Source organism: Hesperophylax consimilis, chromosome 7 (assembly GCF_061612785.1).
Source record: "Hesperophylax consimilis isolate HC1 chromosome 7, BYU_Hcon_1.0, whole genome shotgun sequence".
Lineage (NCBI taxonomy): Eukaryota > Metazoa > Arthropoda > Insecta > Trichoptera > Limnephilidae > Hesperophylax > Hesperophylax consimilis.
This window is the reverse complement of record NC_142842.1, coordinates 1-1,153,433: the sequence shown is the minus strand read 5'-3', so window position 1 is coordinate 1,153,433 and position 1,153,433 is coordinate 1. Positions and strand designations below refer to the sequence as shown.

The 1,153,433-nt window shown below is 36.4% G+C and overlaps 20 protein-coding genes and 2 long non-coding RNA genes across 32 annotated transcripts in view; 8 read left to right on the top strand and 14 right to left on the bottom strand.

Annotated features, from left to right (window-relative positions):
- MYPT-75D (Myosin phosphatase targeting subunit 75D) overlaps positions 1–65,001 on the bottom strand; it is a 107,645-nt gene extending 42,644 nt beyond the window's left edge. Inside the window, exons 1-6 of the mRNA XM_089633093.1 lie at positions 64,794–65,001; positions 57,990–58,084; positions 53,261–53,463; positions 44,470–44,588; positions 43,643–43,772; positions 41,312–41,508 (exon numbers count right to left, since the gene is read on the bottom strand). Coding sequence (XP_089489219.1) covers positions 41,312–41,508; positions 43,643–43,772; positions 44,470–44,588; positions 53,261–53,463; positions 57,990–58,069 — 729 coding nt within the window. The 5' untranslated portion in view covers positions 58,070–58,084; positions 64,794–65,001. The remainder of the gene's footprint in view (positions 1–41,311; positions 41,509–43,642; positions 43,773–44,469; positions 44,589–53,260; positions 53,464–57,989; positions 58,085–64,793) is intronic.
- Positions 65,002–66,292: 1,291 nt separating this feature from the next.
- Nhe2 (Na[+]/H[+] hydrogen exchanger 2) lies at positions 66,293–300,977 on the bottom strand. Of its 8 annotated transcripts, XM_089633092.1 has the most exons (20): positions 300,676–300,977; positions 249,099–249,279; positions 246,148–246,667; positions 219,106–219,415; positions 183,165–183,428; positions 173,021–173,474; positions 123,469–123,686; positions 120,948–121,031; positions 96,442–96,650; positions 95,516–95,796; positions 94,499–94,637; positions 92,469–92,498; positions 89,631–89,771; positions 88,811–88,880; positions 85,919–86,026; positions 80,754–80,957; positions 78,445–78,501; positions 77,276–77,449; positions 75,303–75,615; positions 66,293–74,132 (listed from the first exon to the last, which is right to left on the bottom strand). In XM_089633092.1, exons 3-20 carry the CDS (start codon positions 246,334–246,336, stop codon positions 73,943–73,945), a joined length of 3,435 nt encoding a protein of 1,144 aa, XP_089489218.1. In that variant the 5' UTR covers positions 246,337–246,667; positions 249,099–249,279; positions 300,676–300,977; the 3' UTR covers positions 66,293–73,942. The 8 variants fall into 8 exon arrangements, with proteins under 8 accessions (XP_089489218.1, XP_089489211.1, XP_089489215.1 ...); XM_089633085.1 differs by lacking the exons at positions 183,165–183,428; positions 219,106–219,415; positions 246,148–246,667; positions 249,099–249,279; positions 300,676–300,977 and adding an exon at positions 182,586–182,757 and having other exon boundaries at positions 88,787–88,880; positions 95,498–95,796; XM_089633089.1 differs by lacking the exons at positions 183,165–183,428; positions 219,106–219,415; positions 246,148–246,667; positions 249,099–249,279; positions 300,676–300,977 and adding an exon at positions 182,586–182,757 and having other exon boundaries at positions 75,303–75,576; positions 88,787–88,880; positions 95,498–95,796.
- A 16,904-nt stretch (positions 300,978–317,881) lies between these two features.
- On the top strand, positions 317,882–378,684 carry LOC149422108 (uncharacterized). Its single transcript, XM_089633527.1, has 9 exons — positions 317,882–318,427; positions 324,043–324,290; positions 357,827–358,034; positions 360,895–361,082; positions 363,198–363,342; positions 366,564–366,755; positions 375,932–376,134; positions 376,995–377,105; positions 378,501–378,684. The coding sequence occupies exons 1-9, from the start codon at positions 317,882–317,884 to the stop codon at positions 378,682–378,684; spliced, it is 2,025 nt and encodes a 674-aa protein (XP_089489653.1).
- An 18,608-nt stretch (positions 378,685–397,292) lies between these two features.
- Positions 397,293–404,609, bottom strand: LOC149422107 (uncharacterized). The gene is made up of 2 exons (XM_089633081.1): positions 403,215–404,609; positions 397,293–398,071 (listed from the first exon to the last, which is right to left on the bottom strand). Exons 1-2 carry the CDS (start codon positions 403,324–403,326, stop codon positions 397,524–397,526), a joined length of 660 nt encoding a protein of 219 aa, XP_089489207.1. The 5' UTR covers positions 403,327–404,609; the 3' UTR covers positions 397,293–397,523.
- A 189-nt stretch (positions 404,610–404,798) lies between these two features.
- On the bottom strand, positions 404,799–406,288 carry LOC149422106 (uncharacterized). The gene is made up of 3 exons (XR_016302387.1): positions 406,180–406,288; positions 405,494–405,632; positions 404,799–405,219 (listed from the first exon to the last, which is right to left on the bottom strand). It is a non-coding gene; the product is annotated as an uncharacterized LOC149422106 (long non-coding RNA).
- A 3,829-nt stretch (positions 406,289–410,117) lies between these two features.
- Positions 410,118–432,849, top strand: LOC149422105 (uncharacterized). The gene is made up of 11 exons (XM_089633604.1): positions 410,118–410,133; positions 410,560–410,955; positions 412,154–412,326; positions 412,945–413,010; positions 413,103–413,243; positions 413,635–413,898; positions 424,060–424,204; positions 426,693–426,834; positions 427,570–427,771; positions 431,187–431,313; positions 432,018–432,849. The coding sequence occupies exons 2-11, from the start codon at positions 410,665–410,667 to the stop codon at positions 432,516–432,518; spliced, it is 2,052 nt and encodes a 683-aa protein (XP_089489730.1). The 5' UTR covers positions 410,118–410,133; positions 410,560–410,664; the 3' UTR covers positions 432,519–432,849.
- A 327-nt stretch (positions 432,850–433,176) lies between these two features.
- LOC149422104 (uncharacterized) lies at positions 433,177–444,113 on the bottom strand. 2 transcript variants are annotated; one of them, XM_089633083.1, is made up of 4 exons: positions 442,692–444,113; positions 440,716–442,377; positions 438,538–438,638; positions 433,177–437,853 (listed from the first exon to the last, which is right to left on the bottom strand). In XM_089633083.1, the coding sequence occupies exons 1-4, from the start codon at positions 444,027–444,029 to the stop codon at positions 437,553–437,555; spliced, it is 3,402 nt and encodes a 1,133-aa protein (XP_089489209.1). In that variant the 5' UTR covers positions 444,030–444,113; the 3' UTR covers positions 433,177–437,552. The 2 variants fall into 2 exon arrangements, 1 of the variants encoding a protein (XP_089489209.1); XR_016302388.1 differs by lacking the exon at positions 433,177–437,853 and adding an exon at positions 440,293–440,349 and having other exon boundaries at positions 438,577–438,638.
- A 1,890-nt stretch (positions 444,114–446,003) lies between these two features.
- LOC149422101 (uncharacterized) lies at positions 446,004–1,038,403 on the bottom strand. The gene is made up of 19 exons (XM_089633082.1): positions 1,038,376–1,038,403; positions 1,038,145–1,038,243; positions 979,565–980,256; positions 832,067–832,892; positions 798,223–798,290; positions 792,335–793,499; positions 722,051–722,151; positions 697,364–697,576; positions 673,668–673,866; positions 636,094–636,335; positions 521,026–521,684; positions 518,544–518,838; positions 509,929–510,141; positions 507,052–507,257; positions 475,895–476,057; positions 472,256–472,396; positions 453,107–453,332; positions 452,672–452,859; positions 446,004–446,296 (listed from the first exon to the last, which is right to left on the bottom strand). The coding sequence occupies exons 3-19, from the start codon at positions 980,154–980,156 to the stop codon at positions 446,019–446,021; spliced, it is 5,775 nt and encodes a 1,924-aa protein (XP_089489208.1). The 5' UTR covers positions 980,157–980,256; positions 1,038,145–1,038,243; positions 1,038,376–1,038,403; the 3' UTR covers positions 446,004–446,018.
- Positions 766,615–768,261, top strand: LOC149422103 (uncharacterized; the record flags this gene model as incomplete). Its single annotated transcript, XM_089633514.1, has 4 exons — positions 766,615–766,632; positions 767,211–767,537; positions 767,802–767,937; positions 768,107–768,261. Coding segments are annotated over exons 1-4 (636 nt in total), but the record flags the coding sequence as incomplete, so codon positions are not given.
- LOC149422102 (uncharacterized) lies at positions 768,263–770,685 on the top strand. Its single transcript, XR_016302389.1, has 2 exons — positions 768,263–768,280; positions 770,102–770,685. It is a non-coding gene; the product is annotated as an uncharacterized LOC149422102 (long non-coding RNA).
- Positions 1,038,404–1,069,169: 30,766 nt separating the features above from the next.
- Positions 1,069,170–1,129,708, bottom strand: LOC149422099 (uncharacterized). Of its 3 annotated transcripts, none has more exons than XM_089633603.1 (5): positions 1,129,650–1,129,708; positions 1,128,426–1,128,696; positions 1,127,302–1,127,442; positions 1,120,324–1,120,584; positions 1,069,170–1,069,306 (listed from the first exon to the last, which is right to left on the bottom strand). In XM_089633603.1, exons 2-4 carry the CDS (start codon positions 1,128,432–1,128,434, stop codon positions 1,120,342–1,120,344), a joined length of 393 nt encoding a protein of 130 aa, XP_089489729.1. In that variant the 5' UTR covers positions 1,128,435–1,128,696; positions 1,129,650–1,129,708; the 3' UTR covers positions 1,069,170–1,069,306; positions 1,120,324–1,120,341. The 3 variants fall into 3 exon arrangements, with proteins under 3 accessions (XP_089489729.1, XP_089489728.1, XP_089489727.1); XM_089633602.1 differs by lacking the exon at positions 1,129,650–1,129,708 and adding an exon at positions 1,128,961–1,129,138; XM_089633601.1 differs by lacking the exon at positions 1,129,650–1,129,708 and having other exon boundaries at positions 1,069,186–1,069,306; positions 1,120,320–1,120,584; positions 1,128,426–1,129,138.
- Positions 1,091,226–1,092,552, bottom strand: LOC149422100 (uncharacterized). Its single transcript, XM_089633526.1, has 2 exons — positions 1,092,355–1,092,552; positions 1,091,226–1,091,816 (listed from the first exon to the last, which is right to left on the bottom strand). Exons 1-2 carry the CDS (start codon positions 1,092,550–1,092,552, stop codon positions 1,091,640–1,091,642), a joined length of 375 nt encoding a protein of 124 aa, XP_089489652.1. The 3' UTR covers positions 1,091,226–1,091,639.
- Positions 1,129,709–1,134,408: 4,700 nt separating the features above from the next.
- Positions 1,134,409–1,134,917, bottom strand: LOC149422098 (histone H2B-like). Its single transcript, XM_089633600.1, has one exon. The coding sequence runs from the start codon at positions 1,134,896–1,134,898 to the stop codon at positions 1,134,482–1,134,484; it is 417 nt and encodes a 138-aa protein (XP_089489726.1). The 5' UTR covers positions 1,134,899–1,134,917; the 3' UTR covers positions 1,134,409–1,134,481.
- A 269-nt stretch (positions 1,134,918–1,135,186) lies between these two features.
- Positions 1,135,187–1,135,694, top strand: LOC149422097 (histone H2A). Its single transcript, XM_089633079.1, has one exon. It carries the CDS (start codon positions 1,135,187–1,135,189, stop codon positions 1,135,559–1,135,561), a length of 375 nt encoding a protein of 124 aa, XP_089489205.1. The 3' UTR covers positions 1,135,562–1,135,694.
- A 562-nt stretch (positions 1,135,695–1,136,256) lies between these two features.
- Positions 1,136,257–1,136,793, bottom strand: LOC149422096 (histone H3). The gene has a single exon (XM_089633078.1). It carries the CDS (start codon positions 1,136,777–1,136,779, stop codon positions 1,136,369–1,136,371), a length of 411 nt encoding a protein of 136 aa, XP_089489204.1. The 5' UTR covers positions 1,136,780–1,136,793; the 3' UTR covers positions 1,136,257–1,136,368.
- A 517-nt stretch (positions 1,136,794–1,137,310) lies between these two features.
- LOC149422095 (histone H4) lies at positions 1,137,311–1,137,777 on the top strand. The gene has a single exon (XM_089633080.1). The coding sequence runs from the start codon at positions 1,137,381–1,137,383 to the stop codon at positions 1,137,690–1,137,692; it is 312 nt and encodes a 103-aa protein (XP_089489206.1). The 5' UTR covers positions 1,137,311–1,137,380; the 3' UTR covers positions 1,137,693–1,137,777.
- An 873-nt stretch (positions 1,137,778–1,138,650) lies between these two features.
- Positions 1,138,651–1,139,502, bottom strand: LOC149422094 (uncharacterized). The gene has a single exon (XM_089633076.1). It carries the CDS (start codon positions 1,139,457–1,139,459, stop codon positions 1,138,782–1,138,784), a length of 678 nt encoding a protein of 225 aa, XP_089489202.1. The 5' UTR covers positions 1,139,460–1,139,502; the 3' UTR covers positions 1,138,651–1,138,781.
- A 6,965-nt stretch (positions 1,139,503–1,146,467) lies between these two features.
- LOC149422093 (histone H2B-like) lies at positions 1,146,468–1,146,977 on the bottom strand. Its single transcript, XM_089633599.1, has one exon. It carries the CDS (start codon positions 1,146,955–1,146,957, stop codon positions 1,146,541–1,146,543), a length of 417 nt encoding a protein of 138 aa, XP_089489725.1. The 5' UTR covers positions 1,146,958–1,146,977; the 3' UTR covers positions 1,146,468–1,146,540.
- A 268-nt stretch (positions 1,146,978–1,147,245) lies between these two features.
- Positions 1,147,246–1,147,753, top strand: LOC149422092 (histone H2A). The gene has a single exon (XM_089633074.1). It carries the CDS (start codon positions 1,147,246–1,147,248, stop codon positions 1,147,618–1,147,620), a length of 375 nt encoding a protein of 124 aa, XP_089489200.1. The 3' UTR covers positions 1,147,621–1,147,753.
- A 562-nt stretch (positions 1,147,754–1,148,315) lies between these two features.
- On the bottom strand, positions 1,148,316–1,148,852 carry LOC149422091 (histone H3). Its single transcript, XM_089633072.1, has one exon. It carries the CDS (start codon positions 1,148,836–1,148,838, stop codon positions 1,148,428–1,148,430), a length of 411 nt encoding a protein of 136 aa, XP_089489198.1. The 5' UTR covers positions 1,148,839–1,148,852; the 3' UTR covers positions 1,148,316–1,148,427.
- Positions 1,148,853–1,149,369: 517 nt separating this feature from the next.
- LOC149422090 (histone H4) lies at positions 1,149,370–1,149,836 on the top strand. The gene has a single exon (XM_089633075.1). The coding sequence runs from the start codon at positions 1,149,440–1,149,442 to the stop codon at positions 1,149,749–1,149,751; it is 312 nt and encodes a 103-aa protein (XP_089489201.1). The 5' UTR covers positions 1,149,370–1,149,439; the 3' UTR covers positions 1,149,752–1,149,836.
- Positions 1,149,837–1,150,709: 873 nt separating this feature from the next.
- On the bottom strand, positions 1,150,710–1,151,561 carry LOC149422089 (uncharacterized). Its single transcript, XM_089633598.1, has one exon. The coding sequence runs from the start codon at positions 1,151,516–1,151,518 to the stop codon at positions 1,150,841–1,150,843; it is 678 nt and encodes a 225-aa protein (XP_089489724.1). The 5' UTR covers positions 1,151,519–1,151,561; the 3' UTR covers positions 1,150,710–1,150,840.
- Positions 1,151,562–1,153,433: the final 1,872 nt, after the last annotated feature.

Genomic DNA, 1,153,433 nt, shown 5'->3' with positions numbered 1-1,153,433 from the left:
TCACTGTACATTATATTAATAGAGACGACGGAGCTAATCTTAATAGTTCTTGGGTATCGTGTACTTGCCGGCTTCACCAAAACTAAACACCGAAAACCACACTAATTTAACTAATTATTATTCTGAAATAACATTTCCAAAAGGATTGACGCCTGCAATATGGTATCTCTTCTTCATGCATAAACACACACTTCACCACAATCTACACATCTGTCCTGATGATGGACACTGTACGGGTGTCCGAAATATTGGCTAAAGAAGGAGGAAGCGCAAAAAATCAGGATATTTCTTTTGGCCGTGAAAATCCCAAATTATATCTAAACGAATACAATTTTAAAAAAAAAATTGAGCACAAAGTTAATTCCAATTTTAGCATCTATAGTGAAAAAGGTCACCGGTTGCCACCAATCACACTATGCAAAACAAGTATGTAAGATAGCAATGCAGTTAAAGTGCATTTGGGAAAACATTTAAAACTAAAAGAGAGATTAAATCAATGCGTTGGTCAAACTTAATAACTAGGTACGGACAAACAGGATTCCACCACCACATTGAGCATTATGGAAAAAACATAAAAGAACTAACAGGTAACATATTTAAGTTATCCAACATTGAAAAAAAAAAACAGAAATCTTTTACAGTACAGTTGTAAAGGTCCGTGCTAGTTTCACATATACTATATGCACAGAATCTTTTACAGTACAGTTGTAAAGGTCCGTGCTAGTTTCACATATACTATATGCACAGAATCTTTTACAGTACAGTTGTAAAGGTCCGTGCTAGTTTCACACATACTATATGCACAGAATTGTTCAACTCCACAGGTCACTGCTTCCTATCTTACTTAATGTTTTGTAGTTATGACCGTGGATAATTATAGTTTTTAACATTCTTTTTAATATATTAAGTGATCTGGGCTTGGTAGACGTGAAACTAACTAAGTCCTTTTGAATTATTATGTCCATAACACATCAATTCTATAAATGTATTTGGTTGGAAATTTCACACCCTTAATAACTACGTATATAACACTAAGATTAAATATTACGTATTATGTACAAAGGATTTTTCAGAAATATGTTGGTCCAAATTTTCACTATTCTAAAACAATTACTACCTATTTATGATATTATTGTCATTGACCAAAACATTTATTTACTGGGTTTGTAATAAATTAAGGTCTTTGCAATAAACACCAAAAAACCAAAATTGAACATTTACAAAAATCTTTCAGTAGCACCAATTATCATTCTAATCACAAAACAATTTCACCTCAAAATAAAGTTCATTATTTTATAAAAATATTTTGTTAGAATAAAAAATATTAATACAAAATACATTATTTGCCAAAGTTTACCAAAAATACCGTCTACCGTCACCAATGGAATTGCACAAAATACATACATAAAGCACCTTCTTAAAGTATTAAAAAAAAATAATCACTGTTAACCCCCCCGCTGCGCTCGGGGCAATATAGTTCCCCCAAACGAGAGTTCCATATCTATGTATGTACTTTATAATTTAAGTAATAATAAAAAACTATTTGGTAATCGATCATAAAATATGCATTTCACTGGAAAGAGTTAATAATAATATGTACTTGAGTTACACTCGATTTCGTACTAAATCTCTTTTATAGTTTTTGTATCATAATTAGGGGGGAAATTTACGTAGGATTTGTGTTCAGGTTTTTTATACTATGTTTTGGCATTTGCGTCGTACTGGGCGAGACAATTAATGGAAGGGTTCTTATGGGTTGGAATGCCCGAATAAAAAGATTCCGCGAGACTTATGATGTGGTTCTTAAGGAGGGGGACTTCGGAGTCACGGTGAATTTGGGAGACCCTCATCCACGCGGGGGCTCCCAGGGCTGTGCGAATGACTTTATTTTGGAATGTTTGTAATCTGTTTAGTTGTGTTTTTGAAGCGTGGGCCCAGATTGGGCTCGCGTAGGTTAATTTTGGTCTAATCGTGGATTTGTAAATCAGGAGTTTATTTCTTGTAGATAGTTTTTTGTTTTTTTTTTTACATAACATGGGGTAAAGGGATGCAAAGGTTCTGTTGGCTGAGTTTAACGTTTCTGAGATGTGTTTTGACCAGGTTAGTTTACTGTCGAGGGTGATATCAAGGTATTTAATGTTTTTTTGCCAGGGGACGTTTTCACCGAATAAATGGATGTTGGGGGGTCTTATGGGGTGTTTACGGTAGAAGACACAAGCGGCACTTTTGGAGGGATTTATACTAATTCGCATTTTTTGAAAAATGATTCTAGTTCTGAGGCGTGGGCTTGGACGCGTCGTGCTGCTGTTGTTACGCTTAATGAAGTCGACATGACTTCAGTATCGTCTGCAAATTTACCTATTTTGGTGCAAAAGTCGTAGATACTTGGGGTGGGGATGTCACTTAGGTAGATGTTGAAGAGGGCTGGCGAGAGAATAGAGCCTTGAGGGACACCAGCTCTTAGCAATCTCACGGTGGAAAAGATTCCATCTAGTTTGATTTCAAATTTACGGTTTTTCATGAAATTGGCTATGAGTTGAAGCATTGGGAGGGGGATACCGAGGAGGTACATTTTATAAATGAGACCTCTGTGCCAGACTTTGTCGAATGCTTTGGAGACGTCTAGGGAGAGGAGTACTGTATGTTGGCGTTCGTTAAAACTGTTTGTAATTTGTTCGACCACCCGCAGAAGTTGGTGGAGAGTGGAATGGCCCGATCGAAAGCCGTGTTGAAAATCAGGGATGAGTTTAAATTCGTCAACTATTGATTTGAGTCTGGGGAGGATGAGTTTTTCTAGTATTTTTCCTGTACAGGGAAGGAGGCTGATTGGTCTGTGGTTTAGAGCCTTTTTTTTTTTTAAGGCGCAGATTGCTTTGGAGGGGAGGCATTTTAGTATTTTGTTTGAGATTAAGTCAGGACCGGGAGATTTTTTTGTCTTGATTGATTTTATAATTTTAGTGATTTCCTGAGGGGTTGTGAAAGGGATTGGATTTTCTGTTGGGATTTCTGTCAAAAGGGATGATACTTTGGAGTCTACAGTTGAAACGAATTGAGGGTCATCGTAGGTCGTGGTCGGGGAGAATTGCTCTTCGAGACTGTCTGCAAAAGTCTCGGCTTTGTCTCTGGAGGAGTATACAATGCCTTTCGGGCCCGAAAGGGGACATATTCTGGTGGGAGGTTTTCTGAGGGACTTGGAAAGTTTCTAAAAGGCAGTTTGGTCATCGTCAAGAGTGGAGATAAAGTCGTGCCATTGGTCATTTCTGTGTTTTTGAAGTTCTACTTTGACCTGGTGGGCGAGGCTGTTCATGCGAATGCGATCGATCGGGTCTGAGAATCTTTGCCATTCTTTTCGGGCGTAGTATTTTTCCCTAATTAGTTCTTTTAATTCTGCGGGTAGATCGGGGCGGAGTTTATCATTTGCGACTTCAACGGTGGCAAGATCTACGGCTGATTTTATGTTGTTTGTGAAATTTTTTGTGGCTAAATTTAGGCTTTCTTCGTTGTTAATTGAGGTTTGAATTCTTACTGCTTCTAGAGCTTAGGGAGTTTTTGTATATTGAATTTTTTTACGTGTGGGTCTATGAGATGGTACTGAAGGTAGGGTGCCGTCGGAGAGCAATAAGAGGACTGGGTCGTGGTCTGAGGATAATTTTTTAACGGTTTGAAGGGTGTAGAGTAAGGGGCAGTTTTTCATGATGATTATGTCAAGGACGTCCGGGTCGAAATTCGGGTTTGTGGCGAAATGGGTGGGGATGTCGGGGGTGTTTACTATGAGGGATTTGTCGGCGACGTACTTAAAAAGAAATAATCCCTTTTGGTTTGTCTTGCGGCTGTGCCACGAGGCGTGCTTTGCATTGAGGTCGCCGGCTATAATTGTGGGTAGGGTGCTGTCTAGGAGTTGGTCGAGGTCCGGGGCAGTTAGAAATCTTTTGGGGGGACTATAGGCTGAGATGAGTTTAATTGGACCATTATTTAAAGTGTTGATGACGATGCCGGTGGTTTCGATTGTTTCGGATGTGGGACAATTTATAACGCAGTGGTCGATGGAATATTTAACGATGATAGCGGTGCCACTGCCGGAGGTGTGGGTGCGATCGGTGCGGTAAGTTATGTAGTTTGGGAAATTTATTTTTACGCTGGGTTTTAGCCAGGTTTCATTAATGAGGATGATGTCGAGGTTGAAATCCATCAAGAATTGAAAGATTTCCCCTCAGAAATCTTTAATTTTTCTGTTTGCATTCCAGTATGCAGCTTGCAGGTTAGACGGTTTTCTGGTTTGTCGAGACATTGAAAAAGATTTTAATGGTTGTTGGAGAGATTTTAAGTTTGTTGAAGAAAAAAGTTTTTATTTATTTTATTTTTGTTTTTAATGATGTTTCTGAATGGAGTTGAGGAGTGACTGAACGTTTGACAGAAGTCTGGAGTTCATCTCCATTGCGGATTGAAGCTGAGAGGCAGCGTTGGTTGGATGGTATGGGGCTGAAGGAGAGGTAGAGCGGAGGGGGGTGGTTGGGGGCATGGGCGGGAAGGTGGTGATGTTGACGGGAGGCGGGTGAGGTTTGAGATGAGGGGTTGTAGGATTTGGTTTGCGGGGGGTCAGGGTTGGAGGTGGAGGGCCGCTCTAGGCAGAATTGTTGTAATGTTAGAGGGTGTCTGGGTGCGTTGAAGTTGGTGAAGTTAGGGCGAGGCCAGGAGTTTGGTTTTTGGACCGGGTATTGCATGAGGGGAGGGATGGGACGAGAGTTAACTTGGCTGAACCGGTTAGAAAAGCGGGTAGGGGACGTGCGGGGCAGCCTTTGTAATTTGCCGTGTGATGCGGTGATGGTCGCAGGGGGTTTCCGGGTGGATATTTATGTTCTTTGTCTGATTTTTAGCGAAGTCGATTCCCCTGTCGGCAAGGGATTTCTCGAGGGATGCCCATCCGTTTTTGGAGTGGAGCATAATTGGGGGGACTTTGGGGGAAGCGACTACCAACTGGGGGGTTGAGAGGGGGATAGGGGAGCTTAGCGGGGGGGTTACAGGGGAAGAGGTGGTTGGGGGGGATAGATGGGGATAGAGGAGGATAGATGGTGATAGAGGGGGGTTAGAGGGGGGGATAGATGGGGGGAGGGGCAGCCAGAAAGTTGAGAGGTGGGAAGGGAGGACAGTTGGGTGGCAGGGGAAATGTTTCGGAGTTGTTTTTTTTTATGGGGGATGAGGGGACGATTTTGGGGGAGGAGCCGGGTGACTTCCTGTCGCGGTTGCGTTTACGGGACAGCTTAACTAGTCAACGAAATGACCACCGCTAAGGAACCGACTCAGTATTTACGTTGATCCCCTTCCACTACTCACCAGAGGGAATTCCAAGATGGCCGACGCCTCCAAACAATCACAGCACAGCATAGCCCATTGATATTTTAACCAAACAATGATTATAAATTCAAAAGTGACTATTTGTGATAACATTGGACTCAATTTGCGGGAAAATGGTCGTAAATATAACCACGGAATAAATATCAACATAAAGAAATGATTATATGCTAACATAATAACATGAAAAATCACACCTAAATATATTTATTACTCTTTGGGAAATGTTCAAACCAAAGATATCTAACTTCAAACCCAATATGAAAATTTGTATATTTTATTTTAAAATAAATAAACGAGACTTGAGGTGATGGTTTAGGTAAATTGAACTGACTTGGTTAAAGGTATCACATCACAATATTACATTCCTCTCAGCAAGCTAACTACTGAGAGGAAAAATACCTAACCAATTTATTCCTCACTAAAGAGGAGAACCTCCTCCGGGAGGGCCCGATTTGAATTTGTTCTATAAATAGAGAACCGAATTCTATGCAAAGTCAGTTCAACAACTACCTCTGAAAGGGAATCCTCTCTACTGAAGAACCATCACCAAGTCTCCAAGAAATATTTTCAAGTGTTTTACTCAGTACTAAATTCAGTTTTTGCCAGTAATAAATTATTTTCGTCAGCTCAGATTTGGAAATAAATTTCTTTCTGAACTTGGCTTCAAACTTCAATCCAAGCTTTCACCACACTCACCGAGACTGAAACGTTGACAAGTGTACCCAGCCTCCTACGCATATACAGTATTTGTACGGACGGTTAATTGTCTCGTACATTTGGTCCTTCGAGCCGGATCTACACACACGTCTTCAGTCTCACCTAAGTGGAGATGCCGTCACTTCGCAGCGGCCGCAAGGCCTCAATATCATCCGAGACCAACCGGACCCGGGCCCAGCCTATCAACACTGGTCAAGAAGAATCTGTCACTGAGAACCCCCAAGAGCCCGATGCACCCTCCGAGTCGACTCACTCCAAATGCTACGCCGAGAAATGCGCATTCGGGAGGAGCAACATGCTAAACAAATCGCATAACTAAAATCGGCCCTGAACGCAGCAACACGTCAAGCCACTACCCAACCCACACACAACTTAGCAGCACCCGGACTTACTTCAAATGTACCCCCCGAGCCCAGCAGCCAACATCACCATAACAGGACATGAATACCCAACTCACCACGCAATGGGGTATCAACCACAGCCATTCCTCACGAACCTGGACTCTCCACTCTTTCCACCACCTCCTACAAATGAAGAGAGAACACGACATACCCAAGAGTGGTTACGACAAGGTGCCGACCCACTGACTCAGATAGCATCAATAATGGCAGACGCCATCCGCTCCTCCAGAACCCAGGATAGCCCCCGAAAACTAGAAGACGACTCAAGGATGGCGGCACTCATCGCCAGGCAATCCTCGGCAAGGATTTGCCAATATTTTCCGGAGACCCGCTTGAGTGGCCTACCTGGAAAGCACAATATACACAATCCACTACCACCTGCCAAATGACCGCAAGTGAGAACCTCATCCGGCTGCAACGAGCCCTCAAAGGCAAGGCACGAGAGACCGTGGGTTCCCTGTTGATGGATCCCATACAACTACCCATAATCCTCACCCTCAATACGGCAACTCTGGAGCAATAGCCAAGTTTATGCTCGAGAAAGTGAAAAGACTACCATACCTCACAGCTGACGTATCTCTGGAAGACATAGTAGATTTCTCCGGGACAGTACAAAACTTGGTGGCCTCCCTCCGGATCCTGAAGACCGATGGTTACCTCACCAACCCTACACTGCTGAGTGACATTACTGATAAGCTGCCAAACTCTCTACGACTAGCCTGGCTGATGGAAATACGAGGACAGCGCGCCCCTGCCACCATCACCTAGCTCGCTGCCTTTATGAAGGAGATAACCAACGCAATACCAAACAGCGGGATGGTGGATCGTCCGCGGCCTCGCCCACGCAGAGGCCAAGTCCATGCAGAATATCAGGGGCAAAACAACTCAGGAAGGACGCCATACACTCAAACGCAAGGCAATCACACCACCCAACTACCCTGGACCAAACCAGAAACATCAATTAACCACGGATAGTTGTGCCCAATGCGGCAGGCACCACCCCACCAGAGAGTGCCGAGAGTTCGCGGCTGTTACCTAATCAAGAACCACCAAATAACATTATCACCATCGACGATGGACCCGGACGTGGGAGCGCGTGACCAATATCCTATCAACGAGAGCACCGATAAATAGGACCGCAAAACCTCACAGGGTGTCAATCTTCAACCTTCAGTTAACAAGACTACTTGTCAATATTGTTGTTGGATTCTCCATCTGAAATTACGTTTAACTCGCTTGTAATTGTGTGTTTTATAAATAAATATTGTTACTTCACCGTCTCATCATTTTATTTAGTTCAAATAAAATAAAGGAAAACCAAGAAAGTTAACTGGCGCCCAACTAGGAGGCTTCGAGAACAATCCCAAGCGTTCCAGATACCTGGATCTGGCTAAGAAGTTCTGGCTGATATCGTTTCAACCCGTCGCAGAAGTCTCGAACCCACAAATCGTTAACCTCATTGAAGACACTATGAAGAAAACGCTGATAATTTACATGTGAGTACGTTTTTTCAAATTTTTCGTCTATCCCATAATCCGATAGATCCTTACCCTTCTTTATCCACAAAGACAGAGTGTATTTTTTCTTTTTCATCCAAGAGCAAGTTATATTTATAGTACTAAGTAGTTCCATATATTTTTAAATATTTTTTTTTAATCTAAAATTAAAAATGGCACTATCAAACGAGAGATCCGCGTCATGCACAGATTCCATCTTCGAGTACCACGGGTCTCCAGATGAGCTTTATTTCTTCATCAAGTCAGCTAGAGGCTTTTTATCTAGAAATGGCAATACACCTAATAATGTGGAAAAAATTATTTCTAAATTAAAAGGTAAAGCCCTAGAAGTAATTCTAATGCACGACCACGATTTTACAATAGAAAAGATATTTGAAATCTTACAAAAAGAATGTGGCGATAATAAAACAATTTCGTTATGGCAGACGGAACTAATTAATTTACAAAGAGGAAACCGAGATTTCTCAACTGTTATACATGAGGTCAACAAGATACTGTTCGCGATAAAAATAAAGATAACCGAGTCAGTCGGTGCAACAAACGCACCAGTAATATTTGCCGCTTATCAAGATACAGCTCGTAATACTATAGTGAATATGTTACCAACGCACATTAAGTGTGCAAATTTAAATAAAGATTACCGTACCCACCAAAACGACCTCAATCGCAGCCCATTAATTCTACACATGAACATAAGAAGTTTAGAACGAAACATGGATGAATTTTTGACAACAGTAAATAATGATCTCAGGAAGCCCGCTTGCATTGTGTTAACGGAAACACATTCAAGTGGCGAAGTGGCGTACTATATACCGGGATATACCTATGTATCTACTACAAACCGAATTAACAAAAACAGTGGAATCGTTATGTTCGTAGAAAATAATTGTGACATATTGTGCGAGGAAGAAATTAATGTGAATGGAACAAACTGCTTACATGTACAAATGAAGTGTTATAACAAAAAAATTGATATTATCTCTCTATACAGAACGCACTCGTCTACTGTCTGTTTGTTTATTGAAGAATTAAGACATGTGTTATTAAACTACAGAAACGCGAATACAATAGTTTTAGGTGACATTAATTTAAACATATCGCACGATTATACATCGAACGATAAAGATAATTACTTAAATATGATGGCGGAATTGAATTATGTGTCGTGTATTAACTCTTACACCAGAAACGTCAATGGGCAACGTCCATCATGCATTGATCACATTTTCACAAATATCAAGGATATAAATAATTTAAACTCGGGAATTATAAAAACCTCAATTACCGACCATTACATGACTTTGCTACATTACAATTCAATAATACCTCAGGCGATAAACCAACATTGCGGACAAACTGCTAATAATAAGAACGAAATATCTGTTGTTAATATCGAATCTTTGAAAAATAAATTGTCATCTGAATTATGGTTAGATATTCTCCAAAGTGATAACGTCAACGAGTGCTGTAAAATATTTGAAAATAGATTAACGAACTTTATAAATGATTCAAAAAAAATTATTCCAAAAGGAAATTCGGCAAAATTTCGTAAAATCAAACCGTGGATAACACATGGGCTTGTTGTGTCCATAAGACACAAAGAATGGCTTTATAAAGAAACAAAAAAAAAACCACTAGACATTAAATTAAATGTTCATTTTAGAGAATACAAAAATAAATTAACCACGCTCATAAAAAACACGAAAGAAAATTATTATAAAAATAAACTTGATGATTCTGAAAATGACAGTAAGAAAGTTTGGAATATAATCAATGAAATCATGGAAAATAAACAAAAAACCAAAAGTAATACTATTAAGAGTGTAATACAAAACAATAACATAATTAACTGTATTGAAGAACCTAAAAAAGGAGCAAACGCTTTTAACGATTTCTTTGCAAATATCGGAAAGAGTCTAGCAGAAAAAATTACCGTGAAAAAAATAAATAAGATGTATATTGAAAATATTCCGAATATAGAAACTAAACTTGAACTCTTCGAACCAACCAATCCGTCAGAAATTGTACAAATTATATCAAAAATGCGAGGTGGTTCTGCTCCGGGATTTGACGGTCTCGCTGTAAAAACACTAAAAATCATTAAAAATTATATTTCTACACCAATCTCTCATATTATAAACAATAGCTTTAAGACAGGAGTTTTCCCGAGCACGTATAAGAAAACCATAATCTCTCCAATATTTAAGTCCGGTAGCCCGGAGGACATTTCTAATTATAGACCCATTTCACTCTTATCTAATATATCGAAAATTTTTGAAAAAATTGTTAAAAAAAGACTAACTGCATTCTTAAAAAAAAACTCGATTATAAATGAAAATCAATTCGGTTTCACAGAGGGAAAAAGTACCCAAGATGCCATTGCAAAAATTTCATCTAGTATTCAGAGTGCCCTGGACAAATCAAATAAATGTATAGGAATTTTTATTGATTTAAAGAAAGCATTTGACAGCATTTCCCATGAAAGACTTATATTAAAATTAAAAGAAAATGGCATTGACCACTTAGCTCTTAAATGGATAGAAAGCTACTTAACAGAGAGACCTCAAATTGTAAAATTAAACCAAACCTTTAGTACACCACTAACAAGTACATTTGGCATTCCTCAAGGCACGGTCCTCGGACCATTACTATTTCTAATGTATGTAAATGACATTTTCCAACAGAAAATCAAAGGTGAATTAATCTCTTATGCTGATGATACTGTCTTATTAATAAAAGGTCAAACATGGGAACTAGTTAACAAACTTGCAAATGAATGTATTAATATCTTAAAATCATGGTTTGATAATAACCTACTCACACTTAATGCCAAAAAAACAACATATGTATTATTTTCACTACAAAAAATACCTAAACACAAAGTAAATATCATAATCCATAATGAAAATTGTGACAATGTCAACTGTAAACTACTTAATCCTATTTGTACTGTAATCAACTCTTCTTCTGAAATTAAATATCTTGGTGTGATCATCGATGAAAATTTGAAATGGAAAAGCCATATTACGGAGTTAGTAAAGAGAATAAGGAAATGTATATATATATATTTGTTAGGTTAAGAAATATTTTAAATGTGAAAATACTAAAAAATGTATATTATGCTCTTGTCCACTCCCTGCTTATTTACGGAATCATAGGTTGGGGAGGATCTTATAAAAACAACCTACACTCAGTAAAAGTCTCACAAAAAATTATTATAAAGGTAATACTTAAAAAAAACTCTACTTTCCCAACAAAATTGCTTTTTAAATTGTTTCCAGTACCAAATATTGATGATATATTTAAGCAAACTTCAATTATAAAAATGTGTAAAGAAAAAAATAACACAGAATATCAAGAATTTTACAAACTGATGAGAAATGGAAATCAATTTATTACGCCAATCTTTAAAACAACTCAAATGCAAAACCATTATATTTACCAAGCCATAAAAAACTACAATAATCTCCCTTCCGAATTGCGCTGTATTACGAACCAACAAGAACAAATAAATAAAATCAAACTTTTTTTCCAAAAAAACTTATATTAAAAAAAATATGTATATATATGTATATATATATATAATATTTATATTTTACACATAACATTGAATCTAAGTAAGAATCGTGGCTCCCTTATCAGGCACAAGAGCTCCTCTTTTCTGATAAGGTATACATGACCAACTATGTACCTAAATATGATATATTGCAAAATATGTATGATTTAATGTAACTATGATCTATATTAAAATAATAAAAAAAAAAAAAAAAAAAAATTATGAAACGTTGTGTCACGAAATTCGAACCTTAGACGCATACGGTGAACTTACCAAGAAAACCTCGACGCAACGTCCCTTTGCCACGGAATCGTCTAAAGACCATCATTTCGCGTCCGGAAGGCAACGTTTGGCTTTGAATAATAGAGAGCCATGGGGAAACCGCGTTTGGCAAAATAATAGTAATTTTAATAAAGACGTTGGATACACTGCACTCGAACAAAATAATTCCTACACACCGCGTCAGTCCCACTTTGGTAATAAAAGTGATAATCTTGCTCCGCGCCGATATAGTAATAGCCAACCGACATTTTTACCACGCAATAATAATTACAATAGAAATGAGGATGTTAGCATGCGTACTGCACCTCAGCGTCGCCCCGATAGAGGGCCCATCATCAATTTAGGAAACGATCGCACGGCTCAGGAGTTGTTCCATAATGAACACCCTGAGGATTTTCAAGAGGGAGAAATAGAAGCTCCAACTCCATAATCCATTTGCACAATTTAACTTGTGGTCTACCTTTTATTAAAGCACCCCTGGGAATTAAAATATTAATAGATACGGGCAGTATGAAATCATTCATGACTAAGGAATTATATAATAAACTATTCTTTGACTGTAAATACATAAATGAATCTTTTGCGGTACAAACAGCGCATCAAAAGACTTGCCACAAAGGAACCGTCATTACCCCGTTTTGGAAGAAAGTTTTTGGTGAAAACGACAATGAAATGCGCTTTCACGTTTTTAATTTTTCAAATAATTATAATGTTTTACTAGGCATAGATATGTTAAGTTTAGTGGGGGCCACGTTAGTATTAAGAGATAAAGTGATGCGTACGCCAAATAAAATTGTAAAGCTCTTTCATATGGAAGAAGCGAACGATTTAGATAATATTCTAAACAATAATCAGGATTTATTTTCGAAAGAATTGTCAGGGAACTGTGCCCCTGTGACGGAACATAAGATAACGCTATTAACGGAAGCGCCGGTATACCAAAGGGGTTATCGCCTACCGCACTATCAGCGTGATAAAATAGACTCGCAACTCCAAGAATACGATTTTTCTATAAAACATAAAAAGGGTAATACTAATCATGTAGCGGATGCGCTTTCGCGAGTCGAGATTAATATGAACGAAACAACCACCAGTTCGATGATGGGAGAAGTTGCCTCATACTCCCGAAGTGGAGTTAGCAGTTTGCACAGCAATACGGACGATAACGAATCCGGCATTCCAATTAGACACGAACATCCTCCTCCTAGAATGAATAGGATATTTGTCAAGACCGCAACAACAGCCTCACGAAAACTACAAGGTAAAGAAAACGGAACTGACCATGTATGGTGCATTCCCGCAGATGATGCAACTAATGTATTCATCCATTTTATAATAATAATAATAATAAGTGTTTTATTATCTTTTTTTTGTGTAACAAATAGATATAATGATATCCTCACTGGGATCTCCCGTGCTGAGGATTTCATTTACTTATGTATAATTTAATTATAAGAAAATTAATATTACATCAAAGTTACAAATAAATTTAATTATGAACAAATATCATGAAATATATATATATATTTTTTTTTAAATAATTTAAAAATAAGTAAGATGTTTTTTTTATATATATTAATATATGAAGTGTTTTTTGGTATAGTTATATATATGAAATGTTTTTTGGTATAGTTCAGTTGATTCTGTTTTAGTCTGTGTTTGATTTCAGTAAATTTTCTATTTCAGATCTTCCTATGTTAAGTATCCAGCTTTTTATTTCAGATTTAAATGTTAAAGTGTTGAGGTTTTTGAGTGTGAGTGGTATTTTGCTGTAGAGTTTAATACTATGATATAAGAAGCTTGTTTGCCCAAAAGTTGTATTAGTAATTATTTGTTGGATTAGTTTTTGATCATGAGATCTAGTGTTTCTATTGTATGTGTTTGTTGTTATTTCTTGTGTTTTGTGCTTATGAATGTAAATGAGTATAGTTATAGAATATAGTTGTTTAAGGTTAAACGCAACGCTCGTTGTATTCTACGTGTTCACAGATGGCGTTAATTAATTAATTTTGTTTAAATACGCTTTTGCAAGGTATTGCTTTGCAGTATTAAGACAAATTATTTTTTTGCGCCCTCATATACGCAATATGAATATGAATAAATAGTTTTGTCCATATAAAAACTCAATTCTATCGAGAAAGGCATACAAATACAATATTGGATTGAATCATCGGTAAAATATTGTATTTGTGTGCCTTTCTCGAAATAATTAAGTCTTTAAACGAACAAAACTATTGATTCATATTCATTTTGCGTATATACGGGCGCAAACAAATGATTTGTCTTAATATTGTAAAGCAATACCTTGCAAAAGCGTATTAAAACAAAATTAATTAATTAACGCCATCTGTGAACACGTAGAATACAACGAGCGTTGCGTTTAACCTTAAGTGACATGATGTTAAGATTGGTGAAGATTTCGTTAGTGCTAGTTCTTACAGGAACTTTCAGTATAATTTTCATTATGGCTTTTTGAGATTTAATAAGTGGATTTAGTATGTTTTTATTTGCACTGCCCCATCCGATGATACCGTATTTTAACAGTGATTGGCAGAGAGCCATGTAGATTTTGATTAAGTCTTTTTTAATGAGCACATTCCTGATAGTTTTGAAAAAATAACTTAGTTTTTTAATTTTATTATCTAAATAGCTAATGTGATTGGTCCATTTTAAATTTCCATCTATTTTTAGACCTAGATACGTTATATGGTCAACGTTTTCTAATGAGGGACAATTACAATGCTCATTTAAGTGATGCGGGCTATGAATTTTCAAGTTAAGGTTTTCTTCAGAGTTTTTTGTATTTTTTATTTTGAAAGTGATGAATTTGGTTTTATTAGCATTTAGTGTAAGTGAATAGTAGTCTAGCCATTTTTTAATCCTGTTTAGTGTGTCTTCTGCTTTCTTAAATGTTTCTGTCCAATTATTCCCATTTATAAGGAGAACAGTATCATCCGCAAAACTGATGATTTCTCCGTCACATTCTGTGTGGCATAGGTCATTAATGTAAATTAGGAACAGAATCGGACCCAGAATACTTCCTTGAGGCACCCCGCATTTGACATCAATACACTCACTGGTTATGTTGTTAAGTTTCACAGTTTGCTTTCTATTTCCCATGTAGCTTTTAAAGAATATCAGTTCATTATCAGTGATCCCTATGTTAACTAGTTTTTCAAAAAGATGTGAGTGATTTATTGTGTCGAAGGCTTTAGAAAGGTCGAGAAATACTCCAATGCATTTTTTATGTGAATCTAGAGAATATTTAATATATTCAATTACTAAAGCTATGGCGTTGGATGTTCCTAGATTTTTTCTGAAACCAAATTGTTTTGGTGATAATAGTTTATTTGATTCTAGGTAATCGATGAGTTGAGTTTTAACTGTTATTTCTAAGATTTTAGATAATGTGTTTAGAATTGTGATTGGTCTGTAGTTATTGATATCTGTACGATTTCCTGATTTAAAGATTGGTGTAATAGTCCCTATTTTGAGTTGTGATGGAAATCTGCTTTCCGTAATAGATTTGTTTATTAGGAAGAGTATCGGTTCGGTAATTTCATCTTGTATAAATTTTAATGTTTTCATTGTGATTTCATCACTACCAGATGAAGATGTTGGTTTGAATTTAGAAAATATTAGTATTAGTTCTTGTTATAGAGCAATGTTGTGATAAAAATAAATATGCTATAATTATAGAAGACGATTTAATGTACGAACGGTTAAGCGAAAGTTATAGAAAAAATGTTGATAAGAACTCTTTAAAATTAATTCGTTACACTGAAATCGAACCTACCAATAAAGAAGAAGATGAAATAATATATTCGACACATGTAGAAAACCAACGACACATTGGATTAGAAGCCCTTATGACGAAAATAAAAAGGAAATATTACTTTTCGCAAATGCGCCACAAAATTGTGAAATACCTGAAGACATGCATAATATGTCAACAAACTAAATATAATAGGCACCCGGTATTGGCGCCATTAGAATCCACCATCACTCCACATACTCCAATGGAGATTTGGCAGATAGACACATTTCATTTTAATAGGAGACGTTATTTAACTATCATAGATCGTTTCTCTAAGTGGTCACACTGCGCACCACTTGATAACAATAGCAGCATAGCAGTAAGCGATATATTAATAAACATATTCTCTATTGTAGGAGTACCTAAGGAAATCCACCTAGACCATGAGACCATATTAAATTCGGTAACAATTCGCGAACTACTAGCCCTTTATAAAATAAATGTACACCTAACCACGGTGGACCACGCTCAATCGAAAGGAGATATAGAACGGTTCCACTCAACTTTCATCGAAATACTACGCATAAACAGACAAGTGTTAGATAAATCTACCCCTACGGCTCAAATCGCTCTAGGTATAATAGCGTATAATAATACTATTCACAGTGTGACTCAACATACGCCGAATGAAATCCATTTCTGTCAGGGAAACAGAACCCTCGCCGAAGACGGGGTCATCACCCAAGATTACGTCGCGCAACACGCTAGAGAATGTAAAACCTTACATCAAATAATTTATAAAGGTCAAAATGTCATAAAGAATAAAACTTTAGCTCGTGTAAATAAGAATCGTACGCAACAACAGATAAATATTGGAGATAAAATTTTGATACAAACCCATGACCGCGGTAAACATATCAATAAATTTCGTGGGCCGTATCTGGTCACCGCATTGCTACCCCATAATGTTTTGAAGTATGCTTCCGATAAGGAAATCGGAACAATTCATAAAGATAGTGTGAAATTGTTTGAGGCTAATCACGCTGACGCAATCCCTACGGATTCGACAAATAACAGACGATGAACACTTCATTATCTCACCGCTCGGGACCGCAAGAGTGGCAGAGGGTCAATGGATTGTCATCCACACATTAGATGTAAACCCATTAATAGTTCAAATGGAACAATTGGAATTTAATTTTAAGAAACTTTTGAAGCAACATGATTTTAGCTTACCTAGCATAGGTATAGAAAGAATAGAATTTCTAATAGAAAATAATAACGGTTTTTTACGTAATCTGATAAGTAAGCGAACTAAGCGAGGACTCATTAACGGTCTGGGGTCTATCATTAAGTACCTTACTGGTAATCTAGACGATAACGATTTAAATGAGTTGAAAGATAAAATTAACATTAATAACCACAGGGTATCTCTGACCTCTCGTACAATGGAAGACTATTACACGAAACTTAAAAATCTTTCCGATAACCAAATTGTTTTATGGTCACAAATAAGCCGCGACCATTACGAAGATATGAATGAATTATTGCTGATACACTTCATATATCAGGCAGAAACGATAACGGAACTGTTGGACCGCTTAACAGAAGCCGTGTTATTTGCTTCACATAATATGTACCATTATAGCATGTTAAAACCTGAGCTTTTTTTTAGACGCTATTAAAAACGTAAATAAGCGACAGGTGGCATCAGAAGATTTTAATTTGCTTCAGCACTTGCTACAAGTAAGATTAGTACGATCAGAAAGAAAATTGCACTTCGTTATAACGTTAACTCTGGTAGAAGAGTTATTTTATAGTTATTATGATATTTTACCCATTATTTCCAAATCTTCCGATAATAATTGCCTTATACCCGCATATTAGTTCAAATAAAATAAAGGAAAACGAAGAAAGTTAACTCGGCCAAAAGCGTCACCCTCCGGTGGGAGATAGTTTAGACGGCCAATTTATGCAGAAAATGTTTGGACAAACACTATTCTCGGGACTGCAAGGCAACAAAGTGGTGCAGCATAGAGGGGTGTCGTCTCCCACATCACACCTTGCTACACGATACCCAACCCACACCTCAAAATGCCGTGAACCTGTGATGCCAGAACACAAACCAGAACGTCTTTTTGAAGATCGTTCCAGTCATACTCAGTGCACCAAGTCAAGACAAATGTTCAACATTCGCACTTCTCGATGAAGGATCGACTGTGACACTGGTGGACGCCAATACAGCAACGCAAATTGGAGCATACGGCCCAGTCCACGGTCTACGAATCCACGGTGTAAAAGGGATCTGCACCTCCGACAAGCTATCCCAACAAGTGAGACTGACAATAAGAGGAGCAGGCAAAGGTGACATATATCAAATCACCGCCAACACAATAAACAACCTCGACCTTCCTCAACAACAAATCCACGGAAAGTTCGTCACCCCTAAGATATTAATAGGACAGGACAACGCCTACCTAATTGTGTAGCGAGAAGAGCAAGAAAACAATGATAGCACACAAATAATATCCCGCACCGCACTAGGATGGATCGTGCATGACGGATCAAACCCAGGACACGATCACCCAGCCACCACATTGGCACTTCAACGCGAAACAGCCTCAGACTTACGATTGGAAGAATTGATGAAAACTAATTTTACCGTCGACTCACTTGGCGTGACCTCAGCAACCCGAGTCAACACGAATGTACAACGAGCGATTGCGCTTATGACTGTAACAACCCGACCCCTCCCTACTGGAAGATGGGAAACTGGTTTGATATGGCGCAACCCAGAAGCCACATTACCTGACAACCGACAGTGCTCGCTGAAGCGACTCCTTTCCCTAGAGAAGAAACTAGCAAGAGATGAAAACCTGAAAACAGCCTACGCCGACAAAATAGGTCAGCTGATATCCAAAGGCTATGCGAAAAAGCTGTCGGATAACGAAGCATCCACGCGTACACCCCGACGATGGTATCTGCCACACTTTGCAGTGACCAACCTCAATAAACCTAGGAAAATCAGAGTGGTGTTCGACGCAGCCAGCCGATGCCGCGGGACCTCACTCAACGACCAGTTACTCACAGGACCCAACCTGCTGTCATCCCTCCTAGGGAACATCATGCGCTTCCGGGAAGGAAACGTTGCCATTGCCAGATAAAAATAAAACAAGAAGACCAACAGTCCCAGCGATTCCTGTGGCGAACATCAACCAAGGATGAACCCGAAACATATCAAATGACTTCAATGATGTTCGGCGCCACCTGTTCCCCAAGCAGCGCCCAGTTTGTTCTGGACAAAGTCGCTGAAAGGTACCAACACGAAAACCCGGCCGCCGCAGCAGCTATTCGCACCAAGTTCTACATGGACGACTACTTGGATGCAGTAGACACCCACAAGGAAGCTGCCAAACTCACCCAAAATGTGAGTGCCCTCCTCGCGAAAGGAGGGTTCTATTTGACCAACTGGGCGTCCAACAACCCAGCAGCCATTACCAACTTTCCTGCTGTAGATCGCACCAACACCACGATAGCCATCAGCAACGGAAGTCCAGAAACAGAACGAGTACTCGGTCTAATCTGAGACCCTTCCACGGAACACTTATTGTACTCATTTCACGAGATGACTCCAACCGAAACAACTACACTACCAACGAAGCGACAATTGCTGTCAACAGTTATGAAGATTGCCTGACTATCAGAAAAAAGGTACTTGTGCAAGTAGTATGGCGCTCGAACATCGGCTGGGACGACCCCATCAAACACGAACACGCCCAAAAATGGACAAACTGGCTGAACCTACTGCACACGAACAGCATCTCAATCCCAAGACGTTGCCTCTACAAGAAACAAAGCAACGTAACCCTACACCTCTTTTGTGACGCATCAGAACAAGCCTGCTGCGCTGTGGCCTACTTCACAGAGGAAATAAAAGGGGATATACAGACGACATTCCTTGCAAGTAAATGGAAGGTCGCGCCGCTGAAACCTCTCTCCATCCCCCGCCTTGAATTGCAGTCTGGCCTCATTGCGGCAAGAGCACAACTAACATCCGTCGCACATGTTTTTGGACAGACTCCACAACAGTACTATGCTGGCTACGCACTGACCCACGAGCCTACTCAACATTTGTGGCCAACCGACTGGGAGAAATAGACGAGCTGACCAGCATACCCGATTGGAAATGGGTACCCACGAAACTCAATCCCGCTGACATTGGCACACCGGACCTCGAAATGCCTGACCTGACACCAGAAGGAAGATGGTTCACCGGCCCAGTCTTCCTTACCTACTTGGAAGACAAATGGCCCAAGGAACGTGCACCTGCCCATAAACCCGATGACCTAACTCTTGAAGTCAAACCTTTCTACGTCGGCCTCATCACCGAAAGAGGGGAAGTTCTAACAGCAGTTGAACGATTCTCATCGTGGCACCGACTGATCCGCTCGACCGCTTGGGTCCTCCGCTTTACCAGACGATGCCGGATGGGCCCCAACAGAACCCCAGAGCGACCACTTATAGCTGAGGAAATAAAAGCAGAAGAACACAGATGGATCAGAAGGTCACAGGAAGACGCGTTTGCATTGGACCTGCATACCATCCGAGAAAGTAAAAAGTTACCCGCCAGCAGCCGCCTCAATACCCTGAACCTTTTCTTCGGACCGGACGACATCCTCCGAATGGGCACACGCCTGCAGGCCTTAGAAAAGGCTAAGAGAGTAGCCCGGACTCCCATTATCCTGGATGGCGACAATTCATACACCCGCCTCCTGATTAGTCACTACCATAAGAAGTCAGATCACCCCAGCATGGAGAAAACAGTAGCAGAAATACGTATCCACTTTTTCGTACTCAGATTACGTACAACAAGCCGAAAGATTGCTCACGCCTGCCCAATGTGCTACATATGACGCAGCAAGCCCAATCCACCCCAGATGGGCGTACTACCACCACCCCGTCTGATTCATCACGTCCGCCCATTCACACATTGCGGGCTGGATTATTTCGATCCTATGACCATAATAGTCGGCAGACACAGAGAGAAACGTTACGGGGCCATCTTCACCTGCCTCTCAACACGCGCCATCCACCTGGAATTAACCACTTCACTGACAGCTGACTCCACAAAAATGGCCCTACAAAGAATGACCGCCCGGAGAGGACAACCAACTGCCATATACTCAGACAACGGAACAAACTTTCATGGAGCCGACGCTGAAATGAGAGACGCGCTGATGTCACTGAGCCAGGACACCAGGATGATCGAAGCAGTAGCCACCCGAGGCATAGAGTGGCACTTTATACCACCACTGAGTCCCCACATGGGGGGAGCGTGGGAGAGATTAGTGAGATCAGTTAAGAGAGCCTTAAACGCCACATTTAAGGAAAGGGCACCTAAAGAAGAAACTCTACCTCTCCTAGCAGAGGCCGAGTTTATGGTAAACAACCGCCCACTCACCCATATTTCGGTCGACCCATGAGACGAAGAATTCCTGACCCCCAACCACTTCTTACTGGGGTCAGCCAGGAAACGCCCTCAATTATCCTTCTACAACAAAACAGAAGAGGATAGAGAGAGAAAGAGAGATTGATTGACCATGAGATTGGTTGATTGATTGGTAGAGAATTTGTGACTAGTCTGGATTTTCTGGTGGTTTGGCAAGTTTGGTTCCACGGCGGATTGGGACACTGCCAGCACAGAAAATAGACCAAGTTGAAAGGAAGATTTGAAAGGTGGCAAAAAACGACGCTATTTGGTGCCGCAAGGCGCCCGAGGCAATCGGTCTAGCCGACTTTCAAGTCGGCCCAAAGGACCTAACTGAGACTTGCGATTTTCTTGCGAACATTTACAAATATTTGCGATTAGCCTGATTCTCTGGCGGCTTAACAAGATCGGTTCCACGGCGGATTGGGACACTGTTGACACAGAGAATAGACAAAATCAAAAGGAAGACCTGAATGGTGACAAACCGACGCTAACTGGAGCCGTAAGGCGCTAGGTGCAATCAGTCACTGCCGACATTCAGATCGGCCCAAATAATAATCATATTGTAGTTTATTTCAGAAATCCCCCTTACCCCTTTCCACGTACGGCAAGACCCTTAAAAATCGAACAATGAACGGACACGCCAAGACAGCTTTTTTGAACGCCTCAATCAAGGAGCGCAGGAGCAAATGCACCAAGATCCTACCGACGGTATTCCCGGAGGGAGCCACAGGATATAGGATTAACATATTGATGAACAGGCCAGAGTTCACATTCGCAACGTCGGGGTCCACTAGCGCCGGATCACGTTCTCCGTCGAGGCCCGGCACCAGCGCCGCTTCGAGATCACCGTCGAGGCACGGCACCAGCGCCGGATCTCAATCGCCAAGACCAACGTCACCAATGGAGGTACAATGGACCAGGGCTACGGCCTCTAAGCGCCCTCATTCCCCTCCAAAGCCCATATTTCATCTGGTGCATCAAAACAAATACGAAACGCTACACGAGGTAAGCGAGCCGTGCCATGAGACAGCGCCGCCAGCCCAGAAGAGACGCCCGACGCCACCAGGACCAGTGGCGTCCACCAGTAGAGACCAAACGACAACGAGCACACTCAGGAAGAGTACTAGAGTGCCACCGATTATAATGACAATAGGATCCATGACACATGGACAAATCTCAAAAGAAGTACAGAGGCACATAGGAAATGCCAACTTCAACTTCCGCTACAACAAAGGTGGCAAAATTAGCGTTGTGGTGAGCTCCGTAGAAGCCCACAAGCAACTGTCAACAGCTCTACGAGGCGAGGAAAGGCCATTCCACACCTTTACCACCGAAGCTGACAAAGTCAAGAAGACCGTCATCAGGGGACTTCCGGATATGACATCAGAAGAAATTATGGAAGACCTGGAGGCCCAAGGCTTCCCTGCAAGGACAGTCGTCAGGATGACCACCCCGGGATTGGAATACCCGCTTTACCTGGCCCACTTTGGCCAGGAAACAAATATGGGCCACCTGAGAGCCGCAGTGGTCTACCTGTGCCATTGCAGGATCTCAATGCGCAAATACCGGAGTAACCACCTCCAATACGGCACACAGTGCCACAGGTGCCAAAATTTCGGACATGGGTCCAGAAATTGCGCTCACGTAGCCCGCTGCGTAAAATGCGAAGGAGCTCACGCCACACCGGAGTGCCCCAAAACGAACAGAGAAGAGCCGGCCGTCTGCTGCAATTGCGGTGGAGCACACCCCGCTAACTACAGTGAATGCCCCAACAGGACAAGATGGCCAAGGACCTGCCTCCCTTCTCTGGGGACCCACTGGAGTGGCCCACCTGGAGGGCACAGTTCAACCAATCCACCTCCACATGTCGGATGACTTCCAGTGAGAACCTGATCCGCCTACAGCTAGCCCTCAAGGGGAAAGCCCGAGAAGCCGTCGGCCCCCTTCTGATGGACCCTGCTCAGGTTCCGGAGATCCTGGCAGTCTTGGAGCAACGATATGGAGGGACTACTTCACTCGCTGCTCTGATGCTGGACAAAGTCAAGAAGCTACCTCACCTCACAATTGAAGCCTCTCTGGAGGATATTGCAGACTTCTCCGGCACTGTACAAAACCTGGTGGCATCACTCCGCTCCCTCAACAACGATGGCTATCTGACGAATCCAGCGCTGTTCAGTGACATCGCGGGGAAGATGCCAAAGTTAGTGACTGGTGCGGCGTGGGGGAGTGCAGATACCCCCACCACCGACTTCTTCACAACCCGAACTACCGTGCTAATAATAATACAGTGGCAGACGTTCACAATATGTGACGCCACACCGAAAGTGCCGTGCTAAAAGTGGTGGGAGTCATATTGTCGGGCCGGAAGCGGCAGATTTCAACCTTTGCGCTTCTGGACGAGGGCTCGACTGTCACCCTTATTGACGCCACCACAGCACAGAAAATCGGCACTACCGGACCTACCCGTGAGCTACGGCTCACCAGACATGACGTCCCGCCGCTTGCCAATCACTCTACGCAAAGCCGGAATCTCTGATGAGTATTTCATCAAAGCAAACACCGTCCAGCAGCTCAGCCTCCCTGAACAGAGGGTCCATGGCCGCTACATCACCCCCACACTTCTCATCGGGCAAGACAATGTACACCTTATTGTCTCGAAGGAAGTGCGCGACGTTCGTGACTCTACGCGAATATTGTCACGGACGGCGTTGGGGTGGGTCACCCATGGCGGAGGGACCCCTGAACACGAGAATGAGGCTCCCACACTGGCCCTGCATGAGGAGAGCCACAGAGACGACCTCATGAGTGATCTCATCAAACACAATTTTGCGATTGACTCATTGGGGATCACGTCCGCCTCTCGTGTAACTGCACACATAGTTCGTGCAAATCAGCTGATGGAAGATACCACCCATCATATGACAACCGGCCGATGGGAAACCGGCCTTTTATGGAGAGAGGATAACATCACACTGCCCGACAATCGGCAATGTGCATTAAAAAGACTGTGGTCTCTGGAGAGAAAATTATTGAAGGAAAAGGACTTGGCAACCGCCTATGCAGCCAAAATCAACGGACTGATAACACAAGGCCACGCACGTGAACTTACGGATGGTAGAAAAACCATCTGCCCGTAAATAGTACCTACCGCATTTTGCCGTAGTGAACCCCAACAAACCAAACAAGATCCGTGTGGTGTGCCAGCCGCTGCCGAGGGACCTCCCTCAATAACCAATTGCTGACTGGGCCTGACCTGCTGACTTCATTGTTAGGAAACATACTCCGGTTCCGAGAGGGAAAAATAGCTGTCGCCGCCGACATCAGGGAGATGTTTTTACAAGTGAAAATCAAAAGTGAAGATCAACAGTCACAGTTGTTCTTATGGAGACCTACACCTCAACAAGAACCACGTACTTACATGATGTCATCAATGATGTTTGGCGCTACCTGTTCACCAAGCAGCGCCCAGTACGTGTGAAACAGAGTGGCCCAGGAGAATTCAATATTATTCCCTGCTGCCGCAGCCGCCATCCAAACGAAGTTTTATATGAATGACTATTTGGATGCGGTCGATACTACAACCGAAGCCACAGCACTCATCACTACTGTTGCCAAGGTGCTGTCAACTGGAGGGTTCCACCTAACTAACTGGGCCTCCAACGAAACTTCAGTGATGGCTACTATCCCGCTTATAGACCGAGCCAGGTCAGCCATCACTATAAGCAGCGGAGAAGCAGATACCGAGAGAATCCTCGGACTTCTGTGGGATCCTGTCACCGATCGATTTTTATACGCATTTCGCGATGCTGCCGATCCTGAACTGATCAGCAGGCCTACCAAACGCCAGCTGCTCAGCATTGTTTATTATTAGATTTTCGACCCTGTGGGCTTCGTCGCTTGCCTCATAGTCCTATCGAAGATTCTACTACAAGCTGTCTGGCGATCCAACATCGGATGGGACGATATCATCACACCTGAACACAACGAAAGGTGGATGGACTGGCTGGGACTTCTGCAAGACTGCAAAGTTGCCATACCTCGGCACTGCTTACAAAACAAAGAAAGCTTCGTCACCCTCCACCTCTTCTGTGATGTGTCAGAACAGGCATGCTGTGCGGTCGCCTACCATACCGAGGAGATTGATGGAAACACAACAGCCACCTTTTTGGCCAGCAAATGCAAAGTGGCTCCTCTGAAACCTTTATCAAAACCCCGCCTTGAGCTACAATCCGCGCTCATGGCGGCCAGACTGGCAGCAACACTGAAAAAAGAATGTCGCAGCAACATTGCGCGAACAGTATTCTGGACAGACTCGACAACAGTGTTGTGCTGGCTGCGCACAGATCCACGCACCTACTCCGCCTTTGTGGCCAACAGACTCGGCGAGATCGACGAGCTCACCCACATTGCGGATTGGAGATGGGTCCCTACCAAACTGAACCCGGCAGACATCGGCACCCGAGACGTCAACACTCCTGACCTCTCGCACTCTGGACGATGGTTCAGGGGACCAGCCTTCCTGACCTCAGACGAGGCAGAATGGCCGCGCGAACGGTGCAAACTGCCTCAGCCTGATGATGGCACCCTAGAAGTGAGGCCTCAATACGTTGGCATCACTACAACTGTGGCAGAGACACTGCCCGACATCAACAAATTTTCCTCATGGCGTCGCCTTATTCAAACTACCTGCTGGATACATCGTTTTATTAAAAGGTGTCGTGGAAAAAGCCACAAACAACCTGATAAACACATCAGAAACGATGAAATCAAGGAAGCAGAGGCCCGATGGTCAAAAATATGTCAACAAGAGACATTTTCTAGTGAAATAAATGCGCTCCAGAAAGGAGCTACACTACCAAGTCGGACAGTCTACGACAGTCGGCTCAAAGCTTTGAACCCCTTCCTTGGACCTGACGGCCTACTGAGGATGGACTCAAGATTACGAGCCCTCAGTAACGTGCCCCAAGCAGTGCGGACACCTATAATATTAGATGGTGATCACGCCTATACACGACTTCTGGTGAGACATCATCACCAGGAAGCCGATCACCCAAGTACGGAGAGAACGATGGCTGAGGTGCGAGGCAGCTACCTTGTGCTGCGACTGCGAACAAATATTGGGAAGATCGCCCACAACTGCCCCACCTGCAAGATGCGCAGGAGCAAGCCAGCCCCCCCACTGATGGGGCCCTTGCCGCCATCAAGGCTAGCCACCATGTTCCTCCATTCACAAATTGTGGACTCGATTACTTCGGGCCGATGGACGTCACCGTATGCAGACATCGGGAGAAAAGATATGGAGCCATCTTCACATGTTTATCTACTCATGCCATTCACCTTGAGCTGACAACTTCATTTACCACGGACTCCGCCATCATGGCTTTACAACGCATGACGGCGCGCCGAGGCCAACCAAAAACGTTGTACTCAGACAATGGTACGAATTTCCACGGTGCTGATAACGAGCTGAAGGATGCCATCGAATCACTCAAAATACCCGGATGAGGGATCATTTGACAACAAAAGGGATCGAATGGAACTTCATCCCTCCAATATCTCCTCATATGGGGGGAGCTTGGGAACGCCTGGTGCGATCTGTAAAAAACGCCCTGAAGGCCATCTTGCTGGAACGAGCTCCACGCGAAGAGACCTTGAGGACAGCGTTTGCCGAGGCCGAGTGGACCGTAAACAACCGCCCAATCACACGCGTCTCGGTGGATCCCAGGGACGAAGAGCCCCTCACCCCCAACCACATTTTACTGGGAAGAGCCGGAAACCGGCCTCATCAGGACAGATCGGATCAGACAGGCAGGATGAGGAGGTATGCCTCCGTCGCCAGTGGCGTATCAGCCAACAACTCGCTGATATGTTCTGGAGACGGTGGCTTCGCGAATATCTCCCCACCCTGGCTGCTCGCCAAAAATGGCAACAGCCAGTCATCCCCATCAAGAAGGATGACCTCGTGATCATCATGGACCCCGCTATGCCCCGCAACAGCTGGCCACGCGGTCGAGTCCTTGATGCCACCCCTGCTGTAGACGGCCAAGTGAGGACCGCCAGGATCCAGACGAGCACCGGAATTTACGTCCGCCCCGCTGTGAAGCTCGCTGTAATCTTGCCGGCCCCACCTACCGATGCAACCTCAACTGTACCACCAGCCCAGCACCATCCCAGAGGGACTGGCCGCCGCGGACTGCGCCGTACCAACAAACGTCCTATTTCTTAGTTCAGCATAGCTAAACGGGGGGAGTGTAACGGACGTTGTTGGCCACATTATTTATTTTTATCAAAATATGTTTAACATTTATAAAATGTGCCTACACCACGCCACTGGCGAAATCCTCACTCCCCGCCACTGCTCATTTGTCCCCGTTTCGGCCAAAGCGGCCTGAAAACTTTGACTCCGAAAGGCATCGGTACCGCATCGCGCGCCTACCTCTGCCGAGCGGAACGATGTTCAAATTTTTACTATGTACAATTTACTAAGAAATATCAATTTATTAAATGTTGCAAATGCCTATATTTTACTTGTACATCTCCTCAGCGGTAGTTAAACAAACATTATTTGCTATGTGCTAACACTGAGGAGATATTTAAAATGCTGTTTTTAACATATTTGTATAACCATTTTTGTACAATTATTTTTACCTTTTTTGCCTGTACAAAAATCCAGGAACCTCGTAGCATAGTGAATCTTTTCTCTTTCTGAGCGCTATGTTACGGGGAACCTGAGAAAAATACTAACTTAACCATTTTTTACAAATTTGATCGCTTCAAGATCATTTTTACACTTTTATTTACAAACTTTTTTTATTTTCTGTTGTATCTTGGCAAACTAAAAATCAGTTCATCTTTACCACCAAAACAAGCGTTTTATTATCAACAAGTGACTCCTGCCCACCAACTGCCTCACCTCGTCGAGTCGTCTGCTCCATAACCTTCTGGTGTTACCTCATCAAGACCAGCCGGCCCTGCTCAGGAAAACCGCCAACACCAGAAGCGAGCAGAGACGAAAGCACACCCAGTGCCCAACAATCACCGAGCACCGCGTGCGGGAGGCAGATTGTTCATAAATTTGCACCACTATCATCATCATCGGCCGTAAAGGAGCATTTTCATCGGTTGAAGACACGGTTTGGAACCGGCGCCCAAATCTACAGTCTTGTGCGGACTCCCGTCCAGTACACCACCCCCACCCCTAACCACCCCATTCACGCCAAAAACGGTCTCGTCTTCGACGATCAAGACAAAGCGGAGGCGTTCGCTGAGTCTTGAAAATCAATTCAGCCCCAGCTTCAAACACGCCGATCTAGATCACATTGCTAATGTCAACCGCAAAATCAATAATGTTTTAAATAAACTCCCCAATACAAACATATATTTCACTACCCCGGCCGAGGTCATCCGCGCTATTAAAAGCTGGAAAAATAAAAAAGCCCCCGGCCCCGACGGAGTCACAAATTTCACTCTTAAAGCCCTCCCCCAAAAAGGAATACTAGTGATAGTAAATCTAATCAACACCGCTCTCAGACTACGCTATTTCCCGAAAAACTGGAAACATGCGCACGTCATCCCAAAACCGGGAAAAGACCCCCTCTTCTGCGAAAATCACCGTCCGATCAGCCTTCTATCAAACATTGGTAAAATCTACGAACAGATCCTTTTGACACGGCTCCTCAAGCACATTGATGAGGTTTCAACATTACCTGAAGAGCAACACGGCTTTAGATCAAATCACTCCACCCTCCACCAACTCCTCAGAGTCTCCGAAATTATCATCGGAGGCTTCAATACCAAGCGATCAACTGGCGCCATATTCCTGGACATAGCCAAAGCTTTCGATAAAGTATGGATAAACGGCCTACGTCTCAAACTCCACGAAACAGGCATCGATCCCCAACTACTCGGTGCCTTCAAATCATTTCTACGCCCTTTTCAAGTAAAATACGGTGGCGCTCTTTCAATAAAACGCTTCATGACAGCAGGGGTCTCTGCTTTCTCCAATCCTCTTCAATGTCTACACTCACGACATTCCCCTCTCTGAAAATTCAAATTCTCACAAAGCTCTGTACGCAGATGATACCACAGTTATGGTTAGATACTGGTCACCCAGGATGATTACGTACCGACTGCAAAAAAACATAGACTTACTTCAAGATTGGTACGATGGATGGCGATAGAGCGTGGCTGTCTTTTTCTCTCGTAGAAAAGGCAGTCAGGCCTCAAGAGAGAAAATAACGATGTACGGCCAGGCTATACCGTGGCAAAAATCGGCCAAATATCTTGGAGTGACACTTGACAAACGACTCACATGGACAAAACACATGAATATCACTCTCCAAAATGCTAAAAAAACATCCAACGCCCTTTACCCGTTGCTTCACTCAAATGCAAAAACTTCCATACAAAACAAACTACTCATTTACAAAACACAGGTACGCTCCATCATGACTTACGCCTCACCCATATGAGGCACAGGAAACACAAATCGTCTTGCTTCATTCCAGAATGCCACACTTGAAGATACACCAAAAGCCCTTGGTTTGTCCGTAATAATATAATAAATTCAGGCACGAAAATCCCCCCATTTAAAACCCATGTGGTAGAATTAACCAAATCATTCTATGCGAAACTTCCTATGCACACAAACCCGAGCATAGCATGTCTCGGGCGTTCAAGTCCCGACGACAAACCCACCTATCCATTTCCAGTCTCCATTACATTCCCCCCTTGATGAGTGGACTCAAATAAAAAATTAAATTGCAACCAAATATACAAAAAATATAGTATAAATTTACAAACACCTTAAGTTAAAAAAAAAAATAATAACAATTGTAAAAAAAAAAAAAAATTTAAAAAATATAAATAAATAAAATACGTCAAAAAAAAAAATATATACATAGTATTTCAGCCCTATAAGTTGCTATAGGTAGCCCACTCATCGGGTTGAAAAAACCATCCCACAGGTACTTACCACCCCTCAGTTCACGAGACATGGAGATTGATTTCCCCGAACCTCGAAAGTTAACAGTAGGATACCATCATAATTTAACAGACTGTGAAAAGGTGACAGAAAAGATGTAATCGGTTTTTGATGTGTACTTGAAACAAAACACGCCATAATTCTTTAAACACATAACGATTACCTTTAAAATAATAGCACCATAAACACACACAATATTATTATAGTCACGGGATACAATTAAAGATGATCGCGGCCATTATGTTGTTTTACATTAACTTCACACAGGAGGTCCCGACCAAAATAATTGATCAGGGTGGCCACAAAAAACGGATTTCAAAATTCCCTGATAATTCCAGGTTTTCCAGGGCAGTTTCTATATTTTTCCCTGATATGTTTTATTTGGTATAAGGACATATCGTTCAAAATTTTATTTTTGAAACACGATTTTCATCTACGCCAGAAAATTAGAACAGATACATAAATAAAGGGAATTCCGTCATCTAAAGCATTTATTATTTCCTTGCACCACAATGATCTATTCAAAACAAAATACACTTATTACAAATTTATGATATTTCGCCTGAAGACAATTTGCGTACAAATGAAAAGACCAGACAAAAATAGACAAATAAACAAAAGTAAGTACAGTAGAACCCCGATAATTCGAAAAAAACGCGAAAATTTTTTTTAATTCGAAATTCGTAATTCGAAATTTATTTTTGTCCGCGCACGAAAATTTGTTCGTGAAATTCGAAATAATTTGATTTTTGCGAAAATAAATCATAATATTTCGTAAATCTGAATCTAAAAGTCAGCCGTGGCGGTAAAACGCCGAAAAATGTATTTTTACGTGGTTATACATCGTCCTAATTAGTATTATTATTTTGTAAATCTGAATCGATTTACACTGGAATGTTGTATTTTTTCAAATTTATTTTGAATATATGAGTTTGAAGGGCCGAGAAAATACGTTTTACGCGGATATATGTCGTAGTTTTACGAGTTTACACCAAATATCTGTATTTAAAGGGTCGGCCGCGACGAAACTCGGCCGCGAAATTTCGATTTACGCGTAAATGTATCGTATATTTACGAATTTATTTCGAATATTTGAATTTAAATGGCCCGCTGCGACGGAAATCGGCCGCGAAATCTCGATTTACGCGTAAGGCTGGCCGCATACATACGTTTTTCGTATTCGATTTCCGAATTCGTTTTCCGTATTCGGACATCCGAATGCACGGAATCAGTAGAAAATACATTAACTGCCGCACACGTTCGTTTTAGTTCCGAACGGAACAAATTCCTTACGCACGTTCCGAATGCGAGCCCGCGCGTTCGGAGAAAACGAATGGAAAAAACCTAATGACGTCACGTGGAACGCAGCTATTGCATACAGTTTGTTTGTGCCGGCGCAAACGTACGGAAATTTCCATTCGTAATTCAGTGTTGCCAACGGATCTTGACCTAATATCGCCGTTTCTCATACATAAGGTAGCGTAAAGTAGCCGAATTTGCTGTTAGGTGGGACATGTTTAAAATTGATGTTTTTACGTGAAAATAAAAAAATTTCGTGGGGGGGGGGTGGCTAGAGAATTTCAAAAAAATAAAATTTGTCCCCAGAAAATAAAAAAAATTCATGGGGAGGGTGGCTAGAGAATTTCAAGAAATATAAAATTTGTCCCCAGAAAAATAAATTTCATGGGGGGGGGGGGGGTGGCTAGAGAATTTCGGGACATGTTTAAAATTGATTTTTGAAGTAGCTTAATTGGCGACCAGTCGCCTTTTAGATTTTTTCGGCGCCGATTCTCGCTCTGAGTAGCCTAAATGGCGATATATCGCCCTTGTTGGCAACACTGGTTCTGACGTTTATACATTCCGAATGAAGAAAAACGAACGTTTGCGCTAGTCTCACGGAATTCCGAATACGGAAAACGAATTCGTAAATCGAATACGGAAAACGTATGTTTGCGGCCAGCCTAAATATATCGTATTTTGAATTGTATGTATTCTGAATTTTAAAGGGCCCGCCGCGACGGAAATTGGACGCGAAATTTCAATTTACGCGGAAATGTATCGTATTTTTACTAACTTTAATTCGAATATCCGAGTTAAAAAATACGGCGCGACGGAAATCACGCCGAAATATGACATATTTTTACGAATTTACTTCAAATATCTGAACTTAAAAGGCCGGCCGCGACTGCCGATAAAATTCGATTTACGCGGAAATATTTCATATTTTTACGAATTTACATCAAATATCTTAATTTAAAGGGTCGGCCGCGACGGAAATCGGCCGCGCATTCTCGATTTACACGGAAATATATCGTATTCGACGGAAATCGGCCGGGCATTCTCGATTTAGACGGAAATATATCGTATTTTTGCGAATTTATTTCGAATATCTGCATTTAAAGAGCCGGCCGCGACGGAATACGGCCGCGAATTCTCGTTTAACGCGGGAATATATCATATTTTTACGAATTTAAATTCAGATATTTGAAATAAAGGGCCGGCCGCGACGGAAAATTACCGCGAAATCTCGATTTACGAGGAAATATATCGTATTTTTACGAATATCTCAATTTAAAGGGTAGGCCGCGACCGAAATCGGCAGCGAAATCTCGATTTACGCGTAAATGTATAGCATTTTTACGAATTTATTGCGAATATCTGAATTTAAAGGGCCCGCTGCTACGGTAATCGGCCGCGAAAATAAAGAAATAATTGGTATTAATACGAATTTACAAATAAAATACCACCCGCATTTGAAGAGGCGGCCGAGAAAATCGATTTTCGGCGTATTTTTTTTTCATAAAAATTCGAATTACGTGGGAATTCGTTAATTCAAAATTTGATTTTTGATGTCCCGTGGATTTCGAATTAACGAGGTTCTACTGTATTGACACTTTGTAAAAATGTTGATAATGATGATCTTTAAATTTTATTACGACCGTACTGGGTGTCCGACCCTTTTGACACTTTGTTGTAACTTTGCTAGCTTTTTCTTTACAGATTTCGCACCTACATGGTATAGGGGAAAAACCAAGGCGGGTGATTTACGACACGATTGTGTTGCAAGGGCTATTTACGAAAATAATAATAAAAAAATATCTACTTATCTAGTTTGTCTTTGTCGGCATATCTTTTGTTACACACGCCGCAAGTAAAAGTAATAAAACACAACTTTGGGACTTCACAAATCGTAAATAATGAATTTCGTTTAATTTTTGGAATTCCCTGATATTTTAAGAATATTTTGAAATTCCCTGACATTTCCCTGATAATTCCCGGTTCGGTAAAATTCCCTGATAATTCCCGGTTTTCCCGGTTTTCCAGGTCTGTGGCCACCCTGTTGATAGTGTGAAGTTGTCGAATTCGGCTTCACGCAAAATAAATATAAATAGCATTTGGTTTCAACTTAACTATTTATGTCAGAGGAGATGATAAAAGGTGCATCAAAGATCCATTTTTTCTCAGTCAATGTAAAGTTTGAAGATTAGAAAATACGCATAAAGTATGTATCATACGTATCCAGACCTCCAGAATTTTGCAAGAGAATTCATATTTACGCAAAAATCACAAGAACACTCGAACCCCGAAACCGCTTGATAGCATGTCGCCGACACATTTGGAAATCTTTACATCAAAATAACTCAATCAAATGATGTATTATATGTGATTAATCAAGATAATTACATAGCAATATAATAGCAGAACCTGAAACACATCTAAAAATAACCATCCACCACCTCACTCGGAGCCACCAACCTACGAAGTGACCTCCGCCTAGGAAGCAACTCAGTATTCACGTGGACCCCCCTCTCTACCACCCGGAAGGAATTCCATGATGGCCGCCGAACTTTCGACCAATCACAGCACGACATATCTCTTCAAGATTCTTATCAAACACTGATAACGAAATTCAATGCAACTATTTGTGATAACATCAAGCTCAATTTACAGGAAAATGATGGAAGATTCAACCACGGAATAAATATCAACATGAAGAAATAATTATATGCTAATATAATGACATAAAAAATCATACCTAAATATGTTTGTTACTCTTTGGGAAATGTTCAAACCAAAGATATTTAACTTCAAACCCAATATGAAAATTTGTATAATTTATTAAACAATAAATAAACGAGACTGGGGGAGATGGTTTTGGTAGACTGAACTGACTTGGTTAAAGGTATCATATTAAAATATAACTTTCCTCTCAACAAGATAATTGCAGAGAGGAAAAATACCTAACCACTTTACTCCTCACGAAAGAGGATAGAACGCCTCCGAGAGGGTTCGATTTGAAAACGTTCTATAAATAGAGAACCGAATTCCATACAAAGTCAGTTCAACAACTACCTCTGAAAGAGAATCCTCTCTCCTGAAGAACCATCTCCAAGTCTCCAAAGTCTCAAGAAATATTTTCAAGTGTTTTATTCAGTAGTAAATTCAGTTTTTGCCAGTATTAAATTCTTTTCGTCAGTTCAGATCTGGAAATAAATTCCTCTCTGATCGTGGCTTTAAACTCCACCACAAAACCTCTACAACATATACCAAGACTGAAAACGCTGAAAAGTGTACCCAGCTACCTTCGTATCTACAGTTATTGTACGGACGGTATATTGTCTCGTACATTTTGGTCCTTCGAGCCGGATCTACACACACGTCTTCAGTCTCACCTAAAAGTGGAGATGCCGTCACTTCGCAGCGGCCGCAAAGCCTCAACATCATCCGAGACCAGCCGGAACCGAACCCAGCCTATCAACACTGGTCAAGAAGAACCTGTTACTGAGAACCCCCAAGAGCCCGATACACCTTCTGAGTCAACTGAAGACTCCCTCCAAATGCTACGCCGAGAAATGCGCATTCGGGAGGAGAACATACTAAACAAATCGCAGAACTACAATCGGCCCTGAACGCAGCAACACGTCAAACTACTACCCAACCGATGCACAACTTAACCGCACCTGAAGCAACTTCAAATATACCCCCGAGCCCAGCAGCTAACATCACCTTATCAGGACAAGGATACCCAACTCATCATACAATGGAGTATCAACCACAGCCATTCCTGACGAACCTGGACTCTCCGCTCTTTCCACCACCTCCTACAAATGATGAGAGGGCACGACATACTCAAGAGTGGTTACGACAAGGCGCCGACCCACTGACTCAAATAGCGTCGATAATGGCAGACGCCATCCGCTCCACCTGCCAAATGACCGCCAGTGAGAACCTCATCCGACTGCAACGCGCCCTCAAAGGCAAGGCACGAGAGACCGCCCCTGCTGATGGATCCCTCTCAACTACCCGAAATCCTCAGCGTACTTGAGCAACGGTACGGCAACTCTGGAGCAATAGCCAAATTTATGCTCGAAAAAGTGAAAAAGCTACCCTACCTTACACCTGACGTATCTCTGGAAGACCTGGCCGACTTCTCCGGGACCGTACAGCGACATTACCGACAAGCTGCCAAACACTCTACGACTAGCCTGGCTGATGGAAGTCCGCGGACAGCGCGCCCCTGCCACCATCACCCAACTCGCTGCCTTTATGAAGGAGATAACTAACGCAATACCAAACAGCGGGATGGTAGACCGTCCGAGACCTCGCCCACGCCGAGACCAAGTCCATGCAGGATACCAGGGGCAAAACAACAACGCAGGAAAGACGCCATACACCCTCAAACGCAAGGCGATCACACCACCCAGCTATCCCGGGATGAACCAGAAACACCAAGTAACTACGAGCAGTTGTGTCCAGTGCAGCGGTGACTACCCCACCAGAGAGTGCCGAGAGTTTGCGGCCAAAACCATTGCCCTACGGTGGGAGACAGTTCGTGCAGCCAACTTATGCAGGAAATGTTTGGAAAAACATCATTCTCGAGACTGCAAGGAAACAAAAGGGTGCAGCATAGAGGGGTGCTATTACCCACATCACACCTTGTTACACGGAGCCCAACAAACACCTCAAAATACCGTGAACCTGTGACGCCAGAACACAAACCAGAACGTCCTTCTGAAGATCGTACCAGTCATACTCAGTGCACCAAGTCAAGACACATGTTCAACATTTGCGCTTCTCGACGAAGGATCAACCGTGTCACTGGTCGACACCGATACAGCAGCACAAATCAGAGCATACGGCCCAGTTCACGGTCTACGAATCCACGGTGTAAAAGGGATCTGCACCTCCGACAAGCTATCCCAACAAGTGAGACTGACAATAAGAGGAGCATGCAAAGGTGTCATATATCAAATCACCGCCAACACGATAAACAACCTCGACCTTCCTCAACAACAAATCCACGGAAAGTCCGTCACCCCTAAGATATTAATAGGACAGGACAACGCCTACCTAATTGTGTAGCAAGAAGTGCAAGAAAACAATGATAGCACACGAATAATATCCCGCACCGCACTAGGATGGATCGCGCATGACGGATCAAACCCAGGACACGATCACCCAGCCACCACATTGGCACTTCAACGCGAAACAGCCTCAGACTTACGATTGGAAGAATTGATGAAAACTAATTTTACCGTCGACTCACTTGGCGTGACCTCAGCAACCCGAGTCAACACGAATGTACCAAGTTCTACATGGACGACTACTTGGATGCAGTAGACACTCACCAGGAAGCTGCCCAACTCACCCAAAATGTGAGTACCCTCCTCGCGAAAAGAGGGTTCCATTTGACCAACTGGGCATCCAAGAATCCAGCAGCTATTGCCAACTTTCCTGACGAAGATCGCACCAATACCACCATAGCCATTAGCAACGGGAGTCCAGAAACAGAACGAGTACTCGGACTAATCTGGGACCCTTCCACGGATCACTTCCTATACTCATTTCACGAGATGACTCCATCCGAAGCTACTATGTTACCAACAAAACGAGTAACAAAGATTTTCGGGGCTTCATCGGCTGCCTGACCATCAGAACAAAAGTGCTTTTGCAAGAAGTATGGCGATCAAACGTCGGCTGGGACGAGTCCATCACACCCGAACAAGCCCAGAAATGGACAAGCTGGTTGAACTTACTGCACACGAACAGCATCTCAATCCCGAGACGTTGCCTCTACAACAAACAAAGCAACGTAACCCTACATCTCTTCTGTGACGCATCAGAACAAGCCTGCTGCGCCGTAGCCTACTTGACCGAAGACATAGAAGGGAAAATACAGACGACATTCCTTGCAAGTAAATGCAAAGTCGCACCACTGAAACCTCTCTCCATTCCCCGCCTCGAACTGCAAGCTGGCCTCATTGCAGCAAGACTCGCCCAAACCATCCAGAAAGAGAGCACAGCCAACATCCGCCGCACATGTTTTTGGACAGACTCCACAACAGTGCTATGCTGGTTACGCACTGACCCACGAGCCTACTCAACATTTGTGGCCAACCGACTAGGAGAGATTGACGAGCTGACCAGAATACCCGACTGGAGATGGGTACCTACTAAGCTCAATCCCGCTGACATCGGCACACGAGACCTCGAAGTACCCGACCTGACACCAGAAGGAAGATGGTTCACCGGTCCAACCTTCCTTACCTACTCAGAAGAAAAATGGCCCAAAGAACGCGCATCCGCCCATAAACCCGATGACCTAACTCTGGAAATCAAACCTCTCTACGTCGGACTCATCACCGAACGAGGCGAAGCTCTACCAGCAATTGAACGATTCTCATCGTGGTACCGACTGATCCGCTCGACTGCCTGGGTTCTCCGCTTTACCAGACGATGCCGGATGGGCCCCAACAGAACCCCAGAGGGACCACTAATAGCTGAGGAAATAAAGGCAGCAGAACACAGATGGATCAGAAGATCACAGGAAGACGCGTTCAGTTCGGACCTACACACCATACGAGAAAAGAAAGAGTTACCCGCCAGCAGCCGCCTTAACGCCCTGAACCCTTTCTTCAATGGGCACACGCCTGCAGACCTTAGAGAAGGCTAAGAGAGTAGCCCGGACTCCCATCATCCTGGATGGTGACAACGCATACACCCGTCTCCTGATCAATCACTACCATAAGAAGTCAGATCACCCCAGCACGGAGAAAACAGTAGCAGAAATACGCAGCCATTTTTTCGTACTCAGACTACGTACAACAAGCCGAAAGATTGCACACGCCTGCCCTCTCTGATCGTGGCTTTAAACTCCACTACAAAACCTCTACAACATCTACCAAGACTGAAAATGCTGAAAAGTGTACCCAGCTACCTTCGTATCTACAGTTATTGTACGGACGGTATATTGTCTCGTACAAAGTATTAAAATAACCCTAACTAACACCCTGAAAACCTATTTCGTCTATGTTTACTTAAACCCCCTTAAATAGTTATCTCCATTAGATATTAAATTTGAAATCAAGTGTTGTTATTTTTAAAGAGGAATTCGACAACTTTACTAAATAATTTCCCTCAGGGCCTACGTCATCTTTGGGGATGCTGTGTGGAAATTCTTTATGAGGAAGAAATGTTTGGTTAAAACGGTAAGTAGAAACTAATATCTGAACGTTACTGCTCCTCGATATATGGGAGACACTAGTGACCCCCCCTTTAGGTCATATGCGATTTTTTACCTTCAGGTACGTAAAGTTTAATATTTATGTACATTCACAGCACTAAAAGAAAAAAGGGAATAAAAAGTTTTGTTTTTACGGACTGTTGAAAACTGAAACTAAAAATGGCCTAATTTGGAACCTTTTACTTTACTTTGGTGTCGCATTATTCAATGCACCATGTTATATGTAATGTGCAAATTATCAATGCCAAAGTCTGAAGGGTTGGCTATGTGCGATAATTTTGCACAAATTAAGAAATAGTTTTTTTTTTTAAATAAAATAGTGCATTAATAGAGTATTCATTGAGTAAAAAAATCCAATAGAAACTCTTGAGCAACTATTGAATTTATTAACATAATTAATCATCAATTCGCGTAAAAACCTTATAAATTATTGATTCAGTTATTGCATAATGTTTACCATACAATCGTTGAAACAATTAATTATTCGTGAGAGCAAAAAATGCTTGGTTAAACATCAATCCAACATTGTTAAATGATGAAGAAATAAGCAATATTAATTGGAAGACGGGGCTGCTTTTTCTAAATGCCAAAATCGAGAATGGAGTTAGACGCACTTGGACTAGAATTAAATGATTTTGAAATTGCAGTTTTAGCAATAAAAGCGATAAAGAAAATGAAAATTCAACATTTGTACATATTTTCCAGAGTTAACTACAATAATAAATTGCTTCCAGCTCACTTGTAAAGACATCAAATTAAATCTAAATCTCACCATCGCCAGTCATTATTAATATAATATTAATAATCAAATCATAAGCATTCAAAAGTTTATTGCCGCAAGCGGAATTTGAATGATGGGATCTTTCTTTATTTTATCTACTGAGCTATCAAGTCTTCATACTTATGGAGTTTAAATAATATGTATGTATTGTTAATGTTATTTAGAATTTTTTCCTATCCAAGTTTGCCAACTGTAAGGAAATTTAAGTTAAAACAAATACCTCAGCACCTGCAATTGTTTTACTGCCAAAAAAAGATTTGTACGTCTGTCTGTCTGTCCGTCTGTCATTCATGAAAGGTAAATCACATAAAATATCTACATCATATTATATAAAAGACATTATTAGATCGCCCTACTAAACACTGACGTATTGAGATTCTCATAAAATAGCTCTGAGTCACCCTGACCAATAAAGTATATCACATGTATTCATATTGTTCTAATCAAATTAATGATGGGGTATTTCACATACCCCAACCTAAGACCAATATCTGAGATTCTCATAAAATAGATCTGAAAGTTTCAAAATAAATTGATATTCTGGCTATGCTACTTTTTGGGTTTTGAATTTACTTTCTCTGGTTTCAGAGCCAAGGCCTCTAAAACTCTGGAAAAATAGATAAAAGATACAACGCATTCTTGCTTCGGCTTAATCTTTATTGTTTATCACAGTGAGCACAACCCATGGCACGTAAAGGTTTGAAAAAAAGGTAATGCGGCCAACTTGCTAAATAAGTTGTGCATCACTGATTCAGTACATGCATAAAAAAAAATTGGCCCTTGAAATCATTCTCATTTTGGGAGGCGGGTATAGGCACCAATGCCCCGGGAACCATTCATTGTATAACCAACACCTCTGCCATTACTCACCCCAAGTGGCAAGCTGTGTCAGGCGACTTAGCGAGGGTTTGTGGATTCATTACTAAAAAGACCCTCCACACAGTACCCTCAAAGATGACATAGGCCCTGAGGGAATTTATTTTCCTCAGGGCTTCCTATGTGGAGGTAATGTAAAAAAAATTCTAACTAAATAAAACCATCACACTAGCGTCATTCATGAACGAGCAGCACAGTTAAAACCATCACGTCATTCATGAACAAGCAGCACAGTTTTTTTTTTTTTTTTTTTTTTTTTTTTTTTTATTTATTCTTTAATATATTTGTTAAACAATGGTATAGTATATTGTCCTAATATAGTTAAAACCATCACGTCATTCATGAACGAACAGGACAGTTGAAACCATCACGTCATTCATGAACGAACAGCACAGTTCGGTTAAAAGTTAAAACAGTTAAAACCATCACACTAACATCATTCATGAACGAGCAGCACTGTTGGGCTAGCTCTTTTTGATGAGTCGTATTTTATTAACATTATCCGAGTATTAATTGTTATTACATACCCAGAGACATGAACGGCATCTGACAGTCTGTACCTTCACCTACTAACTACCTAGCATCTTATTTTTGTCATGGTACGAGGCGGCGTACCAGTATCAGGAGTCTTACGATCATTCATACGCTTACCCTGGGAGCCGTATCGGGGGAGCCGAACCGGGGAGTAGGATAATACCAGGGGAACCACGTTAGGAGAGGCGTATCGGGCGAGTCGTAACAGGCAAGCATATGTTCATTGTTCTTACGCTCTGAGCCCACGGCGCCCGTTCAATACGAATTGAGTTGTAGGAAAATATTGAGCTGGTACCGTGACACCCGCTCTGATTAAATATTGAGCTGGTACACCCATCGCTACATCATATATATATTATATCAATCCAATTATTCTCCCAAGCAGTTAGTTAACTGAAGAAAAAAGTATTTCAATTAGATAAGGTCCCTAATTTTCAATATCCCCTTCCATATGGGTTTTTTAATCTCTATCTTTTTGGTAAACCTTCCCCCCACCAGAAGTCCCTTGAGGCATTGCATGGCTTTGCGCATTAGCTTTACCGGCGTGGCGTGGTGCTGGTCGCGCGCCTCGAGGTCGCCGCCCGCCGCCGCTAGCTGGCGCAGGTCGCGCAGCATGCGGCGCTCGGTGGCAGCGCGGGTGGCGTCGATGAGGTGCTGCGTCACGCCCCGCGATGCCATCTCGCCCTCGATGCAGTCCAGGGTGGATTCCTCCTCACAGATGTCGTACGGCATGTTGCCTGAAAGACAAAGAATTCATTTGCAACAAAATAATAATTTGTGGTATTCAGAGATGTGCTTTATTTCAAATAAATCCATTTCAAATGGAAATGCAAAATGCAAAATGGGTATTTTCCATTTTGCATTTTAAATGCTTTTCTAAAAACCATTTTGCATTTTGCATTTTAAATGCTTTTCGCAATGCATTTTCCATTTTAAATGCTTTTTTGCAACATTCTTCCTACTATCTCCACTCATCTTTTTTTCATAAGCCCCAAATATCAGTCGGTCCTCAACCTCGCTATGAAAGATAATTTCCATTTGTCAAGTTGCTCCTTAGTAGGAGCCCTGGCAATTGAGTGATACCATTACAAAAAATACTGCTTCAAATACTGAACATGGAGCCATGACGCTGTAATATTAAATGTTAGATAGCAGTTTCTATGTTTTTACGTTGGCAACATTCGTCCCGTGCAAATTTTTTGGATTTACCATCATTTAATATGTTTGTTCTACATTGATGTCCACTATTAAATGACAAAATTGTTTAAAAATTCTATAATTATTTTGATTGTTTGACCTGAGAAACCATTTTGCATTTTTCAATGCATTTTGAAAATAGGTATTTTGCATTTTGCATTTGAAATGCTTTTCTAAAAACCATTTTGCATTTTCAAATGGAAAAGTTTTGACCCATTTCCATTTTGCATTTCAAATGGTTTTGGGTACCCATTTTGCACATCTCTGGTGGTATTTCACAAATTATTCATTTTATCTGTGTTCGGTGAACAGATCAGAATAGCTAGGTACCTCTCCATCTTCTTCCCCTCCCCACTATCTTCAGCCGTACAACATATCTCAGTTGGGGATACCATTTGTCTCACTGGCTCCGATGGTTGGGAGCAGTTGGGACTATTGTGCGATTTTCACATAACTAAAACTTACTTTGGGCACACAGACACGCTCGAAAAATAGTGTTTCTAACATTTTCATGTTTATACAGGGTGTATCGGCACGTACCAGACAAACTTTAACCAGCTATTCCTTAGCATATTTGGAGTAAAAAATCTTATGTGCACTTTGCTGTCCGGTAACGTTTTTTTTTAATAAAAAAATTATTATTCATATTTTCACCACATGTCACCACTGTTTTATCCTTTGTCAAAGTTTGAAAACCCATCTGGCAAATATTTTATTCGAATTCCGTTGAATAATGCACGTGTGTACCTATATTGGCGCACTTTTAGAATCACAACGAAATGGCACGGCACCATTCGTCTCATTTTTAACTATTATTATTTAGTGTGTGCGAAAGAGCGAAGACGCTTTATGACATACTTGCTTATAACAGCTGTTGAACACGAAACGCAGTGCCAATAACAGTGATGTAGTGTGGAAATTTTAATTTTTTTTGTTTTTAATTGAAAAAAAAATGCTACCGGACAGCAAAGTGCCCATAACATTTTTTACTCCAAATGTGCTAAGGAATAGTTGGTTAAAGTTTGTCGGGTTAGTGCCGATACACCCTGTATATAACAAAGTTTTCTCCTGCACCTTTATAAAATTATTTAGTATGGATTTTATGAAAAAGACATTATCCACACTTTGACAACCAAAACCTGTGTATTTCGATTTTTGTGATTTCCAACGTAAATGCCAAAGTTTATAAAAAAAATACATGTTCTGGAATTTAACTAATATATGAAAAAATACATTTTTTTTTGGAATTCAACTAAAACTGGAAAAAATACAATTTTTGGAATTTAACTAAAACTGGAAAAAAATACATGTTTTGGAATGTAACTAAAACAAAATGCTGCATACCATCCAAGGCAAATAACATTTTCGGTATTGATAAAATAGTAACCTAGTATCTAAAAAATCTATAAATCAAGATATGAAATTCTTAATCTATTGAGGGATCAGTGGCGGCTTGTAACGTTTGAGTGTACTAGAGTGCTAATATTACAAAAATGGCAATATTGATGTTTTTGTAGCTGAAAACATTTTTTTTCGAAAATTCGATTTTTTGTATGTAGCACTCTAGCACACCCAAAAGTCACGAGCCGCCACTGACTGGTAGGGATCGCAATAATTTAGGTCATTGTACTTTTGGCAGTTAGAACACACACACACTATCCAGTGATCACTCACCATCAGCATTAACAGCCAGCAGGTTGGCCCCCCGCTGGATGAGCACCCGCACCAGTTGAAGGTGCCCGCAGGTGGCGGCCGCATGGAGCGGGGTCCACCGTTCCGAGTCCTGGGCATTCACGTTGGCCCCCTTTACCAATCAAACCAATTAATCATTCATTTAAACTATTATCAAACATCAAGATTATAATTTTATAATAACAAGGGTGCCATCTGGTGCAGCAATGTCATGCGATAATGGTCTCCATGGAAAGTTAATTTAGAATTCATTATCGCATTACATTGCCATGTCAGGTGGAACTCAGGTGGCTGTCAAAGTCAACTCTAGTCTGCAGCTCCAAAATACCTGAAAATTCTTGACTGCGGAAAATGTACCTCATTCTATAGATTCCCAATCTTAACAGACAGATGTCAGATAGAAATGTTGTGCTTTTTCTGCTGGTATTTCAATGTAAAGTGCTTCCTAGAACTAGCATCATTGTTCCCTTTGGTACCAGTGCAAAATGTGTGCACGACATTTGAAATTTGCCACATGAGAATGAGTAGTTTTTTTAAAACTCATTTTGCAACAGCTTGACTGTCGAATTGCGGCTTCCCTATTTCCTCTATTTTAAATCACCGGTCTCTTCAAGATACAGGTTCACTATTTATTTTCCTTAAAAAGACCTTTCACACAGCATGACATACGTGTAGTTGATATAAAAAGATGAATCTTTGAATTAATTCAAAATAAATAATAAAGATTTCAAATTCAAATTTGTGTGGAGATTTAAAAAATGTGTGGATACACTACATTAATAAAACACCTGCATATGATTAGTGGCTACCTTATCTAGTAGAAGTTGTAACATTTCTTCGTTGTTATCTATGCAGCACTGGTGCAGGGCTGTCAAACCATCCTCGTTGGTAGCGTCCGGAGTCACGCCCCGAGACAGAAGTCTTCTCACTGGAAACAGACAACAAAATTCCAATATCTTCTTCATACAATTACATATAAACCACTGACATCCGAATGACATAGACATGTCCTAATGCATTTCATTCGACGAGCTGGAGGCAAACCACGTTACAATCTTTTTGACACAGGAAAGGTTCGAGCATGTCTTGAATAAACTACATTGTACTATCATTCGTACATTGACCGCCAGTGCACATCGAAATAACCAGACCCTGCCCAGAAAAAGATCACTAAAGTAAGGAAACGGTTCGCAACACAGTTCATTGTGGGACTTTTCTGTGCAGGGTCTGAATGTTCATTTCTAACCGGATTATCAAGCAATCACCGTGTTCGTTAACCGCGGTGAGTAAATTATAAAAAAAAGTGTCAAACTAAATATTGTAAAAAAATATTTGATTTTGGAGACCGGCAAAACATTTATCACAGTTATTACGCAACAAGGAATTCCCGCGCCACTGTAAAAAGGACTACCTTATTCATATGCAGATTTCATTTTCGAAGACTAAAATAGTGATATGTACTACAGTGTAAGTTGCCTGTTAATTTATTAACAAATCACAGAAAGGGACGCGCCCATGCCACTTCCACGCTCCACTCAATGCAACTTTGGTTTGGTTTCTCCAATCCAAAATGTAATTTCTGTTTTGTTTGAAAATCTTAAATTCTGAATTAATGGCTAATACATAATGTGACTTAGAAACACAATTTTGAAAAACGCTCTCAGAAATACAGTAGAAAAGACATATTTTGAAAATGTGTTTATTACATAATCCCTCAGGCTAATTTGTTAGCTTTTGGGAACAGCTCAGAAATCCTTATGTCTTCCTTATTATCATGGTTAGAAAAATGATCTAAACGGTGTCAGAAAGAGAAAACTCCACACTTAATATTCAAATCTAGAAGTTAAACACAGAATAATTAAAACAAATACCTCTATGAAACCAAGGTTCTGACTGCAAATTCAAAAAATTTATGAAACCTTGCAAATTTTTTATAAAATATTTTTATATAAAATGAAAAGAAAAAAAAGAGATTGTAATAATGTTTATGATGTATTAGTCTAGTAAAATGTGTGTTTTTCGCCATCATTAATTTTAGTTCAATGTTTAGACGAAAAAACATCATTTGTCAATGAAAATATTTAAAAAATTACAGGTTTACTTCTAATAATAAAATTTGAAAGCGTGTTTCATCACCTTTCAAAAACAGGTTTTAGTTTTTGGATACATTGAAAATTATTTAATTTTACTGCAAAGCGGAAATACAATTTTTGACACATATCTGATTTTGTTTGTACCCAAGTTTCATCAGGATAAGCTCCTTGTAGTTTAGGTGCAAGTGTACAAAAATATATCACATTTTTAAATTTACTACTACAGTAAAACTCGCTTAAGAAGTTCCCACTTAAGAAGTTTTCACGCTTAAGAAGTTTTGATTTTTGGTCCCTTGAAAATTCCATACAAAAAACACGATTTTTTCCCACATAAGAAGTTTTAGAGCTAAAACTGCTTCCCGCTTAAGAGGTTTTAGAAATCCGGCGATAAAATCAACACAAACGAAATATTGTGTCGCAAAATATCTAAAATGAACCTTTTTCCAAGTCATAAATTGAAAGACGTTGACTGAAACCCATACCTAGTACCTGAGACCATAAAACCCTTTGTCGGCCGCCGGGCCGTAAGCCGTAACCTGCCGTAACCAATAAATAAACCAAATACCCCGTCTCCTAATCCCCTAACTAGGTAAAATAGCAATGGAACGAATAAACAATGCGGAATTATGTAACAAATATGCAAGCGTCTTTAAGGCCGAAATAACATGAAAGATTATATTAAACTCAACCTTAATGACAACGTGGGCTAGATCTACATTTGCATACATTTGACGCCTCCTTCAATAATCTTCCCTTTGATAATGAACATAGAGATGTTTCGTAATATTATTGTATAAAATTTTTATTCCATCGAATTTGTAAAACACGAAAAACTTTTGATAATCTATCGGATCACAGTCAATACGGAATATTTCACCTTTAAATACATATCAATATGATTATATGGCGGGGGAGATGGTAAAATATGCATTATAATTACGTTTTTTTCATTCAAACATCAAAAATTGCCGTGCATCATGTTTCATCTGACATTTGTCGTAAAGTAAGTTTGAAGGTTAGGAAATACATATGCATAAATTTAAAATGTAGATTGAAACGCATGATAACTAGAAGATGTATATATATATATTTTTTTTGACCGCTTGGATCATATGAGCTTGTTTTCACGACAATTTAACGTAGGTAGACATAGGAGTGACGTATGCCCCGGACTCGAGTTATTAAATGGCTAAAATTGAATCCCACTTAAGAAGTTTTCCCACTTAAGAAGTTTTTTTCCCCGGTCCCTTGGAAAACTTCTTAAGAGAGTTTCACTGTATTAAGGTTACAATACATTAAGCGCATCTAATCCATGCTTCTTCAATATTGCCTTGACATGAAAAGGTTCTTTGCCACTGCCTTAATCTACAAAACTATCTTCAACTGACGTAATAAACCATTCATTGAAACATAATCATTCTAATACGTTAACAATCATAATCTTCATGATAAAGCAAATAAATAGTTAGATTTACAATTTGTATTCGTAACCGACACCGCCTGTGAAGTCATTTGATTAAATCTGTGAAAAATGGCTATGAATCAACAAAAATATTAACATCAAGCAAATAAAGATATACCACAATGGATGGTAACATTTTGGATTGTTCTACTACTATTGAATAAATGCTATGAATCAGCTTAATATTTTATAAAGAAAGACAAACTTTCTCGGTTTATGAATAACTTAACAGTATTTGAAAAACTCCCTACTAAACTCTCATCATAACATAATATATTTTATTTTATTTTGTTTTACGCCCAGCTGGGTTTTTACATGGATCAAAAGAACAGAAAATACCTAATGAGTTATCGAAAAATATACACAAAGTTTTTAAAGCATGAAATAACATTAAACTGAAAAACTAAATACGAAACAACATTAGGAAAACATGTAACGGTAGTATTAAATAAAATAGAAACTAGAACAATACTGCGTATGTATAAGACAAATCACTGAAACTACAATACCAACACTACTACAATTTGTAGGATTCAACAAAGTGCTGGTATAGATTACCCTTAATTCTATAAAGGGTGTCGGTAAATATATCAATAGTATCCCCAACTTGTTGCCTAGATCATGCCTATTAGTTAGTGAGTATGTCTGATAGTTGGTTGGCATGCATTGCAGAAGAATGTTACATTTTGTCTTGTGTTCCTAGTCAGTACATAGAATTTAACAGTGGCGATGATGGCTGTCAATTAAATTGTTAATGACTCTGTATAATTAAAATATACTCTTAGTATCGCCATGGTGAGTGATCATCATTCAGAACACTTGATGAAATGACTTTAGCTATTTATTGTCATTGTATTTAATTCGTAGAACTCCATTTAATTTAAAGTACGGGGGTGTTTCACCGACCTCTTGATAGCTTATCCATGGGATAACGTGTATTAAAAAATAAACAAATCAATACTCGCAAAAGGTAGAAAACTCAGCTAACTAATTCGATATATAGCCATTATTCATAGGTCAAAGTACCGAACAGTAAATTCGGACTATGTAGATAAATAAATCGGAAATATACATCATCCTATGGATAGGCTATCAAGATGATGTTGAAACATTCCCTAAATCAAATTTAATAACGTTAATATTAAGTTCTACGAGTACTTTAGTTTTATTATTGTGACAGCTGTTTCGTCGTTCAAGGCCATTAACAAACTTATGATTTTATTTACCCTACGATACATTTATTTGTGTTCTGCTTAAAGTGATTTATTAATATTTTTGGTAAACACTGATTTACTTAGAAAACTAATTATTGTGTGAGGCACTTAATGATTTTTTTTGTTTTCTATCCTTTAAAGGATTCAACTTTGCCTTTGTACTGGACAGGAGTTCGCACAAGACTGTAGATTTGGGCGCCGGGTCCAAACCGTGTCTTCAACCGATGGGAATACTCCTTTACGGCCGATGATGATGATAGTTGTAGAAATGATTGCAATCTGCCTCCCGCACCCGGTGCTCGGTGAATGTTGGGCACTGTGTGTGCTGTCGTCTCTGCTCGCTTCTGGCGTTGGCGGTGTTCCTAGGCAGGGCCGGCTGGTCTTGAAGAGGTAAAACCAGAAGATTTGGAGCAGAAGACTAGGCGAGGTGAGGCAGTTGGAAGGCAGGAGTCACTTGTTGAAATAAAAACACTTGTTTTTTGGTGGTAAAGTTGAACTGATTTAATTATTTTAATGTCGTTGCTTATATTCTATAAGGTTGACTCGCAGCCGACATTTGGTTGTCGACCGAAAAAGGGTGGGGTTTTTGCCCGCGCCACATACGCGTACATAAGCCACCCTAAAACGTTGCATATTCATTTTGCCGGTGGATTAGCTGAAGGCTTGAATTTGAGAGTTTGCAAAGATTTTGCAAGCTCGCCTTAGCGCCCCTGAGGTGATATCTCACAAAAGCGGCGCTATACAAATTGTCCAAATATTATTATTATTATTATTACAATTACATAGTTTTATTACATAGCAGTTATAACAATGTGTATCTTGACATCTAGATTTTTAGTTTGTCAAGATACAACAAAAAATAAGAAATGTTTGTAAAATAAAATTGTAAAAATGATCTTGAAGCGATCAAATTTGTAAAATGGTTTATGGCAGTATTTTTCGCAAGTCCCCCGTAACATAGCGCTCCGAAAGAGGAAAGATTCACTATGCTACGAGGTTCCTGGATTTTTGTAGAGACAAATAATATGTAAAATAATTATAATAAAATGGTTACATTGAATCGTTAAAAAACGGCATTTTAAATATCTCCTCAGTGGTAGCATATCGCAAATAGTTTTTATTTAACTACCGCCGAGGAGATGTAAAAGTTAAAACAGGTATTAGTAACATTTTGTAAATTATAATTTGTTAGTAAAATTTGTATACAAAAAAATCTGAACATCGTACCGCTCGGCCGGGGTACGTGCGCGATACGGTATCGATGCTTTTCGGGGTCAGAATTTTTGGGCAATTTTGGCCGAAACGGGATACAAATGAGCAGTGGCGGGGAGTGAGGAATTTGCCAGTGGCGTGGAGTTGGCACATTTTATAAATGAAACATATTTTTGAAAAAATGTGGCCAACAACGTCCGTTACAGCCTTAATTGTTTTATAATGACGTGAATACTATTTAAGTTAACTACCATTCGTTATTACCCGTTTGTGAAAATGAATTTAAGTATTTGATAAATCCCTGAATTATATTGTTTAGGTTTCTAGAAAATACTAAGTAGCGGAAAATAGATAATGGATTACATTTTTGACCGGTTGGTGGCTGAGTTGACATTGCGTTTGGGTCCCACTCAGGCGTAGTGTGTTCAATTCCTCGGCTGGCTAAGTCCTCACAAGTCAAAACATAAGCAACATTTTCCACTTACTGTGGTGGTAGTAGGAGATTTTCAAATATTGTCAGGTTATTCGTATCACGGGAATGTTTGTCTTTCATTAAAAAAAAAAAAAGGATCATTTGCTAATCTCTAATTCTTACGGTTCAATTGTCCATTCCCAAAATTACTAATAAATACGTCCTATAAACATTCGCTTATTGACATGTGTTTTGAGAGAAAGCGTGTACCTTGTTTTGAAAGAAGATACCCTAAATGGTTTAATGGTGAAATTATTAGTGACCTGAAAAAGAAATGCAAACTTCACAGAAACTGGAGGCGCACCGGATTGATAAGATATCGGGAAAAGTTTTGTATTCTACAATCTAAAATCAAACGTAGTATAAATATTGCGTATAAGGATTACATAAATAATATTGAAAAAAACGTCAAGAGTGATCCGAAATCCTTCTGGAAATTTGTATCCGAAAAGAGGAAAGACGGTGGGTTTCTAAACTCAGTGTCATGGAACGGAAGTACTCATACTGGGCCCGATATTCCGGAAGCATTTGCGAATTACTTTAAGTCAGTCTATAGCGAACATAGTGCAGAATTTGACTCATACACCCCAGGCGGTTACTCTTCACTAGCTCAAAATGTTGAAATTAAGTGTAAATAAAAATGATTACCTAGCTGCAATTAAAAAACTAAAACCAAAAAAATCTGTTGGACCAGATTTTATTAACAGAATTGTCCTGAAGGGATATGCAGATCCGTTAATGGTACCGCTTTTACATATCTTTAATATTTCACTTAACTCCGGTAAGTTCCCCGACCGCTGGAAAATCTCAAAAGTCACGCCCTTACACAAAAACGGCGATAAATCATGTGTATCTAATTACAGACCTGTGGCAATTCTTTCGGCACCGGCCAAATTATTTGAACTCGTAATACAAAAACGTATATACTATAAAGTAGAACCATTTCTCATAAACCAGCAGCATGGGTTTAGAGAGGGCAGGTCTACAACGACCAACTTAATGGTATTTACGGATTACGTCTCAAATATATTGGACAATAACGAACAAGTAGATGTCTCATATAATGATTTTGCGAAAGCTTTTGACAAAGTGGATCACCTCATATTACTGAATAAACTTGAAAGCTTCGGCTTCTCATACATGCTGCTTTTGTTCTTTCATAATTATTTGTTTAACAGAAAACAATACGTTGTTTACGGGCAGTTCCCATCGAAACTCTACGCCACAAATTCTGGGGTCCCTCAAGGGTCTAATTTAGGACCACTATTATTTTTATTGTTTATTAATGACATAGGGATGTTTATAAGATTTGTAAAATTTTTATTATTTGCGGATGACATTAAACTATACACCTGTATAGCGACAAATGAAGACTCCATTCGTCTACAAATCGATATCGACGGTATAGTAGAGTGGAGTCATCAAAATAAACTTCATTTTAACAGTAGTAAGTGTTCAATTATGTGCATTACAAGGGCAAAGCGTACTTTATATTTTAATTATAAAATGTCTGGCACCTCTCTAAAACATATTTCGATAACGAAGGATTTAGGAATCACTTTTGACACGCGTCTGACTTTTCGAACTCATATCGATTCGGTGTGCAACTCTGCAATGCGAATGCTGGGTTTTGTTATATGTAATTCGAAATCTTTTACGAATACGACAGTCATAAAAATGCTTTATTTTACTCTGGTTCGCAGCATTCTTGAGAGTGAATCGATAATATGGGGACCCGAAGATGCCCTTTACTCAAATGATGTAGAAAAGGTGCAAAAAAAGTTTATGCGATACCTCTACATGCGAGAGTTCGGATATTACCCTTTATTGTATCCCTCTGATTTTCTTGCCGGAATGCTGGGGATAGAACGTCTAGACGTTAGGAGAAATATTGCAATGGTGTTAGTGGCGCACAAGCTGCTAAATGGGCACATTTGCAATCCAGATATTCTGGAACGAATTTATTTTTATGTCCCTGATAATTTCATCAGAGCTAGACAGCACAGATTATTTATTTTTCCGAGGGGCGGGACCAACCTACCAATGATCATGCCTTTGGGGAGAATAACTACTTTGTTAAATCACATTTCTTCTGTGATTGACATTTTCAATTTGAACCAAAGAGAATTTAAGACGGCAATAAGCATACTATTTAACAAATCTGGTTAATCAGATAGTATTGATAAATTTACCCATGCAAATAAATGTATGTACTGACTTCTTATAAACTGTAATTTATAAACTGTTATTTGTGAAATGTAAATGGAATATACTGTTTTTCACAATAAATCAATAAAATAAAATAAAATTATCTTGTACCTACAATGTTTAATGATGTCAATCTCTGAGAAATAGTTAGGATGCAGGCGAATTCTCCAATGAATGTTTTTATACTATCTGTATCTGTGTTTTCTCCAATAAAAAATAAATAAAAAAAATGCCAATGGATATGAATAGCGAATCAACCTGCCAAACAAAAAAAAACTTGCAGAACTTAATAAAAACAATATTAAGTTTAATTATTATAAATGATCCAAGCTATCTTTAGGAACCAGATATGTATGGCCAGAAACATTCTTACAATTCTATACCCTTTTTACTTAATTTATTTTGGCCTTCTGACATTCTTCATTATTCGTTCACAGAATCAATAGCTAATAATAGCTGAGCATCGTGACTAGACTCGTGTACATTGTATTTGTGTGAATGCCCTTGAAGTGGTACTTTACAAAAAGAGAACTACAGCATTATTATTACTCACATTAAAGTACTAATGGTATTAAATTGAATGATTTATTATTATTAACACTCCTACCTCGTATTTTTGTAAGGAATTCCTATCCTGCCCTACTTTGGTAATTTATTACATAGAATGTTATAAAAACTAAGAAAAAAAACTCAAAGCTGGAAAAAACACTTTTACAATACTGCAAGCCTGTCAGAAAACTTGGCTACAGAAGAGGAAGAGCAACATGGTTTATAACCTCAAAAATGAATCATAAAGTCGAGTGGTCCAAACAATATTTTCCGTTCATAATGATAGCAGTAGGAATGAATTCAAATAATATTGTTAGGTTATTCGTAACATGCAAATGTTTGACTTTTATTTAACAAAAATGTACATATTGATATTGTTGGATACGGTACCTTCTTCAATGTCGTTCCTGGCGGCGGCCTCTAGCAGCATGACGCTGTTAGAGAAGAAGATGTTCCTCTTGGCGGGGGGGACAGGGGCGGCAGGGTTCGCCGGGGCCCCGCTGCCCTTCTCCTTGTCCTTGCGCTGCGAGGAGCGGGAGCGCAGCCACTCGCGCTCCCGCTGCGCCCACAGCTTCAGCTGCTGGATACGCCGTCTGCACAACAACAACAGCATTAGTTATACATAGCCGTGACAAAAGATGAGACAAATGAAACAATTCATAAACCGTGCGAATCCCGAATGAACCAGGCAACTACTCAATATAGATAGAGTGGCGGTTCTTCATGGGAGCGACACTGAGGACAATCCGCACCAGATATTCTCGAAACCTACGAAAAGAAAAAAAAATTGTTGAAGCACTCTTCAAACTATAAATTATTTTTAAGCTTCAAATGTGGAAACAGAATTCGGGGAAATATGTTAAAATTCACTTATGATGAATAATTATTGAACCTTTTTGGGCGTGAATCATGCGTGTTGGAACTAACTTCATTTTAGTTCAGATAAAAAATGTAGGTCCCCGGAGAGGAAAGCAACAATACCCGAGTGAGAAGAAACAGTCATTCGTCCATGAAGCTGATTTGCTGCCTTGATGTGAATTCGTGTTGTGCAACTTCCCAATGGAGGAGACATTCCCAAATACCCAATGACATCCACGGAGTACTTTATTAACGAGACTGGCTACTAATACTTGTCAAGTGTATACAGTAAAACACGGAAGATGGCACAATGGACAACAAAGGGTGAAGCCATTGACAAATGCTTTATTCATTGTATTTTACTATTTGGGAGCCGGGTTTGGGTACCGCCGCTCTGGGGACCATTCATTGCATAACCAACACCTCTGCCATAGGTCACCACAAGTGGTTCACTAAGTTTGGTGATTTAGCAGGGGTGCCAGGGTTCATCTGATGAGGTGTGGCTGCCCATCAGCAGCGTGGCTTGCCAGATCTGGAGATGCTGGTTTGGGGAGACCCTTTGACCTCTCGACCTATCGCCATGAGACGCAGTGAGAGGGATATATTCATGCCACACATGTCATTCCTGGACACACTGATCCACAGATTCCTACCCAACCCTCATACCTTTTACATTCCCAGAACTTCCTATCCTTAAAAAAGACCCTACACAAATAATCTCAAAAGATGATGTAGCCCCTGAGGGAAATTATTTTCCTCAGGGCTTCCTGAGTGGGGTTAATGAATTTCATTTGAAAGGAGTTTTATTTTATAAGTTTTATTTCCAATGCTCTTTTTAATCACACACAACATACTTCTGAAGAAATTGACGATTTATGATCAATGCCAACCACCCTATTGAGTATCCCCATTAAATTGTTAACTAATAAAACATGCCCTTGAGGTGATTTATGATCAATGCCAACCATCCAATTGAGTATACCCATTAAATTGTTAACTAATAAAACATGCCCTTGAGGTGATTTATGATCAATGCCAACCACCCTATTGAGTATCCCCATTAAATTGTTAACTAATAAAACATGCCCTTGAGGTGATTTATGATCAATGCCAACCACCCTATTGAGTATCCCCATTAAATTGTTAACTAATAAAACATGTCCTTGAGGCGATTTTTCATTTTTCAACATCACTATATAAATCAGCCAAATATCACTATTAATCTATTCTATTTTTTAAGTTTTTATCACATAACCAATGTTGATTGATGAGGTTGTGATTGAAGTCATAATCTTTAAGGTTTTTTTCACACTTCATGTATAATTCATTTATAGTTAGTTGTTAATTATTAATTCTAAGTTATAGGTTGCACAATAAATGAATGATTAACGGCTCTGTTATCCTTCAAATTTAAGTATAAGGTTCAAATTTGAATGAAAATAAAGAATATTCATACTGCTTAGAAAACCGTTCCCTAGACAGACTTTCAGATAGAGTTAAGCGATTACACTCGAGTATAAATGAGGGCAACATGTTTCGATACAGCGGGCACACTCAACATCACATTACTGCTGGAAGGACCAGAAAATATTTTCATTTACATTTCAAAACAAAAAACTCGTCCTGCTGGAAGAGCTTCCAGCAGGACTAGCCATCAGTTAATCTATCATGAGGTGTTGATTCAATTGCCAGTTTTAAGTTTCTACAAGCAATTCGATTAATAATATTGTAAAGTTCCCTCAAAACTGCCCGTAACAGATTCAAGGATACTAGTTTGTAAAATGTTTCTTAATTATGTTTAGGTTTAAATGGGATTGTTAATGAAAGAGTGAAGATAGTAGTAGAGTCTACCAAATTAGAGATGATAATCTTAAATCCTATACACTGTGTGCCAAGAGCGTCACAGGCGATGAATCTTGACCTTTGGGAAATACATTGAACACAGTCTACTTGTATCAATCACTAAGGAATTCCTCCTTCAAACAAAATGCAAAGCGAAGTCACGCACTGCTTCATAATACATGTATTATGAGATTATACTAATATTAAAGTTACTAATTGAATTATAGGCTAGACGCTAATGTGATTTTCAAAAGACTCATCTATAACAGAGGGAATTACAAATTAATGTTATTTAGAACATTACGGTTAAGGCAAGCAAAGAAGTGTCCAAAAAGGCGAAGCTAACAGTCCACAATGCAGTACTGGAAGCTACCCTGATTTATGGCAGTGAGACATGGAAGCGACAGAGGTATGATGAAAGTAGACTGAATGTGTACAAATGATAAGTAAGATTAAGGACGGGTTGTTTCACAGAATAGTTCTGTAATTGTTTCATCATGGGCTAGTTTTTTTACAGTACTTGGATAATAACAGAACTTGAATATTAACTATGAAAAATGATGAATTTTTCAAATTCTGTAACAACTCATCCCAAGAAAGGACTCTTAGATGGTTTATTCATGTAGAGCAAACAAATGAAAAAAGGAATGTAAGAAGAATATACGACGCAGATGTGAATGTTAGAAGAAGTTGGGGACATCCGAGGGAAGACAAGGCACGATCAAACGAGCCAAATACTTAAGTCGGGCCACATCAATAGTCACAATAACAGAAGGGTACGTGTGAGATGGTGTATGAATGTAATAAGGAATATGTGCAAAGACCGAGTTGTTTGGCTGTCCATCCTCTCTGCCTACCTTGGGTGGGAGAAAAGACGTGATGACTAATTAGTTGGTTAGTAATCTGATCAATAAACCCAAATTTTGGCGACAAAAACATGTAAATAATAATAATAATACTTGGCAAAATTTTATAAGTACTTATGTATAAGTATAATGAGGTAAGTGAGTTGTGAAGGCCACTTATTAAATAAATTATAAAACCCTCCTACTACTCCTAGTTAATGACAAAAACTAATTAAAAACATGAATACAGACATAAATATGTATACTTGTTGTAACTACCAGACTTCCACCGAGTATCAGCATTATTTCTTCTTATTGAAGAATTTTAAAATATCAAACATATTTTTAACAGTAATGAATATTTTAAAGATGCATAGCTCAAGATGGTAATAGTGTTGTACGTGAAAACAGTTGTGGTAACCTAGAAATTCTAGACAGAAAACATTGTGCAAATTTTATTGTGCCAGAGCTCATCGTTCAAGAGAATTTCGCGCTTCATAAATATTTCATTTTTACATGGTAATTAAGACAGACAGCTCTTGGTATCAGGTACTTGACGGTTACACCATAACTAAACTCCGAAAACCACATTTATTTCACTAAAAATTATTACACTTAAATACCGGCCATATGAGGATTGGCACACACGCAAAACGGTATCATTACTACATACATAAACGCATACTTCAAGGAGGAAGCGAAATGGAGCATAATAACCCAAAAACTAATCATGATAATATAATGAAATCATATCTAAAGATGGATAGTTTCATGAACAAAGTAATAAGGTCAATAAATAGATAATTCCTAGATTTGAAATGAAAATTGCATACTCAATTTACATAAGATCCTTCCACTCATAGAACTCAGACGGCCAATTAAATTTTAATATTTGAAAAGATTTGATAAATTTCACCCAAAGAAAGATAAAATTGACCTTAGTTCAGGCACAGAGACACCCCACAACATGATTCTATCGGATCATCTGTTCAGTGAATAAAACAGACAAAAAAACGATAGCGAACCATTTTTTTTTATATTTGCCATCAATATTTAAATACTTTAAAAAAATGTGTTTATTTCTAATAATAAAATTTAAAAGCTTATTTCATCACCTTTCAAAAACAGTTTTTACTTTTCAGAAATATTCCATTTATTTGGATTTTATTGCAAAGCCGGAATACTCCGACTTTCTGACAGAATATATGTGAGTTAACAAGCTTTCTACAAAGAGAACTCTATCATAAAAGCCCCCAGATTATATGCATTAATTTTTGATACATAACAACCTAGAGGAGTTTCACTAAGAGATTACTGTAATTTAAGTATAAATTGAAAGCGCTGATATATTGTGTTGTAAAGTAAAATGAGTAGCAATAAAACATAAAAATGACACAGTGAAATAAAAATAAGATATATGTATATAATTTTTTTTTTTGACGATTTATCCTCTTAATAATATATTATAGGACACTTACGTTCTAGCGAGATGCAGCCTCTCTTGCGTGGTGAGATGCTCCACCTGAGTCATCTCAGCGACCAGATCTGAATGCTCCATATTATAGGACACTTACCTTCTAGCGAGATGCAGCCTCTCTTGCGTGGTGAGATGCTCCACCTGAGTCATCTCGGCGACCAGATCTGAATGCTCCATTTTTAATATTTACAGCTGAAAGTAAAGAAATATGAATATAATTCCTGAATAAATAAATTCAAACACTACATACGATAAGAAAACAGGGAGATACCGCATTGTTTTAAAAATGAAGCTTTGAAAAAAGGAACATATACATATTAATACTCAACAATTTTAAAATATGTAATAATTCAAATCCATTCATCCGTTCGATCAAAAGCGTTAACACACATATCTCATCGCACTAGAGTAACAGCGATATTGTAAGCCTATTTTGAGTACATTTGGTTGGGATGATTTAGGTTGGGTTGTATTGTGTGGGTCGGGTCAGGTCGGGATGGAGATTAGTCAGGATGGATCTGGTCAGGTTAGGTGGAGTCAGGATGGGTTGAGACGGGTTTACAGTATTTTTAATTGTATTAACCCCCATAGAGTGAGTAAACAACATTAGAGCGGAATCGAAACGTTTCTTGGAATGGCTTTAGCTGTGTTTGATCAGATCCGAATAGCAAGATACTTTCCAAGTCTTCCCCCTCCCTCCTTTCAGACTTACAAAATACCCCCAATCAGAGGGATGCCATAGACTCTGGGGCTGTTTTGCGAAATTCACACCAAAAAAAGAAAAAAAGGCTTTTATCTTTTTTTTTTGTACTAATAAGTTTTATATTTTATTATATTCACAATAAAGCGCCCTTGAGGTATATTTTTACAAAAATGGCAATATACAATTGTGCCACTTATTATTAGAAAAAATATATTGTTTAACCTTTGTCAGTAAATAATAAACTTTAAATGGATATCTTTTTTTGCCATTTTTTATAACAGCTTTTTTGCTATGGAAGTGGATAAGAAATCATCTAGTTGGTTAAATTTAATTTATGATTTTTGATACACTAAATCAGCACTTTTTAAAAAGCAAGTCAAATTAATAATTTGAAAGTATGGCAGGACAGTAAAAAAATAGGTATCCTATTTGAATTTATCATAATTCCACAGTTAGTCTTGATTTTAAGCTTAAACTACCTCTTTCATCCCCTGGCAAACAGCCCTTTCGGACAGCCTTGCAGTATCCATTATCAAAGTAAACGATTAGAGTTATTGCATTATAGATATAAATCAAATTTATTAAAAAATTTTAACATGCATTTGAACTTAAAGATAACATTTTATGTTATTATATAAATCAAGATAATTTCTAAAAATTAGTAATATCGTCTTTCTGAATATTGATTATAATAAAAACAAAATTGCTTAAATAACAAATCCATTAAGCGACATCATTTACAGCATGATAGTATAAGCTTCAGTTTCAATGTGTTTTTATCTGTCCAAAGTCAACACACTACGGAAACAAGGCAAATGGGAAAAGAATTATTCATAGCAAAGCAAACATCAGCGCAGCGCGGAAATACTGCATGTTTTTTGTTCATTACCCGTTCCATCTCTCACGCACAAGAATGGCCTTTAGTGCAACGAAAAAGACTCAATAATTTTGACTGACCCAACATTAAGAAAACCAGAAAAACATATAATTTTCAAGCAAGTTCAAGTTCATACTTTTCACTAGATTCAGAAACATATCGTCAACAGGTTGATTGAACCAATTTTCGGTAATATTTGTAATAACATGTCCAATTAGATTCAGACTTTTCGTTTAAGAGTCAAATAAATAGGACTGTAAGCACCGGTTTTTTTCACCTAAGACAACTCAAGTCTGTCCGAAGAAACCTTCCTTCAGAAGCAACAAAACAACTTATCAACTCTTACGTCTCGATTACTGCAACGGCATTTATGCCAGCCTTCCAAAATATCAAATTGACAAACTTCAATCAGTGTTTAATGCAGCAGCACGGCTCATAACCGGGGTTTCAAAATATTCGCACATTTCAGAACACCTTCGTAACCTTCACTGGCTCAAGTGCCCTGAAAGAATCCAGTACAAACTGTGCTGGATGGTGTTCATTGGAATCCATCAATGAAATAGCCCCACCCTACATCTCTGAACTATGCGTCCCGGAAAACACTGGTCTGAGGCAGTCAACGCTTAGATCAGCAACATCAGCAGCTGTAGGCAGACTGACAGAACCTATGCGCAAGCCAAATACTAAGTTTGGTGATCGCGCTTTCGGAGTATCTGGGCCGAAGGCTTGGAATAAACTCCCTTCGGAACTAAGATCCATAACAAGTCCAACAGAATTCAGGTCTAAACTAAAAACTTACCTTTTTAAGCTGTCGTACCCTTAAATTAAATATACCAATCCTAAGAGAAAGTCAATTTTTCAATTAAGTCCTAAATCCTGTATCTAAATTTCGCCAATAAACAATTAGATAATGTTAATTAAGTGTTAATCTCAAGTGACCTACCAGGTAAGTATTGTACTGTATATTTTCTCCATAAATAGTTAAGTAATAACATAGATCACTGTAGAAATGTATTATAAGTTTGTACAGCGCCCTTGAGGTGTTTTTGCACAAAAACGGCGCTATGAAAGTCATCCAGGTATTATTATTATTATTAACTAACTACTAACGATAACATCTTTTTATTTGCAGGGGAGAATGAACTGCCTCACAACTCAGCCTCGGCAAACAATTCTTGCAGCATTCAAACACAGTCTCATACAAACTCTTCTGTACTACAGACTCAAGTATTTAATTCCCCTGATCGTGCCATGTCTTAGGGCCTCCCCGACTTTGTTAATTTATATTCTCCTAACACTGCTTTTATTGACCATCTACTCATTTTTACAAACATTTGAATATAAGCACTTAGCGAGTTTGATGGAGTAATGAATTTTTTAAGTCATAAGTCAAACCACAAGCTAATTGCTTCCTCTGAGAGTAATGTAATATTTGAGAGTTGTAACTAATTATATTAACTCGTATGCTATATTGCCATATTGCAAATTTGCAATAAAAAACAAATAAATAGAATATTTCTGAATATATTCGAAAACTAAAAACTACTTTTGAAGGGTGATAAAATTACGCTTTCAAATTTTATTATTATATATAAAAATAACATTTTTGATATGATCAAATTTTAAATACAAACATTAAAAAAAGAAAAAAAATGGCTCACCTTACGTTTTTACTAACTAAAATTACTAATAACGAAAAAATGAAGAAAAACACACGCATTTTATAAGACAAACTAGCTGTACCCCGCCGAGCTTTGCTGTGGTTTAGTCTGTCCATGCAGATAGGAAAACAATACCGCGTGTTGCTTTTAAGTCCCACAGATGGCGATAAAAAAAGAACATATTTTTACCTGTCACAGGTGACATTTATATAATATAGGTTTATAAAAACACATGCGTATTTGAATGTAACGTTGTGTCAAAATTTCAAAGCAATGGCTTCATAAAGGTGAACGTTTTCATTTTTCTGTGGTTAACTATCGTTTAGATCATATTTCTCACCATGACACTAAGGGAGATACAACGATTTCTGTAAGACCATATTAGTTGTTCCCAAAAGCTTAAAAAGTTAAATCATATAATATAATATAGACATAGATTGCTGGAGGCTCAAAAACACTAACAGATATTGTAGTTCTACTTATGTATTATAAAAAAATAGTAACAGTATATGGTCATTGAAACTTATTGGTTTTCTTTCTATTGAAGAGCTCATCTAGTATAATCTATATCTAATACAAAACGTTCCTCACTTTTCAAATACGTAACTCTCTTATTTAATAATTCTTTTTTTATGCTAAGTTCTGCCCAAATAAGAAATGCCCTTAAATAGCTACTGAATAGGTACTTAAACCAAATATTTATAGTTCGAATTTAGAATAAGTGAAGTCGAGGTTAAATTTAGATCGCCGCCAACATAAAAAACAAATAAGACACTGAAAATAAGTACCTATTTAAAGAGTCTTATTTTGATTTGAAGAAGTGAAGTAAGGGTACGCGTGTACAAGTCGATAGCGTGCTGTGAAGACAGCTTGTATGGAAACCGGTGTTAGGTATACACGGATAAAAATACCAACGTAGTCAAAATTAATGTCTGATATTCTGCGTAAGCATTACTCAAATAATGTTTGTGAGAACAACAGCCATGACAAATGTGACAATAACAATTAACAGCTATAAAGATATCGGCAAAAGTTATTACCAATACACATCACCTTCAGTGTGTATTATCACCAGATCCTAATCATCTGATTAAACAACGTAGACTTTTTAATACTTTGATAGTTTGATATATCAAAACTGTAATTTTTCCACAAATTGATAATACAGCATTAGGTACCTTATCCTTAAAATGCGGTAACTATTCGGGATCACTGGCCACGCTTAAAATGATATTTTTTCAAATAAAACCTTTTGATTCACCTTAATTACTATAAAAGGAAACTATCTGCATTTGGAAAAATTTAAATTTGAAACATTCTATTTTTTAATTACGTAAAATGAAAATTGAATGGGATGACAACCATTTCCAATAATTTTCATATGTTGTTATTGAAGAAACGTTAGTACCATTTAATTCATGCATATTAGGTAGGTACTATTTTGGCGGAACACTGGAAATAAAAGAAAATCAAATTAGAGTATTAGGGCAAGTTTTTTTAAACAACTTTTTAATATTTTTATAAAATTTATAAATAAATCTAACCTAACCTACCTAATTTGCATAGAGTAAATGGTTATAACGTCTCTTCTAGCTACTCATATGGTATCAGGAATACCAATATAAGAAAATGTCATCAATATAAATTAATTTATAATTTAGGGATTCTCTACAATTTTCAACCTAGATATGGATATTATTTACCACAGACATATTACTCACGTAGATTGGTTGTGAAGAATCAGCAGTTCATTATTAGTTCGATAGGGTTTTATCACAGACATAGGAATTAATAGACGAGAAGATAATGGCGAGGGGTAAAATCAACTGTTGAAGAACGAAGGGGGTAAAGCTGACTGTGATTCGTCAATAAATCAATCTGACAGTAAATAGGCATCTCGCATTATAATATCACCATTTACTTCTTAAAAGTAAAACCTGCTTTTGAATGAATAGACATTTTTACATGGGAGCGCAAATTACTCGCCACGTTATGAACAAATTTGCGAAGTCCAAATTCGGCAAAAAAAGAGTCAGAGTCGAATATTTCGTTTAAGTATTTAGTTAAGACACTTTTATAAATGTTCATAATTTACTTCCCAGCAACCAACCAGCTTTGTGTTTCGCGTCCAGACGTTTCTCGATGTGATAGTATATGTTTCTAAAACTGATCTATATTATACGATGTGAATATGCTTAAAATAAAGTAAAATAATGCTTATATATGGAATGTAATACGACAATTGGGTTTATTCTCTTTTTCACATCTATTTTTACAAGTTTTCATAGTACAAGTCAACATTTTGCCGTGTTATTTCGTAAAATGAACCGATGATGCCTCGACCATAGTTCGCACAAGAATGATGACGTCACGTTTTCAAATTTCACTTGAGGCCATACGCGAGCACAGCCGGCTCCAATGGAACCGGTATGGGGAGTGGGGATAATACGCTTTTAATCACTTAGGGCAGGTCTACTAATATTCATATGTCTATGGGTTTTATTAATTTTTGAATGACGATTTATAAATTCTATGTATAATAAAACTTATATACATATATTCAAAATCAGCGCTTGTTGATCAATATGAAGATATATATATATATATTTTAAGCCATAATATTTTTACTGGAGTTCCTTATTGCTACAAGAAACAACTTACGTCGGGCTAGATGGTAAAAGATGCATTATAATTCCATTTTTATTCTATCAAAGTTCAAAATTCACCTTATAAAACAATCGCTTTGCCACCATTTTGAGCTTTTTTTGTATTGAGTGGAACTTACGAAAGTTTCGTTTCAATCTAAATACGCATAAATTACTTAATTAACCCAAAATAAGAACCTAATAACATATTTTGTGCATGTACATAGTTGTTTCTTGTAATAATTGTTAAAACAAAGTGTAATCTCCATAATAATTACCAAATTGACAGGCACTTGTAGCATAAAGATCTAGAAACAAACTTTGCTATTTTACATTTATCTTAGAATTTCTAAATGATAAGCTTTTTCAACCTACAAAATATGGATGAGTGACTGGTTTATTACCAAGCAGGGTTAATCATATAAGTTGTACCAATATCATGCGGATTTGTACAATCTTACCAACGTATTCTAATGTGTAGTAGTATATGATTAAATCTTATCAAAAATATTCAAGGTATTTCAGATAGTGAGATTCCACAACTTTTCCCCCAGTAAGTAATGTATGTACAAGAGATTACGTGTAAACCACCAGAGATAATTAATTTCATTTGTAAATTTATCACTTGGGATAATAAATAACTCAAGTATAGTTAACGAAACGAAGTATGGAACCTAATGCATGGATTAGCAGGTAGCCCAATGATAAGATTATTTAAACAATTCATTTTGACCTGCATCAAAGAGGAAATGAAATATTTGGATTATGAACTGGCAGAGATATTAGGGAGAGTTTAGAGGAGAAAATTTATTATTTTGACAAGTCCAGTATCATAATTATGTCGTTAGAAAGTAGAATGAAAACTGTCAGCAGGAGGTGAACTGACAGCAACACAAATCGGGTGTTGTTGGTCATTTTACACTTAAATATAAAACCAACGAATTTTACGAATCATTAGACTGTTAACGTGTAATATAACAGGGATAATTTATTAATATAATGTGTAAATACTCACTACACCACACTTAAAAATACAATATTCGTTTTTGGCAGACGATCGCTAAGACACATGATTACTTGTGACACTTAATGTAGCACTACAACCGTGAACACGAAAACTGTACATTTTGTTTCTTATCTATTTTAAATTTAAAGCACAATTAACTAAAAACGTATTTATCACCACAATATAAACAAGGAGGAACAGGAGAAAACTAATCCCGTTCAAGTTCATTGGTTAAAAAGTCCAGTGTTGACAGCGGCGGAAATTGGTTTTCCTGACTTTGGTATTGCCAGAATACCGACTTTAATATTGCCAGCGGAATAATTCGAGGTGGCAGACTGCAAAAAATCCAATTTCAAAGTAAAAATGGTTCCCACGGGAAAAAATGATTTAAATAATAATGTAGTGATTTATTTTTTATAATGCCGTATTACGCTACCTCGTTCTTAAGTCAACTTTTCGTCATTTCATAAGGACAGAACTTGAATGCTGTACGAAACATTGACTAAAGAAGGAGGTAGTAAATAAATCACTATAATACTTTTGGCTGTGAAAATCTCTAATAATATCTGATATATTTATTTCATTAGAAAAAATATTAATTATACTTATTATTTTTTTTAAATGACGAAAGTAATTAATTATTTAAGAGAATCGTAATATTTTGGCTGATTTGATTGCCTAATTACTTTCCTTCCTTCTTGGGTAATTTAAAAAAAAAATTAAACATCTATTACATTTTACAACAGTGTCCTCAAGGGCAATTTCGTTTTTTCTTACTGATAAAGAATTGTCCTTAACCATAAAACTAACTAAATAAATTAAATTATTAGTGCACGGGCAGAACTTTATGGAAAATATCGAATAGTAGGTACCGAAGATATAAACTCTGACCGAAAAGTGCATGTATGACATCATGGTATATGCGCAATGGTATTGCAGAACTCTTATTCGAACTATGATTTGTAATGCATAGTGCAATCGTATCTCAAGAAGTAACCATTGCATACTTTTTATCCAAGTACACTTTGAACTAATTTTGAACAAATTTTACTGTTTTAATTTTAGTATTTTATTTTTAAATTGGAGATAACCTCATTAAATTGTTTATAATTAACACCTCTGCAATAGATCACCCAAAGTTTATCACCACTTTTGATGACTTTGCCCGGGTTCATGGGGTGAGATTTGTCCAGGTCTTGGCGGCGGATACGTCTGCCTGCTCCTCTTCTTCTATCGAATTCATAAGAAAGTGATTTTTTGACCGTATGTTACTTAGGCGGTATTATTTATTCATCAACAACATGTATTTACCCTTTTTCTTTCAGAATGCAGAATTCGCTTCTCTATCGAATTTTATAAGGCGGTATTATTTATTCATCAACGATATTTACCTTTTTTCTGCCAGTCTGAAATTTACTCAAGTAAAAAAGGTCGCACATTTGGGAAAGAAATTAATAATAGAACAGAATTTATGATAAATGATTTATTTTCATTAAAAACATCACCATTATAAAGAAAAAAATATATACTTTCTCACTCTCCGAAATGCATGAACATTTGTATTTAGTTTTACAGAAAACGCTATGAAAGGTTGTTTCAAAAATATAAAGCTTTACAATCATTATTAATATTTGCGTTTTTATTTTACACAATCAAATTTTTCTGAATCAGAACAGTAATTTCTTGTTGTTGATTTCTATTTTACACAAACAAATGTTTCTGAATCAGCTCAGTAATTTCTTGTTGTTGATTTCTATTTTACACAAACAAATGTTTCTGAATCAGCTCAGTAATTTCTTGTTGTTGATTTCTATTTTACACAAACAAATGTTTCTGAATCAGCTCAGTAATTTCTTGTTGTTGATTTCTATTTTACACAAACAAATGTTTCTGAATCAGCTCAGTAATTTCTTGTTGTTGATTTCTATTTTACACAAACAAATGTTTCTGAATCAGCTAAGTAATTTCTTGTTGTTGATTTCTATTTTACACAAACAAATGTTTCTGAATCAGCTCAGTAATTTCTTGTTGTTGATTTCTATTTTACACAAACAAATGTTTCTGAATCAGCTCAGTAATTTCTTGTTGTTGATTTCTATTTTACACAAACAAATGTTTCTGAATCAGCTCAGTAATTTCTTGTTGTTGATTTCTATTTTACACAAACAAATGTTTCTGAATCAGCTCAGTAATTTCTTGTTGTTGATTTCTATTTTACACAATCAAATGTTTCTGAATCAGATCAGTAATTTCTTGTTGATTTCTACTTACCTAATCACAAATTTGTTTACTTAAATGTAAGTAAGTGCTGAGAAATTCATTATTTATTTGCAGCGGCTACAAGAAATAAACAAACTAATGAATTTATTAAATCTTTCACCATTCTATTTATTATTCTCCTATTTGAGTTTTTTCAAGTAGGTAATTAAGTACATGCATTATTATTTGTTACTGATCAATAATTCTCGATACCTACATAATTGGGAACCAATTGGATGCGCATTTGCTTTGCACAAGTATAATTATAAAATAATATTTTTGATCTAAACTGCGATGAATTAACTGCATTTAATGAAGTTCTGAAAACAAGCTTCACAAAAACAAATCTAAGCTCTATGGAATTTCATCAGACTGATGCATTTAACCTTAAATCTAAATTATTAGCTATCATTACAAACAAATTAACATAACAATCATGTAGTATTAACAATAACTTTATTGACATTTTTTATCATCACATAATTATTAATATCAATAAAATATCCAGAGATACTATGTTTTAGTAATTTCTTTTTATTTTTATAAACAAACATTTGGCCAGTATGTTTGCTTCTCCAGTTTCTGAACCGCCGTATCTCCTATTCCATAAAACTAAACTAAAAAATTAAATCTGTTATGGAAAGCAGAATTCGGAATTAGTCTAACGCGGACTGTTAACCGGTTCGCTGGCACTGTTCGCTTACATCCTTTCTAATTAGTTTATTTACGTCCACAAATTATGTGTCAGCAAACCCGTTAATACGTCGATATCTCGGGAATATTTTGTCAGCTATTACATAATCATGCATGATGCCTCGAGTGCGTCGGAAAGCACATGTATATTTAAAATTATTTATGTACAATCATCAATTCTATTTATTGTAAATTATTATAAGCGTTATTAAAAAAATATGAAGTATGGTCTTAATCTTACAACTAAATAAGTATATTGACATTGGTTATTAGTTTTAGTTTCTTTCTTGAAAAGACAAAGTCAAAATATAGCCTTGAAGTACATAAGCGGCTAGAATCCTTCTATCGTTTTACAAATTTATATTATAAAAATAGGGTTAAATCAGATAATAAAATAAAATACTGTTCATTATACATTTCTAGACACATTACCCCTTGCGAATTACCCTTTCCCATAAAATAGAATAAAAATATATAATACGTGTGTATTATGGATAAAATTTAGAAATAAATAATGATGTCACTGAGAACCTAAGATACTACGCATTAGTAATTTTATTATTATTTTAGAAATGACTGCACTGAAAATAATACAATTAAAATTGGGCCTCATTTAAATAAAAATATCTCTTTCAACCCTTTTTACTTATGCAAGAAAAAGCTTGCTTTTCCACCATCGAGTTTAATTCAAAACATATTTTTCCCAGCACATTTTATCTAAATCATTTATCATCAGTGCTCATATAAACACACCAAGGCCTTTTATGATAGAATTATTTTTCCAGTGACCGGGAAGATTTAATACAAGCAGATATGATTTGAGATTTTCACGGCAAAGTATTATCGTGATTCGTTCTTGGGTTATTATGCCGTGTTGTGCTTCCTCTTTCTTAAGCCAACGTTTCTAATAGCATTACAGTGACTAACAGAAGAAGTGTAATAACCCAAAAATGAATCACAATAATATGTTTGAGGTGCTTAATGGAAAATCAATCGCTGGCAACACTGCTGCACGAGGTGCACATTTCATATCTATGTGAGAAAGCTGCGCCAAAACTATTGTTTAATGGTGACGCATTTTCAAAGATCTAAATATCTATTTTTTAAAATGGCTTAGGCCAGAATGCTAAAAATTTGCTTCATTTTAAATAATATCCCACATAGCAAAAAACTGGATAGAATTCTAAGAAAAATACACTTATATATATATATATATATATTTTAAATAAGTGTGGCATTCGCATAGAACAACAGATTGTAATAAAAAATAAAAATTGAGTAAGTATTTTGAAAGTACCTAATATGGTAATAATTTACCTAGCAAACACCATTCCTTAATTTTCTAATATTTATTTTATATAAGGCAATTGAAAATAATTTTTATACAAATATTATGAATTAATTCATCCTATTTGAGTAATCAGTGTAAAAGCTTAACTGTAAGCCTTTAATTAGGTAATTTTTACACATTATTTTGCAAATTTTTTAACCCATAACCAACAATGTTTGTTTTTTAACAAGTTACTCATTTAATTGCACCCTTTCTACTAAGTCGCTCTGTCCTTTCAGAGCGCGGTATCTTTAATCTAATCTGCCAAAGCAGAGAGCTGCAGTATTCGATTGCACATTACTAGCAGTCTCCCTAATCTGACAATGGGTACATTGACATATTAAATTATCGATAGTAGAGGAAATACGAATCGCCTAGAGTTACATTTTGATTCAAAGATGTAAAAGCCTTGTAATGACCAAAAAACACCTAATTAAACATTGAATAAAAATTATTAAATAAAATTAACAAAACAAATCTAATTAAAATAATATTAAAATTATTTAAGAACACAACACATTTAAATGATTGAAAATGTTATTATTTTTTTTAACATTTTTGTGCAAAATAATTCGTGTGTAAGGGAGTGAAAACAGTTAAATCAGAAAAAACCGAGAATGAAGTTGATAAAAACCTATATGTATTAAGGAAGGAGGGAAAATTCAAAGTTTTCTGTACACATAAGTGCTTTTTCAATAATCTGCGGCTCAAATATCCACCAACTTATGTAATCTGACGTTATTTTTACTAGTTGAAACCACAAAATCAAGATCTAAAATAAATTCTATTTCAAATTAAGTAATCCGTCACATGATAAAATGGAGTCTTCTCGGAAGAATAAGTAATCCGCCATGTGATAAAATGTAGTCTTCTTGCAAGAGTTAACAAGACACCTTAACCTTAAACTAAAAAAATGGAAAGATCGATCACTGTGTTGTTTTGTTTTAACGAAATGCTTGTTTTAATTTTGAGAGAATTTTGTGTGTATTCACTATAATCTGCCGCTTTCACTATTTGGACGCCTGTCCGGTTTTTTGGGCGGAAGATTAGTGAGAGAGTACTGTATTTGTTTAGAAACAATATTTTTTAGTTTTCCTTTAGTTTAGTTGAGAGGTAAGAAAGCATCGAAAGAACCACAACTTAAAATTAGACTTTTTGACTTATTTGCCCTCATACCCCAACCCATGAATTATATATTTATTTACCTGAGGTTTGATTTAGTCATAATATTCAATTCTTCTAACCTAAATTACAAAATGTTTTTCTCTTAACGAAGTAATGGTAATCACCAATAAGCTTCGATGTTTTTCTATTCTTTCTAGTGCGGATTACTTTAACCCCTATAGCGCGATTGGCTACATTTGCAGTACAGTGAAATTACGATTACTTTGAGGTGCACTACACAGTGTGCAGTGTGTAAAGCTAAGTTATAAATATTTTGGATGTATTTCGTAACTGTCAATGAAAATTCCAAAGTAAAAAAGTTGACATTGGAGAAGTATGTCTATTATTTCTATTCAAATTCTCAATATTATATTTGGATTTGAGAAATTTACTAAATTTGATTCGTCTCTTAGAGATTAAATGGCTATCCAACACATCTGAAACATTTCAACAGCTTTATTTTAACGTTACTTTATCCATACATATTATTTAAAGATGGTATAGCTTTAAGATTGACGCTATGCGATTTCTACAATAAAGTCTGCAATTGCATCTAAGATCTTATGTGAAATGATTCAAGTGATTACATTAAATAAAAAACAATACACTATTGGCTACATATAATACTAGTCTGAATCTAAGGTAGGTACTTAATTGACACATTTAAAATAATTCCTGAAAATATTCATAATGAATAAAAAAATTGATAAAATAAAATAATTATTAATCTTTTCCATAATTTTTTGGTAGAAGGCAAGACAAGATACACATAAAATAAAAATAAAATTGTATGATTCTTGGAAAATATAAAACCTAATCCAAAATAAATATAATATTTAAAAATATATCATTCTCATAAAAAATAAGTTAACAATTATTTTCTACTGCAATAACTGGAATACACTTAAAAAATGGTCTTTTGTGTTGAGTGATCATTCAGTAGAACTTTATCGTACAGTTAAAATGGGAAGTAATGTAATGAATTATAATAAATTGTATTTTATAAATAAAATTATAATTGAGTCACCTAAAAATAGGTTTAATTGTACACTGTACTTAGTTCACTGGACACTAAACTTGGTGACAATTTAATTTCTTTGGAAAAATATAATTAATTTTAAATCGGTATGACATTCTGCATTGGTTTTGATTTTGGCATTCTGTGGCGATTATCATAAAATAACATAATCACTGCCGTCTGTTGAGGGCTTTGACAAGCATATTATAAAATAGGAAAAAATGTTTTTAAAAAGAACTCAAGACAAACTTTTTATGGTGGATAAACGAAGGCACCGTCAAATTTTTAAAATAGGTTTAAAGAAACATTTGTGGAAAACTTGTCTATTCCGGTACATTTTACAAGTACCTACCGACTCGCTCGTAATTTATGTAATGAATGTATAAGTATTTGTGTTACTTCTAAAACCCCTCTTAAAACCCAGATAACCCGGGTACCTAAAAGTAAGTAGGTAAATAGCCAAATATAAAAATTATTTTGAAAAAGGTGTTGTATACACCCAGAAAATCTAACTTCAATTTTTGAATGGCATTATTAGTATTTATATTAATGAATAAGTACAGTTATACAAACGATTATTATCAATGATGTAAGCATAATATAAGAAACACCCTCTTTTAACGGTTGTAAGACAAATGACGAGATTAAAATATAGCTATTAAGTATCAAATAATAATACTATGAACCGAATAAGAGCTCTAAACCATAATGCATTCCTCAACCGATACAATATATTATAAAAAGTTTACTAAAATACTTAAAAAATAATGTTAAACCTTATTCTGCGCCTCGCTCACTGGAAATCTTGGTAAATTTACAAATATATTACATATTACGTAATGAGACAATGTGTACACAACGTAATTTATCCCAAATTTCTTATTCTACTGGTATTGTTCATAGTAATTTACATTTAACATGTGCGTAGCACGCAAGCTGTTTATCACATAATGTAAAGTTAACATTAAGGTGTTCTTCACATAATGTATAGTTAACAATAAGTTGTACATCACAATGTTTAGTTAACGTTAAGCTGTTGATTACATGATGTAAAATCAACGTTAAGCTGTTCATAAATATAATGTAAAGTTAACATTCAGCTTATCATTAGATACTATAAAGTTAACGTTTAACTGTGCGTCACATAACGTAAGGTTAACATTTAGCTGTTCATTACACAAAGTAGAGTCGTTAACAATAAGCTGTTCATTACATGATGCAACATCACCAAGTGTAAAGTTAGCATTGCACTGTTCATCACAGAATGTAAAGTTGACGTTATTTGGATTGCAAGATGTAATGAATATTATCTCTAGGCTCTAAACAAGAGTAGCTATGTTAAAGCAAATATTAATTGAATTTCTTCCTCCGCAAAGGCATCAAATTAGCAGGGAATAAATTTATTTTAAACTGTTAACAACATATGTAATTTATAATAGTTAATCAAGTATTCTAGCCAATTATCTAAGAGTTTTCACTTTTTTCTTCACTTTGTTTTTGATGAATTCCTGTAAAAAGAAGGGATATCAGTGGACATTGAGTCACCGAATTAACTTTGGAAAAAAATGAAAACTCTTTATTACAAACAGCACCATTCAAGGAAGTTTCTGCATGACCATCGGTAAGCAGGAGACATCTATTGAAGCCACTGATACTAATAGTCACTTGTTTGGTTTACATCTCTCAGAAAATGGTTACAGACATTAATGGGTGGATTACTTCAGTTTGACAATGTCTTAATTTAGGGAATCAAACTACAACATACAGTTACTATGTATTAAGTGGCTCTACAGATATAAAAAATCTTGAAAACCAATTGTTTTTTACGAAACGAAAATACAAGTTCCATGAATATTGTCATATATAGTGGGTGATAAATCTGATTACATAGCAATTTATTATTTAATTTGTTTATACAAATTGTTTGTGCAGTTAATTTTAATTAAGTGAGGAAACCCAATTAGCCGGGTTAATTAGTTATTAAAGGGTTTTGTGACCAAAAGATGACTCATTTTACTCGCATTAAAACGATCTACGTGATAAATATATTCCATTAGTTTTGAAATGTGGTTATTCCTCGGCAAACAGCATAACAAAGATGAAATCAATTCTCCAGAAGCTAAAAGTGACTTAAACAGTGGCTTAATTACTTTTACCTTTTGGCTACCTAAATCCAGTTAAGTCCACAGTTTCTACAAAGTATTATTGTTAAATTTACAATGCACTTTAGTAGTATTGGTAATGAGAAAAGGTGTAAGGAAAATTTCTGTAGCTTAACATATCCAAAGAACTAAACACCATAAAAAATTTAAGCATTTTTCATCAGAAGTCAAATTATTATCAGATCTAAAATTTAATAGAATGAAATATAGTGGAATCCCTTTAAACATGAAGTTTTGGTTTTCGAGTTATGTACTAGATATTTAAAAGTGGCCCAATGGAACCTTCATAAGAAGATTTTTTTACAGTTCCTTGAAGGATTATTCACAGCAATAGCATAAATGATAAACTCTTTCCCAAACAAAATAGCATAAATGATAATGAGTTCTTCCCAAACAAAGAGATAGGTGTAAATGTAAATAGTAGTAAGTTATTAAGTTATATGTTGGATAGGATGGATTCGCTATATTAAGTTGTTCCCGCCGTAGTGGAGATGGCAATAACTTAGATAAGTGACTCCCGCACGGACCAATGTTAGTCCTTGTCCTCGTCCACATCGGAGCTGTCGGAGCTGGACAGTAGCGAGGTGCCGAGGGTCTGTTGGCGCCGCACCACCGACTTGGGCGTGCACTTGGCCAGCGGGGCCCGCCGCACGCTCAGCCGCTCGCTCTCCGGCAGGGATTTGCTGCACTTCTCCTCCATTATGGGGTCCCTAGAAAGGCCTCTGTGAATACAAACACAAAAATCACCCAATGACTAACAAGATTCAATAAAACATCCTATATATTATAGATAGAATAAAACGCCAGAAGGTTAATTTGCCACGATAATGTTACAAACCGACATCGGATTATGTGCAGTTTCATATTATATCCATTGTCTATTGAAACAGAATAAAACGCAGTCTCCAACTAATAAAAAAGTTCCATGCTACAACCTAAATGATATGTAGATGAGCTTTAATAACGCTAGAAATCTGGCAAAATAGGCACTCAACAAAAGGGTAGTTGATTTACATGAATGTGTACTCCTGCTACTTCGCTTTTGACACTTTTCTCTGCATATTAATGGGACCATGTTCTGTTTTAGTGCACATAATCCAATGTCTGATTATCAGATATTAATATTATGGTTAGCTGAAGTCCATATGTTGTAACGAACTGCACTGAAGTTAGCCGCAAATCCATCACCAGCCAATCACAGCTAGACCTTAAATTGAATGTGATTAGTTGAACAATATCACTACGCTCTGGTGATATTAACATTAATGGCCGCAACATTCACACTGTGAGCTAAAAATACATAATTAATTTCATGTATATTAACGTGTACATATATAACAGGATATTGCGTTATAAATTCAATAGATGGCACTGATAATAAATATATTATTCCAAAGTATTTTGTGTTTAGTGAGATACAATAGAATGAACAAATCACAACAACAAAGAAAGAGCAAAATACATTAAATACACAATTTACTACAGATAAAATATAATGTTTCTTTCTAGGGTAAGAGGGAACAAGCTCATTTCAAGGGTCAAAACACAAACTAATATAATTAAATATATTTAGTGGATTGCAAATTCAGAGAAAGTAGATTATTTTTAACATTTACAATTTAATTACAGTGAAACCGTCTCTGGAGACATTTCCTAAGCATGTAAAGGTAATTTATTTTAAAGATTAAAAATAATTCTACATAAAATTGAATAAAGGTAAAATAAGATGGTTTCACTGTACTGCTTACGATTATTATTCAAATAAAATACTCAAATATCAGAAAATTATTTATATTGTATATTTATGGATTTGTTCAGAAAAAAAAGATGCAAGTTCCCAAACCTTGATTAAATAAGCAGAGTTGTATTCTGGAAACACAACGAACACTCACCCTGAGAGCTCTAGCATTGATCCTCTCCTGGTCTGACCGCGGTGGGGGCCCTGCATGATGCTGGCGGGGCGACTGGCCACGCCCAGCGGGTCCGAGTGCCCCATGTCCTCCATGAGCACCACTGCAGGCCCCGTCACGCTGTAGCTGCGCGTGCTGACCAGCGGGGCCCGGTGGGGCGCCGGCTCCCCGTGCAGGCTGCCCTCCGACCCCGAGGGACCCGCCCCCCCGGCGCCCCCGGCCCCCGCCGAGCACGAACTCTCTCTCCGGAAGAGACCTATTATGGACTTGGCCTGTTTAGGTTGCGCAATGCCGCCTAACATGCGCAATCACACGGGAGAAACCAAACCTCAACGTGAGAACACAATGGTGCAGTTAATAAGGATGCATGCCGTGCACGCTACAATCAATTATATATACTAAATATCTGACAAATAAATGTAGAAAAAAACGAGGGCAACACTAACATGTATTCAAAAGGATTAAAATATCCAAAATAACTCTTTTTAAATATATATCAAATGGTGACTGGATAAATCATCACATCCTTAAAAAGTTATATAAAGTCGTGGAAAGTGATGAAAAAAAAACTTTATTAACTGGGTTAAGTACGCTAGGTTAGGTTAGGTTCTAATGACTTTACATCACTTTTTAAAAGTGTGTTGAATTGTCACTGTGTTGAGTTATCATGGAACCATATCAAATACATCTATAATGTGCCGAGGGTAAAAATCCCACAAGACAGAAATTTTTCGTACCCAATGGGTACTTTTGGCACTTGAGAAGTTAAATAAATATAATACATTTTCAAGGAAATAAAAAATAAGGAGATAACCTCATCGCATTGAAAAGTGTTTTATTGTTATATTTGAAATGCTTATATCAAAAATACAATTTTTATAAGAAGTTATTTAAATAAAAAAAAAACTTTCATCGGAATGTACTATAAATTGTTTAAAAATCAGTATTGCCATATTTTATTCAATTTCTACATTTTATTGCCAGACTGCACCTACAAAGTGTGCTTTAGGTATTGTTAGTAAGAATCAACTCAGCGTCAAGTAAGTACCTACTGCAGTATTATTATTGCTGCTGTCATGTCATAGCAAGGCATAGTTGGTCAGAAATAAACAAGAGAATCTGTCGTCTTATGTGAAGTTCTTCTCTTTATTGTGGATTTTTAATTACTGCATAAGGTGAATAAGTTAAATACTAAGCAATAATTACATCATAATATGCATGTAAATATATTAATTTAAATATAAAATGATATTCTTTGAAATAATAATGTACCTACTTCTATGGAAGTGTTAAAATGGAGAAGGTTTTGAAAATATTTTTGTTCGATAAATAAGTAATGTTAATGACAATTTTGATCACATCTCAATAGCCAAGGTGTTTCAGTGTTTTATAAACACTTTTTCTCCTTCATGTGAAATGAATTGAAGTCAAGTGAAGTGAGCAGATGTATCAAAAAGGATTAATATCAAATCGGTAATAATCAAAATCACAAAGTTCGTCCTCTGACGAAAGATTTTAATAGAACATGAAATCTATTGTTAAACAAATGTATCAGCAGACCAAATTAAACACGATAAAGCACGAAAACCAATGTCAAAAAATCATCAATAAGTAATTTTATCCCCTCACTTGGTGAGGGGGTAAAATTTATCAAAATAATATTAAAAAAACTGTAAGTGCGAATTTACGGAAAAAATGAGTATTTCAGGCAGAATTTTTGCTGTGCTATCAGTGATGCAAAATTAGCAAAAATTAAGGGAATTTTTTTGAGTTAAAATAGATTGATTGTATTGAGCTGAAACTTTGTATACAGTTATAAATTGAGCTAGTTAAATCAGTTCCGCTAAAAATAATTAAAAAAGATCAGCTCTTTGGAAAGTAAAAAGAATATAAGTGGGCTCTTTAAAAATCATTAAGAGTTATAGATATTTTTGGGAGATTTATTTAACACTAACCGAGGAATGTAGCCGATGGGGAATTGTACGCCAGGTACTCCTTGTTGGAGGCCCACGAGGGGAACTCGCTCTGCTTCAGGCCGGCGATGCCTTCGTCCTCGCGTTTCCACGGCAGCATGGTCTCTGTGGCCGTGGGGGTGCTGACCCTAGTGGGGTCGTGGGGGGCGTAGCGGTCTGGAAAGGTTAAAATGCAAATTTGTAAAATCGGAGAAGATGAATTTAAAGTCATAGAAGTATGGATTTTTTTCATACAATTGATTTTCAATGGACCATGAAAAAAAATTAATTTGTCAACAAATATGTAACTTTCATTCTACTTAATGTATTTAATAAAATAGGCAATGGACATGGAGTTTTTATAGACCTTTTAAAGAAGCAAAACTTTACTTGGGTTGAAAAAGGAGAAAAATCGGATACCGCCGTGTATTGTCGTGTGTTGAACTCAATTCGTCCACCGTTAGCGGATTCTTTAGAATTTCACACTATTAAAATGAGAATGTTACTCAAAATAACAGGTTAAAATACATGGTGTTCGGATATTTGTTGAACAAGCGGGAAAATAGTGAATATTCATCTCATTTGGAGTCGATTTTGTGGTTTAACATTTTTTGATTTAAACTTTCGTTTTCGAGAAAATGAACTGCTAAGTTGGAATTTTGGGCTCGAATTTGAAAAAAATTGGTTGCTACAGGGTTATTGTCAGCTGTTTATTGTCTTTGAAAAGCGTCAAAGTGTAAAGCTAGCTCCAAAAGTATTTTTGCTAGCCAAAAAAAAAAATTAAAAGAAAAAAAATCAGATTGAAAAAAAAAAACATTTTTTTGGTGTGATGTAGATTCATCGGTTTCCAGCTAGTACAACTAGTTTCCGGACGTCATATAAAATTGTTCAACCTTATCATCATTGAATTAACTGAATTTAAAAATGATAAGTAATTAATTCACCTGCCATAACTCAAAGACATCCCCTAGGCTTGGTGGGTGAAATAATTCTAAACAAATGTATTTATTGTGTTATTAAAAAATATTTAAAAGGATAATTGGATACAACACATCACGGAGGATTGAGTTGTTTCACGGGGGAAGATAAAGAAATATTGCATGTTTCTCAGATGCGTCACTAATTCCGTAAGCGCAAAACCTGTTTAGTGACGCATCTGCAAGGAAACTGACCTTCAGACGCTTTAGACAGTCTTCTCTCATCTTCCTCTAATATGTCTTCCTGAGGCACTGCAATAAAACACATCATTATATAGATTTAGAGAGAGATATCAACGAGAGAACATCATTTAATTTACACTTTCATGCAAACTTCATGCGCATGCTCATCAGATGATTATTGTGACGGAAATAAATTATTCTTAAATAAAAAGCAACAGCATAATATTGATTGTTTTATAAGCAGTTACACACATCAATAAATACTATTATTTATGGTTAAGTACCCAACACCCGGCACCATTGATTATTAAACTTTACATGGTGACTAAAATTAATAATCACTTTGTCCAATGAAAAAACAAAATAGAACAAAAAAATAATAAGACAATTTATTTTGTTACTAAAGAAAATATGTTGTTTATGACACCAATAGCTCGCACGGCTAAATTCATTCCCAGATTTACTAACTTGCCAAATTTAGAGAAGATTGACACAAACAAAACCATTATTTTACGAAATCTGCTGCCATATAGGATAATCATAGTTGACCATAGATGGGGCCACTAGGTCCATTTTACAAATTAACACAATGTTACAAATTTTTTTGTGATATGGAGACCTGTCAGATGGTTTCTATTGATACCCTGTCAGTTATTGGAGCCCTGCCAGGTTTTGGGTCCATAGCCTATGTGCGAACATAATATTGTAATGCCTAAATATTGATACGTTTGTATCTTGCTTTTTTTTTCGAAATGTGTTATGTGACACATATTATGATTGTAAAGCCATAATCATAAACGCTGTTAGTGGCACGACAAAGTAAGAAAACAGATTGATGATTTTGTAATTATATTATAAGACATATTACACTATAATATGATGTAAATAATATATATATATGAAACATGTTATATAAACATTATTATGTGAAGCATACGTGTAACAAAGGTACATATATTTTTTGTAATTTTGCCAAATTCATGTCACTTTGAAGCCTGTGTCTAAAGTGGTGGGGATTTGTTTGTGTAAGAGGTACTTCAAACCTATTTGGATGGAATATGTAGTGTGTGAAGGAAGACATATGAAGGGAGAAGATGAAAAAGAAAGTTGTTCTAGAATTAAATTGTGCAAAAGCAGTACATAACATATATTTTATTTTAATACATAACTCAAGAGCTGGAAAGGAAGAATTAAAAGTCCTCAGCAAGTCAAAGAATAACTAATACAACACATGCTTAGATATTTAATACTTCCACCTCAATAAACTACGCTTACATTATAACAATGCATTCCAGGGGCATATTTAAAATGGTATTGATTAAAAAATAGCAACAATGAAAACTTTTAAAATTTTCTAGTAGGCCAGATTCACATTGCAAATTTCAGCTTACGGAATATTTTTATTATCAGTCAATCTTTTTTTAACATGCCACAAATTTGCATGTGCAAATGTGGCCTCGTATTGAAAATTTAGTCAAAAGGTAGCTTCTATAATTCTTAAGTTATAAAAATATTATTATTTTACTTCACACACGCAGGAATTCACAGCAGAAATTGATTTTAGATTAAAAAATATATTATTAAATCTTATGATTATGTATATTTATTTTCTGAACACATCTTCTTGTAAGTTAGAATTTTTCGATTGTAAACATTTTTAATTAATTAATTAATTAAGCGAATTAATCTACAAATGACTTGATAGAATTGCATGTAATCGTAATTAATCCCGAGGGAAGTGAGCGCACTTTGCTAACATGCATTACCGGATAGCGGGAGTGCATGCAAGTGGGTCTAAGTACGAACACACGCTGTTCTACCAATCTGTTAATGAATTATTAAAGGATAATTTCAGAGGAACTAAAACACGATAATCTTATACACATTTTGCTGCCTAGTTCTAATGAAATAATAAAACCGAATTCGGAACACGGAACGAACGGAGTACCTACGGAGAAATTGTAATGACACTTTTCCAATCTAAAAGAAGATCTGGTCAGACAGTAAACAGACACGGAATCACAATAACAAGATAATCTTTTGGTATAAAAATATTTACGTACTAACGATAATTCAAACTTGATTTTATTCCTAAACATAGAGGTATTGATTAAAGACGGTGGCTACATAAAGTAGGCCTTTTTACTTAATACCTCTATGATTAATAACAATAACAAGTCTAAAAGATAAAACATAAATAGAAGAGCAAACAATAGAAGGAACAATAAGAAGATTGGCAAGGTTTGTTTGATTGTAGTTTAATCGCAATGCGATGCGTACTCCAGGAAGGATGCAGCTGGCTGGGATGGACTTAGACGTACCAAAGTTGTAAGAGGAGCGGTCCCTCCGCCACGGTAGCGACTTCTCCACGGCCGTGGGCAGGATGTCTTCCAAGGAGGTCTTGGAATACTGCTTTACGAGACGCGCCTTTAGCGGGTTAAAGCCCGGCAAGTTGGCTATCTGATTTATCAGCGAGCTGCTGTTCTCTTTGTGCGAGGAGGTGGGGCTGATGTCCTCGATATAGCCTGCGGCGTGGGGCGGGCGCGCAACGTTCACAACAAAGCAGAACAGAAGAACAAACAATTCACAGTGAATAGGTTACCAAATGCATTCCATCAATCTCCAATAACCACAACAATAATGTCGGGGAGTGTTCAGAATATTAGTGAACCTCCTTTGGAACATTTAAGAACCTCCTTTTGAAAGTTAAAGAAACTTTTTCATAACAAAATTTCTCGGTTCCGATGAAGGAATAAATAACGGTATAATGTTAAACTAGATACTAAAAAGAAATATTCATTTATAATATTATGAAGAATGTTACTTATAACTTTGTTCTACTCATTTATGTGGGATGATACAGTCATTTTCTTTTAGACATATTTTATAGGTATATATTTTTAAGATATTTGTAAGATTTTGTGATGTTATAAATAATATTCCAGCATAAATTTTAAGCACATTTCAATACCCCTAGAAGAGTGAAACTGGTCCCGTACCAAATAATTAAACTGGTCCTGTACCAAATAATTAAACTGGTCCTGTACCAAATAATTAAACTGGTCCTGTACAAATAATTATACTGGTGCCGTAACAAATAATTAAAATTGTCCCATACAAAATAATTAAACTGGTCCCGTACCAAATAATTAAACTGGTCCCGTACCAAATAATTAAACTGGTCCTGTACAAAAATAATTATACTGGTGCCGTAACAAATAATTAAAATTGTCCCGTACAAAATAATTAAACTGGTCCCATACCAAATAATTAAACTGGTCCGGTACAAAATAATTAAACTGGTCCCGTACCAAATAATTAAACTGGTCCCGTACCAAATAATTAAACTGGTCCTGTACAAAAATAATTATACTGGTGCCGTAACAAATAATTAAAATTGTCCCGTACAAAATAATTAAACTGGTCCCATACCAAATAATTAAACTGGTCCTGTACTAATAATTTTACTGGTGCCGTAACAAATAATTAAAATTGTCCCGTACAAAATAATTAAGTAAAACCAAAATTATTAAGTGTTTTATTCATAATATTATCACATTTTAATTCCACCACGAGTTGACAGTTATAATTATATTCATCTCTTTAGTAAAACACACAATGAAATCAAATTATTATATACAATAATAATACATTTAATGTTATTGTGATGTAGACTAGATAGATAGTTTAGAATAAATATTATAAAGATATTACAAATTGCGTTTTTAAGTATGTAGAAATACAGAATGTTATGTTGTGTGTTAACATTGTAAATATGTTTTCAATGCATTTGGTAACAGAGGGTTAGTAAGAAAAATAGACAAAGCTGAATAAAAATAGTGTTAAATTGTTGGTAAGTATTTCACAAGCGCATAACCAACACCTACCTATGTAAATGCCCAGCACTGACAGCCAAGAACATCATTACTTATAAGTATAAGTATAAGTGAATGTTTATCTATTTACTCAAGTTTTTATTCCTAGTAAAAATAGTCAAATATGAACATTAAAGAAATAATATGTTTATGTTGTGTACTTTGGATAAATTTCCATCACAGTTTGACACACATATATCTTTCTTTAAATATTCTTAAAACTATAACATAATATTACGTACAATGATTAGAGTGATGTAAGTAAAATTGTTGATATTTATTATAATTTACTGAAATTAGGGTTTTTTCATAGAAAACAGAGGATGCTAAACAAACTCGATCTGTATGAAATTGCAAGTAAATCGTATATTGTATAAGTATATATTTTTGCTTGGTTAGGCATTTACACAGGAGGAATAGAGGTACAATTTTGTGAATCAGTGAAGGAGTTCTTCAGAGTTAATGAAGAGGGGCAGAGAGAGGAAAGGGAAAATCATCGAAAATCATGCAAAGTACAATTTTAGAAGAAACTGAGCTCATCTGATGGCCCACCTGTAGTCAGATCAGGAAGAGAAACACATGCCAACACTGAGAAAGATGCTCCACTCACTGCATATTTAGTTACATACATACATACATACATACATACAACGACATTACAAACTTATTGACTTGTTGAAGAGATCTCAAAAGTGGCAAGCGAAAGATACGGTAATTGCTGTCCTTTTGACATAGTATTAAAACTGACACGCACCGCTTGAGGTTGTGTGCTCTAATATTAAATACATTTAATATATCTCTGTATCTCTAACCAATTGGAGGAAAGTGAGGAAAAAGGAAAGGGAGAAGTGGAAGATCTGGAAAGGTAAAGGGTATGAGGGTTGGGTAGGAGTCTAGGATCAGTGGTTCCAGGAATAACGGACGTATGTGTATATCCCTCCGAATGCAGCATCTCATACAGCGTTCCGTATTCGTTGGAGTGCAAGCAAGTAAGCGTAGTGTTATCTCAATCACACCCATGATGTAGTATTCAACGCAACTTTTAAGTACGTAAACGCTGCCCAGTCCTATATCTATTTTCTTTTCTTTCCTTTTTTTGTAAAATATATTTGTATATAGTTTTTTACATGCTTTTCGACTACCACACTAGACACATGTCCGTATAATTCCTGGAAACGTTAAGTTTATTTTTTGTTACTTGCCACATTTTGTGTTAATTTTGTAACACAATAATGTGTCTCAAGTTTGTAATGTCATTGCATACAAATACGGTATAATATTATATAATATAATAACAAATAATGAGGAAACATTTTACATGTCATATAAATAATATGTATATGGAAATTAAATTATCACAAGCACACTTCTTTAAGGCGGTATTGACGGCTTGTAAAGGTATTATTACCCTTTTCTTGAAAGGAAAAAAAAAAATTATATTTATTTTTCAAATTCTACCTGGTGGTGCTCTGGTGGATGAATGAAAACACAATGTGCACCTTTTGTAAGCTTCGAGTGAGGACAACTTTAACCTTTGGTCATTGAAAGCAAATTTATTATAAAAACCACATTGATAAGTTGTGATGTTATATATTATACACAGTGTCCGTAAACTAGTGGTGCAAGTGGGAAACTCGGTAATCTACATCATATAGAGAACCCAAAACACTTTTGGAGCCAGGTCTACGCTTTGACTCATTTAAAAAAAAAACAGTAAACAGCTGATGGTAACTTGTAAAATGAAAGCTCAAATCAAATAAGTTATGTGTACCAAAAAATCGACTCAAAACGTGGTGTAGATTCAGCGGTTTCCCGCTCGTACTATTAGTTTCCGGACACCATGTATAAATTAAAAATTATAGTAGGCACTAACCTTTCGTTGATATAAACAGCAAATGTGTATTTTAAGAATAATATTATTGTTGGCAGTAAAATTAGTAAAACAACTCAAGGTTCACCTCGGTTAGAACGAGAGGTCTGTTATGCTTTTAATATAAGGTGGGAGACAGTGAGAAAATGAATAGAAAGCTTTGAAAGAAACGTTTTGATATGAAATGGTTGTTTCCGCAAAAGTATGAGAGAATTTTTCATTCCGAAAGTCTCTACAACTTATAAATAACTTCCTAACCTAACAGTACTGCGCTGTGACTTTTCTTAAAACTTTAGGAAATTGTAAAAAAAGTCAATAAGTATGAGTGTTTTTGTAGGTTGGGTTGTTTGTTCGATGTGAATGCACACATTTGTTTGTTCGATGTGAATGCACACATTTGTTTGTTCAATGTGAATGCACACATTTGTTTGTTCGATGTGAATGCACACATTTGTTTGTTCGATGTGAATGCACACATTTGTTTGTTCGATGTGAATGCTCACATTTTTTTTGGTAAAAATCCTATTATACCAAATGAAACACTTGAAGTAGGTAGGTCCCTACATTTCTTGTGGAGTGGTTTGTATGGGAAATGTTAAAAGTAAATCAAGAAAAAATAATATAGAATTCAATACAAATTACCATAATATATAATATTAGTTAAAATAACCAACCATTCTAATATTAGTTCGAAAGCCAAATAAAATAAAGCCAAATCTAATTATTTTATTTTCTAAGAACTAAAAAGAAAACACTCCGCAACGGGAGCAAAGTAAAATGTAGACATTTTACTGAATGCAACACAAAACACAAATATAGTAGTTTACGGAGCATTCAGGAATAATTTAGACACCCAACACTAAATATGTTAAGGGAGCAAATTATTAAAATCAGTCCAATATTTAAATATATATATATTTAAAAAATAAACAATAATAAATTAAATCATGAAAGATGCATTATATTTATAATCACACTCGTTACAATATCTTGTAGAATGCTTTATTTTATTTGTGAGTGAAGTAAATAATGCAATCACACATAAATATTTTACATTCCTATTTTAAAATTATGTGTTAATGAAGTCACTCAACATAATCTCGAAAGCTTCAGTAGTGTTCAATTCAGATGCAATCACACATAAAATATGTAGAATGTTTTAGTTTATGTGAGGGTGAAGTGACAAATGCTTCTTTGGATATATAATAATGCACACGGTGCGATGAAGTCAGGGAGATGTAACTCAATTCAGATGCAATGACACATAAAATATGTAGAATGTTTTAGTTTATGTGAGGGTGAAGTGACAAATGCTTCTTTGGATATATAATAATGCACACGGTGCGATGAAGTCAGGGAGATGTAACTCAATTCAGATGCAATGACACATAAAATATGTAGAATGTTTTAGTTTATGTGAGGGTGAAGTGACAAATGCTTCTTTGGATATATAATAATGCACACGGTGCGATGAAGTCAGGGAGATGTAACTCAATTCAGATGCAATGACACATAAAATATGTAGAATGTTTTAGTTTATGTAAGGGTGAAGTGATGAATGCTTCGTTTGGATATACAATAATGCACACAGTGCGATGAAGTCAGGGAGATGTAACTCAATTCAGATGCAATCACACATAAAATATGTAGAATGTTTTAGTTTATGGTGAAGTAGATAAATGCTTCGTATGGCTATTTAATTATGTACACGGTGCGATGAAGTCAGGGAGATGTAACTTACATGCCGTTTTGGCGGTGAACATGATTCCTCCATCGTCTTCTCGTCCCAGAGGTTTGCAGTTTTCAGGCTCGTCCGAAGGCACTTCTTGGAGTGCTTCATCCATATAATCTAAAGAATGTGCAACACTGTTTTAGGAGGTGACATGACGGACCTACACATTGACTACCTACAACAGAAATGCGGTGCGGGGAACACTTTTAAAGATACCTTAGAAGAAGCGGTTATTCTCAGCCTTTAGAATTGTCAATTAAATGTCAATGATAAAGAAAATATAATAAGCATATGAAAGAATTGTCTGAAAATAATATAAACTGGATATTTTGTAATGAAAATATATTTAGACATTGCATTGTGCATGCAAGCAAGAAAGTTCATATTAGCAATAATTAAACTATTACGGAGATGATAAAAAGTGAAGATACAAAATCTCATAAGAAAAGGGCTTATTATTGAACATTTCAATGCTGGGAATGTAGCGAAAGGTTCACCTATTAACAGAGGTTAGTGTCTTTTCAATTAGTGATATCTCAGAAAAGACTCAATGGTTGTAAATCCAGGAGAATAATATGTATGGAAAAGGGACTAAAAAAAGCTGAAAGCCGTCAACTCTCCCATATCCGTCCATTCCACATAATATGAGTCGTTTAACAAAAGAGTTGTCCATTGCGAATGAGTGTCTGCTGACTTTTTCACAATGTACATCTTTTTATAAATTCCAAAATTGAAGTGACAGACAAAGTGAAAATTGACAGATGATTTGAATGAACCATTTTGCCGTTTGAATTAACCGTTATACTCGTTTTATGTTCCTGTCACGTGAAGAGTTGTAGTTCCACTGTTAAAAGTTAATTAAGTGGATTAAATTTCTTCTATCTTTTGATGGCTTTGGCTTAGAACATGGGAAGAGTTGACATATTATTATATTTTCTTTATCAATAACCAAAGGGCTAGAGAGCGCCCATGCTTTTACTGTACCATGGCGGAGTCATTCAACTAACTTAAAGATGGTTTTCTAAGGAATTGAAGAATAATTGTAATATACATTTATGGATGGTTATATTGAACTTAATTAAGACAATAATTTTACAGAAGAGAGGTACATTAAAAAAGTATGCATTTACTGTGACACAAATTGTTTTAAAGGTCAATCACTTAGAAGAGTAGCAAATGCATGATTGTTATAATTTATCTCAATATTGTAACCTTGGGGGAATATTGTAAACAATATCATAAGATAGTCATGAAAGAATTAGTTAATTAATTTTTCTAAATGTCTTATTTAGAAAAATTACATTGTTCCATAAAAGGGTTATTTAAAAAAATGTTACTTTCAGAATTGAAAAACACAGGTACCTAGCGCATTTCGATTAATTTTTCATTAATTCAATGGCTTTATTGGTTTCTTAGTTATAAGAAGTTTTCATACATCCAAGTACAAGTTATTCTGAATAAAATGAAAGAGTAAAATACTATTTAAGTAAAGCAATGCTATATTAATTTAATCTAATAGTAAAGAGTAAAGGAATAAGCTTTGCATGCTTAATAAAACTACATTTAAATATAATAATTAGGTTCTACTCTTGAAGAACATTTTTATATAAAAATCAAGAAAAGCGATATAAATATTTATGAGCTATTTTAGTTAGGCCAGTTTTTCAATTTAAATGTGAAAATGATGATATTGGGTTTACATTGAAAAACTAGCCTAAAACCATGTTTTATACTTAATATTATATTATTTTGTGTGATAATGTGGATGAATGTTTGTAAAGCCAAAGTTAATACGGGCCGATATATGTACTGCCAATAAAGGTCAGAATCCATTTGCGTTCTCTGCAACTTGTCAAATGAAAATTGGTTTCACAAACTAAATCATGAAATATTTTTTCTGTAAAAGATCAACAATAAGATCCTGTTTAATTCTAGTAAGAATTTCGGCGCATTCAATTTGGGGAAGTAGAAATTTGTTAGTGAGCAAAAACTGTAAATTTTAAAAGAGTATTCAATAGTCTCCTTTGTCGTTTAAATCATGATTCATTAATTAGTCAAATCTGTTTATGATAAATTTGTGATAATAAACTCAAAGTTAGTAGCTATTAGAATATTCTCATCAACTTTCATTCTCTTTTGGAATCATTCACACCATCTTTATACATATTATATCTAAAAAAATTACTTTATACTATATACCTAAACATAAAATCGTTTTAATACTTGTAATTTTAATTGTAATCTATTATTTATTCCTAACAAGACACTATAACGCTGTATAATTGTAACAATTAAGTACTAAATGCTACAACTTTCAACAATAGGGTATCATTTTTAACACACATACTAATTACCATCTAACTGATCAAGTTACAAAAGAATAATGTACTGAATACTAATACCTACTGAAATAAGGTAGAAATAAACAACTGTCGCATAGGTAGAATCTTGTCAAATCGTAAGAATGCTCAAATCATAAGATTACGATGTTTCAAACAAGCACATTAATTTGATGACCATAAAATCGACAATCAGCACCATTTAGAATTTTGAACATTTGAACTACGTATTGATAAACTCTGGTAATCGACCCATTTCAGCATTTGATCAAATTATGATCAGCTGACAAGCATAATGGTCATGTTGGTATGCATCAGCTGATCGCAATTTGCAAAAAGGAATGGTTCAAATGTAAAAAAAAATAAAAATGGCGCCGATTATCGATTTGATGTAAAAAATGAGGAGTTCCTTGATTGAGATTCTTACGAGATGAGAGAGATGTACTTCATGCAGAGACAGAAAGTGCTCAGAGAGATGCTGGCCAAGCCTACACACGACAGGCAGAAATGAGGTTAGAATGAGAAGTGTGGACTGTACCTAATCTATAGTACTTTTTTTTACCGTGCGTAAACTGTCTGGCCGAACCATTCTGCTGGAACTCTGGGAAGCTGACGTGGTTTTGCTTCCCATCCTGGAAATATAAGGAAGACATTTATAATGTTGTATTAGACGAACCAGGCAGCTACTAAATATGGGCAGAGAATCACTGAGGGAACTGGTAGGACTACTAATGGGACACTGCCACCTCAAGTAACGCAAATGGCTGTTGGGAGTGTAAAACGCCAATAGATTCAGGAAATGTTACAAGGATCAAGAGACTCCAATTCACCTTTGGTTCCAATATCCCGCCCTGATGGGAACAAGGCTCAGCTTCCTGGGAAGACACATTGCAGAACCAGGAGAAAGCTGAATATCCAATAACAATCCCGGCTAACTTTATTAAGGCACCGGGTTACTATTAAGGAATGAGGTAGATAGGATATAGCATAATAGACCTGTCGACGGCGGCCCAAGTGCCCATGGAAACTATTTTATTAATAAAAAATATAATAAATAATGTTGTAAAACATATTTTTATTATTATCTTCTTAATACTCAACTCTAGTTTTCTTTTCAATAACACAATACAGTGGACAACAATAAGTAGGCATGAGACTAAACCATAAGTTTATTATAGGTAACTCTACAAATAAGACTACACGAAGGTATGTATTTTTATTTTAGTTGTTACACATATAATGCCCTAAAGAAGATATATTTGTGTCAGAAACTGTCAAGCTTTAAACTCAAATAAAGTGGAGGGTAGTAAAAACACATCTAGTAGGCAGAAGTGGCACTGTGTAATAGGTAGCATACTGACCAGGTTGTATCTTTAACTTACTTTGTTCATCCTCTTACTCCTCTTGTGATGGTGCTTCCTATCTCCGACCAACCGTCGGATATTCATGTGCGTTCGGTAGTTGACTTGTGTAGACAGATCTCTGTCATTGACGGCGTGGCGAGAGTAACTGAGACGGCGGTGCTGGTAGACAAACAATACATCACTTTAATGCTGGAGCGGATTGCGGCACAGCCAAACACATACATGCGCACATTCATGCACCCATTGATATGCCATCGCACATACATACATGCAGCTGTACATGTATATAATATCAATTCCAGGATTCAAATGCTTCTGTTTGCTTGGGGAACATTGATATAAATGGATTTTGTTTTAAAATGCAGTGGTACATTTATTTTGGATACAGGTTACTATCAAATATTTCAAGTGAGCAATTATTTCATATATGTAAACAGATATTTAAAATGTGAGCACTTTAATTGGGTAAACAACCATTTAGACAGGAGTGGGTTTAGGAATTAGTTGACATTCTAAATGTGGCTTTATTATATGAAATAACGGAAGATCCGGTAATGAACAGATTTAATTCTTCCTATTCACAGAATTTAGCCTAATTTTGTCTATCATGAATAATAATTATTGAAAGTTTTCTTTGTGTATTAATCCATTTATCTCATATCATGAAAATGAGTTGTGTTATTACAAATAATAAAAACACTCTTCATTTAAGTTTTTCGATGATAAAGCTTTCAATGAACGACAAACATATCATATTGGTCGGAGGACATGAACACATTTATAAAACATAAAAACATGACATGAGCAGTAAAAAGTTGTACATGGATTTTAAAGTTACGAGATTCAAAATATCAATTTTGCAATATGTTTTAACCAGAGATGATTATACATTTCCAATAGTTACTTATTTGCTTGAATATGAACACAAAAATGAAGACATGAGAAAATAAAGAATAGATGGATTTTTAAATATTATGAGTTGCAAACTATTGATTAGAAAAATGTTTTTTTAACTGATGTGAAATATTTTCAATATTTACTTAAATTTACTTTTGTTGTTTGATACAAATTATGATCTAACACAACTTTCTAAACACCAAAAAATAATGTTACAAGTTTATATTTTATTATTAATATTAATTGGTTAATTGTAAAATCTAATTGTTTATTTATTTAGATTTTTTTTTAAATAGTTAAATTTTTCTTCATTTTCAAAATACAAAGGCAAAATAAGGACTGTTTGAAAACAAAATTTTACTGCAAAAAAAGACACTTTATCAAAAAATGCAACACACAAAATTCAAAATAAAACAAACGGTAATGTTTTTTCATCAATCATAAACAATAACAACCTATTGTCGATACAACAAATAGGTTATGTTTAAAACATTACCTAATATTAAATTTTTATATTTAATACCCGCAGGGGCGTTTGAGGTTTAACTCAGGGCCTTTATCATCTCTGACGATGCAGTTTGGAGGGTTATCAGGAAGCGGAATGAAACTGGGTCTACAAGAGACCAGTAATGTAAGAGGGAGGAAACACGCAAACTTGCAGGTTATTTCAGAGCCGAGCCGTTGAACATAAGGTAAATTCATAAAAATTACCCATTGTAACTGGGAACGCGATTCACTATGTCTTCCAAGTGTCCCGAAGGAATTAAAGATGTTAGTTCTCCAGAGTACTTCCTATTAAAATGTTGGTGAAACAGATGCAGTATTTTTAATTGTGTTCTATTGATTCCAAAGTGCCGGTGCGCATTGGAATATATAGGATGGATAGGATGATGATGTATTCATCATAATTACACATATAAGAGGGTTTCGTAACCAGTTTCACATCATTAACTATCCATAACAAATTACTGATTCAAATAAAAAACAAACATTTTGTTAAAAAGCCCAATCCCTATTCTTGTGAAATATAATATTACTTTCTGTGACCTTCTGACGTGGAACCGAACATAAAACTTTTGGACAACACAATAAAAAAAAAAAATTCCAAATTATTAATTAAAAATAACTTAGGAACGTGATTTATTTTGCAAAAATTAAAATTTGAAAAAAGATAGTGTGCTTCTATTTATTTATTATGTACTCGTATATACATTCTGCCATTTCGCAGAGTTTGTTAATATGGGTGTTAATTATCACAAAATCTAAATAATAGTAATTTATTTAAAGGTTTGCTTGTTTTCTATGTGATCTAATCTATGTTGCCTCTATGCAAGGTGTGAGAAAGCTTAAAAAATAGATTTTGTTATACACTGCAAAATAAATCCGGTTACAAAAAAAATATTTGAAAAGCTCAACAAGAAAGATTTAATCTTGTTTGTAATGAGATTTAGAGGTTATACCATTTATCTATCATAAGATAATGGGAGAATTAAAGAGATTTATAGTAAACTAGTAGATATGTATTAGCCACTTTCTCCTTAATGAACAATAATTTAAAAAATAAGGAACCCGGCTGTCTATGTTTATTTTACTGCTAAATGGATGTTTCAAAGCTCTATAACTTATGATGTAAATTATATCGTTAGCTGAATATAATTGTGTTGACCTAGAAATTCTAGACAGAATAAGCGGTGGAAATATCCTAACTCCAGAGCTCACCGCTCAAAACACTATGTATTATTATATATTCAGAAATATAAATAACTGATCAGGGGGACCGGAGTTCATAGGTAGTAAATATTTACAAGGTGTTTCGGTCTCGGTAATCTGTGAGAATGTTCAGAAACCTGTTTGGAAAGAAAACCAACTAAAAAACTTAACTTAAGAAGCATCTGCACAAATAAACAAAGTAAAAAGCACAAAACCATTACACGGAAAACTGAACTTTCTTGGACTCACCTTCGATTTACTATCATTACAAGACGATAACTGTTGGAATGATAAAATAAACTCAAATTAGAAAAAGGGTGACTCTAGCCGACCTTGCACTCTTTGCCATTCGAAGTGTTTGCCAACAGAAGTGATCTGAAGCGATATGGATACTGGCCACAGAATAGCCCCGGCGCAGTCACAGCGTAGCTGCGGCACGGCCATCGACCAACCGATGCATCGACATAGTCACCGCGGAAAGATATGGAATTTATAAAAACTATTTATAAGAGACTGGAAAAAATAATTTCTTAAAGAAAAAACTTGTGAGAGTTATTTGACTTTCAAATAATGTACATCAGTTTTCAAGAACAAACTAGTTGTGTTAGAACCTCAGGTTATATTGCATTTCACCTACATAGTTCATTCAAAGAGATTATCTTCACTCTTGAGCAATAAAAATTACAATGCCTTTTCGCGATGACCTGTTTTGTTTGTCAATGCCATAAAGAGACCTCATCTTCTCATCTCAGTTAACACAATTATATTAATTTAAATATGTATAATGCAAAGGAGTGATATTTAACAGAAGCAACATATTATCATGGTAAATGTCTTGCGTTTAGAGACAAGTTTCATGAAAAAAAAACGACGACAGCAGTAAGAATGTGTATAGAAAAATAGTGAATTTATTAGAGATATTTCAGGAAGCAATTAGCAAAAAACATGTGAAAGCAAAACTGGCAGTGGTAAATAGCACAGGGGATTCCACAAATAAATGTTACTTGAAGTTTTAGCACTTTTTGAGGATGTTTATAAAAAGTTATTTAATAAAGAAAAAAATAATTTCATGCACCCATGAAACATCAGCCCGATACGGGTTTACTGGGAAAAAAATATTGTCGCCTTACTTTGAAAACCGCACAAAGTTCATTCGAGACATTTCAATAGGATGAAAAAGACATCAACTTCTTTAGTAAGATTTTTATTTTATTCAAATTTATGGTATGCTATGGAAATGAAGAGCTTCTTTTACAAAATGTTTTATCCTCTAAACACTTGAGCGATAGCGGATTTACCTTGAGGAATAGAGATTTCGAGGCATTCGGTTAATAAAATTAATTACTGAAATTGCCCCGTCTTGTACTTATTTCGGGCAATAATGAATATTACTAATTTTATGTATCATAGCCATTAGAAAATGCAATTTTTAACATGTAAACAGATTTAAAATTTTTAGAAATCATTTTAAAATGGTGCTTAAACGCAGACTACACGCTACAAAACATTATCCAGAATATTCCACGAAAGGAACATTAGTGACATCTTTTGGTATTCGATAGAAGCATTAATCAAGTTAGCGATTAAATACATTAGCTGATTGTGGGAAGTTAAAAATATATTTTTTTTAATTCATAAAAATCATCTACTTACATTTACTCAAATTTGAGTAGCTATCGCTCGAATGGTTATAATAAGTAAATAACATTTTATCTCCTCCAGAAAACTTATGAAGTAAATAGTAAGGTGACCGCCTAACTGCCTCATTTATAGATTACTTTAACACAATGTTTAACATTTATGATTATGAAGTAATAATTCATGAGCGCATTTCTATGTTCAGTAATGACTTATTACGCAGCAAGACATGACAGTGATATTCAGACGTGTGAACACATTCAGCGATGACAAAACCTTGAAATAGCTGAGAGTCAGAAGGCGGTGATTAAAATTTGGATGCATATATAAAATACAAGTTTTAGCCACATAAAGTATTTAGGAACTCAAAAGGTTGGTTGATACATCATGACGGGGCATCATGATTCATCATCATGGTGTAACATCATGAAGCAAAATCATGACAGATCATCATTATGGTGTATCATTGTGATACATCATCATGGTGTAGCATCATGATACATTGTCATGGCGCATCATCGTCATGGTGTAACATCATAATACATCATCAGGATACATTGTCATGGCGCATAATCGTCATGGTATGACATCATGATACATCATCATAGTGCATCATCTTGGTACACGGTCATGATGCTTACCCTCCGATACGGCTTGCAAAGCTCCTCGGCCAGAAGGTGGTGTATGCGGGCGTCCGTCATGTCCTTCTTGGTGGGGTTGTACTCCAGTTCCTGCATGTCAATGTTCCAGGTGGAGGTGTCCAGCTGGCTGAAGCTAGGGCTGGAACATTAAAATCAAATACAATTAATTCACTTTGTTTGTGTCATGTCAATGACCAAGTTCTTGATTATAACATCCTGTGCCAGTGGGACTGCGACATCTTCAATTTGGGTTTGTGTGGCTGAAAAAAGTGGGGAAGGACAGAGTTGAGAATTTCCTGGATTTCCTGAAATAGTTCATAGTTATCAATATGTACCATGTATTTTTTGAAAATGTGGTGTATGGTGAACATAAGGGTGATGAGGATTTTACACCTGTGTAAATGAAGTAATGAGACTGATGGCGTAGCGTTACATGTTGCAACACTGGTGCCTTCCTGTTTGGGCTGGGGGAGGGGGAGAAGCAGGCTAACATCTGATTCGCCTTCAGTGCGAGTTTGAACTTGCTAGAGTCACTTGGTGGTCCATAGAGATTGTTTCCGTGAATCGGTTTTTTCTAGTGTGTTCATTGTGCAACAGAAACTTTTAAAAACTTCAACGTGACTATGAAGACAGTATTTTGTCAATGAACAGTTGTGAGAGTCAAATTCAACTATCTATATGTGTGAGTTGTAGAACCGGCAGTAAAATAGTTTTCAACTCCCATTTCGTCAACATAGCCATTGAGTTGGAGAGAATGAAGAGTGGCAGGGAAATGTTTCTTCCCCTATGCATCGAGTTGACCCACAGTACGATATAATGTTTTAGTAAATAATAACAATCGTTCGGCAGTTTCAGATTGTCTTCGTCATCTTCAGAAAGGATAGAGCATTACTCTGCAGGCGTAACATACAACCTGTAATGCTTAGGTTGAATGTTTAGTCCACAGAGCACGGGGCCAGAGGCAGATCTTGTATTAATAATATCATACAGAGTACATACATATTATGTAAGACAGACCTTCCATTCAAGTTGCCCGTATAGTTCCTGAAGATGGCGGACATGGACTCTGTCCCTGATATGTTGCCGATGGTGGAGGCGTTGCGCTGCATGTACTCGATGGCGTCCTTCATGGCCAGTTTGGAGTAGGTCTCCAGGATCTTGGGCTCGGCGCCCTGGTAGTTGCGCAGCAGGAAGGGCCGGATGAACTTATTGTCGAAGCGCTTGAAGCGGTCGCGGATGTGGTAGTTGCCGTGCTTGCCGATTATATCTTCGATGCCGGCCATCATGTGGTCCATGAACTACAACATATTAACACAAACCATGATATCGTCGACTGACAAAAAAACTATAAGCATAGGTAGATACTTTATCATTTGCTTGGATTTTTTTTTTTAAGTTTTTATTCTAGATAAAAGAAAATTACATTTTCACTTAAATTTTGGACTCACCACATTTTACGAAAATCAGCTTTCATGAAAGTCAAGAAAATGTAACACCGGCGGGTTAAGGTAGGGGTTGAAGGAAAGGATTTATTATTGCAGGTCTTGATGAGGCCCGGATTATATGAAGGAGGAAAACAAAAGATATTTTTTTAAATTACATATATATTTTAGGAACTGGAAAAAGCAAATGAAAAATATAACAACATGAAATAAATCAATTTAGAGCCAAAGATTGTATCAGAATCTACAAACAAATAATTTTATTATTTTTATGAAACGGCCGATATTCAAAGTGGACAAAGTACAGACACGGCTATCTTTAATAATACAGGCAGCTAACACAGGTCTCTAACTGTCGGTGCATTTTCTACAGCACGGCCTGTATTAATGGCGTAGAATGTATTTGAGTACACCGATAGTGTAGAAAGTTCCAAAAAGGGTTTGGTATTTTACCTTTAGTAAGTAGTTAGTAGGTTAGTTGTAACCAAAGTTGTAACGAACCCTCTCGTGTATCCTCTCGTTCATGGTGGGTTTCCTTTTCTCTGCTCGTTTGACATTGAGTATCTTGACCAGCGGCTTGATGGTAATGCCCTGGATGAAGACGGTGAAGTAGATAACGGCGATGGTGGTCGTCACGAACATGGGCTGCGAGGGGACGATCTTGGGGTCGATCAGCAGCACCAATGCGAAAGCCACTGCGCCTCGGAGACCTGTAACAAGCACGCATTAGTCTATATTCTCTATTTAAGCGTGCTGACTGTCGCAAACACTTTTGAGGAGATGAAGGAGTGAACATGTTGTAGGAGGGAGGAAACACAGAGGTCGGAAAATCGTTCCACAGCTGAGCTGTTGAGCTCAAGGACGAGTTATAGAACTACCCGTTCTCATGTGACAAATAATGTCAACCGTGTACAAATGTTGGGCGTGCGTTTGACTTGTTTCCCGATTAGTGCCGAAGGGATCAATGGGGCTAGTTCTTTGGAGCACCTGACGCCAGCTGTGCTCTAAAGATTGAAATCCGTTTTTTTTAAATAGGGGAATTCATCAAATAGGCCGCCCGGTTCTGCACAGAGTCAAAGGTTTTTTCAATTATTTTGGGGCTCCAGACCCGAAATCCTTGTCAAGTTCAAGAGTGGGGCGCACTTCTGATTGATTGAGGGTCAGCAGTTGTGTACTATTAAATAATTTGCCGGCCCTATAAGTACAGTAAATCCAGCTTTTGAGATGCTAATTTGACTCTGGCTTCGTTGGAGCTTCGAGAACAATGAGATGAGATGGGACTTGGACATTATGAACCCATTAGCCACTAGGCGATCATTATTAGGATAAACTTTCGCATTGCACATTAACATTAATTAAATTAGATACCTTAGTAACTTAGATACGCTCTATACGCTGTGCACATAATATTATGTTTTAGAGCTTACATATGTAAGCGCGTTATTTATTGCATAGGTACTAAGATGCAATTTTATTGCCCGAGTAATAAAATGCAAGGAGATTTTATTATTCGATTGGAGAAAATACCTTTCAATAATGTTTGAATGGTATTATTTTTATCGCCTTTAATCCTTGGAGTGTCAGGGAATCCATAGCGGATTTGCTAGGAATTCGACTTTATGATATTTTTATCGACTTTAATCCTTGGAGTGTCAGGGAATCCATAGCGGATTTGCTAGGAATTCGACTTTATGATATTTTTATCGACTTTAATCCTTGGAGTGTCAGGGAATCCATAGCGGATTTGCTAGGAATTCGACTTTATGATATTTTTATCGACTTTAATCCTTGGAGTGTCAGGGAATCCATAGCGGATTTGCTAGGAATTCGACTTTATGATATTTTTATCGACTTTAATCCTTGGAGTGTCAGGGAATCCATAGCGGATTTGCTAGGAATTCGACTTTATGATATTTTTATCGACTTTAATCCTTGGAGTGTCAGGGAATCCATAGCGGATTTGCTAGGAATTCGACTTTATGATATTTTTATCGACTTTAATCCTTGGAGTGTCAGGGAATCCATAGCGGATTTGCTAGGAATTCGACTTTATGATATTTTTATCGACTTTAATCCTTGGAGTGTCAGGGAATCCATAGCGGATTTGCTAGGAATTCGACTTTATGATATTTTTATCGACTTTAATCCTTGGAGTGTCAGGGAATCCATAGCGGATTTGCTAGGAATTCGACTTTATGATATTTTTATCGACTTTAATCCTTGGAGTGTCAGGGAATCCATAGCGGATTTGCTAGGAATTCGACTTTATGATATTTTTATCGACTTTAATCCTTGGAGTGTCAGGGAATCCATAGCGGATTTGCTAGGAATTCGACTTTATGATATTTTTATCGACTTTAATCCTTGGAGTGTCAGGGAATCCATAGCGGATTTGCTAGGAATTCGACTTTATGATATTTTTATCGACTTTAATCCTTGGAGTGTCAGGGAATCCATAGCGGATTTGCTAGGAATTCGACTTTATGGCAAAACAATAATGCATCTTAATATTATTTTAGCTTTTCGTTTCGTTACTTTCAAATACTGATTTTTATTTTTATACTGCTCGGTGAAAACGATAATTGCTAATTTAATAAGAATCTCTTCAAATTATTGGTAATCTGGTTTAAAACGAGATTGTAGGCCTTTAACGAATGAATTAATAGGTTTCCTTATACACAACATTTAGAAAAATACGAATATATTATCAGATTGTCGGAAAACGTGTTGATAAAATATTGAGCAGTATTGAATTGTATAAGTAGGTATTACAAGATAATTATTATGCAGAAAAAACTAGTGTTAAGTGTGAGACAGCGAATAATTTACAATATCCTAATATTTATAATTAAGCTAAAAAATAAGATGTCCGAAATATATGTTTAAGAATGAAAATTTCAATTTCGAAATACATGATGGCTAACGAGAAACTGTGGCGATTTTAGACTTCCAAAAACAAGTTTGTCGGGAACCCAAAATAATCTCTATTTTGAAGGACTTAAGATTTTTAATGAATTACCGACAGATGTTAAAGAAGCTAAAAGCCTACCTGATTTACGTGGGTTATGCCTAATTAGTATAAAGAATAAGTTTTACATGTATTGTAAAGTGTCCTTAATGTCGTAGAAATAAGTTGTTAAAAGGTTTATACTAGATATAAAAATGTTATTTTTTATAACTAAATAAAAATAAATTTCGCGTTTCGAACATTTTTTTATTTCGAATTTTAGTTAGATATATAATTTTTTTAATAACATTCGAGATTTTTTCTCGGAATTTAGGTCATTTAGGCCATCCTTGGGAAACTACGTATGATAATATATACGATTTTCATAAATATATAATCACATTATCTGGTAAGACAAGAAGGTAAAATTTACAAAAACATAAATTTAAAAAAAAAAAGTTATAACGAAATAGTGTTAGCCTCTGATTCTGAACTCCCTTTAAACCGCATATATCCGCACCAACACTGAACCAACACTGCACACCGATCTGCACTCCTTTCTAAGAAGGCCATATTGAAAGAATATAATGAAAAAAATTGAAGCCTATAAATTATAAACTAAACTTATACTTTACAGATTACATCATATCCACTAAATTCCATAACTTCAACTCCCTTCAAACACGATTTAACATTCTAAATAATGGCCTGGACTCGCCTGAGCTTCTCAATCTTATATAAAGTCATAGACCGTCAACATCAACCCGAAAAATAATATTTTCATTTGCTCACAACATGCAGAACCAACGGTAGAAAAATAATATTTTCATTTTCTCACAACATGCAGAACCAACGATAGAAAAAAACATCCACAATTTCTCGTAAATGTGCACAAGTATTACACGAAATGTAGAGATTATTTATTAGCAATAACCTTCAGAAATATCAAACGTGTACAATCATTAATTAATGCATGAGAATATAATGTATCCGGAGCATCTCATATCCTCATCCTTATCCTATATTCCTCTTCATCTTCCCTTTACTTACCTTCCTTTTAAATACCTTATTATAGTATTTTATTTATATTATTATACTATTTACCTTACATATAGAAAGAAAGGGCCTTAGATTAAATTTACTTGAACAATTAGAAATCAATAAAAGAACCAATGACCCTAATATGACATTAATTAATAAATTAAGGAAAATTATTTATTCCACGCTTGTAAGTATTTTTTATATTTTTTTTATAGTGAATACCTCACAAGAGTCCCAACTGCTCCCGTCTGGAGCCAGTGAGACTATGGCATCCCCAATTGGGGGATGTTGTGAGGCTGAAGGTAAGTGGGGAAGGGAAAGAGGAAGGTGGGGAAGTACCTGGCTATTCAGATCTAGTCACTAAACACGGCTAAAGCCATTTGGAGCAACGTTTCAATTCTGAATGGTGGTCTTACACCAGGGCGATACTGGTAGTATCTTCCACTCTGGAACGTGCCGCAAATATACTATATATTATTTTAATTAATTAATTGTGAAATAACACAAATTAATCAAATAAAATTTATTTGCGCACGCCGGGTTCGAACCCGCGACCTTCGGAATGGCAGTCCAATGCGTTACCACTGGACTATGCCGGCCGTCACAAAACCTAAACAATATAACACATTGAAATAAATTAATAGCTGCTACATCATTATTAAACAATTAAGATAGCCAAAATAAAATTTTACGTACCGACTAGAAATACGAGGCAAAGTGCTACATTTTTCTGTGACAATTTTAAAACCAACTATGAAGCTCATACACCTTTTGGCAATAAATTTGGGAATATTGTAGACATGCTTAAAGATCCCGTATTAGTTATAAAACGAAATCTTTTTAATCATTTTACTGAGATGTATGAATTCACAACTCCGTAGTGAATACACTTTTGTTTTTATATTTATATGTTCCTTAATACATTATTTAGATTTCCGTAATCCACACTATTAATTTGAATTTACCTTAATTTAATAAAAAATAATTATTTATTGTAAATTATGTAACACAACTGTATTACTTGTTAACTACTTTTGTAAAAGCCCATTAGGGCGTAAATAAATAAATAAGTAAACATTAATGTGGGGTAAACAGACTTCAAAATACCCCCGCAGAATATGAAATTTATTGTCACAATTATTTTATCAGTAAATAGGGTTAACCGGTAATAAATCATTATAAATTGGTAGGGGCTAAAATAGAATCATATAAATAAACGTCTAAGCGTGGCTAAAACCACATTTTGAAAATGGCCTTGAAAGCCGAAACAGCTGTAACAATAACAAAAACCAAAAAATACTTGCAGAACTTACGCCTCTCTCTCTTTCAAATAATTAATGGCCGCTCTTGAAAGGAACAACGTAGACACCAACGTAGACACCAACGTAGGCACCTACGTAATCCTTGAAAGGATTACGTAGGTGCCTAAGTTTATGGCATACAGCCTTAATATTATGCGATGAATTAATAAGGACTCCTTATAATGGAAACTGTTCACGTGTTCGCCATCAGTGTGTATTATTAAGCAATTTATGGAATGTAAGGTGTATGGTATGGAGTATGGAGGGTGTTAGAGGACAAAGTGGTAGTAGATTTTACGAAAATTAACTCACGGAAAGCAGAAGATTTACTGGAGAAAATTGTGTTTATATTATTTCAATCACTTCTTTACAAACATCGCCTCATCCCTCGTAGATGATAATCCCAGTCTTAGCATTCACTCGAATCAAATTCCTCCCGGCCTTTCAGATTCTAATGTCACTACATATGAACTATCTACATTCAAAGAAATAACAGAACTTGAAATCTCAAAACAAATTGACAACCTTAAAAAAAAGTCTGCAAATGGCCCAGATAACATTAGCAATACCACAATTAAATCAATTAAAAAGCATATAATCATTCCAATACATCATATTTTCAACAACTGCATCAGACATAGCATTTACCCCAATGATTTCAAACTCTCTCACATCATTCCAATACATAAATCCGGATCTCAATTCAAAACAGACAACTACAGACCAATAACTTTAACTTCTCAATTATCCAAAATCTTCGAAAAGTGTTTGAAACGACAAATTATGAACTTTCTAGAATCTAATGCAATCCTCTCAGCTAATCAATACGGCTTTAGAACCAAACTGTGCACCGATGACGCTATCTTTAGCTTAACCAAAAGCATATGCTCTAACCTTGACTCTAACACTAAAACGCTAACCATTTTCTTGGATTTAAAGAAAGCGTTTGACACAGTCAACCAAAGAATTTTATTAAAAAAAATCTCTAAAGTTGGTAAAAAACAAAAGTTTCATGTTATTAAAAAGCTATATACTGAATCGCCAACAACGCACAAAAATAGGAACAAGCTTAAGCACCTATGACTTGACAAAACATGGTATTCCTCAAGGAACTGTCTTAGGTCCACTACTCTTTCTAATCTACATCAATGACTTATGCAATATTGCAATACCAGGTAAAATTCTCTCTTTTGCCGATGATACTGCAATAACAGTACAAGGTAAAACGTGGGAAGAAACAACCAGTAAAGCCAACAAATGTATTGCAACAGTCAAAGATTGGCTTGATAGAAATCTCCTCAGTCTAAATTATAATAAAACTATCTTTATTCCCTTTTATAATTCCCAAAAGTCATCCCCTAAAAATAATCTTAATCTGAAGTTCCACAACCCTAATTGTAACTTTGCAACATGCTTAAATTGCGAAGACGTGAAATTCGGACAATATATCAAGTATTTAGGTGTAACTATAGACTGCCAACTCAAATAGACTTACCATATAGAAAAGACGGTCAATAAACTGAGATACCTAAGTTACATTTTCAAACGAATGAGCAACTTTGTCAATATAAGAACCATGAAACTTGTTTATGACGCGTTAGTGCTTAAATCTATTTCCTATGGAATAATTGCCTGGGGAGGAACTTACAATAACCACGTAAAACCCTTAGAAATCGCTCATAAATCCATCATCAAAATAATGTACCAAAGGACCAAGACATATCCCACCAACCAGTTATTTCAAGAAACAGAAATCATGGAACTAAGACGGATCTATTGTATTCAATGTCTCAAATTTATATTTATACGTCCTATCAATTTCACCAAAAACACAAATCGCTCGAGCCAGAGACATACCACATGCGTGTTCACAGTCCCTCACTGCAAAACTAGGCTGGGCCAAAGGCACATAAACTATATTGCCCCAAAATTGTTTAATTCTTTACGCAATTCCATCAACATGTGTCAAAACCTGAACTTATATAAGAAAAATGTTAAAAGTTGGATAAGAAATAATTTCGAAGCGAGTAACTTTTTTCTATAATTTAAGTCATCTGTTTCTAAATAACTAAAATACCACATGTCTTTCTTTAAATTAGTGTGTGTGTGTGTGTGTGTGTGTTGTGTGTGTGTATATATTTGTAAATTACAAAAAAATAGAAACTTCTGTAAAAAAAACCCATCACATTGATCTCTATAGATACTTTTTACAAGTATAAAAAAATATATTTTAAACACCACTGTTTTATCCTTACACTATAATACCCACGCTCAAGCTTCGCCTTTGTGGGATTTTTTTGTTACTCTTTCATTCTATATTACTATGTATGTACCTGAATTGTATATGTATCAAAAATTTTGTTAATAAAAAAAAAATATGCTACTCAAAAACAAGGAGGCAATAGACGTGGCCTCGACCTTACTAATACCCAATAAATTATATGTTTTTTAGCTATAAAATATTTTTATGGCAATTAAAAATTTGCCGAGCTATAACGATTATTATTGGTCCTCAAAAATTTTGCTAAGAACTAAGGGATGGGTACATACATTATCTTCAATAATGTCACGTGATAGATTCAGCAAAAAAATACTTGCCACGTAGGACTCTGTCTAACAGATGTTTAATTTTTATTCCATAAAAAGTAATGTATGCTGTTTGAAGTCATTTTAATATACAATAATAGTATATACTAGTAGTTCCGCCGTGGAATCACTCATTATCTAGAGATAATAAATATACATAATAAATCCAATAATGCTTGTGACCTAGTAGTTCCGCCGTGGAACCACTCATTATCTCTACATAATAAATCCAATAATGCTTGTGACCTAGTAGTTCTGCCGTGGAACCACTCATTATCTCTACATACTAAATCCAATAATGCTTCTGACCTAGTAGTTCCGCCGTGGAATCACTCATTATCTAGAGATAATAAATATACATAATACATAATAAATCCAATAATGCTTGTGACCTAGTAGTTCCGCCGTGAAACCACTCATTATCTCTACATACTAAATCCAATAATGCTTCTGACCTAGTAGTTCCGCCGTAGAATCACTCATTATCTAGAGATAATAAATATAAATAATACATAATAAATCCAATAATGCTTGTGACCTAGTAGTTCCACCGTGGAACCGCTCATTATCTCTACACAATAAATTCAATAATGCTTGTGACTTAGTAGTTCTGCCGTGGAACCACTCATTATCTCTACATACTAAATCCAATAATGCTTGTGACCTAGTAGTTCCGCCGTGGAACCACTCATTATCTCTACATAATATATCCAATAATGCTTGTGACCTAGTAGTTCTGCCGTGGAACCACTTATTATCTCTACATAATAAATCCAATCATGCTTGTGACCTAGTAGTTCTGCCGTGGAACCACTCATTATCTCTACATACTAAATCCAATAATGCTTCTGACCTAGTAGTTCCGCCGTGGAATCACTCATTATCTAGAGATAATAAATATACATAATACATAATAAATCCAATAATGCTTGTGACCTAGTAGTTCCGCCGTGAAACCACTCATTATCTCTACATAATAAATCCAATATTCTTGTGACCTAGTAGTTCCGCCGTGGAATCACTCATTATATCTACAAATAAATCCATAGGTATTGTGTTCATTGCACCCCTGTTCTGTTAAGTTCATTTTAAATTACTACTTTTACCTGAAAAAAAAAATATCTTCCTTACACAAAGGGTAGAACATTTAAAAAAATGTAATTTTGGAGAGCTTATTCAAAAAATTGAAGTTATCGTGAAACTTTTATATTTTGTAAAACTGAACAGAAATCATAACATATTTTGATCACATGATTTGAAAATAGTTTGGCGATTAACCGAGAAATATCAAAACGCACTTCTGTTAATTAATGTTGTTGTATCGGGCATTGGGTTGTTGGGTTCTGCGGAACCCACTCGGGAACCATTTGTCTAAACCAGTCATTCCCAAAGTTTTCTAAATCGAATCCCAGGGGTCGATTTCGACCTGCAGGGTCCATAGGGGAAAAATATGGTGCGTATCCAGGGAAATTCTTAAATGTTGACTAATAGGACTAATAATAAGACTAATCTCAAATCGAGGGAAATTTCGTCCTGAACCCAATATTAGGAAACCAGGGTCTACCCAAAACAGCAAAAAACAGGAACGTGGTCTACGAAAAAAAAGTTTGAGGACCTCTGGTCTAATCTTTTATAACCGACACAAAAAAGTCGAACGAAAAACACCGTTAATTTCTTATGGACGCGAATAATTCTCTGCAAACATGGAGGGTCGCAAATACAGATATGAAAAAAATATTTATGGCAAACGTGATTAAATAAAAATGATGTATACAAAAGTTAATAATTAAGAATTTCTACTTATATATGTATAACATACTTCCCTTAAACAAATGTTTTTAAGATCTTAAAAAATATTTATTATTTTTAGAGATTTGTTATTCTCGCCTATCATATCGCCATTTTAAATAATCTTCAGTAAGTTGAAAAACACTGATCTAAAGTTGTATTCTAGTTAAAGATAGGTAGATAGTTGGTACATAACCTAGTAACCAATAAGGCGAAGGAAAATGCGTAGGAAATCTCGGACCCCCCGGGAGAATCCATTTTATACATCAACAGGAAATAGGTTTACGCTGTTGTTTATGATTGCTTTCAGATAAGTGTAGACTGTAGAAATACGAGGCAGAAGACAAGAGAAGATTTTATTATAAGTTCCTTTGAGCTTTAAATGCATGTTCATCCATTGTCGAAGGCAGACGAGAAGAGCGAATACTTTTAAATATTGGTTTAAAAACTTTTTGAAAATATTTCTCTGGAAATCGGCGAAAATATCTTACGTTATTATTTTTATCGCGTCAGATTTCTCGGGGAAACTTCTCGAGAAAACGTCAATTTCCACGCGAAATGCGAAAATAATAAAGGTTTGTTGGAAAGGGAGAATGAATAATGAGCGACCTGGCACCAGATAGGATACATTTTGAAAATAATGAACAGATCTAGAAATTGTGGTACAATTAATAACGACGTGTGGATTTCAAACAATATCGATTTACGGCCTTCCACTTTATTTCGCCTGTTAATGCGGTGGATTTCAAACGAATATCCATTTACGGCCTTCCACTTTATTTTGCCTGTTATTGCGGTGGATTTCAAACGAATATCCATTTATGGACTTCCACTTTATTTCGCCTGTTAATGCGGTGGATTTCAAACGAATATCCATTTACGGCCTTCCACTTTATTTTGCCTGTTATTGCGGTAGATTTCAAACGAATATCCATTTATGGACTTCCACTTTATTTCGCCTGTTAAGGCGGTGGATTTCAAATGAATATCCATTTACGTCCTTCCACTTTATTTTGCCTGTTATTGCGGTGGATTTCAAACGAATATCCATTTATGGACTTCCACTTTATTTCGCCTGTTAATGCGGCGGATTTCAAACGAATATCCATTTACGGCCTTCCACTTTATTTTGCCTGTTATTGCGGTGGATTTCAAACGAATATCCATTTATGGACTTCCACTTTATTTCGCCTGTTAATGCGGTGGATTTCAAACGAATATCCATTTACGGCCTTCCACTTTATTTTGCCTGTTATTGCGGTGGATTTCAAACGAATATCCATTTATGGACTTCCACTTTATTTCGCCTGTTAATGCGGCGGATTTCAAACGAATATCCATTTACGGCCTTCCACTTTATTTTGCCTGTTATTGCGGTGGATTTCAAACGAATATCCATTTATGGACTTCCACTTTATTTCGCCTGTTAAGGCGGCGGATTTCAAACGAATATCCATTTACGGCCTTCCACTTTATTTTGCCTGTTATTGCGGTGGATTTCAAACGAATATCCATTTATGGACTTCCACTTTATTTCGCCTGTTAATGCGGTGGATTTCAAACGAACATCAATTTACGGCCTTCCACTTTATTTTGCCTGTTATTGCGGTGGATTTCAAACGAATATCCATTTATGGACTTCCACTTTATTTCGCCTGTTAAGGCGGCGGATTTCAAACGAATATCCATTTACGGCCTTCCACTTTATTTTGCCTGTTATTGCGGTGGATTTCAAACGAATATCCATTTATGGACTTCCACTTTATTTCGCCTGTTAATGCGGTGGATTTCAAACGAACATCAATTTACGGCCTTCCACTTTATTTTGCCTGTTATTGCGGTGGATTTCAAACGAATATCCATTTATGGACTTCCACTTTATTTCGCCTGTTAAGGCGGCGGATTTCAAACGAATATCCATTTACGGCCTTCCACTTTATTTTGCCTGTTATTGCGGTGGATTTCAAACGAATATCCATTTATGGACTTCCACTTTATTTTGCCTGTTATTGCGGTGGATTTCAAACGAATATCCATTTATGGACTTCCACTTTATTTCGCCTGTTAAGGCGGCGGATTTCAAACGAATATCCATTTACGGCCTTCCACTTTATTTTGCCTGTTATTGCGGTGGATTTCAAACGAATATCCATTTATGGACTTCCACTTTATTTCGCCTGTTAATGCGGCGGATTTCAAACGAATATCCATTTACGGCCTTCCACTTTATTTTGCCTGTTATTGCGGTGGATTTCAAATGAATATCCATTTATGGACTTCTACTTTATTTTGCCTGTTATTGCAGTGGATTTTAAATGAATATCCATTTATGGAGTCCACTTTATTTTGCCTGTTATTGCGGTGGATTTCAAAGGAATATCCATTTACGGCCTTCCACTTTATTTTGCCTGTCATTTTGGTGGATTTCCAACGAATGTCCAAAATAAATTTAATTGAAATAGATTTAAAATATTGACGTTAGTTTAGCAGAGTTACATAGCCAATTTTTTTGGCGATTTGCACCGCAAATATTCAAAGGTTTGTAGTATTATTGAACCGTTGATTTTGCAATATTTTTACCTGATTTTGGCAACTAGTGAGGAAGCCGTTAAAAAATTTAAACACTAAGCAGAATACACACAGCATCTATAACCAAGAGCAAACAATTCTAAGTAAAATCACACCATTAATTGGTAGGCACAAAATATTATTTGGATTTTTATGTTTGTTTTTAAAAGTTGTAAAAACTGGAAGTTTTGTGTACAGTAGAATCTCGCGTCCAAAAAAGTATGTTTCTAATTTTCTCTTTTTTAATAAATCAAAATTTCCTTCCAGATCCAGACATTTGTAAGAAGGTACTTATATACCCACATACTTAAATTATAAACCATGTATATATATTTTACGTTACATTGTTAAAAATTCAATAAAGTATCTGTCAAACAATTTGTTCAAAGAAACATCACCATATCAATGACAATTCATTTTAAAACTTTTTTCAGGCAGCTTGATACCATAACATTGAAAAAATGCGAACAAGAACAAGAAAGTCCAAGTAAACGCGAAGATTTCAAATTAAAAAATAACCTTTACAGAACCATTAAAACGGCCATCATCTTGAAACGGAGGCGAAACAAATTTACAGACAAACGAAATGCAAAATTGTAGAGTTAAAACAGGACTTAACTATGCTCAGTCAACATTTATAAAATATTGAAAAATACTTTATAAGTTTATTAAAAAAACAACAGAGAATTTGGATTATTCTTCTATTAAATAAATGGTAAATATTCACAGGCGCGCCTCATTCTTAATACGCAGAAATTATAAAAAAATGAATTTTAACCAATATTCAGTGAAAAATGAAAATATTTATAATTCGTCGTAACTATTCACTTAGCGGATATTACTATCGATGTATATAATATAATTATAAAACTAAAAATATTTCTCCGTTGACTGAAATTGTTGTTCCTTATTGTAATTAAACTGAAAAAAAGAGCTTTTGTCAATAATTTGTGCGTATTAGGGATGAGGCGCGCCTCTTTATGTTTTTGATCTATGAGGTTAAAGAACTGCCAACATATCTAACTGTCAACAAAAGCCAGACATATTTCGGAGAATAGAGTTCAAAGCTCCCCGCTTTCTATTATGATTATAATTCAAGCTAATTTACTGTAGCTGGTTAATTAATAATTATTTATATAGTAGTTACAGAGAGAGGTCGTACGTGACGCCATCGTACTAGTATCTTTTGTCTTTATCGTTTTCATTCAAGACGTGTGAGAAGAAAGAGAACCATCGTCGATGGAATACATGCGAACTCTCTCTGGGACTACTACAGTAATTAACCCAGCCAAGTTTACATTTTACACTTGAAATAGCAAAGTATTATTACTGTCTAGGAAAGCATTGTAACTATCCAATAGTAATGTTGGGATGAGTAGGAGTTTAAACACACATAAAGTCCAGGAAATATGAAATTTGAATTCAGCTTCGTAAACTAACCCAATACAGGAGATAAATCCAATAAAAGCCATTCGAGATAGTATAATAGGTATGACAGCGTTTCCCTCCATTTAACTAACAAATATGGCGCCCGGGCCGACTGCAGCGCCGCAGCGGTGAAATTATCAAATGAAAATACAGGCGTATCAGGCTACGACCACCCCACGATACAACGAAAATACTCTCATCCGTTCACTATTATTTATTTGCGATGCATCTTTTGTAAAATCTATGATTTATCCTCATTCACAAAAGTAACGCAAAATGCAAAATGAGTAATGCTGATTATATTTAGTTATTATTATATTGAAAATCTTTCAAATTATGGTTCCATGATAACTCAACACAGTGACAATTCAACACACTTTTAAAAAGTGATATAAAGTCATTAGAAACGATGAAATTTTTTTTTAACCTAACCTAACCTACATAACCCAGTTAATAAAGTTTTTGTTTCATCACTTTCCATGACTTTATATAACTTTTTAAAGATGCGATGAATTATCATTGTGATGATTTATCCGGTTACCATTGTTTTTAACACAAATGTCGGATTCGTAGCCGAGAATCGTAAAATCATGGCCCTGAGAATCATTATTTCCCTCAGGGTCTATGTCATCTTTGGGGATGCTGTATAGAAGGTCTTTTTGAGGGGAGGAAGGAAGGAATGAATATCTTTAAAACCCATGTTGTAGGAGCTTCGAAGATAAACACTTTATTGTTTGATTCATAAAAAAAATATTATTGATTTGATTTACGTAACGTAATTTGCACCCCTGAAAAAATATGGCATTGCGTATTAGTACCACTTTATGAAAGAGGAAACAAATATATAACTTCGTATTCTGTAAAACAAAACACTACTTCAAAAGGGGAAAAGTAACACCAGTAAATTTTAGGGTGTGTAAGGTTTTGACAAAGTAAAAGTTCCAAACAAATTAAAGGTTAAATTGTGGAAACGAATATATTATTATGTTATATTATTTGTAATACTTGAACCTTTCGAAGTATGGCCCATCCCGAGCGCACTTAAACATAAAACTTTAAAGTACCAATTTTAAGTTGTGAAAATAACACACGTAAGTTGTAAGTTCTGGCACGAGTGTAATCTCACCATGTTATGTTGTATTGCGTCTAGCCTATAACATATGGCGTTTGAATTTGGCAGTGGCTAGACCAGAGGTTCCCAAACTTTTTTGCCCCGTAGACCACTTGCGAAATATATTTTTTTCCGTAGACCTCCTGCCTGCCGAATATTGAATTTTCCTAAAACTATTAACGTCCCATGTGATAATCATTTATTTTTTTAGTAAAAATATTCCCTTCCCTTGCCTGCCCAACAACCGGGTGGCGGTATAGTTGCTCTGTCTTTACGTTGTGCAGACAGGGGCACCCTTGTGAGGAATTACACCAAATGAAAATGAAGCAGGATAATATAATAACAGTAGCTGGCCCTACAGAACCGCCCCTTAAGTTCTTTGTCAGTGCTTATTCCGGTCAGTTCTTCTTGTCACATGATATCCGATTCTTCAACGTTGCATTTCCATGGTGTAAATATCCTCAAACTTAGTTTTGAAGTATGTGTGAAGTGCATTTGAATGTTGAACGTTATTATTACGCTGGAAGTTTTTCCAAAACAAGTTGGGGAACTAGGAAAATTCGTAGCTTCCAATGTGCAATGTTTTTCTCTAATATATTAATTCTGACGAGAAAAGGAACGCAGACTCCATTTATATACCTCAATTAACAACTTTACGAAATATAAAAATACAAATATCAAATACGTAATTTCTCAGTCTATTATTTTTGTGTTAGGTCTATTGTGTCATTTACGGAACTCCTAAATGTTGACTTGAGGTAAATGGGGGTCCGCTCGTATGTACCTCCATTTGAATCTCGTGGACCCCGAATTTTTTTTCTCGCTGACATAGACCCCCAGCATGCCGATATCGACCCCTGGGGGTCCATATAGACCACTTTGGGAACCTCTGGGCTAGACGATAAGATCGTTATTTTGTCAAATTCAGGGAAATGTCCTTTTACCGTTAAGGGTTCAATGCTCGAGCTCCGAGGTGAACGGACTATAATTTAATTTTCCGGGAGTTTTTCCGCAAACTACGTGTATTTGATCAATGTTTCTTGCGAAACGCGACAGCAGTTAATTCTGAAGGTTCATTATTTTAAGGTTCATTATTTTAAGGTTCACAAGTTCTTATGGGGTTCGCTTTTCATTAAACACAGGCAAATCATTATTATTAAAATGGTTTCAGATAAGCGATGAAGCAGGTATCAACATTATTTTGTTTTATGATAATTCTATATTTGAAATGTGTACTATTTGTTTACATTTCTGACAGATCTAATTCGTTAACAGATTTAAATCTGAAAAACGAGTTTACTAACGAGTCTCCATCTTCTATCTTCGTGTCACCTGTTCCTTTACTTCATTTTACTTAACTTAACTTCACTCTATTTTTGTAATATTTATATTTTCTGTAATACCTGCATCAACTGTAATGCGCCCCTGAGGTGATATCTCACAAAAGCGGCGCTATACAAATTATCCAATAATAAATAAATAAAAGATGGTCATTCGAATGGTACATTTCTGATCGTCCCTAATTATTTTAAAGTTTACTGACGGTATTCATTCGAATGGTACATTTCTTATCATTTAACTAACGGTGTTCATTGATCTTGACCGTCCCTAGTTATTTTTAAAGTTAACTAAAGGTGTTCATTCGAATGGTACATTTCTGATCGTCCCTAATTATTTTAAAGTTTACTGACGGTATTCATTCGAATGGTACATTTCTTAACATTTAACTAACGGTGTTCATTGATCTTGACCGTCCCTAGTTATTTTTAAAGTTAACTAAAGGTGTTCATTTGAATGGTACATTTCTGATCGTCCCTAATTATTTTAAAGTTTACTGACGGTATTCATTCGAATGGTACATTTCTTAACATTTAACTAACGGTGTTCATTGATCTTGACCGTCCCTAGTTATTTTTAAAGTTAACTAAAGGTGTTCATTCGAATGGTACATTTCTGATCGTCCCTAATTATTTTAAAGTTTACTGACGGTATTCATTCGAATGGTACATTTCTTAACATTTAACTAACGGTGTTCATTGATCTTGACCGTCCCTAGTTATTTTTAAAGTTAACTAAAGGTGTTCATTCGAATGGTACATTTCTGATCGTCCCTAATTATTTTAAAGTTTACTGACGGTATTCATTCGAATGGTACATTTCTTAACATTTAACTAACGGTGTTCATTGATCTTGACCGTCCCTAGTTATTTTTAAAGTTAACTAAAGGTGTTCATTCGAATGGTACATTTCTGATCGTCCCTAATTATTTTAAAGTTTACTGACGGTATTCATTCGAATGGTACATTTCTTAACATTTAACTAACGGTGTTCATTGATCTTGACCGTCCCTAGTTATTTTTAAAGTTAACTAAAGGTGTTCATTCGAATGGTACATTTCTGATCGTCCCTAATTATTTTAAAGTTTACTGACGGTATTCATTCGAATGGTACATTTCTTAACATTTAACTAACGGTGTTCATTGATCTTGACCGTCCCTAGTTATTTTTAAAGTTAACTAAAGGTGTTCATTCGAATGGTACATTTCTGATCGTCCCTAATTATTTTAAAGTTTACTGACGGTATTCATTCGAATGGTACATTTCTTAACATTTAACTAACGGTGTTCATTGATTTTGACGGTCCCTAGTTATTTTTAAAGTTAACTAAAGGTGTTCATTCGAATGGTACATTTCTGATCGTCCCTAATTATTTTAAAGTGTACTAACGATATTCATTTGTCTCATCTGCAACCGTTTTCATAGCTTTGCCCGGGGTTGACAGAATGAACGAAGATCCAGATATATACCACAAAATATACAGATACGAGACGTAAAGACGACCTATTCTTAAATGGAAAATGTGTGTATCGATTGGGAACCGTTGCCAAAGCGATTAATGACTTCCATAGAAATTCATACAGGCAAAAAAAAACACAGCATTCCCATCTTACGTACATATTTGTTTTGGACGTGTATATGGTAAAGGGATAACTTTACATTTTGGAAGGTAATGAACACGCAATCTATCCTGAGGGTCGTTTCTCAAGGGTATTTTTCTGTGTCGATGAACGGAAAATATAACTTGAAGCTAATAATAGAGATATAGATAGATAGATAGATATCATAGAGAGATACGAGAGAGAGAGAGTTTTTGTGGTTTGTGACACAACCACAGAAGCGTTTTTGTCTGGCTTGTGTACTCAGCCAGGCCCCGCTACTTTTGCCGGCCGGAGGAATCCCGCCGGCCCCCTGAGCAGGCGCTCGCGCCCCCAACTGCCTTTCTTAAGGCAAAGCTTTTTTAGCGCAAATACTCAATACTACGCAGATTTACGCTGGCCCCCACAAACCGCCCGCAAGCACCCGAGAAGTGCTCCCTTTTTAAGAGGAGGCACCGACTTCCACAAGTCAAGATGTTCCCGACGAGGATGCTCCCCGCTGACCACGAGGACTCCCCGGTCGTGGTACCGCCCGGCGCTCACCAAATTACGCATCGCACTAAGACCGGGACCGTGCGCCTTACGATCCCCGCACCACAGCCCCGCCCCGAGGACCCAAGGACCCGGAGACCATCCACCACCACGGCTTCCACGACGCCCGACGCCACCGAGATGACGGAGCCCGCAGCAGGCCCCTCTTGGGCAACAGGACCCAGTCCTGCCCCCACGCGCCCCCCGATAGGCCCAGCGTCGGCCTACGTGGCGCCCCCGAGACCGCAGCAGCCGATGGAGACGGCTGCCCCCCAGGATGGAGGCTGGACGAGGCCGTCCAACCCCGTGAAGAGGCCCATGTCCCCACGGGGACCACAACCGCTCCAATGTGGCAACCGTTTTGAAGAGTTGCCCGAGGTAAGCGAAGGCGCCGGCGCGCCGCGTATCAAGCGTGCCAACACTAATACATCTTTCTCTCCCGCAGGTACCGGCAGGAGAGACCGCGTTCCCCCGGTTGTGATGACCCTGGGGAACATGACACACGCACAGATCACAGCTGCGGTGCAAGGACATCTGGGGGCTGGTAAGCTCTTCACTTTCAGATACAACAGGGGCGGCACGGCTAACATCTTCGTGCGCACGATGGAGGACCACCGCGCCCTTACCAACGGGCTGCGAGCGGAGGCTCGCGGCTTCCACACGTTCACGGCCGAAGCGGAAAAGATGAAAAAGGCCGTCATCAAGGGCCTGCCGCTCGTTGAAGTGGAAGAAATCAAGGCAGATCTGGAATCACAAGGATTCCCAGCAGTGAAGGTGGTCAAGATGACCGCCTCAATTGAGTATCCCCTATACTTAGCACACTTCAATAAGGAAGTCAACATGGGACAGTTGCGTGCGGCCGTCAAATATCTGTGCCACTGCCGCATTCGCCTCCAGAAGCACAGGAGCAACCACTTACAGCACGGCACCCAGTGCTACAGGTGCCAAGACTTCGGGCATGGGTCCCGAAACTGCTCGCACACAGCAAGGTGCGTAAAATGCTTACCGGAGCATGCTTCGGCAGAATGCCCCAAGAAGACAAGAGATGAGCCCGCCGCATGCTGCAACTGCTCAGGCCCGCATCCCGCCAACTACAGAGGCTGCCCCAAGCGGGTAGCGTACGTTGCCTCCATACAGCAGCGACCTGCCAGAAGGGCCCAACGCCCACCGGCAGAACAGAACCCGAGCAGGCCACCTCCTCAGCCGAGGACGGATGGACGCACATGGGCCAACGTAGCCGGAGGCACCGCCCCCGCCCAACAGCAGCGCGAGCCCGTGCCGCCCCCACAGCCCCGCTCCCAGCCCCGCCCACAGCAGGAGCACGTGCGCGCGCCCGACTCCTCAGAGGACAACCTGGATTTGATGGCCCTGCTCCAAGGACTCCTGAGGATGCGATCACAGCTCGCCGGCTGCACAACAAGAGCAGACAAGCTCGTCATCCTGATAGAGCTCCTAGACACCCTCGATGCCTAATACCGAGACGGTGAAAGTCCTCGTATGGAACGCATTTAGCGTGCGCAACAAGACAGACGAACTGCTCGCTTTGGCAAACGAATTACACACCGACATTATTCTCCTATCAGAATCTCACTTGAATCCAAGCGTACCGCTGAGAGTGCAAGGTTTCGAGATTTATCGTGACGACCGACAAGGAAGATCAGGCGGAGGAACCGCAATATTCGTTCGGCAATCTATGACGTCCACAAGAATCTCCACTCCGAAGTTGAAGTACGCCGAAGCCACGATTATCGAAGTCACCATAGAGGGTAGAGCGCACACCATCATCTCCGTATACTGCACCCAACGTAACCTAGTGAGAGAAGATCTCAATAAATTGCTCAATCTGGGACCGATTGTTGTGATGGGAGGCGACTTGAACGCCAAACACAACTATTGGAATAACTACAGAGGAAATGCGAACGGAAATACGCTCTTTACACACATGCAGACAAATACCTATTCGATAATGGCGCCCGACAGACCTACGTACTACTCGCAACTATCTAGATATCCGAGTACACTGGACATAGTACTCGAGAAAAATGTCAAGACAATATCTCCACTGCGCACACTAGACGAACTGTCTTCGGACCACCTGCCCGTGAGCTTTACTATAGGCGGCACAACTTCAAGGACCCCCAGAAAACAGCGCAATTACAAGGATGCGAACTGGGAAGGATTCAAAAAAGAAGTCGACGAACGAATTCATCTCACTTCGGGAACTCTGCGCTCGCCACAAGAGATCGACGCAGCTACAAGCACTCTCACAGAGATTCTTCAAACAGCACAAGATACACACATTCCTCTAAAAGAAATACACCCATACACGATCAAGCTTCCCGAGTACGTTCTATCGCTCATCAAGGAGAAAAATCGCCTGCGACGCATGTTTCACCGCACACGCGACGAATATTTCAAGACAGCGTACAACTGCATGCAGAGGGAAATCAAGACCGAAATCGCAGAACTCAAGCGCGAACTTTGGGACAAAAAAGTCGCATCACTCACGCCGAAGGATAATTCCCTATGGAAAATGGCAAGCGCGCTGCGACATAAAGACTTCACAATCCCCCCGCTACAGAAATTGAACGGCCCCGGGACGGCGCTTTCGCTACAAGAAAAAGCTGAAACACTCGCCGACGGGTTCGAGAGAGCCTACGCCACTACAGACGGCCTTTCCGACCCGGCTACGGACCGGATCGTAGCTGACTCTCTACGAGACTTGAGGGAAGCAGAGCAGACAAACGCTGAAGATATTCACTTTGCTACGCCAAGCGAGATTGCTGTCACAATCAGGCGATTGAGAACAAACAAGGCGCCGGGAAGCGATCAAATTCACAACATTTTACTCAAACATCTCCCTCAAAAAGCCATCATCTACACAACAAAATTGTTCAATGCCTGCCTCATGACCGGGCATTTCCCCCAGATTTGGAAATCGGCGACCATGCTGCCTTTCGCAAAGCCGAATAAAGATAGAACGCAGCCGACAAGTTACCGGCCGATTAGCCTATTATCTACGCTGAGCAAGGTATTTGAACAAATTATACTCAACAGGCTTGTACCACACCACGACGACAACAAAACGTTGCCAGACGAGCAGTTCGGCTTCAGAAAGAGGCACTCCACGACCCATCAACTCACCAGAGTAGCGGAATACATCGCAAGAAAATTTAACGAACATCGCTTCACCGCTGCTGCGCTCATCGACCTAGAGAAGGCATTCGACACCGTATGGATAGACGGGCTCGTGCATAAACTGCACCGCACTAACACGCCCATATACCTAACGAGACTGATACAGGAATACCTAAAGAATAGATCGTTCAGAGTGTTCATAAGGAACGTGCTATCTTCAATGCGTGAGATTCCAAAAGGCGTGCCGCAAGGAAGTTTACTTGGACCATTTCTCTTCATTCTGTTCACCTACGACATCCCCCGAGACGAGAGATGCAATCTGTCTATCTACGCAGATGACGTCAAACTATACGTTTCCTCGCTGAAAGCGAATATGGCCGCTATTTACCTACAGAGGGCGCTCGACGCGCTCGTAGAATACTACAAAAAATGGCGCCTGAAACTGAACGAGGCGAAAACTGAAGCCATCATGTTCACGAGAAAACGTGTAAACAGAACACCTGACTTTAACATCGAAATGGGAGGACACAGCATAGAATGGAAAGATGAAGTGACATATCTGGGCCTGACCATGGACTCCCGCCTCAACTGGAAATCTCACCAAGCGAAGATGCACACGCGCACGCGACAAGCGATCGGCATGATGAAGCCAATTTTCAATAGACGGAGTCCGCTACTTCCCAAAACCAAACTCCTCGTCTACTACTCGCTCATTCGTCCAGTACTCTCGTATGCGATTCCCGTATGGAGCAGCATCTCACACTCAGACCACAAGAATCTACAGACACTTCAAAATCTCTGCATTAAAATCACATACAACACGAGACTCAGAACAAACTTGAAGAGATTACACGAACGAGAACAAATTCCAACTCTATACGAATTCACACACAGACTGACTGAACGCTTTTACAAATCACTCACACTTAGTAAAAATCAACTTATACGAGACATAGGACAATACAATGCTCCGAGCGACTTGACATTCAGATACACACATAGACTACCAAAACACATCCTCATGGACCATGACCACATATGGCACATACCAGAACTAGACGCAGACGAATAGCGAGCAGTAGGTATTTCCTAAACTCCCGACCTTCTTCCCAAATATATAATGTTTATATATCTATTTATATATTTATATAATATTTTATAATTTGTATGTATATGTATGTTTATTTTCTATCTTCCCATAAGTATATATTAACATAAAAACAGACACACACACACACATCTCAAAAATGCAGGACATCATATACCGATGTTACTGAAGGCCGCAAACGTTTCAAGTTGACGTTCGGCCGCTCCTTCCTGGGTAAGGTTTTCTGCGATTTTCCTTACTCCCAACGGCAAATGCGGAAGGACTCCAACAAAAGGGCGCAGCCGAAATTTCCTCCCCCCATTCCCAACACAACACAAACAGACACGTATGTAGTATATGGCCGCTGTAGGTCGCCGCTGGTGCCGATGCTGGATGATGATACATGCAATTTTAGTAGGGTTTTTAGGTAACAAATTTTTTTCCCTACCGAGAAAATACAAGGTCTCTAAGTCTATAAAAGCTAGGTAATATTTGAATAAACCCATATGAGGTAAAAATTGTGAGGCGCATATGACGCCGTTCTATTTGTATAAAGAACATTAACTTTAAATTCAGTAAATTTAAATGATTCACCACTTCATGGAATATAAGAATCTAGAAAATAAAAAAAATAAAAGAAGCTAATAATAAAATTTTAAAAACTCTCGAGTCTTTTCTCGGGGAAAAAAGTGACGGAGAAAATTCGACGGTTGATTTTCAGGAAAAAAAATATAGTCACGCTGAAAATATTTTGCGTTGGTTGTGGCTTTAGCATGTTAACAGTTATGTGAATCTTGCGTGGACCCTACACGTGCCGAAATTCAAGAAATAAAGTACTGTTATATCTATCATGTTATTACAATAAACGCCCGGGTTGCCGGCAATTACAAAAAAAAAAAAAAATGTAATTTTTTTCAATTAAAAAGATTTATGTAATTTTTTTTAGTATTTTTGCCCATCATGTTAGAGACATCGCTTTGTTAAGTTAGAACAAAATATAGGAGTTTAAATATCTTAGCGATCACCTAACAAATCCGAGGAGGGAAATGATGGAGAAGTAAATATCGTCGGAAATCGATCGACGCGATATCCCAAAAATGTCAGGTTAGGATAATGTAACAAGGTTTACACTGAATTCTACAATTCGCTAGATTTAAGCACGGCGACACAGCGTAAGGGGCAAGGTTCAACTTCAACACGAGTTGCTGCCTTGATTGGCCGCCAGGTATTTGGTTATATCTTGTAGGGAAGTAGCTTCTTCAATGGACAATAGCATATTACATGCAGATTGTATTCAATTTATTTTTATTTCAGCAGGAGAGCGGTAAGTTTTTTAACGTTTATTCCCCACAATAAGCCTGGAAAGAAATAATTTCTCTCAGGGTCTATAACAGCTTTGAAGATACTGTGTGAAGGTTCTTTTTGAGGAGAGGAAGGAATGAGCGTGGTATTGAAGAGACCAAAGTTATAGGAGAGAGAAAGGCCGGCAAATCGTTCCACAGCTGAGTAGTTGTACTCAAGAACGAGTCGTAGAAACACCCCTTTTAATGTGACCAACAATGCAGAATAATAAGAACAAATCAAGGAAAGGACAGTGCGTGGGCATACTTGGGATTATTTAAAAGCATTTAAACCTAAATACCGACATTATATTAATTTGCTTTAAAAATTATAATTTTAAAACACATAAAAAATCTTATCCAATTGTTTTTTGGATGAATGTGTCGTGTGCCGATTTGTTACGAATGTTTATGTGTCCTGTGCCGATTTGTCATTGAAAATTATCTATCACGCAAATTCATGTGCAAAATTTTTTTTTTTATCAGATTTTCATTTATGGCAGCTATCTTGAGGCTCCGTAGTAAATGTTCAAAAAGAAGAAGAAGATTGATTGAAAGGGAGATATGTAAATACGAATGTTAGAGAAAGCGCGCTAATATAAAAAAAAACGATAATAATTTAGCGAAAATTGTGAAAATATTTAATAAAACACGACTCTTTTAAAATAGAGAAAAAAATCTATCGATAAATAAACTAAGTTACATTTAAAGATACACTGTGAAATTTTTCATTTAACTTTGCGTTTTTTTCTATCGTGGAAATTTCATATGATTATCTTCAAAAACAACACATATTTTTTTAGGATATTAAAACTTAAAATGTTCAAGAGAAATATTTTATAAATCGGTAGAAATTCGGAATGCGGGGGCTTAATTGATTAATGTTTGAGTAAATAAAGAAACATCAAACGTAAGAAATTAATTTAGGCACCTTTCTTGGAAGTGAGTACATAAGCCTTTAATACAGACGGTTTTGGTGCAACCCCTCCTACCCCTGTCTACCATATATATCCACTTCATTGTCTGACGGTGGAGATCCGAGGCTCTATAAATTCCACTTTTAGTCTCCAAAGTGGATTAGCCACCCCCGCGCGGGAGGGAAGGGATTTGCAGTTGGATTTAGGAAGGGCAGTGAACTAGTAGCAGGACCATACTAAAAGTATCTATTGTTGACAGTTGACATTATATAGAATGCAAGAACTTACCTCCGTACGACATGACGAACTTTTCCACTTTATTGAGTTTGTGCAGACGGAAACGGTTTGCGATCGCTGTAAGGAGAATTACACCTGGAAAAAAATAAACAATATTTAATACCTGCTCATCGAAATAAAAAAATTAAGAACCTACATAATTAATTAAAAGTACATTATTAACTAATTTTATTATGTTTTAATAATCATAATACCAAGTTTTTATCGACAGTGGTAAATTTAAATCCTTGATAAATTTGCAATTCCAATTAATTTGGTGATTCTAAATATATTTATTTTGAGAAACATCTGCAAGATTATATAATAATTACTTCTGTCTGAATCTGGTCTTAGATTAATTTCTTAACAGTTAATAATTATTTTGAAAGCTTCTAAAATACAAGGAGCTCTTAGAACGGGTTGCTTCATAGAATTTGAACAATTCACCAAATGTCTTAGTAAAAATTCTAGTTCTGTTATTATTTCTTCATAGACCGGTTGTATCAAGAATTTTTTAAATTTTGTTTGCATTTAAAAAAAAAGTAGATGCCTAAAATATGGGAAAAATTATTTGCAAGATGATATTGTTAATTCTGAATTTTAAATATGAGATTGACAAATATGACGCTTAGTAAATAGGTCCCAAGAGATCCTGGATTCGATTCCTAGTTGTAACTGTTATCTTATTATTTTTCCGTGTCTTGTTCTGTTTCATGTTTCGTTTAGATTTATTAGTATTATTTTCTTCTTCTAAGATAATTCTTAGTTAGTTAGATCTCACCGCAAATAATTAAAATATTTTCGCTTGTATCTATCAAAGTTGAGTTAGTGTAAAAAATTCCTAGTTAAAAATGTGACATAAATCCTATCTTATCTGATCTCATAAATATTGAGTTTAGATTTTATGATGATTGGGTTATATTTATGTTGGCGACGGAATTATGCCGCGGGTAATAAACTCACCCCTCAGAGAAATAATGAATTAATAGAAATGTATTTATTCAATTAAGGAGAGTGCACTAAGTGATTAAACCAAATAGCGGAAAAAATAAGATAGAGAAAAAACTATTATAAGAAGTAACTATGTTGTTGAGAAGAATCTAACAGGCTGCGCCAGTTTGTTGAGAATGGTTCTTGTATTTTGTCTTTATTTAGATTTAAAATTATTATCACGAGTGTGTAGGACTGCCTGGAAGCTAATATCCTCTCTATTATGCGCTAAAAATCTATCTCTTGCTATAAACCTACTGCAAGCCCACCTCTGATCTGAACATGGAGGGGCGAACCCATACGCTAGAGACATCTCTTGGAGAATTCTGTAAACTCTACGAGCTACTAGCACTATTGGCATCTAAGCTACGTAGCTCGAACTATCACAACTGTGACATGCATTTTAAAATCATGTCAATACAGAAAATCAGAAAATTTTGTGTACCCATTTGGTAGGTACTAAGGGACCTAAGGGTGCTCTGTTTCTCTGTTTTGTGGACAGTAGACATTTGACATTTCCAGAAAATCACTGTTTTACTAAATAATACTTTTTGCTGTAATTTGTCACGCGGGCAGCCACAACAAATGTCAAAGTGATTGCTAGATTGTTCATTTTACTGAAACAGTAATAAATCACAAAGTTTTCGAAATAATTTTGGACGCAAATCATAAAAGATGTTTGGTAAAATAATTCCACGAATTTCGAACTTTCTTCAATTTTTCTCATTCGGAAACTAACATATAACTACGAATTGAGTAATAAATATCGACAGTTCAATCATTAAGCCAAAAAATGAGGTTTATATGATATATACACCTCGTTCACGTTTAAGCCGCAAAAATATACTATTTTTTATTAACTACATATTTTGAACATTATAATGAAGACACCTGAAATCCCCAACGTTTCCTGGTCTTTGTTGTGCTTTAAGGGGTGAGGAAGGGGGATTATGGGTGGTTTAAAGAAATCTTATATAGACCGTAATCTTTCTCTTGTTTTGAAGATGAAGTGTGCAAAATTTCATCAATGACGGAATAAAACTTTGGATTTGTATAAAAAAAAAATCCACCTACACACTCTTCTTGGTGTCCGGATGCTCGCATTACATTTTGGGAGACTGGTGAATCACAACAAAGGGTTAAAAAAAACTTTTATAGCCGTGTCTCGATGCATTTTAAAATACATTAAACAGCTGAAATTAACCCCCGATCAACCGATTTAAAAAAAAAATGTCCGAAAATAGCTGAGAGCTCAAATCAAAAGAAGTTATACCACAATGACTCCAAATGTGATGTAGATTCACTTTCCCGCTTGTATTACGGTGTATAAAATGAGAGACGTACTTAAAGTAAAAAAATGACACCCCTTTCCTTAGATTTTCATTTCGTAAGGGCTAAAAGGGCTGAGTTCAAAGAAGATGAGTGGGCGGAAGGTTGGGAAATAGCTTGGTTATGGTTTTTCGCCATGTGCATATCGCATCAGAGTACCAACTGTGGAATTAGAGGCTGTGAGAGTGGGGGAAGGCTGGGAAGTAGCACTTACCGATGATCCTGAAGACCGAGCAGAAGATGATGGTGAGAAGCACGAACCAGGTGTTCCAGTCATGCGCGTTGTTGACGGTGGCCACTCCCAGGAACATGAAGATGATGGTCTCCGAGGAGCTGGACAGCATCTTCATGGCGTACTTGATAGTTGTGTGCGACTTGTGTGAGATGTTACCCTCCACGTAGTTCTTCATCGTGATGCCACAAAACGTGATGCTGTGGACAAACAAAATAAATATTTTATTAGACTAATTATTAATTACCGTAAAATGGGGTGACTTTTGAATCGGTGGACTGGTTGATCTTCACGGATAAATGCGTAATTCTTGGTAGCACTCAGAAATTACTAGTTACTTTTAAATGTTTTATTCGGGCAACGTGGATACGTCAATGACGCTTTGAAATCGAGTATCAAAAAGTTGGTTTCTAATTTATTCAACAGAGAAAAATGTAAATGCATTTTATAAATTCCTCAATGATTAAGATAGTTTCGCGTTTACAACATTTCTTGGGATTGGCGTATCATTGAAATAAGCTTGACTAGCAAACGGGAAGTTACGGGTTCAAATCCCACGGTATGCAAGTAAATTTTATTTGATAAATTTGTGTTAGTTCACAAATTACTCATTTAAAATAATATATAGTATGTTTGCCGCACATTTCAGAGTGGAATATATTCTCAGTGTAAGAATTATTATTCAGAGTTAAAACGGTTCTTGAAATGGATTTGACCGTGTTTGGTGACCAATAGCCAAATACTTCCCCACCATGTTTTTATTTTGTTGACTCCTTGAACACGTATACATTTTTTGACAGGTATTTCGATAGTTTAAGCATGTGCACTACCTAAACGTGATAGTTATGCACTACCTAAACACGAGGCAATTGAAATCCACAAAAACTCCATTCATACGAGGGAGCTAAGCTTAATACTTCTTCTTGGAATCCCGGCACTTGACGGCTACACCAAAATTAAATGCCGAAAACCACATAAATTTAACTAATTATTATGTTGAAATGTAGGACCTATGAGAATTAACGCTCACAACACGGAATCGCTTCTAGATACATTTTTTTTATTTACTTAAATTATAATATTTTTAAACATAATATAATTGCATGACAAAATAGTGTACCATATATTTTTTAAAGTTTTTCTATGAAATTTATAATCTTTTGTCTTGTTTATTCAGATCTTGAAGAAGAGAACTGGCTCTTGAGTTTTGTGTAGGAGTTAAGAATAATATTAAGAGGTAATATTTTTTTTACATTAGTTCCATTGGGCTCTGTGGAAAATAATTTCTTTCGTAGCCTATGTCATCTTTGGAAAGCTATTGGTGGGTCTTTTTAAAGGAAATGAGGTACTGGTATTGTAACAGGTTTGAAGGATGGGTAGGCATCTGGGGGTCTGTGTGTCCAGGAGTGACGGACGTATGAATCTATCCCTTCCGCTGTTAAGTTGAAGTTAGAGATAATTAGCTTCACAAATCCTATAATATCCTACGATTTTTTACGGGTCTAGTCATCAACGTAGCAAAACAGTCGGGGTGCATATGGCAGAGGTGTTGGTTATCCAAGAAATGGTTCCCGGGCGGCATTACCGGTACCCGCCTCCCAACATAAAAAAATCTTAATAAGCACTAGGATGTGGCAACATTATCAAATATAAACTTGGATTGAATTAATGAAGGTAAATTCTTTTTGTCAATGATGTAACAGATTTATTTAGGAAGAATTTTATTTTTTTTCTTGAAAAATACCAAAACTGTTTTTATTTTTTATTGCTTCGGGAAGACTATAATTTTTTTGTCCCCCTTTTAAATAATATAATAAACAAACTACACATCTACCTTTGTGATGGAAAAAAGTCCCCGACCCGAATAAGACAAAGGGAAGAAAATGATGACGATTTTCTAAAAAAAATCAAGAGTCTTTACCAATCTCTGCGCACCAGTACAAGGAAGATAAAAATTAGAGATGTTCCGACTAGTCGGCGACTAGTCGGTAAAGCCGACTATCCGGCCACCATTGTAGTCGTCGATTAGTCGGCGACTAATCGGCAAAGAACGCCGACTATCCGGCTTCTTACGTTGTATGTATTTCTCAATAATATGAATGCGGGGGAACTACATGACATAAAAACCTTGATTAAATATATTTTTTTTTATAATCAGTCTTACACATTACAAAATGTAAAGCAATCTTTCCTTTGGTAATCAGTTTTTAAAATTACTTGCTTGTAAAGAAAACATAATTATGACATTTATTGAACAAAATTAGTACCTATCCTACTTAACATAAAAAACAACATAATATCTTCTTATCTTCAATGAACATTTATAAGTATTTCTTATTATTAAAATAAAAAGTAGATTTTTTAAATTAACAAACTTAGTTATATGTATTAAAGCAAGATTGTATGTACAAGATGGACAGTAATATATGTATATTATATATATATATATATCCAAAAATTCTAAACATGAACTGTTTGATAAAATCAAAAAAAAAAGAAAAAAAAAACATATATCTTATAACCATACCTACATAATCTAATCAAATCAAAGTCACAATTGTAACAACCAAAAATATCATAATCTCCTTATATTTTTTATAACTTACTTATATTTTTTAATAAAGGGTAAATTATGATGTAAGAAGACTAAAGCTTCTGCCCTTTCTGGTAGCAATCGATTTCTTTTTGTTTCATATATGTTTCCGGCCTCTGAGAACAGCTTCTCACTGTAAACAGAACTTGCGGGACAGCAGAGGTACACTTTGGCCATGCGCGACATTTCAGGGTACCTAGAACTATCCCCGAAACCGTAATCGGCTTAGCCGACTAGTCGGTCTTATTACAACCGACTAATCGGCTAGTCGGCTAGTCGGCGAAAGTCATAATCGGCACATCTCTAAGAAAAATGCTAAAGAATTGACTGGACACCTTTCCCCTTTCTTCCTTATACTGATGCGCAGAGACGAGTAATTAGTCTTTACCCCTTTCTGCGCACCAGTATAAGGAAGAAAGGAAAAAGGTGTCCAGTAAATTCTTTAGCATTTTTTTGGTGAAAAGAAATTAAGCCTCTTTGTTTAATAGCCAAGTTTCCTAGTCAGAAAGCCAAAAAATTGGCCGGTATGCGACAACTCCTCTCACTCACAGTCACACTTTAAAACCTCCATACCAGAATGTTTATGGCTTTTGCTCTTATTTGCTCTTTGCACGAGAAAATGAATATATGGAAGTTCTCGAGAGTAAGGAATGAGAAACGGGAGTAGGTTAATAATTATTGTTTAAATATAAACAGAGCCATTAAAACGTACGAAGTGTTTATTAATAGAATTTCTTGTTAATTATAGCATTCATTAACAAAGCGAGTGGTTGTGATACTCTGAGAAGTAATTGCATATTCTATTTGAGTTTATTAATAGGCATATTTAAATAAAAAAATCCTACAGATTGTTGAGCAAATATTTCTAGAATCAAAAGAAAAAACATTCAAAAGTATTGTATCATATTTCTTCTACACAATATTGTTCTTCAGATAGTAGGTACCTACATACAGGATGGGGTACATACCCGGTTTTGAGGAGGTATTCGAAACTACTAATAAACGTTTTTTTTATTATGATCTGTATATAATATCATTTTTTCATAAAGTTTAGAAAACCACTTCAGCAAGATGGCGGCCTTTAACAGCAACAAATTGAAACAATTGAGTGACGCAACTAATGTGGGAGATCTGTGGTTACAACAAGATGGGGCTACAGCACACACAGCTCGGATTTCTATGGCCAATTTGAGACAAATATTCCCTGCTCCACTTGTATCTCTGAGGATTGATGTAGGATGGTCAGCGCGCTCGCCAGATTTAAGCATGTGCGACTTTTTACTGTGGGGTTGTTTGAAGGAAAAAGTTTTCAAGCATAGCTCCCACACTTTAGAAGAGCTGAAGACCCGAATTATCGACGAAATTCAGAAATCGACTACATCATTGTATTGCTGCTGAAGGCCGCCATCTTTCTGAAGTGGTGAAAAATGGGATTATATACAGATCGATCATAGTAAAAAAGTTTTAAGTCTTTAAGTTTATTAATATTTTTAATACCTCCTCAAAACCGGGTCTTTACTTCAGCCCCACCCTGGATAATGAAGCCAATTGGATTGAAAACACAAAGGGAAAAATGTTCAAAAGTATGTAGATAAATAGTTATGTACGAGTTTGTTTTAAAAAACTCGCAAAATACAGTTTCATAAACTCCCTCATTAAGTAATATAAAATTGTGCTTTTCGAACATCGTGATTATTTTACTGTGACTAATTTTTACCGATATTTTACCTAGTTTTTCCAATATTTTACGAAAGCTCTCAAAACATCTAAAGAAAATTCAACCATTTTATAATTGCAATTTCGAATGATTTAAAGTATTTGCATAATACTGTCCTCGCTCTAAATCTAAAGCTAACACAGCACGAGAGGAGATGTGAGTGCTATTAATATAATGCTGACAGCTGTCACAAGTCACAGAGCGAGAGGCTAAGTTCAACGCTGAGTGGATGCAGTCAACTCAGCGTCACATGTCACAGTGGCAACAGTCACATGTACCTACGTGTAATGTACAATGTCCTCAGTTGTTACAAAGGGAGCACCCTCTCTTACTTGGAAGTATGTGACAGTGACAATGCACCTTTCTAGACTAGATACTCTGGTAAGCTTTGACGTATGGCGCTTTAAGTATGCAAATGGAAGGCAAATAATTTGCCTGTTCGCAATGTTGACAAACTCATTATTTAGAACTAGCGCAGATTCGTGAAATATTATAATTATAGGATTTTTATTTAAAAAAAAATATAATGGATCATAACCTTTCAAGAGAAAAAATTGATTATTTTTTAATGATAAACTATTGTTTATAAGGCAAGGTTTTTATGCATAGCAACACGGATAATAAATTATTGTAAGCAATAATTAGTCGCCTGCAATATCAATACAAATTGAAAATATCTCCCTAGTAAAAATAAATGCCGCCGACGGGAATTGAACCCACGCCTTCTGATGTCCGGCAAGACGCTTATTTTTACTAGGGAGATATTTTCAATATGTATTAATATTGCAGGCGACTAATTATTGCATATAATAATTTATTATCCCTAGAAAAAAAAATACTAATCGAAGTTAGTAAACTTGAAAAATTACGACATCCATCCTATGATATTTTGAAAATACAAGACACGTTAATATTCATACTAATCGAACATGTAGCTTCACTTATGAAAATGATAGCATTCGAAGAATTTGTATAAGAACGATTGAACGGTGAGTTAACAGTTCCCCAGGCCCAGGGGCGACGCGACGCTTCATGTACAGACGCCGGCGCCCGATGTTTATGAATTGTATACAAATCCTAACATCCGCCACCTATTTTACAACGACACGAAGAATAATTGAAAATGTTTATTCTTTAGAAATTTATAAATATTATGTATTTCTGATAGTTTTTTTCTCTATTTAGTAAACCTGGATACATTCCTCGGGGATTTTGCTATATTTGGAGAAAATCTGAGGAGAGTCTTTTTAAAGAAAGAGAAGAGATAATGTGGGTCTTGAAGATACTTATTATGTTATAGGAGAGAGGAAACACAAAAATAAATGGCAAATTATCCAAATTCGTCGAGCTGTTGAGCAAACGAGTCGTAAAAATATCAAACAACCAAGTATCAACCAAGCACCTATTGTAGGTACACAAGCGTTTGAAATTTTGGCGTGTTTGAAAATAAAAAAAAAATAATGAAAATGTGTGCGTAAGAATAAAAGGCGGTTAAATGAAATTACAACTTCGTTAGACAGCGGGTGAAATATTTTATGACATGTAAAAATCGTCCATAATATTTTTGGTCTGAAAAATTGAGAAAAATGTGGAAAATTGAGAGTCACTACCTAACTGGCTATGCTACCGGTAGCCAATTAACAGTTTAGGTAGGTATGGCAATTTTCCCACATGCAATTTGCAAATTAATATGACCGACCCTTTGCGATTTTGCATTCCTACCCTAGTGTGAAAATCAGGGTAAAATTGAACGAATTTAACTGCAGAGCGATGTTTTCATTTTTGATATTGATAAGTCAAATTTGATTGTCGAAGTTAAATTACTTTGTTTGAGAGTGATTTATGTAAGGTTTTACTCAAAAGTTATTCCACCATAAAAATATCGAATATTAAAAAGTCAATAGATGTCGCATATAATAATAAAACAAATGTCCAAGACGTTATCTAGATTGCAATTTTATTCGGGTAGAATCTTACGATGATATGTAAAGATAAGCGCTAAGAAAATGGAGATAATTATGGCAAAATCTCAGTATGGTACAGTTACAAATAACTGGAACAGAGCAAGGAAGATGTCACGAATTCAATTCCCAGATGCGACAGAATCTTTTCTATTCGTTTTTCGTTTGAGAGTGGTTAAAATTATCTTCAATGATTAAATAGTTAGAGTAAATATCGGTAACAACATGTCATCTTAGTGAGAAACTATTTTTTTTATGTGAGAACCGCACAAGAGTCCCAACTGAGCCCAAACATCTGGAACCAGTGAGACTATGGCATCCCCGATTGTGGAATGTTGTGAGGCTGAAGGTAAAGGGAAGAGGAAAGATTTGGGAAAGTGGAAGGTTGGAAAGTTTCTCACTATTCAGATTTGGTCATAAAACGCGCCTAAAGCCATTTTAAGCTGCGTTTTGATTGCGAATGATGATCTTTCACCGGGGCGATTCTGAAAATATTTACATCTTTGGAACTACGAGTAGAATGAGGAGTTCACATTTCAAAAAAAAAAATTCCTTAATATTTAATAAATCATTTAGACTAAACTAACTTTTTGTCCAAAAAATGTTTTCATTTTCCTTCGAATGTAGTAGAAATAAAGTCATATGAAAAAACGACTAATGCTCTTGAAAATATGCAATCAAATCATGTATAATGCAACCAAATGTATCTAGAAACATATCGCTTTTAAGAAGTTTCACAAGAACGAACAGTAAATTCTTGCTTTATGGACAGTTGCACAAATCCTTTGTTTTCCGTGGACTAAATTTTCGCGTTTCCATAGTCAGTGCTCACTTGGGACCTTTTCAATATAGCTGAACCCATAAAGGAGCATAAACGGAATACGTTTGTTATTGCCTTTTGCGAATAAAAGATACAGAGAGACAGACCGTTAAATAAAACGCTTCTCTCATAAAAGTAAAATCTCGAGTGCCGATTACCCTGCGGGTTAAACGTCCTCAGAGCCCCCATTTAGTGACGGGATTATAAAACCAACGATATAGTATCAGTAGTTAGTAATAATAATCGGTGAACATATAATCCACAGGATCTATCTTTACTAATTTGGGAGAAAACGGTCGTCACCATTTAATTACTGTACGGACTCTAGACTGTTGTGTTAATTAGTGTTAATTCATAATTTTTATAATTTCCTCATATTCATGTATTTAGACTTTATCATCATGTTTGTTAACCGTGTATGTTGATACTAAAGTTTGTAGAACTCGTATTCATGTTATTGATTTCCTAATCTTCGTGTTTGTTGACTGTTGGTTGTTGTATTAGTGTTAATTGTTTTGTTGACTCCGTTTGTTGATTTCCTCATATTCAAGTTTGCAAAACTAGTTTTCATGTTTATTGATTTCCTTATCTTTATGTTTGTTGAATACAGGCTGTTGTGTTGGTTTTATTTTTAATTTTATAATTTCCTCGTCTCCATCTTTACTTAACCATTTTTTGATGTTATTTTTAAATTTATTTATCTCCATGGTATTTTTAATAATTTAATTTGGAAGGGCAATATATTATTTTGTTGCATGGAGTTTAGGTTTTTTTGGTTATAGAATATATTTAATTTTCGAATGTTTCGTAGATTTGAGGTTTTTGACCTCGTAGATGTGTTGGTTTGTAAGGTACCCTGCCGGGGGCCTATGAGTCGGCGGCTCTTACGCATAGATATATAATAACAATCTAAAAATAACACATCAACATCTCATCGAAATCCAATGCCTCAATTCGAAAGCCTAGATATAAGTGCAAGTTCTCTAGAATATAAAACAGAACACACATTATTCCTCAAATCCCATGTTGTAATTTGTTAATTTTATTGGCAAGCCTGAAAGCCATCGCGACACAAGCTAAAGAGGTGAAGTTAAAAACACATCTTGATGTAAACTTGTTGTACAAACTTCTAAAAACGTACGCCAAAACAAGCGAAGATCGTTCATTTTGTAGCGAAAGTGTCGTCGTGAATTTTTCGTGACGTCGTGATTTGCTAAAAAGAATTTTTTTTTTGTTCTTTTAGAGATACGCCGCGCTGCCTCGAAGCTATCTACAAGTTATTTATTTTTAAATATTCACATGGCTGATTGAATTGATAACGATAAAGTTTATGAGATCCCCTACCTAAAATATTGGTAATTGTATTTGAAAAACGATCTTCACAAATCAAGTTCATTGAGCGTTGAGACGAACTTGCTGGACGACAAAATTAATTCTTGCAGACCAACAAAAGCTAAAATGAAACGTTTCTTCCGATCTTTCGAATGCCAGATAATGCACTTTCTTTTTGACAAATGTTTTAACCAATATTTTTGGTTCCGGTGTTAATATTAAGGTTCACACGCCCTGTCTAGATAACACTTGGTCGATAGTATCATGTCTTTCAAATCCACGTAGATCACACTTCTAGAGACTAACTATTCAGTGGACTAATATTATCAGTTGGTAGGTAGACTGGGTAAGGCCCGGTAACTGGTAACCTGGTTACAGGGAGCAGGCACCAGGTAAGTTAATTATCAGGTGACGATGGACAATATACACATGTTAGCCTAATCTATAGGCAGGCAAGTAATTACATTCAGTAACTACGCCAAATTAATTGCCAACGACTGAAATGGAATATTAATGTTACCATTTCATGTTGGAAACACTAAGGGCAGGTATATCAGTTGCTCTAAATGCTCGCTACGTACAAGAAACCTAGCTAAAATTTAAGCGTGCTAATTCGGCCGCTTAATCCTTAATCACAAACGAGTAGTTCCATTGACATATCTGTTAAATTTGATAGTTACGTAAATAATTGCACAGTTTTGTCTGGCCGCAATGTATGTGAATTGCCTACTTTTATCAGTGTGGACTACGATGATTCAACGAACAATGATAAGTATCGGTGGTATTATTTGATAAAATCTCGTAAGTATAAGAGTGATCTAATGTCAGAACATGTTTGTTTTTAAGGTTAGTTTTTCATAATACCACGAATAATGCACTGACTCCAGAAAATGAAGTACTATTTAATCCTTACATATAGCAACATGCTGTTTGAGGGGGACTAATCAATATGTAAATGAAACCAGCGTAAAAATAAACAGCGGTCGTCGAATTTTTAAAATATTGTGATGACAGGCTTTATAAAGAAACACACGTTCGTGTAATATTGGTGATATCTGTGCATTGCCTTATATACGAATTCTGTGCTAGGCTCGTCATAATAACCAAGCGAGGATAAAGAGCGACTGATACTGGCCCTAATAGACTCAAGTACACTTCAAGTAGACATAAGCTGCTGTCAGAAAATATTTTTTCGATAAATTATTCTCCAAAACCCGGCGTAGAAGAAATTATTAATTTAAAAAAGGTAAATTTTTTTTTAAAAGATTTTGCATTTCGATTCATTTTTTATAGGCCTGATATTTTTTTTGTTAAAAACCCGATTGCTTCAAAGGTGTTGTGTTCTACTCGCAGTATTTAATTTACGTATCAATAATATTTCTAAGTGATTGTTTTTCAAACGAAAAACTAAACTGACGTGACCTTGCAAGATTTTGTATTACTTCACAATTGGCAAGAGAAAGTGGGACTGTAGCATACCCAATTATTGGAGAATATTTTGAGGGAAGAACAGGGCGAGGAGGGTAAGATACTAAAGGTTGGGAGATACCCGGCTATTCACGTGTAGTCATTATACACGGCTTAAGCTTAAGCAACGTTTTAATTCTGAATGGTGGTCTTTCACCTGTCGCAAATATACTTTTTTATATCGTCTATTATTTAAAAAAAAGACAAATGTATAAATTAATATTTTATTTTTATTTATTTTTTTTTTTTAAAAGAAAGACAAACATTCCCGGGTTACGAATAACCCAACAATGTTTGAAAATCTCCTACTACCACCACAGAAAGCCGAAAATGTTGCTTGTGTTGTGATGGAGGACTTAGCCAGCCGAGGAATCGAACACGCGACGCTCGGGTGAGACCCAAGCGCTATGCCCACTCAACCACTGACCGGTCAATTTATTTACGCACGACGGGTTTCGAACCTGCGATCTCAGAATCTTAAACCTTCGGCCGCGGTAAATTCAAAATAATCAAAAAATATTAATCATCGAAGATAATATTAACGCCTATCAATCCAAAAAAGTAAAACATAAACGACGGAAAAAGATTCAGTCGCATCTAGGAACTAAACTCAGTACCTCTTCCTTGCCCGGGAAGTTCTCTGACCACTGAGCTAATTCGACCATATTAACGTATACTATGCTGTCTTTATACATGGTTTGAGGTTTTATTCAGTAATTTATTTCATAAATAAAATATATTCATACTAGACTTGTAGAAAAATCAATAGATATCGCATATTAAAATAAAAATATATTTATCCAAGACACTATAAAGATTGCATTTAATTCGGGTAGAATCTTGCAATAATTCATAAAGATAGCAGCCAATAAAAATGTGCGTTAAGAGCTCTCAGTCGAAGTTGATATCGTCGAATTACATTAAAAACCTTTCAAAGCAAACTATGTTTCACATTTAAATGCCTCGGGATGAATCTCAACACAATCAATGGTTCCCTCGTTTGTATAGAGAATAGGCTGAATAAAAAGGCTTTCACGGGGAATGGGAGGTTGTGATGAACGTTAACAAGGGAAGTGAATATTGGTGGCAATTTCCGTTTCCTGTTCTAGCGCCAGCGCTCTGAAGTAGACCGATTTTCTTACGTGAAGAAAATGGACTAATTTATATGTAATGTAGTTTGTTAAATTATAAATTAAATCAAGGCTTGATTATGTACAGAAACAGAAATTAAATAAATCTTCATCTCGGTCCAGAGTGGAAGAGCACCCTTGGAGAGAGCCATGTTATAGGAGGGAGAAAACGCACAGCCCGGCAATTCCTTCCACGGCCGAGCAGTTGAACTTAAGAACGAATCGTAGGAGCGACCCGTTCTCATGTGACAAATGTCGACCGTGTACATACACTTAAAATTCTGCTCTATGTAATATAATATTTACTTAATGAATAATAATAACTTTTTGATTCTGAATAGTGTCCAGAATCAAAAAGTTGATTAACATAGCTTTGGCAAACTGTATAGATTTTTTTTTAATTGACAAAGCGTGGCGAAGTATTTTTTTAAGATATAACTCGAACATTTTGCATTTCTTCTGTCTCTAAATTTGTTTGTTAGTTCTGTTTTCATTTCAAAATGATGACCGTTTTAATGTTTCAGTAAAGATTAATTTTTCTAATGTTTATTTTGACTTTCTTATTCGCATTTTTTCAATATTATTCTTGAAGAAAGATTGAAAAAAAATTGTCACTGGTCAAAATCATTTTAGTTTCTTTGGACGAATTGTATAATTCCTTATTTGAAATTTAAAAAAAAGTTACATTTTATAATTAAGTAGATAGGTATTCAAATACCTATTCATAAAAGGAAATTTATGTTTTAATTAATTATAAACTATAAATTAGAAACATATTTTTGGATGTCAGGTCTACTGTTCATACAACTATTAGTATTATGTTATCAACTTTCTAATGGTCCAAATTAAAACAAAATCGGTTGAAAAATATTATTACATCTAGTAGCTAATATATTATCTTTGTTAGAAGTACACAAAACAAGTACAACAGTAAGTATATACACTGAAAGTGAAAACGATTTTTCACATAAAGCTTACATTTACCCAAATATAACAATTTAGGTTTGGTTGTTTTGTAGAATTTGTACAAATTTCAACGTTCATTTTCGGGTTATGTGAAATTTCTATTGAAGTTCTGTTATTATACCATTATAGGCTAGTTGGTTGACAGAACTGAAATAATACCAGAAAATGAAAAAAATCTTTATCAGAACTTGAAAATTAAATTTGGAGAATTGTCCAAATTCTCCGAAACAACCTGTCCTTAGATTACAAGTATTGGATATAATTTTAAATAATCCAAAGAACTGTAACCATGTAAAAATAGACATTGACCGATACAACATCACGTCCGGAACTAAACCTCGTGGGTTCGTCAAAATGTAGAGCGAACTTTGTGAATCTAGCCTATTAAATGTTGTAACATGGGGTGATAAAAACACTGACCCCGTTTTGTACATTTCCAAAACGGAATGTTTGTGTTAACCCTATTGTATATTGTTGGGCATAATAAGGCATAGGTCGACCCTACGCAGTAATATGCAGGTCTTACTGCAAATCCCTCGGGCTAAATGGGACACCCAAATTTATGGGAAAACTTATTAAGACCTCAATAAACTCATGTATTTTGTTGCATTGTATTGGAGTACAAATGTTCTAACATGTACAAACCATGCTGTTAAATATTTAGTTGCTACAGTATTGGAGTACAAATGTTCTGAAATGTACAAACCATGTTCTTAAATATTTTATTGCCACAGTATTGGAGAAAAAATGTTCTAATATGTGCAAACCATGTTACAGTATTAGAGTACAAATGTTTTAATATGTACAAAACATGGTGTTAAATATTTTGTTGCTACAGTATTGGAGTACAAATGTTCAAATATGTACAAACCATGCTGTTAAATATTTTATTGCCACAGTATTGGAGAAAAAATGTTCTAATATGTGCAAACCATGTTACAGTATTAGAGTACAAATGTTTTAATATGTACAAAACATGGTGTTAAATATTTTGTTGCTACAGTATTGGAGTACAAATGTTCAAATATGTACAAACCATGCTGTTAAATATTTTATTGCCACAGTATTGGAAAACAAATGGTTTAATATTTATTTATTTATTTAACGCCTAGAGGGCTTTTACAAGTAGGTGGTACAATTTTGATGACAGACAATTTTGAAACATAAGAAAGAAATAGTAAAAATAAAATTACATTAAAAAATAATATATGCAAGAAACAAAATTAAAAAGAACAAGAACATAAATTAAAAAAATACAGCGATTTAACTGGTTTACAAAAATACAACTTCCATTTAGGAATAGTGTTGAAATAAATCTTTTACCTGATCCACAAAATTCGCAAAGTTAATATTAAATATATCGACATCACAAAGTATTGGTTTCCCATAGTGTGAAATCGTTGTATTGAGGAGTTCGCAATGTAATTTCACTTATGTGTGTTGCAGTGGAATAGTGTATTGTGTCGTGTTGTTATTGTAGGTATTTGTAAGTTTATGAGTTGCAGAAGTTCGCAACAGTCGAAATTAGATTTTAGAATTTTTAATAAAAACAAACCCTGTACAAACCATGTTGTTAAATATTTTGATACAGAAATTTTATTTTTGTATTTACTTAAAACATTATTAATGCACTGTGTAGGTACCGATACACTCGTATAACACGGTGTGTGTGATACGAGATAGAGACGGAGTTGTATTGTGATCGAATCCCGCAAAAAAGTTGTGCAATTTCGTATTCAATAACAAAGTTCTAAATAGTACTCAGATCGAGTACAGTTTAGAATTAACAGTATAATTTTTAGTTATATAGATATATCCTCAAGATGAATTATATTAAATATCGTATTATCTAGTAAAAGTATGGCTTGCACGGAAAAAAAAGTATGATTAAAATACTGTTAAAAAGGTGACAGCAGGCCATTTCCTAATAAATTATCTGTACATTCATAATATATCAACTGCGTTTATTTTTACTTATTTACTGCGTTATGGTGGATCTGAACGAGTAGCATAGCAAACCACATAGCGTTTTGATATCTAATTAAATAAGTTTGAAGTCTTTAAAAGCACCATGAATTAGTGGGTTGGTAAAGCAGGCTCGTGTAGTTATTGCCCATAAAAATATGATAAATATGATTAATAAAGCCCTCGCCTCAAGGGTGACAAATTTATCTGACATTTATGCGTCCGTCAATGAATTGGCACCTTTTATCCAATATTGCAGATAATTTACACATGCGACCTTTTCATGTGGCCCTTAGAATCTAGACTGTTTAAAATTAGTACAAATTTAAGAAACATTTATTACATGATTTACGTAAATATTCCGCACTTTTATGAATTTTAAAAATTTACTTCAGTTGACAGTCGATTTATTTTAGATATACTCTTCATTGCAGTAGGTATAGGTAACAACAATCACTACAGAAATACTAATTTCGGTTGTCGGTGCGTGAAGGGAAATATTCATGCGTGATATTATTCACGCTTGATCAATGAACTCAAATTTTATTGAGTTGTGTGAATTCAGACAAGCAATAGAGGCAAGAAAATTATTTTATTTTAATTATTAAATTAATTCTATATTTGACGTATGTATTTTTGAATAATTTCGTGATTTTTTAAAGAATGGTAAATTTTTATCGTTTCTCTAATATGTGAAAAAAATTATATTATAAAGAAAATTTTAAACATATGTTTTCCTTGATAAACTTTATAAATGCTTCACAAACCCTAAAATTATAATATCCCGTGGTTTTTCACGGGAAAAAAAATGGTCTTCATTTTGGTTGAGCAAAATGTAACAAGCAATCAGTGAAAAGTCACTTTATTCCAAATGAGCAGTTACCTATTTTCACATTTAATATCAATAAATCTTATAAATACGAGTAAAAATATGAAATTCCTTATGTTTATGGCAATATTATTTCCTGCGAACGTTTATACACTTTCTTCACAGTGCCAAGTCGATAGTACAATATTGATCACGAAAGCAGCTAAGTTCCAAAGTGCTCAGAAATGCATAAGACCATATTAGGTCCCCATAAGGACGTCAACAACAGAAACAGTTCCGGGACATGGAAATTATTGTGAATTTTAGTAGCTCATCTTGGAACTGAGAATTAAAAAAATATAGAAATTAATGTTAAATTAGCAATTTTAGCAAAAAGAAATATTAAACATTTTTTGACAAATTTAAATAGCCTATAAAATGGAGTCGCCAACTTTATTTCCTTATATTTTAAATAAGAAAAAAACAATAATCAACCGTCAAAAGTTTACATAAAATCATTTGTTGTAAAATAAAACAGGTTTTGCTGAAAAACGACACCGCGTTTTCTAAAAATTACACAAAAATAACTCGTATTTTGTAAAAAAAAGTGAATTTCACCAAAAAACAACTAGAATTTCGAAGAAAAATAACGCCAAATTGATTTAAGAATTGTGTTTAGGAATAAATATTTACTCAGCTAAGCATTTTTCAAGTAATTTTACTAAGCTCATGTTTTGAATGGTGAAAGCTTCCAAACGGAAGTATTTTATTTTCACTGTTAATCAAGGATGACTGGAAGAAATGGCCACTCCGAAAACACTGACAAAAATACTATAAAGTTTTAATATCTGAAATAAATAAACGTAAAAGATTTTTATATGCTTTTCTCTCCTGATATATTGACATTCTTCTGCATCAGTTCTTTTTGATAGCAATTCTTTCTTTTTAGAGAGAGCGAAAAGCTCGTAAAAAACATAGAACCTTGGGGTACTTGGGTAGGTAGTAAACAAGTGGGTGGATCGGGTTTAGCAGCAAGACAAAGTGGAAGAAAGCCGATCGTATTCCACATTCCACGCACGAAATGTGGAACGACCGATTCCACACATAAAGAGGGAATACTGCAAGGTACTTTTATTAGTGATAAGGCACTTTCTAAAAAAAATGTCTTCGTTTCTGGCTAACAAGTCAAATAAATATAAACAGTCAATTCACACTTTTGTGGCTTTTATTAAATATTTTCTTACTTTCTATTAGATATGTTATTGTATTGTAAGCGTTTTGCAATATATAACACAAATACCGTAGAAGTCTGATCTACAGTTACCCATCGATTTAAAAGAAAACCTCTGTCAATAATTTCAGTAAAACCTTTCGAATTCTAATTCACCTAAATTGGAGAGACTGTTTGCTGATTCCACGAGGAAAATCTGAGCGATCGATTAACCTCCAACACGCGTTGAATTGTCCAAGTGACGTAAGTTGTGTAGCTGAAGGCAGTGGGGAAACTAAGAAACTGAGGATATGGGGAAGAGGAAGATTGGGAAGTATCTTGTTAATCAGATCTTGTCACTGAACACAGTTTAAATCAAATCTATTTTCTTCCCGCTCTGTTACATACTTATACGTGCGTCTCTTTTCGCCACCCGCCAGCCACCAAAACTGCCATCATTTCAAACGCCATTAACATTAATAAATAATTTAGTTTTTTTTTTCAATTTTATGTAAATATGATCGTTTTTTATGTTGCGAATTATTTTATTTAACTTACGGCAATCTTGATGGAGCACGACAATACTGACAGCCAACACCTTACCCTGCTAGACTATTGCTGGGCAAAACAATTGTTCGGAAACAATAGGCAATGTATATTGCTCGTTTACCAGCACCGTTAATAACTTGAATCTTCTCTGTTACACAAATGATGCTTACTTTGAGAAAATAAATGATCGATGCATGAGTATAATTAAAATGAATCGATTCATCAAGTCAGCTGTGAAACGGATATCAGATAGGCATTAAGTGTTCATGAGAGGGAATATTGATAAGTCTTGTTGTTGGAATTGTATGAACAAATAACAATGCCTGACAAGTCCCTTATTAAAACGATTCCCGGCAAACTTCTAAAGTCCCGGAGTTAATTAATTCACCGAAACGACACTTCAGGCCGCTCCAGCCTTATCGATATCAGCTGATAACGGATTCAATTACTTTATTATTGCTTCTACCATTGTTGTAAAAATACTTAGTAACACGTTTCACCTCAAAGGCGGCTTAGAAATCCAGAAAATAATTTGAAACTACAGTAAAATTATAAATTTAAATCCCCAATAATTGAAGTATATTGTTACGCTGAAGACACACGGAGAAAAATTACTGATTTAAAATATTGCTAATTTATTAGGAATCTCTTCAAATTATTCGTATACCGGTTAAAACGGGATTCCAGGCTCTTAACGAATGGTTTTCTAACATTTAGGGGAAGGGAGGGCAAGATGGAAGGAGCGGGCAAGATGGAAACCATCTACCTATCGCCAACCATGCGACAAAGTGCCCGTGTCTCTACGCACACAGATATAAGCGGCCATGTTGTATTTATGTCCGGTGACTCGGTTCGGCTCGCGCCACCAAGCAACTTCCACGCGTGTTTTGTATTTTCGCGACGAATTCTTACAAAATCAGTGGACTTTAAAAGTGTGATTACGCATAGAAAGTAAGTAATACTACCATTTTGTTTTTATAAACACTAACTATAAGGAATAGATTTATGAATCGATATTTAAAGAGGAAAAAAATTAAAGGATTTTATAAGAAATTGATATTATTATTGGAAGTTAGCTTGTGGGCAAGATGGAAAATTGCATTTTAGGGCAAGATGGAATAGTTTCCATTTTGCCCGCGTGCAATTATTTTGATTTCTGTTTTAATTTTTTTCAACTAATTGAGAATGATTCTCTTTATAGATGGTGTTCAAGTATATTACAAAGAGAAACATAGGATCTTGAACTGAAGAAACAATGCAGATAGTGATGGACGAAGCTGTAACTACTGCAATACGCGCAGCTTACAGCTACAAATATTTATTGAGAAAACAAGACCAACAGCAGATAGACTTGTTTAATTAATTCCAGATAATCATGTTACTAATCAAAATCTAGAAGCTTTAAATTTAGCTCGAGAAAAATATATATTCATGCTCAGTATTCCCCCCCACCAAGCCACAAGCTGTAACCATTGGACGTCTCTTGGAAGTGGCTTTTGAGCAAGCCCTGACACTTTTCAAAAGAATCATCCTGGAAGAAGATTAAATCAGTTTGATATAGCTAGGCTAGTATGAATCGCCTATGAACAAAAGTGCTACTGTGCAAAATGCCACTAGTGGGTTCAGAAAGGCTGGCATCTTCCCATATATAGACATTTGTTTACAGATTTAGACTTTGCATCGGCCACTTTTTATGAAAACGCTCCAGTAATTGAAGGCGAACAAAATTTCATTGTGACTGATGAGGGAGACTAAAATGCCGACACAAATGATTATTCGTCAATAAACGTCAATATTGTAGACAATATTACCAATGAAACATCTACTGTCCATGATGGTTATGAAAAAAAACAGGATGAAGAAGTGCAACTTAATTTTGATAATACACAGAATACGATGTGAGAAGACAGAATATTTAAAACAAGTTTAAGTGTATTATAATAAAACAAATAAAAAACTTTATTCCACTTAATTTTATTTTGACCGTAACCGGTTTCAGCTCGTCAAAGCCATCTTCAGACTGGTCTGAAGATGGCTTTGACGAGCTGAAACCGGTTACGGTCAAAATAAAATCAAGTGGAATAAAGTTTTTTATTTGTTTTATTATAATATATTATAATGGAATTCCACCACGAATTATCGGTCTCAAAAATAGAAGTTTAAGTGTTATTGATAAGAGTTTGGAACAACCATCCACCTCGTACTAAATTTCTCCAATTAAAATACTTCCATCACCAAAAGTTACTCCTACAGTAAAGAAGCGAAAATTGAGATGTAAAAAATCAGAAATCCTAACTAGTTCTTCATTCCAAGAAATTATTGAAAAAAATAAGGAGCTGAAAGCGAAACCAAAATTATTCCTTAATCCGGTCATCAATGGCAAGGAAAACAAAGGAAAGGGCAAAGGAAAGGGTAAAAGAAAGGGGAAAATGACAGAAAAAGATGAGAACATACTTCAACATCCGGAGCAGTCAACACAAGACGATGTGTTGTGTGTATTATGTGGAGAAGCATATGTGGAACCGCCCACAGAGGACTTGGTACAGTTTCCACAGTGTTGTGGTTGGGCACATGAACTATGTTCAGACATAGAAACGGTTGTCTTTTATGTGTCAACTGTAAAATGTAAGGATATCCTATTCATTCCATCTTTCCCTTATAAGCTTTCCATCCTGCCCTCAGGGTTAGGGCAAGATGGAATATTTTCTGTTTTTGTTTTATGGGTCGTAACAGATTTTATACTCAATTTTAATTATTTTTAATAACTCAATTTTATAAGCATGTAAGATCTCTCTGAAGACTTATTAAAATAAATTATTGATATTATGTTGTTATATTTTTTTTTACATCTTAACGTTAAGCCTTCCATCTTGCCCTCCCTTCCCCTACGCATTTTGTCATTATATATTATCAAGAAAAACGCAGGTATATAAACTCGTGTTCCGATTTGACGACGACTTTGAACAAAGTTTAACAAAAAACGGCCTGCAATCCTGGTTTTAACCGAATAACCAATAATTTGAAGAGATTTTTGATAAATTGGCAATACTCATTTTTCTCCGTGTAATGGGGAGAAGGATGAAATGGGGGAGAGGAAGGTTAGAAGCCAAACTAGAGCAATTACCAATTCATTCGTAAAGGGCCTGCAATCCCGTTTTTAATCGGATAAGGAATAATTTGATATTCTTATTAAATTATAGTGAGATTTCTATGAGACAAAAGCGAACAATTTAGCCCTAGGGGTTAAACGAGAATATATTTAACTCTTTCAATATTTACTTGATTTTCGTATACCTATTTATTTTTAGTATAATTCTCATAGCTCTATTTAGCAGGATTGTCAATCCATCGTTTACTAAGAATAGAATGCCGCTACAGTAATTAACGTCTAAAATTAATTCATTATCATATAACGTAAAGAAGGGTTTGCATAGGTTTAGAATAAAGCACACTTGATAGAAAAAACCCTAAATTTCGTTAAATTAACATAAAAAATTGTCGTTATTAATAACGGACTAACAGGCTAATAAAAAAACTGCACAAAGACAACTCTGCCAATAAATGTTTATAGTAAAGTCACTCCTCTTCTTAGTAATTGCTTTTATAGGTTTCTAGTCACATCTTAAAATAATAAATAATCAATTAATAATTGAAGACATTATTAGCGATTTCTAAACGAAAATCTGAAACAGAAAAATCATAAAAGGATACGGTCACATCTAGGACTCGAACCCAGGGCCCTTGCCTTGCCGGGGCACCGCTCTACCACTGAGCTAATGGGACCCTATCCCCTTCGGTCACATTTAACTATAAATAAAGAGAACATCGAAAATAATCTTTTATTTCTTTAGGCGAATGGACGTAACACCTTTCTCTTTGATCATCTTTATCTTTGCTCAATCAATAAAATCGATGTTATCAACTGTAAAAGAGACTTTCGATATTGTATATATTGTCCGCCGAGTTTCTCCCTACTCTTTAGAATTAGAAAAAATAGTGTGACTACGAAAACAGTTCGTTAATGTCTTCAAAGCGCAAAACAGCTATCTCGTATATACACAAGAAACATAGCTACCCATTCAGTACAATGTAAAACAACCATTTAAGTTTTCGGCCTCATTTCAAGTGTAAATTTATTAATTGATAACGTGGGTCTCAGTGGGTGCTTTGCCCGTGCCGAGGTCCCCATTTTACAATTTAATAAATAATAAATTGAAAGAAAAGAACAAAAACAATAACAGTAACGTAAAGGCGCTAATGAAAATATAGACAAATATAACGAGGTACGGTTGTATTCAGGGTATGATTCGCATTTTTTCTCACAATAATATCAGCAATCACTGTTTAAAATAAGTCCAATACGTCACTTAACATCCTGTACAATGAAATGTGTACCTATTGTGTATTACGTACATATGTTTCATTCTTTTACGTTTATACATTTTTATAACGTTCCACAACATGTGCTAATTTTCACATGTTTTCCTGAAATTCTTCTCTAAATGTCTCCGAAAAACAAAGCAGTGCCCGACTAAAACCTTTGTTCCGACTTCATCCGACTTCAGCTTTCTCATTCCGCGCATTAGAAGCGGGATCTGGCTTACTAAGTCCCGACGCCCGCGCCGCGACGCCGACGCCGGAATGTTAAAACTAGAACTGTTTACTCATGACATAGACGTATTACGGTGCTTTACACAAAACTGCCCCCTCGGCGAAACCCCCTAACCAGTAACAACCCCCTTCAACTTCGGGGGTTCTGCCGGAATATTGCTACTACGATTTTTATGGACGTTACGGTAGATTGATTAATGACCGAGTTAGCCGCTTGCAACGAAACAATAGAACTCGAATTACTTCATTTTGTGAAAGGAAAAAAAGTTATCTCAAAGTTGGTCAGACCGATACTCAAAACACAATTATTAACTGATTTAAATTGATAATATGCTACAAAAAATGGAACATTATTTGTAATGTACTATCGCAGACCCGCGCATAATCGCGGGATAGTCTAAAATCTTGATTAATCAGTTCGCCTCAGAACAGAAAGCTTCTAGTGAGGCGGGTTACTTTCATATTTGTAATATTGATTATGTTATTGCAATAAACGCCCGGGTTGCCGGCAATTTAAATATATGAATTCATTAAACCAGGGTTTCAATCACTGACATACAACTGAAATTAGTATATTTGATTATTCCCATTGGGTTAAAAAGAACTCATTCCGGGAAGAACAAATTTTAAAATAAAATATACTATTACTTTAGAAGTTCCACTTTAATATAAAGATATTATATTACGATATTTTTGTATTTGTTCAAAATAGCTTATGGTGATTTAAAATAAAACGAGTTTTCTACCCGTTTGCACTTGATAAAAAATATGATAATGTTAAATACCGTCCACAAAGGTAATACGAATAATTTTATTACTAACCCACTGGTTCGGACAGCATTAAAATGTATCTGAAATACAATTGAAATAATTAAGAAAATTAATATGTATCTATCACACATTTTACAACGAGGAATCCTTTAGGAGGTTGATCCTGGACACGTTCATATGTCAAATTTTTAGGATTTAACCGTACTAATTAGATTTCGGCTATTTTTCTTGGTTCCTCAATGCTTTCATGCACCTTGTTTAGAAACACGAATAATTGCTACATTAACACATGTAGAAACTGTTTAATTTAAGCCCAATAAATAGGAAAACAACTTGCCCAATCAAAGTCACTTGTCCGACGACATCCGTGAAGTCTGTGTGTCATTTGCAAATCTTTATCCAAGGTTAAATAGGTAAACAACTTGCCCGATCAAAGTCACTTGTCCGACGACATCCGTGAAGTCTGTGTGTCATTTGCAAATCTTTATCCAAGGTTAAATAGGAAAAGAACTTGCCCAATCAAAGTCACTTGTCCGACGACATCCGTGAAGTCTGTGTGTCATTTGCAAATCTTTATCCAAGGTTAAATAGGAAAACAACTTGCCCGATCAAAGTCACTTGTCCGACGACATCCGTGAAGTCTGTGTGTCATTTGCAAATCTTTATCCAAGGTTAAATAGGAAAACAACTTGCCCGATCAAAGTCACTTGTCCGACGACATCCGTGAAGTCTGTGTGTCATTTGCAAATCTTTATCCAAGGTTAAATAGGAAAACAACTTGCCCGATCAAAGTCACTTGTCCGACGACATCCGTGAAGTCTGTGTGTCATTTGCAAATCTTTATCCAAGGTTAAATAGGAAAACAACTTGCCCGATCAAAGTCACTTGTCCGACGACATCCGTGAAGTCTGTGTGTCATTTGCAAATCTTTATCCAAGGTTAAATAGGAAAACAACTTGCCCGATCAAAGTCACTTGTCCGACGACATCCGTGAAGTCTGTGTGTCATTTGCAAATCTTTATCCAAGGTTAAATAGGAAAACAACTTGCCCGATCAAAGTCACTTGTCCGACGACATCCGCGAAGTCTGTGTGTCATTTGCAAATCTTTATCCAAGGTTAAATAGGAAAACAACTTGCCCGATCAAAGTCACTTGTCCGACGACATCCGTGAAGTCTGTGTGTCATTTGCAAATCTTTATCCAAGGTACCCACCCTCAAGAGGAAGCCGGCAATTCACAGTCGTGTCACTGGGTTGAGCTTCTAGTACACTCACATTTGTTCAAATTTCTTTAGTTTATATGTTTTGCACTGACATCAATACAATATTGATTTCCACGTGAAATTGATGATAAGTCCCTACTATTTCACTACTGGTTGGAATCTACATTCCTACAAATATGAAAACATTATAGAATCGGTTCAAAACAAAATGCTATTATCTTTCAAATATGGTCTGCATAACCATCTTAAATAATACGACGTGAATCTTGAATACTTCAAGATTATTTGATTTGATTACTTTAAGAAATTGACTGATCTAATATGTTTACACAAAATAATTCACGGCCATCTTGATTCTACAAGATTCCCATTGTTTAAGACGCCACAGCATGATTCACCTGAACACATTAAAAAACTTAGCTTATTTTAGCCCTGTCACCCAAATTAGTTTGTACAAATTAGACTGTACAATAAGACAGAGTCTGCTGAAGTAGACACTTTCGTCGATAATTTATACGGATTCAGAAAAAAATGATGATTGTGGTTAAATAATATGTTGCGCTAATTATATTATGTATTACTTGTGTCTCTTCTATCTATTGCCTCTCTTTGTACTATTTGTGATTTGAGTGAGCTTTTACAAAATTTTGTATTTTTATTTGTTTTGAATCTTTATTTAGATGAATGAAAATTAATGTGTCCCATGTCTGAGTAGAATTTTGTAATTGTATGTTAGTACCTATTTGTGTACTAACTGAGTTTTAGTAAGTAAGATCTTCTATAAAAACCCAGTAAAAATAAATAAAAAGCATCGCATATTTGGATGAATGAGAGGAACAGGAATTTAGGTGAGAATACTCAATGAGTTTATAGGTAAATTATCGACAAAAGCTAGCAACCAACCTTCAACCCCAGAAGAAAATTCTTACTTATGCAAATGTATTATTTGCCAAAAGCATTATAAAACTGTTTTTAGAATTTAGTGAGCTTTTGGAAATAAAATGTCAGGCTCAGGCGTTTTAAAGACCCCGTAGGAAAGTTGGCGGACCTCCAACATTCGATAAAATATAGTTCAAGGATTGTGACACTGCAGTGGCCTATTGCTTGCACCAGACTGGACGATTGCTGACACTGGACACTATATATCGGAGGTCCAGAACACACAGAGGTATAATTTTGTAACATTTTTTGTTTTTATAAAAAAGTATTATTTCTTCTAACACAGCAAACTTATTTTGTGGCACCATTTTAATTGAAATTAATAATAACATACTTCGTTTTTACCACTTTTATTGTTAGTATTATTAAAAACCCTGAAGAAGTGAGCGTTGCTCATGAAACATGTTGGTAATAAACAATAAAAGTGGTATAAACGAAGTATTTTATTAATTTCAAAGTATTATTGGTTAATTTGTCAACCACCTCTTGTCTGGAGCCCCAAAATATCTGGAAAAAACCCTTGACTTGGGGCACAAACAAACAGGCGTTCCACCGATATTTCAACGGAAGATGCACCTTGAAGAGGCACTAAAAGAAAGGTTATTGACCCCTTCGGCACCGGTTCAAAACACGTACAAAGTTGACATTTGCCACATCAGAACGGGTCGTTTCTACGATATTTGCTTTATTTCCTCTGCTTAATGAAATGACTTTGCGGCCTCTATGTTTTTTTCCCTCCTATAACATGGATCTCCTCGAGACTAAGGTTCACCTTTTCACACAGCATCCCCAAAGATGACACAGGCCCTGAGGGAAATTATTTAATAAAGTAAAACACTTGATTTCAACATAAATATCTAATGGAGACAATTATTTGAGTGGGGGGTTTAAGTTAAGTTTAACATAGACGCAATAGGTTTTTAGGGTGTTAGTTAGGGTTGTTTTAATACTTTATGCGTATTTTATAACCTTTAAACTTTACTTTGATTGAGAAAAATGGATATTTAATGCATCTTTTATAAACATAAATAGTTGTTTCTTGTGGTAGTTATGTTGAAACCAAGCGCTATTTATATTTAGTTTTCGTGAAGCGGAATTCGTTTAAGTTTATCAATTATTTTAGTCGGGACCTCCTGTGTGAAGTTAATGTAAAACAACATAGTGGCCGCGATCATCTTTAATAATGACTATAATAATTTTGTGTGTTTTACGGTGCTATTATTTTAAAGGTAATCGTCATGTGTTTATTATGGCGCGTTTTGTTTCAAGTACACATTAAAAACCGATTACATCTTTTCTGTCACCTTTTCACAGTCTGTCGAATTATGATTGCTGGTCATTTTTATTTTAGTGTTTCCGTATTTATTTTTCACGTAGGTACCAATCCATTCCGATGCTATTTTTAGCGATGGAAATACCTTATTCAGGAACTATTTATTTTCGCAGAGGGCCACACTGAATAGGGAACTGCCAAAGGAAATTCAAATAAAGAAATGGAATGGCAACGATAAAATTGATTTTTCCTCCTCATCTCGATTCAAACACATCATCTCACGTTCGCTTCTATATAATTCCAAATAACAATTTTAGATAATTCCAAACCTATAAGCATGAAAATATAGCGTGGTCTATCACAGGCTTATAAATATAATGCATTCGGTAAACTCAATATACAACTTATAAAAAAAAAAACATTAACTGGATTGCATTTAGTTCGGGTTGAATCTTGCGATCATACATAAAGATAGTTGACAATAAAAATGTGCGGTGAAAAAATGAAGACAATGTTAGTAGTTCTTATTCGAAGTATGATACAGTTAAAAGTGACCGAGGGGAATAGGGTCCCATTAGCTCAGTTGGTAGAGCACTGTCCCGGAAAGACAAGGGTCCTGGGTTCGAGTCCCAGATGTGACCGTTTCCTTTTCTGATTTTTCTGTTTCAGATTTTCGTTTAGAAATCACTAATATTGTCTTCAATACTTAAAAAACATTAATTTCATAATCACATTTTTCAACAACTCACGCTTTTCAATAACTCACGATTTATGTTCGGTTACCAATTTATTTAGACAAAGTCCGTTCAAATATAATATACCTACAGCAAGTAATTTTTATATGATTAATTTATGTTATTTTCCAATTTACTCATCAAAATAATACATATCAAAATAATAATACAAGCATATTTGCGGCACGTTCCGCACGAGCGGAAGATACTTTTCTACTGAACAAATATATGTATTACTTTACTAACACTAAACACTAACTATTAAAACTTGTACACAGCTGAAAATTATTAATAAACGCCATTTTAAATTTAATTCAATTGTTTGCATAATAGGTAGGTATACCCACTTCGAAAGTAAAACAATTATATCACTAATAAACTAAAAAACAGATCGAATATCCGCGCGCCAAGCCAGTACAATAAAAAAAAACGATTAATAATAATCCTGTTAAAATCGTTGAAAGTTAAAACTGTTAAAAACCGTTGGGTCCGTTGAAAACAGAATGCAAAGGAAAATATTATTCAAATAATTACGTTGAAACGGCTAAGGGCTATTCTTTGCTTGCCGTTATATATTTGTTGATATTTGACGCTGCGTGTGGGCCGTATCGGATAGAAAAAATCAAAAATACGTCTTGTAGGAAGGTGCATAGCAAAGAGACCATTCCAAATCATGCATTCACGAAGTGTAAATTTTAAAACCCTTTTATTTATTAGGCGCTATTAGTGCTAACCGTTAGCGGGCGTTGAAAGTATTAGTATTGATGAATTCGGGCTAGCCATTAATTTTCTTGCCACCGATAGAATTCCTTGACACATAGCGCTACGTATTGGCCGTATTTGATAAAAAAAATAAAACAAAATCTAGTAGCAAGGCACATAACAAAAAAAAAACATTAAAATTTCGCTGAACCGACTGCACAGTGCAGGGAATAAATACAGGGTTTTCCAATAAGAGGTGTTATTTTGATATTCAAAGAAACTTTTCCCGTAAAAGATCAATGGTTTCGTTGCTTGTGTGGCACGTAGCGCCGTCTTGTTGAAAGTAAACGTTGCCCAGATCAATACCATCCAATTCCGGCCATAAAAAATCATTAATCATTTCTCGGTAGCGCAATCCATTCACCGTAACTGTTGCTCCAGCCTCATTTTCGAAAAAGTAAGGTCCAATGACTCCGCCCGACCATAAACCGCACCAAACAGTCACACGTTGAGGATAGAGAGGCTTTTCAACAATAACTCTTGGGTTTTCTGAGCCCCAGATGCGACAATTTTGCTTGTTGTTGAAGCCACCGAGGTGGAAATGGGCCTCATCACTCAAGATGATTTTTCGATGGAATTCTAATAATTAATAATAGTGAATCTTAATAATTTCAATGCGTTGTTGAAGCGTGTATTGTTCCATTTTTATTAATGGCGTAGTTTCTACTTGTAAAATGTCAAATAACGACAGCTTTAAAAGTAACATCTACCGAAATAGCGGGCTATTTAAAATAACACCTCTTATTGGAAAATCCTGTATCACATGATCACCAACGGTACTGAATGTCTATCAGCCTATAAAAATATTGTTATTAAATCTGTATGTCTATCTTGATAGCTTTGTAATGTTTATAAATTTTCAATGTATCCAAATTTATAGGAATGTGCATCCTATAGTTTACTCTGTTTGTTGCTTTAAGTTAATATTTCTATATTTGGTACATATTTTATTGTTGTATCTCTTTTACTCTATGATTATATCAAATGTATTTTTAATTGTATCATATGTAAAAGCCCTAATTGGGCGTGTACAAATAAATAAATAATATCGTCAACCATTTTTATTTATTAGGCGGCAATACAATAACAATAGGTGCACAACTAGTTGAATCGTTGACTGTTGCGTGAAGGTATTATAAATGCTGACGGATTTTTTTTTCAATGGCGTTGGTCGTTGAAGGAATATAGCTATTGTTTTCAACGGCTATTTATATTTTGTCACTGTATTAGTCTGTTAGGACGGGTTGTTTCGGAGAATCTGAACAATTCATCAAATTTCAACGTTCATTTTCAAGTTCTGTGAAAGATTTTCTCACGTTCTGTTTTTATTTCAGTTTTGTCAAGCAACTAGCCTACAATGATATAAAAACAGAACTTTAATAAGTCTTTCACAGAACCCGAAAAAGAACATTGAAATTTGATGAATTGTTCAAATTCTCCGAAACAACCCGTCCTAAGTGACGTTAAAAATGTCGATAGTCAATGCAGAATCGTTAAGCATTTGAGTGGCTTTGTTGATTGGCGAGTTCTAATAGGAAGAAGTTCTCGCTTATATACTATACGCTAAAAAATAATAATAAAAATATATTATTGGTACAATAGTTGAATGCAGTATGACGCATCTGTCGGCACGTGTAAACTGCATTCGTCGCAATATTATCACATTGGCTTGGTATTCAAATTAAAACATGATAAGTTGTTGTTCTGAACTAACTTTACTAAATATATGATCACTAAATATGTTCTGATTTAGACGTCAGTTTTGAGTTTTTACGAGGTATAGTATCTTAACAATAAAGCCAGCAAAATATTCAAACACAATTTATCTGTTTAAATCTGAACACTTGTTACTTGTTATTATCCTTGATTCAATGAATTTGTTATGTCAATTTATATTATTTGTTTTTATACACGGCGTCCGGAAACTTATAGTACAAGAGGGAAACTGGTACATCACACAGGGAACTTAAAAAACTTTTTTTTCGATAGTTTTGTTCCATTTTTTTTTCTGCAACTAAATGGTAAAATAACATTTGAGTCGGGTCTACGCTTCGAGCATCAAAAAATTAAACAGTTGATATTAACCTCAAAGCGATCGAATTTGAGCGAATTTTTCAAATTTGAGCTAAAAAATTCTCCCTTCGAAAACTAAAGCTTAAATTAAAAAAAAAAGTGTACCACAAAATTGACTCCAAATGTGATGAGTGATGATGATTCACTAGTTTCCATTTGTACTGCGAAATTCCGGAAATCGTGTATATCTGGCAAATAGTTTTAGGAGGTCTTATTCATTTTTAACACACTACATGTAATATATTTTTGATTCGAAACCGCACAAGAGTCCCAACTGCTCCCACTCGTCTGGAGTTAGTGAGACTACGGCATATTCATTCGGGTTATGATGTGAGACTGAAGGTAGTGGAGAGGAGAATATGATGGGAAAGAGAACAGTAGAGAATTATATGGCTATTCCGATCTGGTCACCAAACACGGTCAAAGAAATTTCAAACATTATATGAGTAAATTGTAAAATTTACTTCGCACGCCGGGCCACTTCCATGGATGATGGGTAAGACTCTCGACTAGCAAGCCGTCAAAATTAATTTATAAATGTGTAGTATACATGACGAAATACCACCAGAATCAAAAATGGCACATGTTTGGTGACCAGATCTGAATAGTCAATTACTCACCTTCCACTTCCCATCTCTTTGCCCTCCCACTTCCTTCTATAGCGGTATGTGTATTGAGAATAGATCCGACAGTGACGGTGCGGGCGCTTTGTTACTTTATCGAGTGTTCAAATATTTGCGCGGGAAAAGCTGGCGCCATCTTGCCGGGAGGTCGTAAAGTGGCTGACAGATTGAGGATTTAGGAAAATTTCCGTTTATTTTTCGAAATGGTTTAGTATCTAAATATATATGTTTTTGCACAATCTCAACGGCAAACACGAGCTTCGGGCTAGATAAGCTTCTGAAGTCACGATGTAGGCAGTGTTGTATACCTACATACATATTCCAATATATAACCAATACTGAAATTAAAATTGAAACAATATCACTAATAATATTTCTATTTGTGAAACTGACATTTCACAATAAACATTAATAATTCATATTACTTGTAAGGTTTTTCCCTGAACAATATTGAAGTGAGCTACAAACCCAAGGTAAGTCTACTGGAAATACCAAAATAATTAGAAATTCCACAGTCTAAAACGACTTAGTAACAAATGTAATTAATATAATTGATTAAAAACCCTTGCAGACCACCCCTCTCCACCCCATATTGTTATGTTTATAAACCGTAGACCAAGAATAATTAGTACCAGTCTGAAGATGGCTTTAACGAGCTGAAACCGGTTACGGTCAGTAAAATTAAAGTGGAAAAAATATTCATACTTGTTTTATTATAATATTTCACTAATAATATTAAAAATATGAAACGAAATAAGACACAAATAAACTCAAAATAAAGATTAAGGGCGCATTTAAAAGAATTAATAATTTGCTCGTTTCAACGCTTTTTTGTAAGCTATGCTTTAAAATTTTAATTTTGCAATACGAATATAAATAAATAGTCTTTTCCGCATAAAAACTCAATTCTTTCGAGAAAGGCGTAGAAATACAATCTTTCAAGCAAAACAAACAATTCACAAAGAGTTTTTTTCTAAAATAATTAAATTTGTGCTATCTACGAACGAACAGGGTATCGATTCTCGAATCCAGGCCGCTCGCAATTGCCGTCGAAAGTACGTATATTGGTCGACGTTCTTATTCTTGAGTCTCGTCGAAGGTACATACTGACATACGTAAAACGTTATTCCATTCGAACAACTCGTTATTCAAGTGGAATAACTTGTCGAGAATCGAGGCCCAGTTTATGAATATTTTAAAGTTTCCCCTCAAGTTGGAAACTCGGGACTTCTATTCAACATTATCAGCTCTAATTCCGAGAATTTTATTCGAAATACAGAGACAAGGATGAAACCGGCTCTTTTAAGGTTAGGATTTTTATGTGAGCACGGCACAAAAGGTTGGATGCTCGAAGTCAGTGGGACTGTAATATACTACGAGTAGCATACTGTGAGGCTGAAAAGAGTGGGGAAGTAAAGGAGATGGATGGATGAAGGTTGACAAATGCCTGGCTATTCGGATCTCCCAACCAAAAAAAGGCAAAATCAATTTCAAGCGGCGTTTTTTTTTACTGACCTCACACAGGAGGCCGTTTGTGAAAATATTTTTAATTTCTCACCTTTTGAGATGGACTGTGTGGACGTTTTTTTAAAAGGAAAGGAAGTTCTGGGAAGGTAATATAAATGTATGAGGGTTGGGTAGGAATCTAGGGATCAGTGCGTCTAGGAGTGACGGACATGAGAATATATCCCTACAAATGCGGGGCAAGGCAATGGGTCGAGAGACCAATTGGAGAGGTCAAAGGGTCTTCCCAAACAAGCCCCTCCCGATCTGGCACGCCACACAGCTGGTGGGCAGGCGCATCCTGGACACATCTCACCCGATGGACCTGGGCACCACTGCTGAATCACCAAACGTAGCAAGCCACTTAGGGTGACCTATGGCAGAGGTGTTTGTTATGCCAATAAATTGTTCCCGGGGAGGCGGTACTGAAACCCGCTGCCCAATATGAACTTGATTCTGAATTTTGGTCTTTAACAATTGAAAGTATATAGTATATACCACTCAGTAACGTTATACTCGTACATTGTTTGATATGAAATGAAAATTGATGATGAAAACAAAAACAAAAGTATTTGCCAATTCTGGTTCGATTTGTTAGATTTGTGCGGTACTAGATCGTAGGATGGTGCGATAATATAATATTTTTTTAAGACGAGACAATACCTTAAAGCTAAAGCTACTTAAGTAAAGCCAGAATCTTAACGACGTAAGTGAAGCAGTCGTGTACAAAAATATTCGACGCGCTGCACGGTGTATTGGAGAGACCTGTGGTTGAATTTACCCTATCAAATCTGTAAAATAAAGGGAGAATCTTGTAAAAACAATATTCAGCGTGCGGCCCGGCAGGTCTAGAATATTCCCGATAAAATATCGATATTTCCGTGAGGTTTATTTTAATGATTAAAATCTCAAATGTTTCTAGAAGGATCCCTCGGGAAGTTACTAATTCATCGTCTAGAAAAATAAAATCTTGTGCTTAACGCTAATTTTATAGTCGTAAAACGTTTTATAAAATTTTCAAACCGATTGACATAAAATATATTAATGGTGAGCTCATGTTTTTATTAATCGTAAATATAAATAACTCATGCGTATAGATCGCTCCAGAAACATTTGAGAATTTAGTAATATGTTCATCAGAAATAATTCAAATGTGTACGTCGAGCAAACCTCCGCTATTAGAGAACTTCGAACCCGGGTCCAGAAGCAATGAGCATATCGCTCTGCCACGGAGTTCATCATTACGTTGTGAGATTAAACATGTATCCCAATAATTCTGTCAAAAAATATATACAACTTATAAGGCATTAATATACAACAGTAAAATTAGTTTCTCAAGGTTTTGACGATAATTTTCTTCTACTGTTTCAAAGTCCGTAAATGTTACATAATAAACCAGAAAGCTGCTGGTTCAAAATGCAAAACGTAAGTTTCCCTATCTGGGGTGATCAATTTGGTTGATTCCGTATAACAATTCACCCACGTCCTCCCTTTCAGCTCTGGCTGAATATCTACCCCAGTCTCATCAGTCAAGCTTAACGCCGAGACAACTCGAAGTACAAACAAAGGCCAAGGCAATTGGCACCGAATTAACGAGCCAGCCGAAGTCAACTCAACAATTATATAAAAATAGAATAAATAAAATAATTATTTGCATTCCTAATTTTTTATACGTTGATTATTTACATTAACTTGGAAAGCTTTTAAAAATGTTTATTCGGGGATAAATTACGTTACAGTGTAACATTTAGTTGTTTTATTTGAGTATCGATCGAGAGTTCCAACAGCTCCTAACCGTCTGGAGTCAATGAGATTATGGAGTGGTAATGGGGAGATCTAGTAATCAAACACGGCTAAAACCATTTCAAGCTACGTTCACATTCTGAATGGTGGTCTTTCATTAGGGCGATACTGAAAGTATCTAAGACTCGCTGAACGTTGCCACAAATTTACCATTTATTATTTTAAATTGTGAAATAACACAAATTAAACAAATAAAATTTATTTGCGTTTGCCGGGATTTGAACCGCAACCTCCGGATTCGTAACCGCGTTCAGAGGTGAGTTACGTATAAAGATATCGTTCAACAAAGTAATTCCACACGAAAACAACAAAAATGTTTGAAAAAAACTGTTAGGTTTAGTTTTATTTTCGTGCAAAGCATCTCAAACATCGTGTAACCTATAAACAAAGCTCTAAAACAAATCTGAAATCTGTACAACGATGACTTTATGGTAATGCTAAAGTCTACGTGACGTAGCATTTATACATATTTACATAAAGAAGCCTATCCACTATCTACCCAGTGGTATTAGGTTTATTGTACTAAATAAATAATACAATTCTTTTTCTACAGCGTTTTATTTACGTTTGTAAATTCAACAGCGGTATCTCTGGTCTTATAATGTAGGAGTTTTTCTTGTGTTGACTGAAGCGTAGCGACTAAGACGGAATTAGGTGAGATCTCAGGCGAGGCGCCGCATCCTCGCGGGAGGTCAAGTCGTCGTGCGGCTTCATACTTGATATGCGGCACCGGTTCGAACCCGTTTCCGATACGAGGAAACTCACTTATCTACGAAACTTAGCAAGTCGTAATATTGTTAGTTTTGACATGAACACATTGCAAAATAAGAGCGAAAATGAGGATGCTAATATAAACAAGTTTGCCAATTTATTAAGAATGCGCACAAGGAAAAATTACTATTGCTAATTTATTAAGAATGATTGGTAATTCCGGTTAAGAACGGGATTGCAGGCTTTACGAATGAATTTACACGTTTCCTGATAAATAATATATTATCATGATGTCGGAACACGTGTTCAAGAAAATCTGAATATTTTTGCAGTAGGTACAATGAAAATTCTTTATATCGTCATGTCAAGGCAAATCGATAAAATATTCTTAAATTGATGTTCCATTAATAAGGCCTGTTAATTTATTGTAAGGTTTAAAGTCGATTTTGTAACGCGAGTGCAGTTCTGGTATCCTAACGCGAGTACAGCTATGACACCCTAACGCGAATACAGTTATGATACCTCTTTTATTTATTTTTTTATTCTAGATAAAAGAAAATTACATTTTTCACTTATTTAACTAGAAATAACATATATATTACACATAAATATATTACACACTGATATTATTCACTTTCATTGTTTTATTGATTGAGCATAAAACTGAACAATTTTTTTTTAAATGTACCTATACTTTTTTCATTTTTAATTTCGTCTGGGAGGCAATTGTATATGTTGCTTCCCTCGTAACCAATGGATTGCTTGCCATAATGAGTATGTATGGTGTTTAAATGTATTTTATCGTGTTGCCGTGTAAAGTGTGTGTGTACTTGGGACGTTTTAATGAGTTCTGTATTTGTATGTATGAGTTTATTATTTATTTTGTAAATAAGAAGACATGTATTATATTCATATAATTTTCTTAATTTTAATAGTTTTGTTTCCATATATAATTTTTTTGTTGATGTTCTAGATTTGGAGTGAAATAGTTTTTTGATTACTTTGTTTTGTGTTACCTGTAGTTCGTTTATATATGTTTCACATGTATTTCCACAGATTTCAACCAAGTAGTTTAAATGTGAGTGTACGAGGCTATAATATAAACCTCTTTTAATTTTATTTGGTAACAGATATGATATCCGGCTGAATAAGCTAATTAAGGGGGTGATTTTATCTTTAATATCTTGAATATGCTGTTTAAAAGTTAGGTGTTTATCAATGCACAGTCCAAGATATTTCTCCTGTATCAGGATTTGCTGGTTGTTATTTTCAATTTTTAAGGGACAATGAGGAGTAATTATTTTATGAGTTGAGCTTAAAATCATGTATCCTGTTTTTTTAACATTCATTGTTAATATATTTGATTGGAGCCAACTGTTAATTTTGCCTACCTTAACTCGAATACAGTTATGATACCCTAATGCGAGTACAGTTATGACACCCTAACGCGAATACAGTTATGATGCCCTAAAGCGAGTACAGATATGATACCTTAACTCGAATACAGTTATAATACCCTAATGCGAGTACAGTTATGACACCCTAACGCGAATACAGTTATGATGCCCTAAAGCGAGTACAGATATGATACCTTAACTCGAATACAGTTATGATACCCTAATGCGAGTACAGTTATGACACCCTAACGCGAATACAGTTATGATGCCCTAAAGCGAGTACAGATATGATACCTTAACTCGAATACAGTTATGATACCCTAATGCGAGTACAGTTATGACACCCTAACGCGAATACAGTTATGATGCCCTAAAGCGAGTACAGATATGATACCTTAACTCGAATACAGTTATGATACCCTAATGCGAGTACAGTTATGATACCCTAACGCGAATACATTTTCAATCGATTTCCATGTTTTGAAGTTCTAATTTGCTTTACCTACTGTGACAATATAACGAAATAGAAAGGCGTTTTTCGCAACTCAATTTTAATTTTTACAAATAGTACAATACAAATTTTGTATTCCAAATTAAATCGGTTATTTGTAATTTAAATTTAAGCCCATCAAAATGCTTTTTTAAATCTAGAGGTTATTCTACACAATACAAAAAGGAAAAAAGATAAATAGCTTTTTCCTATATATCATCGGTTTAAGATAGTTTTCAGGTAAAAAAGTTCAATTGGTTGTATGGAAAAAATAATATTCTTCAATGGAAAAATATTTTTGTAAGAATAACAAACAACGGATTTTCTATAAAAGTTATTTATCTTTTTTACTTCATCGTGTATCATGTAGAATCACCTCCCGAAGTTTGAGCACTTTACCCCCGGACACCCTGTATTTAATAATGTCTCACATACTAGATATAATTTGCTTCATCTTTTGATTTAAAAAAAAAACATTTTTCAGTGTCGTTGAGTAATTTGGCCTCGAATCTAAAAAGTTTTGTATGAAAAAGGCATTGTATTCCATCAAAGAGATTTCAAGAATGTCATCTCTCTTCATGTGAAACACGCTCTGTACCTCCCGAGTGAAGTTAATATTATATAAATTCTATGAAATATTCATAAAATAATTGTGTAGGTTTATTGTATGGGCTTCTACAAAATACACATACGCTAGTTTGGTGGTAAAAAGTGTAAGATTACGATGACAGCAACGTGTGACGTTTAAATGTGATGACTTATCACGCCATGGAGTGGTGGCGTTATGGACTATTTAACCACAATATATTATTTAATAACCATCAGTGATTCTCAAAGTGGGCGACATTGATCCCCCCTCCCTGGAGACGGTGGAGGAATTCAGGGGACGTTTAAAGGCAGTAAGGGGACGGCGAAGTATTCAATGTCGAAAGAATCAACCCATTAACTGATCACGTTTCTTCCAACATATTTTATTTTTCAAGCAAATTTAAAAAAAACGATTATATAAAACCAATCGATTTTCCAGAATAGAACAGATTTGTAAAAAAATAGCTTTCAACTTATGCAGAATTGCACAACTTTAGCATTTCCTGTAGCTTAGTTGTAACAATACCCCTTTCTTATAAACGGTAAAACTTCACTTTCTGCTTTTTTATTGCGCTTATCAGACTGCGCGTATTTACTATATACTATACATCAACAGTAACGAAAATACTATAGATTAACACCCCATATAATCATAAAACCGGAGTAAAGCAAATAGACAAATTATACATAACAAAAAGCTCTGATTTTAGCTGTAAAGTTATACAAGAAACTCGAACCTAGTATCAAACAAATTAAATTAATTAATGACTACATTACGTCCAGGAAATCTCGGCTTAAGGAATTACCAGAAAAAGAACCGACTAGTATTTAAAAAACAAACACCATCATAGTAGTTACTGACATACCCTACTAAACGACAGTTGAACTATAGAAGTCACTGAAAACCTTCTATCCAAAAACCTCGTTTGCCTCAGCACAGGATATCTTACTAGGAGTACTAAGAAAATATTCTAAGTAGATTTAGTTTTCGAGGAGTAAATAGTGATATTGCAAAACGAGTTGCCTGTATACTGTTATATAGATTAATTTATTGACAAATCACAGAAAGGAGACGGTGACGCCGCCTGTCCATTCCGCGTAACTTGGTTTGTTCCCCTTTCTCTGATGGGCTAGTATATCAAATTGGATGTCTCTGGTTCTAAAGACAAGTACATCCAAAAAGGGTGCGGTGAGACTTGTGAAATAAAGAGTTTGGGAAACTCCGGCCCATAGTCCATGTCGCTATCAGCTTATCAGTTGGCTCCGTATCGCTGATGATGGTTCTGTAATAAAGGCAATCTCCTTAATAAAGAGGCTGATGGTTGTCACCGCAGTTCCAGTTTCATCGCGGGGTTATTTATGGTTGTTTGTTCAGGTGCTTGTTTGAAGGTGCCGTTTCAGTAGTCGTAGCGATAAGCAACGTCACTATAGGGGATTTACTATATATGTGTTTAAGGATTGCAGAATAATTCCGTAGGCCCTGATGCAATGAAATTTGCACAATGTTTGCTGTTTCACGCATTTTGTTGAAATTTGAAGAGGTTCGGAATGAACTTCATAAATTATTTGATCAAGATCGAATAATACTCGAACCCAGGACCCTTGTAGAGTTGTCAAGGGTCCTGGGTTTCGGTCCTAGATGTGTTTCTAATATTGTCTTCAATACTTAAATCTAAATGTTTCTTTCACTAAACCTATTATGAATGATGAACCTTACATTCAAATCAATATCTAAATAATTATTATTATCTAATTGTCTCTTCCATTAAAAATACCACGAATGATGAAAAAGCAATGCACTAACCACAAATATCAACTTGCAATGCAATCGATTCGCCATTAGATTTAATGAAACGAATAAATCTAGCAAACCGCAACGATGGATTGAATTTTACGGACATGGATTTCCATTAATTTATTAAGCAATTCATTAAACTTCATACCGTGGTTAAACTATAACTAGAATGTCGGTAAAACATGTGAAATAAAATCCTGAAATAACTGCAAATTTTCCAGTCCGCAAGCCAAACGCAAACAATTAAATTCCAAATGATAACACGGTGGGATTTTTGCACATAAAAATAAACAATTCATCAGAGTATCTAACCCAACGCATCAAACGTACTGAGATAAAGTCTTCTATTTCTGGAAGAGTTCAAATAGAATGCGAGCGTCACTTGTCTGTAAATTTTCCTATGTAGCTGCTTTTAGCAATCTTCCTAATTTAGTATAATCTATACAACATAAATACTAAATACATCACACAGAAGATTTAACATTCAAAAGTTTTCCATGATATTATAATTGTTTTAACTTTGAAAAATGATTGTGTAATGGACACGCAACATTTTACCGTAAATCTTCCTACGTTTAATTGGACTACGTTTAAGAATCTACGAAACACCGTATAATCCATACAAGGTGACACAATACCCTGATAACGGGGATTTGCCCGACGTTCACATTTTAATTATTTCTGATGAGCTTATTACTAAAATGTTAAATGTTTCTAGAGGGATTCGAAGGGATGCAAGTTATTTATATATAAGATTAATAAAAACGGGACCTTATCATTAAATATGTTATGGAAAAAGGTATGTACATTTTATTAATTGTAAAATGTTGTAAGATAAGCGGCAAGCACCAGATTTTATTTTTGTAGACGATGAATTAGTAACTTCCCGACGAATCCCTCTAGAAACTTTAGAGATTTTATTAATGTATTCATAAGAATTAATCAAAATATAACACTCTGAAATTTCCAATTTCTATACCGCTAAAGGAAACACAGCCGTAAGTACTTTAATACTGTAACGCACGCAACTGTATTCGTGTGCAGGTGCTGAAGTACTTAGACCGTTCCAGGCCAGTGTCGGCCAGAGCTCAAGCCGGAAAGGTCGTCTTTGTTCCGGCCCGAATGTACGGTGATTTCTTTTACGTATTTATTTATTTAATCAAACGATTACTTTTAATTCTATTAGTGAAATTTTCTGTTTTTTATAATTTAACTCCTTCCTCAAGTGAGTAAAGGTTTTTTGTATGTTTCACCAATATAAAAGAAAACATTACTTTTTTTCAATTGTTTATACTTAAAATGTGCACAGTGGTCATGTTTCAGATAAATTTGGACATTGTTAAAAAAATATGAAAACAGTTTATTTGGTAGAAGTTTTTTTAATTCTCAAGTTTCTTTATTTTAATATTTAAATATTACCTTAAATATTTTTTTGAATAAAAAGTTCCGCTGTTATGTGCGATTTTTATTTGTAATTTTAACACCTAAAAATGATTACCAAGTAAAACTTATTTCATATAAAAAGTATTTCAAATATAATAATTATAAACAATGTAGTTTCTTTTTACATATAAATTATATTATTTGGGTTTCAGTCACACCAATTTTTGGGCACAGAAAAATTGGAACTGATTGTGAAGAACTCAGACATGCCATATATATAGGGTTGCCATCCGTCCGGGTTTCCCCGGATTTGTCCTAGTTTAGAAGGCGTCCGGGGAGCGTCCGGGCGGGGTTTCATTTGTAGTCCGGGTTTGCCAATGGTTTGCCAACGTGGAGAGAATATTCTCATTGATTTCACAACAATGGACCTAAGAAAGAAATTTACTAAACGTAGAAACAATCTCGCCAGTAATTAAAATTAAATTCAATTTCCAAGAATACAGCTGAATTGATTTTTACAAATTCCTTTTAAAAAGGGGAGATATTCTAAAAGCTATCGGAAAGAGTGATAAATAAAATAAAAAAACTGAAAAGTAAAAAGGCAAGAGGCTGAGGAAAAATCTTTAATAGCTGGATAATCAAATAATGTACTTACAAGTGCTATAATTTCTATTCATTTTTGTAGTTATAGTAATGATTGTTTTTATTACGTAAAAGATATGTAGAATTTTAATTTTAATTTTTTATTATTTCATAGATTTCTTGAAATTACAATTGTTATGTTTTTTTTTACAACCATACTAGGCTAATGCCCGTGTTAAGGTAATATGGCTGTTGATTAAAATTTAAGGTGATATAAATGAGAATAGTTTTGGATATTATATGTTTTAAAAAATTTATAATGTAACTTACATTCCAGTAAGTCTAAACTTTAAAAAGGGTCAGTTTTGTTGCTTAAGATTTAAGAAGACTGAATTTAGTTCATATTATGTTAAGAGGTATTTTGTTGTGTAAATGGCTGCTGATACAAATTTAAAGAAGATAATTATTATTCAGTTAAAAGAGTTACCTCAAAAATTGTAAGACTGAATACTAAAATGGTCTCAGTATTTTTATGATTTTTGTTTAAAAATTTAATTGAATTTTGTTAAGTTTAATATTTTAATAAGGCTTAGTTTTCATAACAGTATATTAATAATTTTTGTTTTATTTTAAGAATGAAAAATTCTAACTGATTATGAAAACAATGTTATTAGACTTAGGTAGGACAGATCCCGAAAAATTATTAAAAAACGTAGTCTGAGTTGATTTCCTCGATTTTGTATTTTGTATTTACCTAAAAAAAAAAATTTTTATTTTTCTTTCTTACATTGATATATTATATTTTTATTTTATATTTTACATGTACCTATCTGGATTTTATTGTTCATTACTGCTAAATTGTATTTTCCTAAAAAAAAAAATATTTTCTTTCTATTTTTCTTTCTTACATTTATATGTTATATTTTAATTTTATTTTATATTTTACATGTACCTACCTGGAATTATGTACACGCAACCTGCCAATTTGACTGTCCTAAAACGGGAAACTTCCTAGTTGGACAGTCAAAGCTTCCTTTTATATTTGTATATCTTGTATGTAATAAATGTAATAATAATAAATAAAAATAAATAAATAAAATGTGTAACAAACTGTAATAAGATTCTGTTTTGTTAGGTACATTTAAAATGATGATAAAAGATGACAAAATTCAATTTTAAGGTGTGAAAATAAATAAAAAGGTGATTTATGATATTTTAAACTGTTTTTATTACACTGATTGTGTTTAAAAAAACCTGTTGACATGTCCGGGTTATGGGCTCTAAAATCCGGGGTTTTCAAGCCTCTTGTCCTGGTTGCCAAATTTTAGAGATGGCAACCCTACATATATACCTAATATAATATTTTAACCAAAAATTGCTTTACTTTAAAATGCAAACAGATTTTTAAAGAATCAACTGGGTCTGCCCTAGTATAAGGTATTATACAAAGTGACCGGTATAAAATTTTGGAAATTCGAAAGTTTTTTTTCCATAAAACAAATACTCTACATCGAAAGTTTTTCTCCATACAGACAATCAGACATATGTTACCTATAAAGTACCTAAAGTCATTCGAATATTAAAAAGAGTTATTCATCTTTTAAGTTTAGATTATTAGATCATTTGTTGTAGATAGAATTGTACAATTATCTCCCCAAGTTACTGCACTTACTTACGTTGAAATGATTTTCAAATTTAAGGTAAAATTTAACCAATTTATAATAAATCTCTTGGCTAATATATACGTACGTTTCAGTTAAATATGGGAAAACAGAAGACAAAATGAGTTTTATCCCGAACAAAATGACGGCACCAAGGAAAATGCTTAACGGAATTGAGACGGTACTACATAAATAAACACTTAAAAGTAAATTTTTGGGCTAAATTCTCTACAGAACATAATTGTAAAATGACAGCTTAATTAATTTTATATATCTATAAATATGTAGGTATATACATGTATACGCACTCGATAAACTTCCAGCGATTCCTGAGCTTATTCAATTTGGAGTATAAGAAGTACATTCATTTTGGTTTCCGATGACATATTTTTTCCACTTCAAAAGAAAAACAAAGCATTGGACGGTGAAGGTTTTTTGATATCGAAATACTGACATAAAATTTTACCCATTAAATCCCACCTATGTATTGTAAATTCCTCTCGTCCTACAATGAGTTCTGTAACTCATCGGGATTGCTCTAGCAAGAAATAAAATCTAAAATCTGAGATGTAAAAAAACTGTAATGTACGAACTATTTTCTATGTCAAAGTTTTATTATTAAAAATATTTTATTTTTCTATTTTTGTACTGTTTCGTATGTGAAACTTATAATTTTGATATCAAAATACCAATGTAAAATTGTACCTAATTACTCCCACCTATGTATTGTAAGTTCCTCCCGTCCTACAGTGAGTTTTTTAACTCATCGGGATTGTTCTATCAAGAAAAAAAATAATAACAAAAAAGTATTTGTGATTTATGATTATTTGGGATGCCTTGCATACTGCAGATGATTATATACTGTATGTAGATACCACGATTTTCAAAACACCATGCAAATTATGCAATTCATTAACTAATGCCAACAATAATGAAAATTATTATTATCATTTTAAATTTATAATTATAAAACTTGTCCGTGTGAAATCAAACTATGTCACACTGTGCGAAATTTTGACCAACGCGGGGCGTAAACGAAATGTTTTGGGCTATAGTATTACTCTAAGGGCTATAGCCGCGCCCACTAAAAACGCCCATAACTGATATTATTTTGACGTCTTATGTCCTCTTAATACTAAATTTCACATACAGAAGGCTTTACGTGGAACGTTTTCTGAAAACGTATTGGATTTTACATCAGAAATTTTCATGCAACGCGAAGTTTAAATATCACTGCGGATAGTTCAGCTGCACATCTGAACATATCACCTATATATTTGAAATATAAGTCGTATATTTAATTTTTTTTGAACAATTTACAGTACAAACATAATGAAATAATTAACAATTTTTAAAATTAAACAAACCATAACCTTCAAATGATATTAGAAAATTGTCATGTTATTTAGAAGTATATAATACTGGGATAGGTATATTAAGATCGTTATCATTTGTGATATAGTTGTATATCAGTGTATGCATGCAGGTAATTACTCATATGATAGATGGCCTCCGAGATTGTTACAAAATAATTCAAATTGCCGGCTATAGAAACTACTTTAATAAGAATGCAAGCTGGAATCCATTATAGAGCATTCGATCGATAAAACTCTAAAATCCGTCATCTATGGTAAGATAGCGATATTTGCGAGCACGGAAGGAATATGATCCCAATACTCGGTAGACGAAAGTCGCTACTTTTAACACGGCTCTCAAGGTGTCGGATAACCTGAAAATATGCACATTTTTTTGGATAATGTCGTTCATTATGCAAACTAACTGGCTTATTAATGAATGGGAGTGAATTGACTATGTTCTTAGAACTGAACGAAATCGTATACATGATCCATGGCCGGTCAATTTATTAATATTTTGAACTTTAACGTAGTCGACTGACATTTAGGGATGTCAATTCATAGACAGACGCGCCAGTGTTGCCAGCGATCGAATTAAGATTATTTATCAACATAGGTCTGGACATCAACAGTACGACCGTGCTTGGGAAATCGGTATAAAATCATCGGTAGTTACGCCTATCGATACGATATTGTAAAGTTATCGATTTCACTGTGCTAGCCTCCAGGTCGCATATATAGAGTACTAAATAACGGCATTAAAATGAAAGCCACAAGAGAACCTTGTGGGTTGTAAGCATTATCACAGCGCCCTTGAGGTTATTTTGCACTAAAACGGCGCTATACAAATCATCCAAATATTATTATCATTATTATTTTCATTAATTTATGGGTTATTGTCGTGTTTTGCTTCCTCCGTTACAGTGTCTATCATCAGATCAGATGATGCCGAAACTTTGGCTAAAGAAAGGGGAAGTGCAACACGGCAAAGTAACCCAAAATTAATCACGATAATACGTTTGGCCGTAAAAATTCAAAATCAGACCTTGTTTTATTTATTTTTCTACAAAGACAATCTTTGTGTTTTGATTCTTTTCATAAACGCTACATTACTTTTTAAATATCAAAGATATCTAAATAAAAACTCTCGGATTCATTTAACAAGCGCTGCAGAGTGTTTCTTAACAAATAAATTAAATATCACGAATAAAGCGAGATTTCTAAAGAAACGTAACAACTTATGAAATACATTTCAAAGATATTGCTTCGGGAAACGTTCCGTGTTGGGGATCTAAACGTGATACCATTTTGACTCAAAAACACAAAGAAAAACCTGCGGAATTATTGAGTTTATTTTCCGGGGAATAGTCGACCTTGAATAATATGAAAATCTATGAATCTCGTTGCAAATCAAAGCAGGTAAATACAAAGCAGTAATACCCTATAATCACTTCGGTCTAAGCATCAAAATAAACTGGAAACGAAGAATAGGCCAGGGGATGAATAAGTGCGGGGGAGAGGCAAGGATTTTTATTTATATTGTCTTATTTTCAGTTTAACACTTGACGGCTCTGGGCCTCGATTCTCGACGAAATCATTCCTCACGAACAACGAGTGGTTAGACCCACTCGTTGTTCTAGTCGAATGACTTTTGACGTTTGGCGTATGTAAATATATACCTTCGACGAGACTCGAGAGAAAGAATGTCGACCGATATATGTACTTTCGACGGGGATTGCGAGCGGCCTGGATTGGAGAATCGATACCCTGGTCTCCACTAGCCCCAAAATACCTGATAAACCATATTGATTCTGTGCAAGGGAGTCTAATTGACAATCCGTTAACATACATCTTTAATGCACAGATAAAATAAATAAATAAATGTATGCACCCTGAGTCCATTCTACGGGTATTTCAATGGAGCCAGTTCGAAGGAGCTAGCTGCATTGATCAATATTCACCGGTGCACGTACCCGAAAATATATACGGCATGAGCATAACACCGTTCACAGACGAAGAGCTTCACGAGAACGGGTCGTTTCTTCGACTCGTTTTCAAGGTGAGTCGGCTCTTACGTGGAACGAGCCACTGGTATCTGTTTTTTGTCCTCCGTATAATCCTGGCCTCTTCAAGACCCCCATTAATAAATCTCTTCCTACAGCCCTTACCTTAACCCGCTTCACAACGCTACCCAATGGGGTGATATAGTTCCCGTGTATCTACACTGTTCTTTTACAGGCAGAAAAAAAATATTCCACTTACTTCTATGTTATAATGAAAATTTACTAAATACCCTCTAAAGAATATCTAAGCGGAGTGAATTTGATCCGTTATTTTTTATGTGAATGCTGCACTAGAGTCTTAACTGCCCAGAGTCAGTGCGTCTATAACAACCTCAATCGGGATATGTTGCGAGGCTGAATGGAGAGGGGGGGGGGTAGATTGGATAGAGGAAGGAAAGTACCTGGCTATTCTGATCTGCAACTAAATACGTCTAAATAAATTTCAAACAAATATTTGATTCTGATTGATGGTATTTCACCCACAGATACGCTGAGAGTACCTGCCATACAAGAGCGTGCAGCAAATATACTGAAAATTATTTTAATAAATTAAATGAAAAAATTTCTATGTTAACTATCTATAAATTATATGTTAACTATCCCGCAGCCAAGTGGGGGAGTAGGTAGTATCCAAAATTACTATGTTCCTTATATTAGCTTAAATACTTGACATATCATTTTAATATGTTACGTATTTCTGCGCAAATACATAAGTTACCATCAATAATTGACTGAATAATTGGAATTTTAAATTATAATGTCACATCACAAAGTAACCGCTTCATATGAAGGAATTTTTATAGTTTAAAAGCCCATAAGACAGAAAAATGCATGGGGTCGTCGGAAGACCCACTTGGTTACAGACGTTTTGTTTGGAATCTTGGCCTGTCAAGAGTTAAAAAAATATATTATTTGTTAGTTTCTACTAACGTAGATTTTGACAAAATTGGCGTATTGATAATAATTATAAATTTAAGCAAAAATTTGATCAAAATAAAGAGGAAAACGTTTGTATAAAATGGTAACATTTCAGCCTCCACTCGCCACAGCCTGCCTGATCAAACATATTGAGTAGACCCACCACTACAAGAATAGCCTGTTCGGTAGACCTACCGCATTGATTACAGAATCACACTGTTTACCAGGCTATTCTCAGCGGCGGGCTTGTGGCTTTACTGGGAGGAGGAGGGAGGGAGGATAAAGGGAGAGTTCCAGGACACGTGGATTCCAACCCAACCCACCCACCTAATATATATTGTTCTGCCGCTGAATTCTGTTTTATGTTTTAAGCGTTGTTTATGAGAAAGAGGGAGAGGTTAAAACAGGATAATGCATGTAGGAATATACACCAAATATCTATCGAGTCCAGAATATGATTTAGAATTTGCGTAGTATAAAATCTGTTGGTTTTAATGAAAAATCTGTGCAAATATTCAAAGATAGTAGATAGTTTTGAAAAGTGATATAAAATCAGGAAAACTAGGTCAAATAGGTTACGGTTTTATACTACTTATTTTTATTAATTTAATGACATTAATCACATTCCAAAAGTGTGTTGATTTGCCTCGATCCTGAGTTGTCATGGAACCATGGAGGGTCTGTTAAAGGAAAGGAAGGAGATGAAGTTCTGGAAAGGAAAAAGGCGGGAGGGGGGTAGGAAACCAGGGATTCAGTACGTCCAGAAGTGACGGGGCGAATGAATTCATTCCTCCCACTGCGGGGCAAGGTCGAAATAGTCCTGCTGGAGAGGTCAAAGAGTCTCCCTCAACCGGTTTCTCCCGATCCCAGCTGGTGGGCAGGTACATCTAATGCCAAGACCTGGAAAAACCCGATGTGTCCGGGCACCCCTGCTACGTCACCAAAAGTAGTGAAACTCTTGATGGGGACCATGGTAGAGGTTTGGTTAATAAATTCAATCGATTATTACCATTTGGTGATTTTAGCCGCACTTCCTGAAAAGCCAACATGGCCGATCGATGAGGGATAGTAAAGAATGAGTTAGTGGGTATTTAGTCAACCCCCATAGGATCATGTATCGCTCCGATACTCCGCGTTAGGCAGACTATTAATATCCCAGTCAGCTGTTCCCAGTTCTATGGAGAACTCGAACAGACTCATTATTTGAACACCCCCAGTATCCAGTACCGGTGCCTGCTGTGTTGGGTGCAGTGGTGGTTCGTGGTAATTCTAAATAGAAATCAAACTTCAAAGAGAGGAAAAAATATAAAAATAATATGTACTTTAACTTATGAATCTGTTAATTATTTTATCAATATATACAGATATGTAGGAAAATAATATTTTATACCAAAATTGACAAATTTCATCAAGTTTTGTGCCAAAATGAACGGTTTTTGACGATGTTTTCACTATGTGTTAACATTATTTGACAAGATTTCAAGGGCATTCAATAATTATTCGTCGCTTTGGTTCGAAGCCCAAACAAATATTGTGCAGGGTCGGCAGATACTTTTATAGTATTTTATTACAAGTGCGCCCCCTGTTGAATTTGGCAGCCACCTCTGGTCTGGAGCCCCAAAATACCTGAAAAAACCCTTGACTCCGTGCAGAAACGGACGGTCCGTTTGATAGATTCCCCTGTCTTAACAAACGGAATGCAATCTTTAAATAATCGGTAATACAATGGACGATGCTCCGAGGAACTAGCGTTATTGATCCCTTCAAAAAAACACTCCAAACACGCGCCCAAATTATGTACACGGTTGACATTTGTCACATGAGAACGGATCGCTTCTACAACTCGGTCTTAAGTTCATCAATGATTTGTGTCCTCCCTCCTACTATTAACTACCTCCTACTAAGACCCATGTTCACTCCTTCCTCTCCTAAAAAAGACCCTACGCATAGCATCCCCAAAGATGACATAGGCCCTGGGGGAAAATATTTTCCTCTGGGCCTCCTTTGTGGGGTGGTTAATGTAAAAAAAAAGTATCGCAAGTGGAAGGGCACCCCACCAAATGACAAAAGTTTAAGCTCTAGAAATAGAGAGGCGCGTACCTTTAATTGACCGAGACAGAATATTTTTCTTAGGAAACATTTCACAGAAACGGATATTTGGTGCATTATGGATTATGCACCTAAGCGAGTGAATTTTTTTAGCTTGTAGTTTTGGTGGCACGATGTTCAAAGTGTCGTAAAATCATAATCCATATTTGTCTAGTTCGTTGCTGCTGCCGTTTGGGATTTTAGTGCTACAGGGTCCTTAGAGAAAGCCGCCACTGGTTGGGTGGTGACTCTTGGGATCTTAAATAGATTATGGACCCTCGGATAAAACGGGATCACAAAATTAGTACTCTAAGCTCCATGGACGTCGCACCAGCCATTTTAGAAGAGTACTTAACAATGCCAAATGCATGTTGATTTATTAACATACTTACGGTAACCCGCCACGCAGATTTCCAGTAACGTATTTTTTATGCTCCCAACCGTCTGGAGTCAGTGAGACTATGGCATCCACAATTGGGGTATGTTGAGGGTTAAGGTAGTGAGGAGACGCAGAAGATGGGGAAGTGCAAGGTGGGGACTATTCAGATCTGGTCACCAAACACGCCTTAAAACATTTCAAGCAACGTTTCAATTCTAAATGGTGGTCTTACACCAGGGCGATAATAAGGGTATGTTCAACTCTGGAAGTGCCACAAGTATACTATATCCTATTTTAAATAAATAAATTATGAAATAAAACGAATTCATCAACATTGAATTTACTTGCGCACGCCAACATTTGAATTCGCGACCTTCGAATTGCTGGTCGAGAGTTCGGGAGCAGAAAGTAAGACTAGTAGCATTGCTCTCAGAATCTCCCATAATTCAATTTAGAGAGTAAATTATTGTTACATGCGTTATAGTAAATCTAATAACCCACATAATAGGTAGCATCCTACCGACAACTACATACTAAAATACAATATATACTTTAAATCAATACTTCTCTGGTCGGAGATTCGAGTACTTGCTAGTCGATAATGGTCGATTTTAGACAGTCGAATTGTTCCAAGGTAAAGGTTAGCACGCACGTGAAATCACACGCACATCATATTGTCCGTCTGTTTTTTCATACTCGATGAATGATGAGTAGCTCGTGTACTTATAAAATGATAATAGGCAGTCCATAAAAAAAACAATAATCAATATTGTAAAACAAACACGGTCAGCAGAAACATCAAAAAAGGAACTTGAAAGAGCTAAGCAGATATGCTGCGACGCGTATTTTGATTTTTACAATGAAACAGTGAAAAAGTTACAGTTAAGCGCTCGGTAAGATAAACCTCACTCAGTGCCGTGAGTTTGTCTTTGGTGAGACAGAAAGCTGTTAAAAATATTAAGCGTGAACTAGAGAGGAAAAGAGAAGTTTCCGAGGAAAATCCTTGAAATATTTATGTTTTACTTTGTTGTTCCAATGTACATAAAAATTCTATTGTATATTTTTTCAATGCAGAGTTTAAAAGGTTTAAAAATTACCAGTGGTGTACCATGATTTTTTTCAGATATTTTAACCATATACCGAGTAAAAAAAAAACTGTCATTAATTTTCTCAATTAGTCTTAACACGCGAATATAACTACAAAATAAAGAAAATGAAAATATTTCTGCGTTTCTAGAATTTTCTAATAAAAATCAATTTGAGAAAAAGCAAATAGATAAATGAGTACTCACGCTAGAATTCCGCTCATGTGGAAGATTTCAGCATTCAGGTAGGCCAGGTAGGCCATCACGAAGATGAAGATGGGTTCGATGACCCTCACCTGGTGCGTGAACCTGGTCACGAAGCCGGTGGCGAAGCCCCAAACAACCCCTATCACAGTGCCCCCCACCGCCACCACCAGGAAGGAACCCAGCCCAGCCAGGACATCGGTGTACAAGATATTGGAGGGACCCATCTCAGTATAAGCCTCAAACATGTGGTATAGGACTACTGTGACGGCGTCGTTCAGGAGGGATTCCCCGAAGACCACGATGTACAGGATCTCGTTGACGTGGATCTCCTCGAACACTGCAAGGACTGCAACAGGGTCCACCGCGGAGATGAGCGCCGAGAAGAGGTACATGTCCAGGATGGGGGCCTCGCGCCCGAACAGCCCGCCCATTCCGCACGCCCAAAGGGAAGTACCTGGGAACAAGCGACACACAAGATAAGTACCTAGAGGAACAAGCGAGATACCATAAAGCCGGACACCATAAAGTTTAAGAAGAAGAAGATGAAACTAGATAACGTTTTGAAGAGGACATATTGCTAACTCTTATAAAAGGTTGAGATTTATTTTTCTTACGAGATGAGGTATTCGCGATACAAAACAATATATTATAAATAAAGTTACTAATAAGCACTTTCATCCACACGCTTACTTTACACTCCTCGAAAATATATTCAGAATATTACAGTTAAAAGCAAAACGCCATAAAATAGCGAAATATTTCAAAGACGTTCGTCATAATTCGTCATTATTCGAAACACTTGCAACCCTCGTAACAATAATTTATGATGCAGTATTTACACCTATGATCTTTTAGAACCGTAACAAATACTCAACATAGTAAGGAAAGTAAAATTCTCAAACCAATTTAGAACTCCACGTGTAAGACTCCATTAAATGTTGGAAAAGTCATATTATACTCGGTAACGTGGTTCAATGTCGCGGGTGAATTTAATTTCCGCGCTATTTTAAAGGGAAATATGATATGAAATCTATTTCTGTTATCAAATTGGATTGAAAATTGTCATTCAATAAATCATTTTCATATTGATGCTTATTGATATTTCGACTTTCCAACAGACAATGTCGGATGTGCAAATTAGTAAATTGTCATTCAATAAATCATTTTCATATTGATGCTTATTGATATTTCGACTTTCCAACAGACAATGTCGGATGTGCAAATTAGTAAATTGTCATTCAATAAATCATTTTCATATTGATGCTTATTGATATTTCGACTGTCCAACAGACAATGTCGGATGTGCAAATTAGTAAATTGTCATTCAATAAATCATTTTCATATTGATGCTTATTGATATTTCGACTTTCCAACAGACAATGTCGGATGTGCAAATTAGTAAATTGTCATTCAATAAATCATTTTCATATTGATGCTTATTGATATTTCGACTTTCCAACAGACAATGTGGGATGTGCAAATTAGTAAATTGTCATTCAATAAATCATTTTCATATTGATGCTTATTGATATTTCGACTGTCCAACAGACAATGTCGGATGTGCAAATTAGTAAATTGTCATTCAATAAATCATTTTCATATTGATGCTTATTGATATTTCGACTTTCCAACAGACAATGTCGGATGTGCAAATTAGTAAATTGTCATTCAATAAATCATTTTCATATTGATGCTTATTGATATTTCGACTGTCCAACAGACAATGTCGGATGTGCAAATTAGTAAATTGTCATTCAATAAATCATTTTCATATTGATGCTTATTGATATTTCGACTTTCCAACAGACAAATTCGTAAATTTGCGTTAGAGGCTGTTTAAAGTTGCCATAATATAGTTTCTAATGAAATTAATAAATTAATTTTATTTATTTATTAATAAATTATTAACGCCTTGGTGGGCTTTTGCGCTTTTTTGTTTTTTTTTTTAAATTTCAAATGATTTAGTTCAGAATAGAAAGATTTTTTAAAGATTAAGATGACAAAAAAAGTAATACAGTTGGTTAAAGGTATGAGCGACGTTAATAAATAAATAAGGATTAATAGAATGAGGGAGACGGATGTGGATACCATTAATTGGTACGTTTGGAGACTGATGGGTGCCCGGGTGAGGTATGTTGCTCATCTGCCCATTTGGAGATCTTTTGACCGTATCAGCAGGACTCTCTCGGAAAGTCCCTCACTCCTGGACACACAAACCTCCAGATTCCTACCCACCTCTCATACATTTTTCCTTCCCAGAACTTCCTCTCCTTCCTTTCCAAAAACACCCTCCACACAGCATCCCAAAATATTTCATAGGCCCGAGGGGAATTATTTTCCTCAGAGTCTCCTGTGTGAAGCTAATGTAAAAAAGGTTAGGTACAATAATGCTCAGTAGTTGTTAGAACGGAAAACCCCTATTGAACGGAAAACCCGAGGGGAATTATTTTCCTCAGAGTCTCCTGTGTGAAGCTAATGTAAAAAAGGTTAGGTACAATAATGCTCAGTAGTTGTTAGAACGGAAAACCCCTATTGAACGGAAAACCCGAGGGGAATTATTTTCCTCAGAGTCTCCTGTGTGAAGCTAATGTAAAAAAGGTTAGGTACAATAATGCTCAGTAGTTGTTAGAACGGAAAACCCCTATTGAACGGAAAACCCGAGGGGAATTATTTTCCTCAGAGTCTCCTGTGTGAAGCTAATGTAAAAAAGGTTAGGTACAATAATGCTCAGTAGTTGTTAGAACGGAAAAGCCCTATTATTCACCGAACACAAGCTGGAAACGACCGAAGGCAGTTTTCTCCTTGAGTAATCTACGGATTCCTCCATGACCTACTAGGAGGATAGGAACAGAAAAGCCAATTAAAACTACAGCGTCATACAATTTACCAAAATCCTTCTATCCACATATTTCTCACTCACATATTATAAAGACACTCTAAAATAAGTAGTAACCAACCAAAACTTTTGTTCTGGTGGCTCCCCCTCTTAATAAAATGAGTCAAGATCTATCTCTAATATAGATAGATATATATTGTAATTAAAAATCATGGTAAAATTTTAATTCGTTTTCAAATTGTTTCCTCTTTCCAAATTTCTATACACTCTTTTCAGGAATGTAATTTCCGCTGAATTCGTCCTTCGTAAAACGAGTTATTCATTATTCATGTCATGGCCGTTCAAAAGTAACAAATTCATAAATATTATTCGCTAAGTGAGATATCGCTTCTGTGCTGAAGCCCGGAAGTTCCCGAATAAGCTAAGTGAGTTGTTATTCAACAACTGAGATGAGATGGGATTCTCGGATTACAGTTAAGTAACAGAGATTTAGAAGAACTTCTTTACTTTAAAAACAATGGAGACTGGGGTGAAAAATTGGGTAGTTACCTAACATAACCTCACCTCACCTCACCCATCTTACCTTACCTCAATTTAAAACAATGTGTTAAATCCAGAAACGAAATTATGCTACGAATTCATTTAGTTCGTATGGAAGCGTTTTTAGAATCTGCAATTTAGTTTTTATAATAATATTACTTTACATAGGAGCCAGAAAGTTACTACAAGTATTTTTTTTTTTTTAAAGTCGGAGGCGGTTTACTTACGTTCCCCGCGAGCACTTAGGCCATAGGCCCATTGTACTATCTTCCATTTTACCTCATTCCCTTGCCAGTAACCCGGTTCCTTTTATGAAGTTCACCAGGGCTGTCATTGGATATGTGGCGATGTCTTCTGGTTCCACACTGTGTCTTCCCAGGTATCTGAGCCTTATTCCCAGCAGAGCGGGACATTGGCACCATAGGTGAATTGGAGTCTCTTCCTCCTCTTCACATTTCCTACAGATGTTGGTGTTTTCCACTCCCAACAGTTGCATGTGTCTTACTACAAGTAACTTCAGCAGTAAAGTCTTAGTATTAATAATATTACGTAACTAACGCAGTACCCGTGAAAAATCACGGGAAGTCTGAATTCTTGAAAAAATCACTTTCAATTAGAAATAATTTTCGATTAAAAATATAATTTTATAGAAATGCATTTTATCGTCTGCGTGATTTCTTCACACAATCAGTACCGATTTTGAAAATGACACTTAAATTCAAAGCAAATCCGAGATGATTGAATCAGATTTGTACCAGTTATTTATTGATGATGACAACAAATGATCTTAATTTGGGAGGCGTGGGGTACCGCCGCCCCGGTAACCATTGATTGGATATCCAACACCCCAGTCATAGGTCACCCCAAGTGGTCCGCTACGTTTGGTGAATAAGCAGTTCATGTGGTGAGGTTTGTCTGCGGATGCATTTGTCCACCGTGACGGGTCGGTTCGGTAGAGACTGACACCCAGCGATTTTTCACTGTATTTTTACACATTTACCCCACACAGGAGGCCCTGAGAAAATTAATTTCCCTCAGGGTCCAAGTCATGTTTGGGGATACTATGTGGACGGGTGAGGGATGGGTAAGAATCTAGGGATCAGTGTCTCCAGAAGTGGCGGATGTATAATCTAATCAAGGCGTTGGGTCAGGAGAGACCAGTTGGAGAGGTCGAAGGGTCTCCCCAAACCAGCCTCTTCCGATCTGGCCCGCCACGCAGCTGGTGGGCCAACGCATCCTGAACACACCTCACCCGATGAACATGGGCACCCCTGCTAAATCACGAAACGTAGCGAACCACTTTGGGTGACCTAGCAGAGATGTTGGTAATCCAATGGATCCCGAGGCAGCGGTACCCAAACCCGCCTCCCAAATGTGCGCTAGTAAATACATAATATTATTAATAGTATGTATTTCAGCATCCAATTATTTTAGCTTTACTAATATGAAATATGTAATGAATACAATATAATGTAAGGAGATTATGTAAAATACGTTGGCAAAACTAACAACTTACATAATAAATTATAAGCACCTGTCGTCCTTTCCATGTAAATATAACTACGGACTTGAAATATGGGAACCATTTATTTTATGTAGGTTCTATGTACACAGTGTCACCTTTGTCCATTGCGTGTTAGAACTTACAGCAAACATTCATGTAGGGACGAGTAGAAATATTAATACTACAGAAAACTAGTTTTGTTGTGGATCCTAAACAACAGATCAGCGAAAACAATTGTAATATATTCCAAATTTAGCTTATCATCAAGTTATGATCATTTGACAGGTATAACAATATTGCCGTTATATCTGTCAGCTGTTCATTTTGTTCTAAATCGGAAACGTGCCAATAATCCAGAGTGGAAGATACTACCAGTATCGCCCTGGTGTAAGACCACCATTCAGAATTGAAACGTTGCTCCAAATGGCTTTAGCCGTGTTTAGTGACTAGATCTGAATATCCAGGTACTTCCCCACCTTCCTCTTTCCCTTCCCCACCTAACTTCAGCCTCACAACATCCCCCAATTGGGGATGCCATAGTCTCACTGGCTCCAGACGGGAGCAGTTGGGACTCTTGTGAGGTATTCACTATAAAAAAAAAAAATAAAAAAAAAATCAGCGTTTAACCTATTGTGTGCCAACACATCTCTAAGGATGCTATTTAAAAAACATTTCTCTGAAAATAACTATCCATTTTGGGAAAACTACCTACTTATGTTAGATTATATACTATTTTATTAGTATAAATATATTAACTGGTAAGACAGCACAATTTACAAAAATTTACCGTATTTTGCAAAAAACAAGTTAATACAAAAACATAATCAGATGGCGAACGGCCAAAATTTAGTGTTTACGATCAAGAAAGTTAAAGGGAACAATTTTACCTCTCCCCGACGTTAATTTATTTATTTATTATTTATTAACGCCCTATCGGGCTTTTACATAGTAAGTTGACAGTATATGTATATAAGTGTAACATGTACATGGATAAAATAGCTAAATATAATTTACTCATAAGGTAATTAGAAAATAATATGGTAAAGTAAATCAAAGTATGAAGGCTAGACCTTTTTTTTTAAAGCTAATAAATATTACAAATAACTAGCAAAAAGGTCAAAAATTAGTTGCCTTTTGAAACTCTCAAAGTTATTAACACCAAATATGTCGATAAGTTTACAATATTTGTTTGCAAGGTGATGAATTCTTGGAATTGGTGAGTACAAAATAATAGTTGTAATTGTTGTTTCTTGGTAATTAAGTTATAAAGAAGTTTTATTTTAATATTAAGAATGAGGCGAAATAGTAAATACCAGTGGCACGGTCATCATATGTGATGCGAGATACGTACAAGCTACGCGACTGTGACGAAACACAAGTAGCCTACCGACATGCTACTGTTTTGAAGGTTTCCGTACACGGCGCTACCTGAATTATATTGAAATAGATCATTAATACGATGACAAGTGACTCTAGCAGCGAAGGTTATATTATTGTTCTTCGTTTTATTTACAAGCATAAAAATCTAAAATGATATTTTAGGTTCACCCATACAACGAAATAAATGTTAATTGTGGACATTTATCGCCGCGGAGGAACTACATGAGAATTATGCCAAAATGAATTTTCATTCTAACCTAAATCCACGCCTTCTCCGCTAAACCATTTCTAACGAATTCCGGTAAATTTTAGTTGTATAAACATGGATATTTTCCCACCTCCAGAATAAATTTAGCATTCTAATCGTGTTCGGGCGTCATTTCTATCAAACGAGTAGTAAATGCGAATGCTACTTGCGTAGTGTGCTACCAGCACTGTCAATAGCGTGCAACCGACTTCGAACCCGTAGTCATGTACGAACACTGGCAAAATACGAGTAGTATGGCAGATAGTCACGAGTGGCGCGTATGCTACGCGAACATTACTCGAGTCGCTTGTAAGTATCTCCGTGTACGAATGGCCTAAGGCATCCTGACAACTCGTATTTCTAATTTACTTACGCGGTCCAACGAAAGCGGCCCTCCAATGACGGCAAGCATACCCTAATTTTGTGCTGACGTAACGACAAGTCACTTTCCCAACAACGTGCGAGTTGTTAAATTTTTGTGGACCAAGTAGAATATTTTATAAAACTTTTTCCATTAAACTTTATTCAAAGCGAACCATCTTTTGAAACGTCTTCACTTTGCCCTTCCATATTCAAGTGCGTAAGCATTTAGTTAAACTAGCGATAAAAGAACAGCCCTCCAACAAATATAACCTTATTTTCATTTCATCAAACTAAATACAAAATAAATTTGCTGGTCATTATTTGCGTGAAGAGATCCAGCCAATTGATTCGGCTTTTTGCCAAACTTTTTATAAACGAAACCTTTTAATTTCAGAAAAAAAATTAATAGCATTTCGAATAAACCTTTACCACAAAATAAAATATGATTCAAGCTTCAATATCGTTATTGAATTAGTTTTCCCATGAATTCTTGCTTTGAATTTTTATTTTTCTTTTGGTTATTAATTTTAATTCGACAAAATTACATAATATAACACCGCATCAGTACCTACTCTGCTTAAATTATAAACAAAATATAGAATTAAAAATAATGTATAATAATATATAATATTGTGCCTTGTTAATAACCGTTTTTTACATAGAAGCGAATTTTTAAACCTAACAAATAAAATTCTATCAAACTTCTTATAGAATTAGAAAACTGAGTGAACTTTTATCTTAATTAAAAAAATAATCAACATTTGGTTTTAAAAACTTTTATAGTTTAATAAACCAACACGTTCTTTTAATTAAAACGGTGCCACGAAATAAGTTTGCTGTGTTTGAAGAAACATTTATCTCCCTTTAAATTTGTCTTAAAAAATATTTGTTAATGTTTATTCATCTGCTGCTCGTGTTAATCTGTGAGAAATAGTTATATATACATAGTATGCAGGAGAATTCTGCACGTAATGTTTTTATATTAAAACAAGACATCGCGCTTTCTCTGCAAGGGTAGGCAGGAAGAGTGAATTGCGATACTGGTGTGTCCTGGCAAACAACACGTTTATACATCTTTAAATACAAAAAATCTGTTATATCGACTATTGCATTTTCTAAAAACATTAATTCCATGGCCCCGAGGAAATTAATTTCTCTTAGGGCCAATGTCTTCTTTTGGGATGTTGTGTGCTGGATTTACTTGTGGAAAGAAGGGAGTGAACCTGGGTCTTGAAGAGACCTGTGTTGTTGGATATAATAAAATGCAAAAGCCGGTTTTGGTTCCGGTTGCCGAGCTGTTGAAGAACGGTAGAAAGGACGCGATCTCATGTGACAAATGTCAACTGGGTACATAGGCTGTGGGCGCGTTTCGCGTGTTTCCTGACTATGCACCGATCTCATAGACATCGATCATCAGCGCTCGTTCCTTGAAACATCTTCTAAATATAGTGAAATAGGACGGCAATCCCACCCGATGCGACGCATGTGTTCTAAGATTGCAATCAAAGATATAAGTTTCATTGCAATCCATTGTTTTAGATCCGACTATGGGGCGCACTAGTGACTTGTACAGGTTTAGCGTTTAGGAACTATGAAATGAACTGATACTTAAGTATTTTTGATTAATTTGATTGTGCCTCATTCCCGACTTCTACTTTTAAAATATTAAATAATAAAATCCATTACTTTTGAGAATATTATGAATCATTAAATTACACTATTTTCACAACATATTCCATTTTTCAACTATTAAGCTCCAACTATTTCAACCCACCCAATCCCTACAGTTTTTCCCGCCTAAATTGAATTTTCCCTCCAATAATAGATCTGTCAAAAACAGATCTGCTTTTGATTCTGTTTAAAACCCTGGAAATTGAAACACTTTCAAATAGAAATGAAAAACTTATAACTCGAACCTGAATTTCTTTGATAGCTTTTTACATGCTTGAGATTTATGTTAGTAACTAGTATAAAGTATCTTAGGATATACGTTGTAGGATACAATTGATATCCTGCTTTGCATTTCCTCGAGGAATGAACGGTCTGTGCGAAACCAGTCGACGTATAAAATAAAATATATAGTGCTTCCAACAAAATTACATTGAATTATCGAAGGAAGCAAACACTTTGTGGCTTGACATTATTACACAAATGAAAGAATATCTTTGTTTTAAACCACTTTATTAAATTTATATACGTCGACCGGTTTCGGTTGAACTCAACCTTCATCAGGACAGTACAAATATAAAGTAAAATATAATACAGAGGAAAATTATTATGTAAACAATAAAGAAAGAGAAAGTATATAAATGTGAGGGAGAGAGCATCAGGGCAGCGGAGTAGGTAGTGGGGTCGGGGAGGGGCGTTAATTACCCAGGGAGAAAGGAAACATCTTTAAAATAGGGCTTTTAGTTAGTTCTATCTGTTTGTTTAAAATTGGGCAATTATTTTTATTTGCTTTTGATATTTCCAATGATTCTAAATTATTGAGAAGTATTCCTATTTTATTTGTATGTAGTATTTGAACTCCTGTCGTTCTATTAAATGTATGATTAGTATTAATTAGGTGTTCGGCAAATTCTGAAATTCTTTTCTTCTTTTCAGAATCTTTTCAGAATTCTTTTCAGAATTTGCAAGAATTTGAAAGAATATAAGGAAGGTACCATTGAGGAGAGTTATAAGGAACAGTACTCACCGATGGTAAGCGTGTTGAAGATGGTCCCGATGACGGCGAACAGCAGGATGGTGCCGAGGTGGTCGAAGAACAGCCGGTTGGGCATGAAGTAGCCGGCGTCCAGGATGATGGGCGGCAGCATGTACAGGAAGAAGGTGTCGGGCGTGAGGGGGGACACGTGGAAGCTGCGGATGTTATAAGGAACAGTACTCACCGATGGTAAGCGTGTTGAAGATGGTCCCGATGACGGCGAACAGCAGGATGGTGCCGAGGTGGTCGAAGAACAGCCGGTTGGGCATGAAGTAGCCGGCGTCCAGGATGATGGGCGGCAGCATGTACAGGAAGAAGGTGTCGGGCGTGAGGGGGGACACGTGGAAGCTGCGGATGTTATAAGGAACAGTACTCACCGATGGTAAGCGTGTTGAAGATGGTCCCGATGACGGCGAACAGCAGGATGGTGCCGAGGTGGTCGAAGAACAGCCGGTTGGGCATGAAGTAGCCGGCGTCCAGGATGATGGGCGGCAGCATGTACAGGAAGAAGGTGTCGGGCGTGAGGGGGGACACGTGGAAGCTGCGGATGTTATAAGGAACAGTACTCACCGATGGTAAGCGTGTTGAAGATGGTCCCGATGACGGCGAACAGCAGGATGGTGCCGAGGTGGTCGAAGAACAGCCGGTTGGGCATGAAGTAGCCGGCGTCCAGGATGATGGGCGGCAGCATGTACAGGAAGAAGGTGTCGGGCGTGAGGGGGGACACGTGGAAGCTGCGGATGTTATACAGGATGATTCCGATCACCACCCCCACCACGATCAGCAGGCACGACTCGGGGAACATCTTGGACAGCTTGGGGGTCATGTGGAAACCTGCAACAAATAGACTAATTCAATCAACTCACCAAAATAATGCCATTAAATCTATCACCAAATAACACGTCCACATTAAACTCGTTCTATTCTACTAAGTAAGATAAGACAAACTTATAATATAAACAGGTTTTGAAAGAGAGAAAACCAAGCATTCTCTTTGCATCTAAAAGTTTATTTTTAATCGGAAATAATTCTGTGAAACAGAAAACCGCCAAACAGTTCACCATTTTATACCAACAAAATGGTGAACAAGGTGTGCCATTTTTCGAATAATTATTACAATGAAAAAAGTTTAAAACGGAAGTGACAATAATAGGTGCTTTTTGGTTACGTGTGAAGCGGTAACAAAAGTTTACAAGAAAAAACCATCGGTAAGCGATTTTAAAAACTTTAGCTACGTTAAAAGCGGGAATATTTGATGACATAATATTAATTTGTACCTTTTGGTGGAATATTATTGCATGCAAACTGAAAACTCTCCCTGCGTGTGCATGTTTTATTGCATTAGGTTGAATTTATCAATTATTTATTTTTGATTCAGTACCGCGTTTTGGAGATCACGAGGAAACAAATAAATATGGCCCTGGTGCAAGACCACCAGTTTAGTGACCCTGCGTGTGCATGTTTTATTGCATTAGGTTGAATTTATCAATTATTTATTTTTGATTCAGTACCGCGTTTTGGAGATCACGAGGAAACAAATAAATATGGCCCTGGTGCAAGACCACCAGTTTAGTGACCAGGTCTGAATAGACAGGAACTTCCCAACCTTCCTCCTACTCATCTCCTTCCCCTTTCCACTACCTCCTGCCTCACAACACACCCCAATAGGGATGCCATAGTCTCACTGACTCCAGATAGTTGGGAACAGTTAGGACTCTTGGGTGGCTTTACATAATAAATGACATTCAGTAAATTTTGATAAAGGGTTCATTCCTTGAAAATAAAACAAGAAGATTGACAATTTGAATAAAAAACTGATAAAAATTATTGCAATGATTTAGTCTCACAAATGAAAAATGATTTTTCGATGAAACAGTGTTTGCAATGTAATAAATAAAATATCACAAAGACCTATTACATATGAATTGATAGAAATATCATTAAATTGAAAACAATAATTATTGTAAGCATCGGACGTAAAATAACCAACATTGTGATTTTATCGCCTGTCAGCAAAATAAAACATTATGAAGGTCGTTCGTTTGATAAATATTTGTGAATTGAAAAATAAATTCACGAAACTGAATAAATATTGTTCGCACAAAGCCCCCAGTCTAGATCGTTTTATTTTCACAATTTTTTTTTGTTATCTGCCAATCAGCATATTATATAAACTGACTGTGTACTGTGTACAGCTCACTCAAAGGTCTTGGAAATACGTCGGGTGTGTTTTACTTAAATCTTTCAAAATATTTTCACAAAAATAAACGAATGTTGAAGTTCTGAAGCTTTTTAAAAATATATTAGAAGCTCATTGAAATAAAATATATGTATATTTTATTTCAAACTAATTTGGTTGTGTTGTGTAATAATATTATACGCATTCATGCATACGCGTTTGTATCATTGATGTATTTATACGTTTGTAATCATGAATTTAATTTAAAAATTGTTTAATGTTTTTGCAATAATTAGTGAATATGTATCTGTTTTTCTGTAAATGGACGTAGTCTTTTTTCAGTTAATGTTAATAAAATTTAATAAACATTTTCAAACTGTGGTTAGGCCATCTTGAGATGATATTTAAACCAAATGATTACCGGTTAAACCGATTTACCGAGAAAGAACTTGTGACAATGGATTCTCTATTTTGAGGGGTACTTCATATAAATAAGTCTCTCAACGTGGCCTAAAAGGAAAATGGCCTTAAACGCTGAAACAGCTGTCAATATAATACAATATAAACAAAAAACACTTAAAATAACACGAACGTCTAACTAAAATGTAAAAATCAGAATTTTGACGTAAATCTTATCTTTATTTTACTGTGAACCAAATCGAGGTATTATTTAGTAACAATAACAGGCAAATGGCCCGGGAGACTTGTCAATAGCAACAACTCACATAAATTAGCAAAGAGAACAATTTAAAACATTAGATTCACTCGTGATCCAAAATCAGGAAAAATTATGTTAAAATCATTTGTTTATGAATAAGCATATCTTGCAGGTACATTAGTCTACCCTTATCATATTTTTCTTTCCACACATATCAATTTTATTTAAAAAAAATTAACTGATCCAGTGAGTGTTTTAATGGTTTGGCAGTTCATATTATTTTGTGGAATATATTCATACATAATTAAAGATTATATCGTACATATACGTACGCTGCAAGTCACAATTAGATAACATTCCAGTATGGCAAATCAATTACTAAAAGTGGGATAAAAGGCTGTATTAGGAAGCATGTATTGAATTGATTGCGGAGTGATTGGAATGAGAGCTATCGACGTCGGCGTCCAAGTGTCGAGCGCCGACGCCGACGCCGGCCCGCTTTACGTAACCGCAGCCAAGTGCTCGAGGCTGCCACGGGCGGCAAGGGAACTCGAATAGCAGTCGCAGTCGGCTGTACGCTGGCATTTCGGGCGAATCGATACTAGATATTTTTATCCTTACATATTCGATGCTAAGATGTGAACACTGAACATACCTAAACAAATCTTTCATGTCAAAATATTAATTCTGAACATACATTTACGATTATTAAATTTGTTTTAATTTTATCCAATAATAAACCATATGAAACCATTATTTACTACTAACATTTGTGTAAAAAATTTTAACCATATGTATTGATTGTAAAATCTCCATGGGTGTTTAAAAAATTAATAACACAAATAAAAGAATATAACGGTGTCAAACGAAATTCCACGGTGACACAATGACACTGCCAGAATTACACACCTACGAAATTACACAGGCGTGAATTTCACGCACCAATATGACACTGCCTGAATTACACACCTACGAAATTACACAGGCGTGAATTTCACGCACCAATATGACACTGCCAGAATTACACACCTACGAAATTACACAGGCGTGAATTTCACGCACCAATATGACACTGCCAGAATTACACACCTACGAAATTACACAGGCGTGAATTTCACGCACCAATATGACACTGCCAGAATTACACACCTACGAAATTACACAAGCGTGAATTTCACGCACCAATATGACACTGCCAGAATTACACACCTACGAAATTACACAGGCGTGAATTTCACGCACCAATATGACACTGACAGAATTGCACACAGACGAAATTACACCTGATTGAACCTAATTTAATTAAATCCACTGGAGTAACACGCTTAAAAAAATCTATTTTAATGGGTTTAAGTGAGCTACAAAAAATTTCACGTTGGAAAAAACATAAGTTAGGTTTTTTATTCGTGTCAACAGTATCGAACGTTTTTAACGAACCAGTTTGGAACAACTGTAAGCAGTCCCCTCTTACCCCGTAAATGTCTAAAGATACTAGGTGCGTAGCGACGTTTTTTTCTGAAGTTTTTTCGACGTCATTTACAGAACATGCTACAATAGAATTTAAAACAATCATTTTCACATAGCATCTAAAACCAGTACTTAGAATAGAAAGGTCTTAAATTCAGACTGTCGATTTAGGTATATTGACGCTTTATATGTAAACTTTAATAATAATATATGTTATATTCGATATTTGTATTTGTTTTACTTAGGTATTGTTCATTGCAAGAAATATGTACTATATATTTATTCATATTTTTAAATTTGAATTTGCATCTAAAATCAAGCGTTGAATAAACATCGTTATTTTTTATTTATCCAGTACAACACTACAGAAGCAAGGGTCTCTTTAAAACTATTTACTTGTACTTCTGCTGAAATGTATAAAACATAGAAATTTACACTCCTAGTATGTCCCTGGTGTAAAATAACACGAACAAAACATTTTAATAATCTCTTTAAATTACTAGTATTCCAGTTAAAACGGGACTTCAGGCCTCGAACGAATGAATTGACAGGGGTCCCAATTAACTATCAATAAAACAAGAATGTGTTATGACGATGTAGGAACACGTGCATTTCGTCGTTGTATGTTATCAACGCGAGATACATTCAATAATACAATACACTCATAGACTAAATTAGACTAAAAGTTTTATAGGAAACGGTATACTACCTGATTTTTAACAGGATTTATAAAATCAGCATTACTCATACATTTCCATGCATTACTCGGAATTGAAACGTTGTTTGAAATGGATTTGGAAGTGTTTGGTGACCAGAACTGAATAGCCAGGTACTATCCCACATTCGTCTACCCATCTCCCCTCCCCATTCCCTTCAGCCAAACTACATACCCCAATTGGGGATGCCATAGTCTCACTGGCTTCAGCCGGTTGGGAGCAGTTGGGACTAAACTATTAAACTATTTCATTAGCCTGTCTGTGTCTGTCTGTATCTATGGACTAGGAGTCGAAAGGTTACAGGAAAAAATAATTTCATAGGTACAACCTCGGCTGAATATAAAAATTTGAATAGTTTTGCGTGTCAATGAGAATCAATTGCAAATGATGAAATTCAAAACAAATCGTTTTGAATTTCTCGGAACCAATTTCAAATTCAAATAAGGAAAATGTACCTAGTATTTGAGTTGAAACTGAGAATTTCGAAATCAAAACGATTTGCAATTTTATTCACTTGAAATGTATTGTGCTACAAATGTAGACGAATTGTACAAACAATGAGAAAAATGAGTATTGCTAATTTATGAAGAACCTCTTCAAATTATTCGTAATACAGTTAAAACAGGATTGCAGGTCCTAAATGAATGAGTTGATAGGTTTCCTGTTAAAACTTTAGTAAAAGAAGAATTTACTATCACGATGTCGGAACACGTATTCATAAAAATCAACACATTTTCGCATTTCACCATTACATATTATCAAGGCATAATGCAGGTGCATGAACACGTGTTTACCGATATAATAAAGATTTACTAAAAGTTTATAAGGAAATTGCCTACAATTCAGGTTTTAACCGGATCACGAATAATTTTAAGAGATTTTTGTACCTACCCAGAAATTCGAGGATAAATATTTGTATATTTAAAAAAATAATATATTATTTCGTAGTTCTAACTACTTATGATGAACTGCTATTTTAGGAACCAATAATGCATTCGTCATAGCATTTTGCAAATGCATGCAATTTAAAAAAATATATTATACTTCTCTTATAATAGATGCTAATTTTTTGTTGGAACTAATTCATTAGATGGGCATTTTAAAGACAAAGATACCGCCAATTTTAAGAGGTCACAAGAATAATAGGAAATACAATAAACGTATTATTTTCTAAATGAATTGAATTTAGTAAGAAAAAATCTCGCGAAACTTTGCAATGCACACTAACAACCAAATTCATTCATCAAGATTAAAAAAAACTATGACTAAGTTTTAATATATACCGGTATATTTAGGTTTAATATAAAGCTTTAAATTTTACAGTTTTAATCGTTTATAGTTTAAACCTATTGACCGTTACATTTCTTAGAGACGGTGTCAGAAAGTCGGATAATTTGTGTGTATTTTCCGCTTCTCAATGAATAATTGTGATATTATTGAACGTATCTGAAAACTAAAAACGGTAGTTAAAAGGTGTTGAAATACGCTTCAAAATTGTATTATTATAAATAAACATTTAAGTTTTGGAATATACATTTTTTTAAATCAAATATACCTTAGGTTTTTTCGTCTAAACTTCGAACTAACATTACTGATTACATTAATGTATCAATATAGCCACCTCACTTTATTTTTCTATCTTTCGAAAATTTACAGAGTTTTGTAATATTTTACAATTTAACAATTCTTTGGTTAACTTCTATATTTGAATATAAAGCTTTCCATTTTCTTTTTCTAACACCGCTTAATTCATATTTCTGACCATGACAGTAAGGGAGACCATTTGGGCTGTTCCTAAGTGTCCTACCTGCGGGTAATAGCTGTTTGTTCAGAAAACCGAACAAATTAGACTGAGGAGTTAAGGCGTAGGTTTAGTCTACGATTTAGACCATAATTAAACATTCAGAAGAAGTGCTCATTTCACATCATCCCCTAGGAAATCACAGCGGTCAACATCCCTGTCAGTATTCAGGGCAGCAGTAAAAATTACGTAACTTAACTTTCAGGAGGGTGAGCTCAACCTTGGGGCCGAGCCTCGCGTACTAACCTAACTAACTCGCCTCCCCCGAGACGAGTCGCGTGGCCTTGACCCACTGAATGGTGCAATCCATACCCACACGGGTGGTCGGAGAGCCAGGACCACCGGAACAGAAAATCCATAGAACTCTCATCTATACCGATATTATATCTTTCAAGTAAACGGATGTCGTTAATTTATATGGGAACTTTTGTCTCCTAGGCCAAAGAATTTAAGTAATAATTTCGATCTTTGATCAATTTCCACCGAAGTGAGGGAGAATTTAACTTTATTAGGGCGCACGGACACGCCCTCAATACGCTGCTACCAGTGTATCTCTTCAGTGAATGGGACAGAACGATTCGTGTGGTTTAACTTAAAGCGGATTCGAGTTGTGTGCTCAAGAAAATTTCCATAATAAGCTTAAAATGTTTTTTAGCATCGGGCTTTCGAAAGTTATTATTTTTGTCTAAACAATTCCTTTGTATTTGATACTATCATTATTGTTAGCACAGTTTTATTAACAAACACGTGTCTGAAAATGTAGAACGTGGTGTAATAAATAACGCACACCAAATCAAAGAGAATTATATATTTTATAAATCCATAAGAATAAGACTGCCTACTGTTTGACTTCACCATGTTAGAAAGCTCTTTTTTCTTATTAGACCAGCACAGTGAAATCGATAACTTTGCAATATCGGATTGATAGGCGCAACTATCAATCCGATTTCCCGAGCACGGTCACGTTGTCGATAGCCAGACTGATAATGACAACACTGGAGGTTTATGAATGGACATTCTGGAAAGTCAAACATTGGCAATGTTTAATTAAAATACTTGCCTAAATATGCATTGGCAGTCTGTTTATTCTTTTTGACACTAAATTTAAAGTTGATCAGTTTATGAGGTCTTTATCATAACTTGTTACATGAACAAATTTCGATTCTGCAAGCCCGAACAAATGTAGCGTCATTGGCCCGAACGGATTCAGCTCGCAGCGCGTTCGATTTTTTAAAATTCTAAGAGCTTCGTTAGTTTAACTCTGTTCGTTAATAAGCCAGTAATTTTGCGTAACGAACTACATTATTAAAAACGATTTGTATGTTTGTTTATAACAAAAAAAATAAAAAATAAAATAAGATAGGTTTATCTAAAAAGACGCTGTCTGGATTGCATTTAGTTCGGGTTGAATCTTGCGATCATACATAAAGATAGTTGCCAATAAAAATGTGCGGTGAAAAAATGAAGACAATGTTAGTAGTTCTTATTCGAAGTATGATACAGTTAAAAATGACCGAGGGGAATAGGGTCCCATTAGCTCAGTTGGTAGAGCACTGTCACGGAAAGACAAGGGTCCTGGGTTCGAATCCCAGATGTGACCGTTTCCTTTTCTGATTTTTCTGTTTCAGATTTTCGTTTAGAAATCACTAATATTGTCTTCAATATTCAAATAAATTTAACTTCGGCTTGCTTGAGGAGAGCCTTACCCCTCGATAACGGAGGCCGTCGTATAAATATGGTCGAGTGGATAAAAACTGGTAAGACAGTGATCCTGGTTTCGATTCCCAGTTGAGGCGGTTATCTTTTTTATTTTCAGAGTCTTGTTCTGTTTTATGTTTCGTTTCGATTTGTTAGTATTGGTTCCATGATAAATCAACACAGTGACAATTCAACACACTTTAAAAAGTGATATAAAGTCATTGAAAACGATGTAAAAAAAAATTTAAACCTAACCTAACTTACTTAACCCAGTTAATAAAGTTTTTGTTTTATCACTTTCCATGACTTTATATAACTTTTTAAAGGTGTTATTAATTATCATTTTGATGAGTTATTCTGTCACCGTTAGTATTACCACTGTGTATACTATCTGCAGAGTTTGTCGAAGAACTTTCTACGTGAAAATATAATTATTTTTTTGTAGTAATTTGTAGGTTCATTTTCAGAGGAGGGTAGGCAATATAATTATTTAAGTATTAAAGGTTGTTTGCTAGTTCTCTGATTTGTGGGGGAGTCGGGTTATCCAGTGTAATGTAAAATGTAAGGTCCCTCTTGGGCTATCATAATTCCGCCTCACAGCGACCTTTTCCCTTTGCCTTTGCCAAATAAAAGGACAAGGGACATGTTTTGACTGCCATTGCGATGATAAGGAAGAGTGTGAAACCTCAGATACTGAAGGACATAATTTCGGTTGTCTGTGCGTGGTCGTTTGTCCCTGTGGGATTTGTCCCCGTGAAATATCGTTCGATGAATTTCAAAATTGGAATAATTTGTGTGAAGAATTTAAACAAGCGATACAATACCTAACTGTGACATGATATTTAATTATTTGAAAAACTGGAACTGATTGTCGAGAGTCATTATAATTATTGTAACTTCAAAAAGACATTTCAAATAATCTATTTATTTATTTTATATTATTTCAAAAATTGGACCTTACTGGGGAACTCCGTCCTAAGGACACATTGTCCATGGTTTCGTGTGTGAATAAGTTTTTTTGTAAGTTTGTTCATTTTTGATTGTAAGTTTGTAAGTATGTTAAAATGTGCAAAAGGAAATTTATAAAGCAGTGAATAGAAGAAAAACATAACGTAGCGTTAATCTTTGTCAGGATGCAACATTGTATCTATATTCTTCCTTCCCGTGTCTATAATCCTTATTTTAATACTTCGTTTGAAGTCGGTTATTTTTTAAATGGTTTTTATTGCAAGAGCGAAGATATTCAATAATTTTATAGAGAAATATTTATTTTCATAATTTTCAGTTAAAATATGATATATTATAGCTTACTTGTCTGAAATATTCTTCACACAAGCAGTTCCAATTATGAAATTGACACTTAATGAAGAGCAAATTTGAGTTCATTGAACCATATCTCACATGTCACGCAGGGATAACTAATGTATACCACCGACAACTGAAATTAGTATATTTGATGATGATTATGACAGGAAGTATCTACATTTGTAAAGAGAAAACACGATGTCAATTTCAGTAGATTTCAACAGAAATAACTGCGGATAAATAATAAGAACGCAATACTTACTATGCGGGAACAATTGTCACGATTACACTATTCGAAGCACGCACAGTGTGTCTCGATTACTTTTTACCATGCTATTTTAACAGTGTTACAGGAGCTTGGTATGGTTAATGGTAGATATTAATACGCTAACATCATTTGCTTCTACAGTGTTAAAACAATTACGTGTTTTAAGTATTTGCCGGAAAATACCCTCTACAATGTCAAATTCCAAAATATTTATCAATTTCTACAATATGCCAAAAGACCGATACCCACGTATGTAAGTTATTTATTTTTAAGATTAATAAAAACCTTAATATTAAATTATTTTAAATAAAACGGTTTTCAAGTATAAAATAATCGGTTAAGCACCAGATTTTATTTTTCTGGGCGATGAATTAGTTATTAAATTATATTTATTAATTACGTTATTAGTCATTAATTACAGTTAACATTTTCAATGTTATTAAGTATGTCAGGTAATGATTATTATTATTTATGATTGTTGTAATTATATGATTGTATGTAATTATATTTATTAATTACGTTGTTAGTCATTAATTACAGTTAATATTTTCAATGTTATTAAGTATGTCAGGTAATGATTATTATTATTTATGATCAGTTGCGACAATACTGTTGTTGAGTGAAGACGTCTGCTCTGTGATATTCCACTATTTACTACTTTTAGTATTCACAACAATAAATTTGTACCTACTTTATTACACTTTGTTTACCAGTGAGCATAAAGTCTGTGGGGTGACCATCTTTAATTTGCCATTTGTGAGTCACATTATTATAATTATATACAATGCTTAGCAATCAGAATCTAGTGCAAACTAGATCAAAAGCATTGGATTCTCCATCTAATGAGGATCAATTTGGAAAAATTGTTAAATACATGGATAAAAAAATGGACGATTTTAAGCAACAAGTTTTTGCCAAAATTGAACTCGAATCGAGTACTTTGAAAAAAAATCTTGAATCGGAGATATCCGATATGAGAAAAAGTATTGAATTTATCAGTAAACAATATGATGAAATCACTATGAATATTGGAAACATGATGCAATTAAAAAAAATGTTGATTACTTAGAAAACGCAAATTCATTCAAAGATTTAAAAATTAAAAATTAAGAAATTCGTGTAGCTGAAGTGGAACAACAAAACATAAGCTATAATTGTGCTGAATTGTCTGGGGTAGAAACTTTGATCGAAGAAATTCGGTGGAAACCGTTGTAAGATTTATAAAACAACTTGACATTCCGATTGAACCAGGTAGAATCAATAAAATTACTCAATATCCTGATAAATCTATCAATAAACCTGGAGCTCAGAGTATGATCATTCATTTCAAAGATGACAAGTCCCAATCTGAATTTCTTAACGCACGCAAAAAAATTAAGCAATTGAAGGACTGTAAAGTATTCATTGGTGAAGTTTTATCCTCTTATTCAAAAAACCTTCTTTGGAAAACGAAACAAAAAGTTAAAAAAGCTAAGTTTCAATTTGTATGGTTTCGTAACAATAAAATTTGTGTGAAAAAGAACCCGGAACAATCCTCAAGAGTTCTTGACTTGAATCAATTGTCTTAATCATCACTCAGAGACTGTCATTTTTATCTAAAAAAAATAAATTAAATGGATGATATTTACAACATAATTGATTTGGCTGACAATAATGAACCTAACATAACATTAGAAGATTCACATTCTTGCAAAAAAATTTTGAGGGATTCAAAATTTTCTTTATTGTGCATGAATATTAGAAGTTTAAGCAAAAATTTTGATGAAACTGTTACTACGCTTGATTGCATTAATCATCGTCTAGAAGTACTAGTCTTCACAGAAGCTTGGCTGGGCAGTTTGATTAATATGCCTATCACTCCGGAGTATGTAGTCTACACAACAAAGATGAACTATTTGCAAAATGATGGCGTAGCTATCTATATAAAGCAAAACATTCAGGTAACTGTTGAGGAAATTTCTCTCCCCAATGCCAACTGCTTAAAATGCAATTTTCCAATACAATATGTTTAATAGCTATATATCGGTCTCCATCTCAGACTAATATAGATAACTTTCTCGATTCATTGGATGAATTGCTTGACTCTGTATCCGTGCAATATAAGGATATTTTATTATGTGGGGACTTAAATATTGATACTCTAGATTTGAAGAACATAAAAACACAAAAATATCTATCACTTCTAGCATTTCATGGTATTAAGCCCATAATAAACTCACCAACAAGAGTAACTCCTAACAAATCAAGTTGCATTGATCATATTATGGCGAAATCAAAATTAAAACCACAGGGAGCAGCTTTTACTACTGGCATAACGGACCATTTTTAATTTTGATGAAGTTTATGAGCTCAACTCTTAAAAATATTTTGAATAATAATGGAAAACCAAAACTTATTGTTGACAAAAACCTTTTGAAGACAAAATTAAAGGAGGAATCCTGGGATACAGTACTATCAACGAAAGACGTCAATCTGGCAACAGATAAGTTCATTAAATGTTTGAAAACTCATGTGCAAAGTTGTACGTCAGTACAAATTGAGAAACATTAGAGAAAATATCTAAAACCATGGATAAATGTTGGAATAATCAAATGCCTCAGAACACGTGATAAATTGCACAATAAATGTAGAAGAGAAATCTATAACAAAGAACTGTTGGAATACTATAAAAGATATCGGAATTGGTGTACAAAGATAATACGAACAACAAAACAAGCATACTACAGAAGAAAATTGGATTAAGTCAATGGTAACATTAAACAACAGTGGAAGATTATAAAGGAGGCTATCAACCTACAAAAGGAACAAACTACCATAAAAAAATTGAAAATTAATAATATTATTACTTCAATGGAAGAGAGTCCAAATACAATTACTAATCATATAAATAACTTCTTCAGTGACATTGGTCCAAGCTTCGCTAATAATTTGTGCAGTGCTAATAAAACTAGTGAGATGTGTCTTGTGAATGATTTTAAATCTGAACATCACGTTACAGGGGACAATTTTTATTTCAAACCAACTAGCATTTCTGAAGTCACAAATGTGATAAATGATTTAAAAATGTCTTTCTCGTGCGGTATTGATTCTTTAAGTGTTGTGGTGTATAAAATTCATGTATCCGAATTAGCTGGTCCCATATCTCACATTTTAAATATTAGCTTCGAGAGTGGAATTTTCCCTTCTCATTGTAAGAAAGCTAAAGTAATTCCCTTTTTTAAAGGTGGAGATCGTCTAGATGTCAATAATTACAGACCTATATCCTTACTCAATACTCTTTCAAAAGTAATAGAGAGATTGGTATCATTCTTAGAAACATATAATATACTCTCTAGCAATCAGTTTGGTTTCAGAGAGAATATAGGAACAAGTGATGCAGTGTTGAGGGTATTGTCCAAAGTCATTAGTGCGATAGACTATGGAAACAAAGCTTTGGCTGTGTTCTTAGATCTATCAAAGGCATTTGATACGGTGTCCCATGGATTACTCCTCATAAAAATATCTTTTCTTGGCATTCATAGTACAGCACTAGGCTGGTTCACATCCTATCTAAGTTATAGAATGCAACAAGTAGATATAAATAATCATTTAAGCAATAGCAAACCAATCTCTTTTGGGGTTCCGCAAGGTAGTGTGCTTGGACCAATATTGTTTTTAATCTACATTAATGATTTGTCTAATTTAGATATTCCAGGTAACATTGTTAGTTTTGCAGACGATACTGCTTTAATATTTGAGGGTAAAACCTGGAGAGACGCTTTTAACAAATGTGACTTAGGATTAAGAGAGCAGTAAAGAGTTGGCTGAATAATAACATCTTAACTTTGAATACAATAAAAACTAAATATGTGACATTTAGTATATCATCAAAAAGTCAGCCTTCTGACACTCATAATCTGATTATACATAATTGTCTGCTAAATTGTAATTGCCACCCCTTGGAAAGTGTAGATTGTATCATGTATCTAGGTGTTAAGTTTGATAAATTTTTAAGATGGAATGACCATATCGATATGTTAACAAAGAATATCAGGAGACTTACATTTATTTTTAAAGAACTGCGACACATATTGGACAAAGAGAAATTGAAAAACTGTCTATTTTGCCTTAGTTCAATCTCGACTTTCTTATAACATAGTATGCTGGGGATCATGTCTAAAGTCCAATGTTGAACCACTAAATATTACTCAAAAATTGATCCTTAAAGTAATGTACAAAAAAAAAATTCTGTTATCCATTCAACCTACTTTATAAGGAATGTAATATTATGTGTATAAAACAGCTATATATCACTCAATACTTTGTAGATTTTTTATCATTATTAAATTTGCTAAAAGAACACAACAAATGCGGACAACTAGAATTAGCTCTACATTGAACTTTGTGGCTGTACAGTGTACATACTAAAACTTCTTTTGGTCAAAGAAATTATTTATATCAGGCACCACTTATGTTTAGTATTCTTCCAAATCATATTAAGTCTACCAATTCCTTAGTTTTATTAAAAAAATTAATTAAGATTTTTGTATTGACAGACAATTGCCTTAATATTTTTTCATCCTTGTCCTTTCTTAAATAATAAGATTTTATATAAGTCCCATTTACTAAAAACTGAATGTCACCCTATCTGTCTTTATTATCTACTTTGCTTCTTCTTTTGAATAATGATTAATGATTAGTTATGGTTCAAATATTGTTACAATATACTGTCAAATTACCCATCTGGTAACACATCTAATACTTATTTTTTCTTTAATTTTGAAATATTTTGTGTTTGTATGTAGAATTACTTTATGTTTGTGATTACTCTTGTGTTTGCTTCACTATAATGCAAATTATTAACCTCGATACAGGCTCAGTCCTAGTGAGGTTGATTTTTATGAGAAAAAAAGTGTTTTATGTATAGTGAGATGCAATAAATAAATGATTTACTAAAATTTTTAATTTTACAAAGTAATCAAAATAAACTATGGCGGGCCGGATTGGTGTTGGCTCGCGAGCCATTGTTGGGCCACGGGCCGCAGTTTGGATACCCCTGCTTACACTCTACTACCGTCTGTTATATAAAAAAAAAAAGTTTTTCTTGCACTTATCATTTATTTACACGTAAACTGTATGTACGAGAATAGAAATAAAGCAAATAAACAAATAATATATACGATCTCGATAAATGGTAGACAAATCTAACATAATAAACATGCTACTTAGAATGTTGTACTCGATTCAATCAGCGAGGATAAAATTCTTTGAAATAAAACCGCGGCAGCCGGTTGCTAACAACTGAAGTGCAAAATATTCTTTTAGCATCTCCTTAAGTCGAACACATATCTTCATATTTTGTATCCATTCTTCGAGGCTACACGAAATGTGAACCTTATTGACATATATGTCATAAGGTCACGTACGACACGTGTCACGTGATGCGGGCGTTACATTTCATTTTCGCGGGAGAGTGGAATGTTTTTCCCGGAAAGGCGTGACAGCGTGTCGGGCACGCCATGGCATAGAGCCGGCTGAACTAGATGTGTAGACACTGTGTTGGCGGATGCATTATGTATGTATGTCGGTGGGCGTCTAAACCTAACCAACCCTTAACGGCCCAGCCCTCGAGCAAGATAGGCTTTCACACGCAATTACACATTACACAGAATAGGCAATCAGTGGAGGACTAAGGGTTGCACAATGTACAGATACAACAAAAGGTTTTTCATTAACCAATGTGACGTCAGAAAAAAAACGTCTAGGTAAAATTCAAAAAATTGTTTTTTTATCATAGCATTATGAACTTTCGCGTTATCAATGAAATCTATAAAATGTTTGACTATAGTCATTTTTCAGATTTTTTTTATATTGACTCTACACAGGAGGACCTGCGGAAAATAATTTCCCTCATGACCTCAGTAATTTTTGGAAATGCTGTGTGGAAGGTTTTTTGGAGGAGAGAAAGGACAGAAAATGGGTCACTATGTTGTAGAATGGGGAAACATAGAGGCCGGCAGTTTATTCCACAGCCGAGCTGAAACGACCCGTTCTCATGTTACAATAAAATCGTGTACAAATGTTGGGCGCGCGTTTGGCGTATTTTACGACCAAATGCCGGTTCCTATTGGATCAATGACGCTATATTCTTGCAGCATCTAATATTGAATTGAGAAAACAAAGAACGAGTATAGCAAAAAATTATAGATTGTAAATGAACATGGAATAACTGCTGGCAGTTGATATTAAGGATGGGTAAAAAATAGTGTGTAGGGAGGATCAAACGTCACATCTATTCTGACACACTAATACATGCTCTGCTCTCTCTGTGTATTTCCTAGATCGTGTCATTTAGTCTACGGGCGTCCCCGACTTCTTAAATCTCTTCTCAAGACATTCTTTCTCCATTTGATAGTTTCCAAACCAACTCTTTATCTTGTTCATAACACTAATATCGGCCTTTTCGAATCTCATCATTGTTGTAATTCGATCAATGATTTTACCAGACATATGCATTACCGGTTTGAACACATTCTAATTTGAGGTTTAGCAAGATGATCATTAAAATAATTATTTTAAACAAATTTATTTCCATAACAAATAATACCCGTATTCTTTACCTCATATAAATAAACTACCCTGTATTATGCTTAAAATACAAACAAGATCGTAAATTGTAATTACAAAATTAAAGATACATCTCTGAAATACATGGCGACTTGCAAGGATCTATGAATCGATGATGTTCGCTTCTTATTTCATGTTCATGTTGAAAAGATCTGTAAAATTGCCACACAGATGTCCGGTTTTGTCATACATAATTCAAAGGAGTTGAGCAACGTTGCAGTTATAAGGCTGTTATACATTAGATTAGTGGGTAGCATTTGCGAGTGCGAATCTCTGTATATGGTGGTCAGAAAATACCGCCTATGTACTAATGGTCGAGAAAATACAAAATAAATTTTTACCATACCTCTACAAAAGAAAGTTCAATTTTTACCTATAGCTGATTCCAACAACATTGATCTCGGGAATGCTGAGTATCTGCAGCCTTTCTAAGGAAAATGTCGCTTTGCTGCTGATGGTTTGATGTAAGTACAAAATCTTGAGTTATTACTCGGAGGATCGCGATCCAACCAGAAATATATGTCTCCCCAGAACAGAGAGAGGATCAAACTCCTTTCTCGGACCTAGAGCGTCATCGTACACATACTCGTATTATATGATATAATCCCTAATACCAGAGTAAAAGTTACCACCGTTTACAAAGAAACCACGAAACTTTCCATATTCCTTTTTAATGAACCAACCCGACGTTCTCCCAACCTCTTGTGCGAATGTGTCGACTATATGACATCCAGTGTAGTGGCAAGATTCCGGACATATTTAACGATAACCTCCAGAACTTTTACAAAACAATTGTTTTCACTCAACTTTTCTTGACCCAAACTTTATTGTCTCTTATTTTATTACTGTCGTTGATTAACATACTAATGGTTTTATTCGAACATATTGTTGGATTGTTGGTTTTCTTTGTAATTTTTTTAGGTTAACCAACTCTCTGTCTGTTGTGTGCCTAGATTATAAATTAATAAATGGCTTCGTGATTTACTTGACAGCTACAAGTACAGTTCCGCAGAGTTGTTTCGCGGGTGTATTCCGTAAGGTAAAGATTACCCTGATGACATCCGACCTCCTTTAGACACCCGAAGTAGAATATTTGTTGAGCTAGAGATATTTCAGCTATCAACCAGAGTTTTATTGAAAAAACGCACTTTTTAAATAAAATATATATTATAATGGATACGTACTTTCTCGGTATTTTGTTTTTTTATTTTATTCTTTAATATATTTGTTAAACAATGGTATAGTATATTGTCCTCCACGCTAGGAGTTCACCTGTGTTGTGGAGGACTTTTTCAATTGTAAAGTTATATAATTCTAAAACAATACAGTGGAGTTGGTTACACAGAGAAACATTAAAAATTAAAATATAAAATTGATTTTTCCATAGTTATAACAGTAGTTTTTCCATAGTTATTCCAAAAAAGTGAAATATAAAAAAATAAATATTAACAGGATTGTAGCCAGTTCCATATGTGTTTTTAGTATTCTGTAAGATTAGATGTTTTATATTGTGTTGGAAGTGAATTGAATAGTTTTATAGCCTGGAATCTGTAGTGTTTTTGTCCAAAGGATGTGTTGGTTTTTGGTATTAGTAGTTGGTATGCATGTCTTGTTCTGGTATTGCGAGAAGTTTGTGAAGTTTTAAATGTGTTTAGGTTCTTGTAAAGGAAAGTAAGTATTTGTTTTGAATATAGTTTTTGAATCTTCAACACTGGGAATTGTTTAAATATGGTTGAAGTGGGTGTTAGTATTGGTACTTTAAGTATTACTTTTATTAAGGTTTTCTGAGCTTTATATAGTGTTTCTATGTATTTTTTACTGGCATAGCCCCAGGCAATATGCCGTATTCCATTATAGATTGTGCTATTGCGAGGTATATATTCTTAATATCAAATATGTTCAGTATATTTCTCACGTTTTTGAAAAAGTAAATCAACTTGTTTATCTTTCCTTTCGATCGTAATATCGTCCAGAAAACAAAAATGTAAAGAATCCTTGGCCTTTTCACGTCCTTCATACGTACACAATACCTGAGTCAAGTAGGTTCGTAACTTCCTAAGTAAACATATAGGTATAAAATAATTATTTTCCAGAAAAAATGTCGGTGCCGCAATGCAAGACGGAACCTTGACAGCTAAACAATAGACGAATTCCTTTGTTTGGACCCGTGTCTTATGGCGCACATCAGAACCTATTATGTTTCTGTTGATATTGGTGGAATTATAATTAAAATGGCGTATTACAACAATTTCAGAACATCATCTGTTTCCGCCTATCGCGGCTTTCTTAACAATTGTACAATTTTTCCTTAAACTTGATATTATACAATTTTCGGGGTATCAGGGATGGTAAATAATGACATTATTGTTATATCCAGATTTAACATATTTCAGGGTTTAAGGTATTTCGAACTTATTAATAATAAAACTTTATAATATACCTATCCAGTTTTCAGGTATTATGGATTATGGCTAGGGACCTGAAAAATTCGAGTTATTTTTGGTGAAATTCGCATTATTTATTAATTATTGTCAAAACTATATGTATAGGAAGACATATTTAGATCGTACAATATTAGAACACAAAACAAAATCAAATACCTAAACGAAAATTCACATTATTTTTCTGAAAATTTCGATTTTCGCGTTTTTCACGTAAAATTTGCGAGCAAACGAAAATTTCGCGAAAAATTTGCAAAAGAAAACGCGAAGTCTATTTCAGTCGTCTTCCTTGGCTCATGGCACTTTGCGTTCGTATCAAACTTTTATTTTCTTAACGGGAATCCTACGAGTTTGTCGAAAATTTTCTTTTATAAATAGGTACAATAAATGTGTACATGCGTAAATTCATAATTTTATTTTTAACCGGTAGTTGTGGGTACCTACTGGTGAACTGGTGAGTGTTGAGATAGAGCCGTTTGCAGGGCCAACCAGATATATTAATTTGATAAGCATACATCACGTACTTCTAGTATTCACAAGACTAAATACACGCATTGGTTATTGATATTTGCAGGGAAAAAAATATACTCCTTTTTTATTTTTTTAAGGAAAGAAAAAGACGAAAATTCCAAGGTTGCAAATAACAGTAAGCGGAAAATGTTGCTTGTGTTGTGATGGAGGACTTAGCCAGCCGAGGAATTGAACACACTACGCTTGGGTGGAACCCAGACGCGATGCCAAATCAGCCACTGACCGGACAAATAATAACATATTTATTTAAATCCACTTGTCATGATATGCGGGTTTTAAAATCACGTTAAAATATCACGATTATGCATTTTACATAGCAATTAATATATAAAAATGCACAAAGATACAGGAAATATGATAATTAAATGCAATCATGTTAATGAATGAGGGTTACATCCATAGAATACAAAAAAATAGAAGTGCCCTACATACAAATTTGAATGGAAATAAATGTCCCATTCAGCCCAATAGCCCAGAGCTCCGTCACACTTACACTTGCCAGACATTGGAATTTGTTAAAACCAATTTAGTGTTTGAAAATTTAAGCCTCTAACTAACTAACTAACTAACCATCACGTCGTTCTACAGGGGTGGGCAGAGAGGATGGACCGCCAAACAACTCGGTCTTGGCACTCACTCCATGCCTCATTCACATTCATACATACTCTTCTATTACACTTACTATCGCACTTTTGACATGGCTCGAATCAAGTATCTGATTCACTCGATCGTGCCATGTCTTCTTCGGGCATCCCAGACTTCTGCTACCATTCACATTTGCGTCATATATTCTCCTTACACCCCTTTCTTCAGTCTACTTGCATCCTTTCTCTGTAAGTTCCATGCCTCACTCCCATACATCAGGGTAAGTACCAGCACTCCATTGTGGATTGCTAGCTTCGGCTTAGTTACTTACTTTAGTTACTTACGGCCGTTGTTCCCAATCCTACTGATCAACTGCTGAGCCGAAATTTTGGCCCAACACTGCTCAAACGCACAACTACGTTATTTCCAGCGGATAGGTGACAACTGAGCGATCAACCAATTTAAGGAAGCCAAACTAGTGGATTAAGCTTGCCTCAGTAAATGAATAGTTATAAAAAGTGTTGACAGAATGAAAAATATTCGCGAGGCCAACGCACGGTGGCATTAAAGTCAAGCTAACACTTTATTTTTAACATATTTCATACGCTTGTTTAAAAAATTATAAAATATCGTTTTATGTATTATAGTATTTAAAAAAATATATGCATTAATAATAAATACAAAAATTAATTCGTCAATATTAACTTTGATGTCATTTTATTGTCTATGAAAGTAGGCGGGGCCACTTAAGATAATCAACAGTATAGATGTTTGGAAACAGGTGAATCGAACGTTACTGAACAAATCGTTTGGCTGATCGGACCCTGAGATGGATAGTTCGAAATGTTGAGAACAACGGTTTTTAAATTCACTCTCGTGTTACTAGTCACTTCTTGTATTATTTTACATTCTATGGTTACATTTAAAGTAATGTTACCAGCATTGTACAAAATACCTACGAATATGTAAATCGGTAAAAAAACTATTATTTAATTTAATGGGTTTAGTAGGAAAACCTACAACTACCGCCATCATAATTAAAATAATAATTCATAAAATCTAATTACAAATTGGTGACAATGCACGATATGGACTGCCTTCTTCTTCTGGCGCTAGCAACATTAGATTTTTAATGTTAGTTGTAAGTTTCTACATATGTAAATATATATGTCATTAAGATAATACTAATAGGCCTTAGTCGTAAGTCACTAAATATAAGTCACTAGTTTTGAGTCAGTAGTTCTAGCATTGACTATTTAAGAATTATATTTGTACAGCGCCCTTGAGGTGATTTTTTCACGAAAACGGCGCTATATAAATTAGCCAAATATTATTATTATGAAGGAAACTGATTCGGTAGTTTGTCTAGATAGCATTTAAAATGTATAGAATGCCTAAATATTCTTTTCAAATACCTCGGTAACCAATATATTCATTCATAAAATAGTTGACCTGGAACTGTTCTCTGTTTAGGTAGGTACATTACATTACTAGGTATTCTACAAAATGTCGTCATTGAAAAAACCCAATGTCTACAATGGTGGGGTAGTTTTATACCCGTGGAGAAAAGATTTTTTAAAAAATCTCTTAGGAAAGGCGCACAAAAATCACTTATATTTCGTCACTTCGGTTGGACAAGGTTCTACATATTTTTTTAAAATGAGCTTTGAAGGCAAAACCATTTCTTTTGCTCATTTCTAGTATTTCCGTAAAACTTGAATGATGAAGTTCTAATACAAAGCTTTTAAAGAATCAATCGATTTTACAAGGTTCTAACATCACTTTGAACCTTATGCAATGCCAGTTTGTTTGTACCTATCTGACAGATAATCGTTATTACGATCGTCGTCAAGCGTCGTCGTAGTGTAGGTCGTCAATTTGGTTGGATCGGGTTCTAACTTTTCCTTACGTTGTTCTGGGGTGTCAAGGTTTGCAAAGGCGAATTCTCATAGTCTATTTAATTATTTCTGATTTTAAGATTCAACTTTGTATTAAGTTATTTTATTTAACAGATCGTGGCCCTACCTCGGAATGGCATTAGGGAAATGTAGTTAGAACCAAATGCAATTAATTATTTTGTTCTATCTGGTTCTATCTGCAATTTAAGCACGTTCTAAAATGGTAAGGATACGTTCGACATAAAAAAATCCCTTTAAAATAAGTGAAATCAAAATACTTTACACAACATTCAAACTCAAGATTAGTAAATGGTAAATAAATTATGAGAAACCGTCTTTGATAACTTTGATACTTCATAACTCTGAATAAGCTAAAGTGACGTTAGAACCCTGCCCAACCAAAGAGACGATATATTGAAATAAAAGCAATAAGAAGTTATTTTAAAAGAAACAGGAAAATAATTTACTCGTAAGGTAAATAAAAAATAAATATATATAATTTACTGATATGTATTATAAAACAAGTGTTTAAAAAAAGAAGGAAAATAATGTCTGTTGTAAATATAGAAACAAAAACTTATAAGTAATGGCAAAATACTAACGCCGTTATTAATATCTAATTGAAATAATAGTACTTGAAATGGTAAATTAAATCAAAGTATAATACAGGGTGTATCGGCACTAACCCGACAAACTTTAACCAGCTATTCCTTAGCACATTTGGAGTAAAAAATGTTATGGGCACTTTGCTGTCCGAAAGCATTTTTTTTTTCAATTAAAAACAAAAAAATTTAAAATTTCCACACTACATCACTGTCATTGGCATTGCGTTTCGTGTTCAACAGCTGTTATAAGCAAGTATGTCAAAAAGCGTCTTCGCTCTTTCGCACACACTAAATAATAATAGTTAAAAATGAGACGAATGGTGCCGTGCCATTTCGTTGTGATTGTAAAAGTGCGCCAATATAGGTACACACGTGCAATATTCAACGGAATTCGAATAAAATATTTGCCAGATGGGTTTTCAAACTTTGACAAAGGATAAAACAGTGGTGACCTGTGGTGAAAATATTAATAATAATTTTTTTATTAAAAAAAACGTTACCGGACAGCAAAGTGCACATAAGATTTTTTACTCCAAATATGCTAAGGAATAGCTGGTTAAAGTTTGTCGGGTACGTGTCGATACACCCTGTATACACATCAAATATGACCGCACATGCATACAGTCATTAAAATGGGTCTATAAAAAATAACAAATAAACTAAGGAGTATGTGAGTTAAACGTTGTAAGACATACAGAGAAGACTTTTTTTTAAAGCTATTAAATAATACAAGTATATCAATAAGTTCACAGTTTTTGTTTGCAAGGTGACGAATTCTTGGAATTGGTGAATACCAGAGATGTGCTTTATTTCAAATAAATCCATTTCAAATGGAAATGCAAAATGCAAAATGGGTATTTTCCATTTTGCATTTTAAATGCTTTTCTAAAAACCATTTTGCATTTTGCATTTTAAATGCTTTTATCAATGCATTTTCCATTTTAAATGCTTTTTTGCAACATTCTTCCTACTATCTCCAATCATCTTTTTTAATAAGCCCCAAATATCAGTCGGTCCTCAACCTCGCTATGAGAGATAATTTACATTTGTCAAGTTGCTCCCTGGTAGGAGCCCTGGCAATTGAGTGATACCATTACAAAAAATACTGATTCAAATACTGAACATGGGGCCATGACGCTGTAATATTAAATGTTAGATAGCAGTTTCTATGTTTTTACGTTGGCAACATTAGTCCCGCGCAATTTTTTTGTGGTTTCATAATCTGTAGTCGTGGTGTTTTTGGATTTACCATCATGTAATATGTTTGTTCTACATTGATGTCCATTATTAAATAAAAAATTGTTTAAAAATTCTATAATTATTTTAATTGTTTGACCTGAGAAACCATTTTGCATTTTCAATGCATTTTGAAAATAGGTATTTTGCATTTTGCATTTAAAATGCTTTTCTAAAAACCATTTTGCATTTTGCATTTAAAATGCTTTTCTAAAAACCATTTTGCATTTTGCATTTTCAAATGGAAAAGTTTTGACCCATTTCCATTTTGCATTTCAAATGGTTTTGGGTACCCATTTTGCACATCTCTGGTGAATACATATGAAATCGGTTCCATGATAATTTAAACACAATGATAATTCAACACTCCTTTAAAAAAGTCATTTAAAGTCCATTAAAAGCGATGAAAAAAACTAACATGTGAATCCAACCCACGAAAACTATATAACCAAGTGGTTATTTCATCACTTTTCATGACTTTATATCACCTTTTAAAGATGTGTTTAATTTTGTCATTTTTATGATTTTTCCAGTCACCGTTTAAAACAATTTGCCTGTACCTCTTCAGAAAGACAGTGGGAACAGTAAATGGAAATTTGTATCAATCAAACCCCAGGCGCCTTGTTGATGCCTCGACAGTTATTTACACCCAAATGGGACCTAACACCACGTGGGGTAAAACTCTACCCCAAGAGTGATGTAAAAGGTTAACGCGGGATGAACGTTATTAAATTAGATTTTGTTGACAACTAAATATCAAATGGGTTGGAAAAGGGCGCGTGGAATCATTCCTTCAGGTGTGAAAGAGACCACAATTCCACCCGTTAATCGTTCGAAAGAAAAACAAAGAGGATGACATTTTATCACGTCCATCCGTGTTTGTACAGTTTTACGCAAAAATTCCATTACAGGGCCTAAACGAGTGTCAGTCACGTATTACGTCGTCATGTGGTATAATACACCGAGCAGATAATCCCCTAGAAGTGTGATCTATAATTTGTACTCAGTTATTTTATTTTATTTTTTAAACTACTGTCCAATTATACAATACATATTATTAACTCTAAATTATCAAAATAAAAGGATTTTTAAAAAGAAGGTAAATACTTTTCTGTCTTCATATAATCCGGGTCTCTTCAAGACAATTAATAAATCCCTTCCTACAGCCCCAACCTTAACTATAAATTAAATATCGTCTTTAAATACATTTATATACATTTCTTTTCTCGTAGCCAATGGATTGCTCGTCAAATCGTGTGTTACTATGTTGTCGTGTAAAGTGTGCTTGAAGAAACTTGCAACGTCAGGTTATTCGTAACGCGGGAATGTTTGTCTTTCTTTAAAAAAATATAAAAATACAACTATTAAATTTTGTGAAAGTAAATTTATGTCGCCAATTTACATTAAGACTTCTTGACTCCTAGACCCCAGATAGAATAATGAAATCGACAGTATGTTCAAGAAATAATTATTTACATATTTGAAAATGTTTAGTCAAATTCAAAAGAAGTGACGAAAAACTGAGCTCATTTGTGGCACACAGACACGTCTACATAACACTACCATGGTTTTATCTCTTCAGTGGTGTAATATGTTAATCTGTGTGTAGAGGCGCGTCCAGTGACACTTTACGAGAGCTAACATGGCCGTTTGTTTGTGGACACACTCTTTTAACGTGAGTTAGGGTGGCCCGATGTTGCGTGGGTAACATTTGATTAAAGTGTCACCAATCAAAGCTTGCAATTTATAACGTAGTTTGCCAACATGATAAATAATAGGATATCCGAAAAAACACTGAAGACATAATTCTTCGTACACAGAATAGAAGATTCTCTCAGTTTCACCCTGGTGTAAGACCACCATTCAGAATTGAAACGTTGCTTGAAATGGCTTTGGCCATGTTTGGCGACCAGATCTGAATAGCCAGGTATTTCGTCCACCTTCCTCTTCCCCATATCCTTACCCTCCCTATTACCTTCAGCCTACAATATACATGAGAAAATGGCGTGAAACGCCGCTTGCAGTTGATTCGTTCCCTTCCCGTAATTCGTGGCTCTGTTCGCGTTTCGGTTCGCAAATGTATACGTACGTGAAACCATTATTGACGTTGTTGTGTGGGAAATATTTCATTTAAGTGTCAGCAATCTAAAATGCAAATTTATTCATTCATGGCAGGTGTCAAAAAATGCAGACAAAAATCAATGCAAAAAACAAAGTTTCGGAATGTCATTGCTCTTTAAATAACCTTATCACTTTGTTGTATTTCTGTCTTACAAAATATGAAATGTCAGAAAAAGAAATCGTTTAAAGAAATCAAATGTTAAAAAGAGAAAAGGAAAATGAATCTGTGGTAGAATAATAAAAAATATTATAAATAAATGGAGGGAAACTAGTTATCTCCTCATTCAATTCAAATTTGTACGCTACGGATGCTTTCATTAAAAAAACATTAAATATGCAAGTGCGCTGGTATATTTTTGCTTATATTTTTTATTATGTAGATTGCCTTTCAAGAAATTTGCCATAAATAGCACTGAACACAATTATTATTTAAGTGACATTCGAAGTTCAAATAATTATATTAGCTTTAAAAAAAAACTAAAGCACGGTCTAATCTCATTTAGTCGTCGCCATCTTGAAAGTGAAGAGACAGCGCGGGAAAGCGTCCCGGCCGCGGAAACGCAAACATCATTAAGCCCGCGCTTTTCCGCTGCACCCGAGACTGTACCAACTGTAGTAGGTCGCTCGGGTCTCCCAACCTGGAGTTGCGCAACTTAATGTGGAGGATATACACTGCATTTCAAGTGTTTGTTTGTAGGTTATACTGCGCTTCTGTTCGTCAGCTGGACACAGCCATAAGGAATAGAGCATCTTTGAAGAAGTAGTATAAACAACGTGAGATAATTATTTGTATTCAGATTTAATGCTTTTTAGTAACATAATTGAAGATTTTGTTCCAGTTATTGAAGGTTAGCTATCAATAGTGTAATCTTCACCATGTATACTGTAGCCCAGATTACTACGGAAAGATCACCACTAGGAACCAAAATGTTGCTTGAAATGGCTTTGACGCAAGATATGATTTGAGATATTCACGGCCCAAAATATTATCGTGATTATTTTTTGAGTTATTATTCCGTGTTGCGTTTCCTTCTGTCCAACGTTCATCATCAGAGAAGATGTGTAGATTTTTTTTTTTTTCGATTTTCTAGATTCTTATGTTCCATGAAGTGGTGAATCATTTAAATTTACTGAATTTAAAGTTAATGTTCTTTAGACAAATAGAACGGCGTCATATGCGCCTCACAATTTTTACCTCATAAGGGTGTTTCAAATATTACCTGGCTTTTATAGACTTAGAGGCCTTGTATTTTCTCGGTAGGGAAAAAAATTGTTACCTAAAAACCCTACTAAAATTATGTATTATTCAGCATCAGCACCAGCAGCGACCTACAGCGGCCATATACTACATACGTGTCTGTTTGTGTTGTGTTGGGATCGGGGTGGAAATTCGGCTGCGTCCTATTGTTGGAATCCTTCCGCATTTGCATTTGGGAGTAAGGGAAACCGCAGAAAACCTTACCCAGGAAGGAGCGGCCGATAGTCAACTTGAAACATATACGGCCTTCAGTAACATCGGTATATGATGTCCTGCATTTTGTGGTGTGTGTGTGTGTGTGTCTGTTTTTATGTTAATATATACTTATGGGAAGATAGAAAATAAACATACATATACATACAAATTATAAAATATTATATGAATATATAAATAGATATATAAACATTATATATTTAGGAAGGAAGTCGGGAGTTTAGGAAATACCCACTGCACGCTATTCGTCCGCGTCTGATTCTGGTTCGTATCATATGTGGTCATGGTCCATGAGGATGTGTTTAGGTAGTCTATGTGAGTATATGAATGTCAGGTCGCTCGGAGCATTGTATTGTCCTATGTCTCGTATGAGTGCGTTTTTGTCTGAGTGATTTGTAAAAGCGTTCAGTCAGTCTGTGTGTGAATTCGTATAGAGTTGGAATTTTTTCTCGTTCGTGTAATCTCTTCAGGTTTGTTCTGAGTCTCGTGTTGTAGAAGATGTGTAGATTGTGAAAGTGCGTGTTTATGAATGTAGCGGTGACCGTATCGCGCGCGTTAATCCGCTCAGGACCGGTGTTTCAGTGAAATAATTAAATTAATGTGGTTTTGGCGTTTGCTCTAGTTTTTTCGTTTGTTTTTTGTCGTAATTTTGTTATAGCCGTAAAGTACCAAGAACGGTTAAGCTTAGCCGTGTTTGGTGACCGGATTTGAACAGCCAGATACTTCCCAACCTTCCCTTGTCTTTTCTCTCTTCTGTCTTATAACATACTCCGACTAAGAATGCCACAGTAATTGAATAGAATCTTGGGCGTATGATATTCAAGTAAGAAATCGCGTGAGTTCTGAAAACATATTCTAGCAATATAATGTTTAAAAACTAAATAAATAAATTTTTACTAATAGAGATTAGTAAAAATTAAATTAATTACTGTATTTTGAAGCATAATACCTGGGTCTGGAGACTGGAGACAGGATTCTTACCCCTTCCCCTCTATTCAGCCCTGGGTCAACATCATTAACAGAAAGATAAACAGAGATACTCGGTATTTAGTTAATTACAGTCGTTGATTGCCTTTCAGGACATGGACTTTTATATCAACCAATGCGACGCTGTGAAAGGCTTTTAGAATCTCAAATGAGGCCAATTCCACGGCTGGGCTACTTTCAGAATAATGATAATAATCTGTCTGAGATCGAAAGGTCAGAGTTTGAAGAAACGTGTAGATTAACTTGTTTTTACGGTTTATTCTTAGGGAAGTTTTTACTTTGGAATAAGCTCACAGACTAAGAAGAAGTAAAAGAAGATCGCTTGAGATAAGTAATCACTTTGTTTCAAGTTGGAGATGTGCACATTAAAATACGCATAGCTCAATGTCAATTACTTTTACCTAAATTATTTATTGTTGAGTTGTAAAGATAAACACGACGAGACGTTGTAATAAGAATCGCTACAAAGTTTTGCAGAAATAATAATAAACGAAAAGGAATTTCAACGTATCAAAGGAATAGGGTACAACTAGTGATTGTTTAAACCCTTTTCAGTTTAGTCGTTTGTCCGATAAAGGAAAGGGTTACAACGGATTACAAATCTAAAAAATATTCACGAATTCGGTATACTTTAAGAACATTTACTAATACACTGGCCAGTTGTTTGACAGAATTTGAACAATACATAAAATTTCTAAGTAAAAAATTCAAGTTCTGTGAAAGTAATCTTGTTCTGGTATTATATCGGCGAAGGTATTCACAGTATTTGAATACTAAGGACGGATTGTTTCGGACAATTTGAACAATTCTTCAAATTTCAAAGTTAATTTTCAAGTTCTGTTTTTATTTCAGTTCTGTCAAGCAACTTGCCTATAATGATATAATAACAGAAATTGAATAGGACTTTCACAGAACCCGAAAATAAACGTTGAAATTTGATGAATTATTCAAAATTTATGAAACAACTCATCCTTACAGAAATTGAATTGGACTTTCACAGAATTTGAATATTCACTTTGAAATTTGATATATTGTTCAAATTTTGTGAAACAACTGTCCCTCATAGATAAGAACTAAAATTATATTAGTAGTATTAGTAACGAATTTAACTATTGTGGTTAAACTTAACGTACGTTATAATCTACGCGTTCATAGATGGCGTTAATTTAATTGAAATGAAAATATGCTTTTTGCAAGTTATGCAACTACTAAGAGGAATAAGTTGTTTGTACATACGCAATATGAATTTGAATAAATAGTTTTAATAGTCGTATTAAAACTCAATTCTTTCAAGTCATATAAATACAATATTTATAAGTGGTTCAATCCAATATTGTATTTGTAGGCCTTCCTTGAAATAAAAATTAATGCAAAAAGTGTGTGTTCATAAAATAATTAAATTACCGCCATCTATGAACGTGTAGATTATAAAGTACCCTAAATTACATACGTTTAACCGTAAATCCACATTTTGGAACTCAACCAAAAATTTGCAGCTACAAAGAAATTTTAAAAATGAATAATTTTTACCCACATTTTTTTTATGGATTCTCACAACAACAAAAAAACATTTTGCTAGGATTCGCGTACTTAGCGAGAATAAAAATCAACTGATATACCGAACCTATATCAATTGATCATCTCAATGCGATACCCCAAAGTTCAAAAATAGACCTTCACTTTTCTCGGCTTTACAAAGACACTCCTTGTTTCTCCCGTCTTCTACTGCCCACTAGCTTGGCGACTTAAATTGCATAGAGTGTGTTCAGTTGCACATTCATTTGTTTAATGGCTGCATAGTGAGTGGCAGACAGAATGCAGAATTCACGGTGAAAATTCCCGCGACGTCCGACTGCACATCAGACGAACTGCATTGGCTTGATGACCTCGGAGTCCTCGTTTCATCTGCGCCTAAATTACTAGGTGAAACATTCAGCGATAAAGCATGCACTAGATGGGCAGCGCAATTATGCAATCGAAATTCACCGGACAATTTTTATTATTTTTTAAAAATTTAATGTAAATCAAATTTAATAATATTATTATTAAGTTCTGCAAGCATTTTCTGTTATTGTTACAGCTGTTTCGACTTTCAAGGCCATTTTCAAATAGTGGTTATAACCACGTTTAGACGACTTATTTATATGGTTACGGTTAAACCGATTTACTGATAAAATAATTGTGACAACAGATTTCATATTTTGTTACAGACGTAAAAGGGCTTTCTCAACTAGATTTAAAGAACATATAAGACGTTATAATAATAAAAGCACTTTTTCAAAATTCTAAGAACATCTCTTAGTGAATAATTACGTCCATTCGGCATCAGTATGGCATTCCCAACTGGAGTATGTTGCGCAACTGAAAGTAGTGTGGAGGGGAAGGAGATTGAAAGAGGAGGGTGAGGAAGTACCTGGCTATTCAGATCTGGTCATTAAATACGGCAAAAGCCATTTCAAGCAAGGTTTCAATTCTGAATGGTTGTCTTACACCAGGGCGAGACTGAGACTATATTTCACTCTGGAAGGTACAATTTACATTCCCATAATTTTGCAAAAAAAACACACGTAATTAAGAAAAAGGTGTCTGCCCGCATACGGCGGGAGAGTGGTAGGTCGCGGGGGGATGGCATTTGAAGGGTTAACTTATTCATAAACAGATGACAGCTAATTCAGAGGCAGACCTCAGTTGTGAATAACAAGACCCTTGTTGTGAATCCAACAAATTTAACCACAAGCGTCCTCTCTCACTCGGAAATGTAGGCCTCCCTAAACCGATGGCTTTTGCATAGCGATCATAAATTAAATTGAAAACAACAGTATTACATAAATACAAAAAGAAATATAAAAATTAAACCTAAAATAAAGTATACTTGTTCAGTTATTATCATACTAACTTTAAAGAATTTTTGAAATTTATACACGGCGCGGCGTTCGGGGGTATAATGCACAAAACTTCGGGAGATGATTCTACATAATAGTAAAAGTAAAAAGGAACAATAACTTTTTTCGAAAATTTAACGTTTAAAGGTAGTTTTCAGAAACAAATGTTGAATTGTTTGTATGGAAAAAATAACATTCGGCTATGCTAAAAATTTTTGTATGGGAATAAACAACGTAATTTTAAAAAAGTTATTCATTATTGTTATTTCTACCATCATGTAGAATAACCTCCCGAAGTTTGTGCACTTTCCCCCGGACACCCTATATATGAGTAATAGAAAATTAAAAATTTAAAAAGATATTTTGAATACTCAAGTTTATGCATACATTTTCATAACTCGTTATTTGCATTAACTAAAATATGCTAAACTAATTTAGCTTTGAATGTGCCGAGATTTAACTAGAAAATATCAGCGACATCTATAATAAGCTCATTGCCCAGTCTATATAAGCTCATTGCCCAGTCTATAACAGAATTAACAGAACACGAAGTTATTGTCGTGAAATAAAATATTACATCTAGTATGTTACGGAGGTACATGTGGTGACAACATACTTAAAGCGTCAGGCAGTCCAATATTGAAGTAACAAAGTTAAACTATACTTATTCGACTATAGCTCATAGCTCAAGTTACTTTTGGTAATATCTCCAAAGTGCAATCCTGCAAAGTGTATTCCATTGGAAGCGTGCAATTGATGGTTTTTGGCCCGAGTTCAATAATACAAAAAGCATTTTCTGACATTTCTGTTATAAATGCAATTGCTTCATCTCAACGTATTATTTTGATAAAAGAATATAGGAAATTCTGCCAATCGAATTACGTGGGTGAGAGAATTAATATTACGATACTATGTGCTCTAATGTGTTTTTTAATATTACTTGTGGCCTGTGCCATCTTTAGGGATGCTGTGCGAGGAGTCTATATGAAAGGAGTGAACCATGGTCTTGAATTGATCCGTATTTTAGTATGGAAGAAACACAAAAGCCCGCAAGTGAACGAGATGTGTCCGTTTTTAGCATTTACCAAAAAAATCAATACTGTCAAGTTCATAATATTGAAGTAATTTTTTAAAATTAGACGGCAATATAAAAATATTTCCGGGAGTTAATGGGATTATGGCATCTCAAATTGGTATGTTGTATGTTGACAGGGGTGGGGAGGGAAGGTGACCAGAAGATGATGGATTGGGAAGAACCTGGCTATTACACAGGTCATTAAACGTGACTAAAGCCATTTCAAACGCAACGTTGCGGTTTTGAATTGTTCTCTTCACCGAGTCGGTACTGAAAGAAGGTGTACGTCACTGTGAGAAGTGTCATAAATATAGTATTTAATTTTAATTATAAGATGCGAAATAACTCATTTAAAAGTAGTAGGAGAGTGGTTCTTGTCGCAATTGGAATTTGAGCTTCGAAGTAAATTTATTGTGGTTGACTTCAAATAGTCCGATGCTTTAATTTATCTAATTCTTGGCAGTTGCAAATAACGAAGTAGTGGTTCGTGAATAATTTGACGTTAGACGTATGAACAGTAAATTCTTTTGAAGGAGAACAAAGCTGGAGGAATTGGCTAAAAGACGCCGACTGTTTTGTATTCGTTCATGCGGGTATTTGCCTCCATACAAGAATAAACATTATTCTTTGTTATTGAGAATTTCAGTAATACAATGAAACAAAGATACTCTTTATTATTGACGTATATACTACAAATGAAATCAATACTTCTCGTCTCTCGTATGATACATGTAGGGTGTTCAAGCTATTCTTCTTTCGTATGATAAGGCCTCAGGTGTCGCCCTGCGGACCTCTTCAATCCCGCCGGGGAATGATTGCAGCGGTCAATTGTGGACCACGTGTCCTGTGGTCGGCACCACACCGTATTCACACATTACTGAATATTTAAGGCCCCACCTGTGCATCATTTGGGCACAGCGGCTGTGGGAGGACCATATCCTATTGATGGCGGACCAGAGCTTACGAGGGTGTCTCCCAGTGGGGTCGTGTACGAGATGGGTCTTTCTCAAGTGTCCACCCATCTTCCGGAGTGAGAGGTAATCGGAGGAGCCTTTCGCCTTCCATCCCGAAGGGTTTTTGGGACTTCAAGTGGCAAGCAGGGTGAGAGATATTAAAAGAAGTGAAATAGAGATGATGTGTTAAGGAGGTAAACGTTATCTATGTTAAGAAATTGTTTTAAGCAACAATTATTCGCCTGAAATACCCATACAAATTGAAAATATTCTACGAGCAGAAACTAAATGTCGCCGACGAGAATTGAACCCGCACCTTCTAATTGCCCGTCAGGTGATCTGAATCTCTAAGCTACGGCGGCTTATTACCAACCCGCCAAATAATTCAATATACACTATTGTTTCACTAAAAAAATTATTGCTTATTACATTTTTTCACTTGTCATCAACCAACATAATTTTTGTAGGAAAGGCTTAGGTACTCGGGCTTATTTTTACGACTTAAAGGTTTATTTTTATTCACGAGATAACGTCAATTTGTACGGGTATTTCAGGCGAATAATTATTTGTTATCCTTTGTGCCATGCATAAAAAACCTAGTATTATAAACATTAGTTTATCATTAAAAATAGTAATGAATTTTGGTAATATCAAATACAGTTAGGCGTCCTGCTAGAATTTGTCTACAATGTTATATAATGTCTCTAAGTTCGGGTGTTTTAAACTCTTACTACATTTTCGTGATTAATTTTTGAGTCATTATGCCGTGTTGCACTTCAATGATTAAAACAGACATAATAATCAAACACACTAATTTTGGTGGTCTGTGCAGTGCGATAGTGCGATATAGAACGAGTTTTAAGAGGACGTATCATTTGGTAACAGATATAGCATTAGATGGCCAGAGTAGTAACCAATGTTTTTACATAAATCTCAAATTTGGTGCAATATTTCGGTTAAGAGATAAATAATGTGGTTGGGTAGAAGAGTGCCTATTACTAACCGGCATAATCGGAAGTGGCGAGCCGGAAGGAAGTCCCCGGGGACACGGTGAATAGCAAGGAAATAAAATATAGTCGTACACTAAACCGGACCGATTACTCGTCCTTGGAGCATCGGGCTATATCCGCACGATTTCTCTGTATGCCTAGTTGGGTAACTTAAAACACCGAATATTAGTCTATCCACCTCAGCGTGTAACACTCGAAAGGGGGCGAAATCACGCACTCCAGCTCAAATTCCAGCTCACTACCAGCCGCCAGTTTTGATTTATGCAAAAAAAACATCGCATATATTTTTTATTATTTTATTTTGTGAGGTTCAAGCACAAGCATTAAAATGTTTTTCGAACATGATCTAAAGATCTCTTTGCATTTTCCATATTGTATAATAAACCCATATCCGAAAAGGGGTTCGTTAGTAGGAGATTTTACACGTTAAAGCATTTTTATAGGGCTGATATTACATTTTTCCTAGGCTTATAAAAATTTAAAAAATCTCTTTTTTTACTTGTCCATCACGTAAAATCTCCCGCGAACTTAGTGCATTTTACACCTTCTATATTATCAAAATGTATTTAAAATATACAACGAAATAAATATGCAACATTTTCGCGTAATTTAGCTACGCAAAACTGTACGAAAAACGGTACCAAAATATAACATGCCTTTTCATCGCATATAATTTTTATTATTTCCTTCTATATTCGTACTCAAGTATATGTCATGTTAATGCATATAAAGCCCGCTGGGCGATAAATAAAAATAAATAAAAAGATTTTTGTCAGGTCCAGTCGGATCTTCACAAAGATAGGTCAAGAGAGACTAATTAAAAGAATTCTTAAGAGGTGTACAAACGTAAAAATATTTTAACATCTTAAATAAACACACTTCATTATGTTCACAAGGAGAAAAAAATAAGTGGAAACTATTAGCAGATGCAAAAAAACTATGAGATAAATAAACATCACTTCAATAGCCAAAACAGTGACCGGGCAAACACCATTACTCGTAGACTTGCAACTTAAAAAACGTCCAACTTAACACTCCCGGTTCGAAGGAGTTAATAGAATTCCCCACAGATGAGAGTTTTGAGGGATATCTAAGTTTTTTTTAACTCACAATCTACAATGTAGGTAAACCTAGAACAACTACTCGGTAATCGATCTGCATTCAAAAATATCCCTTCACTATTTTATCGGATGTATCATTTTAACATGTATCGAATTCCGACGAAATACCACTGCCTCCGGATCACCACTACTTTTTTGAAAAATTACTGAAAGGAAGTTTAATAATATTATGAATAATAATAAGTCAAACTCGGACTAATCAAGCGTTTTGGATTTCCTCTTTCTGTGAATTTGGTTGTTACATTCCGGTTCCGGTTAAAGATGGTAGCCATTTTCATGGTTCAGAAAATATCAATAAGATATATCGATTGTCGAATCGTCCTGTTTATTAATTGAGTGGGTAGGAATTTAAGTACCTAATTAGAAATCTTGTTATTTCAATGGGCTCCTTTGGATCGTATGTAATTTTTACCTTCAGGTACGTACAGGTTAGTAGGTACAGCCGTCTGAATAATAATGGTCATGGTGAACTCACAATGAATCAATTAAACGGAGACCTAAATAATAAATATATTGCTGAAGAAAAATAAACAACAATTGTATATAAATACTTAAAACAAAATTTATGAACACTGGAAAACGATTAACACCAGCAAAAAGAGAAATATTGATAGACGGTGAAGCTTTGAAAGAAGTGTTTCAAATTAAATATTTGGGAGTAACTGGAGGACTCCAAACTGACTTATTCTCAAAACACCAAACAAAATCTATTGTTGGGAAGAATAAGAAAATTCCTAAACATACTCTCCAGTAAAAATATATAGAACGCAATAATTGTACAACACGTTAATTATTGTAGCAGCATTCTAATCTTAGCCAACGATAGATTAATGAAACAAATGAAAATACTATAAAATAGAGCTATGAGAATTATACTGAAGAAAATTCATTACTCACCAATTTTGGCAAGACTGGCAAAGAAGATCCACAGGCCAATGATGAAGGGCGTCTCGACGCGCGCAAACTCCACCGTGAAGACATGGATCTGCTTCTTGTGGTGTTCAGGGTGCACCACTAACGCTTCGCCCCCCAGCCCTATCACAGGGGGCACGGGGGGCACGGTGGTCAGGGGGCCCGAGGGCGCCGTGGTTGCCGGGGGGGCGGCGGGCTGGGTGGAGGGGGCGGCCGTGGGGCCGTCGGCGGGGCCCATGGGGCCGAACCCCATGCCGGGGAAGGAGCGCCCGCCGCCGTCTGATGGGGTGTTACCCTGCGAATATAATGAAACAGAAACATAAGTCAATATTGTACTTCATTTTTATTGTGCATACTAAAACTTACATACTAAACCTAACCTAACCTAACATGTGGATTTGAAGAAATATATCCACAAAATACTAGAGACTCACTAGCAGTGGTGCATAGAGTTTTCATGTAGGTCTGAGTTATCAGGGTAGGCACTGTAGGCAGTAGAAAAACAGCAAATTAGTTGAATGAGTGTAGTAGCAAAGTCTTTTTTAACTCGTACTAGCGAGCGAATGCATTTTGTATTTTTGTAAATTAGTTCACAGAAAGAAAGACCCAGTAGAGGCAACAAGGAAATTCAGGAGGAAATTTCACATCATTACAGGAAGTTCTTGACCTAAGTCTCCAAATTTTGTATTGATCGAAAGCATCGCGTGGCTTAATGCTGAGGAATGACGTCACAATCAATCCGTATTGTTTAAGACAGGGGTAGCATGGCAGTGGAGTGGGCAATATTCATTAGTTATAATGTACGTATGAATACTTCATGTTTTGTTTAAGTGCTGGGCGAAAATAGAATGCGCATCCAAACTATTCCTGCTCTCTCACTCCCCTCCTCATCAAAACACGTGGCTAAAGAACATTTTACACGATGCTTTTTGTCGTCCAGCTTTCATATTCATATGAATTCGGTATAAAAAATGTCGTGTGATATTTTGGTACCGATTTTCGTACAGTTTAAGTAGACATTATGTGTTTCATCAGTCATTATTTTACGTACCTAACAAATTGATAAAAATACAAAAACAATGTTTGTTACTGATTGTGAACGTATATTTCTGTTCGGTAATGTAAATTTTGGGTGTATTTTTAACGATTTGTCGGCGGCAACAAACAAATGACAAATGTTCTAAGTGTGGCCATTTTTTGACGATTTAGTACAGTCCCAAAACATTTTTTTTTCTCTAATGTAAACCGGTCAGTATGACAATAATGGACGTGTGTAAAGCAAAGATTTTTCAAAGGTTTACAAAGGTTCCGATACAGTTTCTATAAGGATCGGTATGAAAAAAGCGGTGACCGGATAACTCATCAAAATGACAATTCAACACAACTATAAAAAGCGCTAAAAAGTTATGAAATAGTTACATATGTAACCTAGTTTTTGTTTCATCACTTTTCATAAGTTTATAGCACTTTTATAGGTGTGTTGAATTGTCATTTTGATGAGTTATCATGAAACCGATTTGGCTTCCCGCTGCAGCGAGAGATCAGTTGGAGAGGCCAAATGGTGCATCCTGAACACACCTCACGCGATGAACCCGGGCACCCCTGTTAAGTCACTAAACGTAGCGAACCACTTGAAGTGACCTATGGCAGAGGTGTAAGTTATCGAATAAATGGTTCCCGGGGCGGCGGAACCCAAATTGTAAATCATACGTTTTGAAAAAAAAATGGTCTAATCATATGTGATCGAATGCATAAAAAAAATCGCGCTGTATCTCCGAAAGAAATGACTACAATATAATGGACGAACTGAAATCACAACCAAATACACAACATGAGTTTCCTTTGACTACATTCATGTAAGGTAGTTGTTAAAAGATCATCGTAAAAAATGGATTCTTGAAGAACTAGATACTGTTAAAACTAGCCGGTCCAAGTATTAATAACTACGAAAGAAGAAAGTTGCGCCCGGTGCATTAAATTAGACCTACTAAATATTACTTGGCCCAAAGCCAAACCAAAAATAGGTACGCGTTTGTTTGATTTCTTATCAGAACTGGAAATAGAAGAGTTCTGGATGTGATATTGCAAGATGCGAGACCCGTCAACACACTGACTGGCAAAGATAGGTGCAGAAGGGATCTGATATTAAGATTAGCATTGTGAATATTATTTTTTAGACTTTGAGTCAGAAAATGATGCATTCTATACCGAAATACCATTCCATTACATTGGATTAAAACTGGGAAAATTTTCCATTTAAAATTGGGATAATATTTAATTTTTTAGCGCTGACAGCACCGCTGAACAACTCTCACAATAAAATGAGATTTATCCTTCGTTACGGACGGTTTGGACAGCTTTTGACTCATGATTTGTGATGTACGAATGTTCTGGCAATGAATAGTCGCGTCTTCCATGGATGCATCCTCATTGAGTTCATGAATTCAACAGAATGCAAAACAAATCAAGTTACACGAAGACGAATTGTTGACGAAAACTTGGATTTAAAAAAATTTCTTGGAGTAAGTTTTGAGTTTCACCATGAATTTGGTTGAATCCTTGTTATATGCATCGATGACACTTAACTAGAAGTTTGATCAACGCCGATTTAAAAAAAAACAACTGATGTCGCCAAATTAAATTTAATATTTCCACTCCTAGGTCTTAGACAGGCCAAGGACATTTAATATCTATTCAATCTGCCACAGGTCAGTCACCCAAAGATCCACCCCCCGAGGAAAGTAAGTTCCCTCAGGGCCTCCTGTGTGGTACTAATGTAAAAAAAAGAATTTTGATATTAGAAAACGTTTGTCCGATTTCTACAGAAATAGGGAAAGTTAGTAGTGAATTCTACTAAACTTGAATACTAGGCGACCAGTTTTCACATACACTGTAGAAATGTAGAGCATCGAACCGCCATATTCAATCGTTATTCCCTCCGAATCTATTATTATCAGTAAATACTAGTGATTCTTTTTATAGCCGTCATGAATTCAGTTGATAGGAATGAATGCCAATACATTAAAATGAACACGGAGGTAAAGTGCGATTTATAAGCAAGTAATCGTATACCTAATGAGTACCTGGTACCTGTTAGCGGTTACTGCCTTAGCGGACACCGGTCCCATTAACCGCATTATGTAACTAAACCGACTCTTCCATTCAGCACATGGGCAATGGGCAATGGGCATGGAGGGGATCTCTTGGAAAATACGCTCTCCGTTTCAAGAATTAAACTAGGTCTAAATATATCTACATTGTGAAATTAAACGTTGAAAACACACACGTAGTCCGAACAAATCTTTGAAAGGCACAGAATCATACATTTATGTTTGTTTTAAAGAAAGACAAATATTTCCGATGTACGAATAGCCATAATATAAGGGGGAAATGTCGCGATGCCAATTTAGCCACTTAACGAACTATCATTTATCGTACATTCGAAACAGAATTTTTTTAAACATATTAGGCCAAATAATGTACACGTGGATATGGAATATGTGTACAATGATTTATAATTATATGAAAAGTACGCTGCAAAGCAGGTCAGAATGCAAAGGCCCATTCAAAATTAGTTTCTAACTAGGCAGTGCCTGTTCTAAGAAAGTATTCATGAATTGATATTATATAATATATCTGAGAATAATTAGACCTTGTGTCCAAAAAATAATTAACGGGTGCGTGGCCAGCGATCCCGAATAATTGTCTATTATTTATTTAAAAACGCCCGGCTGGGCTTAAAATCAATATTTTTCAAAATCGTAAATGCAAAAAGTTGTTGTTTATTGTCATTAGGTTGAATCAAATGATTGTATTTTTTTTAAATGCGTATTAAAAACGGTAGTTGCAGGTAAAGAATTACCAAAGTTTCATATGAGATTTTCACGGCCAAAAGTGTAATTGTGATTTATTTTTGGGGTATTATGCCGTGCCATCTCCTTATTTAGCCAACTTTTCGGGCAGTATTACAGAATCTATCGCCCTTGAGGTGATTTTTCACAAAAACGGCGCTCTACAAATTATCCAATTATTATTATTATTATTATTAACATCAGGGCAGATGTGTAATATGCAGTTTGCTTGAATAATCAAGGTGTATTTTGCTTAAATAATCAAGTATTATTTTCGAAGCCGGAAACGGAACGTGCGAAAAAAGGTGTAGATCAAAGAGTCGAAAAGTCTTACGTAAACTGTCGACATTGGTTTTCTTTTAAATCGGTTTGATGATTTATTTGTTCTGTTTTAGTATCCATTCCAATACTAAGTAAAGGTCATATGAAAATCTAGCACCGCACCTCCAGAGGTTTAAATTTTCATGGCAATAATGAAACCTTCGTTACACGCAGCACGTTGACACTATAAGCAGATAATATGGTTGTTTTATAAGATGCTTTTTTCCAGTCTCCATAAATGTTATGGGTCGTAGTTTTGTCTAGATTTGGGATAAAAGTACATTAATGTTCCTCTTCTATAGAAGCTGACGCTTGTGTCTAAATAATGTCTAATAAAATACATAAAACAATAACAGATGACATAATACTCGTATATGTCGTATGTCATTGTTGTACACTATGTTATATGGATATCTCGCATGTTTATTTCGTTTTAAATTTAAAATAATAATAAAAAATACTTTAATATTGTTAATGACTAATTGTGAACTTGTATTACTCTTGGGTATTGTATATTTCGCGGGTATATTTGTTGATGGTAATGGCAAATTCGAATGACAGATTCTTTAATGTTGTGATCTATGGCTTTGTCCAAAGTGTTGCCATTTTTTGAAGATATAGTACCGTCCCAAAATACTAATTCTTCTCCAATAGCAACTTTACAATCTCCGCGTACATTAATGTAGCATAACTGTATTAATAATAATATTTTTTATTAGAGGATGTGGGGAAAATTAAAAAAAATGCAAAAATAGATTAATAAAGGACAACCATGTAGGGCGTGGTCTTATGTGTACTCACATTATTTAGCTTGTATTTACGTAGTCAGAACACAACGTTTAACCATGTATAAAAAATAAAAATAAACTATCTGTGAATTATGAAAATATTGATGGTGTAAAGCTTTTCGTACGGGGTCCTGATTTAGTTTCCATATAGGATTTGTTATGGAAAAAAAAACATATGGGGAAAAAGGCCTTAAGTTGACAGCAGCGGTGGCTAAGTGGGACAATTCGAATGTAAAGTGCGGTTCTAAAGCAGACTGCTCGTATGTCCCAATGAGTTCGCCTAGAGCAGAGGTCGGCAAACTTATTTGCCAAAGAGCCGAATATGTACATTACAATGATTTAAAAAAAAAATAAGAGCTAATTCTGTTGTTTTGATTTAGCAAACATTTATTATAATTTCAGCACTTTATTAAATTACAGGTACCTACACTGAATAAAACTTGATATCATATTTAATAAACATTTTATTCGCTGATAAAAAAATAATAAATAATTAAGGAATCCATAATGAGGCATCTCATTCAAAAATCAAAACAAAAGTTGGGTCATTCTACCTCCGTGGAACATGAAAACAAATATCTAGAACTATAACAAGTACCTAGATCTGTGAAAAACAAATAATATCCAAAACCAATAATATTATGGACAAACACCTAGATCTGTTAACCATTGTTAAAAATAAAATAATTACTATCGTACATTATGAATATTATGATCAAAAGCATTATAAGAATAAGTTAAATATTTTAATATTAAGTATTACACTATTACGTAATTATGATGTATTACCTATTATAATATTAAGTTGAGATATAATTATTTTATTACAAACAAATAAACAGGAAAAATGAGAAATTTCTTACAATCAAACTGATTGATCAGTTTTGTAAGATTTAAGTAACGTAAAATATTGTACAAAGAAAAATTAAAAAACAGATTAAAAATAATGTATATTAAACCATGACAATGACAATCATAATAAGTACAGGGTGCGGCACGGAAACTTGCTGATTTGAATTGGACGCCGACGAGCGAGGCGTGGTCAGAAAGGGGTGGGGAGGGTCTCATTGGAAAGAGGGGGTCTTGAAGTTTTGTTACACTTCAAGCCAGTTGGCATCATGCGTTGGACAAAGGAACAGCGTGCGTTTGCCGTCGAAGCTTACTTTTCTAGCGGTCATTCGGTGGTCGCCACCCAACGTGCCTTCCGTACTCGGTTTAACATTCATCCCGCGGGTCCCGTTCCTAGGCGGCAATCAATCGTTTCGTGGGTGGACATATTCAGGGAAAGTGGGAGTGTCCATTGTTTATAACGACAAACCCCGGACCCTGCAACACATGAAGGAAAACATCCGCCAAGCCATCACCAACATTCCCGTCGATATGCTCGAAAGAGTGGAGCGAAACTTCAAATCTAGGGTAGATCAGTGTATCACTAATGAGGGCCGCCATTTGCCCGATGTCATTTTTAAAACTAGTTAACACAAAAATTCAGAATGTGTACTAGACGATACAAAAAGAATTAAATCGATATATAAAGTACTTTTTCTTTTATTGACTTTTCAAATCAGCAAGTTTCCGTGCCGCACCCTGTACTTAATGCGAACCATGCCCTTGCATCTCCTTCGAAAGTTTGAGTAAGTCAGGTTTGTATGTTGTTGTTCTTAATTTTAGGCACGATTCCAGGTTGTCATCAATAAGACGACTTCTCAGTTTACTTTTGATAAAGTTCATGCTTGAAAAGATTGTTCGCATAAATATGTAGAACCAAAAAGGGATAGTACAGAAAAAGCGAGTTTTTTCAGCTGGTCATAAGAGTTGGGAATACTATTCTAAGCGTTGAATATGATCATGTCTTCCTTCTCTAGGTCTTTCAAGGTAGACCACTTGTGTTGTGAACTAAGCTCACATTTGTTCTTCTCCAGTATTTCTAAATCAACACAAAGACGTTCAAATTTAGAGCTCCATAATTCCTTGTTTTTTAAATCCAGCAATTGTATTTCAAAGTTACCATCGTCAATGCCAAAAGGAGAAAAATTCAAATCTGTTATCGAAGAATTATGAGGATGTTTGACGAATGCTAAGGTCGCTCTGCTGTTTTTAAATTCCGGAAACCTGCTGAGAAATGCTTCCCTCATATTTGAGATGGATGTTTTGAAGTAGAGCTTGTTAATGAAAGAATTATTTTCTTGGCGATGCTTCAGCAGACTCGAAAAGTGAAACAATGGTTCCCTTGCAAAATCTTTAGCAAAGAGGGATAATTTGTTTTCAAATGAAACGACTTCTTCTAACATCAAAAAAATTGTATTTCCTTTCCCTCGTAGTTTATGATTAAGTTGATTTAGATGAGACGTAACGTCTTCCAAGAAATAAAAGTTTTGAATCCACTTATCGTCTGTTAGTTCTGGATAGTTAACACCCTTCTCGAGGAGAAATGCTTTGATTTCTGGAAACAGCGATTCGAAACGCTTTAAAACGTTCCCTCTTGATAACCAACGTACCTTGTTATGAAGCAAAAGATCACCGTACTCACTCTCCATTTCCACTAAAAATTCTTTGAATTGGCGATGATTAAGAGCTTTAGCTAAAATGGAGTTAACAATCGTAATCACCAATTCCATAACTTTACGAATTTCTTTTGGAAATGTCTGCGCACAAAGCGCTTCTTGATGAATGATGCAATGGTAAGCAAGTATCTCATGATTAATTTTTTCTCTTTCTGTGGCCGGTCATACTTTTGGCCCCGTCTTTTGAAATCGACACAATTTTTTCGAGAGAAATTTGATGTTTATCCATACATCCAATTACAGCGTTTGCGATATCCTCTCCACGCGTCTGACCAATAATCCTAAAAGTTCTTCTTTAGGACCTGTATGAAAAATAAATCTTACAAAAAGCGAAAATTGCGCTGTATCATTTATGTCACAAGACTCGTCAACTGCTATTGATAAAGCCGAAACCAATTTAAGATCTTCGATTTGCTGGGTGGTTATATTCGAAGACATTTTAAGTGTTCTATCTTTCATTTTTTTGGCAGACAACGGTAACTCTTTATTTTTTTTTTAATTTCTGCCTTGTTCTTAAAATCCTGAAATAGTTGTTCGGTGCCTTTACAAAACAACTTAATGTATTCGCCGTCTGTGTACGGTTTCCCTCTCTTAGCAATCTCTTGACTAACAACAAAACTTGCCATATTAACATTACTGAAAGATTGCATCCAGTTGTTAAATACAGAAGTTGATGTCTCTTGATTATTCTGGAGTTCCTCAACTGCTTTCTTCCTTGCATTACCGACAGGATATTTATTGCTAAATGAAGTGTGTTTATTTTTAAAGTGTCTCTCCAAATTTGACTTCTTTTATGCGCCAATTTTTCTTTACAAATAAGACATGTCGGAAGGCCATCTAAGTTTTGAATAAACGAAAAAGTCTCGGTCCACTCAACTCTAAATTCACGGTTTTCATCTTCCGTTTTTCTTTGCTTCTTTTTGGTAGCCATGTGAAATGGGGACCTATAAAAAATCCCAAAAATATTTTTTTCCGTCACCAATACTAAATAACTATCATATTATAATTTTTTTTTTCCGCCACCAACACTAAATAAATATCATTATAATATAAATTATTATAATGTTATTTATATCAAATAAATATTAAATTAATGATGTAAATACCTGTAGAATGTGCCGCTGGATGGAATAAAAACCCTTGTAACACGTGCGCGACAAACACGACAAGCGCCGGCCACCGTGACCGTAGCAACGCGACTGGCGACGTGACTGCTATCCAACGCCAACCAGACTTATTGAAACGCGAGAAGAGTCTCCGCGCACCCCGCAGTCGTCACCCGCCGATACCATCGGCGCGTCTTGCGCGCCTGTCCGCGAACTTTTGCGCGGGAGCCGCACTTAAGAGACTAAAGAGCCGCATGCGGCTCCGGAGCCGCACTTTGCCGACCTCTGGCCTAGAGCTACTAGTGCCAGAGGCTAGAGTTGGCTGTGATGGAGTGACAGGCTAGACTCGCTGGACCGGGGTCACCTTAGCGTGACTCCACCGGCCGAGGAGTGAGGGCATAGATGTCATTCAGCGGGTGAAGTCACATTACTCACTCGAGCTCCGCATATTTCACGCATAATACAGGTAGAGGTGACATTCGTCGTACTTTACTTAATCTGCACGGACAAAAATGGGTATTGTTGAATTATTAAAAATTATTGACATTCCGCTTAAAAATGGGACTGCAGGCCGCTTCCTAATATCTTTTCGTAATAATATCGGAACCCGTGTTCATGCACCTGCGTTTGTCTTAATAATATATAATGTAGAAATGGGAAAATGTTAGTAAGTTTATAAATACGTGTTCCGACATTGTGGCAAAACATTGGTATTTTATTAAAAGTTTATAAGGAAATAATCAATACATTCGTTAATGGCCTGTAATCCCGTTTTTAACCGAATGACGAAAATTTTAAAGAGATTCTTATAAATAAGCATTCTTTTTATCAGAAAGTTTTCTCTGTTTGAGAAAACTTTTTTTGCCAGTGAGTCTATGGCAACCCCAATTGGGGTATGTTGTGAGGTAGTAGTTAGGGGAAGGAGATGGGAAATAGGAAGGTGGAGAAGTACCTGGCTATTCATATGTGGTCACCAACCACGTCCAAAAACATTTAGAGCAACGCTTCAGTTCTAAATGGTGCTTTTACACCAGGGCGAAACTACGTATATTCCACTATGGAACGTGTCGAAAATAAACTAAACATTATTTAAACGAACAAATTGTGATATGACCGGTCAGTAGCTGAGTTGACATCGCGTTTGGATCCCACCCAGGCGTAGTGTGTTCAATTCCTCGGCTGGCTAAGTCCTGCTTCACAACACAAGCAACATTTTCCGCTTACTGTGGTGGTAGTAGGAGATTTTCAAATATTGTCAGGTTATTCGTAACCCGGGAATGTTTGTCTTTCTTTTTTTTAAAAAAAAAGACGAATTAATCAAACAAAATTTACTTGCGCATGCCGGGATTTGAACCCTAGACCACTGGCTTGCTAGTCGAGAGCCTTATTCCTCGACCACGGGGTGCGCCAAAAGATAGAATTTTATATACACGATGCTCAAAAACCAGTGGTTCAAGCAGGAAACTGTAACATGAAATATAAATATAACCCAAACCCACAGACATAGGAATTAATAGACGAGAAGATAATGGCGAGGGGTAAAATCAACTGTTGAAGAACGAAGGGAGTAAGGCTGACTGTGATTCGTCAATAAATCAATCTGACAGTAAATAGGCATCTCGCATTATAATATCACCATTTAGTTCTTAAAAGTAAAATCTGCTTTTGAATGAATAGACATTTCTACATGGGAGCGCAAATTACTCGCCACGCTATGAACTAATTTGCGAAGTCCAAATTCGGCAAAGTAAGGCAGCTTCTATTTTCAGAGTCGTAGTTAGTTTCAGAGTATTTAGTTAAGACACTTTTACAAATGTCTCATAATTTACTTACCCCAGTAAACAACGATGAGCACACTTGAGAATCGCTACATTGTGATGTGATAGTATATGTTTCTAAAACTGATCCATATAATACGGTGTGAATAAGCTTAAAATAAAGTAAAATAATGCTTACTTATGGAATGTAATACGACAATTGGGTTTATTCTCTTTTTCACATCTATTTTTACAAGTTTTCATATCACAAGTCAACATTTTGCCGTGTTATTTCGTAAAATGAACCGATGATGCCTCGACCATAGTTCGCACAAGAATGATGACGTCACGTTTTCAAATTTCACTTGAGGCCATATGCGAGCCCAGCCGGCTCAATGGAACCGGTATGGGGAGTGGGGATAATACGCTTTTAATCACTTAGGGCAGGTCTACTAATATTCATATGTCTATGCCCAAACCTTATTTTTTCAATTCGAAATTCAGGTTTCAAAAGTCGTTCTACGTTTCAATACATGTTAAAAGATAATAAACTGCTGATTTTTTTATTTTAGTTTATCTACAAAATTCCGACTTGGAACTCGATATATTTGAAAGCAAAAGTGTAAGTCAAAAAAGTTACACAATAAAATCGACGCAAAATGTGATATGGTTTCAGCAGTTGCCCGCTTCCAGCACTAGTTTCCAGACACCGTGTACTTACATCATAAGATTATCAAACACTACCATATATACCAACCCATCATTTAGTGTAGGATATTTCCACGCTACGATTAAGATGAGTAGGGGAGATTAGTGTCAAAATAAACCTACTGCCAGTTAAACCCACGCTTATTGCCAATAAATAGACACAAAACTCAAACCAATTGATAAAAACTCACCCTCTATACAAATTTAATATATAGATCGGTTTGGTGGCAAACAACAAAAATGTTTCATAGTAGACGCCATCGAACTATTCAAACACCATTAGTTGATATTGGGGAGGGCGTTGAAAAACAAATTACCGACGTCTTTTTATTATTTATATGTCAAACACGAATGCCCTTAATTTGACCTTCTAACAAATATGTTTTAAAGTGTGCTGAAGTAGACATTTTCGACGATAATTTATATGGATTCAGAAAAAAATGTTCTGCTATTGCAAAAAATATATTGCGTCTTACTTGCGTCACTATTTGTGTCTCTTACCTTTTAATATTATTTGTGATTTGAGTGAGTATTCATATTATTTTATATTTCAATCTTTATTTAGATAAATAAAAATAAATTTATCCTATTCCTGAGTACGTTTTTGCAATAGTTGTCTATTTGTGTATTAACTGAGTTTTTAAAACTGGATTGATTTCACGTAAGATGTCTGTAAAAATCCAGTACAAATAAATAAATAGATGAATGTAATTCCATGGTTTGTAGCACGTAGCTGAAAAGAATATAGTGTCTTCATGAAAATCGACTATGAATTTTCTAAATGGAAAAGTCAATTTAATTAAATCACAAAAAAAACATTAATTGACTGAAACGACGGGGCTTAGCTTATACTTCTCGGTATCCGTTACTATTTATATCTTTTACATAAAAAAACCCTCCACACAGCATCCCCAAGAATGAAATAGGCTATGAGAGATTTTTTCCCCCCAGGGCCTCCTGCGTGGATCTAATGTTAAAAAAATCAGGTATTTGACGGGTACACCAAAACTTAACTTTGTAAACCACATACATTTTATTAATAAATTATGATACTAATACTAATAATGCCGTTTCTAGGATTAAGATTACCGCGCGCAACACGGTGTCACTTCAACAAACATACAACAAACATTTTGCCCTGATAATGGACACTATAAAGCTGTCAGAAATTTTGACTAAAGAAGGAGGAAGCGCAATACGGCATAGTAACCCAAAAACTAATCACAATAATTAGAACACGATAATAACATTATTCAATGCAATACGTCAGCAATACGTAGAAAGATCACTATTACTAGTAGGTTCCCTTTTTAAATGATTACCGCACAGGAGTCCCAACGAAACAATAATTTATAACGGTACACGAATAAAAACGGGTAAGGCTGATTTAATGAAATAATGTAAAAAACGTGGTTACAATCCATTTCCCAGTAAAATATTAATCCATTCAGAATATATCGTGTCATGTGTTCATGCAGCTGTGCTTTTCCGGATAAATAAATACGACAATATTGCAATCTTTATGAACACGTGTTCCGACATCCTACTTTTAACACATTCGCGTCTTACCAAATATTTTTTAGGAAACCTGTCCATTAATTCAATAAAGGCCTGCAGTCCAGTTTTTAACAGGAATACGAATAATTTGACCAGATTTATAATAAATTAGCAATATTTTATATCAGTGCGTTTTCTCAGTGTATTTTGTTGTGTTGTGGTTGGTTACAGAGCCGCGTTTTCGATGTGTATTATCTGTTTATACAGGGTGTCCAGGGGTTGAAAATGCTAACATCGGGAGGTGATTCTACATGATGGTAGAAGTAAATAAGGTAAATAACTTTTTAGAAAATCTAATGTTTATTTTACCATACAAACAAATCTACTTATTTCACTGAAAAAAGTTATTTATCGTTTTTTCTTCTAAAATCGTGTAAAATCACCCCCGAAGTTAGCGCACTTTACCCCTTGTATTATGTGAAATTTACGATTTTTGGTTGGATTTCATTTATCGTGATACTTTTAAAATAAATTGGTCGCTGGTGTGGAGGGCCGTTAAGAAAGATATTAAAAAGTATTTAGTTAACTAAGATCGTATGCTACACAACATATTATCACCGGTATGAGTTAACCTTCACAACATCTTATCACAAGTAGAGCTAAGTTTCCACCAAAGTACAAGGTGGGGGAGTGAGCGAATTTGTTGTTCCACGAAAGTCTTTCAACAACGTCTTATCTCCCTGTGACACAAATGTACTTAGCAATTCTTAAGTTCAAACTAAACTGTTAGTACAAATTACAATATGGATCTATTTTTATGTATAAAGCAGAAATGTCTGTCGCGGACGACACCGGACGGGCGGTGTGGATTGGATGTTCATACAAATCTACAGTTTTATTCCAAGATTAATAAAAACTTGCACACTTGACCTTCAAAATAAGATGAAGGTCACATGATATTTCGAAAGTACATAGTAATAACAAAAATAATTAGCTAAATATGCAAAAGTAAATGACAAACAAGAATGGGTAAAAGCACAGACATAGGAATTAATAGACGAGAAGATAATGGCGAGGGGTAAAATCAACTGTTGAAGAACGAAGGGAGTGAAGCTGACTGTGATTCGTCAATAAATCAATCTGACAGTAAATAGGCATCTCGCATTATAATATCACCATTTACTTCTTAAAAGTAAAATCTGCTTTTGAATGAATAGACATTTTTACATGGGAGCGCAAATTACTCGCCACGTTATGAACAAATTTGCGAAGTCCAAATTCGGCAAAAAAATTCGGTTCTATTTTCAGAGTCGAATATTTCGTTTAAGTATTTAGTTAAGACACTTTTATAAATGTTCATAATTTACTTCCCAGCAACCAACCAGGTTTGTGTTTCGCGTCCAGACGTTTCTCGATGTGATAGTAACAACTGATTCATATTACGATGTGAATATGCTTAAAATAAAGTAAAATAATGCTTATATATGGAATGTAATACGACAATTGGGTTTATTCTCTTTTTCACATCTATTTTTACAAGTTTTCATAGTACAAGTCAACATTTTGCCGTGTTATTTCGTAAAATGAACCGATGATGCCTCGACCATAGTTCGCACAAGAATGATGACGTCACGTTTTCAAATTTCACTTGAGGCCATACGCGAGCACAGCCGGCTCCAATGAAACCGGTATGGGGAGTGGGGATAATATGCTTTTAATCACTTAGGGCAGGTCTACTAATATTCATATGTCTATGGGTAAAAGGTATAATTCAAATATGTCCATTTACAATTTATTTTTGTAACCTGTAGGTACTGATGAGACATTGATTTGGTAGGAACAATATTGCCTATCTTTTAACATACTCCATCACAATATCAGCTTGATATGATTATTGGTAAAACATGTTTTTAAAGTATTTAAATTGGTCATTAAAAATGTCTAATTCATTACAAGAGCAGCGTATAGTGTTAACTTAATTTTCGCGGTACAGGGGAGAAATATCCTGCATTTGTGTGGTAAATACTTTGGAGAAAGCAATAAATACATTTATTTATTGCTAGAGCAATCCCGATGAGTTGAAAACTCATCGTCGAACGAGAGGAAGATATATAAATAGGTGGGAGTTAATAGGTACAATTTTAAATTGGTATTTTGATATCAACATTATAAGTTTCATATAAGAAACAGTACAAAATAGATAAATTTCAGAATTATAAGTTTTACATACAAAATAGTACACCAATAGAAAAGTGGAGGTTAAGTAGAACAAACAAGAAGAAATAAAAAAAGAAACAGACAGGGATATACACATAAGCACAGAGCAAAGGCAAGAATTTAAAAGAAGGTACTTACCCACTAATACATTGGTTAAAATAGATTATGCTCGATTACAAATACAGGGGATAGAAAAGGAATTACTACCGGTTTCGACACAACTGTGTCATTAACTAGCAATCTTAAAACTAACCGGTAGCAAAGTAAACGAAATTTAAGTAACAAATGTACATTGAAATATAAAACTCAATGAAACAAAAATGTCTAGAAATTGTTACATAGTAATGCCCAAGAAATACAAAAAAAAGAAAGAAACAAAGGACAAGTATTATTGTCACGCTGACAGATCTATGCACAAAGGAGACTAAGCTAAATGATTTCTCATTGAATCAAAAAACACCAGCATAATTTGAAAAATAACCGTTAAAGCGACCAGAATGGGATTCAAACATATTGTGCTAGGAAATGCGCACGAACTTCGTAGAAACACACTTCATAAATGGCTTTAGCTGTATAATTTGGACGCTGTTTGTGAAATCAAAATTTTGTGATTGATTGACCGTGTTTTCTGTTGGATAAACAAATCGCAATTGAAAAAAATGAACGTTTTTCGCTATTGCGATTTGACAAGCTAAATCTAGAATCTAACCAACAATTTTTTTAATAATAAAAGTTTGAATTTTCCGAAATGCCATCGCGTGACTCATGTCTTCGTGATTATACCTCGGGCAGAATTAAATCACACAAAGTAGAACAGTTCCTGTAATACATGGCTTGTAGAATTATTGTTATTAATGTATTCAATTAAATAAGTTACTTAACTTACAAAAAGCTTTGTTAAATAACGGCCTCAAAGCTTATCGGACAATGTTATGAATTATTTTTAGGTAGGTTTCTAACCGCCGGGGGTTGAACTGTAAAATATATGATTAGGTGTGCGTGTCTTTTTATTAATTTGATAGAAATAAACCAATGTGGCGGACAAGAGGTCATATCTGCGATTAATTGTTTTATTTAACTTATGGCAAACCAAAAGATTGAACAAAGCTTTAATAAATTATTTTATGTTTTATTCAAGAAAAAATATCATTAACTAGTTGGTGGATTTTTCAGGGATTTCCGGGTGTAAAGGGTGACGTTTTTCCGGGTCTTGGCGGCGGATGCGTCTGCCCACCCTGTGCGTGGTAGGCTGCGTGGTGAGGCCGCTTGAGAGAGATCCTTTGACCTCTTCAGCTGAAGTCTCTCAACCAAGACCTTGGGTCTCAGTGGAAGGGATAGATTCATCGGCGATTTAGCAGGCGTGCCCAGGTTCATGGGGTGAGGTGTGTCCGGGTCTTGGTGGCGGATGCGTCTGCCCACCCTCTACGTGGTAGGCTGTGTGGGGAAGCCGCTTGAGAGAGATCCTTTTACCTCTTCAGCTGGAGTTTCTCAACCAAAGACCGCAGTGGGAGGGATAGATCATACGTCTCTCAGTCCTGGACACACCGACTTTTATATTCCTATCCACCCCTCATACCCTTTTACTTCCCAAACTTCATCTAGTTTAAAAACCATCCATATAGAATCCCCAAAGATGACGTAGACCCCGAGGGAAATTATTTTCCTCAGGGCCACCTGTGCGACGTTTATGTAAAAACATGAAAACCATAATGTTCCCTAATCCAAATGGGTACAATTGTAATTCATATTATTTGATGCTAATAATATTTGTGTTGAATGTGAATATATAAGTGACAATCGTTTAAATAGTCAGGAAGTAATTTAAATCACCTATTCAAAGCAGAGTTGTAAACATATCACTTTCAAATCAGGTCAAAATAGGTATGACATTGAGCAGTCAACGAACTCAGTTAAAAAAGGATTAAAACATATAAAAATATATAATATTACTAAGTACAAATCTTCGTCCATACGCACAACGCACAACAAAATCCTAGTTAGCATTTAAATAAGTAATTAGCTTCGTACATACACACAACGCACAACACAAGCTAGCAAGTAAATAACTTCGTCCATACACACAACGCACAACACAATCCTAGCTAGCAAGTAAGTAAGTAAATAGCTTCGTCTATACACAACGCACAACACAATTCTAGCTATCAAGTAAGAAAATAGCTTCGTACAAACACACAACGCACAACACAATCCCAGCTAGCAAGTAAGTAAGTAAATAGCTTCGTCTATACACAACGCACAACACAATTCTAGCTATCAAGTAAGTAAATAGCTTCGTCCAAACACACGACGCACAACACAATCCAAGCTAGCAAGTAAATAACTTCGTCCATATACACAACGCATAACACAATCCTAGCTAGCAAGTAAATAACTTCGTAAATACACACAACGCACAACACAATCCTAGCTAACAAGTAAATAACTTCGTCCATACACACAACGCACAACACAATCCTAGCTAGCAAGTAAGTAAGTAAATAGCTTCGTCTATACACAACGCACAACACAATTCTAGCTATCAAGTAAGTAAATAGCTTCGTACAAACACACAACGCACAACACAATCCAAGCTAGCAAGTAAATAGCTTCGTCCATAAACACAACGCACAACACAATCCTAGCTAGCAAGTAAGTAAGTAAATAGCTTCGTCTATACACAACGCACAACACAATTCTAGCTATCAAGTAAGTAAATAGCTTCGTCCAAACACACGACGCACAACACAATCCAAGCTAGCAAATAAATAACTTCGTCCATATACACAACGCATAACACAATCCTAGCTAGCAAGTAAATAACTTCGTAAATACACACAACGCACAACACAATCCTAGCTAACAAGTAAATAACTTCGTCCATACACACAACGCACAACACAATCCTAGCTAGCAAGTTAATAAGGAAGCTTTCAAAAGGGCGAAATAATGGTACGAAATCACAAAAAAATACAAAAAATTCTAATGTTCACGTTTTGGGGCAAACTTTTTTCTTTTAACGATATATATAATTAATTAATATGCAAAAGAAACACTATTTAACATAGACATATGAATATTAGTAGACCTGCCCTAAGTGATTAAAAGCGTATTATCCCCACTCCCCATACCGGTTCCATTGGAGCCGGCTGTGCTCGCGTATGGCCTCAAGTGAAATTTGAAAACGTGACGTCATCATTCTTGTGCGAACTATGGTCGAGGCATCATCGGTTCATTTTACGAAATAACACGGCAAAATGTTGACTTGTACTATGAAAACTTGTAAAAATAGATGTGAAAAAGAGAATAAACCCAATTGTCGTATTACATTCCATATATAAGCATTATTTTACTTTATTTTAAGCATATTCACATCGTAATATGAATCAGTTGTTACTATCACATCGAGAAACGTCTGGACGCGAAACACAAAGCTGGTTGGTTGCTGGGAAGTAAATTATGAACATTTATAAAAGTGTCTTAACTAAATACTTAAACGAAATATTCGACTCTGAAAATATACCCGATTTTTTTGCCGAATTTGGACTTCGCAAATTTGTTCATAACGTGGCGAGTAATTTACGCTCCCATGTAAAAATGTCTATTCATTCAAAAGCAGATTTTACTTTTAAGAAGTAAATGGTGATATTATAATGCGAGATGCCTATTTACTGTCAGATTGATTTATTGACGAATCACAGTCAGCTTCACTCCCTTCGTTCTTCAACAGTTGATTTTACCCCTCGCCATTATCTTCTCGTCTATTAATTCCTATGTCTGTGCTAGTTAACTACCTTTATGTTTTAATCCCTTATTATTAAGCATATTTATCTACCTATTATTCCTAATTCATCCAAATCTTGACTGTCCTAAAAAGGTAATTACTCCTAGTTGGGCGTTAAAAAGATTTTACGAAATTATAAACATGTATATTATTTGTACTATATAAATAAACAAATAAAAAAAAGTTTGTAAATAATAATATTTTCGTACATTCCCATTAATTTGAATTGAACTTTTGCTTGATACTTTTTCGACCTTGTTCCCTTGTGACGCACGCCTCTCGAAGTCAGAATACGCATATTATATACGCAAGCACAGAGTTTATTAGCGTAGGTACATATAACGAGAATAAAAAATGTAGACTACAATTTGGTATTTTGAAAATGAAAGTAATTAATGAAAGTCAATTAAAGGTTCTTTGCTCGGCTATATTTATCGTAAATTAAAGGCACAGCAATTATTCAAAAAGATCAAATGAAGGTTAGGTGTACCGCCTTTTCATTAAAACTCAAGATTGAACTATTTTCGGAACCGCGAAAGTCAATCAATGTCGAGAACACTTAGAGCTGTATTTTAAAGGTTAATTAATTAAAATCGAAACATTTTGTGATTTGAGGATTTAAATTTTGATTTGTATTAAAATTACTCTTCAGGAAGACGATTGATTTTGTCAAAGGACGATGAAAATAGATATTTTTATTTTGGGGAAATTCCAGTTTTTTCAGTATACTGATCAAAATAATTTGTAGAACAACTGAAAATCGTGCAAAAAAATAAAAGAAATTATATTAAGGCGATGCACTACGTCGTATAATATTTTAAATCGACCTGCTATCAATAACACACCTTACGTAGATGGCGATAAGGCTTAAATTCCCGCTTAACACCATCCACCTGTTTTGATTTATGCAAGAACAAAACATGGCAAAAAGGTGCCATTTATTTTATTTTGTGGATGTTCAGGCACAAATATTTAAATGTTTTTCGATCATTTTATAAATAACTTAATTTGACACATTATACAATAAAACCATAACCGAAAATGAGTTCGTAAGTAGGAGATTTTGAACTTTAAAGCAGTTTTTATAGGCTTATACATTATTTTTTCAGGGCTTATAAAAAGACTTATCTAAAAAATACTCGATTATTTCAGAGGCTAGGATGTATTCTACTCGCAACATCTGAAACATTTCTAGGCGACCAAATTTTCAAACCAAAAATACATGATTTTGCATTACTACGTGGTGCATCGCCTTAAGCAATATTTATTATATAATCATTGAAGATAATATCAACAATTCGCAGTTAAAATATGCAAGAGACAAAGACACCGCCCGCTTTGGTTCCCAGTAGGACGTTGTGTGTTCGTTCGTTTACTAGTTTAGTCCTCCATCACTGGATGTTCCTCTTATAATGTTGGATTTGGGTGCGGTGCGTGTTTATTTGTATAGATTATTGGTTGATTCACAAGATTCTTGCCATGGTGTACCAGCGACTTATTTGAATTCTTTAAGTTTTTTTTTAATTCCTCGACACGTTTTCAGCTCTTCACCGCCCCCTTATAGCCTTTCACTTCAGATCTCGTTAACGCTCCCGTTGTGAATCACTGCTCTAGTTCTAATGGGATTGGCGTCTCTAACTATTCAGCTAAAGGCACCTAATTACATTCCATCATTTTTATCTATCTCATACTTTTCACTTTTCACAACATTTATTTAATGACTTTTCTGGTGTGAAGGTAAAATTCTACCAGATTTTTTTAAATCTAGATGGTGTCTTTGATAAATTTATTCAATTTCATTTAAATAAGACATCTGTTGATTTTTCTGTAAGGTCCACAGTAAATATATAAAAAAATATGGGATTAACTTACTGAATTATTAAAACCCTCCTTGTTATATTTAATCATTTAAGAATAATCCCGAAAAATTGAATAATAATTATTATTTATATTAGATTTCATCAAAAGCCCTATTAATTGCAATAACACTGTAACCTTCAGAGTAGAAAGCAAGTTTGTTATTATAAATGCTCCACTCCGAAGCGTAAACTAACATTCTCCATGAACTAGATTCTCGTATGAGCAGCAGCTGATATTACTGACTGACTGTCATTCCATATGAATATGGAACTAAATCATGATTGCAAACTGTCATTTAAATTCCATTGATTCATATTGTAATGTACACATATGAAAATGGAGGACAACTTCGTTATGCACCGCATATTACCAATTTACCGTAAAATGGGGTGACTTTCATCAAACAAAACAACTTTTTAATTAAAACATTTGTGTCCTAAATTATGTCCTATTTATAGTGCACGTTTAAACTATTGTAAATGCGACTCTGATTACCATATTTTTATAAGCTTACTACAATGATTATCCTATTCTAAAAAAGTTGTAAGCGAGTTTAGATATTCAAGGGTTGTTTAAAATATATAGGAATGGTTTTATACTTTATAATATAAATAATACAAAATTATTATACTCGTTGAGGAATTTATTTATTTATTTATTGCATCTCACTATCCATAAAACACTTTTTTTTTCGCATAAAAATCAACCTCACTAGGACTGAGCCTGTATCGAGGTTAACAATTTACATTATAGTGAAGCAAACATAAGAGTAATCACAAACATAAATTAATTCTACATACAAACACAAAATATTTCAAAATTAAAGAAAAAAATAAGTATTAGATGTGTTACCAGATGGGTAATTTGTAGAGATGTGCCGATTATGACTTTCGCCGACTAGCCGACTAGCCGATTAGTCGGTTGTAATAAGACCGACTAGTCGGCTAAGCCGATTACGGTTTCGGGGATAGTTCTAGGTACCCTGAAATGTCGCGCATGGCCAAAGTGTACCTCTGCTGTCCCGCAAGTTCTGTTTACAGTGAGAAGCTGTTCTCAGAGGCCGGAAACATATATGAAACAAAAAGAAATCGATTGCTACCAGAAAGGCAGAAGCTTTAGTCTCCTTACATCATAATTTACCCTTAATTAAAAAATATAAGTTATAAAAAATATAAGGAGATTATGATATTTTTGGTTGTCACAATTGTGACTTTGATTTGATTAGATTATGTAGGTATGGTTATAAGAAATATGTTTTTTTCATTTTTTTTTGTTTTTATCAAACAGTTCATGTTTAGAATTTTTGGATATATATATATATATATATATAATATATACATATATTACTGTGCATCTTGTACATACAATCTTTATTTAAAACATATAACTGAGTTTGTTAATTGAAAAAATCTACTTTTTATTTTAATAATAAGAAATACTTATAAATGTTCATTGAAGATAAGAAGATATTATGTTGTTTTTATGTTAATTAGGATAGATACTAATTTTGTTCAATAAATGTCATAATTATGTTTTCTTTACAAGCAAGTAATTTTAAAAAGTGATTACCAAAGGAAAGATTGCTTTACATTTTTTAATGTATAAGACTGATTATAAAAAGAAAATATATATAATCAAGGTTTTTATTTCATGTAGTTCCCCCGCATTCATATTATTGAGAAATACATACAACTTAAGAAGCCGGATAGTCGGCGCTCTTTGCCGATTAGTCGCCGACTAATCGCCGACTACAATAGTGGCCGGATAGTCGGCTTTACCGACTAGTCGCCGACTAGTCGCCGACTAGTCGGAACATCTCTAGTAATTTGACAGTATATTGTAACAATATTTGAACCATAACTAATCATTATTCAAAAGAAGAAGCAAAGTAGATAATAAAGACAGATAGGGTGACATTCAGTTTTTAGTAAATGGGACTTATATAAAATCTTATTATTTAAGAAAGGACAAGGATGAAAAAATATTAAGACAATTGTCTGTCAATACAAAAATCTTAATGATTATTTATCTCTACTTGTTGCGTTCTATCACTTAGATAGGATGTGAACCAGCCTAGTGCTGTACTATGAATGCCAAGAGAAGATAATTTTTTGAGGAGTAATCCATGGGACACCGTATCAAATGCCTTTGATAGATCTAAGAACACAGCCAAAGCTTTGTTTCCATAGTCTAACGCACTAATGACTTTGGACAATACCCTCAACACTGCATCACTTGTTCCTATATTCTCTCTGAAACCAAACTGATTGCTAGAGAGTATATTATATGTTTCTAAGAATGATACCAATCTCGACTTAGCCAATCTCTCTATTTCTTTTGAAAGAGTATTGAGTAAGGATATAGGTCTGTAATTATTGACATCTAGACGATCTCCACCTTTAAAAAGGGGAATTACTTTAGCTTTCTTACAATGAGAAGGGAACAACCCACTCTCGAAGCTAATATTTACAAGGTGAGATATGGGACCAGCTAATTCGGATACATGCATTTTATACACCATAACACTTAAAGAATCAATACCGCACGAGAAAGACATTTTTAAATCATTTATCACATTTGTGACTTCAGAAATGCTAGTTGGTTTAAAATAAAAATTGTCCCCTGTAACGTGATGTTCAGATTTAAAATCATTCACAAGACACATCTCACTAGTTTTATTAGCACTGCACAGATTATTAGCGAAGCTTGGACCAATGTCACTGAAGAAGTTATTTATATGATTAGTAATTGTATTTGGACTCTTTCATTGAAGTAATAATATTATTAATTTTCAATTTTTTATGGTAGTTTGTTCCTTTTGTAGGTTGATAGCCTCCTTTATAATCTTCCACTGTTGTTTAATGTTACCATTGACTTCATCCAATTTTCTTCTGTAGTATGCTTGTTTTGTTGTTCGTATTATCTTAGTACACCAATTCCGATATCTTTTATAGTATTCCAACAGTTCTTTGTTATAGATTTCTCTTCTACATTTATTGTGCAATTTATCATGTGTTCTGAAGCATTTGATTATTCCAACATTTATCCATGGTTTTAGATATTTTCTGTAATGTTTCTCAATTTGTACTGACGTACAACTTTGCACATGAGTTTTCAAACATTTAATGAAATTATCTGTTGCCAGATTGACGTCTTTCGTTGATAGTACTGTATCCCAGGATTCCTCCTTTAATTTGGTCTTCAAAAGGTTGTTGTCAACAATAAGTTTCGGTTTTCCATTACTATTTGAAATATTTTTAAGAGTTAAGCTCATAAACTTCATCAAAATTGCAAAATGGTCCGTTATGCCAGTAGTAAAAGCTGCTCCCTGTGGTTTTAATTTTGATTTCGCCATAATATGATCAATGCAACTTGATTTGTTAGGAGTTACTCTTGTTGGTGAGTTTATTATGGGCTTAATACCATGAAATGCTAGAAGTGATAGATATTTTTGTGTTTTTATGTTATTCAAATCTAAAGTATCAATATTTAAGTCCCCACATAATATAATCTCTTTATATTGCAATGATACAGAGTCAAGCAATTCATCCAATGAATCGAGAAAGTTATCTATATTAGTCTGAGATGGAGACCGATATATAGCTATTAAACATATTGTATTGGAAAATTGCATTTTTAAGCAGTTGGCGTTGGGGAGAGAAATTTCCTCAACAGTTACCTGAATGTTTTGCTTTATATAGATAGCTACTCCATCATTTTGCAAATTGTTCATCTTTGTTTTGTAGACTACATACTCAGGAATGATAGGCATATTTATCAAACTGCCCAGCCAAGCTTCTGTGAAGACTAGTACTTCTAGACGATGATTAATGCAATCAAGCATAGTAACAGTTTCATCAAAATTTTTGCTTAAACTTCTAATATTCATGCACAACAATAAAGAAAATTTTGAATCCCTCAAAAATTTTTTGCAAGAATGTGAATCTTCTAATGTTATGTTAGGTTCATTATTGTCAGCCAAATCAATTATGTTGTAAATATCATCCATTTATTAAGACAATTGATTCAAGTCATCCGCGTGTTTAATGATTAGAACTCTTGAGGATTGTTCCGGGTTCTTTTTCACACAAATTTTATTGTTACGAAACCATACGTATTTACATTTTTTTGAATCTGAAAATATCTTTAAAAAAACTTCACAACATTTTGACACTTATTTTCGAGGCGTCATTTTATTTATTTATTTATTACAAAATAATAAGTTATAATGTATTATTCCCAGTGAGTTTACAAAACTCATTTATAAATCACAATTTTTTGTGATTATCTCAACTATTATATTAGGCTCAAGTCCGCATTATAGTAGTCGTAAATGATTTAGATTATAAAGAACTAGGAAAAAAATATTTTGTAGAAATAAATTTTAAAACATAGGGGAAAAACACATGTAACGTGAAAAAAAAACAATACTGATATTATTATGTAGATCCCAATAGAATTGAAAATAAAGAAATATCTGAATGATGAAAAGATATTTTAAAGAAAATAGATATAAAAAACAAAATATTGAAAAATTAAGATTTAAGTACATTATGCCATCAATTATTTTAGCACAAACATTCATAGTAGGTTTATATCTAGAAGAGTACATGTTTACGATCATATTGTCACATCTGAATTTAGTGATATGAACAAAATTTGAAATTATCATTGCATGTATAGTGATTTTTTTTTTAAATTGTATCCATCTTGCCCGAAAAAATCACTAAAGAGTAATTTCTTAGTTGTAGCGAGAATAATGCAGATATCCGCGATGATCAAAGTCGCCCCCGTTTCTAAAGTCGCCCCATAGTACGGTTCCCAAGTAAGTCCTTTTGGAAAACTTGTATAAACAATATACAGCCTACACACTGGCAAGTAGTGCCAAGGACGCGTTCAATTTAACTCGGTAATCCCTCGAATTAGATTCTGAGAGATTAAAAAAATGTGTTTTCAAATATTAAAAAATTAATGGGGGGAAAACAATTTCCCTCGGGGCCTATGTGATCTTTAGGGATGGTGTTTGTAGAGTTCTTTAAACGAGAGCAAGAGAATGGCAGAGGAGCCGCCTCCCAAATTGCGAAAATCAACATAATCTGTTTTGATAAAGTATCGTATCGCCTTCAATGAGTTTATAATAATTTCCCAGTTTGGATTCTCTCCATGGGGTGATTAATTGTCGAAGACGTAAATTGGATGCTGAACAATGGGAAACGGACCATGAAAAGGTTTACAGCCACCGAAAACCTAAACAACTTTATCTTTCAATTTCCCGGCCAAACTATTTTCAATACACACATTGTATTAACTGCGTGATTGAGAATCTAATCATCCACTCCGCTGAACAAAATGTATAGCGATTTGAGTAACGCAACATGCTTTCTTTTTATGGCGGATTGATTTTGAATCTTTGAATGATATCTCGGAATAAAATTATGAAAGGAAATTCAAAGAGAATTAGTCAGGAAACCTTTTGATGTCGAACTCAGGTCTGTCAACGAATCGATAGAGAGATAGCCAAGGAGCAGATACACTCTATGCTTGGCTCCGGATAAATGGAAAGATAAACAAGTTGGTTGAAAGACATCGTTGGAATTGAGGCAATTAGTGGAGTGCTTGAAATAAATGCAGAAAACTCGGGGCGTAGAGGAAAACCAGGGGGTATCAATTATTTTGGTATTTTCAATTTGTGGTGTGCTTGAAGCTTTGGAAGGCTTAGTTATCGACTATATAAATAAGTAACAATACCAACACAACGTGAATAGTTAATATGGAATTATAAAAACCAATATCTTACAACTAGTTAAACTACCTGACCAGCTTGAGTGATTACATGAGAGCGAATAATATTTAGTTGTAATTTGTATGTTCATCCGCGGTTTGATAGATTCCCCTACCTTAACAAACGGATTGGGATCTTTAGAGATCAGGCGTCAGGTCGTAATGCTGACCTTGTTCTACCGATATTGCAATGAAAAAAATGCTCTGAGGAACTAGCGTTATTGATTCCTTCGGAGCCGGGCCTTAGTCGGTAAACACGCCAATCGAGCACTCAACATTTGTAAACGGTTGACGTTTGTCACATGAGAACTTCACTTCACTTCACTTCTTCCTCTCCTCGAAAAGACCTTCCACAGAGCATCCCCAAAGATGTCATATACCTTGACCACTTGTGTGGAGTTAATGTAAACATAAATAAAATAAAAATTACGAGAGACTGAGGTTAGACTCATTCTATTTGTACATTTTTTTAAATATATTAAACATTAAAAACAATCATTTCGAATAAAGTACCTACGAAAGGATGCCTTCAGCAGATAAAACCATTTTACAAGATTGTTCACCCAAGACTATGTAACAAAAGAATGAAGACTAAATATATCAAAATGTCAATATCATTTGTGTAATCGTTTGACATTGAAATAGGTCCTTATGCCCAGTGTGACGAGTTGGTGCTCTTATGTTGACTAGACTCGGGAGGGCGCAACAGAAATTACACATTTAAAAACTGTAATTCATGCTTATATCAGCAATAATAATTAGAGAACAAAACACTTATTGAGAATAGATAGCTTACCTGAGGACTCTCTGCACTGAAGGTGGGTCCCGCCGCGCACAGCTGTGCCACCTCTAGCACCAACAGGCAGAGCAGCGACACCTGCGCCCAAGGCCTGCACGCGCGTCTCGACAGGTTCACCCCGTGCCGCAGGCTGGGGCAGGTCGCCCGCAACGGGGCCATGTCTGCAGGGACTGCTGACTTATGCATCAGTCGCCGTCAGTCACCGCTCTTTCACGGCCAGTTTGCTAAGATTCAACTCCACAACAATAAATCTTTCTTCCACAAATGTTCAATTTTAATTCTTCTTCCACAAGGTCGGAATTTTGTTCAAATCACTTGTGGCAATCAGTCTATCAGTGTTTAATTACTTTATAGTTATTCACTTCTTTATTAAAATAATTGTTGGTTGTTTAACGGTTTAACAGTTTTTGGTGCTTGCTTGTTTCACTATAGAGTAATTGTCAGTACGAGTTGTTTGTAATGCTAAACTATTATTTAACTATCACAGTTTTCTATGGAAAATATTTTCAGTACATACCTGAAAGTTATAATGTTTATGGAATTAAGCACTTTCGAACGAATTTATCCAATGCGACGCAATGCGCTAGTCATGAAAATATTATTATTTTAGCTTTTAAGTGGAGTATTAATGATGCTCGTGAAAAAGCAGTAACACCGTGCCTCGGAAGAATTAGAATACATTACAGCCAGTATAATTTTCGTCCTGATAAATAAATGCTTCTAGTGAAATCGGTCGACAGTTCAATTAAATTCATTGGTTTTAATAAAACATTACTTCTGATATTTATATAAGTCGAAGTAAAACTAAGTACTCATGTGAATTGACGCATAAAAACCCGTTTATAATGTAAATTAAAAACTGGGAAAAAATATAGGTGGCAGACACACAAGATTTTTCACGATTATTCCCTCTATTTCAAGCAAATTTCAAAGAATATTTGTACCTTATCAAGAACAACTAATGTTTGACTCGTTCTTGTAACACATGTTTTCGGAGCTAGAGTTAGAGACCACTAGAGCATGCCTCATACTCCTATATTGCTACCTTGCCAGTGATATATCAAACAATAGATACGGCGCCTGACGAAAATACTTTAATAGAATTGAGTCTACTGATATTATAAATATTATGATTACGAGTATTTGTTTTAATGAACATGAGAAAAATAAGAATAACGTCGTCAAGCATCATTATTTTGGCAGAATGTCATTTTGTGGTTTGTCATGTTTATTAAATAAAACAACAATAACTTTGTTTGTAACCACGAATTTATTTAATTTACTACGACCGACCAGTTTAAATTAAACTAATAAAAAATTCAAATAAGACAAAATATAACAAAGCATAAAGTATAACTCCATATGTATAATATATGAGCACACACTATGCATTTTTTTATTAGTTTTATTTTGTACCCTGATGATGCTTGTGTTACGAAACCGGATCGTAATAAAATCGTGTTCATAAACACAGTTAGTATTGTTTTATATCGTTGATTATTCGATTGCTTATTCAAATTATTTTACACATTTTATTATTTTTTTATTATCCATCGGCGGAAAAGGGACTAATATTTGAAATAGCAAATATCAAAAAATTCTAAATGGTATTGATCACCAATTGGCTAATGCTGAAGACAAACCTACAATAGTTGTAAAATAAATTTAGGATTAGTGGTAAGTTTAATTTTTAGCATTAATAACGGATGGTCAAATCTTTTTTCTTGTTACGTAACTGCAGGCTTGATATAACTTTCGATTTAGGTTATTTTTAGTACCGCGAGGGACAGTCATGTATTCAACAATTCAATGGTCGATCCGCATAATTCTATACGTGTACTAAGGCTGGTGTTTCATATGTTTAACATTAACGCATTGTGTATTATGGTACAGTAACATGTGTGTTGAAATATAGAAACGATTAGAGGCAACTTTTATAGCTGGTAATCAGAGTAAGAATTTAACACGCCGGCCGGTAATGCTACTAAATCTTTTATTTTTTAGTTTTACGACGGGGAAAGAACCCATTTTTATCCGCATACTCAATAATGATTATGAATAATTGTTGAATTTTAAGTGATTATCAGATGCCACTGAAAACACCACGGAATTTAAAATGCACTGATTGTGTATAAAAAACTAAAAATATTTAAAATTATATATTAAATATTAACTTAAAATATTATAAGTGATGTTTACAAAGTTATTGTTTAATTTTAAATTAAAAATATTTAAGTAAAATATACAATTGTCTAAAATCAATGTACCTAAGGCATGAAAGATAAAATAATAATAATTATTATCATATAATATTTGAATATCTATACATTTCTTTGCAAAATTATGTCCCGAAATTCTTTAAAAAATTCACCGTACAAGTTTTACTGGAAGTCTAGAAACATTTGAAATTTCTTTATGTATGTATTTCAAGCAGACATAAGGGTGAAATATTTTTCAAATAAAATATTTTACAAAATTTAATTTTCTGTTATTATTCAGTTTGGCTTGCTTCCAATGTTTACACGAGACAGACATTACGACATTTTGAAAGCGTTATCCATCTCGGCCGCATTATATATATTTTTTTCAAATTACTGTGCAAAATTAAAAAAAAAAAAAAAATGACGGTGAAATTGAGTTGAGTAATTCGTCAGTAACAGTATTTAAAAAAAGAAATAACTTTCTTTTTTACTCCTGATTTCATATGGGTAAAAATGACGACAAGCCAGCATTTGATGCGCCTTCAATGCTAGTCACTGGATAGAGTAGCGATTGTTCCGTGAACCGATTTATCTAGTAAGTTCTGAAAATGTGAGGCATCTAATTCGAGCAACGGTACGATATGAAGTTTTCTCTTACATTTCACGAATAAGCCGATTTAAAAAATATATATTTAAAGGTTTAAGCAAAATCAAAATGTCCTCCCAATGTCCTATGTTGGTACTTACAATGTTAGACGCTCGCAGAATAATTTATTTTCTATTAATTATAATACATTTGCCTAAAAGTTTCCTTGGATAATCGGCCGAGAAACTTCCTTTACAGCAGCAGCTTGCTATTCAGGCACTAAGAAACTTCTTTTATTTACACTTTTATTATTATTAATAATCTTCCTTCAGGTGCAGGAATCTGAAACAAACAAGAAAGAAAATGTATTATTAAAATGTGAAGTTTGTGGTAATAGACAATAAGTTTTAAATATATAATAGCATGATATTGAGTTCTTTAGAAAATCATTAAATAAGTGTCTGACTACTGGCGAGCCAATGAAACTGGTTATTGATTCATGTTCTCCATAAAACAGTTATGCACCACAATATTACGGAGAAGATCACCAATTTTAGGTACATGTTAGTAGATATAAAAGATCATGGGGGCAGTTTTACTATTTTGAGACATTTGTCAAAATATAGTTGATGAACTGTCGACATGAACATAAAGTGACGTTGAAAATGTCGATGATCAATGCAGAATCGCTAAGCAGTTAGAGTCGCTCTGTTGATTAGAGCATTCAGAAGTCCTAACATTCGGAGTATGATAAAGTCGCTCTGTTGATTAGCGCATTCAGAAGTCGCTTTCGGAGTGTGATAAAGTCACTCTGTTGATTAGCGCATTCAGAAGTCCTCGCTTTCGGAGTATGATAAAGTCACTCTGTTGATTAGAGCATTCAGAAGTCCTAACATTCGGAGTATGATAAAGTCGCTCTGTTGATTAGCGCATTCAGAAGTCGCTTTGGGAGTGTGATAAAGTCGCTCTGTTGATTAGCGCATTCAGAAGTCGCTTTCGGAGTGTGATAAAGTCACTCTGTTGATTAGCGCAATCAGAAGTCCTCGCTTTCGGAGTATGATAAAGTCGCAATTTTCAATTTTTCAATTCTTTTTAAATTACGACTTCCTTTTGTTTCTTTCTCAGCTTCCTAACAAAATATATATTCTATTTTATTACAAAATAATTCTATTTTATTCCATCCAGTACTACAAAATTACACAAGGAACGAAGCAAGGGTATTTTTTAAATGTAATAGGCTCTACTTGCAAATCAGGTTAATTTTTGCGGTGAACTAATATATTTTTGACAAATCGGAAGTCGTAATAAAAAAAGCATCCATTGTTACGGCGTTTTATTTCGTGTACACAATACTAGCTAACATGAATAATGGATAGAAGATAAACAAGATATACTGTCGCAAGTGATGCGGAAGTGTCCATTCATATTTAGTAAAGCGGATTTTTCGTTGGCATCCTTCAAATACTGTTGAGTAATTCCATGTGGCGCCGTTTCATTATCTGACGGATTGATGTTAGATTACAGAACGTATCGCGAATAAAAAAGGAGGAACATTGAGTTTAAACACCCGTAAACAACGTGGTTACATGTTTAACAGTGACACGGCCTTTGTATCTATAAAAATCAAATAAACATGAGTTTATAACATTGAAATAATATTTGTTCATCAATCTGCCAAGGAAAATATCGTGACGGATACGGACTATGTTAAAGTTCGACGATGAAGATGTGACGAGGGGAAGAGATGAAGAATATTGAAATACTAGTTATAACATGTCACAAACTTGAAGCTGATGAATCTTTATCAAATTTGTAGTAGGTTTTGTGGTATAATTATACTGATTTGATCTTTCGTTTTCGAGCAAAAGCCAAGCGCCAAAAGTATTTTTAAGACTTTGAATTACGAAAAAAATGAGAGAAAGTTTAAACAAAAAAATCTCTGTGATATAGGTTTATACCACTAGTTTCGGGATACCGTGTATAAAACATAAATAAAAAGACCGATAAACACTCATAGGTTACGAATAACCTGGCAATATTTGAATTTCTCCTACTACCATCGTAGTACGCCAAAAATGTTGCTTGTGCAATGATGGAGGACAGAGAGATTGATCCCGTGACGTCCGGGTGGGTAACCAACGCTTTGGACTGCTTGACCAATCAACCGATCAATCGGTGGGTTTTGAAGAGTTGGAGGAAATGGGGGGATGTTATTCAGATCTAGTCACTATAATAATTTCAAGAAATCAATAGATTTTGAAATCGAAACTCTCACGAAGGCAATACACTATCAGCAATAATGAAATGTTTTCATTTTTTGCATTTTATTAATACAAGTTTGTCTAATGAATTTTTTTTTTTAGTTTCGTACATAAAGTTTCCAAGAAAAACATTGTCAACCGATTTTAAAAACTTTAGCTACGTTTGCGTTCAAAATATTATATTTTAATTGTATATTAATATAATCTAAATGCGTGTTTCATCTGCTTTTAAAAAACTATTTAAGTTAAGAATACGTTCAAAAACAGTGAATCTATTTGAAATTAAACGAAAAACGCGAATAATTGACGACTTTATATTTAAGTTATGAATACGTTCAAAAACAGGGAATCTGTTTGAAATTGAACATCAAACACAAATATCTGAAGACATGACATAAGTTATGGATACGTTCAAAAACAGCAAATCTATTTGAAATTGAACATCGAACACGAATATTTGAAGACATGATATAAGTTATGAATACATTAAAAAACAGCGAATCTATTTGAAATTGAACATCGAACACGAATATTTGAAGACATGATATAAGTTATGAATACATTAAAAAACAGCGAATCTATTTGAAATTGAACATCGAACACGAATATTTGAAGACATGATATAAGTTATGAATACATTAAAAAACAGCGAATCTATTTGAAATTGAACATCGAACACGAATATTTGAAGACATGATATAAGTTATGAATACATTCAAAAACAGCGAATCTATTTGAAATTGAACGCCAAGCGCGAATATTTTATGACATAATATTTTTTGTTTAGATCAGATGGTTTAAAATATGTAAAATTGTGTTAGGTACCTCACACTTATTTGTAAATTCTCCCGTAAAATAATTTTATAACTCACCGGGATTGCTGTGTAGTAAGGTTTAAATAATAATAATAATCATTTGCACTGGCTATAACTTGCATAATATGACATATACCCTGAGGAGGCAAGGGTCCTCTAAAGAGTTAACACAAAGTAAATCCATCCATCACTAGATTCCAATCTATGACAACTCAACCATTCTCTGATTTTGGTCTACAAACATAAACATCAAAACATATTATCTACTTCAAAATATCGACCTTCGAATTTGCTCTATTCATGAACACATGCAAAAATACCACATAAATAATTGTTTTTATAGGGTAGTTACTTGAACGTAACCTAATTATTATCAAAACCATCATTAATTCAAATTGCGACTATTTATCATCGAGGCTGACGGGGCCGGTGACAGATTTGCTCTGCGGATAGATGAGTGGTGGTAAAATGAAATTATCATCGTTTCATGGAACTCATCGTTCCGGATGTACCCGGAATCTATAATGAAAAGCGACCGCAGCCGGAATGTGACATAGAACCATCCCGTGATAGGACGATGCCATAACTAATTGTTTTATATATCCCAGCGAAACAATGAGTCATTTAAAACATTGTCGTGCTTAATGATAACATTCATCTTTGTCATGTAATAAAAAAGAATGATAATAATTGAAGATTGTGTCTCTTAAGTTTGTGTTGTTAAATTCTTAAGGCCTTATTAAAAAATATGATGAAAATTTAATTCAATTGATGAACAATGGTGTATGTGAAAACCTTACTAATATATAAACTGACATAAAATAGTTCATGAAAAGTTCAATGATAATAAATTCTCATCGAAGCCATTTTAAATGTTCTTGTTGTACTCTCGTGTGGAACGAGGTAATAAAACTAAAAAATATATTTTTAAAATCTTGTATGGAAATGTAAAAAAGATATCCTATATTAGTTTCTAAGAGTGAATACGTTACCTGTAAACCACCCCTCTGAATTAAGTATTTTATCTTCTTTACCGATTCTAAACCTGATTCTACAATCAACTTACTTACTTTTAAGTTACTTTTGAACAATATTATAAGAGGTCGGGTTATCAGTATGATCGATACGATCTTTTAGCTCTGAAAAATCGTGGTATATATTAAAAAAAAATATAATTATAATAGATCATCTGCTATTTTCGTCACATCCGTTATGTGAGGGTTGGGAGGAAAGTTTTCCATAATATTTCATAATTAAAAAAAACGATCGATAATGGGAAAACTTAGTCAGAATATCGCGGGTCACGATGACTAATATTGTTAAAGAAAACTGTAGATTTGTATACAAATACCTACACGCCGTCCGCAACAAACACTCTTCTTCTATATAAATAGAAGATATCATACAGCAAAGATTTATTACTAGTGACTTAGATCTAAGACACAAATAGCTAGCAACTAAGAACTGAAACATATGACTAGTGACTTACATCTAAGAGATACCGACTTCCCGAGCACGGTTACACTATTGACATCCAGGCTGATATTGATAACACAATAACACTGGCAACACTAGCGCATCTCTCTATATGAACTGGCATTGCTAAACGTCAGACGACGAAGAGAAAGTTAAAAATACTAGTAAATTGACAATGTCGAATTGAAATATTATCATTAATATACATTGGCAATCCACATGTACTTTTTGACACTAAAAGGGGAGTTAATTAGTTCATGAGGTCATTAGCCATAACTAACAACTTTGGTATCTCGATGCTGGAATGGAATCAATTGATCACCTCTTAGATGAATTAATTGAGTATATGGATCGTACGATTTCTTTCAGTTCTAAGAGCTTAGTTAGCTCACCACCATTCATTAATAAGCCAGTCATTTTGCATAACGAACGACATCATTCAATAATTTGCGCATATTGACAACATATCCGACACATCGGGGGCTGCGCTAAAAGTATCAACTTTAATCTACTCTATTATTTGTATTCTGACCGTCGGATTTTGTCAATATCGTATTAACTTTATCGATCGTCAGTGCTAGACTGAATTGAATATTCGACGTGATAGATTTATTTGTTGTAGGGAACCTTGAACCAAGGGTGTATCTTGACCTTATGTACCTACCAACAGGAATATATATATAGCGGTAGATATGGGCTATATACCGCCCCTAGCGCGAGCGGTAGCTGGATACAATGTCAAGAAAATATTTGTAACTCAATTTATGACAATCAAATTCATCAGCAGTAAACTGGATTAGGAACCTGAACCGAAAATGAAACCTGGAACGGAAGATAGACAGACAATTATTGAACCTTCGAGCAGGGGATTATTTTCGCCAATTTTTTATTATATTGACAAATGGGATAAAGCGTTTTTCTTCATTTCCGTCGTATCAACTGTGGAAGTTCCGGGTCCAGGGGTCGGGGATTACAAACTATAATAAATTTACAGTCAAAAAGTCTTCAACAAATATTTAATAAACTGAAAGTATGACGACAAACAAGACCAGAGTTACCACACAATACAATAGTATGACAGTATTATATTGGACACTCTTAAAAAGCTTTATAAAAACTCTTATACAATCTTTTAAGGCTGACTAGAGTACAGGCCTGGGCGCGCGACCGTCAAATTACGAAGTCAGTGCTGTAGCTAAGTAAACGTCACTATTGAAAATAGTCTAATCATTTTGCTTATTTAATACACTTTCGAAATAACATACAAATTAGCAGTAACAAAAATTATCAACAACAATCGCAGACTTTTTAAAACTGTCTTTGCTCGATGGCACTGACTTGATCACGTGGCACTTAAAAATCCGTGGCGCGAAAAGGCCGTACTGTAACCGTACCGGCCGGCCTTATAGTAGTCTTAGCGAGAGCTCGTACGTATGTCAAAGACGTTCGTCCTCTCCCTTCTCACAAGTCTCACGAAAATATCCAGAAGATACTAGAAAGATGAAATCACGTACGACCTATCGTTGGAAGTAGTATACCGATCTCGCCATGCTAGTACGATATTAAGTACTTCCTTTCAATAAACAAGTCATCCAAGAATAAACTGTTGATAAACTAATTCGCAATGTTACACTTAAAATACACGTTTAAAATGTGCAGGTGTTCCCTTTATTATCCACAATCTAAAGCAGTTTTGTTGGGTGTTCAGTACATTTTCCATCATCAGGTGTGGAGGATACACTAATAAAATGTTATTTATTTTACGTCATAATAAAAAACCAATAATAAATTACGCACATAATGAATTTTACGGTTTTAGGATGGGTTGTTTCAGAAAATTTGAACAATTCTTCAAATTTCAAAGTTAATTTTCAAGTTCTGTGAAAGTTCTGTTATTACTTGAGTTCTGTCAAGTCACTGGCCTATAATGATATACTATCAGAATATCAGAACTCGAGTAGGACTTTCACAGAACCCGAAAATGAAGGTAGAAATTTGATGAATTGTTCAAATTCTACGAAACAACCCATTCTTAGCATAAGTACGACGATGGAGAAGACAAGTGAGTTGTTTACACAAATTCAACAATATCAGGTATAACTAAATGTTTTTTTTTTTATTCTCGAAAAAATAATTATTTTTATTTTATTTTTAAATAGTGGTGGCTTCTATGTTATAATGACGTTGTAGCCTGTTGGAATGATTTCAGAATGTGCGATTTTTCAAATCAATTGATTGAAGATTGAAAATATGCTGCGGGTTGCCACACTGGTGGACAAACTGGACTAGGGTAGCTAGGTTCTTGTTTGCGGTCTCTTCTCTACACAATGTCTGGCGCATATACAATAATTGTGAATGAAAATATTAATACTACACATTTTTAGCACGATAATTAGAATCAGAAAAATACACATTAAATCTTCCACACATTTTTAATGGTATTCCTAGTTTGTGAAAATACCCAATTAAGTTAGGTTAGGTTAGAGTAATCTGAAAGTATGTTCATGACGCGGTGCTATTTTCTAACAGTACGGAAGAAGTACAGTATTGTAGTCTCTGGTGTCTAGGATGAACGAAGTCTGTATGAAGAATGAGTTAATGATAAATGTAAGTAAGTTTAAAGTCGTGGTGTTTGAAAGAGAGAGAACGAATACTTGGAGCAGGCGAATGAGTTTGTTATTCGGGAATATTTTTATGAGAGATGGGAAGGTTGATAGAGATATAGAAAGACGGGTAAATTCCACAGTGTCCGAAGAAGCGAAGCTAGCAGTCCATAATGGAGTGCTGATACCTACCCTGATGTATGGTAGTGAGGCATGGAATTGGCAGAGGAAGGATGAAAGTAGATTGAATTGACCCAAATATTTAGCGTTATTTCTTGACAACTTTTGGGTTATTTTTGGGAAAAGTGATGTAAAGTTATATAAAGTTATATTTTATTCCCCTTTTAAATACATCTACTTAAATTTCTTTGACTAAAGTGGAATCTTGGAAGTGAAAGTTAACCCACCTCCCGACATCCGATCGAGCTGAAACTCGACAGATAGACTTGTTGTGAATGAAAATGCATTATATCAGGCGCTCATGCCCACACTCAGATTGAACCTTAATACATATAGGTGTTGAAGAATTTAGTCCTTACGGCTTAATTTATTAATTTTATCAAATCTTCTTAATAATACTAACGTATAATTCCACGGGACCACCGGTATAGGGACTTAGAACGCTTGATACAGCACACGCTATATTATATTTCCATAATATTTGTAAACATAAAGAAGTAGATATTGGTGATAGTTTTCTTGGTATCGGCATTTCAGACTAACGCACCGCTTCAGTTCAGCGCTCAACTTTAATGTTTATTGTGACTCCACACGTTTACACAAACCATTAATATGTCTGTATAAAATACTGATAAAATCGATTAAATTCTTACTGAAATGAATTAATATTAATAATCAATTTATTGATTTTGCAGAAAAAAAAATTAAATTAAACGTTCTGCATTTTTTTGGTACAAAATTAACACATCATCACTTTTTTTGCGAAAAACCTACCACAGCATTACTCAAAAAGTAATGTGAATTTCGCCAAGATAACGCGCTTTTAACAACGCGATGAATGAAGAATGAAGAATTGAGAGTGAATTTATGATAATAATAAATTATTGAATGAGCGTAGCCAAGTTCTGTTTTAACTCGACCTTTTGACATATCGTCTGTGTGTAAATTTATTTGTACGTTCCGTTTCGGTTTCAAGATTGTGACCGTTTTATACTTTCAGTAATGATTCGATTTTCAAATGTGAAATCTTCGAGTTTATTTAGAGGTTTTTATTCTATTTTCAAATGTGAATTATTCGAGTTTATTTGGTGGTTTTTATTATATTTTCAAATGTGAAATCTTCGAGTTTATTTGGAGGTTTGATTTTATTTTTTAAATGTGAAATCTAAGGACGGGTTGTTTCGGAGAATTTGAACAATTCATCAAATTTCAACGTTCATTTTCAAGTTCTGTGAAAGATTTTTTCAAGTTCTGTTTTTATTTCAGTTTTGTCAAGCAACTAGCCTACAATGAAATAGTAACAAAACTTGAATAGGAAAACATTTCAAGGGCGCTTTACGAACAAGGTACTGTGTAGGTATTATTCCTTCCAAACTAAACAACACAAATTACATAATCCTACAGAATCCATACAAATGAGTAAATGACACAGACCTTGGGGGACACCCCACCTGATACGGCAGCAATACAAACAATGCTATTTATTTTGATAAAACTCACAAAATAATATGGATGGGCACATTAAACCAAAATTTAACTAGCGCAAGGCTATGGTGAAGGTATACATACTCACAATGACTTTGAACCACAGAAGAGTTAAAACCTAGAAGTGCGTTGTAGGCGTTTCTCTTTAATCAAAAAATAACTTGATCAAAAACTTTCTCAAATATCGAGTAAGTAATGATTGCCCGCTTAAAGAAATTATGACTTCCAATGGGTGTAAGTTTGGTCCAAAACAATAAATAGTTGCATTATATTTGATTAATTGTATTTCAAATCCTTCCATAAATTTCATTATACCATAATACATACCACTTTGAACTAATAGAGAGGAGATCTGTTAAGATTTCGGTGAAATATTTACATACGTTAGCGAGAAAAGGAAAATCAAACTGAGTGAGTGTCCATAGTCCAGTTAACCCTTTATTTCGTGAACAGATAATCAATATATTATCGGGCCTACGGGTCAAAAGTACTGATGTAAATTAGAGTCAGTTGTCTATCATATTTGGTAATTATAAGCCCATACTTTTAAGAATTACCTGTTCAGTAATCGAAGTCACGCTTACTCAAAAATTATGGTATTAAAAATATCATTAATTTTCTCTTTCTATTAACCTTTTCATGAAGATCTTTATAATTGTTGACTGCTGTCACTAAACACTATAGAATGATGGGAATTTTGACTGTTATTGTATTTGTGAGCAGAGCTATAACATTAGATCTTAGTTTTATTCGCCAACCAGAAAATATGATTTATTTCAATTCGTAGTTTGCGTTTCTGCGGGGAGATGGCGCCTGGCGATCTGCCAACTAACATATATAATTCCAACCACACAAATGTCGCAAATCTTTCCAAAATCTAGAAAATGTCTTAAGGATAATATATTACGCATTTCCTTAGAAAGTTATCACTTTGTGGTTTGACAAAACACCACACGTTTGATAATGGTAAGTAGGCACTTACAGATTTTATTAATAATAATAATAATTGTATTAAAACCACCTCTATATTATATTTACATATGTACAAACAGATACAGAAACATTCATCAATAATAATAATTTACAGTTACATATTTAGTTATTTTGGGCGGGTGTAGCAGTTGATTGACTAGGGCGTGAAATAATATATTCTGTAAACGGAAAGGTAGAATCTATGATATGATTTTCTAAAGAGATGAGTCTTTTCAATCGTGTGGCAGTTTATTCCAAACATTTATCACTCTCACAGGACTTAGTATCTGGTGTGCGCTTTGGTTCCTTCACTTCCGATAGCTGATGACGTGAAATGGATAGTGGATATGGTAAAAGATTTCACAGTTAAGAAGGATTACAATATTAATAAAACGAGACCCGTAAGTAACTTGAGTCTTTGAATTGTGTCAATGTGGACAAGTATAAACTACAGCACACACACAGAAGAAGAATATCCAGCAGTTTCCCTAACCCACATCTGTATTGAACCAAGTAACTGTCGATGCTATCTACTACTGGCGAAATAATCCCAGTAACTATAACTCCCACTTTGCAGATTGATGTACCGGTACCAAAGGGATCAATGACCCATATTCTATGGATACATTATTGAAACGTCGATAGAACAAACGCAGAATTGTTCACACTTGTCGTTTAGATTCCACAAATTGCGAGCATTTGATAGATCCATCTTAGAGGATCTATCAAACGATTTTTAGATTTTTCATGTAATGGTATAGTGAAGAGGTTGCAGATCAGGTGTCTATAAAACAAAGAAAGGTGAACTTACGCTTTTATCAATGTTACGATGAAGAAAGGGTATAATTTTGTATGATAACAGTGATATTGATCATCTCACAAGGATCAGAAAAAACTAGATTAAGCTGTTACAAGAAAATGTTTAGTACTGGCAAAACCCTTTCATAAAATGCCATTATACTAGTATATATCTCCAAGAGAATAACAGTGTGAAACGCGCCATCGTTGATTGAATTCAATCAATAATCAATACGAGTTCATTGGTAATAGCAGTGGCGTGCGATACATAGTAAATAATTGACTATTTTCATTGAATTTATGAATCTAATAAATGTATTATGGGCACGATCAAGTGAATCAGATACTTGTGTCGGGCTATGTTAAGAGTCAGAATAATAGAAGAGTATGTATGAGTTGGTATATGAATGTGAATGAGGCAAGGAGTGTGTGGTGTGACTGAGATGTTTGGCGGTCTCTCCTCTCTTCCTACCCCTTCGGAGAAACGGCGTGGTGGTTAGTTAGTTAGCTTTGGACGCTAGCACCATTCTCTACCTACACTGGCGATACTTCGGAATAATTATTATTATTGTTTTTTTTCTTAAATGCGTGCCAATTATTTCAGTTTTGATCTAATAACATCGATATGTTTCTCTCTTTAATCCTGACATATTACCAGGAATGTCATGGAATTTCATGTTCATAGTAAAAATAATCAAAGTAAATAATGTTGATGTGTTTTATTCATTTTTTTATGTAGATACCGCACAAGAGTCCCAACTGACTGGAGGATATGGGGAAGCGGAAGGTGGGAAAGTACCTGACTACTAAGAACTGGTCTCCAAACACGGCTAAAGCCATTTCAAGCAACATTTCAATTCAGAATAGTGGTCTTAAAACAGGGTGATACTGAAAGAATCTCCCACTCTGGAAAGTGCCGCAAATTTTTTTTATTGTGAATACCGCACAAGAGTCCCAACCGACTGAAGCCAGTGAGACTATGGCATCCCAATTGGGGTATGTTGTGAGGCTGAAGTAAGTATGGGGAGGGGATGGATATGGGGAAGCGAAAGGCCAAAGCCATTTCAAACAACTTTTCAATTCTGAATAGTGGTCTTAAAACAGGGTGACACTGAGAGAATCTCCCACTCTGGAAAGTGCCGCAAATGTATTTTTTTTATTGTGAATACCGCACAAGAGTCCCAACCGACTGAAGCCAGTGAGACTATGGCATCCCAATTAAGGTATGTTGTGAGGCTGAAGTAAGTATGGGGAGGGGATGGATATGGGGAAGCGAAAGGCCAAAGCCATTTCAAACAACTTTTCAATTCTGAATTGTGGTATTATTAGGTATTATTATTAGTGAGAGTATCTTCCACTCTATATAATTCTTTTAATTAATAGTTGTGAAATAGAACAAATAAATTAAATTTAATTTACTTGTGCACGCCGGAAATTAACCCGCGACCACCGGATTGCTAGTCAAGAGCCTTAGCTCTCGATGCGGATGTAGAAAAATAAAAGATTAGGACTGAGAACTCATTTTTTAAAGACTTTTGTAGAAATTTATAAATTTATTACAAATAAATTAATGAAGGCCAATAGGATTTTAATGTGATGTATCAAATACATTTACTTGTCCGTTTTATTTTGAAGTACTTGACATTATTTTTGTAATGAAGATACTATCTCCCAGCATGAATAGGAATTAACGTGACCGCACGCCACTTGGAAATAGTCGGTGACAGCCAACAGCCGCCATATTCGGAGATGTCGATTGAGATTAATGGGCGCTGCATTTACTTGACAACTTGTCACCCCGCTCTACTATCGCATTGAATCAACGTGATTTTCATTGTTATTGATTTGTACTTACACAAATAAAATGTCGATAAAGAAATATTATGTCAAAACTTCTATTGATTTTAACCCAAAGGGCCCAAGTGTGTTGATGAAAATAATTGTAAATTAAATAATAATTTTTATGTCATTTTTGTGAAAAATATCCACAAGGGTGCCTCACAATCAACAACAATTGTTAATAAAAAAATAAACCAAAATAGTTTCACTAGCAACGAATTTTTACAATTGCTTAATATCTTTTTTTATTTTATTTTTTATTAGTGTCTATTTAAGTACAGGTTTGATGAGAGTAACAATATATTAATTTTTTTTTTTTTTAAAGAAAGACAAACATTCCCAGGTTACGAATAACCCAACAATGTTTGAAAATCTCCTACTACCACCACAGAAAGCCGAAAATGTTGCTTGTGTTATGATGGAGGACTTAGCCAGCCGAGGAATCGACGCGACGATGATAATCTATAATATTTCATCTGTTTGTTCTTAGTCCTCGTCACTAGGTAGTCCTGTGCTGAGGCGGATTGGTAGATTTCTTTGATTTTCTGTTATTTAGTTTCTATGATGTTTTTAATACATTTTCTAGTATGTCTGCATTAATTTCTTTCACCCATGTTTTGATTTTTTCCTTAAGCTTATTTATCTTTTCTATCTTTTTCAAACTTGGAGGAAGGATGTTATAAAATTTGGTTGCCAGATATATGTGGTTTCTTTGGCCAAAACTTGTTTTGAATTTTGGAACATCTCGTATATCCCTTTTTGAGGCTCTTGTATCATGTATCCAAGTTTCATCAGGAGATTGTCTGTTTTTAAAATGATGTATTATCTTAACCTAATTATATTGAAATTTGCCCTGCTCTCTTTGTTTATGTGAACGCTCAAGACTCAACAACTGCTCCCAACCGCCTGGAGCCAGTGAGACTATGGCATCCCCAATCGGGGTATCTTGCGAGGCTGAAGGTAGAGGGGAGGGGTAGGAAACGGACTACTCAGATCTGGTCACCGAACACGACCAAAGCTATTTCAAGCAACGTTTTAATTCGGAAGACTTACACCAGGCCGGAACTGATAAAAAAACTAAAAAAATTCTTGCCCGGGCTGGGATTTGAACCAGCGATCTCCAATCGAGAGCCTTACCCCCAGATCACTATGATTACTGTCGCAGACCCGTGAGAAATAAAGGGATATTATAATTAAAGGATTTGTGAAGCTGAAAGTATTAATAAAATATTTGCCTCAGGATCATCAACATTGTCATCATGAATATCTTTCAATAACAAAGATCGACAATTTTCTTTACACCATAATTGTATTTTTTTGTTGACAAAACGATCCTAAGGTAATCTTTCGAATGAAAACCGTTAGTAAATGTGAAAATCATAAAATCTTTAATATAAACAAAAGAAATATGCATTCAAATACAGAACTACTAATCACAAAAAAAACAATGTTGGTACATTCTTTATCGCGTGTTTGATTTATTCTTCACACAACTGATACCTTTTTTTAAAAATAATACTTAAATTAGTTAATTAAATGCCAAAAATTTCGCACAAGAATAACAAATGTACATAATCACATATAACCTTTTTTTTAAAGAAAGACAAACATTCCCGTGTTACGAATAACCTGACAATATTTTAAAATTTCCTACTATCACCACAGTAAGCTGAAAATGTTGCTTGTGTTGTGATGGAGGACTTAGCCAGCCGAGGAATTGAACACACTACGCCTGGGTGGGACCCAAACGCGATGTCAACTCGGCCACCGACCGGTGGAATGAATAAATGAATGCGTTTGATGATTTAATTATTCGGTCTATGACATCAAAGCGGACGAGGAAGAGAATACCTGGCTATTCAGATCTGGCCACTAATTATGACTAAAGCCATTCCAACCAGCGCGATACTGAATATCTACCAATCTGGATACAACGTTGCTTATGTATGTGAGGTGCATACACTACACAGTGGTCCCAAGTCAACGGTCGTGCAAGATAGAACAGAAAGTCACTATCCATGCAATCGTATTCATTCTGATGAGAATTCGTATCATTTCCAGAGCTCCTCAAAAACAATTTCACCTCATTTGGCGGATCGCTGTGGTGCACGTCCTAACAGATATTTAGACCACGTTTAAAATCAGGCGCCGAAGTGTGAAATGCGAAGAATCTCCGAAAACAACATCCAGCTTACTCGATAGCGTGAAGAGCCGTTAGCTAATGACTAAAACCAAAAATTACTAAAATTGTAACTACAAAGCATTCCATTCACAAAACTAGTTTCGTTCATAGATAACTAATAGTTTTTCTCTTACGATTATTACCATTCTTACCTACTTACATTTATTATACATATAATGTTTCTAATCTACTTATGAAGAGCGGGTAATTTAATGAATAAATTATAAATATGTTTTGTGTTGATGGCTATGGTAATATGATAACAATTTCGTGGAAAGGCAACTGGTATTTTAATGAAGTCTCTTCCACAGAACGTTTAATTGAGATGCAAATTATATTCAGATCGAGCTAGTTTGAAGAATAGTTGATTAGCATGGGACCATTCTGTCACTAAGTATTCAAAGTGAATGTCTTTTAACACTTCCATACCGGGAACAACACTCTTTTTTATCTTTATAATTAACAATGACGCGACTTGTCAAGAAGAACGAACTCTACTGAAAAGTGTGCGATTCCAGGTTATTCCAAAAGGAAAGAAAAGCAACTCTAGATGCTACGCGAGGAGAGATTGGGCCTGCTATGGACGGAGGCCACTAAGTACCACAGAATAGAGACGCCGGGATGCGCCTTATCAAGGCGATGGATCAACGACGCGAAACGACAAAGGGTGAAGAGTATGATCGCACGAATGTCCTAAGGCGACGGAAGTCTCCCAAAAATAACTGGACGAGGTTGTTTCCACTCACGTCGACGAGACAACATGGTGTCACTTGTACCAGACATTTTGTTTACTTTAAATCATTGCTAGAAACACAACAACAGTTAATAAATGTCAGGATTTAAAAATGACTGCTACAGCAACTGTTTATGTGTGAGGTTAAAAAGCATTCAAACTCAACATTGATTGGTAGTGGGCGAGAGTCTTCCCGTGGAAGAAGTGCCGAACAACTGATATTTTAAACCATTCAAGTTTTGTGACATTTCACAACAGATGTTTTTTTAAAGAAAGACTTCAGTAATCATCCTATAAAAGCGGAAACTGTTGTTTGTAAGATGATGGGTGACTTAGGTAATCTAGATCCGAAACATTAGACCACTCGACTACAGGCATTTTGAGGAAAAAAATGATATTCCTGATTGGTGGAAGGCGAAGCAGAGATAAATACCAAACCTCATTTCTTCGAAACCCAAGAAACGCTTGTTTCTTCCATGCTTCATTCTGCAAGGGGAAAATTACGCAGATGATATGTCTATCCCACAGAAAACTGAAGACGGTTAATTACTTAAATGTGATATTTTCTACAAATATATATATGTAGGATCTTTCATCTTGGCCATAATTCAGATCGATGTTCCATCGTCCAATAAGAAACCCGACACTTATTCCTTTACAAAGAACCAACTGCTTCCAACCACTTGGGCGAATGTGTTAACTATAAAACATCCATTGTAGTGGCAATTTTCCGGACATATTTGGATATAGCCCCCAGGACCAGAAATTTCTCTTGAACCTCTTGTTTTCACTTGATAAAAATTTTAATGTATCTCTTGTTGCTGTTTTACTTATTTGTTGTTTAATTCTTACCGTTCAATTGTACGGTTGGTATTTATTATTTGTTATTTTGTTGTATCTTTATGCTTACCCTCTGGCTGTTCACATTATAAATAAAACAAAACAATTTTGAAAAATTTAACACATTTTTGATGTCTATCACTGTCCTGCAAGTGTTGGGTGTAATTTGAAGTATCGCATGCCTTCTAATTGGTGGTAACGATCTCGTCTTACGCTATAACGGGTGCGTTACGTTTTTATTATGGCGTTCATTAATATTCACATTCAGGGGAAACATTCCCAGTTCTCCTTGGTGTACTCTGTATAGTAATCTAATATATAGGTATTGGTGTTGCCATCTGCCTGTCGCCGTATGCCAGTATTGCAAGTTGCAAGTGATATAATCATTTCCGGTATTTCCCCAATTATTTATTTTATTAGATGGCCAAGAAAAAAAATCAATGCATATTACGTAATTAATTACTAGCCATTCGAGCTAATATTGAAAAATGTTGTGATTGGATTGATTGATCAATTCAATTTCTTAATTTTTATATAATGCATAAATATTATGAATAGCTACCATTAATTTTAAGTAGAAACAAATATAAAAAAGGGATAAATATATTATCACGGATAGACGTAAAACACAAAACATGTTTCCTAAAGTAGTAAAACTCCCGAACGGTGAGCTTTTGAATGGCGATATTTTTCCTAGTTTTAACTAACCATCACGCCTTTTATCTGCAGGTGTAGGTAAAGAGGACGAACCGCGAAACAATTTGGTCTTGGCACACACTCCTTGCTTAATTTATATTCATACATTGTCACACATATGCATTTCCTTTTCTTATTCTGACTATGTGCCATGGTTTCCTTTGACGTCCCCCGACTTATACCGTTCACATTCACTCCACATATTCTCCTTACACTCCTTTTTTCGTTTATCTAACCATCTAAATGTACCTTTCTTAATCTTACTCGCTGTGACATTAGCCTTGCATTCTCCACATTAACGCCTATTAGCCGCAGTGATCTTATTTCTACAGCAATTAATCTACTTTACTCTGCCGGTCCATGCCTCACTGCCATACATCAGGGTAGCTACTAGTACTCCATTGTGGACTGCTAGTTTCGTGTATTATGATGTTTTTCTTTTGGGGATAGAAAAAATGAGATGTAGAGCAAAAATGCTTGCTGTTTAAATGCTGCCTTATAGATGCCAAATTTAATACACCCATATTGTAAGAAATAAAAAAAGATAATATAAGCAATTATAGTTAACTCGGTTAATTTTACACCGGTCATTGTCGAAAGAAAAACAATGTGTACATGTCACTCTAACGACCGCCGAAAAATTTGGCTACAACAAGCCTATAAAATCTTAATAAATATAAATTGACAAGGACGAAGGCGAGTCCAATTTAAATTAGATACCTTGTCCCACTTTATCTCTCAATTAGCGGGTACCCTATGGTTACCTGGTTATAGTGTGTGACGATGTAACTTTACCACTAACCTTCAAGTTTTATTTCAAATAAAAAAGAAAAGCGAGAACAGTGTGCAATATAGTTATAAATGTTAAATACTTGGAACAGGTGGATGAGTTTGTGTATTTGGGAAGTATGTTCGAAACCCTAGAATCTAGAAAGAAGGATGGTAGGTATATTGGAAGACGCGCAAATGCAGGAAACTCCATTAATGAAGGCCTGTACGCGGTTGGCGCTAACAAAAACATATCCAGAGAAGCGAAGCCAGCAGTCCACAATTGAGTGCTTGATCCTTCCCTGATGCAGTGAGGCATCTTCTTGTCTCTTATTATCTCTTTTTGTCTCTTCTTGTTTCTTCTAGTTTTTCCTCTTCTTCTTCTTCTTCTTCTTCTTGCCTCTTACGAACTCGCTTTGGAACTTCTTTCATATTTTTTCGTCATCTAGGCTCTTATTGTCTCTTCTTGCATATTCTTACGGCTTACCGCCTCTTCTTGCCTTTTCTGTCTCTTCTTGACTTTTGTCGCCTCTTCTTGTATCTTCTCGCCCTTTCTTGGCAAGTTTTGTCTCTTCTTGCTTTTGCATTCATTTATTCACGAAAACAAAATCGAAATTCAAATAGATGTATTTAACAATAATTTAATAATATGGATAAAATACAGTATGGAGTGTCGTATTCGGAAATGTGATCTAAAATTCGAAGGTTACCGGTGTAGATAGCTTTGAAGGAAATAATTTAACAAATTTTGTCCGTAATTATGGATCGTGCAACGTCTTTTTGGAAGCAATTATATGGTCTGAAATCGTAAATAAACAAATTTATTATATAAATGTATCGTTTATTATTTTATCCCGATTTCATGAAACACTAAGAAGTAAGCAACTTTTGGCAAATGGCCTAGATCTGGAATAGCTAGATCTAAAATAATTAAGATAAATACAGCAGACCTTTGACATTCACTTGACGGAACCAACTGGGTTCCAAGTTGCACGAGGAAACCTAAACACGCTCTTATCTTTGAAAACCCGACACGAGATTTGAAACTCCGACAAAATTAATGTTTGAATATCTGACACGAGGTTTGAAAGTCCGACACGAGCTTAGAAAGTCGGACACGAGCTTTGAAAGCCCGACACGAGCTTTGAAAGTCCGACACGAGCTGTGAAAGTCCGACACGAGCTGTGGAAGTCCGACATGAGCTTTGAAAGTTCGACAAAATTAATGTTTTAATGTCTGACACGAGGTTTGAAAGTCCGACACGAGCTGTGAAAGTCCGTAATGAGCTTTGAAAGTTCGACAAAATTAATGTTTGAATGTCTGACACGAGGTTTGCAAGATTAAAATATGTAATAAGCTTTTATTTACTGCTTATATTGGGGCCTCGATATATATTTTATAAAGAAAGACAAGGTCCCAGGTATGTACATCTCCCAATCGAGCTATTGGCATCATATGTACCTATATACATTTACAACATTAAAGAATTAATACCTTTCCTAAAAATATTAGAACATGTAATTTTTGAAATATTAAAATTTCTAATGCAACCATTAAAAGGTTTTAAAAATAGCTCACCTTACGTTTTTCGTCTAAACACTGGAATAAAGTTACTGAAAACGGAAATAAACGCAATTTTTACTTGACAAATGTATTGTAAACATTATTGTAACCTCAGTTTTTTGTCGTTTTATATACAAATAAGTTTCATATTTTTTTCTCAAATTACGGTCTGAAATTGCGGCTTCATGGAAGTGTCCATTTTGATTATTCTGTGGTTATAAAATAATAACAATAATATATTATTCCCAGTGGCTTCTAGATTTGAATATAAAGCGTGGTGTTTTGGCTTTCTAACACCGTTGCTATGACACCATACGAGCTGCTTGCAAAAGCGAACAAATTAGCTCGAGGGGTTAACCTATAATTAGGTAGCTGGCAGGATGGAATATGAATAATATCAATTAAACAATCCAGCGGCTGTCACCAACAGCATTGATTATTTTCTTAACGAGCTTTGAATGAAATATCTGAGCGCGGGCGGGAGAATTTTTTAATTCATTTCCCATCTGCCGAGATAAAAAAAAACATCATGCAGGAATTCGTCGGCAGGAATTGGTACACAAAGATGCTATTTAAAATAGTCCAAGTCATTGACACTAAATATATCAGATTGGCCTAAATTTAAAGAGATAAAATTAAATTAAAGCTTCATTCCTTTTTTTAGTATTACAAAAATGTGTACGAGTTAAAGGCGTTTTTTTAATAAATTTAAAAAAAAATAACGATAAATTCACGTATTAGACCATCTATGATTCAACGCAAGATTTAAGTTTTTTTCCATTTACCCGATACAGGATAACTGAGAAAAATAATTTCCCTCAGGGTCTATGTCATCTTTGGGGATGCTACGTGGAGAGGCCTTTTAAGGAGAGAAAGTTCTGGGAAGTAAAAAAGTATGAGGGGTGGGTAGGAATCTAGGGATCAGTGTTTGCCGTACACCATAAAGCATCCACAAAGATGACACGAGAGCGTGTGGTTAAAAAAATAGAATTGAACAACAAGAAGACAACAAGAATTGAACAACAAGAACTTCCTTATTCTTCTGGCGCTAGTAAAATTAGAAAAAGTATTTATTGAAGTATTTCAAAATGTAAGTATGTTAGCTGTATGTTTCTACTTATGTAAATATATTTTTCATTAAGACAGTAGTTATAGGCCTAAGTCATAAGTCACTAGATATAAGTCTTAGATTTAAATCACTAGTTATTATGGACCCTAATGCATTTGTACAGCACCCTTGAGGTGATTTTCACGAAAACGACGCTATATAAATAAGCCAAATATTATTATTATTATAAGAACAAAAATTTATTTAATAAAAAAATGCATAAACTTTTCCCGTTTCATGTTTTACACTTGTTGCCCCTTTCCCACTAAAAACAATAAGGGAGACAAAATGCTGTTTCTCAGTGACGTTACGCTGTCGGAACACACTCTTATTAGTGTTGTTTGGGTTAACTCTTAACTGTAAATACAGCTTGTTCGGGTTTTATTCAAAGTCTGTTTTAAAGATTTTTACGGCCGGTCCAAAAATAATTCTCTCAGCTTTATTAATTGTGTCTAGAATATATTTATAATGAATAAACTAGCAAGGCATGTGAATGGAGGCGGGGCTATTAATACTAATAATTCGTATGTACGGCTATCTTATAGAGCCCTATTTAATAGTGTTATCCCAAAGTGCTCTTCGCTACATATACATTGAAAATCTATTCGAGGAATCACTTCTTATTTTAAATCACTCCCACGGCCATGTACGCTAGATGTATCCCACGGAACAGGTGATTCATAGAATACAGCTATAATACAGCCTCAGTAGTTGACGAGTAAGGCTCTTCTCCACCTTCCTCTTCCTTACTGCCTCCCTCCTCCCAGCACACCTCCACAGGGTATGTTCACAAGATGTGGAAGATATAAAGTTTATTTTTCTCATTCTTGTCATCGTTCTGAAAATGTGTAATTTTAAAATTTTCATTCCTAGTTATTAATTTGAAAAAACGCACATTACGAAACGGTTTCAACTGGCTACAACGTCATCGTTTGTTCTTTACGTGGTAAGACGGCAGACAACGCCGCCGAATTCACGAATGAAAACGAAAATGTCGTTTTGGCAGCAAAACTAAAATGACACATTTTAAATCGTTACAGAAAATTTATTCGTCAACATAAAAATAAAATAAAAATATCTTCATTATGTATCGTAATTTTTTTTCAAGAATAAAAAAGTAGTGAAAATTACTGAAAATACCCTATTGGGAATGCCATAGTCTCACTGGCTCCGGACAGTTGTGAGCAGTTGGAACTCTTGTGCGGTATTCAAATAAATAAAAAACGACTTGAAAAAAATAAAATTGATCGCCTGCTCAATAAAGAGTTTCGATAACTTTAAATATTCTACCAATTTCACCAGAAGTGAAAAAAAGATACGTTTTGGGCACATAGACACGCCCGTTATGTACTTTTATTGGTTTTTATGTTCAGTGATATACTATAACCCAGCAAAAAACTGCTTGCAAAATTTAAAGGTTAGTACATATACACAATATTAATACATTATATTGTTTTGTTTGAGTTTTTCGGTGTACTGTACATCTTGCTAATATCGAAGGTGACCTTTCATAAATGAACAATAGAGTTTTTTTGCTACTTTAGAACGATGGAAGATTAATAACACATTGAAACAATGTGTACACATACTAATTTCGGTTGTTCGTAAGTGGGTAAGTAAGTAATGTGAAATATTCGTGCGAATGCGTAACAGTCGTTATTCAAGTTCAACGAACTTTTATTTTTCAAGAAGGGATGAAGTAGGTAACAAAATTATTTTATGAATTAATAATCCTTTCTAAATGAAAAAAGTTATTTTTTTTAAAACCACTTTATTTTGTTTAAAATTTATAATTTTAAAACATAAATTATAAAATTTTTAATGAAAAATCTTTATAAAACAAAGAAAGTTCATTTGTATAATATCAAGCCACAAAGTGTTTCCTTTTTTCGATAAATTAATAACTCCTGTTGGGAAGCAAGAGCTTCATAGATGCACGCACAGATGGCAGTGCATAGAGCTTGAGTGGAAGTCCGCAAGATGGAGTCAGTGGCCAGTAGTCGCCAGGGCCAGTGGTAAGGCTCTCAGAGAAACTTACTGTTTCAGATTCCAATTAACAAGCTTCTAGTCAGGTCGACTATCGAGTGACCATTATAATACGTGGAGTATTAATAAATCCCTGATTAATCTAAAAGAACCTTTTAATTATAAACTCCTTCCAAGACGAGTTGGTGACCTGTTTGTACGAACACAACAAATCCTTATTCGAAATACATATAGTTTTGTTCAAATGCTTGACAAATGCAATGAATTAATAGAGTGCGGATACGTGTCTGATTTTCATATTGGATAAATGTCGTAATTGTTGTAATGCAATATTCTTGAGGCAAATGCATATATTATAATATTTTCAGCTTTAAAAATTAAACAGTTTATAATATGATACTAGAAAAAAGGTTATTGTCCAACTTCGGTCGATAATTGGCCATGTGGTCAACGCCAGAACAGGAAAATCAGGGCAAATTTAATGATACTAGAGCGCACCGTTTGAGAATTTTTAACTGCGTAATAGACGTATATTATATCTATATATAAAAGAGACGTATCTGGCTTGCTTTACAGTACTTCACGGCATTATTTTGGAGTAAATTATGTAAAAGGCATTTTGGTCTCCGGTTAAATTATTGTCGTTTTTTTAATTTCAAAATCTTAAACGGTCAACGGTCTTAACGGTATTAAATGAATTTAAAGTATTTTAATAAATAATTAATATTTCATAGTTTTAATTATAAAATATTTGGATGCTTTGTGTGTGTCAGTGTTTAATGTTCTATTTCTATTATAATGTTATATTGTAACCGAATCAGAGTGGTAGATACTCTCAGCACCGCCCTAGAGAAAGACCACTTTGCTCTAATGTTGGACGTTCCTTGACGCTACGTGTTGCTGTGACTTCGGAACTAATTGCGTCGGACATAATCAAAGGCTCTACCGCCTTCACGAAATACCTTCCAGGCCGTCCGCGTGGCAAACAACGTGGATAACGTCACGTGGCTGGGAACGTTACAGCCTTTTACAGCCTACCAACCAACTGCTCTAGGGGCATAGCTGGAACAGTTGCCACGCACTCTGTCAAGACATTACACAATGTTGTTGAGTGCTCAATGATATGACCAAAAGCTTTGTTGGGTAGAAGCCTTTTCAAATTCAGTCACGAGTCTTCTGTTCGTATTGAAAACCAGTGGCGGCTCGTGACTTTTGGGTGTACTAGAGTGCTAATATTTAAAAAAAAATGGCATTTCTGATGTTGTTATAGCTGAAAACGATTTTTAATTTTTTTTCGAAAATCGATTTTTTGTATGAAGATTTTCAGGAAATTTCAGTATAGCCGTGCGCCGCACGGAATTCCTGAAAATCTTCATACAAAAAATCAATTTTTCGAAAAAAAAATAAAAAATCGTTTTCAGCTACAACAACATCAATAATGTCATTTTTTGTAATATTAGCACTCTAGTAACACAAAAGTCACGAGCCGCCACTGTTGAAAACATTATAAACAATTGAAACAATATTAATTTCGGTTGTTGGTGGGTGGGTAAGTAAGCAATGTGAAATATTCCTGCGGAATGCGTAACAGTCATTATTCAACTTCAATGAACTTTAAATTTTCAAAATTTTTGCTACTTATTATATCAAACAAGCAGTAGGTACCAAAAATATTTTTAATCAATAATTCTTCATTCGAAATGCGTATTTGTTTAGTTCAAGTGCTTGAGAGATGCTTAGATGAACTAATAGAAAAATATTAATATAAAAGTGTTTTATTAACTTTCTTTAGTGTAACAAATAGAGATGATGCTATCCTCACGGGGATCTCCCGTGCTGAGGATTTCATATGAATATATTTTATTTTTTAGGATAATGGATAATGTGAAATACTTTTTTATAAATATTTTATGTTGTGTCTTTTCTGAAATAATTATAAAATTTATTACACGGTTTTTTTGTTCATTTGAGTGGTTTCGGTTTCAGTCTGTATTTAGTGTAAGTATATTATCTATTTCTGATCTCCCTCATTTTTATTTGAGATTTAAATGTTATAATTTTGTTATGAGTTTTGAATAAAAGTGGGATTTTGTTGTAAAGTTTAGTACCATAGGAAGCTTTTTTGCCCAAATGTAATTGTTGTTTTAATAATTGTTAAATAAATTCTTGCTGGATATGTTATTGACCCTGAGTTCTGGTGTTTATAATATAAGTGTTAGTTGTTATTTCTTGTGTTTTGTTTTTTGTGAGGATAGGTTACTGAGACAATGCGCGAGGTTTCACTGAACTATGTCCAGTGGACATACTTTAGCGGTCCGTTAATTGCGAGCGTAAACGAACAACTATCGGCCGCCTTAGTAAAGATTAATCTCCTTTAAAATGCTCTGCTATCATAATAATCATCCATTGGGGTGCATTTTCACTCATTCACCTTCATGTGAAGGAGAGAAAAGAGATATAAAATAAAGAGAGAGAGAGAGAGAGAGAGAGAGAGAAATAAAATATAGTCTACTAATAAAATAATCACATGCATTAGTAAAATAGCTGTCACAAGCTTTCAAGTTTTGGCAATAGGGCTAAAAGCCACGAAAGAATCGATAACAATGAAATTATTAAATGAATATTTACACTTACATTCGGCTCACATTTAAACATAATAACATCTTGTCTTTCCTCATGCTTTTCTTATTGCGTCCAATTTCTTTTTTATTGTTATTGTTATTCGCAAAACTATATTTATTTTTTCAAAATTTAATGTAAATCAAATTGAATAATGTAATATTTAATTACGCAATTATTTCCGTACTTATTATTGGCGTTCAAGGCCATTATCAAACTGTGGTTATTTATTTATTTACGCCCCAGTGGGCTTTTATATGAAGTAAATATAAATGTAAGTAATACAGTTGTTTTAATTAGGTATTTATTGTAAATTATAACAATGGTAAGGCAAGTACATGGTATTGATTTATAAAATAAATAAAGTCACATCACGTTTAAGTTTAGTACATTTGAAATAATATAGAAAACTCACTTAATTAAAATGAGTAATAAGATTAACTAATTTGATGAATAGTGTTAATTATAAACAAATTGTTAAAGGCAGTAAAAAATAATTTTGGAATATTTATAAATACAAATAAAGAAACAGGAAAAGATATATATTCACTACGGAAAGGTAAACTCGTACAATTCGGAAAAGATATATATTCACTGGAGAGGTAAAATCGTACAAATCGGAAAAGATATATATTCACTGGAGAGGTAAAATCGTACAATTCGGAACAGATAAACGGAAAACGGAATAATTAAAATGATGAAGATTTCTTTCCATCACTAACATTCCCAAATCTATTACCAACATTATGAGACGAGGCATCCGTAGTCAGGGGGTTAGGCTCTCGACTAGCAAGCTGTAGGTCACAGGTTAAAATCTCGGAGTGCGCAAGTAAATTTTATTTGGTAAATTTGTATTATTTCACATATTACTCATTTGAAAAATATATATGGTAGGTATATTTGCGGCACGTTCCAGAATGGAAGATACTCTCAGTATCACCCTGGTGTCAGACCACCATTCAGAATTGAAACGTTGCTTGAAATGGATTTGGCCGTTGTCGGGAGCAGTTGGCATTCTCGTTGGTATCTACTTACATTGAGTACTTTATGAAAACAAAAAATGAGCGTTAGAGAAAATAAATTAACAATGGTTAGGAAATGTATGAGAAATTCTTATGACGTAATGTCTCTCGAAGTCTACTAATCTTAGATATAAATAATAAACTGTCTGTCTCTGTCGCCCCCGGGGAGAGGGAGAGGGAGAGGGTAGTCGACTCGATTTCATCTCAGCGTTGAAGTATTCCCGGCGTTTAATATAAATATAAAGCACACTTCTCTGCAAATTTCTGGCGATATTTTCAATTTGGAAATGTTTTCCAATAAGTACTGACCTTTAATGGAATAAGCGAGTGAATTTATACCTTATTTATATCGGCGTATACAACAGCCATTTATGGCACAGTTGTTCGGGTGGACCGGCGTGAAAAGGGAATAGGAAGGCAACGGAGCGCAAAGGTTAGACGCGTGTCAGATCTGAAGGTGATTTAATGGATACCCACATTCTCCAGAAAACGGATGTCCGGATGAATTAAAGGCTGTCAGGTGAGTACTATTTGAAAACTATTTCCGCTTACCTCTATCGAGAAACTCTAAGGTTAGGTATTTTACACCGCCGGTATGCTTGACCACGATTTTCTCTAAAGCTAAAACCGACCGAGAATCAGCGTTTAATGGGGAACGTTCAAATGATTTTTTTTTTAATATTATTGCTATCAAGTTTATTTGTAGAATCCCATTTTAACTTGAAGGCTGTTTCTCCTTCTGAACGCATCAAACTGTACTCGCCCCTCCTAGACATGTTTAAGGCGAGTTACATTATAATAGAACACAAGAATACAAGTTAGTAGAATAGTAATGCAGAGGAAAAAAACTCCTAATTTATGATCATATATAATATCCGATAATTTAGTAGGAAGTCAATAATAGCATAGGTAATAAAAATAGAATCATATTTTTTAATGTAAATATCTACTATGGAAGTAATATAAATATATATTTTGTAAGTGGCAGTTGGATAATGCATTTAGAGGGCGAAAAAACTGTCCCACTTAATAAAATAATTAATTAAATAAACTGTATTATTAAAAATTGAATAATAATATTATTGAACATTTAAAACAATTTAAACAATGATTTGAAAAAAACTAACCCAAGAGTCTCAACTGCTGATAGTCAGAAAAGCCATGAAATATCATTTCTTTTTGGAATGTTTGGACGATAAAGTACGAGTATATGTGTAAGGCGAAAGTTGGAAAGTATGTACCTGGCAATGCTTACTTCTTCATGTTTTACTCCAAACTCAACCCTTAAAGTTAACCCTCAACGTTTTGAGGAAACCCTGAAGAAGAAAGCATTGCTTACTTAAATATTTTTGATTTTCGTTCCCCGAAAAAAAATTATTCGAAGGAAACGAGTAATTCCTGAATGGTAGCGAAAATAATGCAGATATCCGCGACGGTCAAAGTCGTCCCCCAGTATTCTGAGTGGTACCGAGAATAATTCAGATATTCGCGACGATTAAAGTCGCCCCCCAGTATTCTGAGTGGTACCGAGAATAATTCAGATATTCGCGACGATCAAAGTCGCCCCCCAGTATTCTGAGTGGTACCGAGAATAATTCAGATATTCGCGACGATCAAAGTCGCCCCCCAGTATTCTGAGTGGTACCGAGAATAATTCAGATATTCGCGACGATCAAAGTCGCCCCCCAGTATTCTGAGTGGTACCGAGAATAATTCAAATATTTGCGACGATCAAAGTCGCCCCCCAGTATTCTGAGTGGTACCGAGAATAATTCAGATATTCTCGACGATCATAGTCGCCCCCCAGTATTCTGAGTGGTACCGAGAATAATTCAGATATTCGCGAAGATCAAAGTCGCCCCCCAGTATTCTGAGTGGTACCGAGAATAATTCAGATATTCTCGACGATCATAGTCGCCCCCCAGTATTCTGAGTGGTACCAAGAATAATTCAGATATTCGCGACGATCAAAGTCGCCCCCCAGTATTCTGAGTGGTACCGAGAATAATTCAGATATTCTCGACGATCATAGTCGCCCCCCAGTATTCTGAGTGGTACCGAGAATAATTCAGATATTCACGACGATCAAAGTCGCCCCCCAGTATTCTGAAGTAAGAAGAAAATTTCGAACATTTCATGCGACCGTTTTTTTGTATTTCCGTTACCCAATAATAATTATTGAACTTAACAATTTAAAACATAATTATTTATCAATCTTGCTAGTATGCCTCAGTTGATTTTAATTGCAGTAGAGATGTCACGCTTTTTCTATTGGCGATCACGAGACTCTTTCAAAAATGATTATTATTAGACACCATGGAAGCGATAGAGATCGTAGATCGTAGCGATTATCAGATTACCCTTTGAACCCCTAGAACAAGGAAACGTGCTCCTTTAAATGAAAAGCGTCGCAACGACCATCCACACTAATGACTTAACTGCTCAGGCTAATTTGTTCAATTTTTGGAACAAACCGCTATTACCCGTATAATCAATTTGTTCGCTTTTCGGAACGGCTTATTTAGAAATATGAACTAAACGGTGTTCTAAATAGAAAACATCAAGTTTATTATTCAAGTCTAGAAGTTAACCAAAGAATAAAATAAATGTACAGTTCTATGAAACCAATAAATCTCTATTTCACAAAAAATTATGAAACTTTTAGATTTTTTGATTAATTATTTTTTATATAAAACGACAAAAAATTGATGCAGCAGCAAGGTTTAGACGAAAAACGTGAGGTGAGCTAATTTGAAAACTAAACGTTTGATTTTAACATTTAAATATTTCGACAATTATATATAATTTCTAATATTAAAATTTGAAACTGTATTCTATCACCTTTCAAAAACTTTCTGCCAGCATCTTGAAAACGGTCAGTATGTCAAAGGCCTGAAGGGTTAATGTTTTGTATATTGACGGAATGATTACAAACAAGTGTAATCATATTTTAAGTCGTGTGAAGCAATAACTTGGACTAAAAGCAAATATGGTTTTACAGGTCTGGTTTCCTTGACTTAATTTAGCCTGACCCAAATATGAAATGACCTGTACATTTTCTACAGATCGTCTTTAGCAAACTCAGACATTTCCTTAAAAGAAAACTTAATATTTCTTTCAATCAAAAGTTGTAGCAAATATCTTCTACGGATGTGAGCTATTTGTGTTTTAATTTCTAAAATATAGACTATTTTAGAGACATATTATTTGCGAGTTAAAGATAATTATTTCAATATAATCAACAATTAAGATGAATTGTTTCACAGAATTTGAAAAATTCATAAAATTTCGAAGTTGATTTTCAAGTTCTGTGAAGCACTTAGCCCATCATGATATCAAAACAAAACTTAGACTAGAACTTTCACAGAACTTGAACATTTAATTTTAAATTTGATGAATTTCTCAAATTCTGTGAAACAAATGGCCCTTAGTTTTAATAGCTTAAACTTTTGTTCTGACGAAGGGTGGACTGAAACAGTGAAATTACACTATGACCGCCACATGTCTCAATCTAACTGCTATTTATTAATTTATTTTATTTAACTTAGCGACGTTATAAGGAACTGGATAATTAAAATGAAGCCAAACGTAAAAAAATCCTTATTGTATTACTAAGTCTTTGTAGAATTCAGTCAGCTGTGAAATAATGAAAACTGCAAGGCGAAACGCTGCATAAATTTTCTAATTAAAGTGAGGTAAACGCGGAATAATTAACAGCATAACTCTCAATGCAGACTTACAAGAGTTAGTACTCACAAAGAACAATTCTTATGGGTGTAGTGCCTGCGCCAGTGATTCTTAAAGAGAGGTCTCAGAGGTTTCTCAGAGGTATACCTCAGTACATCAGTGTTCCGTGAACTGTTACATCTGTTCTACGTCATAACGAAAGAGGTGAACAAGTTTTGAAAACTACTTGGAACATTTACACTTTCGCTCTCAACTGATGCTCAACTATCTCAGTAAGGCAACTGATTACTTTATGACAGTTTTCATCATCGTAATTACTAGCGACTAGCGAGACGGTGAGTTCGTTATCTGAACATATTAACCAATGTAAAATTAATAAATGCGAAATCCTTACACAAAGAAATCAGTAAATATTACTAGCCAATGACATGTAAATGCAAATTCATCTACGATATATTATCACACAAATAACAAGAAAGCAGACAGTGTGGTAAAACCATGCATGGTCATGTGAGAAGTGTGGAGAGTATATCACGTGAATGCAAATGTTAGAAGAAGTCGGTGACGCCCGAGGAAGACATGGCACGATCAAGTGAACCATATAATCAAGTCGGGCTATTTCAAGAGTCGGAATATTAGAAGAGTATGTACGAGACGATGTATGAATGTGAATGAGGCAAGTTTTGAGGTAAGTCTGATTTACCTCTGTCATTTAATGTAATGAAATATTGTAATATATGTTATCTTAGGTTATACTGCTTATACGAGTATTAACTTCCATTTATTATTTCATTTTCTATTTTATTTATTGGTTTTGTGTTAAATTCGTCGAACTCCATTTATTTATTATTTAAATTTAATTTAAGTTCTGCAAGATTTTTGGTTTTTGTTATTGTTACAGCTGTTACGGTTTTCAATGCCATTTTCAAATTGTGGTTTTAACCACGTTTAGACGACTTATTTATATGATTCTATTTTACCCCCTCTAAAATGATTTATTACCGGTTAAACCAATTTACTGATAAAATAATTGTGACAATAGATTTAATATTTATAAGAATTCATATTTTTATTAATATTTATATTAATATTTATAAATACCCCCACATAATAATAAACATATATAATATTGTTATCCCTGTAAGATAACCAAAACTTTCTATTATGTCTTCCCGGTTTAAAATGTATACAACTTTATAATTAATATTTAAGTTATAGTTATGCATGTATCAAATAATATGTAAATACTCCAGTATGTATCCAATACGTCTGTCTCAACACAGGTATATCCTAGTGAGACAGCTATCGAAAAAAACCTGTAAAACAACTTTATATTGATAATAAAAAAGAAAATAAAAAGTGTGTGACAAGACCGAGTTGTTTGGCAGTTTGTCCTCTCTGCCTAGCCCTGAGGGGAAGCGGCGTGATGGTTAGTTAGTTGCTTAGTTAAAATCATGTTAATAATATTACGAAACCCGATATTTAGGTAGGTACTGTTGATGTTTGCAAAAACTAAACTCGGTATGGACAAAAAAGTGATTTTTTAAAGTTTCATATCTACGAATGACCTGCATCAGTTACATGTACTTCGTTCTTGAAGTAACATTGTCACCAAACGGCAGGGAAAGTTGAGCATATTCTTATATTTCTTCTGTTACCCTCTCCTACCGGAGGTTGGCTATTATCACATAGAAAACTGCATGCGTATTTATCAGTCGCGTTAACGTAGTTACAGTTTTGGCAATATGAGAACATCCTAAAGAATTATTTTTAACAACAACATTTCTCTTTTTGCTGTTATGTCATTAATAATCAATGTTTAAAAAAAAAGAACAACGTCACGTTTGTGCATATTTTTAACGTTGGTTTAAAGTGAATTATGAAGTATATTTTTGAAATAATCAAAAGTGTTCCGTGACTTCAGGAAGGTTCAGAACCTCTGGACTAACCGGTAAAACAGAGGAAAACTGCGACAGAGAATGGACGCAGACGTTTCCTCGTATTTTAATTGTTTGGCTCGGGTTTGTGTTTCACGAAAAACCCACCTAGCGTAAAGAAGGTATTCGAGCGACAAAATAATATGGTTATTATGAATATTCAAAATTAAAGGTCGTTTAAAGTCGATGTAGAATACGATTTGATATTTTTCGGGATACGACATTATGTTCATTTCGGGTGGGGGACACATCCTCTCGAGCGAGTTCGAAATAATTCCCATACATGCGACATGAATATCAGCACATATGGGAAGGACTTTCTCTCATATTTCCTAGATTCATAAAAAAATAATAGCAGAACGGTAAACTTGCTAATCTTGGGAATCTACTAGCTGCCTGGGAGCGCAGCACCTATGATATTTGTTAACACCAAATTTGTACGGAATGGTATTTTGCAAGAATCGACACATTTATTTTACATTAATACCACACAGGAGTTCCCCCAGTCTTATTTCATCTTTAAGGATGCTGAACGGGGGGTCTTTTCAACGGAAGACAGGAGAGGAAGTTCTGGGAAGGATGAAGGTAAAAGGGGTGGGTAGGAATCTCAGGTCAGTATGTCGAGGAGTGACGTATAAATGCATCCCTCCCACTGCGATACAAGGTGTTGGGTCGAGAGAGTCCGGCTGGAGAGGTCAAAGAGTCTCAACCAGCATCTGACGACCCGACCCGTCACGCAGTTGGTGGGGAGATGCATCCACCACACAACCCTCACCCTATGAACCCGGGCACCTCTGTTACATCAAAAAACGTAGTGAACCACTTGGGGTGACTCATGACAGAGGTGTTGGTAATCCAATGAATGGACCCGGGGCGGCGGTACCTCTACCAGCCTCCCAAATTTCCTGTGATTATCGTGTTTGAACTTGTTGTTAAAATAAGTTAATAATTGTAACTGAATATGTTACTTTTATTTTTTATATAACAAAACTAACTGTTTCATGCGTGAATTGTGATTGGTGTACTTAAAACTTTTTTGTCGTTTCATATAAAAATAATTACTAAAAAATTCACAAAGTTTCATTTTTTTTTTCAAATTGCGTTATGAATTTTTAGTTTCATAAAGGTACACATTTTAATTCTTCTGTGGTTTATTTGAATATTTGTTTTCTATTTCTAACGCCGTTTAGATTATATTTCTGACCATGACGTTAAGGGAGATACAACGACTTCTATGAGACCATATGAGTTGTTTGCAAAAACTAACAAATTAGCCTGAAGGGAATGAATCGTCGAATTGTATCATGTTACTAGGTCGCTAATCGCTAGTAAAGAATTGTATCATGTTACTAGGTCGCTAATCGCTAGTAAAGAATTGTATCATGTTACTAGGTCGCTAATCGCTAGTAAAGAATTGTATCATGTTACTAGGTCGCTAATCGCTGGTAAATAACGCTAATAAATATGTATTATATTATAATGCCAACATAGGATTCTTTCATATATCTGCAGGAATTTCATTTCCCTTTTCATGAGATAGGCACTGACGGCGAGTAGCAGGATTCGATGTTAAAGCCCATAAATATTTCAATTTTATACCTTTGCAGTATAAAAACGTCTTACCCCGAAAAGCACATTGTTTTGATTAGGAGAGTACTCCATCAATGGACAAAGGATTGCTTATCATTTGACTACTCTCTGTTTATCGTATATAATGTTATACAACACGGCTGTAGCTAATGATTTGTTATCTGATAAAGAGATAGGAAAGGGAACGGAAGCGTGATCTCTCGATCTCAAGTGCAGTAGTGGCTACAGCTTCAATGTATAATTACTACCCATACGTCATAGTTACTAACTAACCATCACGCCATTTCCCCGCAGACGGATCGCTAAACAACTAGGTCTTATATGCTTAATTCACATTTGTACATACTCTTCTGTTGTCTGTGACCCTCGACATTCAACCACGGAGGCCGTCAAAGAAAAAGCGTTTATTTAAGTTTGGTGAAAATCTTGCGAAATTCAACACTGTAAAGCCTGGCAAAGCTCCGTAGCTTATGATGGATAGTACTTTGCGAGCTCCATCATCATTTCCCAAGCAACGCTATATCTTAAACAGGTTTTCGGTTTCCATAGAAACTATCATTGGGCTTGGTAAGAATTACATGAAACTATCATTGGGCTTGGTAAGAATTACATGAAACTATCATTGGGCTTGGTAGGAATTACATGAAACTAGCATTGGGCTTTATAGGAATTACATGAAACTATCATTGGGCTTGGTAGGAATTACATGAAATTATCATTGGCTTTGGTAGGCATTACATGTTACAAACGTTGATATTATCCTGAGTGCTTATAAATTCAAAGAAAGCATGATGACGATTGAAATAAATATCCTGTTCCGATGCATTATGTAAAAACTAATGTAGTGGTTGGATTGGTTCCAAGGGGATTGGAAAAAATAGTAAAATAATAATGCGTTGTTGGCAAAACTATTTATCTTACTGTGGCTGAACTTCTGGGAATTCACTATTCCGTGTTTCGTGTAAAGTCTCCGAAGGCCGAGGCCGGTATCTGGTCGGTAAACATTTATATAGAATGAAGTGCTGAGTAACTAAACAAAACTATCCCGTCTGACAGACTTATCTTTACTTTAATTTAGAACTTAGACGTTGTAAGACGTAATTCAAACCACGACAGAATCACGATACAGTGAGAGTGCAAAGTGCCACAAATATATGTATACATTTAGAGTCTCAAAATGGTTACAAAACCAAAAATAAAACTGCTCGCTGTAAAAGCGTTTTACACGATGTTTTTACTTTTAGTAAAGATCACCATGTTTAAACTATATTGAAGACAATATTAGCTACTCTAACGAAAAACTAAGAACGACTAAGAACTAACAATCTTCATTTTCTTAACGCATATTCTTCTTGAACTAAATGCAATCTAAACAGTGTCTTGGATAAACACATCCTTTTTAAATATTGAAGACAATATTAGTGATTTTTAAACGCAAATCTGAAACAGAAAAATCAGAAAAGGAAACGGTCACATCTGGGACTCGAACCCAGGACCCTTGTCTTTCCGGGACAATGCTGTTGCCTAAATTGTACAACAAAATCCCCCCTGAATTAAACACAATGCTGTCCCGGAAAGACAAGGGTCCTGGGTTCGAGTCCCAGATGTGACCGTTTCCTTTTCTGATTTTTCTGTTTCAGATTTGCGTTTAAAAATCACTAATATTGTCTTCAATATTTAAATATTATAATTTGAGGTTTTACTCAATAAGTTATTCCGAAAAATAATACATCCTTTTTAATTTTAATGCGCGACATCTATTGACTTTTCTGCAAGTTAGGGTAAATCTGGCGAATAAAATGGATATATTTTTCCAGTACAAGGAATCTTGCAATCATACATAAAGATAGCAGCCAAAAAAATATGCGTTAAGAAAATGGAGATAATGTTGGAAGTTCGAAGTCTATGTATGATACAGTTAAATATGACCTAAGGGGGATATGGTCGAATTAGCTCAGTGGTAGAGCAAAGTTCTTGCGCCCATGAAATAAATAAATAAGGCTGAGGTCCTGGGTTCGAATCCTAAATGCGAACAATCTTTTTCTGATTTTGCTGTTTCCAATTTTCGTTTCGGAATCGCTAATATTGTCTTCAATAATTAAATATTACAATGTAAAGTTTTAGTCACTAAATTATTCCGAAAATAATTTTAAAAAATCAATGTTTTACACGATCAATATTTTCATAATTACGATTTCATACTGCTGCTTTTCATAGCTGCCAATAAGAATTAATATTTTGGGACGGTGCTAAATCGTAAAAAAAATGAAAAAAAAAATTGAACATAGTATTTTTTATCAACATTTAAACAATAACCCGAAATAAACATGCTCTATTTCCACAAAATATACCTAGTTACGTAGAACAATAACAGATTACAGACGACAAATTAATAATGTCAGCCATCTTAAACTGTACGAAAATACAGCACGTCGTTTTTTTCATCCTGAATCCATATGAAAAAAGCAATCTAAAAAGCTCATTAGGGACACTCCTAGAATGACTGGTTAGCTTTTTATTTATGATGATTAAGGAACCATTTATTGCATAACCAACACCGCAACAATATGTCACCCCGAGTGGATTGTGTGTGGAGTGATTTAGCAGGAGTGGCCGGGTTCGTGGGGAGGTTTTGGCGGCTGATGAGTTTATGTTGTGAACGTAGCCCTATAGTCTGTGTATAGTCTGCGCATGCGTTCAAAGTTGGGTTATTTTTTAGAGTCCAATATTGCTTAGCTGCGTCTGATTCATTGACCCCCGTAACTACGCTCATTCTATGTTCCCTATTTTAAAATCCGGGAAGTTTAATGAATGGATATTGAAGCGTCAGGTATGTGCTTTGATCTACAATTATTTTTAACCTAATAGTTTTAACGTAAGATGGATATAATATATGTTTTATGAAATACTATTTTTGCTAAAAAAATATGTACCGAAATATTTTCTTTAGCTAGAGTTTTAAAAAAGTTTCTCCGAGTTCGACGACATTTTTTTACTAGTTCGAAAACACATATTATAATTAATATAAAAACTTTAAGTGTCTGTCCCCCTTTTATGAATCGAGCGCTTTCTTTTCAGTAATTTTGGCGACCCCACTCTAAAGAAAATAAGGATTAAGAGAAATGAACCACATATTTCACATCACAAGAAGCCACACCAGAAATGACCTTATGATCCCAACGAGCAATACGGCAAAGTACCAAAAGACACACACATACTTGGGACCTAAATTGTACAACAAAATCCCCCCTGAATTAAACATAAAAACTTGTAATATTTCATACATAGGCCCAATAATAACTAAATGGTTGATTGGACTGGGCAGAGGAGAATGTGAAAAAATGTTAAAAAACGTCACGTAATAAATAGACATAGACTAATCACACACTATATGTATCTTCCACTATTCTAATTATTGCTCATACACAACTGAAACATACACAACAGCTCAAGTTCGATTCTATCATAAGATTGTAACGATTAAACATCACAAACTAAAACATTAATGAGATATATTATAGACATAGATAAATCACACACTTACTTTCACATATATTTTTTGGTTTCTTGGAACGGGCAATTTGCCTAGTTAGGAACCAATAATTTCGACCTGATAAGGTACAATAATCACAAAATATTTTAATTATATCTTGTACATAACATATTGTACTGTGTGTAAATTTAAATGAATAAATAAATAAATTGACAATGTTTTACAAGTTATCGTAATTTTAAAGTTTAATCACAATTATTTCATATTGACCTATGTCTAGATTTTCTAAGGTACTCTCCTCACAAGCATTTCTTCTCAGAATATCAAATAAAAATATTTTTGCCGCCGCAAATCGATAATTCGGCCTTGTGTGCGCAGTGGGATAAATGGATTCATACGTCCGTCACTCCTTCATACACCGACACTCAGATTCCTACCTACCCCTCGTACCTATTACCTTCCCAGAAATTCCTCTCCTTCATTTCTTTAAAAAGACCCCCCACACAGCATCCCCGAAGGTGACATAGACATATTTGTTCGTCATACTGAAAGAAGCTAATATTATATTTATGCCGCGTTTTCAGAGGATGTGGAGCATAAATCAACTTCTATAGATTGATAACTTCGAGCTTTTTGTAGGAAATAAATTTGTCCTAAAAAACCATAGATTTGCAAATATATAGACAGCAAAATTCTCATTCGGAGCCTACTTATTATACTATATACATATACCAATGAAAGTTTATTCCATAGATTTTCAGATTTTTTAATTGGTGGATATAATTAGACAAACATATATGTATATGACGTCACAGTACGTCGGTTCAAATTTTCGATCGGAGTTATACCCCCCTGATATAGACGGCCATGTATTACCATAAGAGGGAGACTTCCGAATAGTAGTAGAGTAGTAGTATGTAGTTGGGAGGGGAAGGAGATGGGAAGGAGGAAGGTGGGGGAGTACCTGGCTATTCAGATCTGGTCACCAAACACGACTGAGGCCGTTTCAGGCAACGTTTCAATTCTGTAGGGTGGTTTTACACCAAAGCGATACTGAGAGTATCTTACACTCTGTATAATAAATTGTGAAATAACACACAAATTAATCAAATAAAATTTACTTTAAATATGAGTATAATATGCAGTTGTAGCTACTATGATGTTGCGTCACCTAGTGAGTGTCAATATCGATAAAATAATATTAATTTTAAAGTTTGGAATGCAGTTCATATGACAATAATATAACTATGCGTGCGGGTAATTTTCCATTCCTTTAGTACCGACATTTGTATTTAAATTGTTCGCAAAAATCGCAATGATAAACTAAATAGAATTTTACCCATAAATAAACGAGGCGAGCAGGTACCAACTACCAGATCCGGTATATTTTGTAATAAGTGAAGTAATATCCCTTAATCAAGAATCACGAGTAATGTTTATTGTGAACAAAGCAATAACAATACTTTTTATCATGCACATTAAATGGGACGCTGGTTGACTAATAATAATAGCGTTATATTTAAGAAAGTATGACTTATTTACGAACCGTTGTCGGTTAGTAAAATTACTTTAGAAGAAATGAGAAAAAAAATCACAAAAGAGAGAAAGCGTAGTACATACATCCATGAATACAGCAATGACAATGGGAGCAATAAAATGTCAAAGCCTGCACTTTTATTCATTAACGGCACAGGAGGCCCCGAGGAAAATAATTTTCCACAAGTCATATGTCATCTTTGGGGATGCTGTGTGGAGGATATTTTAGAGGAGAGGAAGTAGTGAACATGGGTTTGAAGAGATACATGATGGAGGAAACACAGAGGCCGGCAAAACAACCGACAAGAATTATCAACCGTATTCTACTGTTGAGCGCGCGTTTTTAATGTTTCCTGGATCAATGGACAGGTTTACATGTTAACCTTATAAGCCAATATTGGGATGTATGTAGGAATAAAGGAATTGCAAAATATAGCTTTGGTTTTCGTTTCACGACTTTCGCTTACTTTTGCTTCCGGTTTCGTCTCGCTTCCGGTTTTGATTGATTTATGTCATATTTATAGAAAATGTTACAACGAAAAAACTATTTTTGACTAACAACACACAGCTAATCAAAAAATTCAATACCTTGACTTGGGTTTTTTTTTATTTTTTTTATAGTGAATACCTCACAAGAGTCCCAACTGCTCCCGTCTGGAGCCAGTGAGACTATGGCATCCCCAATCGGGGGATGTTGTGAGGCTGAAGGTAAGTGGGGAAGTGAAAGAGGAAGGTGGGGAAGTACCTGGCTATTCAGATCTAGTCACTAAACACGGCTAAAGCCATTTGGAGCAACGTTTCAATTCTGAATGGTGGTCTTACACCAGGGCGATACTGGTAGTATCTTCCACTCTGGAACGTGCCGCAAATATACTATATATTATTTTAATTAATTAATTGTGAAATAACACAAATTAATCAAATAAAATTTATTTGCGCACGCCGGGTTCGAACCCGCGACCTTCGGAATGGCAGTCCAATATGCCGGCCGTCAAGTCGACGTCGACAAGTGTCGACATTCTGGACAATGGAGGACGGTATTCACAACCAGTATTCATAATAAATAATAACGTACGGGGGAGGAAGTGGTACATTGTAAGAAGTGTATAAGAAAAAAGTAAGAAATCAGAAATATCCATTTAAGGCGATGCCATACGTAGTAATGCAAAATCATGTGTTTTTGGTTTGAAAATTAGGTCGCCTAGAAATGTTTTAGATGTTTTAATTAAATACTGCGAGTAGAATACATCTTGGCCTTTGAAATAATCTAGTATTTTTTTTAGATAAGTTTTTTATAAGCCCAGAAAAAAATAATGTATAAGGCCTTTAAAGTTCAAAATCTCCTACTTACAAACCCATTGTCGGTTATGATTTTATTATATAATGCGGCAAATTAAGTTATTTATAAAATATGCCACTTAAAAGGTACTTTTTGGCCATGTTTTTTTCGTGCATAAATCAAAACAGGCGGATGTTAAGCGGGAATTTAAACCTTATCGCCATCTACGTAAGGGTTGTTATTGATAGCGGCTCAATTTAAAATATTACACGACATAGTGCATCGCCTTAACTATCATCAAAAAAATAACACAAGACGACAATTTGCTTCTTCGAAATCTCTCAGTTGTAATAAGAGGGTTTAAACGTCAGACGAAGGATGACAGACAGTGAGTGAGTACCTAATATAGTACATAAGTAAGTTCTTTTACCTAAAACTGCCCTGCATCTCGGCTAACTTATTGCACGTGTCTACAGTTACATTTCATTTTCCATCACAGCATTACCAGTAACATCACAAACATCACATCACCGACTCATCATTGAATCATCATCAATTCATCATCGTCATAATTCTGAGAAAACTCAACGCACAGTTGAAAGATGTTTGGAAATCAGTTGAGTGAACACATATACGATTTGTCAAGTGTGTGTATATATATAGGCCTATTGTTCGATTTTTATTACTCTTGCAAATGATTATGTAACTCCCCGTACATTGCTAATCGAATTATCGATAGTTGAAAATATAGAGTAGGTATTGAAATATTTTGGTTTTCGTATAAAAGAAGAAATATCAGACTCAGTATGTGCTTAGGTTAGGTTCGGTTAGGGGTTGCCATTATTTGCTGATAAATTTTATTCTACTTGCTAACCACAAGTGGCTGCTCAACTGACTATATTTACAGCTGACAACTGACAAAAAACATTTAAGAGCTATCTAAAACCTAAATATTGTGCTGACCATTTAAATGATAGCTATCAGAGTTTCCTTGTCCAAAGGTAAGTAGTATTACACTTAGGTATAATGGATATCATGAAAATCAGAGTTTCTTTGTCCAAAGGTAGGTAGTATTACACTTAGGTATAGTGGATATCATGACAATCAAAGGTTCTTTGTCCAAAGGTAGGTAGTATTACACTTAGGTATAGAGGATATCATGGCAATCAGAGTTTCTTTGTCCTAATGTAGGTAGTATTACACTTAGGTATAGTGGATATCATAACAATCAAAGTTTCTTTGTCCAAAGGTAGGTAGTATTACACTTAGGTATAGTGGATATCATGAAAATCAGAGTTTCTTTGTCCTAATGTAGGTAGTATTACACTTAGGTATAAAGGATATCATGGCAATCAGAGTTTATTTGGCCTAATGTAGATATTATTGCTCTTAAGCATAGTGGATATCATGACAATCAGAGCTTCTTTGTCCAAAGTTAGGTAGTATTACACTTAGGTGTAGCGGATATCATGACAGTCATGTAGTATTATACGCACACATTTTTTATAGGTAGACGAAGAAAATGAATATTGCTAATTTATTAAGAATTTATATTATTTTTAAGCAATAATTATTAGCCTGAAACACCTATATAAATTTTTAATAAAAAAATCTTCCGAGAAAAAATACATCCCACCAACGGGAATAGGAACCGCAGATTTCTGATGGCCGGTCAGGTGATCTACCAATTGCGCTACGTCGGCTTATTCAAAACCCGCCAAATTATTCAATATCATTGTCATTCAACAATTATTATCTTAAAAACTTCGTCGCGTTAACATTAGTTTATCATTAAAAATCTTTTCAACGTATTGGTAATTACGGTTAAAAACGTGATTGCAGGCCTTACGAATTAATTAACACGTTTCCTGATAAATGTTTAGTAGATTATGAATATATTATCATGATGTCGGAACACGTGTTCATGAAAATCCGAATATAAATTGATGTTTTATTAATAAGACCTGTTAATTGATCTTGAGGGAAAATATATATTTCTCTCCGTGTAGGTATGCAAGTCTGTACTTAATGACAATGTACTCTAATTATACGAAAGTGCTTTAAAATATATATTTTATCTCTAATTAACTCTAAAGAAATCCTTACAGGTAGGATTTATTCTGGAAAATCGTATTATTAAGTACCGTCTGCGTTTTTAAAGTGTAATGACTAAATTACCCGAAGTGTTTCGGAATACGAAAAATAGATATAACTCGACGTTATCACATTATTTCCTAATATTACTTTTGGTTTCCGAAAAAAACTACACTCGGAGTTGAGAGTATTATTTAGCAATTATTGCTGAATATATTAGTCGGAAAGAGGAAGCGCGTTAGGTGATTCAAGCCGGGGTCAAGGGTTCAGTGCCCGGCTCCGGCCATAAACTATAAACACATGCGCACTCAGCAAGCACTGTTCTGCGCAGAGCTGATAATGTTTACAAATCTGACAGTCGGCATTTCGGCAGAGTTCGAACTTCGCTTATTGCGTGTGATATTATGTCATTACGACAAATAATATTGTAAATGAGTGGGTGATGACTGTATAAACAAGTTGCTACCTAAAAGGTCTTAGTTTGCTGAACATAGTATGGACAACTCATTGTCAACTGTTAAATGTTGATTCTTATTAAATAAATATGTGATTTTTTTAGAATGACCCACCAGCATTCCGGGTATTAACAATAGTATTTCATAAAAAAATGGTAATCCCGAAGATATTCTAACCACATACAAAAGACCTTCACTTGCTGTAGATCACAAGAGTGATTAATAGTCCGGGCATATTTATTATAATAATATTTCATTAAATAAAAAAAACCACACAAGACAATATTGACCCAAAACACAGTGAAGTGATAGCGAGCCCCTTATCTCCATTCCATATCACTTTAATAAGGTGATTTAATTACAAGTCTGCAACCAACCGAAATATGAATACATAAGATTGTTATGAATTATTACTAGTGACTAGGGAAAAATACTAAAAACAACTATTATATCAACACCATTTTATTAAACTTGCGAACTCAATAGAAAAATCACTTCAAATGCTTGAATTGAGGAGTTGCATATTATAACTTTACAATTTGTCAGCGGGTGTGGGTACCGCCGCCCCGGGAAACACATTGGATAACCAACACCTCTGCCATAGGTGACCCCAATTGGCTTGCTACGGCCGGAGATTTAGCAGGAATGTCCTCGGATTCATCGGGTGAGGTGTGTTGAGGATGCGCCTGCCCACCAGCAGCAGTGGCGTGTCAGTTCGGGACCCTTTGACCTCTCCAACTGGCCTCTCGACCCATCGCTCTAATACACACTAATCCCTAGATTCCTCCCCAACCCTCATACCTTTTAACTTCCTTTCCTTAATTTCCTTAAGAAAGACCCTCTACACCCAAAATATGACATAGGCCCTGATGGAACTGTCCGTGTTAATGTAAAAGGTAAAAAATAGAGTTTTACGAATTGAATACAATATCAATAAATAGAGACTTTTGTGGTGTATCCTGGTTATTTCTGTTTTATGTAACACGGAAACAAGTAGAAAATCATAATAAATCACTTGATAATAATTATTTAGTGATATAACAAGGATATAAATTATAACTAATACCATTTTCAATAAATGCAAAATAATGAATAAATTAATTCGTAGTTTCCAGAAACACCAAACGAAAATCCCAGATAATAATTCGACAAGTCATATCATTTTTACACAAATTTAACAAGAAGTTTAATAATAATAGATATTTATTATTAATTTAATAAGAAAAGTTAATTTCATGTAGTGAATTTGTGTTTTTTTGAAAGTTTGTTTATTTATTGATAAATTAGAAGTATTATTTGGAAATGTGACGATCACTGGGTGCTTTACACGTGCCTCAATTTTACAATTTTATGTGACAAATTGTGTATGTAAATAAAACGGACTGAAATTACGTTAAATTAAACGAATTTAAATGAAATATTAATAAAGTAAATTGATAAATGTTTAAATAAAATAATTAAGGCAGTTATAAAAACGAAGCAATATGTATATAATTATTGGTCCGGTTGTGTGTAATATGTGTACTTTGTAGGTATATAATTTGTTCTTTTAAGATTTATTTTGTAATATATTCTTTATTGGTCTTTAATCCATCTAAATTTTGTTTGTGAAATTTGTTATTTATTTTATTAAATACGTATACAAACACATTACAATCATTTACAAGGTTAGGTATTTCGAAGCTGAATGCAAAACAATTATATTTTTGAACGAAACTGCCCAACTCAATTGTGTTTTTTGTTCGAGAGTAAGATTGTTGAATATTTTTATTGCCTGGTATTTGTGGTGTCTTTGTCCAAAGCTTGTGTTTACCGTGGAGATTTTAAGTTTGTTTTGTACGCTTCTCTAACTGGTCTGTCAATGATAGTTTGTGTTTGTTGAAATTTGATTTTTTTGGTCAAAAATGTTGTTTAGTAGTGTTTTTATGTATAATTGTCGTATATGTAGTAAGTCAAACCTGCTGAATATTTGGTTGGTGTCAGTCAGTCTACATATGTTCTTTAAGTATTACCTAAGATGGTTTTTTGCTCGATTTCCATATGACCGATAGCTGAGTGTGTTGCTCCTCCCCAAAAAATGATTCCATATTTTATCATAGATTGACATAGTACAAGTGCATTAATTAATTTAGAATAATATACCGTATACTTGCGACAGTTCCAGAGTCAAAAGTACTCTCAGTATCGCCCTGAATTTGTCAAAAGTTTCACCAGACTTAAATGAAAGCTTTGTCTTTGACGACCTCGTGGTAACGATTTTGCTACGAATCCGGAGGTCACGCTTTCAATTCCCGGCGTGCGCAAGTAAATTTCATTCGATTAATTTTTGTTATTTCACAATTTATGTATTTAAAATAAGAAATACACTCAAGTACCGCCCTGGTGTAAGACCACCATTCCAAATAGAAACGTTGCTTGAAATAGCGTTAGCCGTGTTTGGTGACCAGATCTGAATAGCCAAGTTCTCCCCACTTTCCTCTTCTTCATCTCCTTCCCATCCCCACTATCTTTAGCCTCACCACAAACCCCAATTGGGGATGCCAAGTCTCACTGGCTCCAGACGGTTGGGAGCAGTTGGGACTCTTGTGCGGTATTTCACAAAAATCTGTCCTGATGATGGACACCGTAACGCTGTCCGAAACGTTGGCTAAAGAAGGAGGTAGCGCAAAACGACATAAAATCCCAAAATTAAATCACGATTAGCAATAATCAGCAAATATCAGTTGCGTGGCTAAGCCAGAAAGAAAATATTAGTTGAGGCATTTTAACGGCATTATATAAATCGTGTTTTCCCTTTTCACAAATTATTTAATCCAAACGTCGAACGGATAGAGATTATTAAAACAGATATTGTCCGAAATGAACGGTTTGCGGTCGGCAATTTATTGGTTACGTGGTTTAGTTCAGGTATTCTTTAAAACTGTGTTTCTATGACTTATGAAAAGCGGTTATTTTATGGTAAGAACTTACAAAGAACAGTTCAGAAAATATGTAATTCATAAACCACAAAATCAAAGCGTGAAGCCAGTCTGTTAGTTTGAGGGTCAATCGTGAAATTGATTTTGTTATTTTTCAAAACACATTTCCGTGACTTGCGCTCGTATATTTCTAAGCCAGCAGTTTTTTACTGTCAATTTGTCTTTGTACACTTAAAAGTTTTTTGAAGTTGGGTCAACATTTTAAATTTAGTTTTTCTTCTTTTTACTTTTCACCAAGTAAAGCACTTTTTGTCGATTTGACGTCATTTCAAAGCACCGAGTAAAGGCAATAAAGCACTGTTTCACCGTAATTCAAAGCAGCAGTCATTTAAGCACTGAGTAAAGGCAATAAAGCACTGTTTCAACGTCATTTAAAGCAGCCATCATTTCAAAGCACCGAGTAAAGGCAATAAAGCACTTTCTGTCGATTTGACGTCATTTCAAAGCACCAAATAAAGGCAATAAAGCACTTTCTGTCGATTTGACGTCATTTCAAAGCACCGAGTAATGGCAATAAAGCACTGTTTCACCGTCATTCAAAGCAGCAATCATTTTAAAGCACCGAGTAAAGGCAATAAAGCACTGTTTCACTGTCATTCAAAGCCGCAGTCATTTTAAAGCACTGAGTAAAGGCAATAAAGCACTGTTTCAACGTCATCTAAAGCAGCCATCATTTAAAACCACCGATTAAAGGCAATAAAGCACTTTCTGTCGATTTGACGTCATTTCAAAGCACCAAGTAAAGGCAATTGAGCACTTTTTTGTCGATTTGACGTCATTTTAGAGCACAAATTAATGGCAATGAAGGACTTTTTTCGAATGACAACTTTTGGCTTTTATACATTCCCATTTCAAAAGTTTTTATGGATTTTTATTTACTTTAATGGGTTTTTATTGATTATTTATACGTTCGAGAGAACAATCGATTGTGAAAACTTAAAGTTATATTATAATTTTATACGCATTTTAACTGATTTTTTTCTTACCGAACGAGTGTTTAACAATGGACGCAGTTTGTAATGCATTATGACCACTATGCATTATAAAGCACCACGCGAAAATTCTGGTAAATCAATTATCTTCAGCAAAAATACTAATTTTGGTTGTGTGTGTACTTACTTACTGTGTAACTCTGCATTAATGAACTAAGATTTTTTTTATTACAATTTTGGTGACTTTCTCAACTACCATACTAGGCTCATGCTCGTATTATGGTACAAATTGTTTATTTATTTATACGTATTAAAGGCTTTTACATAAAAGTTATGCACGATACAGTGTACAAAGTCACATTTGAATTTACACATTTGAAGCACGTCCCTTTTAAATATCTAATGTTGAACACTGGTAATAAAAGGGGATATAGAATTATTTGACTTTACATCGGTGTTCAACGCATTGCATAGTTTATGAGCGATGAACCAGAATTATCGTTGAGCGAATGTGGTTCTAGTTTTAGGTTTGATGAAAACCGGGTGTGTGCTTGTAGACGTTATTTTTCCGTATGTAGATAAAGTTTGTCTTTGTTTGTAACTAGCTTTTGAGGGTTTGTAGATTGGCATTTAAACATAATTCTTAAAATTAGTATAATTGGAATGATAATGGATTGATAACCCATCCCACAATACCATAAGTGGCTACGGATTGTAAAGGGGCAAAAAGACGCGTTTTAGAGTCTCCAAGTCTAAGTTGAATCTGAGAGAGCAGAATATATGGCAGAGCTTACGGAGTATTTATACGGTCATTGAAATGGCCTCCCAGCGTAGTTGGTCGTCTATGATAATTCGCAAATATTTTACTTTCTTGGATGATTTAAGGGTAGAACATGTGCAATGGATATTAGGTGGGGTTTCGGGAGTGTTTAGATTGAGTGAACACAGTGGTAGTACAGAAAACTCCAAAAGGAACCGTTAAAAACACCACAGTTCATTCTAGTTCGTTTGAAAGATCGAAAATGAGAAGCATTTAAATCCGTACATGCACTAACAGGAAGAATGTTGTGTTTTATAGTCATCCCTGACACTCCAATGTGTTCAATATGTGAACAAATTGAATATGTCGAACATACATTAACGAAGTGCATGAAATACGAACAGAAAGTGACAATATTGATGACGTTCAGAATTTAACACCTTCAACTGAGTTCTGTGCTATATCAAGAATTTAAAACCTTCAACTGATTTCTATGTCATATCAAGAATTTAAAGCCTTCAACTGATTTCTATGTCATATCAAGAATTTAACACCTTCAACTGAGTTCTATGCCATATCAAGAATTTAACACATTCAACTGATTTCTATGTCATATCAAGAATTTAACACCTTCACCTGAGTTCTGTGCCATATCAAGAATTTAACACTTTCACCTGAGTTCTGTCATATCAAGAATTTAACACCTTAAAAAAAACATAATTTGCATAATATTCATATCAATAATGTAATTTAAAATTACAAAATATATAATATTATATTTTAACAGATAATTATTTTTATTGTCATTTTCAATTGGAGCTGTTTTGTCATAAATTCAGACTCATCTCGTGATTTTTATAATATTATAATAATAAGTAACCGCTATCGCTTGTACCTATAGTCAAAATCATAGTATTGTTTGAGTGTGTTTTGGTTGGTTTGTTTTGATTTGTTTGTATTGATCGCATTCCGGTTGGCCTTGAAGTGGCAATGAATAAGTTGTACCTATGAACTACGACTTCATTTACATAAATAAACATTCTGCTCGTACAATATACCTTTTTGCTAATCTTCACTAAGCGGGTTTCAAGCGACGAAAAGTAATACACTAGTCCGGCTTCTTTACGGATTTCAGGTGAATTTATATTTTATATTATATTTATGCAGTGGTGCGCACTTTTCAAAGGCTGTAAGTCGGTGCCTACAACTTAGATAAACGAACCACATATTTAATAAGAAAAACGAAAGAAAAAACAAATACTATAAATTTCCGTTCAAAATGCATTTTTTTCAAAAAAAATTTGTTAAATGGATATAATCCGAAACCCCTTAAACCATTATAATAGATTTGTTAAAAATAAAGACAAAGTTTTACATTTAATATTTGCTGGGGTAAAAAAATAAATTATGTATGTACATATTACAGGCAAATCATTTTAAAAAAGGACAAGTTTTGATGTACATGTACACCTATATATATGTACACACCTATGCATACGTGGATACCTATGTATATGTGCACACCTATGTATATGAACACACCTATGCATATGTGGATACCTATGTATATTTGCACACCTATGTATATGAACACACCTATGCATATGTGGATACCTATGTATATGTGCACTCCTATGTATATGTGCACACCTATGTATATGTGCACACCTATGGATATGTGGATACCTAGGAATATGTGCACACCTATGTTAGTGCGGATGCCAATGTATACGTGGATACCTATGAATATGTGGATACCTATGAATATGTGCACACCTATGTGCACATATTCATAGGTATCCATATTCATAGGTATATATATATATATGAACACACCTATGTTTGTGCGGATACGAATATATACGTGGATACCTATGAATATGTGGATACCTATGAATATGTGCACACCTATGTGCACATATTCATAGGTATCCATATTCATAGGTATATATATATATATGAACACACCTATGTTTGTGCGGATACGAATATATACGTGGATACCTATGAATATGTGCACACCTATGTATATGAGCAAATCTATAGTACCTATCAAATGTTTTTGAACTAGTTTGATACACCCGCCGTCAGTCATCTGCGAATAATCCCCTCTTACCCCGCAAATGTTCAAAGAGGTGGGTAGCGACGTTTATCAATTCCGTTTGAGTTTAGACTCGGACTTAGAATTTTATTTTTGTGTTTCTTTCGCCGCGTCTCCAGCGACAATATTACCAGAAACATTGAACCAAATGTTTATGCTAAAGTAAAACTTTGGGGCAGGGCTACAATGTTTTTGTGTTTGTCCGATATGTTGAAAACACTTGGTTGTTGCTGGAAAAAACAAAATTATTAATCATACCAACAATTCTCAGTGAAAATGTGAAACAGACAAAGAAACACAATTGTTTCATATTTCAAGTATCCCTAATAATATTGAACAAAATTATTATTAAATTTAATATGTTTTACATCCATCCAGTACACCACTACAAAAGTAATTTTCTTAAGTGATTTACCTGAACTGCCGTTTAATCAAAGATTTACCAATATACTTTATTATGAACAATGGTAAGGTAGTAATAAAATAAAACGCTAGTAATGTTTTAGTCAGAACTTGGATAAGGCTACCTAACAGGGTAAGCGAACAATTGTGGAGATTGGTTAGTTGTTGTATATACCTAGTAGGCCAGTCAAGTAATCTAGAAGTTAAGACTATGGGAGAAATGAATAACAGTTAAATATCAACTTAAGGGATCTTAGCAACGCTATAAAATAACAATAAAAACTGTAGCGAAAATTAATAGACGGATAGGTTGGTAGGTATCCAAGTTAGAAAACTAAAAACTTGTATTAATGATTTTTTTATGGTGAATACAAACTGTTCCCAACCATCTGGAGCCTGTATGTTGTGAGGCTGGATGTATTGGGGAGGGGAAGAAGATGGGAAAGAAGAAGGTGTGGAATTAACTGGCTGGTAATTAATTAATTATCTGGTCACCAAACACGGCTAAAGCCATTTTAAGTAACGTTTCAATTCTGAATGGTGCTCTTACACCAGGGCGATACTGAGAATATCTTCCACTCTGAAACGAGCCGCAAATACTCTTATATTTTATTTTAAATGAATAAATTGTGAAATAACACAAATTCATCGAATAAAATTTACTTGCGCACGCCGGGATTTAAACCTTCGGATTGCTAGTCGAGAGCCTTACCCTTCGTATATGTAACTTGTATTAATGATTTTTCAGTTTGTATTTTTGTCGCTGTAAGACGTAAGATAATCAAAACATAAATATAATAGGTAGGCATTTTTAAGAAAAACAATGTTTTTGCATAAATATAAGTTTTTTTTTAATTTATGGATTCTTTCGTAACCTTCTAACTAAATAGAAAGGGCTTATGACAATACCCTTTCATGTTTCTAACTAACAGTGGGTACATTTTCTAGACATTTGCTTTTTGCCACAACTGTGTCTAGGTAGGTACTTGTGCCCCAAAGGTGGGATAATAAAAAATCATTTATCTCCCTAGGGAATATCAGTGCCTAGGTTATTAGATTTCCAAAAATATATTTAGCTAATCTAATATTGATTTATTCTAAAGAAAATTAGGGCACCGGTCATTGATGTATATATTATATAATATTATACTAATATTAGTCTATGGCACCGGTAGAAATAGTGATTTGTTTGAAGAGTCATATTGATATTAGGTTTTTGCCGTAGAAAGGAATAAGTATGAAACTTACAACGTTGTGTCTGTGTTAACTTCTGTAAGATTTCACGGTTTTATGATAAACAAGAACAATAACCTTTCCTCTCCAAAACAGAATATAATAAGCACACATCGTTCTAACATACATGACACATTCGTACCCTCACTGTGATGGTTTTCCTAGAATCATGCAGACCATTTATTTTACTAGTAGCTGCACCCCGCCACGCGTTGCTGTGACTCATACTATCTGTGCAGATAGAGAAACAATAGTGCGTGTTGTTTTTGCAATGGTGCTGTCGTTTTCCTGAAACAGGTGGCATGTAAAGGCATGTTTTTACCGGTCACAGGTGACATCTATATAATATAGTTATATAAAAACACACGCGTATTCGAATGCAACGCGTCGTGTCAAATTTCCAAAGCAATCGGTGAAGAACTTTTCGATATCGAAGATTTTCAACAAACAAACATTTAAATTTTTTTATTTGCAAAGAAGATTATTTATAACCGGAATATTTTTTTTTCCTTTATGAATAATTTAAATCTAATCACGTTTATAGTTAAAGAAATCATTGTTTAAAAAATAAAGAAATAAACATCGCCCTTACCACTAAACGTGTTTTAAATTTTACACGACTGATAAACAACGATTTACCATACGTGAATGTTTGTTTATTAATAAAACCATTTGAAGATATTGTAAAATGAAGGCACTACATCGATTCGTTCTGCTGCGACTGATATAGAATCGAATATTAATGTTTTCCCAACAGACGGTCATGTAACAGGCAGCCCAGAGCTCCTGCTCACCTGTTCAGAGGTACTGCACAGTGGCCACCCCTGTTCTGGGCAGACTCCCTTCGTTCTGCTACGACTGCTGTAGAATCTAATGTCAATGTTTTCCCAACAGACGGTCATGTAGAAGGCAGCCCAGAGCCCCTGCTCAGAGGTACTGAACAGTGGCCACCCCTGTTCTGGGCAACCCTCCCTTCACACCCCCGCTTACCACGCCGCGTGGTGGCAATTTTCGGAATAGTTGATTACATAATAAATCGAATTTCTTCACTTCTACCTAATCTATCTATCCCGACAAACAGCAACACTATCGACATATTGTTACATTCTTAATGATAAAGTAAACTCAGTAAATCAATCATGTTTTTGTACAAAATCAATGCTGTTTGGATAACCGCCCCCGCAAAGAAAAACATTCAGTTTCTCGAACGCCGCGATGCGATGAAAGTGACACGGTGAAGGGTTTTATCTTGCAAGTCGGCAATACAGTGGATTTATTTATGCAATTTATAAAAATAATGTTCGGGGTACATTACCTTTTCCCGTTGACAGCTGATTCGCTCGCTTTTCACCATACAACACACACCAACCACAAAATAAACGAAAACAAAAAAAAACAACGATTCTAAACACGGAAAACTGCTACATGGAGCAGGCTAGTTTCGCGGGGACTGTTTCGGGGTTGGGTTGGACCGGTCACGTTGCGGATTCCCGTTTAGCCATTCCATATCGCGGGCCGTTCACAACAAAAACAGTGGTCGGTCGCACTCAAGGATGGCTGGCGAGCGATGGGCGGTATTGATCGCGGGAGCTGCGGTCACCGGGCGTGCGAGCAGAGCCATCACGGACGCTTGACTGAATGACTGCGTTCTGCCGCTCTACTGCTGGAGAAAACAGCTGTCGGGGACGCATGCGCAGGCGTACCCAGCCTCCCCCAGAACTGCGCTCGGCTATTTCCGCCGAGCTTTCCGACAAGCCCGAAGCTGCAAGCGGGGAAGCCCGCCTCACATTGACTCTGGATTGTTACATTGTTTTTTCTTGAACATCAAATGTTTATGTGGGTAACCATTATTATTATTGCATTATTAGCAAAATTTTCTAGGTAGTTACATGAATATAAAATATGCGTATAGAATGAGCAAAAAAAAAATTATGTTGTAATTCCAGTAGCCGTGGTTGGTATAATATTTTTCTTTTGATATGATAACTGTATTTTAGGTATAAAGTATATCTGACTACACAAAAATTTTCACAAAACCAGAAAAACAGCAGAACATAATGACTATTTTTCGATTTAGATTTCGATTCTGAGAAATGTCATTTTGCGTCATTTCATATTTATCAATTTTACCTTCCAAAAGTTTAAACAAAAAAGTTCAAGGAACAGGGCACAGAACGCACTAAGAATTTAAAAAAAATCAATAATATTATTTAGCAATAGCTCATTTCTCAATTTCTCGAATCTTTTGTTTTCACTCGACTTCGCTTGACTTCATTTGACTTCACTTGACTTCTTTTGATTTCAGCTGACTTTGCTTGACCCAAACATTATTGTTGTCCTTGTTTTACATATTGTTGTACAGCGCTATTGAACGTTTTTTAGTATTATGTGTTGTGTACATTATAAACCAAATAAAATTAGAATAAAAATCATTAGTCGTTAGTATAACTAAGTAAACCTAACTTCTGGGTCATATTTTAGATAAGGAAATATTCATATTAGTAACTATGCTGGGGTGGATGCCCTTTCTCGTAATTGCTGCAAAAAGTTAACTACAACTTTCAAAATAATTGTCGCCACAGTTATTAGAAAATATGTATCACTAATCTATCTTAAATATTTCACGATATTCAATAAACTATCTTTAATTCGAGCGTTACCATTTTGACCGGAATAAATCTTCTCTACCGACCGTTTCGCGTTAATTTCACTCTTCATGAAAGATATTTACAGAAATCATAAATTGCTTTTCTGAAGGTTGGAGCCGAGAGTTCTTATCGGTGTTGATTTTATACACAATTTAATTAACAGGCCACAAAACGATTATAATTCATTTGGTGATAACAATTTGTTACAGCTTGTGTTACTGATTTCATCAAAATAGTAATAACTAATATACACTTGCATAAAACTGCCATTTCTTTTGTACATGTTTGTTACTAACCATGACGCCGTTTACACATTATGATAATGCGTCAAACACGTATAAATATTTAGACTGAATATAAACTTTTAATTCTGAACTATATAAATACATTTAAAGGATATTCTATGAATTCAGGAGTGTGTCGTTGGTTTAATTAAAAATATAGTTACCCATCTCTGAATACAAATATTTCTACTAGAAATAGTAAGGTATTACAGAAGTGTCACGTGGTCAACGAATGTCCATGTGGTCAACGAATGCCTGCTCCATTCATTCCCCGGTGGGATTGATGAGGTCCACATGGCGACGCCTGAGGCTCTAGACTGGCTCGCAGACCTAGATGTCCCCCTCTGATCCCCCCACCATACGAAAGAAGAAGAAGACAGAAGTATCTACTAAACTATATAAATACATTCAAATGATATAGCATGATTTCAGGAGTGTATTGTTGGTTAAATTAATAATGCATGTGATTTTTCAATAATAAAATAATGTTCAAAATAATCAAATAGTAATTAATTTAATACGAAAAAATCATTTATTTATTTTTTATCTAAGGGTAAATTTATATTGCATATTGTTTCTTGGTATTGATATGATTTCGTACTATCGTAAGTTGTTTACGTTAAATAATTTCGGTAATACTACCATAAACATAAACCAAATTCAAATTAAGGCGATGCACTACGTCGTGTAATATTTTAAATTGAGCCGCTATCACTAACAACCCTTACGCAGATGGCGATAAGGTTTAAATTCCCGCTTAACACCATCCGGCTGTTTTGATTTATGCAAGAAAAAAACATGGCCAAAAAAAGCCTTTTATTTTATTTTGTGGATTTTCAGGCATAAATATTTAATTTTTCCTCGATCATTTTAAAAATAACTTAATTTGCCACATTATACAATAAAATCATAACCGAAAATGGGTTCGTAAGTAGGAGATTTTGAAGTTTAAAGCAGTTTTCATAGGTCTTTACATTATTTTTTTCTGGGCTTATAAAAAGACTTATCTAAAATATACTCGATTATTTCAAAGGCCAAGATGTATTCTACTCGCAGTATTTAATTAAAGCATCTCAAACATTTCTAGGCGACCAAATTTTCAAACCAAAAACACATGATTTTGCATTACTACTATCGCCTTAATTTCCACATCATTACCATTTCGTCAATGAACAAAAAATAGAAAAAAATAACTAATAATATACAATATATATTATATAGTTTTTTTTCAAATGCATTCAATATTATAAAAAAATCAGTTTGAGGTAAAATGTATTTTATGTTTGTTCTTAAAAAATTATAATTTTTCAGTTTGTATTTATTTAGGGAGTTTGTTAAACATTTAATGGCCGAGTGTGTGTAATGGTGTTGTGTTGTTGTATTGACTTTAGGGATTAATATTATTATTAGTCCCGTGATTCTCGGTCTGATGCGCAATAACTCTATTATTAGCTTAACATTGTGGAAATGAAGTAATGCATTTTTTGTTGAAAAGCTTTAAATTCGTTAAATAACATGTTATATAGTTTGTTTAAATGGGCACATGAATACATTTTTACTAGAGATTTTATATATATTTTCATTACAATTGAAAATATCCACATTAGAGAGAATTTTATTATATTATGGTTTTCATAATACAACTTTACCGACTGCAATTTTATTTCTGTTCGGTAAGAAATTCGGTATTTGAAAATATATTTATTTAACAAAAAGTAAGAAAAAATGGAGCTTACTTCTGGAACTCGGACAATGGAAATGCCCCCAACACACAGGTTTGTCCTTCATGCGTATGTATTCTCTGTTGTCGATTAGTAAAATCTTAATTAATTGTCGCTGAAATCCCAGCCCATGTGAGATGGTGTTGGAACCCTCGAATATTTTGCCGGTGTGGCTGTATGGATTGCATGAGCGGTTCCCTATCGGAGAAAACACCAACTAAAATACGTTTTCCAAGGAAAACTGGCAAACACATTTACAAAAAGGTCACTTTCCCTATGATTTTTGTACAAATCATCAATAAAACTTATGCTACCCTTTTCATTAGACCATTAGGTAATACGGTGTTTCTACTTTGTTATTGTCTTGTTAGATAAACGAGGCTTGTCACATTGTTACATAACCTCAAATGTCAGAGCATCAAAGTCAAAGAAGTATTAAGTTTAAAATGCGTGATATAATAATAATTATTTAATTATTTTATCATCGCCTTCGACATGACACGACTTATACCTAAATATAAACTTAACACATATTAAAAAAAAAAGTTTTATAAATCATCAATCTTTAGGTAAAGAGACCTGTCATATTGAACACTATCACGGGATATTATAATTATCGTAGGATTTGTGAAGCTGAGAGTAGTTATAAAATTTTTCCAGAGTCCCAACTACTCCCAAACGGGGAGCCAGTGAGAATATGCAATTCCTAATTGGGTATATTGGGAGGCTAAAGATAGAGGGGAGAGGAAGGATATGGGTTAAGGAGATGGGAAAGGCGTGAGAAAGAGGAGGGTGTGGGAGTACCTGGCTATTCAGATCTGTTGATCAAACACGGCTAAAGCTGTTTCAAAGAACATGTCAAATTCTGATTTGTTGTCTTACACCAGAGCAATACTGAGAGTATCTGTGTACAAGTGTATTTTTGATGAATATAATAATAATAATAATATTGGACAATTTTCATAGCGCCGCTTTTATGAGTTATCACCTCAGGGGCGCTTTACAGTTGATGCAGGTGTTACAAAAAATATAAATATTATCAAAATAAAGTGAAGTTAAGTAAAGTAAAATGAAGAACAGGAACAGGTGACATGAAGATAGAAGATGGAGACTCTGAAGCAAGAATCCTAGGTGGTGAAGAAACTGGACCAGCTGCTGCAGCGAGAGAGTCCACCAACAGTACCAACACGAGGTTCGTCATCCATCCAGGTATGTGTCTGCTGCTAATAAAGCGCTGACACAATATCCTCACATAGATAACAGACCTTGGCAGCATACAGTTTTGTAGATGAGTAGTTTGTTTTGTATGGAAGTTTTTGAATTTGAGTGAAGCAACGGGTAAAGGGCGTTGGATGTTTTTTTAGCGTTTGTGAGAGTGTTATTTATGTGTTTTGTCCATGTGAGTCGTCTGTCAAGTGTAACTCCAAGATATTTGGCCGATTTTTGCCACGGTATAGTTTGGCCGTACATCGTTATTTCCTCTCGCGGAGCCCGGCCGCCTTTTCTACGAGAGAAAATGACGGCCACGCTCTTTGAGGGATTCACGTCTATACGCCATTTATCTTACCAATCTTGGAGTAAGTCTATGTTTTTTTGGAGTCGGTACGTAATCATTCTGGGTGAACAGTATCTAACCATAACTGTGGTATCATCTGCGTACAGAGCTTTGTGAGAGTTTGAATTTTCAGAGAGGGGTATGTCGTGAGTGTAGACATTGAAGAGGATTGGAGAAAACAGAGACCCTTGCGGGACTCCTGCTGTCATGAAACGTTTTATTGAAAGAGCGCCACCGTATTTTACTTGAAAAGTTTGTTGGCGTAGAAATGATTTGAAGGCACCGAGTAGTTGGGGATCGATGCCTGTTTCGTGGAGTTTGAGAAGCAGGCCGTTTATCCATACTTTATCGAAAGCTTTGGCTATGTCCAGGAAAATGGCGCCAGTTGATCGCTTGGTATTGAAGCCTCCGATGATAATTTCGGAGACTCTCAGGAGTTGGTCTAGGGTGGAGTGATTTGATCTAAAGCCGTGTTGCTCTTCGGGTAATGTTGAGACCTCGTCAATGTGCTTGAGTATATAATACCAATATTTGATAGAAGGCTGATTGGACGGTGATTTTCACAGAAGAGGGGGTCTTTTCCCGGTTTTGGGATGAGAATGACGTGCGCGTGTTTCCAGTTTTTCGGGAAATAGCGCAGTCTGAGAGCTGTGTTGATGAGATTTACTATCGCTAGTATTCTTTTTTGGGGGAGGGCTTTAAGAGCGAAGTTTGTGACGCCATCGGGGCCGGGGGCTTTTTTATTTTTCCGGCTTTTTATAGCGCGGATGACCTCTGCCGGGGTAGTAAAATGTATGTTTGTATTGGGGAGATTATTTAAAACATTATTGATTTTGCGGTTGACATTTGCAATGTGATCTAGATCGGCGTGTTTGAAGCTGGGGCTGAATTGATTTTCAAGACTGTCAGCGAACGCCTCCGTTTTGTCTTGATCGTCGAAGACGAGACCGTTTTCGGCGTGAATGGGGTGGTTAGGGGTGGGAGAGGCTTTTAGAGTTTTAGATCATTTCCACAGAGAGCCGTCCTGTGGATTTATCTCTTGGATTTTCAAATTCCAGGTGAAATTTACGTGCTCTTGAAGTTTTTTTCTAATGAGGGCTTGGATTCGATTTATAGAAGTTTTCAAGGTGGGATTTTGATATTTTTGCCAGTGGCGGCGTAGGATATTTTTTGTTTTAGTTAAGTCTTTATGTATGTTGTCTGGACGAAGCTAGTGATTGTAAATCGTTCACGTGCATTGATTCTTGTGTAGGCTGTTCGGACAAAGCTAGTGATTGTGAATCACTCACTGCATTCTGTATTGTGTAGGATGTCTGAACGAAGCTAATGATCGTGAATCACTCACGTGCATTGTGTATTGTGTAGGATGTCTAGACGAAGCTAGGATTGTGAATCACTCACGTGTATTGTGTATGTGGTCTGGACGAAGCTAGTGATTGTAAATCGTTCACGTGCATTGTGTATTGTGTAGGTTGTCTGAACGAAGCTAGTAATTGTGAATCGTTCACGTGCATTGATTCTTGTGTAGGCTGTTTGGACGAAGCTAGTGATTGTGAATCACTCACGTGCCTTGGGTATTGTGTAGGATGTCTGGACGAAGCCAGTGATCGTGAATCACTTACGTGCATTGTGTATTGTGCAGGATGTCTAGACGAAGCTAGGATTGTGAATCAGTCACGTGTATTGTGTATGTGGTCTGGACGAAGCTAGTGATTGTAAATCGTTCACGTGCATTGTGTATTGTGTAGGTTGTCTGAACGAAGCTAGTAATTGTGAATCGTTCACGTGCATTGATTCTTGTGTAGGCTGTTTGGACGAAGCTAGTGATTGTGAATCACTCACGTGCCTTGGGTATTGTGTAGGATGTCTGGACGAAGCCAGTGATCGTGAATCACTCACGTGCATTGTGTATTGTGCAGGATGTCTAGACGAAGCAAGGATTGTGAATCACTCACGTGTATTGTGTATGTTGTCTAGACGAAGCTAGTAATTGTGAATCGTTCACGTGCATTGTGTATTGTGTAGGTTGTCTGGACGAAGCTAGTGATTGTGAATCGTTCACGAGCATTGTGTATTGTGTAGGTTGTCTGGACGAAGCTAGTGATTGTGAATCGTTCACGTGCATTGTGTATTGTGTAGGTTGTCTGGACGAAGCTAGTGATTGTGAATCGTTCACATGTATTGTTTCTTGTGTACGCTGTCTGAACGAAGCTAGTGAATGTGAATCGTTCACGTGAACTGTGTATTGTGTAGGTTGTCTGGACGAAGCTTGTGATTGTGAATCGTTCACGTGCATTGTGTATTGTGTTGGTTGTCTGGACGAAGCTAGTAATTGTGAATCGTTCACGAGCATTGTGTATTGTGTAGGTTGTCTGGACGAAGCTAGTAATTGTGAATCGTTCACGAGCATTGTGTATTGTGTAGGTTGTCTGGACGAAGCTATTGATTGTGAATCGTTCACGTGCATTGTGTATTGTGTAGGTTGTCTGGACGAAGCTAGTAATTGTGAATCGTTCACGAGCATTGTGTATTGTGTAGGTTGTCTGGACGAAGCTAGTGAATCGTTCACGTGCATTGTGTATTATGTAGGTTGTCTGGACGAAGCTAGTGATTGTGAATCGTTCACGTGCATTGTGTATTGTGTATGTTGTCTGGACGAAGCTAGTGATTGTGAATTACTCACGTGGATAGTGTATTGTGTAGGATGTCTAGACGAAGCTAGGATTGTGAATCAGTCACGTGTATTGTGTATGTTGTCTGGACGAAGCTAGTGATTGTAAATCGTTCACGTGCATTGTGTATTGTGTATGTTGTCTGGACGAAGCTAGTGATTGTGAATTACTCACGTGGATAGTGTATTGTGTAGGATGTCTAGACGAAGCTAGGATTGTGAATCAGTCACGTGTATTGTGTATGTTGTCTGGACGAAGCTAGTGATTGTAAATCGTTCACGTGCATTGTGTATTGTGTAGGTTGTCTGGATGAAGCTAGTGATTGTGAATCGTTCACGTGCATTGTGTATTGTGTATGTTGTCTGGACGAAGCTAGTGATTGTGAATTACTCACGTGGATAGTGTATTGTGTAGGATGTCTAGACGAAGCTTGGATTGTGAATCAGTCACGTGTATTGTGTATGTTGTCTGGACGAAGCTAGTGATTGTAAATCGTTCACGTGCATTGTGTATTGTGTAGGTTGTCTGGACGAAGCTAGTGATTGTGAATCGTTCACGTGCATTGGTATTGTGTAGGTTGTCTGGACGAAGCTAGTAATTGTGAATCGCTCACGTGCATTGTGTATTGTGTAGGTTGTCTGGACGAAGCTATTGATTGTGAATCGTTCACGTGCATTGGTATTGTGTAGGTTGTCTGGACGAAGCTAGTGATTGTGAATCGTTCACGTGCATTGTGTATTGTGTAGGTTGTCTGGACGAAGCTAGTGATTGTAAATCGTTCACGAGCATTGTGTATTGTGTAGGTTGTCTGGACGAAGCTAGTTATTGTGAATCGCTCACGTGCATTGTGTATTGTGTAGGTTGTCTGGACGAAGCTAGTGATTGTGAATCGTTCACGTGCATTGTGTATTGTGTAGGTTGTCTGGACGAAGCTAGTGATTGTGAATCATTTACGTGCAAAACGGGGCATAAGCGACCGAATGTTTCGCGGACCGGCGCGGACGGTTGGGAAACGACGTTCTAAATATGTTATCCCTTTTTGGACTCTTCGATGAATGTCATACAGAGATCCGGACCAAAAAGGCCCCTTTCTCTGTCATAGTTAGTTTATATAATGGTTGTTGGAATAGATTCTTAGGTTTTGGTTTTTAAAAAATTGTATCGTACTTAAATGTACTGTTTCATAATTTTGTCCTATCTAGTAAGGCTGAAAAAATTCTTCCAATTCTTGTTCTATTAATTTGACTGGTGCAATATTGACACATCGGAACCTTAAATGAATTTGACGGGCTCAGTAATAACTAATAACGAATTGCTTTTCCCCAATTAACTACTTACTTCGTATTGATACCACTCTCCATTGTTTGAATCAGATGATGTCACCATAGTTTTCAATCTCTCATTGCTCCGCAGTGGAGTCCCGATTGAGAGAGGATAACGTCAGGGGCATTTGGATTTTTTGGTTTTTTATTCCGTTTCCGAAATCGATTTATTAATGTTGTTTATAAGACATAATATTACAAAAATTCTGCATTTTACTACCCTTATTACCTGATAATTGGCGAATGTAATACTTCTTAAGATTCTTATAACCCGCAGTTACTTTGTATCGAAAACATAAATCTATATTTATTCCCAGCTCCAGCACTAAATGTAGGCCGAGTTTCGTATAAACCGTGACCCGGCCCTGACCGCGCCAGCTGATTGGGGTGAAATATGCACTGCGTCATTGCTGAACAAGTAGGGTGAATTCACCCCTTATGCAACTGTAGCTGTAATCCCATGGGTCGATGTCAACGAACCCGCGACGACACGTGCAACCATACCACCCTTAAATCAGTTGTGAGCACTCCCTCTTGGCAGGAAGGATCATGGGATTCTTTTTCGTACAGTTTCCGTAATATGACTGGGTCGTCTTTTTATATTTATTTACTTATTTTTTAACGACCATGTCCAATTACCACACATTACATATGACATGAAGTTAATACAAGGAGAAATGTTACAATTTGAGATAATTAAAATAAAAATACAGCTACGACATAAAAACAAAAAAAGATAATGTCAAATCAAATATTACTTGCGTAATTACTGACAAAAATCGTTAAAATTGTGCGTGTTTATTTGATGGACAAGAGGTTTTGTGTGTATGGTTGCCCTCCCCAATCTTATCTTGTCTCTGGACCCGGAAGCCGCACACTTACCTCTCGTGCATGAGTATTTAATGCACAAGAGGTTTTGTGTGTATGGTTGCCCTCCCCAATCTTATCTTGTCTCTGGACCCGGAAGCCGCACAGTTACCTCTCGTGCATGAGTATTTAATGGACAAGAGGTTTTGTGTGTATGGTTGCCCTCCCCAATCTTATCTTGTCTCTGGACCCGGAAGCCGCACACTTACCTCTCGTGCATGAGTATTTAATGCACAAGAGGTTTTGTGTCTATGGTTGCCCTCCCCAATCTTATCTTGTCTCTGGACCCGGAAGCCGCACACTTACCTCTCGTGCATGAGTATTTAATGGACAAGAGGTTTTGTGTGTATGGTTGCCCTCCCCAATCTTATCTTGTCTCTGGACCCGGAAGCCGCACAGTTACCTCTCGTGCATGAGTATTTAATGCACAAGAGGTTTTGTGTGTATGGTTGCCCTCCCCAATCTTATCTTGTCTCTGGACCCGGAAGCCGCACACTTACCTCTCGTGCATGAGTATTTAATGCACAAGAGGTTTTGTGTGTATGCTTGCCCTCCCCAATCTTATCTTGTCTCTGGACCCGGAAGCCGCACAGTTACCTCTCGTGCATGAGTATTTAATGGACAAGAGGTTTTGTGTGTATGGTTGCCCTCCCCAATCTTATCTTGTCTCTGGACCCGGAAGCCGCACAGTTACCTCTCGTGCATGAGTATTTAATGGACAAGAGGTTTTGTGTGTATGGTTGCCCTCCCCAATCTTATCTTGTCTCTGGACCCGGGAGCCGCACAGTTACCTCTCGTGCATGAGTATTTAATGGACAAGAGGTTTTGTGTGTATGGTTGCCCTCCCCAATCTTATCTTGTCTCTGGACCCGGAAGCCGCACAGTTACCTCTCGTGCATGAGTATTTAATGGACAAGAGGTTTTGTGTGTATGGTTGCCCTCCCCAATCTTATCTTGTCTCTGGACCCGGGAGCCGCACAGTTACCTCTCGTGCATGAGTATTTAATGGACAAGAGGTTTTGTGTGTATGGTTGCCCTCCCCAATCTTATCTTGTCTCTGGACCCGGAAGCCGCACAGTTACCTCTCGTGCATGAGTATTTAATGGACAAGAGGTTTTGTGTGTATGGTTGCCCTCCCCAATCTTATCTTGTCTCTGGACCCGGAAGCCGCACAGTTACCTCTCGTGCATGAGTATTTAATGGACAAGAGGTTTTGTGTGTATGGTTGCCCTCCCCAATCTTATCTTGTCTCTGGACCCGGGAGCCGCACAGTTACCTCTCGTGCATGAGTATTTAATGGACAAGAGGTTTTGTGTGTATGGTTGCCCTCCCCAATCTTATCTTGTCTCTGGACCCGGAAGCCGCACAGTTACCTCTCGTGCATGAGTATTTAATGGACAAGAGGTTTTGTGTGTATGGTTGCCCTCCCCAATCTTATCTTGTCTCTGGACCCGGAAGCCGCACAGTTACCTCTCGTGCATGAGTATTTAATGGAACAAAATAAATCGGGTATTTTGGCACCGGCGCGATTGGAGCAGTCCGCTCCGCCAAAGCGCCAAGGCCAAACACCTAGCAGTCCGAAACACATCGCCCCTGGGATTATTTTTTCACAAAGACAGCGCTACACAAAAATACATATCACCCCAATATTATTGATTACAGTAATCAGCTACCTAGGCGTCTACTGTTTTGACAATAGGCGCCAAAATTTTGCCCGCGCCAGGCGCCATTTGGCTCAGAGCCGGCCCTACCAACTGTATACCACAATATTACTGTTATTAAATAAATTACATGGACTTTTATTCGACTCCGTGTGTCATTCCGGTGCAGAGATATTGCTACAAGTATTCCTCGAGCGTCCCCGACTTCTACCATTCAAATCACTCTCTAAACACTCCTGGCACTAATAAGAACAAACTTTGTAATTTTCAGCGATATCGGTCAATTACTTTTTTGACGAGTTTTGCGAGCGCAAACTACGCAAGCCGATTTTTTTATAAATTAAGAAGATTTTTTTTATTTTTTTTTTTATAGTGAATACCTCACAAGAGTCCCAACTGCTCCCGTCTGGAGCCAGTGAGACTATGGCATCCCCAATTGGGGGATGTTGTGAGGCTGAAGGTAAGTGGGGAAGGGAAAGAGGAAGGTGGGGAAGTACCTGGCTATTCAGATCTAGTCACTAAACACGGCTAAAGCCATTTGGAGCAACGTTTCAATTCTGAATGGTGGTCTTACACCAGGGCGATACTGGTAGTATCTTCCACTCTGGAACGTGCCGCAAATATACTATATATTATTTTAATTGATTAATTGTGAAATAACACAAATTAATCAAATAAAATTTATTTGCGCACGCCGGGTTCGAACCCGCGACCTTCGGAATGGCAGTCCAATGCGTTACCACTGGACTATGCCGGCCGTCAAGATAAGATGCAATCAGTTAGAATTCGTTCAAACCTCGGAATAAAACATAAAAGCTAACACGTCACGACAATAAATTTAAGCCTAGTAACTAAAATTTACTTACTGGGTTATGAAATTGCTACTTTTTAAAATTTTAGTTTATAGGGAAATCAAACAGATGTTTTATTATGTATGAACCCAAAGAACCAGTAAAGTTTCCGTATAAAATTCATACTACATACAGGAAAAAGAAACAAAGCGGCGAAGCCAATGAAAGTTTTTGTTTTATGTAATCATACGCCCAACAGTTAATAGCTACCAACTGTGGGGGTATGTTGGGAGCCTGACCATTTTGTCTAAATCTGAATGGTGATCTTTCATCAGGGCTATACTGAGAGTATCTTCCACTCTAGAACAATATCTGAAATCCTCCTATTAACATCAGAATATGCGGAAAATGATGGTTGTTGGAGCAATTAGCTAGAAGAGTATTTTGTATGGTCAGATTAAGTACTGAGGTAAATTCTCCCTATTATGTAAGTACACTCTTCCAACGTTATTATCAATACCGGCTGCATCTTCAAGGGTAAGGCTCTTGATAACGAATCAGGAGGAGGTCGCGGTTTTAAGTGCCTGCGTGCCTAGGTAAATTTTATTTAATTAATTTGTTTTATTTCAGAATTAATTCATCCATCTAAATAAATAAAAATCTAAGGACGGGTTGTTTCGGAGAATCTGAACAATTCATCAAATTTCAACGTTCATTTTCAAGTTCTGTTTTTATTTTAGTCTTTTCAAGCAACTAGCCTACAATGATATAAAAACAGAACTTGAATAAGTCTTTTACAGAACCCGAAAATGAACGTTGAAATTTGATAAATTGTTCAAATTCTCCGAAACAACCCGTCCTAACTGTTCAAAATCTTAAATCTCCGAAAGTTCTTCACCAATTGCTTTGAAATTTTGAAACAACGTTGCATTCGAATACGCGTGTGTTTTATATGCCTATTACATAGATGTCACCTGTGACTGCCTGTGACAGGCAAAAACATGTTTTTTTTAAAAACAGCGCCATCTGTTGGACAAACGTGTTTTTTTTAAACAGCGCCATCTGTATGATGTAAAAGACTGAACCGCAGCAACGCGTGGCGGGGTACAGCTATTTTAAATTAAAATAGGTATAATCTCTACGTGCCTAATAAAAATAAAAGTAGAAGAAATTTTCTGTAGGCCTTTTAAAGGGTGACCGGATAAGTCATCAAAATGATAATTCATCACATCTTTAAAAAGTTATGTGAAGTCATGGAAAGTGATGAAACAAAAATGAAATGGGAACCACACATCGCTGGAATTGTGAAAAGAGCAAATTCACTAACATATCTAATCAGGAAAACCCTCCTTGACCTAACACCGGACATGATGTTAAAAATATATAAAACATATGTGCGACCTCTCCTGGAATATGCTTTCCAAATATGGAGTCCTTACTTCGCAAAGGATATAAATCTGTTAGAGAGAGTACAGAGACGTTTCACTAAAATACCAAGAGCTCTGAAAGATCTACGATACGAAGATAGACTCAAGGAACTAAGATTACCAACCTTACAAGAAAGAAGAGAAAGGGGTGACTTGATCGAGACTTTCAAAATTTTATCTGGACATTACAGTTGCCCTAGCATCCAAGAGATCTTCACTACTAATAAAAATATAAATCTCCGTGGACACTCAAAAAAAATTACCAAAACGCCTTTTGCATCTAATCCTAGAAAACACTTCCTTGCAAATAGAGTAGTGGATGTTTGGAACAAACTTCCACAACATGTCATCGATGCAACAAATATAAATCAATTCAAAGCTCTATTGGATTCACATTTGGAGAGAAGAAAGGACTTGGTTCAAACTTAAAACAACTCAATTACTGGCAAACTTGTTGTGAAATCAGATATGAGCGCATCAGCAGAATGCTGCCTGCTCATTACATTATAATAATAATAATAATATACAATATTAACTGGGTTACATAGATTAGGTTAGGTTAGGTTTAAATTTATTTTTTTCATCGTTTTAATGACTTTATATCAATTTGTAAATGTGTGTTGAATAATAATCACTGTGTTGAGTTATCATGGAACCCTTTTAAAGATATACAATTCCGTAGTACATTGCTATGATGCATTTCAGTTTTAGCCAGCGTTAGTAATGTGAACCCATGAAAATATATATTTTACGACTTGATTACAAAACATCGACTTGTCTCTACTTTCTGTAAATATAATGTGCATGAATTATATATTTATCAGCCCTCCGGAATAATTTCTCTAAATGAGTGAAATCCCTATCAAAATTCGTTGCATAGTTTAGAAGAACTAAGCGCATAGACAGACGCGGATAGCGGCTTTGTTTTATGCTATTTAGGCATTATGATTGGGCAATAGTTGAGGTTTCAGCGGGATCATAAATAGTATCATATTTATCTACCTACTTACTAAATACAGAAATGTAACTGTTATTTACCGGGCAAGAATTTTTTTCAATCGACTACCCGAAGAAATTAGAAACATTAATGATAACATAAAATAATAATAAATAACATAAACAACCCAGTGAGGCCAACATTACTGAATTAGAATATGAAATATTGTAAAATAATGTATCAACAATAAAAAAAAACATCCAAATAATAAACACTGTGAAAAAATTGAATTAATCTTAAGAATAACTTATATCAATTAGTTTCCTTAAGTAACATTCCATTCTTCAAATAATGTTATAATCATTTTATTTTTAATTACTTACTTACTGTAATAAAACAATGTAAACTTCTCTTCCAGCCACAAGCTAATGCTTCTATGGAAGAGGGGTCTTGAAATATTTGATCATATATTGTAACAAATAAACAAAAATGTACTTATATAATAAAAAATAAAAAAAAATTCAACATAAATCCAAATCAAATAATGGTATTTTTAATACGTAGGTAAGTCTATTTAATGATAAGAGTCGATAATCCATTCTAAATTATGGTTTTGTCGGTTATGACTCAAGCATGGTCTATGGGCTCGAGCGAAGATTCGAGCAGCGAATTCATACACAGAGGATCGTTATAATAATGCAGCACAATAAGCGTAGGTACTTATGTAAAGCCAGGGCCGGCCTCGTACTTTTAAAACTACTTATACATTTAGAACACCTTCAATAAAATTGATTCGCCGATATTTTGCAGAATTTCTTACTTATTTACTCATTTAATTATTATTTAATAAATTTACATTATAATAGATTGAATATGAAATTGTGTACAAAAATATAATAGATATATAAAACTCCATAGAAATATAAATTCACATGTTTGAATTGAGGAGTTTTATATTATTACTTTACTTACAATATTACTTGACAATTTGGCGGGCGGGTATGGGTACCGCCGCCCGGGGAACCAATTATTGGATAACCAACACCTCTGCCACAGGTCACCCCACGTGGTTCGCTACGGCCGGTGATTTAGCAGGGGTGCCCGGGTTCATCGGGTGAGGTGTGCTCAGAATGCACCTGCCCACCATTCGCGTGGTGTGCCAGATCAGGAGAGGCTGGTTTGGGGAAACCCTCTCCCACAGGTCTCTCGATCCATCGCCTTGCACCGCAGTGGGACGAATATATTCAGATTCCTACCCAACCATCATACCCTTTACCTTCCCAGAACTTCCCCTCCTTCTTTTCCTTAAAAGGACTCTCCACACAGCATCCCAAAAGATGACATAGGTTATTGACTCGTGTGGGGTTATTGTAAAAAATATATGAAGATGGGCTTATGGTGGCAATTCGTTTAAACACTCCTGCCCCCTTATTAATAAACGTGTTTATCATTTTACACAACTGTTAAACTGGTTTTTTTATCAGTTGTATATTTTTTTAATAATAAATCCCTTAGATTTTTTTATGTGAATACCGCACAAGAGTCCCAAATGCTCCCAATCGTCTGGAGACAGTAAGACTATCGCATCCCCAATTGGGGTATGTGGTGAGGCTGAAGATAGTGGGAAGGGGAAGGAGATGGTGAAGGAAGGGTGGGGGAGTACTTGGCTATTCATATCTGGTCAACAAACACGGCTAAATTCATTTCAAGCAATGTTTTAATTCTGAATGGTGGTACACTAGGCATTACTGATCTTCCATTGAATATGAAACAATTTATTTTTATTTTTTTTGTAAGCATTTGGCGTTCTTCAGTAATGTTTCTAATTAACTCTAAAAGTTAAGAAAAAAATATTTTAGGTGCTTGTTGAAAAAAAAAAAATTTTTTTGTAAAAAAAGTTATAAAAATTGGTTAAAATCAAATTAAAATAAGCCAAAGATTAACGCATGGACTGAGAAGAGTAACATCTATTGTTTAGTTTAAAGTGAAGTGCTTTTGGAACTTTTACACATAGCATATGGCCTTAATTTTTGAAAAAAAAAATCTTGTAGGTACTGTTTAATACATTCCCATTGTATAGACTTTAACAACCAAATTACGAAACAAATAATCAGAGTAAAAGCAAAAAAACGTATTTTTGAACCCAATGAAGATTCAGTGGGTAAATATATATTTTTGAAATAAGCGTTCATCTATAATACCGACAGAGATTGCAAGGATTTGCGCCTCCCAAATATCTGCGCCCTGTGCGCCGTATTCAGTCTAGGATGGGCCCACCTTCCACGCGCCAGCCCTGCCTAAATCACCTGCTCATAGTATGCTGGGTAGCCAGCACAAGCGGCACGTAACAATAATTATCATTGTTTGATGTAACAACCCATAATTCAACAATCATATACTTCAACTTGATAACCCATTCTATTTGTCTCAGTCTGTAAAGAACCTCCGTCGAACGTCATTAGTCATTACACCCTAGACCTGCCAGCCTGCCACGTATCGCCAGCGGGTGAGCTCGTCGGTAAAACGCGAAAAACGACACAAGAATACATCATTATTATTTGATTAATAAAACAATGTTTTCATAATCAGTACTAAGTTTTAGATAAAACGCGTTTTTATCAAGTGCTTGTGTAAAAATGACGAAGGCGTTTCTCTTCGTTGTGACGGTTCCACGCGCCACTTACGAAAAACAGTTGCTGAAGAATGAATTTAAGAATTCGAAGACTTGTTTATCTTCACGTAAGGAAGACAACGTCACTTTCGACGTAGAATCTGAGGTACACCAAACTAAATCAGATCTCAACGGTATAAAGAATGGTCTGAGAGTTGATACAGATTTGAAATATTTGACTGAAAAGTTCGGGCTGGCAGTCGATGTAAATAAAACGAAAGAAAGCGGTGATAAAGTGGTCAAGGATGCTGTGAGTTCAGATGGGAAGTTTTTGCTGTTCAGTCAAGAGTACAAGAACGGCGGGAATGTGAGTAACGGAGATGATGCGAAGGATACGCGGCTGACCAAGAAGGCTTGCAGGACGCTGAAGGAGTACATCGCGGGACTGAAGCAGGATCCACTGCACGGGGGCGGGTTCACTCCCCCGGCTAAACAGAAGTTAGATTCGGATGCGGGTGGAAAGAACAAGGTGGATGTGGATGAAAGCGATGATGATCTTCCCATGGAAACGGTATGGAATTTTAAAGTTTTATAAGAAATCGGGCGAAATCACGCACTCTTTACGCAAATGACGATAAGGGCGAAGTCGCCTCTTTTGATTCATCCTAAAAAAGTCGCCAAAATGCATTTTTATTTTATTGCGTTTACGTCCAACAGATGGCGTTTTTTCTCTTGAACAGGTGACAAATATATGATATAGGTATGTAAAACACACGCGTGTTCGAATACAACGTTGTGTCGAAATTTTAAAGCAATCGTTGAGAACTTGGGAGATAGAAGATTTAGAACAAACGAACATTTACATTTAATTTTATTTATATGATGTAAAGTTCAAAGATGTCCGATTACAATTTGAACTATAGAACTTACTTTGACGCATTACGCAATAAAACCATGTCCGAAAAGGATTCGCAAAGTAGCTTTTACATTTCTATGTATTTTTATATGCTTGGTACTTTATTATTTCATAGACTAGACGTCATAGACTAATATTAGACATCTAATGCTAGACGTAGATAAAAAAATTACGGCACAGGCCAAAATGTGCAGTATTTTATTAAAGCATCTATTATATTTGGCCTTAAATGGTGCTCGTGCAATAACTATATCTGTGGCACAATTTGGCTCTGAACCCTGACCCTGGATCACGGGTTCGAAACCCGCCACTACAAGTACAAAATAAAGTTTAATTTTTCAGCTTCTTAAAAAAAAAACAAAATTATTATGAAATTGCATTATTTTTGGATCCATCTAGTTAATGTTGTTATCTTTAAGGCTTTTGTAAGTGTTTGTTCATACCCATTTTTTTATAAATCGCAATAAGGTAGGTACAATAAATTAATATAGAAGATTTCAGGAACGACCTAACTCACTTTAAATAAATTAAATTATTTTGAAATTATTGAAGAAAAAAAGAATTTATATTAATAAGAGAGCAAGAAAACAAAAGAATTATCATAAATAAAGGTATAAAATTAGCGAACTCTAAAAGAAAAAAAAATAATACAGGCATACATAATGTAAAGAATGATTTTTTTTTTGAAAATATTATATTATTTAAATTTATTATTAAATATATTGAGAAATATAATATAACATCATCAGGTTGTTAAAGATATGTATGGCGTTGTGCAAATGGGATATTGATTTTACATGATGAGAATACGAAATTAAATCTGCTTCGATTTTGTGTGATGGATTGATATTTTAATTTTTCTGTATTTGAACTAACTAACTAACTAGCTAACCATTACGCAGTTTCCTCGCAAGGGTAGGCAGAGAGGACGGACCTCCAATCATCTCGGTTTTGGCATACACTCCTTGCCTCATTCACATTCATACATCGTCTCAAACATACTCTTCTATTATTGAGACTCTTGACATGGCTCGACTCAGGCATCTGATTCACTTGATCGTGCCTTTTTTCGATCGTGATTTTCTTTACATTCCTTTCTTCGGAGGAATTGAAATATTTTAAAATACTTTGTTTAAGAATTTGGTAGGTACTTGAAACTCTTCGTATTCTTATAATGTAAAAATACATGTATACAAGTTTATATTATACTAGCGCAGACCCGTGAAAATCACGAGATATTATAATTGTAGGACTTGTGATGTTCCAGGTCTTTATAAAAAAATATTTTCCTCAGAATCGCTTTTCAAAAGATGTTCAGAAATGTACATATCAAATGTCAAAACTGTCAAAAATTTATGCAAAAGAAATACAAATTTCAAATATACAATTATTAACTAACAAAATAATTTTGGAATCTACTTCATCGCTTTTCTTTATCGTTCAGGCAGTCATTTCCAATTATTCAGAAAATAAAAGCAATCTCAGTTCCAGAGGCCATTAAACCGTAGTTATACAGAGTAAATAGTTATTTTAATAAAAAATAACAACATAAATCATTTTATAGATTTTCATATTACTGACCAAAAAAAATCATTAGCAAATTTATATCAAGTATCAAGTACTGTCACATAGTTAAAAATAATTGATCGAGATTTGATGGCAGCCCACACGGAACTAAGTGCCGCTGCTGACACGTGACGCTGCGCCGAGACAATGCTTCGGATTACCATACGCAGCAAACACACACACACACTCCTTTCATGGGCGGAAACCTGACTATTGTGACTCGGTCGCTAATTTAATACACTCATTAAATGAACGTTAGTGGGCCAGTGACCAATACAAAGTGGTCCCCACCTACAAAATTATAAGTATCTAATTAGTTACCTTTAATTCTCACTAATGTATATTGTGGTCATCAAATGGTAGTTGGTTTCCGTGCCATTTTTACTACACTTTATATTACGAATATTGAGATGTTATATGTTACAGCAAAACATTTGTAACATATAACATTGAACCATATCTCAGTTTCTTACAAAGTTTAGATAGGACCTTGTTGTCCAATGGCACGATTTGATTAATTCAATTATTACATAATTTAAATGTTTTTGTAATGAAAAATTTGGTTTAACAAGGTGCTGTATTTTGGGATCACCAAACCGTTTCATTACCGCACTTTTGTTTCAACATAAATACCACCTTTATTTGATAAATTTGACCTTAAATAATTATTCGTAAATTTTTGGTGTATGCATTTTGTTACTAATTGAGATTTTTATTATTTTCAGATCTCAGTGTTATTTTTTGTTAGCAAGGAAAAAACAAACAAACAATTGTTTCCTTTAATTATTAATAAAAAAATTCCGTGTTTCATACATAATTATAAAGAGAGATATAAATAAAATATAAAATTCCAAATTCTAAAAACTACCTTTTCAAAGAGACAATTCGCATAAATCGCACCTAAAATATTCAACGCACTAAATAATGAATCAAAAGATTACTCAATTTAAAACTGGTGTCCAAAACCGGTGTTTAGCACTAATTATTAAAAATGGTTTGACACCACTAATACGTTTCATGTACTTCAGAATCGCTTCAATATTTGTTAAGAACAATATTGTGACAATATTTGTTAAGAACAATATTGTGACAATATTTTTTCACTCTAGTATTATTAGCTGGAGTTCAAACAATCTATACAAAAAGTACTGAAGAATAATGTATCCACATATGTCACTGTAAGTCACACATACTAAATATGAACAGTTTACTATATCTTACTTATTTGCTCACATTGTAATACATACTCACTTTGATGATACATATATACAATTTTAATAACTTCTTATATGTATATATATTTTTTTTATTCTTTACTCCTTATTATGTTTTATATTTTATACTTTCTAAATTCCTTTATATTTCAATCTTTTGATATATTATTTCAAATTATTTTAATGCAGGTATTTCACATAAACACTAACTCGCACATACAAAATATTAACAGTTGATTTTTTTCTTATTAGTACTTACATTGATTTTGTAAATTATATAGTTCTTATATTCTCTTAAACATTATTCTCCTTATTTTCTTTTAAATTATATACTTTTAATATTTCTTTTTAATTCTATATTTCATACTTGATATACTCTTTTAATGTACTGTATATATAATGAACCACTACAAGACGGGCATGTGCCAAGCTGGTGATCTAAACATTCCTAATAATTGTAATAACCATTTCACTGAATAAAGAAAAATTTTAAAAAGAAAGATAAAAATAATAATATATATATTTATGGTATTTGTCGCTAGAATAAAGATTACAATCTTGCAGAAAACATAGACTTAATGAGCAATATTCTTCATAAGCGATACATAAGCAAAATAGGGGCGATTTGTTTCACAAAATCAAGAGATATTATTTTTTTTCTTCAAGTTCCTGAGTAAGAGCTCTGGTATTGAAAGGGATAAAACCACGAGGTATTTGACAAATGCAATATTAATTACAATATAAAGATTCTACGGGAGACTTTAAAACGAAACCAGTTGGGTTTTAACTAATGCATTTTTTTAAATATACCTACTTCACTTAGCAAAATTGATATTAAACGCCGTAATTTATTTGAGTTACAAATTGGGAATTTCACACGTCTGGAAATATAATATTTTCACACCTAATTAAAGGTTTATCTCACCGTCACCGGCCTCAATTTGATGTAAAAAAACTACATTTTATATTTTGGCTATCTTCTTCTTTTTTTTCCTTTAAATTAAACTTCAACTAGGCAGTTTGTCAAATGTGCAATTATAATTCAAATATGTAAACATAATATTATTACTAATTATAAAATATTCAGATTGTTATAGTAAGTTAATAGTAAGTGATTGTTAATAGTAAGCCAATAGTGGCTCACATAATCTAAAATAACACTAAATCTATATTCTAGTGAATAACAACTATCGATTGATAGTGATGATTAGTATGAATAAAATAAATAAATTTATAATAATTTTTGCAATAAATTTGGTAATATTGTAGACATGTTTAAAGATTCCGTATTAGTTATAAAACGAAATATTTTTAATGACTTTACTGAGATGTATGAATTCACGATTCCGTAGTGAATACACTTTGATTTTTATATTTCTATGTTTCTTAATACCTATTTTGCTTTCCGTAATCCACACTATTAATTTTAATTTACCGTAATATAATCATAAATCATTTTTAATTATAAACTATGTACCTAACACAACTTTATAACTTGTCACCTATTTATGTAAAAGCCCATTAGGGCGTAAATAAATAAATACAAATAAAGTATCTCTACGTATGATCCATGTTTTCAGCATGTATCTAAAACTATTTGAGAATTTGCAATTTGTGATATTACTTGGTAAAGTTAAACATTTTGGGTACTATGCATAATCAAACATAAAATAACAATAACAAATGTTCAACATGTTACCGCTGAACATGCTGAAAACACGGCTCATACGTAGAGACACTTTATAGTAGTCATCACTATCTATCGATAGTTGTTATACCTACACTAGAATGTAGATTTAGTGTCTTGTGAACACCCGTTCACGAGATACCGGCATCTGTTTTTTCTCCTTCATATAATCCGGGCCTCTTCAAGACCCGCATTAATAAATCCCTTCCAACAGCCCCTTCCTTAAGCCACCTCACAACGCTGCCCAACCGGTTTGCGACAAAGCTCCCCTGCCATTCACCGTACAGGGCGCTCTTTAAAAAAAACGTTTTAGAACTTAAAGTTGAAATTTTAAATCAAATTTGAAAATATATCAGCTGTTTAACGTCTTTTAAATGCGTCGAAGCTTAGACCCGGCTCTAAAAGCTTTTATAAACCTTGTCTTTTGTGTTCTTCATATGATGTAGATTAACCAGATTCTTACTTGTATTATTAGTTTCCGTCAATAGTGTAATACACACAATACTTCCTTTGGAGAATATACGATGCAAATGTGAATGGTAGCAGAAGTCGGGGACGCCCGAGGAAGACATGGCACGACCAAGTGAATCAGATACTTGAGTCGGGCCATGTCAAGAGTCAGAACAATAGACGAGTATGTATGAGACGATGTATGAATGTGAATGAGGCAAGAAGTGTGTGCCAAGACCGAGTTGTTTGGCGGTCCGTCCTCTCTGCCTACCCCTGCGGGGAAACGGCGTGATGGTTAGTTAGTTACTTCCTTTGCGCATATAATTTGTAATATTTTCACTGAACAATTTCAGATGGTCGAGCAGACGTTAGCTACCCTCGGCGTTCCCAACACCGCGTGGTCTGCCGACGCGCTGGGCACGCACGCGCAACTGGCTTTTGGTGTGAATGGCAGTGCACGTTGCGAGCGCGCGCTGCTGGCGTTACGCGCATGTGGCGTGGGCGCGCGTGCCGGCAGCTCGCTGAGCGTGCTGCCATGTGCGTTGCACTACGGCGGGAGCGCGATGGGAGACTCGGGGGCCGTTACGGGCGCACCTCAGGAGTAAGTGAACAAATAATTATGACTATTATTTCATCATCCATTATCCAATATTTTTTGTTTGATTATAATGATTTAATTCATTTTATTATAATAATCACAAGATTTTGTTTAAATTGTATTAAATCTATCTATTTCCACTGCTTCCGCATGAAGCATTTATATATGTATGTGAGCTGCAAATCCACAAATGGGTGCATCGTATGTGAAGCCCAGCCTAGTTATTGTCTTGTAAAGCAGTAGTTTATTGTCTGATGATAGTTGACTTTTTAACCTAGCATCGAGGACTTATTTGACGATTTTACTTTTTCATTATGTATTTTCCCCGATTTAGAGTCTATAGTTACTTCTGGAACTTTTTCGTTACCACGCTGCTAATCAGTGGCAAAATTGAACACCACTCTTTCCAGCTCCTGAAGAATAACCCCCTAAAGTAGTAATCGAGGTTATCCTTGAAGATATTGATACAGAGAGGATTAAGATTGAATTTACCCTCAGCTATCCGGTGCTATCCGTTCACCGGAGAAAAGCTGGACAGTCTCGTAAACCGATACCTCTAGTCGAAAATTATGATGGCAAAAAGATCGTTAATTATCTTACCTCGATCTTCCATCTGATGATCCAGGTAGAAAGCCTGCGCAACAAAAACACACGGACATTCGGAATACTGCTGCCACGGACTCGAGCGCTGCATAAAATGCGCAGAGTTACACAAATCTTCTGATTGTACCAAACTCACAGACACACCTGCCAAGTGTGCTCTCTGTGAGGGAGCGCACATGTCCAGCTACAGGGGTTGCCCTACCAGCTACCCAGCCAAACTATATAATGAATTTGAACCATAGCCCATATATCACTGACAGAATAACCGCCAAAGTGACCGTCAAAATAACGATTTTCCCGACTTCCACCACAGCAGCAAAGCCAACCAGCTAGGTCTGATCCCACACCTAATCAGCAGTCCCCCCATTACACTCCTTCAAGAAAAATCCAGCGAAGCGAGAACAGAAGACGTGCCCTATACTAGAGAGGAGGTATAAGACTCCCGCTTGGCTTATGCTCCCCGCACGGTTATTCCCCGTGGATCCGAAGAAACCCCCAACCGTAGTTCCTCCTGGCGCCTACCAGCTGAAACAGCGTACAAAGATGGGGACCGTCATATACACGTTCCACGAACCACAACAGACTCGCCCCATGAACCCGGGGACGAGACCGGCATCCATCTCCACGATCCCCCCCCCTTGATGACGGTCCAATCCCATCAGGAGGTACCTGTCCCCACAAGGACCTGAGCCCACCCACAGCGGTAATCGATTCGGAAGATTGCAGCTGGTAAGTGAAGGCGCAATAACTCTGTGAGGGAGCGCACATTTCCTCCGTTTTTTTTAAATTTACAAGTGATATATTGTCCGTTCTTTTAAAATTAACTAAATAAATAGTTAGCAGCGTACATAAAAAAATTCCCCCCTTATCTTAAACCGCCTGCTCTTTTCGCAAAATCAAATAACAAATATTTAGAAATTGTCTTAACGACCGAAAAAATGTCTACCATGTCAACTCTCTACTCCCAGCGTGTGGCTGGTGTCCTTGAAGACAACATAGTTGATTTCTTAGAAGCTCGTAAGCACCGTGAATTTTCTCTTGACGAGAAAGATCATCTGTCAAAACTAGTATTGAAACAGTATCTAGAAGACAGTACCACGACAACTCAATTACCTCCTTCCTAGGAAGTAATTCCAATAGATTCCCCCTCAGTCTTTCCTAGGCACACTTTATCATCTGTCCCAGGTAGTTCTCCTTTTAGAGAGAACCTGGTGATCATGGAAGACTGACCACATTCATCCGATGAATCGGTAGCACCGTTTCAATCGATTCCTTACTTATGACTTATGAAATATTGGCATACAGAGCTCCGGGCCAAAAAGGCCCCTTTCTCTTTCATCATGATTTTAAATAAATAAAGGTTGTAGGATAAATAGACTTAATTTCGGTTGTATTAGAAAATATTTTTGCAAGGTAACATGGGTGCAATATGGGGGGTTTTAAGGTTTACGAAGGATTTGTTTAGGTTTTTATGAGTCGTTATTATATTTTCATCGTACTGTGCGAGGCAGTTGATGGACGCGTTTTCATGAGTGGGGAGGCCCGCATAATATGATTCCACGAGACTTAAGATATGATCTTTAAGGAGGGTAACTTCAGAATCCCGGTGTGGTTGAGAAACCCTCATCCAACTAGGAGCTCCCGGGGCAATGCGAATGGCTTTATTTTGAAACGTTTGTAGTCTTTTTAACTGAGACTCTGAAGCGTGGGCCCAGATAGGGCTAGCGTAGGTTAGTTTAGGCCTTATTGTGGATTTATAAATTAGTAGATTTGTAACGGACGTACTGCTCCGGGCTCGGCCGCAGTCACCCACGTTAAAATTATAAAATAAAATTCTAAATTAAGAAATATGTAAATGTATAAAATTAAACTGTTATGACCCTCTGTGTATGAAATTATGTAAAACTGAAAATGTAATGTAAAATGTAAAAACAATAAATGAAACGTCGGAGCTTGGCTAGGGGACACGGGCAGAGAAGTATACTGGGAGAGCTGGTGGGTATCATAATAGCATTTAATTCGGGCACGATTATGAGAATAGTGCCTATACGAGAGGGAACGTTCGGCCACGGCCCGAAGCAAAGGGCCGTGCGCCGTCATGGCATGCGAGGTGATTTGCCGTCAGAACGTTCCACAGGCGCGATTCTGAGAATCGTGCCTGAACAAAGAAAGGCCGTGGTCGCGTTCGACCACGGGCCCGAAACTATCGGCCGAGAGGCGGTAAATGGACCGGCGGCGCGCCGCGATCGCGTCACAAACACGGCCCTTGATTCTAGGAATCAAAGAGAAAATGGACCCGTGTGAGCGTCACGCGCCCGCCGGCGGCCTATAAAACGGGCAACAGGCCCTCAGAAAGGCAGATAGCCAGCACAGTCTCGTTCTGACACCACTACCGACAACACCTTACAAGTGATCGCTCCGCAACCACCTGTGCACCTGTGTTTTTCCAAGTGTTAAAATTGACCGCAACTCTGGGTAATCCCGCCCGCTCACTAATTACCGTTCTCACCCGGCATAGTAACCAACAGTGATTATCAAGTTTCAAACTCAAGTTCGTGGAATTTTCCGCCCGTGCCTCTGTTACCAACTCGTTCAACAAATTCCCAGAAAAATAAAAACATTTATTATTTCGCGAAAGTAAAAGTTAACCTACCACAGACATATACGCGTCAAGCGTCCCTTCAGTGATTTTTGTGAAAAATAAACAATATTCAAACAATTTATTCAGTGTCTTTGAACTTTTGTGCAGTGACCCCAGTGTTTGAAGCTATAGTGCATCCCGCTTGAAAGAGAGCCAGGCTAGAGCCATCACTAGCCACCAAACCTGTGCGTCCCACAAAATCAGCGCTGTTTAACTCCACCGACCAGACTATCTTCACCATTCAAACCTGTAAGTCTTTTGTCTTTTGTTATATTTGGCATACAGTCTCTCCAAGTAGTAAACTCACTTTAATTCCTGTTTAAATTCTGTAAGTTTATTAAATTTCTCCTTTATTTTACGTCATGGCTTCCCCCCGCCCCCAATAGTCCAGCCCCATAGAGATGGAAAATGAACGGATCGACCTTGAGTTGGTTTCGTTCTTAGATTCACGTCCAGATAAAAATAATATTTCTTTAGATGAAAAAATCCATGTTTTTAACTTAACACATCGGCAATATGAGCTGGCACGCTCACCATCCAACTTTTCTCCAAACGCAGGGAATATAACCCCAACAAATTCCATTATCCCCTCACCTCACCCAATCGCTTCCACCTCCGGCCACTATCCAGCATCCCCAATTGTAAGCAACCGCAAGCGTCCCACCTCATTTTCCTCTAATGCCAGCGAATATTCTGATGCTGACGAATCGGCATCAGAGTATTCGGGATCAGAGTCATCCTTTGGCACTGAGGACACGCCATGAGAGACGGTAAAACTCTTCCGTAAAAGAACCAGAGACAGGAAATCTCCCGCCACCTCACCCACCAACATGAGCCGTCCTCCCCATCAAAAAAAAAACAACAGCTCCATGACCAAGACATTCCTTCCATCCACCCGACTGCAATTTCACCCCCCCCCACCCTCCACCCCCCCCGAGTTCTCCCATTCCTCAATCTACCCCCCAAGTAATAGTCACAAACTCCAGAATCCCTCCAGTGGTGCTCCACTCTAAAACCGGTTGGGCAGCCCTGGAAATGTCCCTCTCCGACAAGGGTATAGATTTTTACGCCAAAAATCTTTCAAAAACTTTAAACATCCACCCGAAAACCCCTCGTGATCACCACCGTATCACTAAAACTCTAAGTGAAAAAAACTAAGCGAGGTCAAACCTCTCAGGGTCGTGCTCAGGGGCATCCCTGAGGAAATAACAAGCCAAGAGGTCAGCGACGTACTTGGCTTGTCATACCCGGTTCTTTCAGTTCACCGTATGCGGACAGGCCCTAACTGCCGTGAAATCCCACTGATGCTAGTTAACTTAACAAAAAATGAAATCTCTAAAAAAATTTTTACCGAACTAACTCGAATCCTCCACCTTAAAATTACAGTAGAGCCACAAAGAAAGACTGTCCGTTGGACAGTGTCATAGATGTCAATTCCACGGACACTCGTCCTCATGCTGCAACGCGACTCCGCGTTGCGTTAAATGTGGCGAAAACCACCCAACGAGCGCATGCACAAAGCCCCCCACGACTCCCGCTAAATGCGCTCTTTGCGCAGGGCCTCATCCGGCCAATTACAAAGGTCGCCCCCAACGCCCTGCTCCCCGATTCTCCAACCGGTTCCGATACATAAACCCTCAAAATATCCGCCCCCTCATGCAATACCCAGTACGGAACCCAAATTCTTGGCCTCGTCCTTCCTTCACAAATTTTAGCACTCCTAGGTTCTCCCAAACCTCCCAACAACACCGACTAGAAAGACCCCCCACAACCCTAATCAATGAACCCCTACCTCAAGTAAACCCCCCCATCGCTTCTACCTCAGCGCCAAACCCCCCGCCCGTGACCACCGTCACCTACCCGCCTCTACCTGAACCCACCACCCTGCCCCAAACCTCACCCAACGCCCCACCACCCCCGCCCCGAAAACCTCCCAGCAAATCTTATTAAAGCACTCCAAAACGCTGCCGCCCAACTCAAAACTGCCATGGAGATGAACTCTAGGCTGCTCTCCAATGTTCAAATCCTTCTCAACTCTATCCAGTAATATCATTAAAATGAAATATCTTTTTTATTTTTATTTAAATTCATTAAAAATATATTTAAAATCTCCAACAACCATTAAAATCTTTTAAAATGTCCAGACAATGTAGAAAACCATCAAATCTTCAAGCTGCATACTGGAATGCAGACGGTAAAGTAAAAGATTTCCGAGGAGAAATCCTTCAATTTCTGATGGATTTTAACCTCGATGTTCTCCTAACTAACGAAACCTGGCTAAAACCCAGCAAAACAATTAAATTTCCGAATTACATAACTTACCGCACCGACCGAACCCACTCTTCAGGCGGTGGCACCGCAATCATAGTTAAATATTCAATCGACCACTGTATCATAAACTTTCCCTCTTCAGAAAATATTGAAATTACCGCTATAGTCATAAATACTCTAAATAATGGTCCAATTAAACTCATTTCATCGTATAGCCCCCCCAAAAGAAAATTCACTGCCCCGGACCTCGACAAACTCTTTGATAACTCCTTACCCACAATAATTGCAGGTGATTTAAATTGAAAACACGGCTCTTGGCATTCCCGAACCACTAACACTAAGGGTAGAATTCTTTTTAATTACGTAGCCGACAAATCACTTATAGTATCTGCCCCCGATATTCCCACATTTTTCCCCAAAAACGCAAATCACGACCCAGACGTCTTAGATATAATAATAATGAAAAATTGCCCCTTGCTCTACACCCTTCAAACTGTTAAAAAATTATCTTCTGACCATGATCCTATACTCTTGTTTTTATCCGACGGCTCCCTACATTCAGTACCTTCTCATAGATCTACACGTAAAAAAATTCAATGGCAAAAACTCCCCAAACTACTAGAATCAGTAAAAGTTCAAACATCAATTACCGACGAAGAAAGCCTCAATTTAGCCACTAAAAATTTCACAAACGATATAAAATCAGCCGTAGACTTTGCCACCGTCGAAGACGCGAATGATAAACACAGACCCGACCTTCCCGCAGAACTGAAAGAACTTATAAGAGAAAAAAACTTCGCCCGAAAGGAATGGCAAAGATTTTCTAACCCGATTGATCGCATTCGTATGAATCGTCTCTCTCACCAGGTAAAAGTCGAACTTCAAAAATACAGAGACGAACAGTGGCACGACTTCATCTCCACTCTCGACGACGACAGATCAGCCTTTTGGAAACTCTCCAAAACCCTTAGAAAACCCCCGACCAGAATAAGTCCCCTAACGGGCCCAAAAGGCACAGTGTATTCCTCTAGAGACAAAGCCGAGACTTGTGCCGACAGTCTCGAAGAACAATTTTCCCCGACCACGACCTACGATGACCCTCAATTCGTTTCAACAGTAGAATCAACAGTCTCATCCATCCTGACAGAAACCCCCACTGACAATCCAATCCCGTTCACAACCCCTCAAGAAATTTCCAAAATTATAAAAACCTTGAAAACAAAAAAATCTCCCGGTCCCGACTTAATATCAAACAAAATTTTAAAATGCCTCCCCTCCAAAGCCATTTGCTCCTTCACAGCCATCAGCAACGCATCCTTTAGACATCGTTTATTCCCACAAGACTACAAAACTGCAGAAGTTATCCTTATCCCAAAACCTGGTAAAGACCCCCTTCAGGCCATAAACCACCGACCGATTAGCCTGCTTCCCAGTGCAGGTAAAATTCTTGAAAAGCTAATCCTCGCTAGACTGAAAAAAATAGTCGACGATTTAAAAATCATCCCCGACTTTCAACACGGCTTTCGATCGGGCCACTCAACTCTCCACCAACTTCTGCGGGTGGTCGAACAAATTACAAACGGATTCAACTCTCGCCAACACACTGTAGACCTCTCCCTAGACGTCTGCAAAGCATTCGATAAAGTCTGGCACAGAGGTCTCATTTATAAAATGTACTTCCTCGGTATCCCCCTTTTAATACTTCAACTCATAGCTAATTTTATTAAAGACCGTAAATTTAGAATTAAACTAGATGGAATTTTTTCCACAGTGAGATCGCTAAGAGCAGGTGTCCCTCAAGGCTCTATTCTCTCGCCAGCTCTTTTCAATATATACCTAAGCGATATCCCCCACCCCAGCATCTACAACTATCGCACCAAAAAAACCAAAATAGGCAAATTTGCAGACGACACTGAAGTCATGTCGACTTCAGTAAGCGAAATGACCGCTACACGACGCGTCCAAGAACACGCGTCGAAACTAGAATCATTCTTTAAACAATGGCGAATTAGCATCAATCCCTCAAAAAGCGCCGCTTGTGTTTTATGTGAGGGCTCAAACCGGGACGGAGAAAAACCATGCTGCGGATCCACTCACGGACGGCGCTTCCCTAGGCGCCGCGACGCTGCGAGGTGGACCAGAGCCACAGTACGGCTATCCCGGCGTGACCCGCGGGCCCGCTCCGTTCCCAGCATTTCCCCGAGTGCAGACTCGCCATCGCAGGCCCCCATGGACGGATACGGGGCTTTCAACCGCGCAGACGAGGCAGCGAGGCAGACGCGGGACTGGGTGAACCAGGGGAGTGTCCCTCTCGCCCAGGTGACGCTCATGTTTGCCGACGCCCTCCGGCAGTCCCAGGCCGGCGGTACGCCCCGCTCCTACCCCGAAGATGAGCGGATGGCGTCGCTCATCGCCCGGCAGTCCAGCGCAAAGGACCTGCCGCCTTACGCTGGTGACGCCATAGAGTGGCAGGTCTGGAAGGCACAATTCTTGCAGTCGACGGCCACCTGCGGGATGACGGTGGCCGAGAATCTGATGCAGCTGCAGCGTGCCCTGAAGGGAAAGGCACGAGAAGCCGTCAGCCCTCTCCTCCTGGACCCGGCGCAAATGCCCGGCGCACCTTGGGTGGCCGACCAAGGCGCCGCGGAATTCCCCGCCGCCGCCGCCGCAGTGCGGGAAAAATTCTACATGGACGACTATCTGGACGCCGCCGATTCCGTGAGCGAGGCTGTGGCGCTGGTACGAGGCGTCAGCACCCTCCTATCCCGGGGAGGCTTCCACCTAGACAGCTGGGCCTCCAACGCACCCGCCGCAATCCAAAGCGTGCCGGCAGAGAAGAGGGCCAAGGCGGCCATAGCCATCGGCAGCAGTGCCTGTGATACCGAGAAGGTGCTCGGCCTCTCGTGGAGTCCCGTCGGCGACGTATTCATGTACGAAGACGGAGAAGGCCGAGCTCATCCGGCACCCGACCAAGAGGCAGCTGCTAAGCACTGTCATGAAAGTTTTCGACCCTGTAGGCTTCGTGGCCTGCCTCACCGTGCGGTCAAAGATTCTCCTGCAGGATGTCTGGAGGTCCAGCGTTGGCTGGGATGAGCGCATCCACGAGACACATGCAGCAAGGTGGGCTGAGTGGATCAGAATGCTACAAGGCCTTAGCATCCGCATATTGAGGCGTTGCCTGCTGAGCAAGGCAAACAACTTCGCTCTACACCTCTTCTGCGATGCGTCTGAGGCAGCCTGCTGTACCGTGGCCTACCTAGTGGAGACTACAGGAGAAAGAAGCAGCACCGCTACATTTTTGTCAAGCAAATGCAAGGTGGCACCACTGAAACCGCTCTCCATTCCCCGCCTCGAGCTGCAGGCTGCGCTCATGGCTGCCCGCCTGGCTGACACCCTTCGGAAGGAATGCCAGGCCCCTATCACCTCTACCTCGTACTGGACGGACTCCACCACGGTGCTGTGCTGGCTCCGTACGGACCCCCGCAGTTATTCAACCTTTGTGGCCAACAGGTTGGGGGAGATTGATGAGCTGTGCGACATCGCCAGCTGGCGCTGGGTTCCAAATCAAGCTGAACCCAGCTGACATCGGAACAATAAAGTGCCTTCAAAACAATAAATATAAGTGCAAACAATCAAAACCGACCGCGCGGCCCACCGCGCGGCGGCCGTGCCACAAAACAGTTTAAACATTTAAAAGTGCAATTTTCAAGTGTATTATTGTTACATGTATTATTATTATTACTATAAGTGAAAAAACAATCAGACAAAATGCAAATTTCACGTATTATTTTTACATGTAGTATTGTAACATGTATTATTATTATTATTAAAAGTGAAATAAACAACAAGTGAATAAAATGGAACAAACAATGGCTGATCTGAGGTACCTCAACCCATCCAGAGAGGCCCTCATCGAATATTTAAAAACAATACCGCACACACGTACACAAGCCTCGCAACAAGACCCCCGCTCCACCGCCAATTCAACAATCTACCAAACTACCGCAGACGACTTCAACATCGGGGACGTAGCTTCCCTCTTCCCGTCCCAGGCCTCGCCCGTCACCACCCAGGATGACTACGAACAGGATCCAAACTTCCCGCCGCCACCCTGGATCACGCCCTACGAGAAAACAAGCAACAACAAAAGGAGGAAGGCAAACTCTCCTCGCCCCACCTCACCCGTCGCATCCTTTTCTCAAAACCGCTTTGAAGTCCTCGCGCCCCCAGCCTCAACGACAAGTGACACGATCTCGACAGCAGGATCGAAAACTACAGACTCGGACCCCACCGCCGCCCCGAAAACTTTCAAGCCGAAAATTCCACCAATAATTATCCGAACCACGACCAACTGGAACTCGATGCGCCAGAAACTACAGGCAGCCGGTGTTAAAGTTAGTGACTCAAAGGCGATCCCGACAGGCTACGTTCTCAACACGGAAGACTCTACCAGCTTTCGTACAGCCACCCGTCTCCTCGACGCGTTCAAAGTGCCCTTCCACACTTTTCAATTATACGAAGACAAGACTACGAAAGCAGTGCTGCGCGGGATACCTCCGTCTACCTCCACAGATGAAATAAAAGAAGAGCTTGAAGAGCTTAATCTCCCCGTTATCAGCGTCACCCGCATGCGCTCAGGTCCAAACAGAGTTGCGGCCCCCCTGGTTCTCGTTCAGCTGAACCACGGCGAAGCCGGACGAAAAATATTCGAACTAGAAACACTCTTCCAGCTGCGCATTAAAGTGGAATATCTAAACCCAAAAACCACCCCCTCCCAGTGCCACCGCTGTCAGCTTTTCGGGCACTCCGCGATGGGCTGTCACCTGCCCTCCCGCTGCGTAAAGTGCCCCGAAAACCACCTCTCAGCCACCTGCTCCCACAAGCAGGAGGACGGAGACGCCACATGCACTAACTGCGGCGGACCCCACCCCGCCAACTACCAGGGCTGCCCAAAGCGCCCCGCATCCTCCACCCGCCACGCTCGCCGACCTGAGGTAAACCCGCAAGTCACCTTTACATCCAACCCCACAAACCCCTCCATCTCCTACGCCCAGTCCATGAACCAGCCCGCACCCACAACTACCCCCACCCCTACCCCGCAACCCGCCCCCCTCATCCACAACCCCTCAGGTTCTTCAAACACCCCCCCCCCAATAAATCCAGCACCATTTTCATTTACAGATTTCCTCAAAAAATTAAACATGCAAAAATTCGGCGAACTCCTCGCCGACCTCTTACCAAAATTTCTCTCAGCTCAAAACCCATCAGATTACATCAGTATATTGCTCTCTGCAGCCCCCCAGATTATTTCCCTTTTTTTAAATTAAATTATGGCTAACACCACCACCCTGCCCCACGCGCTCCGTTTGGCATTCTGGAATGCCAATGATTTCGACAAAAACCTGCTCGAAGCTCGCCTATTTACCAACACACACAAATTAGACATACTACTCATAAACGAAACACACTTCACAGCCGCACAAGCACCAAAAATCGCCAACTTCACACTGTACAAGAATGACCGGTTACACTCACGAGGTCTTGGCACAGCCATCTACGCGAACAATAAAATCACACACCAACACAATACTACACCTACCCTCTCTACACTAAAGAGCACCTCCATTAGCATCTTCACAAAATCTTCCGGTCCATTTAGAATCAACTCAATATACAACCCCCCCCAAAAGGTAATAGATCCTAAAGATCTCGAGTTGCTTCTTGATGGTCCCACTCCTACTATTCTAGCCGGAGACTTCAACTCGAAGCAATCCGCCTGGAATAGTAGGAGCACCAACAAAAACGGAAGAATCCTTCACAAATTCGCCGCTTCCCATCCCGATCTAGTAGTCGCCGGCCCCGTGAGTCCCACACATTTCCCGTCACGTGGCCACACCCCAGACGTACAAGATATCGCCCTCATACACAAATCATCCTGGGCGTACAGCATACAAACCGTAAACGAACTCTCCTCCGACCACAACCCCGTGCTGCCCCACAGCCAAACAAAAAACTGATTGGACGGCCTTAATGCAGAAAGTGGACGAAAACATTACCATAAAATCAAACATTAATAGCACCGACGAACTTGACTCTGCGGTTGACAATCTCGCCCTCAAAATACGCACCGCCATAAATGACGCATCCAAACCTTTACCCGTACGCCTCCCCTACAGCCCGACCGACGACTTACCAAAAGACATAGCCTACCACATCTCCAACAAAAACTTTCTCAAACGACGCTTCACTAGAACACCAGACCCCAAAATAAAGACTGCCATTAATAGACTACAAAAACAAATTAGACAAAGACTCTCAGAAAACACAAACTTATCCTTGAACAAAAAAATACAAGAAATAAACCCAAAGGACGGCTCCCTCTGGCGTTTATCAAGACAATTAAAATCTACACCGACCCCAAACCACCCAATACACGGTGAAAACAGAATAGTTTTTGAGGCACTCGACAAAGCCGAATCTTTCGCAGACAGCCTAGAAAAACAGTTTAGCCCCAGTTACAAACACGCAGATCCCGACCACATCGCCGACGTCAACCGCAACGTAAACCACATTTTTGACACCCTCCCTCCTGACAACATCCACTTCACTACTCCGGCCGAGGTACGCAGTGCCATAAAAGGCCGCAAAAACAAAAAAGCCCCCGGCCCAGATGAAATCATAAACTTCGCTCTTAAAGCCCTCCCCCAAAAAGGTATCCTAGCCATAGTCAACCTTATCAATACAACTTTCAGACTGCGCTATTTCCCCAAAAGTTGGAAACACGCGCACGTCATAGTTCTCCCCAAACCGGGCAAAGATCCACTTTTCTGCGAAAATCACCGTCCAATCAGCCTCCTCTCCAACATTGGGAAAATTTACAAAAAATCCTCCTCACTAGGCTCATCAAGAACATTAACGAAAAATCCACTTAACCCGACGAACAGCACGGGTTCAGAGCCAAGCAATTAACCCTCCACCAACTACTACGGGTCACCGAGCAAGTCATCGGTGGCTTCAACTCCAACAGATCTACAGGCGCCATTTTCCTGGATATAGCCAAAGCCTTCGATAAAGTATGGATAAACGGCCTACTTCTCAAACTATACCAAACAGACGTAGATCCACAACTGCTTGGTGTATTAAAATCATTTCTTCGGCACCGCACTTTTCAAGTGCGATCCCGCGATGCAATCTCATCCCCACGTTTCATGACAGCAGGAGTACCCCAAGGCTCCCTGCTGTCCCCCACCCTCTTCAACATTTACACTCATGATATCCCCCTCCCAGACAACCCAAACTCTAAAGTAATGCTCTACGCCGACGAAACAGGCCTCATGGTTACCCACGGTTTGCCCAGGATGGTTACACATCGCCTTCAGCAAGACGTAAATAGACTCCAAGAGTGGTAAGACCGCTGGCGCATAGACGTCAATCCCTCAAAGAGCGTAGCCGTCTACTTCTCCAGAAGTAAACGAACTACCGCTCAGCGAGGGACCATCACGATGTACGGCCAAGTCATACCATGGCAAAAAACCGCCAAATATCTTGGAGTCACACTAGATAGGAGATTAACTTGGTCACCACACATCAAAAACACTTTAAAAAAAGCCCGGCAAACCGCCGGCGCTTTACCACCACTACTACACCAAAACTCAAAAACCTCACTATCCAACAAACTCCTCATCTACAAATCCCAAGTCCGCCCCATCATAACCTACGCTAGCCCTATATGGGCCAGCGGAAACACAAAGCGACTCGAGTAATTCCAGAATGCCTCACTCAGACGGTACACCAAAAGCCCTTGGTTCGTACGAAATAGCATCATAAGTAAAGGCTCGAACATCCCCCCACTCCGCAAACACATGGTGGATTTAGCCATACCATTCTATAAAAAATTAACCTCTCACCCAAACCCTAGCATCTCGCGCCTAGGTAAACCTAGCCCCTATGAGAACCCTTCCTACCCCCCCCCAGTATCAATCATCTACCCACCCTAATGCTGGCTCTAAAAAAAGAACATTCAAGTACAACCGATACAAAAAACATAGTATTCGATTAGTTAAATCCTAAACTAATACCGACAAAAAACTCTGTCGAAAATACAAAAAATATAGTATAAAATACAAAAAAGCATAGTATTTTAAAGCCCCCAAGTTGTCAAGGCAGCCCAAGCATTAGGGCAGAAAAAAAAACCATCCCCCAGATGACATATCCTCAGGTCGCGAGACATAGTCCTTGACTGGACTGCACCTCGCACAAGTGTAACAATACGACAAAAAAAGAAAGGCAGATAGCCAGCAACACTCACCAGCTCTACAACTCTCTCTGCTCTGCCTTCTACCTCGCTCCGACTTCTGACTCTACTCGCCTTCTCTTCTTCTGCCCCTCGCCTCACCCCGGACTTCTCTGTCTCTACGACCAGACCCGGACTCTACGACAAGGACGAGAATCAGCATCGGACCAGCTACAACGGCTACAGAGACGCCTCGCTCTACCCCCCGACGCCATTGAAGGACGACGCCTTCCGCTTCCACGGATTGGGATCACTGGCCCATTTATAGTCTTGTGTGTCACACACTTCTGTCTGATACAAGATTGTTTCTTGAAGATAATTTTTTATTCTTTTTGCATATCATGGGATAAAGGGCTGCAAGAGTTCTATTGGCTGAATTTAGAGTTTCAGTGATACGCTTTTTCCAAGTTAATCTGCTGTCAAGAGTTATTTCGAGGTATTTAATTTTTTTTTCCAAGGGACGTTTTCGCCGAGCAAGTGGATGTTAGGGGGTCTTTTAGGGCGTCTACGGGAGAAAACACAGGCGGCAATTTTTGAGCGATTGATGCTATTTCGCCATTATTTAAAAAAGGATTCTAGTTCTGAAGCGTGGTCTTGGACGCGTCGTGTAGCGGTAATTTCGCTTACTGAAGTCGACATGACTTCAGTGTCGTCTGCAAATTTGCCTATTTTTGTTTTTTTGGTGCGATGGTTATAGATACTGGGGCGGGGGATATCGCTTAGGTAGATATTGAAGAGAGCTGGAGAGAGAATAGAGCCTTGAGGGACACCTGCTCTTAGCGATCTCACTGTGGAAAAAATTCCATCTAATTTGATTCTAAATTTACGATCTTTAATAAAAATTAAATATGAGTTGAAGCATTGAAAGAGAGATACCAACGAGTTACATTTTATAAATGAGACCTCTGTGCCAGACTTTATCGAATGCTTTGCAGACGTTAAAGGAGAGGACTATAGTGTGTTGGCGAGAATCGAAACCGTTTGTTATTTGTTCGACCACCCGCAGAAGTTGGTGGAGAGTTGAGTGGCCCGATCGAAAGCCGTGTTGAAAGTCGGGGATGATTTTTAAATCGTCGACTATTTTTTTCAGTCTAGCGAGGATTAGTTTTTCAAGTATTTTACCTGCATTGGGAAGCAGGTTAATCGGTCGGCAGTTTATGGCCTGAAAGGGGTCTTTACCAGGTTTTGGGATAAGGATAACGTCTGCAGTTTTGTAGTCTTGTGGAAATAAACGAAGTCGAAAGGATGCGTTGCTGATGGTTGTGAAGGAGCAAATGGCTTTGGAGGGGAAGCATTTAAAATTTTTATTTGATATTAAGTCGGGACCGGGAGATTTTTTTGTTTTCACAGTTTTTATAATCTTTGAAATTTCTTGAGAGGTTGTGAACGGGATTGGATTGTCTGTAGGGGTTTCATCAGAATGGATGAGACTGTTGATTCTATGGTTGAAACAAATTGAGGGTCATCGTAGGTCATGGTCGGGGAAAATTGTTCTTCGAGACTGTCGGCAAAAGTCTCGGCTTTGTCTCTAGAGGAATACACTGTGCCTTTTGGGCCCGTAAGGGGACTTATTCTGGTCGGGGTTTTTCTAAGGTTTTTCAAAAGAAGAAGAAGAAGAAGAAGAAGAGTTTCCAAAAGGCTGATCTGTCGTCGTTAAGAGTGGAGATGAAGTCGTGGCACTGTTTATCTCTGTATTTTTGAAGTTCGACTTTTACCTGGTGTGAGAGACGATTCATACGAATGCAATCGATCGGATTTGAAAATCTTTGCCAATCCTTTCGGGCGAAGTTTTTCTCTCTTATAAGTTCTTTCAGTTCTGCGGGAAGGTCGGGTCTGTGTTTATCATTCGCGACTTTGACGGTGGCAAGGTCTACGGCTGATTTTATATCGTTAGTGAAATTTTTAGTGGCTAAATTGAAGCTTTCTTCGTTGGTAATTGATGTTTGGACTTTTACTGATTCTAGTAGTTTGGTGAGTTATTGCGATTGACTTTTTTTGCGTGTAGATCTATGAGAAGGTACTGAAGGTAGGGAGCCGTCGGATAGAAACAAGAGTACTAGATCGTGGTCAGATGATAATTTTTTTACACAAAAAAAGGAAAACATTCTGCTTCTGCCATCGGTAGCGATAACATCTCCTGTCCTACGTACAGTTTATTATCGTTCACGCTTGCCTAAACAGTTATTTGTTCAGTTCTCGCTCAGTATTTGCGTTCGCGCTTTTATTTAGCAATAATTGCTTCATTTCTCGCACTAAAAAAAAATCTGGGTACACACCGCCGGACCGACCTACGAGTGTTTTTGCCTCAGGGAGGATTTCCACGTCGTGGTCCAGCCGCCAAGTATTGAGTTGTCGTATATAATCAGTGATCAGTGTATGTGTCTGTGCCTGTGTCTGTGGTGAAGTTTCAAGTTTTTTAAGTGCATTAAGTGCTTCACGTCGGCCCTCTAAGGTCCCGTAAGTCTTTTCATTTTTATATACGCTCAGTGATTCCTTCATTATTTAATTCGTATGTTACAGAGTTCTTTTTTTTTTTTTTTTTTCGCCCGTTTTTAAATAAAATCCTGCTTTTTATTTTAAAGTACAGCATTTGCAAATATTTTTACGGTCAATTGCTGCGTTTTTTCCTATGACTCATTCCTAATAATTCACCAGCTAGCAACAAGCCGTCAACTTACCCAATTCTTAGAATCTGCTCGCCCGGCAACACAACTCATTAAAAACCAATTAGCCGCGCACCGAACCGCTTTCATTTTCCAGAATTTTTACATTAAATATCAATTAGCCTTCAGCACCATTTAGCAACCAAGCGCATACAAAGCCCATATTTTTGTTCAATTAAAATCAAATAAATCAAGCAAACCCAATTATGTCTTCCCACCAAGGTCCTCTCGAGACCGACGTCAGGTCTTTTATGGCAAACTGCCTGGGGCGTGATCTTTCTTCAGAGGAGAAAGATCACCTCGCCAGCATTGTTCTAAAAACTTATCTAGAGGAGGCCGTTGAAGCCTCTCCCAGACAGCTAACCCCATCTCAACCGAGTAGTTCTCGTGGTTGGGAACACCACAATCTTGTTGAGATGGTGGACTGCGCTTCATCGTCTGATGAATCAGCCTACGAACTCGTAGCCAGGCGAAAAAGATCGCACACCAATTCTAGCGGGTCACTGACTCCTGTCAATTCCCCTCGCTCATCCCCACTCCCTAAAAAAAAAACTGGCTCTCAGTCGCCTAGAGCCGAGGCGGCTATTAATAACATTAAAAATAAATTTGAAATTTTAAGATCGCCATCCCCGACCCCTACGTCAGCTACCCAACAAACTACATCTGAAGTAGTGACAGCGCCACGCAAATTCGCGCGTATTCTCCCGATAGTTTTGCACAAGAAAAGCGAAACAACATCCCTTCTTCGCTCACTTGAAGATAAAGGGATAGATTTCTCGGCGAAGAATATGGGGACTGGTCTCCATATCTTGACGAAATCGCCGCGTGACCATCACGCCGTCACGAGAAATCTATTAGCTAGGAACATAGAATTCCACACTTTTAGACTCCCCGAAGAAAAGCCGCTGAGGGTCGTCCTCAGAGGCATTCCGGAGGACATCTCCTCCGAGGAGATCAAGGAGGAGCTGATAAAATTTTTTCCTGTTATTGCCGTCCATAGGATGAAGGATGGGCGCACAAAAAAACCCATCCCCTTAGTTCTTGTCACGCTGACTAAGAACGAAGCGGGTAAATGTATTTTTAATAATTTAACGTCTCTATTCAGGCTACGGATACAAGAAGAGTCCCTTCGCAACAAGGGAAGGATAGGGCAATGCTACCGTTGCCAGGCCCACGGCCATTCGGCCACTTGCTGCCATGGCAGCGAAAAATGTGTAAAATGCGGAGGACCACATAGGTCTTCTGACTGCAAGAAGCCGAGGGATACCCCGGCTAAATGTGCCCTGTGCGAAGGAGCGCACACGGCAAATTACGGTGGGTGCCCCGCCAGGCCCCAAAGAAATCATAATTTCAATAGGAATAAAAATAACAATTATAATCGCAATTACAATGTAAATAAATCAAATATTAACCGCCAAGAGAGACAGGGCCATCAAAGTCAGCCGCGAAAGCGGAATCAGTTAAATCAAACTCAGATAAACTCAAACTCCCATTGTACCCGCAGCCTCGCAAGCTGCATTCCCTCCCCTACCTCCCTCTCACCGCAGGTGGCCCGAGCCACACTTTTTCAATCCCCGAAATTCCCAGAGGGAACAAAGGGCGCCCATCACACAGGGCAGTAGCCAACAACACAGGTTAGAGCGCCAGCCCGATCCGAAACCAACTCCCCAAGACTCCTCTCCCGACTCTCCTCCACAACTCCTGGACCCCGCACATGTCCAGGCACTAATTGAACAAGCCACGGCGCTTCAATTTACCATTCAACATGCCACCAAAGAGCTGGCAAAAATTCAAGCCCTGATAAGAAATCACAATGTCTAGACAAAATGTTAAATTAATCAACCTACAGACGGCCTTTTGGAACGCCAATGGCTCTGTCCTAGCTCACAAGGAGGAAATAATTGAATTTCTTCATGATTATAGTATTGAAGTATTCTTCATTAACGAGACCTGGCTCAAGCCTTCCAGGAACTTCAGAATACCAAATTACATAACTTACCGTGACGACAGACTAGCCAACAAAGGAGGCGGAACCGCTATCTTGGTTAAGAATAATATTGACCACCGTCTAGCACATTCATTCTCTAGTAGTAACATTGAATCCACCTCGGTAATTATCAATACCTCTTCCGGACCACTTAAATTTATTTCTGTCTACGCACTCCCTACCCGCAAATTAATTCCAGCAGAATTAGACAATCTCTTGTCTGAAAATGTCCCCACTATAATAGCTGGGGACATGAACGCAAAGCACGGATCGTGGCACAGCCTAAAAAATAACACCAAAGGCAACATACTCGCAAATTACGCGAGTACTCACTCTATCGTAGTCGATGCTCCAGATAGACCGACGATTCATCACCATGCCGGTAATCCGGACGTGATTGACATCGTCATTCTTAAAAATACTAGCCACCTACACTCCCTCCGAGTACTTAAGAGGACATAAGACGTCAAAATAATATCAGTTATGGGCGTTTTAGTGGGCGCGGCTATAGCCCTTAGAGTAATACTATAGCCCAAAACATTTCGTTTACGCCCCGCGTTGGTCAAAATTTCGCACAGTGTGACATAGTTTGATTTCACACGGACAAGTTTTATAATTATAAATTTAAAATGATAATAATAATTTTCATTATTGTTGGCATTAGTTAATGAATTGCATAATTTGCATGGTGTTTTGAAAATCGTGGTATCTACATACAGTATATAATCATCTGCAGTATGCAAGGCATCCCAAATAATCATAAATCACAAATACTTTTTTGTTATTATTTTTTTTCTTGATAGAACAATCCCGATGAGTTAAAAAACTCACTGTAGGACGGGAGGAACTTACAATACATAGGTGGGAGTAATTAGGTACAATTTTACATTGGTATTTTGATATCAAAATTATAAGTTTCACATACGAAACAGTACAAAAATAGAAAAATAAAATATTTTTAATAATAATAAAACTTTGACATAGAAAATAGTTCGTACATTACAGTTTTTTTACATCTCAGATTTTAGATTTTATTTCTTGCTAGAGCAATCCCGATGAGTTACAGAACTCATTGTAGGACGAGAGGAATTTACAATACATAGGTGGGATTTAATGGGTAAAATTTTATGTCAGTATTTCGATATCAAAAAACCTTCACCGTCCAATGCTTTGTTTTTCTTTTGAAGTGGAAAAAATATGTCATCGGAAACCAAAATGAATGTACTTCTTATACTCCAAATTGAATAAGCTCAGGAATCGCTGGAAGTTTATCGAGTGCGTATACATGTATATACCTACATATTTATAGATATATAAAATTAATTAAGCTGTCATTTTACAATTATGTTCTGTAGAGAATTTAGCCCAAAAATTTACTTTTAAGTGTTTATTTATGTAGTACCGTCTCAATTCCGTTAAGCATTTTCCTTGGTGCCGTCATTTTGTTCGGGATAAAACTCATTTTGTCTTCTGTTTTCCCATATTTAACTGAAACGTACGTATATATTAGCCAAGAGATTTATTATAAATTGGTTAAATTTTACCTTAAATTTGAAAATCATTTCAACGTAAGTAAGTGCAGTAACTTGGGGAGATAATTGTACAATTCTATCTACAACAAATGATCTAATAATCTAAACTTAAAAGATGAATAACTCTTTTTAATATTCGAATGACTTAAGGTACTTTATAGGTAACATATGTCTGATTGTCTGTATGGAGAAAAACTTTCGATGTAGAGTATTTGTTTTATGGAAAAAAAACTTTCGAATTTCCAAAATTTTATACCGGTTACTTTGTATAATACCTTATACTAGGGCAGACCCAGTTGATTCTTTAAAAATCTGTTTGCATTTTAAAGTAAAGCAATTTTTGGTTAAAATATTATATTAGGTATATATGGCATGTCTGAGTTCTTCACAATCAGTTCCAATTTTTCTGTGCCCAAAAATTGGTGTGACTGAAACCCAAATAATATAATTTATATGTAAAAAGAAACTACATTGTTTATAATTATTATATTTGAAATACTTTTTATATGAAATAAGTTTTACTTGATAATCATTTTTAGGTGTTAAAATTACAAATAAAAATCGCACATAACAGCGGAACTTTTTATTAAAAAAAATATTTAAGGTAATATTTAAATATTAAAATAAAGAAACTTAAGAATTAAAAAAACTTCTACCAAATAAACTGTTTTCATATTTTTTTAACAATGTCCAAATGTATCTGAAACATGACCACTGTGCACATTTTAAGTATAAACAATTGAAAAAAAGTAATGTTTTCTTTTATATTGGTGAAACATACAAAAAACCTTTACTCACTTGAGGAAGGAGTTAAATTATAAAAAACAGAAAATTTCACTAATAGAATTAAAAGTAATCGTTTGATTAAATAAATAAATACGTAAAAGAAATCACCGTACATTCGGGCCGGAACAAAGACGACCTTTCCGGCTTGAGCTCTGGCCGACACTGGCCTGGAACGGTCTAAGTACTTCAGCACCTGCACACGAATACAGTTGCGTGCGTTACAGTATTAAAGTACTTACGGCTGTGTTTCCTTTAGCGGTATAGAAATTGGAAATTTCAGAGTGTTATATTTTGATTAATTCTTATGAATACATTAATAAAATCTCTAAAGTTTCTAGAGGGATTCGTCGGGAAGTTACTAATTCATCGTCTACAAAAATAAAATCTGGTGCTTGCCGCTTATCTTACAACATTTTACAATTAATAAAATGTACATACCTTTTTCCATAACATATTTAATGATAACGTCCTGTTTTTATTAATCTTATATATAAATAACTTGCATCCCTTCGAATCCCTCTAGAAACATTTAACATTTTAGTAATAAGCTCATCAGAAATAATTAAAATGTGAACGTCGGGCAAATCCCCGTTATCAGGGTATTGTGTCACCTTAACGAACTCTCATCTGACCACGATCCAGTTCTCCTCTCTCTAACAGGAGGCTCTAACCCTCTGGTCCCCGTTAATCCTCTACCAACAAAAATTAAATGGAATAAACTTAACGAAATAATGAATAAAAACATAACGATTCCCACATCAATTCCCGACGAAGCCACTCTTAACGCTGCTACCTCCGTCTTAATTCAAACATTAAAATCGTGCATCAACGAGGCGTCCGTTGAGATTCCTACCGACACCACACGACATGGAATACCCGAAGAGATCAAAGATCTTATTAGGGAAAAAAATCTTGTTAGGAAAGAGTGGCAGAGATCTTGCAATCCAATAGTAAAGCATCATTTTAATAGACTCAACAGAGAAGTGCGTGAGGCCCTCAGCAAATTCCGCAACGAGCGATGGCACGACTTCATTTCAACTCTCGAAGACGATAGAGCAGGGTACTGGAAGCTCTCTAAAGCACTCAGACGCCCTAAAACTAAAATCTCTCCGATTAAAGGCCCCAACGGATTAGTATACTCCGCTGCAGACAAGGCTGAAGCCTTCGCAGATAGCCTTCAAAGTCAATTCTCTCCCAATACAGACTTCGACGACCCAGCCTTCGTAGCAAAGGTAGATTCAAAAGTAGAATCAATCTTAAGTCTAGATCCTGAACACCCTCCAATCAGGTTCGCAACTCCTAAGGAAATAAACAACATAATTAAAAAATTAAATAAAAAAAAGCAGCCGGTCCTGACGGCATCTCAAATAAAATCTTAAAATATCTGCCAAAGAAAGGCATCTGCGCTATTACAGCCATCTGCAACGCGTCGCTGAGATTACGTTGCTTTCCAAAGGATTTTAAAGAAGCTGACGTAATTTTAATTCCCAAACCAGGCAAGGACCCACTATTAACGGAGAATCATCGGCCTATTAGTCTCCTTCCTTGCCTAGGTAAAATCCTGGAAAAAGTTATACTATCAAGATTAAACTCATTCACTCAGGACAGTAAATTCTTGCCAGACTTCCAACATGGTTTCAGAGCAGGTCATTCCACCTCTCACCAACTCCTGCGTGTTGTGGAACACATCACGGAGGGATTTAATACTAGGAAAAAAACAGTTATACTCTCACTCGACGTAAGTAAAGCCTTCGATAAAGTCTGGCACAACGGCCTTTTATATAAAATGAACGCTCTCGGGTATCCTTTGAGACTTACGCAATTGATAGCTAGCTACCTGAGAGATAGATGCTTTAAAGTCAAGTCAGAAAACGTCTTCTCCACAACCCGCCCCTTATCAGCTGGGGTCCCTCAAGGCAGTCAACTCTCTCCATCCTTGTATAACATCTACTCTAGTGACATTCCTAAACCCATTGACCACAACATTAAAATCACTCAATTTGCGGATGACACTAACATCATGTCTAGTTCAACAGTCGAGAGCATCGCCACAAAGCGTGTTCAGAGACAGGTCACTCTAACTGAAGAGTGGTGCAAAAAGTGGAGAATTTCAATAAACCCTACTAAAAGCGCCGCGACCGTTTTCTCAAAGACACGGCCTAAACGGCCCCCATTCATTAAACTGTTTGGGGAAAAGGTCCCATGGGAAAAGTCAATTAAATACCTAGGTGTAACGCTTGACTCCAAGCTCACCTGGAAGAAACATATAACTAGTAAAATAACAGCAGCAAATAAATGTCTAGCATCACTTTATCCAATGATGGGAAAGAAAAGTCGTTTATCAACGGATAATAAATTACTTCTTTATAAAACAACAATAAGACCAGGTTTCACGTACGGATGCCCCATTTGGGGGCACGCCGCTCCAAGTCTAATACAAAAGATTCAACTATTTCAAAATAAAGCCATTAGACTTGCTTTAAATGCACCTAAATGGATTAAAATTTCTTCTATCCATAAAGACACCAACATTCCATTGATAAAAGACTTAATTGTTTCCCAAGCAACCAAATTTTATGCCGGCCTTTCCAGCCACTCTAATCCAACAATAAATTCACTCTCGAAATATAGCGAAAACGATAAATTTAAATTTAAAAAACCCAAGTTAGTCCTCCGGAAGGAATAATAACCTGCTACAATCGCAGTATAGTTTTTAAGCTCTTTTTCAACACCACTATAATAATAAAAATAACAGTAAAGTATCTAAAGATAATCAAATATAATTATGTTAGAGTCAGTAAACTCATGTTTAGGAACTCTGTTAAATAAAGTAAATCAAAAATCAAAAGTCAATTTTTTTACAGTTTGAAGGGTGTAGAGAAAGGGACAATTTTTCATAATTATTAAATCTAAGACGACGGTTGCTATTTGCGTTTTTGGGGAAAAAAATGGGAATATCGGGGGCAGATACGACGAGTGATTTACGGCTACGTAATTGGAAAGAAATCTACCCTTAGTGTTAGTGGTCCGGGAATGCCAAATTTAAATCGCCTGCAATTATTGTAGGTAAGGAGCTATCTAAGTGTTTATCGAGGTCCGGGGCAATGAATTTTCTTTTGGGGGGGCTATACGCTGAAATGAGTTTAATTCGACCATTATTTATAGTATTTATGACTTCCTGGAAGCACGAAAGCACCGTGAACTTTCTCTTGATGAGAAAGATCACCTTTCAAAGTTAGTAATGAAGCAATATTTAGAAGAAAGTCCCACGTCTACTCAAGTACGTTCTTCGGTAGATTCCTCCTTAGCCTCACCTAGGCACACAGTATCACCCATCCCAGGCAGTGCTCCTCTTAGAGAAAACCTGGTGATCATGGAAGACTGGCCATCTTTATTCGACGAATTGGATGCACCTTTCCAATCAATTCCCAGGCGTAAGCGCTCACGTGCCAACTCCAACGGGTCCGTAACCCAACAAATTCACACAAGGGCCTCCCCGGTACCCAAGAAAAACGGAAAACGCCTGTCTAGATCTCCGTCACCGATAGCGTCAACAAGCGTCAATTTGCACTGCTTAAATCAAACTCCCCAGCTCCAGCATCGCCGGCGCAAACAGAACCTTCATCTAAAGTCAGTAAAATCCCGCCAATAGTCCTTCATAAAAAATCAGAGACTAGGGCGATCTTCCGCACATTGGTAGACAAAGGGGTTTGTTTTTTCGCAAAAAAATTGGACAACAGACTGCACATAATGTTAAAATGCCGCGCGAGCATAATGCGGTTACCAGGCACTTAATAGCAAACAAAACTGAATTTCATTCCTTCAGGCTTCCGGAGGAGAAACCGTTACGGGTTGTTCTGAGAGGTATCCCAGAAGATATTTCTCCCGAGGAAATAAAAGAAGAATTAGCCAGCACATAACCTGTAATTTCAGTGCACCGCGTGAAGGCGGCCTGCACAAAAATGCCTATACCGTTATTATTGGTTACGCTAACAAAAAACCAAACCGCCAGGGGCATTTTTAATAACCTTGTTTCTATCTTCCGTCTAAAGATTCAGGTTGAATCCTTAAGGAATAAGGCCCGCATTAGACAGTGCTACCGCTGTCAAATGCACGGCCACTCAGCGAATTGCTGCCATGGTAGCGAGCGCTGCGTAAAGTGTGGTGAACCACATAGATTGTCAATCTGCCCAAAACCGAAAGATACCCCGGCTAAATGCGCACTATGCCTAGAAGCCCATACAGCCAACTATGGTCAGAGACTCTCCACTTATTCCTGTTCCAACAGCGTAACAGTCCACAACTCCCTGCGCCTGCCGTAGTGAAATCGCCAATTAATGTGTTTTAATAAAACCATCTATTATAAGTGTAAAGACAGTTCTTCCGTGTTTTTCGCTCCTCTGGAGATTTTAGCGTCAAGTGATACCCTAGCGTAAACAAGTATTTTGTGTGTCGAACATAAATAAATCAATATCTTAGTGATTAAAAACTCAGTGTTACAAACTCAAGTGCAAGTGCTTTGAACTTTTGTGGTAATATTCTCCACGTTTTTAGATCCCGTCGGTTGCTACCCAATTCAAATAATTACCCTAGATACTTCAATTTCATAAAACTATAGAACCATGAACGCATACAAAAACAACCTTGCCGCTTTCATATATGCATGTATTAATAAAGATCTTTAGGCTGATGAAAAAATTCATCTTAATAAATTGATACACCACAAGATGGCTTCGACATCTCATAGAGCATCACCAAGCCTGCCGCCACTTTCTCCACGCCGCGGCGTGTAGAAAGTGGCGGCAGTCGTCTGGGAAGTCGTCTAGGCAGGCGCGCCGTCTCCCTTCTCTCCCTTCCAAGGAGGTTCCCATCTCCCTGTTATCAATTCGCCGATTCTGATATGGAAGAATCTTATTCGTCATCTGAAGAGACAGGATTTAGCCTTGTCTCAGGGCGTTAAAGAACACGCGCTAGTTCTAGAGGATTACTGACCCCCGTAAATTCTCCGAGAAACTCTCCTAGTGCCTCTCCCCGCTATAAAAAAATAAACTTCGAAACTCGTCCACCATCCTTAGAATCCTCTCAAACCAAAAATCAATTTGCAGTTCTGAGGTCACCTTCTCCCGCACCTGGTACCTCTTCAGGGCAAGATGAACCTATTACGGCTGAACAACCGCCTCGTAATGTTACCCGAATTCCCCCAATAGTACTACATAACAAAAAAGAAACGACCACCCTCTTCCGTAGCTTTGAGGATAAAGGCATCGACTTTCTAGCTAAAAATATGGGTAAATTTATCCACATGCAAACAAAAACCCCAAAAGAACATAGCAACATAACAAGAATAAATTTTATTTGATTAATTTGTGTTATTTCACAATTAATTAATTAAAATAATATATTAATTAAAATAATATATTAATTAAAATAATATATAGTATATTTGCGGCACGTTCCAGAGTGGAAGATACTACCAGTATCGCCCTGGTGTAAGACCACCATTCAGAATTGAAACGTTGCTCCAAATGGCTTTAGCCGTGTTTAGTGACTAGATCTGAATAGCCAGGTACTTCCCCACCTTCCTCTTTCCCTTCCCCACTTACCTTCAGCCTCACAACATCCCCCAATTGGGGATGCCATAGTCTCACTGGCTCCAGACGGGAGCAGTTGGGACTCTTGTGAGGTATTCACTATAAAAAAAAAAAAAAAAAAAAAAAAGAATACTCCTTTCTAAAAACATAGAGCATCACTCTTATCAGCTACCAGAGGATAAACCTCTGAAAGTGGTGATCAAGAGCATCCCTGAGGATATCTCCACAGATGAGGTCAAGCGTGAGCTTGCCTGAAAACAATGCCTTGAGCATTGAAACATTAGAAATAATTTATGACCAGATAATATATTTTTAAAGTATTAGTAATTAATTTCGATTTGCGTTCGTGCATTTTTATCAACTCGGCGCAAGCCGAAACTTTGTCAGTATCCGCCAAAGAGTCGTCGAGTCGCTGTCGTGCCTCAAAGAAAGAGGCTATCATTGGACAATCCCATCGTTGCCACTTTCACCGGCATTCATCCTTATGTTGCAACGCAACTAAAATGTGGTGAAAACCACCCCACAAGTGCATGCACAAAGCCCTCCACGACTCCTGTTAAATGCGCTCTTTGCGCAGGGCCACACCCGGCCAACTATAAAGGCTGCACCCCGCTTCTCCAACAGATTTCAGGGAGGATTTCCACGTCGTGGTCCAGCCGCCAAGTGGTATGTTTTCGTGAATACTCAGTGATTAGTGTGTGTCGGTGGTGAAGTTTTAAGTGTATAAAGTGCTACATTTCGGCCTTCTACGGTCCTGTAAGTCTTATTTTGTTTTTATATCCGCTCAGTGATTCTTTCATTTATTTAATTCTTGCGCTCATAGATGATACAGAATTTTTCGCCCGTTTTAAGATAAAATCCTGCTTTTTATTTTTTCGCATACAAAGTCCCTATTTTTCGTTCAATTAAATAAAATAAATAAAAATAAAAAACAATTATGTCTTCTTACCAATGTCCCTTCGAGACCGATGTCGGGCCTTTTATGGCAAACCGCCTGGGGCGTGATCTTTCTTCCGAGGAGAAGGATCACCTCGCCAGCATAGTTTTAAAATCATATTTAGAGGAGGCCGTTGAAGCCTCTCCCAAACAGCTCACCCCATCTCAACCGAGTAGTACTCGTGGTTGGGAACACCAAAATCTTATTGAGATGGATGACTGCGCTTCATCGTCTGACGAATCAGGTTATGAACTAGTAGCCAGGCGCAAAAGATCGCGCACTAACTCTAACGGGTCATTGACTCCTGTCAATTCCCCACGTTCATCTCCACTTCTAAAAAAGAAAACCGGCTCTCAGTCGCCTAGAGCCGAGGCGGCTATTAATAATAAATTTGACGTTCTAAGATCGCCGTCCCCAACCCCTACGTCAGCTACCCTACAAATAGGGACTTCTGAAGTAGAGACAGCGCCACGTAGTTCATAGTTCTGCATAAAAAAAGCGAAACAACAACCCTTCTTCGTTCGCTCGAAGACAAAGGCATCGATTTCTCGGCGAAAAATATGGGGACTGGTCTCCACATCATAACGAAATCGCCACGTGACCATTACGCTGTCACGAGAAAGCTTTTGGCAAGGAATATAGAATTCCATACATTCAGGCTCCCCGAAGAAAAGCTCTTGAGAAAACCTCAGAGGCGTTCCGAAGGATATTTCCTCCGAGGAAATCAAGGAGGAGCTAATCAGAAAATTTCCTATACTTGCCATCTATAGAATGAAGGACGGGCGTACAAAAAAACCCATTCCTCTAGTTTTTGTCACGCTCGCAAAGACTGAAGCGGGCAAAGAAATATTTAACAAGCTAACGTCGCTATTCAGACATAGAATCCAAGTAGAGTCCCTTTGCAACAAGGGAAGGATAGGGCAATGTTACCGTTGCCAGGCTCACGGCCATTCGGCAACTTGCTGCCATGGCAGCGAAAGATGTGTCAAATGCGGAGGACCACATAGGTCCTCAGACTGCAAAAAGCCGAGGGATACCCCGGCTAAATGTGCCCCGTGCGAAGGAGCGCACACGGAAAATTACGGTGGGTGCCCCGCCAGGCCCCAAAAGAATCTTAACTTCAACAAGAATAAAAAATAATAATTATAATTGAAATTACAATGAATACAAATTAAATAATAACCGCCATTCCAGACAGGGCCAGCAAAGCCAGCCGCAAAAGCGGAATCAGATCAATCCAAATCAAACACAAGCTCCTACTTATCCCGCAGCCTCAAAAGCTAAATTCCCCCCCCCCCCTACCTCCCTCTTATTTATTTATTTCTGTCTACGCACCCCCTACCCGCAAATTAATTCCAGCAGAATTAGACAATCTCCTGTCTGAAAATGTCCCCACTATAATAGCTGGGGACATGAACGAAAAGCACGGATCGTACAGCCTAAAAAATAACACCAAAGGTAACGTCCTCGCAAATTACGCGAGTACCCATCCTATCGTAGTCGATGCTCCAGATAGACCGACGATTCATCACCATACCGGTAATCCAGACGTGATTGACATCGTCATACTTAAAAACACTAGCCACCTACACTCCCTCCGAGTACTTAACGAAATTTCATCTGACCACGATCCAGTTCTCCTCTCTCTAACAGGAGGCTCTAACCCTCTGGTCCCCGTTAATCCTCTACGCACTAAAATCAAATGGAATAAAATTAACGAGCTAATTAACGAGAGAACCAGCCTTCGTAGCAAAGGTGGATTCAAAAGTAGAATCAATCTTAAGTCTAGATCCTGAACACCCTCCTATCAGGTTCGCAACTCCTAAGGAAATAAACAACACAATAAAAAAAAATAAAGAAAAGAAAAGCAGCCGGTCCTGACGACATCTCAAATAAAATCTTAAAATATCTGCCAAAGAAAGGCATCTACGCTATTACAGCCATCTGCAACGCGTCGCTGAGATTACGTTGCTTTCCAAAGGATTTTAAAGAAGCTGACGTAATTTTAATTCCCAAGCCAGGCAAGGACTTACTATTAACGGAGAATCATCGGCCTATTAGCCTCCTTCCTTGCCTAGGTAAAATCCTGGAAAAAGTTACACTATCAAGATTAAACTCCTTCACTCAGGACAGTAAATTCTTGCCAGACTTCCAACATGGTTTCAGAGCAGGTCATTCCACCTCTCACCAACTCCTGCGTGTTGTGGAACACATCACGGAGGGATTTAATACTAGGAAAAAACAGTAATCCTCTCACTCGACGTAATCAAAGCCTTCGATAAAGTTTGACATAACGGCCTTTTATATAAAATGAACGCTCTTGGGTATCCCTCAAGACTTACGCAATTAATAGCTAGCTACTTGAGAGATAGATGCTTTAAAGTCAAGTCAGAAAACGTCTTCTTCACAACCCGCCCCTTATCAGCTGGGGTCCCTCAAAGCAGTCAACTCTCTCTATCCTTATATAACATCTACTCTAGCGACATTCCTAAACCCATTGACCATAACGTTAAAATCACTCAATTTGCGGATGACACTAACATCATGTCTAGTTCAACAGTCGAGAGCATCGCCACAAAGCGTGTTCAGAGACAGGCCACTCTAACTGAAGAGTGTTGCAAAAAGTGGAGAATATCAATAAACCCTACTAAAACGCGCCGCGACCGTTTTCTCAAAGACACGGCCTAAACGGCCCCCATTCATTAAACTGTTTGGGGAAAGGGTCCCATGGGAAAAGTCAATTAAATACCTAGGTGTAACGCTTGACTCCAAGCTCACCTGGAAGAAACATATAACTAGTAAAATAACAGCAGCAAATAAATGTCTAGCATCACTTTATCCAATGATGGGAAAGAAAAGTCGTTTATCAACGGATAATAAATTACTTCTTTATAAAACAACAATAAAACCAGGTTTCACGTACGGATGCCCTATTTGGGGGCACGCCGCTCCAAGTCCAATAAAAAAGATTCAACTCTTTCAAAATAAAGCCATTAGACTCGCTTTAAATGCACCTAAATGGATTAGAATTTCTTCTATCCATAATGACACCAACATTCCGTTGATAAAGGACTTAATTTTTTCCCAAGCAACCAAATTTTATGCTGGCCTTCCCAGCCATACTAATCCTGCAATAAATTCACTTTCAAAATATAGCAAAAACGATAAATTTAAATTTAAAAACCCCAAGATAGTCCTCCGGAAGGAATAATAACCTGCCTTCAGCCGCAGTATAGTTTTTAAGCTCTTTTTCAACACCAATATAATAATAAAAATAACTGTAAAGAATCTAAAGATAATCAAATATAATTATGTTAGAGTCAGTAAACTCATGTTTAGGAACTCTGTAAAACAAATAAATCAAAAGTCCAACAGATTTAGATTTGTTAACTCACAAACTATCAGCCCCCTCATGCAATACCCGGTACGCAATCCAAATTCTTGGCCTCGCCCTTCCTTTACTAACTTTAACGCTCCAAGGTAACCCCAAACCTCCCAACAATATCGCCTAGATAGGCCCCCTTTACCCAAAACAATGAACCCCAATCTCAAATCAATTCCCCCGTCGCTTTTACCTCAGCTCCTAACCCCCCGCCCGTCACCACCGCCAATTACCCGCCTCTACCTCAACCCACCACCCAACCCCAAAATTCATCCGTCGCCCCCCTACCCAAACCCTCCCATCCCAACTTATCAAAGCACTAAAAAACGGTCCAGCTCTAAACTGCCATGGAGATGAACTCTAGGTTGCTATCTCCAATGTCCAGATCCTTCTTATCTCTATCCAGCACGCGCCCCCAACTGCCTTTCTCAAGGCAACTTCCCGCATTCACTTACTCTACGCAGACCCACGCTGGCCCCAAATAACCGCCTACAAGACCCAGAAAAGTGCTCTATACTCAAGAAGAATCACAGGACTCCCCACAACACGATGTTCCCGACGAGGCTGCTCCCCGCTCCACGAGGACTCCCCGGTCGTGGTACCGCATGGCACATACCAATTAGCAGTACGATATGAGACGGGGACTGCCCGCTACACGGTCGCCGCATCCAAGCAGCCCCGCCTCGAGAATCCAAGGACCCAGATGCCATCCACTCCCATGGCTTCCCCGATGCCCGACGCCACCGAGATGCCCAAGCCCGTCGCAGGTCCCTCATGGGCAGCAGGAACCAGCTCAGCCCCGAGGCGCCCCCAGCCAGGCCCAGCCTCAGCCTACCAGGCGCTCCAGAGACCCCAGCAGCCGATAGAGACTGCTGCCCCCCAGGATGGAATTTGGACGAGGCCGTCTAATCAAGAGGCCCCTGTCCCCCCAAGGACCACAACTGGTCCAATGTGGCAACCGTTATACCGGTTTGCCGGAGGTAAGCGAAGATGCCGGCGCGCCGCGAGCTAAGCGCGCCAACGCTAATCATGTTTTTCCTCCGCAGGTGCTGGCATGAAAAATTGTGTTCCCCCGGTGGTGATGACCCTGGGGAACATGACCCACTCCCAGATCACCTCTACGGTGCAATGACATCTAGGGGCGGGCAAGCTCTTCACTTTTAATTATAACATGGGCGGCACGCCTAACAATTTCGTGCTCTCGATGGAGGACCATCGCGTCCTCACCAACGGACTGCGAGCGGGGGCTCGCGGCTTCCACACTTTCACGGCTGAAGCGGAGAAGCTCAAGGCCTGCCGAGCATGGACTTGGCCAACATTGCGGAAGACCTGGAGGCACAATGCTTCCCGGCAGTCAAGGTGGTCAGGATGACGACCGCCTCCGCCGAATATCCCATCTACCTGGCTCACTTCTATAAGGAAGTGAATATGGGACACTGTGCGCGGCTGTCAAGTACTTGTACCACTGCCACATTTGCCTGCAGAAGCACAGGAGCAACCACCTGCAACACGGCACCCAATACTACCGGTGCCAGGACTTTGGTCATGGGTCCCGGAACTGCTCACACACGGAAAGGTGTGTGAAGTGCTTGTCGGAGCATGCTTCAGCAGAATGCCCAAAAACGACGAGAGACGAGCCCGCCGCATGCTGCAACTGCGGAGGCCCACATCCGGCCAATTATAGAGGTTGCCCGAAGTGGGTAGCGTACGTCCCAGACAGTCTCAACGCCCGGCACAACAGGGCCCTAGAAGGCCACCTCCTCAGGCGAGGACGGATGGACGCACCTAGGCCCATGTAGCTGGAGGCTGCGCCCCCGCTTAACAGCAGTCCGAGGATGGGCGGATAACCATTTAGTGAGAAAGCGTTTGTTTACATTGGTTTACGGGCAGAGTATTATTTAAGGTGGAAGCGTTTCTTTGCAATCGTATTGTGCTCTGTTGGAATCATTTCGCGTGGGTTTATTGCAGGCATAGTTACACGTTTTTTTAAACGGTTATCCCAAAATCCACAAGACTGTTGCAATCGTTTTTGATATTAAACGCTTACGAAAGAAGTGTTTCACGTTATTTTACTTACTTCTAACACAGACGTACAATAACCACGAGTTTTTATTATTTTTCTCATCGACCAGTTTCGCTTAGATACAAATAATATTTTTTGATTTTATAAATATAATGTCTAACCACAAAGTAATTGCTTCCTAAGATTTATTTTTATTATTACTATTTTATGAGTAAAGAAATGTAACATTGTACATATTGGTTTACATACGTAAAATGTTATATAAACTAACTCAATAAATAATAAATAAAAAATTTAAATAAAACAAACACATCTCTGGTAAAGGATTAAATTGTTATTTAATCTTAAAAACTCTACGCCGTGTTAGCCGGACATGAACGCCCCACAATTAACTTTCGCTACATACGGCGAGAATGAAAATTTTAAATACAAAAACCTAAAATAATCCTCCGCAAGAAGTAAATCCAGTCCGAGTTGTGGTATAGTTTATTAAGTTTCATTTTCCCAAATAAGCACTTCTTTCCATATAAAGCATCTTTAGATAATCCATTTCATCATTACGTTGGAGTCAGTAAACTCATGTTTAGGAACTCTGAACATAAATAATATCCAAATCTATATTCTAAGTTCTTGGAAGCCTTCCTTCTTATGAAGATGTTTCCGCTTTCGACCGCCATTGTTTTTCGTTAGAATTAAAAATGAAAACTTATTGTAAAAACCTACAAAACGAATTAATCCATATTTTCCATTTTAGAGAATAAAAGTGGAAATCATTTATGGTAGCTCGATAAATTGAATTGATACGGACGTCGGAAACTTCGAATTTTCAGAATAAAAGACTCTGTTTGGAACACGTTCGTCCGCTCGGTGCGCTGCCGCCTGACCGTGGCGCAAGTAGCCGAGCAGGTACGCGCTGGGGCGGCCCTGACCTTCGACTTCTTCTTTCTGCTCATGGTGGCAGCACTCACAGCGGCCATCGGTCTGGTGGAGGACAGTACCGTCTTCCTGGTGGCCAGCATGCTCATATCTCCGCTGATGGTAAGTGGTCACTGCTTCCTGACCGTGGCACAAGTATCCGAGAAGGTACGCACAGGGACAACCCTGAACTTCGACTTCTTCTTCCTGCTAGTGGTGGCAGCACTCACAGCGGCCATCGGTCTGGTGGAGGACAGTACCGTCTTCCTGGTGGCCAGCATGCTCATATCTCCGCTGATGGTAAGTGGTCACTGCTTCCTGACCGTGGCACAAGTATCCGAGAAGGTACGCACAGGGACAACCCTGAACTTCGACTTCTTCTTCCTGCTAGTGGTGGCAGCACTCACAGCGGCCATCGGTCTGGTGGAGGACAGTACCGTCTTCCTGGTGGCCAGCATGCTCATATCTCCGCTGATGGTAAGTGGTCACTGCTTCCTGACCGTGGCACAAGTATCCGAGAAGGTACGCACAGGGACAACCCTGAACTTCGACTTCTTCTTCCTGCTAGTGGTGGCAGCACTCACAGTGGCCATCGGTCTGGTGGAGGACAGTACCGTCTTCCTGGTGGCCAGCATGCTCATATCTCCGCTGATGGTAAGTGGTCACTGCTTCCTGACCGTGGCACAAGTATCGGAGAAGGTACGCACAGGGACAAACTTGACCTTCGACTTCTTCTTCCTGCTAGTGGTGGCAGCACTCACAGCGGCCATCGGTCTGGTGGAGGACGGTACCGTCTTCCTGGTGGCCAGCATGCTCATATCTCCGCTGATGGTAAGTGGTCACTGCTTCCTGACCGTGGCACAAGTATCGGAGAAGGTACGCACAGGGACAAACCTGACCTTCGACTTCTTCTTCCTGCTAGTGGTGGCAGCACTCACAGCGGCCATCGGTCTGGTGGAGGATAGTACCGTCTTCCTGGTGGCCAGCATGCTCATATCTCCGCTGATGGTAAGTGGTCACTGCTTCCTGACCGTGGCACAAGTATCGGAGAAGGTACGCACAGGGACAAACCTGACCTTCGACTTCTTCTTCCTGCTAGTGGTGGCAGCACTCACAGCGGCCATCGGTCTGGTGGAGGACGGTACCGTCTTCCTGGTGGCCAGCATGCTCATATCTCCGCTGATGGTAAGTGGTCACTGCTTCCTGACCGTGGCACAAGTATCGGAGAAGGTACGCACAGGGACAAACCTGACCTTCGACTTCTTCTTCCTGCTAGTGGTGGCAGCACTCACAGCGGCCATCGGTCTGGTGGAGGATAGTACCGTCTTCCTGGTGGCCAGCATGCTCATATCTCCGCTGATGGTAAGTGGTCACTGCTTCCTGACCGTGGCACAAGTATCCGAGAAGGTACGCACAGGGACAAACCTGACCTTCGACTTCTTCTTCCTGCTAGTGGTGGCAGCACTCACAGCGGCCATCGGTCTGGTGGAGGACAGTACCGTCTTCCTGGTGGCCAGCATGCTCATATCTCCGCTGATGGTAAGTGGTCACTGCTTCCTGACGGTGGCGCAAATAGCCGAGCAGGAACGCTGGAGCAGCCCTGACCTTTGACTTCTTCTTCCTGCTCGTGGTGGCGGCACTCACAGCGGCCATCGGTCTGGTGGAGGACAGTATCGTCTTCCTGGTGGCCAGAGTGCTCATATCCCCGCTGATGGTAAGTGGTTTGACCGTGGCGCGTGGCCGTAGCTGAGCAGGTACGCACCGCGGTGGTCCTAAACTTCGACTTCTTCTTCCTACTCATGGTGGCGGGGTCTGTTATTCGACACGCTGGTCGCTGGTCGCTGGTCGCCGGTCGCCAGTGGTTGGTAGCTGGTAGCTAGTAAATTGCAAGACTCGCCTTGCCTTGGTGTTGCCCCAAAATTCGAGCATGAAAATGAACCGAAATAAATTTTGGAATTATATTTCTGCAAATTTAAAGTTAATCGCTCGGAGAATTGGTTCATTTTGATGAAGATAAAGCGTTAACTATTCTTTTCTTTTAGTAGTTTTTTAGAATATCTGATGGGGATCATCCCTATAATTCCCCCATGAACAATCGTCACTGATATCCAGCTGCTTTCCGATCTATCTCTTTTCCTCTCCACTATTCTCAAATTGAGACCACGTTAAAATAATGAAATAAAGTTTCTATACCATTTTTCATTTATTTTCATGTTATTACATTGATTTATTTTATTTGATAAATTTTAAATGATTACTATTTTGGTGATTTTCTTAACTACCATACTATTACATACCATGCCCGTATTATGGCACTCGTACATTAATTTGTTTCTTAAGTGATGATTGCCGCTATCAGTGTTGTGACACTATTAGTGTGGAAAATTAATGGCTAGGATAGTGGTTACGAAGAATACAGTGGCCGTTCGTAATGAACTCATAAAAAATAATTGATTATTTATTTGATTACATACAAGATCCTGCAGTTGTAATCATTATACCTAATATTAGTTTCAACTTAGGTATAATGGCATGCTGACTATATTTCTGCACACTTGAAATACCTTGTTCATTCTATCCATTTTCTGGAAATGCCTTCCATTCATCCATATATATTTGAATGGAAACCAAAGTCGCCACTCACTTACTACTTTCTGGTTCTAGCCCATTTGGTACCTATCTGTCTCTCTTATCATCGTAGTAAATCACCATCCCATTTGAATTTGCAATAAACGGATTTAATAGAACCACGGAGGATTAATATTTCCTCCGTGAATAAAACAGTTTGTGTTTCGTCAGCAGATGGATATTTGCTGGGCTACACTTGTGTAATATCAGATCGTATTGATTCACTCGTTCATAACACTTTGCAATCCTGATAGATTTTTAAAATAGGTATATACCGACAAGAACTGGTCTATTCAAATGTAAGAGAATGATTTATTTAAATCAATCGCTGATATAATTTGAGTTTTGTATTTAGGGTCCCGTAATGGCGGGCACCTTCGGGACCGCTATCCAGGACAGGGACCTACAGCGGATGGGGGTGGTCCACGAGATTATCGGTCTGCTGCTGGCGCTCGTGGTGGGTTTCGTCTTCGGCCTTGTCATCTGCGGCATCAATGAGAACTACGGCGTCGGGGAGTGGCCCACCTATGAAATCACGTCGAGGTATATTATATAACTTACCTGCATGACAAACTACTTCGCCTATCCTGGAGATGAGAGACTGCAGATCTCCAATACTATCAGAGGGAATCACTTGATTCAACACAGCAGTCGATGAGTGCGCAGTTGGATTGTGTCTTGTCAAGTACCTATGCTGGAATGCTCCAATCAACCTTTGGGGCTAGTGTGTTGACGGTCATGCCAGCAGCTGCAGCTTTCAATATTTGTTTATTCCTGTGCAGTTACAAAAATTCATTAATAATTATTGAACTCGTAGTTTAATAAGCAAAACAAATTGGGGGACCCTAGTGACCCCCCTTCGGATCTTATGTGATTTTTTTCTCTCCGGGACGAAAAGGTTAAATGCGTTCTTTTATGTTTCCCAAAAACGCCTGGACAAAAGTTTCCAAGTGATGAACAGTAAAGAAAAAAGTGGATTGTGGGCATATTTTAAAAGCAATATAAATTAGCATGAGTCCACAAATAATGTCTTAACCTAATTTTAAAACTTTCTGGCAATGAGAAAATTGTTATTCCTGTCGTACGCCGCCAACTTACTTCTCATCTTATTCTGTTAAAAATATGTGTAGATACACACGTTAATAGGAAAACAATATGAGAAAAGTTGAGGTTTTGAACAAATTACCAAATATTCCATTTTCCCAATTATTTTATTTGTCAATTCATTTTTTAACTGGGCGCTGCAGTGGCCATTGCGGGGATAGGCGCCCTGGTAGCGGTGCCCTCGGGCGCTGCAGTGGCCATTGCGGGGATAGGCGCCCTGGTAGCGGTGCCCTCGGGCGCTGCAGTGGCCATTGCGGTGTTGGCCGGTAACACAACATCGCTTGTTGGTGTCACCATTTCTTATAAACCGTATTACATGCTGTCATGTCATGCAAATGACCTCCAACCACACTAGCGCCATCCGCTTCGAGCTTCTCAGATTATTTGCCGTATCATTATTTGCTTTAATTCCAGATGTGAAATAAGGTCATTGTGGATAGGCGCCCTGGTAGCGGTGCCCTCAGGCGCTGCAGTGGCCATTGCGGTGTTGGCCGGTAACACAACATCGCTTGTTGGTGTCACCATTTCTTATAAACCGTATTACATGCTGTCATGTCATGCAAATGACCTCCAACCACACTAGCGCCATCCGCTTCGAGCTTCTCAGATTATTTGCCGTATCATTATTTGCTTTAATTCCAGATGTGAAATAAGGTCATTGTGGATAGGCGCCCTGGTAGCGGTGCCCTCAGGCGCTGCAGTGGCCATTGCGGTGTTGGCCGGTAACACAACATCGCTTGTTGGTGTCACCATTTCTTATAAACCGTATTACATGCTGTCATGTCATGCAAATGACCTCCAACCACACTAGCGCCATCCGCTTCGAGCTTCTCAGATTATTTGCCGTATCATTATTTGCTTTAATTCCAGATGTGAAATAAGGTCATTGTGGATAGGCGCCCTGGTAGCGGTGCCCTCAGGCGCTGCAGTGGCCATTGCGGTGTTGGCCGGTAACACAACATCGCTTGTTGGTGTCACCATTTCTTATAAACCGTATTACATGCTGTCATGTCATGCAAATGACCTCCAACCACACTAGCGCCATCCGCTTCGAGCTTCTCAGATTATTTGCCGTATCATTATTTGCTTTAATTCCAGATGTGAAATAAGGTCATTGTGGATAGGCGCCCTGGTAGCGGTGCCCTCAGGCGCTGCAGTGGCCATTGCGGTGTTGGCCGGTAACACAACATCGCTTGTTGGTGTCACCATTTCTTATAAACCGTATTACATGCTGTCATGTCATGCAAATGACCTCCAACCACACTAGCGCCATCCGCTTCGAGCTTCTCAGATTATTTGCCGTATCATTATTTGCTTTAATTCCAGATGTGAAATAAGGTCATTGTGGATAGGCGCCCTGGTAGCGGTGCCCTCAGGCGCTGCAGTGGCCATTGCGGTGTTGGCCGGTAACACAACATCGCTTGTTGGTGTCACCATTTCTTATAAACCGTATTACATGCTGTCATGTCATGCAAATGACCTCCAACCACACTAGCGCCATCCGCTTCGAGCTTCTCAGATTATTTGCCGTATCATTATTTGCTTTAATTCCAGATGTGAAATAAGGTCATTGTGGATAGGCGCCCTGGTAGCGGTGCCCTCGGGCGCTGCAGTGGCCATTGCGGTGTTGGCCGGTAACACAACATCGCTTGTTGGTGTCGCCATTTCAGCATCACTATTGCCACCCGCCGTCAATGCTGTAAGTTAAATTGAGTTACAATATAAATGTTTTCATTAGTAATTTCAAATTTTGATCCATTATAAAGGTTTATTATTTATGATTAAAAAAAATATACAGCGTGTTAAAAAAATCAACGTCGTCCTTTAGAAGGGTGACAGGCCGGGAGCTGATGTGTCACATGAAATAAAATAAACTAGACACAAATGTAGCAGGAGTCGGGGACGCCCGAAGAAGACATGACACGATCGAGTGAATCAGATACTTGCGTATGTATGTAATAGTATGTATGATACGATGTATGAATGTGAATGAGGCAAGGATTGTGTGCCAAGACCGAGTTGTTTGGCAGTCCATCCTCTCTGCCTACCCCTGCGGGGAAACAGCGTGATGGGTAGTTAATTAGTTACACAACGGACCAGAATATCATAATATTATACTAAAAAACCGTTAGTTTCAAAATGTTGGGTGAATACTAAACTTGTATGAAAAGCCACAACTCCAAATTTCCATATTCAAAGGACGGGTTATTTCACAGAATTTGAACAATTCATCAAATTTCAAAGTTGATTTTCAAGTTATGTGAAGGTTCTATTCAAGTTCTGTTATTATATCATTATTGGCCAGTTGTTTCACAAAACAGAAATAATGACGGAACTTGAAAAGTAACTTTGAAATTTGACGAATTGTTCAAATTCTATGAAACAACTGGTCCTTAGATTCTAATTTTTATTACGTAACCCTGAATAGCCTTGCTATTAAACACAGTCCAAAATAAAACTAACAGTGCCTATACTTTCGGAAAATAAGAACATTTTGCTCAATTCATGATATTTTTTATTATTTAATTACGACTCCTCATACTGTAAAAACGTGCTGTATATAATCCAACCTGGCAAGTTATTTAAAATTTACCTGCTGTATGTAATCTAACGTGGCAAGTTATTAATGTACCTGCTGTATGTAATCTAACCTGACAATTTATTTTAAAATAGTGCTCATTTGGTGTAGTGTTTTAAATGTTTTAACTTTTGCTATGTTTTACGTTAGAAGACAGATATTGCTTTTTTTTAATACCATCTTCTGTCTTATTATATTATCAAATCAAGTAGCCGCCGTTTCATAATCAGCATTGCCATCTAGCGGATAAACGAAAAACGAACTAATCTATCAGAAGTAGAGATGGGCGAAGCGGCTCAGTTGAGGGAGCCGGTTCACTGGGTCCCGTTCACCTGAAAGATCCGCTTCAGTGAACCGGCTCGATTGAACCCCCCCCCCCCTCCCTCCCTCCATAAATAAAATAAAAACAAAGTTCTTCGCGATAAAAGAATACATACGTGTAGTCGTCGATATTATACAATGGTACAGATATTGAAATCGACATGTGTTCTACACTCTACAGTGTCCTAAGATGTTTAAGATTCGCTAGTGAAATTTATTTTAATTGTACATTGTGACCGAAATCAAATTGGATCGTTTATTATACAATGTGCTATTTTTATGTTTTGGTGAAATTAAAAGTATTTATTATTTTTTTTTTGATAAACTAATGTTTAAGACAAGATTTTTTATGCATAGCACAAAGGGTAACAATTATTATATAAGCAATAATTATTAGCCTGAAACACTAGTATATATTGAATTATTTCGCGGATAAGAGATAAGCCGCCATAGCTCAGTGGTCAGAGCTGTCGACCGGAAATCGAAAGGACACGGGTTCAAGTCCCGTTGGCGTCATGTATCTTTTATCAGGAGATTTTTCAATGTGGATGAGTGTTTTAGGCTAATAATTATTGCTTATAAAATAAAAGTATTTAAACATGAAACCATGAGATTTCATTTTTCTTTTATAAAAGTTGCATTTAAAATATTTTTAGGGTTTTATGATGTTTCATAACAGGTTGCGTCTGACAAAGCTCCCTCCGGAAGAATGAGCTGAAAAGATAAATGCTTTAAAGGTCATTTCTCAGGACTGCGCTTCGTCAGATGGGACCTTGCTATCGTGAGGAAACATTCCGACATTTTTGCTTCTTTGGGAATATTATATATTTCGAAGACAAAATTTTTGCCCAGAAAAATCGATCAATATATCGTATATTTATGATTATATTCAAAGGGGATTCCCAATTTTATTGGAATACCCTTTTATTAGAATGAAAAAATGAAATCGAGAAATCTTTTGTTTTGTTAGGTTTTTGGTACAAAACGTCAAACTTCAATCGTACGGTAATCGTTGAATCACGTTTCTTATCGCTTTTTAGTTTTTTTTTACCCGGAAAACATAATTACGAACTTTATAATAGCTTTAATTTAAATTTACCATGATTTCCACAAGAAAAAAGAGTGAAATTTGGAATCATTTCTGCGGCCACAAAAATTGTCAGATGTTTTATTTTTAAATTAAAATCTATAATCTATATCAATACTATTGAAAAAATTTCTTTAAATTAAGTTTAAAAAAATCAATTGGTGAATGGAATCAAAATATAGAACAATGAAAATAAACTTAAATCTATTTTAAATTAATTCTGTCCCAAATAAGTGTAATAATAATATAAAAATTGTGTTGTGAAACAAAATACTTCGGTGTGAGAATAATAGCTAAACGTCGTTCATGTAAGTACTCAATGCCAACATTACTTTTTTACGATTATTTCGATATCAATGATTAACTGAAAATAAACCATGAACATAATATAACTCTTCCTTGTTCCTGTTATAATAAACTAAATAAGTGCCGACACAACAACTAAAATGTTATGCAAGCGGGAATACCAGTATTATTATGTCGTATATATGATCAATCCGGTCAGTACGTCAGTAGTGACCCGCGAGCCGTGAGATCCGTTGAACGATGTATGCGGATCTTCGTTCGCGAACGGGTGAGTCGGCTCTTCGGGTCTGGCGGGTCACCTGCTCACCGGCTCACCGTTCGCGAACGAGTGAAGCGGGTCACCGGGTCACCGGCTCACCGGCTCACCGGCTCTTCGTTCGCGAACGAGTGAAGCGGGTCACCGGGTCACCGGCTCACCGTTCCCGAACGGGTGAGTCACTACCGATCCGCGAACGAGTGAGCGGCTGATTTGGGAACCGGATCTTACGGATCGGTGTAAAGATCCGGTTCACTGAGCCGACTCGTTCGCGAACGACTCACTTCTAATCAGAAGTTCCGTGTTTATTTATTCGCTTCTCAGATGTCACGAATGTCAGTAACGTTTTGATTTTGTGATCTCCTGCTGCAGGGTCTGCTCTGGGCGATGTCTCTGGTGCACCTGATCTTCCTGAATGATGACACCAGGTTCACGACGGTGGTAAAGACTCACGAGTACTCCGACAATCCTGTCATAGAGCTCGCTGTCAATGGTTCCATCAGTCTGCTTTTAACCATTGTCAACATTGTCTGCATCTTCTTTGCTGGGATCTTGGTTTACACTGTAAGTTCAAGTTGTATAATTTGTAGCGATCTGTTGGCAGTTTCTTCCACTAGCAGGTTTATTTCAGTCAGCATATTTTGGTTTTAGCGCGTAATATATTTCAATACGTAATAATAACTAGTAATAATAGTACATGTACAAAATTTTACAACTCTTGTCCCAAAATAACTATGCAACTATCCCAAGGGGTGGGCAGAGAGGATGGACTGCATTACAACACGCTCTGTCTCGGCACAAGCTACTTGCTTCATTCACATTCATGCACCATTTCACACATGTCATACCCCTTAGTTTTTCTGACTCTTGACTCATTGACTCTTGTTTCACAGACATTCAAATGTGGCATTTTATTTATTATTGTGAGACAATTATTAATTCATTTACATTACAATCTTCTTATTGTAACACTCTTAACACCATTCAACAGCACCATTCCTCTGTGCTAGATCATCGGTTCTGCCGTGTAAGTTACACATATAAGCCATAGCATTCCAATAGGAATGGGCAAGTACCTATCACAAGGTTTGCATAATGTCTGGTTTCTAAGCTAAATCTATTTGTTGCCTCAAGTAAGTCTATATGGTGCATGAACCTCGGATAAGTTCCATGCGTCCACATATAGACATACTAAGTACCTATTGCAAGATTTGCATAATGTCTGGTTTCTAAGCTAAATCTATCTGTTGCCTCAAGTAAGTCTATATGGTGCATGAACCTCGGATAAGTTCCATGCGTCCACGTATAGATGTACTAAGTACCTATTGCAAGATTTGCTTAATGTCTGGTTTCTAAGCTAAATTTGTTGCCTCAAGTAAGTCCATATGGTGCATGAACCCTGGATAAGTTACCTGAGGAATTTTTTTCTGGATTTTTTCCAGCATATTTATATATTTAGTTTAGTGCGGAATCCACACACCACTAGCGCACTAGCATACTCCAGCATACTTCTTAAAACGCCATTGAACATGGCTATCATTGCATCTGGATCATTAAACTGTTTACATGTTCTGGTTTACATGTTTGTAATGTTAAACGATAAATCCAAAAAAACTATCATCGGATGTGTATATATTCCACCAAATTCTAATATAATAATGTATAAAAATCATTGTGAAGATGTCGAGCTACTCAAATCTAACCACCCTAATCACAATATTATTATTTGCGGTGACTATAACCTACCTAATTGTAAATTTAATGATTTGGATTACTTACCATTAACGGCGTGCGAGAGAGAAATCTTAGACATGTCGAACTATTTAGGTCTATTTCAATGTAACAATGTGCCGAATTGTAGTAATCGGACACTTGATTTAATTTTCTCTACTGATGAGGATATAAAAGTCTATGAGTCAGCCGAATCCTTTGACCCAATTGATAATCACCACCCTCCACTAACAATACTATTACCTATTACAATAGAGTGTGATCCCCTAATTAAAAATTGTAGTCGTAATTTCATTAATGCTAATTATCAGGACATTAATCATGCACTTAACAAAGTAAATTGGTCTGTTCTCAAGGAAGGTGATCTCAACTATAGCGTAGAACTATTTTACTCTCAACTGAATAGTATCATTTCCGACACAATTCCTCTAATTCATCATAAAGTACGAAAGTATCCGATATGGTTCAGCAAAGAATTAATTCAGTTAATTGTTATTAAAAAAGAAACACATAAAAAATATAAAGAACACAGAACAATTCCCAACTATATGGCATTCAACAATATTAGAAGAGATTGCAAAAAAATGACAAAAAGATGTTATAAAAATTACATTAATTCTGTTGAGAACACGATACTTCATGATGTAAAATACTTTTGGAAATACACAAAATCAATGAAAAACAATGATGCTGGTATTTCTGGTAATATACGTTACAGACAAAATAGCTCCAGTAAAATTTATGAAATTGTTAACATGTTTGCTGATTACTTTAAGGACGTGTATGAACCTGATATTCCAGATGACTTAATTCCTTACTTCAATACTGATATAAATTTACACTTATCGCAAATACACATTGATATTGAAGACATTATAGTCTGTATTAAATCACTTGAACCTAAAACAAGCTCGGGACCTGATAAGATTCCTTCCATCTTACTTAAGAATTGTGTCCAAAGTTTATCTGTTCCGCTTAATATACTGTTTAATAAGTCACTCTCCACAGGACACTTTCCAAAAATATGGAAACTTAGCTACTTAACTCCTGTATTTAAAAGTGGTGATAAATCCTTTGTTGAAAATTATCGGCCTATCTGTATTCAATCGTCTATACCTAAACTTTTTGAGAAATTGATTCTTAAGAAAATCAGCTTCTTTGTAAACTCTTGTATCGCAACTTGTCAACACGGCTTTATCTCCGGCAGATCAACTTTGACTAACCTAACATTATATGAAAATTTTATTTCCAATGCACTTGCCAACAAACAACAAGTTGATTCTATATTCAGTCTAGTTTCTGCTGCCGTGCAGCTCGCACGGACAGAAATTTCGATAAACTCAGTAACCACAAACCACAGTGATACCCAGTTTAACATATTGTTGTTGCAAAAATAAAGCAGGCTGGCTGCGTTTAGTCACCAGACAGCCCGCAAAAAAAATAACTCATTATGGACCGAAGTGTCCAATCATTAATTGACTCAATTAAAATTGAAATAGGAAAATGCTCATCTGTCAAAGAGGCAAAACAAAGGAGTAACATAGAACAAGATATACACCAGCTAGAGGAAATATGGTGCAAGGAAAAACTTCAACTACAAGAAAAAATAATTGAGCTACAAAATAAACTTATATTAAATGAAGAAAAACATTCAGAAAAAATTGAAAATTATTTAAAGGAAAAAAAGGAATCAACTAATACTACGTACAACAAGTCAACCTTCTCAATACCTATACCAGAGGCCAAATACTCATTAATAATTGCAAGTGAAAATACTAATACAACATCTGATGATATTCGAGACATGATAGTTAAAAAAATTAAAACATCGCATTTGGGGATTGCAGTAAATGGAGTACAAAAAGCATCAAATAAGAAACTAATCATCTCTTGCCCCAAAAAGGATCACGCAAAAAAACTAACAGAAGAAATAAATATAGTCTTCAAAAATACTATGATCGCGAAAGAATTAGAAAAAAAAAATCCTAAACTATTCATCAGAAACCTACCCATCGACCTATCAGAAGAAGAAATAATAGAATCATTAATAACCCAAAATGATGGAATTAAAATCATCATGGATGAAAATCCGAAAAACTCAGTAAAATTAGTAAAAATGCTTAAACCAAAAGGACAAAACAATCTTACAAACTATATAGTCGAAACAAGTGGAAAACTTAGGAAATATCTCATATCTAAAGAGAAAATTAATATTGGATACCACAGAGTGCGGGTGGAGGATGCTAATCCAATAATGCAATGCTTCCATTGCCTGAGATTTGGACATTCAGCTGTCAACTGCTTTAATAAGGACAAGAATGCTTCGTGCCTGCACTGCGCCATGGACCATCCTTGGAAAGACTGTCCCAATAAAAACAAAGAAGAGAAATGCAAAAATTGTGATTTCCAAAACAACACTTTCAAGTCAACAAACGATACAAATCATAAAGCAAATAGCAAAAATTGTATGTATTTAAAAAAAATGATGACTATTGCCCAAGGGCGTATAAATTATGAATAGGTATGTACCTACTTTAACATTCTTAATAACTAACTTTAAAATTCTTAACAAGATTAAAAACTCAATACCAAATTTTATATTTTTGTTTCAAATACGCTTTTTTTCTGACTTTTCACACTTTTCTGACTTTTCGCACAATTTAGCTATTAATATTAAAACTTTCGAACAATTGAGAAACATTTCAATGTTATTAATCTACCATCGAAGAGATAACGATTTATCAGTAATATCCAAAAAATATTTAATTAACTATTTCTGTAAAATTTTAAGACAAAAACACAACATTAAAATATTAGCCTACTCTCAAAGTGTTAATGTTTGTAAAATATTATTTATACAAAACAAAATTAATATACTACATAGTATGTATCATCTTCATAATATCATCACTAGTAATATAATGCTAAGTTGTTCAATATTGTCACCAAAACTATTTCAAGTCAACCTTGATATTATCCGTGAACATATGCTGCTAATTTATAGTTTGTCATCAAAATCAAATTCATTTTTGACAATTAGTTATAACAATATTATTTCCTTATTTCTTTTAAAATGAATAATTTCTTCACTGAGGAATTAGATAAAACGCTTAATATTTCAGAATATATTTGTCATACTTTAAAAGATTGTAATAAAATCGTGGATAAAATAACAAATTCATTCTCTGTACTCCATTTAAATATCAGATCAATGAAACAAAATTTCAATGAATTTTTACTCTCAATTAATTTACTAAATCATAAACCGGACGTTATAGTTTTAACGGAAGCATTCACCAACGTATACAATAAATTTTGCATACCAGAATATACCTACTTCGCAACATCTTGTGCTATTAATAGAAATAGTGGTATTGTTGTATTTGTTAAATCTTGCTATTCAAACATCGCAGTGGAAGAAGTACCTATGCAGCGAGTTAATTGCTTAGATATTAATCTAAATGTAAATAAAATGTGTTTTAATATTATTGCAATTTACCGAACACACGGATCAAACGAGTACACATTTATGGATGAATTGAGAAGCATTATCTTATCAAAAAAAAATAAACAGAACATAACAATAATCGGCGATTTCAACATAGATGTTTCAAACGAAAATAGTAACAGAATAAAAACTGAATTTATCAATTATATGACGGAAATGAATTTCATATTGTGTATAAATAAATATACTAGAGAAATTACGGGTCAACGTCCATCTTGTATCGACCACATATGGAGTAACACTAAAGATACCGACAAATTACACACGATAATATTAAAAAATAATATTACTGATCATCACACTTGCATCTATATACAAAAACTTAATATTAATAATTATATTGATTCAAAATGCAATACTTTTACAAAAAATTCACTAAACCATCATAAATTAAGCCTAAAAATAAAAACAGAAACATGGCGTTCCGTATTAGAATCAACATGTGCTGAAACATGCGCAAATATTTTTGATAATATACTATGCAATTATATTACAGCATCAACAGATATTAAAACCATAAAAATTAAATCAAAATTCAAAAAAATAAAACCATGGATTTCACATGGCTTAATCGTGTCTATTAGAAAAAAAGAAGAGTTATATCGCTTGACAAAGAAATTTCCCTTAGATAAAAAAATATACACAGATTATAAAAAATTTAGGAACAAATTAACCTGTTTACTAAAAACAACTAAAGAAAACTTTTACAAAAATGAAATTGATGTGGCTAAACAAAATGTAAAACATATATGGAAAACAATAAATGAAATAAATAGTAGAAAAAACAAAAAAACTCAAATTAAAAAAATTAATATCGGAAAAAATTCTATTAATGCCCTAATGGAACCGACAAAATGTGCTAATGCCTTCAATAAATATTTCGCTAACGTCGGACAAAATTTAGCTACACGGATTGATGAAAATTATAAAATAGATAATTTCGAAAAGGACTGTCACAAACAAAATAATCTGTCAGTTTTCAAACCGGTAACAACAGATGACATAAAAAATATTATAAGTGAATTAAAAGGTGCATCTGCACCAGGGTTTGATGGAGTCACAGTAGAAATGTTGAAAAATTATAATGAATTATTAATTCCAATTACACACATTATAAATATTAGTTTAAATAGTGGAATATTCCCCTCCGTTTATAAAAAATCTATTGTAACACCCGTTTTTAAATCTGGCAGCCCTGAAGAAATATCAAACTATCGACCCATATCTGTTGTCTCAAACATTGCAAAAATTTTCGAAAAGATCGTAAAAAAGCAACTTTTATACTATATTGAAAATAATAAAATAATTAGTCCTAGCCAATTTGGATTTAGAGAGAAACTAGGCACTCATGATGCCATTGCAGAACTAACTTCAACTATATATCGTGCATTAGATAAAAAAAATAAATGCCTTGGCATTTTCATTGATTTACGTAAGGCTTTTGATAGTATCTCCCATACAAAACTAATTAATAAATTAAATGATATCGGTATTATTGGTAAGGTAAGGTATTGGCTGCAAAGCTATCTAACTCAAAGAAACCAAAAAGTAAAACTTAATAACTCACTTAGCGTAGATGAAACTTTAGAATTTGGAATTCCCCAAGGGACTGTTATTGGACCAATTTTATTTATAATTTACGTTAACCATATGTTTAAATTATCACTTAATGGTAAACTTATATCCTTTGCTGACGACACTGCAATAATTATCGAAAAAAAGTCATGGAACGAAATTACCAATGCAGCGAATCAGGATATGAAGGTTATAAAAAATTGGTTCGATGGCAATTTATTATCACTTAACACAGAAAAAACATATTGTATTCCTTTCACTCTACAAGAAGATGTGCCAAATAACCTAATTAACATAACAATTCATTCTAAAAACTGTGTAAATGACGGTACATGTAATACGGACTGCGCGAAACTAAATCATAAATCCAATATAAAATATCTTGGTATCTTAATAGATAAAAATGTTAAATGGAAAGACCATATTAATCTCACTGTTGAAAGAATAAGAAAACTTATCTATATTTTCTATAATATACGAAATATTTTAAATAAGAAAACTATCAAAATTGTCTATTATGCATTAATTCAGTCCTTATTGCAGTACGGGATTATTGGGTGGGGAGGGGCTTTTAAGGCTTCTTTACAGCCCATAATTACAATTCAAAGAATAATTATAAAAATCATCCTTAGAAAACCATATGACTCCCCTACTTTAGAGATATTTCAGGAATTTAATGTACCATCTATAACAGAATTGTATAAGAGAATCGCCTTATATCAAATTTATAAAGAATATTTTATTTATAAAATTCACCCCTCAGATAGCATAAGCAATAGATTCAAAACAAATGGCTTGATAGCCATTCCTATGCTTAGAACGACCACGGCTCAGCACCACTATTCGTATTTAGGTGTGAGATGGTACAATATATTATTGTCCAAAAATAAAATTAGTGTAACCGAAACTGTGAATTATGAACAATTCAAAAAGTTAATTAAGTCCCTAAAATTGGATAATGATATATTGTACCCCTAATTTTCTTACACTTACTCAATCTGTAAAAAATATATATTAATTTGATTGTCTTTAAAAAAAACTACTTTTCTAAATTTTTCTTGATATATTGTACCCTTAATTTCCTCACGCTTACTTAATCTGTAAAAAGATGAATTATTTTAATTATCTTTAAAAAAACAATTTTCTAATTTGTGTACCTATGTTAATATTATGTTTGTATTTATTTCAAAAGTTTTTGATTATTGTTAAATCATTAGAACTAAATGTAAAGACTCCTCCCATAAACACGAGCTCCTGGAGCTCAACTTATGGAGAAATAGAATAATAATGAACAAATTATTTATAAGTCTGCATATTGTTATCATTTATAATGTTAAATAATAAATAAATAAAAAAATATATACCGACTTCAGTAAGGCGTTTGATAAGGTCTGTCATAAAATCCTCATTAATAAACTTTTGAAACTCGGAATTAATGGAAACCTTTTATCTTGGTTTAAGAGTTACTTACTTAGGCGTCAGTTAACTGTCTGTATTAATGATCACTTATCCTACATGTTCGAAGCTACCAGTGGCGTACCCCAGGGTTCGCATCTTGGTCCTATACTTTTTAATTTATTCATTAACGACGTAACAAACATATTCACCCGTGTTCTCATTCTAATGTTCGCTGATGATATGAAGATATATAGAATTATTGACAATATAGAGGACTGTCTAACACTTCAATCTAATATTAATAGCTTTAACGATTGGTGTCTTAAAAACAAATTAACACTTAATGTAAAAAAATGTCAACTTATGAGATTCCACAGAAAAAAAAACCCATTGTTGTTCACCTACTTTCTCAATAATCACACCTTATTATCTGTTGATGAAATAAGAGACCTTGGTATAACCTTTGACACTAAATTAACATTCATTAAACATATTAATAATATAACCAGTAAAGCAATGCAAATGTTAGGATTTGTCTTACGGATTTCAAAGGATTTTAAAAATTTAAAAACTGTCAAATTACTTTACACTTCACTTGTTAGAAGCCAACTAGAATTTAACACCACCATTTGGAGTCCTTACTACAGTGTACATGAGAATTCCCTTGAGCGCGTCCAACATAAATTTTTACGTTATATTAATTTTAAATTGGGAATACTCACCGAAAACATTAATTACCCCTCTCTGTTACATTTATTGGGACTCGATACATTAAAAGAAAGAAGAATTTGTTTTGACCTATTTTATTTATTTAAAATCGTTACCAACCTGTTGAACTCCCCTGAACTTCTTTCGCTAATATGTTTCCGTGTACCTAGTCGATCAGTTTGTTTCAAATTACCCTATCATTGCAACAATACAGGATCTAACGCTGAACTCAATTCCATAATGAATCGCCTACATGTACTTGGTAATAAATATGTTTTGGATGAATCTATAAACATTGCTAGTTTATCCTCATACAAACACCACTTAATTAAAACTGTATGTCAGCGCTTCTCTGATTGAATATAACCAAATACAGTTTTAAAGTATTAGTTTATCCGGGATTTATTGTAAATTAATTGTTTATATATTTATATATACACATTGTTGCATTGTATTTATAATAACCATTTCTATTGTTCTCTTTTATGTATTTTGTATTTATATTTTTTTTTATCTATGTATATTCTGTATTTATAATAAGTAAAAAAAAATGTTATTCTTTTGTAAAAGCCGCTATAATCGGCGTTAATAAATAATAAATAAATAAATAAATAAATAAATGATAAACCCCAGGAGTTTGTAGCATGCTCTTCTTCTTCTTCTTCTCACCGTTCCATGCCTCACTGCCATACAGCAAGTGTAGGTACCAGCATTCCATTGTGGACTGTTAGCTTTGCTTCTTTGGACAATTTTGAATATATAATACTATTTATTTTATGAAAACAGCTGTTACATCTAATAAAATAAAATATAATTTCAGATAAAGAAGGTGGCCCCGTCAGATTCCAAGGAGGAACAGTACTGGCGCGGTGATCTGCAGGCCGCGCCGCACTACAGCAAGAAGGGGCAGGGGGGCCGAGGGGAAGCGGGTAGCGAGGAAGGGGAGAGGGGCGAGGACCTCCTGTCCGACCCGGCCAGCCTCAAGGCTGCGTTGGCACAGGCTGTGGCCTGGGAGAATTTCCGGTATGAATATCATTAGTAGCTGCAAAAATGTTTTAAATTTAATCCACAATATTTTTAACTAAAGTACACCTCACTTCAACACAACACAGAATATGATATCCCAGGCAACACTGCAGAGGAGATCCAGCAATTGCAATCATCAATTGAATCATTGCGTAGGTATCAATTGTAACGAGATGTGACAAGCACGGAGTCAGTCCCAAACCAATTTTTCTCCAACTAATCTTTTCTCTGCCAGAGTATCCTTAAAGATAGACATTATTAAAAATTTATTTCTCTGAATATAATAAGCTATTCTAGGGAAACCACTTTTACAACTACATTTTCCAAAAAGCAAGTAAGTTATTACGAAAATAGAGTCAACTGGTGCACAGTGAACATTCAGCATCGGCGATCAATAAGTTAAATGGATCGGCTGCGCGGTCTTTTCACACAAAACTTAATTTTGGATTTGAAGTCAAAATACCCAACCAAACTGAATAATTAAAAAAATCTAAATGTATTGCAAATAATCTAGTATCAGGAGCTGTTCCATTTATTTGTGTTTTAAATTATAGAACTAGCCATTGAAGAATTCGATTTCTTATGAGTTTAAAAGCAATTTTTTGTTTGTAGACTATATTTTGAAAAATTACATGTAATAACTAAAATAACTGTAACCCATAAAAACATGCCAAAGTTGCTTTGGCATATTTTTATGAAAAATCGAATTCTTTAATGGTCGGTTTAATAATTTTAAACACAAATAAATAAGTAGCCCAGTTGTGACAGACCAATTGGAAGCTGGAACTCTGCTTTGATAATCACTTAGAAAATGTTATAAAAAGAATTGACACTGTACGTATTATAACTGGTTGCAGCATCAGTCAAGGAGACATCCTGTCCCGCCTGAAGGTCAGCAGCAGCAGCCACATGACCTGGTCTCCTGCTGCCACAACCCGCCGCCCCAAGGCCCAGGAGCTGTACGCCAGGTTATTCATTTAGATACTTCATTAGTAGTGGCGCTCAAGCTGGCACATTATACACAGGAAACTCTGAGGGTATTATTGAAGTGAAGAAACAGAGGCTGGTAAATTCCACAAAACACAACGATCAGATTGTCATTAGTGACTGACGGATGTTTCCGTTTCGGTTATGGCCAATAAATGAATTTTGGTCGCGGTTTCGGCCTAAAATTAGCTCAAACTTCAGCTTAGCTGTATCCTGCATTTGTGATGTTTCAGATCACCTTTGTATTTACTCGAGCTCCTGTTTATACTTCTAGAATAACTTAAATATTATTTTGAAGAGAAGCTGTTATATAAAAGTTGTCTACTTCAACGTTAACAGAGTTTGTAATTTTAATAATAATTAGTTTATTTTGTTATTGTCTAATGTAGATACTGTCAATGACTAAACCAAAACACAAAAGTCATCTCAGAACCTAATATCATGCAAATACAAAATACAAAACTACACAATACAAAACTCTATGACAATCTTTCCCGTTTGTTCACAAAGTACGCAAAGAGATGCACAGTGACGTTTAGTTATCACTTTGTAGGTACAAACTTAACACAGAGTGTTACGGATCACATTGGACGTCAGATTTTGTTCAACTGATCATGGGAGCATTTGTAAAGTTTAGCTTTTAAATCACTTTTAAGAACGATTTAATAATTCTGAGAGATAAAATATTGAATTATATATGTATATTATTCAGAATCGGTGTATTTTGGTCTACATGAACATATTTTACAAAAGTCAAAATATCTTTTACTCAACTTTGTTATGGCTATTGTCTAATGTAGAGACAATTAATGACTAAACCGATTTGTTCACCATAATTAGTAGTTCTAAGCTCTTTTGTGTTTTTGTAATCCAATTAATTGTAATTGAAGAGTTGTTACATAATGAACCAAGAAGCTAAAAGTACATCAATTTATTAATTAATTGTCTTTTATTTCACTGTGCATTTTATTCACTAACTTTAATGAACTTTTGCAAGCTTAACAATAATAGTGTCTAATTTCGGAGTGTTTTTTAACTTATTTAAATAAGTTTCAATTTGGGTCGGTTAATATCTATATGGCTGTTCCATTTAGTTTTATCCCTTCAGTGGCTGGGGCCCGCCCTGAGCCAGACGACGTCTGGCAAAACCAGTAGATGCCCTAGATAAATGATTTGTTTATTGTTTATGTTAGATCTGTTGGGTATTATCAGCTTCTTGGCTCCTTGACAATTGGATGCCCGGAGTGGATGCTCCAATTGCGCCCGCAGAGTGCTGGTCCTGTCAGTGGCACTAACTGTTTAAATAAATACAATTTGTATTATTCATGTCCTTTTTATTAGAAACGTCCTAAGATTACTTTAATTCTTGATTGCAGAAGTATCCCAGTTGGTGATCTGTCCGACTTCCCTGCACCGATTGATCCCAAGAACCAGTCAACAACACCCGTTCAGTGTTCTGAACATTCCACGGCGCCTATACGCAATACCGCCAAGTTCATTATCACCCCAGTCAATGATCCCATTTATCAAACTGGTCTCGAAGGGGATGTGACAGTTTAATAGACAGAATCATACATAATAGAACCGAGAGAGATGTGCCGTTAACCATTATGCGCGCATAACTCGTGTCGCCAACATCGTTCACCCGTGTAAATCGCTTCAACACACAACAGCGTCCCGCATAAATATCAGATGCATAATACTTCCATTGGCTCTGCCGCTTTAATAGTCCGTGGAGTTTGTCGGCACGCTTCCTTTGTTTCTATTGTCTGTGGTTCAAATAGTCATTACTGATTCAGGGAGTGCTTGAATGTATGCAACACATTTAGATATGAGTAATTGGAAGACATTTAGTTTAGCCACGTTGCCTTCCTCAACAATGGCAACCATTTTAGTGATTGTCCTATTTTTTTTACTCCAAAGTGCGACTAAAAGGATTTTAGGAAAGTGATGAATGGACGTAATAATACATATTATATTGTAATAGTAATTTCTAGGACTCGAAATCACATTGCAAAATCAGGACTGAGTTGTAGAAAAAGATAATTTAAATTTCAAGTGATAGGTACATTTAAAAAGCTTTTTTAAAATTACGTATCTATGTACCTTCATGGTCAATATAGAATATAATGTTATGCAGGTACCATTGGTCTCAGAGTAAACAGTTTATTTTTTTAATTATTAAAACCTCTAAGAGGTCACTTTTACACCACTGTACATATTATGTACCTACATATCTTTAGAAAAAATTAAACAGCTCGGTCCTGAACTTGCAATGGCATTCCTGTGTTCAAAATTACTATGTAATATAATAAATGAAATATGTACATAATAAAGAAAATAAAAATTGATGAATTTGAAACAAAAATTAGTGGGTACCTATCTAATGGATATTACAGTCATTATCTGCTAATCTTTGTCATAATTATATTATCAAGCAATGATTTTTATAAAAATATCCACTTTCATAAACAGACATATAATTTTAATATTTACTATCAGAAATAATTGCTTACAAATCGAAGAATAATATTTTAATTTTAATATCATTTTGAATGTAAGTACATAATATTATTACAATGGTGTATTCCAAAAATTTTATGAAATACAAAGGCAATATGTTTTTACTGCACTGTTAATTGCTGCCTGTGATAAAGTTATATTATTTTTTAATGTATTTATAAAATCTCATTTGATAATTTGTCTGCAATATAAAGATAAATTATTTTTATAGCATTTTTGGAAATGATTATTTGTCTCCAATACAAGATTAGACATTCATTATTACTTTGTTGTACATTTGTTATTATTGTGAATTATTAATTAATTACAAAGATGGTTGAAAGTTCTCGGAACTCCGGAATAAAGGTGAAATCATTATTTTATTTAAAAATGTATATTTTATTCATTGCAGTTCCCATCACAATGTGAATACATACTAGTAAAACGAACACAGCATTTCCACCTAAGTATCATTATGTGTGCATTAACCCTTTCAGACCTATTTATTTATTGCATCTCACTATACATAAAATACATTATTTTCACATAAAAATCAACCTCACAAGGACTAAGCCTGTATCGAGGTTAACAATTTACATTTGAGTGAAGCAAACATAAGAGTAATCACAAACATAAAGTAAATCTACATACTAACACAAAATATTTCAAAATTAAAGAAAAAATGTGTATTAGATGTGTTACCAGATGGGTAATTTGACAGTTTATTGTAACAATATTTGAACCATAACTAATCATTAATCATTATTCAAAAGAAGAAACAAAGTAGATAATAAAGACAGATAGGGTGACATTCAGTTTTTAGCAAATGGAACTTATACCTATACGTATATGTATTAAACTACCCTCATCACAATGTGAATACATACCAGTAAAACGAACATATCATTTTCACCTAAGTATCGTTATTTGTGCATTAACCCTTTCAGACCTCTATTAAATTTTGCAGAGCTAGATCGTAATTTGAAGCTTGATAACAACAATTGGTAGTTATTTAAATTTTTGGTGTGAGTGGCTTTTTACAACAGTTTTTGTTACTTTCATTTGAAAGAACATTAGATCTCAGATGGCACGTTTCACATGAAACGACAAATCGTGTAAACCAAAAATGTAACATTTTATTAAATTTAGAAAAATTACGTTCAAATCAAACATTGAAAAAATACGACTTTTTAAAACCTTACACTAAAAAAAAAAATATCATGAGAAAAAATTCAGTCCAGATTAAACACAAAAATGCCCTTCAAAATATTAAAAATAGCTACTACTTGTAAAATCCAATAAAAAATAGCACGAAAGTGCAGCTGTATCAGCAATTGGATGACGAAATCACCAAGTTTTATTCACTGTAGGTAGGGCAGAAAAAATTGTCAGATATACACAAAATTTGAAAGGGTTAACGATCACAATCCATTTCTTAACTCTTTAGGTGCGTTTATTGTTTTTTACAGTTTCATAAGATGTGTCAATAATCCATGGATAAATAAAGTGAATTGTATTTTGTTGTGTCAAAACTGTTTGACAAGGACACGTGTTCCCCACGGATTGACTTAAGTTTCATACTGGTAGATAATGCAAGATGTTTTCTAGCGTCTAGAGGAGTATAAAGTGTAGTGTCATACCGATATATCTGCATACCGCACCTAAAGGATTAAGACAGGGGTTGTGTTTTCTGTGCTGCGGACCAGAGATGGCTATTGAGCCGAATGCTGCGATAGTATCTGCAGGCTCCGTGCGGGTACAATAGGCCCAGTTACTGAAACTAAACTCGGAGCTCCGTTGCTGAGCCGGTCACAGTAAAGTTAAACCGAGGATAAACATAATAGATTATGGGGGGTATATCACTAGCCATGAACAATAAAAAGATATGCACTCAAGAACTTATAATTAAAAGCGTGAATCAGCAAAAGCAAATTATATCTGCGAAATGACAACTCATATAAAAGCAAATGAAAGACAAAATATTGAAATTTCTTGTTTTGTTCCACTGTGGGAATAAGTGGAATAACTTATCGGGTAACGCCTCAAATTGTAATATTTAATCGTTGAAGAAAATGTAAACAACTCTCAAACGATAAATGTGAAGAAAAATCCCTGGCAAGGCTGAGTTTCTTGATGAAACGAGAACAGTCCCAACTACTCCCAACCGTCTGAGCCAGTAAGTATATGGCATCTCCATTTGGGGTACGTTGTGAGACCTAAGGTAGTCGGGTGGGGTGGAGATGGGAAAGAGGAAGGTGGGTAAGTACCTGGCTATTCAGATCTGGTCACCAAACACGGCCAAAGCCATTTCAAGCAAAGTTTCAATTCTGAATGGTGGTCTTACACCAGGGCGATACTGAGAGTATCTTCCACTGTGGAATGTGCCACAAATATACTATATATATTTTCAAACGAGTAATTTGTGGAATAACACAAATTGATCAAGTAAAATTTTCTTGTACACTCCGGGATTTGAACCCACAACCTCCAGCTTGCTAGTCGAGAGCCTTACCCCTCTACCACGGAGGCCGTCAATTATTTAGTTTATATTATCTTCAATGAATAAATGTATTACATAATATACATAGTATCCAGTGTCTGCTCTTAATGCATACTGGATTTTGTAATGGTAATGTTTAGTGTTTTATTGATGGACACTCATCTTGTGGTATCGCGACCCTAACTAAAATACATACTATGTACGTTGTGTCATATCACATTTCCTCTAAAACGACGTTAATAGATGTACTCTCTGAACTCGATCCACTGCGTAGAAGTTTGACAATGTTCTCATTCTTTTCATCGTTTGCAATCTGCAGGGCAGTTCTATTCTCCTCATTTATCAATGAGATACCGTCACTGTGTTCTCGGTACAATTTACTAATTTCAGCCACATCACAGGCATTATCATTTAATTCAGCATTCATAAACCGTCTGATTGCCTTGTAGTCTGAGTGCAGCAATATTATTGGCGCAAGTATTTCGTTGATCAGAGAACGCAAGTATTGGTACCCCCGTTTTTTCAGCAAAAACACTACCATATGCGCACAGCAATACTCTGCGTGGGCTTTGTAGACGAATTGGAATTCGCCATTTTCTTTTGATTGCAAGAAGCCGTGTCTGTTAAAAGTCATTAGACGCTCGATCTTAATGTCTTCTTCAAAGGGTTCATCATAAGATGGAAAAAATGTTTTGAAACCGAGTTGGTGATGAGATTTGGTTAATTTGACTATTGGATTCGTCATATCTAGTTTACGTATCGCTTTTTTATCGTGAAAATAAATTTCGTATTTTAGATTCATAAACCTTTTAAACAGACTTGGCAAACTGATTAAATCAATCTGCAATTCACATTGCGGACTGAAGTATTCGGCCAGCATCTTAATGTGCAGAGGGACTCCCATGAAGCAGTCGTTGTCTGGACCGAGCACTCGCTTCACTTTTGTAAGCAACTTTCCGGCGAGATCCTCGAGTCGCCTCTTTTCTTCCTCTCCATTATCTCTCAGCTCAAGGGTGGCATGGGAAAGCCAAAACTTTACTAGAAGGTCAACTTGCTGTTGTTGGCTGATGGCTTTGAAAAATGTAGAGATTTGCCCCAATTCAAATTCTAAAAATTCTTTTACGTACTTCCGCGCTGTCAGGAATATTTGAACTGTTGGTTTCTTTTTCAAGAAATTTAAGAGCCTAATGACATTTTTTCTAGCAATATCTTTTTCTTTGTCTTTGAAATCATCTAATTCATCAAACCCGGCAAACATCACAACAAGTCGCCTGGAACATGAGTTTCTCTCTAGCAAATATTCTAACAGCCTGTTATCCAAACCACTGCCAGCGTGTGTACATTCGCTCAGTAGACAGGACGCCACATTTTTGGCATCGAGGTTCTCTGGTATTTGAGTTTTGAAGTATTTAAATCTAATGTATATCACCCATTCTGATTCCAAATGTTTCGACAATCTTACCAGAGTAGTGGTTTTCCCTGTTCCTGGATCGTCTGCTAAAATAACGATGTTACGTTCGGTGAGCGCCAAGGTTACTTCATCTATCGGCTCACTTGAGCCCACTGACACACAAGGGCGTAGCTTCTCCGCAGACCCGTGGGAATATCGCCACTCTAAAAGAACATTTTTTGTGTTGCCAATCTTGTAAATATTTACAAAATGAATATTTTTATGAAAATTCTTCTCAATAATTTCTTCCTCTTTTTCTTTAGCGGACACAATAACATTTTTAGTGAATTTTTTTGTTTCCGTCAGTTCCTCAAGTAATGCCTTTTCTTCCTCGTTGCAAATGACAAACAGGTCGTCAGTAAAATCAGTTGTGGCAAACTTTTTCCAGTCAATAAATGCTCTATGAAGAAATGTCCTTGGTGAATAAAAGCCTGGATTATATATCAGTTTGCAGTGTATATCTCCCTTGCATACAGCGAGCAGATAAACGGATTTATTTGGGTTCTTGTTACACATTTTATAAAAGCACTGTTCTGCATCGTGATGAGATTGGTGGAGGAAGTCCTTTCCCGCTGTCTTGAGATCGTCGTGGCTCAACCCGCTCACCACCACCAAGGTATCGGTGTCGGGTGACCCTACACTTCTCCGAATAAACTCCTTAATAGTTTTAATGTTACTTTTGTACAATGGCATTTGAGGGGGTAAATCAAGGCTGGGCCGGGTGCCTTTTAAATTAATCACATAATCTTCATTTAAGGCGATATTCTTCAAACCATCAGAACTTAAGATTTTATTAACTTCATCAACAGAACTGTTTTCTCCCATAAACTCTTGGAAGGTATACCCTTTGTTGCCTGTGAATATCAATTTGTTTTTTTTAAACACAGTGTTTTGTGATTCTTCCAAGAGGTTCTTGAAATTGATGATTCCTTCTGATTTTATGACGTTCTTGTCAATTGATTTGAACATATCTGTAGGTTTTGATAAAATAAAGACAAGCTTTTTCAAGGGGAATTCTTTTAAGTATTTGATTAATGGTTCGACATCTTCTTCACTTATAGTTGATGAACTACCATCAACCATCATCAGGTCATTTTGGTCAACTGGTGAGTGGAAAATAAAAAGTTTCTGTAGCCGTGACCAATTTAAGAATGTGTAATGATTATCAGTGGTGTACTTGGCAATTTGGGGAGGTAATTTTGTGCTGTTTTTAATTTTGAAGAATATATTCTGGAGTCTAATCATCTCGAACTCACCGTCCTGAGTTTCCACTTGGAGAACTTGAAGGGTTTCTGAACTCAAGAATTTCCAGAGGTCAATGGAATCACCAAAGTCTAGCTTACTTCTTTGTGATAAGCCAAGATAGCTCTGCCCCTCAGCGCGGTAGATAGAGTCCACAGTTTGGTTTAACTCCTCAATCTGCTTCTTCACTGCTGCGGTGAACTGTTCTTCCACATAACGCATCAGCTGTTTTAAATGATTTGCGAGTTTATCCAATAATGTTCTAGACTCGCAAAGTATCATTTGATTATACAGATCTATTTCAAAAGAGGGAAAACAAATTTTATTTTCTTCAATGATAATTTCAACATTGAGTTTTTGCTCTTGAATTATGTGCAAATAACAAAGCATTTTTAATTCATCTTCTGAAAAAATTTTAAAATGGTCCGAAATATTTTTATTGGTAGATTGGGATTTGAGTTTTGCCCGCGGATAAGATTTTTTAGACAAGGAGTTTGTTTGATCGTTTTTTAAATCTTTTTTGGAATTATTTTTACTGTAGGAAAATTCTTTTTCGTTCTTTGCCCAGTCCACAATTTCACATATGTTCGGAGCATCTTTATCAAAGACCTCAATAAATAATTTCATTCCTTCTTCAGTCTTTTCATCATTATTATTAGACACGGAATAAACTTTTCCGAGCTGTAAGCCACAGGTGTTAATTTTGTTTTGCGTCGACATGTAGACTGTAATGTTCAATCCATCTAAAACGTTCATCGTATATCTGTCATAGTAATCATCCAGTACTGTCTTCAATAAGTCTCTGGCGCCTGGACTATCAAAGATGACAGTTTTTGGGTGGAGTTTACTATTGGCATTGTATTTGAAAAGTCCTTCCTGGATTGACAAATACTTAACGCTGAATGCCGTTATCTGCGCAACCCAGCCCCCGACGCGGTAGCCAGTTATAGTGAGGGTATAATAATTGGAGCCAATTTTTATTCCTTCACCGTTCATTATAATATCCCTTATATAATTCATGAATCTCATAGCTGAAATAATATAATCCTCATGCGCTTTAATATTTGTTGTAGATTTGTTGTTATTTGTTGTCTCATAGTAGGCCACTGCTACCTGCCGCGCCTTGTGGTGGACAAACGCTGCACCCAAAAGCGTTTTACTTCTGTTTGGTCTGGAGCTTGTGGCTAGCAGACGCCAGCCCTTGTCAAAATCTGTTTTCTGCAATTCTGCCACATCTGCAAATCGCGCCAGGGTGTCAGTTTTGGGGTAAGGCTCTTCATCCAGGATATCCGACAGCGAATTCAAAACGAAGGGCTTTTTCATTTGTTTAATTTCATCTTCTATCTCTTTCACCTCCAAATTTTCAAATTCGGCCTCGAGCATGGCTGTGAAGGTGCGCGGTGTTACTCAGATCCTGAAACAATAGTACACCATGAAGTTAAAGGCGCCACATGAGGTCACAGATGTCACAGTTGCTAAATTATATCAAATGACGCCTCCCAGTTCACCGTGTCACATGATTCCCCAATATGTAGCATGAAAGAACATTGAACATCACTTTCACGTTTGCCTGGACGGAGTCCCCCTAATGGCCGAACAGGAGACGGGAGACTGTCAAATATCCCTCATCAACGACTATTTGCATAATACTTTAAAAAAAAAATTCACTTATTTTATTTTTTATTGCAGAAACAAACAATACATAATTACATAGAGGACAATAGTTACAAAGTTAATACAATAATTGGTACCAACGACATGTCGCTGATATATATACATAATTGGTATATTATACATTTTACTTAAGTTAAGTTAGTTAGTATGTTAAGAAAGGAGAGTTTGTTAGTGTATGTGAGTGTTTGTGTGTGTGTGAGTACTTGTGTGTGTTTACGGGTGCATGTATGTGGGAGAGAATCAAAAAATACATCTGTATTTGTGCTTGTTTGAATTGAGTTGAATGTTTGAAGGATGCGAGAAATGGGGGAATTGGCTGCAGCGTTTGTTTTATTACTAGTTGTGTAAACAAGGTTGGTGTGGCGAGTTCTTTTAGATGGGGAGTTAACATTTATTTGGGATAGAAGTTCTGGGCAGTCTATTTCGTTGTGTATTATTTTATGGAGAAACCGGTCTACCAGTCAGCTGTCAGATTTCAGGGATTGGAGAGTGCAGATATAATTGTTGTTGTATTTATAACGGAGGTATTTAATAAATTTATTTTGTATGCGCTCTATATTATTGACATAACACATGTATTTGGGATTCCAGACAGACTTTTACTACCCATTGTTATTTTTTCCCCCAAAATAATAAAATATATACATATAAACAAATATATTTATATTTAATTTTATTTGATTTTACGCCCAGCTGGGTTTTTATTACTGTGAATGTGTATGCTTTATTACTTTGAAATATCGAATGTATTACATTACCCCTGTATACATTCCGGAATAAATGTATTATTATAATATATTTATAAATTGACAAATAATATATCATCGAAGAAGAAGATAATACTAAGAAATCGAAATGAAACATGAAACAGAACAAGACACAGAAAATAAAAATATAAAGGTCTCAACTTGGAATCGAACCCAGGATCTCTGGATTATTTACAAAACCATTGGGACCTAATTATTATATTTATTTATTATAATGTTCCAATCAATAACATTAATGGGTATAACCTTATTATTCAAAAGTTAAAGAAAAGTTATTCCAATAAAAATTGAACAAATAATAATCTGGTGCACTTCTCACCTCAAACAACGTCGTAAACGGTGATTAAACTTTCACAGGATTCCTGACAACACTGATTTGAAAATATTTATTTACCGATGGAAATCACACATATTGAAAGTATGTTAATTAAATGGTTTAATTTTCCGAATCTTAACTGCTTAGCCGCGGAAGTAGTCAAAAGTTACTGAATTTCTCAATTGAATGGATAAAACGATGATTTCTGCCTGATAGCAACTTGTGAAAGAGATAAGATAAGTATCGGAGAAGTAGAGAAAGGTCTGGAAAATAATTAGAGCTTATCTATGGGTAAGCGCACTGAATTGTCAATAGAGAAGTTGGCTTTGATAATGATAAGGATTTGGGATGACCATATTTTGGGATTCGCAGATTTCAATGTAAAAATAAATTAATAGTATCAATCTTCTGGTGACCGGAAAATTCATCCAAATGACAAGTCAACTTACCTTTTAAAAGTGATATAAAGTTATGAAACAAAAACTAAGTTAAATAGGTAATAATAATAATAATAATTTTAAAAAAATAACTTATATCATTGATGTTGCTATTCCAAATTCCTGTAATATTCAAAAATCTGTTAATGAAAAAATAAGAAAATACACAGATCTAGGAAATGAGATAAAAAGAATTTGGCATTCTCAGACTATAAAAATATTACCATTTGTTATTTCGGCTACTGGCATTATTAGTTGTTCTAGGAGGTATTGATTATACCCAGCTCTCTCATTCTAAATTTAGGCGTATTAGATCCATAAAAAAAATTATACATAAAAATAGGTTACTTTTATCACTTTTTAAAGGTGTGTTGAATTGTCACTAATATTTGGGATTTATTTATGTTCATGGTAATATTTAGGACTCTTAAAAGTCTTCGGCAATAAAATGAAAACTTTACACAGCATAAGTAACATTTGGTGGATGCCATAGTCCCACTGGCTTTGGGCAGTTAGGACTGTTATGCGGTGTTCCTCACTTGGTGACCCTAAACGGGACGGTTGTGTTATATGAAAACTAACAGTACTAGATTAGCGCTCTTGAGATTAAAAAACGAAAATACATTTGGTCACAACATTCGACTGTGTCGTTAGAGTCAATCTGTAAATAGTGACCAGATCGGAATAGCCAGAAAATGAAAATATTGCTTAAGGCGATGCACTACGTCGTGTAATATTTTGAATCGAGCCGCTATCAATAACACACCTTACGTAGATGGCGATAAGGCTTAAATTCCCACTTCACACCATCCACCTGTTTTGATTTATGCTAGAAAAAAACATGGCCAAAAAAGTGCCTTTTATTTTATTTTGTGGATATTCAGGCACAAATATTTGAATGTTTTTCGATCATTTTATAAATAACTTAATTTGCCACATTATATAATAAAACCATAACCGAAAATGAGTTTGTAAGTGGGAGATTTTGAACTTTAAAGCACTTTTCATAAGCCTATACATTATTTTTTTCTGTGCTTATAAAAAGACTTAAAGAAAGATCTAAAAAATACTCGATTATTTCAAAGGCCAGGATGTATTCTACTTGCAGTATTTAATTAAAGCATCTGAAACATTGCTAGGCGACCAAATTTTCAAACCAAAAACACATGATTTTAAATTACTACGTAGTGCATCGCCTTAAAAGGCGATATGTAAACAATATTATATATAACAATACAATATCATTTAGACTTAGGACGGGTTATTTCACAGAATCTGGAGAATTCTTTAAATTTCAAGGTTAATTTTCAAGTTCTGTGAAAGTTCCTTACAAATTAAATTATGTTATTATTTCAGTCGTGTGAAGTCACTGGTCCATAATGATATAATAACAGAACTTGAATAGAACGTTCACAGAACCTGAAAATTAACGTTGAAATTTGATGAATTGTTTACATTCCGTGACATAACTCGTCCTTATTAACACGTCCAGTGCTGAGCCCGTAGCAGGTACGGGCGATACAAAGTTCGCGGGATGCGCTGCCCGTACAAGGTACGGGCATCTTATAACTTACAGAAATGATAATAAAAAAACGTTAGCACAAACGGATTGTGTATATAATACCGTCAGGATGTAGGATAACTTCAGTATACATCTATATGTTGCGCGGGTCGGTCGCTATTGTTTATTTTCTACCGTAGTACCGTTGTGGCGAGTTTACACGCGACTTTTTCTATACGTTTCACACAACTACAACGAATTATATGTGTGTGCGGTAATTGTGATTGTTATTGACTTTATAAATAGTGTCTAATTGTTTATAAGTATTTTTTATTAGACTTTTCGTTATTATTTTTTGTGTGTTCGGACTTTTGAATCAAAATATTGTGTTTTAGACTACAAGTAATTTATATTGAATTCATTTACTATAAAGTGTTTTTATTATTATTTTTGTGTTGGACTTTTGATATTTTTTTGTCTTATACATACCTTGAAATATGGATCAGCCATCAACATCCAAAAGAGCTAGGCTAGATGACGACTTTAGCGACACCGATAGTGATTTTGACGATTCGGGAAGCGACTTAGAGATCTTCCCCGAATCGGATGAAGATGACTTGGAAGACATGGATAACGATGAATCGGATGAAGATGACATTATCCAGCCAGTACCGGCAGCATCACCACTGCCTCCAAACCAACCATCAATGTCCGAACCAAGACAGTGGTCAAATTCACCCAAACCATCACATCACATCCCATTTACCGGTATATCTGGCATACATTTTATGGAAGCTGGAAGAAAACCGATCAACTTTTTTAATGCCATCGCCAACGATGACTTGTGTGAGATGGTCATCAAACAAACAAACGATTATGCGGTAGAGGTGTTATCAAAGTCGAAAGGTGATAAAAGCCGAATCACAAGGTGGAGGGACCTAACAATCGAGGAATTTAGGAAGTTTTTAGGGCTTATTTTCCACATGGGAACTATTAGGATGAATCGCCTAAACGACTATTGGAAGAAAAATCATTTATTCAACCTGCCAACATTTTCTCAATACATGGCTCGAGATAGGTTTCTACTTATCCTTAGAGTGCTTCACTTCAATAGTAATGAGGAAGAATCAACAACTTTACGAAAAATTCAGCCACTCATCGATTTTTTCAATGATAGGATGGAGATTATATATACTCCTAGTAAAAATCTTTCCATCGATGAATCGCTGGTGCTCTGGAGAGGGAGACTATTGATCCGTCAATACATGAAAGGGAAAAAAGCGAAATATGGCATAAAACTGTATATGTTGGGTCAGTCAAATGGATTGGCCCTAAAAATAATTGTTTATGGTGGTGCAGCAGACATCGAACTCGGTGGTAAAGACCACACCAACAAAGTGGTGAAGAAATTGATGGAAGGAAAGACTGGAGTCGGGCACAGTTTATACATGGACAATTTCTATAACAGCGTTCCATTGACGGAGCATTTATGAGAAAACAAAACATTTGTTACTGGGACCCTCAGATCAAACCGGAAGGACAAGTTACTGAAAAAAAATTAAAAACCGGAGAGTCTACCAGCATGTATACAAATAAAGGGATATGCGTCACAAAATGGAAGGATCGACGTGAAATTGTGACGATATCTTCCGAATTCGATGGGCAATTGACGAAAACTACCAATCGTCGAGGAAAGGAGGTTTGTAAGCCAAAAATGATTATTGAATACAACAAACACATGAGCGGCGTAGATTTTCACGACCAAATACTTGCCTACTATCCATGTCGTCGAAAAACTTTGAGGTGGTATAAGAAACTGGGAATTCACATTTTCCAATCAATGCTTACTATCTGTACAATGCACAAAGTGAGCGTAAGAAAAGTCTATATGATTTTAGACTGGAAGTAATCGATAATTTACTTGGTCCTCTTTCTGCCATTCCTCGTCCACTAGTATCAAATATAAGACATTTGCCAGCCCTATGCGAAAGAAACGACAAAGGAAAAGTAAAAAAAAGGCAATGCAAATATTGCTGGTAAAAAAATCAAAAACGGAACGATTCTAATTATTGCTGCAAGGAATGTCCACAGATGCCTGGATTTTGTATCGAACCCTGCTTTAGGAATTACCACGATGAAAATAATCTATAAAAACCCCATTGTTTCATTTCAAACCGATAATTACCTGTCCACTGCTTTAGGAATTACCACGATTAAAATAATCTATAAAAACCCCATTGTTTCATTTCAAACCGATAATTACCTGTCCACTACTTTAGGAATTACCACGATTAAAATAATCTATAAAAACCCCATTGTTTCATTTCAAACCGATAATTACCTGTCCATTGCTTTAGGAATTACCACGATTAAAATAATCTATAAAAACCCCATTGTTTCATTTCAAACCGATAATTACCTGTCCACTACTTTAGGAATTACCACGATTAAAATAATCTATAAAAACCCCATTGTTTCATTTCAAACCGATAATTACCTGTCCACTACTTTAGGAATTACCACGATTAAAATAATCTATAAAAACCCCATTGTTTCATTTCAAACCGATAATTACCTGTCCACTGCTTTAGGAATTACCATGATGAAAATAATCTATAAAAACCCCATTGTTTCATTTCAAACCGATAATTACCTGTCCACTGCTTTAGGAATTACCACGATTAAAATAATCTATAAAAACCCCATTGTTTCATTTCAAACCGATAATTACCTGTCCACTGCTTTAGGAATTACCATGATGAAAATAATCTATAAAAACCCCATTGTTTCATTTCAAACCGATAATTACCTGTCCACTGCTTTAGGAATTACCACGATTAAAATAATCTATAAAAACCCCATTGTTTCATTTCAAACCGATAATTACCTGTCCACTGCTTCAGGAATTACCATGATGAAAATAATCTAGAAAAACCCCATTGTTTCATTTCACTGTTCACGATGGTTTTGCCTGCACTTTCTCTTTTTATAACAATACTATATAATTACCCTTTTTAGGCGGTCAAAATCAATTACCTGTTCACTGCTTTAGGAATTACCATGGTGAAAATAATCTAGAAAAACCCCATTGTTTCATTTCAAACCGATAATTACCTGTTCACGATGGTTTTGCCTGCACTTTCTCTTTTTATAACAATACTATATAATTACCCTTTTTAGGCGGTCAAAATCAATTTGTTATAACTATACTATATATGACAAACTGCATGAACGTGGTGAAAGCAAAGATTGTGTGTAAGGACAGGGTAGTCTGGCGTTCTGTTTTCTCTGTTTACCCCCGTAGTAGTAGTAAAAAAATCAATCTTGAGTTTACTAATAATTTATAAAAATATAATTTCTTGATGAGTAAATAGTACAGTAAATGTTTTTTTTTGTTGTTTGTTTTTGGGGTGTTATGCCGTGTTGCGCTAACTCCTTCTTTAGCCGACGTTTCGGACAGCGTTGCAGTGTCCATCATCAGGGCAGATCCGGTAGACACATCTTCGGATCTACCGGATCTGCCCTGATGATGGACACTGCAACGCTGTCCGAAACGTCGGCTAAAGAAGGAGTTAGCGCAACACGGCATAACACCCCAAAAACAAACAACAAAAATGCTTTTGGCCGTGAGAATCTAAAAACTTACCAGTACAGTAAATGTCTCGTGTAAACTCACCATTACGCAATGACGCCTACTATTTTGTCCTGCCAATTACATAACAACTGGAGAGTATGTAGCTCTGTCAGACAGTGGAATTGGTAGGTGTGATCCCCAATAATAAACCAAACATGCAAAAGTCCCAATTTTTTTCGGATTAGGGAAGTAGTCCCGTTATGAAAATTTCGTATTTTATCAGCACAGTTGGTTTACGCCATATTAAAATAACGCAGTGAAAGTGTTAAGTAACTACACACGTTATTCAACATACAAATGAATATAATTCAAATTTAAAATTAACTACAAACATCATTCAATATATGTACACAATTTTTGAGAGGTATTATAACATTAGTTAAAGTGTAAAAAAAAATGCTAGTAAATATGGAATAAATTTATACAATTTTACAATTCTATTGTATAATGTCGCAAATATCCATAATCAAAAAGGGGTTCAAAATAGGATATTTAAAATTTTAAAACAGTTTTTATAAACCTGATACTTTAATTTTTTCTGGAGTTTTAAAAAAGCTTATCAATTTTTTTTTTGTTTTTAATTCAAAGGCCGAGATGTGTTCTACTTGTAGTATTTAATTTTAGCTTCTAAAATATTTCTAAGCCATTAAATTATCAAACCAAAAACACATTATTTATCATTACTTCGTAGTGCTTCGCCTTAATACAGCGGTCGGGGAACTTTTTTAACCATTACCCCAAAATATTTTTGCGTTAGTAGATATTACCCCTTCCCCCTATTTTGAAAAGAAGACAATCAATGTATATTTAAATAAACATTATTTATTGAATTAATTTACACGGAAAATAAATAAAAAAGTTACATGAAAATAGTAAGTACGTAATAGACAAACAAAATAAAATTCTCAAATTGGATCAAACAAAAATTCAGATTTTCAGGTTTCCCTTTCAGTTTTTGGAGAAATGATGTTGCTTCATGTTTGATACAAATACTTCAAAATTGGGACTTTTTGATGTAAGAGCAATTTGAGTACATTCTTCGGCGTTTAATCGATTTCTGTTCTTCATTTTTATGTTCATTAGAGTGGAACAACCTTGTTCACAAAGATAGTTTGTTGCAAATGGCAGCAACTTTTTTACCGCCTCCTCATGTGCAATTTTGAAAGCCTTCATAGCTTTTGACATCCAAAAAGACGACAGATTGGATTTGCTCTCAAATTGAATACGTGCTTCAGTATTAGATCGAAGTTCAAGTATTGTTTCTGCCAAACCGGGAGGTTCTTCTGGTATGTTAGCAATTTCGTATTTAAAAGGATCTACAACCCAATTGAAAGTATGTTTATCCAGATCTGGAAAGTAGTCAGAGAACCGCTCTCTGAGTTTGGTAACATGTTCTATAACTGTATCCTTGATCTCATCAAAAGTAATATTTTCACAGTCTTCCAAAAGCAATTAAGAAAAATAATATTTAGAAAAATTTCCTTGCTACCCAAAAAAAAACCATTTTTACTCCATTTGGGGTAATTTACCCCGGTTCCCCGACCGCTGCCTTAATAGGATCCCGGTGTCGAATATTATCCTCTAACATTTACCAATCATTGCGGAGTTCGTAATGATAATCATATTGTATTATCCCCCACCTTTCTCTTCCCCTCCCAATTGCCTTCGGTCTCACAGGGGATGCCATAGTCTCACTGTGTCGGTAAGGAATCCACATAAGCCGAGTGCTGTAAAACCCTGCATTGCAAGAGAGGTTCCACAGTAGACCGCCTTATAAACTGTTTTCTTACTTTACTTCTCTGTGCAGAAGTCGGTTTATATTGATTCTTTACCAACCCATGGGGCAACACTTTCTGTAACATCTTCCGCCTGGAGACTCCAACACATGTGTACAATCTCTTGGTACATGAGCGAAGATAACAAGTCTTTTGAATTTCAAAACAATAATGTCTTTATTCAAAAATAGCTGTACCCCGCAACGTGTTGCTGTGGCTCAGTCTGTTTTACCTGTCACAGGTGTCATCTAAATAATATAGACAAGCATATTCGAAAGCAACATTGTGTCTAAATTTCAAAGCAATCAGTGAAGAACTTTCAAAGATTTTCAACAAACGACCATTTACATTTATATATATATAGAGATAGATAGTTAACATTTACAAAATAATTAATGTAACGATAAATCTTCTATTTATTTTATACTTTAATGTTTACAAACTTAGTAAATTACTTTGTTTATAATAATATAGAATACATACTATTAGAAATGTTTTGAACAACTATCTCACATATACATATATTATGTAATATGCATTGGATCGTTATTGAATGTGAATAACTTAAGTGTAACTCCTACCTAATTTCATAAAATAAATAGAGTACCTACCAAGTGTAGTATATTCTTTTATTTGTATTTTACATAAGTGAGGAACAAAATATATTAAAATAAAATAGAAAATAAGTAAGGCACCTACCTACAATGTAGAAATTTAAAAAAAAAGAAGATAAATGGAAGATTAAAAAAAAAATGAAGAAATCGGAAGGTTGCGGGTTCAATTTCCATCGGCGGCATTTATTTTGTTCTCAGAGTTTATTTATTTTTAAATATGTTTGGGTGTTTCAGACTAATATTTATTGATTATATTGTTAATATAAATTCAATTAAAAATAAGAAAATAAAGGTTTAAAATAATATTTATGGTATTTTCCAATTATTTCCTAAATCCTGTATCTAAATTTCGCTAATAAACAATTAGTTAATGTTAATTAAGTATTAATCTCAAGTGACCTACCAGGTAAGTATGGTACTGTATATTATCTCCATATATAGTTAGTCAAACATAGATCATTGAAGAAATGTATTATATAGTAAATCACATCGAGGTCGCTGTAGCGACTTGATTAGCGATTAGCGATTAGGCTTGGCGATTGTGATTATTTATTTTTTATTAATGCCCTGAAAAAAGTAAAATTATACCAGAATACTCTCTCGGAAGAAAGAATAATTTACAGCAAAAATACATACTTATACAATGGGAAAGAAACATTTAAGAGCATAATATAATGGACTAGTTAATTGTGTGCGAATGCATTCATTCATCTTGTTCTAACAATAATTGACAAACATTAGGAAGAACACAAAAGACTATACGGCCCATAAAGTAAAGGTCACACAGCATTAAAAATATGCATAATATAAAAACCTGGACATCTCAGTTTAGTTTTAGCATAACTCCGATATTACTGGATGCTTCAACAACATGAGAATACATTAACTAATCAGATTATTATCTTAAATAAAGCAACGATAGTGAAATACAAATATTTTGTACTAAAATCTACTAATAGTTTGTTTGAAAACTTGTATTAAGTCAGTCAACAAATTCGTTTACATTTAAAGGAGATGAAATTGCTTTTAGGATTGAGGTTTCTGGGGCGCTGCTGTTAAAGGGGTAGGAGTTTAGAAGCTTAAAAAAATGTGAAAATGCATTAAATAATCAGATTATCTTAAATGAAGAACTGATATAAAACTAGGAAATATTGTAAGTTCTTACATGTAGTTAGTAAACTGCAGTCAACACCATAATAAACCTCAGCTGTGGCACTAACCAAACTCCCACCTTCTTCCACCACCAGCTCCTGCAGCACCAAAGTGCTGATGTCATCCTCAAATACGCTGGGGAGTCCGCCAATCGAAGTAGCCACTATGCTCTTTGTGTCCTGCTTTAGGGCCAACACGCACTAGCGACCTGGCAGCGAGGCCACGACGCGCGGCCTGGTCGCAGGGGTTGCGATTTGCAACGCGGCTACAATCGTCAGTTGCACATACAGCGCGCTTCAAAATGGACGTTAAGGAAATAGCAGTGCTTTTGTATCTTATAAGTAAGAAGTGGAAAAAGAAAAGGAAAAAATATTGGGTTCATCCCTTGCTACGTGAAAGGGATTATTTCTTACTTATTTCACCGACCTTCAGCAATATGATGACAAGTTCTTTAATTATTTGCGGTTGAGCAAGTCTTCGTTTGAAGAACTGTTAAGAAAATTAAGTCCATCAATCACCGGCACTGCAACTAAATTTCGCCCCTGCATTTCTGCCAAGGAAAAACTTGTTGTAACTTTAAGGTAAGCCTATGCCTATCTACTTTTATTCAAATTATTTATTTATCTCAGTGTCTGTTTTATGAAAAAGGATGCAGGTAGATAAGTGAAACAAGTAGGTACATAAAAGTATTTAAGTACTGTATTATCATAATCAAAGGTGCAGTTGTTCAATAATTATTAAAAAACGTTTCAATTATTTCTGAATCTTACGAGGCCTGAGAGTAGTCTGATTGGATAGAATTTTCTTCTCTTCCTGAATCCAATGGCGGCGGCAGTTAACTGGGACGTGACAGAGAAGGGCGGCAGCTCATTGTGGCAAGTGGTCCATTATCCGATTGCTTAGTAAAATATCCCTGTTGATATTCCTGATGGTTGGTATAACTGCTTCCACTTTGAGCTCGGTGGATTAGATTAATAATTTCCATCTTGGTTGTCAGCTTCGCGGATTCGGGAATTTTTTTGAAATCCTTTACTAAGGAAAGCATAAATAATCTGTCATTGTCGTCTTCGAGAACTGATTCACGTTGAATTCTTGAATTTATGCTTTCTTTTAAAACCGAAACAAGATCTTCTTTTTCGAAATTATTGTCTTCCTTTTTGTTCGTTGATCTCGGTTGTCCTTGAGTTACTGATTCGGGGGTGGGAGGGACTTTATTTTCCGCATCATTTAAGTTCGATTCTGTTGTGTTCGGTTCCACCGTATCTTTAAGGAACATCAGGTGTTGAAAATATACATAGGGAGATTTACGTTTCGCTTTGACACGTTGTAGCTCTCTGAGGAATGAGTCCCTTATATTTTTCCATTTTTTTTGGAGTGACTTACCTGGAAATGAAAAAAAAAGTTATCATAACGTGTTTGTTTGTTCCAGATACCTAGCATCTGGATGCTCCTTCAGAGAACTAAATCATTCATTTCGCATTGGACATACAACTGTTCGAGAAATTGTACTTGAGGTTTGCGTCGCCATATGGCAAAATATAAAAGACATTGCCTTTCCAAAATTTCATAGAGACAAATGGCTAGAAATAAGTGAAGGATTTAGGGACAGTTCGCAATTTCCTAACTGTACTGGAGCTGTGGACGGAAAGCACATAAGAGTCATTCAGCCGACCCATACAGGGTCACTTTATTAAAACTACAAAAACTATTTCTCTATTGTGCTGATGGCTATATGCGATGCCAAATACAAATTTATATGCATAGACGTCGGCGCATATGGAAAATGCAGCGATTCATCGGTATTCAAGAACTCGCATTTTTAGGAAAAACTTACAAATAATGATTTAGACATGCCAGACAAGAGACCGATAACTGAAACAGGTGTGCCTCTGCCTTTTGTCATAGTTGGCGATGAAGCATTCTCTTTGTCAGAAAATATAATGAGACCATATGCCGGAAGAAATTTGACAGACAAGAAAAGAATTTTTAACTACTGCCTTTCTCGTGCGCGCCGGTACATAGAATGTACTTTCGGGATACTAGCCAACAAGTGGCGAATTTTTCATCGTCCTCTTGATGTACACAGAGAATTTGCTGGTGCAATCATAAAAGCATGTATGTTGCGTCCTTCATAACTATGTACGGGAGCGAGATGGGTACAAATTCGAAGACACGTTGTATATTCCCCCGACTATTATTTTATTTATTTATTTAAACGCCCATAGGGCTTTTACCTATAATAATGTACATCTTTATTTTTTAGTTATACAGATGACATATAAAAAATTTAAAAAAAATAAAAAAATCAGTGTTAGCAAAATACAGGTTACATAAAAAAATATCAGAGTTGACAAAATATGTTACATAAAATATAAGAATTTAAAAAATATAGGTATGGATAGAGTAAGTGAGACGAAAAATATAAAATCTTCCAAAATCCACAAAATCAACCATAATGATAATAAGAAAGTATAACAATAGTTTACAAATTAGGTAAAAATAGTTCGCACATACTCCGTTTAAAGTTGGCCAAGTTCAAATTATTGTCAAATACATTTATATTATTTAAGGCGAAATAGGTAGACTTGACCTGAAATTTGGCATTTTTGAGGCCACTTTTAGACGTATGGACAATTTTCTAGAGAAAAACACAAATTGATTTCGAAAGATCGTTATTTTATCTAGTAAAGTAAGATGTTAAATTTTGAAAACTAATATTATTTTCATAACATAATAAAGTGTTACCGTTGGACGATGCGCAGATTTGTTGCATTTTCAAATGCGAAGTTGTATTATACAACAAATATTTCAAATCATATAATAATACAGTGTAAACAATCAATAAATTATCTATCATATGTATGTATAAGAATTTTGTTTTTATTTCAAATAAAATTACTAATAAATAAATCCGAGGACGCGTTTTGTGACGAAAATCCCTCAATTTGACTATTTATTTATGACCTTACAAATTGGTAAAGTTGAGATTTTTTTACAAAAATAATTTACTATGATATTATTGAAACATTAAAAATAATTTATGACCAAGAAATATATTCTTAAAGTACATAATAGTAATTAATTTCGATTCGCGTTTGTTGTTTGTTCGTTGTTTGTGATTACCCCGGCTCAAGCCGAAATTTTATCATTCCCCGCTGCGACAGGGCGGCGAGCAGACGTCTATTCCACGCCAGTCTACTTGATAACATTTTAAAGAAATTCTTCGCTTAAAAATGAGGATGAAAATACTATCGGACAAAAGTTTTATAAGAAAACAAAAATTTCGTCATCAAAACGTACATGGGAGAAATATTTGCAGAAAAAAAAGGGTTAATCATATTTAATTATCCTTGTACATTCCTACGTACTCTATATGCTACAGGGTCGTTCAAACGAATCAGTCAGAATACGCATATATTTTTTATAATATTTAGCCATAATTTTGTGTTGTTTAATTTTCAAGGAAAATAATCAACTACCAACGAATGGTTGTGATTCTGAAGCAAATATTGTCTCTAAAATTCCGTCGGTATGTGTAATTTACATTAATATTATTATTATTTTATTATGTAAATAGGTAATACCTACAATATATTGTGAATCATGGATATTATGGTGACCGAAACCGTCAATATCGGGGTATTTATAAACTAGCAATTATTCAAGGCGTTACGCGAGTTACACTCACAAAACCATACCCTTGTATACATGGTGTCGGGAAACGCGTAGTATATTACTGTGACCGATTCAACTCTAATTACCGCGGTAATTTTAAACAAGCATTTACTACCCGGTGTTGCGCGATTTACGCGCATGCAACATTACCACGTGTACACGGTGTCGGGAAACTCGTGGTGAAATTACGGTGACTGAAACCGTGAATATCGCGGTAATTATAAAATATCAATAATTCCAGGCATTACGCGAGTTACACGCACAAAACCATACCCTTGTATACATGGTGTCGGGAAATGCATGGTATATTAAGGTGACCGATTCAACTGTAATTACCGCGATTTACTACACACGCAACACGTAGCAACAGTACCTTGTACACACGGTGTCGGGTAACTCGTGGTAAAATGTTTCCAGTCATGGATTCAACCAAAGATATTAGAAGAACGATTCAACATTGGGATAAGTATATCTCTAGTCAAGCACAGTACTTCGAAGGAGATTAATTCCATTTCCATGTAAACTTATTTGTAATAAAATTCTGTTAGCTTATTGTTGTTTGTAATAAAATTCTCACCATATTTTTTGATGAGATCTCGTTTTGATCATACGATCGGCATCTGTGCTCACCAGATAAGAAACTGTAAAGATAACTAGATAACTCTGGAAAGCTGGAAAGGATGGCCATTCGCCTTCCAACGCACAAAGAACTCTCCAAATATTTATCTTTGTTTATTTATTTAATGAATCCAATGTCGTCTTCTCTTTTTAACTTACTTGCTTTTATTTTTACTAAAATATAAATTTAGAATCAATAATCTGTGTAGGTCGTCATCAAAATGAATTTGATTCTGAATTTACATGTGTTGCGCACGTGTTGGAGACAAATGTGCAAGTTGCGCGTGGGAACATTGGATCGCTTACATTGCGTGTTTATGGACGAGCTTATTGCCTGATTGTTTACTTATGTTGTTGTTTAATTATTTCATAGATTAGTGGAGCTGTATCAGTTGATGAACATTACCTGCCTGAATCTGACACAAGACAGCAACAAGAAAAGCAAAATGAAGAAGAAAAAAAACCAAACTTTTCAATGAGTGGACGTCGAATCGTTGATATGGCCTTTTTCTTTGAACAGCTCAAAAATATAGCCACTCATGGTCAGATATTCGGATGCTCAATTTTAAATTTGTGTTTTATTGCAGAAACGCGACATTTTAGTCTATGCGTATATGATTCCCGTCAAAATAACGGTTTTGATTCGTTATGTGCGATTCAAATCATGTTTTTGTTAAAAATTTCTATTCTGTTGTCCAATTCCCTATTAAATTGGTATAATTCAACATTTTAATATTTTAGTGTTACTTTTTGTCAGTTTCATAATGTCATATTGTGAATTGAGCTTCCTGTTTTAGGAGAAAAAAAAACGAGGTTATTTTTTTGACATACTTACTTTAAGTATTAGAAATAAAACTTACAGGTAATACCTATCGTACAAACGGATAAATATGTAAAACGAGAGATTTTTTACAATCAAACTTAATGTTAATCACTTTTGTAAAACCTATGTAAAATAATTTTTTTAAAAAAACAAGTGAATAAAAATATTTTAAAAATTTAAAAAAAAATGTTTATTCAAATACCTACCTATTTTGTACCTACTATGTCAACGCACTGCATTTGTATTTATTTATGTTTACGCACTCCGACGTATAATTTACAAATATGTATGTAACTACTTATTAGGAAGAAAGCTACAACCGAAAATTCAAACACAATAATTGTTATTTCATCGGAACCATGCTGTAGGTTTCGACCGCCGCGCGGAGTGAACGGCTGGCAGTGGAATGAATATGGTATTTCTGTCTCGTTCTAAAAAAACGTCCGATCGCAAGACCGTCTTTAGACCAAATTCGAATTCTCGGCCGCTGGTTAATACGCCTTAAGTATTTGTTACCAAGACTGTGTAAACGTTGTATTGGAGAGTGAAAACTATAGTTGGAATGAGATGTATGTATGTAAAATGTTGATATTTGCCTAGTTGTTCGTGTAGGTATGTGTAGATTTATTAAATGCAGGTGTTCCGTAACGCCAATTGCTTTTGACAGGCCGTGTACTAACCAATCGTATCGTCAGAATTTGAACTGTGTAGTTTAAATTCGCACAAGTCAGCTAAAACGACGGATAGCCGTGAGCCGAGCCAGTTGCACAAAAACGGTTCGTCCCGCCGAATCTCGATCGCCGGTTGTCTAATCGGAATAATCCTAAGACGCATTTTTATCGCAATTTACTTTAAAACAACAAGTGCTAAAGAACCACCAGTTCAGTTCCAGTGCTGACAGATGAGGCTGATGCAGATTTCACCATCATTTCACCGGTAAGTTGCTTGTGAAGTAACGTTACGCATTGTGTTTTCGCATTCGCCTGTCAAAAACCATATAATTAATTTATTTGTTATCTGTGTGGAATAGCCCTTGAGTCGGCTATTCCAACCCCTGTTCGTTCTTAGAACAGCAGGAGTTCACAACAATCGAATTTATAGTTCAATAATTTTAATAAAAAGGTTAGGTCTTTATTTTTCTTCTGTTTTCTAATGTCGGAATATTTAAATGATTCAATAATGACTGGTAATTTATGTGTTCTAAAGGGATGTTAAGTTTAAAATTGACGAAGCGTAGAAATTTTCTTTGAATTCTTTCAACATTATGAATATGTACACTGTAGAAGGGCGACCAAACTATGGAGTTATGTTCTATCAGGCTTCTAACAAGGGATATGTACAATAGTTTTATGATTTGTAAAGATTCAAAGTTTTTAATTGTTCTCAATATAAAACCTAATGCTTTCATACCCTTATTCACAGTTTGTTGAATGTGGGCCGTAAAGTCTAGTTTCTCATCCATTATTATGCCAAGATCTCGCATTTCCTTTACTGTCTTCTTCCTAGCACTATCCCAACTCATTGCCTAGGTAGGCTGTTGGGGTCGGCTCTTCTCGTTCTCAGGTTATAACTTCTTCGGTTCTGAGTGTCGCTTTCATCTAGGCCGTTTCTTTGTAGGATTTTGGAGCATTGGGTCATCCAGGAGTTCTTTGGTCTACCTCTGGATGACTGTCTTTGAAGCTCTATAGACATTGCCTGCTTCACTGTGTGGTCTGGTGGTCTCCGTCTTATGTGCCCATACCATCTTAACTGTCGTTCCTCTAGCTTACTGTTTATGTCAGTGACACCCAGGCTACCACGAATGCGTGAGCTTTTAATTTTATCTTTTAATGATACTCCTGCGGTCCATCTAAGCATTCGCATTTCTGCTGATTCGAGTTGCCTAGAGTAGGAGTTGTACATAGTCCAGCATTCGGAGCCATACATTATCGCGGGTCTAACAATAGTCTGGTATGTCTTTCCTTTAAGTTTTCAAACCCAGAACGACTGGCTTTCCTCCGCTTCATTTTGCTTGCCCCTGGAGTCCTGCAAGCTGACCCTGACATAATGTCAGTCTCTGGATCACCGAGGAGAGATTCCCCCTCGCTGCCAGACAGGGTAGTCCATCTTTGCGTATGTTTTTCCATGAAGCTTTGGTTGATTGACTATGGTTTTTATCCACCGATGGTCGTCAGACGTGGAACCAGAGTGACCCAACTAACTAGGGCTGGATCCGCATTTCCTTTACTCTTTCTAAATTTGTTTTATTTATTGAATAGCCAAAAAATTGTGATGTTTTTTTTCTGGAAAAGGTCAAAATTTTGCATTTTTCTACATTTAAATATAAATTGTTTTGTGAACACCAGTTATTTAGCATGTCTATATTAGATTGAAGAACTTGACAGTCGTTTAAGGAAGTTATTTCTTTATATAATTTAATATCGTCGGCGAATAGCAGTACATTGACATTTTTAAAGCAGTTGACTATGTCATTTATAAAAACAATAAATAAAATTGGGCCAAGATGACTACCTTGCGGTACGCCACTAGTGGCCAAAAATGGTTTAGATAAAAAAGATTTTATTTTAACAAGTAAAGTTCTACCAGATATGTAGCTACTTAACCAGCTTAACATATTTGCTCTGATTCCTATAGCATGAAGTTTTTGGATCAGTACTTTGTGAGACACTTTATCAAAGGCTTTCGAAAAATCAGTATATATACAGTCAACTTGTTTATTATCTTATGTTTATATTATATTATGTTTATTATCTATTGAAGGAATACCTCCCTGCCTGTCTTCAAGAGGAAATAGAACATCTACACAAAACAGAGATCTATTTGCTGACTACTTCGTGGGTGAAGGACAACTCCCGTGGCAAAATCGAGTAGCTCTGAGAACACAATAAAATAAACATTACTTACCGAGTTCGTTTTTTTCTGTTGTTAATTTTTCATTGCAAAATATTTCTATGATCTCTTCCCACATCATCCTTTTTAAGTCTCGGTTGGCGTAGTCTTCACAGGACTTGTCTCAATCTCGGTTATAAATCTTTCCGTGTCGAAAGACATCGCGATGATCACAAATCACGCTGTAGTTCCACAATACGTGCGGCCGCCGCGGCTGGTGATTTAACTACAATGCAATAGATCTCAGTGGCCGCAGCGGCCAGCGACTGAACACAGGCCGCAAATGCGTCGCTTCGATCTCGCTGGCCGCTGCGGCTTGGTGTGGCCGCTGGCCGCTGCGGCTTGGTGTGGCCGCTGGCCGCGTGCGGCCAGGTGCGCGTGCTCTATGGCGATTTCATATTAATGTATCTATCTCGATGGCCGCCGCGACGTGGCCGCTGCGGCCTAGCCAATAGTGCGCTATGAGCCTTAATGGTGCTGTAGGAGGTCCACCGCCAGTCCTCTCCTGAATTTCTCTGCTACCGTCCTTGAAGCATCATTAAAAGTCAATTAATAAACATATATACCTGCATGAATTAAACAAAGCATCAGGGCAACCAATTACTAAATATAACAGTTCATTTAACAGCATTATGGCTACTAAAACTTCATTTCTAATGCACTTTAACATAAGAAACTTCTGTGGCTTGACTGCAATTAACTTGTATATTTATATCTTTCACTGCATATTATATAAAAGCTGTTTGTTTCTTACAAAATAAATAAATAAGATTAATATCAATTGTGAAATATATTCCAACCTGCCTTGCCCAACGCTTCATATTTTCAAACCGAGCTCGGAGCTGTTTGACAGAATTCATCACCATTGAAATCGGATGCAAGAGTAAGCCATGTCGCCTCTCGTTGTTTGAAGATTACTCACCAACATTGCATCGTTTCCTGAAAACACATTTCATATTTATAAGTAACAAGATCGTACAAGGAATCGCTGATATAAAATTAAATATGCACGTCAAATATTATATTTATTAGGTTCAAAATACATATAGATATTTTATAGTTTCTTATAGATATTTTATTGCACATGAAAGCACTATAATATTCGTCGGTAAAGCATTATTAAAGTGTGTCAGAATGCAAAATAATATATTATAGTATTCCTCGGTAAAGCATTATTAAAGTGTGGCAGAGTGAAAAATAATATATAAAAATAAACAAAAAGATTTGCCACCGTGGCATGTCCATGGTAGAACATTCCAGAAGGAATATAGCTTTTAAAAAGTTCATTCTCACAAAGTTCAAGTAATTTTACTAACGATAAGTATATACACGTATCGCAAATGTTTTCATAATGATCGTTTATCTTGTTTAGAAGACGAAATTCAATAAAATGCTTACTTACGTGCCTATACGGTTACAAACGTGTATTATTTATTAATAAGGTTCATATTTATTATGGCAATAAGGTATAATTTGCAATACTTACAGTAAGTTGGGATCCATTATAAGTTGTCAACAATTGAGAAGCCTAATTGAACAATAAACAATTACAAAAAACAAGCAACACAACGACGCGACGCGATGGCGCCAAAAAGTTTGTTTTGACAGACTTACATAATGCAGACCAGTGTTCCCGAACTCAAAAATTCAAAATCGGGAGAATTTACGCCTAAAAATCGGGAGAAATCGTGAGAAATCGGGAGATTTTCTTAGAAATCGGGAGATCACTAGAATTATTTTAACAAAATTTCTCCTTTGTCAATAATACGAATCCCTTTTATTATTCCGAAGCATAACCTTAACAACTAACGAAAAAACCCATAAACAGCGCCGTCAATATGATTATTGTAGATGTTGCCCGTGGAATAACGCAATTTGCCCTAACGTTTAACGGGGACTTATTTTACGTCTGGCAACTCGGCGCAAATTTTTGTGAAACATCGACCTTGGACTGTCACCTGTCACTTTGCGAGACGTCAAAAATCATGTAATACCTACTTACTTTTAAAAGTGAGCGACATTCATACAAGTAACGACCTTCGTCATCGGGATGTGTACAATTAAATGAAACGAAAAAATTTATGAATTTTAATTTTATTTAGGAACCAATCAACCACCTCATGGGCTTTTTCAAAACACCTGTCACCTGGCGACAGATGCTTGATAACGGTAGGTACACTGTTTAGTAATCCTTAATCCTTTATTAAGAAATACCTACAAATATCTCAGTTGAATCATCAAAAACAAAAAGAAAGTGCATGGGCCAAATTAAAATTGTTAATGAAATTATACAGAAATTGTTATAAATGGAGTTATATTAGATTAAAATTAAACCTTTACAAGCATGCTGAGTGTATACAAAAGACAATTGGGCAGTAGAATCTCTTATCTGGGAAGAATCCTTCAAAAATTATCCCAAAAAGCTGTGAGCGCAGTATACAACTCCGCATTTCTATCACTGCTCAACAATCCTTTTTTTTGTACGATGTACAAAGTAAAACAAAGATATCAAAAACAATAATATTTATACAAAAAAAAAAATAATAAACAATGTGTTACCAAAATAATAATGATAATGAAAACATATTACAAAACAATATCATAACTGTAAGGAATAAAAAATAATAATGTGCTGCCGGAAAGCATAAAAATAATACCCATCAATAGGGTCCTTCCACATAGAAAGCGGGAAAAGCAGTCGGCGTCAACTGAAAATTATAATTAATTAAATTAATTAATTAACCCATTCTAATCGGAACTATAGAATAAATGCCTAATTAATAACGTTCATAGCTTCTTTCAATTTGTTCCTCCTGTTATATTTTATTAGATTAAATTTAATTACAATAAAAATACTCCTCGCCGAAGGAGGTCCGTTTCAAATTTTACTTTTTCCCGCGAGTAACTAAAAAAGACAAGCGAGTTGAAACATGTGTTCACACGGGGCGATTCGGTGAAAAACTCGAACGACAAGTAAAACCAAAATGGCGATGGTCGTACTCGAACGTCAAAAGTAGACGGGCTTTCAACTTTTGCCAGGCAACAAAAAAAGTTGATAACTTTGTTGACAGAGTGTTCACACGTGGCGATTAGCTTTCAATTGTCCAACCAACAAAAGTTGACCGACAAAAGTCGCCCCGTGTGAACCGCGTATAATAGAGATATGCTTAGATTGCAGTATTTTGTAAATATTCTGGTCAATTCCCGAATCCGGGGAATTTTTTAGTTTTTTTTTTTAACCATAGACAATTATTTGCCTGTTGTGCGGACCATAAACAAAGAATCGACGAGAAACGATAAATCGCTGAGAACACCGAAAAATCGGTAGATTTTGGTGCCATTTCGGTAGATCGGGAGATGAAGTGAAAAATCGGTAGATCTCCCGAAAAATCGGGAGCTTCGGTAACACTGATGCAGACTTATAAAAATATGAGGTGTTGCCAGGGTAAAAATAATTCCTGTCTCGCAAAAAAATTATTCTCTGCAATAATTGCCCGATTCGGCGGGGAGCACTGGAACGGATTATTCAAATATAACGGAAGCTTTTTCGGAGTTGAAACAACCCACAGACATGGGAATTAATAAACGAGAAGATAATGGCGAGGGGTAAAATCAACTGTTGAAGAACGAAGGGAGTGAAGCTGACTGTGATTCGTCAATAAATCAATCTGACAGTAAATAGGCATCTCGCATTATAATATCACCATTTACTTCTTAAAAGTAAAATCTGCTTTTGAATGAATAGACATTTTTACATGGGAGCGCAAATTACTCGCCACGTTATGAACAAATTTGCGAAGTCCAAATTTGCGAAGTCCAATGGAACCGGTATGGGGAGTGGGGATAATACGCTTTTAATCACTTAGGGCAGGTCTACAAATATTAATATGTCTATGAAACAACCCAATTTGTATTTGAATAAAATCGACGTGAAGATTTTCTTACATTCGAATAGAACTCGGGAATCTGAATAATTGTTCAGTTTTTCCGAAACAACTCGCACTTAAAAAAAGATTATGAAAAAACTGCGTCGAATCTTTTTCTGATTTTTCTGTTTACATAATATATAGTATAATAATATAATCTCAGTATCGCCCTGATTCAAGACCACCATTCATGATTGAAACATTGCTTGCAATGGTTTTAGCCGTGTTTGGTGCCCAGATCTAAATAGCCAGGTACCCCACCTTTCTCTCCCTCCATGAGGCGCACGGCAAATTTCCCGAAAATCTTCATACAAATAATCAATTTTCGAACAACAAAAAAATCTTTTTCAGCTACAACATCAATAATGCCACTTTTTGTTATATTAGCACTCTAGTACACCCAAAAGTCACGAGCGACCACTGCTTAGTCGTCTCATTCCCTTCCCCACAACATTTAGCCTAATAACATAACCCAATTGGGTATGACATAGTCTCACTGGCTCGAGACGGTTGGGAGCAACATAATAAATAAATAAAAATATAATAGAAAGTAGAACAATACTACATATGACGGGCTCCGTGGTCAAGGGGTGCAGCTCTCGACTAACAAGCCGAAGGTCGCGGGTTCAAACACCGTCGGCGGCGTGCGCAAGTAAATACCGGCGGCGGCGTGCGCAACTAAATTTTAGCTGTTTAATTTCACAATTTATACAAATAAATAATATATAGTATACAGTATCACATAAAAATAAATACAATTAAATAATAGTATTTTTTTCGTAGGAAAGAATCACTTTGTGGTTAGATATTATATATTTAATTAATTAAAACACTTTGTTTATTAACCACGATTTTTTTTATTATAAATTATCACATCTACCGGTTTCGCTTCAGTCAAGCTTCATCAGGATGTAACAATAACTAAATTATTAAGTTTTATTTATTAATAACATCCTCATGAAACTTGACTGAAACAAAACCGATAGACGTGATAATTAATAAAAAAACTCGTGGTTAATAAACAAAGTGTTTTATTTAATTAAATATACAATTAAATAATATATAGTATACTTTATTCAAATAAAAATAAATACCTATATTCTATAATTTGTAGGATTACGCTTAATTCTATAAATGGAGTCAGTAAATATATCAATAATACTCCAGTTCCTTACTTGTACTTGTAATTGTTACCTAGATCATAATCAACATAATTTATTAGTAGAAAGTTGATTGGGGAAAAGCAATTCTTTATTTGTGACTATACGGCAAGAATACAGTAAAGAATAACCCAAGAAATGCCTCGTATGCATGTTTCGTGATCCACGCATTTGCCTAATCGGGGTTTAAATTTCTAATAGAAAACAGTGGTATTCAAATGGGGTGGAGATCTACCATGTCAGGCGTGTGTAAGCGAGACAGAGCGCTGGGCCGTTGGGCTAAAGGGAATATAATTTGCTTCCATTCAAATTTATATGGAAGGCACTTCTAGTTTTCATTTCCATTATATGACGGTAAGGAAATTGGCATTTCAAATAAAGAATTATTAATTAATGAAATAATTTTGGTACCTGCTTTGTCTTTTATGATTAAATTTAAGCTTATGAGTTCCAATTTTCAACATAAAAGTCCAATAAAATTGAAAAGTTACTTATATGTAGGAATACTATTCCGAATAACGCGTACACCCGTGCACCGTGCCCCAAATTAGTATGTTTTATTTATTTGTAATTAAAAAAAAAACGTACATTGCACTCCGTTTCTTGGAGTTCAATCCTCTTTGTCTTTCTGCACAGTGATACAGAATTCATGAAAAAAAGGTGCACAGCCACACACACAGTATTTCAAATGCTGCATTTCTGCAGCTTGTGCACGTACCTTGCAATACACCCCTGATTGATGTTAATGTGTTAATTGTTGCCGATATATATTCACTAAAGTTGTTAATTAAATGTGATGGAAAGATTATAATATAATTTCAATGTCAGCCCGGGCTGATCATAAGTCGGTGAGTCCCGCAGTATCTTTACAGACTTGGTAGCAACATGTCCGGTGTGGTTTTTGTGGTTTGCGTGCCAACTGCAAACTTTGAGCAAGCCTTGCACTATGGAAGTGGAACATCTTTTCCTCATCAGGACAGCGGGAAGTTCATCTTTAACAATTCTCCTAACTTGTACTCTGTCGAAGTGGAATTGAGAGATAAACGAATTGATAGGATTCCAATAACAGTTCAAACTGTACAAAATCAAGGCTACACGAACCAGGGCTTCATGGACCAGAGGGTTTCTGTTCATGAAAGAAGACCTGGCAGTGTGGAGGTTGTGCCGATGGAAAAGGTATGTTAGGAAAACACCTTCTTCTTTATCTCCTTCCTCTCCCTCTCCATCTCCTCTTCTTATTCGCCTACAACTATTTCTTTATCCCCTTCATTATCTTTTTTTTAAATGTGAATACCGCTCAAGAGTCCCAACTGCTCCCAACCACCTGAATCCAGTTAGACTATGGCATCCCCAATTGAGGTGTGTTATGAGGCTGAAGGTAGTGAGGATGGGAAGGAGATGGGGAGGAGGAAGGTGGGGTAGTAAGTGGCTATTCAGATCTGGTCACCAAACACGGCCTAAGCCATTGAAAAAAAGTTCAATTCTCAATAGTGGTCTTACACCAGGGCGATACTGAAAGTATCTTTCACTCTGGAACGTGCCGCAAATATACTATGTATTATTTTTAATGAAATAACAAAAATTAGTCGAATAAAATGTACTTATATAGTAAATTATAATTTACTTCGCTGGAATTTGAACCACCGACGTTCGGCTTGCTAGTCGGGAACCTTACCACTCGACCACGGAAGCCGTCGTATCTTTATTCTTTATCTTCTTCTTCATCTCGTTCTTTCCCTCCTTAGTAATTTATCTCTTTCTTTGTCTCGTTTTTTACCCTTACTATCTTATTTATCTAATTCTCGATCAGTATTTTTTTATCTCCTTCTTTATTTCGCTCTTTACTCTCTTTTTATCTTAGTATTCATCTCATTTTACCTTTTCATTATCTTCTGTATATTGTATATCCTCCCCTTCGCACTTCCACTGGCTCCACTTGTTCCTGGTCCTTGATCCTTGAGCTGCATCTTTGTTAGGATAATCAGACTAAATAACTCAGAACAAACGTTGTTCTATCCGATGTAAGCGTGTAAGGGGTAATTTAACGTGCGGATGAATCTGTGGTAATAATTAATTGACTGATTTGTTTTTTAATTCTCATTTTTTAACCCTGTATATATGATATGACTGACTGTCTAAAGAATATTGATATTGACTTAATGACCTTTACCCTCAAGACTGTATCTTCTGTAACATGGTAATACATGTGTTATTGATTCTAAAAAAGTCTGCGGAGAACGTGGTTTCATAACATATATTCGACTAAGATTTTTTGAATATTTATAAAACCACAAAAAAAAACAAAATGGTTTCATTCGGATTCCCTGTTCCTCCCGCTTAACCGGGGTAATAAGTGACTGAATGTTGGTTGAAGATACTGGACGAGGTGCTGAAGAAGTTGGAGGTAGAGCATGTGGTGTGGTGCGGAGACAAGCTGGGGAACTACTACGAGGTCATCTTCCCCGTCCCCGCCGGAGACCCATGCGAGAACATCCTGCACTGCCTCACGGAGCTGGGCATTGGCAAGAAACTAAACTCCGTCGTGAGGTAAAACTACTTACTGCGTACTGCAACACATACATCTTCCCCGTCCTACCCGGAGACTTATGAGAAAACATTCTGCAATCTTCATGGGGCTGGGCATTGGCAAGACACTTAAATTCGTCGTGGGGTAACACTACACTTCTTACTGCATACTACAATACTACGGAAAAAACCTTGTGAGAATATCCTGCGGTGCTCAACAGAGCTTCATCGTTTTAATTTTTATATTAACACACAGGATGCCCTGAGGAAAATCCTTTCCCTGGCCCCTGGGAAAAATGTGTGGAGAATGTTGGGCACTGGGAAAAAAACATAACTCAGAGAATAAATGTAAGATGCAAACAAACAAAATTTCAATGATAAATGAGAGGTCGATAGCAAAACAAAATGAAGAAGATTTTTAAGAGGTATCGGTAGCCAATATTGACTATAGTATACCGACTTTGTAAGAATATAATATGTATATTTACGACCACCGGGCATGCTATGAAAATCTTATGACTGATGAATTTATGATGCTGTGTTCTTGATATTGTTTTTTAAATGACCAAGTGTGTGGTAAAGGAGTGCTAATGGACGGTGCAACGATATTTAATACCTAATTCTTAATTATATTTACAGTGTTATGCCATGCAGTGTGGTTTACTCAGGATTGCAAACTGAAGCAGAGAAGGAAGAACTCATTCTGTAAGTTTGTTTGATTTGTTAATGTCTTTTTTGCAAAACCTCTCAATTAAGACCTCATCTAACAGAGAAAAAATGAAAACATGTTTTTTTAGAAGGAACTCTGAAGAAACTAAGAGGTGGAAGAGTTTTGTGGAGTCCGTGAGATCTAAGCTGACTGTGAAGCAGGTGGTGGACGGAGTTAGAAGCGGAGGTCAGCTCTCCTTCGACTATCTGCTACTCATTATAACAGCTGAGTAAGTATACTTATCTTTTGGGATATTCGATGTGACAAACTTTGATCTGGAGACCCAAAACACCGAAAACAAATGTTTACTCTGGTGTAGACATTTTCCATTCCCTATGATTAGCTTGTTTATGATCCTATCAACGACTTGTTTCCTTTAAACGCTCCTGGGAAAGTGGTGGGGCCCCCTCCAGTGTACAAAAGCGTACAGTCTGCTTGATAGATTTGCCGGTTATTGACTGGTTCCAGGCTTCAGTGTACAGAAACGTGCAGTTTGCTTGCTAGATTTGCCAGTTATCGACTGATCCCAGGCTTCAGTGTCCAGAAACGTGCAGTCTGCTTGAGGTCTTCAGGACATTGATGCCAGATGGGAATACTGTATAGTAATAACCTCCTGTTAGTTCCCTAGCCGCCCTGGGCCTGGTAGAGAACAACTCCCCGAATATCGTGGCCGCCATGCTGGTGTCCCCGCTAATGGGCCCCGTCATGTCCATCACCTTCGGAGTGATCATCGCAGATCGCAACTTGCAGTGGGTGGGCCTGCAGAGCCTGTTGGTAGGCATGCTGCTCTCCTGCCTGTTTGGGTTCGTCTTCGGGCTGATCCTGGGTACCACGGACATGCCTTGGGGCTTCGGGGATTGGCCTACCGAAGAAATGAAATCAAGGTAATCTTCAAGGTTAACCAATACCTTACTATATACCAACTTAGTTGCCTAGAAACTGACAGCGCATCTAGCTGTCGATAATAATAATGATTATTGGAACATTTCTACAGCCCTATTTTCTTGATAAAATCAACTCAAGGACGTTTTACAACTTAATTAATTTATGCAGGTTGTAACAGCACGTACCCGAAATATTGTATCAAGCAATTCCTGAGCATATTTGGACACAATCCTTCGGGTACGTGCTATTACAACCTGTATAAATTAATTAAGTTTTAAAGCGTCCTTGAGTTGATATACAGGTTGTAAGTGCTATTACATAGGTGTGATTCACCATATTATTAATCTAGTTATAGAACCAGATGGTTCACACTGCTTACCGACTTTCAGAAATGTCCAGAATATTTCAAATTAGAAACATTAAATTAACACAATTTATTTTCAAATTTAAATATAACCATGTAGAATCTTCCCTCTTGGCCACAATCAAAATCAATATCAATTACCGTCTAGTAAGATACTCCGAAACTTTCCATATTCCTTTCCAAAGTTAATGTTTAGACTGTAGAACATCTGTAGTGGCAAGATTGGATACATATTAATTTAGCGATAGCCCCCAAAATTTTCTAAATTTCTTGATTCTCTTGTTAGGCTGCACGGAGAAAACTTACTTGAAAAAAATATTGCTAATTTATAACAAATACTTATTAAAATTCAATAAAATTACTTCCCACCCCATACTTATTGAAAGGCTATCTCATATAGTAATCATTGATAGAAATTTAGACTGGTTCTGCTCATGCCCTCCTTGCAGAACGTAAACCGTGAAATTAACAATAGCAATGTAAGTAACCCTCTACCAATTCAATTTGGAGTCCAACAAGGAAGTGTCCTGGGCCCTATTCTATTCCTCATATATACTAACATTACTCGAAAACTAATATCTTTTGCAGATGACACTGTGCTAATAGTTCTACATTCAAGTTGGAAAGGAATAATCGACATAGCTCAAAATGGCATAAGCCTTGTAAAGAATTGTTTAGATAATAATCTTCTTACTCTCAATGCTGGAAAAACTAGATTTAAAACCTTCAGTCTCTCCTCTGCTACCCAACCTACTAACAGTTAAAAAATAATAATTCAGCCTTTACAAGACAAGGATCTTCCTTTAATTGCTCAAACTTGGCACAAGTCACCAATATAATATATCTTGGGATCTCGATTGATCATAGCCAGCCTAACTCTTCGTATTCGTAAGCTATTTTATGTGTTTCGAACTCTTAGAAATATCCTTACTCCCACAACACTTAAATCAGGATACTATGCTTTCTGCTAATCGATATTATCATACGGCATCACCGTTTGGGGTGGCTGTGCTCAAACTGTTATTGATCCTCTGCAAAAATCAACAAGCGACCGACAAGATATTCCTCAATTCGACTTTTTATCGAGAATAATGTCTCAAACATACGTCAATCCATTTAAAATTTATGCTAACACATTTCTTGTAAAAATATAATAAAAAAAACAATCTTACAACACAACCACACCACCAGAAATATAACCAAACGACACTACGATATACCTAAATCTCATACTTAATCAGCACAAAGACAATTCACCTTCCTAGCTCCAAAAACCTTCAACCTTCTCCCTGATATCCTTAAAACCTCAACTCGACTCCATACTTTCAAAAGACAAATAATTCTGCAAAAAATTTCAATTACAACTAAATAACTAACTAAACTAACTAACCATCACGCCGTTTCCCCGCAGGAGTAGGCAGAGAGGACGGACCGCCAAAAAACTCGGTCTTGGCATACACTTCTTGCCTCATTCGCATTCATACATCGTCTCATACATACTCTTCTATTATTCTGACTTTTGACATGGCTCGGCTCGAGTATCTGATTCACTTGATCGTGCCATGTCTTCCTCGGGCGTCCCCGACTTCTGCTACTATTCGCATTTGCATCATATATCCTCCTTACACTCCTATCTTCGCTCATTCGCTCTACATGCCCAAACCATCTAAGCGTCCCTTTCTTAATCTTACTCATTACGCTTACATCAGCCTTGCACTCTTTGCGGATCTCCACATTCCTCACACGATCAAACATGATTTTACCACACATACGCCTCAGGGATCTCATTTCAACAGCATTCAATCTACTTTCATCCTTTCTTTGCCAGTTCGATGCCTCACTTCCATACATCAAGGTAGGTACCAGCACTCCGTTGTGGACTGCTAACTTGCTTCTTTGGACAATTTTTTGTTAGCGCCAACGGCGTTCAGTCCTCCATTAACGGAATTACCTGCATTTGCCCTTCTTTCAATATCTCTGACAGCCTTCCCATCTCTCGCAAACATACTTCCTAAATACACAAACTCATCCACCTGCTCCAAGTATTCCTCATTCACAATTATATTGCACACTGTTTTTGTACTCTCTCTTTCAAACACCATTGTTTTAGACTTACTTACATTCATCATTAATTCATTCTTCATGCATACTTCGTTCATCCTAGACACGAGAGACTGTAGATCTTCTAAACGATTAGCAATCAGCACCGCATCATCAGCATACAACAGTCAACATACTTTCAAATTATTCAAATTCGCGCCCAATCTCACCTCTTTCAATTCTTTCATACAATTATCCATGTATAGATTGAATAACCACGGTGACATTACGCAACCTTGTTTAACACCTTTTGTGATATTAAACCACCCCGTAAAACCACCGTTTACCCTAACACATGCAACGCTTCCCTCATACAGAGACGCAATTGCATGAGTCAGATTTGTATTCACTCCATACTTGGACAACACCTTTCATAGCTTTTTCCTGTCGACTCGGTCGTATGCTTTTTATAGATCTACAAAGGCACAGAAAAGTTTCTGGTTTTTTGCCAGAAACTTCTCAGTGAGCAAACGCAATGAGAAGATCTGGACCATGCACCCCCTTCCACTCATAAAAGCACATTGCACATCCCATATTTTGTCTTTTATTTCCTTTCTTACTCTTTCAATCAAAATTCTACCATATACAGCTTGCCAACTGAACTTAGCAGGCTAATAGCCCTATGATTCCCACATTCCATACGTGACCCTTTACCTTTGTATAATGGCATGATCACAGCCTTTCTCCAATCTAAAGGCGTATAACCTTCCTTTAAACATTGGTTAGAAAGATTGCACAACCATGTGAGAATTATACGGCTACCTCCTTTAAAATATTCAGCAGCAATATTGTCAAACCCGACAGCCTAACCATTCTTCATACATTTAATCGAACTTTCTATCTCATCCATGCTAATTTCGGTAACATTCACTCCATCGTCATTCCTATCTGATTCGCCGCTGGAATCACTGTCACTCACTTAGCTTTCGAAGACTTCCTCGAAATAATTCATCCATCTCTCTTTTATTTTTTCCTCTTTCGTCAACATTTTTCCATTTTTTGATTTTATCACTTTCATGCTTCCGTTTTCTGGGCCACTCCGGGACCTTTTGACTTCTTTCCAAAACAACTTAATGTTTTCTTGGAAATGGTTTGTCATTTTCATTCCTTCTTCCTCTTCCAGCCGTTTCTTTCGTTCTTTCACTCCAACTTACTTTTTTCATTTTTTTTTCAATTACAACACTAATATATTATACAATATAACCAACTTATCTCCCTCCATACACCTATCACATCTAATTCATATAATATAGTTTGTCAACTAATTAATTAATTTTCGAAGGAAGCAAACACTTTGGGGTGCGACATTATATATTCATTGAAAAAACACACTTTGTAAGACACCACTTTTTATTTGAATTAACAATGAGCCAACCGGGTTTCGCTTATCTCAAGCTTGGTTTTGCTTTCAGTTGTAACCCTTATATCTAATTTACTGAATAATTCACACTTACCTAAAGATTTAGCGAATGATTTATCTCGTCTATTTAATATTTGTTTAAATCAAAATTATTTCCAAAAAGCGAAAATATTAATAATCCCTCTCAGTACAGAGTACAGACCCATTACATGTTTACCGACAATATACAAAATTTTAACCTCTTGCTTGACAGATTTAATATAAACTCATTTAGATGAAAAAAATATTTCATCTGAACAACAAAAAGGTTGTCGCAGAAAACATATGGGATGTAAAGAACAATTAGTTATTGATTCTGTAATTCTAAAACAGATTCAAACTCGAAAACGTAATTGAAATACTTGCTATATAGACTACCAAAAGGCTTTCGATAGTGTCCCGCACTCGTGGCTGATCAAAGTATTAAATATATATAAAATTAACCCCATTATTATTAGCTTTTTGGAAAATATTATGTCCTTTTGGAATACCAATTTACTTATCAATTTAAAAGGTAAAAAAGTAGTAATACCGGGCATTTCAATTAAACGAGGAATTTTTCAAGGAGACTCATTGAGTCCTCTTAGGTTTTGCTTAGCATTGAATCCTCTATCTAAAATGTTAATTAAAAGCAAGTTTGGAATAAAAGTTAAGGGTAATACAAGGGAGAGTAGTACAATTTCGCATTTATTATATATGGATGACATAAAATTATTTTCGAATTCTGAACAAAATTTAGAGAAAATGATCGAGGTAGTTAAAAACTTTTCAGATGATATCAAAATGACTTTTGGTTTAGATAAATGTAGAACGATCCATATAGAGAAAGGAAAAATTGTAGATGGGGACGAGAGTATATTAAGAAATTTCCAAATTGCTAGTATCAAAAGGGATGAGGTTTATAAGTATTTAGGATACCCACAATCAAATAGATTAGACCATACTAGTATTAAAAATGATATTAGGATTAAATTTCAAACTAGGATCAGGAAAATTTTAAAATGCAATCTATCTGCTAAAAATTTAGTAAAAGCAATAAATACAATGCCAATAGGGCAATACCTCTATTAACGTACTCATTTGACATAATTAAATGGTCTAATACAGATTTAGATAACTTAGAAAGATTAATTAGAACTACGCTAACGCTAAAGTTTAATTGCCATCATCCAAATTCAGCTATCGAAAAAGTTAATTTACCTAGAAATTTAGGAGGTAGAGGTATAGTCAAAATAACTTCTTTGAAACATAATCAGGTAGAAATGCTAAGAACTTTTTTCCATAGGAAAGCTCATAGCTCAGAAATGCACAAAATAATTTGCAAGGCAGATAGAAATATTACACCTTTAAATTTATACGATGAGAATGCCAACATTTTTATAAATCCCAACCAGGAATTATTAGATTATTGGTCAAATAAAATTTTACACGCAAAACACTTCAATTATCTCAACCAAACGTATGTTGACAAATTTTCGTCAAACAAATGGTTGAGTATTGGAGAGTTGAGCGCAAAAATAGAAGGATTTATGCTTGCCATTCAGGATAGAGTCATTAATACTAAAAATTATAGAAAGCATATAATCAAAGATACAAATCAAATTAATGATTTGTGCAGAAAATGTTTGGCTTTTCCGAAAATATAGAACATATTATATCGGGATGTTCTATATTAGCACCGTCCGAGTATACATTTAGGCACAATCAAGTTTTAAAAATATTCACCAAAATTTGGTATTTCAACATAACTTGATTGACTGCCGTAATATAGTACTATATTATGAATACGAACCAAATTCATTTTTAGAAAACGAATTTTATAAAATATATTATGATAAAACTATACTAACAGACCGAACGATTAGTCATAATAGACCCGATATAGTTTTACATGACAAAATTTAAAAAAAATAACTAATGTCATTGATGTCGCTATTCCGAATTCCTGTAATATTCAAAAATCTGTTAATGAAAAAATAAGAAAATAAACAGATTTAGAAAATGAAATAAAAACAATTTCGCATTCTCAGACTATAAAAATATTACCATTCGTTATTTCGGCTACTGGCATTATACCTAGCTCTCTCATTAAAAATTTAGGCGTATTAGATCTATCAAAAAGATTAGATCTGTCATTTTGAATACATGTAGGATAACGAAAGAGTTTTTAAATATTAATGTTGAGGGATCAGTAGGATTTATAGGCCCTGTTAGAAGTTCTATCGAGCCGAACCCTCTGATATGAAAATATCTGGAGTCGGTGAATTATTTTCCCATTTGATCTCTGGTGAGTTGACGTGTTGTTCTTGTATTGTTTTGTATTTATTTTGCATAAGCATTTTGCATAAGCAAAATAAATACAAAACAATACAAGAACCATATTATAGAACATATAAATAATGCACTTACATAATGTTGATTGACTAGTTGATCATTTGTGGAAAAGTGTGTGGAAGGGTTTAGTTTTTCCTATGGGGAAGATTTAACCAGGACAATTTTTTTTATTTATTTTTTATTTTTTTATTTTTTATTTATTGAATAAATAGTTAATACATATCAACAAACAAGTCCTGCTAAGCCAATTGAATTGGCTTGTCAACAGGTGCTTAAAGTTTAGTTTCATATACATTTTTATATGTTATAATTTACATCTTATATCTACAGAATCAACAATTTTTTCATACAATGTTTCATACATATTAAAGTAAATATTTTTTTCCGATAGCCAATTTTTCACCATATATTTAACCTTATTCATTGTACATTGCTTTATAGTGTCAGGTAATAAATTAAATATATAATAAAATCGGAAGTTAAAAAAAATGTTATTTTTCGTCAAAAAAAAGGATTACAAGTCCCTTAATAGCCGATATGTTTACGAATACTTTTGAAAATAATATTTTCGCTTTTCAATCACATCTCTTAAAAAAGGTTTTACTGTGGAGAAGATACGTTGACGAAGTTTTTTGCATTTCGTCATGTACCGAAAGACAATTAAACTCTTTTTTTTAAATAATAAATTCCTTTCAGCAACAAATTCAATTTACTTTAGAAATAGGTACCGACTCAACCTTGAATTTCCTAGACTTAACTTTAAGTATCATTAAAAACAAAATTGATTTCAATATTTACCGTAAACCAACGTACACTAATATCACCATTCATCTAACCACCCTTTATCCCACAAACATTCAACTTTTTACTCCATGATACATCGTTGAATAATAATAACTTTCACAAAGAATTATCTATCATTAAACAAATCGCATTAATTAACGGGTATGAGGCAAAACTAGAAAACAATATTCTTAATATTAAATTGAAACAATTAGCATCAAATAAATTTCTATTTAACAATTCTTCCAGCTCTAATAATATAAACATTAATAACTTTTCCCAATGGCGTAAAATCCTGTATACAAATAATTATTCTTCTTTGCTTTAAAAAATTCCCGCCTGAAACAAGAGCCGCCTTTTACACTTATAATAATTTAGGTAAATACTTAAGATAGTAATGACAAACTTAGCCACTCGGGCATTGTGGCTCTGAATTGTAATGACTGTTATGCTTTTTACATCGGGAAAATGACCCGAAATGTAAACATAAGAGTAAAAGAACATCTCCGATGTTTAAAGAGTAATGCATTTTCAGAATTCGCGAACCATTTATTAGAAACTAATCTCTCATTTCATAAACATTCTGGAGCAAATTTTTTTTTAAATTTTTAAATTTTATTATTTATTTCACGCCTGTTAAGGCTTTTACATACATATATATAAAAAATATTTACGAAATTATACACGAAAATAGTGCAGGAAACGACTATTTAAAACAATTGTAGAAAAATAAATATAAAGTCAAAATATTACTGAACTTGATCTACACAGTATGCAGGCACAAAACATAAAAAATCAAAAATATCTTTTTCTGTTTCAGTTGACAAAATTATTATTTGTTAGTCAAATTAAATACCTTTATTAAAATATTCCACTACTTGATGAAAAAAACTTTAGGGTATTCTTATATATTGAAATTGATGTACCAAATATATCAACAACATCGTAGTATTTGTTTCCTAACTGTTGAATCCGTCGCATAGGAGTGTGATATTGGGACGTTGATATAGAATTGCTACAATAATATGGTAGGTACTGTCTTGTAACCAACCTGCTTGGAGTATGAAAAGAGATTACATATAATAATTCAGGGGTATCAAACATTGAATTAATGATTTTATACGAACAGGTAAAATCGGAAATAATTCTGCGATCAGATAATTTTATTAAATTTAATGAACAAAGTACGTTATCGTAATTAAGGTTTTCTCTAGGAATGCCCATTTTAAAATTTACATATCTTAAAAAATTATTTTGGATTCTTTCAATCGCATGTGAATGAACGTCATAATTTGGGGACCAAACCGTAGAATTGTATTCAACATGTCATTCCTTACTAGTGACATATATAATGTTTTTACAGTATTGACCTTATTGAACCCTTAAAATAAATCCCAACATTTTCAAAGCTTTATTGGTTATTATTTCAATATGCTTGATAAAGTTAAGTTTCGTGTCAAACCAAATACCTAAGTCATTGATTTCCGAGACAGATACTAACGACATATTGTTAATGGAATAATCAAAAAATATTGGATTCTTCATTCGATAAAACCTCATAATTTGACATTTGCTTATGTTATGTTGCAAGCGGTTATCACGACACCATATAAAAAATCTTGAAAAGTTATTTGATAATATATGGCAATCGTAAATGTTTCTGATTGCTTTGAATAATTTCAGGTCGTCTGCAAACATTAACACTTGAACATCATTGAAAATATACAATACATCATTGACAAATAATAAAAACAGGATTGGACCTAAGTGTGACCCCTGGGGAACACCACTCGTAGCAGTGAATTTGTATGAAAATGTACTATCAATTTAAACAGCCAGTAATCTGTTGGTCAAGTAACTATTAAACCACTTATAGGTATAGTGAACCAACTATACCGAATTTATGGAGTTTATTCAGCAATAACTCATGATTGACTTTATCGAACGCCTTGCTAAAATCGGTATAAATAGAGTCAACTTGACATTTACTAGACATGGAATCAGATATATAGTGTTGATAGGTTAACAAGTTAGTAAGAGTAGATTCTCCAGTAGAGAAATCATGTTGTTTAGGAGAAATGATGTGATTTAATCGGAAAATAATTTTTTTAAGAAGAATTTTTTCAAAAACTTTAGGAATTGTTGATAAAAGACATACCGGTCTGTAATTAATCGCCTCGTGTTTATCGCCTTTTTTAAAAATAGGCGTAAGGAAGCTGAATTTCCATTTAGTAGGAAAACATCCTGTTCGTAAAGACTGATTAAACAGCAAATATAAAGAATACGCCAGATTGGTAGCACAATTATTCAAAAATACAGGAGGTATTTTATCTGGTCCACCACTTTTGCTTTGGTCTAGTAATTTTAGTTCAGTCAATATATCATTATATTCTATGTAGATAAAAGATAAATTAAGATTATGATCAGTAGTAAAATTTGATACTGTACTAGCAGAAACTGGTGTCTCACATTCATAAACGCTTTTAAAAAAATCAGCAAAAAGGTCAGCGATACTTTGAGTGTCTTTGGCCTTTTTACCTGAATATTCCAAGTTGGCGGGTATACCAAACTTGTTATTTTTCATAAAAATACTTTACATTATGATTTATTGAAGTTTCAACATTATCAATAAAAGAGTTGTAGCACATTTTTGATAAGATTTTACAAACTTTTCTAACCATTTTAAATTCAATATAATTTTGAAGAAGACCTGTCTTCTTTATATTTCTTATGTAAAACTAAAAAATTATAATAAAATTAATAAATTATATATTACTTAAAAATGGAATTGGAATAAGGTTAAATAATTTAGAAGCCCTTGAAATTAAAAAAGCCGTTAATAATAATTCAAACTTGCTTAATAATCAAAAAAATTTAACCTATAGACCCATTTTGAATTTATTCCGTTAACTTATTATTCGCCACATAAAATATGAACTAAATCGGAATTGTATAATTTTCTAACTATTATGTATATTACCAAAATCTTCAATCTGAAACTTCACATGGGTTTCGTTACTTCTCTAAGCATGGAGGTTGAAATAACATTCAGGTACTTAAGAATTCACAACTGAAAATTTTAGTCTCCGAGCAGCGAGGCGTGCCGGGTACACGTCAGCTAGTAAAAAATAAAAAAGTGATTGATTTAAAGATTTAATTGGTTTATGGTTGTTTCATTAGAGGTAATGTGCGTTCCCTGTGGATGGGAGTCTTGTGGGCCCTGACCTCCGGGTCCGGAGTGGCGGTGGCCCTACTGCAGGGCAGCGCGGGTCCTCTCATCGGAGTAGCCATCTCTGCCTCACTACTGCCGCCTGTCGTCAACTGTGTAAGCTATCACCTTTATTGGTTTATGATTGTTTGATTAGAGGCAATGTGCGTTCCTTGTGGATGGGAGTCTTGTGGGCCCTGACCTCCGGGTCCGGAGTGGCGGTGGCCCTACTGCAGGGCAGCGCGGGGCCTCTCATCGGAGTAGCCATCTCTGCCTCACTACTGCCGCCTGTCGTCAACTGTGTAAGCTATCACCTTTATTGGTTTATGATTGTTTGATTAGAGGCAATGTGCGTTCCTTGTGGATGGGAGTCTTGTGGGCCCTGACCTCCGGGTCCGGAGTGGCGGTGGCCCTACTGCAGGGCAGCGCGGGTCCTCTCATCGGAGTAGCCATCTCTGCCTCACTACTGCTGCCTGTCGTCAACTGTGTAAGCTATCACCTTTATTGGTTTATGATTGTTTGATTAGAGGCAATGTGCGTTCCTTGTGGATGGGAGTCTTGTGGGCCCTGACCTCCGGGTCCGGAGTGGCGGTGGCCCTACTGCAGGGCAGCGCGGGTCCTCTCATCGGAGTAGCCATCTCTGCCTCACTACTGCCGCCTGTCGTCAACTGTGTAAGCTATCACCTTTATTGGTTTATGATTGTTTGATTAGAGGCAATGTGCGTTCCTTGTGGATGGGAGTCTTGTGGGCCCTGACCTCCGGGTCCGGAGTGGCGGTGGCCCTACTGCAGGGCAGCGCGGGGCCTCTCATCGGAGTAGCCATCTCTGCCTCACTACTGCCGCCTGTCGTCAACTGTGTAAGCTATCACCTTTATTGGTTTATGATTGTTTGATTAGAGGCAATGTGCGTTCCTTGTGGATGGGAGTCTTGTGGGCCCTGACCTCCGGGTCCGGAGTGGCGGTGGCCCTACTGCAGGGCAGCGCGGGTCCTCTCATCGGAGTAGCCATCTCTGCCTCACTACTGCCGCCTGTCGTCAACTGTGTAAGCTATCACCTTTATTGGTTTATGATTGTTTGATTAGAGGCAATGTGCGTTCCTTGTGGATGGGAGTCTTGTGGGCCCTGACCTCCGGGTCCGGAGTGGCGGTGGCCCTACTGCAGGGCAGCGCGGGGCCTCTCATCGGAGTAGCCATCTCTGCCTCACTACTGCCGCCTGTCGTCAACTGTGTAAGCTATCACCTTTATTGGTTTATGATTGTTTGATTAGAGGCAATGTGCGTTCCTTGTGGATGGGAGTCTTGTGGGCCCTGACCTCCGGGTCCGGAGTGGCGGTGGCCCTACTGCAGGGCAGCGCGGGGCCTCTCATCGGAGTAGCCATCTCTGCCTCACTACTGCCGCCTGTCGTCAACTGTGTAAGCTATCACCTTTATTGGTTTATGATTGTTTGATTAGAGGCAATGTGCGTTCCTTGTGGATGGGAGTCTTGTGGGCCCTGACCTCCGGGTCCGGAGTGGCGGTGGCCCTACTGCAGGGCAGCGCGGGTCCTCTCATCGGAGTAGCCATCTCTGCCTCACTACTGCCGCCTGTCGTCAACTGTGTAAGCTATCACCTTTATTGGTTTATGATTGTTTGATTAGAGGCAATGTGCGTTCCTTGTGGATGGGAGTCTTGTGGGCCCTGACCTCCGGGTCCGGAGTGGCGGTGGCCCTACTGCAGGGCAGCGCGGGGCCTCTCATCGGAGTAGCCATCTCTGCCTCACTACTGCCGCCTGTCGTCAACTGTGTAAGCTATCACCTTTATTGGTTTATGATTGTTTGATTAGAGGCAATGTGCGTTCCTTGTGGATGGGAGTCTTGTGGGCCCTGACCTCCGGGTCCGGAGTGGCGGTGGCCCTACTGCAGGGCAGCGCGGGTCCTCTCATCGGAGTAGCCATCTCTGCCTCACTACTGCCGCCTGTCGTCAACTGTGTAAGCTATCACCTTTATTGGTTTATGATTGTTTGATTAGAGGCAATGTGCGTTCATTGTGGATGGGAGTCTTGTGGGCCCTGACCTCCGGGTCCGGAGTGGCGGTGGCCCTACTGCAGGGCAGCGCGGGGCCTCTCATCGGAGTAGCCATCTCTGCCTCACTACTGCCGCCTGTCGTCAACTGTGTAAGCTATCACCTTTATTGGTTTATGATTGTTTTATTAGAGGCAATGTGCGTTCCTTGTGGATGGGAGTCTTGTGGGCCCTGACCTCTGGGTGCGGTGGCCCTACTGCAGGGTAGCGCGGGGCCTCCATAGTCTGCTGTTTAACGTATGAAGAATACTTATACTCATATTAAATATTGATAATTTATTAAGAATACCTTCCAAATATTCGTATTCCGGTTATTTATATATTTTATTTTTAATTTATTCGTTAAGGGCCTGCATTCCAGTTGTTAACCGGATTACGAATAATTTAAAGAGATTCTTAATAAATTAGCAATATTTAATATCAGTAAGTTTTCTCCGTATACACGCCAAACAATTGTCGTCATTAAGAAACCTTTTGAGACTAGGAGAGATAGAAAAAGCCATAATTCCACAAGTTTGCTAATCAAGATGTATTATTACTTGTAGGGATTGTATTGGGCTCTGGCTTGCATCTGGTTGAGATACGACGGAGTGAAAATCCCCCATATTAAAGGAGAAGAATACTTTGGAAACACGTCTTATGTCCCCCTCTATTCTGATTACATCCCGATTGAATTTGCTATTAACGGTAAGTTTGTTATTGCAACATGTCTTTACCGAAAATACAAACTAATTACTTTCATGATGTTTTAAACATACTGTTTAACCCATCACTGCCGTATGATTCTTAACTTAATAAAAAAAATACTTTTATTTATATATTTTTGTGTATAGATTAAATTAAAAGACAGGATAAATAAAAAAATAAAAATGCCTTGTTACAATGGTTTGTTATGTAGATTACGAGTATATGCTACACCGGGCATGAATGTTTAAATGCTTTATTACAATGATTTGGTATGTGGATTATATGCTACATCGGGCATCAATGATCAAATGCTTTATTATAATGATGAAGACTATATGGTACATCTGGTTCAATGTTTAAATGCTTTGGTATGTGTTGTTTATGATTTGGTATGTAGACACCAAATATAATGTTTGGAAAGGAAAGAAAAAAATTGTTACGGTTTTAACAATCATAATTTAGATGAGGAAATTAAGGAAAATGATATTTTCATTCAAACATACATGAACTGTACATTTGGTACATTTCACAAATGGACTGGTAAGGCTAAAATATTTTTTTTTCTCCGTTACCTCTCTAGGTTAGATAGTCGTCACATTGTTGATCAGAATTACCTACCATATGAAAGAATTATCTACAAAACTCATTGACTAATTAGAACACATCAATGACATAACTTCAATAAAAAATATTTGAGCGTGGATTGCCATTTAAATCTTCAATTTAACTTTCCAGGAATCGTGAGTGCCTGTCTCACGGTGATCAACGTGATCTGTATATTTATAACGGCTATCATGGTGCTAAAGATCAAAGAGGTGGCCGCCCCCTATACCTCCAGCCCCGAGCTGCGCAGGTTTTGGCAGCAGGACCTGCGCATGGCCCGGGAGGAAAACCGCGCCAGCAGCATGCGGAGCAAGGAGGAGGCGGAGAGGAAAGAGTATGTATATCTTCATAACGGCTATCATGGTGCTGAAGATCAAGGACGTGGCCGCCACCTACACACCCACTGTGGACCTGTGTGTGGAGCAAGGAGGAGGCGGAGAGGAAAGAGTATGTATATCTTCATAACGGCTATCATGGTGCTGAAGATCAAGGACGTGGCCACCACCTACACACCCACTGTGGACTTGTGTGCGGAGCAAGGAGGAGGCGGAGAGGAAAGAGTATGTATATCTTCATAACGGCTATCATGGTGCTGAAGATCAAGGACGTGGCCGCCACCTACACACCCACTGTGGACCTGTGTGCGGAGCAAGGAGGAGGCGGAGGAGAAAGAGTATGTATATCTTCATAACGGCTATCATGGAGCTGAAGATTAAGGATGTGGCTGCCACACACACACCCAGCCCCAAGCTGCGCCGGTTCTGGCAGAAGGACCTGCGTGGGAAGCAAGAAGGATCTAACTAATTGTGTAGTCCTAAAAAATTTCTTTACCTTCGTGAGAATTTAAAAATTAATTAATTCATTATGTACGTAAGCTAACGCAACACTACAGTACGTAACGCACCTGAACTCGAGCGTTCATTCGTTATAATTACCGCATTATTACTACAACTCCAACACGGAATCACAATTGTATACTCCCGTTCCCCGTATACAGAATTTGCGTAATTATTATAAGGATTGATAAGGAGCGCCCTTGAGGTGATTTTGCACAAAAACGGTGCTATAGAAATCATACAATTATATTATTTAAATATTTAATGCATATCACTAAATATAAACAAGTCTGAGGAGAAATTATATCGGCAAGCAGAACAACCATTGATGTATTGTACTAGATTAGCCCTGTCTAGCTAAACTCATTTAAAAATGACCCCACATAGCGTACGTCACAAATATGGAGATGAACTTAACAACCCAATTCTGTTTGAACTCCTTGTACAAGAGTTCAAACTCGTAAGCGAAACCACGGAGAATTTGTTGTCAGTGGTTTTGTAATATGGACATAAAGCCAAAAAGAAACTAACACTTACAGCAAATTTTATGTGCTGAATAAGGGCTGAATCAGGGAAGAATTGATAAATAACACATAATGATTTTAATTTAATTTATTTTTTGTTTTTGAATTCTATACAGGTCCTATAGAACCAAAAACGTTTACATTTTTATTATTGTGCATGGGTTTTTTTTTAATATACCATAGTATTTATATGGAATGGTATATAATTATTGAAGAAAGCAATCACTTTGTGACTAGACATCATTTAATTTAATTTGGTTTTATGCCCAGTCGGGCTTTTGCATGCATTTTAAAACGGAATATATCTAGTAAGCTATTGAAAATTATACAAAATAATTATAGCTGATGAATATCAAATAATAAAATTAATAAAACATTTAAAAGTTACATAAAAATTATAGAGACTAGAACAACACTACGTATCATTTAATAATTATACTACTATCATTCAATTAAAAGTTATTTTATCTTCAACCACTTTGTTAGAATTAAGACATTGTGTCAACTAGTTTTGGTCAGCTAGTTTCTAGACCTTCTTCAAAATAGCATCATTGAAAACTAACCTAAGTACTAAACGACTTTACATTAAATATAATGTAAGATTAACATAAAGGGAGAGATAAATCATAAAATATTGCGTGTTCACAAGCGAGCTGAACCACAACTTATGGGAAAAGAACGAAGCAACCTAATATGTCTTCGTTCCTTTCCCATAATTCTTAGTTCGGCTCGCGTTCCGGTTCGCAAATTAATAAGCAACAATGATGAGGACAGAGCTTCAGAGAGCGTATGGGTAAGGAGTAAGGGGGTGGAGATTACATGATTACAATATATACTTATTTATTTATTTACCCCCGTTAAATAGAATTTTACGTATTATTTACGGCATTCACACACATCAGTTGTTGAAATTCTGATAGAGGAACAACCGGCTTTTCGATTACAAACGAAGTTTCAGCAGGATTGAGAACCAGTCCTGTTCGAGAAGAAACAATGACGGTATCTCTATTCGCAAGACCTGTGGCCATGGTGGACAGCGACTGTCCGATATCAGCCTGAAAACAACGATATTATTAGTTAAAACCTGATCAATCCATAATAAACTTGCTTAAGTTTTCAGACAAAAATAAAAAAAATAATTACCGGAAAAACAGGCAAAGCTTTGCAGTCTACACGTCGGAGGCCGCTTGCAGTTAGATAAATATGTTTGACGTGAAAATTATTAGAGCAAACGCGGTTTCCTGCTGATGGTACCCAGTTATTGTCCCATAATTGAATCCGGGTTGTTTCTAACCATTTCTCCATTTTTTTCGGTTTGAGGGGAAACCTAAGCAAAAATACAAATAAAATAAATAAATTAATTTAATGAAGCAAGTTTATTTCTATCAATTCTTCTGCGAAAAATCGAAAAGGCGAAGCAGATATTACCCAAAAGGCAATAACGACTTAATACAACCCTGATTAGCAAAATGCACAGACCAAATAAATCACACACACTTGAGTTGTCGCGCTTGTCAATGCGCGTCAACGCTAGACGACTAATACATCAATAATTATCACGCATTGGTTGCGTGATATTTGTATGCTCCCCACGTGATAATAATTAACATGAATCACCCTATTGGTGAATTCCTTGTGGGTGTGTTATTCATGTGACGTCAGGAATTTTACCAGCAAATAAATTAATCTCATTGAATTTTTCACATTTGTTAATACGCTGCCTTCAAGCTATCTGCAAGGTACTTATATTTTTTTTTGTATTCAGATAGCTGATTACATTTTTTTAAATTAAGTCCGCGATAGGTAGGTACAATCTAAAATATTTGGAACTGGGTTATTTTTGTGATTGAAAAAATACAAATGAAAAAATAGCTTAACTTTAGAACTTTAGACCAACAAAAGGTAAAACGCAATGCGCAGTGCCCATTTCCCATTGCCGCACAATGCGTAAGCTTTTTCATAAATGTGCACGTGAACCAAACCAAAATTGTGTTGTGGTTATTTTTCAATGGTTATGCCGTGTCTAGTCGTATTTAGTCTATGAGAACAACAAATCTTATTAAGCAAACTGATTAATTTAATTTTTTTTCTACTATTTTGCCATCTTTCATTGTAAAGTATTTTATTTTTATGTTGTTGTGATCATATAGATGTTATTTGTGTTTAAAAACAATAATAATGTAAACGTCCTGCTGGGCGTAAAAATGAAAATAAATAAATAATTCGAAAACGAAACTACTATCAGAATAGTACTACTAGTAAAGAAAATATATTTTATATAAGCCTTGACTTTCTTTATTAAATTTTATGCAATCGAACAATGCACCTTTTTTGATTTGTTGATTACGAAATACGCAAGTATCTGCAATGGGTACCTTCTTGCTTTCAGATATATAGAAGATATAGCAACAGACGAATTGAGCGATAAATTGGACGAGGCAGTGAGAGAGGCCATTGACGATGATACCTTTCGGAAGGTGCAGAGAGTCAGCTACCAAACTCATGGACCGGAAAACGTAAGACGTTTAAAAGCTCAGTTATTTCTGTAATAAACACTCGTAGGGGCTACATGGTAATTATACTGATACGTGTGCGAACGTCCTTACATTAGACGTGCCAAATATATGTAAATGGGTAGGTAATGCTCGGTGCCTTGGACAAACAAAAACTGTCAGAATTGACAGAATTCAATGGATAATTATATTTTTTTAAATGTCTCAATGTCATCAATATTAAATTTCTCAATCATTGATGATGAAGATATTTTAATTATCTGAACGAAATATACGAAAGAGAACAACAAGACACAAAAAAATTAAGAGATTCCGGTCACTATTGGGGATTGAACACAAGACCTCTGTCTTAGCGGTACAACGCTCTAACCATTAAGCTATTGAGACCTGAATATATTACAACACTTTTGTCGTTCTCTATTTAAGCTTTACCAATATTAATTTCATCTAATTCGAATATGTTTTGGCTGCTATCGGCTACTTGTGTGATTACATATTTCTTATTTTTGTAACCTAGATAGTGCCGGTAATACAGATGTCCTGGGTTCGATCCCCAGTTGCGACGCCAACATTTTATTTTCCGTGTCTTGTTCTGGTTCATGTTTCGTTTAGATTCATGAAAGTACCTCCCACAATACGAAATATACATAATGAAAATAAATAATTTTTGTCCATTTCAAAATCATTCTTAATTGATAAATTTTCAGGTTGCTCGTCAGTTTCTCAATCCCACAGTTCACCACCCCCCTCCTCTCAGTCGATCTGCATCCTTTAAGACTTCGAGCAACACCGCATCTGCCGACCTGGCCGCCCTCGACAAGCTGGTAAGCGCGCTGCTCGGCACGCAGTCCCGAGAGCCCCCATTGCCGTTACCCAGCCGCCTCAACATGCACCAGCAACAGACAACCAGCAAGTCCTTCAAGTCCAAGCGAGCGTCCACCGTGTCTAATGCCAGCTCTATGGGTCTCGCCACCATCCGAGAGTCGCAGGGCACGGAGAGGTCCACCTCTTGGTCGGAGAAGGTGTTTAATCATCCTGTGGTCAGCAACGCGCTGGGGAACTTGAAGCCGGAGTCCAGGATGAATATTCAAGCGCACGATCCACTGATAAACCCGCAGACCGAATGTGAAGATGCAAGGGATGAAGACCCTTTGACCTCTCCAGCTAAACTCTCAACCAATCGCCTTGCACCGCAGTGGGAGGGATAAATACATCTGTCTCTCCTGTACTCACTGACTTCCCAGAACTTCCTCTCATTCCTTAATAGTATATTACAATTCGTGAGCTCCGTGTACTTACTGATTTAAAAACTGTTTTCTCTTCATCTCTCCACACACTTTCATACTTTTTAGAATTCTTCTTTTTAATTATTACTCATACCTCATCATTAGAAAGTATTAAGAGCAATAATCTTCACCCCAATCGAAATAACCAAGACATCTTAAGGCCGTATATAATAAGAGTACGTATATCAACTACATTATAATTTAATACTTAGAACCGTATAACTTGCAGTCAAATATTCAGATACGTTGTTTTATAGGGTTATAATATAAGTAGGTGTGTGTGTGTGTGACAAATTATTTACTGTCTAAATATAAGTCAATAAAACCAAAATTTATTAAAAATGAGCTTTTATTTTTAAAGAAGCCAAAATTATTAACATAAGTTTGTGATATCTAACCATTACGGCAAACAATACTCCATTAACAAACAAATCAGTGTCGATACAGAATCAGAACTGTACACAAGTATACATTGAAAAATTACTATTTGTATTCAAAATATAAAATCCAAATGATTAATTTATTTAACAAGGACCGCACAATCATTTGCAATACAAACAATTATTGTAATCAGGTTATTTCTTTTATAAATTCAACTCTAGTTTCCAACAAAATGTGAAGTATAATTAGATCAAGAAATCATTTAACAAAAGTGAATCAACGGAAAACTATCGCTAATGTATTATTTTCCGAATTTATTTATAATTTAAATCAGTGCAGAAGATTTCACTTAAATAGGTAATACACGACACGGTGTTACAATTATTTACAGTGTAGATAATGGACTAATAATCAAATATCCCAAACGAACAGAATAAAAATCCTAAAATATGAACATTTATTACGTCGATAAATATGTTTCTGTGCATCATGTCGTTTATATGAAATACATTATTACCAAATATTCAAATGACTTTTTAAAGAGATGGTTGCAATCGTACATCGATCTTACCAATAATTCTGAGAAGAAACAACATGTCACTAAAGGTACTATATGTTTTGCAAAAGCCAAGCTTCGAATCCGCGTATTCAAAGATTTTTAGTTAACTCAAAAATTTATATTTCCTTCTAGAACCCGACTTTAAAATTATCTATTTCACAAAGCGCAGCTCCAAACCGAAAGTTCTTCGTATTGAACTTCGCATGACCCCCTTCAAACATTCTACTTTTAACAAAAATATACTTACTGCATTTCGGGCATTTAGGTGCATTATTCAAAATAGTGTATGTGTGTACTTATATATAGAGAAAATACCTTAATTTATTAACATGTGCAATTCCCAGAGAGGAAATAGATCCACATGCAACATTATAATATGAAAATAGTTAGTAACACTGGCCTCACTGAGTTCAAAAAGAAATGACCAAAGACATGTTATTTAGGAAATGACTACATTTAAAAACACCGATCTAGAGTTAAGAACAAGAATTAACAAATCCATTTGTTTCTTTTCTAATAATTATTATTACATGTTGAACTATTGCTTTTCATTGCTATTGCTCACCAGAGAACTTCTTTAAATTTACAATATAACATCTAATTCTCGCTGAGCGGTTTCATACTTAACAAGATTATTATCACAATGTTTCTCTCTCAATTTCGTCAATCGTTTTGTTTTTTCGAGACCATTATGAGTGGTTTTTAAAATGATTTTTCAGTTTTTTTTGGATTATCAAAACGATATTGTCTTCCTCTCCTTCTTGCGTTTTGACAGCGAATAAGTGTTCTAAATTTATTTTCTTTCGCCATGAACTGTTGTTTGTGCCTTAGTGATCAGCAGTCATGTTAACAATGATGAGTTATCGACATTATTGATAAATCCTTTGTCAATCGACTGTGCTAGATGCACTAAAACTCCAATACAAGTTCGAATTGCTTATTTTGTGCTTTACTTGCTTGTTGAACGGTCGAAATTGTAATCTCTTCTCTTCTACCGTGACAAAAGGATCGAAAAGGGGGGGTGGTGAGGGGAAATAGGTACACATAAAGGAGGGGATGGTGAGGGGAAATAGGTACACATAAATATAAGAAAAAATCTGCGGTGCCCGAACAAGTTTCTCGTTAAAAAATCAAATTCCACACTGAGAAAATAGATTATTGTAAATTACTTAAGAATCTCTTGAGATTATTTGTAAACCGGTTAATAGCCGGGATTACAGGCTTTAAGGAATTAATTAACAGTTCCCCTGAAAACTTTTAGTAAATTACGAATATATTGACAAACATTTGAAATAAATAAACACTACAAAGAAAATGCTAAAAAGCTATTTTTAGCGGCATTCAAAACAATATTTTGCTTCTCTAAAACAATTACAAAATTGCTAATTATTTGGATTTAAGAATATCGATAGGTACTTTTTTAAGTGTGAAACCACAAACTGCTTCTAACCGCATTGAGGCAATGAGATGAGGCATACCAAATAGGGTATGTTTCGAGACTGAAGGTAGCGAGGAGGGGAAGAGGAATGGCAGGGGGAAAGTACCTGGAAATTCAGATCTGGTCGTCTTGCTATTCAGATCTGATTATCTGAACCCGCGATCTCCAGCTTCCTATGGCAGATGTCTGTTTGATGCTCAGGTTTTTTTAAATTAATTTGGAACTTCTTAAATATGAAATGCTCAGCAGTGAAATCAATAAGAATAATAAGAGACAATACACGGCACACGCAGTTACAGTCAATAAGTAATAGGTATACATTCGTCAATTCCTTTTTGCACCAAATTATAGTACTTTATCATCATTATTGACTGCGTTTTCGGGTTATTATAACTTTTGAGTAAGTTAGCTAACAAATCAATATTTTTCTAATTTTAGAATGAGATTTCATACTGAAGTTTAAAAAAGCTTTATTGCATCAACATGCAATGCGTTTACACTAGGAAATATAACGATATTGGTGGCGACTATTTTATATTTACAAACCGGGAATCTCTTACATGAATATAAGTTAACTACATCTCTATGAATAAGCTTTTAATTTCCCCGAAGCTTGTAAAATAAACAATATTTCAGCTACGCATACAACAGACATTTCTAGAGATTTGAGTGTGACAAACACAGTAATCAGGCAGATCCATGTATAAGAAAGCCCTTGTCCTACATTCCCAGTAGAATATTAAATTAGCAGGATAACAGGTTCACTGTCAGCCATGGACAGTGAAGGCTTGGAAAACTCCGATATGTAAACATAGAAAGCTCTGTCACTATATTCAGCACGCTATTAATTTAAAACTAGATTAGGTAGTCAAAAACCGCCCGCGGACAACAATGTTTAATGCATTCAGGGACAGGGCCATGGAAAGTTATATTTACGCACACGCCAATTGGCGGAGTTTCTCGAACCATTAGAATTCTGCCAAAAGGCGGAGTTGGCAGTGAACCTGTTAATATATGTATTGCAGTTAGAGCTGGATTCGAAGAACGGTGCATAGTTTTCAGGAAAGTTGACACGACAGTAATATTAAGACATTTACTTAGAACGTAGAAGATCAGTCTCAGATAACAGGCCATTAATATTCTTTTTGTTTAGTTTAATTCAAATGCAATAATTTAATCGCTCTTCGTTTAGGTTCTTAGAGAGTTAGGGCGTTTAGTAGCTAATAAACATATTCTAAAAGTAGTTACAGTAAGAAGACACTAAGACTGACATTTAGTTATTGCGGAGAAATGTATTTACAATTTCTTTATTAGAGAATCAACGCACCACCGAATCAATAAACATTGGTAGCACCGATTTCCAATTACATTATAGAATAGATCACCAGGCACATCAACTTCCAATATTCAAATCTCTTTATTTCTAGACAATCTCTCGACAAATAACCCGTAGTATAACCCTTGATTTCTTTATATCTCGAACAATAAATTAAAAATAATTGTTAATGCACTTAGAACAAATAACTGAAAGCCGACGTTGACAATATTTTAATTAATTTACCAGGAAGGCCTCGGTAATGTTATGTTTTCTTTATATTCCCCCCTCCCGCTGAATAGATTCAAATATGCATAAAACACAGTTCATTAAATAAATGGATAGCTTACCCTAAAAACTCGATAGGTGGACCCGTTTACGTATTCTCAAATATATTTGAAATATTTAATTAGGTAGAAAAAATTTGCGCAAGCAAAGATGTTTCTAATAAAATGAATAAGACGTTAGAAAAGTTCACTTAAGAAGAGTTTTATAATAAATGTAATTCGTTTTAGTTAAAATATATACATTTAACTTTTACCGACAAATTTACACGAGCAACGTTACTTTATTGTTACAAACTCTTAAATTTAAGTGCATGGTAATTGACTAAAACTTTACGGACAAGCATTTTGTTCAAAACTTGATTGAATAAAGCATTTAACATATTATGTAGTAATATTATAATTACTTTATTTAGTAATTTTCTAGAATTAATTCATCTTAAACATTTCCGAATCTATATAATGACCATTGGCTGTGTTACGAAATTGAATGACCTTAAAATAAATATTATTTTTATAAAGTTGTACACAACCCCTAAAATCGTCCTCAGTCGCTTTAAAATGTAATATGTACAATACATCATATATACGTAGGTACTTATTACAACTTTTAGATTTAATTTATAAAATAATTTACTAAAAAAATGATCGTAGTATTCATATCAATATTATGCATGTTTCATACCTACTATGAGAGAGACAAGGTATAAGTATTTATGAAATATTTTCCATTGCAGGTACATCTCTTAACACTCTTATGTTAACATAACACTCTTGTTACTAAAACGATTGGTAGTGGTTATTAATGTTTAATGCAAACAATACATTTGTGCTATGAATGTATGAATATTGCGATGACTTGCCATGATGAAGTTGCATCACAAGAAGCTTGAAGACTGCATGCCATTCTACATAAATATACGCTGGCATGAAAGGTAGACACGAGTTATAAGTGTAAATTGCAGATACAGGACAATGTTCAATCAGAGATGTCATTCGGCCCCGCCATGCCGAGGTTGCCTCTCCAGCCGCCCTCCACGGCCGAGTGCCGCACGATCTTCTGCCTGGGCGGCGCGGGCTGCAGGGCTGCGAGGGCGGGGGCGGTTGCGGGCTGCAGACGGCCGATGCTTGGCGACTTCTTGATGACCGGGCGGGGCGCGCGACTCTGCTGCAGCAGCGGAGAGGTTACGCTGGAAGACTCGTCTCCTTCCTCGTCCGAGTTTCCCGCGCCCGTGAAGCGTTCGCGCTGCTTTAGACTCTGCTCCAACCGACGGAGGAATCTAAACAATCAATGCTTGTGCTTTATTACTCTGACTCTCTACGATCATCACTACTACAGAACATATGTGCATCCCAGTCATCTCCCTTGTACCTCTCTTTTCTTTCAATTCTTACCTACTGACTTCAAAACAAGCTACCCACTCGGCAGTGAGACGGCAAGTGTTGAAGTGTTCGACTTGCCATCTCACTGCCCGTAATCCGGTATTGTCCGGTTTACTATGGTGATTCATTTTGTCATGTTACCTACAATCGAATCATTCTCAAATTGAACGTCATCGTGTGGTGGAATTAAAAATAAATGTGTTGTGAGGAACTTAAAAGGTGAAACATATAATCTTTATAAGAAACAAGCATCAATTAAATAAAGGTAAAGCATTATTCTTTCTATCCTCTCTTTTCCCACTTTTAACGCGATCGAATAAGCTTCAACAATCGAAAACAATTTACAGATGTTTTAACTACTTTGTCGTCGAACCGGCGTAAACAATAATGTAATTTAAAAAGGTCCATAAATTTAGTTGATAATCATGATCTTCTTCAACGCCTATCACTCCGTATTCAAAATCCTAAGAACAGAAAGTTGCTTACTTTTTATTTGTCTCTTTGCAAGACCAACTATAATTTAATTTGAACACCGCCGAACACACCCCCAATCTTCACAACAGTTCTATAAAATAATTCACCTAATTTGATGTCCAATGGTCCTCATTCGGCTGATCTTTCTCACTGGCTTCTGCGCTTCCTCCGGCACAGGACTCTTCGGCAGCATTCGGGCAGACACGTCCTTCAAAAGGTTATACAAATAGACAATTATTTTATTTTATTTACTATGGCTAATCATACATCTCACGAATAACAAAAGATTATACATGTTGTCTGGAAACTCATAGTACAAGCGGGTAACTCGTTTATCTGCATCACATTTGGAGTCGATTTTGTTACATAAATTTTTGATTTGAGGTTTCGTTGTCAAGTAAATCGAGTCGGAATTAGGAATGTTTAAGATCAAATGAGAAAGAAACAGTTGTTAGTAATGACAGGCATTTATTGTCTTTTAAACGACGATTTTTGTCGACGGTCTCAAAAGTTATCTTAACCCCTTAGTTGTAGAAAAATACGAAAAAACGTTTAAAAAATTTAAAATATTTATTTTCTATGTTTTCGAGCCATCATTTTAAATTGTGGAGAATTTACGCATAATTTTTTTAGAAGTGATGAGGTGTTGAACGGAGGGGAAGAAATTTTGGATTAGGTTTGATAGAAAAGGTGATATTTGTTTGGAGAGGGATAACCAGAAATTGTGTAATATAAAGTTCCCACTTCTAGACCACAGAAAGTACAATCATGAATTTTGAAAAGGTGAAAGGGAACGGAGTATTTTCCAATTCTCATTGTGGAAATTCTCAAGAGTGGAAATTTATTTTATTGGAAAAATTGAGGAATTGTAGAAACCGCAGTTTTGATGGGGCAACTATCGAGGTATCCAAATATGAAAAAAAAAAGTTTTTGGGTTCTCTTGTGAATTAGACTAATCATTTTCCAGCTAGTTTACCTCTATCAATACTGACAATACATATTATAATATATTAGACACCTCACTCAATTAATTATTGAAAATTGAAATGTCATAAAATTACAAAATTATTAATCTTTTGATAAAAAATATCCACTTATGCTGTGATTGAAAAAAACATTTTTAATTTAAATATGTAAAAAAATAATAATGAATTTATCTAAAAAAGAAATTCAGGAATTCTAATGTAGTGTCGTGGTGTGACATGCCTCTCATTATTTAGTGCTTAACGGTATTATAATATTAAAAAAACCTTCTTATATATTCCTCAATACGATAGTGATGCAAATGTACATCTAATTTACTTGTATAATAATATCTACTGTAAGAGCTATTCAAGCTAATCCGTAATAATTACCTACTGATTTGGTAGAAAATGGCACCATTATTCTTAAAGCCGCAATTTCAAAATATGGAAAAACTTTAGGATGCTTAATATTTTCAAGAAACTTGTATTTCCAGATAATGTTAAGTATTATATCTACTACATACAAATATTAACAAACTTTCTACTTAGAGCGCGATCTCTATACAGCTACAAACTCATTTACAAGTAAAAAATAGTCTAAAATAATATCCAAAATGGTGTTTGCATTCTGAAAAAAAAATGTAAAACTTTTTAATATGGATATATATATCCAACTAACTACAAAAGCCAAGAAGAAACTGGAGCACAATATAAATAGTTAATTAAAGAGGATATGATCATCAAAAGATGATTCCTTTACGAAAAACCGTGATTTAACCGGGAAAAACGATTCCATTTGCTCAAACTTCCTCTTCAAGCGATGGAAATGAATTCAGGTACAAAGACTACTTCCAATGTTAAAAAAAGCGGAATGACGTTATAAAACGGAATATTCACTTTTCAGTGCTGTCCATTGTCCTGAACACAGATACCATGCCCGTTTTGTAGTCAAACCTAAATATTGTTAACTCGTTAAAGTCAGATTTTATCAATTTGGCACAGAGATGAATGCGATTGATTTACAGATGGTGTGTTTCAGTCTAAAACTAAAATAAGTGTTAATGGCTGCTGTTATTACAAAATGAATGCATTTAACAATGTAAAGAAAGAGGTCTGCAGTATAAAAAAAGTTGTAAAGTTTGACAAACAAAGAAAACTATGTGGCATCTATACTCTAGTTTGTACAACATTGATCACTTTCTATATTATTTAAATCGGTCTTTGAAAAATAATATGAAACTCTAAATCAATATAAGTACCAAGGTGTCGATTATGAAAGTTGTCCAGGTAAGAATAGTTAAGAATGAAAATGTATTTTACCTCGCCGGTTTCTTCTCCCGAGGCTTCTGCCGCCCACTCTTGCTTGGGCCAAGCCCCCGCTGATCCTTCTGCAGTCTGCGGTGACTTGGCTTCGGGAGACAACCGAATGGTCACTTCACGAGCTGAGTTAATGCTCTCGGATGAAGAAGACGAGCTCACCGGCTGCTGTGATCTAGACCTTCTCTTGGGACTCAGCTTCCGAGGAGCGGGCGTGCGGAAGTAAGCATCCTTCCCAGGAACGTCCAACAGATTCTGCATGGAGTGAGGTAGCTGTGCTTTAGTGGGACTGGGAGTCTTGCTTCCTGTGTTATTCCTGGCGTTCTTTCTTTCTCGCCGGCGTCCATTAGATTTCCTGTGAGGTTGAGCGGTAAGCACCATATTGATCTTGTTACTGCTTCCGCTGCTGTTTTGGTGAACGCAATCTGAACTGGGAAAATCGTATAAGCCATCGGAATCAGTAAACGGCAACTGATCCTTGTGGCGACCGTAAAAGTGAGGAGAGAATCTTCCAACACCTGTAGTTCTATCGCTTAGCGGACTTTCGCTGCGCGAACTTACAGGACTCAAGAGCTTGTCACATATTGTGCTCGAGTCAGATTGGATGACTATGGATGGCAGCTGTAAAGACATTTTTGCTACAGAACTTGGAATCATTAACCTGTCGAGTCCCTTTTCATCACATTTAGGGATGCACTTCATTGGAACAAGTGATGGAACTAGTAGTACTGGTGAAGTGGTCTTCTCTGAGTCAATCATTTCGTTTCTCAAAAATACTTCTAATTCTTTAGCACTCTTCAAATCCACGTCTTCTATTCTCTCCTCTAGATGGTCGGTACTGATCCCTTCATCGTTCGATTCCAATAGCGGATCGTCGCTTAAAGTTTCAGAATCTGAACGGCCGCGGCAATGTCTCTTTTGGTCGTTTGGATTGTTAGTCACTGAAGTGCCTGGGGAAGGATTTGAATTAGTTTTAAGCAATGGTGAAGGTCTACGGTGTGCCAGAGCAGGATGAAGACTCGTAGGTCCCGATCCAGGATCCTCCATTTCAGACGGACATAATGGGTTATTAGAACCGCATCTTGATGGTCCCGGACTCGCCATCGAGCTGTATCCGGATGAACTGAGATTGGAGTCAGATATAGTTCGATCACCGCGAGTACAAATAGAAAAGGGGCTCAAATAACACATCGTAGATGGACCCGGCGGTGCTAACGATTGCCGAGGAGCTCGAGTAGCAGGTGAAACAGAGTCAGCGTCCGATTCCGCCTCGCTCATATTGCAAGTAATTGTTATAAGCGGAGGTGCCATTGCGAGATCTAGTGATGATGGTTTTTCGAATTCTTTAAGGAGTCGTTTCTGTTGTTGCTTGTTTGGGAAATGAAAACTTGTTTCTCCTATTGATGCGCGCTGGGGCGGTGGTGATCCGGCGAACATGAGGCCAGTGGGGTAGTGGCGGGTGGGGGAGGGTTGCTCTACAATAAGAAGAGGTATAACGAGCTTGGGATGAGATGGACTGAGGTCACGAGGAGACGCTGTGGCCCGCCCACAACTGCTGCTAAGTTCCCTGTCGCTGTCATGGCTCTGAGTCAGGGGACTCGGGGAGTCGTCTGTCATTTGTGTGGAAGGCGTCGGTGTATCTCGACCAATTGGTGATAGCCTCACCTAAAATAGAACAATTAAAAAATATAGTTTAGTTAGGTGGGTGTTGTAGAGTCAACGTGCCCTTCACAAATACTTCCACTCTATCAGCAAATCTGTATCTTCTCAGAAGCGGCATACTTAAGGTAAACTATCACAAAAATGCGTTATATAAATTAACTGTTATTATTTGGAAATCTAGTCTACTCTAAAAAAGTCTTTGCTATTTTGAATAATCAGATAGGCATGCAGTGTTCAGTAGTCTTCATACAAGTCTCGTTGGAGTATATCAGAATCGAAATAATTTTATCACCACAAGTTAAGTTACATTTAATTACCTTAAGTTTGAGTGTATTTCCGCTAGCATTGGTTCTTGAGAATTCTGCTGGTCCACCGAAAACCCCTTCTCGGCCTAAGACAGATATATTCTGACTAGGTACTTCGTCATCCTCGTCTTCAGACTGACTCAGTGGTATTTCCAGTGAAATATGATCGTCACTCACGTCCATACCCAAGTCTTCGTAATCCACGGTGGATGCTTGGCTTCTATGCATAATGGGTGTTAAAGCTGGCGACGGTAAAGGTGTGGGTAGTTCTCTTATGGGAGAGAGACACTTGTTGATTGAGCTAGGTATTTCCAGCAGAATAGTTGGTGGATGTAGCAGATTGCAACCTGAAATATTAGCTTTGTGGGCAGTCAATACATCAAGAACGGGAACTTCGATCGTCGTACTTTGTGAATTGGATTGCCTGTAGTAGACGGGAGAGTCAGGAGCACCGCTTGATAATGAAACGGGAGTGTGAATCGACGATGATGAAGAATCGTCATCACCAGCGATGTCGTCTTGCGGACTAGAAGCAGATGGCGTTGTCGAAGGGCTGACAATGATCGAAGCAGGCATACTTAAACCGGTGGAGGTAGATGAAAAATTTCTGAACATTGCTAATATTGAATCAGCGCTAGATATTTTGTTAGCGCGCCCTGCGAATTTACGCAAACCCATCCCGGGTAAAGCAGTTTCAAGGCTAGACATGGAGTCACTTCCCTGGTTGCTGGAGTTGCTGTGCGGCGAGCGCATATCCGCGGCGGGTGATGGTGGAGTACTGGCGGACTTGATTCTGGTATTCTGATTAACTGATAATCCTACACCCATTTCTATTTCCGAGCCAGAACTCATTTCGGCGGATACTTTATTGAGAAGTCTCGCAAAGGTAACTTTCTTCTCCAACTTGGGATCGTTGAGCTGGTGCATGTCCGTGGAGGTGCTAGGTACAGACACGTCGCCGTTACCAAAGCTGGTTTCCTGGCCCTCCAGCCTGGCCGAGCCCAACTTGCTATCTTCATTATCCTTAACTCTCCTCTCACTCATCTGTATGAGCTCTCCCATGCTAACTTTGCGTGCATGATTTTGACTTGACGATGGGTTTATTAACTGCTGAAGTATTTGCTTCTTTTCCGCGGCATTTTTCTTTGTTGGCGTTGAGTTGTTTCTTTTCTTCCGTGGTGATGGAGTACCTAAACGTTTAGACAATCTGTATAACTTGGCAGTAAGACAAATTGGGTCTAAGCAAATTGTGTGGGTTTTGAGAACAACAATAAAGGCTTTCGAACTGATTTTACGATCGCTTCGAGTTATTTTGAAAGTTAATAGTTGGAAAGTGCGAAAGTTTATCATTTTTTAAAATGCATGATTATTATATGACGATTCCACAATAAAAATTCCATTTCCCCATAAAAGATATAAAAAAGTGTTGACATTACTGACATTTCTTAAAAAAACCCCCTATAAAAATCACGAATCCCACAAAGTTGAAAGTGCAGAAGTAAGAGGAAGGAAAGCGTTTTATGAAGTCAATTAAAGTAAAAGAAATTATTTTATTTTAAAAACCACACAAATCAAAATTATTCCACTCTTTCAAATATAAATTTATATTTTTTGGGTATAAACATACTTGTTTTAATGAAATTTTACAAAATATCATTAAAAAGTCAAAAATATAATAAACATTAAGATGCATTCCTTATTTTATGTTATGCATTCTATTTGATTTAACTAAATTTTATTTACAATAATACTGAAACGGGACAAAACAAATGGACCATGCTTTTTATTAAAATTAAAATAATTATTTGTAAGGGATTTTTGCTATTTTATAAAATGCACAAAATTAAAAACGGAGGAATCCAAAAAGAACGACGTGCTTACAAACACAGACAAAAGGATTATGTTATACATTATAAGCCATAGAAAGAAGAGTGGGCGGATAGTGGCTCCCAAAATTTATAAATAATTTCTAAAAACCTATGTTCCCCAAAAACTTTTTTAAAACTGAATGAAAACTTCAGATGTGGTATTTACTAAGTCAATTATTTTTCGGCCACTATTAAAACGTACCTGTAACCAGTTACATTGAGAATTGTGCTGCCTCTATTTTCCAGTGATTTTTCTATATTTATTTATTGAGAATATCTTACTATTACTACTGTCTTATTCGAAAAAATCTATCACTTACCTGCATTTTAGGATGAACTTCGACAAGGAGAGAGCTATTTCAGATGCAGGAGCCAAATCTAATAAGTTTCAGTAGCCTATAATTAGTCTGATAAGAGATCCCAGATTGATGGGAGTTAGATTACTTATCTTTTAAACAATTACGTAGGAATCTTGAAAGAACCAATTTAACAAAGTGGTTTGCTATTGAAGTGTTTCTGTTAGTTACATAAAAGGTCAGGAGAAAAGAAGTCAATTCGAGCCGCCAGGAAGAAAAAACAAATAGAAGAAGACAGAGTTAGTAGAAGGGCAAGTACAGCATTCACATCAATTGATAAAGCCAGTCAAGGTGGTGCAGCGCAGACAGAAGTGATTGATGCAAGATTTTACAGCTACGCTTTGCTTGGTTCTGGCTATTTCTTATGTTGTGGTCCTTTGACCTAGTCAATATCAATCTTCCACTCCATGGTGTTTTAGTTTTCGTTTATTTTTTAGATTATGGTAGAAGCTAATCGTAAAACCCGATTAATTATAAATAATATTACAGGGATATAGTGGAAAATTGTTAATGGTCAGACTATAGGTTTAGTAAAGATAAGAACGTATTATTTGGAAGAGGAAGTGGAAGAAGAATAAGATCAAGAAGAAAACTGCATGCAGGAAGTAAATCCATTTTCATGTCTTAGGAAGATGTTGGATGTTTGAATTCTGAAACAGTAGGAGACTAGAGTAGTAGGCCCATAATACGGTTCTAATACAAAAATGTTGCATACTCAAATGCCAATACGCCTCACCACCTAACTACCTCAAAACATTTATAGAAAATACAATATAATTGTATTAATACAAAAAAATATTGCAATAGTTTAAAGAAAAGTTGGGACAAATTAATGTCGTGAAGCGGCCGGACATTTTATGTATTCGTAGTGTATTTTTACATTTTAGACGTTTGTAGTTCATCTTGTATGAGGTACTTAACCTAATTGGAATGTTCTGAAGAATATCTTCGTAAATTCATTTCCATTATTGCAAATTTAATGTCGTCAAGCAGATAATAGAAAAATGACGAAGGTTCAAAACCTGGATCATTTTGTAAACTGGGCGAACTTATAAGCGAACAAGAACCAAGCAAAGAACGTCCGTGAGATTCGGTGAACACTGAAAAGTGGACATCTAGTGGTTGCCGCTGGTTGTGCTGGTGCCTGGCTTGGTCTTACGTCTGGGCGGCGGGCGGAGCAGGTCGTCCAAGCTGAAGGTGCGCGCGGCGGGCACGGGACCTGGGCTGAGGCTCAGAATGGAGGGCTTGCGGATACCGAGGCGGTTGAAGAGCGAGGCGCGCGCTGGGCCCGCGGGACCGGCGCCGGTGCTGCTGGGCGTGCTGACTGCTAGTGCCGCGGCTCCCTGGCACAGGGCGGCCTCGCGCGCCGACTGCCGCAGCGACAGGTGGTTGGCTAAAAAAAAAATAATGCTTCAGTGACATGAACATGAACAGTCACTATTCCCACCGGTCATTCCGACAGAGAACACACAAACACGCAGGCCTTGATTTAGATGTCCTTGCTTTTTAAATCTACCAATTAAACGTGCTCTGCTTTGTTTTGGATTCAAAATATATACTGAAAATGTTAATTGTACGAGTTCAGTTGTGTAGGGGAAGGTAGTTGTGTACAAGCCTAGATAATACTGTTGAAGAACAACTAACACCTTTGAGATACTTCTCGGTGAAAATACAGGAAGGTAAAACCACAGGTTGTCAGCCGGCACAAAACAAACTTGTGTTGCACAGTTCTTAGTGTTCAGCGAGAGTGTTTAGTGTTAGGGTCGATAATTATTCTTAGAGGTATACTTATATTCTTAAATAAATATTTTATGCAAAACATATCATAATACACAACCAATGTTAAAATCATAGCTCCTTTATCATGCACACGAGTTCCTATTTTCTGATAAGGTAAGTAAACCATAGAACCTTAATACGTAAATTAACATTGTCGGGAGTGAGATGGAGCATGTTTATTTATTTATTTATTTATTTATTTATTGTAAGAAACAAACAGCATTTTTTTACAGGATTAGTTATACAAGAGGTTACATATGAGGTAAGCCAAAATAGTTTCTTATGCTAATGTTGGTTAATGTGATATAATACAAGATTGTAATTGGTTATAACCATTAACTGAAAATGAAATTAACAAAAAAAAATAAATAAAAATCATTTAAATATATTAGAAGGAAGAAGGAATAGGAAAGGGCAAGAGGCAGAGGAAGATGGGATGGGGACAGGAGACGCTCATGTTGTACCGTTTTTATAACTGTAAATTAATTTAATTAATATTTGTGGTCGTGCGCTTGACTTCGTTTCGGTATTTCACAAGAGTATTATTAAGAATATCGATATTATTAAATTGCGTGTTATATTGCGCGCATATACGGGGGATTGGAGAATTTTTTCTAAGGTTGGTTCTGCACGCGGGCAAATGAAAAAAATGGTTTTGTCTGGTTGGCCTTGTAGGTATGTGAATTCTTAAATAATTTACGAGTTCAGGAGAGTCCAGGCCGTTATTCAGAATTTTGTATAAAAATATTTGATCAGATATTAATCTACGTGTTTGAAGTGGAGTAAAGTTGTGAAATTTTAAGGATTCGGTGTTATTTGCAAAGAGTAATTTAAATTTATAATTTATGTGTTTAAAAAATTTGTTTTGCACACTTTCGATTCTGTCAATATGGCATTGGTAGAACGGTGCCCAAATTAGTGTGCAGTATTCTAAGTGGGGGCGGATATACGTGGTGTAAAGGGAATACATGGTTTTAATATTGCGAAAAGGTTTAGATATACGAATTATAAATCCCAACATTTTATTGGCTTTGTTGATTACTTCGTTAATGTGTTTGATAAAATTTTGTTTTACATCCAGTACTACCCCAAGATCACGGATTGATTCTATTTCATTGATATGTGTATCATGAAAGTTATAATTAAAATAAATTTTATTTTTGTTGCGCGTAAAAGATAATTTGTTGCACTTAGAAATGTTTATGATTAATTTGTTTAATTTACAGTATGCAAAAAGACGATTTAGGTCTTCTTGAAGTTTTATGCAGTCATTGATAGATTTGATTACTAAGTATATTTTTTTGTCATCTGCATATGCAAGGTAGTTAGCATGTAAAAAACATTTATAAATATCAAATATATATACATTAAACAGTAATGGTCCCAGATGGGAACCCTGCGGTACGCCAGAGGGCACAGTTAAGAAACTAGACTTAGTTCCCTCAACTGATACGCACTGTAGTCTTTTCTGCAGATATGAAGTTAGCCATCTAAGTAAGTCGCCATGGATTCCTAATTGGTGTAATTTTTTAATGAGGATAGAGTGGTTAACTTTATCGAAAGCTTTCGAGTAATCTGTGTAGATAACATCTACTTGGTGTCCATTATCCATATTGCTTGTTAAGTATTCAGTAAAGTTGACTAAGTTTGTTATTACTGACCTTTTTTGTAAAAAACCATGTTGTTGATTTTGTATGCTGCGGACAATAGTTATATAAATTTGATCGTACACAATACGCTCAAAGAGTTTACTAAATACTGTGAGTATTGAGATTGGGCGATAGTTTGCAATGTTACTTTTTGAACCAGTTTTATGGATGGGGATTATAATGGCTTCTTTGAATTTTGTAGGAAATATTCCTTTTTTTAAAGACATGTTAAATAAGTTAGTTAAAGGAAATGCAAGATTTTTGGCACATTTTGAGATAAAAAATGGCGAGATACCATCACTACCCGCACCCTTTGTAACATCCAATTCATTCAAGTATTTATTGACCAATGAGTTGCTTATTTGTACGTCCCCGATCGGGTTATTATTATTAACGCAGGTAGAATTATCTATATTACTGGGATCATCCGTGCCCTCATCGCTTACGTAAGTAGATTGGAAGTGTTTACAGAACAGTTGGCACACTTGATGAGCACCGGTGCCTGACTCGTCTTTTAGGTTCATGATTTGTGGTATGCCATTCGTCCTATTTTTGTTCTTAGCGTAATTCCAGAGACTTTTATTGTTAGTTGGAATACTAGACTCAACTGAATTTATATATTGGGTGTAACAATGTTTCTGTAAGTGTTTTTGTTGTATTCGTTTGATAGAGAACTCTATGTAATCAACTGGATTATTATTTGATTTCCATTTTTTGTGTAGTCTTTGTTTCTCATTTATGATTTTGATTAGGGGAGGTGAGTACCAGTTGGGAAATTTTTTCTTTTTGATGAAACGTTTGGGGACAAACTGGTTAATGGTGTTATTTAAAATGTCATAAAAAGTATAAATTGCTTCGTCAACGTCAGCATTATCGTGAGTAAAAGACCAGTCTGTTTTAGACAGGTGTTGGTTTATTAAATCATAATCAGCTTTATCATACCGACAAATTTCTTTTATGTTAGGTAGTCATGTTATCTGTTGGGAAGATATTTAGCGGTAAAGGTGGATTCATTAAGTTCTTACAAATTTGCGGCATCAAGCGGGGCACCCCAAGGATCTCATTTGGGCCCAATACTATTTTATCTGTTCAATAACGACATAGTAAATATTTTTAGGAGAATGAAGTAAAATTTCTATTATTTGACGATGATCTGAAGATCTACAGAATTATAATAAGATAAATAATCATCGCGCTATTTTGCAGTTGACACTGAATAAACTATATGCTTGGTGTTCGGAAAATGATTTACAAACTAAATATTAGTAAATGCCCGATTATTAGCTTTTGCAAAGGTAAAAATTCTCTTCGTTTTTCTTATTTGATTTGGCGCTAATCTTCTTCGAGTTTCACAGATTCGAGATCTCGGTGTCTTGTTTCAGGAGAGTTTACAGTTTAACTTACACATCGATGAAACTACAAGCGATGCGATGAGAATGTTCGGTTTTATTTTGAGAATGGGGGCAAGGTTTAAAAATGTGCTAACTTTGAAACATCTATATTGCTCATTAGTACGAAGTAAATAAGAATATAATTCAACAGTATGGTCGCCGTACTACAAAGTCCATTCTCAAGCCTTAGAAAAGGTACAAAATAAATTCCTTTTGTAAATCAATTTTTAATTGAATATTTCCACCGAATTTATAAATTATAATAACCTACGTACCGAAACCAAACTTCTCAAAGTATCAGATAGAAGTGTTTTAACTGATATATTATTTTTATTAAAAATTATGAAATCTCTAAATGGCAGCCTGAATTATTCGAATTCACTTATATGAATGTACCTGCCAGACGAACTTGAGGCAAAGACACTTTTAAATGTAACAAAAACCTCAATACTAACTACTCTATTTATTCACCGATTCCAAGAATTCATCACCCTGCAAACAAAAATTGTGAACTTATTGATATATTTGGTAATAATAATTTAGTGAGTTTCAAAAGGCAACTAATTTCAGACCTATTTGCTTGTTATTAACTTCTATTATTTATTAGCTATTAAAAAAGTCTTGTCTCTATACGTTCTAACATTTAAATCACATACTCCTTAAATGATTTGTTTTTTAAACGCATATTAATGACTGTATGCATGTACGGTCATACTTGATATGTATATTGTATATCATACTTTGATTTATTTACCATTCCAAGTAATATTATTTAAATTCGATTTTAATTACAGCATTGGTATTTTTCCATTACTTATTAATTTTTTTTCTATGGATAGACATTTATTTTAAATCTTCTGTTTTATAATACATATTAGTATGTTATTGATATATATATACCTTACGAGCAAATTATTTTCCTGTTTTCAGTTTTACTTGTTTGCAACAAACATGAATAATTGTATGCATATACGAATGTACAATGTACATACCTACATACTTTATATTTGAAACTTTACTTTATTTACAATATCAGGTGTTATTATTTGGATTCAATGTTAATCTTAGTATTAGCGTTTTATTATAATTTGTTTTTGTATATAGTTATGCTATTATCCATGTATAAACACTTAAATACATAGATTGTCAATTTCTCCTGTAAAAGCCCGATAGGTCATTTATAAATAATAAATGATCAATGACCTTAAGAAGAATGGCTGCGCGGCCCTCATCACAGAAAATTTTAATTTTGATTTAAGGTAAAAATACCTAACAAAACTAAAACATTTTTTTTAAAGGTATAGCAAATATCTAGTATAATGTTTTGTAAAGTTATTGTTAATTAGTTTTGTGTAAATTATATTTTCTTATACTACAAAGAAAAGTTAATATTTCCTAATATCTTAAAAGATGTTTACCACCCCACATTAAAATGATTTCTCAAATTTTGATTTCTTTTGGGAATAGAAGTAAAATTTTACTTTTCCCCATTATGTATCATTTTAGCCAAGACCCAGACCCATCCGAGACGTCCTCCGAGGTTTGACCCTCGAAAAAATTGACATTATTTTGCAAATCCTTTGTCGTCAATGTGTTCCATATTGGCACCTAGCCTGCACTAGGAATTGGGGGACCCAGAAAATGTGTTTATTTTTTATTTTATTTATTTATTTAACGCCCAGAGGGCTTTTACATGGTTGGTAGTATAATTTTAATTTGACAGATACTTTGAAACATAAAAAATAAGAATAAAATTACATTTGATAAAAGCTATGCAACAAGTCATACAAACACAAGAAACAAAAACAGAAAATTACAGCTATTTGTAGGTTTACATGATGTGTTTAGGAGTATTGTTGAAATAAATGTTTTAAATGATCCACAAACCTTGCCAAGTTGGTATTGAATATGTCAACATCACCCAAGTAATGATTTCCCATGGTGTGAAGTCGTTGTATCGGAGAGTGGGCGATGTAGTTACGCTTATGTGTGCTGCTGTAGAATATTCTATTTTGTCGTGTTGTTACTGTGGGTGTGTGTATGTTTATAAGTTGCAGGAGTTCACAACAGTCGAATTTAGAGTTAAGTATTTTGAATAAGAACGTTAAATTGTTTATTTTACATCTATCTTCTAATGTATGTATTTTTAGAGTATTTAATAAGAAATTGTATTTTAAGTCTTCGACAGGGATATTTAATTTAAAATTTATAAAACGTAGAATTTTTTTTTGTATTCGCTCAATTTTGTTAATGTGACTTTTGTAAGATGGAGACCAAACTACTGAGTTATATTCAATTAGACTTCTTACTAGAGATACGTATAATAGTTTAATGGCTTGTATAGAATTAAAGTTTGTAGTTGTTCAGCCTAGTGTTTTCATACTTTTGTTCACAATTTGATGGATATAATTGGTAAAACTTAGTTTTTCGTCCAAAATAATTCCAAGATCTCTCATTTCCGTGACTCTTTCTAAAGCTATGTTATTGATGGAATATTCGAATAAATTCCAAGATCTCTCATTTCCGTGACTCTTTCTAAAGCTATGTTATTGATGGAATATTCGAATAAATTCTAAGATCTCTCATTTCCGTGACTCTTTCTAAAGCTATGTTATTGATGGAATATTCGAATAAATTCCAAGATCTCTCATTTCCGTGACTCTTTCTAAAGCTATGTTATTGATGGAATATTCGAATAAAAATGTTGAAGTATTTGTCAACAGAAAGGTCTCTGGCCGCCCCGCCCCCGACATTCGAGCCCTAGGCCGGGCCTTTTGGGTTTCCAATGGAAGTTTAGACGTGTTTGTTTCGCTTCCCTCTCTTACTTGAGCCCCCTTTTTTTGTGATCCTTGCTTAGTCCTTCATAAGGACATATCTGGGAAACGTTGGCCAAGAAGGTGCAATACGACGATGATGATTTATGGAAAGAATGAATAACAGTAATCTCACGTCGGTTTCGATCAGCCTCCTCCGTGAGCAGCTTCTCGATCTTCTCGGGGAAGTGCCGCTTGGCGCACCAGACCAGGCCAATGATGGCGAGCACCACAAACACGGTGATGAGGCCGAGCCAGAATGGTTCCTGCAGCATCCGCTCCGATAGCGGCCGGTACGGGATGTTCATCATTCGCCTCTCGCATCTGCAACAAATGTACATGAACGTCAATTGAGTATTTTCGATTTAATCTACGATTGATAATCTTCGAATTATTCTTTGAGAATCTTCTATTGAGGATCTTTGATTGAATCTTTGATTGAACCTTCGATTGAATGTTCGATTGAATCTTCTATTGAATCTTCGATTGAATCTTCGATGGAATCTTAACTGAGGGTTGAAATCCATAATCTTTCTTTAAGAATAATTGATGTACGTATTTGGTTAGTCACCTGGTTCCCTCCCACCAGGCATAGCAGTTGCAATGGAAGCCGTGCGCGCGCTCCGTGCAGCGGCCGCGGCCCTCGCACGGGCGCGCCTCGCACGGACGCACACGCGTCTCGCACGCCGCGCCCGTGTAGCCCGCGCGGCACGTGCATCGGTGTCCTCCAGCCGTCAGCGTGCACGCGCCGAAAACACACGGCTCCAGCTCGCAGGCCGTCAGCGCGCAGAATAGACCTAAACATTTTACGCTGATAAATTAGTCTTATAAAAACAAAATTTTTAATTTATTAGAACATGTTTGAAGTTTATTGAAGAAGATTAATAAATCTAAACGAAACGTGAAATCGAACACAGAATCTCTGTTTTACCGGGACAACGCCTTTAACTTCTCGGCCATTGAGATTTGACCATTTTAAGTTTTTTTTGTCGTTATCAATCTTAGGACGAATTGTTTCACAGAAATTGAAAAATTAATCATATTTCAACGTTGAAATCTAAGTTCAATTCAAAGTTATGATTTGTCGGATAGTAACAAAACTTGAATAGAACATTCAAATTAACTTTTTTTTTCCTCATTTACATCAACAAACTCTGTAACCTACCCATAACCGGAAAACTAATATCCTTTGCAGATGACACTGTGCTCATAGTTCGTCATAAAAACTGGAAAGGAGCATTTGACATAGCTCAACACGACATAGGCCTTGTAAAGAATTGGTTAGATGACAATCTCCTGACACTCAACGCTGGTAAAACAAAATTCCTAACCTTCAGTCTATCTGTTGCAACCCAACCTACTAACAATCAGAAAATAACAATTCACTCTTGTCCAAGACCTTATTCTTCCTGTACTTGCCCAAACTTAGAAAAAGTATCCCATATAAAATACCTAGGGGTCCTAATTGATCATCATCTTCGTTGGGATCAGCACTTAGCCAGCCTAACTCCCCGAATTCGCAAGCTCTGCTATGTTTTTCGAACATTAAGAAATATCCTTACTCCTACAATAATGAAAACAGTCTACTATGCTCTCTACCAATCCCAATTAGCATATGGCATCATAATTTGGGGCGGTTGCAGAGGCGGATTTGCAGTCTTGGCCGCCCTAGGCCCCAGACCATGTAGCCGCCCCTTTCTCAGTACCCATCATAGGTGTGGCGAGGGCGGCTGCGGGGCGTGGGGGCGCGCTGTGTGCTGTGTGTGAACACGCTCTTGCATATCGCCATTTAATATTTTGGTACTTAGGAAGTAATTTCTTGTTATCATTGGATTGGCCGCTCCTAATATCTGGCCGCCCTAGGCCCGGGCCTACATAGGCCTAAGGGCAAATCCGCCTCTGGGCGGTTGTGCACATTATCTTATTGATCCATTACAAAAAGCCCAAAAAACGATAATACGTACTATCAACAAGCGACCGACAAGATACTCCTCCACTCGACTCTTCACTGAATACAATGTCTTAAACATACGGCAACTCCACATAAAATTTACTCTAATGCATTTTTTGTACAAATATAAGAAAAAAACCCTCGTACACCACAATTACACCACCAGAACAATAATCAACCGACACTACAACGTCCCTACACTACATACCACGTCAGCTCGAAGACATTTCATGTACCTAGCTCCCAAAATATTTAACCTTCTCCCTGAAAACTTAAAAACCGAAACCCAACCCCATAAATTTAAAAAACTAATATCAAAATGGATAAGTTCACTTGGAGACCACAATATATAAAAATTGGTACATAAATTAAATTATATTATAATTTTATCAACTAATTATCAATTATTATTAATATTTAATACCATTTTTATTACTATAAATACATTTAGAAACCATGATTTTAATATTTGTAATGCAATTAAATTTGTATAATTTAATAACTTTTAATTTAATTTAATTTGTATATTTTTATTACCTTAATCTAATTGTTTAATCTAATTAACTTATATTTCAATCTAAATTGCATAACTTTATAACTTGTAATTAACTTATTTTATAAATCCAATCTGTAAATATCACCCGCCATAACACAGGGACATCCCTAGCATGGCGGTTGAATTATCAAAAATATGTATAAATGTTCAACAAGTTCTTATAATAAATAAATAAATAAATAAATAAACTTTGAAATTTGATATATTATTCAAATTCTGTGAAACAATCCGTCCTTTACCAATATTATCCTCAACTAATTCATATATTTTTTAGCTCCTATTTCTGTATCACGGATCGATTTTCAATTGCGACCGTTACCTTTTTATTTTGTACGTCTTGTACAGAGCGTGAAACAATACGTTCTATTTAGATTTATTAATATTATCTTCTTCTTTAGTTATATAATTAAATAGATGGGTGTAAATAAATATAAACAAAAATCAATACATTTTGATATCTGGAAAAAATAGTGATAAATGCAGAAAAAATCTGACTTCATTGAAATACAATGTTAGTTCAAAGGAATCAAACGTATAAGATGTATAATGGCTTCTCCGAAGTTGCCAATCATCTTATTGAAACAGACCACACATTTATTAAAAACACACCGGTTAGTTACGAAAAAGCCTATTGACAAAGAGCACTCTCTTTCCAACCCGCTACCTTCTCTTACTCCTACTAATCCCCCACTGGAGCTCAGCCCAATGTTTTGCAACACTATGTGAAAGCTTAATATATCGATGAGGCAGTTATTACAGTATTATACTGCCCTGAAAAAGCTACGGTTGTAGCAAATCCCGGCCGGCTTTTGGTATAAAATATAAAAGTGTTGTTGTTGTTGTTATTGTTTTATTTTAAATGATAATGTCAAATCACTAAGTATCTGCTTAGTACGAAAAAAACATCTTCTTTAATTTTTAAATAATGCACATTACAAAGTGTTTTCGTATATTAGGACTTGTTCCCGAAGAAACTTATATCACACTAAGCGTTAGAGTGGTAGGGTACTTCGTGTTATTTGTATTCTACATATAGCAGGTATTACAATAAAAACTTCATAAACAACCTACCTTCCTATTAGAATAATATTAAAAAAAAACGCAAGCCATAAATTCGAACACCTTCGTCATACTACAGGCGCAGGGCCTCGATTATCGACATAGTCATTGCACTCGAACCACTCGTTGTTCGAGTGCAATGACTTTTGAAGTTTTTCGTATTTAAGTGTGTACCTTCATGAGACTTCAGACGAAGAGTAAGAATGTCGACCAATGTATGTACTTTCGACGGCGATTGCGAGCGGCCTAGATTGGGGAATCGATACCCAGGTCCATATTCACCAACACGAAAGTAGGCCAATTCGAAAGTGATAATTCACTCTTTTACATTTGAACAGTTGCCAGAGCTTATGAGAAGTAATTTCTGAGAAAAGTGTTTATCTACTCCCTCCCGCACCCCCACTGGGGATCGAAGGTTGAAAGAGGGTGGGAAGGCGGTCGAGCAGATAATTTCCCCCCAATTATTATTAAAGTAGCACACGGATGAAGCAACAAAATTTATCAACATCTTGGTTCATTGATGTTAAACGAAAATTTTATTATCTTTCATGTATTTTTTGTTTTCACAGATTTGATGTATAGTATTGTCATTGATATGAAGTACTTTGTTTAAAAAAAATAACCTCAAACGTCAAGAATTTTGAATAATGCTCATAATCATTATTTTATAATGATACGCAGAACCTTCTTTTAAATAAGGATTGGGAGGCGGATATGGGAATCGCCGCCCCGGCAACCAACACCTCTGCCGTAGGTCACCCCAAGTAGTCCGCTACGTATGGTGACTTAGCGAGGATGCCCTGGTTCATGGGGCGAGGATTGTCCAGGTCTTGGCGGCGGATGCATCTGCCCACTACTACTACATGGCGGGCCAGATCTGGAGAGACTGGTAGGCTGACAGCGCAATGGGAGGGGGTGGATTCGAACGTCCGTCACTTTTAGAGACACTAACCACCAGATTCCTACCCACCCTTGCTACCTTTTGCTTTCCCAGATCTGCCTACCTTCACAAAGCATATTCAAGGTGACATAGGCCCCGAGAGAAATTATTTTCCTCAGGGTTTCCTAGTACATTCATTGTTTGGTCCGTTACCCCATGCCATGAAAATCTGAAGACTTTTAGTAACATTAGCGATGAGCTCGTCAAATCCCAATAAAAATAGTAAAATATCTGATCCTAATTGTACGGGACGGCACTGTAGTCGCCGGCCGCACAGACGATATAGCGGGAGTGGCCGGCTGGCCGCTTCGACGCCTTGGAAGGGAAGGTCGGGAAAAGGTAGGGAGAATGTTGAAAAAATGGAAAAAATGGGGAAAAATATGGGGAAAATGCAAAAATGGGGAAAAATGTGGTAAAAAATGGGGAAAAATTACGAAAGGGAAAAATGGGGAAAATGTGGGGGAAAATGGGGAAAAATTTAGGGAAAAGGGAGAAATGGGGAAAATGTGGGAGAAAGGTATAAGGCAGGGGGGAGGAAGGTAGGGGGGAACCTGCGCCCTGACTAGGGACGCTTCGACTATTGTGAAAGTTTCTTCTTGATGAACACCAGGGAGCCGGAAGAAAGAAGAAGGCCAGGTTGAAGTGAAGGTCCAGGGCAGAAGAGGCTTGAAGGCAGTCAGGGCAGTCCAGGAGAGGTGTTGATGGTCCGATCGTTGCTGGCTCTCTGCCGAATTGCACAAGTTGTCCGCCTTTTAAAGGACCAACGGGCCTAGCTCTCCCTTTGTTAGCGACAAATTCCGAGAATTATTTTTGGGTTCCCGGAATTTGTCACAGGAATGAGCGCCGTTGTTGCGTAACTTGGAAGGGGACGAATTTGACTTGGCCCCTGACTGTTCTTCAAACCACTTTGCCCGGTCATTTTTATTTAAATACATTTTTGTGAGTTTGCACAAATTACATATTAAAAAAGGGGAATTGACATCATACATATTAAAAGGGGAATTGAGTTTTGCACAATATTCAATTTTGTGCAAACGGCGAGTTTTGTAAAGGAAACTGCGTTTGCACAATTTCAAACCTTGTGCAAATTTACATATTAGAGAGAAAACATTTATTTAAAGGGGAAGATTTGCACAATATTCAATTTTGTGCAAACGGCGAGTTTTGTAAAGGAAACCGCGTTTGCACAATTTCAAATCTTCATGCAAATCTTCCATGTTTTGTACAGATGATAGGTATTTAATTTATAAGACGGTGTCGGGGGGTCAAGCCTTTGTTTTTTGTCTATAATGATGACTGCTTGACCCCGTGGTTTTATTTATTAATCAGCAGATAAGATTTATAGTTCTACAAGTTTTACACAGATAAGATTAGGTACAGATTTTGTATAGAGAAATTTGTTGCATAAATTCGAATATGCGCAGAGGTGAGTTTGTAAATGAACTGCCTCTGCGTAAATTCAGATTTATGCAAATTAATTCAAGTCAGTGGAGGTACGTCCGGTACAATTCTCCCCCCGGTGCAGTCACGGCTGCGCCTAGCGGTCCGGACGTGTAGGTCGGCGGCGTCCTCGACGTCCGGTTCCCCTGGGCCGCTGGGGGTTGTGGCTCCCATGCGGCATCCGTGGTCCGGGTGCTGTAGAGGGCGGCGCTGGTGCTGGTGCCGGTGCGGGCGCTGGTGCTGGTGCGGGGAGGATGAGGGCGAGTTTTACAGCCGGGCGGGTGTACGTCCCTGTGGCTGTTTGGACCCGGGCTGTCCTCACTTGGCCATCGGCAGCTGGGATGGCTTCGACGATACGTCCGCGCGGCCAGCTGTTGCGTGGCAGCGCGGGGTCCAAGATGACCACCAAGTCACCAGCTCTGAGGGGGTCAGTCGGGTGGTGCCACTTCTGTCGGGCGCCCAGGGTGGGGAGGTACTCACGGAGCCACCGCCTCCAGAACATATCGGCGAGTTGTTGGCTGATACGCCACTGGCGACGGAGACATACCTCCTCCTCCTTGCTGTCGTAGAGTGACAGATGCGGGCGGTTCCCGGCAGACCCCATGAGAAAGTGATTTGGGGTGAGGGGCTCTTCGTCCCGCGGGTCGACAGAGACATGAGTCAGTGGCCGATTGTTGACCACAAACTCAGCCTCTGCCAATGCTGTGCGCAGGGTTTCCTCCCTTGGCGCCCTCTCTTTTAAGGTGGCGCTCAGGGCTCTTTTCACCGAGCGCACCAACCTTTCCCAGGCTCCCCCCATGTGGGGACTGAGGGGGGTGATGAATCGCCACTCGATGCCCTTGGTAGCCATGGCGTCCGTCATCCTGTCATCCTGCTGCAGGGCTGCCGTGGCATCCCGAATTTCCGCGTCCGCACCACGGAAGTTCGTCCCGTTGTCCGAGTACAACACCTTGGGCTGACCTCTTCGGGCGGTCATCCGTTGTAAGGCCATAATCGCCGAGTCGGCAGACAGCGAGACCGCTAGCTCCAGATGGATGGCGCGGGTGGAGAGGCAGGTAAATAGGGCTCCATAGCGCTTCTCCCGATGTCTGCCGACGGTGACCTCCATCGGCCCGAAGTAGTCCAGTCCGCAGTGTGTAAAGGGGCGGACGTGGTGCGCCAGGCGGGTCGGCGGGAGAACCCCCATCAGTGGAGGAGAGGGCTTGCTCCGTCGTAAGCGGCAGGTGGGGCAGTCGTGGCTGATCTTCCTGCTGATGGTACGGAGGCGCAGGATGAAGAAGCTGCACCGGATCTCGGCCACAGTTTTCTCCGTGCTTGGATGGTCCGCCTTTTCGTGGTAGTGGCGGATCAGCAGTCGGGCGTATGGATCGGTGCCATCCAAGATCACGGGAGTCTTCGCCACGCTCGTGCTTCCGGTGAACTCCCTCAGCCGTGAGCCCATCCGCAAAACGTCATCAGGTCCGAGGAAGGGGGCCAAACTGACGAGACGACTGGCGGAAGGTAGCGCCTGGCTGAGACGAATGGTGTGCAGGTCAGTGGAGAAGGCGTCTTCTTGGGACCTTCTCACCCATCTGCGCTCAGCCTCCGTTAGCTCGTCTGCTCGTAAAGAGTTTTCGGGGGGACGGTTTGGGCCCGTCCGACAGCGCCTGATGAAGCGTAGCATCCACGCTGTAGCCCGGATCAGCCGGTGCCATGACGAGAACCTCTCGACCAGAGGTAGGGCCTCTCCGGCTGTGGCGATGTGCCCGACGTAGTGTCGGGGCCGGGTCTCGAGGGTCTGGTCGTCTGGCTTCGTGAGGGTGCGCTCCTTTGGCCAGTCGCTCTCCGGTGTGGTGAGGAAGGCGGGGCCGTTGAACCATCTTCCTTGGAGAGACAGGTCGGGCAGCTCCAAGTCCCGGGTGCCGATGTCGGCCGGGTTCTGCTTGGTGGGGACCCACCTCCAATTGGCTATGGAGGTGAGTTCATCTATCTCGCCCAACCTGTTGGACACGAACGCAGAGTATGTGCGTGGATCGGTGCGTAACCAGCACAGCACTGTGGTCGAGTCCGTCCAGAAGATGGTTGACGCTATCTTCGCTTGGCTCTCCAACCGGATGGTTCTGGCCAATCTAGCCGCCATGAGTGCGGACTGCAGCTCAAGGCGGGGTATGGATAGCGGCTTGAGAGGTGCCACCTTACATTTGCTGGCGATGAAGGTGGCTTTAAGGGTGCCCTGCACTTCCTCCACGAAGTAGGCGACGGCACAGCAAGCTTGCTCCGAGGCGTCGCAGAAGAGGTGCAGGGTCACGCTGCTTGACCTCTGTCGGAGCGACCGTCGTGGGATGGAGACGCTGCTTTCCTGGAGCAGGCTCATCCAGTCCCTCCAGCGTTCAGCGTGCTCCGAGGTGATGTGGTCGTCCCATCCAACGCTCGAACGCCACACGGCTTGCAGTAGGATCTTCGACCGTATGGTGAGGCAGGAGACGAAGCCCACCGGGTCGAAGATCTTCATGACGATGGAGAGGAGCTGCCGCTTTGTAGGCCGTGTGGCTTCCTCTAGACTGGCCGCTTCCAGGAAAGTGTAGATGAAGCGGTCGGTAGATGGGTCCCACACCAGTCCCAGGACCCTCTCGGTCTCGCTGCTCCCGCTGCTGATAGCTACCGTGGAGGTGGCGCGGTCTTCAGGGGGCACATCGGCGATGGCGTCCAGGCTGTTTGAGGCCCAGTTCGTAAGGTGGAACCCTCCCTTTGCAAGGAGGGCCCTTACGTCTCGGACTAGGGCAGCAGCTTCGTCAGGGTTGTCCACTGCGTCCAGGTAATCGTCCATGTAAAACCGTGAACGAATGGCTGCTGCGGCGGCCGGGTACTGGTGCTCGTACTGACCGGCCACCCTGTCCCGCACGTACTGGGCACTGCTGGGCGAGCAGGTAGCCCCAAACATCATGGACGCCAGCTGGTAGGTGTCCGGCTGTTGCCGGTCCGGCGACCTCCACAGGTAAAGTTGCGAAGACTGGTCCTCTTTCCTGATTTGGATCCTCAGGAACATCTCCTGGATGTCGGCGGCGATGGCTATACCGCCTTCCCGGAATCGGAGGATGTTCCCCAGGAGAGAGGACAGCAGGTCAGGGCCAGTGAGCAGTTGGTCGTTAAGTGACGTCCCTCGGCATCGGCTGGCGGCGTCGAATACAACCCTTATCTTCCCTGGCTTGTTCGGGTTGGTGACGGCGAAGTGGGGAAGATACCACTTCCGTGGGGCAGGGAGCGACGCCTCATTGGTGGAGAGGCGTCTGGCGTAGCCTTTGGCGACAAGCTGCGTCATTTTGTCACTGTACGCCGCTGCCAGGGTTGCGTCCGCTGCGAGCTTTTTCTCGAGGGACTGGAGCCGCTTCAGCGCACACTGCCGGTTGTCGGGTAGTGTGGCGTCAGGGTGTCTCCACAGGAGGCCAGTTTCCCACCGCCCAGAAGGTAGGGGGCGGGTGGTTTCTGCCATTAATGCCATGGCCTTTGCGTCCATGGCATTGACTCTCGCCGCAGACGTGACGCCGAGGGAGTCGACGGCAAAGTTGGATGTTACCAACTCCCTCAGGCGGGCATCTGCAGCGGTCTCCGACTGGAGGGCCAGTGTGGTAGCTGGCCCGTCATTGCTGAGGCTCGAGCCTCCGTGGGCGATCCACCCCAAAGCGGTCCGTGACACTATTCGAGTAGTGCTATTCTCACGGACCTCTCTTGACACGATAAGGTGGGCATTATCCTGCCCGATCAAGAGTTTTGGGGTGACGCGTCTTCCAGGAACGCGCTGCTCCGGCAGGCTCAGGTCAGCTACTGTGTGGGCGGTGATGGTGAAAGTGGGCTCCAATCCAGCGCCCCGGATCGTCAGCTTCACGCGTTGGGAGCGGGCGTCGGAGGTACACATCCCCTTCGCCCCGTGCAGCCGCAGACTGTGGACTGGGCCGCGTGCGCCGATCTGCGTTGCGGTGTCAGCGTCGATGAGGGTGATGGTGGATCCCTCATCCAGAAGAGCGAACGTTGACACTTCCCCGTCCGTGGGGCCCCGCAACACAACCGGCACTATTTTTAACAGCACGCGGCTGTCCACTGTCTGGCGTCAAAGGTTTACCTCCGCGACCGTCTCCCGGTGGAGCAGCCGATGATGCGGGTAGCGGCACTCACCCACACCACACCACACTGTCTCCTTGCAGTCCCGGGAGTGGTGCGCCTCCAGGCACTTGCGGCACAGATTGTTAGTACGCACTGTCTCCCACCGGAGGGAGAGCGATTTCGCAATGAATTCGCGACACTCCCGGGTTCTGTGTGGCTCACCGCACTGAGCGCACGCACTTTTCACTTTGTTTTTGTTTATTGTTCTCACTACGGGTGGTGGTGGGCGGTTGGCCTTCCCCTCTGGCGGTGTGGCCACAGCGTTGGCCAGCACATGTTCCCGGCGCCCTTTGCCGGATCTCAAGGGATCCACCATCCCGCTGACCGGGATCACGCCGGCGACGCCCCTCAGAAATGCTGCCAACTGGAGGATGGTGGACTGAGTTGTTTGCCCCAGCATCCGCAGCTCCAGCAGCCAGGCCATCCTTAATGTGCATGGCATCTTGGCAGTGATGTCGGCCAGCAGGGCGGGGTTGGTGAGGTAGCCTCCCGTCCTCAAGTCCCGCAGGGAAGCCACCAGGTTCTGGATTGTCCCGGAGAAGTCAGCAATCTCCTCCAAGGTGGCTTCGGCAGACAGGAAGGGCAGCTTCCTCACCTTGTCCAGCATCAGGTTCGCTATCGAACCCGATCCGCCGTACCGCTCCTCCAGGGTCGAAATGATTTCGGGCACGCGGTCCGGGTTCAGCAGGAGCGAGTATACGTTTTCCCTCGCCTTCCCCTTAAGCGCACGCTGCAATCGTATAAGATTCTCGCTCAGCGTGAGCTTGCAGGTCGAGGTGGATTGCTCGTACTGCGCAATCCAGGCCGGCCATTCGAGGGGGTCGCCTGAGAATATGGGGAGGTCCTTGGCGGTGGACTGCCGGGCAATGAGGGCGGTCATCCGAAGGTCCTCCTCTACTGAGGGACGAGGGCTGTCCTGGGCACGCGTGGAGCGGATGGCGTCAGCCAGCAGGGTGCTCAGCTGTGCCAGGAACGGGTCGGCGCCTTGTCGGACCCACTCGCTGGTGTGATGGGCAGTCTCATCGGCGGTCGGCTGCGGGGGAAACAGCGGCGAGAAGCTCTGAGATGAGGCGCCAGGGTAACCGGCAGGTGGTGCGCCAGGGTAGGCACCAGGATGCGCTGCAGCGGGCGCAGCAGGGGGCCCGCCCCCAGGGTAGGCGCCAGGATGCGCAGCAGCGGGCGCAGCAGGGGGCCCGCCAGGGTGCACGGCAGGGTAGGCGGCGGGATGAGCACCAGGGGGCGCGCCAGGGTGCTCGCCAGGGCAGGCACCAGGATGTGCAGCAGCGGGCGCAGCAGGGGGTCCGCCAGGGCGCTCAGCAGGGTAGGCAGCGGGATGCGCACCAGGGGGCGCGCCGGGGTACTCGCCAGGGCAGGCGCCAGGATGCGCAGCAGCGGGCGCAGCAGGGGGCCCGCCAGGGTAGGCGGCAGGGTGCGCACCAGGGGCCGCACCAGGGTAGGCGGCAGGGTGCGCACCAGGGGCTGCGCCAGGGTGCTCGCCAGGGCAGGCGCCAGGATGCGCAGCAGCGGGCGCAGCAGGGGGCCCGCCAGGGTAGGCGGCAGGGTGCGCACCAGGGGGCGCACCAGGGTAGGCGGCAGGGTGCGCACCAGGGGCCGCACCAGGGTAGGCGGCAGGATGCGCACCAGGGGCCGCACCAGGGTAGGCGGCAGGGTGCGCACCAGGGGCCGCACCAGGGTAGGCGGCAGGATGCGCACCAGGGGCCGCACCAGGGTAGGCGGCAGGGTGCGCACCAGGGGCCGCACCAGGATAGGCGGCAGGGTGCGCACCAGGGGCCGCACCAGGATAGGCGGCAGGATGCGCACCAGGGGCCGCACCAGGGTAGGCGGCAGGGTGCGCACCAGGGGCCGCACCAGGGTAGGCGGCAGGGTGCGCACCAGGGTAGGCGGCAGGGTGCGCACCAGGTAGGCGGCAGGATGCGCACCAGGGGCCGCACCAGGGTAGGCGGCAGGATGCGCACCAGGGGCCGCACCAGGGTAGGCGGCAGGATGTGCACCAGGGGCCGCACCAGGGTAGGCGCCCAGGTGGGTGCCAGGGGGGTCCGCCCCTGGCAGGTACTGCGTCGCGGTGGGGAGGGCTGCGAGCAGCACAGCGAGCTGCCTGCTCATTGTCCGGTTCGCCTTCCGGAGCTGCCTGACCGTGTCCTCTGTTGTGATTGAATCCTCCTCTGCATCGGAGGACGGTGCGCTGTCAGGGCCGGCAAAGTGAGTGTCAGCAGGGCTGGCAGCGCGTGGGGCGGCAGGTCCGGCAGGGTCAGGGCCGGCAGGGCCGGCAGGGTGAGGGCCGGCAGGGTGAGGGCCGGCAGGGCCGGCGGGGTGAGGGCCTGTCACCAGCTCCACGTCGGGTTGTGAATCTGGGGTGGAGGCTGAAGCTTCGCGGCCACTCCGCAGGGACGGCATCTTGGGACGTCACTGGGAGGCGTGAAGGAGTGAAGGCGTGAAGAGGCGATCGCGGCTCGAAGGACCATGTACGGGACGGCACTGTAGTCGCCGGCCGCACAGACGATATAGCGGGAGTGGCCGGCTGGCCGCTTCGACGCCTTGGAAGGGAAGGTCGGGAAAAGGTAGGGAGAATGTTGAAAAAATGGAAAAAATGGGGAAAAATATGGGGAAAATGCAAAAATGGGGAAAAATGTGGTAAAAAATGGGGAAAAATTACGAAAGGGAAAAATGGGGAAAATGTGGGGGAAAATGGGGAAAAATTTAGGGAAAAGGGAGAAATGGGGAAAATGTGGGAGAAAGGTATAAGGCAGGGGGGAGGAAGGTAGGGGGGAACCTGCGCCCTGACTAGGGACGCTTCGACTATTGTGAAAGTTTCTTCTTGATGAACACCAGGGAGCCGGAAGAAAGAAGAAGGCCAGGTTGAAGTGAAGGTCCAGGGCAGAAGAGGCTTGAAGGCAGTCAGGGCAGTCCAGGAGAGGTGTTGATGGTCCGATCGTTGCTGGCTCTCTGCCGAATTGCACAAGTTGTCCGCCTTTTAAAGGACCAACGGGCCTAGCTCTCCCTTTGTTAGCGACAAATTCCGAGAATTATTTTTGGGTTCCCGGAATTTGTCACAGGAATGAGCGCCGTTGTTGCGTAACTTGGAAGGGGACGAATTTGACTTGGCCCCTGACTGTTCTTCAAACCACTTTGCCCGGTCATTTTTATTTAAATACATTTTTGTGAGTTTGCACAAATTACATATTAAAAAAGGGGAATTGACATCATACATATTAAAAGGGGAATTGAGTTTTGCACAATATTCAATTTTGTGCAAACGGCGAGTTTTGTAAAGGAAACTGCGTTTGCACAATTTCAAACCTTGTGCAAATTTACATATTAGAGAGAAAACATTTATTTAAAGGGGAAGATTTGCACAATATTCAATTTTGTGCAAACGGCGAGTTTTGTAAAGGAAACCGCGTTTGCACAATTTCAAATCTTCATGCAAATCTTCCATGTTTTGTACAGATGATAGGTATTTAATTTATAAGACGGTGTCGGGGGGTCAAGCCTTTGTTTTTTGTCTATAATGATGACTGCTTGACCCCGTGGTTTTATTTATTAATCAGCAGATAAGATTTATAGTTCTACAAGTTTTACACAGATAAGATTAGGTACAGATTTTGTATAGAGAAATTTGTTGCATAAATTCGAATATGCGCAGAGGTGAGTTTGTAAATGAACTGCCTCTGCGTAAATTCAGATTTATGCAAATTAATTCAAGTCAGTGGAGGTACGTCCGGTACACTAATGGTCCGTGCAGGGATATTGATTAACCGTTTAATTAGACTGGTTTTGGGTAATTTGACCCGATAACTGGTTTTCATAGGTTACACGAAAAAATCTTTATTTTTACTTACATTTGAAGAAGAAAACAACTTTTATTTACAACTAGCGCAGACCCATAAAAATGACGGAATGATTCTAATTTTTAAAAAGACCATTCAAATTATTTTCTGTCGATATTATGGCAGATAACTACTTTATAGCTCGTCTGAATCTTTCACACAATCAGTTTAAATTTTTAAAATGACTCTTAAAATCAAATCAAATTGGACCAGATTTTACGGGACGCACAGAAAACCGAAATTAGTATGTTTGATGACACATATGGTAATTATTAACTCGTTTTAAACTTACCTTTCATTTCAAAACACTTAAAATTCAAATAAATTATTCTTAAATTGTCAATCTGCATACAGAAAGTTCCACTTAACCGAGACCGGACTACTTCGTATGCTGTCAGGCAACAACTCTTGCAGAATCTTGCAGAATGTCAGACACAACTCTCTAGAATCAGGTAAGTTAACACTTATCTCACTCCTAGAAATGAGCGCTGCATTTGACACGATTGATCACGAATTCCTCATTAAGAGATTAGAGGACACATTCGGTTTGAATCCCGGCATTAAAAATTGGCTGGCATCCTATCTATCCAATCGCTTACAAGCCCTGAAGGTTTGTAATAAACTGTTAACAACTTCGCAACATTTTCTTCAGGGGTACCCCAGGGATACGTTTTGGGTCCACTTTTCTTCATCCTTTTTAGAAATGATGTTCTCAAAATAATCGAGTCATTTGGTCTCTTGTCTCACTGCTACGCTGATCATCAGGAAATTTATTTTTCAGCGCTCCAAACGAAATCAATAGTCGCAAGATCCGTATAGCTGAATGTCTAGAAGCAATAACTGGATGTTTTCAAACCAGCTGAAGCTGAATCCATCGAAGGCTGAGTTTTTCTGCGCAACTACAAATGAACGTAAATATTTCATAGACGATTCACCTATTTCCGGCAGCGATATCATCCCAAAAAAGGGTCAAACTTCTAGGTGTCAATTTATCCAAAGAGTTGTGTCAATTTGTAAAATTATTATTATTGATAACAGTCCACTTTGCGAATAGAACCACAAACTCATCCGCAGATAATATTTGCGACCCCAACTACTGAATTCGTCAGAGGTGTGTTGTGGTCATTTCCATCAACCACAAGTTGGCTTGATAACAAATAGTTCAAGTGAATACAATACAAAGGCATAAAATCCATAGACAGATAGGTATAACACAGTTAACACACTCATGGGCATACACACACACTCAAAGGAACACAACATACTTAAACACACACATAGGCATATTTATACAATTACATGCATACAATCAAATCAAACTGTTGTATTAATAAACAAAATCAATATAAAAAACAACATTTTTTTTAGTTCAGTGACAAGAACGTACAAGATAAATAAATATTCGTTGGCCGTCTTTATTAGTAATTATTGTAATGGACTTACCATAATTTTTACCAAATCTTGGGTTTTGTGTGTGATCTACTTTTTATACAACGATAAGTTTTTGCGGTACAATTTTAAACCATAATAATATTTATTGTTTGTAAGCCCTAAGTTCTCATAATGTGGGAGGCTGGGGGCTAACGAGGGCTTTTAGCCGCTTCAATAATAGCGGTCGTAAAGCCAGTAAGTAAAGTACCCCTCATCTCAAATATTTATTGGTCGAGCGCTGAAGGATTTATTCGGACGCTTATTGTATCGACTCTTTTGAAGGAAATACGTCATTTGTAGTTTGTAGGCATAGCGAACATTAAGTGATTATCGCTTTGAGAAATATATTTCCTTTATTATATATATTATCAGTTACACGCAAACCCGGAAAGACATTATTTGTGAAAGAAATATTTTGGAAAGATGTACGTATTGTAATGTGATCAGCCCGGGGAAACATTCTAATGGGCGTTATACACGATGATTTTTTTGTCGTTTAGTTTCCATATGTATCGTTTTTTCATATTTTGTGGCGACAGACGTGCCATTGTTTTAAGTTAATATATTATGTTTCATATGTAAAATATATAACATTTGTATTAATTAATGTATATTATTGTTCTTTTTTTTGAAATTCGCGTGTATTTTTGATAATTTGTTGATGACAACGGCAATAAAAAATAACGGCAAAAGATTTCATACGGTCTATGTATATTTAAGGTGTGCCATCCGAACATGTTATTTCTTCTCTAATGGAAAATGTGTGAATGAAATCCTAGGTATTAAAATAATGATCTCTTAAAGTAATGTATTTCCGTAACGATCCCGATTCGATTTCCATATAGGAATAAGTATGAAAAAAAACACGTGTAAAACACCCACTATTCCCGTCTAACATAAGTTATTTATTGCTCCTGCAAAAGTAGAACTTTTTGTGTGTTCAGTTTTCTTGCAAGTTATTATTTCTAACTTGTTAGTGAACTACAATAATGTTGATGATTTATGATCAAAGAATACAGAGAACTTTAAGCACTTTTTTTGCTGTTTGTTTTTGGGGTGTTATGCCGTGTTGCGCTAACTCCTTCATTAGCCGACATTTCGGACAGCGTTGCAGTGTCCATCATCAGGGCAGATCCGGTAGATCCGAAGATAGAAATGCTTTTGGCCGTGAGAATCTAAAAACTTACCGAACTTTAAGCACGTTAAAAAATCATTTTATCGTTGCTTTTGTAACACCTGTAAAAGATTTCTTTAATTCTGGTGGAATAGTAAAGACATTAAGTAAACATATTCCTAAAAAATAAGTTAACTCAACACACGGTGAGTAAGTTTTATATTATGTTATTTTGCATATGCATATTTCACTTTTACCTTAATTTATCAAAATCGTCAGGATAAAGGTTGTTTTATCAACATTATTGGTGACTAATCGACTATCGCTAGCAAGTTTATGATCAACCAGAGATAAAGTTGTCAGCAGGTCGTATTCATCGTTTTCAAAAATTTCAAAAACATCACGCTACTGATGAAAATGTGTCAGTGTTGCGATCGCAGAAGTTGATTTTTTAAGGCGAAATAAGACTCTAATTAGGGGGGTTTGCACGATACTCACATTTTAATTAATTCTGATGAACGTATTACTAAAATCTTAAATGTTTCTAGAGGGATCCCAGTGGATGTTAGTTCTTTGTAATTAAGATTAATAAAAAACAGGACAAAACTTACCATTACACCGGGCCGCGCGTCGAATATTGTTTTTACACGACTTTATTAGATTATTTCCTTAAGTTATTTCCTTAAGATTTAGAGATTTGATAAGCAAAATTCAACCTTGGGTCTGTCCAATACACATGGACCGCGCGTCGCATATTTTTGTGCACGACTGCTTCACTTACGTCGCTAAGATTCTGGCTTTATTTTAGGGTATCGTCCCGTCTGAAACGTCGGGCATTCTAGCGATATATAAAATCTTACATCGTTCCTGTTTAGTCGTTGAAATGGCCGTGCTAGGTTCCCTAAGCATACTTTACGAAAATTCAGAACACAATGCGTAAATTGTGTCAGAAAAGTAACGAATATATGAACACCCTGCTTAAATCTGTCAAGCATCAATCTAGTAAAGGACTGTTTGCTAACACAAGTGTCCACTGCCTACTGACCTGTTCGAAAAACTGTTCAATGTCCAGTCACATCAGTTTAAGTTCAAAAGTCGGCAAAGCAAATTACAAATTAATTTACTTCAGGGATGAGGAGAAATGTATCTATTGATGTATCTATATCCATTCATATTAGTTTTATATTAATAGTATTATTAATATTCTCTTGATCAAAGGTGTGTGAATAATTTGAGTTATTAAGTGAAACGATTCACCGAAGATTAACAGTAGCGGTATAATTACATTATTATTAAGAATGCTCAAGCGAAGACATTCATTCGAAAAAATGAATGAATTTATTCAGAGTAGATAATCGGCCTATATACTATACACATAGAGGCGTTGAATTTCTTGCGGTAAAAGAACACAGAAATTAGCAGTAACATATCAACAACAATCTAGCAAAACATATTACCAGAAACGTGGCTGAGTTTCTTCCGATAGAAAAGCATACTTATGACTTATTAAATATTGACATACAGAGCACCGGGCCAAAAAGGCCCCTTTCTCTTTCATCATGATTTTAAATATTGGTTGTAGGATAATTTTAATTTAATTTTGGTTGTTTTAGAAAATATTTTTGCAAGGTAACGTGGCTGCAATATGGGGGGATTTAAGGTTTACGGGGGATTTGTTTGGGTTTTTTATATTATTGTTTTTTTATTAGTAGATGGACGCGTTTTCATGGGTGGGGAGGCCCGCATAAATGATTCCGCGAGACTTAAGATATGATCTTTAAGGAGGGGAACTTCAGAGTCCCGGTGTAGTTGAGAAACCCTCATCCAATTAGAATCTCCCAGGGCAATGCGAATGGATTTACTTTGAAACGTTTGCAGTCTTTTTAACTGAGACTCTGAAGCGTGGGCCCAGATGGGGCTAGCGTAGGTTAGTTTAGGCCTTATTGTGGATTTATAAATTAGGAGTTTGTTTCTTGGAGATAATTTTTTGTTCTTTTTGCATATCATGGGATAAAGGGCAGCAAGAGTTCTATTGGCTGAATTTAGAGTTTCGGTGATATGCTTTTTCCAAGTTAATCTGCTGGCTACAGCTATTCCAAGGTATTTAGTGTTTTTTTCCAAGGGACGTTTCGCCGAACAAGTGGATGTTAGGGTGTCGTTTAGGGCGTCTACGGGAGAAAACACAAGCGGCGCTTTTTGAGGGATTGATGTTAATTCCAGAACTAACTTACCAATGGTGATGCCCCTGGGAAGACTCACTAGGTTAATTAACTCCCTTCCAGCTAACTTGGATATTTTCCATATGTCCTACAACGACTTTAAGCGCGAAATATTGTATTTGTTTTAACTGTATACTTATGTATAATTTTTTTTCCATATTTTGTTTACCGCTTTTGCATATGTTTTAACTGTATACTTATGTATAAAATTTTCTTCAATAATTTGTTTACCGCTTTTGCAATGTATTGGTTTTTGTACTGTTTTTGCAAATAAATAAAAAAAAAAAAAAAATAAAAAAAAAATAAAAAAAATAAAAAAAATTCGCCATTGTTTAAAAAAGGATTCTAGTTTTTAAGCGTGGTCTTGGACGCGTCGTGTAGCGGTCATTTCGCTTACTGAAGTCGACATGACTTCAGTGTCGTGTGCAAATTTACCTATTTTGGTTTTTTTGGTGCGATAGTTATAGATACTGGGGCGGGGGATATCTCTTAGGTAGATATTGAAGAGAGTTGGCGAGAGAATAGAGCCTTGAGGGACACCTGCTCTTATCATTCTCACTGTGGAAAAAATTCCATCTAATTTGATTCTAAATTTACGATCTTTAATAAAATTAGCTATGCGTTGAGGCATTGAAAGGGGGATACCGAGGAGGTACATTTTATAAATGAGACCTCTGTGCCAAACTTTATCGAATGCTTTGCAGACGTCTAGGGAGAGGACTACAGTGTGTTGGCGAGAGTTGAAACCGTTTGTTATTTGTTCGACCACCCGCAGAAGTTGGTGGAGAGTTGAGTGGTCCGATCGAAAGCCGTGTTGAAAGTCGGGGATGATTTTTAATTCGTCGACTATTTTTTTCAGTCTAGCGAGGATTAGCTTTTCAAGTATTTTACCTGCAGTGGGAAGCAGGCTAATGGGTCGGTGGTTTATGGCCTGAAAGGGGTTAGCAAAGCATATAACGACTTTTAAAAACTCTGATTATAAACATAATACATAAGTCGGATGGATGGATGGACGTGTTGGTTACCTGTGAAATGTCCGAAGCATTGGCACGAGCTCTTGCCGCCGTTGGAGAGACAGCGGCCGCCGTTGAGGCAGGGGTTCGGGCGGCAGCTCTCCACCGGTGCGTCCTGCGCGACCTGCATCAGCTTGGTGCGGTAGTTTACGTCTGCAACGAAAACGACAGATTACCATCTTTCCCCTTAAAAAACAGTACAAACCAAAACACCGTACACATTGAATAAAGACTGCACAAGCTTTTTACTAATAAAAAAAATCTTTAACTCCGTTTTAATAATCTGGCAACGTCGAATTTGGCATTATGGCAACGATCTTACGCATACGCGTTTGTGTTTGTTTCATAATCAAATCTCTTTTAATCTCTTATATTGGTATAATTAAAAAATTTTATCTCTTATTTGTGTTATTTGTCGTTAGTTTTAGTAAAGTAATTATACAATAATGGCGTCTAGTAAATTTTGTTCCATTGTACATAAAAAGTTATGTTAATCCTGACATCGTATATTTGATTTGAATTTGACGCTGTGAATTTAAAAGTAATTTTATCAAAATCATGTTCATTATAACATAAATGCCTTATGCATGTGTGGGAAATGTGTATTTAAAATACACGTTTGAAATGTGTAAACAGCGCGTTCAAAATTTCAGTTTTTTATTGTTATTTTTGTGGGAATTAAAAACAACTTAAAATAATTATAACCTTTTAATGTGAACGGGATAAAACGTAAAGTGACAGTTTTCTTGCATATTCCCTAAATAAAAGAAATGTGTGTTTTGAATTTCGGCGTAGTTTTGCAGAAATGATTTTGTCAAATTGTAGTTAGAATTCTCCATTCCATTAAGTTTGCGGCACTTTGCTGCCTGGTTATGTATTTCACCTTGAATGAGTGATGACGGTGATGGTGAGTGTGTGCCCAGGTTAAGCCACTAATTAGGAAAGTTGAGTATTGATTTCCACGACCTTTAAGTATTGCCTGTGCCTCCTCTACTATACACGTCTGCTATTCAGTCGTCTGCCCAAATTGAGCTAAGCCTACTCAAAAATGAGTTAATAATGCAGACCTTTATAGGATCTGTATTTATCCATTCAGGGCCGTATTTGAGATCTGTAGACTGTATGTGCGGGCCCTACCGGTGGACCTGGGAAATTATCCATAACCCTAGTAAAAAGGGGGGTCTGCCCACGGAACGAAAAAAATAATTAACGTGTAAAATCGCATGTCAGAACAATTTTCTGACTGTTCTAAAAATAAACAAAGTCAGCCTTACTAATAAAAAATCACTACTAAACCGTACGGCTTTTTAGTCACACATTTTATAAAGACCGTACAATTTTTAAATTGATTTAGAACTAATAAAAAACTCTATTTTTCAAATCTGGCAACACCACATTGACACGCCACAGTGGTAACGCACGCGCAATAGTATTTATTTCCCCCGCTATGTGCGTTAGAAGCGTCGTCCAATTATTCTGTTTCTGTTCATAAAATGATCGATTTATTAATATAATATACAATTAATCCAATGTATTTAAACCTTGCTTGTGTTCTTTTTCGTCAGTTTTAGTCAAGTAATTTTAAAATAATTGCACGTCGTAAATTGAACATTAATTTTATTTCAAATTGTAGGCAATGGCATAGAATATTGGAATTGAATTTCCAGTTAAAATTTTTCGAAAAAAATAAAATAAATTAAAAGTACCAATTAGAAAAACACGGTCCTTTTATTTAAATAATTTTGCAAGAAAACTGTCACTTTACATTTTACCTAGTTCATACAGTTAAACAAGTTTAAAAAACACATAAATTTGGTTTTGACCAATATAGTTTTATTTTCACTCTACCGGTTTTGGAAGAACCCTTCCTTCGTCAGGAGAATATTAAAAACTGATCTACTACACAAAATATTGACATATATATACAAAAATGTTAAGTGTTTGAGGGAGGGGTGGACAAAGTGGAAGGGGTAATTACGGGAATTCCAGGAAGAACAGAGCGGTTAACTGGAAATATGTCTAGAATAGGACTATAAGACAGATTAATGTGGTTATTCATATATGTCAATGTTTTGTGTAGTAGATCAGTTTTTAATATTCTCCTGACGAAGGAAGGGTTCTTCCGAAACCGGTAGAGTGAAAATAAAACTATAGTGGTCAAAAACAAATTTATGTGTTTTTTATTGTAAATTATGATGAGCCACAAAGTGAATGCTTTTTACAATTACGTAAGTTTAAAAAAAATGAAATTACTTTTAATTCCCCAAAAAGACATTTTTTCAAAACTTTTAAAAATCTTAAAACTTTTTTTTTTGGATCAAATGGTTACTAAAACATGCATAAAAAAAATGTTGTAAAAAACACATTTTTTTTTTGAAGTGATGTATTTTTATAATATTTGAAATTTTGATTTAAATTGCATGTGGTAAGCTTTTTTTAGTTTTTAGTTGCAAGTACATTTTAAATATAATAATCTAATAGGTAATTTTATCTAGATTCAAAAATTGTATTTCTTTTTGTGACATTTTCAAAAATAATTTAAGAAGATAATTTAAAATACCTTGGAGAATTCGAAAATTCGATAAGAAATTATTATTATTGACAATTTTATACAACAGATAAACAAGCCTCTTTGGTGGGTAAAGCAATCTATATATCTATCCATAAACTATTTCTTTCAGTTTCTATATTAGTAAGCTTTTCACAATGCACGGTTGTTTTTAATTGTATAAAATTTTCACCATGTTTATTAGTAAAGTTGTGTAAGTTTATAATTAAACTGTAGAAAATTTTACAATTCTTCCTGTTTTATCTCATAAAATTTTAGAAGTTGATAAAATGTTGAGATTCAAATATAAAATTGAAAATCATTACGATATTCACCACGTTAATTAATCGTGGTCAGTTAATTATTTACGTAAAATAAAGAATAACGCAAGAAATGCCTCCGCGGCGTGTTTCGTGATCCAAATATTTGCCCAAAGACTTAAATTTCCAACCTGAAACTGTTTTACGAGATTTAAATGGAAAGAAGATGTGCAATGTCAGGCGAATGTAAATGAATATTGAGCTAAATGGAATATTTGTTTCCAGTCAAATTTGTATTAAAGGCACAACTATATTAAAAGATACCAAAAAGGTTAAAATTAGTCTTACGGAATTCAAAACTACGTTTGTGTGAAAGCTCTATGAAACAATAAATGATTATTACTTCAATGGTGAAAACCAGGTATGAAGATAAAACAAATTTGGTATATATTATTATCCTGAATAAATTGTAGCAAAAAGCATTGAACTGAAGCAGTTCAATTTTTATAATAGGTCATTTAAGAATACGGTTTGTTCCAAAGAATTTTAACGATTCATGAAATTTCAAAGAAAGGACGGGTTTTTTCACAGAATTTAAACAATTAATCAAATTTAAAAGTTGATTTTCAAGTTCTGTGAAGGTTCAATTCAAGTTTTTCATCATTTTAGTTTTGTGAAATAACTGGCCGATAATGCTATAATAACAGAACTTGAATAGAACCTTCACATAACTTTGACTTACTTCTGCCATCATGTAGAATCACCTCCCGAAGTTAGCGCACATACTTGTTTGCTTATGACGGTAGAACAGGAAAGCGTCGCGTAGGTTTAGTTAATACTGACCGATCTGCGTGGAGACCGTCGCGTTGAGGGAGACACCGATGGAGTCGCTGCGCTGCCGGACTCGGAGGGAGTTGAAGTAGGAAGTGATGGACACGGAGGCGGAGGAATCCTCCTCGCACAGCCCCCACCAGGTGCCGTTCACATCGGCGTAGCTGTCGAACACCTGGACAGCGACAACACTTATCAGCGCGGTACAAATAATACATTATTCACAGTGTCCGGCAGGCAATTCAAAATTCAAAAAAATATTTATTGCACAAAAAGAGTTCAAAGGGTATAACTTATAGGTTACATCCTAATTCTCCCAGCTAACCCAACAAATACACATTATATCATATAACCCAACAATTACATGTTAACAAACAAATAAAAATAAATAACAGTAAATAAAAAATAAAAAAACAGAGGTATTTAATTCATGTAAGGTATTCATTCAAGGTATTCATATAAGGTATTTATTCATTTGTTTAAAAGAAATGTTTTTTTTTCAATCTGCCTATATAGGATTTATTACATCAGGCAATCTGCCTATGTATGTTTTATTAGATCAGGCAATCTGCCTATATAGGATTTATTAGATCAGGCAACAATCTGCCTATGTATGTTTTATTAGATCGGGGAATCTGTCTATCTAGCTTGTATTAGATCAGGCAATTTGCCTATATAGGATTTATTAGATCAGGCAATCTGCCTATGTATGTTTTATTAGATCGGGGAATCTGTCTATCTAGCTTGTATTAGATCAGGCAATCTGCCTATATAGGATTTATTAGATCAGGCAATCTGCCTATGTATGTTTTATTAGATCGGGGAATCTGTCTATCTAGCTTGTATTAGATCAGGAAATCTGCCTATATAGGGTTTATTAGATCAAGCAATCTGCCTATGTATGTTTTATTAGATCGGGCAATCTGTCTATCTAGCTTGTATTAGATCAGGCAATCTGCATATATAGGATTTATTAGATCAAGCAATCTGCATATGTATGTTTTATTAGATCGGGCAATCTGTCTATCTAGCTTGTATTAGGTCAGGCAATCTACCTATCTAGGATTTATTATATTTGGAAATTTGCCTATCTAGGTTTTATTAAATCAGGCAATCTGCCTATCTGGGATTTATTTTGTTAAAATACATTTTAACTTGTAATAAAAAAGAAAGAGAATAGAACATATATTTATTAGTAGCTGAAGTCCCCAGCGTTGCTCAGGCTTTACAGAAAGTTTTTAGAAATCAGACCTAGACACTAATTTTCCTCAGGTCATGTGTGCAATATTTCATCAAAGGTATCATAGTTTTTCTCTAAAGGGTGGGAAAAGAAGGTAGGAATGGTTTTTCAAAATGATATGCAGACCTTTCTCCTCTTTTGAAGGTCAAGACAGTGTGCATTAAAATTCATCAATCTCGAAACAAAATGAAAGATTTGTTTAAAAAAATATCGCAAACAAAAAAAATACACTTTTCATCAATTTATATAGATATTAATAAGAAAGTAAAGCAGACAATAACAATAATTACAGAAGAAATTTATACACAACGCATTATAGGAGCATTAGATTTACTATAACGGGCTAGATAAGAATAAATGTCGATCCGACATAACACATTTTATTTAAAAAAAAGAAAAACAGATTTTGCACGATATTGAAAATTTGTTACTTTACAAAATTATGAAGATCAAAGTACTTTTGTAAATGGCCTTACCATCATCATCAGGTAAAAATAACTATCGATATTGTTTAAATCACGGATTACATCAAAACCTTGCGAAGACATTATCTTCCCTGATGTATACTATTCGGGTGTGGGTAGTTTTTAGGTAGCATTCTCTTCTGTAATTTATTTTGTTCCTCAGTTCGTGTTTTAGGTATTTTTTGTTATTTTTGATTTTTTTACATAGACTCACATAGGATGCCCCGAGGAAAATAATTTCCAATAATCAGGTCCTACGCTATCATTGAGGATGCTGTGTGTGTGGTATTTTTGGGGATAGGAAGGAGTGAACCTGGATCTTAAAGAGACCCGCGTTGTAGGAGGGAAGAAGCACAGAGGCCGTGTAAACAATAAAATAAATAAGTGAAATAAACACAGTACATAATAATAATTAATAATATTTGGATGATTTGTATAGCGTCGTTTTTGTGCAAAATCACCTCAAGGGCATATGCCTACATTAGTAGCTCTTGTTCAACGAATACGGATTTGCTTTGAATTTAAGTGTCATTTTCGAAATTCAGAAAAGCGATAAAGTACCATCCTACAATATTATAATAAAATGTTTAAAATTGAAAATAATGTTTCAAGAATTCATCTCGCGATTTTTCATCTGTCTGCGCTAGTTATGTAACAAAAAACAAAGATATTCTGCTTCACCAGTCACATAATTGTTACTAATAATAATAACTGGAACAATCGACTGAACAAGTTATAAAAACAGCTGTGTGTTTTTAAGCATTTCAATGTGGAACGAACAGTAGAACGAACGTCAGTGATATTTTAGCAGGAAAGCAATTTGTCGGCGACAAAGCGCTCCATTCCACAAAATGTCAACAGTCAGAGTGTTTTATCGGCTTCTCCTTTTCAGAGATTAATCAGGGCTGTCCATCAGCGCACACCGCACACCGCACACCAAGCTCACACTCCACACACTCCTTAAATTCCCATTACGGATACCAAGACTTATATTGATAGAAAGTTATTATTCTAATGGAGAGTTCCTAAGAGAGATTAGAGATAATGACATATATTTAACCCTAGATTCATAACCTGATCTAAGAGGAACATTATTCATAAAAATTCATCTCACAGACGACTAAAAATTTAAGTGACGAGTTTTGGGGTACTTGTAAATAAAATAAATAAATTAAGTATGGCACTCTTTAATATGTTTAATTAGGTAACAAAAAAATTTATAAACGAGTTAAAATTAAATTTCATCGGTAAATTCCACACACATGAGGCCGCGATGGTCCACGCACATATACTTTTTACATTGCTTGCATTGGAACCTTGTCATATGCCGTTTTTTAAAATCATAAAAACCACAAACCTTTTTTTGAGTACCACTTAGACCAGGTGTGGCAATGGTAGGCATTTTATCTAAAACTTCGGCGATTTTCTTTTTTAGGCATCTCTTCAAAGTTGGCATTTCGTGTCTTTTACGTAACCATGTCGTTATCGTTGTCGGAATCTGTCGGGACCATTTCATCTGATTCCAAATGATCTTCGACATCATTGATTTCTACATCCTTTTGCTTACTGGTAAGATAATCATCACCGGAATCAGACAAATGATTCAAATAGTCATCAATTTGCCGATCATCCATTCTTAAATAAAATAATAAGATTTGATGTAAAATACACACAATAAAACATTTTGAACGATAAAATAAGATGTAACTATAAATGATAACCCATATAGAATAATATCATACACTTACTTTTACTCTGTATAACCAGAACTCAAGACTTCACTGCGAGGCAAGCGCACCCGCGTTACTAATGAACAAGCGATCTAGGAAGGTACTTGAGAGGTCATCATCATCTCTTTCACTATAGACACTAGAAACAAATTTACGTTTTGCGCGGTCTGTGGGACGAATGGTTATGAATCTAGGGTTAAAAACGCGTAAATGCAAGTAAATCCATTAATGGAGGACTCAACGCGGTTGGCGCTGACAAAAAACTGTCCAAAGGAGCGAAGTTAGCAGTCCACAATGAAGTGCCTTTATCCGCAATGAAGTGAAGAGGTTATTATTATAAGGTGTCAGAGGAAGGGCGAAAGTAGACTGAATGCTGTACAAATGAGATCCCTGAGGCGTATATGTGGTAAAATAATTTATGATTATGATCGTGTGAGAAATATGGAGATCCGCAAAGTATGTGTAATGAGTAAGATTTAAGAAAGGGAAACTCAGATATTATGGACATAGCGAATGAACGAAGAAAGGAGTGTAAGGGGAATATATGAAGCAAATGTGAACGTTAGAAGAAGTCAGGGGTACTCGGTAAAGACATGGCACGATCTAGTCAATCAGATATACGGAGTCGGGCCATGTCGAGAGTCAGAATAATAGAAGAGTATGACGATTTATGAACGTTAAGTGGTAAGAAGTGTGCGCCAAGACAGAGTTTATTTGGCGGTCCGTCCCGTGCTGGTTAGTTAGTCAGTCAGTTAGTTAGACTGTGCTTTGCGGACAGTCCGTCAGTTTTTTTTACAATTAGGAATATTATTTATTTACGGTAAAAGTACCTTTAAATACACAGATTAAATCATTTTTACAAAACAAGATTAGACGACAAAATTATGCAACGTGAAACTACTTATTATTATTAGTCTTATTACTTATTATAATCATATTTGATTCAAATTAACGAAAGATGAAAATGAGGCTATAGAAAACCAAATGCAATTACTGTTTTCAAAAATTACAACGAGGCTAAAGAAAACCAAATTTAAACTAATAACAGTTTTCAAAAAATGTCAATGAGGCTGTAAAAAAGCAAATGTAAACTAATAACTGTTTTCAGAAAATTAAAATGAGGCTGTAGAAAACCAATAACTGTTTTCTTATGCTAAAGTAAATTAATAACTGTTTTCAGAAAATTACAATGAGGCTGTAGAAAACCAATAACTATTTTCTTATGCTATAGTAAATTAATAACTGTTTTCAGAAAATTAAAATGAGGCTGTAGAAAACCAATAACTGTTTTCTTATGCTATATTAAATTAATAACTGTTTTTAGAAAATTACAATAAGGCTGTAGAAAACCAATAACTGTTTTCTTATGCTATAGTAAATTAATAACTATTTCAGAAAATTGCAATGAGGCTGTAGAAAACCAATAACTGTTTTATTATGCTATAGTAAATTAATAACTGTTTTCAGAAAATTAAAATGAGGCTGTAGAAAACCAATAACTGTTTTCTTATGCTATAGTGAATTAATAACTGTTTGGTATGCTATAGCACATTTATTACCGGACATTATTATTACTGTGGACGAAAGTTTTAGTTCGCGTGGCTATATTCGGAAAGTGAAAATACAGATCTCAGGGATCAGGTACCAATCTTCTATCTGGCAACTTTATTAATGTTAGATTATCATTAGACACTTATAGTTTGTATTTTGAATATGAATATCAAAATTATAATTTATACGTCTTAAAAATTTGTGCTGTATTTTTCCCTCAAATTCTCTTGAAAACCAAAAATCTTCTTCAATTTTTATAATAAATGTTTGGGATTCTGGTTGTGAGACAATGAGAGATAATGATTGTTGTGTTTATTCTGAGTCAGTAGAGTTGCGCATTTGGGAGATAACTCTGGACCAATGCGATAATTTAACCACGCCAAATGTCTTATTTCGTCTGAATAGTTAAACAAAAGCCATTAGAGATAATGTGCAGTATGTTTAATAAAAGTAAGAGAATTGCGCAAAGACGAAGAACAAATCTCACGGAATGTTTAATAACAGTAAGAGAATTGGGCAGAGACGAAGAACAAATCTCATGGAAAGTTTAATAACAGTAAGAGAATTGCGCAGAGACGAAGAACAAATCTCATGGAAGGTTTAATAACAGTAATAGAATTACGCAGAGATGAAGAACAAATCTCATGGAAAGTTTTTTTAAAAACGCTTAAATTAAAGTAAAACAAACTATATTTAAAGGTGGGTGTCTCTCTTTAACAAAGGGAAGCGTCATTTCAGTCTCCGGAGAAGCAAAACTTTTTATTTTTTACTGTCTCTAGATACAACGCTTTATATAATTTAATACATTATTTGATAATGTGGGCTTCACTGGGCGCTTTACCTGTTAATATGACCCCAAAATAATGCATTAAAAGAGCTATTTTAGTTATTCAAAATAAAACTAGCGATTTTAAACGACAATTTGAAACATGAAAATCAGAAAAAAGATATGATCACTAATCTACGATCTATCAAATGTTCGTTTTATTATCTTCAATAATTAAATATTTCAATTTTAGTGTTTGTTCATAAAGTTATTCCGAAAATAAAAAAAACTATTTAGTTCAAATCATTACAAGGATAATATAACGAATATTTTTTACACACATGCAAGTAGGTTTTAAGGAATACTTTTTTTCTTATTTTTTTTTTTAATAAATTAAACCTAAACTGATAACCTAAAAATATATTTCAGGTTCTTAGTTTGGGTTAAATAAAATACTAAAGTATTCTTAACATCGATTTTCATACACATCACGTCAATAATGATGATAATTGAAAGTGGCAGCCTTGTTAGTGAACACGACAAATTGGTCAATTTTAATTTTGACGAAATAGCCATTAAAAATTCATTATTTTGCTTCTCCAGAGACTATTCGTTGTAATTGATCTGTAAAGTTTAAAATAATTTGTGAATATGAAGGTTGAGAGAGTTTAAGAGTATTATTTTTGGATATTTTCCAAAACAATACAATGTTCGTATGAGTAACAAATCAGATCAGTAATTTGGTCACCATCAAAGATAAAATATTAACAAGATAAATTATTATAAAGCTTGTAGCAAGTAGATGAAATGAAGGCACAGAGGCTGGCCTTCCTCACAAAGTGAGAGCAGAAGGTTGATTGTAATTATTTGTAACCGGTCTAATGATATTTAAATTAATTTAGTCGGCTGATAATGCTGATAACGGCTCACGGCTAAATAACCACGCTGCTTTGTGAGCTCGTTAACTTACTAAAGAAAATGCCATTTTTAAGGCTTCGGTTCGACTGCTTTTCATGCGAACAAAAGCTGAAATGTTTGTAAGAAAAATAGGAATGTCCGATCAATGTTTTGTTTAGAATTTATGATAAAGACTGGCGCATTCCCGTGAAATCACTGGATATCATCATTTTTCTGAAGCCAAAAGTTTAATATAATATGTACTGTTCCGTCACGCCGATTTGCTTTTGACAGGCCGAGTGCTGACCAATAGTATGGTCAGATTTTGAACTGTACAGTTTGAATTTACAAACGCCAACTATAATCACGGAGTGCCGTGAGCCGTAGAATCGCATCGAAACATTCGTTTTATCAAAACCAATGTGTGTACTATCGCCAGTTATTTATCGGAATAATCCCTTAAACGTATTTTATCGCAACTATCGCAATCCAATTCAACATAACGAGTGCTACCGGACAACGATCACCGTTCCAGTGCTGACAGATGATTCTCGAGATGCAGATTTCGTTGGTAAGCTTACAAATTGTGTTATCGCATTCGCCTGTCATAAGCCATAGGCTTTATCCATGCTTTATCTGTGTGGAATAGCCCTTTAAAATACGGTTATCCCAACCCTTGATCGTTCCTCGAAAATGTACCTTATTTTTTCCAAAATATGAATACAATTTATCAATGTGGTTCACATAATTATGTTTTTTTGTTAACAAATTAGAGAGACGATCAGAAATTAACCTTTCGATTCTTTGTACTATTTTAATGGGTTCCATGATAACTCAACACAATGACAATTCAACACACCTTTAAGAAGTGATATAAAGTCATTAGAAACGATGAAATTTTTTTTAACCTAATCTAACCTAACCTACTTAACCCAGTTAATAAAGTTTTTGTTTCATCACTTTCCATGACATTATATACTCTTTAAAGTTATGATGAATTATCATTTTGATGATTTATCCGGTCACCATTGTAATGTCACTCCCTTTCGAATAAATTATGTTTAACAAAAGTAATACAAATTTCAAACATAATTAATACTCTCACCCGTTTGAATTTAGAAAATTACAGAAATTCAGAGAAAATTTGAGTACATTGAATGTAAATTTATAGATATAACTAACATTTCACACACGGACAACATTTTAGTATTTTTGATGATCATTAATATATTCTTGGAAATATCTGGTTGCTTTAGACATAGGACAGGTTGAGTTACAGAATTGAAACGATTCTTCAAATTTCGAAGGTAAAATTCAAGTTCTATTCAAGTTCCGTTATTATTTCATGGTGGGCCGGTTATTTCAAAGTGCTTGGATAAAAACAGAACTAGAATAGAAATTTCACAGAACTTGAATTAAACCTTTGAAACTTGATGAATTTTTCAAATTATTGAAAAACGTAGTCACTATTCTGTCATGTAAAAGTGATCGATTAGATTTAGACTTGGAATTAGCCTCTATAAACTGGCCACGTCATAAACTTGGCCCCAACTGTGTTACACGCATTGAGTTATACCTAATTGGTTATACCTCATTGGTTATACGTAGGCAGGGCCAAAGAGCGCCTGCCACTATTATCAGCACCTTGAATAGTTGGCGCCTGAACTGCTCCATTGCGCCAGCACAGGGCCGGCACTGTACTAGGGGTAGGTAGAGATATGAAAAAATCACGTTATTTTTGGCTAAGTTTGTATAATTTTTCATCAAAATCGATGGTATTTTGTATTAATTTTTTTCGTTTTCATTGAGTAAAGAAAAATCGCGTAAAGTAGAATTCAAATATGGTGAGGTTATTCTTAAGTTTGGAATATTAGTCGTATGATTCTTGCGTTTGGGTTTATCAGGGCTGAGGACAGCCTGCATCTAATTACCGTGTCCACTGGGGCGAGTGATTATTGACAAACAATTTAACATGCCCCTCGCCAACACCCCACCCCCTTCAGTAACCTCCTTCAGTATGACCAGGACCACACAGCTATTGGACACTGGACAGGGAGCAGATCTGCTGATTGTTGGATTTAACTAGGTGGGCGCAATTATTTGATAGTTCAGGGGACCTACTTTCAACAATAGGTACATGGAGAAATTCTAATTTATTAAGAATCTCTTAAAAATCCGGTTAAAAGCGGGATTGCAGGCCTTTAGCGAATGAATTGATAGTTTTCGTGATAAACTGATAAAAGTAAAATACAATGATTCGCTACGGCCGGTGACTTAGCAGGGGTACCCGGGTTCATCGGGTGAGGTGTATTCAGGATGCGCTGCTCACCATCTGCGTGGCGTTTCTAACTCCCCAACTGGTCTCTCTCGACCCATCGCCTTACGCCGCAACGGGAAGAATACATCATTCGTTCGTCACTCCTGGACACACTAATCCTTAGATTCCTACCAGTGGCAGCTCGTGACTTTTGAGTGTGATAGAGAGCCAAGTTCGTGAAATTAGACATTATTGATGATTGATGTTTAAAACTTTTTTCGAAAATTCGTTTTGTTTGTGTAAAGATATTTAGGATTTTTCAATTTGACAGTGAAATACACCGATTTTATAAAAATCAAAATTCAAAAAACGTCGGTTCATCGGCTACAGCGACATCAATAATGCCATTTTTTAGAATATTAAAACTCAAAACACACCCAAAAGTCACGAGCCGCCACTGATTCCTACACACCCCTCGTACCCTTATCCTTCTCAGAACTTTCTCTCCTTCCTTTTATTAAGAAGACCCCCACACAGCATCCCAAAAGATGACATAGGCCCTGAGGGAAATTATTCAAAGTATTCATAAAAATCCTAATATCGTCATAATATATTATCAAGGCGCACGAATACGTGTTCCGACATATATGGAATTTACAAAAAGTTTATCAGGAAACGGTCTGTTATCACATTTTCAACCAAATTACCAATTATTTGATGAGATTCTTAATAAATTAGCAATACTCATTTTTCTCCGTATATTTTTAGTGATCAAGGTTTCTGTTAAAAACATGTGAAATATTTAAGTTTTTTTCTTATTCTGATCGTCACACCAATGGTGCTGGTAAACGAGCAAGATAAATTATTATTATTATTATTATAATTGGATAATTTGTATAGCGCCGTTTTTGTGAAAAATCACCTCAAGGGTTACTAAATTACCTAATAATTTGGCCGTCAATATCTTGTAGGGAGTCAGACAATGGTTGTAATTTCACTACCAAGCTAAGCTGCAGAGAAATGCACAAGACGGAAGAAGAGTGATCCGCAGTTTTTTTCATTTCATGCACAAATACTATACTGACAATGTACAAATATTATACTGAAATAAATTTTCTTAATTTATACCTTGTATACTAAAAAATCTTCATCCCACCATAACAGCTGACGGGTTTGGCCTCAGTTGAACTCCAAAAATGTAGTCCAAAATCCAAGTCTCCGGGTGAACTTTCTGCTGTCTCAGTAGTTTAGAAAATACCCACGTTTATGTAATAAACAACCGCTGCTCAGTAACCCAGTGATTTCTATGGGTCAACATATATCGGTACAGGCAGCTTCTTGCGTAAAACGCATGCATCAAAGTATAAGATATTATTTAAGTGATAAAATATTCAAATATGTACAATTAAATCTACAATTTATTATTCCCAACGAGTTTAGTAAATTTTATTTCGGTACATAGATTTTAAAATAGACTAGATAGACTTAACGTAGTAAATTGAAAAATATTTTATAAATACATAAGGAAAGATAGATAGATAACTTGGAGAATTCCAAAGAAGGGTTGTGTCACTGGTTAATAAAACTGCTGAGGAAATATCTTTTAAGAGCTTTTGCCAATATTTTTTTGTTTGTTACAGAAAGTTTTATGTTCATAGGTAATGTGTTGGATTGCGTATATGCGATGTATTTTAAGGATTTAATTTCAAATTTAGTCGTGTTAGCATATTTATTTATTTGTTTATTAATTTACGGACAATATGTCCATTAAAACCATAATATTGACACGAATAAGAAAACATAGATGACAGTGAATGGAGAGTACATGAATGTGAAGGGCAAAGACAATGTAAAATAGAAAATGTTCATATAGAAAATAACTACAAGTCAGAGCATCAATAACGATTAAGTTGTGAAAAATTACACATTACGTATCGCTTTTTGAAAGTCATTTAGACTTACACCAAAAAATTCAATGCTCTGAATTGAGTTTACAAGTCTCGACATTCTAGACAGAGAAGAATGGTACCCATAGTTAGTTGAGTGGTGATTGAGGAACAACAATTCATTATTTCGGAGTCTACGGGATGGGGTGTTGAATTGAATGAGTTGTAGCAGTTCAGGTGAGTCGGTTATACTGTTGATTATTTTAAATATGCAAATTAGATCGGAGTCTTTTCTACGTTTTTCTAATGAAGATAGGTTTAAAGTCTGTTCAATTTCCTCATATGAGTAATCGCCTCTTTCAAGTCCTAACCTCCAAGCAATTCGCCGTAGGAAGCGATGTTGGACAGATTCGATGTGACTAATGTGGACAGCATAGAAAGGAGACCCAATGACACTGGCATATTCAAGGTGAGGACGAACCAACGAACAATATAGAGTTTTAAGTGTTCTTATATGTTTAAAGTCTGAGGTAATTCTATGAATGAACCCAAGTAGCTTAAGTGATTTATTTACGATGTTATTTATATGATTTCGAAAAGAGAGATTGCAATCAAGAGTGACCCCAAGGTCCTTGATGGATGTGACAGTTGATAGACAAGCACCATTTAGTTTATACTCAAACTGAATAGGTTTATTGGCTCTGTAAAAGGACAAAACTTTACATTTATCAACATTGAGTTCCAAGCAGTTTAGTTTGCACCAATCGTTAAATGAATCAATATCAAGTTGAAATAGTAAGTAGTCATGAAAGGATTTAATTATCTTAAAGATCTTATTATCATCAGAAAAAAGCCAGAAGCGTGTGTGCGAAAAAACTTTAGTTAAGTCGTTAGTAAAAAGGTTAAAAAGAAGCGGTGCCAAATGGGCTCCTTGGGGAACACCGGACGTTACATCAATGTTAAAGGATTCAAAGTTATTTATTTTAACTCTTTGTTTTCTGTCACTCAAGTAAGATTGAAAAAATGATAACATGGGGTTTCTAATACCTATAGCATAAAGTTTGGCCATGAGTATTGAGTGATTTACTTTGTCAAAGGCTTTAGAGAAGTCGGTGTAAAGGACATCAGCCTGAGAGTTGTCTTCTAAAGCTTTAACAATGATGTTTGTAAAAGACAGTAAATTGGTTGTTGTAGATTTCGCTGATCTAAATCCATGCTGTTCCTCAATCAGAACATTTTTGAAAATAGGAGTGATTTTCTTTGTAATTATTGATTCAAATATTTTCGGAATATTAGATATAATATGAATGATATAGCATATGAAGATAAGTGTACTTGATTTTGGGATCGTGTTTTGTGCTGATGTATGTCAAAATTAATGGCTGGTTTGGCGTTCGATCTCCACATGACCTATATAGTCTTGCAGGGTAAGGTGTTGGCCGTCAATATTGTCCGGAGAAATTGTCCGCAAAACTCGAGGGAACATTATTGTCAATTGCACTTCAATGATTATCTCCTTGTTCGCAAACTTTAGATACTGGTCTGCAGACGTTAAAAAAGCAACTGGAGGGAAAGTGGTCTGAATGTCTTGCACTTCAATGCAAATACTGCCAATGACGTAAGCACCCAGCGGTGAAACTTGATACGACACAACTGTATTATTTATTTATTAAACTTGGAGGGCCGTGGAGGGAGCAAGCGGCGTACTTACAATAAAGTGCCCAGTGCCGAGCATTCAGAATACCGAGAAGTCCATCCCTGTTTTAACCCAAAATGTGCTTTTATTTCATGATGACTATTGAATAGAATTATTCTTTAGAATTCAATTATTTGTCAAAACCTTCTTGGAATATTGTTTATTAAAGGAATTCTATTTCAATTCGGATAAAAAATCATTGTTGAAATCCGTGAATCAATTTAATTTAACGAATTATTTAACTTTTTATATGATTGTAAAATTTAATTGAATTTAGATTCTAGATAAAATTTAACAAATCATTTTACATAACATTGAAGAAGAAGATAATACTAATAAATCTAAACCACACATAAAAAAGAACAGGAGACAGAAAAAGGAAACGGTCTCAACTGAAAAGTAATTAAAAGAAAAGTTCCAATGAAAATTGAATTTTCCACAACAGTTTCATCTATCTGTATGTTATTGTACTTATTTATATAAAGAAGAGTGTCTGTGGCTAGTTTTTTTTACATGAATCCACAGTTTTATTGCGAGAAGGTTGATGAAATTTTTCACACTTGACGTTCAAAACAAGAGGAAGGTGACTGTTAACGTGAGATTTAAAAAATGTTCAAAATACGGAGAATGTTATTGTCCACATACGAATTTGAAAAACTCTGCGTAAAGCCCCGAAAAGGCCGGTGACTTCTGCTAGTAATAAGTAATTGCTGTAACAATAGGAAAAGGTTGAATTCGAGGTGCACGAAAATGAACTCTTCAATTTACACCGGTAATTTTTTTCTCACTAGCATTTCCAAGTCCTTTTAGAAAGTCCTTAACCGGAAAATTTAGAAAACAATATTTTTTGACAATTCGGAGGTGTAATATAAGTTAACTTGCATTCATAAAAATAATATGTTAAAATTTAACTTCAAAACAGAAAATCTGTTAGCTTTTACAAATTAAGTTAAATGTCACACTGTGCGCTGTAGTTTTTTGTACGCGGAATTATTTTTTTTTGTATCAAATGAATTTATCAGATTACAATTTCATTTCCATCGTGAACCATAGAGCTTTTAAATGTGGGATCAATTTTCGAAACCGTTTCTGCAAAGTCCCTACTCAGTTACCGTCGTCAGCTGCCAAGTTAATATTAATATGACCCCTTATCACTCATTACAATAATATTAAAACCGCTGTCTACAAGTTTGAAAGACGGAGAATCAAAGAGCTATGTAAGACAGGCTAAGGTTATAATGAAGGCTTTGTCTTGCGGTCTGAATGCGGCCGCATCGGGAAACAAATTAAAATAAATTTACATTTTGCTTTCGGTTTTGCTATTCATTTTATTGTTTCCCAGACAATAAAATGAATAGCAAGACAAACCAATCCGAATGGATTGAATTGAAAAATAATTATAATTATTGTTGAAAACTTTATTATACAAACTGTTGGTTTTATATTTATTTCCATAAAACTCAAATTTGGCTTCAGAGAAGGCCAATAAACAAGTATAGGTGCACACGCACTATTTGGTTTCTGAGGAGGTCAATAAACAAGTATAGGTGCACACGCACTATTTGGCTTCTGAGGAGGTCAATAAACAAGTATAGGTGCACACTCACTATTTGGTTTCTGAGGAGGTCAATAAACAAGTATAGGTGCACACACACTATTTGGCTTCTGAGGAGGTCAATAAACAAGTATAGGTGCACACGCACTATTTGGCTTCTGAGGAGGTCCATAAACAAGTATAGGTGCACACGCACTATTTGGCTTCTGAGAAGGTCAATAAACAAGTACTGTTGCTACATTCATGACGAGCTTTTCCGAATTCATTAATCTCAAGAAGCCAGTGTCCACCAATAGATGATTTAAAAAAAAAAATATATGAATACCGCACAAGAGTCCCAACTACTCCCAACGGTCTGGAGCCAGTGACACTATGGCATCCCCATATGGGTGTGTTGTGAGGCTGAAGGTAGTGGGCAGATGAAGGAGATGGGGAAGAGAAATGTGAGAGAGAACCTGGCTATTCTTATCTGGTCACCAAACACGGCTTGAGCCAATTAAAGCAAGGTTTCAATTCTGAATGGTGGACTTACACCAGGTACACTTTGGTACGTTCCGCTTTAATTCACTTGGTGAAGGTCAGGGCCTGCCTATGACCAGAATGGTGGAATTTCCCAAGATCGCCGACGAAGCGATCGAGTTTAACAGAGGGCGATGGAGCTTACACTAAATTCTATGAAACAATATTGGAGTTCAACGAAGGACAACACCAGTTGGATAGGTTTTTTACCATGTAAGGCGTAATTTTAGCTCGTGTAGTTCAATAGAAGCAGTTGATTTAATTCAGCGAGTTGTTATTTTTCTATGCTTCGGAAAGGCTGACTCCGCACCGTAGCCAAGATACTAACCTCATTAATCTAGAGCAAATTATGGAGCCTCAACCATAGTCTGACTCTTACATCTCCACTTATCTATTCAGATAATAGTTTTTATTTTCATACCCTTTCCAAATAAAAAATATATCAACCTAAAATTCTGGAACGAGAAACGTTCTTTCTGAAGAATTTTAGGTGAATTCAACTATTTATTTCTATCGTCAGTTTGATAGAGGACGGAAATATTAATTTTAATTTATTAGATTGAAACAAAACCTCTTGATCTTTGTTTCGTATTTTTCAGTTTTTCATAATGATAAAAGATTTGCGAAAATATGCTGGGCACTTGGCTGAAATTAAATATTGTTTGTTCTAAACCCCTTTGCAGATCAGATGAAAGCCAGGGTACATTTTGGTTTGAATGATGAACATGAAACCTGACTGTCCTGAGCCGGTGGGTTTGGCGTCGCAATGTAGGGTTTACTGGGAGACTGAAGCTAGTAAGAACGAAGGGGAATCATAAAGAGTATCCGACCGATTATATTGGACTGGTAACACGGCAAAAGTCACGTCAAGCAAAGTTTACATTCCGATTAGTGGTTGAAACCAGGGTGAAACTAACAGTGTCTATTTCTTTGGAACTTACCGTAATCATTAATCTGTATTCGTATAAAAAAAAAACAAAATTGTTCAAAAATGTTCCAAGTATTCCTCATTCACAACTATATTGCACACTGTTTTCGTACTCTCTCTTTCAAACACCATTACTTTAGACTTACTTAAATTCATCATTAACTCATTATTCATGAATACTTCGTTCATCCTAGACACGAGAGACTTTAGATCATCCATATTATTAGAAATCAGCACCGCATTATCAGCATACTTTCAGATTACTCGAACTCGCGCCCAATCCCACCTCTTTCAATTCTTGCATACAATTATCCACGTATAGATTGAATAACTACGGTAACATTACGCAGCCTTATTTAACACCTTTTGTGATATCAAACCACCCAGTAAAACCACCGTTTACCCTAACACATGCAACGCTACCCTCATACAGAGACGCAATTGCCTGAGTCAGATTCGCATTCACTCCATACTTGGACAACACCTTCCATAGCTTTTTCCCGTCGACTCGGACGTATGCTTTGTGTAGATCAACAAAAGCACAGAAAAGTTTCTGGTTTTTTACCAGAAACTGTCACATAAATATTTGTGACAAGAGAAGTTCTTGCCTAATTGGGTTTATTTTGTCTATGGGTATTTTTTTCGAACTTTGGCAATATTTTGAAGGAAGGAAGTAGAGTTTTGTTTATGGTCACTTCCTCCCCGGTCAGCTGGGCTGCTGACCGGTGGATCCAGTCACTCTCCTTCAAAGGGGCTTCAATCTGAGTTAATCATGTGAATAGGAGTTATTATTTCTTTTAAAAAAGGCGCGGGGTGTTTATCCTTTCACGAATAGTTCGTGTTGATTATTATTTCTAGTGGGGATTATGGAATCCCGCTTTTCATCCAGTGTTGGCCGTTGGTCATATTTGTATACTCGTGTTTCGGAACTGAAACCGTAAATGGATCGGTCCTAGCTATGGCTAGTAGTTGATGGCTGAGTTTTCCCGCGTCGCGAAGGAACGGATTGCTGTTCCCGAAGTCTGTAAGACAAGCCTGGTCGGCTACCACGTGCTGCAGGCCTGATGCCCCTGCAGGCGTCCATTGAGGGAGTTGCTGTCCCGCTGCCACTAAGAAAACGGATTGCTGTCTTGGCTCCGTTGAAGAGTCTGGTCGACTACCACGTGCTGCAGGCCTGATGCCCCTGCAGGCGTCCATTGAAGGAGATGCGTCCTCCTGCTTCCACTAAGAGAAGGATGTCCTGGCCTCCGTCCCGGGTCCGTTCCCCGCTGCCGAGAGCAAGTTTTCGTTCGCCATTCGTCGTCGTTCTTTCGTTTCACGTTAAGTTAGTTTAGTTTAATTCAAGAGTCCATCGGGTATGTGCCTATATTTATTTCTATGATTACATGTTTATCATCTGTACTCCTTTGTAGTTGCTTTTGATGTTTCAATATATTTTCCATTAAGAACTCACTCTTTTATTTATGATCACTTAACTTACTTGACAGGAAATTATTCCCACAATCTTGAGATGAGATCTCAGCTCTACCGTTTCCTTTTAAACATTGGAATGTACCTACCTAAAATTGCATACGTTACATTTGGCGCTCAACGTTTAAAATATTTCATTTTCGGTGCCGTATACTTTTTTCTGTCATGTCAGGTTGGGTTTTCATTAATACTAGTTGATAATATTAGAGTTGAATCAATGTGTGTGCACTTAGCATTTCCATACTTACATTCACATCATAATGTCTTCTATTGACCTTTAATATTAATGTTATGTTCATGTATCCTCATACATAACCTATAATAATTATGTTGTTTGCATTTTGAAATGTCATTGTATTGCAAAGAACTTTTCATTGTTTGATCATAGACAACTTATTACTGATGAAGTTAGAAGTTTTCGAGTGTTTGAGTAAATTAATTATTATTTTTTCTTAAAATATAATATCGATTGTCTATGATTCTCTTGTTGATCTATGAACAAGATTAGTTGTCAAAATTTTGAAGGTTAAAACTTGTTTCGTACCTGTCATACTGATTAATAATAACTTGATTAAACATCTTTGTTTATACGCAATGCGAATTGAATAATGATTAGTAAAACCTTTCATTATTATTTGCTACAAAATATAGTTCGGTATATTCTGTGTTATCATAATATGTAGTTTTGTTTACGTTCCTGGGTAAATACAAATTCCAACGTAAACACAATTTAAATATCCTTTTGATACTTTCGAAATACTTTGTTACAAGTTATTCGTAAGTAAATCATAATTATTGATAGTAATATCAATGTAGTGTCAAACATAATACTATGTACTACGTACAATACTTACTTTTTAAATATATTTGCACAGTAATATTCAAGTTTTTATGAATCCAGTACACATTTAAATTACGACTTTGTCAAAAATAAATTACCTACCTTATTACTATCACAATTACTATCAAAACAAATAACTTGTTTACATTCTAAAAATACTATCTGTCAAAATGTGTACATTGACATTTGTCATCTATCATGATGAAACATAAACATGCAAATAATGTTCAATATTGTTATTTTATAATGAAATACCTTTTTCAAAGAATCTTTTATATGATATTACCATTTCATATACAAAAATGGTAACGAGACTTTTCATGGTTATTTTTCAATGACAGCGCACTTCTGTCATTATTGAATATGTTGTTGTGGTGTCATCTGACATTAGGCACTAGTAAATACTACATTGTTTACAAACATGGATAACTGTCAATGTCTGCACAAGACTTCGTTATTTTTTTTTTGCGGTTTATTTAATCGAAAATAACGACGTGTAATTTTTTAATAAAGAGCATCATCATCATCTACATCAATTATCATAACAATTTGGTTAATTGTTTTCTTTATCAATTATTATAACAATTTGGATAATTGTTTTTTTTTGATTAAATTACAATAAAGTAAATGTCCTTGATTCGTAATTGTACTTGGCGTTCTAGTATATAATCGTACTTGTATACCGTCGCCTGGTGAGCACTGAAATATTAGGAGGATACTTTGACGGTACTGTTGTGTCTCGTGTTAATGTATACAATTTATACTTGTCGAGTTGACTTGTACAGGGGGTTTGGTAATTGATGTGTTATAAATAAATTATTATTTATATCTCATTATTACATTTAAGTTATTATTCTTATTAAAGAATAATTATTTAATTTCTAATTATCATTTTCTCCAGTTTAACAAAGATGGCGATTTCGGATATTAATGGGGTGACGAAGGAGGAAATGATTAAATTGTTATCGGATCGTAACATCGTTCCGGAAGCTACTCTATCCAGTATGCGCGAACAGGCTCGCTCCTTTAATAAAAGTCTGAAAGTTGGGGGTGGTTCTAATATAGATGTGGGGGATGATAATACAGTTTCTTCAGAAAATACTAAAACTATAATTAATAATTATTATCAGTCGGCTATTCCTTCAACTTCTTCTTCTGTCCATTCTTGGGGTTTAAAATTTTCTGGGTCTTCGGACGTCAGAGATTTCATTTTACGAATTGAAGAACTATCTAGAAGCCGGAAGGTGGAGTTGTCCTCGGTTGTTACCGCTTTCTCTGACCTCCTAGAGGGAAGAGCTCTTTCTTGGTTTAGGACTATTTTTGACGACTCTCTGTCTTGGTCAACTTTGAAAAAGCTCCTCATTTCCCGTTTTGACGTTTGTACCAACCAAACGGAAGCTTTAAAAGCCTTGTTCGCTATGAAGCAAAAGTTTAATCAAGCTGTGGTAGAATATGTTGAAGATGTTCAATTAGCAAACTTGAGGTTGGATGTTCCGCTCTCGGAAGAACAATTGGTAGACTTAGTCTGTGACAGTCTCCTACCTAAATACGCCTTGGCCGTTGCTTATTTCTCGGATAAGAGTCTTTCAGCCCTAGTAAGTGTGTGCAGTAAATTTGATAAACTTTCGGTAGAAAAACCCGCTCCACACTTTAATCCTTCTCCGCGAGTTTCGTTTCCTAAATCGTCGTATTCTAATCGGGTTCCGTATTCTCAACCGTTGTATCCGCCTCAAGCTCAAGGGTCGTTTTCTCCACGTGTTAAGTATAATCAGGCTTCCTTTTCTCCACGCGCGTCTTCTTCAAGTTCTTCTTCTAATAGTAAGAAAACTTTTAATTGTTTCTATTGTAAAGAACAGGGACATACGAAACAATTTTGTCAAAAATGGAAAAGGGACTCTTTTAAGCATAATGACGCAAATAAGTATAATTCAAAAAACTAGCCAACGATCTTTTGCATTCTGTGCACAAGGGTGATAAGGGGTCGTCGGCAGTTTCTAGTAATAAATCTAAGTTTAAGTTTTCCACGCGCAACATGGACGCATGTTTGCCGTTAGCTGATTGTGGACAAGATGTTAGACCACATGTTAATATTAAAATTAAGAATTTGGTTTTTTCAGGACTTTTAGACAGTGGAGCATCTGTCAGTTGTTTCGGGGGTTCTGTTTATAATTTTTTCATAAGTCTAGGATTTAAGTTAAAGAAATTAGATTCCTACGTTACCACCGCGGATGGCAAACGTCAGGATATAATTGGTACCATGCGAGTATTGGTATTTTATAATAATATTAAAAAATATATTAATTTTTTTATAATTCCGTCTCTGTCCTCTTCAATTGTTTTGGGGGTTGACTTTTGGAAGCAATTTGACGTGGCCCCTCAGTTGTTTCCAAAAGTTGACAGCAATGTTGATTTTGGGAATGTTGTCAGTGAGGTTCGTAAATTAACATCAGCTTCCTTGCTGTCCCCTCAAGACAATCTAAAGTTAAATTCGGTTATATTTAAGTTCAAGTCGATTTCTTTCGAAGAACGAGGTTTAGGAAAAACCCATTTGGTACGTCATAAAATAAAGACAACAGGGGATCCTATTAAGCAGCGTTACTATCCTTTGTCTCAAACTCGTCAGAAGCAACTAGAAGCTCAATTAAAAGAAATGTTGGATTTAGGTGTTGTCCGTCGTTCTCGTTCGGCTTGGTCAAACCCAGTTTTGATTGTCCCTAAGAAGGATGGTTCTGTCAGATTTTGTTTGGACTCAAGGCGCTTGAACAGCGTTACTCTGGCTGATTCCTATCCTCTTCCGTATATTTCACGTATTTTAGATAAACTTAGGGGTGCTCGTTTTATTTCATCAATAGATTTGTCCAAATCGTTTTGGCAGATTCCCTTGGATAAGGAATCCTGTCCTAAAACGGCTTTCGTTGTACCAGGCCACGGTTTATTTGAATTTGTGAGGATGCCATTTGGTCTTAAGAATGCTCCCAGCGAATTGCAGCGTCTTGTGGATGCCCTTTTTGGTCCTGAGTTCGACGAGAACGTATTTTGCTATCTCGATGATTTGATTATTATTTCAGAGAATTTTGAATCACATTTGAAGATTTTGATTAAAATTTATGAACGTTTAAGAGATGCGGGCCTAACAGTTAACCTCAAAAAATGTGAGTTTTGTAAAGAAGAGTTGAAATATCTAGGTTATATCGTAGACGCGAAAGGTCTTCGTACAGACCCCGTTAAATTAGAATGTATTCGAACGTACCCTACCCCAAAAAATTCTAAACAAATTAAAGCTTTTATAGGTCTGTGCGGTTATTACAGGCGTTTTATTAAAGATTTCTCTACTATTGCGGCCCCGTTGACTAAACTCACTGGTTCTAGAATGGGAATAAGTAATTTTTCATGGTCTCCAGAAGCAGAAAACGCGTTTAAAGAATTAAAAAAAGCTCTTACTTCTGCTCCCGTTATTAGCTGCCCAGATTTTTCTTTGCCCTTTACTATACATTGCGACGCGAGCAACGTTGGAATCGGCGGCGTGCTTACCCAGGTGTTCGACGGTGAAGAACATCCTGTTTCTTTTTTCTCTAGGTGTTTAAATGTTCACGAGAGAAACTATGGCGTTACGGAGCGCGAACTCCTTGCGGTGTTAGATTCGGTGAATCATTTCAGGCCTTACGTAGAAGGAGTTCATTTCACAGTGGTAACGGATCACTCCAGTTTGCAGTGGTTGGTTTCGTTGTCCAATCCAACTGGTAGACTAGCTCGTTGGTCTACGCGTCTTTCTCAGTATTCTTTTGATGTGGTGCACAGAAAAGGAAAATTGAATACTGTTCCAGATGTTCTTTCTCGTAAAGATGATTTTACCGTTGCTGCCTTAGATTCTACGCCTACAATTTCTGATAGTTGGTATAATAATTTGTTTTCCAATTGTATGAATAATCCACAACGATTCAATAATTTCCAAATTAAAGATAATTGTTTATTTAGACATTCTAAATCTCGTTTCGATTTGCAGGAGGATACAGCCTGGAAGTTGGTTGTGCCTTTTGAGGACCGTAACGCAATTTTAAGTAAAGAACACGAGTCTATTAATTCTTGCCACCCAGGTGTATTCAGAACATATAAAAAAGTCCAACTACGTTATTTTTGGCCGGGTTTGTACAATGATGTCAAAAAATTTGTTAATAAGTGTAAAACGTGCAAAGCACATAAAATAAATACATCAGCGCCGGCGGGTATTTCTACGAATCCTAAAATAGTCAACAGACCGATGCAAATGTTGTCTATCGATCTTGTTGGTCCTCTTCCACGTAGTTACGCGGGATTTATGTATATTTTATCGGTTGTTGACGTCTTTTCGAAATACACTTGGATTTTTCCGCTAAGAAATGCTACTGCTAAAAGCATTGTAAAAAATGTTGAACAATTCATTTTTCTGGTTCACGGTGTTCCTCAAACCTTTGTGTGTGATAATGGTAAACAATTTATTTCAAAAGAGTTTAAACAATTGTTGTCCGATTATAATGTTCCTATGCCTTTTTATAACGCGTATTACACCCCGCAAAACAATGTAGTCGAGCGATATAACCAAACTGTCGGGACTGCTTTGTCTATCTTGACCGAGTCTGACCATCGTAATTGGTCTAGATTTCTGCCTCAGATACAGTCAGCCTTGAATAATTCTGTTAATTTTGCTACAGGCTTCACGCCTTTTTTCCTCATGCACGGCAGGGAACAAATTATTGACGGTAATTTACATAAATTTAATGTTTCTTCTAGTCCCACAGACATACCTTTAGATCAGTCTAGAGCCGGTTTTGCAAAGAAGTTGGAAGACTTAGTTCCTATTTATGAACAAGTTTCAAATGCATTAGTACAGGCCTTTAAAAAGAATGCCCAACATTATAATTTACGCCGTAAATCCGTGGTTTATGATATAGGTGATGTCGTTTGGAGGAAGAATTTTGTTCAATCCAGTGGTCCGGATTACTTTTCTCATAAGTTGGCACCAAGATTCGTGCGTAATGTTATAAAAAATAAAGTTTCAGATTTAGTATACACCTTGGCAGATATGCAAGGTAAAATTGTAGGCAATTTTCACGTAAAAGATATTGTTCGGGTAGATTAGTTTTGTTTTTTTTTCCTTTAAGGAAGCTAATGTTTTAGTGTGTAGGCCTACCAACCCTTCACATTATGGCATTTGTTTCTTTTGTGACTGTTCTGTTCTCATGATTTGGAGTTTGGTACCTTCATTTCTTGTGCTCAGTACGGACACTAAAATCTAGTTTATCGACGATAAACCGTTTATTTACCCTCGGTAAACTGGAACGTGATCCTTGTGGTCACTGGCGCCCAAATTTTGTTAGATAAGTCTTTCTTTCTTCGTTACTATGTTTTTCTTGTTATTAATAACATACACTAGATTCGGGATTTTGGTTTTGGGATTTTAGTTTCAAATATTTGATTATATTGGTTATAATACACTTAGTTACATACATGCACACACATTGATTTATTTCTTGGTTCCGTCTGTATAACGGATTATGTTGTAATGTTTTTATTTTTAAGTTTAAGCCCTTCTTTTTTAGTCCACTGGAGGCCCTTTTATCGGCCCATTGAACCTCCAGGGAACTTGAGAATGTATATCTTGGAATTTTGTGTTTCAGAGACTTGAGCTACTTTCTGATGCACAAAAGTTCTGTTAGTTCTTTTATTGTTAGTTTGTATTTCATAAACTTTAAGTATGGTATTGCTTTCCTAAAAGTTCTTTAAATAAGTCTTAGTTCATAAGAAAGTTGTTTTGTCTCTAACGAAGTTAGTACTGCTTTGGCGTGCTTAACTAGGAATTAATTCCTTTGGAATTATCACTTTGCCTCTAATACAGGAAAGTGTGTTTCTGTTTAGTTTTTAAGTCTAAATGTGATAAACATTAGAGTCTTACTGTTAATACCAGTATTAGACTATAAATTAAGTATTACTAGTGTCATTCATTAAATTTTGGATTGATCACCCCTCGAATAGTGTCAACTCACTGAAAGCCATAGTTGATCACACAATTTTGTTTTGTTTGTACAAGAAATGCTGACGTTTTGTCTACACTTGGAGTGTTTTTTTTAAGGAATGCCAGCTTGGGTATTGCCTTGGTCTCATTTTTTTTACAAACAATGTCACTCTGTTGAGTGTTTGCTGCAGATTGTTATATGGATTTTTGTATATCCTAAGGTATGAGCTTAACTTACTAGTTTCTGTTTTGCTTTTTAGTACCATTTGACTTTGGTCATGAACTGATTGATAAATAGATAGGTATTGTGTTATGTAAACCCTATTCTGTCCACCTTGATTGGCAGGTATTTATTGTTTTATAAATCCTGACCTGATTTGACTTTCGCAAAAAGAATAATTTGAATATTATTCTTGTTTGACGACTCTGTTACTTATTGGTATTTCTTCGGAATTGTAAATCCTGGTTCAATAACGAACGATAAAAAATGATGGATAAATAATCCAATACAAACCCATACTCTGGTCACGTCTAATAGACAGTTTGTAAACTGATTCTATACTACTAATAACACAGAACAGTATTTTCTTGTGTACTAATTTTGCCTACTTTGAACTCCATTGTTCTGAATTGTAAAAAAAAAAAATGTATATCTATAAAGATATTTTCATTATCTATGATTGTTTAATTTTAAGTATTGTTTAATTTTAAGTTTTGTCATAAGACTGTTAAACCGGATGGACTTAGTTAGATAGGTTTCTCATTTTGCTATTTAATTATAGCGTAAATTCAGTGTAAGTGAGGGCTGTTTAACCACCCTAAAGTGAAGCCAAATTGGCCTTGATTTCCTGTGCAAGGAAAAGTGATCTTGTTTTTTTTCTTTATTATTAAGAAATTTATTTTTAAGAAATTTAGTTTTTAAGAAACTTAATTCTAAGTTGCTATTATAACTACTAATTATTGTTTATGTTTTCATTTTTCTAGACACCTGTTGGACTCATAGTTTAGTTTATTAGTGGTCTTAGTTGTTCATGTTTGAGGGCAAACATTTTGTGGGAAGGGGGGAATTGTCACATAAATATTTGTGACAAGAGAAGTTCTTGCCTAATTGGGTTTATTTTGTCTATGGGTATTTTTTTCGAACTTTGGCAATATTTTGAAGGAAGGTAGTAGAGTTTTGTTTATGGTCACTTCCTCCCCGGTCAGCTGGGCTGCTGACCGGTGGATCCAGTCACTCTCCTTCAAAGGGGCTTCAATCTGAGTTAATCATGTGAATAGGAGTTATTATTTCTTTTAAAAAAGGCGCGGGGTGTTTATCCTTTCACGAATAGTTCGTGTTGATTATTATTTCTAGTGGGGATTATGGAATCCCGCTTTTCATCCAGTGTTGGCCGTTGGTCATATTTGTATACTCGTGTTTCGGAACTGAAACCGTAAATGGATCGGTCCTAGCTATGGCTAGTAGTTGATGGCTGAGTTTTCCCGCGTCGCGAAGGAACGGATTGCTGTTCCCGAAGTCTGTAAGACAAGCCTGGTCGGCTACCACGTGCTGCAGGCCTGATGCCCCTGCAGGCGTCCATTGAGGGAGTTGCTGTCCCGCTGCCACTAAGAAAACGGATTGCTGTCTTGGCTCCGTTGAAGAGTCTGGTCGACTACCACGTGCTGCAGGCCTGATGCCCCTGCAGGCGTCCATTGAAGGAGATGCGTCCTCCTGCTTCCACTAAGAGAAGGATGTCCTGGCCTCCGTCCCGGGTCCGTTCCCCGCTGCCGAGAGCAAGTTTTCGTTCGCCATTCGTCGTCGTTCTTTCGTTTCACGTTAAGTTAGTTTAGTTTAATTCAAGAGTCCATCGGGTATGTGCCTATATTTATTTCTATGATTACATGTTTATCATCTGTACTCCTTTGTAGTTGCTTTTGATGTTTCAATATATTTTCCATTAAGAACTCACTCTTTTATTTATGATCACTTAACTTACTTGACAGGAAATTATTCCCACAATCTTGAGATGAGATCTCAGCTCTACCGTTTCCTTTTAAACATTGGAATGTACCTACCTAAAATTGCATACGTTACAAAACTTCTCAGTGAGCATACGCAATGAGAAGATCTGCTCCATGCACAATTTGCGATATCTGTATTCAAAGCTGCTCTTGGCCAATTGGACGGCCAAGCGGGTTCATCATAAGGATGCATTAAGTGTTTTATGTTCATCATGCAGATGATTATTTCAAAGACACAAACTAGGTAAAATAATGAACGATGTAAATATTGATACTTTCCAGGAATTTTTATAATAGACACGTGGAGAGGCACAGTTGTAATCAAACAAGCAGCCATCGCGTTGCCTGAAAATGAATGGCAAACACCTAATGTACATATGTAGAGGCTGAACAATTACACTGGCTTAAGCTTACAGCTCGCATTAATGATTTCAAGCATTTATTGCAGGCTCTATGATGTATGGTGCATTCATAGATCTATAAATCTCCATACATCATCAATGTGCATTGCAGCCTGCTGCTTGCTGCCATTCAAATGTAATTGGATAAAGGCTTATTGTATCGTAATCAAATACCAATTGTATTCAGAGCCGGCTCCAGGGATCCAGGCGTGGTAGGTTATTTGAAAAAAGTGTGACTAATCTTTATTTGATATTGTGAAAAATGCCCAGATATTATTTTCTATATCAATTTGTGGATAAGTACGTTATGAGTCCACAACTCAAAATACATATTATGTTAATATAGTAAATTAGAAATAACTACACCATCCATGTACTTACGGAAAATTATTTTAAAGAGGATACGTTAACAAACATTAAAATACAATATTAAATAAAATAAGAGTTTGCCCGTCCGCAGTATCCAAAAATACTAGGTGCGAATTTAAGAGTATGGTGGTTTCGTGGTGTCAAGCGACGCAAGATTTGTCAATTCTATTTAAATTTAGACTTGCAATTCCATTTGACAATGATCTTTTACGCTTTTTTCATTGTTCAGCTTCATTCTACATCGATAACAACATTGTTCAGCTTCATTCTACATCGATAACAACATTGTTCAGCTTCATTCTACATCGATAACAACATTGTTCAGCTTCATTCTACATCGATAACAACATTGTTCAGCTTCATTCTACATCGATAACAACATAAAAAAACCTTTTCCGAACTGTCCAATTGAAAAACAACCGCTGGACCACTAATACTAAATTACCGTTTTTAAGTTTGTCATGGTAAATGGCACTTAAAGTGAAATGACACAACTGCGCTGTATAAATTCTATATTATTATTATTATTATTCCATAACATGGTACTGAGAATCGGACACCAAAAGTTTGTAAATAAATCTTTCGTTTTACAATTTAAAAAAAAAATACTTATTTGCAGTAAAAAACGTATGTTAACATAATATAAGAAAATAATATATTAATATTAATGCAATAATAAATATACGGGGACTATGCAAAATGGGCTTGTCCGCCCTCAGTAGCAAGAATCTAACGTACCCATCGCGGCATGTGTACCTTTGGAGATTTAATTTATGTTTGTTATTTGTTTTTCATTTTTGGTATATTATTTAACCGATAAATGCTATATACAGTATACACGTGACATAAGTTATTCCAAAATTTGAAATTAATTATTTTTTACAGTAAATCACGTAATTTTAGATGCCAAAAATACTAGCACAGGTCCAATAAGCAATCCATCTGAGCGGCGAATGATGATTGTTTGAAATGGACTTATGTAAATCCGAATGTTAGAGAGAGCGCGCTAATATTTAAAACGATTGGAATGAACAGACGTAAGCGACTGATGTGAAAATATTTAACAATAAACTACTCATTTGAAATAGAGCAAATATTTCTCGACGAATTCTTTACTTGCATTTAAACATACACTCACTTCACAAATTTTTTCATGCCTATAACATATTAAATAACAGAAGAAAACGTTTTTTAATAATTTTCGGAGCTTAATTTGCGATTTTTTTCTATCTAGGAAATTTCAAATAATTAAGTTTTCGGTAAAACAAATGTATAGATATTACATTAAAAAATAACTTTTTTTTGAAACTTCAAGACTTAAGGTGTTAGCGAGAAACTTCTTATAAATCCGTAGAAATTGAGAATGCCGGGGCTTAAAAAAAGGTACAATAAGGAGACAACCGAAACCAAAAAATTACCGGAGTTTGAGAATATGGCTTATTATAAAACATTGAAAAGAAGTTAGGATTTATGAATTGTTAGGACGGGTTGTATCGGAGAATTTGAACAAATCATCAAATTTCAACATTCGTTTTCGGGTTCTGTGAGAGTCCTATTCAATTTCTGTTATTATATCATTATATGCTAGTTGCTTGACAAAACTGAAATAAAAACAGAACTTGAAAAAATCTTTCGCAGAACTTGAAAATGAACGTTAAAATTTGATGAATTTTTCAAATTCTCCGAAACAACCCGTCCTAAGTGTTTCTTTATTCATAAAAATTTAAATGATTACATTTATTTTGTTGTCTACAACCACCATACTAGGCTCATGCCCGTATTATAGTAGTCATAATGTTTTAGATTACAATGTTAAGATGTAAAATATAAGAGAGAGAGAGAGAGAAAAAAAAGAGGTGAAAAAAAAAGAAAACATATGAATAGAATGTAATAAAATAACAGTTAATTTAATTTAATGACACGAAAATTTTAATAGTTAATTTCCTTTGCCAATTCTGAATTTATATGAAGATTTAAGTCAGTTTCAGATTTTCTAGTATATATATTGAGTGAATTGCATATCTAGGGAGCAATATAAGAGAATTGTCACCTCGCGAATGCTGTTTTTGTTGGAGGAATTACACGTTTTAGGTGTGACGACTGACGAGTAACGGGTGTGAATATTTTGATGTGTTTTTATCATGATATTTTTTTCCATTTGTATATAAGAATATTCTTGGTGTGACGGGTGACATTTGAATATTATCCTTAGAATTAATTAATTGAAGATGCACAACCTCACCATCCCACAATTCCATATGTAGCAATTGCTTGAAAGAGTGCAAAGTAGACACATTTTAATGTTTTAAGATTAAGGATAGATCTGAAATGAAGCATAATTTGCGTAGTATTTTTGTTGTATAAATGATATGTACTAAGTACTCGATTTCGTTAGATATTTTTAGGTTCTCGCATGAGCAATTATTGTGAGGTGATGTAGGCATGGTGAGATCTTGTGAGTATGAATGGATGGTAAGTTTATGACAGTTTAAAGGGAGAATGGTAGGGTTTTTAAATAATTTTATTTTTAAAGCCGAGAAAAAAATTAAGTTTTTTGGATTTCTAAGCGTGCTCAATGCGTCCTAGGTTCTTCCCAGGACATTGGGAACAAATCCGAAGTAATGGCCAGTTTCAATTAAGTGCTTGGCAAACCTAACCTGGTGGTTAATTATAGTATTTTGTTGCTTTTCGACTGTTTCGTGACGCTAAATTGTTTTAACACTTTTTCCGCTCCAACCAATAAGGAAGCTAGGAGTCAAATTTTACTGGTTTGAATCTGCGCAGTGTTGCTTTGAGTGGAATCGAGCCGCTCGCACCGGAGCGAAAACGTCATCTAATGATAGTTGACAAAAACACCGTACCGAGAAAACAACCGATGTGTCAATTAGATTTTTAGCCGGAGTTATAATTAGCTCAATCTTATACGAGTGCCTTTGAATTCCTCCCCCATACGAGCGCTACCAAAAGAACCATATCATCGAACTTAATAACCAACTCTTCCGTAAGTCACATTTGCGAATACTTATCTTTTTATTTCTGCGAACGGAGCGTTAATCTACATAAGGATATACCTGCCTAGATTATAACCAATTATAATCTAACCCATCTGTGGATATTCTACGCGGTTATCGCACATCGACAATATAAATAAAAAGGAAAATGTATATAATAATATTCGGATAATTTGTTTAGCGCCGTTTTTGTGCAAAATCACCTCAAGGGCGCTGTATATGCATATGAGTATATAAAAGTGTCCAGATTCTATGTCGATGAATTGGTTCCTATATGTAAGTGCATTGGTTGGAGTAGGTCACCAGAGATGAGAATTTTTTTAATTTTTTTGCGATCCGGCAGGATTTTTATTGTACCTACATTGCACATAAAAATGTGTACACCAAAAGGTTGGTGTGATCATTTTGCCTTTGACGTAAAATGATCACACATAAATGATGTATTTTCAACATATTTAGACCACAAGACTTATTAAATTTCGTACCAGTGCGATAGGGAACGAGTGTAACGTAGTTACTTCAAGATATGTGGATGGACCTGGTTTTTGTGCAATGACAAGTTGAGAGGCGGAAGTGGAGATAGCGGAAGCGGAGAGGTGGCAAAAGAGGAAGATGAATAGTGACGTGTATTTAGTTTTGCGGGGTTGGGCTGGCTTTTGGCGAGACTGATGCCGGATTTTGCCTGGAATACCGACGCAATTTTGAAAGGAATGTTTTATTTACCTAACCTTGTGATGGTATTTAAAGGAGTTTTCAAACGAGTTCGTCGTTCCTTCTGTCGTGATCTCCACGCGATCTCCTACGCTCATTGTCTACAAAAATTAGAAACAATGGCTGCCGTAGTTGGGGCAAGCGTTTTTTTTGTTGGGTGCGCGATCGGTGTTAAAAAAAAGCCTTGAAAATTCTACCGAGAGCCAGAGAGGATCGGAGACAGTTTGCCGCTTGATTCCCGGACATGAGGGTGGACCTCGTTGCCATCATTCCAGAAAAAGTCCTGTAAGAGCACGATTGGAAGAGGGTGCTACCTTCAATCCAGAGGAACACGCCTGGAAGAAAATGATACCTTGAACCAGAAAAACAAGCGTTTGTAAAATTCATTACTGTTTCTATCTCCCTGGTTTTATGTAGTATATGCCAAATATATTGATAGTTGTGAGAAGCGTTTTGTTATCATTTAATCATTAATCAAGAAGATAAAATCCTCACCTCTCTGACTAAAACAGTTTTGACTTGTTCCACCAATATTCTCCATTTAATTTTCTTCGTGCTCTCGTTAGATTTATCATAAAAGGTAAGTATCATTATTTTACGTCAAAAGTGTCAAAAGTTTGTGAAAAGGTAAGTATCATTATTTTACGTCATATTGATATACGGGAAACGAGGTATGTTGGAAGTCATTCTTGCTATGATAGATTAAGAGTTAAATAAAATAAGTTTATCAATATGTTGATTTTAAACAAAAAACACAGAATAATAATGCAAAAATGACAAACCAAATGTTTTTTTAACCATATAGGAGCATAACGCACGCTGTAGCCCTGTAGGGACAGCAGACGCACGCTGAGGTCGATGGCGATCCATAAAAGTGAATGACTAACCTCTATCTTGCCGCGGCCCTTGGCGCAGTCTCCGTCGCTGAAACGCACGGCGTGCAGGCGCAGCAGCACGCTGTAGCCCTGCGGGGACAACAGACGCACGCTGAGGTCGGCTTGGGGCGGCGGCGCGCGTGGGTAGTTGACGTGCAGCACGCTGCCCGCGCTGACGTTGCCCAGCTGGATCACGCGCTCGCACTCCGCGAAACCGACTGGAACCACAAAAGAAGACACACGTGAATCATTTCATACTTTTTAACTCCAATAAGATAAGGGTTCAGATTCCTGATACATAAATAAGTAACATGACAATTTTTAAATTTACCGTAAATGGAAAATAATGCAAAAATATAAATATAATTTATACGGATAATTTTCCGTGAAGTTCGCAGCCATCTTAAATACTGAAGTAACGATTACAACCTACTATAAATGTGACGTATGATGATAATTACTGCTAAATATAACAATTTAGTTAGAAATGCACAAAATCTATATCAATAAAAAAGAATATTTCATTGTTTGTCCCCTACAGACTCAAAAACTAATCTACCGATTTAGATGAAAATTTCAAAAGATTTCTTCTGATTAGTGTCGAGAATGTTTAGAGATTGGTTAAAATGGGAGAAGAAGTCGGGGATGCCCAAAAGGAGGGCATTATTTCTGCACAAGAATTAGATTCGGAGTCGAACTGAAAACTCGTGGGGTAGTTTTCAGTATACCTAGGAGAAAATTCGTAGGATAGATCCAAGGGTAGTAACCGTGTTCCCTTAGGCAGAGAAAACTTTAAAAAATAATCGCTTCAAGTTTATTGCGTAAAGTTTTTTTTTAACAACCAACACTCGATGGTTTTCTAACGTGAATTATTTACATGAACTGTTTTAAAAAAATGACGTACCTATGCCACCATATTTGTGATACGAAAAACCCTAAAAAAAGATACTACAAAACCTTAAGCTTTTAATTTAAAAGCAAGCAATTTAAAATATACTTAATTCTTTATTTCTAGCGAATAATAATAAAAAAAATGTCTTCTTGAGCAGGTAAACAGTAAGAAACTTGAGTTAAAAATATTATGGCTTAAAAATGTATTCATATATACAAATAAACGCTGATTATGAATATATGATTCTGAATAGTGTTATTATATATTATTATACATAGATGTATTATGATTATTAGATATTCGTAGATATTCGTTTATTATTATAACATTTATTTATTTTTTATTTTAAAATTATAAAATTCCTAGATAATCGTTTATTATTATAAATCCTCATTTAAAAACGAATAAAACACTATCACATTAAAACACACCCTTTGGTAGGTACATTGAATCTGTTGAGTCATCACGGTCAGTCTATATGAGTAATATATCTATGGTTTACAACATTGACCTCAGAGTTACCAATTTGAGGAGAGTTCCCCAAATAGCGGGGTTTTAGTGCTGGTACCTACCCCTGATGAACGGAAGTGAGACATGGAACTGGCAGAGAAAGGATGAAAGTAGACTGAATGCTGTAGAAATCAGATCCCTTAGGCGTATGTGTGGTAAAACCATGCATGATCGTGTGAGAAATGTGGAGATCCGCAAAGAGTATAAGGCTGATGTAAGTTTAATGAGTAAGATCAAGAAAGGGACGCTTAGATGGTTTGGGCATGTAGAGCGAATGAGCGAGGAAAGGAGTGTAAGGAGAATATACGATGCAAATGTGAATGGTAGTAATTAAGTCATGGAGGAAGACAAGACTAAGATTTCATCAAGTGTTTTTCAATGATATACAATGATATTCAAATATCTATCCGGTTGAAAAAAGGCTCTTGTCACTGGTCCGTCATGGGTGACGTCCATAGATTAAGTGCGATTTTGGGAAACCCGAAAAATTGAAAACTTTAAAAATTAAAAAATATACTGATATTTACATTAGAAGGTTGATAAAAAAATTTTAAAAATGGATTGGAGTCCCTTATCGTAAAAATAAAAGCAATAAATGAAATATGTTTTTAAAAGAAGACAAACTGCTGTCTACACAACACACCGCTATGAGACGTCACAAAGATAATATATCAACATCAAATATTTAAATATCAGACAGAATACGTCTATAAACTTGGCAAAATGTCAGCCTTACACATAGCGCAATAGGTACAAAATTTTAAAAATACATCATTCAATAACAAGCGTGTACAAAATGAAACTAAATATTCACCTTATAAGGTACACGTAGCAGCGGGCGGACGTGGCATTATTGGCGGACCACGCCACGCGCCGTATTTCTACGCGACGCGCGACGCCGCGACGCTTTTTGTGAATAACGTTACGCAAATAGCAGTGTCACGTTATTTAAAGCGTTTCCAGCTATACTCGTATGCTTCAACAACTTCATTCGCGGGACATTTCTTAACATTGGAAACAGGCTTTGCATTGTAGTATTATGAGGTCGTCCGTGGAAAGTTATTTATAGAATGTGCTTTACGCATTGTGCATAATATAGTAAAATTTTCTAAGCAGGCGTCTTAGCAGTTTTTTTCACCTATCCTTTAGTAGGTCATTTACCGGTAATTGCTCTGTTAGTTTATTGCGGATAGGTGAGCGTAAATTTGTCAGTATTTGTATCTTTTCGCATCTGTTTTCTTCCTTCATGTAGCCCCTACCTTAAACCACCTTACAACGGTGCCCAACCGGGTGGCGATATAGTTCCTCTGCCTTTACACTCTACAAATAGAGGCGCTCTTGTAAGGCCTATCTATCGGTTAGGCTGTCAATGGGGGTTTTTGAAAATCTATTTAGCCAAGCATTCACCTACGGACATGTCCGGCCGAACGCCTGACAGATCCATCCTCACATACGTATGTATTAATTATCGGTCAAATCTCACTTACCGATCTTATAGACAGCCGTGAAGCCCTTGCCCTCGGGGTGGTCTCCTGTGCGTATCCTCAGAGAGAGTGCCTCCCCCAGCGAGAGGAAGGCCCCGTCTGCCAGCTGCTCGGGCGCCAGGAAGGGGCGCAGCGGGGCCCCGGCGCCGATGGACACCTCGAGGGCGGAGCCCGCGCCTAGCGAGTGCTCCGTGATCTCTAGCCATACTCTTTTACCTGAACCAAAATAAAAGATAAATTATTGCTTCTTCCATAATCGCAAATTCGCTTTGTGGCGTAATTTTAATTATTGTCAAACTACTACAAAAATAATGCTGGTTGTTTTCTGGTATAAAAAATATCATTAGTAATAATTGTTGAATTAAAGATAATACTACATATTGAATTGTTTGTATTATATTTATTATACCTTGTCTCGTAAACATTAGTTTAGTGTTAAGAAATACAAATACTTTTTTCTTCAATAAAAATAACAATTATATTTATTTTCATTGAAGAAAAATTATTGATTTAAAATGATTGTTTTTTTTAAATAAATAATGACAACAATCAGTTATACTGCAGCCATAGCTTCTAATAGACGCGATTAGTTCGTTATGCAGCTTATAGGATACAGAAAATATATCCTACCAAAACTCCCTGTTTAAAATCAACAACAACGGTGTTAACAATGACTATACCTTCTAATTAACATTATTTCTCACTCTCAAAAATCAACTACACACCATTCATTTTCCAGAAAAACGTACACAAAATATAATAACATTTTCCAGAACATCATGGACAAAATACAATAAAATTTTCAACAACAAAATACAATAACATTCTTCGGACGCAGACATTTTTCATTTCTGTCCTCAGGTCAATTTATTAAATACATTCAAGGAAAAGTTAATTACGAACAACTCTCTAATCCCATTTTCATTGAGTTGTTTTTCATTCGCTCTTTTGTTTTTCTTTTATCATTTTGTTTACACTGTTTTAAGATTTTTGTATTTTATTTTTAAAGTTTAATTTTAACGCCCTTGGGCTAGTTTTAATTAAATTTAAAAAAAAAAATTTTAAATAAGATAAATATATCCTTATGACAAAATATAGCCTGAATCGGCTTTAGTACTGATTATCAGATCTGAATGTAGGTTTTTAGAACTGTTTTCCAACCTTCCTCTGTCCTATCTCCTTCTACTCTTGACCCCCCTCAACGTCACATTATTCTAATTATTGGGGATGTTCCGAGCTCTCAGTGGCTCTGGACATTTGGTACTCTTTTGCGATGTCCTAATTAAAAAAAGAAGATGAAATCAAAAAAAAAATGAGGCAGGCTGGTCATAAAAGTTAATAAAAATAACATTTAGCCTGTAAAAATAAAATAACACACAACAAAACCCAACACTTCCTAACAAGTCATTGATTAATTATTTTTGCGTATTTTTTACCCCGTTCAAATAGAATACTTTGTATTTGAAATCCAACCAACATCCAATTAAGAAAATATACTTTGAATCCCGGTCAACTTTCAACGGTCATAAAAGGGTATTTTCCCATTTTTAAATTTATTTTTATTTACTATCATGCTAATAATATAATATAAGAAAGGAGCAAATTAAGTAAATTATATGAAATAACAAAAAAGGCCATGAAACTTTTGGAGGTTATTTTGAGGACGGTGAAATATTTTAAATTAATTAAATCATTTAAATTACTATTCATTGGGTTGGTAAAAAAACAATCTAGAGAATAATTCAACAATCTGGCCTCCATTGTATAAGATTACAACTAAAAATCCAAATAAAAATCACCAAACCAATTAAAAATCGAGAGAGTGCAGCATAAATTTCTAACGTTTATTAATCATAAATTAGGAATTCCAGTCGAAGATCTTAATTAAATATTTGAATGAACTTACTAAACTTGACCTACTTATCACCAAGGCGCACAATGAGTGATTTAGTTTTTTTTTGGCAGATTAGACGCCATGGATTTAACGAACCTTAAAAATAAAGTCATCAAAAAGCTATTTCACTTCAAATCTAGAACATCCACAAAAAAATTAAATTTGGAAACAAAACTGTTAACATTAAGAAAAACGAATGAATAAAATACATGTCCCCTTATTTACAAAATAAATAATAAACTCATACATACAAATACAGAACTCATTAAAACGTCCCAAGTACACACACACTTTACACGGCAACACGATAACATACATTTAAACACCATACATACTTATTATGGCAAGCAATCCATTGGTTACGAGGGGGCAAAATTTATAATTGCCCTCAAGACAAAATAAAAAATAAAAAAAGTATAGGTACATTTAAAAAAAAATTGTTAACTTTCATGCTCAATCAACAAAACACTGAAAGTGAATAATATTGTTATGTAATGTAAACACATAAATATGTGTAACATATTAGTTATTTCTAGTTAAATAAGTCAAAGTGTAATTTTCTTGTATCTAGAATAAAACCTTAAAAAAACATATTACTTTGAATGTACGTAAGACAAGATGTCAGTAATGTAAGACAAGACAGACTGTTCTCTATAATGTCCCAATGACTGCTAATAATCATTTTATAAATAAATAATAATTAAACATCAATCGATGTTTACCGCCACGAATAAGTGACCAAACTAAAAAAAAAAACAATATATTAGAATATTTGTAACTCCACAAAATTTATTTTTTCTTACATGCACATCTTTGCATACATTTTTCTATGTTCCATAAAACACTGAATCGGGCTTATTAGATGTTTTTTTACAAATTTGTTTTACAACAAAACGTTATTGTTTTTCCTATACCTACAAATGTCAAGTTATGTTCTGTGTAATACCCAATCTGGCAATTTAAAGGTTTGCTAATTACTAACATGCTTAACAATAAACATTTCCTATTGACTTTACAAACTTCAACAATGATATTAAATATTGTTCCGCTAGTACTTTCACTGTACCATGTACCTCTTTTGTACTCGTATTATGATTTATTGAACAACTATTACTTGAACGTACATCAACTCTCAACGATAACTAGTATTGCACCTGCTTATATTGTCCGTACTCGGCCTATTATGCTATGTAATATACACTCAGTACTTTAGTCCTGATTAGCATATCTTAAACATTGTATATAATTATAATTAAGGTATTTTAAATTTATTTTAAGTTGAAGTTACGACGGGCAACGTCGGTGACCGCCGTCTTACCAGCCAGTGGCGTATTCTATGTCATAATGACGTTGTAGCCAGTTGGAACCGTTTCGGAATTTTCGGTTTTAAAAATCAGTAATTATGAATGGAAATTACACATTTTTTGTACAATCCTCAGAATGCAAAAACCAACTCTAAATCTTCCAAACATTTTGAAGAGTATTCACAAATTGTGAAAATACCCAACTATTGGAGAATTATAAGAAATTCAGCCATTTAATAGTAGACTAGCAATGTGACTATTACAGTGCCTGAATAGATGATGAATAATTATGGTTGTAGTACTCTGATAGTGAAACCTCCTGTCAGTAGTGGTGTCTAGTACTAAGTACATACACAGAACACCACAAATTACACCGAAAGCAGCAAGTTTCTACAACTAGTACGCTCGTTAATAGTTGAATAATATTACATGGATGGTTCAATATTCATGAATAACAAAGTAGCATATTTGACTGTGTTTTGGTAAAACCCAACAAACAGCATTTTTTGGAATGTTACTTTTCAAATAGAATATTCTTACATCAAAGTACAACACGGTAAAGTGATTTTTGCTGATTTTTAATACCAAAAACTAAATTTATGAGTAATTTTTTTTCTGATTTTTTCGAAAAACCTTTGATGAAATTACTAAACCCTCAAATATTTCACATTATTTTGAAAACCAAATAACAACTTTAATATAAATTTCAATATATTTAATTAGTTTAAAGAATTAAATAATAATCGCTCTTATCGTCTACTGTGTTCATTTTGTGGCTAGAAGGGTTTTACCAAATCTCAGTCAATATTTTAATCGAGCTTGTTTTTTGTGAATATCTATTTATTGATTATCAACGGTATATACCATATATCATTGAATTCATGTCACAGAATAACAATTAACTGTGGCATTTGATCATCAAATGACGACAGAAAGTATAAAATTTATACTAGAAGGAGATACAAGTACATACAAAATATTGTCAACAAGTGAAAGTAGACTTACATTGTATTAGTAATGATTTAGAAGATATGATAGTAAAGCCTTTTTGTACCTAGCTTCCGTGCAGTTAAACAGATCCACTACATCTGCGTACCTATTACTAACTTCATGTAATCTAGGTACAAGCGAGTGTTTGATATGCTCAGTCTTGGAATTGTTACAATTAAACAGGGTTTTAGAACGAGTAGCTCTAATGGGTACATGAAATTCAGTGAGGTTAATTAAATCAAGGCTGTCTGCACTACCATTTACAATTTTGAACATAAATATTAAGTCGGATATAATTCGTCGATGTGAGAGTTTTAATAAATTTAATTTTTCATTAAGTAATTATAGTTTATACTTTCAATGGGAATACCGAGTTTAAACTCGTTAATTAATGTGTCTTAGAAATTTTTGTTGAATTTTTATCTATTGAATCTGAATGTATTTATAACGGGGGGACCAGATCGAGGAGTTATATTTGACTTGACTTCGAACTAAAGATGTATACAAAATTTTAAAGGTTGAAATATTTCTGAAGGCTCTGGAGTTTCGAAGAATGAATCCATACATTTGCATCCCCTTATTGTTAATTGAGTTTATGTGACATATAGAGTTTAATTTAGAGTCGAAAATGATGCCCAGGTCATTAATTTATTCGACAAAGGTAAGGGTTGAGTTATTAAGTTAATATGAATATATAATTGGTTGACTTATTTTGTAAAATCTTATTGAATGACACTTATTTTTTTTATTTTTTATTTTTTTTTAAATTTATTGAAACATATAAACAAGGTTACAATTTTTTAACAATATAAACACCAATATATCAATCACTCTCCTAATAAAGCAGCTGCTTGTGTTTAGGAGAGGACAACAAAAATATTTTTACATTTGTATTAAACAAAAAATATTAGTAATAAAACAAAAAATAACACAAAAAATAACAATAAAAGTAATAAAAATATAGGTTAGTTAATAAATGATTCAAAGAATTTAAAAGGCAAAAACATATTTCTAAACAATAAGTAAAGTTATGAGGTGGTACAAGAGTATTTTAATTTAATTTTTTTTTAATATTTTTCGTAGTTTTCTTCCGATCGTATATCAAGGGGTAATTTATTAAATAATTTTACACCCTTGAATATATAGTGATGTTGTGCTGTTGTGGTTCGTGCTAGTGGCACGGTTAGTCCTCCAACAGATATTATTCTTTTGCTAATATTCAATTGTGATAAATTATTTTTACTAAAGAAATCTTTATGTATTTGTAAAAGTGCAATTTTGTCATAAATTTTTGTAAGTGGGGGAACCGGGAAATCTTGAAAAACATTTATAGTTGGGTAGTAATATGGCTTTTTTAAGATGATTTTTATTAGTATTTTTTGAATAGTTTCCAGTGGGAGTAGGGATGATTTATATGCACCCCCCCATGCCACGATTCCATATTGTAGGACAGAGTGCGCCAGTGCATAATAAATATCTTTTAGTATTTTTAATGATACAATATTTCTTAGTCTAAAAAATATATAGATTAGTTTTCTCATTCTGTCTACTGTGGAATTTATTTGACTTTTCCATTTAATGTTATTATCAATAATTATTCCAAGATATTTTATTTCTTTTTTACTACTAATGTTTATACAGTTTGAATTACAAGGTGCGAATTTAAGGAGGCAATTTCTTTCGTGAATTTTTATGTTTAGATTTACATTTGAGTTATTCCCTGTTAGGCTATAAGGTATAAAATGGGTTTTTTCGACATTCAGTGTCAATAAATTTTCGTCAAACCATAGTTTAACGATATTTATTGCATTATTAGCTGATACTACGACCTCATTCCATGAATTTCCTTCAATGGTTATAACTGTATCATCTGCGTAAGATATGATGTTTCCAATGATTGGGAGTTGAAAAAGTTCATTTACATATAATATAAATAGTAAAGGTCCCAAAACAGTTCCTTGTGGAATTCCAAAATCTATATTTTCTATTTCACTTAATTCGTTGTTTACTTTAACCTGTTGAGTTCTTTGATAGAGATAACTTTTCAACCATGTTTTAGCTTTGCCAGTAATTCCTATATTATTTAGTTTATTAATTAATTTTGAATGTGAGACACTATCAAAAGCTTTACTGAGGTCAATGAATATACGTAAGCATTTTTTGCCTCTATCTAATGTTTTGTAAATAAGCTTAGTTAATTCTGCAATTGCGTCTTGTGTGCTAAGTTTATCTCTGAAACCGTATTGACTAGGGTTAATACTTTTTTGGTTATCTGTATAATCAGTAATTTGTTTTTTTTATTACTTTTTCGTGTATTTTTGCAATGTTGGATAATAAGGATATTGGGCGGTAATTGTTTACTTCTTTTGAATCTTCGGATTTATATACTGGGATTAAAATGGCTTTTTTGTAGTTAGACGGGAATATTCCGTATTTAGTACTTACATTAATTATATGCGTAATCGGTTTGGTTAGAAAATTGCAGTATTTTTTAAGATTTCTGTAGTTATACCGTCGTATCCTGGCGCACTACCAATTTTAAGTGATTGTATTATGTTTTCAATATTTTTTTCTGAAGTCGGTTTAAAAATTGAAAGATTGCTATTTGTTATTTTATCTTCATGTATGTCATCAGGTTGATAATTTTGGTCAATTTTATATGCAAGTTTTTGACCGACGGTAGCGAAAAATTTGTTGAAAATATTTGCGCACATTTTTGGTTCACGGATAGCATTTATTTTAGTTCCATTATTGTTTATGACATTTATTGTAGACTTATTTTTATTCATTATTTCATTTATAGTGTTCCATGTTTTTTTAGGGTTTTCTTTTGTGAGGATTATTTTCTCCCTGTAATATTTTTCTTTCGTGTCTTTGATAATTTTAATGAGTTTGTTCCGGAATATTTTGTATTCGTTTTTTACTTGGCTATTGGTAGGGTTTTTTTTTGTGTCTATGAAAAGTTTTTCTTTTTTCCGGATAGATATGAGTAATCCTTGCGTAATCCATGGTTTGATTTGCCTTAATTTAGAACTTTGTTGATTATTTATAAAGGTTGTACAGTCTGCTATATGAGCATTTAAAGTTTCTTCAAAGAAGTTTGCGCACATGTCTGGGTTTCGGCAATTTAGTATTGAGGACCAAGATTCGTTACTTAATTTATTGTTTCATTTTACATTGTTCAATTTGGAAATTATGTTAATATTTTTTCTAGAGTTATATTTAGATAAAGTTTATTAAGATTGCACCAATTAATTATCCTGTTTAAGTTATTTTGTAGACCGATACAGTCTTCAACGGTTTTTACTTTTTAAAATATTTTTAAATCTTCTGCAAAAAGTAATACAATTATATCATTATAAAATATATTAAAAATATCGTTTATATACAGTAAAAACCATATTAGGCCTAAATGAGACCCCTGTGGTACACCACTTGTAGCTATAAATTGGTTGGAAAGGAACGAATTGATTTTTACTAGTAGAACTCTATCAGTTATAGCTTGCGAACCAGTCTAAAAGTTTTCCATCGATATCAAGCTTACATAGTTTAACGAGGAGAATTTTATGGCAAACTTTGTCAAATGCCTTAATAAAGTCCGTATATATGGAATCGACTTGAGTTCTATTAGCTAATACGTTCGATATATAGTTTTCATATAGTGAGAGAATTTTAAAAGTTCATGTGCCCGACAAAAATCCATGTTGATTCGGAACAATGAGGTGGTTAATATAAGGGGAAATTTTATCTAGTAATTGTTTTTCAAAAAATTTCGGTATTACGGATAGCTTACATATTGGTCTATAGTATCACATTTATTACCCTTTTTGAATAGGTGTCAGATAACGTGTCCAAATGTTAGGGAAGTAACCTGTATCAAGGGAATGATTAAAAAATAAGCCAATCGGCTCAGCCAGTCAATCAATACAATTTATAAGGATACTGGGATGCACATTATCGGGTCCGGCGTTCTTGTTTTTGTCTAGGAATTAAATCTTAGTTTTAACGATATGTATGGCAGGGATATGTATGCTCTCGTTAATGGATGAAGGTGGGATGTAAGTGTCTGGGATATCTTCGTCATAAACACTTTATAAGTATTTATTTTTCGGAATAACTTTATTGAGTAAAACCTCAAATTGTAATATTTAAATATTGAAGATTTTTAAAATATTTTTCTGTTTCAGATTTTCGTTTAAAAATCTCTAATATTGTCTTCAATATACTTTATAAGTAGTCAGCAAAATAGTTAATCTTTACTTTCATATCAGTACTACTCTTTTCTTTGATCAGATATCATGTAGAATCACCTCCCGAAGGTAATTAATTATAATATAAACATATTAAAAAAATAAATTAAATATACATCACACTATGGCATTTGGAGTAAAAATAGTAAATATTAATGTAACACTCTTATGGTTACCTACCTGGTGGAGCAATAATCGTAAAGGTGCAATCCAGCTTAGCCAGCAGAAAGTAGGGCCAGTTGGGGCTCGCGATGATGCCGTGCCTCGCGGTGAGCGTCTGTCCAGGACAGGCAGACACGTCCACGGCCCTCCAGAGCGCGCTGAACCCGCCGCCCGACTGCGAGTAGTCCGACCTGACCGCCACCAGCGCGGCACGTCCTAGCGACACGAAGTCGAACCGGCGCATGTCCGTGTCGTGATTACCGCACGTGCGCAGGGGGTCGGCCTGAGCCACACCGTTCACGAGGCTCCTTATCTGTAATTACAGAGTTATAAGTACAAGTGTCTGTAGTCACATCACATCTCTGGGCCGCCATCAATAGGATGAGGTCCTCCCACATGTGAATGCGGTGAGGTCCAGACCACCAAACATGTGGTCAAAGAATGCCCGCTGCATTCATTCCCTGGCGGGATTAATGAGGTTTACAGGTAGACAGGCTCACTGACCTAGATGTTCCCCTCTGACTCCCCCACCATACGAAAGAAGAAGAGAATTGTGAAGTTAACCACCCTCCACACTGCAATATCCTTGATAATAGTAAATGAGCTCACCCGTAAAAGGTACTCGATTAATTAGGTTAGCTGCAGTGAATAATAGGATAGTAAATAAAGTGGCAACCACAAGGTCGGGGTCCAGATTATTCCAACCGCCTGCTTATTAAGATTTAGATTTAGCCCGGGCAACGCCGGGGACTTCAGCTAGTATTTCATAAATATTCTCAGCTTCACAAATCCCACAATAATTTTAACAAACCGCGGTTATTTACGCGTCTGGGCTAATAAATTATTAAAAAAAACAATCGGAAATGTTACTCTGCCCCAAAATCATATTATGTTTCACAGTGCTTTCAAATAAACGCACATCCTCACTGTGTTAGCGGGTTCCCTAGAGTAGGACATAAATATAATATATTATATTTAATGCGGTTCTATTTTTTCTTCGGGAAATGGCCAGTTCATATTTATCAGTTTGTACATGTGAGGCATAGTCGAAAAAAAACGATTATGGGTTTCTTCCTAGTAACTGTACTTCTAATAAGAGAACACGAGAAGAATAAAGCATATTGAAATGTTTGAGAAAATTACATAAAAATATATATATATTGCTCGTAACAAAAACATTGAAATTTATGAGAAATTATATTAAAACTCTGAAATTAAAAAAATTAAAATTATATTAAAACAAAATATTGGTCGTAATAAAAATATTGAAATTTATGAGAAAATTATATTAAAACTAAGAAAAAAAAATGAAATTTACATTAAACCAAAATATTGCTCGTAATAAATTTTTTTTTTTGAGAAATTTATATAAAAACAAAACATTGCTTTCAATAAAAAACATTGAAATTTGATGGCAAAATTGTGTTAAACAAAATATTACGGCTAGTGAAAATATTGAAATTTTTGAGAAAATTATTTTAAAAAATAATGTCGCTCTCTATATCTCTAATAGGCTCTTCGAGAAAAGTTAAATTAGAAAGTATTTTGTAACGAAAATTAATTAGAAATTAAATGATGGTCATCAATATAAAATGTATTTTGATAGAGAAGGCAGCAGGTTCTATTTGGACATTGAAAACCCATGCATGGTTCTACAGGCTCTGGACAATACTGCTGCAATGAGTAGAATTGTAACTGGGAGTTCACATTTCAGTCATTGGAGATTCTGAAGAGCAACCGTCTTACTTACAAGATTCAACTCAATCAAAACAAATTTGTTCCCAATGCCTGCTGAAAATCGGAGAAAAATGAGAATTGCGCAACTATTGGTAATCCGATTAAAAGCGGGATTGCAGGCTGTTTCCTGATAAACTTTTAGTAACTTCCTAATATACCGGAACACGTTTTCGTGCACGTGCTTTTTCCATGATAATGTATATTGATGAAATGCGAAAATTTTAGGATTTTCATGAACACATCATGATAATATATTCCTCATCTACTAAAAGTTATTAGGAAATCTACTAACCCATTAACTCCGCGCAGGAAAATAATTTCCTTGAGGTCCTATGTCAATTTAGGGATGCCTTGTGGAAGAAAAGGAAAGACAGGAAGTTCTGGGATGATAAAAGGTACGAGGGTAGGGTGGGAATCTAGGGATCAGTAAGCCCAGGAGTGACGGATATATGAATATATTCCTCCCACTGCGGCGCAAGGCCATGGGTTGAGAGACCAGTTGGAGAGGTCAAAGGGTCAAGTGGCAGGCCTATCCTGAACACACCACAACCGATAAACCCGTCTAAATCACCAAACGTAGCGAACCGCTTGGGGCGACCTATGGCAAAGGTTTTTTGTTATTTAATAAATTGTTCCCGGGGCGACGGTACCCAATACCGCCTCCCAATTTGGATTACAAATAATTTGAAGAGATTCTTAGTTAAAAAAGCAATAAATTTTTTCTCCCTATGACATGACGTATAACATGATCTTGAATACTTACTTCAACATAATCATAGAGGCAGTCTTTTTGAAACTCCATGTCAATCTTTGAAAACTGGATCACCAATCTTGTACTCTCCGGCCCAACGAGTTTCACAAAATACTGCAAATTATTTGGGTAGGTCCCCGGATAATTTGGAGATACCAGTCTTCCTTCTGTGTCGTTGATGGTCTTGTTGAGCTTGAGGTTTGGTTCGTGAAGCTGATTCTTTCTCTTGCAGACGTAGCCCCCGACGTGGGAACATTTCTGTGTTGTCCAATATAATCCACTGGGAAGCATCGGCGTTGGTGAAGTCATCCATTGAATACCGAGACACGTCGGGTTCTCGGAGTCTGGAAGTTCCAGGACGTCCATTTCTTCTGGACTTCTCCCTGGCAACCAGCCCGAGAAGGTGACCCTCGTTCCATCACTCCAGTCGTAAGTTCCAAGTCCGGAGATCTTTGCTCCGAGCCAGTAGATGGCACTGTTGGAGTATTCAGCGCTGTTTCTGATGGTCGCAGTGAGGAACTTCTCTTCTTCCGCTGTCAGGATGGAAGCGAGTTCGGCTGTGGCACCTCTGCATATTTGCTGGGCAGTTGACCAGGTAACTTCGGGATAACTGACGATCAGGTAGCAATAATCGTTGAAAAGCTTTTGTCGGTCGTCTGAACATTCCATAACTGAAACATAAATAAAATATAAACGTTTTTCAATATTCCAAGTATGTGAGTATGTGGTACACGTTAAATAAAGGCCTTTGAAAAGGACGATCACAATTTACTAAACGCAAAAAATGTACCATCAGATACATTTTTCATGGGATAAGGGTCACACATAATTTCATTAAGCTCTCCGGAGGAAAATTATTTTCGAACTCCCAACGAAGTGCGAAATGTAATTTAATTAGTTCGCGAGATCCATTCGGAATATAATAACACGTCTGTCGTAGTGAAAATTCTTTTTCGTTCAAATTAAAGTAAAAAACATTAATTGAGAAACTTACGTTATATTTGATCATCTCCCACACAAGTAACAAGTAATGTATTTGGTAACATGGCAGGAGGTAGGTATTCATGTATTCAGTAATTCATGATTTAGTAATTAAAATGAAGCAGCGTACTTTCACGTTAATAATATTGCGTTAACGTTGATTAAAGATCACTAAGTATTTTCTAAGACGTAGACAGTGGATCGAGGGGATGGTTCCTGCCCCTAATTGATAAAAAGAAGGATATTTTGGAAATTCATTTTCAAAAAATGACAGCATTGACTATCTCCGTGTTTAAAGATCTTGACTACAAATCCCGGCGTACGCTAGATAACTCGTTTCATAATTAATTAAAATTTTCACCACACAAAATAATAAAATTAACTTTATTTGCGGCACGTTTTAGAGTGAAATATATTCTTAGTATCGCTCCGGTGAAAGTCTTCAGAATTGAAACGTTTCTTGAAATTGCTTTAGCGGTGTTTGGTGACGAGAGCTGACTATCCATTAGGGTGTCCCAAAATAATTAAAGTTATTATTTTTGAACGCATACCCTCTAATTTTGTTTTAATAATGACAAAACACTTATAGAAAAAAATCGTTTACTTTGGACAACTGCAACCCGTGCCGACTTGCATCGAAAGATGTCAGTACTTGTACATTAAGACGCCACCGAGCAAACGTGTTGATGAGCTTGTAGTAACTTGCTATTTTGTTAGTAAACGAAAATCACTCATTCAGGCAAGATGTTGTTAGATTTACGCACTTCTAAAAAGAGTATATTTTTAATAGGAGTCGTAAAACACCAAATATAGGGTTCTAAACTGCCATCTAATGGACAAGTTCTTGAAGTTTTGTTCTACAATATCCGGAAAGTGAATTTAATTGTCAATATATACCAAATATAGCCATAGTTAGTTTTAAAAGCTGTGTTTGAAGTAAAAATCAGTCAAGTGACTACAAGCCCTGACATACCACTCTTCAAAAAGTTTCGAGATAACTGTAAAAATGTTGATCCCGATAAAATTCAGTGCTACAGAGAAAATCTCACATTGCACCTAACCGCTTCCGAAATCGATGATTTGCTTGACTTTTACCGTACTGCACTGACAACAAAAATACTTGGAGATGACTATTGAGAGTTTATAGAGCTCTGTGTGATAGTTTTAGGAGGAGATACAGCGAGAAAATTTAAGATTCGGCCTCCAGGTGCTCGATGGATGGCAAAGGCGCTTTATTCCTTGAAAATATCATTAATTTGTGCGCAATTTGAAATTACCGGTAAGGATAAGGCGGCACTTTTAGACATTTGCCTGTTCATAGTAACATCCGATGTCAAGCCATGGTTAAAATGTATTAAAGCAGTTAAAGCACCTTACCAGGACTTGTGCTTTTTGAAATCGATGAAGGCTTAGGAAAAAAATGATGAAAACATCTCAATGGCAGCTTTATTTCTGTTCAGTAAGCAGTTATGGTATTTGACCGATGAAGGATCTATTTTATCGCTGTTTGACGACGCTGTGGATCAAACAACTAAAATAAAAATGCTCGAAATATCAAAAAAAAAATATTAATCAACCCATGACAAACTTTACATCCCATCGAAGGAAGATCTTGATTGTAAATTGTATGGTAAGTTTATTAAGTAGTTTAAATTATGTTTTGTATTGAGGTTTTTGTTCATATCATAATTTAGTGACTTTTGTTTCAGAGAAAAATATTTACGACTTCATTTCAGTCAAGAGCAAGTATTTGTTTGATCGTCTGAAAACAGATGCTAGTTTTCTTAACGAATTCCCTACGATGTGGTCAAATAATGCTTCGTATCAAGAAGTCAGAAAGAAGGTGTCGCCGCTGAGGGTAGTGAATGATACAGCTGAAAGAACTGTTAAGTTAATGCAAGATTTTCATGGCTTAATCTCACGGTCAAAGAGGAACAAAAATATTTTTTGTTACGATGCGTTCAGGAACACCGGATGATTTATCATGACTGTAAAAAACAAACTATGAAGAAAAAATTTAATCAATAAACCATTTTTAAATATAAAATACTACATAATTGAACATTTGTGCATTTTTAAATTTTATTTATCCGACAAAAATGAAAGTTGAAAATCCTTCCATATTAACTCTGTATCATATGTTTGGCATCAAGTCGGCACGGGTTGCCGGTGTTTAATCAAAATAATATTTATTATATGAGTTATTGGGATCAAATGGAATGAAATAAGAGGGTATGCATAATTAAATTCATGAAAAAAATTCTTCCTTATGTCCTGGGACACCCTACTATCCATGTTCTTGCCCACCTTTCTTCTCCCAATCTCCTTTCCTTACATACTACCTTTAACCTCAGAACATACCCCGCATGAGGTTGCCATAGTCTCACTGGCTCCAGGAGGTTGGGAGCAGTTGGGACTCTTGTGCGGTAATTTTTAGTACGTTGATTAAATTAAATCTCTCTACAAGAAGAGTCCATATGTGGTTTTGATTTTTATGCAAATAATCCGGGATCAATTAAATTTTGTAGTCTTAATCTTCGAAACAAGAGAAAAGTCAAAACATGTCTACATGATTTACTCCATTTCCACCCGAAGCTGAATAAAGCGCGTGCGATGCCGGGAAATATTTTTTCGCTCTATTTCAGCTCGTGCTAAAATAGAGCGCAAAATAATACCGACTGAATAATTTGAAATATTTACGACAAAGGCCAAAATAATTTCGAAGGTATTTCCTGATGATAAAATCAATTTCGAAGCATAACTTGTATTGGATAAATCCGATCCCTCCAAAATATTTAAATTATTTTCTCCTAGTTCAGTCGATAGAGAAGTCAAATGATAAATGAAATCTTCTATTTGCCGAGTTTAACGGAAGGAATGTGAAACTTTATAAGTTGCAGCCATTCGAACAATCGAATTCATATTGTGGAGGTATTTCAGATAATTCATCTTTAGAGTGTGCAGTGCAGATTCCTGAAGTTGTAAATTGAGCGTGGCAGATATTTCCAATTCAGGTGCGAACTTCGTCATTTATGATTTGCAGAAAACTATCCAAATAAACTACCTAAATATTTGTATCGACTTTTATTTGGGAGTTACTTATACGGAGTTTTTTTTAACGGAATTTAGTTTGACTAGGTGTGAGAGGTACATATTACAATAAAAATATATTAAAACATATTATAATAATTCCCAGAGAATAACAAAAAAATTGACACTTTGGATTTATTGTTAACGCAAATATAAACAAGTCAATACACACTTTATTTCAGAAAGAAGAATATCAAATTTAATATAATTTAACTATACAAACTACGTAGCTCTGTTTATATTACCAACTTATTTTACCAATGTATTGTAATTTTCCAAGTTTTACATTTTCCAGTCTTGCATGGTGGGGTATCTAGTTCCGATTTTATTTTTTTTTACATTGTTTTTGTTTTAGAGGTTGTTTTTTTTTATTTTTTCGTCTTTTTTTATCTTGCTTTGATTTTGGTGTGCTTATTTAGAACTTCTTTGTAAAAACATTAACATGTAAAAGCCCAGACGGACGTGAAATTAGTAATAAATAAATATAAACCTCGATTTCTTGGATTTATATTTACCTTCACATGCATAAGCCATTTATATTATAAAAAAACATCAGTTTGATGGAATTTTTGTAAAATGCACCCGGTAACAGTCAGAGACGTGCTTTATTTCAAATAAATCCATTTCAAATGGAAATGCAAAATGCAAAATAGGTATTTTCCATTTTGCATTTTAAATGCTTTTATAAAAACCATTTTGCATTTTGCATTTTAAATGCTTTTCTCAATGGATTTTCCATTTTAAATGCTTTTTTGTAACATTCTTCCTACTATCTCTACTCATCCTTTTTTCATAACCCCCAAATACCAGTCGGTCCTCAACCTCGCTATGAGAGATAATTTACATTTGTCAAGTTGCTCCCTGGTAGGAGCCCTGGCAATTGAGTGATACCATTACAAAAAATACTGAACATGCGGCCATGACGCTGTAATATTAAATGTTAGATAGCAGTATCTATTTATTGCTATCAAGTTTAATTTGTAGAACTCCATTTTAATTTTTATTTTTTATATATTCAATAATATTGTTATTGAGTTTATAAAAACAGTTTATTTAAACAAGTTCTGCTGTTTAATTATTATTACGCGTAACAGTTTGATAGACAGTTTGATAATGCCTTCAGAGGGCGAAACAGCTGTCACGCGTAATAATAATTACACAGCATAACTTGTTTAAAAATAAACTGTTTTTATAAACCCAATAGCAGTTTCTATGTTTTTACGTTGGCAACATTAGTCCCGCGCAAATTTTTTGTGGTCTCATAATCTTTAGTCGTGGTGTTTTTGGATTTACCATCATGTAATGTTTGTTCTACATTGATGTCCATTATTAAATGACAAAATTGTTTAAAAATTCTATAATTATTTTAATTGTTTGACCTGAGAAACCATTTTGCATTTTCAATGCATTTTGAAAATAGGTATTTTGCATTTGAAATGCTTTTCTAAAAACCATTTTGCATTTTGCATTTTCAAATGGAAAAGTTTTGACCCATTTCCATTTTGCATTTCAAATGGTTTTGGGTACCCATTTTGCCCATCTCTGGTAACAGTCAATTAAAAAATAATATGTCAGAAATTGTTATGAGTATCAAGTGAGTAAATTAAAAGCAGTTAAATAAAAACCATTCATAAATGTTACATAAGTGTTGAGGAGGTCAATAACCTAGTATCTAAATGAGACGCTATACTGAACCCAAGAAGCTAATGTACACTAATATAAATAATAAAGGTTTATAAAGTCGTAATAAAAGTATGCCTATTACATTAATTACAAACGTGCTTTCCAACGTTGCTGTTCATGTTTATTGTTATAATTGTGTTAAAAAACTCACTTTAACTATGTAATTATAATATACTTATCAAAGTAGAGGAGAGGCGTATTTATAGTACCCAGTAAAAGTACCTGGTATTTGCATGCCGTACTTCGTACTTGCGACAAATCTCCAAAACACCTGCTTCCTAAGTATTTGTAAATATCACAGGCCTTGAAGTATTTCGTACTTTAAAATACCACGGACTTCTCTCTCTGGTCTGTTAGAAATTGTACGGGGAAAAGGGACAAAGTTATAAGAAGTATTTTTGCCTACGGTATTTCTTTAGTGGAGGGAATGGAAGTATTTAACACTCCGGGTTTACTCTTGGGAAAGGTGGAAAAAGATAAGTATATTTTGTTAGTTGCTGTGATGCGTCGCATTGTAAAATACTGATGCCTTTATTTGCGTAATTTACGATGAAGTTTCTATTAAATTGCATTATCTGTTGAATACGTTTAACTCGCTACAAGCGAAAACTTTATTAAGTATTTTTAACAATAATAATAAATTATATTTATTTGTTTGAAATATCTGCTAGAAAAACTAGTACCGTGTTTTCTAATTATACCATACCATACATTTATATACAATATAAACTTTGAATGGATGTATTTACTTAAAATTACCCCCAAAAGTGGTGCCTATCACTTACTTTATTATATTATATTACAGAAGGTCCCCCGCATACTTAAAGAAGGTATAAAATACTTGAAAGTATTTTGTACCCGGTATTTTTAGCAGGTAAGGTTAACGGAAAGTACTCTCAGGACCCAACTCTATATCAAACTCAATTGTACAACTTTCGATATATCTTTCATACTTCATGTGCACCCTTTATCGCTGTATTAATTTAGCTATGGTCTGTAAAACAACCAATCTGGCGTTATAAAGGCTTGCTAAATACAAACATGCTTTACAACAAACTGTTCATGTCCATTTTTATAAATATCAACAAAGTTACTTCACATTGCTCCGTAACTACTTTTATAGTACCTTAAATACTCATTCTGTACTCTTATTATTATATAATTGAACTCCTTCATACAACGAACTCTCTATGACAACTTCATACTCAATTTATTACTGTACTGTACTTATTATTGTACTCCTGAACAATTTACCTATAATAATTGTAACGTCAAAGAATTGTGCAAGTTTGGATTGCCAGGGTAGTGCCCGATTTTTGTTTTGTTGAGAGTTTTTTTTCGGGTGGCTGCCCTGCGAGCGGTTGGACGGGCGAGCAAAAATAACGCGGGTAGATTTAGATCGGGACAATACGGGAACAATACGAGGGACGACGATTCCGCGTTGTGCGTTGCGTTTTGGTGGAAAAAATTAAGATGGTACAAAAATGGAAAAGAGCACGCGAATACCATGAACCGTTCCTTCGGAGACTTTCCGTGTGAATTAACCAAACATAAAACAGACGTTTTGACTCCTGCGCGAGATCAGCCGGTACTTTGTTCGAGTGGTGTTGTTCGAAGAGATTAAAATATACAATCAGTTATTTGGATTAAAAAATGGTTTTATTTGTGAAGCGTAATTCCTTGGGGACTACACTGGATTACCAAGCATGCTGTCGAGGTGACACAAAGATGAATCATCTTTGTTCCGTTAAACGTTAAATGGAAGCTGATTAATTGAGGATGGCCTCGCGCACTCCTTCCCACGAATCTCTACCCGGAGCTAACTCATACGGATTTCGTGAAGACCTGTCGTCCTGCTCACCGCTGGCGGACTCTCCAAACACCTTCAAACATGATCAAGGTTCTTCAATGCTTTTATACGCTATGTCTCCTTGCTTTAGCCCCATAATAGCCCTGGTGATTGACAAGGGTCCATGCTCATCAGACGGGACATCAGACTGGACAACAGACGTGACATAATGTATAAATAGGCATGAATAAATAACTAAATATGCTTTTTTATATAATTCACGACCAAGGGCTGCTTATCACCTGGATGTAGGAATTTTCCAAGATCGCAAGCTTTCGAGTTCAACCGAGGGCGATGGAGATTGAACTAGATTCTGTAACACAATAATGGAGATCAGCAGAGGACAAAGCTCATCAACAGTAGTAAAGGGATGAGGGATTTTTACTATGTAACGCGTAATAATTTTAGATCATGTAATTTAGTAGTTAAGTAATAGATTTTATTCATCCCATAAATAAACTCAATGTAAGTGACGCGTTGTCATTTATCTACGCCTACGGAAAGGCTGACGCAGGAGTAGGTCGTCTGCTGACGTCAGCAGAAAAATTATTCGGTCTATACGTATATGGAGTCGTGACAATATGTGTTAAGAACTGTAATATTCCTTAAAATAAAGTCAGCCTTGAAGGTGCTGTTGATCATATATACAAACTAACGTGGAATTAGGTTTAAAGAAGATTAAGGCATGTATTTAATAAATACGATGGTAACCATTTGTATATCTCGGACAAAACGGCTTTATCGAACTGAAGGCCCTACCAAAACACTTTGATAATACATTCGGAAGACGAAATAGCTGTTACGCGTAGTAATAATTATTCAGCGGAACTTGTTTATACCTAAATAAACTGTTGTGATACATTAAATAATATACTTTTGAATATTGACACCTTGGAGATAAAATGGAGGGACTTGAACCCGTGTCCTCTCAATTAAATCGAAAGGACACGGGTTCAAGTTCCGTTGGCGTCATGTATCTTTTATCAGGAGATTTTTCAATGTGGATGAGTGTTTCAGGCTTATAATTATTGCTTACAAAAATAATTGTTACCCTTTGTGCTATGCATAAAAAATCTTGTCTTAAACATTAGTTTACCAAAAAAATAATAATATTAATGTCTGTTTTTTTTTCATATATCGCATTAGTAAAGTTATAAGGACATCCGAGGACTGAAAAGCCGCTTTCATACCGGTGGTCCGATGACAAAAGTATGTCAGAGGAATGCACGTGGCTTACGATGATAATTACTATAATAGGACGAATAGTGCTATCTCTCTCTCTCCCTCTCTCTCTCCAACTGGAGAAAAAATAGTCTTTCCTTTTAAGCATAAAATTAAATATTTAAAAAAAATTACATATTCAAAATTTCGTTGGGAGCCATAAATCCATATTATATTGGAAAAATATAAGACCGATCTAAGACCGAAATGCAAATGGCTTATAAAGTTGATACATATTTTTTTTTATTTTTTATATTTACTCCACACAGGAGGCCCTGAAGAAAATAATTTCCCTCAGGGCCTATGTCATCTTTGGGGATGCTGTGTGGAGGGTCTTTTTGTGGAGAGGAAGGAGTGAACATGGGTCTTGAAGAGTTCCATGTTGTAGGAGGGAGGAAACACAGAGGCCGGCAGTTCGTTCCACAGCCGAGCTGTTGAACTTAAGAACGAATCGTAGAAGCGACCCGTTCTCATGTGACAAGTGTCAACTGTGTACAAATGTTGGGCGCGCGTTTGGCGTGTATCCCGACTACGCACCGGTGCCGAAGGGATCAATGACGCTAGTTCCTCAGAGCATCTTCCATTGTAATACCGATAGAACAAGGACAGCATACCTACCTGAGCCTGTGCTCTAAAGATTGCAGTCCGTTTGTTAAGATTGGGGAATCTATCAAACGGACCGCCCGTTTCTGCACAGAGTCAAGGGTTTTTTTCAGGTATTTTGGGGCTCCAGACCAGAGATGGCTGCCAAATTCGACAGTAGGGCGCACTTGCGATTTGTACAGGGTGAGCAGTTGTGTACTATTAAAGTATCTGCGGGCCCTGTACAGTACGCCCAGCTTCTGAGAAGCCAACTTTACTCTGGCTTCGATGGAGCCCCCGTACCTGAGCTGGTCACTTATAGTTACACCAAGCATATCAATGGAAGGCCTGTTCGGAAGATTGCTTCCGTTGAAGGAGACTAGATTATCATTTGGATCCCTTTTAGACGTAATCAGACAGGATTGGGTCTTTGAAACATTAAATTTGACGAGATTATTTTTACCCCAGGAGGAAATACTCTCGAGATAACCGTCCATTCTCTGCTTCAAAGCCCTCCGAGCCGTTAGAGTTTATGTGCCCTTTGGGGGCTTGTCAAACAAAAAGCTATCATGAACTGTACTGTCATCCGCGTAACAATGAATCGGTGCGCATGTCAAAAGGTCATTGATGTGCAACAAAAACAAAGTCGGAGACAGAACCGATCCCTGTGGGACGCCAGCATTTATGGAGTGCGAGGAAGAGGTGAAACCGTCAGCAACCGCCTGAATCGACCTATTCCTTAAAAAGTCAGCAATCCACGTACACAGGGATGCGGGAAGTCCGTAAGAATGCAATTTGTTGACAAGTCCAGTGCCAGACCCGGTCAAAGGCCTTGGATATGTCTAGTGCGACCGTTTGGGTCTCACCGTGACGTTCCAGGCACCGCCCCCAAACATGCGTCACATACGCGAGAAGATCACCGCACGAGCGGTTCCGCCGGAATCCGTATTGACGGTCGTTGATAATTTTGTTCTTCTCGAGGTATGTGAGCAGTTTGTCGTTGATCACACGTTCCATCACTTTGGACAGAACTGATGTGATCGCTATGGGGCGGTAGTTGGCCGGGTTGGAACGGTCACCTTTCTTGGGAATAGGGTGAATGACCGCTTTTTTCCAACCAGAGGGCACAGTGCCACACTTCAGGGACATTTTGAAGAGCTTTGTCAAAACTGGAACTATTTCCGCAGCACACCTCTGCAATACCAGGGCAGGTATTCCATCAGGTCCACTAGCTTTGTTAACATCGAGCCCCCGTATGACGTGGAGTACATCCCGATGCCGGATCCTCAGCTTTTTCATATAGAAGCCGCAGTGAGGAACCGACGGCGGAACAGCACCCCCTCGTCGAGGGTCGAGTTTTCCGCAAACATTTTCCCTAATAGGTTGGCCTTTTCGGTGGCGGTGTTTGCTAGTGAGCCGTCAGGTCTGGTAAGAGGTGGCAAACTGGGTTTGCAAAAATTTCGACCTATTGAGCCCGCAAGCGACCAGAATGCTCTGCTGCCATGCGGGCAGGCAGCCAGCTTTTTGCTGATCTGCAGGTCGTGTTCGAATTTTGACCTATTGATGATTCTTTTGCATTCCTTTGCCGATTTGTTGTATGCTGATCTGCTTTCGGGCGTTCGAGATGTGTTGTAGGCTCGGTAAGCCGCGTTTTTTCGTCGAACTGCTTCGGAGCATTGTCGACTGAACCACGGCTTTGAGCCCACACCAGTTTCTTTAGTAGTCGATTGTATGAAGCCATCCATCGCCGATTTGATGACTTCACCAATCTCCTGGGCACATCTTGAAGGGTCCGAAGTCCGGAAACAAACAGCTGACCACGGAAAAGCGTTGAAATGGGCCCGCATACCGAACCAATCTGCTGACCTATAGTGCCACACTTTTCTCCTCAGCCTCTCATTGGTTGGTCTGAAGCTAACGGGGATTGATGTCGTCACTAGGCAGTGGTCAGATGATCCCAGAGGCGCTGTGACGTCAATCTTATAACCGTGTGGCACAGTAGTTAAGAATAGGTCTAACAGATTGGAGCGGTGAGTCTGGACATCAGGAACCCTTGTAGGCTCCTGAACCAATTGCTCTAATCCGTAGCAAATGGCAAAGGATTCCGCCTGTCGGCCAGCCGAGTCCGTTGGGCCTGAGAACTTCAACCATGGTTCGTTATGAACGTTGAAGTCCCCCAGAACAACAAACTCGGCTGAAGGGTAGCGGGGCAAGAGATCATCAATAGTATCGCTCAAATGTTTGAAGAGCTCGGAAGTGTCTGATTCGCTATGGTTCGGTGAGCGGTATAGACATGCGTAGAATCTTGCCGTACTGGCGAGATTGACGCGCACCCACATTACGTCGAATCTGGAGTTTTCCAGACTCAATAGTCGTACACAGTTGACGTCAGCTTGACTATAGAGGCAGACTCCTCCTTTCAGTCGGAATTTGCTTGCGAGGGTAAAGCCCGGGCAGTCCAGATAGGAGGAGTCTGACGGCTCGGCTATCTGAGTTTCGGATAGGAAAAGAAGGTTGGGACGTTGGGACAAAAGATGGTGATGGACGGAATTTAAATTTGTGTGCAGGCCGCGAATGTTGGCAAAATTTACCAACAGTTTTGGCCCGCACCGGGGACGCCTGCTACTCGCCGCTGTAACGATGTTAAAATTGTTGTGTTGTATGTTCATGAATTTAATTTTTTTTTTGTAAGGGTAGGAGGTGAAAGGAAAGGTCTGGAAAGGAAAGGTATGAGGGGTGGGTAGGAATCTGGGGTTCAGGCTGTCCAGGAGTGATGAGCGTTTGGTTCCTTTGGTTTGGTTATTTGATAAATAATGTATCTATGAGTATAACATGTCAACACTTTATTTACGTTAAAATTACTATACAGTACACACGGAGTCTGGAAAATCTTATTCAAATTCTTTAAATACTTAAAATAAAATTTGGAGCCCGCAACTAAAGAGCTGAAACAAATAATTAAATGAACCGATCGAAAAAAAGTCTTTTTGGTTTCTTTATGTGATGTAAATTCACTAGTTTCCCGCTTGAACTATAAGTTTCCGGACACCATGTAAATATATTATAAAACAAATTCTCTTTTTCTAAGAAGTGATCTATATTTGAGAGGGTGGCGCGGGCGGTCGAATCGAGTTAGAAATTCACTACGATCACTTATCTCTTTTCCAGAACCAAGTCAAAATGGATACCATAAATCTTGAAGGAAAATGCGATAACCCTGTGAAATTTTCTAGTCAATTTAGTTAAAGATCGTGACATCGCAAGATAAGCCAATACTCTTCCCCCCAACAGTCCCAACACAAAGTGCACTTTGTGGGAAAAGCCTTGGAGTTGGCTATAATTTATCATAAGCTAACCACTAACCGCTAACCGGCTAGAAACGTTTCTAAGAAAGTTTTACATTCTTTCATAAAAGTTGATGGTGTTTGAGGGTGCTTTTATAAGCTTCGAGGAAAGATAATATTCCGAGAAAATGAGAATAGTTGTTTTTCTTGAAGAAGGGAGGAATGAAGGTAAGCCAAACACAAATATCTATTCCCTCGAAACCACATCACATTTTATTTTATGTCATTATTTATTAAAGGCAAGTGGCATTTATTATTGTGATTTACTGAGTTGATTGATATAGTACTTGTAATTTGATCATTCTTCACGGTTTGCTGAATGTTGGAATATTGCGTAAGATTTATAACCTGCGAACTAAGGTCTAAGATTGTTACAAAGTTTTTTTTTGCGCCCGAACTCCATAAATGAAATATAATATAAGGATTAGGCTGACCTTTGCTCGATTTCCGAATTTAATTCAAGGGTGATAAATATCTATACTTCAGCCTCTTTAAGTCCACAGCTGTTAACTACAATATTTGTATATTTACAATGTTAATAACTAACGGGGCAAAAGTTATTTGACAGCTAAAGTCAGCGAAAATACGAGATAAATGGGCTCGTGAAAAACGGAAATCGATAATATTATGTAAATGTTATCTACATATAATGAATGCCTTCGTAACTTAATGGGCGTGTTCCATTCCCGTTGCAGCGCAAACATGAAACGAAATAATATAAACATAGCAGCTTTTGTACGATATTAACCCTTTCAGACAATACAATTTTTTCCTTACTAACTAGATCGAATAAATATTAGCTGCTTTCGTTTTCCAATCTCTGGTATAGCGGGCTTTGGCGCAATTTTTTTAAGAAATAAAAATCAAAAATAAAAATAAATAGAAATTTTAGCTAGTACTTTGTTAAGCCATTATTATATTATGAAACATAGTTTTTGTGAAGTTTTTCTATCGATTTAAAAAAATGTAAGTTGTGAATGTATTTTTTCAATGTGTAATTTAAGAACATGTGATTATTATTGGTCGTTCACGAGAGTGTACGATTTGTCAATTTGTATGAAAGGCGCCCACTGAGACTACCCCAATGTTCTTTACAATGAAAGTGAAGACTTCATTCTTGAAAACATTCAATTTGTGTCCTTTTGACCTCTCCAGCCGGATTCTTCCAACCCATCGCGCATCGCATTGCACTGCAGTTTGAGGGATGGATTCATACAACCGTCACCCCTGGACACATTGATCCTCAGATTCCTATCAACTGATCGAGCGTCAAATATGTTCTGCCAGTTTAAAATCAGGTCTGAAGGGGTTAATAACAAATATCAAAACATTTTAATGCCTTTTGTCGCCTATTACCGTTTTGTATGCTTTGCCTCATTTCGATTCAATCAAATATTATCGAATATATTATCTTGAATAATTAAATATTAATTAGCATATTATTCTCCATGCAGAACGAACGTAAAAACTCGGAAAAACAGTTTTCTCTGAAACAGGATTCTCTTTCGTGATCTTTTCCATCGTGAGTCAAAGGTTTTTATATTTAAAAATGTACCATTTTCATGTTCGATTGTTATTCGAGATCTCTTAACAAAAACACAAGGCTCATATACCTGTACAGAATTATGATTGCCATATGTAGGTTGTTTATTATCAGCTAGGTTATCAACCAGCAGGATACAGCCCAAACAACTGTAAATATCAGAACCCGCTGAGGTTGTCTTGGATCTTTTAATTAGTATAATAAACCATAAGGATATTCTTCAGAGTTTTAACTCGCTTTCACCGCTAATTGCATCGCTTTGGAAAAAGTGAATTGCAATTAGTTCCGACTTTCCGGACAAGAAGAATACGGCTCGCAACAGCTGGCGCTTTCCCTTCTATTTCTTTCACTGCAAGGCATTGCATACAATTAACAGATACGCCCTAGATTAAAGAGAAAAAAACTTCAACATTTTCAAGAACAAATTATTTTGTGTTTTTATTTTAAAATAAATCATTTGTGTCATCCCTTAAGCGCAAACTATACATAAACGTGGTAGAAGAAACACTAAGTAAATATGGTAAATTTGTTGGTTAATAGTTATTAGCATAGAATAGAGAATAAACATAGCAAGTATCCTAATAATACAGAGAGATAAAACCAATAAAAGTCACTTATTAGCATAGCATAATTACACTCTTCTCTTACCATCGTAAGTTATTTTTTTAAAGTACTTTGTAAAATTCCAATAGTCTGTGCAGTTATACGTGTGACGCCATTGTTGAAGGTCCATTTCTTTTGAACTATCAGTCAGCTTATTATAAAATAATAGCATAAGAACAATATATAATAATGTGTATATAAGTTCGTGTATTAGAGCACACAATGATGTGATCAATCTTTAGATTAATTGACAAGTAAATAATAATTATATCGCTTGAGACGGTATAGACGTTTATTAAAATAGCCGTTCTCCAATTAAACTGCAAGTGAATCATCAGCTGATATTATGATGAATTATTTGGCGCATTTCGGATAACCGATTAATTAACTTGTCTATGAATTATTATTCTCTGTGGAATTGAAATAATGCAAATTCGGGATTTTCAAGTAGTACCTACCTACTAACTGGACGTTGATCATAATTTGACATCAACGCTGTTAAGCGTTAAAATAACGCCGTTGAGGATAATTTCTAGAAATTCATCAAAATAAAGAACTCCAGTCTCTAACATTCTTACTTAAATACCAGTGTATATATTTTTTATGGTTAGTTTTAGTATTTTAAATTATTGCAAAAGTTTCTTTATTTTTCAGTGTCTCTGAAAATCGCACCAAATCTATGGACCTGACGTGTGACGTCACCAGTCACCAGTCTCAAAAAGCCAACATTTTCTTCCAACCGGCGCACAGTGGCCAATTTTAATGATTTGGTGCGACATCGCTCTCGGCGTTCGACCATTTGGCATCATTGATGTTTTTTTTAAAGTTTTAATAAGAAATACCACTTATTTTATGTTAATTCTTATTATTTGAAATGTTGATAATGATTGTAATGCTTTTTTTTGCTTACTCCATTAAAGGCAAAAAATTGGAAAAAAAGTAAGCTTTGAACCAAGGCCACAGTTATAATTTATGAAAAAAAAATTTTTTTTTACTTATTTAAATAAAGCACGTATCTTAAAAAATATCTCAAGTGATTTTTAAAAATACTTTTTTTGTAAAATAAGCACACAAACAACCTGATTTCGCACGCCTTCAAACTCGCCTAGATACAGCAGCATAGTTGCGCGCCCGAACATCTCAGTTCTGTGCGTAATTACCGAGTAAGTAAGCTTCGGATGTTATTTTCAATTGTATTTTTAATGTCAGTGATTAATTGAAAACACATTGGTAAAAAAAAAATCATTTCGGGAACATGCCGATCTGGGGTCAATGTCGCGCCAGCGCTCAAATTTAAGCCACTGTGCGGCGGCGCTGTATTTTGTATGGGAGTCGAGACGTTTTTTATTCTTAAGATTACCCGCTTTTAACATCTAGGTAAAATGTTGAAATGTCGTCAATAATGTTATTGTATCAAACTAAAGTTCAAACATACATCCGACCGCACCTAATAAACAATTTACCGATGTTTAAAGACCTCCATTAGTACAAAAGAAATGGTGTGACGCCATCAAACTAACCATTATAAATCATCATCATCACTTTTGGCTCTACAACCCCTGGTGGGTCTTGGCCTCCTCAAGAGTCTTCCTCAACTCATCTCGGTCCCGCGCCAGCTCTCTCCAGTTTCGAAGCTCCAAGGCAGACAAATCTTTGAGGACGTTGTCGCTCCATCTTAACCTTGGCCTTCCCAGGCTCCTTCTGCCTATCGGTCTTGAGCTCAGCAGGGACTTTGGTTCTTGATGCTCGGTCATTCTCTCCACATGACCTAGCCACCGAAGTCTTCCCAGTTTTATGAACTTTGTGACGTTTAGCTCCTTAAACATAGTATAGAGCTCATTGTTATAACGTCTGCGCCAAAATCCATTTTCTAGAACCGGTCCGAAGATGCGCCTCAAAATTTTCCTTTCAAAAACGTCCAGTGCTCGCTCATTCTTCTTAGTTAGAACCCACGTCTCGGCTGCGTACGTAAGCACTGGTCTAATTAGTGTTTTGTACACTAATACCTTGGTGGTTCTGGAAAGCAGTCTGGATTTTATTTGTTTTTGTAGGCGGAAATAGCAGCGGTTTGCATTCACGATGCGCTTCTGGATCTCCTCTGTAGTGTTGTTATTGTTTGTTATCAGGGAGCCCAGGTATGTGAATCTTGGTACCGTTTCAAAATTTTGGCTTCCACATGCGAGAGATGGGGTTTGTTGGGTACATCCTACAGCCATGTATTTGGTCTTCTGCTGGTTTACTACAAGACCCATATTTTTGGCAGAACTTTCAAGATTTATGAAGGCGTCTTGTAAATCATTCGGGATTTTTCGCAATTATGTCGATATCATCAGCGTAAGCCAATAGTTGCACAGAGTTATAAAACCATTATATAAATGATTTTTTATTATTTAGGTCAACTGAATTTAGTTCCAGGGATCATTTTGATTAAAGTACAATAGTTTAATTTATGTGATCCAATAAATGTTTGCTAGAAATTTAAACAATTTATTGTACTTGTATGTTTGATTACACCTTGGTATTGGTGTTTCAACTGTATATTGGCTTTTAAATTTTCACTAGAGTTTCCAGATTTTTTTCCTTTGAAGTATAAATCTCAACGTAACATACCCGGTCTTTTGTTATAATAATAATAATCAACAATGATAAATTATCTCCACCAAACGTAATTTAACAACAAATTTTCGTCAAACAAATGGGTGAGTATTGGAGAGTTGAGCGCAGAAATATAAGGATTTATGCTTTGCCATTCAGGATAGAGTAATTAATACTAAAAATTATTGGAAGCATATAATCAAAGATACAAATCAAATTGATGATTTATGTAGAAAATGTTTGGCTTTTCCGGAAACTATAGAACATATTATATCGGGATGTTCTGTATTAGCACCGTCCAATTATACATTTAGGCACAATCAAGTTTTAAAAATAATTCACCAAAGTTTGGTAATTAAACATAAATTGATTGACTGCCGTAATATAATACCATATTTTGAATACGAACCAAATTCATTTTTAGAAATTGAATTTTATAAAATATATTATGATAAAACCATACTAACAGACCGAACGATTAGTCATAATAAACGCGATATAGTTTTACATGACAAAATTGAAAAAAAAAAACTTATATCATTGATGACGCTATTCCAAATTCCTGTATTATTTAAAAATCTGTTTCTGAAAAAATAAGAAAATACACAGATTTATGAAATGAGATTAAAAGAATTTGGTATTCTCAGACTATAAAAATATGACCATTTGTTATTTTGGCTACTGGCATTATACCTAGCTCTCTCATTCAAAATTTAGGCCTATTTGATCTGTCAAAGAATTTATATATAAAAATCCTAAAATCAGTCATTTTAAATACATGTAGGATTAGGAAAGTTTTTAAAAATATTTATATTGAGGGATCAGTAGGATTTATCGGTCCAGTTAGGAGTTCTACCGAGCCGAACCCTCTGATATGAAAATATTAGGAGTCGGTGAATTATTTTCCCATTTGATCTCTGGTGAGTTTACGTGTTGTTCTTGTATTGTTTTGTATTTATAATGCTTATATAATGCACTTGCATAATCTTGATTGACTAGATGATCATTTGTGGAAAAGTGTGTGGAAGGGTTTAATTTTTCCTGTGGGCTTAACCCGGACATAAAGTCGGAAAAAAATAATAATAACATGGCATTTATGTAGCGCAGTTTAGTGTCATTTCACTTGAAGTGAGCTTAACTATAACAACCTTAAAAACAGTAAATTAGTATAAGTGCTCATGTTCTTAAAATTATTCCTACAGTGTGACAGATCTAATATTATAACACTAAATATACTGTTTATACAAAGTAAAAGTGTATGTATACAAAGTATGGACAGAACAGGACTGACCAAAACAAGAATATTACAACTAAAAACATAATATAAAACAGAAGGCAGTTTGTGTTCAGAAATGAGAATTTTCTGAGCAGACATTTTAAAAGGTACAAGGAAGCAACCGAAACCAAACAATTACCGGAAGTTTTAGAATATGGCTTATTATAAAATATCGAAAAAAAGTTAAGATTTATGAATGGTAAGATTTTGTAAATAATTTATTTTTAAACCCCGTTTAAATTCAGCCCACATATATAATATTATGTAAGCAGATTACCTTACATTACATACACCAATATTATTGTGTTTTGATTTTGACATTATAAATATCCTAACTACTAACTACTACCTATAAAAATGACTAAAAATATCCTTATGAATAAATAATACACCTATCACCATCGATCAAATGGATATCGATGCCTATCACTGGTTTAGATGTGGGCTGTGAACATTGTGGGCCATAGATATATTACTCACGTAGACTGGTTATGATGCCAGAATCAGCAGAATCAGTCATACCAACCAAACGGTTTGTTTTAACGTGATGGTATTTTATTCGTTTTAAATGACGATTTATATATAAATTCTACTTATGATATAATAAAAACGTTTTCCAAAGAACTGTACAAGGATCGTGACAAGGAGCAGTGACCGTGACAGTGTTCCACGCTCGTACCGCGAAACTTTAAGGGGATTTTTTTGTTCATGAAAACTAAGCGCAAAATGTGGACGATCTTTTTCATTAGTGCCCAAATAGAAAGTTATGATAATTTAAATTTTTATATCTGTGAGGTTTACAAAACGTTCGTATATACACGCCTTCGTAATAAGTATTTTCTCCGCGCTCGGTCAGAGCATTACATTTTACATTCTTATATTTGTTTAATTTTTAAATTATAATTGGAACCCACCCGCCTCAGAACAGACTTTGTCTAGTGAGGTGGGTAGAGAAAACCTTGTAATAATAATAAAGAAGCCCCCGGGTTGCCGGCACTGAAACTGAAACTGAACTGAACTTTCCAAATGAATAACCGCTGTTACTAGACACTGACCTAATATCCGAACACATGCATTATTAGTCATAAAAGTAAAGATACAATTACATTGAACAATTTTTTTCTAGTAATTATACTGCTTTATTTAAAAAAAACTTAATAACTACAGTTTTCTTAGATTATCAAGAACAATCACCACGCAAAGTTTCGCGGTATGAGCATGGAACACGGTGTACATCTATACTCAGGTATCTGTATCCATATTAGTTATTATTACGCTGTATATTCGAAGTGCATTGAAAACGTGGGTACGATCCATTTCCATAAAGTTTTTGGTTAAAATCTCATCAGAGTTAAATAAGTTGCAACTTTCTTACGTCGGGTCGGCGTCGCCTCGCACGGTAGTTAATTTCGCAGGAAAGCGAAACTTTCTGGTCGAGCGGCGCAGGATTGAAAAATGTTTGGGAAAGGTCTCATGAATGCAAGAACAGTGTGGTGCAGTAGAAAACTTTGCAATGTTATATTATGGAAGTATGGCAAGGGACTTAAATTCCAATTTAGACCACTGCTGGGTCCAAAGTCCGAACGTTTGAAATTAGGGACAGAAAAACTCGCACGGATGTCATTCGCTCACAGTTTGTGTTAGTAAAAGGTTGCTTAAGTTGTTCTATTCGTTCATCACCCCATCTAAGAGGTGGGATAGACCCGTCTCTGCATTAACCCAGGTGGTGAATCCTCCGAGAAAGCTGTTCCGCAACCCGCCTGCGCCTCCCCCATCGTCATAAACTGGCTTGAGGTACGACCGATGATGTGACCAGATGCCCACTTTTCCTCAGGGTCTTTGGGCATCTTCCCCACTACAGTTCGTCAAGGGCCGATCGGGAAACCGGCTAAGGGGCGGAAACCGGGTCTTGCTTGCGGGCTGGCTGACTTCCGAGTTCATTCTCAATAGGACTGTCCACGAAAGCGGTTGAGCTTTTTTGGGTACGCGATGATGCAATATACACTTTCATGTTTGATTTTAGATCTCCTTTTTTGTCTTTTACATTATCTCATGTTACTCTTCTATTTTCAGATTGCGGTGTCTGTAATATTAAACTAACTACATAAGTACTTTCATACTGCTTGCTAACCCCGTATGCAGGGACATATGAGGGTCTAGAGTGGTTAAAAAGATGAAGCTTCATTAAATAAATAAAATAGATTCTGCAGTGCGGTGTGCGGTGAAGGAGAAAACCATATGGTAAGTTGTCAAATCCGTCACATTCATATTTTGCATTAAATAGTTTAACGAACTCTTATAACGAATACTTTTTTTATAACTTAATTATTATAAACGAAAGTTGAACTAACATAATATTGTCATGTCTTATGTTTTAATTTTTTTAAATATATCAGTTATAAAAATACAGCGTACTACGTAATAAACAATCCCACAAAGATAAAGCTTGTGCAAAAAAGTTTTATGGTAATATTACTAGTTTTTATCATATCTCTATGGTTTATGAATAAAACATAATATATTAAATGAAAAAGCATATTTTGTAATTTGCCCCTTTTATTAAATCAATACATGACAGCCATCGGGGTTTCTTATTATATCCTCGTCGGGGCTTTTATACTACCTTTTAAAATAAAATAAACTGTAATAAACCCCGATGAAGCTTGAGATAAGCGGAATAAGCGGTTGGCTGTCATTTATTAATTCAATAAAAGTGGTGTATTACTAGGTGTCTTTTTTCACTCCATGTAATAGGAGTAGGAGTGTTACATAGTGCTTTATATTTAAAGAATACTGTCTGTGGCGGCTGGGCTGGCGGGCGGCGGCTGGCGCAGCTTTTTTTTTAAATAAAAATCTATAATCTTATTCCAAGATTGATGAAATTTTGCATACTTCACCTTCAAAACAAGAATAAGGTCACTGTCTACACGAAACTTCGAAAATCTATCCACTCCTTAAAGAAGATTGTTTCGGAGAGTTTGAACAATTCTTCAAATTTCAACGTTTATTTTCGGGTTCTGTGAAAGTCCCAATCAAGTTCTGTTATTATATCATTATAGGCTAGCTTTTTGACAGAACTTAAATAATTGTGACCGGATAAATCATCAAAATGATAATTCATCAAGTTAATCAAAGTTATATAAAGTCATGAAACAAAAACATTATTATCTGGGTTAAGTAGGTTAGGTTAGGTTAGGTTTAAATTTATTTTTCCATCGTTTGTAATGACTTTATATCACTTTTTAAAGGTGTGTTGAATAGTCACTGTGTTGAGTTATCATGGAACCGAAATAATAACAGAACTTGCAAAATCAACTCTGAAATCTGAAGAATTGTTCAAATTCTCCGAAACAACTCGTCCTAAATAATAATTTTAGTGTGAATTAAAGTGGCCGCCCCTCGGTTCAGCCGCTCGCGTGACCAGCGCACATCGCGCGTAAAGATGCTCCACTCCTGTGCATTAGAAATGAGTAGTATAACGTGAGCAGCGTGGCAACATCTCCTTCTGAAGGGTCTCTATTAGTATTTATTGCGGAGGATATCTGTAGCTGTTGTCTGGCGCTACTCTCACCGTGAAATATGTGTGCGGGACTTTTGCTGTTGAACAAACAACTAGCAACAACTTTACTACTTTATCACAGAAAGCAACACGCTAGTTACGGAAGCGACAAGCCCGTGCCGGTCCCGAAGGATACACTGCCACATTACATTACACATAATACACACGGGCACTTTACTAAATATATTTCCCTGTAATATATAAATAAACATTATTTGTCTAGAACTCATAAGTTAGATCACATCATACTTTATTCTCTAATAACTTAGTGTTGATATATTCTATTGATAGCCTCTTCCCTCGGAATGATATGGCTTATACGTGCTTAAAAACTTCAGCCGTAGTCGTCACCACGACTTGTTCCACGAAGATACCACACAACGGAACAGATGTTCTAGCACATATGACAAGATGAATGGTGCTGTTGAATAAAATTTCTAAAGCAATAGATATGTTTTATTTTAATTATAATATTTATTTTTAAATATAATAAAAGTTAAGAATGCTAAAATAATAAATATGTGTTATACTAAATGGATGTAATAAAAATAATTTGTTGTAGGTACAATAATTTAAATGAAAAAAGTCTCTACTTCCATGTACTTACATGAGATATATATAGATCTTTGTAATCTTGTATTAAATATATTAACCTTTATTGTTTGTAAAGTGCTTATAAGGAATTAAAATCATTGGTCTCCTTTCCAATCTACACAAAAGGCATTTCTAGTGCGTACGTGCACATCTATTCAGTGTAGTTACATTTGAGTTTTGTGAATATAAAAACTACAAAACAGCGGTGAAACTGGAACATCATTCATGCCGAACTTTCTGAAGAGAATGTCCACCGAGAACGGTATCATGGTAAGGTGTATTGCATTCTACTTTAGCGAGGCGCTATTGCAGCCCATTTCATTAATATGCAAGAGAAGCTGCAAATTAAACTGCACTTTAAATATGCACCGTTAATTTAAATAACTTTTCGTACGTTCTTAAGAACACTGAAATAAAAGAAAATTTTAGGGATAGAATATTGCTGGAAAACAAATTTGCTTAGCCACCATTGAAAAAGTAATTATTTTGAATGTGAATATCTCCGTGATGGCATATTATAGTGAAAAACTGTAACTTTACGTAAGTGGACTACTTCGTGATAGCATATTATAATGAAACACTGTAACATTACGTGAGTGGACTACTTCGTAATGGTATATTATTGTGAAATACTGTAACTTTATGCGAGTGGCCACTTCGTGATGGCATATTATAGGGAAACACTATAACTTTCTGTGAGTGGACCACTTCGTGACGGCATATTATAGTAAAAACACTGTAACTTTATGTGAGTGAACTACTTCGTGATGGCATATTATAGTGAAACACTATAACTTTCTTGTGAGTGGACCACTTCTTGACGGCATATTATGGTAAAACACTGTAACTTTATATGAGTGGACTACTTCGTGATGACATATTATAATGAAACACTGTAACATTATATGAGTGGACCACTTCGTGATGGTAAATTATAGTGGCCCACTTAAGCGTATAATAATATTCTAACCGGTTTCTTCACAACCATGCCTTTTTCAGGACAGATATAAACAGAACTGTGGGTATGCGACGAACGTAAATAGACCTTTAGATGTTTTGGACATGCAGAGAAAACGAACAACGAAATGAGTGTAATGAGAATATATCACGCGAATAAGAAGTGGACGCCCGAGGTAGACATGGCCCGATCCAAAGATATTAGAAGAACGAGATGTGCTATGCGCAGTTCGTACTGAGTGGAATTGTTTTGCCGAGTGTCGCCGGTTTTGTTCACCAATACTACTGCACACCTTCGCTTGCGCTAAGGTATCCGCACTAATACATAGAACAGATTTCTGTGCGTACACGTCCCGATACCGTTCAAAGTACCCTAATTAGGTAGTACTCCGGCTACGGTCCGGCGGCCAACATAGCATATCTCTTTCTTCTAATATCTTTGGCTTAATCAAATGGTAGAAAAAATGGACCTCAGAGGTAAACATGGCCCGATCAAATGGTAGAAGAAATGGACGCCAGAGGTAAACATGGCCCGATCAAATGGTAGAAGAAGTGGACCCCAGAGGTAAACATGGCCCGATCAAATGGCAGAAGAAATGGACGCCAGAGGTAAACATGGCCCGATCAAATGGTAGAAGAAGTGGACCCCAGAGGTAAACATGGCCCGATCAAATGGTAGAAGAAGTGGACCCCAGAGGTAAACATGGCCCGATCAAATGGTAGAAGAAGTGGACCCCAGAGGTAAACATGGCCCGATCAATTGAACCACATAAAAAACAATAATAAAATAACACCCCCCATTCATGTAAGCTCAGCTTATTTATGGGGTACATAAATTATATATTATACTTGTGGACCCCACAATACTTCGCTATTGCCAATGTCTTTCTCGGGCGTCTCTGACTTCTTCCTTAATTCACTTCTGTGTACCACAATATTACTGTTAAAAAACTACATTAAGTCCACTTTAATTTTACTCATTATCTTATTACGGTACAAATATATTGCGTTTAGTATTTCTCGGGCGTCCCCGACTTCTTTTACCATTCAAATTATCTCTTTAAACAGTCCTGGCACTAATGAGAACAAACTATGAAATTTTCAGCGATATCGGTGGACTACTTTTCGAGTTTTGCGAGCTCAAACATATGCAGTCTGAATTTTTACATATACAGATATAATTATAACATTATTACTTATATGCATAGCAACATTTTGTTTTGTGAACAATACTTTAAGAAAAAAATATGTTAAAAATTTTTTAAATACCAATAGCCAAAAAAACAGAAGGATATAAATGAGACAAAGTAATGTAAAAAATATGTAATGAGTAAGATTTTAGCATTGAATTATGTAGTTCGAGAGCGAAATATATAATTATATTTTTTTAATTTTTTAATGTGAAACCACACAAGAGCGCCCCTGAATGTACCATATAAAGGCAGAGGAGTTATGTAGCCGACCGGTAGGGAGAGATTTATTATTAGGATTATTTGGGGATAGATCGTTTTTGTGGTTTGTGACACAACCACACAAGCGTTTTTGTCTGGCTTGTGCACTCAGCCAGGCCCCGCTACTTTTGCCGGCCGGAGGAATCCCGCCGGCCCACTGAACAGGCGCTCGCGCCCACCCAACTGCCTTTATCAAGGCAATCTTTCACGCAAAACACTCAACTTACGAAGATCCACGCTGGCCCCCACAAACCGCCCGCAAGCACCTGAGACGTGCTCCCTTTTTAAGAGGAGTCACCGCTCGACACAGATGACCATGTTCCCGACCCGGATGCTCCCCATTGACCACGAGGACTCCCTGGTCGTGGTACCGCCCGGCGCTCGCCAAATTGCGCATCGCACTAAGACCGGGACCGTGCGCTATACGGTCCCCGCACCACAGCCCCGCCCCGAGGACCCAAGGACCCGGAGACCATCCACCACCACGGCTCCCACGACGCCCGACGCCACCGAGATGACGGAGCCCGTAGCAGGCCCCTCCTGGGCAGCAGGACCCAGTCCTGCCCCCACGCGCCCCCCGATAGGCCCAGCGTCGGCCTACGTGGCGCCCCCGAGACCGCAGCAGCCGATGGAGACGGCTGCCCCCCAGGATGGAGGCTGGACGAGGCCGTCCAACCCCGTGAAGAGGCCCATGTCCCCACGGGGACCACAACCGCTCCAGTGTGGCAACCGATTTGATGAGTTGCCCGAGGTAAGCGAAGGCGCCGGCGCGCCGCGTATAAAGCGTGCCAATACTAATAATAATTTCTCTCCCGCAGGTACCGGCAGGAGAGACCGCGTTCCCCCGGTTGTGATGACCCTGGGGAACATGACGCACGCGCAGATCACAGCTGCGGTGCAAGGACATCTGGGAGCTGGTAAGCCCTTCACTTTCAGATACAACAGGGGCGGCACGGCTAACATTTTCGTGCGCAAGATGGAGGACCACCGCGCCCTTACCAACGGGCTGCGAGCGGAGGCTCGCGGCTTCCACACGTTCACGGCCGAAGCGGAAAAGATGAAAAAGGCCGTCATCAAGGGCCTGCCGCTCGTCGAAGTGGAAGAAATAAAGGCAGATCTGGAATCACAAGGATTCCCAGCAGTGAAGGTGGTCAAGATGACCGCCTCAATTGAGTATCCCCTATACTTAGCGCACTTCAATAAGGAAGTCAACATGGGACAGCTGCGTGCGGCCGTCAAATATCTGTGCCACTGCCGCATTCGCCTCCAGAAGCACAGGAGCAACCATTTACAGCACGGCACCCAGTGCTACAGGTGCCAAGACTTCGGGCATGGGTCCCGAAACTGCTCGCACACAGCAAGGTGCGTAAAATGCTTACTGGAGCATGCTTCGGCAGAATGCCCCAAGAAGACAAGAGATGAGCCCGCCGCATGCTGCAACTGCTCAGGCCCGCATCCCGCCAACTACAGAGGCTGCCCCAAGCGGGTAGCATACGTCGCCTCAATACAGCAGCGACCTGCCAGAAGGGCCCAACGACCGCCGGCAGAACAGAACCCGAGCAGGCCACCTCCTCAGCCGAGGACGGATGGACGCACATGGGCCAACGTAGCCGGAGGCACCGCCCCCGCCCAAGAGCAGCGCGAGACCGCGCCGCCCCCACAGCCACGCCCACAGCAGGAGCCCGTGCGCGCGCCCACCTCTTCAGATGACAACCTGGACCTGATGGCCCTGCTCCAAGGCCTCCTGAGGATGCGATCACAGCTCGCCCGCTGCGCAACAAGAGCAGACAAGCTCGTCATCCTGATTGAGCTCCTAGACACCCTCGATGCCTAATACCGAGACGGTGAAAGTCCTCGTATGGAACGCATTTAGCGTGCGCAACAAGACAGACGAACTGCTCGCTTTGGCAAACGAATTACACACCGACATTATTCTCCTATCAGAATCTCACTTGAATCCAAGCGTACCGCTGAGAGTGCAAGGTTTCGAGATTTATCGTGACGACCGACAAGGAAGATCAGGCGGAGGAACCGCAATATTCGTTCGGCAATCTATGACGTCCACAAGAATCCCCACTCCGAAGTTGAAGTACGCCGAAGCCACGATTATCGAAGTCACCATAGAGGGTAGAGCGCACACCATCATCTCCGTATACTGCACCCAACGTAACCTAGTGAGAGAAGATCTCAATAAATTGCTCAATCTGGGACCGATTGTTGTGATGGGAGGCGACTTGAACGCCAAACACAACTATTGGAATAACTACAGAGGAAATGCGAACGGAAATACGCTCTTTACACACATGCAGACAAATACCTATTCGATAATGGCGCCCGACAGACCTACGTACTACTCGCAACGATCTAGATATCCGAGTACACTGGACATAGTACTCGAGAAAAATGTCAAGACAATATCTCCACTGCGCACACTAGACGAACTGTCTTCGGACCACCTGCCCGTGAGCTTTACTATAGGCGGCACAACTTCAAGGACCCCCAGAAAACAGCGCAATTACAAGGATGCGAACTGGGAAGGATTCAAAAAAGAAGTCAACGAACGAATTCATCTCACCTCGGGAACTCTGCGCTCGCCACAAGAAATCGACGCAGCTACAAGCACTCTCACAGAGATTCTTCAAACAGCACAAGATACACACATTCCTCTCAAAGAAATACACCCATACACGATCAAGCTTCCCGAGTACGTTCTATCGCTCATCAAGGAGAAAAATCGCCTGCGACGCATGTTTCACCGCACACGCGACGAATATTTCAAGACAGCGTATAACTGCCTGCAGAGGGAAATCAAGACCGAAATCGCAGAACTCAAGCGCGAACTTTGGGACAAAAAAGTCGCATCACTCACGCCGAAGGATAATTCCCTATGGAAAATGGCAAGCGCGCTGCGACATAAAGACTTCACAATCCCCCCGCTACAGAAATTGAACGGCCCCGGGACGGCGCTTTCGCTACAAGAAAAAGCTGAAACACTCGCCGACGGATTCGAGAGAGCCTACGCCGCTACAGACGGCCTTTCCGACCCGGCTACGGACCGGATCGTAGCTGACTCTCTACGAGACTTGAGGGAAGCGGAGCAGACAAACGCTGAAGATATTCACTTTGCTACGCCAAGCGAGATTGCTGTCACAATCAGGCGATTGAGAACAAACAAGGCGCCGGGAAGCGATCAAATTCACAACATTTTACTCAAACATCTCCCTCAAAAAGCTTTGGCTAGCGTGTTGTGTGTTATACTTACCTTGTAACTGCCAATAAATGTGTATAGTGTAGGTTATGATAGAGTGAAACAGATGTAGTTGATAATTTAAGTTTATTGCAAACACGTTACACTATTACACGATTAGAATATCAGAAGGATTTAGTAGGAATCAAGAGATGTCGACCGCCAGGTCAGATCAGAGAAACAGGAATGCTCGTCGGTAATGGATTGGCAGCGAGCTCTGTTTCACGTCGGGTTGCCATCCGTGAAACAGTGTTTCCGTATTAAAATATTATTTTAGGCTGGCAGACAGTTCTTGCCCCCACATACCTTCCCCCCAGTGTCAACGATACATAAAAGAAAAAATTAGGGGTTCTAGAAAAAATATATACATATCACAAAATTTGCATGACGTCGGTTACATAATATAAACAAATTCGGTGTGTGACGTCATCGCAAAATAACATAAGCCTATGCGTTCAGAAAGATATCTCTTAAATGGTGAAGTTACTTTATGAACAATACATTTATATGTTTGTGAACGCATAGTCATGAACAAATTCCTAATAATAACATTATTTGAAAGTTAAATCCTTTTTTTAAAAATGTGTTGATATAATTACATGTTCGGAGCATGTACTGCATCTACGAACTGTATGTTTTTCTTGGAGCATTTACTGCATCGACAAAATTTTACATTTATAATTGGAGCATTTACTGCATCGACAAAATTTTATATTTATAATTGGAGCATTTACTGCATCGACAAAATTTTATATTTATAATTGGAGCATTTACTGCATCGACAATTGTATGTTTTGTATTTATTTTCAAAACCAAAAGTTGCAAACAGAGTGCATTTAATACTTTAATGTTTGAAAACAATAAATGGTATTACAACATTTGACACAAGTGGTTATTATTTAACTTATCTAAACCTTTTTATATGGTAATGCATCTACGAACAGTGTTGTCGGAGCATATTATGAAATTAAGCATAAGTTAATTATAAAATAAAAAGTAGGAATCTATTTCCATTTGTATATATTTTTAATAATGCGTCTACAAACAGTGTTCGGAGCATGAGTTGTCAATTATTGAGTTATTTTAAAGTTGATTATTCTAAATATTATTTATTACATATTTAAATAACTACAAATTTGTCTTATAATATAGGAACATGATATCAATGTATAAAGTATGAACATAAGTGTTTCTTCAATCTTTGAACAAAAGGAAACGACGATTAATGTCACTATATTATAAAATTATTTATATCCGTGTTATGGAAAAAAGGTGTAAAAAAGGAAAAAAAAAAATACATATTTAAATGTTTTTGTAAAAGTACATTTAGCAATAGCATGGCTGTGAGTACATAACTCTAAATGTTTATCTTTGAGATTACAAGGTAACTAAAAATATAACAAAAAACAACTGTCATATGTTCGTAGAATGTGTTTGTATTGATAATATTATCAAATGGCTATGTTTTCTTACGAACAAATGACAATGGTTCAATTCTGTAAAAAAATTAATAATAATACATATAGGTCTCAACGACATGTTACATCAGAATGCGTGATCAGTACATTTGATCTAACATGGTTAAAAGCATTTATATTTATAACAGAGTCATCACATATAGTGGTAAGTTATTTCTGAACAAGATTTATACAGAAGTTGTCGCATATAGCAAAATGGATAATTTCTCCTAGAAAATATATGTACATGAGTTTGCACTATAATATGGTAAGTTAAAAGTTAGCTAGGTAACTTTGTGCGATTACATGGTATCACTTCATGGTTTTAAAGGATGAAAGTATTCACCGTAATAAGGTTTTTTATAAAATTGTAAAAAACGTGGTAATTTGCAAAGTAATTATAATATAAAGGTCAGGTTTTCATCAAGAACTTGAACGCTTAAATATTATGTATGTAACATTAATTTAGAGAATATAAATGTTGGTATATGGAATTCAATCTTTAAATCGATAGCAAGAGTAGATTCTTAATCATTGTTTCTATCATGAGTTACAGAAGATTTATATGTTAAAAAAGTTGTGTCTTTTGTGCATTAGTATGTACCGTAACTTATTGGAAAATGGACTTGACGACCTGATCTTGTTGTTGTCTTTGGTTCAGGTTGGTCTGGAACAGATGTGTGATTATCGCAAGGAAGTCTTCCATTAGTTAGTTCGGCTGGCGAACATTTCAATTCCTCGCGAACAGTAGATCTCAGGCTGGTAATATAAGTGGGAGGGTTTCCATCCAGTTTTGCTCACCACTTGCCATGAAAGATGCTTTTAAACTGGTTATTGCTTGTGGGTAATACGCGGTAGTCGTGCTGAGAGATGATGTGACATATATAGAATTCTCCGGGTGCGGGCGATGGTTTGCTTTGCGGTTTGTTGGTCAAGCGCGGGTCAGTGTGTCGACGCCGGGCGCTGGTGACCGGACTCGATGATGATCAGGCACTGGGGAAGAACGTGGTTCTTCAAGTACGCCAGTGCTGACGGAAAGGCCGAAGGTACAGTGGACCTTGCAGGCAATTGAGCGGGAGTTGTTTGGACCAGTGAGGGTGTTGCGTGTCCTCGTTGTGGTCGCGATGTATGGATGAAGCGCTGGTCAGATTGCTGGAACCAGGGCGTTCAGATCCGATGTAGGCTGGCCAGGGATGAATCCCGGGACCTGGGCGCTACAATGATGTCCCGATGGAGTCCATGAGCAGAGCCGGGAATATTGTCCTTCGCGCGATGAAGATGCGCGGATTATTACTTGTGTTTCTCTCTAATTGATGACGGCTGATTGATGACTGGTTTGATTTGTTTCATCTGAAGGGGAAGCTTTAGTATTTGTAGGTAAAATACATGATGTATGTTTGCTTCCGAATGTCCTGCGCGTTGGTCTTCCATATTGTTCGACTTTTCTTGTGAAATTGTTGCAGGTTCTTGAAACGATGAAGGTATGTTTGTTTCTTCCGATGAGGTCATTTCCAATAATATGTTACGGGTATGTTTGTTTCTTCCGATGAGATCATTTCCAATAATATGTTACGGGTATGTTTGTTTCTTCCGATGAGATCATTTCCAATAATATGTTACGTAATACGTTGTGCAAGACATAAAAAATCCAAAAAAAAACTAGAGAATACTGTGTAAGAATCTATTCCATCTACCGGATATCTTAGCAAGTTATTAGCGAGTTCGCGTTTGTATTGTATTTTAGTGAAGACGCAAACCGCGTCACGTAAGTTATTGTGAAATACCGATATGCAAATATGGCGCTATTATTATATAGTGCAATAATAATTTAAATTTGTTATTACAAAATAGTATGATGTTAAATTACCTCAAAGTAAGGTTTGGCAATTATTGGACAATAACCTTAATATCACTACAATAATGTATATCTAAAACATGATTATGTAGGTATGCTGAACAATTCATTGTTTTGCGAAATGGCAATAAGAAATCGTGATATAGGTTACTTGATTGAGATATGTGGGTAGGTTGGCTTGTTCAACTGCAGGTTGTCCACGTGGATTGTTGCGTCATCTTCCTTGTCCGGGGAGTAGATGCTGCCGTTGTAGGTTGTAGTGGGTAGGTTGTAATTCATCGCAAGATTATGATGCCATGGTTAGCCACGTTGTTGACAGCCTGATTTCAGGATCGTTCTCACTGAAATTAATTTTAACACGCACTTAATTTTCATAAAAATAGTAAAACATTTCAAGCTAGGGATTGATTGACAAAATAGGGTATTGATGGGAACTATACCACGTGTATATTTCCTTAAATTACCGGGACATTTACTAGCATTTATATTAAAAAATTGATTTGTAAGAGATATATGAATTGGATTTTACTTACTGATCTTGCCCGGGATTGCTGTTTCTCTTTTCTGATCCTTGGCGGTGACGGAATGTTGCAAAATGATTTTAAAATACTAAAGTCGGTATATTGTTCTGAGTCGATGGGTCACCAATTTGGCTTAGGTGTCGTGCGTTATACTTACCTTGTAACTGCCAATAAATGTGTATAGTGTAGGTTATGATAGAGTGAAACAGATGTAGTTGATAATTTAAGTTTATTGCAAACACGTTACACTATTACACGATTAGAATATCAGAAGGATTTAGTAGGAATCAAGAGATGTCGACCGCCAGGTCAGATCAGAGAAACAGGAATGCTCGTCGGTAATGGATTGGCAGCGAGCTCTGTTTCACGTCGGGTTGCCATCCGTGAAACAGTGTTTCCGTATTAAAATATTATTTTAGGCTGGCAGACAGTTCTTGCCCCCACAAAGCCATCATCTACACAACAAAATTGTTCAATGCCTGCCTCATGACCGGACATTTCCCCCAGATTTGGAAATCGGCGACCGTGCTGCCTTTCGCAAAGCCGAATAAAGATAGAACGCAGCCGACAAGTTACCGGCCGATTAGCCTATTATCTACGCTGAGCAAGGTATTTGAACAAATTATACTCAACAGGCTTGTACCACACCACGACGACAACAAAACGTTGCCAGACGAGCAGTTCGGCTTCAGAAAGAGGCACTCCACGACCCATCAACTCACCAGAGTAGCGGAATACATCGCAAGAAAATTTAACGAACATCGCTTCACCGCCGCTGCGCTCATCGACCTAGAGAAGGCATTCGACACCGTATGGATAGACGGGCTCGTGCATAAACTGCACCGCACTAACACGCCCATATACCTAACGAGACTGATACAGGAATACCTAAAGAATAGATCGTTCAGAGTGTTCATAAGGAACGTGCTATCTTCAATGCGTGAGATTCCAAAAGGCGTGCCGCAAGGAAGTTTACTTGGACCATTTCTCTTCATTCTGTTTACCTTCGACATCCCCCGAGACGAGAGATGCAATCTGTCTATCTACGCAGATGACGTCAAACTATACGTTTCCTCGCTGAAAGCGAATATGGCCGCTATTTACCTACAGAGGGCGCTCGACGCGCTCGTAGAATACTACAAAAAATGGCGCCTGAAACTGAACGAGGCGAAAACTGAAGCCATCATGTTCACGAGAAAACGTGTAAACAGAACACCTGACTTTAACATCGAAATGGGAGGACACAGCATAGAATGGAAAGATGAAGTGACATATCTGGGCCTGACCATGGACTCCCGCCTCAACTGGAAATCTCACCAAGCGAAGATGCACACGCGCACGCGACAAGCGATCGGCATGATGAAGCCAATTTTCAATAGACGGAGTCCGCTACTTCCCAAAACCAAACTCCTCGTCTACTACTCGCTCATTCGTCCAGTACTCTCGTATGCGATTCCCGTATGGAGCAGCATCTCACACTCAGACCACAAGAATCTACAGACACTTCAAAATCTCTGCATTAAAATCACATACAACACGAGACTCAGAACAAACTTGAAGAGATTACACGAACGAGAACAAATTCCAACTCTATACGAATTCACACACAGACTGACTGAACGCTTTTACAAATCACTCACACTTAGTAAAAATCAACTAATACGAGACATAGGACAATACAATGCTCCTAGCGACCTGACATTCAGATACACACATAGACTACCAAAACACATCCTCATGGACCATGACCACATATGGCACATACCAGAACTAGACGCGGACGAATAGCGAGCAGTAGGTATTTCCTAAACTCCCGACCTTCTTCCCAAATATATAATGTTTATATATCTATTTATATATTTATATAATATTTTATAATTTGTATGTATATGTATGTTTATTTTCTATCTTCCCATAAGTATATATTAACATAAAAACAGACACACACACACACATCTCAAAAATGCAGGACATCATATACCGATGTTACTGAAGGCCGCAAACGTTTCAAGTTGACGTTCGTCCGCTCCTTCCTGGGTAAGGTTTTCTGCGATTTTCCTTACTCCCAACGGCAAATGCGGAAGGACTCCAACAAAAGGGCGCAGCCAAAATTTCCTCCCCATTCCCAACACAACACAAACAGACACGTATGTAGTATATGGCCGCTGTAGGTCGCCGCTGGTGCTGATGCTGGATGATGATACATGCAATTTTAGTAGGGTTTTTAGGTAACAAATTTTTTCCCTACCGAGAAAATACAAGGCCTCTAAGTCTATAAAAGCCAGGTAATATTTGAATAAACCCATATGAGGTAAAAATTGTGAGGCGCATATGACGCCGTTCTATTTGTATAAAGAACATTAACTTTAAATTCAGTAAATTTAAATGATTCACCACTTCATGGAATATAAGAATCTAGAAAAAAAAAAAAAAATAAATAAAAAAAAGGATTATTTGGGAGATATTTAGGCCCGGATTACATGAAAAGGGAAAAAACAGATACCGATAAGTCATTCCACATACGAGCCGTCTTACACAAAAACGAGTCGAAGAAGCGGCTCGTTCGCATGAAGCCCGACTGTGATCGGGTGTTCCGCTTGTGTACTGCTTGTACGTGCTTCACGCACGCGCACCTGTGCACCGGGGATCAATGCTGCTAGCTCCTTAGAACAGGTTCCATTAAAACACCTGTAGAATAGACTCAGCATGCCAACATTGCGTCTGTGCATTAAAGATGGCAATCGGTCTGTCAACAATGGATTGTCAATCAGACGGACTGCCCTTCTTTGCACAAAATCAAGTAGGTTAACTTTAACTTTATTATATATAAGTAATATATTAGTAATTAATAAATAAATGTATGAATGTGAATGAAGAATGGAGTGTGTGCCAAGTCCGAGTTTTTTTGGCGATTTATTCTTTCGGCCTACATAGTTAGTTAGCAGGAAAAATATTTCCCGAAAATAAATAAACATTTGAGCAAAAAAGCTTCCTAAACTATGGTTCTAAACACTACAACAAAATACCACTCTCATTCAAAACTCGCAATAGATTGAAACCGAAAAATCATTCCAGAAAAAAAATTATTTAATTACTTTATACTATCCATACTAATGAAAGTTAATCATATGTAAATGTAATCCTCAGCACGGGAGATCCTAGTGAGGTTGTTGTTGACTCTCGTTTTTTACTGCTGATGTGTATGTTGTTTAACTGCGAGCGTATGCTTATTATTAGTATGTTTGCATACATTTGCGGTAAAACAGCATACAAATCAGCAGTAACTACCAGAATCAACAACGACCGCGTCCATTTGCATTTAACTGTCGTTACTCGATGGCACTGACTTAATCACGTGACACTTCAAATTCCGTTGCGTCTTACTTTAACCTCTACCACTGTGACGCTATAATCCCGTGTGTAACTATCACCTAGCCTCGTGCACTATAAGAGAAAACCTGAAGAACTTCGTGCGCGAGTTCCGTCTAACATTCGTATATTTAGTGATTAGTACCGCTTTCAAGTGTAAAGTTATGAGTGATGGCACACTTACAGTGAGATATACAGCACTTGGTGTGGGTAGGTACTGGGTACTCGGTACTAGGTACTAGGTACTAGGTACCAGGACTCGATGCGTCACGATAACATTGTATCTATTCTTGTAATTCGAGCGGCGTTTACTGTTTCTATGAGAAAGGAAAAGCTGATCAACATTATGACTAGGATCCGGAATCGCGGTGGCTTTTTGAAGAATTCCAGGGCCGCTCATTATTAAAGGCAAAACAATTAAATTATCGTTATTCAACGGGTTAAATTCGTTTTAAACATACTGTCCTTTTGCAGCTGCATGTAGTATACATACTAGAGGCTTGGTCTGAACAAATTCTCAATTTTACATTATTTTTTAAAGAAATTAATTTTCATACGGGGAATATTATTATTTATTGGATAATTTGTATAGCGCCGCTTTTGTGAGAGGGGCGCTTTACAGTTGATGCAGGTATTACAGAAAATATAAATATTACAAAAATAGAGTGAAGTTAAGTTAAGTAAAATGAAGTATAGGAACAGGTGACACGAAAATAGACGATGCAGACTCTGCAGCAAGAATCCTAGGTGGTGAAGAAACTAAAACATTCCACTTGAAGTGAAATAACACAGAAGTTCGCTATATAAATGTCATGTTATTATTCTTATTCCCTTTCCCTTCCCTTCTCGCCCTGCTTGTTTCGACACTAATCGCGCGCAACACTAAAATTTAACAAAGTTTCATCACAATAGGATGAATGATATAGAAAAAAGAGAATTTTGATCAAAATTTCATAACGCAGAGCTCACCATTATTTACAGAAACCTTTCCTAGCATCCACACAACTGGCCAAAGTTTCATTGATATAGGAAGATTGGTATAGGAAAAAAAAATTATACACACTTAATAACGCCAGAGCTCACTTTTATGTATAGAAACCTTCCCAGGCGTGTGCACAACAACTTGCACAACAACTCGCCAAAGTTTTATCGCAATCAGATGAATAGTATACGAAATAAGGGAATTTTATACAAATTTCAAAACACCAGAGCTCACCATTATATATAGAAACCTTCTCTTGCATCCACACAATAACTCACCAAAGTTTCTTTGCAATCGGATAGGAAACAATGGATTTTATGCACAAATTTTATGTTGCCAGAACTCACTTTTAGGTACATAGAAACCTTTCCAGGTGTGTGAACAACAAATTGCCAAAGATCAGACATCCAAACATACATTGATTTTTATATATATTGAAAATATGAAATCAAGGTTAAAATTAAATTTAAACAATATTAATAAAAGACAATACAGTTTCCTTGTTGGTATCACTATGTAAGCCAGTACTGTGATTCAACTACGGTATACAAAATTTGAGTTTATGTGGAAAGGTTTATATCAATCACACTAAAATAATATTATGTGACGTACTGCTCTTTGTCCTTTTTGTGGTAAAAATGACTTTACTTGACTTGTTAACTGAAGCTCGGCCCAGGAAATATGAAATCCGATACTTTTGTTTATCGTACCACGTTGGCAATCGATAATAATAATTTCGTCTTTTTCTATTCAATGAACAAAATATGAGAAAGAAAAGAGACAATAGGTAATGGTAAATCGGTATGTCTTACTTTAAAACAAATATTTTTAAACGACAAGCCGATAGGAAATATTTCATTTTTTAGAAGTTAGTTACGAATTAGTATTCATCAATCAGCACCATGGCCGCGTTTATAGTACCTTCAATTAATCTAATAAATAAGTGGATAAAACCCCATCCTGAGCTAAAATTTGATCGTGGGGTGATTTATTGTGACGTGTGTGATATTTCTTTAAAACAATAAAAAAAATATACAGTAACTAAGCACGTTTCAAGCAGAAATCATTTGATAATGAAGACAAATGATAAGTGTAAAACAGATTTCTATTTTGATTTAGCTATGTTTTTAATATGTTCTAATATTCCATGGACAAAACTAGACAATTTTAATTTCCGTCTTTTTTTTCGAAATATTTGTGTTGTAAATGTTCGACTATGGATCTTCCGAGTGAATCTACTCTCCGAAAAGTCTATTTAAATAAAGTGTTTTGTAGTGAAATTAACGATATCAGAAAAAAATTAGGACATTCATATATATGGGCGACAGTTGATGAAACGACCGATAAGTTTGGACGCAATATAGCTAATCTGGTCGTAAAACCACTAGGAGACATTGTAACTCGGTCATATTTGATTGCTAGCAAGGTTTTACCTAAAACCAATGCCGAAACCATAAAGGATTTTGTAAAAAAACAGTTTAATTTTTTTGTGGCAGGAATCTGCAGTTAATAATTTCGAAAAACTTTTAATTTTAACAACAGACTCTGCTCCTTATATGCTAAAAGCCGGACGCGAACTTAAAGATGTGTTTCCCAATATGATACACTTTACCTGTTTGGCTCATTCACTAAATCTAGTCGCTTCAACTGTGCGGGATAAATATAAGAAAGTGGATGATCTTATTTCCTGTGTTAAAAAAATATTTTTGAAAGCACCGACAAGAGTAGACATATTTAAAACCATGATTCCAGATATTGCACTACCACCAGAGCCGATATTAACGCGTTGGGGAACTTGGCTCAAAGCTGCTGTTTACTATGGTCAACATTTCGAAAAAATAAAAAGTGTCGTTTCAATTTTAAATGAAAAGGACGCTGTGGCAATAGCGAAAGCTAAATTATTGTTTGAAGATGCGAGTATTAAGGGTGACCTAATTTTTATAATGGAATATTTCGGAACAATTCCAAATGCTATTAAAAAACTCGAGGATCCTAAGCTTACTATCATCGAATCGTTCGAAATTATAGATGAGATAAGGACTCTTTTATCGTGGAGCAATGAAGAGTGGGCAGAAAAACGATTCGATGCCATATTAAATAAAAACCCTGGCTACGATAAATTACGGAGCATTAGTGAAAATTTAAATGTTACCATCGATTCAAGACAACTCTATAAATTTGCTCCGCTGACATCTGTCGATGTTGAACGATCATTTTCCATATATAAGTGGATTTTTGAAAATAGGTATAATTTATCACCAGAAAATATGGAACGGATTCTTATACTGTATTATAAAAATAATGTTGACATCAAAATGAATTGATCCTGCATCATGTACAATGTACATTCTGTTTGAATTCACAACAGGTAAGCATTAAATAAAGATATTATTAATAAGAGGTGTGAAAGTTATTTCTAATAGGCTTCTCCGAGAAAACTTTTCAATGTTGACAACATACTTGACTCCTGGCATACTAAAACTGGAAAGCGGTCTATAAATAAGTGTTTCATAAGTAGGTAATTATTTTTCCCTTGAGTACAGCACTGGTAAAGCCACCGCGATTCCGGATCCTAATATGACGTATTACATACTAGTGTTTCTACAGTCATACTAGTGCGTGGAATGATGAATACTTGAGAGCAGATGAATGAGTTTGTTATGGAAGACTGATCGCGGTTTGCGATAACAAAAAACTGTCCAAAGGCGCAAAGTTAGCGGTTCACAATGATACCTACCCTGATATATGGCAGTGAGGCAGGGTGAAAGTAGATGGAATGCTGCAGAAATAAGATCAAGATAAAACGATGTATGATCGTGAGAGAAGTTGAAGATTAGCAAAGAATGCAAGGTGTGAGCGTAATGAGTGATTAATGAGTGTATGAGGTGATTTTCTCACATAAACGGCGCTATACAAATAATCAAATCATTATCATTATTACAAGGGACTCTTAAATGGTTTGGGGACGTAGAGCGAATGAATTAAGGAATGAGTATAAGGATAACATATATGACACTAATATGAACGGTAAAAAATGTTGGAGACGTCAGAGGAAGACGTGGCACGATTAAGTGAACCGAATTGAGTCGGATCATTGTCAAACAACAGGAAGGTACATATGCATGAGACGATGTGTGTATGTTTTTTGACGGTTGAAACTCTCTGCTTATCCGTGCGGGTAAACGACACGATGGTAAGTTAGTTAGTGTGTCAACCGTGCATAACCGACTGCAACATTTTTAATTAATATGTCAAATTGTATTTATTTATAAATATTTGTAAACCATAGTCTCTATAAAATAGTAGTAAGTACTCCACTATATTACAGAGGGTGTAGCAGGTAGTGAAATCAGGCGCCACTAAATATTTGTAAACCATAGTCTCTATAAAATAGTAGTTAATACTCCACTATATTACAGAGGGTGTAGCAGGTGGTGAAATCAGGCGCCACTAAATATTTGTAAACCATAGTCTCTATAAAATAGTAGTAAGTACTCCACTATATTACAGAGGGTGTAGCAGGTGGTGAAATCAGGCGCCACTAAATATTTGTAAACCATAGTCTCTATAAAATAGTAGTAAATACTCCACTATATTACAGAGGGTGTAGCAGGTGGTGAAATCAGGCGCCACTAAACATTTGTAAACCATAGTCTCTATAAAATAGTAGTAAATACTCCACTATATTACAGAGGGTGTAGCAGGTGGTGAAATCAGGCGCAACTAAATATTTGTAAACCATAGTCTCTATAAAATAGTAGTAAGTACTCCACTATATTACAGAGGGTGTAGCAGGTGGTGAAATCAGGCGCCACTAAATATTTGTAAACCATAGTCTCTATAAAATAGTAGTAAGTACTCCACTATATTACAGAGGGTGTAGCAGGTGGTGAAATCAGGCGCCACTAAATATTTGTAAACCATAGTCTCTATAAAATAGTAGTAAATACTCCACTTTATTACAGAGGGTGTAGCAGGTGGTGAAATCAGGCGCCACTAAATATTTGTAAGCCATAGTCTCTATAAAATAGTAGTAAATACTCCACTATATTACAGAGGGTGTAGCAGGTGGTGAAATCAGGCGCCACTAAATATTTGTAAACCATAGTCTCTATAAAATAGTAGTAAATACTCCACTATATTACAGAGGGTGTAGCAGGTGGTGAAATCAGGCGCCACTAAATATTTGTAAACCATAGTCTCTATAAAATAGTAGTAAATACTCCACTATATTACAGAGGGTGTAGCAGGTGGTGAAATCAGGCGCCACTAAATATTTGTAAACCATAGTCTCTATAAAATAGTAGTAAGTACTCCACTATATTACAGAGGGTATAGCAGGTGGTGAAATCAGGCGCCACTAAATATTTGTAAACCATAGTCTCTATAAAATAGTAGTAAGTACTCCACTATATTACAGAGGGTGTAGCAGGTGGTGAAATCAGGCGCCACTAAATATTTGTAAACCATAGTCTCTATAAAATAGTAGTAAATACTCCACTATATTACAGAGGGTGTAGCAGGTGGTGAAATCAGGCGCAACTAAATATTTGTAAACCATAGTCTCTATAAAATAGTAGTAAGTACTCCACTATATTACAGAGGGTGTAGCAGGTGGTGAAATCAGGCGCCACTAAATATTTGTAAACCATAGTTTCTATAAAATAGTAGTAAGTACTCCACTATATTACAGAGGGTGTAGCAGGTGGTGAAATCAGGCGCCACTAAATATTTGTAAACCATAGTCTCTATAAAATAGTAGTAAATACTCCACTATATTACAGAGGGTGTAGCAGGTGGTGAAATCAGGCGCCACTAAATATTTGTAAACCATAGTCTCTATAAAATAGTAGTAAATACTCCACTATATTACAGAGGGTGTAGCAGGTGGTGAAATCAGGCGCCACTAAATATTTGTAAACCATAGTCTCTATAAAATAGTAGTAAATACTCCACTATATTACAGAGGGTGTAGCAGGTGGTGAAATCAGGCGCCACTAAATATTTGTAAACCATAGTCTCTATAAAATAGTAGTAAATACTCCACTATATTACAGAGGGTGTAGCAGGTGGTGAAATCAGGCGCCACTTAATATTTGTAAACCATAGTCTCTATAAAATAGTAGTAAGTACTCCACTATATTACAGAGGGTATAGCAGGTGGTGAAATCAGGCGCCACTAAATATTTGTAAACCATAGTCTCTATAAAATAGTAGTAAGTACTCCACTATATTACAGAGGGTGTAGCAGGTGGTGAAATCAGGCGCCACTAAATATTTGTAAACCATAGTCTCTATAAAATAGTAGTAAATACTCCACTATATTACAGAGGGTGTAGCAGGTGGTGAAATCAGGCGCCACTAAATATTTGTAAACCATAGTCTCTATAAAATAGTAGTAAATACTCCACTTCATTACAGAGGGTGTAGCAGGTGGTGAAATCAGGCGCCACTAAATATTTGTAAACCATAGTCTCTATAAAATAGTAGTAAATACTCCACTATATTACAGAGGGTGTAGCAGGTGGTGAAATCAGGCGCCACTAAATATTTGTAAACCATAGTCTCTATAAAATAGTAGTAAATACTCCACTATATTACAGAGGGTGTAGCAGGTGGTGAAATCAGGCGCCACTAAATATTTGTAAACCATAGTCTCTATAAAATAGTAGTAAATACTCCACTATAATACAGAGGGTGTAGCAGGTGGTGAAATCAGGCGCCACTAAATATTTGTAAACCATAGTCTCTATTAAATAGTAGTAAATACTCCACTATATTACAGAGGGTGTAGCAGGTGGTGAAATCAGGCGCCACTAAATATTTGTAAACCATAGTCTCTATAAAATAGTAGTAAATACTCCACTATATTACAGAGGGTGTAGCAGGTGGTGAAATCAGGCGCCACTAAATATTTGTAAACCATAGTCTCTATAAAATAGTAGTAAGTACTCCACTATATTACAGAGGGTGTATCAGATGGTGAAATCAGGCGCCACTAAATATTTGTAAACCATAGTCTCTATAAAATAGTAGTAAATACCCCACTATATTACAGAGGGTGTAGCAGGTGGTGAAATCAGGCGCCACTAAATATTTGTAAACCATAGTCTCTATAAAATAGTAGTAAGTACTCCACTATATTACAGAGGGTATAGCAGGTGGTGAAATCAGGCGCCACTAAATATTTGTAAACCATAGTCTCTATAAAATAGTAGTAAGTACTCCACTATATTACAGAGGGTGTAGCAGGTGGTGAAATCAGGCGCCACTAAATATTTGACTTTTAAGAAAAAAATGGTCACAAGTACAGTTCTTCAGTCACAATCGTCGATCCATAATCTCTCATTGGGAAAATAATATAAAATATCAGCTGTCGTGTACCCGGTGTTGCTCGGGCTTTGAATGGTTTAGACTTTAGAGTAAAGTTTTGAGGTTGTGAATTCTAGTGTACCGGAAAACTGTCTTTTTTTAAAGGTGGTTATAATATTATTATAATTAATTGAAAATTTGACTTTTTAAAAGTTTTTGTTTCTCTTGATCGGGTCAGGTTTTCCTCGGGCATGCCTACTTCCACCATTCACTTCTGTAACACCACATTACTACTAAAAAAAACTATATTATATCGAGTTTTATTCGACTCCGCATCTAATGAGATGAAAAGGAATGCCAGTGGAGAGATAATGTGAAGTCTTCCCTGGGTGTCTCTGACTTCCTTTATCATTCAAACCTGGCAATAATAAGAAAACACTTTGAAATTTTCAACGAAATCGGTTCGGTAGTTTTTGATTTGAGTCTATAGAGGACAAACAAACAAAGAAACAAACATTTTTTTATGGATATACTTACATAAAAAATTACACTATGGGAATAATTAATATTATAATTTAAAAAAATAAATTGTTATTTCGGGTGAAGGTCTGTGATTGTAACATTGTTTTGATTTTCAAGTAATTTTCAAAATTGAAACTGATCTGTCAAAAATTCAGACAAGCGATAAAGTCTTTACCTAAAACATAATATTTCGAAAGAAAAATATTTCTTCGCCTGAAACACTCATCCACATTGAAAAATCTCCTGATAAAAGATAAATGACGCCAACGGGATTCGAACCCGTGTCCCTTCGAGTCCCGTTGGCGTCATGTATCTTTTATCAGGAGATTTTTCAATGTGGATGAGTGTTTCAGGCGAATAATTATTGCTTGTAAAATAATTGTTACCCTTTGTGCTATGTATAAAAAATCTTGTCTTAAAAACATTAGTTTACCAAAAAAAATAATAAAAATATTTCTGTTTCCGTTTTTTAAATTAGAAATGATGTGTCCAGAATAATTTCCATCCCGTGATTTTTCATGGGTCTGTTCAATGCAATCTGAAAAGCTCAGTGTTTGCACTTCACCAGCTTCAGGGTAATTTTGCCACAAAAGACGTCTTTGATTTGAATATGTTTTGTCATACACTAAGTTTGATTATTTTCCATGAAAAATGCAATAATAAAGTCAACATTTATGACTTTTCCAAACAAAAAGTCACGCTTTTCTCTTATTGCGGTGGCTAATCCAGAATAATGACCCGATAGCAAACATATCTCCAGAAATCCCTCGAGGCAGGCTCGGTACAAGGCAGAAGAGGGGATAGCAGGGGTTCTCAACAAGTGGACCACGCTGCTTGAAATGACTTCATCATTAGTAACTTTTTTAAACAACAACTTCGCACAAGATGCCCTAAGAAAACTAGCTTACATCAGGGTCTATGTCATCTATGGGAATGCTGTACGTAAGGTCTTTTAAGAAAATAAAAGGGAGGAAGTTCTGGAAAGACAGGCGTGGGCAGGAATCTAGGGGTCAGTGTCTCCAAGAGTGACGAACGTATGAATCTATATCTCATACAGCGGTGTAAGGCGATGGTTCGAGATAGTCCATCTTGAGAGGTCAAAGGTTCTCTCTTAATCGGTATCTCAGTCGCCACGCAGTTGGTGAGAAACTTTACCCCATGAATGTGGAACCTGCTAAGTTACCAAATGTTGCGAACCACCTGGGGTGACCTATGGCAGAGTTGGTGGTTGTGTAATAAATGGGTCCCGGGTGGCGGTAATCTTTCTTCATGCCCATCTTATTCCTCTCCACTCTTCCTCCAGCCTTACAACCGTCTCACAACATACCCCAATTGGGGATGCCATGTCCAATTGGCTTCGGGCAGTTGGGGCTCTTATAAAATAAAATTATAAAAATAGTGGACGCAGCCCGGACCATCTGGACATGTGCCGCTCGTACCACTGCGCGAACAGGAGTACAGCGCGCCGGCCGGGGCAGCCAGATAATAGACCATATCCGCAAAAACCCCCTTTCGTGACACCGTACGTCATGGCTTTCATGTGATCAGAAAAATAAATTTTATCGAACCATAAAAAGGTTTAGAATCCCCTTGGAGGGGGCAAGCTAGAGCCATTCTGTTTAATTATTGGGCTAAGTGACTTTCCTAACAGCAACACACTCCTGCTACTACCTGCACCCCTGGGGTAGACACTGTGCTTCTGCCGCTGAGAACTACATTGTTACCTCCCTTTCTGATGCATGCGTCGTTTACGAGAAAGAGGAAGAGGTAACAACTGAGCTTTCTACGGTACTGACTGATGGGACAGCCGCAGCTCTTATGATGTAAAATGCGTTTAATTCACAGATTAAATAATCATTAATAGCTATATTCTTGACCGGACAGACACCATTTTTTTCGGAATTGAAATAATGAACTTTTTTTAATATGATTGTCCGAGTTTTTAAGTAGACTGTCAACACTGATTCACTAAGGCACTACCAATGCGACTTGAATGGAATCTAGTCTTTGTGTGAGTGGATAATTAGATACGTGTTTTGAGTCTACACTGACAAATAACTTAGTCCAAGTTAGTCTTTGGGTGTCATTGTAGACTCAAAAACCTTGCGAAAAGTATTTCATATAAGTATTTTATAGGAATTTTCTGGGCCACTTTTGAAAACAAGACGGCCCATGAAAGTGAAATGTACCGGAAACGCGACAGTAGAACTTAATAGTATGAGAGCCGTGTCTTAGGCGTATCACTTCATGTTCAAGTGATTCAAGTGATCACTTGAACGGTTACGTAAATAGCAAATGACCTAAAAGCGAGCCTTGTGGGAATCCGGGCCTTTTATACGAAAATAATTTTGCATCAGCTTACTTGAAATAGGATGTCAAAATGTACAGGGTTTCTGGTACAGCAAAAACAATTATAGTAAGAGTTTTTTTCATCACCCCCTTCCGTCCACCCATGGTAACACAAGTTTTCCTATCAAAATATCAAATTGACTATCTTCAATCAGTGTTTTAATGCAGCAGTACGGCTCATAACCGGGGTTTCTAAAATATTCACACATTTCAGAACACCTTCGTAACCTTCATCGGCTCAAGTGCCGTGAAAGAATCCAGTACAAATTGTGCTGGACGGTGTTTAAATCCATCAATGATGTGGCCCCACCATACATCTCTGAACTATGCGTCGCGGAAAACACTGGTCTGAAGCAGTCAACTCTTAGATCAGCAACATCATCAGCTGTAGGCAGACTGATAGAACCTAAGCGCAAGCCAAATACTAAGTTTGGTGATCGTGTTTTCGGAGCATCTGGGCTGAAGGCTTGGAATAAACACCCTCCGGAACTAAGATCCATAACAAGTCCAACAGAATTCATTAAACTAAAATCTTACCTTTTTAAGCTGTCACACCCTTAAATTAAATGTACCATTCCTAAGAGAAAGTACAATTATATCCAATTTTACAATTTTGTCTTAAATCCTGTATCTTCATTTCACTAATAAATAATTAGTTATTGTTAATTAAGTGTTAACCTCAAGTACCTACCAGGTAAGTATGGTAATGTATATTATTTCCATATATAGTAAATAGATCATTGAATAAGTGTATTATATATTTATACAGTGCCCTTGAGGTGATTTTGCACGAAAACGGCCTTATTATTTTCCGGGCTGATTCGCTCTCAGAGTAAAACGCAAGAAACGGTGGAGAGTTCAGGCATACCATGAAGTAAATTTCATGCCAAATTTCCATGCGATTCCAGATAGATTTTCAAATAAATTTCCATATTCGGTGTACTACCACATATTGCAACAAGATTAGACACCGATTCGGTGAACTTGGAGGGTGACTTAGGGCCGCGGAAGTAAACGGAGGTTCCGGCGAGTAGCGGGTGTTTAAAAACAAATTGCCTACATCCGATATGTATTGCGCTTTAAGTGAGCAAGTGGCCTGTGAATACTGATTCCAGAGGAAAACGCTAAGAGGTGTTCGAAAGGATGTGAACAAATAGTGGATGCCATTTGCTTGCTACATTCAGAGACGATTTGACCGAGGCTAGAAGAAAACGATAATAAGCGGTTACGGCTTCTAATACATTCCAAATAGCAAATAGCTCCCTTGGATTCAAATGGCTTCCTCCCTTTTCACACAAAGTATAATAGGTTGTATACATTATGAAAGTATAATTATTACGCTTAAAATTTTATGCAATATTCCAATGCCCTTATTACGATGTTTTCGTGCTTTCATAGAAAAATACTTATAATTATTAAACTCCTGTCACAATGCGAATAATGTTTAATTACATCAACCGCGTCTGTTCCGACTCGGAAATTTATTAATTTATTCACGCCCTATTTGGGATTCATATTTGGGACATACAAAATATTGGATTTAAAAAAATAGGTTTAAATATAAAATAATATACGTGCATGATGGGTAATTCTGGTAATTCGTCTTTGGAAGACAAACAGCAATAATTACCGTAATAACTATAATCCAGCTATACTCTACTTTTGATTGTTCTGAACTTCTGCATTTGATCAATCTACATTATGTACAAGTACCTAAACAAACGACTAAATTACATAGACTTTGTTGTGTATATTTCATTCCAACTATGATTTGTATTCCTCGGTACAACGTTTACACAAGTTTAGTAATAGATATTTAAATGATACGGATGTATTTGACAATAATTTTACCTTAGCAAAACTCAAAAGCCGCATGCGCTAACTATTTCTACCTAGTAAATTGCTGATAATGGCAATTTTACACATTATTGCACGTTGATTTGGTGGTTATTGGCGGATTATCTATATTTTTTTTTGTATATTATTTCTACAAAATGATATGTAAAAGCCACCGGGCGTTTAAATAAAAAAAATGTATTTGAAAAATAGAAGCCTGTATTAAACCAGTTTTGTAGTTTAGTGGTAAAAATGTATTTGAAAAGAGAAGCCTGTATTAAACCAGTTTTGTAGTTTAGTGGTAAAAATGACCACACGATTTATTGGATAACCAACACCCCTGCCATAGGTCGCCTATTTTAGTGCGCCCTACTGTCGAATTTGGCAGCCATCTCTGGTCCGGAGCCCCTAAATACCTGAAAAAAACCCTTGACTCTGTGCAAAAACGGGCGGTCCGTTTGATAGATTCCCCAATCTTAACAAACGGACTGCAATCTTTAGAGCACAGGCGTCAGGTAGGTATGCTATCCTTGCTCTATCGGTATTACAATGGAAGATGCTCTGAGGAACTAGCGTCATTGATCCCTTCGGCACCGGTGCGTAGTCGGGATACACGCCAAACGCGCGCCCAACATTTGTATACAGTTGACATTTGTCACACGAGAACGGGTCGCTTATACGATTCGTTCTTAAGTTCAACAGCTCGGCTGTGGAACGAACTGCCGGCCTCTGTGTTTCCTCCCTCCTACAACATGGGACTCTTCAAGACCCATGTTCACTTCTTCCTCTCCACAAAAAGACCCTCCACACAGCATCCCCAAAGATGACATAGGCCCTGAGGGAAATTATTTTTTTCAGGGGAGTTAATATAAAAAAAAATTAAAAAAAATAGGTCACCCCGAGTGATTTGAAAGTTTGATGACTTAGCAAGGGCGTCCGGGTTCGTTAGGTGAGGTTGGCGGCGGCGGCGGTCTTGCGTTTGCCCACCGACTGGTTGAGGGAGACCTTCTGATCTCTGACCGGACTCTCTCGATCAATCGCCTTGCACAGCAGTTTGTGGGATGGATTTATACGTCCGTCACTTCTGGACACATTGATCCCCAGATTCATACCCACCTTTTATTTTTTCTCCCATAAAGACCCTCCAAACATCATCCCCAAAGATGTAGCCCCTGAGGGAATTTGATATTAATTCATTATATGAAATTCTCAGGGCCGCCTGTATGGAGCTAGTGTAAAAATAGTTTCATTGACCTGAAAATTCTAGACTGAAACTGTTTGGAAATATTCACTACAGTTCGAGTGAATTTAATGTAACATATAAACAAGGATTTTTGTGCTTTACACTTTAGGTACTCCCTGGAATTGTAGCTTTTCGGTTGTTCCACATGATGGGTGATTTATGACTCTGGGCGCTGGTGAACTTATGCGAAGGCTTGTGTTCAATTTAAAAGTTATGAAGTATGTTGAAATGGGATAACAGTTATATATGAAAAATAATTATTTACGAGGGATTAAGTTCCCCTATACTTGTCCTTGTGGTGGGACTAAGCTATTTTGTTTTTAAGAAAGAAAAATCAAGTTTAAATTGGATTTTGACTGGAAATGGCTTCTGGTTTTATTGATGTAATAAATAACCTCTGGAAAAGTTCTAATGCCATTTAAGTTCAAGAAAAAATCGAAAATAAGTTTTTGTTCAAAAAAAGTTTTCGGGCTTTTTTATATTTAAAGAGATTTAACGGTTAGGCAATTTAAATGACCGGTCGGTGGTCGAGTTGACATCGCGTTTGGGTCCCACCCAGGCGTAATTTATTCAATTCACCGGCTGCTAAGTCTACCATCACAACACATTTTCCGCTTACTGTGATGGTAGTAGGAGATTTTCAAATATTGTCAGGTTATTCGTAACCCGGGAATGTTTGTATTTCTTAAAAAAATAATAACCAAAACAATTCTTTTTTAATGTTCGTCTATCCTATACATATATTTTTTTCTTTTACTTATAACTTTAAATATCTACTTTCTTCCTAACCTGTAACCATAAAAAAATATTGTAAATGGAACATACCTGGTTTATTTTATTTAATTATCTAACTAACTAACTAACTAACTAACCATCACGCCGTTTCCCCGCAGGGGTAGGCAGAGAGGACGGACCGCCAAACAACTCGGTCTTGGCACACACTCCTTGCCTCATTCACATTCATACATCGTCTCATACATACTCTTCTATTATTCTGACTCTTGACATGGCCCGACTCGAGTATCTGATTCACTTGATCGTGCCATGTCTTCCTCGGGCGTCCCCGACTTCTGCTACCATTCACATTTGCATCATATATCCTCCTTACACTCCTATCTTCGCTCATTCGCTCTACATGCCCAAACCATCTAAGCGTCCCTTTCTTAATCTTACTCATTACGCTTACATCAGCCTTGCACTCTTTGCGGATCTCCACATTCCTCACACGATCAAACATGGTTTTACCACACATACGCCTCAGGGATCTCATTTCAACAGCATTTAATCTACTTTCATCCTTTCTTTGCCAGTTCCATGCCTCACTTCCATACATCAAGGTAGGTACCAGCACTCCGTTGTGGACTGCTAACTTCGCTTCTTTGGACAATTTTTTGTTAGCGCCTACGGCGTTTAGTCCTCCATTAACGGAATTACCTGCATTTACCCTTCTTTCGATATCTCTGTCAGCCTTCCCATCTCTCGTAAACATACTTCCTAAATACACAAACTCATCCACCTGCTCCAAATATTCCCCATTCACAATTATATTGCACACTGTTTTCGTACTCTCTCTTTCAAACACCATTACTTTAGACTTACTTACATTCATCATTAACTCATTCTTCATGCATACTTCGTTCATCCTAGACACGAGAGACTGTAGATCATCTATACTATTAGCAATCAGCACCGCATCATCAGCATACAACAGGCAACATACTTTAAAATTATTCAAATTCGCGCCCAATCCCACCTCTTTCAATTCTTGCATACAATTATCCATGTATAGATTGAATAACCACGGTGACATTACGCAGCCTTGTTTAACACCTTTTGTGATATCAAACCACCCCGTAAAACCACCGTTTACCCTAACACATGCAACGCTTCCCTCATACAGAGACGCAATTGCCTGAATCAGATTCGTATTCACTCCATACTTGGACAACACCTTCCATAGCTTTTTCCTGTCGACTCGGTCGTATGCTTTTTGTAAATCTACAAAGGCACAGAAAAGTTTCTGGTTTTTTGCCAGAAACTTCTCAGTGAGCATACGCAATGAGAAGATCTGGTCCATGCACCCCCTTCCACTCATGAAAGCACCTTGCACATCCCATATTTTATCCTTTGTTTCCTTTCTTACTCTTTCAATCAAAATTCTACCATACAGCTTGCCAACTGAACTAAGCAGGCTAATAGCCCTATGATTCCCACATTCCATACGTGACCCTTTACCTTTGTATAATGGCATGATCACAGCCCTTCTCCAATCTAAAGGCGTGTAACCTTCCTTTAAACATTGGTTAAAAAGATTGCACAACCATGTGAGAATTACACGGCTACCTCCTTTAAAATATTCAGCAGCAATATTGTCAAACCCAACAGCCTTACCATTCTTCATACATTTAATCGAGCTTTCTATCTCATCCATGCTAATTTCGGTAACATTCACTCCATCGTCATTCATATCTGATTCGCCACTGGAATCACTGTCATTCACTTCGCTTTCGAAGACTTCCTCGAAATAATTCATCCATCTCTCTTTTATTTTTTCCTCATTCGTCAACATTTTTCCATCTTTTGATTTTATCACTTTCATGCTTCCGTTTTCTGGGCCACTCCGGGACCTTTTGACTTCTTTCCAAAACAACTTAATGTTTTCTTGGAAATGGTTTGTCATTTTCATTCCTTCTTCCTCTTCCAGGCGTTTCTTTCGTTCTTTCACTCCAACTCTTACTTTTTTCTTACATTCCTTATATACTTCTTTCGCTCGATACTTCTCTTCGCTGGAAGCACTGCCAGCCGCAATCAGATACAACCATGCTTTCTTCTTTTCTGAGACCAGTGCTTTAATCTCATCATCCCACCATGCATCACCTTTCTTCCTACCTTGCGTACTTATTCCACAAACCTCCCTAGCAGATTCACAAAGACACACTTTTATGTGGTTCCATGTTTCGTCTATGCTTAGACCATCCATTTCCTTCGCATTCAATCTTATCTCTGCACAATTCACATACTTACTTCTCACATTATCGTTTTGCAGTTTTTCTATTTTGACTCTTGTCGGAGCTGGTACCGTTTTCACTTTAGAGCGCCAACCGCGAAAGAGGTTTACTCTCGACACTACAAGAAAGTGGTCAGTTTCGACCTCAGCCCCTCTGAAAACTCTTGTGTCCTCGGTAACAGCTCTCAACCTAGAGTCAATCACTACAAAATCAATAATTGACCTCTCATTTCCTCTTTCCCACGTATATTGGTGGATACCTTTATGATCGAAGAAAGTATTCGACACAAACAGGTTCCACTCTAAACATACTTCAAGCATTCTGTTCCCGTTGTCATTCGTTCTTTTATCCCCAAACATACCTAAGACCGAATCAAATCCGTCACGTCTAATTCCCACCCACCCATTCAAATCGCCTGCCATTATAATCCTTTCGTTCATATTTTTTAGTCTCATTACAACATTCACACCAGTCCAAAAATCATCTTTCACTTCATCGCTTTCAGAATTAACAGGGGCGTAGCAAATAACAAGAAACACCCTTGTCAAACCGATTTTAAATCTGATCCACATTATTCTCGGACTTACACATTCATACTGCAACATACATTCAATCATTCTGGGAGACAGTAGCGCTGCAACACCTTGACAAGCCCTCTCCGTATCTGGTCTCCCAGACCAAATGACGAGCCTATCATTATGCTGCATTGTACCGCTACCTTTTTTCATACTCTCTGTTATACAAAGTACGTCCAAACATTTGCTCACCATAGTATCACACAGTTCGTTCATCTTTCTTTCCATTCCTCCTCTAATGTTCCATGTACCAATTCGACATTGATCACGTTCCGTCCTCCTCTTTGCGCCACCGAAGGGTTGGCGATGTGATGGATAGCGAACCTCATCGACATCTTTGTCGGCCATTCCCTTCCAAGTACTACTTAAACATCTTAATTATACAACTTATCATATCGTTACACACATAAAACAAATAATACATATTTATACGCTTAATATAACATTTAACTTAACAAATAAACTACCACTAAAAATAGTTATTTTATCACTATATAATTGTTTTAAAACACTCCATGTAGACAGCAAACCAAAGAGCGCGGGTTCATTCCGATTTCATCCTTCATTTCCGATGTCATTATTCCACGCGCGGAAGGGCACGAGCGGTGGGGAGCGGAGGTTGCGGCAGGGGTTGCATGAGTCGCCAAATGACTCTTTTCTTGTGCGGGTTCAGGGTAGATTCCGAGAAACGATGATTCTGTGGCCTAAGCAATGTCATATGGCCCACATTCTATAACGGCACTGAATAAGCACTGTATGCGTCGGACAGCGGGGTTTGCAGTATTGGTGCGGGTGGACGAGGGGCAAGGGGCAAGGGCCGAAGGGATGATCACATCTGGTGAATGTTCAAAGCACTGATCTCGTATTATAGGCACAGGAATTCACACATCTTAGGATTAACAAAATTATTTGTCACCTTTTCTTAAAGTCGTTATACGTCCACACTGGTCACAGTAAAATTAGTTTTTAGTACACTTAAGCAACTTAAATACAGTAAGGAACATTTATTGACACTTTTAAGGGCGGAATATATGAAATTTCACTTGTAATTGTCGAAGACAATATTAGCGATTCCTAAACGAAAAATTGTAACAGAAAAAGATAGGTCACATCTAGGACTTGAACCCAGGACTCTCAGGCAAGGGTTCAATTTTTCGTTTAGGAATCGCTAATATTGTCTTCAATAATTAAATATTGCAATTTGAGGTTTTACTAATTAAGTTATTCTGAAAAAAAATGTGTTACTTTATATTCAACATCTTAAATGCAAAATTAATTTACATGTATAACTGTAGGTTTCGTAAATATACTCAAATAAAAAAAATCTACCATGTACTATGTACGTTCATTGTTTTAAATTTATATTTTTTGTTGGCTAAATATAAAAAACTGTATCATACAGTAAATCACGTAAAATATCAAACCATAAAAAATATCAAATAAATAAAATATCAAACCATAAAAGGTCCGCCAGGGCGTTTATAATAAATAAATAAATAAGTAAAAAATATTTTAGTTAAACCTACAATAAAGCAAAATATCAAGTTAGAAAAAAAATTTATCCGAAATTAAAAAAAAAATTGTTAATTGAAGAATAACTTCCATTATATAGAATAGTAATGACTTGATTTTTTCCCTCTTGCAAGCATCAATTTTATCATTTGACATTATAATAAACTGACATTTACAAGTAAGTGAAGCCGTGTAGCTAAACCACAAATGATACAATGGTACATAAGTATAATGCTAATTGGATATTAAAATCATTCAACCCAATGAGTGTAGATTGTATAGGTTCGTTTATCTGAAAAGTTTTTAACTCCAAATACCAAAACAAAGTTGTAATGATTGGAGTATTCGGCTCCGAGGGCGGCCGAGCAGGAACAAGGGCTTCCCGCCCGCCCCGCTCTACCCGCCCTACCGTCCTGCCTGTCCGCCCTCCAGGAGTTTGGTGCAAAGTTTGCGTTAACTCTATCTGATTGTGATTTATAACGGCGAGGATCTTCATGCCTAGTGTTTGACCCAATTTGGATCGCTGATGTAACACTGAATAAAATACCGCTTACGAAGTAAGTCACTAAACTTTTCATAGGCAAAGGAAGTAACCACCAAACATAGCTAACCACCTGGAGTGACCTTTGGCGGAGGAGTTGGTTATCCAATAAATGGTTCCCGAGGTGGCGGTACCCGAACCCGCTTCCCAAATTGAAAATAATTACATTGAAATGCCTTAGCATTTTTCATCTGAAAACGTTTTATTTTAGCTCTGTGATCCAAATGTGTCGACTGTATAATAAGAAACGGTGTGCTGAAGAGATAAGAAACAGTGTGCTGAAGTAGATAAGAAACAGTGTGCTGAAGTAGACATTTCGATCATTTATACTTGAGTTTCTATTTGTGTTATCTTGCCTTTCTTATTTGTCACCTGAGAGTGCTTTTATATAATTTCGTATTTTTGTTTTTATTTGCTATGTAGATGTATGAAAATAAATGTTTCTTTTGTTTTATGGATAGGTTTTTGTAATTTGATATTTTTTATTGAAATAATCTATTTGCTTACTAACTGTGTTTGTATAACTGGATTGTTCTCACATAAGCGATTTACGTACTTACTAACCGTGTTTTTATAACTGGATTGTTCTCACATAAGCGATCTACGTACTTACTAACCGTGTTTGTATAACTGGATTGTTCTCACTTAAGCGAGAACATATATGTAAAAACACAGTATAAATAAAATTTGTTTTTCCACCTAATTGACGAAATAACGTTTATTCAAAAAATAAAATAATCTATAAAATTAAGCATTCATTCGTACATACTTGCAAGTTACTTAATGTAGTTAAGTTCAATTTTTTTTCAATAATTTTCTAAGAGACTACTTCTTGTTCTGGCACTTGCCGCAAGAATTTATTTCATATGTTTTATTCAACAAAAACTCCAACTGCTTCCACAGATAAAGTGACCCGGATTGGGTGCCTTCTATTAGGTTTTTGAATATCGGAAAATTGTCTTTTACTTTCTCGGTTGTCTCTTTAACGTAATAATAAACGTCTTCAATGAACGATTTCTCCTCAACTGGATCTCCAAATGTCCAATGTGTCCTTATTTTATTTAAGAAATCGTCTCTCATCCCTTGGATGGAATTGATAGTCAATCTTTTCGCTAAGAAATTCAAGGATTCTGTAAGGAAATATGATTAAAATAGTACTTACATAAAAAAAGTTATCAAACTTGTCGAATTCCGTTTTACGCTTAATACACAACAAAATATAAATAGCACTTTGTGTAAACTTAATTACTACAAGAAACAACTAATTACGTCGATGGAGAGGGTAAAAGATGCATTACAGTTCCATTTTTCTCAATTAAAGTAATGTTCGAAGGTCAGGAAATAATAGTAAATATATATATATTTAGTCATTTTAAATAAATGTAGGATTACGAAAGATTTTTTAAATATTTATGTTGAGGGGATCAGTAGGATTTATAGGCCCTGTTAGGAGTTCTACCGAGCCGAACCCTCTGATATGAAAATATCTGGAGTCGGTGAATTATTTTCCCATTTGATCTCTGGTGAGTTGACGTGTTGTTCTTGTATTGTTTTGTATTTATTTTACTTATATAATGCACTTGCATAATGTTGATTGACTAGATGGAAAAGTGTGTGGAAGAGTTTATTTTTTCCTATGGGGAAAATTTAACCCGGACATAAAGTCGGATAAAAATTAAAAAAAAAACTAAATACCTATTTTGTGCATGTTTACTTTCCCCGACCTAAATAGTTGTCTCCACTTGATATTTAAGTTAAAATCAAGTGTTGTCTTTTAAAAGAACCTTTGCATGAAAAATGCATTACTAAAAGTTTTGTTTATTAAAAAATTGGTCTACGTAAATTGATTCGAATAAACGCGCAATGAAGCCGTTGGTTTGCATCCCTAAAAAGGGAACTAGCGGGTCTAGTGTCCATACTGTCTAATATACAATGTGTCAGATCAAGGGAAGACACTTATCAAGGGAAGACACAGTGAATATTGTAACCTGTACACTTACCCGTTCCTAGTTGTATCAATTTTTCCAATGAAAATAATGTAATTACAAATAAAATACAAGTTCCAGCCAGTTTGTACTTCGTGTGGATCAACATGTTTTAATAATTGTATTCGCGATGAGAATATAAAAATAAAATAATGACGGTTGTTAATCGTAACGATGACAACAGTAATATCATAATAAAATTATTTGCGTATAATCAATATCGACGTTTCCTGCAATTTTAAAATAAGAAATAATATAAAATCGTTTTTTTTTAAATAATTTAATGAATTAAATCTCAATTTGTAATATTTAATTATTGAATATAATATTAGCAATTTTTAAACGAAAATTTGAAACAGAAATATTCAGACAAAGATACGGTCGCACCCGGAACTAGAATCCAAAACCTTTCCGGGCGCTGTTCTACCAACTACGCTAATAGGACCCTGTTTCCTTCGGTCATATTTAACTGTATCACACTTCGAATAAGAACTACAAACATTTTCTTCATTTTCCTACCCGCACATCTATATTGGCTGCTATCTTTATGTGTGATCGCAAGATTCAAATCGAACTAATCAATATAGTTCGCACATTAAAATAAAAAGAGGATTTATTTATCCAAGACGCTATCTTGATTGCATTTAGTTCGAATTGAATTTTGCGAGCATACATAAAAATTGCATCCAGTAAAAATGTGCGCTGATGAAATGAAGATAATGTCGGTAGTTCTTATTTTATTTTAAAGATAACCCTATGTTTACAAGATAAGGTTTTTATGCAAAGCACAAAGGATAACAAATTATTATAAGTAATAATTACTAGCCTGAAATGCGTTGTCGTTTGGAATAGAACCAAATAATAATAATAATATTTGGTTCGATTGCCAGACCAGGCAAACTTGTGAACTCAAGTTAGGGCCTTGATGTTTTTGGTGCCAGTCTATAAATTAATGATTTTTACGCAAGTATTCCAAGTATTTTGTATCGATGTGGCAAGATTGTTCTTGTCTTGACTTGGCATTATCTTTATCTTAAAACTTCTCCTCGTATTAACTACGTGTAAAGTTGTTTATTTTTTTGTAATTTTTTTATGTTATTAAGAAGTAGTCCGTTAATTATAAATAAAATATAACCTTTTATAAAATGAAATAGAAATCGTGTGATCATTCTGGCGGCAAAACGTCTCTGACGCAACAAGCAACCCTCCAGAAACCACCTCAAAACGTCTCTGACGCAACAAGCAACCCTCCAGAAACCACCTCAAAACGTCTCTGACGTAACAAGCAACCCTCCAGAAACCACCACAAAACGTCTCTGACGCAACAAGCAACCCTCCAGAAACCACCACAAAACGTCTGACGCAACAAGCAACCCTCCAGAAACTACCTCAAAACGTCTCTGACGCAACAAGCAACCCTCCAGAAACCACCTCGAAACGTCTCTGACGCAACAAGCAACCCTCCAGAAACCACCACGAATTAATGTTATTTGAAACAAACACTTTGTTTTCAACCACTAATTCATTTTAAATGTATTCACCAACCGATTTCGCTTGGCTCAAGCTTTTATATATATATCCACAATATGCAAGTGTACACTGTATGCAGGTGAGATAGAGATAAGCTTACATTATACATGGGACTAAATAATTATACAAAATAAAGTGACAGAACGCCCTCTTTACCTATATAAATATATGCCCACACTCAGGACCGGCGCTGTGCAGGCGCCACTGCAGAAGTCCGCTCCGGGCGCAGACTTTCAAGGAGACGAGGCGCTTATACTACCTTACACCTAACACAGCACCCTTGAGGTTTTTATTTGCACTTGGCACCACTGTGTATTTTGTTAACTTTTCATTTTTACCCTGATGAAGCTTGAGCTAATGACCACTTCAAAATAAATTTGGTTAAAAACAAAGTGTTTGATTCAATGACGTTACATAGAATATTATATATTGTAACGTCATCGGTTTGATTCGTTTACTAATACTTTGTCAAACCACAAAGTTTTCTACATAAAAAGAAATTAAATTGCAATTATTATATTTAACAAAATAACATAACTATCTAAATGAATAAATGAAATAAATAAATGTGTTGTCATAAAATATTAATACTACAATATGAAACATTTTAAAGAGACGTGTTTTATTTGCAAAGAGATTTATTTATTTATTTACACATTGGGGTACATAAGAGTAACCACGGTACAATTAAAAAAATGTAACTCTAAATAAAGAAAGATGTTTCTGATTTAAGTTATACTGTATATATTCTTTTTGTCTACGAAATTTGTTTCATCTCCAATCCGAAATTTGACCATCAACGGAATAGCTTAATATTATTTACACAATGATGTTGATGAAATGTAAAGGTTCCATGTATGTTTTAATCTGAGTACTGTATGTCATATTATATAGAATTTTTAATCTGCGATATTGCGATCAAGGGCACGTCGATAAATAAGACAACCAATGTTATAACTAGTCAAGACACACTTTTGAAGATTTTGGTGGTCTGTTGCCTGCACGGCTCGTTTCCGTGTCAGCTTTACTTTCAAATGTTTTTGTGAAGTCAAATTCTTGCAGTAATCGCCCATAAACTCTGCTCATGAACTCTGATGCATCTTCAATTATGTTTTTTCGTCTTCCAAATGATAGTATTTTGTCGTAAATAAATCTGATGGAAAAAGAGTTCCCTTGGTCTGGCGTGCATTGGCGGGAGTTCTGCGGCCATTGGGTTCTCTTCCTGCCGAACCTGTCTTTGATCGCGTGCCTCAGTCTCGCGAGGAAGGTGCTCGAGTCGTGGAAACATTTCTCATTCTTACTTTGCCTGAGAGCCACTTCGGTCCTGTGGGCGTGAGCTAGATATACCACTACACTAATTAATAGGTACGCGCTGAGATACTTCATTTTGAATTTTGTGCAAATGTAAATTATTACTTATTTCATTTTATCACGATGTCATTGAGAAGGTAATTTTCACAAAAATTTATTATTTTGAACGGTTTTAATTGACAGATTGTATTCGATTGTTTTGTTAAAAAACATGTGTTCTATTTTTTAAGATATTTAAAAGTAGTTTTTTAATAAAATAAATAAATCTGTTTATACCACCATTAAATAAAAATATACTTTTTTGGTTAAATATTGGTACAAAAGTTAAGTTTAAAAAAAAAAATTAAAATGACGTCACAAAGTAAATTTGCAGTTGTTGAAGAACTATAAGAATACATCCCATTAAAATACTTCCCTTTAAAATACTTTACACAAGATTCAACCTTAAAATGAGACATTTGTTTTTACATTACCCTTAGACAGGAGGCCCCGAGGGAAAATTATTTACCTATATCGTCTATTGGGATGCTGTGTAGAGGGTCTAATTAATGAAAGAAAGTAGAGGAAGTTTTGGTATGAGGATTAGGTAGGAATTTAGAGATCAGTGTGTGAGACCAGTTGGAGAGGTCAAAGGGTTTCCCCAAGCCAGCCTCTCCCGATCTGGCCCGCCACTCAGCTGGTGGGCCGGTGGATCCTTAACACACCTCACCAGATGAACCCGGGCACCCCTGCTAAATGACCAAACGTAGCGAACTACTTGGGGTGACCTATGGAATAGGTGTTGGTTATCCAATAAATGGTTTCCGGGGTTACGGAAACAAAATGAAACCAGGTTGGGAATTGGTAAATAGATAATGAGAAATCATCTTCGCAAACATTGATAGATTATATCTCATAAGGTTAAGTGAAGTGGGAATCATGTAAAACCAAAGTGACGACAAATATATAATATACATGTAGAATAATTTTCTCGGTTTACCCGCGTAAAGTAGTCCTTAAAAGGAATTATTCTACATCTTACACCCGTGAAAACCTTAACCATAATATATGTATAAATAGTTAGTTGGTTACTTAGTTTTATAAATATATGCACAATATTGTGATATTTTTCAATACCAACACATTATATTATAGAATCGGTTAAACAAAATGCCTTGACTGTTATCTTTCAAATATGGTATCCGTGACCATCTTAGATCTTGTCTGCAATTGATTGATCAATGGTACGTATACATTTGCGAACCTGAATGCGAATCGAGCCAGAAACTAAGGAACGAAGCAACTGCAAGCGGCGTTCCGTGTCCTTTGCGGTTGCTTTGTTTCTTTCCCATAAGTTGAGGATCAGTTCGGCAGTTCGGCTCGCGTATGTATACGTCGCATAATATGTTCACACAAAATAATTTACGGCCATCTCGATTCTACATTATTCCTTAGCAATATTGAAATAAATGTTCCCAATTCTCATTGTTTAAGACTTCATTGCATATTTCACCCGAATCCATTTAAAAATAATAATGTGTACTGAAGTATACATTTTCTTCGATAATTTATACGGATTCAGAAAAAAAAATCCGCTGTTGCGAAACAATATTTTGCGCTAATTATATTATGTATTACTTGTGTCTCTATTTATGTCTCTTGTGTCTCTATTTGTGTCCCCTTTGTCTCTCGTCTCTCTTTGTATTATTTGTCAATTGAGTAAGCTTTTATATACCTATTTATTTTTTTATTTCTTTTGTTTTTGATTTTAAATCGTTATTTAGATGAATGCAAACTGTTGTATCCTATGCCTGGGTAGATTTTTGTAATTGTATGTCTATTAACTGAGTTGCTATAGCTGGATTGTTCTCACATAAGTGAGAACATCTGTAAAAACGCAGTATAAATAAATAAATACTCCATCATTATAAAAGTGCTTGAGTGAAGGTTTTATAATAATACTGTGTGAAAATGAACATCCCTCTATTTAGTATACCAAACAGTTTTCCGCTAAATAATGGTAAGTTTGTTCGCCACCGGATATTAAAGAAATAAGCAATATGGATAGAAAAAGCACCTCGGGTCGTTGACAAAGGCTGGCTGGCTACGGATCTCCCTCCGGGTCACTGCTTCTGAAAGGCCCCGCTGCACTATGAAATAATAATAATGTATTGAGTGACATTCCCGAGGAATTTTTCAACGATCCTTACAACGCCAGTTTGTGGGTATTTAGGCCACTGTTGAAGAGGGTTCTGTGTTGTGCGAGGTTTTAGGTCGGGTATGAAACCAAATTATGTTATTTTAAACTTTTTTTCGTTTTGTTTGCGTGTTTTTTCATTGTTTTTCTAGTCATTTAAAATTAGTTGATTAGGTTAAGGTTTAAGGTTAAGTCTCTAGTTTTACACTTCATACCTTTCCTCTGAAAGCACCTGCAGCAATCATAACAATATGTCCATGTAAATGCAAATATGACATGCATATTATTTTTATGTTTCTAGTTTTACACTTCATACCTTTTCCACTGAAAGCACCGGCATCAATCATAACAATATGTCCTTGTAAATGCCAATATGACATGCATATTAGTTGTAAGTCTCTAGTTTTAATCCATAGTGGTAAGTAGTTTATCGGCATTATGTATTAATACTCACTCGTTCATAAAAATGTACAGTTTTAAGTCAATAGATAGTCTATGTTGTAAGTCATTAGTAATAAAGCTTAACTGTAAGAAGATTTTAGTTATACCTACCTCTAAATTATGGGGTATGGATTAAGTATATAAATTACGTCGTAAAGCGGCCTTGAAGGGGTTGTATAACTACTCTAATTATTTTTATTAGTATCACTGTGGTGTGGAAGTTATTTTTAACAAAATTACAGAATTATTCGGGATATTGAAGATACTTCTCTAGAGGAAGGAAACAACAAAATATATTTAATGTTGGGCGCGCGTCATATTAAAATTGCACCTATACCTCACGTCTATGATCAAAATATAATATAATATTTATGTAGCTATTCGTCCTAACTTGTAGTAGTTCAAACTTATACCTCACGTCTGTGTTCTAAATATAATATAATATTAATGTAGCTATTTGTCCTAACTTGTAGTAGTTCAAACTTATACCTAACGTCTATGTTCTTAATATAATATAATATTTTTTTAGCTATCCGTCCTAACTTGTAGTGGTTCAAAGTTATACCTCACGTCTATGTTGTAAATATTTAATATTTGTGTAGCTATTCGTCCTAACTTGTAGTAGTTCAAACTTATACCTAACGTCTATGTTCTTAATATAATATAATATTTTTTTAGCTATTCGTCCTAACTTGTAGTAGTTCAAACTTATACCTCACGTCTATGTTATAAATATAATATAATATTTATTTAGCTATCCGTCTTAACTTGTAGTAGTTCAAACCTTTAAAAAGCTGTGTTCGTTATTTTTTTTAACATTAACCGCACACAGGCCCTGAATAAAATAATTTCCCTCAGGGCCTATGTTATCTTTGGGGATGCTGTGTGGGGTGACTTTTTAGGAAAGCAAGGTTCTTGGAAGGAAAAAGGTCTGAAGGGTGGGTAAGAATCTGAGGGTCAGCGTGTCCATTTGTAACGGACGTATGAATCCATCCCTCCCACCGTGGCGCAGTGATTTTATTTATTTATTTATTTATTGGATAATTTGTATAGCGCCGCTTTTGTGAGATATCACCTCAGGGGCGCTTTACAGTTGATGCAGGTATTACAAAAAATATAAATATTACAAAAATAGAGTGAAGTTAAGTTAAGTAAAATGAAGTATAGGAACAGGTGACACGAAGATAGAAGATGGAGACTCTGCAGCAAGAATCCTAGGTGGTGAAGAAACTGGGCCAGCTGCTGCAGCGAAAGAGTCCATCGCGTCCACCAACAGTGCCAGCACGAGGTTCGTCATCCGTCCAGGTATGTGTCTGCTGCTAATAAAGCGCTGACACACTATCCTCTCACAGATACCAGACCTTGGCAGCATCGCTGTGACGTTCTACGAAGATAAAAGACGGAGACTCTGCAGCAAGAATCCTAGGTGGTGAAGGAACTGGACCAGCTGCTGCAGCAAGAGAGTCCACCGCATCCAACAACAGCGTCCAGGTATGTATCTGCTGCTAATAATAAAGCGCTGACACCTCACATGGATAAGAGACCCTGGCAGCACCACTGTGGCGTTCGGCAAGTCCATCATTTATCTCCATGTAATCCTGTTCCTGGTAATTGTTGAAGTAGAGCATTCTGCCCGCAATAAAAATCGACAGTTAATAAATTACCCTGGGCTTAGTAAAAAACTTGCCAGGGTCCAAACTTCCCCAGTTTCCGAGAATTACGTTGAAAACATCTGGAGTGCATTTACCGATCGCCGTTCGTTTCGAATGTCCACTATTTTTGAGCAAATGTCCGATTATTCACTTTTAAAACACTGCACTCAAATCACATATTATAAAGTTCTAATAATTATAAAGTTTATTTTTATTTAAGTTCAAATGTTGATTGATTGATTTGAAAAATAATTTCAAAGGGATGTTGCCTCATTTCCCTTGAAAATACTAAAAAACACAAAGCGGTTGTAGGACGCGTTAGGACGCGTCCTGCTGCCACGAAGGGCGCTATACAACTATGTGATGTTCCGAAAGAATCCTGCTAGAGATGACAAGAGGTCTGCCTCAATCAGTCTCTCCTGATCCGGCCTGCCACGCAGTAAGTGGTCAGATGCGTCCGCCGCCAAGACCCAGACAAGCCACACCCCATGAACCCGGGCGCCCCTGCTAAGTCACCAAACGTATCGAACCATTTGAGGTGACCTTTGGAAAAGGTGTTAGTTATCCAATAAATGGTTCCCGGGGTGGCGGTACCCACACCCGCCTCCCTATTTGTAAGGTTCAAGATTGGAAGGAATTCAAATTACAAAAAAGTGTCTTAAATCACAGTAATATAAACAAAGAATTCAAATTAACAAAAAAAGTCAAATGCAGATGTACTTCCGTTATTGCAAGATTTTAAAATTTTGCGGGAATCTTTCAGTAATCTAATATTTATTTCTATGGAATTAAACCGAAACAGAAAAACGTCTGTAATAAAAAGTGAAATATTATTTTTCCTTTCCCCTCTTGTTATTCTAGCGCACCGAGAAATTTTCGCAAAAACAGATCTCCTTAATTCAATGAAAATGAGATTATTGCTTTCCAAATCTTCTTTGAAAGATTTTCCGCACCTTCATTGAGAAAACAACACTTTGCTCAAAGGGGAAATAATGGTACGTTAGAAAGATATTGTTTTTAAGGTTGCATTAAGGTGCCGACCGAAGTAGACTTTATCCATTTCTTCGTTTCGAACATGGCTACTTTAGAAACTTTTTACTTTTAAATAGTGTATATCGCTAAATTATTTAGTACTTTTAATTATTTAAACTTGTTGTAAGGTTTCAATATCTTCCAATCAACCATTTTTCTATAAATAAACAGGAAGTGTTCTCCACAAGGTGTGAATGCAAATAACTAATGTAGCGTTCTCCACGAGGTGTGAATGCACATAATTAATTTAACGTTCTCCACGAGGTGTGAATGCACATAATTAATGTAGCGTTCTACACAAGGTGGGAATGCACATAATTAATGTAGCGTTCTCCACGAGGTGTGAATGCACATAATTAATGTAGCGTTTTCCACGCGGTGTGAATGCACATAATTAATGTAACGTTCTCCACGAGGTGTGAATGCACATAATTAATGTAGCGTTCTACACAAGGTGGGAATGCACATAATTAATGTAGCGTTCTCCACGAGGTGTCAATGCACATAATTAATGTAGCGTTCTCCACAAGGTGTGAATGCATATAATTAATGTAGCGTTCTCCACAACGTGAGAATGCACATAATTAATGTAGCGTTCTCCACGAGGTGTGAATGCATATAATTAATTTAGCGTTCTCCACAACGTGTGAATGCATATAATACTATTGGCGTTTGAAAACGGACCTCGTTATCGTATGTCGGATGGCAACTCGATCCACAGACGGAATGATTGAATTTATTGTGAAAGAGTTTAAATTATTCTGAGCGTTGCGTGAAGGATGCGTTCAAGGATGCGTTTTAACCTGCATGTTTTCAAATATTAAAATTTGAATTCTAGGTTATTAAAATCTTTATTCTTCCTTTACTTTATTTAACACAGATTTGTTAAAAACTATAACTAACTCAATATTACTGTTAAAGAATGCCGGAGGCAATGAGAAGCAGTTAAATTCTCTGACCAACTTGTAATTATTATTAAATGGATAATTATCCAAAGTACTTTTGTATTTATTGAAGAAGTAATTACTATACATTCAATAACCAATATTATAACATTTTTCATAAAAATGAAAAATTTAAAAAAAAATCTATTAATACAAAAAACAAAGAATAGCTTTTTAATTATCTTAAAATAATATTTGCAGTGTGAATCAATCAGATTTATTTAACTTCTCGTGTGCCAACATATCCGTAAGCATATTTTCAAAAAATCATCTCTGATATTTATCCTGATATTGTAGATGTGGTTGGTTTTACACTAGTTTTATAAATATATAAACACAATATCTGATAAGACGGTATAATTAGTGTAGAGCTCTTTTACTTTAGAATGTAGAACTGGAGGCACCAATTTGTTCACTTACAAGGCTTTTATCTCTGCAAACACACTATTTTATATGAGAAAGGCATTGTAAGTGCTAACTCTCTCACTAGATGAACCAAAAAATTACCAAAAAAAATAATAATTAATATTCGACAAGTTCAAGTATTTCACCTAAAAATGTAGACAATTTGTCTCGACGCCATCTAGTGAGAGAGTTAACACTTACAATGCCTTTCTCATATAAAATAAAGTTGGTTGTTTTCTGGTGAAAAAATGTAACAAGCAGTAATTGTTGAATGAAACACTAGTATATATTGAATCATTTCGCGGGTAAGAGATAAGCCGCCATAGCTCAGTGGTCAGAGCTGTCGACCGGAAATCGAAAGGACACGGGTTCGAGTCCCGTTGGCGTCATGTATCTTTTATCAGGAGATTTTTCAATGTGGATGAGTGTTTCAGGCGAATAATTATTGCTTATAAAATAATTGTTACCCTTTGTGCTATGCATAAAAAATCTTGTCTTAAAAACATTAATTTATCAAAAAAAATAATAATAAGTATAATATACCAATTATGTATATATATCAGCGACATGTCGTTGGTACCAATTATTGTATTAACTTGTATAACTTTGTAACTATTGTCCTCTATGTAATTATGTATTGTTTGTTTCTGCAATAAAAAATAAAATAAGTGATTTTTTTTTTAAAAGTATTATGCAAATAGTCGTTGATGAGGGATATTTGACAGTCTCCCGTCTCCTGTTCGGCCATTAGGGGGACTCCGTCCAGGCAAACGTGAAAAAAAATAAGAATCTTAATACTTCCCAATAACTGCTCCTAGAGGATGGACTACGCTAAACAAACTATTGAATACAATGGTTCTTAAATGTCGGTAATAAACGCTAAAGGATAAATGCATTGTTATATTTTCTCCCGAATTTCCTTCCCTCGAAGGGAAATAACTAAAAATATGTTTAAGACGAAATAAGATCCTAAAAAAATATCAGTTATGGGCGTGAACGCGATTTAAGTGGGCGAAGCAAATTAGTTTCACACGCGCTCCGCTCGAATTAAATATTATAATATTTCGGGGTGCAGAGGAATGAAGTACGTTGCAATGGGGAACACCCGACACCACGAACAGTTCGAAGTCAGAGCAGCGATGAAATCCACTAGATGGTACCCATGAGTAAGGTTTGAACATGAAATGCTTAATAATGGGCGTCTTTCAAACTATGTGAATAGTAATATTAAGTTGAATGTGCATGTTTTAGGCAAATTTCGATAGAAACGTTACCTATTGCAGAAGGAGCTCATGATTTTATGATTCTTATCAGATTTCTGTAACCATACTGCTAGACGGTAGGCAGTAACTTATGACTCGTAACCGACGTGTTCTTCATTGACAGATGTCAAAGCAATACGGTATTCAATCACGAATCATTTTCATAATATCTGATCATAATTATATCTGAATATATTGACAAGATAAATAAAATATCAGTCATTTTCAATATTTATTATTATCGTTTACAAAAAGTTACATAAAACAAATAATTATGTAATGTAAAAAGCATAAGATGCAACTTTTTTTGTATAAAGGCCATCATTTATTATAATATAAGTTAGAAATAGTAAAAATAATTTTATATAAAAAACGAAAATAATTATTCAATAAATAGCATTTCGTCGAAATCTAAACGACGATTTCCAAATTGACGTTCTTTACATACAATATCTAAGATATGTGGAGGATCACGAACATTCATAGACCTTGTGACTCCAGGATCGATAAGCTAGACAAGAATGCAATCCATTTAAAAATTAGTTAATTTAATAAGCATTTTTTCTTCCCAGAACTTGTCATCTCGAAGTATACGCTCAACTATCTCTAAGTTAGATAATTACAATCATAAAAAGAGTCGTGCTGCGAAATTCTATTTAATACAGTTAAAGAAAAAATATGTCTTCTATTCTCCTTCCTTCCAGAATAACGGGTTTCTTCTCTTCCTGTGTAAACAAAACTTTTACTTTATTTACGTCAATTTTTTTTTTTTTTTAATTTTTTTTTATTAAAAGTATACAATACAGAATATAGTATATTATATAAAGCATTGTACTCCCAGGAGTTAATAAACTTGTACTGGACGGGAGTCCGCACAAGACTGTAGATTTAGGCGCCGGGTCCAAACCGTGTCTTCAACCGATGAGAATGCTCCTTTACGGCCGATGATGATGATTGTAGTTGATATTGTGATGAAATCTGCCTCCCGCACCCAGGCTTGGTGAATGGTGGGCACTGGGTGTGCTTTCGTCTCTGCTCGCTTCTGGTGTTGGCGGTTTTCCAAAGGAGGGCCGGCTGGTCTCGAAGAGGTAACACCAGAAGATCTTGGAGCAGAAGACTCGGCGAGGTGAGGCAGATGTTGGGCAGGAGTCACTTGTAGATAATAAAACGCTTGGTTTTGGTGGTAAAGATGAACTGATTTATTTTGAATTATGTGGCTGCTTATATTTAATTAGCCTGACTCGCGCCCGACATTGGGCTAGGAGCCCAAAAGTGGTGGGGGGTTGTACCCGCGCCAACAATGAGTTTATAGCCTCCGACAAACTGTTGCATATTCATTTTGTCGGCAGCAATGGTGATAGTGGTCGCTTAAATTTGCGAGTTAGAAAAGATTTTGAACGCTTACATGAATGACAATTACATAGTTTAAAAGCATAGTAGTTATGAGAATGTGTATCTTGACAACTAGATTTTTTGTTTGCCAAGATACGACAAAAAATAAGAAATGTTTGTAAAATAAATGTGTAAAAATGATCTCAAGCGATCAAATTTGTAAAACATGTTAAGTTAGTATTTTTCCGAGGTCCCCCGTAACATAGCGCTCAGAAAGAGATAAGATTCACTATGCTACGAGGTTCCTGGATTTTTGTACACGCAAAAAAGGTAAAAAATATTGTTCAAAAATGGGTTTACATATGGGTGAAAAACAGCTTTTTTAATATCTCCTCAGCGGTAGTATATCGAAAATAGTGTTTATTTGACTACCGCCGAGGGGATGAACAAGTAAAATATACATATTTGCAATGTTTAAAAATTGATTTTTCTATGTAAATTTTACATAGAAAAAATGCTGGACATTGATCCACGCGGCAGGTAAGCCGGCGACGCGGTATCGATGCCGTTCGTAGACAAAGTTTTCAAGCCGCTTGGGCCGAAAGATTGGATATTGGTTTTTGTGGTTTGTGACACAACCACACAAGCGTTTTTGTCTGGCTTGTGTACTCAGCCAGGCCCCGCTACTTTTGCCGGCCGGAGGAATCCCGCCGGCCCCCTGAGCAGGCGCTCGCGCCCCCAACTGCCTTTCTTAAGGCAAAGCTTCTTTTAGCGCAAATACTCAAAACAACACAGAACCACGCTGGCCCCCACAAACCGCCCGCAAGCACCCGTGACGTGCTCCCTTTTCAAGAGGAGTCACCGTTCGACACAGATGACCATGTTCCCGACCCGGATGCTCCCCGCTGACCACGAGGACTCCCCGGTCGTGGTACCGCCCGGCGCTCACCAAATTACGCATCGCACCAAGACCGGGACCGTGCGCCTTACGGTCCCCGCACCACAGCCCCGCCCCGAGGACCCAAGGACCCGGAGACCATCCAGCACCACGGCTTCCACGACGCCCGACGCCACCGAGATGACGGAGCCCGCAGCAGGCCCCTCTTGGGCAGCAGGACCCATTTCTGCCCCCACGCGCCCCCCGATAGGCCCAGCGTCGGCCTACGTGGCGCCCCCGAGACCGCAGCAGCCGATGGAGACGGCTGCCTCCCAGGATGGAGGCTGGACGAGGCCGTCCAACCCCGTGAAGAGGCCCATGTCCCCACGGGGACCACAACCGCTCCAGTGTGGCAACCGTTTTGAAGAATTGCCCGAGGTAAGCGAAGGCGCTGGCGCGCCGCGTATAAAGCGTGCCAACACTAATACATCTTTCTCTCCCGCAGGTCCCGGCAGGAGAGACCGCGTTCCCCCGGTTGTGATGACCCTGGGGAACATGACGCACGCGCAGATCACAGCTGCGGTGCAAGGACATCTGGGAGCTGGTAAGCTCTTCACTTTCAGATACAACAGGGGCGGCACGGCTAACATCTTCGTGCGCACGATGGAGGACCACCGCGCCCTTACCAACGGGCTGCGAGCGGAGGCTCGCGGCTTCCACACGTTCACGGCCGAAGCGGAAAAGATGAAAAAGGCAGTCATCAAGGGCCTGCCGCTCGTCGAAGTGGAAGACATCGCGGCGGATCTGGAATCGCAGGGATTCCCAGCAGTGAAGGTGGTCAAGATGACCGCCTCAATTGAATATCCTATATACTTAGCGCACTTCAATAAGGAAGTCAACATGGGACAGCTGCGCGCGGCCGTCAAATACCTGTGCCACTGCCGAATTCGACTCCAGAAGCACAGGAGCAACCATTTACAGCACGGCACCCAGTGCTACAGGTGCCAAGACTTCGGGCATGGGTCCCGAAACTGCTCGCACACAGCAAGGTGCGTAAAATGCTTACTGGAGCATGCTTCGGCAGAATGCCCCAAGAAGACAAGAGATGAGCCCGCCGCATGCTGCAACTGCTCAGGCCCGCATCCCGCCAACTACAGAGGCTGCCCCAAGCGGGTAGCGTACGTCGCCTCAATACAGCAGCGACCTGCCAGAAGGGCCCAACGACCGCCGGCAGAACAGAACCCGAGCAGGCCACCTCCTCAGCCGAGGACGGATGGACGCACATGGGCCAACGTAGCCGGAGGCACCGCCCCCGCCCAACAGCAGCGCGAGCCCGTGCCGCCCCCACAGCCCCGACCTCAGCCCCGCCCACAGCAGGAGCACGTGCGCGCGCCCGACTCCTCAGAGGACAACCTGGATTTGATGGCCCTGCTCCAAGGACTCCTGAGGATGCGATCACGGCTCGCCCGCTGCACAACAACAGCAGACAAGCTCGTCATACTGATAGAGCTCCTAGACACCCTCGATGCCTAATACCGAGACGGTGAAAGTCCTCGTATGGAACGCATTTAGCGTGCGCAACAAGACAGACGAACTGCTCGCTTTGGCAAACGAATTACACACCGACATTATTCTCCTATCAGAATCTCACTTGAATCCAAGCGTACCGCTGAGAGTGCAAGGTTTCGAGATTTATCGTGACGACCGACAAGGAAGATCAGGCGGAGGAACCGCAATATTCGTTCGGCAATCTATGACGTCCACAAGAATCCCCACTCCGAAGTTGAAGTACGCCGAAGCCACGATTATCGAAGTCACCATAGAGGGTAGAGCGCACACCATCATCTCCGTATACTGCACCCAACATAACCTAGTGAGAGAAGATCTCAATAAATTGCTCAATCTGGGACCGATTGTTGTGATGGGAGGCGACTTGAACGCCAAACACAACTATTGGAATAACTACAGAGGAAATGCGAACGGAAATACGCTCTTTACACACATGCAGACAAATACCTATTCGATAATGGCGCCCGACAGACCTACGTACTACTCGCAACGATCTAGATATCCGAGTACACTGGACATAGTACTCGAGAAAAATGTCAAGACAATATCTCCACTGCGCACACTAGACGAACTGTCTTCGGACCACCTGCCCGTGAGCTTTACTATAGGCGGCACAACTTCAAGGACCCCCAGAAAACAGCGCAATTACAAGGATGCGAACTGGGAAGGATTCAAAAAAGAAGTCAACGAACGAATTCATCTCACTTCGGGAACTCTGCGCACGCCACAAGAAATCGACGCAGCTACAAGCACTCTCACAGAGATTCTTCAAACAGCACAAGACACACACATTCCTCTCAAAGAAATACATTCATACACGATCAAGCTTCCCGAACACGTTTTATCGCTCATCAAGGACAAAAATCGCCTGCGACGCATGTACCACCGCACGCGTGACGAATACTTCAAGACAGCGTACAACTGCCTGCAGAGGGAAATCAAGACCGAAATCGCAGAACTCAAGCGCGAACTTTGGGACAAAAAAGTTGCGTCGCTCACGCCGAAGGATAATTCCCTATGGAAAATGGCGAGCGCGCTGAGACATAAAGATTACACAATTCCCCCGCTACAGAAATTGAACGGCCCCGGGACGGCGCTTTCGCTACAAGAAAAAGCTGAAACACTCGCCGACGGGTTCGAGAGAGCTTACGCCGCTACAGACGGCCTTTCCGACCCGGCTACGGACCGGATCGTAGCTGACTCTCTACGAGATTTGAACGAAGCGGAGCAGACAAACGCTGAAGATATTCATTTCACAACGCCGAGCGAGATTGCGGTCACAATCAAGCGACTCAGAACGAACAAGGCGCCGGGAAGCGATCAAATACACAACATTCTACTCAAACATCTTCCTCAAAAAGCCATCATCTACACAACAAAATTGTTCAATGCCTGCCTCATGACCGGGCATTTCCCCCAGATTTGGAAATCGGCGACCGTGCTGCCTTTCGCAAAGCCGAATAAAGATAGAACGCAACCGACAAGTTACCGGCCGATTAGCCTATTATCTACGCTGAGCAAGGTATTTGAACAAATTATACTCAACAGGCTTGTACCACACCACGACGACAACAAGACTTTGCCAGACGAGCAGTTCGGCTTCAGAAAGAGGCACTCCACGACCCATCAACTCACCAGAGTAGCGGAATTTATCGCAAGAAAATTTAACGAACATCGCTTCACCGCCGCTGCGCTCATCGACCTAGAGAAGGCATTCGACACCGTATGGATTGACGGGCTCGTGCATAAGCTGCACCGCACTAACACGCCCATATACCTAACGAGACTGATACAGGAATACCTAAAGAATAGATCGTTCAGAGTGTTCATAAGGAACGTGCTATCTTCAATGCGTGAGATTCCAAAAGGCGTGCCGCAAGGAAGTTTACTGGGACCATTTCTCTTCATTCTATTCACCTACGACATCCCCCGAGACGAGAGATGCAATCTGTCTATCTACGCAGATGACGTCAAACTATACGTTTCTTCGCTGAAAGCGAACATGGCCGCGATTTACCTACAGAGAGCGCTCGACGCGCTCGTAGAGTATTACAAGAAATGGCGCCTGAAACTGAACGAGGCGAAAACCGAAGCCATCATGTTTACGAGAAAACGTATAAATAGAAAACCTGACTTCAACATCGAAATGGGAGGACACAGCATTGAATGGAAAGATGAAGTTACATATCTCGGCCTGACCATGGACTCCCGCCTCAACTGGAAATCTCACCAAGCGAAAATGCACGCGCGCACGCGACAAGCGATCGGCATGATGAAGCCAATTTTCAATAGACGGAGTCCGCTACTTCCCAAAACCAAACTCCTCATCTACTACTCGCTCATTCGTCCGGTACTCTCTTACGCGATTCCCGTATGGAGCAGCATCTCACACACAGACCACAAGAATCTACAGACACTTCAAAATCTCTGCATTAAAATCACATACAACACGAGACTCAGAACAAACTTGAAGAGATTACACGAACGAGAACAAATTCCAACTCTATACGAATTCACACACAGACTGACTGAACGCTTTTACAAATCACTCACACTTAGTAAAAATCAACTAATACGAGACATAGGACAATACAATGCTCCGAGCGACCTGACATTCAGATACACACATAGACTACCAAAACACATCCTCATGGACCATGACCACATATGGCACATACCAGAACTAGACGCGGACGAATAGCGAGCAGTAGGTATTTCCTAAACTCCCGACCTTCTTCCCAAATATATAATGTTTATATATCTATTTATATATTTATATAATATTTTATAATTTGTATGTATATGTATGTTTATTTTCTATCTTCCCATAAGTATATATTAACATAAAAACAGACACACACACACACATCTCAAAAATGCAGGACATCATATACCGATGTTACTGAAGGCCGCAAACGTTTCAAGTTGACGTTCGGCCGCTCCTTCCTGGGTAAGGTTTTCTGCGATTTTCCTTACTCCCAACGGCAAATGCGGAAGGACTCCAACAAAAGGGCGCAGCCAAAATTTCCCTCCCATTCCCAACACAACACAAACAGACACGTATGTAGTATATGGCCGCTGTAGGTCGCCGCTGGTGCTGATGCTGGATGATGATACATGCAATTTTAGTAGGGTTTTTAGGTAACAAATTTTTTCCCTACCGAGAAAATACAAGGCCTCTAAGTCTATAAAAGCCAGGTAATATTTGAATAAACCCATATGAGGTAAAAATTGTGAGGCGCATATGACGCCGTTCTATTTGTATAAAGAACATTAACTTTAAATTCAGTAAATTTAAATGATTCACCACTTCATGGAATATAAGAATCTAGAAAATGAAAAAAAAAAAAAAAAATGCTTGGGCCGAAAACTGGACAAAATGACCAGTGGCGGGGAGTGGTGATTTTGCCAGTGGCGTGGAGTAGGGACATTTTATAAAAGTAAACAATTTTTATGATATTAAATAATATGGTCAACTACGTCCGTTACAAAACTCATTGCGGGAATGATACGCATTACATGAAACATATAGCTGTATGTATTAAATGGACATATGATGGGACATACACAACATTATTATTTCAGATAGTCATTAATAAGATGAAGTTTGAGCATGTTAGTTTGGGTCTTTTTACATTGACTTGCACATTTGATCTCGTTGGGTAGTTGATTATATTTTGTGTGAGCTATGTATTCCAGGGATCTTAGTCCATATTTTGTTGATTTGATTTTTGGTATATGTAGTTTGTTGTGATTTCTTGTGTTGTGTTGGTGTACGTCGTAATTGTAATAGAGTGTAGTGTTGGAATGTGCCGAGTGTTGAATTACTTTTAATATAGTTTTCGTTATTTCAAAAGTGGGAATGGTATTAAAATGAAGTATTTGGGTGTTTCTGTAGATGTCTTTGACATGTGTGTCCCAAGGTAAACTGAAAATATTTCGCAGGGCTCTATTTTGGACGACTTGGACTTCTGAAATCATTTTTTTTGTAGCAAATCCCCAGATTCCGGCGAGATATATTAGATGTGAGTGAATCATAGCATGTGTCATATAACAGATTTTAGGCGCAAAGATCCTACAGTTGCCAACTTGAGTAGCGGGAATTATCAGGCTAGTTGCTGGGTCAAACGTAACGCGCAAAAGATCCGCTACAGTTCCCCCCACCCCCGGCGACCGAGCTCCTCGTTCCTCCTTCTTACGCGCCGACCTCTGACCTAGCTGGACGTGTGTTCGTTTCGGCGCCCGCGTTCCAATTCGCACCGCTCGGTCGAGAAGCCAAATGTACGACAATGTCGCGCTTTGAACATCGACAGGCTGGCACCGTTTGTTTGAAACACGGCGCACAGTCCTGCAATCAACAGGATACCCCGACAACACCATGCTGTGAGTCTCTTACATTTCCTATTACCCTTGAATGTGTCCGCTAATAACCTAAATTCGTCCACGCTGCCTGTCGGTCTAGAGAGAGCTGTTAATTATTTCCCAGAGAGAGATTAGGGAACCCTTTGATGATAATTCTAGTTAGGATGTAACAACCTGTATTCTATTGTCATTCACCCATGTAATGTCCATTTTGCCGCTCAAATACAATGTTGATTTATAAAAACCTAACCTCTTTCATTTGGGGATAGCGGTTGTATGGGAGTGTTTTGTGTAGACGGTGGGATATGGATTCTTGAGCCTCGCGCTGACCCCGAACCCTGACTATGAGAGAGACGTCTCATGCCCCCGCATCTGAGCTGGCCGAGGGAAAGTCAGGGCCCCCCCCAGGTCCGACGCGCGACACTGGCGACCAACTTAGGGCAGAATTTTTTTAAACATATCCTTCCCGACTGCACAAGATTGCCTTTACGATTGCCCCCAATTTGAAAACATGTACTATGCAATTTTGTTGCCAAGCGCATTTTCGCCGCGAGAACTTTTGTTTGTTGTCAAGCGCATTTTGCCGCGAAAAAATAACGGTAGGAATCCTCTCGAACGAATAAAAGAGACGCACGAAATTCCCGCCAAAACGCTGTGATAACGAAAGTTTGAACATAATGTTTCTTCAATAACATAGATTCTGTGTTTTTTGTTTAAACAAAACAAACCCACTGTTTTAATTTCGGCATAAATTGCACCGTAATAATAACAGTCAGGATTTAGAACTGTGAAGCCAATTTTTACACCGGAAGTGATTTTTTTTTTAAAAAAAAGCACAATACACCCAACGGCCCATCGAAGCTGATTTCTAAAAGTATATCAGCTACAACCTGTAAAACACAAATAATTCTTTATCCCGATTAATTATATAGGTACGGTGTTTGTCCATTTTCTTGTTTTTTTTTCAGCATTGACTGTTATAAAAGTGATTTTAAGTGAATTGTTTCAAATTAACTTCAGAAGTGCAGTGTTTTTTTGCAAAGAAGTGCTTTCTCGACGCAATAATAAGAACGTGTGTTCAATCTCACGATTTAGTGCCAGTAAATGAAGCAAATATAAAATCTTTCCATCAAAAGTGTTTTTTCGCTTCTAAAGTGCTGTTTTTTGTGCCTTTTTCGTGCCTTTCCTCGAGTGCAGTGAATATAAGTGCGAATAGTGCCCACAAAATTAAATAATGCAAATCCTAAAGTGTCCCCCTGTTCAAATTTTCTTCAAAAAGACTTAGAAAAATTTCGGAGTTTTTTTCCCTTTTTTAAACCATTTTTTAACAATGAATTCCAATCAAATGGCTACATCTTTGGACATGGGTGTCATTCCCAATGTACACAACTTATCCAAAGTGCACCTACAAGCCGTCTTAAAAGACAGAGGAATATCACCACTAAACAAATCAAAGTCAGCATTGAAAGCATACGCTTTGTTATTCAACAAGAAGTTCATCAGGAAAATAAACCTATCCGTTGCAAGTGAAGACAAGGCACCCAATACCCCAGTTTTGGAAATCCCCGTTTCTAACAAAGAAACCAGGACACATGTTACAGTAAAACAAGACAATGCACCCATCACGGCACAAGAAAAAACATACGATCTCACTCCTTGGAAGATCAAATATAACGGTGTTTCTGATGTACTGGATTTCATTGACCGAATCGAAGAAACGGCCTCAATTAAAAATGTTCCATTTGACGTGCTGCAGAAAAACTTTATAGAACTAATATCTCCAGAATTAATCCCGTGGCACCGAATACAAAAATCAAAATGCAAGGACTGGAATAAACTCAGATCAGCCCTGATCACTAGCTTCGGCAAATCAGAGGCCCAACACAGAATTAAATTATCGTTACTATCCATTAAACAATTAGTAAACGAAACGGTGGCAACATTCATAGAGAGGGCCGAGTCCATCAACATCAAACTTTCCCACCCTGTCCCGGAAGCCGAATTATTACCAGTTATAACTGATGGCCTCCTACAAAGATATGAAAACATTATCACCTCACAGAAAATTGTGTCGTTGGCCCATTTAAACGAAGTTTGCCTCATTTTGGAATCCCACCAAGACAGGAAAAACAACAAAACCACCACGGACAATATCACTGTACCAAGCCGTCCTTCTGGATTAAAACCAGAATTTGACAACAAAAAAGTTTGCTCCTTTTGCAAAAAAGTAGGTCACCTAGCTACCACTTGTTTCAAGCAGGCCAAATTTCTGGAAGCTAAAGAACCCAGAACCTTAAAGAGACATCGCTCCAGGGATCGTTCTCCTCCACGCGACGAACTGCGTGAAATTTTCAAAAAATCAAGAAATAACATGGAAAGGTTGCAAGACCCTCACTTTGTTAAACCTCAAGTGGATTTCTCTAAACCCCCACCGAATTTTCACGCAAGAAAACAAAAAAACTAAATAATAACCTCTCAGGTATTCATTCTGTACCAAGGTCTAAGGAATGGACTGATTGGTTATCACACATTAAATATTTTAACCAGACCTTAAATGTTTCTTCGGTTTGTTGCAAACAAGCTAAAGATGGAAGACCTTATGCCCTTTTCTCCGTTAACAATGTCCCCTTCTCTGGACTACTAGATAGTGGTGCATCTGTTAGTTGCCTTGGCAACAATGCCCACCTGCCTTTTGTTAACAACGGTTTTAAAGTTTTTTCCAAACCTACACTCGTGACAACTGCGGACAATGCTCCCCAGACAGTCATCGGTACTCTGCAATTACCAATTAAATGTAACAATAACACAGTTACAATTAACTTTCTAATAGTACCCTCTATATCCCAGAATTTCATCCTTGGCGTTGACTTCTGGAAGGCTTTTAACGTTGCTCCACAAGTATTTAATACTCTTGGCCAAAAACCTCCGGTCGCTCAAGTTGGTGAGATTCGCACTATAATTCCTCACGAAAACCTAAGCACTGACCAGGCTCTCCAATTAAAGGAAATGATCAACAAATTTGAATCAATATCTTTCGAAAAATGCGGACTGGGTTTAACTAATTTGGTAAAACACCACATCAAAACCAACGGCCCACCAATCAAGCAACGCTACTACAATTTAGCCCCCCAAAAATTGAAACTTTTAGAAAATGAACTTGATGAAATGTTGAAAATGGGAGTGGTAGTTCCCAGCAGAAGTGCTTGGACCAACCCAACCCTTTTGGTTTCAAAAAAAGACGGCTCTGCACGCTTTTGCCTCGACAGTAGACGATTGAACTCTTGCACTGAAGCCGACGCGTACCCACTGCCTTTCGTTCACGCAACTTTAGACAAATTACGCAATGCCAAATTCATTTCTTCAATTGATCTAAGCAAAGCTTTCTGGCAAATACCTTTAGATGCGGAATCCTGCGAAAAAACTGCTTTTGTTGTTCCTGGTAGGGGAATGTTCCACTTTAAAAGGCTACCTTTTGGTCTAAAAAATAGCCCCGCCGAACTACAGAGGCTGATGGACAAACTATTCGGCCCTGAAGTTGACAACAACCTATTCTGCTACCTTGATGATCTCATCATCGTTAGTGACACCTTCGAAAAACACCTGTTAATGCTGGAAAAAGTTTTTCAACAACTTAAATTTGCTGGTTTAACCATCAATTTAAAGAAGTCTGAATTTTGTAAGTCTCGCCTGCGTTATTTGGGATTCATTGTCGACGAAAAAGGTCTGAGAACAGATCCTACTAAGGTGGAAGCAATGGCAAATTTCCCCCGACCCAAAAACGCGAAAGAAGTCAAAGGTTTCCTTGGACTTACAGGTTACTATAGGAGATTCATTAAAGACTTTTCCACTATTTCGGCCCCATTAAACAAAATTACTGGTATCCGTAAAGGTATCAGCAACTTTCGTTGGTCTACTGAAGCCGAAGAAGCTTTTACGACTTTAAAAAATGCTCTTCAAACAGCCCCTGTCCTGAATTGTCCTAATTTTGAACTACCTTTTACCCTCCACACGGATGCTTCTAACGTAGGGATCGGTGGAGTCCTAACTCAGGAATTCCCCGATGGCGAACACCCGGTAGCCTATTTTTCCCGCACCTTGAATAAACACGAGAAAAATTACGGAATCACCGAAAAAGAGTTACTGGCAGTATTGGATTCTGTTCACCATTTTCGCGGTTACATAGACGGTAGCAAATTTACTGTAGTCACAGACCATAGTAGTTTGAAATGGTTGATCTCTCTAAGTAATCCCTCCGGCAGACTCGCTCGCTGGGCTTCTCGCTTGTCCCAATACACTTTCGATGTCATCCACCGTAAAGGTGCGGACAATATTGTCCCAGATGCCCTGTCAAGAATTGAACTTGCCACATTAAACATCGATACAATTGCCTCTACCCCATCCACAAAAGATGAATGGTATCTCAAAATCTATGAAGGATGCAAAAACAATCAACAAAAGTTTCCCAATTTTATTATAAAAGAAGGACAACTATATCGCAATTGTAAGGCCCCACTGTCCATCCTTGAAGATTACTCTTGGAAACTCGTTGTGCCCCTCGAAAAGAGAAAACAAGTAATCATCAACAATCATAGTGCCCCCGACTCTATACACCCAGGAACCTTCAAGACGTATAAAAAGATTTCCTTGAAGTATTACTGGCCTGGTCTTTTCAAGCAAGTTCGCAACTACATCTCCAAATGTGAAACATGTAAAGCTTACAAACATAGTACGGCACCCCCTGCCGGCCTAATGGGAAAACCCAAACGTGCTGATAGACCCCTCCAATCGTTATCTATGGACCTCGTCGGACCTTTTCCCAGGAGTTATTCTGGACACATGCATATACTCAGCATTGTGGATATCTTTACCAAATTTTGTTGGATCTTCCCCTTAAAAAGAGCCAACGCCGCCGCCATTGTCAAACTTGTGGAAAAACACATTTTCATACCCTACGGAACACCCAAAACCGTAATAGTTGACAACGGAAAACAGTTTATAGCACAAGAATTTAAAGATTTCCTTGCTAAATACGGGATTAAAGATATTTATTATAATACCTTGTACACTCCCCAAAATAACACTGTCGAAAGGTATAACCAGACTATTAACACAGCTCTGGCCATTTTGGTTGACAAAGACCAACGTAATTGGTGTAAGAATTTAGATAAAATTCAAGCTGCCATGAATAACACTGTTAACCTAACCACTGGTTACACCCCCTTCTTTTTAAAACACGGTATGGAACAGGTGGTACATGGTTCATTGCACTGGAACACGAATTTCCCCACGTCAACCACCTCCACAAGCAATCCTGCCGTTGATTACGCTCATCGTTTGGAAGAACTTACTGCCATTTATAGTGAAGTTACTGATGCCCTATTGCTGGCCCACCAAAAAAGTGCGGACAGATATAACCTACGTAGGAAACACATCACTTTTAATGTAGGCGATGTTGTCTGGAGAAGGAATAACACCCTCTCTCAAGGAGCCCTGTACTTCTCTGCCAAGCTGGCACCCCGTTTTGTCAAAGCCAAGGTTGTAAGAAAAATATCGGACTTAGTTTACTACCTGTCCGACTCCTCTGGCAAACATACTGGTAATTACCATATTAAGGACATTGTAAAGTCTGGAAGTGAGGAGACAGTTGAAACTGCCCCACCACCCCAGCAACTTTAAACTAACCCATTGTGTATTATCACAAACTATTGTAAGCTTATGAAGTCTTACCATAATTAGGCGTGTAAAGTGTCAACTACATGTCAACCTATTCGTCAAAAACGAGTTTAACCTACCTTTGTAAATAAATGTATATTAACATATTATGACCATGAAATATTATTCCTGTAATAACGTTCTTTCCCTCACGACAATCGTTTTCTCCCTTTTTACGTTTTATTTTCTCACCTGTTCTGAAACTGATCATTTTAGAATAGAGACACGTTTTCGAGTTACAATCGCCGGGAAGTCGCGAACCCGCTTTTGCTTCTCAACTTCTACACTATGCAATGTTTATGTCATGTCACCCCATTTTCGTTTCATTTTGTTCCCTTCGTCGTGTTAGAAAGAACCACCCACTTTTGTTTTTGTTCCTTGTAAAATAACGATTGGTAATCACTCATAAGAGTGCCATCCAAAAGAGTTCGGATTTTGTAAATTCCAAAGTGTTAAATACCGACCCCTTTTTTAAAAAAAAAAGAAAACCTGTCAAGTACAGCCATTAATTCTTTCTTGTCCAATTCAACGTTACCTTGAGTATGTAAAACCCTATAGTGGTCTCAAAGGCAAAAACCAAGTAGCAATTAATCACATAATTGTCTTCTTTGTATGTATATAATTTTTTCATTTTTTTCAATTTTTTCCTTTCAAAAATTGATGGCGTCCTACCCAAGCTCACATTTACCAAAAATCGGATTTTGACACATCCATTTTGGGAAATTGTATTTATAAAAGAAAACCAAATGTCGGTCCTACAAAACCACATACCATAACTGGATTCGCTTCAACTAAAAGTATGTAAAACCCATTAAGGTCTTTTATTGTATGACGAGATCTCGATTTCTTTTCTCTACTGTTACGTCACGTATGTCTCGTACCTCACGTTTCAACCCTACGGGACAGGTTAGTAAAACCTTACGGTTATCCTGATCTTCGAACGCAAATAATTATATCACAACGTAAATCAACAGGACTTTGTTCGATCATCGTTGCATAATATAAACATCCAACCTTTGTCTCACCATTTAACCAAGTGTTTGCAACCCAATTGCACGCTACAATGAACAGTATGTAAAGCCATTATGGGCCTGTTCTCACCCATCGCACGATGTAAGTAGAAATACCTCCTACCATCATCTTGCACCTTGTAACAAATGAAGTAACATTGAAATTGTTTATCTTCTCTATTGTTCCATCGTACGCCTCTCCAGGCTACGGAGTTAGTCAATCTAACAAATCTTTGCAAACAGTATCAAATGATACTGCTAGCTTTTGTTGAATTATATTTAAATGTAAAATTTGTCACGCGATAGGAGAGATCCTTAAAAAATCCACCACTACACGAGAAGTTCGTTACAATTACTTAATACTTATAACCATGTGTTATAATTTGGTCGTGTGACATTAACTTGCCATGAGTACCGCCTTTGTGTATAATTTGGTCGTGTGACATTAATTTGCCATGAGTACCGCCTTTGTGTATAATTTGGTCGTGTGACATTAATTTGCCATGAGTACCGCCCTTGTGTATAATCTGGTCGTGTGTCATTAACATGTCATGAGAACCGCTTTTGTGTATAATTGTGTACAACCCTGTACACGAGACGTGGAGACGTAATAATAATACTTACCGTGATTCGTGTGAACGACATAATATCGACATCGTCATCTCCTTTAAGGAACTGTTTTTACACTCTTTGACTTCTGTCTATAATTGAGTTGTACCTTGCATATACTGCATACTCGTACACTATACGTGAAGACGTCACAATACTCACCATGAATCGTGCGAACGAAATAATATCAAACCTTTATATGTGAACTACGTAAGTATTTCACAGAAACCTCTTTGTTCAACGCCAATGCCCGTGGACTTCCTGTTTTTGCTGCTTTCCAAAAAGAAAAGAAGCCCAGGAATATCTACTATCCCAAAAGGACTAGTTTTCAGCTTCACTGTCAATTATGGGGCATAGTGCCGCAGGAGTTAATCGATGGGCACAAAACCACTAAACTCGTCGTCTGGGAAACGAATAAGAAGAATCCCAGGTTTGTGAAATTGGAACTAGGGTCTGTCTTTTCTCACAATCATGTAGAAGTTTAAAACGACCCCTAATCTTTTGCCAAATACACGCAAAAGATTAGCCTCTTTAGTACAATGTGTATTCAAATACTGTTTAAAATTAAACCACTTTATTAAAATGTAAAGAGTCAGGAAATCTGCTGGTTGAATATGTTTCACTCTCACATAGAGGTTGAATTGGAAATTAGTCCAGTCTCTAGCAATTTCGTAACTCAATTCCCGTCCTTTTTCCTCCCCCTCCCTACCCCCATGCCCTCAGGCATATGTATGAAGTGGAAAATCTGTTGTCGACCATATTTCGCCCTCACTTCGAGTTCGAATCGGTAATTGTTCCGGTCACCAACAGGCTTCCTACCTCACCTTTCACGTATGTTGTCATTTTTTTCTCTCCTCAACGAAACACATTCATGAATTTTGAATATGTATGATACGCACTTGGCGTATCGTCTGTCTTTTCTGACAACCTTTATTCATGAATTAGTTTCCCTGCTGTTGCCGTGACTCGTTCACGAATTTTTTTGTCTTGTTCTTTGAAATCCTACGAAAATGTTACCACCTGTATGTTAACATAGGCCAAAGAAGGCCGGTTGTTTTTTCAACCAAGACAGTTTGTCATTCGGCAAACGCCAAGTCATCCTAATAAAGGATAATGTTTATGTAATCAAAACTAGTTAGGAACCTCTCTCTACCTCTCTCTCACACTCTTCGTCACTCTCCGGACCGGCAGCTAAACCTCGTTTGTTTATTTTTTCTGGACACATTTTGTTTCTCTCCAAACTTTTCTTCATTGGTCCCTAGGCAGGTAAACTTCAAGAAATTTGCTTTAATAATAATTCCCCCCGGATTTAAAAAGAAGCCCAGGCGGATGCCATCTCCAGCAGCCAAGCTGAGCCTCACCTCCTAGCAGCCTGCGCTGTGGTTACAAAGGCCCCTCGACTACTACTCGCTACACACTTGTTCCATCTTGTTCCATCTTGTTCCTGAAAGCACAGACCATACCACTCATATGTATGACGTTTGTCGCACCACTGCAAGCCGAGTTGTCCCACTATACTTTATGACACTCTGAACTACCTTTCGGACACGCTAGTCCCGGAGTTCAAATTTCTTGCCCTCAATGCCAATGCCAGTTATACCGTCTCTTGCTCTGTCATGCAGTGACACATACCAGGTCATGGGTGAAACATAATTACCCTTTGCCCCTCCAGTAAACACAAACTGCGCATCTCTAAAAAGTTATCCTGAGCTACATTATGCTCCGATAACCAACACATACGATCCGTGCCCACCATAATAGCACATAGGACTCGTACTGGCATAACTACGGAACCTGGACTACTCTCTCCAATGACCACTGTAACCATAGCCGCAGCCCCGCAAACCACAGCCCCACTTCACAAACATCAACGCCCACAACGAAGCAAAGTGTTTTTTCCAAGGCCTAAGTGTACTCCTGAGTGTTATCTCAATGGGTCAGATTACAGTGATAATGTAATCTTTTAGAGTCAGTGAAATCTCGTTTCCTTCGCAACTCTTCGAAACCAAAAAACCAACGCAACGCAAACTTAGCTTCCAGACCAATGAAACCCTAGAATCACACCTTAACATTCCGTCTTTTGTTTTTTTCAATTGTATAATGTTGTCTATTGTTTTTTCAATTGCATAACCATGCCCTTTTGTCTTTCAATTGTATAATGTTGTCTTTTGTCTTTCAATTGCATAACCATGTCTTTTGTTTTCTAATTGCATAATTTTACTTGTTGTTTCCACACCTGCTCTCTCCCCAAAATTATTTGCTCCAAACATGCTATGTACCCTTCCTCATTTCTCCCCACAAATATTGTTACCTAGCCTATGGCATAAGCTAGTCATTATGTTTTAGCTAGGCATCTCTCTGGCCATCCAAGTCTCTCAAACTAAGGGCAACTCTTGTTTTGTCAAAAAAAAACCCCAAGGGAGGCACATAGAGGATCTTTTAACCCTGATGCTCCATTACCACGTCGCCCTTTTTACGAGCGCGGGGGGAGGTGTCATATAACAGATTTTAGGCGCAAAGATCCTACAGTTGCCAACTTGAGTAGCGGGAATTATCAGGCTAGTTGCTGGGTCAAACGTAACGCGCAAAAGATCCGCTACAGTTCCCCCCACCCCCGGCGACCGAGCTCCTCGTTCCTCCTTCTTACGCGCCGACCTCTGACCTAGCTGGACGTGTGTTCGTTTCGGCGCCCGCGTTCCAATTCGCACCGCTCGGTCGAGAAGCCAAATGTACGACAATGTCGCGCTTTGAACATCGACAGGCTGGCACCGTTTGTTTGAAACACGGCGCACAGTCCTGCAATCAACAGGATACCCCGACAACACCATGCTGTGAGTCTCTTACATTTCCTATTACCCTTGAATGTGTCCGCTAATAACCTAAATTCGTCCACGCTGCCTGTCGGTCTAGAGAGAGCTGTTAATTATTTCCCAGAGAGAGATTAGGGAACCCTTTGATGATAATTCTAGTTAGGATGTAACAACCTGTATTCTATTGTCATTCACCCATGTAATGTCCATTTTGCCGCTCAAATACAATGTTGATTTATAAAAACCTAACCTCTTTCATTTGGGGATAGCGGTTGTATGGGAGTGTTTTGTGTAGACGGTGGGATATGGATTCTTGAGCCTCGCGCTGACCCCGAACCCTGACTATGAGAGAGACGTCTCATGCCCCCGCATCTGAGCTGGCCGAGGGAAAGTCAGGGCCCCCCCCAGGTCCGACGCGCGACACATGGTAAATCGATTTTAATAGAGAGGGAGGAAGTAACCCGCGAAGTCTATATAAAACACCAGTTATATGAGTAATTTTGGATAGAACATGTTTAAATTGGTGATTCCATGTGAGTTGTGAATCAATGAAAAGGCCAAGATATTTTGTAACATCAGCCCTTTCAAGGCGGTTATTATCAAGACATATATTAAGACATACATTTTTTTATTTGCAAACAGTATGTAATGTGTTTTTTTTATGTTTAGGCTAAGTTTGTTTAATCGCAGCCAGTTTGCCAGGCAAGCTACATCACTTTCCATTTCCTTTTCAAGTTCGTTTAAATCATTATTGTGATAAAGAATCACTGTATCATCTGCATAGAGTTGTATTTTACCCTTAAGTCCCCATTTAGCAATATCATTTATATATATTAAAAATAGTAATGGTCCAAGTACGGAGCCCTGAGGCACGCCACATTTTATCGTTCCCATGCTGCTTGTCCCCTTTCCAACAAAGGTCTGACAGTGTCGGTTAGAGAGGTAGCTACACAGTAACTTCAGGGGAGTGCCTACTATGCCTAGGTGTTCTAGCTTCTTTAGTAGTATCCCATGGTCAACCGTATCGAAAGCCTTTTTTAAATCTATTAATAAGCCTGCAGCATGCTTACCCTGGTCTATATGCTTTTGGAGAGCGTATACAAAATCGAAGGCAGCACATTTTGTGTTAGATTGGTTTCTGAATCCATACTGTTGGGATGCGAGTAAATTGTTTGATAGGAGATATTTAGTGAGCCTAAGCTTAATAACCTTTTCAAAAACTTTAGAGACGACAAAGAGGATGGATATAGGACGGTAATTAGAAGGATTTTTTTTGCAATCATCTTTGTAAATCGGAATTATTTTTGCTATCTTTAGTTGATCTGGGAAGATTCCACTATTCAGGGATTGATTAATAAGAAAAACAAGGTGGTCAGCTAATATATCTTTGCAAAAGTTCAGGTACACTGGTGTAATTCCATCTAAACCTGGAGATGCATTAGACTTTAGTTGAGAGATGATACTGAGAACTTCTGTTTTATTTGTTTTGGCCATGTATAAGGACTGGATTGCTTTTTGATCCGTGTTTATAGTGATGGAATCATCTGGATATGATGCAATTGTAGCTGCTAAGTTTTCCCCAACTGATATAAAGAAGTTGTTAAAAATTGAAGCTATCTGTGTTGGGCATGTTATTTCTTCATTCTTTTAGCCGAAATTTGCATTGGGAATGAGATATTTTGGAAAAACTAGATTTTGGAGCGATTTCGGCCGGTTTTTTTCAAAATGGCGGCGCGAGCACAGGTGTGCCAAGGTCGGAAACTCAGATTTTACATCAGGGGACCAGTTTATAAAACATATAAAAAAATTGGGACTACCGGAATAATTACGATCGCGAATCGGTAATTGCCCTGGAGTATTAGTAATGAAACGAACTCTTCACAAACACTTTATTGAAATATAAGAGAATACCACTCCTTAGTAAAAAAACTCCTTTTATTTTACCATAATTTATTATATATTCCATTGTTACAACTAACATGACTGAATAATTAGAAATTAATGTAAAAGCCCAGTAGGGCGTAAATAAATAAAACTAGGAAAACGATTCTAGTGAAGGGGCACTCTATAACATTCTGTGCCGCTGGTTGTGACAACCGGACAGATAGCCGCGTCGCGTGAAAAAAAAGATTAATAGTAAAAAAGTCTACTTGGGCTAGAAATGATACATAATAACATAACGACAATACTTTAGTGTCATCTTTTTTCTCAAGTGCCTACACATTTACGCATTTAACAATGTATTCTTTTGTATTGGTTATTATTTATATTTATATTTATTATTTATATAAAAAACCTTTACTCACTTGAGGAAGAAGTTAAATTATAAAAAACAGAAAATTTCACTAATAGATTTCAAAGTAATCGTTTGATTAAATAAAAAAATACGTAAAAGAAATTACTGCAGCGACGGGCCGGGTGACACACAACCTTACAGGTAGAGGTGTGCCTAATATAACGTTAACAGGTATGGATAACATAGTATCTTCAAATAATGGCATACCTGTTACTCTAGTACCGCATAACATAGTATTGAATAACTTCCCGTTATTTTATAAGTCGACTAGTCGACCGTTCTGACATGGAACGGTTGACTTGTAAAATAACTGAATAACTAAATAATTCGAATAACGAATAACGAACGGAAAGGAATAACAAAATTATGAAATAATGTTAACTTCTTGGAACTTGGAAGTTCCAAGTTCAAACAAGGTAAGAACGTAATTTGGGTAATTCCCGATCACCGAAGATATACGAAGTATTGTTTGATAATTATATGGTACATTTGCGGCAAGTTCAAGAATGGTAGATAGGTACTTTCAGTATCGCCATGTTACTTGAATAATGCAATATTTTAAATAACTACAAAATAGTTGTTTATTGTTTCGCCGTTGAGATTGAGATTACGATCCTTGGCTACGAATTCGGAGGTCGCGTGTTCAAATTACGGCGTGCGCAAGTAAATTTTATTTGATAAATTTGTATAATTTCACAATATTTATTAGTTTTAAATAATTCGTTAGTACCTATATGGTATATTTGCAGCACGTTCAAGAATGGAAGATAGGTACTTTCAGTATCGCCATGTTACGTGAAAAATGCAATATTTTAAATAACTACAAAAAAATTGTTAATTTTTTAATAGCTAAATCCCAAAAATATGTGATAAAAATATATGATTAAATATCGTTGGATTCATTGCCTAGATATCAATTTAATCAGTTTTGTGTGTCTCCATATTCAAATTCGGCGATAAGATATTTTTAATGTGGAATGAAATTTTTTCACGCAGGAATGTCAAGCAATCAAAGAGAATATTTTTTATTTCTGTAATCGCTCCAGTGGTAAAAATATATATTTTCTATTTGAGGTATTTATTCAAAATTAATTCAACAATTTTATGTACTTCATAATGTATATGCAACCTAACTGTCACTAGAAAAGTGCAAAGCAATAAAAATCATCAAATTATAAACATTATTTATTTTATGCTCCTCTCCTGCCCTAATATGAATATAACATTTCATTATCGACTCAGCCGCTCGGCCCCAGCAACGAATAACGATGCCGTTCGTTATTACGTATCTACAAGCTTATCCAAATTCTTGGAATACTATGTTATTAAATAACAGGTATGATACTATGTTATTGGGTTGGGGTGTTATTTGTTATATTAGGTATCGGAAAAGAACCGTTATTCACACCTCTACTTACAGGCCGGAACTTTCGCGGCGTCTGAATCAATACGTAGTAACTCCTTGTCAACCCGCACACAAATATACTACGCACAATAGAGAGTTTTGAAGTACTGGCGGTCGTTTTTCGTGTATCTGGCCAGAAATTGGATTTTCGCGAGTGTTTTTATTTTAATTAATTCTTATGAATACATTAATAAAATCTCTAATCTTTTGTGAGGGAGTCGTCGGGAAGTTACTAATTCATCGTCTAGAAAAATAAAATCTGGTACTTGCCGCTTATCTTACAACATTTTACATTTAATAAAATGTACTTATCGTTTTACATAATATATTTAATTGTAAGGTCCTGTTTTTATTAATCTTAAATATAAATAACTTGCATCCCTTCGAATCCCTCTAGAAACATTTAAGATTTTAGTAATAAGCTCATCAGAAATAATAAATGTGAGCGTCGGGGCAAATCCCCGTTATCAGGGTATTGTGTCGCCTTAAACGGAATACTTTCAAATGCATTTTGCACAACCAAGAACTACTGTGGGTAAACCAAACTGCATCACAGAACTTCAACTTATAATAATGCCAAGTCTTCATGGGCCACGTCAAGAGTTAGAATAACATAAGAGTAAGTATGAGACGATGCATGAATGTGAATGAAGAAACGATTGTTTTTCAGGACAGAGTTGTGTGGCGCGTTCTATCGTCTCTACCGACTCATTCGGGGAAACGTCGTGATGGTCCTCTGGCACCCGATAGTACCCGAGGTACCCGATAGTACCCGAGGTACCGCCGCATTACGGTTATTTTACTGGAGTGTACCTTTTGTGGGAGAATACTTAAAGCAGTGCAGATCGGTAGCTTCTAACAATTTGTGTATTCCTATCCTTTCAGAGGTCTTCGTCACTTTATCAGAATCTTGTGGCACAGACTTCACCAATCCAAGAATACTACTACCATGTACCACGGTTGCCTGGTTGAGTACCCTTTTCATAGCCCTCTGAGCAAATCATAAATTGACAAATTATATACCATACAACGATACAACCATGTTCTTTTGCATAATTTGCATGTCTTTAAAACTTTGCATGAATAAAAGATCACTGTATTCACAATTCTCGAATTTGTCGCAGTGAAAATTGTGAATAAAATAACGAGAAAACACACAACTGCAGTAGCAAGTATTATTAATAATAGAAGAAAAAACATCTTTCACTGAGACTGCGAAAGGTGACAAAGCAGATTGTATTGTAATAATAGATGCAGGTTTTATAAAGCGGTTCTTCCTTCAAGATGGTCGTGAGGCTGTTCCTTCTCTACCAATATCTAGATGGTACCTAGACGGGTATTTTTTCCTTTGGGAATTACGAACATGAAGCATTATTTCATTGCATATCAGGGTGGAACGGGGGATGGGCTGCTCCAGTGTAATGTTACATGGAACTGGAAATAATGCTGCGCACATTGCCTTTGCCAATACTTCTCATCCCATAGCCCACTTGGGTAGTTTTACTGGGAATTTTGTATTGCGACGAATGTAGGTCACTCATAGGAACGTATTAAATAATTATCTAATTTTTATTTTTATTAATTCGCGCATTAAATTAAACGTCAAATATTTCCGCGTCTTTATTATGATGGGAATTGCGGGAAATTAACGTGTTTTACATTCATGCCGCGAAACTTCGTGAACATTTTTACAAGGTTAAATTTAACACAGGTTCAATTTAATGGATAAGAAAAATAATCATATTCATTAATCAGAAAGCTTTGAGCTTTACTTTATTCCAAAATTCAATATAAGGATCACACAGAACCAATTTAAGAAGAGGCTTTTAAACAAATGGGATTTATTTTACGCATTGCAAAGCCCATTAACATACCTCACACATTTATTTTAAGATCACAACTTGATTAATTTTGCCTCAGTCATTTGGAGTCCCCAGCACTAAACTTATATTGATCGTATTGAAAACTACAACAAAAATGTATTAAACAACTGTCATGTCGCCTCAGTAATACTTAACTTATATTGATCGCATTTAAAACTACAATAAAATATTGCTTGTGCAATGATGGAGGAGTTAAGTAGTAGACGGTCTCCTCGGTTGAGTGGTTTTGATCCCTGGATACGAATTCGGAGGTCGCAAGTTCAAATCACATAAATTTTAATTTGATTAATTTGAGTTATTTCGTAATTTATTAACTTACAATCAATAGCCACTCAGGATCAAAATGTTCATCGAAATGGTCGTGTTTAGTGAACAGATTTGGATAGCCAGACATTTCGCCACATTAGTTTTCCCCATCTCCTTCCCCTTCCAATTGGGGAAGCCATAGTCTCACTGACTCCAGACGGTTAGGAGCTGTTGGGACTACTGTGAGGTACTCAGATACTAGATGGCAGAGATGGTAGAACCCGATACTTACCACTCGGCTTCTAACCGAACAAGTTAATTAAATACTTGAGCCTGATCATGTCAAAAGTCTGCCTAGTAGAAAAGAATACTTACGAATTATTTTATTTAATTTTTTCTGCCCAGCCGGGCTTTTACATGGATTTAAGAACACAATATTAACAAGTTACTTGCAAACCGTCTGTGTTAATAAACATAATATTAAGTAAATGTAATTTTTGCACCGAAAATGGTTTCTAATGTGTCTCCTATATATTGAATACTCTTTTTCTCTCTCTCTCTTTTATTTTTTTCTTTATTGCATTTTTCTTTCATTCTTGCATTGTATTTATTATATGCATTGTATTATTTAATTATAGTGGGTACACCATTTATGTGAAGAAATTGAGTGTACCGGACAGCAGATGGATATACCTAAATAATTATTGAATAACCAAGAAAAAAAATGTTTGTCTCATGTCACACATTTTACGATGCCGACTCCTTTGAGGCTTGTGTCTTACGATGGTAAAAATTTTAATCACTGCACACGTGTCATATCGCCAGTTCAAGGATGAATTACTCGCACGAAAAAAAGGGGACCTTAGTAATTAATTCAGCGCTGTGACGCTTATCATATTTCTGTTTAGATTTAAGAATAATTGCTCCACATTAACACGTGTAGAAATTAAGAATTCGAACCCAATAAATACGCAAACAACTGGCCCAACTTGTCAGTTGTCCGACGACTTTCGCAAGTTGTGTTTCTTTTCAAATCCTTACCCAAGGTACCCCCAGAGGAAACCGGCATTTACAGTCAATGTCACTGGCGTAGGTGTCCAGTACATTTATGGTCCTTCGACACCGTCACTGCGCTTCTGGAAAGGCGCGGAAGCACCTGCTTCCAGGAGAGGATTAGTGCCGGCACCCGAAGACAGCGGCAAATCACGCTCTACTTGGGAAACAGTTAGAGCACTACGGGAGGAGAATTGGCGCTTACAACGCCAATTAGAAGAGGTTTGGCGCTTACAACGTCAACTAGAAGAAGATGGGCGCCTTCAGCGTCCACAAGATGAGGAGCCTGCACGGCATTTGGATGCACTGATTACAGATTTCCAGGGTGGCCGGAAGTCCACCCTCATGTTATTATTTCATTTAATTTTATTTTTTACACATACACAGACTATTATACTGTTTCTATTGTTTTAAATGCAATTTCTAATGTATTTTTTTTTTAAACACAACTTTATTCTATACATATGATATGTTTTTAAGGGGTACTCTATCTCAATAAGAACTCTCATACTAAAAATTGTTCAATTATTTTTATATATGCATGTAATATTTTATATCTAGATTATTTTATGTACTATTTTGTATTTTTTATTAAGCCCTGATTTGTTTACAAAATATATGTAATGGTAATACTACCCGGCTCAGAACAGATATTGTCTAGTGAGTCGGGTAGCACACATGATTTGTAAAAAACGATTTACGTCAATAAACGACCGGGTTACCGTCCGGTTTTAAAAAAAATGTATATATATATATTTTCGATAGCTCACTAGTATATATATATATATATACCTAGTGAGCTATCGAAAATTATACTCGATATTTATAAAGATTGATATAACAGTAAACTTATAAACTCAATATGAAACAATATTAGTAAAACATCTAACAGTAACATAAAAAAAAGAAACTATAACAACACTACATACAAGACAAATCACTAAAACTACATTAACAACGCTACTATAGGATTCAACAAAGTGCTGGTACGTATTACGCTTGGTTCTATAAATGCAGTCCACAAATATATCAATAGTTCCCCCAAACTTGTTGCCCAGATCATGCATCCTATTGGTTAGTGAGTGTGTCTAATAGTTGGTTGTTTATGTATTGCAGAAAAATGTTACATTTTGTCTTTTGTTCCTAGTCAACATATGGAATTTAATAGTGGCAACGATGGCAGGACTGTCAATTAAGTTGATAATGACTTTGTGTAACACAACCAGGTCTGACATAAGTCTCCTGTCAGGCAGTGTTATTAGATGCAATTGATTCATCATGTCAGTTGTTTGCTTATTAACAAATGTTTTCTATTGGAATTTTTAGCGTAAAATTGATGTACCTAAGAAGTTTGTGCTGAACTCTATTTTTTTATAAAAAGTATTAGGCAAACCTAGACCTAGACAAACCTCACCCCACGAACCCGGGCAACCTTGCTAAGTATTATAAGAATGTTAAGCCTGTCAAATATTTTAAATAAAGGAAATACGTAGTTCTAATTTTGGTATATATGTATGTATCTTTCTTGTCACCATGAAATAATGGATAGCTACTTGTAAAAATAAAATAAACCTTTACGACGTAAGCCCATTAAATCAAACAAAATTATTATGCCGAGTTCAGAGCGGTACCCTTATAAAGCCGGCGCGCCTGCTTCGAGCCGCGGCCACGGGAGGCAAGAGCTACGAGCTACGAGCTACGAGCTACGAGCTATGATCCCGGCTACGAGCGGTCCCTCGATATAAAGACAAATTTTATTACCGTCTCCGTTACACTCGCGAAACGTGTCTTGTTAGTCGCAGGGATGAAATAGATTAATAGTTGCCGTAACCCTACAAGTCAAGTTTTCTAAGATGGCCCCTTGATGTGGTAACTTATTCTCTGAACTTTCAGATTGCAATCTTCAAAATAAAGATTCGTGTGAAATTGTGGGATTATTCTACCGGCATATCAGGGGAAATCGCGATATGATAAAGGAAAAGTCAGAATTGTAAACGGTCAGCTCGTTTTTGTGAGGCCGTCCAACTTTACAACAAATTCCTGAAAAAAGTTATTGAGATTAAAAATATGTGATTTTGTGATTTCCTCATCTTCATGTTTTAGACCTGATCTTCATGTATATTAATTTCTTCCTTCACGTTTGTTGACTATAGGTTGTTGTTCAGGCGTGATTTCATTTTTGTTGACGGTAGGTTGTTGTTAATGTGTCACTTCATGTTTGTTGACTGTAGGTTGTTGTTTAGGTGTTACGTCATGTCTTAAGTTTACTTATTCGTATCTAAAAGGGCATTTTCAATGATGATATGGACGTCTGATTTGGGGTTATATTGAAAGAGGAATTAATTTATCAGTTTTTTTATGATTTGTTTTATTTCTATTTTTTGTATTAATTATCAAACTGAGAGTACGTGAGTCTGGAACAAAAAACCCACAAATAACAAAAAAATTAATTCGTAAAAAACAAAGTTTTTTAACTACACTACATCTATCTTTAAATATCTTGTAAACCCTAAAACTTGCCCCGGCAAGGCAAAGTTCCTGGGTTCGAGTCCTAGATGTTACCGTATCCTTTTCTGATTTTTCTGTTTCAAATTTTCGTTTAGAAATCGCTAATATTGTCTTCAATAATTAAATATTACAATTTGAGGTTTTACTCAATAAAGTTATTCTAAAAAATAAATATCTTTTGAAACTTAAAAAAATGGTTTGACCGGGAAGAAAACCTTACTACCCAGGAACTGGAGTAGATGATTCTTCCTACCTCGCCAAATGTCGATCGGATTGGTCCGAAATTTATTTCATAAATTAACTGCTTTTATGTATTCCGATTTCAGAGTAATGCATACATATAGGCGCGCGATTGCCATCAAACGTATGTTGATAGAATGCATTGTCATCGACAACGAATCAATCTACCGAGTTTCAACACGATCGGAGAAGACCAAAGGAATCTTGTAAATACTCAATATATATAGTTGATAAAATAAAGAATCCCGCACAGCAATTTTATCAAAAATCAAATATTTAATAATATCAACTCAAAAAATCTTGCAGATATCGATGACGGAAAGGTCGGACTATGTCCCCTGAAATTTTTGAAAAATAACAAAGCACCTGAATAATATAATTTTAATGGAAACACATATACAGGGTGTTAAAGGGGGTACTTGACTTACTATAACCAGTGATTCCTGACATTATTGGAAGAAAAAAACGCAAGTGAAATTTTGGTTTCCGGTGACTTCTTTGAGGTTTTCTTTTAAAAACACTTTTTTTTTTTTAATTCTTCATTCCACGCGTCGCCACTGTTAATTCATCAAAGTTTTTTGTTAGAAAAAAAATGTCATAGGAAACCAAAATTTCCTTTAAATTTTTACTCAAATAATGTCAGGAATCACTGGTTAAAGTAAATCGAGTACCTACATCCCTTAACACCCTGTATATGGACGCCTCAGAGATCTGATTTATACTGCACACAATCAACTTTATTTTTTATCTGCCAATTTTCGATAAACGCAAATCTTACCTAAGTTCCGTGCAGTTGACATGAAAATGATTCAACCACCTTTGGTTTAGTAAAGACTTTCTCTGATTGTTGCACTGCTATCCTCCTGCGTTATACACTCTCTTGGAGAGAGTGGTCGTAGCAACGACATCGTTAACGTTACAACGTTAACCAGACATCACGTAAATACGACTTTGTACTCCGTTTCTTTGTACGCTTTACGATTTCGTACGTTGGTTGTGACAATCTGAATAAATGTAACATTTCGTGCGGACGGGATCGTCATGGTTCTGTTTTACTACCTTGGAATCTAGATAATTACTTTACTGTTGCTAGCTTTTAACATTAAACTTAGCTATTTTTATACCACAACAAGTGCGAAATGGCAAGGGTAAGTGCTGTGTTAATGCAAATTATAAAATACAACAGATGTATCTTCTCCTGTACTTAACGCATTTTAGCATCTGAATAAAATATTCGTATCATTATTGCTACCATATTCTTATGTGATAAATTGCACAGATCGGAGAAGTAAAAACAACCAGGTGTGTATTACCTACTACATCTCCGAACACATCAACTTTAATGTTCGAAATAATTTTTATAAATAATATAATATCTATGAAAAAGTATTATTTAATCTGGTTAATTTCGGTGTTTATTTCTCTTCGGTTTATAAAATACTTTTCTAACATCTGCGCATATTTTTAGTTAACAACAGGATTCTAACTTCACTTTACCTTGTAATGAGAAATGAGGTGTCAAAGTTTGCAAAGACGATTTCTGATTTTGAGGTTAAATCTTGTGTAAAGTATTTTTAAGGGAAATATTTTAATAAGACTTATCATTTTAGAACATAATTATATTTTATCATTTTAGAACATAATTATATTTTATCATTTTAGAACATAATTATATTTTATCATTTTATAACATAATTATATTTTATCATTTTAGAACATAATTATATTTTATTATTTTAGAACATAATTTGCAGATATAACTATATGCAACTAGTTAGGGCATAATAATGCATTGCATAAGGTTACAACTACATTCCCCTATTGCCATTACAAGATAAGGCCTCAGTATAGTTAAATATTTTCTTTAATGTTGTTTGACTAAAATACTTGAAACTCAAAATCAGAAAATGTTGAATAGAAATCCTCAGAACATGTTTAAGGCGGAGTTAGAACCATATGCAAGTGACGAACTACACTGCTCCTCGTCAATATGATCAATTGTCAGATACAAACAAAATGACGATTAAAGAAAGTGACGTAAGAACCTTGTAAAGTAAATGGAAGCTTTAACAGAAATACAACTCAGGTGTCTTTGAAAATTATGTTGATTGTAGAAATAAGCAAAGGAAATGGTTTTGCATTCAAAGGTCAGTTTTTTTAAATTTCATTTAGAACCTTTGTCTAATCAAGGTAACGAATATATTATTTTTCTTCATGGATCTTTCTTTGAAATTGCGTTAGAAAGTAATTTTAGGATATTATAAAATTGACTGTTTAATAATGGATGTGAGATGCCTTCCTTGGAATTATATAGACTTTATTTCTCTGGGATCGAGAAGGTTACCTAAGTGTATATTGTATACAATATACATGGTGTATCTATAGGAGAGGTGTGAAGGATTGGTTTATGGGAACTGGCTTTTAACACGGTAACCCCACTGTGGAATTAATTTCAAGTAAGAAGAGCACCCCTTAAGAGGTTATCTAAGTAATGTGGAGTAGGGACAGTGGGGTAATGGCGATCAATGGGTTACTCAGAACGATCGAGTTCTAGAAGGTTCCGATCTACACACGTATTCCAACCGAGCCATGCAAAAGCCGTCTAGCTTGCGAGCACCTAGCTGTATTTCCTAAAGGAAATTTGGGTAGAAGTTAAGAACCGTTATACATTTTCATGCAAATTTATAAAATGTTTGCAACTTTTTTAAATGGTAGTATTTCTGTTCTTACATACAGTTTGAAACAAATCAAATTTTGTGGCTTTATCATTGACTTGTTAGTGCTTTTTGCAGAAAACGATCACGTTCGCCCCCGTGTGCATCGGGTAATTCCGAGAAGCAAGCATCTTGTTTTTCATACTTTTTTTCATAAATAAATGAAACAATTTAACATTGTTTGAACCACTATATTATATATATATATATACATATACATATGTAAATTTTTTTTTTTTCAATAAACCTCAGTGCAATATATATATATATAATATATATATATATATATATATATATAATATTTATAAAATATCTTGTATTTAAATATTTTTGAATGTTTCATTATTATAATAATAATAATTGGGTAATTTGTGTAATTGCTGTTTCTGTTAAAATAAGCTCTACAAAAAGCGATGGGTTAGTTAAAAAAAAGTTTTTTTAATAAAACCTACGATTTGTTATTTGTTTCGTTTAACCTCAGGTGTTCGTTATTGCCCCATACACCCTATTTCTACCTATTAATAGGATAAGCTTTTAGTGTAAAGAGCATTTGGGGTCAAATGTGACTTAATTTGTCTACATATAATATAATGTAAGTGAAGATGCACCAGGAGGTATTATTATTATCATTCAGAATATAATGATGGCGGCATTTTCATTAATTTTATTGGCATGTTTTAAAATTTGAAAGGGCTTAGAATATTCAGCCGGTAATCTTGAATTCGTTTTCCAATAAAAGCTTGTTAGTGGTGTTGTCTTGTGTTTTAAAAGTTAGTAACACCACTATTTAATCCTAATAATCCTAGACTATATCGTTATACCGCGAATCGAGATTTGAAAATGATATCATAAAAGTTCTTAAAGTGGAATTTGTCAAACAATGTATTTACCCAGAAAATTTTCTCTACTTTATTTTTTAAAAGAAAAAAAAATATTTCGATGGCCATCGTGAAATTATTATTACTGCAATTTACTTTTTTAAATGTGTTCATGGCTTCCTCAATGTACGATTGCAAATAAATTGCGTTTTGTATACATATTGTTGAATCCTCGATCTATCGGGGTGAATTAATATTCATAATCACGATTCACATTATAATATATTTTAACAATTCATTGAATTTTAACGTTCATTTTCGGGTTCTGTGAAAGTTCAAGTTTTTTTTTATTTATTTTTTTTTATTATTGTACGACAGACAGGTAAGTCCAATTATGGTACAATTTTATTAAAACTAACAATACATGTACATATATTTTTTAAAACATGGTATAGTGATATTAAACACATCTATATCCGCTGGTAGGGCATTTAGTAAGGTCATACCTCTTGTCATGCTATGTCGGGCAATGACATCTGTCCGACCCTGCGGTATACAGAATAGGTCGTGGCTACGATTTCGACAGTATTTATCAGGAACGAATAATCCACAGCATGACAGGAGATATGGGCAATCGATAAGGTATTTTAGTAACTTTAATTCAAATACCATGAGTCCGGCATTACGCCTAGTCTCCAGGCTTTGGTAATTTGTCTCCTTTAGCAGTTCCACGTGATGCATGAATTTCGGATATATTCCGTATGATCGCATGTAAACATACCTTAGGAATTTTTTTTGAATTTGTTCAATCATATTTATGTATTTAAGTTGATAAGGTATCCAGACAGTACTGGCGTACTCCAGCTTGCTTCTGACCACTCCGTTGAACATGGAGGTCATTGCTTCTTTGTTATTGAATTGTTTGCAAGTTCTAATTACAAAACCAAGAGTTTTGGAGCAAGCCGAGGTAAGCTGGACTATGTGGTTTGAAAAAGTCAGCTTGGGATCAAAGATCACCCCAAGGTCCTTGATGATGTTTACGCGTGTAAGTACTTCACCATTCATTCTATACTGGCAGAATACCGGATTTTGTGAACGACTATAAGTCATAACAACGCATTTTTTAATATTGAAGTTAAGTTTATTTTCTACCGACCATATCATGATTGAATCGAGGTCGGCCTGCAGTTTCGAATAATCATAATCTGATTCGATTTCCTTCATCAGTTTCATGTCATCTGCGAATAGTAGACATGAGCTGTGACGTATACAATCCTGAATGTCATCAATCAGAATGAGGAATAACATGGGACCGAGATTCGATCCTTGAGGAATTCCTGACAGAGCTGCGAACTTATGGGAGTCGTATCCATTTATATTTACATACTGACTTCTATCTTTTAAATATGACGCAAAAAATGTCAGTAAGGGTTGATTAAAACCTATTTTATGCATCTTTTTTATTAGAATATCGTGATCTACTCGGTCAAATGCCTTTGCGAAGTCCGTGTAAATTACGTCCGTCTGATGCCTACAGTCTAGGCCTTGTGCTACCCGTCGAGAGAAAGAGAGTAAGTTGGTTACCGTTGATTTCTTCGGTAAGAAGCCATGTTGATTACCTCTTAAGAAAGGCGTGATTTGTGGACTGATTTTATCACAGATAATCATTTCAAAAATTTTTGGAATTGTTGACAGTACTGCAGCTGGTCTATAATTTCTGACGTCAGTCTTTTCATCAGCTTTGTGAATGGGGCTGACCCTCGTTAGTTTCCAACACTGTGGAAATGTGGAAGACATGATGCAGAGATTAAATATGTACGCAAGGAGAACACAGATATTTGGAGAGATTTTTATAATTATTGAAGGAGGAATACCGTCCGGACCAGTAGCCTTATCAGGTCGGAGATTCCGGATACAAGTTTCTATTTCCTGGATGTTGGTCAATCCGAGTGAGATATCTCCAACGTTCCAGGGTGATGCTGTTGGGAAATTGGTTTCAAGTTTAGGGGTTACTTGACTATAGACGGAATGAAAATAGTCAGCAAACTTATTTACAATTGTGTTAGGGTTAGTAAAAGTTACGCCTTCCTCAATCAAGCATGTTGGTGAGGTTGGGTTAACTTTTTGTGACCTAATATAGTTCCAGAAAAACTTTATGTCGTCTTTGATCCCATTCTGAACATTTTCCATGTATTGTTTTTTAGCAAATTTTATTTCAGATTTTAGCTCGGATCTACTCGCTGAAAATATCAGATAATCGGATTGCTTTTTGTGCAATAGATATCTTTTTCTGAGCGATTCCTTTCTTTTCAGTTTATCTATAATGCTCTTATTGAACCATATCGGATATACATCGTTTGTGATGTTGGGTTTGTTATTTGGTATACATAATTCAAAAATACTAAACAGTACATTGTTTAAATATTTCACTGCTTCGTCTACAGATTTTATGATGTACAAAAATGTCCAATCAAAATGCGAAAGAATATTATTGCACAGTTCTATGTTTGCTCGCTTATAATTAAATTGGTGGAAATTATAATTGTGGAGCGAAGGCGGGGGCCCGCGGGGGGCGCGGCGATCGTTTTGGCGGGGTCTTCGTCTGCACCGAACCGCTCTTGATAGGCGCGCGGAAATGTCCAGCGTCGGGTGATGCTGGTCTTCATTCACCAGTGGTTCCTCGCTTCTCATCACGTCACACACATTTATATTGCTAAGGATAAGATCGAGAATGTTATCGCTACTGTTCTTCACTTTATTGTACTGCGTCAGTCCATTCGAGTTTGTGAAATACGAAAAATCAGTTAAGACGTCTTCGGGTTTATTATTTAAGTTAAAATCACCCAAAATTATTATGTTCTTATTTAATAATATATTGGCTTTATTGTCTAAATGTTCATAGAAAATACGTCTATTTTCGCTGTCATCTGTGCAGTAGAAGTACACTACACATATAAACACAGTAAAGTTATCTTTACACACTTTTACCCAGAGGTGTTCACCATCTGTTTCTAGCTCCCTTACTCTTATTGAATTTAACGGTTTACGTACTGCGAGCAGTACCCCTCCCCCTCGTTGCCCCTCTCGGTCCCGGCGATGTACTGTGTACTGGCTGGTGGACAACAGTTCTGCGTCGAATACAGAGGTTTGCAACCATGTTTCAGTTAGAGCAATAACTTCAGAATTTTGTGAAATAACGTTGTTCGAAAATTCACCTATTTTCGTATTTAGACCACGCACATTTTGGTATTTCAACGCTAGTTTTGCCATTTTTAGGTAGGTAAAGATTTACCTGATTGTGTGCCACCTTCTTTATTTGATGGTGATAAGAATTTAAATTTAGACACAGCGATACCTGCCGGCCAGTTGGCGGCATCTAGGAATGTATCTTTCTTTTCTTCCGGGACACCTATTTTGAAGGAGGTGTAGTTCCCTTTTGCCTTCAATGAGACAATATCAAATTCGGAGTCCGGTTCAATGGTTTTGAGAAATGCGTGCACGTGTGTGCTATCGGTATCTAGGCTAAAGCGCCAAGCGTGGATATAATGCTTTCGCTCTATTGCTCGCAACGCCGTTTCTTTTTTAGTGCCCGTTATTATGAGGGATGTACGATGTCGCGGCTTTCGTGCTTGCACCTGCCACTCACTCTGATCATCAACGTGTTTAGAATTGATTGGTTCATTCAGTGGCTTAGCTTTATTTTTTCTTGGTTTCCTTTTCTTTATTTTTTCGTCCGGGTTAGATTTCCCGAGATATTCCTCATTTGTCGGAGATGCTGATGAGTTTGTACCTTCTGCCGATTCGTCCAGGGCCGATGGCCCGCTAGATGAAGACTTGATCGGGATTGATCCTTCCGTAGAATTACCCGAGGTAGACGGCCCACTGGTTGCGTGCTCCCTCGTGCCGTAGGCGCTGGCGGCTTCCAGTGCAACTATCTTCGCCGACAGTTTGGCGACGGTAGTATTTTGTGCAACAATAAGGTTCGATTGATCACTAACCTTGTTATGTAGCTCTGTTATGATGTTTTTTAGGCCACTAATCTGGTCCGTGAGGTCCTTAATGGCAGCGGTGACCGTTTCCCAGGCTTGGGTCGATCTTGTCGCCATATCAACACTGTTATACAGTTAATATTCAGAGCACTGATAAGAACACGTCCTTCACGAACAATTCACTAGTTAGTTTTTCTATTATATAGGCTGTTATTATATAGGCTGGTTGCTTGAGAGAACTGAATAATAACAGAACTTTAAAAATATTTATAGAACTAGACTTTCAAATTTGAAAAATTGTTTAAATTCTCTGAAACAACTAGTCCTAATTTTTAAAATGATCAACTAAAGTTTATAAGACAAGGTTTTTTTATGCATAGCACAAAGTATAACACATTATAATAAGCAATAATTAGTCGCCGAATTCCTGTCGGCGGCATTTATTTTTACTCGGGAGATATTTGTTTGGAAATTACAGGTGACTAATTATTTCTTATAATAAATGCTTTTCTCAATTCATTTTCCATTTTAAATCCTGTTTTGCAACATTCTTCGTACTATCTCCACTCATTCATAAGCCCCAAATATCAGTCGGTCCTCAACCTCGCTATGAGAGATAATTTACATTTGTCAAGTTGCTCCCTGGTAGGAGCCCTTGCAATTTAGTGATACCATTACAAAAAATACTGATTCAAAAACTGGATATGGGGCCATGACGCTGTAATATTAACTGCTAAGTTTCTATGTTTTTACGTTGGCAACATTATTCCCGCGCAAATTTTTTGTGGTTTCATAATCTGTAGTCGTGATGTTTTTGGATTTACCATCATGTAATATGTTTGTTCTACATTTATATCCATTATTAAATGACAAAAATGTTTAAAAATTCTATAATTATTTTATTGTTTGACCTGAGAAACCATTTTGCATTTTCAATGCATTTTGAAAATAGGTATTTTGCATTTGAAATGCTTTTCTAAAAACCATTTTGCATTTTGCATTTTCAAATGGAAAAATTTTGACCAATTTCCATTTTGCATTTCAAATGGTTTTGGCTACCCATTTTGCACATCTCTGCTCATAACCATATATTCCAAGTGAATGTGTGGGTACACATTCACTCCCTCAGTCGTGCATCTCTGTCAGACTTTACCAAACACACAAATATATTGCGGTCGTATTGCGCATTTTTACTGTTCATACAAGTTCGGACAATAAATACAACAAATGTCACCAATTACGCAATTTGTATGGACGCCGCTGCAATGTTGGGAGCACGTACCCAGTACCCAATACTATTCGCTATTCGCTATTCTCTAACGGCGGCACTCGTCCGCTTTACTTCCGTTCTAATGGCGTTTGATTCTATGTATTTTATTTTATCTCCGCGGGAAAACTATATGTTGTTCTAATGCTATAAAATACGCTATGCACAAATGGAGCATTTCGTGTTGCAGTACAAATGCATTCCCAACTAAATAATAACAATACAGTTCAGTTTTTATTCCAGTGCGGTTGTGAAAAATACTTCATTTTTATTTAAAAAAATAGATTCACACGGTACAATGCATTAAATAAACTCAAATTATTATTCCAATAATAAACGACTGTCGGTTTGAAGAAATAGCCAACAACAAATACGCTCAACTTTGTTGAAATTATCTTGCGAAAGATGAAGGACGGATAAAATAATCGAATTTCAGTTAAGTCGCCCAAAAAAAGTTAAGTTTTATTGATGAAAATCACATTTATTTATCATTACATTACGAAAAATGTAGCACCGCTTATGAAAAGAAAACCGCTTGTAAAAATGTACTCGTATGATGAATGAAATATTGATGTGAACGCTAAAGTATGTCTACTGGACTCAGTTCAGTTAAGTCGTGTGTGTTGTTGAGACAACAACTTACGGAGGTAACGTATCTTATTATCAATTTAATTTACTTTATTATATAATTAAATAAATTTGTATGTTTCGCACTCTAAGTACATAACACTATTTTTTTTAACATAGAAATTATTATTTCATACCTTAAATTTTTGCGGCAAGTGCCTCACACAACTGATTTTCTAATAAAATCGTGTTTTCACCGAAAATATTAATAAACCAGAAGGGGAGGTAAAATGTAAATCATATAACTGAGGCATAACCACAGTCTGATAATTGTCTTGAAAATCGAAATAGCCGTCACAATTATTAAAACTAAAATACTTTCAGAGCTTAATAATAACGTTATTCAATTTGAATTGTTTAAAATATTTAAAAAAAAACATGTACTCTTGTATTTTATTAAAGTTAGCGCATTTTTTTACACGGGAAAGGCTTAGTATGTGGCACGCTTCGCTTTCTTAAATTAAAAATAACATACATGTAAATCATTTTGACGTAAAATCAATGTACCAATTTGTGATACGACATAAACCTCGGGTGACCGTGTTCAGAAGGTAGTTGTTTTTTGGGTCCAAGCTTTAGAGCCCGTTTTACGTGACCGTCGAAAGGAGGCGACATCTATCTGTAAAAATTTCACAAAATGTATATTCCACTAAAGCGACGCGAGGCAATTCACGTTAAGAGCAACCTTTATATTTCACAATTTTTACGTAGGTTGTGATGTATGATTTAAACAAGAGCGGAACGGTACCGTTTTTATAATACGTTTATGGATAAAAACAATGTTTTACGTAACATGTAAGTAGGTACCTACCGAGTATATTTTAGTACCTGTGTCCGCCGTGAATTTATATGTTCTCTCCGTAGAATTTATAACACTTTTATTTTCGAAGGAATGATAACAATGGATCATATATTTTTCTTGGGCATATTTCAGCACTCCATAATCCAATGAGAATTAAGTTTAACCATTTATTGGATAACCAATACCTCTACCACAGGTCACCTCAAGTGGTTCTCTACGTTTGGTGACTAAGCAGGGGTGCCCGGGTTCATCGGATGAGATGTGTTCAGGATGCACCTGCTCACCAACTAGAAGAGGCTGGTTTGGGGAGATCCTTTTATCTCTCAACCCATCGCCTTGCGCCGCAGTGGGAAGGATATATTCGTATGTCCACCACTCCTGGATACACTGATTCCAAGATTCCTAGCCAATCCTCATAATTTTTACCCACCCAAAACTTTCTCTCCTTCCTTTCCTTAAAAAGACCCTCGTCTTAGCATCTCAAAAGATGACATTAGCCCTCAGGGAAATTATATTCCTTAGGGATTTAAACAATAATTATTTATCATCATAAACAAAACAGGATTATAAACGAACATATTATTATTATTGAAGATAACATTAGCACAAGAACACTAATATAAACATATATAATGGAACATAAAGAGATAATAAGCTGAATACAATCTGCCGCAATTTGCGAACCTATATTGAGGCAGAATTTTGAGCAAAATTAATTCATACACTGTTTATTGTTTTCCAATATATGAAAAGTATGAGTTTCATTAACACTATTAATTTACTAATGGGTACCTACGACATTATTCATTATCCATCGCAAAATCATTTTAAACGAACTTAGCTAGACTTGGGTTAGTTGACTGGTTACTCACTGGACCTGTATTGAACATTTATTATTTAGTGGCGATTTAATTTATATTTGTTAACGTGTTTCAGCTAATTTAAAAATATGATCAGAAAATAACTGCATATATGATGATGCTGAAGCTGATAAAATATTTTATAGTTCAATAAATAAATACTGGAAAAATTGCAAAATCACTGCGGTCCTGAAAGTAGCAGCCATAGTCTAGTGTTTTCCTCTCCAGCGTTTTAGTGTCATATATGACCGCGCGCCCATATTTTATAAAAGAATTTTTATCTTTTTTTCTGTCATGCGAAAATATGCAATTCTTTTAAATTAGAAAGAAAAATAATAATTCTTTTCAGATTTTCTCAAATAATTATATTGGATGCCACTAATAAAATCCTAAAACATCAAAATTTAATAATTCATATTTCGCGTTGCTGTCGTAAAAATCGGTTTAATTTTTAAAATTACTTCAATTTTTTTATTGTAAATATATTTTTTAATATTCTTTATTGGTTTAAAGAGGTATAGTTATAGTTTATACATATTACAAAGTTTTTTTTTTTAATATCAAAAACAGTATCGTAACATACCTTTTTTTAGCAAGCGCTCGTGTTGCAGGTCGATAAACGTAATTAATTACTATTTAAACTATATTTTTATTTTAAACAAAGTAAAATAAAATTAAATTTACAAACAATTTTTGTGAAACATGAATAGAAAAAAATGAGGAGAGAAAAAATAAGTGTAGAAAAAAGGATATCTAATATTATTTTCGAGATTTATGATATGATTTTAAAAGCGTGATAATTGAAGAATTATATTTTTAATTGTGTTTTTGAATTTAACGTTTTTTTTGTAATCTTACATCTGGAGGAAATTGGTTAAAATATTTCACTCCACTATATTTATAAAATTGTTTGTCTGTGGTGGTTTTGCAGCACGGGGTGATTATAAAAGCATGCACATTTGGTTTGTTGCTGTTCAAAAAAAGTGTTTGCTTTTCGTTGTTGAAAGCATCTTTATGAATTTGTAAAAATGATGTTTTTTATAAATGATTTGCAGAGAAGGAAATTTAAATTCTTTAAATAACCTGATGGTGGGATAATCATATGGCGAATTTAAAATTATTTATATTAATATTCTCTGGATGATTTCTAAAGGTAAAAGAGAGGGTTTGAATTAACCATCCCAGCCAACATTTCAATATTGCAATACAGATTGAATCAGTGAAAAATATATGGTTATTAATAGTTAAAGATTTAAAATGTTTCGTATTCTAATAAAAATGTATATTAATTTTCTTAACCTTTCTACTGTCGCATTGATTTGTAATTTCCAATTTATGTTACTGTCTAAAATTACACCAAGGTATTTAAAATCAGTATTAACTGTATAGAGCAGTCAGGTTTACATAGATGTTAATTGATATTACAGTTGTATGAGTGTATACATATGTTTAAATTCTCAGGGATAGCATTTTTATTAGTATTACAATGTTTTTTCAGTATTTAATGATAATAAGCTTTGGTCGAACCATTTTTTTTATCAGTTTTTATCTAATTCGACCTTTCTTTGAGTTTCAACCCAGGCTTAACCCTCTAGTAATAAGTTTAGATGTGATAGGTATTTTGAAAATATCATTGACATAAATAATAAAAAGAATAGGTCCCAGTACAGTTCCCCATGAATGTGAAATAAAGATATGAACGAGATAAATGTGAAGTTATAGTTTTCTTACAAATTCAATAAACAAAACGAAAGTGTTTTAGAAATCGAACCCTAGAATAAGTAGGATACAATAATGGGACACAGAAAATTCTACACTTTTTTAGTAAATTGACCCACGTATATAAGAGAGATCAAACCATAGAATAAATGGGATTCAGTGATGGGACTACATTAATTTGATTATAACCCACCTGGGTACATTTCTTGGGAAGAATTATCAAAACAACAAGTAGAAGTAAATTTATTATAATCGCATTCACTAATCTATTTGAATGATCGCTAATTCCAATTTTTTTAAAATTACCTACAAGCTTTTTGTTATTCATTATTAAGCCCCGTTTCCCTATTCACTATAACGAATGAAAAATATTTGCAATCTCGTCACACTATTAATATGCATAATTACGAAAAAAAACTCCAATACTGTAGGAAAAAATATTAAATTTGTGGGAATTTGAAAAGAATTAATTTAAATGGCAATTTCTTTCAAATTTCTATAGATAATTTTACATCTAATTCCCGGCCATCCTGAATATTCATATAACTTTAACCTACCACTCGTTGCCTCGGTGCTTAATTGTCCAAACCACTAAATTGGCAAATTGTTCAATCTCCATCTTAAAACTAAAATGGGTTCTGCAAATAGAAGGAAATTGGAAAGATGAGCTTAAAAATAGTAGACAATGACGACTGTTTACTGTTTAAGTGCATTATTTTCCATTTCTGATAAATACGAAAAATTCAGAACTTCAAACCTAAAAGATTGATGTTAATGATAATTATTTGTTTTAAATGAGGGTTATTTCTAGTCGTTTAAATCAATAACTTTACTTTACTGTAAATTCGTACATCCGTACTTGTTTATTATTTGTGTTGCACATCGTATAATATCAAGAATAAACAGATGTTCTCTTATTGTGTCTAAAAAGTTCAAGCTACTATGAATGCTTTGTCCAATGTCCATGGCTTCACGACAAACGTTAAATCATTTTGGTACGTGCTTCTCGTAAATGTCGGCCGTGTTAGAAGGGACAAGGGGGATGAGTGCAAATAACCTCTAACGGAATGAGTGCACTCAACCTTTTGTCCTCGTCATGTTTCTCGAATATCTAAGTATTGAACCTTTCTATTCTTTGTAATAGAATATCATTTTATTATATATTAGCTCTGATTTCATGGTTCTGTTAACTTAAACATTCATTCAAACTTTTATCTAAATTTCTCATTTATTTTCTGCGAAATATACTTTTCTCCTATGATTTTTAAGTTTTTTCAACTTAGTAATCATCCTATCTTTCTTTTAAAAGAAAAATAAAATAGTTTACTCTGTCGACACGGGTGGACCCAAGAAAAATCCCAAGAAGAATCATTTCCTCATTGCCTGTGTCATCTCCGGGGACACTGTGCGGAGTTGATGGAATAATGAGAGAATGTTCTGGGAAGAAAAAGGGTTTAAGGGGTGAGTAGGTATCTGGAGGTCAGTGAAACCAGAAAGGATGGACCTAAGAATCCATCCTCTCACTGCGGTGCGAGGCACTGGGTCGAGAGAGTCCGGCTGGAGAGTTTTTTTAAAGGAAATGATGGAATAATGAGAGAATGTTCTGGGAAGAAAAAGGGTTTGAGTGGTGAGTAGGTATCTGGAGGTCAGTGAAACCAGAAAGGATGGACCTAAGAATACATCCTCTCACTGCGGTGCGAGGCACTGGGTCGAGAGAGTCCGGCTGGAGAGTTTTTTTAAAGGAAATGATGGAATAATGAGAGAATGTTCTGGGAAGAAATAGGGTTTGAGTGGTGAGTAGGTATCTGGAGGTCAGTGAAACCAGAAAGGATGGACCTAAGAATCCATCCTCTCACTGCGGTGCGAGGCACTGGGTCGAGAGAGTCCGGCTGGAGAGTTTTTTTAAAGGAAATGATGGAATAATGAGAGAATGTTCTGGGAAGAAAAAGGGTTTGAGTGGTGAGTAGGTATCTGGAGGTCAATGAAACCAGAAAGGATGGACCTAAGAATCCATCCTCTCACTGTAGTGCGAGGCACTGGGTCGAGAGAGTCCGGCTGGAGAGATCCAGTTCACCATACAGTAGATGGGAATATGATAATATATCTGTCACGAAGACCCGGACAAATGTGCACCATTCTTGCAATATAGAATCTACCAGATCTCGTTACGATAATAATAATGTGATAAACCATCTGCTAATCGTAATTAGACATTTCCACAAGAACAAAACGCTGTCGGCCAAGTACTCGAGCCGCCATTATTGTACAAAGAATAGCAGAAATTCCTTTATGACGTCAAATGGCCATTTCCTTTCATGTTTATCTCACCCTCTCGCTGTTTTGTTCTTTGTGCTGAAATATGTATACAAGTTACTGAAACACGCGCATGCGCCCGGCGCACGGCCCTCTCTGGGCTTTAAATGTCAAAAGTTTACCTGTTGCCCTATACTCTATAGTGCCTATAGTCTACACCCGGCCCTACTTTCAACACTAAACCTTCGACCGATGGTACTGATTATACTAGATTAGACTTATTACTTGCTAAGCAGTACCTCGTTGCTTTTCTAATGTATCGTGTTGGTGTTGGACGGAGGCCGATGAAGTTACGAAGAAAGGGGACGTCTGGGACCCCGATAACTTAACAATATCTGGTCGTTTTTCCGAGCACGGTAGCGCTCGTTGGGCGTATTGATACCCAAGCCGATATTGACAATGAAATAGATAGTAACACTGGCAGGGGGAGGGTATTGTCTATGTGAAACGAAATCATTTTAAAGATTGATTATCAGAATTTACGTAGTTCCAAACTAGTTGGAAAACTTGTAATACTAATATTTGGTTTCTAAAAATATATTCAAACATGTCATGTTTATGATTTGATTTTGAATAATTACCACACAAGAATCCAGACTTCTTTAGCGATAGACCGCAGAACTTTATATAATTTCATGAGTCTCTTCTTAAAACTTGACCTCACTTGCCAAAAACTTTGTTGTTTCTTTTTTTGTTTTACGTAATTGCAGCCGTACTAATAAAATAAAGCACTTAATGACCTTTAAACGGTGTTTTTGTAACACATTGAATAAAGACTGTACAATATCTATTTCAAATGATTACTAGTAAAATGTGTCATTAATTGGCTGCGAAAGAACTGGTAACATTGCATGTTGACGGACTGACACATGCGCCGTGCGCGTTTTATCCTGGTTAAATGACAGTTTATATTTGTGAAGTATGATAGAAATCATTTTCTGGTTCATAATTTATATTCGAATGACCAAATCACAATTGTATAAGTATAATTTAATATATTTAAGTTTTGCAATATTTTTCGTCAGTTTTAATCCATTAATAAAGTCATACTGTGAGTCAAGCTCCATGTAATCGGAAAAAGCGAGGTTATTTCGGACATTATTTTTTAATTCACTGTTGCCGCTTGTATTTTATAAGAATTCCATCAAAGTGATGTTTTTTGAAGTGAAACTTCTTTACGCGCGTCATGCAATTTCGAGGACCGGAGTAAAACCGACTCATGACCGAAACGAAAATGCGGGTACCCCCACCACCGATTAAAGTTCATTTGATCTAGTCAAAGTTTTGAAGTAACATATAAATGCTTCTTAGCTCATCCCGACAACTGGCGTTGGTGGTGTAATGGTCAGCATAGTTGCCTTCCAAGCAGTTGATCCGAGTTCGATTCTCGGCCATCGCACATTATTTTTTTGTTTTTAACGCCTTTTTCATTCAATATCTTATTTTTTAGTAGGTCAGAACATTTTTTAAAAGAAAATAATATTGCAAAATAATAAAAACACTTATCTCACTGTGATAAAACATTACTCCGCTAGAGCGCGCTTTGCGTTATTGTGTTGGATTAAAATTATTATCTAATCCGTATATTATGATAATTGTATTACATTTATTTAATTAATTTATTTATTTTGATAATATGTAATAATTTACAGAAAAAAAAATTAAAACTATCTCCCTCTGATAAAATATCCGTTCGCTAGAGCGCACTACGCGATCTTGTGTGGGATTCTATTTCTGTACATTGTACATTATTTTTAAAAATATATTATATTTTGGGTGTGATGTAGGTAACATTATAAAACATAACAAGCTCTCATATTTTCAGAACCTACATAATATAATCAATTTATGCGGCTTTGCTTACAGTTGGTGCTCAGCGTGGTTGGCTTTCAATCAGTTAAGCGAGGTTCGATTCTCGGCTGTGGCATTTTTGAAGTGAAACCTTGTTGAGGTGGGGGAGCCGCTCACGAACGTTCTCTCTCTTCTCTTCTTTCCTCTCTCTCAGACACCAGCGAACTGCGCCACGCCAAGCATCAGCTGAAACTAGAAGTTTCACTTCTGTCTTGCGTAGGCTTGACACACCCACTTTTTTTAATAACTTAAATGCCTCATGCATGTATGGGTAAATACAATTCCAAGATCATCGTTTATAGCGTACAAGAATGAATCTAAAATTTCAGATTTTTTGGTTATTCTCTGGGAAATCTTAATGTATAAAAATCACGTGTCACTGTGCTCGTACACGCTAATCTCCGAAACCGCCCAACCGATTTTAATGAAATTTTGTGATTGTGTATGGTTGGTTCCAGCTTGAAATATAGGATAGTTTTAAACTCGATAGGTGGCCTTGTTTTCAATATCAAAAAAATATTCTGTTAAAAAAATACATACAACCCTAAATTTTAACTTCCCTACACCCCCCTCAATATTTTAATGCGATTTTTTTATAGGATAAAGCTGTCAATAGATGGTAGTGGGAACAAATCCATTGACATTTGTATAACGCACATAGAGAAAATACCACACTGATCGTTTAATTTTCAGTGCTGATTTAAACGTTTCCCTGAAAATACAACGATGTTTGAGTGTGATGTTTTCTCTATATGCGTAATACAGATGTCAATACATAGAGGCGGTCTGTGGCAAGAGTACGTCTGCCCGGGATCACTAGTTTATTGTAAATTTTAATAATTTAGAATTGGACAAACGAGATAAAAAGCGAAGCGACAGCTTTCTTGCAAATTCCTTAAATAAGAGGAGTATTTTTTTTCAATTTTATTTAAAAAAAAAAAAAAATCATTTTGAAATTAAATTATTGCAATTTTTAGAAAAATTTAAAAAGTAATTTTATCTAGTTTCTAAAATGGTTTTTGAATAGAACTTTAAAAATACCTTTGAACAATTCCGAAATTCGACGAAAATTTATTATTATTTCAATTTTATAAATATGATAAACGAACCTCTTTGGCTGGATAAACAATGCTTATATCTTTCCATCAACTATTTAATGTCAGTTTCTATATTAATGAGATTCTGACACACGGACGTTCATCAATTGAATAAAATTTTCACCAGTGTTATTGGGCGGTTAGTATTTGTATTTTTTTATGCTCACCCTCTGTCTATTTTATACATTAATAATTGTTTTAAAATCATAATAAAATAAAAACATTCCTGAATGACAGTGGGGAGGGAAAGGAGTTAAAAAATATATAAAATAATGAATGAAAAATATTTAAATTAATTTTTTAGCAATTCGCAATTACCAACCTTGCCAAGCTCATATCAATGCACAATCGCGTATTTTGTACCTTCTTCCATCTCACATCTTCGTGTGGGCACACAAAAAATTTAATTGAATGCTTATTATTTATTATCAATTGAATAAAACTACTGCAGAAAAATGAATATTTGAATTTATTCATCGAAAATATTTTATAGACCTAAAATGTGTCTGGGTTAAAGGTTTTTCTCGGTAAATAAAGTAAATAATTGATCAAATCTCTTTCAGCAGCTTTTGTGAAAATTCACTGAAATATCATGGAACAAAAAGCCCAATTTATATGTCTGGCTACGTGTTTGTAATACTCTGCTGCGAATCCATCATTTCTTGAATACGCGATGTTATATCTTCTGACAATCGCCTCGGTATTATTTTGCAAGTCACATATTTTCTCGAGATCTTATTCAGCCAAATATTGCAAAGCATTCTCATTTTGCGCAATAAAATAAGAATAATAATTGAAATCTAAGAAAACCCCGGCCAATCACGGAGAACAGTTCTGTTATATTGGCCCACGCTTGTTGAGAGAGAGATTTAATAAATCTAGTGTATATTTATAACGATTTCCGACCTCTGCAAGGTGTTGGTAAAATAATCAGCACTCTTGTGAAAGGTACCACCATTTGTGTGCGGTAACTAAAAATAGCACCGTTTAAAATTTTTATTAAAAGTATATATTCTATGTGATTTTTCACGGAAAACTGCACATCTCCTCAAAAATCGAGCAAAAATACTTAATAATAATATCCGTTCCTCCGTTACATGGGTTTAATTTTATCATTAATTTAACTTACACCATGTTTTCATGCATCCTTACATTATTAACTAATATTTTATGAGAAGGTAAACACCTGCCTAGGCATGGATTGACAAAGCCTTTAATTAGATGCTAGTATGTTTAATAGTTATTCAGTTTTGAATGAAGCTACATAACATTTACTTTGTCATGACATAGGTACTGTCAAAGAGATACAATAGCGTTGTGCAAGTACATAACTTTTATTGAATTATCCCTTTCGTGACGACGTGTTTCCATGAGACCCCTGCCACTCTCATCCGATTTATCCGTCATTTATTTTAAGGAAACCTACTTTTTTATAATAAAGATGTCATACTTTTTGTAGATATTAATTATTCATTATAGATATGTTTTTTTGTAGAAAATTAGTAAAGTGTAAATATTACTGGAATTATTCAATTTTGCATTATATCTCAGATTTGTTGTAAAGATTTCTGCTTGATAATATAAAATTAGAAAAATAAACGTATATGTAACCTATAACTTTTACCTTAAGTCATTTTAAAAATGTAGAAGAAAAAACGTTTGGAAGAGTAATTGCGAGAGAGAAGATATTTAGTGAGGAAGTTGAAATGCACTTACCGTTTTCCATGGTCAGCGTGGCCTTGAAGCCGGTGTAGTGATGTGAATAGTCGGACTCGAACCTCAGGTGCAGCCGGGGGCCCCTGGACACGTGTCTCAGTAGCTTGAGGCGCGAGCTCCAGTCCCCGCACAGCGTGCGCCTGTCGGGGGGGTCCCCGCCGGTAGGGGGCGCGTCACCCCCGCGAAGGACGCTCTGGTTGGATGGGGCGGGTTCCCAGATCTCCAGGAAGTCGTAACTGCAACTGTTGGACAAAATAAATGTCAAATTTAAATTCCATTAATCAATTTCATAATTTAATTTCATTAATAAACTAAATAATTTTATTAAAATTTTAATAAAATTATTTAGTTTATTAATTTAAAAAATCAGTCACTTTAAATACATTTAGGATTACGAAAGATTTTTTAAATATGTATTCTGAGGAATTAGTAGGATTTATAGGTCTAATTAGAAGTTCTACCGAGCCAAACCCTCTGATATGAAAATATCTGGAGTCTGTGAATTATTTTCCCATTTGATCTCTGGTGATTTGACGTGTTATTTTTGTATTATTTTGTATTTATTACGCTTATAATATATAATGCACTTGCATAATGTGGATTGACTAGATGATCATTTGTGGAAAAGTGTGTGGAAGGGTTTAGTTTTTCCTGTGGGGAAGATTTAACCCGTACATAAAGTCGGAAAAAAATCATTAATCAAATAATTTCGTAATACAATTTTATTATTTTATTAAATTAATAATAATTTTATTATCACCCCTAATTGAAATTTTGTTGATAAACACTTCTGCCATTGATCACCTCAAGTGGTTCGCTACGTGTGGTGACATTACAACATTACTCATATATTACTCCAGGACACACAGACCTCCACATTCCTGACAACCCCTCATTCCTTTTTACTTCAGTTTCTTCCTTCCTCTCCACAATAAAAAAGACTGAAGAAATGGAGACGGAGATTTAATGAACATAATTTTTCTTTATTCAGATCTGTAAACACCGACGATATAACGACATACGACAACTTATCGATTTGCGAAGGTGAACATTGTTGCTACTGAGTGCTGAACTTAAAATTATTTTAACCTTCTAGTTTTGTTTTTTGGATGCAACACAGCAAAAACTCTGAAAATTTGAAAAGAAAATTGTCAAAATTATAAAAAAAATCGTTTGAATATCTTAAAAAATATTTTCTTAATGTAGTCGCTTTATGGTGGTTATTCCCCTTCATCCATTAGTGAATCAGACATCCAAGTAGAGCCGAGCCACACGGCGATACTTCCCCGATCTCATGCTTAGTGGTGACATCACTCTGTCGCTACTAATACATCACTATTCAGTGTAGTGTAGTCTAGTGCTCTCTACCCTCTGTAGAGACAGTACTAATACATTCATGCTCGCGCCGTGTATCCTCATTCCTTATTCCAACTGTAGGAGACCCATTCCAGCCGTCGGCGTCGCGACGCGCTGCCAGCGAATCCTTCCAGCCACTATACCTACCAAGTACCCATTCACCAAGATACCAAATACCAAGTTCCCACATACCAAGTCCTACCTAGTACCTTCCTTCGGTGTTCCCTTTGGTGTGCTATGTAGGGCTGGCATATAGACAATGACTTAAGAGCAAATGGAAAGAGAATTTTAGATTTGAAGTATGCATCCATTATTATTCAGGGTCTATTGAATCCTAAATAAAATTATTCGAAAGATATTTTTCTTTCCCTTCCCCTTCAGATGTTCTTAGTCGCTAATTCATGGTTCGGCAGTTGAAAGAAAGTCAAAATTATATTGTAAGATTGTATTTTAGATTATAAGATATTACATCTCAAGTTTATGTAAGCAGCAAATTTGTATTATATTCAAGCAGCAAAACAGTAGAATTGTAGAACAAAGAGCTGACTTTGTTCGCACAGCTTGTATGTATAATTTCTTATTATAAGTTTTTATAACTATTTAAAAAACGAAGAAGCTTTAAAATATAAATGTTGATTTAATAGATGTAACAAAGCTACAAATCACAAAGCATTTACTATTTAGTCTCCCAATTGTGAGATTTATAATTATAGGATCAAATCCATACAAAGAAAATTAACCCGTGTAATCGCTTATCGTGAAGGTTTATCTGATCAATTTTGAACGTATAATGACCGAATTTTGCACTATAAACTACTCTCACTGACAGCCAGATGTAAACTTTCTGATTTATCGCTTAAACTCGTACATAAAATTATACATACATCAGTTGATACAACAAACATTTTATCCCAAATTAACATCAACACACCTTCAAGAAAATCAACAAGGAGGATGAAAGACATTTTCAATATTAAAGCCAGCACACAAATACAGGATATTTCTCCCCTGTACTGCGAACATTACGAAATTAAAACACTATCCACTGCTTCAATAATGAAATAGAAATTTTTAATGAATTTTTATTTTTTTATTTACTATTAATCATATTAAACTGATTTTATGATGAAGCCTTTTATTTTATTTATTAAGTTAAAAGAAATTTACATTTCACTTTCTTAGCTTAAATATATAACATTAAATAAATATTTTTCTAATATTGTTCTAATAACTTAAGATTAAAAAGTTTTTTTTCTTAAATACATTTATACTGTCCGTTTTAAGTTTATCTGGAAGGAGATTGTATATTTGTACACCCTCGTGGCCAATGCCTCTTTTGCCACTTTCAGTCCTTACAGCATGTGTGCACAATTTGTTATGTTGCCTAGTATAATGTTCGTGTACTTGTGACGTTTGTTTAAATGTTGTGTTTGTGTGTATAAGTCCATTTTGGATTTTGTAGATTAGGAGATTAAAGATGGCAATATTGTACCTAGAAAATCAGTGTCTCATCAGTACAGAGTACAGGCGACAGTAATACATTGTTTATTGACATATATATATATTTTTCATTTTAAGCATTCTTGTTTGTCATTTACTTTTACATATTTAGATAATTATTTTTGTTACTATTTTTGTTGTTACAACGTATTAAAACATCCAAATATGTAAACTAATTTTGCATCGTGCCTGCTTTAGGTACTTACATAAAATTAAATAAATCAAGTTCAACATTTGTATGGTTCGGTAAGACAAAGTGCGCTGTAATTAGAAAGTAGAACAGAAGGAGACAGAACATCAGAGCGTAAATTAAGTAAATGAGTAAATGAGCGTAAGTAAATTATTGGAAGGAAATTTTAATTTTTTTTTAATTATTTTACGTAATATTATATATTATATACATCTGTTGGTAATTCATTAATAATCTTAAAGCCTATAAAATAGAGATTATTTTGGGTTCCCGACAAAATTTGTTTTTGGAAGTCTAAAATTTCCACAGTTTTCTCGTGGGATGGCTATGAATTCCGAAATTAAAATTAACATTTTTAAACATGTATTTTGGGAGCATCTTATTTTTTAACTTAAATACACATGTAACATTCCTAGTTTTTTATTCATAATAATTATCTTAGAATATCTACTACAATTCAATACTGCTCGCATACCTCTATTTTGAATCATTCGCAATTTCTTTATCTGTGTTTGATTGCACAAAAAAAGGACACTAGTAATTTAAATGAGAAGCTAATACACAATTATAAACTAATTTACTTGTATTTACATCTAATTTATTCCATATTCTTCTTAAAAAATTAACCTTTTTGCCATTTTCTAAAATAATAATTTAAAGTTAGAATTAAATTTGAGTCGATTGTCTGTTATAATGCCTCAGTATTTGATTTAATTTATTTCTTCGTTGTCTATAATAATTTTACTGAGTCCGTTAATTTTTTTACCTATTACTATGTATTTACTTTTTGTAACATTTAGTTTTAATTTGTTTATCTTTAATCACATAGATATTTGATCCAGGTCATACTGTATTTTGAGCATAACTTCTTCAAAATCATTTTTCATTAAATATAAAATCTGCAAAACAGTTTGATAAAACAGTATTTTAAGCACTGCTCGTTGATATATAATATAAAAAGTATTGGCTCCAATACAGATCCTTGTGGGACTCCTAGGTTCACTATTGGTTAGTGTGTGTGTCTGATAATTGCTTGTGTATGTATTGCAGAATGTTGTCTTGTGTTCCTGGTCGGCACATGAAATTTAATAGTGGCGAAGATGGCAGGTCCGTCAATGATGTTGATATTGACTCTGTGTAACACAACCAGGTCTGACGTAGTTAAATAAATACAATTATGTTTATAAATGTCTCTTTTGTCCCTCTAAGAAATAAATAAACTTTCGATATCTTCCTAGTAAGTAGATATTTAAATGATTTTATAATTCGGAAAGACATTATACATGTACTGTTACTGTATTGTCTATGATTTATACATGTACTGTTCGTTGAACCTAAGGACTATTTATTTGTCTCTGAATCTGTTAAAGAAAATACACAAATGGGTAACAAAGGAGCCAAAATACATCTAACGAGAGTCAAGGTCACCCTCATTGAATAAAGTTTCAAATCAATTCCATTAAACGAAATGTCGAGAAGATGAAGGGAAAGAAGAAATATTGACATTATTCTCCATGTAACTTAACGAATATCATTTTTACCGTCGTTAAATCGTATCAATTGATTGATGAAGTAAAGATAACTTAAGTGGAGGCCAAGTTATAAAAATCCTGGGAAAGCGCAATATACATGGTGTTAAGGGACGTACTTGACTTACTTTAACCGGTGATTCCTGGCATTATTTGGAGTAAAAATGCAAATTAAATGTTGGTCTCCGATGACTTTGAGTTTTTTTTTAAACCGTTGATTTTTTTATCACAAAATTTTTTTTAAAAATCTACAATTTTCACATCGACCCTTGCTGTTCAATTCCTTCGGATTTTCTATTTGTAGAAAAAAAAGTCACCGGAGTCAAAATTTCACATAAATTTTTTACTCTAAATAATGTCAGGAATCACTGATTTAAAGTAAGTCAAGTACGTCCGTGAACACCTTGTATAAGTAGGTTATTTTGGCGCTAATCAATTTGTAAAATTAAAAAATTCTGGAGGTAAAACGTCAAATTAAATGAAACACCTCATATCACATTGAACATTTAATCTGTCTAGTTCTTCAACAGTATTTAGTTCTACAAAAAGTAAGAAAAGTTTTTTTCGTGTAATCTATACCTAATAATATACAAATTATAATTGGTCAATAAGGTGTATTTGCAAATGTTAATATGTATATTAGACTCTAGTTTTCAGCTAATTAGTAACTTCAGTCATATAGTAGTATTTTATATGTACATATTAAGGTCCAGTTAGCCGTAAATATGTTTTAGTTGTGAGATACTAGTTATATCTCTCTAGTTATAAGTCTCAGTTCTCAGTTGCTTAGTTGTAAGTCATTATTTTAAAGGCATAGTTGTAAGTCATATAGAAGTATTATGTAAGTACATATAAAAACCCTGTTGGTCATATATGTGGTTATAAATAAGTATTCATTTTAGGTCACGTTATAAATCTTAGTTTTGAGATACTAGCTATACGTCTCTAGTTATAAATATAAGTTCTTAGATGCTAGCTATAATTGTAAGCCACTAGTACTAAATTTTAAATGAAAGTTATAGGTTATAAGTAAGTGATAATTTACAGGTTAAATAAATGAAGTTATGAAGGGCCCTTGAGGTGAATGTGGTTGTATTCCTAATATTTTTACTGACGAAATGATTTTTCCCCGCGTTGTTTAATTTTCATGAATCCAGGAATTCTGGCAGTTTGTCATAAGTGGAAATGTAAATAACAAGAATCATAAAGCGGGTTCTAAAATTGAGCCAAAATTCAAATATGTAGTTGAATGAAAAATAGAAATGTGTATAGTATAAATATACCTAGTTGAAAACAGTAGAAGACCGTAAGTAAAAACCTAATATACAGAAGCAATGTGTATAATATAAATATACCTAGTTGAAAACATCAGAAGGCCGTAAGTAAAAACTTAATATACAGATGCAATTGACAATTGACCATTGCCAAATTACCAAGGAACCAAGGAGCTGGCGCTAATAATAACCAACCTAACCTAAGACCCTCGATTTTTTTACTAGCGCCGTTTGGCTTGGGGCCGGCAGTAGATTTTTTAAATTGAATATGTTTAGAGAAAAATCAGGATCTGTCATGAAAACAATATCAGCCCAAGTTTTCTTCACGCCACTAGAAACCAAAATACTTATATACCAACGAAATATTTTTTAAATTTTATACCTTCTTATTATCATTATCGTTGATTTGGAGGATTTTGGCAGATAATATATATTTTATCCCTCTTATTTGTACTCAATCATACCTATATTTTTTAAACTATTATATTTTATGTAACCTATATTTAGTTAACACTGAGTAATCTTTTAATTTCTTTTACTTAGTCACTTTTATGTAATCTGTGTAACTAAAAAAAAATATGAACATTATTATATGTAAAAGCCCATTATTAAATGGGCGTTTAAATAAAATAAAATAAAAATAAATTACATCTTATATCCTCTCCAGGTATAATATCTTGGGTTAAAGATGAACGAACCCAAACTGAGCGATCCGCCGAAGGAAACATGAAGATTTAATAGAAACCGTCGCGACTTGTCTGTAATAATAAGGACGGAGAAGTACGAAGGGAAGTCGCTATCAAGACTTGTGATATTATTTATATTTATTATTATTATATAATACTGCTGAAGTAACCGTAGTCGCCCAGGCTTTGCACACAATTTTTCGAAATCTGATTTAGATAGTAATTTTCTTCTTATTATTATTTGAAAAGTAAAGTGTGCAAAATTTCATCAAGGAGTACCTATCAAAATTCTGCTAGGGGCGGTAAAAGGAAATGGGAATAGCTTTTATAAATCGGCGACTTTCTTTAATTTTAAAGGTTAAAATCTAAAAAACGCCGTCCGCCTGCTACAGACACTCGTATTCATATAAATAGAAGATTAATTGATACGCTCATTAGTTCTTGGTGTCTGGTAGTTGAAGGTTACACCAAAACTAAATGCCGAAAACCATACTAAAATTGATGCGCGCAACTCGATATCACTAAATACACACTTCACCACAATCTACACATCTGCCCTAATAAAAATATATTATTTTTATGTATCTATTTATATTGTATTTTATAAGTTTAATGTAGAAGTTTTATGAAGCTATATGTATGTTTATTCTCTATCTTCCCATAAGTACATATTTACATAAAAACAGACACACCTCAAAATGCAGGACATCATATACCGATGTTACTGAAGGCCGCCTCTGTTACAAGTTGACAGACGGCCGTTTCCTTCTGGATATGGTTTTCTGTAATTTCCCATATTCCCACAGGCGAATACGGAGGAATTCCCTACAATAAGGCGCAGCCGAATCTCCCCCCCCCCCCCGATCCCAACATAACACAAACAGACACGTATGTAGTATATAGCCGCTGTCGGCTGTTGGGGATGCTGAAGCAGAAGAATATGATGCTCCAAAACATGCAATTTTTGTAGGGTTTTTAGGTTAAAAAAAATCCCTACCGATAAAATACAAGGCATCCTAAGTCTATAAAAGCCAGGTAATATTTAAATAAACCCATATGAGGTAAAAATTGTGAGGCGCATATGACGCCGTTCTATTTGTATAAAAAACATTAACTTTAAATTCAGTAAATTTAAATGATTCACCACTTCATGGAATATAAGAATTTAGAAACTCAAAAAAAATAAAAGAAAATCTGCCCTAATGATGGTCACTATAAAGCTTTCCGAAATGTTGCCTAAAGAAGGTGGAATCGCAAGCGGCATCTAATAACCCAAAACATCCTGATAATTGCCTGCTTTGTCATTGTCTGCTTTTATGCAAGATATACAAATTCGGAGGGAACTTCAAGTTGGTAAAGAACACTTTGTGAGCTGTTATTATGTAAATATGGATTTGAGTGGTTAGGTCCGCTTCCGAAAATCACTTTCCTCGTGAAAATCTCAAAATTTCTGGAAAAATTTTAACGGAAAATCAAATAAAGCGAAAATCTGTCTTGATATTATTTTCAGGGCTCACAGTATTATTTTTGTCTGAAATCTGAAACTTAAGAGTAATTATAATGGATGGCGTCCATTAGTTCCCGGCGGAGGCGATGCTGTTACACTGTAAGACTGCCACACCAAGAGTAAGGTGGCCGTTATGGCAACGATCCCTACATTTATATTATTTTGGACATTGAAAATAAACAAATTGATTAAATTTATTACTAATCATCTTATTATCAGGCCCTTCTAAATCTACCGAGACTTGACTTTAGCGTTTTACACGATCCGTTTTTTCATACCGATCTCCATATTGAAACTATATCGGGACTCGTATAAAAAATCTCAAATTAAAACAAGATCATTGTTTTCATACTTTGTACGTTGACATCAGAAAAGAAATAATATTTTGGGACGTTACTAAATCGTCAAAAAGGCAACAGCTTGAACATTACAATAGATCTCCTGCAAGCATCTGTTATTTGGCTTTCCCATTGCCGTCAACAAATTATCAAAAATGCACGAGAAATTTGCAACACAATTGTCACATACATTGTCCATCATCGGAAATTGTGCTCACCAGTTGTGTTGGTGTACTCCGTAAAGCGTTGGTTAAAAAATATAATTGACGGCCTTCATGGTGAAAGGGTCCTCGAATATTTTTTGAAGGCAACAAAATGTATTACACATGTCTCATCATGGCTAAAAATAATAGACTCTTCTTAAACTATAGTAAAACATTTTACCTAACCTTTTATAAAAATAGTAAAAACCAACCCCCAATCACCTTCAAATTAGAATACATAATGCTAACTGTAATCAAGAAACATGCTCATCTTACTTGGAAAAGTTGAAAAGATCAAATATTTGGGTATATATATTGATACAAAATTAAATTGGCAATCAAAAATTAATAGTACCATCTGAAAATTAAGATATCTTACGTACCCATTTTACAGACTAAAAGAAGAGCTTAATATTGACAAAGAGAAAACGATTTATTTTTATTCGGTGCAATCTTCACTCGTATATGGAATAATAGGATGGAGTGGTGCGCTTCATGCACATATACAAATAACTCAAAATTATATTATGAAAGTTATGTATAATCGGAAAAGAACATTTTCAACAAATGAGTTATACAAAGAATGTAAACTATTCTGTCTCCGTAAACTATTTATTTTGCAAACTATAAAAATATTTTTAAAAACAAAAATAAATTCGAAATAAATGAAAACCGAATCAACGTTGGAAATAATAATGAATTTTATACTCCCCAAACGAACAAAAAAGAAATGCAAACACACTGCAGTTTCATTGGACCTCGTACTTTCAATCTTTTAAGGAAAAAAAATCACTTAATTTTACACTAAACACTTATAACTTCACTATACACTATTGTAAACACTTTTTATACAAACCGCTTACAAAAGTTTTAATCTTGTTTTTTTTTTTATATGTCCACAATTTGTTTATTTCTAGGTACAATAATATAATGTATTTAACTATATTACCCACGCACAGGCTGCGCTTTAGTGGGTTTCCATTATTCTTATTGATATTTATAATATTTTATGTACTGAATGTAAAAAATGGGAAAAACAAATGTATTAAAAAAAAACGAATCCATAGGTCGCAGATTCGAATCCTGGCATGCGCGATCAAATATTATTTAATTAAATTTAAATTTTCATAAAATCGTATCGAAAAGCTGCTTAAAATTGCTCTAGCCGTGTTCGGTGATCAGATCTGAATAGCCATGTAATTTCCCACCTTCACCTCTCTCATCTCCTTTCAGCTTCACAACATATATCAACCGGAGACGCCTCGCCTAGTCTCACTGGCTCCGGTTAGCAGGGAGCAGTTGGGATTCTTGTGTGGTATTCACATAAAAAGGGCATATAAAAATGTTTTGGTATTCTAAGAAAAGTGTTTCATTGAAAAACTACAGTAAAATATTACAAAAGAAGTGACAATTTTTGGCAAAGAATATCCTATCAATCACCGCCCGTTGAGCTATGCGTGTTGCAAGGAAAATAGAGGCCAATTTGTTTTCCATATTTTTTATTTTTTTTATTTTATTATTTATTAACGCCCTATCGGGCTTTTTCATAGTAAGTTGACAGTATATGTATATAAGTGTAACATGTACATGGATAAAATAGCTAAATATAATTTACTCATAAGGTAATTAGAAAATAATATGGTAAAGTAAATCAAAGTATGAAGGCAAGACCTTTTTCTAAAGCTAATAAATATTACAAGTTAATAACTAGCAAATAGGTCTAAAATTAGTTGCCTTTTGAAACTCTCAAAGTTATTAACACCAAATATGTCGATAAGTTTACAATATTTGTTTGCAAGGTGATGAATTCTTGGAATTGGTGAGTACAAAGAAGAGTTAGTATTGAGTTTATTGTTACATTTAAAAGTGTCTATGCTTCGAGTTTGTCTGGCAGGTACATTCATATAAATTAATTCCAATAATTCAGGGCTGTCAATGAGAGATTTGATAATTTTGAATAAAAATAATATATCAGTTAGAACTCTTCTATCCGATAGTTTGAGAAGTCTGATTTCGGTACGTAAGTTATTATAATTTATAAATTCGATGGGAATATTCATTTTAAAATTGATGTACCGAAGAAATTTATTTTGTATCTTTTCTAAGGCTTGAGAATGGACTTTGTAAAACGGTGACCATACTGTTGAATTATATTCTATTTTACTTCGTACTAATGAGCAATATAAATGTTTTAAAGTTAACACATTTTTAAACTTTGCCCCCATTCTCAAAATAAAACCGTGCATTCTCATTGCATCGCTAGTAGTTTCATCGATGTGTAAGTTAAACTGTAGACTTTCGTGGAATAAGATACCGAGATCTCGAATCTGTGAAACTCGAAGAAGATTAGCGCCATTAATGAAATAAGAAAAATGAAGAGGATTTTTACCTTTGTAAAAACTAATAATCTGGCATTTACTAATATTTAGTTGCAAATCATTTTCTGAACACCAAGCAAATAGTTTATTCAGATTCGACTGCAAAATAGCGCGATCATTATCATCTTTAATTATTCTGTAGATCTTCAAATCATCGGCAAATAACAGAACTTTGACTTTGCTAAAAATATTTACTATGTCATTGATGAACAAACAAAATAATATTGGGCTCAGATGAGATCCCTGCGGTACTCCACTTGATGCCGCAAATTTGTAGGAAGTGAATGAATCAACCTTTACCGCTAAGTACCTTCCCAACAGATAACTCTTAAACCATTCAAACATGCTCCTCTCTCACTCCCAACAATTTTAATTTACGTATTAAGATTCTGTGGTTTACTTTATCAAATGCTTTACTGAAGTCAGTATATATGGAGTCAGTTTGATATGATGTGATAAAGCCATTAATTAAAGCTTAAAGCATTAAAGCCAACCGCGTAATTCGGCTTCATGAATACCTGATTGGCTTTAGCTTTGTAGTTCGGACTTTGGGTATACACTACCCACTGCCGGCTTCATTCAGCACTCTACAGTCTACACGCTCTACTGTGTTACACGTTATACGTTAATCATTAGAGGTGCACAACTGTGGAAAATGCTAAATTCCATAAGGTTAGCACCGACGAACGATAACGCCCTACTAGGTCAATACGATATCAATCATCTATGGTCAGTTAGCGTAATTAGCGTGTACGGTCAGAATATGATTCCGATAGTCGGTAGACAAAAGTAGCTACTTTTACCGCGGCTCGTCATGCAAAATACCTGGCTTATTATTGAATAGGTATGAACTAACTAAGCTCTTAGAACTGAAAAAATCATATACACGATCCACAGACTTAAGTAATTCATCTAAGACGTGATCAATTAATTCCGTTCCTGCATCGAGAAACAAAATATGTTAGTTGTGACTAAACACCTAATAAAATAAATAACTCCCTTTTTTCAGTTTCAAAAAATACATGTGGACTGCCAATATATATTAAAGTAAATATTTCAATTCGACATTGTCAATTTGTTAGTAAATTATTTTAACTTCTACGTAGCCGTCTGACGTTAAGGAATTTCAATTAATATAAAGGTGCGTCAGTGTTGCCAGCGTATATCAAATTCAGATTTATTGCGTTATGAACATCGGTCTGGGTATCAACAGCATAGCACGAGCTCGGGAAATCGGTGTAAAATCATCAGTAGTCACGCCTATCAATACGACATTTTAAAGTTATCGATCGCACTGTGCAAACCCGTATGTTCTGATAAGGTAAACAATTTCAAAGGCAATACTAATACTGTTAAACGTAGAATGAACGACGTAGACCAAGCTTTTAACATGTTTGACGTAGATATAAAGTAGAAAAATACAAAATTAAAAAAAATTAAAAAAAAACAAACTAATAGAAATACTAGTTAGACAGCGTGAAGGCCTCCATTGTCGAGGGGTCAGGCTATTGATTCTCCAATCCAGGCCGCTCGCAATCGCCGTCGAAAGTAGATACATTGGTCGACATTTTTATTCTGAAGTTTTGCCGAAGGTACACACTTACACACGCCAAACGACAAAAGACATTCCACTCAAACCACTCGTTGTTCGAGTGGAATGACTTCATCGAGAATCGAGGCCGAGACTCTCGACTAGCAATCCTTGTATGAATTGTTTGACTTCACAGACTAAAATCTGATGTTCAGGGCCATTTTTCAGTGCTGATCCTTGAAATGTTTGTTTTGATTTATTTACGTCAAATAAATAAAGTAACCGTGTTATAGCTTCTTGCATGTTTCCAAATGTTTGCGCTCTCTGATATAAAGGATACACGTTGGATACGAGTGGCAACACCACTGCAGCGAGCACTGAGAGGTGGCTGGGGGGAGGGGCGAGTGGTGAGTGGATGTTTGGAGCGGTGCCAAAAGGATATAAAAACCAGCCAATATTTGGACAAACAAAGGATATCTGACAGCTACGGATACGCTTATGAATAAAGAAATTAACCGAATATTTCTCTGTGCTCTCTGCCTCATACGAGGCGTGAATATACAAGTATGTCCAACCCTCCATACTTAGCATTCATAGGTGACTAGTTTACTTAACTTTTAGTAGTAAATACTAGCGTTAAGTCGTTCAAGCCGCACAAATGAGCTAGTTCTTTTCGATGAGCCGTTTTGGACTTTTCTCATATTGAAACACTAACCAGATAACACTAACTAATAACAATCCACGTGAAGCATATAAAGGCGTCAATGTATTTAAAAAGGGCTTCAAACCCAACACATCCCTGTGCAGAGATAGTAATGGAGACATAATAGGAGATAAGGAAAAGATTAAGACTAGGTGGAAAGAATACTTCCAACAGCTCTTGAATCCCAATAACAACCTGACAGTCGAACCAACTCACATTCCGGATGAGCTAAATAATGATGAAACGACTAGAGCGCCATCGGTGGCAGAAGTAAGGGCTGCCCTAAATAAATTGAAAAACAATAAAACACCGGGAGGAGACAATATCCCGGCAGAGCTCTATAAATATGGAAACGAACATCTGAAAAACCTGCTACACAATCTTATTGTAAAAATATGGACCGCCGAAAGAGTACCAGAAGAGTGGCAAACTAGTATAATATGCCCCATACATAAAAAGGGAGACAAATTGAAATGTGAAAATCACAGAGGAATATCGCTACTTTGTACAGCGTATAAAATCTTCACAACGATTTTGAAAGAAAGACTAGAACGTCATTCAGAGAACTTGCTGGGAGAGTATCAGGCAGGTTTTAGGAGGGGGAGATCCACCACTGATCAACTCTTTACTACTCGACAAATCCTGACAAAATGCTGGGAATTCGATATAGACATATATCAACTATTTGTTGACTTCAAACAGGCATTTTTTTTTTATTGTACTTGTTTTGAGGTATCACATATATTGTACTAGTGTCAGAATCAAGAATCCGGTAAAAGATACTATTCCTATTTCTATTGCTTTGAAACATCAACATTATTTTCTAACATTGCCAACAGTAAAAACTCTACATACAACTTGTTTTCTAAATTGCTCGCCAAGTTTTGTTCAGCTTCTAGTCTTCATCCAAAGTTTAGCTACAAACACCTTACACCAATTTAAAAAATAGAAGATAATATAAATAATATTTTAGACAATTTGTCGCAGATTCCATGTATCGAAACAAGTAGTTCTGTAGAAGTTCAAAAAACCCTAAATAAATCCAACCTAAAAATATTTTCCATGAATATCAGAAGCATGAACAAAAACTTCAATGAACTAATGATACTACTTACAGAACTTGACTCAGACTTTGACTTGATTATTCTGAGCGAATGCTGGATCAGAGATAACTATATTCCTAAAAACATAAAAAACTATAATCAATACAGTACTCAGAATAACCAATTACAAAATGATGGCGTTATTATATACATAAAAAATCATATACAATACTCCATAAAGGAAATCACAATAACTCACTCAAATTGTCTTAAACTTGAAATAGAAAATAGCGTTACTGTTCTAACTATATACCGATCACCGAGCACTTCCAATATAACACCATTTTTAAACTCGCTTAATCAGTTTCTGGCATGTATTAGAGATCATGAAAATGTTCTAATTATTGGTGACCTAAATATTAATATTATAAATACAATGCATCCCCAAGCAAACGACTACATAAATTTATTAACTCTTCAAGGATTTATCCCAGCTATTACAGCCCCTACTCGTGTCTCAGAGTTATTCGCCAGTTGCATAGACCACGTCTTTGTCAAATGTAAGCTAAATATCAAATCTCTCATATATCAGTGCACTGTGACAGATCACTACGCTACTATCACCTCCATTTCTCATAAAATTCAAAAATTACCAGCATCCACTATACAACTAAAGAAAATTTCTTATGACACTCTCTTCAAACTGGTTTCCAATGAAAACTGGTCAAATTTCTACAAAATTAGCGATCCAAACTTAGCGTGTGAATCTCTCATCAACATCCTACATAAGCATCTGAAAAATGCCACATCCCACACACACAACAATCAAAGTAGTCGTACAATTAAACTAAAACCTTGGATAACTACTGGTATTTTACACTGTATCCGCAAACGTGATAAACTTCATAAATATTGTAAAAATAACCCCACTGATTACGAATCTCTCTTATTTTATAAAAGATACAGAAACGCCTGTAAAAAAATAACCTGTACGGCCAGAGAAGATTATTATAGGAAACAGATAGAGGAAGCTGCGAATGATAATAAAAAAATCTGGAACATTGTCAAAGAAATATGCTACACCGACAAAATTACCACACCCATAAATAAAATAACCATCACAAATAAAACACTAAATGCAACCGAAAATTCAGAAACAATCGCAAATCACTTCAACCAATTCTTCTCTACAATCGGATCGGATCTAGCAAATAATATTTTAAAAAGAAATAGCAAGTCTGAAAACAATCTTGCAAATACTATCTTTCTCGATAATCTGAGTTATGACCCTTTCAATCTCACACTAACAACAGAACAAGAAATCACTGAAATCATCAATTCACTCAAAAATACACACTCCACGGGAGTTGACAATATATCCACTAAACTAATTAAACACCTTAAACCAATCATTGCTAAGCCCCTTGTATACATCACAAATCTAAGTTTTCGAACTGGCCTTTTCCCAAACACTCTAAAACATTCAACAATTATTCCTATCTTTAAATCAGGGGACAGATCAATCGTCAATAACTATAGACCAATATCTCTACTGAGTCCAATCTCTAAAATAATCGAAAAAACAGTAAAACAAAGGCTCTACAAGTTTCTCGAAGAAAATAAAATCCTGTCAAAAAACCAATACGGCTTCCGCAAAGGTCTTAGTGCATCAGATGCAATTGCAGCTTTTACTAAATTAATTTCTGATAACCTCGATAAAAGTCGCAAGCCCCTCGCTGTATTCTTGGATCTGGCTAAAGCCTTTGACACTGTATCTCACCGCATACTTTTGAAAAAACTCTCACAGATAGGAATAAAAGGTGTTCCTCTTAAATGGTTTGAGAGCTATCTAACAAATAGGTCCCAGTCAACTATTATTAACTCCGCTAAAGAGTATAGAAGTACAAGTTTGCCAATCACATATGGCGTGCCCCAAGGCAGTGTGTTGGGCCCACTTCTGTTTCTAATATACATTAACTCGTTATGCAATTTGGATACTGGTGGCACTATAATATCTTTTGCCGATGATACGGTTATCATATTTGCAGATGAAAATTTGAATTCAACATTTGAAACAGCAAATCATGGTATAAATGAAATAAAACACTGGTTAGATTCCAACCTCCTCACTCTAAATATTGAGAAAACTAAATACTTACTTTTTTCCATACGCAAACCTAATCTCCCTCAAAACTATCATAAACTTACCATACATTCATGTTCACAGAACTTCAACATGGCTACATCACCTCACAAAAATTGTTCATGCGATAACCTTATAATATCAAACGAAATTAAGTACTTGGGGGTCATTATAGACAATCAACTGCGATGGGAGGCCCATATAAATTCTACAACAAAAAGGCTTCGCAAATTATGCTACATTTTCTACTCTCTCAGATCTATCCTTAACCTACAAACACTAAGATGTGTATACTTTGCACTTTTTCAATCAATTACTACATATGGTATAGTGGGATGGGGAGGTTGTGCAAAAACGATTCTTCATCCCATGGTTTTAATTCAAAAACTGTTACTAAGGATAATATTCAAATGTAAGCCAACAAACCCATCAGAACCACTTTTTAGAAAACTCAGAATATTAGATATTCGACAATTATATGTTAAGACCATTCTCATATACATACGGAAAAATGACTTGGTGAATAAAACACAACAAAAAATTAACACCCGTTACTCGTCACACCTAAAGTGTAAAATTCCCCAAACGAAAACAGCTTTCGCCCAGCGGCAGTTTTCTTATATTGCTCCCAAAATATTCAACTCGCTGAGTATTGATATCAGAAAATCAAAAACTCACAATTTGTATGTCATAAGTGTTCAAAATTGGTTATTTATAAAGGGAAGGAACTTTTTCAAGGAATGCCTGCCATCATTAAATTAAGCTCATTTTCTTTATTAGTCATTTTTGTTTTTCATTCAATTCTGTAAAGAAAAAAGTTTAATAATTAATTAATTAATCTTTATTTTCATTATTTCAACAAGTTCATTTTCATAATTTCTACTTCATTTTCATTATTTTAACAAGTAAAGTAACCTATTTATTTGCTGATTGTGTTCATTTTATCTCATTAATATCAACAGTTTAAAATACGGTTGATGTACACTTGAGCAGTCTACTGAACTGGGAACCAGTAAAAGTGTCACCTATTATACACATACATTGCATGTAAGAAAAAAAAATACTTAGATTAACAAGTTATCAAATATTACATTTATATAATTATATAAACCTATGTATATAAATTTCGACTACCATAATACGGGCGTGTGTCTAGTGTGGTAGTCGAAAAGCATGTAAAAACTGTACACATTAATATTTCATGAATAAAGAAAAAAAAAAAATATATATATATGACAGTATAGATAGGGAGAAAATATATGAAATACTCCTAAATTTTGGTATACCGCCCAAAATAGTCAAGCTTGTAAAAGCAACGATGGTTGGTTCACGATGTCTGAAACAAGGTGATGGCTTAGCTCCCACTCTTTTCAATATTGTTCTGGAGCACGTCGTGAGGAAGACAATGATTGCTACCGACTCAAACATTTGCTACAAAAGCAATCAAATAGTTGGATATGCAGACGACCTTAACATTGTCGGAAGATCCTTACAGGCTGTAAGAGAGGTGTTTGACCCTTTGGAGACTGCAGCAAGAGAGGTGGGCTTGCAAATCAACGAGAACAAAACTAAAATCATGATGCAAACCAGAACCCCACACCGCAGAATAAAAGATAAAGTGAATTTTAAAAACTCCTATAACTTTGAAGTGGTCGAAGAGTTTGCCTACCTGGGCTCCATCATAACGCAGGACAACGAAGACCCAGTAGAAGTAAGAAAGCGCATCACAGCCGCTAACAACACTTACTTCGCGTTGCTGCCAGTGTTCAAATCCCGAAACGTCCATAGGAAAACCAAAATAACCCTGTACAAAACAATTATTAGAACGGTCTTGGCCTATGGATGTGAGGCGGGAACACTGACAGCAAAGTCTGCGGAACGGCTGGACACCTTCGAAAGAAAGGTACTTCGAAGAATCTTAGGAGCGGTGCGAGAGGGAGAGGCATGGAGAATCCGCCACAATAAGGAGCTATATGACATCTACCAAGCTCCCAGACTCTCTACTCATTTACGGCTCCAAAGACTAAGATGGGCCGGACATGTGCACCGAATGCCAAGCACACGTGTACCAAAGAAGGTTTTAACAGGACACCCGAGAGGCAAACGAAAGGCGGGCAGACCTAGGCTGAGATGGGAGGACGATGTCAGGAAAGATGCCAAAGGACTACTCCATGTTGCAGATTGGAAGACGACGGCCGAGGACAGAGGGCGGTGGAGGCTCATGTTAAAGGAGGCCAAGGCTCGAAATGGGCTGTAGCGCCATTGAAGAAGAAGAAGAAGAAGAAACACTAACCAGACTGTTTCAGATTGAAAATTATTTTTTATCAATAAATATCACATATCTCATCGAGTATTATTTCTCAGTACATCCTGATAAACATATTTGTAATAAGCAATAATTTTGTGGCTTTAAAAATTATATATAAATATATAATTTTTTTGGAGCACTTTAATTTTATTACACTCTACCGGTTTCGGAAGTACTCTTCCTTCGTCAGGAGAATATTAAAACTTAGTTTAGTTAAAATTAGTTTTAATATTCTCCTGACGAAGGAAGGATGCTTCCGAAACCGGTAGAGTGTAATTAAAATTGAACACGTGGTCTTAAACAAATTTTTATATTTTAATTGCATCCTGATAAAGTTTAGGTAAATTTCTGCGATACGAAAGTATGCAATTATTGACGTTAAACTAAGTGTTAATTTTGTTTCCATGATATCTCAACACAATGACAATTCAACACATCATTAGCGAGCACAAGGGGTAACCAATATACATGTAAAACAAGCCATAGTTATGAAACGGTTTATAATAACTTTCTTCCTTTATCAGATGCCTGGGACACTGATCAGATTCAAGTAATGTGCGGAGTTTCTCAGGCGAATCAACTAGTTATAAAGCGCCATATATATTCTACCTCTATCTCTACACGATGTCACTGGAGATGTTAAACTACATAACTCTTATTAACAACCTTTACCCTCTCCCCTCACACCCCTTCATCTACAGGATGACTTATTTTTACCCACGAACTTGATGAAACTCCCTGTGATGAGGACAAGCTCAAAAGCCACAAAATTTTATTTGATCCGAGGGTCGCAAGATTTCCGTGATCTTGGTGTAAACTTTTTCATTATTAAAACTGAATATACGACACTGAATACATATTGCCTTCTTTCATAGGTTACACCGCCTTGAGATTTAAAAAATGGAATTAAATATTTTGGCTAATAAATTATTTGTAAAAATTAAAAGTTTGAGAATATTTTAAGCATTTTACAATTTAAAAATTCAAATTATTTCCGAAGTTATAGCAATTATAAGTAAGCGCAGCGGAGTCAGCCAGAAAGTCGTTAGGGATAGGAAGAATGCCTATAGACAATATGAGAGCGCAACACGAGACCAAAGAGGCCAGGAAATTGAAAAGAGTTGCTCAAAAGTTTTTGGAGGACATCGCGGCAACCTCATTCATGGTCCAGGAGGTAATTAAAAAATATATTTGGCTTAAGACGCTGACGCCGTACTGTTTTTTTCTTTTGCGTTCTATTAACTATCTGGTGTACAAGACCTACTATTTACAATATCCATTCTTTATAATATAATTTGAGATGTGCGTTATGGTTCGTTTGTTGGATTTCACGTTCATAAGTTACAATTTTTATACTCAAAATTTCGATAAAAATGAATGTTTTTTTTCAATGTCATTTCTACAATTTTTTTTTTAAATTACACTACACAAAAAAAAATCAGACGACGCCTGATAGAGAAAATACGTATACCATCAGCAAGGATTTTCAAAAGAGGGATTTGATTTTTTTTAAATATTTATAATTTAAAATTATTCATAAAACTACTGTGTACATGTGGAAAATAAAAAAAAATATTAAACAAATTATTTAAAAAAAAAAGTTAGAGCACTGTCCCGGAAAGACAAGGGTCCTGGGTTCGAGTCCCAGATGTGACCGTTTCCTTTTCTGATTTTCGTTTATAAATCGCTAATATTGTCTTCAATATTTAAATATTACAATTTGAGGTTTTACTCAATAAAGTTATTACGAAAAAAAAAAAAAATATAGCTTCGTCACATTTGTTATGCCTCTTTTTCCTAGCGCCAATATGGTGTAACCCCTTAAGTAATGAGTGTGTAGGGAAGCAGAGTGTACATAATGATATTGATTGACGTTTATATTTTTATATTACATGAACATTATTAAACTTGAAAATGGGTTTTATCTGGGTACCACCGCCCCAGGAACTATTTATTGGATAACCAACACCTCTGCCATAGGTTACCCCAAGTGGTTTGGTACTGCCGGTGATTTAGCAGGGGTGTCCGGATTCATCGGGTGAGATGGGCACACTGATCAATAGATCCCTACCCAACTCTCATACCTTATACCATACCAGAACAAAACAAGTTTTGTATTCTATGTCGCAGTATTATTATACGGTAATGATAAACGTGTATTTCAGGCCAGTTATCTACAAAATGAAAAAAAACATAATAGCCTAAAGTTGTAAGTTATGAAGTTTTTATTTCTCAGCAACTAAATATTTATGTAAGTTCATTTTGGCGATGGAAATTGATATATAGCTCTCATAATGTTTAGCCAGCGTTAGCAATGTAAGCGACGAAAATATTGATAACAAAACGTCAACTTTTCTCTTCTTTCTATAAATGTAATGTGCATGTATTATATATCTGATAGTATTAACCTAATTATTAAACTAATGTTGCCGATATAGTTACCCAAATAGACCACCAAAAATGGAGATGGACAGGTCATATGATCCGAGACCCACAAGAGAAATGGTGTAAAAATGTCACTGACTGGTATCCCAGAGATGGCAAGAGAAGTAGAGGACGTCAACACATGAGATGGGAAGACGACCTAAAACTCACGGCTGGACATCAATGGAGAAGAGTAGCGCGTGACAGGTCCCAATGGAAATTGTTAGAGGAGGCCTATGCCAAGAGGCAAACCGAGCTTCGGGATATATTATAACAAACAAAATATTTCTAATATTAATGTACCTAACAGAAGTTCAGAATAAAAGGCTTATTATTATTATTATAGTATTATTACGCTAGGGTCTGGACGGTCAACGCCCTCTGATTGGTCAATTCAAATCGTATGTTTCGGGTAAATTCCGCATTGTGGGTCTGCAGGCAAACGACGACAACTCTGCCCCTCAATTTTAACAGACCGTAAAGGTTCATTTCGGTTTTCACGCGACCGGATCCAAAAAATAAGACTCTTAAATAAAGACCCGATTTCAAACTGAAATAGGATCGACTCATGTAATACGAGATTTCTTAAAAAACATCGTTTCTGCTCATATAATTTTTAGATAATATCGAAGAAAATATGTTTAAGAAATTTAATAATCCATTGAATTAACTACATTACAATAAAAATTGTCCACAATTATGTGATAATGTTTGACTTTGTAAAAAATCACGCGTTCTGAGGTCCTTGAAAATGGCCGATACGCACGGCAGCTATAGTTTCCCTGATGGCCGACAGAGCGCACCTCTGGCGGTTTTAAGAACGAACCAAATGACTGGCGCAAATATTTAAATATGCATTTTTTTTATTTTTATTGTTATTAAGTTTAATATGTTGAACTCCATTTTAATTTTTATTATTTTATACAGGGTGTCCGGAAACTCGTAGTACAAGCGGGAAACTGGTGAATCTACATCACATTTGGAGTCGATTTTGTAGTATATTTTTTTTTTATTTGAGCTTTCGTTATCGAGTAAATCGAGTTTGAAGTTGATTTTTTTTTTTTTTTTTTTAATCAAATTCTTATAAATTATTACTGAAGATCAAAGTACCCAACTAATTAAAACTATTTGAAAGTAAAACAAATGAAGAAACTCGGATTTGAAGCATTATTTTGAAATCACCCTTCATTTAACCCGGTGTAATCATAAAATATTTCTGCTCTGCAGGGTTAAAACATCTGTTATTCAACCCTAAACACCAGAAAAAACTTTAACCCTAAAATAGCCGAAAAATATTTTTTTTTGGTTTTTTTTTTGAAAATGCTCAAATCAAAAAACTTTATGTTTTTTTGGGTTCCCCATGTGGTGTAGATTCTCCAGTTTCCCGCTTGTACTACGAGTTTCCGGACACCGTGTATATTCAATAATATTGTTATTGGGTTAAAAAAAAATATGCAATTAACAATACACATAGTTATTCAAACTTACTTGACCATCAACAAGCGTTTAATAAGAAGATTTCTTCTGGAAGCTTATCACTTTGTGATGGCATTATTTATTTTATTAAAACACAAATAACTTTGTTTACATCACTTTATTGTTATACAACCTCTACATGCTTCATGAACGAAGTTCACCTCATCAGGAGTAAGTATACACTGAATTCAAAAATTAAATATAAATTATAATTGGAAAGAAGAAGTGGAAGGGGGGGTAAGAGTGGGCGGAGTTTATCAGAATTAGTAATTACAATATCGTTAGACGAGAAAGACCAGTTGAATGGGAAAATATTTAAAAGAGGGTTTATAATTTTTTTGCTTATTAATTATATCTGATTTTATATTGACATGTTTTCTAATTTCTAAATTATTTATTTGCGATGCTTTATATCGTGTGTGGAGTATTTTAAGACCTGAATTTTTATCAAAAGTGTGATCATTATTCAAAAGATGATCTGCAAACTCAGATTCACTATTTCTATTTAGAGCTCTGAGATGTTCTTTATTTCTGACTTCAAAGTTTCTATTGGTTTTACCTTTGTAAAAGAAATCACAATCATCACAATTGAGTTAATAAACTCCTGTTCTTTTTTTGTTTGATTATCGCTATCTTTATTATTAAGAATATATTTCTTCATTTGTTATTAGTGTAAAACGCCGGTTGAATAGTACCAGGAATGTTTTTATTTATAATTTTGGAAGTATCGTTATCCACAAATAGAATTCTACGCCATTGTTTATTTCTATCTTTAGAAATAGGGTAAATATACCATATGAAGAGATTATGTTTAATTTAGTATTTCAACTATTAATTTATTAGAATAACCGTACTATTTGTTTTATGAATATATTGTTTTATGGTATTTGTTTTTTTCGGTCTTAAAATACTTCACATGGGATATAAAGCATAAATAATTTAGAAATTTTAGAAATTAATAAACATGTTAATATAAAAGCAGATATATTCAACAAGATTTTTTTTATAAACTCTCTTTTAAATATTTTCCCACTTGACTGGTCTTTCCGGTCTGACGATATTGTAATTCCTAATTCTGATAAACCCCACCCACTCTTACCCCTACACTTCCTTCCATTTCTTCTTTCCAATTGTAATCTATATTTAATTTTTGACTTTGGTGTATACTTACTCCTGATGAGGTGAACTTCGTTCATGAAACATGTGGTGGTTGTAAATAATAAAGTGATGTAAACAAAGTTATTTGCGTTTTAATAAAATAAAGCTTAATAAGATTACATTATTTTATATATTTCCGTTATATATCAATGCATATGTACGCAATAAAATGTAAACATTATATTTTAATAATCTATTATTTTATTCTTCTTTGTTATAACTTTAATTTTTTTTAGAATTACCATCAGTTGGAGTAAAATGAACACATTTTAATTAAACCGACTGCTAATCTCATCGCACAATTACGCTCCTTTTATTCATAAACACGGGTACAATTAATAAGTATGTAATAATCTATTATTTCAGTCAACTTTGTTATAACTATCTTTAATTGTTGTGAAAAACTATACAATATTGATTTACCTTATAGACATTAACGGTTGTAACACATATTTAAGCACTGCAAGTCTCCTCTATGAGCAAATTATATTAGATACGACAAAATTTAATATCAGTTGTAGACATTTAGCGAATAATAATGTTTCATTTGAAATAATCCATTACAAATACGTAAAATTTCACTTATTCAAACAATTGTCATTCTTATTATGCCTAAATTGAACTTTTTTATCCATTAACTGCTTCCTGTTCCGTGTTTTAATAATATATACTAACCCTCTCTCTGTCAATGACCTAATATCTATCTATTAAATGTAACTGTTGTTAGTATCACTTAAACTGGGCAAAGACCAACCAAGTGCCGCCTGAGTGCATATATATTATATATAACCCTGTCAAAATCCATTGCGTCGTTTAGAAGAACTAAGCGCATAAACATACAGATGTGGATAGCGACAGAGTTTTATACTATTTGGAAATTAGAGATTAAGTTAGGTAGCCATTTATGATCTGGAACAACTAAATAATAATTTAGCTACTCGTGTTTTTTTACTGCACCATTTTTGTAAAATGTATACTAAAAGGCATTTAATAGACCTGGAAAATAGCTCCACATTATAATAACCGTTACGTGGTATCTAATTAGTGAGCTTGTACTGTATCTGTATGTTCTGTATAATGTAAACAAAATTAAAAAAAATATACATACAATCTTCAAGCATGTTTGAATCAGAAATTCTAATATATTTATGATATGTATAACGTACATTTACGATTTCAACCAGGTTTTGACTTTTCCTAACCTTTTTCAGGATTGTATGAGAAAATAAACACTAAAAAGTTGTTATTACAAGAAGATAATGAAAACTCTGCCTGGGTGTGTAAGTAAGTATAACACTTTCAACCTTGTTTCAAAGACTTAAGCAAGTTATAAAGCAAGTTTAACCCATCGACTAAATAAATACAGATAGGTTATAGTCATACTAATCGCACAAAAAATCTGGAAAGTTCTTGTTTTATCTTTCATCGCCAAATAGAAACGAATACGAATAGAATAGCAATTCAGAAAATATGTGTCTGCTGATGAAATAGCAATACAACGGCGTGCGCATAACTCGGTTTTAGTATCAAGCGAGAATCGAAACGCATGAGAAAAGGATAGAACATCAAAGAATTTGTGCGTACGCATGAAATATCTGAGTTATCAACACCCCGCAAGTGGTAGAATACGCCGTACTGTCACTATGGTTGTCTTTCCTACATCCTACTCTTATGTGTTTCTGCGTTCCCTATCTCGCTTTATTTCATTTTCACGCACACCGATACCGGGTAACCTTGAGTAAATATATTTATCTAAATTATAAGTGATTTGTGTGTATTAACGAATGGCAAGAAACTCCAAGAAGAGACTGATTATTGCGCCTCAAAAGCAAAGGCATTTTTTCACTAAAAAAACCATATGTTTGTGTCTGACGAACGAACTTATGATGAATGCGATACTAAACACAGTAAGTATCAAATATGTCCACTGGACCTAGTTCGGTTAAACCACGTGCATTGTTTCGTAAAAATCTTCTCTTTCAATTCATCTAAGGTTTAAGCCCGCAAATCGCTGCACTCCGTGGTGCATACTGGGTACCTATTGCAACGGACAAGTCTACAGACGGAGCGGATTAGATTACGGGTTGGCCTGAAGGTATTCCGCGGCACAAAGGAACAAGCTTGCAAAGATCTTCTTGTAGAACACATTGGGAGTTGTTCATTATTTGCGGAACATCGGGCGTGTTGCGTTCAATGAGCTCGGCTTTTGCTTTGATTCGCTTTGCTTTGCTTCACTTGATTAGCCTTGCTTTTCCAGTGACAACTAACTATGTAACAAGTAAGCTACATTCAATGTTAAATTTGAATAGAATGCTCGATTTCAACACCTTAGATTAACATTTTTTAAATAAATCCTTAGAACTATACTAATTCTACCTACGTTGAAAGAGGTTAACTTATATGTGCCTTATAAGTATACTCGTGGGAGATCCAATGCACTTATGCTCCGAAAACGAGGTCTGCCACAATCAGCGACTCGACTGCTAAATGATTCTGCATTGACGATCGATATTTTCAACATCACTTACAGACAGTGCAGCAACTATCTTCTGACGCATATCACAAAATAGTAAAACTACCTCCATGACCTTTTGTTTTTCTTAAATGTCCCCAAATTTGTAATCTTCGCGGAGAACATGACTAAATAAATAATTAATGCTGAACGTTGTGAAGTAAGTGTTATTTTAAACCTTTCAAATTAACTATAAAACTATGCTCAAGAATTATTAAGAAAGAAAAAATTGACGATTTCTATAAATATACAGATTTATACAACCTACAAATATGGGATAAACTATAAAATGTAGGTGAATTCATTGGCTTTATGTTTTATTAAGGAATTTACACGTCTCGTATTAATATTCGGAGGTATGAATTTTTTAATGAGCTCGGGCGAATTCAAAATCGAATCCCCCCATACCTCCATCGTTCAAGGCATGTTTCTTTGTAAATACCCTATTGTTCGACTTGTTAAATATAATAATGTATTAAAGGTTGAAATAAAAAGGAGCCTGCATAAATCATTGGCAATTGATATATTATATATTACTGGAAAATATTGAGATTGCATTATTTTCCGTTGGTTATTCAATGTAATATTGTTAAAATATCAGGTTTCTAATGATCATTGTAAAAGTTATCGTGTTCGTAAATTAACCCTTGACCCTAAGTGATATTCAAATATTGTAAATATGAAGCTTATATTACTGTATTTTATTTATACCGGAATTTTGACTGCCTAGGATTAGGTTTTTAATGATGTGTTCATTAAAATATTCGAAATCAAAACGCTAACACATAATAAAACTGATTCCCATTGAACTTCTTCTTTTTGTATTGTTGTAAAGTGGAGTAAAATCGACTGATTTCTACTAAAACCTCAAAACATGGCTGGTTATAAAATTCCTCGTCTTTTTAAACATCGAATCTTTTTTAATTATTGGAAAACTTAGCTATGTAGTCGATTATTACTGTATTAGTATTGAATGAAATGGAATGAAAAAGCACGTAATATTAAATGCAAATTTCTCCCTTAAACCATCCCCTAAAGTAAAAGCTATCGTGTGTAATTTACGATCATTGGCATCAGCGTAAGGAAATTTCCTGCGGGCCGTTAGATTGCGGGCTCCGGGCTCGTTGCTCGTTCAGCGCCTGTCGTTAGAGGAGAGTGTTGTACGTTCTGGAACCTTCGGTCGTTAGCGTTAGCGTTACCGTTACGAAGTAGCAACGTAGCGGCGTAGCGGCGTAGCGGCGTAGCGGCGTAGCGGCGTAGCAGACTGAGGGCACGGAGTTGCTTCTTTGTCACCGCGCTTTATTCGCAAACAGCTTTCATCGGCTATTTCTGTAGCTTAGGATTGAATTAAATACACTACTGAATAGCAAACAACCATTCGACAACCTCATTCAGACATATTTTAGTTGAAATAATATTTACTGTGAATTCACATTCTTACTCAAAACATTATATGAATTACAATATACTGCACGATCCGTCGACTTTAAGTGTAAGATTTATCTGAACTAAGCTCAATTCTATTATTAAAAGTAGCGCAGGCCCATGATAAATCACGGGATAGTCATTGAGTTGCTATCGCGTACTAATATCTGGTAATAAGGACCGGATTCGGTTGTGTCCGGTTGTTTGGCGTTATTATTTTTTTTATTTGCGTTATGAACAGTCTTTATAAATTCATATTTTACAGTGTTAAGAATTATATCATTGACCAATAAAACAACGACATAAAAATAAGACCAGTTAAAAAAGAAAACTACATATCAATGTAATAATGTTAATTGAAACATTTTCTAGGTTTAACATTTAAACATGGAGTTATTCAATTAAAACTGCTGTTACTCTAACTTATTTGTTAGAGTATTAAATGTCAATTTAAATTAATGGGAGTTAAAAAAATACGTACGTGTCTCATCTAAATAATGTTTAAATTATATTATAACACGTCAATGGGGTTGGTCCAAACTCCCGATAAATCAGTTCCAATGCCAGATAGGTGTAGGTGGGTCTGAACTCCCGATAAATCAGTTCCAATGCCAGATAGGTGTAGGTGGGTCTGAACTCCCGATAAATCAGTTCCACTAACAGATAGGTGTAGGTGGGTCTGAACTCCCGATAAATCAGTTCCAATGCCAGATAGGTGTAGGTGGGTCTGAACTCCCGATAAATCAGTTTCAATGCCAGATAGGTGTAGGTGGATCTGAACTCCCAACAAATCAGTTCCAATGCCAGATAAATGTAGGCTTGTCTGGATTTTATCAAACAAACACTTCCAATTTTGAAAATTTTGCTTATGTTCATTGTTCGTAGCAAAATTTCTACAGAATTTCTAGTTCTTTCATTGAACCGGAGTAACAGACAGAATCACAACCGAAAACGGTATTTTTAATTAATTAATTTATTTATTTATTAATGATCGTGAAATCTACAGTTTACATTTTATCAGTTGTATATGTTGAGTATGTATTAAAAATATAACATATTATAGATTTCCTCCTAGTGACTTTACCTCTAATAAGACAAAATGATGGTATTTATAAGAAAATTACGTAAAACAAAAAATCGCTCATTACAAGTAAGAAAAACGTTTTTTTTATGGAGATTGTTCTAATGGTAATTTACGATGTCGTGTTAAGACAATAAATATTATTTAAATTAGACAGGATATAACATTAAAAGTCCAATTAGAAATTATGTGAACAAAATTGTATAACTACAACAAAAAAATAACTCATGACAATAAAAATCAGAAAAAACATTTTTTGTATATGTTTAGTTTACTTTTCCTATTTAAATTGAATGAATAAATAAATAATTTACCAACAAATTCTCAGAATACTTGATGATACTAATAATGTGGTCTTTACGTCCAAAATAATTGGGTCCTGGGTTCAAGTCCTGGATGCGATCTTATCTTTTCTGATTTTTCTGTTTTAAATTTTTGTTTAAGAATGGCTAATATTGTCTCCAATAATTAAATATTATTATTTGAGGTTGCACTCATTATCCTAGACTAGAAAAGTCAAAAGATTTGGCACATTAAATTAAATTATGATACATTTATCCAAGACCACTGTCTAGATTGCATTTACTCGTTGTTCAGGTTGAATCTTGCGAACATACACAAAGATAGCAGCTAATAAAATGTGCGGTGTGAAAATGAAGATAATGTTTGTAATTTGAACAATGATGCAGTTGAATATGACCGAAGAAGGTATGGTCTCGTTAACTCAGTTGGTAGTTATCTCAGCGGTGCGCGGGCAAATCGAGGGTCCTTGGTTTAAGTTCTAGATGCGGCCGTAACTTTTTTGTTTCAAATGTTCGTTTAAGAATCGCTAATATATTGTCTTCAATAATTCCATTTAGAAAATGATTGTATTCATTATAACACACTTTGAATTATTTACTCTGTTATTACGAATTATTACTTTGGTGAGAATTATAAATAAAAAAATCGCATAGAAAATCGTAAACAACTAATCACAGTTGATGTTTACTTATCTCCTAATCATGTTTCTACAGATAAGTGCAGTTTCATCTAGTTTATTTGTTTTAAGATCCATCAGATCAGATCAGATTAGGACAGCATAAGGCCGACGACAGTACGCGATGAATTTTTAAGTTCCACGTGATCAAGTCAGTGCCATCGAGCAACGACAGTTTTCAAATGCTATTGATACTTTTTGTTGTTTTACCGCAAGCATAATAAACGGAGTAATGATACTAATTTAAACAGTGAAGTTTACTTAACGACAGCACCGACTACGTAATTTGGCGGTCGCGCTCCCAGACCTGTACTCTAGTCGGCCTTGTGGTTAGCAATAATGATCTGTTATAAACTTTACTGTAATTATACGCGAAGAAAAATGAATATTGCCAATTTATAATAGTTTTATGAATCTGTTTAAATTGTTGCTATTCCGGTAAAAAACGGGATTGTGGGCCGTTTCCTGATAAACTTTTATAATTTTCTCTGAACACGTGTTTAAGCATCTGCATTTACCTTGATAATATATAATGACGAAATTCGAAAACATTCCGACATCGTGATGATATATGTATTCTATTTTACTAAAAGTTTGGAAACCTATTTATTCATTCGTCTGAAATTCTGTTTTTAACCGTATTACCTATAATTTGAAGAGATTCTTAATACATTAGCAATATCCATTTTTCTCCGTGTACTTATTCCTTTGAATAGCTATTTTCCAATCGTCTTTTTAAGGGGCACATGACAATGCTAGATATTATACTAGACACGTAGCAGGCGGCAGTAGGTACGCTGCTCCCGTAGTCTTGATATCTCCCCCTATCCTGTCTCCAAGACCGGATGCTGCGGCGGAGGTTAATTCTGCTGGAGACTGATTATCGGCTCGTTAACGTTAACAGCCTTTAACTGGGTGTCAATTAATTACGATCAGCCATTTCTAATCATTTCTACGAATATGCAATCATTAAACAATTAAAGCAGCATTATAATATTATGTGCGTTTCTAATTATTAATTGTATCTGTGTAGCAAAGACATCTTAAGACATCTTTTTATTTTTATGGTGTCTTAACACTTGTTCAACGAATATTACATTGACAACCAGAAGTTTGGACTGCAAATATATAAGTTGAACCAGTTACTTGAAAACAAAAAAACAAAAAATAGATTTCTCTTTCTGGCATAGATACGAAAAAAGTGAATTTACCCTTGTTTTAAATAGAATAACATATATTTTTTTAATTTGATAAAAATAAAGTTGCTGAAGGTTTTATGCGAAAATGCAACAAAAACTAATTGATTCAATAAATACGTGTATATTTTTTGTTTTACACGAACTTGTGAAACTGTGTCTGCTGGATCATTCTTTGTTTTCGGAATACTTTCCATTAAAACACTCGCCGCTAGATTTAAAGATAAATCCTAAATAAACAAAAGAACAATTTCCCCGAAAGGACCTTGCTGCTTACTGTGGCAATTAAAGTGTACAAACATCTGCCAGAAACAATAAACAAAGGAAACTTAGGTTTGTGGATTTAAAACTTAAGTGAAAAATCTCATAATGGGAAGACCGACCACCATTTTAACAATATTAATTTAATAATAACAATTCCACGGTGAAAAAAATTTGCAACTTTTATTGGAATAATAAATCTAACTGTACTTATAGCAGAAAAAACTATTTATTTATTATGGAAGCAGCAAAATCATTTGAGCGATGAAATCTGACGTCATGAAATTTGTCCAAATTTTTTATTATTTTTGAGTTCATCGTTACCAGATGAGTTTTGAAACTTTTCCATTTCTTTAATTTAGTTTTCCTTAATTTTGGTGTAAAACGTCACAAGAGCGCTGCTGTCTGCACAGTGTAAAGGCAGGAGTACTACATTGCCACGCGGTTGGGCATTGTTGTGATGCGGGTTAAGGTTTTTGATGGCCTCTTTGGTCGAGGGGTAAGGCTCTCGACTCGCAAGCCGGAGATCACGGGTTCAAAGACAATTTGATTAGATTAATTTGTGTTATTTCACAATTTTTTCAAATAAAATAATACATTATACTTCTAAATAATATGCATCGTCCTGGTGGAAGAGCACTATTCAGAACTGAAACGTTGCTTGAAACGGCTTTAGCTGTACTTGGTGATCAGATCTGAATAGTCAAGTACTCCACCACCTTCCGCTTTTCCATCTCCTTCCATTGCCCACTACCTTCAGCACTACAACATACCCTAACCGGGGATGCCATAGTCTCACTGGCTCCAGACGGAGGTAAGATCTGAAGGGTCCGGATTAACTTTTAACTTTTAACATGACAATATTTTAAAATTACCTACTACCACCAGATTAAGCGGAAAATGTTGCTTGTGTTGTGATGGGAGGACTTAGCCAGCCGAGTAATTGAACACACTACGCATGGGTGGGACCCAAACGCGGTCATTATGTGAAAGAAGGAAAAATATGCCAGTCGTTCGTTCCTCATACGAACTGACTTACATAAAAACGAGTCGAAGAAAAGACCCCTTCTCTTGAAGTCAATATCAAGTGTGAAAGGGTATTCCGCTCGTCTCTGTCGAGTTTCGCGTACGTGCACCTGTGCACAGGGTTCAAGCTGCTACACCTCGAGGCTCCATTGAAATACCTGAAGAACAGACTCAGCATGCCTGCATTGTATCTGCATATTGGATTTGGCAATCGGTCTGTTAACAACCAATTGATTGTCAATCAGAAAGACCGCCATTTTTGCACAGAATCAAGTTGGTTTATCAAGCATTTTGGGGGTCAAGGCTCCAGCCCAGAGGTGACTGCTAAAATTCATTTGTAAGACGTACTTGAGATTTATACAACGTTAGTAGCTGGTCATTATTGAAGAATCTGCTAGCCATATACAAGGCACTCAAAATTGGTATCTAACGTTTTTTTCGAAAATCAATTCTTTCAATCTACTGATTCTTCGACAACGTTTTTTTCGACCATGCAATTCTTCGAACATCTCAATTCGTTAAATTTTTAAATAACTCAAATTAACATATTAAAAACTAGTTTTGTGCATGTTGTACTTAAATTCCCGAATAAAATACGTATACTTGGCTCCATTAGATATTTAAGTTGTTTTTTATTGATGTTTTATAAATTGATACTTCTAAAAATGTGTATTTCGAGGAATTGACATTCAAAAAATATGTACTTCGAATAATAAATTTCGGTAAATTGATTTAGAAGAATTTAATTAAAATCTCAAAAAATATAGTTAAAATTTAGTAAGACCCAAATTAAGTATTTATATTAGATGTTCTTGATACTTTTTGATGTGTGCTACTAACTAACTAACTCGAACAAACACCGTAAGAATACCCAATATCAGCTGAATAAAAAAAACTGGATAGCAAAAATATTCGTTCGCTTATGTAACGTAAGCATAAAAGCGTATATCCAAATGAACGTAAATTGATACGGTCAGTCATCGGATTAAAACTCCACTAACATTCTGTACCATGTCACAGTCGTTTTTGTTTGCATGGCCCAAATGCATGCGCATGGTGTTACGCGTGTCAGTGTTAGTTTGGTTTGTTAGTTTGATATTATGTATATAAGTATGTCAGAGTATTAGTATACAAGCATGTTAGTCTGTCAGGATATTGGATAGGTTGTTTGTCGTCCGCTCCATTGATCAGGTTTTGGGGATATCACGCCATTCAATGGGATGCAAACTGAAGTAACCGGAATACATGATGACACTATGTTTAACACAATGATTTGTGTTTTTTATTGGTCTACGGTTGGTTTTCAATGATTTATTTATTTTTTTAATTATATCTCTCGTGAGTAAATTTATGAGCCGAGACGTACATTCATGCAGGCAAATAAGCACTACCTACAATACCTTTTTCACAAAAAATATAATAAAAACATTAAAATATATTGGAAGAATTAAATCTTTATTTTAAATAATACGCCCGACGTTTCAGAAACGAATCGCAGAGCCGCGCTCGCCCTACCGACCGGCCTACTATAAAGTGTAAAAAGCAGGAACTAAGTATGCAAAATGACGGACATGGTAATATTCAAATGCTAAATGTAGTCCCCACTAAAAAGTATGTGTTTGCACAATGTGCATTAAAGGGAAGACTCACTTATGTTAATGGCAAAAAGGCTTTGCCATTTGGTACAAATCACAAATGTTGCAATGAGTGGCATCTGTGGTACCTTTATATTAGTGATAATGTTTATTACAAATAAAAACCATGAAACAATCGTGAAAGACAGCTAATTGAGCGACCAAAATATGTGGTTTTTTTGTATATCTAGTAATTGGCTTTTAATGTGCAAAAATGAAGGGGTTGTGATGATATTTGATGGTTAATCCCAGTTAACTTCGGCTGAAGCATCTTAACCACCCTCTTTTATCAATTAATTCCCTGTTTTTCTTACTGCCTACAGTGCCTATACTGATTAACCACTCTGTGCCCACCACTGTTGACGTGCGTTGTAAGACCATGTAATGATAATAATGCATGGTTCGTGCACTCGCTTGCACAGCGCTGGTGTAAACTTTAAAAAGTCAAGAAAGGAATAAAGAATCGAGTGTCGGAAGATACAATTATCAGATCAGAAGAGAAACGACGATAAGTCGGGGACGCCCAAAAAATACACGGCACAATCAAGTGATTTGGAATTTGGCAGGCGAGAATTGGGACCACCGCCGCCCCCAGGGACGATTTATTGGATAACAAACACATCTACCATGGGACACCCCAATTAGTTTGCTACGTTTGGTTATCAGCAGGGGTGAATGGTTTTATGAGATATTTGTCCTGGTTTTTGAGGTGGATGCTTCTGCCTGCCAACTGCGTGACGGACCGAATCGGAAGAGAGCGGTAAAGGGAGACCCTTTGACTTCTCCTGCCGCACTCTCTCGACCCGTTGCCTCGCACCACAGTGGAAGGGACAGATTCATTCGTCACTACTAAACATACTGACCCACAGATCTGTTTTTACAGAATTTCCTTAATACAAAAATACCCTCCATTCAAAATCCAAACCAAAACAAAGACATATAATGTAAAATAAACATGGACTTAACTTCTTGAGTCGTGTCGTTTCCTCTCCCATTAGGCATGGGTCTCTTTAAGACCAAGAAAAAATATGTATTTAATAAAAAACATCCTAGCCACACTGCATCTTCAAAGATGATAATGTTTGGAGTTAATATTTTTTAAAGAATTGTTACTTTTAAACAAACAATCATTAATTTGTACCAACACCCAAAATGAAATATAAAGTGAACGAACGCCTATGATCGTGACATTATCCTTAAATCTGTGCTAGGCGCTCGTATCCCAACACGTCAAACTAGTATTAAAGTACTGTACTTGGTGGGTAAGTATAGTACTTACTCCACAAACATATGATATTACAGAAGATGGGCCTAAATGTACACTGTATAACTTGTGCTCACAAATGAGTATAGGATTTATTAGACTTGCGCCGCGTCAGGCATCAGGTGACAAACATAGAGAGACAAACAGGCGGCTCCGGCCCGACCCGAATGATTCCTTAATCCGCGTAATACGCCCGACGGAAACTTGGCACAAATTGGATAACTTTTAGTCATACGTTTCCCTTGAATTTGCATAACTAACGGGGCGTGGCGGTGTGATGTGAGTGTGGCCCAATTAGTCGGCATTTTGCTGATTGGGTAAACCCTAGTTCCACCGCGCCGCAGTTGGACATCTAAATCTATTCAAATAATTCGTCAGTTAGACACCAGACATTGAAATACGTATGATTATGAAATTATAAAGTATTTCATATATTTATTTACTTATTTATGTCTATTCTTGAATACACATTTTACAAATGATTACAGTGGTTTATATTGTAGTACAGAGAAAAAAGTACAGAAAAAGGTATAAAAATAAAGAACATAGGTTGATATAGGTATATATATATATGATGTTGAATCGTGCGCCCTACTGTTCGAAGTTACTACATAATTAAACAAAATCCTTGACTCTTGAAAATGGGTTAAAACGAATGATCGAAAAACTCTTTTTTTAACGAACGATTAGCTGTCGTTGGAAAATAGTTGTGATTAATGTGTGTGGTCTACAATGGTTTTCACATGAAAACGGGTGGTATTTTCATTCGGCCATGTTGTCAACAGCTCAGCTGTGGGACGATTTAAATTCGTTTGCTTCCTTACAAACGCTTCAAGAACCTTGTTTAAACCTATTTTATGTAATTAGTGGTGAAAAATATTTATTTTCACTAATTTGAAATGAAAGCTTATGGAAATGATCTTTAAAATATCGGTTTTTTGTTAGCTTGATGTCTTTTTTACATTAACTCCACACATAAGACCCTCAGGAAAATAATTTCCCTCAGGGCCTATGTCATATTTGGGAATGCTGTATGGAGGGTTTTTTGAAAAGAGGGATGCAGGAGGGAGCAAACAAATATGCCGGCAAATCGTTCTACAGCCGAGCTGTTGAAGTCAAGAACTAGTCGTAGAAGAGACCCCTTCTTACGTGACAAATGTCAACCATGTACATATCACAATCAAATACGTGAACTCAGTACTAAAAACTATATACTGTGTACCAAAAAACTACGACAACAAAAAATAAAGTGCTATTACCAAAATGTGATATGGATTCGCACCAAACCTCCCATTTTGGTAGCATCGACAGCAACCAACAGCAGTGATATTTTCTTTTTATACGAAAAATGCACGAGTTAATTTTTCCGAATAAGGCTTCCTTAATTTTAATGTATACCACACGGACAGACATTCTAAAACAAATGCTAAAACATGAGGGGGTGGTGTGGCCAGTGCTATCTCAAAAAAATCTCAGTTGCTCAAAAATATCCACGAAGAACCCAAGCATCGAGCAAATTTTTGTCAAAGTGAACACTTCTAGCGGAAAAATAGTGGTGGGATTGCTACAGCAAATAGTGTAAAGAGGTTGAATCAATTTGTGCCAAATGCCCTCATAAAAAAATACTTCTAGTTGGTTATTACAACCTGCCACATTACGACTGGTGTAATATAAGTATAGACAATTATTGTTCCAAAGTTAAAATTCGTTAAGTTAGAGATGTGGCCCTGTTCTTGGGACTAATTCAGTGTATTGTGTTCATAATACAGGTGGCCGTACGTTGGACTTGGTCTTGTCCAATGTGTCTGATATCTATGTTGTGAAAAGTACAGAAATACTTTTACCATCCACCACTAGAAATATGTATGTCTAATTTTAAACCAATTCCCACTGTAAAAAAGATAGAAAAAACTCTAAATTTCAAAAAGAAGACCATGTTCAAATTTCTAACTTCCCTCTGCTCAGCAACCCTAAAGATCTTATGCAGGTTTAAAAAAAGGTGGCATTACTAATGATTACACCACCTCAAACCGGTTTTGAGTTGATCGATTCTAAAGTATAAAAATATATACAGCAATTCATACATTTATAAAAATGAAAAATAACCGCCATTTTTCAATTTATGTTTTTGGCCATAAAAGTTATTTTCTTCCACAACTAAATATCATATATACTATGGATTAAGACTTACTCTTAAAGCAACTTCTCTATACTTCGCATCGCAGAATTATAGCTATAATTTTTTTTTTCGTGCAGAATTCCGATACTACTTTTCATATGTTCTACAGCCTCTGGAGTCTTGTAGGCCTACCAAAATTGCATATGATGCTGCCGGTCCTGCTGTTTCCTTAGTTTTAGTAACATTTACACAAAACATTTTTTGACAAAATCGACTAGAAATGACAAGAAATGCATTTCTCTCTGATAACAGTTTTAGTGATATACTCACTCGGGCTCCTGCTCCAGTACAAGCTCTTCGAAGTCCAGCACGATGCGGTAGCCGGGTGGGGCCGTGACGGCCGTGTCGCAGTGCGCGCCGTCGGGATATGCGCGCGGGAAGCCGGGCGAGGTTAGCTGGGCACGCGGGCGCGCGCGTGACAGTGCCAGCGCACCCTCGCACAGGGGACCCGGCAGGATCTCCGTCGGCTCTGCAGCAAACAGACAAACACAGCAACAAATAAACAACTGAGAGAGAGCACTTCATTTAAACCGACCATTGGGTAATTTGAAATCGTTTTTGAAAGAAGGACGAAACGCAAGCGGCATAGTAACTGAAAAATAATCATGAAAAAATCTGGTACCTATTACGTAGCTTTTAAATGCTTTCGTGAAAATTATGCGTATCAAATGACTAAATTAACGTCATTTAAAATTATTAAACAATGAATCTATCGATTTGGTTTTGTTCAACCGCAGCGCTCTGCGACAGACGACATTTGGGGTTTACAACTGTCTAGACTGGATTCAAGTTAATTTTCATTACGGGGTTTTTCAAGGACGGTAAATACATTCAAATCATCGGGTTAAGTTCCACGTTTAAATTATTTTTTTAACATTTATTTTTATTTTTTATTTCTTCAATAGTTGTAAAATTACTTTGTGGCGTCATTTTGATTATATTACTTTGACAGCGCCCTTGAGGTGATTTGTGCAAAAACGGCCCTTTATAAATAATCCAAATATTATTATATATTAATGAATTACATTGTTTACACCACTTTTAATAAATAATAATCCACATAATCTACTTCGACTGGTCGGTTGATGAGTTTAGACGTAGTGTGTTCAATCCCTCGGCTGGCTAAGTCCCCCATCACAAAACAAGCAACATTTTCCGCTTACTTTGGTGGTAGTAGGAGATTTTAAATATTGTCAGGTTATTCGTAACCTGGGAATGATTGTCATTCTTAAAAAAAATGTTTCAAAGCCAATGGCTTCTTCGACAGGATAAATAAAATTTACATAAATATTTTGAAACACGTAGATTAATGAGAATTAAAAGGTGAAAACAAAGTAATTAATTAATTCATAATTTTTTTTGTGGCGAGCAAAAGCTTTAGAAAGCCGAGTAGATAAAAGATGTGTCATTCGGTAGGATAGTATTACCATGATCAGAATCTCAACTATCTTATTTTCCTCTTCACAATTTTCTTTTTATTTAGTGCTTCAGTCAGCGGATTCAGAGCCAGTTTTCATTGTTTCAATACGTGATTATTTATTTTTCGACTTTTCCATAACTGAAGTGAAAAAAAAACATCATTCATGTAATATAATATAATATACAACGTTTTTACGTAACTTTAAATATTTATTTAGATAATTTTCTGTGGGTATTTTGGAATTCTGCTATCTGCAGATAATTTTTTTATTGTATTTTTATGTATTTATGATAAACTTTCTAAAGTTTTCTTTAATGAAATTATTTATTTAATCTATGATTTTGATTCAACTAAAAAATGTTTATTTCATAAGAACATTATTTTTTACTATAGATACATTTACGTTTTTACCATAGATACATTTATTCATGAGCTTTCAAGTATTAATATTTTGGTTTTTAGTGTTGCCTTAATCATTATATGTTCTGTACAGCTTTTAGTGTTTTGCGCGACTCGTGTTGGGATATTTATCGTGAGCTCCAGTCCATGGTTTGCTAGTATCGTTAGGTATTCTATGCTTTGTGGATGTCCGCATTGTAAACTGTTTATGTTAAGGTCCCCTATGATGATGATATTTTTGATCTTATTGAGACCAGTTAAGTCAGTTAAGTTAGTCCTGTTAAGTGCAGCTAGGAAATTTGTGGGGTGTGTGTTATAGTTTTAGATTGTTTTATGTGTGTATGCATCATTCAACCAGCATCTGTTTTTGAGTCAAAGTTTTTGTTAATCGATCTAATGTTTTGATATAATATTTTAATTCTGTTTTTTTCTTCGGTATTTTTTTTCTTCAATGATAAATAATTTTTATTTTATTTTAGTGACTTGAAAATTTAGGTTTAGATATAACCAATTTATCATAACTTGCATGCTTACTTTTATCTCATTTAATACGGTTTCAATTTACTTATTGCCAAAGATTTTATATTTTCCGGTGGCGCATTTAATCGCTTTGTAGAATAAACTGTTAGGCGTATTGGCTAGGTCATTTTTGGTAGTCTGATTTCATAGAACGCCCTTGTATTATGTCGGTAGATCTCATTGTTATGTGAAATTTTATTTGAAAATTATTTTGATAGCAGATTGATTATTATTTTATATATGATTGCATTCGACGTCAGCATCTGTATCACTGTAATCGCATTTAGCACAATTAACATTGTAGTTTCTTTTGAAAATCTGTTTTGCCTAAATATTATTTCAATTGTTCTATTTTGGAAAATTTTCAACATGTTTTCCTATCGTGAAAAGAATCGTTAAGCAGTAGTTAAAATGTGAAATTATACAAAGTGATTTTAGTTTTCCTGGAATTTTTTGACGAATTCTTCCCAGATAAAAGATCTACTTCCCAATTTTCATTTCACATCATCAACATTTTCAACAATTTCACCATCAATTTTGATTTTGCTTTCACTGCATGTCTTCTATTATCACACATTTTGTCACATGTCAACAAATTCCCGAGTTGCGAGCAATTAATTGATTATATCTCTTGCTTATTCACATGCTTATAAATGGAGTAAGTCGGTAAACAATTAAGAATTCGATCTAGGTTCGGATTGATCTAATTTCTAGTTTAATCCGATTGCTAACAGAGAGCCAGCGAACACCTCAAGCCCTGGAAACGTTTCTAAAGTTAATTGGAACCTGTTATTGCCAACATTTATCCAGCCAAATATATTTTCCCTGGCAGAGAATCAACGAAATGATTTAATGAAAAACGTCCATCAAGATTCTAGTAGACCGCAGCCGCAGCCACATTTGTCTGAGATTATTGTTAAGTTTACAATTATTATATTGATTAATTTTCCATTTACCACACATTGTGTTATTTAATCACCAAATATACTAATTTCAATTGTCTGTGCTGTGCGTTAGTCTGGTTCAATGAACTAAAAATTTATGTGAATTTAAATGTCATTTTCAAAATCTAAACTGATAGTGCGAAGATTTCAGATGAGCAAATAGGTAGGTGCATACCTACTATACATAATGTAATATTTTAACAGAAAATTATTTTAATTGTCACTATCAAAATTGTAAATAAATATGTGATAAATTCAGACATGCGACCTACTTACCTATAACATAATATCTTTTTTATTACCACAAAATTATTAGAAATAAGTCTTTATTTAATTTAAAGTTTTCAGAGTTAATCTTTACAAGTGAAGACAGATTTCGTGATTTTTCAAGGATCTACTCTTTTCAAGGAACACACGGAGAAAGATGAGTATTGCTGATTTATTGAAAAGCCTCTTCATATTATTGGTTATGTTAGATTATTGGGTTTCATGGTTAAATGAATTTATGGTTTTCATTTACTTTATCATTTTATTTTTATAACAACCAGATTCCTATTACTCATATATGTTCAGAATGGGATCAAAGACGACATAAAGTTTTTCTGGAACTATATTAGGTCACAAAAAGTTAACCCAACCTCACCAACATGCTTGATTGAGGAAGGCGTAACTTTTACTAACACTAACACAATTGTAAATAAGTTTGCTGACTATTTTCATTCCGTCTATAGTCAAGTAACCCCTAAACTTGAAACCAATTTCCCAACAGCATCACCCTGGAACGTTGGAGATATCTCACTCGGATTGACCAACATCCAGGAAATAGAAACTTTTATCCGGAATCTCCGACCTGATAAGGCTACTGGTCCGGACGGTATTCCTCCTTCAATAATTATAAAAATCTCTCCAAATATCTGTGTTCCCCTTGCGTACATATTTAATCTCTGCATCATGTCTTCCACATTTCCACAGTGTTGGAAACTAACGAGGGTCAGCCCCATTCACAAAGCTGATGAAAAGACTGACGTCAGAAATTATAGACCAGTTGCAGTACTGTCAACAAATCCAAAAATTTTTGAAATGATTATCTGTGATAAAATCAGTCCACAAATCACGCCTTTCTTAAGAGGTAATCAACATGGCTTCTTACCAAAGAAATCAACGGTAATCAACTTACTCTCTTTCTCTCGACGGGTAGCACAAGGCCTAGACTGTAGGCATCAGACGGACGTAATTTACACGGACTTCGCAAAGGCATTTGACCGAGTAGATCACGATATTCTAATAAAGAAGATGCATAATATAGGTTTTAATCAACCCTTACTGACATTTTTTGCGTCATATTTAAAAGATAGAAGTCAGTATGTAAATATAAATGGATACGACTCCCATAAGTTCGCAGCTCTGTCAGGAATTCCTCAAGGATCGAATCTCGGTCCCATGTTATTCCTTATTCTGATAGATGACATTCAGTATTGCATACGTCACAGCTCATGTCTACTATTCGCGGATGACATGAAACTGATGAAGGAAATCGAATCAGATTTTGACTATTCGAAACTGCAGGCCGACCTCGATTCAATCATGATATGGTCGGTAGAAAATAAACTTAACTTCAATAATAAAAAAATGCGTTGTTATGACTTATAGTCGTTCACAAAATCCGCTATTCTGCCAGTACAGAATGAATGGTGAAGTACTTACACGCGTAAACATCATCAAGGACCTTGGGGTGATCTTTGATCCCACTTTGATTGGTGATCTTTGACGGCCGGCGTGGTCTAGTGGTATACGCTTTTAACTACAGATCCGAAGGTCGCGGGTTCGAACCCGGCGTGCGCAAATAAATTTTATTTGATTAATTTGTGTTATTTCACAATTAATTAATTTAAAATAATATATAGTATATTTGCGGCACGTTCCAGAGTGGAAGATACTCTCAGTATCGCCCTGGTGTAAGACCACCATTCAGAATTGAAACGTTGCTTGAAATGGCTTTAGCCGTGTTTGGTGACCAGATCTGAATAGCCAGGTACTTCCCCACCTTCCTCTTCCCTATCTCCCTCCCCTCCCCAAATACCCTCAGCCTCACAACATACCCCAATTGGGGATGCCATAGTCTCACTGGCTCCAGACGGGAGCAGTTGGGACTCTTGTGCGGTATTACTGTAAAAAAAAAAAAAAAAAAAAAAAAAGCTGACATTTTCAAACCACATAGTCCAGCTTACCTCGGCTTGCTCCAAAACTCTTGGTTTTGTAATTAGAACTTGCAAACAATTCAATAACAAAGAAGCAATGACCTCCATGTTCAACGGAGTGGTCAGAAGCAAGCTGGAGTACGCCAGTACTGTCTGGATACCTTATCAACTTAAATACATAAATATGATTGAACAAATTCAAAAAAAAATTCCTAAGGTATGTTTACATGCGATCATACGGAATATATCCGAAATTCATGCATCACGTGGAACTGCTAAAGGAGACAAATTACCAAAGCCTGGAGACTAGGCGTAGTGCCGGACTCATGGTATTTGAATTAAAGTTACTAAAAAACCTTATCGATTGCCCATATCTCCTGTCATGCTGTGGCTTATTCGTTCCTGATAAATACTGTCGAAATCGTAGCCACGACCTATTCTGTATACCGCAGGGTCGGACAGATGTCATTGCCCAACATAGCATGACAAGAGGTATGACCTTGCTAAATGCCCTACCAGCGGAAATAGATGTGTTTAAAGGCTTATCACCGGAGTATCTAAATACTACCACATTTCAGAGCATCTCAAAAATCTGCACTGGCTCAAATGTCCTGAAAGAATCCAGTTCAAGGTATGCTGGATGGTATTTAAGTCACTTAACGGAATGGCTCCGGCTTATTTATCAGAATTGTGTATTCCAGAAGATTCCAATTCCCGACAGTCAACCCTTAGGTCAGCAACGTCATCAGCTATCGGAAGGTTGAAGGAACCAAAGCGCACACCAGATACTAAGTTCGGTGAGCGTGCTTTTGCCGTGTCAGGACCTAAAGCCTGGAATGGACTGCCACATGATTTGAGAATGATCGCAGACTCGACAGAATTTAGGTCTAAACTTAAAACGCACCTTTTCAGACAGTCGTATCCATAATTTCAGAAACCTCCACTTTCACAGTTGACGGCAATTTAAATTTAAATTAACAAAATGTAAAAAATACTAAAAATAAAATAAAATAAAATAAATATAAATAATAATTAAAAATAAATAAATAAAAATGATAATAAAAATAAAATTTTACACGCAAAACACTTCAATTATCTCAACCAAACGTATGTTGACAAAATTAAGTCAAACAAATGGTTGAGTATTGGAGAGTTGAGCGCAGAAATAGAAGGATTTATGCTTGCAATTCAGGATAGAGTCATTAATACTAAAAATTATAGAAAGCATATAATCAAAGATACAAATCAAATTGATGATTTGTGTAGAAAATGTTTGGCTTTTCCGGAAACTATAGAACATATTATATCGGGATGTTCTATATTAGCACCGTCCGAGTATACATTTAGGCACAATCAAGTTTTAAAAATAATTCACCAAAATTTGGTAATTAAACATAACTTGATTGACTGCCGTAATGTAGTACCATATTATGAATACGAACCAAATTCATTTTTAGAAAACGAATTTTATAAAATATATTATGATAAAACTATACTAACAGACCGACCGATTAGTCATAATAGACCCGATATAGTTTTACATGACAAAATTAAAAAAATAACTTATATCATTGATGTTGCTATTCCAAATTCCTGTAATATTCAAAAATCTGTTAGTGAAAAAATAAGAAAATACACAGATTTAGGAAATGAAATAAAAAGAATTTGGCATTCTCAGACTATAAAAATATTACCATTCGTTATTTCGGCTACTGGCATTATACCTAGCTCTCTAATTAAAAATTTAGGCGTATTAGATCTATCAAAAAATTTATATATAAAGATGCAAAAGTCGGTCATTTTGAATACATGTAGGATAACAAAAGATTTTTTAAATATTTATGTTGAGGGATCAGTAGGATTTATAGGCCCTGTTAGAAGTTCTACCGAGCCGAACCCTCTGATATGAAAATATCTGGAGACGGTGAATTTTTTTTTCCCATTTGATATCTGGTGATTTGACGTGTTGTTGTTCTTGTATTGTTTTGTATTTATTTTACTTATATAATGCACTTACATAGTGTTGATTGACTAGCTGATCATTTGTGGAAAAGTGAGTGGAAGGGTTAAGTTTTTCCTTTGGGGAAGACTTAACCCGGAACAACTAAACAACAACTAAATCGGAAGTTTAAAAAAAAAAAAAAAAAAAAAAAACAATACAATTTGTAGGCTTTTAAGACAGTTAAAATACATTTAAATTAAAATAAAAAACTATAGCAGACTTAAGATCATGCGACGACCAGTGTTTTTTGATATAGTGTCCCCTGCGTGCAGTTCTATCTTTTATAAGCATAAACCTAGCGGAGCTTGAAACGGAGATGAATGCTGATATTTCCCATCTCACAAACTGGTTGAGAATAAACAAACTAACTCTTAACGTAAAAAAAACCCATTATATACTTTTCGGTAACAAGAAAAATTTCAGCCTCGATATTAAAATTGGAGACAACTGCCTCGAAAAGAAAATGAACACAAAATATTTGGGTCTGATCGTAGATTCCCAACTCACGTGGGATCTCCATATAAATCATATAAAAGAGAAAATTACCCCTATAACTGGTGTACTATATAGGCTTCAAGGGTTACTACCCATTCCTTTACTAACTTCAGTATACTATGCCATGGTACATTCACACCTTTCCTATCTCTGCTGTATCTGGGGTTTTGCCTCAAAGAAATTGATAGCTGACCTGCAGGTGGCTCAAAACCGAGCTCTCAGAAATGTGTTTGAACTTCCATGGGACACTCATGTTAGGGACATCTATTCAGTTTCTGGTATCCTTCCAATTACAATCCTTCCTAAATATGAAATCACAAGCACCATCCTACAAATTACCCAAAAATCAACTCACACCAACATCAAGCCACTTTACAATCAAGACATCCACAACCACAATACTCGAAATAACAATAAAATCCGCATTCCTCAAACACACACTACAAAATATGGGTTAAAATCACTGAACTATATTGCCTATACACTATATAATTCGCTTCCAGATATGTACAAACACATCCACCACAATAAAAAATTGCAAAGCAATGCTTTAAAAGAATATTTTTTAACTACATTTAAAAATGAAAATATGTAACTGTGTTGTCATTTCTTGTTGTATCTTATCCATGTTTTTTTTCTTCTTTCTGTACTTGTTTTCTATTGTTGTTTGTTCTACTTAACATGTCATTATTTTAATTTTTAATTTTTATGCTGTATTGAATGTGAATCTTATATTTGATATCAAAATACCGTTGTAAAATTGTTCCTACTACCTCCTACATATGAATTGTAAGTTCCTCCTGTCCTAAAATGAGTTCTGTTACTCATCGGGATTGCTCTAGCAAGAAATAAACACAATAAAAAAAAAAAAAAAAAAAAAAAAAAAAAACTTTTTAATATAAGTGTGTTTGTTGGAAGTGAATTGCCAGGTAAGTATGTTTTGGTATCTTTTCTAAATAACAAATGTAGATCCTAAGAAATAAATTGTACAGCGCCCTTGAGGTGATTTTTCACAAAAACGGCGCTCTACAAATTATCCAATTATTATTATTATTATTATTATTTAATATTACTATACCATGTTTTAAAAAAAATATGTACATGTATTGTTAGTTTTAATAAAATTGTACCATAATTAGACTTACCTGTCTGTCGTACAATAATAATAAAAAAAATAAAAAATAAATAAAAATTTATATATCATATTCATGTAGTTATCTGTAATTGTGCTTTCAAGTACTAATGTTTTGGTTTTTAGTTTTGTATTAATTATATGTTCTATCCAGCTTTTAGTGTTTGGCGTGACTCGTGTTGGGACATTTATCGTGGGCTCCAGTCCATGTCCGATGTCCGTATTGTAAACTCTTTATGTTAAGGTCCCCTATGATGATGATATTTTTGATCTTATCCTTAGCTAATGTACTATTAAGTGCAGCTAAATTAAATTCAATTTTTGGTAAATTTCGTGTTTTATATTTCAATTGTATATTGGATTTCTAACTATTTGTAGATCCGTTGTGAGCTAACATAGCTTAAATTATTATAACTATTATTTTAACGAAACAAATGATTGATGTATGTATCCACAATATTCCTTCGGGAAAAGAGTGCTAAAACTGATAAAGTCGAGAAGTTCTTACTTATTCATTTATCTAAAGATTTGATTTTTTGTACACATCTCGGTTCAGTAGAAGTAATCTAAAAACAATAATATCATTTGTGTAAAAAGGATTTCCTCGCCCCCCGCTATTTCCTGCACATTTAATACTATTAACCGGTGTGCTTCAGTGAAGAACGTATTAACTTTCACAGATCGGAATGGTTTCCACTTCAAATAAAAAGGAGCATAATGAAGAGATTTCATCTAAAACATCGTCGATTTGAACTTCCCCCGAGAGTTTCTCTGTTATAGCGGGAAGAGGGTTTTAAGTGAACTTTGCGGTAAGGAGATATTCTTCTAGTTGACATTCGAAGCAACCACTCGACCTAGGATATGGTGTGACGTGTTGTGGCTTCCGCTTGCGCTTGGTGAACTTTGTAATACGTTTATAATATTATGTGAAGCATTTCTCAAATTTATAACGTGACACCATTACGACGCAATGTTCACATGAGACTATTAGGATAGTCATTTACATGCATATTAAAAGGCAGTTACTTCAGCGTGGTGATTTAGGTTTTAGGTTAGTTTTTTTTTTTAATTACACTGTCTATAACTTTTAGAAATTACAAATAATATTTTCCACTTTTCTTTGAATGTAATATGTACAATTCTTCTCCTTAATCTTATTAATTATGACAAAATGTTAAGGCGGAACCGGCAGACAAGCAGCCATGCGGCAGCTTTGCTGGACTATCTTTTTAAACATAACGCCGTATTATGTATTATTTATAAATAAATAAAATTAAAATAAGGTACAACGGTAATATTTATGTTAAATGTTGGTGTGTAGGTTTGATTAGTGAGAGGGAGGTTTTTGTCTGACAATATAAATAAAACACAGTATCTTTCGTTCAGTTGAATAAAGTGACATTTAAAGTAATTTTCAAATAAAACATTTTGCATAGAAGAAAGGGAGGTATTAATTCTTACCAGTATTTTGCCTGCAATAATTTGTTACATAAATCATTAACGAAATCTAAATATTTTCCTGCGAAGTAATTTCATTTTCAGAAAAACTTTACTTTGAAATCCTGCTGATAAAATATTTCGTGACATTGAGGCAGATTGTTAATTCCAAACAAACAACAACTTTAAAGCAATTTTGGAAAATAAACTCTCGGATCGAATTTCAAAGACACGAAGTAATCCGTACAATAAATAAACCAACTTCCTTTCCTGTGAAATAATTGATGGAAAATCATAAATCCAATTTGAAGCCGACAAAAAACAAAGTTTGTATTTACATTAGGAACACTTTGAATTTGTTCATATTTAATTCATGACTTCAGAAACTCAAGTTATATATTGAGTTTTGAGAACTTATTGAAATTGTTCTTTGATTGTTTTGTGAGGTCCTAAAGGCTTTTTAATTCTTTGTTTTTTTTTAAAGAAAGGCAAATATTAAACCATAAGGCCATTAAGGCAACCATACAAAAATCTCGTACAAAATGACACGAAGCGGAAAATGTTGCTCGTGTTTCTATGTAAAGTGTACGATTTTTTAACAATTTAACGATTTTTTAACTAGTAATTAAAAGTCGAAATAACGCTAATCCGTCATAAACTTCAATGATTTCTCGAATACGTACTTATGCATTTTGTTACTATAAAAATGCTTCACAGATGGTCAATGTTGTAAAATATGTATTGTCTTTTAATTTATTAGTTTTTCTTTAATATATTCAATAATATTATAGATTAATTTATAAAAAAACAGTTTATTTATAAACGAATACTGATGTGTTATTGACAGCTGTTTCGATTTCCGAAGGCATTTGCTGTCAGTTAATAATGGGAAGGTTAATAATAATCGGAAGGCGAAACACCTGTCACGCGTAGTAAAAATTATCACACAACAGAACGTTTTTTGTAAATAAACTGTTTCTTCATAGATAAATAAAATATTATTAAATATAACTGTTAAAAATTCAAAAAATATATAAATATATATAAAATTTAAAAATATTATTAAATTTTTAAAAATTACGTTTATAAACGTACATATAAGAAACGTATATACAATGAGATCCACTCTTAATTTGAGCGAAATAAGATAACCGAGCATAAATTAACAATTTTTTACAAACATTGCATTGCTCTCTCCAGTAGATTCAACCACAATTTACGGGGGGAAAACGCGGTACATGCCCACGGCATACGAGAAGTGCAACAGTTCTAATGCATTAGATAGATTGATAGATTGGAGATCGTTTTTGTGGTTTGTGACACAACCACACAAGCGTTTTTGTCTGGCTTGTGTACTCAGCCAGGCCCCGCTACTTTTGCCGGCCGGAGGAATCCCGCCGGCCCCCTGAGCAGGCGCTCGCGCCCCCAACTGCCTTTCTTAAGGCAAAGCTTCTTTTAGCGCAAATACTCAAAACAACACAGAACCACGCTGGCCCCCACAAACCGCCCGCAAGCACCCGTGACGTGCTCCCTTTTCAAGAGGAGTCACCGTTCGACACAGATGACCATGTTCCCGACCCGGATGCTCCCCGCTGACCACGAGGACTCCCCGGTCGTGGTACCGCCCGGCGCTCACCAAATTACGCATCGCACCAAGACCGGGACCGTGCGCCTTACGGTCCCCGCACCACAGCCCCGCCCCGAGGACCCAAGGACCCGGAGACCATCCAGCACCACGGCTTCCACGACGCCCGACGCCACCGAGATGACGGAGCCCGCAGCAGGCCCCTCTTGGGCAGCAGGACCCATTTCTGCCCCCACGCGCCCCCCGATAGGCCCAGCGTCGGCCTACGTGGCGCCCCCGAGACCGCAGCAGCCGATGGAGACGGCTGCCTCCCAGGATGGAGGCTGGACGAGGCCGTCCAACCCCGTGAAGAGGCCCATGTCCCCACGGGGACCACAACCGCTCCAGTGTGGCAACCGTTTTGAAGAGTTGCCCGAGGTAAGCGAAGGCGCTGGCGCGCCGCGTATAAAGCGTGCCAACACTAATACATCTTTCTCTCCCGCAGGTCCCGGCAGGAGAGACCGCGTTCCCCCGGTTGTGATGACCCTGGGGAACATGACGCACGCGCAGATCACAGCTGCGGTGCAAGGACATCTGGGAGCTGGTAAGCTCTTCACTTTCAGATACAACAGGGGCGGCACGGCTAACATCTTCGTGCGCACGATGGAGGACCACCGCGCCCTTACCAACGGGCTGCGAGCGGAGGCTCGCGGCTTCCACACGTTCACGGCCGAAGCGGAAAAGATGAAAAAGGCAGTCATCAAGGGCCTGCCGCTCGTCGAAGTGGAAGACATCGCGGCGGATCTGGAATCGCAGGGATTCCCAGCAGTGAAGGTGGTCAAGATGACCGCCTCAATTGAATATCCTATATACTTAGCGCACTTCAATAAGGAAGTCAACATGGGACAGCTGCGCGCGGCCGTCAAATACCTGTGCCACTGCCGAATTCGACTCCAGAAGCACAGGAGCAACCATTTACAGCACGGCACCCAGTGCTACAGGTGCCAAGACTTCGGGCATGGGTCCCGAAACTGCTCGCACACAGCAAGGTGCGTAAAATGCTTACTGGAGCATGCTTCGGCAGAATGCCCCAAGAAGACAAGAGATGAGCCCGCCGCATGCTGCAACTGCTCAGGCCCGCATCCCGCCAACTACAGAGGCTGCCCCAAGCGGGTAGCGTACGTCGCCTCAATACAGCAGCGACCTGCCAGAAGGGCCCAACGACCGCCGGCAGAACAGAACCCGAGCAGGCCACCTCCTCAGCCGAGGACGGATGGACGCACATGGGCCAACGTAGCCGGAGGCACCGCCCCCGCCCAACAGCAGCGCGAGCCCGTGCCGCCCCCACAGCCCCGACCTCAGCCCCGCCCACAGCAGGAGCACGTGCGCGCGCCCGACTCCTCAGAGGACAACCTGGATTTGATGGCCCTGCTCCAAGGACTCCTGAGGATGCGATCACGGCTCGCCCGCTGCACAACAACAGCAGACAAGCTCGTCATACTGATAGAGCTCCTAGACACCCTCGATGCCTAATACCGAGACGGTGAAAGTCCTCGTATGGAACGCATTTAGCGTGCGCAACAAGACAGACGAACTGCTCGCTTTGGCAAACGAATTACACACCGACATTATTCTCCTATCAGAATCTCACTTGAATCCAAGCGTACCGCTGAGAGTGCAAGGTTTCGAGATTTATCGTGACGACCGACAAGGAAGATCAGGCGGAGGAACCGCAATATTCGTTCGGCAATCTATGACGTCCACAAGAATCCCCACTCCGAAGTTGAAGTACGCCGAAGCCACGATTATCGAAGTCACCATAGAGGGTAGAGCGCACACCATCATCTCCGTATACTGCACCCAACATAACCTAGTGAGAGAAGATCTCAATAAATTGCTCAATCTGGGACCGATTGTTGTGATGGGAGGCGACTTGAACGCCAAACACAACTATTGGAATAACTACAGAGGAAATGCGAACGGAAATACGCTCTTTACACACATGCAGACAAATACCTATTCGATAATGGCGCCCGACAGACCTACGTACTACTCGCAACGATCTAGATATCCGAGTACACTGGACATAGTACTCGAGAAAAATGTCAAGACAATATCTCCACTGCGCACACTAGACGAACTGTCTTCGGACCACCTGCCCGTGAGCTTTACTATAGGCGGCACAACTTCAAGGACCCCCAGAAAACAGCGCAATTACAAGGATGCGAACTGGGAAGGATTCAAAAAAGAAGTCAACGAACGAATTCATCTCACTTCGGGAACTCTGCGCACGCCACAAGAAATCGACGCAGCTACAAGCACTCTCACAGAGATTCTTCAAACAGCACAAGACACACACATTCCTCTCAAAGAAATACATTCATACACGATCAAGCTTCCCGAACACGTTTTATCGCTCATCAAGGACAAAAATCGCCTGCGACGCATGTACCACCGCACGCGTGACGAATACTTCAAGACAGCGTACAACTGCCTGCAGAGGGAAATCAAGACCGAAATCGCAGAACTCAAGCGCGAACTTTGGGACAAAAAAGTTGCGTCGCTCACGCCGAAGGATAATTCCCTATGGAAAATGGCGAGCGCGCTGAGACATAAAGATTACACAATTCCCCCGCTACAGAAATTGAACGGCCCCGGGACGGCGCTTTCGCTACAAGAAAAAGCTGAAACACTCGCCGACGGGTTCGAGAGAGCTTACGCCGCTACAGACGGCCTTTCCGACCCGGCTACGGACCGGATCGTAGCTGACTCTCTACGAGATTTGAACGAAGCGGAGCAGACAAACGCTGAAGATATTCATTTCACAACGCCGAGCGAGATTGCGGTCACAATCAAGCGACTCAGAACGAACAAGGCGCCGGGAAGCGATCAAATACACAACATTCTACTCAAACATCTTCCTCAAAAAGCCATCATCTACACAACAAAATTGTTCAATGCCTGCCTCATGACCGGGCATTTCCCCCAGATTTGGAAATCGGCGACCGTGCTGCCTTTCGCAAAGCCGAATAAAGATAGAACGCAACCGACAAGTTACCGGCCGATTAGCCTATTATCTACGCTGAGCAAGGTATTTGAACAAATTATACTCAACAGGCTTGTACCACACCACGACGACAACAAGACTTTGCCAGACGAGCAGTTCGGCTTCAGAAAGAGGCACTCCACGACCCATCAACTCACCAGAGTAGCGGAATTTATCGCAAGAAAATTTAACGAACATCGCTTCACCGCCGCTGCGCTCATCGACCTAGAGAAGGCATTCGACACCGTATGGATTGACGGGCTCGTGCATAAGCTGCACCGCACTAACACGCCCATATACCTAACGAGACTGATACAGGAATACCTAAAGAATAGATCGTTCAGAGTGTTCATAAGGAACGTGCTATCTTCAATGCGTGAGATTCCAAAAGGCGTGCCGCAAGGAAGTTTACTGGGACCATTTCTCTTCATTCTATTCACCTACGACATCCCCCGAGACGAGAGATGCAATCTGTCTATCTACGCAGATGACGTCAAACTATACGTTTCTTCGCTGAAAGCGAACATGGCCGCGATTTACCTACAGAGAGCGCTCGACGCGCTCGTAGAGTATTACAAGAAATGGCGCCTGAAACTGAACGAGGCGAAAACCGAAGCCATCATGTTTACGAGAAAACGTATAAATAGAAAACCTGACTTCAACATCGAAATGGGAGGACACAGCATTGAATGGAAAGATGAAGTTACATATCTCGGCCTGACCATGGACTCCCGCCTCAACTGGAAATCTCACCAAGCGAAAATGCACGCGCGCACGCGACAAGCGATCGGCATGATGAAGCCAATTTTCAATAGACGGAGTCCGCTACTTCCCAAAACCAAACTCCTCATCTACTACTCGCTCATTCGTCCGGTACTCTCTTATGCGATTCCCGTATGGAGCAGCATCTCACACACAGACCACAAGAATCTACAGACACTTCAAAATCTCTGCATTAAAATCACATACAACACGAGACTCAGAACAAACTTGAAGAGATTACACGAACGAGAACAAATTCCAACTCTATACGAATTCACACACAGACTGACTGAACGCTTTTACAAATCACTCACACTTAGTAAAAATCAACTAATACGAGACATAGGACAATACAATGCTCCGAGCGACCTGACATTCAGATACACACATAGACTACCAAAACACATCCTCATGGACCATGACCACATATGGCACATACCAGAACTAGACGCGGACGAATAGCGAGCAGTAGGTATTTCCTAAACTCCCGACCTTCTTCCCAAATATATAATGTTTATATATCTATTTATATATTTATATAATATTTTATAATTTGTATGTATATGTATGTTTATTTTCTATCTTCCCATAAGTATATATTAACATAAAAACAGACACACACACACACATCTCAAAAATGCAGGACATCATATACCGATGTTACTGAAGGCCGCAAACGTTTCAAGTTGACGTTCGGCCGCTCCTTCCTGGGTAAGGTTTTCTGCGATTTTCCTTACTCCCAACGGCAAATGCGGAAGGACTCCAACAAAAGGGCGCAGCCAAAATTTCCCTCCCATTCCCAACACAACACAAACAGACACGTATGTAGTATATGGCCGCTGTAGGTCGCCGCTGGTGCTGATGCTGGATGATGATACATGCAATTTTAGTAGGGTTTTTAGGTAACAAATTTTTTCCCTACCGAGAAAATACAAGGCCTCTAAGTCTATAAAAGCCAGGTAATATTTGAATAAACCCATATGAGGTAAAAATTGTGAGGCGCATATGACGCCGTTCTATTTGTATAAAGAACATTAACTTTAAATTCAGTAAATTTAAATGATTCACCACTTCATGGAATATAAGAATCTAGAAAATGAAAAAAAAAAAAAAAAAATGCGTTATATATGCGGCTGTATCGCACTGCGCGCCGTTTGACCGGTAAGGGTTTATTCTAAAATTTATAGGTATTTGAAATAGTAGAAAGTTAACTAAGAAGCGAATTGTAAAAAACTAAAAATTCAATAAAATTGTGTAAAAACTAAATATAAATTTCCATCGTGTTATTATTATTATATATTTTTTATTATTTATGATAATTCATGGGTAAGCATCGTAATTCAAAAACATATATTAATATATTATGAAGGCCATAATTAATAATAAGAAAGTTATTTTCATTTTTACTTTGAAATAAATTTTAAAAATTCTTGATGGGATTCGAGCAATTGAACGAAAGCTTTGGCTCGTTACATTAAAAGTTAGTTCGTTTGAAATAACCACTTTTATTTTATCTTAACGCTTTCTAAAAATGAATTCCCTCCTGGTCACTCCAGATGACTGCATCCATTTGCTAAATGCAAACCCTTCAAGTGATCTCTTTGTTCATTTGATTAAAGATAAAGCGCTAAGCACTGTCAGTTAGTTAGCAGCCTCTCATGGGAAAGCAATACTTTTATTTCATGATTTGCAAAGGTGCTTCGCGTGATTTTTCAGAATTTAAGTCATCAAAACTCTAACGTTTCAGATAAACCAACATCCAGTACAGGTCTAAAGAAAGTGATTCCTGTCTCATAATCTTCGAATAACGATTCCTGTGGAAATTCAGTGGCAGACGATGCGCAATTTGATTCAGGGCTGTTATGAATAATATCATCAGCCACGAAAGTACACCGATACATAAATTAATGCTTAACAATAAAAAATAAAATATTTGAATAACGTTAACTTACATAAAACTTTTTACACTATTGAGTGCAACAATGTGTGCTATTTACAGTGGGGATAAATTCTGTAAGGTTTAAATTCATCAGGTAGCATTTCTATGTATAGATATTCTTAATTTTATCTTTGGTAATTAACATGTTCACAATAAGTAACTTGAGTCAAAATTAAAAAAATAAATTATCCACATTCAAACATAAACGCTGGTATTTTTTTTAAAGTTCGTTTTCATGGTTAAATTAATTCTCCAAGTTTAATCGCAATCCGAGCGGTAAGAAGCAGGAGGGTGCGTGACGTCATCCGTCTTCTGAACGTCCTGTGGTTAGTGCATTTCGGATGGAGATTTTTTTCTTTAGTAAGGAATTCCAGTAATTTTTTTTCAATGTTTACTGTCTAACTAAATTAACCCAGCAGGCCTCGGAAGGACACTGCTAGCCACAAACATCATATTCCTTTAATGCCTCTGAAGGAGAGATCTGACCGGGGCGTCCATTCATTATAAAAGTATTTTAATCTTTTTTCTATAATGCGTAGTGATTTGTTCGTCATTGGAAAGATACATAATTATTATTTTCAGTTTGTATCAAATATTTATGGGCCTCTGTCTATAATAGCTAGGCAAAATTTTAAACACCCATCATATGAGGTAAAAATTGTGAGGAGCTATGATGCCGTTCTCCATTCGTATAAAGAATAGTAACTTTAAATTCAATAAATTGGCAAATAAGTCGTGGCAAATAAGAATATACGAAATCAAAAAAATTATGCCTTCATTTTTACCGCTTTGATTTTAACAAAATTTTCTAAAATGTCAGGAGATTAACATAAGTTTGATCAAGATTAATCAAGTTAATAAAGATTAATCAAGAATTAATGTAAGTTTAAACAATCTATAATACTAAAAAGAAACACAAATCAACTTAAAAACTCATATGAACATTCCTAACTACATAATTTGTGATTTAATTTGTTTAATACTAGGTAGGAATTTGTTTTATAAATATACAGATAAAAAATCAAACCTTCTTTGCCCACTTAGGTATATTTACCATTTCTATTCGCTTTGCTCTGGTTTAATGATTGTGACTTTTTTGAGAATGATGAAGCAGAATTTTAAAAATTTCTATTGTTTTTTGGGAACCTTTAAAGTGACCCTATCGATGCATTTCTGAGTTTCACTGCAAAGTCTCGCTTTATTATTCTATATAGTATACAATAATTTTATTCCAGTGGGAGAATTATACAAATAAAATACAAGTTCCTACTGTCAACTTACACAAAAAATTACAACTTGTAAGGCAAAGCGATTTACAGCCAGGAGAGAAGTGGATGACTCTCAATGTCATTTTTGTTTAAAGTAATTATGTAACTCAAATTGTAGCTCTTGTCATTGTAATTCTTTGTTCATTATTACAACCTTTCAAGTATCCATTTTCTCTCTAATAAATTTTATTAAAAACTTAAATTAATGTTATTATTATCCACCTATGACGGAAAATGTCAGAAATTTTTGAAATTATTTAGACACAGAGTGAGGGAATTCCTAACGCCGTACCCTCAGTGGAACTTTATACAAATGTATTTGCGATGTTATTTATTAGTTCTATTCTCTTACATACATTTTAATTAATAAGTACTAGTTACACAAAAAAAAAATCATTGTATGTTTGGGTTAGCGATTGTGACTTGTGAACAACTTGCTAGGAGAACCTGTGCTGAGGTGTTCGCATGTTTTGGGAACAGTCGTATTGGTGGCCGAGTAACGGATAAAATAACAACTCAACACACTTCTAAAAAGTGATATAAAGTCATGAAAAGTGATGTTACAAAAACCAAGTTGAATAGGTTACGTCGGTTAGTTTTTCGTAGATTTAATGACTAAATCACTTTGAGTGTTGAATTGTCATTGTGTTGAGTTATCATGGAACCGTATCCGATATGTAAAAGTTGTCTCAATAAGTGTGCATACCCACACAGTTGTGACGGATTTTTCCACACAGTTGTGAGTGTGGAAACATTATAAGGGAGGCTCATCCCTCATTGGTGGCACATGTGAATAATGCTCTGTTCCCACTGGGAGTCAAAAAGCTCTCGGCTTCTTTTTCTAACAAAAAGCCGCGTTCGAAGGAGGCAAAAACTGCAGCTGCCTTCCCCCCGTGAGGATTGTATACACTGTCAGATTCTGTTCTAAATCATGGTTTTATTTGCATCGCACTAAAAGCACCCCGTTATTAGAAATGTAATATTAATTAAGCATAGGGTTATCTTTCTGAAAACCCTCGTTCCCCACTCTAGATGTCCTTTCAGTTCGGGAATTTTTGAGATAAAAAGTTAACCACCTCGAGAAGGTTCGATTCTGGGGTAATTCCAACCCGGTCAGTTTCAACATCTCAAAAACCCAATCGTGTCGGAATTCTGCAAAGATGGAGATCAAAGATAAGGACTCCATTGAAATGCTTGGTGAGTAAGTATATTAGACCGGCTCAAGTATCGGGGCTCTGTAGAAGCTTGACGTCTTCTATAGGGCTAGTAGATTCTTTAACAGTAACCAGCTGCTAAACTTAAACAAACCTAAAGTACGCCCAACAAATGAATATGGAAGCCACCTCTGGGCTGGAGCCCCACAATACATGATAAACCTACTGGATTCGTAGCAAAGTAAGGCAGTCCGTCTAGTTGATAATCCGTTGTTAACAGACCGATTGCCATCTCTAATGCACATATGCAATGTGGGCGATGCTGAGTCTATTCTACGGGTATTTTAACGTAGCCTGCTCTAACGTGCTAGCAGGATTGATATCCGGTGCACCGATACACGTGGGTTAAACTCGACGTACACGAGCGAAACACCCGTTCACAGTTAATGTTGTCTTCATGAGAACGGACCGCTTCTTCGACTCGTTTTTGTGCGAGACAACTCGTATGTGGAACGAGTTATCGGCATCTATTTTTCCTTGTTCATATAATTTGAGCCTCGCAACGCTGCCCAACCGGGTGGTGACTTAGCTCCCTTGCCTTTACACTGTACAGACAAGGGCGCTCTTGTGAGGTGTCACATAAAAATAAAAATAATCAAAAGAAGAATAAATTGCCCACAGAATTTTTGAAAATTTCCAATTTTTTTAATCATCCTCCACATACAAATTCACGGAAAAAATACATGTCCATCAGAAACATGTCGTATTTAAAAAATATATTTTTTCTTTTGGTTCGTACCTAGCGTTCTAGCCTTCATAGACTGCTCTCCACTGCTTCCAACGATCTACGTAAGTAGCGAAATGATTTGCTTTTTTATAACGTCTTAATGAAAATTTTCCAGACAAAATAAATAAGGCAAACTTAATTTGTTAGATAAAATGGTATACTTAAATGACGTAAATTTAAAATATATTTATATTTTTTTAATTATTTATTAACTGCTCCCAACCGTCTGTAACCAGTGAGTAAGGCTGAAGGTAGTGAGATGGTAAAAGAGATGGAAAACAGAATGATTAAAAAGTAGCTGACTATTCAGATTTGGTCACTAAACACAACAAAAGTAATTTCAAGCACCGTTTCAACTGTGTATGGTGATTTTTTTTACCAAGGTGATATTGAGAGTATCTTCCACTCTGGAACAAGCCACAAATAATATATAAATTAAAAATTTAATTACATAATTGTGATACAACACAATTGATTAATTAAAAACAGCAATAAACTATTTGAATCTTTCTTACTATAAAAACTTAACATGGCAGTAATCAAAGTGAAGACACCATTTCTTCACGGATTCATTTCTGGATGATCAATACTAACAAATCTTATGATTTATCAACACCATCTATTCAAAACTTTTAAGGAACGTTCTCAAACTGATACAGTGTACACGTACACAGACTTTAGCAAGGCATTTGATAAATTTTAATTAAAAAACTGAAAGCTCTAGGTATTTCCGGTTCAAAAGTTACTTGTCATCCAGAAAAAGTTTACTTAAAATTTTAGATTACATTTCTAAGCACTTTGAAGCTTCCAGTGGAGTTCCACAGGGTTCTCACTTGAGAGGTAAATTATTATTTTATCTTTTTACCAACGATATTTTAACAATATTTTGAAGAAGTTAACATACTCTTGTTTACCGATGACTTCAAGATTTTCAAAACGATTACCTCCATAGATGATTGTAATACTCTTCAATGTAATCGCGATCGCTTACTGGAGTGGTGTAATTATAATGAACTTATTGAAATATTGATAAATGTCAATTTATATCATTCTCTCGAAATAGTTATTATGTCTCATTATAGCATTAACAATGTTCCTCTTAAATATGTCTCATATCAAAGATCTAGGTATCTTTTTTGATGAAAACTTAACATTTTTACCACACATCAAGTAACAAATAAAGATATGAAATGTTTTTGATTTATTTTGAAAACAAAGTAAAAGATTTTACGTTAAGCTATTCTTTTAAGATTCTCTTCACTAAATTGGTAAGAAGTAATTTTGAAAATAATTCAACTATCTGGTCCCCATACTATAAAGTAAATCAAATTAAAATTGAGAGAATTCAATGCAAAATTTTAAGGTTTACCAATTTCAAACTATTCATACCCACTGACCAAATTAACTACGTTAATTTAATGAAATTAATTTACTAAACAGACTTATCTTGCAGAAAAACCATGAGCGATTTGGTACTTTTATTTAAATTAGTTAATGGCTTAATGGATGCACCTGACTTAAGCAAACTAATAACGTTCCGAGTGCCAAATTGTAACACGAGACCTCCTGGGGTATTTTTTGTTCATTCATCTAAAAGCTACTATTTTATTAATTCCCTGGTGCAACGACTGCATAGTCTTGGAAATAAATTCAGTTACCTTGATATTTACATTTATTCCATACTCAAATTTAAATCAGAAATTTTGTTTCTATAGCATACGAGTATATTATATAATTTGTAACTAACTTTTTAATGTAAATATTTATGTAATTTCCTTTTTTTCTTTTATGCTGATTTTTGTTATTTACTCCAGGCAGGTATTAATACATTTTTCTTATATCGTTTGTGTAGTTTTTGTATTGATGTGAATTTTTATTATTATTATTTTATTTTCTTTCCTTTATTCGTAAAATATATTTGTATACAGTTTTTTACATGCTTTTTCACTACCACACTAGAAACATACCCGTATTATGGTATTATTAATATTATTATTTTGTTTATTTGGGTGCAATATGTAATATAACAATTTTAAACTTGTTTATTATTTTTAACTTGCCCCAACGGGCGTAAATGAATAAATAAATTTAAAAAAATTGTATTAGCACGAATGTAAACAGTGTAAGTACATAACAGTTAGATAAACAAATAAAGATGAAGCTATAAAGCAACATTTCTATTTCAAATGGAGGCATCTTACCAGGGCGATACTAAGAGTATTGCTATCAGTATCAAGAGAATAGAGATATCACCGATAGATGATGGATTGAGGCAATATAAGACTAATAACGGGGGTTTGCTCGACGCTCACAATTTAAATATTTCTGTTGAACGTATTACTAAAATGTCAAAAGTATCTAGAGGGATCCCTACGGATGTCAGTTATTTATATTTAAGATTAATAAAACGGGACATTAACATTAAAATGTTTTAAGTAAAACGGTTGGAAAATTTTATAAAACTATATTCAACTATGAATAATATTAGCGGTATACACCACATTTTATTTTTCTAGACGATTAATTACTAACTTCCCGGGGGATTCTTCGAGAAAAAGTTGAGATTTTAATAATACGTTCATCGGAAATAATTAAAATAAGTCCCATGGAAAGATCGATTTGCTAGGCCTGCTAGGGCAAAGTCGACCGTAAGTCCATCCATTACGCCGGCCGCGTGCCGAATATTGTTTTTACACGACTTCATCGCTTATATCGTTAGGGTTCTCCCCGCTTTATTTTAGAGATTTGGTAGGGAAAATTCAACCACGGGTCTCTTCAATACACCAGAGCCGCGCGTTGCATATTTTTGGGCACGACTTTTTCACTTACGTTAAGATTCTTGTTAATTTAAAGTTTTAAGCTCTGGTTTCTCGTCTTAAGGATTATGTAGGACAGCTTACCGTCAGCGAGCGGCCTCTCGCAGACGTAGAAGTTGGGTGCTTTGCAGTCGCGGTCGTTCCAGCGGTGGCTGTCGGCCAGGGAGGGCGGCGCGGGCGGGGCGGGGGGCGGCGGGCTGTACGCCCTGCGAAGCTCCACGCAGTCCTGGGCGGATAACCCATCGTCGTTGGGTTGCCGGTTGTAGCCGCCGTGCGCCGCCCATCCGGGGAACCAATCTGCAACACACACAACACACTCGTTATGCACACTTAGTAATCATAGTACATAACTGCCCTGCAGTCGCGTGCAACGTTCCTTCAACAAGGGTGGGCTGTATTTTTTAGGCTTTGCTTTTATTTTATTTAAATTAATCAGAAACAAAGTTCCGGAATAAAAGTTATCCAAAATTGAGCCGTAAGAAAAATATCTCATCTACCATAGAATACACATGTCAAAGATATATACTTACTTGCACAATTACTTCTTTTTACGATTCTGCCAAAACATAACATCACAACTGCCATTCTACAACAAAATCTACACTACTCACACACAACACCAAACCTGCCTGCAATTCCGATATACAGCATCACAACACATCGACACTTCTCTCACACAACACCAAACCTGCCTGGAATTCCGATATAAAGCATCACAAAACATCGACACTACTCACACACAACACCAAACCTGCCTGCAATTCCAATATACAGCATCACAAAACATCGACACTACTCACACACAACACCAAACCTGCCTGCAATTCCAATATACAGCATCACAAAACATCGACACTACTCACACACAACACCAAACCTGCCTGCAATTCCAATATACAGCATCACAAAACATCGACACTACTCACACACAACACCAAACCTGCCTGCAATTCCAATATACAGCATCACAAAACATCGACACTACTCACACACAACACCAAACCTGCCTGCAATTCCGACACACAGCAGCACGAAACATGATCACAAAATCAATTACACTTATCTTCATTTACCCACACTAAATTTGGAGTTCTTTAGAATACATCTTATGTAGGTAATACGAAGCATTAACTAGTAATCTAAAACTTTCATTACTAATATATATATTGGCAAAACCTCTAAAAAGATATTTCCTCATCAGCTTTATTAATAGTGACACAATATTTCTTTGGAACTCTCTAACTTCTGTGTATCCTTTTTAATGTATTTGTGAAATATTTTTCAATTAACTGTGTTAAGTCTGTCTAGTCTATTATAAAATCCATGTACGCTCTTCAAACTCCCTTTTAAATTCGTATTCATCTATAAAAATAATTTCCTTTTAGCTCCCGTAATGAATTTTAAACTCATTAGTAATAATTTACGTTTTTTTAACTTTTCCGACTTTTCCACACACTTTTCCACGAATGATCATCTACTTAATCAACATTATGCAAGAGCATTATGTAAGCAAAATAAATACAAAACAATACAAGAACAACCCGTCAACTCACCAGAGATCAAATGGGAAAATAATTCACCGACTCCAGATATTTTCATATCAGCGGGTTCGGCTCGGTAGAACTCAACATAAATATTTAAAAAATCTTTCGTAATCCTGCATCTATTTAAAATGACTGATTTTGCCTTTTTATATTTATAAATTTTTTGATAGATCTAATACGCCTAAATTTTTAATGAGAGAGCTATGTATAATGCCAGTAGCCGAAATAACACATGGAAATATTTTTATATTTTGAGAATGCCAAATTCTTTTAATCTCATTTCCTAAATCTGTGTATTTTATTATTTTTTCATTAACATATTTTTGAATATTACAGGAATTTATAAATATTATCGTTATTATTTTATTATATTTTATCACTTAAATAAAAAATATGTATTAACGGATTATACAAAACATATAACACGAAAAGAGAAAAAAAGGACCTACGGAAAAGGAAAAGTATATGAAAGAAACAAAGACAAAAATAGGACCTAATATAACATAGGCCTTAGACGTAAGACAGTAGTTATAGGCCTTAGTCGTACGTAAGTCATAGAGGTAAGTCACTGGTTTTAAGTCAGTAGTTCTAGTATTAACTATTTAAGAAATATATTTGTACAGCACCCTTGTGGTGATTTTTCGTGAAAACGGCGCTATATAAATTAGCCAAATATTATTATTATTATTATTATTGTACTACACATTAGAGAGAATATTCAAGTCAAATAAAGGGTTTGGTAGAGTCCATGATTTCGACACAATAAAATATACGAATTTTCACTAAAGTAGTCTAAAACAAATTTATATATTTTTATTGTAAATACCAATTTCGGTTGTGCGTGCGTCCTTACTGTGAGTGGGAAGGAGACGAGGAAGAGGAAGGTTGGTAAGTACCTGGCTATACAGATCTGGTAACCAAATAAGGGCTAAAATACTTATGGGCAACTTTTCAAGCCAATGAAGAATAAATACTTTTTTTTCAAGGCAATGTGGAAGATAGTTTCTCAATGGACCAGATTATGAAAATTTGATTCTGATATAAGCGCACTTGTTCCTCCACGGAGATAAACGAAGACAGAATGATTCATGAAATTAATAGTTGTGAAATTTTAATCAAATAAATAACTTTGTATACATTGCTAACATATGGTTAGACCGGGAATCGAACCTGGTTATTAAATTGGCTAAGCTCAGATAAAATGGTAGAGCAGGCGACTCGTGTACTATCAGGGGCGGGCAGCTTCTTTGGTCATCAGGCTCGTCCATCGGTTAGGAGGTCAAAGGGTAGGTTTAACACACAATAATAACACATGGGTAGTAAGGCACAAGGTATATTAAATGTCTCGAGAAATACAGGTTGACATAGATCTCCCTACTAACTCTCTCTACTAATTTATGACGACCGGATCAAGCGTGGATTCTACATGAATTTACGAGAATTGAACACAAGAAAAGGGGATAGGTTGAAAGCTTACGATTCGTCTTGAGGAGTGGTATGGGGCATCATGTTGAGCCAGACGTTCCCGCGCTCACAGGCGGCGGGACAGTTGAGGCAGAGATATGCACTCGGGGTTTTACACGGGAACGGGACTCCATTGAGTTAGCTCGAGCCGTAATAGTAAACATGATTGTAAGTCGATTAGCGAAATGCCTCTAGTTTGGAAACTGTTACGAGATCGCGTTCGTTATTGCGTAATTTATGCAAGTCATTGGCGGGTAGATCGTTTCCGCGAGCGACCATGCGGTCAAGGCCGAGGTCGGAGCTAGACTGTCGGAGCGCGGCGAGGCGATTAGCTTGTGGCCGCGGCGCTGCGTGTGGTCTGTGCCGGTCACGTATTTTGACCATCTGGCGGCGTGTTCGACACACGCGGTGAGGGGAAGTTGGGGCAACCATGCCCTATTTAACAATAGGGAGACTGTATTACGTAACACATTCCCCCTCCGCCAGTAAAAGGCGACGTGGTAATGAAGCTTTAGGCGCTAAAAATCCTCTTCATCTTGTCGTGAGGTGAGTAGAGAGAGAAAAAAAGTTGATTTACAAAAAAAGAAGAAAGAGTACATGGTTATGCAATGATGAAAAGACAACATACAAGGTTATGCAGTGATGAAAAGACAAACATACAAGGTTATGCAGTGATGAAAAGACAAACATACAAGGTTATGCAGTGATGAAAAGACAACAACCTGACTCTAAAATTTCATTGGTCTGTAAGCTAAGTTTGAAGAGCGTAGTGTTCGTTGAGTACCAAGTAGACGTAATTTCACTGAAGTTATTTAAGTTACACTTTCACTGTAACTTGACCCATTTGAGATTGCACTCAAGTATCACTAGGGCCATAGAAATTGAACTGTGCTTCTTGGTTGTGGTTGAGAGATGGTGATGCTGAGGGCCGGAAGTGTCCGGGTTCTGATGTTGTACCAGCGTGAATTCCATTATGCTGATGTGGTGGGGCAGTGGTTGTCAAGGTGAAATGAAGTTGGTAAAGACATGGAGTAATACCAGTAAGTTGATTGATGATTGATGCGTGTGATGGCTATTATGTTGAGTTTGCGCATCGGCAAGTGGTTGATTTGTACAATGGCCCGTAGTTGATTGTACGACGGCAAGTAGTTGATCTGTACAAATGGCAAGTAGTTAATTTGTACAAACGGTAGGTAGTTGATTGCACAATGGCAAGTGGTTGATTTGTACAAACGGCAGGTAGTTGATTGCACAATGGCAAGTGGTTGATTGCACAACGGCAAATAGTTGATTGCACAACGGCAAGTGGTCGGTTGCACAACGGCAAATGGTTGATTTGTACAAACGGCAGGTAGTTGATTGCAGGAACATAACTAACCTTGAGCTGGCATGCTCTGAGGTTGGTTCTTTTGAATGTGGTTTGAATGATGAGATAACTTGATTTGCAACTGCACGCACGACTCACACCTAATTTGGGTGCGGTCGGGTGTTTTTTGGTACGCAGAGATTGGAGAGAAGTGAGTGATGGAAGTGAAGGCGGCAAAGAAGTGAAGCTCAGCTTGCAGGTGATGAGGAGGGCTGCTGGTCTTCTTTTTAATCCGGGGACAGGTTATTATTATAGTCAAAATTCTTGAAGTTTACCTGCCTGGTAGACCAATGATGAAAAACGTTTGGAGAGAAACAAATTGTGTTCAAGAGAAAAGACAAAAAGACAAAAAACGTTGTTGGTTAGAGAGGAGAGAGTAGAGAGAGATCTATTATGCTGACTATACCATGAGTATCCCGAGATTGGGGAGACAAAAACTATCACGACTGGCGTGAGGTTACCTATTTGATTTACAAGGTAGGTAGGTGGTTGTACCGTAGTAACACCAAGTTTCTGAAAGAAGTTGGCCTTCCATGGCCGGTGTTAGCGCATGAGCGATAACAACTTACGACTTTCAAAATTACAAGAAATGTGTTGATTACCTAGGAATGGGGTGAAAAAAAGGAAGTTTTTTGAAGCAAATTTCATGGATAAAGATTGTCTTATAGACAGACGATACGCTATGTGCGTAGGGTACACCTTCCAGATTCATGAAATTAACCTCAAAGATAATGAGGGATGAGAAAAAAAATGGCGTTGAGCGAGAAGGTCTGCTGGTGATGGAGCTGATTCTCCGTTCGATCTCTTTCAGAGAACGAAATATGGTCAACCAGCAGATTTCCTAGCTTTTACAAATGTACAAGAGTTTGATGGAAGGGTGAAGGATGGAGGGTTTGAGTAGCGAAAATTGATAGTGACTGAGCTAATTCTCAATTCGATCTCCATGTGAGGACGAAATATATCAACCAGCAAATTTCCTAACTCTTTACACATATACATGATTTAAGAACAAAAATTCTCACTACAGTGAAGGACATTTCCCTCGGTGCTATGAGTTATACAAAAGGGTCCCAATTAAGGGCGACAAGTCAGGGTAAAATGATCTACGTCCGGTAGAACAAGTACATAGTGTCAACTTATTTAAAGAAAACAACAACAAGATATTGTATCGTTCGCACGAATCATGGTAAATATTATAACGTTTCCACGTCTCATGTAGAAATTGAACGAATTACGAAAGAACCCTAGTATTGAAAGGACGGTACAACATAGATATTTATAACCATTTATGGAACAAATTATCTCTTTGGCCACAGTGTATGTGAGCCAGTAAAAAAGTAATTATAACGAACTTCTCGTATCACGGTAGATATTATAACATTCTCATGTATAGTGTTAGATTTTATAACGATCCCTCGTCTCATGGTGGATATTGTAACATTCTCATGTATCATGAAAATAACATATCAACGTTCAATAATAAAAAAAGTACCATTTCAATACCGGAAAAAAAGATACATACACAATGTCAAAAACAATAAAGTAGTGGCTATTGGTATTATCAAAAATGACGATGGCATAACCTTTGGTTGGGTTTATGCGTTTAGTTGGCAATAATACAAGACATATGCCTAAGGATGTCTTACACAAGACACACAGTATAGCAGAAGAGACCTATTTGGTTTTACTAACTCTTTGCTTACAATATGTTGAGATGGCATAACCCTTGGTTGGGTTTATGCTTTAAGTTGGCAATAATACAAAACATATGCCTATAAGGATGTCTTAAACAAGACACACATATAGCAAAAGAGACCTAATCGGTTTTACTTACTTTTTGCTTACAAAAAAGGTTTGTAGTGATTATTTAAGACCTTTTAGGGTTTTACTTACTTAAAATGACCAAACACAAAACGGGGAACACACTTGGTGTTGCCAAAATTGCCACAAACACGAATGTTGTGAACTTTATGTTACAAGTAGATACAAGAGGCACCTAGAGACACAGGATGACTTAATATAAGTGACCTGGCTCGGTGTATTTGACAAGGCAAATTAATGTCATTTAAGTCAAAATATAGTACATAATATAACAAATTGGGGTCAGAAAGTTGAGATCTTAAGATTTTACATACTCAATGTGACCGAAAGGTGTTATGTATGATACATTGTTATTGATGAGGAGGACAAAACGGCGTTTGTTCTCCTTTACAACAACCTTTTTTTTTTAGAATTGACGTGTCAATATCAAATTCTGAAAAAACAACAAATTAGAGCAAATGGGAATGTTGAGCGCCATTCAATTTTTTAGACAAAACTGAAAAAACTTTAAAAAAAGGTAATTGTAACTTTTATTTGTTACACCTATGTAAACTTGAATCAAATGACGATACCAAACTGGAATTTACACACGCATTATGATTACAAGTTACAGGGGTAGAAAAATTCACCTCAATTGGGTGTATGTTGCAAAGGGTCATTGTTATAAGTACGATGGAACCCATTGGAACAAATGTGACGAACAAATGTGAAAGAACAATGTGAAAAACAATGTGAATAACAGAGAACATGAGGGAGTTAAAAAAAAAATTTACATACAATGTTGTACGTGACTTTTGTGGTAGTTATGACAAAAAATAGTTATGTATTTAGTGTCGTAAGTGTCAGAATGGTGACGACTGACAACTGATGTCCAGGGTCATGACTCCGGGAGCATCAATCGTTTTGGAGGTGGAAAAAGTCTCTTGACTGGAATGATCAGTTCCAGAGAAGAATATGTACAAAATGTGAGTACAATTTATATACATTACACGGTGAGGTGTGACAAAGAAACAAAAATAACAAAAGGTTTATACAAAAGAGCATAGTAGTACATGTATGGGTGAGAAATGATTAAAAGCCACAGTTGACACTTCTGTGTTTTTAGAAAAAATGAGAAGGTTACCTTGCAGAGGTCAAAATGCGAGTTTTTATATGAAACTAACGCGATAAGACATGCTGTTTGTCTGCACGAGGGCCAAATCTTGTGGGACAAAGGTAGAGCCAAAAGTTTGTTAGCTATGTGTGTGTGACCTAGTGAAGGTGATGTCCAATGTGTCTACGCTTCCTAGTTTGACAATATCTTTCACGTGGTAGTTACCGATGTGTTTACCAGAGGCGTCCGATAGGGTATACACTACATCTGAGATTTTTCTCAGCACTTTTGCTTTAACAAAGCGAGGAGCCAGTTTTGCAGAGAAGTACAAAGCACCTTGTGAGAGTGTGTTGTTGCGTCTCCAAACTGTGTCGTTTTCCTTAAAGGTAACATGTTTCCTGCGTAGATTGTATCTGTTTGCACTCTTTTGTGGGCAAGTATCAACGCATCTGTGACTTCGCTGTAAATAGCGGAAAGTTCTTCAAGACGGTGAGCGTAGTTCTCTGATGGGTTATCAGTAGAAAGGGAAGATGATGGGAGGCTAGCGTCCCAATGCAAGGATCCATGTACAATTTGTTCCATACCATGTTTCAGGAAGAAAGGGGTGTATCTAGTAGTGAGGTTCACCGTATTGTTTAGTGCAGCTTGAATTTTTTCCAGATTTTTGCACCATGTTCGTTGATCTTTGTCAACCAGGATTGCCAGAGCCGTGTTGATGGTCTGGTTGTAACGCTCTACTGTATTATTTTGAGGCGTGTAAAGTGTATTATAGAAAATATCCTTTATGCCGTATTTGGCCAGAAATTCCTTGAATTCCAGAGCTATGAATTGTTTTCCGTTGTCGCAAATGATGGTGCGCGGAGTGCCGTAGGGGATAAAAATGTTTTTTTCTAACAAGTTTATGATTGCAGATGCTGTGGCTCTTTTTAATGGGAAGATCCAACAGAACTTGGTGAATATATCCACTATGCTAAGTATATGCATGTTTCCGGCGTAGCTTCTGGGGAAGGGGCCGATGAGATCCATAGAGAGTGATTGTAGTGGCCTGTCCGCTCGTTTGGGGTTATTCATGAGACCAGATGGGGGTGCAGTACTATGTTTGTATGCTTTGCAAATGTCGCATTTAGAGATATAGTTGCGAACTTGTTTAAGCAGGCCTGGCCAGTAATACCTTAAGGCTATTTTCTTATAGGTTTTGAAAGTTCCTGGGTGTATGGATCCGGGGCCGCTGTGATTGTCGATGATAATTTTTTGTGTGTCCTCTGAGGGAATGACTAGCTTCCAAGCATAGTCTTCGAGTATAGACAGTGGTGGTTTAATTTCTGTGCAAGCAGGTATGTTTGTGTCGGAGATTGTTATACTGCCGGGTTGAAATTGCAGTCTCCTAATATATTTCCTGTTGTAGAATGTTGCGTACCTAATCAGGACGTTTTTGGTTTTGTTGAAAGGAGAAATATTCCTGTCTTTTAATTCCTTTTCTAAACTTTGAGTACTTTGAGAGCAGATGTTGGCTATTATGCCTAAGGTGTTGTTTCGAGGATTCATTTTGTGGAAGTTGATTTAGACTTTGTGAGAAGAAAAAGAATTGTCTGAGTGTGTGGCTGGTTGTTTTTCAAAAAAAAATACCAGGGGTTTGCTTGTGATGGTTGGTGGAGAATTTTGTGAAATTTTTCAAAGTCCCAGTATGGAAAAAAAATGGCCAGCGGTTTCCTTGTGTTTTTGATGGAAAAGTCCCTGAGATTGTGCGTTTTTGAAAAATTTCCGAAAAATTTCCAAAGTTCCAATTATGGAAAAAAAAAAATGGCCAGCGGTTTCCTTGTGTTTTTGATGGAAAAGTCCCTGAGATGTGTGTTTTGAAAAAAAATTTCCGAAAAAATTTCAAAGTCCTAGATGAGTGAAGAAAATTTTTTGAAAAAAATTTCCAAGTCTTTGATTTGTGAAAACAAAACGGCCAGGGGTTTCCTTGCAATTTTAGTGGAAAAGTCCCTGAGATTGTGCGTTTTGAAAAATTTCCGAAAAATTTCCAAAGTTTCAATTATGGAAAAAAAAATGGCCAGCGGTTTCCTTGTGTTTTTGATGGAAAAGTCCCTGAGATGTGCGTTTTTGAAAAATTTCCGAAAAATTTCCAAAGTTTCAATTATGGAAAAAAAAATGGCCAGCGGTTTCCTTGTGTTTTTGATGGAAAAGTCCCTGAGATGTGTGTTTTGAAAAAAAATTTCCGAAAAAATTTCAAAGTCCTAGATGAGTGAAGAATATTTTTGAAAAAAATTTCTTCCGAAAAAAACAAAAATTCAAAGTGCAGATTTCGAGAGAGTATTGTTTGTTTTTTCAACAATTATTGGAGGGTTTGTTTGTGATTCGTGACAAATTGTGTGAATTTAAGCAGAACCAGTGTTTGGTTATTTACTCGTAAAATTCCCTTTCCCTTGGACAATCGACAGGCCATTGCGGAGAAGCGCCGAGAGTCCGGGTTTACGTCAATTGCGAATCTCAATTATATGTAAAGGGTAAGTCGGCTTTCAAGACTTTTCTTTCAAAAAGGATACTCTACCCACCTTTATTACATATAAAGCGGAATTATCAAATGACAGAAGGGCGTTAGTTTTCCTTGTCTATGTATTTTGCAGAACGATGCTGGCTTATGGCTCCACTAACAAGGAATTTATTTTGTATCATGAACAAGATTTGAAACTGTTGAATTGTATTTTTATTGTGGCTCATTCTCTCTAATAGTTGCACTTGGAAAGTAAACCATTGTGGTTTTGGATCACTATGTGATGTTTGAGATGTACGAAAAGAAGTAAACGTCGATTGCGCACTTTGTGATAGAATACCGGTACTTAAAATTTGTCGAGTGACGGTTCGTAAAACTTGTAATTTAACACCGAATGGCTTTAATGTGACACAGTTGTTTTAGATTTGACGCGATGGTTTGTAGAACAGCTATGATTTATTGGAAGAAAACATTGTTATTCAAAGGTTAATACAAAACAAGGCATGAAAACAGAGTGAAGGAGTACAAGATTATTTCCAATTTGACCTCCCGATGGACGATTAATTACCAAAAAAAACCCACGTTGCGCCAGTGCTAACATATGGTACCCGGGAATCGAACCTGGTTATTAAATTGGCTAAGCTCAGATAAAATGGTAGAGCAGGCGACTCGTGTACTATCAGGGGCGGGCAGCTTCTTTGGTCATCAGGCTCGCCCATCGGTTAGGAGGTCGAAGGGTAGGTTTATCACATAATAATAACACATGGGTAGTAAGGCACAAGGTATATTAAATGTCTCGAGAAATACAGGTTGACATAGATCTCCCTACTAACTCTCTCTACTAATTTATGACGACCGGATCAAGCGTGGATTCTACATGAATTTACGAGAATTGAACACAAGAAAAGGGGATAGGTTGAAAGCTTACGATTCGTCTTGAGGAGTGGTATGGGGCATCATGTTGAGCCAGACGTTCCCGCGCTCACAGGCGGCGGGACAGTTGAGGCAGAGATATGCACTCGGGGTTTTACACGGGAACGGGACTCCATTGAGTTAGCTCGAGCCGTAATAGTAAACATGATTGTAAGTCGATTAGCGAAATGCCTCTAGTTTGGAAACTGTTACGAGATCGCGTTCGTTATTGCTTAATTTATGCAAGTCATTGGCGGGTAGATCGTTTCCGCGAGCGACCATGCGGTCAAGGCCGAGGTCGGAGCTAGACTGTCGGAGCGCGGCGAGGCGATTAGCTTGTGGCCGCGGCGCTGCGTGTGGTCTGTGCCGGTCACGTATTTTGACCATCTGGCGGCGTGTTCGACACACGCGGTGAGGGGAAGTTGGGGCAACCATGCCCTATTTAACAATAGGGAGACTGTATTACGTAACAACATCACTATTTTATCAAAGGAATCTGTATAAAAATATACATATTATACGTTCATCACTCATCAATAGCACTGTTATTGTTAAATTTTATTCTCTGCTTTTGTGTAAACCGTTTATTCTTTATTTCATATTATGTAATTAATTTTTTTTAAAGGAACACAACAGGAAATTTTATTTTAAGTTTATTATAGTTAAGCGCACTTGAAGTGAAACAACACAAAACTGCGCTATATAAATGTTATGTTATTATTATTATTATCACCCATTAGTTTTGAAATAAGTCGATTCTTTTGATTAAGTGGTCGTTTATACGAAGTTATTTATTTTATGTAAATTAAAATGACGTCTTATTGTAATTTTGTAATTATTGAAGAAATAATCATGTTGATTTTATGCGGCTGTGTTACTTATGTTATTGTAATTACTTTCAAACAGAATTATACTCGGTGTCCGGGATAAAGAACACAAACTTCGGGAGGTGATTCTACATGATAGTACAAGTAAAAAGGAAAATAATTTTTTACGAATTTCAACGTTTTAAGGTACAAAAGTAGAATTGTTTTAAAGAAAAAAACAATGTGTCGGAAAAAACAAGGGATTTTAAAAAAAGTTATTTTTTCTTTTTTACTTCCACCATCATGTAGAATCACCTCCAGAAGTTTGTGCACTTTACCCCCGGATACCTTGTATAGAAGAAGCTTTCATGGAATTCCCAGATTTAACGATACTTTCCAAGATGTTAACATTCTTTTACTGTTTTTAATACCCGGCTTCGCTCGATATTCGTATTCGGGGATAAAAAGGTACTTTTCATTTTCCCCCATTTTATTTCAGTGAAAACCCCGAAAATACAAATCAGACACGCGGTCTGACCATATTTTAAAACTCTAATCTCGAAATGTTTTTCTTTAGCGAAATATTGTATGATATATGTATAAAAAAAGAATAAAAAAAAGAAAACAGACCATATTTGGAATATCTTTTTCCTTAACTTATTTTGAGGTTTTATCCATCAATGAAATAAATCACATATATCATTGAAGAAAAAGTTGAAACATACACAATAAATAAAATTTAAATGGGTGGCTGCCAAAAATATGGGAAAAATTAGTTGCAAGCTGATATTGTTAATTTTGAATATGAAATAAGATATTTACAAATGTAACGTTTAATAAATTGGTTCCAATGATCGAGTGGTTAAGACGCCTCTCCCGGTAAGACAAGAGATCCCGGGTTCAATTCCTAGTTTGGACCGTTATCTTTTTATTTTTCTGTTTCTTCTTCAAAAACATATTCAGATTTATATCTTCATTTAATCTTCGTGATTAAATTTATTGAAAATAAATCGATTTGTCTAGAGGCACTTATTTGTCTGTTATTATGTTTATTAATTTTCACTATACGTTTATCCTAACGAAGAAACCAAAAGAGTCGATACAGAATGCCGATTGTTTTGATTAAATAGTTGTGTACACCAAGTAATTTACTCATATTAATTATTTTTGCATGCATATTGATTTTTCAAAGGATTATGTCTCTGATAAAAATGGCGTTACATACTATAAAATAATATTAGCGATGGCATAAAAATTCTACTGACAAAAGGTGTCCATTTTTCATGGTGCCGACCAAGTTTGTAATGAGATTTTTAGTTTTATAGTTAAGTTTCTGTCTTCATACACACGTAAGTACAGTTTAAGGGTTTAGTGTCTGTCTTCGTACACACGTAAGTACAGTTTTATAATTTAGTGTCTGTCTTCGTACACACTTAAGTTCAGTTGTATAGTTTATTGTCTGTCTTCACACACACGTAAGTGAAGTTTTATAGTTTAGTATCTGTCTTCACACACACGTAAGTACAGTTTTATAGTTTTGTGTCTGTCTTCATACACATATATACACGTAAGTACAATTAATTTATTTTAATAATTCTAAAATATATTTTGTTTTGTAGGAAAATCAGTGCATTTTAGAGGTAAAACAATATAATAGAATCGGTCAGGACATACTATATCAACTTACCCAAATAAAAAATAAAATTTTCATTGACGTTAGTATAAAACTCATATGCCAATTCTAAGAAGTATTGAAAAATATTATGTGTGTATTTCTGTGCTTGTTTCGTTACCTATCTCGTAAATGTCGTTGCGGCCAAAATTGAGTAAATAATTGAATTTCGTTTATCACACGCACGCACACTTATAGGGTGAACTTGATAAACGATGATGGAAGAATTTGTAGGTTGAAATACGGTAGTGAAAAAATAATCAATATCAACTATTTTGGTGCGTTAAAAAGGTTTTATATAATTCACAAATTGATACCTCAAGCTTTGAAAGATCCCCTAAATAATAAACGATATTTGCCTGTGAAATGTGCGTACATAATGTTTCCACGGAAAATATTCAGCCTTTCCGTTCGATGACGTCAGTAAGGCCTAGTTGACTACAGCGGGGTGGTATTGGGTCAGTGGTTAGGGTGTGAGATGGGAGGGGGTGGGAGATGGGAGGGGGTGACTATAAAAGGGTAGCTTTACGGCCGCCCGCCATAAGATTTTATTATTTATCAAAGGTTTAATTGCCCGTTTAGCTGTGTTTGGTAGTTAGGCCGGTTCCACAATCTGAATGGATTGGTGGCATTTTATATTGGTTTTATTACGGAACGCTGGATGATCTCTTCTTCAATTTGCCAGACCTATTAAAAAACTTAACAAGATAAATTATTTTCTTCGTGAATTATATAATTTTGCTGCTTTCCCAGTGAATTACAGTGGAAGAGAGGGCAGTAAAAAAATATAGAACGCAAAACGGAAATCGTTAAAATAAAAACTAAATGTTAAATTATTTAAAACATATTCATGGTTTATTCATAGGAAATTATGAAATGACCCACAGTAAAGAAATTATAAGAAAATGCCAAATTGTGATATTGAAATTAATAGGTCAACATTATTTATAAATTGTCTGAAATAGTTCAACTTCTATAGAAACGGTCTTCGTGCTAGAGAGGTAAGGCTCTGGACTAGCAATCCGGAGGTGGCGGGTTATTTAATTTGTGTTATTTCACAACCTTTCCATTAAAAGTAATATGCAGTATATTTGCGGCGCATTTCAGAGTTCTTTTGTTTTTTTAAAGGGCGGAGACGGTTTACACGTAGTTCCCGTGAGCACTAAGGCCATAGGCCCATTGTGCTATCTCCCATTTTACCTCAATCCTTTAACAACAACCCAGTCCCTTTAATAAAGTTCACCAGGGTTGTTATTGGGTATTTTTCTATGTATTCTGGTTCTACTGTATGTCTCCCCAGGTATCTGAGCCTAGTTCCCACCAGGACAGGACATCGGCACCATAGGTGAATTGGAGTTTCTTCATCCTCTTCACATTTCCTGCATCTATTGGTGTTTTCCACTCACAATATCTGCATGTGTCTCCTAAGATGGCAGTGTCCCGTTAGTAGTCCTACAAGTTCCCTCAGCGACTTTCTGTCCATATCGAGTAATTTATTTGTTCGTCTAGGGTCTGATCCTTTTATGAGTACTTTGGATTGTCTCATTCTAGGTGTCTTCCATTCTTTGTCTGCTGGGATTTGACCCACCTATCAAGATGTAATCTTGTGTGGCAAGCTGCTACTCCTACGGCCGGCTTGGATCCTACAAGTGGTGTTTTAGCCCATTTTCTTGCTAGTTCGTCAGCCCGCTTGTTGCCCTCAATACATTTATGTCCTGGTACCAAGATTAGGGCCACCTGGCTATCAGAACATATGCTTATGTTCTTATTCCTGTACCCGATACGTATATTCTCCTGTGCGCAGGCCAAGATGGCTTCCATCTCAGCTTGAAACACAGTACAGTGTGTTCCTATAGGTATACTGAGTTCCCTCTTGGATCCCTCCAGACAGACTCCGGCCCTTGTTCCCTCCTCCATCTTGGACCCATCTGTAAACCAGATTAGTTCCCGTTTGGAGGTAGGACCTGGAACCGTGTCTCATTCCTCACCTCCCTATCGATCTTTTCATTGTAGCCTGTAGGCTGCTGCCAGCTCTATTTCTAGGTTTAGTGAGGGTAGGTTTAGGAGCACTCCCATGGCTAGTATTGGAGTGGTTTGCATGGCTCCCGTGATTCCTCTGCATGCGATTCCCTGTATGTGATTTAGTGTGACCATCAGTGTTGTTCTCCTTCACGAGACTGCATGCATAATCCTTCGTTTTACAACGGCTGTGTATTTCAGAGTGTTAGATACCCCCAGTATCGCCCTGGTGAATCCAGCTACCAATCGGAATTGAAACATCGCTTGAAATGGCTTTAGCCGTGTTTGGTGACCAGATCTGAATAGCCAGGTAATTCGTCGTTGTCTTTCCCATCTCCTTACCCTCCCTACTGCATTCAGCTTTAAAAAATACCACAATTGGGGATGCCATAGTTTGTGCTTGTACGATATTCACATAATGAACTGATTTTATTATTGACGTATATATTTCATTCAAAGCTGTGCAAATCTCATGGCACAAGAGCTCACCGTTCCGTTGGATGCTTCTTAACAAACATACAAGCAGATTTTCTGCTTATAGTAAAGATAAAGATGCTTTGAATACATTTAACAAATCTTCCAATAAATTTAAAGCTTACCTTTGCATGTGAAGGAACAGACGTGAAAACTTATGATTTGAAACCGTTATAAGACGTCCCCAAACACTTCCCGGTGTAATGCAAAGAACACATTCCCAGCCCTGTGTTTGCACAGACAACTTCCCCGTGTTTACTTTACTTCTCGTGAAAGAGAGAAGCCGGTTTATTTATCACCGTTATTATTTGAAGGTTTTAGCGCCGAGAAGGGCTCCGGATATTTTCTATTTTCAAAGGTATGCTATTTTAAAAGTTTATTTTTTTAGTGGAATGTTTTTTTTTATCATTTTCTAGATTCTTATTTTCCATGAAGTGGTGAATCGTTTTAAATTTACTGAATTTAAAGTTAATGTTCTTTATACAAATAGAACAGCGTCATACGCGCCTCACAATTTTTACCTCATATGGGTGTTTCAAATGTTATCTGGCTATTATAGACTTAGAGGCCTTGTGTTTTATCGGTAGGGAAAAATTTGTTACATTAAAACCCTAATAAAACTGCATGTTTTGGAGCATCACATTTAGAGTCAGTCAATAATCCGGCTTCCGAAAAGATGGGTGTTCGTGTTCCATTAGGGCAGGTTATAGCAGAACATTTTTAGTATGTTACTTTTTATTGGTTTCTTCTGCACATCACCCAAATTAATGTTTGCTGATTGACTCATTTTTAATACTAAAAACTATATTATTAACGTTAACAATATTTTTAGGTTAGTTCGAAAAAACCGTGGATGAAATTACTCAACACTCAAATTTCTAGAAATTATAAAGAGGAATGCAATATTTTATGTTAAAAAATGATAAAAAGTAATCACTATCAACATAACTTTTTTTACGGAAGTAGTAGTATTTTATGAGGAACTTTGTATCCTGCCAGTCATAACTCTTGCCGTAGATTCGGGTAAGTTGGCACTTATTCCACTCCTAGATACGAGTTCAGCATTTGATTAGGATTATAGAAAACATTTGGTTTGAATTCCGACATCAAAGATTGGCTGGCATCCTATCTATCCAATCGTTTAAAAGTCGTGAAGGTTGGAAATAAACTGTCTAACTTCGCAACACTTTCTTCAGGGGTACCCCAGAAATCCGTTTTGGGTCTACTTCTCTTCATCCTTTTTACAAAAGATGTCGACAAAATAATCGAGTCACTTGGTTTCTTGTCTCGCTGCTACGCTGACGATCAGCAAGTTTATTTTTAATGCGATCCAAACGTAATCAATAGTCTCAAGATCCGTATGGCTGAATGTCTAGAAGAAATAATTCGTTAGATGTCTTCAAACAAGCTGAAGCTGAATCCATCTAAAACTGAGTTTCTCTGGGCGGCCACAAATAGACGTCGACATTTCGTATAAGATTCACCTATTTCTATTTCCGGCAGCGATATCATCCAGAAACAAAAGTCGAACTTCTCGGTATCAATAGATTCGGACTTTTCGCTTAAATGTCAAATAAATAGAACTGTCAGCATTGGTTTTTTTTTACCTAAGAAAACTCAAGTCTGTCCAAAAAACCTTCCTACGGAGGCAAAAAAACTACTTATCAACTCTTACGTAGTCTCACGTCTCAATTTTATATAACGGGAGACTTATATTGTATTATAATTGTATATTGAGATAGAACCTGCAGACAAGCAGCCATGTGGCAGCTTCGTGGGACTATCTATACATTGTCTAAAAAAAAATGTAAAATTTTTAGTCAATAAAAGAATTATTAATTAAAAAAAAAAAATTAAAAAAAAAAAATTAAAAAATTACTGCAATAGCATTTATGCCATCCTTCCAAAATATGAAAATCGACAAACTTCAATCAGTGTTTAATGCAGCAGCACGGCTCATAACAGGGGTCTCTTAATATTCGCAAATATTAGAACACCTTTGTTACCTTTAATGGCTCAATTTCTCTGAAAGAATCCAGTACAAATTGTTCTGGATGGTGTTTAATCCATCATTGAAATGTCTCCACCCTACATCTCTGAACTATGTGTCCCAAAAAACACTGGTCTAGGGCAGTTAACTCTTAGATCAGCAACACCATCAACTATAGCCAGGCTGATGGAACCTAAACGCAAGCCAAATACTAAGTTTGGTGATCATGCTTTCGGAGTATCTGGGCCAAAGGTGTGGAATAAATTCCCTCAGGAACCTTAGTTCCTGAGGGAATTGTTATGGATCTTAATCCATAACAAGTCCAACAGAATTTAGGCATAAACTAAAAATTAACATTTTACGCTCTCTTACCCTTAAACTAAATATACCATTCCTGAGAGTAGCATTCTTGTATATATCCTAAGCACACTTTTCTTATTGGATATATATTATTAGAAATCTATCTTATACCAAGGGACGAATCAAATTTAGGAAAGTGAATTCTGATAAAAACCTTGTACTGTACCGCCAACGCATTTCCTAAACACGCTCATTAAAGAATATAAATATGTGGGGATCTGGTGAGGAGGCACGAAATGAAAGAGGTCGTGAAGGTCACAGTGTTTTATTGAGTCAGGTTGTCGAATGTGATATGACTTGGGACCGATGTTGAAGACTCCGGATGAAGGCGGTGATGCTGGTCAAGCGCGGGTCAGTGAGTGCCGCTGCTGGTGACCGGACCCGTTGACTGTTAGGAACTGGTGAAGAGCGTGGGTCTTCCGGGTGCTCCAGTACTGAAAAGGGAAGCCGAAAGTTCGGTGGACCTGGTCGGCGGTTGTACGGGAGGTGCATAGACCAGGAAGGATGCCGCGTGGTCTAGGTGCGAGAATGTAGCGCTGGTCAGATGTGCTGGAACCAGATGGCCGGGGCCAGGGCGCTGTGATAATCCCGGTGGAGTCCATAGATGAACCGTGCAGAGCCGTGTATATTGTCCTGCGCGAAGTGGAGGTGCGCGGGTTATCACTCATTGAGACTTGCTAATTGTTGGCTGACTAATGACTGACTGACTGACTGCTCGCTGCGTCGGGCCTATTTATATAGCCCGGCCGATAGCATCAGTAGCTGCGCGAGATCGCGGGTAAAATTGAGACAATTCGCTAAGTCTGGGTGCTATTGGAATTTTTGTTTGCCATGAAATTATGCCTAGGCAACAGGCTAGAACCTTCCAGCGAATTCGCGTAATGTGCTTCGCCAAACAAAAATATTACTGTCGTAGGTAGTTCCAGACGTCAGTAGCCCATAGACAGGTAGCTCGTATTGTTTACCTTTAGCTAGACAATCTAGATGAATCTATGATCGCTACAAATATATTATTAAAATAAAAACCGGAATTTTCAATGATGTCCTGTGCGTGCGAACCGTATCTAAATTTCTCTAATAAACAATAATTAATCTCGAGTGACCTACTAGGTCAGTATGGTAGTGTATATTATCTGCCTGTATAAAATATAAATAAATACATATTTACATTCTAGCATCACGTTCATCCATCAAATGCACGTACGTATAGCTTTGTATTAGTGATCGACGAACCGGTGGATTCAATCTGACATAATTGATAATAGTTTGACTAGTCTATAGTAAGAAATAACATAGATCACTGTAGAAATGTATTAAATATATGTTCAGTGCCCAAAAGTTAATTTTGCACAAAAACAGCGCTATACAAATATTGTTATAATTATAGATGACGGATTTCGTCAAAATCGTATTGACTGAGCTTTATCGGTCGTCCGTGCTAGTCTTCCAGCACGTTGCTGAATCCTACAAATTATAGTTGATTGATTTATGTTGTAATATTGATTTTATTTATTTTATGTCACTACTTAGTTTTACAATACTAATACAATACTTTTGTATTATTCCGATAGCTCATTCTCATTAGGTTTATTCTGTTATTTTTGTGTAAAAGCCGAACTAAGTGTAAATTCAAATTTAATGTAAATAAGTAAACGCCAAGAAATATTTATTACAGAAATTTGTATGTGTTATTATTTATTATCAAAAGAATCGCCAACTGTATTTTTTTAATTAAGTGAATTATTTTTTGCAAATAATTAAATATGAATGCAAGGCCCGTATTTTTATTATAATTTCTGAAAAAAAAAAGATTTACATGTTATCTTTTTTAAACCTTATCCGATTGTAAACCATATTAATTAATTGTGTAAAAACCCTTATGTTAAAAAATGCAACCTTATGTACCCAACGCAAACGCCCCATGGACGTATGAAAGAGTAATGATTGTTATAGTAAAGCGCACTTGAAGTGAAAAGACACTAAACTGCTCTATATAAATGATATGTTATTATTATTTTGAATAATAACATAGCATTTATAAAGAGACATATTTATATAAATGCTATGCTATAAATAATAGTATTCTCGGATTTTAAGGCCGTATTTTAAGGCTCTCTCCTGTGGGGTAGGGGGCGGGAGGGGTGTGTGACGGTACGAATATTGAGTTCATTACGAGCCCTGAAAAATTGTAAAAGAAATCCACTTTCAGACGTTGCTTAACAAATTTGATTCAAAGGAAATTATAATGAGGAGCGAGTTTAGGTGTTTTACTGGTACAGCTTGGCATCTCTTTTTAAAAAATCATAAGGAAGTTTGACGTGGCATTTTTTTTTAATATACTGATTTTATCTAGCGACGGAAAATTTTCTAACAAAGACTGGGGATCAGTCAATAGGTAGTTTTTTCAGTTTTTCGTTTATGGAAACTGTGATTAGCTACTACTTTGTGGACAAACTACTGCATGATTTGTGTACAATTGCATTATTAATTTATTATGTATTTATTTTAATATTTAAATTATGGTCCACCAAACACAATAAGCTAGTGAAACTGAGTAAAATCAATTTTCCAGGGTCACCTGAAAGTTTCAAACTGTCCTGAAAATTTTAAAATTGTGTTTTACCGAGGTATATTTTTATTTGAAACCGCCCAACTATTACCAACCGCCTGGAGCCAATGAGACTATTGCATCCCCATTTGGGGTGTGTTGTGAAGCTGAAGGTAGTGGGGCCTAAGCCATTTAAAGCTAAGCTTTAATTCTTAATCGTGGTCCTTCACCAGGGGTCGATACTGAGAATATCAATTTGTAAAATAACACAAATTAATCGAAACAAATTTTCTTGATCGCTAACATTCGAAAGGTAAATTTCTTCTTTTGAAAGGCGAGACAAATACTTTAAGTTTCACCATTCTTACAAATAGTAACTATTAATTGAAATATATATAATTTGGCATTCTCAGACTAAAAATATTACCATTTGTTATTTGGGCTACTGGCATTTTACCTAGCGCTCTCATTAAAAATTTGGAGATCTATCAACAAATTTATATATTCAAAAATGCAAAAATCAGTCATTTTAAATACATGAGAACATAACGAAAGATTTTTTAAATATTTATTTTGAAGGATCAGTAGGATATATAGGCCCTCTTAGGAGTTGTACCGAGCCGAACCCTCTGATATGTAAATATCTGGAGTCGGTGAATTATTTTCCCATTTGATCTCTGGTGAGTTGACATGTTGTTCTTGTATTTTTTTGTATTTATTTTGCTTATATAATGCTTTTGCATAATGTAAATTGACTAGATGATCATTTGTGGAAAAGTGTGTGGAAGGGTTTAGTTTTTCCTATGGGGAAGATTTAACCCGGACATAAAGTCGGAAAATTTTAAAGTAATTTATTTATTTATTTATTACACGACCTAATGGGTTTTTACACACTACAAAGTTTAATAGTTGAGTATCACAGTTAATTTAAATTCTACAAAATTAAAACAATAAGGAAACATAATACAACGAAAAAAGAAAAAAATATTAAATGTTACAACAAAAGCATATAATAAAATAAGATACACGCAATGTGGAATTAATATATATTTTTTTAACTGAGTATTTCAAACACTCCCTTGTACCTATATTACATGAAGATGGTAATATATTCGCACATGTAGTGGCTATATTTAACTGCTCGGAATGTAGGTACGAGAAAGCTATACTATCGTATATTTTCAATCAATACTAATGTAACCCAAGTTAACTTAAAAGTTTTGAATGTACTTGTATCTCTTACTTTTATATCCTTCCTGAGCAGAGGTCCCCAAACTTATTTGTTTCGTAGTTTTGGGAAGATTTCTGCTTTCTTAATCGTTCAGTACTGGGATTCCCTACAATATTTTTGAATCCACTAATTCCTCACACAATATTTCAGTGAAGACACTGATTCTCCACAATATTTTAAAATCCATCTGTTGGGATGTTGTCAACAGATTTCGTAAGAATTCTCCACATAATTTTCACTAGATAATTTGAATGGCTAAAAGGGCACTCGTGGTTCCCCATTTACATCTCATGCACCATTGGACCCCCGGCAGGTCGAAATCACTTTATAGATCACTTTGGGAATGATTGGTCTACATTTTCTGTTAATGTTGTACTTTCTGTACATAATTTATTGTATATGGTATATTTATTAATTAATCATTATAATCAAATAAATAGATATAATAAAAGGGTTCACTTTCACGGCAGTAATATTGAAAATCGCAACAAATACACATTTTTTACATTTGAAACTTTGCAGCAAAGGCGAGTACTAGCTGACTCAATATTTACCCATAGAATTTTAAACAATAACATCGACTGTAACAAACTTCTATTCCTTATTAATTTTAACATAACTTTGAGACGTACACTACATACAGTGCTATTACACACGCTTAATTAAAAAAAATGCAGCATCTAATTCACCAATAAACCGGGCTCTTCATAATCTAAATGATATTTGTCTAAACTCAACATTGACATTTTTTCAGATTCACTGCCCAAATTCAAACGTGGCATCATGTCAATAATTTAAACTGTTAAGCAGAGGGCTTTAGTTTGGTTATATCAGACACTAAGCGGCAATGTTGTTTTTTTTATTTTATAGATACTTTCGTAATCCTCTAACTAGCTAGGGCTTACAACAATACCCTTTCATGTTTCTAATTAACTAGTACTGCGGCTCATTTGGCCTCATTATTGTTACCATCTGATGGTTGTATTTACTTAACTGATTTTACGTTACATTAATGTGTTTTATGAGGAAAAATTCTTAACTGGATATAAAAACCTCATAAAAATGACAGGGAAAAGAAAAACTATAAGTTCTGAACTTTTTACTCTATTTTGCCATTATGATTTACTGAATGTAAATATTTAATTTTTTCATCTTTGGGATGCGTGCTTTTCACTTCGGTGGGCGGCCATATTAGAGCATAAGCAGAGGGCTTTAGTGTGGTTGTATTGTGGGGCAAGTGCGTTGGAAAATTGTTTTAACTGGCAACATTACCCCGGGATAAGTATATTTTTTGCAGCCAAGATAATAACGGTATAATTATGTACAAGATTTTTATTACGGGAATTGATGATCCTTTGTTTATTTGATAAATTTGCTTACAGCTGCATCGTTAATATATTTATATCATTAAATTTCAATTTTTAAGAGTATAATTTCGCGGCGTAATCACATCGTCATGTTATGGTTATGAAATGGTTTGATGAAATGCTTCTATCTATGTATTACGGGCCTTAGTGTATGTTGTAAACTTTACACAACTGATAAATAACGTTTTACGACATCTGTTGTACACAATTCAAAACTTGTTTATTAGTATGGGGGTACAAACGAAGTGCCTCAAGCGGTGTGGTTTTATTTTTAACACAAATCAACTGTTTTTTCTCGAGACGTTTTGCACACATGACCTTTTCAACACAAGATTTTTAAAAACCATCCCGTCCCCTTTTCCCACCCCTTCAAGAAGAATTTTAATACCACTTTATTACGACGAAATTTTACTTATTTTACCTTCAAAATATGAGAAACATTACTATGTACATCTAAGCCCGGGTAAAGCCAACCATAAAAACTGTATTTAAAGCTCTGGTAAAGCTAACCATGAAAACTCTATGTAAAGCTTGGGTAAAGACAACCGTAAAAAACTATATAAAGCCCGGGTAAAGCCAACCATAAAAACTCAATATAAAGCCCGGGTAAATCCAATCATAAAAACTCAATATAAAGCCTGGGTAAAGCCAACCATAAAAACTCTATGTAAAGGCCCGGGTAAAGTCAACCATAGAAACTCTATATAAAGCCCGGGTAAATCCAATCATAAAAACTCAATATAAAGCCTGGGAAAAGCCAACCATAAAAACTCTTTAAAAGCCCGGGTAAATCCAATCATAAAAACTCTATATAAAGCTCGGGTAAAGCAAACCATGAAAACTCTTTATAAAGCCCGGGTAAAAGCATAAAAAACTCTTAGATGTGTGTTATTCATCTACAATAATTATTTTTTAAAACTGCATCTTAGTTAACTTAATTACTTAGCGTAAGTATAATTAGAATTATGTTCCCTTCAAAAACAACGGGGTCAAAATAGTGAAGAAGAAATATATGTTTTTTATAAATAGGTACAACAGAAGGTATATAAAAAGATTTACTACAAATATTAATTGTATTCAAGATTTCATTGGTTTGATCCTAATTTAGGATCTGAATAGAGGAAATTATTAACCAAACCTTACTTACATAAACCAGGCACAGTTGTATGGTGGAAATGTGTCCGTAAATATAAATCCGTAATGAGAGGTACTTAACTATACAAAATATTCCCATTACAAGAAATAATTTGCTAACATATTATGGATGTATAATATGTATAGATTATGTAGGTACATTCTATTAACGTATGCTAGTTGCCCGAGTATATTTATATAGTATATGCATATAATGTTTCAAATCTCTACTGCAGATTTTTAAAATACAATTGTAAGCTGAATAGTAATGTTACCTAGTATTTCCAGATAAGTTTTATATGTTGGATGATGCCAGAGTTCATCGTACGAGTAAGAGAGCAAATGCTCCAGTGGCAGACATTTAGGACGGATTGATTCACAGAATTTGAAAAATTCATCAAATGTGTATTTCTTATACCTTTCAGCTTGTCTTAGTCCGTTGAGAAATAATTACATATACAGGGATGACAACTTACGTGTGAAAGAGAAGGGCAGTCCATCCGACCATCGGAAGTCTCCCTCCGACGCCCTGTCCGAGGCGCCCACCCAGTAGGCGTTCTGTTCCCGATATCCAGGGCTGCAACAACCAATAAGGAAACATGTTATTTATTTTACGTAATCATTTATATTTGTAATTAAGTAGGTACTACTTGACACACCCTGGCGAGAGATGCTCCTGTGGCGTGCGTTTGCGAACGCGCCCCTTAAATAATGTTATAAGGTCACAAAAAACTAGTCATGTGGGAACGGATAAATTGATACTGTATTATTCAACTCCAAAAAATAAATGTTCAGTTATTTAATCTTCTTCGGGAAAGTATGACACTAGTGTAACTACAATTTTACTTGGTAAAATAGGTACCTACATTATTATTATTTATGTTCCATTAAAATATACTCTTTTATAAATAAATTTACTTTCACAAGGACATTGTTAATATATTGTTTAGAAAAATTTTCAATATACAGATTATTAATATGATACAGCTATAAAATTAGTTTTGGAAGTTGACAAATTTACAGTTTATTAACATGATATTGCTATACAATTAGCATTGGCCAGTGCGTACTAATGATCCAGTTTAATGTTCACAGAATGTACAGTTTACGATTTATTTTTAGTATGTAGAAATGCCAAACAAAAAAACACCAGCTGCGTGGTGGGCCAGATCGGGAGAGGCTGGTTTGTCAACCCGTCTCTCACTACTCATCGCCTTGCACCGCAGCGGGAGGGATAGATTCAAACGTCCTACACTCCTGGACACACTGATCTCTAGATATCCCTCATACCTTTTCCCTTCCCAGATCTTCCTTTCGTTAAAAGAACCTGCACACATCATCCCTAAAGATGACATAGGTGGAGTTAATGTAAAAAACATTAAATCCCAATAGGCGCACATGTAAGTAAATATAATAAGAATCATTATTATTTTTTTGATAAATTAATGTTTTAAAGACAAGATTTTATTTATGCATAGCACAAAGGATAACAATTATTTTTATAATCAATAATTGTTCGCCTGAAACACTCATCCACATTGAAAAAATCTCCTGATAAAAAATACATGACGCCAACGGGACTCGAACCCGTGTCCATTCGATTTCCGGTCGAAAGCTCTGACCACTGAGCTATGGGGGCTTATTTCTTACCCGAGAAAATATTCAATATATGCTAGTGTTTCATTCAACAATTACTGCTTTTTTACATTTTTTCACCTGAGAACAACCAACTTTATTTTTATATGAGAAAGGCATTGTAAGTGCTAAATCTCTCACTAGATGGCGTTGATACAAATTGTATACATTTTTTAGGTGAAATACTTGGACTTGTCAAATATTAATTATTATTTTTTTGATAAATTAATGTTTTAAAGACAAGATTTTATTTATGCATAGCACAAAGGATAACAATTATTTTTATAAGCAATAATTGTTCGCCTGAAACACTCATCCACATTGAAAAAATCTCCTGATAAAAAATACATGACGCCAACGGGACTCGAACCCGTGTAAACAACATATATTGAACACTAGCATATATTGAATATTTTCTCGGGTAAGAAATAAGCCCCCATAGCTCAGTGGTCAGAGCTTTCGACCGGAAATCGAATGGACACGGGTTCGAGTCCCGTTGGCGTCATGTATTTTTTATCAGGAGATTTTTTCAATGTGGATGAGTGTTTCAGGCGAACAATTATTGCTTATAAAAATAATAATAAGAATCCGTTAAACTAACAGTAAATATTGTCCTAATAACCCAACTTTCGTTTAGTCACCACGTTCATTGTTACAAATAGTAATAATTTGTAGAAATGAATATCTGAAAGTTCATAACAAGATAAAAGTAATGTGAACATATAACTTTGCGTACTTCATCTGAGAAGGTGATTTAATTCAGTCACGACTTCGTTTACGTATATTTTACTGAATGCCTATTAAATACGTTCAAGAGAATAATGTCCCCTTTGTTGTACGAGTAGCTTAAATTGTTGATTAAGTTTTAATTCGTGTCGCTAAATTCACAACACCGATTACACAAAAGGAAAGAAACTCATCAAACGAAGGAACATTTAACTGGGTCGTGTGCCTTCTACATTTCATATTGCGGGTGACGAAGACAAGGTATATAGGGGTGAAAATGTCACCAAGCGAAAACATTCATGATTGCATTTGGATTGGATATAATTTGGAGAAAGGTTAAAATTTATTAGTCTAAAGCTTTATTTTACCTAAGGGGGTAGAAAAACGGCAAAAAAGGTTGTAGATATGTACAAAAAGTACATTTTTATAACTGTACTAGTGGGCCCGGACAAACGTTGTCCTGCCATAAACCACCTTCTATGTAGATCGCATTTTATATAGACCTCATTTTATGTAGACCGCCTTTTATCTGTTGTAGGATATTTATGCATTTGACGTAGGTACATAAAATACATGCCCAAGTCACATCCATCGTAGATATTGTAGACGTTTCATTTGTATTGAAGACGATTATTGTTAAGTACGATAGAAAATAAGTAAAAGACCTGTACCGTTTACAATCTTGCCTTGAATTATATGTCTTTCACATATACTTCAAGGCAAATTGCGATTGCCGTACCAATACGATCCATTGAGAACATTTTCTATATACATTTTTTATTTCATTTTTTATTCATCTCATCAAGTGTAATGAAAAAAATGAAAATTCTTAATTGATAATGGATAAAAATTGAATAAAATAAATACGAATTGATGTTATAAATGAGATAAATAAAGGTCGATTCTTAAGTCTACACAATATTGCTATTTTAAATTATAGTTATGAATTTAAATTTAATGCAGTGCGGTTTGGTAAACACTATTTTTGAGGTCCATCTTTTATCAATATGAATAGATAAAGCTTTGAATTACGACCCTTTGTGATTCATTTTTATAAATAATTGAAAAATCCAATTTTAAAAAAAATTGAGCAGGGGGTGTAGAGAAGTTAAGATGTGTGGTTGTATGTAGTTTTGATGATAAAGAAAGTTGAAAAAAATATTAAAGATTATTTTTAAAATTTTAGCCGGACTCCCTCGACCCATCACCTGGCACCGAAGTGGGAGGGATCGATTCATACGTCCGTCACTCCTGGACACATTGACCGCCAGATTTCTACCCACGCCTGGTACCGTTTTTCTTCCCAAAACTCTCCTTCCCTCCTTTCCCTAAAAATATCTCCACACAGCATTCCTAAAGATGACATGAGGCCTTAGGTGCAAATTTTTATCAATCTTAAATTGAATTAAACATACACAGACACTCTCCTTTACATAAATACATAAATAGTGCCCAGTTAAAATTATTTATATCGGTTACTGTCAAAATTAATTTAACCAATTAATTCAATAATGTTTGACAAAAGTCCCATTCTACAAAATTCATCTGTTCGCATATGTCGATTGCAAGAGAAAATTCGTTTGGTTGTTTTAATGATATTAAGAAGACAAACAAACCGAAAAATTCAATAGTTTAAACAAAATGAATGTACTTTGCGGTGATTTAGTGAAAACCACTTACATCTTGAAACATTATTAATACTATTTCCAATTTCGAAAACCATTATCAATATAGATTGTTTTCGATAAAAACGACATGTTTAAACAGTACAGTCGCCCGGATAGCTGAAGGTCATGAAATAATTAGTATCACAAAACCGATAAAGATTTCGTGTCGTCGATAAAAAAATAACGTTCGATACAACATAAAGTAAAGATCTCGTAGGGATTTGAAGGTCCCCAAATTGATGTGCTTATCGTATTGGTCCCAGTTCGTCCATTACTCGAACATTGATTTGGCCATTAATAGGGGATGTTTTCTTCTTCGCGATATTAATGGGCGAGAAATGTTTGCGATCAGGAAACATGGAAAGGGAGGAGCCGATCTGATCTGAAGGAGAATAATCGATACGTTAATGCAATCTTTTTAATATAGGGCAAATGTCAATATGTTTATTTGGCATATAAAACACAAACAAATGTAGCTATAAATTAGGAAACAGTAAAATACCGTCTACAAAAATTTTCTAGTAGTTCGGTGAACAGTAAACGTTCCGTGCAAAAACATATGTTTCTAAATCTAAATCAACACTAAAATCTGAAATTAGAAAATTTGTAAATAAGTACAATACCTATCTACTTTATTGTACTATATATTTTATGATTTTTTTTTGTATTTCAAATAAGAAATTATGTAAATTGTATAAAGAAACGTCACTATCTCAATGATAATTATTTTTTCAAACTTTCTTCATTCAGATAGGTAGAACAATATTGAATAAACACGAATAAGAATGTCAAAATAAACCTTTTCTAATATATTAAAACGGTCACAATCTTTAACCGGAAATGGAACGTACAAACAAATTTACAGACAGACGAAATTCAAAACGGTCGAGTTAAAACCAACTCTGCTAAAAACCTTAGAAAAAATGTGGAAAACTCGATTGTTGGGAAAGAGATAATTATTATTCGATATCCATATAACATAGCTATTTGATATAATAGGTAATGTGAAGAGGGAGTTCATTTGTATAGGGGTTATTACTTTTAAAATATGAATATTTAGATGGATAATTAAAATAATAAAATTTATAAAAATCACACGATTTTTTCATTTTACAATTCTAGTTTTGTATTTTACATGATTTTCTTGATATGCTGTTAGAAATAAGACAGTCACCGTTGAGTACTAACAATTTTTTTTTTTTAAATACCTAAATGAGTGTGATTTTTTGCGATTTCGTGGATTCTTTTGTAATCCTCTAACTAGCAAGAGCTTATGACAATACCCTTTTATATGTCTAATTAACTAGAACTGCGGCTCTTTGGCCATATCACTATTAATATTACTGTTACCATTTGATGGTTGTATTTATTTGACTGACTTTAAGTTACATTAACGAGTTTTGTGAGGAAAATTTTTCTCATCTGGATAAAAAAACCCACACAAGTAATGAGTTTTAAAATTTAAATTTGATACATTGGAAAGATAATAGTGACCGCATTTTTACAAAATGAACTGCTTCCAAGTTAAATATTCAAATTCGAGTTTCCAGAAGCGCAGGGACGTAACAAGATGAGCGCAAACGTAACAAGTAACTCGTTACACGTAACACGGCGAACTTTCCACTTATCCGCTTTCCGGAGTCGGAAAATCATTCACAGCGCTCCTCCGCGGGCTATTCCAGACAGCCAACTTCCACTTGCGGAATAAAAGGTACGAAGTGATTGAACTTTCTGTGGTACAAGCAAGCAACCAACGCGGGAAGTAAGCTCGAAGCACCTTCTCGTTCCGCCCCGATATTACCCGACCTGAGCTTTTAACTTTTTATTACAGAGTACAATATTTACAACTAGTATATTTTGGCTGACGAAGCTCATTACCAAATGAGAGTTCAAAATTACATTATTTTGCAATTCAAGTAAAAAAACCCGACCTCGGAAAGAGCTATCCTTTCATGTATGTATAGGTGTGCTCTCAAATGTCACGCTAAATTGAATAAATTTTCGTTTCTATTCCCACCGGTATAATGTTTAATTTCTTTTAATCGTCCTACTTTTTAATATACCATTTCCACAGTTTTTACATTAATTTATTAATTAATTCATTACTTTAAGTGCGAAAAAACAGTACGATAAATTACATTATTATTTACGCTGTAAAATTGTTATTGACAACATATCAAAATCTTGATTCGAGGTAAAAATAAATCCGTAAGTGTCATGTTCGTGGCTCCATACTTTGCTGAAGAATTATTTATTTATTAATTTACGGACAGTATGTCCATTAAAACCATAATATTGACACGAATAAGAAAACATAGATGACAGTGAATGGAGAGTACATGAATGTGAAGGGCAAAGACAATGTAAAATAGAAAATAACCACAAGTCAGAGCATCAATAACGATTAAGTTGTGAAAAATTACACGTTACGTATCGCTTTTTGAAAGTCATTTAGACTTACACCAAAAAATTCAATGCTCTGACTTGAGTTTACAAGTCTCGACATTCTAGACAGAGAAGAATGGTACCCATAGTTAGTTGAGTGGTGATTGAGGAACAACAATTCATTATTTCGGAGTCTACGGAATGGGGTGTTGAATTGAATGAGTTGTAGCAGTTCAGGTGAGTCGGTTATACTGTTGATTATTTTAAATATGCAAATTAGATCGGAGTCTTTTCTACGTTTTTCTAATGAAGATAGGTTTAAAGCTTGTTCAATTTCCTCATATGAGTAATCGCCTCTTTCAAGTCCTAACCTCCAAGCAATTCGCCGTAGGAAGCGATGTTGGACAGATTCGATGTGACTAATGTGAACAGCATAGAAGGGAGACCAAATGACACTGGCATATTCAAGGTGAGGACGAACCAACGAACAATATAGAGTTTTAAGTGTTCTTATATGTTTAAAATCTGAGGTAATTCTATGAATGAACCCGAGTAGTTTAAGTGATTTATTTACGATGTTATTTATATGATCTCGAAAAGAGAGTTTGCAATCAAGAGTGACCCCAAGGTCCTTGATGGATGTGACAGTTGATAGACAAGCACCATTTAGTTTATACTCAAACTGAATAGGTTTATTGGCTCTGTAAAAGGACAAAACTTTGCATTTATCAACATTAAGTTCCAAGCAGTTTAGTTTGCACCAATCGTTAAATGAATCAATATCAAGTTGAAATAGTAAACAGTCATGAAAGGATTTAATTATCTTAAGAATCTTATTATCATCAGCAAAAAACCAGAAGCGTGTGTGCGAAAAAACTTTAGTTAAGTCGTTAATAAAAAGGTTAAAAAGAAGCGGTGCCAAATGGGCTCCTTGGGGAACACCGGACGTTACATCAATGTTAAAGGATTCAAAGTTATTTATTTTAACTCTTTGTTTTCTGTCACTCAATTAAGATTGAAAAAATGATAACATAGGGTTTCTAATACCTATAGCATAAAGTTTGGCCATGAGGATTGAGTGATTTACTTTGTTAAAGGCTTTAGAGAAGTCGGTGTAAAGGACATCAGCCTGAGAGTTGTCTTCTAATTCTAATTAGTTGTTGTAGATTTTGCCGATCTAAATCCATGCTGTTCCTCAATCAGAACATTTTTGAAAATAGGAGTGATTTTCTTTGTAATTATTGACTCAAATATTTTCGGAATATTAGATATAATTGATATTGGTCTGTAATTTCCAATATTTGATTTGTTCCCAGACTCGAAAATGGGTCGAATATACGAAATTTTCCAAGAGTCTGCAAAAGTTCCAGATGATAGTGATAAGTTGTACAACAAACAAATTGGGTTAGATAAAGTATATTTACATTCTTTTAGTAAGATTTCTGGAATGCCATCAGGTCCGGAAGTTTTTTTATGAGAAAGATTATTTAACTATGATAACTTCAGTTACTCCTGACTAGCGTGTCAACCTTTCCGTGTCGCAAAGAAATGAAGACGTGTCGATTACGTAGAGTGTATTTACTGACAAAATAATACGTATCAACCATAAAAATCCGTTATCTGCTACAGTTGACAAGTTTGGCCTGCGTTGAACTCCAATATTGTCTTATATAATTTAGTCCAAACTCCAACGCTTTCTGTTGATCTCGCTGCACCATCAGGGAAATTCCTTCAACCGGGTGATCAGCCGCCGGTTGTCGCCCAATGAATTTTATAAACTGCCGCGCTGTCTTATTGGTAAAGGTCAAAAAATAAAATAAGTGGGAAGAAGTTGTTTCATTATGATGGAATTCCACCACGAATTGTAAGTATCAAAAATAGGAATATAGGCTTCTCGAGTTCGATGAATTGTAGCAATACGCGTTTATTGACCTCTTCAAATCCATATATATTATCGTAGGGAAGATGCAAAACCTCAAATTCCATCGTCTCAGTGGGACATATTTGCACTAATTGCAGTCAGAATAGTTGCGGGTGCGCGAATTGTTCTTTTAAACTTACTTCTTGCTAATAAAATGCAGTTGATATTGAATTCTGTGAATGAATTCACCTAAAATTCATACTTTATCGATCGTCCATGCTAGACCGCCTGATTATGTTTTTATTTTCAGTCATTTTTTTCTATCTCTCATCCCATAGAATTTAAAGATTACCAAAATTATCTTCAATTAATTCCATTGTTTGGGCTATCTTAGAAAGTTCTACCCGAATATATTTGTAACCTAGATAGTATCACGAATATACCTTTCCGTCCTTTTTGTATGGGACATCTAGTGATTATTCTACAAGTCTAAAATTAAATAAAGGTTCTTGGTTCGATCCCCAGTTGCAACCATTTTGTTTCATGTTTCGTTTAGATTTTTGAATTTTAGGGAAATCAACAGTTTACAATATGGTTGGTTTAGACAGGTGTAATTTACTTGACGGATTATAATTATAGATTTCCTCATTATAATATTACATTATGTACTTCAATAAAACAGTAAAGGTGTAATATTTATACTAATAGAATAATAAATCAATGGATTCGTTTGTCCTACACACACTAATTTCAGATCATTATACCACAGCTCTAGGCCTAAGAAATAAGCCTTTCACCCCTGCTAAAAATAAATATATTACAATAATAAAGTGGCAAAACGTACTAGAACAGACTGACACTGACCAAGAAATGCAATAATTTATCACCAAATTATAATACTACATAATTAACCACACTTTCAACAAAGTTATTCAGAACAAACAATATAAACGCATGCCATGGATCTCCCCTGGCCTCGTCAAATCTATCGACAGACGCAATCAACTTCACAAAAATGATAAAAGACAATCAGATAATATTTTAGTACAAAAAAAGAAATAAAGAAACTTGCGTAAAAAACTAATTAAATCTACAAAAGAAAATTTCTCCAAAAAACATTTGTACGAAAACATCTTAACTCAAAACGTTTCTGTTTAATATTTAGAAAAATTACTAAAATAAAAAAACAATCGCTAAGCATTAAAAACACAAATATTCTAATCCCAAAAGAATGGTTAATTTTGCTTACTACTATTTCACGTCAGTGGGAGCTTAACTCGCGAACAAAATACTCGGCAAATGTGAGAATACTGAATTTGAACTAGCCAGCATACCCTTTACTGTTCTTAATCGTAAAGCAGACGAGATAAAGTAGTCATAAAAATTATAGATGAACTCAAGACATCGAATGCTTGTGGGCCAGACAAGGTTTTCTCAAATTTGCTCGAAGTGTTAAAATCGCTTATAGCAAGTCCTATTGCATTCATCTGCAATCTTAGTTTCAAGTCAGGTATATTCCTAAACTACTTAAATCACTCAATGGTTATATTGATTCATAATTACATAGAGATTCAGATACACAATTATTGAACAATATCTCTACTCAATTCATTCTCAAAAGTATTGAAAAAATCGTAAAACATCAATGTAGAAAGTGATTATCAAAAAACCAGATCGGTTTTCCAGCAGGTTTAGAGACAGAAAATACTATTGATAAGCTGACTGATATTATTTCCTATAAAATTGACCGCCATCTCTCATAAAAAAACTACTGGCCATAGGTATTCAGGGACATCTATATAAATGGATTCAGGCCATAAGTATTCAGGGACATCTATATAAATATGATTTAAGATTTTCACGGCCAAAAGTATTTTTGTTATATGTTTTTGGGGTGTTATGCCGTGTTGCGCTAACTCCTTCTTTAGCCAACGTTTCGGACAGCATTGCAGTGTCCATCATCAGGGCAGATGTTTTTGGCATATGATGATGGACATAACAGAGATAACTAAGTACTATTAATCAAAATTATTCCAATGAATTGAACATTCTTACTAATTATGTTAAGAAATTTATTTTATTTAGAAAAACTTTTTGCTTCCAAAATTATAAATTAATTAAAAAAGCGCTACCCTGTTACCGCAGAGTGTCCGCAGAGTGTACGCAGTTGCAGTTCGTCCACACGGTTGGCAAATGGCAAATAGTGCCAAGTGCGGCCGTCACGGGTGAACATTAGTCAACAATAACCCGAATACCCCATTGTTATCTAGGGCTAATCTCCGGCATAACCAGAGTGGAAAACAACATTCATTCCATTGCCATTGTTTGGCGCTGTTTACAAAGAAGCTGGGGGTGATAATACAGATCATTAAAACCTCGTTACTCGTTATGCCCTCCGCCTCCGCCAGCGAGGATCCATTGCCGTTCTTTAAAAACCTTTGTTTAGGTCATTAAGTACTCGATTTTACCATTTTTAAATAACAATTTCAAATTCAATTATGATTTTAATTTTTTCTCTGTTTTACTCGCGTATTTTATTATTAAAGGAAGTACGTGACCCGGTCATAAAGCGAGAAGAGTTCATGTCATGAACAATTATAATTTTTTACTCGCGGATTAATTAATAAATAATACTTAAATATATGTATTTTATGAACCCATTTATACTATCCTTCAAAAGCAGTCAATTCAAAGCTAGTTTCCTATTTTAAAAACACTTCCAGATACTTACTTTGTTTATCCATACTTGTACTTTTTCTCGCTTCTCCGTTATTTTTTTTTCCTTTTGATAATCTTTAAAAAGATATTTGTAAACATCTGTAAGCTATAATTATTGCGCATTTTTACTTATTATTCTAATGAACACATTTCCCCCCCCATTAAATTAATTTTATAACTATTTGTAAATGTTTATCCGCTAATATTATCATTTTTTGGAAATGGTTAGGATGCAGGTGAATTTTTCAGTGAATGTTTTATATATTACACTGTATTCTTAGTTAATATCTGTAGGTTTCTGTGTTTTATCCAAAAAGAACATCAAAATATAGGTTTTTAAATTTGGTCACAATTATTGACTGATTGTAGAAAAATGCTTTTGAAATAATATAATAAATCTAAAGTAAATTAAATTTTTCTCCTTTAATTGTATTTTTTCCCAGTTCTCTGAATTTTTTTCCGAATTTTAGTGGTTCCAGTTCAACTCATAAAAAACAAAGAGCCAATTTACGTAGGTACCTACCAATGTAAGAAAATATCCAAGTTAGTTTATAAAAGCGCGGGTTGCTTGGGGGGGGGAGTTTGTGAAAGCAGAGCAGCGTCTTCTTTATTCAAAAGACGGTAAAACTATTAGCCATCAATCATGCACATGTTCGGGAGGGAGAAATAAGAAAGAAGGCGGAATCTACCAAATAAAGCTATAGTACCTGCTATCTGCTATCGGCCACCCGTGCGAGGAGCTTGTCGGCAACTTCGGAAACGTCTGCCAGAGCTATTGCTGTAATGAATTCCTGAGACGTCTCAACTACTTCCCGATACTGAAGAGTTAATTCTTAACACGAACTGGTCGATAGCCCGGAGGTTAGGACGCTTGTTTAATTGGTAAGTGTTAAGAACTGCACCGATATGTTCAAGAAAAATAAGGTTAAATGAAACAAACACTTGTTCCACCTATTTATTGAAATTTACCTAACTAGTTTCTTTTAGCTAAAGCTTCATCAGGGTAGCAACAAAAATATATACAGTGGGCTTGTATACTTAGGTAAAGAGTTCACATTTATGTAAGAATATCTCTGTTACACCGATGAAGCTTAAGCTAAGCGAAACCGATTGGTAAATTAAAATCAATTAATGATTTGGTGTTTGTTACTATATAAATCTCCCTTTAACATATGTTCCTGCATTCCTCCACGCAATTACCCTGTCTGACAGTGTGGAGTACCTACATTCAGTGACGTTGCAACAATTCCTTTATACATGACCAGTGTGTGTGAAGAAAACCGGCGCAGTGAACATGTTCCTTTAAAGTGTTTAATTTGAGTAATTACGGAAGCTTGTGGAGTGATAACCAGCATTGTCCCTTCCAATTGAAACTATTTACCACAGCCACCCCAATAGTTGTGTCTAATATTGATTACAGTCCACAATAAAACCACAAACTGATTTGCTTACAATATCGATTACAGCCCACAATAAAACCACAAACTGATTTGCTTACAATATCGATTACAGTCCACAATAAAACCACAAACTGATTTGCTTACAATATCGATTACAGTCCACAATAAAACCACAAACTGATTTGCTTACAATATCGATTACAGTCCACATTAAAACCACAAACTGATTTGCTTACAATATCGATTACAGTCCACATTAAAACCACAAACTGATTTGCTTACAATATCGATTAGAGTCCACAATAAAACCACCAACTGATTTGCTTACAATATCGATTACAGTCCACATTAAAACCACAAACTGATTTGCTTACAATATCGATTAGAGTCCACAATAAAACCACCAACTGATTTGCTTACAATATCGATTAGAGTCCACAATAAAACCACCAACTGATTTGCTTACAATATCGATTACAGTCCACAATAAAACCACAAACTGATTCGCATACAATATTTGCGACTATAGTTTCGTTAAATAATATCTTAAATCAGAATGTGCTGGCTTTTTACGAAAACAGAAAAATAAGGGTTGAAGCTCGGATGGAGCCGGGTTGTAACTAAAAAAATTAAAAATATTTGAACACGTCGAATCTTTTTGACTAATATGGAGATTTAAAAAATACCTGATTGTTTTCTCTCATCCGAGTAGGTGAATCGACTCCCTTGAGTGGTTTGATTGAAAGTTTCTTACAAGTTATATTGCTATTGGCTTGTTTGCTCCTCTTCCCTCGTATTATGTATTCCATTCACTCTATATATTTGGGAACTTGATATAAACTTATCAACAGGGTCGGTCTTAAATCTACTAACGTAGATTATTTCTAACTAAGTGAAATGATTTATTAAATAAATATTATTTTCAGTTTATTAGAATTTACTTAAAACACTTTCCCTATCCTAACCTCATTGTAATATTTAATCATTTGTGAACAACCCTGAATGAAAATTGTAAAGATAAAAAAATGCATCAATTAAATAGGTAACGGTCGCAACGGGAACTCCTTTAGGACGGGTTGTTTCGGAGAATTTGAACAATTCTTCAAATTTCAAAGTTAATTTTCCAGTTATGTGAAAGATTTTTTCAAGTTCTGTTATTATTTCAGTTCTGGCATGCAACTAGCCTATGATGATATAATAACAGAACTTGAATAAGACTTTCACAGTACCCAGAAATAAACGTTGAAATTTGATGAATTGTTCAAATTCTCCGAAACAACCCATCCTTAGTCTTACTCGGACTGTTTCTCTACTAAGCTATTATATTCCGTCATTTTTATCTTCTTTATCGTTCTGAATTATATTCCGTCATTTTTATCGATCACATCAAGACACCATCTATGTTATAAAAATATTCGGATAGCTCTTTTCAACAGAATTTTTCAACTTTTCAGAGACAAAAAGTTCCAATTCTTCAATGTGTCAAAGTCAACGGATTTGTGATACCACGCACACGTTACTAGAGTCTCACAAACGTTGATAGAGTCACCATAGAGCCTCACGCACCTTTCTAGAGCCACACTGCCGTGTTCAGTGGAACAATAAGTTAATCTTGGATAATGTTTATATACACGTTTTCAAATTACATTAATAATTAACAATAATCACAGTATACTACAAAAAATGTACAGGAATAAATTAAATTTATGCAATGGTTTATCATCGACCAACAGTTATGCATGATATTTTCAGCAGCCGAAATATCATTCATTAAAAAGGTTTATGGAATACTTAAAAAAAATAATACATATTTATTCTGAATTTGAATTGGGAGCTCGACAAAAATGACGTAAAAAAATTAGATCAATGACCGAGTGATACGAAGATCTTGGGTTTGATTCCCAGATGTGTCCGTTACCTTTTTTTAATTATGTGTGTCTTTTTGTTTAGATTTATTAGTTTTATCGACTTCTTCAATTATTAAATAATATCTATTTATTTTACTGATTTCCATTGGAATATTATTATACCTAAGTGTTTGATTTCACGTGGTTTGTACATTATTGTTGTTTAATCGTTTTACATTTTTCAACGTGCGTCCATTTATTTTTTTCAATTAAATAATTTAATTTTTTGTGTATTATGCTGGGTTGCGCTACCTCCTTCTTTAGCCAACGTTTCGGGCAGCATTACAGTGTCCATAATCTGGGCAGATTTTATTTTTCTTTTATAAACCTTAGACATGTTTTTCTTCATTAATTAATATAATATATACATTGTACGTAATATAACGTCAGATTACAGTTATTTCATTTATACCCATGTTTTCTTTAATAAAAGCAAATAATTATGCAGTAATTTTGCTTTTTCCTGATTACTATTCTGTCTTTATGCTCTGGTGCTTTCCCTAGGGAGAAGAGTTGTCATTTATCGTCATTATCGATATTATCGTCATTATCGATATTATCGTCATTATCGATATTATCGTCATTATCGATACTATCGTCATTGGGAGAATCGAGTGATGTACCAGGAACCCAGAATCGTTAATAGAAGTACATTTTCTCAAACCTAGAGACTCTGCCTTTATGTTTACGTAATGAATAATGATTCTAAACATTTTATGTCTTTGACATTTTAAATTAAACACTTTCACATTATTATGAAAGCATTAATATAAACCTTTAAGCTAACTTTACAAGAGAATAAATTTCAAAGGAGTTTACAGTTATTGTTTTTTACAGTTTATTGTTTTACAGCTTATCAAAGTACAAAATGTAAAACATCTTTTTAATACATTTGTTTTATTTTGAATACATAAACAATTTAAATTTATTTGTTTCTTTGACTTGACGTGATTTCTTTACCTAGTTTCGTTGACTTGACGTGATCTGTTTATTTAGTTGTTTCGTTGACTTGACGTGATCTGTTTATTTAGTTGTTTCGTTGACTTGACGTGATCTGTTTATTTAGTTGTTTCGTTGACTTAACGTGATCTGTTTACCTAGTTTCGTTGACTTGACGTGATCTCTTTACCTAGTTTCGTTGACTTGACGTGATCTCTTTACCTAGTTTCGTTGACTTGACCTGATCTCTTTACCTAGTTTCGTTGACTTGACCTGATCTCTTTACCTAGTTTCGTTGACTTGACGTGATCTCTTTACCTAGTTTCGTTGACTTGACGTGATCTCTTTACCTAGTTTCGTTGACTTGACGTGATCTGTTTATTTAGTTGTTTCGTTGACTTGACGTGATCTGTTTATTTACTTGTTTCGTTGACTTAACGTGATCTGTTTACCTAGTTTCGTTGACTTGACGTGATCTCTTTACCTAGTTTCGTTGACTTGACGTGATCTCTTTACCTAGTTTCGTTGACTTGACCTGATCTCTTTACCTAGTTTCGTTGACTTGACGTGATCTCTTTACCTAGTTTCGTTGACTTGACGTGATCTCTTTACCTAGTTTAGTTGACTTGACGTGATCTCTTTTCCTAGTTTAGTTGACTTGACGTGATCTCTTTACCTAGTTTCGTTGATTTGATGTATTTACGTAATTTCGTATAAAAACTCGTTGTAAGTGCTATAACTGATTCAATTCTAATTAGTTACAAAAAAAACAAGTTCAAATCAATATTAAACCAAGTAAAATCTTCCAACTATGTTGTGACTTTGTTCTGCCTTCAACATTGTTACATTTCGACATAACAAATAAATTTAACATTTTTGTTTTCAAATAAATAATTGTTAATCTTTATCGTGAATATATTTATTTTAGATATTTAAACGCATATTGCTTATAAGGTATTTTTTAAATGCCTTTATGTAAACATTTTGTTAGTGTTAATAAATAACGTGGGGAGCATAAAGGTATAAAAAAAACTAAAATTAAATCATTTTGTTGATATTTTGTCCCTTGCAAAAAGCTAACTTTCTTCTTACAAAAATGAAACTCCATTAAAAAGTATAAAATCGTGTTTTGGCAGAAACATTAAACAAACGGCGGGTCAATAAATAGTTAGCATTTCGGCCTATTTACCATTCTGCCAGAAGTCGAGCCAATCAGCAAAGTGAGCTGACTACTGGAGCTAGGAATTGTAGAGCGGCCTCATTCGTTACAATTCCGGGCTACGACCCATTTGGCCAACAGCTACTTGGCAAAGGCTCTGTTGGCAGAAGCCTTGACTGATGATAGAACCTTCACTTTTGATCATACATTTTAAACGAAATCTACGAAAACAAAAACAAGGATTATGTAACTGGATGAAATTGCTTTAATTCAATGGAAGGATATGTAAAAGTACTAACTTTTAACATATCATTTCTTAATATACTCGCAGCTCAATTCGATATCAAACTTATTTATTTACTTTACTAGTGCAGAGACCCGTGAAAAATCACGGGGTTCTATAATTGTAGGATTTTTTTAGCTGTATTGAAAGTATTTATAAAAAAAATATAAATTTTCATTTCAAAAACAAACAGAATACAACTTTCAAATAAAGAATTATTAATTAGTTATATAATTTTAGTACCTTTTTATCGCTTTTCTGATATGATTTCAACTATCAATTCTAATTTTTAAAATGAATAGTTCGCTGAACTTGAAATTTTTTACGCATTGCGCAGGAATACAAGTTCACATCACACACTCATGCACCGATAACCAAAACTAAGATGTTTAATTAAAGATGAATCTAGTGCGACGAACGTAAAGAGGAATTTAATGCCACGAACGTAAAGAGGAATTTAATGCCACAAACGTAATGAGGAATCTAATACCACGAACGTAAAACCGCTATATAATATCACACACACGCTTTGCGTTTTTTTTGTAATATAGTATTGCAGAAGAACGCAGCAAATTCATAGTACTAGAATTAGCTCCGGTCTGAACTTATTCTCTAAATAAACTATAACTATTTATTACAAATTGTTTGTATAGGGCACCACTTACATTTGATGTGGTGTATTATAATATATTAAGAGGAATGGCTGCTCGTCCTTTTACAAACAATTTATAATTTGGATTTCAGGCTAAAATATCGAACCAAATTGAAAAATTATGCATTTATTCAGAAGGTATATTAATATCTAGTACGGATTTGTGCTATTTTATTTGAATTTGTTGTAAATTATAAAGTATAGGCCATTAAATAATTGAATTTTTCAAAATTTTAGTGGCAACTTTAGCAAATATCTGTAGGTTTAGGGTATTTGTTTCATACGTTAAGTGTAATTATTTTAGAGGCAACTTTGGCAATTATTTGTAGCTAGGTACTTTGAAGAACAATAAAAAAATAAAAGGGTAATTATTTTACAGGCAACTTTGGCGATTATTTGCAGGTTAAGGGTAATTATTTTGGAGGCAACATTGGCAATTATTTGTAGCTAGGTACTTTGAAGAACAATAAAAAAATAAAAGGGTAATTATTTTACAGTCAACTTTGGCGATTATTGGCAGGTTAAGGGTAATTATTTTGGAGGCAACTTTGGCAATTATTTTTAGGTTAGGGTAATTATTTTAGAGGAAACTGCGGCAATTAATTTTAGGTTAATGTTAATTATTTTACAGGAAACTGTGGCAATTAGTTTGTTGGTTAAGGGTAATTATTTGTAGATTAAAGGTAATTATTTAAAAAAATAATTTTACTTTATTTACTATATAAATATGATGAAACAGAAAATTAAAGAAATATTTTTAATGAGCTGAAATTTTAATTACAAATGACATATTTATGTTCCGTTTCGCTTATGTCTTTCTCGGGCGCCTCCTACTTCTTCCACCATTCACTACTGTATACCACAATGTTACTGTTTAAAAACTACATTACATCGATTTTCATTCAACTCCGTATCTCATGACGGTGCAGAGATATTGTGTTAAGTATTCCTCGGACGTTCCAGACTTATTCTACTATTAAACATCTCTAAACACTCTTGGCACTAATAACAACAAACTTTGATATTTTCAGTGTTTTCGGTCGATTACTTTTCGAGTTTTTCGAGCACAAACATACGCAGGCTGAATAGAAACCAGTTAGAATTTAATTCAACCATTTGAAATGCATTTTATAATATAAGACGTTATCTTGCCACAGACCGCCTTCTATGTATGGAAGTAAAAATTTGTGGCTGTATGTATTTTTGGATGAGAAATCTGAAACAGCGTCACATATCGAGTCCAAAACTATCCTTTATTTCGAGCTGGAACCAACCATACACATTATAAAAAATTCATTGAAAGCGGTTGGGTAGTTTCGGAGATTAGCGTGTACGAACACAGTGGTACGTGATTTTTATATATTAAGACTTGAAAATTTAAATTTGCCATTCTATTTGGTATTCTAAATTGTCGACAAATCAGTTTTAATTTTGAAAACGCATTCAAATAATTATCTGTGAAAAAAAATGTACTGTCGGTCGGTACCTATTTTGTCGCGTGTCTAAATTCTCTGATTCAATGTGCCGAGTTCTACGGCACATTGAGTTGGAATGCAAACAGAGACATACGTTCTACGACACATTGAGTTGGAATGCAAACAGAGACATGCGTTCTACGGCACATTGAGTTGGAATGCAAACAGAGACATACGTTCTACGGCACATTGAGTTGGAATGCAAACAGAGACATACGTTCTACGACACATTGAGTTGGAATGCAAACAGAGACATACGTTCTACGGCACATTGAGTTGGAATGCAAACAGAGACATACGTTCTACGGCACATTGAGTTGGAATGCAAACAGAGACATACCCACAACTGAATAGAATCAGTATTTTTAATAATGACTTTTCCCAGAGCACCAACCAGATTTTATACGCAGTGTTTTTTCATTGACTTTAAGAATGTATGTTTTTAACCCGATTTAGATTGCCTGGTATTTTAGAATCTTTATCTTTCTCTTCTTCTTTTCATACCTACATCCTTCCTCCTCACAAAAATCTTTTAATGATATACTTGTTTTGTTTTAAATATGTACCCCTCAAGAGGGGCGTATTAATTTAACTACTCCCAATCGTCAGGAGCAGGGTGACTATGGCATCCTCAATAATTGAGTCATGTTGGGAAACTGAAGATAGTTTAGATCCAAATAAGGAGGAGATGGGAAAGATGAAGGTGGGCTATTGAAATCTGATCACTAACGGCTAATATAATTTCAAACAACCTTCAATTCTGAAGGGCGATGCTGAGGGTAGCTTTCGCTCTGGAAAGTGCCCCAAATATTATTTGTAATCAACTAATTGCGAAAGGACGCAATTCAATTAATCCCGCAACCTTCAGATTCCTAGTCCAAAGCCTTAGCCCTCGACCAAGAAGGTCGTCATAATAATTACTGATATGAAATATTGTTATTTCATTAAAAAAATGATGAAATTATTCGTTTTCCTCTTTAAAAAGGGGACTGGAGGCCTATAACGAATTTCACAACAAACTATCAGTAAAACACGAATATTTGATGTCACATATTCTTAAAAATCATTATATTTATTCTGACAAGGCCACCGGTGTGAACACGTGTTCAGATATATTATAGTCAAGCAGTCCCATTCAATAGTATTTCGATAAAAAGGTCGTACTCATTTTTCTATGTGTATTAATTTGACATTCGTTTTGTTACAATACAGTGACGTAATAAAAACTAACAGCATTCAATATAAATAAATTATGAAGATTAGACTAAATCTCATCTTACATACGATGTCTCTTCCAAAATGGTCGATAAAACCAACACAAATATTATCGTGATTAATTTTTGGGTTATTAAAATGTGTTGCGCTTCCTCCTTTTTTAGGGAACATTTTTCCGAAACTTTGAAGTAACGATGTCCGACAAGTTGATGTAACGATGTACCACACGTTGATCTAACGATGTTCGACACGTTGAAGTAACGATGTCCGACAAGTTGATGTAACGATGTACCACACGTTGATCTAACGATGTTCGACACGTTGATGTAGCATTGTTCGACACGTTGAAGTAACGATGTCCGACACGTTGATGTAACGATGTACCACACGTTGATCTAACGATGTTCGACACGTTGATGTAACGTTGTTCGACACGTTGAAGTAACGATGTCCGACACGTTGATGTAACGATGTACCATACGTTGATCTAACGATGTTCGATACGTTGAAGTAACGATGTCCGACAAGTTGATGTAACGATGTACCACACGTTGATCTAACGATGTTCGACACGTTGATGTAACGTTGTTCGACACGTTGAAGTAACGATGTCCGACACATTGGTGTAACGATGTACCACACGTTGATCTAACGATGTTCGACACGTTGAAGTAACGATGTCCGACAAGTTGATGTAACGATGTACCACACGTTGATCTAACGATGTTCGACACGTTGAAGTAACGATGTCCGACACGTTGATGTAACGATGTACCACACGTTGATCTAACGATGTTCGACACGTTGAAGTAACGATGTCCGACAAGTTGATGTAACGATGTACCACACGTTGATCTAACGATGTTCGACACGTTAAAGTAACGATGTCCGACAAGTTGATGTAACGATGTACCACACGTTGATCTAACGATGTTCGACACGTTGATGTAACGTTGTTCGACACGTTGAAGTAACGATGTCCGACACGTTGATGTAACGATGTCCGACACGTTGATGTAATGATATTTGACAAGTTATACTTAACGTGTCGAACGTTACGCTACGAGACACGTTGATGTAAAGAAGAGGATAGCGTAACGAGGTATTGCGCAATATTTTGGCCGTGGATATATCAAATCATATCCAAGGTAAATATATTTGAACACATATTCTAAAGCTCTCTAACAAAGAACCTGAAAAATCTTGGAGATTTTCACATATAGAGATTTTGTCGAGCATTTTGCGATAAATTTGTGAGATATTTTCTTTGTTTCTATTCGGCTTTGTGGAGCGCTTCTCTCACGGGTTGCAAGCAACTCCAGTCGATGTAATCAAGCCTCGCCATACTTTACCTCTCCGCGAGGTTATTACTCAAACAAAGACTGAATCTTTCGTCTGCATCTACTAAACTATATTTCTACTTTAGCTTTGAGAACTATGCGCTCTTATGTTAGTATCTATTATCTTTCGTTGGAAAAGTTTCTCTAAAGTTGGCACCTACATTTTAATTCATTTAATAATCATATTTTTAAAAGTTTCCTCGGAAAGTAAAGCCGGATTAAAACTTAACGTTGGAAGTTTGATAAAATGTTAACATCTATCTTTCGGCAGATAAATGTCAATTCTTATAGAAACACAATTGTAAATGATAAAAAAGTATTATAGTGATTAAATTTTGGGCTATTGTGCCGTGTTGCTCTTCCTGCTTGTTTAGCCAATGATTTAGATACATGAATAGGGTCCTGGCGGAATAAAAAAGTTACTATTACACACAGCTACCATCTTCATGTTGACAGGACACAGAATACAAAAACAAATGTACAAAAGTGGTCGAATCAAAACAGAAAAGTGAAGTCTGGTAATGGAATCTAATTTTTTTAAGTGCGTTCTTCTTTGAGATTAATCATCTTAAAATGCCGTCGCTGAATAAATATTTCCATTAATATGGTTGTCTGGAGAAATTCAATAAAAAATTCAAATTGTGAACGATCGTGACAAGTTTTGATAGTAATATCACATCGCCGAAATACAAACCCGAGAGGAAAGAAAGGAATCATAATACATATGTATGATACAGTTCCCTCCCCATGAAAAACGGCTTTATGAAACGCGAGGGAGTCTGAGACGTGTTCCCGTTCCCGGCTTTATGAAACGTGAGGGAGTCTGAGATGTGTTCCTGTTCCCGGCCCATATTTGTTCCAATGTATTCAGAATCCATGTAATATTGACTCATGAAATTGAAACGATCGTTTGTGAAAGGTATATTTGAATGATGCATTACATCAATCCCTCAGCGGGGATATGTTTACATTGCGGTGTTTCGGAGTACTTCAAGTTTTTACATTCCTTTATTTCTCTCTCTTATAGAAAACGGGTTGTATTGGCTGTAGAATTCATTACGTGAGCGGAATGTTTGTATTCAAGTCAAAACAAATTAAAACCTATAAAAGGAAAACCAACTAACTATTGACAAAGCGAACACTAGATGAGCACTCGTCAACATCAGATGTAATTATATACTTCTTTGAGGCACTTCATCATTACAGACATCCCTTACGTAGGCCTTCCATGGTTAACTGATTACAAAGCTAAAGTTTAATGAAAAAAAAAAATCCTTTGTAGAGTGCCGTTTTCTATGAACAATCATAGCAGGGATCAATCATAGGCAAGATAGAGGGTCGCAGAGGGCCTGGTAGGAGACAAATGTCTTGGCTGCGAAATATACGAGAGTGGACCGGCATTAGAAGTGTGGAGGAGCTATTCCGGGCAGCTCAAGACAAAGAGACATTTTCTAGAGTGATCGCCAACGTCGGGGGGACCTGATACGGCACATAAAGAAGAAGAATCATAGCATATCCTCAGGGCCGGTCTTTTCCACAAAAAACGGCGCTACACAAAAATACAAATCATCTGGAATATTATGGATTACAGTGATCACCTACATAGGCATCTACTGGTTTTGACAAGGGGCGTCAAACTTTTACACACGTCAGGCGCCGTTTGGCTCAATAAGCTTAAAATCCTATACCTACGAATACTGAGCACTATATTAAGGAGACGGCCTCCGTGGTCCAGGGGTAAGGCTCTCGACTAGCAATCCGGTGTTGCGGGTTCATTCCCAGCGTGCGCAAGTAAATTTTATTTGATTAATTTGTGTCTTTCCACAATTTATTAATTTAAAAATAATATAAGGTATATTTGCGGCACGTTCTATATTGGAAGATACTCTCAGTATCGCCCTGGTAAAAGACAATTATTCAGAATTCAGACGTTGCTTTAAATGGCTTTAGTGGCGTTTGGTGATCAGATCCGAATAGCCAGGTTCTTTCCCATCTTCCTTTCACTTTCACTTCTTTCAGCCTCACATAAGACGGGATGCCATAGTCTCACTGGCTCCAGATGGTAGGAAGCAACTGAGATTCTTGTGCGGTATTCACATAAAAACTCGCTTTTGTACCTAACGTTGTTTATTATAACAATCATTACGAGTTTCACTATAGACACCGTCCACTCCTACGCTCATACCACAAAACTTTTAGAGATTACTCTTGATAATCGAATAAAAAGTCAAAATAATTTATTTTTTTTAAAAGTTCCAATTTCGAAAAAATGTATTAAAAATTGTCTTGTGTTATCGTAGTATTTCTACCGTAATTGTCTTGTGAGTCGAAAATCAAATGTTAGGAAAACACCTGAGACGCTGAGGTCATCTGACATCTGAGATGTCTAGGCCATCTGACTTCCGAGAGGCCGAAGCCATCTGAAATCTGAGAGGTATAGGCCATCTGACGTCTGAGAGGCCAAGGGCATCTGACATCTGAGAGGTCAAGGCCATCTGACATCCGAGAGACCGATGCCATCTAACATCTTGAAGGCCAAGGCCATCTATCATCGTGGTATAAGCTATGCGTGGTATAAGCGCTGTGTAATAAAATGTAAGTACACTGTTAGCATTATGTTTCATCTATCTTTATAAATTAAGTGTCGATGTTTGTTTGTATAAAAGCCATCTAATTATGAACAGATTGACAAGCTTCTAAAGTAGTTGAACAGACTTTTATTACTAAGGAAAAATAAATACCTACGTATATTTATAAAAAGAGATATCAGTAGGGGAATGTTGTTGAGAAGGCTGTAAAGCCGGGTTAAGTCAAATCGATACGAGGTCACTTTCTATCACGTAAAGGCCAATCTGCCGAACTCAATTTGCCGGGAACATAAATGATTGGCTACCGAGTTTTCCTCCGGGGCTGGGAGCGCTAAAGGGTCAAAACATTATTTCATTGAATGAATTGTGAATATTGGCGAAGGCTGCCTTACTCCGCATTACTCAACAGTCAACAGTCGACACTCAGCGGTCAAATACACAACTGGTAAATACAGCATTCACTGATTTATAGGAGAGATCTACGGAAAGCTTCGATTCATTATTTTAATTGGTTGTAAAGAAGAAAGGCCAAATTAATAGGCCGAATGAATGGGCCGAACGAATGGGTCGAATGAATGGGCCTAACGAATGGGTCGAATGAATGAACCAAATGTATTAGCCAAATGAATGGGCCGAATGAATGGGCCGAATGAATGAGCCGAACGTTTGAGCCGAATGAATGGACCGAATGAATGAGCTGAATGAATGGGCCGAAAGCCGGGGAAATTCTTCAGAAAAACACTTTCTGAAGTGTGAAATACCATCAATGGTTCTTACACAAGTCTGGGTACTCACCCTAATTGAAAAGTTCAAGATGTTGTGTAGGAGCCACATCAAGCAAGAAAAAAAAAATAGTATATTTGAATGTAATAATTAATTAGTCATTTGTAAACTTAAATGTACAAATTACTAAAATAAAAACAATAAATAAAAAATAAAAAAACATCATTACCTTTTGACAAGGAAATATAGTATAAACTCCGGGACGAACTTCTCGACGAAACTAACCTGTTTGCTCCTGTTTCGAAGTTTACGCTGCGCATGGACAATGGCCACCCACATTTCGCTCACCGATTGAAGAACTATGTAAGCTTAACCATTCTACCCCCCTATTCATGTGCTTTCATAAACTCAGTGCCGATTTCGTAACTTAAATTCAGAGAGAAAGATTGAACTTCAGTAGGATTATAATTTTTACATGTAATGTTTACCATGCCCCATGTTTATAAAATGTCTTCCATGTGATGCTCATTTGGATGTTGTAACGTTGCCCTATGCTGTAATATGACTCCTTTGTCTTTACTTAACCCCTTGCCCCGTTCTGAATGATGGTAGCAGGAGCTGATAGCTGACCCCAGGTCCCGAGTGAGAATCGACATCATGCCTTTGTAAGAGCTAGTCTGAGGTAATGCTCATCTATGTCGATCGAAATATATTCCAAATCCTACGTATATTACTTAGTATGGTTGCAGAATATAGGTAAGTAAGTTGTTCAGGGGTACTTTAGTACATAATACTTTTCCATAATTTATTAAAAATCTTTTCAAATGAATGGTCATCCAGTTAATATCGGGATTGCAAGCCGTTTCCTGATTAACTTTTAGTAAATTCTTAACACGGAGCACGTTTTCGTGCACCTGCATTTACCTTGATAATTTACAATGTCGAAAGGCCGGATTTTTATTAACACGTGTTCCGACATCATGATAATATATTCGTATTTTACTAAGAGCCAACTGGGAAACCTATCACATCATTCGTTAAGAATTCGATTACAAAAAAATTTAAGAGATTATTCAATACATCTGACTCTCCTACCAATCTCCGAGTAACAAATATCAGAATATTATGGTATTCTAGTTGAGTCGGCATCATTGAACAACATTTTTAGAAACTAGAAACAATTCTGTAACAGTCCCTGGTAATGGTCATCATATGTTGAAATAATTCTAACTGTTAGAAGAAAATCGATCGGGCTAATAGCACAAACTATGTAGTTTACCTACTATTGAGGTTCACTGAGACCGGATCACGCATCAAACTGATAATTGAACACGCCTTTAAAAAGTTACATAAAGTCATTTAAAATGATGAAATAAAAACCAAGTTAATTAGGTTAGATAAAAAACGTTAGTTTTTTCATCGCTTTTAATAACTTGATGCTTTTTAAATGTGTTGATTTGTCATTGTATTGAGTTATCAAGTAACCAATGTAATATAATATAAAATGTGTGTCTTCGTAAATAAAAACTTGTTCACCTCTGTTCAGCTCGGTAGTAAAGTCACGAAGAACAGATGGTGTGAAATAATAAAATTCTCCCAATGCTACCAGCGTAAGTACAACAGATATGTTCTTAAATATTTCACATTTTCCATATAGTCGCACAAGAGTAGTGAGAAGGTACGTAAGTTCGCGAGGGTCACGGCGTAGTTTTTCAGCGGCGGCGGCAGCATTGTTTCAGGAATAGAGTTCCCGTCAAGGTTTTTTGGGTCCTCAATAAAAATAAGGCTGTTGAAATTTGACAAAGGGCTGATGGGTGACCTGAAAGCCTTCGCCATATTTCCGGAACGGTGGAGTATAAAGATCGATAATGGACGCCGTAGCTAGAAAAGGTCTCTAAAACTGACGAATCACGCGGCCCGGAGAGACATAGGAGCGGTATTTAGGACTAGAGAAGTAGTGCGGCGTGTAATTTCAATTCTATACGATCAAATCCAACCCCCCTTGTCAGGAACAACTTTTCGATATACAGCGTGTGTGTTAACGTATTTTTTTTTACTAACACCACACAAGAGGCCCCAAGGAAAATAATTTACCTTTTGGCCTAAATCATCTTCGAGTATGCTATGTGGAGGGTCTCTTTAAGGAAAGGAAGTTTTAGAAAGGAAAAGGTATGAGGAGTGGGTAAGAATCTAGGGATCCGTGTGTCCAGGAGTATCCCCCTGCAGCGCAATGGGTCAAGAGATACCAGTTGGAGGGTCTCCCCAAACCAGCCTCTCCCGATCTGGCACGCCACGCAGATGGTGGGCAGAAGCATCCTGAATGAACATAATAATTATTTTTATGTGAAATCGCAAAGGTGTTCGCAATTTCCCGAAGTCAGTGAAAGTATGATATCCCCAATAGTCAGAAGAAAGCTGTACTGTAATGGGATATATAAGAACGGTTTTTACACATGAAAAGCCAATAAAAATACCAACGGTATCTGCCACGGAAGTAAGAAGCTAATCTGCATACTTGTAGTGAACGGAGGCGATTAAACTCATTCCTTCTCAGTTTGACAGAAATTCCTCATTTCGTGCAAGTTTCCACATCAAAGTAATATTCGTCAACTTAACTATGCGTGTCTTCACAAATTTGAAATTTTCTTCTGTCATAAAAATAGCAGACAAGCAAAACAGGTTTTTCCCATTCTCGCTAACATTCACAGATAGTTGTATTATATAAGTTCTGCTCTCCTAAGAACAGGCATCTGCTTTAACAGTATAGTACCTATCTATATGTAGTATAATTTAAATCAATATTATTATACTGTCATAAAATTTATGGATAAATAAAATTAATTTTAAAATTTAAATAAATATTTTGCTCCGTCTCTAAATATACTCTGATATAGTTTTGACTATCATTTAGAGAATTTATATATAAACTTTCCATATATAACGTCGGGTACACATCAGCTAGTCAGATATATATGATGACTCTGGAATCTGTAATTATTGTAAGTAGAGTCTAACTTGACCAACACTGTCTACTGTGTCTAATGAGGACTGAAATGAAACAGCCAAACTTATTTCTCTTCTTACTCCGATAAAAGTATATGGAGATATATTTATCTTAACATTAATAATATAATATCCTAACACTAATAAAAATCCTACTTCCTGACTACCTTTTTCCCAATTATTTTTGTATTTATATTTATCAATTTCTTATTTTAATAAGTCCACTACAAAAAACACTCAAATCCTTAAAACATTATCTTTTAAACCGTATCACATATCTGTACTATCTTGCAAATAATGACCGCCGACCACACTTAGCCATTCAGTCGGCTCTTAGAGGTAGCAACAAAATGTTAAGATGTCTCTAATGGGGTTATAAATTAAATCCTCAAAATTGATTAATCAAACTGTAATGTGTGAATGAAAACCCATGAGTGCAAGCCAGAGAGAATGCTTGCAGATGCGATACAAAGTTACGTGTCTCTTCCTCTCTGGTCGGAAGACTGTTCCCGAATAAGCACCTTACATATTGATTTTGACGATGGTGAGTAAAGTGCAATTTGACTTTTTACACGATGGGGGGAGAATGGGGTAAAAACGGATATTTTATACAATTTGATTTAATGCGAGTTATCTCCATCTTCTTATCTATGGGTAGTGGTGTATTTTTATTAAATTTGTTCCAAAGCCTGGCTTTACCATCTCAATTCGGCCGCGTCCTCCCCTGAATATACAATTGGATGCGGCTTTATATATTCATACTGTGTCGCAGTTCTGTTGTCATTGTCAACCCGATGCAAAACCCACGCGACTAGCGACTAGCGACTAGAGACTGCTACTCGGATGACCACAGAAGACTGAGATATAGATCACTTAATTACAAACTCTGTCACAATACTTTATTTTTACTAAGTGAACTTTATACATTATTATTTATTGTCATAGTCCCGTAAAATATACAAGTATATTAAAATTGTAGGATTTGTGACGCTGAAAGAAAAATAACAAAATTTGCCTAGGGATCATTGTCTTTTAAAACAAATATTGTCAATTTTAGAGGCAACCTGAAATTTACATTTCGAATGAACACCGTTAGTTTATTTATTTCAAAAATCACGAAATCTGTAAAAAATTGAAACAAAAGAAATACACTTTTCACATTCACGAACTGTGAATTAATGAAAATAAAATATTTTTTGTTTGAAGGAAGGTAACTTCTTTATTGTTTGTCTGAATTATATTCTTCACACAGTCAGTTCCAATTTTGAAAATGACACTTAAATTTAAAGCAAATTAGTGTTTTTCAAAAAAATTCACGCGGGAATAAATAACATTTCAAGCACAGACATCGCTGAAACGTCATTTTACTGTAATAGTATGAGTATATGTATGCGTTATTTTTTTTATTAAAAATAATGTAATATAGGTAATTATCGTAAGAACACAGCTCACAAAAATGCACACCAAACACGTTGTTGAATAAGACTAATATTTGTATGATTTATATAGCGCCGTTTTTGAAAAAGAAAATTATCTCAGAAACGCTGTACAGATATAACTTTTCAGGATTTATCCTAATATACGGAGATAAATGAGTATTGCTAATGTATTAAGAATTTCTTAAAATTATTGGTAATCCGATTAAAAACCGGATTGGTTTTATTTAAGTAAATTCCTAATATATCTTTTAGTGAATTCCCAATATAACTGAAAACTTGTTTACGCATCTGCATTTGCCTTGATAATATATAATGACAAAAAGCGAAAATATTAGGATTTTATAAACACGTGTTCGTCGACATATATTTGTATTTTACCAAAAGTTTATCAGGAAACCTAATAAGCTATTCGTTAAGGGCCTGTAATCCCGGTTTCAACCCGATTACCAATAATTTTAAGAAATTCATAATACAATACTCATTTTCTCCGTGTATGTGTACAAACAGATTCAGACATATTTAGGTAGTTAACTTAGAAATAATAATTTCTTCACAATTATAACATTTTAATTTTCATTTAGTTATTTACAGTGGACTGTGAAAAGTTTCGGGCTTTTCATACAAGTTTAGCAATAGATCGATTCACCGGTGACTAGCGCACCTTGAACTTAGAAGTATTCATTATTTAATTATTTACAATGTCAAGGGACTGTGAAAAGTTTCGGGCTTTTCATACAAGTTTAGCAGTAGATCGATTCACCGGTGACTAGCGCACCTTGAACTTAGAAGTATTCATTATTTAATTATTTACAATGTCAAGGGACTGTGAAAAGTTTCGGGCTTTTCATACAAGTTTAGCAGTAGATCGATTCACCGGTGACTAGCGCACCTTGAACTTAGAAGTATTCATTATTTAATTATTTACAATGTCAAGGGACTGTGAAAAGTTTCGGGCTTTTCATACAAGTTTAGCAGTAGATCGATTCACCGGTGACTAGCGCACCTTGAACTAAGAAGTATTCATTATTTAATTATTTACAATGTCAAGGAACTGTGAAAAGTTTCGGACTTTTCATACAAGTTTAGCAGTAGATCAATTCACCGGTGACTAGCGCACCTTGAACTTAGAAGTATTCATTATTTAATTATTTACAATGTCAAGGGACTGTGAAAAGTTTCGGGCTTTTCATACAAGTTTAGTAGTAGATCGATGCATTTTATTATATTTAACCACCCTCCAGAGTTTTTTCATCATTCCGAATCGAATTTAAAGACAACAATTCTTGTTTACGTGGTGTTCTTATCCCCTTCGCTGTCTACTAAATCTAAAATCCCAGGAAAGTGCCCGATTATTCAAATGAGCCCTTGAAAAGACTGAGCTGATATATTCTGTAACTTTCGGGCATTTTTATAATTTCGAAGACTAAATCTCTTGCCAAAATTCTCTATGACTTTCAAAATTGTTTTTGTTTCAGTTGAATACACTTCATTTTATGATACAAAAAATAAATTGTGTTTAGCATTGTTTGTTTTTTATCACAATTAAAAACTACATTGGTAGGTTGTCAAAACATTACCTGGCTTTTATACTGATTTACATTAAAATACCAAATTTACAAAACTTAACAGAATTTTATGTTACTAGTGATAAGGTATACTTTATTTAATGAAGTTAAAGTACCCATTACATACGTCCGTCCAATACCTTAGTAATTTTTTCTTAATCTTAACTAACGAATATATAAGTAATAGTAATAAAACATAATAAAAAATAAGAAAGTGTGGATCACAAATCAAGAATTTTATGTTAACGAATTGTAATTGACTGTTAATAAAAGTTTGATGAAATATTAAGTGAAAGGAAGTGGTTTCAAAATAATTTATTAGACGCAAAAAATAAATAAAACAGTTTTGTATGTTAGCAAAGAATCGTGATCAGTTTGCAAGGTTAGTTTTCCTAGTAGGTATATGTTATGATCATTAGTGTTGTTTGTTCTATGTGTGGCTGATAGGCTACGTCGGAATATTTATAATAATGACGGATAGCAATTCGGTTCTATGTGTGGCTGATAGGCTACCTATCAGCCATACATAGAACCGAATTGCTATCCGTCATTAGTATAAATATTCCGACGTAGCCTATCAGCCACACATAGAACCTGTGATGTTTTGAATACTCACATAAAATAAAAGAGACGAACGTACCCCAAAAAAAAATTTTGTTTAGACTAGGAGAAGATGACAGGCAGGGTTTTTTTAAAGTAAACACGTTCCCACGGGAAGGGAGCAGAGATCGATGGGACAGTCGGGTTTTGAACTTGGGTACGTTGACAGCTCCGAGAAATCGATACAAATCAGAAGTGTTGTGTGAAATTACAGTTAATTAGTGAATTCAGATGGTGTTAGAAAGCTTTGTTGAATATTGAATTAAAGTGAAATATTATTGAACCGGTGTTTGTGTGAAGTGAAAGTGGTTGTACTCAGTGAGGATAGAAAATTGATTAATTTGTAGAGCGCCGTTTTGCGAAAAAATCACCTCAGGGGCGCTAGGTGTTGTGCGATCGCGATTGTGTTATAAAGTTGTGTTGATTTAAGCGTGATTTCATATACAGTTCGGACTAGATTGCTTGTCTTAAAAACATGGAAATAATAATGATAATGATTGCGTTTAAAACAGAGTGAACGTATTTTAAGGCAGGAAGTGTTTGATCGGATTAAGGAAGAATTAACGATTGGCGAGATGGCGTTCTAACCACGGAGACCGTAAACCAGAGAATCAAACTAATCATAAAACTCGGGTTCGAATCCTGACAGAGATTAGGGAGATACAATTGTATTTACAGAATTATTTAATTACCCTTTTATAGGCGTAGGGAGGGGACCAAAATTGAACAAATTGCAAGGATTTCGCTAAAAGGAGGAAGGAATGCCGGTAGGGAGGAGACCGTAAAACTAAACTGATTAAGCTATTTAGTGGGTGACCAGGTAGACTTCACGCTGAGAGTGGGAGATGGCTAACTGGGTGAGTTTTTTATGCTATTTATTAAATTCCAGAAGACCCTTTAAAGGACGGATACAGCATCCAAGTTTACAACCCCTGCAGCCCAAATAATGTTTCAAAAGGGAATGTGTCAATCAGACTATCTATCAGCTGAAAAAGGGAGACGGGCCAATGACCTTTTCATATATAGGCCGAGGCGCGGTGTACAGTCAGTCGAAGGGGAAGTTTTACTAGCGTATGACCGCCCGAATAGAAAGCGATCGGATGCAACCAGACAGAACAAAAATGAATACTTTTCTTCTGTTATTTGACTTTCTAATTTAATACTTTTCATCTATTGTTTGACTTTCTAAGTTACAAATTGGGATGCACAAAAACAAATCTAGAGTCAAAAGAGGGAGATGGTAATCTCCGAAATAAAACTACCAACCGAACAACTTTTCTCAACAGGTACCTTTCGAGAGGTAGGCAGCCTCTTTAAATTAAATGCAAAAATCAAACCAATTGTCCGTTTATACCTACCTGAGAGGATAGGTATTCAATAGAAGTTACCCATACCTAATACACGAGGATGCTAGTATCCTCATGAAATAATTACTGGAACCAAATATTAAAATACAGAGTTCACGTTTTCTAGAGGTGACACGTAACTTAGGACCTTACGTGTCACATTTTCGCGACTAGATTCGTGACAAGGGATGTCATGGTTTTCCCCTTCTACACTCAGTAAAGTAGATTTTCCTGGAGGTGCACGAGGTTGGGGCAATTCTGAAATTGGTGAGGAGACCTGGTTTTTGTTATTCTGGCGTGACGGTTGCCGATTTGGAACAAGGGGAGACCCGGCCGGTTGTGATATCCAGACACGCAGATATCGATCGCCTTGTTCAAATTATCATCCATCGGTTTTGTTTGGTAAAGAGGAGGAGCCAACTTTAGCTTGAACAAATTCATTCCCTTTCCTCTCCTTCCCCTCCCAAAATATATACATGGATGGCGCCGACAACTAACACCATAAATTTATCGTATGTTTATCACACATATAAAATCTAACACCTTGTTATACTCACATTACCCTACGACAGGTAGAATCACGTAGCTAGTCGGTGAGCAGGCGAGTCAGAGAATGAGGTTTATGAAATGGCTTTAAAACACAGCGGTAATAGATTCAACTCACTCTATCTCAAAAGAACCGAGGGGTACCACACACATACAAAGATAACTAGGTTTCTATACCGAGAAACAAAAAAAGCCAACACAACGTTCGGTGAAACCTTTTTATACTGAACCGTCACGTGAAATGATTACGTTCAAGATCGTAAACCACGTAGACAAACTAGGGTGCACACACTTGAAGGGGTGTGTAATAAAGAGAGGGGCAAGGGCTTGTAAAGACGGCAGGGAAGACATTCCTACCCCGGATATATACATAACCAAAGCCTTATGGAAAAGTTACCTATGGGACTTAAAGAAAATTTATCGTAGAAAGAAGAGAAGGAAAAGTTTGAAGAGAACAGATCATTACAAACCGAATTGCTATCCGTCATTAGTATACATATTCCGACCTAGCCTATCAGCCACACATAGAACCGAATTGCTATCCGTCATTAGTCGGAATATTTATACTAATGACGGATAGCAATTCGGTTCTATGTGTGGCTGATAGGCTACGTCGGAATATTTATACTAATGACGGATAGCAATTCGGTTCTATGTGTGGCTGATACAAAATACATACATTTGCAACATTTAAAAATTGACTTTTCCTAGTAAATTTTACATAAAAAAAAATGGAACATCGATCCGCTCGGCAATGGTAGACGCGCGATGCGGTATCCATGCCGTTCGGGGTCAAAGTTTTCAGGCCGCCTGGGCCGAAATCAATCTATGACGTCCACAAGAATACCTACTCCGAAGTTGAAGCACGCTGAAGCCACGATTATCGAAGTCACCATAGAGGGTAGAGCGCATACCATCATCTCCGTATACTGCACCCAAAGTAACCTAGTGAGAGAAGATCTCAATAAATTGCTCAATCTGGGACCGATTGTTGTGATGGGAGGCGACTTGAACGCCAAACACAACTATTGGAATAACTACAGAGGAAATGCGAACGGAAATACGCTCTTTACACACATGCAGACAAATACCTATTCGATAATGGCGCCCGACAGACCTACGTACTACTCGCAACGATCTAGATATCCGAGTACACTGGACATAGTACTCGAGAAAAATGTCAAGACAATATCTCCACTGCGCACACTAGACGAACTGTCTTCGGACCACCTGCCCGTGAGCTTTACTATAGGCGGCACAACTTCAAGGACCCCCAGAAAACAGCGCAATTACAAGGATGCGAACTGGGAAGGATTCAAAAAAGAAGTCAACGAACGAATTCATCTCACTTCGGGAACTCTGCGCACGCCACAAGAAATCGACGCAGCTACAAGCACTCTCACAGAGATTCTTCAAACAGCACAAGACACACACATTCCTCTCAAAGAAATACATTCATACACGATCAAGCTTCCCGAACACGTTTTATCGCTCATCAAGGACAAAAATCGCCTGCGACGCATGTACCACCGCACGCGTGACGAATACTTCAAGACAGCGTACAACTGCCTGCAGAGGGAAATCAAGACCGAAATCGCAGAACTCAAGCGCGAACTTTGGGACAAAAAAGTTGCGTCGCTCACGCCGAAGGATAATTCCCTATGGAAAATGGCGAGCGCGCTGAGACATAAAGATTACACAATTCCCCCGCTACAGAAATTGAACGGCCCCGGGACGGCGCTATCGCTACAAGAAAAAGCTGAAACACTCGCCGACGGGTTCGAGAGAGCTTACGCCGCTACAGACGGCCTTTCCGACCCGGCTACGGACCGGATCGTAGCTGACTCTCTACGAGATTTGAACGAAGCGGAGCAGACAAACGCTGAAGATATTCATTTCACAACGCCGAGCGAGATTGCGGTCACAATCAAGCGACTCAGAACAAACAAGGCGCCGGGAAGCGATCAAATACACAACATTCTACTCAAACATCTTCCTCAAAAAGCCATCATCTACACAACAAAATTGTTCAATGCCTGCCTCATGACCGGGCATTTCCCCCAGATTTGGAAATCGGCGACCGTGCTGCCTTTCGCAAAGCCGAATAAAGATAGAACGCAACCGACAAGTTACCGGCCGATTAGCCTATTATCTACGCTGAGCAAGGTATTTGAACAAATTATACTCAACAGGCTTGTACCACACCACGACGACAACAAGACTTTGCCAGACGAGCAGTTCGGCTTCAGAAAGAGGCACTCCACGACCCATCAACTCACCAGAGTAGCGGAATTTATCGCAAGAAAATTTAACGAACATCGCTTCACCGCCGCTGCGCTCATCGACCTAGAGAAGGCATTCGACACCGTATGGATTGACGGGCTCGTGCATAAGCTGCACCGCACTAACACGCCCATATACCTAACGAGACTGATACAGGAATACCTAAAGAATAGATCGTTCAGAGTGTTCTTAAGGAACGTGCTATCTTCAATGCGTGAGATTCCAAAAGGCGTGCCGCAAGGAAGTTTACTGGGACCATTTCTCTTCATTCTATTCACCTACGACATCCCCCGAGACGAGAGATGCAATCTGTCTATCTACGCAGATGACGTCAAACTATACGTTTCTTCGCTGAAAGCGAACATGGCCGCGATTTACCTACAGAGAGCGCTCGACGCGCTCGTAGAGTATTACAAGAAATGGCGCCTGAAACTGAACGAGGCGAAAACCGAAGCCATCATGTTTACGAGAAAACGTATAAATAGAAAACCTGACTTCAACATCGAAATGGGAGGACACAGCATTGAATGGAAAGATGAAGTTACATATCTCGGCCTGACCATGGACTCCCGCCTCAACTGGAAATCTCACCAAGCGAAAATGCACGCGCGCACGCGACAAGCGATCGGCATGATGAAGCCAATTTTCAATAGACGGAGTCCGCTACTTCCCAAAACCAAACTCCTCATCTACTACTCGCTCATTCGTCCGGTACTCTCTTATGCGATTCCCGTATGGAGCAGCATCTCACACACAGACCACAAGAATCTACAGACACTTCAAAATCTCTGCATTAAAATCACATACAACACGAGACTCAGAACAAACTTGAAGAGATTACACGAACGAGAACAAATTCCAACTCTATACGAATTCACACACAGACTGACTGAACGCTTTTACAAATCACTCACACTTAGTAAAAATCAACTAATACGAGACATAGGACAATACAATGCTCCGAGCGACTTGACATTCAGATACACACATAGACTACCAAAACATTTTTTTTTTTTTCATTTTCTAGATTCTTATATTCCATGAAGTGGTGAATCATTTAAATTTACTGAATTTAAAGTTAATGTTCTTTATACAAATAGAACGGCGTCATATGCGCCTCACAATTTTTACCTCATATGGGTTTATTCAAATATTACCTGGCTTTTATAGACTTAGAGGCCTTGTATTTTCTCGGTAGGGAAAAAATTTGTTACCTAAAAACCCTACTAAAATTGCATGTATCATCATCCAGCATCAGCACCAGCAGCGACCTACAGCGGCCATATACTACATACGTGTCTGTTTGTGTTGTGTTGGGAAGGGGGAGGAAATTTTGGCTGCGCCCTTTTGTTGGAATCCTTCCGCATTTGCCGTTGGGAGTAAGGAAAATCGCAGAAAACCTTACCCAGGAAGGAGCGGCCGAACGTCAACTTGAAACGTTTGCGGCCTTCAGTAACATCGGTATATGATGTCCTGCATTTTTGAGATGTGTGTGTGTGTGTCTGTTTTTATGTAAATATATACTTATGGGAAGATAGAAAATAAACATACATATACATACAAATTATAAAATATTATATAAATATATAAATAGATATATAAACGTTATATATTTAGGAAGGGAGTCGGGAGTTCAGGAAATACCTACTGCTCGCTATTCGTCCGCGTCTAATTCTGGTATGTGCCATATGTGGTCATGGTCCATGAGGATGTGTTTCGGTAGTCTATGTGTGTATCTGAATGTCAAGTCGCTCGGAGCATTGTATTGTCCTATGTCTCGTATAAGTTGATTTTTACTAAGTGTGAGTGATTTGTAAAAGCGTTCAGTCAGTCTGTGTGTGAATTCGTATAGAGTTGGAATTTGTTCTCGTTCGTGTAATCTCTTCAAGTTTGTTCTGAGTCTTGTGTTGTATGTGATTTTAATGCAGAGATTTTGAAGTGTCTGTAGATTCTTGTGGTCTGAGTGTGAGATGCTGCTCCATACGGGAATCGCATAAGAGAGTACTGGACGAATGAGCGAGTAGTAGACGAGGAGTTTGGTTTTGGGAAGTAGCGGACTCCGTCTATTGAAAATTGGCTTCATCATGCCGATCGCTTGTCGCGTGCGCGTGTGTATCTTCGCTTGGTGAGATTTCCAGTTGAGGCGGGAGTCCATGGTCAGGCCCAGATATGTCACTTCATCTTTCCATTCTATGCTGTGTCCTCCTATTTCGATGTTAAAGTCAGGTGTTCTGTTTACACGTTTTCTCGTGAACATGATGGCTTCAGTTTTCGCCTCGTTCAGTTTCAGGCGCCATTTTTTGTAGTATTCTACGAGCGCATCGAGCGCCCTCTGTAGGTAAATAGCGGCCATATTCGCTTTCAGCGAGGAAACGTATAGTTTGACGTCATCAGCGTAGATAGACAGATTGCATCTCTCGTCTCGGGGGATGTCGAAGGTAAACAGAATGAAGAGAAATGGTCCAAGTAAACTTCCTTGCGGCACGCCTTTTGGAATCTCACGCATTGAAGATAGCACGTTCCTTATGAACACTCTGAACGATCTATTCTTTAGGTATTCCTGTATCAGTCTCGTTAGGTATATGGGCGTGTTAGTGCGGTGCAGTTTATGCACGAGCCCGTCAATCCATACTGTGTCGAATGCCTTCTCTAGGTCGATGAGCGCAGCGGCGGTGAAGCGATGTTCGTTAAATTTTCTTGCGATAAATTCCGCTACTCTGGTGAGTTGATGGGTCGTGGAGTGCCTCTTTCTGAAGCCGAACTGCTCGTCTGGCAACGTTTTGTTGTCGTCGTGGTGTGGTACAAGCCTGTTGAGTATAATTTGTTCAAATACCTTGCTCAGCGTAGATAATAGGCTAATCGGCCGGTAACTTGTCGGCTGCGTTCTATCTTTATTCGGCTTTGCGAAAGGCAGCACGGTCGCCGATTTCCAAATCTGGGGGAAATGCCCGGTCATGAGGCAGGCATTGAACAATTTTGTTGTGTAGATGATGGCTTTTTGAGGGAGATGTTTGAGTAAAATGTTATGAATTTGATCGCTTCCCGGCGCCTTGTTTGTTCTCAATCGCCTGATTGTGACTGCAATCTCGCTTGGCGTAGCAAGGTGAATATCTTCAGCGTTTGTTTGCTCTGCTTCCCTCAAGTCTCGTAGAGAGTCTTCTACGATCCGGTCTGTAGCCGGGTCGGAAAGGCCGTCTGTAGCGGCGTAGGCTCTCTCGAACCCGTCGGCGAGTGTTTCAGCTTTTTCTTGTAGCGAAAGCGCCGTCCCGGGGCCGTTCAATTTCTGTAGCGGGGGGATTGTGAAGTCTTTATGTCGCAGCGCGCTTGCCATTTTCCATAGGGAATTATCCTTCGGCGTGAGTGATGCGACTTTTTTGTCCCAAAGTTCGCGCTTGAGTTCTGCGATTTCGGTCTTGATTTCCCTCTGCAGGCAGTTATACGCTGTCTTGAAATATTCGTCGCGTGTGCGGTGAAACATGCGTCGCAGGCGATTTTTCTCCTTGATGAGCGATAGAACGTACTCGGGAAGCTTGATCGTGTATGGGTGTATTTCTTTGAGAGGAATGTGTGTATCTTGTGCTGTTTGAAGAATCTCTGTGAGAGTGCTTGTAGCTGCGTCGATTTCTTGTGGCGTGCGCAGAGTTCCCGAAGTGAGATGAATTCGTTCGTTGACTTCTTTTTTGAATCCTTCCCAGTTCGCATCCTTGTAATTGCGCTGTTTTCTGGGGGTCCTTGAAGTTGTGCCGCCTATAGTAAAGCTCACGGGCAGGTGGTCCGAAGACAGTTCGTCTAGTGTGCGCAGTGGAGATATTGTCTTGACATTTTTCTCGAGTACTATGTCCAGTGTACTCGGATATCTAGATCGTTGCGAGTAGTACGTAGGTCTGTCGGGCGCCATTATCGAATAGGTATTTGTCTGCATGTGTGTAAAGAGCGTATTTCCGTTCGCATTTCCTCTGTAGTTATTCCAATAGTTGTGTTTGGCGTTCAAGTCGCCTCCCATCACAACAATCGGTCCCAGATTGAGCAATTTATTGAGATCTTCTCTCACTAGGTTACTTTGGGTGCAGTATACGGAGATGATGGTATGCGCTCTACCCTCTATGGTGACTTCGATAATCGTGGCTTCAGCGTGCTTCAACTTCGGAGTAGGTATTCTTGTGGACGTCATAGATTGCCGAACGAATATTGCGGTTCCTCCGCCTGATCTTCCTTGTCGATCGTCACGATAAATCTCGAAACCTTGCACTCTCAGCGGTACGCTTGGATTCAAGTGAGATTCTGATAGGAGAATAATGTCGGTGTGTAATTCGTTTGCCAAAGCGAGCAGTTCGTCTGTCTTGTTGCGCACGCTAAATGCGTTCCATACGAGGACTTTCACCGTCTCGGTATTAGGCATCGAGGGTGTCTAGGAGCTCAATCAGGATGACGAGCTTGTCTGCTCTTGTTGCGCAGCGGGCGAGCTGTGATCGCATCCTCAGGAGGCCTTGGAGTAGGGCCATCAAGTCCAGGTTATCTTCAGAAGAGGTGGACGCGCGCACGGGCTCCTGCTGTGGGCGGGGTTGTGGGGGCGGCGCGGTCTCGCGCTGCTCTTGGGCGGGGGCGGTGCCTCCGGCTACGTTGGCCCATGTGCGTCCATCCGTCCTCGGCTGAGGAGGTGGCCTGCTCGGGTTCTGTTCTGCCGGCGGTCGTTGGGCCCTTCTGGCAGGTCGCTGCTGTATTGAGGCGACGTACGCTACCCGCTTGGGGCAGCCTCTGTAGTTGGCGGGATGCGGGCCTGAGCAGTTGCAGCATGCGGCGGGCTCATCTCTCGTCTTCTTGGGGCATTCTGCCGAAGCATGCTCCAGTAAGCATTTTACGCACCTTGCTGTGTGCGAGCAGTTTCGGGACCCATGCCCGAAGTCTTGGCACCTGTAGCACTGGGTGCCGTGCTGTAAATGGTTGCTCCTGTGCTTCTGGAGGCGAATGCGGCAGTGGCACAGGTATTTGACGGCCGCGCGCAGCTGTCCCATGTTAACTTCCTTGTTGAAGTGTGCTAAGTATAAGGGATACTCGATTGAGGCTGTCATCTTGACCACCTTCACAGCTGGGAATCCCTGCGACTCCAGATCCGCCGCGATGTCTTCCACTTCGACGAGCGGCAGGCCCTTGATGACGGCCTTTTTCATCTTTTCTGCTTCGGCCGTGAATGTATGGAAGCCGCGAGCCTCCGCCCGCAGTCCATTGGTGAGGGCGCGATGGTCCTCCATCGTGCGCACGAAGATGTTGGCCGTGCCGCCCCTGTTATACCTGAAAGTAAAATGCTTACCAGCCCCCAGATGTCCTTGCACCGCAGCTGTGATCTGCGCGTGCGTCATGTTCCCCAGGGTCATCACAACCGGGGGAACGCGGTCTCTCCTGCCGGTACCTGCGGGAGAGAAATTATTATTAGTATTGGCACGCTTTATACGCGGCGCGCCGGCGCCTTCGCTTACCTCGGGCAACTCATTAAATCGGTTGCCACACTGGAGCGGTTGTGGTCCCCGTGGGGACATGGGCCTCTTCACGGGGTTGGACGGCCTCATCCAGCCTCCATCCTGGGGGGCAGCCGTCTCCATCGGCTGCTGCGGTCTCGGGGGCGCCACGTAGGCCGACGCTGGGCCTATCGGGGGGCGCGTGGGGGCAGGACTGGGTCCTGCTGCCCTAGAGGGGCCTGCTACGGGCTCCGTCATCTCCGTTTCATCGGGCGTGGTGGCAGTCGTGGTGGTGGATGGTCTCCGGGTCCTTGGGTCCTCGGGGCGGGGCTGTGGTGCGGGGACCGTATAGCGCACGGTCCCGGTCTTCTTACGCAGCGCAATTTGATGGGCGCCGGGCGGTACCACGACCGGGGAGTCCTCGTGGTCAGCGGGGAGCATCCTCGTCGGGAACATCTTGATTGGTGGTAGTCGGTGCCTCCTTTTAAAAAGGGAGCACGTCTCGGGTGCTTGCGGGCGGTTTGCGGGGGCCAGCGTGGATCTGCGTTGGTTGAGTGTTTTTTGCGTGAAAAGTGTTGCCTTGAAAAAGGCAGTTGGGGGCGCGAGCGCCTGCTCGGGGGGGCCGGCGGGATTCCTCCGGCCGGCAAAAGTAGCGGGGCCTGGCTGTGAGCTCACAAGCCAGACAAAAAGACTTTCGTGGTTATGTCACAAACCACAAAAAACTATCTCCTCAATCTATCTATCTCTATCTATATCTATATCCATCGACTACCAAAACACATCCTCATGGACCATGACCACATATGGCACATACCAGAACTAGACGCGGACGAATAGCGAGCAGTAGGTATTTCCTAAACTCCCGACCTTCTTCCCAAATATATAATGTTTATATATCTATTTATATAATATTTTATAATTTGTATGTATATGTATGTTTATTTTCTATCTTCCCATAAGTATATATTAACATAAAAACAGACACACACACACACATCTCAAAAATGCAGGACATCATATACCGATGTTACTGAAGGCCGCAAACGTTTCAAGTTGACGTTCGGCCGCTCCTTCCTGGGTAAGGTTTTCTGCGATTTTCCTTACTCCCAACGGCAAATGCGGAAGGACTCCAACAAAAGGGCGCAGCCAAAATTTCCTCCCCATTCCCAACACAACACAAACAGACACGTATGTAGTATATGGCCGCTGTAGGTCGCCGCTGGTGCTGATGCTGGATGATGATACATGCAATTTTAGTAGGGTTTTTAGGTAACAAATTTTTTCCCTACCGAGAAAATACAAGGCCTCTAAGTCTATAAAAGCCAGGTAATATTTGAATAAACCCATATGAGGTAAAAATTGTGAGGCGCATATGACGCCGTTCTATTTGTATAAAGAACATTAACTTTAAATTCAGTAAATTTAAATGATTCACCACTTCATGGAATATAAGAATCTAGAAAATGAAAAAAAAAAAAAAAAATGCCTGGGCCGAAAATTGGAACAAAATGACCAGTGGCGGGGAGTGGTGATTTTGCCAGTGGCGTGGGGTAGGCACATTTTATAAATGTAAAACAGATTTTATGAAATTAAATAATGTGGTCAACTACGTCCGTTACAGTCGGAATATGTATACTAATGACGGATAGCAATTCGGTTCTATGTGTGGCTGATAGGCTACGTCGGAATATGTATACTAATGACGGATGGCAATTCGGTTCTATGTGTGGCTGATAGGCTACGTCGGAATCTGTATACTAATGTCGGATAGCAATTCGGGACTATCTTATTTATTATTATAAATGTTATTGTAACGAGTTTTTGTAGTACCTACCTAGTTATTGGGTTTTTCATTTTTAGCAACACAAACCGGTTGACATTTCCTATTCAATGTGATACACATGTCTTATAGCGACTTCCATAAGTAAGAACGTTTTATTTGAATGTATTTGGCATGGTTTTAAAATATCAGATAGCAAATCGGATAACGTGGTACAGCATTGAATTAATGTAAAAGCATGGTATCATTTTTAGTTAATCCCTCGATTCGCTACTGCTAGTCAATATCAAATTTACCAGATATTCTTCCATTCTATCACTTTTTATCGTAAGTTCACATACGCCTAGACATGTTTTATTATTGAATATATTTTCATCTACCCCACGCAGATTCTGAAGAAGTTAACACGTCAGCACAAATAAAGGCGAAAACGGCAGAAGAAATACGATAGAAATGAAAATATGACGTAAGACACAGACGTCATGAATCATGTCCATAGAATGTAGAGTAGAGTGGATGATTCATTTATAGCGATAATTCGATTTTCAGGAGTGATTCCTGTTGCAAATTAGAGATAAGGAAGTATTTCAGTTAAAAATATTATATTAGACTAAAACTCGGCCAAGGTAGTTGCTGTTGATTTTTATTTTTGGAGATAAGATTTTTACAAGTTAACACTGTAGAATTAGGCTGTTCTGTAATGTAATCTGATTTCGAATGCCAAATTGCTGTTTTTCCGTTAGATTCCATTAAATTTTCTTTTTTATTAGGTAACTGGAATGTTTCAGTTTCTGCAAAAAGAAAAATATATTTCCATACTACTACTTGAAAATTTTAATAACTAAGTAAAATTAACAAATTTAAAGTTTTTTATGGATGAGATTAGATTATTTGTTCAACATTATTTTATACAAATGAATGGAAAGATTTTTAAATTTCTCTTCGAATAATGTATCTACAAAAACTCGACAGACCGTAGATTTAAAATATGCTTCTTTTCACACCGAATCCCATATGGAAACTATATAGGGACCCGTATTCACTCGACCGATTGGTATCATATATAACAATAACTTATATCACAACACAGGCTAGCCGCTAGCTTAGTGGGGCAGGTTATGAGAATCCTCAACAAATTGTTATGTATTCTGTTTATAGTTGCAAATTTATTATTATTTTTGTTATATAGCCAATGAATCCACCAAAATTTCACCGTTTATCCCATATTTATAGTTTATATAAATTTGACATATTGTGGCAAGCGATCGCTCAAAAGATTGGATATATGTAAATCGTGGATACGAAAAATCTATGCTTTACCCGATCTTTCTTATCATGCTTACGATTTCACGCAGATAGTTACCATTAGAGAGGAAATAATATTTTGAGACAGTAGGTGTTAAGATTTCAGGTACTGAAATATTAATATTGGTGCTTGTCACCCTAATGGGTGTGGCAACATTTATTTTGTGTTAGCGATTGCCGGGGCAATTTCGTATTGCCACGGATTTTTAATCCTTCTTCTCTTGTTACCATCCGTCTTGGGCGGGTCGTTTTTTGACAAAACGGCAGAGCTGCCAGGTTTTCACTTACATGTGGGTTATAAAACCACGGAGAGAGATAGCAATATTGGGCTCACCGTACATGAGCTGCCCTACGGGTCTTTTTTATTGTTTTAAATAAAGACCAATATTCAAGAGCTGGAGTTATTATTGAAGAGTTACTCCAGTCACACTTCCTTTGGAATCTGGTGATACCACGCCGGATTGCTCTGTCAGGAGAGTGAAGTTGAGATCCTGATCATTGATCCATCGAGCCGGATTATTATTATTTGGATTGATCCATTTGAGACGGACGATCATTATTTGGAGTGGTTCAGTCGGGCCTCATCATCATCGGGAGTGGTCCAGTCGACGTCCTCATCACCATCATTGGATTGATCAAGCGAGCCTCATCACGACGCTCGCATGCACAGCAAATCAGGTTGTAGCCTTCCTTTCATTGTCCTTTCAAATTCCATTTAAAAAAGCTAAAAATCTGTGTAGATGCCACATTATTTCGTATTGATTATATCGAATTATATTCGGGTGTTCATAATCAGATGCTTTCAAAATAGCATAAATTTGTTGGTGATAATAATTTTTTATTGTTGTATTCTGCCAAATAACTTTGCTTTGCCTACCTACATATCTAGCCACGCGTTTGCAAGGTTCTTCCTTGCATGCCATAGTATTTTGATTGGTTTCTCTATAATCCATAGTATTATTTTGTTTACGTCAAAACGTCAAACTGCCGTTTCGAGTTGTGTATTAAGTTTTTAAACCAGGTTATTGTGTTATTCGTTTCTAAAAAATGGAACTCGACAAGTTGGTTAGACAGCGCGGGGTTTGAAAGGTTCATTAACGAGATTTGAAACCTATTTAAGCAACGAAAATGATATTAGGCCCAGCGTATTGTCGTCGAGATTAGATGCCATCAAACCTTCTCTTATAGAATTCTCCAAAATTCAGCTGGAGATTGATTTATTGAATAAATCAGAAGATCATGACGCGAGGGATAATTTTGAAGGTACATATTTTAATGTAATTGCATTAGGACAGGAAATATTATCAAAATTTAAGAAGATTGAAAATGTCCCGATTACATCAGTGAATTTACCACCAATCTCAATACCAATTTTTTCAGGTGATAATCATAAATGGTTGACTTTTAAAAACTCGTTCATTGCCCTAATTCATGATAACAGTAAATTAAATAATGTTCAGAAATTTCATTACCTTATTAGTTATGTGTCCGGAGACGCACTTGATTTGATTAGTTCTCTAGAAATCACCGGGGATAATTATAGTGCAGCCTGGACAATGCTTATTTCAAGATACGAAAATGTCAGACTTATAGCAAATAGACATTTGAATTTCTTATTTAATGTTACACCGTTAAAACGACAGAATCATCATGAATTTCGAAATTTAATTGATCAAGCAAACATTCATTTGAGAGCTTTACATAATTTAAAGCTTCCAACAGAACATTGGGACACATTAATTATACATATTCTAACCTCAAAGTTAGATAATCACACACGTAGCCTGTGGGAATCCATGGAGTGCGATAAAGTTTATCCTACGTTCGAGCAGTTTAGCAATTTTATTTCACAAAGGTCGCAGATCCTGGAAACTATCCAAGGTGATAATGGTGGAATGCAACAGAAAGCGGAACCAGTTGCAACAAAACCAAAGTTTTTTAATTTTAAGGAAAGGAATCCTACGAACAAGGTTACTTTAGCGTCAAGCAACGTTAATTGTATGCTGTGTAATGACAGCCATTTCATTTATTCTTGTAAAATATTTGTTAACAAAGAACCAGCGGCACGAAGAAAGTTCGTTTCAGAGAGGAATTTATGTTATAACTGCCTAAAACCGGGGCACCCTTCAAAGGTGTGCAGGTGGAAGGAAAAATGCAGTGTTTGTGATCGAAAACATCACACTCTGTTACATATCAATACTGATAATGTACAAGCGGGTACTTCAACTGGCAAGGGTCAGTCGGAGGCACCAGTAAATTTAGCATGTCATAGCGACATGAACGGGCGAGAAATTTTACTATCTACCGTAATAGTAAAAATAGAAGACGCGTACGGTGGAACACACAAAATACGCGCACTTTTGGATTCGGGTTCAATGTCTAATTTTATTACAAAAAAGATTAAATTTGCATTGTACAAAATTGAACATACCTGTTTCAGGTTTGCATAATAATTTAATTCATGTAAAGGAAACAGTTGACATTAAATTTAAATCATTATGTTCTCAATACGAGGATGATATATCTTGTTTGGTATTAGATGAGATTTCTTGCAATCTTCCACAGACCGTGATTAACCCAAAAATGTTGAACATTCCAGACGGTGTCCGGTTAGCTGATCCGCAGTTTTACCAGCCAGCTTCTATTGATATGCTGATCGGAGCAGAGATTTTCTGGCAGGTGCTTCGTTCGGATCAGATACAGTTAGGAAAGGGTAAACCTACATTGCATCGAACGGAACTAGGCTGGATAATATCAGGAGCTGTACAGAGTCGTCATAATACGAGGCCAGTTAAAGTTTGTCATATTTCATTAAATTCTTTGCAGAACCAAATAGAAAGGTTTTGGAAGGTTGAAGAAACCGAAAATAGTAAGCATCACTCTCTGGAAGATAGTGAATGTGAAAGGATTTTAGAAAGCACGCATAAACGCGATGCAAACGGTAGATTTGTAGTCAACTTACCGTTTAAATCTAACCTATCTCAATTAGGAGATTCATTTAGTATTGCTAAAGGTAGATTAGCGTCAATGGGAAGGAAATTCTTAAGACAACCTAGTTTAAAGGAACAATACTCGGAATTTATTGATGAGTATCTTGCGTTAGGTCACATGACTGAATGTGAACCTCCAAAACGCGATGAAATTACTTATTATTTACCACATCACGCTGTATTTAAAGAAGCAAGCACAACTACTAAAATTCTTGTTGTTTTTGACGGGTCGGCTAAACCCGCTCGAGGGATTTCTTTGAATCGCGCTCTAATGATTGGGCCCACCATTCAAAATGATATATTTTGTCACTTGGTATTTTTCAGAATAACATCTCAGCAGTTGAAATCATCTTCATTATGGTGGTCAGGACCACCATGGCTCACGTCCGACGAGGATAAGTGGCCACGTTCTACATTTGATACTCCCACGGAGTTGCCAGAAACGGCGAGGATAGTTTTGGTTACTAGTAGTCCTGTCGATTGGGAAATATTTAATAATTATTCTTCATTAAGACGACTGAGGCGCGTAGTTGCTTATTTGTTACGTTTCACACATAACTGTTCTAAACCAAAACCGATGCGGGTCGACGAGCTTTCTGTAATTGAGCTGGAACATGCCATGCATGTATTGATTTTGAACGCTCAGCGATTCGCATTTCGTGATGAAATAGCTTTTTTGAGTAATGGAAGATTTGTATCTAGGCGGAGCAAGGTAAAGGCACTAAATCCTTTTATGCAGGATGGGTTATTGTGTGTTGGAGGTCGACTATCACAATCTGATATTACCTCGGTCTCTCAAAAACATCCAAATTTGTTACCACAAAATCATAAGTTGACGGACTTAATAATAACCTATCTGCATTATGACAATTTACATTTAGGATGTAATGCTCTGCTCGCATTACTGCGTTTACGTTTTTGGCCAATATTTGGTAAAAACGCAGTAAGGCGAGCACGGCATAAATGTATTGTATGTTTCCGAGTCCGTCCGCGCGAGTGTCGCCAGCTCATGGGTGACCTTCCTGCTGACTGATTCCGAATCCAATGACCATTTTATGTAACCGGCATAGATTATGCAGGTCCAATTTTAATTAAGTCTGGTTTAACCAGAAATGCTAAAAGTTTAGTCTTACATATGTTTATTTTTTTGTTTTGTTTTTTCTCCGAAGGCAATTCACCTAGAATTAGTGATTGATTTAATTTCAATGGCATTTATGAATGCATTGAAAAAATTTATAGCTAGGAGGGGTAAACCCTCACGACTTCAGTGATAATGGAATTAACTTTACAGGTAGTTATTGGAACTTACTAAAATGGTTGATTTTTTGAAGGCATGAATACCATACAAATACAGATTGAGGCTTGTTTAAATTCCCATCCTCTGACTCCATTAACATCTTATCCAAATGAAGCGTCCTCATTCTTTCACCCTTCCTTTAAGGCGACAACCTGGTATTGCCTGAGCTTGATATTCATCATCTGCCTACAAACAGGCTTAATATTTACCAAAAGATATCTACCGTTGTTCAATCTTTTTGGCACAGATGGAGCCGGGAATACCTAGCAGAATTGCAGAACCGAGTCAAATGGCAAGAAGGACGTCAACGCAGTTTACAGCCTGGTGACATGGTCATCATCAAAGACAACCAACTACCTCCGCAGTACTGGAGGATGGCGCGAGTGACGGAGATCCACCCTGGTCAAGACGGACGCGTCCGCGTCGTCTCCTTGAGGACGGCCAGAGGTGTCACCAAAAGAGCCGTGACACAGCTCTGTCTACTTCCCATGGAGGATCCTTCCTCCAACCTGGATTAAGAACCAATTACAACACTAAAAGTGATGTTATGTGTAAATCAAAATGCCGTCAGGCTCAACAGTGCCAAGTGATAAGCTATTTTCTCATAAGTGGGTGCAGCGCACCAGAAGTTTCTACGTTATTAGACTTTTATTTTTTAATGTCAAGTCTGACATAGGGTTATATACGTTGTTATAAGTTTTTTTTGTTATTATTTTGATATCCATATATTGAATATTGTTTATTTTTGTATGTGAACTTGTTGGGTATATTCTGAAAACCAATGTTGCAATCTCTTCCTACATTATTTTATGAAAAACGACTATTCCTTAATACTCGTTTTGGGGCGGGAATATGTTAAGATTTCAGGTACTGAAATATTAATATTGGTTCTTGTCACTCTAATGGGTGTGGCAACATTTATTTTGTGTTAGCAATTGCCGGGGCAATTTCGTATTGCCACGGATTTTTAATCCTTCTTCTCTTGTTACCATCCGTCTTGGGCGGTCGTTTTTTGGCAAAACGGCAGAGCTGCCAGGTTTTCACTTACATGTGGTTTATAAAACCGCGGAGAGAGATAGCAATATTGGGCTCACCGTACATGAGCTGCCCTACGGGTCCTATTTATTGTTTAAGAGTGCACTTTCCCTAGCAGAATTTGAGAATTGCCTCTACGGCACTTGTAATACTTTGTGAGATTGCCTATAGGGGTCGTCACTTCAAGAAAAATAATATTATGTCCTGAATTCGAGACATCTATTAACACGACTCCAAACTAAATCTACTTTTACAAACGTGAAATAAGATCAACTCGTGTCAGCTGCCAACAGCAGAATGGCACAATACAAAGGAAGTCAAACTGTGGGGTATTTCAGAATCCATAAATTATTATTTTTTTTAATTTTATAATAATGTGTAATATGTAAAAAAATATAATTTTATAAAATCAATATATATAAGTTTATCTATACAGGGTGTCCGGGGGTAAAGTTCAAAAACTTCAGGAGGTTTCAAGGAGGAGGAGAAATTTCATTTTTTTTTCCTTAATATACTTTTTTCTATACAATCAATTAAAATTTTTTATCCGAAAACTAGCTTAAAACGTTAAAATTTCAAAAAATCGTCTTTTTTAATTGTACTATCATGTAGAATCACCTTCCTTGCACATTTAAACCCCGGACATATTGTATAAAAAATATATATATATTATCTACTTTTGTACATTTATATAAATTATATAGATGTATACGTTTTTTATACTTATCATATTTTGTATTATGAAGATAATTTATACATTTTTAAGCTTTTTTATCAGGGTGTGGGCCATTAGTGTCTCAAGGATTTAAATATAAATCAGAAGACAGTTTTGTAATGATTTATTTATTCATTTAAACAATTCAATAATTATGAGAGTAATAAAACATGTATGAATCATAAAATTACATTCCAACATATATTTTTAATGATGCACCTACTCTCACAAAAAAGCGGTCGGAATAAGGAGAATAAAGATGCACCATCGACACCTTCTTTTTTTATCAACCAACTGCAATCCATATCGGACCATTCTCCATTTAGACGCGGATTTGGAAAAGTTATTGTCAAATCTGAGCCCAGATCTGACCTTAAGTCCAAAATAAACTTTGAATGTAAAATGTGGCGACAAATTTATAGTCAACACATGCGACCAAAAGCCTAAAAATACCATGGACATCAATGTAGCAGCAGCATCGGGGATGACTGAAGGAATTGGGCTTGCTCAACTGTCTGAGTTTTTGACGGCTGTCGACTTATCCCCGGTGTACCAAAAACATTATAATAAAGCAAATATATGTCAAGAGAGTGAAAGAAATATGCATTACTCGCAGTGGAAGTCACAGTGGAGCAAGAGCGTCAATCTGCTATTGAAGAAGGTTTTCTGCAGGATGGAGTGGCGGTGATCGCGAAGTGATCATACATATAGATTAAATTATACAGCCCTCTTATGTGCAGCAGCAATTATTGACAGAAAATTTGGAGAATTTTTAAACCTACAAGTAAATATTGTTGCATTTGTGCAACTGAGAACCAATGTGCTTTGCCTAAAGACCACGGATGGTACAAAAATTAATGAACTTGATCAAAACTTCCGTTGAATCGTATGATTTGATACATGCAACTTATATTGGTTGGCGACAGTAGTACTTATAAGTTAATCCAAAAGAAACCACATCCGAAGTAAATCATCGAAAAAGTGTCGCAATTATTTACTTCCAAAGAATGTGCACCAAATTATCCACTCCAAAAGATTATTCGCTGATGTGAACGACCAAGTATCCTTTACATCAGCGAAAGATGATAACCACACAAAGGATACTGCTCATCAGAAAGGTGATTTGTCACCTATTCGATCGCATAAACAAGATACTGAGAACATGTCAAACAGAGTCAATACACTGTATGTAGATTTACACTTCAGCAACAGTTACAATGAAGTGTTCAATCAACAATTCAAAAGCTATTATTGTCAGAGTTATAAAGTACTGCACTTCAAGTGACCTTTTAAATAACAGTAATGGGCTCAAATGATTTTATTATTACCTCCGTGCTTTAACATCTTTACAAGACTCGGGCAAAACATTCTGTAGCGGAGTATAGATTTCACATCTGAAAAATAATTAAAGAGTTTATTGAAAATAGAACACCTAGGTACGGTTAGTCAAAAAACGTACAATAAAGTCAATTCTGGGTAGAAATTGTACAGTTGACATTCAGGACAGGTTCACTCCCTCCTCCTCAGAAAATACCCTCTATACAGCATTCTCAAAGATGACACAGGCTCTGAGAGAAATTATTTTCTTCAGGGCCTCCTTCCGACATAAAAAAATAACATCACTGAACTAAATTAAATTCCCCACAGTTTCAGAACTTTCAATAGCTTCATTCGCTCGCATGTTTATTATTTTTCTGGATTCCACGTTCGAGTATTGTTATTTGAAACAGATGGCCCATATATTATTATTACATATTATATTATATTTCGGACATCGTTGCAGTGTGAATCATTAGAGCAGATGTAAAGTGACGTGTGTATTTGTGTACGTAGAAAGTTAATTCACAAATAGGTAAATCACGATCGTATAGGTATTCCTCAACAAGAAAACTAAATTAATAAAAATTTACCCCGTAATTTATAATGCATTGGAATTAGTTTTATTTCCCAAGGTACCTATTCTGAAAAAAAAAAAAAAACTTTTTACTACACAATACATAAATAAAAATATGAATTATTAATTTTTATAGTAAATTATCGTTTATAATAAATATAAGCTTATAAATCAAAAATTGTATTTTTTTCTTCTCACCTATTAGATAGGATATAATTTTATGAGATATCATTTTTTCTTTGAAATACGGGATATCTTTCGTGTATTTCCCATCTTTGAAAAAACAATATTTATTAACTCATAAACTTTACACGCGTAAAAATTATCTTTATAGATTCAAATATTTGCACGTAATCGCACGTCTGTAGATCAGAGAACGTTGAACAACACGTCTGCCCCCAAAGCCCTCGAGTTGGCGAATGAACTTTTCAAAGAAAGATAGATTAATCTTCAAGTCGGAGCGAGCGCGCTATAATAAATATGATTTAAAAGCAATAGGCGTAAGCGACAGTTGTGAAAATGTTTAATAAATCACGGCGTATTTCAAAAATAGCAAAAATCACTTTTGGGGTCTATTGAGTAGCATTAAAAGAAGCATTGTGATTTTTTTCATACATATAACTTGTAAAATAACAGAAATAAACGTGTTTATAATATTTTTCGGAGCATACTTTGCGATTTATTTCTTGTAACGTCAAAGAATTGTGCAAGTTTGGATTGCCAGGGTAGTGCCCGATTATTGTTTTGTTGAGAGTTTTTTCGGGTGGCTGCCCTGCGAGCGGTTGGACGGGAGAGCAAAAATAACGCGGGTAGATTCAGATCGGGACAATACGGGAACAATACGAGGGACGACGATTCCGCGGTGCGCGTGGCGTTAGGCGAGAAAAAATGGAGATTGAAATTTTGAGAAAAAGATCGCGCGGATACCTTGAACTTATCCTTCTGAGACTTTCCGTTTAAATTTACAAAACATAAAACCAACGTTTCGACTCCTGTGTGAGATCGGCCTGTGCTTGTTCGAGTGTTGTGGCTTGAAGAGATGAAAATATACAATCGTTTGTTTGAAAGTAAAAAATGGTTTTATTTGTGAAGCGTAATTCCTTGGAGATTACACTGGATTACCAAGCATGCTGTCGAGGTGACACAAAGATGAATCATCATTGTTCCGTTAAACGTTCAATGGATGCTGATTAATTGAGGATGGCCTCGCGCACTCCATCTGACGAATCTCTACCCGGCGTAACCTGCTCATCAGACGTGACAACATGAACAAGGTTCTTCAATGTTTTTTACACATTATGCCTGCTTGCTTTAGCCCCATAATAGCCCTGGTGATTGACAAGGGTCCATGCTCATCAGACGGGACTTCGGACGTGACATTCTATCGAGGGAATTTCAAATAATTACCGTTTCGGCTTTTGGAACAAATAGATACTATCTTAAAGAATAACATATATTTTTTTAAGAGCTTAAAAACTTCAAACTTTTAAGGAAAATATGTCGGAAATTGGATGAAATTCGAATAGTGGGCCCTTAAATAAAGACCAATATTCAAGAGCTGGAGTTATTATTGAAGAGTTACTCCAGTCACACTTCCCTTTGGAATCTGGTGGTACCACGCCGGATTGCTCTGTCAGGAGAGTGAAGTTGAGATCCTGAACAGTAGGTAATCATCGAAAAATGGCAACACTTAATAATCAATGATCACATGCATTGCCGTCAACAAGTCAACTAAATCACCAAAAATTGCAGCACTTTGAACATAATCAAAGATCACATGAAAACAATACTGTCACAAATCATCAAAAAAATCAACCGAAAACATATAACATTTCCACAGATATTATGCGCAAAACTCTTTAATGTGACGTATCTGTAAAACTCAACAATGCCTCTAGAGATACGTACACATTTTCAACTGTAACTTAAAAAAACATATAAAATTCAGCTCACTAAACTGATAACGTGAAATAATACTATCTCGTAGTTCATGTTATTGTTATAATCATGCAAAAACAGTATTACTACTATCGGTCTTTGCATGTTTTAGAACATTTTTAAATTCCTTACAGTATATTTTTTGTCAAATACTAAACAATAGCTAAATATAAAGGAACTTTATTAGTCTAGAACATATGAATAATTATTGTTTATGCTTAAAATTTAACTTCGTTGTTTTGTTTCATAAATAAAATGAACAAAAAAACGAATGCGGACGAAGGGTGTCAAATAATATCCTCCATCTTAAACTGTTCCAAAACAGAACGCGTTTTTTTTTCATCCTGAATCTTAGTGAAAAGGCGAACTATAGTGAAACTGGTTGAAAAAATGCACCGTGTAAAACTGCCGTTTTGCAATTCCCGATTTAGACGACATAGTGTAAAAGTTAATTTCCAATTCTACTTCAGTTTAAAATGCATCAAGTCACAAGCAAACGTAAACCAATTAGCTGATGTCGCTTCAGTCAAACCTAACGCGATACGCGACACACGACACATTGTGCTGTGGCGAGAGAACAGACAAACGTAAAGTTGGCAACGTAACCCGAGAAATGCATGGAAATCCACAGTTCGCAACTTCAACTGCTTGTGGGGGAGGCGAACCTCAAAACCTTATTGCAGAGTGCTTTAATTACGGTAAGTGAGGAAATTTGTAGTACATCAAGTGAAATGCTAACATTCTAGTAGCTCGGTAAAAAATGTTGAAAACATTTCCACATATTTTAAATGCATGAAAGGAAGAATTTCAATTTCCAAATTGATACGGTTTAAGAAGTTTAATTGCCTGAGACAAGTCACATATTTATAAAAAAGGGTTGAAATTATTTTATTTTTTAAATTACGATCTCTTCGCCCAAAGTCACGGACATTTTTTTTTTTATGTATATTTTATTTAGTTATAAAAGTTTACATCTTATACCTAATATATTATTTTCTATGACTACTACAATATTATTTACTTCTTACATACTAAAATTTAGATTTCACAACATTGTCAACCTATGTCCCCACGGGGACCACAACCGCTCCAGTGTGGCAACTGATTCCAAGAGTTGCCCGAGCATGCCAACACTAATCATACTTTCTTCCCCGCATGTGAGACCGCGTTCCCCCGGTGGTGATGACCCTGGGGAGCATGACGCATTCCCAGATAACAGCCACGGTCCAAGGACATCTGGGGACTGGCAAGCTTTTTACTTTTAAGTAAAACAGGGGCGGCACGGCCAACATCTTCGTGCGCACGATTGAGGACTATCGCGCCCTTAACAACGGGCTGCGAGCGGAGGCTCGCGGCTTCCGCACGTTCACGGCCGAAGCCGAAAAAATGAAAAAGGTAATCAAGGGCCTGCCGCTCGTAGAAGTGGAAGACATCGCGGCGGACCTCGAATCTCAGGGATTCCCAGCTGTGAAGGTGGTTAAGATGACCGCCTCAATTGAGTATCCTTTGTACCTCGCACACTTCAATAAGGAAGTTAACATGAGACAGCTGCGCGCGGTCAAATACCTATGCCACTGCCGCATTCGACTCCAGAAGCACAGGAGCAATCATCTTCAGCACGGCACCCAGTGCTACAGGTGCCAAGACTTCGGGCATGGGTCCCAAAACTGTTCACACACAGCAAGGTGTGTTAAATGCTTACTGGAGCATGCTTCGGCAGAATGCCCCAAAAAGACGAGATACGAGCCCGCCGCATGCTGCAACTGCTCAGGCCCGCATCCCGCCAACTACCGAGGCTGCCCCAAGCGGGTAGCGTACGTCGCCTCATTACAGCAGCGCCTTGCCAGAAGGGCCCAACGCCCGCCGGCAGAACAGAACCCCAGCAGGCCACCTCCTCAGCCGAGGACGGATGGACGCACATGGGCCGACGTAGCCGGAGGCACCGCCCCCGCCCAACAGCAGCGCGAGTCCGCGCAGCCCCTACAGCCCCGCCCCCAGCCCCGCCCACACCAGGAGCCCGTGCGCGCGTCCACCTCCTCAGAGGACAACCTGGACATTATGGCCCTGCTCCAAGGCCTCCTGAGGATGCGATCGCAGCTCGACCGCTGCACATCAAGGGCAGATAAGCTCGTCGTCCTGATGGAGCTTCTAGAGACCCTCGATGTCTATTACCGAGATGGTGAAAGTCCTCGTATGGAACGCATTTAGCGTGCGCTACAAGACAGACGAACTGCTCGCCCTGGCAAACGAATTAAACACCGACATTATTCTCTTATCAGAATCCCACTTGAATCCAAGCGTACCGCTGAGAGTGCCAGGCTTCGAGATTTATCGAGACGACCGACAGGAAAGATCAGGTGGAGGAACCGCAATATTCGTTCGACAATCTATGACATCCACAAGAACCCCCACTCCGAAGTTGAAGCACGCAGAAGCCACGATTATCGAAGTCACCATAGAGGGTAGAGCGCACACCATCATCGCTGTATACTGCTCCCAAAGAAACCTAGTGAGAGAAGACCTCAATAAATTTCTCAATCTGGGACCAATTGTTGTGATCGGAGGCGATTTGAACGCCAAACACAACTACTGGAATAACTACAGAGGTAATGCGAACGGAAATACGCTCTTTACACACATGCAGACAAATACCTATTCGATAATGGCGCCCGACAGACCTACTCACTACTCGCAGCACTCTAGATATCCGAGTACATTGGATATCGTACTCGAGAAAAATTTAAAGACAATATCTCCACTGCGCACGCTAGACGAGCTGTCATCGGACCACCTGCCCGTGAGCTTTACTATAGGAGGCACAACTTCAAGGACCCCCAGAAAACAGCGCAATTAAAAGGATGCAGACTGGGAAGGATTCAAAAAAGAAGTCAACGAACGAATTCAACTCTGCGCTCGCCCCAAGAAATCGACGCAGCTACAAGCACTCTCACAGAGATTCTTCAAACAGCACAAGACACACACATTCCTCTCAAAGAAGTACATTCATACACGATCAAGCTTCCCGAACACGTCTTACGTCTAAAAACACACTCATACGAGACATAGGACAATACAATGCACCGAGCGACCTGACATTCAGATACTCACATAGACTACCTAAACACATCCTCATGGACCATGACCACATATGGTACGAACCAGAATCAGACGCGGACGAATAGCGAGCAGTAGGTATTTCCTAAACTCCCGACTTCCTTCCTAAATATATAATGTTTATATATTTATTTATATATTTATATAATATTTTATAATTTGTATGTATATGTATGTTTATTTTCTATCTTTCCATAAGTATATATTAACATAAAAACAGACACACACACACACACACACACACACACCACAAAATGCAGGACATCATATACCGATGTTACTGAAGGCCGTATATGTTTCAAGTTGACTATCGGCCGCTCCTTCCTGGGTAAGGTTTACTGCGGTTTCCCTTACTCCCAAAGGCAAATGCGGAAGGATTCCAACAATAGGACGCAGCCGAAACTCCTCCCCGATCCCAACACAACACAAACAGACACGTATGTAGTATATGGCCGCTGTAGGTCGCTGCTGGCGCTGATGCTGAATAATATATGTAATTTTAGTAGGGTTTTTAGGTAACAATTTTTTTCCCTACCGAGAAAATACAAGGCCTCTAAGTCTATAAAAGCCAGGTAATATTTAAATAAACCCTTATGAGGTAAAAATTGTGAGGCGCATATGACGCTGTTCTATTTGTATTAAGAACATTAACTGTAAATTCAGTAAATTTAAATGATTCACCACTTCATGGAACATAAGAATCTAGAAAATCAATCAAAAAAAAAATTGAATAAGCTTCAAAAAAACCAGCACAGATATATAATATATACGAGCATGTAGCCCTGCACACGACTATTGGGAAAAGTGCTAAAAAGGCAACTACAACTTTATTACGCTAACAAATTGGTAGACACAAGATGCGGACTGCTGATTATAAGGATTTAAAAATTCTTATTAAAAATAAAAGACAATTAACACTTTACGAGTTGGTAATATTATTTCACATCATTTATAAAAAGGCACACAGAAATAAGTTCTTTCGTCGCACGAGATCTCACCTATAATTGTTATTAATAATGTATTCTGAGAAAACATTCTTCATGAGTTCTTGTTTTTTCTTCTTGATCGCGTCCACTACTTCAATTTCCACTGTGGAAATATTTCTCAGGTTTCTGTGAGGATCACCTCCACCACTGTTTTCTCATTGTTGAGGATCGTGTCCACCACTTCAATTTTCAATCTCTCAATCAAAATTTAGGCGTATTAGATCTGTCAAAGAATTTATACATAAAAATGCAAAAATCAGTCATTTTAAATATAATATATGTAGGATTTTAAAAGATTATTTTATGTATTTATATTGAGGGATCAGTAAGATTGATAGGTCCAATTAGAAGTTCTACCGAGCCGAACCCTCTCATATGAAAATATCTGAAGTCGGTGAATTATTTTCACATTTGATCTCTGGTGATTTGACGTGTTGTTTTTGTATTATTTTGTATTTATTATGTTTATATAATGCACTTGCATAACGTGGATTGACTAGATGATCATTTGTGGAAAAGTGTGTGGAAGGGTTTAGTTTTTCCTGTGGTGAAGATTTAACCCGGACATAAAGTCGGAAAATAAAAATATATTAAATTTATATATTTAAACATTTTACATAAATATCAATTAACAATCTAAGTTTACAAGCGCCAGGATAAGGAGGAAGTTTTATTATATTAGAGTGTTTTTGAAATTAGTTTTTATTATTAGCTGGAAATATATATTAAATGAATGAAATTAATCGTCGATCTTTAACGCATTTAAATGATTCATCTGCCAACAATTAAACCGAATGACGTGTTATGTTCCTGCTGATATTGTCCATTGTCCTTTGTCCATTGGTAGGCAAGTCAATAGCATTTTGACTTTACCATAAGTAGTTGAACGCATATAATATAATATAATTTACTGAATTTTTTAACCATATTGTTACAAACCATCTATATTTTTACCACCATATTTTTACAAACCATCCATATTTTTTAAATGTCGTATTTTCGACTACCTTAGTATGCTCATGATCCATTTTGAAGAAAATGAGTGGAATATTTCCACAATGGAAATTGAAGTGGTAGACACGATCCTCAACAATGAGTAATATTTCCACAATGGATTCAATCTTGATTTGTATCTTTTCTCTTCTTTTGTATATTTGTATCTTTGCTTCATATAATTTTTAGTATTAAAATGACTCTATCCTGAATGGCAAGCATAAATCCTTCTATTTCCTCGCTTAACTCTCCAATACTCAACCATTTGGTTTCCGAAAATTTGTGTTTTGTTTGTAACATTTCATTTGACCAGGAATCTAATAATTTCTGGTTGGGATTTATAAAAATTTTGGCATTCTCGTCGTATTAATTTAAAGGTGTAATGTTTCTATCTGCTATTTATTGTTATTAAGTTTAATTTTGTAGAACTCCATTTTATTTTTTATATATTCAATAATATTGTTATTGGGTTTATAAAAACAGTTTATTTTTAAACAAGTTCTGCTGTGTAATTATTATTACGCGTGACAGCTGTTTCGCCCTCTGAAGGCATTATCAAACTGTGGGTAGCCCACTTAAAGACGATACATTTATATTATTTCTAGGTAGGTATTTTAATTTCAATTACTGATTTCTTAATTGATTTCTGAGTAAAATGTTAGAAATTATTAATGGTTATTACCCCAGTAAAGTTTCCCCAATTAGTGTAATGTTTAAATTTGACTGAATGTCTTTATGTTAGTTATTCCCAAACGATTCATAGGGTTATTTTAATAGCATAATTAAGTACTTCATAGTGCACTCATATTTGCACTAGGTTTGAAGATATCTAGTAGGGGTGAAAGAATTATATTTGTTTGTTCATTAATTAGAATAGCTTTCGTATTATTCTTGGAGTCTCCTTGAAAAATCCCTCTTTTAATTGAAATGCCCGGTATTACTATTTAATTCCCGGTATTAAGTAAATTGGTATTCCAAAAGGACATAATATTTTCCAAAAAGCTAATAATAATAATGGGGTTAATTTTATATATATTTAATACTTTTAAATACTCAATATTATTATAAGCCACGAGTGCGGGACACTATCGAAAGCCTTTTGGTAGTCATACAGCAAGTATGTAAATTACACTTTAAGTTTGAATCTGTTTTAGAATTACAGAATCAATTACTAATTGTTCTTTACATCCCATATGTTTTCTTGGACAACCTTTTTGCTGTTCAGATAAAATATTGTTTTCATCTAAATGAGTGTTCATTCTAATCATCTAAAAGAGGTTAATATTTTGTAAATTGTCGGTAAACATGTAATGGGTCTATACTGAGAGGGATTATTAATATTTTCTCTTTTAATATGTTGAGGTTGTCTAACAAATTTTGAAAGATTTTTTGCTAAAGGAGGATGTAAAGTAGTCAGACGTTTATACCGAAAAGTACGTATCCAATCGCAACGCGTGGCTTTCCAATTATGAGTATTTTTAATAATTTTGGCTAACAATTCAACCGATATATTAGAAAAACTCATTTGTTCCATGTCTGAACAATTGAGTTCTTCATTTTCTATCCAGGGACTTGACTCGGTATGTTTTATATCTTTACTCCAAATTTTAGTCCAAAAATCGCACATATCTGATTCAGATGGTAACGGAATATTATTATTTGTAATAATATTTTGTGTATCGTCAAGTTTAGAATAAATTTTTTTTTTATATTTTCTGGAAATCTATTATTATATTTTTTACTATCCGTATATTTATATATTTTTAATCTACTAGCTTTTACACCAAATTTTTGTTTTAATAAATCCAATAAATCATTGATTATATTTTCATTATTATTGCTATCAATGTTATAACCAAATTTTCTCCCAACTTCACCTACATGTCTCAAAATATTCCTACTTCTATTTACATTTTTATATTCTATTACTCTAGCTATGTTACTTCTTAAAAATACTATATCATTTTCTAATCAAATCTGCCATTCTGGTTTATTATAACTATATGATCTATCATCATAGGACGATAATTTAATTCATCACTTATTAAATATAGTGATAGCACTAGAATATACTATTGTATGAAGATCTAAAAAACTAATGTGGTCAAATATTATTTTTTGGTAAAATTATATTATTTAATTAAGAAATTAATTTAGATAATTTCTTTGACGTATGTAATTTTTGTCTAACTGTTGGCTCTACATCTATATATCTGTTTGTATTATTATGAAGTAAGTTAGCTAATTCTACTACATTATCATCTAAAGAGTTTAAATTTCCAATGTTGATTTCCCTAAGATTATAAATAGCATCTAAGTTATTTGAATATACTGTAATATTTATTTGTTTGTATATGCCCAATTAGGGCTTTTTACAAATGATACAATTAAAATACATTTGATATAATCAGACAGTAAATAAAAATATTAAATATTTATAACCTAAAAGCAACAAACATAGTAAACTATAGGATGCACATTCCTATAACTTTAGATACATTGAAAATTATAAACATTACAAAGCTATCAAGATAGACATACAGATTTAATAACAATGTTTTTATAGGCTGATAGACATTCCGTACCCTTAGTGTTCATGTTATATTTATTCCCTGCACTGTGCAGTCGGTTCATTACTGAACTTATTTCTGCTTTCGTACCTGCAATGTTATAATGGTAAGGTACCTTCTAATGAACCGTTCTACTAGGCACATGAAAGTCAATCAGCCTAAGGAGTTCAGGAGAGTCAAACATGTTATTAACAATTTTATAAAGAAAAAATAGATCAGAAAATATTCTTCTTTCTTTTAATGTTGCAAGGCCCATGACTTTCAACAGTGGGGTGTAGTTAATGTTTTCAATAGGAATACCTAATCTATAATTTATGTATCGTAAAAATTTATGTTGGATTCGCTCGATAGATTTTTCATGAATATTGTAAAATGGATTCCAAATGGTTGAGTTGAATTCTAAATGGCTTCTGACAATGGATGAATACAATATTTTTAAGGTTTTTAAATTTTTGAAATCTTTTTAAGTTCTTAATATGAAACCCAAAATTTGCATCGCTTTAGTGGTTATATTGTTAATGTGGGAGATAAATGTTAATTTGGTGTCAAATATTATCCCCAGGTCTTTTATTTCGGGTACAGATACTAAGACTTGATTATTCATACAGTATGTGAAAATCAATGGGTTTTTCTTCCTATAAAATCTCATGACTTGACACTTTTTTACATTAAGGGTTAATTTATTTAGGATACACCAATCAGAAAAGCTAATGAGATTTGATTGTAATAATAAGCAGTCATTAATATTGTCAATAATTCGGTAAATTTTCATATCATCTGCGAACATCAAAATAAAGACATGTGTAAATACATTTGTAACTTCATTTATAAATAAAAATAATGGGTCCTAGATGTGACCCTGGGGTACGCCGCTTGTAGCTTTAAAAGTGTAGGACAGTTGACCTTTAATGCAGACAGTAAGCTCTCGATTAGACAGATAATTCTTAAACCAGGATAATACATTACCGGTTATGCCAATTTTCGCCAGTTTGTTAACAAGAATTTTTTGGCAAACCTTATCAAACGCTTTGCTGAAATCAGTATATATAGAATCGACTTGTTGTCTATTAGCAAGTGCGTTTGTTATATAATTTTCGTACAGGGATAGATTGGTTAAGGTTTATCTGCTTGAAACAAAACCATGTTGGAAAGTTGTAATGATGGATTTCACGCTGGGGTTTATCTGTAGAAGAATTAATTTTTCAAAAATCTTGGGTATCGATGATTGGATACAAATTGGACGATAATTGTCAACTGCAGATTTATCCCCGCATTTAAGTATTGGAGCTAAGTAATTTTTTTCCAAAGTTTTGGGTAATTTACCGCTGACAGAGACTTATTAAATAATATGAACAACGGAATGGATAAGCTATCTGCACAGTTTTTAATCAAAATGGGTGGAATTTGATCCGGCCCGGAACTTAATTTGGATTCAAGTGTTTTAAGGTAATTTGTAATGTCGGTGATGTTAATATTTAAATTAGACAATTGCAAGTTTATATCGGAATTAAATTCCGGAATTTGTTCATCTGAAATGTCAGGTTCAAACGCATCTTTAAAGAAATCGGCAAACATGTCAACAATTTCTTTTATGTTGCTAGAACTCCTTTGTTTATGATTCATAGTTCCGGGGATCCAGACTTCATTTTTTTCATAGACTTTACGTGTTTTCAGAAAAGTTTTACGTCATGATTTATTGTATTTTCCACTTCCATTATATAATTTTATAACTAATTTTAGGCAAAATTTTTGCAAGCTTTCCTGACAATTTTAAATTTAATATAATTAGGTACAGATCTATTTTCTTTATAGATTTTATGAGATTCTTTTTACAATTTATCAAGTGAATTAATTCCTTAGTGAACCATATTAGATACTTTGATTCTTTATGTTGGGTAAGACGAATATTATTTGAAATTACATTATTGAGGTGCGAGTAAAAATAGTCAGTATTGTAATCAATATCACCTTCATTAAGACTTATCCAGTCAATGTTAGACAGTGCCTCATTAACTTTATTGTAATCTGCATTTTTAAAATTATAACAAATTCTTGAGATTTTAAGATTATCATTTCCAGTGGAGAGTATAGAAATTATAAGTGTAGGATGGTGTTTATCTGTGGGGACAATAAACTCAGGAGATTCGTAAACATTTACATCATCTTTATTTGAGAATATCAAATCGAGAATGCGATTGTTAACATTGGGTACATTATTAAATTGAGAAAGATTTAAATAAGAACACACATCCAGAATATCCCTTTCACAATCAGAAATTGGCGAGTAATTAGAATCATTAAACTTACAATTTGGTAGGTTGTAATAGCCCCAGACAATTGTTTAGTGTGTTGGATATTTTGTTTTTACATACTCAACGTCCTCACAGTGATTTTTGTATATGGACAAGTCCGAGTTGGGAGGAATATATACACTGCCAATAATAGTTTTACATGATTTTCCGCTTAATAGTACAAATATTTGCTCAACATCATAATTTTTATGTTTAATTAATTTAGAGTTAGTGCTTTTATTTACTGCTATGAAGACGCCCCCTCCTCTTGATTCGGCACTAGTATTATGACTCCGGTCCATTCGGTATATGTTGTGATTCGGTAATCCGAGCTCCGCTGAATGAATGGAAGGTTCCAACCAGGTTTCGGTGAGTACGATGACGTCTTGTGTGATGGTAGGAGCTGTAACTTTGAATTTGCCGAATTTTGATCTGATACCCCTGATATTTTGGTAGTAGATGCTGCTACCGGTTTATGTTTATTAGCTGGCCTCTGTAATTTTACATTAACCACCTTCGTGCGTAATCGTATAACATTTTGATAATTCACCATAAAGTTATTTACTAGGTTATTATTAATGTGTGAAATTAACCGTTTTTTGTGACTAGTGGAACACCATTAAGCTGCATCTCGACAATTTTAGGGCTGGAGTTCACATACTTTATTGTTAAGTTTGTTTCGCCATTTTTTTTTCTGGACTCCAGTTCTTCACGAAGCATTATCAATTACCGCCGTTGTTGGACAGTTTGTTCATTACTGGCTTTAACACCGTCCTTTAATTTTTTATTGTTAGTTAGAATCGTCCGGGCTAATTGATGATCTTTATGTTCCAATTTGATAGGTCTTATTTTACCAGCAACTTTCTTTGCTCCTAATCTGTGGATTTTAATATCTTGAGTATTAATTGAAATATCAATGTTAAATGTCGAAATGTCCAACATCATTGGACATTTCGACTAGAATATTATCTAAAATATCTACATTCAATGCGTCTGATATAACATTATTACTTGTATTAATTTTTTCTAAATTATTCCCCATTTGCAATCTATCTTTTATTTCCTTTTTAATCTAATCTAATGTTACTATAGAAATTAAATTATTTTTGAAAATTGCTCGCTTTTGGTCTGCTAATCTGTGTTCGTTTACTTGGGCAATCGGATAATTTTGTGAGAAAAGTAAATGTATTTTTTTTCCTGTATTACAACATTACAACACATCTGTTTCTAGTTTGGTTACGTAAAAATAAGAACGAACAATGAACATATTGACATCGTTCGTTCATTTCATAAGCTGTCTAGGAATACCTGCTTTTGTTTTTTGGGGTCTTAGACTATCCATGTTCATCTGTACAGATGACATAATAATCCCCTGTTCATCTACGTTGGCTGCAAATGACATTGTTGTCATTTTACAAAACAACTTGGAGATGATTGTATCGTTACTGCTACATTCCAGTAATCAAGCAATTATCGTTACCTAGTAATTTCATTAATCAACAAATGATTTTCAATATACCCAAATGAAAAATTCTCGTTAAACTACCATTCAATATTACAAATCTACAATTTCCAATTAAACTACCTTTCAACATTACAAATCTATAATATATTATATTCCAGAACAACGTTATCAAATTTATATTTATTTTGACAACGTTGTTCTGGAATATATTATATTATATATATCCAGAACAACGTTATCAAAATAAAAATATACCTATAAAATGTTAATATTTTCAAACGAATGTCAAATTTTATTGTTTACCTTGGTTACCGGAGTCCTCACATAATTTTTTCGTAAAATCCTATTTATTTACCTGAATGGCTTATGGCTTACTGTCAGTTTATTTATAGCGTTATCTAATATACGAGTACTTATCTTCAAATATTTTTATGTTTTGGGATCTAAGCTAATTCTTTTCTATCTGATATAACAAAAAAATAATCAGAGAGCAAATTCACAAATATTATTATTATAACTATAAATATCGTGTACATGTATTTAACCCTTTTTTAATAATTGAGAAGAACCCTTTATACTAGCCACGACAAAAGCATAACTAGACGATGGACGGGTTCCTCCGAAACCGGTCGGCAGTATAAAAACATTAACAGCCTTACTAAAAAACGTGGTGTAAATATTACGCGGCAAGTAATGTCAGAACAGTGGCAAACTTGACTTATTACCTTAGCGTTCGGTTGTTTAAAACGGACTTTTACCAGGCTCTAGTCAGGCTTTACCTCCAGAAACGTGTAAGAGTCTAATTAGTGTTAGACGGTTTGTGGTTTTTAAGTGTTTGTTTTAATTGATCTTATTATGGCGAGCCACAACTTTTTACTGCTTTCCACGAAGTAGTAGATTATATATTCCATTTGTCTATCCTTGAAGGAAAGGGACTTACAGCACAGATATTTTCAGTAAGCATGGTTTAAATTATTTATTTAATTATAAGCGCGCCTTTTAATTGCTTTTACATAGTAGTGGTAAAATTATTCCTTATTTTATAAGTAACTGAACTGCGCCAATTTCAATTTTAAGAGTCTACTGACACTATTAATGTAGTAGTATTCTGGGCAGAATCTCTGCACGGAAATAAATCCCGACTCCTAAATATTATCAATGCAATTCTGGACTATCAAATGAATTATTTAAATTTTGATTCCTATTTTTACCAAGTATTTTATTTATTTATTCGTGAATTTATTTATTATCCGCCCATAAGAGCTTTTACAAACACTTGATAATATGAACATAACAAATCAGTGAAACAGTAATCAATATTAAAATTTGCATTTAAAATTGTACACAGCCCATACAGAAGAATGGTATTTTGCTAAACTTAATTGTTATTATTACTGAGGTATGTTATTATAGCCTTCTTGTAACTGGATTCCGTTCAGTTGAGCACATCTACAATTTCTGAGAAAACATTGCCAACTCAGTATCTAAATCACTCAGTCGTGATATTTTTATTGCAATTAAAAATATTTTTTTGATCGACTAGTTCTTATAGGTATATGGAAGGTAATTAGACTTTAAAAAATCAGGGCTGTCTACAATCCCATTAACTATTTTAAAAATAAAAATCGAGTAGGAAACAAGTCTTCTATCTGAGAGTTTTAATAAGTTGAGTTATTTCATCAATAGATTGTTATATGTATGAGTGTTATAAAGATAAGGCATAATATACTATATTTTAAGTTGTGTAAAACCTGCCTCACTAGGCGAACCTGTGTTGAGGCAGATTTTTTAGTTAATTATTTCTCGCATTTTGTCTATGGTTTACTTATAAATGTTTAATATAGGTTCCTATACCGCAATACATTATTTTAGGTTACATTTTTGTTAGCATATACACAATATAAATACAGCAAGTTTTAACACAATAAAAACTATAATAACTATCAATGACAAGGCGTTTGGTTAGGTTACATTATTGTTTGCATATACACAATACAAACACAGCAAGTTTTAACACCATACATACTACAATAACTGTCATGCTCGATCATTTGAATAAATCCAAATTTTTAAAACTCTTTCTGTGTTTGAGTCAGTTTAATATTTTCTGGGAGCATGTTGAATATTTTTGTGGCAAAGTATCTAAATCTACGTTGACCAAAGCTGGAAGAAAGTGCTGGAGCTTGCAATATGTCTTTGTTCGAATTACGCGTAAATCTTAAGTTAATTTATTTTTTTAATAAATTACGTGTTTGTTTTTAAAGAAATGCATGAGGATATTTTTATATAGATCTGTCGAACATCAAATACTCTCATTATGTGGAAAATTAAGTTACTGCTTGCAGTTTGAGAATAATTTTCATAATTGTTTTCTGCGCCTTTTTAACAGGATCTAGAGCTGATAAAGTACCCCCTCCCCATGCAGTGATACCATACTCAATGATGGATTGGGTGATTGCAAAATAAATCTTTTTTAGAATTTGTAAGTTAAGGAAGTTCCTTATGGATCTGAAGAAATTTATTGTTTTCCTAATTTTATTTGGAATGATCTGAGTATGTAGATTTCATTTGAGTTATGGGTCAATGGTGAGGCCGAGGTACTTCATCTGTGGAGTGCGCTCTATACTGGGGCACTCATTACATTCGTGTTAAGGGTAAGCGTGTGTATAAAGTAAGTTAATATTTTTTTCAGCTTTTTTAAATACAGCTGACCAATTGTTGTTTTCGAACAGTAAGATAGTATCCTCAGCAAAGCTAACAATGCTTCCCTCAATTTCTAGGATGCAAAAGTTGTTAATAGTAAGAAAGAAGAAAGAACAGAGTAAGAACAGAGTCGGTCCCAATAAGCTTCCTTGTGGAATTCCATAGTCAGTTGAGCGCTGATTACTGAGGGTATTCTGTATTTTAACCTGTTGTTTGTATCCATTTAGGTAGCTTTTAAAGAAGTTTAGCTCTTTGTCCGTAATGCCAATTTATTCTACTTTTTAATTAGTTTGCTGTGTGATATTGTATCAAAAGCCTAAGAGAGGTCTAAAAAGATTGAGATACATTTATTTCCTTTATTAAGGCTTTTTACAATGAAGTCTGTCACACTAGCAATGGCATCTGAGGTACTTGTGTTTTTTTAAAGTATTTTATGGCTCTCAACTAATTTTAAAAGTTGTTCATTAACTGTGTTTTATTGTTTCAATTGGTAGACCGAGTTTATAGGTAATGCATCTAAGGAATTTATGAGGTACATATTTATATACAAGGTACCTATTTAATAAGTCAGTGAAAACCAACTAACTGATAATTTAAGTGTATTCACATCGTTTGGAAGAATGAAATGATTATAATAAATAAATAATTTACACTCCTCCACTCGTTTTCATTGATAGACCACATCACTTTCTACCAGTTTGGGCCATCTACAGTCATAGACCACATCACATTCTGCCGGTTTTGGTCATCTTCGGTCATAAACCCCATCACTTTCTGCCGGTTTCGGCCATCTTCAGTCACAGACGACATCGCTTTCTGCCGGTTGCAGCCACCTTCAGTAATTGAAGTTTAAAAAAAGTATATTAAATCTAGTTAAATATAGTTTGTATCCAACTCTATCCTCTCGTCGGCTAAACGAGTGTCCTACACAGGCTACGGACCACCAATGGTTAGTTTGTATCCAATTCTATCCTACCGTCAGCTAAACGAGTGTCCTACACAGGCTATGGACCACCAATGGTTAGTTTGTATCCAATTCTATCCTTCCGTCAGCTAAACGAGTGTCGTACACAGGCTATGGAACACCAATTATTATTTTGTATCCAACTCTATCCTCCCAACAGCTAAACGAGCGTCGTACCGCAGGCTATCGACCACCGATGATTAGTTTGTTAGTTTCAGCTATTTTGACTTCCTAATTCCACACCCTTTGCATATTTGAACTTAAAGATTGAACTAAGATTGATAGTTGGTTTTCTACTCGGTGACATTCATTTATGAAATAAAATTGGTGACCCCAACATGCGACGGACGTGTGGAGAGCGATGCGCGAAGGCCACTAGAATGATAAATGATGTGCCGGGAACTACAGCCATTGCAACTTCCCACAGTTCCTAACCTCACGAGACACATCTCGCAAAACTTTTAACTGACTTTGGAAACTTTGCTAGACATCTTATCCCTTTGCATTATTAATTTAGTCTAAGCATATATACATACATTCAATTTCATCGATTTAAACTAGAAGAGAGGATATTATAATAAAGCTTCACAAAAAAGAACAACAATGTAAATATCTCTCCACTAAGCTCCATAATTCACTTTCAACGGCAATGAAGAAAACAGACAATGTAAATCATTTCAGAAAAAAAAACAAATCAAAATCAAGAAGTCAAGAAAGAGGAATTATACCATATTTATTGAAAAAAATGTCATGGCATCGGAAACAAACGGTATTTATATAAAATCAAGTCCGTTTCAATACGAGACCCCTTGTGAGGAGGACTAGGAAAAAAATTACGAATTAACTTTTATCCTTAATTTATTTTATAATAAAAAAATATTTATTGGTAATTTTAATAAAAAATATGTGCATTATTGTTTTAAAAAAACATACAGTTTTCTTTGTTTGCCAGCAAATGGATGGATTAGTTTTTAAATTGTAAAATGCTAACAATTGAATCGCAAGATTCTACGCGCACGGATGCGGAGCACTATTCAACATAAAGTATAAATATCATCATATAATGTACATCATCTTGGATTTAGGGTGTTTAGGTAAGAAATTTTTTCCCCTACCGAGAAAATACAAGGCCTCTTAGTCTATAAAAGCCAGGTAATATTTAAATAAACCCATATGAGGTAAAAATTGTGAGGCGCATATGACGCCGTTCTATTTGTTTAAAGAACATTAACTTTAAATTCAGTAAATTTAAATGATTCAACATTTCATGGAATATAAGAATCTAGAAAATCAAAAAAAAACAACATCATCATCTTGGACGTTCATTATTGTGAACGAATGTTTCTTTGTTATCAATTACCTCACCACTGGAATTAGATACGGGATTGAAAAAAATTCAATATATATAAGGTAGTGTTTAATGGGAAAAATACGGTATAAATAAATTTGAACTCTGGGGTTATAGGAGACCGAAAAGATAAAATTTGCATAAAAAACATAAACAAATAACATCAATAAGGATATGAAGTTCTGAGAAGGTAAAAGGTATGAGGATTGGGTAGGAATCTGGGGATCAGTGTGTCCAGGAGAAACGGACATATGAACTGCGCCCACTGCGCAAGCCGATGGGTCGAGACCAGTTGGACAGGTGAAATAGTCTCCTCAAATCAAGTTCTCCCGATCTTTTTTGCTGGCGCACCTCTCCCAATGTACCCTGCTAAATCACATATCGCAGAGGTGTTGGTTATCCAATAAAAGGTTCTTAACCTGCCTCCTAAATTACAAGATACAATAATGGTTTGTTTGGCCTACCTCTGTATGAGAAGTTCGTCGATGACGGCCTGGTCCTGTTCGCTGCGGATGCTGACGAGGTGCCCACCCTGGCGAACGCACTCCGCTTCTGCTTGCGCCCACGGCAGGCGCGCGTGCTCGAACACCGCCACGCAGAACTGGCGCAGCCCGACCCAGCCGTACGAGCAGCCGCCCACCACGCCCTCCATCGGCTGCGAGTGGTACCACAGCTTCAGGAACAGACCCACCATATCTCTGTCACCTTCGCTCCGCTTCGTCGCTTCACTCTCGTTGGACAAACTCGACCCATCGTCGCCACTTCGAAACACGTTATTGCTGTTCAAATTCTTATCACTATCTTCTAATTTCACACCATTTTCTTTAACTACTTTCACATCGTCAATTTTGTTGTTTAGCAAACTTTTCGAAGTCCTTCTTATCAAAACATATAAAATAACGTTATTTTCTTTGGATATAATTTGTACGTTCCTCAAGGGATCCCCGGATTTGGAACAATGTACCCAGGAGTTTGTCCCGTCCCACAACTGTATGGACAGGCCGAGACACTCGGGCACTTTGGCCTCGCGGGAGTCGAGTAAGCTGGAGTATTCCGTTTCGAGATCTTGCAATATGTCGTTGTTAGAGGAACTTTGCGATAAAGTTGTACTTTCCGGGGCTGGGTTGTTTGCGCCGAGTTTGACCGCCCTTTCCCCCATCTGTAGGCGCAGGGCGACTCTATTCCCATAAGGCAAGTGCATCCGGAACGTGCAGTGAAGGGAGTTCGTCGGTTCGATTTCGAAGGAACCGTTTCTCGCCGTGAGAGTGACGTTGTAACAGTAATCTACCAGTCTATAGGATATCACGAAGGAAGGGGTGCCGTGGACGTGCAGGTACGGGCTGGCCTTGGTTTCGGAGGCCGAGATGTAGAGGGTTCTCTCGGCCTCGGGTAGTTCCTCCAGCTTGCCGCAGAGGTGGCTGTGCTGTGCGTGGCGGGAGGGCGGGCCGCCGGGGTGGAGGCGGATGAAGCCCCCGCTGGCGCAGGGCACGTTGAGTCTCTCGAGGGTGACGAGGAGGCCGTGCTTCTGGGCGGCCGCGGCGGGGAAGAACACCTGACAGTCTGTCGGGCTCCGTGGTATGTCGCCCCAACTCACTCTGCCCGACGCTCTGTACAATGACACCTGACATTCTGAAACAAAAATACTCATTAATCACTATTAAAACTTATATATTTAAATACCGTGAGATGTCAGTATTTTGAGTCGAAGCGTAACTTTATATGGTTTTAGTTACGATTGTGAAATAGAAAGGAGACTAAATGGGGATGACAAACAATCACTGGCTCCGGGCGGTTTCAATTCGAATGTTGTATACAAATAAATAAAATATAACCCAAATAATCGCATTACGTTTGTATAAAGCAAAAATACCAACATTATACTGTAGAGAATATACCTCACAAGATTAAAATGGAACGGACATATATTGTGTCATGATTTAAAAGGACGAAATTGAGTTATAAAACGAGCAAACATCATCAAGGGTCGTGGCACAGAAATCGGAGTGATATATGGAGGTATTTCCGGTTGGAGACTGCGCCATAAAACATCCTGTCGCCTGGAAAAATCGTCCCCAAAACACTCAACCTCTTTTTGACTCGAGGAAGGAAAAATATAACGAAAATCGTAACACAATTCACTTTATCAGACATTTATTACTTTTCGGTGAAAGTCAAATATTTATTCCACATTATTTAAAAAATAAAAGCAGTTTATTTAAATTTTAATATTATTGACGCTAGCCAGTTTTTGCTTGAAAGCAAGCTCCACGAATGTTTTTACAATACGTAATAATAAAATAATGAAAGAGCAAACTAGCAGTTCATCCTATCTACTCTTTTACAGTATGGTTCATAGCGAAACCTGACAGGCAATATATTTAATATTGGCGTACAACGCTTGATTTCTTTTTAAAATATGTTTCTTCACCGTCTAGTATATAACACTCTGTGAACAGTACACCTCGCGTCTATATAATACCATATTTTTAAATTTTCTCTTACATCAATCAAAACCAAAATATCATCTGTAAATATGTACTAAAACACCTACCTACTTAATAAAAAAATGGATCAAATTTAAAAAAAAATATAATTTACTGAACCTAAAATGCTACGAATGCTAAATTTTCGCCTATTTTTTCTATCTATTTTTTTCGAAATAACTTACCTGCTTTTCAAAATGATTTTCTTTTAATTGTACTATGTTACTAGAAAATTCTCAGTCTATTTATATATTCTTCATGGAAGTAGTTTATAATCTGTCATAAGTATTTTCTCAGAATAGCTACTTATTATATGTTAAAACGGCCACCATATTTTACCGGAACAGAAACGTAACAAACACATATAGAAAAAAAACGAAATGCGAAACGCTCAGTCAATAGTTGTTAAGTAATGTTGCCCGATGTAACATTGTCTAAATCATAAATATACCTGTGGTGTAACATTAGACAGACAAATCTCAATCTGAGATCTGGGAGGGGATAAACTTACGTTATTTTTACACACTTAAGAAATAATGAAAAAGAAAACAATCACTGGGTTTTATAAGTATAATTACGAAACTTTTTAAATATCCTTGTATTATATTTATGCAACCTTGATCTACGATCTGGGGCCCCCATTATGAAATCTACCAAAACTAAGTTGAATCTGTTCAAAGAGCCTTCACTAAGACAATGTCCTATTAAACGGGAGCAAGCTAAACTTTATACCTACAATGAAATGTTGAAATACTTCAATCTTAAAGGTCTATCAAACAGACCTAAAGTAGCCGACTTGTCGTGCTTAAACGACCTATTAAATAATGTAATTAAATTTTAACTAATTTCTAAAATAAATTGCTGGTAGAAATAAAGAGACCGCAAAGAAAATATTAAACAGTGGGTAAGAAACATTCATTAAAATTTTCAAGCTTCCCTCTCGCGTTTGACGTCTGTACAACTAAAATGATATAACCTTTAACCAACGAAATTGATAATTATATTCTCCAGCTCACCTATAAAATTCAAACGATGTTACCATCCTTGATTTTTTTGGTTACAATTATTTTTCAATTTTCTCTACTTTACAGTGCAATGTTATTATTTATTTTTGTTTCCAATAAATAATCAACCCTTAATAAGAACATTATGTGAATGGATTGCTTTTTTTGTTGTCACTCTGTTAAATGCTCCTAATAAACAATAAAATAATAATACATTATTGAAGAAGACAATACTAATAAATCTAAACGAAACATGAAACAGAATAAGACATAGAAAAATAAAAGGTAACGGTCTCAACTGGGAATCGAACCCAGGATATCTGTCTTACCGGTAAAACGCCTCTAACCACTTGGCTATTGGGACCTAATTATTATACGTTATTTTTGTGTTTATTTTTAATAATATTATCTTGCAAATAAATTTTCCCATATTTTTGGTTGCTTTCTTTTGAATTATTACAAAGTTCTAAAGAATTTGTTTGTAACCTACTTACTCGTACCGTACGTCTCTTAAAACAAACCGATTTTTATTTATATTGGGCACCTAAATACATAATACGTTATCTTAAGGCGAAGCTTAGTGCTAAATCACTATTTTTGATTAATCTTTATAACGAATTGGTGTACATTAAGAACATAAAAAAATATGTTTCAGATAAATTTAAGGTTTTCCTATAGTTTCGCTTGAGTAGAATACAAATAAAATAATAAATTACTCAATAAAAAAATATAAATGTAAACTACAAAAAAAAAATTTTCAATAGAAATGTAAGAACGCGTTTTGGCTTGTAGCTTCCTCTTAAGACACAACGCGACGCAAGTCACGTGTCACCTACAACCTTCCCATTACCGTTACATTGTTGTAATGAATTATTATGAATTCATAACTAACACTATAATTTGTTTTAAGGCGTGTGTTCAAAAAAGTGTTGCCACCATTGTAGATGAGACATGGGGTGAAATAATGTTAATCTTCCACTACTTCAAACGCTCTAACACGGTAAAAATTTACTGATATAATTGCTAATTTACTAAAAATTTCAAACTATTCGTATTCCAGTTAAAAATAGCACTGCTAGCGGTTAAAGATTGCATCGACAGGTTTTCTAATAAATCTATAAAACACGAATGTGTTTTGGACGAAGTTAGAAAACGTGTTTGTCATTGTCTACTATCGAGACAAACGCAGGTGGTGCCCACCGATTATCCTAGTGGAACACGTTTCGACGAGATACTGGTACTCAATAGGGCCTCTAAATTGTATATGTCTGTGGTTATTACGTGGTATCTGAAGAGATGAACCGTTTGATGCGAGCGTGTCAGTAAGTACGCGCAATGTAAGCTATGTGAAACTTAAGCCGAATTTGATGAAACAATTCTTCCTTGAACAAATAAACGAATGGAAGTCTGAGGAGTAGAAATGTATTACCACCTAAATTAGCGATAACAGTAGTAGTTATTTATCAAATCTGTATAGATCACCTTCTAGGAATTTCTTGTTCAGTGATTATCATTAATCCGTGTGCAAACCAGTTAACCAGTTGAATAACCGGTAATTGAAAATTTGATTATCGGCCTGTGTCAAATTGTATTGAATACAAAGAGCTTGTTGTTCGGGAAATAATTGCTTTCCACTCTCCACAAAACCAAATTAATATTCAAACTAATTTTTATTCGCCAAATGAGTAATTTGCAGTGCACGCTGGAGATGACAAATATCTGAAGCCTTTTTTAACATTTACATGTATTCAAACAATGAATCAGAAAGAATAAACAATGTTATGTGTAAAATATAGATAAACTATTTCTGTTGGCAAAAAGGATGCGAGGAATATTATTCAAGCCAAAAATATCTCTATCTATAGTGAGTCTTATATCAATACTAATATAGGTAATACGCATAAAAGTCCCTTGGTAAACACAGTATAGAAATGGTCGATTGATGCGCAAAATTATTTAGCGAATAATTTTATAAGAAAAAAAAATCAAAAAAAATTGTTACAAAATACTATTGGCGTTAAAATATTATTTATTAAGTTGCTAGTAATTTTCTAATAAAAAAATAAATAATTTAGTAGTTTTACTAGCAGAGCTGAACTCCCCGGCGTTAGCTTCACATAGAGTTAGCTTCACAAAGAGTTAGCTTCACAAAGAGTTAGCTTCACATAGAGTTAGCTTCACAAAGAGTTAGCTTCACATAGAGTTCGCTTCACGAAGAGTTAGCTGCACATAGAGTTAGCTTCACATATAGTTTTTCATTATCACACTCAGACAGTGACATTCCTCTTGTTTTGAAGGTCAAGGGTTCAAATGTTCATCAACCTCAGAATAAAACTGTAGATTTGTATACAAATCAAATTCACACCGCCCGCCCGCCACAAACCGACAATCAACTTTATATTATAATAGATATTGAAATTAACAATATTATTTTATTTCTGCTCAAGCGAAAGTGTTGTAAAAGCTTTAATTTATCCAAAGTATATATTTTGGTATTCGTAATATCATCCAATTCTTAGTAAAGATTAATGTAAAATGGACATTTCACTGACAGCTTCGCCTGATATTATTTTAAATATTATTGTTAATAAGTAGGCATCAAACAATTCTAACCAAATAATAATATTTACAATAACTCCAATGATGAGTTTGATAAAATCTTTGTTTGATGCTTACACTAAGGGCCAGTTGTTTCACAGAACTTGAATATTAAATTTGGAATTTGAAGAATTGTTCAAGTTCTGTGAAATAACTGGCCCTTATTATGGTTCGTTAAGTATAAATTTTATGAGGTTTTCATGACAATTCACAGTATTTTATACAATTGAATTATAAAATAATAAAAAAGTATCCTAGGAAACTTACCGAAATTCAATATTCTTGTGAAGACCACTTGGTAGACAGTTCTAATATCAGTGAATCTGTAACGTAATCTGAAACAAATAGAAATATTGGTTATCAACAAGTTATTCACGACACGTAATGTTGTAAAACAATATCTTTGAATGTTATAATAAAATATACCTTTCAGTAGAGTACGCAGTGAGAGATAAAAGTTGATTATCAAAATGCTTTTTCCACGTCTTTCTCCAAAGCGCTACAACTACATTTGATGGAAATCTATCCTGTTCTTACAAAGCCTTGTACTGTACGTGTACAGTGTACTCTCCACAGGTACCCACTTATTTATCGTGTTGAAAAGTGCCCATTAATGAAAAGGCAGCAGCAAGTATAACATATCATATATTTATAACAGAAAAACCGTTCGTGTATCTAAACAATAATAAAAACCCAAAATGATATGCTTCGGTGTCACGAAATGTATACGCTCTGGAATGTATAAGCAAATGGAGCATTCAAAAATTGCAATTAGAAAAATTTCGAAAGAATATTCAGGCGAAGCTTTATGTTACATGAGTTGAATGTGTTTTAAATTTTAATGATTAAAATTTAGGGACATTTAAACAAATTTCGGTCGCGGTTTCAGTTTCGGCCAAAAATTTGTCGTAAATTTCGGCTCAGCCAAAATCTGCGTTCGTGATTTGTCGGATCACGTTTGGCTTTACTCGGAATTTCTTCTCAGCGAAGTTCCGTAACAACCCCCCAACCCCCTCCCCCCATGGATTTCAAATATTTTGTGGGGAGCACTCATTTTGAATTTTTTTTGTGGGGAATTATGTTTTATAGAAATTCTCTAACCACCCCTCCCCCCCCCCCCCCATGGAAACAGGAACCGTCAGGTATTCAGTGGCCCGCCAGTGATTCAAAATCGTCAATTTCGCCCAACTGTTAAAAAGGTTGGGCAGCCTTGCTCTAGAATAACTTGTCTAAAAAGAAAAAGTTGTCTTGAAGTTCAAATATTTTTTTTTTATTTTTTTTTTTTTTTATTATTTTTTTAGTTAGTTACATTTTTTATATTATAATTTTACTGGTCTTCCATTAAAAGCCTTAGCTTGTGGATGGAAGAAGAGTTAACATTTCACATATTATGTACAAATAAAGTCACGTGTACAGTTAATACAATGCAGTTAATACAGTTAATACATTTCATATAATTATGTATATAATTAGTATATAATTATAATAATTATAATTATATATTAATATTATATATAATTATATATTAATAATAATATAATAATTATATATAATAATTATATAATTATAGTATATAATTTTTTTTTATCAAAGCTTAAGAAATAATTACTCTATTGTCTAACATAAAGACTATTAACGATAAGACTGACGTGTTTTTGTGTTTTTGAAATTTCTTTAATGCGTGCATCGAAGAACGTGTGTACCCACAACAATCAACCAAAAAGCGTTAAAAGTTTTAAAAAATGTAGTGAATGTATATTATTTAATTGCGCATTTTACTTTATAAGTTTATTAACAATAATGCCCAATTTGGGGAATAGCGTTTTTAATCTTACTTTTAAAAGTTTCAATCTTATTTTTAAACTTAAAACAGAAGCCGAAATTCAGTCTCGGCTTCAGTTTAGGCTGAAAATTTTATTTTTGGTGGTTACTAGTAATAATACGAATAATGATAAGATGTAAAGATATTGCATGGTGACACACAAAGCGTCACTCAGGTGGTTCGGGCATTTCATAGAGTAGATGGATGAAGAAATAAATATTACGAGAATATAATATACGACGACCAAGAAGTTGAAGACACCCCACGAAGACATGGCACGAACAAGCGAATCAAATATTCAATTCGAGTCATGTCAAAAGTAAAAAGAAATAGATGGTTTTTGTATGAGATAGAATAAATGTGGAAACAGAGAGGAATTCCACACCATCCGACCAAATCGGTAGTTTAGTTGGATTAAACAATTCCACACCATCCGACCAAATCGGTAGTTTAGTTGGATTAAACAATTCCACACCATCCGACCAAATCGGTAGTTTAGTTGGATTAAACAATTCCACATCATCCGACCAAATCAGTAGTTTAGTTGGATTAAAAAATTCCACACCATCCGACCAAATCAGTAGTTTAGTTGGATTAAACAATTCCACGCCATCCAACCAAGCGATTAGTCGGATTAAACAATAATTTATGAACAAAGTCTTCTCGAAACGTAATCGAAAAAAAATCGTACTGCAAACTACTACCATCATCACCGTAATAAGTAATCTCATTGCGCTGCTTTAAATAAAAAATAATATTTTTCAAGTCAAGAAAAAAGATACCGAAATCGATTTGAGGCGATTAGCCAGGAGATGACTTTATATACGTAGCTGCAAGCCACCGTAATGTGATCTAATCCAGTGACACAGACAACGAAGGTCGTCTTATACGTAAAATGTCAATTTGGTAGGCGGGTTTGCTTACCGCCGCCACGGTAACCATTCATTGGACAGTGCCTCTGCCATAGGTCACCCCAAGTGGAAAGCAACGGCCGGTGACTTAACAGAGGTGCCCTAATTTATGGTATGAGGTTTGTCCAATTCTCGAACTTTCCTGCCGAACTCTCTCGACCCATCGCCTTGCACTGCTGTGGGGGGGGGGTAGATTCACCCTGGACACATTGACTTCCAGATTCTTGCAGATCCCTCAGACCCTTTTCCTTACAAGAACTTTCTCTTTTTCATTTCCTCAAAAATATACTCCACTCTGCATCCAAAAATATGGCCTGAGGGAAATTATTTTCCTCAGTTACTCCTGTGTGGTTAAAAAAAATCACATTAATTTTGACCTTTTGTTAGAAGTTGACCGCAGATCTATCAGTCAAAGGGAAACAGACAACGGAGATTTATTTGAATGTGTTTGTCAAATAACGAGCAGTTAAACAGTTGATTAAGCTCGCCATAAGCCTTCTGTTCGGCTTCCACTCGATTTCCTCTGCCTTTATCATCAACTTTAGTCTAGTGGCTCTATGTGTTGATTTGTCCTCCACTTTATAGGCACATCGCTTTGTGCTTCTACCTTGGTAGGTTTATTTGAGCTATTTAAGTACGCCTCGGTACACACACACACACACACCCATCACCAGCGGCGTAGCTACCTAGGGGCTACGCGGGGCAGTGCCCCGGGGCCCTCAAGCTCAGGGGGCCCTCGAATCCTTACCAGAAATCTCGATCGAACTGAACTTTTGGAAATTTCTCCCATTTTCAAAATAAATATGACAGGTTGCAACTTGCAACCCCAAATTAATCATGACAACTCAGTTGTCTTATTGTGTTTTATTGTGTCAGTTGTGTTATGCCTAGGGAATTCCCCTAAATTCAGCTAAATTCAGGATACAGCATCAAACGTTGGGATCTACTGTCAAAATTCACTGGCGAATCGGACACCACTCTAAAAAAACTAAATCCGACTAGATGGTCCAGTAGGGTCAATATATGGATATTATCAAAGCATTATCAGAAATATTTCTAAAGAGTCCTAATAAAGATGAGCGTAGTGAAGCAGAGAGTATTAAAACAAAAATGCTAAATTTCGAGTTCGTGTTGCTTTGCGAATTCATGTACAGTGAATTGAACGACATCAATTATGCATCCAAAACTTTACAAAAATGCGAAATCAATTTGGGCGAGGCGAGTAAAGTTTTAGCAGAGACCAAAGCAAAGTTTCAAATTTATAGAAATGATTTCGCACTATTCAAGTGCAAAGCCACTGAAACTGCAAGAAAATATGGCATTGATACCCATTTTCAAGAAAAAATGTAAAGAAAAGTTAAAAAACATTTTGATGAATTAGCTGCTGATCACCGATTTCCAAACCGAGAAAAAATATTTATAATTGAGATTTTCAATAATGTACTAGACACAGTAATATCTCAATTGGATACACGTTTTATTGGTATGAATGCAGTCTGTCATATATTCGATTTTCTAACACCAACGTTTTTATTACATGTTGATGAAGCAACTTTATTACAAAAGTGTGACGAATTCCAAAGAAAATATTCAGATATAATAGGCCCTAGTTTTTCACTTCAATTTGTTAATATTTACCATCTAGTTTTACCTCAACTAACTCAAGCATGGACTGTTCACCAATTATGTAAGGAAATAATGAGCAAATATGGAGTGCTAGAATGCGACCTAACGGAAGTATTTACAGCAATGTTATTATTATTTACAATTCCTGTCACTTCTGCAGCAGCTGAAAGGTCATTTAGCAAATTAAAAATTATTTAAGAAATAAGATGGGCCAAACTCGACTCCGAAATTTATCGCTAATAGCAATTGAAAACATAACCGCATCAAGGCTGAATTACGAAGTCATTGATACTTTTGCGAAAACTAAAGCTAGGAAAAAATTGTAAATATAATTGTTATTTAGTCAGTTGGTAGGCCCGACCTTTATATAATAAACCCTTGAATCTTCTCTATTTCGTTTTATTAGCCAAACCTACACCAAGTATTAATTGTAATTTATGTTGTTACTTGTTCTTGTTCTTGTTACTGTTTATTATCTGCACAAAAAATAGCTTAAGTAGCTTAGCATTTTAAAGTTTTTGTATATTTCATATTTTTATTTGATAAAACCTAATCAGTTTACATAGCAGTGGGACCCCATTTTTTAATTTGCCCCAGGGCCCTTGGTTACCTAGCTACGCCACTGCCCATCACCCCGCGAGTGTGGGTGTGGAGCAATTAGCGGTGCGAATCCACCGTCGCTGTCCTTGTTGTCTTTATTGCAATAATAGAGTTAGAGCACACAACACACACACACACAAATACACATACAAACATACACACGCACGTACGCACACACACTAATAGCTCAAAGTCTGTTTGAATTAGCAATCCGCTTGCCTCAAGATAAACTTAGAGGTAAGCACTTAAGCATTCTGAACTATCAAAGGGTATTAAGCTCTAATCCAAGCGGTATTGTTATTTATTTGTTTATAACAGAATATTTCCACAAAATTTTTATTTAATTTTTTGAATTATTCAACACTTTCTAGATTACTAATAAATTCATGTAGAACTTTGTAATGATACAAGCAGCCGAAAATATGGGAAAAAATAGTTGATGATATCGGTAATTCTGAGATTTAATACGAAGATCGACAAAAATTACATAAAATAATCAGCCGAGTGAATGGGTAAGACAGAGATCCAAAGTTCAATTCCCAGTTTCGACCGTTACCTTTTTTCTGTGTCTTGTTCTTTTTCATGTTCAGATTAATTAATATTATTTTCTTTTAAAATGATTAAGTTTCATCAATAATTATATAAAATACTTTATATACTACTATTTCATCATAAAAAGATCAGACATGTTCCGAAACCATTGGTTTCTTCGTCGGAATAAACTTGATATAGTTAAAATTAACAAATTTAAAAAGTATACACAAAATATTATTATGAGGGGTGATTAATTAGTTATTATTTTATAAAAAAATAATCAAACGAGATAGTTAATCATTACGTTTATATATATAGCAAAAACTTTTATAAAGTAACCCATTTATGCACATATTAATTTTGTTTAAATAAATTAATATAACAGAATCAAGTAGTAACCAAGATTTTTAATTAACAGAATTTTTTTAGTTAAATTATTATCAATGGGAAAATAAATTTAAAATCAATATAATAATACTTCAAATTTAATAATTAAAAACATAAACAACAAAGACCATTAAACCAACTTTTAACACAATAATCTATAATATATTAAGTGAAGAGGATGATATTTTAAATAAATCGGGAGTTTGTATATTCATTTGTAACGATTGTAACTTTTTTAATATTTGTTGGACTTCTAGTTATTATACTATTTAATACTAGAGTTAAGGAGCACCTATGTAAGATGTTTAATACTAGAGATAAGGAGAACCTATATAAGGTGTTTAATACTAGATTCAAGGAGCACCTATGTAAGGTGTTTAATACTAGATTTAAGGAGCACCTATCTTAGGTGTTTAATACTAGAGTTAATGAGCACCTATGTAAGGTGTTTAATACTAGAGTTAAGGAGCGCCTATGTAAGTGTTTAGTACTAGAGTTAAGGATCAAATAATAATTTAAAAATAATCGGATTTTAATAAAAATGATTATTCTGAATTCGCCAACCACATTTTGGAAACATATCTTTATTTTTTTTCACACGAATACAATTAGAAATAAAGATAAAAATACTTTCATAAAATATTGACGCCCGGTCATTTATGACCCTCAAATGCTGGAGGGGTTAATAGAGTTAAGGAGCACCTTGTTTAAATAGAATTAAGGAACACCTTAATACAATGGGTTTACAATTGGATAACTTTGACATTAGAAAAAGTGTTAATAGTCACTTAAATATTATTTAAAACATTTTTTTTAAATACCTACCTACACTTAAAATAATTTTAATTTTTAATTTATTATTTTCTAGTTTTAGTAACTACTTGATTCGGTTATATTTATTTAAAAAAATGATATTTATATAAAGGTGTTAGTTTATAAAAGCTTTTGCTACATATATAAATGTAATGATTAACCATTTTGTGATAATTTTATTATTTTTTATAATAGTAACTAATTAATCGTCTTCCATTATAATATTTTGCCGATAAGTCAATTTTTGAATTTGTCTTTACTTGTCTACGAGTACTTTTAAATTTGTTAATTTTCACTACATTATGTTTATCCCGACGAAACAACCATTGGTTTCGAAACACGTCGGTTTTTTTATTAAATAGTGGTGTATACAAAGTATTTTATTTTCATATAATTAAAATGATGCCACAAAGTAATGTTGCATTTATTGAAGAACATTCATTATTTATGTATATATATATATTTTTTTTATTGAAACATATAAACAAGGTTACAATTTAATGACAATATAAACACCAATATTTCAATCACTCTCCTAATAAAGCAGCTGCTTGTGTTTAGGAGAGGAAAAACAAAATATTTTTACATTTGTTTAAATTAAAATTAAAATATTTGTAATTTAACAAAAAATAACAATAAAAGTAATAAAAATATTGGTTAGTTGATAGATGATTCAAAGAATTGAAAAGGCAAAAACATATTTCTAAACAATAAGTAAAGTTATGAGGTGGTACAAGAGTATTTTAATTTCATTTTTTTTAAATATTTATCTTAGTTTTCTTCCGATCGTATATCAAGGGGTAATTTATTAAATAATTTTACACCCTTGAATATATAGTGATGCTGTGCTGTTGTGGTTCGTGTTAGTGGCACGGTTAGTCCTCTAACAGATATTATTCTTTTGCTAATATTCAATTGTGGTAAATTATTTTTACTAAAGAAATCTTATTAATAATCTATCTATTATTAGTATGTCTTGCGAGTATCTGTGACAGTTACTAGTGCGTCGACTGCAGATATTAATTAATAAAACGTTTATTTGTCAAGTTAATTAATACATTATTTTTCTATGTACTCGTATCTAACCAATGGAATAATGAAGATGCCATTTCAATAATTCGCATATATATACATTAATGCCGTCCCTGACATAATTATACATGTTCTATGTATAACATAAGAGCTTGCATTTACCATGAATAATATAATTGTGATTATAATGTTCGGGTAATAAGACGGTGACAGGTCGCATCACGGCTCGCGGCAGTTGACAGCCGGTGTCTCTCGGTGATGGATGGACCGAGTAATCCGGGGGCAGGTGGGCTGGGGATATATCTCCCAGGGATTAACGTCTCGCTCTGATAGCGTCAGCGGCGAGACAAACACTTCATCTTCATCGCAACAGCCTTTACCTGATGGCTCCACAAATACATAAGTGCTTCGTATAGATCTCGCTAGGAAACCGATTGATTGTTTATTAAGACACAACGCTATAGTGTTCGTCAAAAACGATTTGACCATAAGAATGCTATCGCACGTATGAACTCATGCTTTTTAGTTATTGTTGTGGCAAAATTAATCCTGTTACCAGTATGAACTATATGAACTAATGCTTTTTAGTTATTGCTGTGGCAAAATTAATCCTGTCACAAGAATGAACTAATATTTTTATTTATTGTTGTCGCGTGAACTGGTCTTTCCCGTCTTACGATATTTTAATTCCTAATTCTGATAAACTCCGGCCTGATAAATTCTGATAAAATTACCCGAAACATACGATTTGAATTCGACCAATCAGAGGGCCTAGATCGTCCAGACGCTAGCGTAATAATACTTTCAGATATTTTTTAGTTATTGTTGTGGAAAAATGAATCCTGTCACAGTTATAAACTAAAGCTTTTTCTCGTTTTACTACTTGCGGCTTTTCCCCACCTACTTTTGAAATGACGTGACCACAAATATTCGATGAAAGGAAAAGGTACTTTCCTATTTAATCGCTTTAATTTTGAAATGGCAATGATTTAGACTACGAACCTCCACTGATCAATAGCCGAGCTAGTTAGTAAAACCGGTACATGAGTTAGTAAATGGGATTTGCGTTCCTCGCCCCAGTTCAACCGACACGTGTAGTCACTTCCTTAGTAACCTCACAGCTTAAACTTCCATTCAAACAGCGTGGTCCAGATAACCAGTGCATTATTCCCGATCCGCTCCTGATCTAGATACAATCCAGACGACCGCCAGTTTATACTACCCCGATACCCTGACACTGGTGATTTTGTTGTTCACGAATATCGTGATAAGATATTATGATGATATAGCGACTTATTTACGTCATAATGATAAAGCCATTTGTGTATTACCGTGAACTAAGTAATATTTACACGGTGTGAAATCTTGATGAGATTCAGTGGCTGTGTTGGCATCGCGTTTGGGTCCCACCCAGGCGTAGTACATTCAGTTCCTCGGCTGGCTAAGTCCTCCATCACAACACAAGCAACATTTTCCGCTTACTGCGGTGGTAGTAGGAGATTTTCAAATATTGTCAGGTAATTCATAACTCTAAAAAAAAGATTATCATATTGTGATCTTGACTCTAAATAATAATAGATTCATTCTTACGACAGTGAGGTAGCCTCCTATTTTATTTTTATTTCGATGAAAATGTCTAGTACTTTATGTAACGTCATTTTATTATAATTTTTATTTTTTCAATTCTATTAACTTACATAAAATTCACGTTATAAATGTCTCTGTATGGATTAGTTGTTGTGTTTTGTGAATACCTCACTAGGAGAACCTGTGCTGAGGCTTTCGCATGTTTTAAAGTGTTATTATGCCTTCATACGTAAAATGATAGTTATTTAAACGACTTTTTTGATGTTTCCAAAAATGAGTATAAGCTTTCACAGTGAACTTGGGTTAAACGTATGCAAAGGTGTCTCGTGACATGATCCATCACAATTCATAATTCTAATGACAGAGATGTCACACACTTTCTGGCTGGCCGTTAATATGAAACGGTTTATAACTTCTAAATGTTTCGTCCTCGACATTTAAACATGAAATTTCACTGTAAGAGACAACCTCATTCTCACACTGTAATATTTTATAGTAATCGATAACTGAGCAGAATAATTCAGGTATGGTCCCTTATTAGAGAGCATCTATTTATGAATATTAATTAGATAATTAAACTTTGGCGAACCTGTAAAGATGACTCGTGTATTACTTACAGCTGACTTCCAATGACTTATTCGATAATCTCATACTAAACGCACTACATTATTGTTAAATAATAGAACGCAGTTGGCACGGGTGATCCTTGACCTTTCTTTTGTAGTGAGAAAAGGAGCTTGTATTTTCTTAGAGACACCGAGACGTTTCTGTTTTATAGGAGAAGTGGGAAGTGTAAAGACAAACAACGCACGGCAGCGGGAGAGGAGTGGAGTGGGCCAAGTAGGAAGGATATCGAGAATCCCCAGCTGGCTTACCTGCTTATAGGTAAATCTCATAGAAATACAAACATTTATTACAGACAGAATTTTAAATCTCCTTACTCCCACTATGGAGGACTTAGGCCCTTCTTTCACGGGGTACGCAAATATACGACAGTCATGTTGTGTACTCACGTCGCAAACAACTTGTCACGTACAGTCCGTACACATCACTACTGAAATCACGAGATCCGCGTCGCCACCAATCATTGCTATGCAAGAGAATTCAACAGATTCGAAAAGTCTCTCGAAACTTCAAAACTAGAATGCTTGCAAAACCTGATTAACAAATAAACTTACTAACGTAGCTGTAATTTTTGTTATGTCCTGTTATTCTTTGTTGATTTTTTTGTTCCTAGCGTAAATTTAAAGCATACACATTGTTACAAAATGTTATCAAGTGACACCTTGAGTCTTAACAACGGGAGTAGGAATAACCTCTCTCGCTGGTCGCAGGAGACTGACGTCGCCGACGAGCATACAAAATGTGCAAGGGGTAAAGCGGTGTCGCCAAGATACTTGAATCATCAAATATTGGACCCTTGTGATCCCTGTGGAAGAAAGGCCTTAGCTAGCATCAATTGTACCAGCACAATACCTGAATGTGAACCCGATTCTTTAACCAACATGGCCACAGACCTTTAGTCAACTAGTCGATTATCATCAAACTACTCATCCACAAGACGACCATCAGGTCAGGCTTTCATACACTGCACCCATTTGAGGATACGCAGCTCACACTCACATTCAGAAACACAGAGCTATTCGCTGATATCGCTGATATTCGCTGAATAAATGAATGCGCCGAGGGGATCCAAGATACAAATCTCCATAAAGACAAAACCGATAAACGAGTTAATTGTTTCACACTAAGCAAAATTCTACACCAGCCTAGTTATTATTTAACACTCTCGCTCAATAAAGCAAGAATGATATTACAAAATTCAAAAGACATAAAGGAATTCTCCATTGGGAGAAGATAATTAAGGTTTTTATTTAATAATTTTAGTTTCATTTTCAAACCACCATAAAAAAACAATTCCACGTAAGGTTTCAATATAAAATCCAGTTCACAATTATGTTAGTCAATAATCTCATTATTTAGGAACTCCGTCAATAAACAATGTCTAAGTAGGTGACTTCAACACCGGTGCATAAGTAGGAGACACCCAATTTTGCATACGATTGACATTTTCCATTCAGAACTAGTCAATTTCAGCAGTAGTTCTTTTGCTCAGTAACTCGGCTGTGGAGCGATTTTATTTTTTGGGACACTATGTAATGTGACTAACTAGCTTGAGCAACTAGCGACTCGACGACTCCCTTATGTTCTTCTCATTTTACCTCATTTCGTCATTTCCACCTTTTCTTACTTCACTTACAATTTATTTTAAATCATTTTATCGATTTAAATACTCATTTTTAATCCCACTGTTCTATCGCGGGTTAGTTGGAAAAAATTGGCACTTGACAATAATGGACGCCTATATAAAATTATTATTATTAGCATGTTTGAGTATGTGAAGTGCTAGATTAATAAATAATAAAGTGAATAGGAAGAAATTCATTACTATTAATGGTAGCATGTCTGCTCGATCAGCAATAGGGTAATAAAGTTTAGATTGCTTCGAAGAAGTAGATCAAAACCAATTATTTTCGAAAACATTTATCAATCGACTGCTATTTTCGAATGCTTTCTGGTTGGATTATAAGTCACCGATGGTAATAATAGTCTAAAGTATAAATCAAACGCGTATATATTATAATTCATTCAATTCAATTCATCAAAAAAATCGTGCCTATGAACAGCTCCTATAAATATGCCTAACAATGCAATATTTCTCATGAACACAGATGGATATTTTATAACGCAGTATACGGGCACACATTTCAAAATCTCTAAAATTCAACTTTTTGCTAATGATACAAAAGTCACTAATATTAATGACAGCCGAGAATTGCAAGAGGTTATTAATAGGCTTAGAATATATATTGTGCTGACAACTACTTTTCCTTAACCTATAAAAAAGAAACATAATATCTTTCACAAAAAGCGTTAACCCCCTAATATTCCCACACAAAATCGATGACGTAGAACTAAAAAGATGTAGTGAAGTAAGTAATAAGACTCCGGAATGTCCTTCCGCTCACACATACATTAGATATGTGACGGCCTACAGACTTTTAGGATTCATCGCAAGAGTGACTTAACCACTCAGATCTCCACACGTTATTAAATAATTATTTGTCTCTTTTTGGAATTCGCAATATAAAGTTATCATTGAAACGTTGAAAAATTCAAAAAAAGTTTCTAAAAAACTTGATTTTAAGTCCAACTAAAAGACTCATTAGCATTCCGTAAACTATCAACATTAAGAGATTGAAGAAAAATATCTGACCAAATTTGTTTATTCAAAATTATCAACAACGCTGTTGACAATGACTTACTTTCTAGAAAACATGAATGTCCACTGTTCAGTACGAAGCACACGATCAATTCAACCATTCCACATCCCACACTGAAAAACTAACTACAAACAATATTTATTTTTCAGAAGGACTTGCTAAAATTACTAAAACATCTTTTCAGACGCTGATATTTTCCATTTGTACTCAGGTCTATTTACTTACTCCCTTACTTATACACGCGGTGTTAGTATTACGCGGCGCGTAAGGTCAGAACAGCGAAAAACTTGACTTACCATGGTGTTTGTTTGACTGAAACGGCCTTAACCCAGGCTCAAGGCCGGCTTTACAACACGAACATTGAACCGGTATGTATTTTATAGAAAAAAAAAACAAATCAATTGATTCATTACGAACCCTCTACCCCTGATGTATGTAAGATCTTTAAGTTATTTTCTCATTTTCATTACTTTTTTTTTCTCTCTTTATTTTGTTTATCTTTGATTATTCAGTTAAAAGATTTTTTATATAAGTTTAATTTTACGTTACCTATCTATGTACCTTCCCTCGATGTTTGCTTAGATTTTCTTTTTCTATCAATTCTACTTTGTTTTTCTTCATTCATTCATTTATTTTCATTTTCATACATTATATGATTCTAATGCTAAAACTTCACTTATTCATGTAGTAACAATAATTCAGCTTTCGACTCTTGTGGGATGTTATTTTCAATATTAAATACGGCAGATAACAATAATTCCGCTTTCGACCCTTGCGGATGTTAATTTCAATATTAAATATAGCAGATGGTAACAATAATTCCGTTTTTTACTTTTACGCGGTGTTAATTTCAATATTAAATATAGCAGATGGTAATAATAATTCTGTTTTTTACTTTTACGGGGTGTTAATTTCAATAATAAATACGGCAGATAGTAACCATAATTCCGTTTTCGACACTTGCGGATGTTAATTTCAATATTAAATATAGCAGATGGTAACAATAATTCCGTTTTTTACTTTTACGGGGTGTTAATTTCGATATTAAATATAGCAGATGGTAATAATAATTCTGTTTTTTACTTTTACGGGGTGTTAATTTCAATATTAAATAGGCAGATATTAACAAAAATTCCGCTTTCGACACTTGCGGATGTTAATTTCACCGAATGGCTCTACTTCTAGGCTCAAACGTCGAAAAATAAACAATTTTCTTTGAAATCAAGAAAAACGTTTGTTTACGTATTTTTTTTTGGTAAACTAATGTTTAAGACAAGATTTTTTATGCGTAGCACAAAGGGTAACAATTATTTTTATAAGCAATAATTATTAGCCTGAAACACTCATCCACATTGAAAAATCTCCTGATAAAAGATACATCCGTCATCCGTTGGCGTCATGTATCTTTTATCAGGAGATTTTTGAATGTGGATGAGTGTTTCAGGCTAATAATTATTGCTTAGGCTAATAATTTATCCGTCATCCGTTTGCGTCATGTATCTTTTATCAGGAGATTTTTCAATGTGGATGAGTGTTTCAGGCTAATAATTATTGCTTAGGCTAATAATTTATCCGTCATCCGTTTGCGTCATGTATCTTTTATCAGGAGATTTTTCAATGTGGATGAGTGTTTCAGGCTAATAATTATTGCTTAGGCTAATAATTTATCCGTCATCCGTTTGCGTCATGTATCTTTTATCAGGAGATTTTTCAATGTGGATGAGTGTTTCAGGCTAATAATTATTGCTTAGGCTAATAATTTATCCGTCATCCGTTTGCGTCATGTATCTTTTATCAGGAGATTTTTCAATGTGGATGAGTGTTTCAGGCTTATAATTATTGCTTATAAAAATAATTGTTACCGTTTGTTTACTTATTAGAGGAAAGTGAGCCAAAGAGGTTTGAGAAACCTATGAAAGGTTTGGTTTATTTTTTAAATTAAACTATTTAAGCGTAAATTTTCTGCAAACTGAAAGTGCTGTCACCGTTAAATTACTGTAGACTTTATCGGATTAGATCTACTTATATATTATTCAAGGGCTTATATTGTTTTCAGTGTTATTGGAAATAGCGATGATTTACACAAAGCCTACCCCATATTTATGTTGTCTACGTAACAAATCTTTATCAGGAGTACCTCCATTTGGGCGCTGAAGTTATCGAGGCGAGGAGGTTAAGTCAGGAAATTGGATTTTCAGTTATTTTTCAGTTTAGTGGAAACATTTTTCATTTAATATTTCTTGGAAACGGTTTACGTTAAATCTTTGAAGAGGGTGTTTTAGTAAAACACGTCACATAAGTCTATATACGGACAGCGACAAGTGGAGAAGCCTTGGAAATGAGGCCCGTTCATTGTGTACATCAGAAAACCTGGTTGACTTGTTTTTATACCTCGCGAACGGATCTTTACAATATTTGGTATTTATTAGTTTTCGGATTTTAATGTTAACGAAACTATTCCAAGATTGCAAAGTATGTCAATCGCGATATTTGAAATATTTAGCTAATAAACAATATGAGAAAACACCATTTTTTACCAATATTTTCAGTCTTTCAATGGAACAAATTAAATCGAATAATATTTTTGTAACTCGGTCAAAACGTATATAATTTACCAGTATAAAATTCTTCTTGTCTCATAAAACGCACACGGAGAAAAATGAGCATTTCTGATTTATTAAGAATCTCTTAAAATTATTGGTAATTCGGTTAAAACGGGACTGCAGACCACTTCCTGATAAACTTTTATTAAATTCGTCATAATATCGGAAAACGTTTTCATGACCACTGTTTGTCCATATATGATTACAAAATTCTAAAATGTCAGGATTTTTATAAATTTTTCAAAAATTTCAAGAGTTAAGGTCCTGCAATCCTGTTTTTAGCAGGATTACGGATAATTTGAAGATATTCTGAAAATATTGCAATATTTTTATCATTACGTTTTCTCCGTGCACCATGATTTGATTTCAATGCTCATTTAAGATTTTTATAATTGCACAAGATTCTATTTTACGGTCGATTGTATAAGTAGGGGGATTAGTCCGAATATTACTTTAGATTTAAAATTATAACTTCAGAGGTTGCGAAGAACCCAAGATATACTAAAACAGATGTGATATTCTTTCTTACTAAACCTAACGGCCCAAATGGGTCAGGTATGAATTATTCAAGAGGAAACTAATAAATGTTTGTTGAAAGGGAGTTTATATAAATAAAATGCATTCCGCATTCAATGGTGCACTTTAGGGTATAATATCACCGCTCCGACTATTTGCACATAAATGCATTCTAAACCAGCTCTCTGAATGGGTTGGTTGACCTACTTCTGGCTACGGGATCTGTTCCAGGTGAACCTGTGAAGGAATTGGGAAGCAACACGGTGGATTTTTAAATAATTACATTTTTCACGATATAGAAACATGTTTCAATTAACCGGCTTAGTAGAAATTTAACCAATGTAGAAAAATATCAAAATAATTATTTCGCACGTAGATTTTTTAAAATTAATATTAAGTTCCTCGTGGGAATAAGTGGTGTGAATCTACTCCGATCTGTATCTTTAAGCACAAAATCTGCATGCTAATGAAAATACTCAACCGGTGAGTTCTGGCACAAATAAATTTGAAATTCTTTTGTGTTCTTTGTAAAATTAAAGGTATGAACGACTATAATAATAATAACAAAATCAAATTAACGTTACAACGTACTTAAATCAAAATAATATATTTCTTTATTGTTCGTCCAATTCAATCTAATTTTTTGTACTTATAACTTTTACTATCTACTTGTTTCCTAATATTTAACCGTTAACAAATATTTTAAATGGAACATAAGCGGTTTATTTTATGTTTAACATATTAAATGTAAAATTATTTCACTTTTACCTGTATGATTCCTAAATAAACTAAAGAAAGTTTTTCTTGCATTATTTTTTATGATCACAATCAAACATACTGATTTCGGTTGTAAGTGCGTGATGTTAAATATTCCAGCGTAATAATTTTAAAAATTCGAGCCGATCAATTAAGACAAGCAAAAAAGTAGTTACCAACATCATTTAAATTTTAATAATAATTCTAATTTTAATATGTGTATTCCTTTTATTTAAATATTTTACAGTTCTGAATCCTGATCGTTTTTGATGATTACTAACGGTATCGACGGTTCGAAAGGTAATTTTGGTCGTCTCACTTAATATTTGTCATCAAAAAATATAATTATTATGAGGAAAATTGGCAATATATGTTTATATTGAAGATCCTGAGGCAGATATTTTAGAAATAATAAATACGGCTTCACAAATCCTACAATTATAACATCCCGTGATTTTTCACTAGTTACAAATATGGGATGTGCAAGGTGCTTTTATGAGTGGAAGGGGGTGCATGGACCAGATCTTCTCATTGCGTATGCTCACCGAGAAGTTTCTGGCAAAAAACCAGAAACTTTTCTGTGCCTTTGTAGATCTACAAAAAGCATACGACCGAGTCGACAGGAAAAAGCTATGGAAGGTGTTGTCCAAGTATGGAGTGAATGCGAATCTGACTCAGGCAATTGCGTCTCTATATGAGGGAAGCGTTGCATGTGTTAGGGTGAACGGTGGTTTTACGGAGTGGTTTGATATCACAAAAGGTGTTAAACAAGGCTGCGTAATGTCACCGTGGTTATTCAATCTATACATGGATAATTGTATGCAAGAATTGAAAGATGTGGGATTGGGCGCGAATTTGAGTAATCTGAAAGTATGTTGCCTGTTGTATGCTGATGATGCGGTGCTGATTGCTAATAGTATGGATGATCTGCAGTCTCTCGTGTCTAGGATGAACGAAGTATGCGTGAAGAATGAGTTAATGATGAATGTAAGTAAGTCTAAAGTAATGGTGTTTGAAAGAGAAAGTACGAAAACAGTGTGTAATATAGCTGTGAATGAGGAATACTTGGAGCAGGTGGATGAATTTGTGTATTTAGGAAGCATGTTTACGAGTGATGGGAAGGCTGACAGAGATATTGAAAGAAGAGTAAATGCAGGTAACTCCATTAATGGAGGACTGAACGCAGTTGGCGCTAACAAAAAAATTGTCCAAAGAAGCGAAGTTAGCAGTCCACAATGGAGTGCTGGTACCTACCCTGATGTATGGAAGTGAGGCATGGAACTGGCAAAGAAAGGATGAAAGTAGATTGAATGCTGTTGAAATGAGATCCCTGAGGCGTATGTGTGGTAAAACCATGTATGATCGTGTGAGGAATGTGGATATCCGCAAAGAGTGCAAGGCTGATGTAAGCGTAGTGAGTAAGATCAAGAAAGGGACGCTTAGATGGTTTGGGCATGTAGAGCGAATGAGCGAAGAAAGGAGTGTAAGGAGAATATACGATGCAAATGTGAATGGTAGCAGAAGTCGGGGGCGCCCGAGGAAGACATGGCACGACCAAGTGAATCAGATACTTGAGTCGGGCCATGTCAAGAGTCAGAACAATAGAAGAGTATGTATGAGACGATGTATGAATGTGAATGAGGCAAGGAGTGTGTGCCAAGACAGAGTTGTTTGGCGGTCCGTCCTCTCTGCCTACCCCTGCGGGGAAACGGCGTGATGGTTAGTTAGTTAGTTTTACAAATAAAAGCGTGGGAAACACGTTGTAATCGTGAGTTAGGACGAAAGGAAAAGTTACCAAAGTCATCAGAAACGTTTCGTTTGACATCACTGTCGAAAACTACAAAAGAATTATTACGATTTCAAGTAGCATTATTTTCCATGTTGGACATAATATTTTTGCAGTTGTATAAAACTCGATATACATACGGCGGGGTATTTTGTAAGCCAGAAAATATAAAACACTCCTGACGTGACAGGTGTAATTTGGATGGGCACATAGAATATAGCTGTAAAAATTTTATGAGATCGTTTTTGTGGTTTGTGACACAACCACACAAGCGTTTTTGTCTGGCTTGTGCACTCAGCCAGGCCCCGCTACTTTTGCCGGCCGGAGGAATCCCGCCGGCCCACTGAACAGGCCCTCGCGCCCACCCAACTGCCTTTATCAAGGCAATTTTTCACGCAAAACACTCAACTTACGAAGATCCACGCTGGCCCCCACAAACCGCCCGCAAGCACCTGAGACGTGCTCCCTTTTTAAGAGGAGTCACCGCTCGACACAGATGACCATGTTCCCGACCCGGATGCTCCCCATTGACCACGAGGACTCCCCGGTCGTGGTACCGCCCGGCGCTCGCCAAATTGCGCATCGCACTAAGACCGGGACCGTGCGCTATACGGTCCCCGCACCACAGCCCCGCCCCGAGGACCCAAGGACCCGGAGACCATCCACCACCACGACTGCCACCACGCCCGATGAAACGGAGATGACGGAGCCCGCAGCAGGCCCCTCTTGGGCAGCAGGATCCAGTCCTGCCCCCACGCGCCCCCCGATAGGCCCAGCGTCGGCCTACGTGGCGCCCCCGAGACCGCAGCAGCCGATGGAGACGGCTGCCCCCCAGGATGGAGGCTGGACGAGGCCGTCCAACCCCGTGAAGAGGCCCATGTCCCCACGGGGACCACAACCGCTCCAGTGTGGCAACCGATTTGATGAGTTGCCCGAGGTAAGCGAAGGCGCCGGCGCGCCGCGTATAAAGCGTGCCAATACTAATAATAATTTCTCTCCCGCAGGTACCGGCAGGAGAGACCGCGTTCCCCCGGTCGTGATGACCCTGGGGAACATGACACACGCGCAGATCACAGCTGCGGTGCAAGGACATCTGGGGGCTGGTAAGCATTTTACTTTCAGGTATAACAGGGGCGGCACGGCCAACATCTTCGTGCGCACGATGGAGGACCATCGCGCCCTCACCAATGGACTGCGGGCGGAGGCTCGCGGCTTCCATACATTCACGGCCGAAGCAGAAAAGATGAAAAAGGCCGTCATCAAGGGCCTGCCGCTCGTAGAAGTGGAAGATATCAAGGCAGACCTGGAATCGCAGGGATTCCCAGCAGTGAAGGTGGTCAAGATGACCGCCTCAATAGAATATCCCATATACTTAGCGCACTTCAATAAGGAAGTCAACATGGGACAGCTGCGCGCGGCCGTCAAATACCTGTGCCACTGCCGAATTCGACTCCAGAAGCACAGGAGCAACCACCTTCAGCACGGCACTCAGTGCTACAGATGTCAAGACTTCGGGCATGGGTCCCGAAACTGCTCGCACACAGCAAGGTGCGTAAAATGCTTACTGGAGCATGCTTCGGCAGAATGCCCCAAGAAGACGAGAGATGAGCCCGCCGCATGCTGCAACTGCTCAGGCCCGCATCCCGCCAATTACCGAGGCTGCCCCAAGCGGGTAGCGTACGTCGCCTCAATACAGCAGCGACCTGCCAGAAAGGCCCAACGCCCGCCGGCAGAACAGAACCCGAGCAGGCCACCTCCTCAGCCGAGGACGGATGGACGCACATGTGCCAACGTAGCCGGAGGCACCACCCCCGCCCAAGAGCAGCGCGAGACCGCGCCGCCCCCACAGCCACGCCCACAGCAGGAGCCCGTGCGCGCGCCCACCTCTTCAGATGACAACCTGGACCTGATGGCCCTGCTCCAAGGCCTCCTGAGGATGCGATCACAGCTCGCCCGCTGCGCAACAAGAGCACACAAGCTCGTCATCCTGATTGAGCTCCTAGACACCCTCGATGCCTAATACCGAGACGGTGAAAGTCCTCGTATGGAACGCATTTAGCGTGCGCAACAAGACAGACGAACTGCTCGCTTTGGCAAACGAATTACACACCGACATTATTCTCCTATCAGAATCTCATTTGAATCCAAGCGTACCGCTGAGAGTGCAAGGTTTCGAGATTTATCGTGACGATCGACAAGGAAGATCAGGCGGAGGAACCGCAATATTCGTTCGGCAATCTATGACGTCCACAAGAATACCTACTCCGAAGTTGAAGCACGCTGAAGCCACGATTATCGAAGTCACCATAGAGGGTAGAGCGCATACCATCATCTCCGTATACTGCACCCAAAGTAACCTAGTGAGAGAAGATCTCAATAAATTGCTCAATCTGGGACCAATTGTTGTGATGGGAGGCGATTTGAACGCCAAACACAACTACTGGAATAACTACAGAGGTAATGCGAACGGAAATACGCTCTTTACACACATGCAGACAAATACCTATTCGATAATGGCGCCCGACAGACCTACGTACTACTCGCGACTATCTAGATATCCGAGTACATTGGATATAGTACTCGAGAAAAATGTTAAGACGATATCTCCACTGCGCACATTAGACGAACTGTCTTCGGACCACCTGCCCGTGAGCTTTACTATAGGTGGCACAACTTCAAGGACCCCCAGAAAACAGCGCAATTACAAGGATGCGAACTGGGAAGGATTCAAAAAAGAAGTCAACGAACGAATTCATCTCACTTCGGGAACTCTGCGCACGCCACAAGAAATCGACGCAGCTACAAGCACTCTCACAGAGATTCTTCAAACAGCACAAGATACACACATTCCTCTCAAAGAAATACACCCATACACGATCAAGCTTCCCGAGTACGTTCTATCGCTCATCAAGGAGAAAAATCGCCTGCGACGCATGTTTCACCGCACACGCGACGAATATTTCAAGACAGCGTATAACTGCCTGCAGAGGGAAATCAAGACCGAAATCGCAGAACTCAAGCGCGAACTTTGGGACAAAAAAGTCGCATCACTCACGCCGAAGGATAATTCCTTATGGAAAATGGCAAGCGCGCTGCGACATAAAGACTTCACAATCCCCCCGCTACAGAAATTGAACGGCCCCGGGACGGCGCTTTCGCTACAAGAAAAAGCTGAAACACTCGCCGACGGATTCGAGAGAGCCTACGCCGCTACAGACGGCCTTTCCGACCCGGCTACGGACCGGATCGTAGCTGACTCTCTACGAGACTTGAGGGAAGCGGAGCAGACAAACGCTGAAGATATTCACTTTGCTACGCCAAGCGAGATTGCTGTCACAATCAGGCGATTGAGAACAAACAAGGCGCCGGGAAGCGATCAAATTCACAACATTTTACTCAAACATCTCCCTCAAAAAGCCATCATCTACACAACAAAATTGTTCAATGCCTGCCTCATGACCGGGCATTTCCCCCAGATTTGGAAATCGGCGACCGTGCTGCCTTTCGCAAAGCCGAATAAAGATAGAACGCAGCCGACAAGTTACCGGCCGATTAGCCTATTATCTACGCTGAGCAAGGTATTTGAACAAATTATACTCAACAGGCTTATCCCACACCACGACGACAACAAAACGTTGCCAGACGAGCAGTTCGGCTTCAGAAAGAGGCACTCCACGACCCATCAACTCACCAGAGTAGCGGAATTTATCGCAAGAAAATTTAACGAACATCGCTTCACCGCCGCTGCGCTCATCGACCTAGAGAAGGCATTCGACACAGTATGGATAGACGGGCTCGTGCATAAACTGCACCGCACTAACACGCCCATATACCTAACGAGACTGATACAGGAATACCTAAAGAATAGATCGTTCAGAGTGTTCATAAGGAACGTGCTATCTTCAATGCGTGAGATTCCAAAAGGCGTGCCGCAAGGAAGTTTACTTGGACCATTTCTCTTCATTCTGTTTACCTTCGACATCCCCCGAGACGAGAGATGCAATCTGTCTATCTACGCTGATGACGTCAAACTATACGTTTCCTCGCTGAAAGCGAATATGGCCGCTATTTACCTACAGAGGGCGCTCGACGCGCTCGTAGAATACTACAAAAAATGGCGCCTGAAACTGAACGAGGCGAAAACTGAAGCCATCATGTTCACGAGAAAACGTGTAAACAGAACACCTGACTTTAACATCGAAATGGGAGGACACAGCATAGAATGGAAAGATGAAGTGACATATCTTGGCCTGACCATGGACTCCCGCCTCAACTGGAAATCTCACCAAGCGAAGATACACACGCGCACGCGACAAGCGATCGGCATGATGAAGCCAATTTTCAATAGACGGAGTCCGCTACTTCCCAAAACCAAACTCCTCGTCTACTACTCGCTCATTCGTCCAGTACTCTCTTATGCGATTCCCGTATGGAGCAGCATCTCACACACAGACCACCAGAATCTACAGACACTTCAAAATCTCTGCATTAAAATCACATACAACACGAGACTCAGAACAAACTTGAAGAGATTACACGAACGAGAACAAATTCCAACTCTATACGAATTCACACACAGACTGACTGAACGCTTTTACAAATCACTCACACTTAGTAAAAATCAACTAATACGAGTGTACCGGACGTACCTCCACCGACTTAAATTAATTTTAATAAATCTGAATTTACGCAGAGGCAGTTCCTTTACAAACTCACCTCTGCGCATATTCGAATTTAGGCAACAAAATTCTCTCTATAAAAATCTGTAATCTTATCTGCACTTGTGTAAAACTATAAATCTTATCTGCTGATTAATAAATAAAACCACGGGGTCAAGCAGTCATCATTATAGACAAAAAACAAAGGCTTGACCCCCCAACACCCTCTTATAAATTAAATACCTATCATCTGTACAAAACATGGAAGATTTGCATGAAATTTTGAAATTGTGCAAACGCAGTTTCCTTTACAAAACTTGCCGTTTGCACAAAATTGAATATTGTGCAAATCTTCCCCTTTTAAATACCAACTCCCTTTAATTAAATTTTGCATGAAAATTTGAAATTGTGCAAACGCAGTTTCCTTTACAAAACTTGCCGTTTGCACAAAATTGAATATTGTGCAAAGCTTCCCCTTTAAATATATGTTTTCTCTCTTTTATATGTAAATTTGCACAAATTAAATATTGTGCAAAGCTGCCTTGTAAAAATATTTTCTCTCTGTAATATGTGCAAACTCACAAAATGTAATTGAATAAAAATGACACGGGCAAAGTGGTTTGAAGAACAGTCAGGACCTAGTCAAAATCGTCCCCTTCCAAGTTACGCAACAACGGCGCTCTCTCCTGTGACAAATTCCGGGAACCCAAAAATAATTCTCGGAATTTGTCGCTAACAAAGGGAGAGCTAGGCCCGTTGGTCCTTTAAAAGGCGGACAACTTGTGCAATTCGGCAGAGAGCCAGCAACGATCGGACCATCAACATCTCTCCTGGACTGCCCTGACTGCCTTCTTCAAGCCTCTTCTGCCCTGGACCTTCACTGCAACCTGGCCTTCTTCTTTCTCCCGGCTCCCTGGTGTTCATCAAGAAGAAACTGTCACAATAGTCGAAGCGTCCCTAGTCAGGGCGCAGGTTCCCCCCTACCTTCCTCCCCCCTGCCTTATACCTTTCTCCCACATTTTCCCCATTTCTCCCTTTTCCCTATATTTTTCCCCATTTTCCCCATTTTTCCCTTTCGTAATTTTTCCCCATTTTTCCCCATATTTTTCCCCATTTTTTCCATTTTTTCAACATTCTCCCTACCTTTTCCCGACCTTCCCTTCCAAGGCGTCGAAGCGGCCAGCTGGCCACTCCCGCTATATCGTCTGTGCGGCCGGCGACTACAGTGCCGTCCCGTACATGGTCCTTCGAGCCGCGATCGCCTCTTCACGCCTTCACTCCTTCACGCCTTCCAGTGACGTCCCAAGATGCCGTCCCTGCGGAGTGGCCGCGAGGCTTCAGCCTCCACCCCAGATTCACAACCCGACGTGGAGCTGGTGACAGGCCCTCACCCCGCCGGCCCTGCCGGCCCTCACCCTGCCGGCCCTCACCCTGCCGGCCCTCACCCTGCCGGCCCTGCCAGCCCTGACCCATCCGGACCTGCCGCCCCACGCGCTGCCAGCCCTGCTGACACTCACTTTGCCGGCCCTGACAGCGCACCGTCCTCCGATGCAGAGGAGGATTCAATCACAACAGAGGAAACGGTCAGGCAGCTCCGGAAGGCGAACCGGACAATGAGCAGGCAGCTCGCTGTGCTGCTCGCAGCCCTCCCCACCGCGACGCAGTACCTGCCAGGGGCGGACCCCCCTGGCACCCACCTGGGCGCCTACCCTGGTGCGGCCCCTGGTGCGCATCCTGCCGCCTACCCTGGTGCGGCCCCTGGTGCGCATCCTGCCGCCTACCCTGGTGCAGCCCCTGGTGCGCACCCTGCCGCCTACCCTGGTGCGGCCCCTGGTGCGCATCCTGCCGCCTACCCTGGTGCGGCCCCTGGTGCGCACCCTGCCGCCTACCCTGGTGCGGCCCCTGGTGCGCATCCTGCCGCCTACCCTGGTGCGGCCCCTGGTGCGCACCCTGCCGCCTACCCTGGTGCGGCCCCTGGTGCGCACCCTGCCGTCTACCCTGGTGCGCACCCTGCCGCCTACCCTGGTGCGGCCCCTGGTGCGCATCCTGCCGCCTACCCTGGTGCGGCCCCTGGTGCGCACCCTGCCGCCTACCCTGGTGCGGCCCCTGGTGCGCACCCTGCCGCCTACCCTGGTGCGCCCCCTGGTGCGCACCCTGCCGCCTACCCTGGCGGGCCCCCTGCTGCGCCCGCTGCTGCGTATCCTGGCGCCTGCCCTGGCGAGCACCCTGGCGCAGCCCCTGGTGCGCACCCTGCCGCCTACCCTGGCGGGCCCCCTGCTGCGCCCGCTGCTGCGCATCCTGGCGCAGCCCCTGGTGCGCACCCTGCCGCCTACCCTGGTGCGGCCCCTGGTGCGCACCCTGCCGCCTACCCTGGCGGGCCCCCTGCTGCGCCCGCTGCTGCGCATCCTGGCGCCTGCCCTGGCGAGCACCCCGGCGCGCCCCCTGGTGCGCATCCCGCTGCCTACCCTGCTGAGCGCCCTGGCGGACCCCCTGCTGCGCCCGCTGCTGCACATCCTGGTGCCTGCCCTGGCGAGCACCCTGGTGCGCCCGCTGCTGCGCATCCTGGCGCCTACCCTGGGGGCGGGCCCCCTGCTGCGCCCGCTGCAGCGCATCCTGGTGCCTACCTTGGCGCACCACCTGCCGGTTACCCTGGCGCCTCATCTCAGAGCTTCTCGCCGCTGTTTCCCCCGCAGCCGACCGCCGATGAGACTGCCCATCACACCAGCGAGTGGGTCCGACAAGGCGCCGACCCGTTCCTGGCACAGCTGAGCACCCTGCTGGCTGACGCCATCCGCTCCACGCGTGCCCAGGACAGCCCTCGTCCCTCAGTAGAGGAGGACCTTCGGATGACCGCCCTCATTGCCCGGCAGTCCACCGCCAAGGACCTCCCCATATTCTCAGGCGACCCCCTCGAATGGCCGGCCTGGATTGCGCAGTACGAGCAATCCACCTCGACCTGCAAGCTCACGCTGAGCGAGAATCTTATACGATTGCAGCGTGCGCTTAAGGGGAAGGCGAGGGAAAACGTATACTCGCTCCTACTGAACCCGGACCGCGTGCCCGAAATCATTTCGACCCTGGAGGAGCGGTACGGCGGATCGGGTTCGATAGCGAACCTGATGCTGGACAAGGTGGGGAAGCTGCCCTTCCTGTCTGCCGAAGCCACCTTGGAGGAGATTGCTGACTTCTCCGGGACAATCCAGAACCTGGTGGCTTCCCTGCGGGACTTGAGGACGGGAGGCTACCTCACCAACCCCGCCCTGCTGGCCGACATCACTGCCAAGATGCCATGCACATTAAGGATGGCCTGGCTGCTGGAGCTGCGGATGCTGGGGCAAACAACCCAGTCCACCATCCTCCAGTTGGCAGCATTTCTGAGGGGCGTCGCCGGCGTGATCCCGGTCAGCGGGATGGTGGATCCCTTGAGATCCGGCAAAGGGCGCCGGGAACATGTGCTGGCCAACGCTGTGGCCACACCGCCAGAGGGGAAGGCCAACCGCCCACCACCACCCGTAGTGAGAACAATAAACAAAAACAAAGTGAAAAGTGCGTGCGCTCAGTGCGGTGAGCCACACAGAACCCGGGAGTGTCGCGAATTCATTGCGAAATCGCTCTCCCTCCGGTGGGAGACAGTGCGTACTAACAATCTGTGCCGCAAGTGCCTGGAGGCGCACCACTCCAGGGACTGCAAGGAGACAGTGTGGTGTGGTGTGGGTGAGTGCCGCTACCCGCATCATCGGCTGCTCCACCGGGAGACGGTCGCGGAGGTAAACCTTTGACGCCAGACAGTGGACAGCCGCGTGCTGTTAAAAATAGTGCCGGTTGTGTTGCGGGGCCCCACGGACGGGGAAGTGTCAACGTTCGCTCTTCTGGATGAGGGATCCACCATCACCCTCATCGACGCTGACACCGCAACGCAGATCGGCGCACGCGGCCCAGTCCACAGTCTGCGGCTGCACGGGGCGAAGGGGATGTGTACCTCCGACGCCCGCTCCCAACGCGTGAAGCTGACGATCCGGGGCGCTGGATTGGAGCCCACCTTCACCATCACCGCCCACACAGTAGCTGACCTGAGCCTGCCGGAGCAGCGCGTTCCTGGAAGACGCGTCACCCCAAAACTCTTGATCGGGCAGGATAATGCCCACCTTATCGTGTCAAGAGAGGTCCGTGAGAATAGCACTACTCGAATAGTGTCACGGACCGCTTTGGGGTGGATCGCCCACGGAGGCTCGAGCCTCAGCAATGACGGGCCAGCTACCACACTGGCCCTTCAGTCGGAGACCGCTGCAGATGCCCGCCTGAGGGAGTTGGTGACATCCAACTTTGCCGTCGACTCCCTCGGCGTCACGTCTGCGGCGAGAGTCAATGCCATGGACACAAAGGCCATGGCATTAATGGCAGAAACCACCCGCCCCCTACCTTCTGGGCGGTGGGAAACTGGCCTCCTGTGGAGACACCCTGACGCCACACTACCCGACAACCGGCAGTGTGCGCTGAAGCGGCTCCAGTCCCTCGAGAAAAAGCTCGCAGCGGACGCAACCCTGGCAGCGGCGTACAATGACAAAATGACGCAGCTTGTCGCCAAAGGCTACGCCAGACGCCTCTCCCCCAATGAGGCGTCGCTCCCTGCCCCACGGAAGTGGTATCTTCCCCACTTCGCCGTCACCAACCCGAACAAGCCAGGGAAGATAAGGGTTGTGTTCGACGCCGCCAGCCGATGCCGAGGGACGTCACTTAACGACCAACTGCTCACTGGCCCTGACCTGCTGTCCTCTCTCCTGGGGAACATCCTCCGATTCCGGGAAGGCGGTATAGCCATCGCCGCCGACATCCAGGAGATGTTCCTGAGGATCCAAATCAGGAAAGAGGACCAGTCTTCGCAACTTTACCTGTGGAGGTCGCCGGACCGGCAACAGCCGGACACCTACCAGCTGGCGTCCATGATGTTTGGGGCTACCTGCTCGCCCAGCAGTGCCCAGTACGTGCGGGACAGGGTGGCCGGTCAGTACGAGCACCAGTACCCGGCCGCCGCAGCAGCCATTCGTTCACGGTTTTACATGGACGATTACCTGGACGCAGTGGACAACCCTGACGAAGCTGCTGCCCTAGTCCGAGACGTAAGGGCCCTCCTTGCAAAGGGAGGGTTCCACCTTACGAACTGGGCCTCAAACAGCCTGGACGCCATCGCCGATGTGCCCCCTGAAGACCGCGCCACCTCCACGGTAGCTATCAGCAGCGGGAGCAGCGAGACCGAGAGGGTCCTGGGACTGGTGTGGGACCCATCTACCGACCGCTTCATCTACACTTTCCTGGAAGCGGCCAGTCTAGAGGAAGCCACACGGCCTACAAAGCGGCAGCTCCTCTCCATCGTGATGAAGATCTTCGACCCGGTGGGCTTCGTCTCCTGCCTCACCATACGGTCGAAGATCCTACTGCAAGCCGTGTGGCGTTCGAGCGTTGGATGGGACGACCACATCACCTCGGAGCACGCTGAACGCTGGAGGGACTGGATGAGCCTGCTCCAGGAAAGCAGCGTCTCCATCCCACGACGGTCGCTCCGACAGAGGTCAAGCAGCGTGACCCTGCACCTCTTCTGCGACGCCTCGGAGCAAGCTTGCTGTGCCGTCGCCTACTTCGTGGAGGAAGTGCAGGGCACCCTAAAAGCCACCTTCATCGCCAGCAAATGTAAGGTGGCACCTCTCAAGCCGCTATCCATACCCCGCCTTGAGCTGCAGTCCGCACTCATGGCGGCCAGATTGGCCAGAACCATCCGGTTGGAGAGCCAAGCGAGGATAGCTTCAACCATCTTCTGGACGGACTCGACCACAGTGCTGTGCTGGTTACGCACCGATCCGCGCACGTACTCTGCGTTCGTGTCCAACAGGTTGGGCGAAATAGATGAACTCACCTCCATAGCCAATTGGAGGTGGGTTCCCACCAAGCAGAACCCGGCCGACATCGGCACACGGGACTTGGAGCTGCCCGACCTGTCACTCCAAGGAAGATGGTTCAACGGCCCCGCCTTCCTCACCACACCGGAGAGCGACTGGCCAAAGGAGCGCACCCTCACAAAGCCAGACGACCAGACCCTCGAGACCCGGGCCCGACACTACGTCGGGCACATCACCACAGCCGGAGAGGCCCTACCTCTGGTCGAGAGGTTCTCGTCATGGCACCGGCTGATCCGGGCTACAGCGTGGGTGCTACGCTTCATCAGGCGCTGTCGGACGGGCCCAAGCCGACCCCCTGAAGGCTCCTTACGAGCAGACGAGCTGACGGAGGCTGAGCGCAGATGGGTGAGAAGGTCCCAAGAAGACGCCTTCTCCACTGACCTGCACACCATTCGTCGCAGCCAGGCGCTACCTGCCGCCAGTCGTCTCGTCAGTTTGGCCCCCTTCCTCGGACCTGATGACGTTTTGCGGATGGGCTCACGGCTGAGGGAGCTCACTGGAAGCACGAGCGTGGCGAAGACCCCCGTGATCTTGGATGGCTCCGATCCGTACGCCCGACTGCTGATCCGCCACTACCATGAAAAGGCGGACCATCCAAGCACGGAGAAAACTGTGGCCGAGATCCGGTGCAGCTTCTTCATCCTGCGCCTCCGTACCATCAGCAGGAAAATCAGCCATGACTGCCCCACCTGCCGCTTACGACGGAGCAAGCCCTCTCCCCCACTGATGGGGGTTCTCCCGCCGACCCGCCTGGCGCACCACGTCCGCCCCTTTACACACTGCGGACTGGACTACTTCGGGCCGATGGAGGTCACCGTCGGCAGACATCGGGAGAAGCGCTATGGAGCGTTGTTTACCTGCCTCTCCACCCGCGCCATCCATCTGGAGCTAGTGGTCTCGCTGTCTGCCGACTCAGCGATTATGGCCGTACAACGGATGACCGCCCGAAGAGGACAGCCCAAGGTGTTGTACTCGGACAACGGGACGAACTTCCGTGGTGCGGACGCGGAGATTCGGGATGCCACGGCAGCCCTGCAGCAGGATGACAGGATGACGGACGCCATGGCTACCAAGGGCATCGAGTGGCGCTTCATCACCCCCCTCAGTCCCCACATGGGGGGAGCCTGGGAAAGGTTGGTGCGCTCGGTGAAAAGAGCCCTGAGCGCCACCTTAAAGGAGAGGGCGCCAAGGGAGGAAACCCTGCGCACAGCATTGGCAGAGGCTGAGTTTGTGGTCAACAATCGGCCACTGACTCATGTCTCTGTCGACCCGCGGGACGAAGAGCCCCTCACCCCGAATCACTTTCTCATGGGGTCTGCCGGGAACCGCCCGCATCTGTCACTCTACGACAGCAAGGAGGAGGAGGTATGTCTCCGTCGCCAGTGGCGTATCAGCCAACATCTCGCCGATATGTTCTGGAGGCGGTGGCTCCGTGAGTACCTCCCCACCCTGGGTGCCCGACAGAAGTGGCACCACCCGACTGCCCCCCTCAAAGCTGGAGACTTGGTGGTCATCTTAGACCCCGCGCTGCCACGCAACAGCTGGCCGCGCGGACGTATCATTGAGGCCATCCCAGCTGCCGACGGCCAAGTGAGGACAGCCCGGGTCCAAACAGCCACAGGAACGTACACCCGCCCTGCTGTCAAACTCGCCCTCATCCTCCCCGCACCAGCACCAGCGCCCGCACCGGCACCAGCACCAGCGCCGCCCTCTACAGCACCCGGACCACGGATGCCGCATGGGAGCCACAACCCCCAGCGGCCCAGGGGAACCGGACGTCGAGGACGCCGCCGACCTACACGTCCGGACCGCTAGGCGCAGCCGTGACTGCACCGGGGGGAGAATTGTACCGGACGTACCTCCACCGACTTAAATTAATTTTAATAAATCTGAATTTACGCAGAGGCAGTTCCTTTACAAACTCACCTCTGCGCATATTCGAATTTAGGCAACAAAATTCTCTCTATAAAAATCTGTAATCTTATCTGCACTTGTGTAAAACTATAAATCTTATCTGCTGATTAATAAATAAAACCACGGGGTCAAGCAGTCATCATTATAGACAAAAAACAAAGGCTTGACCCCCCAACACCCTCTTATAAATTAAATACCTATCATCTGTACAAAACATGGAAGATTTGCATGAAATTTTGAAATTGTGCAAACGCAGTTTCCTTTACAAAACTTGCCGTTTGCACAAAATTGAATATTGTGCAAATCTTCCCCTTTTAAATACCAACTCCCTTTAATTAAATTTTGCATGAAAATTTGAAATTGTGCAAACGCAGTTTCCTTTACAAAACTTGCCGTTTGCACAAAATTGAATATTGTGCAAAGCTTCCCCTTTAAATATATGTTTTCTCTCTTTTATATGTAAATTTGCACAAATTAAATATTGTGCAAAGCTGCCTTGTAAAAATATTTTCTCTCTGTAATATGTGCAAACTCACAAAATGTAATTGAATAAAAATGACACGGGCAAAGTGGTTTGAAGAACAGTCAGGACCTAGTCAAAATCGTCCCCTTCCAAGTTACGCAACAACGGCGCTCTCTCCTGTGACAAATTCCGGGAACCCAAAAATAATTCTCGGAATTTGTCGCTAACAAAGGGAGAGCTAGGCCCGTTGGTCCTTTAAAAGGCGGACAACTTGTGCAATTCGGCAGAGAGCCAGCAACGATCGGACCATCAACATCTCTCCTGGACTGCCCTGACTGCCTTCTTCAAGCCTCTTCTGCCCTGGACCTTCACTGCAACCTGGCCTTCTTCTTTCTCCCGGCTCCCTGGTGTTCATCAAGAAGAAACTGTCACAATAGTCGAAGCGTCCCTAGTCAGGGCGCAGGTTCCCCCCTACCTTCCTCCCCCCTGCCTTATACCTTTCTCCCACATTTTCCCCATTTCTCCCTTTTCCCTATATTTTTCCCCATTTTCCACCTTTTTCCCTTTCGTAATTTTTCCCCATTTTTCCCCATATTTTTCCCCATTTTTTCCATTTTTTCAACATTCTCCCTACCTTTTCCCGACCTTCCCTTCCAAGGCGTCGAAGCGGCCAGCCGGCCACTCCCGCTATATCGTCTGTGCGGCCGGCGACTACAGTGCCGTCCCGTACAACGAGACATAGGACAATACAATGCTCCGAGCGACCTGACATTCAGATACACACATAGACTACCAAAACACATCCTCATGGACCATGACCACATATGGCACATACCAGAACTAGACGCGGACGAATAGCGAGCAGTAGGTATTTCCTAAACTCCCGACCTTCTTCCCAAATATATAATGTTTATATATCTATTTATATATTTATATAATATTTTATAATTTGTATGTATATGTATGTTTATTTTCTATCTTCCCATAAGTATATATTAACATAAAAACAGACACACACACACACATCTCAAAAATGCAGGACATCATATACCGATGTTACTGAAGGCCGCAAACGTTTCAAGTTGACGTTCGGCCGCTCCTTCCTGGGTAAGGTTTTCTGCGATTTTCCTTACTCCCAACGGCAAATGCGGAAGGACTCCAACAAAAGGGCGCAGCCAAAATTTCCTCCCCATTCCCAACACAACACAAACAGACACGTATGTAGTATATGGCCGCTGTAGGTCGCCGCTGGTGCTGATGCTGGATGATGATACATGCAATTTTAGTAGGGTTTTTAGGTAACAAATTTTTTCCCTACCGAGAAAATACAAGGCCTCTAAGTCTATAAAAGCCAGGTAATATTTAAATAAACCCATATGAGGTAAAAATTGTGAGGCGCATATGACGCCGTTCTATTTGTATAAAGAACATTAACTTTAAACTCAGTAAATTTAAATGATTCACCACTTCATGGAATATAAGAATCTAGAAAATAAAAAATAAAAAAAATGTAAAATTTTATAGCGTGTTCATAAAGGCACACTTCAGTCCATTCCCAACATTACCAACACATTACCCGACATTACCGTTGGCAGCGCTCAAAATAGCATCATGACCGAGGATATTCGTTTATGAACTCTACTTATATGGCCATACGGAATAGGAAAAACAATTTTATATAAAATCAATATTTACCATTTACCAGGGTTTGCATTTTCGTAAAGTTTTGAACATGAAATGGAAATGTATCTTCTTGTTAAAGATTCAACTAAACCTCTAAGCGTGTATGCTATATAATACTACACAACAAACCTCCAAGCTTATTTGCTATATAATACTACACAACAAACCTCCAAGCGTGGATGCGTGTATACCAACACAAACTATAAATTTCTCTATCGATTTTTATGTTTTATTTCTTACTTTTTATACGCTAAATCCCGTTAATACTAATTTCGTCGGCTCTTCGAGGTGGCCAGAAAAAATTGTTAAGATTTTGATTTAGAGGTATTTAGGGAATTTTAATTAGAAACTAAAATATTAAAATCGATTTAAAAATATATGTATTTTGGGAAATAAGAGCATTTTTGATTAATTTGCGATTTATAACGAGTTTGTATTAAAGTACACTTCATACCAATGGCATAAGCTAAAAGGAAACTATTCCGCCTACCGAGATACTGCAGCGAAACGAAAATCATGTATTGTTTAATTTTTTTTCTCATTCACACGGAGAAATCCGGTTAACAACAGGAATGCAGGCCGTTTCTATAAACTTTTACTAAATTCCCAATGCATCGGGACACGTATTTATGCACCTGAATTTGCCTTTATAATAAACCATGACGAAATGTGGAAATTTTTCCATTTTTTATGAACACGTGTTCCTACATCGTCATAATACATTCGTATTTAACTAAAAGATTACTAGGAATCAATCCCGTTTTAACCAGATTACGAATAATTTGAAGTTATTCTTAATAAATGAGCAATATTCAATTTTAGTAATATTCCTCCGTGCTGGAGGGACGAGTACACTCTTTCGGAGTACTTTTCCGCTACCTCCGACTACGCAATCCAAAAATACTATCATAACTTCCATGACTGCCAGGATGGATTCCCCGGTCAAATATTCAAATTAACGACTATTTCCAAAATAAACGACGATATTAATTAAATTTATTTTTATTCTATGAATTGTTATTTTGTTTCCTGAAATATGGAATGTTTTGCATTGCACTACTCCTGCATACCTCCTAGTATAAATTATTATTTAAAAAAGGTTCGAATCAGCGACGCAAATTCCATAGATAGCTACCAGATTACCAAGTAGGTAATGCAGAGGATATTGGTATATAGTTGACTCACCTAAAAGTAACGTTAGCAGTCCTGTCCTCTCCCAGTCTTGCGTCCCGGAGTCTCCAGTTGAGTAGTATAGCAGGTGCGGGCCTGCCTGCGGGTTCTAGCAGCCTGCCGAGCACGCGGGGGCCCACGGCCACCTCCCGTGGGGCACCGCGCCCCAGCGCGCCCCTCTCCACGAAGAGCCCCGGGACTCTGCCCGTGTCCTCTCCAGAGTAAATATAATTCGTTGCGTCTCCTTTGTATACTTCTCTTCTCTTCACGCCTTTCCTGTTTTTACTATTTATATCGTTATTTTTACTTTCTAGTGACGGATTATCATTATCTACATTATCAGTTTTGACGATTTTTTGGTCGACGCCATTTTGTGGTTCTGTTTTTGAATTATTTACAACGCTCGCCAGTGTGTGTTGGCTTTCGGTTTTACCTACAATAGTATTTACATCGATTTCTTCGTTTTTGGGAATTTTTCGATTATGGCTATCATTTTCTAATTTATAATCATCTAAAATTTCGTTTTGAGTGTCTTCGCTTAAGTTCTCCCAAACCGGAACGTCATTCTTCTCTGTATTTATATCGTAATCGTCCAGAGGCAGTTGGTTCGACGCGATCGTTTTGTTCAGCCTTTCGGTGATAGGTTTCCTCTTGTCGGTGTCGGGAAACCGATGGTGTTGGTGGTAGGAAGGCTGTGTGGGAGGTTTCCTCTGCTGATGGCTGATACAGACGAAATCCTCTTCATGTGGTATTGAGAATTCACCCCGGTCTTCTCCGTCGACTAGTGATTCGAGGGAGAATATCTCCACCAGTTGGTCTCCTCCGAGTCGTATGAGGGAAACTGAAACAAGAAGAGAGATTCTTTGTCAATTATTGATGTGGAGTTAGATTATGTTAACTGTGCAGTTCTCAGACCTCTTAGCAAATCGATCGAAAAACATTGGGTAGGATTCATTTGAATGCGAGGAAAAGATATTTACATATTTCTTTATATAGAACGTAGATCTTGGGTAAAACAATTTTTGGTATATGTAGTTCGTACGTAGGGTGCTACTTGTAATGAAATATAATGTTCCTATAACAGTTCTGTGGGCAGGGTTTAATATCATAAGGTACACAAGAGTGGTTACACGTAACGATGACAATACTGACACTAATCTCGACAACGAAGTGTCAACAGTACTAGACAATGGTATTTGGAGCATACTTTTTGCTTATCATGTGCTAGTGTATTGTAAATATATAATTTATTTATGTATTTTCGTATATAAATATAACACTAAAACTGCTACCTTTACAGCCTTGAACGTGATAATCGATTTGAAACCTTTGCGGTTCAGCTTAATATTTTCTTTGTTCATGAAATATTTCCCACTTATTTTTAAAAGAATGTACCTGCCCTGCATGTCATGTACCTACTTATAACGGGAGGTTGTATTGTTTTTTCTTTGAAGGCATTTGTGCACAAACATTGCGAAAGTGAAATTTTCTTATAAATTAAGAACTTAATATGTAACTTTTTACACACTACTAATATTATTTATATAGTGATGGATGCAAAATAATTTATTTTATTTCAATATAGATGCCACAAAGTGAGTTTTCAATTATTTTATTTCAATAATGATACCACAAAGTCCATTTGCTACTATATTATTCCAATAATGATGCCACGAAGTGAATTTGCATTTATTTTATTTCAATAATGATGCCACGAAAAGATTTTGCAATTATTGAAGTTCTTAATAGTTTATTTAAAACTTTAACATTTTCTACTAAAATCTATATTAATGTACCTGCAATGAACAAATTAATAGAAAATATTCTATACATTTTTCTACGCATACCCTTATTAATACCTACAATAAACCAAATGACTATAAAATATTATATAGATTTTTTTTACTTCAACCCTTATTAATGTACCTACAATAAACCAATTTAATAGAAAATATGCTTTAGATTATTCAACAAAAACAGTTACTTTAATATATCAGAAAAATTCAAAATATCAATAAATTCCAAAATTGAACACCAAGCATATTCAAAATACTTTCCTGTATTAACATATTTTCAACTTTTTTTTAAATTTAAAAATTACCGAAAATATTCATGAACATAAGCTTAAATTGAAAAGAATCTATTCATTTTCTTGTAATTATTATTTACAGTATTTTATTACTTACATGACTTAATTGTTTGTGAATGAATTCTCTCATCAAACACAAGAGACTTGTCTCTTTATGATGAGGAAAAGACATTATTGTTTTTTCTTTATCATAGTAGAACATGGAATAATTTTCATATTTATTTTAAAAAAATACATATATGAACTAAATAAATAGAAAAAAGGGTTATGTTGACATCGTCAAAAATGCAAAGTAGGTAGGACTCAAAAAGATAATGACCTTCATCCTGAAATTACGTAGTGTGTATATGTATGAGAATCTTTATTTCATAATAATATTTCAATCTTTATTGTTCTTTGAAGCTCTGTCTGAAAGACAACAAAAATAAGCTTTTATTTATTCAAGCCAAGAGGTCTGATAGGAATTAAAGTTGACAGCACCCACCTACTTTGATTTAAATAAACGTAACCAAATAAACAATCCACACAATTATAAAATGTTTGAGCAACCGAAAAATAAAACAAAAGAAAATTAGTAAATTTGAAACGGTCCATAGAGTATGTACATTGTACATACAAACTATATCTGTATCTATACAGCAGTGGTTCCACCGCCCCCGCCCCCGCCCGACCGCACCCTTCTTCCACCGCCCACAGCAATACTGGCGATATCGAACCGAAACATTTGTACAGTCTGTTAATGGAAAATATTCATGAGCGTTATCTGAGAGGAAACGTTTTGCATTTTATTTGAAATATTGAAATACTGAAAATAGGCATAACAGGTTTCTTTGTGCCTTGGCTTTTGTTACACTGTTATTATGTTGAGTTTGGCATGAAATGATACCGCTGGAAATTGCAAATTATATCTGACACCAATATGTTTAAATTATGTATGTAACATTCTAATTTTTATTATTGCTAAATAAATTAAAACAAAATTAATGTTTCTAAATTTATTAGAGAGGACTAACTAGATATTACTATATCGTTAAGGTAAAGCTATAAGAGAAATCACTATTTAGATTAATCTTTACTACAAATCGGTATAGGTTATCAGTACCAAAAATATACTATGGATACATTGAAGCTTGTTCTATCGCTTGGCTTGATCAGAATTAAAATAAAATTGTTAATTACGTCATGAAAAATATAAGCGTAAACTACTTAATAGATTTCGACAATTAGATCGCGGCAACGGACAGACGTCAGATCATTTTTTAAACTTTTTTATTAATAAAAACAGATGTATTATGGCAAAAAAAAACATTTTAAATTTTAATTGATTAAATTGTTTTATAAATTGCATTTGTAAAACGGTTTTTATAATGATTCTAGTGGGCCGAGGCAGACGTTGTTCTGCCATAGACTGCCTTTATGAAGGGAAGTTAAATGTTGGGTTTGTATGTGTTTTTGGATGAGAAATCAGAAAAATTAAATTGTCGTTGAAAAAATATTCTTAGATATCGACAACAGCGCCATATATCGGGTGTAAAACGATTCTATATTTCAAGCTGGAACCAACCATACACTTTCATTGAAATCGGTTGGGCGGTTTCGGAGATTAGTGTGTACGAACACAGTAACACGTGATTTTTATAAACTAAAAGTATGTAAGGTCTTTTTCTGCAGCACATCTTTTTATAAAAAAGATATAACATAATAATAGTTATAGTAAAATATATTTAACTAATGTATAACCGGTCAATGGCTTATTTGGCATTGCGGCTGGGTCCCACCTGGCGTCTTGAGTTCAATTTATCGCCTGGGTAAGTCCTTCATTCTTACTGTGATGGTAGTGGGAGTTTTTCAAATATTGTCAGGTTATTTGCAATTCGGGAATGTTATGATTAACACTTCCTATGGGAAGGGTAGTTTAACCTCTTACGCCGGTCCTATTTGAATGGCGAGATATGCATTGCTGTTCGATAATTTTTTAGTCATTTTTATAACAATCTCTTTGTAAGGGTTCCAACTTCCAACTATATGTATATGTCCTAAAACGGGAATTCCTCCTAGTTGGGCAGTCAAAGTATTTTTTATCTACATGTGTCATTGTATCATCACCTGTACTAAATAAATAAATAAAAATAAAACAAATAAAAATGTATTTAATGAATTTGAACCAACTCTTCAACTTCTTGTCTTTTGTGTGTAAGAATATTTTACCAAAAGGAAACTGTGTATAAACCCGTAGAACGGGTAAGACGTCCTCCCACTTGTTGCACCGGAGATGCGGAAGTTTTTATTTGTTTTGTAATGATTTGTGAATAAAAAAAAATATAGTAAATACATACATTTTTTACAAATAAAACATAACTAAATGACTAAAAATTTACTTACACATATTACGTGTTAATAAGGCTAATGTTTTTTTAATGATTATAAATACATAAAAACATATCTAAAAAAAAAAAATGCAACTGTTGAAGTTAGAGAATTGTTGTCTGTTTACAAAAGTTGTTGAGGTGTCAACAAAACTCCGGCAGTATGCGTCCACCAGTTGAAAAGGGTTTTAGCAACCGTGCGGAAGCGTCAACGGAACAAGATCTTTCCGGGCGCTTCCTACCTATTGCAGGTTCGCCGCGCACGGCAAATGTATTATTTAACAATGACATACAATCTGAGTTCCGTGATTATTATTATGGAAGGAGTAAGAACAAAAATACTTTAGACTTTCATATTCCTATGATCGATGTTTTATCAAATGTTTCTGGCTATCACCCTTCAAGGGTGTTCAGTTAAACAATGTTTTCGTTTAAACAATATTTTTGTCCAAATACTCTAATACTGCGCACGAGCCGCCTAAATTTATTTTACAATGGTCATTTATTTAAAAATATCGTAACTACAACACTTTACTGCATACGAAGAAATGCTCGATTTAAAATCAGTACATATAAACAACATAAAGAGAAGAGGACCCAGTACTGACCCCTGTAGTACACCATAAAATAAATATATAACAAGATCACTGAAATTAAAAATATAATAAAAATCTGCCTGGAGCACAAAGTTATGATTTAAATTATTTGATTTGTTTGCGAACCTATTCTAAATTCAAGAGTACAGAATTTGCATAATATAAATTTATAAAATACAAAAATTGTCACAAAAATAAATAAGTACGTAATATTTATGAATTGGAAAGAAAATTACATCGAAGGGTAATTTTATCCTTTTTTTAACCTCGACAAGAAAAATAACTGTAACGATAAAAGCTAAATCAAATACTTTGTGTACAGCTAACGGCATTACGGCCATCATAAATCCTTTTTCATCGAGTTTTAAAAAGCTAGAGACCTGAAAGCCGCTAACATTGATGAAGGGTGTTACATAAAGGTTCACAAAATGCTTAAAGTTTCAAAGATTAAATTCATGTTTCGAATCACAAAAGCTCGTTTATGTTCTGATATGATCGTAATTCCCAACACAAGGTAAAAAAGGGCAATGACACGTCATTCGTTTTAATCCGACAATTGAATGAATGAATGCTAAAAGTTTACGCATGCCATCCATGAATAATAATATATGAAATTAATTTGATTTGATGCCGAAGTAACATTAGCATTTTAATATCAATTTTCCCATCAATGAAAATTTTAAAATATTTAATGATAAATCAGGGGCGTCGCCAGCTTCTTAGCTAGGGGAGGCAGTTTAGTTTTTCATAGAGCTTACAGAGTAAAATAAGGAAGGAGTCAGAATAAACTATGAATGTTTACATACAAGCTAACGTTGGTCACTACCCGGCGTTGATCGGGGTTATGAACAGAATAGTCTTAAGCCGTGAAGAGTGATCACTCCCATGGGCATACTGAGTTTGCAGGTCCCCTTTGAAAGCCATAAATTTACAGGAAAACAACAAACCACGATTTTTTCTGTAATTTTATTGAAGGGGTTCATGCAAGATAGAGATGTGTCACCTAATCGTGATTTTAAGATATATGAGCAATTAAAAGATTCAAATAATTATTAGGGTATTATACCCCACATAGAGCATGGGTGAAGGGAGTGAAATGTGAATTATTACATTTACAAAGACATATTAAAAGCTAATTCTTTTTGTATCTGACTCTGAAATCAAAATTAAAACGTAAAACGAGACGTGTGATATATTCCTGCGTAATGAGTAAAATTAACTCAATTTCAATGAACTTTTAATTTTCAAAAATGGAACTGATAAGCAACAAGTTGAGTAACAATGTTTGATATTTTATTTTTCCTTGAAGGAAGTGGGGGAAAGGATATGAGGTCCCAAATGCTCCCAACCGTCTGGAACCAGTGAGACCGGCATCCCCAATTGGGGTATGTTGTGAGGATGAATTTAGTGGGGTCGGGAAGGAGATGGGGAGGAGGAAGATGAGAAAGTACCTGGCTATTCATATCTGGTCCCAAAACACGGCCAAAGCCATTTCAAGCAACGTTTCAATTCTGTATTGTTGTCCTACACAAGGGCGATACTAAGAGTATCTTTCACTCTGGAACGTGCCGCAAAAACAAAGTGTTCTTCGATACAGGCTATTAGTCAGTGAGGTTAATTGTTATGCAAAAAATAAGGCTTTGTGTTCTGTGAGAAGCAATAAATAAATAGTTTTCTCTAATTATTTCTTTAATAGGAAATAATCCTGAGGCAAATATGTTATGAATACTTTCAGCTTCACAAATCCAACAAGTATTGTAATATCCCGTGATTCCACTGGTCTGCGTTAGTAACGTAAAAATTTATTAAGTGAGAAACCCTTTTTTTTTAACCAAAACAAAATCTATTAATTAAAGGTAATGATTTCATTGTGGTGTATATATTGCGTAGGTGTGAGTACTCACAAAAGCTACGCTATACAAATTGTCCAATAAATAAATAATACTGTATCATGTTAGTTTGTTATGAAGATATATGGTAAACTATTGCAAATGCGGTAATGTTAGACTTTTATATATTAATAATACTTATTATTATGTCTACGACTATTGATAAAGTTTTTGGGTCAACGGGCTCTTAATGGTGAACCAAATCAATTCTTGGTTCTAACGTCGCGGAAAAACAAAGTATAAGTTTTATTCCTTTCATGGTATACTTGTGAGAATGTTTTCTTATTTCCATCGCTTCAATTGAATACTACTATAAACAAACAAAAAACTTTTTCTACTTATATATATTATACTTAGGTACTTGAAATATAGTAGATATAAAAAACTTTTTCTACTTATATATATTATACTTAGGTACTTGAAATATAGTAATGGGTTTATATTACCCACACTCAGGAAGTGCCTTAGTGGGTTTTCATTTCTTGTGTATACAATTTTAGTATTATGTTATTATTTACTGTCTATTATTATGTATAATATATGTAAAGAAATGAAAATATTAAAGTAAAAAAAAAAAAAAAATAAACGTTTTTGTTCTTATAATAATATAGCTGCTCCCAAGCCGAGATACTTTATTCTTGTCTTCACTATCAATCAATAGTTATACATTAGTATGTAGATTAAGTATTATTTTAGATAATGTGTGTCAATATTATAATAAGTTATAATATTATGTAATTTAACATGTAAATCCTATACATTTATTGTTTTGTGTTTAATTCGTAGAACATCATTTATTTATTTTCTCAATTAAATTAAAATCAAATTTAGTAATATTATTTTTAAGTTTTGCAAGTATTTTTTGCACAGTTTGAAAATGGCCTTGAAAACCGAAACAGCTGTAACATAGCAAAAAACAAAAAATACTTGCAGAACTTTATAATTATATTATTACATTTGATTTTAATTACATTAAAAATAAAATTATAAAATGTACACCTGTTGACAAACTATTAAATTGTGGTTTAACAGGATAAAAACTCGAAGAACGATAAAAAAGACATTATTCAAATTTTGAATAGGTGAATGAGATAAAACCCTTTTTCCGAAAGAACCTTTCCTTTTCAGGACAAAAGTTATACACTTACAATAATACTATCCAAATTACGTGTTTGTATTCAATGTTTGCGTGAACAGGTATAAATATGATACAGTTAGTGCGGAGCCATTTCTTGGAACGTTTCACGAAAGGAACTACACCTAAAATGTTTAGAGAATATTTTACAAATACATATTTTTAGTTACAAATTTCCACTACAAAATTATATTTTACGTATCTATGTCGCTGAAGTATCCAATGTGTACCAGTTTTTAAAATGGCGTTCACTTAATTTCATTTGCTAAAGTGCACTAACTTTGGGAGGTGATTGTTCGTGATGCTAGAAGTAAAAAAGATAAGTTGCTTTTTTCGAAACTCCAACATTGTTTTCCCATATTAAAATATTTTTCCATAGAAGAATATTTATTTTCCCATACAAACAATTGAACTTTTTTACCCAAAAACTACTTTTAAACGATGGATTTTCGAAAAATTGTTAGAAACCAAAAAGGTTAGTTAATTTGAAAAACATCTGTGTTTTATTATTTATTTCCAACTGTTAACTGTTTTTGGCGGCTATAGTTGAATCGCAACTGACCAGAATTGAATATAAGTGCAGCGAAATGCACACAGTTCTGCTGACGTCATATGCGGCAAGTCGGGCTAGTTCCCTAATTACTCTGACCGTGCATGAAACCGGAGTGGTGCCATGCCGTACATATCTCCGCATATATCATACGTAACATGAATAGATCAGAAATAAAAAGTTCTTTGAAATGGCTGAGTTATATCAGTTATTAAAACTAAAGCAGGAAAATCTTACCGTCATTGATCTTTCTCAAATCTTCCCCTCCCCCCTTTTTTCTGCCCCAAAACATTTACCGATTTCAAAATATTTACCAAATGCAAAACGTTACCCGAATACAAAACATTTTCCAAATGCAAAACATTTCCCATATACAAAACATCTCTATATATATATTTAAATCTGATGTGTTAAACTAGTAAAAGTGTTAGATTAAAAACCTTTATTACGCCAGATTGGGTGTTTTACAGATCATAAATAAATTAATACAGAGATAGGAAGTGAACGTGAAAAGTATGAAAGATATATCGAAATTTATACGAAGGAGTTTGATAAGTTTATTATAGTAAAAGTTTAAACTAATAAAACAGAAATTAATAACTTTATTTCGCCTCAGCAGAGGTGAGGAGGACTAAGAAATACAATTTACTATACATATATTTGAGATCATATTTTGTATGTAAAATGTTTAGATAGTCGCTATAAATGTTAGTAAAATAATAAAAAAGTAACATAAAGGTTGTTTACATAATTATAAAAATAAACATGACATGACGTAGTACGCTGTACGGCGTTTTTCGCGCAAAATTTTGCACAAACTGATTGCGCATGCAAGACCTTTAAAACTAATTTTGGGCAATAAACTACTTGTTGCTTCGTAGCGTGCGTTCTTGGTAAACCGTAATCTTTTCTTTTTACTTTTTGGTAACGCTATTTATTCCTAATTCATTTATTATAATTAATACATATAATATATTATAATTCTTTTAGGTAGGTAGTTCTTTACTTCTTACCTTCAAATATTAGTTTAACCTTAAAAATTAAAAATATGGAACGAATAAAAGGGTTTGGCGTCATATTTTAACTGTTATCCAAATTCTTCTGTCCAAATCGTGTAAATGACATTGCGATCTGTATAGTCATACTTATGCTTAGAACTGATTTTACCTAGAAATTTACAAAATAATAGTATACGTAGTTTTACGGGTCCGGGCAGTTGGAACTATCATAATTAAAAACATAAGTTCGTACTGGAACCGGCGCGAAGTTGAGAAAAATCAGAAAGGATTTAGAAGCAGACAAAAGTGCCGGCGGCGGCGGCTCGGCGGTTAACACGAAAGCAAAAGGAAACAGTTTGTTTCGGTTGCAGTTGAATATCGCCAGATGCCACATCCGTTTAGGTTCGGTGAGCATCCTGTTTCAGTTAGGCCAAGCCTAGCTGAGGCAGTGGGGAGTAAGCACAAAGCGCCTCCACTGCAGAGCGTCGCGACGCTGACGCCAGCAGCCTCTGTGTACTCTGTGCAGGACGTATGACATTCCAGCCATATTAGATTCCCACCTCAAAAGATACAAAGTAGGTACTTCACATTCTAAAATGAATTATTAAATTCGGCTGTTTTAAGGATTTTATTAATGGATTCCAATATAAATATTTGAGGCAAACTGGAAAAAATATTATTTCTCTTTCTAACGTCAAAAAATTACGTTTTTTCACATGTTAGAAAAACGATAAATATACTTTGATAAACCCGGTCATTTTTGATCCTAAACCGCTGGAGAGGAACTCTTCATTAGTGTGCACCGGGGTTATAAAAATCAAACAAATTTCCCGTCTGGAATTTATAAGATTTTAGATTTCTATTTTTTTTTTTTTTTTTTTTTTTTTTTCTTATTATTTCTGGCTTTCACCCTTCAAGGGTGTTCTTGGCCATCATTTAAAATTATTGAGAAATGAAAGGTGAATTTAAATATTAATTTTATTTAAATGGGCAAATTTCAAAATTATAATGAAAATTGGAGTCGAGTTCAGACTTAGAAGAGATGAGATGTTGAATGGAGGGGAGGCAATTTTAGATAAGGCTTGATAGAAGAGAGGATATTTGTTTAGAGAGGGACAACCAAAAAATATGTGATCTAAAGTTCCCACTTCTAGACCACAGAATGTACAATCTGGGGAGTCAAGGACGTGAATTTTAAAAAGATGGGAAGGAACGGAACAATGTCCGATTCTCATTCGAATGAGTGAAGAAATTTCTTTTTTGGAAAAATGAGGGAATTGCTGAAACCACGGTTTTGATGGAATAGTCCTTTGTATTGAGGCATAGCAGGCTCCCTTGGATTAACTAGCAATGTGCCAATACTGTGCCCAAACATTGCGGGATCTATCTTTGATGATGGAAAAAATGTCAGATAGGGGAATGTGGTTTACGAGGGTAACAACAGGGTTGGACGCTCCTTGTTTTGCCAAGGCATCCGCAATATCATTACCCATGATACCAACATGTCTAGGAATCCAAATCAGAGTTACAGTTTTACCAGAGCTTTGAATGGAGGCTATCATCTCTCGAATAAGGCATACAAAGTGATCATCAGGATGAAGAAGAGGACTGGATTTAAGTTAGATTTCTATTTGATTATCAAAAAATTAAGATGTGCAGTATCACATAATTGCTCATTCTAGTAACCATCACTCGTCGTTTAGTAATTTGTTTTTTTTTCTTACTTTACCCACAATTGATTTCAGTTATTTTCTCAAACACGTACAGCTGAAAGCTTTTAACGTCATTATTTTTTTATTATTATTTCGCAAGTAACCAACCAAACTTTCATTTAATTTTTTTACAGATCTATGATTGTTTTTAAACTTTATTTAATATTTAAATGCAGGTTATTAGTACAGTACATGATAATAATGTATTTTATTAAATTAACTGTTTTTTTACTTCAGAAAAATAAATAAAATAAAACTGAAATATTCAAGCTTACAGAAGTTTGGATCTCGGTGTTGAGAAGAAAAATGTTTGTTGAAATCTCTGCAAATTACTAAATTCGTTCAGAAAAAAGAGTCTATCAAATTGAGGTCGTTTCCAAATGTAAGCGAGCGAACCAACTAATGGAGGCGAGGCTTTACAAACAAACAAGCCTTTTCCACTAAATCCAGTGGTAATGTCCATTAAAAAATAATCCAAGCGAAACGATTCTTGGGTCGGGGAAATGTTTAGGAACAGCTCTAGTATAGAGAGCTCTCTGGGAGCTTTTTAAAACCGAATTTCTAAATGTATTCGGGTAAAAGAAAAACAGCAAAATGTAATAATTATATATCAGAGGTGGGCGGGACACTGCCTTTGTTCCTAGTAACCGTATAACTTCTTTGAAAATTAAAGCAAAACCAATATTAGTGTGAGACATTTGCGCAAGTTAATTAATTGCCTAAGATAAGTCGGGCAAAGCGAGCAGTACTTTAAAGAAGATGACCATTAATCAAGACAATGATCAAATTTCGACTAAAGAGAGCTTTGATAAAATGCTGGCAATGTTAAGCCTTAAGGAGTTCATAATAAATTTGTCAAAAGCAGCAATAAGGGATGGTATCGCATTCTTATACCTTTCATTCATTTACACAACATCTTCTACTCACTCTTCTTTTCTCTTCTTCGCCGTCCTGCGGCAATTCTTGCTTTCAAGAAGTGAAAACCATCTGCGTTAAAAAGCATTAGCTTTTTCTCCTTGTTTTCAAGAAGCTCATTTTAACAAAAGCGTTCCTTAATTACAAACTCATGTAAAAAAATAATTTTCGTATTGCAATTGCTAGGTAATTTAAATATAAATTTGAATTAAATAAATAACTTTCTACACACTGCTATTTATCAACATGTTTCAAATCCAATAGTTTCTTCGTCAGGATAAACGTTTAAACCATTGGCTTTGAAACATGCCGATCCTTCTGAGTAAATACTGGTGTTTACAAAGTTATTTACACATAAATTGAATTTAAAATTAATAAAAAAAAAAAACATAATTTGTATTTTTTTGTCAACTGGTATTTTTTTAAAAATAATAATAACTAAATTGTTATAATTATATCTCTGAAAAATATTACACTATACTTTTGTTTTTTTTTTTTAAATCTATGGTTTGTGTTTTATAATGAAAACTATTACAAAATGTGAAAATAATAAACAGTACTGGCTGAAGTCACCGGGCTTGTCCGGGCCTCATTCTGCTTTGTGGAGTGAGAAAATGGATGGGTTGATTAGTCTGAAACTTACGTAGACAGAACCGTCTTCTGGATTTAAAGGTCAAAATTTCATCTAAGTATCTCATTTGTATGAAAAAGGTGGTCCCCGCCACAGACACTTATCTTTGTATATACACGGAAATAAATTACGGAAGAAGACGGACAACTAATCCTACCAAAACAAAATAATTGATAAATCTTCCAATAAAGCCAAGTTCCATGATATTAGTTACATGATTTGCATTCCCCGTGCACTTTCTAAAACTTGTTTAATTATTATTAATATCTGTGGGAGGCATTATCCAACCCAACACGGGCTCGCGGAGGTATTATGTTAATAATTCTTGAACAAGGTTATACCACAACGAAAGCTGTAGTTGCCACTTAGAGCCCGTTAAAAGTAATTAATTAATTAGTGCGGTCGCCAATATAACCTCGTGCTTGCGAATAGAGGGAACTGTCAATAAAATATACGAGTATTTGTGATTACCGTACAAGAGTACCCAGCTGGCCGGAGTTAGTGGAACTCGCTAGTAATACGATTAGTTGGGTTAATCAATCTGCGATCGAGAGATGTGGTGCCTATGATATAGTCGTAGATCGGAATAGGAGCATCATAGCATCATGACTTCAGGGATGAAAACGAATGGCCAGGGACCGGAACCGGTGGAGAACATTCAATTTATGTATTTATATTATATAGTCAATTTTCGCTCCGTGTTTTGCTAAACATTTGCCGAGATTAGTAGCCCCGTGGCTTACACCTTATAAAGCAAATATCCCTCATCCCCCACTATGCTTTATGAGTTTTGTCCTTTGTTGAACTCCAATATTGTGTCATATAATCTACTCCAAGCCCCAAGGCAATCTGATTAAATCCATCGCTTCATCAGCTCAGTGAATTCCATAAATCTGCATATTGGTGGACAGTGGATATTGGCTTTTTGAGTTCATGTAGGACTAGAACACTATTTTTTATAGTGTATTTTACATTAACTCAACACAGGAAAGTAATTTCCTCCGAAGGCTATGTCGTCTTTAAAGATGCTGTATGGAGGGTGCTTTTAAGGAATGGAGGGAGAAGATTTTCTGTGAAGGAAAAAAGTATAAAGGATGGGTAAGAGTCTGGGGTTCAGTGTGTCCAGGAGTGACGGACATCCCACGCATGTTGATGTGAGTCCGGCTGGAAAGGTCAAAGGGTCTCCCCCAACCGGCATACGGTAGCAGTCCTGCTAAGTCACCAAACGTAGCTAACCACTTGAGGTACCCATACTCGCTTCCCAAATTTAGGTGTGTGTTTGAATAAAAACTCTGTGATATAGCTGCTTTTCTCGAAATGAATATTAAATGTATATGAGTGTAGTGTATCCTCGCTATGTTAGGGTATATCGGTTTTATTCAGTTATATGTTAGTTCCTCCCCCCTCCCGCCACGTGATCACGTGAGCCAGGCAGTAAAGGAAGTGTTGGTGTCTCTACCTTCTGCATTAGTAATAGCGTTCTATGTTCAATGCGCAGATGCAAATGACTCCTATCGGGTGTGTTGCTGGAATCGTTTAAATATTTAATCATCGTTTTGTGTCCTTATATCGGAAATAATATATCAAATCGAACGACGACACAACTAACTTCGTATTTTCAGTTGAATACACATTTTAGATCGAAATAATAATATTTTTCAAACTTTTTATGACTTGTTTTTACATTAACTCAATACAAGAGGCCCTCCTCGGGGTCTCTGTCAACTTTTGAAATTTAATTATTATTTGTTCAGTGCAGTTCATTTTAAATTATGTGAAATGTGCGCCATGAATTTTGTCATCTTTGAAACAACCCGTCCTTAATATTTATCAGGAAGTTATGCCGTTATTACAACACGTGAGATCTGTTTCCACTTCGAAGGCAAACTGTGATAAAGTCACTTACAGATGATCTATTTATTACTTTTATATTTGGTACTTAAAGTTAAAATAAAATTACTTTCATTACCATTGCCTTTACGTGTAAACTGTCATACATTATAATTGGTTATTATATATTGTAAACGCTAACAATCTGTAAAGTATGTCTAAAGACATTTATTAGGTCATGGTACTTAACCCTCCGATGTGCAATGGGCCTGGCCATCCTATTTTGATATTCAAAGGTGATTTCTTGTTTCCCTTGCGCTGCGTCGAATGGTAATATTGCCGATGAGCTTAGAATAATAAAAAAAAAACAGACCAAACTTCAAGGACTGGACCACATGGCCTGGACAGGCTATCGCATATGGCATCAAGGTATAGTGGGTGTTCGCGCAATATATATGGGATTGTTAGGTATGCATCCACAGGCTTAATGGACAAGTGTAATGTCAATACCAAATCCTGCAAATGTCCTACCTACCCTTTTACCCATCCCAAAATGTCACCATATTAAAAATATTGTTGCGACACATGTGAAATCTGACAAGTGGTGTCAGTTGCTTATCAGAGTTCGGAGTGATAATTAATATCAGACAGGGCGGTTATACATATATTTTGTGAAGTGAAATCAACTAATACTCCTGGAGACGTGTGATAGTCATCAACGGGTGAGTCCATCTTTCCTGCTTTCCAATCTGGGCTTATCTTGTGCTCCAGAAGCCCAGATTTATACCTTTGATTATTGCACTGTCCATCAGGTTTGTCGGATGCATAAATCGTCCCATAATCTATCATTCGGGGTAGTTTGGGACTGGTCCTTTGGGCGTGTGGCATAGGGCTTTAGCTCTGCACCACCTCTAAATATATAGTGGAGTCGCAGCTTCGCGACACCATTTTTGGTCCTTCGAGCCGGATTACCAACGGGGTATTTAAAATTAACATATTTAAAGTTATAAATAAATATTATTTCCTCTTTATACTTTGTTAATTTGTATGTACTAGGTTGCATTTGTAATTATTGTTGTGTTTAAATTCCTACATACAATTAATCATGGCGACTAGCGATAGTACTCAGGATATTAAAATCAAGTTAGTAGAATCGAAGATTAATTTGATGCATAATCGTGTTAATGAATTATACGAGAAAGCGAAAAGTATTGCGGACAGGGAGACGAGAAGTTCGGAGGATTTTCTTAAACAAACGGTTAATATAGCTACATATTATGCACAATTTAACACATTTTGTGATGAATTTCATACACTTCAGTTGAAAAAGGATTCAAATTACAATATGAATTTCGATTTATGGAGTAAATTCGAAAATAAGTACTGTTTTGTAGTTTCTATACGCGAAAGCATTATAGCAAAGCAAGATTCATCACGTGATCGACAGAAGTTAAATAATTCACCATTAATTAAACTCCCACCGATCGAGATGCCATCGTTCGATGGTAATTAAGAGAATTGGTCGATATTTTATGAAGCTTTTAAATTAAACATTCACTCAAATCAAAATTTGAATACGTCGCAAAAGATGCAATATCTGATAGGGAAACTCCAAGGAAAGGCGTTATCAGTTTTTGCGGGAATACTTCCGAACGAACAAAATTATTTTTTAATTTGGGAAGCTCTCGAAAAGAAATATCAGGACAAACGCGTGCTAGGTACCTTTTATCTGAACAATATTTTGAATTTAAAATTATTGGCACCTAGTAACCCAAATGAGTTAAATAATTTTATCGAAAGGTTTGCGTCTTCCATAGCTGCACTCAAGGAATTAGGTATTGATGACCTAACCGATTTTATAATATTACATGTTGCACTGAAAAAATTAGATATACAGTTGGTGCAAAATTTCGAAATGTCTATACGGGAGAAAGCTATACCTACATATACCGATTTAATAGAATACATTCGGTCGCATGTCAAAATCCTAGAACGAACTGGGCAAAATGATAATAAAGTTGTTAATAATAAAAACAAAGTTACGCATTCATTCGCTGTGGTCGAACAGAAGTCAAGTAATAATAATCGTAATAGGTGCCGGAAATGTAATCATTCTGATCATGTTGAATTGTTTAAATGTGAACAATTTAACGAATTAAGACCAAATGCTCGCTTTCAGTTTGTGAAATTAAATAATTTATGTGTAAACTGCTTAAGCGATAAACATAAAACTGTGAAATGTCCATCTAAATCGGATTGTAGAATTTGTAAAAAACGACATCACACCGCTCTGCATTTTGAGAGCACGGTGAATACTGAAAGTCAATCGAAAAACGAAGCCATTACATTAATAGCGCGTAATAATAAACATTATAATAATTTTTCTGCGGGTAATATAGCTACGAATGTACTACTGTCAACCGCGCAGTTATTTGCTTATGACAATAAAAATAATCAAGTAACCGTAAGGTGTTTAATTGATTGCGCCTCGCAACAAAATTTAATCAGTTTAAACACTTGTAATGAATTAAATCTTAAAATAATTCCTTTAAATAATTCAGTAGTTAAAAGTGTTGGTTCAGTAGAGACACCAATATTGGGACACGTTGCGTTAAAAATTAAATCCCGCGTTTCAGAAGATACTTATAAAATTAGTCTATTAGTTGTCGATAAAATAACTGATAAGCTTCCTACACAACATGTTGACACAAAGTCATGTGAGCATTTAGTGGGTTTAAACTTAGCGGATGAATCCTGGAACGTTCCATCCGATGTTGATATCTTATTAGGTGCACAGTTATTTCCATATATTCTGCTGGGGAATAAGGTTTTATCTAAACATAATACGAATGCACCACCGGCTATACAGACAGTATTCGGGTATATTGTAATGGGTGAAATACCTACGTGTACGCCGGAGGTTTCGTGGACGTTCGGCCCCATAACCAATGTAGATTTATATAATGCGTTATCCAAGTTTTGGACGATGGAAGACATGCCTATTAAGTCGTTGATGAGTGCTGAAGATGCAGAATGTGAGAAAATGTACCTCGAGTCAGTCCAACGGGATGAATCGGGAAGGTATATTGTATCTTTACCGTTTAAGATAGATCCTAATAATTTAGGTGATTCGCGCCGTGTCGCGCAGCGTCGATATGAATATTTAGAACGGAAATTTAATACGTCGCCAGAACTGCATTGCAGTTATAATGAAGTAGTTTCTGAATATCTGGAAAAGGGATATATGAGGGTTGAAGTTCCGTCTTCATCTAATATTGATGAGGGATATTTCATTCCCCATCACGCAGTAATTCGTAAAGATAAATCAACAACTAAAACTCGTGTTGTATTAGATGCAAGTACAAAGACCAGTTCAGGGTTGTCACTTAATGATATTTTGTATACAGGTCCAAATTTGCAATCTAATTTATTTACACTTTTAATTAAATTTCGCTTATTCGCTGTAGCATTAACCGCAGATGTTAAGCAAATGTATCTACGCATAATGGTAACGGAAAGCCATCGTAAATATCAAAAAATTCTTTATAGATTTCACGAAGATGAACAAATCGGAGTTTATCAATTTAATTCACTCGCATTTGGTTTGAACTGTTCACCATTTCTAGCAATGCGAACTATAAGGCAGCTAGCGAGCGATGAAAGAAATCGTTATCCAAAAGCGGCGGAAGTTGCAATTAATGATTTATATATGGACGATTTTGTATATTCTGTAAATACTATAAGTGAAGGCATCACTTTGGCTACAGATTTAATGGCGATGTTCAAGTGTGGAGGATTTGAATTAGTCAAATGGTCGAGTAATTCTCCTCATTTACTGGCCCAATTACCGGAGTCGCACCGCGCGACAATGGATTTTTCGGATAAATGTAGCATTTTAGGATTAAAATGGGATCCGATATCTGATTGTTTTCGATTTATGATATGTCCGACGGAGGAGAAAACTATATGTAAAAGATCAATTCTTTCCACAATAGCTCGTTTATTCGATGTATTAGGTTTGGTTGCTCCGGTAATTTTATATGCCAAATTACTTTTACAAGAGCTGTGGTTAGAGAAAGTAGGATGGGACGAGGAACTACCCCAAAGTATTGTTAATAGATATGTCAAATTCAAGGAAGAATTACCGATGCTTTCTAATTTAAATTTACCTCGATATTTGGGAGTGAAGGAGGACTGCACGATAAATATTATCGCCTTCGCAGATGCGAGTATGAAAGCGTACGGTTGTGTAATATACCTTCATGTAACGGATAAGGGTGGCAACACTACAATGAATTTGATATGTTCTAAATCCAAGGTGGCCCCTCTGAAAACAGTGTCGCTCGCTCGATTGGAATTATGCGCTGCGCTTATTTTATCTAGACTCGTTAGATCTATTATAGATACTTATAGAAATCGCGTTTCGATAAACGATATATTTGCTTTTTCAGATTCAAAAATAGCACTTTCTTGGATTCACTCGTCCCCGCACCGGTGGCAAACTTTTGTAGCTAATCGAGTTAGTGAAATTCAGGAAAATTTACCCGCGAAACATTTTTATCACATAGATGGCGTTACCAATCCTAGTGATTGTTTATCACGAGGACTACTGCCTGCTCAGCTGGTCGATCATTCTCTTTGGTGGCACGGTCCGCCCTGGGCTGCGAACCCAGTATCCGAGTGGCCTGTCGAAAGATTTTCCCCCTCACGAGAGGAGGAGAATACTTTGGAATTGAAAAAATCGCATACATTTACGATAACGTCAATAGAGGAAAATTCTCCGATATATAATCTCGCTTTAATAATTTCTTCATGGCCAAAACTGCTGAGAATTGTGGTATATATTTTACGATTTATGCGAAAGTTATCACGCTCAACAGTTATAAGTTCCACGGAATTAAACATTGCTGAAATGAATGTATTAAAAGCTTTACAGAATAGGTATTTTAGTGCCGATATACAATTAATACAGAGGGATAAATTATGCTCACCTTCAATCCGAAAACTAAACCCGTTCTTAGATCATAATGGCTTGTTACGTATAGGTGGTAGATTAACAAACGCGAATATACCTTTTGAAAACAAACATCCAGTACTTTTGCCAAGACAGGATCATATTGTCGATATAATTATAGACTTTCACCATCGTGTGAATTGTCATACTGGTGCACATCTCCTTATGTCAATAATTAGACAGCGTTATTGGATCTTATCGGGGAGAAATCTAATACGCAAAAGAGTACATGCTTGTAATTTCTGTTTTAAAACTGCACCTTCTAATATTATACCGCTAATGGCAGATTTACCTACAGCTAGAGTTCAGGAAGCAAAGGCATTTACACATACGGGTGTAGATTTTGCCGGACCAATAAATATAACCCTTTCTAGGCGTCGTGGGGTAAAAAGTCAAAAGGCATATATATGTCTATTTATTTGTTTAACAACGAAGGCTATACATATGGAAGTGGTATCAGATCTAAGCACGGACAATTTTTTAAACGCATTTAAGCGTTTTCTATCCAGACGCGGACCGGTTTCGTGTATGTACAGTGACAATGCGACAAATTTCATAGGCGCAAAGAATTGTCTGGATGACTTGTATAATTTTTTAGAGGCAAATTCAACTAAAGAAGTTCTTCGCAATGAATTTAACATTCGGAGAATTGAATGGAAGACGATTCCACCCCGCGCTCCTCACTTTGGAGGATTATGGGAGTCAAATATTAAATGCATTAAATCGCATCTGTATAGGGTTGTGGGTACTCAACTTTTATGTTATGAAGAGCTTCTCACAGTTCTGACACAAATAGAGGCTGTACTTAATTCACGGCCATTATGTTTATTAAGCAGTTCTCATTATCCAGAAGCTCTTACTCCGGCTCATTTTCTGATGTCTACCCCGATTCAGCATCTACCCGCTTATGATTTGACTAATGAACGCATTAGTCTACTGAAAAGGAAAGAGCTTTTGGACCACCTCGTTCAATCTTATTGGAAGAAGTGGCATATAGAGTATCTTCACTCTCTGCAGATGAGAAAAAAATGGAATAGTCCCGCGAATAACATTCAAGTAGGTACCATAGTATTGGTGCATCAAGAGGATGCGCCTCCACTTTATTGGCCGGTGGGTGTTGTTGAGGAGGTGTTCCCTGGTAAGGACGGAGTGGTTCGTGTCGCACGCGTAAGGACCCCTTCCGGGAACTTTAAACGACCAGTCGTAAAATTGTGTCCTTTGCCTACACAATAATTATTATTTCTTTATTTCTTTATTTCATTATTTTATAAATTTTCGTTTTAACTTTGCAATATTAATAGCGTATTGATAAGAATATTTATATTTCATCTTTCGTTTTACATTTAACTTTTTACTTTATTTGAAAGTACTTAAAATTTCGGAAGGTACTTTCAACGCCGGGAGAATGTTCGCGCAATATATATGGGATTGTTAGGTATGCATCCACAGGCTTAATGGACAAGTGTAATGTCAATACCAAATCCTGCAAATGTCCTACCTACCCTTTTACCCATCCCAAAATGTCACCATATTAAAAATATTGTTGCGACACATGTGAAATCTGACAAGTGGTGTCAGTTGCTTATCAGAGTTCGGAGTGATAATTAATATCAGACAGGGCGGTTATACATATATTTTGTGAAGTGAAATCAACTAATACTCCTGGAGACGTGTGATAGTCATCAACGGGTGAGTCCATCTTTCCTGCTTTCCAATCTGGGCTTATCTTGTGCTCCAGAAGCCCAGATTTATACCTTTGATTATTGCACTGTCCATCAGGTTTGTCGGATGCATAAATCGTCCCATAATCTATCATTCGGGGTAGTTTGGGACTGGTCCTTTGGGCGTGTGGCATAGGGCTTTAGCTCTGCACCACCTCTAAATATATAGTGGAGTCGCAGCTTCGCGACACCAGTGGGTGTGCGATTCGGATACCAACTACCCGCACATTGGTAAAATGTACACTAATGTACAGGTAAACTTTCAGATGCTGATCGTGGGGTGAATCAAGGGCCACGAATGGTGTTGGAAGTAGTTGACAAGTATCGCTGTACCGGTCGAACTTTTTTACGTCACTCGACTTGGCCAGAATTGTGATGTAAGAAGGATCGTTGGCACAAATCGGATGTTTGTCCTATTATATACACATATTCAACATTTGGACACGTTCATACACACTATTAGCACACCTGCCTTTATCTAAAACTAGTTTGATAGCCCACACCTCTTATATGGCCTGGCCAGGCCACATTACCAAAGGGGTAAAGTACATTGCTCATCAGAGGGTTAGTATTAAACTAGTCGGAATAAAGCAATAGCTCAGTGAATATAACTTTAACACAGTTATTCGAGATTGAATAGAAGTGGGCAGAAAATTAAATCTTATAAGGTAAATCAGTACGCTTTAAGTTAGTCGATTTCAAAACATGGATTAAAATGGTTGAAATGAGTAAATTCCTTATCTCAACCTTACTTAACCCTTTTCTACCATTCATTAGTTTCATCGCCTCTTCATGGAAAATAACAAAATCCTTTTCTTCAATAATTGTTTTGGCTTTCACCCTTCAAAGTTCTTCGTGGTCAATGATTGTGAGGTGAATGGGAATGAAGCAATTGCTTCATTCATATATATACTCTTATAACTGCGATCATTTTATTGTTGTTCAGTATTTTAAATCTTTTTTTATGTTTATTTAAAAAAAAAAAATTTCAGAAAATATACAAATCATTTCACCTAATTTTATACATAAGATGAATAACCAGAATAAAGCTCGGCTTGTGTGTATGAGGGATGTGTATTTTTTTCGTTATATTATATTTATTTGCTCAAGTTTTCAGTTTACATTTTCAGTGTGTTTTTTGACGTGAAATTTAAAATCTTGAATGTTATTTATATTTAGGATACCATCAACTAATGATTTTTTTTAAATAGTCCTGGATATTTGTAGTTAAATTGTCCCTTTTTTTATTACATTTTAGAGTTGGTTCAATTGAAGTTTGTCTGACTAAATGGTTTAGTTGTTTAGAATATCTTTATTAATTAGTGTTGCATGGTAGAAGTGTAATGTATTTAGTTTACTGACTTTAAATTCTTTAAACCGAAGTTATGATCAATATGTATATGGTTTAAATAGAATTTTAATAATTAATATTCATTTTTGTGCTATGTAAAGCGGTTGCATAATATGTCATAAGTGCCACCCCAACTTATAATGTGACATTGTATTATTGATTGGCAGAAGGCAAAATATGTCATTATAAGTAAATCTTTATTAGTTAGTTTCCTCACTCTGTCTTTGAGTATGTTTATGTGTGTGTACTATTTTAGGTCTAATGTAATGTCTAGGTATTTTATTTCGGTTTTGCTTTCATTACTAAACACGAGATATTACGAAGTTGTGTATTTTCCCTAGAGTATATTATAATCTTTATTTCTTTAGTTGTTATTTTGTTTTTTTTGTGCTAAATGGCATATAATAAGTTATTTTTTTAAATTGCGTCAAAATTTATGCCAAACCAATTTTTTAGTTGGTTCACTTCCGTCCAAGTATTAGCTTTTATTAGGAATACTGTGTCGTCTGCGAATGAAATAATTTTACTATTGTTATAGACATTAAATATATCGTTAACTTATATGACAAATAGAAAAGGGCTATATATATATACTATATTCCGAGTCACTTGGTGTCTTTTATTTAGGTAACTAATTTATCCATGCTAAGACTTTTCCATTTATTCGAATGTATTTTTATTTATTTATTAGTTTTTTATGTGATATAATGTCGAAGTACATTTAGTAGAAAATTATAAGCTATTTTCCTATAAAAAACATCAACCTTGACATACTTCCTTCATTCATTATGTACTTTCTCACTTCTCTGTTATAACATTTTAGAATTAATTGACTTTACCCTCTATTCTCTAAAAATTATTTGTACACATTTTTCAATTGATATTGTGCACTTTCTCCTATTTTAAATACATTGTAATATTATATTTATAAAGGCTTATTATTATTATTTTAAAGGCTGCCATGCTAAGTTAATCTGTGAGAAATAGTTAGGATACAGGTGAATTTTCCAATTAATCTTTCAATAAATAAAAAAAACGCCTTTTTAAAGTCTGTAAATATTCCTAGACATTTTTCATTAGAATCTTTTGCAGTATATAGGTAATCGTTAATTTCGCGATAGCGTCTTGAGTGCTTGTGTTTTTTTTAAGCCATATTGATTTTTTTTAATCCTGTCTTTCCATTTTATTTTATTTTTTATTTTTTTTTTTTTTTTTTTTTATTTAATGCAATAAACAACATAATATATTATAATTTTACTGGTCTTCCATTAAAAGCCTTAGCTTGTGGATGGAAGAAGAGTTAACATTTCACATATTATGTACAAATAAAGTCACGTGTACAGTTAATACAATGCAGTTAATACAGTTAATACATTTCATATAATTACAATTACTATTTACTATAATCATGTATTTCAATATATATGTATGTGTAGGTAATATAGACACATGGCAATCAGACCCGTTAACTAAAATATGTAAACATATATGTATTCAGTAAGAAGAAAAACAAGTAAGATTTTTAGTGTGACATTCTCTAAAATACTTTTTGATGGAGTTCAACAATTGAATTTTGTTCCTAATGCTTCTGATTTCTATTGGTAGGTTATTGAAAAAGAATTTTCCTTGGTGAGTATAATGGTGTTGTGCAAAAGAAGTGTTTAATTTGGGGCACACAAATACATGTTTAAGTCTAGTACGATTTTCAGTTATGAATGCGTATTTATCTTTTTCTTTTATAATTTGTATAATTGAATTTTTTATAAATAAGTTTTTAAATGTTGGAACTTTGAATTCTTGGAATATGCTGTCAGTTGGGAAGTCTGGAGGTTTTTTTAGTATAATTTTTATTATTAGTTTTTGAACAATTTCTATGGGGGTCAGATTAGTTTTGTAAGCTGCTCCCCAACTGATAATGGCATACTGAAGAATAGACTGTACTAATGCGTAGTATATTGAGTATAGGTTTTTCGTTGATAAGAAGTTTCGTATTCGTAAGAATATATGAATTAACTTCCTAACTCTTTTTATTGTATGGTCGATGTGATCTTTCCATTTTAGGTTTTTATCTATGATTATTCCAAGATATGTAATTTTATCCGCTATTTTCAGAAGTGAACATTTTTGTTGGCAGTGATTAGTATCGTGTTGTGCGAGAGAATGATTATGTAAGAATATTTGAAGATTTGGAGGTACAATGTTAGTGTTAATTTCGAAAGGAATGACATATGTTTTATCACTATTTAACGACAAGAGGTTATTGTCAAACCATATTTTTAGATTATTTATGTCTTCTGTAGCTTTTAGATTAATTTTTTCCCAAGTTTTTTCTTTTATTATAAGGACTGTATCATCAGCGTAAGAGATAATTTGGCCATGCAATGGTTGAATAAATATGTCGTTTACATACAAAATGAACAATATTGGTCCAAGCACGGTGCACTGTGGGATACCAAAATTTGATGTTTCTTGGTCGCTAGTTTGGTCATTTATTTTAACAAATTGTGCACGATTGTTCAAATAACTTTCTATCCATTGGACGGCTTTATCATTGATGTTATTTAATTTCAGTTTTTTGATAAGCTTTGCGTGTGAGATACTATCGAATGCTTTTCTTAGGTCTATGAATATTCCTGCGCATTTATTTCCTTCATCAAGTGCAGAGTATATAAATGATGTTACATTTGCTATTGCATCTTGTGTGCTTTTTGTTTTTAAGAATCCGAATTGATTGGAATGTAATATTTTATTGTTTTCTAGAAAATCAACAACCCTTTTTTTCACAATCTTTTCAAATATTTTTGCTATATTCGATATTAGTGATATCGGTCGATAATTTGAAACATTTTGCGGGTCGCCGGTTTTAAAGATAGGGGATATTATAGATTTTTTATAATTTGTTGGGAATATGCCTTTAGTCAGACTGAGATTGATAAGGTGGTTTAGTGGTTTCAGTAGATACATTTTCATTTCTTTAAGAATTTTCACAGAAATGTGGTCAAAACCTGGAGAGGATCCGTCTTTCATGCTTTCTATTACAAGTTGTATTTCAGTTTCGGTAGTTTTTTTAAAAGTGGATAGTGTATTTTGTTTTTGGGTATTAGTTGTTATAGTTTTTGGTGTGTGTACAGATTTAGTGATTTTATCAGCGAGATTGTTTCCTACTTTAGAGAAATAAGAATTAAAAATGTTTGCTGTTAGTTTTGGGTCTTTGGATACATCAATGATATTATTTTCATGTTTTAAATATTTTATAGAATTATTTTTTTTCTTATTTTCAATTGCATAATTTACCGTTTTCCAAATAACTTTTAGATTGTTTTCTGAAGTAGAGATTATTTTTTTAAAGTAGTCGTCTTTACTTTTTTTAATTAAAGCTGTTAATTTATTTCTATATTTTTTGAGAACTATCTTAGCATTTTCATCGTGTGGATTTTTAATTGTATTTTTATATAGCCTTTCTTTTTCTCTGATAGATTTTATTAGGCCACAAGTGATCCAAGGTTTTATACGTCTGAATTTTGAATTCGTGTATAATGAGACCTCTGTTGTGGAGGTTTCAATATGATCCATAATTTGTTTTTCAAACATATTTGAGCATTGTTCGACATCGTTAGATTGTAGTATCGTACACCAAGTTTCTGCTTTCAATTTTTTCTCTAAAGTGGCAATATTTGTGGTTTTTTTAATAGTAATTGGAGCCTTAATTTGTGATTTTATTTCATTATCATACAATAATAAGCAAGTGTGGTGGTCAGTAATATTCGTTTGCCAAATCATTGTTTTGATTTTATATAGGTTTTGTAATTTTATGTTTATCCAAATATGATCTAAGCAAGACGATTTTTGTCCGTGCATTTCTCTAGTATTTTTGTTTATGCATGATTTAAAATCTAATTCAGTCATACAATTTAGGAACTCATTTTTGAAAATATTTTCTGATTTTTCGTTAATGTTAATATTAAAATCACCCGCGATAAAACAGGTTTTATTTTTAAGCGGTAGTAATATATTTTTCAGTTGAGTTATAAAATGTGAAATATTTGATTCGTGTGTTCTGTAAATGGCAATTATGTGGTAAATATATTTATCGAGTTTAATTTCGATTTGAATACAGTTAGTCAGTAATATTGGGTGTTCTAAAGTCGTGACAATACTGAATTTGGTGTGAACGAATATTGCGATTCCACTATTTTTATTGATATTTATTTTAGTTGGGATGTATGTATAGTTAGGAAGTTGAAAAGCTGGTGACTCATCATTTGTAAATGTCTCTGTTAATATTATACAGTCTGGTTGTAATATTAGATTATTGATTTTAATAATAAATTCATCAAAATTTTGAAACATACTACGAATATTTTGGTGTAATATGAATAAACCGTTAAATTTGTGTGGGAAAAATTCATTACATGTCTCTGTGCTTGCACATTCGTATTCATGGATTTTGTAGAAATTTTCTATTTGGCTAGCTATAAAATCATCCATTTAAAATTAATTTTAATTCATTTAGAGCAATTGATAGCACATACATCCATAAGCTTGCCAAAACTATGAAGAATTAAATTAAAAGAATTACGCTCCGTTATTATAATTATATCGGTATCGTGTCTATTAGTGAATAAAGTGTACTTATATCTGTTGCGAATGTATAACATGAGCATATAAATAATACATAACATAAGCATATAAATAATATAAAATATAAGCATAAAGAGAAAATAAAACATGAGCTTAAAGAGATTAAAAAACATAAGCATATAAAGAAAATAAAACATAAGCATATAAAGTATACCAGTGATATATGGATTTGGTTGTTGCGGATATTTAACATAAGCGTGAAAAGTATGCATAACATTGGCATAAGTATACAGAGTATGCATATAGTTGTTGCGAGTATATATCACGAGCATATAAAGCATAAGCATATAAAGCATATAGAACATAAGTATATAGAGAAAATAAAACATAAGCATAAGCATGTAAAGTACACAGGTGTTATAGGGATTTAGTTGTTGTAAGTATTTTACATAATTATAGCAGGTATATAGTGTAACTATGAATTGAAGATACATAGTACATGATTTATATTGGTTACTGCTAAAACTAAATGTAGTGTTTGGGTAAAGAGATAAATGATTAATGATTAATGTTCAGAGACCGAGAAAAATAATGTTAAATATAACTAACTACCACGCCGTTTCCCCGCAGGGGTAGGCAGAGCGGACGGGCCGCCAAACAACTCGGTCTTGGCACGCACTTCTTGCCTCATTCACATTCATATTTCATCTCATACATATGTTAAGTTTAATAATTATTTTAAAAAATCATATTCTGCCGATGGAGGAAGGTCACCTCTGAAACCGGTAGAGTATTATTATTATTATTATTATTATTTAATTATTTTAATATTACATATAAACAGAGTGATCAAGTATTGCCCATCTCACTAGGTGTGAAAACGCCTGTGTTGAGATGGCAATTTACAGAGCGATTGTTAACATACTATGAAACATGACACAATAATAAAATAATATTACATATAAACAGAGTGATCAAGTATTGCCCATCTCACTAGGTGTGAAAACGCCTGTGTTGAGATGGCAATTTACAGAGCGATTGTTAACATACTATGAAACATGACACAATAATAAAATAATATTACATATAAACAGAGTGATCAAGTATTGCCCATCTCACTAGGTGTGAAAACGCCTGTGTTGAGATGGCAATTTACAGAGCGATTGTTAACATACTATGAAACATGACACAATAATAAAATAAAATAATTTTTTTTTTAAATTATACAATTCAAGTATTGTAAATACATTTTTGTGAATTTTCTATTTTTTAATGTTTCTTAATATGGAATGTTGCATTGCACCATTCCGGCATACATTTTGGAATAAACTGTAAAAGAAAGTGACCAAGTGCATATATTGTAATTATGACAAGCTATTACTGACATTATAACAGAGGAAACTCTTTTTACAAAAATGATCTATTTACTATTGTACACCGTTCAATAGAGAAGTTCTAGAACTCGTTACATGAACAGAAATTTCACGGGTTTATTAAAAAAAATTATAAATAAAATTAATCCCCATTTTTGATTCGAACAACTTTTGTTTGAATTTAAAGGTTATACCCATAAATTTATAAAATTGTTACTTTTTTAATTTCAAATATGAGATCGACAAATAATAATGACGTATAATAATTAGTTCCCAATGGTCGAGTGGATAAAGACGTTATCCCGGTAAGGCAGAGATCCTGGGTTCGATTCCAGTTCAGACCGTTATCTTTTTATTTTCTGTACTTTTATTTCTGTTTCCTGTTTCGTTATTTTTATCTTATCTTCAATGATAATATTAATCCTGTTCAAAAATACTTTATATGAGATAGTGATGGCGATATATCTATCAAAAATACTTTATATGAGATAGTGATGGCGATATATCTATCTAAACAGTATATAACAAAGTCACTTTCCGCTTCAGTATGTTCTTCTAAACTTCGCAGCGGATTTTGGTAAGGCTTTTATTAATGGCTTAGAGAATTTCTTCCGGATGGTTTATATATTTAACACATTAATCTATAAAAAGTAGAGAAAAGTTGATGTTTTGTAATCGAGTCGAAAAAAAATATTTTCGGTCGCTTGCATTGCCAACGTTGGCTAAATCTTATCAAATACATCAAATAATGTGTTACGGAATTGTATATCTTAAAAATAACACAACCTCAAACATTGCCCCAAACTGTTTATAAGTGCCCGAACATCGACGGGTACAGCTAGTTAAATATAAAATGGAAAACGCTGAGCAAAAAAATCATTTTCTGTAAAACTGAGAAATATCACTTGTCAAATAATGATTGTATAACTTTTAGTTTGTAGATTTCAAGACATTTGTTTAAGCCGTGGATAATATTTTATTTTCCTAAAAAATCACATAATGGTCAAACAATGTTTTTTTATTGTATTGGTGAATCAAACTGCAATACACTGAGTTGAAAATAACTATAATAATTATCGCATTCGTGAAAAATACTCCATTATTTAAATGTTTCCATTGGGAATATAAAAAAAACGACTGAAAGCACGCAGTTTCCATTTCGAACTGAATATTTTATTTACGACATTATTTCCAAGTAGATGTTTCGAGATCCGAGTTCCTGAGAAGAGAAGCCACGGGACGATCTTGAAGGACGCCGGCGCCGTTAAAAAAGATACGAGTACATTAAATATACTGTTTTTGCGTTCGCGACAATAGATATCAATAAATCATTTCTGTTTATATCGTGGAGGAGAAATTTCCTATTTGTGTTCGATAAACAATAATGTTTAAATCGTCAATTATAATTTGTTCATTTTGAAACATGGTATCATTATCGTTAAATTGTGTTCGAAAATAAGGCAAATGTTTGAAACGATTAACAATGTTTTATTCACAATTCCTAAAAATGTCAGAGATGAAATTCAGGTAAACTTCGAGTATTTAAACATAAAACAGCGAATATTTAAACTTTTGTTTAATATTTATATATGTTTGTATAAAGGTGCGTGAGGATTGTTTTTGGGAATATCTGCCGAACGTCAAACTCATTCATGATATTAAAAGGATTAGGTTCGCGACTGTATTAGAGGTAGCCTAAGGAATATTTAGATTATGGTTTTGTTTGCTTTTATGATTAGTGCAGATGAAGTGCTACCTCCCCATGCTATGAATTCATACTCAATGATAGAGTTACAGACAGCAAAGTAGATCATTTTAAAGTTTTGTAAATCGAGAGTGTTTCGTATTTATTTATTTAGAATTTACGGCACTATTACACACATTTTTTTCTACAGATACATAATACAGTATTAAATTTTGATGAGTGACAAATAAAATAATTAAATTAAAACACAGCAAATAAAATAACTGTAAAGAAATAAGCAATAACATAAACCTGTTGTGTAGTGATCTCATTAAAATAAGTGGCGTTAAAAAGTGTTCTTAATGCAGCTTTATACTTCACAAGGGGCAAATGAAGAGTATCTGCGATATTAGCAGAAAAGTTTCCAAGTTTGTGCAATCTAATTATAACTGAGTTATATCCTGAGACTGTGGTATAATTGTAACAATGATACATACTAGAGGGCCTTGATCTGATGGTAGGTACAAGAAATTGAATTAACAGTTATATATCAGGGCTATCCAAATGATAATTTATAATATTGTATAAAAATATAAGATCAAAAATTTTTCTTCTGTCACTTAATTTAAGCAAATTCAATTGATGTAATAAAAATTATGAATTCATAGCAATAAAGTCATTAGTAAATAATTAAGAACCCATTACCATTTACTGAGGGGAAAACATAGATTGGTTTAACCAACAATAGATCATGTCATCGGTGTAACCAGTAATAAATCAATGTATGCACCTTCAAAATTTACATTTGAAATAGTATAAATACGTCGTCTCAATGTGGACTAACCACAGTTTGAAAATGGCCTTGTAAGCCGAAACAGCTGTCACAATAATAAAAAACTAAAACACTTGCAGAACTTAATAATAATATTATCAAATTTAATCTAAATTAAATTTATAAAAAAATTAAATGGAGTTCTACGAATGAAACACAAAAACAATAAATAAAAATTATAATATATTGTTTCTAAAGGAATTCCCTGCCCAAAATTAATACACCGAAAAAATTTGCGTTGGACTCTTTCAATGGTATTAATGTGATTATTAAAGACAGGTGACCAAATTGTATAGTTGTATTCTAGAGTCCATTTACACAATTTTTTAGAAATATGAGTGGGATATTATTGTGAAATTTGTGAAATTCAGTATAATCATGGAGTGTTCTCATTGTTTTGAATTTATGTTGAGCAATCTTTTTTTTAAAACTAAGTTATTGTTGTGATCTAGGTACTTAACCCCCTTCATCTCACTCATTTCCTTCCCCTCTCCGCCACATTCAGCCTCGCAACATACCCAATTAGGGATGCCATAGTTTCACTCATTCCAAACGGTTGGGACTATTGCGCGGTGTTCATGAAAATCCCCATAAACGAAGAAAGTGATGTTTGAACACCCGACTTCTGTATCCAGACTGAATGAGATCTTCCAATTTTCCGCAAAGGAAGAGTCAAAAATCCGAAAACCAAGTGGTTTTACTAATTTTGAACGAGTTGAAGGTCGACAATACACGAGGGAACACCGGGAGTTGCGCTTGAGGAGTGAATTATTCAAACGTTCGCTAAACAGTGGAAAGGAGCCAGACAAATGAAATGAGGCGGTTGTTCCCCTGATCCTTTAGCAGGGGTCCAACTGACACCCCATTGTCAGAACTTCCACACTCCATACTCTTCAAGGCGTTGAACAGAGTCATAAATAACATGAGGCTGCTCACAACCTTCCAGATATCCCCGAAGTTAGCGCACTTTACCCCCAGACCCCAGACACCCAGGATGGGATACGTCGGTAACCGTCGGGCGATATATTTACAAAGCTTTTGAAAGGATTTTGAAAGGAAAGCTCTGCCAATAAGTTGTTCACATACGGGATGCATTCAACTATACACACTTGGCATACGGATGTTGATGTGGATCGAATGACTCAGACAGCGGTCGGTGATTTTCCATAATTACCAACACTTTACTACTAATCTAGTTTTGCGAATAAATAAAAAAAAAGTTGACCACTGTATTGGTATCTCGACGAAAAGTGTAATATACTTTGTATTGAATTAATAAATGACAGCCTTTCGCTTATCTCAATCTCCATCACAGCAATTAGGTATATTCTGGTTTAAACTATTATAACCAGCCAGTATTTGCTTCCTTCAAAAGAAATTTACAAATACTCTCACGCGTGCAAACAGTAAATACATGATGAATTGAAGTATATTTATTTCTTAAATAAACTGGTAGTACCTAACTATAAATGCTATTCACTATTTCTATATTTCAGAGAGCGCTTATTGCTGTGGATTGGCTCTCTTCTGCGAATAACGATGTTCCACAGATACGAGAACATTTCTTGATAATAACTTAAAATGAATCGATCACAACACAATTAGTTGAACAAATCAGTGACAGGAGAAGTTCCTATGATAGGTAGTCTTCCGAGATTTCCCCTTTGACCAATCACCTGCAAAACCTTACTATACCGGGATGAATAGGGACAGATTCCTATCGCCTTGCCCAACCCTATTAAAGAGCTATTTTTACAGTACGTAAATGTATGTACAAAGTTGAATAGCTTTTGCACATTAATTAAATAAATAAATATTTCATTAATTTTGTATTTCAAAAATGGTTCTTGTTTATTAATTTTTCTACCAGACTTTTGATCAGAGTTTTTTTTTACAAATTTTTACGGAAAAATTTTTAAATTTGAAAAAAAAAACAATGGGACGTCTTATCTTAATTTGGCTGCTAAAACTGATTGGTTAAAAGTCCTTGAAAGTAAGAAAAACTCACCGCTGTGTATTTCAATTAATTTTTCATTTAACAAATGTCACGGGGCCAAATCTCAGCATTTAAGTGAAAATATTATACAGTACAACTTGTGCCACTTCAACACATAAAGATCGGGTGGCCACGTGGCCATTTGGAAATGAGGACATGTGGGCATGTGAAATTATGGACATATGGACTATTGAACCAGTATCCACTTGGTCTGCCGGCTTCACAGTTTACGGGTTTAGGAAAATTATTGTATTATTTTTATTTATCTTTAAACGTCTCTCCCGACGTCAGTGGTATGAGCTGTGAAGTGTTAAATTTGTATAAAATTAATTTGCATAAAGTTGAATTGTATAAATAACGAATCCACCCACTTACAAACACTCGTCTTTATATATTTATAGATATAAGAGCTGTGAAAACATTTAGGGACTTGGAAAGAGTAAAATAGCCTGAAGTAAGATGACTATTGTATTGTATTGTATTGTAAAATAATTTAGTATGTTAAGGATTCAGTGAATTTTGATTATATTATTTGAGGTTCCACACAACATCCCTAAAGATCACATGAGCCCTGAGGATAAATTCGATTATATTATTTGAGGTTCCACACAACATCCCTAAAGATTATATTATTTGAGGTTCCACACAACATCCCTAAAGATTATATTATTTGAGGTTCCACACAACATCCCTAAAGATCACATGAGCCCTGAGGATAAATTCGATTATATTATTTGAGGTTCCACACAACATCCCTAAAGATTATATTATTTGAGGTTCCACATAACATCCCTAAAGATTATATTATTTGAGGTTCCACACAACATCCCTAAAGATCACATGAGCCCTGAGGATAAATTCGATTATATTATTTGAGGTTCCACACAACATCCCTAAAGATTATATTATTTGAGGTTCCACACAGCATCCCTAAAGATCACATGAGCCCTGAGGAAAATAATTTACCTCAAGGCCTCCTGTGTAGACTTAATGAACAAAAAAAACAAAAAATGTTAATTTTATTTTGAGGTTATACATATTTTATAAATTATTTAATTTAAGGTTATATTACTTAATGATCAGAGTATGATCGGTACCGTGGGCTAGCTCTAAAACAAGGTTAAAATTTGTGTTTTAATGCAGATATTTATGCATTATATCGGTTAAATTAACGAACTATTCTCAAAAATTTGAAGCAAAAAAGAAATCGTGCCTTTAATTTTTTGGTACTTAACGCAAAGGGGAAAAAAATATTTAAAAATAATATATTTGAAATATTTTTCCTACGAAGGAGTGCACCATTCCAATCTCAAAATGTTCCCAAATTAGATAATAACTTCTGCCTTAAAGTAAATCGAAACGGCCGTTGGAGAAATTAGAAAATGAAATTGCAATGAATAATAGGAATAACTAATTTACTTTAACTGGAACATATTTCAGAAGTTTGTTAATTTGATACGATTTGAAAAACTTTCTTCCTAATGAAGGCCGGGGGCAGTCATCAATCAAAGCGGCATCAAAGCGCGGCCTAATTATTTAAGTTTGTAACAAAAACAATTAAAATAACGCAACACTTGACGCTTTCCAGAGGCGTCCCGGAAGGATGAAAGCACCAGGGCCGTATTTAGGATCTGTAGTCCCCGAGGCTGATTCTGTAGTGCGGGCCCTACTTGTCGATCTAGAAACTGGAACTTTTTTTTCTAACTAAAAACGTAAAAGAACTCGGAGAAAACTAAATGATTTAAATTATTGCTAATTTATTAAAAATCTTGTCAGATATACGTATTCCTTTTAAAAATGGGACTGCAGACCTTAAGCGAATGAATTGACAGGTTTCCTAACAAGCTGCCGGTAAAACACGAATATGTTTTTAGGATGTCGGAACACGTGATCATAAAAATTCTAATACTTTATCTCTTTTTATTATATTTATCAGGAAAAGGACACCCGCTCGAACACGTGAATCGATATATTCTGAATGGATTAATATTTTATTAGAACACGGATTGCACGTTTTTAAAAGGATTTCAATAAATCAGCCACGCTTCCAAGTATACATTAGTTGAAGTCCCCGACATTGTCCATGTTCCCAAGTACACACTAGTGGAAGTCCCCGGCATTGTTCATGTTCCCAAGTATCCAAACATCAGTAATATTTTTGAATTTGTAATTTGAAACACAATGCGTTGATAAAATTGTATCCATTAGACATAACTTTACTTGTAAATACCTTAGTGACTTATTAGTTTGCGCCCATAGGTTCTTAATACTGATGAAGCTACTTATAATATCTTAACGACATAAATTTAAGCAATTTGTGATGCGGGCCCCTTTGTGGTTCGGGCTCCTTTGTGGTGTGGGCCCCTTTGTGGTGCGGGCCCACAGGCTGTAGTCTTGTTAGCCTGCCCATAAATGCGGCCCCGGAAAGCACAACACAGGATTTTATTATTTCACGTTATAAATCATTAAGTGTTTGGATCGAGTTCATTAATCATGGGTTACGAATGGCGAAGCATTCTTCTAATCACATTTCACGTTGTAGGTATATCCAGAACTGCATCCCACTGTGCTTCAAGCTGAAGGAAAACTCTTCTTTGCTGTATACCTATAAACACATCCGATAAAGAGAGTGTCCCAAAAAGAGCGCCGGATTTAATTTTCATGCCATTTTTTTAATAAAGTTGGCAGTTTTAATAATATCTTTTGTGTCATTCGTCAACCTTGCGGTTGGCATATGAAACGCTACACGATGAAAGAACAACGTGTTCTTATCGTTAAAATTATTATTTATTTATTTTGTATTAACACCACACAAGAGGCCCTTATGAAAATAATTTCTCTCGGGACGCATGTCATCTTTGGGTTTGTTGTGTGGAGGGCATTTTTAAGGAAAGAAAGTTCAGAAAAGGAAAAAAGTATAAGGGGTGGGTAGGAATCAAGGGATCAGTGAGTCCAGGAGTGAGGGATGAATAAATTTATCCCTCCCACAGCAGCTCAAGGCGGTGGGTCGAGAGACAAGTTGGAGAAGTCAAAGGGTCTCTCCAAACCAGCCTCTCCTGATCTGGCCCACCACGCAGCTGATGGGCAGACGCATCCTGAACACACCTCGTCCGATGAACCAAGGCAACCTGCTAAATCACCAAACGTAGCGAACTACTTGGGGTGACCTAGGCCAGAGGTGTTTGTTATTAAATAAATGGTTTCCGGGCGGCAGTGCCCAAACCCGCCTCTTAAATTGTTAAAAATAAAGAAAGTTTTTGCTGAAACAGTTCGTAAAATTCGTCGAAGTTTCTTCCTTCGGAAAAATTTCTGAATTTACGAAGTGTGTGTAATTTCAAGAAAGGCGGATCAGAATTCGCCGGCAAGATCGTGAGATTTGACACCAAGCGAAATCAGATGTGTCACATGTGTGTTAGAATTGGTCGGCAAGATCGTGAGATTTGACACCAAGCGAGTCACATGAAGTCACGTGTCTATATTTGCTAGCTTAAGGCGGAGATCAAACATATTATTGCCACAATACTTATGCAACGAACTTACCATATTTAACAAAAGAGTAGGAATTTGCAAGGATGGCCGTGGTGCGCATTTGACCGAAATTTTACTCTGTATACAATCAAACATGTGTACCTACCTTACAAAAAAATAAAAATATAATCACTCTTCGAATAAATAATTTCTTTAATTCAAAAACTAAATTCGGTGCTCTTATTGGGACATCCTATAGATATACATTAGCATATGTTCCGATAGTAGCAGCCGTAATGGCACTGGAAACAGAAACGACTGTACACTGGTGATGGAATGCAGACCTACCCTGGGAGACTGCCAATAGAATGACCCTGATCCAGTTGCTAGGACATAAAGGCATCGAGGGCAACCAGAGGGATTTTGGCAGATCCAGCTCCTTGGCACACCAAATGTTACATTAAAAGTGGGTCAAATCCCAATAATCGAATGAAAGGGAGAAAGCACCCGGATCGAGATATTCTAAAATGTTGCAAACAACAAACAAGTCAGGAAATTATTCAAAACGGATAGGGATTATGTTAAAAGGGCACTGCCACTGTAAGAGTCACAAACAGCTGTTTGGAAAACACCAATGTCCCATTTTTCTTATTTTTTAAGTTATTTTCTGCAACGATTTTATTTTATTTTCTTATTTGGTTTTACTTGGATTTTAATAGCAGATTATATATAGTGAGCTATCGAAAATTATAAACAATAATATTATTAAAGCATGAAATATGTAACAGTAACATACAATAATATATAAAAACTAAAACAATACTACATATAAGACATATCACTAAAACTACATTACAAACGGTACTATAATTTGTAGAATTCAACAAGGTGCTGGTATAGATTAAGCTTGATTCTATAAATGAAGTCTCTAAACATATCAACAGTCTCCCCAAACTTGTTTTCCAGATCATGTATCTTATTGGTTATTGTTTCTGAAAGTTAGGTGCATGTATTGCAGAAGAATGTTACACTTTGCCTTTTGTTCCTAGTCGGCAAAAGGAATTTAATATTGGCAACGATGACGTTAATGACTCTGTGTAACACAACCAGGTTTGGCGTATTTATTGGATGCAATTGATAAATCAAACTGACATAATGTAGACATAATAGACCTATTTAATTACCATTTTTAGCATAAAATTCATGTACCTAATAAATTTGTGCTGAATTTGTTCTATATCTCCGTTTCTTATTCGTGTAAAAAATATTATATTGGTAATGAACTATTTCTCCGTAAATAAATAAACAAAAAATATATATCGTAAGAGTGAACTTTATACAAAGGGGACCAAATAGGTGGATTATATTCCACTTGGTTCTCATACAAGTCTTTAGATTGTTATAATAAATAATGAATTAAAGGAAAATAATAAGTTGTTAATAAAATAACCAGAATAACGTAACAAGAGACGATTTCCTAAAGGCGCACGAGAAGGACTTAAGCCCAAGAAAGTATGTACTCGTATTATTATTTCGCGTTATAAATAAAGCGTTTCGACCGAGTTCATTAATCACGGCTCACGAGGGGCGAACCAATCCTCTTGTCACATTTCGTGTCGTAATAAAGTAACAAAAAAATCACATCTTCGCCGGGCTGATATTTGACCCCGTAATAAAGGAGACCTGCAAATAATGGAACCCTTTGTTCAATTTCATTCATCAATCTAAAATGGAGCATGTTGCTATTTATTATATTTCCTGAAAATATTACATTAGTATACCATATTTTCTGAAGAGTTTAGAGTAAAACATTTTATAGAATAAGGTTTAATATTTTTCGTTAGTAATATTACTAGCCATGTATGTATTACAAACTCACATAATAAAATGTAACAGAACTCCCATAATGAAATGTAACAGAACTCACATAATTAAATTTAATAGAACACACATAATGAATTTTTTAAATTTTTATTTTATAGATTTATTTATTTTTTTATTACTTAATTAACGCACTTTTTCGGGTTTTTTACAATATAAATTTTAAAAGATTATAATTTTCTCAACTACCATACTAGGTTCATGCCCGTATTATGGTAATCGTACATGATTTTTGTAATAAAAACAAAATAATGTTTTGTTGAACAAATAATAAAAAATTAAAAAAAAAAGAAAATTACTATGGTTGTATAATTGAACCAGCACTTTCTGATGAGAAGGCATTTATTTTAACTCGGGAGATATTTTCAATTTGCATGGATATTTCAAGCGACTAATTATTGCTTATAATCATTTGTTATCCTTTGTGCTATGCATAAAATCCTTGTCTTATAAACATTAGTTTATCATTAAAAAATAATTATAATGATGTTTGTCAATTAAAAATTCTTATTCTTCCATGAATGAGTATACAGTTTTATATGGACGTGAATGAAGAAAGGAGTGTGTGCCGAGACAAATCTATCTTCTCTGCCCACCCCTGCGAGAAACAGCGTGGTGGTTAGTTAGTTATTTGATCAAAATTTTAAATATTGTTCCGGACCATCTTGACTACCGACCACAATGAAATGATATTTAAAATCTTCCAAAAACATCGCAATAAAAAATTTACGCACATCATAAAACATATTCAATAAATTACCATTTTTTTTAATGTATGCAGGTAAATTACTTACAACCTAAAATAATTACGATAACTAACAACCTAACATAACTGGTAGATATCAGAATAACAATAAAATCTCAATATTAAACACTAAGCAAATTCAAAATATCTTCCTCTGTCTATTATTAACTTACTTTAACAACCTTCCTTTAAATATAAAAATACCTTCTTATATCTATTAGTAACTTACTTTATCAACCTTCCTTTAAACCTAATTGAACACTAATCATATTCGAAATACCTACCTATATATATATATTTTTTTAAAGAAAGAAACATTCCCGGGTTACGAATAACCCAACAATGTTTGAAAATCTCCTATTACCACCACAGAAAGCCGAAAATGTTGCTTGTGTTGTGATGGAGGACTTAGCCAGCCGAGGAATCGAACACGCGACGCTCGGGTGAGACCCAAGCGCTATGCCCACTCAACCACTGACCGGTATATCTATTAGTAACTTACTTTATCAATCTTCCTTTAAACCTAATTGAACACTAATCATATTCGAAATACCTACCTATATCTATTAATAACTTACTTTAAAAACCTTCCTATAGATCTAAAAACTATCCAAATAATTCAAGAACTTCTCAGTCCTTTACAATGACCTTACACACTTTTTAATTCATCTAAGATCCTTTACTCTTTTTTTTTGTTTTCCACAAATCTGGTTTTTTCTTTAATTTTTACACATGTATTTATTACTGTAACTAAGTTTAGACAACTGCTTCGTATTTTCACTGCTACACTGTAAAAAGTAAACATTATTTTATTATTTGAGAACACGAGAACCTTTTATTGTAATGGTGAGGAACAAAGGAGCGATTATAATATTTACTCTGTGTTAACATGGGACACGTCCGTTTTGTGTAATTATTTATAAAATAAAATAACGTATTTTACATATTTAAACAAATCTTTCAACAAGTTCCTTCTTTTAATTTTGTTTGGAAGGTGTTAGATACTAAATTCTGTTTGCAATGATCATTATCTAGAAAATACTTCCAAACAACAGAATGATTTCTTCCACGAAGGAGATATGGTTCCTTTATATAAATTACTAACTGACTTGTACCCGGCATTGGTCGGTGTTATTAATGGTTTGTGAATTCAGTGCACATGAAAACTGGGTCACTTGATCGTGTCATGTCTTCATCCTGCGTCCCCGACATTCACCTTTCACTACTATCTTCTGTCACGGCACCAATAAGAAAATACTTTGAAATTCTGTGTGAAATCGGTCCAGTACTTTTGAGTCTAAAGACGATAAACAAAGAAACATTAATTTATATGTACATATATATAGATGTAAGTAATGACAAATTTTAAAAGTATATTTCGAATGGAAAAATCCAAAAGTTAAATTTATCTACTTTCTAAAATGGATGTTTTACAACATCTTTAAAATGAAGAAATATGACATATAACATTTAAAATTCGATGGGATTATAGATATATATTTATCCGTAAACTATTTTATGGCAGTTTCTATTTTAGTGAGGTTTTCACGTACATCATCGTTTGTTCATCATTCACGGTCATTTGTCAATTGAATTAGTTTAAAGGAGCTTTTGATATCTGAAGGAATATATTTTTTTTCTATTTTAAGTGTTTGATATAAAAGTATTTTAGAGTCAGTTCTATATTTGTGAAATAATTTTTAATCTGAGATAGACTTTGTCTAGATAGATAGGCTGTCCTGGTAATTTTGTTGTGTTTCGAGTCATTCATTTGCGGAACTTTGATGGTTTGATTTGAGTTGAGGGTACTGGTGGTAAGGCTGATATTAAAAGACGTGTTTTCTTCATTTTTAAAACAACCAAGTCTCCTATCAAAACTTCTATCTAAACTTTTTTTTTCGATAGCCGTGTTCATGATGGAGTAAAAAGATTCAAAATTAACATTTCTGTTTTGTCTAAAAAATACTTTTTGTCTAAACAATATTTTACGAAAACTTATCCGTACGAATGAAAACTTAAGTAGTTTAAAAATAAGGTAATGAGTGATACGACGGAATAGTCTCTCGAGTGGAACCGCTCAGAGGTAGAACGGTTTATCGCCACAACTTATTTTCCAAGTTGGAAATAGTTGTCATCTTGTCTTTGCTAAACTGGCGACAGTAGTTGTCCAACAATACCGGGTTCAGATGAAGCGGTGCCGTTGTCAACCTTTCAATAATTCAACAGTCAACAAGTCCCCATTCTTTGACCAAATTTCATCCAATGTATTTGATCCAAATAGATATACACAGTCAGTAATAATAAAATAATAAAAATACAATAAACCAATCAAAACACAATTTAAAAATGGAAATGGATAAACAAACACAGCAATTAGACGCTCTACAATGGATTACTTTACAAAATAGTCCTTCAACTTTACTTGTTAAAACTTCCATTTTAAAATGATTATTAACTAGCAATTAGTCTACACTTCTCGGGGGAAACTCGGCTCATACAAATATATTTACTAGCAACTAGTCTGATACTTCTCGGGGAGAAGAGGAACTTAGCGCATACAAATATAGACGTACTTTGTTTATAAAGCAATCACACGTCAACATGTTCATTTGTTGGTTGGATTAAACTACTTAATTAGTGACATTTTACGATAAAAAAATAAACAAAAATACACGGTCAGATATAGGTAACTACCATTAATTTAATAAATTTCCTTGAAAGCATCAGACATCGCGTAATAATCTAGTTAACAACTAAAATGACTTATAGCAAAACCCCGATCATTGAACATAAAAAATTTGGACAATCGTAAACGGTGCGTTGTCTAAATATCTCCATAATTATATGAATATTAGACTCCAAAACACACCATTCAAATCTAGACAGAAATGTGCAATTTATTAATACTATATCTGAGTAACCATTTATGAGTTTTTAATGGGCACGACACACAGATATATCAATAACAAAAAGTCAAATGGTAAGATAAAGTATAAATGAATTGATGGTTTTCTGTCAAGATGAATCTCGATTTAAAAATCGTAAGATTTGGAGTTTTCTAATATTCACACAGCTGTGAAAGGATTATATTTGCTAAATAATCTTGATTTTTTATAAATTTATCTTTCTAAAATTACTAGCACAGATGACGTTAGCTTGGTTAATTGTAAAAATGAATAAATGAAATAATAAAAAATCTATAATTTCGTCACGGTGTTAAAAAATCCTTGAATGTCTATTATTTTTCACGAGAGATAATTCGATGACCATCGAACATACCCGGTCTAATCGACGTCATACATTACTGTGAAATATAAGTACCTACATAAAAAACTTTTAGCCTTGGCTTTCCCAAAAAAGGTTTTGCAAATATATTACCAAGCCCCCGCACCCCTCTCAACGGTAAATCCTTTGAAATCACATTCACGCCATCAATCACGCGAGTAACTAAAGATATGAACGTCTTCTCCCGATATTAACATCTTATTTTACCTTATTATCCACTTAGTTCCTTACTGGTAAACGTGTTTTAAATTTTACACAATTGATAATAAACCATTTACGTTTGGTAAATGGTTGTTTATCAGTTGTTAAAAATTAAAAAAAAAACGTTTATTAGTAAAGAGGTTAATGTTTACAATATCATTTACTTAGTTCACCTCGGTTGAACAAGCCTGAGCAGTATTTTGCAAACTGTAATCGTAAAGTTTTACAGTTTATGACAAGAATTCATTGAAATTTATTTTATTCCACCAAAGTGCAAAAATACATCCGTGATATTTGATACCTAATCCATCATTGTTACAAAAACTGCATTACTACAGAAAAATAATAATACCATAATTTAATACCTATAATACTAAGCTTATTGCTTTTTTTATCATTTAGGTCAACTGAATTTTGTTGCAGGAATCCTTTTGATGCAAGTACAATAGTTTAATTTAGATGATCTGATAAATATTTTCCACAAATATAACCTATTTTTTAATTTTTTTTTTTTTTTTATTTTTTTTTATTGTTGATACATTATTTTACAATATTTCATATTCTAATTCAGTAATGTTTTCCTCACTGGGTTGTTTACCCGTGCTGAGGCCCCCATTTTATAATATGAGAATTTATACATTTAAAAAAAAAGAAAAACAACATTAAAATAAAGATAAATTTAAACCAAAAATAGAGATTAAAAATTAAAATATAATTATAATTATCACACTAAAAGAAAAATATTAAAAGAGAATGTAAATCGGCATTTATAAAGATTTATGTGTTTGTGCGTGTTGCGTGTTTTATATATTTTTTTGTGTTGCGTGTATATGTTTTATTCGTTTATGTTATAGAATTTTGGTAATATTGTCTTTTTGTTCTTTAATCCATTTTTTTTATTTTGTGTTTGAATTTATTTTTATTTTCCTCAATTTTTGTTTCAAGTGGAAGACTTTTGAATGCTTTAATAGCGTGGTATTTATGGTGTCTTTGTCCAAAGGTAGTGTTTACCGTCGGAGTTTTTATGTTTTCTTTGTACGCTTGTCTGACCGGTCTATTAGTGATATTTTGTGTTTGTTGGGGTTTGTTTTTTTGGTCGAAAATGTAGTTTAGTAGTGTTTTAACATATAATTGGCGTATATCAAGTACGTCACAGCTTTTAAATAAATAAATATAATTATTTAAAAAAATATATAGTATATTGTGGATGATACTCTCAGTATCGCTCTGGTATAAGACCGCCATACAGAAATGAAATAAATTAAAAGAAATAAATTAAATAAATTGAAAAAATAAAATAAATTAAAAGCATGTTTGCAATTTTGTATATCAACTACATAGTTTCTAGAATTTTTCTTTTGTGGTTCCTATTATTATGTTAAAATTATTATAATAAACAATGATGCACATATTACGTAAGTTGCATTTAGCATAAAAATATTATTACGATAATCTCAATTGATTATTCATATTACATAAGCGGCCTTTACCATACAAATATTATAACTATAATCTCAATAGATTATTCGTGATAGTCTAAATAAAATCCTAATGAACTTTTTAAAACTAATTAGAAAAAATATGTAATGAAAATTCTAAAGTGTAATCGAAGCTTTACTTTTGCGAGACGATATACACGATAAGTGTAATCGAAGCTTTACTTTTGCGAGACGATATTTTTTTTTTTTTTTAACTTTTTTTTTACTTTATTTATTTTCATTTCTTTACACATATTATACATATTAATAGATAGTATAAAATAACATAATATATAATACCAAATAGTTTACAAAAGAAATGAAAACCCACTAAGGCACTGACTGCCTGAGTGTGGGTAATATAAAATGATTACTATATTTCAAGTACCTAAAGTATAATATACATTAGTAGAAAAAGTTTTTTTTTGTTTATAGTTATTATAAAAAGTAAAGAGAAAAACATTATGTACAATAATTTATAAAGTTTCAGCAAGTGAGTTGTAGAAAGGATAAATAAATTTATAGTAAAAGCGTTTCAATATCTGCGTCAATCAGCCATAATTTTACCTCTTTAATATATTCTATCTTTTTATTTATCATTTGAGTTTGTAGTGGTAAAAGGTTAAATGTACGAGGACCAATGAAACTGCTATGCGTCTGCATTAATTTAGTATTGGTTTGGGGGGTGTAAAATATATTATTTGTTCTTTTGCTCATTCTGTTTTCATTTATTTTGAAATTGTTTTTGTTTTTAAATAGATATTTCATAGTTTGTAATATAAATAATTTTCGAATGTTAAATAATTTAGATTCCTTGTATAATAGGTCGGTCGAAAATGTTTTATTTTTGTTATATATGACTTTAATTATGTGCTTTTGAATTATTTGTAGAGGCTTAATAAATGAATCAGGTGCACCACCCCATCCTATTATGCCATAAGTGATTGCAGATTGCACCAGGGAGAAGTAGATCATTTTCAATTTTTCAGCGTTTAAAATTTCCTTGAGTCTATAAAATATGTAGGTTAGATGTAACCAACTCCACTGTATTGTTTTAGAATTATATAACTTTACAATTGAAAAAGTCCTCCACAACACAGGTGAACTCCTAGCGTGGAGGACAATATACTATACCATTGTTTAACAAATATATTAAAGAATAAATAAAAAAATAAAAAAAAAATAAAAAATAAAAAAAAAAAAGTTATCTTAGTTTTGAAGTGGTTTGATTAATATGAGATTTCCAATTAAGATTAATATCTATTGATACTCCTAAATATTTTATATTTTTGACATTAGCGAGTTCGTTGCACAGGAAGCACATTTCATGATTGCAAGTTGTATTATGGATTCTAATTTTAAGGTTGTCTTTTGGTTTGTTTTTGATGTTTTTATAAAAAGGTAAGTAAAATGTTTTGCTGTAGTTTAAGACAAGTTTGTTGTATTTTAACCATTTTGAAACAAGTGAAATACATACAGTTGCATTCGAAAAAGTTTCTGTCCAATTATTACCATCCACTATTATTGCCGTGTCATCGGCGTAAGAAACAATTTTACCAGGGATTACAAAATTACATAAATCATTAATATAAATTAAGAATAAAATCGGGCCAAGAACAGTTCCCTGCGGAACTCCGTTTTTTATCTGTGTTTCTGAACTATAATTATTCCCAATTTTTGTTTTTTGTGTTCTGTCTTTAAGATAGTTTGATAGTAATTTTAGTGTGTGTTTTTTGAAGCCCAGTTGAGTTATTTTTTTAATGAGTAAATTATGATTAACGGTGTCGAAAGCTTTTCTTAAATCTAGGAATATGGCAAGACATTTCTTTTTTTTATCGATAGATGTATAAATATTTTTTGTCAATTCATATATGGCATCCTCAGTGCTTAGATCTTTACGAAAGCCGTATTGGTTTTTCGATAGAATTTTATATTTTTCTAAGTGTTCAATGACTCTAAATTTGATGCATTTTTCGAATATTTTTGATAGGTTTGAAACAAGGGATATTGGTCTGTAATTGTCTAATTTATGCGTATCCCCAGATTTATGAATAGGTATTATAGTGGAGATTTTAAACTGTTCTGGAAAATGACCATCTTTGAGGCATATATTAAAGATATGTTGTAATGGCGTTAATACATGTTGTTTTATTTTTTTTAATGTATCACATGATAGGCCATCATTTCCCTTAGAGTTGGATGGTTTTAGGTTATCAATATATTTTTCAATTTCATTAAATGTAATAGGAGAAAAATATTCTATTGAGTTAATTGAATCGTTATTAGAGTCTAATTGAGGAGATGTCTCCATATAATCATGATTAACATTAATGCCGGAAGATTGAAGTACCTCGTCTACTGTATTTGTAAAGAAGTTATTAAAACATTCTGCAATGGTCGATTTGTTAGTTATTATTTCATTATTTATTTTAACCTCATTTACAATATTTGAAGACATAATTTTTTTGTTGGCAATTTCATTTATAATATTCCAAGTTTTTTTAGTATTATTTTTAGCATTTTCAATTTTTTCACAATAGTATTTCTTTTTGCAGTTTCGTATCAGTCAATTTAGTAAGTTTCGGTACATTAGATATTTTGTTTTCAGATAAGGCATTGTTCTGAGATTATTATTTTGGCAATCCATTTGATATTTTATCATTTCTTTATATAATTTATCCCTTTGTTTAATTGATATAATTAATCCAACTGTAATCCAAGGTTTAATTTTTTTATATTTTCTGTTAGTGACAACTATTTTACTTTCACTTTTTAGAATATACTCTCTAAGAGTATTATAGAAATTCTCTAATGCTAAATGTGGATTTTCTATTGATATTACATTTTCCCAGTTTTCTGACTGAAGTAAAGAGTTTAGAGTTTTATAATCAATGTCTACTTTTTCTAGAGTTACAGAATTTTGGTTCAGAGGTGTATTTTTGAAATGGTGTCCATAAAAGGTCGGGTAATGATCTGTGATATTAGTTTCAAGAATTGAAGAGATAATATTGGTCGCCTTGTGCGACTTGACAAATATGTGGTCTAAACATGCAGAGTTACTTAAGGTTACACGATACGTTTGTATAACATCTGAGAGGCGTGAGGTTCGTGCTTAGTAACAACAGAGATAATTCATTTGGATGCATGTTCCAATTTTCGTTAAAAGATAATCAAGTAAAAGAGGGTAAATAAAAATTAATGTGATTGCCGACATGAGACAATGCTGACCGAGAGCGGAGAAATAATGATTTTGAGAAAGGCGTGTTTTAAGTGTTTAAACCGCAACAAAATAAGATATTTCATCATCTTTTTTTTATTTCGGCATTAATGTCAACATTTTTCTTAAATTTCGCGGTATGAGCGTGGAACATCTGGAATAAACGTGAAAAGTTTATCAAGAATATATGACTCGCGGGTGGATAGAAGAAGAATATCTAACCCGGTGGAGAAATGGCGTGATTTTCTGTCGGTCACATAAAATTAGTAGATTTCTCAATGCAACGAACCAAAGATATTAGAAGAACGAGATGTGCTATGAGCAGTTCTTACTGTGTGGAATTATTTTGCCCAGTGTCGCCGGTTTTTTTCACCAATACTACTGCACACCTTCGCTTACACTAAGGTATCCGCACTAATACATAGAACAGATTTCTGTGCGTACACGTCCCGATAGTATTCAAAGTACCCTAATTAGGTAGTACTCCGGCTACGGTCCGGCGGCCAACATAGCATATCTCGTTCTTCTAATATCTTTGCAACGAACCAACGAGTTTTAACTTATTATTACCATTTATTATTTAACCGGTGAAATAAGCTTACCCTAAATCAAAACTTCGCGAGGAACTAAATATATTATAGTAAGTAAATTTCTCATTTATTTTTTAGATGTTAAGCTTCTTTTCGCTTTCAAACCCCTCTTTTTGTGAAGGGATGTGATTCGTGCCAAGGAAAGTCGACCTTCAGAATCAACCCGCCAAGTCACCCCTTCCCTACTAAACCCACCCCAGTCGTTGAAGACTGCGCCGCGGAAGCCTAGAGGTACGTCTACACGTATTACGTGCGGTTTGTTAATGGAAGTTCATTTGAATATTGCACATTTTACAGTTCTCGTGTAAGTGTGCCTCGCTACCAGTGCCAGACCCAAGAGCAAAACATTACCCGTACAAAGACCATAACAACAGATTTCACCTCACGCCCTTCTTACCTCTGGCTCTCCATTTTCATTAACTACAAGATTTTGTTCGAGTTCCGTCAAGCGTTTTAAGTCTTTTATCATAAATATACATATAAATGTTTTAATGTAAATAAACCGCGCAAAAGTCCCAACTACTCCCAACCGACTGGAACCAGTTGCTACAGCATCCCCAATTGAGATATGTTGTGAGGATGAAGGTAATGTGGAAGGAAAGTAGATTGGAAAGAGGAAGGTGGGGAAGACTATTCAGATCTGGTCACCAAACACGGCCAAAGCCATTTCAAGCACCGTTTCAATTCTGTATGGTGGTCTTATACCAGAGCGATACTGAGAGTATCATCCACAATATACTATATATTATTTTAACTAATTAAATTTTGCAGTGACCCAAATTTATTTGCGCTCGCCGGGATTTGAACCCGCGACTTCCAGCTTTACTAGAGAGCCTCACCCCTAGACCAATATAAAAATAAATGATAAAAAATCAGAATTTACAAATTATATTTTATAGCTGTAACCATTACAAACATGTAATGTGCATTTTGTTACAAGCTATTAAATTACTAGACATGTATTTGTAAGTGCAAAAGCCCGGTAGAAATGAAACGATAAAGTGTTTTGCCAGGAGTATGAAACCACGCCCGGTAGTAGGATATAAGAAACGCGAGTAAATTCGACGCCGCCTACAATCAGACGGCGCGGCGTCCCGGCGGCGACGTCGTAAGTCACTTAGGACTTCCTGGCCCTGAGCACATTCACATTACGTTATATCAGTTTAACAGTTAACAGTTAAACATTACATCCAATCACTACTGTTCGACTACTTAATTTCACGACATAAACAATATTCTTTAAATTCGTTGGACTAATTAAATGAGGATTGAAGTTTTTAAACATGAATTCGAAGTTTATTGGAGCTATTGAATATCGAATTAAAAAAGTAAGAAAAAACATTGAAAGAAAAAGGAAAATCTTACCAATATATTATTTAGTTCTTGTTGAACTCTTTTGAAAGTTTCACGAAAATTAGTAAAAAAAAAGAGCAATTCATTTGCATTGTTTAGCTATTAACTTTTATTTAATTTACTCGAACGAATTATTCTAGATATTTACATATTATATTTTATCTAATGCATCGTTTACCCGTTCTTGATTAGGCGATCAGTCCCTCCCACTACGGCACAAGGCTATGGATCGAGAGACAAGTTGGAGAGATCAAAGGGTCTCCCCAAACCAGCCTTTCCTGATCTGGCACCCCACGTAATTGGTGGGCAGATGCATGATGAACCCGGGCACCCCTGCTAAATCACCAAACATAGCGAATCTCTTGAGGCGACCTACGGCAGAGGTGTCGGTTATCCAATAAATGGCTACCGGGGCGGCGATACCCAAACCCGCCTCCCAAATTGGAAATTATTCCCACTTTATTTTGATGTTTTAGTCAATGCTACACGATTTTTTAGTCGATGCTACACGATGTTTTAGTCTACACTACACGATGTTTTAGTCTATACTACACGATGTTTTAGTCTACACTACACGATGTTTTAGTCTATACTACACGATGTTTTAGTCTACACTACACGATGTTTTAGTCTATACTGCACGATGTTTTAGTCTATGCTACACGATGATTGTAGTTGCTTTGGTGGTGGTGACTATTTATTAAACAATATGGACACTTAACCGATTGCATCCAAACAGTTCTACTTACGTTTTACTTCGCAGGCGCGTGCTCATTCTGGGGTATGTCGAGATATTTAAAGAAGTCGGAATAGAACGGAGGTGAATAAGAGAAAGGATAGGAAATACTCATATATGTTTTTAAAACATTTTCAATTATTGTTTTTCACATTTCCCATGTCATGCTCTATGTCCGTGCAATTGATTATTTTATTTATACACGTGCCGCCATTGAAGCTAATCATCTTATTGACTACTTGCTCTGCATTTGTAATGGCTTTTGTTGTTTCGCGATTAGGAGCTATCGTCATGTGATAATATCCATTGTTTTGTATTGTTATAGGATTGTACAGCCGCCAAGTACAGTCGTGAGGCCAACACTCGTTGCTTGTGGATAGTATACAGAACATGCTTGTTCAGACTTCTGGGCTTGCATAAGAGGCAGATTTAACAATGATATGAAGCACCGTCGGGAATGGGTAGAGAATAGCTAATTAATTCCCATAATATTCGTGGTACGGATGTTTCATAACAATCATACAGAACCTTTTAAGCCGTGATCCGGTGATATTAATTTATTATTTTATACACCTGCCTCACACTTAGAAATAAGAGTAAATATTATTTACATTATGTTAGCGAAAACAAACAACGTAATAACCCAAGAGGTTGACACAACACAATACGGCTGTAATATAATGTAAAGTTAAAATATTTTTAATAATAATTAGAATGTGAGTGTGCCAGTACCGGGAATATTCCCTATCGATGAATGAAATTTTATAGTGGTTTGGGGATCTGGTGAGGAGGCACGGAATGAAAGATGTTGTCGTGAAGGTCAGAGTGTTTATTTGATGAGTCAGGTAGACGTGATGAGAGTGGACGTAGGACAGATGTAGTATCCTCCGGATGCAGGCGGTGATGGCAGGTCAAGCGCGGGTCTGTGAGTCGACGCCGGGCGCTGGTGACCGGACTCGTTGTCTGTCAGGCACTGGCGATCTTGGCAATCAGTACTCCAGTGCTGACGAGAATGCTGAAGGTGCGGTGGACCTTGTAGGCGGTTGAGCGGGAGCTGGTAGACCACTGAGGATGCTGCGTGTCCTCGTGGTGGTCATGGAGCGTGGATGAAGCGCTGGTCAGAGACGCTGGAACCAGGGCGCTGTAATCCATGTAGCGTTGGCCAGGAACGGCGATCTGGGCCAAAGCGCTATGATGATGTCCCGATGGAGTCCATGAGCAGAGCCGTGATGAATGTCCTTCGCGCAAGTGAGGTGCGCGGATTATCACTCGTTGAGCACCTTGTTAACTGATGGCGGATTGATGACTGACCGACTTCTTCATGCTGTCGCTTTTAAAAGGTGAAGAAGCTTCTGGAATAATTTGGTTGCTATGTAGAATATTCCAAACAAATAAATAAAAGAACATCCAAGAAGCTTGTTTGGAAAAATCGAGACTTCTAGAATTTCGTTCGAATGAAGTAGTAGCGTACCACTACAGTGGGAATAAAAGTAGGGTTGTCATGTAATATCATTATGATAGCGCTACTCTACAGCAGAGGTGGCATTAAACAATGCTAACAATCACATTTCGTAATGATATTACATGACAATAAAAGTAGGGTTGTCATGTAATATCATTATGATAGTGCTACTCTACAGCAGAGGTGGCAGTAAACAATGCTAACAATCACATTTCATAATGATATTACATGACAATAAAAGTAGGGTTGTCATGTAATATCATTATGATAGTGCTACTCTACAGCAGAGGTGGCAGTAAACAATGCTAACAATCACATTTCATAATGATATTACATGACAATAAAAGTAGGGTTATCATGTAATATCATTATGATAGCGCTACTCTACAGCAGATGTGGCATTAAACAATGCTAACAATCACATTTCATAATGATATTACATGACAATAAAAGTAGGGTTGTCATGTAATATCATTATGATAGTGCTACTCTACAGCAGAGGTGGCAGTAAACAATGCTAACAAGCACATTTCATTGTTTATAATACTAAATTTTTAGTCCTCTTTAGCGACCCTGTGTTTCGGCAATCTAATTCTACTTAAATTTCTGGTTTCATAAATATATGTTTGTATTTAAAACAATTTCGCTCATAAAGTATTTTGGCATTTGGTTATTCATAACTTTATATATGAAAAGTAATGCATTCTTCACTATGTAGCAGTCTTTGTAATCATATTTAGTCCTCTTCTTACATTCGTATATACTTTCGTATATATATCTCATAGATCTGTTTCGTTCATTTGCGAAATATAATATCGTAGAGCAGTAATCTAAATGTGGAGCAACTATACTTTTTAAAATATAGTGTTTCCATTCTTCAAAAAAAAAATCTACATTTTTAAACATTTATTAAAAAAAATCTGTGAAAGTTTGTTTTGGGAGCACCTCTTCAAATGTTCTCCACCAGCTGAGGTCGATTCGACTCCTATCTTTTTCAACGCCATATTTACTATTCTTCCTCGGTCTGGTGTTGAGCATCAATATGTCATTAAAAACTCATCGCCGTACTTGGGACATACAGAACTTTACAATAATGTCAACATTAATATGTCATTAAAAACTCATCGCCGTACTTGGAACATAGAGAACTTTACAATAATATCAACATTAATTTGACATTAAAAACTCATCGCCGTACTTGGGACATACAGAGTTTAACAATAATGAAAACAATACACTTTTTCCAGCTTAGATTAAAAATATATCAATTTATTTATTTTTTATTTAGGTCCATTGGGCTTTAAAAATACAACTTTTTTATCAAAAATATAAGTAACTATATAATTATTATAAAAATCGAAATAACAATCTCTGAGAAAAAACATAAAATTAGTGCGAGAGGCAACTACATTAAAAGGAGCATGGATTCTAATATTGTGTTTATTCGGTATGCGATAATTAATCATCTAAATCAGGGGTCTCCAAACTACGGCCCGCGGGCCGTATCCGGCCCGCCAGTGTCTTCCATCCGGCCCGCGACATCTTATGACCAGTGTCATCAAGGACCCGCGACAGCTAATGGCTAAGACCTTGCTCAGAAGGGGCGAAAACTCCGCGAATTTTTTCGTGCGAATAAATAAATATGCTCGTTGGCGAGGTACTTGGCATCAATACATTGCGTCCACAAGTATCGCGCGAATATATCAAGAGGATTTTTTTGAAAAATCTTTATTTGATTCGCAATGATATCAAGGTCTGAGAAACGAGTATCAAAAATTATCTTCAAAGCTACGTTATCTAAAGCTATATTTTCATCCCTGAAAATTCTATTGTCTACCCCCCCCCCCCCTCTCTAGGACAGAAAATATGGGTGTCTAGAAATTAAAACGGTTTTGGCCCTCCGAACTCACTGGAGTAGTCAATGTGGCCCTCCGGCTGAAAAGTTTGGAGACCCCTGATCTAAATGGTCAGGCCCGCCTAAATTTCCGTTAATGATTTTAAATAATAATAAAAAGTCACTAATTTTAGTTCGCGCTGACGATTCGGGTAGTTTAAGTAATTGTATTAAATTACTTTAATTTATATTCGCAATTGAAAAATGTAATTTATAATTTACGTGCCATTAGTTGTATTCAAGAATGCTTCTGACTAGCGCTATGCTCAGCTCAATACATTTGTATAGATCTTTGGACGATCTTAATACAAAACCGAGTATAGTGCGAAGTGTAAAAATTTCTCAGTATAGTATTTTGCTTTATTTAAGACCTTTTTGTATCATTAATTTGGATAAGTCATCATGTCCCACCAAGGCAGGTTGTAGATTCAATCGGATAGGTTCAATCCCCAAATAAGCACGATGTCAGACATTTTAATTAATAATTTAACTATTAACATTGTGGTGCATTTATATTACCCACACATTATCAGGAAATTCTTATATGACAAATTTACAACTACATCATTGTGTCTCTCTGACCCCACTACATTACTTCGCTATTATAAGAAATTACTAGCTAACCCTCAATTCACCACTAATACCAATTGTAATTTTTATTTGTACCATTCGATAAACATGAAATGGCTAATGTTTTCTCACAATTTATGTATTACAATAATTTATGTATTTTATTTTATTTCAATAACTGAGCAACTTAACTTATGTACTCTTTGTTCACACATCAAAAACATAAATCTACCATCCCAAATTAATATTACCGAGTGGGTTTACTTACAGATAACTTACTCTAAAAATGATTCAAGTTTCTTTTGAAATTCCCGATGAATCTATGCTCACATGCAACAATTATGTAGTTGATAATCCTAAAGACATAAATAAATACTGTTGGGAATCGTACAGTCTAAAAATTGTACACCAGAATATACGAAGTATTACCAATATTGATGATCTTCTCATATTTCTTGACCAACTTAAATTCACATTTGACATATTAGTTTTGACTGAGTGCTGGATCAATGAATACTATACCTCCAAAAAAATACAAAATTACACTGAATACCACACATCTATAAAAAAAAAATCCAGTGGAATTGTTATCTATGTCAGGAACGGAATACAAGCGCAAGTTGACGAGCTCGCTTTATCACAAGCAAATTGTCTAAAAATAGTACTTAACAAAAATGTATGCATATTTGCAATTTATAGATCACCATCATTCAACAATATTGATACCTTTCTTAATTCACTACATTCCATCATTAACAGCACAAACAACTCAGAACATCAAATAATCATTGGAGACCTAAATGTCAATATAATCTTAAACAATCACCGTCAATGCGATGATTATTTATGTTTTCTAAGCGAAAACGGTTTCACTCCAATAATTAACACCCCCACTAGAGTACAAGGCACGAGCAAATCCTGCTTAGATCACATTAACATAAAAAACATTAAGTTCATAGACTCGTTTGTCATTCACACAACAATTTCAGACCATTATACCACGGCGCTCGGTCTAAGAAATAAGCCCTCCTCTGCTGCTAAAAACAAATATATTTCTAGAATAAATTACAGCAGCCTGCTCGAGGAGCTACGTACAGAAAAGTGGCAAAACGTACTACATCAGACTGACACTAACCAAGCAATGGACGAATTTATTAAGAAATTGCAATTCTACATATCTAATAACACTGTCAACAAATGTATCCCAAACAAACAATTTAAACTCATGCCATGGATCTCCCCTAGCCTTGTCAAATCTATTCACAGACGAAACCAACTCCACAAAATTGCGAAAAGGCAACCAGGTAATATTTTACTACAATAAAAATATAAGAAATATAGGAACTTGTGCAAAAAATTAATTAAAACAACAAAAGAAAAATTCTACAAACAATATGTATACGAAAAAACATTAACTCCGAAACGTTTCTGGGATATATTTAGAAAAATCACCACAACAAAAAATAATAAGTCGTCATTCATACATTCATTAGACACTAAAAACACAAACACTGCTGACCCCAAGGGGATGGCTAATTGCAAATCATTATTTTACTTCCGTAGGAGCTTCACTCGCTAACAAAATACTCGATAAATGTAAGAAAACTGAATCCGATCTAGCCAACATACATTCAACTGTTTATAATTGTAAAGCAGATGAGATTCAAACAACGACTAATGAAGTAATGAAAATGATAGATGAACTCAAGGCATCGAATGCTTGTGGGTCAGATAAAGTGTCAACAAATTTGCTAAAAGTGTTGAAACCACTTATAGCTAGTACTATTGCATTTATCTGTAATCTTAGTTTCAAATCAGGCATATTTCCGAACCGCTTAAAAGAATCAATTGTCATACTGATTCACAAAAATGGAGACAAATCGGATATACAAAATTATCGGCCTATATCTCTACTAAATTCAATCTCAAAAATTATTGAGAAAATCGTCAAAAATCGTCTTAGCCTCTATCTAGAAAATCATAAGATCCTATCTAAGAACCAATTCGGCTTTCGACCCGGTTTAGGAACAGAAGATGCTATTGCTAAGCTGACTGATATTATTTCCAATAATATTGACCAGGGAGTTAAGTCCACGCTCTCTTCCTTAATCTGGCAAAAGCTTTTGATACCATCTCGCATAAAATACTTCTGAAAAAACTACAGGCCATCGGCATTCAGGGACAGCTATTCAAATGGATGGATAGTTACTTAGCGAATAGATACCAAAAAGTAAAAATTAATGATACTGTTAGCGATCCCGCCCTTATAGAATTTGGTGTACCGCAAGGGAGTACCCTAGGACCACTTCCGTTCAGTATTTATATAAATAATTTGTGTAACAGTAATCTCTCCAATCACATCATAACATTTGCGGACGATACTGTCTTAATATTTGAAGGAAGAAACTGGAATGCTGTACACAACAAAGCAGAAGACAGTATTAACCAGCTTAAATATTGGTTAGATTATAATCTTTTGACTCTCAATTCAGAAAAAACTAAATTTATACGATTTAGTGCGACAGAAGCGGGCCAACCCAAAGAATTATACAATATTTTCATACATAAATGCAACGAATCAACTATCTGTAATTGCTATAAATTAGAATGCGTGAACAGTATAAAATATCTCGGTATTGTTATCGACAAACATCTAAGATGGGACGGACATATAGACCTTGTGACTACTAAGGTTAGAAAGCTGACGCATATCTTTATGCCAATTAGAAATATCCTATGTCTAAAAGATTTAAGACTCATTTACAACGCTATGTGTGGGTCACTATTAGACTATGCATCATTAGGCTGGGGTGGATGCGCAAAAATAGTTTTAGACCAATTAGCAAAGGCCCAAAAATCCTTACTAAGGGTAATCATGAAAAAATCTTTTAGGTACCACAGCGATTCACTATTTGAAGAGTTACGAGTTCTAGATGTCAGACAATTATGCATGAGGAAAATAATTTTGAAAACTCTCTCTCAAAAAATGTCATCTCTACCCATCTATCGACCACTCTCACGACACCCGACACTCACGGAGGAATCCAATCGTACCACCCACAACCTAAACTTCACTCGCGCAAAGACATTTTTCATTCCTAGGCCCAAAACTGTACAACTTTATACCTGATGCTTGGAAAAAGGAAAGCATAGGTGCTCTTCGTAAATCGATCACTGTCTGGCTTCACCAATTAGGGAGAAAAAAGTGTGAACTCACACTTTTCCAAAAATAAAACAAAAAAAATATCAAACACATTAAGAAAACAAGGAAATAAACAAAACAAGTTAACATCAGTTAACTTTATAACTTTTTGCTTTTAATCTTTTATAATAATATTTTTTTTTAATGTATCATTATTTTTTAGTTATATATATATTTTATATTTTTTTTCTTTTAGTTATGTGTATATTATATTACTTTTCTTTTTTTTCCTTTCCTTTTCTGTTTTTGTTCTTACAAAATATGTATGCGTGCATGAATACTAACTCAATTTTGACTGTCCTAAAACGGGAATTCCTCCTAGTTGGGCAGTCAAAGTATTTTATGTATATATACATGTGCCATTGTATCATCACCTGTACTAAATAAATAAATAAATAAAATACTAGACTGAAGGTTCACTCCATGACGACAATCTTCACCCTGCATTCTGCAAGCTGCACGCGGAAAAGAAATTATCAGCCAGGTAGTTTTAGAAAATTATTTTCACCGTTTACCTTAATGTTTTAAAGAATGTTACGTTCAAAGATCACTAATAATTTCTGAATATACTGAACACACGATGATTCTATCCGTCGAGCACTGTTCAAAAGAAAAGGGCACAGAATTGATATTTAGGAAGAAATGCCATTAAGCTTTAAGCTGTGACCTGGCAAAGTATAGCAAAGCTGAATTTGCGAAAGAAAAATGAATGCAAAGATGATGTAACTGTAGCCACTTGTATAAGTAACAGTATGATGAGTGTCGCGGAAGGTCTCCGGTTAGGCCAGCTCTGCTCACTTCTGGTATCGATTTCCCGTCAGGCTGAAAGAGGTTATTTCTTTGTGTGGACTACCCTGGCTGCCCTGGCCGCACGCCCACCACCCCGCCTAACCACCCCTCACTGCCGCCCTACTGCCCACCCTGTTCTGCACGGCACGCGATCACCAGCGCCGGTGGAGCAGAGTATCTTTGGGCTCGCGTGACCTCTAAATTACAATCGAGGGAATTCTGGAGGGGGACGTCATGCGAAATTGAAAATAATCGTACAGTAACATTACGGTAATGACAACATAGAGATCGTGTTTTGCAAAAAACCAAGAAGTAAATGAAAAAATATTGTTGTTTTTATTAATATTTTTATAGTTTTAGAATTTATTTATACTATAAATGTAGTAATAATATAACTAGCATATCACAATACACATTTATTTATACCTGTAAGTAGTAATAAAGCAACCAGCAAGCCTTATTTATTTTGAAATAAAATATTATAAGAAATTATGAATAAAACATTTTCATTCTCTCAAATTCCATCAATCAATTAAACAATCTTTATACTATAAATTTAGTAATAATGTAACTAGCATATCACAATACACATTTATTTATACCTGTAAGTAGTTTTAAAGCAACCAGCAAGCCTTATTTATTTTGAAATAAAATATTATAAGAAATTATAAATAAAACAATTTCGCTCTCTCAAATTCCATCAATCAATTAAACAATCTTCCATTTTTTGCATTTTAGATAATATTAATAATGTTTTTTTGATTCCGCTGAACAGATCAGTGAGTCCTATACCCTGTCTCCCATATAGAGCGGTGAGTGTTATACCCTGTCTGCCATATAGAGCGATGAGTGTTATACCCTGTCTGCCATATAGAGCGGTGAGTGTTATACCTTGTCTGCCATAGAGAGCGATGAGTGCTGTATCCTGTCTGTCATATAGAGCCGTGAGTTTTATACCCTGTCTGCCATAGAGAGCGATGATTGCTGTATCCTGTCTGCCATATAGAGTGGTGAGTGTTATACCCTGTCTGCCATATAGAGCGGTGAGTGTTATACCCTGTCTGCCATATAGAACGATGAGTGCTATACCCTGTCTGCATATAGAGCAGTGAGTGTATACCCTGTCTGCCATAGAGAGCGATGAGTGCTGTATCTTGTCTGCCATATAGAGCGGTGAGTGTTATTTATTTATTTATTAATTTCAACGCCCTTGTGGGCTTTTACATAACAAGTTTTTTACATGACAGGCTTTTACATAACATAACATACAGAAACATTTTTAAATGGAAAAAGATAGACTATAAAAATAAAAATAAAAGTAAACATAATATGAAAGGTAGGTAGGTGAATAGATAAGTTAAGGTAGAATTAATTCATTGCAATAAAAGAGAAATAAACTAGTATGTTAACAATTACAAAATTACATGTGAATGGCTAAATGTGATACATGATTGTGACGTTATACCCTGTCTGCCATATAGAGCGATGAGTGCTGTACCCTGTCTGTCATATAGAACGGTGAGTGTTACACCCTGTCTGCCATATAAAATCTTTGTTTAATTTCGTTTATAAATTTGAAAATGGGATAAATAAAATAAAGTAATTAACTGACTTAACACTTGTACTAGGGTGGCTTGAGGGAAATTTTCCATCTTAAAATGGGAAAATCATCAGAATTTGTTTTATTAAACTTTCCTAGTTTATAAATGTCGATGTAAGTAATTATTTGTATTGAAGTTGAGAGTGACAAATACTTTCATTACCACCGTGGTGAAAGTCCACTATAAAAAGTCGAAACGTAGCTTGAAATGGCTTTAGTGTTTAATGACGAGAACTGAATATCCAGGTACTTTCCCACCTTCCTTTTCCTCTTCTCTATCTCTTTCCCCCTCCTACTAACTTCTGCCTCTCAACATACCCCAATTGGAGATGTCATAGCCTCACTGGCTAGTGACAGTTGGGAGCGGTTGGGACTCTTTTGCGGTAACTCATATAAAAAACACGCAAAATAAAAATGTAAGCCATGAGGATATTTGTGCCTTTCATTCCGAAAAAATTGCAAGGCTTTTACGGCTCACACTCATATTAGGAAGTTTTGAAAAATGTGGTATTTCGTGGCATTCGTTTTATCATGTTTAAGACAATTCACAACATGAAGATCGTCTTTTTGCTGTCGGTACGTCAGAATATATATTTAGAATAATCATAAAATTTGATATCGTTATTCAATGTTTAAATTTTTAAAGTGCTGTTTCATACGCATCATTAAAGTATGATTTCAACTGATATAAAATTAATTTTTCTTTACTTTTTCCAGGTTTCCATATTCTTATAGAAGCGGTACTTACCGAAAAATCTTAATTTATGTTTATTTTACTCAAGTTAAATATCGAAGATCAACAGCAATCCGTATTGTACCCTTGTTCTGCAGCTCGGATATTCCGTACAATAGAAAATAGTTTTGTAGGCAGCAATAAACCTGACCTTTTTATCGCGTTCTGTCAGATATTGTAGCGTCTCTACCATCGCCCCAATATCAGACCTTCCACAGATGAGAGGAAATCTCCTTTGTGTAGCAATAGCACAGACACCGCTCGGTCTACGACGTAGCAGATGTAAGATTTTTACAAAGATACATTGATAAAAAATGTATCATGTTTATGATTCCGAAGTCTTGACTAAACAAGATTGTGCACAGCATTGTGGCTGTTGTCAGACTGGATTATTCAATAATGCTCTTAAAAGGTTTAAAGAAATAAAAGGTCGTTGTTTTAATCTTTTGTCAACTTGTAAAAATTAATCATTAATAGATTTCCAAAAGTTTACAAATGACGTGACGGTCTGAAAAAGTAAATATTATACTCCTCTGTAATAAAGGTGTTTCAATAATTACAACTACGTATATTTAAATAAGTCATACCGTGCAACAGATGTAAGAAAATTTGAAAGCCCATTTAAAGTCGTTGCAAATAAAGTAATTATTATTATTTTGAATAATAAACTAATGTTTAAGATATAAGATTTTTATGAATAGCACAAATTATATAAGCCGATGGTAGAGTATCTGACCGGCAATTAGAAGGCTGCAGGTCCAATTCCCGTCGGCGGCATGAATTTTTACTTGGAAGATTTTTTCAGTGTATATGAGTGTTTCAGGCTAATAATTATTGCTTAAAAATAATAAATTTACTGGTTAAAATAATATTGGACTCAAATTAGAGTTAAAAAAATCATATCTCATCTCTCAATCAAAGAAATAGCCTAAAATCTATTATGCTTCGTCTTCTGAAATAGTTGTTTTATGTCGTTCAATGCCACCAATATTATGCCGTGGAACAACGATCGTAAGGAAATCTCGGCAAGTATTTTCATTTCACGAAACTACCTCATCATGCCATTTTCACATCAGACGGGATGAAATACCACATACGTGTTGATGTGGCACGTACTCCTTGCTTTATTGAACGTTTATGAACATAAAAATATTAACATTTATGGATGCGTTGTATCTTATCATTGCGGAGATTGACCAACCCGATTATTTTCTATTTACTTCGCTCTATCTTTTCCTGGGTCAACACCGACTTCTTCTTCTATCAATTGAATAATTTTGAAGAACCATTTACTTTATCAAATAGAACCACAATAGATAAAATAAATAGTGACGCCATTAGATCTGACACATTGATTCGTATTATTTCAAATATGTTAATTTATTTGACGTACAACTTTAAACATATATAATAGAAAAGGAGCTGTGACATGAAGAGATTCATTCATTAAACAAGACAATAGCGAAATAAAGGAAAGTACTAAGAAAGAAAATAATATTAAATTACGTATATGATATTCTCGATGGGTGAGACTGACGTCCCATTCTAAATATGGTATTCTCGGTGTGTGAGATTGACGTCTTACTATGAATTATGATATTTTCGATGGGTGAGACTGGCGTCCCATTCTAAATATGGTATTCTCGGTGTGTGAGATTGACGTCTTACTATGAATTATGATATTTTCGATGGGTGAGACTGGCGTCCCATTCTAAATATGGTATTCTCGATGTTTGAGACTGGCGTCTTACTCTGAATTATGATATTTTCGATGTGTGAGACTGGCGTCCCATTCTAAATATGGTATTCTCGATGTTTGAGACTGGCGTCTTTCTCTGAATTATGATATTTTCGATGGGTGAGACTGGCGTCCCATTCTAAATATGGTATTCTCGATGTTTGAGACTGGCGTCTTACTTTGAATTATGATATTTTTGATGGGTGAGACTGGCGTCCCATTCTAAATATGGTATTCTCGATGTGTGAGACTGGCGTCTTACTCTGAATTATGATATTTTCGATGGGTGAGACTGGCGTCCCAATCTAAATATGGTATTCTCGATGTGTGAGACTGGCGTCTTACTCTGAATCATGATATTTTCGATGTTACTAATGTTAATTGGTGGATAAAATCTGACGGTGATGGTGGCCCCCTGACTGTGTTAGGGGTGCACTTTTCAAAGATCCCATAGTTTTGTAGATGCTTGCCTCAACAACAGAGGAATTAATGTATTTTTAGATAAATTTGTTAAAATAAAGCTTTAATTTTACGTATCAATAATAAACATAAATGTACATTCGCCCCACACAGACAAAGACACTGGAAAAAATATTCAGGTTATATTTCATGTTTGGGGATGGTGTGTGGAAGAGCGATTAAGAAAATAATGGAGTGGAGGTTATGGGAAGGAAAAAAAATTGAAGGGTAGGTAGGTCAGTGGGTCCAAGAGTGACGGACGAATGAATCTATACCTCCCAACTCCTCTACGCCTGTGGTGCAAGGCGATGGGTCGATAGAGTCCAGCCGGAGAGGTCAAAGAGTCCCCCTTAATTGGCCTCTTCCGATCCAGCCCGCCACGCAGATGGTGAAGAGATGTATCCGCCCACCCCCCATGAACTCTTGAACCCTGCTAAGTAACCAAACGTAGACCTATGGTTGTGGTGTTGGTTATCCATGAATAGTTCTTTGGGTGGTGGTACTCCAGCCCACACCCGCCTCCGAAAATGATTTTTGTAAAATTGATATTAATAATGATATTTATAATGGTCAATATTGGTCTACGCATATCTTTATACCGTGTATGTATGCAGCTGCGTAAACTATCCCCAAGCATGACATAGGCCCTTTTGTTTTTTATACGAAACCGCACAAGAGTACCAACTGCTCCCAACCGTCTGGAGCCAGTGAGACAATTGCATCCCCATCGCGGCATGTTGTGAGGCTGAAGGTAGTAGGGAGGGGTAGGATATGGGGAAGAGGAAAGTGAGGAAGAACCTGACTGTTCAGATCTGGTCACCGAACACGGCCAAATCCATTTCAAGCAACGTTTCATTTCTGTATGGTGGTCTTACACCAGAGCGGTACTGAGAGTATAATCCACTCTGGAACGTGCCGCAAATATACTATATATTATTTTAAATTATTAAATTGTGCAATAACCCAAATTTACTTGCGTCCGCCGGGATTATAACCTGCGGTTTGCTAGTCGAGAGCCAAACCCCTCGACCACGGAGACCGTCAAAACGGAGTTAATTGAAGACAAATATATACGTGTGTTATATCTTCAAAATTTTTGATACTTTTATATATAAACTATGTTACTTACGACAAGCTTGCAACGTTTGAATGCGTAAAATAATATTTTATTGAATATTTAAACGTCTCGAATCTCTATTGTGCTCCCACGTCGCTCGTCGTGTCGGTTACGTCGATCGCTTCTTTAATAATTCACTTGACATGACGGCAGAACGGAAATTACATATTCCTCCGAATAAATATTGATATTACAGAAAATATAACTTTTTCTGTATGTGTGGAAGGTTCTGGCGCGGCGCTCGAAGCTCAAAACTCAAAGATCACGAAGCTTCGTATCCGAAAGGTTAACGGGTTTATAACAAAGTGGGTGGAACATTTTAATAGAACTCGCGTCAACAAAAGGCAGTCAAATTATACGAAGGCAAAATTTCATAATTTTAGTTAAACGCTGAGGAAAACAACATCGGAAATGTAAAAAAGTTTTTTCCGTGGCTTAATATCGCGTTAGTTTAGTTATAAATTGTCAAGTTTGACAGGAAAAAGATAAACCTTTCACAGATAAATAATAATAATAAACTTTCAAAACCATTTGTATACTTGTAGAGATTTTATCATCAAATTATGTGGCTTTTATTTATTTTTTACTTTTCTATCTGAAAAATATGATCGTTTTCAATTGTTGGAAGTGTATTTAGATAATAACATTGATTGTATTCCTTTAGTAGTTGCCAGCCAACTGCGCCAGTTTCAATAGCATTTGATTGAATTGACGATGCGAGTTAACCAGATAAACAAAACTTTACGATTGTAATTCGTCACCTCAATTGATCAATGTTTTAACTAATATTTTTTTCAAAATTTACATTTTTGCTCATTTCTATAGCAAAAATAGCTTTCAGAGGAATCTGTTGTATTTCCGTAGATACTTATATGACAAAGTTCTAACATCAATTTTTTTAAGATTCCATTTATTTTACAAGGTTCTATCACCACTTTGAACTTTATGCAATTGCCATTTTATTTGAATCTTACAGTTGATCGTTTTTACGAGGCGCAGTTTAGTTCGGTACTTTAGCTGGATAGGGTTCTAACTTTGCCTTATCATGTTCTGAGGTGTCAAAGATTGCAAAGACCATTTCTCATAATTTATTTAACATTTTCAGAATTTGAAGTTCAATCTTGTGTAAAATATTTAATTAAAACGTGGCCCTATCTTGGAATGACATTAGGAAAATGCAATGAATTATTATACCCATGGTTCTATCTGTACGTTTAAGGATGTTATAAAATGGTAAGCACACACACTTTTTAAATATTTTCCTTTAATATATGTTAAACTAAAATACGCAAGATTCAATCCCAAAATTAGAAATCGTTAAATAGATTATGAAAAATTTTCTTTGCAAATTTTGAAACCTCGTATTTCAAAACAAGATAAAGTATAGTTAGAACCCTGTCCAACTGAGGTGACAAATGCACGCCATAGTTTACCATTTGAGAGGTTTTCTCGTTTCAGAAACAAATATATTTCCTCGTTAACACAATTAATACATTGATATCAATTTAATCACAGCTATGGTAGAAGTTATCATTTGAATATTTTATACTTGGAACAATTCACCTGAGCATGAATCATAGCTATGGTAGAAGTTATCATTTGAATATTTCATACTTGGAACAATTCACCTGAGCATTAATCACAGCTTTGGTAGAAGTTATCATTTGAATATTTCATACTTGGAACAATTCACCTGAGCATGAATCATAGCTATGGTAGAAGTTATCATTTGAATATTTCATACTTGGAACAATTCACCTGAGCATTAATCACAGCTTTGGTAGAAGTTATCATTTGAATATTTCATACTTGGAACAATTCACCTGAGCATGAATCATAGCTATGGTAGAAGTTATCATTTGAATATTTCATACTTGGAACAATTCACCTGAGCATTAATCACAGCTTTGGTAGAAGTTATCATTTGAATATTTCATACTTGGAACAATTCACCTGAGCATGAATCATAGCTATGGTAGAAGTTATCATTTGAATATTTCATACTTGGAACAATTCACCTGAGCATTAATCACAGCTTTGGTAGAAGTTATCATTTGAATATTTCATACTTGGAACAATTCACCTGAGCATGAATCATAGCTATGGTAGAAGTTATCATTTGAATATTTCATACTTGGAACAATTCACCTGAGCATTAATCACAGCTTTGGTAGAAGTTATCATTTGAATATTTCATACTTGGAACAATTCACCTGAGCATGAATCATAGCTATGGTAGAAGTTATCATTTGAATATTTCATACTTGGAACAATTCACCTGAGCATGAATCACAGCTATGGTAGAAGTTATCATTTGAATATTTCATACTTGGAACAATTCACCTGTGCATGAATCACAGCTATGGTATAAGTTATCATTTGAATATTTTATACTTGGAACAATTCACCTGAGCATGAATCATAGCTTTGGTAGAAGTTATTATTTGAATATTACATACTTGGAACAATTAACCTGAGCATGAATCACAGCTATGGTAGAAGTTATCATTTGAACATTTCATACTTGGAACAATTCACCTGAGCATGAATCGCAGCTTTGGTAGAAATTATATTACTATTAAATGCACCTTGCTTCGACAACTCGAGCAAACTGAAGGCCCGACTACCGTCAAAGCGTCTACCGAGACTGATATTCTTTAATTTTCCCCGGGACCTGTCCGACGAAGATTTTTTAAGGATGGCTCTCACTGGTATTCCCAACGTTGAAGACATTGAAGAAACTATTGCAGGCTGTAAACTAAGTCACCTGACTGGTGCTCGCACAGGTAACGCTTGTCACCGTATCTACGCAGTACCCGCTACCGTACGTAAATTTCTAGTCGAGCAAGAGAAAGTATTTATAAGCTGGACTATTTGCCGCGTCCGAGATTTTATTGGCCTTACTGTCTGCACCAAATGCTACATGATTGGTCACTCATACAAGTATTGCAGAGATACCAAACCCACATGTGGACATTGTGCTCAACAGAATCATACTGGTGAGTCCTGCCCAAATTCCACCATCAAACCAGTTTGCGCGACATGCACCAGATTTGGTAAGCCTGCTGATCACTCAACTGGAGATAGGGACAACTGCCCGGCCTACATCGCTGCACTCAAGAACGACCTTGCAACTATAGATTATGGAGTGTAACATACATGAGCATAAGTGCCTCACCATCGAGAATTATAATCCCGTGACAAACTGTCTACGAATAATGTATATGAACGCGAGAAGCATCCGTAATAAGTTTGATGAGATCGAAGAAAAAGTAAGAAGTTCGCGGTACATTGTACACGTGCTCGTCATTACGGAAACGTGGCTTAAGATTGGAGAGGAAACGTTTTACTCCCTGAATGGTTACAAAAGTGTTTTTGCTTCTCGCCCCAACGAAGGAGGAGGCGGCGTAGCAATATATGTGATTGATACTATGAAGTGTGCAATTATTGAAAATTTCTCAAATGAAAATTCCTTTTTAGGTATAACGCTTAGTAACAGTGATAGGAAACCAGTTAACATCTATGCTATCTATCGAAAACCCAACACAAATATGCAGGATTTTCTAATACATCTAGAAAAAATACTGAACGAAAGTAGACAAGATACATTAATATTCGGAGACTTTAACATTGACATATCCATATCCACACACTCTTCATTAAATTTTTGCAACATCTTACAATCTTACAATTTTTCAATACATAACAAAACATTTCCCACGAGAGTCACTGATACAAGCTGCACCTTAATAGATCACATCTTATCAAATAGGCAAAACATTCAGACTACTATATCGAATATTGATGATCCACTTAGTGACCATAATATACTTATTGTTGATTATAAGAACAACTTAAAAAAATGTTTTAATAATAGAACCAAATCCCGGATTACGAGACCTATCATCAACAGTATGTCAGTAAAATCCTATCTTCTTGATAACAATTTCACGATCAACTTAAGCAACTCAGAAGACCCTTTTAAAAGTTTCAATTATCACATTAAAAAGGCAATAGAATCAGGTACAACTACACCAAAAACAGGATTAAGAAGTCGGGTACAACTGAATACTCCGTGGTTTGATTCCAAATTAAATACATTAATCAAAGAACGAAACCAGATTCACAAGCAGTGGAAACAAGACCCTGGTAATCTTACTCTTGTAACACTTAAAAAGAGATTGAGAAATACCATTACTAATTATAGGCGAAATCTAAAACACAAATATTATGCGAACAGCTTTCAACAAAACCAAAATAACCCCACTAAAACCTGGAAAATCATAAACTCTATTCTATCAAACCGAACACATAAACCAACTAACGAAATAGAATCCCTCGTGGTAAATGACTGCGTAATTAAGGATCCGAGCCAAATAGCATCCGCATTTAATGAGTTTTTTCTCTCAATAGGAAAAAAGCTAGCAGCTACCATTCCGTCATTCCCGGATGACTGTAATACCGTATTTTTGGAACCGAAGGCTTGCCAATCCTTGTACATGGCTAGGACAAACAAAGATGAGGTACTGAGGATCATCTCTAAAACTAAGCTGAAAGCAGCACCGGGACTCGATGGAGTAACACCATCGGTTCTTAAGACTTGTAAAGAAGAATTAGCGGGTCACCTTACAGAACTTTTTAATTGGTCACTGTCCTCGGGAAAGTTTCCAAATGAATTAAAGTTAGCGAAGATAATACCTATACACAAAGGAGACTGTAAAACATGTATCTCTAACTACCGTCCTATATCACTTCTATCGGTTTTTTCAAAAGTATTTGAGACCATAATCAAAGATAGACTCCTAAAATACATATCTGCGAATAATATCCTTACACCACAACAATATGGCTTTCGGAAAAATTCTAGTACTCAATGTGCCGCCTTTGATTTTATCTCCAACCTTCAACAGTATATAGACCAGGGTGAATATGTGGAAGCCATATTCATAGATCTCAAAAAAGCCTTTGATACGGTCGATCATGAAATACTCTTAAAGAAATTGGAATATTTGGGAATTGTTGGGAAGCCCCTAAATCTCCTCCGAAGCTACTTAGATGATAGATTTTGTCTTGTTGAAGTCAAAGGTGTCTCGAGTGGCTTAGGTAAAATCACATGTGGAGTGCCACAGGGATCAATTCTTGGGCCTCTGCTTTTCTTGCTATATGTCAATGACATAACTAAATGTGGTATCTCTGGAAACCTCCAACTTTATGCGGATGACACTGTAATCTATTATCACAGTACAAGCCTGAGTGACCTGGAGTCTCAAATGAATGTAGATGTCTCAATTCTAGCTAATTGGCTGCGTATTAATAAATTGAGCCTCAATATAAAAAAAACGCACTACCTAACTTTCGGTAATAAGGATTATGTGCCCATGAATATCACACTTGGAACTGAGAAGCTCCAAAATATAGAAGTCACGAAATATTTAGGGCTATTAATAGACTCTAAACTTTCGTGGAATTCCCATGTTGAGCATGTGAAATCTAAAATATCCCCAATAACCGGCGTACTGTACCGACTCCAAGGTCTTCTCTCTACATCTCTACTAAGGGCCACATACTATGCGATGATTCACTCCCATCTGAGTTATTTAGTTAGTATCTGGGGCACTATTACTAAAAAACAAATATCAGAAATACAAGTGATTCAAAATCGAGCAATAAGGAATATCTACCGTCTACCGTGGGATATACATATCAAAGATATATATTTAAATACAAACATACTTCCTTTTACGGTTCTACCTAAATACAATATCACTTGTACAATATTACAAATCATACATAGATCCTCACACACTAACATCAAACCAGCATTTAATTCAGACATACACCAGCACAAAACACGGTCCCAAAATCTAATACACCTAGCATCGTCTACCCACACAACAAAATTTGGTATTAACTCATTACAATATATTGCATATAGACAATACAATGCATTACCTAATGAAATAAAGCAATCAGTAACTAACAAAAAAATATTAGTTAAAACGCTTAAAGATTATTTCCTGAAAATGTTTTTAAACCAGTGAATTTTCGCTCGCTTTCATATGTTGGTTTAATATGTTTCATGTGTATAGATGTCTCTCAGTATTTCTAAAATCTCTATTCTTAACAATGTATTTTTCCTTTTTTTATTTATTTTTCTTTTCCTTTTCAATATGTTGTATTTTTTTAAAAGTGTAATATCCTTGTAAAATGTATTTTATGTGTCTGTACTTCCCGTAATGAGTTTTATCTCAACTCATTGGGAATAATGTGTTACTTACCATGTTTTTTGTAATACATTATAAATAAATAAATAAAAAAAATAAAAAATAAATTATCATTTGAATATTTCATACTTGGAACAATTCACCTGAGCATGAATCACAGCTATGGTAGAAGTTATCATTTGAACATTTCATACTTGGAACAATTCACCTGAGCATGAATAGCAGCTTTGGTAGAAATTATCATTTGAATATTTCATACTTGGAACAATTAACCTGAGCATGAATCACAGCTATGGTAGAAGTTATCATTTGAACATTTCATACTTGGAACAATTCACCTGAGCATGAATCGCAGCTTTGGTAGAAATTATCATTTGAATATTTCATACTTGGAACAATTCACCTGAGCATGAATCATAGCCATGGTAGAAGTTATCATTTGAATATTTTATACTTGGAACAATTCACCTGAGCATGAATCACAGCTATGGTAGAAGTTATCCTTTGAATTTTTTTTTCTATATATCAACTCCACACAGGAGGCCCTGAAGAAAATAATTTCCCTCAGGGCCTATGTCATCTTTGGGGATGCTGTGTGGAGGGTCTTTTGGTGGAGAGGAAGGAGTGAACATGGGTCTTGAAGTGTCCCATGTTGTAGGAGGGAGGAAACACAGAGGCCGGCAGTTCGTTCCACAGCCGAACTGTTGAACTTAAGAACGAATCGTAGAAGCGACCCGTTCTCATGTGACAAATGTCAACTGTGTACAAATGTTGGGCGCACGTTTGGCGTGTATCCCGACTACGCACCGGTTCCGAAGGGATCAATTACGCTAGTTCCTCATAGCATCTTCCATTGTAATACCGATATAACAAAGACAGCATACCTACCTGACGCCTGTGCTCTAAAGATTGCAGTCCGTTTGTTAAGATTGGGGAATCTATCAAACGGACCGCCCGTTTTTGCACAGAGTCAAGGGTTTTTTTCAGGTATTTAGTGGCTCCGGACCAGAGATGGCTGCCAAATTCGACAGTAGGGCGCACTTGCGATTTGTACAGGGTCAGCAGTTGTGTATTATTAAAGTATCTGCGGGCCCTGTAGAGTACGCCCAGCTTCTGAGAGGCCAACTTTACTCTGGCTTCGATGGAGCCCCATCGAGTTTTTTTTTATTTTTTTTATTTATTATATTTATTATATAAGTACATTTTTGTTTATTTATTACAATATATGATCACTATTTCAGGACCCCTCTTCCATAGAAGCATTTGCTTGTGGCTGGAAGAGGAGTGTACATTGTTTTATTACAATAAGTAAGTAATTACAAATTAAATGATTTTAAACTTATTTGAAGTGAGTTATTCTTAAGATTAATTCAATTGGAAACATTTTTATTTGTTGTAAGTTTGTCTTTAAAATATTTTTTCACAGTGTTTATCATTTGGATGTTATCATTAATGTTTCTAATTTCTTCAGGTAGTCGATTGAAAATTCTTGCCCGGTAAGTGTAATAATTTTGTGCAAAGGAAGTGTTTAATTTTGGGCATGGAAAAATATATTTAAGTCTAGTACGGTTTTCAGTTAGAAATTGATACTTGTCTTTTTCTTTTATGATTTGAATTAATGCATTTTTAGTATAAAGATCTTTAAATGAAGGCACTTGAAATTCTTCGAATAATCGATCCGTTGGGTAATCGGAAGGTTTTCGTAATATTATTTTAATTATTAACCTTTGTACCACTTCTATTGGAGTAAGGTTAGTTTTGTATGTGGATCCCCAACTAATGATACCATATTGTAGCGTTGATTGGACTAAGGCATAATATATTAAATATAGGTTTTTCAAAGAGAAAAAATTTCTGATTCTTAAAAATACATATATCAGTTTTCTGATTTTTTTTACAATTTGACATATTTGTTCCTTCCAATTCAAATTTTTATCAATAATTACTCCTAGATATTTGATTGTGTTTGTGTTTTTTAGTATTGTGCAGTTTTGGAGACAGTAATTTTTATTATGTATTTTGGAATTGTCATGAATGATAATGTTAAAATTTTTAGGGATGTCTTTTGTGTGTATTGCAAATGGAATTACATATGTTTTATCGCTATTTAGTGATAGCAAATTAAGGTCGAAGAAATTCTTAAGAGTATTTATGTCTTCAGTGGCTTTAAGTATTACGTTTTCCCAAGTTTTTTCGCTTATTATTAGAACTGTGTCGTCGGCATACGAAGTAATTTGGCCATGTAGTGGTTGAAAGAAAATGTCGTTAACATATATGGTGAAGAGAATTGGTCCAAGCACTGTACCTTGCGGGATTCCAAAGTCAGAATGTTCTTTATCGCTATTAACATTATTTATTTTTACGACTTGTGGTCGATTTTTTAGGTAGTTTGAAATCCATTTAATCGCGTTGTCTTTTATGCCTATATTATTCAGTTTTTTAGTAGAATCTTATGCGATATGCTATCAAAGGCTTTCCTAAGATCAATAAATATACCTGCACATTTTTTACCTCTATCTAAAGATTCGTAAATGTATGAAGTTACGTTAGCAATAGCATCTTGTGTGCTGAGAGATTTTATAAATCCAAACTGGTTTTTGTGTAGTATTTTATTATTATCTAGGAAATTGACTAATTGTTTTTTTACTATTTTTTCAAAGATTTTTCCTATGTTTGAAATTAAACAGATTGGTCGATAATTTGTTACTTGATGTGGATCTCCAGATTTGTAAATAGGTGAGATTATTGTATTTTTGTAGTTCGTTGGAAATATTCCTTTTGTTAAACTTAAGTTTATTAAGTGAGTGATTGGTTTTATTAAATAAGGTTTCATAGATTTTAACATATGTGCCGTTATAGAATCAAAACCGGGAGACGAACCTACTTTCATATTATCTATTATTTTTATGATTTCACATTCTGTTGTCGTTTCAAACGTTGAGAGCATATTACGTTCCTGTAAGTTTTCATTATTATGATTTTCCGGGATAAAAGATTTTTCGCAAGATTTTTTCCGACATTAACAAAAAAAGAGTTAAATATGTTTGCACATTGTTTAGGTTGCATATTGGCATCTATAATTTTGTTATCATGCTCAATATATTCAACGTTTTGTGTTTTTTTTGTATTGTAAATAGCCAAATTAACTGTTTTCCACATTTGTTTTTGGTTATTTTCTGAAGATAATATTTTATTTAAAAAAAAAACTTCTTTACTTTTTTTAATATAGGCTGTTAATTTATTTTTATATTTTTTATATAAAATATATGCATTTTCATTTTGGGGATTTTTTAAAGTTGTCTTGTAAAGTTTTTCTTTGTTTCTAATAGATATTATAAGTCCTTGGGTAATCCAAGGCTTTAAACATCTTAATTTAGATTTTATGTGTGTTGTTGTTTCATTTGTTGAATTTTTAATGTGTTGCGACAGGGTATTTTCAAAGTTAGTCGAACATGTTTCAGTGTCATCACTGTTTAAAACATTTGTTCCAATCCTCTTTTTTTAGCTTTTCAGTGAGAATGGTCATATTAATGGTGGATTTTTTAGTTATTATATTATGTTTTTTTTGTTTAATATTGATATTATATAGAAGTAAGCATGAATGATGGTCAGTTATGTTAGTTTTCCAAACAATTGATTTTAATTTGTGAAGATCTTTAATATTTACGTTTGTCCATATATGATCTAAGCAGGATGGAGTATGTTCTTTTATTTCTCTTGTGTTTTTATTTATGCAAGATATGAAGTTTTGTTCAGTCATACAGTTAATGTATTCATTTTTGCAACCATTTTCAATTTTTTCATTAATGTTTAAGTTAAAATCACCTACAATGAAGCAAAGCTTTTAAATTTCGATAATATGCATTTAAGGTCATTAATAAACGTAATTATATTCCAGCCGTGCGTTCTATAGATAGCTATTAGATGGTACATTGATTTGCCGAGTTTGAAATGTATTTCGATGCAGTTTACTAAATGTATTGGGTGTTCAATTATTTTAATAATACTAAATTTATTACTTGCAAATATTACTATTCCACTATTTTTATTGATGTCTATTTTGGTAGAAATATAATTGTATTCGGGTAAGCAATAAGAAGGTGACTCAGCATTTGTAAATGTTTCGGATAATACTATGAAGTCCGGTTTTTTTATTAAATTATTTATTTTTAGAGTTAGCTCTTCAAAATTTTTTTGAACACTACGAATGTTTAGGTGCATAATAATTATATCACTGTTGTTTTTAGAAATAATTTTGTTACATGAATCAGTGGATATGCATTCATATTCTTGAATTTTAATATTTTTTTTCTAATTCATTATTTATGAAATCATCTGAAATCATCATGAAATATTGTGTTACAGATGAATGAGTGTGCAAATAAATATGTTCGGAAGTATATTTTGTTAGTAATTAAGAACTCGTTTCTATTAATAACGTCATAATTGGGCGGAACAATAATAATCATATACTTAGAAATAATAATGTAACTCGACTGTGAGTTGTTAGTACTTAAGTAGATACTGCAAATTTGAACAGGCGCTATTAAACAGGGCGTCGACATTGATATGCTGTAAACAAAGTATAGTTGAGATATTAATTTCTTACTTGTTTTTTTTAATGAATATAGCATTTTAATTATAGTCAATTTTCTGGTAAGCAGATTCTGTCATTTTCTTGACGTAGTGGCACTTGCTGTCATTCGCTCGATGGTTAGAATTGATTTTCCCATTTCTTTTTTTATTAAAGGCTAGACAATTGTAGCACTTTGGTGTTTGATTTTTATTTGGGCAGTTCGCTAGAATGTGTTCTTCTGCGCAGTGGAGACATTTGGGTTTTTCTGTTTTCTTTCGGCACTTGTTGGCAGTATGTTCGAACCACAGGCAGTGGTAGCATTGGGACAATGGGTTGGAGTCCTCTACGTGAACCCGCATAAATCCCAGGTTTATTCTTCCTTTTTCGATTAATAGTTTTCTCATTTGACCGGTTGTTTCTAGGATGTAGTTGGATAGTTGATCGCTTCTTTTGTTTTTTATTTTTGCCATTATTTTGGGCATGTGTTTGCTGTCTTCTTTGGTAAGTTGATAAATGTCTTCATTTCGTTCTATAAAATCTTCGTTAAAATCTTGAATGTTGTAGTCTTTATGTATTTCTTTGATAATTACGTTCGGTTTACGTTTTTTATTTCTGATGCAGATATGCTGTTATTTTATTTTTGGTTTATTTCTTTCATAATTTTATCAGCGTCTTCTTTTTTGGGGCCTTTTTTTAGCTATACCAAGCATATCAATGGAAGGTCTGTTCGGAAGATTGCTTCCGTTGAAGGAGACTAGATTATCATTTGGATCCTTTTTAGACGTAATCAGACAGGATTTGGTCTTTGAAACATTAAATTCGACGAGATTATTTTTACCCCAGGAGGAAATACTCTCGAGATAACCGTCCATTCTCTGCTTCAAAGCCCTCCGAGCCGTTGGAGTTTGTGTGCCCTTTGAGGGCTTGTCAAACAAAAAGCTATCATGAACTGTACTGTCATCCGCGTAACAATGAATTGGTGCACATGTCAAAAGGTCATTGATGTGCAACAAAAACAAAGTCGGAGACAGAACCGATCCCTGTGGGACGCCAGCATTTATGGAGTGCGAGGAAGAGGTGAAACCATCAGCAACGGCCTGAATCGACCTATCCCTTAAAAAGTCAGCAATCCACGTACACGGGGATGCGGGAAGTCCGTAAGAAGGCAATTTGTTGACAAGTCCTCGGTGCCAGACCCGGTCAAAGGCCTTGGATATGTCTAGTGCTACCGTTTGGGTCTCAGCGTGACGTTCCAGGCACCGCCCCCAAACATGCGTCACATACGCGAGAAGATCACCGCACGAGCGGTTCCGCCGGAATCCATACTTGGAATTCATACTTGGAACAATTCACCTGAGCATGACTCACAGCCATGGTAGAAGTTATCATTTGAATATTTCATACTTGGAACAATTCACCAGAGCACGAATCACAAATACTGTAGAAGTTATCTTTTGAATATTTATAACGCCGCTATTTACAACATGCTTACCGCCATATTATCACCACTTAGGTACAAGTTAGTGTTAACGTATTTAAGTTGGTAAAGCAGAACATTTAAGTTCGGTTTTCAATTTAGAACGCAATTCACGTGGCGTAAGGACAAGCTGATAAATACGACGCAGAAACTGATTATTCAATACATTTTCAAACGTGTTCATAATTTGATTACAAAATTACACACCTTGCATCCGGCTCATGGGCCTTCCGGTCTAAATTACACCCAGTTTTACGTTTCGGTAGAAATATGAGGATATGAAATGTATGCATTATTTTTTCCCGGGGGTTTATTATCCCGGCGGGTTTGGTCGATATAGAGTTCATTGGGTTCGTTGCGTCGCGGTCGGGTAGAATATAATATGACCCGTAAGCCAATATTAGAAGGCTTGCACATTTACAAAGAGTTTATAAGACACCAAACCTGAACGCTGGCGAGCAGGAACTAAAAGAATCACCTTTGAAATTCAAAAAAATGATTTACATTATTACATAACAGAAACACATTTCTTCATTGCAACAATAACAACAACAAATAACTCCCAAGGAGAATGAAGCTTTCGACGCTAGTATTTGATGTTATCAGATGTGACTGGTAGGTATGTAAGTTGTATACATGTAACTTCTAATCAAGTCAGTCGCTATCGTATGATTTGCCTGGTCTTTCGTAAAACGGACATAAGAACGTATCGCCTTGCACCGCGGCGGAAGGAATAGATTAATACTTCTGTCACTCCTGGACGTACTGACCCCCGGGATTCCCACCAACCCTTCATACATTTTCATTCCTTCTTCCCTCCACATAGCATCCCCAAACAGTGTTGCCAACTCAACTACTTCAAAATATGCTAGAGTGATGGGAAAAAAATGCCAAAAAAAAGCCAACATAAATTTAACTTAGTATTTATTGAGAAATAGAGTGATGGGAAAAATTTGCCGAAAAATGCTAAATTACTCTAAAAAGTGCCAAAAAAAAGCTAACATAAATTTAACTTAGAAATAAAATCAGTGAAACAAAATATCAATATCTTCATCTTCTTCTTCTTCATTAACAGCAGCTGATGTGGAAGGCTGAGAGACGGAGTCGTAACTTTCTTTGGTCCCAATGCAGCGTAGTACTTCGTCAAGAACAGTGTAAGAATAACAGCACTTTTCTGCGCTCTTTCCAAATCTCACGTACTAAATGGCATTCAGGGTTCTCACCGCCAAACGATTTCGGAGTTTTGTTTTGACCAGACTCATTTGGCTAAATACACGTTCAATGTCCGCATTTGAATGCGGCAATGTTAAAATAGACATTGCAAACTGACATAAATCACCGAAGGGGTTATTATTAGCTGCATCTTTATATTGCATGACTTCATTCCAAAACTCTACAGTGGAAGTCAAGGATTCTCATTTAATGTGAACTATTTTTCTCCATTGAGACACCAGTTTTTCAATCGTAGGTTCATTTAGTCGGAACTCTTGGGCTATTTTTACAATGGATAGATTTACTACTTTTAAAGTATCTTTATCTTTATCGCCCGAAAAAGTGTTGTCCATAGTGCAAGTGAGGTGGGGAGACCGACAAAGTTATCGATATCATTTTTGTTAGTTAAAAAATTGGTTTTTATTATTTTCATGTTTCTGTAAAAATAAGCCAAATAAATATGCTATATGCTAAAAGGTTAATAGTTATGCTAAACATGGAGTAATTATGCCAAATTTAGCATATAATATGCTAACTTGGCAACACTGTCTCCAAAGATGACATAGTGTGTGGAGTCACAGCTTTCAACAATATTACACTCGATGCAATAATTAAGGGGGAAATATACTACACATACAAATTAAAAGATTGATAGAACTCAAAAGTCAGTATTAAAATATATATTTACGAGTAACGTAAGAGAATAAACCATATACGTAATACACAATACACACCTTAATATGTGTTACATACAACCCCACCTTATAATCTTTGCGTAACCCATTACCGCCTTCATCAATTATTTTCATTTTAAATCACTTCATTTTATTTTATTTTATGTCAATTTATTATTTCGTTTTTTCCTTTTATTTTAGGTTTCAGCAGGCGGGCAAAGCAACTAGTGGGGCCCACATAATCAAATAATGTTTGAAAATAAAAAATTATTTTGTATCATGAAAATTTAAAATGTGTCATTATTTGTATATATTGAATGTTATAACACATTTTGTGTGCGTGATTATTAGTAAAATAACTTGGCGCGAAAGCTGTGTTTTTTATTCTCCGAATGCAACTGTTTATTTGGCGTTTTACGGCTAAAGTTCAGCCGAGAAGAACTCGAGCTGACAAACTAAGCCGACCTTATGATTTTGCTGTATTATTATCTATCGACCGCATTCAGGCCATTTACGGGCTATGCTATTCATGTGGGCTGGGTGCATTACACCGTGGGCACGACACTGCCACTGCCACTGCCCCTACTCCATGCACAGCCCGCCACGTCCGCCACGCGCCACTGTATCCAGACGTGTTCGGGATCTGAAAAGATCTGGGAATGAAATAACGTTTTTTTTTTTAAATATAGTATATATATATATACCTATTCCTCGCACTCCATAAATGCTGGCGTCCCACAGGGATCGGATCTGTCTCCGACTTTGTTTTTGTTGCACATCAATGACCTTTTGACATGTGCACCGATTCATTGTTACGCGGATGACAGTACAGTTCATGATAGCTTTTTGTTTGACAAGCCCTCAAAGGGCACACAAACTCCAACGGCTCGGAGGGCTTTGAAGCAGAGAATGGACGGTTATCTCGAGAGTATTTCCTCCTGGGGTAAAAATAATCTCGTCGAATTTAATGTTTCAAAGACCCAATTCTGTCTGATTACGTCTAAAAGGGATTCAAATGATAATCTAGTCTCCTTCAACGGAAGCAATCTTCCGAACAGGCCTTCCATTGATATGCTTGGTATAACTTTAAGTGACCAGCTCAGGTACGGGGGCTCCATCGAAGCCAGAGTAAAGTTGGCCTCTCAGAAGCTGGGCGTACTGTACAGGGCTCGCAGATACTTTAATTATACACAACTGCTGACCCTGTACAAATCGCAAGTGCGCCCTACTGTCGAATTTGGCAACCATCTCTGGTCCGGAGCCCCTAAATACCTGAAAAAAACCCTTGACTCGTTCGTTCCTTGGCGGTCCGTTTGATAGATTCCCCAATCTTAACAAACGGACTGCAATCTTTAGAGCACAGGCGTCAGGTAGGTATGCTGTCCTTGTTCTATCGGTATTACAATGGAAGATGCTCTGAGGAACTAGCGTCATTGATCCCTTCGGCACCGGTGCGTAGTCGGGATACACGCCAAACGCGCGCCCAACATTTGTACACAGTTGACACTTGTCACATGAGAACGGTTCGCTTCTACGATTCGTTCTTAAGTTCAACAGCTCGGCTGTGGAACGAACTGCCGGCCTCTGTGTTTCCTCCCTCCTACAACATGGGACTCTTCAAGACCCATGTTCACTCCTTCCTCTCCACATAAAGACCCTCCACACAGCATCTCCAAAGATGACATAGGCCCTGAGGGAAATTATTTTCTTCAGGGCCTCCTGTGTGAAGTTAATATATAAAAAAAAATACATTTTACAAACACCTTAAGTGAAAATAATATATAACATTCATAAAATAAAAAAATAAAAATTATTTACAAATAAATAAAATACCTACATACAAAAAAAAATACAAAAAAAAAAATTATTTCAGCCCTATAAGTTGCTATAGGCAGCCCACTCATCGGGTAGAAAAAAGCATCCCCCAGGTACTTTACACCCTCAGTTCACGAGACATGGAGATTAATTTCCCCACACCTCGCAATGAACAATAGATATCAATGACGTTCCCAATTTCTTATTCTTCTTTAAAACATGCATCTTTCTTCATTTTCGTTAAGATTAACTTATTGAAGCTTATAAACTAACATTTTTCAAATGAAAAAAAAATTGGATTAAGTTATTTTCAAATGAAAATACAAATTTAACTATTAGAAATTGTAAGAGAACTCTCACAATGAGATCTCCTACAATGAAATTTAAAAATGAAAATGCAATTGTAAGAAAACTCTCATAATGAGATCTCCTACAACGAAAATACAAATGTATCATTTTATTAGAGCATGCTGAGGACTTTACTTTTATACCGAATGGTTCCGAAAAGCTTGTGACATCGTGATGTGATACCGTGGTACGACATGTACGTATCGAATCATGTCTCGTGTGACGTCACGAGACACCATTGCATAAGTTAGGAAATTTGATCATTTTTCGAGAAAACGAAAAACTAATTTTACAGTCGTTAATAACAATTTCAAATTAATTCAGGAGACGACTATATTATAATGTTATTCAGACTTGGAAATTCCATTCATACTTCGACTGACTTCAACATGTGCATGTGTGTAAGGACCACGCAGATCAGATGTTAATACAACTCGTTGCGTCATTCGTAACACCAAATAATACAATATTATTAAGATAACATTTAATAATATCTTCCGATCGTACAGCTTTTCTTAAACTTTCTAACGGTTACTTACTGTACCTTTGAAGTTTTTAATAAAAACCATTGCGTTCCATAGTTTATTTAATAAATTTGAGTTATAATAATTGGCTAATTTACATAGCCCAATTTTCGTGAAAAATCACCTCAAGGGCCCCGTACAAATATATGTGTTGAATAATAAATACAGCTAGCTTATGTCTAGTATTTATAATAACTAGTGGCTTGTAACTAACTACGACTAAGGCTTATAACTAACGACTTACGAGAACTAGTGTCTTACATCTAAGACTTATATCTAGTGACTTACGACTGAGGCTTATAGCTACTGACTTAATGACATATATTTACATCGCCTTTTTTATTTATTTACATTTACACCTTATGTAATGACTTATAATGTAAATACTTCTAACGTTAAATATATCGGAATATAAACACAATTAATCATTTCGTCATAAAAACTAAGTAAACTGGTATTAACCTACTTACTTTCACGTACCCGAGAAACCGAATAAATATGATGGCTTTGACTTTACATAGAACTGTGTTTTCAATAATTAATTCAGAGGTTGTTATTCTGCCACACCTTTTTTAATTAATTTAAGAATATCACTCAAGTAAATAATTATTTCCTTGCCCATGTCAAATAGTAATAAAAAAATTCTAATTAACTAAGACTAATCTCGTCACAAATTGGAAAACATTTTTCCCTGTAGGTTTAAATAATTACTTTACTAAAAATGTGAATTCCAAATGGTGCGACGTACATAAGTTTTCAAAAACAATTTTTCTTCACAGCGTTCTGAAATACTGTTCAAGAAATGTAATAGAAAGAATATTTTCATTTGATGAAATCTATGTCTTGTTTTGAGTTATATTTTTCACATTTCAGATTAGATTGGGTTATATTTATCTCCGTTTTTCTTGAGTACATGAATAAAGGAGATGCTTTTACTTGACGTGCGTTGCAGCATCTGACCCGGGAGATAAATCTATACAGACCTCACGAAAGGAGAGAGAAAAAGCATTGCCCAACATGTAATACCTTTATTGTATCTCCAATAATAGAAAAGTTTACTGGTAGTTTCCATTATACGGACAGATAAATAAAGTTTGCCAACCGGATTTGTGTTTCGTTTCCTCAGAATTCATTAGTATTCAAATGTCAGCTATTAGTTTGTCTTATTTTCCAGCTGAAGGGGTTGCTTTATTTTACTGAGCATTGATAAAACATTTTTTTAAATTCCTTATTTCGTACACACATAATGAGTACCAGTAATTCAAAATAAGTAAATGCACGTAAGTGGGTTAGTAGTAGTGTTTTGTGAACTCTTGTGAACACTTGGAGAACCTGTGCTGAATTTATCGCATATTTTAACAACGTTTTAGGTAAAAAATTCAGCATCGACCTTGAGATTCTGATGGAGGAATTTGTATGTTAGATTAGTCGCAGTTAATATACATAATGATATTAATGTAGTGAAAATAATAGAAAGGGATACTACATGAAGTGAACTTAATAAAGCTGTTAAGACGAGAACTGAATAAAACAAATAAAAAGTAGATATTATTGTTGCAAGTATTTAAAAAGTTTACGAAATTAATATACAACAACAATCTCTTTTTAAGTAAATCTAGTTATATATTTATCAAATTATATTTTATCCAGTTTAGAGTGAAGAGGTATTGGAAAAAATTTATACTTTAAATTTAAATTTTTATCCAGTCTGTGATATTTTTTATGGTGTGAGAATTATCAGCCGGTTGTTTCAAAGTAGTTGGCAGCAGTCCTACAGTTTAATGGATGAATACAATTGTTAATAGTTCAAAGTAGGTGGCAGCAGTTCTATTTAAATAGATGAACCTGTGAGGTAATACTATTTGAACAATACAATTGTTAATAGTTCAAAGTAGTTGGCAGCAGTTCTACAGTTTAATGGATGAATACAATTGTTAATAGTTCAAAGTAGTTGGCAGCAGTTCTACAGTTTAATGGATGAATACAATTGTTAATAGTTCAAAGTAGTTGGCAGCAGTTCTACAGTTTAATGGATGAATACATTTGTTAATAGTTTAAATTAGTATTACCTCACAGGTTTATCTATTTAAATATAAATGTTCGTTTGTTAAAAATCTTAAATTTCCGAAAGTTCCTTATCGATATTGTTGAAATAATATCGATAATCTTAAAATGAGACCCGAGAAAGACATTAGAAATAGCGAAGCATTGCGGGTGCATTTATTTACTTCCGTCATTGTTTTAAGTTTATCATTAGCAAGCGATAGAGCGAGAGGTAATAGGTGAAGAAGGGGAATCCAAAATAAATTAATTAGGTTATTATGATTTTGGATTCTTGTTATGCAAATCATCAAGTACGTAAGATTATCATATATATATATTAAAAAAAACAATAGGACAGTTCAATCATAAATATCTGAAAGTTAAATTTTTTAACTCATTACCAGAAAAAACTTGAAACATGAATACAAATATAAAAGAATTTAAACGCCACCTTAAAAGGTATTCTGAACACTTGAAATGAATCATATCAAATTTAAACAAATTTAATAACACCCCCCATACACACGAGCCCTGCTTATTTATGGGGGGTACATAAACAACATATCGTATGTAATTATTAACTGTATTATATTTTTTGTAGTTCGTGTATCTTTTGGTTATTAATAAAAATTTTAAAAAATTAAAAAATTCAAATTAAAAATATATATATAATGAGAATTTGTGAGAGAAAATAGCAGGGATGGCAAGAGAATATATTACAAATATTGCAAAACACGCGATGAAAATAAAATATTGTTAACTAAACATGACATACATCGCTCTTTGATAGAGCAGTGGAATCTCTGTTCATAGTTCGAAGTGGTTACCTATGTGATATATTATAATATTGTACTAAAATTTCACTTCACTCCAGATTTTGTATTAAAGCCGAGCTATTCAAAATCCATCTTCTTGTTTTATGTATATCTGTTTATTTTACAGTTTTATTAATTCAATAATTATAATACAAGATACATTAATAATAATCCATTATTTATATAAAATGTGTCAAGTAAAAATGATAATACTCATTATTATTATTGTGAATGATTTAAGTGCATATAAAATCTGAATAGGTGAACCTGCGCTGAAAGTTGAAAGTCAATAATCACACCCACACTACAAGGACGAAATCCTCAAATCTACTAAATATTCCAATATTAAATACATCTTTCAGCCGGAAAAAACACTATTTCCATACTATAAAATTATATAATGCCCTTCCTATTGAAATTAAAAACACCATGGATGTAGAAAAGTTTAAAAAAGACATCAAATTATAGAAATCGTCAAATTTATGAAGTAACCCCAACGCAACCTACAGACAACAAACATAAATAATACTTTTTGCTTAATTTATTTTATATTTTGTGGGAACCAACAAATTAGAAGATGAGGAAATCATGATCAACACAAATACAACAACCTACAGTCCGCCTCGGAAGAGGAATACCTAGTGATGAGGACTGAGAACAAACTACATCACTTTAAATTTTATTTTACTTAATATTGTATCTTTTTTACTTTACTTTAATTTATGAATTTGTTAACATGTCAGTATTTTTGAAAATTGATTGTAATGAAGTGATGTTAGAATATTATCAAAAAATTACAAAAATTTTCATTTAATTAGCAAATTTTTTGTTGTGTCATGTTTGATTTTGGTGTTTTTAAGTCATTTTGTTTGGTTTTACGCCCAGCCGGGCTAGTGAGCCATCGAATATTATACACAAAGTTTTTAAAGTATTTACACATCGACTGATAAACTGATTATGAAACAATGTTAGTAAAACATGTAATTTAAATGATATTGAAATTAGAACAATACTACATAGAGAAAAATCACTAAAACTACATGACCAACTTTGCTATAATCTGAAGTATTAACAACGTCCTGCTAAAGATTACGCTTAATTCTATAAATGTAGTCAGTAAATAGTCCTCCCAAACTTGTTGCTCAGATCATGCATCCTATTGGATAATTGGTTGTGTATGTATCGCAGAAAAATGTTACATTTTTTACTCTTGTGTTCCTAGTCGGCGCATAGAATTTAATGGTGGTAATAATAGCAATTAAGTTGTTAATTCTCCTGTCAAACAGCGTTATTAGATGTAAATCTAAACCTAAACATATAATAAAAGATCGTGTTTCAATCTGTATTTATCCTGATTGAAACATGATGTTTGATTATACGTATTGGTGTATTGATTAAATGTAGATTGTTTCAATTTTTTGGGGCATGATCGTGATTATAGAGTTTATGAATACATGTTTTTAGCAGTACTCTTTTTATACATTATATACGACCTTATTTTGCTATTAACAAAATATTATGTTAATTTATCCGTTAGCATAATAATCCACAGTGAAGTTATCCGCCTGCGTACGGGACTCATTTAAAACGTTTGTTATTACGGAGCATTTTATCAAGCGTTAACTTTATCAGCGTTCAGAATTCAGAATCGATTTCACAGAAAATAAAGCAATCCATCCAAAGCTGCATATTGGCCGTTGGCGGAAACAATCGTTGGCTTTCGTAAACTCTTGATCTTTGTGAAGAAATAGTCCGAACTAATCCCTCCATTACAATAAACCAGCGACGTTCTCGCTTGCAATAAATAGACAACTCCATAATTGCGATATTTCCATATGTTTATTTTATTTTCCCATAAGCATATATTTTATATAGAATCAAGCATACCTACACTTCGCAGGACATCAGTCACTGAAGGCGGCCTTGTTCCATGGTGATAAACGGCCATCTCCTCCTGAATATGGTTTTCCTTATTTCCATCTAGTTATTAGGTCATATTTATTAACCAGGTCATTTAAAAATCTTACTTTCCCCCGTCACTTTCCCCTGCCCCTCCCCCTCCCATTCAACCTCACCATGTATGGGGATGCCATAGCCCCACAGGCTCCAAACAGTTAGGAGTAGTTGGGACTCTTGTTAGGTATTCACATATAGTTGGGACTCTTGTTAGGTATTCACATATAGTTGGGACTCTTGTTAGGTATTCAAATACAAAATTTAAAACAATGTGCACATTGCACATTATTTTTAAAACACGGCTTCGTCTTAATATTTTTTATCAGAGATTTTACAAAATATGTCGCTTTGGTTGAAATTACTAATTTAAAACTAAAAAAGCCAATCATCGATTTGACCTGAAAAACTGTCCTAGAAATTTTAGGAAGAAAATATTGTGTAATTTTTACCCTGCGATAATATATTAAGCTGCTTCACCAGAATAATATTAAATCCTAGAACAGGTTGACACTCTACTCCAATATACAAACATTCCTCTGATGAAGGAATTGATTAAATCACTTGCAAAACCATTTAGTGCCGGATTCCCCGCTCATGAAAACCCATCGCTAAATTCGCTATCCAGCCATGATGTAAATTCTACATTGAAATAATATTAAAGCGAAGTAATTCCTGCTGCATCTCTGCATTTAGTTTTTATTACAATTTTCCCAATCCCACAATTTCAATAAAATATCAAAAAAGTTAAATATTTTTTTCAAATCCTTTACATTCAAACACGATTGTTATTAATATTCTGAATTTAAATTAGCCCAAAGTGTATTCTGCTTTAAAAATTGTTTGCCAACCTCTGAAACGCGTTCCTTGTTGTTACAGAGCACCAGTTGCATTTTATTACCGATCAATCAACACAACATTTCCTAGAATGTTCAGTCGTAATGAATTTATATAACAATGTTGACGTTAGTTCGATAAATAATACATTTCACTGGAACGCCATTTATTTAAGACGGATCGTGGCGCTCACACGATTAGGAAAAAAGTGTAGGATTGTTATTGAAATATAATTATTGCTTAATTACAAAATACCAACATCACTAGAAGCAGGTAGTGAATTGTGATTACATAAATGTTTTGTTTCTAACAGCAGGTACTCAGTTGAATAAGGTTTTGTGAATGCGGTGTAATATTGGTGAAATGTTCGTGGTTATCCATTATTCCGACTCGCAGATTTGATTGCCTTAATCGTGAAGATGCACCACGTCGTGTAACATTTGGAAACAGGCCGCTAACAATAACACTCCTTACGTAGATTTAATTCTCCTATAGGTAATGCCAGCAGCTCGATTTGATTTAAACAAGAAAACGCGAAGTTTAGGCACTACCATCGAAAATATTTCAAAGCGATCAAATTTTCAAACCAAAAACACATTTGGTGTTGTTTTATTAGTAGTCGTAGTGCTTCGCCTTAAATTAACGATTTTCTTTTAGGTATCATTTTTTCTTTCTTTTTAATGAATCTACGTGAAATGTATGCATTTTTGTACTAAACATTTCTTCAAATTATGCTTCGTATTGAACCTAGCTCTGTTTTGATTACACGGTATTTTATTATTGTAAATTTCCATTTTTTAGGTATGAATAATTGATTTTTTTCATAACACTCCCTTGAAAAGGGGACGATTTTCTTCGAAGTTGGTTGGCGTAGAAGTGTTATAAATGGTGTACCTGTTTAAAAATATACATATTTTAATGGATTTAAGAGTTTGCGTGTTTAGAATTGAAAACACTATCAATTAGTGTGAAATATTAGTGGAGGTACCTAAATATTCCTTGAATATTATTTAATGGCTAGTGGAATAAGTGTGTGGATAATGTTACCTTTGTGGAATGTATCGTTATGAGGAGTGAGGGATACCGCCACCAAAACAATCATTCATTATACGGGTAATTTCAGAACAAAGAAAACTTATTTTCTTTAGAAATCAGAGTACACCAAGCTAAGCTTTATTACGTAATATATATGTAATATTAGTTTATGGATATAGTTTTTAATATTTTACCTTGACCGAGATAAACATAATTTTTATGCAACTATTTTTCAAGATGTATTACGACACAAAAAGCAATGAACATTTGGAACACGAGCTGACGATATTTCCGTCACAATCTCTACATTAAAGTGAGACTGTGCTAGGCGCGTAGCGTGACTAAAATATGACCGTTATAAATCCACGATTTGGAAAAGAAATTGAAGCCGCCCATAGATGCGATGGGCTGACGACCCAAATAGAACTGCCGGCTTCCGCCAGGCCTGTAGAAGGTACAAAGCTGAACATAAGAAGGAAAACGAATAAATACGAAATAAATTACAAGAATATTTGACGCGATGCAAACTTTATGATAATGTAATGTAATCCATGAATCTACAGGAATTCTCAAATCAAAATAATATCTAACTTTGAATCCATATTACACAATTCGTATAAAGAGTGTAAATTATAATGTGTACATAACTTACCAGAAATAAAATGGATTAGATATGCACAGACGCAATGTAAACATGCTGAGTCTGTTCGAAAGCTATTTTAATGGATCCTGCTATAAGGAGCTGGCAGCATTGATCCCGGTGCACCGGTGCACGTGCGTAAAACTCGACGGACACGAGCGGAACACCCATTCACAGTTGATGTTGGCTTCATAAGAACGGGTCGTTACTTCGACTCGTTTTCTCGATCATATAATCTGAGTCTCTTCAAGACCCGCATTCAAATCCCTTTCTACAGCTTCTACCTTAACCCGCCTCACAACGCTACCCAACCAGGTAGCGTCATGGTTCCCCTGTCTTTACACTGTACAGACAGGGGAGCTCTTGTTAAGAGTCACATAAACTGACTTTCTTCCTGACGGAGAAAGGGTTAATCCAATACCTTTTGACAGCGGAAATAAATGAACAGGTCTAAAATAAAGTTTTTTTTTGTAATTTAGTCTAAATCCTTATTCTGTGACATTTCCGGTTTTATTATTTTTTAATTTAACTTGCCCCGCGCACGTAATAATATATTTGTTTATTTATTTATTGCAGCACATTCTTCGAATATCAAAAGAAACGCTTTAGAATTACAATGGTGAATAAAGTCCTTTTGGGTTTCCTCCTGGCGCTGTGTCTCCTGCTCCTCGCGACAGCCTCTCTTGCCGCGCAGCAGGACGCGGGGCCTTTTCTTAAGGACTCCTTCAAATACGAGGAGAGCAAAGATCCAACGAAGACTAAAAAAATCTTTCTTAAGGCGAGAAAGTTTGGAACCAAATTACCAGGCACACAAGAAATGGTCAACAACCCGGAAGACGAGGAAAGTGACTTTCCTTAGTGTTACTAAGGAATCGAAAGACAAATATTATTTTAATGCTGTGCAGACTAAGCCCCAGTTATTTCGCAAAAAATCACGTTTGATGTTGAAAGGTTCTCGTTAAATGATGATTTTAAGTCCGTTTCAGATTTTTAGCTATTGTGATCATCATAAGAGAACAACTATCATATTGTTAAGCTTATCAGCTTATTACAATTTTATAGAAGGCTGAAACACACCTTGAATTGGCGTTTAAAGGGAACTTTATAAATGTCAAAAAACAAAATGGTGGTGAATGGCCATTTGAATTTCTGCAAAATAACTGGGCCTAAGTTTTCAGAACCATGGCTTCGATTTCTTTTTAACAATTTTAATCTCTGACAACTGACAGCTGTTTTTAAGGTTTAATTTATTTTTAGCACATGTCATATGGTTTTAATTACTCTGGCAACTTTATTAATAGGCTCATCATTTTCAGATGGGTAGTTACCGATTATCAGTACATACTATATATTGGTATATAGTGGAACCGAAGTATAAGATACATGTGGTATAAAATATTTAAGAAACTGTCGCTCAAAATAGTTTAACATTTCAACAATTATAATTTATCCCGCCTTTACTAATTTCCTACCAAAATAAAATTATGTTTCAATTTATTTGTTTTTATTGAAATTAAGTATTAGTTAATTTTTAGTCATACTAATTAAGGATGTAGGTGCATGGGTGCATGCGTGATGTGAAATAAAAATTATTCACGTTCAAATCTGAGCGGACTGTAGAAATCCAGCAATAAAATGGGAACCAAAATTATTTTATTCAAATTATAATTCTGTGTTGATAAAATTATTTTGTTAAAAAATTTTTAAAAATAAATGTTATGATAGGTAAATTTTTGACGTTTGTCTAATTTGTCTTCAAAAAATATAAAAATCTTTGTTTATAAAAGACAATAGTATTAGGAAAATATATTATATATGATCCTACAATGATAATATCTACTAATATAAATATACTTAAATAAAATACCATTTTGTAATAACATTCACCCACTTAACAATGTTTTACAAAACGGGATAGGTCTGGTAATCCGATTAAAGCACCATTTTGTAATAACATTCTCCCACTTAACAATGTTTTACTAAACGGGATAGGTCTGGTAATCCGATTAAAGCACCGTTTTGTAATAACATTCTCCCACTTAACAATGTTTTACTAAACGGGATAGGTCTGGTAATCCGATTAAAGCACCGTTTTGTAATAACATTCTCCCACTTAACAATGTTTTACTAAACGGGATAGGTCTGGTAATCCGATTAAAGCACCGTTTTGTAATAACATTCTCCCACTTAATAATGTATTACAAAATGGGATAGGTCTGGTAATCCGATTAAAGCACCGTTTTGTAATAACATTCTCCCACTTAATAATGTTTTACAAAATGGGATAGGTCTGGCAATCCGATTAAAGCACCGTTTTGTAATAACATTCTCCCACTTAACAATGTTTTACTAAACGGGATAGGTCTGGTAATCCGATTAAAGCACTATTTTGTATTAACATTCTCCCACTTAATAATGTTTTACAAAACAGGATAGGTCTTGTAATCCGATTAAAGCACCATTTTGTAATAACATTCTCCCACTTAACAATGTTTTACTAAACGGGATAGGTCTGGTAATCCGATTAAAGCACCGTTTTGTAATAACATTCTCCCACTTAACAATGTTTTACTAAACGGGATAGGTCTGGTAATCCGATTAAAGCACCGTTTTGTAATAACATTCTCCCACTTAATAATGTATTACAAAATGGGATAGGTCTGGTAATCCAATTAAAGCACCGTTTTGTAATAACATTCTCCCACTTAACAATGTTTTACAAAATGGGATAGGTCTGGTAATCCGATTAAAGCACCGTTTTGTAATAACATTCTCCCACTTAATAATGTTTTACACAATGGGATAGGTCTGGTAATCCGATTAAAGCACTATTTTGTATTAACATTCTCCCACTTAATAATGTTTTACAAAACAGGATAGGTCTTGTAATCCGATTAAAGCACCATTTTGTAATAACATTCTCCCACTTAACAATGTTTTACTAAACGAGATAGGTCTGGTAATCCGATTAAAGCACCGTTTTCTAATAACATTCTCACACATAATAATGTTTTACAAAATGGGATAGGTCTGGTAATCCGATTAAAGCACCGTTTTGTAATAACATTCTCCCACTTAACAATGTTTTACTAAACGGGATAGGTCTGGTAATCCGATTAAAGCACCGTTTTGTAATAACATTCTCCCACTTTCTAATGTTTTACAAAATGGGATAGGTCTGGTAATCCGATTAAAGCACCGTTTTGTAATAACATTCTCCCACTTAACAATGTACTACAAAATTTATTCGCCTCATCTCACACTTTTAATCGATTGTTCATAAGGACGGGTTATTTCACAGTGTTCAACAATTCATCAAGATCTGTGGATGTTCTATTCCAGTTCTGTTATTTTCCAAGTAACTACCTACTGTGAAACAACCCGGCCCATGAACTATCACGAACATAGAACTTTCACGGAACTTGAATTTTCACTGTCTTTATTGTCTATCCTTTTCTTTTTGTTTTTCACCTATAACTTTAATTATCTACTTTCTTCCTAACCTGTAACCATAAAAAAGATTGTAAATGGAGCTTAACCGGTTTATTTTATGCTCAACATCTTAAATGCAAAATAATTCACATGTACAATAAATAAATAAATAAATAAAATAAAAACTATGAAATTTGATAATATGTTCAATTTTTATGGAACACCCCACTTCGAAATCTATAAAGAGTGGAAGATAATCCAAGTGATTACAAAGTAAGTACACGGGTCAGGAGGGAGACCATTGTTTTATGTTAGAACATTGGACGTTGCTTGAAATGGCTTTGGCTGTGTTTAAGTGAGTAAATCAGATAAAAAAGAAGATATAAATTAAAGATGCTATAATTGTGTGATCTTCACCAAAGTAACAGTAAAAAATTCAAACAAAGTAAATCCATAAATGATTATATAATCTTTAGCGAAACTAGAAAAAATTTAAAGATGTACAAAATGTACATAACCTCTGTCGAGGACACTGTCTTTAAATCCAAAAACCTTTGGAAATTTCTTAAAAAAATGAACAATGAAAACACAGACTACCCGCCAATAATGCAAATTAATGGAATCAGTGCAAACAATACACAGGATATTGTTAAAATCTTTTTTCGGACTTCTTCAAAAATGTATTTTATTTATTTAAGTACATAAAACAGGCATGGTGCCCAAGAATTTACATACATGGATGTTTAAATACATAATAACAACTTTAAATTTACATACATGGATGTTTAAATACATAATAACAACAAAAATAGTAACAAAATGAATAAGCTAAATATGCAGAAGTAAATAACAAAGAAGAATGGGTAAAAGGTAAATACAAATATGTTCATAAACGATTTGTTATTGTCACACCTGTACTGGTGAGACAATGATTAGGTAGGTACAATGTTGCTTCTCATTAAATAAAGGGTTTCATCACAATATCAGCTTAGTATGATTAAACGTAATACATTTTTTTTGAAGTGTTTAAATTGGTCATTAAAAATGTCTATTACATTATTAGAGCCATGTATAATGTTATAATTTCTTAATGTTCGCGGTACAGGGGAAAAATATCCTGTATTTGTGTGGTAGGCTTTAATATAGAAAATGTCGTTCATCCTCCTTGTTGATTTTCTTGATGGAATATTGATGTTAATTTGGGATAAAATGTTTGGTGTATCAACTGATGCATGTATAATTTTGTGTAGGAGCAGTACGTCAGAAAGCTTACGTCTGACCGTCAGTGAGTGCAGTTTGTAGTGCAAAATTCGGTCATTATAAGTTCCAAATTGATCAGATAAACCTTCACGATAAGCAATTACACGGGTTAGTTTCCTTTGTATGGATTCAATCCTATAATTATGAATCTCATAATTGGGAGACCAAATTGTTGATGCATATTCGAGAATACTTCACACAATTGATTTATATAATGTCAAAGTTAATTCTGTACTTTTAAAACAATTTGTAATTCTTAGCGTTAATCCTAATACTTGTGATGCACTTTTTGAAATTGTATCTACATGTTTATTGAAGCTAAGTGACGAGTCAAATGTCACGCCTAAGTCTTTGATTGAAGTTGTGTTTAGTAAAGGGATATTGTTAATGTGATATGTGTTGGAGAATTTATTAATGTTCTTTGTGAATGAAATTACGGCACATTTGTTTTCATTAAAATATAAATCATTTAGTGCACACCATTCATGAAGTGATGATAAGTCTTTTTGCAAATCGGTGCAATCTTCTAATGAAGTAATTTTTTTGTACAACTTAAGGTCATCGGCAAACAGGAGATATTTTGATGTTTTTATTCTTAAAATTATGTCGTTTATAAAGATTAAAAATAGCAAAGGTCCAAGATGCGAGCCCTGTGGAATTCCCGACGTTGCAGTAAAAAAATCCGCGGAGTACCCTCCTACAATCACTTGCAGTTTTCTTTCTGTAATGTAACTTTCATATGTATATGATGAAGACGCTCCAGATGATAAAATACCCGAATACAAATTTAATATGACCACAAACTTAACAAACTGCCAAATCACACAAAAGTGTTGCGAACAAAAATAACTTTCCTTAGACACTGACAAATCCGCTGGCCCAGACAACATTCCACCAATATTCCTCAAAAAATGCTCTAATACATTATCTAAACCACTCACATTACTATTTAACCGTCTCTTGTCCCTTAGACATTTTCCAGACCGCTGGAAATTTAGCTTTATTACACCGATCTACAAAAAAGGAGACGATACTGACATAGCTAATTATCGCCCCATTTGTATACAGTCAGTACTGCCAAACCTTTTTGAATCATTGGCCCTTGATGAAATCTATCCCAAATTAATTAATCAAAAACAGCACGGTTTTATCAAAGGAAGATCCATTGCAACTAACTTAACGGTATTTCAAAACTTCACTATACAATCATTTGCAGAAAATAAACAAGTCGACTGTATATATATATAGACTTTTCGAAGGCATTCGACAAAGTATCTCATAAACTACTAATCCAAAAACTATTTGCTCTAAGAATACGGGATAACATGCTAAAATGGTTAAGTAGCTATTTGTCAAATCGTAAACTGTTCGTTAAAATAAAATCTTGGATTTCGAAACCTTGGCCCGGTTTTGTTCCTCATTTTCATCAAAGATATAACCAATTGCTTCAACGATGTCGAGGTATTGCTCTTTGCAGATGACATCAAACGATACAAGAAAATAACTGATATAAATCATTGCCATATACTACAGTCAAATATTAGTAAGTTAAGAGATTGGTGCGTTCAAAATAATTTATTTTTAAATGTAGTAAAGTGCAAATCCTTGACTTTCTTCAGAAACAAAAATCCTGTTTTATTCGAATATTCCACCAATAACATAGCTTTAGAAAGAGTCACGGAAATGAGAGATCTTGGAATTATTTTGGACGAAAAACTAAGTTTCACCAATCATGTCCATCAAATTGTAAACAAAGGTATGAAAACACTAGGCTTCGTATTAAGAACAACTAAAAACTTTAATTCTTTACAAGCCATTAAACTATTATACGTATCTCTAGTAAGAAGTCTAATTGAATGTAACTCAGTAGTTTGGTCTCCATCTTACAAAATTCACATTAACAACATTGAGCGAATACAAAAAAAATTTCTACGTTTTATAAATTTTAAATTAAATATCCTTGTCGAAGACTTAAAATACAATTTCTTATTAAATACTCTAAAAATAATACATTAGAAGATAGACGTAAAATAAACGATTTAACGTTCTTATTCAAAATATTTAACTCTAAATTCGACTGTTGTGAACTCCTGCAACTTATGAACATACATATACCCACAGTAACAACACGACAAAATACAATATTCTACAGCAGCACACATAAGCGTAACTACATTGCCCACTCTCCGATACAACGACTTCACACCATGGGAAATCATTACTTGGGTGATGTTGACATATCCAATACCAACTTGGCAAGTTTTGTGGATCATTTAAAACATTTATTTCAACAATACTCCTAAACAAATCATGTAAACCTACAAATAGCTGTAATTTTCTGTTTTTGTTTCTTGTGTTTGTATGACTTGTTGCATAGCTTTTATCAAATGTAATTTTATTCTTATTTTTTATGTTTCAAAGTATCTGTCAAATTAAAATTATACTACCAACCATTTAAAAGCCCTCTGGGCGTTAAATAAATAAACAAATAATAAATATAGAGCTACTACTCACTTTAAAAAAAAAGCAAATTGTATGGAACCTTTACAAAATATTCAATGTATCTAATGTCCCGAGAATCTAAAGTGTGTATTTTAACATTTCAAGAAATCGACCGTTAAAACGTTCTCATATGTTACCAGTACTAAAATCACGTGATGAAATGCCTTTAAAAAAATGTGAAATATTTATGGCAAAAACTTGGGCCTCATCGGATTAGTGCGGATCCCTTCAAGGGTAAATCCGGCCCTGGTTTTTATGAGTAATGTGTACTTGTGTAGGTCGGGGTTGACCGTGTTGTGGGTAGAGTGGATGGGGGTAGTGGGGTGGGGTTGTACAATTATTCATATTCTGTTGTCCAGGCGCTCGCGCTTCAGAGATAAGCCGACGCACTCTCAGTTTACTCGTCACTGTCGATGTCCGAAATTGATTTTCTCCCCTAATCCGCCTTAAATTACACATAAAAAGAACTGCCACCATGTTTAACTGTCGTTAGTAAATGTTATCTCCCGTCACGAGGAATAAATTGTGTGAATCACTTTTATATAGCTCTGCGTTATTACTTTCGTATATATTGATTTTGGCGTGGCATTTTTTTACTGGAACTCTTTTACGCTATAAAATACAATTTGGGAGGCGGGTACGGGTAACTAAAGTCACCCCAAGTGGTTCGCTACGTTTGGTGACTTAGCAGGGGTGCCCGGGTTAATGGGGTAAGGTTTGTCTGGGTCTAGGCGACAGATGCGTCTGCCCACCAACTGCGTGGCCGGCCAGATCGAGAGAGACTGGTTGAGGGAGACCTTGGAACTTCACCAGCAGGACTCTCAGAACACTAAATATCGCACCGCAGTGGGAAGGATGGATTCATACATAAATCCTGGACTCACTGACACTCACTGATACCTTTTTCCTTCCCAGAACTTCCACTTCTTGTCCTAAAAAGGCTCTCCACACAGCAACCCCTAAGATGAAAAGTCCCAGAGGAGGATTATTTTACTAAGGGTTTTCTCTGTGGAGCTAATTTAAAAATATATATCTGGTAAAACTAGCGAGAAATTTGTTTGTGCTGAAAATCCCAGTAAAAAGCTCGGGCAGCTCGCAAAATTTCAAAACATCGGAGTTAAATTGATTCACCAAAACCATGATTGTATTGACATCTCGAGCTGAAAATGTATCAACTCTTGATGGAAGTTTGTATGCAAATTTGATGACGCCTGAACTCACCATTCGAGTATTTTCTCCACCATTCAAAAATGTCTTTTTAATCATTGGAGAAAATATTAACTTTTCTCAAACAAAAAATGTGAAACAGGAAAAACGGGAAGAATTTTGGACGAATATTTCATTTATTTATTGTTATTAAGTTTAATTTGTAGAACTCCATTTTATTTTTTTTTATTTTTTTTGGGTTTATAAAAACAGTTTATTTTTAAACCAGTTCTGCTGTGTAATTATTATTACGCGTGACAGCTGTTTCGCCCTCTAAAGGCATTATCAAACTGTGGGTAGCCCACTTACAGACGATACATTTATATTATTTCTAGGTAGGTATTTTAATTTCAATTACTGATTTCTTAATTGATTTCTGTGTAAAAATGTTAGAAATTATTGATGGTTATTACCCTAGTAAAGTTTCCCCAATTAGTGTAATGTTTAAATTTGACTGAATGTCTTAATGTTAGTTATTCCCAAACGATGACTCATAGGGTTATTTTAATAGTATAATTAAGTACTTCAATGTGCACTCGTATTTGCACTAGGTTTGAAGATATCTAGTAGGGGTGAACGAATTATATTGGTTTGTTCATTAATTAGAATAGCTTTCGGATTATTAGAATTTTTGTTAATTTCTAACTGCTCTAAAAGATTCAGTTTACGGCCTTTATTTTGTACGTGTAACGGAGTTGGTTTATTATTATCATTAAGTGAGTGATTTTCATCTAGGAGATGTTTGGCAAATTGAGATTGTATTTTATTATTATTTTTAAAAGATCTTATATGTTCTTTGAACCTAGTGTTAAAGGACCGGCCCGTTTGTCCAACATAAACAGCGTTGCATTCGTCACACTGGAGTTTATAAATGCCACTATTTTGTAATTTGAGTACCTTACTTTTTGAGTTTTTAAGAGATGATCCTAAGTTGTTATTTGTGCGGAAGGCAATATCTAAGCCACATTTTTTGAGGACTTTGGCAATTTTATTAGATGTCTGTCCGATGAATTCTAAACACCCGAATTTATTATTCGTCTTATTATTAGTCGCTGGGTAAATTAATTTAAGGTTATTTTTGTGTTTATTATTATTAATTATTTTTTCGATGTCTCTACCCTTGAAGCCATTATTTTTAGCAATAGTTAGGATTGTATTTTTTTCAAAAAAAAAAAAAAAAAAAGAATTCTACGTTATATCGGAATATTAGATGAAATCAAGTTCCTGGCTACAATTCAATTTATTTTTCATGTTTCAGGCTTTTCTTTTGAGCTTTCGGCTAGTATTGTCTTCAGTGATTCAATATCACAATTTTGAGGTGTTACTGAATAAGTTATTCCACTATTAAAATATTAATTTACTTTTTAGATATTGCAAGTGCAGAATAACATAAATCTCCCTTAACGGGTCTGATGGAGGTAATCCAGTACCTGCCCACGAGGGGTAGAGGGTCGGAGCTCTAGCCGCCGGCCTCTAAGGGGAGTGGAAGACTTAAGAGCTCAGTGTTGTTACACAACAAATAAGTAGGTAGGTTCTCGTGTCAAATGTACCAACTTAAGGGTCTCGTTATTGGGGCAGGGGTGGGCTGCAAAACAATCTTCACGCGCGACCCCTTGTCACGGCAGAGGGTTCAATACAATGCGCAACACAATACACATTACAAGGGGACAGTGGCCGGACTAAAACACAATACAAATTACAAGGGAACAGTGGTCGGACTAAAACGCTGCGAAGAATTACATTTATCGATTAATGTTTTATTAGTAGATATTATACCCATCGCCATGAACTGGCCTCGGGTACGACCATGCTGATTCGGTGCCCTTCCATCCTGCCTCTGGTGACCCGATGCTCACTCTTTCCTCATGGTCTTCGGGCGACTTCCTTCTCTTTCCCACTGCAGTTCGTCGAGGGCACGGAAACCGGGTCTCTCTGGTGGGCTGGCTGACTACCGAGTTCATTTTCAATGGGACTGTCCGGCGAAAGCGGTTAGGTGTCTTGGGGACGCGATGATGCAAGTTCATAACCTTGTATAGTAATAATATTATTTCACAAAAATTATACAATTAAACATATGCGGAATCTTTGACTAGCCAAATAGGAATGGATCCTATTTTAGGCCAGTCAAATTGACAAATTTAGTTCATATCATAATTTCATATTACATTATTTAATTATAGAACATATTATTTCATAGAAGGAAAATTTTTTCAAGATTGAATTCCTATATTCCTATTTAAAGCTTTAGTTAAATATACTATTTTGTAATTATAAGAATAAGCGAAAAGAAAAATATCTTAAAATAGAAAATTAGTATCGAATGTTTATGTTTAACAATAGACATATATGTCTGGTTAATTAAATCGCTTGCAAAAATCGAGAATCAAAATATTCTTTAAAGCGCGGTAACAAAATATAATAATTAATAAATGACGTGTCCCCCAACTTTAGGAACCGGCAAAGAAACTCAAAAAGATGCGACTCGAAAAGGATACAGGAAATGATTAAAAACAAAATTGAATATTTTTATTTTTTTTTATTTATTAACATTCAAACCTGCTAAACTACTTATGTAGTTTGTCAGCAGGTACATAATGACAACATTTTTGCAATAACATGATACAATGGTAAAACAGTATGTAGGTATGTATAATGTTGATGATAAATTAACAATAAATGACAAGTTGGTTAAATTACAGAATTGTATAAATATAAATATGTAAGAAGCAGTATAAGCCTCATATAACAAAAACAAGCACAAATGAAATTAATATGAACAAATGAATATAATCAAGTGAATATAATCAACAAGTACTTCTATGGTTTTAATATACATAAGGTAATACAAATTTATAACGATTTTCCAATTCCCTAGTATGTGAATTCCAATTAGGAAAACAAGGTCTTCAGTAGTGCATCAATATAAATCCTCAGTATCTAATAGCCATTTCCTTAGATTATATTTGACTTTGGCTGTAAAAACGTTTATATTTTTAATTGTCATTGGTAGTTTATTAAATATTCTGGGTACAATAAAGTTTAGGGTTCTTTCATCGTATTTATTGGTACATTTCGGGACCACCAATCCTTCATTTTGGGTGAATCTTGTATTATGTTTATGGAAAACTCTTTCCCTATACAAGGAATCAGACAATATAAGATGTTGACTTACAATATTATAAAACAATAATCCTCTGACAGGTAAAACATTCAGAGACTTGTATATTAATTTAGTGTCGTTTCTGTGTGCATTGGTATATTTATGGATTAACAATTTTGTAAGGGAGTTTTGTAATGTTTGGATATAACTTATATTAGTTTTACAAGAATGTCCCCAAGAAGTGATTCCATAACGGATTGTGGATTCAGCCAGAGATAGATAGATTATTTAAAGTACTTACAGGCACAAAATATTTTGTTTTATAAATTCTACCCACAATAGACCGTAGACGTTTACAAACATTAGTAATGTGTACATCCCATTTCATGTGGCAGTCAATAGAAACACCCAAATATACATAATTTTGGACAAAATCGATGGTCTCACATGAACAGGGCTGTGCAACATTTCTGTGTAAGCAGTCAAAAGTATGTGTATATAGCGAAGGGATTAAATTGTATCTCGCGTGTGGTGATCTTATGTGCATAATTTTAGTTTTTTTTGCATTTATTATGAGACCCGCGTCATGAGACCATTTTAGGAGAGCAATAAAATCAAGCTGCATAAGGTTCATTGCAGTAATCAAATCCTCGTGTGATATTACGAGTGCCGTATCGTCTGCGTACACAAAATGTTTAACGAAAGAAAATAATTAACTCATAATTGAGACGTATATAATATACAGGGTTGGCCCTAAAATTGACCCTTGTGCAACACCCGTTGAAATATATTTTCTTTTGCTAAATTTTTTTAGAATTTTTACTGTTATTTGTCGATCTGATAATAATTTTTTTAACAAAACTAGTAGCTTTCCTCGTATTCCTATTGCATTCATTTTTTCTAAAAGTTTATTTGTATCAATGGTATCAAACGCCTTCGAGTTATCTATGAATAAAACCAACACATGTTTTTTTTAATTTAATTCATGATTTATGTGATTTGAAAATTCTTGAAGCAACATTTCCGTACTTTTTTTCTTTTGAAAACCATACTGGTTGGGATCTAGCAAGGAGAAGGATTCTAAATATTTGTTAAGTTTTGTAGAAATGTATTTTTCAAGTATTTTTTCTAGGGCTGGCAAAATGCTAATTGGCCTATAATTTTGTACATATGTATATTTGCCGCCTTTGTAAATCGGTCTAATGATACTACTTTTAAGTTCATCTGGAATCACTGCTTGTTTTAAAATTATATTGATAAAATGAGTTATGACAGGGCCTAAAATATGAATATATTTCTTAATGTCAAACATTCGAATGTTGTCAATCCCTGGTGACTTTGAATTGTTTAGTTTGCTAACAATGATATGAATTTCTTCGCAGGTAGCTCTGGGTAGGTACATACTATGTTGAACTTCTGTCGGTCTGACGGTCGAAGCTATATAATCACATTTATGTATCATAGAGCTAACACTGCTCGTAAAATATTCAACAAAATTATTTGCTACGGTTTCTTCATTATGCGTGTTTAACATATATTTTGAGATTATTTCGTCACAACTACTTTTAGACTTGCGTCCTAATATTTTATTTACTTCATCCCAAGTTTTTTTGGTATTTCCGAAATAATTTTTAAATTTATTGTTAAAAAAGATAGACTTACATTTAATGATTTCTTTTGTAACCTTATTTCTGTAAGTTTTATATTCTAATTCAAAAAATTTATTGGTAGGAGTATTTGTAGAGTAAATCTTTTTTTTTATGTTTTCTAAAATATCAGAAGTTATCCAAGATTTTATTGCGAGGGGTCTTATTTTGGGTTTATAATACATAACGATTTTACTTTGTTCATACAAATCCTGAAAATTATTTTTAATTTTAGTGTATAACATATTGCAATCTTGTTCCTCAAGTAAGGTATTCCACTTAAAATTATAAATATTTTTGTCAATTTTGTTTTGGGATAAGATCGATGTTCTACGACTTTTTTCCTTTCAATATATTTAATATTGACTGCAGTTAAAAAATGATCCGCTGTGTTACACATGAAGAAAGAGTATTGCTTTGTTGACATCCGCTATTAAAACGTACAAATATGTGGTCTAAACAGGAACGAGTAATTTTTCCTGCTAGAACCGCTTCCCTAGTTACGTTACAAATGCATTTGGTTAAATAATTGTCAGACATTATATTTTCATAGGACATAATAAGTGGGTTTTGATAATTTAAAAGGTCTAGGTTAACATCTCCTATAAGTACAATATTTTCTCTGGGTCTTATATTAGACAGAATGGAAGATATTTCATTTAGAAATTGAAGTTTGTTGGAGTTGGGGGGGGCGGTATATTGCTATGATGTTTAAAATATTCTTGTTTGGAAGTGTCATAGAGCCAAGCACACATTCAAAATGATTTGTTTCTATTGACTTCTGTTGAAATGCGAGTTCATCTCGAACGTACAACAATATACCTCCACCCAATTTTTTACTTCGGCAATAATTGTAACATTTAAATCCAGGAATATTATTAAAATTCAGGAATGACAAACATCCATCAGTTACCAATAACCTTAAAATATAAAAAAAACTCTTACTGCCATAACTATAAGCGGAAGATGATGTTTGTGTAATGATGGACGACTTAACCAGTAGAGGAATTGAATCAATGACGCCTGGGTGGAAACCTGATGCATTTGTCAACTCAGTCACTATAAAAAGGATTATATTTCTCCTTTCCGCCACGCAGACTCCAGCAGGGCAGGCAGCAGGGGCTGGCGGCAGGCGGCAGGCGGCAGGCGGCAGGCGGCAGGCGGCAGGCGGCAGGCGGCAGGCGGCAGGCGGCAGGCGGCAGGCGGCAGGCGGCAGGCGGCAGGCGGCAGGCGGCAGGCGGCAGGCGGCAGGCGGCATTGAGAGCGGTGCACTTTATTTTACGGAACTGATGTGAAAAGATGCTGTTGGAAGCTCTTTGTAATTTGGAAAATAAAAAAGGTTCGTAAATATATTATATACATACTTGGAGAAAAATTAATATTGTTAATTTATTGTATATTCGAGCGATGTCGGAACACGTTTTCTTAAAATTGTAATATTTTCGCATTTTGTCATTATATATTATCAAGGTATATTATGGAATTAATTAGTTATTAAACGGCCTGCAATCTCGTTCTTAACCGGATTAGGAAAAATTCTTGATAAATAAGCAATACTCATTTTCTCCGTGTGGGTAACAAATAATAAATAATACAAATAATTGGATAATTTGTACAGCGCTGTTTTTGTGAAAAACCCCTTCAAGGGCGCTTTATAATTTACTTTGAGTTTCTAGGCTCTATCTAATTTCGTTATTCACAAACATACTTATAACATAAAAATAATCCTTCAATTTATCAACCAAAAAAAGAAGTTCCACTTCCCCCATCAGTATTAGCGGAAAACGTTGCTTGAGAAATGATGAAGGATTTATCAAGTTTTATTGAGAAAACGTTTTATTCACTTACATATGAGGCCGAAAATCTATTTTTAACACTCTAAATAAGTAAGTCACTTAAAATAAGTTAGAAATGAGCGTAAGGAGAATATAGCTAATGTGCTCGAGGAAGACATTGCCTTGTCAAGTGTCTGAATAACAGGGGTATGTATGAGACGATGAAAAAGTACATCCATTGTGGAAAAATTATAAAAATTTATGTAACGGCAATAAAAAACAAGTAGAAATATACAGAAAAAAATATATTTATAAAGTTTTATATCCGTTTAAATACGTCTTTCGTTAATCCAACTTCGACCAAATGAACTTTTTTATTCCATACAATGTTAGGAATCACTGGTTACAGTAAGTCTAAGTAAGATATTTCAACAAAGTTACTATTACTTTCAAATTTGGGGTGAGATGAAGAACTTAGAAATAATCGTCGCTTTTTTTCCTGGAGCTTTCACAACAACATCCCACTGCCATATCCGGTCCGCTGCTAAACTGTTAATGCTTTAGGGGGTATTTGCGGAGAACTGTAGGAACTAAGTACCATACACTGCGAGCGCCAATGAACAGTGGTGAACAGTGAACAATGGATTGTGGTCACGCCAACGTCGGAGCTTCTTGGCATTTCAGAAGCTCCCAGTTCGGAGAGGTAAGAATAGATTTAATGCTTCCTTTTTGAGTCCAATATCTTCGTTTGGGCTAGTGGAAACATGCCATTTTCGTGTGTTAAAATGTTTCGAATGCAGCGAGTCATGTTTTATTTAAACATTTTATGTAGGGTTTTAAGAGGCGTACCTTTACATTAACAATTTCTGAGCTGATTTGTATTTTGAAAAAGGTAACACTTTGGTTTTTTTTATTTTTTTTTATTGTTATTAAGTTTAATTTGTAGAACTCCATTTTTATTTTTATTTTTTATATATTCAATAATATTGTTATTGGGTTTATAAAAACAGTTTATTTTTAAACAAGTTCTGCTGTGTAATTATTATTACGCGTGACAGCTGTTTCGCCCTCTGAAGGCATTATCAAACTGCACTTTGATAATGAAAGTAAATTAAAGTAAAAAAAGTAATACTTTGGTAAACACATAAAAACTTATATAATGTTGCATTGTCACCTGCTGACGCTGACAAACCAGATTTATATTTGGCTTAGCAGGATAATATTAAGTATAGGATGTAACTTCATAAATTAAAAAAAAAACATTTCCGAACAAATTATAATTAGTCCAATTATAATTTTCGTATATCGCTAATGCAATCGAGTGTGTGAAGGTGGCGTTTTTGCAACTAAAAACATTTTTTAAATCTGTAAATATTGAACAGTTAGGGACGGGTGGCTGCTGAGCGTGCTGAGTGACCAGTAATGACAAGTGTAAATACTAAACAGTTAGGGTCAGGTGGCTGCTAAGAGTGCTGAGTGACCAGTAATGACAAGTGTAAATACTGAACAGTTAGGGTCGGGTGGCTGCTGAGAGTGCTGAGTGACCAGTAATGACAAGTGTAAATACTAAACAGTTAGGGTCGGGTGGCTGCTGAGAGTGCTGAGTGACCAGTAATGACAAGTGTAAATACTAAACAGTTAGGGTCGGGTGGCTGCTGAGAGTGCTGAGTGACCAGTAATGACAAGTGTAAATACTAAACAGTTAGGGACGGGTGGCTGCTGAGCGTGCTGAGTGACCAGTAATGACAAGTGTAAATACTAAACAGTTAGGGTCGGGTGGCTGCTGAGAGTGCTGAGTGACCAGTAATGACAAGTGTAAATACTAAACAGTTAGGGTCGGGTGGCTGCTGAGAGTGCTGAGTGACCAGTAATGACAAGTGTAAATACTGAACAGTTAGGGTCGGGTGGCTGCTGAGAGTGCTGAGTGACCAGTAATGACAAGTGTAAATACTGAACAGTTAGGGTCGGGTGGCTGCTGAGAGTGCTGAGTGACCAGTAATGACAAGTGTAAATACTAAACAGTTAGGGACGGGTGGCTGCTGAGCGTGCTGAGTGACCAGTAATGACAAGTGTAAATACTAAACAGTTAGGGTCGGGTGGCTGCTGAGAGTGCTGAGTGACCAGTAATGACAAGTGTAAATACTGAACAGTTAGGGTCGGGTGGCTGCTGAGAGTGCTGAGTGACCAGTAATGACAAGTGTAAATACTAAACAGTTAGGGTCGGGTGGCTGCTGAGAGTGCTGAGTGACCAGTAATGACAAGTGTAAATACTGAACAGTTAGGGTCGGGTGGCTGCTGAGAGTGCTGAGTGACCAGTAATGACAAGTGTAAATATTGAACAATTAGGGTTGGGTGGCTGCTGAGAGTGCTGAGTGACCAGTAATGACAACTGTAAATACTGAACAGTTAGGGTCGGGTGGCTGCTGAGAGTGCTGAGTGACCAGTAATGACAACTGTAAATACTGAACAGTTAGGGTCGGGTGGCTGCTGAGAGTGCTGAGTGACCAGTAATGACAAGTGTAAATACTGAACAGTTAGGGTCGGGTGGCTGCTGAGATTGCTGAGTGACCAGTAATGACAAGTGTAAATACTGAACAGTTAGGGTCGGGTGGCTGCTGAGAGTGCTGAGTGACCAGTGATGACAAGGGTACGAAAAAAAATTTAAAGTAAAGTTTTTACAATTTGGGAGGCGGGTATTGGTAACGCCATCCCGGGAACCATTTATTGGGTAACCAACACCCCTGCCTTAGGTCACCCCAAGTGGTTTTCTACATTTAGTGACTTAGCAGTGGTGCCCGTGTTCACGGGGTAAGGTTTTTCTAGGTCTTGGTGGCGGATGCGTTTGCCCACATACTGTGTAGCGGGCCGGATCGTGAGAGACTGATTGAGCGAGACCTTTTGACCCCCAGATTCCTACCCAATAGTCATACATTTTTTCTTCCCATATCTTCCTCTCCTTCCTTTCTCTAAAAAGACCCTCCACACAGCATCCACAAAGATGACGTAAGCCATGAGTTCTTCCTCTGGGCCTCCCGCGTGGAGTAAATGTAAAAAAAATGTCAGGAATCACGGGTTAAAGGTAAGTATTATGTTCCTCAGCATTCAAATAAATATAGACAAAGAACGTTAAACTATATGATTCCCAGTTGTTTCAATATTTTACCTGCTGAAATTAAAAACTGTGCCCAAAACAAACGATTGGTGAACTTACTGAATACTTGGCTTACTGAAAGAATTAATTTGTATTATCTTACAATGATATATTATTCTAAAGACTTTTAAATGGTTATCTATGTTTTTATCATTTTCTTTTGCTATATATCTTTTAAAAAAATTTATTTTTTGTTTTATATAATTGTAAAAATGTAACTGTAAACTCACTTTAATAAGATTTATAATGTAAAGAACCCGTTAGACAAACTGCTTAAATGTAGTTTATCGGGACTTTTTTGCCTTATATTTGTAAAGTGTGTTAATATTAATAAAAAAGTCAGGTACGTCTCTTAACACTTTGTGTAGTGTACAGGTAAAATTTAAAGCTTTTTCTGTATATTACAAGCGATCTTAGTCAACGAGACGTATTGAAAAAGTAACAATCATAAACATTTAATTTGAAAGACTCTGGTCTGGGTATCATGTCAACGAGCTGGAGGCAAAAAACATATTTGGCACTAGGGGGTTCGAGAATGCTTCCTACGACAAACAACGACATCAGTTGTACACTAACCGCCGAAGAGCGCACATTGCAAAGAATAAGGAAGTTGAGTGAAAAATATTTTGACTTATAAAAAATATGTTCATGTAGATCAAAAAATATCGATTCTAAATATATAAATATATTTCTATATTATTATTCTTAGAATTAGTTAAACGTTCTTGAAAAAGCATTCAATAGCAATAGACTGTAGACGCTCCACGATTGGTCGAAAGAATTCTGTCGTCACATGTGTCGTGACTTGTACGTACAACGGAACACCTATGGTGCATCTCTTTCTATTACATGAGAGATGGTCGGTTTAGATGAGAGAGGTGTATAGGCCAAAGGTTTATTTGGGTTTGTCAAATATATGTACGTATTTGTTATTATTATTATATGAAATGGATTTCTAAAGATACATATTCGTATAGTGCTTTATAATAATATGTTGTTTATTGCATAACTTAGATGTTTTTATTATTATACATGTCACATAGCATGTGATACACTTCAGGCCGCCGGCCGCTCAGAAAAGTCTCACAGTGAACTGGGCTGTAAACCGTTATTTTACTTTTGGTCTCTACTTTTCTGCGCGGTGGTCCTGAATTCGCGCGGGGAACGTCAACAAGTAGCGACGGTAATACCGTACCGGGCGTGAAAAGCAAATATTCTAACTTAAAATATTAATTTAACTATGAAATCTTAATCAATTTTCTTTTTTTTTTAATAACATCAATTATAATAGACGGTTAACATTGGTAAAAAAATTACTGGAATTCCTTGTTGAAGAATTAAAATTTTTTCCATACATAATGCTTAAGCGACGTGGTTTTCACAGTTCTAATGACGTCACACTACACCCCGCCTGTTACCGCTCGGATTCCGCTCGTTTTGGCGGGCTTAATAAAATTTAAACTTTGAGAATTAATTTAACTATGAAAACAAACTTTAAAAAAAAAAAAAAAATACCAGTATTTAAGTTTGAATGCGAACATTGATAAAAAAAAATAAAAAAAATGGACTCAACTTCCTTATTGCACCGCAGTACAACAAGAATCTGTGACAACACTGACAACTAATTAATTACTCTATAATCAGAACACAATGATTTGATCTAATTTAAGTTGAATAAATAAAGTTCTATATAAATTATATATTTTCTACCTCGTTGCTCATAGATTTTGCTGCTAGAAGATGATTTTTGGTGGCAATGTCTTAAAAATGAATGAACAACCTATGTACTTAAATCTTTTTGGACACTATAAAGCCGTCGGGGCCATTTGTATGTTTGTACTATCACTCGCTAGATTTTCGTGAAACTAGAATTTAAACTCCCTCGAAAATGCGTCAGTAAATGAATCCGCAATCAAGAATTTTAACATATCGTTCGAAATACAAAACTGCTTTTACCTTAAGATTGATTTTTTTGCGAGTCCACAGTTTTGATTAAAACTACATCCAACATATGAAAATGGTTTCCTACGATTTTTGCAGCACACTTTCTGCATCTTGGATTTCTGAATCCACAACTGTAATTTTATCTTTATATTCTGAACACAAAACTGGTTTTAACTTAAGATTTAATCCTTATGCGAGTTCCCAACATTAATTATAACTACATCCAGAACACGAAAATGATTTCCTCAGATTTTTGCAGCACATAGTGTGCAACTAAAATTTTAAAACTGCACTTCAAGAGATCGAATTGTTTCCTTCTTAAATGCGCCTACAGATGAATCCAAAACTGTAAGCGAGTCTCCAGTTTAATTAGCATTACACTCAGATAAAACTTTCTGGAAGTAATAAAATAAAATAAATCGCTGAAATTTACAGTCGTATTCAGCACTTTTTATACCCTTGAGTCGTCTACGCTTATCTAGTATGTACAAAAGTGGTCCGAACCCTTAGTCACGATTTGAGTATGATAAACGACCCGATTTCCAAGGACGTCCCAATGAAGGGGTGGGATCCCGGAATTGGAGTAAATCTTACCCTCCACTACGACAAAGTACCTTATAGTACCTACCTAATACCCAGTGCCTACGCAAATAACTGAGAAAACGGAACTAAAGATAAATAAGAAAGGCACACTTAATCGATTTATTGAATTTGGCTTTCTGCCAAGATCACCCCAATGTGCTCCGTAACATATTATATCCTTACTTATTATGTAACAAGAAGTTCTTTAAGAGTTAAAATTGGGAATAATCAGCGGTACTCTTACGTGATTTGGACATATAGTGCAGAGTAATGAAGGAAGGAGTGGTAATGGAGGAGAGTATATAACGCAAAAGAAAATAAAAGCACGGGGCGTCGAAACTTGGGCTAAATCATGTCAACAAACATTTTAAATATATAAATTCATAAAAAAATCCAATGTGATAACGAAAATTGGTATTCATCAAACAATAATTTTCCAACTCCAGGAATCGCCATAAACGATCACTGGATTGGAGAATTATTGTCATTTCTCCCAGGTTTTTTCATCTGCACTTCATTCTAAATAAATTCCTGTGGTGGGCGGGTGCAATGTGCAAATACAGCAAGAATTATGTATTTATCTTCATTCAGAGCGAGTTCATTACACTCACACTGTCCATCCTCTCAGTGATTCCAGACAAGGAGATTTGAAACGAGATATAAGAGAAACTGCTTCGCAAGCTGTCTTACTGGCTGTCGCACAGGCTGTCTTACAGGTTGTCTCACAGGTTGTCTCACAGGCTGTCTTACAGTTTATTTCACAAGCGGGTGCTTTACCAGGCCGACTTCAATAGACCTTGTGGTGGTGTGCCTTACAGGCTGTTTGACGGGCGGGTACTTTGCCAGGCCGAAATAGACCTTGTGGCGATGTCTTACGAGTTGTCTCACAGGCGGATGCTTTGCCAGGCCGACCTTAATAGACCTTGTGGTGGTGTGCCTTACAGGCTGTTTGACGGGCGGGTACTTTTCCAGGCCGAAATAGACCTTGTGGCGGTGTCTTACGAGTTGTCTCACAGGCGGATACTTTGCCAGGCCGACCTTAATAGACCTTGTGGTGGTGTGCCTTACAGGCTGTTTGACGGGCGGGTGCTTTACCAGGCCGAAATAGACCTTGTGGCGGTGTGTCTTACGAGTTCTCTCACAGGCGGGAATTTTGCCAGGCCGACCTCAATAGACTTTGTGGCGGTGTGTCTAACAGGCTGTCTTAAAGGCTGTTTCACAGGCGGGTACTTTGCCAGGCCGACCTCAATAAACCTTGTGGTGGTGTGGTTTACAAACTGTCTCACAGGCGGGTGCTTTGCCAGGCCACAACAGATCTTGTAGTGGTGTGTTTTGACGAAAATTAAGATTATAGGCTTATTTGATTCTTGTCCAACTATTTTCGTAGTCACGTTTTTATTCAAATTGAAAGCGCATCTTAGTGTAATAATATCTGTGTTGGTAAATATATATAGTTTCAATACCACTCAACAGATATCGTTAGAGCACCTAGATACATGTTATGGTATATAGTTTATATATATTTAAGATGTCTCCATAGGTGGCAGTAGTAATACCACATGAGAGAGACAACATGCCAGCCGTTTGGGTCCCTCCCGCAGCAGAATAAATGTTCGTAAGAGTCGACTATAGGACGGACGTAAGTCCAGTTAGATACCCTTGGTAAATATTTCACGATAATAAACATGCTCGCAATATCAAATGAACCGAAGTAATTGTTGAAATCTCCCGATCGTCAAGTATATTGCGAATTGAGAAGAGAACTAACAATACCACAGACGAGTGTCATTAAATTGCATATGAGGAAGAAATAAAGTATTCCTTGAAGTAAGTACTTGCTTCGGTAAAATAAAAATGAAACATTTGTACCTACAGTTAATACATATTCACATATTATTAATAATGGAGGATTAAAACAAGGTATGTATTGTTTCAATAAAACTACAACTGCAATGCTCTTTAAAGCGTTCTCAGTATCTGAGCGGATTCAGATTCAGGATTCTGCGGGGTGGCCGCACCGCGCCTTTGTTCGCCCGACCCACGACTTGCTAAAATCTTTTCAGAGACTGATGTTTCAGTTGCTCCTTGTGTAGGAGGTGTGTTACTGTCTAGGAATACGAGGATTGTGATTATTATGATCAAACCAAAATTAAATTCTTATTGCGCTGTGCAAATAATTGAGTCACAAGTATTCCTGGTAAAATTTCCGTACTCCACTTCCTTCTAAATTATTTTATTCCGCCCAAATTATTGAAATAAAACTACCTTTTAACTTAATTACTACAACAAAGAACCCTTTATGTCGAGGGAGATGGGCAAACAAGCACAAAACAAGTTATTAGGTTCTTAGTTGAGGTTATTTAAATAATGTGTGTGTATTTAGATTGATGTGGGACCTTTCAACATACTAACAAGATCAAACATGGAGTCAAAACATGGGATATTTTGAACTTTGATTAAAAAATTGGAACCAAAGTACGGACTTTTTACCTAATAGAATTGTAGGTTGAATTTATCGTTTTCTATCTCTCCGAATAGTTGTTTTTTTGTGATAATAATTAAGTTAAAACCAAGTTTTATTTTAATAATGATATTTTTTTTTAAACTTGGTAAACACCACTTATATTTTTTATATTTAATGCAGACCGAGTTTCAATACAACCGTAGCTTCTTCGCCCATTCAGCACCGAAGAAGTTATTATTTTATTTTAAAGTAGCTGTACCCCGCCACGCGTTACTGTGACTCAGTCTGCATGTGCAGATAGAGAAACAATAGCGCTTTTTGCTTTTACGTCCAACAGATGGCGCTGTTTAAAAAAAAATCTTGCTTTGACCTGTCACAGGTAACATCTATATAATACTACCCGGACCCGGGTAGACGTTATCGTGCCCGCCTTCTATGTAAACCGCATTTTATATAGACCTCATTTTATCTGGTGTCGCTTGCTACGTAGAGTAGTTGCTATGGTTACTTGCTACGTGCATCCTACAATACTCACCAGACATTTTAGGTTATAATAATTGAATGTGGAATCACAAACTTTATCCAGTACTGGAAGCGCCAATTCTTGAGGGTTAGATACCCACAAGAATGTTTGTGATCCCAGGGTTCTCAGGGGGTTGGGTTCGAAACCAGAAATGTGTCAGGTTACAATGTGTACTTTAGAGTCAAGGAAAGAAGATTTAGAGTAACATTAATGTATATTATTTCGAATACAATATAAGTCTATACACTCTACCGTGTGAGTTATAACGAAAACAATATAATAAAAGTTAGATATAAGCTTACCCCCAAGGTTCCGACCACGCTTTATCTATCTAGCTAATTAAGTAACATCCTACTCGAGCTGGAGCAGCACCTCCTCAGGCTGAGCTCCAGGGGGCTCCAGCCGGAGCAAGAGGAAGAGTCAGTTCCGCCTCCTGGCGACTGTCCGTGGCAGGAAACTGGTAATCTGGCGACTGAGGAAGAGGTATCTGGTGCCCGCGGTCGCATCCGTGTATCCTGGCGAGGATTCCTTTTATGTAAGGAAAAATAGGCCTTCCTACGGCCCTGGTGAAAATGCGGTCGGCGTAGTGCCAAACCGCGAGAAAGAATACTATCCTTAGGTTTCCGGTAACCGGGCACAATATTTTAAGCCACTGGCTTCTTCATCCCATAAAAGATGGGTCGGATTCAAGCAGATCACACCCGATAACACTTCTGACTCCGTTTGCGATTCATGATGCCGCGTGGTTACAATATTCGAACGAGCCACGGAACTAATTCCACTATGGAACTTCGTATTTTACACCATTTATACGATTTTATTATGCAATCTCCGCGTATAAAATTAGACTTCGCCACTCCGATTAAAGGGAAACCATTCCCAAACAATTTCAATCCGGAAAACTGTGACTGTCGTCTGCCGAGGAATCAGGCCCACTCTCTCGTTTCTCTGCAGGCAAGGAAGTGTTTTGTTTTTTTCTGTTTCCACCCGGTACAGATTTTAAATTTAAAATTATGATTCGAAATTTTACCAAAACCAATACCAGCGACAATCGCCCAGTTCCTAACTAGGTTAGAGAATCGGCGAGGATAAATGTGATGATGCAGAATAAATTAATGAATAAAATATTAAAACAAAAGGAGTCTAGCCCTGCATCATAACATTACCCCCCTCGCCACCAAATGTTTGCCCTCAAACATATAAAATTTTCGAAATAACCTAACCCTATTCTTTCTAGGTCGGTCCAAGGGTCTACTACAACAGAAAAAAAACAAAGTGATCAATAAAATACCAGTAGATAATAATAACCATCAATAGGAAGTATTCATATAACAAAATTAAACCAAAGTGAGAATAGCGAATGGGCGTGCCGCAAATCCGGTCGCACTTCATCGAACGTAAGGCAAGATGAACAGGATTGCGGTGCAGCCATTCTTACTTAAATAACTATAATATTGAAGGAACTAAACTTAAAAACTTAATCTAAACATAACAACCAATGTTCCGTGAACTGGATCCGCCAACACCCACAGCTTGAATATGCTGGGTGAAGACTAATTGACTTAGCGTCATGGACAACCGTTGACGTTACATTTATAAAAATAATTAGCATATAATTAATAAAAGTAAGACTTAAATAATACAGACGCCACATTTATAACTAACCAAATATCTGACTGTCTTTCACATTCATTTTATACAACCAAATGCGATAATGCATCACTGACCCAAAATAGGGTTATAAGCCCGTCAGGCAACACTTTTTAGGGAGCATAGCAAACCTCACTTATCACTGACTCTACTTCTCCATAGGAGATAAGAAAACACTTTGTCGATGTTTCTACCTAATCTACCTAACTAGGTCGTATGGGGGTGTCCATAAGAGAACAGAGCAGTTAATGAAAATACACAATCTTAATTCAATAAGAGTGTTAAGCAGTCAACAACCATCGCATAAGAATGGAGCCAAAGTAATAGAGTATACAGCCATCAATATAGAAGATGCAATCGGGTTAAGTGATATGCAACTATTATTAGTGCAGTGATCTAGGTATACGTCCAACAGTAACGAAGGCGTAATCGATATTTTTATGAAACAACTTATGGTTTTCTCTGTAAACTGTTGTTCAAAAAAAAAAAAAATTGTTAATAATAAGTCTCGCAGGACTGTAACAACAATTATGTATAATAAACTTAGAGTTTATAATAAAAATTCTAAAACAATAGGAAAGGAACATCCCAGGTTACTTACATGGTAGCAAGATTTAATACAATGCAATTTTTAAAATTAAAAAAAAAATAATATTTGTAACAAGTACAACAAGTGTATACACAGAAATGACTGTTGAGAAGTCAAAGAATCAGCAACAAATAAAATTAACATTTATAGATTAAACCTAGGTCAGAATCTACGGAAGGTTTCAATACATCTTCGTATGTTCTGATCTTGACAAAATACAGAAAAATCAGATTCAAGAATCATAATATGAAAGAAGTGGCTTAAAATGTGGAAGGATCGGTGGTGGGACATCGTTCCACATTATAAGTTTTCACTTGACTTAAGAAAAAATAAGGAATATATATCTTGTTTCATCAGCAAGATAGCGAACAGCTCTTTTCGTTATGAAGAGGTTAATGTTTATGTGCACCGCTTGGTGCAGTCTTTAATTTATTACTAGGACCCGTCGAGACATGTGGCAATGTCATATTATCTCTTCAAATATAAATTATGAAACAAGAACAAGCAGTATTTATGCATATATAGTAAAAACAATGCTTCCTTATTTTGACTATCTTGAAACGAAAGGAACAGTGGGATTATAGCTCCTTGCATTTCAAGATAAAGACAAATAAATAATACTTATTAGGATATATTATCCAATAATATTTTACCACAAGTACTTTGAGGTACACGAACAATGCTGTTATGCACGTGTAACTCAAAATGCAAGATTCATAACAAATTACATGACTATTCACTTGTTCACCTGAGCCCTATTGTACACTTATTTTTATTTAGAAAATACTATTGCTAATAAGGTTTATTTCTAATCCATTCAATTCGAGCATTAATACCGGAATCAATGGTTATGATTGAAAATTAGTTACGAGACATTTTTTTGTTAATAGTTTGTATTATTTATGAGAATTGAGATAAAATTATTTTATATATAATAATTTATGTGAGTGCATGGCACGAACTTTTGATACATATATTTGAATGAATGAGATTTTTTATATAATGAATGTGCTTGACTTTGTTTATGAGTGGCTCTTTTCATGATCATAACGTACGACAATATAAATGCGTGCATGTTTATAATTTGGACTTGTTATATTTGAGAATAATAGCGTGATTTCCAATAAATCACTATAAATAGTATCGTGTGAAAGAGAACATACAACTCGATTTCAAATAGAGTTTATGAATTTTATGTGTTAAATGTCGTGTTAGGGTTTATCATCAATCTCCATGAACAACCCGAACCACTCAAACATATATCTCACTACGAAATACTAACGTACGTACATATATCATAGGACAACAGGCCTTTCGCCTCCTGCAGGAAAAACCGTCCACAGGCAACGAATCCCCCGCCTTCCAACTGATGATGCAGTACAGTGTTCCGTACTTGAACCAGCAGCCCAAGTATAATGATCAGACAGCAAGCTTCTCTCGCCCTCTGTCTGTCATGTCTGGTGAACGTGATCGACTCCGGATCGATACGATGCGTTTGGGGTACAAACCCATCCTCACCATTCGGAACTCATGGACCTAATGGATAGTGAGTTGATACTAGGATCCAGTTGATCAGACCGAATATACCTCCATCAACTCCCTCCAATGATAACGTTGCGTCATCGTCCATACCACAAAAAAAAAATTGTGATTTTTTTTTTTTTTCTTAATTCTCCAAGTCTGACATGTCGCGTGTAAATTGTCCATTATTTCAAAAATTGATAGTAAATATCGAATAATTTCTTGTGTCACCGTTGACATTTACTTTATTGACCTTAATTTCAAAACAATTATCGTTATTATGAATGATGATGATGATTCTTTATAAATAATTTTTGTATGTTTAATAATTGTTGGATTTTTAACAGTATTTAGTTCCGTCTGAATCTGAATCTGACGAATCCATTTCTTTAATTGCTGTTAATTTTAACGTTTTATTGTACTCGCGCGCCTGTGAACGCAGCGCGTGAAAGGTGGACGCTGGTTCGATAGATCGTGTTGTAAGTTCCTTAGTAAGGTCTTCTTTAGAGGCATTGTTAATATTTGCAATTGGAGTTGACATTTTTATCAAATTGTACGCGAAGTTCTAATATGAAAAACTCGAATTATCTCGAAAATAATCGAAAGCGTATTGACGTTCGATGAATGTTTTTAGCATTGAAAAACATAAATGTAAAAAAAACATTCATGAAATATTTATAGTTTTGAATTGAAACCAAAATAATGTTAATATAAATTATTTTTATAAAAGTGGTAATAAAATTCAAATTCGAGATAATCGTCTATATACTCGAGGTTAAATTTGAAACGTACATTTGATTTGAATCGTTATTTAAAAAAAAATATATTAGAAACTTTTGAAAAATACAATTTTTTAAATCAATAAAAGTAATCGATGAAATTTAGTTAAGTATGTCATCTTAATCGGTTGTTCCAAGTATAGTAAGTACCTATTGAAGTTCATAAATTAATTTTTCGACTTAAATGTTGACAAATTCACATCTACGCTGGAGTATCTATGGAATTTTTTTTTTGTGTATAACAAATTATGCATCTATGCTAAAACTTCTATGGAACTGTTTGCGAAGAAACAATGGCGATGCAATTTACTCGTGAACGGCATAATAACAATATAATATTCACCATTAATAAACATTGTTATTACATGAATCTGATATACAGATACAAGATTAATGTCGAAGAAAGTCTATTTAATTCCAATAATAAACAACACTACCCACTTGTTATTCATAGTATTATCTGTTGTGATGACAGATTGAAATACCAGTGTAAACAAAACATTTGTCATCCATAGTATTTCGAAACGTCAGAATGACGGAAATACAACATTATATATGAGGTTAAGGCATGACTACTTATTTACAGTCTATTTATTTCGCGCCAAATATTAACGTTCTTCCAACGAAGCGTAAACAATCAATTAACAAGTACATGTTATTTATTAAAACTTGGAATATGCTGTCGAGTATCTAACATAATAATTTATATTTTTCAAGGGATCATAATATCCCACACTTTTGTGAAATACTCGTTCGTAGTATTATAATAATTACTGTCGATAACCAAAACAATGCAATAATTGCAGGTTATATTTATGATTTGCCGCTGTCAATTTGACACAAGAGGTTATGTTAAATGTTGTTACCAACATGACGGAATGATACCAATTCAAAACAAAGCAATATTTTAGGTTATTTTAACAATACAGATTTATAAGCCTCAATGTGAACAAATGAATTATGTACCCTATACAATTATAATCTGACACATTTATAGCCGTGTTTTAAGTGGGTCGCCAATTGCTACGTAGAGTCAAGGAAAGAAAATTTAGAGTAACAATAATGTATATTATTTCGAATACAATATAAGTCTATACACTCTACCGCGTGAGTTATAACGAAAACAATATAATAAAAGTTAGATATAAGCTTACCCCCAAGGTTCCGACCACGCTTTATCTATCTAGCTAATTAAGTAACATCCTACTCGAGCTGGAGCAGCACCTCCTCAGGCTGAGCTCCAGGGGGCTCCAGCCGGAGCAAGAGGAAGAGTCAGTTCCGCCTCCTGGCGACTGTCCGTGGCAGGAAACTGGTAATCTGGCGACTGAGGAAGAGGTATCTGGTGCCCGCGGTCGCATCCGTGTATCCTGGCGAGGATTCCCTTTATGTAAGGAAAAATAGGCCTCCCTACGGCCCTGGTGAAAATGCGGTCGGCGTAGTGCCAAACCGCGAGAAAGAATACTATCCTTAGGTTTCCGGTAACCGGGCACAATATTTTAAGCCACTGGCTTCTTCATCCCATAAAGGATGGGTCGGATTCAAGCAGATCACACCCGATAACACTTCTGACTCCGTTTGCGATTCATGATGCCGCGTGATTACAATATTCGAACGAGCCACGGAACTAATTCCACTATGGAACTTCGTATTTTACACCATTTATACGATTTTATTATGCAATCTCCGCGTATAAAATTAGACTTCGCCACTCCGATTAAAGGGAAACCATTCCCAAATAATTTCAATCCGGAAAACTGTGACTGTCGTCTGCCGAGGAATCAGGCCCACTCTCTCGTTTCTCTGCAGGCAAGGAAGTGTTTTGTTTTTTTCTGTTTCCGCCCGGTACAGATTTTAAATTTAAAATTATGATTCGAAATTTTACCAAAACCAATACCAGCGACAATCGCCCAGTTCCTAACTAGGTTAGAGAATCGGCGAGGATAAATGTGATGATGCAGAATAAATTAATGAATAAAATATTAAAACAAAAGGAGTCTAGCCCTGCATCATAACACGCTGTTGTCGGATATTTTATGCATTTGACATACACAAAATACATGCGCGAGTCACATCCAGCAAGTGATATCCATCATTTCGGCAGATTGTGATTACTTTTCAGTACGATAGAAAATAAATTAATATTAATATTAAAATTGCTCTAACAAAGTTTAATTGCCAACATCCAAATTCAGCTATAGAAGAATTAATTTACCTGGAAATTTAGGAGGTGGAGGTATAGTCAAAATAACTTCTTTGAAACATAATCAGGTAGAAATGAACTTTTTTCCATAGGAATGCTCAAAGCTCAAAAATGCATAAAATAATTTGCAAGGCAGATAGAAATATTACACCTTTAAATTTATACGATGAGAATGCACAACATTTTTATAAATCCCAACCAGGAATTATTAGATTCCTGGTCAAATAAAATTTTACACGCAAAACACTTCAATTATCTCAACCAAACGTATGTTGACAAATTTTCGTCAATCAAATGGTTGAGTATTGGAGAGTTGAGCGCAGAAATAGAAGGATTTATGCTTGCCATTCAGGATAGAGTCATTAATACTAAAAATTATAGGAAGCGTATAATCAAAGATACAAATCAAATTGATGATTTGTGTAGAAAATATTTCGTTTTTCCGGAAACTATAGAACATATTATATCGGTATGTTCTATATTAGCACCGTCCGAGTATACATTTAGGCACAATCAAGTTTTAAAAATAATTCACCAAAGTTTGGTAATTAAACATAACTTGATTGACTGCCGTAATATAGTACCATATTATGAATACGAACCAAATTCATTTTTAGAAAACGAATTTTATAAAATATATTATGATAAAACTATACTAACAGACCGAACGATTAGTCATAATAGACCCGATATAGTTTTACATGACAAAATTAAAAAAAATAACTTATATCATTGATGTAGCTATTCCAAATTCCTGTAATATTCAAAAATCTGTAAATGAAAAAATAAGAAAATACACAGATTTAGGAAATGAAATAAAAAGAATTTGGCATTCTCAGACTATAAAAATATTACCATTCGTTATTTCGGCTACTGGCATTATACCTAGCTCTCTCATTAAAAATGTAGGCGTATTAGATCTATCAAAAAATTTATATATAAAGATGCAAAAGTCGGTCATTTTGAATACATGTAGGATAACGAAAGATTTTTTAAATATTTATGTTGAGATATCAGTAGGATTTATAGGTCCAGTTAGGAGTTTTACCGAGCCGAACCCTCTGATACGAAAATATCTGGAGTCGGTGAATTATTTTCCCATTTGATCTCTGGTGAGTTGACGTGTTGTTCTTGTTTTGTTTTGTATTTATTTTGGTTATATAATGCACTTGCAAAATGTTGATTGACTAGATGATCATTTGTGGAAAAGTGAGTGGAAGAGTTTAGTTTTTCCTATGGGGAAGATTTAACCCGGACATAAAATCGGAAGTAGTAAAAAAGACCGGTCGGTGGCCGAGTTGACATCGCGTTTGGGTCCCACTCAGGCGTAGTGTGTTCAATTCCTAGGCGGGCTAAGTCCTCCATCACAACACAAGCAACATTTTCAGCTTACTGTGGAGGTAGTAGGAGATTTTCAAATATTTTCAGGTTATTTGTAACCCGGGAATGTTTGTCTTTCTTTTAAAAAAAAAGAAAAAAAAATCGACCGGCACCGTTCTACACTATATATAAAAAGACTTTAATCTAGATTTTTAAAAATCGCCTACAAATGTATCATTGTGAAGATGTACGATATAGTTTTCACTATTAGTTGTGTAAAAAGGTATCATTGTGAAGATGTACGATATAGTTTGCACTAGTAGTTATGTAAAAAGGTATCATTGTCAAGATGTTCTATATAGTTTGCACTAGTGGACATGTAAAAAAATGACCATACAATATGAAGAAATTATTTAGCGAATGTAGATTATAAGACAAAGGAGATTGTGATCATTTTATCATATAAAAATCAGTTATCACTTAGTATGATAGAATTAACTTAATACGAGAGGATCTATTTAAAGTGTCTACAATATTCAAGCAGTGGGCTCAATTCGCTTCCAATGATTAATGTGTTTTGTTTCACATTGAAAGTGAAAGTTCTCACGCCACCCACAGGTTATAGTAAAATCTCTTGTAATGTTGTCGCGGAACAATAATGGACGAGCCCCGCGCCACTGTGCTTACCACGAAATAGCTGCCAAACTAACTACTAATAATATTAGGAAAGCGTTTATCTTTTCTTTTTAAATAATGGTTTTTAGTGAGACAAAGATAAAGAAGGCGTTTTAATTATTAATCCTATCAAAGTAGGTACTTTCACTTCGAAACAAGCTCATTTAACACCCCAAAATATGTTATGTCCCATTTTATAGGACAAGTAGGTACCATTTTATTAAAAAATACGTAATTAAAACTTCAGTAAGTGGGCATAATAAACTATAAACAGTGACCGGAAACCCGTAGTACAAGAAGGAAACTGTTCATCACACAGAGAACACGAAAAAACGATTTTGTTCGATCTGAAAATTTCCATTTTTTAAAATTTACATTACTTCAAATTATTACATTTTACATTTTGCATAAACCAGTTTCCACATAAAATTCATGTTACATACAGAAAAAAACATAAATAAACAAAAAATCATAAAAACACCTTAACTGAAAATAACTGAGATATCTTAGATATCTTACACACAACAATAAAAATAACTGAGATATTTTAGATATCTTACACACCTCAATGAAAATAATTGAGAAATTTTAGATATCTTACACACCTTAATGAAAATAACTGAGAAATCTTATATATCTTACACACCTTAATGAAAATAACTGAGATATTTTAGATATCTTACACACCTCAATGAAAATAACTGAGATATTTTCGATATCTTACACACCTTAATGAAAATAACTGAGATATTTTAGATATCTTACACACCTCAATGAAAATAACTGAGATATTTTCGATATCTTACACACCTTAATGAAAATAACTGAGATATTTTAGATATCTCACACACCTCGATGAAAATAACTGAGATATTTTCGAAATTTTACACACCTTAATGAAAATAACTGAGATATTTTAGATATCTTACACACCTCAATGAAAATAACTGAGATATTTTCGATATCTTACACACCTTAATGAAAATAACTGAGATATTTTAGATATCTTACACACCTCAATGAAAATAACTGAGATATTTTAGATATCTTACACACCTCAATGAAAATAACTGAGATATTTTAGATATCTTACACACCTCAATGAAAATAACTGAGATATTTTAGACATCTTACCCACCTTAATGAAAATAACTGAGATATTTTAGATATCTTACACACCTCAATGAAAATAACTGAGATATTTTAGATATCTTACACACCTCAATGAAAATAACTGAGATATTTTAGACATCTTACCCACCTTAATGAAAATAACTGAGATATTTTAGATATTTATTTATTTATTTATTTATTGGTAAAGGTAAGAGACAAACAGCTTATACATAAAATATAAATATAAATATATACATGTTAGATACAGTCAAGCCAAAAAAGTCTCCTATTTTAAAATTGATTGGAGATGGAGTTTTAGATATCTTACACACCTTAATGAAAATAACTGAGATGTCTTAGATATCTTACACACAGAGGGGGAGAGGGTACGTAATTAACTATTTGATTTAATTTTCTCCAATATGCATTTAGAAACTAAACTAAAGACAAATGGAAAATATCAGTGTGTGAAAAAATATGTCCTTCTGAAAAATGAATGTTGTAGATTGACGTAGATTCACCAATTTCAAGATTCACCACAAGCTTTAATTATTTCTTATTTTGTTATTATTAATATTTTATTCATTTCTTACATAAATGCTTTCAATGGAAGAGTAGTAAAAAAATACAAGATGTAAAATGAATTATGTACCATGTAAACATATTATTAAAAAAAAAAAATAATTACAAAAAAAAAAAATATATATATATATTTTTTTAATTGAGCTTAATTCCCTCACCAAACACAACAGCCTTGTCTCGTCATGGTGCGCAATGGCTATTTCTATATAATTGAGCTAGATTCCCCTCACCAAATACAAAAGCCTCGTCTCTTTATGGTGAGTAAAGGCTATTTCTATATAATCGAGCTAGAATCCCCTCACCAAATACAAAAGCCTCGTCTTTTTATGGCGAGGAAAGGCTATTTCTATATAATCGAGCTAGAATCCCCTCACCAAATACAAAAGCCTCGTCTCTTTATGGCGAGGAAAGGCTATTTCTATATAATTGAGCTAGAATCCCCTCACCAAATACAAAAGCCTCGTCTCTTTATGGCGAGGAAAGGCTATTTCTATATAATTGAGCTAGAATCCCCTCACCAAATACAAAAGCCTCGTCTCTTTATGGTGAGGAAATATGTCATAGTTGTAATTTATTGTATTATTTATATTAATTTGAATTTAAAGAATAATGATTGCTAATTTATTATGAAACTCTACAAAATGTTCATAGTTCGGTTAAAAACGAGATTGCAGGTCCTTAACGAAAGAATTGATAGATCATAGAGCAGCATTTCGACATTGTATATTATCAAGGCAAATGCAAGTTCATGAACACGTATTCCGCTATATTAGGAATGTACTAAAGTTTTTATCAGAAAACGCCCTCCAATCCCGTTTTCAACTGGATTACCAATAATTTCGCTCCGCACTCTCTGAGAATGCACACAACATTTTTGATAATTCAACTTTAGAAGGTGAAGGTGGGAGATTGATTTCTTGCCAATTTTTCTAACGGTTCCAAGATAGCTGGCTTTCATGTTTCATTTATTTATTGCATCTCACTTTTCATAAATCATGTTTTTTCTCATAAAAATCAACCTCACTGGGACTAAGCCTGTATCGAGGTTAACGATTTACATTTGAGTGAAGCAAACATAGAGTAATCACAAACATAAAGTGATGCTACATACAAACACAAAATGTTTCAAAAATAAAAAATAAAAATATATGTGTAATATATATATATATATATATTAGGTGAGTTACCAGAAGGGTAATTTTTTTTATTTTTTTTTTTTATAGTGAATACCTCACAAGAGTCCCAACTGCTCCCGTCTGGAGCCAGTGAGACTATGGCATCCCCAATTGGGGGATGTTGTGAGGCTGAATGTAAGTGGGGAAGGGAAAGAGGAAGGTGGGGAAGTACCTGGCTATTCAGATCTAGTCACTAAACACGGCTAAAGCCATTTGGAGCAACGTTTCAATTCTGAATGGTGGTCTTACACCAGGGCGAACTGGTAGTATCTTCCACTCTGGAACGTGCCGCAAATATACTACATATTATTTTAATTAATTAATTGTGAAATAACACAAATTAATCAAATAAAATTTATTTGCGCACGCCGGGTTCGAACCCGCGACCTTCGGAATGGCAGTCCAATGCGTTACCACTGGACTATGCCGGCCGTCAATTTTGAGAGTATATTGTAACAATATTTGTACCATAACTAATTATTAATCATTATTCATTGCTTTTAAATAGTGGATCTTGGTCAATCACACATAACTTCTTAAGTCGTCGAGCTGCCAAATTTCATATATAAGGCGATAGTTATTTTTGGTAAACTTATTAGAAATTAAATAAATCGTGCCACATAATTGAATTCCTGTCATTTTTAAACAATTATAATCCATTTACAATTTTACTTAACCTGTTACATATTCGGCCAAACATTTAAATGTTATTCCTTAAAATGAAGATTACGTGCCAGTATTTCCAAAAGAGCAATAAACTGTATTTAAAAAATAAATTATAATGCATAAAACATGATAATGTTTAATTTCAAAAACACATCCGCTTCTGGAAACACAATCTTCATTTTATGGAATAACATTTAAATGTTTGGCCGAATATGTAACATATCAAGTAAAATTGAAATTGTAAATGGATTCATGTGAATAAGTCGTCTCAACATGGCCTAACCGCAGTTTGAAAATGGCCTTCAACGCTGAAACGGCTGTCACAATAATTTTAAAAAACTTACGTACTTAAAGAACTTAATAATAATATTATTAAATTCGAATATAATTAAATGACAAAATTTTAAAAATGTTACAGATATTTTATAATATTGCACGATTATTATTATTACGACGACATTGCATCCTCGGCATTTCCTTGACCCAACTCAATAATGCGCCAATGCTAATAGGCTTTTGATGTATTGGTAAGGTTTCAAGTTCTCTATTTAGAACTTTAGAGATAACTATATTTTCACGGTAAGCAGAACTACAGTGATGTTTGCTTGCACAGTTTACATATTCAAACAGCGGCCAGTATCTAGTATCTAGTAGATAGGGCAGACGCTCCGGTGTAAGCCAACATTGTTGGCGAAATGTCGTCAAAATTCGCGGCCTGCACAAATGAAACTTCTTTCTGATTACTAAGTCTATTGTTCCCAGTATCTCTGGTCGGGTTCCAGAATACAATTTTTTTTCGATACCAGTGAATTTCAATGATGTTAAATTTGAAAGAAAAAAAATATAACTAATATTTAAACAATTTAATGGTAACAAATTGTTGTGTAAAAAGGAAAGAAGCCAAACGTATCTAAAAAAACAGTTATGAACTGTCACTTAAGAAATGTATCGAATATATATACTCTATATGTAACCAAATATAGGTAGATACCTAGAAATAAAACTTGAACATAATATGCACTATAATATTCTAAAGAGTACAGCTAAAAAATGTATTGCCAACCTTCTAACTTTAAATAATGATATAACTATGTTTAATCCATTTTATGATACTCAAAAGTCAGCTCCTAAAACTCATTTTAATCTGAAGTTTCACAATGTCAATTGTAATCCAACAACACATTAAATGCTTGGGTGTAAATATAGATTGCCAACATAAATGGACCAACCATTTAGAAAAAAACCGTTAATAAACTGTGATAATGTATAAATTTAAACTAATGAATAATATAGTAAATATTCAAAAAAACACGAGACTTGTCTATACTAGTTCGATTATAATTGGTTGGGGTGGAACTTACAATAATCACATAAAATTGGCCCTGTTAGGAGTTCTACCGAGCCGAACCCTCTGATATAAAAATATCTGGAGTCGGTGAATTATTTTCCCATTTGATCTCTGGTGAGTTGACGTGTTGTTCTTGTATTGTTTTGTATTTATTTTTCTTATATACTGCACTTACATAGTGTTGATTGACTATTTACCCACAAATGCAAGAACTGTTTCAATTAATGAAACTGTTATTTTTCTATTCATGACATCGCGGGGAAAACATTTTCCAACCCTATTTTTACCTAACTCCCTTGTCTTTGATATTTTAACTTCATGATATATGTCTGCTGTTTTTCTCCGATAAGTGGCACACTCGAGAACAAAGTTCCACAACTCAGAATTACCCGAATAAACCTAGCAGAAGAAATCAAACTTAGATTTAAAGCAATTTTTCTCGATCCCGATTGTCGATAAATTATTCTAACAAGGAATAGATGCCTTTATCCATCTCAAATTAGCAAGAACGTTTCTCGCGCGACAATTGCTTCCAGAAGTCTTGAAAATATTCAAACAATGAAGTTATGAAGTACATTTATTTTCCTTTCACCCTTTTACTGTATAAGCTCTTAAAAACAGTGGTGTATCTCTCAAAACCCTAAGAACTCGAAAATTGTTAACATAATCGAGGAAGTCAAAGGAGGTAAATTTAATCCCCGGAGAAATTTAATTCCAAGGAAAATTCATGAAATAAAATGAACAGAGAATTACAATATTACATATCAGAGAAGTGGAATTTAGGGTAATGAAGCAACACACATAAAGTGGATTGTGAAAACTCGTAAAAAACAGTGTATAGCTCTTTATTTTACTGGGAAGTATTTATGTTTAGAGGGGGAAACGGATGAAAGCTATGAAACTTCCGAACTAGAGTTCAAAGTGAAGATGTAATGATAATGTTTCGGTGATCCAATTTCTCATTTCTTAAGGCGAATATAAACGCCAAACATATTTGGGTTTCTACCCCTTCCAACAGAATATAAAATGTGCACATTTTTTGGTCTTATCTGCACGAGACAAGTAATTGCAGTAGCCGCGTACTATGTACCTGCAATACGTAGGAAGCGCCCGACCAGGCCTCCCCGTTCGCCAATGCTTTCGTATACCTACTAATATCTTTTTAACTTGTGGACGATTACTATCAATCTTAATTTGACAACAGCGGCAGAGCTATGACTTCCGGATGGACTCAAACTGTGGGGATTAATATAATAATTACGTTTAATAATAACTGTATATTTTTTTATTGATTTTATTTGTATGCATTATTAATACATATAAAATATTTGTTAATAATACGTTACATTGAAATGTCACTTACATATATTATTTAAAAAAAATTAAATACACTTTTATCAAATTTCTGTAGCTAATATATTTTTAAAATTCAATTTAAAAATAATTTTTGAAGAACCATCAAATTACCAAACAAATATCCAGTATTGGAAATTATCAAGGAACAATTCTTAAGTTCTTTTTTCTAAAAATAGTGCATGAGTATATAATTCTACATGCATGTTAATTGTAGCAACTATTAAATATATAATTTAATATCAACTTTTGATAGTACTCCCTCTCTAATAACGATAATTTCTCAACTAGGGAGGTATTATTACCACTAATTAGAACATATAAGCTTTACATGTATTTAAAAAAATGTACTTACACCTGCTTTTATTATAATGTAAAAAAATTGGAAATACAAAAAATACCTATATTGTGAATTTATGTAGCATATTCATAAACCTAAAATTTCTCAAATGATATAACATTCTCAATATCAATAGAATAGAAATCAGGAACAATCGTTGATGACACATCGTCTGTAATTATGCCATTTTGTAACTCCATTGATGATGATCGCCTTATAGGCGTAACTTCTACAACATCACACGGATCTGGTATTTTTTCTGAATATGTTAATTTACGCTTTGTTGGAGGTTGAGAGAGTGTTTTTTTTTAGTTTGTCATTGATTGCATCGACTATAAAAGGAGGATTCCTAATTGGCATATTACTGTTATTTCTTGGATCAATAATTTCAGGAAGTAAGCAATGTAAATAAAATCGGACCAATTTGGGTTCCATTCAGGAATATCTGGTTTTATGCAGAACTCTCCATACTCAGCATTTTTTCGATTCATGTATGTGTCGCTGAATTTGATTTTTCTTCCGAAAATGTCGCAAAGTAAGACGACATTTCGATATTCTGTTTTTTTCTGATTTTTTTAGTCTGCCTCCAGGAGTTTTCCCTAAAAGCTGTTTATGTAATGTATACAGTGGTTTTCGAGAGTTGTGGGATACAACCGCTGCATAGCATCGCCCTTGATAAGATTGCTTATTGGAATAATTTATCCTTTTTCCACCTACAAATTTGGCTATTATTCCGTTAAACCTCTCTACAACATTATTTCGTTTTAGTCCCCATCTTCAATAAATTATGGACATGTAAAAACGCATTATTAGTCAACATAAATGCAAACGGAAAGCATTTTTCCCTGAGAAGAAAGTCATTTATTTTGTTAAATAATTAATAAAACAATACATTCAAAAGTATTTTGAGATAAAAAAATATAACATTTTGGTCATGAATAATAACAATATCACACAAAACTCCCTCACCGTTTGAGAACTAATAATACTCGTAACCAAAATAATGCCGACAAGAAAAAACCGTCGAAAAAACTGTCACAGAACAACTTCCGTTCCGTGCCACGTTCCGCGGACTTCTGTACAGATCCTAGAATGTTTGCGTCTTATATCACCACGAATAGAGGCGACAATTGCTTGACCAGCGGAGTCTGGATATATTTGACGTAAGCGCCAAAGTGAGTTTTATTTATTTGTTGAATATTTTTACATGAATGAAAAAAAGTTAGTCAATAATAATTATAGAAAATAATCTTAGCCATAAAACGGTATTTTTTAAAAGGTGTTTCTTATATGAGTTCTTAGTTACCTCAAGAAAAAACAAAATTATCAGTGGTTTACGTTTATATTTTTTGTAACGCAACCAGTAATTTTATTTTAATTCCGATCAATAATAAAGAAAGAAAAAGCTTCAATTTATGCCTAGTATATTTTTTGGTGTTCATAATGTATACCGATTCGTAGCAAAGCTTAATCTAAATAGTGATTTAGCATTTACCTTCCTCTTAAGGCTATTTCATTAGTACTGTAGATGGTTTGAAAGGGAACTACGAATTATAGAGGGATTGAAAAAATGATTAAAACTCATAGGTGTAATACTGATGCTAAAATAACATACATATAATATGTTAAATAACAGAATCAGATGTATTTTTTCTAATTTTTCGGGCATACTTTGCTATCGAGGGAATTTCATACAATTATTTTTTCAACTCAGCATTTGAATCGAGATTAAAAACTGTTTAAGAGAAGTATGGTATATCGGTAGAAATTCTGAATGCGGAGCGTTAAAGCCCGGCTTTACATGTTGGGGATCAATTATTTTATTTATCATTATTTTGTTTCATAACTATCAGCGGATGGTTTTGTAACGAATGTCGGACGCCTACATTAATATAATATACCTAAATCTATCTAATATCTATCTATATACCTAAATCTAATTTCCCTAGCTGGTTCAACAAGGACCTCATTAGCCTAGTAATTGAAAAGAAGATATGTATAATTCTTTTCAATTAATTGATCCCCAACATGTAAACCCTTCCACTCACTTTCCCACAAATGATCATCTAGTCAATCAACACTATGTAAGTGCAGTATATAAGAAAAATAAATACAAAACAATACAAGAACAACACGTCAACTCACCAGAGATCAAATGGGAAAATAATTCACCGACTTCAGATATTTTCATATCAGAGGGTTCGGCTCGGTAGAACTCCTAACAGGGCCTATAAATCCTACTGATCCCTCAACATAAATATTTAAAAAATCTTTCGTTATCCTACATGTATTCAAAATGGCCGACTTTTGCGAATAAATTATATTTTCTTATTGTTATTAGATCTATTAAAAAAATTATATATAAAGATGCAAAAGTCGTTCATTTTGAATACACGTAGGATAACGAAAGATTTTTTAAATATTTATGTTGAGGGATCAGTAGGATTTATAGGCCCTGTTAGGAGTTCTACCGAGCCGAACCCTCTGATATGAAAATATTTGGAGTCGGTGAATTATTTTCCCATTTGATCTCTGGTGAGTTGACGTGTTTTTCTTGTATTGTTTTGTATGTATTTTGCTTATATAATGCATTTGCATAATGTTGATTGACTAGATGATCATTTGTGGAAAAGTGTGAGGAAGGGTTTAGTTTTTCCTGTGGGGAAGATTTAACCCGGACATAAAATGATAACAAAAAGTTATTTTAGAAGTAAATAAGTACATTCGCAGTAAGTAAATAAGAATTGTATCGAAACAGAGCTTCCACACGGAATTATGATATAAGCGACAACATAGGTGATCCAAAATCATCACTCTCAGCTAGTACAGAGATTTTGACCATTTTCTTGAATGAATTTAACGTACCTTTAGTTTTTATATTTACACCAAGTATATTATATAGCAACGGAGCTTTAAATGAGAAAATCCTTTGTCCGAATGATGTTCTGGTATTCACCGGCTGATACATTAAATAAGAACCTATTTTAGTGCTCCGCATTTGTTGAGATTAATTAAAACAATAAAACATTGCAAAATTAGACTATTCGCAGACGATACGTTGATCTATGTTTCATGTGAAGAGTATGTTGACGCAATAAATAAAATAAATAAAGACCTACAAAATATTGCAAAGTGGATGAAAATCAATAAGTTGAAACTGAATACAAACAAAACAAAATTTGTGGAAATAGGCAATAAACCTCACAACGTAGTGTTAACCGTGACAATTTATGATGAAAAAATTTAAAAGTAAATGAAATCAAATATCTAGGTTTATCAACTTTCTTAGAAAACTGACAAATAAATGAAGTAGAAACACAAGAGAGCTCATTTTCAAAACAATAATTGCGCCATATTTAGAATACTGCTCCACGAAAGTATATTTGGCCAACGAAGGAAATGTGAACAAGCTGGAAGTTATTTAAAATTGAGAAATTGTATCATAAGGAAATGCAAAGCTTTATCAAATGAGAAAGGAGCTGAATTGGATTCAAAGAAAAAGAGACTGCTATATAATGTGTTAATTTTTATACATAAAATTATGAATAACCAAATGCCTAAATACTTTAAGTATGAACTAGTATTTCATAAAAATATTCATTATTATGATACTAAAAATGTTTTATAGAATTAGTTTGCGGAATATGAGATAAACAGAATTACTTAATGTAGAAAGAATTAAAGATGAATGATGAAATGCCTGAAAGTCTGAAGAATGAATAAATTCTTAATTTGTTTGTAATTGAAATCTATCAACATAATCAAAGATTATCATGCCTCTGTCCCACTCTAGCACACTCCAAAAGCATCAAATATCTTGGAATCGAAATCGATGAAGATCTCCGATGGAACATGCACATTGACGTCATTACAAAAAAACTCACCAAGTTCATATTCTTCTTTAGAAACATCCGTAATATCCTCAACGTAAACGACATTTAAAAGTGTACTTCGCTTTGTGTCAATCACTGATAGAGTACGGGATAACTGGTTGAGCAGCACTCACACAGAGCAGCTCAACATAACACAAAAAGCAGTAATAAAGACATTACTAAAAGTTCCGGTTAGAACTCCGACATAAGAAATATTTTAAAACTTTCAATTATTCAATTCACCAAAACTTTACTCTAAAAATATTTATTTTGAAATTTAAAAAAAATATATATTTAATTACTCCACTGCCCAACCTCAACCAGAGCAATAAGCTTATCGTCTTAGCCACCCGGCATTCAAACTCGGTACTATCCACCTGGTCTAATCATTGTGTTGTCGCTTCGACGCTCTTAACAGTGTTTTCCAAGATATTTTATTTACTTACAAAGATACCGTGATTTAATGTTTTTTTTAAATTTATTTTATTTCTTACGTTATGAATGATTTATTTTTTTATTTATTAACTATCATTCCCACCAACAAGCCGCTTGAGGTGATTTTTCACAAAAATGGCGCTATCAAAATCATTTCAACTTTTCCGATTTTATGTCCGGGTTAAATCTTCCCCATATGAAAAACTAAAACCCTTCACACACTTTTCCACAAATGATCATCTAGTCAATCAAAATTATGCAAGTACATACTAATTGTTGACTTTAAGAATAATTTTAAAAAATGGTTAAATAATAGAACTAAACCACGCTTTACTAAACCTATCATCAACAGTATGATGGTAAAATCTTATATTTCGACTAACAAATTTGCTATCAACTCAACCAAACCCGAAGACTTTAATTATTATGTCAAAAATGCTTTAGAAGCAGGTAAAACTACACCAAACGTAAAAACAGGAAGGCGGCAACATCTAAATACACCTTGGTTTGATTCTAAACTGAATTTTCCAATCAAGGAACGAAACCAGCTTCACAAGCAGTGGAAACAAGACCCAGGTAATATTACTCTTGCAATACGTAAAAATAAACTAAGAAACATAATAACTAATTATAGGAGAAGTCTTAAAAACAAATATTACATCAATAGCTTTCAACAAAGCCTAACTAACCCAAGAAAAACTTGGAAAACCATTAACTCAATTCTGTCTAACCGTGTACATAAACCCACCAACACAATTGAATCTCTCATCGTAAATAATTGTGAAATTAGGGAACCCCGTGAAATAGCGTTGGCATTTAATGAGTTTTTCCTGTCAGTTGGAGAAAAATTGGCAGCTGCCATTCCATCATTCCCGGATGACTGTAATACAATATATGTAGAACCAAAGGCACGACAATCCTTAAATATGACTAGGACGAATAAGGATGAGGTAATAAAGGTCATCTCGAAACTTAGGTCGAATGCAGCAGCATGAATCGATGGAGTAACACCGTGCATTCTTAAAACCTGTAAAGAAGAACTAGCGCGGCACCTAACCCAACTTATCAACTTCTCCATAGGCTCGGGAATATTTCCAAACCAGTTAAAGCCAGCAAAAATTATACCAATTTTTTGTATTTCTAACTATCGTCCAATATCGATTTTATCGGTATTTTCAAAGGTGTTCGAGTCAATTATCAAAGATAGACTGATAAAATACATCTCTAGCAACGATATCCTAACACCACAGCAATATGGCTTTCGGAAAAACTCCAATACCCAATGTGCCACCTTCGATTTCATTTCTAACATTCAGCAGTACATAGACCAGGGCGAATATGTGGCAGCTATATTTATAGATCTGAAAAAAGCCTTTGATACGGTAGATCATGAAATACTTCTACAAAAAATGGAACATTTGGGAATAGTCGGGAAATCTTTAAATTTGCTCCGAAGTTTCCTAGCTGATAGATTTTGCGTTGTCGATAACGGAGGGAACCTAAGCGGCTTTGGAAAAATCACACGATTCTTGGACCTCTACTTTTCTTACTATACATCAATGATATAACTAAATGTGGCAACTCGGGAAAACTTCAACTTTACGCTGATGATACTGTGCTTTACTACCATTGTAAAAATCTGAAGGAACTTGAAGCTCTAATGAATAAAATCTCGCAAAGCTGGCTAAATGGCTTCGATTAAACAAATTAAGCCTCAATGTTAAAAAATAACCATTACCTTACTTTCGGAAAAAGATAACATGGGTATGAATATCATTCTTGGAAATGAAAAGCTACAACATGTTCAAGTAACGAAATATTTGGGGTTACTCATAGACTCTAACCTCTCGTGGAACTCCCATGTTGAGAATGTAAAATCCAAAATTTCCCCGATAACCGGTGTACTTTATCGACTCCAAGGTGTGCCTTCACATCTTTACTGCGTGCAACATATTATGCTATGTTCCACTCCCACCTGAGTTATCTAGTTAGTATCTGGGGCACCATTACCAAAAAAAAAAGTTCCGATACACAAGTAATTCAAAATAGAGCCGTACGTAATATATATAATCTGCCATGGGATACACATGTCAAAGATATATACTCACAGACACAAATACTTCCCTTTACAGTCCTGCCAAAGTATAACATCACAACTGCCATTCTACAAATAATTCAACACTCCTCACACACCAACACTAAACCAGTCTTTAATTCTGACATACACCAGCACAAAACACGATCACAAAATCAAATACATTTATCGTCATCTACTTACACGACCAAATTTGGAATTAACTCCTTACAATACATTGCACATATAACGCATTACCTAGTAATTTAAAACTTCCGGCAACGAACAAAAAAACATTGGCAAAAGCTCTTAAAAGCTATTTCCTTAGCAGTTTCATTAATGACTAACACAATCTTTCTCTGGAACTCCACAATAACATCTGCGTTTATTTATTTTAATGTATTTATTTTAATGTATTTTATTTATTTGCCTTGTCCTTTCTAATGTTGTCTTTCCCAAAATGAGTTATATAAACTCATTTGGAATAATACATTATTACTTTGTTATCATTTTGTAATGTATTATCTTGTTATAAAAAAATAAAAAAGTGCATTAAATAAGCAAAATAAATACAAAACAATACAAGAACAACACGTCAACTCACCAGAGATCAAATGGGAAAGTAATTCACTGACTCCAGGTATTTTCAGATCAGAGGGTTCGGCTCGGTAGAACTCCTAACAGGGCCTATAAATCCTACTAATCCCTCAACATAAATATTTAAAAAAACTTTCGTTATCCTACATGTATTCAAAATGACCGACTTTTGCATCTTTATATATAAATTTTTTGATAGATCTAATACGTCTAAATTTTTAATGAGAGAACAAGGTATAATGCCAGTAGCCGAAATAACGAATGGTAATATTTTTATAGTCTGAGAATGCCAAATTCTTTTTATCTCATTCTATTTATTTATTTATTTCATAATCATAGAGTACGGGATAACTGGTTAGGAGTCTGCTTTCAGCACTCACACAGAGCAGCTCAACATAAAAAGCAGTTCTAAAGACAATAATAAAAGTTCCGGTTAGAACTCCGACATAAGAAATATTTTAAAACTTTCAAGTATTCAATGCACCAAAACTTTACTCTAAAAATATTTACTTTTAAATTTTTTTAAAATATATATGTATAAATACTCCACTGCCCAACATAAATACTCAACCAGAGCAATAAGCCAAAATATACTGGTTACTCATACAAAGTGATATTGTACTTACAAACATTATGAAGATAACTTTGAAACTATATACAAAAGTTTAAAACTACAAGCCGCCTCAGAATAGGAAACTCTAGTGAGGAGGACTTATATATATATTTTAAATGTATACTTATATTACACTTTATACCTATATCAAGTACAAAATTTGCAATTGCAACTAAAACAAAAAAATTAAAAAATAGTTCCTCAGCTAAAATCTACTTCCGATACGAGGGGGCGCTTTTCTACTAATATTATTCAAATCAGCAATCACACAAACATCATAAATAATTTTCGAAGGTCTTTTATGGAATTGTGTTTAAATGAACAAAAGGAAACTGGTTCAAAGTGAAGAAAGGTATATTATTTAAATTTCCGCTGGCTCATTATTTTGGAAACAAGACTTGATGCAAGATCTTGATGGGCAACTCACATCTCATCGTGAAGCTCTTCCAAAACGTAAACAGCAAATTTACGGAAAGAAAATACAGATTTGCCTAATTTTTGCATTTTCTGCTTCGTTACAGCAATTTACGCCCAACTCAATTTCTCCCATTTGTCCGCTTTTTGTTACTGACGACACGTTTTACCTATCTGACAAATTGCTGCCAGCTTTATTAAACAAAATGCGACGAAAATACTAAGTCAGAGTATTTTTACATATAAAAACGAGCAAATACTGGATTCCGCTAAGAATGAATTATTTTATTTTATCATTCTCATTGAGACGCAATAGACCTCAACACAGGAATATGGGTGATGAAAACACAAGTTACCAATTGAAATCGAGAGAAAAATCTAATCGGTACTTTGCAGATTTGTTTCAAGACTACTAAACAAAAGTAACGAAGTGAATTTTGAGTTGAATGGATGAATTATCATCATTTTTGTCAGAGGAAACATTTTGGGAAGGGAAAATAGCGAGAAACGAGTGGGTTTGGAAAAGGTTGGAGAAAAATGTGAATAATGTAATTTATTTAAAATATTATATTTATAAACGGAAGATAATTGTTGAATTAAATATCAACTTTATTATATTAAAATGATACAGCTTAAGGGTTCAGCAAATTTCCACTTTTTTTTCTCAATTTTCTAGATTCTTATTTACGCAATAATAATAATAATTTGATCATTTATTTAGTACGATAAGAAGGACACCTTTCTTTTGCGATTACGCTTAAAAATAATGATTATAAAATTGAAATGATTTTTATAGCGCCAATTTTGTGAAAAAATCACCTCAAGGGGCTTGTATTTACAGTTCAGTTATTTTAGTTAATTTTAGGGAATGACAGTTAATAAATAAAAAATTAAATCATTCATAACGTAATTAATAAAATAAATTTAAAAAAACAGTAAATCACGGTACCTTTGTAAGTAAATAAAATATCTTGAAAAACACTGTTAAATCGTCGAAGCGACAACACAATGATAAAACCAGGCGGATAGTACCGAGCTTGAATTCCGGGTGGCTACGACCATAAACTTTTTGTGTTACCGCCGAAGCGACAACACAATGATTTGACCAGGTGGATAGTACCGAGTTTGAATGCCGGGTGGCTTCGACGATAAACTTTTTGTGTTACCGTCGAAGCGACAACACAATGATTTGACCAGGTGGATAGTACCGAGTTTGAATGCCGGGTGGCTTCGACGATAAACTTTTTGTGTTACCGTCGAAGCGACAACACAATGATTTGACCAGGTGGATAGTACCGAGTTTGAATGCCGGGTGGCTTCGACGATAAACTTTTTGTGTTACCGTCGAAGCGACAACACAATGATTTGACCAGGTGGATAGTACCGAGTTTGAATGCCGGGTGGCTTCAACGATAAACTTTTTGTGTTACCGTCGAAGCGACAACACAATGATTAGACCAGGCGGATAGTACCGAGTTTGAATGCCGGGTGGCTACGACGATAAACTTTTTGTGTTACCGTCGAAGCGACAACACAATGATTTGACCAGGCGGATAGTACCGAGTTTGAATGCCGGGTGGCTACGACGATAAACTTTTTGTGTTACCGTCGAAGCGACAACACAATGATTTGACCAGGTGGATAGTACCGAGTTTGAATGCCGGGTGGCTTCGACGATAAACTTTTTGTGTTACCGCCGAAGCGACAACACAATGATTTGACCAGGTGGATAGTACCGAGTTTGAATGCCGGGTGGCTTCGACGATAAACTTTTTGTGTTACCGTCGAAGCGACAACACAATGATTTGACCAGGTGGATAGTACCGAGTTTGAATGCCGGGTGGCTTCGACGATAAACTTTTTGTGTTACCGTCGAAGCGACAACACAATGATTAGACCAGGCGGATAGTACCGAGTTTGAATGCCGGGTGGCTACGACGATAAACTTTTTGTGTTACCGTCGAAGCGACAACACAATGATTTGACCAGGTGGATAGTACCGAGTTTGAATGCCGGGTGGCTACGACGATAAACTTTTTGTGTTACCGCCGAAGCGACAACACAATGATTTGACCAGGTGGATAGTACCGAGTTTGAATGCCGGGTGGCTTCGACGATAAACTTTTTGTGTTACCGTCGAAGCGACAACACAATGATTAGACCAGGCGGATAGTACCGATATTGAATGCCGGGTGGCTTCGACGATAAACTTTTTTGCGTTTGAATTGATTATAAACATTATTTATCATTGAACGTGCTTTGAATTATTTATATTTCGCCTCACAATACAAGCAATAAATAATATTGCGTCCCATCGAACTGAAACGACTGAAATGCCATTAAAAAGTACGTTAATATTTCATCGGAAAACAAATAATCAATTTGGTGTCAAAATATATACGTGTATCGGAAAATACAAGAATATGTGAAATAATACGATGGTTAAAAAAGTTAGGCAAAGGATTTTCTCATAAATCATTCTCGTTACAGGCTGCGTATTGGTCTCATTGGGTGATTTAGAGGAAAAGAAATCATTATCAGATTTTATTTTCTTCTCACGTGAATTCTTTAGTAGTCGTTAAAAGTTAGTGACGTCACGTGGAAAGTAGGAAGTTAGGAAGGAAAGAGGTCTCCGCTTATTTGCAATAAACTATCTTCCATTCAGAATCATTATTGAATTCGTAAAACGAGCTAAAAATACAATCCATTTGTGACGAATTTGAAAGCCACTTTCAAATTCGTCACAAATGCGCCCTTGAGGTGTTTTTGCACAAAAACGGCGCTATACAAGTCATCCAAGTATTATTATTATTATTAAATGGATTAAATTATTTATAGATTTAGTGGGAAGATATTCAATTTGTGAGTTTCAAATCTTTTATTGACATATTTAATATACACATATATCCTGGAAATTACTTATCAGAGTAAAATATATTTATTATACGGCCGTGTTATAAAAGTCGACACACTTATATATTCAGGCATCTTGAGTGAAATAAATAAGGTTTTCTATGGTTTTTCTTATTTCCATACGCAAATGCGGACGAATTCCTAAATATACGTAGCCACAAGCAAGTTGCCCTGGCTACGTATACATACTCTATCTGTTTGTATTGTGTGATAAGAGGGAAGGTGTAAGCTATGGCCTCTATTTACACCTTACCTCTTATCACACAGTATGTATACGTAGCCAGGGCAACTTGCTTGTGGCTACGTATACATACTGTGTGATAAGAGGGAAGGTGTAAATATAGGCCATAGCTTACACCTTCCCTCTTATCACACAATACAAACAGATAGAGTATGTATACATAGCCAGGGCAACTTGCTTGTGGATTGCTGGTGGTGATGAGTCTAAAAGAAGTCGAAAGAAGCAAGAAGAACTAATAAATACCAAGAAGGTGCAAGAAGAGGCAAGAAGATGCTGAAATAACAAATAAATATCCAAAAATATGCAAAAAGAGACCAAAGAACTAGAAGAAGTGGGAAACGAGATATCAAAACCAATGTTCAATCAATCTCTACCCAGCACGTGTTACAAGTTCTAACAAACAGTGCCCCCTGGTGTACCGGTCACACCGGGACAGGAGTGCTCCTGATGGTGTCGTATCGTATTTAGAATCAAAGGATATATTCGAACTTTTTACCATTTTGAAAGTTTAATTTTGTAATAAACAAAATATAAATCATCTAAACTTTGCATCGAAAACAGGTGTTTCGCGGGTCGCGCGGATATTAAATAATTTCATTTTGCACACTTATCTAGTTACATCAAAAATAAGATTTCCTCGAGACCAATATCAACGTAGTACGCATTATGAAGTTGAAAAATTCCATTTTGAATGGGGATTTGTCAAATCAGTGGTCAAAACAAGGCGACAGTGATTCAAATTAGGCAACCATTTTTTTTTGTTATTCTGTGATTTATTATTTTATTATGTGAATAAACGGCGGTTTTAATGAGTCAATTACTTTTATTCTACGTACCAACACTAAGAAGCTATACGTGTACAAAGTTACGTAGTCTAATCACGCAACCTTCCCCTAATTAATTAAATTACTTATTGTATTATGTCCATAATACAAACCATAAACTTAGGTAAAAATTATGTTAGTTAATGAAATTTATCCGAAATTTAAAGTAATTAAGAGATGAACCGATTTGAAGTAACTTTTTTTTTAAATATTCGCTTTACTTTACGAAGTTGTACGCATTTTTTCTCCGTATGTTGATTATATTATGCAAATATTTTCGTTAAACTACGTAGAATTTCAATGAAATATCTTTCTCATTTCTCCATCCGCCGAAGTTTAACGAGTTAAAGCCTCACAGAAGAATAAAGTATGCCCATAGTTCCGATTAGTTATTCAATCCTTTAATTATAATTTACAAGCCGGATAGCGCAAATAAAAAGTGATGAAAAGATATTGTAGTGATTTAGCCCCCGACAGTTGTTTTGTGTAGTCCTTTGTATAGGACTTGGCAGTTGAAGATTTTATTTTGCACTAGCTTGTCCCCGGCGTTGATCGTGCTCTACACCTTACGAGTTTTTCAAAATCAGATTTTGAACAGATACAGGAATTATTTTTCTCCTATTTAAGTGCAAAATTTCAGAATAAGTATCAAAATTGTGTTTTATGGGTGTTGTGGTTTATCGAAATCTCAAGTACACAGTGACCTTACTCCTGTTTTGAAGGTCAAGTGTGAAAAATATCATCAATCTCGGAATTAAACTGGATATTCATGAACTCACTAACGCACACTGGGACTGTCTTTTTTATATATATTAGAATGTGTATACATAATATCTACACGAGATTCAACTGCTAGGAGTCAGTGAAACTATGTTTAATAGGTTTTTAAGATAGTTTGTCCAAATACAGCTTAAATATCAATAAATCTGAATTCTGTTTACTAATTATTATCTATTATATATTAAAAGTTCAGCAAAACAAACTACACGATACCAATCTACCAAGACCAAATTCTAATTCAATTGATCTACGCACAAATAGCACATAGGATGGGAAATCGAACCTAACTATTAAATATATAAACTCGGTTCTGAAAACAATTGTGAAAAACCTACAAAAAAACTATCAAACGACTCTTCTAAAAAAAAAAAAATCTGATCTGTTACCAAATTTAAGGGGAGCGCGCACTAAACAACACAATTTAAGATAATCCAGTCTAACTATTAACGAAAACCTGGCAGGACGCAGACCTAGTTTTTTGCAGTGAGCCTACTGATGCTGTATGTAAAACAGACTGGTCCTTTCTGGAAACAAGAGATATCAATAATAATGTACAAAAAAAAATATGCTATTGCAAATTTTGTACCCTTTCGATACTGTCCTGGATCGATCACTGCAACACACAATAAATAAAGAAAAATCATTAAAATTAAAAGCGATCCAGATTTTCGATCGATTATAATAAATTTTAATTTTTAACAAAGGAGTGTTGTTAAATCTCTAATCTCTGCTATAAAAAGCACATTGATAAAATTGAAAGTTATATTCATGTTAATATAAAACAATGTTGGAATTCCACTAATTCTCAAAACAATAATGAATTTCAATGGAAAAATTGGGTTTAATGTTCAAAATATTGTAAATTTTTTAGCCAATTATTTTTAAAGGGGTAGACAAAACGGACGTTACAAAAGAAGACCAATATGTATACAATCATCGATACCTAAACCTTTTTTTAGCTACACTTGGAGTTTATGGTTATTTACTAAATTAGTTTGTTATTTATTTGTCCAATAGGAGTCTTTGTAAGAAAGTAAATGGCACCAATTCATACGAATTTGTAGCGTCAAGTGGAGTGCCGCAAGGCTCCCATCTAGGGCCCATTTCGTTTATTAGATTTATAAATGATATTGTCAATGTATTTACTTCCATAAAAGTGTTACTTTTTTAACGATATGAAACTATATAAAGATATAAATCACATGAATGATTGCATTACTTTACAAACTAACCTTATATATGTTTTTGAATGGTGCTCTATGAACAAATTAGCATTGAACATAAAGAAATGTAATTTCATTCATTTTTACAGAAAAAATAATCCAATATACATTACATTATAAAAAAACTAATTGCCATATTAAAATTATTGACCTTGGTATTGTATATTAAAAATATTATCAACAGGGCACTTAATACTCATTTCATGACTTTGTTTTGAGAGCTCCAAAAGACTTCAATAATTTAGATAAATTTATCATTTTATATAAAACCCTTGTAAAATGCCAACTAGAGTACAACTCGTTGTGGTTTTCTCTTTACAATATTCATTCTGACAACATTGAAAAGATTCAAAATCTAACATTTTAACGAGCATAAACTATAAATGGTTAAAAATTTAAACAAAATTCCTAAACAAACACAGATTATAATTACCTCCTGGACAAAATGTTTATATTGAAACTTTCAGAAATAAGAATAAGCACAGGTTAAATACTATTAGGTATATGAAATACTGCATAACAAAATTGACTGTCCGGAATTGCTTCAATTAATCAATATCCTTGTTACATTTATTATTTAACATTTGGGAGGCCCGTTTGGGTACCGCCGCCCCAGGAACCATTTATTGGATAACCAACACCTCTGCCATAGATAGGAAAATTATTTTCCTTAGGGCCTCCTGTGTGAGCTTAAAGTTTTACAAAGTCCTTTTTTAATTGCCACTTTCCGAGACTTCACAGACACGGAAAGAAATATTTAATCTGTGAGGTTATATTTCACCATAAAACTAATCGATATTAATTTTGTTTATTCCATTTTTTATTTTACTAGACACAAAAAGACCTTCGACTATTTTTGTTATAGAGTAAATCACATTTGGTGTTGTAAGAAGTGATAAAGTGGGTAGAGATCACTTAGGTTATTTTTTTTGTTATTTGTTTGTGTTAACATTTTTACCGATAAATTTTATTTTATTTTATGTTTTTGTTGTTTACTTTTTTTCCTTAACGGTTACATTTTCTTGACTTGTTTTATTAATTTAAGTATTTACAATGGTTCAGTGATACAAATAACTAGTAAAATATAATGTAAAAGCCCACTAGGGCGTGTAATAAATAAATAAATTTCTCAGATTTCTTTTCAAATTCGCCCGTAGTGAAGCGTATTATAAATATATGGACAGTCAGTCGCATATAGCCCGGACAACCAGGCATTTGGCAATATGCTTGCAGGAATAACAGCGCACAGTGTATAGTTGTAACAGGTAGAGGTTCTGTGCTCTCTGCGTGCCCACAACTACGACTACCGGCTGCATATTGCAGGAGCTGCAAACTGCTAAAGCACGATATGTCCAGCGTCCAGCCACATCGGGCAATGTTAGTGCCGATCTCTCTCGCCAGTTTCCATCTCCCGGACATCACGTCCCACAGACGTGCTAGGAAATGTTTTATATCTCGTTTCGCGCGGAAAGGATGTTGCTTTTCTTTTCTCGTTCTGAAAAGTTCTCAGATAGGATTGTAGGTAAGCGCTTAAATTGTAGAGTGAAAGACTTTTATTTCAGCTCATTTGTAATGCCTGAATGCATATGTTGTGTTTGTCTAATTAGATATCTAAAATAATGTTAAACGAAGTTCAGGTGAACTGCCGGGGCCTTCTAAACTAACCGCAAAACGCTTGTAAAAATTTTACGAAATGTAAGATTTACCAAACATAATATATTTTCATTTTAGTTTTAATTCCTCAAAAATGTAAATTTCAATAGTTCGACTGTTATCTAAGTGCACAATTATTATTATTATTATTTTATAGTTTCTATAAACTAGTATACAGTCGTATAGTTGAACATACATATACTATGTTAAACTGACAGAACACTCCATTATTTGTATTCTAGAAATTGTTTAAGTTTCTCTATTATAAAAAGGACCTAAAAATGTAACATAGTAAGTAAGTAATTTAAGAGAACTTTTCATAACACCTACCTTTGGTACTTTGATCACTTTGGTAATATTAATATTTTAAAAAGACGCTGAAAAGGTAACATAGAAGTATTTTAATAAGATTTGTATGAACAAAAAAATCTTAAAATTGTCACTTCCAGGACCCTCCACAGTTATTTGAGATCAATTATATTTGGTAATAGTAATATTGGAAAAAAGACATTGATAATGTATGTAAGATTATAAGTATTTTAAGGAAACTTTGTTTTAAAAAAAGATCGTAAAATAATAGACAATGGAGAGTCCTATCACCCATACGCGAACGAAAAATCGAAACAGCTTGTTTTTCGTGTAAATAATTTTGTTCACTGGAAATTGCTGAAATCCCGCGGGATTGCGAGATGCAAGATGCGCGATTGCGGGACACAAGGATGTTGTGTCAAACCTTGACATTTCAATACAAGTTTTTAACATGTTTTTAACCCCGAAACAACTGTAACAATAATAAAAACTAAAATACTTGCAGAATATAATGATAACATTATTAAACTTGATTTACTTATCTTTAAATTTAATTGAGATCTATGAATAAATAATATAAAATAAACATACCGATATATATATTTTTAATAACGTGACCGTGGAGCTATTATATTTGATGAGCTAAGCTCTCTAAGTCCATATTATTACTCTTTTTTTATTCATTTTGGTTACTTTAATAATAAGGGTTTTGCATAGAATAAAGAATAACATAAGAAGTGCCTTATGGGCGTGTTTCGTGATCCATATATAAAACCCAATTTGAGCCTGTTTCCATACAAATTATGTTTCACCATGATTACGAAATTCTAATTCTATTTAGGTAAAATTTTGATTAGGATGTACCTGGCTATTCATATCTGTTAGATAAATATTATTAATAATATACTACCTATTATGTTACTAATGTATAAATATATTGACCGGTCAGTGGTTGAGTGGGCATAGCGCTTGGGTCTCACCCGAGCGTCGCGTGTTCGATTCCTCGGCTGGCTAAGTCCTCCATCACAACACAAGCAACATTTTCGGCTTTCTGTGGTGGTAGTAGGAGATTTTCAAACATCGTCGGGTTATTCATAACCTGGGAATGTTTGTCTTTCTTTTAAAAAAATTAAATATTAATTAAATATATTAATTTAATTACGAGTATTATGATAAAAAGTGCCTTTTGACGAATTTCAACCAAGCGACCTCTTTATTTCTCGGCCATGGAGGTCGTCATTATACAAATGAATAAAATATAATCAGAAAAATTTAAATAAAAAATAAACAGCCCGTAAATCCAATAAATATTTTTAATCGTGTATTGACTAGATGGGATTAGGTGGTTTCCTGATTCTCGGCCAATCCTTTTTAGCAGCCCTATTCAACCCCTAATCGCGCTGACTCCCTCCTCTCTCCTCCCTCTCCCAACACCAACCACAGTGGCAGTAATCAGCCGGTGTGAGTGACAATCTGTTAAGTCCTTAGTTAATTAAGTCCTCAGTTCCACACTTTAATTTTTATCATTAAAAACTTTATCGATTATAAAGTGTTTTCGTATATTGCGCTTGTTACGGAAGTTTGCAGAGAAACTAGGCAGGTTCTCGCAAAGTAATGTAGGCAGTGGAACGGTCTGGATTAGGAACAAGTTTCTGTAATTCGATAAAATACATGAGTCGATAAATATGATTTCATCCTTGAAGGCTTTTACATGTATACATTGTTATAGGTGAGATATTCTGGAACACAATAATAAGTGTATGCACGTAACATAATATAATAAAGTATCAAAGATATAAGCAGGTACAATACAAGTTATTATTGAAAGTTCTGTTCTACAGAGGAGTTCAATAATTGTATATATTAACAAGAATACAAAATAAGTACGTAATATAATAAGTAGTTACAGAACAATGTGTAGTAACTATCGCTTGTTTTCTATGACATGTTAATTATTGTGTATGGTATATTTATACCGTTGATATTAAAAAAAACTTTGTTTATATTTATAAAAATAATCATGAACAGTTTGCTGTGAAACATGCTTGTATTTAGCAAACCAAGAAGAAATTTTGGTCGTGATTTACATAATTTTGCAAAAAACACGAAAATAGAATCTGCCAACGCACGGCGAAAACTTAGCGCCAGCAAACAACGTGTTAAAAATGCAAGGGGAAAAATGAGCATTGCTAATTTATTAAGAATCTCTTCAAATTATTCGTAATCCATTGCAGACCCTTAACGAATTAATTAGTAGTTTTCAAGTAAAATTTTTGGTAAAAGAGGAATGTATTATCACCATTATTATCTCCTCGTGGTAGCAAGCGAGTCGACAGAAAAAAGCTATGGCAGGTGTTTTCCAAGTATGCAGTGAATACGAATCTCACTCAGGCAATTGCGTCTCCGTATAAGGAAAGCGTTGCATGTCGAGCTTCATTACACATATCCTCAAAAAAGGAGACGACACTGATATAGCCAATTATCGCTGCATTTGTCAGTCAGTACTTCCTAAGCTTTTTGAATCACTGGTCCTTGATGAAATCTTTCCCAAATTAATAAAACTAATTGACCAAAAACAACACGTTTTTATCAAAGGTAGATCAACCGCAACTAACTTAACAATATTTCAAAACTTTATATTAGAATCTTTTGCAAAAAATAAACAAGTCGACTGCATATATACAGACTTTTTGAAAGCATTCGACAAAGTATCCCATAAACTACTAACCCGAAAACTAATCTGCCCTAGGTGTAAGAGATAACATGCTAAAATGGTTTACTAGCTATTTATGAAATTGTAAACTATTTGTTAAAATAAAATCTTTGAAATCGAAAGCTTTCTGTGCGACCAGTGGCCTACCGCAAGGTAGTCACCTTGGTCCGGTTTTGTTTCTCATTTTCATTAACGATATAAAAAATTGCTTCGACGATGTCAAGGCATTGGCGCCCGCAGGGGGGGGAAAGGGGGGGCACTTTCCCTCCCCTGGATTGATTGAAAATAGTCAAATAATGTTACTTTTATTTTAAATCATTTTTTGTTAGCCTAAAGAAAAAGTGGAGAGACAGAACGTTGGCCAGCCTGGACCAACATCATCGCCAGGTTGGCGACGCACCGGTGTGACGTGAGCGTCAAGCGTAACTAAAAATATTTTGCCCCCCCTAGAAAATTTTCTGCGGGCGCCCATGTGTCGAGGTATTGCTCTTTGCTGATGACATCAAGCTATACAAAAAAATAACTGATGTAAATCATTGTCAAATACTACAGTCAATAATCTGTTTTTAAATGTAGACAAATGCAAAACCTTGACTTTCTGCAGAAATAAAAATCCTGTTTTATTTGAATATTCCATTAACAATACAGCTTTAGAAAGAGTCACGGAAATGAGAGATATCAGTATATATATATAATTATAACAATTAAAATATATATATATTGTAATTGTTATTCACTCACAGTAGTATAATAAACGCTGCTCTATAACATGGTCCGACGCAGTACAATGTGCATCAGTTAAGTACTAGATAATTAATTAATTAATCAGTGGATGAGTTGGGCAACACTGGAGGAACGAAGCGAGCCGGTTCCGTCTCCAGAAGGGTTCACTGGGAGTTTTGTTTTCACGGGTAAGGCAACAGATTTAGCACAGTCAACTAGATTAAGAATTAATTAGACGCGGTGTTAAAGTTCTCTTATATGAGATGTGGTTATTTAATTTACAGTAAATACTATAAATATGTTGGTATTTGTGACATGAGTGTAATGGCGTGATTCATCACGCCAACGCGTTTCAACGCACATGATCGAGAATCAAAAGTGATCATTATGGAGCTCATCGGTTGATTATCCGCTGCAATTGGATAACGCCGTTCATTTTTCACATTGGTGAAAAGTGAATTATGATTTCTTTGTCACCCAATCACTGCGAAGCCACTCGCATCCTCCCCACTCGCAACCTCTACAGCAAGTATTACCCATGTCTTCAGAACCCCTCATCCCACTGATGGAAGCATGACCTGGACCATTCCACGCTCTCCAGCGAAGATAAAAACCGTTCCCTGATGGTTTTCTCCGTTACAATCAACGACAGCGTACGTAATCAATGAATTTTAGAATAGGCTAGCTACCTAGACGGCGATTTGTGAGTCATCTAATAACCATTGTAATCTATGATGTACTTATTACCTTAGATAAAAATATATGTTCTAACTGATTCAATATGAATCCATTGTTTTCTTTACATCCTGATAAGTACGAGTTCCCCACATGCCCACGCTCTGGGAATTCTGTTTCATGCCCTGCTTTTCACGGACATAATCTGACAAGGAATTGCAGATTTTGGCGCACAGTGATACACTGGGCTAGTTACCCTGAGAAATCAACTCTTTACTATAAACCCATTCTAAATTTGCACCCAAATATGATTCGATTTGAATATACCTTATCATGGTTAAGTGGATATAAATTTGAACAACAATATTAGTAAGTTATCACCATAACGTCATTATTTTAGAGTAACTTATTATGTCGTATTGCGCTTCCTTCTCTATACATTTATGACAGTGTTACAGTGTCCATCATCAGGGCAGATGTCATAGGTACCGTATGCTAAATACGATCTTTGATAGCAATATCACAAATTTTGGATGAACAAGCTAATAGCCAGATAACAAAGGCAACAGTTTTTAGTAAAGAGACGCTTTGTTCGCGTACTCACCGTCATACAGCACTCCGCGGACCAGCTCCTCGTCAGACTTGAAGACCGCATGCTCGAATGTCAAATTCAAACCACTCACTTCTTTTTCTACAACCTTCACATTGCCTTCAAAATCATCACTCTTCACATTACACTTCCAACTAGCCAATATTACATTGTCACTTTGATTCCAATTCACCGCACTGACGTTTCCCGCCTTCGCTATTTCAAATTGTTCCGTCACTCCGTCACTGTCATCGCGCTCGGCCGTCAGGGGGCCCTGGCTGTCCCCGTAGTCCGGGGGAGACGTGGGCTGCCTCCCTCGGCTGTCCTCGTGTTCCGAGGGGACCCCACCGGGGGGGCCCGGGGAGCGCCCTGGCGCCGGATCACCGTCGGGGAACCCCCCGTGGTTGTAGTTGAACGACCCCCAAGAATTCGATATTTGAATGACAAAAATCGCCGCTAGAAGGAGGCATCCGAAGTTCGAGAAGATGTTTTTCTTTATGCTGGCCACCCCGATGTTTCTCCATCTCTTCCTGGTCTTATTGCTTTGTTTGTCGTTTCTTTTTAAAGTACAGGAACATTCCTCTGGAGCAGCACATTTGGGAAGCATCGTTATTTAAAACTAACTTTCTTTTAATAATAATTAGAACATATAACTTGTCTTAGGTTGACGGCATGCCACCATGTTGTGCCGCACGCCATTCTCGGATCTGAAACCAAAATATTTTTATAAGCACTCGTTGTGAAATGGGGGAGCAGATTTAATCTGCGGAAAATATTGCTGTTTTATTTAAATGAGTTGAGTAAAAATGCAAAGCTTCTTTTGAAGCCTTCCTCTGGTTAATCTTACGAGCTTTGGGGATAATTAATGCAGTAAGGGGTGGATTTTTATTCGTTTCTATCTACACGCCCAGAGATAATCATATCTGCTGTAGTTAGATTATTTTTTAAAGAAGGTAGGCTAAAACATACTAAGGAAAAATAAGGAAACTAAACAAGGAATACAATACTTTTTGATCACTTTTTTACTATCGTTTTAGCTTTCCCGAGAATTTTCACGACTGAATATTTCATATTTAATCATTTATTTGTATTTAAAAGATTTGTAGCTAAAAACTGAGAAGAATTTACTAGCTGAGTGTAATAGCTAACCTGTGATTACCAGAAATAAATAAAGTGTAATTCTAGGAATGCCAGAGCTCATTGACAGTTTTACTCGCATTTATTTTGTTGAATAAATAAATATTTATTCAACAAATTATTTTTATCGTAAAAAAACATAATCTGCACATCTCACTGGGGCATTCCTGTGTCAAGATGTGCAGCTTTTCAATTACATCATTTAAAAAATACGTATAAGTAAACTTAATAAAATAATAAAAATTAAATTTAAACCCACAAAAGAAAAGTAAATGAAACGGTTTTGTCGAGACCGGTACCAAAAAAAAACTAAATTTTAGTAACAAATGTACGAAAAAAAAAAACTGTCTACAAAAGAAACATTGATTTTAGAATGTATGAAAAGGTGTTATGGTTAATTTATACCTAATATATGTAGGTATTCATCTACGACTTCATATACACAAAATTCTGTTATTTTAAGTTATAGGAGTCAAAACATCTGAAATCACTGATAATGATTAGTTTTTTTTCCCCACTTAAAAAAAACTTCACTAATTACCAATTTGTCTTGTCTTTTGGAAACATAACAAATTTAAATTTACAAACTTTCCGCACTCTCCTCATTTCTCACATTTAACAAAGGATGACAATTTGGAGATCTCAATTTCACTGTTCCCAGTTAAGAAGTCAAATGATCCTTTTTTAGTAAGATTAAGTAGACGTCGCGCCGTCCCCAGTTCGACGTCGGAATTCATAACAGACATTCGAGTAGGCTATGATATAGTCTATACTAGGTTGACCCGTACCACCCCGGACTCAGCACTGATTTACTATTTGTAATTTCCATTATTAGAAATATCTTAAAATGATGTAGGTACGCGTAATTATTAGTTATAAAATTTTCTACAAAAATTAATAATACCATCTAACTAGGGTTATATTGGTTTTATTACATTTTCCCCTGACAAATTTACAAAAAAGGAATAGGCATCACGAGACAGCTGGCAGCTCTGAAACATCGAAATTGTAATAGGCTTGACGGGGCATCTGGCAGATGTGAAATAAGTAATAGGCGACACGGGGCACCTGGCAGATGTGAAACAACTGATAGGCGTCACGGGGCACGTGGCAGATGTTAAACAAGTAACAGGCGTCACGGGGCACCTGGCAGATGTGAAACAATTGATAGGCGTCACGGGACACCTGGCAGATTTAAAACAATTAATATGCGTCACAGGGCACGTGGCAGATGTTAAACAAGTAACAGGCGTCATGGAGCACATGCCAGATGTGAAACAATTGATAGGCGTCACGGGACACCTGGCAGATTTAAAACAAGTAATATGCGTCACGGGGCACGTGGCAGATGTTAAACAAGTAACAGGCGTCACGGGGCACCTGGCAGATGTGAAACAATTGATAGGCGTCACGGGACACCTGGCAGATTTAAAACAATTAATATGCGTCACAGGGCACGTGGCAGATGTTAAACAAGTAACAGGCGTCATGGAGCACCTGCCAGATGTGAAACAATTGATAGGCGTCACGGGACACCTGGCAGATTTAAAACAAGTAATATGCGTCACGGGGCACGTGGCAGATGTTAAACAAGTAACAGGCGTCACGGGGCACCTGACAGATGTGAAACAATTGATAGGCGTCACGGGACACCTGGCAGATTTAAAACAAGTAATATGCGTCACGGGGCACGTGGCAGATGTTAAACAAGTAACAGGCGTCACGGGGCACCTGGCAGATGTGAAACAATTGATAGGCGTCACGGGACACTTGGCAGATTTAAAACAAGTAATATGCGTCACGGGGCACGTGGCAGATGTTAAACAAGTAACAGGCGTCACGGGGCACCTGACAGATGTGAAACAATTGATAGGCGTCACGGGACACCTGGCAGATTTAAAACAAGTAATATGCGTCACGGGGCACGTGGCAGATGTTAAACAAGTAACAGGCGTCACGGGGCACCTGGCAGATGTGAAACAATTGATAGGCGTCACGGGACACTTGGCAGATTTAAAACAAGTAATATGCGTCACGGGGCACGTGGCAGATGTTAAACAAGTAATATGCTTCACGGGGCACGTGGCAGATGTTAAACAAGTAACAGGCGTCACGGGGCACCTGGCAGATGTGAAACAATTGATAGGCGTCACGGGACACTTGGCAGATTTAAAACAAGTAATATGCGTCACGGGGCACGTGGCAGATGTAAAACAAGTAACAGGCGTCACGGGGCACCTGACAGATGTGAAACAATTGATAGGCGTCACGGGACACCTGGCAGATTTAAAACAAGTAATATGCATCACGGGGCACGTGGCAGATGTTAAACAAGTAACAGGCGTCACGGGGCACCTGGCAGATGTGAAACAATTGATAATGTTTTATATAATTCAATTAATGATATAACATTTAGTAGGTCCAGGAGTGGTAGGTTACAATCTCGGTAACACTCTAGTTCCGGAGCCCTGCAATTGCAATGTTAAAGAATTGTGCCCACGCACGACACGAAGCACTGCAATTACAGTGTCGACCTTATACATCAATTTTGCTTTTTGATAATAATAATGATTGGATTATTTATATAGCGCCGTTTTCGTGAGAAAATCACCTCAAGGGTGAAATTAAGGGTGATCTTACTTCTACTGGGATTACTAACGGTTAGTTGTTGGGTATAATATTGTTTTTTTTATCTTTTCTCTCTCCTCCTTCTGTCCTACTTCATCTTGATTTGTCTTGTCACAACAATCTTCTCCCTCAATATTTCAAGCAATGGGGTGATATAATCCCACCGGATCCGAACATGTGAGACTACAGATAATGAAAGAATGCCCTCTCTTATGTCTTATCAAATGTGGCCATGGCAAACACTACGGACTGACTGCATTCAAGTTACTGTGCCAGTCGAGCAACTAACGAAGCCACCGGCTGCGAGGTGTGACCTGGCTTTACCTCGCTTTTCTTCTACTTTTGTTAGGGTTGGGTACACAACACCCTCCCTCCATAAACTAACACAAGCCCCTAACTCCAGCACTGCTTTTCATCTACTTATGATAGGGTTGGGTACACAACACCCTCCCTCCATACACTAACACAAGCCCCTAACTCCAGCACTGCTTTTCATCTAATTATGATAGGGTTGGGTACATAACACCCTCTCTCCATACACTAACACAAGCCCCTAACTCCAGCACTGCTTTTCATCTACTTATGATAGGGTTGGGTACACAACACCCTCTTTCCATACACTAACACAAGTCCCTGACTCCAGCACTGCTTTTCATCTACTTATGATAGGGTTGGGTACACGACACCCTCCCTCCATAAACTAACACAAGCCCCTTACTCCAGCACTGTTTTTCATCTACTTATGATAGGGTTGGGTACACAACACCCTCCCTCCATACACTAACACAAGCCCCTAACTCCAGCACTGCTTTTCATCTACTTATGATAGGGTTGGATACACAACACCCTTCCTCCATACACTAACACAAGTCCCTAACTCCAGCACTGCTGTTCATCTACTTATGATAGGGTTGGGTACACAACACCCTCTTTCCATACACTAACACAAGTCCCTAAATCCAGCACTGCTTTTCATCTACTTATGATAGGGTTGGGTACACAACACCCTCTTTCCATACACTAACACAAGTCCCTAACTCCAGCACTGCTTTTCATCTACTTATGATAGGGTTGGGTACACGACACCCTCCCTCCATAAACTAACACAAGCCCCTAACTCCAGCACTGCTTTTCATCTACTTATGATAGGGTTGGGTACACAACACCCTCCCTCCATACACTAACACAAGTCCCTAACTCCAGCACTGCTTTTCATCTACTCATGATAGGGTTGGGTACACAACACTCTCTTTCCATACACTAACACAAGTCCCTAACTCCAGCACTGCTTTTCATCTACTTATGATAGGGTTGGGTACACGACACCCTCCCTCCATAAACTAACACAAGCCCCTTACTCCAGCACTGTTTTTCATCTACATATGATAGGGTTGGGTACACAACACCCTCCCTCCATACACTAACACAAGCTCCTTACTCCAGCACTGCTATTCATCTACTTATGATAGGGTTGGGTACACAACACCCTCCCTCCATACACTAACACAAGTCCCTAACTCCATCACTGCTTTTCATCTACTTATGATAGGGTTGGGTACACGACATCCTCCCTCCATAAACTAACACAAGCCCCTAACTCCAGCACTGCTTTTCATCTACTTATGATAGGGTTGGGTACACAACACCCTCCCTCCATACACTAACACAAGCTCCTAACTCCAGCACTGCTTTTCATCTACTTATGATAGGGTTGGGTACACAACACCCTCCCTCCATTCACTAACACAAGCCCCTAACTCCAGCACTGCTTTTCATCTACTTATGATAGGGTTGGGTACACAACACCCTCCCTCCATACACTAACACAAGCTCCTAACTCCAGCACTGCTTTTCATCTACTTATGATAGGGTTGGGTACATAACACCCTCTCTCCATACACTAACACAAGCCCCTAACTCCAGCACTGCTTTTCATCTACTTATGATAGGGTTGGGTACACAACACCCTCTTTCCATACACTAACACAAGTCCCTAACTCCAGCACTGCTTTTCATCTACTTATGATAGGGTTGGGTACACGACACCCTCCCTCCATAAACTAACACAAGCCCCTTACTCCAGCACTGTTTTTCATCTACTTATGATAGGGTTGGGTACACAACGGCTTGTATACTTGACGGCCGGCATAGTCCAGTGGTAACGCATTGGACTGCCATTCCAAAGGTCGCGGGTTCGAACCCGGCGTGCGCAAATAAATTTTATTTGATTAATTTGTGTTATTTCACAATTAATTAATTAAAATAATATATAGTATATTTGAGGCACGTTCCAGAGTGGAAGATACTACCAGTATCGCCCTGGTGTAAGACCACCATTCAGAATTGAAACGTTGCTCCAAATGGCTTTAGCCGTGTTTAGTGACTAGATCTGAATAGCCAGGTACTTCCCCACCTTCCTCTTTCCCTTCCCCACTTACCTTCAGCCTCACAACATCCCCCAATTGGGGATGCCATAGTCTCACTAGCTCCAGACGGGAGCAGTTGGGACTCTTGTGAGGTATTCACTATAAAAAAAAAAAAAAAAAAAAAAACAACACCCTCCCTCCATACACTAACACAAGCCCCTAACTCCAGCACTGCTTTTCATCTACTTATGATAGGGTTGGATACACAACACCCTCCCTCCATACACTAACACAAGTCCCTAACTCCAGCACTGCTTTTCATCTACTTATGATAGGGTTGGGTACACAACACCCTCTTTCCATACACTAACACAAGTCCCTAACTCCAGCACTGCTTTTCATCTACTTATGATAGGGTTGGGTACACAACACCCTCTTTCCATACACTAACACAAGTCCCTAACTCCAGCACTGCTTTTCATCTACTTATGATAGGGTTGGGTACACGACACCCTCCCTCCATAAACTAACACAAGCCCCTAACTCCAGCACTGCTTTTCATCTACTTATGATAGGGTTGGGTACACAACACCCTCCCTCCATACACTAACACAAGTCCCTAACTCCAGCACTGCTTTTCATCTACTTATGATAGGGTTGGGTACACAACACCCTCTTTCCATACACTAACACAAGTCCCTAACTCCAGCACTGCTTTTCATCTACTTATGATAGGGTTGGGTACACGACACCCTCCCTCCATAAACTAACACAAGCCCCTAACTCCAGCACTGCTTTTCATCTACTTATGATAGGTTTGGGTACACAACACCCTCCCTCCATACACTAACACAAGTCCCTATTTCCAGCACTGCTTTTCATCTACTTATGATAGGGTTGGGTACACAACACCCTCTTTCCATACACTAACACAAGTCCCTAACTCCAGCACTGCTTTTCATCTACTTATGATAGGGTTGGGTACACGACACCCTCCCTCCATAAATTAACACAAGCCCCTTACTCCAGCACTGTTTTTCATCTACATATGATAGGGTTGGGTACACAACACCCTCCCTCCATACACTAACACAAGCTCCTTACTCCAGCACTGCTTTTCATCTACTTATGATAGGGTTGGGTACAAAACACCCTCCCTCCATACACTAACACAAGTCCCTAACTCCAGCACTGCTTTTCATCTACTTATGATAGGGTTGGGTACACAACACCCTCTTTCCATACACTAACACAAGTTCCTAACTCCAGCACTGCTTTTCATCTACTTATGATAGGGTTGGGTACACAACATCCTCTTTCCATACACTAACACAAGTCCCTAACTCCAGCACTGCTTTTCATCTACTTATGATAGGGTTGGGTACACGACACCCTCCCTCCATAAATTAACACAAGCCCCTTACTCCAGCACTGTTTTTCATCTACATATGATAGGGTTGGGTACACAACACCCTCCCTCCATACACTAACACAAGCTCCTTACTCCAGCACTGCTTTTCATCTACTTATGATAGGGTTGGGTACACAACACCCTCCCTCCATACACTAACACAAGTCCCTAACTCCAGCACTGCTTTTCATCTACTTATGATAGGGTTGGGTACACGACATCCTTCCTCCATAAACTAACACAAGCCCCTAACTCCAGCACTGCTTTTCATCTACTTATGATAGGGTTGGGTACACAACACCCTCCCTCCATACACTAACACAAGTCCCTAACTCTAGCACTGCTTTTCATCTACTTATGATAGGGTTGGGTACACAACACCCTCCCTCCATACACTAACACAAGCCCCTAACTCCAGCACTGCTTTTCATCTACTTATGATAGGGTTGGGTACACAACACCCTCCCTCCATACACTAATACAAGTCCCTAACTCCAGCACTGCTTTTCATCTACTTATGATAGGGTTGGGTACACGACATCCTCCCTCCATAAACTAACACAAGCCCCTAACTCCAGCACTGCTTTTCATCTACTTATGAAAGGGTTGGGTACACAACACCCTCCCTCCATACACTAACACAAGTCCCTAACTCCAGCACTGCTTTTCATCTACTTATGATAGGGTTGGGTACACGACATCCTCCCTCCATAAACTAACACAAGCCCCTAACTCCAGCACTGCTTTTCATCTACTTATGATAGGGTTGGGTACACGACACCCTCCCTCCATAAACTAACACAAGCCCCTTACTCCAGCACTGTTTTTCATCTACATATGATAGGGTTGGGTACACAACACCCTCTCTTCATACACTAACACAAGCTCCTTACTCCAGCACTGCTTTTCATCTACTTATGATAGGGTTGGGTACATGACATCCTCCCTCCATAAACTAACACAAGCCCCTAACTCCAGCACTGATTTTCATCTACTTATGATAGGGTTGGGTACACAACACCCTCCCTCCATACACTAACACAAGTCCCTAACTCCAGCACTGCTTTTCATCTACTTATGATAGGGGTGGGTACACAACACCCTCCCTCCATTCACTAACACAAGCCCCTAACTCCAGCACTCCTTTTCATCTACTTATGATAGGGTTGGGTACACAACACCCTCCCTCCATACACTAACACAAGCTCCTAACTCCAGCACTGCTTTTCATCTACTTATGATAGGGTTGGGTACATAACACCCTCTCTCCATACACTTACACAAGCCCCTAACTCCAGCACTGCTTTTCATCTACTTATGATAGGGTTGGGTACACAACACCCTCTTTCCATACACTAACACAAGTCCCTAACTCCAGCACTGCTTTTCATCTACTTATGATAGGGTTGGGTACACGACACCCTCCCTCCATAAACTAACACAAGTCCCTTACTCCAGCACTGTTTTTCATCTACTTATGATAGGGTTGGGTACACAACACCCTCCCTCCATACACTAACACAAGCCCCTAACTCCAGCACTGCTTTTCATCTACTTATGATAGGGTTGGGTACACAACACCCTCCCTCCATACACTAATACAAGTCCCTAACTCCAGTACTGCTTTTCATCTACTTATGATAGGGTTGGGTACACGACATCCTCCCTCCATAAACTAACACAAGCCCCTAACTCCAGCACTGCTTTTCATCTACTTATGATTGGGTTGGGTACACATCACCCTCCCTCCATACACTAACACAAGTCCCTAACTCCAGCACTGCTTTTCATCTACTTATGATAGGGTTGGGTACACGACATCCTCCCTCCATAAACTAACACAAGCCCCTAACTCCAGCACTGTTTTTCATCTACTTATGATAGGGTTGGGTACACGACACCCTCCCTCCATAAACTAACACAAGCCCCTTACTCCAGCACTGTTTTTCATCTACATATGATAGGGTTGGGTACACAACACCCTCCCTCCATACACTAACACAAGCTCCTTACTCCAGCCCTGCTTTTCATCTACTTATGATAGGGTTGGGTACACAACACCCTCCCTCCATACACTAACACAAGTCCCTAACTCCAGCACTGCTTTTCATCTACTTATGATAGGGTTGGGTACACGACATCCTCCCTCCATAAACTAACACAAGCCCCTAACTCCAGCACTGCTTTTCATCTACTTATGATAGGGTTGGGTACACAACACCCTCCCTCCATACACTAACACAAGTCCCTAACTCCAGCACTGCTTTTCATCTACTTATGATAGGATTGGGTACACAACACCCTCCCTCCATACACTAACACAAGTCCCTAACTCCAGCACTGCTTTTCGTCTACTTATGATAGGGTTGGGTACACGACATCCTCCCTCCATAAACTAACACAAGTCCCTAACTCCAGCACTGCTTTTCATCTACTTATGATAGGGTTGGGTACACACTACCCTCCCTCCATACACTAACACAAGTCCCTAACTCCAGCACTGCTTTTCATCTACTTATGATAGGGTTGGGTACACGACATCCTCCCTCCATAAACTAACACAAGCCCCTAACTCCAGCACTGCTTTTCATCTACTTATGATAGGGTTGGGTACATAACACCCTCCCTCCATGTACTACCACAAGCCCCTAACTCCAGCACTACTTTTTTTCCTTCTAGAAATATCACTGGGCACAATTCCCAGTAAAAACTTCGTGGCAAAAAATTATTCTCTCATTTTCTATTTCAATGTTAACTCTGTTATTGGGCAGACGATAGTTTCGGAGAATCTACGAATATTTATAATTTTCCGTAATAAAGTAATAGATTCCGAATAAAAAAAACTTCCGTGAATTAGAATTTGAATTCGGAAATAACATTCTGAAAATGATGACAAATTGTGAAAACTTTCGTGCTTTTGTAGCTCGTTCCAATGGGCTTATTGTCAGATTATTTCAAACGATTTTTTGTTTCATTTTCACAAAGCCTACATAAATTTTGGTATCAAAATTTGGATTCGAGAGTTTCAACCACCTCAGAGCTAATTCCAGAACTATGGGATCCCGATTTGAGGAATGTTGTGTGGCAGACAGAATGGTCTTGGAGGGAGGAATCATGATTATTCGACCCCCTACTCGTTTTTTTACAGTAAGTTATTGAGTATTACTTCAATAATCTGTGCTTAGTATTTATGCGGCGGAAAAGCAAAAGTTTACCGTTTTGTACCTACGTAATATATTATGTACACCATATTTCAAGTTCATACTGCGAAACTTTGGGGTGATTATTTTTTCATGAAAAACTTGGCTAAAATATAAAGATTTTGTTTTCTTTAATGTTATGGAGTCTGCCAATCTGCCACAAAAGTCGCTAAGTATTAAAACACCCACAACGCAAAAGCTTGACGATGACGAAGGCGTAAACTTAATAGGTTGCTGCCATTGCATAATCACGGCGACAGTATATTTATTATTGGATCCGGATTCGACATCGCAAAAGCTTGACGATGACGAACGCGTAACCTTAATAAGTTGCTGCGATTGCATAATCACGGTGACAGTATATTTATTATTGGATCCGGATTCGACATCGCAAAAGCTTGACGATGACGAACGCGTAACCTTAATAAGTTGCTGCGATTGCATAATCACGGTGACAGTATATTTATTATTGGATCCGGATTCGACATCGCAAAAGCTTGACGATGACGAACGCGTAACCTTAATGAGTTGGTGCAATTGCATAATCACGGTGACAGTATATTGATTATTGGATCCGGATTCGACATCGCAAAAGCTTGACGATGACGAAAGCGTAACCTTAATAAGTTGCTGCCATTGCAAATTCACGGTGACAGTATATTTATTATTGGATCCGGATTCGACATCACAAAAGCTTGACGATGACGAACGCGTAACCTTAATAAGTTGCTGCAATTGCATAATCACGGTGACAGTATATTGATTATTGGATCCGGATTTGACATCGCAAAAGCTTGACGATGACGTACTCGTAACTTTAATAAGTTGCTGCCATTGCAAAATTTATTTTTATTTCTTTTTTTTTGTTCTCCATAAAACGGTTATACACCAATATATCGTGGAGAAGATTACAAATTAAAAAGTTTACAGAGGCAGTTTTACTTGTATATTGTGACATGTATTAAAAGATAGTTACTGAATTGTCTGTAGGTGACATTGAAAATGTCGATGGCTAATGCAGGATTGTTAAGCAGTTGAGTCGCTCTGTTTGTTGGCGCGTTCTGATAGGCAGAAGTCCTCGCTTTCGGAGCATATAAGAGTGCATGGGATCTCCCTCGAGTATAATTGTTAGGGACATAAAAGTTAACTTCTTTCAACATAGGCGGATTGTGTATTGTACCAGAGATTAACTTAAAAAAGTGTTTGCCTAAAAATATTTTTCTGCGGGCTTCTAATGTATTGAAATCGAGCATTCCTGTTAAGAACAAGGATGGATAAAGAAATGGATAGTATGTATATTCCCTCATATACAGGTAACGCATAAACCTTTTTTATACTTTTTCTATTTCTAAGATATGGTTTTGTTCAGAAGGGGCTGGAATAATGGAGCTGTATTCCAGGAGCTGCGGACAAGTGCTTTATCACGTTCATGCTTAATCACGGTGACGGAGAGCTTTTTCGTTTAAATTGGAAAATGAGGATTACTAAGTAAGCTGAATAATATCCGCTTATATCACATTGTTATTTATTTTTTTCTTAAGGCATTTGCGTTCCATTTACTTATTTAAATAAAACAACCTTTTTTATTGATGGTCTTTTACAATGCATATATAAATAATATCTTGCTTCTAATGGATTATAGTAGTTAATCTAGCTGTGATTTTTCGCTGAACTCTTTCGACGGTCAGAAAGGGCATTATAAAAACATGGCTACGTCAAGTGTCGAGGAATTGTGTTCAAACTGCTGCGGCTTCTTACAGGAGCATAGTTTTTTATTTGCTTTGTTTTATTGTTGAATTGGAAAACTTTGGACACCCAAATGAAGGACTAATCCTAGTACGTTTGAATATAGAAAATATTATGTACATTGAGTTATAGTGGGTTTAGTGTGTTACTACCTACACATAATGTTAAAACTATCGGGTTCCTGATTAATCTTTCGGTTTTGTCAACCGCTAAGCACCATATTCTTTTCAATTAATATTTTGATGGAAACCTAATACCTACAAATATTCGTTTCGATGTATTATCGTACCAAATGTTAATTAGCATTGTTTTGTCAGCAAATAAATGTGTGTTTACAAACCATTAGCGTTAATTATTACTTTCTTGAATTTCACGCCGCCTAAATAACCCATTTACCTACTCTGTAGTCTGTAGTCAGTCTAAACCGAACTCAACTGAAATCAATAAGGTACAACTTGAACTAGGGCAAACCGAGCTAACGTTCTACATACAATAAATAATTAACACTCTTTTGAACTCATAATAAATGTTTGGTTAACTTTAACCCCTCGGATATTTTGTGTACTTAACGGCACAAACTGAGCCAGACTAGTTCTGTAGTTCTCTATATTTTTGTATTACGGTGATATTTATGGTTTATGCAGTGTAAGAAAGATTCAACACCATGTTTTGAATTTGCATAGATAAGTTAACAACACACGTCCAAATAATTGTAACATATTCCAAAAAGTTTCCGAAAGATTTGTCAAAGTTACGAAAGTACAAAGAACAAAAAAAATAGGTGACGATGACCTTTATAATACATTTGTTTAATCAAATATTTTTGTCAAAGTGGTATTCCTACATTTAAAAAAAAATAATAATAAAAATCCTTATTTTTTAAATCAGAATTTAAATAATTAAATTACAAATGGCCGTTCATAAAATTGTTAATGAGTCTTTGATTTGCTTTCAAAAACACCATTTCATTGTGGTATTTATTCAATAACAGAACTTAACTGTTTGAAAATTAATACTAATTATTGTGAAATGATTTTTAACAATTTGCCACCATTTGATTTAAAATTTTATTAAAAAATAAAATGCTAAAATAAGTAACAAAATATCTATTTAAAAATAGTTCCGGAAGCAGACCGCTGCAACTACTAAAATAAGTAACACAATATCTATTTACAAATAGTTCCGGAAGCAGACCGCTGCAACTACTAAAATAAGTAACACAATATCTATTTACAAATAGTTCCGGAAGCAGACCGCTGCAACTACTAAAATAAGTAACACAATATCTATTTACAAATAGTTCCGGAAGCAGACCGCTGCAACTACTATTCTCGCAGAACTCACGGAGACTCAATGAATAGTGAAAATCCAATCACCGGTAAATTATTTTGACGGGAAGTTTTGTACAAAAAGGCTGTACAACTTTGACGTCCTATGATTGGTTCGGTGTTTAGGTGAGGGGGTGAGGGGTGCAGACCTTTCTCCACCCCCCGCGGCGGCAGCGTGCAGCGGCAACATGGCAAGGGATGGAAATGTGGGTTTTTGTGGCACTAATTGGAAATCAATATGGTAGAGTGCTTTTAAACATATCGATATCACGTGTTGTTAGGTGGCTTTTTCTTTTCTTCAGCCATGTTAGACCGTTACGGAGGACTGGGGAATCGATAAAAAAATAAATTAATAAAGATATTGTTGTAACGGGTAATTGTTTGAGACTGATGAGAGAAGGTTGGCTATTTAGATCTGTTCATTAAACTCATATGAAAGTACTTCAAGCAAAGAGTTGCGACCTCATATTAGGACAAATAAGAGTTAGAACTCGGCGTTCTTTTGAGATAATTCGATTATAATTCTTATCACCACAATCTCAATTTCCATAATGCGCTATGAAGCTTTATCAATTATTACTTTTGACTATCAATAAACACATAAGACGCTTTACTTTATGAAATGAAGTAAAATATATTTAACTATAGTCGAAAATTTATAAAAAGCCTTGTACATCTGATCAAAAGATTTGTCGTTATGAATACGAGTATCAATATTCATAAATTTGTACCTACCATTCAGTTTATTCTGCGCGGAAGGCTGAAAGACTTTGTTCTGTGAATTTAAAATCTACGACCGTATATTTCAATACAGAACCGTAAATTGTGTAAACTAACCCGTCGCATCGGTTTACTGGTCCATTTAAATCCGATATCTGCTAAAACCTTTTTGCTTTTAACCCTTTGCTAGCCATGCGCCATGCTGCATATTCTATAAAACAAAACGTAGCCGGAGGGTTGTCCAATTCTATTTTTTTGCATTTTGCGTGTTTTTATGGAAGAAATATATGTATTATAACAAGTGTAAAATGTATTATAAGGTTACGAAACGGCGTGGACTTGTAATCCAGGCTAAGGTGGACGGAACCCGTTGTACGAGTACAAGAAGAAGCTTCACCTCGTGGCTTCCAAACCAGCGTGACTAGTGACTAGTGATTAGTATCTACTGTAAGGTTACCTAATCTTATATAAATCTGGGGTTATAAATCATTAAACTCTCAATTTTTCAGATTAGCTATTAAAAAAACGTATCAATATTGCATAGGTACATATATACGAGAATACATACGTTGGTAAGGTAAGAGTACCCATATAATAATCCAATGTTAATACTGGACGTACTTCACTTACTTTAACCAGTGCCATTGAAATATTGCATGAACTTTGATTGTTTCAAGGTAGTTTTCACGTTGTAAATTTTCTTACTAAATACATTTTTTAAATATTTTTTATTAAAATAAAACATATGAAATAATAAAACTTTATTTGAAACCTCAACGGCCTCCGCGGTCGAGGGGCGAGGCTCTCGACTAGCAAGCCAGATGTTGCTAGTCGAGAGCCTCGCCCCTCAACGGCCTCCGCGGTCGAGGGGCGAGGCTCTCGACTAGCAAGCCAGATGTTGCAAGTCGAGAGGCTCGCCCCTCAACGGCCTCCGCGGTCGAGGGGCGAGGCTCTCGACTAGCAAGCCAGATGTTGCAAGTCGAGAGCCTCGCCCCTCAACGGCCTCCGCGGTCGAGGGGCGAGGCTCTCGACTAGCAAGCCAGATGTTGCAAGTCGAGAGCCTCGCCCCTCAACGGCCTCCGCGGTCGAGGGGCGAGGCTCTCGACTAGCAAGCCAGATGTTGCAAGTCGAGAGCCTCGCCCCTCAACGGCCTCCGCGGTCGAGGAGCGAGGCTCTCGACTAGCAAGCCAGAGGTTGCAAGTAAATGTTGTTTCATTGTGTGTATATTTTTTTAATCATTTATAGTATATTTGAGGCACGTTCCAGGGTTGAAGACTCTTAGTATCGCCCTGGTGTTAGACCACAATTCAGAAATGACACGTTGCTTGAAATGGATTTTGCCGTGTTTGGTGACCAGATCTGCATAGTCGGGTACTTCCCCACCTTCCTCTCCCCATCTCCTTTCCCACCCCATTACCTTCAGCCTCATAACATACCCCGATTGGGGATGCCATAGTCTCACTGGCTCAACTGGTTTAATTATTCTCATTATAATATTATTTTGTACCGTTAGACTAAGTAAGATATGGTACTGCAATTTTGTTGAGCCACAACATTTTATATTCCCAAATAAAAGGTTGTTAATGTGGCAGTTCAGCTCTGTACGGGTAAATGTTTAATATTCTCACATAAAAGGTTGTTACTGACGCAGTTCAGCTGTGTACAGGTAAATGTTCGGTATTCCCAAGTAAAGGGTTGTTACTGACGCAGTTCAGCTATGTAGGGTAAATGCTTAATATTCCCACGTGAAAAGTTGTTACCGAGGCAGTTCAGCTAATGTACGGGTTTAATAATGTTTAATATTCCTACGTAAAAGCTAACAGTTTTAATTAGAATATTATCTTTCTACATTTGTTATGTTGTATGGTGGAAGTACAATGCTTTTAGTTTTCTGACTTTAAATTCTTAAAAGAGAGTTTTTTTATGAATATGTTTTTGATTTAAATAGAATTGTTTTTAATATTATTTTAATATATACATGACATTATGACATAATTTTCTAAATAGATCATAACAGTGGCAAAACTAGTGTAACATGAAACAAAATAAATTAAACTTACAAAACTAATCATCAGATATACTAATTTCGGTTGTCTGTGATGTGCGTTATTCCTGCGTTAAATTATTTACGTTCAATAAACTCAAGTCTGCTTTCTAAATTGCAACAGAACTGTATGAAGAACAATTCTGCCAAGCGAAAAAGTGGGTACATACCTATATTATAATATTTGAACTTATTTTTATTGTCTTTTTCACAATTGGGATGACGATTTTCACGGGTCTGCGCTAGTTTATGTATAATAATATTCGCTGTACATAAAAGCCATATTGGGTGGAAGGATAAATAAAGTGTACATAAGGAATAATTATTTGAAAATTTCACCTTAGTTACCTTTCTGTGTCTTTCACCCTTTATTGTATTATTGACCTGATAGGGTGGCTCGACATTATTTCTATTTCATTAATGAACGGGTGGCTTGTGGGCGAGCGGTCATGTTATTCATAGGGCGTGACGCGTGACGCGTGATACCAAACTCCAACACCATCGCGGCCTCAAATAACACTTTCTGGGACGTCCAACAATCCGTGTTGAATGATTGATGACATTTTATTTCGAATGTAAACAACGACACCAAAAATGGCTTTGAATTGCGGCTGGATTCCCTTTTTTATAAGAATGGTGTTTTGGCTAAAAGTGTTCACTTCTGCTAATATGTATTAGTAGTTACACGTGACACATGACACCATTTCCCTTCTGAAGAAATTGTCAATCTGTGATTAGAATCGTTCAAGGCCACCGAGAAAGACCACCATTCAGAATTGAAACGTTGCTTGAAATGGCTTTAGCCATGTTTGGTGACCAGACCTGAATACCCAGTTACTTCCCAGCCTTCCTCTTCCCCATCTACTTTCCCCCTCCAGTGCCTTACAACATACCCCAATTCTTTAAAAGATAATTTACCCATCTCATCATTAATGTTAGTGCGCAATGATTTATATAAACCACTTGGTAAAAATAAAACTTTCCTCGAAACGAATTTATAAGGGATATTACTTACGATTCATCTAGTTTCGGTGAGCCATTGAAGTCGGAGGGGATATATCGTGGAAGACGATTCCCAACCATTTAAAACGGGTTGGTCGGTAGATTACTTAATACTTTTCGTCTAGAGAGCTAAAGCGACCAGGGTGGGACTAATAACTTACCCGACCAGCCCTGTCGGTGGGAGTACAAGTCCGCCTACTTTCACACATCAATGCTTCCAAGAAACTGAAATGGGCCAGCGACAAGTCAACTTTCATTGTAATTTTATCTTTTTCTTTCATATTTTACACAAATATATTATTTTAACATTGCATCACATTTCATTTAAAAATTCTAAAACAAATGTACGCTTGCAGCAAACGAAAAATCGAAAAAAATATGCGGTTAATATATGAAAGTATCGGATAATTTGTAAAGTTGTGTTAGTTACTCGCATTTAGATTAATAATTAAATATCGCCAATGTGAAAATCATTTTACTAGTTACCTATTTGTTTCAGGACGGAGATTTTCCTTCTACGAGTAAAGTCACGACTTACATCCTAATGTGTTGTCACACCACTGTTTCATTAGAAAGTTAGATCTGATTTGTTCCTAAGAGTAAATAGTTCCCTGCCCTCTACGAGTAAAGTCACGACTTACATCCTAATGTGTTGTCACACCACTATTTCATTAGAAAGTTAGATCTGATTTGTTCCTAAGAGTAAATAGTTCCCTGCCCTCTACGAGTAAAGTCACGACTTACATCCTAATGTGTTGTCACACCACTGTTTCATTAGAAAGTTAGATCTGATTTGTTCCTAAGAGTAAATAGTTCCCTGCCCTCTACGAGTAAAGTCACGACTTACATCCTTATGTGTTGTCACACCACTGTTTCATTAGAAAGTTAGATCTGATTTGTTCCTAAGAGTAAATATTTCCCTGCCCTCTACGAGTAAAGTCACGACTTACTTCCTAATGTATTGTCACACCACTGTTTCTGGATGGTTAGACCGGTAGATCTGATTTTTTCCTAAGAATTAATAGTTCCTTGCCCTCTACGAGTAAAGTAACTACTTTTTTTTATTTGTTGTTTTATTACAAGATAATACATTACAAAATGATAACAAAGTAATAATGTATTATTCCCAATGAGTTTATAAAACTCATTTCGGGAAAGACAACATTAGAAAGGACAAGGCAAATAAATAAAATACATTAAAATAAATATTTTAAAATAAATAAACGCAGATGTTATTATGAAGTTCTAGAGAAAGATTGCGTCATTAATGGTAATAGCTTTTAAGAACTTTTGCCAATGTTTTTTTGTTCGTTGCCGGAAGTTTTAAATTACTAGGTAATGCGTTATATGTGCAATGTATTGTAAGGAGTTAATTCCAAATTTGGTCGTGTAAGTAGATGACGATAAATGTATTTGATTTTGTGATCGTGTTTTGTGCTGGTGTATGTCAGAATTAAAGACTGGTTTAGTGTTTGTGTGTGAGGAGTGTTGAATTATTTGTAGAATGGCAGTTGTGATGTTATACTTTGGCAGGACTGTAAAAGAGAGTATTTGTGTCTGTGAGTATATATCTTTGACATGTGTATCCCATGGCAGATTATAAGTGTGCCAAAGTTGGCCACAATCAAGATGCCTGCCCCAAAAAGGAGAAATCTCCTGTATGTGCCACCTGTACTTTCTTTAGAAAACCGGCTTCCCACAACACTGGAGCTCAAGACTGCCCCGCCCACCAAGCTGCAGAGAGACGTGAACTTTCTAGGACAAATTTTTTAGGTTGAACCTGAACAATCATTCCGTGAAAAATTCTTTCTCGACGTACTACCAAAATGTCCGTGGCCTAAATACAAAACTAAACACTATTCGCTGTAACGTCAGTGTATGTCATTATGACTTTTTATTCTTTACCGAAACATGGCTCTCTGATAATGTCGCATCTGCTGAACTTGGACTGTTTGATTATAATATTTTTCGTAGTGACCGTTCTACTACTTCTGGGAAGTCAAAAGGAGGTGGAGTGATGATATGTGTAAACAAAAAATACCCTTGCCATATTCTAGAATCATCCAACAATGTTTGTGATCAATTCCATTTCCATACCCAACAACATTTAAAACAGTGCGCACGTCAAATAATCGCTCCACAAAAATCGCTCAAATTCATAGTTAAAATCTCACCAAAATCAAACAACCGACGGTTGGTGTTTACCTGTAAAACCAGTGAAGTGATTCATCCAATTTAGTTTAGTCTAAACGGCCTAGTCATTACAATTTTAAGTGATTAAAGTGACAATTTGAAGTGACAGTGACCGGCTTGCAAACTCAATCAAAACCTTTTATTACAACAAATACAAACGGACCTGTGCCCTCACAATTAATATTATAATTATTTATCGATACGTCACAGGCGGTCAGTAGCCTGGTGGTATAAACGTTTCGCCAATACTCTCCGTGGAATACGGGAAGTCAGTTCAAACCCCACAGTTTCCAAAAAAAAAAAAACTTTGCTGCTTTTTTTTCAACCGCATTTTTTTTGTTCTTTTAAATTTAATTTTAATCTGCATTGTAACGTGTGATATTTTTGAAACCCTATTAAAAAAAAAATAGAGCATCTAATTAAACAATAAACTTATTTTTAAAAATCCACAATGAGCAGCACCAGAGGCAAGACAACCATTCTGGATAGCGAAGATAAAATTATACAGTTCCTAGAAAAAAAAATGGACGTAATGAAAAAAGGCATAATGTCTCAAATAGCATATCAAAACATTGAAAACCAAAAAAACATCGATAGCTTAAAAAAAGATATGTTGGAAATTATAGAAAAAAAATTCTCTGCTGAATTAAAAGATGTAAAAAACCTCAAGAACCAGCTGTGCGAACTCACCAAGACCATTGACTTTCTTTCACTAAAAATCGATGACTATGAAGTAGAGAGAAATAAACTCCACAAAAAAATTAAGGAAGTGGAAAAAGAAAACAAAAATTTAAAATCTGTTGTAAATCAATCTCTACAAAATTGCCTTGAAACATCGCTCGAAATCAACGGAATCGAAACTAAAAAAGAAGAAAATCCTAAAATACCTTTAGAATGCATCTTTAAAAAAATAGGGTGTGAAGATTTACTAAATAATAATTCCATAATAAACATTTACACCAACTCACTAAAGAAATGTATAACAATAAAGATGGCTACAAAAGAATTGAAAGACAGGATCCTTTCCCAAAAAAAGAAAGCGGGATATTTCTCCGCCAAAGATATAAATCACTCCACCTCGATAAACCCTATCTACATAAATGAAAAGCTGACGCCACAAAACAAGCAATTACTCTGGCTAGCGAGAGCAACAAAATCAATGGCATACCAATATGCGTGGACGAAAAACGGGAACGTCCTTCTCCGTAAAAATAAGGATTCACCAATAATATATGTCAAAGATGCGAGCGACATTCCACTCCAGTAACCGTGCCTCACTTCTACAACTTCTTTGGATACCTCCCGGACTCAATAAAAATGGCCTCCTTAGAAGTATATAGCATCCCGGAAAACCATGAATGCGAAAATTATCAAGACCTCAAACTCAATCTTCGAAGACACATCTTTCAATGTACTAAATATGAACATCAGAGGTATTAGGAAACATTTTGATGAGTTCTGTATCCTTTTAAACTCGTTATCTTTCCAAATTGATTTTATATCTCTTACCGAAACGCAAATGCGCGAATTTATCCCTTTCAGCCTACCAAACTATATTTATTTTTCAATTCCAGCTAGACACACCTCTCATGATGGCATTACCATATTACAATTAATGACCTATCACTAGACATATCACTAACAACCGAAACATGGGATTCGGTGCTTTCTAATAACGACCCTAATATGTCTCTAAATAACTTTTATGAAATTATTCAAAACCACATTGAAAAATGTTATGAACAAAGAAAACCACCTAAAAGTAAACATAGACACATAAAACCATGGATCACACGTGGTCTAATAATATCAATACATCATAGAAATAAACTGTTCAAATCTTACAAAACTTACGAAAACCATTGCATAACCAACAATGAAACACAAAATTACAGCAAAAGGAACCATTATATTATATATAGAAATTACCTTAATACTCTTATAAAAAAATGCAAACAACAGTACTATTCTGAACAACTCCAAAAAGCACAAAACGACTCACGAAAAACATGGAACATCATAAATGAGATCTCAAACAGGAAACAAAAGGATCACAAAATTCCCCAAAAAATTGTAACCGAACATAATATAATCTTAGAGAATGCTGAAGATATTGCAAACAATTTCAATCACTTTTTCACAAACATTACATCTACCCTAATAGACAATAACCCTTCTCTTAGCTTACACTCTCAGAATGTATTCTCAGACTATTTAGAGACTAAAAATTCTACCTCTGAACTATCTGAATTCATGGAAATTACAGAAGTTGAAATCTCAAACCATATTGATAACATAAGCGTTAGGTCTGCAAATGGTCCTGATAACTTAAGTAATGCTACAATTAAATCCATAAAACAACATATAACCAAACCACTACATCATATATTTAACGCATGTATCAGTAAGAGTATTTTCCCGGATTTATTTAAACTTGCGAATATCATTCCAATACACAAATCAGGGCCTCGATGTAAAACAGACAACTACAGACCAATCACCTTAACTTCTCAATTATCCAAGATATTAGAAAAATGTATAAAAAAACGAATCATCGATTTTCTGGAATCTCATGCACTCCTATCAGCTAACCAATATGGCTTTAGAACCAAACTCGGCACTGACGATGCTATATTTAATTTAACCAATAGAATTTATTCTAACCTAGACTCAAATATTAAAACCCTAACAATTTTTTTAGATTTAAAGAAAGCCTTTGACACAGTCAACCATAGTACTCTCTTAAATAAAATATCCAACATTGGAATTAAAAATAAATGTCTCATGCTTTTACAAAATTACATTTCGAATCGACAACAATGTACAAAAATTGGAATGTGTTTGAGCAATTTTGATACAGTAAAACATGGTGTTCCACAAGGGACTGTATTAGGGCCGCTACTCTTTTTAATCTATATAAATGATTTATGTAACATTGTTATACCTGGTAATATTTTCTCATTTGCTGACGATACTGCAATAACAGTCCAAGGAAATACATGGGAAGACACAACTAATAAGGCTAACAAATGTATTACTATTGTCAAAGAGTGGCTAGATAGAAACCTTCTTACTTTAAATTATGAAAAAACTCTCTGTATTCCTTTCTATAACACACTGAAGTCAGCTCTCAAAACTAATCTTAATTTAAGATTTCATAATGTAAATTGTAACCCTACCGCATGCTCAAACTGTAAAGAGATGAAATCAGGAAAAAATATTAAGTACTTAGGTGTAACCATAGATTCTCAACTAAAATGGACCAGCCATATAGAAAAACTGTTAACAAACTGAGATATTTAAATTATATTTTTAAAAGAATGTGTAATATAGTTAATATAAAAAGCATAAAATTAGTTTATGATGCACTAGTTCATTCATCTATTTCCTATGGAATAATTGGTTGGGGAGGAAGTTACAATAATCATCTCAAACCATTAGAAATTGCCCAAAAATCAATAATTAAGATTATGTACCAGAAAAGTAAATCTTATCCCTCCAAACAATTGTTTAGGGAAACCGATATTTTGGACCTTAGACAAACCTATAGTTTTCAATGTCTTAAATTTATCTACAAGCACCCAAACAATTTTATTAAAAACTCTAATCGTTCCAGTCGAAGATGTGGCGCCTGTGAGTATGTTGTACCCCACTGTAAAACTAGACAGGCCCAGAGACACATTAGTTTTATTGCTCCAAAAATCTATAATTCAGTATGTTCAACCCTTAAAGAGACCACTCGTCAAAATCTTCATTCATATAAAAAATATATCAAAACTTGGCTCAAAACAGCCAAAATAGATATTTTTTTCTTATAAGTTATTAACAAAGCCATTAATTATACTTACAATTAATTAGCTTTAAGAGTAGATATATAATAAAGTCTGCTATGTGTTTGTTGTATCAATTAATACTTGTTGTACCAATTAATATTCATTGAGCACTTAAATATTTTTGGAATTTTAGTAAAAAGTAACTGAAATTACGGTAAAATCAATCACCATGTACAATATTTTATTTTTATTTAAACCACTGTTTTAAATATCCACATACAAATAATAATGCCCACGCACAGGCCTCGCCTTTGTGGGATTTTTTTGTTACTCTCTTTTATTTTTTGTTATTATGTATGTACCTGTATATATATGTATCAAAAAAATTTTCAATAAAAAAAAAAAAATAAAAAAAAATAAAAAAATTATTCTTGTGTGTTCTATTTGGCACCAAAAAGCTTGTAATTGGTTGTGTTTACATTCCCCCGTCTTCCTCGTTAGAAGTCTACAAGTCACATACTGCTTTAGTTGAGCATGTATCTAGAAACGCTGGTTCATTGTTTATTTGTGGTGATTATAATTTGCCTAAAATATTGTGGCTAAATGACAATAAAGGTGTCAACACTCTAACTAGTAATCTTTCCTCACAAGCTATTGAAATTGTTAATTGTTTTGCCTATTTGAATATGTTTCAAGTAAATGCTGTCACTAACTGTTTGGGTTCTTGCCTGGATTTAATTTTCACTAGTATACAAAATGTCATAGTAAGTGAAGCTGATATCTCCTTATTACCAATTGATAGATATCATCCACCTCTCTCGATTAACATCTCAAATTTTTTCAAACTCGCTTCATTGAAACCAAATGTCTCATATCACTACAAATTTCTCGATGGTGACTATTCAAATTTTTACAATTATCTTTCTCAGATTAACTGGTCAACATTATTTTTAAATTCTGATATTAATGACGCTGTATATAAATTTAATGAATGTTTATCACGTGCTATTGATTTGTTTATTCCTAAGGGATTATACTGTCAACCCAAGTTTCCTAATTGGTTTAGCTCGACACTTAAACAATTAATAATTGAAAAAAAGAAAACCCATAAGTTATTTAAAGTGACTGGAAACTTAAACTTTTATCAAAAATTCTCTCAGCTAAGGGAATTGTCCAAAATCGAATCAGCCAAGTGCTATAAATCCTTTGTTGAAGATACAGAGACAAAACTACTCAAAAATCCTAAACAATTTTGGCAATTTGTTGCGCAAAAGCGTGCTGATAATGATCTCCCCTCAAGTATGTATTTTAATGAAACCCATGCTACTAATGGTCATGAAATCGCCAACCTTTTTGCTAAACATTTCTCCTCTGTATATTCTGATGCGTCGTGCACCATCCCTCCACTTAACTATGACCAAAATATTGACTTGAATCATTGCCAAATATCACTTGTAGAGGTATACCAAGCCTTAAATAATCTTTCTCATAAAAAAACTTCCGGACCTGATGGCATTCCAGAAATCTTACTAAAAGAATGTAAATATACTTTATCTAACCAAATTTGTATGTTGTACAACTTATCACTATCATCTGGAACTTTTGCAGACTCATGGAAAATTTCGTATATTCGACCCATTTTCAAGTATGGGAACAAATCAAATATTGGAAATTACAGACCAATATCAATTATATCTAATATTCCGAAAATATTTGAGTCAATAATTACAAAGAAAATCACTCCTATTTTCAAAAATGTTCTGATTGAGGAACAGCATGGATTTAGATCAGCGAAATCTACAACAACTAATTTACTGTCTTTTACAAACATCATTGTTAAAGCTTTAGAAGACAACTCTCAGGCTGATGTCCTTTACACCGACTTCTCTAAAGCCTTTGACAAAGTAAATCACTCAATACTCATGGCCAAACTTTATGCTATAGGTATTAGAAACCCTATGTTATCATTTTTTCAATCTTACTTGAGTGACAGAAAACAAAGAGTTAAAATAAATAACTTTGAATCCTTTAACATTGATGTAACGTCCGGTGTTCCCCAAGGAGCCCATTTGGCACCGCTTCTTTTTAACCTTTTTACTAACGACTTAAGTAAAGTTTTTTCGCACACACGCTTCTGACTTTTTGCTGATGATAATAAGATCCTTAAGATAATTAAATCCTTTCATGACTGTTTACTATTTCAACTTGATATTGATTCATTTAACGATTGGTGCAAACTAAACTGCTTGGAACTCAATGTTGATAAATGTAAAGTTTTGTCCTTTTACAGAGCCAATAAACCTATTCAGTTTGAGTATAAACTAAATGGTGCTTGTCTATCAACTGTCACATCCATCAAGGACCTTGGGGTCACTCTTGATTGCAATCTCTCTTTTCGAAATCATATAAATAACATCGTAAATAAATCACTTAAGCTACTCGGGTTCATTCATAGAATTACCTCAGACTTTTTTTTTTTTTTTTGTATTAGGCAATTCACCCTAAAAAGAGTGCTATGTGCCGTTAAAGTTAGGGGAGATGGTTATAATTTTATGGGAAATCTATACGGGAATAGGAAATCTCAAATATTGAAGTCATTCAAGTCTATGAACTTGTATAGAACTGAGAAAATGCGAGAATTGTTAAGAGAAAGTAAATAAGGAATACTAAGTGGAGATTGGTGGGTGATTTTTATAAGTAAACGATAAATGCCTTTGAAAGATGAATGATTTTTACAATTAAAGAAAACATGATCAAGAGTCTCATTTTCCATGCCGCACTGGCAGAGTGGACTATCTAGGACCCGGATTTTAAACAAATGGGATGCAATGGAGCAATGACCAATTCTCATTCTCGAGATACAGGAAATAAATCTTTTGGATTTTTTCTTGCCGTGGAACCAAGGTTTACTTGGTATATGATTTTGTATTCCAGCATAAAAAGCACCAGTTCGGGTTTTCGTATTTGACCAATTTTCTTCCCAGGAGCGAATCATATTGGATTTAAGAATTGGGATGACGTCAGAGATAGGAATTCTAAAATCTAAAGGATTAGAGCCAGAAATTGTTCCAAGTTTAGCTAGAGAATCGGCTTTCTCGTTACCCTCAATTCCCAAATGGCCAGGGACCCAAACCAATATTGTCTCGAAATTTAATTCATTTAAAGATTTAAGGGTATTTCTGATATTATAAATAATATAGTCTTCTGGTTTATGGATATTTGAGGAAATTTTCAACACTGCGCTTAGTGAGTCAGTACACAGTAAGGCTCGTCGAATATTGAAAAGCTGGATTTGGCTCAAAGCTTGTTCAATGGCGAAGCATTCTGCAGTAAATATAGAAATTTCTTTAGGCAATTTATAAGACAAATCTAAATCGAATTCGGGAATGTGTACCGCAGCTCCACAATCTTTGTTATCAGACTTAGAACCATCTGTGTAAATGAGTGAAAATTCTGGAAACTTAGAAGATGTAATGTTTTTAAATTTTTCCTCAACATTTTGATTAGATGAGGTTAAAATATCAGTTCGGAAGTCTGAAGTTATAACATTGGGGATATAATTGATAGAATCAAATGGGATAGTGAAAATAGGAAGGATAGGATCTTTTTGTAGATTTTGGAGGGAAGAGGACAGAGATTTGAATGAAAGAAAACTTTTTAGAAGGAGAGGAAGTCGATTGTTATCTGTCGATCTTTTTTCGTTATTTAAGTTATTGAACAAATAATCAAGGCTTTGTTCTAAAGGGTGACGCGATACAGAAAAAGATATAAAAATATATTTATCAGCCAGGAATTGTCTCCTCAGAATTAAGGGGGGATCAACACATTCTACCTGGAGAGAATTAATTGGAGAAGATTTCATCGCTCCAATAATTATTCTGAGCGCTTTCGACTGAATTCTTTCAAGTTTTTTGTCCAAATATTTAGGAAGAGGATCGAAAAGAAATGTTCCATAATCCAAATGGCTTCGCACTAGAGCACCATACATCAATTTAAGAGTAGTAGGATGAGATCCCCACCACACTCTGGAAACAGCTCGCATAATATTTAGCCCCTTTTCACACTTAGCCGAAATGTTCTGAATATGCGGGAGCCAGGAAAGTTTATGATCCAAAAGTAGTCCAAGAAATTTAATTTGCTTAACGATTTGAAGAGGGACATTATCAAAGCAGACAGAAAAGGGGGGTATTTTTCTTTTGCGCGTAAAAGCCACTACTTTGGTTTTATACGTAGCTAAATTCATCCCATTTGTCAACAACCAAACTTTAATATTATGTAAAGCCAAATTCAATTCCTTCGCAGCGCGCGATAGATTTTTGTGTGATAAATATATAAGGAAATCATCAGCAAAATAAAGTCGCTTGATAGATGAAGGAATTACATTGTCTAAATCACTTATATATATATTAAATAATAATGGACTGATTACGGACCCCTGAGGTAACCCCTTCCATAGTTTGCGATTTATTGTTTTTGAGGAAAAGTGGATAATAATGAATCTGTCTGTTAGTAAATTAATAATAAATTGAACTAGTTTTAAGGGAATTTTTATTTTAATTAATTTTTCTTTCAAAATGTTAATTAATACATCGTCGTAAGCTGACGAAAGATCAAGAAATGTGGCCAGAGTGCAAGAATTAAGGGACTGAGATATACGGATGTCTGTTGTTAATACACTTAAATTATCTATGGTTGATTTCTTTTTCCGAAAGCCATATTGATTAGGAGAGATAATTCTGTTATTTTCAACAAACCATTCCAATCTGTTCTTTATCAAGTGTTCTGCTACTTTCATTAAACACGACGAAAGAGCAATAGGACGATAGGATGAGATTTCAGATGGATTTTTGCCAGGTTTTAAAATCGGAAGAATTTTTTGAACTTTCCAGACTTCAGGAATAAATCCCGTTTCGAACATGTAATTAATTAGGGATAAAAAATATTCAACCGACATGTCTGAGAATGCTTTAATGAAACTATATAAGATTCCATCAGGGCCAGGAGAAGAGTCTGGAAGGGAATTGATTACTCGATTTAATTCACTTACTGAGAAAGGAGAGTCCAGCCAGCTAGAGTGAGATGGATAAGAAATAAAGGAAGGCATTTCCTCACATCTGGCAACTGACGGAGGAGCTATCTTATCAGCAAAACTTATAATAATTTCTTCTGGAATATGTTTGGAACGCTGGGGAGTATATGACGAACCGAATTTTTTTAAATTGGACCATACGGATGACTGGGGAGATTCAGGAGACAAGCGTTCACAGAATTTTCGCCATCCAGACCGCTTTTTGTTTTTCAAAACGCGTTTCGCTTCTGCCTGGGCGCGTTTCACAGAAAGGTAATTTTCGAAAGACATACATTTACGGAAAATGGAAATTGCTTCTCTTCTGGATTTGACGACACTAGTGCATTCTTCATCCCACCATGGGGTGGAATGTTTTATCTTAATGTTTACATTACGTTTTTTAAGTGTTTTTTCTGCAGCTTTTATTATCATGTTAGGAAATAATTCACATTGTAAACTAGTGTTGACAAGGGAAGACTTAGATGCTTGAACAATGGAGTCTAATTCTGAAGAAAAATTTCTCCAATTCGCGTCTTTCGTTTTAAATTTAAAATTATTGTTTATCGAAAAGGAATGCGTGGAAGATAGATGGTGGAAGGTAATTATTATAGGAAAATGGTCACTGGAAAGTGGATCTTTAAGAATGTTCCAAGAACATATGGGAATCACCGAAGATGAGCAAAGAGATAAATCGACTGCACTTTTCCAATGTTGAGGGGCAGTGAAACGAGTTGGAGATCCATCATTTAGAATACATAAATTATAGGTATCCATAAATTCTAATAGATTATGGCCAGAACGGTTTGTTAACTCACTGCCCCAAGAAGGAGAATGAGCATTGAAGTCCCCAAGTATCATATACGGGGGACGAATCTGGGATATAAATGTTGACCATTCGTTTTCAACAAAAATTGTAGAGGGAGGGATATATATTGATAGTAATGTAATATCAGATACAACAGCTGCTACTATCTGAAAATTATTGGGGAGAGTGTTGAAAATAATTTGTTTAAAATGGATAGAATTATGTATAATAAGAGCAGTGCCACCTTTGCCATCCAGTCTATCATGTCTTAGACAATGATATCCAGGAATCTTAAATTGGTATGAGGGTTTTAACCACGTTTCGGAGATGGCAGCAACTGAAATATTATGTTCATCAAGTAACTGTACAAGATCAATTTTGTTGGCGAATAGACTTCTACTATTCCATTGAAGTATTTTGCTCAGTTGCGGATACATCGGGAAGGCTAGAGAGTAAAGATTTCATATAATCGGCAGCGTTGGACGGTACTTTATTGTTATTTGAAAGGATCGTAATTAATAGGGTAATTAAAGTTTGAATAAAAGAAGAATTTTCAATCATGACTTTAGGTAAGATATCGGAAGTGGAACAGTTTTTTAAGGCAGTCCCATTGGGAGCCTGGGATTTATTATTCCCATTCGGGTTAAGTAAAAGATCATTATGTAGTTTTTTATCGAAAGAAGGAATAAATTTTGGATTAGATTTTATCGGTTTGAAAATTGTTTCTTTGTGGGAAGATGATAGAGGGGATTTAGGGGAAGAAAAATGAAAGATAGAAGCGTTAGACGTTATCTCTGCAAAAGATTTTTTCGTAGGAGAGAATAATTTAGAAGCCTGAAAGTAGGAAATGTTGTCTGCAGCCATTGACTGTTTGATATTTCTCTGTCTAGATAACTCTGGACAGGCCACACTAACAGCAGTACAAATAGGGTTATTCGTTGTATTTTGACACTGTTCAAAAAGATGATCCTCTCCGCAATGGAAACAACGAGGAGGGGAACGACAAATAGGTTTTGAATGGCCAAAACGGCAACAGTTGAAACATTGGATCGTCGGGAATCTGTATACTTCAACGGGAAGAGCGTTATAATAAATAAATACACGGGATGGTAATGTTTGACCTTCAAAAGTGATAACAACGGATTGGGAAGGTTTCCATATAGTGGTGCCGGTGGAAGTATCCTTGAAATTCAAACGACGTGCTTTTAAAACTTTTGGAGTTAATTGAGAGTCATTAAGAGCGTCTACTATTTCTGTTTCTGATAGATCGGTTGGGATACCTCTTACTCTGCCCATTCTGGTTAAATTAAAAGTAGGTATGAAAGATTTAAATTTATTATTTGAAAGAGAACCTATTTTTTTAACAAAATCATTAGCTAATGTGGCGGATTTAAATTCTATGGATAGTTTGTATCGACCTTCCGGTTTTATTGATCCATTTATAATACCGAGGTTATTGAGTTTTGAGCTAAAAATAAATTTACCGAAATCCAGGGGATGAATTATTTTCCCCTGTTCAGTCCTTTGGACATTAACAATAAATGGAGCTGAAGATGAAATAGAATACATAAGCTCAATGGCTTTTGCTTCTGTAGGAATGGTATCATTATAACTTCCATGAGAGATTGGGGATTCGTTTGTTTGTGAAAGAGATTTAATTTTATGAGGTACATTAAGACAAAGCGGAGGTCGTCGTTTTCGGGAAGGAATGGTTACAGAAGCTTGGGAATCATCAGAATCGTAGACGTCTGCAATCTTAGAAATGGACTCAGGGTCAGGAGGTCGATTTTCATCCTCCTCCATTTCAACAAATTAAAAAAAAATGAAACAATAAATACTATTTTAGAAATAATAAATGGTAGAAATAATACACGCAACTGCGTCGCAAACTAATAATAGAAACAAAAATAATGAATACGAAAATGTAACAATAAATAAATCTTATCTGTACGCCGCGCCGCCGTCAGTCAGCCGTCAAACACAGAGCACTGGAAGTAAACACGACTGCACACTACCGAGGTTCGGTGACTACTCTCTACCTCAGACTTTAAACATATAAGAACACTTAAAACTCTATACTGTTCGTTGGTTCGTCCTCACCTTGAATATGCCAGTGTCATTTGGTCTCCTTTCTATGCTGTCCACATTAGTCACATCGAATCTGTCCAACATCGCTTCCTACGGCGAATTGCTTGGAAGTTAGGACTTGAAAGAGGCGATTACTCATATGAGGAAAGTGAACAGACTTTAAACTTATCTTCATTAGAAAAACGTAGAAAGGACTCCGATCTAATTTGCATATTTAAAATAATCAACAGTATAACCGACTCACCTGAACTGCTACAACTCATTCAATTCAACACCCCATCCCGTAGACTCCGAAATAATGAATTGTTGTTCCTCAATCACCACTCAACTAACTATGGGTACCATTTTTCTTTGTCTAGAATGTCGAGACTTGTAAACTCAAGTCAGAGCATTGAATTTTTTGGTGTAAGTCTAAATGACTTTCAAAAAGCGATACGTAATGTGTAATTTTTCACAACTTAATCGTTATTGATGCTATGACTTGTAGTTATTTTCTATTTTACATTGTCTTTGCCCTTCACATTCATGTACTCTCCATTCACTGTCATCTATGTTTTTTTTTATTCGTGTCAATATTATGGTTTTAATGGACATATTGTCCGTAAATTAATGAATAAATAAATAAATAAATATATATATTACGTACGGCTCTATTTTGAATTACTTGTATTTCGGAACTTTTTTTTGGTAATGGTTCCCCAGATACTAACTAGATAACTCAGGTGGGAGTGGATCATAGCATAATATGTTGCACGCAGTAAAGATGTGGGGAGCACACCTTGGAGTCGATAAAGTACACCGGTTATCGGGGAAATTTTGGATTTTTCATTCTCAACATGGGAGTTCCACGAGAGGTTAGAGTCTATGAGAAACCCCAAATATTTCGTTACTTCAACATGTTGTAGCTTTTCATTTCCAAGAATGATATTCATACCAATGTTATCTTTTTTTCCGAAAGTAAGGTATTGGGTTTTTTTAACATTGAGACTTAATTTGTCTAATCGAAGCCATTTAGCCAGCTTTGCGAGATCTTTATTCGTTAGAGCTTCAAGTTCCTTCAGATTTTTTATAATGGTAGTAAATCACAGTATCATCAGCGTAAAGTTGAAGTTTTCCCAAGATGCCACATTTAGTTATATCATTGATGTATAGTAAGAAAAGTAGAGGTCCAAGAATCGAGCCCTGTGGCACTCCACATGTGATTTTTCCAACGCCGCTTAGGTTCCCTCCGTTATCGACAAGGCAAAATCTATCAGCTAGGTAACTTTGGAGCAAATTTAAAGATTTCCCGACTATTCCCAAATATTCCATTTTTTGTAGAAGTATTTCATGATCTACCGTATCAAAGGCTTTTTTCAGATCTAAAAATATAGCTGCCATATATTCGCCCTGGTCTATGTACTGCTGAATGTTAGAAATGAAATCGAAGGTAGCACATTGGGTATTGGAGTTTTTCCGAAAGCCATATTGCTGTGGTGTTAGGATATCGTTGCTAGAGATGTATTTTATCAGTCTATCTTTGATAATTAACTCGAAAACCTTTGAAAATACCGATAAAATCGATATTGGACGATAGTTAGAAATACACTTCTTGCAGTCTTCTTTAAAAATTTGTATAATTTTTGCTAGCTTTAACTGGTTTGGAAATATTCCCGAGCCTATGGAGAAGTTGATAAGTTGGGTTAGGTGCCCCGCTAGTTCTTCTTGCACGGTGTTACTCCATCGATTCCTGCCGCTGCATTCGGCCTAAGTTTCGAGATGACCTTTATTACCTCATCCTTATTCGTCCTGGTCATATAAGGATTTTCGTGCCTTTGGTTTTACATATATTGTATTACAGTCATCCGGGAATGATGGAATGGCAACTGCCAATTTTTCTCCAACTGACAGGAAAAACTCATTAAATGCCAACGCTATTTCACGGGGTTCTCTAATTTCACAATTATTTACGATGAGAGATTCAATTGTGTTGGTGGGTTTATGTACACGGTTAGACAGAATTGAGTTAATGGTTTTCCAAGTTTTTCTTGGGTTAGTTAGGCTTTGTTGAAAGCTATTGATGTAATATTTGTTTTTCAGACTTCTCCTATAGTTAGTTATTATATTTCTTAGTTTATTTTTACGTATTGCAAGAGTAATATTACCTGGGTCTTGTTTCCACTGCTTGTGAAGCTGGTTTCGTTCCTTGATTAGAAAAATCAGTTTAGAATCAAACCAAGGTGTATTTAGATGTTGCCGCCTTCCTGTTTTTACGTTTGGTGTAGTTTTACCTGCTTCTAATGCATTTTTGACATAATCATTAAAATCTTTGTAACCGTCTTCGGGTTTGGTTGAGTTGATAGTAAATTTGTTAGTCGCAATATAAGATTTTACCGCCATACTGTTGATGATAGGTTTAGTAAAGTGTGGTTTAGTTCTATTATTAAACCATTTTTAAAAATTATTCAATCAAAAAATCAACAATTAGTATATTATGATCACTAAGCGGGTCGTCTATATTCGATATGGTTGTTAAAATGTTTTGTCTGTTTGATGTAACGTGATCTATAATAGTGCTGCTTGTATCAGTGACTCTCGTAGGATATGATTTATTTTGTATTGAGAAATTGTATTTTAATAAGGTGTTGATAAAATTTAAAGAAAAAGGTGTGTTTATGGAAGTGTCAATGTTGAAATCTCCGAGTATTAATGTATCTTGTCTGCTTTTGTTCTGTATTTTTTCAAAATGTGTTAGGAAATCGTGCATGTTGTTTGGGTTAGGTTTTCGATAAATGGCATAAATGTTGACTGGTTTCCTATTACTGCTGCAAACACTAATACCTAAAAATGAATTTTCGTTGGAAAAATTTTCAATGATAGAGCACTTCATAGAATCCAGAATATATATGGCCACACCTCCTCCTCCTTCATTTGGGCGAGAAGAAAAAGCACTGTAAAAACCATTTAAGCAAAAGAACTTTTCTTCTCCGACATCAAGCCACGTTTCAGTGATGACAAGAACATGAACAATATCGCATAATCTTCTGACCTTTTCTTCAATTTTGTCAAACTTGTTTCGTATACTTCTGGCGTTCATATACATTATTCGCAGACAGTTCTTCATGGGAGTATAGTCATCGATAGTTAGGCACTTGTGTTCTTGTATATTACACTCCATAGTCTATTGTAGCTAGGTCCTTCTTGAGGGCAGCTATGTAAGCTGGGCAGTTGTCCCTATCTCCGGTTGAATGGTCAGCAGGCTTACCAAATCTGGTGCATGTCGCGCAAACTGGTTTGATGGCTGCATTTGTGCACAACTCACGGGTGTGTTTTTCTTGTGCACAGTGTCCACATATAGGTTTAGTATCTCTGCAATATTTGTATGAGTGTCCAATCATATGACATTTAGTGTAGACAATAAGGCCAATAAAATCTCTGACGCGGCAAACAGTCCAGTTCACAAATACTTTCTCCTGCTCAATAAGTAATTTACGCACGATAGCTGGCATTTCATAAACACGATGACAACTGTTTCCTGACTTACTTCCTAATGTGTTGTCACACCACTGTTTCTGGATGGTTTGAAAAGTAGATCTGATTTGTTCTTAAGAATGAACAGTCCCCTGCCCTCTACGAGTAAAGGCATGACTTATTTCCTAATGTGTTGTCACACCACTGTTTCTGGATGGTTTGAAAAGTAGATCTGATTTGTTCTTAAGAATGAACAGTCCCCTGCCCTCTACGAGTAAAGGCATGACTTATTTCCCATTGTGTTGTCACACCACTGTTTCTGGATGGTTTGAAAAGTAGATCTGATTTGTTCTTAAGAATGAACAGTCCCCTGCCCTCTACGAGTAAAGGCATGACTTATTTCCTAATGTGTTGTCACACCACTGTTTCTGGATGGTTTGAAAAGTAGATCTGATTTGTTCTTAAGAATGAACAGTCCCCTGCCCTCTACGAGTAAAGGCATGACTTATTTCCTAATGTGTTGTCACACCACTGTTTCTGGATGGTTTGAAAAGTAGATCTGATTTGTTCTTAAGAATGAACAGTCCCCTGCCCTCTACGAGTAAAGGCATGACTTATTTCCTAATGTGTTGTCACACCACTGTTTCTGGATGGTTTGAAAAGTAGATCTGATTTGTTCTTAAGAATGAACAGTCCCCTGCCCTCTACGAGTAAAGGCATGACTTATTTCCCAATGTGTTGTCACACCACTGTTTCTGGATGGTTTGAAAAGTAGATCTGATTTGTTCTTAAGAATGAACAGTCCCCTGCCCTCTACGAGTAAAGGCATGACTTATTTCCCAATGTGTTGTCACACCACTGTTTCTGGATGGTTTGAAAAGTAGATCTGATTTGTTCTTAAGAATGAACAGTCCCCTGCCCTCTACGAGTAAAGGCATGACTTATTTCCCAATGTGTTGTCACACCACTGTTTCTGGATGGTTTGAAAAGTAGATCTGATTTGTTCTTAAGAATGAACAGTCCCCTGCCCTCTACGAGTAAAGGCATGACTTATTTCCCAATGTGTTGTCACACCACTGTTTCTGGATGGTTTGAAAAGTAGATCTGATTTGTTCTTAAGAATGAACAGTCCCCTGCCCTCTACGAGTAAAGGCATGACTTATTTCCTAATGTGTTGTCACACCACTGTTTCTGGATGGTTTGAAAAGTAGATCTGATTTGTTCTTAAGAATGAACAGTCCCCTGCCCTCTACGAGTAAAGGCATGACTTATTTCCTAATGTGTTGTCACACCACTGTTTCTGGATGGTTTGAAAAGTAGATCTGATTTGTTCTTAAGAATGAACAGTCCCCTGCCCTCTACGAGTAAAGGCATGACTTATTTCCTAATGTGTTGTCACACCACTGTTTCTGGATGGTTTGAAAAGTAGATCTGATTTGTTCTTAAGAATGAACAGTCCCCTGCCCTCTACGAGTAAAGGCATGACTTATTTCCCAATGTGTTGTCACACCACTGTTTCTGGATGGTTTGAAAAGTAGATCTGATTTGTTCTTAAGAATGAACAGTCCCCTGCCCTCTACGAGTAAAGGCATGACTTATTTCCCAATGTGTTGTCACACCACTGTTTCTGGATGGTTTGAAAAGTAGATCTGATTTGTTCTTAAGAATGAACAGTCCCCTGCCCTCTACGAGTAAAGGCATGACTTATTTCCTAATGTGTTGTCACACCACTGTTTCTGGATGGTTTGAAAAGTAGATCTGATTTGTTCTTAAGAATGAACAGTCCCCTGCCCTCTACGAGTAAAGGCATGACTTATTTCCCAATGTGTTGTCACACCACTGTTTCTGGATGGTTTGAAAAGTAGATCTGATTTGTTCTTAAGAATGAACAGTCCCCTGCCCTCTACGAGTAAAGGCATGACTTATTTCCCAATGTGTTGTCACACCACTGTTTCTGGATGGTTTGAAAAGTAGATCTGATTTGTTCTTAAGAATGAACAGTCCCCTGCCCTCTACGAGTAAAGGCATGACTTATTTCCCAATGTGTTGTCACACCACTGTTTCTGGATGGTTTGAAAAGTAGATCTGATTTGTTCTTAAGAATGAACAGTCCCCTGCCCTCTACGAGTAAAGGCATGACTTATTTCCTAATGTGTTGTCACACCACTGTTTCTGGATGGTTTGAAAAGTAGATCTGATTTGTTCTTAAGAATGAACAGTCCCCTGCCCTCTACGAGTAAAGGCATGACTTATTTCCCAATGTGTTGTCACACCACTGTTTCTGGATGGTTTGAAAAGTAGATCTGATTTGTTCTTAAGAATGAACAGTCCCCTGCCCTCTACGAGTAAAGGCATGACTTATTTCCCAATGTGTTGTCACACCACTGTTTCTGGATGGTTTGAAAAGTAGATCTGATTTGTTCTTAAGAATGAACAGTCCCCTGCCCTCTACGAGTAAAGGCATGACTTATTTCCCAATGTGTTGTCACACCACTGTTTCTGGATGGTTTGAAAAGTAGATCTGATTTGTTCTTAAGAATGAACAGTCCCCTGCCCTCTACGAGTAAAGGCATGACTTATTTCCCAATGTGTTGTCACACCACTGTTTCTGGATGGTTTGAAAAGTAGATCTGATTTGTTCTTAAGAATGAACAGTCCCCTGTCCTCTACGAGTAAAGGCATGACTTATTTCCCAATGTGTTGTCACACCACTGTTTCTGGATGGTTTGAAAAGTAGATCTGATTTGTTCTTAAGAATGAACAGTCCCCTGCCCTCTACGAGTAAAGGCATGACTTATTTCCCAATGTGTTGTCACACCACTGTTTCTGGATGGTTTGAAAAGTAGATCTGATTTGTTCTTAAGAATGAACAGTCCCCTGCCCTCTACGAGTAAAGGCATGACTTATTTCCCAATGTGTTGTCACACCACTGTTTCTGGATGGTTTGAAAAGTAGATCTGATTTGTTCTTAAGAATGAACAGTCCCCTGCCCTCTACGAGTAAAGGCATGACTTATTTCCCAATGTGTTGTCACACCACTGTTTCTGGATGGTTTGAAAAGTAGATCTGATTTGTTCTTAAGAATGAACAGTCCCCTGCCCTCTACGAGTAAAGGCATGACTTATTTCCTAATGTGTTGTCACACCACTGTTTCTGGATGGTTTGAAAAGTAGATCTGATTTGTTCCTAAGAATGAACAGTCCCCTGCCCTCTACGAGTAAAGGCATGACTTATTTCCCAATGTGTTGTCACACCACTGTTTCTGGATGGTTTGAAAAGTAGATCTGATTTGTTCTTAAGAATGAACAGTCCCCTGCCCTCTACGAGTAAAGGCATGACTTATTTCCCAATGTGTTGTCACACCACTGTTTCTGGATGGTTTGAAAAGTAGATCTGATTTGTTCTTAAGAATGAACAGTCCCCTGCCCTCTACGAGTAAAGGCATGACTTATTTCCTAATGTGTTGTCACACCACTGTTTCTGGATGGTTTGAAAAGTAGATCTGATTTGTTCCTAAGAATGAACAGTCCCCTGCCCTCTACGAGTAAAGGCATGACTTATTTCCCAATGTGTTGTCACACCACTGTTTCTGGATGGTTTGAAAAGTAGATCTGATTTGTTCTTAAGAATGAACAGTCCCCTGCCCTCTACGAGTAAAGGCATGACTTATTTCCCAATGTGTTGTCACACCACTGTTTCTGGATGGTTTGAAAAGTAGATCTGATTTGTTCCTAAGAATGAATAGTTCCCTGCCTTCTACGAGTAAAGGCACGACTTACTTGCTAATGTGTTGTCACGCCACTTTTTCTGAAACTAACGCCTTAAGACGAGACAATACCCTCAAATTCAGTCGGAATCTAACGACGTAGGTGAAGAAGCCACTCACAAAAATATACGACGCGCGCCCCTGGTGTGTTGGATGGACCTACGGTCGACTTTGCCCTAGAAAACTTAGAAAATTGATCTTTCCGTGGGGCTTATTTTAATTATTTCTGATGAACTTATTACTAAAATCTCAGATGTTTTATTTTTTTGTTTTGTTCTACAGGAATCTAAGTCTAGAAATTTAAAATCTGGTGCTTACAGCTAATTTTATAATTGAAAAACATTAATAAAATTTTCTAACCATTTTACAAAAAATACTTCAATGGTAAGGTACAGTTTTCATTAATCATAAATATAAATAAGTTACATTCATAGGGATTGCTCTAATATATATAAACGAATTTAAATTGATGATTTTAAATATCTATATATGGGACATAACTTACAATTCATCTAGTTTCGGTGAGCCATTGAAGTCGGAGGGGAGATATATATATAGCTGTTCCCCGCCATGCGTTTCTGTGGCTCAGTCTGTCTGTGCAGATAGATAAACAATAACGCGTGTAACTTTTATGTCCAACAGATTGCGTTGTTTTAAATGGCATGTTTATTTATTTATTTAAACGCCCATTGGGCTTTTACATACATAGTTCATAAAAAAGTAATATTCTGAAGATTGCAAGTTCACAAAAATAATAGAAAAAATACATATAACCATATCCATATAATAACAGCAAGTAAAAAGTACAAAAATAAGAATATTCCTACTCCTATGTTATACAGACTTAAATTAGTTAATAAATAATGTAAATGCTAGGTAGTGGCAGCAGTAACATGATACAATACGACACATAGTTTATGAGGCCTTTGAGTTAGAAAGCTAACGAAATAATTATTGGTAGTATTGTTAACAGATATACCTACTGCATTTGACTGGTTGTAGTGGCCTGCTAAATCGAGGGCGATCGGTCAGCCATTTTACATATGTAGTTTATATAAAAAAAATATTGTGAAGATTCTAAATAAAGAATAGTAAAGCAATAATATAACATTAACCTTTAGACATATAAAACCAAGCAAAAACCAAATCTAAACATGATAGTTTGTAGGTATAAGCCTGTTTTGTCAATCTTGAAGAAATAATTCAGTAAGAAGTGCAATAGCTAGATGTTTATTGTTTTAATTTAAAAGTTCTAATATTTTGGTTTTAAATTTGTAAACCGATTGGAAATGATAGACATCGATTGAACTATATTTGTTTCCAAGTGTATGAAGCCTTTGAATTGGAGAGTTTACAAAGTAATTATTGGCAGATTTGGTAACAAAATATAGAGCATTTAAACGAGTATCACGGGTACGCAAATTAATTAAGCTCGTTAAATCGAGGGCGTCCAGGTTGCCATTTGATATATTGAAAAGACTAAGAAAAAACTAAGTCACTCACTGTGCGTCTTGTAGTTAAATCGCTTAGGTTTAGTAATTCCATTAGATATGTATAATTAAGTTCTTCGATTGGTATTCCAAGTTTGTAATTAATAAACCTTAGAAACTTATGTTGTACTCTTTCGATTTTTTGCTGATGAGTCGTATAAAATGGAGCCCAGATTGTTGAGTTGTACTCCAAATTACTTCTTACCAACCCAGTATAAAGCAATTTGAAGGAATTAATTGTTTTAAATTCTTTTATCGTCCTCAGAATGAACCCCAGGCATTTCATGGCCTTGTTGGTTATTTCATTTATATGAGGAACAAAAGTTAATTTACTGTCAAATAATATACCAAGGTCCTTAATTTGTTCGACTCTTTTTAGGACATTGTTGTTGATGCTATATTGATATTTAATGGGATTTTTGATTCGGGTAAAAGTTATTGATTGACATTTTTCAATGTTGAGAAACAGTTCATTTATGGTGCACCACTCTTGTAGCCTCACAAGATTTGATTGCAATACGCTACAGTCATTATGATTAGTTATTGTTTTGTAAATTTTTAAATCGTCCGCAAATAAAAGTATCATAACTCCATCGAAGATGGAAGTTATGTCGTTGATAAATAAGGAAAATAACACTGGGCCCAGATGTGACCCCTGTGGGACTCCGGTGAAGATTTCAAAGTGATGTGAAAAATGTGAATTGATTTTTACTGATATTTTTCTTTTGTGAAGGTAGCTTTCGAACCATCTTAAAATATGCCCAGTTATACCCAGAGATCTTAGTTTGTTTAAAAGAATTTTATGTGAAACTTTGTCGAAAGCCTTAGTAAAGTCTGTGTACACTACGTCTGTTTGAAGACGATTGTTCATAGAATTAGTTATACATTCCTGATATATCATTAAGTTTATTAGAGTAGATCTTTTTGCTATGAAACCGTGTTATCGATGTGAAATTACTTTATTGATTTCAGGCGAGAGTTTAGAGAGCAGGACAGATTCAAGTATTTTCGGGATTGACGACTGGATACAGATAGGTCAATAATTGGATATATCAGATTTATCACCTTTCTTGAATATTGGAGACAGAAAGCTTGTTTTCCATTTTATCGGAAAAATGCCAGTTTTTATGGACAAATTAAAAAGTTTAGTTAGAGGATAAGTCAATACTGATGAGCATTTCGATAAGAAGATTGGTGGAATGTTATCAGGACCAGCCGATTTGTTAAGGTCAAGGGATTTTAATTTGGTTCTTATATCACGTTCTTCAAATATACATTGATTGAAATCGATGTTATTATTATTAGGTGTTGTGGCGTCGAGCATTGGTGAGTTGTTTGTAGAAGCATAGATTTTACTGAAAAATTCAGCAAACAGATTAACAACTTCTTGGGAATTATCGGCCATTTTGTTATCTAAATACATGTTAGAGGGAATACCAGAGTCATTGTTGTTAAGTAATTTTGAAAATTTAAAGATGTTATGGGGGTTGGCAAGAGCCGATTCTTCGCAGTTGTCGATGCACTTTTTATAACATTGCTTGGACATTTTTTTGTGGTATATAGATTTGTAGATTTTATGAGCTATTTTTTTGTCTATAATTATTTTAATGAGATCGTTACTGAACCACTTCGGATAGTTATGTACATACATTTTGAGACAGGTACAAGCGAATCAATAGATTTATTTAAAATTGAATAAAAATTATCTACCATTTCATTTATGTTTTCTTCAGAGTCCGAGAAGTTCCAGTCAGTTGAAGATAAAAGATTAATGATTTGATTATAATCGGCTTTGAAGAAGTTCAATTTTGTTGATGCTGATGGATTTATTTTTTTAATTGAACTGTTGCATTCAATCAGTAGAGGGGGGTGATATTTGTCTATTGGGAGTATAGATTCATTAGATGCGAATACTTTAACAAATAAAGAATTTGAAAAAACTAGGTCGAGAAGACGAGAATTAATATTGAGTACATAGTTTAACTGTCGTAGATTTAGAAAATTGGACATCTCGATTATCTCATGAGAACCATGGTTGATGTTGTCCGTGGTAGAAGTTTTATTGTTATCTATGTCCCATATGACATTTGGCAGATTGTAGTCTCCTGTCATAATCATGGTGGCGCCAGGAAATTTCCTTCTGATTGTTTTGATTTCGAAGTAGTGGTCCTTGTATAGTTGGGCGTCGGAAGATGGGGGAATTTAGATACAGCCAATGATGATTTTTTTCACTTTTGGTGGACACCATGATGAATAAATTGTTCAAGGAGTGTATGTATGCACTTGAGTTTTCTTGATTTGAGTCTATTGTTTATGGATAACAATACACCTCCTCCTCTGGTTTTAATGCTTTCGCTTCTGTCTTTTCTATAAACTGTGTGATTAAAGAAGCCCAATTCGGAAGTTTCAATGTTTTTATTAAGCCAAGTCTAGGTGAAGGCGTAGGAGTCGTGGTTCAAGGTTGGTAGGTTTGTTTTCAGGTCCTGTAGTTTTGTCCGAATTCCTCGAACGTTTTGATAGTATAATGAAATTTTAGTGTTTAGTTTTTTGGGATCGTTTTAACGATTGTAGGATTGTTATTAATATATTTTATTGTGATATCTGTTTCACCTGAAGACTTCCTTTTTCCAGTTCTTCTCTTAAATCTATTAAATGTTTACGTTGTAGAAAAGACTGGTCTTGATAAATTCGGATATGATTTTTCAGAGTGTCTTTCTTTTTTAGTAGAATTTTCGGCCATTTAGCTTCCGGAAATTCGACTTTTATACTTCTCGGTTTGTCAGTTTTCCGAATACCCAATCTGTAGATTTTTATGTCAAGGTTTGTATTCGAGGCATCCATATCGGAGATAATTTTCTTAACTGCTTTGATATCACTATTTATTGATTCAGTCTGAGATGATGAAGTATTCTCCGGAATGTTATGAATAATTTGATTTTTGTCTCTGTAGCTTTGTTCTTTCATTTCAGCGAGGATTTCACACACGGTTTGGGTTTGGGCTTGTGAGGAGCACACATTTTGATTAGAAGTTTTTAGAGCTGTTAACTCGCCCTCAAGGTTTGCCATTTTTACTGCCATTTGAGCGATGGTTCCTAATATATCGTTTGTTCTAGGTATTATTTTAGCGATCTGCTCCTTTGTAAATTTATTGTTAGGCTCCATTATCATATTGGTCAATAAGTTGACTGCATCCTTCGCCAGTGAAATATAAGCCTGAGCGTCCATATTAATTAAAAAAAAAAAATTTTTTTTGTAAAATTTTAATTGAAGATATGGCTGGTGGGACTGCTTTGTTTCCGCTGCGCTTGTAGTAACCGCTATGAATGATAACGAGTAGGTACCTCTGGCCAATACACTGCAATACACTATGCACTGTATGCGGAGAGCGTTTGGTATCCGCTACCCACACAGTTCGCGTTGAATAATGTCACAAATATATTTGGTGCACTTGATTGTTTTGTATTATTCGTTTCGAGTTATTATGTGATGGTTAATCGTGAACAAAATAATGCACTATTCTGACTTTAATGCTTAAGCATTTCAAGGAATGGAATTTTCACTAAAACTTTCGGTAGAATTCTTTAAATTTTGTTTTTTTGCGAGACAGAATATTATGCGTGTGAACTGTACAATTCTCGTTGTTACTTTTTTATGTTATTGTTATTGCCTGTCACAGGTGTCTTCTATATAATATAGGTATATAAAAACACGCGTATTCGAATGCAACATTGTGTCAAAAATTCAAACCAATCCGTGAAGAACTTTCGGAGAGTTAAGATTTTTAAGAAACGAACATTTACATTTTTATTTATATAAATAACGTTTTAAACTTGTACTATCTATAAACCACTATCATTTCAAGCTAAGACTGATTAAAATACATAATGGGTATGATGAACCACCTCCCCTCTACGTAGTGGAATACCTGGAAGTTATAAAATATACTGTACGGCTACTAGAGAAAATCATTGGCTTTGATCATTAGGACTCGTTAGTATTCAGCTTAACAAATATCTATACAACTGGCATTTATGGTCATATTACATAGCAATCAGAACATAAAATAAACAAAACAGGGTACGTGTAAGATAATGTAGCATTAACCATTAAATCCTAACTGGGAAACAATTACCACACACATGTTTTTAAAAACCTTTAGGATGGGTTGTTTCGGAGAATTTGAACAATTCATCAAATGACAGCGTTCATTTTCGTGTTCTGTGAAAGTTTTTTTCAAGTTCTGTTTTTATTTCAGTTCTATCAGGGAACTAGAGTAAAATTATATAATAACAGAACTTGAATCGGACTTTCACAGAACCGTAGAATGAACGTTGAAATTTGATGATTTGTTCAATTTCTCCGAAACAACCCATCCTTCACACTTGTCAGATTTAAATTTTCTCCAAATTTTTCATAAACCGCGTTTGATTTCAATTTACAGTTATTTTCAGTTGCATTATAAAAAATATATTATTGAATTCCTGCCGATATATATTTTCCTCAGTAATGTAACTTTTGTTGTTTAAATCATCATATTCATAATATTATTCATTTACTATTTCTGTACTGCTTTTAAATATCTAATTGTTTTTTTTTCCTCTTTATTTATTAATTTATTTACTCTTCTGGGTGTTTAATGTATATTTCCATTCATATTATGTTTTATAGGCGTTTCTACGTTTTTTCCTGTAATAAACATTTATTTCCAAAAAATATAATCTCGTGGTAGGTTCATAATATTTGCATTGAAAAGCAACCGAAATTAGTATTTTAAGTTACCTACATATCAGTTAATACATGGGTGGTATGTTGTATGAAGAATGGTTATATTTAAAATTTTCAACAGATATTTACGATATTTAATATTTTGACAGAAAGTTATGGTTTTACGATATTTAAGTATTTCCACTCTACAATAGATTTTTGGCTCCAACTAACTGAGAGTTTTGAGTGTCGGTGTGCCTTTGAAATTAAAATAATAATGGCATTGTTTTAGTGCACTTGTGAAACAATTACCTGCATCAACAGGATTATAATCCAATAAAGCGAATCGTAACTATTGAATAAGCGACATTCTCATTCGATGCACGCACACGAACACACAGTGTCCCGCGATGTCACGGCGAGCCAAACTGACCTTTGCAGGGGATTACCTGCCTGTACTGTACACATACTTGCCACCACCGCGTCATGTGTAACCGCGCCCTGCTGCACGAGCCTCTACCTACAAACCTACACCCTTTACGTAACTATTGAATAAGCGACATTCTCATTCGATGCACGCACACGAACACAGTGTCCCGCGATGTCACGGCGAGCCAAACTGACCTGTGCAGGGGATTGCCTGCCTGTACTGTACACATACTTGCCACCACCGCGTCATGTGTAACCGCGCCCTGCTGCACGAGCCTCTACCTACAAACCTACACCCTTTACGTAACATTACGTTACGTAAAATGTATGCAGTTATTTCCAGGTTTTGGTTGAAAGTACGTAAATGTCAATCAAGCTGTTGGTTCACCTTATTGACTATTTTTATTGACCCAAGTTTCCTCAGTTCCCCCAGGCAGTTCATTTTATATACATATTTATTTGACTTTTTACGTAAGTATGAGTAGACTTACATTTGAAATCTCAAATGCTGCAATTGTCCTACCTATCCAATATATATGGGATTGGTAGGTATGCATTCGAAAAGACTTGGTGGATAGGCAATCTCAAATACTGCAATTGTCCTACCTATCCAATATACATGGGATTGGTAGGTATGCATTCGCAAAGACTTGGTGGATAGGAAATCTCAAATGCTGCAATTGTCCTACCTACCCAATGTACCCATCCCAAAATGTCACCATGACCCGTTTTTGTTGCAAGATGTCAATAAAGTGACATTATGCTCATTTGGAGCTCTGCAGATCTCAGTATAAAATAGTACCTCAGAGGGAAGATAGACGTATACCATAACTACAACGGTGGAATAAATTATTGTGAATATAATTTAATATTCATATTTTGAGTGCATCCAGACTGTGGCAGACTGGCCCCAACTGCGACGGGTGAGTTCCCTTTTAATCCTATAATCCTAAGAGAAGCCCCGGTTTAAACCTTGAGTAATACCGTTTATCAAGTTTAGAGGATGCATTAAAAATAAATTGATCCCATCTAACATTGCATTTACCATAGTTCTGGGACTGGACCTTCGGGTGTGTTGCGTAGGACTTCCAGCAACACCAACTAATATATATGTTTCGCGACACCAGGATCTTTCATCAGATTCAATTGCAACCGGCCGCGGCAGAGTAATAATCCTTTATAGTTTTTGCTGTGCTTGAAAGTTGAAATGAAATAATTTGTAAAAAGATATTGTCAAAGAGCATATGAATCTCTAGATTGTAATTTACTAGAAAATGCAGCTTTGAAGCACTAATTTCATTACGCACACTTAAGTATTCATTGTGGGGTTTTGCATTATTTTACTCAAAGAATTAATTTCGTATAAAACGTTGAACTAGATTACAACAGAGCAAATAATTTTATTATCTTGAACGTTTGGCAAAGAAATGCACTTTGTAAGTTGTGGCCCAATCTCACTGAGACGAATGTTTAAATATTTCTGGCAGAGCGTCAATTTGGTCGATGTGTTACCGTAATGATTTGATTGCGTCAATAAGGAATTACAGAAATATGCGTAGCACTCTGGGATTTTATTTTAAATCTGATAAAAATTTGCAAATTACTGACCAACTTTTTGTAAAAGCTGAAATGTGAAAGTAAATTTCTCGAATTACGTGGAATAAATTTAAATGCGACATATTTTCTGTATTATTGACTATAAAATTTAAAGTTTGAACATGACATGATCACCCTATCTGCCGTAACGTGCCTCCGGCGTGCGGTGCTTACCTAGGCAGTGCCGCGCGGAGGCCGAATAAACGATACAGCTAGCGAAGGGTATCTCCCATCAACCTCGTAACCTTTTATCAACAAAATAGATTAGCGACACAAAAAGGTACGATGACATGTATATATAGGGTGATCAAAATTAAATAAGGTAAACAAAATTATTCTCCCTCTGTCTACAGCAAGTAGGTAATATATACCAACATATTATGAATACGCATAAAGTTCATATACCAAATGGAACTACTTGAGGAGGAACGTCAGAGCCCAGAGGTCATATTATTTGTAATGCTAGTTTCTTAAAAACAATCATAACGAATGACTCTCGTTATGTTAGTTGCATCGAAAGCTAAGCTGAGTCGGAGCAGTGATATTATATTATGTCATTAAACATACCGCATCATTAAGAGTTTAATACAGTCTTTAATAATATTTGTAATCTCAAATTCCCGCGAACTAATACCTCCGTCGCGTCGTGTGCCAACGCTAAATTTCCGATTTTATTTTTGTAATTCACTTGTTTTTTGCAAAATTATGTTTTTGTAAATTTTACTGTAATGTGTATATCTATTTATAAACAATGTACACGTTTTTCTTTTGTATATATAATTTAAAAAACAATTAATCTTTAAACTAGTTCTGCAGTGTAATTATTATTACGCGTGACAGCTTTTTTGCCTTCTGAAGGCATTATAAAACTGTGGTTAGACCACTTACATACGATATATTTATATGATTTCCAAATAGGAACTAAAAAAATGATTTTATTTTTATTACTTGTGGTTTTAGTATTCAAAATAAATTCAACAATAAAGACACGGAAATTTTAAATGGCATTACAACCAAAATTAAACGTTGCTACATCACAATTACTAAGGCCGATAGGGGGTATTCGGTAGTTTTACCAAACAAAGTTTATTATTATTTAAATAATTTTGATATATTCCTAAAACTAGAAGATTTTGAAATCTTAAAACGGACCCCACGTACAAAATTTCAGTTAACGTGCAATTGTAAATTGTAAATTTAATTGCCATATTGCAACAATTGCAAAATAAATATTCATAAAGAATCGCAATGATAATGAATCCATTATATGGTGAACCCAAAATTCACACAGAAAATATCCCCACATGACCGGTCATCCCTTTTATAAATACCCCAACGACAATACTTGTAAATAAAATCCAAGACAGATCTCCCGCACAGCTGCCAATCCTTATCTTTAGACGCAGTAAGTCTTTTTAGCAATGTCCCAATCCAAGAGTGCCTTAAAATCATTGAAGATATATTACACAAATCTAAAATAAATCCATTTATCAAAAATGACTTATCGATCTAATCAAAGTTTGTGTGGAAACTAACTATTTGACGATAAATTGTATCCACAAAACGACGGTTTACATATGCCACCTCTTGCAGAAATATTCATGATCTACATTTAAAAACATATTTCAGATTCATCCTTTTGAGAACACATATTATATTATGTTCATTAAGATGAAGACATGTTGGTCTGTTGGAAAGGTACCAACAGACAATTCTCTATCTCCTTCAACCGTAAAATCTGCTTTACAGTTAAAAGAGAGTTTAATAAGAAGATTATTTTTTAGACTTAACAATCGATAGATAAAATAACAAACATACATTTGGAATTTTCCCTAAGTACATTTACAGACACGACCATTAATTATAAATCTTTACACCCATGGTCACATAAATTGTCTGGGTACCACTCAATGAAACATAGACTTCGCATACGAGAAGGAAATAAGTACAATATTAACGATTGCTAGAAATAACGGCTTTAAATGTAGAGAAAGAATAAATAATCATAAAAAACTAAATTTTACCCAGCGGTTAGTAATAAAACAAATAATAAATTTTAGTGTTAGGAATTCGTCGGACCAACATCTAATATGCGAAAGTTCTCAAAAAAACAATCATGGCTAACTGTAATCTAGGATCATCTCTTAAAATCTCAAAAAGTGAAGTACCCAAACTAAAAAATAGCGGCATTTATTCCGTGCGACGAATGCAACTCTGTATATGTTCGACAAACTGGCCGGTCCTTTAATACAGAACTAATGCGATCGTTTAAAAATAAACATAAAATAAAGTAACATTTTGCTAAATATAATGATTATATCACTGGCGAAGGACGCCGTCAACTTATTGACCAATATGATAATGGAGCCTAACAATAAATTAACAAAAGAGCAGATCGCAAAAATAATACCTAGAACTAACGATATATTAGGAACCATCGCTCAAATGGCAGTAAAAATGGCAAACCTTGGGGGGAGTTAACGGCTCTAAAAAGTTCAATTCCAAATGTGTGCTCCCAACAAGCCCAAACCCAAACCGTGTGCAAAATCCTCGCTGAAATGAAAGAACAAAACTACAGAGATAAAAATCTAATTATTCTCAACATTCCGGAGAATACATCATTATCCCAGACTGAATCAATAAATAGTGATATCGCAGCAGTTAAGAAAATTATATCAGATATGGATGCCTCGACAACAAACCTTGACATAAAAATCTACAGATTGGGTATTCGGAAAACTGACAAACCGAGAAGTATAAAAGTTGAATTTCCGGAAGCTAAATGGCCGAAAATTCTACTAAAAAAGAAAGACACTCTGAAAAATCAAATCCGAATTTATCAAGACCAGTCTTTTCTACAACGTAAACATTTGATAGATTTAAGAGAAGAACTAGAAAAAAGGAAGTCTTCAGGTGAAACGGATATCACAATAAGATACTTTAATAACAATCGTACAAGCGTTAAAACGATCCCAAAAAAATTAAACACTTAAATTTCATTATATTTTCAAAATGTATGAGGACTTCGGACAAAGTTACAGGACCTCAAATCAAACTTACCAACCCTGAACCACGACTCTTACGCTTTCACTGAGACATGGCTTAATAAAAACATTGAAACTCCGAATTGGGCTTCTTTAATCACACAGTATACAGAAAAGACAGAAGCGTAAGCATTAAAACCAGAGGAGGAGGTGTATTGTTATCCATAAACAATAGACTCAAATCAAGAAAACTCAAGTGCATACATACACATCTTGAACAATTATTCATCATGGTGTCTACCAAAAGTGAAAAAATAATCATTGGCTGTATCTACATTGCCCCAACTTCCGACGCACAATTATACAAGGACCACTACTTCGAAATCGAAACAATCAGAAGAAAATTTCCTGGCGCCACCATGATTATGACAGGAGACTACAATCTGCCAAATGTCATATGGGACATAGATAACAATAAAACTTCTACCACGGACAACATCAACCATGGTTCTCATGAGATAATCGAGATGTCAAATTTTCTAAATCTACGACAGTTAAACTATTTACTCAATATTAATTCTCGTCTTCTTGACCTAGTCTTTTCAAATTCTTTATTTGTTAAAGTATCCGCATCTATTGAATATATCCTCCCAATAGACAAATATCACCCCCCTCTACTGATCGAATGCAACAGTTCAATTAAAAAAATAAATCCATCAGCATCAACAAAATTTAACTTCTTCAAAGCCGACTATAATAAAATCACTAGTCTTTTATCTTCAACTGACTGGAACTTCTTGGAATCCGAAGAAAACATAAACGAAATGGTAGATAAACTTTACTCAATTCTAAATAAATCTATTGATTCGCTTGTACCCGTTTCAAAAATGTATGTACATAACTATCCAAAATGGTTCAGTAACGATTTCATTAAAATAATTAGAGACAAAAAATAGCTCATAAAATCTACAAATCAACACGCGATCCTATTGATTACGCTAAATTTAACGAACTCAGAAAGTCAACCAAAAAAATGTCCAAGCAATTTTATAAAAAGTGCATCGACAACTGTGAAGAATTGGCTCTTGCCAACCCCCATAACATCTTTAAATTTTCAAAATTACTTAACAACAATGACTTCGGTATTCCCTCCAACATGTATTTAGATAACAAAACGGCCGATAATTCCCAAGAAGTTGTTAATCTGTTTGCTGAATTCTTCAGTAAAATCTATGCTTCTACAAATAACTCACTAATGTTCGACGGCACAACACCTAATAATAATAACATCGATTTCAATCAATGCATATTTGAAGAACGTGATGTAAGAACTAAATTAAAATCCCTTGACCTTAACAAATCGGCCGGTCCTGATAACATTCCACCAATCTTCTTATCTAAATGCTCATCAGTCCTGACTTATCCCCTAACTAAAAATTTTAATTTGTCCATAAAAACTGGCATTTTTCCGAAAAAATGGAAAACAAGCTTTCTGTTTCCAATATTCAAGAAAGGTGATAAATCTGATATATCCAACTATAGACCTATATGTATCCAGTCGTCAATCCCGAAAATACTTGAATCTGCCCTGCTCTCTAAACCCTCGCCTGAAATCAATAAAGTAATTACACATCGACAACATGGCTTCATAGCATAAAGATCTACTCTAACAAACTTAATGATATATCAGGAATATATAACTAATTCCATGAACAATCTTCAAACAGACGTAGTGTATACAGACTTTAGTAAGGCTTTCGACAGTCTCACATAAAATTCTTATAAACAAACTAAGATCCCTAGGTATAACTGGGCATATTGACATTTTCAATGTCACCTACAGACAATTCAGTAACTATCTTTTAACACATGTCACAAAATAGTAAAACTACCTCTGTAAACTTTTTAATTTGTAATCTTCTCCATGATATATTGGTGTATAACCGTTTTATAGAGAACATGAAAAAAAAAATATATATTTTAAGATGGTTCGAAAGCTACCTTCACAAAAGAAAAATATCAGTAAAAATCAATTCACATTTTTCACATCAGCTTGAAATCTTTACCGGAGTCCCACAGGGGTCACATCTGGGCCCAGTGTTATTTTCCTTGTTTATCAACGACATAACTACCATCTTTGATCGAGTTATGATACTTTTATTTGCGGACGATTTAAAAATTTACAAAACAATAACTAATCATAATGACTGTAGCGTATTGCAATCAAATCTTGTGAGGCTACAAGAGTGGTGCACCCTTAATGAACTGTTTCTCAATATTGAAAAATGTCAATCAATAACTTTTAACCGAATCAATAATCCCATTAAATATCTATATAGCATCAACAACAATTTCCTAAAATGATTAAAACAAACAAACCAAGGTCATTGGTATAATATTTGATAGTAAATTAACTTTTGTTCCTCATATAAATGAAATAACCAACAAGGCCATGAAATGCCTGGGGTACATTCTGAGGACGATAAAAGAATTTAAAACAATAAATTCCTTGAAGTTGCTGTACATTGGGTTGGTAAGAAGTAATTTGGAGTATAAGTCAACAATCTGGGCTCCATTTTATAAGACTTATCAGCAAAAAATCGAAAGAGTAATCAATAATTACTTCGTAAACTCCCCAATTCAAAGGCTTCATACACTTGGAAACAAATATAGTTCAATCGATGTCTATCGTTTCCAATCGGTTTCCAAATTTAAAACCAATATATTATTACTCTTATAATAAAACAATAAACATCTAGCTATTTTTTTTTTTTTTAAATTCCTTTATTTTTTCCAATTTTTACATTAATTACATACAATATTGTATAAATCAATACGAATAATGGGAACCCACTAAGGCGCAGCCTGTGCGTGGGTAATATATTTAAGTTATTATTTTATTTTACCTAGAAATAAACAAATTGTGGGCATATAAAATAAAAACAAGATTACATTTTGTCTAAGCGGTTTGTATAAAAAGTGTTTACAATAGTGTATAGTGAAGTTATAAGTGTTTAGTGTAATATATGGTGAATATTTTATGAGAAACATAAATTGATACAAATTAAATAAAAAAAAGTTTCAACTGCTGTATCGAAAAGCCATAATTTTAATTCTTTTATATATTGAGGAAGTTTAGTAATCACTTGAATATTTTTCGGTAAAAGATTGAAAGTACGAGGAATATATACCTCTTATCGAATTATTTCCTCAAGATTCACACAATTATAGGTGTAGTCTTCTTGCAATTACTACAACTGCATTATTTTTCACATGTAATTACTGTAATCATTTAGTAAAATTGTTATTTTTATTTATTTATCAATTTACGAACTCGCTGGCTTATTAGCCCGCTAGTTCGTGAAAAGATAATTAAATGAATGAATAAATATATACACTAGCTTTTATGTGTCGCATACATATTATTTTAATACAACTACTACCTAGTATTACTAAACTTAACATTTTTATAAAAAAATTTCATCTTTATATCTTAGAAGTAGGCGTATTCTTATTTTCTTACAACAGGCTTATACCTACAAACTATCATGTTTCCATTTGCTTTTTGCTTGCTTTTATATATCAAATGGTGAAGGTTATATTATTGCTTTTACTGTTCTTTACTTATAATCTTCACAATATTTTTTTATATAAACTATTTAAAATATGTATGTAAAATGGCAGACCGAACGCCCTAGATTTAACAGGCCACGATAACCAGTCAAACGCTTTATATTTTGTTAACAATACAACATATTCTTATTTTTGTACAAGAGCTTTACACCTACAAATAATTGTTGTATGCATTTACTGTTTACTTGCTGTTATAATATTTCAAATGGATATGGTTATTTGTATTATTACTGTTACTATTGTGAACTTACAATCTTCAGAATATTTTTCTTAAGAACTATGTAATGTATGTAAAAGCCCAATGGGCGTATAAATAAACAAAATAAATAAACAAATAAATATTTCCGAGATAAAAAATCACTCACTCATAATAATAATAACTCTTTTACAAATTCATTGTAAAGTCCTAAACTTAATACGGAATGTATTGCATTGCATTACCCCTGCATACATTACGGAATACATTCTATTTTTTAATTTCCGACTTTATGTCCGGGTAAAATCTTCCCCACAGGAAAAACTAAACCCTTCCACACACTTTTCCACAAATTATCATCTAGTCAATCCACATTATGCAAGTGCATTATATAAGCATATTAAATACAAAATAATACAAAAACAACACGTCAAATCACCAAGGATCTAATTGGAAAATAATTCACCGACTCCAGATATTTTCATATCAGAGGGTTCGGCTCAGTAGAACTTCTAATTGGACCTATAAATCCTACTGATCCCTCAATATAAATATTTAAAAAATCTTTCGTTATTCTACATGTGTTTAAAATGGCTGATGTTTGCATTTTTATGTATAAATTCTTCGACAGATCTAATACGCCTAAATTTTGAATGAGAGAGCTAGGTATAGTGCCAGTAGCCGAAATAACAAATTTTAATATTTAAATAGTCTGAAAATGCCAAATTCTTTCTATTTCATTTCCTAAATCTATGTATTTTCTTATTTTTTCATTAACAGATTTTTGAATATTACAGGAATTTCGAATAGCGACATCAATGATATAAGTTTTTTTTTTAATTTTGTCATGTAAAACAATATCTGGTCTATTATGACTAATCGTTCGGTCTGTTACTATAGTTTTATCATAATATATTTTATAAAATTCATTTTCTAAAAATGAATTTGGTTCGTATTCATAATATGGTACTATATTACGGTAGTCAATCAAGTTATGTTTAGTTACCAAACTTTGGTGAATTATTTTTAAAACTTGATTATGCCTAAATGTATACTCGGACGGCGCCAATACAGAAAATCCCGATATAATATGTATGATCTATAGTTTCCGGAAAAGCCAAACATTTTCTACATTAATCATCAATTTGATTTGTATCTTTGATTATATGCTTCACATAATTTTTAGTATTAATGACTCTATCCTGAATTGCAAGCATAAATCCTTCTATTTCTACACTTAACTCTCAAATACTTAACCATTTGTTTGACGAAAATTTGTCAACATACGTTTGGTCGAGATAATTGAAGTGTTTTGCGTGTAAAATTTTATTTGACCAGGAATCTAATAATTGCTGGTTGGGATTTATAAAAATACTGGCGTTCTCGTCGTATAAATTTAAAGGTGTAATATTTCTATCTGCCTTGCAAATTATATTGTACATTTCTGAGCTATTAGCTTTCCTATGGGAAAAAGTTCTTAGCATTTTACCTGATTATGTTTCAAAGAAGTTATTTTGCTATACCTCTACCTCCTAAATTTCTAGGTAAATTAATTTGTTATATAGCTGAATTTGGATGATGGCAAATAAACTTTGCTAGCGTAGTTCTAATTAATCGTTCTAAGTTATCTAAATCTGTATTAGACCATTTAATTATGCCAAGTGAGTACGTAAATAGAGATATTGCCCAAGTATTTATTGCTTTTACTAAATTTTTAGCGAATTGATTGAATTTTAAAATTTTCCTGATCCTAGTTTTAAATTTAACCCTAATATCATTTTTAATACTAGTATGGTCTAATCTATTTGATTGTGGGTATCCTAAATACTTATAAACCTCATCCCTTTTCATACTAGTATGGTCTAATCTATTTGATTGTGGGTATCCTAAATACTTATAAACCTCATCCCTTTTCATACTAGTATGGTCTAATCTATTTGATTGTGGGTATCCTAAATACTTATAAACCTCATCCCTTTTCATACTAGTATGGTCTAATCTATTTGATTGTGGGTATCCTAAATACTTATAAACCTCATCCCTTTTCATACTAGTATGGTCTAATCTATTTGATTGTGGGTATCCTAAATACTTATAAACCTCATCCCTTTTCATACTAGTATGGTCTAATCTATTTGATTGTGGGTATCCTAAATACTTATAAACCTCATCCCTTTTCATACTAGTATGGTCTAATCTATTTGATTGTGGGTATCCTAAATACTTATAAACCTCATCCCTTTTCATACTAGTATGGTCTAATCTATTTGATTGTGGGTATCCTAAATACTTATAAACCTCATCCCTTTTCATACTAGTATGGTCTAATCTATTTGATTGTGGGTATCCTAAATACTTATAAACCTCATCCCTTTTCATACTAGTATTGTCTAATCTATTTGATTGTGGGTATCCTAAATACTTATAAACCTCATCCCTTTTCATACTAGTATGGTCTAATCTATTTGATTGTGGGTATCCTAAATACTTATAAACCTCATCCCTTTTCATACTAGTATGGTCTAATCTATTTGATTGTGGGTATCCTAAATACTTATAAACCTCATCCCTTTTCATACTAGTATGGTCTAATCTATTTGATTGTGGGTATCCTAAATACTTATAAACCTCATCCCTTTTCATACTAGTATGGTCTAATCTATTTGATTGTGGGTATCCTAAATACTTATAAACCTCATCCCTTTTCATACTAGTATGGTCTAATCTATTTGATTGTGGGTATCCTAAATACTTATAAACCTCATCCCTTTTCATACTAGTATGGTCTAATCTATTTGATTGTGGGTATCCTAAATACTTATAAACCTCATCCCTTTTCATACTAGTATGGTCTAATCTATTTGATTGTGGGTATCCTAAATACTTATAAACCTCATCCCTTTTCATACTAGTATGGTCTAATCTATTTGATTGTGGGTATCCTAAATACTTATAAACCTCATCCCTTGTAATTTGGAAATTTCTAAATATACTCTCGTCCCTATCTATTATTATTATCATTATTTATAATATTTTAGAGCAGTTGGAAATTAATAAAAAATCTTATAAGAGTTGATTAATTAACAAAAAATATAATTCGCTCGCCACTCCTACATAAGTATAAACCTAGTTCAATTATTATAGGACACAAAACTACAAGTTATTAAAATAAAATTACAGGAAAAAGAAAAGATTCATGCAAATTATTCATTTGGAAACACCTTACTTTAACGTCCTTTAGTCAAATTTAAATAATTCAATAATTGGGAGAATGATGGCATAGGTCATATATCATATACTAAATAGTTCTTCATTATAAGTACCTATTTGGAAATAATATATAGGTACTTATCATAAGTAAGTGGCTTTACCACAGTTTAATAATGCCTTCAGAAGGCGAAACAGCTGTCACGGTAATAATAATTGCCTGCGATAAGTAGTTTATATGCGGTAATGATATATTTAGTGTTTTATGACTTTCTATATTTATGTTTATTCCTGTGCGATGACGAGGGTTTTCTACAAAAGCTTGTTAATAATTTAAATTAAATTGCCCCAATGCTGTTGTGTGCCTGTATACTCCTCGAGAACGTCTGGACACAACAGTTGAGAAACAAGTGGATTGTGCCTTAAAAATACATTAATATAAAACGATAGCAAAATCTTAAAAACTCATTTAAAACATCTTGTTTATTCAGACTGTTGATACCTCTGTAATTTGTTACGAGTACTGTCTAACTTGAGCAAAAGGATATGTTAATGGTAATAAAATTAAAATAAATAATACTTAGTACACCACTTGAAAACTAGAATTATTATAACTTTTCAAAATTGTGGCTCTGAGAGAATCGTCGCACAATTGTTATTACTGATTGGTGGCATCTTAAATTAAACAGCAAAAATTATTTCTCATACTATCAAAAATCTTGTAACAGAAATCTCATATTACAAGGAATCTTATTATTATCTCACTTTTATAGGAAAACAACCTAAAATATGTTTAGTTTATGAACAAACTTAGTCTTTCTTTTTCACATTATTTATTTCTATTTTTCAACCGAACTCCATCTGAATCAACAATTTTTTTAAATACCTTTAAATTCTTAATGCAATATATTTTTAACCGTAGCACATAGCTGCTATCTCATAAAAATGACCGCCGACCACACCAGCGCCATCTGCTATGAGCTTTTCTGATTATATTGATATGATTTCCTTATGAAGGGTATTATCCCATCGTTGGTAAGTGAAGGGTATTAAGAGTAATTTTACGAAGAATAAAGAACGATCCAAATAGCCAAGTACTTCCCTTCGCCACTATCTTCAGTCTCACAACATTCCGTCTAATCTAATAATAGATATTTGTGTTTTCATATTTCAATATATGTCTGTGAAAAAAAATAAAAATAAAATCAAATAAACTTTCTACTACAACACATAAATACCTGTCACACTTAATCACAAACACGTTAACACTCAGCACAGGTTCTCCTAGTGAGGTGTTCACGTAACATACAATATCACTCACACATAGTTTTACCTATTTCAACCTATTTTATTTATTTTTTGTACCTTTTTTCTGTACTCTTTTCTCTGTCCTACAATATAAACCACTGTAATCATTTGTAAAATGTGTATTCAAGAATAGACATTAATAAATAAAACATAATTTTTAGGTATTTGCCTTAAAGGTTTGAATACCTTTTCTCATTCTCAACTTGTAATTTTCCTTGGTAACCGCTTTGCGTGTAATTAATAAATATATGGATAACATTTCTCTACTTTAAATCATGAGTACAAAAGTTTATGTAAATGGGAAGTATTAGTAATATTTTTACCTGAGAAAGTCGTATTTCCGTGTTTTCCAGAACATTATCGGCCAAATATTTAAACTTACATAGGTATGTACGTAAAGCGCCTAAGACAATATACACACACTGCGACGAAAGAAAAAAAAGAGTAATTACTTCGACGTCGCTACGCAAAACACTCAAAATAAGCACTGAGTGCAAGTTTACAAAAAATAAAACACACTTTCAAGAATTTACACACAAAGAAAAATAACCGACTTATTAATTCAGAGGTCAACAAAAATGCATTGTTATTAAAGTTATCCACAAATATATTTAGTCGAAATGTATCATGAGGAGCGCACGACTTGAACCTCTCGTAAAGTAGATGTGAAAAAAGTGAGAAGTGTATCGCGTGTACATGTTTGTATCGTTTAGCGGCAAATCGGAGCGGCCTTGCGCCTTGTGCCTTGAGCGCGTAGGGGCTTCGCGCGACTACCCGACTCGCGGCTCCCGACTCCCGACTCCCGACTGCTACGGCCGGCCTCTTTCCTCCCTCCGTCGAACTCGGCTAACTTCGGCCAACCTCGGCTCTCAGAGGGGGACGGTATTCAAACTGGGCCGTTCAATTCTACATTTTATGAAAGAATTGGGTTTTTTGTTATTTTTATCTCATACCGCAAAAGAGTTTCAACTACCGAAACCAATGCCTACCGTATTCGGTACATAGACAATTTAATTTATGTGTCTTGAATTTGAATTATTTGCCTCTTTAAAAGTACATCCTTCAAAAAACTTACAAGTTCAAATCTTACACGCATTGATATGCTAGGTGTTTGTTCGCACATTATTTATAAAATAACGGTGGAAGCACATGTTTGAAAGCCCTTTGAAACCGAACCGCCTCCTGCTGGAACCGGCCCACATCCGCTACGCCGCCGTAGCCTCGAGCGCCGTAGAACCGTAGACACCCCGTAGCTACACGCTCCTAGTCTACGGTCTACGCCACAATCGATTGGAGGTAGGTTTCCATGTGGCACTAAGTAATAACAATGAGTACAGCGCGTCACGCATCACACAACACACAGCAAGTACGAGGTAATATAGAATATGGCTTTTTCTGACAACATTTGATTTTGTCAGTCTTTTAAGAGGAACGGTTGCAAGACCTCTTTTTAAAAAAAAATAATTTTGGATCTGAGGAAAAAATACTTGGCCAAAACGAATATTTTTAATTAAATTAAATTAAATAACCAATTTCGAGACCAATAGTTTCTTCATCAGGATACGAAGTAACAAACATTGGTGTATATAAAAACAGAAAATAAGTACCTTCAGACAAAAGTGCTATTTAAAATAATAATATTTGGATGATTTGTATAGCGTCGTTTTTGTGCAAAATCACGTTATTATTATAAAAATTAATTACATATTTGAAATGGATAAAATTAATTTAATATAAGTATTGTGTTAAGAATTAAAATTTTATAAATTAAAACAGTTCAGAATAAAATCTAATTATTTTTTAAAATCAAATATTAAAGTAAAAATATCTAGTACCGATGTCAGCTATTTTATATATAGTACCGATGTCAGCTATTTTATATATAGTACCGATGTCAGCTATTTTATATATAGTACCGATGTCAGCTATTTTATATATAGTACCGATGTCAGCTATTTTATATCTTGTACCGATGTCAGCTATTTTATATTTAGTACCGATGTCAGCTATTTTATATCTAGTACCGATGTCAGCTATTTTATATATAGTACCGATGTCAGCTATTTTATATCTAGTAACCATGTCAGCTATTTTATTTATTAAATTATAAAATATAGACCAATAAAGAATTGAATTTTTCGTGATTTTAGAGGTAACTTTGGTAATTATTTTTTAGTAAATGACAATTATTTTCAAAATCTTTTTTGCCGTTGCTTTTATACGTAAATATAATGAAAAATACTCATGACCGTCATGAAAAACCGTGATCATTTCGCTATAGGAGCCTAGCCAATATTATATACCTACTTTAGGTCACTCTCCCAACTCAGCTTCGCGGTCTAGAGGCAGAGCGCCCGATTTTCGTCGTGAAGAACCGAGGTTCGATCCCCGCATTAACTAATTATTTTTTTTCTTGACCCGTGTTCGAATCCCATATTTTTATAACTTTTAATTTTTTTATCAACGATTTGTAATGTTGTAAAAAATTAGATAAATTTTTTAATTTAAATTTAATTTACTTTACGGTACCTATATGATATTTTGGTCGAAATATAGCTTACAAATCGAGCCGGTAGAGTCGCTCGGTATTTTGATTATTTTTTTTTATTTATCAACTGATAATGATTTGTAATAATGTAGTAAAAAATTACATAAATTTTTTAATTTACCTTTACTTTAATTTACGGTACCTATATGATATTTGGGTCGAAATATAGCTTACAAATCGAGCCGGTAGAGTCGCTCGGTATTTTGATTAATATTTTTTTTTATCAACGATTTGTAATAATGTAGTAAAAAATTACATTAATTTGTTATTTTGACTAATTATTTTTATTTTGAATCATTAAAATTACTAATCAAAGCCGATAACGCCGCGTCGCGCGAAATATCTCTCCTCGCGGTCTAGAGGCAGAGCGTTCGACACTCGTTATGCAGGACCCGGGTTCGAATCCCATATTTTTATAACTTTTTTTTTTATCACATGCTACTTATAAATTTGTCAATAGACAGAAAAAAAGAGAGAATGAAATGAAAAGAGAGAGAGAGAAGAATACTAAAAGTTTCACTTCCGTCGTGCGTAGGCTTGCCACACACTGTATTTTTTTTTTTAAATCTGTTGATTGGGCAAAAAATTTTTTTTAATAAGTTCCTCCCAAAAAATTGCCTAAGTTGCCTCTAAAATAATAAAGAATTGAATTTTTAATGGCCTATATTTTATAATTAAAAAAACAAATAAATAAAGTACTCGTATCACAAATTCGCACTAGATATTAGCTAAACCTTTTGATTTTAAAAACACTTTTTAATTGGTTGGGTATTTTGGCCTCAAATACAAAATTATTTTTCATCCATTCTTCTAAGCTCTAAGCCAAGGCGTCGCGTCTTGGGTTAAATTTCTCTGCTGCCTAAGTCCTCCATTATTACCCATGAAACTTTTAAATATTATAGTAGTAGAAGTTTTTCATATTGTCTGGTTATTCGTATTATATTTTTTTTATTTGTCTTAAGGGACTTGAAGATCTGAATGAGGAAATTGAAGCCAAATTGAAATATGGAAATTCAATGTCATTTGAACAGACTCTTCTGGGTCTTCTTCGTTTGGGGCCCGCCTCTAAATCACCCACCGAATCGGAACCTCCCCATCGAATGGTCGGGGTGGGGGGTAACATCAGGAAAACTAAAAAATCTCTCTATCCTCGTATTTTAGAACTCCTCGTACCTAGACAAATTAAAATAATCATTAAAAATTGGCAAAAGTTTGTAAAATCATTCATCGAAGTTTATTTTTTGTAAACTGTAAACGGTATACACTATACAAAACTACTAAAAAAAAATTAATTATACAAACGTAGGTATTATACAGTCACAGTACAGAATCAGAACAGTGTGGTAAAGTATTCACAGAAAAAAAAAACTTTCTGTGAAATTGTTAACTTTAAACATCCGAAGTACCGCAATTTCAATGACTTTATTGTATTACTACAGAGGATTCAAGTTAGTTTTGATGTGATTATTCTAACCGAGTGCTGGCTAAAAGAAACTAAAAGAAATTCCTAATTATAATGATCACACTGAAAGTAATTATAATCCAAATGATGGAGCTATCGTTTACGTTTTGGAAAAACTAAAAATCGTTGTTAAAGAGCCTAACTTCGCAGAAGGAAATTGCTTATTAATAAAAATAGGAAACGATATAAATATTGTAGCCTTTTACCGTTCACCATTTTTCAGAAAAATGGCGATTTTTTTAAGTTCTTTAAATTCAGTACTGTCAGAAGTAAATCACGTTCAAAATATTATTGTAACAGGATATAGATTTGCTGAACGAAAACCACTAAATACTGTAGACTACAATATGCTAATGGCGGAGAAAAGCCTGAAAAGTGCAATTTTCCTACCAATACGGGAAAATTCTTGCCTAGACCACATTATGGTAAGGTTTCGTAAACGAATCAATGCTATTGTCTGCAACACAGCTATCACAGATCATTTCCCCGTAATGCTGGCCTTAGAGACGAAAATTGTCAGAGAAAATAAAATAAAAAATATCTAAACTCTCCTAAATATTGAAAAAATTAATGAAGACATGTTGAAACAAAACTGGACATCATGTCAACACGGAAAAAAATTATTCGGAGTACCCCAGGGCAGTACCCTTGGACCAATACTTTTTCTTGCGTATATAAACGAACTATGCAAAATAGACCTAGAAAATGGGAAAATTATATCATTTGCCGATGATACAGTTTTACTTTTCAAAGGAGAGACATGGGAGGAGATAAAATCAAAATCTTAAACAGGTCTAGTAAAAGTGTCAAAATGGCTAGAATACAACCTCAATGCCAAAAAAAAAATCTTTTTTTTTCTATAAACATAACAGGCAAACCTAACAGTGATATAAATATAAACGTACATTTAAATGAAACGTGTACCCTAGGAACACAAATACCTCACCCATGCGCATGCCAAGACGTTGAAAAGATGGAATTACTCAAATATCTGGGTATTTTAATAGATGACTCTTTGACTTGGAGAGCGCACATTGAAAATACGGCCAAACGAATACGCAAACTAATTTTCTTCTTGAAAGATATACGCAACATTGTTGATAAAAAAATCACTAAAATTGTGTACTATGCTTTGTGCCATTCAATTATCAGGTATTGCATATTAAGCTGGAGCGGTGCAGCCAAGACTATACTAGATCTTATTTATGTTACCACCATAATACGGACATTTGCCGAGTTTGAGGTATAAAAATAAATATCTGGAATTATTTGTCTTTCTTTACAAAAACAAAAATTCGGAAAGTCTCCAGCTTCAATTGCTCCACCGAACTCTGTTTCCATACTGTTGTTTTATCAAGCACATGTTTTCTGTCGTTTTATCAAGCACATGTTTTCTGTCGTTTTATCAAGCACATGTTTTCTGTCGTTTTATTAAGCACATGTTTTCTGTCGTTTTATTAAGCACATGTTTTCTGTCGTTTTATTAAGCACATGTTTTCTGTCGTTTTATTAAGCACATGTTTTCTGTCGTTTTATTAAGCACATGTTTTCTGTCGTTTTATCAAGCACATATTTTCTGAAAATCACCAACATTTTGTCAATTTATTTTCTATGAGAGGCAACCATCCTTATTTGTTTAGCGAATATTGTCTAAACTAAAGCACACCTTAGTACATTGTCTTGGGTATACTACCTTTTTTTACGAAAAACCTTTTTTTTAATGTGTTTCAAATTAGTATTGTTTTAAATTAATGTCATAACCGACGTGCGTGCAACTTTTATAATAATACTAAAGAAGTTCGCCTTATTACGTAATTTTTACTGGTGGAAAAAAAGCCAAAATAAAACTATTTCATCGCTCACCCGCTCTAGGCGCCCGAACCATTACATCGAGAGTACCTTTCTTAATCGCTTAACTATAACGCTTACGTCAGCCGCGCAGATTTTTTTTTTCAACTCTTTTATATTGAATAAAGGTATTGATCATTCAATATATGAAAAAAAATATTAGCACATTATACGAAGAAACAAGTCGCAAAATAATTTAACATAAAGGAAAATATAAAAATGGCTTCATAAGAATTTTTGCTACATACATAATCAAAAATCTATTATATTGAAAGTTTTGATACATAATTAAATATTCTAATCTAATTTCTACTTTATTGTGAGTTTTGATACATATTTTCATAATGTACAGTAATACAAATAAAATTACAATGCAGTGTGTATCAAAAAATCTGACAAAGATGTTTGGGTATTATGGTACTTATTATCACAATTCACGGTGAGAATATAACATTAATAACATCGGTTCCTCACTGCGGCTTCTATATGATAAAGCTGAGGATCCGGCATCGGGATGTACTCCACGTTATACGGGGGCTCGATGTTAACAAAGCTAGTGGACCTGATGGAATACCTGCCCTGGTATTGCAGAGGTGTGCTGCGGAAATAGTTCCAGTTTTGACAAAGTTCTTCAAAATGTCCCTGAAGTGTGGCACTGTGCCCTCTGGTTGGAAAAAAGCGGTCATTCACCCTATTTCCAAGAAAGGTGACCGCTCCAACTCGGCCAACTACTGCCCCATAGCGATCACATCAGTTCTGTCCAAAGTGATGGAACGTGTGATCAATGACAAACTGCTCACATACCTCGAGAAGAACAAAATTATCAACGACCGTCAATACGGATTCCGGCGGAACCGCTCGTGCGGTGATCTTCTCGCGTATGTGACGCATGTTTGGGGGGCGGTGCCTGGAACTTCACGGTGAGACCCAAACGGTTGCACTAGACATATCCGAGGCCTTTGACCGGGTCCTTCACCGAGGACTTGTCAACAAATTGCCTTCTTACGGACTTCGTGCATCCCTGTGTACGTGGATTGCTGACTTTTTAAGGGATAGGTCGATTCAGGCGGTTGCTGACGGTTTCACCTCTTCCTCGCACTGTATAAATGCTGGCGTCCCACAGGGATCGGTTCTGTCTCCAACTTTGTTTTTGTTGCACATCAATGACCTTTTGACATGTGCACCGATTCATTGTTACGCGGATGACAGTACAGCTCATGATAGCTTTTTGTTTGACAAGCCCCCAAAGGGCACACAAACCCCAACGGCTCGGAGGGCTTTGAAGCAGAGAATGGACGGTTATCTCGAGAGTATTTCCTCCTGGGGTAAAAATAATCTCGTCGAATTTAATGTTTCAAAGACCCAATCCTATCTGATTACGTCTAAAAGGGATCCAAATGATAATCTAGTCTCCTTCAACGGAAGCAATCTTCCGAACAGGCCTTCCATTGATATGCTTGGTGTAACTCATGTAACCCATGTTTACTCCTTAGATTAACAAGTTATCAAATATTACATTTATATAATTATATAAACCTATGTATATAAATTTCGACTACCATAATACGGGCGTGTGTCTAGTGTGGTAGTCGAAAAGCATGTAAAAACTGTACACATTAATATTTCATGAATAAAGAAAAAAAAAAAAAAAAAAAAAAAAACTATAAGTGACCAGCTCAGGTACGGGGGCTCCATCGAAGCCAGAGTAAAGTTGGCCTCTCAGAAGCTGGGCGTACTGTACAGGTCCCGCAGATACTTTAATATTACACAACTGCTGACCCTAACACTACAAATCGCAAGTGCGCCCTACTGTCGAATTTGGTAGCCATCTCTGGTCCGGAGCCCCTAAATACCTGAAAAAAAACCCTTGACTCTGTGCAGAAACGGGCGGTCCGTTTGATAGATTCCCCGATCTTAACAAACGGACTGCAATCTTTAGAGCACAGGCGTCAGGTAGGTATGCTATCCTTGTTCTATTGGTATTACAATGGAAGATGCTCTGAGGAACTAGCGTCATTGATCCCTTCGGCACCGGTGCGTAGTCGGGATACACGCCAAACGCGCGCCCAACATGTGTACACGGTTGACATTTGTCACATGAGAACGGGTCACTTCTACGACTCGTTCTTAGGTTCAACAGCTCGGCTGTGGAACGAACTGCCGGCCTCTGTGTTTCCTCCCTCCTACAACATGGGACTCTTCAATACCCATGTTTACTCCTTCCTCTCCACAAAAAGACCCTCCACATTATTGAAATTATTTTCTTCAGGGCCTCCCGTGTGGAGTTAATATAAAAATATAATAATAAAAATAACATAAAATTAAGTTGTACGTTTTCTTTGATGATAAATAATATAAAATTAAGTTACAGAAGTAGAAACAATAGATGAAATGAAAAAACAAAATATAATATAAAACGTTTACTTATATGAAAAATTGATCTATTTCGATGTATTTTAGCCGAGAAGTGATGTGTTTTTTATAATAATTAACGTTTTTTCGTAACAATGTCTCATCAAAAGTTATAATTAGTGTGTTGTACATTTTCTGGGAAATGAAATTAATATGCTTTTTGTCGGATATGGTTTTGTTATATCACTTATATGGATAGAAATTGGAGGAAATATGGCAGTTTTTGAATAAAATTTGAATGGGGGGCACGTTGTTCGTACAATGTTCTATTTGAATGGGGGGCACGTTGTTCGTACAATGTTCTATTTGAATGGGGGGCACGTTGTTCGTACAATGTTCTATTTGAATGGGGGGCACGTTGTTCGTACAATGTTCTATTTGAATGGGGGGCACGTTGTTCGTACAATGTTCTATTTGAATGGGGGGCACGTTGTTCGTACAATGTTCTATTTGAATGGGGGGCACGTTGTTCGTACAATGTTCTATTTGAATGGGGGGCACGTTGTTCGTACAATGTTCTATTTGAATGGGGGGCACGTTGTTCGTACAATGTTCTATTTGAATGGGGGGCACGTTGTTCGTACAATGTTCTATTTGAATGGGGGGCACGTTGTTCGTACAATGTTCTATTTGAATGGGGGGCACGTTGTTCGTACAATGTTCTATTTGAATGGGGGGCACGTTGTTCGTACAATGTTCTATTTGAATGGGAGGCACGTTGTTCGTACAATGTTCTATTTGAATGGGAGGCACGTTGTTCGTACAATGTTCTATTTGAATGGGGGGCACGTTGTTCGTACAATGTTCTATTTGAATGGGGGGCACGTTGTTCGTACAATGTTCTATTTGAATGGGGGGCACGTTGTTCGTACAATGTTCTATTTATTGTTTGTGTTTAATTCGTAGAACCTATTAAAAAAAATTAATAATATTATTATTAAGTTCTGCAAGTATTTTTTGGTTTTTGTTTTTTTCAACAAACAAGTCCTGCTAAGCCAATTGAATTGGCTTGTCAACAGGTGCTTAAAGTTTAGTTTCATATACATTTTTATAAGTTATGATTTACATCTTATATCTACAGAATCAACAATTTTTTCATACGATTTTTCATACATATTAAAGTATTTTTTTTTCCGATAGCCAATTTTTCACCATATATTTAACCTTATTCATAGATTTACATTGCTTTATAGTGTCAGGTAATAAATTAAATATCTTCGGTATGTTGTATTCAAACGTTCTCTGTCCGTATTTATTATTAAATTTCGGAACTATTAACTCGTCATTGCGCGTGAATCTAGTACTGTATTTATGTTCTAATTTTTCTTTATGCTGCGGGGTAAATATATATTGAATTATGATTTTTTGCCATAGAATAGCCTTAACAGGTAAAATTTTAGCACTCTGAAACAGCAACGGTGTATTATGTCTCTGTTTAAAAATATAAGGGACGACTAGTAATTTTACAATTGCGATTTGTACAACTTGGACTTGTTTCAGATTGGTTATACTAGTATTTCCCCATATGGTTAATCCATATCTTATAATAGATTCTGCCATTGACATATAAATTTTTTTAAGTGTTTCAATTGATAGGAAAAAATTTAATGTGTACATTCTGCCAGCAATTGATCTGAGTCTTTTACAGGTTTTTTTAATATGTTTGTCCCATTTGAAAAAGCAATCTACTGTAAAACCAAGATAGACATATTCTGTAACTAATTCTAAGCTTTCACATTTACAATTTGTCGGGATATTTTTATGGATGCAATTAAAATTATGAGAAATAATATAAGGATTAAATTGAAATCTGGCATAAGGTGATCTTATATGCATTACTTTGGTTTTTTTAGCATTTATTAATAGTCCTGCATCATGTGACCATTTACAAAGTTGATTAAAGTCAATTTGCATGAGTTCAATTGCAATTTTTAGATCTTTATGTGATATGACCAATGCCGTATCATCTGCAAATACAAAATGTTTAACAAAAGAGAAAAGTTTTTTCATTATAGTTACATAAATTATATATAGTGTAGGTCCCAATATGGAACCTTGTGGAACTCCTGCAGATACATTATTTGTTTTACTAAAAGTATTATTTATTTTGGTACATGTTTATCTATTTCTAAGATAATCTTTAAATAAATTTAACACATTTCCTCTTATTCCAATTTTTTCTAAGGTTTCTAGCAGTTTTTTAGAGTTAATTGTGTTAAAAGCTTTAGAGCAGGGGCGCTCAAACGGTCGATCGCGACTGCTTTTTGAGTCGATCTCGAGAAAAATTTCCCATTTTTCATGCCTTCTTTTTTATTATTTATTTGTAGCTCGTAGCGGAGTGAGTTACTGAACGGAGTGTTCTGGAACAGCTGGTAAATTTCGTATTCGCTGTGAGCTGAGAAAGTTCCACGTGCTGCGGAGCGCGGGTATGCACTGTCTCTGGACCTTTCCACTGAGTGCCGATATATATACTGCGCCGTGGGGGCAGAATAGTGGGAGTCAGTAGTCAGTCAGTCTAAGTCAGTCTGAGTTGTAACTTGAAGGCGATGCGACTTTTTGAGTAAATATAAGTTTTTTCATTGACTTTTTAGTGCAGACCTTCACCTACCTTGACTAAAAAAATGCAAATTGCGAACTAATTTCTGTCGTGGATTCTGTATGTGGATTCGTGGCCATGCAATTATGCAACGTCCCTATATATACACTTATACCTGCGCCACGATACACCCTACCTACATAGACGACAATCCTGCATCACACATACTTGCAGCCTCTCAGAGTCGATCGATCGGAATCTAATAATATTGAGGTAGATCGCCAGCAGTTCAAGTTTGAGCACCCCTGCTTTAGAGTTATCGATAAATAACAGAATAACATGTAATTTATTATTTAATTGATTATTTATGTAATTGGAAAAATCTTGCAGTAATTTTTCAGTATTTTTTTTTCTTTGAAAGCCATATTGATTTGGATCTATGATAGCGAATTTTTCAATGTAATGATTTAATTTATTTGATAAAAATTTTTCGAGAATTTTTTCTAACGCAGGTAGTATACTAATAGGCCTATAATTTCCCAGTTCAATGTGTTTTCCGCCTTTAAATATTGGTCTAGTAATGCTACATTTAAATTCTTGTGGAATTTTTGCTTGCTTTATTATCGTATTGATTAAATGAGTAATTATTGGCCCAAGAGTTTTTATATTTCTTTTTAAATCAAACATTCTTATATTGTCAATACCTGTGCTTTTAGAGTTTTTCATTTTTTTAACAATGTTTTCAATGTCAGTTATAGTAGCTCTTGGTATAAATAAACTGTGAGGCAGTTCTTCCAGTACAATATTAGTAGCTTTGTGATTGCATTTATGTAACATGTTGCTGATGCTATCCGAGAAGTAATTCACAAAATCATTTGACACAGAATCCTCAGATATCTATTTTTTAACATATATCGTGTTATTGTTTCATCACAATCGTTTTTGGGTTTACGTCCTAAAATATTATTTATCTCATCTAAGGTTTTTTTGTATCATTAAAACAGTTTTTAAATTTATTATTATAGTAGTTAGTTTTATCTTTATTTATAAGTTTATTGACAAGGTTTTGTTTATCCCGTTTATTTATTTGACATAACTATTCACTGCTTACCCATTCATTTATTGCATAAGGTCGTGTTTTCAGTTTTTGCACTATCGTTTTAGAACTACTATTGTAAAATTTATTAAATAGAGATTTTATTTTTTCATATAATGAAATACAATCCTTCTCCTCTATAAGTTTACTCCAGTTATAATCTCTGATATGTCTATCAATATTCTTTTGTGAGATGATTTGAATATACTTATTTGCAAAGTCTACCTGACGTTTATGACATTTTATATTAATAGCAGTGATAAAATGATCGGCAATATTATTTTCACAGACGCAAGCTGTTATTTTCTTGCCTCTAAATTTGGCAAAATATATGGTCAATACACGTGCGAGTAATTTGTCAATTTAATACAGCTTCTCTGGTTACTACATTGATGCATTTAGTTAAATAATGGTTAGTAAGTAAGTTTTCATACGAAGTTACAATATTATCTTGTTCATCAAGCAAATTAAGATTTATATCTCCAAGTAAGATAATATTTTCCTTACTATTAATTGTCGCAAGATATGATGATAATTCCGTCAGAAATGAAGATTTACTGAAATTAGGAGGTCTATAGATAGCTATTATATTGACTTTAGTTTTGTCCTTGAGTATGGGCTTTCCTGATATATTTTCAAAATGTATTGATTTTAATGTTTTTAGTCTAAATTCAAATTTGTTTCTTGTATACAATATAATGCCTTCTCCTGACTTATCAGTCCTGCAGTAGTTATATGCATTATATCCAGGAATATTGTAAATACACATACTTTCAGTTTGAACAGATGTTTCACATAGCATCAGAATGTCAATATGCTTCAAACAATTAAGTAAATATATATGCAATACATCCCAATATTTTTGTATAGATCTTATATTTAATTGAATACAAACAAGATTATCAGACGAATTTGTGTTTTGTTTTTTTATCCAATCTTCTAAATTATTTACTGTACTACTTTCTATTTCATTATCATTTTCTATATAAGAAAAAATATTCTGCGCCATTTAATTCGTGATGGTAATTAATTATTTTCTTGTTTTGTTTAACAGACATGTTTTGAGTATAAATTGAAGAATTTAATGTTAAATATTTAACAATATAAAAGTGATTGTATTTGAAGCTAATTGGTACAAGTACTTTTTGATATAGGCTTAATAAATATAAAATAAACTGTATGTTCACTTATAGTGTTATTTCAGAATATTTGCCCTATTTTAAAAAAAATTTAAAAGCTGTTTTTATAATTATGAATGTGAAATATATTACACAGTGAAAAAATGCATGTTTAAGTAAACAAAAAAATGTTGTTGAAGGTGAAGTTATGATATTACTATTCAAAAAATAATGTAATATAATAATTTTATTTTTGTTAGTTAATTTGTGATTTTTTATAATTTTTATAACAATATTTATCTAATAAAATGTAATAACACTAAATCTACTTTGGGACAGGTTTAATCTTATTTCTAGTCAATATTCTATTTTTTCGTTTGCTAAAAAGCTCATTTTTTTATACACAATACATTTCGTTTTATCGTTTGCAGAATGCCTGATGTCAATATTCCAGTTCATTTTTTTTATCACAATTTTTACATTTAGGTTCTTTATCTTTGTTAGCACAATCTTTGTAGGAATGATCACCAGCACAGTGTGTACACAATGGTTTGTCCTTTTCTTTATGAAGACACCTGACAGAAGTATGTCCAAAGCCCAGGCAGTGATAGCATTGCACTAGAGGATGGGCATCCTCTACTTGTATTCTCTGGTATCCCACATAGATTTTACCGGTATATACTAGCCTTCTTCTTATTTCAGTACTAACTTCTATTATGTAATTAGATGTGTTATTATATTTGTTTTTCAAGATCTTTTTTAACTTCATCTCAATTTCTGGTTTATCTATCATCACATCCTTGATATCTTCATTCTGTTCGATTATATCTTGTATAATATCATCCTTATTATAGTCATTAGCAATTCCCTTAAGTATTATAGTTGGTCTTTTCTTTTTAATTTCTGTAGCACTGATGTTATTTTTATTGTTATTATTGCCATTTTCAAACTGTGGTTATAACCTTGGATTTGGACTTAGACTTGGATATTATTTAATGACAGAGTTCCTGAACAATGACTTTACTGACTCTAGCATAAGGGTAAATTTGATTTTTTTTTATCGTGGGGTGAAATGAAATTTAATACTATACTGCAACTTGGGACAGGATACATTTGTTTTTATGTACTGAATTGCCTACTCCTTGCGGAGGATTACTTTGGGTCTTTTATGTTTCGTAATTTCTTTCTCTCTGTATTGAGCGATAGTGTTAATGGTTGGATTTTCATGTCCGGCTAGGCCGGCGTAGATTTTTTCCGAGTGTGAAACAATTATATCCTTTATCAAAGGAATGTTTGTGTCTTTATGGAGAGTGTTTACCCTGATCCACTTCGGCGCATTCAACATTAATCGATTGGCTTTGTTTTGCTGGACTTGTAATTTGTTTAATTTTGTGAGTTGCGTGTCACCAAATGGGTGCAGCGTATGTAAAGCCCGACCTTACGGTCGTCTTGTAGATTAGTAATTTATTGTCTGCTGATAGTCGACTATTTCTACCTAGCATGTGGTAGAGTGCTGATATTGACTTATTTGCTGATTTTATTTTCTCATTGATGTGTTTAACCCATGTTAATTTATAGTATAATGTTACTCCGAGGTATTTTGTAAAAAAAATATAAATAAACGTGTCATAAACTTTTCTTTTTTGGGTTTAAATTTAATGTTATTATTATATTAAGTTTACATATATGTATTTTTTTAAATGATATTATTGTAAAGCTGCACATCTCAATACAGAAATGCCCTAGTGAGATGTGCAGAGTATGTTTTTTGTGTTAAAAACTGTTTTTTGAATAAATAAATAATTTTTATTGATTTTTCCCATGGAACCTTTTTTAAAAAGCTTTTTTCTCAAACAGAGTTCTTCAGTCTTCACTCTTCGTGTGAAGACTTTTAGTGGGATTAATTGAAATTTTCCACTTTTTACAATAAGCTTCGGTTAGAGTGGCCTGGAGCTGTATGCGGAGTGTAGCAGTGGTCACGACAGTTTAACTTGAAATTACGTTTGTGTCGTCTGTGAATTGAGAAAGTTTTACGTTGTGGTCAATTGGTGGGGGATTTTTTTTTTTTTGTAATTATTTTTTATTTTAATAATATGTTTACATGGTACATAATTCATTTTACATCTTGGGTCTTTTTACTACTCTTCCATTGAAAGCATTTGCTTGTGTATGGAAGGGGAGTGTACATAAATGTTGTTGTTAGTTAGTACTTAAATAATTCACTGTACATAAATGTATGTTTGCTGTAGTATTTTTTTGATAGTAGTGTAGGATAATATATTAATATAATAAATTTAAAAAAAGAAAGGAAGTTATGGAAAACTAAGGATATTTGTGAGATTGTACCGGACGTTGTACACCGACTTAAATTAATTAGCATAAATTTGAATTTACGCAAAGGTAGTTCCTTTACAAACTCACCTCTGCGCATCTTCGAATTTATGCAACAAATTCTCTCTCTAAAACTTGTATAAAAATCTGTAATCTTATCTGCTGATTAATAAATAAAACCACGGGGTCAAGCAGTCATCATTATAAACAAAAAACAAAGGCTTGACCCCCAAATACCCTCTTATAAATTAAATTTGTACAAAATATGGAAGACTTGCATGAAATTTGAAATTGTGCAGACGCAGTTTCCTTTACAAAACTCGCCGTTTGCACAAAATTGAATATTGTGCAAATCTTCCCTTTAAATATCAATTCCCTTTTAATATGTAAATTTGTGCAAAATATTTAAAAATAAAATATGACCCGGGCAAGCGGATTGAAGAACAGTCAGGGGACCCAGTCAAATTCGTCCCCTATCGAGTTGCGCAACAACGGCACTCTGCCCTGTGAAAATTCCGGGAACCCAAAATAATTCTCGGAATTTCTCGCTAACAAAGGGAGAGCTGAGCCCGTTGGTCCTTTAAAAGGCCGAAAACTTGCGCAATTCGGCAGAGATCCAGCACCCTTCGCCCCGACAACATCTCTCCTGGACTGCCCCTGACTGCCTCTTCAAGCCTCTTCTGCTCTGGGACCTTCACTTCAACCTGGCCTTCTTCTTTCTACCGGCTCCCTGGTGCTCATCAAGAAGAAACATTTGCAATAGTCGAAAACGTCCTTTGTCAGGGCGCAGGTTCCCCCCTACCTTCCTCCCCCCTGCCTTATACCTTTCTCCCATAATCTCCCATATTTCCCCATTTCTCCCTTTCCCTATATTTTTACCTATTTTTCCCCACCCTTTCCATATTTTTCCCTTTTCAGCATATTTTTCCCCTTTTTTCCACATTCTCCCTCCTTTTTCCCGACATTTTCTTCCAAGGCGTCGAAGCGGCCAGCCGGCCACTCCCGCTATATCGTCTGTGCGGCCGGCGACTACAGTGCCGTCCCGTACAGAGATTAATTAAGTGACAGTAGTTTTTTTTTTCTGAATATTTTTAAAGTGTCTCTTGACAGAGAGCAGTATTCGGGTTTTATCAAATGCTTCTGATTTCTTCTGGTAGACGATTGAAAAAAGTTCTTTCCTGGTAAGTATAATGATGTTGTGCAAAAGACGTATTTAGTTTTGGGAATAGAAAAACATGTCTAAGTCGCGTTCTGTTTTCATTTAAAAATTGATATTTATCTTTTTCTTTTATAATTTGGATTAATGAGTTTTTAATATACAGGTCTTTAAATGTAGGTACTTGAAATTCTTCAAACAGGCGTTCTGTTGGGTAGTCAAAGGATTTTTTAATATAATTTTAATAATTGTTCTTTGTATAATTTCAATTGGAAGGAGGTTACATTTATACGCGAATCCCCAAATAATAATAGCGTATTGTAAAGTGGATTGAACTAAGGCATAGTAAATTAAATATAGATTTTTTATCGACAGAAAGTTTCTAATTCTTAAAAATATATATATAAATTTTCTAATTTTGTTTACTACTTGACATATTTGTTCCTTCCATTTCAGATTTTTATCAATAATTACTCCTAGATATTTAATTTTATTTGTTGTTTTTAGTACTGTACAGTTTGATTTGCAATAGTTTTGGCTGTGAATTTTAGTATTATTATGTGTGACAATGTTAAAATTTTTAGGAGTATCATTTGTATGGATTGCAAATGGAATTACAAATGTCTTTTCAATATTAAGTGACAGTAAATTAGTGTCGAAAAAATTCTTGAGCGTCTTGATGTCTTCTGTGGCCTTTAATTCTACTTTTTCCCAAGTCTTATCACTTATTATTAATACTGTATCATCGGCGTATGACGTAATTTGACCATGTAAAAGTTGAAAAAAAATATCGTTTACATATATAGTAAATAGAATTGGTCCAAGCACTGTACCTTGGGGGATTCCAAAGCTTGTAATCTCTTGATCACTATTAACACGATTGATTTTTACCACTTGAGGACGGTTTTTTAAGTAGTCGGTGATCCATTTAATCGCGTTGCCTTTTATGCCGAAATTATTCAATTTTTTTAATAGCATCTCATGGGATATGCTATCGAATGCCTTTCTAAGGTCAATAAATATACCCGCACATTTTTTACCTTTATCTAATGATTCGTAAATGTATGAAGTTACGTTAGCAATAGCATCTTGTGTGCTGAGTGATTTTATAAAGCCAAACTGCTTTTTGTGTAATATTTTATTATTATCTAGAAAATTTACCAATTGTTTTTTTACTATTTTTTCAAAGATCTTTCCTATATTAGAAATTAGACATATTGGGCGATAATTCGTTGCTTGATGTGGATCTCCAGATTTGTAAATAGGTGAGATTATTGTGGTTTTGTAGTTCATCGGAAAAATTCCATTTGTTAAACTTAAGTTTATTAAATGAGTGATAGGTTTTATTAAGTGAGGTTTCATAGTTTTTAACATGTGTGTCGTAATAGAATCAAAACCGGGAGACGAACCTCCTTTCATATTTTCTATTATTTTCGAGATTTCACATTCTGTTGTTGTTTCAAACATTGAAAGTATATTACGTTTCTGTATATTTTTATTTTTATGGTTTTCTTGGTTTGAAGGCTTATGGATATTTTTCGCAAGATTTTTCCCAACATTTGCAAAGAAGGAATTAAGTATGTTTGCACATTGTTTAGGCTGTATATTGGCATCTATAATTTTTTTATCATGTTCAATGTACTTATACTACGTACGTTGGTTTTTTTTGTATTTTCTATGGCGAAATTAACAGTTTTCCACATTTGTTTATGGTTATTTTCTGAAGATAATATTTTATTTTTAAAATACTCTTCTTTTCTTTTTTTTAATATAAGATGTTAATTTATTTTTATATTTTTTATAGAAAATATATGTTTTTTCATCTTGGGGATTTTTTAAAGTTATTTTGTAAAGTTTTTCTTTATTTCTGATAGATATAATAAGTCCTTTGGTAATCCAAGGCTTTAAACATCTTAATTTTGATTTTATGTGTGTTGTTATCTCAGTTGTCGAATTTTTAATGTGTTGTGACATAATATTTTCGAAGTTAGTCGAACAAATTTCAGTATCATCACTGTTTAACACATTATTCCAACCCTCCTTTTTTTAATTTTTCAGACAGAATAGTCATATCTATTGTTGATTTTTTGGTTATTAAATTATGTTTTTTATGTTTAATATTATTATTATACAGAAGTAAGCATGAGTGATGGTCAGTTATGTTAGTTTTCCAAACAATTGATTTTATTTTGTGAAGATCTTTAATGTTTACATTTGTCCAAATGTGGTCTAAACAAGATGGAGTATGTTCTTTTATTTCCCTAGTATTTTTATTTATGCAAGATATAAAATTTTGTTCAGTCATACAATTGATGTATTCATTTTTGTTATTATTATCTATTTTTTCATTAATATTAATGTTAAAATCTCCTACGACGAAGCAAAGTTTATTTTTTTTAATTTTAATAATATCTATTTGAGGTCATTAATAAATGTAATAATACTCGAGCCATGCATTCTATAGATAGCTATTAGATGGTATATTGATTTGCCGAGTTTGAAATGTAATTCGATGCAGTTTACTAAGTGTATTGGATATATTGGAATATCACTAGAATATACGTTATGCCGATCAGGAGATAGTGATCCGCCTTGGGGGTACCAGCTTTTAGTGTACGTATTGAGGACAATATTTTGTACTTGTACCAGTTGTACTTGAAAAGTACGCTCTGAAACGTAGCTGAATATCATTTTATTAAACGCTTTGGTAAAGCCCATAAGATAAATTTTATATAGTAAACCGTAATGCCATACTCTGTCGAATACTTGTCTTATGTCGAGCGTAAGGATCACCGTATGTTTGTTTATATTGAAACCTTCTGTTATGTGATGTCGCGGTCGAAAGCCGTGTTGGAAATCTGGCAAGCTTTTATTTTCACGAGTAAATGATTTTATATAGTAAACCGTAATGCTATACTCTGTCGAATACTTGTCTTATATCGAGCGTAAGGATCACCGTATGTTTGTTTATATTGAAACCTTCTGTTATGTGATGTCGCGGTCGAAAGCCGTGTTGGAAATCTGGCAAGCTTTTATTTTCACGAGTAAATGATTTTATATAGTAAACCGTAATGCTATACTCTGTCGAATACTTGTCTTATGTCGAGCGTAAGGATCACCGTATGTTTGTTTATATTGAAACCTTCTGTTATGTGATGTCGCGGTCGAAAGCCGTGTTGGAAATCTGGCAAGCTTTTATTTTCACGAGTAAATGATTTTATATAGTAAACCGTAATGCTATACTCTGTCGAATACTTGTCTTATGTCGAGCGTAAGGATCACCGTATGTTTGTTTATATTGAAACCTTCTGTTATGTGATGTCGCGGTCGAAAGCCGTGTTGGAAATCTGGCAAGCTTTTATTTTCACGAGTAAATGATTTTATATAGTAAACCGTAATGCTATACTCTGTCGAATACTTGTCTTATGTCGAGCGTAAGGATCACCGTATGTTTGTTTATATTGAAACCTTCTGTTATGTGATGTCGCGGTCGAAAGCCGTGTTGGAAATCTGGCAAGCTTTTATTTTCACGAGTAAATGATTTTATATAGTAAACCGTAATGCTATACTCTGTCGAATACTTGTCTTATGTCGAGCGTAAGGATCACCGTATGTTTGTTTATATTGAAACCTTCTGTTATGTGATGTCGCGGTCGAAAGCCGTGTTGGAAATCTGGCAAGCTTTTATTTTCACGAGTAAATGATTTTATATAGTAAACCGTAATGCTATACTCTGTCGAATACTTGTCTTATGTCGAGCGTAAGGATCACCGTATGTTTGTTTATATTGAAACCTTCTGTTATGTGATGTCGCGGTCGAAAGCCGTGTTGGAAATCTGGCAAGCTTTTATTTTCACGAGTAAATGATTTTATATAGTAAACCGTAATGCTATACTCTGTCGAATACTTGTCTTATGTCGAGCGTAAGGATCACCGTATGTTTGTTTATATTGAAACCTTCTGTTATGTGATGTCGCGGTCGAAAGCCGTGTTGGAAATCTGGCAAGCTTTTATTTTCACGAGTAAATGATTCTAAACGAGTTTTAATGATTTTCTCTAGAATTTTAACTAAGCAAGGAAGGAGACTGATTGGGCGATGATTCTCAGTTAATTGTGGGACTTTGCCCGGTTTAATAATAATAATAATATTTGGCTAATTTATATAGCGCCGTTTTCGTGAGAAATCACCTCAAGGGCGCTGTACAAATATATTTCTTAAATAGTTAATACTAGAACTACTGACTTATCTCTAAGACTTATATCTAGTGACTTACGACTAAGGCCTATAACTACTATCTTAACGACATATATACTAGTATTTACATATTTAGCAACTTACAACTAAAATTAATATTAACAATCTAATCTTAGGTACTAACGCCAGAAGAAGAAGGAAGTTCCATTATATTAGGGTGTTTTATGGTTAGCTGGATATATATGTTAAATGAATGAAATTAATGAATAAAATCAATCGTCAATCTTAAACGCATTTGGATGATTCATCTGCCAACAATTAAACCGATTGACTTGTTATGTTCCCGCTGATATTGTCCATTGTCCATTGGTAGGCAGGTTAATAGAAAAATTGAATAAACGGAATCGCTAGATAATGTAACAATTACAGTATAAAAAATGAAAAAAAATATATATTTGGATAGAATGACGGATTTATGGAAATGAGTGTCTGAAAAAGTGAGTTTTTAGTTTGGATCTAAATTCTGTTGGGCTGGTTATACATCTCAATTCCATAGGAAGTTTATTCCAAGCCTTAGGGCCGGATACTCCGAATGCACGATCACCAAACTTAGTGTTCGGATTTCGCTTAGGCTCTTTCAACCTTCCAATTGCAGATGATTTCGCTGATCTAAGACTTGACTGCCTTAGACCAGTATTTTCCGGAATGCATAGCTCAGTAATATACGGTGGCGCCATTTCGTTGATAGCTTTAAACACCATCCAGCATAGCTTGTACTGGATCCTTTCAGGACACTTCAGCCAGTGAAGATTTCGGAGGTGCTCCGAAATGTGCGAAAACTTGGGTACCCCGGTGATAAGCCTTGCTGCGGCGTTGAACACTGATTGTAGTTTATCAGTTTCGCATTTAGGAAGATTTGCATAAATGCCGTTGCAATAGTCAAGACGTGATACTATATATGAGTTCACAAGTAATTTAGTTGCCTCTGTTGAAAGGTTCCTACGAACTGATTTAAGTTGTCTAAGGTAGAAGAACCCCGTGCTAACGGTCTTATTTACCTGACTTTTTAAAGAAAGGTCTGAATCCAGATAAACTCCCAGAAGTTTCATGGTTGTTTTAGCAGTTACGTCGTTGCCGGAAATAGCGATTGGTGAGTTTTCTATTAAATGTTGGCGTCTATGTGTGGCTGCCCAGAGAAACTCCGTTTTTGAAGGATTTAGCTTAAGTTTATTTGAGGACATCCAGAGATTGATTGCTTCTAGACACTCAGCTGTGCGAATTTTTAGGCCGTCGATCTCATTTGGTGAGCAGTAAAAGTATATTTGCTGATCGTCAGCATAACAGTGAGATAAAAGACCAAATGACTCGATAATTTTTGCGACGTCGTCATTTGTAAAAAGAATGAAGAGAAGTGGACCCAAAACGGATCCCTGGGGTACCCCTGAAGAGAGTTTTGTGAAGTTGGACTGTTTATTTCCAACCTTTACTGCTTGCGAGCGATTGGATAGATAGGATTCTAGCCAATATTTGATGTAAGAATGTAAACCAAACGTTACTTCTAGTCTCTTAATGAGAAAGTCGTGGTCAATGGTATCAAATGCAGCGCTCATATCCAAAAGTGAAATAAGTGCTAACTTACCTGACTCTATGGCAAGGGTTATATCTGACAGGACACGAAGTAATCCGGTTTCTGTTGAGTGGAACCTCCTATATGCAGATTGACGATTGGTGATTAATTTATTCAGATTTAAGTGGGAGATTATTTGAGAAGCCACAATTTTTTCTAGGAGTTTAGCTACGAAAGGCAGATTTGATACAGGTCGATAATTACCCAGGTTGTCAGCATCAAGTTGTGGTTTAGGTACTAGAATTACATTTGCATGTTTAAATGCTTTAGGAAAGCAACTAAGACGTAGTGACGAATTGTAGATGGTTGTTTAATAGAACTTTAATAGAAAGACATTTTACTACTTTATTTGATACGCCGTCTGGACCGGTAGCTTTTTTATCTTGAGAGAGTTGATAATTTTTTTGATTTCCTGATTTATTGAGAATTTGATTTGCAAGTCATTAGATTCTGTATTTAAAATTGAGGCTACTTTTGAATCCACCATCGAAACCAAGGATGGGTGATCATGGTCGGTTATTGGGGTAAATTGGACGTCAAGACTATCTGCAAAGGGTTGTCTGCAGTAGAGTATACTACTCCGTTTGGGCCTTGGAGGGGAAATATTCTGGTCTTTGGTCGTCTGAGGGTTTTGGAGAGCTTCCAGTACGCTGCTCTGTCATTTTCAAGGGACGATATATACTCATGCCAGCGTTCGTTGCTAAATTAATTTAGGCCATCTCTAACTTGGCGGGATAAGCGGTTATAATTCATTTTTACTATGGGATTGCAATTTTTTGCCATTTAGATATAACCAATAAGATTTTTCTCCCTAATAATATCTATGATTTCTTCCGGGATTCTGTGTCTACTTGTGTCGTTGGGAATACCAATGGACGCCTAGTTAATGCAGGATTTTATTGAATATACTAAATTATAAGTGGCTGCGTTAAGACTGGCTTCGTCAGGAATAGAAGTTGGCACTGTTGTAGTTGAATTTTATAAAAATATATAATGCTTGTGTTGTTATGGAAGACTTGGCCAGCGGAGGAATTGAGCCAGGGTGATAGTACTCAACACCTTTTGTTTATTTTTTAATTTTCTAGATTCTTATATTCCATGAAGTGGTGAATCATTTAAATTTACTGAATTTAAATTTAATGTTCTTTATACAAATAGAACGGCGTCATATGCACCTCACAATTTTTACCTCATATGGGTGTTTAAAGACTTAGAGGCCCTTGTGTTTTCTCAGTAGAGAAAAATTGTTACCTAAAAACCCTACTAAAACTGCATGTTTTGGAGCATCATATTCTAATATTCTTCTGCTTCAGCATCACCAGAAGCCGACAGCGGCTATATACTACATACATGTCTGTTTGGGTTATGTTGGGATCGGGGAGGAAATTCAGCTGCTTCTTATTATAGGGAATTCGTTCGCATTCGACTGTGGGAATATGGGAAATCGCAGAAAAACATATCCAGGAGGAAAAGGCCGTCTGCCAACTTGAAATATAGGCCGCCTTCAATAACATCGGTATGTGATGTCCTGTACATGTGTCTATTATTATGTAAATATATACTTATGGGAAGATAGGTAATAGACATACATGTACTGGATGAGTGTTCGCACAAGACTGTATATTTAGGGCGCCGGTTCCAAACCGTATCTTTAGCCGACGGAAATGCTCCTTTACAGTCCATAGTGACGATAGTAGTTTGTAAATTATGCTGATGACGATGATGGTTGTAAATTCTGATGATAGTTGTAAATTCTACTGACGATGATGATAGTAGATTCTGCTGATGATAGTAGTTTCTGCCTCCCGCACCCAGTGCTTGGTAGATGGTGAGCACTGGATGTGCTTTGCCTCTACTCACTTCTGGCGCTTTGCGGTCACCTAACAGGGCCGGCTGGTCTTGATGAGGTAAGCACCAGAAGATTTGGAGCGGAGACTAGTCTAGGCACTAGGCGAGATGAGGCAGGTGGTGGTCAGGAGTCACTTGTTGAGATAATAAAACGACTTGTTGGTAGGTAAAGATGAACTGATTTATTTACTTGGACTTGGATATTATTTAATGACAGAGTTCCTAAACAATGAGGGAAAATTTGGATTTTCTTTTGAAACATTACTTGGAATGATTTTATTATAGTGGGGTGAAATGAAACTTAAAACTGTACTGCGACTTGGGACAGGATTTATTTATTTTTATATACTCAATTGCCTACTCTTTGCGGAGGATTACTTTAGGTCTTCTAAGTTTCGTAATTTCTTTCTCGCTGTATTGAGCGAGTGTTAATGGTTGGATTTTCTTGTCCGGCTAGGCCGGCGTAGAATTTTTCCAAGTGTGAAAAAATTCAATCCTTTATCAGAGGAATGTCTGTGTCTTTATGGAGTGTTAACCCTGATCCACTTCAGTGCACAAAAGGCACCCCTTGTAAAAACCAGTAGACGCCCAGGTAGGTGATCACTGTAATCAATAATATTCCAGTGATCACCTACTGGAATATTATTGATTACAGTGTTAACCCTGATCCACTTCAGTGCACCCAGTGATCTATTTTTTTCTGTTAAGATGTTGGTGGAAAGGTCCCTTCAAGAACTTTCTACATCATAGAGAAACCTATAATGTTACATAAAGATATTCGAAAACACATGCTATTTACCCATGCCATTACGGGCTGTGATATGACCCCATCTTTATAAGGATTAGGAAAAATAAAAGCTGTTGACATGATGAAAAACAATCCCGAAGCAAAACGCGCAGCTGAGGCATTTCTGGAAAAAGATGCAACTGAAGAGAACTTGTTGCAAAATGGAGAAAAGTTCGCTCTCGCCATATATGGTCTTGGTAGCTACTCTAATTGAAATGAAGCTCGATACTATAAGTTTTCCAGACTAACGACAAAATCAGCTTTTAAATCTAAATTTGACTTGGCAAAACTACCACCGACTTCAGAATCGTGTCATCAACATTTGTTGAGAGTTTATTTGCAAGTACAGTTTTAGTTAGGAAACAAACTAAACCCTATAAACTGGGGATGGAGCTATGAAAATGTAAATGAAAATGGTGGAAAGAAGAAATTTTTTAAACCATTGACCTTCCTTCCTGATGACCTACTTTCTCTGGTGTCCTTTTCCTGCAAGTCTGGATGTGGAAATTACTGTGGCTGCAGAAAATCTGGATTTACCTGCTCTGCCATGTGCTACAACCGTAACGGATTATCATGTCACACCCCAGTATGACGAATAAATGGAAGACTCTTGACTAGAAAATTAGTTGAATATTTGCCTAATTTTGTCATAAATAATATTGATAAGTATATAATATAATTTACAAACCGTTTTGTCATTATAATATTTTTGAAGTATATTTTAAGAAGCTTGTTTGAAAGTTAACCATTTTAGAACTAAGCACTATTTCAAGTGATTTGTTGTTTCGGTATTTTTTAGTTGATAGGTGCACATAATAAAACAATTGAGAATTTCCACAAAAGATTTTTTAGAACTTCGCCATAACATAAGGTCTGCAATATTTTAATGTTGTGAAAGTATGTATTTTTGGCTTATTTCACATAACTTTATTTAAATAATAAGTAACAAAATATCATACAACATAATATCATGTTTAGCCAGACCGGGGCACGGCGGTTGGTGGATAATGAAAGCGCTTCATTGGGCAGGGGAAAATATTTATATTCCCCCCCTCCCCTCCGAACTAAAACTGGTAAATAATAATAAAACTCTTCAAAGTTAAATGAATTTGTTATAAAAAAAAAGCAAACACATAAATTAATCATTACTTTCCTTAGGTTTTTGTAATTTCTCGCTGCGCCGCGAACCGCTGCGCGTTCATGCCGCCGCGCCGTGCTCCTTATTAACAGCCTACGTGCCTAGTTATAAATTAAAACCCATCATTATATACATTTTTTTATAGCTAAAAAGTTTTGTCTACAAGTTTTGTTGATTTATTTTTTTTCGTTAACAGGCTCAGAAAAAAGTTATGTGCAAATATATTCTGAAATACTATTTTAAAAACTGATATTTTTCCTTTACTAATAAATTGTAGAGATTGTATAGCTTTTCTCACAAAAATTAAAGAATACAATTTTTTAGAATAACTAATTAAAAACTAAACAAAAAATAAATAATCTGATTTTATAAAACCATTAAGGAGATATTAGCGTATTCCGAAAGGCTTTGAAAAATATATTCAAGAGGGGGTGGGGAAGGAAGCACACGGGGGAAAGTCGGGGACTTTTGTAAAAATACATGTCTAAAGGTCTTCTAACATCTGTGAAAAATTCAGCTTCCCGGGAATTAGTTCCGACATTGGGTCTTTTTTTCCCTTCATTGACTGGGCTATTATATGCATTACTTGACTAGGTATTAATTTTATAACAATGTCATTGAGAACGGTGATTTTCAAAAAAAACGTTTTAATTGACAAATTGATTGTTTCCTCAAAAACATGTGTTATATTTTTTTAAGGTATTTATTTATTTCTATATAATATTTACAGTCTTCGCATAATTATTTATATTTGTACATGATATATTTCAAACTTAAAACTATAATATGTTGTGTGTAAGGTAGGTTTGAGAAGGTGAAACTGTATGTGAGTAATATTGTATGTTTCGTGAACACCTCACTAGTAGAACCTGTGCTGAGGTGTTTACGTGGTTATGTATAGGTGTGACAAGTATTTATGTGTTGTAGAAGAAATTTTTTATAAGTTTTAATTTTAATTTTTGTTTTTTTTTTTTGGGTTTTGTAAATTGAATATTCATTAAATTTTAATGGTTTTTGTAAATTGAATATTCATAATAAATATGTAAAAAAATATATATTAACCTGTTAACCGGGGAGTTCAGTTTTGAATAACGCAGCATATAACGGGCGCGAACTCCTTCACTAGGACGTATCAATACGTCACGCCCGGTGGACGTTAATTTTATTTTTATTTTTTTTATTTATGCATCAAAAAAAGTGAAAACATCGAACTAAAAAAATAGAATATTTACAAACAATCATAAAGATTACAAAAAAAAATAAAAAAGGTTATAATTACAGAACAATAAATAAAAGCACACAGATAAAAGAGAAACATTGAGTTTAAAAAAATTAAATATGTAAAAATTAAAAACTCAATTTCCGTGTGATATGTTCGGAAATATACGTCCCGTTCGTTCCAGGGCGCAACATATATTTCAAGGACGTATTTATACGTCCTACCCGTATCCGATACTGTTTACGTTTGACATATTTATACGTCCCGCCCGGTTAACAGGTTAATATACATTAACATATATGTAAGTGCATATATTTGTATTGTAAGTGTGAGTATAGTCGGTAAAATCTCGAAAAACGTGTTTATTTACTATACACTTTTTATGGTTTAGTTATGTTTGGTTTGGAGTTATTATGTTTTGAAAAAATAAAATATCTTGATTTTTGATCCAGGCTGTGATATGTTTTTTGTGAATTGTACGAAGTTAGTTTTTTTAGATGAGAATCTAGAGCCGTTATAAATGGTGCAATATTATGTATGGATGGTGATCTGTATAGGGCAAGAATACACGTATCTGAGTCGATGATTATTTGTAAACAGTTGGTATTTATCAAGTCAATTTCTGAAACCGAGGCGTTAAGACTATCATGTATGTATACTACAATACCATCATTGTGATTTTTATTTTTTAATGTGTGATATGTATAGAGATGGCAAAATTTTGTTTCAACTAAAAACGCGAAAAATATTTATGGTTCGAAAATAGGGCATTTATAAGTTTTCTTTGCGTTTCAAGGCATTTGAAAGTGTTTTCAGCGATTTCTATTTCGCGAATTAACGCGAAAAACGTGATTTTGGCCGTATTTCAGCTAAATTATTCTATTTAGCGAAATAAGCGCGAATTTCCCGAAAATACCGGGTATTAAAATAATATGTGAGAATTTAAAAAAATCGATATTTGCATTACGATTTTTTATAATTTTGTTACTATTTTATGTGTAAATATTTAATATTTTTGTACTGTAGGCTAAAATTGCTTTTTGACATTACACAAATTGTGCGAAATAAATTACGCCTATTGATGTTAATCGCAATCTGCATTTGTTGTGTTTGTGTTCGACCCGTACTTAGAGTTTTCTTCCTTATTAATTTAATATTAAAATTAATTATTTATAATCTTTCACATGGAAATACTTGCAAATGAAGGTTAAACATATATTTGACCATAAATACTTAAAATATGCGCTAAAAACATTCAGGAAATACATTTTTTTATTTTGCTACAAAATGCTAAATTATGCCTCAAAAGCTATAAAACGCTAAATTTCCAATTGTTAATGCTAAAAAATCTGAAAATTAATGCTAAATTTTGCCATCTCTAGATATGTAGTATAGATATTTTTATGTTTTTTTGTAAAGTTGGTTGATATCCAACATTCAGTTAGTATTATAATTTTGAATTCTGTTTTAAAGTTGTACAAAAGTATGTCGAGTTCGTTATAGTTTTGATTAAGGGATCTTATGTTTTGGTTAAGTAGTGTAAGAGAGTCTGGAGTGTTAAAAAATAGAATCACAATGCTTGGTGTCGTTGGTTATATGATGTTGATGTGCACTATTTAGGTGTGCGCTATTTAAGACCTATATTAGTTATACCATTTTTTTAAAGTCATTTTCATGTTTAATTTGTGCAATTGTTTGTCCCGGTCCTTTACGGACGAGTAATTTGCCGGCTTCAAACCATACGAATTGATGCTTGTCTTTTGCCGATTGTTTAGTTTTCCAAAGTAATTCTTTATAGTATGGTGATGTTACTTCACTTATGTAGATTGGTGAGTTTGAATTTAATGTCTTTGCCGTGTTTTTTTAAGGATAAAATAGAATCCCAAGTTTTACACTGTGGAAGGTAACACGAAGTTTGTCCGGGGTGTTCTGTCTCCGGTCCTGTGCCTTGGTCACCAGTCGTAGGTCCTGTTGTAGCAGGGGCATTCCTAGGGAGCTGGCTATCCGAAGTACCGCTTCAACAGGTGGTTCTCCTGGCCGCAAATCCACGCCCGCCATCTCTAAACTGTCAGAGAGCTTTTCTTGTTCCAGGTCTGCTAGACGGGTTTCCGGAGAAGAGATTCTAATGGTTCAATGCCTGGACATAGGATGTGGATGCTTGGACTGGGTGGGAGGTGAAAGTGACTTGGGGAGGTACCTCAGTTCGACGGGGCATGGATGCGGAGGGTGCTGGGCGTTTGGGGCAATCCTTGAAGTTGGCCGGGTGAGGGCCGGCGCAGTTCGCGCAGGTGGCCGGGCCGTCCTCTCTCTGCTTGGCACAGGTGGCGGTGAAGTGGGGCCCCGCGCATTTGACACAGCGGGGGAGGAGATAGCAGCCTTTTGCTGAGTGTCCGAACAGCTGGCATCGGTGGCATTGGGTAGGGGCGGATTTATGGTCCAGAAATTCAGTCTTGATTCGTAGGTGGAAAATGTGTGTCATGTTGTAGATTTCTTTCCCCTCTTCGCCGTGAGTTAGCTGCACGAGGACCATCGGGACGTTTGTGCGGTCGGGTCCCGACCTCATCCTGGAGACGGAGATGGTCGGGAGACCGAGGTCTTGAAGTTCGAGGAGAATCTCCTCCTCCGAGATCTGGGTCGGGATTCCCCTCAAAACTGCCTTTGTGGTATTGTCCTCGTGCAGCTCGAAGGTGTGGAAATCTGTTTTGGTTTCTTCCAGAATTTTCAGTCAGTCTGAAGCAGGAGGAGTCGGCGGTGTGGACCACCACGCCCGTCGGGATAGCTTTGGCGTGGGATATACGCACACCGGCATTCTCCAGTTTCTTTCTGAGGGTGTTCCAGTTGGATTCTGATTTGATTATGATGGGCGGGATTTTGATGGGACGTCGGGCGGGAGTCGGGGTGGTGGTGGTGGTTGTCATGTCTGAAAGCTGTGGTCTGCAGAGGTGGAGCGGCGGAGGTGAAAGCGGAGGTGGTGGGCGGTTGGGTGGCGATGGGTGGGGTTTTTCTTGGGGTGCCTGACAGGTAGGTAGTTGCAGAGGGGTTTACCCCATCTGGGTAGAACGTCACCTTTCTTGGGTACCTGTTCTTCATATAAGCTTGGAGAGCGTCTAATGGAGAGACCAGCTTCTCCAGCTCCAGTAGGTACGATTCCATGTTATGGAGGTGGTTGTGGGTGGTTATGCAGGTCAGGAGGGTTGCGGCAGGGTAGGGCGGAGCACGAGTAGGTCGCTGGGCAGAGTAGGATGGAAGGTTGTGGTCGGGGAGCGCAGGTAGTTGTCAACGGGCTGTGACGCCAGTGTGGTTTGAAGGACTGTACACAGTAGTGGTGGACTGTACTAGACTGGTAGGCTCGGCGGAGCGAGTCGGTGGGCGTAGGAAAGTCAAGACAGCTTTGGAAAATGAATTTTCCGTTTGTGGTGTTCATCAGTCTTGAAGCGGATGCTGTTGGCGTTCCACAGGAGGTCTCTCACCGCGTCGGAATTACCCATCAAGAATGGTTGTAATAAGCTCCATCAAGACGATGAATGAGCTTCTCAGTTTTTGATGTGCAGCAGCAAGCTGGGAACGCACCCTCACAAGACCTTGGAACCGGGCCATAATGTTCACGTCATCCTCGGCAGATTTTGACGCACGCCCGAGCTCCTACTGTGGGCGGGGCTAGGGGCGAGGCTGTGGGGACAGCTGAGTCTCGGACTGCTGTTGGGCGGGGGTGGAGCCTCCGGCTACATTGGCCCAGGTGCATCCATCCGTCCTCGCGGAGGGAGGAGAAGGTGGCCTGCTGGGGCCCTGTTGTGCCGGGCGTTGGGACTGTCTGGGTTGCTTCTGGATTGAGGCGACGTACGCTATTCGCTTCGGGCAGCCTCTGGAATTGGCTGGATGTGAGCCTCCACAGTTGCAGTATGTGGTGGGCTCATCTTTTTCGAAAAACAATTCTGATGAAGAATCCGAAGGATTTGTTCCTAAGGTATTCTTAAACCAGTCTTGTTAGGTATACGGGTGTGTTTGTGCACTGCAATTTATGAGCAAGCTCGTCTGTCCATACTGTACCGAACGCCTTCCCAAAATCCAGGAGTGTTGCAGCTGTGTAGCGATTCAGGTTGAAATTTCTTGGTATGTACTCAGCTGTTCTGGTAAGTGGTGGGTGGTGATGTACCCCGTGAAATTCTATAACGAGAAAAATATATATTTAGGTAACTTCTGATAAAATAAGGAACAGGGCGGAGTAACATTAAAGGTACACGGAACACACATTATAATGTATACATTCATAAATGGCACTAATTTAATTATTTAATGAAGAAATACTTTTTGCAAGTTATTATTTGTTTGCGCCCGCCATATAAACATATGTACATATTTGTACATATAAAAACCCAATTCTTTCAAGGCATCCAAATAAAATATCTGTAACGGACGTTGTTGGTCATATTTAACTTTTTTCTAAAAATTACTTTACATTTATAAAATGTGCCAACTCCACGCCACTGGCAAATTCCGCACTGCCCGAACGCTACCACTGGGGCGCAGGGGTGCGCGTTATCACAGAACATGATAACAGAGTACAGCCGTTCGTTCTTTCACACGATGACGGCGCACGGCCGATCGTTCTTTCACGTGAAGACGGCGTATGGCCGTTTCTCTACAACCTCTCTGTCTGCTTCCCTCCAGCCACACTACGATGTTTTATTTACTGTCATAATTATTATAATTTACAATTATTTGTTCATTGGCCAATGGACCAATGAACACATTTCATGTTTCAGAGTTTTAAGAGAAGTTACCTAAAGTACTACCTGTTAGATAAAATAGTGACAATAATACAATGAACCAAGGCCGAGCGAGACTAATTCCCGCAAGCCGACTTTAGTCATATGGCCAGGGTCGCGTACGGTTGCGCCCTGGGCTCATTCTTCAACTTGGGACTCGCCAAACGGCAATGGCCGAGTCAGGAGCAGTATGTCCGACACAATATTGTGATAAAATATATATTTTACGTTGATTATTTTATTATTAGGTACTAAACTATTTTATATACAGCAAAAAAAAAAAATTCAGATATTCGGCAAAACAATTACCAAATACCATCATGCAATCACAATAATAAAACATTCAAATGTTTATTGATCAAAATGTCGGACCTGAAAAACTTTCATGATATTTTTTTACAAAAAATGTGAAAAAAACTATCAAGACACCTACACCGCTTGCAAAATATTAAAGTCCTCATACAATTGTAAGAAAGCATTCAAAAAATGGAAAACATCTTTCAAAACAGTTTCAAACAAAAAATTTTTACCGGTTTAAGAATAAGTGTGTAATTCCAGTGTGCCAAAAGACATTTTTAAGGGCATTACAAGTGTTCAAGTACATTATGAAAAATGTTTATGAAAAAGGCCATCTGCCAAACGAAACATGTGGTGGTGATCACAAAAGGCACAAATACACGGCAAATACGGAATTTTTGATAAATTGCATCAAAAAAATTCCAAGCGAAGAAGGACATTACTGCCGCAACGCATCAATAGTAAGGAAATATTTTTCACCAGATTTGAATATTAAAAAATTGTTGTAAAGAAGAAAAGTATAGAAGAAGCGGATAAAAAAAATTTGAGCACAGAGCACACATTTTTTAGAGGAATATTCAATTCAAAATTTAACCTCGGGTTTGGTACACCACGTACCGATGTTTGCTCAATTTGCCTTGGGTGTAATGAACAGTTAAAGCAATACAGCGGTGATATTTGTAAAAAAACTGAAATAATGTTGAAGAAAAGATGTCACTCGATTAAATACAAAGCATTTTTTAGATGTTTAAAGGAACAAAGAGATGATTTAGTGATCATATCCTTTGACTGTGAAAAAAATCTTATTTTGCCTAAAGTCCCAGATCAACAGGCATACATACTATAGTTGCCAGCTATATTTTTATAACCTGACAATTGTGTTGTTCCAAGCAACCATTAACCAGCGGAAATGTATTTAGCTGTAAGGAAAACATTCATTCCAAAAGTTCCAGTGAAATTGCTTCAGCCCTCCACCACAGACTTTCAAATGTGTGTGTACTGGACGGGAGTCCGCACAAGACTGTAGATTTGGGCGCAGGTTCCAAACCGTGTTTTCAACCGATGAAAATGCTCCTTTACGGCCGATGATGATGATAGTGGTGCAAATTTATGAAAAATCTGCCTCCCGTACCCGGTGCTTGGTGAATGTTGGGCACTGGGTGTGCTGTCGTCTCTGCTCGCTTCTGGCGTTGGCGGTTTTCCAGAGGAGGGCCGGCTGATCTTGATGAGGTAACGCCAGAAGGTTTGGAGCAGAAGACTTGGCGAGGTGAGGCAGATGGTGGGCAGGAGTCACTTGTTGATAATAAAACGCTTGTTTTGCTGGTAAAGATGAACTGATTTTTATTTTTTTATGTTGCTGCTTATATGCAATAAGCTTGACTCGCAGCCGACATTGAGCTGTGAGTCAAAAAGTGGTGGGGATTCTATCCGCGCCAGTAATGCGTTTATATACCCCGGCAAAATGTCGCATATTCATTTTGCCGGTGGTATAGCCGAAGGCAGACGTTTAAATTTGCGAGTTTGCAAAGATTTTGCAGGCTTGCCTGAATAACAATTACATAGTTTAATTACATAGTAGGTATAAGAATGTGTACCTTGACAACTAGATTTTTAGTTTGCCAAGATACGACAGAAAATAAGAAAAGTTTGTAAATAAAAGTGTAAAAATGATCTTGAAGCGATCAAATTTGTAAAAATGGTTATGTTAGTATTTTTCTCAGGTCCCCCGTAACATAGCACTCAGAAAGAGAAAAGATTCACTATGCTACGAGATTCCTGGATTTTTGTACAGGCAAAAAAGGTAAAAATAATTGTACAAAAATGGTTATACAAATATGTTTAACCATTTTTAATATCTCCTCAGTGGTAGCACATAGCAAATAGTGTTTATTTAACTACCGCCGAGGAGATGTACAAGTAAAATATAGACATTTGCAACATTTAATAAATTGATATTTCTTAATAAATTGTACATAGTAAAATTTGAATATCGTGCCGCTCGGCAGAGGTAGGCGCGCGATGCAGTATCGATGCCTTTCGGAGTCAAAGTTTTCAGGCCGTTTTGGCCGAAACGGGGACAAAATGAACAGTGGCGGGGAGTGAGGATTTCGCCAGTGGCGTGGGGTAGGCACATTTTATAAATGTAAAACATATTTTGATAAAAATAAATAATGTGGCCAACAACGTCCGTTACAGTCTGCCTGGGTGGAATAACTACTATAAGATTAATGGCAGATGGATGTCGTGGTCAAAATAAAAATTCTGTAGTTATTGGAATGTGTTCTCGTTGGTTTTCCAAAGCACCATCTTCCGTGAAAAAACTTGAACTAATATTCCCTGTTACAAGGCACTCATTTATGCCTGCCGACCGGGTATTTGGAATTATCGAGAAGTGTTTGAAGAAAAAGTCAACGATTGTACGTCCTGATGAAATGTTGTGATGTTATTGCAAAAATTTTGAAACTGTTCTAATTTTAGGCTCCCATGCACAAGTCAGAGATTGGAAAACTGAAACTTTTCTTATAAAAAGAAGTTCCAAAAATAATAATGTTCTAATGAAGGGGGAAATAAATTATTCTGCCGTTTGGGCGAACTACAAGAATTTCTGTGGAGGTAATAAAAATATGTCAATGATTAACTCAAATGTAATAGAACCTGGAAATGTTGTGGTAAAACAACTGAAATTAAGGGATGTCAACAATCTTTTAGAGAAGCATTACGGCAATTCCTGGACAGAACTTACTTTTCTTGATTTTTATAAAAATCTTATACCGGATTCCTCTACAAATAGTAATATAGTAATATTTCCCTTCAAGCTTCCATAATAATGAATCTATTTGCCTACTTGAACATGTTCCAACTAAACTCGATCCATAACTGTCAAGGTTACTGTCTTGACCTGATCTTTACTAACACGCCTAGCGTTTGTGTTACTGAAGCTTCTGACTCATTACTTCTGACTACCAATAGATAAATATCACCCACCACTCGATATCAACTTCACTAATCCTTTCAAAAATGTTACCTTAAAATCAACGGTTACATACCACTACAAATTTAACAAAGGTGACTATACTAGCATGAACAGATATCTCGCCCAAACTGACTGGACATTTCTTGAATCGAACATCAATATTAACGATGCTACATTTAAATTCTACGAATGTATAACTCATGCCATAGACTTATTTGTACCTAAGGGAACTTATTTCCAGCCTAAGTTTCCCATTTGGTTCAGCATGAAACTAAAGAAGTTGATAATCGAGAAAAAGAAAATACACAAATTATTCAAATGTACGAACAACTTGGCGCATTATCACAAATTTTCTCAGCTAAGAGAACTATCCAAAATCGAATCTGTTAGGTGCTACAAATCCTACATCGAACTCACTGAGACACAAACAAATCTTAACCCTAAACAATTCTTTTCTAAAGTATGTTCTTTAAGGGGATGTTACCGCAAGCGCAGCATAATTGCGGTTTTTGACGCAGTTTTTAGCAAATTTCCATATTGTTTATAAGAAAATAATATTATGTTTTGAACAGATAATTTATTCTTCTAAACAATGAGAAAACAAAACGCTTTAAAATGTTTAAAACAATTGCGTAAAAAAATATTTACAGAACCTAGCTTTAAGAAAATAGCTTTAAGTTCGATTATATCCTTTCTAAATACAGAAGAATTTTAAATAAATACATTATCACCACGTCAATGTCATCTAAACGACTAGAAAATAAAATAATTTTGAAAAGCATTAAAACAATGCTTAAAGAAATAAAAACAGTTTTTTAATACTAAGATATTGTTCCTTGTATCACCGCATTATATAAATCACAACGCAAGTTATTTATCTTCAGTAACCGAGGTGAGTTCGACGTGAGAGCACGTTTCATTTTACAAAAAATAAATACGCACATGTGTAGGCACATAAGAAAAGAGATCACACTAAAGGTTAGTCGTTATGTTATTATGTATCATTTCTAGCCCAAGTTGACTTTTTTACTATAAATCTCGTTTTATGCAACACTTGCAGCTGGCTGACAACCAGCGGCACAGAATATTAGAGAGTGCCCCTTCACTAGAATCATATTCCTAGTTTTATTTATTCACACACTACTGTGCTTTTGCATAAATTTCTAATTATACAGTTATATTAGTTGTAACAATATAATAATTTATCTAATAAATTACGGTAAAATAAATGAGTTTTTTTACTAAGGAGTGGTATTCTCTTATATTTCAATAATTCAAGTGTTTGTGAAGAGTTCGTTTCATTACTGATACGGAATCCCCAAATAAATAGACAACATTCTCAAATTTATAACCCAGATTATGCCGTCGATTTATAGGTGTGGTAGTTAGTTTTAAAAAAAAAAAACACAGATTACATATAACCTTTTTTGGATTAACTAGGCAAGATCAAAATGGAGTTAGTGGATAACACTGTCACTAATAAAATCGCTTTTGATTAACACGACAGTTAAACTTTTTTGATATGTTTCGACATCACGGATTTTAAACGTATCAAATGATTAGTTTGACAGAGCGCATCGTTACTTCTAAGATGTAGGTACGTTCATCATCTGCAAATAAATACAAAAACCGACCTATATAATAATCCTTAAATCTTTTTTCCAGAGGTTACTAATTGTTTAGAATGGGCAACAAAGAAAAGAAGAACAGGTATTCGCTAGTAAGCAGGGTGAAAAAAATCAAGAGGCAGAATAAAGAACACAGGAAAAAAGGTGCAATTAATGCTTGCTTCTAGACTTAGCGATATACCATCTCTACCTATATTACAACAGGTAATTTATACACTTGTATATACTCGTCTAATGCAAAAAATTAATTGAAAAGTGAATGAACATAATTTTTCTAATATTGTTTTTATTTCATCAGGAAAATACTGAAAATATCAATAATCCGATGTCGGAAGAACCGATGTCGCCTGAGAAAAATTCTGAAAAAGTAATAACTGTTTTAAACATATAATTTTTTTCTGAACGTATTGAAGTCGTAAAAAGAATTTCAAATACATATTATTTTCAATTGAGGTAAATAAAGTAAAAGTTTTGTTTACACAGGAAAAGAAGAAACCCGTTATTCTGGAAGGAAGAAGAATAGTAGATATAAATTTTTTTTTAAATCAATTATACAAAATTTCGCAGCACGACTCTCTTTATGAGTGTACATTATCTAACTTGGAGATAGTTGAAGAGAAGCAATCAGGATTTAATTCAGTATTGACATTTATTTATATAATACACCCGAACATAAGTGCTATAAGAATTACGTAGGCTCTTCAAGCGGCATGGAATCCGAAATAAGCTCATTAGCCACACACGGAGTGATATATTCCAAGTTAATAGCAGATGGCGATTGTAGTACATATAAGAAAATATTACTATTCAAATATAACATCGAATGTCGGAATCACCTTCTACGTAATTATATAACTAAAATCAATTTACTTTCATTAGATACCCAGTACCCTATACGATTACGCAAAATTATTAGTGAAAGATTACTCCGCTTGCGTAGATCAATCACATCTGCTATTAAATATAGGATTTCAGAAAATTGTTTGATGGATACCAAAGTCGGGAATTTAAATAAAGATATTCTAAATAGCATTAAACATGTGTTTGGCGACCACGCTACCTGTGACGACTATTACTGTAAGCATGTGGATGAGAAAAACTACATTCAAGATTTAAAATTGTGCAACTTATTTTCTAAACTCTCCCAACTTTGTTCGCGTTTAGCTTCAAATTCCCGCAGCTTAATATATAACGTTGATAGCTGTACGAGACAATATACCGCCCGTACAATAACTGTAGATACGAAGGTAGCTGGGTACACTTTTCAGCGTTTTCAGTCTTGGTAGATGTTGTAGAGGCTTGTAGTGGAGTTTGAAGCCACGATCAGAGAGGAATTTATTTCCAGATCTGAGCTGACGAAAAGAATTTATTACTGGCAAAAAGCTGAATTTACTACTGAATAAAAACACTTGAAAATAATTTTTGAGACTTTGGAGACTTGGAGATGGTTTTTCAGGAGAGAGGATTCCCTTTCAGAGGTAGTTGTTGAACTGACTTTGTATGGAATTCGGTTCTCTATTTATAGAACGTTTTCAAATCGAACCCTCTCGGAGGCGTTCTATCCTCTTTCGTGAGGAGTAAAGTGGTTAGGTATTTTTCCTCTCTGCAATTATCTTGTTGAGAGGAAAGTTATATTTTAATTTGATACCTTTAACCAAGTCAGTTCAGTCTACCAAAACCATCTCCCCCAGTCTCGTTTATTTATTGTTTAATAAATTATACAAATTTTCATATTGGGTTTGAAGTTAAATATCTTTGGTTTGAACATTTCCCAAAGAGTAACAAACATATTTAGGTATGATTTTTTATGTCATTATATTACCATATAATTATTTCTTCGTGTTGATATTTATTCCGGGGTTGAATCTTCCATCATTTTCTTGTAAATTGAGCTTGATGTTATCACAATTAGTTGCATTGAATTTCGTTATCAATGTTTGATAAGAATCCTAAAGAGATATGCCGCGCTGTGATTGGTCGAAAGTTCGGCGGCCATCATGGAATTTCTTCCGGGTGGTAGAGAGGGGGGTCTACGTAAATACTGAGTTGCTTCCTAGGCGGAGGTCACTTCGTAGGTTGGCGGCTCCGAGGGAGGTGGTTGATGGTTATTTTTAGATGTGTTTCAGGTTCTGCTATTATATTGCTATGTAATTATCTTGATTAATCACATATAATGCATCATTTGATTGAGTTATTGTGATGTAAAGATTTCCAATTGTATCGGCGACACGGTATCAAGCGGTTTCGGGGTTTGAGTGTTCATGTGATTTTGGCGTAAATGATATGAAGATAGATAGGAGATAGAGATATAGAGAGGATTTTTGGTTTTTGTGGTTTGTGATACAACCACAAAAGCGTTTTTGTCTGGCTTGTGTACTCAGCCAGGCCCCGCTACTTTTGCCGGCCGGAGGAATCCCACCGGCCCCCTGAGCAGGCGCTCGCGCCCCCAACTGCCTTTCTCAAGGCATCACTTTTCTACGCAAAACACTCAACTTACGAAGATCCACGCTGGCCCCCACAAACCGCCCGCAAGCACCCGAGACGTGCTCCATCTTTAAGAGGAGTCACCGCTCACAACAAGTAAAGATGTTCCCGACGAGGATGCTCCCCGCTGACCACGAGGACTCCCCGGTCGTGGTACCGCCCGGCGCTCACCAAATTGCGCTTCGCACTAAGACCGGGACCGTGCGCCTTACGGTCCCCGCACCACAGCCCCGCCCCGAGGACCCAAGGACCCGGAGACCATCCACCACCACGGCTTCCACGACGCCCGACGCCACCGAGATGACGGAGCCCGCAGCAGGCCCCTCTTGGGCAACAGGACCCAGTCCTGCCCCCACGCGCCCCCCGATAGGCCCAGCGTCGGCCTACGTGGCGCCCCCGAGGCCGCAGCAGCCGATGGAGACGTTTGCCCCCCAGGATGGAGGCTGGACGAGGCCGTCCAACCCCGTGAAGAGGCCCATGTCCCCACAGGGACCACAACCGCTCCAGTGTGGCAACCGATTTGAAGAGTTGCCCGAGGTAAGCGAAGGCGCTGGCGCGCCGCGTATAAAGCGTGCCAATACTAATCATACTTTCTCCCCCGCAGGTGCTGGCAGGAGAGACCGTGTTCCCCCGGTTGTGATGACCCTGGGGAACATGACACACGCGCAGATCACAGCTGCGGTCCAAGGACATCTGGGGGCTGGTAAGCTCTTTACTTTCAGGTACAACAGGGGCGGCACGGCCAACATCTTCGTGCGCACGATGGAGGACCATCGCGCCCTCACCAATGGACTGCGAGCGGAGGCTCGCGGCTTCCACACATTCACGGCCGAAGCGGAAAAAACGAAAAAGGCCGTGATCAAGGGCCTGCCGCTCGTTGAAGTGGAAGAAATCAAGGCAGATCTGGAATCACAAGGATTCCCAGCAGTGAAGGTGGTTAAGATGACCGCCTCAATTGAGTATCCCTTATACTTAGCACACTTCAATAAGGAAGTCAACATGGGACAGCTGCGTGCGGCCGTCAAATATCTGTGCCACTGCCGCATTCCCCTCCAGAAGCACAGGAGCAATCACCTACAGCACGGCACCCAGTGCTACAGGTGCCAAGACTTCGGGCATGGGTCCCGAAACTGTTCGCACACAGCAAGGTGTGTTAAATGCTTACTGGAGCATGCTTCGGCAGAATGCCCCAAGAAGACGAGAGATGAGCCCGCCGCATGCTGCAACTGCTCAGGCCCGCATCCCGCCAACTACAGAGGCTGCCCCAAGCGGGTAGCGTACGTCGCCTCCATACAGCAGCGACCTGCCAGAAGGGCCCAACGCCCACCGGCAGAACAGAACCCGAGCAGGCCACCTCCTCAGCCGAGGACGGATGGACGCAAATGGGCCAACGTAGCCGGAGGCACCGCCCCCGCCCAACAGCAGCGGGAGCCCGTGCCGCCCCCACAGCCCCGCCCCCAGCCCCGCCCACAGCAGGAACACGTGCGCGCGCCCGACTCCCCAGAGGACAACCTGGATTTGATGGCCCTGCTCCAAGGACTCCTGAGGATGCGATCACAGCTCGCCCGCTGCACATCAAGAGCAGACAAGCTCGTCATCCTGATAGAGCTTCTAGACACCCTCGATGCCTAATACCGAGATGGTGAAAGTCCTCGTATGGAACGCATTTAGCGTGCGCTACAAGACAGACGAACTGCTCGCTTTGGCAAACGAATTAAACACCGACATTATTCTCTTATCAGAATCCCACTTGAATCCAAGTGTACCGCTGAGAGTGCAAGGCTTCGAGATTTATCGAGACGATCGAAAGGAAAGATCAGGCGGAGGAACCGCAATATTCGTTCGGCAATCTATGACGTCCACAAGAATCCCCGCTCCGAAGTTGAAGTACGCCGAAGCCACGATTATCGAAGTCACCATAGAGGGTAGAGCGCACACCATCATCTCCGTATACTGCACCCAACGTAACCTAGTGAGAGAAGATCTCAATAAATTGCTCAATCTGGGACCGATTGTTGTGATGGGAGGCGATTTGAACGCCAAACACAACTATTGGAATAACTACAGAGGAAATGCGAACGGAAATACGCTCTTTACACACATGCAGACAAATACCTATTCGATAATGGCGCCCGACAGACCTACGTACTACTCGCAACTATCTAGATATCCGAGTACATTGGATATAGTACTCGAGAAAAATGCTAAGACAATATCTCCACTGCGCACATTAGACGAGCTGTCATCGGACCACCTGCCCGTGAGCTTTACTATAGGCGGCACAACTTCAAGGACCCCCAGAAAACAGCGCAATTACAAGGAAGCGAACTGGGAAGGATTAAAAAAAAGAAGTCAACGAACGAATTCATCTCACTTCGGGAACTCTGCGCTCGCCACAAGAAATCGACGCAGCTACAAGCACTCTCACAGAGATTCTTCAAACAGCACAAGATACACACATTCCTCTAAAAGAAATACACCCATACACGATCAAGCTTCCCGAGTACGTTCTATCGCTCATCAAGGAGAAAAATCGCCTGCGACGCATGTTTCACCGCACACGCGACGAATATTTCAAGACAGCGTACAACTGCCTGCAGAGGGAAATCAAGACCGAAATCGCAGAACTCAAGCGCGAACTTTGGGACAAAAAAGTCGCATCACTCACGCCGAAGGATAATTCCCTATGGAAAATGGCTAGCGCGCTTAGACATAAAGATTTCACAATCCCCCCGCTACAGAAATTGAACGGCCCCGGGACGGCGCTTTCGCTACAAGAAAAAGCTGAAACACTCGCCGACGGGTTCGAGAGAGCCTACGCCGCTACAGACGGCCTTTCCGACCCGGCTACGGACCGGATCGTAGCTGACTCTCTACGAGACTTGAGGGAAGCAGAGCAGACAAACGCTGAAGATATTCACTTTGCTACGCCAAGCGAGATTGCTGTCACAATCAGGCGATTGAGAACAAACAAGGCGCCGGGAAGCGATCAAATTCACAACATTTTACTCAAACATCTCCCTCAAAAAGCCATCATCTACACAACAAAATTGTTCAATGCCTGCCTCATGACCGGGCATTTTCCCCAGATTTGGAAATCGGCGACCGTGCTGCCTTTCGCAAAGCCAAATAAAGATAGAACGCAGCCGACAAGTTACCGGCCGATTAGCCTATTATCTACGCTGAGCAAGGTATTTGAACAAATTATACTCAACAGGCTTATCCCACACCACGACGACAACAAAACGTTGCCAGACGAGCAGTTCGGCTTCAGAAAGAGGCACTCCACGACCCATCAACTCACCAGAGTAGCGGAATACATCGCAAGAAAATTTAACAAACATCGCTTCACCGCTGCTGCGCTCATCGACCTAGAGAAGGCATTCGACACCGTATGGATAGACGGGCTCGTGCATAAGCTGCACCGCACTAACACGCCCATATACCTAACGAGACTGATACAGGAATACCTAAAGAATAGATCGTTCAGAGTGTTCATGAGGAACGTGCTAACTTCAATGCGTGAGATTCCAAAAGGCGTGCCGCAAGGAAGTTTACTTGGACCATTTCTCTTCATTCTGTTCACCTACGACATCCCCCGAGACGAGAGATGCAATCTGTCTATCTACGCAGATGACGTCAAACTATACGTTTCCTCGCTGAAAGCGAATATGGCCGCTATTTACCTACAGAGGGCGCTCGACGCGCTCGTAGAGTACTACAAAAAATGGCGCCTGAAACTGAACGAGGCGAAAACTGAAGCCATCATGTTCACGAGAAAACGTGTAAACAGAACACCTGACTTTAACATCGAAATGGGAGGACACAGCATAGAATGGAAAGATGAAGTGACATATCTGGGCCTGACCATGGACTCCCGCCTCAACTGGAAATCTCACCAAGCGAAGATGCACACGCGCACGCGACAAGCGATCGGCATGATGAAGCCAATTTTCAATAGACGGAGTCCGCTACTTCCCAAAACCAAACTCCTCGTCTACTACTCGCTCATTCGTCCGGTACTCTCTTATGCGATTCCTGTATGGAGCAGCATCTCACACACAGACCACAAGAATCTACAGACACTTCAAAATCTCTGCATTAAAATCACATACAACACGAGACTCAGAACAAACTTGAAGAGATTACACGAACGAGAACAAATTCCAACTCTATACGAATTCACACACAGACTGACTGAACGCTTTTACAAATCACTCACACTTAGTAAAAATCCACTAATACGAGACATAGGACAATACAATGCTCCGAGCGACCTGGGTATCTATTCCCCAGTCTCTATCGCTCGCAATTTCCGCCGAAAGTACATACACTGGTAGAGTTTGTTATTCCTGAGTCTCACCGAAAGTACATACTACACGCCATACGTCAAAATTCATTCGACTTAAACAACGAGTGGGTCGAAGCAGTAGAGATCGGCAAAACTGTCAAAATCTCATTGCATCCTGGTGAATTGCCTTATACAAAAAAAAAAAAATCGTGCGCGCCTTCGAAGTTGGTATCGGATTCGTTTAGTTCTGCAAAGTTGTTTTAACCACTCGGGTCTGATAAGTTTGTTTTGCTAAAATCATTACCTGACATAGATACCGAGTTATAGGTAATATAATGGCTGATTTACCGGCGGTGTTGACTGCAATACACAACATAGAGGAAGCTGAGGTAGCTGCTTTGAGACCAGCCAAGAACGTTTCGCCAGAGGGTCGATTCTTTCGCCAACTTAACTGACGAAGCCTTCGTCAGGAATTTTAGGCTTAACAAAGGCTTAGTACGTCGGCTAATACTCGCTGTGTCCCCGTTCATGACACCCCCATCCCGTTCTTCAGCTCTAGATGTCGAAACTAAAGTGAGCACAAAAAATTTAAAAAAAATGACAGTTTTCACATGAAAATTAACTTGCTAATTAATCTGTTGGTTGTTTGACAGGTGTTAGCAGCATTAAATTTTTTTGCCACGGGTGGTTATCAATTGCCCGTGGGGTGTAACGTGAACGTTGCAATTTCGCAACCCTCAATTTCACGTGCACTAGAGGAGGTAGTAAATGCCCTCAATAAACCAGAGATCTTCAATGAATGGGTAAAATTTCCCCCAAATATCCAGGCACTAAACGAGATAAGGAATAAGTAAGTTTTTATTAGACGAATATTATGATCACATTATTTACTTATTTTGAGGTTGGCTCTATCAATAATATTTGTTTATTTTTGGTTTTACAATAAATAAAGATTCCCAGGAATTATCGGGTGCATCGACTGCACTCACGTGGCTATATTCCCGCCAAACACAAGAGATCCAGTCACTCCGGAACACATCTATGTTAATAGAAAAGCTTACCATTCGATTAACGTTCAGTTAATTTGTGACTCGGATCTCCGAATTTTGCATGTTGATGCACGTTTCCCTGGAAGCACTCATGATGCATTTATATGGAAGTCGTGTTCTGTGGAACCTGTGCTGAAGCAGTTGTATATGCGTGGTCAATCAGGGTATTATCTTCTGGGGGACTCTGGGTACCCTTTGCGACCTTGGTTAATGACCCAAATTGATAGGGCTGAACCTGGATCGCCCGCAGAAAGGTTCAATACAAAACTAAGATCAATCAGGTCAACTGTAGAGAGATGTAACGGTGTTTTAAAAATGAGATTCCGTTGCCTTTGTAAACACAGGGTTCTTCATTATGCTCCCGAAAAGGCGTCCAGAATTATCAATGCATGCACAGTGCTTCACAATATGTGTGTAGAAGATAAATTTGATCTTCCAGATTACCTGATTGATCATAATCTAGATTTAGGAGTGATTGCTGGTGGAAAGGCTGCCGAACTGGGGCCTGGGGCTGTTAACAGAATTAACCCAGATTTAGTGGCTGGTAGAGCTCTTCAAAATAGGATCGTTCTAAATTATTTCCGTTAATGTTTATACGAATCTTTTTTTATCGTTTTGTTATTCTGTTAATTCTATAATATTATTTATCAAGTGTTTTGATTTTATTAATATTAATGATGGTGGATTAACTGCACACACTAGGCTAGATGAGGCTGAACGCGACAACGCAAACATAATATGTACATATGATTATAATTAGTAAATTTGTAAGCACCACCTTATTTTGGTTGCAAACTAACTAAATTATTTAGGGCCGACATAATACCATCTTATATAAGTGCATTATATAAGCAAAATAAATACAAAACAATACAAGAACAACACGTCAACTCACCAGAGATCAAATGGGAAAATAATTCACCGACTCCAGATATTTTCATATCAGAGGGTTCGGCTCGGTAGAACTTCTAACGGGGCCTATAAATCCTACTGACCCCTCAACATAAATATTTAAAAAATCTTTTGTTATCCTACATGTATTCAAAATGACCGACTTTTGAATCTTTATATATAATTTTTTTGATAAATCTAATACGCCTAAATTTTTAATGAGAGAGCTAGGTATAATGCCAGTAGCCGAAATAACGAATGGTAATATTTTTATAGTCTGAGAATGCCAAATTCTTTTTATTTCATTTCCTAAATCTGTGTATTTTCTTATTTTTTCACTAACAGATTTTTGAATATTACAGGAATTTGGAATAGCAACATCAATGATATAAGTTATTTTTTTAATTTTGTCATGTAAAACTATATCGGGTATATTATGACTAATCGCTCGGTCTGTTAGTATATATAGTTTTATCAATAGTTAGTATATATAGTTTTATCAATACAATAGCAGTTGCCTCTGCAGTGCTCGTGCGATGTTATATGTGTAAAGTGAATTTCAACAACTTTTACGTATTTTGTAATAATGTAGTAATGTAAAATTTAAAATATAATTCATATTATCTTATAATAATACAAAGAACAAGACAGCACTTTGCAATATACAATTTCAATATATTTTGTAGTACAAGCTAAGGACAAAAAATAAGTACACTGAAAAACAGTTTTCAGTTGTTCAATTTTAACATATTTTGCAATATAAACTAGAGAAATTACACTGCAGTGAAGTCTGATATTTTCTAGTATTAACAATTACATTTTTGGTGTTAATTTTTAAGTATAACACATTATGTTTATGCGAAAAATAAAATGTTCATTCATTACGTTGAAAAATACCACAATTTTTAAACAATACATGGTGTCCGGAAACTCGTAGTACAAGCGGGAAACTGGAGAATCTACACCACATGGGGAACCCAAAAAAACATAAAGTTTTTTGATTTGAGCATTTTCAAAAAAAAAAAAAAAAAAACAAAAAAAAAATATTTTTCGGCTATTTTAGGGTTAAAGTTTTTTCTGGTGTTTAGGGTTGAATAACAGATGTTTTAACCCTGCAGAGCAGAAATATTTTATGATTACACCGGGTTAAATGAAGGGTGATTTCAAAATAATGCTTCAAATCCGAGTTTCTTCATTTGTTTTACTTTCAAATAGTTTTAATTAGTTGGGTACTTTGATCTTCAGTAATAATTTATAAGAATTAGATTAAAAAAAATAAAAAAAAATTTTAAAAAAATCAACTTCAAACTCGATTTACTCGATAACGAAAGCTCAAATAAAAAAAAATATACTACAAAATCGACTCCAAATGTGATGTAGATTCACCAGTTTCCCGCTTGTACTACGAGTTTCCGGACACCCTGTATAATGGTGTCAACCGAAACATTTCAAAAAATTATATGTTGAATAATATAATAATTCTTATATTTTTTTAAATAATTTTATATCACAGAAACTCCTGTAAATTAATCACATTAATCTATCTACAGGTACTATATTTTTCTTATTTAATCACCACTGATTTGTTTACACACTCTCTAATGTCCATGCACATCCATTATTGGATTTTTTATTGTTACTGTATTATATTTTATGCTATGTACGTGCCTATACGTATCAAAAAAAACTTAACCAATTAAAAAATATATAAATAAATACAAAAAAATGATGCTTACATATAAAAAATGTAACATATTTTGAATACAAGCTAAATGCTAGGACACTAGTTAAGGGCCTTCCTTACTAGCGATCTCAATCGTTGTATGAAGAATCATGAATTGTCAGATTCAAACGACAATCTAAGTTATTAATCGTCAAAATATCGATAATGTAGCCACGCTTGGCTATCGTAAATACATTTTTCTGTCGAGATATATGTTTTTACTAACAATTTATTTTCGTTAAATACTATATAATGAACATCTAAGAATTCTCCTACTCATTCGGCTCTATGAGGTGGCCGTGAATGCACGCTTTCTACGGTCCGTCGTGTCAATATTTTTTCAAAGTTCGAAATTCCGCGTAATTATTACACTTCCATGAGACGTTTCAACAATATTCCACTCTATGCGTTGCGCGTAGGGACTATAATAGTGTGTCGCCTTTTTTTATGTTTCATCTGTGCGTTTCCGTCGAAGCTGTGTAGTGTCAAATAGTATTATTAAGAATCAATTTATTGTTAACATTTTTTTGGGTTTCTAGGTAATAAACAATTTAATATTATTAAGAATTAATATATTGTTAACATTTTTTCGGGTTTATAGGTAATAAACAATTTTATATTATTAAGAATTAATTTATTGTTAACTTTTTTTCGGGTTTCTAATAAATATAGTAATAAACAATTTGATGTTTTTAAAATATAAAAGTATATAAAATATTCCAGCACTTACAATAAAATAAAAGAAGCACATCGTATAAAAATGTTTCAGTCGAAAAGATCGAATGCCGAAATCACTTCGAAATTATTGCAAAAAACTTAAATCACTGTTAGAAGTATCCCTTAGCATTGAGGAAGATTGTGTCAAGCCGTATTTTACGCCTGAGAACGGCTGTACGTTGTGCAATAACGTACCGGAAGACTATGAATTAGGAAAAATAAAACAGTTTTATTTGAATATATTGAATGGTCCAAACATGTATTTGGAGACCACTCACTATGCAAGGAACGGGCATACTTTTGCAAACGGGATACTGGCGACACTAATTACGTACCCAATATGACTTCGAGCTTGATAATGTCAAGAAACACTTTTACAATTTTTGCATGCTACCCGAATTAATTGATCCTCGACATAATCGCTGCATGCCTATTAGAAATCCTGAGTATTTAGAAAAGTGCATAATAGCGAAAAGAAACAAAGTAAAACTGGTTTCAGCTAAAACCAAAACATGTAAAAAGGAATTGTTTCGAAGAAATCAATAACATTTTATTTCATTGAAGTGTCTTCAGAAGAAATTTCATTTATATTCCTAATGTATGTAGTCCACATTTTTAGAAATAGGGAAAAGGAGGGTTGGAAAGTTCCTGGCTATTCAGATCTAGTCACTAAACAACTAAAGAAACAAACTACCTTAAAAAATTGAAAATTAATAGTATTATTACTTCAATAGAAGAGAGTCCAAATATAATTACTAATCATATAAATTACTTCTTCAGTGACATTGGTCCAAGCTTCGCTAGTAATTTGTGCAGTGCTAATAAAACTATTGAGATGTGTCTGGTGAATGATTTTAAATCTGAACTTCACGTTACAGGGGACAATTTTTATTTTAAACCAACTAGCATTTCTGAAGTCACAAATGTGATAAATGATTTAAAAATGTCTTTCTCGTGCGGTATTGATTCTTTAAGTGTTATGGTGTATAAAATGCATGTATCCGAATTAGCTTGTCTCATATCTCACCTTGTAAATACAGGAGTTTTCCAATAAGAGGTGAAATTTTGATATTTAATCGTAAAATATCAATGGTTTCGTTGCTTGTGTGGCACGTAGCGCCGTCTTGTTGAAAGTAAACGTTGTCCAGATTAATACCATCCGATTCCGGCCATAAAACATCATTCATTTTTTTTCGGTAGCGCAGTCCATTCACTGTTGTCCATTCTGTTGCTCCAGCCTCATTTTCAAAAAAGTAAGGTCCAATGACTCCGCCGGACCATAAACCGCACCAAACAGTCACACGTTGAGTGTAAAGAGGCTTTTTAACAATTAATCTTGGGTTTTTCGAGCCTCAGATGCGACGATTTTGCTTGTTGACGAAGCCACCGAGGTGGAAATGGGCCTCATCACTCAAAATGATTTGCATTTGATTCACTCAAGTGAATTTTAATAAGTTCAATGCGTTGTTGAAGCGTGTATCGTTCCATTTTATTAATGGCGTTGTTTCTACTTGTCAAATGTCAAAAAATGACAGCTTCAAAAGTAACATCTACCGAAATAGCGGGCTATTCAAAATAACACCTCTTATTGGAAAACACTGTATTAGCTTCGAGAGTGGGATGTTCCCTTCTCATTGTAAGTAATTCCCCTTTTTAAATATGGAGATCGTCTAGATGTTAATAATTACAGACCTATATTCTTACTCAATACTCTTTCAAAAGTAATAGAGAGATTAGCTATGTCGAGATTGGTATCATTCTTAGAAACATATAATATACTCTCTAGCAATCAGTTTGGTTTCAGAGAGAATACAGGAACAAGTGATGTAGTGTTGAGGGTATTGTCCAAAGTCAAAGTCAAACATGAATACAATGTCCTGAAGGAGCTTGCAGAACTAGAAAGCATTACCATAGAAAAGTGTGGTCTTTTCATACATGAAGAGTATCCGTATATGGGTGCGACACCAGATGGAATTTCTTCTGAATACACCGTGATTGAAATTAAATGTCCTTTCGCAGCACGCAGCATGCTCATATAAGAAGCAGTAAAATCCAAAAAAATTATGTTAGCAAAAATGGAGAAATTCTGGTAAATACATCTCACGATTGGTTTTACCAGGTTCAGGGCCAATTACATGTAACAAAAAAAGCTATTTGTATGTTTGTTGTATGGACTGAACTCGGATAAAAATCGAAAAAATTTTACGGGATGACGAATTTCGGCAGACTAATATTGTTGAACAGCTGAATCGCTTTTAAAATTTTTGCATGCTACCCGAATTAATTGATCCTGGACATAATCGCTGCATGCCTATTATAAATCCTGAGTAATTCAAAGTGCATAATACCGAAAAGAAGTAAAGTAAAATTGGTTTCAGCTAAAACCAAAACATGTAAGAATTTTTAAGAAGATCAATAACATTTTCATTGAAGTGTCCTCAAAAGAAATTTCATTTATATTCCTTATGTATGTGGTCTACATTTTAGAGATAGGGAGGATGGGGGGTTGGAAAGTTCCAGGCTATTCAGATCTAGTCACTAAACATATCTACGCCGTTCTCAAGCAACTTTCAATCCTGAATTATGGTCTCTCACCAGGGTGATACTGAACGTATCTTCCACTTTTGAACGAGGTACAGATTCATTATATGTAACTATATAAAATTCATTTTAATTCTATAATATGACATACTTATATAAATTAAATTAAATTTGTTTTGTCCTCGCCGGCTTTTGAACCCGTGACCTCAAATTAAACTATACAATTTAGTATTAACAGTGCCCCGCCGCACTGCGAAACCAGTCTGGAACAAAGGGAAGCCTTTTGTAACTCTTTATAATTGTATTTATCAAAAAAAAAATCCAAATAAAAAGTTATATTAAATGTTGTTACTGAGAACCTCCTCCATGAATCAAGCTATTGTAATATTGCATTACATTCTAAAATATATTTTAACATAATTTTCATAATCACAATATCTTTAATTAATAATAATTTGTTTTGCTCTGTGCGTGTCTTGTATTGAATGGAACGCACCGGCCAGCTGCCAGGTGCAGCGAGTTAGATATTCGAATTCGCGCTAGAAACATTTAGTAGCGAGGGCCGTTAACCACCACATTTAGTTTTATTTAGTGAAGTAACCATACTAAAATATAACATTTCGGTTTGTATAGTTCGCACTGTGTAAGTTACACTATGTAATTTCTCACAGAGAGAAAAATGTATTTCGTGTTTACTGATACTTTATTGATAATTCTTATCATGTTATTCGTGCTCCGGCTAAAAAAGTGACTACAAGCGCTTAACGAATGAATGGATAGGATTCCTGATTAACTTTTAATACAATACGACATTATTATCATCACGTCGTAACATAATGTTTATTCTAATCCGAATAAATTGTCGGGGCAGACGCACAGTACATACGTCCTCCGATATATTGGGAATTTACTCAAACTTTATCAGGAAACGTCCTGCAGTCACTTTTTTAACATGAGTACCAATAAGTTGACGAGATTCTTAGTAACTCGTTTTTCTCCATTGAACCATTGAACCCCTAACCATTGAACCCCCACCCGTTCAACTCAGAGGCAAAATACGGTGTCACGTAAAGTGGTAGATTCATTAAATGCATCCAACATTCAAATAATATACTGCTTGCTTTAATGACGAGGCTAGTAGATGAGACGGCAAATTTAAAAATTTTACGTTTAAAAAAGTATTATAGTGATTTGTTTAAGGAGTATTATGTCGTGTTGCGTTACCTCCTTCTTTAGCCAACGTTTCGGACAGCTTTACAGTGTCCATCATCAGGGCAGATGTGTTACTACACGTCTGCCCCGTCCATCACCTGCCGTGAATGATGGACACTGTAAAGCTATCTAAAGCTTTACAGTGTCCATCATCAGGGCAGATGTGTTACTACACGTCTGCCCCGTCCATCACCTGCCGTGGATGATGGACACTGTAAAGCTATCTAAAGCTTTACAGTGTCCATCATCAGGGCAGATGTGTTACTACACGTCTGCCCCGTCCATCACCTGCCGTGGATGATGGACACTGTAAAGCTATCTAAAGCTTTACAGTGTCCATCATCAGGGCAGATGTGTTACTACACGTCTGCCCCGTCCATCACCTGCCGTGGATGATGGACGGGGCAGATGTGTTACTACACGTCTGCCCCGTCCATCACCTGCCGTGAATGATGGACACTGTAAAGCTATCTAAAGCTTTACAGTGTCCATCATCAGGGCAGATGTGTTACTACACGTCTGCCCCGTCCATCACCTGCCGTGGATGATGGACACTGTAAAGCTATCTAAAGCTTTACAGTGTCCATCATCAGGGCAGATGTGTTACTACACGTCTGCCCCGTCCATCACCTGCCGTGGATGATGGACACTGTAAAGCTATCTAAAGCTTTACAGTGTCCATCATCAGGGCAGATGTGTTACTACACGTCTGCCCCGTCCATCACCTGCCGTGGATGATGGACACTGTAAAGCTATCTAAAGCTTTACAGTGTCCATCATCAGGGCAGATGTGTTACTACACGTCTGCCCCGTCCATCACCTGCCGTGGATGATGGACACTGTAAAGCTATCTAAAGCTTTACAGTGTCCATCATCAGGGCAGATGTGTTACTACACGTCTGCCCCGTCCATCACCTGCCGTGGATGATGGACGGGGCAGATGTGTTACTACACGTCTGCCCCGTCCATCACCTGCCGTGAATGATGGACACTGTAAAGCTATCTAAAGCTTTACAGTGTCCATCATCAGGGCAGATGTGTTACTACACGTCTGCCCCGTCCATCACCTGCCGTGGATGATGGACACTGTAAAGCTATCTAAAGCTTTACAGTGTCCATCATCAGGGCAGATGTGTTACTACACGTCTGCCCCGTCCATCACCTGCCGTGGATGATGGACACTGTAAAGCTATCTAAAGCTTTACAGTGTCCATCATCAGGGCAGATGTGTTACTACACGTCTGCCCCGTCCATCACCTGCCGTGGATGATGGACACTGTAAAGCTATCTAAAGCTTTACAGTGTCCATCATCAGGGCAGATGTGTTACTACACGTCTGCCCCGTCCATCACCTGCCGTGGATGATGGACACTGTAAAGCTATCTAAAATGTTGGTTAAAGAAGGCGGTAGCGCAACACGGCACAATATCCCAAAAACAAATCAGATTCTGTTGAAATACACAACACACAATCAATAGAATTATTTAATTACATCAAATTATAAGTTAGATTTGGCCTTTGATTCTTCTAACAGTCTTATTATCGTATTTAATAATTCTATTGATTGTGTGTTGTGTATTTCAACAGAATCTGTTAGCCTCGTCATTAATGCCAGCATCCCATTAAAAAAAATTTGTTGGTTTATCATGTTCTGGTCCCCCTGTTCTAAAAATCTGTTAGATGCATTTACTGCATTTACCACTCTACGTGATGCCATATTTGGCCTCCGAGTCTGCACGGGTGGAGGTTCAATGGTGACGGGTTCCTCCAAGGAAGGTGTTGCCTCCAACAGTGGTGATGCCTCCGAGAGTGATGGGGCCTCCGAGAGCAGCGGTACCTCAACGCTCTCGAAAGACTGCCAGCTGCTGCAGCCAGCAACAGGAGGTTGCGATCCTCCGGGAGAAGAGAAGGTAAAATTCACCGCTTACTCTGCAACTCCCAGGTGGCCTGTTAACAAAACAGGATTGATGAGTTGAAGGATCTTCTCATCAGTCGTGCTTAGGTGGGCTGCTGGCGCCGGTGGTCCACCTCCAGTCCCAGCCGCATGCTGTCTCAAGGCGGAGTTCTTCGATTTGGTTTTGGATCTTAAATCTTGCCATGTCTGAAAACAATTTTGAAAAATATTCATTATTGACAGTACATATAAAAGTAATGTAGAAATACACTTTATAACATCTTAAAATATTCAAGATAGGGATCACAAATGAGAATAGTAGAAGATTTCGGGGACGCCCGAGGAAGACATGGCACGATCAAGAGAATCAGATACTTGAGTCGGGTCATGTCATGAGTCAGAATAACAGAAGATTATATATGAGACGATGTATGAATGTGAATAAGACACGGAGTGTGTGCCAAGACCGAGTTATTTGGCGGTCCATCCTCTGTGCCCACCCCTGAGAAAACAGCGTGATGGATAGTTAATTAAAATAGTCATATTCTTAGATTCTGAAACGATCGACGGTTGTTAAAATTCATGAGGTTGCGTGAATTTTAACAACCAAATTAGGTTAAAATGAAACGCCAAATGAACATCATATTCGTTTTGTTGAATAAATAAACGAAGCATTCGAGCAACAAGAATAAATTTTAAACGTACGATATACATAAATAATGGAAATTAGTAAATATGTACTAACCTTTCTCCAATGTTTAAAATCTTTGTTTGCCCCAGCGAGAGCATTCAGCTTCTCGGCGATCACCGTCCACCTTCTTCTGGATTCCCTGACGGTGAAATTGGATGAAAATTTGCCAGACATCAACTCGGCGTCTGCACCAACCAGCTCTACTAAAAGATCTTTCTGGCATTTCGAAATATATCCACCACCGCCATTCATTTCAGTAAAAGTGCGGAAGAAAATAAAAACGTTGACAGGACGACGCGGCAACGGTTTGTTTTTGACATTTCAAATTAACTCCATAGAAATCTCAAACACATCAGAAACATAGACAATATTCACAGGGTGGCCAACACAGTCATCTCTTCAACCGTGCGACACTCAAGAATGCATAAATATAGAACTTATGACAAAAGTCGTAGAGATTTACGTTCGTAGATGGCGCATAGCGAGTAATTCGTGGTAGAGACTCTGGAATAGATACCCTGACATTCAGATACACACATAGACTACCTAAACACATCCTCATGGACCATGACCACATATGGCACATACCAGAATTAGACGCGGACGAATAGCGAGCAGTAGGTATTTCCTAAACTCCCGACTTTCTTCCCAAATATATAATGTTTATATATCTATTTATATATTTATATAATATTTTATAATTTGTATGTATCTGTATGTTTATTTTCTATCTTCCCATAAGTATATATTAACATAAAAACAGACACACACACACACATCTCAAAAATGCAGGACATCATATACCGATGTTACTGAAGGCCGCAAACGTTTCAAGTTGACGTTCGGCCGCTCCTTCCTGGGTAAGGTTTTCTGCGATTTTCCTTACTCCCAACGGCAAATGCGGAAGGATTCCAACAAAAGGGCGCAGCCGAAATTTCCTCCCCCCCATTCCCAACACAACACAAACAGACACGTATGTAGTATATGGCCGCTGTAGGTCGCCGCTGGTGCTGATGCTGGATGATGATACATGCAATTTTAGTAAGGTTTTTAGGTAACAAATTTTTCCCTATAAAATTTTTATCTATAAAAGCCAGGTAATATTTAAATAAACCCATATGAGGTAAAAATTGTGAGGCGCATATGACGCCGTTCTATTTGTATAAAGAACATTAACTTTAAATTCAGTAAATTTAAATGATTCACCACTTCATGGAATATAAGAATCTAGAAAATGAAAAAAAAAAAAAAAAAAAAAAACTTTTGGCGTAAATATGAATTCTCTTGAAATATTCTGGAGATCTGGATACGTATGATACATAGCAATATTGCGGAATCATATAACAGCGTTGTCGCCAAAATGGTAGGTGGGAAAAGAATAAATTTTTCAACAAAACAGTCTTATACTGGGAGGTGCGCAGCATCTGTTGTTGCGTTTAATACAAAGCGGCCACATTATGTTCTCCATAAAACGGTTTTTGATAGCAGCCCGCGAAATGTCTTGAAAATTTTTGAAGCAAATAAACGTAGAAAACTTAGTAACCAAAATTATAAGTACAAAACAAAACAAAAAAAAAATAATAAAACACTAAATTCTTTAAAACCAGATTCCGAATATGGTGATGCATGTCAAAAGCCGGATATGGATAATATATCATTTGATGCTGCAAAAAGGCAGTTTTTCAAAGATTTGAAAACCATTTTACAGTCTGAGAGTGGTGAATGGTTAGAAAGGCGTCGAAATCTTTTAACAGCGTTGTGGTTTGGTAAGATTTGTAAGAGAAGAATGATTACAGTAGAACCCCGTTAATTCGAACCCCGATAATTCGAAAAAACGCGTAATTCGAAATTTTCGCAAAAAAAATTTCCGCTGAAAAAGTTTTCATACAAAATTTTTTTTAATTCGAAATTCGTTAATTCGTAATTCGAAATTTATTTTTGTCCGCACACGAATATTTGTTCGTGTAATTCGAAAAAATTTGATTTTTGCGAAAATAAATCATAATATTTCGTAAATCTGAATCTAAAAGTCAGCCGTAGCGGTAAAACGCCGAAAAATGTATTTTTATGTGGTTATACATCGTCCTAATTAGTATTATTATTTTGTAAATCTGAATCGATTTACACTGGAATGTCGTATTTTTTCAAATTTATTTCGAGAAAATACATTTTACGCGGATATATGTCGTAATTTTACGAGTTTACGCCAAATATCTGCATTTAAAGGGTCGGCCGCGACGAAACTCGGCCGCGTAATTTCGATTTACGCGTAAATATATCGTATTTTTACTCACTTTACTTCGAATATCCGCGTTGAAAAAATACGGCGCGACAGAAATCGGCCGAAAATTTTCGATCCATGCCGAAATATGACATATTTTTACGAATTTACTTCAAATATCTGAACTTAAAAGGCCGGCCGCGACGAAAAACTGCCGACAAAATTCGATTTACGCGGATGATACGAATTTATTTCGAATATCTGAATTTGAAGAGCCGGCCGCGACGGAATACGGCCGCGAATTCTCGTTTTACGCGGAAATATATCGTATTTTTACGAATTCAAATTCAGATATTTGAAATAAAGGGCCGGCCGCGACAGAAAATTACCGCGAAATCTCGATTTACGCGGAAATATATCGTATTTTTACGAATATCTCAATTTAAAGGGTAGGCCGCGACCGAAATCGGCAGCGAAATCTCGATTTACGCGTAAATATATAGCATTTTTATGAATTTATTTCGAATATCTGAATTTGAAGAGCCGGCCGCGACGGAATACAGCCGCGAATCCTCGTTTTACGCGGAAATATATCGTATTTTTACGAATTCAAATTCAGATATTTGAAATAAAGGGCCGGCCGCGACGGAAAATTACCGCGAAATCTCGATTTACGCGGAAATATATCGTATTTTTACGAATATCTCAATTTAAAGGGTAGGGCGCGACCGAAATCGGCAGCAAAATCTCGATTTACGTCTAAATATATAGCATTTTTACGAATTTATTGCGAATATCTGAATTTACAGGGCCGGCCGCTACGGTAATCGACCGCGAAAATAAAGAAATAATAGGTATTAATACGAATTTACAACTAAAATACCACCCGGATTTGAAGAGGCGGCCGAGAAAATCGATTTTCGGCGTTTTTTTTTTTTTTTTTTTTCATAAAATTTCGAATTACGTGGGAATTCGTTAATTCGAAATTTGATTTTTGATGTCCGCTGGATTTCGAATTAACGAGGTTCTACTGTAGTTGTGCGCCATTAGTTAAAACTTTACTATATGGACGTTCTTTGCAAAATATTGAATCAATTAAATATGGGAAAATAAATGAGCCAATCGCAATTCGGCAGTTATGTGAACAAGAGTCCATAACTATTGAACAGAGTGGCTTATTTATAGACCCTGAACATTTTTTTTTTGGAGCTACACCTGATGGTCTGTCCGGTAATAACTGTATCGTCGAAATTAAATGCTCATCTTCTGCAAAGAGTATGTCTGTTGAAGATGCAATTGAAAAAAAAAAATAACGTTTTGGAAATTAGACAACGAAAAATATCGTGTAAACCAAAATCACGATTGGTATTTCCAGGTGCAGGGCCAATTACACATTAGTAATAAAAGTCATTGCATTTTTGCCGTTTGGACTGGCTCACACTTCCCTCTAAAAGTTGAGCGTATACTTCGAGATGACAAGTTCTGGGAAGAAAAAATGCTTATTAAATTAACCAATTTTTATATGGATTGCATTCTTCCCGAGCTTATCGATCCTCGAGTCACAAGGTCTATGAATGTTCGTGATCCTTCATATATCTTAGACGCAATAGTATGTAAAGAACGTCAATTAGGAAAGCGTCGTTTAGATTTCGACGAAATGCTAGTTGATTGAATATTTTTTTTAGTTTTTTATATTAATGTTATTGTTACAAGTCATTTGTAAGATTTAATAATTATGCAGAGGCAGCTTCATACTTGAGTGTACGGAGGCATCATAAGGATGCACTATTCCTGTATAAAGTAGTTAACAATAATATTCAATGCCCAGAGTTGCTAAACAAGATTCCATTCAATGTACCTGCGCGTTCAACACGCTCTTGTGTCCTGTTCAGGGTTGATCAAAGCAAAACGAACTCTAAGCAGAATTCTTGCCTGAACAGACTATGCAATAATTACAATAGTGTACGAAACAATATTCCGTCCGTACAATACTGTAAATGCGTAGGTAGCTGGGTACACTTTTATTAGTGTTTCAGTCTCGGTGGGTAGAATTTACTGTCAAGATCAGAAAGGGATTGATTCCCAAGTCTGAGTCGACGAAAGGAATTTAAGACTGGAAAAACTGAATTTAATACTGAATTAAAAACACGTGAAAATATTTTCTTGAGATTTGTAGACTTTGGAGATGGTTTCTTCAGGAGAGAAGTTTCTCTTCAGGGGTAGTTTTTGAACTGACTTTGTATGGGATTTGATTCTCTATTTATAGAACGTTTTCAAATCGAGCCCTCTCGGAGGCGTTCTATCCTCTTTCGTGAGGAGTAAAGTGGTTAGGTATTTTTCCTCTCTGCAATTATCTTGTTGAGAGGAAAGTTATATTTTAATATGAGACCTTTAACCAAGTCAGTTCAATCCACCAAAACCATCTCCCCCAGTCCCGTTTATTTATTTTATAAATAATTATACAATTTTTCATATTGGGTTTGAAGTTAAATATCTTTGGTTTGAACATTTCCCAAAGAGAAACAAATATATTTAGATATAATTTTTCATGTTATTATATTAGTATATAATCATTTCTTGATGTTGACATTTATTTCGTAGCTATATCTTGCATCATTTTCCCGTAAATCCAGTTTGATGATATCACAATTAATCATCTTCGAATCTGTTATCAGTGTTTGATAAGAAAGTCAAGGTGATATGGCGGGCTGTGATTGGTTGGAGACGGCGGCCATCATGGAATTCCTTCCGGGGAGTAGTGGAGGGGGTCCCACGTAAATACTGCGTAGCCTCCCTAGCTGTGGTCACTTCGTGGGCTGGTGTGTCCGAGGGAGGTAGTGGATGATTATTTTCAGATGTGTTTCAGGTTCTGCTATTATATTGCTATGTAATTATCTTGATTAATCACATATAATACATCATTTGATTGAGTTATTTTGATGTAAAGGTTTCCAAATGTGTCGGCGACACGGTATCAAGCGGTTTCGGGGTTGAAGTGTTTTTGTGTTTTTTGACGTAAATATGAATTCTGTTGAAATATTCTGGAGGTCTGGATACGTATGATACAATAGCGTATTATCTAAGGTTGATATTTTCAGTGGCGAACTTACCAAATACAAGAGGTCCATAAAAGAATATTTCTCTGATGGTTTGTGAATAATGTTTATGTCTCTATTGTTTATATCTCAATTGTTATTTGATTTATATCTACCACCTCTCTCCATGGCTGTAAATGTATTGTTTTGTAAATCTTTTGTTTTATATAATCTTTTGTTTTATATAATTTTTTTAATTCATATTTCTTTCTCACAAATTTAAATAACTTATTCCATATTATGCTGTCCCAGTTAAAGTCACAAGGAGGAAATCCATAATTGGTTTTATTTTACCATATAATACTTATGTACAAACTGATTAAATGAGTCGTGTAATTTCTATACCCGCTATATCAACTTTCATTGATTTGGAGAAAACCGCAAAAAACTGTCACATCTCTAGCGTACATAAGTAAATGCATTACAATTTTTTATATAATGAATTGGAGTAATAAAATTTCGAAAAGCATTTATTTTTCTATATATGTCTAGCAATAATTAAGTTATTTCGATAAATAAAATGGATATAGCGGATTTTGATACTCACTTCGTGATTTTGATAGTCAACTGAGCCGACATGGCGGGTTTAGAAACTCACGCGTAGATCATTTTGTAACACGAGCGTGGCGTCAGAGCGGCGGCCATATTGTATTTTGGCAAAATAACTGCTTGTGATTCGTTGAATCCGATATAGCGGGTTTTGATAGTAACTTTCTGTATGATATAGCGGATTTGGTTTCTCACTCGCAGTTTAAACATGGTTTTTGGTCGCGAAAAGGAGGGTTTTGAAACTCAATTTTAGGCTCCTCTTGTTGCTCGCAAAAATGTGAACAAGATGTCATACTCAGATCATTTTGTCAAAAAATCGGATATAGCGGGTATAGAAATTATAGGATTCAAATGTAAACTGTCGATTTCCCAAAAATGAATACGCCCTAATGGGCTTTTACAAAAATAGGTAACAAGTAATACAGTTGTGTTAGGTACATAGTGTACTACATATAAATAATGTTTTATGATGAAGTAAATTAAAATTAATAGTGTGGATTATGGAAAGCGAAATATGTATCAAGAAAGACAGAAATATAAAAATAAAAGTGGAGTCGTGAATTCATACATCTAAGTAAAGTGATTAAAAATATATCGTTTTATAACTAATACGGTATCTTTAAACATGTCTAAAATATTCCCAAATATATTGCCAAAATGATGTAGTATATTTATAGGTGTATGAGCTTCATAGTTGGTTTTAAAATTGGCAAAGAAAACGGTAGCACTTTGCCTCAAATTTCTGGTCGGTACGTAAAATTTTATTTTGGCGAGAATTTCAGGGTTGTCAATGCAATTATTAATAATTTAATTTAATATTACAAGTTCAGAGATGATCCACTTATCTGAAAGCGTTATTGTTAAGTTGTTTCATCAAAATGACATATTTAATATTCTGAATTGGAATATTCAGTTTAAAGTTAATAAATCTTGTGCTGTACCCTTTCTATATTGTCAGAAAGCGTTTTATACAATGGGGATCAAATAGGCGAATTATACTCTACCTGGTTTCTTACTAAAGAAGTGTACAATGTTTTCAAACATTCAAGTGACTTGAAACCACTCGCTGTTCTGCATATGAAACCAAACATTATTATATCATTTACATGCAGAGTAAATGTTAACTTTTCATCAAATATAACCCCCAAGTCACTAATCTGAGCGAATGATGTCAATAGTACATTATTTAAAGAGTATTCATAAGTAACATGACTTTGGATTTTACGAAAACGAATAATTTGGCACATTTGAATATTAAGAAATAATTAGTTGATCATACACTGTACTGGACGGGAGTCCGCACAAGACTGTAGATTTAGGCACCGGGTCCAAACCGTGTCTTCAACCGATGAGAATGCTCCTTTACGGCCGATGATGATGATAGTAGTAGATATTGATGATGAAATCTGCCTCCCGCACCCAGGCTTGGTGAATGTTGGGCACTGGGTGTGCTGTCGTCTCTGCTCGCTTCTGGTGTTGGCGGTTTTCCAGAGGAGGGCCGGCTTGTCTTGAGGAGGTAACACCAGAAGATCTTGGAGCAGAAGACTTGGCGAGGTGAGGCAGATGTTGGGCAGGAGTCACTTGTAGATAAATAAAACGCTTGGTTTCGGTGGTAAAGATGAACTAATTTATTTTCAATTATGTGGCTGCTTATATTTGATTAGCCTGACTCGCGCCCGACATTGGGCTGGGAGCCCAAAAGTGGTGGGGGATTGTACCCGCGCCAACAATGAGTTTATAGGCCCCGGCAAAATGTTGCATATTCATTTTGCCGGCAGCACTGGCGAAAGTGGTCGCTTAAATTTGCGAGTTAGAAAAGATTTTGAACGCTTACATGAATGACAATTACATAGTTTAAATGCATAGTAGTTATGAGAATGTGTATCTTGACAACTAGATTTTTTGTTTGCCAAGATACGACAAAAAATAAGAAAAGTTTGTAAATAAATGTGTAAATATGATCTCAAAGCGATCAAATTTGTAAAAAATGTTAAGTTAGTATTTTTCCCAAGTCCCCCGTAACATAGCGCTCAGAAAGAGATAAGATTCACTATGCTACGAGGTTCCTGGATTTTTGTACACGCAAAAAAGGTAAAAAATATTGTTCAAAATTGGTTGTACATATGTGTGAAAAACAGCTTTTTTAATATCTCCTCAGCGGTAGTATATAGAAAACAGTGTTTATTTGACTACCGCCGAGGGGATGAACAAGTAAAATATAAACATTTGCAATATTTAAAATTGATTTTTCCTAGTAATTTTTACATAGAAAAAATGTTGAACATCGATCCACGCGGCAGGTAAGCGGGCGGTACGGTATCGATGCCATTCGGGGTCAAAGTTTTCAAGCCGCCTGGGCCGAAAATTGGACAAAATGACCAGTGGCGGGGAGTGGTGATTTCGCCAGTGGCGTGGGGTAGGCACATTTTATAAAAGTAAAACAAATTTTATAAAATTGAATAATGTGGTCAACTACGTCCGTTACACACACCAATGATACAATTTACAATTTATCCAAATTAGATTACAAAATATGGCAATCCTCTATAGTACGTATCATTCTTTATATTTTCAAATCATCAGCGAAGAGCAGAACTTGTACATCTTTAAATACACCAACAATGTCATTTATAAATAATAAAAACAGAGTTGGTCCGAGGTGAGATCCATGGGAAACTTCACATATGGATTCAAAGATGTAAGATTCTACAGAATTTATTTTATTTTTACAAAGCTTTCTTTTACTAAGATAACTGTTGATCCAGATCAATAAGGTTTCTTTAATGCCCAAAAGACTTAGTTTATACACAAGAATATGTCTCCTAACTATATCAAAAGCTTTGGAGAAATCAGTGTATATCGAATCCACCCGATGCTTGTGGATAAGGGAATCAGTTTTATAATTTTCATAAATGATTAAGTTACTTAAAGTGTTTCTATCTGTGATCCAGATCAATAAGGTTTCTTTAATGCCCAAAAGACTTAGTTTATACACAAGAATATGTCTCCTAACTATATCAAAAGCTTTGGAGAAATCAGTGTATATCGAATCCACCCGATGCTTGTGGATAAGGGAATCAGTTTTATAATTTTCATAAATGATTAAGTTACTTAAAGTGTTTCTATCTGTGATATAGCCGTGCTGATTGGGAACGATTATATCTGTACCCGAGAAGCATACGGATGCAAGTCCAAAAAGCTAAATGTTCAGGAGAGCCAAAATACTTTTTTTTCTGTAAGTTTGGTCTCATAACTTCTGCGGATATTCATGATAATTGATTTTTATTTTTTATCCTATTGAATCAATTAATTTTGTATCGAAAATGAGAAAATAAAATAAAATATTTTATATGCAAAGCCTAAAAAAAATGTTTTAAAAAAAGCATTGTGGACTTGAGTCCTTCTGCTTCAAAATGATATTGAATATTTTGGTATGACACATGGTATATTATAAAGGGATCAATGTTGAAAACTTCACTTGGAAGTAAAATAATAACTATATAACAGGTATATATAAATATCTATTTTATTTATATTTATATTTCCCTATAAATAAAATAGATATTTATATTTACTAGGTAAATATAAATATAAATAAAATAGATCAATGTTGAAATTTCATTTGGAAGTAAAATAATAACTATATAACCGGTATATATAAATATCTATTTTATTTATATATTTTTTTATTTAATTATAATTATTTTTTAAAATTATTGGTATTTTCCATATCTTCGTCATCTGACAGAGAAAAAAAAGATTAAAAAAAAATAAGTGTAAAAAAAGTGCAGTGGCTCTGGTACCCACTGTAACATCTTTTGTAGGACACCAAAATTTGGTGTATTTAATGCGATTGGAATTGTATTTACCTGGGGCAATACCTCCGGGGTGCTCAAAACGGTTCCATGATAAATCGACAATTCAACACACCTTTAAAAAGTGATATAAAGTCAATAGAAACGATGAAAAAAATAAATTAAATCTAACCTAACCCACTTAACCCAGTTAATAGAGATTTTGTTCTTCACTTTACCATCACTTTTCATGACTTTATATAACTTTTTAAAAATGGGAAATTATCATGAATTATCATTTTGATGATTTATCCGGTCACCACTCAAAACACCTCTCCTTTTTCTTCTAATATAATAATATTTAAATTCAGTTTCCTGAAAACCATTTTTATACAGTAGCATCCCCGACACATTTACGTCAGCTCATAGCCATAATACCGTTGATATTAGGAAACCCTTACCATTCATGTTCTTCTTTCGATATACAAAAGGTGATTGTGAACCAGTTAATGAAAATCATGCTACCAACGGTCTCGACATTGCTAACCTTTTCGCTGAACTCTTCTCCTCCGTCTACTCTGATACGTCGTGCACTATCCCTCCACTCAACTATACTATGAAAAGCAAAACAAAAGGCTAAAGAAACAAAATTCGAATTTGTGTGGTTTAAAGCCAATAAATTACTTGTTCGTAAGGGTTCGGGTGAAAAAATCATTCAAATCAAACATGAAAGTGACACTAAAAAATGGTATTGTAGATTTTCAATTCTAGAGAAAACCCTTATTGTAATGGATATTATTAAAAATGGACTGTATTACCAATTATAGGACGTCAAATCCTAAATTCTGTAAAAATGTACAACAAACACACTCATCCTCTCTTCAAATCTTACAGCAAAATATGAGATCAATTTCCAAGAATTTGGACGAATTCTTGCTACAACTTGATAATATTGGAACCTCTTTTCATATAATTATTCTTACTGAATGCTGGATACCAAAAAATTATGCTCCTAAAATTTTGAAAGGGTATGAACACTACAGCACTTCAATACATACTAAACAAAATGATGGAGTTGTTGTCTATACCAGAACTGACCTGATTGGTTTATCTGTCAAGGAAATCCAAGTCAGCGGTGCAAACTGTTTGCAAATAACTCTCAATAATGACACATGTATCTTAGCAATATACCGCTCTCCATCCTCTTATAATATTTCACCATTCCTAAAATCAATTAATAACTGTTTAACTGAATTATGTAATATAAAAAATTGTATTATTGCTGGTGACCTCAACATAAATATTCTGCCCACAAACGAACATTCTCAGTGCCAAGAATACTTAAATACGCTCACATACCATGGATTCCAAAGCACCATAAACACTCCCACACGTGCTACATTAGACTCCATTTCATGCATTGACCACATCATGGTCAAATCCAACTGCCCAGTAATATCTATTGTATATGAATCTACACTTACCGATCACTACACCACTATTCTTTCCATACAAACATGCAACAGAAAAGACAAACATAAAAACACAACAAATAAGAAAAAAATCATTCAAATCAATTATGATTGTGTTCGTCAATCTCTGATGAGTAAATCGTGGTCAGAATTACTTAACATCATAAATCCAGAAGACGCCTGGACGTACTTTATCAATTACTTACAGACTACCATTAACAAACATACAAACATAATTATAAAACATATACCAAATAATATTTTACCAATTAAGCCATGGATTAACCACACTATTATTAAATCTATCCGTAAACGTAACAAACTCCACAAAAACGTTATTAACAATCCTTATGATATACAACTTCGAAACTTTTATAAAAGATATAGAAACATTTGTACCCAAATAATAAGAAAGGCTAAAGAGATATATTACAAACAGAAAATAGAAAACTGTAATAATGATCCTAAAAAACTTTGGAAAACACTTAAAGAAGCCACCCACTCTCAACCTAATCCTACGAATGACTTAAAACAACTAAAAGTAAATGATAAAATATTTAGTTTTTCTAGTAATCCTGATATTATTGTTAAGAAAGACCGTTTGAAGAGAATATGTTTAATTTTTCTATTTAGTATTTCAACTATCAATTTATTAGAAAAACCGTTATTAAATGCTATTTGTCTTATGAATATATTGTTTTACGGTTATATGCTATTTGTTTTTTTCAGGTCTTAAAATACTTCACTATAAATAATTTTGAAATTTTAGAAATTAGGAAACATGTTAATATAAAAGCAGATATAATTAACAATAATTTTTCTATAAACTCTCTTTTAAATATTTTCCCACTTAACTGGTCTTTCCCGTCTAACGATATTGTAATTCCTAATTATTATAAACCCAGCCTACTCTTACCCCTCCCCCCTCCTTCCACTTCATCTTTCCCAATTGCAATCTATATTTAATTTTTGACTTCGGTGTATAAACAATAAAATGTAAACATTATATTTATTTGGTAAGTTTTTAGATTCTCACGGCCAAAAGCATTTTTGTTGTTTGTTTTTGGGGTGTTATGCCGTGTTGCGCTAACTCCTTCTTTAGCCGACGTTTCGGACAGCGTTGCAGTGTCCATCATCAGGGCAGATCCGGTAGATCCGAAGATGTGTCACATCTTCGGATCTGCCCTGATGATGGACAAAAATTATATTTATTTATTTATTGGACAATTTGCATAGCGCCGCTTTTGTGAGATATCACCTCAGGGGCGCTATATTGTAATAATCTACCTTTATATATAGATTTTTACTCTCCTGATGAAGGTGTATATATAATCTAATTTTAAACTTTATTAGATACAGTAACAGTTGTAGGTAAAGAATTACCACCAGTTGGAGTAAAATTAACACCTTTTAATTAAACCGCCTGCTAATCTCATCGCACAATTACCCTCCTTTTATTCATAAACACGGGTACAATTAATCAATATGTAATAATCTATTATTTAAGTCAACTTTGTTATAACTATCTTTAATTGTGACAAACTAAACGATATTGATTCAACTTATAGTTATTAACGGTTGTAACCCATATTTAAGCACTGCAAGTCTCCTATGAGCTAATTATATTAGGTACGATAACAGTTAATATCGGTTGTAGACATGTAGTCAATAATAGTGTTTAATTTGAAATAATCCATCACAAATACGTAAAATTTCATTTATTCAAACAACTGTCATTCGTATTATGCGTAAATTTAGCATGTTATTATTAATTAACTCCTTCCTGTTCCGTGTTTTAACAATATATATACTCACCCTCTCACTGTGAATGTCCTAATATCTATCTATTAAATGTAACTGTTGTTAATATCACTTAAAATGGGCGAAGCCCAACTAAGAGCCGCCCGCAGGGCCTAGCAGTTAAAAACCCGCGGAGCGGGTTTTTAACTGCAAGTCTCTATTATATTGTATTCGTTAACGCATTACGAGGTGTTTATAATTAGGTGAAATTTTAGAGGTTTATTTATTTATTGGACAATTTGTATAGCGCCGCTTTTGTGAGATATCACCTCAGGGGCACTTTACAGTTGATGCAGGTATTACAAAAAAATTAAATATTACAAAAATAAAGTGAAGTTATGTTAAGTAAAATGAAGTACAGGAACAGGTGAAGTACAGGAACAGTACGCCGCGAACCTTCGTGGGGAGCAGACGACGGTCCGAGCCGCGCTCGAATTTCCGTATTTTGACGTTATCAGAAATTACTACCAGTGGACGCACATTGGTGACAATAAATCTACAAAACATTGTTTTCAAAAAACTACTCGTGCTTGAAATATAAATAAAAGGGAGACCAGGGCCAGAAGGCTCTGGATCCATCCAGTAATATGGTGTACCCGCTATCGCCTAAAATAGTGATTAATGATGTAATGGAAACATCAAATAATAAAAGTGATGAGATTTCTGGAGAGTGGCAAACCGTGACACGGTCCGGTAAAGGTCAAGGCTGAACTCCGAAACTAGTGAAACAGGGAAAAAAGAATTGAATGAAAAGAAAGTAATCATTGTGGTACAAGGAGAAAACCTTCCTGGAAAATTAGGAATGGAGAAACTACTTTTTAAGGCTGGAATGAAAATGGAGAAATTGAAAATAATTTCCGGAACAAAAATGGAAATTACGTTCCCAAACGATCTGGAAGCCGAAAAAGCCATCAAAAATTCAATTTTCAATTTTAAGAAATGGAAAGTGGCAAAAAAAATAATAACGAATTTTCTTTCGGTGTAATACGAAGGGTAGACCTTGATGTGACAGACGAAGAAATCATGGAAGTCGTCAAATCTGATAAAAGTGTGGTTAGCATAAAGCGTTTCTCTAAAAAGGGGAAAGAGGGTCAACTGACGACAACTGTGAGCCTGAAATTCGTGGGGAAAGAGATTCCATCACACGTCTTTATGTACGGGGTCAAATTCAGAGTAGAACCTTATGTGTTCAGGGTAATGCAATGCTACTGTTGTTGGAGGTATGGACATATTGCAAATAACTGTAGCAAGAAAGATATTAAACTGTGCCCGAAATGTAATGGAGAGCACGAGACCTGTGACCAGGTAGCAAAATGTGTTAACTGCGAAGCAGACCATCCGGCAAATGACATTAACTGTCCAAAGTTTAAGAACGAGAAAGAGATTACACAAAAAATGGCAAAAAAAATGTTACACATAAACAGGCGAAAAAACTCATAGAAAAGAAGATATCGTCGACGGCAATCCATCACCGCGTAAATCATATTTGACCACTTTTCAGGAGAGACATAAAACCACTTTTCTTAATATATTTACATCGAAATCGCGGCAAATCATTTTATTTTTCATGTTCAATTGTCTTTACAATTATGTATTTAACCCTATCCCTGCGGGAGACGCCCGCCTGCGACGCACTGTACATGCCCTGTACGCGGGTGGCACATCTGTGCGACGCAAAGTTTCTTCGGCGTTATGGGTATGAAACATGCTTGAGCACGGTAAAACTTATACTCCTAAAAAATCTCACATCTTTACACTACTGACATCTTATGATATTTATCCATAATACGTATCCTAATCATCGATACAAAGATTTGAAGGGATCTTCCAACTCACAGCGAAAAATGAATCAGTTTGAATTCTTCCCGCGTCTTTACACACGTTATTGCGCAGGCGCATTTTATAAGATTCTCAAACAGAGACGCTCGCCGTGTAGATTAAATTGTTTTATTGAATTATTGTTTGCTTTTTCGTGGATATGAACTATTTTAATTACAGTGTACATTCATCTGATTTATCATATTTTAAAATAAGTTCAGTTACATACATTCATTCAAACTATTGAAGAAATATAAAATTTCGTCAGTGTTAGATTATTTTCAAATAAATATATATGGTTAAAACTTTTTTTTAGTGAAAAATCAAGTGTAAAGTTGTACAAGTTTGACTTTTTATCAATTTTTTAAAGTATTTTTATTGCCAAAATACAAAATGTCGGGTCGTGGTCTTAATGACGAAGAAATATTTGGTGCTACTTTAGAAATAGATTCAGATTTTGAAATTAGTGACAGTGACGTGGATAATAATTGCGAAGCTGCTGAAATACATGAAAGCCATGATTCTGAACCCGAAATGAACATTGAAGAAGGAGAAGAAGTGGTTGAAAATCTGTGGAGTGCCGGCCCTTTCGTACCCATTATTTATGAATTCGACGATTTCGCATCAGGTATCAATCCAGATACCAGGTTAACTGAAGACACGCCCCAACTTATGTTTTTTGAACATTTTTTGAATACAGAAATTATGACAAAAATTGTTGATGAAACAAATCAATTTTATCAATATAAAATTAGGACGATGGATTTTACAGCAAAATCGAGAGTTACAAAATGGGTTGATACAACAGTCTCAGAAATGTACGTTTTAATTGCGTTAACATTTGCCATGACTAGGAACAAACACTTAACTATCGAGGAACATTGGAGTACGAACCCCATAATCTTTTCACCAATATTTGGAAAAACAATGCCCGTTATCAGATAATATTACAGATGCTCCACTTTAGTGATAGTAATATTCAAACGCCTATTGATAGACTGCATAAAATACGTGTTCTTGTTGACCACACACGAAAGATTTTTAAATCAACTATGATGCCCCATGAAAATCTATGTATTGACGAAAGCATCATCGTTTTCAAAGGCCGTCTATTATTCAAGCAATACATTCCATCTAAACGTCACCGATTGGGAATAAAAATGTTTGTGATGTGTGACGTCATAACGGGTTTCATTCTCGATTTTATAATTTATGTCGGTTCTGATACAGAAAAAAATGATACTCAAGGTATTGGTATTTCGGGAGGCGTTGTAACCACCCTTTTGTCAGATTATTTCGGAAAGGGTCATAATTTGTGGTGCAACAACTGGTACACTAGTCCAAATTTATTTAAATATTTACACGAAAAAAAAACTAATGTTGTGGCACTGTTCGGAAAAACAGGAAAGGCATGGCACCTTTTGTTAAATTGAAGAAAGGGGAAATCCAATCAAAGCACCAATCACCGTTGTTAGCTTTGAAATGGCACGATAGGCGTGAAATCCACATGCTGACCACTCTTCACGATGGTTCTGTTGGACCATCGGGAAAAATAAATAGATCGACAGGAGAGCCCATTTTAAAACCACAATGTGTTCTAGACTATAACAAGAACATGGGTCTAGTAGACAAGGTGATATGATGCTAAGCAACTTAAGTTGTATGAGGAAGTCACTCAAATGGTACAGGAAAGTTGCATTTCATATAATTGATTTGTATTTATTAAATGCTCACATAATATACCAAACTGTAACATCAAAAAAAGTCAGTTTGGCTGATTTCCAAATGGCTGTGATTGAGCAATTACTACAGAAATATCACAAAACTTTGCCGAGTATTTTACGTCCCACAACATCAAGAGATTACCCGATGCGTTTATCATCGAAAATTGTTTCCAAACACATACCCATTAAAGTTCCCCCTTCAGCAAAAAACACAAACCCTCGTCGAAGGTGTCGTGTCTGTGCCACTTCAACACTGAAGCCCAAAGTCAGAAAACTTACTAAATTTATGTGCTTAGAGTGTAATGTGCCGTTATGCGTTGAGAACTGTTTCAAAATTTATCACGATAAAAAAATATATTAAGTAATACATATTTACGGTGACATTATAACAGAAAAATTATTTCATTATTTTTGTAAATTTAAGTGTAGTTATTTTTTATTATATGAACCTTTTTAAGTGTGTCAATATTTCATGTATCCAGTCAAACGCGACATCGCACCCATAAATCAAGCACTTACATCGCACCACAGTTGAAGAGCTCTACTCCGGTATGTTTATAAGCATGTGTATCGTTATCCTTGAAATATTAACATGGCCGCCCGTTACATTATCAGTTACATTACGAATATACGGGGTGTCCGGAAACTCGTAGTACAAGCGGGAAACTGGTGAATCTACATTACATTTGGAGTCGATTTTGTAGTATATTTTTTTTTTATTTGAGCTTTCGTTATCGAGTAAATCGAGTTTGAAGTTGATTTTTTTATTTTTTTTTTTTAATCAAATTCTTATAAATTATTACTGAAGATCAAAGTACCCAACTAATTAAAACTATTTGAAAAAACTCGGATTTGAAGCATTATTTTGAAATCACCCTTCATTTAACCCGGTGTAATCATAAAATATTTCTGCTCTGCAGGGTTAAAACATCTGTTATTCAACCCTAAACACCAGAAAAAACTTTAACTAAAATAGCCGAAAAATATATTTTTTGGTTTTTTTTTTTTTTTGAAAATGCTCAAATCAAAAAACTTTATGTTTTTTTGGGTTCCCCATGTGGTGTAGATTCTCCAGTTTCCCGCTTGTACTACGAGTTTCCGGACACCGTGTATACTTCGAATTTTTATCAAGTCCCATTGATGTTCGGATTGTTTATTTATACTTGAAAAGATAATTCAAGACATAAGCGACGTATTTTTTAAAACAAATTTTAAAATCCATGCGTGATTATTGTTTAAAGTCATAAATTAGATTGATGATAAATAGCCCCGCGTGTGAACGAAGTGATACAAATTTATGACGCATAGAAAAGGTTAAACACATATACGTTTTTAACCGAAAATAAAATAATAAATGACTTAAGCGGTGATGTTCAGTAAAATACGGCAAAAGTTTAGACTTACGCGGAAATTTATTCTTGTTGGGAGTTAGGCATATAATATCATTATAGTTTTAAAACACGGGAACGTGGAAACAAATGTTAATTTTTTATTTTAAATATACATGACATTATTTAGACAAATAAAATAGTAGATATGTACCTTATCATAAAAATACACAATTATTAGTTACTCAATGACACCGACAATCATCAACGTAAAAATAAAGCTCATCAATTTTTTTATTTAAAAAAAATAAACTTACATTGTAGGTACCTCGTGTAATGTTAAAAATATAAAAAATAAAGTTATTGATATAGTAATGAATCATAATAGCTATGACGATCTTGTGGTATTACAGATTTCAGTTCCTGTAAATGTTTCCACTTGGATTCTTTTATTTTAATTCTATCTTTGTAAAGTTTTGGAATATTATCATTATAATTTTGATTATTTGACAATTTTGGTCGTCGTGGCAATTCTCCAAAATCGTCTTGGAAGTTTGTTTTAAAACGAATTATCCCATCTGGTGAGTATTGTAATACACGTAGGTTATTAACAGTTTGATCACTAACTATTCTGCCTGGCCTGATTGAATCGTATAAAAAAGTATTTTTTTGTGCATAATTCAAAAAGAATTGGAGTGTCAGTATTTGAACGTCGTATGGCTTATTAGGAGGTTTTCGAGCCAGTTTAGTGACTTGGTAGGAGCATACTGACTTGGTAGGTATATTTCTTGTTTTTTTAATTTATTTTCGATTCTACTATGCACTGAATCACATTCCGTGTAGGTATGTCCCTTCTCTAAGAATGTTTGTGTAATGATGATGTTGAATTTCATGGAGAGACGAAGCAAAGCATTACTGAGGATGACATTCCTATTTTGATAGCCGCATCCATCGCTATAAATTATAACTGGACGAGCAGGGGCTTTGTTTAATTCTCCTACAATGTAATCAATAATGCAGGAGGTGAATACAGATGCCTCCAGTCCGGCGTGGGTTTCGTCAAACCAATATGTCATTACAGCCTTACTTGCCAAATTAAAGACGGTAAAATTATGCACACATAATTTCGTCTTGTAATAAATTGCACTTGCGTTTAAATTTGGCGCCAATTTGACTGCTTGCAAATCGTGAGTGAAAACGAGGCACTTTCCTTCCTTTGCCAGCTGCTTATCTTTAACTTTTTCTTCATGTGCCTTATTTTTACGTACGATGTGTCTTTTCCAAACCTCATCGCTAATATTCCCAACGTCGTGACCACAACATGTGTCACACCGATCTTTTTTGGGCATAAAAATACTCATGTTTTCTTTTTTAAACACATTTTCGAAAGTTCTGCGACTCATGAGACTTCCTACATTTTCCTTACAATAATCTAAATAAATGTCATACAGTTGAGCCAAGCTTTTGATTATTGGTTCTAAGAACAGCTTTTTTGTAGATTTACGACAATAGTGCGATTCGAGTTTTGGAAGATCGTGAAAAAACTTCAGTAATAACATTTTTTTAGAATTTTCTCCTGTTGTTCGTCGCCCGTTCTGATTCGTCATGGATGACATCGGAATCATTGCAAATTCTGATTTTTCTGCCCAATACCTCACGGTCCATTCCTTAATCCCCAGGGTATTCAAAAATGACATTTTGCAAACTTGGGCTGTAATATTTTCAATGGGCAAAAAATACACCAACGTGCCTTGTCTACGAGAAGCACTTGTTTCCGATCTTCTTTGTTTGGGTTCTTTTTTCATTACATTAGATGCAACAAATTGTTTTCTCTGATCCCAATTTAGTTTTGACCAAAACATTTGGAAAATAGATTCTCTAGAATCTTGGTTAAGTTTGGGACAGTTTGGTAGTTTTGATCGAATGCACATTTTGGATTTGCAAGCTGGACCCATTTGACGAGCTTCTTTAGGCACATCGTGTACCATGTTGAATTTCCCATCTTGCAGTAAACTTCTTCTGTAGCCTAAATAATCTTTCCCTTGCATCCTCAAATTCCTGTTTAATAATCTTGATGAATCTGCGTGTTTGTGGCCATCACTCGGCCGATTTGATGGGGATGCTATTATTTCCCAAGGAGATAATATAGTACCTGGTGTAGGAGTACTGTAATCCACCACCTGCATTTCAATTGAAGTTGAATCAACTATAATCTTTTCATTATTTATTATAACAAAAGATGTTGAATTATTATTAATGCTATGAATATCTTGGCATATGTATTCAGGAGATACCATCGAGATAAACTCCGCACTGTCTTCTGTTGTTGGTGGCTGATTTTGGGAATAATCAACGATAGAAAATTCCAAATTATTTATATCAATGTTTTCTATATTTTCATTTGTAGAACATTCACCAACTTTTTTTCCACTGCCCTGTTTGTCAGATAATGTATTTATTCCGAGTTCTTTGCACATGGCATCCTACAAATAACTCATCATCGCTAGAATCGAACATTTTGTTACTGAAATAAAAAAATAAAAAAATAATTAATATATTTGTTTCGCTATATACTATTAGTAAAGTAATAGTAAAGTATAATATATAATTACAGTAGAACCTCGTTAATTCGAAATTCACGGGATATCAAAAATCAAATTTCGAATTAACGAATTCCCACGTAATTCGAAATTTTATGAAAAAAATAAATAAAAAAATACACCCAAAATCGATTTTCTCGGCCGCCTCTTCAAATCCGGGTGGTATTTTAGCTGTAAATTCGTATTAATACCAATTATTTCTTTATTTTCGCGGCCGATTACCGTAGCGGCGGGCCCTTTAAATTCAGATATTCGCAATAAATTCGTAAAAATGCTATATATTTACGCGTAAATCGAGATTTCGCTGCCGTTTTCGGTCGCCGCCTACCCTTTAAATTGAGATATTCGTAAAAATACGATATATTTCCGTGTAAATCGAGATTACGCAGTAATTTTCCGTCGCGGCCGGCCCTTTATTTCAAATATCTGAATTTAAATTCGTAAAAATACGATATATTTCCGTGTTAAACGATAATTCGCGGCCGTATGCCGTCGCGGCCGACTCTTTAAATGCAGATATTCGAAATAAATTCGCAAAAATACGTTACATTTCCGTGAAAATCGAGAATGCGCGCCCGATTTCCGTCGCGGCCGACCCTAATTAAGATATTTGATGTAAATTCGTAAAAATATGTCATATTTCGGCGTGAATCGAAATTTTTCGGCCGATTTCCGTCGCGCCATATTTTTAACCTTTAACTATGGATGTCGGGTCTCAGAGGCCCAACCCCTTCTTCAATTTCTCGGAATAAACACCTTCCCCGCGCGTGCCATCCCCGCGCGTCTCAGTAGCTTCAGTTTTAGTTGTGTTATGACCAAGGAGGGAGAAGGTCGCGTCATCCGACACTTATTACGTGAGTAATAATAATTTAAAATTTGATCAGGGCCTGGGAGACCCGTTGACTATAATTTCCATACAAATATATTAGGTGCAGATGTGCCCCCCAGCGGCAATACAGGCTGAAGAAGTTGGTCCTTAAAATCCTAAAAGATGTAGATTTTGCCCATCAAAGCTCTCTAGAAAGACAACCCATGCCTGTATTAACTGCAAGAAGCCAGTTTGTCTTCAGTGTTCCAAGCCTCTATGTTCTGAGTGCCAGTAATTTTACATAAGTTTGATCCTTGTGAGAATTTTTATTTTATTTCTTTCAGAAGTTTTTTTTATGACTTTTTGTTACTGTTTCTTTTATTAGCTATGAAAAATTATTGGTTTTGATTTTTGTAATACCTACTATAATTAAGGAGCCTTAATATGATCTCAAGTCAATTAAGACTGAAAACTGACTAGGTTTGTTAAATTTGGAGATAATTATTAAAATATGAATAAAAGTTGATTATTTTTATTACTCGATCTTTTATTTATAAATAATTTATACATATAAACTCCTTGCTAAAGTCAGATTGGTCCAGGTTTGAAAATTAGAAGAATTTTATGAAGGGGTCTGTGTGACCCGACGTCCATGGGAGTGTGATTTTTTTTTCACGTCCATAGTTAAAGGTTAACTCGGATATTCGAAGTAAAGTTAGTAAAAATACGATATATTTCCGCATAAATTGAAATTTCGCTTCCGATTTCCGTCGCCGCGGGCCCTTTAAAATTCAGATATTCGAAATAAATTCGTAAAAATACGATATATTTACGCGTAAATCGAGATTTCGCGGCCGATTTCCGTCGCAGCGGGCCATTTAAATTCAAATATTCGAAATAAATTCGTAAATATACGAACATTTACGCGTAAATCGAAATATCGCGGCCGAGTTTCGTCGCGGACGCCCTTTAAATTCAGATATTTGGTGTAAACTCGTAAAACTACGACTTATATCCGCGTAAAACGTATTTTCTCGGCCTTTCAAACTGGGATATTCGAAATAAATTTGAAAAAATACGACATTCCAGTGTAAATCGATTCAGATTTACAAAATAATAATACTAATTAGGACGATGTATAGCCACGTCAAAATACATTTTTCGGCGTTTTACCGCCACGGCTGACTTTTATATTCAGATTTACGAAATATTATGATTTATTTTCGCAAAAAATCAAATTTTTTCGAATTATACGAACAAATTTTCGTGCGCGGACAAAAATAAATTTAGAATTACGAATTAACGAATTTCGAATTAAAAAAATTTTTGTATGAAAAAATTTTTCAGCGGAAATTTTTTTGGGGAAAATTTCGAATTACGCGTTTTTTCGAATTATCGGGGTTCTACTGTATTAGTAAAGTCACAAAAATTAAAAAGGACAAATCAAAAAAGAATGAATCAGCGCGTATCTCACGTTTTCCGATACAATGAAACGAATCATTGCGAAGTGTATCAACGCGTAAGTTCATAATGATTAATAATAATGTCGACCGTGTGCACAAAACAATGTTTGCAATATATAATTACTTAGTCTCATAATACATACCTTTTGTAAGACATCTGATGAACAGAAAACACATAAATTTAAAAAAAAACTATTGTAATCAGCGAAATAACGTGATGCGGAAATGACGGTTGGTCAACGACTGAGATAGGCGATGATTTTACCCAAACGGAAGGCAAATGAGATGCGCGGTGATACTATTTTCGTTGTAGGACTATTTCCTTACATTGAAAAAATCCTATAATAATCCCAACGATGTAGGTTTATGACCGCCGTCGAATGGCATTTCAGGATGACTTACGCGGTGATGTTACATACGCGGTGATGGATTGCCGTCGACGATATCTAAGTCAAAAGAAAAAGTAAATATTCCAATGTGTACAAATCAAGCGGAAAAACTACTTATGCTGAGAAACTTAAACGATATAAGACAAACACAGCTGAAATGCATATAAATTCAAAAAACAACAGTAATGTCAACATTGCTCTTGAAATATTGACAGCAATTATAAATGGGGAAAACTGGGAAAATCTCGTAAAAATAAATTCGTATTAATACCAATTATTTCTTTATTTTCGCGGCCGATTACCGTAGCGGCTGGCCCATTATTTCGAATATCTGAATTTAAATTCGTAAAAATACGATATATTTCCGTGTAAATCGAGAAAACGCGGCCGATTTCCGTCGCGGCTGACACTTTAAATTCAGATATTTGATGTAAATTCGTAAAAATATTGTACTGGACGGGAGTCCGCACAAGACTGTAGATTTGGGCGCCGGTTCCAAACCGTGTCTTCAACTGATGGGAATGCTCCTTTACGGCCGATGATGATGATAGTTGACAAATTTATGAAAAATCTGCCTCCCGCACCCGGTGCTTGGTGATTGGTGGGCACTGGGTGTGCTTTCGTCTCTGCTCACTTCTGGCGTTCGCGGTTTTCCAGAGGAGGGCCGGCTGGTCTTGAAGAGGTAACACCAGAAGGTTTGGAGCAGAAGACTTGGCGAAGTGAGGCAGATGTTGGGCAGGAGTCACTTGTTGATAATAAAACGCTTGTTTTGCTGGTAAAGATGAACTGATTTTTATTTTTTTATGCTGCTGCTTATATGCAATAAGCTTGACTCGCAGCCGACATTGGGCTGTGAATCAAAAAGTGGTGGGGATTCTATCCGCGCCAGTAATGCGTTTATATGCCCCAGCAAAATGTCGCATATTTATTTTGCCGGTGGTATAGCCGAAGGTAGACGCTTAAATTTGCGAGTTTGTAAAGATTTTGCAGGCTCGCCTGAATAACAATTGCATAGTAGTTATAAGAATGTGTATCTTGACAACTAGATTTTTAGTTTGCCAAGATACGACAGAAAATAAGAAAAGTTTGTAAATAAAAGTGTAAAAATGATCTTGAAGCGATCAAATTTGTAAAAATGGTTATGTTAGTATTTTTCCCAGGTCCCCCGTAACATAGCGCTCAGAAAGAGAAAAGATTCACTGTGCTACGAGGTTCCTGGATTTTTGTACAGGCAAAAAAGGTAAAAATTATTGTACAAAAATGGTTATACATATATGTAAAAAACAGCATTTTTAATATCTCCTCAGTGGTAGCACATAGCAAATAGTGTTTATTTAACTACCGCCGAGGGGATGTACAAGTAAAATATAGACATTTGCAACATTTAAAAATTGATATTTCCTAGTAAATTATACATAGTAAAAAGTTGAACATCGATCCGCTCGGCAGAGATAGACGCGCGATGCGGTATCGATGCCGTTCGGAGTCAAAGTTTTCAGGCCGCCTTGGCCGAGAATGGGAACAAAATGACCAGTGGCGGGGAGTGATGATTTCGCCAGTGGCGTGGGGTAGGCACATTTTATAAATGTAAAATATATTTTGATGAAATTAAGTAATGTGGCCAACAACGTCCGTTACATCACTCAAAGTGTTATAATTTGAAAAAGTCTTTAGAAACTTAAGGAAGAAAAGTTAGAAGAGTTAAGAGTACAAAGTAGAAAGATTTTTGATATAGGGACAAGTAAATGTATGTTTTTAGAAGACCAACGCACTAACTGACTAATGGCTTTAGGAAGAACGGATCTTATCCAGAGTAAAAAATTGCTGAATAGAAGATTACGTACTTTAAAACAAGAAATGAGGCATAATAGATAGGATAAAACTTAGAAGAATAAGACAGAAAGTACGCGAACAAATTTTAACCGAAGAAAGAGAAATTCCTTCATTATATTTCGATGGAAGGACGGCTAAAACTGTTTTAAAAAGATCGAAAAGGCTTAGATTGATTGTACAAGAGGAACATAATATGTCGATTAAAAAGCAAATTTTCCTACAGTTGTGTTCCGAGGAGATAATATTTATATTTTCTTTTTCAAACTTTTCAAAATGGATTCTGAAAATTACGAAAGTGATGATGAAATCGTTGCAGATAATTTATCTGCCTGTTCTAGTAATTATTTGCCTGAATTCCATAGTGAAAGTGAAGAATTTAGTGGAAGTGAAGAAATTCTTTGGAGGAGAAGAATGTCAGTGATGCCATTACAGTTCAGTGATTCTGAAGAAAGTGATATCGAGGAAGAACAATGAAATATTAGATGAACAATTTTTAAACGTGAACTGTAACTGATTATATAAAGGTGGTTAGAAACTTAAACCTAATAGTGTATGGTGAAAAACAATAAACAATATTACGTGAGCAATACGAGAAGCTTTCTACGTTAAGTGATTATTTTAAATTTCATTTGAAAAAATAACCAATATTATTAGCACAATTGATGGTTTTGTCCGCTGTACCGTGCGAGGGGCAATTGCACACGTGGTATATCGATGGGTAATAATGTGTTACTCTGACGATACTAGAGAAGTGGCAATTGTTTTTATAATGATTTGGGCTTTGTGAAAATATAATAATTTGTAATTTTATAAAATTGAAACCTAGTTTATACATAACAAATTGAACCCTAATGACCCAACAATGACTTTGTTTTCGATTTATTAAGTTGCATTAGAAATAATACTTGGATTTTGGCTAGAAATTTTTGGGTATGCTGAGTTAGTCTGTAGAAAATTTTATTAAAATATTTCCATTATTTTCGAAGATATAGCGATTTAAAACAAATTACAGAAATTCGCGCGGGACCTTTATTTTCGCCCGTTTTCAGCGGTCCGCCGGTGAAAAAAATAACCCGAGCAAAGTTAAGTTAAGCTTGTTACGATGTATAATTATAATTCATAACTTGCTAATTCGTGACTCAGTTGTTTTTAAAGTAAGAACTATTATGTTAGTCTATGTTCTTATTGTCTATGGCAACAGGTAGCTGGAAGGCGGAGAGCGGAAATGGATGACTCTGGCGATTTGGTTTGGGGCACTGGCTCGATACACATCGTGATAGTTGTGGGTTTTCTGGTTGTTTTTAAATAGGAGTGTTAACTCGCGATGGAGGCGATGTTGTATTAAAATAAAATATGCGTGGCGTACGTTTTTTATTAAATTTCCAAAGATTTTTTATTAAATTCCCATTAAAGAAATGACGCGTTCAACAAAAGCATTGCTTATAGGGATTGAAAAATTTTATCCAATTATTTTTGGCAGTTTGGTAGAGGTTGAGATGACTTTGAATAACTGAACCCATCGTAAATCAACAGGCAATGTTGAATCACTAGATTGTACTAATACTTGGTTTACTGAGAAAATACAAACCAAGTGATTGGACAGCTTCCACAGTATTACTGCACTTGTTAGATTTCATTTGGAAAAGATTTCGAATACAGAAACCTCAAAATCATAAAATTTCTGTATTTATTCAACAGTTCTCCTGTAAACATCATTGGCTTCTTTTTTCAATTGATCCTGATCAGAAGGCCTCAAAACTTTATGTTTCTCATTATTTTGGCACCGTAAAATTCATCATGCATTCACTCAGTCAGACAGTCCACGCGCTGTGATCCGCCGTGACGGTCGTCTGTCGCTTCGCTGCCACCGCCCGGTCTGACCCGGAGATATCGATGTTAATCCGTAGCCCGGACATGCACCATGCAAACCCGTAGACTGTGGCGAGGTGGCAGCCCTAATTATAAGGCATTCGGGAAAACTCATCATGCATTCACTCAGTCAGACAGTCACGCGCTGTGATCCGCCGTGACGGTCGTCTGTCGCTTCGCTGCCACCGCCCGGTCTGACCCGGAGATATCGATGTTAATCCGTAGCCCGGACATGCACCATGCAAACCCGTAGACTGTGGCGAGGTGGCAGCCCTAATTATAAGGCATTCGGGAAAACTCATCATGCATTCACTCAGTCAGACAGTCACGCGCTGTGATCCGCCGTGACGGTCGTCTGTCGCTTCGCTGCCACCGCCCGGTCTGACCCGGAGATATCGATGTTAATCCGTAGCCCGGACATGCACCATGCAAACCCGTAGACTGTGGCGAGGTGGCAGCCCTAATTATAAGGCATTCGGGAAAACTCATCATGCATTCACTCAGTCAGACAGTCACGCGCTGTGATCCGCCGTGACGGTCGTCTGTCGCTTCGCTGCCACCGCCCGGTCTGACCCGGAGATATCGATGTTAACCCGTAGCCCGGACATGCACCATGCAAACCCGTAGACTGTGGCAGCCCTAATTATAAGGCATTCGGGAAAACACTCTTCTTTTAAAATGCGTTTCCAACTACCTACCTACAGCATGAAACCACACACCAAACAAAACCCACGACCGTTATAAGGTAAGTAGTCGATGTCTGCTTCCAGACATACATATCTAATTATAGTAACGTTTGGCGCGCACTAAGGGCAAAGTCTGATTCCAGACTAGACCATTGTTGTATGTAATATCAGAAGACAAAAACCTAAACCTTTATTTTTACCTAGTCAAGAGCTCCTAGCAAGCTAACAGGATTAAAAGAAATCAAACAGGATACGAGAAAAACCCAGCCGGACAGAAGTTTTTTGGGTTTATAATAATAACTAGCTGACATGTACCTGCCATTGCTTTACATTTCTTCTACTTTCTATAATTATAATATGCATGATTATGAAAACCCTATCAAAAACTGTTGCATAGTTTAGAATAACTAAGCGCACAAACAGACAGACGTGTATAGAGACCTTATTTTAGAATAATAGAGATTCATGTTTGTAAATGAGTTAATTTAAAAAACACTGCAAGTTTGAGTGAGAAATGTGCTTTCAAATCAGGCATTGGCCGTTACTTTAAAAATAACAAATATTGTTTACCAACTTTTAGATCTCTTTGTGGTCAGCTTGTGGGCTGCTTGTGGTCAGCTTGTGGGCTGCTTGTGGGCTGCTCGTGGTCTGCTCGTTGTCTGCTTGTGGTCAGCTTGTGGTCAGCTTGTGGGCTGCTTGTGATCTGCTTGTAGTCTGGTCTGTGTGGTAAGCTTGTGGTCTGCATGTGGCCAGCTTGTGGTCTGCTTGTGGTCTTTGTGTGATAAGCTTGTGGTCTGCATGTGTCATCTGAATATTGGGTCACGCAGGGTGCTTTCTGGAATGAAAATGGTTTTTAGGCTGATTATATCATGTGCATAATAATAACAAGGGATTCCAATCAGTGAAAATTGTCATATTATTATAAGGTGTTTATTGCAGAGTCACTCCACCGAGCGGGAGCCATTCCACCGAATCTGCAATAAGCCGAGTTGGTGCAGTGGCCGGTAGTGTTCAGGTTAGTTCCTCTTCTCCTCGGTAGGAGACCGCAGCTGTTAATCGTGGATCGAGTCGGCCTCGTCTACTGCCGGTCCGTGGTTGGCTGGGGGACAAGTATTGCTGTTTGTGATGCTATGCCTTCTTCTGAAACTGTACATAATACAACATTGCCTTCATTCTCCTGCCTTCACAAATACTGCAATATCAATAGGACACCATTGCACAATGGCACATTTGATTGTGCAAGCGCATTAAGTTTGGTGCGAGGTTCTCAGTTGAGATGTTTTCCCTTTGGGGGTTGTGGTGAAGTGGTGGTCATCACTAGGTAGAAAAGAGAGCCAATGGAGAGATGAGGGGAGCTCTCTAGCTGTAGACAATCCCAGAAGTTCTTCAGATGGAGTCCAGCTTCGGCTTCAGTCAGTCCAGACAGGAGCTTGTAGAGATGTTACGAAGATTAATAGTCAATAAAAGTCCGATGGCTCTAAGTTTCAATGATCAAAAGCGAGCATCTGGAATATTTATTTATTTTACGCCTATGAAGGCCTTTACATACATATATAACAATATTTACGAAATTATACTCGTAAATAGTGCAGGAAATGACTGTTTAAAGGACTTATTTAAATAAAAAATATTGTTGAATTTGATCCACACTGTACGTAGGTACAAAATATAAAAATAAAAAATTCTAAATAATTTTTTTCATATTTGTAATAAGCATTTACTTTGTGGCTCGTCATAATTTACAATAAAAGACTATTGGCATGAAAGACAATAAATAGAAATAAAATTTTATTCACTTTTAATTCCTAGTTACCATTCTCTTCAGTTCTTTTTAACCCGTCCCATCCAAAATTATTTTGACTGAAACCGACCGCTATAACCGAATTATATTTTTCTGCAAACTTTTCCTCAATTTTTTGATGTAGTAAAAATTCATAATTATTTATTTAATACAAATTTATTAATATAAAAAATAATTAATCAACTCTTTAAAATTTAAAAAAATACCGTAATATGGTAATGCACACTACATTTCCATAAATTATAAATTATAAGTACCGGAGGGAAGACCTAAGACAGCGGCCTTACATTGTGGCGGCTCAGAGAGAACGAGTTAATTCATTTTACTAAACAAGCCGGCGTGTGTATGCTCGATTGCCTCCAAAATTTGATAGAATGCATTGTCATCGTCAACGAGTCTATCTGCCAAGTTTAAGGTCGATCGGATGTCGGGAAGTGCGTTAATTTTCGCTTCATTCGTACATTCCATCAATAAAACAAAATTCTTTTTTTTTTTATATAGTATCCACTTATCTTTAGATGCTGCAACACAATTAGATTGTTTGTTAAATTTAAATTATTAGAGGCAGTCTAATGTATTACTACATAAGGCATTTTGGCGCTCATTATCTCTTTGGATTTGAAAGTACTGCGGTTAATGTAGTAAAATTATTGTTTGCATTTGAGTATTTCTCAAAATAAATGTACGTAACGAAAATGTAGTTACGAAATAGTGTTACGAAATAGTCATAAGACGTAACTAAATAGTAAACATAAGGCTTGTTTACACAATGGCAAATTTTATTTTACTTTTTTTATTATTTATTAAATTTAATTTGTTGTCGTCTTTTTTAAATGTAAGTAATTATCCTTTACTTTTTTATTTATTGTACATACTACAAACATACATAAACTCACGACCCAAATACTTGTATTTTGTTATACCCGTTGTAAGGGGCTTAAAAAAAACAAGGGAGTACAAATATTTTTTTTTTAATCAAATTATCAGCTCCCAAATTTAAGTACCTAACACGATATTCAACAAATCTTAAGAAGTTAAAGAACAGGCACTGTTTAAACTATTAAAAATTTAATAACATACAATTATTTAGTTTGAATCACTATCCATTAGCGTTTTATAAATTTCTTCCTCATCTTTATAATAATTGAAATCTTTCCAAGACACATTTGGTTTCACAGTCAGTTTTTCAGTCTTTGGTTTATCACTCCGCTTTGGCGCATGAATATAGTCATTTAGTGATAGAGATTTAGAGATAAGGCCCTTACGAACCACTTTCTTTTTTGTATGGATATTTTCCAGTTTTTCGTTTTTAAGAATAGTCACTCCACATGGTTTATCTTTGATTTTGTGAGAATCTTCAATTTCATTTTCATTATTCATATTTTCAATATCAGTGTTATTTTCTATGGCATTATTATTTCCTATTATAACATCTCCGATGTTGTCATCAAAATTATTGAAATTAAATTCTGCTTCATTAAATGTTATTGCATCCGACAAATATTTATCAACTGTAATTATAACTTCGTCAGTTACTAAATCGTCGAAAAAAATTATTGGCATTGAATTTAAATCAGTGGTTAACCCTTCTATCATATGACTTTTTATTTCTTTACTTTGTTTTCCTGTGTCATCTGTTTGTATTATATCAATGGGATATTTTTGTTCTTCTATAACTTGTTGGTGTTTTACTGTTGTTTTTCCTTTTCCTTTTCCTTTATTTTTTATTTTTTCTTCATCGTGTTGTGTAGAATATGTTTCGTCTTCAGTTATTAATCCTTCTTCTTTGAGGCATTTTATTTCAGTATCATAGAAAGTACGGTTTGCAGATATAAGTTTTGATGAAGATGACATTGTTGCTTTTTCTTTTTCTGTGGGTTTTCGTTTCTTGCCTTTTTCCTTATTTGATGAGTCCTAAAAATTAAAAAAATAATCATTGAAGTGTATTTTATTAATAATCCCATTGATACTATTCGAAATTTCAGAATTCTAAGGGGTATTATTAGATTTTTACCTGCGTTTCCTTGTCTTTGATCCTAAAATGCGTTTTCTCTTTAATATCTAATCTCAAATCAACTTTCACTCCTATGTTTTTAAAACTCTCTCCGTCATCTGTTATCTTTAAATGACCTTCATTCTCAAATTCCATATCTATTAGATTTGAATCACTACGTAAAATTAAACTGATATCACTTTCGGTCGTAGTAGAACTATTTGTTCTTTTGAATCTTTTAGCTGGTGGGTATTGTTTTTTCAAGGCTTGACGTATGTAACTACATTGTGCTTTTGGTTCTGATAGGGTGTTGGATAGAAGTTCGTGTTCTTTTGTGTAGTAACAATTGCAACAGATATTTTTATTGCAATCAAAGCAGCTCAGCAATTTATATTTAATTGACGTGTTGCCATCCGTTGAAATTTGATGCAGCTTCATTGTACCTTTTATAGGAACAATGTTTTCAGGTATCATTTTGGTCATCTTTTGAATGTCGTTTTCATTTATATAAAACATTTTTACTTTGCTATTAACCATTAAATAGTCATATGCTTCTTTTGCGTTGGTTATATCATTGCCGTGTGAAATATGATTGTCAAGTTGTCGTTTCAATGCTCCACCAACCCCATCAGCTGGGCCTTTTCCATGAGAGGCTTCAAAGAAATTCCAAGTTGCATATTTAAATCCGTAATCTTTTATATTTTTTTGGAACAAAAAGAAATTATGTTTTTGGCGGTACTGAGTTGCAGGACTATCAGAAAAGATATGAATCTTTTTAATGTTAAAGTATTTGCATAGTTTCATTATTGGATCCAAATGAGCCCAGATTGCTCCAGGACCATGTTCATTATTTGGGGATATGGAGCATATGGATTTGGGATTCACATTTTTTCTGTAAAGTACGCAAGTGTGCAATGTGACCTGATTCCTGGATCCTCCGAAGTGTACAGCCTGAATTTCTTCCGACTGCTTGCATGAAAAGTTTTCTGAAAAATCACAAATCAATGCAGCTTCGTCTTCATCAAGGTTTTCAATACACTTTTTCCATGCTAGGTACTGATGCAAAACATTGAAGTAATGAGTTTTAAATTTTTGTACATCATCTTGAAATTCTTTAACTAATGTAATCACAGTTCCTTTCACTACTTGTTTTGAATACTTCTTTGTCTGCTTTTCTTCAGATTTCTTTATTCCAATTTTAGTATAGATATGTATTCCCATTTTCCATTGAAGCCACTGCACGGGACTATCTTCATTTATGGTCAAATCAATATCTGGTTTCTTATCTTTGCATTCAGAACACTCGGAGTACATGCATTTGAAACATTTGCTGCAAGTGACATTTTTCATAAGTTCATCAATGTCAGATGTTTGAAGCAAACCTAGCTTCTTCAACGATTTTGCTTTGAAAGATAAATTGCAATGCTTTATGCAAGCACAAGTATTCCTATCTTGAAGTCTTGGTTTCACAACGGAGAACGGTCGGAACCGATAAAAAGTTTGTATAGATGCTTTACCACCTTCTGTCCTGTATTTTCTGTAGAGCTTGTATATTGGTTCAATTAAATATCGCTTTTGTACTTTTTCTTTGTTTCTCGTTATGCACTCGTTTTTTCCCGCGCTAGATCTACTTACATCTTCTCTTTCAAAGAAATCTTTGATTTCTTTCTGGTATTTCTTTTTAATTTGGTTACTTGATTTCGTCATTCTAATTCTTCCTTTCAGCCCAAGAACATTAGAAATAGCTGTTTTTAATTTGGGTTTATTTACTATTTGGTTTGTAGCTACTTTTTTTAGTACTTTCTTTTCTCTGGGATCTGCTTTATTGAACTCTGTCTTTAAAGAATCTGTAATTGTATTTAGCAAAATTAGCTTTCTTTTCACCTTATCTTTTTCTGGCGTGGACACATTTGGTAAAGTTTCTTCTAAAAAACTATTTGATTTCGTTAATGGTGTATCGTCACACCGTGGAGTTTCAGTAGTTTCAATGGAAATAGCATCATTATTAGTTTTAGTTTGTTTATGCAATAATATTTTCAGAATGTTCACTTGCCTTTTCATCCGATTACAGCACTGTCTTAAATTCTTATTTCGACTTTTTAATCGAGTATTTTCTTCAGTCAGCTTTTGTAGTCTTTCCTTTAGGATTTTTTTATCATTTTTTCTATCTTCAAATGTATTATTGTCTTGTGTCATAGGATTAGCCATTTTCTTTCTTTCAGCTCTTTTATCATTGGCTTGTCTCCACTTTGCTCGTAGCTCTTCTTTTTCTTCTTCTGTAAGAATTTCTTTTTTCTTTTTGATATTTTCTTTAACTTTTGTTAAATGCTTAATTCGGATTTCCTCATATTTATTTGGCTTTTCCTTTTTCAGTCTTTCTCTGTAAGCTTTTTGCCTTTCGGCATTCGTTTTTGGGGGCATTCCTAAAAAAAAGTTATGCTGTAGTTATGGTTTTATCAGAGTAAATAAAAATAAATTTATATTTAAATAAGCTTTTATAAAAAACTTAAGGCACTTATAAATATTGTATAGAGCGCCTGTAGAACGGATAGTGTGTATGAGTGCCTAAAGCTTATTTAAAATAAAACCAGTATTGGACGGCTCAGCTTGATCTTCAAGTACTTGTCATTATGTATAATGCCATATAATCGCGATGATAAAACATACAAGTCCGACGAAACCTGCTCTGCCATTGACCATCAGGAATTTCCAGCGCATCCTATGTATTACAACCTACCTACTTTCCAGCGCCATCAACAGATCTGCTCTATGGTATAATAAATTTTATTTTTTTCCTATTATATCTAAATACATATGTATATTTGTGCATTGTGCATAATATATTACATTATTACCAAACTTAGATAAGACTTTCATAAAAATGCTAGACACACTAACAATATACTTACGTTTTCTTAATCACGTTGTAACTGTGTACACTCAGCTTTACATTGAACTTTTTCGTTACGTTACGAAATTCATAACAAACGTTACGAAATTGTAATAAGAATTTATGTTATAAAAAGTCAATGGTTTGATAAAATTTAAAAGTGTTAATATGTAAGCTTAGCAATGTTCGTTCCGCACATATTACAAAAAGATGAGTAGAAAAAGACTTACCGTTTTGTGAAAAAAGGCTATAATATTTCCTGTTACGAAATAGTGGTCCCACTAAAGAAACACGTTGTTACTGATTTTAACAATTAATGTTATGGCGGAGAAGTCAGACCAACAACTAATCAGAAAGAGGCTAGTGTTGCCCATGTTAAATTTTACAAATGGGTTCAAAAATTACGGTGGAAGTACTAATAAAACGTAACTAAAGAGTAGTTACTAAAAAGTAAATGACTATGTCTCATTTTGTTTTTTGTGCATAAATTATTAATTTATTATGAAACCCCATAGAAAATTACTTTGTACAGAAACTACATTTAATTAAGACCCTAAAACTTACAAAAAATCACAAATTATAACGTTATTATCGCATTTTATGAAGTATAAACAAATGAGGTGGGTAGGGTGGCAATTTTATTTTGTATGGAAGGTAAAAATCGATATTTTTTAAAAAATTAAAATATTTGCGAATTAATACGATTGTAATGTTTATTCTTCGATATGTTAAAGTGTAATATTTATTCTACAAAATGGTGCATATTTTTTTTGTATGATTAATTAAAAACATGTGTAATTTTTGAACTGTTTCTAGGCACACTTTATTTTTCCAAAATGTACACTTTTTTTGAGAAATACTCATTTACCTGTGAATTTGATGAATGGACAGCAATGGACAATTGGATGCTGTATTGCACGGTTGAGGGCTGGTAAGGGGGTGAGTTGAGGGCTGGTAAGGGGGTGAGTTGAGGGCTGGTAAGCAGGTCAGGCCGTGAGCAGGATGCTTTCTGGAATGTAAATGGTTTTATGCTCATTATCAATTTTATTTTAAATATCTGTAACGGTTTCCAATCAGTTACAACAATAGTCATAGTCCAAACACATTTTGTAAAGAAAGACAAACATTCCTGGGTCATAAATAACCTGACAATATTTGTAAATATCCTACTACCATCACAATAAGCTGAAAATGTTGCTTGTGTCGTGATGGAGGACATAGTCAGCCAAGGAATTGAACGCACTACGCCCGGTTGGGACGCAAACGTGATGCCAATTCAGCCATTGATCTTATAACATTATTTCTGAATTAAGATGGTTATGCATACAGTTTGCAATCGAAAATTATTCATAATAAATAAAACTAACTAACTACACATCATGGCGTTTTACTGCCTAGAAGATGGACAGCCACACAACTCTGTCTCGGCACACACTTTTTGCTTCATTTACGTTTTTTCATACAGTATCGGATGAGTAGTCGGGGAAATAGAAGACGAGGATGTTATGGCCACAACCGTCTTCGTTTTCTATTTTCCCCGTGCTCGAACAGCGCTCAGCGAGGTGCTCCCTCCAACTCATACTATGAAATGACAGGTGTGGTGCTTCAAAAGCCCAGCCTCGCTTACCCGCGCCCCGCTTCCCCTCACTATGAGTAGGGCGGACTGATGGGTGGCCGCTCCAGGTTTGGCCCACCCGGCGGACCAACGATAAGCAGTGCTTCTCCAAAGGGAAACTATTGACATGAAACCAAATAATTTTATTGTGTTTGTTATGTTTGGGGTCAGTATACGACTGTTGGGCCCAAGGTATTACAATATAAATAATACATATGGATAGGTCGGACTCTTTTAGCATAATAAGTGATAAAATAATGTAAGTTTAGTTTTAAGAAAGATATTTCAGATTCCCCTGATATTTGTCGGGCCATGTTTGCGTTTTAATTATTTTCTTGTATATTTGTTATATCCAATAAATAGCAAATGTTACTTACTCTACCCATTTTCAAGGCAATAGTTCAACCTCCGTGGAATTGTGCTTCCTACAGCTGGACAGCTAGTACTTCTGACAGCTGGACAGCTTGTACTTCCTTCATGATGGACAGCTAGTACTTCTGACAGCTGGACAGCTTGTACTTCCTTCATGATGGACAGCTAGTACTTCCTACCGAGTGGGCTGCGTGGGCTCCCCTTCTGTCCTCCTGGCCCTCGGTGCTATGCAAATCCAACTGCAGGATACGATACGGCAGCAAAAACCAAGCCCCCCTGAAAACACAGGAATTTGCTTTCAAACCAAGGAATGAAATACACATGGTTGCTGAAGATCTACAATGTATCTTGTAAATCTTCAGCAACCACACGCAGTGGCTTAGTGGTCGGACAAGTGAATTCAAGTCGAATGTTTCTGAATGTTTGCAAGGTGGAAACACGAACACAGAAGGTCTCGGGGGTTGTATTTCGAGATAATTCGCACAATTTCATTGCAGGCAACCTATCCTGGCGTTCATTATTTAGTCACATGAACTTTACCCGGCTCACTAGATGATGCTGTACGGAGATGGGTAGTATGGATAAAAATAATGCAAAAAACAGGACCATTTCAAGAGATTATAATCGTAAACAAAAAACACTTCGGATGACACCGCGGAAACCATAAATCAACTTCTGGCGGGAACATAAGGCTAGAAGGTTGGCAACAAGGGCAAAGACAAATAGTACACACGTCTGTCCAATGACGCTTGCTCTGTTGGCAGCCATGTAGCGCCATAACGACGTGAAATGAGTAGCACTAACAAAATTAAGAGGAAAAGAGACAAAAAATATTTCGTATAGCTCTGTCTCTGTTGGACGCGATTGAACCGTCTCCTGACGGGAATCGGTGACGGGTGGGAGGGCGGGTAACGATGGCCGCCCGGCGTGACCGACCCCAGAGAGGGCGGCCGTTCAGGTGTTCGGGGGTCCGGTGAGAGAGCGCGGAGGCGACGGTGAAAAGCGGCGAGGAAAAGAGGTGAAACGATACGAAGAAATGAAAAGAAAGCGGAGGTACGGACCTCCACGCGCCATATCGTTTCGCGCGCGCGAAGATAACACTGAGATTATTATTTAATGATTATTTAACAAACATCACACCCGCGCACACGCGCACACACACACACAACACACACAACACATCAGATCCGTATAACTGGCATCAAATCGATTGATTAAAGTTTATTTACATTATTATCAAACAGCGATCACGAGAGTTACGAGATGAACACAAACAAAAAGATTGACAACTGTCTAAACCATAGAAAGAAGAAATTGGTAGAAAAAAAAACAAAAGTTAAAGAAACGTAAAAATAAAGAGAGTCCCCTCTGTTTGAATACTCCCCCCTATGTCCATGGCTTTTTGGGTTAGTATAATCATAAAAAAAAGGCAATTAATCAAAATAACTTTTAATGATTAAAAATTAATTAATGTAATTTTAATTAATATCGGCAAATCTCGTTTAAAAATATTAATTATCAAATATGTAATTTTAATTAATATCTGCAAATCTCGTTTAAAAATATTAATTATCAAATAACGATTTATAAAAAATAATGATTATTCTGTCTCATATTTGTATTCAATATAACATATTTGTAATACACATTCCGTAAGCCAGGAGGAAGATTTCTGTGCAGGCAAAACCACAATTCGATAGTTTAACACGTATGTTCTATGAAAGTTTGCGTAACCGATATTCACACAAAAATAGTAAACAAATTAATTCCAAAAGTATGCACGTTTCTTTCCTGACATGGCGCTGCATGGACTCACACCGATCTAGTATTAATATTAAAAAGTGATGAATTAAAAAAAAAATGTTGTGAAATAATAAATGTTTATCGGTAAGTACTTGATGCAATTATTTAATCAAAAATCTCCGGTGAAAGAACATATATTTGCGATGGCAACACTGCGCCATAAAGTCGTTTTCCTTACGTCAAATGTCGTTTATTGTTTTACCGTTTTGTTTGAAATCATATTTTTGATCTAGCCTCTGTCATGACAGAGATCATTGTGATATTAGTGTTTTTACAGTGGATAAACTTTAATCAATTGATATGATGTGCGTGAAATATCTACGTATCTGATTTTATATCGGGCAATAATGCGAGTTGTTTGTTTTGACATGACGTGAATAAATCCCGCTTTTCGGGTAGATATCCACCGGATCGGGTAGTTCATTCGTCCCCATGCCGTCCATCGTCTTCTCCCATCCGTCATAGTCATCATCGTCGTCATAATAATATTATATCGCAAACAAACGAATATAAAACGATCACAAAAACAAAATGGCGCGTGGATGTTCAGACGTTGTGTACATCGTGGAACTTCATAATGCGGTGTATAGTAGAAGAATTTGTAAGCTTTTTAAGTTAATTTCATCAAAGTTCACCAGTCCTAAAGAGTCCTATATTCTCTCGAGCCTTTAAAAATAAATATCAATTCTACTTTTGCCCCTAATCTTCTAATAAACCATACAATATTCTACAGTAATGTATGTTAAAAGAATAGCAAATGTGAAATCAATGTCCAGTGTTTTTCTACTACAGTGTGTTTATCTGAGGTGACTGGCCAGGTTTGGACATGTTTTTCTGTTTTCACAAAAGGGCGCTATACAAATTATCGAATTATTGTTATTACAAGGCGTCCGTATCATTTGTGTAATTATGTAAATGTCCCAACTGCTGCTAACCACCTGGAGCCAATGAGACTATGTACAGAATGGTGGGACAACAGTAGGGTATGACTTAGATAATAATGAAAAGTAAGTATAACCTAACCTAACCCAACCTAACCCAACCCAACCTAACCCAACCTAACCCAACCTAACCCAACCTAACCTAACCTAACCCAACCTAACCTAACTTAACCCAACCTAACCCAACCTAACCTAACCCAACCTAACCTAACCCAACCTAACCCAACTCAACCCAACCTAACCCAACCTAACCTAACCTAACCCAACCTAACCTAACTTAACCCAACCTAACCTAACCTAACCTAACCTAACCCAACCTAACCTAACCTAACCTAACCCAACCTAACCCAACTCAACCCAACCTAACCCAACTCAACCCAACCTAACCCAACCTAACCCAACCTAACCCAACCCAACCTAAACTAACCTAACCCAACCTAACCTAACCCAACCTAACCTAACCCAACCTAACCTAACCCAACCTAACCTAACCTAACCCAACCTAAACTAATACAATCTAAACTAACCTAACCCAACCTAATCTATAACCTAACATACAACCCAACCCAACCTAACAGCGTTGTTTGTGTGGTGCCAGGAGTCCCTTTTGGGTGGAATTTTTTTTTCTAAATCCCCTGTTTTAACCCCCCCCCCTCCTCCCTCACCCCTCTCACTCCACCACTCCCTCTCCTGACCTAACCTAAGCTAATCCGACCCAACCTACCAGCGTTGTTTGTGTGGTGCGAGGAGTCCTTTTTGTGTACTATTTTTTTTTAAATACCTCTTTCTTCCCCCCCCCCCCCCTCCTCCTTCCCTTCCCTTTCCTTTCCTTTCCTTTCCTTTCCTTTCCTTTCCTTTCCTTTCCTTTCCTTTCCTTTCCGTTCCTTTCCTTTCCGTTCCTTTCCTTTCCTTTCCTTTCCTTTCCTTTCCTTTCCTTTCCTTTCCTTTCCTTTCCTTTCCTTTCCTTTCCTTTCCTTTCCTTTCCTTTCCTTTCCTTTCCTTTCCTTTCCTTTCCTTTCCTTTCCTTTCCTTTCCTTTCCTTTCCTTTCCTTTCCTTTCCTTTCCTTTCCTTTCCTTTCCTTCCCTTACCTTACCTTACCTTCCCTTCCCTTCCCTTCCCTTTCCTTTCCTTCCCTTCCCTTACCTTACCTTTCCTTTCCTTTCCTTTCCTTTCCTTTCCTTTCCTTTCCTTTCCTTTACTTTACTTTACTTTACTTTACTTTACTTTACTTTACTTTACTTTACTTTACTTTACTTTACTTTACTTTACTTTACTTTACTTTACTTTACTTTACTTTACTTTACTTTACTTTACTTTACTTACCTTACCTTACCTTACCTTACCCCCAATTATTAATGATATTATTGTGTTTGCAGGTTCCTTCCGACCGGAGCATTTTCTGTGCTGTGCGAGGTGAGCGGTGATGCGCTGCTTTCTCGGGGTGGGTGCGAGCAGCTCGCTCTCTGCTGTCCCGGGAAACTTGTACGGGCCCGAAGCCAGCCGGAGTCCCGCTCTCCTGTTATTCTGAAAGTCAAGAAATGTAAGAACAACTAGCACAGACGAATTCTTAATTAACGTCATATCAATTAAACAACTCTATTCTAAAACAATACTCCTTTACACATTTACATAAATACAAACCACATTAAATAACAACCGACACGCACGTGTATCGGTGTACAATATGTACATTTTAACGCAGCGTCACGTTCATTGTACACTATAGTTTCATATAGTGCAAACTTCTAGACGTGATTTGTTATAATAGATTGCCTTGTTGGCAATAAGAAAGAGAATTAAATTTTATATACATATATCCTGGAGGTGATTTAATCATTAGTAAAAATCATTTAATAAATAATTATTGCAGAGTGCTATTATATCGTATTCATCTCGGTTTAAAAATATTGACGTCTGATAATGTTATAACAAAATAATATCATCGCTTCAAGCGTTGTTCAATTCATTTACGAGCGGAGAATTATTATTAATATGATGATCAAAACCTGTCGGTTCCGGTTCCATGATATTTCATCAAAATGACAATTCAACACACCTCCAAAAAGTGATATAGCGTCATGAAAAGTGATGAAACAAAAAATACGTTTAATAGTTACCTACGTAACCTACTTAGCCTAGTTTTTGTTTCATCACTTTTCATGACTTCATATCACTTTTTGGAGGTGTGTTGAATTGTCATTTTGACGAAATACCCGGTCACTCACAGTCAAAACGATCAAGTTATTTATTATTAGATCACGCACAAGTATTTAATTAAAAATAATATAAATTACATATTTAAAAATACATCTTTAGCCATCGTACATCTTTCTTTCTTTCGAAAAGTTCAATAATAAAATTCTTATAGTTAGTTAAAAGTGTAGAGTGTATAGTCTGGCCTCAAACCATTTTTTGTCTGTCTGTTGGTACGATATCATTTTCCTTTATCGGCATTAGAGGTCAGCAGTCTGTGTAGAGCTTTTATACTTATTACATAAATTTCCTCTACCGAATAAGATGAAGGTGATATAATTGTTAATTTCCTTCTCTCATCTCATATCTGTGAATAAATTGTGTAATGAATGAATTTAAATCTATCTATTCAAATACTGCCGCCGCAGAGTTTGGTTCGCGGATTTGCCACCAGAGACAGGGATCTACACTTTCATTCGGGGATCTACGCTTCGCTAGTGGTTCGCGTCTAGGTCGAAATACAAACTTACTGGTTTTGAACTTGGATAATATTCATGTTCAGAGTTCATGAAACAATTTATTATGATTTGTATTGTTTTTATTTTAAATATATATTATTAGTTTAATGACTTTGACGTAATTGTGATATGAAATTATCATTTATTGATACTTTACTTGATTTTTTTTGTTTGTTTTAGATATTAATCAATTGTGGGGTTCTCGTAGAATTTCTCCGCTTGTGCGGCGATAATTAGCTTCTTTATCAGAGGAATTTTTGCGTCATTATGAAGCCTGATTGATCCACTAGGGTGCGCGCATTCAACGCTATTAACTTACCGCTTATTATAATATATTTCGCTTGTTTATTATTCTGGATTGACATGATATACGTTCTGTTAAAATGTATATTTATGATAATGCTATATGTGGAGGTAAAACATTGTATGTATTATATCGACTTTTGCTTTATGACAATAATGAAAATATTGGCGGCCCTAATAAGGGCCTTTTGTTTGACTCGGACGACGGTGATGATGATGATGATGAGTCGTTTGTTTGTTCTCGGTGTTGCTGGGTGTCGTGTCGGTCAAGTTGGTCGGTAGTCTGTCCATCTGTTGGCTCCTCACTTGGAGCTGGTGTACTTGGTGACGGCCTTGGTGCCCTCGGACACGGCGTGCTTGGCCAGCTCGCCGGGAAGGAGCAGCCTGACGGCGGTCTGGATCTCCCTGCTGGTGATCGTGGACCTCTTGTTGTAGTGGGCCAGGCGGGAGGCCTCGGCGGCGATGCGCTCGAAGATGTCGTTCACGAAGCTGTTCATGATGCTCATCGCCTTGGAGGAGATACCGGTGTCGGGGTGCACCTGCTTCAGCACTTTGTAGATGTAGATTGCGTAGCTCTCCTTCCTCCTGCGCTTAGACTTCTTCTTGTCCCCCTTGGAGATGTTCTTCTGGGCCTTGCCCGACTTCTTGGCTGCTTTTCCGCTTGTCTTGGGTGGCATCTTGCTTGCTGCTCGTCGATTTTGACTTTGAAAAAATGCCATCTTTTTGAGTAGTTTACTTTACTTTCACGACGCTGTGGCGGCGATCGACTAGGGCGGCTCTCTTTCGCCTCGAGCTAGCTAGCTAGCACCCGTGCGGCCCCGTCTGCTATAGCATCGCCCGTAGCGGGGGGGAGCCGAGAGCGGCCATTGTTAGCGAGCTCGCCGAGAACGTAAATACACCGGTCCCGTGAACGAAAAAGCCACAAGCAAAAATTCAGCCAGACTCGCCTAACCGCTAGTCTGCTATTCCGCTATCGAAGCAGTTCGCAAGCACCCAGCACCCCTATCATGTCAGGTCGCGGCAAAGGAGGCAAAGTGAAGGGAAAGGCAAAGTCCCGCTCCAACCGCGCCGGACTCCAGTTCCCCGTCGGACGTATCCACCGCCTGCTGAGGAAGGGCAACTACGCCGAGAGGGTGGGCGCCGGTGCCCCCGTCTACCTGGCCGCCGTCATGGAGTACCTGGCCGCCGAGGTTCTCGAGCTGGCCGGCAACGCCGCCAGGGACAACAAGAAGACCAGGATCATCCCCCGCCATCTGCAGTTGGCCATCCGAAACGACGAGGAGCTCAACAAGCTGCTCTCCGGCGTGACCATTGCTCAGGGAGGTGTTCTGCCCAACATTCAGGCTGTTCTCCTGCCCAAGAAGACAGAAAAGAAGGCGTAATTTTGACAGCGACAAACTATACTAACATCAGAAAAAAAAATGAACGTCCCTCAAGTCCACGACCACCACACCATACCATCAAGATGACTTGATTCATTATTTAAAAAAGGCCCTTCTCAGGGCCGCCAATTTTTCTCACTATTTTAAAATTACAAAAGTCGTTATATGTATACCTACACTATATGTAAATAATTATATTCTTCATGGTCTTAAATCTATGTATGTGCAAAATATATTCTATTCATGCATTATTATTGGCGAAAAGTTGACATTTTAAATCTCATTCAATTTGAGGTTAAAGCAACGTGTCAATCAATTTGTGATTAATGGATAATGGCAAATGGAGTAAAATTAGCTTGATTTACAAGCTGTTTCTCCTTTACGACGATGATTTTATTGAGTCTAGTCGTATTATATGATATTTTCGACTGTTTTATGACTATTCATTCATTTAGATATTTCACAATACGCACTTACCCTTAATTTGACATTTCTGACCACAGACAATGATAAATTATAGATGATAAATCAATACAATAGTGATGGGGGTGACGCGTCCGACACTTTCGCAAAGAAAGTGATTAAAAAGTTTAAAAAAAAACATGAATAAATTATGGATATGGGGTGGGTGTGGGGTTTTCGTATTTTCGAAAGAGTAATTTGCAATCGGATGAACATTTGGCGGCCCTGATAAGGGCCATTTTGGGTCGAAATTGGAATGGTGAGCTGTTGTTTGTTTGTTTGTTGTCTCGCTTCGATCCGATTGATTTGATTAGATGGTCGGTCGGTTGGTTGCGTGCTCGCGGCTTAAGCACGCTCTCCGCGGATGCGTCTCGCCAGCTGGATATCCTTGGGCATGATGGTGACGCGCTTGGCGTGGATCGCGCAAAGGTTGGTGTCCTCGAAGAGGCCGACCAGGTAGGCCTCGCTCGCCTCCTGCAGGGCCATCACGGCTGAGCTCTGGAAGCGCAGGTCGGTCTTGAAGTCCTGGGCGATCTCGCGCACCAGCCGCTGGAAGGGCAGCTTGCGGATCAGCAGCTCCGTGCTCTTCTGGTAGCGGCGGATCTCGCGAAGGGCGACCGTGCCGGGCCTGTAGCGATGGGGCTTCTTCACTCCTCCGGTGGCGGGCGCGCTCTTCCTCGCCGCCTTCGTGGCCAGCTGCTTCCTGGGGGCCTTGCCTCCGGTAGACTTGCGGGCGGTCTGCTTTGTACGAGCCATGTTCTGTTTGAAATATTACAATGACCCAAAAAAGATCTCGTCACCCTATTTATAGGAAAGAACCGTGAGAGTACGACGGTGCGATGCCATTGGTCGCCCGCCGGGTCTTGGGGAGTGAGTAAATCAGGGTTGCCAATGCGTATGTTCTAAAATACCCACAGCGGAAAATTCAAAATCACAATTATGTGTATAATTTTTATTTTTTATTTTTTTATGTACCTATATTAATATGCGTATATAATTCGTAAAAATAAGTATTTATCGTACATTTATAATATAATATATCCTGCGAAAGAAAACGAAATTATAGTACTTTTAATAATTGGCAATATTGTCGGAAAATCAAAAAAAAAAACACTTTTAATGGGATCTCCGCACTTTAACTTTTCTCATAAAATTTACAATTCATAAGAATTCTCCGCAATTTTGGGAATTCACCACGAATTGGCAACCCTGCAGTCAGTCAGGCTACGCGAGTGGGGGGCCATCGTCGAGTATATAATGAAGGGGAAATCCGGAAACTCAAAAAATCGTTCTTCACCCGCCTTACTGAGCGGTTGCCTTCGCGTTCGTCTCAACCGAAAACAAACCAAAAAACACCATGACCGGTCGCGGAAAGGGAGGAAAAGGCCTCGGAAAGGGTGGAGCCAAGCGTCACAGGAAGGTGCTTCGCGATAACATCCAGGGCATCACGAAGCCGGCCATCCGCCGTCTGGCTCGCAGGGGAGGCGTCAAGCGTATCTCCGGCCTGATCTACGAGGAGACTCGCGGCGTGCTGAAGGTGTTCCTGGAGAACGTGATCAGGGATGCTGTCACCTACACCGAGCACGCCAAGAGGAAGACCGTCACCGCCATGGACGTCGTGTACGCCCTGAAGCGCCAGGGTCGCACCCTGTACGGCTTCGGCGGCTAGGCTGCGCGCGACCACCACACCATCACCGTCACCGTCACATCCACCCGATTGTTTATTTACGACAACACACTACTTGGCAGTGTGATAAAACTCACAAAACGGCCCTTCTCAGGGCCACCACTATGTTCAAGCCGTTTAATGCATCTTACACAATTCTCGGACCGACCGACTGCCCGCAAAGTATAATATAATATGATCAGTCACGCGAGGTAAGAATTATTTAGAGGCGCAAAGAACGCCGTTTTATTTGTAAAAATTTAGAGTTAAATTCAGAAATTTAAAACGATTCCCACTTCACGGCAAATAAGAATCTAGGAAAAAACATAAAAATAACCGCGCCGGAGCAGGAAAATTTAATAGTTTTTAATTTAAAGTTGATATTCTCTATGTAAACAGAACGGCGTCACACGCCCCTGGCATGAGGATTAAAAAATGTTACCTGGCTACATATCGAGTCGGAGGTCTTCTGTCTTTTGGTAGGAAGGGAAAGAAAAAAAAAAAAGGAGAAAAAAAAGAGGAAAAAAAAAAAAAAAACGCACGTTTTCATTGTACAGCAGGGAAGGACAATAAATTTAAAAGTTTCATACTTTTTACTAAAAATTCACCTTCATACTGTGTGGACTGTGAGGATTTCATTTTTGGGCTGCGTCCTTTTCATTGATGTTGTCATTCTGTGAAAAAATTCGTAAGCCTTTATGACATAATTACTCTATGACTTACTGTTATTATGCGCTTCTCTATGGCGCTTCCGGAAAAACCCTTACCCGTGCTTTATTGCCATTATATAAGTTATGCGAATGAATGGTTATGATAATAATAATAAATAATATGAAATTCGGTGGAATGAATAATAATTGACGCATTTTACTATTATACCTCTTGCGATACTCTCTCTAATCTCATCGAATATTTTTGTATTATGCATTTATGAAATCATTGGTAGCCCTGAAAAGGGCTTTTTATCGTCAACAACTTGGCACCGCGACTCGGGTGCTCGCTTTCCGCCAGCTGATATATCCGCGGTGGTGATAGATATATTATATAATGACAATATATAACTATACACACACGTGAAGTCATGTGGAAGTCCTACTTCTTGGGTGCGGCCTTCTTCGCTGCGGGCTTGCCCTTGGGAGCTGCGGCAGCCTTCTTCGGCTTGGGCGCCTTGGGCTTCTTGGTCGGGGGCTTGGCCGACTTCTTCGCCTTCGTGGGGCTCTTTGGCTTCGCGGCAGGCTTCTTGGCGGCGGCGGCGGCCTTCTTGGCCGGCGAGCCGGCGGGAGCCTTCTTCGCCTTGGCGGGGGCGACGGCCTTCTTCGCCTTGGCGGGCGCGGCGGCCGCCTTCCTGGGCTTCTTGGCGGCGGAGACGGCAGAGGTGCGCTTCTTGGGCGCGGCGGCGGCCGGTTTCTTGGCGCCACCGGCGGAACCCTTGGCCTTCGCCTCCAGCTTGAAGGAGCCGGACGCTCCCTTGCCCTTGGTCTGGACCAGGGCGCCGGACTCGACGGCTCCCTTCAGGTACTTCTTGATGAAGGGGGCAAGCTTATCGGCGTCGACCTTGTAGTTGGCGGTGATGTACTTCTTGATGGCCTGCAGGGACGAGCCGCCGCGCTCCTTCAGCTCCTTGATGGCGTTGTTGACCATCTCGGACGTCTTCGGGTGAGAGGGCTTCGCCTTGGGCTTCTTGGCCGCCGCGGCGGATGCCTTTGCCTTCTTGGCGGGAGTGGCCGGAACGGGAGACGCCGCCGTCGCTGCTAGTGCTGTATCTGCCATTGTAGATTGGTGCTGGTGGTGCTGTTCGGCTTGCTTGCTGATGCTGAATATATCCTCAAAAAAAGGAAATTTTCGGAATTCGAATGGCGTCCCTACCGTGCCGCCGGCGCAGAGAGCTCGCTTGTCGATTGTGATGATGAAAACGTGTATCATTTATGCTTAGGTCCTCGGAGTAAAATAGGATTTTATCGGCGAGGATAAATTTTCCTTAACGGTAGGGCGCGGGCGGGCGTAGGACAGAGATGTGGGCCCGCGGAGGGCGGGGAATCTGCGCTCCCCGGGAGCGGCGCTGGGCGCAGTGAGGCTCCGGATGAGGAAATGCGCGAGGGCGGCGACTCGGAGTGCCACAAAAGAGACCGCAGCTCGGGAGACCCTCGAGTCGGCGGGTCGGGAGGGCGGCGTGGGCGAGGGCGGGACTCCGGCCGGGGGGTCCCGCAGCATTCCCGCCGTCGGGGGGCCCCGCGAGCGCCGACAGGGCTCCCGAGCCGCCCCGCCGTAGAACGGCGTGCCGGCCCACAGCATACATCGGGCTCGCGGTGCTCGGGCCTGTATAATATTATGTGTACGCCAAACCGACCTAGGCGTGATGATAATGCGAAATAAATTAATAATGTTATACGAAATTAATTTAAAAAAATTAAACGAGCCCTACTGATGATGCTATTATATCTGATTTCTTACAGGACAGCCGGGGGCGGCGCGGCGCGGCGTGAGATACGAGCCCTCGAAGACATGAAAATAATAACCTGGTTAAACTATTAATGTTTGCGATTGTTTATGTGCTTAAAAAAAAATAATAATAAAAAAAAAAGAATTATGTTGATGATGATGAATAACGAAAGTGGGAAATAAAAAAAAATATAAAAAAAAAAACAAAAAACAAAAACTACAGACAGACAAAGAAACAAAAACCATAACTAATATAAGATATTTAATCAGAACATCATCGGATGACATATAACTGGAAAAATAACAGCAGCAAATAAATGTCTAGCATCACTTTATCCAATGATGGGAAAGAAAAGTCGGATAATAAATTACTTCTTTATAAAACAACAATAAGACCAGATTTCACGTACGGATGCCCCATTTGGGGGCACGCCGCTCCAAGTCTCATACAAAAGATTCAACTCTTTCAAAATAAAGCCATTAGACTTGCTTTAAACGCACCTAAATGGATTAGAATTTCTTCTATCCATAATGACACCAACATTCCGTTGATAAAGGACTTAATTGTTTCCCAAGCAACCAAGTTTTATACCGGCCTTCCCAGCCATACTAATCCTACAATAAATTCCCTTTCAAAATATAGCGAAAACGATAAATTTAAATATAAAAAACCCAATATAGTCCTCCGGAAGGAATAATAACCTGCCTACAGCCGCAGTATAGTTTTTAAGCTCTTGTTCAACAAACACCAATATAATAATAAAAATAACTGTAAAGAATCTAAAGATAATCAAATATAATTATGTTAGAGTCGATAAAAAAATCATGTTTAGGAACTCTGTAAAATTAAGTAAATCGAAAGTCATCGGATGTGTTTACAAATTATTTGAAAATTTGTCAGCTGCATTTAGAACAAATACAAATAAAATTTGACGTTATCGTCAATTGACTTTTTGTTTTTTTTTTTTTTCTCCTTTTTACTAAATTTACTAAATTGCCACTACATTTAATCTGAAAAAAACACGTGGAAAGAAGCTGTGGGTGTGCGAAAGAAAACTTATTACTTTTAATTAAGTTAAATGTTGGAAAATTTATGATTTAAATTTAATTATGGAATAAATGAAAATATCAACGGAATATATGTCGATAATTATTCACGCATCATCAGATAGTTGCACGTTTGATTGATCCACCCACTGAACTTGACACTTGGAAACGGAAACGGAAACGGAAGTCAATCACGATGCATTGTTCATGAAAAATGATGGCCGCCCGGCGTGACCGACCCCAGAGAGGGCGGCCGTTCAGGTGTTCGGGGGTCCGGTGAGAGAGCGCGGAGGCGACGGTGAAAAGCGGCGAGGAAAAGAGGTGAAACGATACGAAGAAATGAAAAGAAAGCGGAGGTACGGACCTCCACGCGCCATATCGTTTCGCGCGCGCGAAGATAACACTGAGATTATTATTTAATGATTATTTAACAAACATCACACCCGCGCACACGCGCACACACACACACAACACACACAACACATCAGATCCGTATAACTGGCATCAAATCGATTGATTAAAGTTTATTTACATTATTATCAAACAGCGATCACGAGAGTTACGAGATGAACACAAACAAAAAGATTGACAACTGTCTAAACCATAGAAAGAAGAAATTGGTAGAAAAAAAAACAAAAGTTAAAGAAACGTAAAAATAAAGAGAGTCCCCTCTGTTTGAATACTCCCCCCTATGTCCATGGCTTTTTGGGTTAGTATAATCATAAAAAAAAGGCAATTAATCAAAATAACTTTTAATGATTAAAAATTAATTAATGTAATTTTAATTAATATCGGCAAATCTCGTTTAAAAATATTAATTATCAAATATGTAATTTTAATTAATATCTGCAAATCTCGTTTAAAAATATTAATTATCAAATAACGATTTATAAAAAATAATGATTATTCTGTCTCATATTTGTATTCAATATAACATATTTGTAATACACATTCCGTAAGCCAGGAGGAAGATTTCTGTGCAGGCAAAACCACAATTCGATAGTTTAACACGTATGTTCTATGAAAGTTTGCGTAACCGATATTCACACAAAAATAGTAAACAAATTAATTCCAAAAGTATGCACGTTTCTTTCCTGACATGGCGCTGCATGGACTCACACCGATCTAGTATTAATATTAAAAAGTGATGAATTAAAAAAAAAATGTTGTGAAATAATAAATGTTTATCGGTAAGTACTTGATGCAATTATTTAATCAAAAATCTCCGGTGAAAGAACATATATTTGCGATGGCAACACTGCGCCATAAAGTCGTTTTCCTTACGTCAAATGTCGTTTATTGTTTTACCGTTTTGTTTGAAATCATATTTTTGATCTAGCCTCTGTCATGACAGAGATCATTGTGATATTAGTGTTTTTACAGTGGATAAACTTTAATCAATTGATATGATGTGCGTGAAATATCTACGTATCTGATTTTATATCGGGCAATAATGCGAGTTGTTTGTTTTGACATGACGTGAATAAATCCCGCTTTTCGGGTAGATATCCACCGGATCGGGTAGTTCATTCGTCCCCATGCCGTCCATCGTCTTCTCCCATCCGTCATAGTCATCATCGTCGTCATAATAATATTATATCGCAAACAAACGAATATAAAACGATCACAAAAACAAAATGGCGCGTGGATGTTCAGACGTTGTGTACATCGTGGAACTTCATAATGCGGTGTATAGTAGAAGAATTTGTAAGCTTTTTAAGTTAATTTCATCAAAGTTCACCAGTCCTAAAGAGTCCTATATTCTCTCGAGCCTTTAAAAATAAATATCAATTCTACTTTTGCCCCTAATCTTCTAATAAACCATACAATATTCTACAGTAATGTATGTTAAAAGAATAGCAAATGTGAAATCAATGTCCAGTGTTTTTCTACTACAGTGTGTTTATCTGAGGTGACTGGCCAGGTTTGGACATGTTTTTCTGTTTTCACAAAAGGGCGCTATACAAATTATCGAATTATTGTTATTACAAGGCGTCCGTATCATTTGTGTAATTATGTAAATGTCCCAACTGCTGCTAACCACCTGGAGCCAATGAGACTATGTACAGAATGGTGGGACAACAGTAGGGTATGACTTAGATAATAATGAAAAGTAAGTATAACCTAACCTAACCCAACCTAACCCAACCCAACCTAACCCAACCTAACCCAACCTAACCCAACCTAACCTAACCTAACCCAACCTAACCTAACTTAACCCAACCTAACCCAACCTAACCTAACCCAACCTAACCTAACCCAACCTAACCCAACTCAACCCAACCTAACCCAACCTAACCTAACCTAACCCAACCTAACCTAACTTAACCCAACCTAACCTAACCTAACCTAACCTAACCCAACCTAACCTAACCTAACCTAACCCAACCTAACCCAACTCAACCCAACCTAACCCAACTCAACCCAACCTAACCCAACCTAACCCAACCTAACCCAACCCAACCTAAACTAACCTAACCCAACCTAACCTAACCCAACCTAACCTAACCCAACCTAACCTAACCCAACCTAACCTAACCTAACCCAACCTAAACTAATACAATCTAAACTAACCTAACCCAACCTAATCTATAACCTAACATACAACCCAACCCAACCTAACAGCGTTGTTTGTGTGGTGCCAGGAGTCCCTTTTGGGTGGAATTTTTTTTTCTAAATCCCCTGTTTTAACCCCCCCCCCTCCTCCCTCACCCCTCTCACTCCACCACTCCCTCTCCTGACCTAACCTAAGCTAATCCGACCCAACCTACCAGCGTTGTTTGTGTGGTGCGAGGAGTCCTTTTTGTGTACTATTTTTTTTTAAATACCTCTTTCTTCCCCCCCCCCCCCCTCCTCCTTCCCTTCCCTTTCCTTTCCTTTCCTTTCCTTTCCTTTCCTTTCCTTTCCTTTCCTTTCCTTTCCTTTCCGTTCCTTTCCTTTCCGTTTCCTTTCCTTTCCTTTCCTTTCCTTTCCTTTCCTTTCCTTTCCTTTCCTTTCCTTTCCTTTCCTTTCCTTTCCTTTCCTTTCCTTTCCTTTCCTTTCCTTTCCTTTCCTTTCCTTTCCTTTCCTTTCCTTTCCTTTCCTTTCCTTTCCTTTCCTTTCCTTTCCTTTCCTTTCCTTTCCTTTCCTTCCCTTACCTTACCTTACCTTCCCTTCCCTTCCCTTCCCTTTCCTTTCCTTCCCTTCCCTTACCTTACCTTTCCTTTCCTTTCCTTTCCTTTCCTTTCCTTTCCTTTCCTTTCCTTTACTTTACTTTACTTTACTTTACTTTACTTTACTTTACTTTACTTTACTTTACTTTACTTTACTTTACTTTACTTTACTTTACTTTACTTTACTTTACTTTACTTTACTTTACTTTACTTTACTTACCTTACCTTACCTTACCTTACCCCCAATTATTAATGATATTATTGTGTTTGCAGGTTCCTTCCGACCGGAGCATTTTCTGTGCTGTGCGAGGTGAGCGGTGATGCGCTGCTTTCTCGGGGTGGGTGCGAGCAGCTCGCTCTCTGCTGTCCCGGGAAACTTGTACGGGCCCGAAGCCAGCCGGAGTCCCGCTCTCCTGTTATTCTGAAAGTCAAGAAATGTAAGAACAACTAGCACAGACGAATTCTTAATTAACGTCATATCAATTAAACAACTCTATTCTAAAACAATACTCCTTTACACATTTACATAAATACAAACCACATTAAATAACAACCGACACGCACGTGTATCGGTGTACAATATGTACATTTTAACGCAGCGTCACGTTCATTGTACACTATAGTTTCATATAGTGCAAACTTCTAGACGTGATTTGTTATAATAGATTGCCTTGTTGGCAATAAGAAAGAGAATTAAATTTTATATACATATATCCTGGAGGTGATTTAATCATTAGTAAAAATCATTTAATAAATAATTATTGCAGAGTGCTATTATATCGTATTCATCTCGGTTTAAAAATATTGACGTCTGATAATGTTATAACAAAATAATATCATCGCTTCAAGCGTTGTTCAATTCATTTACGAGCGGAGAATTATTATTAATATGATGATCAAAACCTGTCGGTTCCGGTTCCATGATATTTCATCAAAATGACAATTCAACACACCTCCAAAAAGTGATATAGCGTCATGAAAAGTGATGAAACAAAAAATACGTTTAATAGTTACCTACGTAACCTACTTAGCCTAGTTTTTGTTTCATCACTTTTCATGACTTCATATCACTTTTTGGAGGTGTGTTGAATTGTCATTTTGACGAAATACCCGGTCACTCACAGTCAAAACGATCAAGTTATTTATTATTAGATCACGCACAAGTATTTAATTAAAAATAATATAAATTACATATTTAAAAATACATCTTTAGCCATCGTACATCTTTCTTTCTTTCGAAAAGTTCAATAATAAAATTCTTATAGTTAGTTAAAAGTGTAGAGTGTATAGTCTGGCCTCAAACCATTTTTTGTCTGTCTGTTGGTACGATATCATTTTCCTTTATCGGCATTAGAGGTCAGCAGTCTGTGTAGAGCTTTTATACTTATTACATAAATTTCCTCTACCGAATAAGATGAAGGTGATATAATTGTTAATTTCCTTCTCTCATCTCATATCTGTGAATAAATTGTGTAATGAATGAATTTAAATCTATCTATTCAAATACTGCCGCCGCAGAGTTTGGTTCGCGGATTTGCCACCAGAGACAGGGATCTACACTTTCATTCGGGGATCTACGCTTCGCTAGTGGTTCGCGTCTAGGTCGAAATACAAACTTACTGGTTTTGAACTTGGATAATATTCATGTTCAGAGTTCATGAAACAATTTATTATGATTTGTATTGTTTTTATTTTAAATATATATTATTAGTTTAATGACTTTGACGTAATTGTGATATGAAATTATCATTTATTGATACTTTACTTGATTTTTTTTGTTTGTTTTAGATATTAATCAATTGTGGGGTTCTCGTAGAATTTCTCCGCTTGTGCGGCGATAATTAGCTTCTTTATCAGAGGAATTTTTGCGTCATTATGAAGCCTGATTGATCCACTAGGGTGCGCGCATTCAACGCTATTAACTTACCGCTTATTATAATATATTTCGCTTGTTTATTATTCTGGATTGACATGATATACGTTCTGTTAAAATGTATATTTATGATAATGCTATATGTGGAGGTAAAACATTGTATGTATTATATCGACTTTTGCTTTATGACAATAATGAAAATATTGGCGGCCCTAATAAGGGCCTTTTGTTTGACTCGGACGACGGTGATGATGATGATGATGAGTCGTTTGTTTGTTCTCGGTGTTGCTGGGTGTCGTGTCGGTCAAGTTGGTCGGTAGTCTGTCCATCTGTTGGCTCCTCACTTGGAGCTGGTGTACTTGGTGACGGCCTTGGTGCCCTCGGACACGGCGTGCTTGGCCAGCTCGCCGGGAAGGAGCAGCCTGACGGCGGTCTGGATCTCCCTGCTGGTGATCGTGGACCTCTTGTTGTAGTGGGCCAGGCGGGAGGCCTCGGCGGCGATGCGCTCGAAGATGTCGTTCACGAAGCTGTTCATGATGCTCATCGCCTTGGAGGAGATACCGGTGTCGGGGTGCACCTGCTTCAGCACTTTGTAGATGTAGATTGCGTAGCTCTCCTTCCTCCTGCGCTTAGACTTCTTCTTGTCCCCCTTGGAGATGTTCTTCTGGGCCTTGCCCGACTTCTTGGCTGCTTTTCCGCTTGTCTTGGGTGGCATCTTGCTTGCTGCTCGTCGATTTTGACTTTGAAAAAATGCCATCTTTTTGAGTAGTTTACTTTACTTTCACGACGCTGTGGCGGCGATCGACTAGGGCGGCTCTCTTTCGCCTCGAGCTAGCTAGCTAGCACCCGTGCGGCCCCGTCTGCTATAGCATCGCCCGTAGCGGGGGGGAGCCGAGAGCGGCCATTGTTAGCGAGCTCGCCGAGAACGTAAATACACCGGTCCCGTGAACGAAAAAGCCACAAGCAAAAATTCAGCCAGACTCGCCTAACCGCTAGTCTGCTATTCCGCTATCGAAGCAGTTCGCAAGCACCCAGCACCCCTATCATGTCAGGTCGCGGCAAAGGAGGCAAAGTGAAGGGAAAGGCAAAGTCCCGCTCCAACCGCGCCGGACTCCAGTTCCCCGTCGGACGTATCCACCGCCTGCTGAGGAAGGGCAACTACGCCGAGAGGGTGGGCGCCGGTGCCCCCGTCTACCTGGCCGCCGTCATGGAGTACCTGGCCGCCGAGGTTCTCGAGCTGGCCGGCAACGCCGCCAGGGACAACAAGAAGACCAGGATCATCCCCCGCCATCTGCAGTTGGCCATCCGAAACGACGAGGAGCTCAACAAGCTGCTCTCCGGCGTGACCATTGCTCAGGGAGGTGTTCTGCCCAACATTCAGGCTGTTCTCCTGCCCAAGAAGACAGAAAAGAAGGCGTAATTTTGACAGCGACAAACTATACTAACATCAGAAAAAAAAATGAACGTCCCTCAAGTCCACGACCACCACACCATACCATCAAGATGACTTGATTCATTATTTAAAAAAGGCCCTTCTCAGGGCCGCCAATTTTTCTCACTATTTTAAAATTACAAAAGTCGTTATATGTATACCTACACTATATGTAAATAATTATATTCTTCATGGTCTTAAATCTATGTATGTGCAAAATATATTCTATTCATGCATTATTATTGGCGAAAAGTTGACATTTTAAATCTCATTCAATTTGAGGTTAAAGCAACGTGTCAATCAATTTGTGATTAATGGATAATGGCAAATGGAGTAAAATTAGCTTGATTTACAAGCTGTTTCTCCTTTACGACGATGATTTTATTGAGTCTAGTCGTATTATATGATATTTTCGACTGTTTTATGACTATTCATTCATTTAGATATTTCACAATACGCACTTACCCTTAATTTGACATTTCTGACCACAGACAATGATAAATTATAGATGATAAATCAATACAATAGTGATGGGGGTGACGCGTCCGACACTTTCGCAAAGAAAGTGATTAAAAAGTTTAAAAAAAAACATGAATAAATTATGGATATGGGGTGGGTGTGGGGTTTTCGTATTTTCGAAAGAGTAATTTGCAATCGGATGAACATTTGGCGGCCCTGATAAGGGCCATTTTGGGTCGAAATTGGAATGGTGAGCTGTTGTTTGTTTGTTTGTTGTCTCGCTTCGATCCGATTGATTTGATTAGATGGTCGGTCGGTTGGTTGCGTGCTCGCGGCTTAAGCACGCTCTCCGCGGATGCGTCTCGCCAGCTGGATATCCTTGGGCATGATGGTGACGCGCTTGGCGTGGATCGCGCAAAGGTTGGTGTCCTCGAAGAGGCCGACCAGGTAGGCCTCGCTCGCCTCCTGCAGGGCCATCACGGCTGAGCTCTGGAAGCGCAGGTCGGTCTTGAAGTCCTGGGCGATCTCGCGCACCAGCCGCTGGAAGGGCAGCTTGCGGATCAGCAGCTCCGTGCTCTTCTGGTAGCGGCGGATCTCGCGAAGGGCGACCGTGCCGGGCCTGTAGCGATGGGGCTTCTTCACTCCTCCGGTGGCGGGCGCGCTCTTCCTCGCCGCCTTCGTGGCCAGCTGCTTCCTGGGGGCCTTGCCTCCGGTAGACTTGCGGGCGGTCTGCTTTGTACGAGCCATGTTCTGTTTGAAATATTACAATGACCCAAAAAAGATCTCGTCACCCTATTTATAGGAAAGAACCGTGAGAGTACGACGGTGCGATGCCATTGGTCGCCCGCCGGGTCTTGGGGAGTGAGTAAATCAGGGTTGCCAATGCGTATGTTCTAAAATACCCACAGCGGAAAATTCAAAATCACAATTATGTGTATAATTTTTATTTTTTATTTTTTTATGTACCTATATTAATATGCGTATATAATTCGTAAAAATAAGTATTTATCGTACATTTATAATATAATATATCCTGCGAAAGAAAACGAAATTATAGTACTTTTAATAATTGGCAATATTGTCGGAAAATCAAAAAAAAAAACACTTTTAATGGGATCTCCGCACTTTAACTTTTCTCATAAAATTTACAATTCATAAGAATTCTCCGCAATTTTGGGAATTCACCACGAATTGGCAACCCTGCAGTCAGTCAGGCTACGCGAGTGGGGGGCCATCGTCGAGTATATAATGAAGGGGAAATCCGGAAACTCAAAAAATCGTTCTTCACCCGCCTTACTGAGCGGTTGCCTTCGCGTTCGTCTCAACCGAAAACAAACCAAAAAACACCATGACCGGTCGCGGAAAGGGAGGAAAAGGCCTCGGAAAGGGTGGAGCCAAGCGTCACAGGAAGGTGCTTCGCGATAACATCCAGGGCATCACGAAGCCGGCCATCCGCCGTCTGGCTCGCAGGGGAGGCGTCAAGCGTATCTCCGGCCTGATCTACGAGGAGACTCGCGGCGTGCTGAAGGTGTTCCTGGAGAACGTGATCAGGGATGCTGTCACCTACACCGAGCACGCCAAGAGGAAGACCGTCACCGCCATGGACGTCGTGTACGCCCTGAAGCGCCAGGGTCGCACCCTGTACGGCTTCGGCGGCTAGGCTGCGCGCGACCACCACACCATCACCGTCACCGTCACATCCACCCGATTGTTTATTTACGACAACACACTACTTGGCAGTGTGATAAAACTCACAAAACGGCCCTTCTCAGGGCCACCACTATGTTCAAGCCGTTTAATGCATCTTACACAATTCTCGGACCGACCGACTGCCCGCAAAGTATAATATAATATGATCAGTCACGCGAGGTAAGAATTATTTAGAGGCGCAAAGAACGCCGTTTTATTTGTAAAAATTTAGAGTTAAATTCAGAAATTTAAAACGATTCCCACTTCACGGCAAATAAGAATCTAGGAAAAAACATAAAAATAACCGCGCCGGAGCAGGAAAATTTAATAGTTTTTAATTTAAAGTTGATATTCTCTATGTAAACAGAACGGCGTCACACGCCCCTGGCATGAGGATTAAAAAATGTTACCTGGCTACATATCGAGTCGGAGGTCTTCTGTCTTTTGGTAGGAAGGGAAAGAAAAAAAAAAAAGGAGAAAAAAAAGAGGAAAAAAAAAAAAAAAACGCACGTTTTCATTGTACAGCAGGGAAGGACAATAAATTTAAAAGTTTCATACTTTTTACTAAAAATTCACCTTCATACTGTGTGGACTGTGAGGATTTCATTTTTGGGCTGCGTCCTTTTCATTGATGTTGTCATTCTGTGAAAAAATTCGTAAGCCTTTATGACATAATTACTCTATGACTTACTGTTATTATGCGCTTCTCTATGGCGCTTCCGGAAAAACCCTTACCCGTGCTTTATTGCCATTATATAAGTTATGCGAATGAATGGTTATGATAATAATAATAAATAATATGAAATTCGGTGGAATGAATAATAATTGACGCATTTTACTATTATACCTCTTGCGATACTCTCTCTAATCTCATCGAATATTTTTGTATTATGCATTTATGAAATCATTGGTAGCCCTGAAAAGGGCTTTTTATCGTCAACAACTTGGCACCGCGACTCGGGTGCTCGCTTTCCGCCAGCTGATATATCCGCGGTGGTGATAGATATATTATATAATGACAATATATAACTATACACACACGTGAAGTCATGTGGAAGTCCTACTTCTTGGGTGCGGCCTTCTTCGCTGCGGGCTTGCCCTTGGGAGCTGCGGCAGCCTTCTTCGGCTTGGGCGCCTTGGGCTTCTTGGTCGGGGGCTTGGCCGACTTCTTCGCCTTCGTGGGGCTCTTTGGCTTCGCGGCAGGCTTCTTGGCGGCGGCGGCGGCCTTCTTGGCCGGCGAGCCGGCGGGAGCCTTCTTCGCCTTGGCGGGGGCGACGGCCTTCTTCGCCTTGGCGGGCGCGGCGGCCGCCTTCCTGGGCTTCTTGGCGGCGGAGACGGCAGAGGTGCGCTTCTTGGGCGCGGCGGCGGCCGGTTTCTTGGCGCCACCGGCGGAACCCTTGGCCTTCGCCTCCAGCTTGAAGGAGCCGGACGCTCCCTTGCCCTTGGTCTGGACCAGGGCGCCGGACTCGACGGCTCCCTTCAGGTACTTCTTGATGAAGGGGGCAAGCTTATCGGCGTCGACCTTGTAGTTGGCGGTGATGTACTTCTTGATGGCCTGCAGGGACGAGCCGCCGCGCTCCTTCAGCTCCTTGATGGCGTTGTTGACCATCTCGGACGTCTTCGGGTGAGAGGGCTTCGCCTTGGGCTTCTTGGCCGCCGCGGCGGATGCCTTTGCCTTCTTGGCGGGAGTGGCCGGAACGGGAGACGCCGCCGTCGCTGCTAGTGCTGTATCTGCCATTGTAGATTGGTGCTGGTGGTGCTGTTCGGCTTGCTTGCTGATGCTGAATATATCCTCAAAAAAAGGAAATTTTCGGAATTCGAATGGCGTCCCTACCGTGCCGCCGGCGCAGAGAGCTCGCTTGTCGATTGTGATGATGAAAACGTGTATCATTTATGCTTAGGTCCTCGGAGTAAAATAGGATTTTATCGGCGAGGATAAATTTTCCTTAACGGTAGGGCGCGGGCGGGCGTAGGACAGAGATGTGGGCCCGCGGAGGGCGGGGAATCTGCGCTCCCCGGGAGCGGCGCTGGGCGCAGTGAGGCTCCGGATGAGGAAATGCGCGAGGGCGGCGACTCGGAGTGCCACAAAAGAGACCGCAGCTCGGGAGACCCTCGAGTCGGCGGGTCGGGAGGGCGGCGTGGGCGAGGGCGGGACTCCGGCCGGGGGGTCCCGCAGCATTCCCGCCGTCGGGGGGCCCCGCGAGCGCCGACAGGGCTCCCGAGCCGCCCCGCCGTAGAACGGCGTGCCGGCCCACAGCATACATCGGGCTCGCGGTGCTCGGGCCTGTATAATATTATGTGTACGCCAAACCGACCTAGGCGTGATGATAATGCGAAATAAATTAATAATGTTATACGAAATTAATTTAAAAAAATTAAACGAGCCCTACTGATGATGCTATTATATCTGATTTCTTACAGGACAGCCGGGGGCGGCGCGGCGCGGCGTGAGATACGAGCCCTCGAAGACATGAAAATAATAACCTGGTTAAACTATTAATGTTTGCGATTGTTTATGTGCTTAAAAAAAAATAATAATAAAAAAAAAAGAATTATGTTGATGATGATGAATAACGAAAGTGGGAAATAAAAAAAAATATAAAAAAAAAAACAAAAAACAAAAACTACAGACAGACAAAGAAACAAAAACCATAACTAATATAAGATATTTAATCAGAACATCATCGGATGACATATAACTGGAAAAATAACAGCAGCAAATAAATGTCTAGCATCACTTTATCCAATGATGGGAAAGAAAAGTCGGATAATAAATTACTTCTTTATAAAACAACAATAAGACCAGATTTCACGTACGGATGCCCCATTTGGGGGCACGCCGCTCCAAGTCTCATACAAAAGATTCAACTCTTTCAAAATAAAGCCATTAGACTTGCTTTAAACGCACCTAAATGGATTAGAATTTCTTCTATCCATAATGACACCAACATTCCGTTGATAAAGGACTTAATTGTTTCCCAAGCAACCAAGTTTTATACCGGCCTTCCCAGCCATACTAATCCTACAATAAATTCCCTTTCAAAATATAGCGAAAACGATAAATTTAAATATAAAAAACCCAATATAGTCCTCCGGAAGGAATAATAACCTGCCTACAGCCGCAGTATAGTTTTTAAGCTCTTGTTCAACAAACACCAATATAATAATAAAAATAACTGTAAAGAATCTAAAGATAATCAAATATAATTATGTTAGAGTCGATAAAAAAATCATGTTTAGGAACTCTGTAAAATTAAGTAAATCGAAAGTCATCGGATGTGTTTACAAATTATTTGAAAATTTGTCAGCTGCATTTAGAACAAATACAAATAAAATTTGACGTTATCGTCAATTGACTTTTTGTTTTTTTTTTTTTTCTCCTTTTTACTAAATTTACTAAATTGCCACTACATTTAATCTGAAAAAAACACGTGGAAAGAAGCTGTGGGTGTGCGAAAGAAAACTTATTACTTTTAATTAAGTTAAATGTTGGAAAATTTATGATTTAAATTTAATTATGGAATAAATGAAAATATCAACGGAATATATGTCGATAATTATTCACGCATCATCAGATAGTTGCACGTTTGATTGATCCACCCACTGAACTTGACACTTGGAAACGGAAACGGAAACGGAAGTCAATCACGATG

What these genes read in the sequence shown, in the direction of transcription:
- LOC149422095 (XM_089633080.1), top strand. Translation starts at nt 1,137,381, where the DNA reads ATGACCGGTCGCGGAAAGGGAGGAAAAGGCCTCGGAAAGGGTGGAGCC.
- Nhe2 (XM_089633092.1), bottom strand. Translation starts at nt 246,336, where the DNA reads ATGCATAAGTCAGCAGTCCCTGCAGACATGGCCCCGTTGCGGGCGACC. An exon ending in TCAGTGCAGAGAGTCCTCAG is followed by an intron (nt 219,416 to 246,147) that starts GTAAGCTATCTA and finishes TTATATTCGCAG; the next exon opens with GGTAACACCCCATCAGACGG. An exon ending in ACGAGAGGATACACGAGAGG is followed by an intron (nt 95,797 to 96,441) that starts GTTCGTTACAAC and finishes AATATGTTGTAG; the next exon opens with TTCATGGACCACATGATGGC.
- LOC149422096 (XM_089633078.1), bottom strand. Translation starts at nt 1,136,779, where the DNA reads ATGGCTCGTACAAAGCAGACCGCCCGCAAGTCTACCGGAGGCAAGGCC.
- LOC149422093 (XM_089633599.1), bottom strand. Translation starts at nt 1,146,957, where the DNA reads ATGGCATTTTTTCAAAGTCAAAATCGACGAGCAGCAAGCAAGATGCCA.
- LOC149422090 (XM_089633075.1), top strand. Translation starts at nt 1,149,440, where the DNA reads ATGACCGGTCGCGGAAAGGGAGGAAAAGGCCTCGGAAAGGGTGGAGCC.
- LOC149422089 (XM_089633598.1), bottom strand. Translation starts at nt 1,151,518, where the DNA reads ATGGCAGATACAGCACTAGCAGCGACGGCGGCGTCTCCCGTTCCGGCC.
- LOC149422091 (XM_089633072.1), bottom strand. Translation starts at nt 1,148,838, where the DNA reads ATGGCTCGTACAAAGCAGACCGCCCGCAAGTCTACCGGAGGCAAGGCC.
- LOC149422104 (XM_089633083.1), bottom strand. Translation starts at nt 444,029, where the DNA reads ATGATAAACTTTCGCACTTTCCAACTATTAACTTTCAAAATAACTCGA. An exon ending in GAAATACACTCAAACTTAAG is followed by an intron (nt 442,378 to 442,691) that starts GTAATTAAATGT and finishes GTTCTATTTTAG; the next exon opens with GTGAGGCTATCACCAATTGG. An exon ending in CGGGAGAAGAAACCGGCGAG is followed by an intron (nt 438,639 to 440,715) that starts GTAAAATACATT and finishes AACCTTTTGAAG; the next exon opens with GACGTGTCTGCCCGAATGCT.
- LOC149422108 (XM_089633527.1), top strand. Translation starts at nt 317,882, where the DNA reads ATGACGAAGGCGTTTCTCTTCGTTGTGACGGTTCCACGCGCCACTTAC. An exon ending in ATGATCTTCCCATGGAAACG is followed by an intron (nt 318,428 to 324,042) that starts GTATGGAATTTT and finishes GAACAATTTCAG; the next exon opens with ATGGTCGAGCAGACGTTAGC. An exon ending in GTTACGGGCGCACCTCAGGA is followed by an intron (nt 324,291 to 357,826) that starts GTAAGTGAACAA and finishes TCGAATTTTCAG; the next exon opens with AATAAAAGACTCTGTTTGGA.
- LOC149422098 (XM_089633600.1), bottom strand. Translation starts at nt 1,134,898, where the DNA reads ATGGCATTTTTTCAAAGTCAAAATCGACGAGCAGCAAGCAAGATGCCA.
- LOC149422105 (XM_089633604.1), top strand. Translation starts at nt 410,665, where the DNA reads ATGTCCGGTGTGGTTTTTGTGGTTTGCGTGCCAACTGCAAACTTTGAG. An exon ending in CTACTCATTATAACAGCTGA is followed by an intron (nt 413,244 to 413,634) that starts GTAAGTATACTT and finishes ACCTCCTGTTAG; the next exon opens with TTCCCTAGCCGCCCTGGGCC. An exon ending in GAGGAGGCGGAGAGGAAAGA is followed by an intron (nt 427,772 to 431,186) that starts GTATGTATATCT and finishes TCTTGCTTTCAG; the next exon opens with ATATATAGAAGATATAGCAA.
- LOC149422099 (XM_089633603.1), bottom strand. An exon ending in TCCATTCATCAAATTCACAG is followed by an intron (nt 1,120,585 to 1,127,301) that starts GTAAATGAGTAT and finishes TTTTCATTCCAG; the next exon opens with AAAGCACCCTGCGTGACCCA.
- LOC149422094 (XM_089633076.1), bottom strand. Translation starts at nt 1,139,459, where the DNA reads ATGGCAGATACAGCACTAGCAGCGACGGCGGCGTCTCCCGTTCCGGCC.
- LOC149422107 (XM_089633081.1), bottom strand. Translation starts at nt 403,326, where the DNA reads ATGAGTTGGGATAGTGCTAGGAAGAAGACAGTAAAGGAAATGCGAGAT. An exon ending in TCAACAAACTGTGAATAAGG is followed by an intron (nt 398,072 to 403,214) that starts GTATGAAAGCAT and finishes TTTCATTTCCAG; the next exon opens with GTAAGTCACTCCAAAAAAAA.
- LOC149422092 (XM_089633074.1), top strand. Translation starts at nt 1,147,246, where the DNA reads ATGTCAGGTCGCGGCAAAGGAGGCAAAGTGAAGGGAAAGGCAAAGTCC.
- LOC149422101 (XM_089633082.1), bottom strand. Translation starts at nt 980,156, where the DNA reads ATGCTTCCCAAATGTGCTGCTCCAGAGGAATGTTCCTGTACTTTAAAA. An exon ending in CACAAGAATATTGAATTTCG is followed by an intron (nt 793,500 to 798,222) that starts GTAAGTTTCCTA and finishes TTTTTGTTTCAG; the next exon opens with AATGTCAGGTGTCATTGTAC. An exon ending in TACGATTATTGCTCCACCAG is followed by an intron (nt 510,142 to 518,543) that starts GTAGGTAACCAT and finishes ATTTTGGTTCAG; the next exon opens with GTAAAAGAGTATGGCTAGAG.
- LOC149422097 (XM_089633079.1), top strand. Translation starts at nt 1,135,187, where the DNA reads ATGTCAGGTCGCGGCAAAGGAGGCAAAGTGAAGGGAAAGGCAAAGTCC.
- LOC149422100 (XM_089633526.1), bottom strand. Translation starts at nt 1,092,552, where the DNA reads ATGAATGGCGGTGGTGGATATATTTCGAAATGCCAGAAAGATCTTTTA. An exon ending in ATTTTAAACATTGGAGAAAG is followed by an intron (nt 1,091,817 to 1,092,354) that starts GTTAGTACATAT and finishes AATTGTTTTCAG; the next exon opens with ACATGGCAAGATTTAAGATC.